Source organism: Dasypus novemcinctus, chromosome 29, assembly GCF_030445035.2.
Source record: "Dasypus novemcinctus isolate mDasNov1 chromosome 29, mDasNov1.1.hap2, whole genome shotgun sequence".
Lineage (NCBI taxonomy): Eukaryota > Metazoa > Chordata > Mammalia > Cingulata > Dasypodidae > Dasypus > Dasypus novemcinctus.
In genome coordinates, this window is record NC_080701.1 from 21239967 (window position 1) to 22373195 (window position 1133229).

Consider the following 1133229-nt stretch of genomic DNA (forward strand, 5'->3'; position numbering starts at 1 on the left):
TGGACCGACAATGTGATAACCAGGTCCTGAGCCTCAACAGACTCCAGCACCTACAATCTGATTTATTGGACTTACCACACTCAGCTAAGATGGAGTTGAAGAAGGACAATCACCACACCATGGAGCCTAGAGTGATTACAACCAAAAATGGGAAGATTGCATCCAGCATCCATGTGGAATCTGAGCCTCCTCTTGACATAGAGGTGCAATGGACAGTACCAATCCAATGTCCACAAAGAAGAGGTGGCATTGGATTGGGAAAAGTGGACATGGTGGACGATGGGTGTGGGGAAAGGCAGGAAGAGATGAGAGGTGGAGGCGTCTCTGGGTCATGGAGCTGCCCTGGATGGTGCCTCAGAGGTAATCACCGGACAATGTAAATCCTCCCAGGGCCCACTGGATGGAATGGGGGAGAGTATGGGCCATGATGTGGACCATTGTCTATGAGGTGCAGAGGTGCCCAAAGATGTACTTACCAAATCCGATGGATGTGTCATGACGATGGGAACGAGTGTTGTTGGGGGGGGAGAGGGGGGTGGGGGGGTGGGGTTGAATGGGACCTCACATATATATTTTTAATGTAATATTATTACAAAGTCAATAAAAAAATATAAAAAATAAAAAAAAAAAATAAAGAGAATGCAGGAATCCTGGCAGGAAAAGAGCCAAAGAGAGGATCCAAAATTCTGACTACCTAAATCTCTGAATGATCCCTGAGCCTTACAAAGTGATGAGATTGCAATCCAAATTCACCTGACAAAAAAAGAGCCATGAAAATATAAAATATTCTAAGAAAAATGAAATTCAACTGAAAATGACTCTGAGATGAGCCAGAAATTGGAACTATCAGAAAAGGATTAAAAAATGGTTATTATAAATATACTCAATGAAGGAGAGGAAATCTCAGCAGAGAAAGAAAAATGATTTAAAAAGCCCAAACAAATGGAAATTTTAGAACTGAAGGATACAATATCAGAAATAGAAAATTACTGGATGGTCTTAGGCAGTGGAAATTACAGAGGAAATAGTAAGTCAACTTGAAAATAGAGCCATAGAAATTATCCAAGGTAAAGAAAAGAGAAAAAAAGATTTCAAACAATAAATCCCCAGGGACCTGTTGGAAAATATCAAATGGATCAATATCTGTGCAATTGGAGTCCCACACAGACAGGAGAGAGAAAATCCAGTAGGAAAAAATCTGAAGAAACAATGGCCAAAATTTCCCAAACTTGAGGAAAGGCAGAACTGTTCAGATGCAAGATGCTCAATTAACACAAAGCAGACTATACCTGAAGAAGCCCATGCTGAGGTGCAGCACAGTCAAACTGTTGAAAGTGAAAGATAAAAAGCAAATCTTGGAAGTAGCAAAAGAAAAATGGCATGCTACGTGCAACGGAACAATTCAGTGCAGAGCTGGTTACTCAACAGACACCGTGTAAGCCAGAAGAATGGAACTTCTTTTAAATGCTGAAAGAAAAAACTTCCAACACAAAATGTTATATCCAGGGAAAATGTACTTGAAGAATCAAGATGAAGTAAAGACATTTTCAGATGAAAGAGAATTCATTGCCAGGCAACTTGCATGATAAGAAATACTAAAGGAAACTCTTCAAGCAGAAGGGAAGTGATACCAGATGGAAACTTGAATTCTCAGAAAGGAATGAAGAGCACTGGAAATGATATTTTATCTGGGTAAATGTAAAAAAAAAAACTTGTTTTTTTTTCAGTAAAAAAACAAAACAATCGTTTTTACTATTCTATAATGAAAACTAACAATGGCTTTTACTCTCATATATCAAAAACTATTATTTTACAGGGGCCAAAAAAGAGCAGGAGTAGCTATACTAATTTCAGACAAAACAGACTTTAAATGCAAAATATGTTATGAGAGGCAGAAAGCCATTATATATTAATAAAAGGGACAATCCACCAGGGAGAAATAACATTCATAAATGTCTATGCACCTAACCAGGGTACCCCAAAATACATGAAGCAACTCTGGCAAAACTGAAGGGAAAAACAGACATCTTTACAATAATAGTTGGAGACATCAACATGCTACTCATATCAATAGAAAGGTCAACTAGACAGAAGATCAACAAGGAAACAGAGAACTTGAACAATATGATAAAAGAGCTAGACCTAGCAGACAAATACTGAACGTTGTGCCCCAAATCCGTGGTTATACATCCTTCTCAAGTGCCCACGGGTCTTTCTCCAGGATAGACCACATGTTGGGTAAAGGAGGCCGCGATAAATATAAAAAGATTGAAATTAAACAAAGATCATAATGGAATGAAGCTGGAAATCATAATAGATGGGAAAGGGGTAAATTTGCAGGTGAGTAGAGGCTAAACAACACTCCTAAACAATCAGTGGGTAAAAGAAGAAATTGTAAGACAATTTAGTAAATATCTCAAGATGTTTAACAATGAGAACACAACTTATCAAAACTTATGGGATACAGTGAAAGCAATGCTGAGAGGGAAATTTGTAGCCCCAAATGCCTACATTAAAAAAGAAGAAAGACCTAAAATCAAATATCTAACTGAGCAACTGGAGAAACTAGAAAAAGAGCAGCAAACCAATCCCAAAGCAAGCAGAAGGAAAGAAATAGTAAAGATTAAAGCAGAAATAAATGAAATTGAGAACAACAACAAAATAGAGAAAATCAACAAAACCAAAAGCTGGTTCTTTGAGAAGATCAATAAGATTGACAAACCTCTAGCTAGACTAACAGAAAAAAGAGAGAAGATGCAAATAAATAAAATCAGAAATGAGGGAAGCGAATTTGGCTCAATGGATAGAGCATCCACCTACCACGTGGGAGGTCCAGGGTTCAAACCCAGGGCTTCCTGACCCGTGTGGTGAGCTGGCCCACGCTCAGTGGTGACTGATGTGTGCAAGGAGTGCCGTGCCATGTAGGGGAGTCCCCCGCATAGGGGTACCCCACACGCAAGGAGTGTGCCCCTCAAAGAGAGCCACTCCATGCGAAAAAAGCGCAGCCTGCCCAGGAGTGGCACTGCACACACAGAGAGCAGACACAGCAAGATGATGCAACAAAAAGAGGCACAGATTCCTGGTGCAGCTGACAAGAATGCAAGCTGACACAGAACACACAGCAAATAAACATAGAGAGCAGACAATGGGGTGGGGGGAATGGGGAGAGAAATAAATAAATAAACTTTTTAAAAAATCAGAAATGAAAGGGGGGAAGTTATGACTGATTCCACAGAAATAAAAAGGATGTTAAGAGGATATTATGAGAAACTGTATGCCAACAATCTAGACAACCTAGATGAAATGGACAAATCTTAAAAATGCACAAACAACGTACATTGACTCTACAAGAAATACAGGAACTCGACAAACTAATCACTTTTAAAGAGATTGAATCAGCATAAAAAATCTCCTGAAAAGGACAAGTTCAGGACAAGATGGTTCCACATGTGAATTCTACCAAGCATTTCGAGAAGAATTTATGCCAATCCTGTTTAAACTCTCCCAAAAAATTGGAGGGAAAATTATACAACACATTTTATAAAGCAAATATCACCCTAATACCAAAGCCAGATAAAGATACTACAAGAAATGAAAATGACAGACCAATTTCTCTAATGAACCTACATGCAAAAATTTTCAACAAAATACTTGCAGATTGAATCCAATAGCATATCGAAAGACTTATACATCACAACCAAGTGGATTTATTCCTGGTATGCAAGGCTGGTTCAACATAAGAAAATTGATCAACATTATATACCACGTTAACAAAATGAATGAAAAAAACATACAGTCATCTCAATCAATGCAGAAAAGGCATTTGACAAAATCCAGCATCCTTTTTCGATAAAAACACTTCAAAAGATAGGAATAGAAAGAAAATTCCTCAATATGACAAAAGGCATGTATGAGAAATCCACAGTCAACATTGTACTCAATGGGGAAAGCTTGAAAGCTTCCCTCTAAAATCAGGAACAAGACAAGGATGCCCACTGTCACCATTGTTATTCAACATTGTACTAGAAGTTCCAGCTGGAGTAACTGGCAAGGAAACAAAAAAGCAGAAATAGGAAAAGAGGAAGTAAAACTCTAACTATTTGCAGATGACATGATCCTATTTTAGAAAATTCTGAAATGTTATGACAAAGGTACTTGAGTTAATAAAGAGGTTCAGCAAAGTGGCAGGATGTAAGATCAGTACACAAAAATCAGTAATGTTTTTGTATACTAGTACTGAACAATGTGAGAAGGAATTCGGGGAAAAAATTCCATTTACAATAGTAACAAAAAAACCTCAAATACCTAGGAATCAATTTAAATAAAGAAGCACAGAACCTATATGCAGAACAGTACAAAACAATGCTAAAAGAAATGAATCAGTGAAGACTTCAATAAATGGAAACACATTCCATGCTCATGAATTAGAAGACTAAACATTAGGAAGATGTCAATCCTACCCAAACTGATTTATTGAAGATTCAATGCAATACCAATCAAAATTCCAACAGCCTACTTTACATAAATAGAAAAGGCAATTACCAAATCCACTTGGAAGGGAAAGTGCACCCATATAGCCAAAAGCATTCTAAAAAGAAGAGCAACATGGGACGAATTTCACTGCCTGACCTTGAAACATATTACAAAGCTACTGTGGTCAAAACAGCATGGTGGGAAGTGGATGTGGCTCAACCAGTTGGGCGGCCACCTCCTACATGGGAGGTCCCAGGTTCAGGTCCTGGTGCCTTCTGGAGAAGGTGAGCAAACAATGAGCAGACAGACGAGAGAACCATCTGGGGAAAGAGGGCATAAATTAGATAGATAGATAGATAGATAGATAGATAGATAGATAGATAGATAGATAGATAGATAGATAGATAGATAGATAGATAGATAGATAGACAAATAAAGTAAATAAATCTCAGAAAAATCCACAACAAAACAGCATGGTACTGGCATAAAGATAGACACATCGACCAGTGGAATAGAATTGAGAGTACAGAAATAAAGCCTCACCGCTACAGCCAACAGAGTTTTGATAAACCTACCAAGTCCATATTACTGGAACAAAACAGTCTCTTCAACAAATGGTGCTGGGAGAACTGGATATCCACAACCAAAAGAATGAAAGAGGACCCCTATCTCACTCCCTATACAAGAAGCAACTCAAAATAGATCAAAGACCTAAACATGAAAGCCAGGGACATAAAACTCCTAGAAGATAATGTAGGGAAATATCTTTAAGACCTGGTGTTAGGTGGAGGTCTCTTAAATCTTATACCCAAAGCTCAAACATTGAAAGAAAAAATAGGTAAATGGGACTTCCTAAAAATTAAACACTTTTGTATCTCAAAGGACTTTATCAAAAGGGTGAAAAGGCAGCCAACTCAATGGGAGAAAATAATTGGAAATCACATATCCGATAAAGTTTTAATATCCGTGATACATAAAGACATTCTACAACTCAAAAATAAAAAGACAAATGACCTGATTTAAAAATGAGCAGAAGACTTGAATAGACATTTGCCTAAAGAAGAAATACAAATAGTGAAAAAACACATGAAAAAAATGTTCAACATCACTGGTGATAAAGGAAATGCAAATCAAAGCTACAATATCCTTTCATACCTATTAGAATGGCCACTATTAAAAAGACAGAAAACTACAGGTGTTAGAAAGGATGTGGAGAGATAGGAACACTTACTCACTGTTGGTGGGAATGTAGAATGGTACAGCCACAGTGGAGGACTGTTTGGCAGTTCCTAAGGAAGTTGAATATAGACTTGCCATGTGACCCTGCAATACCACTACTGGGTGTATATCCAGAAGAACTGAGAGCAGTGACACAAATAGATATCTGCACACGGATGTTTTACAATGGCAGTATTCATGATTGCTGAAACATGGAAACAACCTAGGTGTCCATCATCTGATGAATGGATAAACAAACTGTGGTGTATACATTTTCAGCTGTAAGAAGAAATGAAGTTGTGAAGCATATGACAATATGGATGAACCTGGAGGACATTATGTTGAGTAAAGCAAGCTAGAAACTGAAGGACAACTACTATTTGATTGACACTAAAGGACAACCACTGTAGGAACTAAATATATTGTGTAAACTCATGGATTTAATAACTAAAAATATAGGTCAACAGAAAATAATATGAGGTTAGAGAATGGAAAGCTGAGGTTCAATCTGTGCAGAATTGGTAAAAGGGTTGTTTGTAAATCTTTGGAATGGTATAGAATGGTGACAGCTCATCATACTGATTGTAACTAGCAGTGCTAATATATGTGTATGATAGCATTTGGAAGGGAAAGTCTAAGGACATGTATCCTATTAGAAGAAAATCTAAAAAATGTAACAAGTGACTGCGTAGCATAGTGAAATCTCATGAAATGTGAGGTTGGGTAATATTGCATTTTTAAGGCTGCTTTTTTGGGAACAGAACAATTATATATTAATGATACATGATGTTAATATCAGGCAAAAATACAGCCAAAGCAAACTATGGACAGTTGTGTATAGCAATGTACTAACAATCTTCCATTAAGGGTAAACAAAGAAAAGGAAATATATTAAGTGAAAAAACTAGGCAAACAGGACTAGATATGGTTTGACTCCATTTATACAAAATATAAATACAAATAAATTAGAGAGACAAATAGAATAGCAGCTATGTATAGCAGGAGAAGAATAGAGAGGTTAGTAAGTGGTTATTAAGGAGAGAGAGGATTTTTGTATGTTATTATTCATTTTTGTATTTTTTTTCTGCTTTTTAAATTAAGTCTCTGTTGAGACCTTGAGAGGAATATTTTAATTAAATAATTGCATTTTGTTTTATTATTATTATTGGAGTAATGAAAATGCTCTAATATTGATTGAAGTGATGAATGCACTACTGCGATTATACCAAATACCATTGATTTTACACTTTGGATGGATTGTATGCTTTATGAATATGTATTAATGAAACTGATTTTTAAAACTTTTCTTTTGCCTTTTCCTTTTAAGATTTTTATGATTCATATGACTGCTTATAGCAAAAATCATAAAATTATCTTGTGATTATATTGTATATTGTATGTAAATGTAATACATATAACAACTATAGCATGAAGATGGGGTGGAGTGAGGGAATATGGGTCAACACAGTTTCAAGGTTTCCATAATTTATGTGAAATTGTACAGTTCTTACTCTAAACACACTGTAAAAGTTAAGGACATATGTTGCAATTCCCAGAGCAGAGCAAACACTAAAGATAATGCAAAGAAAAATAGCTAAAAAGCCAATAGGAAAATTAAAATTGAATCTTAAAAAGTTCAAATAATTTTAAAAAGGCAGGAAGTTAGAGGAGAACAAAAGTTAGAGGAGAAAAATAGAAAATAAATTTAAAGCGTAGATCCAAACCCAATCACATCAATAATTAGATGAAACATTAATGGATTCCAATAAAAGCCCACCTTGTGGTAATAGCACTATATTACTCTTTTTCTCTCTGTTGCTTGATGGGTAATATTTTATTTAGAATTTTTAATTGATATTCACAACTCAAAATCATCTGTAGTTTTCTTTCTTGTGTAGTCTCAGTAATAGCATTTCATAATAAAAATATAATTTGGAGTTTAAAAAAGCACTCCAATTAAGAGGCAAAGATTGAAATATTGGAAGAAAACAATATGTGGTCTACAAGAGACACTTATAAGGACACAGATAGGTTGAAAGTAATGGATGAAAAAAGATATATCATGCAAATAGCTTCCCAGGAAGGCTGAAGTGGCTATACTAACATTAGATAAAACAGAATTCAGTAAAAGGTATTACCAGAGTTAGAGACATTTCATAATTATAGAAAGGATCATTTAAAAATGAAGACATTCATAAATTTTTAGAAGCTTAATAAAAAGCTTCAAATTACATGAAACCAAAATTGACAGATTTAAAGAGAAATAGACAATTTCATAGTCATAGGAGGATATTATATCATCTCTTTGATACATTGATGGAACAACTGGACCAAAATATCAGCAAAGACACTGAAGATTTGAGCAAAAGTATTAACCACTATGACTTAATTGATATAATGTTTTTAGAAACCTTATACCCAACAATGAATACATATTCTTTTCAAGAGCGCATGGTATGTTTACCAGGACAGACCATAAGCTGAACCATAAAACAGGATTAAACTTTAAAAGATTGAAATTATAGAGAATATGAATTCTGGCCACAGTGAAATTCGGTTAGAAATCAATATGATTACAAAGAAAGCCCGTAGATCTGGAAATTAAACAACACAGAGCTAAATAATAAAAAATCAAAGAAGAAACAAATTAGAAATTAGAAAATATTTTGAACTAAGTGATTATGAAAATACAACACATCAAAAATTATGGGATGCAGCTAAAGCAGTGCTGATTCTAGGACTGGGACAGGGAATATACGAGTCTAGACCGCCTTGTTCCAGAAAGTGAGGAAATGCTCAAAAATCAAAAGGATGGGACATGTTGAAGGGACACCAAAGTCAAACTGAAAGAGCCCCCAGTAGACAAAACTGGAAAAATTTGAGCAACAACAAAAAATAATAATGCGATACTAGATTAACCCAAAACATAAAGCAAGTTATCCATGAATCTATATTGATATAAATAAATGACAGAATAAATAAATGAGTGCGAAGAGGTCAGTCTTCTGTATAGAAGAATTCCAGATATCTTAAGCAGATAATCCCTCCCTCCAGGAAGTGAAACTTAACTCTCACCATGCTTGAGGATAGACTATACTTAGTGAATGCTTCCAAAGAGTAAGTATGAAAAGAGGTGGAGGAATAACTTTAGAGTGGAAAACCTTGACACATACAACCTCAGCCAATTGATCAAGGCTATTATTATTAATAAGTCATGTTAATAACCTATACTCTTGATATGATGTGATGAGAAGAACAATTCACCTTTGTGGTCCATCTCACCCAAACCCTAACCCCAGTCTAACAATGAGAAAAACAAACTGAGGGACAGTCCACAAAATACCTTACCAGTACCCCTTAAAACACTCCATGTCATCAAAAACTAGGAAAGTCTAAGAAACTGTCAGAGCCAAGAGGCCCTAAGGAGATATGATAACTAAATGTAATGGGATATCCTAAATGGGATCCTGGAAGAGAAAAAGAACAGAAGAGGGGAAATAGTGAAACATAAATTAAGGGCGAAATTTAGTTAATAGTAATATACCAATGTTGGTTCCTTGGTTGTGACCAATGTCCCATAGTAATATAAGATTTTAAAATAGGGGAAATTGGGTGAGGGGTATACAGAAATTTTCTGTACAATCTTTGCAACTTTTCCATAAATCTAAAACTATTCTAAAATAAAAAGCTTATTTTTAAGAATGTGGGATGCAGGAAAAGTAATGCTTAGAGGGAAATTTAAAGCTTTAATGCTTATGTCAGAAAAGAAGAAAGATCTAAAATCAATTATCTGAGTTTACAACTTTAGGTATTAGAAAAGAACTAATTAAACCAATGTGAATAGAAAGAAGGAAATAATAAAGACCAGAATCCAACAAAATAGGAAGTGAACAAACAATAGATTGTCCCTCAGTTTGAAAAAAATCAATGAAATGCAAAGCGAGTTCTTTGAAACTATCAATAAAATTTGTAAGCCTCTGACCAGATTGATAAAACAATAAAAGGAAGATAAGATGCAAATGAACAATATAAGGAATGAAAGAGAAAACATCACAACAGATCCTACAGACATTAAAAGAATAATAAGGTGGAAAGCAAATGTGGATCAAGCGATTGAGCTCCCGTCCACCATATAGAAGGTCCAGGGTTCGATTCCCATGACCTCCTGGTGAAGGCAACCTGGCCCGTGTGGTGAACTGGCCTGAGCAGAGAGCTGGCCCACATGGAGTGCTGGTCTGCTTGGAGAGATTGCACAGCAAGATGACGCAATAAAAAGAGGCACAGAGAAGAGACACAGTAGACCTGGGACCTGAGGTGGCACAATAAATTGAGTACCTCTCTCCCACTCCAGAGGTCCCAGGATTGGTTCCCAGTGCTGCCTAAAAAGAAGACAAGCAGACGCAGAAGAACACACAGAGAATAGACACAGAAAGCAGACAGCAAGCACAAAAACAATGGGGGTGTGTGAATAGTTCAAAACGTTTGTCCTTATATTAGGTATAAGGCAAAAATGTCTGTTCTCACACTACTCAACATTGTACCAGAGGTCATGCAAGTGCAAAGCAAAGCAAGAAAAAAAATGTATAAATATTGGCCAGGCAAGCTGGAGATTTGCAAGGGACAGAAGCCCAGATTTCACACCACGATTTGGAAATTAAACAGCACACTCTTAGAAAAACAGTGGGTCAAAGAGGAAATCTCAAAAGAAATCAATGACTACCTTGAAACAAATGATAATGAGAACACAACATACCAAAATTTATGAGATGCAGCAAAAGCAGTACTGAGAGGGAAGTTTATAGCCATAAATTCATATATCAAAAAAGAAGAAAGAGCAAAAATTGAAGAACTAACTGCACATTTGAAGGAATTAGAAAAACAACAACAAAGTAACCCAACAGGAAGAAGAAGGAAGGAAATAACAAAGATAAGAGCAGAACTAAATGAAATAGAAAATAAGAAAGCACTTGAACAGATAAACAAGACCAAGAGCTGGTTTTTTGAGAAGATTAACAAAATTGACAAACCTTTAGCAACACTAACAAAGAAAAAAAGAGAGAAGATGCAAATACACAAAATAAGAAATGAGAAAGGCGATATCACCACTGACCCCACAGAAATAAAGACTATCATAAGAGGATATTTTGAAAAACTATATTCCAACAAAAATGACAATCTAGAGGAAATGGACAAATTCCTAGAAACACATAAGCAGCCCATATTGACAAAAGAAGAAATTGATGATCTTAACAAACCAATCACAAGCAGAGAGATAGAATCAGTTATTAAAAATCTCCCAACTAAGAAGAGCCCAGGGCCAGATGGCTTCACAGGTGAATTCTACAAAACATTCCGGAAAGAACTGACACCAATCCTGCTGAAACTATTCCAAAACATCGAAACAGAAAGAACATTACCCAACTCCTTCTATGATGCCAACATTACCCTAGTACCAAAGCCAAACAAAGACATCACAAGAAAGGAAAATTACAGACCAATTTCTCTAATGAACCTAGACGCAAAAATACTTAACAAAATACTTGCTAATCGTATTCAACAACACATTAAACGTATTATACACCACGACCAAGTGGGATTCATCCCAGGTATGCAAGGATGGTTCAACATAAGAAAATCAATCAACGTAATACACCATATAAACAGATTGAAGGAAAAAAATCACATGATTATATCTATTGATGCAGAAAAAGCATTTGACAAAATACAGCACCCTTTCTTGATAAAAACACTCCAAAAGATTGGAATACAAGGGAATTTTTTGAACATGATAAAGAGTATATTTGAAAAACCTAAAGCCAATATTGTTTACAATGGAGAAATCTTAGACTCCTTCCCTCTAAACTCAGGAACAAGACAAGGATGCTCCGCTCCTATTTAACATTGTCTTAGAAGTACTTGCTCGAGCACTGAGGCAAGAACCAGAAATAAAAGGCATTCAAATTGGAAAGGAAGAAGTCAAAATTTCATTATTTGCAGATGACATGATCCTATACATAGAAAACCCTGAGAGATCTACAACGAAGATTCTAGAACTCATAAATGAGTTTAGTAAAGTCGCAGGTTATAAGATCAATGCGCAAAAATCAGTAGCATTTCTGTACACCAATAATGAGCAAGATCAGGAGGAAATCAAGAAACAAATACCATTCACAATAGTAAATAAAAAAATCAAATACTTAGGAATAAATTTAACTAAAGAGGTAAAGAACTTATACACCGAGAACTATACAAGATTGTTCAAGGAAATCAAAGAAGACCTAAATAAATGGAAGACTATTCCTTGTTCATGGATAGGAAGACTGAACATTATTAAGATGTCTATCCTACCAAAACTGATCTACACATTCAATGCAATCCCAATAAAAATCAATGCAGCCTTCTTTAAGGAACTAGAAAAACTAACTATGAAATTTATTTGGAAAGGAAAGAGACCCCGAATAGCCAAAGACATACTGAAAAAGAAAAACGAAATTGGAGGAATCACACTACCTGACTTCAAAACATACTATAAAGCTACGGTGGTGAAAACAGCATGGTATTGGCATAAGGAGAGACACATAGACCAATGGAATCGAATTGAAAACTCTGATATAGAACCTCACATATACAACCACATAATATTCGATAAAGCCACCAAACCCTCTCAACTGGGAGAGAGTGGCCTATTCAACAAATGGTGTCTGGAGAACTGGATAGCCATATGTAGAAGAATGAAAGAGGATTACCATCTCACACCTTATACAAAGATCAACTCAAGATGGATCAAAGACCTAAATATAAGAGCCAAGACCATAAAAACCTTAGAAAGCAGTGTAGGGAAACATCTACAGGACCTTGTAATAGGAAATGGATTTATGAATATCTCACCAAAAGCACGAGCAGCAAAAGAACTAATAGATAAATGGGACTTCCTCAAAATTAAAGCCTTCTGCACCTCAAAGGAGTTTGTCAAGAAAGTAAAAAGGGAGCCCACACAGTGGGAGAAAATATTTGGCAATCATATATCTGATAAGAAACTTATAACTTGCATATATAAAGAACTCCTATATCTTGAAAATAAAAAGATAAACAACCCATTTAAAAAATGGGAAAAAGACTTAAACAGACACTTCTCCGAAGAAGAAATACAAATGGCAAGAAAGCACATGAAAAAATGTTCCAAATCTCTAGCTATCAGGGAAATGCAAATCAAAACTACAATGAGATACCATCTTACACCCATAAGATTGGCAGCTATGAAAAAAACAGAAGAATACAAGTGCTGGAGAGGATGTGAAGGAAGGGGAACACTCATCCACTGCTGGTGGGAATGCAGAAGGATCCAACCATTCTGGAGGACAGTATGGCGGTTTCTCAAAAAACTAGCCATAGATTTGCCATATGACCCAGCAATACCACTGCTGGGTATATATATATACCCAGCAGAACTGAAAACAAGGACACAAACCGATATATGTACACCAATGTTCATAGCAGCATTGTTCACTATTGCCAAAAGTTGGAATCAACCCAAATGCCCATCAACAGATGAGTGGATCAATAAAATGTGGTATATACACACAATGGAATACTACTCGGCTGTAAGAACAAACACACTACAAACACATGTGATAACATGGATGAATCTTGAGAACCTTATGTTGAGTGAAGCAACCCAGACATTGAAGGACAAATACTACATGACCTCAATGATATGAAATAAACAAGCTGCCCTAGATAGCAAGAGACTGAACGATAGGCTTACAGGAAATCGGAGGGTGGAGGAAGGATATGAGCCGATGTCTGCAGGGGTGGAATTTAAGACGAGATGGTGGTAAGTATGAACACAAAGAAGAGATAAAAGGGGGGCAAGGGGTTGCCTTTGGTTGGGGCTTTGCGGGTTTGAGGGTGGGTGGGGAGGGACGGAGGGGTAATGTTGCCCAAAAGTGGGGGGAGGGAGGGGTAATGTTGCCCAAAAGTGGGGGGAGGGAGGGGTAGCATACGAACACAGGAGAGGGTCAGGTGTTGGTGGAGAGTAAAATGCCGAGAAAATCATATCAAAATATAATAAAGAGGGTTACCGGTTTAGAATGCTCGGAGGGGAGGGTCTGATGCAGGACGGGCTCCTGGGGAATGTCTAAATGCTCATTCTGCCAGAGTGGGTGACACCATGGGGTAGAAACCCAAGTAGTGAGAGTGGGGGTGGACCCACATCCTGGGGAGGACTAATGCCATCAAATAGAGGGAACTGTATCCCTCGAGAGAAAGGGTGGCTCCCAGGGCATTGGGGCAGTTGAGCAAGTTAGGCCCTGAACACTATTCCATCTATCTCTGGAAGTGGCTCCTCAGGAAACGGAGGTTGGCTGTCACTGTGGGCACCAAGGTGGAAGGGAAAATGGACGTTAAATGTGTGGAACCAAAGTAAATGGGGGGTAAGAGAGGAGTTTCTTGAGAGTACACAAGGATGGATATAAAACATGTAATATTACACCATAACATATAGGAGATGACAGACTGATAATGTAAACCATAATGTAAAACATAGGATAACTAAAAATGTAAAGAACTGTGTATCCTAAAGTATGATAGGATGTGGAATTTTTTCAAGTCAACATTCTTTATCGAAGTTCTTTATCTAACTTTATCCAAGTTCTTTATCTATCCTTTAAACCCATCGCTATATGCCATTCCCTAGTAAGGGACCATGACATTATATTGGGCTTCAAATTTCGGGGAGTTCTGGATCACAGAGTGTTTCAACAATGGCAATGGAGGGATACTGGTATGGGATACCAATGACAGGTGATATATGGCTGACAGGGAGCTGTACAGAACATATGTCCAGGGTACATGGTAATGTTTGGATATACTCATAGTGGCAATAATTAAAAACCACAGCAGGGGGGGTACTGGGTTCCTGGCCAGTGGTGCTCTGTCGTGGTCCCTAGGGGAGCAGCAACAGTCTCCCAGGTACAGTGGCGGGGACCGGGAGGGAGAGAGGGTTCAACAGTGAGCCCCTGATGCTAATGACTATGCTTGTGAGCTGATAAACCTAAAATAAGAACAAGGCCTAGAGCAACATTGTGCCTGGGAATTTCCTCCTGTCAGCCTTCATGTTACTCAAATGTGGCCAGTCTCGAAGCCAAACTCAGCATGTAAATGCAATGCCTTCCCCCCAGCGTGGGACATGACACCCGGGGATGATCCTCCCTGGCAACGAGGGACCACTATCAACTACCAACTGATGATGCAACTGGAAAATGACCTTATACGGAAGGTTCAATGCGGATCAGCAGAATATCCACGTCTACATAAAATACCATGACTTTAAAATGCTGTTTGACCTAAAGTAAGGGGGAAATGAAAAGGAGAAATGAGTTTATATGGCTACGAGTTTCTAAAAAAGAGTCTGGAGGCTGGCAGAAGGATTGCCCTCATGCACAACTGAGCAGAGTCAGAGAGACAGATAAAGCAGATACAACCCCCAGATATTGGTTCCTTTGAGGGCTAAAGAGACCCATGGGAGTTATGGTCATGGCCGATGGGGTTAACTACCAGGGCAGATGGCCCCTCTTTGGAAATGGTGTTTATGTGTGATGAATCTGAACTCAGATGGGATCTCCCTTCATAAGACTTTCATGCTAATGTGCTGGAGGTGCAGTTAATTTTGGGTTTTAAGATATATTTAGGGGATTTGAATCTCTGGACTGACAATGTGATAGCCAGGTCCTGAGCCTCAACAGACTCTAGCACCTACAATCTGATCTATTGGACTTACCACACTCAGCTAAGATGGAGTTGAAGAAGGACAACCACCACACCATGGAGCCTAGAGTGATTACAACTGAAAGTGGGAGGATTGCATCCAGCATCCATGTGGAATCTGAGCCTCCTCTTGACATAGAGGTGCAATGGACACAACCAATCCAATGTCCACATAGAAGAGGTGGCATTTGGATTGGGAAAAGTGGACATGGTGGACGATGGGTATGGGGAAAGGCAGGAAGAGATGAGAGGTGGAGGCGTCTTTGGGACATGGAGCTGCCCTGGATGGTGCTTCAGAGGTAATCACCGGACATTGTAAACCCTCACAGGGCCCACTGGATGGAATGGAGGAGAGTATGGGCCATGATGTGAACCATTGTCTATGAGGTGCAGAGGTGCCCAAAGATGTACTTACCAAATCCAATGGATGTGTCATGATGATGGGAACGAGTGTTGTTGGGGGGGGGAGAGGGGTGGTGGGGGGGTGGGGTTGAATGGGACCTCACATATATATTTTTAATGTAATATTATTACAAAGTCAATAAAAAAATAAAAATAAAAAAAAATAAAAAAAAAATATATTGGACAGGAAGAAGCCATACTGTCTTTATTTGCATTTGACATGATTGTGTATAAGGAAAATCCCAAGGATTCTACAAAAGAGTTACTAGAACTAGTAAATGAATTCATCAAGGTCTCAGGATATGAGATCAACACATAGAAATTAAACATATTTCTATATACTAACAATGAACAATTATAAAATAATAATGTTCTAAACTCCATTTGCAATTGCAAATAGATTTAACAAAATACGTGCAAGACCAGTACAATGAAAATTAGAAAACATTTCAAAGAAAGACCAAAATAAATGGATTCCATATTCATGGATTGGAAGATTCAATATGATTGAGATGGTAATTCTTCCCAAATTGATATATATATTCAGTGTAATCCAAATCAAAATCCTAGCAAGTATTTTGTTTTCTTTTAGTATATTTTTATTAGAGAGGTTGTGAACTTACAAAACAGTCATGTACATGTGTGGAATTTCCATACAACACCCCTCCACCAACACTACGTTCTTGTTGAATATTTGTTACAAATTATGAGATAATATCATCAGACAATTACCACTAACTATGGTCTATAGCATACATTTGGTTTATTTTTTTCCATACCCCCTATTATTAACACAGTACATCTTTGGTATTGATGCAAGAATATTACAGTATTGCTGTTAACCATAGCCCATAGGCTAAATCAATTGTACTTTTTCCACCTAGAAAGTATTTTTGAAGAAATTGACAACTTGATACTAAAATTTATATAAAAAGTGGGGCAGATGTAGCGCAAGTGGTTGAGCACTTGATTCTCATGTACAAGGTCCCAAGCTCAATCCCCAGTACCTCATAAAAACAAAAAACAAACAAATGAAAAAAACAACTCTCATTGGGGAGCAGATGTGGCTCAGTGGTTGAATGCCTGCTTCCCACGTTTGAGGTCCTAGGTTCAATCTCTGGTACCTCCTAAAAAAACTATATAAAAAGAAAAAGAATAGCCAAAACAATTTAGAAAAAGGAGGACAAAGTTGGAGTACTTACATTATCTGATTTTAAAAGCTTAGCATGAAGTTAATAGTGATCAAGATATGTGTCATAGGCATACAGATCAATGGAAGAGAATAGAATACAGATATAGACCCACACTTAAATTGTCAATTGATTTTCAACAAAGATGTCAAGGTCATTCAATTGGAAAAAGATAGTCTTCTCAACAAATGATGCTGGAACCACCAAATACCTGTATGAAAAAACTAAATCTTGTCTCTTTGCTTATACCATTGCACAAAATTTAAGTCAAAATGAAAACCATAGACCCAAATGAGAGAACTAGAAGTAGGAGAAGATATAAAGAAGAATATTTGTTGAAGCAAATATTTTGTAAAGAACATACAAAAGGCACAAATCATTAAAAAAAGTTGTTAAAATTAGCTGCTCCAAAATTAAAATATTTTGCTATTTAAAAGACACAGTTACGCAAACAAAAAGCAATCCTCTGACTGGTAAAAAAATATTTGTAAAACATATGTAACAGAGGGTTTGTATTCAGAATATTTATAGAGAACTCTTACAACTCAATAAGAAGACAAGCAACCAATAAAACATGAGCAAATGGTTTGAATACTTTTCAAAAGAAAATATATGAATAAATGCATGGAAAGATGCTCAACATGACTAGTCATGAGGTAAATGCAAATTAAACTTAAAATGAGATAGCACTACACATGACTAATAAGGGTAAAAAAGACTGATAAAAAGACTGATACCAAGCAATGATGAGGATGTACAGCAACTGGGACTCTTATACATTGAGGAAAGGAATATAAAATTGTACATCCACTTTGGGAAACGGTTGCAGTATCTTATAAAGTTAAACGTGTATTTACCCTATGATCCAGAAATCCCACTCTTGCATATGTACGTAAGAGAAATGAAAACATATGTCCATGCAAAAACTTGTACATGAATGTTCATAGCAGTTTTATTCAAAGCAACCCCAAACTGGAAAGAATCCAAATGTCCATCTATTGCTGAGGAGATAAACAAATTGTGGTATATGTGTGCTATGAAATACTGTTTGGCGGGAAACGGACTTGGCCCAGCGGTTAGGGCGTTCGTCTACCACATGGGAGGTCCGCGGTTCAAACCCCGGGCCTCCTTGACCCCTGTGATGAGCTGGCCCATGCGCCGTGCTGATGCGCGCAAGGAGTGCCCTGCCACGCAGGGGTGTCCCCCACGTAGGGGAGCCCCACGTGCAAGGAGTGCGCCCGTAAGGAGAGCCATCCAGGGCGAAAGAAAGTGCAGCCTGCCCAGGAATGGCGCCGCCCACACTTCCCGTGCCTCTGACGACAACAGAAGCGGACAAAGAAACAAGACGCAGCAAAAAGACACAGAGAACAGAAAACCGGCGCGGGGGGGGGGGGGGGGGGGGAGATTAAATAAATAAATAAATCTTTAAAAAAAAAAAAAAGAAATACTATTTGGCAATGAAAAGGAGTGAAATATTAATATACACACTACAATGAATCTCAAAACATTATGCTAAGGGAAGCAGATGTGGCTTAAGCAATTGGTCTCCCATCTACCATGTGGGAAGTCCAGGGCTCAATGCCCAGGGCCTCCTGGTGAAAGCCAGTTGGCTGGTGTGGAGTGCTGGCCTGCGTGGAATGCTGCCTTGTGCAGGAGTGCTACCCCATGGGAGTGCTGGCCCATGCGGAGAGTTGGCATAGCAGGATGACACAACAAAAAGAGACACAGAGGAGAGATGGTGAGGGACGTAGCTGACCAGGGAGCTGAGGTGGCACAAGAGAATGATCACGTCTCTCCCATTCCAGAAGGTCCCAGGATCGGTTCCCGGAGCTGCCTAATGAGAATACAAGCAGACACAGAACAACACACAGCAAATGGGCACAGAGAGCAGACAATGGAGGGAGAAATAAATAAATAAATAATCTTTAAAAAAACAACAACCACATTATGCTAAATGAAAGAAGTCAAACACAAAGGACTGCATACTCTATACTCCAGTTTTCACAGAATTTTAGGGAAGTCAAAACTATAGTGACCAAAAGCAAGTGATTGCCTGGAGCAATGGTGGGGAGAATGTGTCAACAGCAAAGGTTGCGTGAGAAAAGTTTTTATGGGGTGGAAATGTCTGTATCTTGATTGTGGTCATGCTTATATGACTAGACACAGTTACCAAAAACTCATCAAGCTAAATACACTTAAACCCAGTGAATTTTATTTTATTTTATTTTACTTTATTTTTTCATTTTTTTTATTGACTTTGTAATAATATTACATTAAAAATCTATATATGAGGTCCCATTCAACCCCACCCCCTCACCCCACCTCTCCCCCCCCCAGCAACACTCGTTCCCATCATCATGACACATCCATTGCATTTGGTAAGTACATCTTTGGGCACCTCTGCACCTCATGGTCAATGGTCCAGATCATGGCCCATACTCTCCCCCATTCCATCCAGTGGGCCCTGTGAGGATTTACAATGTCCGGTGATTGCCCCTGAAGCACCATCCAGGGCAGCTCCATGTCCCAAAGATGCCTCCACCTCTCATCTCTTCCTGCCTTTCCCCATACCCATCGTCCACCATGTCCACTTTTCCCAATCCAATACCACCTCTTCTATGTGGACATTGGATTGGTTGTGTCCATTGCACCTCTATGTCAAGAGGAGGCTCAGATTCCACATGGATGCTGGATGCAATCCTCCCTCAGTGAATTTTATTGTATAATATTATGCCTGGTTGCAGTGTGATGAAAAGGTTGGAGGTGGGCAGGCCTGGATGCTGGGAAGCCAGCTGGGGGGCTAAGATGGTCATCTTGACCTTGGTAATGGCAGTGGAAATAAACGGATGGATTTGATATTTGTTGGAGGAGTAATTAACAGGCCTTTGTAGGAATTAGATTTGGTGGATGAGGGAGGGGAAGACATCAAGGAGGAGTACCAGGTTTCTGCTATGGTCCTTGAACTGAAAGTTGGGCCATTTCCTAAGTCTGGGGAGCTGGTGGGAGACCATGTTCTAGGAGAAAGGTGTGAGGTCAACTTCAGACCCATGGGACCAGTGAGCCACCAAAATGGCCATATCAAACGAATGATTGGACAGGAGATCCAAGAGAAGTTTGAACTGGAGATGTAGATTTGGGAGTGGTTGGCAAAGGGGCGACTCAGATCACTGATAAAGGGAGTCTAGAGAATTGACGAGGCCCTTGGACAGGGTCCAAGGAGCTTTGACAGTTAAGGAACCATTGGAGGAAGAGCTGTCCAGGAGACTGAGAAGAAACAGAGATGCGGGAGGAAAACCAGAAGGGCAGAATGTCACAGGTGCAGGAGAAGAGAATGCTTCTAGAAGGGTGGCGGTCAGTGATGACAACAAGAGCCTTGCTAAGGAGTGTTAGAGGCATGGGTTATATTAATATGCTTTGGAGAGTACGTGAGGATGATAAAATGCAGGCAGGAAGTATAAAGTGGGTAGCTGAGTACAGACTTGAATCATTTAACATTCTGATGGGAAGAAACCAGTCGATAAAAGTAAAATATACAAGAAATTACCAAATATCAATGAGGTTTAAAGTAGTAAGGAGTGAAAAGAAGCTACAGTTAAGGGTGTCATCGTCCTTGTTGCTTGGGCCTCTACCAGAGAAAGGGCACTTGGTGGGGCGGACCTGCGACAAAGCCATTGTCTTTATTGCTCCTAATTTCACTAGAAATTGACAGTATACACACACAGAAATCTTCCCAGCAAGCAGATGCTGGGAACATGGCCGGTAGGGGGAGGAGGAGATCTAAATTAGAGGACTTTTTTTTCCATGTTCTCTCAGATTTTTATTGGCCCTCTAGCATGATTTGTTTAATTCAATTTAATTTAAATTTTATTTTATTTCTCTCCCCTTCCCCTGTCCCAGTTGTCTGTTCTCTGTGTCCATTTGCTGCGTCTTTTTGTCCGCTTCTGTTGTTGTCAGTGGCACAGGAATCTGTGTTTCTTTTTGTTGTGTCATCTTGTTGTGTCAGCTCTCTGTGTGGGCGTCATCATTCCTGGGCAGGCTGCACTTTCTTTTGTGCTGGGTGGCTCTCCTTACGGGGCGCACTCCTTGCGCGTGGGGCTCCCATATGTGGGGGACACCCCTGCATGGCACGGCACTCCCTGCATGCATCAGCACTGCGCATGGGCCAGCTCCACACGGGTCAAGGAGGCCCGGGGTTTGAACCGCGGACTTCCCATGTGGTAGACAGACGCCCTAACCACTGGGTCAAGTCCATTTCCCATGATTTCCTTTAGACATAAACTGATTTCTACTTGGCCCAAAGCACATGGATCCCAGACACAAGTGGATCAAGGTCTATTTCCAGGGTTTTGTAGAAATAAAACAATTTGTCCTATGTTGAAATATGAGGTTTCAGAAGTCAGCTCAACCTAGGCTGAAGTCCAGGCTCTCCCACCTACTAGCTGTGTGACCTTCGTCTAGTTACAGAACCTCTCTGGGCCCTTATTCCTGCATCTTTAAAATAACGTTCGCTAGAGAAATAAAGCAGCACATGTACAGTGCTTCGCCTAGGGACTGGCATCTAACTAATTGCTCAACAAATGGTATTTATTATGGTGCTCTTCCTGGAATGCATTTCCAATGAGGAGGCCCAGGGCGGGATGTGCATGGAGGGGTGGGTGGGTCCCTCTTGCTCCAAGTGGGATACACTCACTGATTCCCATCCGGGGGGATTCTCCAGGGCCCTGCTGGGATGTGGCTGGAGGCTGTGGCGTTCTGGGCAGGGCCTGTGAAGTCTTCAAAGGCTCAGCGCTTGCTTTTGAAGGCGGGTATTTGCAGCTCATTAGCTCTGTGGCAGAGACCACCAACCCAAATCAATAAAGGGCGCTGCTTTAGCCCCAAAGAGCTCCAAAGACCTCTTGGGGGGCGGGGGGTGGTTGGAGATAGGCTTTTCTGCCCTCCGTCTTCAGGCCGACACTCATTCTGAGGAAAGGCTGGGGAAGAACATAATTTATGAGTATCTAACGAGCAACAGTTCTCCATGCTGACAGAAAGCTTCCACCCTGCGGAACGATCTCGCCTAACTGGCCTGGCACGGGCGTCAGGCACATCTGGACACTTTGAAAAAACCACCATTTGATGATGATGCGGGTGATCGCGGCGCTCCCCCGAAGAACTCTCTGGCGAGATGCACATCAAAGGCCAAGCCAAATGTTCTCCTGCTGGCCCGACCGCAGGCCAGGCGGCCTGGCCGTTTGGATGGGGGCCCTCGAGGGAAGAGGTGGGCCCCTGGAGAAACCACAGTCCCGGGGCGCCCCAAATCCCCAGCCCGGGGTTCTGTGTCCAATCAGGAATGTGTCTGGGTTAACCAAATGGCAACGAGTGCACTGAGCCCCGTCTCTCCAGACCCTCACAGGGGAAGGTTTTACAAGTAAGTCCCCTCGTTCCCTGGAGGTGGCATTTCATAGTCTTTACTCAGAAGAGGGGACAGGGAAGCGTCTTTGGGATCACAGTTGCCTGTGGCATCTACGTCAGGCACCTGGAAAGAGCGCTTTGCCCCCTAAACCTCTTTCCTCTGGTGGGTGCTGCCTGGAGTAATTTAAAAGACTTTATTTTATTTTCACTTTTTAAAAAGATTTATTTTTATTTCTTTCCCTCTCCTCCCTGCCCCCGTTGTCTGCTCTCTTGTGTCCATTCACTGCATGTTCTTCTGTGTCCGCTAGCATTCCTGTTAGGCCACACTGGGAATCTGTGTCTCTCTTTGTTGCATCATCTTGCTGCTTCAGCTCTCTATGTGTGCGGTGCCACTCCTGGGAGAGCTGCGCTTTTCATGCGGGGAGGCTCTCCTTGAGGAGAACACTCCTTGCACGTGGAGGTCCCCTGCGTAGGGGACACCCCTGCGTGGCAGGGCACTCCTTGCGCGCATCAGCACTGCACATGGGCCAGCTTACCACATGGGGCAGGAGGCCCTGGGTTTGAACCCTGGACCTCCCATGTGGTAGGTGGACGCTCTGTCAGTTGAGCCATATCTGATTCCCTTAAAAGACTTTAGTTTCACAGTTAGGGAAGATTGATGGTCAATATCTCTAGGTGTTTTGTTTTTTTTTTTAAGGTTCATTTATTTTTATTTAGTTAGTTCTTTCCCCCTTGTTGTTTGCACTCGGTTTCTGCTCTGCTTCTTTTTTTAGGAGGTACCGGGAACAGAACCCAGGGCCTCCTATATGGGACGGAGGCGCCTAATTGCTTGAGCCACCTCTGCTCCCTGTTCGTTGTGTCTCTCATTGTGTGTCCTCACTGTGTCTTTTGGTTGTGTCATCTCACTGCCTCACCTTGTTGCATCAGCTCGCTGCACCAGCCTGTCACGTTAGCTTGCTACCTTGCTTGTCTTCTTTAGGAGGCACTGGGAACCGAACCTGAGACCTCCCACGTGGTAGGTGGGAGCCCAGCTGTTTGAGTCACATCTGCTTCCTGTCCAGGTGGATTTTTTTTTTAAGATTTTAAAAAAATTTTCTCTCCCCTTCTCCCCCTCCCCCACCCTGTTGTCTGCTCTCTGTGTCCATTCACTGTGTGTTCTTCTGTGTCCACTTGTGTTCTTGTCAGCAGCACTGGGAATCAGATTTTTTTTTTGCATGGGGCAGCTCTCCTTGCGGGGTGCACTCCTGGCTCATGGGGCACCCCTACACAGGGGGTGCCCCTGCATGGCATGGCACTCCTTCCATGCATCAGCACTGCGCATGGGCCAGCTCACCACATGGGTCAGGAGGCCCTGGGTTTGAACCCTGGACCCTCCATATGGTAGGTGGACACTCTATCACCTGAGCCACATCCACTTTCCTGGGTGGGTTTTTAAATTCACACAGAAGTGTAAATGACTGAGTTCAGGCTTTTCCTAAGGAGATGCTTTGCTCTGTGAGATGGCTGGGGTACAGGTTTTACAAACTGGTGGGGGAGGGGGCAGCTACAAAGGAGCAGAAATAGTACTCACTCTAGGATTCTGTCCAAAACCTGTACTTGGAGTCCTGGAGAAAAGAACTGTGGGGATCACACTGGCTTTTGCTTATTGGAAATCAACAGTGGGTAGATGAAGATCGACTGGTGGCATCTGGATGGTGGGCGTTTTATATACATTCCTGATTTAGCTCCTGCCCTCAATGGGCTGACATTCTAATGAAGTGTCAAGGAGAGACCTTTTGTCTTCTTTATTCAGTTAAGAAACCTAGGAAGGGAAACGGACTTGGCCCAGTGGTTAGGGCGTCCACCTACCACATGGGAGGTCCGCGGTTCAAACCCCGGGCCTCCTTGACCCGTGTGGAGCTGGCCCATGCGCAGTGCTGATGCGCACAAGGAGTGCCCTGCCACGCAGGGGTGTCCCCCGTGTAGGGGAGCCCCACGCACAGGGAGTGCGCCCTGTAAGGAGAGCCGCCCAGCACGAAAGAAAGTGCAGCCTGCCCAGGAATGGCGCCGCCCACACTTCCCGTGCCGCTGACGACAACAGAAGCGGACAAAGAAACAAGACGCAGCAAAAAGACACAGAAAACAGACAACCGGGGGAGGGGAGGGGAATTAAATAAATAAAAATAAACCTTTAAAAAAAAAAAAAAAGAAACCTAGGGAAGCGGATGTGGCTCAGGTGACTGGGCTCCCATCTACCATAGGGGAGGTCCTGGGTGGGTTCCCAGGGCCCCCCAGCGCAGGTGAGCTTGCCCAGGCAGAGGGCTAGCCTACGTGGAGAGCTGATACAACAAAGCAAGACACAGAGGAGAGACAGAGACACAACAAACCAGGGAGCTGAGGTGGCGCAAGTGGTTGAGCACCTCTCTTCCATATGAGAAGGCCCCAGGATCGGTTCCTGGTGCCTCCTAAAGAAAAGACAGGAAGAACAAGCAGACACAGAAGAACGCACAGTGAATGAACACAGCAGACAGCAAGCGCAAGTGGCAAGGGGGAGTGGTGGTAAATAAATAAGATAAATCTTTGCCAAAAAAAAGAAATCTAGATTCCCCCAAGTGCTGAAGGATGCCAGCATTCTACTTCATTGAATCATAGGAGACTTCCTGGGGAAGGCGATACAGGGCCGCACTGAGAGGGACAGTCAAGGACATGAAAAGACAAATTTATTCAGGCATGTGTGAGTGTCAAAGAAGTGTGGTTCTCCAGAGAAATGGGAAAGAAAAGGAATATACATAAAGAAAGTTATCTTACGTAATTGGCTTCTCCAACTAGGCTGAATATAGGCAGGAGCTGATGTCTGACGTATGTAGGGAAGGCTGGCAGGCTGAAATCTCAGAGGAGAAGATGCTGTCATCTTGAGACAGAGCTTCTTTTTCTCCAAGAAAACCTGAGATTTTGCCCTTCTGGCTTTCGACTGATCATATGAGGCCCACCTGCATTATGGAGGGTCATCTCCTTTACTTAAAGTCAACCAATTGTAGATGCTAGAACCATCGAGAAAATACCTCCACAGCCACATCTAGGCCAGAGTTTGACCAAACAACTAGACACCATAACCCAGTTAAGGCGACCCACAAAATACCCAGCACAGGATGGAATTCTCCATGGGCAGGGAATTGGGGGCAAAGATGGAAGGAAGCACCAGGCTTGTGCATTCACTTATTTAAATGAAAACGAGTCCATGGGGAAAAAAAGAAGGATTGGAGAGAGAGGCGAGGACGATGTAATGTTCCCTTGACTCTCCCAGCCCCCAGGAATCAGGGTATTTTTCAGTGATGTCTTTTTCAGAGTAGATCTCACCTGGTCCCCCCTTACCCTGGTTCTTCTGAGACTTGAGAAAATTCTTTCATGGCTTTTTCTCTTCTTTCTGAGGCTACCCAGCAAGCCAGCAAATAGTTAATTCTCTCTTCTCCTCCCCTGCCTTCTCCCTTCCCCTTTTCCTCTAGCACCTTCCCCTGCCCCTGGCACCTTCTTTCTTTCCTCCCCCCCCTCCCCACCTCTCTCCTCCAGGGCCTCCTGCAGGAGAGCCCAGGGGACCGCAGAGGGCAGCCCACCGCGAGGGCGGAAGTGGGGGACCCAGCTCAGCCCAGTGGCCCAAACTTGAAGGAATTCAAGGGCTGCTGAAAAGAGCTGGGCTTGGGCCTTGCAGGAAAAAAAAATAAAGCAGAAACTGCCCCCTCGCTGGGAAGATTTACGCCCAGAGGCCCAGCAGGCCCCGTGGCATCAGACAAGCCCTTGGAAAACGACATTTTGTTGAAACAAAGGACACACACGCCAAATCCTGGGATTCCTCGCTGCCACCTCCCCCACAGCGGCGTCCCTGCCGCGTCCTCAGCGGCTCCCTCAGGGAAGGAGAGCGTGGAGGCCGCGGGAAACCCGCAGCCCGGGCCTTGCCTGTTGTTTGAACCCTTTGCCCCTCTCGCGACAGTGTTTTGGAATTCCCTCCCGCCGGGGTTGGGCGGGGTGGGCAGCGGGACAGACGGGGTGTTCCCAGCACCAGGGCCCTGCTCTGTGATCAGGAGCGGCCAGGCCCTGGCGGGCAACTCGGTTTGGGGCGGCCGCAAGTCTGTGGGGAGCTTTCTGTGGGACTTGATTACTGCTTTCCTGTACTTAAGAGGGTGCCATTTGGAAGAGGGACAGATTTATTCAGTGAGAGTCCAGAGGATAAAACGAAGAGCGAAGGTGGCAGTTACAGGAAAACAGAGTTGGCCTCAGTAAAAGGAAGAACAACAGTTTTGGCGCTGGAGTTGTCAGGCAGTGGAGTGAGCAGACTTGAAAGGTAGTGAGTTCCCCAACACTGGAGGAGTTCAAACAGAGAGAAGTTAGAGAGGGCATTTCAGTCTTTGCTGCTGCCCCGGTGTGCTTTCTGCAGGTTAGGTACTCTTGCTTTTCAAGTCTGTGTACAGTGCCAGGCACAAATATACCAGGATTCAAGGTTTGCTGGAATGAATTAGTGATTGAAAACCATAGAGCAAAGGGATGGGTTAAGTGACCTCTGAGGTCTTTTTCAACAGTGACTTTGGGAGTCTGAACTTTTTCTCTCTCTTCGGAGTTTAGGAAAGGAACAACATTTTGCTTGGAAGAGTGCTAGGTTCACATGTCAAGCCCAGAGATGGCCGTGGTAAGAATAGGAAAGAGCTTGCAGGGCCCCTTTCCTGTGGCTTAAAAGGTCAGTCTAGTTTCCAGCATGATCGAGTATGTACACATGGGGCTGGGACAGTGAGCTCTTCCCTTTTCAGCTTTGAACAGAACTTCTCAAAAATGCCTACGTATTCCATGAGCTTCTTCAAAAGACTTTCAGGGGGTGTAAGGAGTGAGAGGAAGCAGACGGAGCAAGACTTTGGAACTACCGCCCCTATCCCCCAGTTCCAGTGGAACCACTTTGCTTTCCTCTCTCTTATATATATTGGGGTTCCTTACAATAGTTTTTGAAGAAAGGGTTATATATGGAAAATTGAAAATCACTGACCTATAGGATTCATTCATTTATTGAGCATCTACTATGTACCAGACAAAGAGATAAAAATTCCTGCCCTCCAGGAGCTTATATTTTGATGAGGGGAAAGAAAAATAAACAAGCAAACAAAAAAATAAATTATGGTATGTTATATATCAGTCAGGGTTCTCCAGAGAAACAGAACCAGCAGGATGTGTGTGGATGTGTGACATATATCTATATAGGGGGGAAGGAGAGAGAGATTTATTCCAAGGAATTGCCTCATGCTATCATGGACTGGCAAGTCTAAAATCCATAAGGCAGGCCAGCAGGCTAGAAACTCGACAGGAGCTGATGTTGTAGTCTTGAGGCAGAATTTCTTCTTTTCCAAGATCCTCAATTTTTGCTCTTCAGCTTCCAACTGATTGGATGGGACCTATACCCATTATTGAAGGTAATCAATCTCCTTTATTAAGGTCAACCAATTGTAACTATTAACCACATCTATAAAATATCTTCACAGCAGCACCTAGGTTAGTGTTTGGTTAAATAATGCGGTTCTACAACCTAACCAAGTTGACACATAAAACTACCTGTCGCAGAAGGTGATTTATGGGCAAAAAAGAAAGCAGGGAAGAGGAATAGAGACTATAGTGGGAGGGGTTGTTGCCATTTTAATTAAGGAAGTCAGAGAAAGTCTCACTGAAAAGGTGACACTTGAGGGAGGTGAGCAAGCCATGTGGGAAGAGTGTTCCGGGCGAATGGCCAACAAGGGCAAAGGCCCTCAGGTAGCAGTGTGCCTCGTCTGTTCAAGGAACGACAAAGAGGCAAGTGGGGATGAAGACAGAAGGGTGTGAAAGGCAACTTCTGAGATGGCCCCTGGGGATCCCTGCTCCCAGGGCGCTGCTTTTGAGTAATCCCCTGCCCTTCAGTGTAGGCTGGACCCACTGATTTGCTTCCAATGAACAGAACATGGCACAAGTGGTGGGTGTCATTTCTGAGAAAAGGTCACCAAAAGACTCTGACTCCCGGCTAACCTGCCTTCCCTTGTTCTCTCATCTGCTCCCTCTGAAGGAAGCTCCTAGATGTGTTGCGAGCTGTCCCCTGAAGAGGCCCACGTGGCAAGAAACTGAGGGAGGCCTCTGGCCACCATCCAGTGAGGAACTGAGGCCCTCAGTCCAATAGCCTGCAAGGAAGCGAGTCCTGAAGACAACTGTGTGAGTGTGAGTGCGTTTGAAAGAGGACCTGCCCCCTTCTGAGCCTTGAGATGGCCACAGTCCCAGCCGACACTTGATTGCAGCTTTGCAAAAGACCCTGAGCCAGAGGGCCCAGCCAAGCCCCACCCGGTCTCCTGACCGAAAACTGTGAGATAATAAATGCTTGTTGTTTTAAGCACTAAGCTTTGGGGTAATTTTCAATACAGTCAGAGATAACTAATACGCAAGGGGAGAATAGTAGGAGATGAGATCACAAAGCTACTGGAAGCCAGATCATGTAGGATCTGCTGGCCATGAAAGCACTTCAGCATTTTCCTGAGGGAGGTAGGAAACCATTGGAAGGTTTAAAGGAGGGGAGGGCTGTAATCTGACTCACATCTTTATAAAGATCATTTTGGCCATTACCTGGACAGTAGACTATAAGGAAAGGGGACAATTATGAAAGCAAGGAGATCTGGTTAGCGGTGATAGCAACCATATGGATGAGAGACAATAGGGACTTAGGCCAAGGACTCACAGTTGAGGTGATGGGAAGTGAGTAGAATCTGAACATATTTTGAAGTACAGCCAACAGGATTTCCTGATGGGTTGGATGTCAGGCATGAAAGGAAGAAGAGTCAAGGATGACTGTGAGTGTTTTGATGGAACAGTGGAAGGATGGAGTTGTCCTTAAATGAGATAGAGAAGACTGGGGGCAGTTTGGGTTTAGAGGAGAAAATCATAAGTTCAGTTTGGAAAGTATCAAGTCTGTGATGCCTATTGGAGATCCAGTGGAGATAACAATAGACAATTGATACACAAGTCAGAAGCCCAGAGGAGAGGTCTGGGCTGAAGATGTAAATTTGAGAGTCATCAGCAAATACCCCACAAGGTCACCAAGATGCAGAGAAAAAACTGAAGAGGTCTGAGTAAGAGCCCTGGGGATTCCCAAGAGAAGAAGTCAGAGAAAGGGGGAAGAACCAGAAAAGGTGACTGACAAGGAGAATCTAATGAGGTATGAGGAAAACTAAGAGAGTGTGGTATCTGGAAACCAAGTAAAGAAAGTATCTCAAGGTGAAGGAGGTTAGTCAACTATGCCAAACCCTCTGGATGGGTCAAGAAAGAGAAATATTGGATTGAACAATGTTGAGGTCATCGGTGTCCTTGATAAGAGTAGTCTCAGTGGAATGGTGGTGGTGAAAGCTTGAAGGAGTTGGGTAAGACGTATGGGAAGGAGAATTTCTAGGAGCTTTGCTCTAAAGAAGAGTAATGGAGTGGCAGTGAGAAGGGAAGTAGGGTCAAGGAGGTTTGGTTTTATTTCAAAATAGGTGAAATGATTGCATGATTGTGTGTTGAAAAGAATTATACAGTAAAGGAGAAACAAATCGATGCAGAAGATAAAGGGAAAATTGCTGAAGGGAGATCCTTGGCAGGCAAGAAGGGGTAAAATCTAGTGTGCAAATGAGGAATACAAACTCTAACCTTGTAACCCCAAAGGTTCTAGTGATCCTAAGTGCCTTTCCAGATTCTCTGTCACTACTACTCTTCACAGTTTAGTGATACTCATTTTGCTCACACTTTAGAGATCCTTACCCTCTTTTCTCTGAATGAGCCATGAAAGTTCCTTCTTCTAGTTGTTCGTTTATGGTGTTTTTTCCACCTGATGGGTCCTTCTCTCATTGTGGCACACCCAACTTCTACACACTAAAGCTCTAGTAGTGCTACCTTCCTGTCAAAGTCTTCCCGCATCACCCCAGGGAGAGGAGGTCTGGCCCTCAACCCCCAGAGTTCTTCATCGGTGTCTCCTGACTGTCCTCTTTACCTTTAATTGCTGTCTTATTTCCCTTTCTAGACTGGAAGCCACCTGAGGAAAGTATTCACTTCTGATTCTTCATCATCACCATCATTCCTACTGTGTATTGTGCCATGAGGTACACAGCCTTGTGCTAAGGACACCATCTCATTTAATGAGGTTTAAACTCAAATTTTACAAATGAAACACAGGCTTGAAATAACTTGTCTGAGTCATGGAGTCAGAAAGTGACTCATAGGGAGGAGTGCAGACTGCAGCTGGAGCTCTCAACCTTGGCTCCCCACTGCCCTGTGCTCCCCACTATACCTCCCTCTGCTTGGGAGCTGTGCTCATCGAAACCTCTTGCCCCAGTGTACAGACAGACCTAGAGAAAAAACCTATGACGAACAATTCTGCACGTGTAACTTACTTCACCTCCTATCTTAACCCTTTTTTTTCAAGATTTATTTTTATTTATTTCTCTTCCATCTCCCATCCCCCCATTGTCTGTTCTCTGGATCCATTTGCTGTGTGTTCTTCTGTGTTTGCTTGTATTATCAGACGGCATTGGGAAACTGTGTCTCTTTTTTGTTTTGTTATCTTGCTGCATCAGTTCTCCATGTGTGCAGTGCCACTCCTGGGTGGGCTGTGCTTTTTTCACATGGGGCAGCTCTCCTTGCGGGACACACTCCTTGTGTGTGGGGCACCCCTACACAGGGGGAGCCCCTGCATGGCACGGCACTCCTGGCCCACAACAGCACTGTGTTTGGGCCAGGTCCAGGAGGTCCTGGAGTATAGAAACCTGGACCCTCCATATGGTAGGCAGACGCTCTATCAGTTGAGTCACATCCGCTTCCCTTAACCCTTTCTTTAAAGCAAAGAAAGAATAAGATGTCACAGCCTAGTCTGGCCGTGCAAACCATGGACCACAGGGCCCTGTCACTTGCAAGATGTTGGCTTCACAAAACAGTGAGGAAAAGCAGCAACCATCTTTAGGAGGGACCTAGCCTGGCTCCAGCTCTAAGACTCCTCCATAACAAAGAAAGACTTCTAGAGAAATACTCTCCATGGAAGAGGGAGAGGAGCAGGAGGAAAAGGGGTGGGGGAAGGAGGGAGAGAAGAAATAGGAGGAGGCAGGGAAGAGAAGGGGAGTGAGGAAAGAGGAAGAAAGAAGAAAAGGGGAGTGGGGAGAAAGGAGACTAGGAAAGCTAAGAAAAGTGGGGAGATGAGTTGGGGAAGAAGAGGGAATGAGAAGAGGACAGAGTGGGAGAAGAGGAAAAACAATTCCTTTGGAGCATTTGGTTAAGTACACTGGGTTGGGATGTAGCTCACTTTGCAAACCAGCAGGACGCTCAATGAGGGTTTCACTCTTAAAGGAAAGCCCATCTCCCCCCTACTCCGTTGCTCCCTATTTAAAGAAAAATGACTTTTCCTGAAAAGGAGAAAGAGGGCCTTGTTTCACCATCATGCCATGCTTAGGTCGGCAAGTTGAGAGAAGACAGCTTTGGGGCAGGGCCAAGCAGGGGGGCAGAGCCTGTGCCTCTGGCCTGGGGAGAGCCAGCTCCTAGATAGGGAGCTAACCTTGGACAAACTTTTCTCTGCATCCCTCAGTTCTGCTTTCAACTGCTTAACAGCCACCATGTCAAAGTGTTTACCTTTAAAATGGCAAAAAGTTACCATTTTGGCAAATGGGCACCTAGGGAACAATAGTTTCTCCCAGGCACCCCATTCCAGCTATGTTTCTTTAGGTATAAATACTTTAGCTGAGAAAACTGGGCTTTGCAGCCTCTCTCTTGAGAGCAGCTTTTCGCTGGGGAAGGAGTCACTAGGGCTCCAAATTGTGGGGACTGGGAGAACAGTAGAGAGGAGGATGCCAGAACAAACCAGGGTTGGAACTGCAGCCCAGCGCCAGAACACAGCTGTCTTGAAGGCTCTGAGGCCCTCGGGTCAGCTCCGGCCCTCTCTCGAGGCTGTAGCCCAGTTGGCACACTCAGGCCGAGGTGAAATGCCTTGGCCCTTGTTCTAGTCCGGGAAAACTGGGAACATTTTGGAATGGAGCGAGCCTCCCAATCCCCACCTGAGAACTCTCCTCCCCGAGGAACGGGGAGAGGAAGAGGCCAAGTCTTTTCTGACCTGGGTTCCAGAATGTGGCAGTTTGATATTATTTATGAACTCCAAAAAGAGATATTAACTGTGTAAACTGGTCTGTTCCTCTGGGCGTGATACTCTTTGGTGGTATTAGATTCAGCTGAGATTAGGGCTTTGATTCGACCACATCAATAGGATGACTCAGTCTGAGTCCCAGTCCCCTTTGTGGGCTATATAAGCAGACACTCGATCAAGGAGACACACAGAAGCAGATATGCTAGAAAAGAGGAAGGGAGCTCCCTAGACACGAAAGAAGATCCTGCAGCCCCAGGAAGAGAGATAAGCCATTCGCCTACTAGTCTGCAGCTGAGGAGAACAGAGCAGCTGAGCCCTATGCCAGCTGGGCCCATGGAGCCTTAGTAGGAAAGAGGAAGGCTGAACCCTCGCAGATATCACCCGCCATCTTGCGCCAACATATGGCAACAGACTTTGGGTGAGAAAATACCTCTTGTGGTACCTTGAGCTGAACTCTTAAGGGCCTTGAAACTGGAAGCTTCTACCCCAAATAAATGCCCTTTATAAAAGCCAACCGATTTCTGGTACTTTGCATCAGCAACCCTTTGGCCGACTAATACACAGGGGAAAACATGTTCCCTGAGGCAGTGAGGGGGGTGGTGTCCTTGGGCAGGATGGCTGCCTTCCACCTAGAGGGTTCAATTTCAGGCCTTAACCATCAAGAGAATGCCATGGCTGTAAAAGAAGGCTTGGCAGGTGTTTAAAAGAGCTTAAATAATTGCCCATCCGAGAGCTCATTAGCGCAAGCCGGATGCTTCAGGGCAGACAGGCGCCCTTATATCCTGGGCAGGGGGTACCCCACATCCTGCTGTCAGCTGGGAAGGAGTGCCTTCAGACTGGGTCAATAGACCCAATGCAATTCCAATAAAAAAATCAAGCAGGTTTTTTTTTTTTTTGGTGGAAATAGACAAGATGATTGTAAACTTTATGTGACATTGCAAAGGGTCATGCGTAGCAAAGGCAAACTTGAAAAGGAACAAAGTTGGAGGAGATATATAATCAGATATCAAGATTTATTATAGAGCTAAGGTCATTAAAACTGGGCTGTTGGTGCAAAGATAGACATATAGACCAATGGAAAAGACTAGAGTCAAGAAACGGACCCAAAATACACAAGCACCTGATTTATGGCAAAGATATCACTGAAATATAATGGGATAAAGATGATCTTTTTAATGGGATAAAGATGATCTTTTCAACGAACAGTATTAGAATAATTAGATGTCCAAATAGAAAAAATAAATTAGATCCCTACCACACCCTATACACAGATATAATAATGGGTTGGTCATAGTTACATATTTGAAAAGTAAAACAATAAAGCATCTAGAAGATAACATATGGGAACATTCTCATGCCCTTAGTATATGTAAAGCTTTTGTAAACTGATCACAAAGAACTTTTGTCAAAAAGGAAAAGAAGCACCCCCCAAAAAAGAAAAAGGAAAAGCCTTCATTAAAATTAAGAATTTCCATTCATTAAAAGATACCATTAAAAGAATAAAAGGGCAATAATAGTTTTTTTTGTCTTTATTTATTTTTTTAATATTACATTAAAAAAATATGAGGTCCCCATATACCCCCCACCCCCCTCATCCCACTCCTCCCCCCATAACAACAATCTCCTCCATCACCATGAGACATTCATTGCATTTGGTGAATACATCTCTGAGCACCGCTGCACCTCATGGTCAATGGTCCACACCATAGCCCACACTCTCCCACATTCCACCCAGTGGGTTATGGGAGGACATACAGTGCCCAGTAATCATCCCTGCAGCATCACCCAGGACAACTCCAAGTCCTGAAAACGCCCCCACATCTCATCTCTTCCTCCCACTCCCTACTCCCGGTAGCCACCATGGCCACTTTCTCCATACCAATGCCACATTTTCTTCGATGACTAATCATAATAGTTCATGAATAGAATATCAGTAAGTCCACTCTAATCCATACTCTATTCCTCCATCCTGTGGACCTTAGAATGGTTGTGTCCACTCTACATCTATATCAAGAGGGGGCTTAGATTCCACATGGATGCTGGATGCAATTCTCCTGCTTTCAGTTGCAGGCAGTCTTGGCTCCCTGGTGTGGTACTTGACCTTCTTCACCTCCATGTTAGCTGAGTGGGGTAAGTCCAATAAACCAGAGTGTAGGAGTTGCAAGTCTGTTGAGGCTCAGGGCCTGGCTATCATATGGTCAGTCCAGAGATTCAGGTCCCCTGGGTAGATATTAAACCCCAGCACCAACTACAGTTTCAGTAAAAGTAAAAGGAGAGACTTGTGGACAAAGATCACATCTAAGTCCAGCTCTATCCCACAGAAACACAAACTCCAAAGTAGGGCCAATTGAGATGGCACTGAACTCCGTCTGCCATGACCACAGAACCTATGGGTCTCTGTAGCTCTCAGGAGAACCAATACCTGGGGTTGTATCTACTTTATCTGTCTCTGGGACTCTGCTCAGTTGTGCTTAAGGGCAACCCCTCTGATGACCTCCCAGCTCTTTTTGGAGACTCATAGCCATATAAGCTCATTCGTCTTTTCCATTTCCCTCTTTTCTTCAGGTCAAAAAACATATTTAACTCCTGGTATTATATGTAGACTGAGATATTCTACTGGTCCGAGTTGACCCTTTTATTCAAGGTCATTTTCTAGTTACATCATCAGCTGGTACTTGAATATTTCTGATAAAGAACTCATATTCAAAATATATAAAGAACTACTACAAATCAATAAGAGAAAGATGGACCAACCCCCACCAAAGAAATTTTCAAATGACTGGTACAGGTGCTTCACAAGAGAGTATACCACATAACCAATAAGTATATGAAAATGTGCGTGTAGAGGATGCTACAGTGTGCAGCTCAAACTGATGCCCTCTTCAGGACTGAAGCATCCATTCCCCTTACTGTGGGGAATGTTGCTCTCGGTTGAGTTCCTTTCTGGGAATGGTCATTGACAAAAGAGAACTTGTTACTCAAAGTCGTGCTCCTCCACAGGGACAGTCACATCCAGCGATTGGTCCATACTGGGAGCAAAGGCCTGGCCCCCTCAGCCTCAAGGCTGGACGACTCTGAAGGGCCATGCTCTCCGCAGAGCTCTCTGTGGGATCTGCTACCTAGTGCAACCGCATCTCAGTTCAACTCCTTCTCCCTCTACCCGATCCTGCTTCCTTTGCAGGAAGTTGTCCTTCTGAAGGATTCCTCAATAAACGTCAAGGAAATCTCTATCTCGGTCTGTTTCTCAAGGAATCTGACCTGAGACAGTACTCAACCTCACTAGTCATCAGGGAACTGCCCAGTAAGACTACCCTATGGCTAAAATGGAAAATATTGGCAATACTAAATGTTGGTGAGGATGAGTAGTATGGGAGTACAAATTGGTGCAAACATTTTGTTAAACTGTTTGGAATTAGCTATTAAAATTGAAACTACACATATCCTATGGCCCAGAAATTCTACTCGTGGGTTTATGCCCAATAGAAATGTGAAATATAGTCATCAAAAAACATGTGTATGAATAGTCATAGCATCGTTATTTCTAATAGCCTCAAACTGGAAATAGCCCAAATGTCCATCAACACTAGAATGGGTAAATGAATTGTAGTGTATTTATATGATGGAATAAAAAGTAACAAATTACTCTGATATCAGGTGAACTTAAATCTTTTTTCAATTATTTTTTATTTTTAAAGAAGCTTTAGATTACATAAATGTTATATAAATATTAGATTACATACATTAAAAAAAATTTTTTTTAGATTGCATAATGTTTTTTTTAATCTACTGGGGCAGGGGATTGAACCCAGGACCTCACATGTGGGAAGCCAGTATTTAACCCCTGAGCTACATCAGCTCCCAGGAACCTAAATCTTTTTTTCCTTTTAAAGATTTATTTTTTATTTATTTTTCTCCCATTCCCCCCCACCCCAGTTGTCTGCTCTCTGTGTACACTCACTGTATATTCTTCTGTGTCCACTTGTATTCTTGTCAGCAGCACTGGGAAATTGCATCTCTTCTTTGTTGCGTCATCTTGCTGCATCAGCTCTCCATGTGTGCGGTGCCAATCCTGGACAGGCTACACTTTTTTCATGTGGGGTGGCTCTTCTTATGGGGTGCACTCCTTGCACGTAGGGCTCCCCTACATGGGGGACACCCCTGCATGGCTCCGTACTCCTTGCGTGCATCAGCACTGTGTGTGGGCCAGTTCACCACACGGGTCAGGAGGCCCTGGGTTTGAACCCTGGACCTCCCATGTGGTAGGTGGACGCTCTATCAGTTGAGCCAAATCTGCTTCCCAGGAACCTAAATCTTGATGACAAGAAACCAGATTCAAAAAAAGAATGTATGGTATGATTTCATTTACATGAATTTCTAAGATAGAGCAAATTAATTTATGGTGATAGAAGTCAAAATAGTGGTTCCTTTTAGGGAGTGTTAATAGCTGGGGTGGGTACTGGGGTATTTATGTCTTTATTTGGGTGGCGGTTTTATGGGCATGTTGACTTTACAAAAATTCATTGAGCTTTGATATAGTATGTTGTACATCAATTAAAAAAACTAGAGAGCAAGTGAGAGAGAGGCCAGAGAAGTAAAGAATGCCCCAGTCTCTGAAGATGGAGATGGTGCAATGGAGACATGACCCGCTGGCCGCGCGCCCCTGCTCCGTGTTCTTGCTGCCAGTTGTTCTGGGGGGCTCACTCAAGTCTGCCTTCCCCGGGGGAAGATATCTCTATTCTGATATCTATTCTCAAACTAGTGAAAAATTAGAAAGTAATCATAATAGAGTATTTATGAAAAGTAACAGCAGTTGAGGATTGTTCCTCTTAAGGGTATTTTCATTCGAGCTCAAAAGAATGAGGCAGAAGGAATGGATGTACTTATGAGAAAGGGAGGAGGCCTTCTCCCTTTCTTCAGTCCTCTCAGTAACCTAGGTCATTACTAGAAACTCACTGACCTAGACATTTTTAGATTTTTAAATGATCTGTAGAGAGCACATGTGGTTCAAGCAGTTTGGGCGCACACCTCTCACGTGGGAGGTCCCGGGTTTGGTTCCTGGTGCCTCCCGAAGAAGACAAGCAGACGCAATGAGTTGAAGCAAAAAGCTGATGAACGAGCAGACATAACGAGCAGACACAATAAGCAGACACAATGAACAGAGACAATGAGCAGACAGACAAGGGAGCCATTCAGGGGGGAATAAATAATTAAAAAATAAATAATCTGTAAACATCAGCCTCCCTCATTCCCTCACCATCGTAGCAAAAGCTTCTGCTGACTGATGGGGGATGAAGTCAAGGAAGGAGTCCAAATAATGTGTGAGAAGCTATTTTTTTTTTTTTTTTGGCCTCAGAAGCAAATGTTCTTTGGGTCACGAGGAAGAGATTGCATTTATGTCTCAAGTTTGAAGTATACTCAGTTGATAACCAGCCAGGATGTAAAATAACTATCACTGTACCTGGCACATAACGAACCCTCAATAAATATCAAATTTCCTTTTCTCACTAGGGTGCAGCCCTGTTGGAAGGGCCTATGGGGAATACAAAGAAACATAAGGCACCGTCCCAGCCTTTAAAGAGCTTAGTGACTTAACAAGAGTCAGCTATGAATCCAACCCACCAGAATGAAGAAAAAGCACAAAAATCCCTCCCCACTGAGCCCCGGCCCCTTTGGAAGTGGAAATCAGAGGCATCCCTCGCAGCCTGCTAAGCCCCCTGCCTCTCTCTTTCCACCCTCCAAGTTTAATCTATTTAATTACTTCTTCATGTTTGCTCTGGAGAGCCTGTTACTTTTATGGGTCTGTGTCTATTAATTTTTCTTCCCCAACCTTCCCTCTTTCAGCACGGCCAAAGCCGTGCAGACAGAGGGCTGGAGTCAGGCTCCAGTGAGCAGAGATTAGATAGATATATAGAGAGATGAGAGGAAGCGAGTAAGCAAATGCGGTTACCTCTGAGGCTGCGGAGAAGCTGTTAAGTGCTGGAGATTTAAAGCTTCATTCGCCTCTGTGCTGACTTCAAGCTGTCTTGAGCTCAGTCTCCCAGACGGCAAAACTCAGACCAGCTGCGAGGGAAAGGATATTACTCCCACTGGAGCCTCAGGTCTGATTTAGAGGGTGCTTAGAGGAGACAAGCGGGAAGGAAGGAGTTGAACAATCAGGGAATTTTATTTCTGGAGAAACTTTCTCTGCTGAAGAGACGGCTAAGGACCGAACGAAAACACTCATCCGTCATTTGTCATGGACAAAATGCAGGGGATGCGAATTGGAGCCTAAATGAGGGCAGGAAAAGAAGTCAGAATTAATCTAAGAAAGAACTCTTTGCCTAAGGGGTGGTTAAGTGGTAGAAGGGGACAGGGTAGAATGATTGTCTTAGAAAGCCTCGGCTATCCACCTGTCTAGACATGGGAGGCTGGGCCAGATGACCTCGGAAGCGCATTTCCCACTCTGGTTTTTGTTGGTCCTGGGAGCGGGTGGTGGTTTCCGAGCACCCTGGAGCAAGGCAAAGTAGATCTCCAAATGGGACAGAATGGGAGGAGATGGTAGTAAAGAATGCCAGCCACAGGGTTGAGGATAGTAACCTGCCTCATTCCCCTACTGGAACAAACAGAAATAATTTTGAAGATCCTGCAGTAGACAAAGCTTGAATCTGGGAACGAAGGGCTGAGAAAATGCTTTTTAAAGCAGCCTTTGTTCAGGTTAGAGTCCAGGATAGGCTGGCTCAACCTCCTACTCTGGGGGCATGGATGGTGGATCTTATGTGTCAGCAGCTTCCTGGACCAGGGGCTACACTCAGTCCCACGGTTCCAGTGCAGTCACCAATCATCTCTATCAGTCCCCAGCTTTGCTCTATGCCCAGGGATGCGGAACTTCAAGCTTCGGTTTTAACTCAACCACGATTGCTTGGATTATAAGGAACAACCTGCCTCCTGGAAGCTTACCTTCAGTGCTGACTGCTCGGATTACAAAGATCAGACATCCTCGTGGAAGTCCCAGGTTTTGTGAAGACTTGTTGTAGACCCTCTCTTTTGGGTGATTTTTAAATATGCAGGGCTGGACATTCCAATCTTAGCCAGGCATTGGTTAAAAGAGTTAGATGGGAAAATGCTCAGATCCGTCTTCTGTTCAGAGTTCTGGGAAGTGTAGAAAGAAAAATGAAGGACCTTAGAGGGGCCTGCCAACCAGCAACCTGAAGTGGACAAACCAATCTACCCGAGATCCTGTCATCATTTTAGATCATTGGTTTTCTTGATTTGCCAACTGATCAAAAGCATTCTAGCCACGTACAACCAAACACCACCAAAAGTAAACACAATCAATACAGAAGTTGTGAGCAGAGGGAAGGTCATAGTCTCCTCAAGCAGAGGTGTTCCAATGTTTCAGCTGATCCTTGGTTAGAATGCACAGGGTCTCAAGCTCATTCACTTTTCACCAAATGGTAGTTGGCACAGTGGCAAGGGGAGGGAGGATAAATTTTTAAAAAATCTTATAAGGAGTCAATAGGTAGTTTAAGAGACAATCAGTGTGTGTCTTATATAAATGGTACATCTGTTGTTTTAAATCCATGCTAGACTTCAAAACTGTGATCTGTTATTGCATGCAAACTTGAACTCCACCTCTGCAGGGGTTCTTCTGTGATTAAAAAGGTTTTAATTATAAGCAAAATTCAGAGTGAATGAGTGCTTATCTAAAAAGACTACAGGGTGGCGGACTTGGCCCAGTGGTTAGGGCGTCTGTCTACCACATGGGAGGTCCACAGTTCAAATCCTGGGCCTCTTTGACCCGTGTGGAGCTGGCCCATGTGCAGTGCTGACGCGCGCAAGGAGTGCTGTGCCATGCAGGGGTGTCCCCCGCGTAGGGGAGCCCCACGCGCAAGGAGTGCACCCGTAAGAAGAGCCGCCCAGCACGAAAGAAACTGCAGCCTGCCAGGAATGGTGCCGCACACATGGAGAGCTGACACAACAAGACGATGCAACAAAAAGAAACACAGATTCCCGTGCAGCTGACAACAATAGAGGTGGACAAAGAAGACGCAGCAAATAGACACAGAGAACAGACAACTTGGGTGGGGGGGGCGAAGGAGAGAGAAATAAATAAATAAATCTTTAAAAAAATAAAAAATAAAAAAATAAAAAAAATAAAAAGACTACAAAATGTCTCTGGACAAGGAGACTGAGAGAAGAAAAACAAAGGACATTAATCCATCTGTAATTTACTGTTGGTAAACCTAGTAGTAAAGAGACACTGGTCAATTGCTCTGACCCTGATGAAGTTATAAACTGAGATCACAGTTGTTTATGCTTGTAGATGTTAACTGGAAAAGTTATATATGCATAAACCTTTTCCTCCTGGATTTGGTAGATATGTAGGATTATACTAAAATGGTTCTAGCACAAAAACAAACAAACAAAAAAGTCTTTGGGAGGGAGTGTGGAAGCCAAGGAGAAAGAGAGCTTCCCTATCATCACACAGGAGAATTTCCGTGGTCAAACTGAAGAATCTTTCAGGCAAGGGCAGTTTGGGCTGACCTTGGGCCTGTCCAGATGAATCCTAAGGGCAGAGTTTGGGAATTTGAGGGGCAACAGCTGACTGTCTGTGGGAAGGTGTTGTGTTCTTTTCCATGGCAGTGGCAGAAAAGCTTTTACATAATGAGGGATTCTCTGCGACAACTCTGGAGTTGGTTAGAGCTCTGGCTTAAGAATCTACAGGTAGAGGGTTACTTTTGTTTTCCTGCCAAAGATGTGTGATTGGGTGAAAGAGACAAAGTTTTATTTTCCTTAAAGAAATGTCTGGTCTACAGATCAAGATGGAGCTTCCTTCCTGGGGTGGGATCACCACAGGGATCAACTGGCTATGTGCCCAGTGGCCTGTGGGGTTGTGCACGTGCCTCAGAGCCTGGAGCCAGGCTAGTGGCCCATGTCATGGGAACCTCTCAGAAGGACCCACATTGCGACAGAGCTGAGATAGGGAAGTTTGAAGTTTGTTTCTAAGGTTCTCCCTTCTTCTAAAGCCTTCCTAGCCACCTTGCCGGTTCTCCATCCTTCTGGGACATCCCTGTCAATGTTTTGCCTTCCCAGCTAAGGGGGAAACAAGAGGCAATAAAAAAATATTTATGGAACCCACTATTCATCATCATGGGACCCCTTTTGTCTTAGCTGCCAGAAAAATAAAGGCTAAATTTACTGCTAAAATTTTGGAAGCAGAATATTCCAGGTGCCTTAAATAATCAATGCCTTTTGATTCTTCCAAATGGATTCCATTTACACTAATCCTGAACTACATCCTTCTTTGAGGCACCTTGAGTCATATCAAAAGTAACTTTAGGGAAGCAGATATGGCTCAAGCATTTGGCCATCCACCTACCACATGGGAGGTTCCGGGTCCAGTTCCTGGTGCCTCCTAGAGAAGATGAGCAAGACAGCAAGCTGACGCGATGGGCTGGCACAGCAAGCTGATATAACAAGGAGACACAAAGAGGAAACACAATGAGAGACACAACAAAGAAGGAAGCAGAGGTGGCTCAAATGATTGAGCACCTCTCTCCCATATGGGAGGTCCCAGGTTCAGTTCCCAGTGCCTCCTAAGGAGAAGACAAGCAGACACAGAGAGCACACAATGAACGGACACAGAGAGTGACAGTGAGCACAAACAACAAGGGGAGGAGGAGAAGTAAATAAATAAAATAAATCATTTTTTAAAAGTAAGTTTAGTGGATTGTGGGAAGATGGCAGAGGAGGAAAGTCCTAAAATCAGTCCTTCCTCCAGAACAACAATTAGATAGGCAGGAGCTGTCTGAGTCAACTATTTTGAAATTCTGGGGTCCAGTAGAACACTGTACATCATCTAGGAAAGAGCAGGAGGAGGAGGATGTCAAATCAGAGTAAATACCAATAAATTGCTCTCTCTGAATAGTGGTTACCATTGCCCAGCCCCTACTCTCACGGCAGGCAGCAGTGGGGTCCAGTCCCTGGTGTAGCTTGCTGGTGCCAGAAAGGGACATAAAAATCTACTTCCCCAAGATCTAGGGTGGGCACTGGCTGATTGCTAATCACTGCTTTTGATTAGCTACCTTGGATCTCTGGGGGCCTGGCAGACAAAGGAGGCAAAGGAGACTTAAAGAAAGACAGTATGCTCCCTCAAAGCTATAGAGGACAGTTGAAAGGCTGCATTTGCTGGGCAGTTCAAGAAAGTTCAGCTTTGGGGAGCTGTAGGAAAATCTCCTGGTGCCCTTCCTGGGCAGTTTGGAGCCAGCCAACACTCCCTTTGTAGATCCCTAGCTTTGTTTCAGCTGGGAAAGACTGACTTGGGAAACTCCTCTCAAGGGTGCCCTCCCTCTCAGAATTCACCCTCCAGTCAAAAGCAGCTTGAGACAATGAAAGCAGTGTAAGAAAAAAAAATTGAAGAGAATGGCCTGTAAGAAAAAATTGCAGAGGATGGCCTGGGGCAATGGCTTACCTGCTTTAAGTAAGGAAGTGGAACACCTGGGAGAAGGAGAAGTTTTATCTCCTGGGAAGTAGAGGGGGCATTCAAGCTCCTGTAAACAGGGGAACTCCTAAAGCCCCTAGCAAACACAAGCCAAGGACAAGACACAGGCCCAGAGAAGACAGGAGGACCCTGCAGTTAGCATTCGCTTTGAGCAGACCTTCCCAGTAGGGGGGCTGACACTTGAGAAAATCTCTGTTGTATTACCAACTGGTTAAAAGCTCAAGAAACAGACATCTTAGGGAATAAATCTCAGAGTTAACATTTTTAAATATAAAATGTACAGTGTGCAATAAAATAATACAAGACAAAGAAACAATTAATGAAGACCTGTCCAAAGGAAGAGGATAAAAATCCAGAAAACATCAATGAAGAAGACCAGACTGTGAACATACCAGACAAAGACTTTTAAAAAAATGATCTTCAATATGTTCAATGATGAAAGAAAATACAGAGGAAGAACTAAAGGATATCAGGAAAACAAGGAATGAATAGAATGAGAACCTCAATAAATAACTTTTAAAGAAATGTGTTAAAAGGACCCAAAAGAGAACTACTGGAGGTGAAGACCACAATAACTGTAATGAAAATTTTCCAAGAAGATTTCAACAGCAGACTGGAAGTGGCAGAAGAAAGAATCAGCAAACTTGAAGACAAGAAAATTGAAATGACTCAGGTTGAAGAACAGAATAAAAAGAATTATAAAAAGCAAAAAGAGGTTAGAAAACCTCTAAGGTACCATCAAACACACCAACATATGCATTATGAAAGTCCCAGAAGGAAAAGAAAGAGAGAAATGGGCACAAAGAATGTGCAAAGAAATAATAGTAAAACACTCCCTATACTTAGCAATAGACATGAATATGCAAATCCAAGAAGCCCAGAGAATAAACTTGAAGAAAAATACGCCCTATTGCATATTGATCGAACTATCAAATGCAAAGGACAAGGAGAGTTTTGAAAAAGCTGGAAGAGAAAAGCAATGTGTTATGTACAAGGGAGTCCCAATTAGATTAAGTGGAGATTTCTCATCAGAAACCATGGAGGCAAGAAGGCAATGGGCTGAAATACTTAAAGCACTGAAAGAAGATAGCTACCAACCAAGAATATTGTATCTACTGAGACTTTCTTTCAAAAACAAGGAAGACCTCCCTAGTAGCAACATTTCTCACGTATTTCCATACAGTATTGCTGGGAGAATTAAATGCTGTGCATAAATTCCACTGGAGAGGACAACTGCAAGCTTGCACCTAGTCTTTTCTGGTCTCCACCCTATGTGTCTTTATGCTTTGCTGATTTTAATCTGTATCCTTTCACTGTAATAAACATAACTGCAAAACAGCTTTTCTGGGAGAAAAATGAGGGAGTGATTAAGACATTCTCAGATAAAGCTGAGGAAATTCATCACCACTAGACCTGCCCTAAAAGCAAAGCTAAAGGGTGTTCTTCAGACTGACAGGAAAGGACACTACACAGGGGTTCAAATCAGCATAAAGAAATAAAGACCTCTGGTAAAGTTAACTGTTTTAATCTGCTATGCTGCTCAAAAGAGATACCAGGAAATGGGTTAGCTTTTAACAAGGGGAATTTATTAACCTAGAGTTTGAGTCCAAATCAAGTCATCATCAAGGCAATGCTTTCTTCCCAAAGACCAGCTGCCAGCAATCCTTGGGTCCTCTGCCACATGGCCAGATACATGATGGAATCTGCTGGTTTCTGCCTTTTCTTCCAGGTTTCATTGCTTTCAGTTTCTAACTTCCATCACTTTCCACGCCCCCCCCCCCTTTCATTCCATTTATAAAGGACTCTAGTAAGAGGATTAAGACCCATCCAAATGAGAAGGTTCACATCTTATTTTAGTTTGCTAAAGGCTGCCAAGGCAATATACCAAAAATGGGTTGACTTTAACAATGGAGATTTCTTAACCTATAAGCTTGCAGTTCTGAGGCCATGAAAATGTCCAAATTTAGGATGCTTTCTTCCCAACTGCAGCTGTGGGTGATCAGGCACATGGCAACATCTATTGGGCTCTGTCATCTTCTCTGGGCTCCGCCACTTTCAGTTTCTGGATTTCTCTCTCCCAGATTCAATTGATTTCAGCTTCTTGCTTTCATGGCTTGCTCTCTCCACTTCTTTGGGTTCTTCCTGTCTCTGTAGCCTTTTTTCTCTGTATATTTATCCCATTTATAAAGTATTCCAGTAAGAGGATTAAGGCCCACACTGGGTCATGCCCACTGAGGTGATTTAATTAAAAGGATAGATTAGCTTAAGAACAAAATTTCTAGAGTCCACAAAAGACTCAACCTACCACACTATCTGAAGTAGCTTCATCAAAAGATCCTACTTACAAAGGGTCCACATCCACAGTATTGGATTAGCTTTAAGAACATGATTTTCTGGGATACATACAGATTCAAACCACCTCAATAACCATTTAGGTAATTATAAACACCAATACTATTGTATTGTATTTTGGGTTGGTAAGTAACACCACTTCTTACTTCCTACAGGTGCTAAAATGCAAATGCATAAAAAGTAATGATAAATCTATGGTTTTGGACATAAGAAGTACAAAGATATAATTTGTTAAAAAATACAAAAAAAGGTGGAAGGACAGAAGGCTATAGGAACAGTATATGTGTATACTATTCAAGTTAAGTTGGTATCAAATAAAATATGATTGTTGCATATTTAAGATGTTAAACTTTAACCCCATGGTAATTACAAGGAAAATATACGAAGAATATATCCAGAGAAAAATAAGAAGGAACTCAATATGGTACAATACCAAAAAATCAAATAAATATGAAAGTGGGTATGAACAGGAAAATTGAGGAACAAACAAGATATAGGACTTACAGACTAAATAGCAAAATGACAGAAGAAAGTCCTGCATTATAAGTAGGGACTATAAGTGTAAATGGATTAAACTTTCCAGTCAAAAGGCAGAGACTAGCAGGATGGATAAAAAAGCAAGACTCACCTTAAAATCAAAGACATAAGTAGGCTGAAAGTAAAAAAGATGAGGAAAAGATACCATGCAAATAGTAGCCAAAATAGAGCTAGGGTAGCTATGCTAATACAGGATAAAATAAACTCTAAGTCAAAAACTTTTACAAGGGACAAAGATGTTCATCACACACACATACACACACATATATAATTTTTTACAATGTGTAAAAATCCATATATATATATATATATGGATAAAGGGGTCAATTCAACAAGAAGATGCAACAGTTATAAATATATATGCACTTCATGGTGAATCCCCAAAATAATATATGAAGCAAATACTGAGATATTTGAAGGGAGAAATTGTCAATTCTACATTAATAGTAGGAGATTTTAATACACCACTTTCAATAATGGATAAAATATCTAGACCTAGACAGAAGAGCAATAAAGAAATACAAGACTTGAACAATACTCTAAACTAACTAGTCCTAATAGGCATATATACAACACTTCACCCAACAGCAGAATACACATTTTTCTTGAGTGCACATGGATCATTCTCCAGGATAGACCATATCTTAGGTCACAAAACAAGTGTCAGTAAATTTTAAAAAATTGAAATCATACAATGTATCTTCCCCAACCACAATGGAAGGAAGATAGAAATCAATAACATAGGGTGAAATTGGAAATATGTGGAAATTAAGCAACATACTCTTAGACAACCAATGGGTTAAAGAGGAAATCACAAAGCAAATGAGAAAATATCTTGAGGTGAATGATAATGAAAATGCAACATACTAAAACATATGGGATACAGCAAAGGCAGTTGGTGAGAGGAAAGTTTATAGCTCAAATGCTTACATTAAAGAAGAAGAAATTCTTCAAATCAGAGCCCTAATTTCAAAATCAGAAGACTAGAAAAAGAAGAGCAAACTAAACCCAAAGTGAACAGAAGGAAGGAAACAACAAAGATTAGAGTGGAGATAAATGAAATGGTGAATTTAAAAAACAATAGAGGGAATCAACAAACCAAAAAATTGATTTTTTGAAAAGACCAATAAACTAGACATTTAGCTTGACTGAAAAAGTAAAGAGAGAGGATACAAATGACTAAAATGAGAAATGAATAGGGGCATATTACTAGTGACCCCACTGAAATAAAAAATAATTATAAGAGGATACTATGTTCTAACAACTGTACACCAACAAATTAGATAACCTAGATGAAATGGACATATTCCTAGAAACACACAAACTACCTACACTGACTCAAGAAGAAAGAGAAGATCTCAAGAACACAATAACTAGTAAAGAGATTGAATCAGCAATCAAAAACCTCCCAACAAAGAAAAGCCCAGGACCAGATGGCTTCACAAGGGAATTTTACCTAACATTCCAAGAAGAATGAACACCAATCCTGCTCAAACCCTTCCAAAAAGTTGAAGACAGAGCTCTCCCTGACTCATCCCATGAAGCCAACATCACCCATATATCAAAGCCAGAGAAAGATACCACAAGAAAAGTAAACTATAGACCAATATCTCCTGAGAATATAGATGTAAAAATCATCAATGAAATACCAGCAAACTGGAAATTAAAAGAATTATACACCATGACCAAGTGCAAGGGTGGTTGAACATAAGAAAACAATTAATGTAACACCACATTAACAGAATGAAGGGGGGAAAATATGATCATCTCAATTGACACAGAAAAAAGCAGTTGAGAAAATCTTCTTGATAAAAACACTTAGAAAACTAGGGATAGAAGGAAACTTCTTCAACATGATAAAGAGCATATATGAAAAACCACAGCTAACCTTACACTTAACAGTGAGTGACTGTAAGTTTTCCTTCTAAGATGAAGAACAAGACAAGGATGTCCACTATCAACTACTATTAGTAAACATTGTAATGGAAGTTCTAGCCAAAGCAATTAAGCAAGAAAAAGAAGTAAAAGGCATCCAAATTGGAAAGCAAGAAGTAAAACTTTGCTTATTTGCAGATGACATGATCCTATATACAGGAAATCTTGAAAAAATCACAAGCTAGAGCTAATAAATGAATTCAGCAAAGTGATAGGGTATAAGATCAACATCCCCAAATCAAGTCTTTCTAAAAAGGAAATCAAGATAAAAATCCCGCTTGCAATATCAACTAAAAGAATCATATAAAGATATGAAGGACCTGTACATAAAAAATTACAAGACATTGCTAAAGAAATCAAAGCTGATCAAAATGGAAGAATGTTTTATGTTCTTGGATTGGAAGACTATGTATTGTTAAGATTTCAGTTCTACCCAAAGTGATTTAGAGATTTCGTGCAATCCTAATCAAAATTCTAATAATCTTCTATGCAGAAATAGAAAAGCCAACCATCAAATTCATATGGAAGGGCAAGGGGCTCTGAATAGCCAAAGTCATCTTGAAAAAGAAGAATGAATTTGGAGGACTCAAAATTCCCGATCTTAAAACTTATGTAAGGCCACAGTAATTAAGAGAATGTTACTGGCACAAGGACAGATCATAGCCCAGTGGAATCAAATAATCAAATTGAGAGCCTAGAAATCAACCCTCACATTTATGGCCAGCTGATTTTTGACAAGGGGGTAAAGATCAGGAATTTGGGAAAAAATAGTTTCTTCAACAAAGTGTACTGGGAAAACTGGATCTCCACTTACAAAGGAATGAAGGTGGACCACTACCTCACACCATATACACAATCTACTTAAAATGGATCAAAGACGTAAATATAAGAGGCAGAACTATAAAACTCCTGGAAGAAAACACTGGGAAGCATCATCAGGACTTGTGTTAAGCAATGGTTTCTTAGACTTTACACCCAAAGTACAAACAACAACAACTGCAAAAAAACAAAATGTACAGAGTTTCTATTTGGTATGAGGGAAAAGTTTTGGTAATGGATGGAAGTGATTGTCATACAACATTGTGATCATAATTAACTGCTTTGAATTATATATTTGAATGTGGTTAAAAGGGGAATTTCAGGTTGGATATATGTTATAGGAATAACATTGTTTTTAAAACTTCAAGGAACTGCACAATACAAACAGTGAACCCTAAGTTAAACTGTGGACAAAATGTAACTATAAATATGTGTTTTTTCTCAATTGTGGCAAAGGTACCACACCATTCAAGGAGTTAATAACAGGGTGGCATATGAAAATCCTGTATTTTATGCATGATTGTTCTATAAACCCACAACTTCTCTAATTTTAAAAAAGTAAGTTGAGTACAAAATTAAATCAATTAAATATTAACTTTTATATTCTGGACAATGCTAGCCAAGTGGAATGGACCCAAAGAAGAACATAGATAGTTCCTGAATTATAACTTCAGTACACACAAGTCAAGAGACAAGATTCACATAAAATGGGAACACAAATGTGATTTGGGTCTCTGTGGTCAGATCTGGAATCCAACGTAGAGATGGTTTAGAGACATTGCTCTCCTACCTTTTCTTCCAGTCAGAGTTTGTCCTTAGGCCTAACAAGATTTTATTGCTGCAAGAGGGAAACTGTGGCCCAGAGAGGAGGAGCAATCTGTCTAAGGTCCCAAAGCAAATCACTGGAGGAAAAAATGCCAAATAAGTCATACAGAATGCTGAGACTTCATAGATGGCCCTTTGCAGAGAAGACTCTTTGCAGGGGATAAGGGCATGTACCATAAATCCCTCTAAGGGATCTTTAAGAGAAAACTGATGAATAATGGAAAACTTTAAGGTTCCCAAGGAATCTAATAGTAGAATTAAGGAGTTAACAGATTTTTTTTTTTTTAAGAAGGAAAGGTTTCCTTGGAACCCCTCATGTAGCTTGATGTCTGTTTGCAAGGCCAGCCTGAGAATCTAGCAGTTTTGAGTAGCTTGTTTCCCATGAGAACGAAATGTCTAGGACTTCACCTTTAGAAGAACACAGCAGACGTTTGGAATGAGTTGGGGGAGGCAATCTGCCGGAAAAGCAAGCACACTTGTGACAGAAGCATAGGTCAGTGGAGCAAGGAAGGGGCAAGAGGACAGATGCTTAAATACCTAAGCCCCATGGATGACCGAAGAGGAAGGTGACCTTTCCTTCTGATGTTTCTCAGGGTGTAGAGTAAACTGTTCCTGGAGAGATTAGGTCCTCTGGGCTAGCACAATGATTGCATAAACTCTTGATTTCAACCAACTGATAGGCTGCATTAATAGCCATTTTTATTAGCTTTTTATGAGAGGATGATGCAGTCCTGACTCTTTAGTAATTAGTCAAATTGTCAATTTGCTCATAAACCAAGACAAATTAGAAATGACCATCCCCTCTCCTGCAGGAATCTGATGTGCCTGGTGATGATTTTTGAGTGTTCAGACATGAAGAAGGGTGGCTGCGGATGTAGCACATTGCTCCCTAGAGCTCATGAGCTTTTAATTCCACAGCCCCTGGGAAGGAGGAATTGTTCAATCCTGGACTGGTAGCAAGAGGCCAAAAGCAGAAATCAGGAGTTATGATTTAATGGGGTTTAATTAAGCATGATTTCCATGTGAGGAAGATTTTCTAGGTCATTAATCCGCAGTCTTCCTATTGCAACCAATTTCTCTCTGGGGAGAGAGTTTCCTTGGAATGGAGCAAAGGGCTTTCAGGAATTTAACGCCAGAGTTCTCTTCCTGTGAGGGTATCTTAGGGACCCATGGATTCAGGGCAGATGAGGGTTACAGTTTGGAGTTTAGTCAGAAACAATATGCTGATTTGGGCTCAGAGGTGAATGAATGAATCATATAATGCTAGAGCTAAAGGACCTTAGAAATCATTTCATCTAACTAGGTCCCTCACTTTTCAGATGAGCATCAGTGGCAAAAAGGCACCTGGCTACCCACAGACCAGAATAGAGCAGAGACTCATGAAACCTTGGGCATTCTGACTCCCATTTCCTTCTCATCCTGTTGCATGGCCTTCCTTCCCATGGAAGTCCTCTTTGGCTGAGTGGTCATACCAGGGAGACACCTTTCTCCTTCAGTAGCCCCCTCCTTCCATCTATTATCTGCCCTTTATTTCTGGCGCTCTTGACTTCCCTAGGATGCCCCTCCAAATCCTAATAGTCTTCTTACATTCTTACCCATTGGGTGTAGTCTTCCTGGGGATATATAGCAAGGTGTTTTGCACCCAAACCAACACACAAAAGAAGACAAAACCTGAGACTAAATATAGCTGTACTGACTCATCTTTCCCAATAATGCTGCAATGGCTTCCCCTGATTTTGAAAATGCTGGTCGCTACTACAACTCATGCTTAGTCCCTTCCTTACTCAGTTTTTCTTCTATGTCATTTATATGTCTGTGCTTGTATTAGTCATCCAGAGGGGTGCTGATGCAAAATACTGAAATTGGTTGGTTTTTATAAAGGATATTTATTTGGGGTAGGAGCTTACAGATATCAGGCCATAAAGCATAAGTTACTTCCCTCACCAAAGTCTATTTTCATGTGTTGGAGCAAGATGGCTGCCAATGTCTGCAAGGGTTCAGGCTTCTTGGGTTCCTCTCTTCCAGGGTTTTGCTTCTCTCTGGGTTCAGGGTTCTTCTCTTTCCAGGGCTTGCTTCTTCCTAGGCTCAGAGTTCCTTTCTTCCTGGGGTTGGCTTCTCTTTCCTCTGTGAGCTTACTTCCTGGGGCTTCAGTATCAAACTCCAACATCAAAAACCCTCAAACTCTGTCCTTTGCCATGCCTTTTATCTGTGAGTCCCCACCCACCAAAGGGCAGAGATTCAACACCATAATGGCATCACCCAATCAAAGCCCTAATCATAACTTAACCACGCCCAGGTACAGACCAGATTACAAACATTATCCAATATCTATTTTTGGAATTCATAACCATATCAAACTGCTACAGTGCTGTTTTAGTGATGGGCAAGTAAAACACTGAATGATGAAGACTGCTGCCCTTTGATTCCAAAACAAGTCCAGAAGTGGTGTGAGAAAAGCTGCTCCGATAGGAGCTGCCACTTCTCTGGAAAGTGTCCTTAGTTCTGCCCATTACCAAGAAGGGACCATTGGCTACATGTCACGCTTTTTTTTGAAGACATAAGGGAGTTAAGTGACCTGCCCAAGGTCACCAGGCAAGCTAGGGGCACTCTTGGGAATAGGATTCAGATAACCTATGTGTAATCTTGTTCTCTTTCCACACTTCACTTTGGAAAATAAATTACCAGTACACCTTCGCAGGTGGAATTCCAAATGAATGGGATCTTCAAATGACTTAATTCTTCAGGAATTAATATAACTCATTTACTAGATTTTTACAGCTATCTTTCCCCCGAATTCAAGACATGCTATCCATAGACCCTGAAACTTGTCATGAAAGGTAAAGTAGAAAACAAGAAAATTCTATGGGAGGAACAGGTGATAGGAAACAATAATCTATGCTTTTATTCAGTAAGAGATTATGGAGGGTTTGCTATACTTCAGCACACAATACTGGCTGCAAATGATGTAAGAAAAAACACGGAGAAGGGTAGATCAGTGGTGGTCTGGAATGGCAGGAAGGACTGCACAGATTCAGATAAGCTTGAGGTAGACCTTAAAGGGTTGAAAACGTTTGGGTTGACTGGAGGAGAATAGGGAAGGAAACGGAAATCCAGGCCACAGGAAAGGTTAGGGTCAAAATAAATACCACTTATTTTAGTCCTGGTGAGAAGCAGTATTTGCCTTGGGAGAGAAGTCGCAGATAAAACTGAGTAGGTAGGGCAGGGCTAGAGCATCAAATGCCACGAGAAGGCAGAGATATGAGGGGACGTGTGGAGGGAGAAAGACCAAGCAATGCTTCATTTAAAACTTTCAGTAAATTAAGATCAAAAGGATAAAGAAAGAGCTAAAAAGTCCCGGCCTATCCAGAATCAACAAAAGGTGCTGGCACCCAGGGACGAAGGCCACCCTGCGGCCAGAGTCTTTCCACGGAGACCGCCCCGAGGAGTGGGGAGCTGATGGGGCCCGAGGACTGGGTAAAGGAAGGGCCCTCTGGCTGTCAGGGCCCGCGGGCGTCACAGAGGGAAGAGGCGAGGGGGCCGTTTCCCCGCATGTGCCTGAAATCTGGACTGACAAGACGAGCTGGATAATGTTCCTCCGTTACGTACTGAAGCCTCTGCTCTGTGGTACAGGCTCCCCTTGAAGCGTGACAGCTGCAATGACTTCCAGATGTGCGCCTCCTGCCTTCCCGCAGACCGGGGTGGATGTGGTAACCTCGGCGCTGGAAACCGAGCCCCCCGCCAGATGCGCGCTGTCAGAGTCAGCAACGCCCGCATCTGGCTTCAGTGCCGGCCGCGGTAGCCAGAGCAAATGGCCGCTCTTCCCGCCGTATTCAGCTGGTCAGCGGGCCGCGTTCAAGGGCGCGGGGCGCGGGGACGCCGGGGGCAGGGGGCGCGGGCCCGGGGCACGGTCCACGCGGCTGCAGAGGGACGCGGCGGCGCGGGCGGCGGCGGCTGGAGCGCGTCCCCGCCGCCCAGGGGCGCCTTCCGGGCGTGGGCCCCGCGCCCTCCGCGGCCTCCTGCCGCTAAGGTGCCGTGGGCCGCCGAGCCGCCGAGGGGCGCTGCGCTGCGGGCGCCCGCGGGGCTCCTCGGCCTCCTCGGCCTCCTCAGTCTCCTCGGCCTCCTCGGCCTCCTCAGTCTCCTCGGCCTCCTCGGCCTCCTCAGTCTCCTCAGTCTCCTCGGCCTCCTCGGCCTCGGGCCGCCGCAGCCGGGCAGGGCCACCCGCGCCGGCTTGGGGCTCCCGGCTCCCCGGAGGCCGCGGCGGCTCCTGACACGCGGGCTGGGGTGGGGACGGAGGGCAGAAGGTGGACCCGGAGGTGGGTGTCCGGGAGGTTAACGCCATCCCCCAGGGAGTCCAAGTGGGCCCCGGTGGGTCCCGGGGCGCCTAGGCGCCCTCGCAGGGAGCCCTGGGGGCGGAGCGGGGCCGCGGGGCCTGCGGGGCTGGGCGCGGCGCCCCGGAAGCTGCTCCGGGAGGGGACCTCTGGCCCCAGCCCCCGAGGACGGTGAAGTGTTGAGCCCCTGGGCCCCGCGGCCACCAGGACCCGCTTTGCCCGCTTTGTCTCCTAGCGCCGGGGTGAGCCTCCCTCTCCCCAGAGGAGTAATCCACGAAGCGGCTTCGACGCCGTGATGGGTCTTGACTGTTAAGTCTCTGATCACATTTTCTGAGAAACGAGGTCCAACAAGTGGATGAGCCCGAAACAGGACAGAGCATTTGAGATCTTTTTTTTTTTCTTTTTCTTTCTTTATTTTTTTAATATTACATTAAAAAAATATGAGGTCCCCATATACCCCCCCACCCCCCTTCCCCCACTCCTCCCCCCATAGCAACAATCTCGTCCATCATCATGACACACTCATTGCATTTGGTGAATACGTCTCTGAGCACCGCTGCACCTCATGGTCAGTGGTCCACACCATAGCCCTCACTCTCCCACGTTCCACCCAGTGGGCCATGGGAGGACCTACAATGTCCGGTAACTGTCCCTGCAGCACCACCCAGGGCAACTCCACATTTGAAATCTTGCCTCTGGGAAGAATGGGTGATCATACCCATGTCTGCCTGTCCAGAAGCAGTCAGGGGAGAGGGGGCAAGAGCATGTCTGTGAGCTGCTGCTTCTCTCTCTCCATCTCGTCTCCTTTCCTCACAACAGGTGTATATTTGGAAAAGCCCTTACTTTAACACCAAAAGACTGGGTTCGGGTCCTGGGCCTGATGCTAATCAGGTGATGGGGGATATAACTTGGTTTCCCCCTCTATAAATTGCAATGATACTATTTTACTTCACAGAGTTTCCCTGACTCTTAAGCAAGATAGTGTTTACATGAGAGAAGGGAATTAAGTCTGGGACTAGAATTCAAGTCCCACCATGAACTAGCTGTGTAATTTCAGACTACTCACTTCATTTCCCTGAGCCTCAATTTTAACACCTGAAAAACTGGCTCAGAGAAATGGAAAATGAAAAGGAAGATGTGCTGTATATCTTTGCGTTATTTGTTATATTTGTTTTGGCAGCAGAGACAACTGAGGCTCAGAGAAATTAGATGACTTGCCCCAAGGCCACATAGTAGATAAAAAATAAAGTTATTTTACTTATTTTGGTTTGGCTTAGGTTGACACAATATGAGGTTTTTAATCAGTCACCACAGGATAGCTTTGCAGTGCACCCTTCCTCCAGTTTTAAGGCCAGAGCTGTTGGTCTCCTCTGACTTGGTCAGTGAGGAATGAGTTTTCTTTCCTATACCTCATGCCTGCTCCTGAGGCCTGGATGAAAACTGCTCTGCATAAAGCCACTGGAGTGCTAATTCAGGAACTTCCCTGAATTCTGCCCACAGAATTTCCATGAAGTAGTCACTCCCTTTCTGGGTCTACAGCCCAAACAAACATCCAGGAGAGGTGTCTGCCTTGTTTTACGCAATCTCTTCCCTTTTCATTCTCTCTGGCTCTCTTACTTTCTACTTGTCCTTACTCTATAAATATCATCCTTTTGTTTCAACTTCTCTCTCTCTCTCCTTTTCTATAACCTTTCCAATGTCTTTATTTGTTTAATTTACCCTTTAAGATATTTTTTAAAAGCAGTTTTAGGTTTACAGAAACATTATGCAAGAAGTCCTGATTCTCCATAAACCTCCCACTCACACACAGTTTTCCCTGTTATTAACGTTTTGCATTAGTGTTGTTCCTTTGTTACAATTCAAGAAACAAAGTTTTAAAATTATGCTATTAACTCTAGCCTACCGTTTACATTAGAGTTTGTTCTTTGTGTTGTTCAATTCTAAGGGTTTACATTTGTGATGTGTGTGTTTGTGATAACAGATATACCTAAAAATTCCCCCTCCACTTTTTTAGGAGGTAGCAGGGATTGAACCCAGGACCTTGTACATGGGAAGCAGCAGGAGTTAACCACTAGAGCTACACCCACTCCCCAAAATGTCCCTTTTTATTCTTTTTCAAATATACAGTTGAGTGGTACCTCAAAGGTGTACCTCGATCCCCACCATCCATTGCCAGAACTTTCCATCAACCTAAACAGAAACTCTATACCAATTAAACATTAACTCCCCATTCTCCTCCCAATCCACCCCCTGAAAACCTATATTCTAGTTTCTGACTTTATGAATATGCATATTCTGCTTATTTCATATAGTGAGATCATACAGTATTTATTCTTTTGTATCTTCCTTATTTCACGCAACATCATGTCTTTAAGTTTCATCCATGCTGTAGCATGCATTATAATTTCACTCCTTTTTATGGCCAAATAATGTTCCATTGTATGTATGTACTACATTTTGTTTATTTATTCATCTTTTGCTGGACACCTGGGTTGCTTCCATCCTTTGGCAACTGTGAATAATGCCACTGTGAACGTTGGTGTGCAAATGTTTGTTGACGTCCCTGCTTTCAATTCTTTGGGATATGTAGCTAAAAGTGGGCTTGCCGGGTCACATGTTAATTCTATGCTTAACTTTCTGAGGAATTACCAAATTGTTTGCACCAGTTTACATTCCCACTAACAATATATATGTTTTCTTTTTTCTCTCTATCCTTTCCAGGACTTGTTAGTTAGGGTTGGTTTTTTTTGTTTGTTTGTTTGTTTGTATTTTAATAGCCATTCTAGCTGATGTGAGATGGTATCTCATAATGGTTTTGATTTTCACTTCCCTGATGGCTAATGACTTTTAGCATCTTTTCATGTGCTTTTTTGGCCATTTGTATGGGAGAAAGGTCTATCTAAGTTTTTTACCCATTTTTAATTTGGGTCATGTGTCTTTTTGTTGACTAGTTGTAGGAGTTCTTTTTTTTTTTTTTTAAGATTTTTTAAAAAAGTTCTCTCCCCTCCTCCCCAGTTGTCGGCTCTCTGTGTCCACTCACTGTGCGTTCTTCTGTGACCTATCCTTATCAGCAGCACCGGGAATCTGTGTTTCTTTTTGTTGAGTCATCTTGTTGTGTCAGCTCTCCATGTGTGCAGCACCATTCTTGGGAAGGCTGCACTTTCTTTCACACTGGTTGCTCTCCTTATGGGATGCACTCCTTGCACATGGGGCTCCCCTATGTGGGGGGCACCCCTGCGTGGCAGGGCACTCCTTGCACACATCAGCACTGCATGTGGGCTAGCTCCACACGGGTCAAGGAGGCCCGGGGTTTGAACCGCGGACCTCTCATATGGTAGGTGGACGCCTTATCCATTGGGCCAAGTCCGCTTCCCTGTAGGGGTTCTTTATATATCTGAATGTTAAACCCTTAGATCATTAAGGCAATGCTTTCTCCCTGAAGACTGGCATTTTGGGGCTGGCTACTGGCAATTCTTGGCTCCTCTGTTATATGGTAGGTTACATGATGATGTCTCCTGGTCTCTCCTTTGTCTTCTGGGTACCATCACTGCCCAGCCTCTTGCTTCCTGTGGTTTTCTCTCTGTCTATCTGAATTTCACTCCACTAATAAAGGACTCTGGAAACAGGATTGAAAATCCATCCTGATTGAGATGGGCAACACATTCTTAACTGCGGTAACCTCATCAAAAGATCCTACTTACAATAGGTTCGCACCCACAGGAATGGGTTAAGTAAGTTTAAGAACCTTTTCTCTGGGGTACATTCTTCAAACCACCACACTGGCTAAGAACTATAGACTGAGGAGAGAAATTACCTAGGTTCGAACCCCAGGTCCAGTACTTACCAACGGTCTTACCTTATGCAAGTTGCTTATCTGCTGTGTGCTTCAGCTTCCTCTTGTGTCACATGGGTTGGTTCTTACCAACCTATCTCATAAAGTCTATGAAGATTAAAAATTGACTATATAATAAGCTTAGGACAATGTCTGGAACACAGAAAGTGCTGTATAAAATTTGTTTATCATCATCATTAAACTAGTTTTTGTACACACTTTCCCTTTGCTCATTTACCCAATGTAGTTATATTATCTTTTCTGGTTAAATTAATATATTAAGTATTTACATTTGACTGCATGAATATTTATAGCTAACAACATAGAATCCTATAATTACATTTCCTTTCTCATTCAACTTTTTGTTTTCCCTGGAATTAATACTTTTCTATCTATTTTTGTGTTTTAAAAAATGTTTTATTAGAGTAGTTGCTTGTTTACAGAAAAAATCATGCAGAATTCTTTTAGCTTTTTGTTTAATTTTCTATGTACCTGTTATTAATTCACCCACAAAATCTCCTGTCAATATTTTCAAATACAGGTGTTCTCTTGGTTTCATTATTTTTCTTGGTAACCCACCTGAAGCTTTTGTGGCACTCCTGTTCCCATCTGGACTGGTTCTCTGTAGGCCTGATTCACAGCTCTAGTCCTCAAATATCCCTTCAATATCAGCCTGGGATTTATCTTTGCTCTTCTCCTATGTTGTAGTCCCTATTGCCTAGATTCTACATGTGTTGAAAACTGCTGGCTAGCCACCCAAATCCATTCTTCCTTTCTTCCATAGTAATACAGTTGTAGCTAAGTTGTGGATGTCCAGCTGAAGACTATATTTCTCAACATCCTCTTGAAGCTAGGGGTGACCGCATGACCAGGTTTTGCCAAGTGGATACAAATAGAAGCAATCTGTGCCGCTTCTTGGCCTGGCTCATAAAAACTTCCACACTTTCCCCCCACTGGTGAGCAGGAATATGAAAGTGCCTGCGTTCAAGCTTTGGTCCTGAAGACAAGGATAATGCCCTTACACTGAGGTTCTCAAACTTTGGCATGCGGAACTGGCTAGTGGGCTTGTTAGATTTCTAGGCAATACACCCAGAGTTTCTGACTCAGTAGATCTGGTGTTAGGACCTGAGAATTTGAATTTCTAACAAATTCTCAAGCGATGATGATGTCACTGGTGTGGACATCGCCCATTGAGAACCATTGACCAAGGGATGGCAGAGAAATATGATGATATGATAGAAGGACTCTGGCTTCCGGAGTGATCAAATGGAGCAGAGCTGTTCTGCTGTCTTGGAAAACTTACCCTGGACTGTTATGGGAGAAAACAAATAAGCTTATGTCTTTATTAAGTCACTAAATTATTTAGGATCTTTAAATTAGCTGTCAACTTTTCCATTTCCATTTATTTCTCTATTTTCTTTCTCCCATGTTTTAGTGAAGCACATCCACTAATAATATCCCAAGAAAAAAAGATAAACTTCTTAAGACTTTGAAATACAATTTCAGATTGTGTTTGTTATGTTGTTATTCTTGATAGACAGTTTGGCTGGGTATAGAATTAAAATAATTTCCCTCAAATTTTCTCCATTGTTTTCAGATGCCACTCTGACTCTCAGTCTTTTATAAGTAACTTGCTTTTTCTTTTTAAATTTTCTTTAGAAATATTTGTAATCTTATTACCTGATATGAACAGAATAATGTTCTTGGGTGTGTCTTTTTCTTATTGGCATCACTCTCCTTCATTTCAGTCCTAGTAATCATTCTTTAATGAAAATTCCCCTCTGTTTCTTTCTCCCTTCCTGAAACTTCTGTCTTGAATTTTCTTATCCATTACAACCCCTAAAATTTTATCTTTTGCTTCTGCTTTCTTGGAGATTTCCTCAACTTTATCTTTCAAAAGAAAATAATTTTTTCTCATATATTTAACTCCCAGAACATATTGTTTTCTAAAGGTTTCTTTTTTGTAGTCTCCTATTCTTGTTTCATAAATGCAGTATTTTTCTCTTTTTTTCTGCTCCCTAACTCATTTTTTTTTTTCTGGGTCCTTCTTTTCAGTTTGTTTCTTTTCTCAAATGTCTAGCCATCCTTTCCTGCATAGGTAGAGCTTGTCGATTGTTGGGCTTTAGCATAGCTTATATGAGGAATTGACGTATCCTCAGGGAAACTTCCCTTGTGTTTTCTCTTGGCCCTATCAGTTGCTCAGTGACGAAACCTCCAGTCTTCTGTCTGTAGGTAGAGGGTAGGGGTGAAGGGGAGGAAGGGAGAGGAGAGCAGAGGGTGTGTGAGCCTGGCTGTAGCATTCTGGGAGCTGAGCTGGGGAAGGCGGCCAGAGTCTTACCTTTCAGTGCATGTCAACCCTTACTTAAATACTCTCATTAAGATGCCTCATCCTACCCTAAGCAGTGCTGGATGTTCTTGATCCAGAACCTGTCTTATTCACCCTTACCAGAGAATAAATCCTTTGTTTCTCTCAGGATCGTGGCAGGATCAAGGTGTCTAGCTTCTTCTTTTCACGTCAGTTATGGATTTTAAGTCATGGTGTGAGTTTTAGTTTTCTCTGATTACTGTCAATTATTACTCATCTGATCTGCTTTTTAGCTCTCAAAATTGTGTTCACATCTTTTGGCTGTTGCCATCTTCTCTTCTATTCTCTTTATTTTTGTGGGTTTATGCTTTTTTTAGTTCTTTATTTCCACTTAGTGGATTTCAGAAAGAAGTAGAAATCATAAACATCTGCCCATCTTTTCCTCGAAGCGTCTTTCTCTTCTGAGTAAAAATGAAAACATCAGTGCCTAAATTTTCCAAATTGTATTAGGAGTTGTATAAGGGTGGAATTGTGTTTCTTTTTCTTTTCTCTATTTTCTCTAATGTGTTTATATTGTTTTCAGAATAATTTAATTGCTTTTCTTTCGACTCAGGAGTTCTACTTCTGGGAATTCATCCTAAGGAAATAACTAAGGATGTGTGCAAGAAACTCTTAAAAGGCAGTTCTTCACAAAATGCTTATAATGTCAAATAATTGGAAACAACCTCATTGTCCAACAATAGGAGATTGGTTAGCTCAGGGTACATTCACGTAGTGGTATCCTCTGCAGCCATTAAAAGTGATGTTGTGGGAGACTAATGATGTGTAAAAATGTTCATAAAACATTTTAAGTTTTAAAAAAGATCATCAAAACAGCACATGGATTATGTGTGTATGTAAGTAGATGTATAATAATATGGCAATGATATAAGTATGTTTAATAATTGTTATAAGAGTAGCATTATTGAGCACATACTACTTCCCTGGCAGTGTTCTATGTGGCTCGCCTTAGTTAATTCTCACAACAATCATGAGGCCATTGCTACTATTATTTCCAGTATACAGATTAATAAACCAAGGCCTAGAGAATTACTCGAACTGCCCAAGAGCACATATAACCATGATTCACACCTGTGTCTAATCATAATAGTTATGTTCCAAAATATTAAAAGGCTCATAGCCTTTCAAGTGACCTTGATTTTTGTATGTTTGCAGGGTGAGGAAGATGGTGAAGAAATGAGAAGTGATACAAACAGGTTGGCTTTTGTTGTAATGCTATTGTTGCAGTTCATCGGTGGAAAGCTGCCTCTTCTAAAATTTGGTTTTGGAGATCTGAGATTTAAGCCATTTGGCTGTAATATATGTTAGGGACAGTTACTTTTTGTGCTTGGTACATATTATTAGACGATAAGTGATTTGTGGGCATAAGCTGTCTACTTTGAATCAAATCCCATCGTAGAAACTAAACCCTTGATAAGAATTCCAAGCAACGAAATACAGACAAGCCCCACTTATTTTGAGCCATAGTCTGTCTACTAAAGTTCCAGATTTTAGAGTTTGTTATAGTAGAATTTGGCTTTTTTCTTTCTTTCTTTCCATCATACCAATGCAGAGTGGTTTATGGGCTCCCAGTAAAGGCTTTTGGCCTTCTGACTAGTTGTCCTGAGCAATCACCTGAGAAACGAATGCTGTTCTTCCTTCTTCCCCTCCCTAAGGCTTGCACTTCCAGCCGGGATTCCTAGAGCTAGGTTCATTGCCTGTGCTGTGCCGATCACCAAGAGCAGGCACTTCCCAGGACTATTTGTGAGATGCTTGTACCTGTCATCCTTTCACGAACTCTGCTGATCCCAGCTGAATCTGATTAAAGGTTTTCCTGATTTACAGAGCTCCCCCAGCCCCTGCACCCCCACTCTCACCCCGCGATGCTCGAACTAGATCATTAAAATGCGGCAGGTGTTCAATATTGTTTTGCTGTAAAACTAAATGGGCTGAAAGCGTTCCGAGATAATGTGTTCCTATATCACAGTATTTATGAAAGAGGAAAGATATTTTGGCTCGGCCCCAGTCCTAATGTACACTCTTCTCCTGGCTTCACACATTAAAAACCGTGCTTTTTATTTCTTTTCCTTTTCTTTTTCTTAATGTTCCTTCTGCAATGCTGCAGTGGTTGCCTCTGATTAATATCCCTGTGATCTCTGAGACCCAGAAAGTGCTTTGGTTTTGCTCGGACACTTTAACAATAACGTGATTTATGGAGCAATTCAGTGGAGCCAGGGGGCAATGTAATATAACAAAACATTTTTCACAGGCTTCCTCACAAATGCAAGGCCACTGATAGGAAAAGCTGAGGTGTAGACAACACAGGGTCCAAGGTAAATTCACGGAAAAAGAACAAAAGGCACAGGTTTTCAAAAGCTATTTCAAATAATCAAACGTAGAGTAGGGCCCTGTTAACCCCAGGTAAACCCAAGCCAAGTGAAAAGCAGACAGGGTGGTTTATCTCCCTGGGATCCCAATCTGAGGGACTGGTATTGCCACTTAGATATGGCAACTGCAGAGTGCAGCTGGTTGGCACCACTGTTTGTATTTCACCAGCACTGGGCTGAATATAGCCCTAACTCACTGACTTTGGATGATTTAATGCTAAGAACAGACTAGAATCAGATCCATCTGACTCACTGGTGTGTGCTAACACTATGCAAGGCCAGTGGCCCTTCTCCTGTAGAGCAGACATACTTCCCATTTCAGAACCATTTCAGAAATCATGGAGAGATTTAAGAGGAAGTTGTGCTTGTTAGTAACCATTTCCTCTCGAAGCGTCAGTGCCTGCCTGGCAGACTGTACACAACCAGCCCAGGATGTATAGAAACAAGGCTCCCAACAGCCTTGTGAGTTATTTTGGCAGCTCAATGCAAGAGACTCTTGCTCATTAGCCCCAGGAAGAGCTCAGATGCAGCAGGTGGCCTTGGAGCCTCAGACTAAGAGCCAGCCTTCTTCCCCCCAGCTGGAATAAGCAGCATCCTATGGGATTTTGCTCTGGACTTGACTGATGACTAACCAGGTTTTTTCCTTGCTGACTCCTCAACTTCCCAGACTATAAAAAGGAGGATTTGTGGGGGCGGATGTGGCTCAAGTGGTTGGGCACCTGCTTCCCACATGGAAGGTCTTGGATTTGGTTTCCGATGTCTCCAAAACAATGACAAAAACGAACAATAAGCAAAACAAATGGAGAAACCAACTCAGGGGAGCCAACTCAGGGATGTGGCTCAGTGATTGAGCAACGGCTTCCCACATACCCATCTATGAGGTCCTAGGTTCAACCTCTGGCCCCCAGCCCTGAAAATAAGAAAGGAAGATTTAAGGAAGTCCTCTAAATGAATCAGCCAACGAATAACTCTTGGTTAAACAACCACCATGTGTCTAGCATTGGGCGTGCTGCTGTGGTCCTTAATAAATAAAAGGGAGACACATGGTCCCTTCTCATAAGGCACCTACAGTCTAGTTGGGGGAACCACATGAATACATATAAAACAATAAGAACAATAATATACTGAACTGTGTAGTCTGTAGTGTTGACTCTAAATGTAATCAAAGTTTAGAGGAATGGGATGGAAACACTGGACCACTAGAAGTCAAAACGCAAGCAACAAAGTTCATAGGTTCTTGCACTGTGATAAGGTTAGGAAAAAAGCAATTAAAATACCATGCCAAAGACAGCATTTGGTTGGCTGGCGTTTCCTTGTGAACTGTCTGACAGGTGCACTGTGGGATGGAGTGCTCAGCAGAACTCCCACGCTCTGATCCCAACCCCCTGATGTGCCTTGTCTTCTGTCGTTCTCTCTCGTATTGTACCAGGTCATGCTGTCTGTGTGAACAATAGAATAATGCAGAAGGGAAGGTATGTCACTTCTGAGATTCGGTTATCGAGGACACTGCTACTTCCATCTTGGTGTGTGTCTCTCGCTCATCATCATCACGTTATGAGCCGTCCTAGGTAGAGACTTACATGGCAAGGAACTGGGATCTTCTGCTCAGAACCACGTGAAAGGGCTCAAACATGGACCTTCCGGCCCCAGTTAAGATTTCCGGTGACTGGAGCCCCAACTGACAGCTTGACTGCACCCTCGTGGGAGAGATCCTGACCCAGAACCACCCCACTAAGCCCTTCCTGGATTCCTGGCCCACAGGAACGGCACGAAATAATAAATAGTTGCTGTTTTAAGCCACTATTGTTGAGTGCTATCCCCTCTGGGTCAACCCCAGCTCTGTACTCCAGGCTTCTGCTCAGGCTGTGCTTTGTCCTCTCCCAGTTCAGTGGAATCAGGACACTTGATTGCAACACTCTTCTCCCTGGGACCAAATTCATCCAACCACTCTCCAGTTCCAGGCTGTGAAAACTCCTTTCAGTAAATGAATCAGCCTCTACTACCAGTTCGGGCTTGCAGGAGTAGCCAGAGATTCTTCTGGCTGTGGGGATACCAAACAGGGCCACAGAGTGTTGTCAGAGCTCGGGCCTTCAGCCTGCTGACGTGGCTTGCATTCTTCCATGTGGTTTGTGGAAGCCAACATCTGGGGAAATCTGCAAAGGAATGGGCTCTCCCACCTTTCCCACAGCAGTCACCGTGAGAGCCCGAGATGCTCATCCGGGGACTTTCAGTCGCTTTTGCAGTTGGGAGAATGGCCTGAATCATGGATCATTAAGCTGCCCACAGACATTATGGTGAAATCCTGCCATTGGCAAAGCACCTGCTGAACACACTGTTTTTTTCTTGGCCAAAGCTGAGGGTTGATGATGCTCTTGATGTATCTAGCCTGTGTCACGGCTTGTCATACATTGAGAAGATAGCAAAGAACTGGACTGGGAAATCCCAGTGGACCACAGGAGAGAGAGAAGAACAGCAGTTCAGTGTGGTAGGCACTCTGTCATCTCCATCTTCTAGCCTTCTCTACCTCAGTGAGTGGCAGGACCATCCACTCTTTTTTCTGAAGTTATACTACTATTGTTTAAAAATCAAATGGATTTTACACACATAGCGTAAAGACCTTGGCTTTCTGACTCTACCACCTGTGAAGTTCTCAGCCTCAGTTATCTCGTTTATAAAATTAGATGATAATGCTGGCTTTGTGCTGAAGCACCTACTACCGAACCTGGCATATCATAGGTATGCAAAAAATAATTGTTGGATGAGGTATATGTATATATTATAAATAAATTTCTCATATGTGGTCATGGTGTTGGAGGGGGCAGGTTTATGTATTAAATGACTCTTAATTGTAACTGTACTACTCTCTGTGTGTGCTTTTAAAGTTAAGATTATTGAAAAGCTTCTTTTATAGTCCTACCTCTGTCTTTTCATCCCTATTCAGGCACAGAAATCATTTTTCCATCCTGTCCTTGAGACATGCGTTCCCTCTTCATGTAAGTAGTGTTCTCTTCCTGCTCCTACTGAACTTCTGTGGGTCTGTTTTATTTTTTTCCCTGCAGCTTTGCTAAAATCCTTTTGAAAAGTAAGCCTATCTGCTTGGTATTGTTGGGCCTCTCAACCCCTCTCATCTTCTCACAACATCCTTAGTAAACACACTCTTCATGCCTTCATGATTTGATAGAAATATTCAGAGTCCAACTCTACAGGTCATTTAATAAGCATTCTTCCACTCTACCAAGGACATCAGCAAAGAAGTTTTCCACATATTTTCTCAGTTATTAGCCAGGCAAAAGCCTCAGGTGATTAGAAATGCTCCTCCAATTCTCAAAACCAAGACCAAGAATATAGAACATTTTTTTTGAAGACACAGCCCCACTTAAGACAATTAAATTTTATGTCTGCAAATACTGTAAAGCATGAAGGAAGGAAATTAATATTATGTAATCAGTATTGAGTCCTACCTTTTTGATTTCCTTCATATTTGTGTTAGTTAAGGTTTTCTGGTTGCAAGCAACAAAAACCAACTGTAGCTAACTTAAGGAAAAGGAAACAAATTAGAAGGATATTGAGAAGTTCAACAAATACATAGAAAGACTAGGAAAGCTGGTATGGTGCGAGAACAGTGTTCGTGTCAGATTTGGGTATCTAGACCATGGGACAAGCTCACCCATCGTGCATGGGCCACATGCTGGAATAAATGCCCTCTAGACATTATTTCTTCCCTGCTTCAGTCCATTCAATCTTCGAAGTTTCAGAAAGGAGAATCTTGGCATTCCTAGTATATCCTGGCCTATGATAAGTGTCCAATATGTCAGTTTCTAGTAGGAGTGGCAAATGGATACTGGGTGGTCAAAGAATCAATAAATGTCCACTACTGTGACACATACGAGTCTTCACAGCCTGACTTTCATGTGCCCCTTCTCCGTACTTGTGCTCCAGACTCAAAACACTCTTTCATGTGCCTGGACCTTTGTTACTTTATTCCTCCTGCTTGGTATCTCCTTGCCCATCTGTATTAGTCAGCCAAAGGGGTGCTAATGCAAAATACCAGAAACTGGTTGGTTTTTATAAAGGGTATTTATTTGGTATTTATTTACAGATACCAGGCCAGAAAGCATAAGTTACTTCCCTCACCAAAGTCTCTTTGGAGCAAGATGGCTACCAACATCTGTGAAGGTTCAGGCTTCCTGGGTTCCTGCGTTCCTGGGACTTGCTTTTCTCTGGGTTCAAGTTTCCTTTCTTCCTGGAGCTGGCTTCTCTTTCCTCTGTGAGCTTACTTCCTGGGGCTCCAGCTTAAGCTTCAGCATCAAACTCCAACATCAGAAAGCCCCAACTCTGTTCTTTGTCATGCCTTTTATCTGTGAGCCCCACCCACCAAGGGGTGGGGACTCAACACCCTAATCATAACTCAATCATGCCCAGGTACAGATCAGATTACAAACATAATCCAATATTTATTTTTGGAATCCATCAATAATATCTAACTGTTATACCATCCTTCCCCTGACAGGTACTATTCATCCTTCAAAACCCAAATGATGTCACTTCTGTTCAACCTTTCCCAACCAAACCTTGGACAATGGGTTACAATGTCTATTCCTGGGTCTCCCTCCTGAGATTCTGATTTGGAAAGCCTGGGATGGGACTTGCAAATCTACATTTGAAACAAGTCTGAATTTGATACAGGTGACCAGTGAGCTGTCAGGATGTTCTTCCTGCTGTGGGCCCAGAGCTCATGGAATGCACCTCTGTCCTTACCATGTTCAGTTGTTTCGGTTCCTATTCTGGCTCCTTACCTGGGAAGGACTCCATGTCAAGTGCTTGCAGCCCTCAGCACCCAACGCAGCACCTGGCACTCAGTAGATACTCGATATATACACTTGTTGAATGAATTACTATCTCTGGAGCCACGCTTGCAATTTTCAATCATCCAAGGAGCCTTGTAGGGCATAATATCCTAGAATAGGCTGTTATAGGGGATTTCCACTCTTACCCCAGACAAACCTCACAGATGTTGGAGACAATTTCAGACCCTGCAGGGTGAGGGTAGGTGGTAATTATGGCGTTCTGCAGAGAGAAGGAGATAAAGTTTATTAAAAAAATAACTAAAGTCCTGAAGAACCAAGAGAGAAGAAATGGATGCAGGAGATGACCGTTTAAGGCCGGGAAATCCCCAGCAAGGCCCCCTGGCTTTTCTGAATGCTTCAGACCCGCTCCTCAGGGGAAGCATCTCCTGCCAGAGAGGCACGAAGACAAGTTCAGGCAGTGCCGCCAGACTGGGGGTCTGCCAGCACCTGGGCCCTGGCCTCTTAACCAAGCACAGGGGCTTTTTTGTGAGGAAACAAGAGCAAGGAATAATCCCTGCTGGCAGGGCGCTCCCTGAGGAAGTCAGGAGGCTTGGCTTTTAGTCAACCGCACTTCCCATATGCTGGTGTGTTTGTTGGCATCGTGCTCCTGTTAAGTGAAGGAAGTATGTGTGCTTTCAGCAGTGGGACCCTGCCCCCAAACATCATTCTTTCCAGGGTTCTCCACCACAGTGCCGCCACCAAGTAGAATCAATTAGGCTGTCTCCCCAAATCCAAGCCCAGAAGTGTAACAAATCCCCCTGCCACTGCAGCTTGGGGATCACATGTCAGCCCCACATTTTTCCCTGTTATCCTGGCCTGGGAGCTCCAGGACCTACCTTGGAAGAAAATCTGTTCCAATGAATAGAAAAATAACTCTTGGGGGCAATCCACTGGGCCCATAGACCTGGAGGCTATAGGGAATCTGCTTGTTTAATGGACCTGCTGTAAGGTTTTTACTTTATTTGAACCTAACCTTATAAACAAATTTTTTATATGAAGCTGGAGTAAAGGTGCCCCAAGCAGAGGTGAGCAGGCTTCCCCAGGAGTCAGTAACCAGTACACCTGAAGTATAACAGTCCCCATCAAAATGTCACCAGGGAGCTTCCAACTGCCCCACCCTCTCTCCAAGTCACCCACCAAAGGGCCAAGATGGAGATGCTCATCCCAAAATAAATATCCAGAGCAGACCCACACACACCAATGGAAGGGAACGGAAGGCTGGCAGGCTGCTTCAGACAGACTTTGGGTTGTGTGGAAATGGAACCTGGACACTCGGTCCTTTCTCAGTTCTAAGCATCATCATGGAGGAGTGAAACCTAGCAGCAAATGCTTTGTAGGCTCAGGTAGTACATTAGGGCTCAGGGCTGCACCAACCCTTGGCAAATCCTGGCGCCCAGTCCTCTTCCCTCTCCTGGAGCCCAGTCCTCTTCCTTTCCCGATGTCCCCTGCCCTCATATCTTGACATTTAAGAGTCGGTAGAGTATGTTCTGATTCATGTAATACACATATTTTAAATCTTGACCATAGTCTTATAATGAGACAGGGATGGTTGTCCGCAATTTAAAGAAGAGAAACTAAGGCAGAAAACGGTGGTAGAGCCAAAACTTGACCTCTAGTCTTTGGATGCCAAACTCAACATTCCTTCTGCTAAACTATTTTGTCTTGCTGGACTTTCCTGCTCTAATTAGATCGTTTACATCAGGCTGTTTTGGACCTAATGTGCTCTAATTTCCAAGAATATAGGTTTTTTACAAGAATGTTCCAAATTCTTTCCTTCCCCAACAATATTAACACAGATGGTATGGCAAATAACAGTTAATAGTGGGTGATTATTGAGGGAAGGTAACCCCTAAAATAATGCCACATAAGCAATTACTTTAAGTAACTGAAGGGGAAACAAAACAACCTAGAAAACCAACCAGCTTTGAGGTAGTTTTCAGCTCCCATGATGCTTTTTCAAGTGGCAAGTTTTGACTGCTCTTTTTTTTTGGCCTTTGCCAGCTAATTCAGCTAAAAAAAAATTAAATGAGTAAGAATGTGATGATATTGGATGAATTAGACAGAAGATGTACTTTAAGGGGACACCTATATTATTCCCAGTTGTAGAGGAAATGTAGAACTGTGGGGTCCAGAGTAACAGATTGAAAATTCTTTCCAGTGGTAAGATTCTACATCTTGGAACCAGTCTGTGGGTAAATACGTGACAAGGCTCTCCGCCTGGGCTGGGTAAGATTCCTGGAAATGAGATACACCGCCGGATTGCTAAAGCAACAGGGTCAGCTGCCCCACGTGCTACTAGCCGGTAGGACTGGTGAAGGATTGAAGGAAAATACTGTGCAGCCCATCTGGCTGAAACTGTTCCTCTCATGGAGTCTTCTGGGGCCGGGCACTCGTTAGCATGAGAGCATGAACCACCAACATATTGCTGTGAGGTTTACCACTGTATAATGAGGTTGGGTGGAGCTCTTATTGCAACCGAAGGAAATATGGCTTGGGAACTGGAGTCCTGTTTGCCAGCCCTGTCTCAAATGCAGCCATTGTGCCTGAGAACCAAATTAAGGCCCTGTTAGTGCTAGCATCAAGGGCCACATTGTGTCTTTGACAGAGTCAAACCTACGCCCCCGTGGCTTGGATGAGTTCCCTTTGGCCGCCGAGGAAGGGGAGGAAGAGAAGCGCAGAGTCCTCATCCAGCAGGTTCCTAGCATCTGAGCACCATCTTGGACCTTGGGGAGCGAGATGGAGAGAGACAGGAAATAGAATCAGTATGAAAAGAGCATCTTGTTACAAGTTGCTCCAAGTTCATGAAAAGCTCCCAATATCGAGTGACTCTTAAGAGTTTGTTGTACATGATTCATAGCCACACGGATTAAGTTTCTCTTAAAATATACATCAATTTGAAAATTAAAGGGGAAAGTGCTTGAGACAAGATGTGTTTGGATTTCTGTTGAAACTCAGAGCCTTTGGAAAGCAGTTTGAAAACCAGGATGTGGCTTCTTAGGACTTGCCCTGTTCTCCATCTCTTCCATTTGTTTATTCTGTGCTCAGGCCCATTCTTTGCCTCTGTGAGTCATTCTATAAGAGGAGACTCCAGACGTCCATTATCAATTGATGTTTTGTTTTCAGAAATGGATTGAGATCCTCTTTCAGGGTTTCAGAAGTCTCTATACACCTAGTCCAGCTCTTCTTAAGAGCCCAGGTCTCACTTCTGTCTCCCTTTATCCAAAAATGTTGAACGTCAGACCTAGAAGTGACATTAGAGACTATAAAACCCAACCCTGCAGTACAGATGAGTAAACTGAGGCCCAGAAGGATACTAAGAAAAAAAAAAGCTACTCAGTTCCTTCAAAACCCCTTGTTAAAATTCTAATTAGATCTCTGAAGCTTGTTCGCCCCATTCGCATGTCCTTGCCTCCATAATCTTGAAGTCCTTAGCTGTGGTCCACACCCATGTGGCCCACTATGATCACCCACAATGTAAACTTTGCTTTCCCATCGGCCCATTTCCATCCACTTCAGTCTCTCCCTTCCCTGATCCTTCTCCATTTTCTCCACTCCGTGATCCTCCTCTTTTCTCTTGTGGTTTCTTGCATACACTCCTTCTTCCTGTAATCAGTTTCCCTCTTAAAGTATACCCATTAATAGTTCTTTTGGTAAGGGTTTGTGAATGGTAAACTCTCCTTTTCTTTGAAAAATGCCTATTTATTTCACCCTCAAGATCAAAGACCAATTTATATACGTTTTAAATTTTTAGGTTGACAGTTATTTTCCCTCAGAACTTTGAAGCCATTTTACTTTCTCTTCTGGCCTCTTTTGTTAGTATTGAGAAGGACCCTTGTGATAATTCTAATTGTTGTCCCTTCATAGGTAATCTGTCTTTCTTCTCTGGTAGTTTTTAAGATTTTTCTCTCTGATTTTGATGTTCTGCAGTTCATTATAATGTGTCCAGGTGTGGATTAATTTTTATTTTTCTTCCATGGGACCCACTGTGACTCTTTAAAATGATTTGACTCTTTTACCAAAATGGGATAATTCTCAATAATACTACTACTATTAAAAATAACACAATTATTACTATTATTGTTGTTATAGCTACATATATTGTAGGTTTCTAATGTGCTGGGGTTTACAAGTATCTAATTCTCACAAAAGAGTCCTATAACCATTTATATCCGAGGAAACTGGGTGACAGAGAGGTTAAATTACTTGTCCAAGGTTACACAGTAATTGCAAGGACACCTTTATCTCTTTGAATATTGTTCCTTCTTTCAAGTTTCTCCTTCTGGTACTCCTATTAGACATATGTTGGCTCATTTTATTCTATCTTCTTTGCTGTTTAATCTTTCATATATTCCATCTCTTTACTTCTCTATGGGGCATTCTGGAATATTTCCTCATCTTTCTTCTGTATTAACTAATTCTCTCTTCCGTGTGTCCATCCTTTGAGTTTTTAATTTCAGTAAACATATTTTTCATTTCTAGAAGCTCTCTCTGATTCATTTCAGATCTTTCTGTTCTTTTTAAAATAACTTCTTGCACTCTTCTTAGGAATATTGTTCTTTTTTTAAAAAATACTCACTTTATAGTCTGTCCTATAGTCCTATTAGCTGTAGTTTGGGGGCAGTTAAATCCTGTTGTTTAACTACTGACTCTTGTACATGGTAGATTATTTCTCTCTGTGTTCATATTTTTTATTATTAAGTAGGGTTTTCCCCCTGTGAGAATTTTCTGTGGCCTGGAATGTTGAAGTTTAATTTTGGAGTGGTTTAAAATTGCTACTCCCAGGTATCCTAGGGATATCACGGGATGAAAAATAATTTTAGTTAATTTCTTGGCTTGGGGCTTCTTTCTGATTCAGATAGTAGATGGTTGGACTCTCAATTTGTGCCAGGTACATGGCTTGGGTTTTGATTTTTCCTAGAAGACTGTTTTCTCTATTAAGAGCCAAGTCAGAGATGGGCTTCCTTGGTATCTTTCTGGCTTTTCTAAGAGCATCTCAGCTTTATAGGGCTCTCAGCTCCAGCCCCTCATCTTACCCTGACTTGAGGCCTCCTCTTCTGTTCTTGCATGGGTGTTAAATCCAAGCCTCCAGGCATTACTCAATCTGTTCCTCTCCCCAGAACCGGCTTCCTCTTCTTTTCAGCAGCTCTTTTATATGGGAGGATTTCTATGTTATCTTAGTGGCCAATTTGCTAGGTCACAGAGTTTCAAAGTGTCGCTTTCTGATGCCTTTTAAAATTTCCAGTTTCACAGCCCAGAAGCTTCCTTTGGTCTTTAACCTTTTCTAGAATGTGCCCTCTCTGCTTCCTTGTCTTTACAGACTTGGATTTCCCTTGATGGATTTCCACTGTATTTGAACCCCTCTCAAGTGAAGGATCTAACACTCCACTCTCACCCTTCCACAGCAAGCCCACACATGTCAGATTGAGACAAAGAGATTAGCATTTATTAAAGACATCCAGTCTTCCTCTCCACCCCAACTTCTGGCATCCCCTTCAGTGTCCATACTGTGAACCCAATGGTCATCTGAGCCTCAGGTTCATGGAGTAGTATGAATACAGTTCCAGCTTTGGAGGTGGACATATAGGACTTCAAAATTCTATTCCCATGGTCACCAGCAGGTCCTAATCCCTTTAACCTTCTCACCTATAAAACCAATTAGGGATAAAAGACTTACTTTAAGAGGTTGTTGTAAGCCACTGAATTACATATTTGAATGTGGTGAAAAGGAGAAATTTTAGGCTGTATATATGTTACTAGCATAGAAATAATTTTTAAAAAACAAAAAACCAGCATATGACCATACGACTATACAACACAACAGTGAGCCCTAATGTGAACTATGGACTATAGTTAGTACAATTGTAATAAAACCGTTTCATCAACTATAACAAAGGTGCCGCACTAATGCAAAGTTAATAGGGAACACTGTGTGTGTTGGGCGGTAAATGGGAACTCTATTTTCTGCATGATTTTTCTGTAAACCTGTAACTTCTCTAATTAAAAAAAAGTGGTTGTAAGAATGAAATGAAAGCATGCATTTTAGATGCCTAGCCAGTTTCTAGCACACAGTAAGTGCTTGTGAAGTTTATTTCCATTTCATTCCATTTCCACTCCACATCCATTCCACTGTCAGCACTCACTTGGCTCCAAGTCGGACTTTAGTCTCACCCAGAACAACTCTCCTTCTGTGATACGGAACTCTGAAATTCCCCCCATGCCTCTCTATTTGTAAACTGCTGCATTAATTTCCTTTGCTGCTGTAACAAATTACCATAAATTTGGTGGCTTAAAACAGCAGGCATTTATTCTCTCACAGTTCTGGAGGCCAGAAGTTTGAAATCAGTATCACTAGGGTGAAATCAGGGTGTCCACAGGTTGCACGTCCTCCAGAGGTGCTAGGGGAAAGCTCATGATTTGCCTCTTCCTGCTTCTGGTGACAGCTGCCATTCCTTGGCCTGTGGCTGCATCACTCTCATCTCAGTCTCTCTGGTCACCTTGCTTTCTCCTCTTCTTTGTCAAATCTGTCATCACCTCCTTGTGATAAGGGACACTTGTGTGCATTTTGCTTGGTCTAGTGTTGCTGCCTCCCTCCACCCCTTCTCCCAGCCTTTGTTATCTTCTTCTTCCAGCCGTTGCTGGCAGTCCCGCCCACATTGCCAACATATAATCTGCCTCCTTCCTTAGCCACTGCTTACCTCATAGCTGCCTGCCCAGTTCCGCCCATCCACTATCACCCCGTAGCCAACCCACCCTAGCTCAAACCCCTCCCCTCCCCTGCACTATAAAACCAAGTGTACTTCCTCAATAAAGCAGACCTGCGCATAGACCTCGTCTCCGTGGTTCATTTCACCGAACCGCGCGTCCCCCGAGCCTTGAGCCGCCCGCTGCCGCCCCGGTCCGGCCGTGGCGTAGGCCCGACCCCCAGCAGCGACCCGCCCGCGTGCCAGCGACCCACCCGCGGCATCACAGTGGCAGCCAACAGTCTAGCTGACCCTAGTCTGGGTAAGAACCCTCCCGGGAGTCACCTTGGTTTGATGGATGGGATCTAGACACTGCTAACCCCATATAGACCTTCCCCAAGATGTCCTCCAGGCATATCCCTCTTCCCTCAATCTGCTCCTTGTCCTATATTCCCCCTTTTGGTTAATAACATCATTAGTTACCAGTTATTCAAACCAGAAATCAAAGAACCATCCTAGACTTTTTAAAAAATTTGTCCCTATTTCAGTTCGTCTGTGTTTATTGCGATGCTCCATCCCTAATAGCTATCAGATCTATGCCTCCCTCTATCTTCAGGCTGCTGCCTTAGTTCAGACTTATCATTTTCACCTAGATGATTGTTTCCTTACTTGTCCCTTTGGCTTTGGTCTAATTCTTAATGCAGCTCCCATAATACCACCTGAATGTGATATAAAATGCAAACCTGACCCTATTTACTTCCCACCTTAAAACACTTCACTGGCTCTCAAATGCTACAGGATGTAGTCCAAAATCTATAGCTTGGTAGAGAAGCTCCTTCATGGTCTGATTGCTGCTTTGCTCTGCTATTTTATTTCTTATCATTTCCCCCACAGTTCAGCCTGTTCCTCAAACACACCATGCTCTTTCGCCCTCCCCTTTTTTGCATGATGCTTTCTTTGCCTTGAATTCTCTTTCCAACCCCTGCCACCTTCCACATAAGGCAAACCTCCACTAGTCCATTAAAACATCGATCAAATGTCATCTCCTAATAAACATCAGACTAGTATCACTCATCTCTTGATGGGAATGGAGTTGTAGGGATTTTTTGACTTTTACCTATCTGGTTTTGCGTAAGTTTTCTTGGAGCAATGTATTACTTTTATTTTTTTAAAAGCCAATGAAGATGATTTTGTTACCTTTCCTGTGAAAAGTTCACTGCCTTTCCCCCCCAGATGAAATTAATTATGCCCCTCTGGTAATCTTTCAAAGCATTTGTTCATTATTTATTTATTTATTTATTTTCATTATAGTTTTTTTTTTTAAATTTCTCTCTCCTTCCCCGCCCTTCCCCCCAGTTGTCTGCTGTCTGTGTCCATTTGCTGTGTGTTCTTCTGTGTCTGCTTGTATTCTTGTGAGCAGCACTGGGAATCTGTGTCTCCTTTTATTGCATCATCTTGCTGCATCAGCTCTGTGTGTGTGTGTGGCGCCATTCCTGGTCAGGCTGCACTTTTTTCGCGCTGGGCGGCTCTCCTTACGGGGCGCACTCCTTGCACATGGGGTTCCCCAATGCGGGCGGCACCCCTGCATGGCCCAGCACACCTTGCACGCATTAGCACTGTGTATGGACCAGCTCATCACACGGGTCAGGAGGCCCCGGGTTTGAACCTTGGACCTTCCATGTGGTAGGCAGGCGCTCTATCCTTGAGCCAAATCTGTTTCCCCAGAAATTATTTTCTTCAGTGATGATAGAAAACTGTTGGGTGTTTTTTTGTTTCTTTGTTTATTTTTGTTTTTTAGTATCGGTCTTTTCCAGCTAAATTGTAAGCAATTTAAGGGAAGGAACTGTGCCTGATCCAACTTAGTACCTCCAGCCCCCAGCACAATTCCTTATGCAAAGATGCCCAAAAGCTATTATTGGAAGTGAAATGAATTGTCCAAGTTCTTTTAGCAGAAGGAGATCTTAGAAATTAATATTAAGATAGAGGAATGAAGAATTTATTGTAGTAGAAGAGTTGGAGGACAGAGATGAAGAAATCACCAATAGAGTAGAACAAAAAGACAAGGAATTGGAAAATAGGAGAAAAAAATTTCAGAAAATTAGAGGACAAAGCCTGGGACTTCAATACCCACACAATGGAGGTCCTAAAAGAAAGAACAGAATAGATGGAGGGATGAAATCATGAATGCAATAATTCAATTTCTCAGACCCAAGGGTTTGTGTTTCCTGAAAGGGTTCACTAAGTGCTAGCACAGTGGGTAAATTCAGAGCTAAACCAAGCACTTCATTATGAAATTTCAGAACATTGGAATCAAAGAGAGGGCCCAACAAGCTTTTAGAGAGTGAGAAAAGAGTTTCATGCAAATTATCAAGTATCAAAATGGCCTTGAGTTTCTCAATAGCCATCCAGAAAATTAGAAGACAAGGAAACAATGCCTTAAAAGCTCCAAGGGAAATTCTATATCCAGTCAAACTCTGGGATAAAATCATGGATTTTTAGACAGTCGAGGTCTCAAAACCTTTATTCCCTTGTACTCTTTCTCCAGAGTCTGCTGAAGGTGGACTCCATAAAAACAAGAGAGAAAACCAAAAAGAGGACTTCGTGGGATAAAGTAACTGAGGGATCCAACCCAGGAAAGGGTGAAAGGACTTCTCTGAGGGTGGGGATGAGGGATGGGCACCTGGTAGCAGTCGCAGCAGCAGCTGGTCCAGATTGGGGGTCACAGACCATGAAAGTGGTTCTCTGCAAGAGGACGATTTGGAAAGAGATTGGGGTTGAGTTAGTAATAAGTGTGAAGAAAACTAAGCAAACAAAAACAAGATCATCAAAATATGAATTTTGATGTAATCAAATTATAACTTCTGGGAGTATATGAGGACTGGGAAGTGTGAGTTTTTGAGGTGGGGTGGTGTAAAAGAGAACCAAATCTCATTTTCCATGGTGGGAAATCAATAACTGATTAAAGCCCAAAGAGCACCAAGTGGCAACATAAGCACTGTTGCTGATATGAATCAGCTCAGATCATTGGATTTATTGTTTCTGGGGAGTGAGAAAGAAGGGGATAAGACTTTGGGGGATTGCTGTTGGTTTGGTCTGGATTTAGACATGCCTTGTAGAATAATTTCCCTCATATCTGTGTCAACGGCTCACAACTCTGCTGCATATGAGAATCACCGTGGAATTTGCAGAAATTCCAGTAGTTGGGCCATACCTCCAAAAGATTTTTACTTAATTGATCTGGGATAGAACCTAGGCTTCCGGATTTTAAAAATTTCCCCAGATGAATCTAAATTTCAGCCACATTTGAGAACCAGTGGAAAATGTGCATGTATCACTGATAAACATTAAAACTAACTTCAAAAAAGGTTAGCAGGAACAGAGGTGGCCCAAATGATTAGGTACCTCCCTCCCACATGGGAGACCCCAAGTTCAGTTCCCCGTGCCTATCCTACAAAAAAAAAAAAAAAAAAGAGACAAGCAGATAGCACACACAAACAATGACAGGAGAGAAATATATAAAAATACACAAATCTAAGGGAAAAAAAAGTTAGCATCTAAATAAAGCACATGCAATAGTTCTGTGCATGCTATCCTTAGATGTTATTCCTCCCAGTGCAGGTCAGGAAAAGATCCAGAAAATGATGACCTGAGATGCTCAAGGCAGGCCTCACTCAAAACCTTTAGAATTTGATTCTTACCAACCAACCAACAATAAAAACAAAACAAAAACAAAAACCCACCTCATCGGCAACCTGAAATTCCACTAAAAGGAATTTGGAGTCATGGAGAAAAACGGAACACCTGGGAGAGGCTGGAGGATTAACTTTGCAGGGAGGCGTGAATGGCATGCATCTGACCCTTCCCTTGGAAGGGTCAAAGGGCAGAGGTCCTGAGAGTAATGAGAGCCTGAGATGGGGCCTTATAAGGCAGAGGAGGGTAAGAAAGGGGAGGGGGGAGGCTGAAACAAAGAAGTCCAACATCACCTACTTTATCTAGTTCCAGACAAACAGCCTCTGCCTCTGCTCTCTTGACCCTCAAAGAGCCAATTTTGAGTCTACACATGACTTCATGGCCCTAGCAAGTTCTGCTGGCTTTCAGGAGAGCCTCTATTCCCCTCTTCTGGTCCCTGGGTCAAGGAGTTCCGCCCTCTGAAGTTCTACCTGCTGCTTTGGGTCACCTTAGGAGAACATAGTCGCCATCTTCCCTGACACATCTGCAGGTGTGTCCTTCCTTATCGTGCTTCTCACAGGTTTTTTTCCCTGTGCTGGTGGCCACATCTGAGAACAGGAGCCTGTCTGTTACTCGCCATGCTGCGAATTAACACCCTGGATTTGCTGCTGTTGGAACCAGATGCTATCTGTCTTGGGGCATTTAAGCCTGCCAAAGGCTGAAGGAGGCAATTTATGTGCCCGGTGGCTTCTTATAAGAAGGCAAAGTCGTATTGCACTTCAGGCTTATCTTGAGCAGATTTCCCTGTCAACATCCCCACCCTCGCTGGGAGATTAATGAATCCAGAAGTACATTTTGGTGGCATTAGCAGACCTTCTCCTGAGAAAAGCCAGCCCATTCCAGGGGTCCCTGGGAGCCTCGGTGCTGGTCTCCCCTTTCCGCCCTCACACCCAATCGTGTGTCATCAATCTAAGGGAGCATGAATCTTCTCTCTAGAGAAATGGGGCTCATCCTTGTGACATTTTTAAATGTCTGGGAAGGAACAGACATACTCCTGAGTTGATTTTAAAATAAATTTCAATATATTGAATCATTTGTACGTTTTAAATCATTTTCCCCATTGACATTTATTTAAATGTTTAGATATATTGGGGATGGGATAATATAATAAATAAACTTGTCCTTCAAATAATTCAGTTAGCATTTTAAAGCCCATGATAAAAAGAAACTATAAAAAAAACATCCTGTTCAGATGAATGAATCAGAGATGTCCCACTTACAGTTTGCCTGAAATGGAAGTGGAACCCTCAGATCAATGAAGGACAATTGGCCTTATCAACTCATATATTCTACAGTTAAAAAGTGTCTTGTTTTGTAGATTTGCAAATTTTACTATACACTTATTGTCTATGTACATTCTAGTATGAATGCTAAGTGTCAATTTAAAAAATTGAAAAAGTATATTGCTTATGGATTATAATTAGCACAATTATAATAATATTCTTTCATTAGTTGTAAAATGGCACCATACTGATACAAAGTGTTAGTAATTGGGGGGTGGAGTAATACCACTTCTCTAATAAAATTAAATTATAAATATATATAAAATATATGATCTTCTAAAGTAACTAATATTAGAGAAAAAGATATTTTTATGCTACCAAATCTAATAAATAAAGAAGTACTTAAAACGGTGCCTGACACATAGGAAAACATTAATAAACATGTTTTTCTCCTAATTAATTTTTCTCAAAGTTTTGTTGTGGTCACATATATACAAGATAAAATTCCCATGTTAACCACTTTCAAGTTTACATTTCAATGGCATTAATTACATTCACAGAGTTGTGCTGCTATCATACCATCAATTACCAAAACTTTCCCATCACCCCAAACAGAAAGTTTATTCTCAATAAGTATTAACTCCTTATTTTCTTTTTTTTTAACATTTATTTATTTATTTATTTATTTATTTATTTATTTATCTCCCTCCCCCCCTGCCCCAGTTGTCTGTTCTCTGTGTTTATTTGCTGCGTGTTTTTCTTTGTCTGCCTCTGTTGTTGTCAGCGGCACGGGAATCTGTGTTTCTTTTTGTTGCGTCATCTTGCTGTGTCAGCTCTCCATGTGTGCGGCGCCATTCCTGGGCAGGCTGCACTTTCTTTCACGCTGGCAGCTGTCCTTACAGGGTGCACTCCTTGCGCATGGGGCTCCCCTACGCGGGGGACACCCCTGCGGGGCGCGGCACTCCTTGCGTGCATCAGCACTGCGCATTGGCCAGCTCCACATGGGTCAAGGAGGCCCGGGGTTTGAACCACAGACCTGCCATGTGGTAGACGGACGCCCTAACCACTGGGCCAAGTTCATGTCCCTTAACTCCCTATTTTCCACCTCTAAACCCCGACTCCTGTTAACCTGTGATCTACTTTCTAACTCTGTGAATTTGCATGTTTTAGTTATTTCATGTAAGTGAACTCATACAATATCTGTCCTTTTGTTTCTGGCTTATTTTCTTCAACATGATGTCTTACAGGTTCATCCAAGCTGTAGCAGCTATCAGAACTTCATTTCTTTTTTAAGGTCGAGTAATATTCCTTTGTGCTTATATACCACATTTGGTTTATCCATTCATCTATTGAGGGGCACTTGGGTTGCTTCCACCTTTTGGCCGCCGTAAATAACACCACTGTGAACTCTGCTTGAGTCCCTGCTTCTAATTCTTTTGGGTGCATATACCTAGAAGTGAGACTGCTGGGTCGTGAGGTAATTCTCTACTTAACTTTCTGAGTAACTGCCTTAGTAAACACCACTATCGCATATTATCTTAATATATTACCATCATATAAAAATGCCCACAACCCTTTGTCAAGGAAAATGTTGAGTTATGCTCTGCCCTCAGCATCAGCTATGTAGGGCAAGGCCCCACGCAGTTCTGAGGCTACTTGGGCCTTGGCTCGATTAGGGGGAGGAGACACAGCCAAAAAAACAAGGAACGATCCAGTTTGGGGGCATGTTGAGAAGAAGCTGAGGTGTTGCCTGAAGGAAGGGACCTTTGGTCTTGGTCTTGAAAAATTAGTCATTGCTCTCCAGATGGGCCCAAGAGTAAAGCTTTTCCAGGCAGAGAGCTGAGCTTGCATGTGCATGAAGGTGTGAAAGTAGTTGGAAAATGGTTGGAGGAAAGGGTATGTTTTCGGGAAGCAGGACAATTGAAGAAACTGGAAAGTAAGCAGGAGCCTGTCACTGGAGCGTTTCATGTTCTACTTTAAGGAGTTTGGACTTTTTTCTTCAGTGATGCTGCAGAAGGGTTTTAAGCCCAAGGTCTTTTTGCAAGTGTGTTGGGTATGTGTGGACTGTGAAGCCAAAACCAAACATCATCAATGACCGCAAACATCAGGGCTATCTAGAGATTATCCAGGAAAGGACTGTAGATTAGAAGAACTGGTTGAATAATAGAATCCTGAGTTTAAAAAAGAAGCAAATAATCCAGGGACTAGGCAGATAGCAAAGATAAGAAGAGAGCTGTTAAGGAAGGGGGAAATCTTCCAGGAAGAAAGGGGTGAGGTATGATAGGGGTAGAATCATGGAAACTGTTGAGCGTTACTCACTTCCTTGGCGGAGGAGATAGAGAGATTTCCATTTATGCAATGTTTATCATAGTGTGGTTGGGTCCACAGACCACCTGGAGTGGCGGAGAGGAGGCGCCAGAGAGAGCAAGCCTCGTAAAAATGCAAACTTCCCCTACCTGGGGCCTGAGAATCAGTATGGACAATTAGCTCTGAAGATGATTTTTGGCCATACCTAATCTAGAGGACTAGAGCGCTACTCATTTGAGTTTGGGGAATAAATAGCAAGAAGGAGTATAAGTAAGGAACACACATCACATGCTAAACAGGCAGGAGTGGCCCCAGGTAAGATGCCACCTGGAATCCAGAACCGAGATGTTATCTAAACTGGACAGAGTTGGGCACCACACATCTGCTCCACTGAGCTGTGTAGTGGTTTGCCTTCTGATTGGTTCCATTCCAGTAGAGTAGTAGCTCTGTGCTCTTCTGAAAATTGTCATGCTGGGGTTGCTAATAAAGTCCTTTGAGGGTGGCAGAGCAGAGGAAAGAGAGCAGAGAGCAAACCTGGGAGAGCTGGCTCCAGCCCTCACACCACACCTCCCCAGCTGTCTTGACTTCTCTGACCTCCCAGTTGATCATTTCTTTTTATTGTGGTAACATCTATAATATAAAAGTTGCCATCTTCACCACTTTTAAGTACAATTCAGTGACATTAATTATGTTCACCATGTCCTGCAACCATCATCACCATCCACTTCCAAAACATTTCACACCCCAAAACAGAAACTCTGGGTCGTTAAGCAATAGCTCCCCATTTCCCCCCAAGCCCCATGTTCCCTGGTAATTTCTAGTTTACTTTCTGTCTCTGTGGAATTTGCCTATTCTGGGTTGACCATGCAAGGGGAATCTTACAATATCTGTCCTTCTGTGTCTCTGTTTTCAAGGTTCATCCATGTTGTAGCATTATCAGAACTTCAGTTCTTTTTATGGCTGAAGAGCAGGACGTTGTCTGGATCTCCCACATTCTGTTTATCCATTCATCTGTTGATGGAGACCTGGGTTGCTTCCGCCTTTCCGCTATTGTGAATAATGCCCCTACGAACACTGGCCTGCAGTATCTGTTGGAGTCCCTGCTTTCAGTTCCTTTGGATCTATACCTAGGAGAAGGATTATGGGGTCACACAGTAATTCTATGCGGAACTGTTTCCCACAGCAGCTCTACTCCCACCAGCAATGCATGAGAGTCAAGTTGATTCTTTTTTTTTTTTTAATTTTTTATCGTTTTTCTGAAGATACATAGATCACAAAAAATGTTACATTGAAAAATATGAGGTTCCCATATACTCCACACACACACCCCACTCCTTCCACATCAACGACTTCTTTCATCACTGTGGCACATTCACTGCATTTGGTGAATACATTTTGGAGCACTGCTGCACAGCATGGAGTATAGTTTACATTGTAGTTTACACTCTCTCCCAGTCCATTCAGTGGTTTATGGCAGGCTACATAATGTCCAGCACTTGTCCCTGCAACATAATTCAGGACAACTCCAAGTCCCAAAAATGTCCCCACATCACATCTCTTCTTCCCTCTCCCTGCCCCCAGCAACTACCATGGCCAGATTTTCCAGATCAATGCGACAGTTTCTTCCATTACTTGTCACAATAGATCTATAGTAGAATAACAGTAAATCTATGCTAATCCATATTTTACTCCCCCATCCTGTGGACCCTGGGATGGGGATGTCCCTCCCCCTCTATTCTTAAAAATCAATTCTTAGAAAGGGAACAGTGAAATCTGCCCTAGCTCCCTCATCTGGTTGCGGTGAGCACGACTGAGGAGAGGAAAGGACTGTAGCCTGAGATGGTGGCAAGTCAAAGTGACAGGCAGGAAACCCCGAGGGAGAACTTGAGATCTCAAAAACCTTAGAGGACGCCCATAGGACTTTAAAAGTCAAACCAAAAAGCGGAGCGGATTCTCTGGGGTCAGAAAAGGTCTGTATTCTTGATTTGGGTGCTGATTAAATGAGTGCATATGTTTGTCAAACTTGGTGCATTTTACTGTATGTAAATTATACCTTTAAAAAAAGAGAGATGATAAAAACATACTCATAGAGAACGGTCGGTTCTGTTTTCATTTGGGGCAAGGCCACAGGAAGAGCCCCTCCGCAGAGCAGTACCTGAGAGGCCACAGAAGTTCTGGATCTGAGTCCCCTTCTCAGGTTGCCCCAGCAGCAGCCACGCAGTTCTTCCTACTTGCGCAGAACCTTCTGGGTTCAGTGTATTTAGGGAAAGCTTTTGGCCCGTAGAAACAGGATGACCTGAGCTGGTGGGAGGGCGAGACTCAGAACTCCAGTGAACGGCGTAATGAGAAATGCAGCCATATGGGAACTAGTGGAAGGCAGGTTCCCTGGAACACGCTGGTGGATAGGCCTGAAAATTCTGGAAAGCAGGCCTTCAGGAAATGTGTATCCATTCGCTGACTTGGGCCTCCTCAAAGGTGGCCTTTCTCTTGTCAAGTTTCCGTCAGCATCCCAAGCAAGGGCTGTTCGAACCACACAGATTTGCACTTGACAGTGAGTGTCTTTCCTGCTGGCCCGAACTCGTTTCCAGGCTGCTCCCTGAACAGTGCATGCTTGCTTGCTTTTTTTTTAATAATTTTTTTTTTTCCTTTTTAAAGAAGATTTAGATGACATAAATGTTACCTAAAAAATGTAAGGGATCCCCATAGGCCCCGCTTGAACAGTGCTTTCTGTTAGAGCGTTCTGTCAGCAGGGCTGCCTGGCTGTGGCTTGGTGTGCTCAGCTCCCCACAGAAAAACACATCCATTCCCTGGAAGCCACGTGGGCCTCTCTGGTGGAACAGAGCACAGTTACCTAAGAGTTTACAAGACAAACATGACCAGCCCGCCCCCTGAGGGGGCGTGACAGTGGTCACTGGCCCAGGAAGGAAGCTAGGGGCCGAGCAGCCACCTTTCCAGAAGAGAGCCCTGGCGGGCAGGACGCCGGGCCCACGCTCACCTCAGGAGGCCAGAGCCCCGGGGAGGAAGGAGGGAGGTGTGGGGGGCAGGGGGACCCAGCTCTCTCCAGAAGACAGGAACACAGGAAAACGAACCCACTGCTGTTTCCCCCGGGAGCCGCTGATGGGTTGATTCCAAATTCTCTTTCACAGCTGCCATCCTTAAGACGATAGCTTAAAAGTTTGCAAGAGGCAGGCAAGGGCCTCAGCCATCCATGTGTTCTCAAAACAAGAAGAACATTTCAAAGAAAGCAGCATCAGGTCCCTTCATTACAATAGTTACAGATGTGCGGACCTACTTGCCTTCACCCGTATCGAGGAGAAATACTAGATGTGAATGGCAAGTAGGGAGGAGAAGGGATGGCGCTTGAATTTAATAGTGGCAGAGAGCCAGCTTCTGGCCCAGGCGGGAGCATCCGATTCCAACCTTCCTCCTCGGAGTCTCTATCAAACCCAGCACGAGCTCCCCCCTTTAAATCAGCTCAGAAATGCTGGTTTCCCCTCTGTCCTTCCGCGACCTCTCCGAATCTAGGGGCTCCCCTGGGTCACCAGGGATTCCCCCCTTTTCCCCCGAGAGGTGAAACGGCTTATCTCTTCTTCTGTTACTGGAATGGGGGTCCCATAATCGCTTCGCTCCTGCCGTTGAGTGGGCTGACCCGCATCCAATGACGGTTTTCATCAGAGAAATGCGATGAGCTGCAACGGAATTCAGGACGAGGTGATGCCAAGCCGAGGGGAAGAAATTGTTCTGAGACAGTTGGCCGATATAAAATCATCTGGGCCTTGTGGGAATCGTGGAAAAGGTCCTGGTTTCCGCACCCAGTGAACAGGCTAGTAGTACAAGCTGCAGGCTTGTCCTGTTTGTGTGTCCTGTGACCTCGCCTCTCCCCCTCCAAATGGTTCCCATTCTGGACCTCGGCAAGTACTTTCAGCTGCTTCACACAGATGTGCACACACAAAACCCATCACCCTTCACCCCTGGCCGCAGTCTGGGCTTGCACTAAACACAAGTGTCAGCACACCGATTTTACCAAGATTAACCTCAAACTGACAAGTTGATGCCTGGGATTTTTACCTACTGGATCCCTGAAAAAAATTCCGTTCCCTTGATTCTGATAGGTTTAGATGTAAGGGACCTACTTGCATTCTCCCACTCTCTTTTTGAACTTGGCAACACAGTTTGAGGGCTGGCTTTAAAGTCTTTGGGATAGGGCTGATGCCCAAGTGCCCCGTTTTTCCCTTCGTCCATGGAGTTGGCTGCCTGCAAAACATGTCTAAAATTATCCCTAATTCCAAATCCTCTCTGCACAATCAAACTCTCCAATATAATAATTCCAAAACCTTTCTTGATTCCTGCTTTTAATAAAGTGCATTTACAGAGGATATGAATTCCAGATTTGATTTCAGACTCTGGGGATATATATTCCTCTTCTGGAACTTGTATATCCGGTCCTGGGATAAAAAAAAAACACAGAGAGAGAGAGAGAGAGGGAGAGAGTCCATAGCATAACAAGCATTCCTTGTACTTCTTCAGTCTTTTTCACGTTGAGTATGTAGGACATAGGCTGATACACAGCATCTGGTTAAAGTCAGGTAAGTAACACTCTGGGGAAAATGCTGAAGTCAGTTGCCAACCTCTTTCTTTTTCCAAAGTGTTTTTTGCAGATGGATAAAAAATGACAGTCAATAAAGGTTGCAATTTTAGGTGATTCTTGGGAGAAGGAAGAAAAAAAGAGAGAAAAGAAACACTTTGTTCCACGACTGTCCTATCAGCTTGGTGCCATTTCTAACATTTGGTATAACAAATGGAACAGCCAACCCCAGGTGTAACTATGCCAAAGGAACATCTTTGGGATTCTCTTGAATGGAAACTGGAAGATATAACTGGGGCCTGAACAAAGGCCCTTTGAGTTGAGCATCTCCTGCAGGAAGAGCTTGGAACTGGGATCAGGAGATCTAGTTCCTGGTGTGGTTTATGCTACCCAGCTGTCCTTTAACCTCGGAGAAGCCATTCCATCTCTGAGCCTTGGTTTCTACATCCATAAAATGGGGATTTTAAGATCTGCCTCTTCCAGCTCCCAGGCCGGCCCCAAGGTCCAAATGAGCCGTAAGAAGAGGAGGATTAGACCATGGAGAGGGTTTACTAAAGCACATACCTCAGTAGAGCAGATGCTCCGAATTTTCCTGCAAGCCGCCATCTTGCTCTCAGGTGGGAAACTAACTTTACTCCTGCCTTTAAATCTCAGTCCAATCTTACACTCTGGAGCAGTTTTCGTTAGATAACTCAGCCTCTTCAGACAAACGCCCAGTGTTTCAGATGCCCTTTCTCCATTCTTTCACTAAGATGGCATCTGGTTGTATGTGGGGTTTACTGTATTCTCATGGGGTGAGGATGGGTGGTAGTGGTTCCACAGGGTACTTTTTGGATCCTCACTTTATCCGCTGCAGGAGAGCTGCTCTGGGCTGCTCTATGGACTGGGGACCACTGACGTGCAACCGGTCCCATTCCTTGGCATTCTGCCTGTGCCTGTTGCTGAAGACCAGGCCTTGGGTAGCTTGCGGTCCATTCTCTCTTGGCTGAGTCAGGACCTGGCCTCATTTTTCCATCACTTGGTCTCTGTTTGCGCTCCCCAACGCTGTGGGCCCCTGAGGTCTGGCTGTGACTCCAGTGAAGCCAGGCCCAGGCAGTTCCCGTGGTAGCCCTTGACCACACTCCATCTTGCCCCCACCACACTCATCCCTCTCTGGTCAGCTCACTGGTCAGACGCCAACCAACATCTGTGCCCCACCCCGTTCAGGGGCATGCAGGAGAGGCTGGGTTCCTTCCACACCGCAGGGGAACTGAGGGTAGCTTGGGCAAGCTAAACTCCAGCCCTTCCTCTCTCTAGCCACGTCATACTGCTGAGTTTACTCTGATGTGGCCACCCACAGGTGGGGATGGGCAGTCTGTGTTCCCAGGCAGGGTCCTACGTATGAAACGGGTGGGAAAGGCCTCTGTGTTGCGTTTGACTTATCTAACATACCTCCCCCTCCGGGCAGCCCAGAGACAGAACATCAAGATGGATGAACCTCTCCAGTATCTGTCTCCCCTTTCCTTCTCATGGTCCTTTGGGATCAGAAATAGACAGGACTTCCTTCCGCTACAATTCATCTTTCTCCTCTTACCCTAAAGCTTCATGACCTAGTCAGCATGAGCAGAAATGGAACTTGAATGCTTGGAAACAACTTTAGGATCTGAGTCTGAAAGCTTTGTTCCTGTTCTGCTCAATGGGAAAATGGAAGATAATTATTTTTAAAGAAAATCCTCACTCTCAACAAAGCCTTGCTTTTACAACCTTTATCTTCCTACAAAATTCCCATTTATGACTGTGAGAACCTGAATATGAATTTCTTTTTTTTTTTTCCCCCCACAGTCATGCTGTAGCTAGTCTAAAGGCAAATATATATCTCTGGCAAATGCTAACTTTATTTTTTTAATTTATTTTTTTAAGATTTATTTTTTATTTATTTCTCTCTCCTTTCCCATGCCCCCCCCCCACCAGTTGTCTGCTCTGTGTCCATTTGCTGTGTGTTCTTCTGTGTCCACTTGTGTCAGCAGCACCCAGAATCTGTGTCTCGTTTTGTTGCATCATCTTCTGCGTCAGCTCTCCGTGTGCGGCACCACTCCTGGGCAGGCTGCACATTTTTTGCACTGAGCTGCTCTCCTTATGGGGCACACTCCTTGCACGTGGGGCTCCCCTACACGGGGGACATCCCTGCATGGAACGGCACTCCTGGCGCGCATCAGCACTACGCATGGGCCAGCCCATCACACTGGTCAGGAGGCCCTGAGTTTGAACCTTGGACCTCCCATGTGGTAGGCAGACGCCCTGTCCATTGGTCCAAATCCACTTCCCTAATTTTATTTTTATTATTATGTTCTCAAAGTGCTGGGCTCTCAGTAGTTGGGGGCAATTTCAACTTTGATTAATGCCCATTTTACATGTGGAATTTCACAATGCTCAGCCACATCTAGCAACTTCTCCACTTCTCATAGAAGTGTTTCATGAATTATTCTACAACATCTGCCTTGAGCTACTTTCTACTTCCTACTACATTACTTCGGAGATCATAAATCAGATTCTAGTCTTGGAGTTGAATAACTCACTTTATCTCCCCATTATCATATCTCATTAGAGAAACAGCTAAGGGGACCTGGGAAAGGAATCAGAGATGGGTTCCTCAACCACAAGGAGGTGGACAAACAGGAAACTCTACTACAGAAAGTGAACTGACCTCTTAGAAATTTCCTTAACTTCAAATCAATTTGCTGTTGGGATCAAGTATTGGAGAAGCATACCACCCATCCAAAGGGTACAATCAATGGTATTTGGCATAATCACATAGTTGTACTTTATTTTTATTTTTTAAAAGATTTATTTTTTGTTTATTTCCCTCCCCTTCCCCACTCTCCCCACCCCAGTTGTCTGCTCTCTGAGTCCATTCGCTGTGTGTTCTTCTGTGTTCGCTTGTATTCTTGTCAATGGCACCCAGAATCGGTGTCGCATTTTGTTGCATCATCTTGCTGCGTCAGTTCTCCATGTGTGTGGCACCATTCCTGGGCAGGCTGCGCATTTTTCACGCTGGGCGGCTGTCCTTACGGGGAGCTCTCCTTGTGCGTGGGGCTCCCCTACGCGGGGGACACCCCTGTGTGGCACGGCACTCCTTGCACACATCAGCACTGCGCATGGGCCAGCTCCACATGGGTCAAGGAGGCCCTGGGTTTGAACCTTGGACCTCCCATGTGGTAAGCAGATGCCCTATCCATTGGGCTAACTCCGCTTCCCTAGTTGTACCTTTATCACTTCAATCATTATTAGAGCATTTTCATTATTTAAGTAATAATATTAATTAAAAAAGACAAACAAAAAATTCATTACCTCTCAATCTCTCTATATATGCTTTTCTAATATGTATCAATAAAATTCATTTGTTTAAAAAAGTGAAGAAGCCACTTGTGTAAAAAATGTTTAAGGTAATAAAGTATACAATGTTTTTCAGTAAATAGGAAAAAAGTATTGGAGAAGTAGCTTTAGAGCAAGGCCACTGAATTATTCATCAGAGCCACCAAATAAATCTGTGGTATTTTTTCTTCTGATCCAATGCCAACTTACTCCACCAAGTGAAATCAGTCAGACAGACAAGTTCCATCCCGAGTTTAGTACTATTATGTCTGGTAAGGATCATTAAAAATATTATGTAACATTTTATGTAATCTAAGTACCTTTTAAAAATAAATTGAAAATACATTTGAAAAAAAAATTCTGAGGATGTCCTTGCCCTGGGAAACTTAAGAGTCTAGTTGAAGAGGTAAAGTTAAAAGTGAAACAATTAGAAAACAAAACTAAACATTATATTATATAGCACCTTCATAGGAACAAGAGGAATCCAAGAAGGAAGACTAGCCTGAGAAGATTTCATAGAAGACTGGAGAAATGTCTAAATCAGGATAAGCAAGAGAGAGGAGAAATGACATAAGAGGGAAAATAACAATGAAGGCGCAGAGACAAGACTGCCATAAGCTGGGGGCTGAAAGGAAGACTATTTGACAGGAGGAGAGAGCAGATAGAATGGGTTTATAACAGAAAAAGTAAGCCAGACACAGGGGAAGGGGAGAGAAATAAAAAATAAATCTTTAAAAATAAAAATAAAATGAAAAAAAGTAAGCCAGACAAAGGACCATCTAAAAAAATAGAGCTTAGGTAGACAACAGGTGTCATTGTAGGTCCATAAGCATGAAGACAGCTGTATTTTTAGGATGACTGGGGACAAGATGGGCAATAATGTGGGGGTACCTGAAACTGGAGAGCCCATTGTCTGGTTATTCATCTTGATTATGGTAATGGCAGTAGGAGAGAAAGGGAAAAGGCAAGTTCAAGAGAAGTACACAAGACGGAAATCCCTAATAATTGCCTGGATATGGGAAAAGAGAGAAAAGGAACGTAATGATTTTTAATTTTGGAGATAGAAGAATGGTGGTGCCATTGTGGGGAAAAAATTACCTGATTGCAGAGGAGGGCCATGATGAGGACAGAAGTTGGCAGGGGAAGAACCCTGTAGCAGTTTGATATGGTTATGAATTCCAAATATAGATATTGGATTATGTTTATAATCTGAGCTGTAACCTGGGAATGATTGAGTTATGATTAGGGCATTGAGTCTCACCCCTTGGAGGGTGGGGACTCAGATAAAAGGCGTGGCAAAGAACAGAGTTGAGGGTCCTTAATGTTGGAGTTCTGATGTTGGAGTCTGATGCTGAAGTCTTAAGCTGGAGCCCCCGGGGAAAGAGACAGAATCGTTCACCTGATAGTCTACAGCTGACCTTGTGGAGAGAGGCAAAGCCTAGAGAGCCTCATAGTCGACAGCTGACCTTGTGGAGAAAACAGGAGCTGAGCCCAGAAGAACCCAGGAGGCCTGCACTCTCACAGATGTCAGCAGCCATCTTGCTCCAATACGTAAAAATAGACTTTGATGAGAGAAGTAATGTAGGCTTTATGGCCTGGTCTCTGTAAGGTCCTACCCCAAATAAATACCCTTTATAAAAACCAACAAATTTCTGGCATTTTGCATCAGCACCCCTTTTGGCTGACTAATACAAACCCCATCTAAAAGAAGACTGGTTTCTATCGGTTATTTAGAAACTTGACTTCCCAATTGGAACAATCAACATGAACCTGAACAGTGCTAAACACCTTGGTTTTATCTATGTTTTTGTCTACTAGCAACTGAGCCTAGACTTCTTTGGTCACCAGTTAAGCAAATCATAGACAAGGTCCTGCCTACCTCGCCAGATGCATGTGAGGATAGGAAGCTGCTTGGCCCAGCTCTGGTGTTGTATTGTTTTCTTTTTTTTTTTAAAGATTTACTTTTATTTATTCCACACATCCCCACATCTCATTGTTTTACACTTGCTGCGCAAGTTCTTCCGTGTCTGCTTGTCTTCTCTTTAGGCAGCACCGGCACCAATCCTGGGACCTTCCAGAGTGGAAGAGAGGGGCTCGATCTCTTGTGCCACCTCAGCTCCCTGGTCTGCTGTGTCTCCTATTGTCTCTCCTCTGTGTCTCTTTTTGTTGCATCATCTTGCTGCACCAGCTCTCTGCTCAGGCCAGCTCACCACGTGGGCCGGCTTGCCTTTCACCAGAATGCCCCAGGAATTGAACACTGGACCTCCTATATGGTAAATGGGAGCCCAATCATTTGAGCCACATCTGTTTCCCATCATATTGTTTTTATTTTTTATTTTTTTTAAGATTTAATTATTTATTTCTCTCCCCCTCCCCCCCGCTCCAATTGTCTGTTCTCTGTGTCTATTTCCTACTTCTTGTTTCTTCGTCCACTTCTGTTGTTGACAGCAGCACAGGAATCTGTGTCTCTTTTTGTTGCATCATTTTGTTGTGTCAGCTCTCCGTATGGGTGGCGCCATTCTTAGGCAGGCTGCACTTTCTTTCGCGCTGGGCGGCTCTCCTTACGGGGCGCACTCCTTGCGCGTGGGGCTCCCCTACGCGGGGGACACCCCTGCATGGCACGGCACTCCCTGCGTACATCAGCACTGCGCATGGGCCAGCTCCACATGGGTCACGGAGGCCTGGGGTTTGAACCGCGGACCTCCCATGTGGTAGACGGACGCCCTAACCACTGGGCCAAGTCCGTTACCCTCATATTGTTTTTAAATCTCTGCTCCACTATTTTCTAGCCATGTGGAAAGTTACCTATACCTCTCTGTGCCTCAGTTTCCTCATCCATAAAAACGGGGATATTAATATCTACTTCATAAAATAATAAACTATCTCACAACATAATGTATGCTGAGGACTTGATATAATGCCCGGCTTTTAATAAGGACTCAACAAAGGTGAGCTATTTATTATCTCAATCAAATAAAGCAGTAAGTACCAAAACAATTTACAAATTGCAAAGTTTAAACAAAGGCAAGGTATTTTGTAGAGGAGGTGGGGCAGATTGGAAAAGGCACTGGACTTGGAGTCTTGGCGCTAAGCTACATCCAACACCAGTTAGCTTTCTACTCAGAGAAGCCTTTTCACCCCTTCATCTCAGTGTCTCCATGCACTTAATGTAGATGATAATACACGTCTCACCGACCACAGGGTTCTGAGAATAAAAAGGTGGCTCGTGGGAAGCTATCTTGTAAACTATAAATGCTTCACAAAGGAAGGGTATTAATAAGTTATCATCACCATTAATATTATTAAAGGCCCATGCCTCATTTATGTGTGGTGGCCAGAATGAAAACTCAATTCAGTGGATGTGCTTTCCCCATGCCTCGAAACAGCGTTGCCTCCAGCCTTGTTTGCACAGGGTCCATGATTTCATCACCACGGGCTGTCCAGGAGCCCCCCGAAGAGAAGTGAGGACTTGAGTTACTTTACACTGGCCTGGGCTTTGGTGATGGGTGGCAGGAGCTCCATGAATAGACTCACTATTGAGCTTTATATATTTATTATTCATCTGGCTTAAGGCGATCCACAAGGTGGAGGTGGGGTCTGATGGGCTGAAGGCTGGTCAACTGGACAACTGAGAAGTTCTACCTCGAATCAATCCTTTCAGAAAAAGCCCTCATTTCTGAAGAAAGTCCACCCCAAACTGTATCTCCCCAAAGGCAAACCCCAACCCCCCTCGCCTCCTGGCCCAGCAATGCTGCGTCCTTAGTATGGATGGCTCGTAAGAAAACAACGCTTTGAAAGGCAGGGCAGCAACAAATCCTGATCTGACCTCAACCTGCTCCTGAAGCCGCGGGATCATTTCCCCCCGGTGCACATCAATCTCAGCTCCCAGGGCTGGCAGGGTGGGAGCAGAGTTCACCACGCCCTTCAATCAAGGGTGGTGCTTTAGGCAGCTGGGACGGACCATTCATTACGTGAACTCATTAAGTGTCTGTTTCTTCGGTCTCTTTGTGTTGACTCACGGAACTTAGTTCCATAATGGTCTTGGACCAGAGGGAAACAAAGATTTTCCCTTGACGTCACCTTCCTCTGGTGTAGAAGGACAGCACTTGCAGCCCAGCCCCCCTTGATCCCTTCCTTCCTTGTTTATTTGTGTATTTTTAACTTTTTGGAGATGATGTTCATTTACCAACAAGCTCAGATTGGGCATTCAAATCTGATTTGTTGCTGGCAGAAAGGGCACAAGCCTCATAACTGCTGCTATGGATATCTCGACTTGGATCCACCTTGCGTGGCCATTGTGCAATACCTGAGCTGTGGGGCCAAGCTGAAGAGAGGGGAACATTTTCCTGGTACAAGATGACAGCTCCATAAACCAAGGCCAGTCCTTGGCCCCATTCCTTCTTGCCTGTGGCAATAGTAGTCGATGGAACTGGCTGCGGTTCGAGCTCAGGTCTTGGGGTTCCACAGCTTCTGGCTCCCAGCCCGGCCCCCAAACTTCCAGTAACCCTTATATGATCAGCCTCTGGGAATAAAGCACACTTAGAGGGTCTGAAAAGTAAAATGTTACTATGGTACATTTCAGAATGTGGAGCTTTCACTTTCACTCAACAGAACACTGAGGTGAGATTTGGAAATTATCATTGCAGCACACTTTTAGTGCTATTAATATGGATTTAAAAGGCAGGGAACGACTAGATTGGTTCAAGCCACTAAATTGCAACTGACACGGTTAACCCTCTCCAAATCTTTTATTTAGTCAGGATAGGGGTCGGAAATCTGCCCTCTACTCTAAAAGCACAGACTCTTTTTTTTCCTTTTAAGTGCATTAAATTCAAAGGAAAAAGCTATTTGCATTTTGCATTTATCTCTGTTTAAATGGACTCACCGCATTAACATCTGATTTAATTATTTTCCAGCAGCGTACCTGGGAATGAGGCCGCGGTTTTCAGTTTCCAGCAGGGCTGCCCAGCAGCCTTCATTTGGGTAGAGAAGTAGAGTTACTCAAATAATTTGTAAGATGATCCTATTCCTCCTTGCATTAAGTTGGTTTTCACTGAGGGAAACTGCACCTCTTTGACTTGGAAAATAATTACCTTGTAAGAATTAAAAACTCCGAGAGATGTTAGCACACAACTTTGGCCACGGAAGAAAAAAATAAGCTCTTTCATCTCAAGGTTGCCATTGAAGACTCTTGGCTCTGCCTTCCCCACGAAGGCAGAGAAGCAGATTTCTGCAGAGGCAAATTTATCCAGAAGTACAAACTCTTCAGCAACCCCAGCCCAGGAGTCACGAGAGGATAAACCCATCATCCATTCATTCTTTTGACTCTAAAAGAGGGCAGTTGGGTATCATGAGAATTTGGTCACGTGCCCTCCTCTACCTCTGCCATCTGAATACCCTCTCCTTTCAGGCCAGACAGGAAGAAGAGAGCTGGGAACGCTGACTTCAGTCACCTCAGCCATATCATTAGTGACTACCAGAGGGAAGAGTTCCTCCTCATCCTCCCTTCAGTTTGCTTGAACTGTCATGGCTTTAGGTAAAGTAGTTGGATAATTTCAGGCTTAAAAAGGGAAGGAGCGGCTCCGCCTCCCTTCCCACTGTGGTTGGGAGTTTATTATTTATGGTGCATTGAAAAAAGCCTCAGGCTGAAGGCTGCCTGAGAACTGTCTTCAATCCCATTTGGGTAATTGGCACTTAGGGTCTATGCAAGGAAAACCCAGATACCAGTCAGTAAATCCTCATCACAGTCTAGCATCCTATGTATGTGAAGTAACTTGAGAAGCTTTTCTCGCTTTCCTGGGTCCTAAAGATCTATCACCAACAGACACAGGCACTGAACTAATGAGGCCAGCAGAGGCAACCCATTGGAAAGGTTTTCCCTCATTGGGGGTTGAGTCCCTCTGGTCAGCAGAGCTGGGCCTGGGGTCTGGTGTCACCAGATGACCTCCTCCAAAGACGGAATGTCACCTGGAAGTTTTGCCCTGCCTCCCGCCATCCCAGAGTACCCTGCAGTATTTCAGGCCCTTGAACTTGGTAGTTTGGACTCCTGCTGCTCCCTGTCCTCTATCTTTCACCCTAGACAGCACTGACCTACCCTCAGGGACAGGTCCTACAGGTGGCCTACAGATCAGTCTCTATTTCACTAATGTTTATGAGATAGTTGTATTAGTCAGAAGAGGTTAAGTTGTGCTAAGATAACAAATTAACCCTCAAATCACAAAGTTGAACAAAACAAAGATTATTTCTTGCTTATTGTTGTGGTTGAAAGTGGTATGTACCCCAGAGAAATAAGTTCTTAAATTTAATCCATTCCTGTAGGTGTGAATCCATTGTAAGTAGGACATTTTGATGAGTTTCCTTTGGTTAAGAAGGTGTAGCCTGCCTCAGTCAGGATGGGTTTTAATCCTATTATTGGAGTCCTTTACAAGCAGAATGAAATTCAGACAGTAAGAGAGAAAGCTACAGGAGCCTGCTTGCTATGGAACCTAGAAGAGAAGAGAAATACCATGTAAGATGCCACCACTTTGCCATGTAACAGAGGCCCCAAGGATTACTAGCAGCCAGGCCCAGAACATGGGTCTTTGGGAAAAGCACATCACCTTAATGATTAGCCTCAAATTGTAAGCTAATAAATTCCCATAGTTAAAGCATGGTATTTCCTTTAGCAGACCAAGAAACTAAAACCCTTATGCTACACGTCCATTGCAGGTCAAGTTTGGGCTGCGTTTGTAGGGGGAGTTCTGCTCTGTGTACCAGCTTTGCAAGCATCAGGCTCTACCTTCTGTAGCTGCAACATCTAGAACATCTAGAACACATGATTCCTGTGGCCTCTTTCACATGCATGTGAAAGATAAGAGACCTCTCACCTGCTCTTCAATGCTTCATTCCAGGAGATAGAGACATCACTTCCACTCAGTCCCATTGACCTAAACTGGCGACATGACCCTGCCTACCGCAAGAGAGGCCTAGAAAGTATAGTCTCCCATGTGCCTGGAAGAGAGGAGAATCAGACACTGGTGAGCTCTAGCAACATCTACTACAACGCCTATGCTTTTGTTTCGGTCGTGAATTATTTATTTCCTTGATATAATGAATAAACACCGGCAGACCTCTCCCAAAGCAATACAGATGTTTCCTGAATCCCAGTGAGTTTCCCCTGTGGCCTCAAACACAGAGGGTTTGGAGAGTCTTTTTTTTTTTCACCCCCTGAAGAGGTCCCAGGCCAAAAGGGTTTGGAGGAGCACTGTTCTAGAGAGCCAAACTACATGGCAGCAGCTAAGAAACCCTGAAGAGGGGGGCCAGGGGACATTACACAGCCTCCGGTTAATTGACCCAGTGGCAGTCTGTGGTCCCTTGCACCCACAGGCACACACACTCAGCCTTAGTTTCAGTGCAGAATTCATCCTAGCATGGCAGGCTGGGCCAGTTCTGAAATGCCAGGGTTTAACTTACGGGAACAGAAACCACATCAAAAAGCCAGTCACGTGACTGGTGCTCCAAGGCACCCGAACCCCAAGTCCTGAAATGTAAAGTGTATTCTTCCCTGGGAATTAAGAACACGTGGTCCCAGTCCTAAGTATAGCCTAGCCTTCAAGTGTTTTTAATTAGCGACTGAGACACTGGACTTTAGTGGCCAGAGTAGGGCTGGCTCTGAGCTGGAGGCCATGTGTACTGTGGCCCACTGCTAGAGAACTTAAACGACCTGCACACAGTAGGTACTCATAAAGGTTTTCCTTTATGATGAGGGTGGTGTGTCTTATGGCTAGAGGGGTAAATCTCAGCTGAATTTACTCTGCTGGTTCTTTTGGCCAGAAAAATCTGGTCGTTTTCAGGATCTGAGAGTCAATGCCAGCAATTATTAGCAATGAGAATATTTGCCATTTACCGAATGCCTACTAAGTTTGAGGTACTGTTCAAAAGCACTTTTTTAAACATGTATTATTTCCTTTAATCCTCACAACTACCAATGAGGTAAGTGCTATTACTTTTTTTTAGTCAAATGAAGAAACTAAGGCTCAAAAAGTTTTAAACAACTTGTCTAAAAATCACAAATTGAAGAAGTAGAGAGCTGGGTTCTAACACAGCAGCAAAGTCTACATATGTTTGGAAATAATTTCCTTTTAACAATTGCTATAATAGAAAAATGAAGGGGAAAAAAAACAAAAAACCCCAAAGAAGACTAAAATAAGCATCCCTGGTAATCCACTGTCTAGAGATATTTGCTCTCCCAATTTGGTGAATGTCCCTCCTGGACTTTTTCTGTTCATGTGGTACTCACATGTGAGTGAGCTTCCTTCGACTACACCAATTCTTGGCCTGGATCTGCCTTACAGCATCTCAACATCCCACAGAACCATTTCCCAAAAGTCCATATTCAAACACCAAAAAGAAATACCAGGGCAGCGGACGTGGCTCAACTGATAGAGCATCTGCCTACCATATGGAGGGTCCAGGGTTCAAACCCAGGGCCTCCTGACCCGTGAGGTGAACTGGCCCACGTGCAGTGCTGCCGTGCCATGCAGGGCACCCCTGCACGGGAGTGCCCCACGCACAAGGAGTGCACCCATAAGGAAAGCCACCCTGCGTGAGAAAAGCGCAGCCCGCCCAGGAGTGGCGCCGCACACATGGAGAGCTGACGTGGCAAGATGACGCAACAAAAAAGAGACGCAGTTCCTGGTACTGCAGGATAATCCAAGCGGACGCAGAAGAACACACAGTGAATGGACACAGAGAACAGACAATGGTGGGGGGGAAGGGGAGAGAAATAAAATAAATCTTAAAAAAAAGAAATACCAAATAATGTAGATTTTACTGAAATGTGTGTGCAAACCTGGAAGAGATCCCTGAAGCCCACAGAGCAAAATTATTCCCTTCCCACCTTTTTAAAATAACTCATCCTCCCTACTTTCTCTCCTTCAGACACCTCTTCCTTTTCTTAGGCAAAATAGTTTTTCTCTCTCTCTCTTTTTCTAATTTGCACCCTCACCAATCACCCTGCTCAGGATCTACTTTTCTTCATGGCAGGGGTAAGGATTGTGAATAAGAAATAATTTTACTCTTGTCCCTCTCACACATATTTTCTTACACACACAAAAAAGGGAGCTTGTACTGTTTAGCACCTGTGATGGCCACTTTTATGTGTCAACTTGGCTAGGTCATGGTGTCCAGTTATTTGGTCAAACTCTGGCATAGATGTCGTCGTGAAGGTGTTTCGTAGGTGTGACTCGCATCTGTGATCGGTTGACTTGAAGAAGGAGATGCCCCTCCATAATATGAGTGGGCCTCGGCCAATCCATTGGTTGCCTTGAGAGCAAAGAACCCAGGGTGCCTGAGAGAAGAAAGTCCACCTCAAGACTACAATAGCATTTCCCCTCAGAATTTCCAGCCTACTGGCCTCCCTATGGGTTTCAGACTCAAAACTTCAACATTGACTCTTATGGAATTTTCTGCCTGTGGGGTTCCCCTAAAGATTTCAGACTTCAGACTCAAGGCGACAACATCTCTCTTCCCAGAATTCCCACCCCATCAGCCCACTGTGGACCTCAAACTTGTCAGCCCCCACAATTGCATGAGCCAATTCCTAAAAATCAATCTCTTTTATGTAAATACACACACACACACACACACACATTCTGTTGGTTTTGTTTCTTTGGAGAACCATGACTGATACAGTACCCAACTTCTTTTTTCCTCAAGAGTATATTATGTTATGTGGGAGAAATCTTAAAATTCTGCTTGTGATTATTTTATTTGATTAATGAGAATGGAAAAGCAGGTGTCAGCCTGTGCACTGAGAAATTTCAGAGAGAACACTTGGAGAAGAGTCATAAAAGTCATCCTGACTATATTTAGGTTAGCTATTCAATATGTTTTTGGTTAAAGTATACTGTGTAACAGAGAAAAATGTTGAATAGGTCACCAAGACCTGACCAGATAAATGCATCATTTCTACTATTAGTCAAACTCTGTTTATGAAAGAAAAAGCAGAAGTGGCGGTCATAGTTAGACTCTATTTCCCCCCACATTATGCTGCTGACTTATTCTTCTGACCATGTCTTTGGAGTCAATAAGCCATTAAGAGACAAAATTTCCATCTCATTTCTGATGAAACACTCTTGGAGAGGTTCACCAGCTAAGGTCGGGAAAAAGAGCCGAGCGCCAGTTGGGGAGTGGAGCTGCTGTTATACATTCCATTTGTCAACATTTGGGGTCTTCAGACTTTTTTGATCACGGACCATGTGCTGGATTAAAGATGGCCACACATTTTTTGACATACTCCTCACAGCAAGGTGGGGTGTGTGCCTCCCCCCCCTTGAATCTGGATGGGCTCTTGGGTTGCTTGAACCAATAGAACATATGGAAGTGATACTATGGCCTTTTCTTGCCCAGGCAGTCGGAGACTGGCGGTTTCTACTTCTCGCCTTTGGAACATTCCCTCTTGGAATCCGGCCTCCATCCTTTGAGGAAGCCCAAGCTTCCATATGGAAAGGAACTGAGACCTTCAGACAATACCCTGGCCAAGTTCCCACTTGATAGCCGCCACCACCTTGCCAGCCATGTGAGTAAGCTATCTTAAGAGTGGCTCCTCCAGACCCAGCTGAGAGGCCACAGCTGATGCCACCCGGAGCAAAGCTGGACCACCCGACGGAGTCCTTCACAAATTTCTGCTTACAATATCCTGAACAAAGCAAAATAGTGTTTCAGCACCAAGTGTTCAGTTTATTTCATTCACAACATACCTCTATCATCAAAAACATTTTAATACCAAATAGTATTGATTATATACTATGGATGAGTTATACTTTATTAATATGTATCGATAAAATTGATTTGTTTAAAAAGATTACCATATGATCTGGAAATCCTACTTCTAGGTATATACCTAAAAGAATTGGAAGCAGGGACTCGAACAGATACTGCACATCCAATCACCCAACGTTCACAGAGGCATTATTCACAATTGCCAAAAGATGTCCATCAAGTGATAAATGGATAAATAAAATGTGACAGAGCCATAAAATGGAATATTGTTTGACCATAAAATGAAATGAAATACTGATACATACTACAACGTGGATAAACCTGGAAAATATTATGCTAAGTTTAAGAAGTCAGTTCTAAGGGAGCAAATGTAGCTCAGTGGTTGAGTGCCTACTTTCCAGGTATGAGGTTATGGGTTCATTCCCCGGTACCCCAAAAAAGAAAAAAAAAAAGTCAGTTACAAAAGACCACATACTATTAGATTCCATTCACAAAAATCCAGAATAGGGAGCTCTAGAGAGACAGAAAGTAAAGTAATAGTTGCTGGCGGCCAGGTGGGAGGACGGGGTGGGGAGGGGTACAGAGGCTGCTCACTAAAGGATACTGGGTTTCTTCTCGAGGTGATGAAAATGTTCTAAAAATGACTGGGGTGATAGTTGTACCTATCGATGAATATACTAAAAAGCCATTGACTTGCATATTTTAGATGGGTGAATTGTATGGCACACGAATAATATTTCAATAAAGTTTTTTTAAAAATACAAAGAAAAATGAGAAAGAACAACCAAAACAAACAATTTTAGCTATCTTGGTATGTTCATTTGCGATATACTATGTTTTATTTTGTTCACTATGAAACATGTTGGAAATAGAACATTTTAAAAGGTTAACTATAAATAGAAGTTCTAAAATTTTCTTCTCATGGCCCAGGGGATTCTTTTGACATGCATACCTTCTAGTGACCACTGCTCTTGCAATAGATGATGCTTTGAGACCCAACGGAATGCCAGTGAATAACCCCCCAGTACCAGTCAAGTATTTGAAAAATGGAGAAGGCGTAGCTAGCACATGCTTCAAGTGGGAATAACGAGCATCACATCTATACAGCCAAATTCGACCCCAGGAAGAATACCCAAACAGTAAGAATAGAGGGAGGGGAAATCTGTGCTACTTGTGTATCTCTTCCTTTTTAATGACCACCACCAATAAACACACTTCAATTTTTAAGAGTGTGGGGTCAAGAGTAATCAGTCCATTTGAATCTTGCTGTGATCTACAGAGAATTTAGAGTTACTGGTTCAAAGGCAATTTCATAATCTATGAATGTTATTCCTAGTCCGTAAATAAGAGTCCAGATTATCGGTTTAGTAAATGCACAATAGCCCAAATGGTGGACATATTGTCATTTTTTGACCCATTACATCTCTGGATATTTGGACTGTTTTCCAACCTTTGCTGATCATAACAATCATTCTTATAGCTAGATTTTGTATACATCTTTATTTATGTAATTATTTCCTTCAAATGCATTCCTAAAAATAGAACTGTTGGTCATGGACAAACATTGGCTATGGATAAACAGTATCAAATTTCTCTCCAGAAGTTTTGCATCAATTTCTAATTTCTCCAACAGTGTCCATTTCCCAGCACCTCAACCATACCAGGTATTATAATTTTTAAAATAATATGAATTTAATATAAAGATGGTCCTATTACCTGCTATACATATTTTGTCTCTTAGCAAATCTACTTTATACAGGGCTTTAAGGTACATATTTTATGTATTGACCTGACCCCTTGCTTTTTGGCTTTTTGGCTATTTTTCTTATTTATCTTGAGCTGCTTCTGTTTTTGGTGGGGGACTGGGGAGGAAACAAAGCATGATACAGATAAACCATTTTAAAGAGGTAATTTCCTAATTCTGGAATAGACAGAATCCCCACCTTACCTACCTCAAATGATTCCGGTAAGGCTGAAATGAGATTATGGATGCGAAAGCACTTGCCAAAAATAAACGGGCATTGTGTACAAATAAAAATAAAACTCGGAAATTCTGCACATTCCCCATTGCAGTTTCTCACGAGAGCCTCTGTGAGAGGTCATGTGAAAAACCAGTGCCTCATGGCTCTGAGGCCAACGGCACCCTTCACTTGATCTAAAGCAGTTTGCATTCATGGTGCCCTATGTCAAGTTGAACTGCCATCCTCAGGAAGCGGGAAGGAGTAATGGTCAAAATTCACCTAGAACAGTCGGAAGCAGGACTGACGTCACACCAGGATCGTTTCTTTCTAGGAAAATTGGTCTCCTGTGTGTCTGCTTGCCCTCTAGTTAACAAGCCTGTGACCTTCCCAAGCACGGGAATGACCCGCAGTCTGGTAGAGCAGCAGGAAGAACCGAAGTGCAGCCATGGAATTGTCATCCTGCTGAAGGCCGGGTCAGGGAAGGGCCAGAGAAAGCAGCCAGGCGTGGGGTGGGGGGTGGGGGGGGGGGTCCTCTGAGAAGCTCAAGTTCTTCTGGTTGGGAAACTCGTTTGGAAAGAGCCCATATGGACCAGGAATGAGCTCAGAGATTTGTGCCTGGGAAATCTGCACCAACTATTCTCAGCCAACAGCCTCGACAGGAAAGCAAGGTTTCCGCAGATATCCCTAAGCACACCTGCCGAACTATGGAAGGAGAGACCAGGCCAACGGAAGTTACCGAAAGCCAGCCTCAAACCAGGGGAAAGCTCAGGTATAGGAGACTGTCTGCAGAAGGGTGATTTGGGCTGCATTACCAATTCCCCAAATCCAGCCCCTCCAAGCCTAAAATTCTCACAAGGCAGACAATTCTTCCAGAGGTACATGCTCCAGAAAGCCCTATGAAAATGTAAATATGGGAGCCCTTATGCAAGCTATGGACTTGTTAAGACTAATTATAATAATATTGTTTCATCAGTTGTAACAAAAGGACCACACTCAGGCAAAATGTCAATAATAGGGAAAACGGGGGTAACGGAAACTGCTTTTTTCTGTAAACCTACAACTGCTCCAATAAAAAAATGAAATTTACATGGGGAGAGTGAAGAGGGCAGTTGAGGAAAAAGACTAACAAGCCCATTAAATCATAATCTTCCACTGAATCATTACCCACCCCCAAGGAAGGTAAGGGGGGGGCAGAAAGAGCAATTAAATTAGGGACTAGGATGAGCACGAGCGCTTCCTCAGTGGACTGAAGCATCTGGAAGATAAGTTTTGCCTGTCTCTGCGGCTGGTCTCTAAATGTTAAAACACACTTAAAATGCATGACCACAGACGGTCACATCTCCCTGCCCTTGGTCACGTCTGACCTCATCTCCTGATTTAAATACAGGAGGGAAGACAACAGCCTTGGCCTGTCATTTTGACTGCGGATTTTGCGAAATGATTGTTTATGTCTTCGTGCCCTGGTGGAGACTTCTGAGCTTGGAGGTTGGCTGGCTGGAACTGGTTTTCAGCGCAAAGCTGCAAAAACAAAATCCCAGTTTTGTTGATTTCCAGATGGTCTCTGCTAACGTTAAGGCCGCTGCTTCAGGAACACTTTCAAGCTTGTGTTCTCCTAAACAAAACGAAGTTTCTGGGCCCGAGGGCGGCCTCCCTCCATTCTGTGCTGTTTAGAGTCCCAGTGGCCTGGGCCTGGGCTCTCTCTTGGCGAGTCTTTTGCCTCTGGTTAGAGACCGGTGTCTTCGCTGACTGTCGCTGGCTGTGGCGCCCCAGCTCAGAGAAGCCATGTTACCTCATGACATATGGCACGGTGCACAGAGCTCAGCGCTGGAAACTTTCTCCTTTGGCAACATTTCCCCCTGCAGCCCCGGCGGTTTCCACGGGCAACGTTTTCCACACTCCTTGAGCAAAGGGTTTGAAAGACAAGGTCTCTCTCCCAGGTTTTCAGACCCGGCCCGAAAAGGTCATCTCTACAGGGTGACCAAAGTGGCCCGTTCGAGCCACTGGGTCTGGGTCATCAGGCCATGCCGAGAAATCCAGGGGCCCCTGCCTCGTCATCTGTGCAGCCCTCGTGGTCGAGTCTCCCCGCTGCCCCAGCTAGAAAACCAAGCAGTGAGGCGGCCAGGTTTTGTAAAGGCAGGGAGTCCACGCCTGAGAAGAAACGCAGCCAGCCCTGTGGGCGGGAGGAAGTCAGGAGAATCATCATGGTCCGTCCCAGATAGAACTTCCAGGAGCATGGGAGCCAGGCCGAGGCCACCGACTTGGAGTGCTCTGAGCCGTGGTTAAGCCGAGAGGCCAGCTCATGTGGCCACGAGCACGTGGTCAACGCCTCGCCTTCACGTGGGAAGGTCACGGGTGCCAGGTGGACCCAGGAGATCTCCCCAAACGCCAGAGGCTGCTGAGGACGTGTCTGAGGTCACCCTGTGTAAGCCACACTTCTTCCTCTGCACCCCAGACGCTATTTGACGGCAAGAAGGAGAGGGAGGCTATCAGACTGAGCATTTTTACCCAAGACAGCCTGAACTCAGCCCAAAGGGGCTGTTTAAATTATTGAAGCTTTAAACTAGGTTGAACAGCACAGTCCTTTCCCCCCTTTTAACCATGGGGGGAAAAGGGCTCGAGAACCCTTCGGCCCAATAGGCTAATTGCATCTTCTCTGCACAGCCCAGCCCCGGGTGGGTTAATTCTGTCATTTTTCAAGAAAGGCAGGACCGGGCACTTCTACTCCCTTAGCCCACGTTGCTCCAGCCCCTTGGCAGGCAAACAGAGTGCCCTGGGCTCTTGCTTCTGCCAGATTCTCCCTGCCGGTGACACGATGGCCCTCGCCAGCCACTCCGGAAGGCTTCGGCTCTTAGGCGTCTCCGTACCTTGCTTGCAGTTGCTGGAAGTCGCTCATGTGTTTGGCATTTGCTGCTTTCCCCCCTGCTCATTCTCTTCCCAAGATGCTCTGCTGGAATCTTATCCCTTGGGGAATTCTCCTTTGTTCTCCTCAACAGTTCCAGGGGCAAGGCCAGACCTAAAACTCAGACTCCAAAGCAACGGATGAGGATGCAGAAAGAAAGCCTTAAGAAGCGTTTCAGAGATCTCTGCCAACCGACCACACGCCAGCTGCTCCAGGGAGTCTTACAAAGAAGCAGGCAACAGTAGATCTAGATCAAGGCTAAGGAAAGATGAAACGGTCTATGGCGTCTCTATTCCCAGCTAAAGACAGTGCGCCTCTTCTTCGCCCCTCCCCATTTCCACTCCGCCCCACCCTGGCCTACTTCCTTTTTGTTTTTATATTTTGTTCCTAGGGCTTCTTTATTAATAAAAGGAACTAACAGGGAAGTGGCTGTGGCTCAACTGATAGAGCGTCCGCCTATCATATGGAGGGTCCAGGGTTCAAACCCAGGGCCTCCTGGTCTGTGTGGTGAGCTGGCCCATGTGCAGCAGAGCCGCATGCAAGGAATGACCTACCATGCAGGGGTATCCCCCGTGGGGGGGAGCCCTGTGCCCGAGGAGTGCACCCTGCATTGAGCTACCCCACGTGAGAAAAGTGCAGCCCATCCAGGAGTGGTGCAGCACACACGGAGAGCTGACACAGCAAGATGACGCAACAAAAAGAGACACAGATTCCCGGTTCCGCCGAGAATACAAGCGGACACAGAAGAACACACAGCGAATGGACAGAGAGAGCAGACAATGGGGGGGAGGGAGGGGAGAGAAATAAATAAAATAAATCTTAAAAAAAAAAAAGGAACGAACAATAGCTAACACTTATTGAGCACTTACTATGTACCAGGAGCTATGATGGGTTTTTCCTACAAAGCCACATAATATCCTCGGAGGTTGAAAAAAAATACTTGGGATTGAAAAATAAGCAGAGGAAACTGTGGTAGGGGATGTGGAAAGGCCGACGGAAGCTGCTGGGTTGGAATAGGAACAAGACACATCAAAAAAAAAAAAAAAAAGCTTGACTCGCCTCCTTTCTAGCTGATGTCCAGACTTTCTCCTTCCTTTCGCTGCCAAAAGCCTCCACACTGTGGCCGACACTCAATGGCTCCATCTCCTGTTCCCCTAACCGCTGGCTTCCGCCCCCACAATTCTACTGAAGCTGCTCTCCCTCAGCCAGGTCGCTGGGACTCTCTTCTGGTCAAACACAAAGGCCTCGTTCCTGGATCCCCACCCTTCGGCCCTACAGGCCGTGTTGGATGTCCATTACCCCTCTCTGCCCTGCTCCCCTACTATCTTCCCTCCTGCTTGTACTTGGGCTGGGTGCTCTGACTTGGCTCAAGTGTGGGTACCCTGCCAGGGCTCGGGGCCACCCGTTGCTCCTTTCTCATGGTCCTAACTCTCATTTGCTCATTCTGCTTGAGACTCCCAAATTGACCTGTCCAGGCCAGCTTCTGCCCCTGTGCGCCTCGATCCTCTGTGCTCATCTTAGACCCCCAATGACCAAAGACAGATTTGACTTCTTCCTTCAAATTAACTCTTCTTTCAAATATGCCCATTTCCAAAGGGTCTGTTTTTCTTAAAGATTTATTACTTATTTCTCCCCCCGCCCCACCGCACCCTGTTGTTTGTGCTCGCTGTCTTCTCTCTGCGTCTGTTGGTTGTGCGCCCTCTGCGTCTGCATGTTTTCTATTCTTTTTTTTTAGGAGGTACCAGGAACTGCATCTGGGAGGCACTCAATCGTTTGAGCCATATTCACTCCGTGCTTGTGGTGTCTCCTCGTTGCATCACCGTATTGCATCATCTTGTTGCTTCAGCTCGCTGCACCAGCCCGTCACATCACCTCGCTGTCTTGATTGTCTTCTTAGGTGGCACCAGGAACCGAACCTGGGACCTCCCATGTGGTGCCCAACTGCCTGAGCCACATCCACTCCCCTCCAAAGGGTCTCTTAAGGCAAATCCAAGCCCTGCTTCTCTCTCTGCCCATGCTTTGGGGTCATCTTCTACTACTTCCCATCTTCCACTCCACACTCCCAGACTCCAAATCCTGCTGCCGCTGCTAAATGCCTCTCATTTCTGACCCTTCCTCTCCTTTTACACTGTTCTCACCCCAGTTCAGACCCTTCCCACCTCACACCTTCTGACTAATTTGAGAGTCTCTACCTCTCTCCACCTCAGTATTTCCTTAAAACACTTCATTGGAAAAGTTTCTAACTCAACACTTTTAAAACAATCTTTGATCCAGAGATTCCATTGACAGTAATCTATCCTAAGAAGATGATGAGACACAGGAGAACAAAGATTCATGTGCAAGAATATCAAATAGGAACAGTGTAAGTGGACAAGAGTGGGAGAAGTAGTAAATAGAATATGGCGGGTCCACTACAACGGAACACGGAGCAGGAATTAGCATTTGTGCTTTCCAAGGCTATTTGATGGTAAGGAAAATATTCATCTTATATTTAGTGAAAAAAGCAGGTTACGAACTGGATCATCGTACATCGTGATCCCTATCTCAAGCCACCCTTGCTCACTATCCCCCAGCAACATTTCTCTTCTTTTAGTTCTATAAATTCACCGAGCTCTTTTCTCCCCAGGGCATCTGCACATGTCAGCAGAAGTTGTGAAAATGTTTCAAATGGACACACATGCCCCAAAAAAGATTGGTGGTAAAAAAAAAAAAAAAAAGATTTGTGGGTGTCTTGACTAAGTTACCCATCCTAGTAATCTCTTTCATCGTCCTTGAGCTAATTCACAACTCTACAACTCTGCGAGTTGTGGATAACTGAGAGCAATGCAAATGATTGTTTTCCATATGTCAGAGAATTCTGTCAAGAGGAGAGACCATTGGTTTTTCTTTACCTATTTATTTGTAAATTCATCTCATGTTTCTTAATTGACTTATGTAACTGTGGCACTTTGAATTCTCCTGTGAACCGGTTGTAACATCTTACTGGTTCCCTCACTATTTAATAAGTAAAATCTTTGACACAGGGTAATTTTATACTTGTGTGAGAGTCACGATCTGCCTTTTTAAAAAATATCTTTTTACACATTGTGGTGTCCCTGCCCGTTTTGCTTCCTCCCTCTCTTGACCTGTCTAACCACTGCTCATCCTTCAGGTCTAAGCTTCAAAGTCACATCCTCAGAGAGCCCTTCTCCTCCATCCGTGATTCGCTCCCCGTTATTTCTCTTACTGATCTGTGCCTTCTCCACACTTGTCACAGTTTATAATTTTATATTCTACATGTTTAACTGTGCCTAAGAGTCAAATTACCTGTGGCTTAAGTTTCTTTAACTTTTTCTATTATGAATACGTGCACTTTTTATCATTTTAAATGTTATTTTTAATCACTACTTTCAAAAGGAAAAGAAAAACAAAACTAGAACCGGAGTATTTTTATTGTCAATTGCCTCTCGCCTCTCCACTGAAGCCTCCTCCTGCCCGGCACCCCAGCCCTCCCAGCTTGCTCCCGTACACAAACTCCTATTGCGATTTTTTTCTGTTCCACACTGTTTAACACCCAATCATACTTACTGGAGCATTCAGTAACAGCAAAATGAACACCTAACCCTGTGCCTAGCCCTGTGCTAGAAGCTGTGTGTGTGTGCATGTGTGGGGCAGGGAGGAAGGACTGGGGACCCTAAGAATTGTAAGCTGTACCACCTACTTGCAAGCAGCTTACCACCCAATGAGTGATACAAGACATCATCCAAGTGGAATCTGAGCACCCTCTCGATTTAGAGGTGGAGTGGACATCACCATCCCAGGGTCCACAGGATGGAGGAATAGAGTATGGACTAGAGTGGACTTACTGATATTCTATTCCGGAACTATTGTGATTAGTAATGGAAGTAAATGTAGCACTGATGTGGAGAAAGTGGCCACGGTAGCTGCTGAGGGTAGGGAGAGGGAAGAAGAGATGTGTTACGGGGGCATTTTCAGGACTTGGAGTTGTCCTGGGTGGTGCTGCAGGGACAGATGCTGGACAGTGTATGTCCTCCCATGGCCCACTGGGTGGACTGGGGGAGAGTATAAACTGTAATGTGGACCATTTACCATGTGGTGCAGCAGTGCTCAGAGATGTATTCACCAAGTGCAATGAATGTCCCATGATGATGGAGGAGGTTGTTATGGGAGGAGTGGGGTGAGGGGGTGGGGGGTATATGGGGACCTCCTATTTTTTTAATGTAACATAAAAAAAAATAGAAAAAGTAAAAGAAAAAAGAAAAGGAAAGTTAAATAACAATGCGAGGTCTCATTTAATCAAGCGAATAACACAAACGGTCAGGGTCGAGCTCGCTGAGGTCCACAGCGCTCACCGCTCAGCCTGGCGTTGTTGCTTGTGTCAGTCTTGTGACTCCAGCTAGAACACACCCTCCCGGGAGGCAGGGCCATGACTTGGCTTCCTTAAGGTGACCCGTGGTAGCTAACAAATCCCAGAGACCTGGCAGAGGCTCTTGATTCTCTTATTACCCAGGAAACCTGGCGGCGTCCATTCTTAGCACGGAGCTCATCCGGGAACTAGGCTGTCACGGTGGGCGACCGTCCCCGTTCCAGCAGAATGAGCGTCCGTTCTCACAACATGCGGTGTGCAACTCATTGCAAAGGCATCCATTAGAGACTGCTAGGTTCCCGCGGGCACTGGGTACAGGAGAAAAGGGAAAAGGGTGCTGAGGTTGGTAGAACAAGGCAGGAGGCTTTGTGAAGGCCTCCTTTGGGCACCCTTCCTGGGCGCAGGGTAGAGCAGCAGGGGGTGCTGCCCATCAGGGCCTCTGTTGCGGGAACCCAGGGCTCAGAGGGCAAGGTGGGCCTTGGCTACACAGAAGCCGAAGACCAGCCACCAAGGGAAGCGGCCTTCAGTCCCTGGTCAGTTTCCCCACTCCTCCATCCAGTCCCAGCCGGCTCAAGGCCCCCTGGGCCAGGGTCAGGGAGGTCAGTGCTCAGTCACCGAGCCGTGGTTCTGGGCCAGAAGATGTGGGTCTCCTGGGAGGCCTCCTTGAAGGGGCTCTCCACCCGCCACGGCTGGAGACCCTGCCCTGGGCACTTCGCATTTGCAGGGTAATCCGCGACAAAATCAGGTGGCCAGAGGCCTTGGGATTGGAGAGGGAATGGCTTTTCTCTTTTTTTAAAATTTCTCTCCCCTCCCCCCCTCCATTGTCTGCTCTCTGTGTCCATTTTGCTGTGTGTTCTTCTGTGTCCACTTGCATTCTTGTCAGCGGCACCGGGAATCTGCGTCTCTTTTTTGTTGTTGTGTCATCTTGCTGTGTCAGCTCTCCATGTGTGCGGCGCCACTCCTGGGCAGGCTGCGCTTTCTTTCACGCTGGGCGACTCTCCTTACGGGCGCACTCCTTGCATGTGGGGCTCCCCTACGCGGGGGACTCCCCTGCATGGCACGGCACTCCTTGCGTGCATCAGCACTGCGCATGGGCCAGCTCCACACGGCTCCCTGGGTTTGAACTCGGGACCTCCTGTATGGTAGGTGGACGCTCTATCCGTTGAGCCACATCCGCTTCCTGGAATGGGTTTTCCATCACAGTGCTCTCTAGGCTGTGCCCCCCTGGGCAGCCTCAGAAGCCGGCCTCCCCCTCTTCCAGGGTTTCTTCCCTCTCCTGAACTCAGGCTCCTTGGCCATCTCTTGCATCCAATCTTCTCCCCGTCCCTGACCTTTGTGAAGCGAGGACCCCGAGAGCCCGCTGTCTCTCTGCCGCGCTCTCTTTCTCCGTTTTGGGGGGGGGGGCATGCCTTATCCTTAAGCAGCCCACCACATCCTCCACCAGAGTCTCTGCGGGACGCTTTTCAGGAAGGACTCCCGGGCAGGCTGGAGTAGGTCAGACCCAGGGTGGTGGAGATCCCTGTTGCGAAGGGCACTCCTGCTCGGACCACCCCAGGGCTGAAGTCATCAGCGCCAGGAGGTGGCCAGGGGACCAGGGAGTGACTCGGGCACCAGAGGAACCCCAGGGCCCATCGTGGGCACATCATGGGCTGGCTCTGAAAGCCAGAGGGGAGCGGCCCGGTGAGGGCCCGGCATGCCAGGGCACCTGTGCTGTCCCAGTGCCGCCTCCTCTGGGCCCAGGGAAGGACAAACCGTTGTCTTGTAAGCCCGGGAGCTTGGCTGCCCTGAGTCCCACGCGTGCACGCGGGCCACGTGGTCCTGACCCGTGGGCGGGTTGGCACTCACCCCTCCGGGCCCCCTGGGGGCCTTCCAGCAGCCCGGGTGCCGGGTCCGACGAGGGCGGCCTGGGCTCTCCCCCAGGATGCCCGAGGGGGGCGGAAATCGCTCTCGCAGGCTCATGGATCACTTTTATTTCTCCTTGGCCCTGTACTTCCTGTTGACTGCGCCTTCCAGCCTCCATGAAGCCATCTGCAGCCACAGGAGGTTTTAAGACTCTCTGCATTCAGGGATCGCCAAGAGACAATATACTGGAGCCTGCCTGGGAAGACAAAGGACGGCCGGGGCCCTGTGTCACGTCTGCCTGCCATCGCGGGGGCGGCTGCCAACCGCGTTGCCCCTCGCGATGTGCGACTGCCAGTCACTAAGCCTGCCTGGAGGAGGGGACGGACGTGCAATGAAGAGCGACAACAATACAAGAGGGATGAACGGCTCCCAGCGAGTGAGAACTGTGCAGGGAAAAAAAAAAACCCTCTCCTTTTAGCGTTCATCGCCAGGAGAATCAAAACCAATTAATTTGCAAACGCTTGCCATTTGGAGATGATAAAAAAAAAAAATTAAATACCGCTGGAGACGGTTGCACAGAAACCGTGAAATCCGGTCCCGGGAACACTGGTGAACTCCTGCTGGGCAGTGGCGACACCGCCAGTCTCGTGGGGTTTGCCCACGACGTCTCTTCCAGGGATGGTTCGTTTGATTTGGGTTTGTTTACAGCAGATGAGGCAGTGGTGCTCAGACGTGAACGGTTTTGCCCCCCTCTCCTTGGGGCACATTTGGCAACGATTGGAGACATTTTTGGTGGTCACGACTGGGGGTGGGAGGCTGCTGGCACCTGGTGGGTAGAGGCCAAGTTGACACTGAACATCTTACAAGTCACGGGACAGCTCCCCGCCCCCAAATAAAGTGCCCGGCCCCCAGCATCTTCGGAGAGCCCATCTGAAGGTGGAAAGGAACAGACAGATTGGCTTTAAATTCTAACTTTCTACCTGGCAGAAGGGGGAAAGGCAGGAAGTACCACGCTTTCTGAAAACAGGGCTAGATAGGGCTCTGAAACTAGTACAGTCTTGGTGCAGGGTGAGGGTCTCAGGACCTTCCAGAATCTAGGTGAAGCTGTGGGCACTAACCCAGCGGCCCCAACCAGGCTGGTGGCCGTGTGCGCGCAGCCACTGCCCTCTAGGGGCTGCTCGCCGTGGTGGTGTGTGTGGAGCGGAAGCTCTCAAGGCTTCTGGGGCACAAGGGAAAGAACCCTAATTTTAAGGTCAAGAACCTGGTTTCAGGTCCCAGCTGTCCCCTTGCTCACAGTGACCAATTACTTTACCTCTCTTAGCCCCACAGGGGTAGGTGTCTCCCAAGAGCAAGGATGGGCAAGCACCGTGTAAGTGCGCAAGCATCACCCAAGTAAACCATCTCTGCTCTAGTGCTCCTGGAAGCACAAGGCGAGAGCTGTCCAGTCCTTAACAAATCATCCCTGAGGACCTGTCGTCTGCCACTCTCTCTCCTAAGGGCTGAGTCCATCAGGTGAACATGGCAAAGTCCATGATGGAGGAGAAAGATGATCAACGAGAAGCCAATAATACGTCATGTCACTTCAGATGGGGTTAATTTCTATCATGAAACTCATTTAGGGGACGCAGATGTGGCTCAAGCAATTGGACTTCTGCCTACCACATGGGAGGTTCCGGGTTAGGTTACCAGTGCCTCCTGGAGAAGGCGAGCTGGTGCAGCAGGCAGATGTAGTGAGCTGACGCAACAAGAAGATGCAACAAAAGAAACACAGAGAGGAAAGACAATGAGAGACACAACAAACCAGGGAGCTGAGGTGGCTCAAGTGATTAAGCACCTCTCTTCCACATGGGAGGTCCCAGGTTTGGTTCCCGGTGCCTCTTAAAGAGAAGATGAGTAGATAGAGAGCATACAGCAAATGGACACAGAGAGCAGATGGCAAGCACAAACAACGAGGCAGGGGGGATAAATAAATAAAAAAGAAATCTTGAAAAAAAACAGTATTAAAAAACAACTCATGGCAGGTACCATTTGAATTAGGAGAAAGTAACACAAGAAACATATAAGAAGGCAGTGGCCTTATGAGCACAGCTGCCTCAGACCAGGGCAATTGGGGCCCGTGCCATGAGCACCCTCATTCCTTAGCACTGTTTGCACACCAGGGAAATGTTTCTCTCACCGTGTTCAAATGCTGGGAAGGTTTGGGCTGTGACATGATGGGGACGATTCACGTAGCAGAAGTACTGAGGTAAGAGACAGGACAAATCGGTCAAATCCTTCCTAAAAAAGCATAAATGCATAAAGAATTGTTTCCCAAAATTCCGAGCTTCCTTTTTTTTTCTCATTTTTTTGTTCTGGAGATGCTCATAGATTAGAAGAGTATTTGTAATATTGTACCTGGTGTGTGGGAAACATTTTACAGAATTAAATAGTTTCTGTTTCTCTTAAATTTTTATGTATGTTGGTCTGGATATAAGGTAATTGAAGCATTCCATTGCCTTACTTTGACAACCAGATAAACACTGAACACTAAAATTGAGACTCTACCCCACCCCCTGAGAGGTCTGTCTGATCATTGCTTCCACTCATTGTCTGCTCCCTGTGTCTGCTTGTCTTCTTTACGAGGCACCAGGAACCAAACCCAGGACCTCCTGTGTGGGAGGTGGGTGCCCAACTGCTTGAGCGACATCTGCTCCAATGAGAATCTTTTTGAAATAAGAATATTGAATATAATTAACTACATTTTCCAAAAATGTTCAGTTGTCTTTAAACAATCCTGACATTAAAATTTCATGCCTACTAATTAGAATTTTTATTTAATTTGAAATAATTTTGGATAGTTGAGAAAAACGATTTTTGAAAGCATATAGGGAAAACAATTTGATTTTTTAAATTTTTTACATTTACTCCTAGTTACGTTTTTTATGAAAATACATTCAAATCTTGTACACTGTGAGGACATTTTTTAAAACTTTTAGATCATTTTTCTCAATAGAACACAAATTATTTGAAAGTCTTGATTTTATTAGTAATTTTGCTGAAAAAAAGACAAGAAAGATGAATTTTGTGTAATAAAAATACAACAAATTATGAGTCATGTATATCACCAGCCAATCAACAGAACTCTTGAGTGTGCCTATTAAGAATTAAATTCAATTGTCTCTTGTATTTTGCTAACTTTTAGTGGTATGAAAACCACAAATTTACACATTTTTTCCAAAGTTGTCATTATGAAGGTATTGGTCATAATAAGAGGCTAGAACAGGTTTTATATAAGAGTTCTTTATTAATCTATAACTTTTTTTTTCTCTTCCCTGCCCCCCTCCCCAGTTGTCTGCTCTCTGTGTCCATTCACTCTGTGTTCTTCTGTGACCACTTCTATCCTTATCAGTGGCATGGGAATCTGTGTTTCTTTTTGTTGCATCATCTTGTGTCAGCTCTCCGTGTGTGCAGCGCCATTCTTGGGCAGGCTGCACTTTCTTTCGCGCTGGGCGGCTTTCCTTACAGGGTGCACTCCTTGCGCGTGGGGCTCCCCTACGCGGGGGACACCCCTGGGTGGCAGGGCACTCCTTGCGCACATCAGCACTGTGCATGGGCCAGCTCCACATGGGTCAAGGAGGCCCGGGGTTTGAACCGCAGACCTCCCATGTGGTAGACGGAAGCCCTAACCACTGGGCCAAGTCCGCTTCCCTATAACTTTTAAATACTTAGAGATATGGTGTGTGGGCCTCCATTTCCCCCTTGTCCTGAGTCCTGCAAGTCTTAGAGGCAGGTCTGTGTGTGAAAATCTGGAGGAAGAGACAAGAACACGTTCAAGATGCTTGAGTGTTCGAGGGACAGAAAAGCCAGGGTGGCTGGAGCCTGGCGGGGAGCTGGGAGAGGCAGGAAGGGGTCTTGTCGACATGGTGGAAGGGGCTGAACCGTCCTCTCCCAGCAAAGCGAAGCTTCTGGAGCAGGGCTTCTGAACCCTTTTTGTTCCACGGACCCCTCTGCCAGCGAGGTGAACACCACGCTGCACTGGGTATTATTCAGTAAGTGTATCACACCCACACCCACACGTCCCCACAAGAACGGTGTCTCTTTGAAGTTCAAGCTCATGGACCCCTGGCTAAGAGTCCCCGCTTGGAGGGTCCTCAGCCAGGGGGACGGTGTGGCTCACGATTGGAGGAGACTCTGGCTGCTGGAGGGGGCCAGCGTGCTGTGGGGGGGCAGAAGGGCAGGCTGTAGCGTTAGCTCTGGCAAGATGACAGGGGCGTGGACTTGAGTTTTAGTGGCAGAGGCAGTGACAAGTGGTCAGATTGGGATATAGTGAAGGAAGGGATGACAGGAATCACCATGAGGGAAGGTGGGGATGACTTCAAGGTCTCTGGGCTGTGCAGTGGGGTGGCTGATGGAGGGACAATAGAGAGGACAGGGAAGTGGAGAAGGCTTTACACTTGGGACGGAAGTTCTGCTTTTCTCCAAGGGTCCTACAGGCTGGTGAGTGACTGGCAATGGCCAGAGGAGAATTTTACTAAATCACTTTCTTACATCCCTCTCGACAGCTCACCGCTCAGCAGGGCTTTTTGCCTCAGTGCTGGTCACAGCCTGTCCTGCTCTAGCTGCCTGTCCACTAATCCTTGCCAGGTTCTGACAGGACAACTGAGGTATTTACTGCTAAGCTCCTTTCTGGCCTTGAAATTCTATTATTCTATGATTTTAAGGTGAGACCCATACGTTCTTGAGTTTTAAAAGAGGAGTCCTTGAAGACAAAAGAAAAAAGGGGGTGGGGGGGGCGCTTTAAGTCCCAAAGGAATGAACCTGTGGAGGTAGGAGCTGTGGCCATCGTCCAAGTGGCCACCCCCTGTTGTGCCGACATCACTGTGCACATTCACACACACCCCTGAGGTCTAGGGGCTTTAGGTGGGATCTGTGAGCCCAAAGCTCTGTGTGCTCAAAACAAAGTCTCAGAATATTGGAACAAGAAGCAACTTGAGGAACCAGCAGCTCTCTTTGTTGCACAGATGAGGAATGCAGAGATTAAACTGACAGGTGCCCAGCAGTGATCACACAGCTGGTTGGTGACAGACATGGGCCTGGAGCCCAGGCTTTGGGATTTCCCACAGGTAGTGCCTTTGCCCAGGAATGAAGCAAATGGGTCACGCAGGGCAAAGAACTGGCGTCGAAAATAGAGCTCAGGGAAGTGGATTTGGCTCAACTGATAGAGCGTCCACTTACCACATAGAAGGTCCAGGGTTCAAACCCCGGGCCTCCTGACCCATGTGATAAGGGGGCCCATGCGCAGCGCTGATGCACGCAAGGAGTGCCATGCCACGCAGGGGTGTCCCTGTATAGGGGAGCCCCACGCGCAAGGATTACGCCCTGTAAGGAGAGCTGCCCTGTGCGAGAAAAGCACAGCCTGCCCAGGAGTGGCGCAGCACACATGGAGAGTTGAAACAGCAAGATGATGCAACAAAAAGAGACACAGATTCCCAATGCCGCTGACAAGAATCCAACCAGACACAGAAGAACACACACAGCAAATGGACATAGAGAGAAGACAACTGGGGGGGGGGGGGCTGGGAAAGGGAGAGAAATAAATAATATATCTTAAAAAAAATAGAGCTCATATTTTTTCTTGTAGTAGCCAGACATCTGTGTCATTCTCTCCTATGAAGACTCTTATCATGCCTTTTTTTAAGATTTTTAAACTTTTATTTATTTCTCCCTATCCCCCCCCCCCCCATTGTTTGCACTTGCTGTGTCTTTTGGTTTTTGTTTCTTTAGGAGGCATCGGGAATCTAACCTGGGACCTCTGATGTGGGAGGGAGGCACCTAATCATGGAGCCACCTCCATTCCCTGCTTTGTTGTGTCTCTCATTATGTTTTCCTTTTTGTATCTCTTGTTGCTTTCTTGTGCACCTGCCCATCATGCCAGCTTGCTGTCTGTCTTCTCTAGGAGGCACCAGAAACTGAACCATGGACCTCCCATGTGGTAGGTGGGAGCGCAATCGCTTGAGCCACATCCGCTTCCCTATCATACCCCTTAAGAGCTCAAAGTTCTTTAATAAAGAAAATAATACCAATTTCCACTACCATTATTCAATCAACCAACATCTATGGAGCCCTACTTTGTGCTGGGCTCAGTGGTCCTAAGGATACAATGAATAGAGTCCCTCAAGGTGCTCCCCGAATGTGGGATGTGTGTGAGTCGGGGGGGGAGGGGCAGTGGTTACAGACAAAAAAAATGATGGCTCCGGTGCCATGTGTTTGGCGCTGTGATGTGCGTCTGTGTGGCAGGAAAGGAAGGGGAAGGCTTTGGAACAAGTGGGCCCTGGGCTACGCTGAAGGACCGACAAGAATGAAACAGGAGAGGAGGCAGGGGAAGATGGACGTGGCTTCAGGAAAGGAAACCAGCAGGTGCAGAGGCAAAGAAGGCAGGCAGAATGGGGCACGCTTTGAGGAATTTCAAGTACTGGAAATCACTGAAGCCCACCGGGGGACGGGGGGTGGGGAGAAACAGGAAGGGGCAGCGGCAGGGCCAGGGGTTGCTTTCACCACGAACCCGAAACAGATGTCAATCCACAGCACAGAGAGATTCCCAGGCCTTCAAGCTATTTCCTGCAGAGAGTCAAGAACTGCTAGCCATGAGCCACGTTCAAGTCACACCTTGTATTGGTCAGCCAAAGGGGTGGTGGCGCAAAGTACCAGAAATCTGTTGGCTTATATAAAGGGCATTTATTTGGGGTTAAAGCTTACAGTTACAAGGCCCTGAAGAGTCCAACTCAAGGTTGTTTTTTCCCCAAAGCCAGTTGCCTTGTGTTGGAGCAAGATGGCAGGTGAGCTCTGCCTGCGCTTCCTTCCTGGGCTCCCTCTTCCGGTTGAGGCTCCGTGGGCCCAGCCCCTTCCCTGTCTCAAATGTAGGCAGGCTTGGGGCTGGTCTCTCACCGCTGCCTTATCAGTCTCTAGCAAAGGGCTTGTTTATTTCCCAGCCTTCTCAGCTGCTCAGCTGCTCTGTTCTCTTCAGTTGCAAACCAGATCGCTCCTCTCCTCCTGGGGCCCCAGGATCAAACACGACAGAACGCTCTCTCTCTTCCCATCCCTTCCCATCCATCTTCTTGACCCATTCATTTCTGTCAGCTCACCAAGGGGGCAGAGACTCAACTTGACTCGCACCTTAATCTTAACAGATAATTTAATCAAGGGCCCCTCAACTGAATCTAATATACTCAAAGGGAATCACATCCAGAATAGTTTGCAAACATGCTCTTTCTTTAGGGTTCATAAATAATCTCAAATTGTCACACACCTTCTGCCCTCTGGCCCCACCAGAATTATTTGCACATCCTCACCCTGCTAAGCAGGACATTCGCACTAAGTAGGATAATATATAACCTCTGATCAGTCTCGGCTACAGTTTGCTGCCAAATGCGTTAAGGAAGCACTTCTGGTTTTCAGAATATGGGGTTTTGGAAATGTGGATACGGGATTGTGACCCTGTGAAAGGCTTGTTTTATAGATGAGGCAGGTGCATTTCAGGGAAGCTGGGAGGCTGCCCAAGGGCCATTCCATGAGATGGAGGTGTCAGGATTAGGACCCGGCTTTGTCCCACGGCTAAGCCCAAGCTCTTTCTACTACACAGTTCTGGGCTACTTGCCCGTTGCCTGAGGCAAAGAGGAGTAAAAGGCAGCAGGAGTCCCAGCTAAGGGTGGCCCTGAGTCAAGGGGCAGTTTTCAAACGAGAGGGTGGTGGTTTTTTCTGGAACAGCAATGCTGCCATCTACTGGGCAAATGTGAGAATGACATCTGGCCCCTCAAAGAAAGAGCCGCAGAATTACCTTTCCTTGCCTGGTGCGCTTTGGCTGTCAGGCGCACAGAATTGGATGAATCAGACTCCTTGGTTTCTGACACATTCTCATCGTTGGTCCAGGAATGGCCTTCTTTTATTCATGTATTTAGTGAGTTACTTTCAGTGAGGCAATAGGATCCACAAATTAGAAGCTAGGACTTTGATAATATTATAACTTCCATCTGACCACATGGTTCCCTTCCCCACTCAAGCCCTCTTCCTTCCACATCCATTTCCCTTTCTTTCCTTTTCTTATAGGTTTATGGCAGAGTATATATTCTTCTGATCCAGCAATAATGAATGTTGCTGTGTTTCATTCATTTTGTGACTGGGGTGCATTCCATTTGATGAACATTCTACAGTTTACTCATCACTCCTATTGATGGGCTATTTGACTGTTCAGGAGGTTTTTTCCTATTGTGACCAGTGTGACTATGATCAGGTTGTGCCTGTTCCCTGTTGTACACATGCAAGGAACAGAACTGCCATCTTAGAGGGTGTTAAGAATGTCCAAATTCAGGAGATCGCACCCAACAGTTTTCAATGGGGTTGCACCGTTCGACACTTCTACAGTAATGTATACGAGATCCTGTGCTTCTACATTCTTTCTAATGTTTGGTATTATTCGACTTTTTTTTTTTTAGCTTTTGCCAATCAATTGGGTAAAAACTCTGATTTACATTTCTCTGATCATGAATGATTGAACGTTTCTTTATATCCTTATTGGACATATATGTTTTCTCATCTACAAGGTGTCTGTCCATGTCTTTTCCTTATGTCTCTATTGTGTGATATATGTACTCCCATATCTTCCATTCAACAAAGTTGGCTAAATACTTATTTGTAGTCGTTTTATGTATGTTCTTAATACTAATACTTCAATAGTTGTGTATTTGTAAAAAAACTTTAATTTGGTTTTTCATTTTCTTTAAAGTGTGTTTTGATTAAAATAAAAAGGTTAATTTTGATATAATATTTTATTAATCTTTTTTTTTACTTTTTATTTTGAAATAATTTCAAACCCACAGGGCAGCTACAAAAATAATATAAACACTTTACAGAGGACTCCAACATACCTTCACACCCTAGATACCCAGATTCGCAATTTCAACACTGCCACCCTTTCCGCAACAGTAATACTCCATCCTCTATCTACTTCTCTCTCCATCATCTATCTATATGTCCATGCTTCTAGCCATTTTTTGAATATTTGAGAGCAGATTGCACACATCATACTCCTTGAACATGTAATACTTCCATGTACATTTCCTATGAACAAAGATATTCACTCATGTAATCATTCTAAGTCCAGTTATCAAGTTCAAGAAATTCAACGTTGATATAAAGCTTATAGTCTATATTCCAAATATTTCTTAAGTCCCAGTAATGTTCCTTTGAGATTTTCTCCTCCATTCTTAGATCTCATCCAGTATCATTTATTGCATTTAATTGTCATCTTCTCTTTACTCTCTTTCTTTCTTTCTTCCTTTCCCTGTCTCTCTTTTTCTTATTGTAGAAGCATATATACAAACATAAATCTTCCCATCTCAACCTGTCCCAAGCTTACCATTCAATGAGAATAATCACATTAAAAATGTTGCACTACCTCCCTCCCATCATCCCTTACAGAATTTCCTCCTTACCCCAAACAGAAACCTTACACTCATTTTGCTTTAACACTCCATTGTCTCTGCCCCCAACCCTTGGTAATCTTTCCTCTACTTTCTGAGTTTGCACATTTTCTGATATTGTCTACATGGTTATCATGGGGCTAACTTCAACATCTTAAATCTATAATAATCTCATTTACTTCACTACCAACTTAATAACTTCAATAGCACACATAAACTATGTTCCTATATCCCTCCATCCCCACCGTTATGTCGTTCTTGTCACAAATGATATATTTATACATTATGAGTCCAAAACCATTGATTTATCATTACATTTTATACATTTGCCTTTTTGATCCTGTAGGAAGAAACATTGGTGCACTTGACAGTGTCCCATCACTCTTCTTTCTCCTCTGAATGATTTCAATTATGCTATCTTCAAGTTCACTGATTCTTTCTTCTGCCAGATCCAATATGCTGTTAACCCCCTCTAGGAAATTTTCAATTTCTGATGCTGTGGTCTCCAGCTCTGATTCCTTTTCATAATTCCCATCTCTCTATTGATATTCTTTGAGTTCATCTATCATTTTTCTGATTTCCTTTAGTTCTTTGTCCATGTTTTCCTTTAGCTCTTTATTCATATTTAGGACTATTTTTTAAAAGCCTTTGTCTGAAATGTCCCAGGTCTGGTCCTCTTCACTGATGGTTTCTAATGCTTTACTCTCCTCCTTTGCCTGGGCCATCATTTCTGTTTCTTTGTATGTTCTGTAATCTTTTGTTGAAACCTAGACATTTTGATGTTTTAATGTGTTATCACTAAGATTTAGCCTCTTAGGCATCTGTTCCTTAAGCTTGTATTCAGCTGGTGTTATGACAGAGCGAAGGGGAAAAAAAGGAAATGAAGAAAACACCTTTCCTGGTCTTTGCAGATTGACCTCTTCGAGCACTCTCATTCATGGTGTATCCATACAATGATTTTGGAGAATAGCTCCAGGCCAAAGCATAGAGGCCCCTTATCCTTTCTGAGCATGCCTCTTATCTTGTGCATGTGGGTGTAGCCCTGGGAATTCCCTGTTTACATGGATACAAATGTCCCCTCTTCCCTGGGAAAAAGGTTTCCTCATGATCCCAGTCACTTCACTGTATGTCCTACAGCCATTAATCTTTTGTCCCAGCCAGCATGTCGTGGCACTCACCCTGATACTGTACTCTTTTAAATGTTTTCTGGGGCTCCGGGGGGATGTTTCTACCTGTTCTTGCTCTTCTTTCAAAGCTTCTGTGGGGCGACAGAGCCCTGAAGTGTCTCAGTCTGCCATCTTTATTGGGATGAGGTCCAAGCTACTCTTTCTTTAAAGGGATTTTTATTTTGATAACACATATATAACACAAATTTTGCTGTTTTTAAGTGTACAGTTCAGTGGTATTAATTACATTCATAATGCTGTGTTACCATGACAACCATCAATTACAAAAACACCTCAAACAGAAACTCTGTACTCTTTGTGCAATAACCCCCCATTACCCCCTGCCCCCCTCCTGGTAATCTCTAATCTACTTTCTGCCACTATGAATTTGCTTTTTCTCAATATTTCGTATGTGTGGAATCATACAATATTTGTCCTTTTGTGTCTGGCTTATTTCACTTAGCATGACATTTTCAGGTTCATCTGTGTAGTAGCATGTCTTGGAACCTATTCCTCTTTATAGCTGAATAATATTCCATTGTATGGATATACCACATTTTGTTTATCCATTCATCTCTTGGTGGAAACTTGGGTTGCTTCCTCAATCTATTATTTTCTAGTCAATTTTTAAATTGCTTGCTTAAGAAACCATTCCCATCTAAGTTCTAAAAGACCTTCAGCTGTATTTTCCAAAAGTTCTGAAGTTTGCTTCTGTTCCTTTTCTGCCCTTATAAATGGATTTTTTCAATAAAATTTTTTAATTAAAAAAATTTTTTTAACTTCCTTCTCCCTTCCCCAGATGGTTCTCTCATCTATCTGCTCATTGTTTTGCTTGCCTTCTCCAGGAGGCACCAGAACCTGAACTTGGGACTTCCCACATGAGAAGCAAGTGCCCAACAGCCTGAGCCACACTCATTCCCCGTGGGCAGTGGTGTCTGTTGCCTTGTGGCATCAGCTCGTTTAGGCGTCTGCTCATCTTCTTTAGGAGGCACCGGGACCTGAACCTGGGACTTCCCATGTGGTAGATGGGTGCCTAACTGGTTGATCCACATCCACTTCCCCTTATAACTGGATTTTGATCTCATGGCCCAGCAGTCCCCATTCTTGGCTTTGTAGCTCCTCTCCTCCCAGGACTTTGGGATAGTTGCAATATTCTTTAAAAAAAAAAAAAAAAAAAAACCTAAAATTTTTACAATTTGAATGTATACATATACATACATTGTGTGGGGAACAAAATGTCAGAGTCAAATGAACAATGTAAGTATCCCCTGGTCTGAAGATTGAGCATTACCTGCCAAGGGCACTAACCTTCTGAAGTGGCTACAACAGTGAATGTGGTAAGTCGGGCTTCTCTTTTTTTCCCACAGCCTGCTTCCTCTTCAGTCTCCTTGGCCCAAAATCTTGTATATTCTCCTTTAAGGCACAGTGTTGGTGCAAAAGAAATGATAAGGGATAAGGAACCAGAGTAGGCACAAATGCCCATTTCTTGATATGGGAAGACAAGGTTTGATTTCAATTCATATGGTGAGAGTCAATCTTAGGAGGGTGAGGATGTGCAAATAATTCTTCAGGGGCCAGAAGGGAGCACTGTGGTAGCTGCTACTAAAATGCTCCTACATAATCCATCCTTCAAAATAATAACAATAATAACAATGCCACCTCATTCACCCAATCAATGCCAGACATTCTAGAGTGGAGGTGCTGGTTTCACCGTTCTCCTTTGTACCTCCAGAGCATCCCTTCTCAAACACAACACTCTCTTGCTTCCAACCTTTATGGATTCTCCACTGACTACAGAATCGCTTCATGGGTCTCCTTGAGGCGGAGGAGGTCCTGTGGCCTTATTAGGATGCCTCTCCTCCAGCCACGACTCCTGGTACTGTCCCCATGCTATATACTCCTCTTCCTCCTTGGGCTTCTGTTGTACCTGTATATACTCTTTTTTTTTTTATTGACTTTGTAATAATATTACATCAAAAATATATATGTGAGGTCCCATTCAACTCCGCTCCCCCACCCCCCTCTCCCCCCCCAACAACACTCGTTCCCATCATCATGACACATCCATTGGATTTGGTAAGTACATCTTTGGGCACCTCTGCACCTCATAGTCAATGGTCCACATCATGGCCCATACTCTCCTCCATTCCATCCAGTGGGCCCTGTGAGGATTTACAATGTCCGGTGATTGCCTCTGAAGCACCATCCAGGGCAGCTCCATGTCCCAAAGACACCTCCACCTCTCATCTCTTCCTGCCTTTCCCCATACCCATCGTCCACCATGTCCACTTTTCTCAATCCAATACCACCTCTTCTATGTGGACATTGGATTGGTTGTGTCCATTGCACCTCTATGTCAAGAGGAGGCTCAAATTCCACATGGATGCTGGGTGCAATCCTCCCATTTTCAGTTGTAATCACTCTAGGCTCCATGGTGTGGTGATTGTCCTTCTTCAACTCCATCTTAGCTGAGTGTGGTAAGTCCAATAAATCAGATTGTAGGTGCTGGAGTCTGTTGAGGCTCAGGACCTGGCTATCACATTGTCAGTCCAGAGATTCAAATCCCCTAAATATATCTTAAATCCCAATGTTAACTGCACCTCCAGCACATTAGCATGAAAGTCTGTATATACTCTTACATCACTTGGAACAGTCCAATGCATTTGTTTGCTTGCTTGCTTCCTCTGCCAGACTCTTAGTTCCTGCACCTTACCAAGTACCTGGCATAAAAAAGGAGTGATAATTTTGGGGAGATGAAAAATTAGAGCAGATTTATTTCATTAGCTTAAGACAAACGGAAATTTGTTCATTGTCAGACTTCTGAATCTTAGTGTAACTATAGTTTTAAAATATTTTTTTGAATACGCATTTTGGTAGAGGGCAGGATGGAAGGGAGTACCTGTTTCCCCAAAGAAAAGAACTTGTCAAAGAATGTGAGAATCACAATATACAGAATATTTTGTTCCTATAAAAGATGTTCTTTCCTTGAGTGTCCCACATCTTTTTCTTTTTTCTCAGATATTGTCCTGAATTTCTCAAAATTAGCCAAGGAATCAAGATATTGAAGATAGAAAATGGCACTTTGGAAGTTGGGGTGGTTTACAAAATAAACAGATATAGTTATTGTTTTTCTTCTTTTCACATATGTGAGGTTTTGCAACAGCTTCATTGAGATCTAATTCACATATCACACAATTCACCCATTTAAACGGTACAAGTCGAGGGTTTTTACTATCCTCACAAAGTTGTGCGAATGTACCAAAATCAATTTTAGAACATTGCCATCACCCTTATGATGGTTTGCAACTGTATTTACCCCCAGAAAATAAAATTCCTAAAGCTAATCCATTCCTACGGGTGTAAGCCTACTGTAAGGAGTTCTTTCCATCAGATTACTTCAGTTAAGGCATGGCCCAGCATAGGTCCTAATCCTCTAACTGGAGTCCTTTACAAGAGAATGAAATTCAGACAAAGGGAGAGAAAGGCACAGAAGGGAGAAACTGAAAGCCATGAAACCCAGAGGAGAAAGGAGAGCCCAGCAGAAGCCGCCATGTGCCTTGCACGTGACAGAGGAGTCCAGGATCGCTGGCAGCTGGTCTTTGGGAAGAAAGCATTGCCTGACAATGCCTTGATTTGGACATTTTTCTCATTCTCAAAACTGTAAGCGTGTAAGCTAATAAATTCCCATTCCCCATTGTGAAAGCCAAAGCATTTCATGATATGTGCTTTGAGCAGCTTAGCAAACTAAAACACTATCAAAAAGAAATCCCTAAACCATCTCCTCCGGCCTTTCCAGCTCCCAGCAACCACTAATCTATTTTATATGTCTTTAGATTTGCCACTCTGGATATTTCAGGTAAATGCAGTCATAGAGTATGTGGCCTTTTGGATATACCATACATTGTTTCTCCATTCATCAGCTGATGGGCATTTGGGCTCATTCTACCTTTTGGGATTTATAAATAATGCGGCTGTGAACAATTGTGCACAAGCTTCTGTATGGACACATGCTTTCATTTCTGTTGAGTATATACCTAGGCGTGAAACTTGCAGGGCCAAACAGTGCAGGGACATTTATTTCCTCTCCCAGCTAGATTTCCAAATATCTCTAGGACAGGGTTTGAGGCATTCACTTCCTGGCCCTGTACTATGCCCATAAATGTTCAGTAAATATTTATTGACTGGAATGAATGAATTGATAATGTTTGCAATTCTCACTTGGAACATGGTTAGGAGTTGAGGGAATCTAGGCAGGCAACATGAATACAATGAGTATTTTTTAAAAAAAACAATTTTAACACTGACAGATAAAAATACAGGTCCCCTTCTGTAATACCATATCGAGTTGTTGTGAGTGTTAAAAATTGTTTCACGTCTGAGGAGACCTCAAACAGAATTGGTATACATAGTCAACACTTAACTGGCTAAATAGCTCATTAAATTAAATATTGTCCCTCACCCACCAACCAATCCAAGATTTGAATTTCTGTGAAATATTTTCTAGTTTTTTTAAAAGATTTATTTATTTTATTTATTTCTATCCCCTTCCCCCCCACCCCTCTGCTGTTATCTGTTCTCTGTGTCTATTTGCTGTGTGTGTTCTTCTTTGTCTGCTTCTGTTGTTGTCAGCGGCACGGGAATCTGTGTTTCTTTTTGTTGCATCATCTTGCTGTGTCAGCTCTCCGTGTGTGCAGCGCCATTCCTGGGCAGGCTGCACTTTCTTTCGCACTGGGCGGCTCTCCTTACAGGGTGCACTCCTTGCGCGTGGGGCTCCCCTACGCGGCGGACACCCCCGCATGGCACAGCACTCCTTGCGTGCATCAGCACTGCGCATGGCCAGCTCCACACGGGTCAAGGAGGCCGGGGTTTGAACCATGGATGTCTCATGTGGTAGGTGGACGCCCTATCTGTTGGGCCACATCCACTTCCCTCCCCTATATTTTTGATGTAACATTTATGTAAGCTAAAGCTTCTTTAAAAATAAAAAATATTTAAATAAAATAACCACCAAAATCCAAAAAACAAAACAAAATTAACAATCGAGGGGGTTCTATGTTTATTTTACCATTACATTCAAACGTGCTAGAAAACAAAATGTTTATCTAATTCATATTTTAATGATGGATTAAACTCTGCCCATAAGGATTCTCCCCACATGAAAAAAGTTTGAAATTATAGAACCTCTAAATTTCAGAACATAAATGCAGTCCAATTATTTTCAAGTTCAGTTACAAAACTCAAGCTAGAGGAGAAAAATATCATCAAGGTTGTCCCAGCTTTATCTTCTAGATAAGAATAATATGTGATCCGTACATCAACAATCTAAAAATTGCTAGCCTCAGCTTTATATGTAACCAATATAATTTTTTAAAAATATGTATTTTGCTCCTTGCCTGCTTATTGTTTTTGCTTGTTCTCTTTAGGAGCACCAGGAACCGAACTCAGGACCTCCTGCGTGGGAGGCAGGCACTCAACTGCTTGAGCCACATCTGCTCCCTATAATTTTTGTAAATGATGGGTACTTCTAAAGGATTTGAAACTTTCTAACCTGATGAACTGGCAGGAAAAAAAATTCTTCTTATAATCTTCCTTGCATTATTCATTTCTTTATTACCCCTCTTCTTTTAATAAACAGAACAAAGGAGAAGTTCCCCTTTCCTGTCTGGGAATAAGTACCCAATGTGCACTCTAAAGACATTTTATTGCTGGGGTCAATAAGTCCCCTACAGGTTCCCAATGTGTGGTGGTATTTGACACTTCACAGACAGGCCACCCTCGGGGCCCTTACCAACAACTGCATCTTAGGACCAGCCCCCCAAGTCCTCCCATCCCACCACCTGCAAGCGGTACTACTGGCTCCCAGTTCCCACTTGAGGGCTTGGAGAGATAGAGTTTTGACTTGGAATGGGACCCCATTTGAGAAAGGGTTCCAATTCCCCTGTCACCATCATAGAAAGGCCTGGAACTAAGAGAGGGCCGAACAGACAATCTGTAGGCAGAGATGGGAGCATGGGGAGGCTGACCTGGGACTGTCCATGAGAATGCACAGTCCAAGGGCAGCTTCATCGCTATCTTTCACCAGTTATTATTGTTGATGTGTGTTTTTAAGATTTTTATTCATTTATGTATTACCTCCCCCCACCTCACTGTCTGCTCTCTGTGTCCATTCGCTGTGTGTTCTTGTGTCTGCTTGTACTCTCTTTAGGTAGCACCAGGAACCGATCCTGGGACTTTCCAGAGTGGGAGAGAGGGGCGCAATCTCTTGAGCCACCTCAACTCCCTAGTCCCCTGCATCTCTTATTGTTTCTCCTCTGTGTCTCTTTCTTGCGTCATCTTGCTGTGCCAGCTCTCTGCTTGGACCAGCTTGCCACATGGGCCAGCTTGCCTTCACCAGGAGGCCCTGGGAATCGAACCCAGAGCCTCCCATATGGTAGATGGGAGCCCAATCCCTTGAGCCACATCCACTTCCCTATTGTTATTTTTCAATCAGAAGGGGAGAAAATAGTAAGGGAGGGATGGGGATGTGTTGGTTTCTTAGAATCCAGAGGTTCAGGGCTGGGAAAAATCCGTCACAAAAGTTGGCAAAGCAAATAGCTCTCTCTCTCTTTTTTAAACTGAACTTGTAACAGGAGAACTTTTCTCACAAGGAGGCAGTGTTCCTGAGCCAAGTTTAGGCAGAGGAAAAATGTTCCAGCATGTCAGGAACAAAACTGACGTTCCATTAAAGGGAAAAAAAAAAAAAAGTGATGGAGAAAGAGTCAGGCGGAAAGGCACCAGAATTCAGACAGAGCTTTAAAATCCAGACAGGACCAGAACTGAGAGCTCCTGGGAGGTTCCCTCCCCTCGGAAGGGAGGGTGCCCCGACTTCTCACTGGCGCTCCAGCCACAGTGGACATTTCCTGTTCTGCCTCTGGAAATTCAAGCCAAAAATTACAAAACATCCTTTTTCCCCTCACCAAGTGCTTGGTGCGCGAGACCGTCCCTTCCCCACGTCAAAGATCTCAGGACCTCGCCGCCCTCTTCCTTCCCTGGAACCCCTGCCTGATCGGGGGGGCGCCTGGCTTCCCAAGGGGAGATGGACCAGCGGTAGCAGGTGGTGTGAGAGCACGAGGGAAACGACCTTGGGACCCCGCTGGAGAGGTAGGAGACCCGACGGGCCGCCTGGGCTTCTGTCGTTTTGACATTTACCGAGCGCCAGCTGCCAACGGGGCGCCCGTCCTTGAAAGCTTTGAGCTGCGGGTGTTTTCCTGCTGATGGGTGTGGGAGGTGAGTGGGTGAGCTGAAGGCGAATCTGGGCCGAGTAAGATCAGGCATATCCTTTTCCTCTCTCTTTCCAAGCTGAACTTGAACTCTGGGGGCCCTGGAAGCGCATGTTTTACCTGGCTCCTGGCGTGCATTCAGAGCAGAATTCTGGGAAGTAGCTAAAGTGGATTCCCTGGTTTCTCTGGTGCTGCTTTTTTCCCCTGGGTCCCTGCGATGTCAAGGAAGACGTGTCAGCACCTTCGGCTCTGCAGAGGTTCAGGGGGACATGGGCAGGCTTTTCCACCGTGGTGAGCTGCAGGCCCCAGGGAGTTCCCAGCACGTTGGCCGGGTATTCTCTTGGCCCACTGCGTGCTCTCCTCCCCACCCCACCATCAAGGGAGTCATTTCCCCAAGCGTGGGACTGTGGTGTAGACAGCTGCCCGCTTTGGTCAGGGCCCTCGCATTCCTGGGCAGCCTGGCCAGAGCCTGGGCCCGCCCGAGACTTGCCTGTCTGGCAGCAGAGCCAGCAGGCCCCGCGGCAACCCACGAGGGGCCCGTGGCTGTGCCAGTGGGTCGCGGAAAGGCTGTCCTTGGCAGCACATGTGCTGACATTGGACCCACTTGGACAACCCGGCGTGGCTTCCGTCCTAGGAGTACCGGAAAACTTGCGGAAGGGTCTACCTTTCATGTGTCCTTTCTCTGAACTCTGATGGCTTCTATTATCCCAGCCCCATATTTTGCTACTTGGCCACATACTGCTTTAACCTGTTCCCCGGCAGGTTAAATAAATGAGAGAGTGATCGAAACAAAGTCAGACCTCCTCCGTGGTGATCCGGACCAACTAACTCTTGTTTGGGCACTTACTGTATACCAGGTGCCATTCTCGGGGCAGTAGGTGTTATTATCATCATTCCATTTTACAGATGAGGAAACTGAGGCTGGAGGTTCTGCTAGTAAGTGGCAAGGGAGGGAGCGGCCATGCTCGGAAACTGGGAAGACTGGGGTCTGAATCTTGGTTCCAGCAGGTCTGCCTGGGTAACTTTACAGAGGTTAAATTTCCTCAGCCTCCATTCCCTTATCTGTAAAATGGGATAATGATAGAGGTCTTGTGAAAAGTAAATTATTTTACTTTTTTAAGGTTTATTCTATTTATTTCTTCCCCTACCCCTCATCGTTTGCTCTCGCTGTCTGCTTTCTCTGTCCGTTCGTTGTGTGCTCGTCTTCTTTTTTTTTTTTAGGAGTCGCCAGGAACTGCACCCAGGACCTTCCATGTGGGAGGGAGGCACCCAATGGCTTGAGGCACCTCCACTTCCTGCTTCCTGTGTCTCTCATTGTATTTCCTCATTGTGCCTCTTTGTTGTGTCAGCTCATTGCATCAGATCACTATGCCTGCCTGCCACTTCAACTTGCTCTTGCTTATCTTCTTTAGGAGACACCGGGAACCAGACCCGGGACCTCCCATGTGGTAGATGGGAGCCCAACTGCTTGAGCCACATCCACTTCCCTAAATTATTTTTTAGAAGATGATTTTGTGAGGCGGGGGAACAATGCAGAGCTGCCTCGGTGGCCCCTGTAGTGGGCAGTATCACTGAAGGAAGCCCTTCCAACTGAAAAGCCTCAGGGTTCTAGGAGGCAGGGCTCTCTGGGAGGCAGGGTTCTCCAGCGCCTTGCTAGGATTTGTACCTTCCATGGTGGAGACTGAGTTCGCTGGCTAATGGTGTAAGACCAGCTGCCAGCTATAAGCCGGTGGAAGGTAGGGTTCGTGTATTACACACACTTGTCTGTGTTAGAAAACGCTTCTCAAACTGCGATCTAAAGACATCAATGCCCTTTGGGAGGGACGCAGGGGCCACTTGGGGAGGGATACAAGGAGCCTGTGAGGGTTCTTCCCACTTCCAACAAAGCAGCCCCATCCTTATCTGATTTCTATGTCGGGGGGGAAAGGAAGTTTTGAAAAGGAATAAACGGCTTCCCTGGACCCGGTCTAGGTGAAAATGACTACCTACTGCACAGAGTGGATTTACAGAGGGATTTCTAGCTTGCCCCGTCCAGGCTCTCAGCTGGCCCTCCCATCAGCCTCTTGGTTAACGGGCAGCTGCCGCCCTGGGACCGGAGGCCCCAAGCCATCAGGCTCGGGGGAGCTCTTGGATCCCAGCCTGCCTTCCCGGGCTGGGACGTGCAGAGGGCAGGACCCCGAGAGCTTCTGTTCCACCTGGCCTCTCTCTAAGGCTTTTCTTTTTTTTTTTTTTTTTTTTTTTATTGACTTTGTAATAATATTACATTAAAAATATATATGTGAGGTCCCATTCAACCCCACCCCCCCACCCCCCCCTCTCCCCCCCCCCAACAACACTCGTTCCCATCATCATGACACATCCATTGGATTTGGTAAGTACATCTTTGGGCACCTCTGCACCTCATATACATTGGTTCACATCATGTCCCATACTCTCCTCTATTCCATCATGTAGGCCCTGTGAGGATTTACAATGTCCGGTGATTACCTCTGAAGCACCATCCAGGGCAGCTCCATGTCCCGAAGATGCCTCCACCTCTCATCTCTTCCTGCCTTTCCCCATACCCTTTGTCCATTATGTCCACTTTTCCCAATCCAATGCCACCTCTTCTATGTGGACACTGGATTGGTTGTGTCCATTGCACCTTTATGTCAAGAGGAGGCTCAGATTCCACCTGGATGCTGGATGCAATCCTCCCATTTTCAGTTGTAATCACTCTAGGCTCCATGGTGTGGTGGTTGTCCTTCTTCACCTCCATCTTAGCTGAGTGTGGTAAGTCCAATAAATCAGATTGTAGGTGCTGGAGTCTGTTGAGGCTCAGGATCTGGCTATCACATTGTCAGTCCAGAGATTCAAATCCCCTAAATATATCTTAAACCCCAACATTAACTGCACCTCCAGCACATTAGCATGAAAGTCTTATGAAGGGAGATCCCATCTGAGTCCAGATTCATCACACATAAACACCATTTCCAAAGAGGGGCCATCTGCCCTGGTAGTTAACCCCATCAGCCATGACCATAACTCCCATGGGTCTCTTTAGCCCTCAAAGGAACCAATATCTGGGGGTTGTATCTGCTTTATCTGTCTCTCTGACTCTGCTCAGTTGTGCATGAGGGCAAACCTTCTGCCAGCCTCCAGACTCTTTTTTAGAAACTCGTAGCCATATAAACTCATTTCTCCTTTCCATTTCCCCCTTACTTTAGGTCAAACAGCATTTTAAAGTCATGGTATTTTATGTAGACATGGATATTCTGCTGATCCGCATTGAACCTTCCGTATAAGGTCATTTTCCAGTTGCATCATCAGTTGGTAGTTGATAGTGGTCCCTCGTTGCCAGGGAGGCTCATCCCCGGGTGTCATGTCCCACGCTGGGGGGAAGGCATTGCATTTACATGCTGAGTTTGGCTTCGAGACTGGCCACATTTGAGTAACATGAAGGCTGACAGAAGGAAATTCCCAGGCACAAAGTTGCTCTAGGCCTTGTTATTATTTTGGGTTTATCAGCTCACAAGCATAGTCATTAGTATCAGGGGCTCACTGTTGAACCCTCACTCCCTCCCGGTCCCCACCACTGTATCTGGGAGACTGTCGCTGCTCCCCTAGGGACCACGACAGAGCACCACTGGCCAGGAACCCAGTACCCCCCCTACTATGGTTTTTAATTGTTGCCACTATGAGTATATCCAAACATTACCATGCACCCTGGACATATGTTCTGTACAGCTCCCTGTCAGTCATATATCACCTGTCATTGGTATCCCATACCAGTATCCCTCCATTGCCATTGTTGAAACACTCTGTGATCCAGAACTCCCCGAAATTTGAAGCCCAATATAATGTCATGGTCCCTTACTAGGGAATGGCATATAGCGATGAGTTTAAAGGATAGATAAAGAACTTGGATAAAGTTAGATAAAGAACTTAGATAAAGAATGTTGACTTGAAAAAATTCCACATCCTATTTTTTTCTTTTTTTTTTTTCCCCCCCCCCCCCCCCCTAATTATTCAGCTTTTCTTCACAGGAGTCCTAGACCACAGCAATGTATATATATAATATACAGCACTCCCACACATCCACCAGAAAACCTTTTCCCTTCCATAGTGATACTCTTATGCCCTATTCATATCATATTTACTTAAAGTGATGTACAGAGTCTGAGACATTAGCTTTCTAACAAGGTGACATCTGTGTTTACATTATGGTGCATACTTTAGGATACACAGTTCTTTACATTTTTAGTTATCCTATGTTTTACATTATGGTTTACATTATCAGTCCGTCATCTCCTATATGTTATGGTGTAATATTACATGTTTTATATCCATCCTTGTGTACTCTCAAGAAACTCCTCTCTTACCTCCCATTTACTTTGGTTCCACACATTTAACGTCCATTTTCCCTTCCACCTTAGTGCCCTCAGTGATAGCCAACCTCCGTTTCCTGAGGAGCCACTTCCAGAGATAGATGGAATAGTGTTCAGGGCCTAACTTGCTCAACTGCCCCAATGCCCTGGGAGCCACCCTTTCTCTCGAGGGATACAGTTCCCTCTATTGGATGGCATTAGTCCTCCCCAGGATGTGGGTCCACCCCCACTCTCACTACTTGGGTTTCTACCCCATGGTGTCACCCACTCTGGCAGAATGAGCATTTAGACATTCCCCAGGAGCCCGTCCTGCATCAGACCCTCCCCTCCGAGCATTCTAAACAGGTAACCCTCTTTATTATATTTTGATATGATTTTCTCGGCATTTTACTCTCCACCAACACCTGACCCTCTCCTGGTTCGTATGCTACCCCTCCCTCCCCCCACTTTTGGGCAACGTTACCCACCCGTCCCTCCCCAGCCACCCTCAAACCCGCAAAGCCCCAAGCAAAGGCAACCCCTTGCCCCCCTTTTATCTCTTCTTTGTGTTCATACTTACCACCATCTCGTCTTAAATTCCACCCCTGCAGACATCGACTCATATCCTTCCTCCACCCTCCAATTTCCTGCAAGCCTATCGTTCAGTCTCTTGCTATCTAGGGCAGCTTGTTTATTTCATATCATTGAGGTCATGTAGTATTTGTCCTTCAATGTCTGGGTTGCTTCACTCAACATAAGATTCATCAAGATTCTCCATGTTCTCAAGATTCATCCATGTTATCACATGTGTTTGTAGTGTGTTTGTTCTTACAGCCGAGTAGTATTCCATTGTGTGTATATACCACATTTTATTGATCCACTCGTCTGTTGATGGGCATTTGGGTTGATTCCAACTTTTGGCAATAGTGAACAATGCTGCTATGAACATTGGTGTACATATATTGGTTTGTGTTCTTGTTTTCAGTTCTGCTGGGTATATTCCCAGCAGTGGTATTGCTGGGTCATATGGCAAATCTATGGCTAGTTTTTTGAGAAACCGCCATACTGTTCTCCAGAATGGTTGGATCCTTCTGCATTCCCACCAGCAGTGGATGAGTGTTCCCCTTCCTTCACATCCTCTCCAGCACTTGTATTCTTCTGTTTTTTTCATAGCTGCCAATCTTATGGGTGTAAGATGGTATCTCATTGTGGTTTTGATTTGCATTTCCCTGATAGCTAGAGATTTGGAACATTTTTTCATGTGCTTTCTTGCCATTTGTATTTCTTCTTCGGAGAAGTGTCTGTTTAAGTCTTTTTCCCATTTTTTAAATGGATTGTTTATCTTTTTATTTTCAAGATGTAGGAGTTCTTTATATATGCAAGTTATAAGTTTCTTATCAGATATCTGATTGCCAAATATTTTCTCCCACTGTGTGGGCTCCCTTTTTACTTTCTTGACAAACTCCTTTGAGGTGCAGAAGGCTTTAATTTTGAGGAAGTCCCATTTATCTATTAGTTCTTTTGCTGCTCGTGCTTTTGGTGAGATATTCATAAATCCATTACCTATTACAAGGTCCTGTAGATGTTTCCCTACACTGCTTTCTAAGGTTTTTATGGTCTTGGCTTTTATATTTAGGTCTTTGATCCATCTTGAGTTGATCTTTGTATAAGGTGTGAGATGGTAATCCTCTTTCATTCTTCTACATATGGCTATCCAGTTCTCCAGACACCATTTGTTGAATAGGCCACTCTCTCCCAGTTGAGAGGGTTTGGTGGCTTTATCGAATATTATGTGGTTGTATATGTGAGGTTCTATATCAGAGCTTTCAATTCGATTCCATTGGTCTATATGTCTCTCCTTATGCCAATACCATGCTGTTTTCACCACCGTAGCTTTATAGTATGTTTTGAAGTCAGGTAGTGTGATTCCTCCAATTTCGTTTTTCTTTTTCAGTATGTCTTTGGCTATTCGGGGTCTCTTTCCTTTCCAAATAAATTTCATAGTTAGTTTTTCTAGTTCTCTAAGGCTTTTCTGAACGTGCCTTCTGATTTCCGCTTACAGGGATGCACTGTGTGGCCAATAATCATAATGGCTTATTATTGATCTTCCTTAACGAGAACAGCTCACTCACTGAGCCAAGGACTGTGCAGACACATCACACAGAGAAGCTCCCTCCACACTCCCCAAAGCCCCAGAAGGCAGCTTTTCCTGTGATCCCCAGCCCTCCGATGCGGAAACCGAGGCTGGAGGCGCTAAGTGGCTTGGCCCCAGGGCACCCAGCCCTTTGACGGTGAAGGGGGTTTGGAGCCCCTCCTTCTGAGTCTGAGCCACACTGTCCCCAACATTTTCGCAGCCCTGCTGGCCGAGGTTAAGACAGAGATTATTGCGGTTCTTTCCTATTTTGGCAAACGATGCCCCTGAGAATAAGCCAGGAAGAACGGAGTCACAAGGTCAGGACAGAATGTTCCAGAGAAGGAAAGATACTGCCGTGGAAAAGGAGAGTCAGGATTCTCCTCCAAGCTGCATCCCTGAGGAACTTGTGGCTTCTCTTCGTTGGCACCTGCGGCCTCCTCTGAGGGAAGCGGGAGATGACGTGGTGTGGTGATAAAAAACCAGCAGGCTCTGAGGCCAGGCGGCCTGGGTTCAAATCCCTGCTCAGTCACATACTAGCCAGGTCATCTTGCGCACATTATATAACCCCTCAGTTTCTTCAAATAGTGCTACCCACCACAACAGTACCTATTTCACAAAGATGCGAGGAGAAAATGACGTACTCCTCATAAAGCAATTAGAACTGTGTGTGGCACATAGAAAGAACTTAATAAAGATGAGGTGTCAAAGGATTAACGCAAGGAAAAGTGGTCAGGGGACAGACTTGGAAAGAAGCAACTGGTCTGAGACTATAAAATGAACACCAACAAATGTACGGCGATTTCAAAATGAGCAGGGGATCCCTGACCTGTGGGAGACAGGTTAGATATTCTCCCAGGGCATAAAGAAGTAGAACTGATAAAACTATCTCTTTAGGGTTGGCCCTGTCCAATAAGATCCTTTGATTAAGTGGAATAAGTATAATTTATTTCTTTTGTAGTTAGGGAAATTAGTTCTACCTCTGACCTACGAGTTTGCTTATTTTGTTTAAACGAGTAAGTGCCATTGGCTAAGCCCCTTGTGCTTTTGAGGGGATGACTTAAAGATTTCAAGCTGAGAGAGAAAATTTATGAGCTAAATAGAGCTGAAAAAAAAGACAGTAAGGAGATCATGACCAAGAAGTGTATGGCTTTTTCCAAAGAAGGAATTTGTGAGCACCAAGTCTAGATTAAATTTATAACGGTCTTGAAACTAGTGTGCACCGGTTTGCCAACTTCTCTTGGAGGTAGAAGTTGACGAGAAATCAACTGAGACTGGCATTTAGTGAATCCAGCTCTGCGCCAGGCATTGAGCTAGGTGGCCCTTATGCATGATCCATTTGCTTACTCCTCATGCCCACCTGTCAGGTGAGTACGGCTTTACCTCCAGCTTACACACTAGGGCGGCAAAGTTTAGGGGAGGAAACAGCATGCAGAAAAGTACACAGCCTGTATGGCTAGAGCTGGGTTAGGACTGTCTGGCTTGGGTATGGGGATTTAAGCTTATCTCATAGTTCCAGTAAATCTCATACCCTGGATTTTAGTCATTTCTACCTGTTTGAAGAGTACTACGGATGGAAGTGGAGAGAAGGAGCAGAAACTCTCTCAACACTAGTGGCTCAAGTGATAGAGTTTCTGCCTACCATATGGAGGACCCAGGTTCAATCCCTGGGTCCTCCTGGTAAAAAAGAAGAAGAGAAAGCATGCCTGTGCGGTGAGCCAAGTGCCCACATGGGTGCCTGCATGGCAAGCCAAGTACCCACGTGAGTGCTGGTATGGTAAGCCATTGCCCATGTAGCGAGCCAGTGCCCACGTGGTGAGCGAGTGCCCATGCAAGTGAGTCACGCAGTAAGATGATGATGCAACATAAGAGAAGACGAAGGGGAGAGTCAAGGTAAAGCGCAGCAGAGACCAGGAATTGAGGTGGTGCAATTGACAGGGAACCTCTCTCCACATCAGAGGTCCCTGGGATTGAATCCTGGTGAATCCTAGAGGACAGAAATGAACCCATGTGGTGAGCTGAGTGCCCACGTGTTGAGCCATTGCCCACACGGTGAGCCAGTGCCTGCGCAAGTGAGTCACACAGCAAGATGATGACGCAACAAAAGAGAAAAGGAAGGGGAGAGTCTAGGTGAAGTGTAGCAGAGACCAGGAACTGAGGCGGCACAATTGACAGGGAACCTCTCTCCACATCAGAGGTCCCCAGGATCGAACCCTGGTGAATCCTAGAGGAGAGAGACAAGAAGAGAAGATCGAAAGAGAAATAGATACAGAAGATCAGGGTTCAAGAGATGCAAAGTGTAATTGTCAGTCCAGGCGTGGGTAAAATTGTGAAGCCAGTTGCTCTACCTTCTGCACTTCCAGCAGTCCTCCTGGCTCCAGAGAATCCCTCTGTCCTCTTTTGCAGGAATCTCCGTCACTCCCTGCTCTGTTCCCGCTGCTCCTCCAAGTTCCACAGTTTATCCTCTTCATTATCATCATTTTTTTGTCCATCAAAAACTCCTTCCACCTCGTGCTTGTGTTTCAGCAAACTGTTGGGATGCGATGGATAAGCTAACTCACAGGCAGCGTGGCTCTCGTGGAGACCTTTAGACCTCACTGTGGCAGGGACTGGAAGCTTTCAGGGTGCGGGGACCCTGCAGGTGGCTGCTGATCTCACGCCGCGAGACTTACCTGTTCCATGACCAGAAAGGCCAGCTCCAGTCTGAGGGTCCAGATCATGAGCTTTCGGTATGTGCCTCGAGAGCCAAACTATTCATCTGAATTTTCAAAACATTTATGGGAAGCGGATTTGGCTCAGTGGATAGAGCGTCCACCTACCACATGAGAGGTCCAGGGTTCAAACCCAGGGCCTCCTGACCTGTGTGATGAGCTGGCCCACGTGCAGTGCTGATGCGCACAAGGAGTGCCATGCCATGCAGGGGTGTCCTCATGTAGGGGAACCCCACGTGCAAGGAGTGCGCCCCATAGGGAGAGCCGCCCTGCGCGAAAATTGTACAGCCTGCCCAGGTGTGGCACTACACACACGGAGAGCTGACGCAGCAAGATGACACAACAAAAAGAGACACAGATTCCCGCTGACAAGAATACAAGTGGACACAGAAGAACACACAGCAAATGGACACAGAGAGCAGACAACTGGCGGGGGGGGGGGGGCGGCAAGGGGAGAGAAATAAATTTTAAAATTAGTTAATTAATTAATTTTAAAAAACATTTATAACATCAGCTCGACAGCCACAGCTCTAGGCAGAAGGACGAATTGTGTGCTGCTCGGAGCCCTCTCCTCTGGGTCCTTCTCTCTTTGGTGGCCTCTCATCCCCCCACCTTCTCGGCCTCTTGCGTTGGGACTCCCCCTCTTTCTTCACCTCGGTTAAATGTTGCCTTTCGACCCTTCGTTCACTGTAAACAGATGACAGTGGAATTTAGGAATTGGTAAGCAGTTTGGGGAGGGTTTTTAAAGGTTTGTTGTTAAGTCCCTCATAGATACTGAAATCTCACACAATGAACTCATTCGCGGCCCACCAGTAACTAGGGAGGGTCCTTCTTTATTGACCAGGGGTGGTGGGAGGGGAAGGGAGGAAAATCTATTGTCTATCCCGGACCATCCAAGCTGTCCGGGATGGGCAGAGTGGAGAGCGTCTCTATCCTCTGCACTAAGCCACAAGGATACTTCCTCTTAGGCCTCGCCCTCTAGTCTTTTTCTTTTTCTAAAAGATTTATTTATTTATTTATTCCCCACCCCTACCCCCGCCCTGCTGTTTTTGCTGTCAGTGTCCATTTGCTGTGTGATCTTTGTGTCTACTTCTCTTCTTGGTCTTTTTGTTTTTTCTTCCTCTAGGATTCACCAGGATTGGATCCCAGGGACCGCTCTGATGTGGAGAGGGTTCCCTGTCAACTGCGCCACCTCAGTTCCTGGTTTCCGCTGCGCTTCGCCTTGACTCCCCCTCCGTCTTCTCTTTTGTTGCGGCATCATCTTGCCGCGTGACTCACTTGCGCGGGCACTGGCTCGCTGCGTGGGCGCTCGGCTCGCCGTGCAGGCATTAGCTCACCCGCGGGCATGCTTCCTCTTTATCACCAGGAGGCCCCAGGGATCAAACCCGGGTCCTCCCATACGGTAGGCAGAAGCCCCAGCCCTTGAGCCACATCTGCTTCCCTCACCTTCTGTTCTTAAAAAGGAGGTGCCACAGAGATGCAAGCAGGCAGGAACAGTTGAAAAGGCCAGGGACCGAACACAATGCCCTAAGGCGACGAGGCAAGGCTTGGTCTGCTCCCTGTGTGGGGCTCTCCTTGGAACTTTCCATCGTTTGGCTTTCTGGCTAACAATTACCATCTGTGTGGTTGCTGGCAGCCCATCCCGGTCGAGCTGGCGGACCGGCCTGCGGGGTACACCAGCTGCCACCAGCTGCTGAGCCCCCCCCCAGTTCTCAGCAGGAACCAGCAGGCATGTGCACTGACTCCCCACCAGCCGGTGGGTGAGCGGCTCCCCCTTCCGCCTGCCTCTTGCTGTTGGCTCTCCTGAACCTGTCTGGTTTTCTAGGCTCGCTTTTCCTTTTCTCCAGCCTGCCTGCGATGGGTCGGCACCTCAGCAAACGTGAGTGAGCACGGCCCGTTCCTTCCCTTGGGGGGGCTCCATAACCAGCAAGCCCTGCACCGCCTTGCACAGATGCAGAGACACATCATGGAAAAGAGAGGCCCGGGCAGACTTCCGTAAATAAACAGCTGTCAGGCGTCTAGGCACGCATCGGCGTTGGCTTCTAGAATCACAGCCCATCAGCGCCAAAAGCGATCTTAGGCACTCTCTTTTCTAAAAACCCTGCATTTTACAGAGTAGAACGAGGCCCAGAGGAGAAGGGATTTGCCCAAAGCCCCAGAGCTAGTGTCCAGGGCCACTTCACAAAACCAAACTGATATGTGTGGATAAGACTTAGAGGGCATTCAAGTTACATGGGTACATCCAACTAAAAAGCAAACCAACCAACCTGTCCATTGGCTAATAAAACACATTAAACTAAAATAAAAAGTTACAAGGATGCTGGATATTTACCATTTGCCGCACAGATCCACTCTTTTTTTTTCTCTCCCCTTCTCCCCCGTTGTCTGCTCTCTGTGTCCATTTGCTGTGTGTTCTTCTGCGTCCACTTGCATTATCAGGTGGCACCAGGAATCTGCGTCTTTTTTTTTTGTTGCATCATCTTGCTGCATCAGGTCTCCGTGTGTGAGGCGTCACTCCTGGGCAGGTTGCACTTTTTCCACACCTGTCGGCTCTCCTTTCAGGGTGCACTCCTTGTGCATGGGGCTCCCCTACATGTGGGCGCCCCTGCGTGGCATGGCACTCCTTGCGCGTGGCAGCACTGCGCATAGGCCGGCTCACCACATAGTCAGGAGGCCCCGGGGATCGAATCCTGAACCTGCCATATGGTAGGCAGATGCTCCATCAGTTGAGCCATGTCCACTTCCCAATAGATCCATTCTTTACCCTTCTCCCTCCTGCTCTGTGCCCAAGAGATGGGCCTGAATATTTCCTTGCCCTTTGGCTTCTAGTTGGGTTCAGTCAATGGGGGCATGAGGAGGCAGTGGCAGGAAATTAGAGGGAGAGAAGGGAGTGATGTGAGGTATTTATTTCCTTCTCGATGGGCTTCCATGGGCTGGCTGTGTCCCCTGACTGAAAGCCACAACTTTAGTCAGATGGTCCTCGTCACACAGCTTGTCCCCCTTGACCTTTAGGCCTAGGGTACAAACAGGGTTTCCCTCGCCATAGAGCTCTGGGGGTTCCGGCACTGTATCTTGAGGCTCCCCACACCCTACTCAGGCCTTTGAAAACACTCCCTTTATTAAACTCTCAAATTGGATAACGATACCTGCCAGGACACTGACTGATATATATAATTAAAGAATATATGTATTCTAATTTAAGAATATATAGTATTAGAGAAAGAAAAAAAATCTACAGGAAAGGAAGTGGTACCTGAAATTTAGATAGAAGGTGCATTAGTTTCCTGCAGCTGCTGTAACAAGTGACCACAAACGTGGTAACGTGAAGCGACAGAAATGTTTTCTCTCATGGTGCTGGAGGCCAGAAGTCTGAAATCAGTATCACTGGACTAACATTAAGGCATCAGCAGTGTCGAGCTCTCTTGGAGGCTCCACCCTGCCTCGTCCAACTTCAGTGACTGCAGATTTCCTCGGCTTGTGGTTCTGTCACTTCAGGCTCTGCCGCCATGGTCACGTGGCTTGTCCTCTTCTGCTGCTCTTATAAAGACACTTATGATTACATTTAGGGCCCACCCAGATAATCCAGGATAATTTCTCCATTTTAAAAGCTTTAACTTAATCACAATTGTAAGGACGCTTTTCCCAGGAATTAGGACCTATCTGGCCACTATGTGGCTTACTACAGAGGTCAACAGTGACACAGAATCCTTCTGGACAATTCGATGGCACCCATGTATCGACATGCCTGTGCTTGATGGAAACATGGCCCAGTCTTTGGGGGATACAGATTGCTGAAGATACCTTTCAGCCCCCAGATGCTCTAATCTCTTATCTTTGGGCCTGGCGGCTGGATGTCACTGTGATATTCCCATTCCAAAGTCAACTGGTTAGTCATCAGGCAAAGCTCCATGGGACAGAGATGGTGGAGAAACGTGATGGTGACATAAAGTTGTAGAAAGGCCTAGCATAGGGACATCTAGTCTATGGAAGTCATTTGACTGAAGGAGATGAAATCTTAGAGCAAGCATGCTGGAAGGCTCTCACATTACCTGGCTTCATCAGCTCCTTTTATAAATGAGAAAATTCAGGCCTGGAGAGGAGAAGTTCCTTACCCACAGTTGGCTAATGACAGATCCAGGACTAAAGTACAAGTCTGGTTCTCCCAATCCAATGGCTAGTTCATGATACCACCCTACGACTTTCTCACCAACTGCCCTCTTTCTAGGACATCTTTGAGTATTCTTTGTAGAATTTCCATTCTAATTGGTTCCACTTACTGAAGGGAGGTAGGCGATAGAGATGCCCTAGATATGGGGGGTATGTTACAAAAAGGAGGAAAGAAACAATGCTGGGGAAGTGGATGTGGCTCAAGTAGTTGGGCACCTGCCTACCACATGGGAGGTCCTGGGTTCAGTTCCTGGTGCCCACTAAAAGAAGACGAGGGAAGTGGACTTGGCCCAGTGGTTAGGGCATCTGTCTACCACATGGGAGGTCCGCGGTTCAAACCCCAGACCTCCTTGACCCGTGTGGAGCTGGCCCACGTACAGCGCTGATGTGTGCAAGGAGTGCCGTGCCACGCAGGGGTGTCCCTGCATGGGTGAGCCCCACACACAAGGAGTGCACCCTGTAAGGAGAGCCACCCAGCGCAAAAAAGAAAGTGCAGCCTGCCCAGGAATGGCGCCACACACACGAAGAGCTGACACAACAAGATGACACAACAAAAAGAAACACAGATTCCCGTGTCGCTGACAACAACAGAAGTGGACAAAGAAGAACACGCAGCAAATAGACACAGAGAACAGACAAACGGGGGGGGGGGCTGAGTTGGGGGGAGGGGAGATAAATAAATAAATAAATAAATAAATAAATAAATAAATCTTTAGGAAAAAAAGAAGATGAGCAAGACAGCAAGCTGATGCAATGGACTGGTGCATCAAGCTGACACAATAAGATGATGCAATGAGGAGACACAGTGAGGAAACACAATGAGAGACATAGGAAGCGGGGAGCGGAGGTGGCTCAGGCGATTGGGCACCCCCCTCCCAACATGGGAGGTTCCAGGTTCAGTTCCTGGTGCCCCCTGAAAAAAAAAAAAAGAAGACAAGCTGACACAGAGAGCACACAATAAACAGACACAGAGAGTAGACAGCGAACCCAGAGAACAAGGGGAGGGGGAGAAATAAATAAAATAAAGTCTTAAAAAAAAAAAAAGAAACAATGCTGAAAACTGTGACTTAGATCAGAGCTACTCAAAAGCAAGATAAGGGGCCTATGCTGGAGTACAAATCAACAGAGTTCCCTTCTTTGAGACAGTCTTGCTATGAAAAATGTCAGCTGCAATTAGTGCAATTAGTGATGTAGTTGATTTACATTCTGGCACAAGCTCCTTATCTCATCACAGACTAGTGTGACCATCACTGGCAAGAGATGAACAGTTAAAGGGTTTCCCTGCTGCTTGAGCAAACCTGGCCCCCTAATAGGCCGTGGTGATAAAATATATCAGAGTCCAGTTCTGGAGCCATTTTATAGGCGGGTAAAGGCATTTCAGAGACAATCCAACAGTACCTGACTCAAAGAGCACGGAGCAAATTTTAAAAATATTGTGCTATCACCATCATCGTTATCCAGTACAAGGTGACGATGGTAAGTGAGGTGTATGTGAAGAATCTAGAGATTTCCAGCCTAAAGACTGCCCACCTTCATATATTTGGACTGTCATGTAGAAGGAAAGCAAACTACTTTTGTATTTATTCATTCAACTAGTATTTTTTTTTTTAATATCCACTGTGTTTCTAGACACTCTTCCAAGCACTTGAGAGACAGCTGTGGACAAGACAAATGAGGCCCCAGATCGTGGCTGGGAGTTGGCTATGAGATAATACACAGAACCAAAATAATTTCAGAAGGAACCAAGACGAGATAAAGTGACAGGGAATGACGGCAGTGTGGGGCTGGGGGTGCTTCCTCAGCAGTGAGGATGCCCTTCCTTCAGGTGGCGAAGCTGGAGTTCCGGCCTGAATAACAAGAACGTGCAGCCACAGGAAGGGAAATTCAGGCAGAGGGCCGGCCGGGGTCACCCAAGAGGGTAAAAAAAGAGGTAGGGGAGCAGATGTAGTTCAAGCAGTTGAGCACCTGCTTCCCACATACAAGGTCCCGGGTTCGACCTCCGGAACCTCCTGAAAACAAAACAAACCACAAATGAAAGAGTCAACTCCAGGGGACCAATGTGCTCAGTGGTTGAGCACCAGCTTCCCACATACAAGGTCCCGGGTTCGATCCCCGCCCCAGCACCTCAAAAAAAAATTTGGCAGGTAGATTTTAGCTAAAGATAGAAAGTAAATATCAACAACATCAGGTCGTTTTTAAAATAAGCTTTTTATTTTAGGACAGTTTTAGATCTCCAGTAAAGCTGCTAACATAACACAGAGTTCCAATATACCCCACACCCAGTTTCCCCTATTATTCAGATCTTACATTAATACTCTATATTTGCCACAATTAATGAACCAAAACTGATACATTATTATTAAATAAAGCCCACAGTTTATTCAGATTTCCTTAGTTTTTACCTAATATTCTCTTTCTGTTCCAGGATACCACATTACATTTAATTGTCACATCTCCTTAGTTTCCTCTTAGCTGTAAGAGTTTCCTGGATTTTCCTGTGTTTTTTATCCTCTTGATGGTTTTGAGGGGTACTGGTCAGGTATTTTGTAGAATGTCTCTTCAGTGGTGTTTGTCTTGCATTTTCAAATTTTAAAAAAAATTTTTTATGATTAAACTGAGTTTACAAGATTTGGGAAAGAAACCCACAGCAGGAAGTGCCACTTTCATCACATAATGGCAACATACCTATGTTCGCCATGACTTATCGCTGTTGATGTCAACCTTATCACGTGTCTGAGGTCATGTTTGTCAGGTTTCTCTATTCTAAAGTTACCCTCCCTGCGCCACCCCCTTCTTTACTTTACTCTTTGGAAGGAAGTCTCTATGCACAGCCCACCCTACAGGAGTGGAGTTGGGTACCACCTGTTTGAGGGAGGAGTAGCCAAATAAATTATTTGCAATTCTTTATGGGAGATACGTCTCTTTTCCCTCATTTATTTATTCGAGCATTTTTTTATATTCGTATGGACTCACAGGTATTTATTTGACACTTTGGGTTACAGTCTAACACTATTTTATTGCTCAAATCGTTCCCGCTTTGGCCATTGGGAGCTCTTCCGGTTGACTCCCGTATCCCTTTGCTACATCTCCATGGTTGCGGGCTTTGTTAGTTTGTCTGTTTTGAACACTTCTTTGCTTCCTGATAACTTCAAGAGGTTCCAGGGTCATTCTGTGTATTTCCTGCTCTAGTCCTAGAATCCGCCATTTCTCCAAGTAGCTCTGCTTCCTTTTCTTGCAGAATGGATTAAAAACCAAGATCTGCTCATTGCTACTGGAGTCTCATTGCTTCTCCAGTCTCATTGGAGACTGGAGTCTCATTGCAGTCCTCTCAGCTGAAAGAGAGAGGAAATCTATGTATATACACTAATGCATGACTATACACATCTGTAAACATTTCTTCAGGTAAGCATCTGAATCTATCTTAAGCTCAGCATGAGTTAATACTGATATCTTCAACTTCAGTCCATTACCACATGGATCATTATAGATTCCTCTCCTGGCTTAGCTCTAACTTCCCACTCCAACAATTAGAAAACTGTCTCCCACCATCCGCCATCCATCTGTTTAATTGTTCAGTTCCAATACACATGTATAGTAGCACTAGAATTATTAACACAACGGGAAACTTTACCAACCAGATTGCAGTGCTTTCGTACAGCCTTTAGACTTAAGAGACTCGTTTCCAAAGTTATGTAGGTTCACAGTTCTCCCCCGAGCACCCCTTCAGTGGGATTGTTTCATTTGTTCGTAATACAATTAGATTGCTTTGTCATAGTCTGTTTCCCATCCTGGGACCCTGCCATCTCCTAAATGACCTTTTTTTTTATAGCATTTTTTACACCCCACCCCTTGTGGCTTTTTGTGTGCTGTCTGTTCTCTGTGTCCATTCATTGTGTGTTCTTCTGTGTCTGTATTTATTTATTTTATTTCCCCTCCCTCATTACAGCTTGCTTGCTGTTGGCTCTCTGTGTCCATTCGCTGCGCACTCTTCTGTGTTTTTACTTGTCTCCTTTTTGTTGCGTCACCTTGCTGAGTTGGCTCTCCACGGCACGTGCGGGCTGGGCTGCTCTCCGCAGCGTGCGGGCGAGCCTGCCTTCACAAGGAGGCCCCGGGACGCCAACCCAGGGCCTCCCATATGGCATTGAGCCCTAGCCGCTTCCCCTAAATGACTTTTTACACTTTGCACATATTAAAGTTCACTGATTGTACTATGACGTTCTTGGGTTTTAACAAATGCACAGTGTCATGTGCCCACCATTACGGTATCACACAGAACAGTTTCACTAATAAAGCTTAGTGGAGAGTAACACCTGGGGAAGGAAAAGGAGAGGAAGCAAGATTGGGCAGGAGAGCCTGGGGTGCAGACCTGACAAAGCCCGTGCCAAAGCAAAAAATCGCCCCTTAGAGGAGCACCATGTTGGGCAGAAACGAGCAGGTCTTTCTACAACCACCTTGCTCCGTCTTTGGCTGGGGACAGCCGGGGAAGACGTGCTCTCAGCTCAAGAACGGAGGCAGGCCCTGGTGGCACTAACACGTGCAGGTGATCAGCTAGCCACATTCCTTCAAGAGGAGCTGCAAACGTGTCCGCCTGAGATGACTTCCAAAAGTCCACGTGGAGGTTGTCTTGGCGTTGGTCAGGAACGCTGAGCAGAGGACTCCTGCGTTAGGGGAGATCTGAGGCCAGATGGTGCCATCGTTCCCTTCCAGCTCTGGGGCCCCAGGACTGCCCTTTGGCTGCTCTGTCCAGGGGACTCAGGCAGGCCATTTCTCACATTCTTGCCCCGACACATCTGATGCCCTGTCCTTGAGGTGGGGTCAGAACTCCCTCCTTTTCCAGGGACCTTTCATTGAGCAGCAGGAGTCTATGGCCCCCACTTCTGCTCCCTTCACTACTTTAGATCACAAATGATTTTTTAAAACATGGTACTATTGGCGATGTGGATCCCTACACAGATAAAGAGCTTGTGATGACAGGAAAGTGAACAATTCAAAGCTAAGACTAACACAAATCAAATCCTGATCTAAAGGGCCTCCTCCTTAGAAGGTGGAAAAAGCAAAACAGCAGCATTCCCTGCTGGTTTGGGCATATACTGCTCCAGGTCAGGCGTGATAGTTTTCTTTCCTTCTATCCTAAATCCCGTGCCCGTGGATGCCCCTGATTTTTATCTGGGTGCCCAGTTGTTGCAGGGCTATTCGCGTCTTTCTCTGCAGGAAGGTGGAAAACTTCAGACTCCGTGAAGAAAGAGCAGCTCTGATGTTTGCTCTACCTGCACTTGTACTTCCTTTTATTTAACTTACAAGGTTAAAAACCAGAGCTTGGCAGCTCTGCCTGGCTCATGAATGTCCTAAGTTATAAAAAATCTCTATGTGACCTCTTCAGGACAGTCGTAACTTCCAAGCCCCGACCTTCAAAAAATTTACTTTGTCTTTCTTTAGAGATTTCCTTTAAACGTTTGCTTCTGCGTTGTAGCATTTTTCACCTCCATAATTTGTTTTGCCCAAAGAATGTAGCATTTTTATTTATATAAATATATAAATATTCATGCTGCTATTTTTATACAATGAACCACGCGTGCTGCTTTTAATTCCAAAGGCTCTCAAATTAAAGAGCTTCCTTTAACCCAGGCACTCAGGGTTCTTGCCAGCCTTCTGGTTTTTCAGCCTGCTTTGTCGTTTCTTGCTGGAATGGCTCAAGTAGGAACCTGCTGGGTTAGTGAGTGGAAAGCACTGGTGGATAAACTCCCTGTGCCCTCCCACGCCCAGGACAGGAAGTGGGATTGGAATCCATGTTTAAATGCCCCAAGGTTGTTCTAGATCACCAGATTTAGAGGAGACCCAACAAAAGCACTAAAAGTTAATAATTCAAGAAGGCACTTGTGGTTACTGAGTCCAGGATATCTGAATTATAGGTAGGTTCTGTCTCTAAAAACAATGCCAGGACACACACACAAAATAGACTGCTTAAAAAAAAAAATCAATAAAAGCACACAAAGGACACAATGTCCCTGAATCACAGAGGGATAGAAATGACAAGTAAATGAAACAAAAAAAAAACAAAAGGCTTTAGAGAAAAATAGCTTGCTTTCATTCTTCTTCCTAAGAAGACAGACTGAATGAAATTTTTAACTTGGCAGCTGTTTCCACAGTAGGAAAGCTGGGCCACAAACCTGAAGCACTAGCTTTTTTCTGGAAACCCCTACTTATTATAGGTGACAGTTGTATCACCTTAAAACAAGAAGAAAGACTTTTTTATGGCCAGTATTTGGTTTTGCTAACATAAACTGTTAGAGGGCAGACAGACATAGTGGCTGGTGGAATCAGAGATTTCTGAGAAACGGCTTTAAACAAAAGGTACTTGGCTGGAAAGTTGCACTGAAAACTTACCTTGCAAGTAAGCATGTGACTTTCACCTGACTTAATTTTTTCTAGTCCCAAGGGTTCTACAGCCAGAGAAAAGAGAAAAGGAACTGATCTTGGTTGATTGCCAAGTCCACTAGTCAGTATAAATTGACAACAAATTCAAAAACAAAACACCAAAAATAATTCCTTTCTTTGACACTGAGTATAGCAGGAATGGATTTTAAAGCAAAAAATATATATATTTTTTCTAATAAAAATAACAGATATGTAATCTTGTATTTGGAGTAAGTTTGGATAAAGGAAATAATTACAAGGAAAGAGCAAAGGACCAGGTGTGAGTAGGGAAATCTGATTCCTGGGGGCAGCTGTACCCTGTCCCTGCAGCCTTGGCTAAGACTCTACCAAATTGGGGCCTAAATTTACCCATTTAAAAATAAAAAGGTGGGAGCGGATGTGGCTCAAGCAGTTGAGCTCCCACCTCCCCCATGCGAGGTCCTGGATTCGGTTCCGGTGCTTCCTGAAAAAACAGAAACAAAACAACAAGCATAAACAAATGATAAAACCAACTCAGGGAAGCCAGTGTGGCTCAGGGGTTGAGCGCCAGCTTTCCTGTATGTGAGGTCCCAGGTTCAATCCCCAGTCCCCGGTAACTCAAAAGAAAAGGTGGAACTATATGACCTCCAAAGGCCCTTCTGGCTCTGTTCTATGAATTGATCTTTTCATTTTGATTTTTTGTTATATTTAGGTGGGGCCAAAACAATGAGGTGAGATGAGGTGAGGTATGAATTTGTGAGAGTCATCTTGAGTCTGGTGGGAACTCTCACTTCACCCCACCAACATTTTTGCAATAAGGAAATCAGATTAAGACAGACATCATATCCTGAGACTAATGAAAACGAGAACACAACTACTCAAAATTTACGGGCTACAGAGAGGGATATTATAGCCCTAAATGTCTATATTAAAAAAGAAGAAAGAGCTAAACTCAAAGATTTAACTAAACAACTAGAGAAACTAGAAAAAGAACAGAAAACCAATCCAAAGTAAGCAGAAGGAAAGAAATAAGAAAGATTAGAGGAGAAGTAAATGAAATGGAGAACAACAACAACAACAAAAAAAAAAAATAGAGAAAATCAACAAAACCAAAAGCTGGTTCTTTGAGAAGATCAATAAAATTGACAAACCTCTAGCTAGACTAACAAAGAAGAAAAGAGGGAAGATGCAAATAAATACAATCAGAAATGAAAGGGGGACCATTACAACTGATCTCACAGAAATAAAAAGAATCATAAGAGGATATTATGGGAAACTGTATGTCAACAAATTAGACAACCTAGATGAAATGGACAAATTCCTAGAAATGCACAACCAACCTACACTGACTCTATTAGAAATACAAGAACTTAACAAACCAATCACGTTTAAAGAGATTGAATCTGTCATCAAAAATCTCCGACCAAAGAAAAGTCCAGGACCCTATGGTATCACAGGTGAATTCTACTAAGTATTTTGAAAAGAATTTAACACTGGTTTTGTTTAAATTCTTCCAAAAAATTGAAGAGGAGGGAAAATTACCCAACACATTTATGATGCCAACGTCACCCTAATTCCAAAGCCAAATAAAGATAATACAAGAAAAGGAAATGACAGATCGATCTCTCTAATGAACATAGATGCAAAAATTCTCAACAAAATATCTGCAAATTGAATCCAACAACGTATTAAAAAACTTACACATCATGAACAAGTGAGATTTATTCCTGGTATGCAAGGCTGGTTCAACATAAGAAAATCAATCACCGTAATACACTACATTAACAAATTGAAGGAAAAGGCAGACATCAAGGTATGCATTTTGGTAAATATTTGATAAATGCATGAATGAATGACCCAACACAGTCTCGAGGAAGTAGAGAAAGGAAATGTTCAATCAGAGGAAGTTTATTTGGGCTGGGGGCATAGATTTGCTTGGCAGCGATGGTTGTGGGGACAGTTTTATGGACAGATTTGGCTGGTGCTGAGCCTCAGGATTTTTATTTTCCTTTTCCTTTCAGGACTAAAACCTTAAGTCACTGCCCAGCTGCCAGCTGATATATGCTGTATCCAAACCCAGGATACAAGATGCAGGTTTCCAGCAAAGCAGTGGGGTCCTCTGGCATTTCTGAGGTAAATCAGCCAGGGGAGAGAGACCTGAAAACTTAAACAGAAAAAGAAAGCCAGAGAAATTCAAATGGAAAGGAGCAAAAGGGATGAGCTGAAAGGAAGAGATGCATACATTAATGAATGGTGTCATCGATAAACTGTCATGGATAGAAGGCTTTTTGTTTTCCCTTTGAACTTTTTATTCTGAAATAATTTCAAATCTAGAGAACAACTGCAAAATAACACAAGACCAATACTGAGAAGTTCGACATAAGCCCGCCCCTGCCAGATACCCAGATCCACCAATTCTAATGTTGTGACACACGTGCCGTATCATTCTGTCCATCTATCTAACCATCTTCCAATCCGTCTGTCTATCTATGTATCTATCCATTTTCTAAACATTTGAGGGTAGGTTGCCTATATCATACTCCTCGAAACATAATACTTTCATGTACATTTCCTAAGAATAAGGATATTCACGTATGTAACCCCCTTAAGTACAGCTATCAAGGTCAAGAAATTTAACATTGATATAAACCTTCAGGCTATGTTCCAATTTTTTCATATGACCTAATAACGTCCTTTTGGGCCTTTTCTCCTCCATTATTAGATTCAGTCCAGGATCACGTATTGCATTTAAATGTCAATTGCCTCTTTAGTTGCTCTTTTTAAAAAAATGTGGGAACATATATACAGAGAAAAATAATAATGTTCATGGATTGGGAGTCTCGATATTCTCCCTGAATTGGTAAAAAGATTCAATGCAATCCCTATGAAAATCGTAACTGAAATTTTTTTAAGATTTATTTATTTATTTATTTATTTATTTATTTCCCCCCCCTTCTCCCACCCTGCTGTTTTTGCTGTCTGTGTTGTCTTCTCTTCTCATTTTTTCTCCTCTAGGATTCACTGGGATTCAATCCTGCAGACCTCTGATGTGGAGAGAGGTTCCCTGTCAATTGCGCCACCTCAGTTCCTGGTCTCTGCTGCACTTCACCTTGACTCTCCCCTTGTCTCTCTTTTGATGCGTCATCATCTTGCTGCATGACTCACTTGCGCAGGGCACTGGCTCACCACGTGGGCACTTGTGCTGGCACTCACACGGCACTGGCTTGCTACATGGGCATGCTTTCTCTTCTTCTTTTTCACCAGGAGGCCCCAGGGATCGAACCCAGGCCCTCCCATTTGGTAGGTGGAAGCTCTATCACTTGAGCCACATTTGCTTCCCCCTAACTGATTTTTACGGAAGAATTGATAAGCTTATTTTAAGATTTATATGGAAAACAAAGGACGTATAATAGCCAAAACTATTTTTAAAAAAGAAAAACAATGTTTGAGCACTTACACTACCTGATTTCAAGAACAACATGTGACTCTGAAGTAATGAACCAATTTTTATCTTTTGGGTTATAAATTGTAATTTCATAAAGACAGGAAATGATACAGCTCTGAGATAAGCATGTAAGTCAAAGTGATGACTTCAAAGGATAATTCTCATTTGTACATAATTCTCTGGCATGATTGCTGAAAAAAAAAATCCATGTCAAAACAGGTTTTGCAATCAGACAGAACTGGATTTATATCCTGGATACACCACTTTCCCCTCATTGTAAAATGTGGTGTACAGTGTAAGGAATGAGACAATACAGCATAGAAGCGAAGTTGTGGACTGTCCCATTTTCTAGCTGCGTGGCCTTGGGCACGTTCAACCTTCCTTCTGCTTCACTTTGCTCATTTGCCAATCAAGGATACCAAAAGTGCCTCTTCATGGGGTCGTGGTGAGCATTGCATAAATCGATAAATCTAAAGCACTTAGAGTCTGGCACAGAAAAGGTGCTCAATAAATATTACCTACTCTTGCTTTCCCGGTGTTGTTATGAGGACTTTAAGGTCGTCATTTTTGTCAACCACCAAGCACAGTCCCTAGAAGCCAATAAATGTCAGTTTCCATCTCTCTCCAGGAACTTAGTAGTGTCTGGGAGTATATGCTTGCAGTGTACTTTGCGATCTTGAATTTCAACTTTTTCGATTTTTTTTACCATTCTTTCAATGTTCAAAAAAATACCTGATAGACAGAATTTATAATGCAGAAATGGAAACCTTAAAGCTGGATGTCAAATACTACTGCAAAGAAACGGTACCTGTTAGAGAAAAATGGCGCTCCCTGGGACACGGAGACAGGCTTGCAGACAGGCAGGAGTTTACTGGGAAGCTCTCCCAATGGAGAGGGTCTGAAGGTTAGACCAGCCGGTGGAAGTGCAGACGTGAATTGATACAGGGCATCAAGAGGCAGAAAACGTTCGGAGGGGAGGGGGTTAGACTGAGTATAGCCTCTGGTTAATAAGGGGTTGTAAAAGTGAATTCTTCCCTTGCTCGGCTTGGGGGTAGTAGGCTGGGAGGCCGGGTATTCTCGGAATGCAGGGGCTCTGGAAGGGGTGGGTGCTTATCTGCTCCATTCCCACTGTGATAAGTCTTATCCTCGGGGGGAAATTCGCTGTTCTCCGCACATAGGCATCTTGCTCAATCCATCGGAATGGAGTCACAGCCTTACGACCTCTTGACCACTGCAAACCTTGTAAGCACGGGGCTCTAACACTACCAGATGCAATAGCCAGGGGTGTCCCTGCGCTCTGCTATGAGGAGGTGGACTCAGCTGTGAGGGTGGTTTGAGTCCCAGAGCGACACCACGTGCTCGGCCAGGAGAAGGCAGGTGACAGCCGTGTTGCCCACAGCCTACAGCTGGCCTCAGAGTGCACAACTCCAGGACCACGGCAGGCGGCCGAAGGTGTTCACAGAGCACAAACCGGGGAGCCCTGGGGACACTTGCGGATTTTCATTAGGGATGTCGAGGTTAGTTGTTTAATTTATTACAATATACAAAAGCGAGCCGGATTTTAAACCAAGGGACACAAAGCAGAAACCTTGCAGGCAGCCTCTGGGCTGTTCCTCCGGTGGAGGTCTGCAGCAGGTCTCTGGGACGGGGAACCAGATCTTGGTTCCGCTCATGAGAAGGACACATCGTCACATGTCGTGGGCTGGGTAGGAGGGTCGGGGTCACAGGTTTATGTTGGGTATTTTTCCAGAAAAGAAGAGACTCCCCTTCTCCAAGCAGCAACAGCAGTGAACAACAGAGCGTCTCAACACCGCCGAGATGCCCTCCGGGCCTCACCTAGACCACCTCTTGTGGCTATTTTGCAGAGCGCTTGATTCCCTCTTTGTCCTGGTTTCTGTGCCTCACAATAGGGTGTGGAGTTTGCTCTTTTCCTTTTTTTAGGAGGTATCAGGGCTCGAACCCGGGACCTTGTACACATGGGAAGCAGGTGCTCAACCACTGAGCTACATCCGCTCCCCAGTGAGTTGTTTTTTTTTTTGCTTGTTGAACCAGGGAACTAGTACACGGGAAGCAGGTGCTCAACCACTGAGCTACATCCGCTCCCCAGTGAGTTGTTCTTTTTTTGCTTGTTGAACCAGGGAACTAGTACACAGGAAGCAGGCGCTCAACCACTTGAGCGACATCAGCTCCCCTGCCTTTTCTTTTTAATACATATTTTAAAATTTATTTTTAAGAGATACTTTGATTACATAAAATGTTACATCAAAAAATATAAGGGATTCCCATATGCCCCACTCCCCACACCTCCCACTTTCCCCCACATTAAGAACTTCTTTCGTTAGTGTGGTACATTCACTGCAATGGATGAACACGTTTTGGAGCATTGCCACTAAACACGGATTAGAGTTTACGTTGTACTTTACATTCTCTGCCATTCAATTCTGTAGGTTATGGCAGGATGTATAATGGCCTGTATCCATCATTGCAATGTCAGTCAGGATAATTTCAAGTCCTGAAAATGCCCCCATATTACACCTCTTTGTCCCTCTCCCCGACTTTTAAACCCTTTTAATGGAGCACTAAGAAAAATGAAGCTCCCTGACAGCACATCTGGTCTACCCAGGAGAGAACACTTTCCAAACTCCACCCTCCTCTCCCTTCGCTCCTCCTCCCGTTTTCTCTAGTTAGAGCCTCTGAGAATAAAGAACTTTCTCACTGGGAAAGGCTAGTGGTCCGCTGGAGGTGACCGCAGCTCTGACAGAGTTATGTTTTCGTTATCAGTGGCACCTCAACCACATTGACAAAGTATTCCCGACAAAATGCGTGAGATATTTGAACTTTTTACAACTATCTGCTGAGTCAGCTTTTCTTCAGCTATTTGAAACTCTTCCCAGAGAACACTTCCATTCTCGCCAAGCTTTTACAAATCAATATGTACTTTCTCCACCCCAAATCCTCCGCTTGGGTATGTGACAACATCCTGAACTCTAGGAGTCCTCTGGCCATAGTAGTGTGAGGATAATGTATAAACAGGAAGTCAGACCTTGATGTATAAAACAGCAACGCTAAAGGATATCTGTTGTAAATCCAAATCTCTGTTACAAGGGTGGTGCTAATGCTAAACATAATGCTTTGTGCTTAGGCGATGGTTAGTTCATTCATTGAGCAAATACTTACTGCATATAAACCACAAGATAGGAATTGTGCCACCGATGAACTGGATACAGGGATAAGAAAGCACTTCTGCTACTGAAGACCTCATATTCTAATGGGAAGATTGACAAGTGAAGTATATTGACAAGTCCATCATAAATACTGACAAGTGATTCATAAAGTAAGATTAGTAAGTGCTGTATCTGAGGAATTAACAGGTACTACAGAAGTACTGGGGGGGGAGGGGGTAATGCTCAAGTAGGGTAAATGCATTTATCAACAGTTATGAGTGTGTTCTATGTGCCAAAAAGTGCTGGGGGGGGGGCGGGGCGCAGTTAGAACAAAACAAATTCCTTTCTTAACTGCGCTTACATTCTAGTGCAGGCAAAGCAATACCAAAAAAAGATTTCATATCAGGACGCAGTATGGTTTCACAGAGGAAGGGAGGCTCTAGGTGGTTCTACCAGGCAGAAAAGAGCATGCCAGTCTTTATTAAAACAACACACACACTCTCTCACACACACACACACACCAGGACGCAGTATGGTTTCACAGAGGAAGGGAGGCTCTACGTGATTCTACCAGGCAGAAAAGAGCATGCCAGTCTTTATTAAAACAACACACACACACTCACACACACACACACACACTGGGGATGGGGTGCAGGGAGATGGGACTGGTGTGAAAGAGCACGATATGTTCTGAAAGCCGAGTTGTTAGGGACGGCCCGATCACAGGATACAACGGGAAGGGACAGAGCGTGTTTGTGTGTCTTTCCCCTAAGACAGAGTTTGGAAGCGGATTCACTGATTGTCAGAGCTGAAGGGGCTCTTAAGAGGTAAAGAAGAACTTACTTATTAAGACAGATGAAGGCCCAGAGAGGAAGGAGGACCTTGCCCCAAATCACCCACATAGTTGGGGATGGAACCAGGACTAACCGGGTTTTCCGTACCGCTGCCTCCAGGCCCGACGCTGCCCTTTCCCAGAAGGGGTTTGGGGAGAAGGTCACGCCCCGGGAAGGCAGTCTTGGTCCCGCAATCTGGCACACACCACCCCTACTGGTTCCTCTCGGATGGCTGCCCCGCGCCGCCTCTGACCCTCGGTGCCCCTGCCAGGCTCCCCGCGGCAGCTCCCACCACACCTGCCCGCAGCCCCAGCGCCCCCGGCCCGGCGGGCAGGGAAAGCGACGCCTCCCCGGACCGCGGGGACCCGGGCGCGCACGAAGGGCTCCCGCGCGCTCCACCTGCTGTGCTCCGCCGCCGCGGGGTGCCCGGGCGCCGGGTGCCCGGGGCGCCCCGACAGCTCCCGCCGCGCGCCCGGAGTGCCCTGGGCGCTCAGTGGCCCGCGCCGGAAAGCGGCGGGGACGGCGGCGCAGGCCGAGCCCCGCGGTGGGCGGGGAAGCCCCGAGCAGCCCCCCTCCCGCGGCGGGCCCGGCGGCGGGGACCCTACGGCACGGCCCCGGCGCCACCCCGCGGCCCCACCCTTCGCCCTCGGCGCCGCCGCCGCGTCCCCGCCCCGCGCTGCGGGCCAGTGTGCAGCCGGCGCGCGGGACGGCACGGCCCGGCACAGCCCGCGCGCCCGGGTCGCCGCGATGGGAGGCGCCCACTCGCAGACCCCGAGGGCCCGGGAGGCCGCCGGGGAGAGGCCCCCGAGACCCGCGGACCCCGCGTGAGTCCCAGCGCCCCCTGCCCCGGGGGCCGCCGTTTGGGGGGGGGGGGGTGGCGGGGCAGCCCGGAACGCACGCGCCCGGCACTCACCCCAGAAGGGCCGAGAGTCCCCGCTCGCCGCGGAGACACGAGGGCGCCGGGTCTGGCCTGCAGGGACGCCCCGCCCCGAGCCTCGCCCCGCAGCGCCTCGGTGGCGCCCCGCGCGGACCCCACTGCGCCCGAATGGAGACCCCCGACTTTTCCCGCACTTGGCCACGCAGAAAAACGCACGTGTCCGGAGGGGCTTGGAAACATACCCCGGGGCAGAGCGTTTGCCGCGAGGGGTGCGGATTAGAAAGCGATCGAGTCTGCAAGATGACTCGGCCCCCGTGGGCCTTGGGGAGCCAGGGATTTGGGGGGGCGGTGGTGGCTTTTCTGGGGGAGATCCAGGGATTCTGAGGCAGTGCTCGCTGCGTGCATGAACTCCGTCTTGTTTGCGCCGAGGGCTTCCTGGTGATCTCAGAAAGAGGGCTGGCGTGTGGCAGCAGCAAGGAGGCTTTTGTTCTGGGACGGCAGCAGCTGGGGACACCGAGTGCCGTCCTGCGAGTGTGAAGCGACATTGTCAGAGAACGTCGTTTAGGGCCAGGCCCGCAGCTGGAAAGGTGGCCGTGCTCGTGGGCGGGGGAAGGGCGAGACCCTCTTGCATGCTGGCCCCTTGTAGAGGGTTTGCGGTCTTGGGGGCGAGGCCGAGCCGGGGAACCCGCAGTCCTTGTTTGCATCCAGTCACTGCCAAGGCTGTGGAGTTGGAGATCGCAGACGGGCAGCCCCGCCTCGGCTGCGGGAGGGGCCTGGGGATTCTCTTTTCCTGGCAAAGTGGCTTCCCGAAGATTCGCACGCTAGTTGTGCCTCCTGGTGTTTACACACGGTCGCTCATCTAAGTTGAGTTCAGGCAGTTTATCAATAAGAATAGCTAAGATTTATCTCACGCTGACCGTGGGGGAAGGCACTGTTCTAAACGCTCTGCGTGTTATTTTATCCCCCGGAATACTGCGTGTCATTTATTGTCCCGATTTTACTGGCGAGGAGACTGCAGCACAGAGAGCTTAAGTAACTTGTCAAAGGTCACACAGCTAGAAAGTGGAGTTGGGTTTTCCAACTCCAGAGCCCACGCCCGCGGCTGCCTCCCACCAGCGTTAGTGCTACCCTAGGAAACAAACCAAACTTTTGTCTCCGTTGGCAGAACACGCCCCCTTTTTTTCTTTAATTCTCTGACGGTGAGGGAGAAGTCAAAAATTAGCAGTGCTTAATAAGTAATCGGAAGAATTGCCAAGGTTGATTTAACTTTTAAAAAGCAAACATGAGAGGCAGTATGACTCCGAGATGAAGGTGGGTTTTGGAAACAGCTCTGGGTTCAATTCCAGACGTGCTCCTTAGCCATTGGAGAGCTTTTGTCAGTTCTTAAACTCTGCGTGTCGGTGTCCTCCTTGGTCAAACAGGATAATAACACCACCTGCTTCATAGGCTGTTTTGAGGCTGACATAACATCATGCATATTTGAATAATGAGTTATAGGCTTATCTCTGAGCAATGTATTATTTTAGCCAAGGACAAAAGTTGGTTATATTTTAACCGTTGTGAATGGGTGGCAGCGTTGACTGTGTAACTTGGAAGTAAATATTGGAAGTATTCATTGATAGTATACCGATGACATAAATTCAGTGCTGTGTGAGGAGGGCTCAGCTGATACAGTGAGGAATTTGATTGTGAGTTGTTAAATTATCCAAGGGTTTGGCAAGAATAGAGGACCCTCCCCCCTCCAGGGTGGTTTCGCCTGTGTCTTCTGTATTTAGCAAAGCTCTCCTAAGAACCATCAACATAAAAACCCATGTTGTCTTTGCCTGAGAATACAGTCGGGAGATGGACCCTTCCCCACCCAAGTGAATCAGTGTTTAGGCTCTGCACAGAGTGAATTCCTAAAATCACTTGACATGCACCCGGTGAAAGACTCTAGAAATAGGCGATTCCAGATTGTAATAGACATAAAAGCCAAAAAGTATGCTCTTTATCCAAGCCAGCGCCGATGCACAAGCTGAACGTCTGGGTCCAAGAAAACGGAGGGTTCATTGTCACGGGCTGCAGATTTCCTGCCGGACATGTGGCTGTCGGGATAACACTGACCTCAAGGAAGTCCCTCTCAGCCTGTGAACTTTGTCGAAATCCGTTGTTCCTTTTTTAAAAAAGAAAGGCTGAAAAGTCACATGACCCATGCATTAATACCAGCTTTTTGTCTTTTGAGGGAGAAGTGTTCCAGAATGTTCACAATTTGCATTTCAAAATAATTTAATCAGGTATTTAGTAACCAGAAAGTATCTAGAGTAAGCAAATTCATAGACAAAGAAGGTAGATTAGGAGTTACCAGGCTCTTGGGCAGGGAGGAGTAGAAAGAAGGAGTTACTGCTTCATGGGTACAAAGTTTCTGTTTGGGATAATGAAAAAGTGTTGGTAATGGATAGTGGAGATGGTAGGTAGGACAACATTGTAAATGTAATTAATGCCACTGAATTGTGCTCTTTAAAGGTTTTATTATATATATATATAAAATACCACAATTAATTGTACTCTTTAAAGTTTTTATTATATAATATAGGAATCCACAATTAAAACTGAAAACTGTAAAAAAAAATTAAAACTGAAAAAAAAGAAACCAGATAAATATCTGCTTCCAGAGCTCTCTTGTGAAATATAAACCACAATACATGTACATAAAAAGAAATGTCTGATTTTAAGGTAAAACTCATGATTGGTGAAAATTGAAGCTATTTGGTAAAGGCTAGGAGAAATTTCGCTTCACTTATTAAGGGAAGCTGCAAAATATGGTGATTAAGAGCAGAGGCTATGGAGTTAGGCAGATGTGGGTTTGAATTCCAGCTAGATCACTTGCTAGCTTAGTTTAGGAAGCCTTGGAAAATAAGCATTTAGCTCTTACATTGAGCATATTTCTCCATTTTTAAAATGGTGATAATAATCATATCTACCTTTTGAAGTGGTGTATATTATAGTACATAGTAAGTGCTCAATAAATGAGCTACTTTTAATATATTTACATGTATATGCATCTAAAAGCCAAATACTATACTGGGTTCTCTGGGATGTGTATTCATGAGTAAGGCAGCGTCTCATCTGATGGAAAGTTCGACTTGTGTGCTAATTCAACAAGGCCTCTTAGAGAGGCAAGGTAATGAATTTTTTTCAGTCAAAATTTTCCTCAGTTAAATTCTGTGTCCCAAAAGTGCTATCAAGAGGATGGAAATGCATTTGGGGAAAACACAGTTTGATGAAATATTTGAAATCACTGCTTCCATAGTTGATTGTTTTTGGCAGTGTGACCAGGGTTGATTATCCAAGGGTAGTAAACACTTTGCTGGAGTTGAAGCAGAGCCTATTACTCATTTGGGAATATGGTGTGTAACCAATTCCTCTTGTGCTTGTTTAGCTTGTCTGCCTGGAATGCAAGATGTGCACCTGTTTTCAATTCTTATTAAATTTCTAGACCAATCTTTGTTTGTATTTGGAATATACCATAATGGACTGGGTCAGTGGCAAAGTGAGGAGGCGTTTCTGGAGTCGTGGATGTTTTTACCATGCTTCTTTCTGAGCATGTGAATTAGATGCAGGGTACACAATGTTCTAGCGAATTACAAAGTGAACATCATCTAAGCTAAAGGACCCCCTGATGGACAAGACACTGTAGGACAGATGTCACTGACATGAAAGAGGAAGATGCTGACTTGAAAGTTTTAGATACATAAATACATGGCTTAAAATACAGAAACTTGGGGAGCAGCATTTCTGAAACTCATCATTTTCAGAATCAATTTTTGTTCACCACCTTCTCCCCATTGTTTTGGGTTTTTTTTTTTTAAGTTTTATGTTATTTATTTATTTCTCCCCACTCCTCATTGTTTGTGCTTGCTGTCTGCTCTTTGTGTCTGTTGGTTGTGTGCTTGTCTTTCGTTTTTTAGGAGGCACTGGGAACCGAACCTGGGACCTCCCATGTGGTAGGCAGGTGCCCAATAGCTCGAGCCACCTCTGCTTCCCTTCCCATTGTTATTAAAAGGCATTTAAGGGAATCAGACATGGCTCAACTGATAGATCGTCCACCTACCATGTGGGAGGTCCAGGGTTCAAACCCAAGGCCTCCTGGCCTATGTGATGAGCTGACCCTTGTGCAGTGCTGATGCGCACAAGGAGTGCTGTGCCGTGCAAGGATGTCCCCCATGTAGGGGAGCCCCACACTCAAGGAGTGTGCCCCATATTGAGCCGCCCCTTGGGAAAAAAGCACAGCCCACCCAGGAGTGGCACAGCACACATGGAGAGCTGACGCAGCAAGATGACGCAACAAAAAGAGACACAGATTCCCAGTGCTGCCGACCCAGAAGAACCCACAGCAAATGGACATGGAGAGCAGACAATGGGGGGCAGGGGAGGCCAGAAGGGGAGAGAAATAAATAAAATAAACTTAAAAAAAAAAAAGGCATTTAAATTTCCATTTGTTATAGAAGTTTTTATAACGTCAATATAAAATGTTTTAGTGTACAACTAAGAGAAATATTTGTAGAAACTTTGTGGAAAAGACACAGAAAAACCAACTTTATGAAGAAAAGTTAAAAGAGTTATTGTATTTAACCTGGACCAAGGATCTGAGAGATGTGGAATATATATAATTTTTAGGAAGTAGATGTTGGTTGGGTGCTCTTCATCTCCAGTGAAGCCAACCCAAATGAAATGGTGTGAATTTGCATAACAGTGGACTTGCTTGTGTGTACTACCTTGAGTTTAGGTGGTCCAACTTCTAGACTGTGAGGGTAGTTGAAAGAGCAAGAGTTAATAAGGGAAGACTCTCTCTTGGTCAAGGTATGGATTGACTCATGTCCCCACAAAGGCTTGTTCAATTCCTAAGCCTTGGTCCAGTGGTTGCGAACCCATTTGTAAATAGGAACTTTGAAGATGTTATTCATCAAAGTGAGGCTAAACTCAATCAAGGATGGCCTTCATTCACTATGACGAGTCCTTAAAAGCAAAGGAAAATTGACACGGGGGATGTAGGAGTCAGTTGGAGACAGAAGGAGACAGATGGCCGTGTGACAGGCAGAGATTGAGTTTTGGACTGCCAGCAACCACCACGAGAATGCTACAGACTTCAGGAAAAGAATGGCCTGGCAACACCTTGATTTTGGACTTCCAAGTCTCCAAAACTGTGAGACAATAAATTCCTGTGTTTTAAACCAACCAGTCTGTGATACTTTGTTATAGCAGCTGTGGCAAACTAAGACAGATAGATGCTCTATCGAGGTAGATACTCTGAGGGAGGTCAGGTATAGTTTGTTTGTTTATTTGTTTGTTTGAGGTACTGGGACTGGGGATTGAACCTGGGACCTTGTATGTGGGAAGCTGGTGCTCAACCACTGAGCCACATTGGCTCCCTTAAGTCGGATGTTTTTGTTCGTTTGCTTGTTTGTTTGTTTTTAGGAGGCACTGGGAACCGAACCCGGACCTCCCATGTAGGAGGTGGGCGCTCGATTGCTTGAGCCACATCTGCTCCCCGGGTATAGCTTTACATCACAGTTTCATCCCTCTTTTAGCTTCAGTAGCCATTTGTGCTCTACCCCCATCTCTGCCAGACAGCTTCTCCCAGCTGGTACATGTTTCAGTATTAAAGGTCAAGAAGGAGAGAGCAGGGAAAAAGGCAGCTGTTGGTGTCATAGCTGGGGAAGTGGATTATCTGAAGTCTGAGTTGGCTAATAGAGTAGACTGTGGGAACGTAGGAATTTGCTCACCCACAGTCAGAGAACTGGTGCCAGCCTGCATGGCCGTAGAAGAGGGAGGTGCGTGTTCTGATGAAGCGCACTCAGTCCGCCCGTCGTGGGCACCTTTTAAAAAAACAAAAACAAAAGACCCTTCTCTGATCCTCATTTTTTCCCCCAGATTTTTCTCTTTGACTCGTGATAGCCAGCCGGCCTTGCATAACAGAATGGTAGCCTGCCTTATGGAGGGAATGTGCTGTCTCAGAAACACCCCTTCTTTTTATTTATTTTTTATTTATTTTATTCTTTTCTCTCCCCTTCCCCCTGCCCTTGTTGTCTGCTCTCTGTGTCCATTCACTGTGTGTTTTTCTGTGTCCGCTTTTATTCTTGTCAGTGGCACCAGGAATCTGTTTCTTTTTGTTGCGTCATCTTGCTATGTCAGCTCTCCGTGTGTGCAGCGCCATTCCTGGACAGGCTGGGCTTTTTTCGTGCTGGGCGGCTCTCCTTACGGGGCACACTCCTTGTGCGTGGGGCTCCCCTATACAGGGGACACCCCTGTGTGGCAGGACACTCCTTGTGCACATCAGCACTGTGCGTGGGCCAGCTCATCACACGGGTCAGGAGGTCCTGTGTTTGAACCCTGGACCTCCCATGTGGTAGGTGGACACCCTATCAGTTGAGCCATATCTACTTCCCAGAAACACCACTTCTTTACCTTCTCCCTTACTCCTCTCATCCCCACAAGCAAGATTTTTCACCCCAAGGTTTTTACTGAGACTCTGTGGTGAGCCAGACATTTGGGCACTGAGTTTCCAAAGAAGACCAAGATTTAAGCAGGAGTCCCCCCTCTTCACTCCCAGTCCTGGGAGGTAGGATCAGAGGTTCCAGAAATGAGATCCTCAGGCCCCAGAAACCCACCGGTTCCCAGAGACTCTGGCCCTTGGGTGTTTGCCAGGTGAGGGGGCTGGGAAGGGCTGCCAGGGAGAGGAGAGCACGATCAGTGGCTCTGTGTTCTCAGGGACCTGGCCCCTCTGGGGAACGAGGAGGGCTTAGCTGTAGAGGCGGGTAGGGTGAACGTGGAACACATCGGAGAGTGGCAAGCAGGGAGGCTGGAGAGGTGGGTGAGGGCTGGATGGTGAGACTTCTGAGGCCATGCAGAAGGTGGGCCTTCATTCCAGGAGCCACAGGCAGAGGTTTTCACTAAGGGACTGTCCAAGCCACCGTGGCAGCTGTGGGCTGGGTAGGGGAAAAGTATTCTTGCAGAGGGGCTCAACCAAATGATGGGGTACCTGAAACCCCAGTTAACTCTTACTCTTTCCAGCACCTCATGACCCACCCCGAGTCAGCACATCCAGTTAGGTTAGATTTCCCTTGTCCAACCCCTTACCTTGTCTTAATTTTTATCAATGAGTGGGTTTGGTTGCACCCATAAACATTTTCTTCTTTCAATTTTTCTGATTTTCCAAGTTTTCTGTAACAAATTTGCATTCCTTGTATAATCAGAAAGTACTTTTAAAAATATAGTATCTGGGGAAGTGGATGTGGCTCAAGTGATTGGGCTCCCGTCTACCATATAGGAGGTGCAGGGTTCGATTTCTGAGGCCTCCTGGTGGAGGTGAGCTGGCCCGTGCGGAGAGCTGGCCCACACGGAGGGCTGGCCCATGCAGAGTACTGACCTGCACAGAGAGCTGGCACAGCAAGATGACACAAGAAAAGGAGACACAGAGGAGAGAAAGCAAGAGACACAGCAGACCAGGGAGCTGAGGTGGTACAAGAGATTGAGTACCTCTCTCCCACTCCAGTAGGTCCCACAATCAGTTCCCAGTGCCGCCTAAAGAGAATACAAGCAGACACAGAAGAACACAACAAATGGACACAGAGAGCAGACAATGGGGGGGGGGGGGGGCGGAGGGGGAGTAGGGGGAAGTAAATAAATAAATAAATCTTTAAAATATCTGAAAATTTAGAAGGCCCAAAAAACTGTAAGGAAAATAAACCACCCATAATGCCATCACCCAGAGATGACCATTGAACAAGCTGGTATATTTTATTAGTCTTTTTTTTCCAGCAAATATATTTTTTCAAAAATGAGATTATTACATTTTCTGTTTTAAAACTTTTTATTGTGGGTAGCAGATGTGGCTCAAGAAATTGGGTTCCCATCTACCATATAGGAAGTCCAGGGAGGAGGGAGAAATACATACATAACATACATACATAAATACATAAATGATTTTGTCTTTTTGTTGTTGAGTTTCAGCAATTCTAAAAAACCACTACAAAATCCTTTTATTATATTGAGGAAATTACCTTCTATCCTATTTTTCTGAGTGTTTTTATCATGAAAGGGTGTTAGATTTTGTCAGTCGATTTTTTTGCATAGATTAAGATGATCATATGTTTTTCTTTCACTCTGTTAATATAGTATATTACTTTGTTTGATTTTCTTCTGTAGATCTACCCTGCATTCCTGAACTAAATCCCATTTGATCATGGGATAATAATTCTGTTAATATGCTGTTGGATTCATTTTGCTAGGTGAATTTCTTATAAACAACATATGGTTGGATAATCCTTTTTTATCCATTCTGCCAATCTGTGTCTTACTGGAGAGTTTAATCCATTAACTTTCAGAGTAATTACTGATAACGCAGGACTTCAGTCATTTTGCCACTTGTTTGTCTCTCATGTCTTTCATTGCAGCCTTCTTTTGTGTACAGTTGGTCTTTTTTTAAATCAATTTTATTGATACATATGCATAAAGCATGAAATCCACCCAAAGTATACAATCAATGGTATTTGGTATAATCACAGAGTTGTGCATTCACCACTTGGATCAATATTAGAGCATTTTCATTACTCCAATAATAATAAAAAACAAAAATCAGACAAATGAAAAATTCTACCCTTAATAATCACCTCTCAATCTCTCTATCCTTCCCCTGCCATACATAGCTGCTATTTTGTTTCCATCTCACTGATTTATTTGTATTTATATTTTGTATAGATGGAGTCAAACAATATGTAGTACCTTTTTATCTAGTTTCTTTCATTTAGTATATTTCTTCTTTTTTTTTCACCCTTAATGGAATATTACTATATTCTACTGCCCATATTTTGCTTTGGTTGTATTTTTGCCTGATATTAACACCTTGTAACATTAATGTACATTTGTTCTGTTTCAAGGAAAAGCAGTCATATATGCGATATTGCCCATACTCATATTTCATATGAGGTTTTGCTATACTCTGCTGTCCCATGTTAAATTTTTTAGCTTTCCTTCTAGTAATATACAGAATCTTAGATTTTTTCCCTTTTGGCCACTATTATACACATGTATTAGGACTGTTAGTTACAACAAATACCGTGATGTGCTTTCACCATTTCTATTCATTACCCAAGATTTTTGAACAGCCTTCTTCCCAATTCTGCACTGATTAACCCTCAGCTTTCCATTCTCTAACCTCATTCTGTTTTCTGGTGACCCATATTCTAGCTTTAATGCCATGAGTTTCCACAGTATATTTAGTCATAGTAGTGCAGTCACACAGTATTTGTCCTTTTGTGTCTGCCGAGCTTTACTCAGCATAATGTCCTCCAGGTTCATGTGTGTTGTCATTTGCCTCACAACTTCATTTCTTCTTCCATGTGAATAATATTCCATCATATGTATAAATCAGAATTTGTTTATCCATTCATCTGTTGATGGACACCTGGGTTGTTTCCAACTTTTGGCAATTGTGAATAATGCCCCTTTGAACATCAGTGTGCAGATGTCTGTTCATGTCATTGCTCTCAGTTCTTCTGGGTATATACCTACTAGTGGTATTGCCAGGTCACCTGGCAAATCTATATTCAATTTCCTTAGAAACCGCCAAGGACTCTTCTACAGTGGTTGTACCATTCTGCATTCCCACCAACTGTGAATAAGTGTGCCTATCTCTCCACAACCTCTCCAACATTTGTAGTTTTCTCTCTTTTTAATAATGGCCATTCTAATAGGTTAAAATGATATCTCATTGTAGTTGTTTGCATTTCCCTAATCACTAGTAATGTTGAACATTTTTTCATGTTTTTTTTTCACTATGTTTTTTCTTTGGCTAAATGTCTATTCATTCTTTTGCCCATTTTTAAATTGGGTCATTTTTTTTTTTATTGTTGAGTTGTAGCATCTCTTTATATATCTCAGATATTAAACCCTTACGAGATATGTGATTTCCAAATATTTTCTGTCAGTGAGTCAGCATTTTCACCTTTTTAAAAAAGATTTTTCATTTATTTATTTATTTTTTATTTTGTTTTTTTCTCTTCCCTTCCCTCCCCCCCTCATTGTCTGCTCTCTGTGTCCATTCACTGTGTGTTCTTCTGTGACCACTTCTACCCTTATCAGTGGCACCAGGAATCTGTGTTTCTTTTTGTTGTGTCAACTCTCCGTGTGTGTGGCTCCATTCTTAGGCAGGCTGCACTTTGTTTCTCACTGGGCAGCTCTCCTTACGGGGCTCACTCCTTGTGCGTGGGGCTCCCTACGTGGGGGACACCCCTGCATGGCACAGCACTCCTTGCGCACATCAGCACTGTGCATGGGCCAGCTCCACACGGGTCAAGGAGGCCCGGGGTTTGAACCGCGGACCTCCCATGTGGTAGGCGGACGCCCTGTCCATTGGACCAAGTCCGCTTCCCTTTTTCACCCTTTTGACAAAGTCCTTTGAGGTGCCAAAGTGTTTAATTTTGAAGAGTTCCCATTTGTCTATTTTTTCTCTTGTCACTCATGCTTTGGGTGTAAGACCCAAAAAACCAACACCCACCACAAGATCTTGAAGATGTTTCCCTATATGTTCTTCTAGTAGTTTGATGGTGCTGGCTTTATATTTAGGTCTTTGATCCATTTTGAGTTGATTCTTGTATATGGAGGGGAAAGGGGTCCTCTTTCATTCTTTGGTTATGTATATCTAGCTCACCCAGCACCATTTGTTGATGAGACTGTTTTGTCCCAGTAACATGAACTTGGAAGACTCGTCAAAAACCGGTTGGGGAAGTACGTGTAGCTCATGGTTTGAGTGTCTGTTTCTCATGTACAAGGTCCGGGGTTCAATCCCTGGTCTCTCCTGAAAAAAAAAACAAAAAAAAACAACCAGTTGGCCATAGAGGTAAGGGTCTATTTCTGGACTTTCAATTCTATTCTGCTGATCTATGTGTCTGTCTTTTTGTCAATAGCATGCAGTTTTGACTGCTTGAGCTTTGTAATATCTCTCAAGGTCAGGCAGTGAGAGTCCTCCTATGTCACTCTTCTTTTTTAGGATGTTTCTTGGCTATTCAAGTCCCCTTTCCCTTCCAAATATATTTGGTAATTGCCTTTTCTGTTTCTGTAAAGCAAGCTGTTGGAATTTTGATTGGTATTGCATTGACTGTGTACATCAGTTTTGGGTAGGGTCGACATCTTCACGATATTTAGTCTTTCAATCAATGAACACAGAATGTCTTTCCATTTATTTAGGTCTTCTTTGATTTCTTTTAGTAATGTTTTGTAGTTTTTTCTGAATACAGGTACTTTACATCTTTAGTTAGATTGACTCTTAGGTATGTGAGTCTTTTTGGTGCTATTGCAAATGGAATTTTTTCCTGAATTCCTCCTCAGATTGTTCGGTATTAGTGTACAGAAACATTACTAATTTTCGTGTGTTGATCTTGTATCCTGCCACTTTGCTGAACTTGTGTGTTAGCTCAAGTAGCTTTGTCATAGATATTTCAGGATTTTCTAAATACAGAATGATGTCATCTGTGAATAGTGAGAGTTTATTTCCTCTTTTCTTATTTGGGTGCTTTTTTTTTTTCTTGACTAACTGCTCTAGCTACAAAGGCTAGCATAATATTGAATAACAGCAGTGACGGTAGGCATCCTTGTCTTGTTCCTGATCTTAGAAGCAAAGCTTTCAACCTTTCTCCATTGAGTACAATGTTGGCTGTGGGTTTTTCATATATGCCCTTTTTCATACTGAGGAATTTTCCTTCTGTTCCTATCTTTAGAAGTGTTTTTACCAAGAAAGAATGCTGGATTTTGTCGAATGCTCTTTCTGGGTCAATCAAGATGATCATGGTTTTTTCCGTCATTTTGTTAATGTGATGTATTACATTAATTGATTTTTTATGTTGAATACCCTTCTATACCAAGAACAAATTCCACTTAAACATGGTGTATAATTCTTTTAATATGATATTGGATTATATTTGTTGAGAATTTTTCCATCTATGTTCATTAGAGAGATTGGTCTGTCATTTTCTTTTCTTGCAGTATATTTATCTGGCTTTGGTATTAGGGTGATGTTAGCTTTATAAAATGTGTTGCATAATTTTCCCTCCAATTTTTTGGAAGAGTTTAAACAGGATTGGTATTAATTCTTCCTGAAATGCTTGGTAGAATTCACATCCTGAACTTTTCTTTTTTGGGAGATTTTTGATGACTGATTCAATCTCTTTAAAAGTGATTGGTTTGTTGAATTCCTATATTTCTTGTAGAGTCATTGTAGGTTGTTTGTGCATTTCTAGGAATTTGTTCATTTCATCTGGGTTGTCTAATTTGTCTAAATTTTTATAAGTTGTATTCTCTTATTCATTTCTCTTACAATTTCTTCTTTTATCCACTGATGGTTTAGGAATGTGTTGTTATGCCTCCACACATTTCCCCCTTTCTTGCCTATTATTGATGTCCAGCTTCCTTCTATTATGATCTAAGAAGGTGCTTTGTATAATTTCAGTATGTGTCTTGGAGTAGGTCTGTTTGGATTTGTTCTGATTGGAGTACATTTGTATTCTCAGTCTTATAAGAAATTATGATGTGGACCATTGACTATGGGGTGCAGTGATGCTCAGAGATGAACTTACCAGGTGCAATGGATGTGTCATGATGATGGGAGAGAGTGTTGCTGTGGGGGGAGTGGGGGGAGTGGGGGGGTGGGGGCGGTGGGGTTGAATGGGACCTCATTTTTTTTTAATGTAATTTAACAATAATAATAATAAAAGATGAAAGGAAAAAAAAAGAAATTTTGAAAGTTACATATGGTGAATACAGTAATACTAGCATTTGTATTAACCATGTAGCCTTTATTGCAGATCATTATTTCTTCATACTGCTCCAAGTTATTATCTAGTGTCCTTTCCTGTCAACCTGGAGAACTTCTTTTAGCATTTCTCATAAGGGCAGGTTTCATAGTGGTGAACTGCTTTAGCTTTTGTTTTTCTGTTAAACTCTCCACTCTTTTTTAAGGATTGTTTTGCTAGATATAGAATTCTTGGCTGGAATTTTTTCTCTTTCAGTACTTTAAATATGTTGTACTACTGCTTTCTTCCCTCCATGGTTTCTGGTGAGAAATTTGCACTTAATCCAATTGACAATTCACTTCTCTATTGCTGCTTTCAGAATTCTCTCATTATCTTTGGCATTTAACCTTTTGATGATGATATGCCTTGGCATAGCTTTATTTGGGTTTATCCTCTTTGGAATTTATCGGGCTTCTTGGATGTGTATATTCATGTCTTTCATCAATTTTGGGAAGTTTTCAGCCATTTCTTTAAATATTCTTACTGTCCCTTTCTCTTTCTCTTCTCCTTTTGAGATTCTCATAATACATATGTTGGTACTCTTCATGTCCCACAGGTCTCTAAGGCTCTGCTCACTTTTGTTTCATGCTTTTCTCTCTGCTTTTCAGACTATGATTTCACTTGTCCTGTCTTCTAGTTCACTGATTCTTTCTTCTGCCTGTTCAGATCTGTTCTTGAACACCTCTAGTGTGTTATTTTAAAATTTTATTTACTTATTTCTCCCCACTCCCTTGTTGTTTTTCACTTGCTGAGTCTGTTCACCTTCCTTGTTTCTTTATGAGGCACTGGAAGCCAAACCTGGGACCTCCGATGTGGGAGGGAGGTGCCAGATCACTTGAGCCACCTCTGCTCCCTGCTTTGTTGTTTCTCATCCTGTTTTTTTCTCCCCACATTGCCTATTACATCATCTTGTTGCATCAGCTTGCTGTCTTCTTTATGTGGCACTGGGATCCAAACCAGTGACCTTTCATGTGGTAGGTGGGAGCCCTGTTACCTGGGCCACATCCACTTCCTCTCTAGTGTATTTTTTTTCTAAGATTTATTTACTTATTCCCACCCACCCCCCATGCTGCTTGTGCTCAACGTCTGCTGTGTCCATTTGCTGTGCATTCTTCTGTGTCTGCTTGTCTTCTCTTCTCATCTTCTCTTTAGGAGGCACCAATCCTAGGACCTTCCAGCATGGGAGAGAGGTGCTCAGTCCCTTGAGCCACCTTAGCTCCCTGGTTTGTTGTGTCTCTCATTGTCTCTCCTCTGTGTCTTTTTTTGTTGCATCATCTTGTTGTGCCAGCTCTCTGCGCCACACAGGCCAGACAGCTCTCTGTGCCATGCAGGCTCTCCGCGTGAATAGGCCAGCTTGCTTTTCACCAGGAGGCACCGAGAATTGAACCCGGGACCCTCCATCTGGTAGATTGGAGTCCAATTGCTTGAGCCACATCCACTTCCCTCTATTGTATTTTCAATTTGTTATTGTGTTTTCCATTCCCAAAATTTCTGTTAAGTTCCTTTTAAAAATTTCGAATTCCTTCTTCTGTTCATGCATTGTCTTCCTTTTTTTAATCTGTTGCCTTTTTAAGAAAATGTTTATTTATTTTACTTTATTTTTTAAGTTTATTCCCCATCCCCACCCCCCATGGTTCTCTTGTCTGTCTGCTCATTGTTTGCTCACCTTCTCAAGGAGGCACTGGGAACTGAACCCAGGACCTCCCACATGGGAGGTAAGTGCAGAATAGCCTGAGCCACATCCGCTTCCCATGGACTGTGGTCTACTGGCATGTGGCATCTGCTTGTTGTGGCAGGGTGCAGCATCTAGTTCTCACTGCAACATTTGCAGGTATCTGCCTGTCTTCTTCAGGAGGCACGGGGACCCAAACCCGGGGCTTCCCATGTGGTAGGCAGATGCCCAACTGGTTGAGCTACATCCTCTTCCCCATGCATTGTCTTCTTGGGGTTTTTTTAGTTCTATGTCCTTGTTTTCCTCTAGCTCATTGAACTTCTTTAGGAGAGCTGACTGAATGCTTTTGATTACTTATTCCGATGTCTGAGCCTCCTCTGTTGTTTTTTGTTCCTTTGACTGGGCCATTGTTTAGTTTGCCAAAGGGCTGCTGATGCAGAGCGCCAGAAATGTGTTGGCTTTTATCATGGGGATTTATTTGGGGTAAAGTTCCAAGGCTGTGAAATATCCAAAGTCAGGCATCAGCAGAGATTCTTTCTCACCAAAGTCATCTGCCACATGGTGAAGCAAGATGGTCATCTATATCTGCCAAGGTCCCTGCTTTCCCTCCAGAATCTACCATCTCCCGGAGCTCAGCTGTGGGCGACCAGGCATGGGATGTGTCTCTTTTAGGACCTCCTCTATCAGTCTTGGCTGCTCCACTTTCTTCTTGAGTTCAGCTGTGAGCTATCAGGCTTGGCTCACCTCTCCCTGGGTCTCAGTTCTTTGAGCATCCTGGGGGCTTCTCTCCTTGCAGCTCAGCTGTGAGTGAACTATTGTCCGTTCTCTCACATTGCAGGATCTGTGTGTCTCTATCTCTCTGTGTCTCCATTTATATCAGACCCAAGAAGAGGGCAGGGATTGAACCCGAGTCAAGCCTCACTGATGTAGTCCAATCGAAAACCCTAAAGTGATCTTATCAAGGCCCCTCAACTGAATTTAAATGCAACCAAAGGCTACTGCACTCAAAGGATTAGACTAGTTTAAGAACAATCTTTTTCTTTTTGGGATTCATGAAATAATTTCAAACTGTCACAGCAATTTTTTCCTGTTTTGTGTTTGTTTGTTTGTTTGTTTGTTTTTTTGGTATGATTTTTGATCATCTGTTTAAGTCTGGACATTTGATTATTATTTGATGTGCTAACTCTGTACATCAGATTCTCCCTCTTAGCTAAGGTGTTTTTTGTTTTTTTTTCCTGTCCACTTGCATTATCCTGCGGCACTGGAGAACTGTGTCTTTTTTTTTGTTGCATCATCTTGCTGCATCAGCTCTCCATGTGTGCAGCGCCATTCCTGGGCAGGCTGCGCTTTTTTTTCTGCACTGGATGGCTTTCCTTATGTGGCACATTCCTTAAGTGTGGGGCTCCCCTACATGGGGGACACCCCTGCGTTGCACGGCACTCGTGTGCATCAGCACTGCGCATGGGCCAGCTCACCACATGGGTCAGGAGGCCCTGGGTTTGAACCCTGGACCTCCCATGTGGTAGGTGGATGCGCTATCAGTTGAGCCAAATCTGCTTCCTGGTACACTTTTAAATGGCCATTTCATACATGAGGAAAGAGGCACAAAGAGATTAAATAACTTGCCCAAGAGCTTACAGCTAATGAGTGGCAGAATTGGGATTTGAAACTACACAGCTTGAATCCAGAAGTCTATGTGCCTAGCCACATGTTATACAAATACAGTAATCCCTGCCCCCAAAGAGAGGTGCATTTTTTTTTTTCATTTTTGGTTTTCTTCTTAAATGTTTTGGGGGAAGGGATATTTTTAAAATAAACTTTTATTTTAGAACAGTTTTAGAATTACAGAAAAATTGAGCAGATAGTAGTGAGAATTCCCATATACTTCACACCCTATTTTTAATGTTTCTCCAATTTTTAACATATTAGGGTATTATGGTACATTTATTAAAATTAATGAACCACTGTTGATATATTATTATTTTTATTTTTAAAAAATACATTGTTGTTTTCACTTGCTGTCTGCTCTCTGTGTCTGTCCGTTGTGTGCTCGTCTTCTTTTTAGGAGGCACTGGGAACTGAACCCGGGACCTCCCATATGGGAGGGAGGCACCCAGAGGCTTGGGTCACCTCTGCTCCTGATATATTATTGTTAACTGAAATCTATACTTTATGCAGAGTTCCTTGTTTTTAGATGATGTCCATTTTTCTGTTGCAGGATTCCATCTAAAGTATCATATTATATTTAGTAGTCATGTTAATTTTTAATGTAAATCAATCTGTTTTTCGTTGTGATTTCTTTCTCTGCTTTTTGTTTAGTAAGCTCTTCCCTATCCCAAAATGAGATAACTTTTTTCCTTTAGTTATTTTATGCATCCCCTTTTCTTTATAATAAAGGCTCTAACGTTATTTTTTTTCAGAAGAGCTAACCAGTCACTCCAGTTCTAGTACTAAGTATTAAACAACCCTTTTTCTTCCCCCACAGATTTTTTAAAAAACTTTTTAAAAAGATTTATTTATTTATACACACACACACACACACCCATTGTCTGCTCTCTGTGTCCATTTGCTGTGTTTTCCTCTGTGTCTGCTTGTATTTTCATTAGGTGGCTCCAGGAACTGATCCTGGGATCTTCCAGAGTGGGAGAGAGACGATCATTCTCTTGTGCCCCCTCAGCTCCCTGGCCTGCTGCGTTCCTTTTTATCTCTCTTCTATGTCTCTTTTTGTTGCATCATCTTGCTGTACCATCTCTCTGCATGGGCCAGCACTCCTGCGCGGGGCAGTACTCCACACAGGACAGCACTCCACGTGGGCCAGCTCACCACATGGGCCAGCTTGCCTTCACCAGGAGGCCCTGGGTATCGAACCCTGGACCTTCTTTATGGTAGACAGGGGCTCAATTGCTTGAGCCACACCTGCTTCCCCCACACACAGATTTTTAATACCATTTTAAAAAAAACAATATTATAAGTGTTTTTTCTTTTGTTTAACCCTTGGTGGTTTTTCTCTTTTCAATATCATCCATTCAACAAATACTGATTTGTTCAGGCAGTGAGAAAATATAATATATATTACTTTTGTGAGAATTTATATGAGCAGAGGAAAGCATTTCTAAAAGTATAAAATCTGAATATTCATTTTTAATATTGGGGGCAGGATATTTGCCAGAGGGTCAGGCAAGTGGAGGTGATTATGAATAGAAGGGAGGATGTGTGGAGGATGTAAAACAGGACTTTGATAATTGAGCTTTTCTCATAGATTTTATACCAGCCTAGTCAATCTTAAATCCATTTTAAGGTTTGCATTTTAAGCAATCCAGCTTCCTCTGCAGAAACAGTGGCACCTTCAAATGATCTCAGGTCATCTGCCTGCTTAGTCAGACTTACATTTTTCTTGGTACTAATATGATATAAAGTCCTAGGAGATTTTTTATAAGGAGTGACAAATGATAAACCACTATTCTCTACTCTTCCTTTATCTTCCAGCTCTTTTACTGTGGGATTGGGGTGACCTTGGAGAGTTATGACCACAAGAATCTTCACTTTGGCATAGCTTCATTCAGAATTCTTACTGTTAAGGATGCTTTGGATGTAATGTTCTTTTTTTGACCTGTACCTAGTACAATTTCACCTTGATCAATCTTATGATATATCTGCTGCATATATTATTAATAACATTTCGAGGCAAAAAAATTATATTTCTCTTGCTTACATTTAAGGGTGTTATGCAGTAACTTAGAGTCATATCTATTTTCTGAAAAGATAGTTCTGTTTTTGAGAAAACCCATACATCTTCCTTATACTGCATATCACCATAAAAACCTGGCATATCAGTGGTGTCTTAATTTGCCAAAGGCTGCTGATGCAAAGTACCAGAACTGTGTTGCTTTTATCCAAGGTATTTATTTAGGGTAAAAGCTTACAGTTCTGAGGCTATGAAAAGTCCAACCCATGGCACCGTAAGAAGTGCTTTCTCACCCAAGTCAGCTGCCATGTGTTGAAACAAGATGGCGGACCAGCACTGCTGAAGTTTCTGCTTTCCCTGCGGGCTGTACCGTCTCCCCTTGAGCTGCCCTGTGGGCCCAGCCTCTAGGGGCTTCATGCTTATGTGATCCTGTAGTCCTCTCCTGGCAAAGGGTTTGTCTCTTGCCGGGCCTCCTATATCAGTCTTGGCTATTCCACTCTCTTCCCAAGCTCAACTGTAAACTCTTGAGCCAATGGCTCATCTCTCCCGGGGCCTCAGCTGTTTGAACCTTTCCTTTCTGTCACACAGCAGGATCAAAAATGGCAGAGCTCTGTCTTCCTGCACCTGTCTGTCTGTCTGAAACCATTTATATCAGACCCAGCAAGGGAGCAGGGACTCAACTTGAGTAACCCCTTACTGAAATAGTTGAATAAAAAGCTCTACAGCGATCTTAACAGGTAATCTAATCAACAGCCCCTCAACTGAATTTGGTGCAAAGGGTATCACACCCAGAGGAGTAGATTAGTTTATAAACATAATCTTTCTCTTTTGGGGATTTATAAAATAATCTCAAACTGCCACAAGTGGTAAGGATGAGCACTCCCCAAAATCTTGCAAACAGGCTTTGTGTTAGAGCAATGCTCTTAAAATTTCTTTGGTTCACAAATCCCTTCATAATATGATGAAAATTTTACAGACTTTTTCCACTATGAAAATACACATAGACACAATATGTAACGGGCACATCAGAGCTAAAGCCTATGCATTCCCTCGTTTAATCCTTTCATGGACATTATGAAGTAGGTATTATTGTCTCCATTTTACGGATGAAGAAACTTGAGGTCTGGAAAGGCTGAAAAACGGAGTTTACAGAGCTAGTAAATGATGGAGCTGGGATTTGAACCTGAATGAAGCCAAGGAGAAAAAAATTAACAGTCATTTCCAGAGAGGGTCTGCCACGTAGGCAACTCAATAACCAAAGTCACTTCTATTTATATGCTAGAAGATAAGTTTTTTTGGCCCTTTTCCTACTGATAACATAGTTTCAGGAAAGTAAATGTTTGAGGAAACATTGTCCAGCCCGTTCTATAAATACCCTTAGTAAATGCTGTTTACATCAGAGCAGATAGAATGCCTCTCCCTGGTTTCTTTGCTGAGTTATTTTTGCCTGTGAGTCTTGCTTTCCTAACAATTGTGAAGTGTTATGTTTCTATGGCTACATCAAAATTGTTCTTAAATAAGGGTTTGAGAAAACAAAACTAGGAAGGCTTGGACAAGATATGATGGTAGGAAGATAACTGACATTTTACTTGCTGGGTAGCACCTTTTGTGATAATTTGAAGCTGTATATAACCCAGAAAAGAATGTTCCTAAAGTTAACCCAGGCGGTGGATTTGGCCCAGTGGTTAGGGCGTCCGTCTACCACATGGGAGGTCCGCGGTTCAAACCCCGGGCCTACTTGACCCGTGTGGAGCTGGCCCATGAGCAGTGCTGATGTGCACAAGGAGTGCCCTGCCACGCAGGGGTGTCCCCCGCGTAGGGGAGCCCCACACGCAAGGAGTGCACCCTGTAAGGAGAGCCACCCAGTACGAAAGAAAGTACAGCCTGCCTAGGAATGGTGCCGCCCACACAGAGAGCTGACACAACAAGATGACGCAACAAAAAGAAACACAGATTCCTGGCCACTGACAACAACAGAAGCGGACAAAGAAGACGCAGCAAATAGACGCAGAGAACAGACAACCCGGGGTGGGGAGGAGGGAAGGGGGAGAAATAAATAAATCAATCTTTAAAAAAAAAAGATTGATTTATTAAAAAAAAAAAAAGTTAACCCATCCCTGTGGGTGTGGACCCATTTAAGTAGGATCTTTTGGTGAGTATGATCTCAACATGTGACCCACCTCATTCAGGATAGGTCTTAATCCTCTTACTGGAGTCCTTTATAAATGGGATGGATAAGGAGAGAGAAAGAGAAAACCATGGAAGCAGGAAGCTGAAAGCAGTGAAACCCAGAAGAGAGGGAGAGACCAGCAGGCACTGCCATGTGCCTTGCCATGTGACGGAGGAATCCAGGATCACCGGCAGCCAGTCTTTGGGGAGAAAGCATCGCCTGCTTGATGCCTTGACTTGGACATTTTCACAGCCTCAAAACCGTTAAGCTTGTAAGCGAATAAATTCCCATTATTAAAAGCCAGCCCATTTTATGGTATCTGCTTTCAGCAGCAAAGCAAACTAAAACACCTTCTGAGCATTTCTCAGACTGCAGTCATGTCTCTTGTATGTGCCCCTTGCCCGGTCCCTTCTCTTGCCTTTTCAAACCCATGTATCCAGGAAAAGGGACTCCTTTGCTACGTTCTGCAGTAGAAACACCAGAGAAATGGTTGGGAGCCTGGCTCGCTTGCTGACGCTCTGGCTCCCTTTTGGGTTTGAGCAGTTTCTACCACCGGCCTCAGAGGTTCCTTAGACCCTTTGCTGACCCAGGTTTCTAGTAAATGCCCAGTGGCCCATGGTAATGTCATTTGGGAACATAAACCGAGTTCTGAATAGCATGAACCACTTTTACAGTCGATACGCAGGGCAGAGGTTGGTAAGATCCTTGTGGACAATATTAGAACTAAAAGCTGTGCCAAAATTTCAGAAACAGCTGGCCACAATAGGGAGGAAGAGACGGGGGAGTGCTGGCTGTGCTGGAATGGGCCTGTCTCCTGTTTTCTACCTTCTTTCTGTTGGGTGCCACGTAGAAGCCTCTGTTTCCCAGTCCTCCTGCCAGGGGGCGCCAGCCACCAAGCCACTTCCTTATTGATGACAGCTTGGCCCGAGGTGAGCCAGACCATCTTTTTCAGACTCCTTGGCTCAGTGGAATAAAATGAAAAAGCCTGCACTACATATAGGGGGGAAAATATAGATTAGGAGACAAGGGAGAAAGACATTTCATTTTTCCAATACTTCCGTCTCCTTCTGCTGACCAGGATCTTACCTCTCACAGAGCACATCTTCACGTTGCATTCATCGCGGCCGATTTTTGTGACTTCTGGGAAGTTGGAAGTCAACTCCTTCCCTCGTGATGTCACTGGTTGTTCAGTGGTGTTCACTGGTTGAATTGCAGTTTGAACGCCCTGTGTTAGATACAGATAGGACTTACTGTGACTTTTTATACGAAGACAAATTTTGTAGAAATCCTCTTTTTTAACAAAAGTTGATTTGAACATGACAAAAAAACTTTCTGGTTCCCTCTGGTGGCTGTTCTAGCTCTAGCTGGCAAACTGCAGTACACCAAGGTTTTGTTTGACGTGAGAAAGGGTGAGTTTGGTTCTTGCCCCAGTCCAGCAGGCTGACAATTCTTCACTAAGAAGAATGGGTTATCCCGGTTACCGGGGGATGTATTACGCAGAGACCAAAAACCAAGTAATCCCAATACTCAATTGACTGACTCTTCCAGCTTCTCTTTTTCTCAGTCTTCATTGCCCTAAACCTAAATTATATAATTTTTAAAATTTCCCTTGTGTTTCTCTTTTGGCAGTCCTTTCCTAGTTTATGGTCTGTGTGTGTGTTTATTTTAATAGAAAATATTGTTTTTATACCTCTGATAATTGACTTTCTTGTTTGATTGATTCCATACCTCAGTATGAATGGTCAGTTGGCCTTGGGAGAGAATCTCGTGGTGGGATGGTAGTGGGTAAGAGCGTGTGTGCGCGCGTGTGTGTGTGTGTGAACACTCACTATGACTTTCCCATAAATACTTCCTCACAAAGCAGTGAGCTTCCCACACGGAGGTGTCAGAAGCCTCTGGTTTCTCCTGTGGCGCTGAAAAGCTCTATTCAGCCTGTCTTGTATGAATACTGGAGCTGACAGTGTCACAGCCAGATTTCTCACGTTCCTCACAAAGCAGAAGGGGTTTTTTGATGGCGCGTTGTTTATCAGCATGAAAATATCTCCCCGGTAGCGGTGGCTCTCCTCCCTTGGAATATTTTCGAGGGCAGCAAGGATTTCAGTTCCCAATTTTTCTTTTGCCGTCAGTTTTGACACCAGCCTCGGGTTTTCTCTTGTCTCCCTCTCCCCACTCTTTTTCACTTCACGAAGCATTTGAAACCCTCTATGGAAGTTGAATCATGTTGTTTCCTTTTTTGGTCATACTTGAGCTTTCCTCCGCTTTTATCACTTGGAGGCTTGGGACGTGTGAAACAAATCAGTTCCTTGTGGTAGCCTGTAATGTGCCTGTTTTGTACGCTAAGTTCAAAGAATAGGCAGTTCCCTGAGTGCCTTGCACGTACTGAGAGCCCCTCCATAGACAGATGTTTGTGTGGTTTTTGTTGTTTTTGGGGGGAGAGGTGCCAGGGCTTGAATTGAACCCGGGACCTCTTACGTGCGAAGCAGGCGCTCAACTGCTGAGCGACACCCGCTCCGCGGCAGATGCTTTTGAATGCGCAAATGTAATTAAAGTGTGGATGCTGGAAATAAAAGGATTCTGAATCTCTTGTTTAGGAAAAGTCAGCATCTGAAGGGAGGGGAAGAAAAAAAAAAAGATTCCAGCACAAAGAGTCACTGCAGTATCTCTTAGCGTTGGCAAAGGAGAGTGAATTCTGAGAATCTCTGAGGCAGCTTCTTACCAAACAGATGTCCCGGGAGGGGTGGAATGAGGCCGAAGAATGTTGCCACACAATCTCCACGTATCCATTTCTGGCACCCACCAGCCTGGGAAATGCTTGCATCAGTTGTCATGACTTGAGGCTTAAGGAACGTCTTACATAAAGGGATTATTGAAACAAGGGCCAGTGACTGATGAAAATGCCCATTTTTTGGGTTAATCCAGCCAAGAGTCACATTTCAGCATGTTCCGTCCACTGATACCAACCAAATGATCTCAGTCCCGTCCTCTGGGAGGCGTTGCTCGATACGCTGCAGTCACCGTCGCAAAGGTCCTTTCTCCCAGGGGTAGTAGCGTTACCGGATTTTGTCTAGGTTCTTGGCTGTGCTGCAGAAATGAATTTCAAGAGCATGTCGGGTGAGTTAGGCCAGTCATTTATTCAGGCAGGGAGGGACGAGAAATGGGAGGAAATAACAGATCTGGGGTCCTAGGTAGAGAGGAAGGGGCTGAAAACTGATAAAGAAGGCTGATTTACAGACTACAATTCCCCATTATAGGTTATAAATGCCCACGTTTTACTTGCATGGCCACAGAGCAGAGCAAAAACGGTGAGAGCTGTGTGCAGAAGGCAGGAACAGGGGTCCACAGGCTGAGAGAGAGAGCTCAGGCCTGGTGCCTGCTTTTTGAACTGGTAATTTTCCCACCCCTTTGCTAATGGCAGGGGTGGAGTTCCAGCTGATCTCGGTTTTGATTATCTCTCCCATCAATCCCCCAGGAGGGCCCAATGATAAAGTCTTTGGGGAATATCCCGGGATTCTCCTGGCTTCTGGAGGAAGTCTTCTTCTGAATGGTAGAATCTTGGGGAGGGTCTTCCAGCAGCCGTCTTGGGGTTGCTGATGTCCACGTGGACTTCTTGCAAGTTTCCAGATCTGTCTATTGATGCCCTATCTTACTAGCCGCCTTCAGTAGCTCCTGGGGGCAGTTTTTAGTCAGGATGTTGAATTTTTTTCAGAATCCTGGCATAGGGCCCCAGATTTGAGAGAGGAAATAACAAGGGTTATTTGGAATTTGGAGAGGTTGTCAGAAGACATCAGCGGGACCGGCTCGGGTCACGGGCTCTTTGCCTAACCGAGTGGGAGGGCGGGGTTGGAATGTGCTGTTTAGTCAGGACCCGTCACTTTCCCACCTCCGCTCTGGGGTTGGGGCCAGGCCATCCAAACCCCAGGCACCGAGAAAAAATGTGAATTTACTCAAAGAAGGAATGATGTTAGGCAGACAAGAATAGGAAATCCCTCATTTTAGCTGTAAGTTGGCTGTTAGGAGTGTTGTGCTGGTGGTTATGGACTCGAGTTTTGTTGAGCTGATTCACAGTTTTTTTGGAGAAAAGGAAATAATGAGTAATTTTCAGTCTATAAATACCATTCTGAGGAGGAACTATTGAACTTGCTTCTTTTTTCAGTTTATTTCTCCCCTCCCCCCATTGTCTGCTTTCTGTGTCCATTCACTGTGTGTTCTTGTGTGTCTGTTGTATTCTCATTAGGCAGCTCTGGGAACCCATCTGGGAACCCTCCCAGAATGGGAGAGAGGTGATCACTCTCTTGTGCCACCTCAGCTCCATAATTTGTAGAGTCTTACTGTCTCTTCTCTGTGTCTCTTTTTGTTGTGTCATCTTGCTGCCCTGGGTATCGAACCCTGGACCCTCCATATGGTAGGTGGACTCTCTAGCATTAGAGCCACATCCGCTTCCCTGAGCTTGCTATTGATCCAAAGCTTTTTGCCTCTCTCTTGCATGTTGGAAGACACATTTCCTGATTGGAGAGCGAGGGTCTGCTGTGTGGCGGAGTGAAAAAGCCATGGCTTCAGGCACTTTGGGGCTTGTTAAAATCAGCATGGCTGGATGCCATCCCTCAGACTTTCTGATTCTACTTTCTGATTCTGGGGTGGGGCTCAAGAAGTTCCATTTTTACCTTGTTCCCAGGTGCTACTGATGCTGCTGGTCCAGGGACTACCTTTTAGTATTACCGACTTAAAGCAAGGACTGAAACATTCTGTTCATAAAGAAAGAAAACAGAGGGGATGGGAGGGAAGGAAGGCCGGTCAATGGACCTTAAAAGATGTTCAGACTTCGTTAAGAATCAAAAATGTTGAAACAAAAGCAACCTTGGCATATAATTAATATCTATCTGGCCAAGTTTTACAAGACTGAATTCAGTGTTGATTAAGGCTTAGGGAAAAGGCTGTCACATGCCCTGTCCTTTAAAAATGTAAATTGGTTCAACCTTTTCTGGAGGGCACTTTGGCTAAATGTAGCAAAATGGACAATGTTCTTGTGTTTTGACACTCCGATCCACGAATCTATGATTTTATCCTAAGAAATGATAAATAGGCGTGAAAAGATGCCTGCGCAGGTCTGTTCTTCATAGTTTTATTTATAGTGAGGAACTGTGAACCCTAAATATCCCTCCAGGAAGAGCAAGTTATGTAAATTACGCATAGGCACACAAAGGTGTGTTATGCAGGATGGGGCAGCTACCTTGGGAGGGGAGATGAGAACACATCGAGAGTTGGGGAGGGCTTGCCTGCACATCCCAGCCCCTTTTCTGTCCCCTTGGGGAGCAGGGTGTTATGGTGAAAACAGGAGGACAATTTGTATATTTAAATCCCATTTATGTAAACGTATATCTATCATCTCTCCATGTATTTAATGTGTCAGCCATCCATGTCTGTCTATTTATCCATCCATTCATCTGCATAATACATCTCGTGTATGTGTAAGAGAGGGATTTGGACAGCTTGTTAATCACTCAGTCACCAAATATTACTGAGCAGACCGAACAAGATAGATAAGGTTCTTTGTGTTCATGGAGTTCACTTCTAGTCGAGAAAGACAGGTTATAAATAGAAAAATATAAATAATCGGATTCCAGATGTAACACATGCTTTGAAAAACATAAAGACAGGGTATATTGCTCACCAGCAATTCCACAGGGATGATTTCTCAAAGGGGAAACTATGGGTAGGTTTTCTTTTCTTCTTTGTACTTTCCTATGTGGTCGAAAATTGATGTTTTTAAAACCTCTGAGCCTTAAGATGGACCAGTTGGGCCCGGATGATTGGTGCTTTTCCTACTTCAACAACCCAGCTCCGTGGTTCTTCCTCTAACTTCACTTTAGCCACACTTGCTGGAAAGCCCAGGCTCCTTCCCACCTTGGCACCTTGGTACAAACTGTTCTCTCTGCCAGGAATGCTGTTTCCCCCAGTTCGCAGACTTGGGCTAGCATCTACTCATTCTTCAGGCCTCAGCCTGAAGAGTTCACCTCCCTGAACTCTATGACTTTTCTCCCTTTATCTCCCCACTCCTACCCTTACCCTTTCTCATAGCCCCCTGTACTTTTCTTATAGATCATGCTTAACGATTTGTAAGTTACACATTTGCTTACTGAACTCACTAATATACAAGCTCCATGAGGGCAGGAACTGGGTCTGCTTTGTTCAGCACAGTGTTTAGCAGTGCCTGGTAAAACCTGGAGGTTTGATTAAAATTGGTGGAATGAATGAATGAATGTGCATATGTGTTTATTTCTGCTTTAAACAATAAAGGGGAAAGTGGATGTGGCTCAAATGATAGAGCTTCTGCCTACCATATGGGAGGACCTAGGTTTGATCCATGAAAAAGAAGAGAAAGCGTGCCCACGTGGTAAGCCAGTGCCCCGTGCAAGTGAGTCATGCAGCAAAATGATGACAACAAAAGAGAGACAAGGGGAGAGTCAAGGTGAAGTGCAACAGAAAACAGGAACTGAGGTGACACAATTGACAGGGCACCTCTCTCCCCAACAGAGGTTTCTAGGATCGAATCCCGGTGAATCCTAGAAGAGAGAAAATGAGAAGACAACACAGACAGCAAAAACAGCAGAGTGGGAGGAGGGAAGAGGGGGAATAAATAAAAAATAAATAAATCTTTAAATACAAAAAACAATGAAGTTTTAAGTAAATCACAACTTATGTAATAAAAATTTTAATGAAAAAAATTACTTTTGAAACAAAGCGCAAAATAACTTTGTATACAAAATAACTCTTTGCTTTATAAAGTAACTTGATGCTTTTTAAAATGAGGGCACTTTTTGAAGGAAGTCATTATTTCTATCATACATACCAAATGTACATATCCTTGAATTGGGGAGAAAGTCTAGAATTCATCTCATTCACCCAAGAGGTATGGAACCTAATCACGCAAACTTTGGTGCTTGAGTAACCTTTCAGCACTCCTTAATATCTTGGGAACTCAGCTCCTCAACTGAAAACAAGAATATTGGATTTAGTGATCTTTGGCAAAGATCTTTTCCAGCTAAAACTTCCCGTGGTTTTGAGAAATCTGGGATGGATGCTTAGGTAAGGAGTCAGTGATTTATCATTTGTTCAGAAGACAATTGAAAACAAATGTATTCAACTCAGTAGTAGCTACCTATGCCTTGGTCAAAGGAAATGGAAAATGCATTTGCTACTTCTGCTGCATATATGGTGATATACAGGAAAGACAAGTAAGAATACTTGCTTGTGGTAGTTCTCTGAGACAGCAAAACAAAATAACTTAATTAATTATAAGACCACAAGGAAACTGTTTCTAACACATATTTTGTGGGAAAGGGGTGGAAATTTTCATTAATACCAATTAACGTTGAAGGAAAAAAAACCAATAAAGATTAATTTCTAGAATGTGGGTCAGTTCTTATTTTATCATTTGAATTGGAAAAATTCTGATATTTATTAGGGATTATAGTATTTATGGACATTTAAATTCATATTTAATTTTCAAGGAAATCTCCCCAAAAGAGTTACTGTTCTTAGTACAATGTCCAAATCAGTTCTGTCTGGGAGACTTGGCCTTTGTAGGAAACTTTTTTGAACCCTTCCCCTCTTTACCTTTTTTGTTCATGCCTTTCATCTTCAAAGATGCAGCTGAGTAATTTCCAGAAAGGCAGGATCGCCACTTACAGTCTTGTTTTCAGGGTAGGAAGTTGTTTCGTCCACAGGGCAGGCTTGAGCCTCATGGTTGGTGATTTTTCTGTCCTTCAATAAAGATACCACTGAGTTACAAGATGACTTTTTGAAGGAACTTTAATATAATCCTGTTCACACTGACATGGAAATAAATTTAAGGCGCATTCTCCGAGTACCTCCATCTAAGGGAGGATAGATGCTGAAATATCTCAAAGGAGGTCGAACTGTTAGGGTGAAGGCGACGCTGCTATAACAAAGAGGCCAATGATACAGCAGATCAAAGATAATCTAGAGCTGCAGTTAACCTGGCTCCGTCCTGTCTTGTTGCTCCACCATCTCCCAAGTGCCCTTCACTCATGTGGTAGAAGCTGGCTCACCTCCAGTCCACGGGAAAGGAGAAGGAGAGTGCAGGGCAAGCAGTTTCCTTTTTAAGGACATTGCCCGAAAGTTGCACTAATATCCCACTGTGAAAGGGCCACACCTAGCTGCAGAGAAGGATAGAAAATGTGGCCTCTAGCTGGTTGGTCTTGTGCCTTGCTGAAACCCAGAGCGGTTTTTTGCCAAAAGAATTAAGAATATAAATGATGGGGGGGTGGGTGTGGGGGGAATTAGACTCTACCGTGGTGATCTTGTGGAAATCCAAAGGATCAAGGTGCAGAAAGCACACAGTGCTAAAGAATAAAGAAGCATTCGAGTTTATCTTAATTAAAATGGTGTGTATGTGTGTGTTTACACTGATGCAGAGCAAATGACCCATGATTTATGCTTTGTGGGTCACAATTTGTGTAAGAGGTATCATTTGACAGTTTTATCAAGTTTCCAGCAGTTTAAAAAGTTTCGTTTTTCCTTCTGGGAAGATAGAGGAGGTCAATGCAACTCCCCCAAAACAGATCAGTGTTTCACTTCACAAGATGAAGCCACCTGCACAGTCCTGAGCTACAGGCCCTCTTTTGCCCCATGGCAGACTTGAATTTGCTGTGAAGCTAGTGAAGCTTAAATGAAGAGGCCCCTTGTGGACCACTTGGCCTCGTTGGCACAGGTCGGTGAAAGAAACCACTCTAAAGGGAAGTATTCCCGAAGAAGGAACCACCCCAAAGAAAGAGGCGTTGAAAGTAATCATTTTGCATCTCTGAGATTAAGTAGGGCTATACACCCTGGCTCAGTTTTGTGTGTCTTTAAGATTCTCGTTTGTATCAGGAGTCCCTGGGAAAATGTCCCCTCTCCGTGGCACCTTGGCTCTTGGGGAAAATGCCTTCTGGTAATAAGGACTTTGCGCTTTGGCCACCGACCTTGGCCACCGACTCCCCACTGGGAGCCCATCTCTGACTGCCCCCCTCCCCGCCCCACTCGCGGGGTGTCAGCACAGCTTGCTTCTTGTGCTCATTTCTGGCAGGTCCGGTCATTTCTGTGGAAGGCTCCTTTGATTAGGACTTCCCTTAACTGATAGAGGAAGGAGAATCTTCTATTAGTTCCTCTCCAAATTCCAGAATTAGACTCTAATCAGACTAAAACATTGTTCCTGGAGTGGAGTTTGACTCTCTGTGAGGAAGAGGAGGGAAAGAAACTATCCTTTTCCTTATGTACAAATAGATAACTTTGTGTGTAATTTCATAGAGGGCAGGATCTTCTGAAATCCTTCCTTGCTAAGGCCAGGTCAACAAGTCCCTGTTCTAGAGGATGAAAATGTAACCAACCTGATCTGTTTAAAAAAAAAGTTTTGTATCATCTATGTATCTTTAAAAAAAGATTAAAAATGAGAAAAATATAAATAAAATCTAATTAAAATTTAAAAAATAAAAATATTTTTTAAAAGCCATAATAATACCTTCCTCATGATATTGGGGGAGGGGTTGGGGATTAATTGAAAGGATTCATATAAAATGCTTAGCATTGTATCTAACTCATACTAAGGAGTCAGTAACTGGTAGGTGCTATAATCTGTTTTCTGCTCTGTTGTGGTTTGTATGTTCTTACCGGTTTTTACCAGATCCTTACATAATAACAATACTAACCTTTGGCTGATACCATTCCAACTCCCCACCCCCACCCTGCCTGTTGTTTGCTTTTTAATTTGACATTCAGAAGCTTTATTTTTTGTGTAACCAAATCCATGATCTCTAGTTTGTGTGTATGATTTCGTTAATTACCTCTAAGTTTGGACAGTCATCCTTCCAACAGAGCTTTGACAGATTCTGTTGGTTCTAGATTGTTTTCTGCCCATGGTTTGATTTTTATTATTTGACCATCTAATCCATCTGGAATTTTTCTTGGTATATGCCCTGAGGTAAGAGTTTAGCTTACTGCCAACCAATTATTTTCCAACTACTTATTAAATAATCTTCCCTTATCCACCACATTGTGATATCTTTACCATATAGTAAATCACTTTATCTTGTAGGGTCTTTTCCTGGGCTTTCTTTTCAGTTTTGCAGAACAAAGATTGGCCTATTTTTGCATAATCGTTTTCTAATGATCTTGTAGTGCTAACCCCCTTCCTAATTTAGTTGTGTGGGGTTTTTTTTTTTAATCTTAAATATGCTCACCAGTTTATTTTTCCAGATATACTTTTGGAAAAATATTGACAAATTCTAAGAAAAATCTAAGAATTTTGGTTGAATTTACATTAAACCTAAAGGTTAGCTGTGTAGTGTTGCCATCTTTACAAATTTTTTTTAAAAATTTTAAGGAGGTACGTGGGATTGAACACAGGGAAGGAGGCACTAACCACTTGAGCTACGTCTGCTCCCCTACAATGTTTAACTTTACCAACTTGGAAAACTGTATTTCTCTCATTTATTCAGCTACTCTTTTAGCTTATATTTATTAGTGAAGAAAATGAGTGGTGTGTTATTTGGATTTTTAAAAATCATTAATTGATTTAAATTTTTACATTTTAACATGCAAAAAGATTCCCCACCCCAGCCAAAAAGCATTGGTCCCCTATCTCCTTACTTTGCCCTATGACAAAGAAGTAAAAGGACATATTTTCCTCAATTTTCACACGCACCTAGTTTTAGGACCAAAATGGCAATTAAGCCTGTACTCTAAAGAGAGAAAAACTGGAAGTAACAAGCGGCCACGTACCATTTCATGGCATTTGCTTGTTAGTTTCCCATCTTTTTATCTCTCAGAAACACAGGAAGATTATTGGTTACAAACACAGGAGTGACTGTAATGAAACCCCACCAATTCCCATACTGAGGATTGAGGTGGAGTTGTTATTTTGATTATTTGGAAAGCTTTATGTAGCTCTTTCTCCCCCATATACTCCTACTAGGGAATCTCTGGTTCCCTTTTCAACTTTCCTCCCAGTTTATCTTCTAACTTCTTAGTGACAATGTTTCATAAACCAAAAATGTGGACATGTGCTCTGACAAATATATTTACTAGGACAGTGGGAAAGAATATTTGATATCCAAAAAATCCGGGCCATTTGATCAATGTACTTCTGTTCTTCAAGAGCGCATTGTTTGGGAGATTTATTTTGTTTTGGGGATCTTTTATTTTGGAGGTGGGGTAGAGAAGAGGTAATAAAATGGCTGCAGGAGAAGGAATATTATTCCATTTCAATCTCCTAAATTCCATCAGCCTCTGTAATTTAAGCCTTAGCTTCTACTCTCCCTGCCCTCACCCAGGTAAATGAAGTACAATAGATAGCTCAAAATTGGAGTAAAATTCCTTATTAGAAACTTAAATTCATAAACAACTTGGAGAGGGTTTTAGATGGTTTACTTATCTGAGGCTTTACGTAGGAAGCCTCTGACTCGGAGGGCCCATTTAATGCCTAATCTGCTGAAAAGCAATCCAAATTCAGGAGAAGAGAACAAAACGTGCTAAATCAGTAACAGTAATCTTACAAAATGGTGTTCCTGTTTAACAGGCTCTGTAAATGCGATGATGTTGTTTCACATGCCAGCACATCTATGAAGGTATTTTTAAATTTAAACCTAGTTTACTCCTGTAAGTGGATCTCTGTGCTTGTTTTGGTGAGAAGAATGAGGGATAATGTTGGGGTTATTTTCCTCATTTAGAATAAACAGACTGACCTAACTCTGTGTATGTCTTTTGCACTGAACAACTGTTTCTTTAATAAAACTCTTGCAACACAAGGTCGAGAACTGAAGTAAACTTTCTTATAAAGTCAATAAATAGAGATTCATGATCTTTGATGAGGACGAGCGAGAACCTTGTAGAATTGACTCTTAAATGACACTAGTTTAGTGTACACATAAAATCTGCTTGTGTTTTTCCACTCCCATGAAAGCTGATCCCAACTCTGTCGTGTCACAGTTCTGCTCTAGGTCTCATCTGTGGCCTGGGCTGAATGAGGGAGAGGACGAAGAGGAAATCAAACTTCATTTTTGTGATACAGAATAAAGTAGACCAGAGGGTGCTCTGACAAGAGTTGTTCACCAAAACAAAATCTAAACAAGGGTCTTTGAGCAGGCCGGGTGGGGAGCCGGGACAGGTCTTTAATGGATGCAGCTTGGACCTGTTTATCTTCCTGGAGATCTGAAAGAGTATTAACTGCGGCTCTAAAGTCTGACTTTCCTCTTTTAAGAAGTGGAAGGTGGCTTTTCTTTATGATATAATCTTCAGTATAAATAGGTAGTACACAGTAATTCCCTGATTTGGGTATGTTCGGGTGGTGGAGAGAGGGTTTAGATTCTATAGGTGATTGTAGTCTATAGGTAAAGGAGAACTAGGAGAGCATCTGATCAGGCAAGGTTGAGACTGCACTGCTAACACACCTGAACACTGTCAGAAGTTGTTATTGGCAGCATTGGCTTGGGTAGACATCAGCCTGCTCTTGCCCAACTAGACTGAAGAAAAGCAGGGAGGGGAGCCACAGGCCTTCTGTTGACAGTGGAGTCCTTCCCTGATGGAGCTAGGTGTTCCTGGCTGTGACTTCGTAGCCTGCGCCGGGTAAGGAGGAAGCCAAGGCTGCTGCAGCAGCACCTGAGAGGGGTAATCGAGCTGATGGATCAAACTGATGATGCCCAGGCTCCCCAGTGGCTGGGAGACATTCTGCTTTCTTTGACACAGTGCAGAGAGTGCTGAAGGTCAGGAGACCAGCGTTCTAGATTAAGTTCTGGCACCAGTTAGCTGCAGGACTTCAGGCAAGTGGCTTTGCCCTTTCTGCTGCAGTGATCTTATCAGCAAATTGAGGATGAGAAAACTTGCCCTGACTGATTTAAGAATCAGATGAGGCGGTGGACTTGGCCCAGTGGTTAGGGTGTCTGTCTACCACATGAGAGGTCCACGGTTCAAACCCCGGGCCTCCGTGAACTGTGTGGAGCTGGCCCATGCGCAGTGCTGATGCGTGCAAGGACTGCCCTGCCACGCAGGGGTGTCCCCCGTGTAGGGGAGCCCCACGTACAAGAAGTGCGCCCCGTAGGGAGAGCCACCCAGCGTGAAATAAAGTGCAGCCTGCCCAGGAATGGCGCCGCCCACATGGAGAGCTGACACAACAAGATGACGCAACAAAAAGAAACACAGATTCCAGTGCCACTGGCAACAACAGAAGCGGACAAAGAAGACACAGCAAATAGACACAGAGAACAGACAACCGGGGTGGGGGGAGGGGAGAGAAATAAATAAATAAATCTTTTGGGAAAAATAAGAATCAGATGAAACCCCTTGGGATTTTTAAAAATTTACTGGGAAGTGGATTTGGCTCAACTGATAAGCATCTGCCTAATATATGAGAGGTCCAGGGTTCAAACCCAGGGACTCTCCTGACCCATGTGGTGAGCTGGCCCACGTGCTGCCGTGGCACAAGGAGTGCCGTGCCACATAGGGGTGTCTCTGTGTAGGGGAGCCCCACGCACAAGGAGTGCGCCCCGTAAGGAGAGCTGCCCAGTGTGGAAAAAGTACAGCCTGCCCAGGAATGGTGCTGCATACATGGAGAGCTGATGCAGCAAGATGACGCAACAAAAAGAGACACAGATTCCCGGTGCCGCTGACAAGAATGCAAGTGGACACAGAAGAACACACAGTGAATGGACACAGAGAGCAGACAAATGGAGGGGGGAGAGAAATAAATAAATACATCTTTTTAAAAAAAGGCTTTACTGCTGTAAGGTACCTTTATTGATCAAACTTTCTGTATTCAAATACTCAAAAGAAAAATGCTTAGAGTCAAGGGTGTTTAGCTGGTTGGGTGGGCAGAGGACATTCCGGGGTCAGATTGATGGAGTAATGACACTCAGGCATTCCCCCACTGTGTCTTGGAAAACTCATCCAGTGGACAGGAGAGTTCTCGAAAAAGCAGGGTGGTGGAATGGGAGATGTTCTGTTGAGGTTCCGTAGAGGCACCTAAACCCAGTTGCCACCTGATGTTTCCATTTCATGAGCCAGTGCTTTCTCTAAGCACTTCAGGGCTACCCAGCAATTCTAGTTACACTGTCAATTTGGCAGTACTGCATCTGGCAAGAATAAATCTTAATTGAATAAGATGTGTATTAAGTCCATCAAATTCTTAGATGGTTACAAAATATAGATAAGTTACACAGGTTTTTCTACCCACTTGACTTTTCCGCTTTCTAAGTGATTAATTTTTTTCCCTATATATTCTTAGAGGTATAATATATATTTTTTCCTTTGTTTTTTTAAAATTTTAAAATAAAAAACATAAATACATATATACAACCTAAAATCTCCCCCTTTAACCACATTCAGATAGCTAATTCAGTGGTGTTAATTACATTCACAGTGTTGTACAACCATCACCATCATCCATGACTACATCTCCTTCACCCCCAACAGAAATTCTGTACCCAATGGTTACTTTTTTTTTTAAGATTTATTTTATTCATTTATTTCTCCCCATCTTCTCGTTGTTTGCATTTGCCACAGCTACTTGTTGTGTGCTGGTCTTCTTTTCAGGAGGCACTGGGAACCAAACTGGGACCTCTGATGTCGGAGGGAGGCGCCTAATTGCCTGAGCCACCTCTGCTCCCTGTTTGTTGTGTCTCTCATTGGTTTTCCTCGTGTATCTTGTTGTGTCATCTTACCATGCCTGCCCCTCACGTAAGCTTGCTGTCTTGCTCTTCTTCTTTAGAAAGCACCAGGCGCCAAACCTGGGACCTCCCGTGTGGTAGGCGGGAGCTCAATCGCTTGAGCCACATCCACTTCCCTTGAGCCCCATCCTCTTCGCCCAGTGGTTACTTATCTCTGTGATTCCCTAGTGCCATCTTGGTCCTATCCTCCTTCCCTACCCCCTCCTTTCTTCAACATCATCCCATACCCAAGTACCTCTCATTTCACTGACTGTCAGAAACTCAATTTCTTAGCTGTACGGTTTTCTTTCCCTTCTGTTGTCAAAGTGTTCCCACCTTGTACTCAGATTGTTTACAGTTCTGATACTTATTGAATAAGTGGAGTGAAAGACAAGGACACTAATTACAATTGTGCTTCTATATCCTCTGTAAGAAAAGCTTTCACCCTTCTTTTGGCAGTCTAGGGCAAGGCAAATAACCATTTTACAGATTGCCCAGTTTTCACTCCATCCATCCCTGAGTGATTTTTTTTTTTGCCAGCCTGATCTTTTTAAATGGAAATGTTATTTACTTGCTTTTTCTTTTTGCTAGACTGATCTTTTAAAATGGAAATGTTATTTACTTGCTTAAAAGCTTGATCACTCCCCTTTGCCCATCCAGGCTTCATGGGGCAAGCAGCTGTACAGATGGTAGCTTTTGTTTGTCCTGCACAGTGTTAACCTCCACAGAGTTTATGGCAATTTAAATTAGCAAGCACATTAAAGATCGAAAGGGAAGCGGATGTGGCTCAGCTGATAGAGTGTCCGCCTACCATATAAGAGGTCCAGGGTTCAAACCCAGGGCCTGCTGGCCCACATGGTGAACTGGCCCATGCACAGTGCTGCCATGCACAAGGAGTGCCGTGCCATGCAGGGGTGTCTGCTGCATAGGGGTGCCCCACGTGCAAGGAGTGCACCCCACAAGGAGAGCTGCTCTGTGTGAAAAAAGCGCAGCCTGCCCAGTAGTGGCGCTGCACACGCAGAGAGCTGACGCAGCAAGATGACACAACAAAAAAAGAGACACAGATTCCCATGCCACCTGATGAGAATGCAAGCAGACACAGAAGAACACACAGTAAATGGACAGAGAGAGCAGAAAACGGGGGAGGGGGAGAAGGGAAGAGAAATAAATAAAAATAAATCCTTAAAGAGAAAAAAAAGATAAATTTCATATAAAATCCAGAATTTTGGTTTTCCTTGGAATATCATTAGAGGGCAACACTGGACAACAGGAACTAGGTAGGTCGGGCTGCCCCTTAGATATGGCGGCGCTCTCCAGATAGCACAGCTCTGACCCAGACCTTTTCACTCTGTCACGTGAGCTAAGCAGGCATTTGTGTTTGCTTCCGCTACTGCAAGGTCAAGTTCTAACTCCTTAAGGGGCATACAGGATCCTTCACAGATCCCACCCTGTCTCTGTCCCCTGCCCCCTTGCATTCTCACAGTAGCTATGCCACTAATTGGAGAGCTGGTGCCTCTTTTGAGTTTGCTTACTCAAACCCATTCTGCAGACCCCTCTGGAGCACCAGTTAGTTGCTGGGTGTGTGCCTGGCCATCACTTGCAGAGTGTTTCAAGGGAGTTGTATTTTAGATTTTCATGATGTATTGACCCAAAACTTCTGTGAGGGGAGAGAAGCAAGGAAAGAGAAAAGATAGGGCCCTTTCTATGCTTCTAGTTGTTTCCAAAACAAATATCTTTCATTTGACTAATTGGCCATATATTTGCAGGCACTCGGATCTGTGAAGCTGAGGGTTGTAGCTGCAAAATTATGGCTTACCTTGGTTAGGATATCTATATCGAAATATTGCCGATCTTTCCCCAGAATTACGGGAAAACTGATATACCAGTTAGTCTCATTATTTGCACTTCTAGCAAATAAAATCAATTTAAGCTATTGTTACTTCATTGTTGTTCACCTTAAGTCCAGGAATGTACAGAGGAGTGATGCTAGAATCGGGGTGTTTGCAGCTCTAGTTTCAGGAGGTTGCTGTACAGGTCTGGCTTTATCTCTTTGGGGCCATCACTGGTTTAGGGTTCTATTCTTTGCTGGTTCAGAAATTTCCCCAGGAGTCGGGCTTTAGGAATTTGTCACCCTAGCCAAACTCAGGATTTGGTCTAGTGGACTATTTGTAAAGTAGAATTTTCATTTATTACACATTTTTTGAACACCTACCGAATGCCTGAACTCTGATCTGCTGATCTCTGAGGAATCAAAAATTAATCATCAATATGATGTGGCCCCTGCCTTTTGGAAGCTTATGATCCACAAGTAGGACAGATATATAAGCAACTACATTGTATGTAGAGTGTTAAGGGTGATCCTATGCCCTGGTTCACCCAGAATTTTCTGATTTATGCCTGTTGTCTTGGTATAACTAGTAAGAGTGTCCCTTTTCATTTAAAAAATAATCAAAGAGACACAGTAAAAGTCACTATGCATGGATGGAGTATAAAGATGGTAGAAAGGAGAAAGAAATCAGCCTTATTTCTGAGTGTAAACACTTGAACTGGGTGAGGAAAGTTTTTGGACAATCAAGGCCTTACGCTTGGGGAATGGGGTAGAGATTGGGGGAGAGGGGTAGGTGGAACTCAATTCGTGGGTCTGGGAATCTGTGATTTTTTTAGAAGCACCCCTGATGATTTTTTGACATACTGAAGAGTCAGAGCCAATTCTCTACTGATTGCGTCTAGGAATGCAAAAGGATATGGGAGTGGAGGGGAGAAGGAAAAACAAGAAGAGAGCACAAATCACAGGTCAGCCAGGCAAGGGTAACCCTCAGAGGAAAAACCAGTTAGAAGACATTTAGAGGAGTTAGGTGAAAAATAGGGAGTGTCCGAACTATGACAGTCACAGCAGGGTGGCAGAGGAATGAAAGATTCAACAACTATTCAGGAGAAGGCCAGCTCAATGGTTTGCATGGGGTACCATATATTTCCAGGCAACAGAACTCTTGCGTCAAATCCAGAACCTGGGGGTATCCCTGTAATCAGGTTTCCTTGGTGAACATAAACCTAAAGATAAAAACATCTGGGTAGTTTGGTGGCATCTGCTTCCTCATCTTTGTAGTTCCCAGAACCCTGACAGTTGGGTTCCTATCTCTGGAAAGGAGCTGGGTGAATTCTAAAATACCTGAACAACACTGTAACCTTTGCCTTTTTCTAGACTTTCGGCAAAGCCCTGCCCTTCTGTTATGGCACTACTACCTGCCAAGCCTTACCTTGCCTTACTATTACTATTATTTTTAAATTTTCCTTATGGAATGTGTAAGACAGTCAAGACTCATCAGCAATGTATGTGCCAACCCTTTTCAGGGGAGATGATCAGTTTCCTGCAGTTTCTACCCAAATCCTGCAGCTGCATTTCTCTTTGGAAACCCTGCAGCCCACTCAGCCGTTCACCGCATCCCTGGGCAATTAAAATAGTACCAGAAACACCTTATTCAGACCAGGAAATCTTTAAGCCTGGCGTTTGAGGCAGCCGATTCACTTGGAAGAAACCGATTACTTGGAAGTGGTTCTGGCAGGAGGACTCTCTAAATGGAAAACGAAGAAAATCTGAGATGCTTCTCCCTGCGTTCAGACGTCAAGAGGGTTTCTATTTTTGAAGGCTGCTTTCACCAGGTCTGTTGCTGGCTTACTTCTGAGACAACTCAACGAAGTCCGACGTCAACTGATGCAAAGCCGTCCACGCTAAGAAATGAGAGCCTCAAAAGAGAGAACGGGAGACGGATCAGGCTGCGGCTTCACGGGGGAATTTTGCCCGGGACCTGGCCACGCCAGCGCCCACGCGAGTGCGGACTGGGGAGGGGCGCGGCATCTTAAATCCCAGCCCCTGGCTGCTGAGGGATTTCCGAACCCTGGGAGCCACCGAGTTGAAGATAAACCGGCTGGAAGCGTCCACCCTGTCGGTGTGAGGGAGGGGGAAAAAGACCCCAGCCGGCGGCGGCCCCAAAGTTTCTTAATAAAGGGCTTCACTTCCGTGCGATTCCCTCTCAGCGTCACGACGCCTCAGGAGCGGGGGGGAGCAAATTACAGAGGAAGAAGAAAAAGTCGCGGCGCGCACGGACGCGGGAAACCGGCTCTCGGCGCTCGCCCCGCGCCCCCGGGGTCGCCAGGGTTCGCGGCGCGCTCGCCGGGTCCCCGCCGGGCAGCCCCCGCCCGCGAACGAGTCGCCACCAGCGGCGCGGCGCGGCGAGGGGGGGATCCGCCGGGCGCGCCGCCGACTTCAAAGGCCCGCCGCCGCCGCCGCCCCCGCGCGCGCGCGCGAGGTAGTACGGTCCGAGGGGGGCGGCTCCCGGGGCGCGGCCGCGGCGGCAGCTGATGCGCGCCCGGCCGGCTGCGAGGCGGGCGTCGGAGAGCCCCGAGACCCCGCGACCCCGAGGCCCCGCCGGCCGCGGGCGGGAGCCCTGAGGGCCCCCAGCCCAGGCGCCCTTGGCGCGCGGGAGGAGCCCGGGGACGGCGCGGGAGGCGCCGCGGCCGCAGCGCGCGGGCAAGGAGGACGAGGAGGAAGCGGCGCTGCCCGCCGGCCGGGAGGAAGCGCTCCCCCGCGGGCGCCCGCCGGCCTCGTCGAACCACATCCGCGCCTCCGCCGGCCACGCCGAGCGGCGCCTGTCACCGGTTCCCTCCATTTTGAAAGAGGGGGAAAAAAAAAAAAAAAAGGCTCCCGCCCTTCCCCTCTCCTCAGGAGCCGGAGCGGGAGGAGCCGCGCTCATGGCGTTCAGCCCGTGGCAGATCCTGTCCCCGGTGCAGTGGGCGAAATGGACGTGGTCCGCGGTGCGCGGCGGGGGCGCCGGCGACGGCGAGGCCGCGGGGCCCGCGGGCGACCCCGAGGACGAGGACTCGCAAGCCGAGACCAAATCCTTGAGCTTCAGGCAAGTACACAGCATCCCCGCCGAGGCGCCGCCGCCCGCCCGCGGCCCCCGCCGTGCGTGCGTGTGTGTGGTCGCCCCCCGCGTGCCCGCGCTCATGGCCGTGCTGCGCCCCTGTCCCGTCGCCAGGTCGCCTCCGTGCCCTCCAAGTTAGGCTTGTTCTGCCCCCCCACTCCCCCGTGTGTTTTCTTTCCCCCATCTTGGCCTGAACCCAACCCAGAAGCTGCAGTCATGCCCGCATCCCCTTCTTGCCTTGGTCACTTTCTCCAAGCGCCAGCCTTCCAGCTCCCTCCCACGCGCAGAAGGGCGCTCAGATAGCGCCACTGATCGCAGCCGTGGCACTTAGGGCCCTCCCTGGGGGCCAGAGGTCGCTCTCCCGAGGCCCCCGCCGTGCCCCATAAACTGCAGGGGGCGGTAATGGTCTCGTGATGACAGGCTGGTGAGAAATGGTGGTCTCTGCCGAGCTGTCAGCCGAGTGATTGCGGAAGGCAGGTGACAGCTTTCTGGGCCTGGGGCCGAGCGGGTGCCAGCCAGGTAGAGGCCTGCGGAGGAAAGAGGAATCCTGGAGAGAACCGACTAGTTTATATTTTTTGGGGAGGTTGGGGCGGGGGGCATCTTGATTTTTAAGCCTCCGGGAAGGGGCTCTTCTGGAGAAGAGGGGTATGTTGGAAAGCGCCTCTTTGTCGGGTGTCGGAGGGAAGGATGACCTCGGAAATAAATGGCGCTGGAGAAGAGCTCCCGAGGATGGATGAGATTTCAGGGAGACAGGATGCCAGGCTGAGAAACCCAGGCAGGGCCCTGCTAGGAAACCGCAGTCGTCATCCTTAAGGAGGGCGCAGGCTGAGGACCAGGTGGATGTAGAGTTAGGCAGAAATCCTGGAGTTTAGCCTTGGCGGGAATGCCGCTTATAAAAGGTGTTGGAAATACCGTTGAAAGTGGTAATCCCTCATTTTTCCCCCTTGGCAGCTCGGATTCGGAAGGTAATTTTGAGACCCCTGAAGCCGAAACTCCTATCAGATCACCTCTCAAGGAATCCTGTGATTCACCAGTAGGGTTGGCAGGACCTGGGACCAAAACCCAAGGTAAAGAGAGACTTTCATTTTCTGCCTCTTGAGTTTTGGGAAATGTAAAATGAGAGAAGGAAACGTTAATTTAGGGCGGTGCGAAAGAGTTTGGATTGTTTGGCTCCTTCCTCAGAGCTGCTGTTTTCAAAGCTCCTGGCTCATTTGAGAGGGTTTTTTATTTGTTTGTTTGTTTCTTGGCTTAGGACTGCCGACCTGAGGCTTTCTTCCTTGAATAGAGTTTGCATTTTTGCTCTTAATAGTGAACCCTGCCTCTCAGCTCCTAAAAAACAAAAATGTGTCTAGTAGTTGTGGGTATGTTTAGATTTGGTTTCACAAATTCCTCAGGCTCAACCCCTGTCTTCATGGGTGTGGCTGGAAACGAAAAGGTCAGGTTAGAGTTGACTTTCTTTGATAAGGAGAAATCTTAATAGGCTCTTTCAAAACTGCTCACTTCTCTTCCACGCTGTGAGCCCCTCCATGTACCCAAGAAAACCAGGCACACATATTCCCAGCCTCTGAGCCCGACCTTGAGCCTCTCCTTCATTTACAGAAGCATCTGTTCTTCCACTAAAATTAGTAGAAATCTTTTTTGTTCCATAGTCGGCTTTGAGTAAAATTTCACCTGTCCTAGTAGGATTCATCCATTTATTCATTCATTCATTCATTCATGTGAGTGCACTGCGAGTCAGCAGTGAAAAAACTCCTCTCAGGCTAACATTGTGGGGGGAGATGAATCTTTTAAGGGTTAAGCAAAATATTTATGTCAACTAAAGCATTGAGTGGTATGGTGAAAACTAAATGGGGGGGATTAGGAAGTACTGGGTGGGCATAAAAGATGCCCATGGGTAATTAGGGGAAGTAGGACTGAAAAGGTGAGGGAGGAATTAAGGAAGTATTGCTAGTAAGATGAGGAAGAAGACTGGAAGGAGGACTGAAGGCACAAGCCTTGTGGTTTCCTGGGGACAGAACTCTTCCAGGAGAGGGAAGGGCGTCTGCCAAGCTCTGGCTTAACCAGCCTGCGCTGGCGTGAGGCCCTGTGGTGGAGGGGCCTGTCACCTTTGACGACCAGCACGGAGGCGGGTGTGCTGGAGCAGAGCTGGAGCAGAGCGCCCAGGGGAGCAGTAGCAGAAGTCAGATGTAAGGGCGGGACCAGATGACCTGGTAATGATGATTTGGTTTTCTTTCTGAGTGAGAAGGGACGCCATTGGAGGACTTTGAGCAGAGGGGTCATGCTTTAACTTCCTTTTTAATAAAAGTCTCACTGGCTGCCGTATGGAGAAGGGACTCCAGGGTGTATAACCTTTTTATGTGGTTTCTGTGGTTCCAGTGTCCATCACCTGTCAGCTTTCAGTTATTCAGCTACCCGATTTTCCGACTAGACTTTTCCCTCCCCACAGTCACTGGATTTTGTTGCTCCACAGGTTACTTAGGGAGGTCAAATCACTGGTGAAATACTTCATGACTAGCTGGTGTTGTTGGCAAAATGACATCAGCTTTTTGTGTGGTTTGGTTTTGCCTGTGTTGGGAGTTCCATCCTGTGTTTCCCCGTCTGGGAATGCAGCAGTACCCTCACCTTGACCTTGGCTGCTTTTTGCCTTTGTTTTAGGTAGGGATTGTATGGGAACAGTCAAGTTCATGTACTGGGGAACTTGGGTTTGCCCTGTAGGACTCTCAGTTCTAATTCTTCAGAGATTCCCTTCTCTCAAGCTTTGCACCTCAGAAGGGAGATTTGAAGGCTTGAAAGAACTATTCTGTAGCTTTCTCATCAAATTTGAATAAAGTTCTTAAGACACATGTTAAGAAGCTGTTTGAAAGCCTGTTTGAATTGTCCCCAGCTTGGGCCACCCCTTCCTCGCCTTTCCGTTGGCTGGTGGTTGAGTAACTGCCAAATTCTTTGCTAATTGAATAGAAGCCTGTGTGGCCTCGGCTTGCAAAGCCACAGAGACCCACTTGTTTGGTCTTTCCTATGCTACTGACTCATCATTACAATTTTTGGTAACTTGTAACTCACACGCTTTTTTACTATCTCTAAAACGGTTTTCCTTTTTGAGAGCCATGAAGTCAGGAGAGCTGTGGAGGAGCGTGTGTGGTGAGTGGGGTGTGCAGGCTAGGAAACAGCTCCTACAGATGATGAAATCTCTTAATTTAGGGTCTTTAAAAAATAGGATGCTTTCTCATCAGCCTGGTGGTGTCCTCCATTCTAGGGCCTTGCTGCGTCTACCCGCCATCTAGAGCTGGTCCAGAGCCATGCTGATCACTTTGGAAGTACAGCCAAAGCACAGGTTCTCTGCCTCTTGACTAGGGACCGTTTCAGTGGCAAAAGTTCCCCGAGAGTCAGCCATGTTGCAGTTCATCTCTGGGACCAGTGGTTCACCGTCTCCCGATCTGTTGGTTGTTTTGCTCCTGACAAAGTTAGTCTTTGATAGTTCTGTGGTTCAGGACTGGTTGGACAGCTGGTCTAGATTCTAGGAGATTTTATCTACTGGAGGAAAGATTCATAAGTTGCTTTCCTGGCATATGGTGACCCTCAGATGTGGCTCCCCCACCCCATGTAATTCCTAGAACTCTGGGAACCAGATATCGAAGCCCGTTATGGAGTTAACTTTTCTTTTTTATTGGAACTATTTTGGGGATTCACAGTACCTGAATTCTATAACGACTCATCCTGAAACAGTTATATGCCATTCTGGGAATTAACTAATGGGTGAGGTTAAGGTTGTGGGTTTTTTGGTTTTGCTTTTTGTTCTTAAAACTTCTGGTAGAAGCAGACTGGTAAAATATACTCCAGTCAGGGTTTCTTAAAAATACAAGATCTTGTGGCTTTAATTGGGCTAGTAGGTTCGATATCTGTCTGCCTCCTGGAACAAGGAGCTTTTAAGCTGCTGTTACTGTACTTTCTCGTTGCTGGGAAAGTGAAGGCAATTGGTGAAAAAATGTCACCCAGGAAGGACTTTGAGGAAGTACAATCTCTAGTTCATCCCCCCACCCCCACCCCTATCCTTTTTAATTTTTATCTTTTTGCTTATGGGTCACTTAAAGTTAGCTTTAGGAAACATTAGGAATTGTCCTGAGGTGTGATTTCGCCCAGTTCACAACAAAAGCGGGAGTGGATGTTCCTGACTATTTGAAATCCCTTTCCCCACCCAGTCCCCCCACCCTTATTGAGAAAGAGACTCTTATTTAGTGTGGAAACTCTCTCCTCACTCTCGGTACAGCTAGTTAAGCCCACCGGGTTTGAAGTGCTAATTAGATGCATGGGCGGCTCAAAGACATTCTGTGATGCTCTGGAATAGAAGGAAGGAAGTCAACAGGATCATTCAGCTAGTTCCTGTCAGGTGTGGTGGGAAATGCAGAGCTTTTGGTGACATAATTCTGGTAGTCTAGGTCAGGAATCTGCTCTCTGTGACTTGGGGGCCATATCTTTCCTGCTGCCTGTTTCGTTTTGCTCCCTGTGGGCTGAATGGTTTTTACATTTTCTAAACGGGGATGGGGAAGAATACTATTTTGTGATGTGTGAAAAATTACATGGAATTCAAATTTCAGTAACCACAAGAAAGAAAGTTTGCTTGGAATACAGGCATGCTCATTCACTTCAAATGACAGAAAGATCTAAGAAAATGTTTAAAAGTATTTAAAAAGGAAATTAGGGAAGAATGGGGAAGATTCTGGAATCATTTAGTACAGTACAAACATACTGACTTTTAACTTTTAAGCCATTAATGATTTTAATGTAACTTTGGGTGTTTGAGAATTTCTAATTTGACTTGGCAGCTCTCTTATGAGGTCGATACAGTGTATTCATCAGAACATTGTAAGACCTAGAATGGAGCTTGTTAAAATATAAGCCTTGGAAAGTGGATGTGGCTTAATATAAGTGGTTGAGTGCCTGCTTCCCACATGGGAGGTCCTGGGTTCAGTTCCTGGTGCCTCCTAGAATCAGAAAAAACAGAAGCAAACAAACAAAAAAAACCAGCTCAAGCCAATGTGGCTCAGCTTTTGAGTGCGTTTCTCCCATAGGCAGTCCGAGGTTCAATCCCTGGCCCTGGTACCTTTAAAAAAATTTTTTTTCGATTCTAAGACTTTGGTTTATATGGATAAGCAAATATTATGCAAACATTTTTCATCAGATGCATATCAAAGTCTTCCATTCAACTACATGTATGTTCTCCTAGGGATTTTTTTTTAAGCAATTTCATTGAGATATATTCATATACCATACAATCCATCCAAAGTGAACATTCAGTAGGTTTTGGTAAAATCACAGAGTTGTGCATTCATAACCAATATTAGAGCATTTTCCTTACTCCAAAAAGAAAAATTCCCCACCCCTTAGCAGTTACCCAACACAGAAATTGTGGTATTAGAATTTCTGAGAAATAAATATAATGGAACTACCGAGTCCCTTAATATTACCTAGTCCAACCTCCAACCCTCATGGCTCCCTCGACAGGCTAATGCTTTTATTTACTTATTGGGCTCTTTCACAGTTTAGTTTTATGTAATATTTCATTTTATATGATTCTCTTCTGAGATATTTAAGGCTTGAAAACCTCAGCAAAGTAGTGTAATTTCATTTTTAATGTTTTTAGACCTCAGCTTGGAGAATCCACCCTTTAATGAATTTTCTTTGTTTATCTCAAGGCACAAGAGCCATGTAGATCATCTCTACTTCTCTGTGGTGCTCCACCCAAAGAGAATGCCTTTTTGAGTTAAATGGTATACTGTAGAGAGTGCAGGAGTACAGAGGAGCAACAGTTTTTGGATAAAAATATGCAGGGGGCAGGGGAAAAAGTCTGCCTGCATAAAGTAGCGATTTTACTAACTGTCAAGGCAGTATTTTTTCTTTTAGGTTGAAAAATAAATTTGAGTTCTTTTTAAGAAATACGATCAAACTCATTTCAGGATTACACTTCCACATTTTGGGCTTACTTGAGCGTCCAATAAAGCAATATAATAATAAATTATCTTGATAGTGTCTGGTGGCAGAGGCATTTGCCACCTGTTCAGTGTGTGTGTTTGACAACCCTTTAAAATTATGTTGCCACCATTTCATGGTTCCTCCTAAAAAGTGGATGTGGGGATGTGGTCTAGAGCCACTTAACATTTAAAGAATAACAGAATAGGGAGGTAGGGGTGAGGAGGAGTAAAAGTATTTGGAAATTCTGTATTTTCTGCATGATTTTTTCTAAACCTACAACTTCTCTAGTAAACAAAAAGTTGACAGTTTTTTTTAAAGAGTATTCATGGTGTGTCTTTTTCAAGTGACCAGTAATATTACTCATAGGAAACCATGGGGATATAAACCATTTGTCACAATCTCCTAAACCCAGATTAGTGTTGAGAATCATGGTTTACTCACCCAGAACAGTCATGTTGAGTGGGGATTTGATACCTGAAGGTTGCTCAATTGTCATTTGACTACTAAAGTTTAGCCTAGAAAGGATTTGCTGCTTATAGGTTCAAAATCTCATCTTCACCTTTGCATGTTCATGAACCTAATTTTATTAGGTCACACATATATGTTTGGATCCCCAGGGATCAGCCTGATGATTGCTGAACTACAAGGGAATAGGTATGGAATATTTCACTAATTCACAAATGAATAAATATAACTTGACAGTTCTATTTGGAAGCTACAAATTCTCTACTAAGCAGTCCAAGTATCCTCTTTCCTATGTCATTGTTAGAAATATAACAGTAAATTATTGCTCTCTAGCTTTCTATTACAAGTGTTCCACCTAGCAGACCACCAGCTTTCTGTGTTGGATGTGTTGTAGGGGAGCATATTTTTTTATACCATAATACTTGATATTTTTAAAGAAGTTTTAGATTATAGAAAAGTTACATCAGAGAGATAGAGTTGGGGAGCAGATGCGGCTTAAGCAGTCGAGCATCCACCTCCCACGTGGGAGGTCCCCGATTTGGGTCCTGGGTTTGACTCCCAGTACCTCCTAAAGGAAAAACAGACAACAAACAAAATCAACGAGCAAAATGGAAGAGGGAGCCATCTTGCAGGGGGTAGAATACAAAGTTGGGGAGCAGATGTGGCTCAAGTGATTGAGCACCTGCTTCCCACATGGGAGGTCCCAGATTCGATCCCCAGCACCTCCTAAAAACAAAGCAAGCAACAAGCAAACAAATGAAACAGCCAACTCAGGGGAGCTGATGTGGCTCAGTGATTGAGCGCTGGCTTCCCACATAGAATGTCCCAGCTTCATTCCCTGGCCCTGGTACCTCGATTCCCATATCCCCACCCTCTCCCTCTCTCATATTGCCCCCTATTAATAGCACTTTACCTTAGTGTGGTACATTTGTTACAAATATTAAAGCATTGTAACTAACCTTGGTCTATAGGAGCTGGATCTCGAATTTAGCTTTTAAAATTGTAGTTCCAGAGCTCTTTGGGACATATTATATAGCTTCTCTCTCCAGGGAATATGTGAATCTCTCTCTTCACTGTTTTAAGAGAGTACTTGACAGAGGAAATAAAGGTTCTTAAAATAATTCCAGGATAGGGTGTGTGATGGGGCAAAGCATCCTTGTAAGTATCCTGTTAGGTATTAGTAATTAAAAAAAGAACCGACAAGGGATACATCTTCCACATTTTTTAACTTGGCATGTATAGTGTACGAAGTTTAAAATATATTTGGCATTTGGAACATTGGAAGTTTAGAACTTTGCAGCCCAATTTTAATATAGATTAAAAGTCAGAAGCAAAAACAAAAAACAAAAAACAATTCCAGGTAAGCAGTGCAGCTGAATTGAAAATATTTAGCTTCCTTATTCTTTGCTTCAGCTCACCAATGAGAAATGAAGAAATGGGCAAGTTTAGCAATAACTTTTGCTTTCCCTTTCCACCTGTGAGTCATAGGTCATGTGTGGGTGAGACAAGGCAGGTGCATGGAGATGTGCATGGCCTCCTGGAACTCTGTACCTATTTGGGGCACAAAGAGGAGTTTTTAAGAGGTCTGTGTTAGTTATCCATTAACGCATAACAAATTACTCTAAACTTCCTTGGCTTAGAGCAATGAACATTTATTATCTTGCAGTTTCTGTAGCTTGGGATTTTGAGATGGCATCAGTTTGTAGTCTGGGACTGCCGTTTTGAAGGCTTGCCTGGGGCTGCAGGATTCTCTCCCAGGGTGACTTTCTCATGGCCTGGCAAGGTAGTGCTGGCTTTTGGAGGAGGCCTCGGTTCCTCATCACATGGAGCTCCATGGGGCTGTTGAGCGTCTTCACAACATGGCAGCACATTTCCCCCAGAGCGAGTGATCCAAGAAGCCACAGTGTCTTTTATGACTTAGCCTCCAATATTACACCCACTTATTTCCGCAGTGGCCTGTTGGTTACACAGATCAGTCTAAGGACATGAATACCAGCAGGCGAGACTCACTGGGCACCATCTTGGAGGCTGGCTACCCAAGGCCCTTTTCAACTTTTTTTTTTTAATAAGGGAAACTCTAATCTCCTTATTTTTTTCTTCTCCTCCCCCTCCCCCACCTTGCTGGTTTTGCTGTCTGTGTCCATTTGCTGTGTGATCTTCTATCTGTATTTCTCTTTTTGTCTTCTCATCTTTCTCCTCTAGTATTCACCAGGATTTGATCCTGGGGACCTCTCATGGGAAGAGAGGTTCCCTGTGAATTGCGCCACTTCAGTTCCTGGTCTCTGTCGCGCTTCTCCATAACTCTCCCCTTCATTTCTCTTTTGTTGTATTATCATCTTGCTGCATGACTCAGTTGGCGGGCACTGGCTTGCCACACGGGCAGTTGGCTCGCCACACACAGGCACTTGGTGTGAGCACTCAGCTCACCACGCAGGTACTCAAGTCATCGCGTAGACACTCGCATGGGCACTCGGCTTGTTGCATGGGCACCCACTTGGGCTCTCAGCTCACCGTGCGGGCACTTGGCTCACCACACGGGCATTGGCTCGTCGTGCAGTCACTCTTTCTCTTCTTTTTCACCAGGAGGCCCCGGGGGTCGAACCCAGGTCCTCCCATATGGTAGGTGGAGGCCCTATCACTTGGTCCACATCACTTCCCCGCTTTTCTACATCTTAAGACTTGTACTAGAGTATGATTTCATGGTCTGCAAGGTTGTTGTTTTTTTATTACTTTCTTCCTTTAAGGGCCTCTTCACTGCCTACCCAACCCTTCCTGTCACCTCTTAGAGAGCAGGAGCGGAGGTGACAGGAGAAATGAATTAGTCCTAGAACCAAGGTCATTGTTCTGCTTTAGTGGCCTCTCATGTACCTGGTATACTGGGGAGACGGAGGCTCCTCTTGCTGAATATTCTTCCTTTTTCTTCATCTGCCGTCAGCCTCCCAGTTCTGTGGGGTCTGTGTGGGTGGTTGCTAGTTTGTGAGAGAGGCAGTTGGTATTTTGAATTCTCCAGTAATTATTTCTAACGAGATGTGTGTTATGGTTGTTTGGCAGCAACAGATTGAAGTTACACAATTTCAGATCTCTGCAAAGGAGTCCCATCTGCTAGCACGTGCTCTTTCTCCCCTAGCTTTTTCTGCTGTAATAATTTGTGGAAGGTTCTAGAAGTTCTGTGAGGAGGGCTTCTGTGATACCTATCTGTGGTGGGAGATTGCTGTTCCTTTTTTTTTTAGGTTTATTTATTCGTCCTGCCCGTGTCATCGTCCCCTTACCTCCCTCCCCCCATTGTCTGCTCTCTATGCCTCTTTGCTGTGTATTTTTCTGTGTCAGCTTATATTCTCATGAGGCGGCTCAGGAAACCAATCTTAAGACCTTCCCGAGTGGGAGAAAGGCGATTATTCTCTTGCACCACCTCAGCTCCCTAGTCTGCTGCATCTCTTATTATTTCTCCTCTGTGTCATCTTGCTGTGCCAGCTCGCCTTCACCAGGAGGCCCTGGGCATCGAGCCCTGGACCTCCTTTATGGCAGACCAGAACCCAGTTGCTTGAGCCAAATCTGCTACCTGGAAATTTCTGTTCTGTTTGAACTGTAACCTCACATAAGTCCATCGAATTCCAAAATCCATAGGCATCTCATGAGTGAGAAGAGAAGACAGTCATTATTGGGCTAGGCTTCTCTGGAGAAGGCTTTTCTTCTTGGTTGGGTAAACTCTTCCTGATTAGTAGACCCGGCCTTCTTACTTTATTGTAATTCTGGCCTTCAGAGGATAGTGTTTCTTTTTAAACATGCCTAAGGCGCGGTTTTGCATATTTACTTTTTCAGTTTATCAAATGGTTTTCCAAATCATTCTTTACCTGAGAGGGTGAGCCTCTCTCAGCAGTTAGAAGCTTATCTCAGGGAAACAGCACCACAGCTGGTGCCTTGTCTTAAAATAGGCAGTTAAACTTGCCCTTCCTCAGCTCCTGGGCTCCTGGATAATGTTTCTGTTTGGTGTTTTTTTGGAGGATGGGGAAAGAGGGTTTTTGAACAGTTAGTTTGCTGTGTCACTTCTTGTCAGGAGTATGTGAGTGTGGTATGTTTCTGGTTTGGTTGGTGAGACATTTAAAATTATGGTATGCCTGAGAATCGGCCTTCTCCTGCCTTGACCCACCCCCACTTTGAACTCCTTCCCTCCCTCCAGGCTTCTGGGTGGCCTGGGGCACAATGGTTGTCCTAGAGAATGTGAGCTATGCAGCCCAAACCCCTCAGTTTTACTCAGCATTTCTGGAAAAGTCTTTGTACAATTGTAGCCCTGAGCCCTCCTCTGGACACAGGCTACTTCTACTCCTTTTTAAGGTTGATACCCTTGACTAAGTGGCTGAGAGCATATATATTTAAAATACATTTCAACCTTAGGGGAGGATTCAGTAAGAGTGCGAACTAGTAGGAGACATAAAACTCAAGCAAAAACACCACCACCACCACCACCAAAACGGACATTTTGAACTCTTGCCTAAATGCTAATATGAACCTTATTTACAGTCCCCGCAGGTCAGGCCAATTTAACAGAAAGGAATGGCGCATGCACCAGAATCACATCTATTTATTTCCCACCTGAAGCCCTTGACTCAAAACAAGGGTGAGAGGACGAAACCAAGGCATCCATCTAAAAGAGGAGTTGCAGCCTCATAGAGAAAAGGTCAAGTGAAGAAAAACAAGTGTTCTTCCATTCAGCTGTTGGTCTGAGGCTAGACAGTCCCATCTCTTACTTCCACTTACATGCTTTTTCTGCATAAAAAGGTCCATGGTGTCAGGAGGAAGTCCTCTGTGTCTCAGTCCATGTGCTCAGCCGTGGACACTGAGCATCAGCTCTGTGTTGGGCATTGGTCTCTGTTTGGGTATAAAAACAGCAATAAGGGCGCGCAGGAGCCCAGAGTCTGGAGGGAGCTAGTTGGTAACTTTCGCAGGCCTCTTGGTCTCTTTTGGCTTCCCTGAAAGTTTTAGCAACAAGAGGCAGGGAGTGTGTGAGGGAGGACTGGAAGAAGTCAAGTGTTAAAAAATGAAAATGCAAAAGCTTGCCCCCTCCAAACAAAAGCCTTTTGGGGATGTACAGTTGTCCTATTTCTAGGATGGTTCGTATATTCGGCTGTGCCTATTGTGGGAGAGAGGGGTGATGTCATTTTTTCTCCTCTTTCTGTAAATAGAATTTATGTAGCACATTATAGACTTCCTCAAGAAAAAGTAAAAAGCCCAAACAGATATGGGAGATGAGACCTGCCACCTCCTTCAGGTTTGTGTCTCTGGAAGTGACGTGCGTAAGAAACCATTTGAAGCATTTTCTGAAATGTCTCTGTGATATATTAGAACGTTTATTAGGAATCATGGGGCATTACTCCTGCCCTGTTCCCCCTCTGACCTTCTGTTTTCTCTCTTGTTTTAACAGCTTTATTGAGAGATTATCCATAGGCCATACAATTCACCCGTTCAAGGTGTACAATTCAGTGTTCTCATTATGTTCACAGAGTTGTGCAGGTGTCACCACAATCTAATTTTTAGAATATTCTTATCACACTACGAGAAACCTTATCTTTTAGCAGGCACCCACATCCTCCCGCTCCCTCACTGCCGCCAGTCCTAGGCTACTGCTAATCTATTTTGAGTCTGCAGATTTGCTTATTCTGGACATTTCCTATAAATAAAATCATACGATGTGATCTTTTGTGACTGACTTTGTTCACTCACCATAATGTTTCCAAGATTCATCCATGCTGTATCATGTATCAGTACTTTAGTACTTTATCCCTTTTTATTGCCGAATAGTTTTCCATTGTGTGGATATATACCATATTGTATCCGCTCATCTGTTCAGGGACATTTGGGCTGTTCCTTCTTTTTGGCTATTGTATTATAATCCTGCTCTGAACATGCACGTACAAGTTTCTGGGTAGAATGGCTGTGTCATATAACTCTATGGTTAACATATCAAGAAACTCCACAATTTTCCACTCCCATCAACACTGTATGAGGGTTCCCAGATTCTCTACATCCTCACCTTTCTACACAGAAAACACTACCTCTGCTGGGCTTTGCATTTTTTATTTATTTATTTATTTATTTTTAAAGGTTTGTTTTCTTTATTTCTCCCCACCCCCTCGTTGTATGCACTTGCTGTGTGCTGGTGCCTTGTCTTATTGCGTCAGCTTGCCATCTTGCTTGTTCTTTTCTCCAGAAGCACCGGGAACCTGCTCCCTGCCTCATTGCATCTCTCATTATGTTTTTCTCTTGTGTCTCTTGTTGCATCATCTTGTTGTATCATCCTGCCATGCCTGCCCTTCATTCCAGCTCACTGTGTTCTTTAGGAGACCCCAGGAACTGAACCACGGACCTCCCACGTGGTAGGCGGGAGCTCAGTCGCCTGATCCACATCCACTTCCCTGGGCTTTTGGTTTTAAAGGAGTTTGTTTCTTACGCTGCCAACTTCACGTCTCTTTATAAATGAATTACTTCCTTTTGAATTTGCCTTCATATTCAGCAAATGAAGAGAAGTCTCTGGAAGTGTTATGTGAAATAATTCTTAATTTTCGGTAGCCAACTAGGTTATATCTTAAAAGGACCTTTATTACTGTCATAGAAGCAGTCTAGAAGGAGCCGGCATACAGTGCAGCTAAGGAACGGGCTACAGGGCGGCTAGGAAATCAGAGACTAGACCAAGCTCAGCCTTTCCTCAGAGAGAAAGGAAATTGCTGCTCTCAGTGCTTCTTGGACGCTGAGTTCGTCAGAGCTGACTTCCTAATGGGGCACTGATGCTCTTAGACCCTGGTAGTGTGGGATCTCTATTCTGCCCCCCTTCAAGAAATAGGCACAGAGATAAGCCAAATATTCACTTTAATTCCCTCCCCAACCCATTCTTAGTTCATATCCCCTTAATAACCTGGGCAAACAGTCTCTCTCCTGAAATACAACTCCACAAATGAAAAGCATAGCACAAATGTTAAATTTCACAAATTACAAACAGTGGTCGCATCAATCTACTTTTTTTTTTTTAATCAATTTTGTTGGTGCATATTAATAAAGCATACAGTTCATCCAAAGTGTACATTACAGTCAGTGGTATTTGGTATAATCACATAGTTGTGTGTTCATCACTTCTATCATTATTAAAGCATTTTCATTATTTCAATAATAATAATTAACAAAAAACAAACAAGAAAATTCCTCCCCCCTCAATCTCACTGTTTTCTCTGCTATACATAGCTGCTGTTTCTGACTGCTATTACACAATTATTTGTTTATTGAGCAGTTTTACTGAGATATATTCACGTACCATATGATCTATCCAAAGTATATAATCAGTGGCTTTTTTTTAAGCTGTCCTTTATTGTAAAATCGTAAAATAAATAGAAAAATAGGCTGAAAGAAATTACAAATTTTAAAAGAGAGTGCAAGACCAGGTTAGATTTAATATAACCAATTATGAAAAATACATAGAATAGCAATAAACATTTTTAAATGTAAATACTAATTCAAATATAATAGAAATTAGTTATAGTATAATTCTGATTTTTATATTTTATGTTATAGCTCAAACTATTGGACATTATAAGAATGAAATAAATTATTGATTTAGTTATTTAATTTCCATATAGGCCATAATTCTTTCTAGATAATCAAATTCTTATTTAGAAATTCTTCACATCTTATTGGAATAAATTACAGCAGATAACAATTTGCCAACTCATAATTATGTAAGGCAGAAAAACTCAAACTCTTGTTCACCAGTGGTCATACTAAATCGTTATTGATTCAGATAGATTATTTTAATTAAAGAGTATGAATAAGAAAGGATTAAAGAAAAATGAAGTATCCAAAAATATATGTCTTCTCCAGTCCTTCTCAATTAAAAGCAGGTGTTCATTTTGTATGAAAAAATTACAGAATACTGATTATAGGAACCATTTGCCAGTTGCATTGAGTAATTATTGTTCATATACTATAATGTTGTTATATTTATTTGGTCTACTCCAGCTCTGTTTTGGTTACTGTTTGCATGGAATACCTTTTTCCAACCTTTCCTTTTTAACCTGGTTGTTCTTACATCTGAGGTAGGTCTCTTGTAGACAAGATCTAGATGGCTCATATTTTTTTAATCCATTCTATCAGCCTGTCTTTTGTTTGGGGAGTTCAGTCCGTTGATATTCAATGTTATTACTATGAAGGCATTACTTTATCCATTTTGTCCTTTGGCTTTCTGTTGTCATACAGTTCTATTGTCTGTCTTTATCCCTTAGTTTACTTTTCCTAATATCTTCATTTCTAAACTCTCCAAATCTCTTTATTTATTTATTTATTTTTTAAAGATTTATTTATTTATTTAATTCCCCCCCCCCCCTCCCCTGGTTGTCTGTTCTTGGTGTCTATTTCCTGCGTCTTGTTTCTTTGTCCGCTTCTGTTGTCGTCAGCGGCACGGGAAGTGTGGGCGGCGCCATTCCTGGGCAGGCTGCTCTTTCTTTTCACGCTGGGCGGCTTTCCTCACGGGCGCACTCCTTGCGTGTGGGGCTCCCCCATGCGGGGGACACCCTTGCGTGGCACGGCACTCCTTGCGCGCATCAGCACTGCACGTGGGCCAGCTCCACACGGGTCAAGGAGGCCCGGGGTTTGAACCGCGGACCTCCCATATGGTAGACGGACGCCCTAACCACTGGGTCAAAGTCCGTTTCCCTCTCCAAATCTCTTGTCCTTATTTTTTCCTTTTAGGTTGCAGCACCCGCTTTAGTATCTCTTGCATATCTGGACTTTTGGTAACATTCTGTCAGTTTTTGTTTGTGAAGACTGAACTCATTCTCATTTTTGAAGGTCAGCTTTACTGGATACAGAATTCTTGGCTGGCAGTTTTTCTGTGCCTTAAATGCATCATACCACTTTCTTCTTTCCTCCATGGTTTCTGTTGAGAGGTCACCAGTTAATCTTATCGAGTTTCCCATATATGTGATGCTTTGCTTTTCTCTTGCTGCTTTTCAGAATCCTCTCTGTATCTTTGTTATTTGTTATTCTGAATAGTAGGTGTCTTAGGGTGGGTCTATTCAGATTTATTCTGTTTGGGATGTGTTGTCCTTGGATATTGGTATTTATGTCCTTCATAAGGGTTGGGAAGTTTTCGGTTATTATTTCCTCAAATGTTCCTTCTGCCCCTTTTCTATTCTATTCTTCTGGGATACCAATAATGTGAATGGTTGTGCATTTTGCATTATCATTCAGTTCCCTAAGCCTCTGTTCCATTTTTTCCATTCTCTTCTCTTTCTGATCTCCCGTCTTTTCCAGTTCAGATGTTTTCTCTTCTAAATCACTAATTCTGTCTTTAAGCAATTCAGATCTGCTCCTCTGTCCTCTATCTCTTTTATCTCCTCTATCCTGTCTTTCATTCCCATAAGGTCTGTTACTTTTCTTTGCAGGCTTTCACATTCTTTTTTTATGCTCTCCCAGTGTCTTCTTAATAGCCTTTATTTCTCTAGTCATATTTTCTTTAAATTCTTTGATTTAGAAGAGTTGTGTGATTATCACTCATTAATTATCTTAAATCCTGTATCTCTTCAGGATATTTGTTTTTTTGTTTTTTTTTAAGATTTATTTATTTCTCTCCCTTCCCCCCCCCCCCCGTTGTCTGTTCTCTGTGTCTATTTGCTCTTTCTTCTTTGTCCGCTTCTGTTGTTGTCAGCAGCACGGGAATCTGTGTTTCTTTTTGTTGCGTCATCTTGTTGTTCAGCTCTCCGTATGTGCGGCACCATTCCTGGGCAGGCTGTACTTTCTTTTGCGCTGGGCGTCTCTCCTTATGGGGCGCACTCCTTGCGCGTGGGGCTCCCCTACGCGGGGGACACCCCTGCGTGGCATGGCACTCCTTGCGCGCATCAGCACTGTGCATGGGCCAGCTCCACACAGGTCAAGGAGGCCCGGGGTTTGAACCGTGGACCTCCCATGTGGTAGACGGACACCCTAACCACTGGGCCAAGTCTGCCGCCTTCTTCAGGCTATTTGGTTTGTTCTTTTGGCCAGGCCATCTCTTCTTGTTTCCTAGAAATGACTTGTAATTTTTTGCTGATGTCTAGGTGAGTTTACACTGATGACTAGTTTTTCTTTCTTGCCTATCATTTTTTTTTTCCCTCAAGTTCTTCTTTGATATTTGGTTCACCTTATCCTCAGTCTTTAAAATTGCCCTGCCTAAGGTTTCAAAATTGGGCCAGGGATGCACAGATTTTATTGCAGGGGTTGGATACAGAACGTTAACAGTTTTTGTCCTTGCAATTCCCAGAGCAGCCAGCAGATGGAGCTAGTTAGTGCACCTTTCCATGGAGGTGTTTCAGTCTCCGCTTTCCTGTGTTCCTGTGTTGTCTCCAGATCAGAGATTCAAAGCAGGCTCTGCTGGCGGAATTTACTGAAGAAAGCACCTTGACCTCCCCTCCCTTTTCCCTTGAAACAGCTGGCAGGGAGGAAGATGTCTATTCCCCTCAGTCTGTTGCAGTGAGCCGGGAGTTTTACAAAACCCAGCTTGATATTTGGGGGTGCGGGAGGGGAGTCCTTCCCAGCTGCCATAGGGGCTTGGTAAAACTCATGTTTGGGCTTCCTCATCTCTCTGTTCCTCACCCTCTTGGGAGTTGTGTAGCACTGTCCTGGTCTGCTGACCCCCAGAGCAGGTCCCTTGGACAGCTTTTGGCTTGTTCTCCATTATTTTTTGAGAGCATTCAGCTCTGCCTGTTAGTCTGTCACCCTCTTCCCACAGTCACCTCTCAGTCTACTTTTTTTTTTTTTTTAAAGATTTATTTATTTATTTAATTTCCCCCCCTCCCCTGATTGTTGTCTGTTCTTGGTGTCTATTTGCTGCGTCTTGTTTCTTTGTCCGCTTCTGTTGTCGTCAGCGGCACGGGAAGTGTGGGCGGCGCCATTCCTCGGCAGGCTGCTCTTTCTTTTCACGCTGGGCGGCTCTCCTTATGGGTGCACTCCTTGCGCGTGGGGCTCTCCTACACGGGGGACACCCCTGTGTGGCACAGCACTCCTTGCGCGCATCAGCACTGCGCATGGCCAGCTCCACACGGGTCAAGGAGGCCCGGGGTTTGAACCGCGGACCTCCCATATGGTAGACGGACGCCCTAACCACTGGGCCAAAGTCCGTTTCCCTCAGTCTACTTTTGATGCTGGATGTTACGGGTTGAATTGTTTCTCCCAAAAAGATATGCAGCACCTCAGAATGTAACCTTATTTGGTATAGGGTCATTAGAAGTGGGATTCGTTAAATTGAGGTAATAGTGCAGTACAGTGCTGCTAATGCAGTAGTGCAGTATAGTACCGCTAATGCATTATGACTGATGACGCCACAAGGAGAGGAGACAACAGAAGCGGAGACTGAAGTCCTGAGCTGCAAGCCGAAGGATGGCATGGAAACCACCAGAGGTTAGGAAGAGGCAGGGAAAAGTCTCTCCTACAGGGTTCAGAGAGAGCAGGGCCCTGCCAGCACCTCGATTTCAGACTTCCAGCCTCTCAATAGGGAGAAAATCCATTTCTGCTGTTTTAAACCACCTAGTTTGTGGTACTAGGCTATGGTACCCCTAGGAAACTCATATACTGACCTTGAAAAATGCAAAGGAATTTAAAAATAACTCAGACTAAACCAAACACAGTCTGAAAACATAGCCTAATAACTCAATAGAATGTGTTTTCCAAGATTAAGAATTAGAACAAATCAAATACTTTGTATTTATATAGTCTTTATTAACTCAATCCCTATATCAGCCCTATGAAAAAGATACAGCAGGGCTTATTAATCCCATTTAAAAATGATATTATTAATAACTATATGATAACAAATTATCTAACTTAGACAAATTCCTAGAAAGTCACAAACTACTGAAACTGACTGAAGAGGAGTTAGAAAATCACATTTGAGTGGATGTAAAATAAGTAAAGAGATTGCATTAGTAACTTTAGAACTCCCCACAAAGAAAATACCAGGAGCAGACTGGTGAATTCTACCAAACATTTAAAGAAGAATTAATACCATATTTCAGAAACTCCTCCAAAAAACAGAGGAGGAGGAAACATTTCCCAACTCATTCTATAAGACCAATATTACCCTGCTATCAAAACCAAAAAAATAAAAAGACATTACAAGGAAAGAAAACTACAGACCAATATCCCGTATTGAATATAGATGTCTAAAACTCCTGAACAAAATACCAACAAACTGAATCCAGAAACATATAAGGATTATGAACTGAGAACTAGTGAGATTTACCCCAGGAATGTTTCCTTAACTGGATTATAAGTCCCATATACTTATTTTGTGGTCCTCAATACCTAGCACGGTGTAGACTGGGGAGCATAAGGACCTGAGGGCTTGGATGGGTGGTTATCTTAGAAAACACTTTGATTATAGGGCTTCAAGTCCTGATGAAGCAGCCAGCTTTAACTAGGGAGTGCTGGCATTGCATATCTCTCTGTTTTTATATTCGTATAGAATTTCTTAGCACTGTGGCTTACAATCCATTACTTTTACGCCTTTGTGAACTGTCACTGTCAGTGCTGGTCCCTGCAAGTTGGTGGCATCCTCTGCTGTCTTTCATGTGAATAGCAGGGACCACACAAGAGAAATCCAGGGCAGAGCCTCAGTAATCACAGTTGACAGATTGAGGTTTGCTGAAAATGGGGCACATTGCAACCCAAGGGGCTGAGCAAAACTGTGGGATCATCTCCACTGGTGAGGATTGAGCAGAGCAGTGAGGTAGGCATAATTTCATCTGTTTGAGATGTCTGGCCCAGCTTGGGCATAAGTGCTCAAAAGATTTGACCTAGACTACCTCTGCTGCTGCTCTTTTTCTTTTTTTTACAATTTTTTTTTTTTTTTTTTTTTTTGGTATATTTCTCCCTACCCTCTCATTGTTTGCACTTACTGTGTCTGTTTGTCTTCCTTTTAGGAAGCACTGAACCTGGGACCTCCCATGTAGGAGGGAGGTGCCTAATTGCTTGAGCCACCTCCTCTCCCTGATTTGTTGTATCTCTCATTTATGTTTTCCTCCTTGTGGCATCAGCTTGCCACACCAGCCTGTTGCATCAGCTTGCTGTCTTGCTTGCCTTATTTAGGAGGCACTGGGGACTGAACCTGGGACTTTCCCCTACCCCACATATGGTAGGCAGAAGCTTAATCACTTGAGACACATCTGCTTCCCTCTACTTCTAAACTAACTCTCAGATGCCCAGCCCTCACAGATGGGACAACATTGAGCAGTAAATACTTGGCTCTGTCATACCATCAGCATTGAACCTCCATCTCAGACCCTTCTTTCTTGGCTTATGCTCCTCCTTCTCAGGTTCATCCCATGAATAAAGAGAAATGACGTGAGTGAGGATGGCTCTGGAGTTCATTGGGAGGTTGTCTAGCATGGTGGAGCCATGACCTGCCTTGGGTCCAAAGCTAGGCTTGACCTCTCAGGTGCCCTTAGGCAGGTGTGTGTGTTCACTCTGACCCATGGTTTCTTCATCTGTAAATTGGGGTTAAATAATTCCCACAGATTGAGGATTAAATAAAGTAATGCATTTAGAGCTCCAAGCACAGTTACACTAATAACACTAATAGTGTAATTATGATGAATCTTTCAGGAGGGAGACATTTCAACAACAGCCCTTGATAAATGCCAACCTTCCTTCATGGGGCCGATTGGGGTGGGAGGGTCCTGTAATGAAGAGGAGGCAAAGGAGGGGATTAGGTTTTGGATACGAAGAGATTTTTTGTGTTTTATAATAAGGGTTCTAGGGAAACAGATGTGGCTCAAATGATTGAGCTCCCACCTACCACAGGGAAGGTCCAGATTTGGTTCCTGGGGTCTCCTGGAGAAGGAAAGCTGGCACAACAAGATGATGCAACAAAGAGACACAAAGAGGAAAGACAATGAGAGACTCAACAAACCGGGGAGCTGAGGTGGCTCAAGAGATTGAGCACCTATCTTCCACATGGGAGGTCCTAGGTTCGGTTCCCGTGTGCCCCCTAAAGAGAAGATGAGCAGACAGTGAGCTCAGACAATGAGGGGGGAATAAATAAATAAAATACTTTTTAAAAGAAGGGTTTTAAACTTCGGGATTGGAGCATTGACTCAGTATGAGTTATTTGTTTGCATGTCTAGAACATTTGGGTGTAATTTAATGCTGATCTAAGGTTTATTGTCTAAGAATCCTTACACGTGCAAGGACCTCTAGGTAACTCATTCTAGAAATGAGACCAAGGCTGTGGTGCCAATGTTTTATAGAAATAGGATTCTCCAACAACACGTGGTGAACATTTTTCCATGTCTATATCTACTTCTACTACATCATTTTTAATGGCTGTGCCACAGTACTGTATATTGATTTCTTTTCAGTGAACTAGAGTCAGTTTTCCTGTGGGGAAAATTTTCTCTTTGTTCCTTTTCTGGAGGGCCTCCGGTACCACTGCTGGAAGCGTTACAAAGCCAGGGCGCATGGGAATTGGCCTGGCTTCCCCTGCGAAGATTATCCAGCCTTGGGTGATTGTGAAACAGAAGCTGCTTTTTCCATCACATGGGGGGAGAACCTTGTTCTTGCTGTTAGTAAGAATGCATTTCTCTCTGTGTAGCTACCCTCTAGCGTTTGGGATAAGTGAAAATGTGACCAAGTGGTAGGCTAGTGTGAGAAGAAGCATACGTGAACATGTTCATCAAACAATAATCATAGTGATAAAAAAAGGGAACCCTCAAAAGTCGCCTGACTGACCTAGTGTTTGGCTTTGGTGTTCCTATCGTTAGTGTAACAAAGGCCCCTGCTCTCCTGAAATGTACATTTTTAGGTAGAAAGTGAAGGAGGAGTGGAATAATATTGCCTGGGCTTTTACACACACCATAATATGGTAAAGACTAAGGAGAAACAAAAAGCAAGGAAGCTGAGCGTGTGCATGTTTTGTACTGTTTTAGAGTTTAGATTCTCTGGTAAGGGGTAATTTTATTTTTTTTACATTCACAGGATACTTCTCCATTGGGAACTGGTTAAGTAAATGTGGTATTGGAGTTGTATGATTGGGCTGTTTAATGGCATTGCTTAGAAAACTGTCTAGTATAGTAGCTACAGTCACTTGTGCCTATATAAATTTAATCAAAACTGAATAAAATTAAAAATTCTGTTTCTCAGTCACATGAGCCACATTTCAAGTTCTCAGTAACCTGTGTAACTTGTAGCACCTTACTGGACAGTGCAGATTATAGAACGCTTTTATCATTGCAGCAGATTGTGTTGGACAGTGCAGCCATCAATTCGCTCTGCACGTTTAAAATCATCTCTTAGAAAGTACATGTGTGCAGATAGTCTTACCAGACCAACCAAATGGAGAGGCTCTGGGATAAGACCTAAGAAGGATCTATGGATTTTTTTGTTTGTTTTAGGTTTCTTTTGGTTAAGGTTTTCATTTCACAATTGTAAATTTAACTCTGCAGTCCAGCTACACTTGGAAGGGATGGGAGGACGTGGACCCCAAAGAACTGCAGCAAGAGCTCCAAGTGAAAGAACACTGAGAGCAGAGCAGGGTGGTGGGCGCTCTCCTGAGCTATGGAAGGAATGGTCTGGGGTTAAGACAAAGGGCAAATCAGTTTGTTAGGCTTGTCCACAGTATATGTATTCGGGTTCTCTAGGGAAACAGAATCAACAGGAGATACCTGTAAATAGCATGAGGTTTTATAAAATTCTCTCACGTGACTGTGGGGATGCACAAGTACAGATTCCACAGGCAGGTTGCAGGCCATCTGATGAAAGGCCAGTGAAGGTCCTTGATGAGTTTCTGGGAGACATTGGCTGTCCAAAGATGGGCTGGGAAATTCTCTCTGAATGCTGAAATCACTTACCCTTGTAAGACATTCACCTGATTGGATAAAACGTCACTCCTTGCTGACGGCAGTCGTAGATGTAATCAGCCATCTGTGCAGTAAAGGCACTGATGGCTAAAGCCCGTAAAGCCCCTGTGTCACAGTTAGCCCAGTGCTTGCTTGACCAGTTGACACAGGAGCCCCACCACCCCAGTCTGCACTGGTTATCCTGCTGGTCGTGCCGTTCCTAGACCCAGATGCTCCATGGCTTCCGCAGTATTCCTGCCCTCTCCACCTGGCCAAGGGCCAAGTGCTTGCCATCCAACCGCTCGGTCTCAGCGGTGCAGATGAAGACCTGGGAACCATTTGTGCTGGAACCGGCATCGGCCGTGGACGAGATGCCAGGACCCGTGTGCTTCAGGACGAAGTTCTCATCATCAGACTTCTCCCTGGATGAGGACTTGCCACTCTTATAACCAAGCCCTTCCTGCCCAGTGCTCAGGGCACGGAATTTTTCTGCTGACTTTGGAACTTTGTCTGCAAACAGCTCGAATAAGATGTGGTCCAAGAGCTGGCCGTTGATGGCGATATCAAAGAACACGGTGGGGTTGACCATGGCAGCACGCAGGGGACGGCAGCAGCAGGCAGGGGCATCTGCAAGACCGAATCTGTGTTTTTTAAAGCCCCCCGCCCCCTGGTAGTTCATTTGCCTTTGGGAGCCATTGGCGTCATCCCCAGCACGGGGAAGTCGGTCTCCCAGTGTCAGGCACTCCTGCTTCCCCCACCACCACTGCCCACTCACCTTCGCCTCATGCTCTTTTTCCTCATAACCTGTGTTCTTTCATTTCCATTTTTAGGCTGTGCCATTTACTCAGCAATTTCACACTGATGATTGCAGTCAGACTTTGATTGCCCTTCCAGGAGCAGTGTTTTCCCTGATTGCATCAGGGCTGTGGTCGCTTGCCTCTGACCATTGTGTGACACTTCGTGTTTGGGTCGTTTCCTGACATAAGTTTGAAAAGGGTTTTACTGCACCAGAGCACTGGCCCAGGGTGGGATGAAAGAGGAACCTGAGGCTCGTTTGCCTTAGAATTGGAGAGGTGAGGGATTTTCTGGAACTTTCCAGAAACATGTACATTGCATGTAGTTTTTGGAAATTACCTAAATATATATTCATTGTAGACAAAATTGAGAAAATCCAGGTAAGTAAATGAGTGTGTAGATGGGGAATAGAATGAAACTGGCTATAGTTATAACTCAGAGGATGAGCTAGTGAAAAATAAATACTGGTGGAGCTTCTGTTTGAGGTGGTGAAAAACTGAGGTAATGAATGTTGGTGATGGTAGAACAATATTGTTTGTATAATTAATACATACTTGAAAGTGGTTAAATGGAAAGTTTTGAGTTTTATCTATGTTACTACAGTAAAAAAATTTTTTTAATATATTGTTATAAATCCTAAGCTTTTTTTCTAGGAATTCTTATTTACTTTTATTGTGATGGAAAGTCTAAACATATGGAGGAATAGAAGAGCACTGTGAATCACTGAATATACCCACTACCTAGAGAAAATAATGAACATTTTGCCGTATTTGTTTCTTCTTTTTTTAAGGACATGAATTTTCCCCTAAATACTGAATTGTACATCTCCAAAAAATAAGGACATTTTCCTATATAACCATAAGACCATTATTATACCTAATAAAATTAACCTAATGAACGTCATCTAACCTAGGCCATGTTCAGATTTCCCCAGTTATCTTCCAAATATCTTTTACCATTGGTCCAAACAAGGTCTACATATTGCATTTCATTGGATTAGGCCTTTTTAGTCCATTTTCATTCATTTATATATAGATAGATACAGATATAGATATTTTTTTCCATAGGCCAGTAAAAAGAACTTATTTGGGAAATGATGGAAAGACCAGAGCTTGCTAATGGGAAAGACAGAAATATACATCAAGAACCAAGATTTGATGTGGGCTCCTCTAGGCAGAGAGAGCCCATTTTCATTTATTCATCTATTCTCTTCATTCCCACACCACCTTTTTCCCTCAAGCATATTTTGGTTAAGACAGAGGGTCATTGTCTGTTTATTGTCCCATCTTTTGGATTTGTCTAACCCCCTCATTTCCTATAAATTGAGAATAGGGTCTGAAAACATGGCTAGCTTAAGGTTATGTATTTATTCCTCTTTAGAAAAGTATAAAAAGAATTAATAGAGCCCGTATTTCCCCTTCCAGTATAACCCCTGCTTGCTCACTTCATTTCTTCCCTCTCCCTCTCTCTCTGTCCTTTCCTAGTAGTCAGAAAATTCATATAGTCCATAAAGTATCTTTACAGTTTTACCCAAAATTAATCCCTGAAGTTTTTCCTTCCCAGATATGTGTTATGTCTTTATATGTTTAAATTAAATAAGGCCTCGTGCCTTACACTGTTTTCCACCTTAATGTGTCTTAGAGACCCTCCCCTATTAGCACACACAGGTGTATTCATAGTATCCTCCCACAAGTATGCCATTGTATTGCTGCACCTTAAATTTCCTATTAATCCCTTACTGATATGTTATGATGGCATGAAAAAGAGTGTGGGAACCAACGCTACAGTGAATACATCATCCTTGTACATAGTTGTGTGTTTGCCCGCTTTGTCAGTGTAATTAAATTTCTAGCAGTGGACTTCCTGAATTAAAGAATCATTCATTTTAAATTTTGACAGATATTACTACCTTGCTCTCCTAAAAGATCCCACAGTATGTGTGAGAGTACCTAATGGCTCCCTCACCTAAGCTACTGTCATTGAGTTTCATCAAAATGTTAATTCTTGTATATATGACAGGCTATTTATTTCATAACAGTCTTATTTAAGTGTGTGAAAGTGAGCATATATTCAAATACTTACTTTTTGACCATTACAAAAAATCATTTGCTTATATCCTCTCCCATATAGAATTTATTCTTTTTTTATTTATCCCCCATCCCTGTTGTCTGCTCTGTGTCCATTTGCTGTGAGTTCTTCTGTGTCTTCTTGTCTTCTCTTTAGGAGGCACTGGGAACCAATCCTGGGACCTTCCAGAGTGGGAGAGAGGCTCTCAATCTCTTGCACCACCTCCTGGTCTGCTGCATCTCTTATTGTCTTTCCTCTGTGTGTCTTTTTTGTTGCGTCATCTTGCTGCGCCGGTATTCCATGCGGTGAGCTCTCTGCACGGGCCAGCACTCCGTGTGGGCCAGCACTCCGTGTGGGCCAGCTTGCCTTCACCAGGAGGTCCCAGAAATCGAACCCTGGGCCTTCTATATGGTAGATGGGAGCCCAAACGCTTAAGCCACATCTGCTTTCCTAGAATTTATTCTTAACTTAAGTGGCTTAGGGCAGCACCGGGGAGGTCAGTGTCTTTTAAAAGAGCAAACAGGAGGATTTTAGGTCTGATCAAGGCTCTCTGCCTCCATTTTGTAAAATTCTTAAGACATGAGAGTCTCTTTGTGTGTTCTCTCTTTAATTCTCCTTTTGATTACCTGAATTTTTATTTTTATTTTTAAGGAGGTACTGGGGATTGGACCCTGGACCTTGTACATGGGAAGCTGGTGCTCAGCCACTGACTCACATTGTCTCCCCTGAGTTGTTTTTTTCCTTTGTTTTGCTTGCTGTTTGTTTTTGTTCTTGTTATTTTTAGGTAGCATTGGGAACAGAACCCAGAACCTCCCGTGTGAGAAGCAGGCATTCAACCACTTAAGCCACATCCACTCCCCTACCTTTTCTTTTAAAAATATTAAAAAGTAGGATGGAAAACCTTTTTTAAATATGAGAATAGTCTTATCTCGAGTAAGCTTAAAAGGCAGCCACTATTTTAGAGCACCCGTGGGCGATTCACACAACCTTCTAGATGGTTATTGGAAGGAAGAGTTTCATTAACAGCAGCAAATGTGGCAGAAGTGGAAATGTCTATTTTTGGGTTCTGTCTGCTTTTGCTTCCAGCCGCCCGCATTCACGGAGCCCCTGGCAGTGCCTTGCCAGTGGGAATTGTGCAAGCTCCTCAAATTGATTCCAGGGAGGGAGCTTTTCAGCACCTGGAAGAGGGTTTGTAGGAAATACAGGAATTTTTTGTGTGCAAGCAGAAGAGTCTTTGGGGGTAGATTCAGGCTGATGGCTGTCCATAGATCTCTTAACTGGTTGAAGATTGGGAACTTGAACCTCCTGCAAATTGGGGTGTTTTACCTCTTACTGAAAGCTACTCGTGGTGTGACACTTGAAGGTTTGGTTCGGTTTTAGGGCCACACTTAGCATGTGGAGTTAGCTGGTTTGGGGACACTGGCTGATGGATATTGTAAAGGCAAATAAAATCTTACCCAAAATTACCTCTTTTAATTCTCGAGGGTTTTTTTTTTCTTTCTTGTTTTCATATTCTTATGACTCCCAAGATTGGTTTGACCAAATGAACAGTCAGCCGTCTCCAGCTTGTTCCGTCCCGTCTCCTCAGGACCGAGGCAGGGTCTGCAGTGACCCATACGACTGGACAGATTTATTTACTTGGAGTCCGGAGGGTCAGGAAATGACTGAGCAAGGGGCCCTCCGAGCCAGCGCCTTCACCTGCCTGCTCAGGCTGGGGGTTGACGCCACGTGAGGGGCGTCTGTCTGTCTTCCTTTTCCTACTGTGGCAGGACCCGTGTACTTTATGATGCAGCAGCCAGGGCTCCTGAAATACCCGCCCCAACTTGCCTTCAATCTCGGGGTTCCCAGGACGGAGGAACAGGGAGGGAGGCACTGTTTCACACGAGTCCCTTTGATCGTTTCACATCTGCTGCTACCCCTTATGTGTAGCGGGAGGGAGGGCGTGGAAATTTGGTGATGACGGTGGGGAATGGCACGATTGTTGCTTCTCCTTAGTCCGTAAGAGCAATAGATGTCCAGGGACAGGGGCTGGGCCTGGCTGGAACTCCTCTCTTAAATTCGGGTTTGAGCTCTTTCCTGATTTCTCCTCCCTCAGCTCCCGGGCTCCCTGGTCCCTTCCCCTAATCACACGTCACACGCACGCCCCCCTGGCTACAGTCTCAGCGTCCCAGTTTGGTGAAAGGAGCTGATGGAGATGGGAAAAGGGGGAAAAGGAGCTAAAAGGAGTGGATAGAGGTAGAGGAAGGTGGGAAGGGTCTGGAGAACTAGGTAGACAAGGGAAAGGGGGTTCTCCTAGGTTCCCCTGGCCTTTGGGAGGCATGAGATTGATGGTAAAGGAAGCTTGTAACGGAGAAGAAAGAACCCCAAGGAGTGTCTGAGGATGGAGACTAACATGAAGAAGAGAAAAGAGCTGCTCAGAACCTGACAGCCGAGTTTAAAAAGAGTTTGTTTTTATTATGATCAACCTCCAGTGTCACAATCCAAAGTAGAACCCCCATATTCACATCGCCCAGATTAAACAGTTACCAGATGTTGCCATCCTTGCTTCCACTAGCCCCTTTTTTTCTTTTCTTTTTTTCTTTGTTGCTTAAGGTCTTTAAAGCAATTTCTAGTTATCATCATAAATATTTCAGAAACCATCTCAAAAATGTTCGATAATTTTTACACATAATAACGATGCCACTATCAACAGTGTTTCTCCTTGCATTAAAGAAAATGGTTAAAATTCAGGTTTTATTTTGAATTGGGTCATTCTCTTTTAGGTAAGTTTTTTTTTCAGGATATCAACTTCTAAAAAAATTTAGACTTAAAGTATATTAAGGCTGAAAGATGAAAGTGTAGATTAACTTGTCGAATTTGATGTTATTTTTAAGGTAGTCATATCTACATCCATGGCTTCATTATGTCAAATATTCCCAACACAAGTCTCCTTTCTGGACTGTGTACTCAGCATCTCTACTCAGAAGTCCCAAAACAGTTCTCAACATGTCCACAGCCAAACTCATGACCCCTCCTGCCAAGCGCCCAAGTTCTTTGGCTAGCGTGTCATGGTGCTCACTGTGTGGTACCACCATCTCCTGGGTTCACAAGCTAAAACCTTACAAGTCATCCTTGAATCCTTGACAGCTCCTTCTACCCCACTTTTTTTTTTTTTTACTTTTTAAAATTATCTTTTTTTAAAAGATACATAGATAACACAAAATGTTACATTAAAAAATATGAGAGGTTCCCATATACTCCCTCTCCCCATCCCCACCCCTCCCACATCAACAACCTCTTTCATCAGTGTGGCACGTACATTGCATTTGGTGAATACATTTTGGAGCACTGCTGCACAGCATGGGTTATAGTTTACACCCTCTCCCAGTCCATTCAGTGGGTCATGACAGGATATATATAATGTCCTGCATCTGTCACAGCAATGTCATTCAGGATAACTCCAAGTCCTGAAAATGCCCCCACATCACACCTCTTCTTCCCTCTTCCTGCCCTCAGCAACTCACTTGGCCCCTGTTTCCACATCAGTGATACAATTTCTTCCATTGCTAGAGTCACAATAGTTCTATAGTAGAATACCAGTAAGTCCACCCTAATCCGCGTTTTATTCCTTCCTCCTGAGGACCCTGGGATGGTGATGTCCACTCCACCTCTAAATCGAGAGAGGGCTTAGATCCCACATGGCTGATGGATGCGATTCTCCTGCTTGCAGCTGTAGACACTCTTGGTTCCCTGGTATGGTTGTACCCCACTCTTAGAGCCAGTCTGTCAGTGATCAGTCTTATCTCCTTATTTTCTCTCTCAAATATTGTCTACTTCTCTTTCTATTTGCTAGTACTATCATAGTCCAACCCACCAGGAGAACATACTAACCGTTTTACTCACTCCATTTGACCCTCTTCCACTCCTTCTCTACTTTGCACCTGGAGCTAGCTATTCAGAACATAGATTGCTTATATCCCCCTGCTTACAAACTCTTCGGGACCTCCTCCAGGCCTGCAAGGTGCTGCGAGGATGTCTGCTTTCTACCTTTCCAGCCTCATTTCTCCCCCGTCATTTATTCAGTACTTATTTAATTAACGTTTCTCTCCCCCGCTAGTCCCTAAACTGCACGAGAGTCAAGACCTTGCCTTTTTTTTGCTTGCTGTTTTGTCTGTAACCAAGAGCCCAGCACCTAAAAGTTGTTCAGATATTTGTTGATGACTGAATGAATCAGGGAATGAAATAGATGGATGAACCATCCAGAAAATAAGCTTTAAAGATTCTCATTTAATTCTTGTAAATCTCTTAAACTTTGTAATCAAAGGGACCTCAAGAATATTTTAGCTCAGATTTTTCATTTTATCAGTGAGAAACTAGACCTAGAAGCTGAAGTGACATGATCAAAGTCACTGGGCTGGTTTAAAGCAAAACTAGTGCTAGTGTTTGGATCTTTTGACTACTACCAGTCCAAATCATGACTGCATGTTCAGAAGGAATTCAGAAACACGGAGTTAGAAGAACTCACCATCCCTAATGGACTGTAGCAGGCTTCTCTTTGTGCCCATTGCATTTTTGGTTCCTTCTCTTAGTTTGCTCTTTCTTATGTTGACTTGGAATCTACTTCCCTCCAACAGGGATCCTAGTTTTGCCCTCTGAAGCTACAGTAAATCTAATCTCTTTACCTTAAATGGCCCTTCAAGTATTTGAAGACCTTATCGTGTTTCTTAGTTTTCTAGGCCACATTTCTTAAACAAATTGTTTACAGACATGGCCAGTTGATCCACATTCATTTCAGGGCATTCGCTTTTGCCCAATATTTTTCCAGGTGAGTAATTCAGAACTGAACTCAGAGTCCAACAGAATTCAGAATCCCAGATGTTATCTGACCAAGAGAGACTAGGGAAGAACTGTTTTCACTCTATCTAAAGGTGGGTCTCAAGATAATGGTTAAGCAACCAGGTCCCTGGGTTGGACAACCTGGTTCTGCCACTAACTAGCTCTGTGACCTGGGAGACGTAACCACCTTCTTTTTATTTATTTTTTAAATATATATTTTTTAAAAGTACTTAGATTGCACTTAAGCTTCTTCCTTAAATTGAACCTCTGTTTCTTCATTTTTAAAATGAGTTAATAAGGCTGTTGTTTGGATGAAATAAAACAATCCAGTTGAAGTCTTACTAGTCCACTGCCCATACAAACGAGCCCTCAGTTAAGTTTTAGTTACATTATTGTGCGGGATGTTTTTGTATCTTATGTGATAAGATTGTATTTGTTTTATATACTCAGGCATCTCTGGGTTATATTGTGCTTATAGTAGAAAATGTGTGAGCTCTTGATTAGCCAGACCTCCATCCTGTCCTTTTGATGGAGGCTCCTTGAGGGTTGTGGCAGCTGCCCTCTGGTATCAGAATGGCTTATGTACCCATCTCTTTTTTTTTTTTTTTTTTTAAGATTTATTTATTTATTTAATTTCCCCCCCTCCCCTGGTTGTCTGTTCTTGGTGTATATTTGCTGCGTCTTGTTTCTTTGTCGGCTTCTGTTGTCGTCAGCGGCACGGGAAGTGTGGGCGTCGCCATTCCTGGGCAGGCTGCTCTTTCTTTTCACGCTGGGCGGCTTTCCTCACGGGCGCACTCCTTGCGCGTGGGGCAGGGCACTCCTTGCGCGCATCAGCACTGCTCATGGCCAGCTCCACACGGGTCAAGGAGGCCCCGGGGTTTGAACCGCGGACCTCCCATATGGTAGACGGACGCCCTAACCACTGGGCCAAAGTCTGTTTCCCCCCATCTCTTACTAGAGGCATTCAATTGATTTAGAATCTTTGACCTTGTTGCATTCCATGTAAACTTTATATTAGTTTTATATACATGTGGTATCAATTTAGAGTAGTCAAGTATAGATCATTAAGACCTAGGGGAATTGAATGGAAGGTCAGGGAGTAGGCAGGCCGAGTGAGAATTGAAAGGTCATCAGGTACCTCATTTCTCCATTACTTTCCTGCTATGATAGCACCATCTACCAGAATCTCTATTTTATCCTCCTTAGCCCTCAGTCTCCTACAAATCCACTATTCTCTTAATTCAAATTATTGGTAGAGAATCTGATCGTTTCTATGACTTGGATAATGCAAATAGAGCAACTTTGGAAAAGAAATAGATCATAGGTGTACTGCAGGGTATATTAATGGGATGATAGACGTTCATAGGCTAAAATTTGGTCTGAAGGAATCTTTAGACACCTACAGTTTAGAGGCAGGAATGCAAGATTCAGCACTGAGGCAGGTTCCAGTCAGCACCTGACACTTTCAGGGTCAGAATTTTGTTCAGTAAGCAAATTTGTGTCTCCATATGTTAAGAACGTGAAGATTCTGTTTTCCCCAGAATAGAATTTTAAATAATCAGACTATTTCAAACTTAAATGGGAAAACTACCATAACCAGCCCAGAAGCACCTCTTTATATCCCTAAATACTAAAAAAAAAAAAATTTAATTTGAAAAAGTAGTTCCATAGCAAATGAAAGGAAGTAGTTGTATTCCTGTCATAACTTTTAAAAATAGCTAATTGATCTGTGGGTAGATATCAGTGTAAGCAAACTCTTCATATGAAAGTACTCATTTATACCAGCATTTTAGAGGTGAAGTACTTATTTAACTAAATCCATTGTGATTTATTTAGGTAACAAGTTTTGACAGTGCATCGGTTTGATTTATAATAGAATGATTGAAAGAAAAATTTACTGAGTAGATCATTAAAGCCTTATTACATTAAAGGGGTGGGGGCAAATCCCTTTACTGAATGCCTACCGTACACTGTACTCCACTTAATCTGCTTGTATGAAACAGTTGGAGAGAGAGAAATGGAGGCTCAGAGCAGATCCTTGCCTCATCAGTATAGAGTGGAGTGGAAAGAGTGGCTCTTCCCACGGCTCCATACTACCTGCTCTTGCTGGGCAGGTTAAAGACTTTAGAGCCTCTCCTATAGGTTTTTGAAGATCTGTTGCATGCAGGGGAATCACCGGTACCATAACTGAGGGATGTGGAGGTTCTCTTCAGAAAATCATGTTCAGGGGAGCAGATGTGGCTCAAGCAGTTGGGCGCCCACCTCAAACATGGAAGGTCATGGGTTCGGTTCCCAGTGCCTCCTAAAGAAGACAAGCAGATGCAAAAGCTGACGCAACCAGCGGATGCAATGAGCAGACACAGAAGACAGACAAGGGAGCCATCTCGGCAGGTTGCGGGGAGATCATGTGCAGAGGAATGGACGTGGCTCAAGCAGTTGAGCACCAGCTTTCCACATGAGAGGTCCCAGGTTCAGTTCCCAGTTCCTCCAAAAGAAAAAACAAAACAAACAACAAGCCAAAAATCCAACTCAGGAGAGCCAATGTGGCTCAGTGGTTGAGTGCCGGTTTCCCACATACGAGGTTCTCAGTTCAATCCCCAGCCCCTGGTACCTCAAAAAAAATAAATAAATAAAGGTCATGAGTTTCAGTGCCTAAAAGGCCAGTTCATTCTTAATATTCCCATATCACTGTTTTTAGAGGTGTACTTTCCCCTTTAGCTGTAGTTTTCAAATTCTTTAGGCAGCAGAAACTTTCTCAAAATGTTTTGCAGGCTGTAATATACAACATATTAAGGTGATATGCATTATAAAGATAGAAAACATGAATCATTTTTTAAAATAACAGGACTTACACAATTGAAGAATACAGAATAATCAAATCAGAGTTTAATTAAACTCTACTTTATTTCAACTGCATCGAGGTGCATTGCTTAGGCTGGACCTGCCTGCTCCGAGGTGATCAGCCAGGAATCTAAAGACACACCAGTCAACGGGCCAGAGAAGACAATGAGGCGGTCCCAGGGGAGTCAAGTACCCCTGATGAGCAGTTCACTCTGCATCTGACGGGTGGCAGCATAAAATAAACCCCAGGCTTTTGTAAGAGTGTGAAGACTTCAGTGATATACTTTCTTTCAGTTACTGCCATCCACAAAATGATAAGCAGCAGCGCGACTTTGGTTATGGTTTTCTGTCTAGGACAACATCTTCATTTTCTGCCAGAATTGACATTTTTCTCCTAGTAAGACCTGAATTAAAAAGGATTTTTGCTTTTTGTAAGTGATTGAGAGAAGATAATTAATGGTGTTTTCCTGGCTCAACTTAGAGACAGGAGGCCTAAAGAAAAAAATTAGTGTTTGTCTTATTGAAATAAGGGCTATTTGTTTTTCTTTTTTTCTTTTTCTTTTGCTATTTGTTTTTCATTGTCTCTTTTTTCTTTAGGAAGTACTGGGAACTGAACCCAGGACCTCCAATGTAGGGGGTGGGTGCACAACTGCTTGAGCCACATCTATTCCCTGCTTGCTGGTTTTTGCTCATTGTCTCCTTGTTGTTTATTTGTTTTCATTAGGAGGCACCAGGAACTGAACCCAGGAGCTCCCATATGGGAGACAGACACTCAACCGTTTAAACCACATCCACTCCCTGGGCTATTTGTTTTTGAAGTCATTTCTGGGTCTACTTTTTCAAATTTGTTTTAAAAAATTAGTTCTTTTAGTTTTTGATCTACAAAGAGGTGGCAGTGGTGGTTGTTCCATTTGATTTTGAAATAATCTGATTATTTAAATTATCTTCTGTGGAATATAGAATCTTGTGTTTTTAACATAACGGAGATTCTGATCTGCTTACCACATAAAATTCTGACCCTGAAGCATCACATGGTGTCCAGGAATGGTCTCAGTGCCGTGTCTTCATCCCAGCCCCTGAACTGTTGGTATCTAGAGTCCTGCAGACTCTTGAAACCTACAGAACGTTAACATCGTAGTAACATATTTTGCAGAAAACCATCATCTGATTAATCTTACTCTGAATAGCTCTACTTATTATAATTATTACTTGTATCACTTGGATGATGTCATACACAGTGAGAGGAGAACTCATGGTGGGGTATAGTGCCAGCCTGCTCCCTTTCAGGATGCGCTGCCATCCTTACCAAGCATTGAAGATGCTTAATAAAAGCAAAAAGGAAGAGCTTGCCATTTGTCTGTGCAAATTCAGGCAGTAGAGCATATTGACCAGTGTCAAAAAGACAATTCTTTAATAGCTGGCCTTTGTGTTTCATTTTAGAATCACAAGAAGATGATGAGCAGCTGGTAGCAGAAGTGGTTGAAAAATGCTCCACAGAGACTTGCCCTAGACCCTCAGAAAATGAGGTGCCCCAGCAGGCCATTTATCCTCACTTAGTCAAGGAGTTCAAAGAAGAGCCTGAACATGACATTAGCAGAGTTTCAGTAGTGAGGCCATTTTCTATAGAAACCAAGAATTCCACGGCTATGCCAGCAGTGCTTGGAACAGAAGCAGCTCGTGGCTCTGTACCTGGGGTCTCAGAGGAGGCTTTGTGCCCCAGCCTGCCAGAATCCGCCTGGGACAAGGCAACGACAGAAGACAACATGGGGGTGGCGTTTGAGGCTCCCCCAGAAGCTGCTCTGAAAGCTGGGAGCTCCTGCCCAGAGCCTCTCCCGAGCAGAAGCAAGCTACGAAAGCCCAAACCAGTGTCTCTGAGGAAGAAACTGACTGGCAGGGAGTTCTCCGAAATGGAAACGCCTCTCCCCACAGCAGCCCATCACTTCAGCCTTGAGGAAGCTGATGAGAACACAGACCCCTCTTGGCTCGGTGGCATCAGGATCCCGAAGTCGCCCCCTGAAGCTCAAGAGGCACCCTGCGCCCCCAGTAGTGACACCGACAACTCGGGGCTTGAGCTGCCGGAGGGGTCAAGGAGCTCGTCTCTGAAACTTGAGTTTGATTTCACAGAAGATGTGGAAAATGTCCAGGCCAGGAAAGCCCTTCCAAGGAAACTGGGCAGGAAACTGGGGAGCAGAGTGACTCCCAAGATGCAGAAAGATGGCGTCAGTAAGCCAGCGGGCACCAAAGACCCACCTGCAGAAGATGCTCCTCTGCCCCATGCGTCTCCCAAGCTCCAGCCTAGCCAGTGGGATCACCCCGACTTTAATCCCTTCGGGGGCCACTCCGCTTTGCAGAACTCCCCGCCCCTCTCCTCTAAGGGCTCCTATCACTTTGACCCGGATGACTTTGATGAATCCATGGATCCCTTTAAACCAACTGCAGCTTTACCACCCAGTGACTTTTGTTCGACCGCTGGTAATCATGTTCACGAAATCTTAGAGTCACCCAAGAAGGCAAAGTCGCGTTTGATAACGTGAGTGAGGCCGGGTGCTGGGCGTTGTGTTCTCCGTATTCTCCGTCAGTTTGGCAGCCCCCCTGCTTTTGGTTTTGGCAAACCGTCTGTGTCTTTGAGGTCCAGCAGTGCCGATACAAAGCTTACGGCTTTGTCCTGCAGTCTTCCCTTTTGGCTTGTTTGGAATCAGAAATGCCAGGTTTCCTTTTTAGATTTTTGCCTTGATTTTAAGTCCTTGGCTTATTCAGCTGGGCTTTTTTTTTTTTTTCCTTTTCCCATTGTGGCTGTTTTCTTCCTTAAAAATAAGGTAAAAAGAAGGAAGAGTAGCAGATAAAGGTTCGATAGTTTTTTAGAAATCCTGGCTGAGCTGTCAGGAATCTATTGCTTTATGTCTAAACCTCATGTCTCAGTGCCAACCACCGTCTTCAATTCTCTATGGATAAAACAAACATTCCAAGCCTGAACTCGGCTGCCTAGCATCAGTGGCTCACAAAAAATGGTCCGGAAGGCTTAAACAAAAATGCAATAAAAAGTTGGTGGGGATTCTTGCGTCTCTGCGCATTTCCAACAAGAATCAAGAATATTTTAAATGACCAGCTAAATCTGGCGAAATTAGTCAGTCTTTCGTTGTGTTTTGTCTTCCTCTCACCCCTGTATTTTTTCCTGAGGTTTCTGCCTGGATTCTCTGGAGTTCTCAGGGGTCGCCCCAGGCCATATTCTGGGTCAGGTTTCAGTTTAGCTTTGTTCCAGGGTTACCTTCTCACAAAATTTAACTTGAGTAGATGACAATATCTCCCTTTGTGCCCTTTTGACTTTTTACTGAAAATTAGGTGTAAAGATGGACTAGTGACGTGGAGGCTAAACTATGAAAAGGGAAGATTGCCAGATTGTTAGTTGTCACCCTAGATCAGTCAAAGAAGGAAAAAAAGTGTAGAGGTTTCAAAAGCAGATGTCGATTTCAGAACCAAGAAGGTTGAACAAGGTGGGAATCAATTGTTTGGCAGCCCCCAAAATTCCTCCAGAATGAAATGTTAGGGCAATGAAATGTCGTTAGCTCCTGCTCTGCTCATTAAGTTTCGACTATATATGCACAATGAAAATAGCGGTCAGGTGGCCTCAAGGTGCTCTTTTGTGGCTTTTAGGGTTAGTTACCTGTGTCCAGACATACTTGCCGTGTTTTAGGGTCCTTGCTGCCTTGAAGCAAGGTGACACGGTGTCACTTGGGAGCCTTCATTTCAGTTACATGTTGAAGATATATAACCAGTGCATTCGTGTTTGTGAACAAATAAGATTAAATCTGGGATAAAGGGAGGGAAATTTGTTCTACCTGTTTTTGGTAGTGAGAAGCATTTTCTCTGGTGTGCCTCCACCTTCATCTGGTAGCATTTTCCTCCTTTTCTGTTTTTGACAAACAAACTTCCTGATCTAATGTACCCTATCAAAAAATTTTTTTTCATTCTTGTGCAATCAAAACTTTTGTCTCCTTGTTCTTTTATAAGAGAGGAGTGCCAGACCTCTTGGGTTACACTGGGATTTTGGTTAGCATATCCCTTCATTTGTAGTAAAGGTGAAAAAACATACCTGTGTTGGCAGAATCTAGCGGGGATTTAGGAGTTCTTTTGACAAGTTCCTTGTGTGGCTTTCAGAAATAAGCATTCAATCGGCTTTGCAAATTCTTCTGTAAAAAGGGGCCTCTGTAATATGATTTGGATTTGCGGACCAAATAAGACAAATGATGTGAAATCATTTTAGGCTTCTTAGTGATACACACCCACGGTAGATATAAGCAGATGTATTTTCAACTATATTTTCATTCATGCATCGCCTTTGATCTGAATGATTAGGAATTTAAGAGTAAACGTCCTTAGCAGTAATGTGTTGTTTTTATGCATTTACCCATATTTGGAAGTTTATTCTCCATCTGTAAATTCTACTATGTGGCATTTCAGAGCGTTTCGACCACTCCCTTAGAGTTGAGGCTCCTGATAACCATTCACTCACCAGTGATAACATTCATGAATCTGACGTTTTTAATTTATATTTCACCTCACTGAAAGAACTTTGCAAGCTTTACACCTATCAGACTCGAGCTAAATATCCCAGTCTTTACGTGATCTTTTTCTCCATCTGTCTGTCTCTCTCCTGTCTCTAATTTTGTTGATGCATCAGGACTACTGAACAAGTGAAATTTCTCTGTTTTCTGTTGTAAGTACTCTTGGCTGCCATTTGTCTCTGGACCCTTGGCAGTTCCTTCTCCCATCCCTCCCCAGCCATTCCTCCATAGCATGTGCCTTCCATTTCTGGGTCTGATCCTCTGGTGTTTTTGCATTCCACTTGCCACTTCATGAGTCAGCTTAGCCTTGCGATTATTTGTACCTAAAGGAATGGGGATCAGCCTTCCCACTTTAGGTGCAAGAGCTTCCACTCACTGCCTTGGCATGCGTCACGTGGCGCTTCGACAATACCAAATGCTGGCTTGGCCCCGTGGCAGCAGTTTGAGGGACTGTCGTACTATTTGATGTTGGCAATAATTGACCTTCCTGATAGGATAAGGCTGTTGGAGCGGGGGATACATTTTACCAAGTTGATTCTATGTGAGTTTGGGGGTGGGGTGGGGGAAGGGGCATTTAGTAACTTTGTCCTTGTCTTCTACTTTTCCACAGAAGAAAAAGAAGTAGTCAATAATGGTTTTGGGTGCTCATTATGGTGCTTGTACTGGAAATCTGAGTTCATTAAAACAACAGAATCTGGATTGATCCTATAATCATAAATTTTGTGCTCATGTAAAACCAGCAGGTGGCCCGTGCTTTCCCCAGCTCTGGGCTTTAAACAGTACATGGTGTTCATCTTTCATCTCGCCAATTAATAGGAATGGTACCAGATTCCTCACATATTTTTATTTTGATGCTTCTGTTGACCATAATTCTTCTTCTCTGTTAGCACACAGGTCTAGACCAAGCTGTCTTATCACACGTCTGTGGCTTTTAGTGCAATAAAGAATACTTTTACAAGAATCTGGTTAACTGAGGTGATTTTTGTAAGGACTGTCAAAGCCAAACGAGGAAGGTTTGTACCTCTGTATGTGCTAAGGCCGCTCTCCGACAGGCTCTTGGTGATGTGCACCTAGAAACTCCAGGGCTCTGGGGCCTGGTGTTTGGCACCTGCAGAAACAAGCAAGGCAGACTTTTCAGAGGCAGAGCCAAGCAGTGGTTCTTGGCTTACCCTGTCCCTTGGGCGAAGGTTCAGAGCTGTACCCAGTGTCTCTACTATGTAGGTGTCTGGCTTGTGCAGCGCCATACGCTTTGGCTTCTCTGCGCACATCACTCTGTCTGCTCCATCTCATGCCCTCAGGTTGTCGTTGTGAGTCCAAACCAGCCTGGTTCTTCTCTCTGCAGGAGTGGCTGCAAGGTGAAGAAGTACGAAACTCAGCCTCTTGCTTTGGATGCGTGTTCTCAGGTAAGTCTGTTACCAGAGTGTCTCTCTGGCCACTCAGTGGTCTACAAACAGACCCCTGGGGCCCGTGAAGACTCGTCAGTGGGTATTTGAGTTCTCTACTTAAAGGAGACCAATCTCTAAATCCTTTTTTTAAGTTTATTTTAAGGAAACTTTAGATTACATAAATGTTACCTAAAAATTATAGGGGATTCCCATATGCCCCCTCCCTCCCCCTCCCACACTTTCCCACATTAACAATATCCTTGGTGAGTGTGGCACATTTGTTGCAATTAATGAACACGTATTGAAGCATTGCCATACTAAGTGTGGATTATAGTTTACACTCAGTCCAGTGGAATTTGTTAAGTTATCACAAAATATGGAATGGCCTGTACCCATCATTGCAACGTCACACAGGGCAACTCCAGTGTCCCGGAAATGCCCCCGTATTACACCTGTTTTCCCCTTTCCCTTCTCTCAGAACGTCGCACCCTAAAATGATGTAAGAAGACCCCCGAGGACAGAGGAGCCCTTTCAGTTTCCCTTTCCCCACTTTTCTGTGTGTGTAAAGTGACCTCTCTTGGGTTCTCTGTCTTACTCTGGTGCCCCACAGGATGTGCTCACCTCGGGGGCACCAGGCCAGGGAAAGCCTGGAGCGGGCCAGGGCAGCTCAGCAGAAGTAGAGTCGAAGAAGGCCATCGGCTCTCATGACTTCGTAACCATTTAAACTCAGGTGGTTCTCCAATACATTGCTTTCAACAAAATAGGAGGGCCTCAGTTGTCAGCTGGTGGATTACTGAAAATCATTATTTTAAACAAAATCTTATTGATCCATATTAAGAAAGCATACAGTTAATTCAAAGTGTACCATCAGTGGTATTTGGTATAATCATTATTTCATTCATTATTAGAACATTCTCATTATTTCAATAATAATAAGCAAAAAACTGACAGACAAGAAAATTCTTCACCTCTCAATATCTTTATGCTTCCCCTGCTGTACACAACTACTGTTTCTGGCTATTCTTGCACATTTATTTATTTTATTTATTAAGCAGCTTTATTGAGATTTATTCACATACCATATGCTCTATCTAAAGAGTATACTCAATGGCATTTACTATAATCACAATGTTGTGCATTCATCAACACAAAATTTTAAAACAATTTCATTACTCCAAAAACTCCATACCCCTTAGCAGTCCTTCCCTAATCTAAATTCCTCTTTATAAATTGACTTATATTTACATTTTATGTCAAAATCATACAATATGTAGTACTTCGTGTCTGGTTTCTTTCCCTTAGCATAATGTGATTTTGGGGGGGTCTGATATTAACATCTGTAGTATTAATGTACATTTGTTCAGCTTTAAAGAAAAAGGGTCTTATATGTGCAGTTTTGCCATGCAGTTTTGCCATGCAGTTTTACCATGCTATACAGTTCCATATTACAAAAAGTAAACTTTTGATGATAGAATTTTTGGGGACTTAACTTGGAAAAGGGTTCAAAGTATTGAGTGGCATTTCCATTACAAAACTTCCATTTCATCTATTTGTTTATATAAATAAGATCCCTTATTGATTATAATTGTAAAAACAAAAACTGTATGATTGATGCTGATTGTTGTTTATTCTAGCAATAAATATTCCTGTCTACATGAACTAATTGACTAACACAAAAAGAAAACTAAAACAAAACAATAAAACCAAAAGCCCAGGTTTATCTTATTTAAGGAGACCCATTTTTAGATAAAAATATATATTTGATAGTACTTACCAAACCTTGCAATTTAAAAAAAAAATTTAATTGTCTTTTTTTAAAAGATGCATAGGTCACAAAAAAGGTTACATTAAAAAATATAAAAGGTTCCCATATACCCCATACCCCACTCCACCCCCCACTCCTCCCACATCAACAACCTCTTTCGTCACTGTGGCACATTCATTGCATTTGGTGAATACATTTTGGAGCACTGCTGCGCCGCATGGATTAGAGTTTACATTGTAGTTTACACTCTTCCCCAGTCCATTCAGTGGGTTATGGCAGGATATATAATGTCCTGCATCTGTCTCTGCAATATCATTCAAGACTTGGGGTTGTCCTGAATTATTTTGTAATATTTTAAAAATAAATTGTGCCTTAGTAATTGTTAATGATAGCTCTCCAGAAGAAAAAATATTAACACTTAGAGACTTATGGTCATGGAAATTTTTTAAAACTTTTTTTTTTAAAGACAAATATGATAGGGAGCCCTTTATAAGACTTTGAAGCCTATAAATATATTTCACTGGATAAATTATTGATGGACATGGAGTGGAAGTACAAATTCAGAGAGGAAAGGGAATGATGAAAAGTCTCTGACTGTTGAACTTGTATATTTTTTTAATGAATCATGGGGTATCAGATCAGTAGAGTAACTAGATTACATTAAGCGAGGTCAATATTTGGAATATACTGGGAATTAAATCTCCTGCAGTTATTTAAACTTATGCTAAAAAAGTTTTTAGTTCTCTTAAAACAATGAAGTAGGTGGATTTTCAAATAAAACATTAGGGGTATATGAGCAAAAAACACTGAAAGCCATTGTCCTGGACCACTTCAGTCTGTTTGCTTATAAATTTAGACTAGAAGAGCTTTTTCTGTAATAGCCATATTCATCTAGAAACGATAAACTTACATTTTTTTTCCAGTTGTACAGGGGTAATACACTGTATTAAATATGTAAAGTCTTATATATGGGTTTGATTACAGAAACTAATAAAGTATTCTCTAAATAATGAAGAAAGAGAGAGAGAGGAAGGAAGGGAGGAAGGGAGAAAGACAGAGACAGAGAGAAAGAAAAGTTTTTCTAGAACCTACAGAAGCTAGGTTCTAGAAACAGCATTTTCTTTAGGAACGACCAGCTTCCCTCCTTCATCCCAGATCTGTGATTAATTCTCTCTGAGACCAAATGGAACGGCGACCCCTCTTTTCTCCCTCTGAGATGTCCTTTCCCCCCTCGTTTGTCCTACTAAACGGTAGCATCTTGTCTGTTGCACGTCCCAGGCTAAAGGAGCAGTGATCTCCCAGGATTCAGACATTTCAAATAGGGATGGCCATGCCACTGACGAGGAGAAGCTGGCGTCCACGTCGTCTGGTCAGAAATCCACTGGGGCCGAGGTGAAAGGTGAGCCAGAGGAAGACCTGGAGTACTTTGAATGTGCCAATGTTCCCGTGTCTACCATAAATCATGAGTTTTCATCCTCAGAAGCAGGTATGGAAGCTTATCTTCATCTTTCTAATGTGTGTAAGCATAGAAATGCCTGAACGCCTAAGGCAGCAGCGCCTCAGAGCCGTTAGAGAATGGGGTCACCTGACGGGTCGATAGAAAATAGGCACCAAAGGGTCTTAGGGAAGGACTGGGAACACATAGGTAAGTGTGGCCAGATGTCCAGGAGCCACTGCTTGAGTTTCTTTATAATTTTAGTTTAATGACAGTATTTTAAAGTTTAGTGGCCTGTAAACACGTTGTACATTAACTTTTTGATGATTGTTACAGTGGTTGTTTAGCTTACAGAAATAATAATAGCTAACAGGTATAATGCCTTACACGGTGCAGGAATTGTTTTAACACCTTATGTCACTCCTCCAGGCATTATTCTTGTCCCCCTTTTTCAGTGAAGGAAGGTGAGGCACAGAAGTGAAGTAACTCGGCCAAGGTCCCTTGGCTAGTAAATGGTAGACCTCGATTAGAGCCCATGCATTCTGTCCCAGGGTCTAACCACAGTGTTAAAATGTGAAGAGGTGGTTTTCATTGCACTAGGTTGTTACAAATTTTCCTTCTTACAGACGTGGTGGCTTGAAGTGAACCACTGCCCAGTAAAATCCTCCTTAGCATTCTAATGAAGAACCTAGACTACCCTGATTCTCTTGCTGTTGGACTCTTCAGAATATTCCGGTGCTGAAGCCCTTCTCCGCGTCTTTACGTGTGTGGCCTTAAACTTTACTTGCAAACTGTTTAGAACCATGTTCTTGGCTACATGAAACATCTAAAAACTCAGCTCATCTTCAGCAACATAATTTAGGGGCTTTTATATTTAGAGTTTTTTTAAAAAAATGATCTATCAAACCAGGGAAGCAGGTGGAAAGTGAGAGCACTGAACAAGTTATACCCCTCTGCTCTCTAACCCCACCCCCACCTCAGTTTTCTGTCGGCAAAATAAACATGCCAGGCGTTCTTCCTGGACCTTCCGAGCTGCTCAGCTGCTCTCTTCAGCTGCAAACTATCGCACAGGTGGCTTGTCCGAGGGCCTCCGGATCAAACACAGCAGAGCTCACTCTCTGTCTCTCTCCTTGTGCCTTCTTGAGTGAGTGCCCGTTTATACCAGCCCATCAAGGGGGTGAGGACGCAACCCGAGGCACGCCCTCCTGAGGTGGTCGGATCAAGAGCCCTAAGTTGTTTTTATCAAGTAAATTTAAAGCCTGTCAATGTAATGCAATCAAGGGGTGTCACAACCGGAGGAATAGATTAGTTTACAAACGTGAACTCTCTCTGTCGGGGATTCATAAATAATCTCCAACTGCCACAAGGACTCGTGGGAGGGTCATTTCTGAATTTCCTCTGATGCCGTTTATACAGCACGTACATGGTTAATATTTGTGGAATTAATGATATCCTTCCTCATTTGGAGGAAATTCCTTCAGCAGAATTTTATAGACCTGGGGTTCTGTTGCGTCCCGCGGCGTCCTCCGAGTTACTGAAGGATGGGAGGAGCGCAGCGGCCACGGGAGGAACAGGCTTAATTAGCAAGCTGTTAGAGTGTAGCTGAGGAAGGTGTGCCACAGGAGCAGGCAGAGGGCCGTGGGGTGTGTCCTGGTCAATCCGAAGCCGTTTCCTGGGTAGAGGCACCTTAGAACTGGGCCTTGCTAGATACCTACATGCGTTCCAGAGAACGAGAATTTCACATGGTTGCGAAGGAATATGCCTTATTGGTAAAAATGCCCAGTGGTTTTCTGTGAGAACAGGGCATGTGGGAAAGGAGATGGAATCGGGATGGGGAGCCATTGAAGGGTTTTAAGACAAGTGAGTGACTGTCACATTTGTGTTTTAAGTAATTAACTCTTGACAGGCAATATACTAAAATAAAATAGTTAATTAGTTACTGCTCTGTGGAGGCTCGTAGCTTAAAAGTTTTGTATACTGTTCCATATCTTTACATTTTTGGCAATAAGCACATATTTCTTTAATTAGGAAAATCGTAGTGTCTTTTTTTTTTTAATGTTAGAGTAGAAGGTAGACTAGGCACTAGGAAACGAGTTTGAAAATGGGAGGATAATGAATTTAATTTTGCAGGTATTGAAATTTAAAGCTTTTGATATTATGCACTACATTAATTTGATTGTGAGGCCCCTTCTGGGCTGGAATTTGAGTTCATTTAGATTTGATAATAAAATAATGGGATCATTTCCTTGTTTTGTGCTAAAGGTTAGTACATCGCATTTGCAAAACTTCTAATGGCCACAGGGGGGCAGCCTCGCTGTGCTTTGCACTGAAAGATCTGCTGGTTTGGGGCTTACTCTGCACTTTGTTCTGGATATTATGAACTTTTAACCCTGGACAGCACACTGGTCAACAGAATGCCAGTGCTCCTTTTAAAATCTTGCAATACTTTACATGTGTTCATAAACGCAATTCTTGCCTGCACTGGTGTTTTCACGAGGCTTCCCCTAGAAAAGATAAGAGCTGGCTCCGTGGATAACGATAGAAATGGCTCTCTGTGTTTCAGGCATAGAGAAGGAGACGTGCCAGAAGATGGAGAAAGATGAACCTGCTGTGCCTGTAAGTTCCTGAAATTCGAGGAGAGGGTGGGGCTCAGGTTTTTTCAGAATGTGTTTTGAAGCCCCTGTTAATTCATTAAATAAATTCTAGTCAGGACTTAGGTGATTGGGATAAAATGTAAATAACACAGTTTCTTCACTCATGGAGTTTGTACTGCAGTGTTCTGTGGGGTAATCACCAGCCATATGTGGCTCGAGTATTTGAACTGTAGGTTGTCTGGATTTAGATGTTGTGTGCTTTTGATGACTTAGTACAAAAAATAATAATATAAAATATCTCAGTTTTTATATGATTGCATGTGTTGAAACAATAACCTTTTAGATATGTTGAGTTAAATTGTGCTATTAAAATTAATTTCACCTGCTTTTTACTTTTTAATACAGGTACTAGGAAATTTCAAATTACATAGGGCTTGCATTAAACTTCTGTTATCAGCCCTAGTAGTAGACAGAAAATGTAAATCAGCAGCACCATGTGGTCAATGTTGTAATGGAAAAACGTGTTTCAGGAGCTGTGGGCTCCACAGCTGACACACGACACAACAGGTGTTGGGAAGGCTGAATTTGAGCTAATTTTTTTTTAAAAATCATTTTGAACTAATTTTAGACCTGCAAAAATAGAGCAAAGAATTCTGGTAAACCTTTTGCCTTTCTTCTCAATTCCTAACATAATCACAATACAGTTTTCAAAATCAGCTAACACTGAATCAGTTCTATTATCTCAACTATGAAGATTGTTCAGATTTTTAAAACTGCCCCCCTCATGTCCTTTCTCTGGTGCAGGATCCAGTCCAGGCCCCCACGGTGCATTTACTTAGCCAGTCCTTAACCTCCTTTAATCTGGAACGTTCCTGGGTTTTTGTCTTTCATGACCTTGATACTTTCAAAAAGTGCCCAGGCAGTTATCATCCTGCAGTTTGGCATTGTCTAATGTTTCCTCGTGATTAAATTCAGGTTACACTTTTTTGGCACGGATACAAAAGAAGTGACACTGTGGGTGACGACTGTGTCCTCTTGCTGGTGGAATTTAACTCTGATCACTTGGCTCAGGTGGTACCTGCCAGGTGTCTCCATTTGAGCCAAGTTTTAGAGGAAGAACAGGGGTTTGCTAGGCACGCGAGGCGGGAAGGGCTTATCAGACAGGAGGCGGAGTCTGCAGCAGCAGCGGGTTAGGAAAAGCATGGGCCCGGCAGGGAGTGGTAACCGTGAATCATCTCAACTGATGGGAGGGTTCTGCGCCGTGGGCAACAGGCGCCAGAGCATCAAGGCCGTAGGTGCCAGGCCGGAGGCAGGGCATTCATGAATTCCTGGCAGCAGCCACCGTGGGATTTTAAGTGGGAGCAGCGTGAGAGACGATCGTGGACGCTGAAAAAGACTTAGCGGGTAGAATCTTCACGACTTTGTGGCCAGGGTGGGAGAAGAAAAAGTTGACAAAGGCAACTCAGAATTTTCCCTGCGCATATATATTTACAAAACAAATATCCCGTAATCCCTTTCTTCTTGCGATTTGCTCTGATATCTTCCCTTCTGTTGCGTTCTCTTAAGTGCAGCATATTCATCCCACCAGGTTGCTCTCATAAGTCTGCTGGGCCGACCCACGGCATCCTTCAGAGGGCGCAGGAGGAGCCTAATGTGAAAGTAGACGCCCCACTTCTTGGGGCCAGGCTGTCTTGTCCCAGGAGGAACTTCCCAGGGCAGTCAGGAGCCTTGACCCTCACTGGCCTCCCCCAGGAGAGGCACCGGTGTCGGGGCCAAATTTTTTGCCTTAGAAACGCGTTTGAGCTTCAGCTTTCTTGAGAAGCAGGTCGCCCGATGCCAGCGCAGCCACTCCCAGGGCTGAATATCTGTGACACCTGCCCCCAGTGTGCCAGGGACGATCGAACGCCGTGCTCCACTGCCAGAGCTACCGGACCTGCGCTTGGGGAGGCTTGCCCCCTGGAAGTTCTCCAGGTTCCCTGGGAGTGCTTTCTGTATGTCGAGTGTGGAAAGATAGCACAAGGATGACACAGGACGAGTGTGTGAGTGGGCAGGGGGCCCTGTTCCCGGTGGCACCACATTCAGGTTGCTTACCCTATTCTTGAAACATCGTGGATAGACTCCCAGATTCCCACTTCTTTTTTTTTTTTCTTTTCATTTTGAAATGACTTCAAAGTGGGGGGGGGGGGGAGAATATTTGCCTCTGGAACCAGCAGGTAAAAAACCAGCCGTGTGATCTGACCTTTTTGAAAGTATCCCCCATCAAACTTCCTGGAATAAACTAATATCTACTTCTTAAGAACATTGGAGAGAATGGAGAAATCTGTTGAATCTGATTTTTATTTTTTAAGCATCTCTGTGTTGCTTTGAACTGCATTCCTGTTGTGGGCCCAGGTAGTGGCTGAAACAAACAAATAATAATGCCAGAGTAATAGTAAGTGGTGGGGGTTAAGTCTCATTTTTTAGCTTAGTCTGTGGGATTTTTCACTTAGGAGCACAATTTATTTTTTAAAGAATTCTTAAACTTCTTAGAAGCTGAGTTTGTTTGGCTTTTTCAGTGTGGCTCTGTTAGAGAGAGCTACTCCGGCATGTTCAAGGACAGCTGCTGGGATGCATGTGTTCGGCCCACAGACAGATGAGGGGTACTAATTCTCCTACCAAGGACATGAGTGGAGATAATTCCATGGTGGCATCTGTGCTTGCTGTAAATGTATAACTCTATTGAATTCTACTGTCTATAATTGAGTCTCTATATGTCCTAAATTGTGAATGCTTTGTGGGACGTGGAGAAGCTTTAGGGCACATGAAATGGGACACTTTTGGAAGGATGCGCTTAATCGCTCGAGCCAATCTTTAGGTACTTCTTAGATGGCTGGGCCCAGACAGAGATCGACTAGCCGGTTTTGTGATGGACTTTCTCAATTGCTTGGTGAACAGTATAAAGGACTACGGCATGTAAAAAGGCCGAATCCCAATGGGCTGGAAGAGGTGGCTGAAATAAGCCACAGCCTATCACCTCCTAGAGCTGTTGCGTTTTGGAGGGTGAGGCTAGTGGCAGGTGGCCGGTGGAGAGCTGGTGGGCTGCAGAGTGCACACTCACCTGGGTGCATTTCGCGTTTGCTGCCATCTTAGGTCTGATCTCCACCTCCAGCTCAGAATGCTGCCCCTTCTGGGCACCACATTTCAGCATAACTTTTTGTTAAACCGACAGGCAGATTGAACTCATTTATTCCTTTAACAAACTGAACTCTAGAGTGGACTTTGATGTTTTCCTTACTGAGGAGACCCTTGTGAGTTTATTTCTCAATTCTTGCTGACATTGACCATGGGAGGCAAAGGGAGGCTGTTTCTTAGGGTCAATTCGACTTGGGGATTTTAACTTAGAATAATAAAAACTCACTAAAGGCTGATTTTAAAATGCATTAATTTATAATCGATAGTGTACCAAAAGGTGGACCAGATGTGCCACCTCGGCCTAGTGGATTGTCTTCCTGTGGGCAGATTACATGGGAAGCAAGCGTATGAAGGTCTCGATGAGAAACATGGCCCAGAAGTTAATGAGCTCATTCACAGGTTCAGGGGTGTATTGGTTATCTAGTGCTGTGTGACAAATTGCTCCACAATTTAACAACCTAAACAACAACTAACACGTATTATCTCAGTCCCTGTGGGTCAGGAATATGAGAGCGTCGCAGCCGGGTGCCCCGACCGAGGTCTCACACAAAGTGGCAGTCCCGATGTTGACCAGAGGGCAGTCCTCTCTAGGCTTGGGTGGGTCACTTCCAGGCTCGCTCATGTGGTTTTTGGCAGGCCATGCACTTCTTGACAGCACAGCAGCTGGCTTCCTCCAGGGCAAGGGTGAGTGAGGGAAAGAGGACGATGGAAGCCAGAGTGTTTTCCTGACTGACTCTCAGAACCGGCATCTCAGGGCCTTTGCCGTAGCCTGTTCTTTAGAAACCAGTTCCTAGATCCAGCTTACACCAAGGGCGAAGAGATTATACAAGAGGATTAGTAGCTGGAGGCGGGGATTGTTGGGGCCATTTTAGAGGCTGTCCACCAAGGGAGCTTCTGGCTCTAGACATGCATCTCTCTCCAGAAAGAGAAGGGTTCCCTGGGGCCGTGGGAGGCTGCCCTTCCCAGATGCTGCTGGCGCCCGCCAGGGCCAGCGTGGGGTCTGCATTTCCCTTCCCTGTGGTCGAAGCTGAGGGTCTCCATGCTGGGCCCACGGAGGAGATTCACAGGGTCCGTGAAGCTGCAGGCAAAAGTGAACGTGCGTGCTTTTGAGCACCTTCTAGAGAGAGGATGAGTCCATCGTGACCATGAGAAGGTTAAAAGCCACTGGTCTCAGTTGACCCTGGACTTTTCTTTTCAGTCTTGGTTCAAACCAGAGTCCATAGAATGGTTGATTATAATCAATGGCTAGTGGATCAGTTTTCATCCCACTTCACTTTGCCTCCCTGAGATCAGGCCACCATGGCTGGCATTGTGGTAGTTCCCCAAGCCACCAGAGCGCACACTCACACAAAAGGTCTGCTTCCGTAGGTGGGCGGAGAGAAGCCCCCAAATTGCCTCTTTTGGAAGGATGGTAGTACAAACTCCACGTTCTTGTGAAAAACAAAATGCAAACTAACCGTGGCGCTCTAGAACCTGAGTTTATGATAGAAGCGAGCCAGCACGTCAGAAGGCGAACAGCTGCCAGGAGTGAGTTCCACTGACACCTGCGGGGAAGGAAGAGCCAACAGTGTAACGGCCAGAAGGCAAGAGAGGCCCGGATGCTGGCGCCTGTGTGTGGCCGCTGGGCAGAGGGGCCGAGCGTGGCGTGCATCCGGCGGTGCCCCTGGTGTACAGCCTGGTGTCGCTGCAGGGCATTGAGACTCACCTGGAGCTAGGGGTGACGGGAGCGTTCAGCCACACCTGCCATTCTGCCTCCGCAGGCCTAGACACTAGTCACACATTTTAGAAAGATTTCCGTCCAGAGTGGTTATGTAAAAGAGACACACAAAGCATCAATATGTCAGAAAAACAGCGATGGCTTTTTTTTGAAAATCTATTTACTTGGAAGATGTCATCCCCAGAAACCCCCTAGCCTCCCCCAAAATGAGCCATTATCCATGGATCTTTCTGTCTTTTATGCCTGTCATTCTTTGGTGGTAGTACTGTAACTTGATTTATTTTTTAAAAGCTTCCCTTGCTCCCCCCCTCCCACCGAAACATGCTTTTCAAGGGTGTGATGAACATCGTAGCGAGGATGATATTGAAGGGTATTTAGCGTTCGAGTAAAGAAGCCGAGGACTGAACGTATCAAATGTAACCCCTTCTCCCCACAGGGACCTCTCAAGTCCTCCACGGAGAAGGCGCCTGTGTCCGTGGCCTGTGGAGGAGAGAGCCCCCTGGATGGCATCTGCCTGAGCGAATCCGATAAGACTGCCGTCCTCACCCTGATAAGAGAAGAGGTGACCACAGCTCTCGCTGGGGCTGCTTATCTTCCACTCCTATGTAAAGCCATGTGCCAGCGGCTAGATTTCATCCACATTGGCTCAGGTTATCCCTCACTGGCCGTTGTTACTTCGCGGAGCTGGTTTAGTTCAGATGAAGAGGCCCCCCCGTAAAATTCGGCAGTGAGCCCGGGGTCTCCCACGTCCTGGCGGCCAGGGAGAAGCTGACACTCTGAAATGCTCCAAGAGTCTCCTGCCCTTTATCTTCTGGTCTGTTCACATAGATCACTCAGTCAGTACCTTCATCTTAAAGAGAATCTATGGTCATGAACCACTCCTTAAAGTCTAGCCTTGCAATAAGATAGAATTCTTTCTTTCATCCATTCTTTAATTAAGAAACGTGTTTCTGGAACAGTATCTGTTTGACATTGATCGCTGTTGGGCCTTTCCTGGGTGATCTGAAAACTTTGAAAGACATTGTTGCTCACTGTCCGCCAGTTACCTCCTCCTCCCCATGTGCTTCTGTGCCTTTTTTTTTCTTTTAAGATTTATTTATTTATTTATTCTTCCTCCCCCTCCCCACCTAATTGTCTGCTCTCTGTGTCTATTCGCCGTGTGTTCTTCTGTGTCCACTTGTATTCTTGTCAGCAGCACTGGGAATCTGCATCTCTTTTTGTTGCATCATCTTGCTGTATCAGCTCTCCATGTATGCAGTGTCATTCCTGGGCAGGCTGCACTTCTTTTCACGCTGAGCAGTTCTTACGGGGTGCACTCCTTGCACGTGGGGCTTCCCTATGCAGGGGACACCCCTGTGTGGCACGGCGCTTCTTGTGTGCATCAGCACTGTGGGTGGGCCAGCTCAGCACACAGGTCAGGAGGCCCTGGGTTTGAACCCTGGACCTCCCATGTGGTAGGAAGATGCTCTATCCGTTGAGCCAAATCCCCTTCCCTTTTGTGCTCTTCTATGGGTTTGGTTTTTCTGTTTCTTGATGAGTCCACCTTTTTTAAAGAAGGTAATTTCCTTGGGGTGGCAACTTTACGCTTTCAATATGATGAGATTAGTTAAGTACCTCTGAGAATAGCCTTTCATGAGCTTCATGAATGGCATTAGGTTGTCAATGAGGAATGTCAGTGAGTCCTGTTGTCAGCACTTAGAAGTGGAAAGGAGGCCCCCGGTAACCTGGAAATGAGAAAAATAACATCATCTTCCTCCAGGGAGTAAATTATAAAATGACCCCCAGCAGCTCAAAGCAAGGATGTGCCTGGTCACCTGAAGCAGATGGAACAGCCTCTGGTGCCTCTGATCCTGAGTAAACGCACCAATTAAAGGACGTATCAACCAGGAAGAGAGAAGCACAGCCAGGGAGGTGTAGCCACAGGAGAGCAATGAAGGCAATTGTAGCAGGGCCTGTGCAGTTAGAGTGTGTCTTTGCAAGTAGCAAGGGCATCCCGTGTGTGGTATAGGCTCTGGCCTGGCTGGAGAGGGCCGTCCTCTGCAATCTCAGGGCGGACGCATCGGCTGGGGCGTGACACTTCTGGACCTGCTCGTTCTGACTGTCCGTACCAAGCAGTCGGAAACTGCAGAGGGGGAGCGTGCTGGTCTGTGCCAACCTCTAGCACTTCAATTTTGTGGCAGTTTCATTTCTCATAAATGAAACTGTAACTCTGGGTCTTCTGCAGTCGTGTGCCTTTGGGGGAGGTGAGCCTTTGCCAGGCAGATGGGTGTCTTTTTGGTGTCCCGTTCCAATCAGGATTCTGGGCATTCAAAGCTGAGGGCCAGCCCCCGAAATTCACAGAGGTCATGGCTTTCTCATGGAATTCTCCTGGGAGGTGTTCTGCCCACCTGGATGCAGGTGGATAAATTCCAGCATCCATGTGGCTGAGAGTACATTTTCCCAAATGTTTGTAAACATCATATATAGATATTGAAGTTCTATATTCGTAAAATAGATGATTGCCTTGGGATGGGTCTGGTTAGATGTCATATCTGTCTCCATATTAAATCCAAACTGTAAAATAGATTGTGCAGGTAAAACCAGGTTTTATCTCTTTATCTAGATAATCACTAAAGAGATTGAAGCAAATGAATGGAAGAAGAAATATGAAGAAACCCGACAAGAAGTTTTGGAGATGAGGTTAGACTTGAAGTTTGGGGGAGGCGTGGATACCTTTATGCATTGTTAGATTTAACATGGATGAAGTGACGAGGGTGTTTGCCGACCACAGAACCAACAGTTGTCAGTTTCAGGGCTTTGCTGTTTGCATCTTATTTTGTGTGAATGATAATGTCGTTTCATGAGGTACTGCTGAACAGGTACTATATTCAAATGCTGTCATTTATCTTGGGTTGGTCAGAACATTACAAGTAAGCAGAACCCACCTAATTCTTGCCTTTTTAAAAGAATTGACAAAAATGTATGCAAACATGTTCACTTGGAATACAGAGTAATAAGACATTGATATCTTCAATTACGGGGGCGTTGCATTTCATGCTATTTTTTAATTAATTTTAGATAATAGCTTCACTTTTCATAACCACTAAATATATTATGTAAATCCTGTTAACAAGGAACAAAAGTGATTGACTTTAGATGGAAATCCTTTTTATTTTTCCTGCCAACTCCCTAGAAGGGAGTGTTACAAGCCAGTAATAGCTGAAGACGGAGTCAAAGACAAGAAGAAATAAGGGAGTGTGACTCATTCATATACTGTAGAGTCAGCCCTGAATGGTTAAGAATCATTTTGAACATCTGCTCTTGTTTGTGACTCTTGTGTTATTTGTTTACTGAGCGTTTATTGGGTGCAGGACCCTGTGCTGGGCTTGGTGGAGAGTAAGGGCCAGCCTTTAAGGAGCTTGCAGTCGACGGCCAGGCCCGTGGAGAAAGGGTCGACTCGCTGAGGGGATGGCAGGGAAGAGGGTCAGGAAGCCTGGGCTTCGCTTCACTGGAAGCAGGAAGGGTGATCTTTACGGTCTTTGAGTAAGTAGAATACTTTGGGAGTTAGGGCATCAAAATCACCTTGCAGCCAAATCAGGAGGGCACAGCGTACCAAAAGGAGGGGTGGGAGCTGAGAAAGCCTGAAGTCAGATCAGACTGGCTTACGAAGAGCCCCAAAGAAATTCAGTAATTTAATTTGTAGAAGATTGATTTCTTTAAGTGGAATCAGTCCACTGCCTTGAGATACTCACATAGGTACAAAGAAAAAGTGAAGACTTTTAAAAATTCTGCTAAAATTAAAAGATAGTAAAATAGTAAAATCTTATAGAAAACCCTTTTTGAACTTAAATCTTACATAGGTAGATATATATATATATTTTTTTCTTTTCCAAAGGGAACCCCAGAGCAGATACTGTCAGTGTGTGTTAGTGTGTCTCATTGTTCGAGGCAGCATTTCCCTAACATCTCTTGTCTGAAAATTCTCATCTGATGATAAATTTTTTTTTTCTTTTTAATTTAGAAAAATTGTGGCTGAATATGAAAAGACCATTGCCCAAATGATTGGTAAGGAGAAAACTTTTTGCTGGGATGTGCGATGGGCTCAGGATCCGTGGGTGATTTTCAGATCAGAATATAAGCTTTACTGTGCCGGGCAATCACTGTCATTCCGTGAAAACCTCCCACCCAGTACATGGGGTTACGGCATCTCCACCTCGTTAGCCAGCCTGCCGTGGAATCCCTCTGTTTGTGGTGTGGCGTCCTTACACCACTGCAAGCTGCGCTTTCCCTACATCAGACCCCTTGGTGCCTTGCCCAGACCATGGCGGGTGGCCTTCTGGCATTGAACTTAGAGCCTCCCCAGTATCATGCACACTGATGCCCCAAATCAAGCAAGATCATGCTGCACTTGAGCGCCGGAATGGTAGCTCCTGCTCTCCACAGCGCCTCGTGCCTCCCCACGCAGGGCCCCTGTGGGTCCTCTTCTTCTCCAGCCAGCTCGTGGCTCAGTTCTTTCAGGTCTCTGCTCTAATCTCCTCTCCAAGAGAGGCCACTCTGAATAAAACCACCACTCCTGCCCTTCCCTCTCACCCCACTTTCCCCTGTCACTTGTCGCCCTGTCCCCCCATCTAGAATGTAAGTCCTTGAGCACAAGGTCTTAGTTTTGTCCACCACTGTGTTCCCACCACTGAGAATGGCGCTCAGCTCACAGAGGGCACGTTGATTGTTGAATGAATATGATGCTTTTGACATGTGATTCACAGAAGACGAACAAAGGACAACTATGACCTCTCAGAAAAGCTTCCAACAGCTGACCATGGAGAAGGAGCAGGCCCTGGCGGACCTTAACTCTGTGGAAAGGTCTCTGTCTGATCTCTTCAGGAGATACGAGAACCTGAAAGGCGTCCTAGAAGGGTTCAAGAAGGTGGAGTGCCCTTTTCCTTCTATCTCCGGGTAGCCTTTTAAATAGGGCTCAGGGGCCCGGATGGCCTTGCACCTTCTGTTGTAGTGAAGCAGGAGGCTTTTCTCCCTTTGTCATTTCCGTGGTGGTTCAGGCATCTGACCTTCTGGGTAGCGTGTCATGGTCATTACTCTCCTGGGTTAGGCCATTACACACAACCAGAGCGTGGTACAGAGTGTAAGAATTGGGACCGTCAGGCCTCAGGAAAATTCTAGAAGTGTTCTTTTTGATAATTGACCAATTCCATATTAGTAAAAGTAGAAATGGCCTTAGCCATATCATGGTAATCTTCAAGCAGCATATTCTAAAATAAATGTCACATTCCACATTTAGATATAAATGGGCAAATTGATTTGATTTAGTTGCCAAGACCATATGTTCAATTAAACACATTTACAGCAATGAACATTCTTTATTTTTATAATGCAAATGAAAATGAGACTGGCTAGTTTTATCTACTATAAGCATCAGATTGCAATTCAGAATTCTAAATAACTGCTGTTCTAAAGTCACTGAATTGGTGTGGCTGAGCCTTACTGTATGATGATGAAAATTAATAAATGAAGAAATTATCTACAACCTCTTAAGTGAGAATGATGTGTACTTGCTTCAGATTACCATGGATAATAATTTTTTTTAATGAAAAATCTTATACCAGGTGTATCTTCCATACAAGAAAACCAAAATAACCAGTTCCTTTTAAATTGTCACTTTGGAACAGAATGAAGAAGCCTTGAAAAAATGTGCTCAGGATTACTTAGCCAGAGTTAAACAAGAGGAACAGCGATATCAGGCCCTGAAAATCCATGCAGAAGAAAAACTAGACAAGTAAGAGCTTGTAAATATGACTTTCACTTTTCATGATGTTGTGGGAAGATTGGCAGAAGTTGCAGAATCACTGTTTTGCAACTCCAGGTTGTGTTTGTATGCGTGGGTTTTTAAATTGTAGAAGTTATAGGTTTACAAAAAAATCATCTAGAAAATAAAGCTTTTGTGTTTGTGTGCTTCATGCTGTCACTCAAATCCCTAAGACACTGGTCGTCTTTTTTCACTTCTCTATCATTTCTTCTGACTGTATGATTTTGATTGTCCTGTCTTCTAGTTCAGTGATTCTTTCTGCTGCCTGTTCAAATCTGCATTTGTATGCCTCTAGTGTATATTTTTTAAAGATTTATTTACCTCCCCCCCCTTGTCTGCTCTCTTTGTCCATTTGCTGTGTGTTCTTCTGTGTCTGCTTGTCTTCTCTTTAGGTGGCACTAGGAACCAATCCTGGGACCTTCTGGAGTAGGAGAGAGGTGCTCAATCTCTAGAACCACCTCAGCTCCCTGGTCTGCTGCATCTCCTGTTGTTTCTCCTCTTTGTCCCTTTTTTTTGGTTGCATCATCTTGTTGCACCACCTCTCTACTTGGGCCAGCTTGCCACGCAGCCCAGCACACCTGCGCAGGCCAGCACTCCACTCGAGCCAGCTCACTGTGCAGGCCAGCACTCCTGCACAGGCCAGCTTGCCTTCACCAGGAGGCCCCAGGAATCAAATCCTGGACCTCCCGTATGGTAGACAGGAGCCCAGTTACTTGAGTCTGCTTCCTTTCTTTGTCTTCTTAATATCCATTCTTCTTTTTTTTTAAAGACATATTTTATTATTTATTTTTCTCCCCTTCCCCCGTTTCTGCTCTCTGTGTCCATTCGCTGTGTGTTCCTCTGTGTCGGTTTGCACTCTCAGCACCAGGAATCTGTGTCTCTTTTTGTTGTATAATCTTGCTGTGTGAAGCTCTGTGTGTGTGTGCGGTGCCTCTCCTGGGCAGGCTGCACTTTTTTCACACAAGACGACTCAGTACGGGGTGCGCTCCTTGCGCATAGGGCTCCCCTCCTCAAGGGACACCCCTGCATGGCACAGCACTCCTTGCTGCGGCAGCACCACCCATATGGTAGGCAGACACTCTATCAGTTGAGTCACATTCGCTTCCCTGTCCATTATTTTTTCAAGCATATTTTCCTTCATCTCCTTGAATTGATTTAGATTTGTTTTTTAATCAATTTTATTGATAAATATTAATAAGGTATCAGTTCATCCAGGGTGTACAGTCCATCCAAAGTATACAATCATTGTTATTTGGTATAATCATAAATTGTGAATTCATTACTTCAATCATAATTAGAGCATTTTCATTATTCTAATAGTAATAATAAACAGAAGCAGACAAAAAGTTCTATCCCTTAATATTACTTCTCAGTCTCTCTGCTTCCCCACCATACATAGCTGCTATTCTTTTTCCATCTCGGAAACTAATTTATATCTTTATTTTGCCTAGATAGAGTCAAACAATATGCAGTGCCTTTTATCTAGTTTCTTTACTTAGTGTATTTTCTTTTCTGTTTTTTTACCCTTCATGGAAGATTATTAATATATTACTATATACCATTGTCCATATTTTGCTTTGGTTGTATTTTTGCCTGATATTAACATCCAGTTGTATTAACGAACATTTGTTCAGTTTCAAAACAATCTTATATATGCAGTATTATCCATAATCATATTTCACATGAGGTTTCGCTATGCTATACACTTCCATGTTACATTTTTTAGCTTTCCTTTTAGTAATATACATGACATTAGACATTCTTTTTCAGCCATTGTCATTCGATGTGCTGTCACCATTTCTATTCATTTCCAAAGATTTACGAATAACCTTTTTATGAATTCTAGATAATTAAGCCTCAGCTTTCCGTTCTCTAACCTCGTTCTCTTCTGGTGACCTGTATTCTAGTTGTTAATATAACTAATAACTAATAACATAATAACTCCATGAGTTTACACAATATACTTAGTCCACAATAGTGCAATTATACAGTATTTGTCCTTTTGTGTCTGGCTTGCTTCACTCAGCATAACGTCCTCCAGGTTCATCCATGTGGTCATATGCTTCATGACTTCATTTCTTCTTCCAGGTGCATAATATTCCGCCGTGTGTATACACCACAATTCGTTTATCCATTCATCAGCTGATGGACAACTGGGTTGTTTCCATCTCTTGGCAATTGTGAAGAATGCTGCTATGAACATCAGTGTGCAGATATCTGCCATGTCACTGCTCTCCATTCTGGGTATATACCTAGTAGTGATATTGCCAGGTCACATGATAATTCTCTCTCTCACTTCTTAGGAACTGTCAAACAGTCCTCCACAGTGGCTGTGCCATTCTTCATTTCCACCAACAGTGAATAAGCATTCCTGTCTCTCTCCACATCCTTTCCAACACTAGTAGTTTTCTGTCTTTTTAATAGTGGCCATTCTAGTAAGTGTGAAATGGTATCTCATGTTTTTAATTTGCATTTCCCTAATAGCTAGTGATGAACATTTTTAAAATTTCCTTGCATGCACTTCTTGGTCCGCCAGCAGACAGCACTCTTCGGAAGCCCGCTCACTTCACACCCTGGTTGGAGTGTGTTGTCTGCATCACCAGTCACAGCAGTGTGACAGAGAATCCTGCCTCAAGGCTCTTCAGAGCCTCCCAAGTCAAACTTTGTCAGAGGCTGTCCTCCCACCGTTGCTGTCACAATGACATGGCCCTCTTGGCCTAGAAAGCTCGAGGGACACAGCAGACCAAATTTGTTGGCCAAAAGCTGAATCAGCCTTAGGCAGTGTCCCTTTCCCTCCCATTTCCTGGGGAGGTGGACCCCTGCGGCCCCTTCTGTCCAGAGCTGCTGGCCAGAGGCTGGAGAATTCAAAGCTGTCTGCAGAGGGTGAGGGGTGGGTGCAGCAGCTGCGGCTTCTACTCAGAGTTTTCCGGTCGACATTCTTTTCCTTTGTCCGCCTCTCTTCTGGGTGGTATCCAGCCTTCCCCTGGTGCCCTAAACCCTAGAACATTTTTTCCCCAGACCGTTCCTGCCTGTTCTCAAGCTATTTTTTAGGAGAAAAGTTTATCCTGTGTCTCTAATCCTCCATCTTTTCAGAAGTCCCTCCTCTGAAGTTTTGATTTATTCCCTTGACTGGGCCACCTCTTCCTGTTTCCTAGGACGGCTTGTAACTTTTTGCTGATGTCTGGGCATCTGATTATCTTGTTGAGTTCACTCTGAAGGTCAGTTTCTCCCTCTTTTTGCAGTTTTACTGCTTGCTGGCTTTGTGTTAAGGCTCTTCTTTGACACTTGCCCCGACTTATTCTGGACCTTTAGAGTAGCCTGTGTTTAACTGCTCAGATTTCCTCAGCTCTTCTTTATCTGATTCTGGCCCTGGATATATGGTACAAATTTTAAAATATTGCACTGTTTGTGCATTTATTTCACCTCCAGGAAAAAGTTTCCTTTTCTCTGTTCCTTCTCCGGCATCTTGATCTGTTCTGTTTTGTTTTCGTGCAGTATTTTCTCCCCAGCTCCTCTGGTTGGTTTCAATTCTCTCCCTCACTCAGTTACCCCTTCTCCTTACACTTTTCAGTTCTGGGACATATTCTGTCTTACAGCCGTTCAGCCCCTCCCACACACACACCTTTTTTTTCCCTTTCTTTATCATATCCTACCCAAGGAATCCAGATGGAGTCAATGTAGAAAAGTCCATTTCGCATTTAGTGGTCCAGCCAGCAGAAACCGGGCTGAGTGTGCCCACATCTTGCCAACAGCTCTGCTGTGGTCTCCCTCTGCTGTTTTACCCCCTGGATGCCCTTCTGTATGCACCGCGGTGCGGCTGGGCGGCTGGTGTCCCGCCCCGGGCCTCTGCGGCCTCGGCCCCTGCGCCTGGACGTGCTGCGGTTTCCAGCTGCGGCGAGTGGCCCTGGGTCAGCCTCCACCCCGAGGACCCAGCTGTGCTGCGCCATGCTTCTCCCACACTGCACGGGAACCGGTGGGTCCAGGACAGAAATTTCCTACCTGTTCTTGGAGGTTCTTCTCTTTTTCTCCAATTCAGCATCCGTGGAGTCCTTCTCCAGAGTTCTGAGCAAGTGGGATTTGTCCTTTCATTAGCTGATTCTGTGGGTGTCTTACATCGCCATGTTGATGACAACACCCCTCGTTTTTAAAAAAAATAGCTGTTTGGTATTCCACTGTTGGAATCTTTCTTGTTCATATAACCAACTCTCTACTGTGGGTCATTTCGGTTATTTTAAATCTTTCGATGTTACAGATAATCCTGTAGTAAATAACCTTGTACAGTTTCATTTGACATGCATGTGAGTTATCTATATGATCAATAACTAGGAAAGGAATTGCTGGACCAAGGAATAAAAGAGTTTATGTTTTGGTAAACATTGTCAAATTGCCCTCATTAGACACTTTTACCAGCAATTATGAAAGCACTGTTTTCCCTGCTTTTTTGACAGTAGATCAAATTTGGGGTTTTCTGCAAATCTATATGTGAAAAAATGGTATTTCAGTGTGAGTGGTTTTTTTGTTTTGTTTTTTTTTTAAGATTTATTTTGTTTCTTTCTCTTCCCTTCCCTCTACCCACCCGCCCCTGTTGTCTGCTCTCTGTGTCCATTTGCTGTGCGTTCTTCTGCGTCCACTTGCATTATCCAGTGACACTAGGAAAGTGCGTCTCTTTTTTTTGTTGCATCATCTTGCTGCGTCAGTTCTCCATGTGTGCTGCGTCACTCCTGGGCGGGCTGTGCTTTTTTCACATGGGGCGGCTCTCTACAGGGCATGCTGTTTGCATGTGGGGCAGCCTTACATGGGGCACCCCTGCATGGCATGGTACTCATTGCGTGCAGCAGCTCTGCGCATGGGCCAGCTTAGCACATGGGTCAGGAAGCCCTGGGGATGAAACCCTGGACCTCCCATATGGTAGGCAGATGTTCTATCAGTTAAGCCACGTCCACTTCCCTCAATGTTGTTTTGATTTGCATTTTTCTTCTGAGTGAGATTGAATATATTTTAGGAGCCATTTTTTCAGATATTTGCTTTACTGTGAATGTCTCTACTTATTCTTTGCCACCTTTTCAGTTGTAGGTTTATATTTTTCCTGTATCATGGATACCAACCCTTTGTGATGAGTTATGAATAACTTTTCCAGTTTGCCCTTTATCTTTTAACTCTGCCTATGATGTTTTTTTTAATTCCCTCCCCCCTTGTGGCTTGCTTGCTGTCTGCTCTCTGTGTCCATTTGCTGCACACTCCTCTGTATTTTCGCTTGTCTCCCTTTTTGTTGCATCACCTGGCCGAGTCGGCCCTCCATGGTGCTTGTGGGCCGGGCAGCGCTCCACAGCGCTTGCGGGCCAGCAGCTCTCCACAGCGTGGGGGCGAGCCCGCCTTCACAAGGAGGCCCCGGGATGCAAACCCAGGCCTCCCATACGGTAGACGGGAGCCCAGCTGATTGAGTCACATCCGCTTCCCCTACGATGTTTTTTGATAATGCAGATGCTTACTTGTATATAGTGAGATTTATCAGTCATTTATTTCCTTTACAGCTTCTGGATTTCATGTCATAGTAGCAAAGATCTTCCCCACACTGGATGAAAAATAATCTCCTCTGTTTCCTTCTAGTACTCCTGGTTTAATTGTTTCAGTGTTTAAATCCAATAGATTTGGAACTTGTCCTGGGGCTAGGTGTGAAGAATGCATGCCACTTTGTTTTAACTACAAAGTCGTACATATTTATATGTTTTGCTGTCTTTCTTCCTATTTTAAGTATGATACTGGATTTCGCTTCACAGCATGTCATGGCCTTCTTTCCCCGTCAGAGTATGCAGCATTGAGAGGGTGTAGCTCAGTGGTCTAGTGCCAGCTTTGCATGTATGAGGTCCAGGTTCAATCCCCAGAACCTCCTAAAAAAAAAAAAAAAAGAATGTGTAGTTCAGTCTAAACCTTGTTATTAGGTTGTAGGACCTAATGCTATTTTTTCATTAATGGGCATTTCAGTAGTTTTGATTTTTTTTTTCCATTGCCTAAAATGCTGCAGTGAGCATCCTTGTGCATTCACCATTTTGCCACATGGAAGGGTTTTTGTGACTAGATGACTAAAAGTGTAACTGCTGGGTCAGATGATATATACAATTTAAATGTCCACAAAGACAGTCCGGTCTCCTGTCCCATCAGCACGTGAGCCTTCCATTTCCTGCATCTCAGCCAACACAGGACAAAGTCATCCTCATTAATTTTGGCCCATTTGATCAATTTTTTTATTTTAAAGATTTATTTGTGTCCCCCCCCCCATTGTCTACTCTCTCTGTCCATTCGCTGTGTGTCCTTGCTGTGTGTCTGCTTATATTCTCATTAGGCAGCTCTAAGTACCGATCCTCAGGCCTTCTGGAGTGGGAGAGGTGATTATTCTCTTGTGCCACCTCAGCTTCCTGTTCTGCTACTTCTTTTCTTTCCTCCGTGTCTCTTGTTGCGCCATCTTGCTGCGCCAGCTCTCTGCGTCAGCCAGCACTCCTGCGTGGGATGGTATTCCCGCATGGGGCGGCTTTCCCATGCAAGGTGGCACTCCACAGGACCGCATTCCAGTGTGGGCTGGCACTCCACGTGGGCCAGCTCACCACATGGGCCAGCGTGCCCTCACCAAGAGGCCCTGGGCATGGAACCCTGGACCTCCTGTATGGTAGATGGGAGCCCAGTTGGTCAAGCCACATCCATTTCCCAATTTGATAAATTTTTAAAGGTCATCATTTTATTAATTTGTATGCCTCTTGATTACCAATGAAGTTTAAGCATCCTTTCATCAATTAATTGGCTGTTCAACTGGCAGTTACATTTTTTAAATTTCCCTTTTGCAGCTCATTAATTATTAAAGTCACTTCTTTTAGGTCTTTGTCACAGGTGTCTATGGTTAGTATTCTGACTCATTAGCTGTGAAAATTCCAAAAATGATCCCACCCACTATTGTGCTGTTTTAAATATATGTATGTTTTAAGTATATATATACACCTGAAATTGTTGTAGAAACTGTTTTACAATTCTATTTTCTAGTGAAATATACATTTCAAAGGTTTATTTTAGCATTGGTTTATTCATTGAAATTTCCTTAGCAGTAGTATGTAATTGAATTTTTATGAACTAAAATTGAATTTTTAGGTCACTGGCTCCTGGTTTTGTTTGTTTTTCTTCTTATCATTAAGTCGTTTCTTTTAGGTCAGTCCCCAAGTTAGTCCCCTGGCTCTTGGGCTCTGACCCACGGCTAACCACGCACTTCTGTCTCTTTAACTCTGCAAATGAAACGCCGTCAACAGAGCCAATGAAGAGATTGCTCAGGTTCGCACAAAAGCAAAGGCTGAGAGTGCAGCCCTCCATGCTGGGCTCCGGAAAGAACAGATGAAGGTGGAGTCCCTGGAAAGGGCCCTTCAGCAGAAGGTACAGGCAGGGGTTTGGGCCAGGGGCTACAGAGGCGCTGGTTGGGTTTTCTTCCTCAGCATTGCCTGTCCTTGGTCCTCAGTGTACTTAGCAGGTACCGAGAGGCCTTTTTGCTCAGACACCTCAGGCCAGCTCCAGCAGGGCAGCTGCCTGTGAAGGCAGATGCACTAAATCCTGTGCACACGACCCGGGAACCCTCCAGGCAGGGGCAGGGTGCAGAGAGGAAGCTGCCTTTCGCCAGGTTCAGGGGATCAGACGTTTCTTAGTCGGGGTCACGAGGCCAGCTTAGTTTTTCTTTCCATTTTCCTTGTTTATGCAACATACGAAGCTTCCATCTTCCCCCTTCATGCCTGGAGACCAGTGGTTCTCCATCAGGGATGAACTTCACCCTCCAGGGGACGTCTGGCAGTGCCTGGAGAGTTGGTTGGTGTCTCAATGGGGAAGTGCTCCTGGCAGGTAGTGGGTGGAGGCCAGAGAGTTGTCCGAGCATCTGAGGACGCACAGGACAGACTCCCCACGACGGAGCCTCGTCCAGCCGTGCTCGCTCTGCCACATTTCTGAAACTTGCTCTGGATAAGTGGAATGCCTTGGTGGCCGCACTCGTAATTTCTCACTACTCAGCAAGTTTTAGACTTCCTTCCTGGTCTGTCCTTAGTGCTTTTCTCACCATCTCTGGTAGCTTCCTTGTGCCCATGGCATTCATCCAGCCAGAGCAGGAGTTTTCATCTTGGGATCTGGTGCCTCCCAGGACAGTGCTCCCCAGACAGCCCTGGCACGTCCCGGGGATGTTTGTTCAGTAAAGCTGCAGACCTGGGAGGGCCGGATACTTGTGTTTTTAACAGAACTCCGGATACCTCCTATGATAGTGAGGAAGTTTAGGAACTAGGAGCTAAACAGATCACGGACAAGCTTCAGAGAATTGGCCACCACCGTACCTGATTTAAGAACAGTTTTGAAATGTGCACATTTTCTAGGGAAGAATAGATGAGGCTTTCATTTCCTTGAGAGACCTATGTCATAGAACGGTCAAGAACCACTGAGTTAGGATGGCTTGCTTGGGTATAGCCCATCTCGGGAGTATTTGACTATAACTGCCTTTGTTTTCAGAACACAAAGTGACATGCGCAATCTCATCATTTGTCTTGCAGAACCAAGAAATTGAAGAATTAACAAAAATCTGTGATGAGCTGATTGCAAAGCTGGGAAAGACTGACTGAGTTCCCCCCGGTAGTTTGGCAGATCTGCGTTTGGCTGCTGCTCTTGTGACCACAAGTATCTTGCCTTATCCAGGACTAATTGCCCCTTTGCAGAGAAACAGACTAACAAAAGCACATCCTCCTGCTGCCTGTCCCGCTTTGCTGCTGACGCAACAGCCCTGGAAGAAACCTAGCGTCTTGCACAGTCATGGGAGGAGCGAGCTCTGACAGTCCTCGGGTCTTTGGCCATTCTCCGTCGTCAGGTTTGGTTAAACAGGCTGCGAAGATTTTCCCATCTCTCTAGTTTTAATTTTGTTTTAACGTCACTGTTACCTTTCCAGCTGTGTTAAATTTGGGGTTCTGTGGCTACCGTTTGGGGCCGTTTCCTTTCTGCCACCGCTCTGATCGTTTGGCATGTAACCTCCTTATTTACTCTTTTGAATTTAGTTTTCTCTCTCAGTAGCTTTGAGGAGAAAATTTGGCCGATTTTTACCTCCAGCTTAGAAATAAGAAGGGACACTGAGTACCCATTTAAACACACTCACAATTTTTATATGCTCTGGCTTTTTCCTGAAGCATTGTCAGATAAGGACTTCTCTACAGAAGAGTATACTTTCAGATATATACAACTCTCCTTTGAAAGAGAGTCCCAGCCCAGAATGCCAACTTTAGAATTTGGGGGATTGAAGATGTGAAGACCCCAGACTCATGTCTCATGACTAGAGCTCTTGCCACAGTGTTTTGTCATCCTAGTATTTGGATGCTCCTTTGCTTTGATGGGTGTGGCCCTTGGGGGTTCATCCTCCAGTGAGGAATTGTCCTTTATGCATGTTCTTTAAACATGTGGGACTCCCCCAAAGCTGGAGTTCATTGAGTCTCCTTTGAGCTCTTTAAATCCCCTCTGCTTCCATGTGTTACTACAGAATCAACCATCTTTATTAGCCTTCTATTTGAAATATGCAAAGAAAATCTACTTGCAAAAGATTTAGATGATCTTATCAAATGAAAAGGCAGTTGTGACTCCACTAGCAAATACAAGGTGAAGTAACAATTGCTCATAATTTTGTAAGTCTGATGCATTGTTCTTGGGATGTTTTTTAAAAAGGGCAAAAAAATCCTCTCAAAATAGAATTTCTAACAAGACAGGCAATAAAAAATCATGTGAACTCCTCCCAAAATCAGTGCATTTTGAGTATCTTTAAGCAAGACAATTTAAATGCTGGGCAAGAGGGGTGCAGAGAGAAGGACCATATTACTTAATAAAACCAAGTTCCTCAAACTCTTACTGGACTCAGTTCAGAATGGTGGGAACCGTCACCCCATGAAGCTTTCCAGGTAATGCCAGTGAACTCCCTTCCATTGGATAAGCAAAGCCAAATCCATGCCAGTGTTTTAAACCACTCTTTTGTCTTAACCTTGCACCCTGAGAGTCTTCATGGTGATGATATGCACTATGTTCAGCACATGTACGTTTTCCTACTTGTAAAACTATTGCATGATCCGACTTCAGCAATGACTTGTGCCTAGTGGAGAGCCTCTATAAATCTTAAGAGATGACTTTTTTCTTTAGCAGTATACTATTGACACGGGTGCAATCTTTAGCCCCAGGGAGGTGTTGATGTCTTTTAAGCCAGAAGTCACATTTTACCAAATGGCATTTATCGTATTTGGTGCTTAGGCTGTATTTTAAAGCCTATTGTCTTAACATTTTGTACAAAAAAAGAACAGAAATTTCCTTTGGTTGGAGAAGTGACTTGACAATCATTTGGGCTTTGAAAGTAGTTTCTGTGGCTTAATGTAAGAGCTATACTAACAGTCACAGTAGCAAGTAAAAGTGTCCCAGCATTATAACTGATTTCCTCTTTCAGCCATGGTCCCCTGCTGCCAGGGAAATGGATTCAGATAATGCAGAAAGAAGCAGTGCTAAACCTTTCGGCTGCTGTGTTGTGGTGAGATGGCCGTGTTAACATGTTTTGAAAGCATCTGTTTTAAGCGTGAAAGGCTTGTAGTGGTCTCCACTATAGCTCCGTGGCTTATTGTAAATTTTTTAAAAATTGCTATGTGTTAAAACAAAGGTAACGACAATCTTTTCCTAGCACACTGGTAGAAGAGACCCCTTAAAAACTAGACCCTAGTGAATGAACAAAGAATGCAGAAAGGGCCCTTGTCAAGTAATATTTGCCACTGGCCCCTCAGCTAGGACCATTACATAGAAATAGACTTAATTCTAGTTTAATGGATGGATACTTTCCAACAGGAATGAAAATGTAGCTTGTACAGCTGGTAAGTCAAGAGAACAGGCTGGACAGAATGAAGTATATTCATTTATTTTTCTTTAAAAATAAGCCAAAAAAATTAACTTTTTGAAACTCTAGAGAGTAAGGATATAATCTACAGTTTTTGCTTCAACACATGTGAAATTTAAATTACTGGTTAATTGGGCAATAATAAACCCTGTTGCAAAAGTGGAAAAAGAAAATGCAAGGAGGCTGCTGGTTTGGAAAATGACAGCTGGCTTAGAATTTTAGGGGATTTTGTTGTGACTCTGGATCCAGAGCCATTTCTTTTGACTTTGCCAAAGTGGCGATAGCCTTTATCTTGTAGTATTTTAACTGGAGGGTTTGAGGGATAGGGCAGACTGGGCGATTGGTCGTTTGGTTGCCTAGTCGGGTTAAGTGGGATCTTCATTTACTTTATTTGGAGAGGCTTCATACAACTGGCGACCTACCTAAACCTTTTGTTCTGTAAAACTGTTCTGGAAATATTGAGAATCCCAGATTTATCACGTGGTGTCAGCTTCTTCAGACCTAGCCAAATTAGGAAGTGCAGAAGCACATGACAGTGAAAAACTCTTTGAGGATTTGGCAGCGTTCCAGGCTGATATGGAATCTAAGGGAAGCTTTACGTTTCATTTTGCAAGATAACTCAGGTTGAATTTTCCTTTCCAGCTAGTTACCCTTTCTACCTGTCCCATGCATCGTACAACACAAGTACGTAGATAGTTATTAGCCGTCTCCAAGTTAGTTCTCTCTGGTTATGAACAGGGAGAATAAACTTGCCCAAGTGTCGTCGCCTGACACGTCCCCTAAAAGCAGCATATTGCACACTAAGTTTAAAGAAAGGCAATAGAGAGCTCACGGGCAGCTCTCAGGCCCAAAGGGAAGCTTTTTAGAACAAGCAAAGTCTTGCTACATTGAGGTAGAAAAGATTCCACAATTTTTTCTTAGTGGAGTAAAATTCTAAAGCCACCATTCCCCAGCCCCCACGCCTGTTTGGTTTTTCACTGCAGTCGATGATCGTCTTATAATGGGACATGACTGTTGTCTCTGTAGTCTTGTGACTGTCTGAGCCTGCTTTCAGTCTGGGCTTTCTTACTTTATCCTCTTGTTGGAAAGCGAGAAACTATGTGTTGAGAGCAGATTATTTGCTTAATAGAGAACCCCAGGGCATCAAGCCAAAGGTCCAAGAAGTCATTTTCTTCGAATATTTTAATAAAGAAATATCTCTAGGAGACTTATGGCCAAAAAGGTTTGATTGGCTTCCAGGCTCCAGTTATTTTTAAAAAGCAATTTGCCATTCAAACTGCAAGTCTCCTGTATAGAAAAGGTAAGTGAAAACACAGGCTCTTCTCTGGAGGAGAACACACTTGGTAGCACATTCTCCAGGGAAGACTCACTCCCTAGCGCAGAGCTTGCATCCTGGAGACTAAAGATTGCACTTTTTGTAGTTTTTCGTCCAAATGCAATCCCATTTCTGTGCCTCTTAGCATGCAGTTAGATTTGGACAAACAAGATTCCTAAGGAATGACTTTATTAACTATAATATGGTTATAGCTCTTATATATATATATATATATTCTGGTTATAGTTCTAATATGGAGGAGTAGCGTGTAACGCTGGCCTGGGGCAGTCCGTGCAGTGCTTTAACCTGCGAGGAGGCGGCCAGGCAGGAGCTGAGGTGTGGCCTGAACCTTCCTGCAGGCCCTCTGGACTTTCCAGCTGTAAAGATGCCACTCTTCCCCCTCTGCCTTTTAGTGGGGTCTAAAATCTGCTCCAAAGGTATTTCCTGGTCACATTGTTATCCAGTATTCTGTACTGATGACGTCTTCTCACGTAGACTTAACAAAACTTTGAAGCTGGAACAAACCCCGGTGCAGATGCAGGGCCGTCTGCAGGTCCCACACCCACAGCTTCGGCCTCGGTCCTTCACCCGCATTGCCTGGGACCCAGCAATTCTTTTAAACCTCAGAGGTAGCCGGAAACTTGTCGGTGTTGCTGTTCACAAGTGCGCGTTTGCCAGTAGATACCCGTGTGTACTAATGTGCCAATCAGTAAACGTCCATTGCACATCTGCTTCCACCGTGTCCCCGCGAGTGCCACAGAGGGCGCGAGGGGCCCCTCCAGGAGGAGCGGCCGCCGCGTTGACTACTGCTGTCAGGAGTGCGTGGTGCAGAGTCATCATCCACATAAATTTTATATGCACAATGATTTCCCTTTTTATATGTCAAGTAAATATTTGTAAAAGTTATACTCACACAAATGGAATTATTATAATGATTACTAATATATTTTTTTCCATGTTTCATTGCCTGAATAAAAACTGTTTACCACTGTTAGATTTGGGCGTGTGTATTTTTTTTCCCCCTTCCTGATTATAAATCATTTTATCCCTGAGTGTGAAAACTTATAGCAGCCTTGCTTTTATGAGCCCCATTTATCAGTCTAAAAATGGAAATGATGACATATTCGCTACACTCGTTTTGCAGCATTTTATGTGTAATTAAAAACAAAATAAACAAACTTTGGAATTCAGACCATGCCACATAAATTTTCGTGCCTTTGCATCTGTGCAAACAAAGTTTTTAGTTGGGTGCGTCTTGGTTTTGCTTAGAGACTTAGGTTGGCGTTTTCCAAGTTAACCTAAGTCACCCCCAGGCTTTCTGACTCGTCGAAGGACACAGGGCAGGGCAGACTGTGTAAACCTTGTTGACGAGTCCCCAGAAAAGCAGCGGATGGATGTTTCTTCTACGTTAACATCAGGAAAAAAGTTTTTCAGTGCTGGTCAGGCCAGCTCTTAAAGGGGTAGAGGATTGGGCAGGGAATTTTGTGAGTTGAGTTTCATGAAAAGATAAATTTGTAAGAGGGTAGTGGAGGCCACATTTTACAACTCGGTGGGGATCCAGTAAGGAAAATCCAAGCACCGTCACTTTATTACTATTGGCCGCATCCTGGTTTATAATGCTTCTAAAAGAAATGCTTCTCAGTCGTGTGTTCCTGACCTGCCGGGAGAGAATCCCACATAATAACTGAAGGAGGCAGCGCTGCCATTTTTGAATTTTAAAAAATACTAGAAATCTCATTTTCTGGTAATTACTGGAAAGAATAAAGGTGGAAAGTCACCTTTCTGCTACCATACGGGATTTTATTCCTAGCTAATTTCAGACCACCCGAGTTTTTCACACCTTTGCAAACCAATAGATCGTGGGACCATTTTAGTGGGTTGCAATCAGTATTTTAAAAAGATAAAATATAACAAGCTATCAGGGTTCATTGTACAAGTTAAGGATAAGTATTGCTTCATGAAATTGGTTTCAGATATAAATATGTATACTAGGTCATAATGAAAATGAATTTCTTATTATGGCTCATGCCCAAAGTATGAACAACAGTAATGTAGCTGATTCAGCCATTTTACTGAAGAAACTGAGGCCCAGTAAAAGAGAAGTGAAGTTTGTAAGTATTTAAGGACCAATCAAAAACAAATACTGGGAGACAATGTAGTTCACGTGGTTGAGCACCTGCTTCCCATGTATGAGGTCCTGGGTTTGGTCCCTGGTACCGCCTAAAAACAAAAAACAAGCAAAACAATGGAAAGAATCAACTCGGGGAGCCAATTTGGCTCAGTGGCTGAGCGCCGGCTTCCCACATACACAGTCCCGGGTTCAATCCGAGTTAATGTGCTTAAGAATGGGAATACAGCGGGGCTTACCATCTAACTATGAGATAAGTCTAACCCTGAACCAGGACAAGACGGCATGGAATTTGTTCAGTCGTGTGGCACACACTAAGTGCTGAAGGAGCTCTAGGAGGATGGAAACCTTAAGGGCGTACAAACTGCACAACTGAGTAACGTGGACTCCATGCAGACAAGATGCCCGTCCCAGCTCCTCAGTCATTTCACATCCCTGGGCACCAATTTTCCTAACCCTGGATAATTTCCCACCACGTAAGGTGATTGTGAAGATTCTACCAATAATGCTTGCATAGTGCCTTGCCTAAGATCCTTAATAAATGATAATGATCATCATTAGCTAAAACCTCGAGTATCAGAAATCTTCAAGTGTTGACTCCCCCCTTAGAGCCGGATGATTTTATAATTGGTTTTGTTCGACAGATATTGCAAGAGAACAAAGCTTTGGGAACTTGTTACTTAATCTTGTTCTTTTATTTGACGTTGCTGGGAGTAGAGGAATGGAGGGTTAGCTGAAGACAGAGATCCCAAAGTTGGGGTGATTGTGCTATTAAATGGGAAAAGGAACCCCTGCTATGTTTCAGACCATGTCAAGATTCCAGATCTTACATATCTGCATGGTTTTTTTAAAACAAATCAATTTAATTGATACATATGGATAAAGCCTACAATTCATCCAAAGTGTACAATAAATGGTATGGTATAATCACACTAAAAAGAAAGATTCCAGATCTGTACCAGCCACGATACGAGGTTTCTCTTATCTTTAACTTTGCCAAAATGGGTAAGTCCTGCGTAGTTTGGTTCCCTTGGGAATGTGTACTCAAAAATAGGCTGAGAATAGAATTCTGTTAACAGAAATCCACTTCTTAGCCAATTTAAAGAAAAGGGTAGCTGACATTTGAGTCCCCAAGTGCCAGGTGCCTTTACAAATACATCACATGAACAATTCCATGTAGCTGGATTTTTTTTTTTTAATGGAATAAATGAGACTAAAAATGCTTAAGACCAATTAATTAGCTACGAAGGTGGAGCTGGCATTTGAACTCGGCTCCTTTGGTCCCAAATCCTATTAAGGCCACCTCATTTTGGGGAATATTATGGAATGTATTCTTCTATATAAAGCCAAGGAGGTCTTTTAATTCACTAAATGGACTTTCTTGCTCTTTCCTCATCTCACTTGGGAACATTTCTGAGGCTACGAGGAAGCTTTTGTGTAATCGTGTCACCACAGTCCAATAGTGTGGGCCTATGAAATCCAGTCAAATAAGCATAATTATTTCACTGGAAGGGATTTGTTGGGGCAAAACAAAGCTCCAGTTCTCCCTCCTCGTTTTGTGGAACACAGTTTGGCCTGGAAAGCTGAGTCCTGGATTCCGGTCCTAGTTTTTATCAGTGGCCTCAGAAGGCCCTAAGCTCCCTCGGTGACACTGTATTCGAAGGTCCCTTCCTGCGATTCTGTGATTTGACAGGTTTTTCTCAAGTGCTAGCCACAAGGCAAAGTTCCCCCAGTTTCCCTTTCAAAAACATTCATAAAACGTCTGTCTGAAGATGGGTTGAAATGATGGACTTGCCACGGGACAGCAGCCCGCAGAACTTGGTGCCACGTCCCCTTGGGCTGGCGCGTTCAGGGAGGTGAGGTCATCTGCCTCACCGCTGGGTGAGGGAAGAAGCCTGGGCCCCAGCCATGGCCGTGCCCGCCCTCGCTCTGCCGCACTGGACCTGTTCTCCCTTGTTGAGAGAAGTTTGGTTCTGTTGCCCTTGAAGGCCCATCCCAGGAGGGAGCGTGCCCGCACAGCAGCTGCACCGACACTCCTGTGACTCAAGCAGATGCCCTCGAAACACCTCCCCGGTGACAGGGCCACGGGCATGGCTCAGCTGCACACCCTGCCAAGATGGCCAGCCTGTGTTTTCTGCATTTCTGAAAATAAATTGACAAAATATGTTGATTTCTTAAGATGTGCAAACTCATATTCACAAATAACCAGCCATAAGACATTATGTAGACTTAGAAGAGCATTATATACTGTTACAGACATCAAAAACAGCACAGGGAGCGGATGTGGCTCGAGCGGTTGAGCGCCTGCTTCCCACATGGGAGGCCCCAGGTTCGATCCCTGGTGCCTCCGGAAAAAACAAGCAAACAAAAAAAACCAACTCAGGGGAGCCGATGTGGCTCGGGGGTTGAGCACTGACTTCCCACATACAAGGTCCCAGTTCAGTCCCAGACCCCGGTACCTCAAAAAAAAAAAAAAAAGAATGGCAACAAAGTTAGCTAATTTGGTGCATTCAGGCATAATCACAATATTTTACTAAAATCTTGAAGAGTCCAGACAGTCCTCAGGGTGATGTGCAATAATATTTCACTGAAAGGCGGCCACTTACTGTAATTTCTCTTTTGTGGAGTCCTCATTTTTCCAGACCCATGTTTTCAGTTGATCTTTGTACCACCACTAATGTTCAGCAAAAATAAGATGTCAAAAATGTGATTTTACTTCCTTCATCAGCTTCCAAGGCAAAGGTGTATGAGGGGTCCCTGGGAGCTCCACAGACCAGTTTTGAGGGCCATGTTTTGCAAACAACAGGCGAGAGCCCACCTCAGAGGATACGGCTAGAAGAGGACAGGAAGGAAAAGCCCCTGTGGCAGGATAAATCGTGAAGTGCTGTTTCTGATATTTTTATTTCACTTACATGTATATATAGTTACGTGTTGTACTTGGTTACCATTTTTTTTATTCCTCTCCCACCCCCATTTGCACTCGCTGTCTGCTCTCTGTGTCCATTCGCTGTGTGTTCTTTCCGTGTCTGCTTGTCTTTTCTTCTTGTCTTTCTCTTTAGGGGGCACTGGGAACGGATCCCGGAACCTCCAGTGTGGGAGAGAGGTGCTCAACTGCTTGCACCACCTCAGCTCCCTGGCCTGCTGCGTCTCTCACTGTCTTTCCTCTGCGTCTCCCTTTATCGTGTCATCTTGCTGCACCAGCTCTCCTCTGTGGGCCAGCTCTCCTCTGTGGGCCAGCTCGCTGCACGGGCCAGCTCACCCACTTGCCTTCACCAGGAATTGAACCCGGGCCTCCCACGTGGTAGATGGGAGCCCAGCCGCTTGAGCCACAGCCGCTTCCCTCGGTTGCAATTTTAAATGTCTTGTGTTGGAGGCTTACCAAGTTTAAAAATAATAATTTTAAAATTTAGAAGCCACAAACTTTAGGTCATAGGAGAGGGGTGCGGTAGAACCAGTCAAGGGTTTTAGGGAAGTGAAAAATAACTTGTGATCGCAGTATCCATCTCTTAGGAGTAAGCTACAGAGTTAGACACGGCAACCGGCAACCACACCGCAGCTTACGGTCACTGGAAGAAATCAAAACTTCAGAATAGGAACATGAGGCTGTATTCAGAAAAAGGGACCTCGTAAAAGTTCATTTCCACTGCTCAACTGAGAAGGAGAGAATGAAAGAGGAAGTTAGGAGGGGGCCATGTAAAGAAAAAAAGCAAAATTCTTTCCTTCCCCCCTTCTCAACATACCGAAAACTCTTCCCCTTCCTTCCGCAGTGGAGCGCTGGCTGCTTAGGTCCTGGGCTGTTTCTGTCCTGCTACCCCTGCGAAAACGTGACCAGACTCCCATCTGAAAGGAACGAAGCCTCCTTGGTTGGAAGCAAGAATTCTCCTGGCCTGCAAGTTCTTATACTTAACTCTCTTCGCTCATTTTTTTTTTAGTTCAAGGCTAAATTATAAACATTTGTATAAGTGGAAAAGATCTCTTAAATTAAACCTTACCTAGATCTGGGTGATTTTCTGCTGGCCGCTCTTCAGGGGAGTAGCATGAGCAGTTCATACATGTATAAATGAGTGAGTGACTAGTTCACAGAGTTACGAGGTATTTTCAGAAATTCACAAAATTGTTGAATTCTGGGCTTTGAATGAAAGTAACATACCTAAGGGGGAAACAGAAAGGTTCTCCAAAATGTCACAGAGGTAGAAACCAGAGAATTTCAGAGGTCTGGAAATAAAAGCTGGGTCAGTTGTAATATTTGTTGAAATAACCACCAACTTCTTCAAGCACTTTGAAACTTTTTTAAAAATAATTTTGAGTTTACAGAAAAGTGGCAACGGTTCTCTAAATTTTTCTTCCTTTCGTGGTCAGCTCTCTACTTCCACTCTTCCCTTATTTCATTTTTCCTTATTGTTGTGAGGTACCAAGAGACTGATTATTTATTGAACTTATACCACACGCCAACAAGTCCTGGGTAGGTGCTGATGGGAGAAAGCTAGCAGTCTCCCATTTCTTTCTCCTCTTTCCCTTCCCTTTTCATGTATTATTGTGTTTGCCTGGTATGTTGCACGGAGAGACAAGGAAGGCGTTGGAGCTCTTCTTCCTTACTTTAGAACCAGCAGTAGGAAGCAGATGTGACTCAAGTGATTGAGCTCCTGCCTACCACATGGAAGGTTCCAGGTTCAGTTCCTGGTGCCTCCTAAAGAGAAGACAAGCAGACACAGAAAGCACACAGCGAGTGGACCCAGAGAGCAGACGCAAACAACCAGGAGTGGGAGGAATAAATAAATAAAATAAATCTAAAAAAAAAAAAAAAAGAAACCAGCAGTACCAGTGGCTGTAGCTAGATGGCGTTATCGGGACGATCTTTCTTCGTTATGCTTTTCTCTTTTTTTCCAGTAAGATCTATTCCTTTAACAGTTTAGTTAAAGCTATAAAGACAAATCGGTGTGTGATGTTTCACCTTTGATGAAAGGAAGCTAAGGCACCTGATCTTCCTTCCTGCAACAGTGCAAAGAGCCTCGGGCGGGTTGTGATGACATCTGCGGTCAGGTTGGCCTGGGCCCTGGAGCTCTGGGACAGTCACCCCAAAGCCATGGGCCTCTTTCCTCACCTCCAAAACCAGAGGTTGGGCTGATCCTAAAATGGCTGCATTCATTTTAAATAGTGGGGGACGGAGGTGGCTCGAGCGATTGAACTCCTAACACATGGAAGGTCCCAGGCTCGGTTCCCGGCGCCTCCTAAAGAGAAAACGAGCAGACACAGAGAGCACACAGCAAATGGACAGCAAGCACAAACAAGGGGGGAGGGCATACATAAAATAGATCTTTAAAAAATATACATAGTGCTGGGAAGAGGATGTGGCTCAAGAAGTTAGGTACCTGCCTCCCACATGGGAGGTCCCAGGTTTGATTCCCGGTGCCTCTGAAAGAAGACAAGGAAGACAGTGAGCTGATGCAACAAGATCATGCAACAAGGAGACACAATGAGGAAACAATAAGACATAACAAGCAGGGAGTGGAGGTGGCTCAAGCAATTTGGTGCCTCCTTCCCACGTGGGAGGTCCTAGATTCAGTTCCTGGTGCCTCCTAAAAAGAAAGATGAACAGACACAGCACACAACAAACTGACACAGAGAGCAGACAGCAAGTATGAGCAACAAGGGGAGAGGGGAGAAATGAAATTTTTTAAGAAATCATTAAAATATATATATATGTAGTGCTTGGGTATTCTAGTGTATTGCATTTTTCTTTAAAACTTGAGCTCGATTCCAATTTCTGCTCAGGTTTCCTTCTTATTCCAAATCTGTTTTCCTGACACATCTGTTCTCCTAATTCCTTTGGTCATAGTCCTGCATTGAGAATTGCTACTTTTTATGGAATTCCTGTTTGAAAGTACAGCCATCCAAATTAACACTGGCCTGAGCCCGAAATGAAATCAAACCGTCATCCCCAAAAAAGAAATGGAACTGTGAACTCCTAAGCGAAAACATAGCTGGGCCTTTGTGTAACTTTAGTAACTCAGTGTCCATGGACACATGTTCCTTAGAAAGGGGAGGGTTTCCTTGGCTGGAGGCAAATGCTTTTGTTGGGTCTGGGAGACAACAGGAGTGTGGGGGCGGGAGGCGTGGCCACCAGGAGGCAAAGGAGGCAGCAGCTGGAGATTCCAGCCCGGGCCCCTTCCGTTGTGTAGGTGGATGAAACTCTGGGCCTAGCTGTGCTTTTGGGCATTGACCTGCAATTTTCCTAATCCTAGAAAAGCTGTATGAAATTGACCAATACCCACGTAATATAGTCCTACCATTTTCCATCTTTGTCTGGAGAAGATGCCTTGTAATGTGATTCTGGGTTTTGGTTTGTCTTTTTAAAGATTTCTTATTTATTTATTCCCCGCCTTCGTTGTTTGTGCTCGCTATCTGCTCTCTCTGTCCATGTGCTGTGTGCTCTCTGTGTCTGCTCGACCTACCATGTGGGAGAGAGGCGCTCGATTGCTCGAGCCATCTCCGTGCCCTGCTTGGTTGTGTCTCTCATTGTGTTTCCTCTTTCTCCTTGTTGCGTCATCTTGTTGCATCAGCTCGCTGCAGCACCAGCCCATTGTGCCAGCTCGCTGTCTTGCTCGTCTTCTCCAGGAGGCACCGGGAACTCCCATGTGGTAAGCGGGAACTCAATTGCTTGAGCCACATCCTCTTCCCTCTGGGTTTTTTTAATCAGCAGAAATTATCCAGGCTTATTTATAATTTCATGTTCTAAAGAGGATTTAAGGCAGTTTATAAGCAGGGTATAAAACCATGACTGTCACTTAAGAGTTCAGTTAAGCATGATTATGACAAAGGACTTGGGTGGTGTCCTTAGAACCAGTCACACCCCATCCACACAACAGGCGTGGCCGAGCCAGCCATCATCCTGTCATCCTATAAACTGAATTTTTCTGAAATGATTTGGCAAGTCAGTCCCTTAAAATCTCTCCTTTTTGTCTCCATCCATTTGTTACTCAACAAATATTTTTTGAGCACCTTTAAGGCCTAGATGAAAGGTTATATGGGGAAGCAGAAGTGGCTCAACTGATAGAGCGTCTGCCTACCATATAGGAGGTCCAGGGTTCAAACCCAGGGCTTCCTGGCCTGTGGAGTGAGCTGGCCCATGCACAGTGCTGCTGCACACAAGGAGTGCGGTGCCACGCAGGGATGGCCCCCGCGTAGGGATACCCCATGCTCAAGGAGTGCACCCCGAAAGGAGCGCAACCCCATTGAAACGCACAGCCCACCCAGGAGTGGCGCCGCATACACACAGAGCTCACACAGCAAGATAACGCAACAAAGACACAGATTCCTAGTGCCACCAAGAATGCAAGCAGACACAGAAATACACACCGCTAATGGACACAGAGAGCAGACAACAATGGGGGGGGAGGGGAGAAGGGAGAGAAATAAATAAGATGAATCTTTAAAAAAAAAAAGGTTATATGAACAAGGCATAATTCTTGTCCTTGATGTACCTTTATCTAATTAAGGGGTTGGCAAATTATGGCCCACGGGCTAAATCGAACCCACTGCCTGTTTTTGTACAGCCCGTTGAGCTAAGAATGCTTGTAACATTTTTTAAATGGTTGGAGGAAAAATATGAAAGGAAGAATCATACTTTTTGTCACATGAAAATGATATGAAATTCACATTTCAGTGCCCATAACTGAAGTTTTACTGGAACACAAGTACACTCACTTGCGTAGGAATCGTCTGTATCTCCTTCCGCACCGCAACGACAGAGCTGAATGGTTGTAACAGAGACCAGTGGTCCACAAAGTCAGCAGTATTCACTATCTGGTCCTTTACAGAGAAATTTGCCGAGCCCTGGTCTAATTCATTCATTTATTCAACTAATTTCTTGACCTCCTTCCGTGCTCCTTGCTGAAGGTCTTAGCACTTGGCTCTAGTACTGCTGGTACTGGAGTTACGAAGTTCCTCTCCTAATGGACCTTCGGGGTAGAGCCGCAGGCTGTCTAAGGAAGGAGGGAATGGTGTATTGTGTGGTATAATATCAATAGCAACAGTAATTACTAACACAAACGCTTTCTATGCGCCAAGCCCTGCTCGAAGGAATTTATATGTCTTAATCTACTTAATCTTCACCATAATCCTGTGAAGTGCTAAAAGATCGTTTTTCGAAGAGGGTATAATCATGGCTTTCATACAGATATAAAATGAACACATGTTAAAGATTTTATTTAACTCAATTAATTAGGGAGCCAGGAAGATGTTAAAACTGGTTCAGGGAGCGGATGTGGCTCAAGAGGTTGGACGCCTGCTTCCCACCTGGGAGGTCCCGGGTTTGGTTTCCAGAGCCTCCTAGAAACAAGAAAAACAACAAGCAAGCAAACGAAATAACCAACTCAGGGCAGCCTATGTGGCTCAGTGGTTGAGTGCCAGCTTCCTACATACAAAGTCCTGGGTTCAAAGTTGTAGGTTTACAGAAAAGCCATGCATAAAATACAGAATTCTCATTTACCCTATCCTTAACCCTTGCGTTAGTGTGATACATTTGTAACAACTGATGAACAAACATTTTTATAATCGTACTAAACTATAGTCATGGTTTACTTTAGGGTCCACTGTTTGTGTTGTACTGTCCTATGATTTTTTTAAAAATTTTATTCTAGTAACATAAATACAACCTAAAATTTCCCTTTTAACCCCATTCAAATATATAATTCCACTAAGCAATTTGTGTTTTTGCCCATTTTAATGGCTTTCACAATTTTTTCTCATAGAAACCAGTACTACAGAGAGTCCATACAATATATATTGTACAGGTTGCAGAGGCTGCAGGTGTCCTTGACGACAGCACGCATATTTATCTCTGTTTCCAGCTTCTATGGACACCCTGCATTATTGTCACCAGTTTACAGATGAAGAACAAGGACACAAGGACACAAGGCGGGCCAGGTTAGGACGCAGGCAGGCTGGCTCAGGGCTGTGCTCTGCGCAGGCCACGAAAGCTGCTTTCTCCCCTCGGCCACTTTGCTTCCACTGCAGAAGAGCACTGGGTGAGACGCCATGATGCCTGGCTGGCTTAGCCTCTGGGGGACACTTAAAACTAGGATTGGTGGGAAGCAGATGTGGCTCAAGCAGTTGGGCTCCCGTCTACCGTAAAGGAGGTCCAGGCAAAGGTAAGCTGGCCCACACGGAGTGCCACCCGGCTCAGGGGTGCCACCCTGCGTAGCAATGCTTGTCAGCGCGGAGAGCTGACATGCAAGAAGACGCAACGAGAAGAGACACAGATTCCCGCTGACAAGAATGCAAGCGGACACAGGAGAACACACAGCAAATGGACACTGAGAGCAGACAACAGGGTGGGCAGAAGGGGCGAGAAATAAAAAATAAATCTTTAAGGAAAAAAAGAAATCCCATGGCTATAGAACTATTGCAGAGCTAGTTAATATCACAGGGATGTAAACAACTTAAATGGGAATATTAGACATGCCTCATAATGCCTAGCACTTATGAGGTGCTGACTATGTGCTCGGGAAGTTGGGTTTGCGTCCCGGGGCCTCCTTGTGAAGGCAGACTTGCCTGCACGCTGCAGAGAGCCACTGGCCCTGGCGCCATGGAGTGCCGCCCGGCCCACCAGCGCTGCAGAGAGCCAACTCAGCAAGGTGACGCAACAAAAAGGGAGACAAGCAAAAAAAAAAAACCAGAAGAGCACTGTAGCAGTTTAATATGTTTATGAGTTCCAAAAATAGATATTGGATTATGTTTGTAATCTGGTCTGTACCTGGCCCTGGTTGAGTTATGATCAGGGTTTTGATTGGACCATGTCAATAGGGCACATGTCCTTTGCCATGTGATGAAAGTCATGGCAAAGGAGAGAGTTTAGGGTTTTTGATGTTGGAGTTTTCATGTTGGAGTTTGATGCTGAAACCTTAAGCTGGAACCCCAGGAAGTAAGCTCACAGAGGAAACAGAAGCAAGCCCCAGGAAGAGAGGAACCCTGAGCCAAGGAAGAAATAAGCCCTGGGAAGAGAGGAACCCTGAAGCCAGAGAGAAGCAAGACCCTGGAAGAGAGGAACCCAGGAAGCCTGAACTCTGGCAGACGTCGGCAGCCATCTTGCTCCAACACATGAAAATAGACTTTGGTGAGGGAAGTAACTTATGCATTATGGCCTGGTATCTGTAAGCCCCTAGCCCAAATAAATACCCTTTATAAAAACCAACCAATTGCTGGTATTTTGCATCAGCACCCCTTTGGCTGACTAATACAAGTGCACAGCAAATGGACACAGAGAGCAGACAGCAAGCAAAAAGCCACAGAGGGTGTAGCAGTTTGATATGGTTATGAATTCCAAAAATAGATATTGGATTATGTTTGTATCTGAATCTGTACCTGAGCCTGATTGAGTTATGATTAGGGCTTTGATTAGGCCACATCATTAGGGCATTGAGTCCCCCCCTTGGTAGGTTTTGATGTTGGAGTTTGATGCTGAAGACTTAAGCTGGAGACCTGGGAAGTCAGCACACAGAGGAAAGAGAAGCCAGCACCAGGAAGAAAGAGCCTTGAACCCAGAGATAAGCAAACCTCAGGAACATAAGAACCCAGGAAGCCTGAACCCTCACAGATGTCTGCAGCCATCATGCTCCAAATAGACTTTGGTGAGGGAAGTCACTTAAGCTTTCTGGCCTGGTATCTCTAAGCTCCTACCCCAAATAAATACCCTTTATAAAAATCAACCAATTTCTAGAATTTTGCATCAGCACCCCTTTGGCTGACTAATACGGGGGGAATAAAATAAAATAAAAAGTACCTATTGAGAACTGGGAGAAAAGAACTGAGTTTATTGAGAAATGGGATAAAAGAACAGAATTACGCACTGAGATACTGACCTGGGCTTCTCTAGTCAGAGCGCCTGCGGGGCTTGCGGGCTGCCTTCGTCAAGCTAGTATTCCACTCTGCCCTTTTCCTATTGTTGGGGGAGGGCCCCAGCTGTTCGCTGCTCTTATTGGTTACCTCTCCCACCACCCATTAGTTCCCAGGGGCCAATGGTGAGGCCCCTGGACGGTATCCAGGGCTTCCCTGTGACCCCAAGTGGGATCTCATCCCAAATGTGGTTCTTGTGGCCAAGGTCTCACGGGGTCCTTCCGGCAGCCTTCTTTTTATTTTTACAGATTATTTATTTCTCCCCACCCCCCCTGTTATTTTTTCACTTGCTGTATCTGTTCGTCTTCCTTGTTTCTTTAGGAGGCACTGGGAAATGAACCCAGGACTTCTGATGTCAGAGGGAGGTGCTTAATCGCTTGAGCCACCTCCACTCCCTGCTTTGTTGTGTCTCTCTGTTGGAAACTGAGGCACAGTGGTCTCACAAGGAGAGACGTGCTGTTTCCATGGCTATGCTTGCAACCTAAGGAATGCGGTAATTAAGAGTTCCCACCAAATAGGATGAAGCTGTTAAAGGCTGAAAGAAAAGATGAGCACATACCTTTTGTAGTAAATAGAACACTTAGACTTTGTACCTTGATAAGATTTTTTGAGTTCCTTAGTAATGCTGATAGTTAACTGCATGTTGCTGCTTGTTGGTCACGTAGGCTATGTGTTGCTGCTTGTTGTCACATAGGCTACGTGTTGCTGCTTGTTGTCACGTAGACTGGGGTATATAGAGAGCCCCTTGTAAACAATAAAGTTGTCTGATGAGTCCCTACTTGCAGACCCCCTGATCCCAGCTCTCTTGTTCTTCCTTTCTTTTTCTTTCTTTCTCTGTCTTTCACTCTCCTTTTTCTCTTTCATTCATTCCCCATACCCTTTGGGTCCAAATCTCCAACATCTCTCATTCTGTTTATCCTTCCCACAGCTCTCATTGCATCATCTTGTTGCATCAGCTCACCGCACCTGCCCATCACATCAGCTCACTGTCTTCTTTCGGAGGCACCAGGAACACCTGCTCCCTGCTTGTTGTGCCATTATGTTTTTTCTTCTTGTGTCTCTTGTGTCAGCTTGCCACATCTTCGCACCATGCCAGCTTGCTATCTTCTTTAGGAGGCACTGGGATCCAAACCAGTGACCTCCACGTCGTAGGCGGGAGCCCAGTCACCTGAGCCACATCCGCTTCCCCCAAGTGGAGATCTTTCCCTCAAGGGGTTTCCGGGCGGGCTCCACTGCCACGTGTTTCGCAGCCATGTTTTCCTGCCAGGTCTTAGACTCGTCTTCCCTGAACTAACCTGCCTCATCAGGTGCTATCTAAACACGTATAGACTCAGTAAAACCCTCCAGAAGGTAGCATCAGGGTCCACATTTTTCAGTCCCCAGTATGTAGGATTGCTCTGTTGTGAGGTTCATGAAATGACTGTGATGAGGTCACACAACTTGCTGGCCAGAAATTCAGAGTTCCCACTGGGCTTTCTGTAACCACCCTGCAGTGTGACACCCCCTAGTGGTGACTGACCACTCTGGTTTAAATATTATAGAATAAAGTGACATAGTAAAAATAAATAAATAAATAAAAATAAAAATCCAAGTGGATTTGGCTCAATGGATAGAGCATCTGCCTACCACATGGAAGGTCCAGGGTTCAAACCCAGGGCTTCCTGACCCGTGTGGAGCTGGCCCATGCGCAGTGCTGATGCGCGCAAGGAGTGCCCTGCCACACAGGGGTGTCTCCCATGTAGGGGAGCCCCACGTGCAAGGAGTGCGCCCTGTAGAGGAGAGCCACCCCGTGTGAAAAAAGTCCAGCCTGCCCAGGAATGGTGCCACACACTTGGAAAGCTGACACAGCAAATGACGCAACAAAGAGACACAGATTCCCAGTGCCACTGACAAGAATACAAACAGAAATAGAAGAACACACAGCAAATGGACACAGAGAGCAGACAACTGGGGAGGAGGGGGATGACAGGGAAGGGGAGAGAAATAAAAAATAAATCTTTAAAAAAAAAAAGCCATCACTTCCAAACTTTGGTCCTGTATGTATTGTTATAACAGTAAAAAGAATTATTTGTCACATTTCTCCCCACCCCCGTGAGTGGTTGAGAAACAGCCTAATTTTCTAATTTTGCATATATGTTAGATTATAGATCTTAAGATTTAAGGGAATGGTCTCCATTACTTGTTTCCTCCCAACTGCGGTTCCTGGCCAAGGCTTATTATTGGAAGACTGAGAAGCCACTTCTCTCCCAAACCTCTTCCCTGGGACTTGGTAACACAGAACCATGCAGATCGGTCAAGTGTCTCTCTACTCTTCTGGTTTATACCCTTTGCCAGAAATGGTGGCCAAATTGTGGTTTGATTGGGAACAAACCCCAGAAGAAGCCACCATCTGGCCTCCACAGCTAACTACTTAGAACAGAATGTTTTGTTTCGCAACTTCCCCAGTTGTCTGGTCTACCTTCTTGCCTCTCCTTTTGTCTTCTTTGCAAAAGTGAGACCCTGGAGGGCCAGAGCTGCCATAGGATTTCAAGTAACCGCTACAGTCAATTCTGCAAATTAGTGCCCTTATTTCTAATGGCGCAAAAAGATTCAGGCTCAGGAAATCAAGAAAGTAGACTGGCTTAGTAAGTCCACGTCCATTAGACTCAAAATCCTGCAGTGTTGGGAAGCGGATGTGGCTCAAGTGATAAGCCTACCATATGGGAGGACCCGGGTTCGATCCCTAGGGCCTCCTGGTGAAAAAGAAGAGAAAGTATGCCTGCACAGTGAGCCAGTGTCCATGTGGCGAGCTGAGTGCCTGCGCAGTGAGTCAAGTGCCCGCACAGCAAGCTGAGTGCCCACATGGGTGCCCGCGTGGCAAGCCAAATGCCCACAGAGTGAGCCGAGTGTCCACATGAGTGCCTGCATGGTGAGCCAAGTGCGTGCGTCATGAGCCAAGTGCCTGTGCGAGTGCCTGTGTGACAAGCCAAGTGCCCACATGGTGCCAAGTGCCCACATGAGTGAGTGCCTGCATGATGAGCCAGTGCCCACACAAGTGAGTCACACAGCAAGATGATGATGCAACAAAAAAGCGATGAGGAGAGAGTCAAGGCGAGGTGCAGCTGAGACCAGGAACTGAGGTGGTGCAACTGACAGGGAACCTCTCTCCACATTAGAGGTCCCCATGATCAAATCCCGGTGAATCCTAGAGGAGAAAGATAAGAGAAGATAAAAAGAGAAATAGATACAGAAGATCACACAGCGAATGGACACAATCAGCAAAAATAGCAGGGTGAGGGAGAGAAAGGGGAAGAAAAAAAAATTAAAAATGCTGCAGTGTTTCAAGGAAAAAGCTAAGGTGAGAACTGAGCTGAGGGGAGCAAATGTGGCCCAAGCAGTTGAGATCTCGCCTCCCACATGAGAGGTCTTGGGTTCCATCCCTGGTGCCGCCTAAAGAAAACGAGCAGACACGTAAAAACAACAAGTGGGAAACGGTGGTGGCTCCAACAGTTGGGCTCCTGTCTACTGTATAGGAGGTCCAGGATTTGATGATCAGGGCCTCCAGGTGAAAGCAAGCTGGCCCACGCAGTGAGCTTGTCCACACAGAGTGCTGGCCCACACAAGAGCGCTTTCCCGCTCAGGAGTGCCGCCCCGCGCAGGAGTGCCAGTGGATGCAGAGAGCTGGTGCAGCAAGATGATGCAACAAGAGACACAGAGGAGAGACAATAAAAGATGTAGCAAAACAGGGAGTTGAGGTGGTACAAGAGAATGATCGCCTCTCTCCCACTCCAGAAGGTCCCAGGATCAGTTCCAGAGCCGCCTAATGAGAACACAAGCAGACACAGAAGAACGCACAGTGAATGAACACAGAGAGCAGACAACAGAGGGGTTGGGGGGAGAGATAAATAAATCTTTTTTAAAAACCCAGAAAAAGGGAAACGGACTTGGCCCAGTGGTTAGGGCGTCCATCTACCACATGGGAGGTCCGCAGTTCAAACCCCAGGCCTCCTTGACCCGTGTGGAGCTGGCCCATGTGCAGTGCTGATGCGCGCAAGGAGTGCCCTGCCACGCAGGGGTGTCCCCCATGTAGGGGAGCCCCATGCACAAGTAGTGCGCCCCATAAGGAGAGCCGCCCAGCGCGAAAGAAAGTTCAGCCTGCAAAAGAAAGTGCAGCCTGCCTAAGAATGGCGCCACCCACACGGAGAGCTGACACAAGATGGCGCAGCAAAAAAAGAAACACAGATTCCCATGCCGCTGACAACAACAGAAGCAGACAAAGAAGACACAGAGAACAGACAACCGGGGCGGGGCATGGGGGGGGGCGGGAAGGGGAGAGAAATTTTTAAAATAAAAAAATAAAAACCCAAAAAAAGCAGTAAATGAGCAAAAACAATAAGCAGAAAATGGGCAAAAATAAACAAACAGGGAAGCGGCTGTGGCTCAATCAGTTGGGCTCCCGTCTGCCATATGGGAGGCCCTGGGTTTGTGTCCCGGGGCCTCCTGGTGAGGCAGGCTCAGCTGCACGCTGTGGAGAGCCACCCAGCCTGCAAGCGCTGCGGGGTGATGCAACAGAAAGGGAGACAAGCAAAAAACGCAGAAAAGAGTGCAGTGAACAGACACAGAGAACAGACAGCAAAACAAGCTGTGAGGGGGAGGGGGAAATAAAAATAAATACAGACACAGAAGAACGCACAGCGAATGGACACAGAGAGCAGACAGCGCACAAAAAGCTGTAGGGGGATGGTGCTTAAAAATAAAGTAAAGTAGCAAGTGATAAAAAGAAAATAAACGAGCAAATAATGAGCAAACAGACACTCAGGGGAGCCAACTCAGGGGAGCCAACTCAGGGGAGCCAACTCAGGGGAGCCAATGTGGCTCAGTGGTTGAGTGCCGGCCTCCTGCATACAAGGTCCCAAGTTCAATCCCCAGTCCCAATACCTCAAAACAAACAAAAAAAAAACGAGCTGAGCGTCTAGAAAAGTCAGAGTAGCTTTGTAAGAAAATGACCAATCCAAAGCTCTCTGTCATGTAACTTATTGCTCCAAGAAATGTCACTTTCTGCTCATCAGAGAATGTTCCTGCTAGAAGGGCAAATGCTGTCAAGTAAAATAAAATGGCACCTGCCTGGCTGTTGTCATGACAGACCCATTTCAGATCTACAGATAAGCAACACTCGGTGATAAACCAGCTTCACAGAATGGACAAGCCTGTCACAGCCATTGATACATATCTGCTCCCTACTCCCCAAGTTCAGTTTTCCATGTTCCCATGGAAAATGGGAAACATCAGCCAGTCAGAACATTTCCTCACTCACTTTGTGTTAGCCTGCCCCGTCCAACTCCTTGTGGAGCTCCTTTCCACATGCGGTTTGGAGGCTGCTCAAATTAACTCCCATAACTGTCTTGTCTAATATATATATATGTATTTTTTAATTTGTTATTTTTCATTTTTTCTAATGTATTTTTCACACCCCTTGGAGACTATCTTGTCCCACTCTCTTATGTTACCTGTGAGAGACCTGGATAGCAAAGTGACCCGTCCAAGGCAAATGATACTTTTGCGACAGGGCTGGGACTAGAACTCAGTCTTTCCACTCAACGGTGTGACCTTTCTTAATCTGTGGAGGAAAAATGATCTCTGCCTCTAGGTTTTGACAGTGACTTTTTCACCTGAACCCTGTGATCTTGGACATAGCTAAGGCTAAGAGGTCCCTCGCCCCGTGTGCCACACGGCCCGCACGGCCTCAGCTCCCCGTTAGCCGGCTAAACCTCAGGAAGCCTTCCCTGCTCGCTCGCCGCCTGCCCCCACCTTGGCCCTCGCAGAATCCAGCTGCAACCTGGGCACCTCTCGCCGCCTGCCCCCACCTTGGCCCTCGCAGAATCCAGCTGCAACCTGGGCACCTCTCGCCGCCTGCCCCCACCTTGGCCCTCGCAGAATCCAGCTGCAACCTGGGCACCTCGGCTTCAGGCTTCCGGCTTCCGTAGGTGTTCCGTAGGCAACACCTTGTAGCCCACACCCCGCCTTCCCCACCTCTCCCTCCAGTATTCTTTCAGCAGTTCCTCCCGGGCCTTAAAAACCCTCTGCCCCCTGCCCTCAGTGAATGGAGCCTTCTCTTTCTTCCTTATTGTAATGGCCTTCCAGTTTCCCTCCCCCTCCCCCCCTCCCCTCCTCTGCACCTCCCCTCCCCTCCTCTGCACCTCCCCTCCCCTCCCCCTCCTCCCCCTTCTTCCCCTCTCCTCCCCTCTCCCTTCCCCTCCCCTCTTTTCTTCCCCTCTTTCCTTCCCTCCCCTCCCCTCTCCCTTCCCCCTCCCTGTTCCCTCCTCTCCCCATCCCCTTCTCTCCCCTCTCCTTCTTCCCCTCCCCTCCTGCTTCCCCTCCCTCCCCTCCTCCTCCTTCCCCTCCTCTCCCCTCCCCATCCCCTCCTCTCCCCTCTCTTTTTTTCCTCGCCTCCCCTCCTCTCCCCCTCCCCTCATGTTCCTCTCCCCTTCCCCTCCCCTCTCCCTCCCCCTCCTTCTTTCCCTCCCCTGCTGCTTCCCCTCCCCTTCTCTCTTCTTCCCCTTTCCTCCCCTCCCCTCTCCTCTTCCTCCCTCCCCTCCTCTCCCTCTCCCCTCCCCCATCCCCCTCCTCTCCCCCCTCTTTTTTTCCTTGCCTCCCCTCCTCCTCCCCTCCCCCTACCCTTCCCCTTTTCTCTTCTTCCCCTCTTTCCTCCCCTCCCCTCCTCTACCCTCCCCTCCCCCTCCTTCCTCCCCTCCTCTCCCCCTCCCCACCTTCCCCCTCTGCCTCTCCCTCTCACAATAGCCTTCTGGTCTCTCTCTTCTCTATTGTAGTTAGCTTTTTGGGGGGTTTGCTTTGTTTTTTCTTTTTTGTTATGCTTTTGTATTTAGCTCTGAGTAGAGCCACCCTGGCCCGGTTCACCTTTCCCCGCGCCCAGCTGTTCGCTGCGCCCTTGAAGGAGGGGGGCTCAGGACCCAGGCGGGGCCCTGTAGTCTGTGAGAACCGCGCTCGCCGGCCTGGCGCAGTGACCAGCCAGGCGGCCGCTCCTGGGCGCCCTGAGGAGGGGGCACGCGGGGAAACTGAGGCGGAAAGGGCCTGGACAAGGAAACGCCAACCGGAGGAGGCCGCGTTTTCAGGGTGGTGCTCAAAGAAGAGGCCCGAGGAGAGGCCTCATCCCGCCTGTCCCGCAGCCCCGAGGGCCTGTCCGGTGTCCCTGTGGCCCCAGCCCGGCCCTCCCCCTCCCCTCCCCCGCCCCCTCCCCCGCCCCCGCCCCCTGCCTGTCCCAGCCTCTCCCCTGTCCCGGGGCCGCCTTCCGGGTGGCGGCCGAGCCTAGACGGCAGGGGGCGACCCTGGCGCAGCGGCCGCCTGGGGAGGCGGCAGCCCTGTCCGCGGCCCGGGGCGTCGGTTTGAATCTGAGCGCTTGGGAAATGGGGAAGTGGGAGAGGGAGAGGCGAGCTGGGGGCCCGGAAGGGAACAGCGCGGAATCAGTTTGACTGGACCCTTGGAAGACGTTTCCCTCTAATGCGAAAATAGGATTGCCCAGGAACGTGGACCCAAGACTAATCTAAAGAGAAAACAACTCACACACCAGAATCGAAATGGCACTCGATTCCCGGGGGAATGAGCTCAGAAGTCAAAGGGAAAGGGAGCCTCTCCAGCGGCTAAATGCAGTGTTTAAAGGCCCTTTTGGGTTGAAATCGGTTCCAGGAAGAACACAGGCCCTTCTCCCCGGGGAGGTGACTTAGCAGATGTGACCAGAAGGACCGAGAAGCTAAATGTTCAAAAGGACGTGGGGGTGGTGGGTGCAGGGGGCAAAAGGGTCAGCCTGAAATGGTTTCGGCTAATAAATTCCGCCAGATTTTGAGATCAAATATTTGGAACTTGAGAAACTTCCTCTGGGGTGGCTTTTGTTTATCATACTTCCCTGGCCATTGGAGTTCACAGAGAGTGATATCACTGAAAGAACTTAGAAAGCACTTCCAAGTTTTCTAAGGCACAATCTTTGGAATGGAAAACAGCTCTGTGGGTCGGGTTGAAAGAGTCATAAATAAACCCCCGAGAGAGCAGTCTTAACAAGCTTACTGCCTGAACAGTGGAGGAAGTGAAAAGGCAGCTGCTTTCTGCCAATAGCTCGCCGTCCCTGGAGCAGAAAGGGGAGCCTGGCTTCCCAATTCCCGGTCCCGTCCTCTTATTATAAACTCGATATTATGGTATATAAGGCAACGTTTCAAGTATGAAAATAGCTTCCAACAGGAACTTAACTTATATGCTAAGTGCAGAATGCGAAGCCGAATAGCCCTAGGCACTGCCCGAAATCTAAGCAACTTTTTTGCCATGTAAGGTCATCAAAGCTAAAGGGAGTGAGAGAGACTGCCACCCAGCCAGGGGAGAAGGGGAGCTGGGGCCAAGGGGCTGGTGGGGAGGCAGCCTTTCTGTCATTTCAAGAGGCTCCTCCTCCCCCTTCTGCAAAACTCCACCTTCCTCCCCCACCACAGGCCGATTCCTGAGGTCCCCCTCAAAAGCCTCATTCTTTGCCTCTGGAAACACCTTTGTCACCGTGTTTCAGGAAAATAAAGGCTGGAGGCGTTCATTTTCCTGCAGGTAGTGGCTTGAAGGGAGCACTGGTAATTCCACTCACTCTCTTTCCATTCCTGGCCTGCAACCCACACTCCCCAAGTTGTTTTGTGTCAAAAGATCTCTAGGGAACAGAGGTGGCTCAAGCAGTTGAGTGCCCCCCTCCCCCATGGGAGGTCCCAGTTTTGGTTCCTAGTACTCCTAAAGCTGACCGGGAGCAAGCAGACAGCAGCAAGACAACATGCAGACAATGAGCAGAAACAAAACAAGCAGGAAGCAGCTTTGGCTCAAGCAGCTGAGCACCCACCTCCCATATGGGAAGGCCAGGGTTCAGTTTCCAGTGCCTCCTAAAGAAAAAAACAGACAATGAGCAAAAACAATAAGCAGACAATAAGTAAAAACAAGCACAGACAACAAGTGCAAACAACAAACAAACAAAACAAAACAAAACAATGAGCAAACAGATGACGGACCCTCTCGGTGGGGGTGGAATATATGTATATATACATAGATAGATTCTCCAAAGGAATTACTGTGTGGCCTGCTATCACTGAATCTTCAGCAGTTTCCATTCATTCAACAAACCCTCACCAAGCTTCTTCTGCAATCAAAGCAGTGTCTAAATTTTAGGGATACAAAAAGCACAGTCCTGATCCCTTCATAGGCTAGTTGGGGGAGTCAGAAAGTAAACTACTAACTACACCAACTCTGGTGATAAGGAGTCTGTTAGAAGTTCAGGGTGAGGCCGTGGAAGTCCAGGGAAGGGGTGCCTACGAAGGAGGGGAGAATCGGAGAGGCTTCATTTGCATGGTGGTCTAGTGGGAGGTAGTCCTGTGGCCAGGACACCATGAGCAGGGACAGGGAAAGGACATTCTAAGTTCAGAGAGAAGCATGTGCAGAGGAACAGAAACAAGAGGTCATGTCAGGGAAATGGGGTAGTTGGCGAGGGGCAGGAAATCAGGTTGAAGAGATAGGCAGGGCTCAAATCATGAAGGGCGTGGAACCGTGCTAAGTCACGTAGGAGTCTGGATGTTATCCTGAAGGAAATGGGGAGCCTTTGAAGAGTTTTAAGCAGAAGACTAAGATGATCAGATTCCTGTTCTAAAAAAACCACCCAGGCTGGAGCGAGGAGACGAGATGGGTGGTGAGGTGAGCCTGGAGGCACATCAGGTTGGGATCTCACATGGTTCCTCAGAACCTTTGCCCCTCTTAGGCAGCCTTTAGATTCTGAAGAAAGTGGACTCCTGTGTGAAGACAGAGAAAATAATCCCTCAGAAGAATTCTGCAGAGGGCCTCTCCATGGTTCTCTCCACACGGAGTGGTGAGGCCATTTTCTAGAACTTTTCCTAATCCCTTATTGGGGACTGAATTACGTCTGCCACAAAAGGCATGTTCAGGTCCTAACCCTTGGTCCCATGCGTGTGAACCCATTTGCAAACAGGACCTTTAATCAAAGATGCTGTTAGTTAAGATGTGCCCAAACTGAAGGCGGCTGGGCCTTATCCAATATGGCCGATGTCCTTAGCGACAAAGGAAAGTGGACCTGGAAAAAAGAAGCCATGGGGAGCAGCCAAAGTCTGGAAGTCAATGGAACCCAGAAAAGAAAATTGAAGATGCCAGCCATCATGTGACAGAAAAGCAAGGAATCCCGATGATTGCTGGCCAGGCAGATGATACCAACTCTACAAGGAAGCAAAAACCTTCTAGCTTCTGAAACCACAAGCTAATAAATTTCTATTGTTAGGCCAATCCATTCTATGGTATTTGCTTTAGCAGCTAGGAAACGAAAACAACCCCTAAACAAAGTTCCAAGCAAGAAAACCTGAGGTATTTCTAACACTCTGTGGCTGGGGTTCTCAAAGTGGGGTCTTCCAAGTGTGCATCATCAGTATTACTTGGGACCAAGTTAGAAATGCAAATTCTTGGGCTCTGCCCACGCTACAGAATCAGAAACTGTGATGCCTGGCTGCTGTGTTTTCAGAACCCTCTGGGTAATTCTGAAGCACATCTAAAATTTGAGAACCACCTATTTAGCCTCCAAGTAGCTATATGGGAGCATTGCTCGCCAGACTCAGAAGATTCTGTTTCTGTTTTTCATAAAAGAGATAAATGCTTCAAGTCTGGTCAGACTCACCACTGAGCAGGTTAGAAGTTTCGTGTGACAAGTATGGAACTATTACGATCATTATTGATTTAATAAAAATCTAGCAAATGACTTTGAAAACCTACTATGTACACTGCACTCTGTGGGGAGGGGATAGAGACATTTTAAAAAGTATTTAAAAATTCTTGCCAATAGTAGTGAAGCTGACTAGTAAGATAGGAAATCAGTAGACAGATCTGGAACCTGGCAAGAAGTCCACGTGGACATCAACAACCCCAAGACGGCTGCTGGAGGTCCCTCCCCAAGATTCTGCCACTCAGAAGAAGACTTCCTCCAGAAGCCAGGAGAAGCCCCGGGTATTCCCTAAGGACTTTATCATTGGGTGCTCCTGGGAGATTGATGGGGGAAATAAGCAATCAAAACGGTGAACAGCTGGAACTCCTCCCCTGCCACTAGCAAAGGGGTGGGATAATCAACAGTTCAAAAAGGCAGCCACCAGGACCCAAGCACGTCCTCTCTCTCTCTCTCTCTCTCTCTCTCTCTCTCTCTCTCACTCACCTGTGAACCCCTGTTCCTGCCCTTTGGCCGTAGCTCTCTCTGTTTTTCCTCTGCCATGTGGTCACACAAGTAAACCTGGGGATTTATGATCTAAAATGGAGAATTGTAGCCTGTAAATCAGCCTGCTTTATCACTTTTCAAGCCCTTCTTCTCTACCTGGGATCTTTTATCCGTTATTTTCTCCCATTTCTCGTTTTTCCTTACCTGAATAAATTACTGGCCTAACTCGCCCAATGTGCTCCTGAAATTCATTTCTCCACCATAGTCAAGAACTTAAATACAATCCAGTAACAGTAGGATCACCATCATCATCATTTCAAGAATTAGCCCTTAATGCTTGTGAGAATCCATGTATGAGCATCCATAAGGGGTTACTGAGCCCTCCTTTCAGTTCTGTGCCTTATTGATTTACTTTCTAATTGAAGACTCAGACTTTGAACTCGAGAAGCAATCAGATTCGCCCAAGATCACATATAACCATGGCCTCAGTTGTGACCTGGACATGTAGGCCTTGTAAACTCAAGAGTCCTTCTCCAACTTTATTCCACTGGTCTTCATGTCCACTCCATTCGCAATTCCCTGGGTTTTTCTTTCCTTTTACTTAACCCAGATAGTGGCAACTACATTCTGTAAGTCATTCAAAGCCATGCCCCCTCTCCTTTCCCTTTCCTCTTAATATAACAGCAATTCCCATTCTGCTTTTCAGAGACCCCTAAAAAATTGCCCAAGGGATTGTTAAGCCGTCTGGATCCCAAAATATTGCCAGAAGCCAAAGTTTCCAAGGAGATGGACTCACTCCCCAGGCCTTCAATCTTGAGTCCCAATGAAGGAGCATCTGACTCTATCCCCAGGGCCACTGACAGTCAGAATCTGGCCTCCTCCAGTTGTCATAGGGGTGGGGGAAGAAGTCTTTGCGTGCTTTTATTTCAAGAACTCTGTCCTTTGATTTCTGGGCACTGAGCCTCCGTCATCAATCTCCCAAAAGGAGCTGAGGCTATGCCAATGGCTGAATTCACAGACAACTCAAGGAAGGAAAGGAAAAAGCCTGTTTCACAAATAAATGGCAAAGCACTCCTGGATGATGTACCAACCTCCTCCCCACTCCCACCCCCTCAGAACAGAGCGAGCAGCCTGGAGCCAAGGTCAACAATAGATACCCAGGTCCATAAATACCTGGAGAGCTTTAGTCATTGAAAAGCAGTCAGCAAGGAGGAAAGAGGGGGAGAGAGCTGGAAACCTGCTAGGGCTAGCTTAAAAATCTACAGTTTGTTGTTTTTTTTTTTAAAGAAGGCCTTTCTTTCCTGCAGAATGTGAAAAATCTCACAGAATCTCTGTTATTACAGTCAGAATCAGAATTAATGAAAGTTCAAAGGAAACGAAATTCTTGGCACGTATATGGCGGAGAATCTCTGATAAGCAGGAGGAGAGAGCCTCCTGCCAAACAGCTTAGTGTCTGGTCTCCTTGGACATGATGAGGAATGGTGCAAGAAGGTCATTTGTCAGGGGGCCTATCCTATGGGTTCTGAGACCCCCGAGATCTTCAGGGCATCACCCACTTTGGGGTGTTGCAGGCAGATGAGAACAATGTGGAAATGTAATCAAGAGATGAAAGGCTCAGTGTGGGAGCAAGTTGCCTAACAGCATTGTTCCTAAATAAAGAAGGGCAAGATGTGCTGGTAACAGTGCCACAGAACTGATATTCAGCCCAGTTAGTGTTCTGCCTTCTCACCAGAGGGGCGGACAGGGGGTGGATCAGCTCTACTGTCACCAGCAGAGACAACTTCCAGAGCAGCTTGGATGAATCATCTGGCACACACACTCAACAATTTTAAATATGGATGATGGGGGTGGGGAGATATCAACTAACAAAAGCTGAATTTTAGGCACATACTTTTTGGGCCCGGTGTGTCTAATTCTGTCTTTAATGATTGAGTCTTTTGGTCCCTTCTATATGAAATTGTGAACTTATCTAAAGACAGACTACAGCCTAACTTTATGTTAGAAGGTAAGTGCCTAAGTTATTTAGGGCGATGTGGTTGATGTAAACAGCTTCTCGAAAGACAAGTTAGTTCATCCTGAAATAGTCATAATGTTATTAACGTCAGATGTTAACATCTTTGTTCTACTTCTTAAAACCAAGGCTTAGGTTCCTAGTTCCAGACCAAATTTGTGTTTACAGTTGATATTCAGAGGTAAGATTGGAAACACCCTTGCTCACCCCTCATTGGAACCCCCATGATGGGTGGACAATAGATAGGTTTGACAAATTGTGCCCATTTTTTTCCACCAACAAAAGCTGTACAATTAAATTTCTCATGTGCCTTTAAAAATTTTTTTTACATTTTTAAATTATCATTTTTAAAAAAGGATACATGGATCACACAAAATGTTACATTAAAAGATATAAGAGGATCCCATATACCCCACTCCCCACTCCCCACATTCTTCCCACATCGACAACCTCTTTCATTAGTGTGGCACATTCATTGCATTTGATGAGTACATTTTGGAGCACTGCTACACAGCAAGGAATATAGTTTACATTGTAGTTTACACTCTCTCCCAGTCCATTCAGTGGGTTTTGGCAGGATATATAATGTCCTGCATCTGTCCCTGCAATATCATTCAGGACAACTCCAAGTCCTGAAGATGCCCTAATATCACATCTCTTCTTCCCTCTCCTTGCCTTCAGCAACTCCCATGGCCACTGTCTCCACATCAATGATACAATTTCTTCCATTGCTAGAATCACAATATTTCTATAGTAGAATATCAGTAAGTCCACTCTAATCCATATTTTATTCCTCCATCCTGAAGACACTGGGGTGGTGATATCATTTGCCTTTAAGAACACAGCTTCTGTATCTGCAGAAAATAAGATTAAAGAATAGTGTGATCAAGCAAATGGGAACACAAGAAGCTCTCTTGTTTTAGGAAGTACAGAGGTCAAAAAGTCAGCAAAGAATAGCCATAGAGGATTTTTTTTTTTGGTGTAACTGGAGCTATTTGAATGTGGCCCCTATATTAGATGATATATAATCAATATTAAATGTCTTGCTGTGATTTAAAATTCTAAAACTCAGTAAGATGGTCAAGCAATAGATATTTAGTAGGAGTTTGTTATGAGCAATAAACTGCATGGCTGCTGCTCTGAGCCCACTATGTCCTATGTATCACATCAGATTGATGAGTCAAGAAGCATATGGAAAGCTTTGAAAAAAACCAACTGAAATTCTGTACCATTAAGTGAGGAGATGTACTGACAAACTTCACCAAGCAGCTACAAGTTGTAGGTTGAATTATGAACCCCAGGAAAAAAACATAAACTTAATCCATTCCTGTGCATGTGAACCCATTGAAAAGAGAGCCTTTTTAAGATGTTATTTTAGGTAAGGTGTGGCCAACTGCAACAGGATGGGTCTTAATCCCGATTCCTGGAGTCCTATATAAGCAGAAGAAATTCAGGAGTAGTAAAGAAGCCATGTGGAGGAGAGGAAGCTGGAAGTCAACAAAACCCAGAAGGAAAGTAGAAGATGCCTCCATGTGCATTGCCATGTGACCGAAAAGTTAGGGCCCCAAGGACTGCAGCCAGCCAGCCCCAGAATGCCATGGTTTTTGGAAGCACTGCCTTGCTGATTTGGGGCTTCTTCTAGCCTTAAAACCACAAGCCCATAAATTCCCATTTTTAAGCCAACCGACTGTACGGTATTTATTTTAGCAGCTGGGAAATGAAGATACTGCACATTGCTTGCCATGTAAGACCCAATGCAGTCACTCCAATTAGGATTTACGGCAGGAAAGGCCAACATAATTTATAGCTTGATTTAACGTTTTCAAATCTTTCTTCAGAAATTAGTAATTATTACATCTCATCTGAGCTTCAGCCATCTGCTCTGCTGTTAGTACTGCTACTTGTGATCCTAGGGCAGGCAATGATGTCTTCTTGGCAAAGTCTCTGAACAACCGTTGTAGCTGCAGCTGTTTGGGGAGCAAGAGAATTTACTACCATTGTCTTCTTCATGAGGAACACATTTGCCTTTGATGTCTCAGTTGACCTTTTTCAGGTTATCAGTGACAACGCTTCTCTTACCTGGGGGAGCAGAAGTACACAGCCCTGGTGCCACATATATTTTCCATGACTCATCAAACCTTGCTGCCTCTTTGCTTCTCCAGGTCAATTTTGACCCATCTTCTTCTGAGATGCAGCTCCTGTAAAGGCAAAACTGGCATCCATTGTGAAGGTATCTCTCAGTACATGAGAAACACTTAACATAAGCAGCAGAGAAACGACTTTGAGCAGAGCCTGGTAGAGTCATTTCCTGATTTGCTTTCAGTTCATCTTCATTTGTAGCCTACCCCATGATAAGCAGACACAGACTGGTAGGAGCTACATATTGACCTTCAACAGCTTGTTCAAGAGACCCTAGAAAATATCTACAGCATTTACTGCCTGTAACGCACCATTCAGCACTTGATTATAAAGTCATAGGTTATTTGCTTATTATATCTTGCACATCAAATGTGTCAGTTGACACATATCAATCAGCATCTCCTATGGGCATAGTCATTATCTCCCTTCCCTGAATTTGGGAAGAAGTTATTTACTTCTATATTCTCCCCCACTTCATAGTGCTGAGCACTTAGCAGGAAATTATAAAGTGACGAGTTCATTCTCCAAAAGTCCTGCACTAAGCAGCCAACATACCATCTGTTATTGGGTGAGCACTAGAGAGACATTCAATGAAGTAGACACTGCAAAAATACTGAGATGTAGCTAACTGCTAAATAAGTTTCATAATTACCCATGCCCCCAAAATATTTTAACCTGCTTCAAATTCTTTCCTAGACCAGTCGACCAAGATGGCTGTATAATATTCTCCAGGGTACTGTTCCCCCCCACCCCAGAATCTTGAACAATTAGCAAAAACTTGAAGAGCCATCTTTGTCAAAACTCCAGAAAACAGTTAAGGAGTTGCAGTAATTGGATAAGTGCTGAATTAAAAAACTGCAGAGTGAATACTGTAGGAAAAGCTGGTCCCTCCCTCACCCCTCCCTGGCCCATGTGGAGCTGGTCTGTGCTCCTGATGTGGGTCCCTGGCTCTGCTCCAGAGGGAACACATCCTGGGGTGCCTGGATGTCGGTGCTAGGCTACTGGGTGGTGGCATGAAATACAGAACCAGGAAACTCATCTCTGCCTCACTCTCCCAGAACTTGCTCTGCAGGGAGAAGCAGCTTGTGCACAGCTAAAGCAGTGTAAGAAACAATCAACTAGAAGAGGTCTGGGGCAAAGGACTACTAGCTTTAAGATATACAATAGCGCACCTATGGAAGGGGGAGGTCTATTTAATAGGGAGTAGAGGAAACATGCAAATTCCTGTAAACAGGGGAATTCCTAAAGCCACAAGAGAGCTGAAGTCCAGGACAGACACAGTCTCAGAAAAGACGGAGAGGAATCTGTCCTTCACTCTTGCAGTAGGCTGATCTTGAGAGGAGGGCTAAGCTCTAAAGGAGAGCACCAGCCAATGACGAGTCAATTTGCAAAGACTGTGAAAGGTGTTTTTTGCATTGCTTTGTTTGTTTTTGTTAGCTAATGACACACAAGAACATCTCTGCCATATTGCTAATGTACAAACTTAAGGAACAGAGAGCACAAGGCCTGAATAGCAAGGTTAATTTTCTGAAATATTAAAATATAATGTGCAACAAAAGATAACAAGAAAAACAGGAAATAATGGCCTATTCAAAGAACATATAAAAAATCCAGAAACCATCAGTGAAGAACCAGAATTGGGACATATTGGACAGAGCCTTGGAAAAAAAAAAAATCTTCAACATGCTCAAAGAGATGAAGGAAAACACAGAGAAAGAATTATAGGACATCAGGAAAATAATGAATAATAATATAAGAATCTCAATAAAGAGAAAGACATTTTAAAAAGGAAACAAACACAAATGCTAGAGTTGAAAAACACAATAACTGAAATGAAATATTCCCTAGAAGATTTCAAGAGCAGACTGAGGCTGGCAGAAGAAAGAATCAGTGAGCTTGAAGACAAGGTGATTGAAATGAGACACCATGAGGCATAAGAATATACACATTGTAGGAATCTCAGAAGGAGGAGAAAGAGAGAAAGGAACAGAAGGAATATTCAAAGAAATAATTGCAGAAAACCTCCCAAATTTAGTGATGCTCATGCCTTCATTTAGACATTTATGACCTTGGAAATGTAAGCTTTTACCCTAAATAAAATTCCCACTATAAAATCCAAACCATTTTTTGTAGTTTGCATTGGCAGCCCTTTGGCAAACTAAGACTGACATGTATATGCACATTCAAGAAGCCCAACGAATCCTAAGCAGTGTAAATTCTAAGTCAACCATGCTTGGACAGAATATAATCAAATTATCCAATGCCAAGGACAAGGAGAAAATTCTGAAAACTGCAAAAGAAAGCAACAAGTTAGGTCTAAGGGAATCCCATGAAGAAACTAAGTGCCTATTTCTCATTAGAAACTGAAGAGGCAAGAAGGCAGTGGTATGAAAGATTTTATTTTATTTTTGTTTTTAAATTTTATTTATCTCTCCCACCCCCTCATTATTTGCACTTGCTGTGTCTGTTCATTTTCTTTGTTTCTTTAAGAGGCACAAGGAACTGAACCCAGGACCTCTGATGTGGGAGGGAGGTGCCTAATCGCTCACACCACCTCTGCTTCCTGCTTTTTTGTGTCTCTCATTATGTTTTTCTTCTTGTGTCTCTTGTGTCAGCTTGCCATGCCCACCCATCATGCCAGCTCACTGTCTTCTTTAGGAGGCACTGGAAACTGAACCTGGACCTCCTGTGTGGTAGGCAGGAGCCCAGTCACTTGAGTCACATGCACTTCCTGCTATGAAATATTTTAAAGTGCTGAAAGAAAAGAAATCTAACCAAGAATTTTGTATCTGACAAGACTTTCTTCAAAACATTAGGTACAGATGAGGACATTCCCACATAAACAAAAGCTGAGGGAATTTTTCTACTACTAAACCTGCCCTACAAACATGCTACTGGAAGTTCTTCAGACTGGAAAGGACACTGGAGAGTGGATCAAGGAAGCATAAAGAAATAAATACCTCTGGTAAAGGAAATTACATGGGTAATTATAAATACCAGTACTATTGTATTGCTTTATGAATTATGTAACTCCACTTCTTGCTTCACACAGGCACAAAAAATGCAAATGCATAAAAAGTATCATAAATTGATGAATGTGGACATATAATGTATGGAGATATAATTTATAACAAGCAAAAAATGTAGGGAAATGGGTATAGGAATGATGTGTGTGTATGTTATTGAAAATTTGTCAGTATCAAATCAAATATGATTTATAGATTAAGGATGTTAAATTTTAACTAATTGGTAACCACAAAGAAAATACATGAAAAACATATTCAGAAGAAATTAGAAGGGTCTCAAAATTGTACAATACAAAAAGTTAAATAAATATGTAAGTAGACATGAACAGAAGGATTGAGACTCAAAACAGTATGGCTTACAAACACAAAATAACAAAATGGCTAAAGAAAGTCCTTCATTATCAGTAGGGATTTTAAATATAAATGGGTTAAACCCCCCAGTCAAAAGGCAGAGATTGCCAGAATGGATTAAAAAAAAAAAAAAAGCATTACTAACTATATGCTGTCTGTAAGAGACTCACTTTAAATTCAAAGCTATAAGTAGGTTAAAGTGAAAGGATAGGAAAAAAAAAAATACCCATACTGTGCAAGAAACCAAAAGAGAGTTGGTTAAGTGAAAAACTGTTACAAAGGGAAAAAAAAGGTCACTGTACAATGATAAAGAGGTCAATGCAAGAAGAAGACAAAAATATAAATATATAAGCATGTAACAGCAGAGTCACAAAATATATGAAGCAAATAGAGACAGATCTGAAGGGAGAAAAAGATAATTCTACATTCCTAGTAGGAGATTTCAATACACCACTTCCAAAAATGGGTTGAGAATTGAGACAGATGATCAATAAGGAAACAGAAGACTTGAAAGATACTCTAAAACACCTGGACCTAACAGACAACGTGTAGAACAGTTCACCCAACAGCAGAGAATACCTCGCTAGTGCACAGGGATCATCCTCCTGGACAGGCCATATGTTAGCTCACAAAACAAGTCTCATTAAATTTTAAAATATTGAAATCATACCACATATATTTTCCAGACACAAGGGAATAAGGCTAAAAATGAATAACAGAGGGAGAAATGGAAAATTCACAAATATGTGGAAATAAAATGAAATAAACAATGGGCCAAAGAAGAAATCACAGGAGAAATCAGGAAATATCCTGAGTAAATGAAAATGAAAAGCAACATCTTAATACTGATAGGATGCAGCAAAGGCAGTGTGAGAGGGCAAATTTTAGCTCTAAATGTTTACATTAAAAAAGAAGATCTCAAATCAGACACCTAACCTCCAAGTGAATGATCTAGAAAAAGAAGAGGAAACTAAAGCAAAGTGAGCATGAGAAAGGAAAATAGGATTGGAGTAGAGATAAATGAAGTAGAGTATAAAAAACCAATAGAAGAAGCAGACTTGGCTCAATGGATAGAGCGTCTGCCTACCACATGGGAGGTCCAGGATTCAAACCCAAGGCTTCCTGGCCCATGTGGTGAGCCAGCCCATGCACACTACTGATGCGTGCAAGGAGTGCCGTGCCACGCAGGGGTGTCCCCCGCGTAGGGGAGCCCCACATGCAAGGAGTGCGCCCCATAAGGAGAGCCGCCCAGTGCGAAAAAAGTGCAGCTTGCCCAGGAGTGGTGCTGTACACATGGAGAGCTGACTCAGCAAGATGACGCAACAAAAAAGAGACACAGATTTCCAGTGCCGCTGACAAGAATGCAAGTGGACACAGAAGAACACACAGTGAATGGACACAGAGAGCAGACAACTGGGGGGATGCGGAGGAAGGGGAGAGAAATAAATAAAAATAAATCTCAAAAAAAAACACAAAACCAATAGAGAATATCAACAAAAACAAGAGTTGGTTTTTTGAAAATATCACCAAAATTGACAAACATTCAGCTAGACTGACAAAGAAAAAGAGAGGACACAAATAACTAAAATCATAAAGGAAAGAGGGGGGTGCTTTATTACTGAGCCCATTGACATAAAAAGGACTATAAGAGAATAGTATGAACAACTGTATACCAACAAATGAGATAAATGAGATAACCTATGTGAAATAGAAAAATACCTAGAAACACACTACCTACACTGACTCAAGAAGAACTGGAAGATCTCAACAGACAAGTAACTAGTAAAGAGACTGAATCAGTAACCAAAAACCTCCCAGCAAAGAAAATTCCAGGACCAGATGTCTTCACAGGGAAGTTTTACCAAACGCTTCAAGAAGAATTAATAGCAATTCTGTTCAAAATCCTCCAAAAATTCGAAAGGAGGGAACACTCCCTATTCATTCTATGAGTCCAACATCATTCTCATGTCAAAGCTAGATAAAGATAACACAAGAAAAGAAAACTACAGACCAATACCTTTTATGATTATTTAAGCAAAAATCCTCAACAAAATACCAGCAAACTGAAACCAACAGCACCTTAAAATAATTATACACCATGATCAAGTAGGATTTATGCCAGGTATGCTAGTGTGATCCAACACAAGAAAATCAATGTAATACACCTTGTTAATAAAATGAAGAGGATAAAAACCATACGATCATCTAAATTGATACAGAAAAGGCATTTGAGAAAACCCAGCTCCTCTTTCTGAGGGAAATCCTACATCCACAGGGCTGTTAGTCTATAGCCCAGCTACAGCATGGTCTTTTCTAACCTCAGGACCTTTGCATTTATTTGCTGTTTTGGGCCTGGAGTGTTTGTCCTTGGGTTCTTCCCATGACTACTTCCTTTCCAACACTGAGTCCCAGGTGAAATCTCACCTTCTTCAAGAGCACAGCTATGTCCTTTATACCATGTTACTATATTGTAAACATGTGGGTGTTTTGTTTATTTGATTATTGTCTTTAATCCCAATATATATGCTTCATAAGGGAAGGACTCATCCCTCTCTTATTCATTGTGTTCCTGGACCCGACAAGTCTATATTTTTGCTGAATAAATGAATGAATGAGTGACTCAAAAAAGAGACGATAAGGGCCTGAACTAAGGTACTGGGGGTGGAGGGGAGCGGGTGGATAAGTGAGATGTGCGGCAGCTAGAATTGATGTGGCTTGATGAATAATTGGCTGTGGGTGGTGAGAGAGGGGAGGGAATAGGAATGACCTTTAGGTTTCTGGCTTGGTGCCTGGGTAGATGGTTTTGCCTTATACAGAGACAAAATGCAGGAGAGAGAGATTGAAGGGGCAGTGTCCATTAAGTCAGGTTTTGATATAAGTTTGGGATATTTAGGGGCAAAAGACCAGGAGGCAACAGATATAAGCATCTAGAGTTAAGGAGAAAGATCGGGCTGAAGATATGTATTTAGGAATTCCCAACATATATGGTAGTGGAAGCCAAAGGAAAGAGATAATTTCAATGGGGGAACAAAAGGATATGGTGGTGAATGGGAGACTCTGCTCATGAGCACTGTTTCTCTCTGAGAACTTGTCTTCCATGTGGAAAGAAGGATTGTCTGCCAGCCCATACCCTGCAGACTTTCCCCATGACTTCTAGGGATGGTTTTTCCCATTCCTAGGCAGGTCCCATGTGGCCAGAACTCAAGGAAGAGTTTCCAGAGGGCCACTTTCCCTCGCCTTGCTGCTCTGAGAAAAAATCAAAAGTTTTTAGTCATCCTGTGGGCCAACCAAGAAATGAAGTGGAAACAGCTTTTAACAGGCTGCACTGAACCTTCGGGCAGGTACCTTAATAACGTATGTGCTCTTGAGACCAAGAACCAAATCCTAAGTCTAAACAATATCATTTCCTTTCTGAGGTTTACTCTTTGTAAGACCATATGGGCCCATATATACAATTCTCAATTTTACGTGTTTATTTGAATATGGCTGGTATTTTTCTAATACCAAAAGACCAGACTCATTAAGGGGAAAAAAAGGACAATATTAATAACAATAACAATGTTCTAAAAACCATATTGCAATTGACTTATTTTTTTCCCTCTAGGTTTCTTTTTTTTTCCTCCGTAGGCTTTACAAAGCATGGTTGTAATCTCTCTCTCTCTCTTCCCACCTCCTTATCATCTACAAAATTGTCTTGCTTTTTTTTTTTTTGGTAAATATTATGTTGTAAGCATTTTTTCCTATACAGTCTCAGCATTTTGATGACTGTATAATGTCCTTTTCCTACTGTTAAACATTTAAGTTATTTCTAATGTTTCTCTGTTTTTAAGATATATAATGATAAAAACAATTTTTAGGAAAGGAGATGTGTCTCAAGCCATTGGGCACCCACCTACCACATGGGAAGCCCCAGGTTTGATTCCCAGTGCCTCCTAAAGAAGATAAGCAGGACAGCAAACTGACATGATGGGCTAGCGTGGCAAGCTGATGCAATGAGATGACGCAACAAAGAGACACAACGAGGAAACACAATGAGAGATACAACAAGTGGGAAGCAGAGGTGGCTCAAGTCATTGGGCGCCTCCCTCCCACATGGGAGGTCCCAGGTTCAGTTCTCAGTGCCCCCTAAAAAGAAGATGAACACACAACAAATGGACACAGAAAGCAGACAGCAAGCGCACCCAATGAGGGGGGAAGAAATAAATAAATTAAAAAAAAAAACAATTATGTATAATTTTTCTACTTGTTTTTCAGACTATTTTCTTTGGATAAATTTCTATGAGAAGCATCATTGGGTCAAAAAGTAAAACATTTTTAAAGCTCTTGAAAATTGCTTTCCCAAAGAATATACCAATTAGCACCACAACAGTTCACGTAGAAAAATATTTTAATAATGGGTTAAGGAATCAACTAGGGATTCTGTTCAGGTGCATAGAACAGAAACTCATCTACAATGACTTAACTCAGTAGGGGTTTGTTCCAGGACTGATTTTGTGACTTAAAATGAAGCCCAGAAGGCAGCTGGAATGTGTACGGTAGCTCCATGCTCTTACCAGTGCCAGGTGCCTTCTTTGTTTCTGCTCTCCTGTCTTCAACCATCTTTAGCATGTGGCTTTTGTGCTTGTGGCTTTTGCACTTGCTGTCCCCCTCAGACCCCTCCGTGGCTGGCTTTCTCACTTCCTACAGATTTTTACTCAAATGTCACTTTCTCAATAAGGCATTTCCTGGCCAGCCGATCTAAAACTTTACCCTCCTCTTTCATTTCCTTTCCCCTTTCCTGTTCTATTTCTTTTTACCTTTTCAGCACTTGTTTCTATTTAATACACTATATATTTGAGTTATTTGTGGTGCTGCTTTTCTTCCCCCAGCCCTAGAATGTAAGTCCCGGGAGGGCATGAGTTTCCCTGTTTTGTTCATTGTTGTGTGAGATGATCTCCTCTCTCCTCCGTCCTCCTTCTTCTCTTCCTTGCTTCCTGCAACACATGAAGTGACTTACCCAAGGTGACACGGAAAGTTAGTGACAAAAATCAGGAGAACCTCAACACTAGTTCCCTAGTTTCCTATCCTCTCTATCATTCCTACGCAAGAATGCCATTGACTCTTCAGAATTACTCTAAGAGGTTTGGAAATATGGCTTACTGGTTGAATTTAGATTTAACAAAGAATTTGAAACCGAACTCTGACTCAGCCGTATTTCAAAGCCAGTAGTACAGTATTTTCAAATCCATGAGTACCTTTTAGCATACTTCTGGGGAGGTGGGAAGGAAAGGCTAAGTGTGTGTTTGGTCTGCCATCTTTATTCAATTCCTCATTAATCCTGAGCTTAGTTTTCCAAAATTACCTTACAGGGTGAAGGACAATGTTATAGTAGGCGAGCATTTGTATAAAAAAGGAGGTAAAAAACATGCATTAGAATTTGCTTCCAGATACACAAATATCACAAGAAGATATCAAGAGCGAATGGTGGGGAGAGAAAATAGGTGGCAGTGGTCAGAGGTGGGAGAGGCGATTATCACCAGGACACTGAGTTAGACAAACAAAAAACAAATCTCTTCATGCCCATACATTGCCCTTCTGATAAAATTCTCCTCGTTTCAGATGCAAAATGCCATCGATGACAAGTCCTCAGGAGGTCCCACACGCGGTGGCCCTGCCGGTCTCTGACCTTATCTCCTCCGCCCGCCTACACGCTTCCCCTTTGATGATCTGCTCCAGCAGCGGGGGCCTTCCTGCTAGTCCTTCAGCGCGCGGGACGCAGGGCTACCCGAGAGTTTTTACGCAGGCTTCTTACACCTACACCTGCCTCGATCCTCTCCTGAACCTCATTCTGGTCTTTGATCAAATGGCCCCTCCTCCTAACCACCGCATTTTAAATACACCCCTCATCTCCCTTCTCCTCTCTGCTCCCTTCCCTGCTCTGTTTTCATCCAGAGTGCTCTGTGGCACTTAAATCACTTATTTGGTTTTTTATATAATAAGCTCCATGAGGCAGAGACTGCTTTCTTCACTACTATTCCCCAAGCATCTAGAAAAGGCACTCCACAAAGAAGGCACTTAATAAATATTTTCTGTGTGCACTAATAAGTGTAAGAATGAATTCCGGCAAGGGATTTAATGTAAGGCAGTACTGAAACCGCCTTGTTCAAGGGCAAGCAGGTTTCATTTATTTGTCCTCTCCCCCTCACCAGTGGAGCTGCTGGGAAGGCTGTGTTGAGATTTGGAGACTGACCAGGGCAATAAGAAGCCTGTAGCTTCTCATTAATAATAATTAATATTAATTATTAATATTAATGGACACAGGAGGGGACTGATGGCACGTCTGCCACATAATTGCACCCCCAGATTAGCTGGTCGGCTCAACTAAAGCAGAAGCCAGAGCAAAAGCATTGAGAGCCAAATGCTCATTTTGAATAATGAACCTGAAACATGTGACTATGTCAAACAGCAGGTTAGTATCCTCCTGTCACATTTCACATATTTGCCTGTCTGCATTACTTCACTGCTGAGAGGGTCAGTGTTTAATGATTTGGACCACACGTTCAGAAAATCTTAAACATCAATTTCCTTTAAAGCAAAATTATTTGATTAGTTCCAAAAAGTGGTCGAAATCGTATTTCAAATCATGGATTATTCCTAATTCTAGGAACTTTTTCAAAATTAAGAATTGCAGTCATCCAATAAGTGAGAAAGTCTGGGTTTTAAAAATTTCAATTATATTTGGAGTACTAGATGGACTCTTGGTTTCAAGTAACAGAATCAAACTCAACTTTAGCTTCGGGAGAAGTGGGGATTTGACGAAAGGCTCCCGGAGCCTCACATGGTGTTTTAACTTTCTTAGGTTGGAACCAGTGACTCGAAGGACCTTAGAACTTTTTCCAACCTCTGTTCCTCCCTGCCTGTGGGCTTCATTTTCTCAGAGAACTTTCTCCATCCATCATAGTTAGTCCCATACTCCCCTTCTACACACATAAGAGATCTGGATTTAAAAATTTTTTATCTTCTATTTTTTTACCCAGCTCTAATTTGAAATATCCCAGGAAAGCAGGCTTGGGCCACAGACTCATCCTTAGACAAATCAACTGAGCCAGGTTGGTGGGGCACCATGATTGGTCCAGACTGGACCAGGTCCTCACTTAGTTTTTCCTAGGGCTGCTGTAACAAAGTACCACAAACCAGGCAACGTAGGTCAAAAGACATTTATTTATTGCCTCACAGCCCCGGAGGCTGGAAGTCTGAGGTCAAGGTGCTGACAGGGACATGCTTCTTCTGAAACCTGTAGGTGAGGGTCGTTCCTTGACACTTCCAGCTTCTAGTATTTGCTGGCAATGCTTGGCATTCCTTGGCTTGTAGATGCATCATTCTGCCTCTTCCATCTTCACATGGCCTTCTCCTGGGTATCTGCTGTGCCTCTCCCAACTTCACACGGCCTTCTCCTGAGTACAGTTGGTGTCCACTTCATCCCTTCTTATAAGGACAAGTCAGGATGGACTAGCAACCATCCTAATCCAATTTGGCTTCATCTTAACTAATCACATTTCCAAAAATCCTATTTCCAAATGGGGTCTCATTCATGGGACCAGTGGTTAGGACTTGAACATATCTTTCTGGGAGACACAAGTCAATCCATAGTAGAGCCCAGTTAACAGTGCCAGGGAGATGGAGTTAAGTAAGAACAGGGACACTCTCCGCTGGAACCAGAGTTGTGGAGGGAGCAGGAACATTTCTCAGGAGAGTTGTGGTGGGGGCAGGGAGGGCTTCTCCAAGATGCGGAGTGGGCAAGTGCCCTGTGCAGACTACACACTGCAACCGGTTCACCATGACTGGCCATCACACAACTTTCCAAGCTTCCCTTCCTCCCACCTCATCCCCTCCCAACTCTCACACCAAATGCCCATTGGATTTTCTCCCAACATAGTTACCAGGGAGCCTCTTCAAATTCAGTGCCTGATGGAAATAGCCTTGTTACTATTTTCTGGAACTATTGAGCTTTGCAGTGGGCATGAAATACGCAGGCAAAAGAGCCCTTTTACCAATGTCACCTGAAGTGAGATGGGCGTGGGTGCTTTTAACTTCATGAATTATTCCGTCTGCAGTTTACTTGCCCATCATTTTACTTCCCTTTTCACATCTGTTGCCTGGCTCGGCCCTCTGACACCTGGTCCTGCCTATTCTCCCTCCTCTGATATTTACCAGCACCACTGCCATTCAGGCCATCCTCTTTCAACAAGGCAGCCATCGGGAAGGCCGGAGACCAGCAGCCCTGTCAATGTGTCCACTTCCGTGTAAATAGTCACGGCTCCTACAATGTTAGCACCAGAAGGGCCTGTAGCAATCAGCTGGTCCGATCCTTTTATTTTACAGGGGGAGAAAACGAGGCTACATGACAACACGTCTCGAGGAACTGGACAAAGCGACCAACCAAAAATAGAAATGGGTGTGGTACAGAGAACCACCCAAGCAGTTCCTCAGGCCCTTTAACCAAAGCCCTCACTCTTCTTATTCTCTTTTAAAATAAAAACATCACACCTGTGTGCAGGTGCACTGCAGGCCTCTCAAGAGGACATGCTGGGTCTCCCCATGCTCTCTCTTGCTTGCTTGTTCAGCTGATAGTTACTGAGCCACTATCATGCTCAATTATCAATCCCATTAGTTTTGGTCCCTGCCATCAGGGAGAAGCCAACCTATCTGCCATAAATATCCAATCAGGCTTAGGGATAAGGTGTGTTAGAGAGCAGAGCCTGAGAAGCTGACAAACTGGAGGTAGAGACCAGAGCTTTGTGATACGACACTTACTCTGCAGGTTTTCTGAATGGCTTTAAAAATAAAAGAAAATGTCATAAAAATTTCCCAAGCTCCATAAAGATATCCCCCAATCCCCTCCAGTTTACCCTAGTGGTTCTATATATATCATAATTATTGTGGAAAAGATAGCCATCAAGTGAGTACCAGAGAAGTAAGGCACCCTGAGAAGACTCCACCAGCGAAAGAGGGGTTGAACAGCGTTGTTTTAATCAGCCAAAGGGGTGCTGATGCAAAGTACCAGAAATCGGTTGGCTTTTATAAAGGGTATTTATTTGGGGTAAAAGTTTACAGTTACAAGGCCCTCAAGAGTCCAGTTCAAGGTTATTTCCTTACCAATCTTTGTCACTATGTTTTGAAACAACACGGCGGGGGACATCTGCGAGGGTTCAGCCTTCCTTTTCCCTGGCTCCATGGGTCCAGCTTCTTCCAATCTCAGCTGTAGGCTGGCATAAGGCTTGTCTCTCTTCCCGGGGCTCATTTCTTTCCAGGCTCAGCTGCTCTGGTCTCTTCACAAGGTCAGCTTGAAACTATCAGGCGAATGGCTCATCTCTCTTCCCAGGGCCTCTGCCATGTCTATGGTGCTGTCTATGCTCCTCTGTGTATCTACTTCTGTGTTCTTTTGAGTGAATGTCTGTTTATATAGTCCCTAAAGGAGGTGGGGACTCAAACTGAGTCAATCTAATGACATGGTCAGATCAAAGCCCTAACCTTAACATAATTTTTTTAAAAATATTTATTTATTTATTTATTTATTTCTCTCCCCTTCCCTCCCCACCCCGGTTGTCTGTTCTCTGTGTCCATTCGCTGCGTCTTCTTTGTCTGCTTCTGTTGTTGTCAGCGGCACGGGAATCTGTGTTTCTTTTTGTTGCGTCATCTTGTGTCAGCTCTCCGTGTGTGCGGTGCCATTCCTGGGTAGGCTGCACTCTCTTTCGTGCTGGGCGGCTCTGTTTAAGGGGTGCACTCCTTGCATGTGGGGCTCCCCTACACAGGGACACCCCTGCGTGGCAGGGCACTCCTTGCGCGCATCAGCACTGCGCATGGGCCAGCTGCACATGGGTCAAGGAGGCCCGGGGTTTGAACCGCGGACCTCCCATGTGGTAGACGGACGCCCTAACCACTGGGCCAAGTCCACCACCACCTTAACATAATTTAATCAAAGCCATCTCACCTGAATCAAATGCAGTCAAAGGGTATCTTGCCCAGAGGAACAGACCAGTTCACAAAGATAATCAAATATCTTTTTTTGAATTCATAAATAATATCAAACTGCTACAAGTGTATACCACCTTGCTTCAGGAAAGGGGAAGCAGGGCATCATTGGTGCTTCATTTGCTGCTTCAACATAAGAGAGAAGGAACTAGGTCCAGAACTCAGAATGCCTGTTTTGTTGATTTTTATGTTATCATTATGAAAGCAACACATGCACATTAAAAAATCCAATAGTACTACAAGGTTTACAACAACAACAAAATAGCAGCTCTCTGCTTCAATTGCCCACCCTCCCAATAAATTGTTTCTTATATATTTTACCTTCTAATACCATGCTTAGGCTGCTAGTTCTTGATTTTTTCCTTCTGTGGACAGTTTTCTATGGGACATGGGAATTTAGCTTTCTTAGTACTCCCGCTTCCATTTATGTAGTGATTTTTATTAAATCAGTGTTTAATGTGTACATTATTATTTATGCAAACATTGTTCAGAGAAGGGCCATGTAGTGCATTATGATTACCTTTTCTTTCCTATATGATATATTGTTTTTCTTAAATTAATAAGTACCTTTTTGTTGTTGTTGCTTAATTGACTTTCTATGTACCTGACATGAATTCACTTTCCAACTTCCCTGAATCGATCTTCCAACTGTCTGACAGAATTATAGTTATTCTCAATATATTCAAATATATCAGGTGATCTCCCAGTGTGTTATTTTTTCTTTTGATGTTTTTAAGATAGCAATCCTGAATTATTCTGCCCTCCAGACTGCTTTTTCTCTAGGTTTGATGCATGGCTATTATTCCAAAACTTCCCTTTTTCTTCACCCTATGAATTTTCTTCACCTTTTTGCTGTGTTAGGCCTAGAGTTTCCATTTCTTCATTTTAGTTTGTCTTCTCCCTTGTTTTGGAAGAGCACATCTTCTAGTAACTTGTTCAAAGTGGATGAATGAGAAGTAAATATTTTGAGAAAATATATGCCTAAGAAATACCTTTAAACTATCTTCATGAATGGGTGATATTTTGGTTAGGTATAGAACTATACATTATAATTATTTTGCCTTCTGTATTTTGAAGGCATTAATCTCTATGCCCTTTAGATTCCAGTACTGCTGTTCAGAAGTCTGATGCCATTCTGATTCCTTGACCTCTCAGAGTATAACCTGTTGTATTCTCTCTGGAAGTTTTTGGGATCTTCTCTTTATTCCCGAAGTTCTAAAATTTCACAGTGATATGTCTTGGTGTGGGTCTGTTTTCATTCATTGTGTTGGGTACTGTTATAATTTGGAAACTGATGTACTTTATTTCTGGGTTCTATCTTGAAATTAGTTTCTCTGTCCTGCCATTTTGGAACTCTAATTTAGAAGATCTTCAACCCCTTGGATTTGTATCTAATTAAAAAATATATTTTGGGAAACGGGCATCCGTCTACCACATGGGAGGTCCGCAGTTCAAACCCCGGGCCTCCTTGACCTGTGTGGGGCTGGCCCATGTGTAGTGCTGATGCGCGCAAGGAGTGCCCTGCCATGCAGGGGTGTCCCCCACGTAGGGGAGCCCCACACGCAAGGAGTGTGCCCCATGAGGAGAGCCGCCCAGCGCGAAAGAAAGTGCAGCCTGCCCAGGAATGGTGCCGCCCACACTTCCTGTGCCGCTGACGACAACAGAAGCGGACAAAGAAACAAGACGCAGCAAATAAACACAGAGAACAGACAACCAGGGGAGGGGGTGGAATTAAATAAATAAAGAAATCTTTAAAAAATATATATATATATATGTATTTTTTTTTCTCTCTCTCTATTTTCCAATTCTCTACCTTTCTGTTTTACTTTTGGTAGATTTCCTCAACTTTACCTGCCAACCCTTCAATTGAAAATTTTTTCTGTCATCATATTTGTAATCCCCATGAGTTCTTTCTTGATTTCTCTTTGAAACGCATACCGCTTTTTTTTTTTTTTAATTCACAGAAAGGTTTTATAGGGAGCAGGAATTTAACCAGGAAAAAAAAAATACAACAACAACAACAAAAAAATCCTATATTGTCCACCAGCTCTTCTGACTCCTCCTTCTTGTCTTGCTTTTCCTCTGCTGCAGGTGGGACCCAACCAGCAGCAAGAGCGGCAGAGCCCAGAGTGGTGGAAACAGCCACACCGACAAGCACACTGGCAAGCTTGCCCGTACCCTGGGCAACGACATCTGTGATGTTTTTTCTGTTCAGCTCACACAGTTCCTTGTCGAGCCGGTCATCACCCACCTGGATGCCCGTGCTGCCCAGGATCTTCTTGAGGTCCTTGTCACTGGGGAGACATTGCCCCGGAGTGCAGCCAGCAAGTAGGAGGCCAGCATCTCGGCAGCAGCAGAGAGACCTCCTCTTTTGTTAGTTTTTGTTTTTGTTTTAATGTAAGGAAGTAGCTTCTTTGATGTCAGTTTATTAGTGATTTTTCTCTGCCTGCATTGTCTCTATTTCTGCCACGTTCCATTTGCTCTCCATTTGTGTGTCTTGGTCTATCTTTCATGTTGAAGGATTCCCTTAAATGTTTGGTTGGTTCATATTATTTATGAGTTGCTAAAAACCTGTTTGAAATTGTTGTGCACATGCGAGGGGTTTAAAGACAGGTGGGCCGCCACAAAGCCATTGCACTGGGAAACCAACATCTGCTTCTTTAGTTTTTCTCTTGAGCTGGACAGTTTCCCATGAGATGAATCCTCATTCCCCGGCCTGGGTGTGGGGGCGGGAACTGAGGTTGCAAAAGCCTGTTTTCAGTGGGGTGGCATTCCTGTTCAGTGTTCTGGCTTTCAGTCACTCAATCCTCTTGTCTGTAATGTGTAGTAAAGTGTCTTATTGTCAGAAAAGTGTCTTATTTCTGTCCTCAGTGAGTCTTTTTTTTTTTTAATTTAAATTAAAATAAATATTTTATATGATTGTTACATCAAAAACTCAGGGGATCTTAGACCCTAAGCCTCTCTGTTTTCTTACTGCCCAGGTTGCGTTTATTATTATTATTATTACTTTATTTCTCCCCCTTCCCCCCACCCCCCCCGAATCACTTTGTGTTCTTCTGTGACCGCTTCTATCCTTATCAGTGGCACTGGAAATTCGTGTTTCTTTTTTGTTGTGTCATTTTGTTGTGCCAGCTCTCCGTGTGTGCAGCACCACTCCTGGGCAGGCTGAACTTTCTTTCGTGCTGGGCGGCTCTCCTTATGGGGTGCACTCCTTGAGTATGGGGCTCCCCTACGCGGGGGACACCCCTGCGTGGCAGGGCACTCCTTGCACGCATCAGCACTGCGCATGGGCCAGCTCCACACGGGTCAAGGAGGCCCTGGGTTCGAACCACAGACCTCCCATGTGGTAGGTGGATGCTCTATCTGTTGGGCCAAGTCCACTTCCCCCAGGTTGGGTTTAAACTCCTCCTCATGTAAGCTTTCAATGGATCTTCCCATTTTAAGCCCCGTCCAAATCACCACTGTTCAGAAGTTCCTGGTGATCTAATCCCTGAGCTGTACAGGGTTTAGAGATGCAAAACAGCTGGTTTCTTGTTGACATCCAACCCCTGTAGGTCTAGGTTTCAGTTTTTTTTTCTTGTCTGGTAGGTTAGTTTCCACTTATTTATCAGTTTTTCTGTTTTCCAAAATTTTAACCTGTATTGTTGACTTTGATTTTTTTTCACATCCTCTTTGTCCTCGGGGGTGTAAGCTCCTTTCTTCCATTTATTGTCATTTGAGTTTTAAGAGGGAGCAGGGATAAAACCATGTGTCCAATCGACTGTGTTTACCTGGGATCTCCATGTGACTCTTTTTAAGTCCCTTATTCTAGCTTGCTTTCTTTCCTTTCTTCTCCCCCTTCCTCCCTCTTTCTTGCTCTGTTTTCTTCTTCTCTTTCCTTTCTTCCTGTTAAATGCTGTTCTGTCCTCTTTAGAGGACCTCAGGAAGGCTGATATCCTCTGCTTTATAAAATACTTTGAATATAAGGAGCACCTTGGACTCTGGATTTAATTTGAACAAGTCACATTTCTGCAAGAGACTCAGAAATACCAACAACCCATCGAGTCTGTGCTTTCTAATCTCTTCCCTCTGCATGCCTGCTGAGAAAACTCTTTGGTATTTCTAGGGAGTGGAGTATTAGCATTACATCCAATTCAGGTCTGGCAACTTTTGGTCAAATTTGAGCTCCTAAGCCTTGGTCCAGGGACCATAGTGAAAGATGTGATGAGCCAATGAAACGGGGTCATGGTCAGGGTGGAACCATGTATGAATTAATTGATGAGTTACTGTGATAAGCAGGTATAGAGTATCTAGTATTTTCCAGGCACAGTCCTAGGTAGAGGGGATAGAAAGGTGAGTATGATATTCAGAGTCCAGTGACAACAAATGCAATGTAGTGTAATAAGTGAACTTCACACTCGACAATTTTTTCCCCCACTCTAATCCATATTTTATTCCTTCATCCTGAGGACCCTGGGATGGTGATCCATCTCTAAATCTAGAGGGGGTTTAGATCCCACATGGCTCTTGGATGGAATTCTTCTGCTTGCAGCTGTAGACTCTCTTGGTTCCCTGGTGTGGTGGTTAACCATCCTCACCTCCCTGTTAGATGACCTGGATAAGTCCAACAAACTGGAGAGTAGGTGTTGTAACTCTGCTAAGGCTCAGGGTCCACCTGATACATAGACAGTCCAGAGATTCAAATCTGAGCATACACCAACTCCAGCACCAACCACAGTTTCAGTAAAAGTGACAGAAGAGGCATGTGTACAGAGGTCACATCTGAGTCTAACTCCATCACACTCAAGAGCACAAATTCCAAAGTAGGGCCCACTGGCATGGCACCGAACCCCAGAGCCATATGTTATGACATAGGACCTGGGTGTCTCCGTAGCCCTCAGGAGTACCCCTACCTGGGGTTGTATCTATTTTGGCTGTCTCTGAGATCCTGCTTAGATGTGTGTAAGCATGACACCTCTGATGACCACCCAACTCATTTTGAAGTCTCTTAGCCATATAAACTCATTTGTCTTTACCATTTCCCCCTTTTATTCAAGGTCTTTTTCTAGTTGCATCACCAGCTGGTGCTTGGTAGTAATCCCTTGGCACCAGGGAGGATTATCCCCAGGAGTCATGTCCCATGCTGGGGGAAAGGTAATGCATTTACATGCTGAGTTTGGTTTAGGGAGTGGCCACATTTGAGCAACATGGAGGCTCTCAGGAGGTAACTCTTAGGCACCCTGCAGTTCACTCAACAAATATTAATTTAGTGTCTACTATAAGTCAGACACTACACTCGCCACTTTCATTTTATTTCTTTCTTACAATAACGTCTTGGTTGGGTACTATTACACCTATTTTTATATAAGAAATTTACCCAAATAGAGGAATCAACAAGAACTATGAAAACAGAAATGAGACCCACTAAAGCCTCTCAGCAGCCCAGGGGAATCCTTACTCTCCCTGAGCTCACAGGTCCACAGTCTGTACTGAACCCAAGGGGTAGGCGCAAAATATCCTGCCGGAAATCAATTCTTCACCTTTGGATGTCACCCTTTTCATCTCCTCCCTCCCAAGTCCAAATCTAAGGAGAGGGTCTTATGTAGAAACAGAGGAAGAAAACACGTTTTTCAGGTAATCAGCAATTTGGGGGGAGGGGCGGCATGGTCTTCAGCATAGAAAGTTTAAAAAGGGGGAAAAAACGTCTTAAATACCCTGAACTGAAACTTTCCCAAACCACAGGAAACTCTTAGATGTGCAGTCCTTTTTCTCTTTCTCAGTTTTTTTTTCCTTTCCTTTTTTTGTTGTTAATAACAAAAATTCAACAGAGTCTTGAGTCCAGGACATTAGCTAAGGAATGGCCATGATGCAAGTGGGGGTGGGGTGGGTGGCTAGCTCTAGAAAGAATTTTTAGAAAGAAAGATCAGCTGTCCCCTAGAGGATGATAAAAGAGATCACGTGGGTAAGCTGGGGAGCAAGAAAACACACACACACACACACAAAACCACACAACTCTCTTAGCTTAATCAGTTTTTAAACAGGAACTTGCCCCGAGCCTCCTGCCTCCTGCTCAGAGACCTCGCCTTCCTCTTTCTTGTGACAGTCACCTTGCCCTTTCAAGGTGCCTGCTGGCCAGAAGTGCCTTCCACTGGCTGGCGAGGATCTGGTCCTTTGAGCAGAACGCCCTTGTCTGTCCAAACCCAGGGGCAGGGTAAGTGGAGGCTACAGACCAGCTGGGCATCCCGGGGGGCTCCGGTCACTCTGGTTTTCCTGAGGATTTGGTAGAGAAGGTTCTTTGGGGGAGGGGCCCTGAATTCCCCCTGTGCTGAGGCAAAGAGGTGCGGGCGGGGCGCAGAAACAGATCCTCCCAAATTCCAGCTAGAGCAGACTAGATCCAGAGCACTTCCCAAAGGAGATCCTCCCACAAACACAGGAAGGCCCAGAAGAGGACTTGAAATTCAAATTGGTTTTGGTGCTTAGGAGATGCGAGGGGAGTGAGAGAGTGCAGTGGTAGTAAACAGAGGCTGAAGGGGAAAGAAAGCAGGGGAGGCTTTCTGGATATCTTTTCTAAGGTACAGCCAAGGAAGGCACCAAATAGAAGTTGGACCTGAATACTCTCTTTTATTATGCACCAAGGGGCTGGACTATAACAGCGAATATTTACCAGTTTTATATCACTTTGGTTTCTGTCCTGAGAGAAGCTGCTGCCATGGCCACGGCCAGAGGCGTTTTGCCCCCACTCTACCCTCACAGCTTCTCTGCTCCTCTCAGACTCATCTCATTGTCCCGGTTTCCTCCAAACACTTTGCTCCTTTGGCAATTGTTGTTTCTTTCTGTTTCTGCCTGCATTGTTTTTCCTTTGGGTAAGAAGAATGGGGGGAAAAAAAGGTGGAGGAGGGGTGAGGATAGAAATGAATACTGTAATGAGAAATGAGAAAGTAATACCATGAAATAAAACCATGTAATCCAACATTGGAGAAATTAGGGGGAGGGAGAAGTAAAAGACCCTCGGTCGAGCATTTTATCTAGTTTTTTTCATCCCTTAAAAAGGATCTTTTGCATTAGATAGGGTTGCTAGTTAAATTTGAATCTCAAATAAGCAAATAAAATTTCAGGGTAAGCAAGTCCCAAATAGTACACGGGACCTACTTATATTAAAACAATTATTCATTGTTTACTGAGCATCAGATTTAAATGGATTTTCTGTGTTTTTACTTGCTAGCTCTGGCAACTCTAAGATTAGCTAACTTTGACGGTCTCCTTTAGCACGAAAAATTTGCATCAGAGTTCTTTGTATTTGAAGTAGTTGCTCTTAAACCTTACAGCAGTGACGTTCAAAAGGCGCGTTTGCAGACTTCCCCAGGGGTCCTATAAATTAGGGGAATCAGTTTCCAGATCTGCCTGAAATGGAGTGAGGGCCAGGTTGCAGGCTGGTCTCCTCGCTCCCATCTCTCCCCTCTCAGTTCTTAAAAAGGAAAGGACAATATTGCCCTGGGCTGTAAACAAACAAACAAACACGAAACAAAAAACCCCAGGGGCCAGAATGAGGGACAATTAGAAATACTTGTGTGTGTGTTGAGAAAGCGAAAGCCTCTGATGACTGGGATACAAAACCTTTGGCAAGTTAGGTGCTTTCTAGTCACTGCTTCCCATCGAGCTTGAAGGAGAATCTGAGTTGTCCACGGATCATGAGATTAATTTTTTGAAGGAAGAGCTCTAAGTGACAGGTGTCCGTCTAACTCAAAGGAATTCCAAGTGTAGCATGGCATTGCCAAATAAGGCCCTCCTGAAAAACCAAGTTTGGTTTCCCTAGCAAAGAAGGACTGGCTGGAAATCTTTATATAGGATTTATATCAGAGGCAATCTAGTCATTCCAGGCCCTTTTCCAATGCTGGAAAGCCAGAAACATACCCCAGCTGATCTTCTCTCTCCTCAGCCCTGGACACCATCATAACAAAACTCATTCCAGCCCCATCCAATGTGCATGAGGGGTCTCAGAGTTCACATTCATACAAATGAGAAATAGGGATAGAACTGATGCTGAACTCAGCTCGGCTCATTCTAGCAATAAGTAATATTAATTGATAGACATGTGAACAACGATACACACACATATCTATGTTATATATGTACATATAAGGGGACACATATTCAAAAACCATTCTCATCACCTAATTAGAAGAAGAATTTCCAATAAAATGTTACTTTTTATATTTAACAATGAAATGTATACTTACACTGTTGCTAGTAATTATAATCATGGCTTAATCTTAAAAAATGTTTTTATACTAAGTCATACGGTCACAAGAGATTTTTTAAAAGTGTAAATTTCAGTTTATTAATGCATTGTTTCAGAAAAATATGACAGGGTAGTCAACAAAATATGTTCAAGCATATCTGGATACAATTCTTAGGAGAAGTAGAGTGAACATATAGTTTAGGGAGGGAAGGGAATGATTTAAAATTTCATTAAAGAACTGCTCGTTCATTTTTTTTTTTTTAATGAGCAGTGGTAAGGGTCAAACTCCTCTGGGACTTAGCTTCGACATTTAAAGAGTGACATAACAGCTTTGTTTTAAAACATGATGCCTGCCATTTATAGGATACATCCTTTGCAATCACCTAACCCCATGAGGAAAAGTAAAAGATGTCAACTTTAAAATGTGTGAAGGGATTTATTTTTTCTGCATCTTTCAAGAAGATGTAGGTGAGCAAAAATGTGAAGACCACTGCTTTACACCATTCTCTTACTGACTTTCCCGCTGATAATACAGTACTTAGATTTCCAAGAACTTGGCAATCTTGAATAGCAAATGCAGGTATTATCCTACCTACATTTTCAGAGCTCATTGTCCTTCACTGTGCCGCCCATCTACTCTGAACTGGAGGGTAGTTGCAGGGTCATGATACAAGGGCTTAAATTGGAGAAACCAGAAATAAACCAGCCCCTAGACCTCATAGCCGAACTATTTCAAGAATAAGCAGTTACATTTCAGTGGCCATGATTTGACTCATGGTGTACTCAGTAACATATAATTACAAGCTGCATTTTAAAAGACCTCTACTGTAATGCTAACTTGTCACCTTCTGAATATAGGGGAGCTACAGCAGAGTTGTATGGTAACTAATTGAAATGATCTAATCAACCCCAACGTGGACCTTGTCACAGGAGAATGCTTTTCTCGTATTCCAGGGGAGGTACCGGTGGAGTTTCTATAAGTACTGACGCTTTCCTTTTAAAGAAGACAGAGAACTAGTCGGAAGCAACCATGAGTCCAAGTGGCGGAGGAAGTAAATGCATGTGGGAGAAGCTGTGTAATAGGGAGCAGATGAGATGGGAGAGGAAAGAGGCACTGCTCTGCTGGTCAGAACTGGAAGCTAAATGGTAGTTCACCACAGTCTAAGTATTGCCAGCCACAATATGTGAATCTGCTTAACCGGAGTATGAAGTTTATAAATAGTGATGCCTCAGTTAGCCTGGGTCAAGAGGGATAGGTTTCACCACAAGTGATTTTTAAAAATAGACAACTTATCTTTTTAAGTGCAAACTCTCACAATATGTTTGTAGCTTAACATTTTTTCCTTCAGTAAACTTTTTTAGATGATAGAGGCCACTGGAGATTCACACATAGTTGTCAGAAAGAATTCAGACAGACCCTGTGTACTCTTCATTCAGTTTCTCCCAATGAATCTTACAAAACCACCACCAGGGTACTGACTTTGATTCAGTAAAGATACAGAACATTCCACCATCTGATCCATCCGGGCATTGCCCTGTCTTAGCCGCCCCCACTTCAATCCTGCCTCCACCCCTTGCTAGCCCCTGGCAACCATCAATCAGTTCTCCACTTGTCTTATTTCAAGAATGTTATATAAATGGAAGCAGACAGCATGTTAACCTTTGGGCATTGGCTTTTTTCACTTGGCATAATTTTCTGAAGAGTCATCCAGATTGTTGCATGTATCAATCAGTTCATTCCTTTTTTTTCTTCTTTTTTTACATGTCCCTGTTATATTTGCTGCAGCTGATGTACAGATATTGAAACATAGCTTTCAAACATGGTTCCATTTGGGTTCCATTATGGTTTATATTTTAGACAATTTTCTCAATTTTTAGTTATTTTCTGTTTTACATTATGGTTGACATTTTGGCTTATAGACTCTCATACATTTTTGGTGGAATTTAACATGTCCTATATCCATCATTGCATGATCTTGTGGGACACTGCCATTGCCCCACAGTTACACTGAGTCCATCTATTCAATACCTCTCTCCCTGTCCCCCAGGGCCCACAGCGACAATCAATCTTCATTACTTGAAGGGCCATGTTCAGAGATACTTGCAACAATGTTGAGGGCTTGACATACTTGACTGCCCTAATGCACTGGGAGCCACCAATTCCCTCGAGAGACACAATTCCCTCTGTTTGAGAACATCAGGCCTCCCCAGGATGTGGGTACTCCTAGCCCACGGGGTGGATGTACCACAGTTTGCTGAATTATTCACCAATTCAAGGATGTCTGGGTTGTTTCCAGTTTGGGGCTATTATGAGCAAAACTGTTACAAACGTTCATGTATAGGTTTCTGTGTGAACACGAGTCTTCCTTTCTCTGGGACAACTGCCCGGGAGTGCAATTATGGGGTTGTGTGGTAGTTGCATGCTTAGTTTTTAAAGAAATAGTGGGGAGATGATGTAGCTCAGTGGTTGGATGCTTGCTTCCCATGTATGAGGTCCCAGGTTCAATCCATGGTACCTCCTAAAAAATAATAATAAAAAAATAGCTAAACCGTTTTCCAGAGTGGTTGTACCATTTTACATTCTCACAAGCAACGTATAAGCAATCCAGGTTCTTTGCATCCTCCCCAGCAGGTGGCGCTGTCCCTATCTTTCATTTTAGGCGCCATCTTGATAGGTGCCTAGTGAAACCTCAATGTGGTTCTATTTCAATATTTTTAATTTATAAAATTCCCCTTTCTACAGACTTTTTATTTATTTGCAGTCTTTAATTCCTATAGAAAAGAGCATTAAACAATTTAAGGAAACAATTTTTTATTAAGAAAAAATATATGTAATGCATACCACATAACATTTTAAAATCATAAATGAGGAAGAGTGAATCTACATCTCCTCTTAACACCAATACTTCTCCCCAGAGATCACTGCTCTTACCAGCAAACTCTTTCTGAGGCTGACTATAGGAAACTTTCCACCTCAAACCCAGTCACTGACCTCAGTTCAGCTACTTATCCAGCCCCAAGGCCAACAACCAGGAATGAGGAAGATTGCCTTGAACACATGTAATCCCCGGGGCTGCTTTTTAACTTTTCTCTTTCCTCCTTTGTTGTGGTCAGCTATTCCATTTGTGGACACTGGAATAAATTGGAGAGTCATTTACCCCACTACTCCCCATCCCCCCTCCTCTCTCAGCTTCTCCATTCTCCTGCTGTTTTTAAGCTGCTGAGGGCTAGGAAACTGTATAACTGGGCCTTTTAAAATTAGATATGAAATCATAGTTAATAAGCCTAAGAAAGGTTTTCCTTAATGACTTTGGCAACCCAAAGGCCTTTTCTTTCTCACCTTCAGAATTCCGAGTTCTGTTCCAGAGGTTGCAGTTTCCAGAAGGGTGACCCCCCACCCCCACCCCAAGATCAAGGCCAAGTTCTGGTCTATGTCTTTTCAGCAAGCCAGCACAGAGACATCTTCACTCACAGGAGCGTACTTCTGATCATTCATCTAATTAGAACACCAGTAGTATCATTAAGCATTAGGTATAAGGATACATTTAGCTTCTTAATGTTTAATTGCTAAATAAAGTAGTTAAGCTGGCCTGGGCTTAATTCTCCAGGCTAGTATTATTTGATAGACATTTGGAGTTATACAAATAGTGATGAAATTTGAAAGAAGTTTCCTGAGCAACTTACCTATCTCTAGTGACTCATAATGAGTTTCACTAGCACCCAGACTTCAAGCTGCTAATCAGGTCTGCTTTTCAAAAATTTTTTCAAAATTTTATTTATTTATTTCTGCCCCCTCCCTCCATTGTCTGCTCTCTCTGTCCACTCGCTGTGTGTTCTTCTATGTCTGTTTGTATTCTCATTAGGCAGCTCCGGGAACCGATCCTGGGACCTTTCAGAGTGGGAGAGAGGCCATTATTCTCTTGTGCCACCTCAGCTCCCTAATCTGCTGTGTCTCTTATTATCTCTCCTCTGTGTCTCTTTTTTGTTGTGTTATCTTGCTGCGCCAGCTCTCCTTATGGGCCAGCCTGCCACATAGGCCAGCTTGCCTCCAAACACTGGGCCTCCTATATGGTAGATGGGAGCCCAATTGGTTGAGCCACATTTGCTTCCCTAATCAGGTTTTTATATATCTTTTCTAATGGCAAGAGATTTAATGTGAATGGATACAAAATTGACTAAAAATTTTTGAAAAATGTACCCGAAGACTGCCAAGTGTTTTTACATTGTAACTGAAGTTGATTCCATGGTTTTTCTTCACAATACAATTGTGAGATCTCTGGGGTACTTTTAAAATAAAAACTATTTATGTACTTTTAAAATTAGCATTCTTTTCTCTAAGCCTAAAATAAGACATGCTTTCAAAGAAAATATGGAAAGCCCAGCAGAAAAAATGAAGGTTTTTAAAAAGTTGCCTCTAATCCCATCACTCAGAGATAACATTTTTGTGTAACTGTTTTTATTATTAAACACACACAAATTGATTCTCTCTGGGAAGAACAATGTGTTTGGGGGACAAAATATTTGCTTTTCACTGTTACTTTTTGGTACCTTTTGAACTTTGTGCTGTATGCATGTATTTCCTATTAATGGAAAGACATGAAGCCATATGTCGAAATGTCCTTTTTGCTTTGCTTTGCTTTCTAAGTTTTCTAAAAACCAGTTTGTGTTGAGAGCTACTGATGTAAAAGTCCACCCACTTCACTGACTACCAGAAGGCCTCTCTTGGAATAAACTGGGTAGAGTTTATTCACTCTCTCTGATGTCACAGGCCCCATTCTTCCCATATAATAATAGGGCATCGCTGGGGATACAGGAATACAGGGCACTGCACTTATTCAAACTGACAGAAAAACAATGCCATCTGCGTAAATCAATAGAAATGGTCCTTGGCTAGGACACTGTTATTTTGGGGGCAGGATGCGTGCTCAGCTGTGAGGTTTATATTAGTGTCAGATTTAGCAGTATAGTGATGTTTTCCAAACTTTGTTACTAGGCAATAATTTTAGCTTATATATATGTGTGTCTGTGTATAAATGTGTGTGCGTGTATATACACATACATAACATACATATGCAATGTATATATAGACACACACATACATTGCATACACAATCCGATCCATTTTATTTTTTATTTATTCCCCACCGTGTTGTCTGCTTTCTGTGTCCATTCACTGTGTCTTCTTCTGTGTCTGCTTGTATTCTCATTAGGCGTCTCCAGGAACCGATCCCGGGATGTTCTGGAGTAGGAGAGAGGCAATTACTCTCTTGTGGCACCTCAGCTCCCCTGTTCTGCTACATTTTCTCTCCTCTGTGTCTCTTGTTGCATCATCTTGCTGTGCCAGCTCCCCGCGCTGGCCAGCACTCCTGCGTGGGGTGGCTTTTCTGGCGAGAAGCAGCATTCCCACACAGGGCAGCTCTCCTGCACAGGGCCGCATTCCCGCATGGGCCGGCACTCTGTGTGGGCCAACTCGCCACATGGTCCAGCTTGCCCTCGCCAGGAGACCCTGGGCATAGAACCCTGGACCTGCTCTATGGTAAAAGGGAGCCCAATTGGTTGAGCCACATCCGTTTCCCTGATCCACATGACTATATGACTCTTTGTAGAGCATATAATTGGACATAGAATTACTAGGTGAAATGGAATGGAGGTTTTAAGTGATGATGAATATTGACAACGTGGAGGGGAAAGATTCCTGTTTCACATCTTTCTGTATCCTTCATGAAATGTAACATTGCACGCATCAGTGTGGCTCAGACTACCCAGCTTTGCACCCTGCCTTCATCTTTATACCTTAGTTACCTTGTGTATAAAATGGGGAAAATAATAGTACTTTTCTCCAGTGTCTTTGCAGGATTTAAGTGAGATAGTACAGATAAAGCAATTATCCATTTAGTACCTATCAAATAAGTAAATGCAAGATATATGGGAGTAAAAATGATGTAATAGGTGCAATTTGTGGAATAAGTAGAATTGAACAGAGCAATGGTAGTTTGGATAATCTTTCTAGAATGGATGGTGCAGGAGAATTCATACTTTGCTACTGAAACCAATAGCAACTATTTATAAAATGACTAGCTAACATTAGAGGTATGGTCGGTGGCCTTGGAATATTCTATGCAAAATTTTCTGGCCTTAACCAGAACCAAACCATTGATCTTGGTCTCTTCAGTCCCATACTTTGCCCAACTGAACTAACGGGCTCCGGCTTCAGCCTGGTACCTTATACAATGGGTATTTTTGAGGACAAAGAACAATATAGTTCCCTGGAAGGTGCCCTGCCTCAGCTACTGAAGGTTAGTGGATCACAGAGTTAACCAGCTACTAACACCGACTATAAATAGATAGTGCATAACTCAATGGCTAGTACAGATGACAAGGCTTTCTGTTTAGAGTCTTGGGTTTTAGGCCAGAAGTGTCCACTTTAATGGGAAAATTTCTATGCCAATACTGGAAGATTCTGGGGATAGTAAACCCACTCTGCCACTAACTAGCTGCAAAATCTTGAGCAAACTGTTGAACCTCTGTGAATGTCACTCTATATCTATACAATGAGGGGATTGAAATAGCTGATACACAAGATCCTCTTTTTGACATTTCTTTCCCCATAGGCAGAGTCACATTTTGAGACATCAGAGCTGCTTACTGCACTGAAAACATTAGTGCATAAAATCAGGCAATGGAAATACTTTGAAAATATGTTGGTCGAGAGATAGCCCAAGAACAGACTCTGGTGCCTGCTGGAGGGTGGGGTGGGGGCGGGTGCACTCTGAAGAAGCACTTGGGAAATCAAGGGCATGGGAATGAGCATCAGGGCAGAAATAGTTGTCTAACTGGGGCCAGGTCGTGGCCTGGGGCAAATGTGGTAGTAAATGGGGCTCTTAGTGAAGCCTGAGTGTCATCCAAAGGTGCACCGATGCCTCAAAATTCCCCCTCCCTCCACTGCACCGCTGGAATCAGACTGTACCCATCTTCAGAGTCCAGCCTAAAGACAAACTTTGCTCCTCTAAAAGTGGATGACACTTCACCTCTGTGCCATTCCCTGGCACTTCCCAGATAAGTTCAGTGCAGTTTCAACTTCTCCGAGTTAACACTTGTATCGTCTCAATAAGACTCAGGGCTTTTGGCTTCTATTTGCCTTCCAGGCATCCAATACAGTAGTGCTCAGAAAAATATCTGTAGCTTTGTGAATGAGTGACTTGGGCAGGCCCTATGGGGAGTGGAGTTTTATGGGTTTTAATATGAACCATACCGTGAAATCTGAGAGCTCGTTGGTCATCCTGGAAACCCTCGATTCTGGAAATCCAGTCTGATTTGCTGGGAGTTGGATGGAATTTTGTTCCTTTCACACGGAAAACCCATGTCTAATCTTTAAATTCAGAAACATTTATAGAGCACCTCCTTTATGTTAGACAGCCATCTAATACATTTCACCAATGCTAGCTCATTTAGTCTTCCTAACAACCCAGATGTGGAAACTGAGGCAGTAAGTTAAGTTCCATAACTTGCCCAGGCATAACGGGTAGTAAGTGGCAGTGGCTGGGATTCCAATTCAGGCAATCTGGTTCCAGAGAACACCCTTTTCAACATGTTTCATAAGTTTCATGGAACTTATGAAAGTGGCAAAAGTCTTCATGGGTGCGGGTGGGGAATTGACGTTACTTCAAGGAAAATGTTTGCTTTTTTTCCCTTCCTTTTCCTGTGTCCCCTTTTCCTTCCTCTTCCAAAGAGAACTATTCTAAAGCAAGCAGTCTTTTTTCACACCTGTGAGAGCTGGGTGGCTTAGTTTTGCTTGAGCAATCAAAATAGCAAAGGAAGCTTAACAGGGTTTCATCAGTGCTGCTTTCGGGCTGAGTGCTGTTTACCTCCCGTCTCTCCCACCTCCCTCGGCTTGCGACCCTCACCCCCGGACTTGGTCTCCGCAGGTCTGAGAGACTATTCACCAGTCCACCCTTCCCCTACAAGCCCTGGAACCGCCCACCCGCCACGCTCCCAAATCCAATCCGGGCTCCAAAGAACCTCAGGGGTCTTTTTCCACCCTCCTCTCCCTCAAGGCCTCCGAGGATTCTGACCCTGGTAACTATGTTTGCACCCAGATCCCCAGACCCCACATCTCCAAGGGAATCCACCGTGATTCAGATGTTGCGTCCTCGGCTTTACTGTATATTTAAATGCTTATCGCCCCACCTGGGCCTCCAGAACCTGGCAGACCTGCCTCTTACCCACCGCGGGACCCAGGGCACAAATTACTGAAGGGCTCAGTCTCGGTTTCCTCATCGCCAACGGGATGGAGACGCGCAGGGTAGCGGCGCGCTCCGCAGGAGAGCACGCAGGTGCGGTACCAGCCCCGAGGGGGGACCCCTGAGGTTGCCCTGGGCCGTATCTACATGGCCACCTTGTCTCCTGTCCACTTTTCCCCGGGCACCTCCCGTTCAGAAAGCAGGAAGGGTGTCTTTGCCCCACCCTCGAAAATTCCCTCTCACCCGCGTTTGCGCGCTTGGAGGCCTCTGCGCCCTCGGCCCACGTTCATTTTCTTGGGACCCTAACCCAAAACCTAAACTCCCCGGACTCGAGGGTGGCCAGGTTGACGTCCCTGGGGAGGGGGGCTTTGGGAAGGAGAATCGGGTTAAAGGGGGAGCCCGAGCCCGGGCTCGCCTGCCTCCCCCGCGGGGCCCGAGGCTCCGGCTGCCCCGCGCGCTCGGGACACCTGCCGCCCCGGGCTCGGCGTCCCAGGCGGGGCTCGCCTCCGCGTGGCCACCGCTGCGGCCCGGGACCCACGCGCGCGCCGACGGCGAGGTGGCCCCGGCCCCGCGCCCCCTGGCGGCGCCGGCGCGCCCCCGCCTCCTCCGCGCAGCCCGCCGCGCCCCCTCCCAGGCCGCGGCGCCCCGGCACCCCTCTCCCTCCCCGGCGGGAGCATTGTACTCACATCCGGGGCTGGGTTTGCTTGCACGCGAAACGTAATTAACCCGGAAAAAAGAACCGAGAGACGGGCGAGGGGCGGGCAGGAGGAGGGCGCGGGCGGCGGGAGGCACCCGGAGTTTGGCGGCGAGCGGGAGAGAGCCCCCGGCAGCGGGCACCCGCCGGGCCGAGAGGCGGTGGCCACCCCGATGTAACCCACCCCGCTCGAGCCCCGGCCCCCGCGCGGCGGGGTAAGTGGCGCGCCCTTGCGGGCCCGGGAGCGGGGAGGCGCAGAGAGGGGGCGCGGACGGGGGTCCAGGGGGCGCCCCGGGTGGGGGGGGGAGGCAGAGGAGGGCGAGCCGGGCGCGCCGGTTCGGGAGGCTGACAGCTAAGGGGAGGGTCACCGGAGGGCCCCCCCGGACCCCCCCCAGCCCCCGAGGCGAGCCCCGCGGCAGCCCCTGCTCCGGCTCGCGGGGCGCCCAGGCTGCCCGAGGTCCGTGCCGCCCGGGGTCGGGCCGCGGGGGTGGGGCCGCGCGGGGCGGGGTGCGGATGGGGGGGGGGGCGGGTGTTCTGCTGAGCTGCGTTTTCTCACGTTGGCGGCGGCGAAACTTCTCTGCGGGTGCGGGCGCGTGGGCAGCAAGCCCCGCAACTACGGCCCGGGCTGCGGGTCGGGGAGGCGAGCGGAGGACGTCCCAGGCGAGTCCCGGGGGCCGGGGGTGGGCACGGGAGGCTCCTCTTTCTTTTCCACCACCATCTTGCTACCTGGCATGCCTCGCATGCGAGAGCCCCCCTCGTTCCTGAGGGTGCAGAGGCTTGGGGATGCCTTCTCCGGGCTACGTGGGAAAACGGGCGCAAAACTCCTAAAATGCGGGTTTGATGCCAGCTTAGGAAAGACCGCTCAAGAGGGGCGCTACCTCTCCAACTTCTCCCCCACCTGGCATGCTTCTCCTTTCTGCTCAGACCTGAAGACTGTTATATCGTTTTTAAAAGAAAGGGAAGAAGGAAAGACAGAGGGAAGGGGGAAAAAAGGACTTTGGAGGAAGGAAAAGTGTCCGGACAAGTCCAGAGGGGAGGCGCGGCCGGGCCGGCCCGGGAGCGCCCTCCACTGCGCACTTACGCATCTCTTCCCCCAGGCCAGCCCTGCCCCCAGCCTTTTGCTTAAAGGTTAGGCTTCCTTCCTTGTTGGTGAACAGGGGTTCAAGATGTATCTTCCCCTTCTCGCCCCTTCTTCGGCCCCTCCCTCCTCCGTTCTTTCTGTAGGACTCCAAATGGGGTTTTTCAGAGGAGAGCGAGCCGAGGGAGGGGAAAAGCAGTCAATCCAAGAGCCAGCTGTGGCTCTTGGAGTTAATCTCGGGCCTTCAAGTGGTGAATGCACTTGAGGCTAAAGGTCCAAAATAGTATGAATGTTGTTTTTATTATATCTGACAAGTCCCCCTTTTTCTTCCTTTCTGGGGCTGCATTGTTTTTCTTTGGTGGCAAAGCCGCCTGCAGCAACAGTAAAGCAAAGATCTTGAAAGAAAAGAAGTTTTTGTGTTCTTCCTGGATACATTTCAGTTGCATTCAGTTGACATTTATTGGGTAGTAAGAACTAGAAAGGCCGTGATGACCCAAACAGGGTTCATGTCTCCAGGGAGCTTACAGTCTGGTAGGGTGCACCTACAACTCAAAGCAGGGTGCTGAAACAGAGGTCTGATGTGCTGTAGAAACCAGAGGAGGCATTTAAAAAGCTTCATCGTCGTTTCGGATATTAGTCTTCTCTGCTGGGAGACAGGTCCAACTTCTAGTCTCGCCCTTGTGGCATTGCCAGTGCAGTGTATGGCATCTAGTAGGTGCTAAATAAACTTTTGCTGAATGAATGAATGAATGAATGAATGCAAGCACAGGCATTGTTCACACTTGTCCAAATGGAGAGCAAAGAGCAGTGTGGTAGGGCCTTAAGCTAGTAGAAATCGGATTCCTCAACTTGGTTCTTGGGGTTTGTTTAGGATGTCGCCCTTCAGTCTTTTTCCCTACTCGAAAGTCCCTCTTTTTACAATCGTCTGTGTACTCCTCGTGGAGGTTTAGCTGGCTGATAATGGAAGCCCCACTCACTTCACAGATGGGTTATTCACTAGGGATTGGGATCTGGAAACTGCATGCCTTTGGTGGAGAATTTTTGTGAATCCTTCTTTTCCCTTCCCGTGGGTGCGTTCTTCTCTCTTCTTTATAAGGAGGCAGGGCCTGCAAACCCCATCATGTCATCGTAGCGGGTTGACTTGTGTTCTGTTGATGAAGTCAGAATAAATTTTGAAGGCACGCGGGTTTGGGTGGGTGCCTGCCTGTGGGAAGGTTCTGCACAAGCGGGAAGGGAGAAGCATCAGCCCTGCCATCCAGGCCCCTCCCAGAGCAGCCCTCTTGCTGGCTTGCGGGGTGTTTGCTGAAAGTGCTAGAACCCTAGGAAGCCCCAAGCAGCAGGAGCACCGTCTTTGTTGTGTGCATCCAGCTGGCGCTTCATTGATTTCCTGGCCTCTTCATGGGGCAGGTGGGCCATGTCCCTTTTAAAAGGCTGCGTGCCTCAAATTAGGTCTTGTTGTGGCCCAGAGTGCAGCACATAGCCCTTCAGATTTACTGAAAAGGCTGTGCTCTGGCCGTGACAGACCTGGAACTTGGAAAAGAGGATCTAGGTGAGGGAACTCCGGGCTGCTCTACCTCCTTTCGAGCAGTTTGGGTTGCTTTACTTTCAGTTTCCCATCTGTCTTAGTGAGTTGGATAGGATGCCCGCAATCTAATCTCTTAGGCTTTGGCAAGGAAGGAAGCAGAGCAAATATTATAGTGTGACAGCCTATGAGAAGACAAGAATGTTAGCCCTGCCCAATGGAAGCCCATTATGGAGACAGAGAATTGGATTGGATGGGGAGAGAAGGGAGCTGAGAGGTGAGAGAGAGCAGGTCCCGGGAGGTCTGTGGGACATACTGGAAAGAGCCCGTTGACCTTTGCTGCTAATCTTGGGTTGCTCCCCGCTCTCTCCTTTAGTTAAGCCCTTCCGACCTTTTAGGCTTTCTAACTTGAACTTCTTTCTTGAAACCCCTTCTCGGCCCAGACCCCAGTGGACTGCAGTTGCTTGCACCCGATGACAGACTGAATCGGGCTCTCCCCCAACAGAAGTTGGGGTGGGAGTTTCTGACACTGTCTAGTGTGGGGAGAAGGCTTTCGGCGATGGGCGGGTGATGTGCCTGTCTGCCCATAGGGCCACCTCGCTGTGATAAAGAGGGTGGGGGCATGGTCCTTTTGTCCTCATGCTTTTGAGAAACGCTGCAGCTAAAGGGCAAAGGCTGGGCCTCGCTCTTCTAACTGATAGGACTCCAATTGGGCCAGCCAATTGCGAAGCGACTCTGTGCTGTTGTGACTTCCCCACGGGTGGAGCAGGAGGCGGCTCCAGGGTCCCCTACCCTGGAACCCGATGAGCAGGTTGGGGTTCAGTTAACTTTCAGGGGAGCCCGACCGAGATGGAGTCTGTGAATCTCTTTTGATTTTTTTTTTTTTTAAATCTCTTGGAGAAGTTTTAGAGATGCCAAATGTGATTGTCCTTGGAAGTGCAGTCTTCCAAGGAGTAGAGGAAATTTATAATTTCCCTTTGCTACTCTTCGCTCCCTGCAGTGATCTTAGCTCAGGGGCTCCCCACGGGCTCATTTATATCTGAGGGGCAGAGGCACCCATGCACCTGCCCGCCTGTGTGAAGCTGCTTTGCAGTAGTAACAGTGACCTTTTATACTCCTTGGTAGACCCTTCACATCCTAACTTCAGTATTTACCCAGCTGCCCTTGCTTTTTAACCGTACCTCGTGCTGAGCCCTCTTCATGCACTATTTCATTTAATCTGCCTGGGCAGCTTTGAAGTAGGTACAATGATTGTCTCCGTTTTGCTAATGAGGAAATAGGCCCAGGGGAATTCAGTAGCTTGCCCTGCATTGAAAACCAGATCTGGCAGACTCTAAAACCCCCACTTTTTTACTTCACCCCACCCCATCGAGCAGTCTGCAATCAGCATTCTTTTGAATGGTCATTTTCTTGCAAGAGTTTCGTCAGAAGCCCTGGTCGGGATCACTGTCACCTCCACATCCTCCTTACCACACCCAGCCCCTCCTTCTCCTTCCTTAAGAGACCTGAGTGCAGGCCTTCAAGAAAGATAAGCTTAGACCATCCAGCCTCTGCCTGGCACTGAGCAGCAGGCCAGCAGATAGGAGAAAGAATACTGTTTTCTTTTCCTTTTCCTACTGCTCCTGGCTTAGGGTCCTGGGGTACCTGCTGGTTGGCAAGATCAAGTATAAAATGAAGATTATACAGTAGATCTGAATTCTATATCTTCTCATGGGGTGGGGAGAGGCTTTCACCATTCAGAAAGTTGGAGAACTCAGTTTTTATAGGCCGTTTATAAACCAAGTGAGGCAGCCCACCTGCTTTTGGTGCTCTCCTTGTTGGAGATAGTCTAACTGAGCTGTCAGCTGCCAGCAGGCCTTTGTTCCCTCCAGCCTCCAGCAGCCCCATTTTTCCTTGAGCATAGAAGAGGCTATTGTTAAGAGAGGTTACGAGTGTTTAAAATATTTTGCTGTCGCTGGTATCTTTACTTCAACCAGTATCAATTTGAATTTACTAAAAAAAATTTTTTTGAAGTTATTCCCACCTTTTCTGCAATAATTTTTTCCCTTAAAAATTTCTTCTTGAGTGTCTCTTGCCCTCTACCCAAAGTTCTCGAGCCCCGTGGGGATTTTGGGCCACCTCGGTGTCCACCAGGCATCCTGACTTGATTTCCCCATTTCTGTAGGTATCTGCATTCTTCATCCTGTACCTCTGTTGGGAACAAGTCCTCGGTAGGCTCCCCTTCTCTGATATTATTCTTTTGCTACCCTTAGACTCTTTGGAATTTGCCCTTAGGATGGTTTCAAAATGCAGTGATAGTCTAACAGTAGGAAACAGAGGCTCCCTATTGCCTAAATAAAACATTTTAGCCCATAATCAGGGATGTGTTCAGAAATAGCTTCTTTTTTTTTTTCCAACTGGGCAGATTAGCCTTGTTGGGCTACATCATGGCTCCACAATGCACACTTCAGTATGCTATAAATCTAAACATCTGTGGACCCTGTGCCTCTTCTAGCAGTGGTGGAGCGACTCCTCTAACTACTACACCCCAGTTCCTGTCTTCTGTTATAGTCCTCTCCAACGCCTCTGATGTTGTTTCCTGATAAACGTTCTCCTATTAGAAGTTAGCTGTTTCTGTTGGTGTCCCTCTCGCCCGCCACTGAAGCCTGCTGTCTCTGGCTTCTGCTTAGTAGGGGTAACAAGACAGGAGAGATGCTGTGTACCCCACTACCTGTTAAGAAATGCCACCTTGAGCAAAATCCTGAAATTCCCTGTCATGCCAATGAAAGAAAACCCTGCATTTCAAGAGCAAATTATTTTTTCCCTCATTTTTGCACAGTCTTAAGTTCACAGCAGATTATTTTGTAACAGGGCCAATGCCATTTAAGATTTTAGGGTTACCTCTAGAGTTATCTCTTATCACTTTCTTTCATTTCTGTTTACTTCTGAGGTGTCAGGCAGGCGAATCTCCTTTATTTCACTCTGTTCTTTCTCGTGTCTCCAAACTATATTATTTATCTTAAAATAAAAGAGGTTCAGTGCAGCAAACCACAGCTTTCATGAGCTCTGTAGCTTTTCTTTTAAAAAAATATATTGATCTATCCATCTATTCATTCGTTCATCCAGCAATTTATTTAAAAAATGCCAACCCCATCTCCTGAGTTTCAAGAAGAGGAAACTTCTCCTTGTCTGGGTTCCTGCTTCCTTTTCCCAGAGCCCTGGACATGGTGGGACTCAGGCTTTGAATCACAGAAAAATTGACTTGGGACTCAATATCCAGTGGTCCCAAGGACAGGGGCTCCCATAGCCCACTGGGTGGAATGTGGGAGAGTGAGGGCTATGATGTGGACCATTGACCATGAGGTACAGCGGTGCTCAGAGATGTATTCACCAAATGCAATGAATGTCTCATGATGATGAAGGAGATTGTTGTTATGGGGGGAGGAGTGGGGGTAGGGGGGTAGGGGGTATATAGGGACCTCATATTTTTTGAATGTAATATTAAAAAAATAAAGACAAAAAAAAAATAAAAAAGACCAACAGGGAAAAGAATGTGACTCTCAAAGAGGATGTTGCAGTAGGAAGTGAGAAACCAACTAGGTTGGAGGGTGTGTTAGCTGACCCTTCAGTAGTTGCAAGGTATGGGATATTGATTTAATTAGAGTTAAGTCTTTGAAATATCAGAAATTTTCAAGAAAGACAAGTGTTTATTTGTGAATTCTGGAGAGTTGAGAAATTTATTCTCAACTTAAAGACTTAGACTTGGGGCAGAAGTGTGTGTGGAATTAAGTGGCTTTCCCCCTGAAGAATAAAGTAATGCATTGTTTGCCTTAGAAAAATTGGAAATTAGCAAATATATAGAAGAAAATAAAATTCATCTATAAACCAAAGATAGTAACTTAATATTTTGGAGAATGACCAGTATTTTTCTACTCATATGTGGGAATACAAACATAAGTTAGATTATTGAGATCATACTATACATTATTTTATACCTTTGAAAAAAAGCCCTGATGATGGAAGCATAGAGATTGAGAAGTGATGAGTTTTAGTTTGTCTGTTTTTTTGTTTTTAAATTATTATTATTGGAATAATGGAAATGCTCTAATAATGATTGAAGTGATAGTTTATTTTACTTAAATTTACTTGATTTTTAATGATTGTGTAGTCTTTCCTTCTGTTGATAGCCCATACTTTATTTAATTAGTCCTCAATCTTTGGGACCTTCAGGACATTTTCATCTTTTAACTTCCATCTTTATTTACCCCTTTGTGTATTTCTTTGGATGGAGTCCTAGAAGCAGAATTACTGGGTCAAAGGGTAGGAGCGTTTTTAGCTCTGTTGTTACATATTGCCAAATTGCTTTCCACAAGCATTCATTCTCCTGTCCCCAGGGAATGTAAGAATCCTAGGGAAAAAAATTTAGTAGATGTTTGTCTTAAGCAGCAATCTTCCCTTTGCTTTTTAGCCTCTCTTGTACCTTTGTCTCCTGTTTGGGAAATTTCTATTTTCTTAGTCATGTTCCCAGCTGTCTCTTTTATATGTTTGAGCCTCTTAGAGGTGACAGTTTCCTCAGTTCCGAGGGGCAGTTTCATTCTTGGCTTGAATCGAAGGCATTGAAATGGTTAGTAGAAGAGAGATTTTGGACGGCTCTACCTCCCGGGTTCCCTCATTGCATTCTGAGGTAGGCGACCTTGTCACGGAGCTGCTTCTGGTCAGCTGGCAAACATAGCCCAGGAATCTCGGCGAATTGCCATTTAATCCAGTTTCTGATGTTGATCAATGGGTAACTCATGCAGAGTCCCTCAGACTTTCACTTTCACCATCAATGCATTTCACTTACTTTCATTTAGGAATTTATATTCTGCTGAATAAATCTGCATCCTGGAAACCTTAATCTTCCTTTTCATTGAAATACACTATATAGTTATTGGGATTATGTGGGGACCATGTTTTGGATTGGTGTGTGCATGAGAGAGGGAGAGAGAGGGCGGGGTTGTGTGCACATATACACTTGATTTGCATTTATCAAGTCCAGGAAGGAAGCTGAAGTAGGAAAGAAATGTAAAGAACTGCTCAGCCTCACTAGGCATCATCTGTTTCAAACCAGCAGCAGCTTAAAATAATGAGAATATTCAGAGTGTGTAAGATTGTAGCAATGGTAACAATGTACTGCTAGTTGCAACATAAGTAGGTAATAATTTTGGAAAGCAATTTTGTAATAGGTCTTAAGAATTATAAACCGATAGCCTGTCATCTAGTCATATTATTTCTTGGAATTTATGCTCATTCCGTGGAAAAGATGAAACAGCATGAAAATAGGAATTTCAGTGTTATTTATCATGGTGAAAAATTGGATATAATCTAACTGTCTAATCAGAGAGAGGTGGTTGGGTAAATTATAGTAAATGCAGGCCAGTAATGTTATGCAACCATTAAAAACAATGATTTGTAAAGACCATGTAGCAAAGAGGAAAATGTTTATGATATAATTTTAAGTTTAAAAAAGGCTCTTATCTATGTGGAGAGGGACAGGAAGAAGTATGCAAAAGTGAAAATGGTTGGGGAGAGTGAATTTTTGAAAAATCCAGCATTGTTATATTGTGATTTTTTGCAATGAAAACAAAAAAAAATCCCTAGGGAAGTCTGGCTTGCTTTGGGAAGAAAGCATGTGAGGATTGGGCTGAAGTCCCCTCTAGCAAAATATTCTGTACTTTTGTCAGTCATGTGTTGTAAAAGCTAGGAAACAGCTTGCTAGATGGTTTCATTACAGTGTTAGAGCAAAGGCACGGGGGCTGGCTAGAGAGAGAGTACCTAGCGCAGTAACCCTGCGTGAATACTTTTCTTGTTGTCTCGGAGAGGAGTGGAAAGGGTCATTCTCAAGTATGGGGGCCAGGACTTACGGGGGGGGGGGGGCAGTTCCTGGGACAGACCACCCTGTGTGTTCTCACCCTCCCCCCAATATTGTCACCCTGGGGAAGTCAGGTTGAAATTTAAGGTAACAAGTGAGACGATGATAACTAAATGCAATATATGATCCTGGACTGGATCTAACAATGGAGGAGAAATGCTCAAAAGGATATATTATTGGGACATATGAAAAAATTGGTATATGAGCTTCACACTCATGTTAAATTTCTTGAACTGGATATGTATGGTTAAGGAGGTTCCATAAGGGAACGTCCTTGTTCTTAGGATATATACATGAAATCATTAAGTATTCAAGGAGCATGAGGTGTGCGTCCTATTCTCAAATGTTTAAAAAATGGGTGGATGGATGGATGGATCACGTGATACAGCAAATGTGGCAAAATGTTAAAAGTAGGTGGAACTGGGTATCTGGGGGGGGGACGTTGTTTGTGTGTTGGAGTTCTCTGTACGAGTTTTGTATTATTTTTGAAACAGTCCTGTAAGATCGAAATGATTTCAAAATAAAAAGTTAAAAAAAAAGAAAGTGATTTTTGAATGCTAGGGGAAAAAACAACCTCCAAAAAACATTAAAATTATATAACTTAAGGGGAGTGTTTGTGAGAGTTGGAAAGGACATTGTGAAGTTTTGCCTTTGTCTTGGTAGGGAATTTTGGGGTGATCGTACAAGCATGTGTATCAGGGTTTGTGTTTTCTTTCCTCCTCATTTAAGTACCAGTTACTGTCACTCCCTTCTCCTCCGCCAGTTGTGGGTGGCGGCTGGGGATGGAGTGGCGGAGGTCATTGTGTTAGAGGAAGCTCTCTGAAAAAGAGAAAGAGCCAGGGAAGTCTTGAAAGATGCTAGTGGCTGGTCGAAGAGGCAAGGAGAGGGCATCTGGGGTCCGGGGTAGCAGCTGTTGTGACAACGTGTATGCAAACGGGGATCTGAATGCGCTGTCAGAGGATTTGGGCTCAGGACCTGAGGTGTGTGTTTTGTGTACCATCTTTGGAGAATGTTTCCTCTGTGTGGGCCGCCTAGTTATAACCACATCTCCGGGAGAAGCTCGGCTCTCCTGCAGTGGGTCCTTCCACCCACATTCTGGATCAGCTCTGTGACTCACCTCCTGCTCAGCTCATCTGTACAGCTTTTTTTCGCCCCCTGGAGAAGGAGATGTCAGAAGCGGAATTCTAACCATTATCTTTCCTTTCGGTCCATCAGGGTCTTCTACCACCCGTGGATCCATGCAAGTTGGAAACCCCCTCAACCAAGGCGGGACTTTTGGGGGAGATTGTAGAAAGGTGGTTTTCCCTGGCCCCTGATCGAGAAGACAGGCATTAGTTGATCCCGCAGGCTGCAAAGGGGAGTTTTTAAAGCCAGCGTCATAAGACACCGCACCTGCCACCTGGGCCTCACGGCGGTCAGTCTTGTTATCCCCCTGCAGTGTGCACGCTGTCTGCTGGGGATGTTGGAGGCGTAGCAGCAGCCCTGCAGCGCTTAGAAAGCCTGTCTCTGGGGCTGGGCAGGCGCCAGGGGACGACGTGGCCTGGTTTCCTTGGGGGCGTCTGCTGCCTCCTGACCTGACAGCTGTGCACCCCCACTGCGCGGCCCACCCAGGCCTTCCTGGGTGGGAGACGTGCTTCCTCTCCCAGCCAATGACAGGCCTCTGCCTTCCCATCTCGCGGCTGCTGGAGGACACCAGCCTCAGTTCAGGGCAAGAGACGCCCGTTCCTCCCGCAGCCTTTACTCCTGCCTCTCGGCTTGTGCCCAGCTCTTTCCTGAACTCAGGTTGGCTCGTTCGTGAAACTGGAGCTGGGCAGGACCCTTAGCTGGGGAAACAGAGGCTCGGGCTGCAGGTGTCCCTGGTACCGCCAACGCAGGGTAAGAACCAGGGGTCCGTGGGCTGGACGTGCGATGCAAAAAATTATTCTTGTGGGAATGTGTGGGTGCGGGTGTGATAGAGTTATTAAGTAATGCACAGGATCGTGTGGACTGAGTAAGGGCTCCGTGATGTTCACCTGATGGGCAAAGGGGTTCGTGGAACAAAACACGTTCAGAACCCCTGCTCTAACGGTCGCGATGCTGGTTTTTATTTATTTTTTATTTTTTAAATTTTATTTATTTCTCTCCCTTTCACTCCCCGCCCCCCACATTGTCTGCTCTCTGTGTCTGTTCACTGTGTGTTCTTGTGTCCACTTGCATTCCTCTCAGTGGCACTGGGAATCTGTGTCTCTTTTCTGTTGCATCATCTTGCTGCATCAGCTCTCCGTGTGTGCGGCGCCACTCCTGGGTGGGCTGTGCTTTCTTCGCACAGGGCGGCTGTCCTTGCAGGGCACATTCCTTGTGCGTGGGGCTCCCCTATGCGGGGGACACCCCTGCGTGGCAGGGCACTCCTTGCGCACATCAGCACTGCACGTGGGCCAGCTCCACACGGGTCAGGAGGCCCTGGATTTGAACCCTGGACCTCCCATGTGGTAGGTGGACGCCCTATCAGTTGAGCCATATCCACTTCCCTGTGATGCTGTTTTGTGCAGGGGATTTCCTTCCCCCTTCCCCACCAATTGTCCTCCATCCTCTGCCTTCTCTTTTAAACCTTCTCTTTTCATCCTTTTCTCAACTCCTCTTTTACTTTTACTCCTTTTGCTTCTTTTGTAGCTAGACCGCTTCATCTCCCTCTGTTTCTCCATCTGCATCACTCGTTTTTTTTTGTTTTTAAGATTTATTTTATTTATTTCTCTCCCCTTCTCTCCCCTTTGTCTGCTGTGTCCATTTGCTGTGTGTTCTGCATCCATTTGCGTTCTTGGAGGCACCAAGAAACTGTGTCTTTTTTCTGTTGTGTAATATTGCTGCGTCAGCTCTCCGTGTGTGTGGTGCCACTCCTGGGCAGGCTGCACTTTTTTTTCCACATGAGCAGCTCTCCTTGTGGGGCGCACTCCTTGCACTTGGGGCTCCCCTATGCAGGGGTGCCTCTGCGTGGCATGGCACTCCTTGCATGTGGCAGCTCTGTGCATGGGCCAGCTCACCACATGGGCCAGGAAACCCTGGGTGTCAAACCCTGAACCCTCCATATGGTAGGCGGACGCTCTATCCGTTGAGCCACGTCCACTTCCCCGTGTCACTCTTTTGCCCCCCATCATCGCACAGTGAGTAGAGCTGTGGGACTTACCAGCCCATCTCTTCTCTGACGGAGTCATCTGTCCCCCTAGGGATGATGGCCTGGACTCTCCTAGAATCAAGGAATTCCCTGATACCCTCATGGCAGGGAGGAAGTCGCGGTAGCTGTGGCTTCTTCTTGGGGCCCCGCAACACTGCAGGGCACCTTCTGAGGTTGGGAGAGAACAGACGACATCACCAGTTGTCACCCTTAGCATCGCCTGGTCTTATGAGATCCTTCCACGCTGCTCTGGGGGGCTTTGGCTCTCCCCCTTCCAGACCTGGAAGATGAGGTGTGTAGCTTACTTGCTGCAGTGCTGTGGCTGGGGAATGGTGCTAAGCCACTTCCCATCTTTGGCTGCCTGCTGAGGATCTTAGTTGGCCTGGGCCATTACAGATATTACTTTGTGGGAGCCAAGCAGGGTGGATGGTGTTAGTCCTTGAAAGTCTAAACATCATGGGGTGTTTTCCAACCCTGGGGGACCCCCGATTTTCACGTCTGCACTATGTCCTGCATCCAGGTTGGGTGTATCTGCTCGTGGAAACGAGCTCATCCGTGGGGAAGTGTATAGCGTGCCTCCTGCGCTTTCCTTTAGCCCTTTGGAGAGGACTAAGGCAGTCAGGAGGAGGAAGGAGACGGACGTGAAGGTGTGTCTCCTCTCCCATTGCCAGAGTCTCCCTGTTCTGACACCCAGTGGAAATTGTTTAGGGATTGGACTTTCCTTCTCATCCCTCATCCTTTCGAGCAGGTGCTCAACTGCTTGAGCCACATCTGCTCCCCCAGAGTTTTATCTCGGGGTTTGAAGAGCTTAAATCCTCTCTGAGATAGTTTCATCAGCTCTAAAATGGGTCAGGAGATGTCTGACCTATTTCTCAAGGTATTTGTCAAGAGTAATAATAATAGCTCCTATTCATGAAGTGCTGAATGTGTGCCAAGAACTTAACTCTCAGCGTAATCTTCATTGAAAGTGGTTAAAATGGGAAATTTTATGCTGTCTATATGTTACCACAATAAAAATTGTAAAAAAGCAAAACAAACAAACTTACGACGTGTGAGTACTGTGATTTTCCCATTTTACAGGGCAAACACTGAGGCACGGAAAGGTTAAATAACTTGTGGCCGTACAGTCAGGAAGGGGTTGGGACTGGAGTGTGAGCCCCAAGTCCCTGATTCAAGGTCTTGACTCACATCCTTGATTACACGGAGAATGCCCACCCTGATGCGTGGCACGTAGTAGGGCCCCGGTCAAATTAGTTGCGTGCCCGCTCACGCATTTGGGTGCCTGTGCGTGGACTTGACAGAGGCTGCCGGTGGCTGTCTGGGATGGAACACTTGGCGCCTTAGGGAGGAAAGCGGGGAGGGAGCCAGCCTCCCATCTGGCTTGTCACGGGGGTGAGTCAAGCCGGAGAGAGGTTCCTGCAGGTCCCGAGGCAGCACCTGCTTCACCCTGCTCACCGGCCCCCGCCTCCTGCCTTTCAGGGTGATGTGAGCAGAGACCAGGAATGCCTTATGTGGATCGGCAGAACCGCATCTGTGGGTTTCTGGACATCGAGGAGAATGAGAACAGCGGCCGGTTTCTACGGAGGTACTTCATCCTGGACACCCAGGCCAACTGCCTTCTGTGGTACATGGACAACCCCCAGGTGAGGGGCAAAGCGGGAGGGCGACAGGGACGGGCCAGCCCGGGGCTGCCCGGGGGAAATGCACCCAGGGTCAGGCTCCCGGGCTTCCTCTCTCCCCAGCAGCCCATACCTGCTGGAGGGGCAGGAGGGAAGCGCCCACAACACACCCATGCATTTACTCAAGGAGAAAACCTTCCCATAGCTCAATGGGGGAGAAAGCAGCCCATCTCTCCTGGCCGTGGGGATGTGCAGTCTTCTCCCACATTGAAGGAAATTGACCCATGGAACAGTCAGGCAGTGTTGTCTTGGTGAAGAGAAAGGCCTTTTGTTCCACCACCCTACAAAGATTAATCCAGACAATAGGCAAGATGGCAAGTCAAGCATAAATTTAGTTTAGATATGTTAAAAAAAAAAAAGTCAAGCAGAGGCCAGGCGGGCCAAATCCAGGCTTGCTCTCCTCCTTGATAGCCGCTCCTGCTCTTCCAGTTTGGGGCTCCTCCCCCGCAGAGAATGTGACCTGGTTCCCTGAGCTGGACACATTTTGGCCTCCAGAATGGAAGCGCCATAGACTCCTGGGTTGGAGGGCAGCCGGTTTGGCTTCCTCACGCGACGGATGAGGAAACCGAGTCACAGACGTTGGGATCGGCTTAGGCAGGAACTGAACCAGAATCAGGCGGCTTGCTGGGCATTTGGTGGAGACCAGGCGCAGAGCAGGCGGGCCACCTAAGTCTGCTGCCACAACTGGGAATTGGTCCAGTTAACCATTGGTCTGGGAAAAAGCTACGCTCCCCCTGATTTGGGGTCTCAGGTCTTTTTTTCCTGGCCTAGGGAGGGCTCTTGGCTCCTGCTTCCCCACTGCATGGGAGCAGGTTGATGGAAAGAGATCCGAGTCTGGTGTGACCTTGACTAGCCAGATTGTGGGCCGTGGGCATGTCTGGAGGGCGTGGGGACCGGGATCTGGCTCTGGTTCAGAGGCTTGGGGAAGAGAATAGTCAGAGCTGGGGATGGATTTGGGCTTTAAGGGGTGGCTGTGAGACCTATGAGTCTCTAGGTCATTATGGGCATTAATTCTCTGGAAGCCTCTGGTATTTGTCCTCTGGATTTGACAGCTGAGAAGAAAATCTATACATAGAGAAAACATCCAGTAAGTCAGCTACTGTTGATGGCATTCTCCATGAAAGACGTAATCCTAAATAAAACTGTGGGGAAGCGGACTTGGCCCAGTGGTTAGGGCGTCCGTCTACCACATGGGAGGTCTGCAGTTCAAACTCCGGGCCTCCTTGACCCATGTGGAGCTGGCCCATGCGCAGTGCTGATGCATGCAAGGAGTGCCGTGCCATGATGGGGTGTCCCCTGCATAGGGAGCCCCATGCACAAGGAGTGCGCCCCGTAAGTAGAGCTGCCCAGCGCAAAAGAAAAGTTCAGCCTGCCCAGGAATGGCGCCGTGCACATGGAGAGCTGACACAACAAGATGACGCAACAAAAAGAAACACAGATTTCCGTGCTGCTGACAACAACAGAAGCGGACAAAGAACATGCAGCAATATAGACACAGAGAACAGACAACTGGGGTGGGGGGGAGGAGGGGAGAGAATTAAATAAATAAAATTTTAAAAAATCTTTGAAAAAAACCAGAACTGTGCACCAGATACTCCTACCCCCCCCCCCTTTTTTTTTGAGGTACTGGGGGCTGAGGATTGAACCTGGGACCTTGTATGTGAGAAGCCGGCGCTCAACCACCTGAGCCACATCGGCTACCCTGAGTTGGTTTGGTTTTGTTTTTTCATTTGTTTTGCTTGTTGTTCGTCTTTATTTTTTCAGGAGGCACTGGGAACCGAACCCGGGACCTCCCATGTGGGAGGCGAGGGTTCAGCTGCTTGAGCCACATCTACTCCTCACCCCACGCCCTTGATCAGCCTTTCTGCTGGTTATTTTCATTCGGATTGCTGAATATTCGAAATGAACCCTATGTGTGGGTATTTGTACACCCTTGAATTAGCCTGGAACTCTTTTTTTTTTTTAAAAAAAGATTTATTATATTTATTTCTTTCCCCCTCCCCTGTTGTCTGCTTTCTGTGTCCATTAGCTGTGTGTTCTTCTGTGTCTGCCTGCATTATCAGGTGGCACTGGGAAACTGCATCTCTTTTTGTTGCATCGTTTTGCTGCGTCAGCTCTCCGTGTGTGCGGCGCCATTCCTGGGCAGGCTGCGCTTTCTTTCGCGCTGGGTGGCTCTCCTTACGGGGTGCACTCCTTGCGCAACATCAGCACCACGCGTGGGCCAGCTCACCCCACGGGCCAGGAAGCCCTGCGTTTGAACCCTGGACCTCCCTTATGGTAGGTGGACGCTCTATCAGTTGAGCCACATCCTCTTCCCTAGTCTGAAACTCTTGTCCCCTATAAAATTTGGATCTTGGGTTTGCTTTTGGGCCCTGCTGTATCATTTCTTTGCCTTTGCTGTCTCCAGCTGCCCACACCTGGCTCATCTTAGATTTCACTCAAGTTCCTGAGGGAATTTCCACTGTGACAAGAAGTTGCATTTAAGGTCCCTCTTTCCCACTCTTGGAGAAGTCTTTTTGGAATGAAGCCTTCATTGTCAGTAGACTTGGCTTCTGGCTGGCCAGGGATGAGCCCTGGAAAAGCAGGCTCTCTGAGTCTTATCGTCCGCTTTCTCCCTCCCCTTTGTGTACCTTCTCCCACTCACCTCCTATTTTAGCTCTGTTAAATTAGTGGATTTTTGTCTTGGTTCATCTGTTTAGCTCCATGCTTCGCTTCCAGGAATAATCTTAACCCAAATTCACTTGCTTGGGAATCCTTCCTAGCTGTTGCCAGCTGCCTCCCCTGAGAGTTGCATCCTCTCTACCAGGGGTTCTTAACCAGGGGTCCGTGAGCTTGAATTGAAATTCAAAAAAAACCATTATATTCCTGGGGACGTGTTGGTGCAGGTGTGATATATTTATTAAATAACACACAGTAGAGTGTGGGCTTAGTGAGAGATCTGTGGTTTTCACCTGACTGGCAAAAGGGGTCCGTGGAACAAAAAGGGTTAAGAGCCCCTGCTCTATATTTTGGCCACAGGCTGAGAGTCTTGCTGTCACTTTGCTGTCAATGACAGATCACCCAGGGCTACAGGGACACTTTCTGCCAGATTTGGAAGGTTGCCAGCCCTCAGGATTTCCCTGGCGCTGGCCGGTCTCTGACTTGGCTGTCCTTTGGTTCCAGGACCTGCACTGACCTTGGGTGCCAGGCCTTTGGCTGCTTTACTGGGCACTCTGGGGTCAGCCTTGCAGCAGGACCCACCCTGTCTGGGACAGTCTCTTCTGTCCTGTCAACTCAGCGCTCAGGATGCTGTTTGTGTAGAGCCTTCTTTGACCTTGAAATACCAAGTACAACTTTGGCCTTTGCCGGAGACTCTTTACTGTTTCCCAGGAAGCAGATTACAGCTCGCTTGGCATATTGCCTACAAAGGGAGATTCTTGATGTGACATAGCAATAGTTGAGGACAGTTTACTTCCTCTGTCATTGGGTTGGCTCTTCTTGGTAAACACAGTGCCCAGGCAATCACTCCAGACTTGCGAATGGGTATAATGTAAAATGGTTTTAGCTAACATTTATTGTTACTCACCACGCACTGTTCTAACAAGTTCGTTGGATTTTCATTTCATTCTGAAAGCAATCCTAATTGGTAGGAATTACCATCCTCCTCCTAGAGCTGAGGAAGGTAAGACAGGGAAAGAAACTTGCCCATGATTATGTAATAAAAAAAATGGCAGAGTCACGATTCAAGCCCAGACAGTCTAATTCCTGGCTCCTGCTATTTTTACTGGTAATGAGAGAGTCACTTTAGTGTTGCTTCAGAGGAAGGAAAGTCTTCAAAGGTCATCTCTGATTGAAAAAGAGAAGTCAGAGGACTCTTGAGCTTGGGAGGTGCAAAAGGGCAGGGAGCTGATCTGTTTCAGCGTTTTAGCCTTAGTGTCCAGCATTTGATGGATGTGTGTCACCTGGTGAATGAACGAACACACTAAAGAGAGACAGGTAAAGAGGACTACCAGGAGGGAGGCCCCCAGGAAATGCAGAGCACCTGACGCCTCTCTCCTGACCTTGGGGTCAGGGCCGAAACAAGCAGAAGCTCTGCAGAGCGGGGCATGGGGCCAAGCAATAGGAGTCAGAAGGTGGTTTGGAGGTGATCTCCAGGAGCAGACTGGGGGGTTTTGGTCTGTCCCTGGGAAGAGAGGCACTGGGAGTTGTGTTTGGTCCCTGGACATCTTGCCTTTTTTTTTTTTAGGATTTATTTATTTATGCCCCCTCTCCATTGTTTGTGCTCGCTGTCAGCTCTCTATGTCCATTCATTGTGTGGTCTCTGTGTCTGCTCGTCTTCTCTTTAGGAGGCACCGGGAACCGAACCTGGGACCTCTCACGTGGGAGAGAAGTGCTCACTCGCTTGAACCCCCTCAGCTCCCTGCTTTGTTGTCTCTTTCATTGTGTTTCCTCTTTGTGTCTCCTTGTCGCGGCATCTTGTGGCATCAGCTCGCTGTCTTGCTCGTCTTCTCCAGGGACACCGGGAAACGAACAGGACCTCCCACGTGGTAGGCGGGAGACCAATCACTGGAGCCACATCGGCTTCCCGGGACATCTTACTTTTAGAGGGAAAAGCACACATCTGGTATGGTATCATCGTTAATTTTGTAGGCAGGGATAAATCAGGACCTTTCTGTACCCAGGCCTCCAATCTTTACCTGATAGTCAGTGTGTGTTGAGTGTGTCTTTGTAACTACTGCTGCTGCTACTCTTGCTTCTAATTGCAGTTTATACGTGATGAGTGGTTACCATACACCAGCCACTGTGTGAAATGCTTTACATATATTATCTCATTAAATCCTCTCGCAAGCCCTGGGACACAGAGACTGTTAATGCTCTCACAGGACAAAGTGATGGTTTGGAGCTGTGTGCACCCCAGAAAAACACGTTCTTCAATCTAATCCGTTCCTGTGGCTGTGGACCCATTGCAAGGAGGACCTATTGATGAGGCTACTTAATGAAGGTGTGGCCCACCTCGTTCCTGTTCCTGGAGTCCTTTATAAAGGGAATGAATACAGTGTGTGAGAGAGAAAGCCATGGAAGCAAGATGCTGAAATCAGTGAAACCCGGACGGGAAGGGAGAGACCAGCGGACGCCACCATGTGCCCTGCCCTGTGGTAGAGGAGCCAAGGATGGCCGGCAGCAGGGCTTCAGGAAGAAAGCGTCGCCTTGATTTGCACATTTTCTTGACCGCGCGCTGTAAGCTAATAAATTCTCATCGTGTAAGCCAACATGTTTCATGGTATCTGCTTCCAGCGGCCTCGCAAATTTAGACAGGTTAAGAAAAGAAGGCACAGGGGAGCTCAGTGACTGCATTCAAGGTCGCGTAGGTTGTGAGCGCAGAGTGGACTTGGAGCTGGCTCGGTCTGACTCCGGAGCCTGCACTCCTCCTTTTGTCTGCTTCCTTCCTCCTGTGGATATTTGTGCTTTGGCTCTGAGAAGAGTCCTCCAGAGAATGTGGAAGGTGAATTACGTGAGGATTTTGTCCCCAAGAAGGTTCTGGTTCAGATGGGGAGATGAGAACCACACACATGAACTGTAGGGCTAATAATTCCGGCCCGTCATTAAGCTGAGTGTCCCAGAGCCCGTATTTCTGTGGAAGGAGAAGGGCGGTGGGGATTCTCCTGCCTCTGCCCGTTGGGGGAAAGATGTAGGGCCTGAGGCAGAGCCTTCGGTGGAAAGTTCTCAGGCTTGTGAGATAAGAGTCCAAGGCTGCAGTTCTGACTCTGTAACTGATTTATTTTTTTTTAAGATTTATTTTTTATTTATTTCTCCTCTCCCCACCCCCCGTTGTCTGCTGTGTCCATTCACCATGTGTTCTCTGTCCACTTGCATTCTTATCAGCAGCACCAGGAATCTATATCTCTTTTTTATTGCTTCATCTTGTTGTGTCAGCTCTCCGTGTGTGCAGCGCCACTCCTGGGCAGGCTGCATTTTTTTCGCGCTCGGTGGCTCTCCTTGCAGGATGCACTCCTTGCCCATGGGGCTCCCCTACGCGGGGGACAGCCCTGCGTGGCCTGGCACTCCTGGTGTGCATTAGCACTGCGCATGGGCCAGCTCATCACACAGGTCAGGAGGCCCGGGGTTTGAACCCTGGACATCCCATGTGGTAGGCGGATGCTCTATCTGTTGAGCCAAATCTGCTTCCCTGTAACTGACTTGTTTTATATCTTGGATAAGTGATTTATCCTCTCTGGGCTAGGGGCCCTCTAAATGACCCTTAGCATTACTTTTCACTCTTGATTTCTTAAACTGCTGAGAACAGAGAGAGAGTCTGGAGCTCAACAGCCTTACGCAACACATATTTTCTGAACATGTCCCAGGTGCCGGGTGCAGATGCTACAGCGGTGGACACGACTTAGTCTTTGCCCGCATGGCATGCTCCTCACTGTAGGTGGGGAGGTAGAGAAGTAAATAATATATGGTAGAAGATTGTTTGGGGCTCTCCTTCCTGGAGGAGGTGGCACCAAGGCCGGATGTGGGATGATGGGTGAGAGTAATATCATTATTACTACAAATTATTCATAATTGTAGAACACTCTGGGTTTTGAAGCATTTTCACTTGCAATGTATCATTTCATTGTTACACCCGCTTGTCATAAGCAGAGATGCAGGGGAAGGGAGAGGAATTGTAAGGGTGGGAAACAGAAGTGATTGTGGGGGCAGAGGCAGGATCAAGGAAGAAAGCTAAGCGGGGGCTTAGAGGTGTGTTTAAGGGGGGGGCTTTCCAGAAGGAGATGCTGAGATGAGGATTCGGACCCTGAGGTGTGTGGGCAGGTGCTTTATTAAGGAAAAGCGCCTACGGAGATGAGTAAGGGAGCTGGGGAAGCGGGGCAGGGAAGGGAGGACAGAAGCAGGGGTGTGAGTGCAGGCACAGGGTAGGCTTTCGCCTCGTGGAGTTGTCCCAAGGAAACTGGGCTTTCCTCTTCCGGCAGTGGATAGTCTCTGGCCGGTCCAGGTCTACAGATGTCGGCGAAATGGCTCTGTCCCCTGAGGGTAGTTCCCTGCAGCAGTGCTGCAGGTGCCAGCCATGGAAAACACAGCAAGATGGCAAGGAAGAGATCTGTGGGCATCTGGGACGCCAGCGGCAGTGCCTGCTCCTGGGCACACAGTGGGTGTGTGCTGGGGATCGGAACACGGGGTGGATCAGCCACGCTGTGAAGGTTTGGTCGAGTTGAGAATGGAATGGGTAGAAAGTAGGGAATCAAGGTTTTTAAACTCAGGGAGTAGTGACACTAAGCAATACAGCATGGAACCCGTTCGCTTAAAGGAGTTCCTGTAAAGTGGTGACGGTAGCACGTTGTGCATGCAGTTTACACCACTGAATTACTTATCGGAGTGTGATTGAAAGAGGATGTTTTAGGTGGTATATCTAGCACTAGAATAAAAATTAAGAGCACAACCATGGGACTGTTTTACACAGTGAACCCAAATGCAAACTACAGACTATTTTTAATAGCATAATTATAATAATATTCTCTTATCAGTTGTAACAAATGTACCACACTAATGCAAAATGTTAATAATGGGGGTGGGAATTAGACCTTTGTATTTTCTGCATGATTATTTTTGCAAACTACTACTGCTTTAATAAAATTTTTTTTTAATTTTAAAAAGAATTCCTACAAATGGAAAATCATTTTTTTTCTTTTTTTAAAAAAGATACATAGATCACACAAAATGCTACATTAAAAAATGTCAGAGTTTCCCATATACCCCACTCCCCACACCCCCCACTCCTCCCACATCAACAACTTCTTTTATTAGTGTGGTACATTTATTGCATTTGATGAGGAAAATCTGAATATTATTGATTATTGTCACCAATTTGCTACTGTGTTTAAAAAACAACATGACAAAAATAGCAAGGAAACAAGTAATTCTTGAGTTGAAACAAATACTGGCTGGATTTTCCTTAAAATATTGCACTTGTATTTTAATTTAATTTAATGTTGGTCCCTGTCTTGATAGAGGGGATGAAATTCCTTAATTAGGGCAGCTCTACTTTATTACAATGACCTACAGAGGAACATGCTATTTTTTAGTTGCACAGGAATACTTACTACATTCCACCTTTCTAATGCCCACTTGGTTAAGCCATTTTAAGACCAAATTATATATTTGGATATGGACAAAATACAAAAAAACCCATGAGAACAATGTTGTACATTATTGTTTTTGTTAAATTTACTCTGTAAAATTAATTTTCTTGGCAAAAAAAAAACCCACTCAGATGCTTTTACTCTCCAAAGGTCACAATGTGAATTATGGATCATCATAATATCCAAAAAGATCGAATGCATCTTTCCTGGTAATTTGGGGAACCCAATGGCTGAAAGCAATTTGTTCCATTGATTGGGGCAGAGAGTCTTAGCAGTGTTGACAAGACAATGGATATTTGGCTGAATTTTAGTAGAAAACGGAAACCTGGTAGGAAATTATATTAACATAGAATGTGTAATGGACAGTACTGATGTTGTGAAGGTTCAGTGAAAATGGATTGTTTTTTAAAATTACATTTCTGAAAAGAAAATCCCCTTAGTTAAATTTGACTGAAATCCAACAATATTTAGATTTCTGTGTTAACTTGTCAAAATGCCAATAGTCAGGAAAAATGACTTTTAAAAATAAAAAAATACATGCAAGTGGTATGAAATTCAAAATGTAGGAAAGCATCTCTAGTGACAAGTTTATCCCTCCCACTCCTGACCTGCAGCTTTATATTCCCTTCCCTCGGGGCAGCCAATCCTCCCAAATTCTTGTGGATCTGCCCAGAGATATTCTTTGGTATACAAGCTCTTTGATAACTTTCAGATATTCAGCAGTTGTTTGGGCAAAGGCTTTTTAATTCATGAATTTTGTATAACTGATATATTGACTACCCATATGGGCACATAATTTCATGGATTAAGTAGCATTGCTGTCTTGCTTTTGTCCTTATTGCATTGAAGTAAGAATGCAGAATCCTTTGGGAATAAATCCCAAAAGAAAATTTCAAGGGACTGATCAGTACTTTTACCAAATGCAAATTCTGCCAAGGGTAAAATTATTAGTTTTAAAAATTAAAATTATATGTGGACTATTTGAAAGTTTCCATAAAATATTACAAGTACAATATTTAAAAATGTAGTAACCTCATTTTTTAAACAAATTTTGTCTTTGTAACAGGAAGTACATTTTCTAAATTAAACTATTAAGAATCACTTGGGACAATTGTATTAAATAGTTAGCCCTGCTCAATATTAAAGTCCAACAGCTAAAGAAATAGAAGCAGTGAAACTTAACAGAGTTTTTTTTTTTTAAAGATTTATTTATTTATTCCCCCCCCACCCCGTTATCTGCTCTCTGTGTCCATTCACTGTGTGTCCTTCTGTGTCTGCTTGTCTTTAGGCAGCACTGGGGATCTGTCTCTTTTTGTTGCGTCATCTTGCTGCGTCAGCTCTCTATGTGTGTGGTGCCACTCCTGGGCGGGCTGCAGTTTCGCGTGGGGTGGCTCCCCTTGCCCAGAGGCCACTCCTTGCATGGCGGGCACCCTTACCTGGGGGCATCCCTGTGTGGGCTGGCACTCCTTGCGTGCAGCAGCACTGCGCGTGGGCCAGCTCACCACACGAGACAAGAGGCCCTGGGGAGCCAACCCTTGGACCTCCTATATGGTAGGCGGATGCTCTATCTGTTGAGCCACATCCGCTTCCCTTAACAGAGATTTTACTTGTGCAAAATCATGGGGGTGATTGTTCAAAGTTTTCATAAAAATTTGTGTTTGGTTATATTGTGTTAGGTTTTGCTTTAGGTTTTAATCTTCCACATTTGTTTAACATATCTATTATCTATGTATTTTAACTTTCAATATTTAATATATCTTATCTACATCTATTTATAGATATTTATATATCTATTTTCTGTTTGTGTATCTATATGCAAAAGAATTGCATTTTATTGTTATTAAAATGTGCCTCTAAGGCAGAGCAAGTTGTTTTATGTTTGGGAAAGGGATTGCCTCTTGGACTGCTTTCAGAACCCTTTATGTCAGCCGAGCATAGGACAACTTGATGAATTCATTAACAAAGGAAACATCCACTTTTTGATCCTGCTAGGAGTTTGGCATAGAGTTTCCTGAGATGTCAGGGGTGCTGGTGTGGTGGGAATGGATAAGAAGGGACACATTTAAAGGACATTGTGAAGGAGCAAAATGACAGACTTAGTGACTGGCTGAAGGGGAGAAGCGGTGCAGTCAGAAGTTTAGTACCTGCGTGCCCAGGAGAGAATGCGGGACACTGACAAGGGGGGAACCCAGCAGGAGGTGGAAGAGAAGCAAATGTGGAGGAGGCAGAGCTGGGGGAAGGCCTTGACTTATGAAGGATTGACTTGAGTTTAAGATTTATTTTTTTATTTCTCTCCCCTTCCCCTCTCCCCACCCCCCCTTGTTTGCTCTCTGTGTCCGTTCGCTGTATGTTCTTCTGTGTCCACTTTCATTCTTATCAGCGGCACTGGAAATCTGTGTCTCTTTTGGTTGTGTCATCTTGCTGCGTCAGCTCTGTGTGTGCGGCACCACCCCTGGGTTTTTTTTTGCACTGGGGGCCTCTCCTTGCGGGGTGCACTCCTTGTACGTGGAGCTCCCCTATGCGGGGTACACCCCTGCGTGGCATGGCACTCCTTACGCGCATCAGCACTGCGTGTGGGCCAGCTCACCCTGTGGTCAGGAGGCCCTGGGTTTGAACCCTGGACCCTCCGTATGGTAGGCGGATGCTCTCTCAGTTGAGCCAAATCTGCTTCCCAAGTTTCAGCCTTTAGAACCATTCAGATGACCAATAGTTAGTAGTTTATTGCCTCTTTGGACCCAAAAGTTTCTGGGGGATTATCTGTAGCCCAGGCCTTTGACTCTGTCTTTATGTTGCTATCCACAGGCTCAGGAGACGTGAAATAAAGGGAGCTGGGGATGGGGTGACCAAGAGACTTCCACATCACGGAGCTTATCCTGGCTAAAGAAGGCACTGGCATATGTTAATAAGAAATAGACAATCCAGATAAGAGAATAAACCAACACTGCTGTTTATGATATGGAACTGGCTTCTCATGAAGGGGAAGATTAAATCCATATTTGAACTGGAGAATGGGGAGAGTAGCCACGGGCATTTCACGTGTCCTCAAGTTAGTATCAGGAGGTGGAGGAGAAGAGAGAGATGTTTGATGCTAGAGCAACAGGTAAAGCCCCCTGCTCATGTCCCCTGATGCCTAGGGATAGTTTGCTCACTTTCCTCTTGGTTATTCTCTCATGCCAGGGGTGGAAAGTGGGGAAGAGGGAATTATATTCCTCCTCTCCGGCACCTGCCCTCCATAAGCAATTCCTCTTCTGAGCGTCTGTGTCTGGCCTTGGCTTTTACAGTTTGAGCTATGGTTTCAGCTCATGGGCTGCCGTGCTCAGTCCTGCCCTAGCTGTGGGATGTCCTCTTTTCCCTCAGCTAGGCAGTTAACTGTTGGTTAACTAGCAAGCTGTTTGTTTTTGAAAAAATATTTTAAATTTATTTTTAAAAGATGCTTAGTTTATGTAATATGTTAGATAAAAAAATATAGGGGATTCCCATATGCCCCACTCCCCACACCTCCCACCCTTCCCCACATGAACAGCTTCTTTCATTGGTGTGGCACCTTCATTGCAATGGATGAACATGTTTTGGAGCATGACCACACAGCATGGACCACAGGGTACGTTGTAGTTTACATTCTCTCCATTCCATTCTATAGGTTATGGCAGGATATATACTGTCCTGCATCTCTCTTTGCATTGCCACCCAGGACAACTCCAACTCCTGAAACTGCCCTGTTACACCTCATTTTCCCTGGCAAGCTGTTTTTGACAGCCTGCTCTGTATCTGGCTGTTCCTTGTCATCCTGAAATGACAGAAGGGAAGGGAAGCAGGCACCAGTATCTCTCCTTCCCCCTTCCCACTCTGAATCCCTGGTCCTTTGGGGTTTGGCACCCAAGAGCCAGTTTGACCAGTTTCAGTCCTGCCCAGTTTGGCCAACTCTATAGGGCCTCCTCAGTGTAACCCAGCTGGGCCTGCTCCTGTCTTTACTTTTCATTGATGAGCAACCCTTAGATAATAAGCAGGTCCTTGTACATTCAAAGGGTTGCCTCACGAGAGGTGGCATGATAGGAGAGCTCCTGGGATTGGGAGTCCTAATGGGTTGGCTTCAAATATTGCTGGTCTGACTACCTACTACCTGTCTGACTGGCTCGGTCCTTAGTTTCTTCACCTGTAAAATGGGATTGTTAGGGTTAAGTGATAATGTGTGAAATTACCTAACAGCGTGCCTGGCACATATTAGACTCTAAATATATGTTGGCACCAAACAAACCATTGGATTAATACTTGGGAGTTATGAGCTGTCTTCATTTGGCTTCTTGGGAAGGCACTTCTCTGAGTTGCACCTCAGAGGACTCATGTGATAAATGGGTGGGCTGCACCAGAACCTCTAAAAAGCCCTTGAATTCTGATGTTCTGTGAACTTGTGACTCTTTGGTCAGGCTTTACTCTTACTAGAAAATGGGCAAGATGGTAGAAGACAGTCAGGCAAGTTTTTCTGCTTCAACAAGAAACAATGCTGCTTTTAGAAAAAGGTTTAACATGGCAGGCGAGTCACATCTGTATGTGGCCCTAAGTTCCTTCTTTAATGATTGAGAAGGAAAATCCATGTGCTGTTTGTTCATGGTGAGTGAGATTTCCTTGGAGGCTCTAAGTGGAAGAAGAGCATTGGAGTGGAAAGCAAGGTGGTGTCAGTGTTTTTGTAAACATGCAGTCATTTAATTAGAACCTGCTGTGTGCTCTGCATTGTTCTAAACAATTTAAAAATCCAAGGAGTGTACAGGCTGCTTCTGATGTGAAGACATCCTCATCCACGGCTTGCTGCCACAGACATCTCCTTTTCCTCCTCTCTGATTACTGCTGGTGCAGCAACCAGGGGTCTCCCTCTCTGCTTTTGACGGGGTGTGGCCCTTTTGCCCATGAGCTGCTGTGTCTTTGTGCAGGACCAGCCAGTGTCCACAGCAGTGGTCCTCAAACCTGGCAGCACAGTGGCATCATCCAGGAGCTTAAAATAAAACACAGAAGCCTGGACCCCATCCCAGATCAATTAAAACTGGAGATGGGCATGGGTAATGCACATATGCAGCCCTTCCAGAACTTAAATCCCATCTACCTCTATCCCCATTCCCTACCTGCTCGGATGCCCTTATCTCAGACCCTTCCTGTCCCGTTTTCCCAGCACGTTCTTTATCTCCCTCTCCCCAAATCCTTGATCCCTTTTCATTTGGGATTCAGTTCTTTCATGCCCCTACTACTCCAGGGCCCTTGCCTCCGGCCATGGGAACTGCAAACTGAGCTGGCATGTGATTCTGGCAATAGAGATAGACCTGGTGTTACCATCCAAGTTTGAACTTGACCATGTGTTCCCAGAGAGACACTGTTTTCCAGTGGTGGATAGAAGTTGTGTTGATCTTCCAGTACTTTTTGAGCTTAACAGGCTTTTATAGATTGGTTTAGAAACTTAACCATCATGCCATATTGTTTTCATTTAAAAATTGAGTTTGCTGTGTGAAGCAATATGATTCTATTCTTGTCTTCAGCGTGCTTAAAATCTAGCTGGAGAGAAAAGACTTAAATAAAATTCACAAAAGAGAGTGGATGTGGCTCAAGCGGTTTAGGTCCTGCTTTCCACATGGGAGGTCCTGGGTTTGGTCCCCGGTGCCTCCTAAAAACAGAAACAAACAGCAAGCAAACAAATGGAAAAAACTGACTCAGAGACACCAATGTGGTTCAATGGTTGAGTGCCAGCTTCCCACATACCAAGTTCTGGATTCAATCCCTTGCACCAGTACGTCAAAAAAAAAAAAAAAAAAAAAAATCACAAAAATATACTCCAGTACTGAATCCAGGGTAGAGTTTGTCATGTTGGCCAGTCATTCTCAAACTTGGGTGTTTTTAGGGGTCACTTTGGCATTTAAAAAAATACACCTGCTCTGACCCCAGTCCACCTAATTCTGATTCAGTGTTTTGGAGATGGAGCTTGGACCTGGGCTTTTTAGAACAAGTTCCCCAGAAGATTCGGATGTGCACCAGAGTTGGAGAATGCTCGGTGAGCATGACTTCAAAAAGAGGAGAGGTCGCTGCAGCCTGAAGGAGGGGCCTGAGTGTTGTCCTTGGCCTGGGGCCAGGGGCAGCGGCCCACCATGGGCAGCCCCTCTCGAGCTGCTCTTCCTTGGGACTCTTGCCCTGACATCTGGCTGCCTAGGCCCTCAGCGGAGGCGTGCTGGCACATTCTTCCTTGATCAGGAAGTGTCTGCCTGGGGTTCCTGGTGTGCCATCCTAGCAGCGAGCTGTCACCATTCATTGTCCAGGTCCAGTAATTAGAGTGGACACTGAGCCGTCACTGTAGATCAAACCTTGGGGATCTTGGGGCTGTTTTCGTGTGTCACCCATTTCCCTTGGGGTGGGGAAACTGCACTTTCAGGAGATTGTCATGTTTTCCTGGCTTCTCCTGGAGGAGAGGCTCTGCGTGAGCTGAACGTGATGGAGGCGGGGATCCCACACAGGCACCTCTGGGGTATCTCAGCCTGGAGAACCGCTGCTGCGTTTTTCTCTCTGAACAGGGAGAGCTGAAAGGAAGGCAGGGAATTGGTTGGGGGGGGGGGGAGCTTCCTGGAGGGGCAGAGGGGATGGAGTATTTGAGATCCCATCGGCTCCTATCTGTCTTTTAATGTGTGGGTTGGGGTCAGCACGAACCACTCATAATTCAAGTTACAGCTGCGGGGCCTTTGGGCTGTGGTTTGGCATGAAGGGAGTGGGTTGCGCAAGACCAGCCCTGAGATTTGGCATTTGCCTCTTGTAATTAGTGTTGTGGGAGGGGGTAGGAACTCCTGTATGCCAGGCTCTTCCTCTGTATTTTCACGTCATCCTCACAACACTCTACCACGCAGTGGGGCTTGTTATCCCCGTTTTATAGGTAAGGAGCTCTGCCTCAGGGGACGAATGATGACTGTCACAGCTGGAATTCCAATGGGGCGAGCTTTTTTTTTTTAACTTTATCTTTTTTCCTTCTTTATTTTTTTTTAAATGTTATTCAAAAAATATGAGGTCTCCATATACCCCCCCATCCCCCTCACCCTACTCCTCCCACATCAACAACCTCTTTCATCATCGTGGGACCTTCATTGCATTTGGTGAATACATTTTGGAGCACTGCTGCACCACATGGATAATGGTTTACATTGTAGTTTACACTCTCCCCCAGTCCACCCAGTGGGCCATGGCAGGACACACAATGTCCAGCATCTGTCCTTGCAGCACCACCCAGGACAACTCTCAAGTCCCGAAAATGCCCCCACATCTCATCTCTTCTTCCCTCTCCCTACCCTCAGCAGCTACTGTGGCCACTTTCTCCACATCAATGCTACAATTTCTTCCATTACTAATCACAATAGCTCCATAGCAGAACACCAGTAAGTCCACACTAATCTATACTCTACTCCTTCATCCTGTGGACCCTGGGATGGTGATGTCCACTCCCCCTCTATATCAAGAGGGGGCTTAGATTCCACATGGATGATGGATGCAATTCTCCTGCTTGCAATCGTAGGCCCTCTTGGCTCCCTGGTGCGGTGGTTGACCTTCTTTACCTCCCTATCAGCTGGCCAGGGTAAGTCTAATATACTAGACGGTAGGAGCTGCAAGCCTGCTGAGGCTCAGGGCCTGGCTGTCGCATGGACAGCAAGCTTTTTAAAGTACACCGTGTGCTTCCAGCATTGGTGTGGAAGGCAGGAGACCTGCTTTGGGTCAGACTCTGCCCCCAGTTCTGTGACTTTGGGCAAACTCCCTCACACTTCCCAATTGGAAAACGAGGGGAACAGGACCAGATGCTCCATCTCTAGCAGAGGTCAGGGGCACGGGTGGCCTTGGCGTGGACGCGGGCCTGCTTTTGGCAGGCTGACTGAGATTCAGCTGAGTCTTTGCCGAGAGCAGTCAGCCTTCTCCTCTAGGCAGCGCTTTCCACTTACTCGCGCTTTGGGAGGCTTTAGTACCTCTTTGGGCTTTGAGTTAGAAGGCTAGCAGACATCTCTCTTTACCCAATAGAGGTTTCCTACAACAAAACAGAAAACAGCAGTCACCATGGAGTAAAAAAAATACGCCCATCAAATCCTCTGTATCTGAAATGCTAACCTGGCTACTCAAAGGCACCTTTTAGACTTACGGCCTCATTTGCAAATGGAGGAAGATGGAGTATATGGTTATTTCCATGCCTGTCACTCTTAAGTTTCTAGGTTAGTGAGAATCTTTTTATTGTATTATTTCTATTGTGTGTGTGTGAATCGGACATTTCCCACATTGACTTGCTTCAAGCGATGGATATTAATTTAGATAATTGGGGTTAAAAGGACTCTTCCCAACCATCTAAGAAATTTCTTAAGGGGGATTTTCTGGAATGACAGGTCATTGAGACACATTGGTACCAATAAGAAATTTTACTGTCAGTCCTTCAGGAAATTTATTAGATTCCCATTATCCAAGATTCACCTCTGTTTATTGTTCTATGTTAACTGCAGGTAATGGGGTCTTCAAAGGTTATTCTTTGAGGCTTGTGGCAATGACCGAAGGGGTTTCCAGGAGCTCCGGACAGATTCTTAGGTCCGTGGGGAGTGGTAGTTCCCAGTCATAAATTAGAAACTCTTAAGACTGTGATTTTTGAACTGGCCATTCCTTTGTCTCTTTTCCTTCCTGTGTCTTCCCGGCTTCATTTCTGACCATAGAAAAATTGGTAAGCCAAAGAGGTTACGCCAAGGTAGAGAGCACCGCTGGCTGTGATGCCTGTGCGTTTCTTGCTGTTTTAGTAGTATTGTGCGTTTCCTTAATGTTCTATAGTGTACAGACTCCATTTCAGCAGACCTGTGAGGTAGGGTGCACAGATGTATCTCTTATTTCCGTATCATGGGAATTTATATCTTAATTTTTCCAAGAAGTTGAAGTGGCTAAAAACAGGGCAAAGCCAACGAGTAGATGAGAGCAGTCAGGGCAGGAATGAAATAGTTAACTCTTGCTGAGGGTCTCCTCTGTACCAGGAACGACTCCAAGAGCTCTTAAATGTACTGACTCATCCCTGTAACTGCCTTGGAGGTCGATACTTATTACCCCTGTGTGTACAGAAGGGGAAACCGAGGCTCAGAGTGGTTAAGGTGTTGCTCGCAGTCAAGTGGTGGAGCTCACACTTAAAACCATGGCGCCGAAATACCTCTCTATAATAAATAATGTCAGGGGTGACATTAATGTTCCGGCATGCATGTCGTGAACATCTCACGGCAGGAATTACCATCACCGTTCCACAGAGGAGGAAAACGAGGTAAAGAATGGAGGAAAAAATAAAAGACTGGAGCTGTTGTTGAAGGTTGCAAAGCCAATAAGTGGCACAAACATCCAGAATCTTGGTCTTCTGTCTCTTAGTGCTGTTTCCACTACTTCACGTAATGTCCTACTTAAAAAAGGAAAATGTGTGTTTTTCAGAACCTGGCAATTGGAGCAGGAGCTGTTGGATCTTTGCAGCTGACCTACATCTCGAAGGTAATGTTAACCCAGAGCTTTGGGAATTCCCGCTAAGTGGGAAAGCCTTTGGGCCTTAGCATTTGGGGATGTTGCCTGTGGACCTTAAAGGGCTCCAGTTCCTCAAGCGTGGCTGATAGAATCTTTGCAGCCAGGAGGGGGTGGCTGCAGGGACAGTTACCAGGTTCTTGGAGGGTGGAGTCCACAGCCTTGCTCATTAGGCACATCCGTCAGTAAGTAGTGCTCCCAGCTTCTTCAGAGAAGGTGTAGGTGGCGATTGGCCTGGAGGTGAGGAGTGGGAGATGAACTTTTAAAAAAAATTGGGATGAAAAGGAACACAAAAGCAAAAAAAAAAAAGTCCATTAATGGTAAAGGATTCTCTCAAAGATTTAAACAGGAGCAGTGCAGAGAGCATTAAGGCGTCACTAGAATTTTTATCAATCACCTGGATAGGATGATTGCAGAGGAAAAACTAAGAATACCCCAGGAAGGTACTCGTGGGTGCCAAGGAAACAGCAGCCGGGCATCTGCTGGAGAAGCTAGCAGTCAGGCTAATGCGCCGTCACCCCGGCCAGTTCCCGCAGAGGGGCCCAGGGCAGCCCCTCAGTGCTGGGTGCTGGGGACGGAGCCGGAATGGGCTTATTCAAGTGACCACTCCCTGGAGCAGGCACCGGCACTGACCCATCATGCAGTAATGATTTAAAAAAAAAAAAAAGGCCAGGGGATTTAGAGCCTGCTAGAAAGAGGAACTCTGGACAGAGAGGAGAACCAGGGAGCGGCCAGCTAGCCCCGAGGTTCCGGAAGTCCTGCTTGCCCCACGTCCCCCTCCTGGGGGGCCTCTGCTCTTCTGTTCACCTTTTCCCACCCTCAGGGGATTGGGGTCTGGGGGAGCCCTGCGCTGATAGGCTGCTGTCTCCTTCTGCCCATCCTTGGGAGCTCTCGCATTGAGCTCCTCAGGCTGGCCCAGAGGAAGGCCAGAGGAGGTGGCCCGGGGACCCTCGGAGGAGAGTCACCATTAGCTGGAGGGGCCCCTGGCCCTCTGCTTGCAGGCTCCCCCAGCAGAGCGGGGCAGGCAGAATGGAGGACGAAGGCAGAAAATGCCGGGCAGTGTTTGAACAGATCCGAGCCTGGTGATAATGACCTTGGGGGAGGGGGGAAGGGCCTTGGAAAGTACAGCTTTGCAAGCACAGCTGCGGGCAATTTGTGGATGCCTTGTGGTCAGAGGGATGTGGCGCTCTCTGCCAGGTCAGCGGGCCAGAGGCCTGGAGCACTGCCCTCCCTGCTCTCTCCTGCCCGATGGAGCTGGGCCCTCCTGGGGCCGGTCCTCCAGGAGGTTCCGGGAAAGAGCCTTGAGAGAGTGGGGAGCAGGGAACCTGGTTTAATGGAAACTGAAAACCTGTCCTTTATGAGAAGGTTGGGGTTTTTTTTTTTTTTTTTTCAGTAGGGGAAGCGTGATTATAATCTCCTGCTGAATCATGCTTTTATAAATGCAGCTCAGATGAGGGATTTGAGAATTCTTTGAGAAAGGATGGGCCTGCCTTCCGGGGGGGGGGGGGGGGGGGGCAGGCCTGGGTGGGCGTGCAGAAGCCACAGCTGCCACGGGGTCAGGTTACACGGGGCTGGGAGGCTTTACCTCCACTGACCCCACGCCAGAGAGCAGGGGTTTTCCCAGAAAAACATTTAGCCACGGTGCTGGTATCACATTCGGCCCTCCGGGTCATTTCAGAGGAGAACTGCTGCTTTCTGGTTAACCCCTGGGCATTGCCCCAGAGAGGGAAGCGTCTGAGCGAGCTTGGCTTGCGCATCTGTATGTATATCTCTACGTCTGATCTCTGTTCAGGGGTTCCACTCTGTAGCTCTTGTTGGGAAGATTGGGGTTGGCACGGGGTCCTTGGCCTGCTGTCATCCAGGCCATTGATGGCGACAGTTCTTGGACAAACTGGAACGTAACTGAAGCTGGCCTTCGCCCCACGCGCCCTGCCCGTTGGCCCTTCTCTTCCACTCTGGCTGTTTCTATCTTGCCAACCCCACTGTCCTTGCCCCACCTTGTCTTCTGGTTTGTCAGGGCCTCGCCCTCAGCTGTCCTGAACAGCTTCTCGAAGTTGCAGTTCTTAGCTTTTTGGCGGGTCCTGGAGCCTTTGAGAAGCCGATGAAACGTGTGGACTCATTCTCCAGGTGAATGTGTATTTGGGTATATGCACCCCTGATTTTGCCTGTCATTTCAGGGGGTACAGTGGCCTTCTAAAGCTGGTCCAGGGACACCCCCCCCAACTTTGAACCCCTCCGGTCCCAATGTGTAAGTGGCTGCCTGCTCCCTGGCTCTGGATGCCAACCCCCTGCTCCTGGGGCAGAACCGCACCAGAGCTCCAAGCCCTGTGTTTCGCTGCTGCTCTGTCAGAGGGCCCCAGCGCCACTTCCGGCCAGGGGCAGACAGGGTGGGGCTGGCCCTGGCAGTGCCCTGCGCCTGATGGGTTCGCCGCTCCTGTGGTCTGGGTCTGATCTGATAAGAGCCAAGTTCCTGAGCATCTGCCGAGCTGTGGAGCTGCCCTGTCTGCGTCACCCACGGGTGACCATGCCCACCGCCTTCCTCACGTCCCCGGCCTCCTGTCTCGGCTTGCGTGTTTGAAGCACCCGCCGGTCAACCGCAGCGAGCATGCGCGTCACCCCTGGCCACCTGGGAGCTTGGGGGAGGGCATGCTTCGGGGACCTCAGCCCTGGTCTGCAGCTCCCTTCTCCACCACTTCTTCAGCCTGGCGCGATCCCGGACGTGGCAGGGGGAGAGTGGGATTCTCCTGCTTCTTCCCGGTGGGTGGGAGTTCTGCGCCCCCAATTGGGATGCAAGGGAGAGGCCGAAGCCACCTCTTTGTCATAAGCAAGACTCCCCCTTGGCTCTTCTCTCGCAGAGGCAGAGCAACAGGAAGATATCGTTTCCTTTTCCATTTTTTGCCATTCTGTGACTGTAAGTGGGGGACTAGTCATTTTAGCCTGACTTTATGAATCGAGAACATCGAGGGTCTTAGGCTGGCCACACAGCCAATCTGGGCAGAACTAGAACGGATACCCCGTTATTTAGCTATGAGTTGCTTTGCCAAATAATCGTGACCATCTGTGGCAAGCCACGAGGCCCGAGGCAAATTATAGATGGAGGTGCCGTCACACATACCTCGTGGCTGAAAACTGAATCAATGTATAAAAGCAAACAAAAAACCAGACCCTGTCCTGGAAGGTTTCAGTTCCCATAATAAGCCCCTGGGGAGTGTGCTCACAGTACAGGCAAATACGTTATGTTCAAAGGGGACGTTTTGTAATCCAGACGGGGTGAAAAGTGTCCATCAGCTCCAGTCAGTTTCTTGGAGAAACGGTGACGTTCCCGAAAAGGCATAACTGCAGATAGGCAGTCTCGAACTGCCCAGCTTTTCTTCGCCATTCCAAAGCCAAAAGTGGAAGGGGAGGCCTAAGGTGGGGGACTCTGGGCCAGGAGGGCCCGGGGAGTACTGCGGGGTTGTTACCCAATGATGGTCAGGGGGATACTGAAAACGAGAGCAGAACAAGCAGGAGTTTGTGGGCAAGAGGCCCTGCAGGTACGTGGGAGCTCATGGGCAGAGCCAGAGAATGGTCACAGATCAGAACATGAGACGCCAGCAGGTGAGAGGTGTGCACTGGGGTTCAGGTTGAATTGGGGTGCCTGGAGCCCAGGAAAATGAGATGGCCTGGGGGCCAGGCCTGTTTGTTACAGAGCTCCCGTAGACTGTTGCCTGTGCATTGTGATGCTGTGACTGGCTATGGTTGTATCTGAACTCAGGGCGTGTGGGTTCACCTTGGCTTAAATCTTCCTATTTTTCGGGACCAGTTCATGACTTTCTTAGGCCCTGTGGTCTCCACCCCACATCATGTGCTATATCAGAATGCACCCACCTCTCTCATTAAATATGTTTGATTTGCTATAAAGTAATATTCATTTCGCTTTTGAAATTATTTGGCTATGAGTAACTCACCTGACTTACGATTGGCTCTAATTTCTCGGCAGTCGTCTTGCATGCACAAGGATTCGTGTGAGCTCAGAAAATCTAAACCACGAATCGGAAACATGATGACATTTTTGGTGAAGGTGTAAGTGAAACATTGTTAAGTTAATGTGGCATCATGTAGACATTTAATTAAACACTTATCAATGAAGTTGATATAATACTAGGCAGACATTTAATGACCTATTTATTAATTTTGACTACGCCATCTTCATTTTGTATGTTGGAAGTCAGGCGTTGTTTAGATCTCAGACATTTTCGAAGGCTCCTCAGAAGCTTGTGGGCTTTCAGCCTTTCGCCCATAGAGCCATGTGACAAAATGACACTGCCGGTATTAATATGTGGAGGGGGACTGTGAAAGGAAACAAGGTATCAGATACTATGAAAAGCCCCTTCTTGACTGAGCAGCTTCTGTAGGGCAGGAGGGGTTAAGTGCTTACCCTGCACTATCACATTTAATTCTCATAACAACCCTGTGACAAGGTACCATATTATCCCCGCTTGGTAGATTAGGAAATGGGGGTGTCTCAGCCGGGAGACCTGGGATTGGAGGCCTGGCTCTGTGGCTCTGAGCTTAGCAGCCCCAGGCTGCTAATATGCCTCCTTTCCGAGTGGGAATCGTTCCTGGAGCCCTTAGTGAGAACAAGTGAAGGAAGGCCCTTGGCTGGCCAGGAGCCTGAAGAAGTGGTATCCTGGGCAGGATCATGACAGGAAAACTCTATCCTAGTTGTGTCAAGAGTACTTAGAGGCTCTGGTGACAAGATTTATCTTCCAGCAGGAGCTGGAGGTTAGAAGAAACGTGTGAACGGTCCCGAGTCTAGGGAAGGTGACTGTCTCCTTAGAAATCCCAGGTGAAATGCCTGCTCCAGGAGGTCTGGCCCACATCAAGGAGAGTCATCTGTCTTAGTTTGCCACAGCTGCTATAACAAGTATCACAGGATGGTTGGCTTAAATGGCAGGAATTTATTACCTCATGGTTTTGGAGGCTTGAAGTCCAAAATCAAAGTATCAGCAGGGAGAAGCACACAGCGAATGGACACAGAAAGCAGACAGCGAGTGCAGGCAACTGGGTGGGGGATGGGGGGAATAAATAAATAAATCTTTAAAAAAGAAAAGTGTCAGTTGGGAGGTGCCGTGGTGGCACCTCTCCCCTCCTGGACTGTGGGTTCACCTGGGTCGCGTTCCAGCCACATCTGTACTTGCTTCTTCGCCTGCAGCTATTCTGGTGGTTCCAGGGGGCTGAGACCCTATCCCCTGGTCACCGGTAGCTTCTGTTGGGTCATTGCGTGAGACCTGCCATGGCACAATTGGAACCATCAGACTTGTTGTGCATGTGGGCGACCCAGCTACAAGCAGGTGGCCTCTGCCTTGGCCAGCGGGGGCGGGGCTTTGGTCCAGTCAGCTGGGCATCCCTGCACTTCCTTTCTTGAACAAGTAGTAGATACTCTTCCAGCAGGTGTATGCACTAGCATTTATTACGATTGGGGTCCGTGTTGGAAGTGGAGGTGTCCATAAGACTGTCAGCACGGAAAGGGTCCCATACTTCAAGAACAGGAAAAAACCCATGGCAACTACATCATACGTACCTTCAACAAATGACTGCTATGGGGAAATTCTCAATGTGGTCATCGTTGGCTACCTCAGACCAGAAAAGACCTTTGATTCTTTAGAGTCACTTTTTTTCAGCAATTCAGGGTGATATTGAGGAAGCTAAGAAATGACTAGACTTACCAGAACATATGAATCTCAAAGACAGTTATCTTCCAGGTTCCTGAAACCAAAGTAATGAATGGCCACTGCTGAAAAATCATCTTATTTTTTCATTCACTGTTTTCTAGTGTTTCACTGCTCATACAGTCTCATGTTGGCTATATTTAAAAACCATCATTTTCCTAAAGCTGTGAATTTAGTTTAAACAATACAGTATAATTACTGTATTATGTTTCAACTGTTAAATTCAATTCATCATGCCACAGTACTAAAGAGATTCATTTAAAAATCAAGATTCCTTTTTATGTAATATTTTGATTAAAAATGTTTTCAAAGATTTCTAAAATGTGCCACTAGAAAGGTCTTAGATTTCTTATAATGAAAGTAAAATGTATGAAAGGCACATCACTAGTTTGATTGGTAAATTGGTAAGACGTATAATTCTTATGGTGAAATACTAGTATGTACATGCTTCTATAGTATGTGCTGCTTAAACAGAGAAGGCTTGTAGACATGGGGCATTAAACAGAAGTTTCGTAGTTTATTATAAACCTAAGGGAAAAATTTAGACTTCATATTTTTTATAATTGTGCATTAATGTTTTTGCATTAATATATTTTATTATACATGATGATTTGAGAAATTTCATTTCCATCATTTCCTTCACGAGGTGAAATCAATGTACTCTTTCCCATTTTAGTATAGACTTGCCTCAATTATAAGTGGTCTTGATGCCCTCCATCCATTAGTTTTTGTTTATATTTGAAGACAAAGAAAAATGAGTAAATGAATATTTTTCAAATCTGTGGTTCTTTTATATATATATTTTAAAGATGTATTATTTATTTCTCTCCCCTTCCCCTACCCCCCCCCCAGTTGTCTGCTCTCTGTGTCCATTTGCTTTGTGTTCTTCTGTGTCTGCTTGTATTCTTGTCAGCGGCACCAGGAATCTCTTTATTGTGTCATCTTGCTGCGTCAGCTCTCCATGTGTGCGGCACCACTCCTGGGCAGGTTGCACCTTTTTCACATGGGGCGGCTCTCCTTACGGGGTGCACTCCTTGCACATGGGGCTCCCTTACGTGGGGGACACCCCTGCGTGGCACGGCACTCCTTGCGCACATCAGCACTGCGCATGGGCCAGCTCCACGTGGATCAAGGAGGCCCGGGGTTTGAACCATGGACCTCCCATGTGGTGACGGACGCCTTATCAGTTGAGCCAAATCTGCTTTCCTCTGGTTCTTACTTTCATGTTGGATAACACTTTTTTCCTTTTTAAGAGGAGATATTTTTGTTCTTCAATGTTTTCCTTGATTGTTTTTTTTTTCCTTTTAAATGATTGTCAATGTCAAGTTTTTTATTTTTATTTTTTCCATTTAGAATAGCTTACAGCTATACACCTAAGGAGATTGAATCTGTCTTTACCGTTCCATCCTTTCACTATATGAACAGTGATTGTCATGTATAACTGCAGTGCACTTTTAGGGGAAAAAACCTTCTTTAGGTTTCTTCAAGATTTAATTGAACATGTAGCAGTTCATTTATATATAACAGTTTCTTAAAGAACACAAAATGATTGGGATTCCCCTTCCTGAAAATGTTTAAGAGCCAACTAAAATATGAAAGAGCTAGAAAGTTATTTACTTTTCATGCAGTTATGTTCCTGAGAAAATCTGAGCTCTGTAGTACTGTATGTTTAAAGACTGCCTATAGTATAATTAGAACTTTATTATAATGTCTCTGGACATGTATATATTATATGGTATATTATATATACTTTTCTTAGAGAATACATTGGTATCACATCCTGATTCAGTGCAACAGTTGGAACTTGTAGCATTTATTTTGATTGGTCTTTGTTTCTTTTCTTTTTTTCTTAATGTACTGGATACATATAAACTTTGTTTTTGAATCATACAATATGTTATACAAATTATTTGGTTCATAGTAACACAATCATACAGTATTTGTCCTTTTATGTCTGGCTTGCTTCACTCAGCATAATGTCCTCGAGGTTCATCCATGTTGTCCTATGCTCTTCGACTTCATTTCTTCTTACAGGTGCATAATATTCCATTGTGTTAATAGACCACAGTTTGTTTATCTATTCATCAGTGAATGGACACCTGGGTTGTTTCCAGCTTTTGGCAATTGTGAATAAGGCTGCTATGAACACTGGTGTGCAGATGTCTGTTCGTGTCACTGCTCTCACTTCTTCTGGGTGTATACCCAGTAGTGGTATTGCCAGGTCACATGGCAACTCTATTCAACTTCTTTAGGAACTGGCAAACAGTCCTCCACAGTGGCTGTGCTAAATACATCTTGACTGAGTGGAAAAACAAACAAACAAAATGCATCTGCAGGATCCTGCTTTCTCTGAAGTCTGTGGATTCAAGTGGTGGCTTGCCGGCAAGCCTTCATTTTCTCTCTGCCTCATGACCTCTCTCCCTTCCTGTCTCCGGTGACTCCAGTCGTGTTGGATTACGGCCCACCCGGATTCAGTGTGGCCTCACCTTGACTAATAACATCTTCCAAGATCCTATTTAAAAATGGTTTCCTAGCCACAGGATTGGGAGTTGAGACTTGAACGTGTCTTTCTGTGGGACACGACCAACCCATTGCGTGACCGAATCCCGGTAGGGATCAGATTGGACTATGGGTTGCTTTCTTCACTCTTTCGGTGTGTTTGACCCTGAGTGATGTGAGCTCATGTGCACAGCCTCAGCCATGCAAGGGGTGGGATTGAAAAAGCAAGATGAAGCAAAGCAACCGGAGGAATAAAAGTCTTTCCTTTGCTTATGCCCCTGTCTAAAAAACTCTAGGCCTGTGGGAAGTGCTTGTTTTCCAGCCCTGGTTTAGCAGTCAGCGTAGCTACGGAGGAAATTGATCAGTGTATCCAAATCCCGGGGCAGACAAGCTGCCTCACCTTTCCCAGCCCTTTAATTGGAATCTGCAGGTATTTGTAACAATACCTGCCTTTAGTTTGGAGAACTGTTACGGGAGGGGGGTCGGTGATTGAGAGGGGCGTGGATTCCTGCTCAGTAAATGGGATCAGTACAGATTCGGCTGAACAAAGAGAATTTTGTCAGAACTCCTTGACTTTTAAAAGTGTTTTTGCAGAGGTCAGTATGAATACAGACGTCAAGATAGTGGTTATTTCCTGAGGGGTGGGGCATACAAAAGCCTTCTACGAATTAGAATGGATGGGTGCATTAATATTTGGGTGGTGTGTACAGGGTTTTCACTTAGTTGATGTTCTTTAAAATGTATCCATATGTTTTATCCACTCTTCTTTTTGTATGAAAAATAATCACAACGAAAACTGGAAAAAAAAATGCTTTGTAACACTGTTGGAAATGTATTCATTCTTAAAATTTTTTATTTGATATAGGTGAGCGTGGCTACACCAAAGCAGAAACCAAAAACTCCATTTTGCTTTGGTAAGTAGTACAGAGCCAGAGGAAGGGTTTTTCTTAACACACAGCAACTTCCTCTTTTGCCTGGAGACAGTCCTGTGATCACACGAGACCACACCCTGTGGGCGTAAGTGACTTAAATCATAGTTGGGTCTCAAAATGATACTGCGTTGCTTGGTCTTGCTGCAAAGTTTATTGACAGAAGAACAGAGGTACAGGGACTGGTGACATTTTAGCCTTCCTCATTCCATGGGGCTACACGCAGAATATCTACTGGAAGTTTCTGGGAAGCCTCCTTTCAGAGCTGAGTAATGGTCTGCTCAGGAAAGGTGGAGACTGGGGTGGGGTTGGGTGAGGGGTGGCAGTATCAGGACGGGGATAATAGAAAGGAAAGACTGTTCCCTTGAGGATTTCAGGATTGCCAAATGGGTGGCAGTGTTGGTGGGTGATGTAGGAAGCAGTGCCACTCAGTGGATGCCCCTAGTCATTGAATCGTCAGTATTTGTTGGTTCCCACTATGCTCTCAGAACTGTACAAAATGCTATACGCAAGTTCTAACAAATTGTTTTGTATCCCTGGTGACTCCGAATGTAAGATCCATGAAGGCAGGGATTTTTCTGTTTTGTTACTGCTGCATCCTTGACACTTGGAATTTTCCTGGCACATGGTGGGTGCCCAATAAATATTTGCCAAATAAATGAATGAATGGACTAATAAATTCTGTGTCTTCCCCATGATGCTTCCCCCTTGTAATTGAGGCTTATGGTAGGAGAATAAAGTGGTGTCTTGAGCTGTTTTCTCTTCCAACTTCAGATAGTTTCAAAATTCTTTGGTGCTCTCATTCTCTCATTTCTTTAGAATGTCATTGCCAAGCTCGAAAATACTCTCAGATATTGGGTTCAGCAGATCTAAACAAGAAGAAAAAAATTTGTATGAACTCAGAAGTCAATTATTGACCTAATGGAACCCTCGAAGGGAAGTGCAGGTTGAAAATGAGGCCAAGGTCACAGATTTGGTCTCAATCAAGCTTTGTTGTATTTTCCAACCACAGACAAGACTCCTAATCCAGGCCATTTGTGCCAGTGGAAACAAGTAGCACTGGGTCCAAAATGATTAATGTATCATCACCCTGTAAATCTGTTAGCACCACTGAAAAGCAGTTGCAATCTTATTGATGGCAGATTACCAGCCTCATCGTCAGGTAACAGCACATTAAGGCTGTTGTTAGGCATCGTTCGAGTGGCCAATGGAATAATCCATACTTCTACAGGTGAGAAAGAGAAGCCTGCTGCTTCCTAAATATCCATGCAAGTGACATAGCCTCATGGGAACTTTCTTGATTTGCTTCTTGGTCCATCCACTTTGCTACTTAAAGCACCTTAGTTTTGTGAAGTCCTTTTGCATTGCGTGTATTCTGACCTGGGATTTTCTCCCTTTTTCTCTGACTTTTGCAGTCATCAATGCCCTCTCTCAGAGGTATTTCCTTCAAGCCAATGACCAGAAAGATCTGAAAGACTGGGTTGAAGCCCTGAACCAAGCCAGCAAGATCACCGTACGTATAGTTCCTTCTCTTTCTGGAGGGAGGAAAGGTTGCCTCTGTCCAACTTAAGACCTGCTTGGGGTGGGGCAGAATCTAGATGACAGCAGGGCCTTTCCCAGGAGCCTGGTCCAGACCTGCTACCTCTTCTTGCACCTCCTGGGCTGACTAACCACAAGTTGAACTGAGAATTTAAGTTTGAATCAAGTTCAAGGGGAAGTTTATGGTGTATCTACTTTGTGTTTCCGGGGAGGGCTCATGATCAGTCATGTAATTCTGGAATGCTGACTCAGAATGTGGTGGATTGGAGAATGGATTGCTGACTGTGAGAAGTAGAGGAAGGGAAAAGAGCCTAGGGGGAGGAAATAGGAACTTTTTCCTGCCTTGGGGGATCCTCTTACTTAAGAGGCTGTCTAGAGGTGGAGGACCAGTCCAGAAAAGCCTCCCATTTAAAAGCGTTGTGGAACTAGTTTACTGCCTGTTCTATGATTGCTTTCATTTTCCTTGATGTGATGAATGAACAACTCCTTTCTTCTTCCTTAGAAATGCAAAATTTAAAAAAATTTAAAAAAGGAAGGGAGGATAGGAGGGAGGGAGAGGTTAAAATACATGTTGCAGAACAAAACCAGACCTTTTAACCAGTCCTGGCAGACTTCTTACATATAAACCGTGGTTTGTATGTTGTAAAGATTGATTTCCTGTAGTGAGAAACACTTGCATGTTAGTGACTTCCAATAACAGCAAGTATGTGTTTGGGCAAATTATTCTCCCAGATACCCCAGGGTTCCTGTAAATAAAGCAATGGAAGAAATCGGTACAGCTACCCAGCGCCAGCGATGCTAGACAGAACCAGAGTACAATTCAGTCATCTTAGTGGTTTTGTCCGTGAGCTCGTTATTCTGATAAACCTTTGTAAACTTGTGAAAAGAGAGAAACAGAGGGAACTCACGTACTTCTGTGTGCTAACTCACATGCTCATGTACGTGGATGTAGAGTTCAGCACTGACTTTAAAAGCTTTGCTTCTGTCCTGTTGGGGTCTTCCCCCTTCTGCATCTTCTACAATTAGGGAAGTTTCTTTCAGTGTCTAGTACTGTATTCTTGTTCAGAGTTTCTCCTGGATTTCTGCCTCTGCTCCTGTCTGTGAACGAGGCTAGATAGCCTGCGAGGTAGTGAGGAGCTCTTCTCCTGCTTTCTTTTGTGCCTGGAGCAGAGAGTTGCTCTAAGCAGCTAGTTCCCCCTCCCTCTTCTCTGGCCCATGTGGCAAAATTCCCTTCCAGGCTCCAGGAGGTGAGGGTGCTACCATGTGCCCTCAAAGGCCAGGAACCCAAAGGCCTGCTGGCATGTCAGAGCTTCCTGCACAGTCCCCACAATCTCCAAGATCCCTCTTACTTCCCTTTGCTGGGTTTACATGTCTCCATTTCCCCCCTGCCAGAGGTCCTTATGGGGTCATCGTTTTGTGGCATGGCAGGGTTTCCTCCTCTCTCCACCTTCCACATCATCCTAAATTGAGAATTCCTTGAGGAGGCTGGAATGAGTGGGATAGATGTGTGGCTGTGACACCACATTGAGTAAACATTTATTTAGGGCATCTTGGGTGCGAAGTGAAGCACTTTGGGGGATACAGAGATGAAAGAGGCAACAGATAATTTGGTGAGTCCAGCTTTCACATGTGCTGTATCATTCCACCCTCATGTCACTCTTGTGATGTAAGTTCTTTGACTCCCATTCTATTTTTCGACTTTTATTATCTTTATTTTTTCTATAACCTAGATACAGTTCATTCTCAGATTTACAGCTACACAGAATAAAATTCTATATGCAACACATGGCTTTTATTGTAGAACTTGGACTTCTTATAAGGTAGCTTATGAACATTACAAGTTACTCTGCTTTTCTGTCTTAACCTGTGTTGCAGGTGGGAAACCACTCCCATAAGCTTTTTTATTAAATATGTCACTTAAGTGATGACCCCTCCCCTTTAGCCATAGGTGAAAAAAAAACCCCGCCTCAATTCCAGCTCTAAAAATTTTCAGTTAACCCTCAACTACCAAATTTCAGCAGATGGAACACCGGAAATAGATTATGGGTGACTCTTAAGTCCTTTGCCTAAGCCATTCAGGGGTGACGTTTCAAAAGAAGAGATGGGTTTCTCATGAAGCTGTTTTAATAGCTCTCAAAATTCTGTGATAGATTTTTGGTCAGGTTTCTATTTAAAAAGTAATGATTTTAAAAACTAACTTAAAACTGTCACACACAAGAAACTAAATGATCCACAAAGCATCCGTTACCTTCGGAAGGTTTTAGAGGGCGTTGCTGTCATTAACCAGGTCTTCTACCATTAAACTTAGATGGCCAGTTGACACAGCCAGCTCTGAGGTCTTTCTTTCACCTCTTAGTAAGACTGGGGTGGCAGTTGTTAGGATAATATCCCTTTAGCCTTCTGAACTTTCTGGGCAGGCTTCTTGTCCACCGCTTCATGAAACCCACAGCCACTATCTGTCTCATATCACGAACAGCAAAATGGCCCAGCAGAGGAGAGTCAGAGAAGCTCTCAGGACGCATGGGCTTCCCAGGAACCATAGCAGTGATGACAGCATCCCCAGATCGCAGGAATTTGGGGCCATCTTCAACCTTACCAGAACGGAGACCGGTCTTGTCCTTCTGCTTTGCCAACCTGGATTCAGTGTGAGCTGTGTGGCTAATCCCCCGAGCAGTGAAGCCAGCTGCTTCCATTGGTGGGTCATTTTTGCTGTCACCGGCCACACGGCCATGACGAGTGTCTTTTACAGACACGTTCTTGACACTGAAGCCCACATGGTCTCCGGGAAGAGCTTCACTCAAAGTTTCATGGTGCATTTCATCAGACTTCATTTCAGTTGTAACTGACGGGAGCAACGGTGACCACCAGGCCTGGTTTGAGAACCACTCCTTCCATGGGGCCCTCCTGTTTTCACACCGCCCTGCTGATATGGCTGGTTTCAAAACCTTCATCCAGACAGTTACACCTTCCAAGAGGACTTATACCTCATTAAATTGTGACTCATCTCTTTGGATTGCTTGATTTCTCAACCTGACTGTAACACTCTGGAGAATTGTCCTCCCAGGGCCTCCTTGGAGTTGTTGCCTTGGTGGCTGTTTGACGAGGACATGAAGGAAGGAAGTTATAATGTGTATTATGCAGTGCAGGGACAGTACCAGTACCACCAATTTTGTAGACCGTCTGGAGGGACAGAGGCAAGGGCTGTCAGTTGGATGAGTCATTGACAGGATGCAACCCAAAGCTTCGAGCAGTGTGGTTCCATGGGCATTGCTGTGCTTAGAGGTGGCTTTTAATCCCTTGAACTAAGGCATGTTAGCACTTGTCTCCAGTGTGTTGTCACCGTTCCAACCAGAGAGTGGCACAAATGCTACCATAGACAGTTTCTTCCTGTAGGCGCTGATGTCCTTAACAATTTCCTCCTATCTCCTCTGCTGTAGAGTAGCTTGGCAGAGTCCATTTTGTTAACACCAACAAAGTTGTATTCCCACCCAGCATGGAAGCCAGAAGGGCATGCTCGTGGGTCTGCCTGTTCTTGGAGATGCCAGTTTCTAACTCATCAACACCAGTGGTGACAACCAAGACAGCACAGTCAGTCCAAGCTGCACCTGTGATAAAGTCTCTGCATCCTGGGGGATCAGTGATGGTCACTTAATACTTGCTGGTCGCAAAATTCTTCAGGGAGATGACAATGGTGATACGATGCTCAGGTCCAGCATTCAGTTTATTCAAAACCCAAGCACACCTGAAGGAGCCTTTTCCCACCTCAGCAGCCTCCTTCTCAAGTTTTCCTGTGCTTCGACACTTGTAGATCAGGTGGTCAGTAGTGGTGGACTTGCCCAAGTCGATCTGTGCAATGATGACAGTGTTGATAAGAGTTTTTTCCTTTCCCATTTTGGCTTAAGATTTAGTGGTGGTTTGCATGACACGTGGGTTCTGGTGGCACACTCGTAAAAAAAAAAAAAATAAAGCCTACCATTTTTTTAGGAGGAAAGTGAAGATCAAAGTCTAGTTCAAAGTCAAAAGGTTATTAAATGGTAGAGTTGGGATTGAAATCCAGGTCTTCCTGAGTTTCAAGGCCTAGGAACTTAGGAGCTTATTAAAAAATGTCAAAGGGAGCCAATGTGGCTCAGTGGCTGAGTGCCGGTTTCCCACATACGAGGTCCCATGTTAATCCCTGGCCCCCGTACCTCAAAAAACAAAATGAGAGAAGTAGCAGTTGTAAAATGTGTTAGAGGTTACATACTACTTGTACATCCATGGCTTTGTTTTAACCTCATAAAACCCTTGGTAGAGAAGCAGATATGATTTCAAGCGATTAGGCTCACTCCTACCACATGGGAGGTCCGTGGTTCAGTTCCCAGCCTCCTAAAGAGCTGGTGTGATGGGCAGGTGTGGCAATCTGACAAATCAAGATGATGCAACAAGAGACACAAGAAGAAAAAACATAATGAGAAACCTAAGAAAATCCTGGTGCCTCCTAAAAAGTACGAGCAGGATGGCAAGCTGGAGTGATGGGCAGCCATGGTGAGCTGACGCAACAAGATGACACAACAAGAGATACAAGAGGAAAAATATAATGCGAGTCACAACAAAGCAGGGAATGGAGGTGGCTTAAGCATTTCGACACCTCCTTTCCACATCGGAGTTCCCAGGTTTGGTTCCCCCGTGCCTCCTAAAGAAACAAGACGATCAGGCACAGCAAGTGCGAACAACGAGGGGATAGAGAGAGAAACAAACAAATAAATAAATCTAAAAAAAAAACCCAAACCTTTGGTAAGTAGAAAGGGCAAATGTTATTGTCCCCATTTACAGATGAGGAAATGGAAATGCCAAGAGAGTAAAGTGACCTGACCAAGGCCATGTAGCCAGTCATGTTGGAACCAGGACAGTTCCTGTTTTCCCCCTCCCAGATCCTCTGCTCATTTTAGGCTAAGGTCATTGAGTCCTTCTGATTGCAGAAAAGGGTCAACATAGAAAAGAACTGGGTTCTCTGAGAGAATCCCAGATATTTCCTTCTATTATTTTCCCAGGGCCGCCTTAATAGATTAACACAAACTGTGTGGCCTAAAACAACAGAAATGTATTCTCTTACAGTCTGGGAGGCTAGAAGTCAAAACCAAGGTGTTGGCAGAGCTGTTTTCTCTCTGTCAGGGTTCTCGGGAAGAATCCTTTCTTGCCTCTTCTAAGCTTCTGGCAGTTGCCAGCAGTCTTCCCATTCTTTGGTCTGTGGCGGCTCATTCCATCTCTGCCTTCATCATCACGTGGCCTTCTTCCCTGGGGGCCTTTGTGTCCTCTTCTCTTCTTTTAAGGACATCAGTTAGTGGCTCTAAGCCCCACTCAAATACAGTATGACCTCATTTAACTAATTACATCTGCAAAGATCCTATTTCCAAATAAGTCACATTCTGAGGTTCCAGAGGGATCTGAATTTTCCCAAAAGGGTTGAAAATTGAGCAATAAAAGTAAAGCACAGTTTCCCTCAACAGATATGTTATTCTTTTTTTTTTTTTAAAGGTACTGGGGGCCAGGGATTCAACCCGGGATCTCGTATATAGGAAGCTGGTGCTCAATCACTGAGCCGTACTGGCTCCCCTGAGTTGGTTTTTTCGTTTGTTTTTTTTTTAGGAGGCATCAGAGATTGAACCCAGGACTCCCATGTGGGAAGCAGGTGCTCAACGGCTTGAGCCACATCTGCTCCCCATTATTTTTTTTTTTTTTAAGATTTATTTTATTTATTTCTCCCCCCTCCCTCCATTACCTGCTTTCTGTGTCCAATCTCTGTGTGTTCTTCTGTGTCTGCTTGTATTCTTATTAGGCAGTTCTGGGAACTGATCCTGGGACCTTCTGGAGTGGGAGAGAGGTGATCATTTTCTTGTGCCACCTTAGCAACCTGTTCTGTTATGTCTCTTATTCTCCCTCCTCTGTGTCTCTTTGTTGCGTCATCTTGCTGCGTCAGCTCTCTGCATTGGCTGGCACTCCTGTGTGGGGTGGCACCCTGCGTGGGCTGGCACTCCCTGTGGGCTAACTTGCTGTGCAGGCCAGCTTGCCTTCACCAGGAAGCTCAGGGTATCGAACCCTGGACCTCCTATCTGGTAGGCGGGAGCCCAAGTGGTTGAGCCACATTCGCTTCCCTCCCCGTTATTCTTTTTTTTTTTCTTTAATATTTATTTTCTTTATTTCTCTCCACTTCCCTCCCCGTTGTCTGTTCTCTGTGTCCATTCACTGTGTGTTCTTCTGTGTCCACTTGCATTATCCGGTGGCACTGGGAAACTGCGTCTCTCTTTTTTGTTGTGTCATCTTACTGTGTCAGCTCTCCGTGTGTGCAGCTCCACTCCTAGGCAGGCTGCGCTTTTGCCATGCAGGGCGGCTCTCCTTATGGGGTGCACTCCTTGCGCATGGGGCACCCCTACGCAGGGACACCCCTGTGTGTTCACGGCACTCCTTGCGCATGGCAGCACTGCACGTGGGCCAGCTTACTACTCAGGTCAGGAGGCCCTGGGGATCGAACCCTGGACTCTCCATATGGTAGGCGGATGCTCTATCAGTTGAGCCACATCCGCTTCCCACATAATTCTTAATAGTAGTCTGGCTCTGCCCATTGGGAAGGAAAATGAGTTTTTGTTTTTTTTTAATGCTACAAATGAGATCCATGTGGATCACCTTCATCAGAGACCACTCCCTAGGTAGATAGAAGAAGGCACACTTTGAATAAGGCCTCTGGGATATGGAAAAACCAGAAGAAGAACCTGGCTTTCAAGCTGTGGAGCACAGTTTTAGTTGACTTTGTCCTCTACAGACTGATTTAAATATTTTCAGGAAGTGAAAATAGGTTTGGAAAGACTCTGGGAGGTTGGTCAGAAGCAGCCCACAATACCTGAGCTGTGAGCACCAGTGGTCCTCGAGGTGGGTTGACAAGATGGAGAGTGGAAACACAACAGCAGAACTGCTAAGAATCCTTTTCAGTTCACTGGGAATGCTCAAGTGTTAATTTCTTCCTCTTTTGCTGGGCTTTAGGAATTCTCTTGGGCCCTTTGAGACCTGGGGAAACATCTTTTGTTCCATGGTGATTATATCACTCAACACCTATATGAGTCAGCCAAAGGGGTGCTGCTGCAAAGTACCAGAAATCTGTTGGCTTTTATAAAGGGTATTTATTTGGGGTAGAAGCTTCCAGTCAAAAGGCCCTAAAGAGTCCAGTTCATGGTACCATAAGAAGTACTTTCTCACCCAAAGTCATTTGCTACGTGTTGAAGCAAGATGGTGGGTGATGTCTACGATGGCCCTGCCTTCCTCTTCCTCTTAAGGCTCCATGGTCCCAGGTTCTTTGGATCTCAGCTGTAGGCTGGCACAAGGCTCATCTCTCAGGACTTCTCAGCTGCTCTGTTCTCTTAGCTGCAAACTATCAGGCTCATCTCTCTTCCCTCTGCCATGTCTAATGAGCTGTCTCTCTCCGCTGCGTTCTTCTCTGTGTCTCTACTTCTGTGTTCTTTATATAGCCCACCAAGGGGGTGGGGACTCAAACTGAGTCACCATAATGACACGATCGAATCAAAGTCCTAATCGTAGCATCATTTAATCAAAGGCATCTCAGCTGACTCTAATACAGTCTAAGACTAGCTCGCCAGGGGAACAGACCAGTTTACAAACATAATCCCTATCTCTTTTTGGAATTCATCAGTAATTTTAAACTGCCACAACACCCCAGCACTAATTGGCGGCCTGCAGAATTTCTCTTACAAAGGCCAAAGTCAGAGAAAGGTAGAAGAGGCGGCTTAGGCTGGTTAGTTAATATTTAGCAGGGGTGGGTCCTTGGGGGTGAAGCAATTTTAATGAGCTTTGGTTACCTCATCTATAAAATGGAGAAGATAATGCCTACTTGATAAGAGTGCTATGTAGGTGAGAGGTAAAGCAGTAAGGAGCCTAGAATATCGCCTGGCACTGGGAGGGTGGGAGGACAACAAAGAATGGTCAGGCAGCCAGAAGCAGAGTACGAGGTCATGGGCAGAGTGACCACATAGCTGTGGCTCTCAGAGGTTTCTGGATTCTTGTCAGTCCTGAAGGTCTTACTGACTCTGAAGGCTGTAGAAGCGGAAGAAGACTTCCACTCTTCCCACAGGGTGTATCATTATTTTCCTGGTGGATAGACCCAGGGCACAGAGCATTTGGTTCTTGCGAAGGCAAGGTATGACGATGCTGTGGAAAGCACAGTGGTTGGAAGTCGGGCTTACTCTCAGTTCAGTTATTAATGATGGCATTGGGCAAATAACTTGACTCTTTGGGGCCTTTTTTTCGTATGAAACGGGGTATTTAATCGGAGTTTGCAGATTCCCTTTTACATGAGTGACGTAGACAAGGAAGAAGACAAGGGAAACATAAGCCAGGATCAATGACATCTGCCCTGTGGCCTCCTACTGGGGAGGTAGTAGGGACAGTGGCAAAGCAGAGAACATATACTCCATGTGATCAGGGACCTGATGCTTGGCTGGAAATCTGGATTTTTATGTGAAATATCCCAGGTATCAAATGTGGATTAGAACACACTGTGTAGGACAAACCAAACCCAAATTCTGCCTATAGGCTACCGGTGGGCCATCAGTTTGCAACCTCTGAGCTGTGGTCTCTAAGTAGCTCTAAAATTCTGTGATTCTTTGATCATCCACCGAGCTATGGATGTCAAAGAAGAACAAAACTAACTCATTCTTCAAAAAGAGCTATTTTTGTAAATATTAATACCATTTGTAAAATGTTAGGTATTTCACAAGGTTTTTATATCTTTTTTTGTGTTTCTAAAAATTTTTTAATGTATATGCTTTATCACTTGATAACCACAACAACTCTATGAGATAACTAGTACTCCTTAGTTTTGCAGTTGAGTCTGTTTAGACACAGATTTGCTGACAGTCAGTTAGGGGCAGGTCAGGAATTATTCTCCAGGCTCCAGGGTTCCTGTGTCACACGTGTTTTTACCAGGCACACCTGGCTTACACACTCTCCATTCCTCACACTCCCAGTTCCTTTTAATCCTCCCATTTACAGTTTAAGCATCCCCTCTGCTGGATATCTCCCCAAATCACTCCATTTAAATTAGTTTCCCCGCTGTTCTCTGTCTCAGCCACTGTATATTTTCTTTATGGCATGCACCACCATTTGTAATTATTTGGATTGATTCTTGAGTTTTTTTTTTCTTTATCTTGTCTACCCTACTGGCGTGTAAGTGCCCAAGGATGGGCAGACAGGCATCTATGCTCACTGTTTTATCTTCGATCCCTTGCCAGGGAAGTACTGGCTCATAGTAGCCACTCAATAAATTCGTTGAGTATGTGTGTAACTGTGCACGGAGGGGATTGTTGACAGATTTACACATACTTTGGTAGGAATCAGTGAAAGGGCTGTGGAAGAAAGAGATGTCTTACTGTAATTTGGTACCCCACTGCATTTTCTCACCTCCTCCTTGTCCTACCCCTTTTCCTAAGTAATCCATCTATTCCTTACCGATTTCTTTTAAGCCGGTGCTCAACCACTGAGCCACATTGGCTCCCTAGTTGGGTTTTTCATTTGTTTTGCTTGTTTTGTTTTGTCTTGTTTTTTAAGGAGGTACTGGGAGCCAAACGTGGGACCTCCCATGGGAAGCAAGTGCGCAACCACACATCCGCCCCCCTCTTCCTCACCGATCTTGTTCTGCCTAGGTACCCAAAGGTGGGAGCCTGCCCCTGGCTCCGGAGGTTATCAAGAGCCCAGCAGTTCTTCCATCTCTGGAGAAGAAGCCACAGGTGGCCTACAAGACCGAGATCATAGGAGGGGTGGTGGTACACACTCCCATCAACCAGGTGCTGGGGCCGGGGGCCGCCAGGGTGTCACGAGGGCATGGTCGTGTGGGTGGTGTGCCCAGTGACATGCACAGAGGGCTATGCTGGAGGAAACGGTGGGCGGGAGTTGGGCACCTTTTGCACATGGGGTAGTCAAGAAAATAAAGGGCAGTGGTAGGTGTGGGTAATGGCAGTGCAGAAATTGAGGCCACCCCACCTTGAGGCTGTGAGGCCAGTACAGTTCTGCACCATAGGTGGCAGAAAAGCCCCTGTGACTCCCCCGGGAAGTGGAGCTGGGGAAGGCAAGTGAGGCTGAAACAAGCCTCTGTCCCTCTGCCTGTTGTTATGTTGCTTATCCCCCTCCTCTGATTTGCTTTCTCCATCCGTCCTTCTCTCCTGGGACTGCTCAGGTTCCCCGAGCCTTGTTCTGTGGCTGATGGGAGCAGAGTTGATGTTTATTTTTTCATTTGTTTCTTCTTTGACCTAATGGCAAGGAGTCAGGAGCTTTGGCCACAGGGGGCTGGGCAGGGAGTGTGGCTGTGTACAGGAGAGAGAGGGAGGAGCTAATCCCAGCACTGTTTCCTCGTAGAATGGAGGGGATGGGCAGGAGGCGACTGAGCCTGGGTCCCACGCCATCCTTCGAAGGTCGCAGAGTTACATCCCCACGTCAGGCTGCCGTGCTTCCACCGGGCCTCCCCTCATTAAGAGCGGCTACTGCGTGAAGCAAGGGAACGTGGTGAGTGTCAGCCCTGACTCCTCCGAGCCGGTGGGCACGGAGGTGGCAGAGGGGAGAGGAGGTTGCATGGAGGCGCTACAGCCCTCTATGCCAACCCAGCCCAAGCCGCTGAAATGTTCACCCAGCACGTCAGGTACGATATCTAAAAGTGGGAGCCTGGCTTCCGTGAGGCCCGGTCCCCAGGAGTTTAGAATTTGACTACCCTCAGGAATGCTAGAGACTTCTTCCTAATGTCCGCCTTTTTTTTTTCAATGTCAGCGGAAGAGCTGGAAACGTCGCTTCTTTGCACTTGATGACTTTACCATCTGCTACTTCAAGTGTGAACAGGTTTGTAGTGGCTTTGGGGCCCTTCTGTGAGGTCGTGGAAGCTTGGAGACATGGGGACATAGCCACACAAGCGTGTGCGTGTAAGAGGCGTGGGTGCACACGCTTCACAGCACCGCCTCTTTTCTCCATCCGCCCTGTGTGTGCATCTGGACAGTGATTTTATTTTTTTAGGAGATACTTGGGATTGACCCCAGGACCTCCGACATGCGAAGCAGGTGCCCAGCCACTGAGCTACACCTGCTCTGCTTGACGGTGCTATTAAAGTGGCCTTGACTTCTTCCCTCTCCCATGCAGTGAGCCACTAGACAGTCAAAACCATAGAAAATCTTAGATTTTTTTGTTTCCTCTTGGTGATTTAGTTTGAGATCTTGCCTTGAGTGCCAAACTGGCTTTAGCCAGTCGTCTCTGACAAGAGAGGGGTGTCTGTGAGCTGAATTGTGGCATGATGCCGGCAGATTCACTTACCCACCTTTCCGTATTTTCCCACCAGGACCGAGAGCCGCTGCGCACCATATTCCTAAAGGATGTTCTCAAGACCCATGAGTGTCTGGTCAAGTCAGGGTAATTATTGGCTCTCCTTATTCTTTTCTGAACCAAAAACTCCTTTTTGTCCTCTTTATTTTTTTTTGAGTTGGTAACTTTTTTTTGTCTTTGTTTTTTTAATGTTACATTAAAAAAATACGAGGTCCCCATATACCCCCCACCCCTCCTTTTTGTCCTCTTTAGTCGTCATTGACTACCCTCCGAGGCTCTAGTTCAAGGGTCTCCCTTCTTGCAAGAGCAAGGGAGGGGGGCCTGACCCCTTGTCGTGGCTGATGCATTGCATCCAAGCTGACCTGACTAAAAGATTCCTGAACAAACTTACTCTCTGCCCATTATCTTACGCTGGCTCCTAAGGAGACGAACCAACATCATACTTACCTGATGAAGAAAAAAGAAAGAATTTAGAAACAAAGAAAAGAGTGGTGTTCAGATGCTTCTCAGATATTAGGATTGGGTGCTCAGTCAAGGAATGGGGCTCAGGGGGGAGCCTGAGTCCTTAGACTATGCCAGAATTTTCAGCATCTCTGGTTAGGGCCCTGCTTATGCCAGTGCCTCTTCCCTCAACTTCTTATGCTTTTTCTCTTATCCTTTCGACCAAGCTTCTGATGCCCCATTAACACAAGTGTGATTCACAGCAACTCTGTGTTACTCACTGGGCAGGAAAAACAAGTATTTTTAATGTGTTCCTCTTTCCACTAGGAAACGGTTACTTTTCAAGTGCCACGGGAGCACAGGAGGAGTTTGAGATCGTCAGGATCTCTCCCTTGTCTAACACCAAATATAGAGGGCCATAGCGCTAAACTCTAGAGGCCCCAAGGGTATCTGGGCATCTAGTAAGCCTTGGTTTGCCATCTCTGGAGACCGTTTCTGTGTCTGTCTCTGCATCCCATGGACCATGCATCAGAGCCAGAGGCATCAGGAAGTTCCTAGCAGCCGGCAGATTGTTCTCTCATGAGGGTATGGGAGGGTCTTACAGGAAAACAAAGTGCTGTGTGACCCAAGGAAGGAGGGACTTGAAGCACTATACTGAGTCTTGCAAAGGCAGCCACGGAGTATGGAAGATGAGGGGAAGTCCCCAGTGGCAACATATAATTCATGAAAGTAGCTCTGCTGGAAGTTGCAGGAATGTGGCCCAGGAGTTTGCCGTGAGGGGAGGAGAGGTTGGGCATGACCAGATCCTCACTGATCTTCGCTTGTTCTTGACCCTGGAGGTATTATCCTGTGCAGATAGAAGACCACTTGGCAGGTGGGTGCTCTTTAGGGAACTGATAAAAGGTTCAATCCCTAGAGTGCCTCCAGCTTTCTCTAAATCTGTAATTCTGCCAAAGTCAGACTAAACTCAGGGAGTAAAAAAGAATTACGGGAAACAGACAACAGAAACAACAAAACGACAATAGGCAAATAAATGAAAAAACCAACTCGGGAGCCCTTGTGGCTCAGTGGTTGAGTACCAGCTTCCCACGTATGAGGCCCTGGGTTCAATACCTGGCGCTAGTACCTCAAAAAAAAAAGAGAATTAAGGGAGTTGAAGACCAGCAGGGAGAGAAGTCCCCGTGGGCTCTGTTGGTTCTCGGTCTGTGAAGTCGTGTGGCCTCTCCTTAACCTAAGCAAGGGGTTTGGGGAACCTGGGTGGTCCATGCACATTTGTTAAGTTGAGTAGAATTAAAAGGCAGCATGTAGACTGAGATGTGGACATGAAAGGGGTGGGAAGTTCCTACTTGCTTTGCTCCTCGGCAATTGACTGCACGGTTGTATCAGATGTGCTTGAATAGTTGAAAAAGTTAAAACGTTTTAGCCAGAAAGAAGAGCCATCTCTATTCAACAACTGAGAAAAAAATAGTAATTAGTGAAATGTGTTTCAAGTGACTACTCTCTGAGGGTCGTCGTGCCAGATACTTTAGATCCGTCATAACTGGTCTTTGCCGTGGGGAGACCAATAAGGTAGCTCTTCTCATCTCCCCTTTACAATTGGGGTTACAAGGTTCACAACGTTTTAAAAGCTTTCTCGGAGTAATTTTTCCCGGAGTAGAGTCAGGGTTTGTCCGTCCATCCCTGTCTTGCTGTCCCCTTGCTATGGGTCTTTGGTTCCCTTCTTTTCCTTTGCTGGGGGTGCCCATGCCACTGGCCAAGCCCCTGCCATTTCCTTCCAAGTCCTCATTCATGTAGCCAATCCTACCTGTCATCAGTACTTTCTTGGAATTATTCTAACTCCAGGCATATAGCACACAATCTAACATCTTACATTACTGTGCTCTTTTTTTTTTTTTTAAAGATTTATCTATTTATTTCTCTCCCCTTCCCCCACTCCCACCCCAGTTGTCTGTTCTCTGTGTCTATTTGCTGTATCTTCTTTGTCCGCTTCTGTTGTTAGCGGCACGCAAATCTGTGTTTCTTTTTGTTGCATCATCTTGTTGTGTCAGCTCTCCGTGTGTGCGGCGCCATTCCTGGGCAGGCTGCACTTTCTTTTGCGCTGGGCAGCTCTCCTTACGGGGTGCACTCCTTGCGCGTGGGGCTTCCCTATGTGGGGGACACCCGTGCGTGGCACAGCACTCCTTGCGCACATCAGCACTGCACATGGGCCAGCTCCATACGGGTCAAGGAAGCCCAGGGTTTGAACCGTGGACCTCCCATGTGGTAGGCAGATGCTCTATCCATTGAGCCAAGTCCACCGCCCACTGTGTTCTTTTATTGGGTAGGGATTAGGTCTTCTAACTCCTTATATATTTCTCACAGTGACTGGATAGATACATCAGGCGTTTAACACTGTAAACAATTTCGGTTGATTTGAGATTTGTTATTGAAAATCAGCTATTTCTTGCCTTCTTCCTTACAGAAGTCAGGATTCCTTCAAAGTCTGTACCCAGCTTGAAGCATCTTAAAGTAGTCTGCTCTCACTTTCCTTTCCCCTCTCTAGCTTCCCATGCCCTGTGCCCAGTACAGTGAGGCAGAGAGCAGAGCAAGAACTTAAGGGAGTTGTTGAGGTGGCTGCCTGGGTGGTGGAAGGTTTTGGACACTGGAGAGTTGGCTCTTTTTGGAGAGGCACACAGTAGCAGAGTAATCAAAATCATGGTCTTTGAGTCAGACCTGGGTTCAAATCCTGGCTCTGGCACTATGGGAAAATCATATAACCTCTCTGAGCCTGAGTTTCCTCATTTATAAAACGGGGAAAATCATAGGTGTCCATTGAGTTGTGAAGACCGCATGATACAATGCAGGAAAAATCACTCAGAACAGTGCTTCGCGCAAAGCACTTTACATCTTAGCCACTAAAAAAGAAAAGACCACTGTAGGAGGTGAGGGATGTGGTGGGTATTAGGAAGGAGGCTTTGGAGGGAAAGGAGATGGATCTTGTTGCAGCTGGTGGGGCGATGCACAAGATGGCAAGGCACCCTGCCACCCTCTAGGACGTGGCGCTACAGGCAACCCCTGAGATGGTAAACTTGGAGGTGAGAACTGAGGGAAGCATGGTCTGAATACCTCCACCTTTTTTTTTTTTAAAGATGTTACTGGGGTACAGGGGATTGAACTTGGGACCTCGTAATGTGAAGCAGGTGCTCAGCCACTGAGCTCCATCCACCCTCCTTTTTTATGGTAGAGAGCACTGATACCTTGAGTTCGGGCAAATCAGATCTTCTGTGTGTGTACTAGCATGCCTGGTAACTTTCTTTTTCTCTTTGTCTAGTGATCTCTTGATGAGGGACAACCTATTTGAAATCATAACAAGCTCCAGGACCTTCTATGTGCAGGTAAAGTGCTTCCTTGGAGAAGACTTTAAAGTTCCATTGCTGTGAATGGGGTACTCCTCAGCCCTCCCCTCTCCTTTGCTTTCTCTTTCCTTTTGTTTGACATTTCTAGGTGGTAAATTTAGCCCCTGAGAGTCAATCTGGGCCCCATTTTATTCTAAACAGGATGTTTGCCAAAAGCTTCCCAACCATAAAATAATAAAAGCAGGTTAAGCCACTCTACTGGGGAATGTGAGTTTGTACCAGCTGCTCTTAGCTGCCGGGCTCCAGCTAAGCAGAGAAAAGGAGAACTGGTCAGTGATTTCACTTCTCCTTTGGAGGGTATTTATAAGCCCAGTTCTGTGTGTGGACATCACTGTGTGCGGAAGGACAAGAGCACAGAGGACCCTGTGCGGGCACCAGGTGCAAAACCCAGCTGCACAGAGAAAGCCATTGTTTGGGCTCTGATGATTCAGTTATCAGAAGCTTCTTCCCTCCACCCACGGCTTTGGAGTGCTCCCAACTCAGTCTAAAATGGCAGGAGCTGGAAAGGCAGATTTCCAGCCAGAGCCTAGACTTGCAGGCCACAGTCCTAGCACTCCGCAGAGCGTGCCCTAATTCACAGAGCATCATGGTGTACTGGTTTTCTAGCACGAAAACTGACATGTCATGTGTTGGTTTCAATGTGGAGCTTGCCCAGCAAAGCTTTGAAGGGTTCCCAGCTGCCTTCCTGACTTAGGTGTCCCTCTGTCCTACACACCCTCCCTTCCATAGCAGGTCGTCTCCTCCCTCATTCATGAGCAGCAGCTCCCATTGTCCTGACTACCCCTGAGCCGGTACTTCTGCTTAAGGCCGGCAGAGCTCCTAGCAGCCTTAACCACCTGTGGGTTTTATTCATTTAGACAAGCACGGGAAGAGAAGGCCCAGGGGAGGCTTGGAAATAACCAGGAACTGGGGAAAGGGTTGCTGTGGGTGTCAGAGCCATTTATTCATCGCGACTCAGGGACAAAGGTTTAAACTGTGGGTACAACGAAAGACTTTCCACTTCCTGCGTGCAACAGATATTTGTAGAGTATCTTCAGAGTGCCTGGCATTTGCAGCATGCTGGGGACACCATGTTATGTGGGACAGACCTGGAACCCAAGAAGGAGATATAGTTAGGTAAACAGGCAATTAAAACCAGTGTGCGTGCGTGTGTGAGTGTGTGGGTGGGGATAGGGTTGAAGAGATGATGCACAGGGGATTTTTTTTGAGTGGCGAAACTATTCTCTGTGATACTGTGATGGTGGAATCATGACTGCATGCGTCAAAGCCCATGGAACTTTACAGCACCAAGAGTAAATGCTAATTTCTGCAACTTTAAAAATAATTTAGGTGGTCGTGGAGATCAAAGGTCAAAGGATGGAATGTACGCTGTGACAGAAGGATCTAACAGTATTGGAAAATGTATTGAACAACCTCATTGAAAGGAGTTATCCCCCAATTTCACTGGGGCAATAAAAACAGTGAATGTGTTTCCATTAGGGTGCATACAGTACCATGGGAGCTTCCTGAAAGAAGACGACGTATCTAAGCAGAATCAGATGGGGGAAGAGGATCCCAGGCAAGGGGCAGAGCACATATTAAAAAGACTATTGATGAAGGAGCTTGGAGCATATGGGAGGCTGAACAGCTGGGTACAGAGGGACCATAATCTTACATGTCTTGTTAAAGAGCTTGTATTTTATCCTGAGAATTGGGGCCCTTAGAACTTAAACTAGGGGAGCGATGTGATCAGACTTGCCCTTTAAAAATATCACTTGGGCTAAGTATTTAACTCTTGCCACCTTGGTTTCCTCATCTATAAAACAGAGATGACAGCCCTTAACTGTGACCCCTTTTATATGCTCCCTGTAAATTGTTTGAGCTAATGTAACATAGAGAACAGGCAAGAAAAGGGTAGGATAGACTAGAGAGACCAGTCTGAAGATTGTTGCAGTCATTCAAATGAGGGATAAAAGAAGCCTGAACTAGGACAGATGGAGAGAATTAGAGAATTGAAGAGACCTTAAAGAGGTCGACCTTCCAGGACTTGAGAGTTGGAGATATGGAGGTCAAGGGAGAGAGAAGAGGTAAGGACTATGCTCAGATTTTATCTTGAGCCTCAGGGTGGCTGATGGTACCCCTTGTTGTGGTAGGACCATGAGGGGAGGAAAGTCAGGTTTAGCATGGGTGGTTCTGTGTTCACAGCATCTGTGGGACATGTTATCAAGGCCATTGGATGTGCAGTGGCTGACAGATTGGATACTAAATAAATATCTGTTAAATGAACAACTATTCTGGCCAAGAGTTCAAGGGAAAACTTTGGATTAGCAGTATTGATTTGGGAGACATGAAGCCCAACAAAATATTCAAAGGACATTGCACCATCTTCATGAGCGTATGCATATTTACCAGAAGCTTCTGGTTGCTCCTAATCCTCCTTCTGCTCCTCACACTTTTGAATAAATAAATGAGTGAATTGACAAATCTACTTATATCACTTAATTGAAAGAGAATAGAAAGTAGGGGAAGAATGTAGATCAAAATCCATTATAATGGAATGTAAAAAGGTATTTTGAAGACCACATTTCATCTCTCTGCTGAGGAGCTGGGTAACCCTGAGCAAGTCACGTCACCCTTCTAAAGGTTCATTCACAAAATCAGGGTGTTAGACTAAATCAGATTCTCATCCTTTTTGGGCTCAAGATTCCTTTATACACTCAAAAAATTTTGAGGACCCCAAAGAGAAATTTAAATAGACTACTTTTGAGAATAACCAGAAGTAGGGAAGCAGATGTGACTCAGGTGATAAGGCCTCTGCCTACCATGTGGGAGGACCCAGGTTCCATCCCTAGAGCCTCCTGGTGAAAAAAGAAAAAGAGAAAGCGTGCCCGCGCGGTGAGCCAGCGCCCGCATGGTGAGCTGAGTGCCCATGTGGCGAGCCGAGTGACTACGCAGGTGATGAGTTGAATGCCCACGTCGTGAGCCGAGTGCCCACGGGAGTGCCTGCCAGGTGAGCCAGTGCCTGCGCGGTGAGCCAGGTATGTGCATGGTGAGCCAAGTGCCCACGTGAGTGCCCGCGGAGTAAGCCAGTGCCCGCATGGCGAGCCGAGTGCCCGCGTGAGTGCCTGCGTGTGAGCCAGTGCCTGCGCAAGTGAGTCATGTAGCAAGATGATGATGCAACAGAAGAGCAAGGAAGGGGAGAGTCAAGGTGAAGCGCAGCAGAGACCAGGAACTGAGGTGGTGCAATTGACAGGGAACCTCTCTCCACATCAGAGGTCCCCAGGATCGAATCCTTGTGAGTCCTAGAGGAGAGAAAATAAGAAGAGAAGACAAAAAGAAAAATAGGAACAGAAGATCACACAGCGAATGGACACAGACAGCAAAAACAGCAGGGCGGAGGAAAGGGAGGGGTAGAAAAAAAGAATAACCAGAAGTAGCAGCTATGAGCCACAGGGGAAACAAATTGCGAGGTGAAGAATTTTCTTGTTTGTCTGTTTTTTTAGTAGTAGTAGTAATATTGAAATAACGAAAATGCTCTAACGATGATTGAAGTGATGAATGTACAACTATGTGATTATATCAAATACATTGATTGTATACTTTGGATGAACTGTATGGTTTATTAATATGTATCAATAAAATTGATTTGTTAATTTAAAAAATAAATAGAATACTTTATAAAAAATAACTATATTTCCAAACAAAATATTTTTGCAAATCTCTTTCATGGCTGGCTTATTAAAAGCCAGCAGTATTCTCTTCTCTGCTTCTGCATTCAATCTGTGGCCATATGCTGTTTTGACTGAAGAATATAAGGAAAATCTGGCCTTACACAGATATGCTTTTGGAAATAGAAGGAGTATTTTAATAGCTTTTTCAGATAATTGTGGGTATTCTCTGATTGTACACTAAAACTTCACAAATGGTAATTTCTTAATAGTTAGGAGCAATGTGGAATCTGAAGCCATGTTAATGAACTTTCATACTGTTACATTAAAATCCATTGGTCAATTTTGTACCTTGAATAGATCCTTTTTGCCCATGTGTGATTTTGTAACAGTATGCAATGGAAGATAGTGGTCTCACTGAGGTATGCATTTCTTCCAAATGTTTATATTACATAATTTTAAGAATAACATTCATTATCACCACTGATCTTTAGGAACGTCTCTTTATGTTTTGGGTTCTTTTGTCTTTAAGTATGGGAAGCTGATAAGCTTATGGAGTCAGATACAAGTTTTCTGAAATTCTAATATTTTGCTTTAAAAGCTTGAAATTTATCATTGTGATAACAGGCTCGTTTCATCCATTTGGAGAATATCTAGGTCTGAATAAGTTTCTCAGTCATTTGTTCTAGGTAAAAATGGTGTTTCATGGAATAAGTGAAAGAATATGATTCGTAGCATAGTTTGGTGCTAAGGTGCTGCAATTTTACCCACCATTGCGAAAATAGCATTCTGACCTTCTTTTTCCCTAAGGAAGAAGCTCAGTAAATCTGAAGAAGCTGCTCAAAAAAGAGTAGTTGTAAAGGGACTCACAAGTGAGTTGCAGAGTGTTGACCTATATTGTCCTTAAGGAGTACGTAACACTTTAAAATAGGAAAAGGGAAAAAAATTAGTGTATTAGGTAGTCATTCAAGAATAATAGTCTAGATCTTGATTCTTACACTTGTGCTCCCAGGTGTTCAATGAGACAATTCCTGGGTTTCTGATGCAGTGATTCCTTTTTAGGTAGAGGCTGGGTGAAGACGCCAAGGTTTGTTGTTTATAGAGAAGATGTGAGAGTTTCTTGGAGAGGTGATGTCTCAAGGGCCAATCCAATATGTGGCCTGCATTGTGGGGGTGACGTGTGACATAGTGGGAGGCACTTTGCTAGGGCGGTGGAAGGAGTAGAAGTAGCTTGATCCCCATAGAAACGGATCATTGGATGGTCATGGGGATTTTCCAGCCTGTTGATAGAAATGCCAGATCTCCTCCTATGACGAGGGAGACAGTTCTTTCTCCCTCAGCTCCATTTCTGTCTTTCCCTCTGCTTTCGAGCATTCTCCCTTTCCTAATCATCCCATTTCCCTGGGAGGGAAATTCTAATAATGCATTTCTACCAACCAGCAATTTAATTATATCCATCTCATTCAAATGAAATGAATCTTTGCCCCCCAAAATCTGTTTTCTTATTTGATCCTGACAGTCGGGCCTTTGAGGTAGGAATAATCTGCAGTTTGAGGATGAGGAAGCTGACAAAAAGGCCTCAGGGAGAGGACAATGGACATAGATATAATGGTGGAATTTAAAGGTTCATTTGTGTGCGTCACATAATAATAAAAACAACATTAATACCTATGGAGCCGTGTTTATTAGACACTGTTCTAACTACTTTACCTAAATGGGCTCATTGATATCTCCTATCAGTTCTAAGTGGACCAGGCTAGCCTCGATCTTGGTAAAGTACTTTCCAGAAGGACCTTGGAGACCTGGCATTGGTTTTCTGTTTGGACTTTGGGCAGATGTGTCTTTTTTGTTGGTGTCTTGGTTTCCTAGCACTACTGTAACAAGGAGTCACAAACCAGGTGGCTTAAAACATCAAGAGTTGTCTCAGAGTTCTGCAAGCTGGAAGTCTGGCATCAGTGCGTCGGCAGGACCACGCTCCCTCTGAAGCCGGCAGGGTTCGGGGTGGCTTCCTGCAGTCCATGCAGCACTCAGTCTCTGCCTCCGTCACGTGGCGGTCACCTCTCTTCTGCCTGTCAGGTTCAAATGTCCTCGCCTTAGAAGGACACTAGGCATATTGAATTATGCCATACTCTATTCCACTTTGGCCTCATCTTAACTAAACACATCTTCAACCATCCTGTTTCCACGCACAATCACATTCATGGGACCAGAGATTAGGACTTGATCCTACCTTTTTGGGGGACCCGATTCAGTCTGTAATACTTGGGCAACCACCAAGTTGTTAAGTAACTGGAAAAAGACAGAAGAAGGGAAAGTGCAGGTAAATTTGCAGCCATAGTACAGGAGAGAGGTGTTTCCCTAGGACACTTGTTATTACCCCCCGTCTTGACCTAGTGTGCCGGGGTACGAAACTGTGTCCCTTGCAAGCATCTTTTGCACACATCTAACCAAAAAGTGTATATTTGGAGTGACAGAGAGAGAATGGGGACGCAAGTTTGAGGATGCTTTTTTTTTTAACTGATCACGTTTTATCCTGACACAGTGCAAAGAGAAGAAATCATTTGAGGGATGGGGAATGTGGAGGGTAGATTTAGAGAACTTTGCTGTCTGGGTTGGCGTGTTTGCATATATGTCTGCACATGCATGTCAGTGTATGCCTGTGTGTTGAGGTGTGGAGTTGGGGAGGGCTCAGTGGAGGTTATCTGATGTAAATTTCTGGAGGTCAGGGAGTCAGGCCTGTGCCCGGTACCTGATGCAGTGTGTGATACCGAAAAGGGCCCTCAGTAAACGTTTGCTAAATTCTCTTGAACTAAATCTGACATTGGACAGCCCTGAGAACTCAAAGGTCTCCACCTGCTGATTCTTAGGCCTCTTGGTTTCCTTCTGTTTCTTCACAGAGTTGCTGCTGCCCCCTTCTGGAGTTAGTCGGTTGTTTCTAGGGGGAAAACACTCAACTGCTTAGCATAGTCCTGCGTATTGTGAAGCCTGGTTCTCCAAGTTCAGCAACTCTTAGGGGCTTGATGGGGCTTCCGGACAGACCTGAGGTCTTGGCTTGACTCAGTCAGTGGTTTGTGTTTTGAGAGAAGCCTTGTTTCTGGATAATACATATCTGGGAGGATTTGCAGAGGGATTTGGCTTTAATGGGGCTGGAGTGGAAAATGGGATTATTCTGTTCAGAGAGTTATAGTGGAAAGTTGACTGCATTGAGAATCAGGAGAACTAAATCTAGACCAGTCTTACAACCTTGAGCTTTAGCTTTCTGGGCCTCTTTATTCTTTTTTTGTAAAGTGAGTCAGCTGGACCATGTCAGTTGTTTTCCAGAGAGACTGACGGACTTTAGCAGGGACTGGAGCTCTAAGTAACCCCATCCCTTTCCATGACCTCTAGCTCCACTTTGAGTTGTTTTATTTATTGAGTGTCAAATAAGATTTTGCAGGGAAAAACGTCCCAACAGTCTGAAAGCCACTGGACCAGATGATCTCTAAGATCCCTTCCAACTCTAATGGTGTGGTTTTATGAACTTCAGAATTGAGTCAGACGTTTGAAAGCTGAAATCACATTGCCAAAAATTTCTGTATAAGTGCTGTGGATGTTTTGCAGGCAGACAGTCCCGAAGACATGCACAGCTGGATTAAGGAGATTGGGGCAGCCGTCCAGGCTCTCAAGTGCCACCCTAGAGTAAGTCACTTCCTTTCTGTTGCATAGTTAGTGTCAACTTAGAGATGAGTTCTCCTCAAGGAGTCATGTTTCATTTGGTAATGTCAGCAAGCAGCCTGGTTCCTAGATGCAGCTGAAGGCCTGGGCTGTCATACTTGTTTTTCATTTTTTACTTGTTTGGGTACAAGTGTTTAGTTTTAGGTTTTGGTTGCTGGAGGAGGTGAGGTCGGGCTGGGTAGCGAAGAAAGAGTTTAGGATATGTCCTGCGCGTCTCACTGCCAGGCAGACCTTGGCACCAAGGTCAGAACACATCTGGGGTGAATTCCATGGAAGGTCCTTTGGTTTTGTCAACAAGGATCTCTGGACCTATGAGTTTCGTGATCCTGGTGGGTACTTTTCCAGGGGCTCTGGGATAAACATTGTCAGAGAAGGCCATTACTTTCCCTTGTCTTTTCTTTAATCCCCCTCTTCTATTTTTGTAGGAGATGTCCTTTTCTAGATCCATTTCTTTAACTCGACCTGGAAGCTCCATGCTGTCCAGTGGACCAAACTCTGTCTTGTGCAGAGGGCGGCCACATGTGGAAGAGAAGAAAGCCTTCGGCAAAGCCTCCTCTGTGGCCTCCTCCTGGCAACCCTGGACACCTGTCCCCCAGGCTGGGGAAAAGCTGCTTCCGGCGGAAGAGACTCCTGAGGACTCTTTGTTCATGCCTCGACTCGGGGAGAGCAAGCCTGCCGGGGTGTTGCCGAGCTCCCGGATAAGGCACAGATCCGAGCCCCAGCAGCCCAAGGAGAAAACGTTTATGTTCAACCTTGACGATGAAAATATACGGACCTCTGATGTGTGATGGGGCGCACTGCATTTGGGGGGGGGGCAGGGCTCAAGAGGAGGCCTTGAATGGGGTTGTCTACCTTGTCAGAGGCGGTGGGGGGGGCCCATCCAGCTGGCTTTTTTTTTTTTTTTTAACTATCAATGCAGTGTATTTAATTGGGGGAAATCGCTAGGTTAGACTTCTAGGCATGCTCAATGGAGAACGGGTTGCCCCTGCTTTTTTTGGACTATTCCAGGGTTTTCCTGGTGAGGGGTTAGTTTAGCAACTCCTCCCTGGAGGAGGTTGCGAGTTCAGTTTCACCCCTAACCAAGTTTTGTTTTCTTGTCCTTGTTTTTGTTTCTTTGTTTAGTTTTCGGGCTGGACACGCAGCCTTAGGCTGGTCATCTTTTTTATCCTATTCCTGCTTATTGGCTGCAGTTTGACTGTGAAGTAGGAGGGTGGTCCCTAACCCAGTTGAAATGAGGAGAAGGGGTGGCAGAAGAGCCAGGCTCCAGCTTGGCTCTGATGCATCCTGAGGGTGGACGTGACAGCCTGAGGATTGAGGCTGGAGAGCGGCCTTTGGAGCATCTACCAGGGCAGATCCCCCCGGAGGACCTCGTAGGAGACCTTTAGAAAGGTGTGGGCGCTCATTCCATCCCAATGTATAAATCCATCTGCTCCCTTCTGGATGCACTTTGATCCCCAGTACAGTCCTCACTGGGATGTGAATGACAGCCTACCCGCTTAGTTTCTCTGTCAGGCCCCAAGGGTGAGTTTTATCAGTGTTAAATGTCATAGCCATTGAGAACAGAACAGGCATTTCCCTTGGTACAGCCCGTTACTTGGAAGGTGTGGAGGTTAAGTATACGATAATTCACATGTGCTAGATCATATCTCTAGCTCAGCATTTTAGATTAGCTTTAAAAGCAGGTACTGTTCGGAAGAGATGGGTCATAGGTCATCCAGCTAAGCTTTTTTGGTTCATGTTTTCCAGGCGGGAGATGAGGTCTGTTTTTATTGAAGACAGATGATCATGAATCCTTGCCTTGTGGGTTTTTTTTTTATGGGCCACTATTAGTCTGATTTTAAGTGCTGTGTATTGTATACCTGGTAGGTTTTCTTCCTTTGTATATTTGTGTTGTCCTTTGAATGAAGCCTTGTCTGCTTGCATGATCAAACCCTATAATCTGATGAGGCTCCATGTATTTAACCGCCAAGAGATACAAAGATAATCTTGAGAGATTTATACTTTTAATAAAATAAAACTGGGCACAGAAACACTGATTTTAAGGTTATGAGCTGCTGGCTAGAGATTTCCCAGTAGAAGAGCAGAGAAGATTGAGTTTCCCACCCAAATTTTAGGGTGTACCTTCTTCCATTAGACAGAAGATACTATCTCCAATGTCTGTGGAAGAGTTTGTTCATCTAGCTTGTGTGGTGAATTGCTACCAGGAACTTACTGGGACTCTCCTAAAAGGAGAGTCTCTAAAATTTTTACCAGTTAGATCAATTATGTTTTAAATTAAAAACGAATAACTAAAGGAGGAGATAAGGAGGTGTGCTTTTGCCTAAATAAATCTCTTCCCTTCTTTGTGTCCAAATTTAATGCAGAGACTGAAAACATTTGATCAGAAAAATCCTTAGTGGCTTGAGGGGAATCTTACCTTTCTTTTAGGTGGTATAGTTTCCTTAATGCCTGTATCCCATAGGGAATTTTTCTTGACTGCACTCATTGGAGCTATTCTTAATTCAAATTTGGTTAGGCCTAGTAATCCTGGTACTGGATCTCTCTCTCCCAATCCCCCAACCCCCCCTTTTCTGCAGACTCTTTTGCACTTTTGTCCCCAGAAAACCTTGGTTTGGGAATTATTTAATTATGAGTGATCAAGATTACAACATACTTAAAGTAGCCTGATTTCAAGAAACCATTCCAAATTCTTAAAACTCCTTGTCTCTGGTTTTGTCTTCAAATCTTCCTCAAGCAAATTATTGGGCTGGTCAAAGAAAGTGTGCAATATGTGATACTGAAAAAATGAAAATAAATTAGGAACTTTGGAGATCTCTTAACATTCACTGATGCTTGGAAAAGATGTTATCTTTTGTTTAACTTGTAAAAATCTACCCATTTCTCTCTTTTATAAACTGCTAGATTGCTACTGCTAAATTAATTGGCCATATAGTAAATGGATCTATTTCTTATTCAGTGAAGTCTATGTTGGTAATGTGTGAATTTAAACATACTTTAAAATCCAGATTGTATTACTTTGTTAGAGGGAAAACAAGGACACTAATTGGCAAATACTTGAGAATTCCAAGTTAGAACATTGCTAAAATGAAGTTTGAAAAGCAGATAAATATAATTATCTTCAGTAGAGTCTAAAAGCATTCACATTCCCAAACCGTATTTCAGAATTCCTTTTCTGCCCATTATTTCTTACCTTTTGGCCAATGTCACACCACAACCTTTTAATACAGACCCAAAAGGGAAAAGTAGAGTGAGGATGTGGTATAGGTTAGAGGTTAAGTACATGGGCTCTGGAATACATCTGAGTGTGTGTGTTTGTTTAAATAAAGGAACCAAAAAAAAATGTACTGCATGTTCTCTGTGGAAATACAAGGCTTTGAGTTCTGTGTTTCCATAAGGCTTTTGAAGTGGGTCTTGCCCTGCTATGTTTAACAGTATTTCATGTGGGCCCCCTATAGCTGAACCGTTTACCATACATCATTCTTGGAAGCTTTGATGATTGGTAAAAATAGTTGGGCTTTTTGCATTCTCTGAGGTCTGAGTGTGCTAAGAAGTGCATTGCGTAGAGTGACCGCAGGCTGAAATAGTGGAATGCTGAGCTCCCACCAGAAAGAGGTAGACTTCAGGTTCAGTTTCTTAAATAACTTGAAACAAAAGGATTTTTCCTTCCTGAATATAAATATGCTCTGATAGGTTAAAGTGGCCCAGTGATAGCAGATTCAGTAGTTCAACAGTGGGATTTGCTGTTTGTTTTCACTGTTAACCAGATAACAGGCATATGGAGGTAAAAGCATTTAGAAATTGAGTTTCCCAAATCAGCTTTGTTTATCAAACTTTAAACATGTCAGAAAAGGCCAGGTTACTGAGTATTTTCTCCTGGCCTCACTGATTTTTTCCTTATTCTCTTTTTCTTCCTGTGTTTTTGCCTGCAGCAGTCAATTAGTCACTCATACTAGTTTGAATAAAGCAAATGTTTGGCAAAAACATAACTGTTTTTGACTCCTTCCCCTCATGGCTTATTGAAGATGCTGCATGATTTTGTCTTTTGAACCAGGATGTTTCAGCTGTGAAATGCACTCGCTGTAAGCACTGAGCTGAGTGCATGGAAACTGTTATGCCTCTCATTTTATGTGATCTCCTAATTGGTATGTAGCAAAATATAATTTTCTAAAACTGTTTCGTTGCTTGTTTTTTAATAAAATCATGTAAATACTAAAATACGGTTGTGTTTTTCTAACGCTGACCTGTCCGTGGGTGGGTGATTTCTCTCGTCAGTCTGCCCCCAATTAATGGGTTTACGGATAGATGTAGGCTTAGGGACCGCCCTTCATTGCCTCGGGGTGGGCCTGGTCCCGGGTGGGGGAGTGGGGATCTGGGGGTGTGTGTGCAGAGGTCTGCCAGACTCGGCCCCTTAAAGTCTGGGAGGCTGCACCCCGGACCGGAGGGAGCGTGGCTCGTTGGAGAGCTCTTGCGGGTCCGGAGGGGAGTGACTGGAAAAGCACACGCGAAGAAGGAAGCGAGCGGCAGGATGAGCAGGCGTCCGCCGCGGCCCGCGAGCCTCGGGCTGGCGCTCCTGCTGGGGCTGCTGCTGCTGCCCGGGGTCGAGGCGTGGCGCCTCCGGGTCCGGCCGCCCTGCCCCGCGGCCTGCGAGCCCACCCGCTGCCCGCCGCTGCCCAGCTGCCCGGCGGGCGCGCCGCCCGTGCCCGACCGCTGCGGCTGCTGCCGCGTGTGCCCGGCGGCCGAGGGCGAGGCCTGCGGCGGCGCGCGCGCGCGGCCCTGCGCCTCGGGCCTCCAGTGCGGCGCGCCGCCCGGCCCGCGGCGCTTCGGCGGCGCCGCGCCCGGCACGTGCGGCTGCGCGGCGGCGGGCGCGGCCGTGTGCGGCAGCGACGGGCGCACCTACCGCAGCCTGTGCGCGCTGCGCGCCGAGAACCGCGCCGCGCGCCTGCGCGGGGCCCTCCCGGCCGTGCCGGTGCAGAAGGGAGGCTGCGGGGAGCGAGGTGAGCGCGGCAGCCGCGCGGGGCCCTCTCTGCACTCCCCGCAGGCGGGGACGCCGACAGCCCCTCGCGCCAGCCGCGCGGCCTCCCTCCCCGTCGCCTCAGGGCCGCAGCCCTTTCCTGTCCCTGGCTTTCCTCTTAGATGTCCATCTTGACCACTTTCTCTGGGCTTTCCCCCCTTTTCCTCTCCACGCCATTTAAATGCCGGCTTCCATTAAGGCTGTTTAAAAAAAGGCAACTGGAAGTGACAGGTCTGGTCCCCTCCAGGCAGAGCCTCACGACCCCGTAGTGAAACACTTGAGAGGGAGAGGCCGAGCGGAGGAGGGGGAAGGCGGCGGCGCGAGCTGAGATAGGACGCGTGGGGCGGGAAAGGAGCCCGGGCGTCACCGCCCGCCGAGACTGGAGGGTTTCTTTGCAGGCACCAGGAGCGCGGGGCGGCTCAGGAGCGCGCACAACTTCATCGCGGCCGTGGTGGAGCAGGTGGCGCCCTCTGTGGTTCACTTGCAGCTGTTCCGCAGGTAAAGCGAGGAGGAGCCGGAAGTGCAACGACGCAGCCCACCGTTTCTGCCCCAGGCCCTGTGCTACTGCTTCACCTGCATCTTTTTTTTTCAAGATTTATTTATCCCCACCCCCACCCCTTGTTGTCTGCTCTCTCTGTTCCTTCGCTGGGTGCTCTCCTGTGTCTGTTCCTCTCCTGTTTCGGAGGCCCCGGGAACCCACCTGGAACCTTCCATGTGGGACAGAGGCGCTCAGTCCCCTGAGCCACCTCAGGTTCCTGCTTTGTTGGGTCTCTCCTCTTTGTGTGTCCTTGTTGCATCGTCTTGAGTCAGATCGTCGAGCCTGTCCTTGTGCCTGCTCGTTGTCTTGCTCTCTACCCCAGGAGGCACCAGAACGCACCAGGACCTCCCATGTGGTAGGGAGCACTCACTCACTTGAGCCACACGGCTTCCCTTACCAGCATCTTTTTAATCTTAACCACTGTGAGGAAATCGAGGCTCAACGAGATGAGTAACCTGTCCAAGGTGTTTAACCAAAGAAAGGCACAGGAATTCTGAATTCCAAATCTGGACTGCTTCTCTGTCCCTAGGTGTCTGGGCTTTCTCCCTCCCTCATTTCCCAAGGAGTTTAAGCTCAGATGTAAGAGCTAAGAGCATTTTAGTGGTGATCTTGCCCAGCCCCTTTGTTTGGGTGGAAGGACATCCAGAACCAGAGAGGGGAGTACTTTGTCTTTGTCACAAAGCCAGTTAGTGGAACCTAAACCAGAACCCAGACTTCTTGACACCCTCCTTGCCTAGGTCGTCACTACGGTGTCACCCGGCCCACTTTTGCCCATAACACTGTGATTAGGTTAGGCCTCTTTGGTACAGAGAACCCAGAGCTGCTGCACTTACTGGTTCTGAAGTAGGGTGCATCCCTGGAAAGGGAGAGTTGGAACCAGGTTTCTATCAGGTACCCTTGCACAAGAAGTGGCCCCTGCAATGCAGAGTCTGCTTACACATGGAAAAAATGAAAACCCAAACGGGGGGGAAAAGTGACATACCTGTGAAAACTGTGATGGAGCTTTATTTAATGGACGTGAGTTTCCAGGTTCTCAGGCTGTGGCTGGATCCCGGGGTTTTCCTGTCCCTTGCTTATCCGCTCTTGTCTTGCTGAGACAGGTCACCTCTCAGTGGCAAGGATCTTCCTGCATCCAGTGGCTCTGGGTTCCTCGTGTCTGAGGATGGGCTCATTGTCACCAATGCTCACGTAATCACTAACCAGCAGCGGATCCAGGTGGAGCTGCAGAGTGGCATCCAGTATGAAGCCACTGTCAAGGACGTTGACCACAAACTGGACCTTGCACTGATTAAGATAGAGCCAGATGTGAGTATGTGAGGGCCCAATAAGAGTCTGCATATTTGGGGTTTTTCCATCAATTTGCTGGTATTTCCCCCCCACTCCACCTCCATACCATCCTTTTTTTTTTTTTTTTAACCTAGTGTATGCTTTTTTCTAGTTTATTTTCTTTCTGTTCTCATTTCCTCTTCTATTTATTTTCTTCTATGCCTGCCTGTGCATCCAAAACAATTTCTACTAACTATCGAGCAGTCCCATTGTCTCCTCTTTTTGAACAGGATGCTGCTTCTGGGGAACTTACTTCTCTGCTTGCCTTAGAATACCAGAAATTATTGTAATGGCCTCCAAGCTGCTAAGGATACTTTGAGGACCTTGCTACACAAAGTGTGGTCTATACACCAGTAGCATCGATGGCACCTGAGAGAATTTTTAGATACCAGAATTTGCATTTTAATAGATCCCCGGGTGATATATGTGCCCATTAAAGTTTGAGAAGCACTGCCTGGGTGATCTCCGTTCTGTTTGTGGCTTACTAACTTTTTTCTCTCTTTCAATTCTTGCACAGTTATTTATTATGCGATTTTACTGAGATATGCTCACATGCCATATGCTCTGTTGTGGCTTATTAACTTCGTAAACGTCGAGCTGGAGTGGTGCTAAGCAAATTGTTAATGTCACTTTCTGTTCATCAGTTATCAGTGGTCTGGTTTACTTGTACTGATTTCTACAAAGCAATAATTTCAGACCTTAGAGATGATTCTGATCCTCTTAACAAGTGAGAGTTTATGGGGGGTTGGAATTTGAGAAAGAAGCATAAAGGCAATTGTAGAACTTGTGCGGGTGATGATCCTTAAATTCTAAGTGCCAAAATGGTAGAGACTGTGTCATATGTGTGTTGCACACAAATATTGGTTGATTCTCGTCTTGATTTGTGCTTCATCCTTTCTGTCCTCCTCACTCCTCCTTGTGCATGTACAGACTGACCTTCCCGTGTTGCTGCTGGGAAGATCGTCGGACCTTCGGGCTGGAGAGTTCGTGGTGGCCTTGGGCAGCCCGTTTTCTCTGCAGAATACAGTGACTGCAGGAATTGTCAGCACTACACAGAGAGGAGGCAAAGAGCTAGGCCTGAAGGATTCAGACATGGACTATATCCAGACCGATGCCATAATTAATGTGAGTCCCTCAGGAAATCTGTCCTCAGCCTGTAAGATACTGGCAGAACAGTGAGAAGATTTCAGTGACCTCTTTTTCCCTTTGGCCTGTGGAGGATGCCCAGAGTTCAGTTAGAGCCTTATAAGAGGGGTGGAGTGCCACCTGTCAATGTGATACCTGGCATCCGTGACATCGGGGGGTCTGTAGAGAGGTCACCACCACTGTCGAAGGGGGCAGTACTTTTGCTGCTGTGTTTGACTTTGGTGTTGGAGATGGTGGAGGCACAATTTTGCCTGCCTTGGGGGCACAGGGGTTCACTGGAGGAGGCTGCTTTTGGTAAACCTCTTCACGGAACTGTGTATAAATGATGAGGAGAGATGTTATCCCTGGACCTTACTGATGGCTTTTCAAATTCTGTTTTCAGCACGGGAACTCCGGGGGGCCTCTGGTGAACTTGGTAAGTGGCCCCTTTTGTTGCTACTTTATGTTTCTTTCTTTCAAAGATTTTACAGATTTCGTGATGCAGATAGGGGTGTCACTCTTGTGTAGAGGTAGGTGCAACTGCGCTTTTCTATTCTTGGATCTTAAATGAATGGTTAGGAAAAATTTAAGATCCGTGATGGATTTATCACCCTGTTGTATGATCTCTTCCAACCGAGAGCTGCCAGGGTTCTAGCTTATGCAAAGTTTTTCTCTTCAACGTGTTTTCTGTTTTCATTGCATAGTTACCTAAGTCCCGAGTATTAAATTTAAATTTATGTCAAACGACCGACTGTACTGTTATGTATATCCTTGAAGAGCCCCCTGTTGCTGCATATGAATAGCTGTTACCCAGAAATGCTAACTACACCATGTGCCCCATCCAGGTTTTCAGTCTTGACCTGTTTATAGATGAGAGAAAAGCCAAATCAAGAATCCATTGTTCTGTCATGTATTTTACCCTTAAACTTGATTCAGTGTCTTCATTGGAAGGGCCAGGGTCTCTAGTTGCTTAAGTACATGTGAAAACATAAAAGAGCACACGGATGTTTAACATACAGTCTGTGTTAATGGACTCCATTTGAGCTGATTGTTTTTGGTTTGTCTATAAATATTTACTTGCTTTTAGGAGGATGAATTGTTTGTAAAATAACTGAGCACTTTTCACTCCAAACGTTGTGGGTAATTTATTGTGCCTCCCGTCTCCATGGCTTTACCAGAACAGAGACCAAATGCAGGCATATCCCAGTCCTACTGAATTAGAATTTGTATTTTTTTCTAGTCTGTGGAATTTCTTTAATTATTTAAACAATGGAGCACAAAGGTAACAGTTTCAAGTACATTCTGATACATGTTTTTGACAGGAATAGATATGTATTTAGTCATGAAGGAGGTTGGCATGCATACATTTTACATACTTAGTATTGTCATCCCTGAAGATGGAGAAGTGGGCATTTTCTCTGGTGGAGGCGGGCTGCAGCTCTTCATTTCCTGTATTTAGTTTCTCTACCAGGTGGCTTGCTCTTCTGAAGCCCTTTCTTTGCCCATGAAAAAGAGAATTCTGAATGTAAAGCAGTGAAGGGGACTTAAAAAGAGGGACAGGGAGATAGAATCTGCATTTGGGTAAGATCAAAAGTCTCCTTTCTGTCTCTCCTAGGACCTAACAAAGTAATGCCTAAAGAATGAGGAAATACATAAAGAGGAAATATTTGCTACTTGATATCTTTAGTTTCCTAAGGTCAATTTTGCTAATTCTTCGAAACAGTTGCAGAAAATTGAAGTGTTGCAGAAAATTGAACAGCCCTTTGCCCTTTCCATCTTTACTTTTGTTCCATTTAAGTAATTAAAAGGCAGATACTCCTGGGGGACTAGCTTCACCTCTTTCTCTACTTGTTATGGTTTCGCTCTGTTCAGTCTGCACCCAACTTGGTAACTGAATAATGTCGCCTCCCTTGCCAGGATGGTGATGTGATTGGCATAAATACACTGAAGGTGACCGCAGGAATCTCCTTTGCAATTCCCTCAGATCGAATTCGACAGTTCTTGGCAGAATTCCATGAGCGCCAGTTGAAAGGTGAAGGGAGATAATATTTTTTGGTCCCCTATTTTTTTCTCAGGCACACTCAGTCTTTTGCAGAGACAGCCGTTCGAATTCTCTAGAACACTGTGCTGCTGGTCCCCAGCTCCTGTAATGGAGATTTGGGTGGCGAAATTGGGGGATTTGGCACAAAAACCAAGCATGAGTTGTACCAGAAATATTTGGATTAAGCCATAGTGGAAATGATACTCCTAGGCTGGAGGTGGGTGGGAGGAGTGTATTGTGCTAATGACAAAGGTTCTCTGAAGCATGTATTTCATGGCTGACAGCCTGAAAGGTAAACTATAAGAAGGATACTGTGTGACTCTGGTGTCTTTTAAGCATGGCCAGAAGGAAAGAAAGTTTTTGTTATTAGTAATAAATTATGATTTCCCTTTGCAGGAAAAGCTCTTTCACAGAAGAAATATCTGGGTCTGCGAATGCTGCCCCTCTCTATGAAGTAAGCACGTGTTTGAATATGTCGGGGTGGTTTTTCAGAAGCAAAAGCCAGAGCTGGACGGTCTTAACAGGGAAGCTTTAGCGTTTGGGCTACACCTAAGAGCCCCTTGTGCCCTCATCGGCCCTGTTTGTCACAGGGTGTCTGTCTACCTTAGCCCGCATCTGCATTAGCTGGACTTTTTTTTTTTTTTAAAGATTTATTTATTTATTTATTTCTCTCCCCTTCTCCCCTCCACCCTCATTGTCTGTTCTCTTTGTCTATTTGCTGCGTCTTCTTTATCCGCTTTTGTTGTCAGCAGCATGGGAAACTGTGTTTCTTTTTGTTGCGTCATCTTGTGTCATCTCTCCGTGCGTGTGGTGCCATTCTTAGGCAGGCTGCACTTTTTTTCGCGCTGGGCTGTTCTCCTTACGGGGCGCACTCCTTGCGCATGGGGCTCCCCTACGCGGGGGACAACCCTGCGTGGCACGGCACTCCTTGCGTGCATCAGCCCTGCGCATGGGCCAGCTCCACACGGGTCAAGGAGGCCTGGAGTTTGAACCGCGGACCTCCCATGTGGTAGACGGATGCCCTAACCACTGGGCCAAGCCCACTTCCCTAGCTGGAATTTCAGGTGTATCTTTCACTGTGCTTACATTTTACAATGTTCCAGTGGTTTTAGGCTTCTGTATAGAGGATCCAGCCACCCCTACAGAAGAAAAATTGCAGTGGGCTTGACAAAATCCTCTCTGGCCCTTGTAAACTTTGAGCAGAACAGAGCACCTGCTAAAGAGTTAGAGGTTTTTACCAGGGATCAGGCAGATTAATTCACTGTGCCTCTTACTCATGCGAATGCTCTTCTCACTTCTCTTAGCCTTCTCCAAGAAATGAAAAGGCAGGATCCAGATTTCCCTGATGTGAGTTCTGGGGTTTTTGTATATGAAGTGATTCAAGGAACAGCTGCTGAAAGGTAAGAGAAGTGCAGGTGTGCTGGGGTAAGTGTCTGGGGTCTAGACTTGTGCTGTCTAGTACCAGTGGCCACTATCCACATGTGGCTTTTTTTAAGATTTATTTATTTATTCTACCCCCCTTGTTGTTTGAGCTTGCTGTCTGCTTCCTATCTGCTTGTGTTTTTTTAGGAGGCACTGGAGATTGAACCCAGGACCTCCCATATAGGAGGGAGGCCAATTGTTTGAGTCATCTCTGCTCCTTGCTTGTTGTGCCTGTTTCCTTGTTGTGTATCCTTGTTGCATCAGCTCCTTGTGTCAACTCACTGTACCAGCCCATCGCATCAGCTTGCTGTCTTGCTCGTCTTCTTTAGGAGGCAGTGGAACCTGAGCCTGGGACCTCTCATTTGGTAGGCAGGCACCCAACTGCCCGAGCAATATCCGCTTCCCCCCACATGTGCCTTTTGAACACTGACGTGTTTGGGGCTAGTGGGATTGAGGAAATTAATTTTTAAGGTAGTTTTATTGAAATATATTCACATACTATACAGTCTATCCAAAGCGTACAGTCAATGGCTTTTAGTATAATCAGTGTGTGCATTCATCACCACAAAAAAATTTAAAACAATTGCATTACTACAAAAGAAAACCTCCACACCCCATAGCAGTCACCTCTCAATCCCTCTATCCTTCCCCAGCCTACAAAACCATTAATCTATCTTTATAAATTGATTTATATTTATATTTTATATATGTAGAGTCATAGAATATGTAGTACTTTTGATATTGAAGCTGGTGTCTGGGTTCTTGGCTATGTCACATAAAAGAATTTAAGACATCTCAGGACAATGCAAGGTGTTGGTGGAGGGTTGATGTATGGGATCCCTGTATGTTGTTACGCATGTTTGCTTTGTAAGTTCACAATTTTTACTATACACTTAACTGTTTATGTGTGTTCATATATAAATGACATAAAGATAAAATAATAGGGAGGGTTGGGGGAAAATACTTTGGTTAGTAGTAATATTTTGACAATGCTCTTTAATCATTGGTTAAAAAGGTTTAACAACAATGTAAGGTGTTGGTGGTAGGGTGAGTTATGCGAGTCCTGCATGATGTTATATATGTTTGTTTCATAAGTTCACAACTATTACTATACACTTGTTGTTTACGTATGTTTTTGTGTGGGTGATGTATTTCAATAAATTAGTTTAAAAAAATTTAAGGACATGCCATAGGGGTAGGCAAGGGAGTGAAGAATTTATTAAGAAATTAGAAAAGGGGAAAAGTGGGAGGGGTGGGGAGTGGGGCATATGGGAATCACCTTATTTTTTTTATGTGACATTTTATGTAATCTGTCTTTTAAAAATAAATAAAAAATAGATTATAACAAAAAAATTAGAAAAGAGATAGCTACACACCTGAGACATGGGTGTGGGCTATGCTACAGGTTGAGACATGCGCCCCCTCTCTAGGGGTTTCTGGTTTTATTGGCTGTCATTGGGGGTGAGGGTTTGTGCTGATTGGAGTACTTAGGCCGAAGAGGGGGAAAATTCATTGGGTCATTTGATTTCGAGGGGTTTCTGTCCGGTGGTAATTGGCTTCTGGCTACCGTCCTTGAGCCCTGAGCTGGTGTGAGGTGTTTACGAAAGCAAGCGGGTGGTGACGGTGGGGCCCTTTCTGTATCTTTCTTTCTTTCTGCCACTTGAGAATGTTGCAAGTTACATTTTGATAACCAGCTGCTGGGTGGGAGTTGCTGGCTGTCTTCTGGTAACTTGCTGGTGTTAACCTGTCTGTGTGAGTTAGCAGGCTGCAGACTGTGCCCAGGATTTTCTTCCAGGTAAATCATTGCATTTTCTGCTCTCCTCCTTAGGTTCTTATTCTATCCTGCTTCCCTATGTGTCTGGTTTCTTTGACTTAGCATAACGGTTTTGTTTTTTGGTGGTTTTTTTTTTTTTTTTGCCTAATACTAACATCTTTTAACATTAAAATACATAACATTTGTTCCGTTTCAAAGAAAAAGTCATATATGCAATATTACCCATATTCATACTTCACATTAAGTTTTATTATGCTAGACAGTCCCATGTTACATTTTTTAGCTTTCCTTTTAGTAATATGCATGGCCTTAGACTTTCCCTTTCAACCACTGTCACACCCATATAACAGCACTGCTAGTTACAAACACCTCAATGTGCTTTCACCTTTTCTGTTCATTTCCAAATATTAAGGAAATGAATTTTTAATGTTATTTAATTGTAATTCATTTAAAAAACACAAGCAGCATATAATATTTTCCCTTTTAACACAACTTTATTGTTTTGGAACAACTGCATTTCACTTATTTTTTAAAAAAGACTTATTTATTTCTCCCCACCCCCTCATTATTTGCATTTGCTGTGTCTGTTTGTTGTGTGCTGGTCCTTTTTTTTGGGGCGGGGCACTAGGAACCAAACCTGGGACCTCCCATGTGGAAGGGAGGTACTTAACCACTTGAGCACTTCCACTTGTTGAGTCTCTCGTTATGTTTTCCTCTGTGTGTCTCTTGTTGCATCATCTTGTTGTGTTAGCTTGCCGTGCCAGCCCGTCACATCAGCTTGCTGTCTTGCCTGTCTTCTTTAGGAGGCCCTGGGAACCGAACCTGGACCCCCCCATGTGGTAGGCGGGGGCTCAATCACTTGAGCTGCATCCGCTTACCTGCATTTCACTTTAATCATTGCATTGTGTCAGATATTATTGTATAGAAGCACATTGGGCACTGGGTGTGTATGTTTTTTCTAATAGATTTCAAAGATTGATATGAAAGAAACAATGTAAAGTACCTCTAGTAATTTTCAAATATTTGTTACATGTCAGTATAATATTTTGAATATATTGTGTTAAATAAGGTATTATTTGAATTAATTTTGCCTATTTCTTTTTTACTTTTTAAATAGTGGCTAGTAGAAAATTTAAAATTACATATATGGCTTGCATAATATTTCTCTTGGACACCGGCTCATTTAGACTTGTGTGCTTACTTGTAAGGGATAGTGACCCTTTTTTTTCCTTGGTAGTAACAAAGTTTTAATACATATTTTAGATATTTTAAAACACTTTTTACTTTAAAATCTGGATAACAGCATCAAAGGCCAGAACTAAGACTTGGGTAGTAAAGCAAAAGTTAGAGTATTCCCCAAAAGACAGTTCTTCAGCTGAGTTTACTGTCGTTTTCCAACAGTTTAATTAATTACTGAGGACAGGTGGCTTGTACTACAAATACTATTTTCCTGGGTCTCTTTCTTTTTTCACTTCTTCAGGACCCGCTGCCCACTGCTTTTGCTTGTTTGTTTTCAAGATTAATCTGTCTAGGTTATGTAACCCCTTTTACTAGGAGAAAAGAAATCATAGGGTACTGACTGTTCAGAATATCTAAGTGATATGTTTCATGTTACTAAATTGGGCTTGTCACTGGCTTTTTTCGACTTTCTCGGTGCCTGCCATGCCCCACCCCCTTCCTTATTTTTAATTTCTGGATCAAAGTCAAATTATTTCTTCTAGCTAAGTTCTTGCTCCTCAAAAGGTGGTCTGTAGTCTGGCACTATTAGCAGTATCACCTGGAGTGGTTGAGAAAGGCAGACTCACAGGCCACCCCAGAGCCACTGAACCATAATGTGCATTTTAAACACATCCCCAGGTGATCTGTGCACATTAAAATGTAAGAATTATTGTGAAATCTTTCCTTTCTGGCTTATACCACTTACACCCACTTAAACCTAGCAATAGTGGTAATTATAGTAATAATAGCCAATACTTCTTAAGCATTTGCTATGTATCAGGTACCATTTTCTATACTTGAGTCAACCGTCTTATGATACAGGTATTATTTTACAGAGGAAGCAGCTGTGGTACAGAAAGGTTAGTTAACTTGTAGAGTTACACATAAATCAGCAGGGATTTTGATGCTGGCTTGAGCTTCTGCTCTTAGCCTCTGCAATATCTTGCTTTTGTGATTGCTTTTCTTATTTCTGAGAGGGCAAGAGATTTAGTGGTAAGATAATGGGGTTTTCAAATCAGAACAAAACAGGATCAAATCCTACTTTAGCCCCTTTTTTACAAGCTTTGTGAGCTGGGGTAGGTCATTTGTCCAGTCTGAGCCTCAGTACCTCATATTTGGTACAGAGTAGGTGCTTGGTAATAATTTGCAGATTTATTTCCTTTTCTCCTCTCTGTTTCACAGAATTAGCATAAATTAAATTCTTCTTTGGGTCCATTGTCCCAAGTCATCCTCCTGAGCTGTTGTATTCTAAAAGCTTTTTCCTGCTTTTAGCTTTACTCAAACTTCTCTTCACATTCTCTTGCTTTACATTTCTCCAGTTTCTCTATAAACTCAACATATCTATAAACTACATTATCATTATTCTTCATTGGGCTTCCTATTTCTTTTTATGGGTGTCTCCTGGAATCATTTCATATTTCTCTTCCAGTATATTTTTACCTTTAAGACAAATTATCAGCATGGCTTTCTATATATTGTAGCACTTGGTATTGGGAGCAGGTTTTTGTTTCTTTGGGAAAAAGGAACTTAGAACCAAAGTCCTGAAAAAAAAGTTTTTTTTAAACTTTTCTTTTTTAATTATTTTTATTTCTCTCCCTCTTCCCCCAACTGTGTGCTCTCTGTGTCCATTTGCTGCGTGTTCTTCTGTGACCGCTTCTATCCTTCTCAGCAGCACTGGGAATCTGTTTCTTCATGCTGAGTCATCTTGCTGTGTCAGCTCTCCCTGTGTGCACCATCATTCCTGGGCAGGCTGCACTTTCTTTTGTGCTAGGCGGCTGTCCTTAAGGGATGCACTCCTTGCACATGGGGCTCCCCTACGCGGGGGACACCCCTGCGTGGCACGGCACTCCATACACGCATCAGCACTGCACATGGGCCAGCTCCACACGGGTCGAGGAGGTCCAGGGTTTGAACCGTGGACGTCCCATGTGGTAGGCGGACGCCCTATCCATTGGGCCGAGTCTGCTTCCCAAAGTCTTGAAAATTTAGACTTGGAAGATTGACTGGACTTTGATTTACTGGAAGCAGAGCTCTATAGTGCACGACAACACACTCTCCAGTTCCATAAACTGTGAGTGAAGATGGGGCAAGTGAGCTATCAAGATTAACTCATCAGTCTAACCACCTGGGGGAAAAACATATTACTTGGACCTCTCACTTTTGCTGGTAAGACCTGGAGTGTGCTTGTGGTTCATTGATATCTGAGATTAATAGAAATTAAAAGCTGAACTTCCCATTCCAAACCAAATCTAATATATGGGAAGAGTAAACTTCTTAAACATTTTGGTAGGATGTTAATTTTAAGATAAATAGGTTTGTTGTCTTCTGGATGATTTCACAGCACATTTTATAAAAACCTTCATATTTGGAAGGATTGAGTGTTATCTTGGGCTACCTGGTATGTATTTTTAACGCCAGCAAAATAGTAGTGCCATGAGATAAGACATAAAATTCTAGATGAGAATAAGTAAAACTCTTCTAGTTTGATGGTCCTTTTTGTTTTTCCTTCCAGCTCTGGGTTGAGAGACCACGATGTAATTGTCAGCATAAATGGGCAACCTGTTTCCACCACAACTGATGTTGCTGAAGCTGTTAAGGACAATGATTCCCTTTCCATTATGGTTCGTCGAGGAAGTCAGACTTTGATCCTGACAGTTACACCTGAAATAATTAATTAAGCAACTTGCTTTAAGAGACTTACAAAATCAAAGCTATATTACCTGGTTTGTATTGAAGATGTGCCAAAGATGGCAAGGTGTTTTAGGATCTCTTATAAAGAAAAATGAATGTGTTAAAAAAAAACATCCAAATGGTCAGGGATCATTAAATTGGGGGTGCTATGCTGCTGCTAAAAAGCCTTACTAAGCAAAATGGAAGGACACAGTGTGCCAGGAAGTGTGTGTGTGTGAGATATAATTTTATTTAAAGATAGTGTATTAGCCAAAGGGGGTGCTGATGCAAAGTACTAGAAATCCGTTGGCTTTTATAATGGTTTCATTTGGGGTAAAAGCTAACAGTTACAAGGCGCTAAAGAGTCCAAATCAAGATTACTTCCTTACCAACTCTGTTTCCATGTGATATCTGCGAGGGTTCAGCCTTCCTCTTTCCTCTTAAGGCTTCATCTAGCCTCTTCCCATCTCAGCTGTAGGCTGGCATAGGGCTCGTCTCTTTTCCTGGGGCTTGGTTCTTTCCAGGCTCAGCTGCTCTGGTCTCTTCACAAGGTCAGCCATAAACTATCAGGCAAATGGCTCATCTCTCTTCCTGGGGACTCTGCCATGTCTCTGGAGCTGTCTCTTGTCCTCTGTGTATCTTCTCTGTATATCTATTTGTGTGTCTCCTTGATTGTCCATTTATATAGGCCACAAAGTGGGCAGGAACTCAAACTGAGTTGCCCTAATGATGTGGTTGAATCAAAGCCCTAATCTTAACATAATTCAATCAAAGGTATCTCAGCTGAATCTAATACAACCAAAGGGTATCACGCCCAGAGATCAGATCAGTTTATAAACATAAGCTCTCTTTTTGGAATTCATAAATAATCTCAAACTGCTGTAGATAGGAAACAGCTGAAAAGTAGGTAGTTTCTAATTTAATCTGGACAGAGGGACACTAGTATTTTAAAATTCCTCTATAGCCACAAACTGGATAGAATACACACATTCACAAAAGTAAATCTACTTAACAAATACTAAGAAGTAACCAGAATCTACAGTGCAAAGGAATAAAATTTTTAATAATATTCCTTTACTCAAATCAATTTTCCAGGTTATATCATCTTTGGTCCAACTTTTTGGATGTGGAGAATAGGAATTTTTTAGAGGTTGAATTGAAACTGACAATTGTGGATTGTCACACCATTATTAATGATTCTCCATTTATCACTCTGGCAGTGGAAACACAGCTTTTCTGACTATGAAAAGCACTTCTATAAAATAGCTTCTTCCTTAAGCAACATAGTTTTAGCTTTTTTTCCTCAAGCACTTCTTCCTGGCAGATTTCAGTCTCAAATCTGCTAGTTTTTTTTTTTTTTTTTTTTTTTTTTAATAAAAGAAAACAACTTTAATGAGGTTTGTGAATACCTTTTAGATTTAAAGAAAAAAAAAGTGTGAGCGAGGCAGCAAGTAACATATCTTATTTTGGGTAAGATTTTTAAGTTTTGTTTTTCAGACTCCCCTTAGAGGTGAGATTTATTTTTTTAATATGGCATCCTCAACTCCTTAAATCCTATGTAAGATTTTATGTATAAGTGCATTTTCTGGGGAAAGGGTCTAAGTTTTTCATGACCCACAACAATTAGAGTGTAGACATTATGAAACAGAATCTACCACTTATTTTTATAAACAAGGTTCAGGTCAAAATGGTGCAGAACTTTTTATGTTTTACACAATTGCTACATTTAATAATAGAAGAACAGAGATCATATTAATCAGGTATAAGGAAGCTGAAAATGTTAGGAAAGCTGCTACAAAATGATAAAGCTATATATAGGGAAATGATTAAAACAGTGGTTCTTGGTCTTTTTCTAAAAGATTTTTTTTTTCAAATTTATTTCTCTCCCTTTCCCCTCCCTCCCAGTTGTCTGCTCTCTGTGTCCATTCGCTGTGTGTTCTTCAGTGACCGCTTCTATCCTTATCAGCGGCATGGGGAAATCCGTGTTTCTTTTTGTTGCATCATTTTGTGTCAGCTCTCCTTGTGTGCAGCGCCATTCTTAGGCACGCTGCACTTTCTTTCACGCTGGGCGGCTCTCCTTAAAGGGTGCACTCCTTGTCTGTGGGGCTCCCCTACGTGGGGACACCCCTGCGTGGCACGGCATTCCTTGCACGCATCAGCACTGCACATGAGCCAGCTCCACATGGGTCAAGGAGGCCCGGGGTTTGAACCGCGGATGTCCCATGTAGTAGGCAGATGCCCTATCCATTGGGCGAAGTCCACTTCCTGATTCTTGGTCTTTAAGCCAATTATTATGAGACTCAAGTATTTTCTCTGAGGAGTTCTACATTGATTGTTTCTGTAATTTGTAAGTTATATGAAATAGCAGTTTGATTTGTCCATAAAATCCACCTTTTATTTTATGTTTGACAGTTCTTTTCAACTTTAGACTGCAAAGAATGGGAACCTTGTTTTCAAAACCACTTATATTTAGGAACAGTTCCTTTTATTCGTAACAACTTGAGAATGCAAAAGCTTGACTTACCCAATGACTGCTGTAGCCCAGTAAGAGTTTCTGGTACCATTCCTATTTTAAGAGAATGTGTTCAGTTTCTCTTTGACCCCATAAATCACATTCTAACTCTTCCCTGGTATTCAGCGCTTGTGAAGATTAGTTTTACAGTCATTTCTATGAAATCTATTTTATTAGCTTATAACATGGGCTTTATAAAGTGGTGAATACTAATTTTTATTTTATTTATTTTTTAAGATTTATTTACTTATTTCTCTCCCCTTCCCAACCCCCCCTGGTTGTCTGTTCTCTGTGTCTATTTGCTGCGTCGTCTTTGTCCGCTTCTGTTGTTGTCAGCAGCACGGGATCTGTGTTTCTTTTTGTTGTGTCATCTTGTTGTATCAGCTTTCTGTGTGTGTGGCACTATTCTTGGGCAGGCTGCACTTTATTTCGCGCTGGGCGGCTCTCCTTACGGGGCGCACTCCTTGCGTGTGGGGCTCCCCTACGCAGGGGACACCCCCGCATGGCATAGCACTCTTTGTGCGCAACAGTACTGCACATGGGCCAGCTCCACACAGGTCAAGGAGGCCTGGGGTTTGAACCGCGGACCTCCCATGTGGTAGACGGATACCCTAACCACTGGGCCAAGTCCGCCGTCTCCAATACTAATTTTTAGATAGGAAAATTCGGCCAAAAGGAATAGCTTAATTCAGACATATGTTTAATACTGTTGGCTTTCAAAATGTAATTGGAATGTACAAATTTTCCTACTGTCTATACTGCCTCTGAAGCATAATGATGAACAAAAAAGAGACTAATAGGGTAGTTAGTTTCAAAGATCTAGTTTTCAGCAAAACAAATTTAATCTTGAGTTTCACTTTATGTGCTGAAAATATTCATACAGTTTTCTAGGTTGGCAACATTTATCCTGCAATGTCAATTCAGAAGGAATTTTTCAGTGCGTATTAAGATCCATGGCCATTTCTACTGTTACTGAAGGTTTTCATCGTCACAGTTTTAGAGTTCCTTTGCATGAAGACTCCAGGTCACAAAAAAACACCTGGCTAAAAACTTAATTTGTTCATCCTGTTAGGTTTACTAGCTCCAAAGGGCTGAAGATATAGCAATATAAAGAAAGAATGAGTATGGAAATCCTTCTGCAGCTTCTAATTTAGTGACTATCCTTTATATCTTGTACATGAGGAAGGTAGAAATTTGATTCTCACAACACTGTCATTTCTAATCTGCAAAGTAAAATTTGGATTGAAAATCCAAAGTCCGAAGAAGCCTTCCCAACCAAACCCATTCCCTCCAAAGGGGGAAAGTAATCATCAGGTCTGATAGCAAAGAAGAGTTTTGGGCCTGTTGAGATGAATTTAGAAGAAAGTGCTTGCACTTGCCTCCTTGAGCCGTAACAGCCTCTCTTTTTAGTAAACAGTGCACCAGTTGCTGCCATCACTTGGCATCAGTCCACCAGTAATGAGCAAGATAAGGTCAACAAACCACCAAATTCCAAGTCCTCCAAGTGTCAGCAGCTTCCCTACTGCTGTACCAGTGTGTCCCAGACAGAAACGATCTACTCCAAAACATCCCAGGAAGAAAGAGTAGAGTAAAGTGGTTATGAAATAGTGTCCAGTATACCTAGGCAAAAGGAATGAAAAGATAGTTTACCACATGAAAATTAAAACACTTAAAGATGAAACAAAATTCAGCATAAGTGAAAAGATGGCACAGCAGCCTTTCTGTGGCCTTTTATCCCTATGAGCCTCCCATTAAAAAATAAATAAAAAACTTTAGCTGGCCTAGGATCTTAAAAGAGTTACCTGCTAAAATGAGGAGGGCCTATAATAAGAATAGATACTCACTACTGCGGAATTGGGTTGGATAAGAAATTATCAAGTGCATCTTCACTCCCCCCAGTATAGGCTCCATTCCTGAGGCTCTGGGGATTTCCTCTCAAGGCAGTTCTCTAAGGAAGTGCTGTCTCTCTTTCAATGAATACCTCATCTCCATGCTCATTTCCTGCTGTTTTGCAATGATAGCAACTAAAAGTGGGAACTTCTCTATAAGGACCTTTGTCCTTACACAGTGTGATGACACTCAACTGCACTTGCTCTAAAAATACCACTAAACATAGTCCTAAGTAAATTCTGTACAGAAATGACCCTAAGCTTTAAGATAAACTGATTTTCAATGGGAAGAGAAGCCCACATTTTTCATAATAAAAACTTTTAGCTCTGAAATCTGAAGGCAATTTTTGCAGCGTTTATGCCTATGGAGGGAATTGTACAGCTAGATCATCTGGTCCAACTCCTTCATTTGTAGACGAGGGTCAGAGACTTAGTGCCCGGAGGCATTTAGTGAAAGAGACACTTAGAACTCACAACCTTGGGTCTCAAGTCCAGTGCTCTCTCTACTTTAACCACCTTACCCGTCAATGGATTATGCCCAGCAGTAATCATGTCCATCCTTTAACACGTAAAGGGAAAGAAAAAGTCAGAATAATAAATGACAAGGAAGATGGCTCCAGCTCTTTCCAAGCACCTTCTAGCCCTTTCAAAGTAACACTTACTTAATACAAGGTTTATTTTCTCGTAGGAAGATCCTAGGGCTGGCACACTCTATTCCATCCAAGGCCCGGCACTGGACCGAAGTGCGCTCCACATCATCATAGGCCTGGCCGCCAAACTGTGAATAACAGAAAACACCCAAAGCAAAATGCATCTTTATATTCATTAAAAAAAGCTGCCTCAGAACTATAATCACTGTGACAAGGTTGGGGTAAAGCTGTGCTCAACAGCAGGGGATTTAGTGAATTTAGATTAGTCCATCCTAAATGCAGACTATTTTAAATAACTTTTTTTCCCCCTCCTTTATGACTGGATTTTTCAATAATATAGTAAAAAAAAAGTTTACAGTTTCGTTAAACGCCATTTTGAATAGATAGATACAATACTTTCTTATCCTACACTTACTGGGAAAAGAGCACACTACTGAGCATTTGGGAATGGGTATTTTAAAAGTCTGTGTTTTAGAAATCTGCTTTACATACGTTACGAATTAATAGAATTAGGAAAGAATCAGGATATCATGTGATTCAGGATTTTATTTATACCCATGAATGTATGATTATCAGATAGCTCTAGTACATCTGTAGTATAAATTTAAATTCAGGCAAAAATTTTCGGGCAGGTACTTTGCTTAACTGAATACTAGAAAAGAAAGCATGCTGTATATTCTTTTCAATTTATTTTTAAAAAGGTATTTAGACTACATAAATGTTACATAAAATATAGAGGGGATTGCCATATGCCCTGTCCCCCCCCACATGGCCCACATTTAACCACATTAACAACATCCTTCATTAGTGTGGTATATTCATTGCAATCTGTACATTTTCTTCTTATGTCTTATTAAGTGCTTTGTTACTGAGTTGGGGTATACATCAAAGGGAGGGGAGAGCCTTCAAAGGAAATAAGGATGCTTACTCCTTGCACCTCCCCCTGAGACTCAATGTCTGCCAGGCCTCTAGGACTTCTGGGTGAGGTGAGAGAAAGCATACATTAATGTTCTTAATGTACCCCAACAGGATAAACCTAGTTTCTAATTAATAAAGGCAAATAAATGATCTCTACACAATGTTAATTCAAACTGTTATCAAGTTATCAATAGATAAAACTTAACTATTGAAAGTAGGTGTTTTAGACTGATCACTGTCAGGTTTATACCCTGTATCTAATTTAGTACAAAAAATGCTTTCCCATAATTCTCTGACCCATGATTAGTCTTGACTTACATTATACAGCACAATACAGCATACTGGTGAGCTTCTGCAGGGTGGGATGGGGGTGGGGACTGGGAGGAGGCACATGAACTTCTTTGTATTTGGGAGACCTACTTGGAAGGGTACACCCAGCTTTAGTGATGTTACTAAGGAGACTCAATGGCTTCTTTCCATTCCATGAAGTCACTGTCACCAAAGGCTTTCCCTGGAATGCTTTTTTTTTAACAAAAAATTTAATATGAAGAATATACATGACCCAATTATTGTATCACAGTAAAACAGGGCCTTTGGAGAGGGAATATTTGGAAGCAATTGATTTTTCAGCCAAACAGTAATTATTTATACTCATTCCAAGGCTTCTAACATGATACTATTTCCTCGTTATTACCACCACTCCACTATTGTTCTGTTGCCCACTAGTTGTCATCTCCACACACTCATCTATCACAAGATTCATAAAGGGATCAAATCCCCACAATATTCCTTGGACATGTCTGCCACCATTTAATTTCAATGATAAATTCTTGTCTGTAAAGTTTTTCAACTCGGGTGGGTGAGCTTTGCTCACAATGTCTACTCGGCGGGCTCAGTGTTGTCTTGAAACAGAATTTGCTTCCTGGAATGCTTTAAAAGTCCTAAAAAGATACATACTAAGAGACCCAATTTTTTCCTAAGGACATGGTAGAACCATTTTTTTGCTGCCAATTCTTGTGTAATAAAGTTACCACCCAATCCATCATCAGTTTTAGAAACTTGCTCTCTTAGGAAAGTGTATACCTTGAAGGATAGCCAGGGTGACATTTTAGCTAGAGAGCTCAGTGGCCAAAGGAACCAAAGACAGGTTGATCCTTGAACCTGGGTAGTTTTGACACAAAGATTGCTCCTTCCTGAGGAAACCAAATGTCTTGTTTGGCCACTGACCCTGGCCATACTGGAAATGTCTAGAAACAGTCATTCTACTGAGTTCTACAAAAAAGTAACTTTGTACCCCTTATACTTTACTGTAACTGCATTTAATGGGTACTATTTCCCTATAGAAGAATTTGCTTATAGAAGTTTTAGACCAACCTTGACACAACCATAACCGAGCTCCTGGAATGCGGTTGCATTTCCCACATGGTCCACTGGGTCTTCACATTCTATAAATTCATCAGGTCTGTAAATCAAGAGTGAGGTCATTGTCATCAAAATGTCTTTGCAAATTGCTGTTTATTTCAGGGATTCTTAAGGGGTCTGTGAGCTTGAAATGAAATAAAAAAAAACATTTTTGTGGGGACGTGTTGGTGTATGATATATTTATTAAAATAATACATAGTATAGTGTGGACTTAGTAAGTGGTTTGTGGTTTTCACCTGACTGGCAAAGGAGTCCGTGGAACATAAAAGGATAAGAGCCCCTGGTTTACATGCACATAACCAAAAAGGGCAAGAAACATTTGTTCATGTTTTCTAGGGTTCAGTTTCATTCTGTAGACTATTCTCCCAGCCTAGAGGTGATGCCAATTAGACCAAAGCACACAACCGCTTTACTGAAAATTGGGGATGTTTCTGGTCCTAAGTTACAAGGATACTTAGGACCATGCTACCTCCCTGCACCATGCTCATCTTCCAAGTACTGGGTTCTGCAATGACTTATCCCTTCCCTAGATAAACCACCACAAGACCACGGGGACAAAATTTAAGCCCTGGGGCTCTCTCAGTTCTCTTTGCATGTCCCAGACGTGTTTTCATTTGATCAAAAGGAGATGTTAATGATTGGCTTCCTTTGGCAAGAGTAAGGTACTACTGAAAGTGCCTTATAGGCAGGGAAAAGTCATTTACTCTATTTGTGTTTCACCCAGCGGCACCTAATTGGCTAACACTCAACGGATTCTCCTGTGGCGAAATGGAGCAGGGGAGAAAAGGCACGCTAGTCCTCCTCTCTCGGATCCTAAAGGATCTGCCATCGACACACAAGGTTTTCTCTGCATGGGTGAGAGGAGTGAAAAAAACCTGTCATGACATTTACCCTCCCCCGCCCCAGCCCCCGGTGTGGACTATCAGGTCCTCAGGTGGAGAGGATCTGATTAAAAAAAAAAGGCAGCCTTCTCCCCTCCCACAACACCCACAGATCCCTGGACCCCTCTCCATCTCCACCCGCCTCGACGACTGGGTAGCTTACAGGTAAGAGCAAAGGATGACTGGAGAGTGGGGGTCGCCATATTTCCAGCTCGGAGCGCCGGCCGAGCCCTCCGGGTGGGCGGCGCCAGAGGGTGTGAGCTCGGGCTCGGCAGTAGCATTGTGCGAGTGGCTCCGAGAGACACAATGCAGCAGAAGCAGATTGCCCAGCAGTAAGGCCGCCTGGCCGCACAGAAGTAAGTAACTCACCGGGCAACCCCCCAGCACCATCCTCCCGGGCCCAGGGGCAGACACCCGGCCTCCGTCAGAAGCCCAGGCCGGCGCCGCCTACCCAAACCTCCCCGCGCAGCCCCGCCCCTCACCGCCAAACCACCAGTAGGCACGCAGCTCTACGCTCCGCCTCGCCCCCGCCAGCCAACCAGCATAAGGCTGGGCGAGTGGGCGGGGCTCCGCGCCGCTTCCGCTTCTCTCGTGGGCCTCGCGGCCTCCGCTCCGCCCCGAGTCCTTCCTCGGAATCGGGGCCGGACAGGGCGGGGCGGGGCGCGAGTGGGCGGGGCCGGCTGGTGCGGGCTTCGGCGGCCGGTTCAGAAGCCGCGTTCGCCCGCCGGGGATTGGGCTTTTCCTTACGTCAGCGCCGCGAGCGCCAGGCCCGGCGCGAGCTCGGCCCTCGAGCCCGGCTCGTCAGGGCCGCGAGCGTGCTCGTTCCCGAGGCCCCCGAGAGGCTGGAAAGGGATGGAGGAGGCGGAGGCAGGGGCGACCGAGTGTTGAGAGGAACCTGCGGAATCCGCCGAGATGGGGGCCGGCGTGGACTCGCCCCGTGGGCCCCTCCGCTTCCAGTGGCTTCTGTGGTTTGGTCTGCTGGGCCCGGGCCTCGGTGGGGCGCGGCCAGGTGGGTGTCCGCCCCGGGGCCCTGACCGCCCCTTGGGGATCGCGCCTTCTCAGGGCTGGGACGCGCGGGGTTCGCCCGTGGTGCCCGGGAGTGGAGGGGCCTGGCCACGGCGCCGGCCACGGCGTCGGGAGGCGGAGCCACTTCCCGGCGGAGCGGAGCCTCTGCGACCTGAGGCTCGGGCGCCGCCGAGCCCGCTTCTTCGCACCTTCCTCGTGCCTCGCTCCTCGACCCCCTTCTCCGGCTTGGCACGAGTGCCCCCCGGCGCGCCCCAGTCCCATCTCGCGCAGGGCTGGGGCCTCCAGATTCTCTCGCGACCACTGAGTCAGACTCTGATGTGGGCGAGTCTGCTGAGAGCCCTGCAGGCTGGGTGCCCGCCAGGGTTGTGCGCCCGCTTAAAATGCTCCTGGAGTTAGTGTCACTTGGGAAGAGACCGGGAGATGGAACTTTTGCATCAGGCTATCATAATGATAACGGAGTAAAAAGGGATCAGTGGACTCATGGCCCCCAGACTGCCTCCCCAGCTGCCGTCATCCTGATGGTTTTTAAACACCCAGTTCAGCAGTTTATGCTGGTGAATGACTGGGATGGGGCTGGCTCAGGTACCTTCATTACTAAACTAAACCAATTAAAGTTTGTTTGGTGATTATAAGACTCCAGAGTTGAAAAATGGGCTAAGAGTGTTACAGGCAAGGTCAATTACAAGGTCTTTGTAATCACGAGATAAAGGATATGTAGTTTTCCAGTCGTTATTTGAGACCAAGGCATCCGGATTCCAGTTTGGCAAGTTTCAGTCATTTCAGGTATTTAGTTTTGACTATTCTGTAATATGCTAGAAAAGTAAAAAAGACATCGATGCAATGATTCAGTAATCATAGTCATTGGCTAATTCTTAACCCTCGGTTACAAGCATTTGAGATTTTGAAGTTCGTTTTTACTTGCAGAGTCACCAGTAGATTTGACATAGCTAAATTGGAGAGGGAGGAGGACTCTCTTCTTGGGCCATTTTTTTGTCGTTTGCAGTAAGAATATTTCTTTTTGGCACCTGAGTGCTACATTTCTATAACCTAACAGTATTTTATCTGTTCGTTGGGTTTGTGATTTCTTAAAAGTGGACAAATAATAATCTCTGCCTGGATTAACCTACAGGATTATCATACAAATTGTCATTAATGTGAAATCATTTTTGAATTTGAAAACTTCCCTTGAATATGTGAGGCATTTATTTTGGAGATGTCCAAACATAGTGGAAACGAACCACTGCTCTAGCTTTCTGGAAACAACTGCTTTATTTTGCCTCTTGTATTGAAATATTTTTGCACGACTTTTTTTCTTTTTTTACCATCAGTGACATAGTATTCTGGAGAATGTTTATTTTTTAAAAATTATTGTCTTGAGAGTTGTTCACAGGTGATGATGGATGTAGTACTGCCGACTCTCAGGAAACTAAGTACATTTTTTCCCTTTTATTTGACTTATTTTTCAATTAAGTGAATTTATCCCAGTGCAGAAATTTTGAAGCTCTAAATACTGAAATTTTGTTGACTGGAAAGCGAACACAAGGTTAAAACTTTTTCTAGATATTATTCTAGATGGTTAATACTTGCCAGTATTTTAGTGAAGTTGACTATGTATCTGGAGGTTTAGTAATTCTTGATTTTTTAAAAAAATATTGATGTTGTCAGTTATAACATATCTGCAAATAGGTGAATGGAATATCATTACAGTTTTCTTTTTTATAGTTCACCTTCCCCCCTTGCCTTCCCCCCTCCACCCCCATGACTCCCTCATTCTGTCTGTCTTCTTTTAAGTGTACGGGAAACCAAACCCAGGACCTCCTATGTGGGAGGTGGGTGCCCAACCGCTTGAACCACATCTGCTCCCTGCTTGTTGTGCCTTCTCATTGCGCCTGTGGAAAAAGGTGACCAGATATGCTAAATGTAACTGAGTGATGTGGAGGAAGGTTTTATAGAGGAAGTCATATTTGAACTGGGTCTTATTTGGTGAAGTTTTCAAGTAAAAGTGTAGAAATGTTTTTATTCTAAGCAGAAGAAAGTTTTTGTAAGAATAGAGAGCACTGGTAAGAATGGCAAGATGTCTCCAGCTCATCTCTGCAAATGGGAGGCACTCAAGATTAAACTAAGGAGTGGTGTTATCAGTGAGGTGGACCCTCTGTGCCTTATCAAGGAGTTTAGACTTTACCCTCTAGGCTGTTTATTGGGGAGTGAAGATTTTTAAGTAAGGGTATGACAACTAGATTTTTGATTAAGATAACTGGCAGTACAATAGAGGACAGAATATGGAAGTGATTTCCTGGAGGCTGAGAGACCAGTTAAGAGGCTTTTGTAATGTGTGAATATAGTGAGTCACCTCATGTTTCCTTACGGGAATGCTTTTCCAAAATCAGCTGACTAAATTTTTTGCATCGAAACATTTCCTGTTTAAGAAAGGGGAATTGGAAGAATCAATGAGAACCACCCACACACATAGTTACTTAAGAGTTAAATAGGTTTTCATAGAACTCTTAAAAACCCTTTGTAACTTTGTGACAATGAGGAAATGCTGACTTACAGTAAACTTTTTCTTTTTAAACTGGGGTTGACAGGTGACTTTGTATCATTTTGAAAATTGAGATTCAAGTTTGAAACCTTTTGTAATTTTCTCTTCTAAAGTAGTAGTTATGATGCACATGCTTAGAATTTTTTCCCCAAAGGATAAGTTTCCTAAAAGAATGAGTTTGAGAGCTTTTTCATGATGAATTACACTATGTAATTCACTTTGCTAGGCAAGTGGAAACCACGGACTCCTTACTAAGTCCACACTATACTGTGCTATATTTAGTAAATATAGCATACCCACACCAACAAGTCCCCACAAGAATAATGTTTTTTTTTGAATTTCAATTCAAGCTCACAGACCCCTGGTTAAGAACCCCTGCTTTAAGTCCTTGTTATTCTTGTTTTTAGATGCCAGTAAATTACTTGAATGTGATACATTTGTGTTTGTGCTATATAGGGGAATGTAATCTTTTAAAAATAGTTTAGTTTTCAAACTTTTAAGTAAAAATAAAATGTAATTAAAATCTGTACAAAATGAATTGCTGAGACCCCAGACAGTTCAAACTTTTAAGTAAAAATATTTTTAAAAATTGTAATTTAAATATGTATAAAACAAATTGCTGGGTGTAAAGGCAGTTTTCTAAAGCACTTTTAAGTTTTTACCTTACCAACTTTGACTTAATATTTGCTATTTGTTAAAAATCACTGTCTATAATAGAATCCCTGAAAAGATTCAAGTTTTAGGTAACAAAGATTTTTCTCAGAACATCTTTAAGCTCAAATATATGACATAGATAGACACCTTATTTTTCTTTTTGATACTCAGTATAAAACTGGAGCCTTGGAGAAATGCCATCTTTAGAGTCAATGCTATCTTGTCCTCTTGGTAACTCAGTAACAAACCCCCACTTCCTTAGAATGGAGTCCAACATGGACCCAACTACGGTTGATTTGCACTCTGAATTGTATGATGTTGTTCGTATATAGAGAGATTATTATGGTTTATTTTCTATTTTGTGACATTATTTTAGTCAGTTCATTTTTTCCAAAATGGGAGGAACCTGAGAAGTTATTCACTAAATTTGGTCGAATTTTAAATGTACGGTTATTTTTGTATTTGTTTGTATCCTAATATTTGAAGAATTAAGATACCTCAGCTTATCTAATAAGAAAAATGAGTCTGTAATACTGTAAGAAAATAGTTATGCTTATATATGTCAAGTGTTCCTTTTGCTTTGACACCTTTTCTTTTTTTAAAATATACTTTTAAATTTTTTAAAAAAGATACTTAGATTATATAAATGTTACATAAAAAATACAGGGGATTGCCATATGTCCTGCTCCCTACCCCTCCCACACTTTCCCACATTAACAACATCTGTCATTAGTTTGGTACATTTGTTACAATTGATGAACACATTTTGGAGCATTGCCACTAAGTGTGGATTATAGTTTGCATTGTAGTTTACACTCTCTCCTGCACAATTTTGTAAGTATGGCAAGATATATAATGGCCTGTATCTGTCATTGCAATGTCATTCAGGACAATTCTCAAGTCCTGAAAATGCCCCCATATTATGCTTGTTTTCCCCTCTTCCTCCCCTCAGAACCTGTAGTGGCCACTGCCTCCACATCCATGATAAAAGTTCTTCAATTGCTAGAATAACAATAAATCTATAGTAAAATACTAGTAAGTCTACTCTAGTCCATCATTCATTCCCCAACCCGAACATTCTGGGTTGGTGATGCCCACTCCACCTCTGATTGAGAGGGTGCTTAGATCCCATGGGGGTAGATGGATGGGACTATCTTGCTTACAGTTGCAGACTCTTTTTGTTCCTTGGGACAGTTATTGTCCATCATCATCTCCTTGTTAGTTGTCCTGGGTGAGTTCAATGAACTGGAGAGTAGGTGTTGCAGCTCTGTTGAGATTCAAGGCCCACCTGGCAAATGCACAACCCAAAGATTTAAGGCTCTTAGACATACACCTATCAACTCTAGTACTAGCTATGGGTTCAAATAGAAGGGGCAGAAGAGCCATGTGTAGGGAAACCACAACTGAGTCCAACTCTGTTACACTGGGGAGCATAAATTCCAAAGTAGGGCCCACTGGCAGGGCACCAAACTTCTGAGCTGTCTGCCCTTCCTATAGTGTCTGGATATCTCCAGAGCCCTTAAGAGCTCTGCTATTTGAGGCAGTATTTACTTTAGCAGTTGTTGAGATCCTGCTGAGACATGCATAAGTTTAACCTCTGGAATGACCTCCATTCTCACTTTGAAGTCTCTTAGCCATATAAACTCATTTGTCTTAACTCTTTCCCCCTTTTGGTTAAGGTCTTTTTTGGTTTGTATTGCTAGTTGGTGCTTGGTAGGAATTCCTCAGTGCCAGGGAGGCTCATCCCTGGGAGTCATGTCCCATGCTTGGGGGAAGGTAATGCGTTTATATGCTGAGTTCAGCTTAGAGAGAGGCCACATTTGGACAACAAGGAAGCTCTCAGGAGGTAACTATTAGGCACCCTATAATATTAGGCTAAGTTTCAATTTCAGAAGTAAAGGTTCATAAGTATGGTCTTCAATATCAAGGGCCAATCAATCGTCCATTCTCCTTCACTATTCACTGCCCTTGTGCTCAGGGGACTCTTGCTGTACCATTAGAGAATGTAGCAGAGCTCCTCAGGATGGGAATTCCATATTCTTTTGGTTATTGTTTGTATCTCCACCCACTGAGACAATGCCCCGTGAACACTTGAACACATTTATATGCCTATAGACACCTTTACTTTTTGTTTTAAAGATTTATTTTTATTATTTATTTATTTCCCCTCCTTGTGGCTTCTTGCTATCTGCTCTCTCTGTCCATTCACTGCATGTTCTTCTGTGTCTGTTTGTCTTCCTTTGTTGCATCATCTTGCTACGCCAGCTCTCCACGGGCGAGGGCCATCAACTCTCCGTGGGTATGGGCCATCAGCTCTCCACAGGTGCGGGCCACCAGCTCTCTGTAGGTGAGGGCAGCTTGCCTTCACAAGGAGGCCCCGGGACGCGAACCCAGGGCCTCCCATGTGGTAGATGGGGAGCCCAATCGATTGAGCCACAGCTGCTTCCTCCTCCACCTTTACTTTTATTTTTATTTATTTATTTTTTTAAAGATTTATTTATTTATTCCCCCCCCCCCCCCGCCCCAGTTGTCTGTTCTCTGTGTCTATTTGCTGCATCTTCTTTGTCTGCTTCTGTTGTTGTCAACAGTGCGGGAATCTGTGTTTCTTTTTGTTGCGTCATCTTGTTGTGTCAGCTCTCTGTGTGTGCGGCACCATTCTTGGGCAGGCTGCACTTTCTTTCGTGCTGGGCAGCTCTCCTTACTGCGCGCACTCCTTGTGCGTGGGGCTCCCCTACGTGGGGGACACCCCTGTGTGGCACGGCACTCCTTGCGCACATCAGCATTGCACATGGGCCAGCTCCACACAGGTCAAGGAGGCCCGGGGATTGAACCACGGACCTCCCATGTGGTAGACAGACGCTTTAACCACTGGGCCAAGTCCGCTTTCTTACCTTTACTTTTAAAATTGAGATCTTTTTCATGTGTTGACTCATTATAGTATGACTTTTTTTCTCCCTTCTCTTTAGTATTTCCTTAAAACTCTTAGTAAGTAGGCCTCTGGAAAGCTCTGTTCCTGATTAACCTTATAAACATGTAAGACTCCATTGTGAATGTACCCTGAGCCCAAGCTTGGAGCCTAGCTGCCAGAGAAGAATGGTTAAGTAGTCTGTTATATAGCACAGGAAGTTTGGAATTGCCCTTTAAAATGAAAAAATGTATCGGCCGTGTGGATTTGAGGAAAAGTTGATATAAGAAATTGTTGATCAAAAAGCAAGGCTTACTTTAGTTTGCACATGGTAAACACTACTAGGCAACATATGTGTGTATACCATGAAGGTAAGAAGAGGTCATTTACTTAGCAAACATCTATTGAATACCAACTCACCCAGTGCAGGAAGTACATAATGAGTAAGATACCACCTTGGTCTTAAGGTGGCTGGAGGAACTTACATTCTGTGGGGTGTTAAATTTTATAAATGGTTGGACTTTTCCCAGAGGGGCACTTAAATGTAAAGATGGGTTAATGTTAAAAAAAAAAAAAAAAAAGAAATCACAGTAATAAAAAATTTAGGACTGTAGCATATAGCAGTGGGAATTATAATTATGTTTGAAGGTATGCTTATTTTTTATCAGTTTTATTGAAACATAGTCATAAACCATAACTCCATCTAAAGTGTATAATCACTGGCATTTGGTATAATCACAGAGTTGTACATTGATAACTTCAATCAATATTAGAGCATTTTCATTACTCCAGAAAGAAAAAAACAACAAAAAATATGCAGAAAACCTCTTGTCCTTAGTAGTCACCTCTCCATCTCTATCCTTCGCCTGTCATACATAACTGCTAATCTATTTCTTTCTCTATAATTTATATGTATTTACATTTTGTATAGATGATTCAAATAATATATAGTACTTTTTGTCTAGTTTTTTCAGTTAGCATACTTCCTCTTTTTTTTTTACCCATTGATGGAAGGTTGTTAATATATTACTATACACTACTGTTCATAGTATGCTTTGGTTGTATTTTTGCCCAAATAGCATGCTGATATTAACATCTTGTAACATTAACGTACATTTGTTATGTTTCAGAGAAGAACATTCTTAAATATGCACTATTAACCATACATGTTTTTCATGTGACTTTGCTATGCTATAGAGTCCCATATTTCCTTTTTTAGCTTTCCTTCTAGAGATACACATGACCTTGGACTTTCCCTTTTAACCACTATCATACATACATATTAGTACTGCCAGTTACAAACATTATGATGTGCAGTCACCATTTCTATTCTTTTACAAACAACTTTTTTACCATTTCTACATTGTTAACCCTCAGCTTTCTGTTCTCTAACCTCATTCTGTTTTCTGGTGATTTATATTCTAGCTATTAACTCCATGAGTTTGCTCAGTATATTTAGTTCATAATAATGGAATAATATTTGTCCTTTTGTGTGTGGCTTGCTTCATTCAGCATAATGTACTCCAGGGTCATCCATGTTCTTTTTTTTTTTTAAGATTTATTTTTTATTTATTTTTTAAAGATTTATTTTTTATTTATCTCTCTCCCCTTCTCCTCCCCCCCCCCCCCCCCCCACTCTCTGTGTCCATTCACTGTGTGTTCTTCTCTGACTGCTTCTATCCTTATCAGCAGCACTGGAATCTGTGTTTGTTTTTTGTTAGCCTCACCTTGTTGTGTCAGCTCTCCGTGTGTCTGGTGCCATTCTTGGGCAGGCTACACTTTCTTTAGTGCTGGGTGGCTCTCCTTATGAGGCACATTCCTTGCACGTGGGGCTCCCCTACACAGGGGACACCCCTGCGTGGCAGGGCACTCCTTGTACGCATCAGCACTGCGCATGGCCCAGCTCCACATGGGTCAAGGAGGCCCGAAGTTTGAACTGCGGACGTCCCATGTGGTAGGTGGATGCCCTCTCCATTGGGCCAAGTTGGCTTCCCATCCATGTTCTTATATGCGTCATGATTTCATTTTTTCTTACAGCTGAATAATATTCTATCATGAATGTGAATGTACCACAATTTGTTTATCCATTAGTCTGTTGATGGACTCCTGGGTTGTTTCCATCTTTTGGCACTTGTGAATGGTGCTGCTATGAATATTGGTATTCAAATGTGTGTTCCTGTCATTGCTCTCAGTTCTTCCGGGTATATACCTAGTAGTGGTATTGTTGGGTCACAGGGCATATAATATCTAACTTCCTTAGGAAACACCAAGCAGATGCCACAATGGCTGTACCATTCTAAATTCCCACCAACAGTGAATAGGCATTCTTATCTCTCCATATCTTTTCCAATATTTGTGGTTTTTTTGTTTTTAAATAGTGGCCATTCTAGTAGGTGTGAAATGATATCTCTTGGCATTTTCCTAATAGCTAGTGATGTTGAACATTTTTTCATGTGTTTTTTCACCATTTGTATTTTTTCTTGGAAAAATGTCTATTCAAGTCTTTTGCCCATTTAAAAAAAAACAAATCAAGTTTATTGATAAATATTTATAAAGCATACAATTCATCCAAACTGTACAGTCAGTGGTATTTGGTATTACCACATAGGTGTCCATTCAGTACTTTTTGCCTGTTTTTTATCAGGTCATTTGTCTTTTTATTGTTGAGTTGTAGGATCTCTTTATATATCATGGATATTTAATCCTTGTTGGATGTGTGATTTCCAAATATTTTCACGTATTGAGCTGCCTTTTTAACCCTCTTCAAAAAGTCCTTTGAGGTGCAAAAGTGTTTAATTTTGAGGAAGTCCCATTTATTTGTTTTTTCTTTTGTTGCTCATGTTTTGGGTGTAAGGTTTAAGAGACCACCAACCACAAGATCTTGACAATGTTTCCCTATATTATCTTCTAGTAGTTTTATAGTCCTGGCTTTTATATTTAGATCTGTGATCCATTTTGAGTTGATTCTTCTATAGGGAGTGAGTTAGAGGTCTCTTTCATTATTTGGTTATGGATATCCTGTTCTCCCAGCACCATTTGTCGAAGAGACTATTTTGTCCTGGAAAAGCGGACTTAGTAAGCTTCTTAAAAATCATTTGAGGGAAGTGGACTTGGTCCAGTTGTTGGGGCGTCTGTCTACCACATGGGAGGTCCGCGGATCAAACCCTGGGCCTCCTTGACCCATGTGGAGCTGGCCCATGCTCAGTCCTGATGAGTGCAAGGAGTGCCGTGCCATGCAGGGGTGTCCCCACGTAGGGGAGCCCCACGTGCAAGGAGTGCGTCCCATAAGGAGAGCTGCCCAGTGGGAAAGAAAGTGCAGCCTGCCCAAGAATGGCACCGCTCACACGGAGAGCTGACACAACAAGATGATGCAACAAAAAGAAACACATTCCCGTGCCGCTGACAACAACAGAAGCGGACAACGAAGACGACGCGGCAAATCAACACAGAGAACAGACAACCAGGGTGGGCGGTGGGGGGGAAGGGGAGAGAAAAAAAAAATCAGTTGACGGTAGAGGTGAGGGTCTGTTTCTGAACTCTCAGTTTGAGTCCATTGATTATTGTGTCTGTCTATATTTCAGTACCCTGCAATTTTGACCACTATAGCTTTGTAATATGCGTCTGGTCAGGAAGTGTGAGTCCTCCAACTTTGTTCTTTTTTTAAAGGATGTTTTTGGATATTTGGAACCCATTCCAAATAAATTTGGTAATTGACTTTTTTATGTCTGTGAAGTAGGCTTCTTGAATTTTGATTGGTATTGCATTGAATCTATTAATCAGTTTGGTTAGAATTGACATCTTCATGATATTTAGTCTTCCATTCCATGAACACAGATTGTCCTTCCATTTGTTTCGGTCTTTGATTTCCTTTTGCAGTGTTTTGTAGTTTCTGAATACAGGTCCTTTGCACCCCTGGTTAAGTTTATTCCTAGATATTTGAGTCTTTTTGTTGCTATTTAAAATGGATTTTTTTCTTGATTTCCTCCTCACCTTGTTCAGTATTTGGGTATAGAAACACTACTGAGTTTTGCTTGTTGATCTTGTATTCTGCCACTTTGCTGAACTCATTTATTAGCTCTAGTAGCTTTTTTGTAGATATTTCAGAATTTTCTAAATATAAGATCATGTTATCTGAACAGTGAGAGTTTTACTTCCTCTTTTCAATTTGTCTATTAAAAATTTTTAAGAATATCTTTTTTTAAAATATTTTTTGGTATTATATAGTTTTTTATTTTATTTTATTTATGTTTATCTTTCTCTATCCCTCCTTCATCCACTTAGTTTTCTCATCTGTCTGCCTTCTCCAGGAGGCAGTGGGAACCAAACTCAGGGCCTCCCACATGAGAAAGGAGTGCCGAGCAGCCTGAGCCACATCCGCTCCCCTACTTCCTCTTTTCCCACTTGGATACTCTTTCTTTCTTTCCTTCTTTCTTCCTTTCTTCTCGTTTTATTTTTCCTAATTGCTCTAGCTAGAACTTCTGGCAAAATGTTGAATAACAGCAGTGACAGTGGTCACCCTTGTCTTGTTCCTGATCTAAGAAGAGAAGCTCTCAACCTTTTCCCACTGAGTATGATGTTGGCTGTAGGTTTTTCATATATGCCCTTTATTATGTTGAAGAATTTTCCTTCTATTCCTATCTTTTTTTAAAAAGATTTATTTATTTATTCTTACCGCCCCCCCCACCCCCACCCCGGTCTGTTCTATGTCTGCTTGTCTTCTCTTTAGGTGATACTGGGAATCAATCTTGGGACCTTCTGGAGTGGAAGAGAGATGCTCCATCTCTGGTGCCACCTCAGCCCCCTGGTCTACTGCATCTCTTATTGTCTCTCCTCTGTGTCTCTTTTTGTTGTGTCATCTTGCTGTGCCACCTATCTGCTCGGGCCAGCTTGCCACGTGGTCCAGCACTCCTGCGTAGGCTGGCAGTCTACTCGGGCCAGGTTGTTACATTGGCCAACTCTCCACTTGGGCCAGCTCGCTGCGTGGGCCAGCTTTCCTTTACCAGGAGGCCCTGGGAATCGAACCCTGAACTTCTGTATGGTAAATGGGAGCCCAGTCACTTGAGCTATAGCCCCTTCCCTATTCTTATCTTTTGAAGTTTTTTTTTGTTTTTTTTGTTATGTTTTTTAAGATATCGGGCCTGGGGATTGAACCCAGGATGTCATATGTGTCATATGTGGCTCAACCACTGAGCCACATCAGCTCCCCTAAGTTTTTTTTTTTTTAATGGGGCCCTGGGAACTGGACCTCTCTTGTGGGAAGCAGGCTCTCTAACCGCTTGAGCCACATCCACTTCCTTCAAAGTGTTTTTATCAAGAAAGGATGCTGAGTTTTGTCCAGTACTTTTTCTGCACCAGTCGAGATGATTGTTTTTTCCCTTTGATTTGTTAGTGTGCTGTATTAATGTTAATTGATTTTTTTGTGTTGACCCACCTTGAATACTGGGAATAAAACTCACTTGTTTGTGATGTGTAATTCTTTTAATATGCTGTTGGATTTAGTTTGCAAGTATTTTATTGAGAATTTTTGCATCTATGTTCATTAGATTGGTCTGTCATTTTCTTTTCTTGTAACTTTATCTGGCTTTGGTATTAGGGCGATGTTGGCTTCATAAAATGCGTTGGGTAATTTTCTCTCATCTTTAGTTTTTTGGAAGAGGTTAAACAGTATTGGTGTTAATTTTCTCAAAATGTTTGGTAGAATTCACCTGTGAAGCCATCTAGTCTTGGGCTTTTTTTTTTTTTTGCAGGAAGATTTTTGATGACCGATTCAATTTCTTTAAATGTGATTGGTTTGTTGAATTCTTGTATTTCTTGTAGAGTCAGTGTAGGTTGTTTGTGTGTTTCTAGGAATTTGTCCATTTCATCTAGGTTGTCTAGTTTGTTGACATATAGTTCCTCATAATATCCTTTTATGATTCTTTTTATTTTGTAGGGTCAGTTGTAATGTCCCTCCTTTCATTCCTGCTTTTATTTATTTTTGTATTCTCTTTTTTTTTCTTAGTTACTCTAGCTAAAGGTTTGTCAATTTTATTGATCTTCTCAAAAAACCAGCTTTTGGTTTTGTTGTTTTTCTCTTGTTTTCTTCTTATTTTCATTAATTTCTTCTCTAATCTTCGTTGTTATTTTCTTTCTGCTTGCTTTGCGATTGGTTTGCTCTTCTTTTTCTAATTCCTCCAGTTGTTCAGTTAGATCTTTGATTTTTGCTCTTCTTATTTAATATAGGTGCTTTGGGCTATAAACTTCCCCCTTTTCACTGCCTTTGCTGTATCCCATATGTTTTGATAAGTTGTGTTCTCATTTTCATTCGTTTTGAGATATTTACTGATTTCTCTTGCAACTTCTTTGACTCACTGATTATTTAAGAGTGTTGTTGTTTGATCTCCATATATTTATGAATATTCCCTTTTTCCATCCATTATTGATTTCCACTTTTATTCCATTATGATCAGAGAAAATGCTTTGTCTAATTTCTCTCTTTTTATGTATTTATTGAGACTGGTTTTGTGACCCAACATGTGGCCTATGCTGGAGAATAATCCATAAGCACTTGAAAAGAATATATAACTTTCTGAATGTCGCTCAATATTCTGTATCTGTCTGTTAGGTCTAGCTTGTTTATTATATTGTTCAAGTTCTCTGTTTCCTTGTTGATCTTCTATTTGTTTTATCTATTGCTGTGAATGGCATGTAGAAATTTCCAGCTATTATTGTAGAGACTTCTGTTTTTCCCTTCAGTTTTGCCAGAATCTGCCTCATTTAATTAGGGACACCCTGGTTAGGTGCATAGATATTTATGACTGTTACTACTACCTGGTGGAATGTCCCTTTTATTAGTATATAATGGCCTCCTGTATCTTATAAATTTTTTAGCATTTAAAGTCTGTTTTGTCATATATTAATATAGCCACCTCTGCTTTTTTGGTTACAGTTTACATGAAATATCTCTTTCCAACCTTTCACTTTCTGTCTATTTGTATCCTTGGATCTAAGGTGAGTCTCTTACAGCATATGGATGGCTCTTATTATTATTTTTTTAATCCATTCTGTCATCCTGTATCTTTAACTGGGTAGTTTAAGCTGTTCACCTTCAATGTTATTACTGTAAAGACATTCCTTACTTCAACCATTTTATCCTTTGGCTTTCATACTCTTATCTTGTTTTTGTCTGCCCTTTCAAATAGTCTTCATTTCTACAGTCTCCTCCAAGTCTCTCTCCTGTCTTTTCCTTTTGGGCTGTGGAACTCCCTTCAGTATTTCCTTCAGAACCAGATTCTTGTTTATAAACTCTCTTAATTTCTGTTTGTCTGTGAATATTTTATACTCACCTTCTTACTTGAAGGCCTGTTTTGCTGATAAAGAATTCTTGGTCAGCAGTTTGTCTCTTTCAGTATCTTAATTATGTTATGTCACTATCTTATTGCCTCCATGGTTTCTTCTTTCTTTGTTTCTTTTTTGTGTGTGTGAGGTACTGGGGCTAGGGATTAAACCTGAGACCTTGTATGTGGGGAGCTGATGCTCACACCACTGAGCCACATTGGTTCCCCTGAGTTTAGTTGATTTTTTCTTTTGTTTGTCTGTTGTTGTTGTTGTTGTTGTTTTGGAGGCACCGGGGTGCTCAACTGCTTGAGCATACTGGCTTCCCTTGAATTTGTTTTGATTGGAGTCTGCTGTGCTTCTTGGACATTTCTATACATGTCTTCAATGAGAGTTGGGAAATTTTTGGCCATTATTTCCTCAGATGCTTTTTCTTCTCCTCTTCACTTCTCTTCTCCTGGAACTCCCATGACACATATGTTGTTAGGCTTCATGCTATCATTCAACTCTCTGAGCCTGCTGCTCATTTTTCCCCATTCTTTCCTCTCTGTTCTCTCTTAATTTCAGTTCTGTCTTCTACATTGCTGATTTTTCTTCTTTGCTTTCAAATCTGGTGCTGTATGCCTCTAATGTATTTTAAAGCTCACCCTTTATGTCTGTCATTCCCATAAGCTCTGTTATTTTTCTATCTAAGCTTTAAATTTCATCTTTGTGCTTGCCTAGTGTCTTTTAAATATCTTTTATCTCTTTAGCCATGTTGTCCTTTAACTCCTTGATTTAATTTAGGAGATTTGTGTGAATATCATTTGTTGTTTCAAGGTCTGTGTGTCATCTGGAGCTTTGATTTGTTACTTTGTCTGAGTCATAGCTTCCATTTTCTTGTTATGGTTGAATTTTTGCTTATGTCTAGACATCTGATTATGATGATAAATTTACTCTGATGGCCAGTTTCTTTCTTGCCTAGGGATATACTGTTGTGTGGGTATGGGTTTACCACTGTTCTTTGATTCTTGGTTCAACTTGTTCTAGATCTTTATGATTGTCCCTGTTTAACTGTTCAAACTAGGTCTAGGGACCCTATAAAAGAGTGTAGACCAGTTTCTAGAGGGCTTCGGGAGGGGTGCAGTAAACAGCCTCTTTTATTTAGTATTTCTTTCTTTGCATACACTTTCTTGGTCTGCCAGCAGATGGTGCACTTTGGCAGACTTTTCTACTCAAACCAGGGGAATGTGTTTGAGGGCAGTGTAGAATCAATGCCTTTTAGAATTATTTTTCAGAGCCAAGCCCTGCAATGCAAACTAGCTGATCAGGAGCTGCTCTTCTCCTGAGGCTGGCTGTACCCTTTTCCCAGGTAGAAGTTCGTTTCTACTCAGCAACCAGTCCAGGTCAGTAGAGAGGGTGCTTGAGAGGGTAGGCTCTCTTTAAGTCCCTGCTGGCTCCCAGGAAGAACACTGTTACGGCCCTACCCAGCCTGCAATGTGACGCTTGGGATACTGCAGACCAAGTTCACTGGCCAAAAGCTGAATCGGCCATATGTTGAGTCCCTTCCTCTCCTCTTTCCTGGGGATGTGGACCCCTGCAACCCCCTCGTAGTCACCAGCCAGGGGCTGGAGGACCATTGCTGTCTGCTCCGAGGATGGGAGGATGGGTGCTAGCAGCTGTGGCTGCAGCTTTACTCATGGATCCTCCCTGCCAAGACTCCTTTTCTTTTCCTCCTTTGTTCTGGATGGTGTCTAGCCTTGCCCTGGTGTTATAAGCCCTAGTTTTCTGAAGTTTCTGCCTGTCCTCTACCTATTTTTCTGGGAAAGAAGTGACTCCTGTGCCTCTTTCTAAAGGTAATTATTAATATGCTTTATGTGTTTATTTGGGATTGACTTTGTGAGTAGAACAAAAATATGTGACTCATGATAACACCAGTTATGTAGTTATGTATCTAATTATAACATATTTTCTTCAAGATATAATCCGGAGAACAGATTTATCTTCTCTAATCCCATCCTATATGCACAGCCCAGGTTTACTTTCTAAAGTGAAAGTACTTAAAGGTAGTTATTTGTTTACATAATAGGTAGGAAGGAAGGGAGAAAGGCTCATAGTTGAGCATTCACGTTTGTTTGCTTTGCAAGTATGTGGAATTCTTTTAACTTATTTCTTTCCATAATACTTATTCCTATGAAAAAATACTTAAGATTTTGTCCAGAACACAGTACATAAAACGATCTAAGAAGTTAGAAAAAAGAAGTAGCAAATAGTACCTTTTCCTTTCCTTTATTAAGTTTAGTACTCTGAATTCCATGTTTAAACTTTTATGTTTCTTCAGCCCATGTTTTGTAGTAATGTGATTTTTTTAATCCCCCCTCCCTTGTGGCTTTTTTTTTTTTAAGATTTATTTTTTAATTTATTTCTCTCCCTTTCCCCCCGCCCCCAGTTGTCTGCTCTCTGTGTCCATTCGCTGTGTGTTCCTCTGTGACCGCTTCTATCCTTATCAGCAGCACTGGGAATCTGTGTTTCTGTTTGTCGCATCATCTTGTTGGGTCAGCTCTCCATGTGTGTGGCAGGGCACTCCTTGTGCGCATCAGCACTGCGCATGGGCCAGCTCCACACGGGTCAAGGAGGCCCAGGGTTTGAACCACGGACCTCCCATGTGGTAGGCGGATGCCCTATCAATTGGGCCAAGCCCGCTTCCCCCTTGAGGCTTTTTGTGTGTTGTCTGCTGTCTGTGTCTATTCGCTGTGCGTTCTTCTGTATCTGTATTTATTTATTTATTTTATTTCTTATCCCCCTTGCTGCTTGTTTGCTGTCTGCTCTCTGTGTCCATTTACTGCGCGCTTTTCTGCGTTTTTGCTTGTCTCCCTTTTTGTCGTATCACCTTTCTGAGTCGGCTCTCTGCGGCACTTGTGGTCCAGGTGGCACTCCATGGTGCCTGGGCTGGCGGCTCTCTGCAGTGTGTGGGTGAGCCTGTCTCACCAGGAGGCCCCGGGACGAGAACCCAGGGCCTCCCATATAGTAGATGGGAGCCCAACCGATTGAGCCACAGCTGCTTCCCAGTAATGTGATTTTTGATAGTACACTTATGTCACATTTTAATATAACAGTTTACAATCTCACAGAGTTGTTTGTATTAAGATTTTTTTAAAAAAGGTTTATTTTTTGTTTATTTTATTTTTCTTTATCCCCCCCTTTCCCAGATAGTTTGCTCATCTGTCTGCTCATTGTTTACTCGCCTTCTCCAGGACGCATTGGGAACCAAACCTGGGACCTCCCACATGAGAGGCGAGGGTGCAGTGGACTGAGCCACATCTACTCCCTGTGGGCTGCAGCGTCTACTGGCTTGTGGCCTCTGCTAGTTGCAGCAGGGGCAGCGTCTAGCTCTGTTGCGGCGGAGGCTGTGTCAAGCTCTGCATGGTGGGAGATGGCATCTAAGTCTGTTGTGGCGGGAGGCGACATCTGCTTGTCGTCTTTTAGGAGGCACTGGAACCTGAACCTAGGACCTCCCCTGTGGGAGGCAGGCGCCCAAGTGGTTGAGCCACATCCACTTCCCTGCATTAAGATTTTTAATGTTCATTTTGAGTTATATCTTTATACCAGTGGTTTCCAAATGGGCCCAGGTGACCTTTGGCAGTGCCTGGGTGATATTTTTGGTCACCACAACTGGGAGATGCCACTGGCATCCAGTGTGTAGAGGTCAGGAATTCTGCTAAACATTCTACAATACACAGAACAGCGCCCTACAACAAAGAATTTTCCAGCCCAAAATACTAGTAGTGCCAAGGTCGAGAAAGCGTACGTTATACAAGTAATGTTACACTTCCTTCATAGTAACATGGGAAAATTTTTTCTTGAAAAATAGTAGTAGGCCATGAAAAGATGCCTACTATTTGGTATTAAAAACACTAGAGGGAGGCGGCGGACTTGGCCCAGTGGTTAGGGCATCTGTCTACCGCATGGGAGGTCTGCGGTTCAAACCCTGGGCCTCCTTGACCTGTGTGGAGCTGGCCCATGCGCAGGGCTGATGCGCGCAAGGAGTGCTCTGCCATGCAGGGGTGCCCCCCCGTGTAGGGGAGCCCCATGTGCAAGGAGTGCGCCCCGTAAGGAGAGTCGCCCAGCATGAAAGAAAATGCAGCCTACCCAGGAATGGTGCTGCACGCATGGAGAACTGACATAACAAGATGACACAACAAAAAGAAACACAGATTCGCGTACCACTAACAACAACAGAAGTGGACAAAGAAGACACAGCAAATAGACACAGAGAACAGACAACCGGGGTGGGGGGGGGGAAGGGGAGAGAAATAAATAAATAAATCTTTAAAAGAAAACAAAACAAAAAACACTAGAGGGAATTGGAAGGAAATCTTTGCAAGGTATGAATAGGAAAAAAAGAACCCAGAACTAGTTAAGTATAAGGAGATATTGCCAGACATATAGTTAGAGGCAACTGTTACTGGATGGCTCTATTTCTGGGTTTCTAGGTTCTTGGCCTATGACACATAAAAGAATTTATGCACATGCCATAGAGTAGGCAAGGGAGTAAAGAGTTTATTAAGAAACAAGGAAACGAGAGAAGTACAAGGTCTGAAGCATAGACCATGGAAGTACTGCAGGGTGAGTTAAGCACCAGGGGCCCCAGGTCAGGACTTTTTAAAGTTTGTTTGCTGTTCTGATTGGTTGCTCCACCTACCATTTCTCAGGGGAACAATGGTGAGTTCTTTTGAGGATATCTAGGGCTTTCCCTTGACCACAAACAGGATTCTCATTCCAAATAAGATTCTCATTCCAAATGAGATTCTCATTCCAAGGTCTTGCAGGATCCCTCAGGAGGTTTCCTGACAGGGTCTCTTGGCCATGTTGTTCGTCGGCCTTGATGTCTGTCAGATCTTCAGCTGAGACCCAAGTCTCCCCTTTCTCTATGCTAACCTGCCTTAGAACAGTCTTCCCTGGAGGCTACCCTCACTTCTGCCATCTACTCTCACAAGTTCAAGGGGTTCCCAAAACGTTCCTCAGGTTTGCTAATTCTCTAGAAGGACTTACAGAACTTATTGATAGTTATTTTACTCACAGTTATGATTTGTTACAGGGAAAGGATATAGATTAACATCAGCCAAGGGAAGAAGTGCAGAGGGTAGAATTTGAGGAAATACTGTTTGTGGAGCTTCCATTGTCCTCTCCCTGTAGAGGTCAGGATGCATTACTTTCCTGGTGTTAATATGTGACAGGATGCAACCAGGGAAGGTCACCTGACCATTCAGTGTGTCCAGAGCTTTGTTTTTCTTTATTTAAAGAAATATATTTTTTAGGAGTTACTGGGGGTTGAACCCAGGACCTTGTACATGGGAAGTAGGTGTTCAACCACTGAGCTACATCTGCTTCCCATGTCCACAGTTTTTAATTAGGGCTCTGTCACATAGGCATGCTTTGTTGATTGATTGACAGCCCATGATTTTGGTCTCAGTCTCCAAGTCAACTGATACTGTGGGATCCAAAGCCTCCATCCTACGTCACGTTGTTGGTCATTCTGGTTTGGCCAACCCCTACCCTAAACAAGGACATTCCTATCAGGCATGACAGATTACCCCCCAGAAGCTGAAGACAAACACAAGACCTCTTTTGGGTATGTGTGTTATACATAAAAAAATGAATTTAAAAAATATAGAAAAGAGAATTTTCATACAACTAGTGTATATTGTTTTTGAATGGCATATCCAGGATATGTGCATTTGTTAAGATGTTTTGGAACTCCTTATGTCATGGCTTTAATTAGAAAGTGGATCCTTGTATTTCAAAACCAAAGAACAGTACCAGAATAAAGGCTTTCACACATAAAAGTTACTTAGGATGCTTTAATTTGATTCATTGGGGGCATTTATTTTTTTCAAACAAGAATTGTGATTTAAAATTGGAAGGAATGAAAGTTGTATTTTATATTTCTACCTTTTTTTTTTCTTTCCTTCTTTATTTATCCTGCCCTTCCCCCAGATGTTTCGCTCATCTCTGTGCTCATTGTTTGCTTGCCTTCTCCAGGAGGCACTGGGAACCGAACCTGGGACCTTGCACTTGAGTGGGGAGTGTCCAATGGCTTGAGCCACATCTGCTCACTGCAGGCTGTGGCGTCTGCTGTCTTGTGGCATCTGCTTATTGCTTTATGGCCTGGTATCTGTAAGCTCCTACCCCAAATAAATACCCTTTATAAAAACCAACCAATTTCTGGTATTTTGCATCAGCACTCCTTTGGCTGGTGAATATACCACCCCTCTAACAACACTCTGCAACTGTGATGTACGCTAGTTTTGGTTCATGGAAGAACATTCCCATGTTTGTACCATCAGCCATAGTCATTAGCCACATCAGGTTCACTATGTCATACAGTCCTGTTTTTTCCTCTAGCTATCCTTCTAGTGACATACACCACCCTAAACTCCTTTCAACCACAATCACACTCCAAATTGAGTACTCTTAATTACACTCATAATAATATGTTACCATTACCTCTATTCATTTCCAAACATTTCCAATCAACCTTATTAAAAATTAAGCATCATCTCCCCATTCTATACTCCCATTCTATCCTGGTAATCTATCTTCTAGATTATATTTCTATGAGTTTGTATATTGTAATTAGTTCGCATTAGTGAGATATAATATATGTCCTTTTGTGTCTGACTTATTTCACTCAACATAATGTCCTTGAGGTTATTCATATTGTTGCATGCATCAGTATACCATTCCTTCCTAGAGTGGAATAATATTCCATTGTATGTATATACCACATTTTGCTTATCCATTCTTCCTTTGATGAACACTTGGGTTGCTTCCATCTTTTGGCAACTGTGAATAATGCCACTATGAACATTGGTGTGCTTATATTTGTTTGTGTCACTGCTTTCAGTTGGGATTGCTGGATCATATGGCAGTTCTATACTTAGCTTCCTGAGGAGCTGATAAGCCATAGAGGCTGTACCATACTCTGTTCCCATCAGTAGTGAAGGATCCTCTAGAACACTTGTAATTTTCTTTTTCCTTTTTTAATAATAGTTTTGATTTGCATTTCCCAAATAGCTAGTGATGTTGAACATCTTATGTGCTTGTTAGCCATTTATATTTCCTCTTTGGTAAAGTATCTACTCAAGTCTTTTGTCCATTTTTAAATTGGGTTGTTTGTCTTTTTTTGCTAGTTGTAAGATTTATGTATTCTGGATAGTAGACCCTTATCAGATATTTGGTTTCTAAATATTTTCTCCCATTGAGTAGGTTGCCTTTTTACTTTCTTGACAAAGTCCTTGGAAGCACCAAAGTATTTAACTATGAGGAAGTCCCATTTATCTGTTTTTTCTTTTGTTGCTTGTGCTTTAAAGTCTAAGAAACCACCACCTACCACGAGATTTTTTAAAGATTTATTTATTTATTTATCATCATCTGCTCTTTGTGTCCATTTGCTGTGCATTCTTCTGTTTTTGCTTGTCTTCTCTTCAGGCATGGGGAGCCCATCCTGGGACTGTCCAGAGTGGGAGAGAGGTCCTCAATCTCTTGTGCCACTTCAGCTTTCTGGTCTGCTGCATCTCTTATTGTCTCTCCCCTGTGTCTTTTTTTGTTGCATCATCTTGCTGCACCAGCTCGCCGCGTGGCCAGTATTCTGTGTGGGCTAGCTCTCTGCTTGGGCCAGCTTCCTTTCACCAGGAGGTCCCGGGAATTGAACCTTGGATCACCCATATGGTAGATAGGAGCCCAGTCACTTGAGTCGCATCTACTTCCCCTATTACAAGATCTTAATGATGCTTCCCTATATTTTCTTGTAGGAGTATTATGCAACTGGCTCTTATATTTAGGTCTGTGATCCATTTTAAGTTAATTTTTTTTGAAAAGAAAAAATTTCCTATTTTAATGTATATTTGATTTGATTTATAAAAAATGAATTTCCAGGTAATGTTTCAGAAACAGTTGTGTAAAATAAGTTGTACAGGCATTAAAGAGAGAGCTAGTGATTAGTCATGGGACCTAAGAGTACAATGCTTGAAGGAAAGGAGTGTGGTTATGGTTAATAGGAATTTCAAGTTGTTTATATGATTAGAAACTTGGGAGATGGAAGACAGAATAAGAGAGAACTTCTTTCATAGGTGAATTTAGATAAAAAGAGGTTGCTAACATGAATGTTGTCCATGTAAATGGTGAGTAGTAAGTGAAAATACCGAATACTAGACTACTCAGAATCCAAAAAGCTAACCAATTTTCTGCATGCATCACTTCTGGCAGACAAGTATGACCTGTTACAAAGAGATTTTTGATATAGTTCTTGTGGTTCTGGAGACAGAAACATTGGATGAAGACATCAAGATTGTAAAAGACAACCTTTATGGAAATAGATCCATTTTGAGTTAATTTTTGTATAATGTGTGAGATTATGGGTCCTCTTTCATTCTTTTGGATATGAAGATCCAGTTCTCCCAGTATCTTTTCTTTTAGGTATCTGGGGCTAGGGCTTGAACCTGGGACCTTGTATGTGGGTAGCCAGCACTCAACCACTGAGCCACATTGGTGTCCCTGACTTGGTTTTATTGTTTGTTTTGCTTATTTGTTTTTGTTTTTTCAGGAGGCACTGGGAACTGAACCTGGGACCTCCCATGTGGTAGGCAGGTGCTCAACTGCTTGAGCAACATCTGCTCCCTAGCATCATATCTTGAAGTGACTGTTCTGTCCCAGTTGAGTGGATTTGGCAGACTTGTCAAAAATCAGTTGACCAGCAGAGTGGGTGTAACTCAGTGGTTGACCACCTGCTTTGCATATATGAAGTCTCAGGTTCAATCCCTGTTACCTCCTAAAAGAAAATCAATTGACCATAGATGTCAGGGTCTATTTCTAAACTCTCAGTTCAATTCTTTAGATCAGTATATCTGTCTTTATGCCAATACCATGCTGTTTTGACCACTAGCTTTGTATGCTTTAAAGTCAGGAAGTATGAGCCCTCCAACTTTATTCTTTCTCAAGATATTTTTTGCTATTTGGGGCCTCTTACCCTTCCAAATAAATCTGATGTTTGGCTCTTCAATTCCTGCAAAGTAGGCCATTGGAATTTTGTTTGGGATTGCATTGAATCTGTATGAGTTTGTATAGAATTAACATTTCAGCAATATTTTCTCTTCTAATCCGTGAACATGGAATGTTCTCTTATTTATTTAGGTCTTCTTTGATTTCTTTTAGCAATGCTTTGTATTTTTCTGTTTACAGGATCTTTACCTCCTTGGTTGGATTTATTCCTACATATTTGATTCTTTTAATTGCTGTTGTAAATAGAATGTTTTTTCTTAATTCCCTCCTCAGATTGCTCAATACTAGTGTTTAGAAACACTGTTGATTTTTGTGTGTTGCTTTTGTATTGTGCTTCTGTGCTGAACTCATTTATTACCTCTAGAAGCTTTGTTGTAGACCTCTTAAAAATAAAATTTTATTCAAGTATATTGTTTATATGTGAACAGACACAAACAAAAAGTGTATAGTAAAGTTTGTGAATTTACAGAACAAGCGTGCACATCATCACACAGGGCTCCCATACATCTTCCTACCACCAACACCCCGAATTGTTGCAAAACATTTGTTACAAACTGAAAGAGCATTGTCAAAATATTACTGCTAACTATAACGCATATCTTACATTTGGTCTATTTTTTCCCCAACCCACCCAATTATTAACACCCTATTTAGTATTATATATTTGTTATTGTTCTTGAGGAAACATTCTCATACCTGTCCTGTTAACCACAGTCCATCTTCCACCACTGGATTCCCTGTGTTACACAGTCCCATGCTTTGTACAGTCCATTCAAAGTATATGCTCAGTGGCTTTGTTGTAGATTTTTTGGGACTTTCTAAATATAGGCTTGTGTCATCTGTAAATAGTGGAAGTTTTACTTCTTCCTTTACAATTTGGATGCCTTTTATTTATTTATTTTCTTGCCTAATTGCTCTATCTAGAACTTGTAACACTATGTTTAACATGGGCATCCTTATCTAGAGGGAAAGCTTTAGTCTTTCATCATTGTGTATGATGTTGCTGTGTGTGGGTTTTTCATATATATCCTTTATTTTATTGAGGAAGTTTCCATCTATTCCTATCTTTCAAAGTGTTTTTATCAAGGAAAGATGCTGTATTTTGTTAAATGTCTTTTCTGGGTTGATTGAGATGATCACAGGCTTTTTTCCCTTCAATTTGTTATGGTGGTGCATTACATTAATTAATTTTCTTGTGTTGAATCACTCTTGCGTACCTGGGATACAACCTAGTTGATCCATGATGTGTAATTCCTTTAATGTGCTGTTGGATTCAGTTTACAAGTATTTTTTTTGAGGAATTTTGCATCTATATTCATTAGAGAGATTGGTCTGTAATTTTCTTGTATCTTTATCTGGCTTTGGTATTAGAGTGATGTTGCCTTCATAGAATGAATTAGGTGATGTTTTCTTCTGTTTAATATTTTGCAAGAGTTTGTCAGGATTGTTATTAATTCTTCTTGGAATGATTGGAAGAATTCACTTGTGAAGCCATCTGGTCCTGTCTGGTTCTGGGCTTTTGGTTGGGAGGGTTTTTCGGTTTTTTTTTGGGAGGTGTTTTTTTTTTTTTTTTAGCATTTTCACTTATATTTGCCAAGTAGTTATGTTTCTCTAAGACAGTGAACTTCAGCATGGAAAAGTAATAGATTAATGCTTTAAATTCAAGTAACAAAGGAATTATTAATTTGTTTGATTTTTTTGGGAGGTTTTTGATGACCAGTTCAGTGTCTTTACTTGTGATTGGTTTGCTGAGGTCTTCTATTTCTTCTAGAGTCCGTGTAGGTTGTTTGTATGTTTTTAGGGAATTGTCCATTTCATCTAAGTTGTCTAATTTGTTATATACCATTGTTCAAAGTATCCTTTTGTGATCTTTTTTTTATTTCTTTGTAGTCAGTGGTAATGTTCCCTCTCTGATTTCTGATTTTATTTGTATCTTCTCTCTTTTTAAAATTTGTTAGCCTAGCTAAGGGTTTGCCAATTTTATTGACCTCTCAAATGAACCAACTTTTAGTTTTGTTGATTCTCTCTGTTGTTTTTTATTCTCAATTTCATTTATTTCTGCTCAAATCTTTATTTCTTTCCTTCTGCTTTCTTTGGAGTTATTTTTCTGTTCTTTTTCTAGTTTCTGCAGGTGTGCAGTTTAGGTGTTTGATTTTAATTCTTTATTCTTTTTTAATATGAGCATTTAGGGCTTATGGGATGCCTTTACTGAATCCCATTAGTTTTGAAATGTTGTATTTTTGTTTTCATTCTTCTCAGTTCATTTACTGATTTCTCTTACAATTTCTTCTTTGACTCACTGATTGTTTAAGAGAATATTTAACTTCCATATATTTGTAGATTTTCCTGTTCTCAACAGTTATGATTTCCAGGTTCATTCCATTATAATCAGAGAAAGTGCTTTGTGTAATTTCAATCTTAAAATTTATTGAAACTTGTTTTGTGACTCAGCACGTGGTCTCTCCTGGAGAATGATTCTTAAACACTTGACAAGAATGCCTATCCTATTTTAGGGTACAGTATTCTGTATATGTCTCTTATCTAGGTCATTTATCATATTATTAAAGTTCTCTGGATCCTTATTGATCTTCTTTCTAGATGGCCTATCTATTGATGAAAGTGGTATATTGAAGTCTCTTAACTGTTATTGTAGAGACGTCTACTTCTTCATTTTACTAGTGTCGTCTCATGTATTTTGAGGCACCCTGGTTAGCTTCATAAATATTTATGATTAGTATTTCTTGGTGGATTGCTCCTTTTATTAATATATAATGTCCTTCTTTGTCTCTCATAATAGTTTTGGATTTAATGTCCTATTTTCTCCAATATTGGTATACCTCCTCCAGCTCTTTTCTTGTTATGGTTTGTTTGAAATATCTTTTTCCTCTTGGGGAAGAACTGCCCTTAAGCAAATTGCTTTCTGCAGCCTCATGACGGCATTGTGTCTCTAAATTAGGCCGGCTTGTACCCCTTCCAGAGAAACTACAGCTGTCCTTGGAGCTGGAATCCAGCAGTCTGATTTCACTAATCAAAAGTTGCAGTCGGTGCCTGGCTGTACCTCCTATCATCCCCCCCCTCCACCCCCATTCTTGGTAATGAAAACTTTTATTTCCAGCTAGAAGTGGCTCCCAGGTGGCCTGTCTTGCTGATGGCAGTTGGGTAGCAACATCCACAGCGTGGGGAGATCAACTCACAGATCTTCACCACAGTTTATCTGTCCCTTCCATTATTCCTTGGATGGTGTACAGTGTTCTTCTGTCTCTGGAGTCCTCAAACAGTTCTTTCAGACAGTTCCTGGCTGTTTACTAGCTGGCCTGGAGGACAAACTGAGTCCTTGAGCTCCCTACTCTGCCATCTTACCCAGAACTTCTTATTTTTTTTCTTGTTGTCTGCTTGTTGTTTTTGCTTGATGTGTGTTGTTTGTTTGTTTGTCTTCTTTAGGAGGCACTGGGAACTGCAGGCGCTCAACTGCTTGAGCCACATCCATTCTCCTGTATCTTAATCCTTTATAAAAATGTTATACAAGTGAATGGATATTTTTTTTTTTTGAGGTCCAGGGATTGAACCCAGGACCTCATATGTGGGAAGCTGGCGCTTAGCCACTGAACCACATCAGCTCCCCTGAATTAGTTTATTTTGTGTGTTTGCTTGTTGTTTGTTTTTAGGAGGCACTGGGAACCAAACCTGGGACCTCCCATGTGGGAAGCAGGTGCTCAACTGTTTGAGCCACAGCTGTTCCCTATGGACATTTTTATATATGTCCATACAAGGGTATGGGCATCTTTATATATACAGGGTTGCCTTTGGAAAATTCGATGTAAATATTCAATCTTTATTTGAGAAATCTGAGGGGAATAAGGCACTTAATGAGTAAATGCATATACAGGGTGAATCTGCAGGCAGAGCACATGAAAGTAGGGAGACCACATGAGGAAGTATTCTGGTAGTCTAGATGTGAGGTGAATATGGGTAATGGAAAGGAAGGGGCTGGTGGGAGCCAATGCTAGGTAGGTAATCAGTACTTTGAAACAGTTTATACCATTTTAATTGAAGCAGCACTCCTTTTATCCCTTTTTAATTTCAAAACTAGTAGAAAGGTTACAAAATCCATACTTATCAAAAACACAGAAATTCAGAAGTTTAGGAAATAAAAGGTCTTAAGTCCTTATGTCATTACTTCTTTGTTCTACTCTATCATAGCAACTACTCTGAACAGTTTGGTACCTTTACTTGTGAAATTTCTGTCTTTGTTTATGACATATTTTATGGTATATATATGATGTATGATGTAATTGTAGTATTTTATAAACACTGTAAATACAGCATGGTATAAAGTGAAAAGCACATGTCTCTCTCTTCCCCCTTCCTATTCCCTATAGGTAAAAAGGACTTAGATTTTTTTTTTTATTATCGAAAACTTTAAGCATACACTAGGGAGAAGAGTATTGACTTCATGTGTACCCATTAATCAGTTTTGTTCTTTCCTTTCATCCCCTCCTTCAAATTTCATATGTAATTTCATGTGCGTTTTTTTTTTTTTAATTTATCCCCCCTGCAGTTGTCTGCTCTCTCTGTCCATTCACTATCTGTTCTTCTGTGTCCACTTGTATTCTTGTCAGTGGCACCCGAAATCTGTGTCTCCTTTTGTTGTTTCGTCTTGCTGTGTCAGCTCTTCGTATGTGCAGCACCATTCCTGGGCAGGCTGCACTTTTTTCACGCTGGGTGGCTCTCCTTACAGGGCGCACTCCTTGCATGTGGGGCTCCCCTACGCGGGGACACCCCTGCATTGCAGAGCACTCCTTGCACGCATCAGCGCTGCACATGGGCCAGCTTCACACGGGTCAAGGAGGCCCGGGGTTTGAACCGTGGACCTCCCATGTGGTAGGCGGACGCCCTATCCATTGGGCAAATCCACGTCCCTCTAATTTCATGTTTGACTTTTATGTGTCTCCTCTCCTCCTTCAATGTGTCTCCTCCTTCAAACACAGACTGGGTTATTTTGATACAAATCCTATACATCATTTCATTTTGTCCTTATTATTCAGACTGAATCTTTAAGCTGTAAGGACTCTTTAAAAGAGCACCTGGGAAGCGGACTTGGCCCAGTGGTTAGGGCATCCGCCTACCACACGGGAGGTCCGTGGTTCAAACCCTGGGCCTCTATGACCCATGTGGAGCTGGCCCACGTGCAGTGCTGATGTGCACAAGGAATGCCCTGCCATGCAGGGATGTCACCTGTGTAGGGGAGCCCCATGCGCAAGGGGTGCACCCTGTAAGGAGAGCCACCCAGCGCGAAAGAAAGTGCAGCCTGCCCAAGAATGGCTGACACAACAAGGTGATGCAACGAAAAGAAATACAGATTCCCGGTGCCGCTGATAAGGATAGAAGCGGTCACAGAAGAACACGCAGCAAATGGACACAGAGAGCAGACAACTGGGGGGGGGGAGAGAAATTAAAAAAAAACAAAACAAAAAAAGAGCACCTTACCCACAAAATTCTTATTACATGTAAAAAGTTAACAATTCCCCAAGCTCATCAGATATCTACTCAGCGTTAAAATCCAATGTCCACAGAGGAAATGTGAAATGGGTGTGGGAACGGTAGCCATGGGGGCTGCTGGGTGTGGGGAGCGGGAGGAAGAGATGAGATGTGGAGGCGTTTTCGGGACGTGGAGTTGTCCTGGATACTGCTTCACGGACAATTACGGGACACTGTAGATCCCCCCAGGGCCCACTGGATGGAACGTGAGAGAGTCTGGGCTATGATGTGGACCATTGACTATGGGGTGCAGTGATGCTCAGAGATGAACTTAACAGGTGCAATGGATGTATCACGATGATGGGAGAGAGTGTTGCTGTGGGGGGAGTGGGGGGCGGGGGCGGTGGGGTTGAATGGGACCTCATATATATTTTTTAATGTAATTAAAAAATAATAATAATAAATAAATATTAAAAAAAAATAAATAAAATCTCCCTGATTGTCTCAGAATTCATATTGTCAGTTGAATTATTTGAATTAGAGTCCAGACATACATTGCATTGGTTATAAGCTTCATATAATATATAAACGTCCATTCCTCCTTTTTCTTGCACTTAATTTATTTGCTGAGGAAATTATAGTTAATTGAACTTTGATACACTTGCTCTTCCCTCAGTCTTTCATTTTGTGCATGCTATTCTTAAGATTCTCATACTGAATGTGATTTTAGTACACACAGATACATAGAGATAGTAATTTTTCATCCATGGCTCTTAGGTGCAGGCCATCTACTTTATTAAGTTTTTCACTGTAAACATTGCCATGCCATCAGTAATGACACTGGGGAAAAAAGTGATTGTGTTAGAGTTATTGAGAGACTGCATCAGACTTCAACATGGTGTGTCTTCCTAAGGAATTTGCATGGGCAATTTTTAAATTTTTAAATTTTTGAGATACCGGGGACTGGGCATTGAACTTGGGACCTCATATCTGGGAAGCCGGCGCTCAACCACTGAGCTACACTGGCTCCCTTGAGTTAGTTTTTTCGTCTTCTTTGCTTGTTTTTTGTTTTTGTTTTTAGGAGGCACCAGGGACAGAATCTGGGACCTCCCATGTGGGAAGTGGGTGCTCAACTGCTCAAGCCACATGTGTTCCTCACAACTTTGGTTATACTCAGTATTTGCCCAAATCATGACTTTAACCCCAGATCTCACATAAGATGTGATTCCACAATTTATTATGTGGTAAACTGAAAAAGATTGGAATTGGGAGTAAGTCTGCATAGCCATTTTAAATTCTTAATGGTTATATTTTATCTAAATTTTTTGTTTTTGTGATGGAATAAGGGAATAATTTTGAGACAGTTGTTACATGGTGTATTAGTCAGTGAAAGGGGTGCTGATGCAAAATACCAGAAATCTGCTGGCTTTTATAAAGGGTATTTATTTGGGGTAGGAGCTTACAGATACCAGGCCATAAAGCATAAGTTACTTCTATCACCAAAGTCTATTTTCATGTGTAGGAGCAAGATGGCTGCCGACATCTGCGAGGGTTCAGGCTTCCTGGGTTCCTCTCTTCCCGGGTCTTGCTTCTCTCTGGGCTCAGGGTTCTCTCTTCCTGGGGCTTGCTTCTTTTTCCTCTGTGTGCTTTCCTCCCAGGGCTCCAGCTTAAGATTTCAGCATCAAACTCCAACATCAAAAACGTTCCATCTCTGTCCTTTGCCATATCTTTTATCTGTTAGTCCCCACCCACCAAGTGGTAGGGACTCAGTACCGTACTGGCACAATATAATCTGATATGCCCAGAAGAAAAGACCAGTTTACAAACATAATCAAATATTTCTTTTTGGAATTCATCAATAATATCAAACTGCTACACATGGTGAAGTGTGTATTAATTAGAGTTAACCCCTCAGGCATCAGAAGTAGCTTTTCCCTCTTATTGTCCTTGCCCATTTAGTAAGTATTCCAGAATCATCTCTTGAGATGAGAGTGGGAGATAGGAGATGAGTGAATGGTGCTGGATTCTAACATATCTTTCCATTAAAGCAGCTTTTTTATTATTCTTTTGTTGTACTTTAAGATTTATTTTGAGGCAGAAGGGTTAGGGTTTGAAAAACGATTGCTATATATAAAATAGAAAACCTTCTTGGATCAAGGCTGACATCCTTTTTTAGGAAATAGAACATTTCCTTTTCCTCATGCTTACTGAGTACATTGCTATTTTCATGAAAAACTTTGCAAAGCTGTATAATGAATGTCAGGTGATTTGAACATTCAGCTTTTGATTTCCATTATATTTTTGTACCATGCAGTTTTTCAGTTTTCACTTCTAATATCATAGTGCTGTTTCCTTTTCTGTAGGCTTTCAACAGACCTCACATATCTCCTCTTATGAAATTATAACTCCTTGGAGATTAACTAGGGAAAGAAGAGAAGCCCCTAGGCCCTATTCAAAACAGGTAAGTTATTCTCTTGAGAAATACATATGTATTTAAAATTTCCTTTTCTTTTTTTAAATGTAGGGTGTTATTTTCAGTAGTAATTGGCTCAGTGAGTGAGGTCATCCAAAGATTATTAAACTATCATATGGCACTGATGTCCATTGGACATTATTTCTAGTAAAGCAACCAACATATTGATCCTTAGTATCTTTGTGTGTGTGTTATAAGATAAAATGGTTACCTTGAAACATAACATTTAAAGGAAGCGGACTTGGCCCAGTGGTTGGGGCATCCGTCTACCGCATGGGAGGTCCGCGGTTCAAAACCCGGACCTCCTTGACCTGTGTGGAGCTGGCCCATGTGCAGTGCTGATGCGTGCAAGGAGTGCCCTGCCATGCAGGGGTGTCCCTCGTGTAGTGCGCCCCATAAGGAGAGCTGCCCACTGTGAAAGAAAATGCAGCCTGCCCAGGAATGGTGCCGTACACACGGAGAGCTGATACAGCAAGCTGACACAACAAGATGACGCAACAAAAAGAAACACAGATTCCTGTGCTGCTGACAACAACAGAAGTGGACAAAGAAGAAGACACAGCAAATAGACACAGAGAACAGATAACTGGGGCGGTGGAGGGAGATGGGGAGAGAAATAAATAAATAAATCTTTAAAAAAGAAACATAACATTTAAATACTCAGTTAAGTAGAATTCTGTGGACCAGGATAGGATGCTGATTACATAGATTTCTAACCCTTAACTAACTGGTGATGGTGACAATTAGTAATGGTGACAATAATTTTAACTTCATTCAGTCTGTGGTAGTTAGAATACTTTAAACTCTGTTTCCACTGACATTGGAGAATAGTAGTATGTTATATGCACATATTTCTTATCTAGGAATATTTATTCAAAAGTGGATTTTTTCTCTGACCTGTAAGAAACCTACTGTGCTTTTAAAGGTGTAACCAATGCACAAAAATTATTATTATACTATTTTTTCTTACTGTAAAGTTGTTCAAAAATAATATATTTGGACTTCAACTAATTTTACAAACCTTTCAACTTTATAGAAGTATAATTTAACTTCTGTGCTTATTAATAATCAGTTCAGTGCAAGATAATGAGGGCTAGAGTTTAGCTTATTACCTCTGAATTGCTGATAAACTGAAAAATGTGAGGCAGCTTGCAAGTTGCTAAGCTTGGGCAAGAGCATTGTCTGCTGTTGTGTACTTTTTTTTCAAACCTCCCTCCTTCAAAAAATGTTTTAGTGTAGACCGTCACTGTTCAGTAGAAATACAATGTGAGCCACATATGTGTTTTTTATTTTTTAAAATTTTTATTCTAGTTATATATGTGTGTGTGTATATACTAAAATTTCCCCTGTTCACCACATTCAGGTATATAATTTAGTAGTGTTATTCACAATGTTGTGGTTCCGTTACCACCATCTATTACCAAAACGTTCCATCACCCCAAACAGAAATTCTGCACCAATTAAGCATTAAGTCTCCATTCCCTTTTCCCACTCCTGCCCCTGTTAGCCTTTATTCTAGTTTCTGACTCTGTGAATTTGTTTATTCTAATTATTTCATATTGGTGAGATCAAACAATGTTTGTCCATTTGTGTCTTGAATTTGTGAATTGAATTAAGAGGTTCATTTCATTTAGACCAAAGGAAGAACTGTTTTATACTGTAAGTAATAAATGAATGGACTTATATAATACCCAAAGTTATAGTTGAATGTGGATTTAAGAAGTGTTTAGATAGCGTAAAGGTGATTTTTCACATTAGGTTTTTTTTTCAGGAGGTACCAGGGATTGAACCCAGGACCTTGTACTTGGGAAGAAGGCATTCAACCACTGAGCTACATCTGCTCCCCAGTGAAAATCGTTTTTTTTTCTTTTATTTGTTTGCTTTTGTTTTTAATAGATAGCGGGGATTGAACCTGGGACCACCTTGTATATGGAAGCAGGTGCTCAGCCACTTGAGCTATATCTGTTCCCCTTTTACAATAGGTTTTTAAAGGAAACTAGGGATGATCAGAGTATATTTATGTTATATAAGAGCAAATAGAAGTTTCTTCTGTAAAACAGTTGCAGTTGGTACTAAATTATTTTAATTGTTGCATGGAATTTTCTTGGTCTTATAAATGACCCATTGTTGAAAAGTAATTTACAAGGTGGTGTTTTATTTTTCCATTCCCTTTTATTTAGGTATCTTATGTCATCCAGACAGAAGGAAAAGAGCATATTATTCACCTGGAAAGGAACAAGTAAGAAATTTAATTTACTTTGGCTTTTCAGTAATGTTTTTTTCCAACAGAGTATTGGTTTCTAGTTTGATATTGCTTGGTAGATTGATAAGATGTGAGAATAAGAAGAGTAGATGTATGCAGAGCAGGTGTAGCTCAGTGGTTGAGCACCTGCTTTGCATGTATGAGGTTCTGGGTTTAATTCCAGCTACCTCGTAAAAAAAAAAAAAAAAGCAGATATATGGAAAAAGCTGTACTATTTTGCATTTACACTGATGTTCGAGTTAGAGAAAATAATTTTACAATAAAGAAAAAGTTTCACGTAAGAAGAAAGCTTTAAAAATCATGATTGGCCCAGGGAATAATTGAGCAGAGGTAAAGCCTTTAGTAGTCTCATTGCTTCTTACCTAGCAAAACTTCCTATTTCTTTATTGAATGATCCCAGCAAAAAAAAAAAAACATGTAATAAAACTCATTTACACTGAGTTGTGAATGAAGGAATGCAATATCTGACTTTTAGGTAAGTGTGGTCCTGGTAGCAGTAGCATCCATGAAAAACACAAATTTGTCAGGCCCAACCCAGAATGAATCAGAATTTGGGTAGGTGGATACCAGCAGTCTGTGTCTTTACAACCTTTCCAGGCAATTCTCATGCATCTTCAAATTTAAGAAGCACTTTTATCTTAGAAGACAACATTTACCTGAAGGATTCCAGTCTCCCTGGCAGAATTTCTGGCAGTGTGATAAATGTTTTCGTAGAGGTGTCCTTTTATTTTAAGCGATGGAAGCTAACATTTATTGAACATTTTTCTTCTTCCAAGCACTTTACCTGGTGTTTTCATATTTATTGTTTTATTCTTACAAAAACTCTGATTCTGCTTGACTCCAATATAATGATGTTAATATGTTAAAAGATTTAAGAGATCTAAATATTTTTCCTACTCTTCCTTTCTACAAAGAGATATATGCTAATTAAAATTTTTGCAACAAATAATTCTTTGTTTGCATAATTTTCAGCTTATAAATATTTCCATAACCATTTTCTCATCATTTTGTCACAACAACTTTGTTATACAACACTGTTTATTGTCCTCATTTTGTGCATATGAGTAATGAGGTTCAGGAAAGTTAGTTAACTTTTTCATCATCACATAGACTTGTGTGTTAAAGCTGGGGGACAAAACTGGTCATTTGACCTTCAGTCTGTGATCTATATATATGTACTATACCTTGTCTATATTTTTAGGATTCTTGAATTGATGGGCAAACAGTAATAATTTTCTAAGCATTTGTAAGGGTTGTTTGAAGGGTGATGCTCAAAGTTAGTGCTCACAAATGAAAAAAGTTAGGGTAGATAACTATTAATGAAATGGTTCAGATATACTTTTTCTAGCAATGGCGGATTATAAAATTCAATAATGAGGGACTATACTTGGGTAAATGCTTGTTTCTCTTCCTTGCATTGGTTTGAGAATAGTGGTCTCAAATCTCTTGAGAATCTAATTAAAGTTATGAACTCTCCTTGTAGAAGATCGTATATAATCATTTACATTGAGGTATTTTGAAGCAGGGTGGCAATAGGAAGACAGATTATAACAAATATCTTTTCTGGCTTGTGTTGAGAAAATTTAAAAATAAAATAGGAAGGTAAGTTTCGGAGGAAATAACAGTTTTATTACAGATGAAGGCTGAGTTGGTGGATTTAGCTTAGAATGAGAGCCTGATGGATTTACTAATACTGAACCTCAGTATTAGGCAGGTTTAGCCATTCATGTCATTGTTCAATGGTGGCATTTCTACTTCTGGAGACCCAAGTAGAATTTGTGCTCTTGCTTCGCCAGCAATGACATCCAAAGAAGAGAGAACAGAGCAAAGCCAAACATCTCTAGTTTATTTTCAAATTTACCATCAGAGGGAAAAAAAGATAGGTGTGTGTGGTGGGGTAGTATGGGAGAAAGGAAGACAGTGCAGTGAATGCACAGGATTGGATAATTAAAAGGACTCAAGATTCCACAGGCTATACTCATGTAAGGCTAATAAAGGTAAAAGAAAGTGCAGGTAATCATCAAGGGGTTCAAAAACTACCTGGCATAGTCCCACTACCTCGCCAGCTAGCATACTGCACCTCTGACTTGTCCTTAGCCTTGAAGATGGGCATAGAGCTGCTTTAGTCCTGCTGCAAAATAACTCTGTCCTTACACATGTGATTACATTACTGAGCTCCTTTCACGTGGAAGGAAGCTACAGGAATTGGAAATAATTGTTTTCCTCAATATCTGATACAGAATTTAGCCTATGTACTTAAGAGGTAATGAATGCTGCTTCTTCATATAGGAGTTTTAGAAAAGAGATTGAAAAGCATTTTTTCCCTAGAAATACGATGTGCTGTGAATAATCTTAACTATATTCTTCCTGTGAGATGTATCAGAAAAATTGAAGGGCATTACTTAACGTTGTGTCAAGTGTTTTTTATCATCGTTTTATGATCATTAGAATAATGTGCAGCTTAATGTTCTTTATGAGAAAGTAATAATGGACACTATTTCAGATTCAGGTCCATTTATGAGCTTAAATAGTAATTTATCCGGTAAAAGTTTTCACTTATTCCTGCTCATCTCTTCTAGGAATAATGTCTTATGAGTTGTGTCTGTAGTAGTATAATTTTATTTGGTGTGTTTTATTCCTTTTCCAGAGATCTTTTGCCTGAAGATTTTGTAGTTTATACCTATAATAAGGAAGGGGCTCTGATCTCTGACTATCCTGATATACAGGTAATATGTTTTCCTCTTGATCCTATAGCAGAATTTAAAACAATTTTAATTTTAAAATTAGTTCTGTTCAGGTGCTCTGAACTGTTATATTATATAACTCCAAGGGGCACCATTCACATTCTATATGAAGTTGTTCCATGGGGTTGGGGATGGGTACATTTATGTAGACTAAACTCTACCTTACAGCTCTCCAGGTATCAGTTAGGAAAATAATTATTCATTTAATTATAATCCTTACTAGTTAAGGGGGGGGAGCTTGAAATATTTTGAAAATAGTTTTTGATTTTTTCTTCTGAAAGTTAATAATACCTCTGGAAGCGTACCATACTTCCTTATTAAACCATTGAATTTGCTGTTAGTATTTAGTAAAGAAAGAGCACTTGTTCCAATGTTCTAATTTTTCACTGAAAACAGATCTTCCCTAAAGGGGTGTGGTTCTTTCTGCGTCAGAGAACAGAGTACTCCTGGGGACAGAACTGGCCAGGAATTAGTGAAATAGTTGGCATTTGTTGAGTCTGGCTTTAAGTGTTTTTTAGAGAGCGCATACACATTTCTGGTTTTATTTAGGGAGAGTGTTTACAGTCCTTATTGGCAATTAGGTATTATATATATTTTTTTCTTTTGGAATAGTTTTTATAAGAAATTCTTTGTTTCTGTTGAGCATATGTGTTTTTTTTCCCTGAACTTTGTAATGTTTTTGCTAGATTGAATTGCTTATTACAGCACTCTTCAAATAAATAGGCAAAATTTATATTAGATTAATTATTAATACTTTAAGAAAATAAGGAAATGCTGTCTTACCCTATCCTTGTCTAATGTCCTTTATCTTAGTAACCTGTCCATTGTTTAACAGAAAATTAGTAGACGAGTTTAAAAAGTCTATCTGTCCATCTAATCATTACTATGGTACAAGGCCAAAGTTAACATTATTTATACCATTTGACATAAGCAGTGACCTTAAAAAGGCACTTTTTTCCTCTTAGACAGGTTTCTTGGCATAGATTTTGGAGACACACACCCTTTGAACTTGAACCCTGTCTCTGTTACTTGTTGGTTGGTGAAATGACATTAACCTTCTTGTGCCACAGTATCCTCTTCTTTAAAGAAGAATAATAGTTACTACCTGTTCTGGTTTGTCTTTTGTGGACCCCAGAAAATTATGTTCTTAAGCTAACTCATACCTGTGCCTGGAAATGCAGTGAAGATGGGACCTTTTGATTAGATTCAGTTAAGGGACCTTTTATTAGATCACTTTTGATTAGCTTGCTTTAGGGCCTTTGATTGGACTTCATCAGTCAAGCATGACCCAGGTTAGTTCTTGGCCCTCTTGCTAGGGTCTTATATAAACTGAGAACTGAAGCAGAAGTACACACAGAGAAAGACAGCTGCCATTTTGACTCTGCCATGTGTGAGAGAGGACTGCAGGAACCAGAGAAACCCTGAGATGCTGAGAGAGAGGTTGGAGACTGCAAGCAGCTTAGCACAGAGGCGTGGAAAGTGGCCCCATTGAGAGGCTAAGGCCCAAGGAGCAGGGCAAGTCTGAAGAGATAAGCCCTGCCATGTGCTTGATCACCTGCAGTTGAGCTCAGTGAGAAAGCCGCGTGGAGGAGAAGGCAGGGACCCAGATGGAGAGCTGCCATTTTGCCTTGCCGTGTGCAAGGACTCCAGGAGTCCATTAGCAGCCCACCTTTGGAGAGAAAGTATCTCTGATGATGCCTTGATTTGGATATTTTCACAGCTTCAGAACTGTAAACTTTTATACTGATAAGTTCCCTTTATAAGATCCAACCCATTGTTGGTATTTCACATCAGCAGCCTTAAAAAACTAAAACACTACCTCATGGAGTTATTGGTAAGCTAAAATGAGTTAATACTTGTAAAATGCTTAGAACAATTGGTCTGAGTATTTTCATCTCAATAATATTTTATTATTGAGAATTTATATGTTAAAACTGCTAAAAACAGGTTTCAATTATATAGAAATTTTATGTAACTATTATCTTAAAGTATTATTATAGAACTTGTGTGCCTTCCTAGGTATTTGAAAAATATAAATTAAGACAGATGGAGTCTTTCACCTATTTCTTGATTATTTAATATTATTCAGGTAGATTAAATTGTGATTATAGATTTGAAATACAATGAAAACTTTGATATTGAGATTTTTATTGAGAACTCCATAATGGCAATGCTTATGTCCACAAAGTATAGTTAAGTTACACTGAGAAAATCTAAATGCTTTCCCATACAATTCTGTTATATAGAATTAAAGTAATTTATAAAACTATTATCTGACTCATCACCAGTGCCTTTCACAAGACCATTTTTCACAAAGAAACAAAGTTTAAAAAAATCATTAAACATGATTTGCTGGGTGAAATAAAATATCATATTATTGTTTGTCTTAGAACTCTGCTATGCATTAGAAACTCCCTTAACTCCCCAACATAACTGATGCTCTTTGTTTCCTTTGTGAAATAATATTGATTTCCAAGGCACACTGGACTCTTGAGGCTAGCAGGTATTTCTCTAATAGTTTTGTGCATTTCTCTTCCTATTAGATGAGTTTTTGTGCTGACAAAGAGTCAGTTTGTGTGTTTTCCAAACTATTCCAGTTCCTTTTTGTATTGTGTGCACTTTAATAAGATGTTTTGTAAAGTCATGAAATAGGATTAAAAAAAAATAACTCTATTAAATACTTTGGGAATATTTAATTAAAAAAAGTTTAAAAATACCACCAAGTTGGTAGGTTAAATGACTTAACTGCTGGATTTCAGTCCTGCCAGGTAAGAGAGCTTCTATTATAGTTGAAACTAGTAACATTTAATTTTTGAGACCTATGAGTTACTGTATTGACATCTGGTAAGTGCTATATCACTTGTAATAGTAGAGTGAATTTATTTGCTTCTAAAAAGGAGAAACGATATCAAAGCTACACTTTTATGGGAAGCGGATGTGGCTCAAGCAATTGGGCTCCCGTCTACCATATAGGAAGTCCAGAGTTGGGTACCCAAGGCTTCCTGGTGAAGGCAAGCTGGCCTATGTGGTGAGCTGGTGCATGCAGAGTGTTGGCCTGTGCAGGAGTGCCACCCTGTGCAAGAGTGGTGGCCCACGTGGAGAGCTGATGCAGTAAGATGATGCAAATAAAAGAGATGCAGAGGAGAGACAATAAGAGATGCAGCACACCAGGGAGCTGAGGTGATGCAAGAGAATGATAGCTTCTTTTCCATTGCGGGATATCCCAGGATTGGTTCCTGGAGCTGCCTAATGAGAATACAAGCAGACACAGAAGAACACACAGAGGATGGACACAGAGAGCAGACAATGGAGGGAGGGGGAGAAATAAATAAATCTTTAAAAAAAAAGTTACACTTTAATTATAAAGTACTACAAAGAAAAAAATTAGTGGTTGAGAATTATCCCTCAGAAGAGAAAGTTGTAAACAATTGAAATTCTGCCTGTGTTGTTTAGTGTAGACTTGTTTTAACTTTTCTTTTTCATTTTTACAATTTTAGACTTGGAGGAATAATACAAAAATTTGTTCATGCCCTTCATCTAGATTCTCCAAATGTTAATATTTTACTAAATTAATTTTTTTAACCTCCATTTTTTCTGAACTTTTAAAAGTGTGTTGCAGGGAGCAGATATGCCTCAAGCAGTTGAGCTCCTGCCTCCCACATGGGAAGTCCCAGATTTGGTTCCTTGTGCCTCCTGAAAAACCAAAAACCAAAACAAACAAAAAGCAAAACAGACAATAAAATCAACTCAGGGAAACCAATGTAGCTCAGTGGTTGAGTGCTGGCTTCTCACATACAAGGTCCCAGGTTCAGTCCTTGACCCCTAGCATCACAAAAAATAAATAAATAAAAAGTAGGTTGCAGCCATAATTTCCCTTTACTCTTAAATGCTTTAGTGTATATTTCCTAAAAAAAAAAACAAGATTCTTTTATATAACTACAGTACAATTATCAAAATCAGGAAATTAACATTGAAACAATACTGCTATCTAATTTACAGACCTTATTGAGAGTTTTTGGTCATTTATCCCAATAATGTCCTTTATAATAAAAGAAAATCCAAGTTCACATCTTGCATTCAATAGCGATGTCTCTTTAGTCTCCTTTAATCTCACAGTCTTCCCTTATATTTTACCACATTGACACATTTGAAGAGTACAGGACAGTTTTTTTATGGAATGTCCTGCAACTAGGATTTGTTTGATATTTGCTCATAATTAATTCAAGGTATGTGCTTCTGGCAGGAATACCAGTGAAGTGATTCCGAGATCTTTTCATTGTATCATATTAGTACGCCATTGATTAGTCCTGTTACCGACAATGTTGACATTGATTGTTTAGTTAAGGCACTGTTGACAGCTACCTACTGCTTTGAGCATCTGTTGATGATTCTTCCCTGAATCTGTAATTATGATGGTTGTCAAAATAGTAATTATTAAATTTCAACTGTGCTTCTACATTTATCAATAAAGAAATAAAAGAGTTTTCCTTCTTGATTGTTTATTTCAATGTGGGCTCGTAGATTCTTTATCATGAATGAGATTGAAAATCTTCCCATACATGTAAGAATATTTTCATATCTTCTTTTGTGAATTGCCTGTTCATATCTTTTGCCCAGTTTTGTATTGGGCATTGATATTTTCCCCTTCAATTTTTTCCCCAAAGATTTATTTATTTATTCTCCCCCCCCCATTGTTTGTTGTTTGCATTTGCTGTATCTGTTTGTTGTGTGCTGGTCTTCTTTTTGGGAGGTACTGGGAACCAAACCTGGGACCTTCTGTATGGGAGAGAGGCACCCAATTGCTTGAGACACCTCCATTCCCTGCTTTGTTGTGTCTCTCATTATGTTTTCCTTATGTCTCTTGTTGCGTTAGCTCACTGCGCCTGTCTGTCACGTCAGCTTGCTGTCTTCTCATCTTCTTTAGGAGGCACTGGGAACTGAACCTGGGACCTCCTATGTGGTAGGTAGGAGCTCAATTGCTTGAGCCACATTTGTTTCCCATCCCCTCAATTTTTGAGTTCCTTATATTTAGAAATATTACCCCTTTATCTATGATATCGGATTTAAATATTTTCTCCCTTTCTGTCAGTTGTCTTTGGACTTATTTATGGTGTTTCTTTTCACACAGAATTAAAAAAAATTTTTTTTAATGGTGAAAAATTATCCATCTTTTATTGCTTCCAGATTTGAGTGATAGAAAGCTTTTCACTACACCCAGTTTAAAGAGGAAGTCACTCATTATTTTAGTCTGCTAGGCTGCCAAAAAGCAATATGAATAATCAGAAATAGATTGGATTTTACAATGAAGATTTATTAACTTACAAGCTTACAGTTTTGAGGCTAAGAAAAATGTCCAAATCAAGGCATCATCAGGCGATGCTTTCTCTCTGAAGACCTGCTCCTGATGAGCCTGGACTCCTCGTTCAAAGGCAAGGCACATGGCGGCATCTGCTGGTCTCACCCTTTTTTTCTGGGTTTTGTTGCCTTCAGCTTCTGGCTTCTTCTGGCTTTCTCGCTGCTCCCATGGCTTTCCCGCTGCTCCCATGGCTGTTTTCTTTCCATATGCATCCTGTTTATAAAGGACTCTCCTGCATCATGCCTTAATTGAAGTAAACTAATCAAAAGGTCCCACCCACAATGGGTTCACACCCACAGGAATGGACTAAGAACATGATTTTCCTGGGGTCCACCCAGCTTCAAGCTGTCACATCCAGTTCTTATATGGTTTCATTTTTCACATTTAGATTCTTGATCTCTTTGGAGTTTATTCTTATGAATGGAGTGAGGTACAGATCTAATTTTATATTGTAATTGTTTAACCAGTGAATCACACTCCATTTATTAAAAAGTTCATCTTGCACCAGTCATTTGAGATGCCACTTTTTTAAATATAAAGTTCCATACTTACACGGTCTCTTTCAGGGCTTTTTGTTCTGTTTCACTGGTTGGTCTCTCTTCATGCCAGAACCATACATTTTAATAATCAAGGCTTTGTAATATGTCCTGATATCTGGTAGGGGAGGTACCTCCCCAGGGTTTTCCTTTTTAATGCTTTGTAATTGTTTTAAGGGTGAGAAAATCTCATTAGGTACTAAAAATTCTGGTATTAGTAAGTGGTATTATGCATGCATTTCCATTTCATTAGTTAATAATTATATGGTCAATTTCTTGCTCAAAATTAACAGTAAAAGTGCTTACATATTTGAACCTGGCTAAATTTATAACTAATAATAATAAAATAAATACACTTAGAGGAAGAAAAGAAAATCAAATGATCGAAAGCACTTTTTTCTCCTCTCATACTGATTTTTTGTTGTTGTTGGCATTATTAGCATCTCACGAGGTGCTCTTCAATATTAGATGCCAATTGGCTGCTTTTGCTTCTGTGACTGACTGTGATTTTAAATGTTAAACATGGCATAATGCTGTCTTGTTTTGCCTCTAGACCGAAAGGTTATTGGGGCAGAGCTGTTTGCACTTTGTTCCTCAGGAATTCTACCTAACATTTGTGTACTGATAGAATGACAGTAAATAGTCTGAAGAATGTCATGTAATATTATGAGATGCTAATAAGATAAATAACCTTTTTGATTTTCAATACAATAATAGTATTTGAAGATAATACAGCATTTCTCATTTAGAATCATTGCCATTATCGGGGCTATGTGGAGGGAATTAATAATTCATCTGTTGCCCTTAGTGACTGTTTTGGACTCAGGTAAGGAGGTTTCTTTATCTACTTAAAATTTTCCCTGTTTATGACCCCTTCTTCTATTTCTGTCTTTAATCAAGTCATTTTGGGGACTTTAACAAAATTAGATTTTACTTTGATCTCTCTGAATGTCTTTACAACTATGTTGAAGATATTTTTGGCATATTTATTTAGGAAAATATAGTTGGTGCATATTTTAATATCTAAGGGGAAGTCTTTTTTTTTTTTGAGACCATTAAACGTTTTCTATTTAAATATACTTTAAATTTCTGTAGTACTTTGTTTATAAATTTTCATCTATATTCTTTCATTTAAGTCTCATAGTGACTTATTATCATATTTAAGTGAGCAAACTGAGGTTAAAAGAAATGATAACATACAGCAATTGAAGCGATAATAATGTTAAAATTACATTTATTGAGTGCTTAGTAATATGGCACTGTGTTGGTTGGCCTAATGGTTGATTTATTGATTGATTGATTGAATAAATATTCTAATTATCAAACCACCTCTATCAGATGGCAGTGATATTTCCATTTAAATGAAAGTGACATTTACTGAATAGTCACTGTGTGCCAGGCAGTGTTCTAAGTATTTTGTACTTATTAAATAGTTTAGATTTCAGAACAATCCTAAGTATGTTGTAAACTAAGGCAGAGGTTAAATAATTTGTTCAAAGTCCCACAAGCAAATAGGAAAGATAATTGTTTCCAAACTCTGGTCCTCTGGCTTCACACTCCACACTTTAAACCACTAACCTATACTGCTTTCCATTTTATAGTAACCACTCAGATTAAGTAACCTTCCTAAAGTGGTGCTACTGAGTAGCTGACTTGAGCTTTAATTTTAGGAATGTCTGATTCTAAAACCCTGTGTTTGTTTTTTGTTGTTGTTGTTTTGTTTGTTTTGCTTTTTCCTCGTATAATGCTATTTCCTCTTAGACATGTTAAGAGCTAAGACTTGAATTCAGGTTTTTTGATTCTTTTCTGTTTTTTTTTTTTTCCTATTTTGTTTCTGAAAAATTGTGTATGTGGAACTTTTAGAGGATTGCTGCATTTAGAGAACACAAGTTATGGGATTGAACCCCTGCAAAACAGTTCTCATTTTGAGCACATCTTTTATCGCATGGATGATGTCCACCAAGAGCCTCTGAAATGTGGGGTTTCCAACAATGATATAGAGAAGGAAATCACAAAGGATGAAGAGGACGAGCTTCCCAGCATGACTCAGCTACTTCGAGTGAGGAAATAGTATAATTCTTTATGGTTTATATTACACTTTCAGAAAATCGTGTACCTAACTCATTAAGCTAACTTTTTTTTTCTTTGCCAACCATGTGCCATGTATTGTAATGGTTAAAGGAACTACAAAGATGATCAATATGCAGTTCAACCTTATTACAGTCTAGGTGGGCTATAGCTTTTTTGCTTTTAGAAACTAGAGCTTAAATCTTAATAATGCATATTTCTTTTAGTGTTCTAAAGTTATAGGCCATTATGTCCATTACCCTGCCTTTCAGAGAGCAGTCGAACTTTTTTAAAATTTTTTACTTTTTATTTTTCAATTTAATTGTGGCAAAGTGTATATAATCTAAAATTTGCCATTTTAATAATTTTTAAGCATATAGTTAAATGGCAATAAATGCATTCACAATGCTATGCAACCATCATCCTTACATATTTCCAAAACTTTTTCATCACCTTAAACAGAAACTCTGTACTACCCATTAAGTAAAACTCTTCACTCCCTCTTTCCCCCCATCCCTGGTAGCCTCTTTCTGCCTCTGTGAATTTGCCTCTTCTGGATATTTCAAATATGTGGAACCATACAATATTTGTCATTTTGTGTTTGGCTCATTTCATTTAGTATAATGTTTTCAAAGTTCATCCATGTCATAGCATGTATCAGAACTTGATATCTTTTTTATGGCTGAATATTATTTCATTGTATGCATATAGCACATTTTGTTTACCATTCATTTGTTGATGGACACTTGGTTGTTTGGATTTCTTCGACTTAAATGTTTCTAGGACTATATCAACCTCAGCTATAGGGAATATTTCTTTTTATTGGAAGAGACATGTGCTTAGGGATACCTTTGATTTTACCATAACCAGTATATTTTTAATTAACTCATATTAGTTTATGGCATTGTTTTCATTGTCTCTTCTACCAACCATCCATTCTTTTGACTATGAAACTTTAAACATTGGAAAAATTTTAAACTTTAGCTTATTCTATTTTATATGAATTTCTGTAAAATCACAAAACTAGTCATTTTTAAAAGTGACAACCACATCCTCACTTCTGCTCTACGTAATTGGTGGATATTCTTTCTTCTTTGTAATATTGTGATAGGTTTCCCATTAAAATGTGTGTATTTGTATATATATGTATATAGTTTTGATTTTAGAAAACCAGTAATTCATCTGTTTTGGAAACTTGAATAATCCATTTTGTCTTTAACTGGAATTTTTCTCAGATCAGCATAAATGTGAGATATAATTTTTCTTAATTTTTAATTTATTTTTTACTTTATTAATTTAGGAACTGTTAAGTAAGATTATTTTGTGATGTTCTTAACAGGTATGAAACAAATGACCAGAGATTAGGGTAAAATCATTACATATATAAAACTTACAGCTTTATAACTTGGTTGCTTTCATATTTGTGTTTTGACAGAGAAAAAGAGCTGTCTTGCCACAGACCCGCTATTTGGAGCTGTTCATTGTCGTAGACAAGGAAAGGGTAGGATTGGTGAACGTTTTTTCTCTTTTTCATGAAAAGCAGATAAGTGAGCATCCCATGGAGAAAATATAAAATGTATTTATATTGATTTTTCTTAAATGATAATTTTACAACCAAAATTGCTCTTTTCCTTTAAACCTACTTTGTGTATTCATAATACCACCAGAAGCTGAATGTAGCAAATCTTACTAACTTTATTCTTTACTACTGCTTTTTTTCCTGCTGCTCTTTCTGGCAACTTGCTTATGCTGAACTTCTTAAGTGATACTGTATTGCTCATCACTTAGAGCCTTGAGGACTTTTCAAGTGACTTTAATGGACCATTCTAAGAGATCGAAAACTCTCAGGTCTTTGCATGCATTAGGAGGGAATATGGAAAGGAAACCATAAAAAAGAGTGTGAATATTTATTTTTTTAAATTTAAATGGACAAGGATAACACAGGGCAGTTTCCTTATTCAAATTTATGAATTGTGCTTTACTGACTAAGAGATGTAATAAGTATCTCTAGCTCAGCATTTGCAGGATTACTGGTTTTAGGTATAACTGCTGTATAATTTAAAATATAGATGATTTCAAATTTTTTGTCTGACATCTGCTATCAAACTTGTTTGTGTAAAAACCTTGTCTATATAAACGTAATATTGTTGACAGTTCCTTTCTTTTTTTTTTTTAATATACTTAAAAAAATTCTTTTTTAAAAAGATACTTAGATTACATAAAAAATGTAGGGGTTCCCATATGCCCCACTCTCTACCCCTCCCACACTTTTCCACATTAACAACATCCTTCATTAGTGTGGTATATTTGTTAAAATTGATGAATACATGCCTTTCTTGTAAGCTGCAGCAGATGGTTTTAAGGATTTTTATGGTTAGGAAAAGTAACCTTATTGTGTGTTGGAAAAGAAACAAGCTATTTTTAGTATGGCACAGAAATTATTTAGATTTCATTATATTTTTTGAAAGGAAGAGATTTTATTTTATTTCTTTCAAGAAAACAATTTTCAACATGCTAACATCTGATATAAAATGATATTGATACTCAAATCGTCTCTGAATAAATCTCCTTTCTGTTGGTATTGCTTTAAGTCAGCTTCCCTGGATTTCTTTCTATTCTTTTTGTTTTCAGAGTAGATATGCTATGGTACTTTTTGTTCTTTTTCTTTCTATTTTTTTGGTTCAAATTTTTTTTTTAAATTAGTAGATCACAGGGAAAGTTGGGGCTTTTAATTTTGCAGATTGGTGTTGGCTTTTAATATGATATTATTATTAAAAGAAAATAAAACAAAAACTCAAACATTTGAGAGGGACATTCCCCAGACAAGGCAGGCATTAAATTAACATTTAGTGTTGACTTCCTTAATTTCTTTTTTCTTGTCCCCCCAATCGTAATGTAACACTTTTGAGATGAACTTGTGATTCTGGGAATTCCTCAAGAAAAACATCTTCAGGCACCTTTATATCCTGTATTCATGATGTTATTACAGGTTCAGTAGCCTCAAGTGGTAAGTGGAAAAGACTAGGGAATACAAGCAAGTGTAAACTCTGTGCCCTCAAATAATGGGTAGAATGGTTGTGTGTAGAGTGTTTTGGACAAGTCACAAAAATTGTGTTTTAAAATATTTTTTATTACTTTCTGGATAGATTTGCTATATACAGATACAAATTGCTTAAAATAAAAATGGTTCCATTTCAAACAAACCCTGTCAAATGTATTCAATTTTATTTTAAGATTTCCTATCTGATAAAATCTGATATATTCGAATATTAATCCCTTTATCATAGAGCAAAATCATAAACTTCCTAAAAATTTCTTTTGGTTAGTTGGCAAGTTGGTCATATTAAAGTAATGTTAAAACAGATATTTGGATTTAGCCAGGTCTAATAAAAAATAATCATATCATTTATTTGCCCTAATATACTTTTATATAATTCTGTCTCTCTAGTCATATATAATGTCTCACCTAGTGATCATTGGTTAATCTCTCATTATTATTATAGCCCAGGATTTAGAAATGGCTTATTGATAATGTTGTTAGCCTAAAAAGGTTAAAGGGCCAGGAAACCCTTTAGATTCTTTTTGATTCCTTTGGCTATGAATTGGCTTGATTTAAATTCTGCCTTTGTGAAATGCTTGAAAGTAATTTTGCATAGACATTGCTAAAAAGAACATTAAGAATAAAACTTGGTTCAAAGTTAGTAATTTGGAGAAATGTTAACACCTCAGTGCTTTTTCTTTGTTAATTCATTTCAGACTTGTGCTTGTTTTCTTTTTATTCTGTTAATCCCTAGCATGTGTCTTTTGCATTTATTAATTTGAAGTGCTTGCAAATAACTAAATGCTTCAGTGGAAATATTTGGATTCTTCTCTTCTTTGTAGCAGATTACAAAAATTTTATTCTTAAATTACTTTGGTGATTATTTTCCTTGCTTTTCAGTATGACATGATGGGGAGCAATCAGACTGCAGTGAGGGAAGAGATGATTCGTTTAGCAAACTATTTGGATAGTGTAAGTTGTATTTTCTGTCAACTAGGATTATTCTGTCCTATCCCTTTACAGTCAGTTTGAGCTCTGTTTATCCCATTGCCCAAGTGACTCAGCCTTCCTTTCACTTATGTTAGAAAGGAAAGTTTAAGGAGATTTTGTATTACCATGTACTTTCTTTTCAGAGTAGATATGCTATGGTACTTTGGAATCTATGAAAAGATGTTTGAATTTTTATTGATAGAATCTTATTTTTAATAAGGCTGTCTCCTACTTTGAAACTTTGATATGACCATATTAACTGTGTGTGTACATAATTACGATTGAGATCTTGAAGATCATCCAGTGATAGTGAAGAATTATAGATATTCCTAAAAAATTTCATCTATAAAGAGTTTCTTAATATGAACATTAAGTCTAATAAGAAAAATGATAATGAGGATGATGGTAGCATTCTCTATTGAATGCTTATAATTTGCTAGAAACTGAGCAAAGTGATTTACATTTATTAACTCATTTCCTCTTCATGGTATCCCTATGAAATGAATATAATAGTTTCACAATATTTTATCTGAAACCCTTGAGGTATGTGTGAGTAGAATTTTACCTAAGAGTTTAAAAAGGTAATATGGTTCGTATACTGTGTATTAGGTAACACCTCCATTGGGATGTGGGTCAGCAGCTTTTAATCAGACCCATTGATATTTCTGCAGTGAAGTATATGAGTATTTATATTAAGTGGGATAAATATGAACTACAAATAACCTTGCATCAGTTCATAGCAAGTTTCAGAACCAAATTTACCAAAAATTTTCAATTTTCAGAGTTTGTCAGATTTTGGAATGGAAGATAAAAAGGACTTTGAACCTCTGTTATTATCTTCATTTTACAGATGAGGAAACAGACTCATCGAGGTTAGAGTCTCATTATGTTGAAAGAAAGTTGTTGGTGGGGGAGACCTGTTTTTAATTTAAGTAGTTGTGTTATATGATCATGTGGTTAAAATATTTTTTTCATATTCTTTATTTTATAAACTTTTATTTCTCTTTTCTTTCCAGATGTATATTATGTTAAATATTCGCATTGTGCTAGTTGGACTGGAGATTTGGACAAATGGAAACCTAATCAGCATAAATGGAGGTGCTGGTGATGTACTGGGGAACTTTGTACAGTGGCGGGAAAAATTTCTTATAACACGTCGGAGACATGACAGCGCACAACTAGTTCTGTAAGTGACATTTTAAAAAGTACTGTTAACGAAATGGTCAGAATAAAAATTTATGCTCATTTTCTTTTATTAGAATTATATTTTCTTAAGTTTTTGGGGACATTTTTTTAAGTGAAGAAAACCCAGTTTGATGCTGTAGGGCAAGCTGGGACCATATCATAATAAGACTCCTCTGCTGTGTTGGGAGTCCCTGTCCCCTTTATCCAGTGTTTCTCTTTTTTGGTTTACTCCTTCATTTTGGCAGAGTGTATTCTCTCATTGCTTATTGAAAAAATAAATATAGAAAGAAAAATTCTTGGCTTCTTGCATGTATGAATATTTGTTCAATCTACTTTCACCTTGTTTGATTTGGATGGGTATAAAATTCTAGACAGGAGATCTTTTTCCTACAGAATTTTGGGGGCATTGCTGTGTTGTCTTTGGACCTCCAGTATTACCATTGAGAAACCTGAAGCCATTCTGATTCCTCACCCTTTGTATGTGGCCCGTTGTTTTTCTTTTCTCTGGAAACTTCTAGAATATTCTGTCGGTTCCTAGGCTTTTGAATTTTTCTATTGGTATGCTTTGGCATAGAATCTTTTATCATTCATTGTGCTATGTTTTTAGTGAATAATTTTTATCTGGAAACTTGTGTCATATAGTCCTTCAATTTTAGGACTTTTTCTTGTATTATTTTGTAGGTAATTTTCTCCACTTTTTAAAAAAATTTCTATTCATCTTTTTGCTATTGAGTTGTATTTTGTTTATTTTTATTTTTTATTTTTATTTATTTCTCTACCCTTCCCCGCCACCCCCCACTTGTCTGCTTTCTGTGTCCATTCGCTGTGTGTTCTTCTGTGTCCCCTTGTGTCAGTGGCACACAGAATCTGTGTCTTGTTTTGCTGTGTCATCTTGCTGCATCAGCTCTCTGTGTGTTGGGTGCCACTCCTGGGCAGACTGCACTTTTTTTGCGCTGGGCAACTCTCCTTATGGGGCGCACTTCTTGCGCATGGGGCTCCTCTACGCAGGGGACACCCCTGTGTGGCATGGCACTCCTTGCGCGCATTAACACTGCACGTGGGACAGCTCACCACATGGGTCAGGAGGCCCTGGGTTTGAACCCTGGACCTCACATGTGGTAGGTGGACATCCTATCCGTTGGGCCAAATGTGCTTCCCATCTCCACTTTTATTCTTCATTTCTTTTAAAAGATTTATTTCTGCCCCCTCTATCTCCTTCCATTGTCTGCTCTCTGTGTCTATTCGCTGTGTATTCTTCTATGTCTACTTGTATTCTCAAGGCAGCTCCGGGAACCGATCCTGGGACCTTCCTGAGTGGAAAAGAGGCGATCATTCTCTTGTACCACCTCAGCTCCCTGATCTGCTGCGTCTTCTTATTATCTCTCCTCTGTGTCTCTTTTTGTTGCATCATCTTGTTGCGCCAGCACTCCTGCGCGGGACAGCACTCCTGTGTGGGGAAGCACTCCTGTGTGGGGCAGTACTCTGCATGGGCCAGCGCTCTGCGTGGGCCAACTCACCACACGAGCCAGCTTGCCTTCACCAGGAGGCCCTGGGTATCAAACCCTGTACCTCCTGTACTGTAGGTGGGGGCCCAATTGTTTGAGCCATGTCCGCTTCCCTTCTGGGTTTTCTTTTATTAAGCTATTGAGCTTCTTTACCAGTACTCTAATGTTATTATTTTTCTTCTCCTTTCTTTCTGCACTTTGTTCTACTTTCAGGTATATTTCCTTATGTTTATTTGTTAAAAAGTTTAAATTCAGTTTTTAATTTATTTCATTTATTTTTAATATTTAAGAGCTCTTTTTGTCCCTTTTAATATTTTATAGAATCAAGGCCTTCATGGATATAATATTTTTTTCTAAACTCTTTGAGATTATTGCTGATGTATTTTAAAACTTTCTTCTCTCTATATAGCATTTTTCATTGAACTATAATAAAACTTTAAAAATATATAAAATTACTTAATACAAATGAACTCCAGAAATCTTGCAGCAAAATCCCACTTAAAAATTGATTTTAAAATTTTGTGCTTTTCAAAATTTTTCTGAGTTCGATGGGTGATTTTTTGCTGAAAATATTCTAATTTATGTAATTTATGTAATTTATGTTGTTTTGGCTTCCCTTAATCTTAGTGGCACCTAAAATTCACAAATATTTCTGAGGAGGCATTTTCCTTCATTTAATTTTCTGTTGTAGTTAATTTAGATTAATTTAAAGCAAAGAAAATGCACATAACACAAACACATAGGCTTGATCCTGACCTTTTAATTAATTTATAGCAAAATTACACATGCAAACTTCTTCATACCATTGAGAATGTGTTTTAGTTCACAAAAAACCAAAAGAGCAGGCATTGAGCACACTAAATTTAGCACGTTATGTTTTGCAAACTACACTTACTAGGCTGTTTTTCCCCCTCCATATTTTTAGTATCCATCTGTCATGTTAGAGGCTTTTCCCAGATGTCTGATTGTTAGTTTATTTGTAGTTAAGAATGGAGTACTAAAAAACCTTTTAAAAGCTTTGAGTACTTGAATGGGTTTGGGGATTATGAGCTTCACTAAAGGGTGATGTGGTTGGAATATTTCATTGGGAATCTACTTTTCTCATTGTATTAATTCTCTTCTATTCGGCTGCTCAGATTCACCAGAGAAGGATTTATTCGTTCATTTAAAAGATATTTATTGAGTAGTTTCTATGTATCAGGCACTGGTGTATGACACTGAAAAAAAAAAAAAGACAAAAATTTCCTGCACTCAAGGGGTCTATATTATGGTACAGGAGATTGGTTGTATATCAGCTAAATAAGTATATATACATAGTATGTTAAGTAATGAGAAGTGATAAGAAGGAAAATAAAGCAGGGAGGGGATATGTAAAAGTACTAGAGGAGTTAAAAATTAACAAATGATGGGAAGTAGGTTTGGCTCAACTGATAGAGTGTCTGCCTACCACACAGGAGGTCCAGGATTCAAACCCAGGTACTCCTGGCCCGTGTGGTGAGCTTGCCCATGCATAGTGCTGATGCGTGCAAGGAGTGCTGGGCCTTGCAGGGGTGTCCCCCATGTAGAGGAACCCGACATGCAGGGGTGCCCCCCTCAAGGAGAGCTGCCCTGCATGAAAAAAGTGCAGCTTGCCCAGGAGTGGCGCCACACATACAGAGAGCTGATGGAGCAAGATGACGCAACAAAAAGAGACACAGATTCCCAGTGCCGCTGACAAGAATACAAGCAGACATAGAAGAACACACAGCAAATGGACAGAGAGAGCAGATGGGGGGAAGGGGGCAGAGAGAAATAAAACAAAAAATCTTAAAAAAAAAAAAAAAGGATTAGCAAATGAGAGGATCCAAACTGGCATTGGAGCAGCTCAGGCAGGGTGTAGCGCTATTGCAAGTAGGGGAGAATGTATAGAAGTAGTCTGAGGGAGCTATGTTGGTGACTGCTGCAGGCCAGGAAAGTGCTTCATGCATCCTCCAGGAGGGACTGGCGACAGATGCAGAGACCGAAGGGGAAAACTGGCAGAGATGAAAGGGGGGAACCGTGAGTTGATTCTCCCATGGCTGGGAACGCTGCCCATTCTGCCCCCGCCCCCCGCGTCCCCCACCCCAGGTGCATGCCTCTGTAAAACCTGTGGCTGAAGAGCCAATGGGAAAGGGAAAGGACAGATTCCTCCCTGGGTAGAGGGAGGGTGCAGTGGAGTGCTGACTGTGGTTTCTTTTTGGCAAATCATCGTAATTCATGAACTCAGAAAAGGTAGTGGAAATTGAAGGAGTCACCTCCGAGGAAGGGTTTGCCTAGGAGTGCCATTTGATCCCAGCCGGGAAAGTGAGGGAAGAAGGACTGGTCTCTCCTGCTTCATTCCCAGGCATGGTAGACCTGGTCAGGCCCCATTAATGGCTTCTTGCCACAGTTTTGACTGCTTAAATAGGACAATATTAAAGTTTTAGAAAAAATTAAACTAAAAATCAAAGAAGAAATGTGAAATAAAACCACTATGCAAGAGAAAAAAATTGATCAACAGAGCAAAATCAACATAAGCAGATGCCTAGGGATCAACAAAAGATAACAATCTACACTAAGAAGAATCTAGATGAGACTCAGGATTTAAGAACTAATAAATGATGTTCAAACAAACCTCCTTAAGCAATTTAAGGAGAAGAAGGAAAATATGACTAAAGATATAAAGGATATTAAGATGATAATGTGTGAGCATAAAGAACAATTTGAAAGCCTGCAAAAAAAGTAACAGAGCTTATGGGAATGAAAGGCACAATGGATGAGATTTAAAATACATTAGAGGCATATAACAGCAGATTTGAAATGTTAAAAGAATGAATACGTGAATTTGAAGATAGAACATTTGAAATTGAAAAAATAGGAGAAGAGACAGAGAAAAGAGTGTAGAAAATTGAACAGGGAATTGAATGACAACATGAAGTACACAAACATTCGTGTAATAGATGTCCCAGAAGGAGAAGGGAATGAAAAAGGGGTAGAAAGAATATTTGAGGAAATACTGACTGAAAACTTTCCAACCTTTATGAAAGAAATGATTATCAGTAGTCAAGAACAACAACAAAATCCTAATAGACCTATTCTAAGACATTTACTATTCAGATTGTCAGAGGCCAAAGATAAAAAGGATTTAGAGTGGAAAGAGAAAAGCAATGTATTACTTACAAGGGAGACTTAATAAGGCTAAGTGCTGATCTCTCTTCAGAAACCATGGAGGCGAGAAGGCAGTTGTAAAATGTATTTAAGGTACTTAAAGAGAAAAACTGCCAGCCAAGAATTCTGTATTTGGAAAAACTATCCTTCAGAATGAAGGTTTATTTAGTCTTTACAGATGAACAAAACCTGAAAGAGTTTGTTCCTAAGAGACCAAGTCTCCAAGAAATATTAAAGGGTGTGTTATAGCCGGATAGCAAAAGAAAGGAGAGTGAGTCCTGGAAAGAGTGTAGAAATGAAGAACATGCATTAGAGAAACTGAAAGGGGTAAAAGACAGATGATAGTAAGATATGACAACTCAAAGCTAAGGGATAAAATGGACCAAGTAAGTAACACCTTCATAGCAGTAGCACTGAATGTTAGTGGATTGAATTCTCCAATTAAAACACATTGATTGGGGAGTGGATATGGCTCAAGGGGTTGAGCACCCACCTCCCACATGGTAAGTCCTGGGTTCTGTTCCCAGTGCCTCCTAAAGAAAAAACAAACAGATAAAGAGCAAAAAACGACAAGCTAACAATGAGTACAAACAATGAGCAAAAACAACAACAAAAAATGAGCAAAAATAGCGAGCAAAGAGATGAAGGAGCCATCTCAGGTAGGCAATCTGTTTTATCAGATATTAGCTTTGCTACAACTGCTCTTTTCCAGTTGTTATTAGTGTGGAATATCTTTTTCTAAACTTTCACTTTCACCCTGATAGCCCTCGATGCTTATATTAAAAAAGAAAGAGCTAAAATAAAGACCTAATTGCACACTTGGAGGGATTAGGAAAGAACAGCAAACCAATTCCAAAGCAAGCAGAAAGAAAGAATTAATAAAGATTACAGTACAAATAAATGGAGGGGATAAAAAACAATAGAGAAGATCAACACAAGCAATAGTTGGTTCTTTGAGATCAATAAATTCGATAAACTGTTAACTAGATTAACAAAAGAAAAAGGAAGAAGATGCAAATAAATAAAATTAGAAATGAGAAAGGTGACTTTACCACTGACCCAGAAGAAATAAAAGAGATCATAAGAGGATACTATGAACAACTGTATGCCAATAAACTAGGCAACGTAGAGAAGATGGACAAATTTCTAGTAACACATGAACAAAGTACACTGACCCTAGAAGAAGTAAATGACCTCAACAAACCAATCCATAAAGAAATTGAAACGGTGATCAAAAACCTCTCCAAAATGAAAAGTCCAGGACCAAATGGCTTCACAGGTGAATTCTACCAGTCTTTTAAATAAGATCTAATGCAAATCTTGCTCAAGCTCTTCCAAAAAATTGAACAGGAAGGAACTCTGCCAAACTCATTCTGTGAAACTAACATCACAATACCAAAGCCAAATAAAGATATCACAAAAAAAGAAAATTACAGACCAATTTCTTTAATGAATATGGAGGCAAAAATCCTCAACAAAATACTTGCTAACCGAATCTAAAAATACATAAAAAAAAATTATACATCATGATCCTTATACCAGGATGCAAGCGTGGTTCAACATAAAATCAGTCAGTGTAATGCACCACATTAATAAATTGAAGAAGAAAAATCACTTGATCATTTCAGTTGATGTAAAAAAAGCATTTGACAGGACATTCTTTCTTGATAAAAACACTCTGAAAGATACGAATAGAAGGAAACTTTCTCAGTATGATAAAGTGCATGTATTAGTTAGCCAATGGGGTGCTGATACAAAATACCAGAAATCAGTTGACTTTTCTAAAAGGTATTTATTTGGGGTAGAAGCTTATAGTCACAAGGCCACGAAACACTAAGTTACCTCCCTCATCAAAGTCTGTTGCCACGTGTTGGAGCAAGATGGCTGCTGATACCTGCAAGGGTTCAGGCTTCCTCTTAAGGCTCCATATGGTCCCAACTTCTTCCAGTATCAGTTGTAGGCTGGGATAAGTCTCGTCTCTCTACCAGCGCACGTTTCTCTCTGGGCTCAGCTGCTCTGTTATCTTCACGAGGTCAGCTGTAGACTTATCAGGCTCTCTCTCTTTCTGGGGCCTCTGCGGTATCTATGGAACTGTCTCAGCCCCTCTGTGTCCTTCTCCTGTGTGTTTACTTACCAGGACTGCAGCATCAAGACTCCAACCAACTCTTCTGCTGTGTTGTTTTCTCTGTGAGTCTGTGCCCCCATCCCCACCCACCAAGGGACCGGGGACTCAATGTCCTACCTACATGGCCCAATCAAAACCTTAATCATTATTTAAGCAAGTAAAATGAAACCTCTGAATCCAGTACAGTCTAATATGACCAGATGAACAGACTAGTTCACAAACATAATCCAGTATCTATTTTTGGAATTCATAAACATTCTCAAACTGCCATAGTACATATCTGAAAAACCCACAGCTAACATTGTACTTAATGGTAAAAGACTGCAAGCTTTCCCTCTGAGACCAGGAGCAAGACAAGGATGCCCACTCTCCCCACTGTTACTCAATATTGTGCTAGAAGTTGTAGAAAGCAGTTAGGCAAGACAAAGACTTAAAAGGCACCCAAATAGGAGCAGAAGAAGTAAAACTTGCATTATTCACTGATGATATGATCATATACTTAGGAAACCTCCTAAAATCCACAACATAACTGTTAAAACTTACGATTTCGGCAATGTGCTCAGATATAGGATTAATACACAGAAATCAATGGCACTTCCATACACTAATGATGAGCAATCTGAGAAGGAAGTCTGAAAAAAGATTTATGTTTACGATAGTGACTAAAAGAATCAAATATTTAGGAATAAATTTAACCAAAGACATGAAAGACTTGCATTCAGGAAACTATGAAACATTGCTAAAAGAAACCAGTGATGATCTAAATAAATATAAGGATATTCCATGTTCATGGATTGGAAGACCAAATATCATTAAGATGTCAGTTTTACCCAAAGTGATCTACAGATTTAATGCAGTCCTGTTAACAATTCCAATATCCTTCTTTGTAGAATTGGAAAAACCAATAATCAGATTTATCTGGAAGTTACGGTAAGGACCCCTGAATAGCCAAAAATATCTTAAAAAAGAAGAGTGAAATTAGAGGACTCTCACTTCCAGACTTTAAAGCATATTATCTAGCTACAGTGGTAAAAACAATGTGGTACTGGCATAAAGATAGACAGATTGACCACTGGAATGATAGAGCTCAGACCCTCACATCTTGGTTAAGTGATTGTTTTGTTTTTGTTATTTTTGTTTTTTAAATGCACTTTGTAAAGTTTTATTAAGATATATTCATACAATACGATATATAATATATCCAAAGTATAGGAGAATGGCTTTCACTATAATCACAGTGTTGTACATTCATCACCACAAAAATTTTTAGAATCTTATTACTCCATAAAGAAAAATTCCACAGCCCTTAGCAGTTACCTTTCAATCCCTCTGTCCTTCCCCAACTCTACATAACCGCTAATCTAATTCCATCTTTATTAATTGGTTTATATTTACATTTTATATAAATGGAATCATACAACATGTATATACTTTGTGTCTGATTTCTTTCACTTAGCATAATGTTTTTCCCCCTTATAGTTACATCTTGTAACATTAACATACATTTGTTGAGTTTCAAAGAAAAAAGTCATATATAATTATTCATATTTCACATGAGGTTTTAATATGCTATACAGTCCCATTTTACTTCTTCAACATATTTTTAAAAAGTTGTATAAGTTGATTTTTATTTACATTTTATATAAATGAAGTCATACAATATGTAGTACTTTGTGTCTGGTTTCTTTCAGTTAGCATAATTTTTTCCTGATATTAAGATCTTATAACATTAACATACATAACATCATGTTGGGCTTTTACTATTTCTGTTCATTTCCAATGATTAACAAACATCCTTTCTACCAATTCTGCACAAGATAACCCTCAATTTTCTGTTCTCTAGCCTCAATCTATTTTCTAGTGACCCCCATGTTTAAGTTATTAACTCCATGGGATTGCACAATGTATTTATTTCATAGTAGCACAATCATACGGTATACATCCTATTGTGTCTGGCTTGCCTCATTCAACATAATGTCCTCCATTTTGTCCTATGTTTTATGGCTTCATTTCTTCTTATAGCTGTGTAATAGTCCATTGTGTATATACACTATCCATTCAAAGGTTGATGTACACCTGGGTTGTACTTTTGGAAATCATGAGTAATGCTGCTGTGAACATTGGTGTGCAGATGTCTGTTCGTATCACTGCACTCAGGTCTTCTGGGTATAAAACCAATAGTGGTATTGCAGGGTCCAAACAGTCCTCCACAGTAAATAAACCTTCCTATCTCTCTACAACCTCTCCAACACTTATAGTTTTCTCTTTTTAATAGTGGCTTTTCTAATAGGTGTGAAATGATATCACATTGTAGCTTTGATTTGCATTTCCCTAATTGCAGGTGATATTTCCCTACATTTTCTTCTAATAGTTTTTTTTTTAAGATTTATTTTTTATTTATTTCTCCCCCCGCCCCGCCCCCCCCACCCCCCTTGTCTGTTCTCTGTGTCCATTCACTATGTGTTTTTCTGTGTCTGCTTGTATTCTTTGTCAGTGGCACTGGGAATCTGTGTCTCTTGTTGCATCCTCTCTCCGTGTGTGCGGTGCCACTCCTGGGCAGGCTGCACTTTTTTCACATTGGGCGACTCTTCTTACGGGGCACACTCTTTGTGTGTGGGGCACCCCTATGCGGGGGACACCCCTGTGTGGCATGGCATTCTTTGTGTGCCCCAGCACTGCATGTGGGCCAGCTTCACCACACAGGTCAGGAGGTCCTGGGTTTGAACCCTGGACCTCCCATGTGGTAGGTGGATGCCCTATCAGTTGAACCAAATCCGCTTCCCTTCTAGTAGTTTTACAATACAGGTCCTCTTTAATTCTTTTTGTTATGGATATCCAGTTCTTCCAGCACCATTTGTTGAAGGGACTATTTTGTGCTGTTAACATGGTCTTGGTAGGTTTGTCAATAAACAGTTGGACATAGAGGTGAGGATTTATTTCTGGACTCTCAATTCTATTGCACTGATCATGTGACTGTCTTTATGCCAATATCATGCTATTTTGACCACTGCAGCTTTATAGTATGTTTCATGGTCAGGCAGTGAAATTCTTCCCATATCACTCTTCATTTTTAGAACACTTTGGGCTATTCAGGTACACTTTCCCTTCTAAATAAATTTGGTAATTGCTTTTTCTATTTCAGTAAAGTAGGCTGTTGGAATTTTGCTTCGTATTGCATTGAATCTCTTAATCAGTTTGTTAGGATTGACAGCTTCAAGATATTTAGTCTTCCAATCCATGTCTATGAAATGTCCTTCATTTTGTTTAGGTTTTCATTGCTTTTAGCATTGTTTAGTAGTTTTCTGCATATAGGTCCTATACTTCTTTGGTTAAACTGATTCCTAGGTATTTGAGTCTTTCTGTTGCTATTGTAATCTTTTCCATTTTTTCCCTGATTTCCTTCTCAAGATTGTTCAATACTGGTGTACAGAAACGTTGCTGATTTTTGCGTGTTGTTCTTGTATCCTGCCACTTTGCTCAGCTTGTTTATTAGCTCAAAGTAGCTTTGTCTTAGACATGTCAGAATTTTATAAATATAGGATCATGTTATCTGCAAATAGAATTTTACTTTCTTTTTTCCTATTTGGGTGCCTTTTCTTTTTTTCCCTTGTCTGATTGCTTTAGCTAGAACTTTTGGCACAGTGTTGAGTAACAGTAGTGACAGTGGGCATCCTTGTCTTGTTCCCAATCTTAGAGGGGGAGCTTTCAATCTTTCCACATTGAGTATGGTGTTGGCTGTGGGTTTTTCAAATATGCCCTTTATCATATTGAGGAATTTTCTTTTTACTCCTATCTTGTGAAGTGTTTTTTAAAAAAATTTATTTTTTATTTTGAAAGAAGCTTTAGAATACATAAATGTTACATAGAAAATATAGGGGGATTCCCATTTACCCCACTTCCTCCCCCTCTCACACTTTTCCCCATTAACACCATCTTTCATTATTGTGGTTCATATATTTGTTACAATTGATGAACACATATTGAAGCATTGCTAATAATCATGGACTGTAGTTTACATTATACTTTACACTTTGCACTGCACAATTTTATAGGTTTTGACAATATGTTTAATGGCCTGTATCTGTCATTGCAATGTCATGCTGGGCAATTCCCGTGTCCCCAAAATGCCCCATGTCACACCTATTCTTCCCTCTCCCTTCCCTCATACGTCTGGTGGTCACTGCCTTTATATTAATGTTACAAGTTCTTCCATTGCTAGAATAATAAGTATACTTTATTTAGTCCATAGTTGCATTCCCCCCTTATGTTTGTTCATTCTTCAATCTTGAGAATTTTGGGATGGTGATACCTACTCAGTTTCTGATTGAGGGGGCTTAGATCCCATGGGGCAGATGGACAGAACTACCTTGCTTGCCGTTTGTAGATACTCTTTTTTTTGGGGGGGGGCGGGGATGGGCATTGTCCATCATCATCCTTTTGTTAGTTGTTCTGATCGAATTCAATGAACTGGAAAGTAAGTGTTGCAACTCTGCTGAGATTCAGGGCTCAGCCTGCATATGAGCAGACCAAAGATTTAAGTATAGGACAGAAGAGCCATGTGTAGGGAAATGATAAATTAGTCTAACTTTGTTACATCTGGGAACATATATTCCAAGGAAGGCCCACTGATAGGGTGCCAAATTCCTGAGACTGTCTGCCCTGCAGAGCATTTTTATCAAGAAAGGATGCTGGATTTTGTCCAATACCTTTTCTGCATTGATCAAAATTATCATGTGTTTTTTTCCCCTACAATTTGTTAATGTGGTGTATTATGTTCATTGATTTTCTTATGTTGAACCACCCTTGCATAGCAGGAATAAATTCCAGTTGGTTATAGGGTATATCTTTAGATACGCTGTTGTATTTTGTTTGCAGGTATCTTGTTGAGAATTTTTGCATCTATGTTCGTTAGATTGGTTGGCCGTTTTTGTTTCTTGTAGTATCTTTTTTGGTTTTGGTATTAGGGTGATGTTGACTTCATAAAATATGTTGGGTAATTTTCTCTCCTCTTCAATTTTTTGAAAGAGTTTAACTCACCTGCTGTAAATTCTTCTCAAAATGCTTGGTCTAATTCTTCTGTGAGGCCATCTTGTCCTTGACTTTGCTTTGTTGGGAGATTTTTGATTACTGATTCAGTCTCTTTAAATGTGATTGGAGAAGAAAGAGGGAAAATTGAAGAACTAAATGCACATTTGAAGGAATTAGAAAAACAACAACAAAGTAACCCAACAGGAAGAAGGAAGGAAATAACAAAGATAAGAGCAGAACTAAATGAAATAGAAAATAAGAAAGCACTTGAAAAGATAAACAAGACCAAGAGTTGGTTTTTTGAGAAGATCAACAAAATTGACAAACCTTAAGGAGACTAACAAAGGAAAAAAGAGAGAAGATGCAAATACACAAAATAAGAAATGAGAAAGGCAGTTATCACCACTGACCCCACAGAAATAAAGACTATCATAAGAGGATACTTTGAAAAACTATATTCCAACAAAAATGACAATTTAGAGGAAATGGACAAATTCCTAGAAACACATAAGCAGCCCATATTGACAAAAGAAGAAATTGATGATCTTAACAAACCAATCACAAGCAGAGAGATAGAATCAGTTATTAAAAATCTCCCAACTAAGAAGAACCCAGGGCCATACGGCTTCACAGGTGAATTTTACAAACCATTCCGGAAAGAACTAACACCAATCCTGCTGAAACTATTCCAAAAAATCGAAAAAGAAAGAACATTGCCGAACTCCTTCTATGATGCCAGCATTACCCTAGTACCAAAGCCAAACAAAGACACCACAAGAAAGGAAAATTACAGACCATTTTCTCTAATGAACCTAGACGCAAAAATACTTAACAAAATACTTGCTAATTGTATTCAACAACACATTAAATGAATTATACACCACGACCAAGTGGGATTCATCCCAGGTATGCAAGGATGGTTCAACATAAGAAAATCAATCAACGTAATACACCATATAAAAAGATTGAAGGAAAAAAATCACGATTTTATCTATAGATGCAGAAAAGGCATTTGACAAAATACAGCACCCTTTCTTGATAAAAACACTCCAAAAGATTGGAATACAAGGAAATTTTTTGAACATGATAAAGAGTATATACGAAAAACCTAAAGCCAACATTGTTTACAATGGAGAAATCCTAGAATCCTTCCCTCTAAACTCAGGAACAAGACAAGGATGCGCACTGTCTCCGCTCCTATTTAACATTGTCTTAGAAGTACTTGCACGAGCACTGAGGCAAGAACCAGAAATAAAAGGCATTCAGATTGGAAAGGAAGAAGTCAAAATTTCATTATTTGCAGATGACATGATCCTATACATAGAAAACCCTAGAGATCTACAACAAAGCTTCTAGAACTCATAAATGAGTTTAGTAAAGTCGCAGGATATAAGATCAATGCGCAAAAATCAGTAGCATTTCTGTACACCAATAATGAGCAAGATCAGGAGGAAATCAAGAAACAAATACCATTCACAATAGTAAATAAAAAAATCAAATACTTAGGAATAAATTTAACTAAAGAGGTAAAAAACTTATACACCGAGAACTATACAAGACTGTTCAAGGAAATCAAAGAAGACCTAAATAAATGGAAGAATATTCCTCGTTCATGGATAGGAAGACTGAATATTATTAAGATGTCTGTCCTACCAAAACTGATCTACACATTCAGTGCAATCCCAATAAAAATCAACACAGCCTTCTTTAAGGAACTAGAAAAACTTTGGAAAAGAAAGAGACCCCGAATAGCCAAAGACATACTGAAAAAGAAAAACGAAATTGGAGGAATCACACTACCTGACTTCAAAACATACTACAAAGCTACGGTGGTGAAAACAGCATGGTATTGGCATAAGGAGAGACACACAGACCAATGGAATCGAATTGAAAGCTCTGATACAGAACCTCACATATATAGCCACATAATATTCGATAAAGCCACCAAACCCTCTCAACTGGGAGAGAGTGGCCTATTCAACAAATGGTGTCTGGAGAACTGGATAGCCATATGTAGCAGAATGAAAGAGGATTACCATCTCACACCTTATACAAAGATCAACTCAAGATGGATCAAAGACCTAAATATAAGAGCCAAGACCATAAAAACCTTAGAAAGCAGTGTAGGGAAACATCTACAGGACCTTGTAATAGGAAATGGATTCATGAATATCACACCAAAAGCACGAGCAGCAAAAGAACTAATAGATAAATGGGACTTCCTCAAAATTAAAGCCTTCTGCACCTCAAAGGAGTTTGTCAAGAAAGTAAAAAGGGAACCCACACAGTGGGAGAAAATATTTGGCAACCATATATCTGATAAGAAACTTATAACTTGCATATATAAAGAACTCCTATTTCTTGAAAATAAAAAGATAAACAACCCATTTTAAAAATGGGAAAAAATTTAAGCAGACACTTCTCCAAAGAAGAAATACAAATGGCTAAAAAGCACATGAAAAAATGCTCCAAATCTCTAGCTATCAGGGAAATGCAAATCAAAACTACAATGAGATACCATCTTACACCCATAAGATTGGCAGCTATGAAAAAAACAGAAGAATACAAATGCTGGAGAGGATGTGAAGAAAGGGGAACACTCATCCACTGCTGGTGGGAATGCAGAAGGATCCAACCATTCTGGAGGACAGTATGGCGATTCCTCAAAAAACTAGCCATAGATGTGCCATATGACCCAGCAATACCACTGCTCGGTATATACCCAGCAGAACTGAAAACAAGGACACAAACCGATATATGTACACCAATGTTCATGGCAGCATTGTTCACTATTGCCAAAAGTTGGAATCAACCCAAATGCCCATCAACAGATGAATGGATCAATAAAATGTGGTATATACACACAATGGAATACTACTCGGCTGTAAGAACAAATACACTACAAACACATGTGATAACATGGATGAATCTTGAGAACCTTATGTTGAGTGAAGCAACCCAGGCATTGAAGGACAAATACTACATGACCTCAATGATATGAAATAAGCAAGCTGCCTCAGAGAGCAAGAGACTGAACGATAGGCTTACAGGAAATCGGGGGGTGGCGGAAGGATGTGAGCCGACGTCTGCAGGGGTGGAATTTCTGACGAGCTGGTGGTAAGTATGAACACAAAGAAGAGATAAAATGGGGGCAAGGGGTTGCCTTTGGGAGGGGCTTTGCGGGTTTGAGGGTGGCTGGGGATGGGCGGATGCGTAATATTGCCCAAAAGTGGGGGGAGGGAGGGGTAGCATACGAACATAGGAGAGTGTCAGGTGTTGGTGGAGAGTAAAATGCCGAGAAAATCATATCAAAATATAATTAACAGGGTTACCTGTTTAGAATGCTTGGAGGGGATGGTCCGATGCGGGACGGGCTCCTGGGGAATGTCTGAATGCTCATTTTGCCAGAGTGGGTGGCACCATTGGGTAGAGACCCAAGTAGTGAGAGTGGGGGTGGACCCACATCCTGGGGAGGGCTAATACCATCAAATAGAGGGAACTGTATCTCTCCAGAGAAAGGGTGGCTCCCAGGGCATTGAGGTAGTTGAGCAAGTTAGGCCCTGAACACTATTCCAACTATCTCTGGACGTGGCTCCTCGGGAAATGGAGGTTGGCTGTCACTGTGGGCACCAAGGTGGATGGGAAAATGGATGTTAAATGTGTGGAACCAAGGTAAATGGGGGGTAAGAGAGGAGTTTTGTTTTGCGAGAGTACACAAGGATGGATATAAAACATGTAATATTACACCATAACATATAGGAGATGACAGACTGATAATGTAACCCATAATGTAAAACATAGGATAACTAAAAAATTAGAAAACTGTGTATCCTAAAGTATGCACCACAATGTAAGCACAGATGTCACCTTGTTTGAAAGCTATTGTCTCAGACTCTGTACATCACTTTAAGTAAATATGATGTGAATAGGGTGTAAGAGTATCTCTGTGGAAGGGAAAAGGTTTTGTGGTGGATGTGTGGGAGTGCTGTATATTATATATATGAATTGCTGTGGTCTAGGGCTCTTGTTAAGAGAAGTTCAATAATTAGGGGGAAAAAAAAAAAAAAGAAAAAGATAGGATGTAGAATTTTTTCCAAGTCAACACGTATTCTATATCTAACCTTTAAACCCATCGCTATATGCCATTTTGCTAGTAAGGGATCCTGACATTATATTGGGCTTCAATTTTCAGGAAGTTCTGGATCACAGAGTGGTTCAACAATGGCAATGGAGGAATACTGGTATAGGATGCTATTGACAGGTGATATATGGCTGACAGGGAGCTATACAGGACATATGTCCAGGGTGCATGGTAATGTTTGGATATACTCACAGTGGCAACAATTAAAAACTACAGCTGGGGGGGTACTGGGTTCCTGGCCGGTGGTGCTCTGTCGTGGTCCCTAGGGGAGCAGCGATAGTCTCCCAGGTGCAGTGGCAAGGACCGGGAAGGAATGAGGGTCCAACAGTGGGCCCCTGACGCTAATGACTATGCTTGTGAGCTGATATGCCGGAAAAAAGAACAAGGCCTAGAGCAGCATTGTGCCTGGGAATTTCCTCCTGACAGCCTTCATGTTACTCAAATGTGGCCAGTCTCAAAGCCAAACTCAGCATGTAAATGCAATGCCTTCCCCCCAGCGTGGGACATGACATCCGGGGATGAGCCTCCCTGGCACCGAGGGATCACTATCAGCTACCAACTGATAATGCAACTGGAAAATGACCTTGAATGGAAGGTTCAATGCGGATCAGCAGAATATCCCTGTCTACATAAAATAACATGACTTTAAAATGCTGTTTGACCTAATGTAAGGGGGAAATGGAAAGGAGAAATGAGTTTATATGGCTACTAGTCTCTAAAAAAGAGTCTGGAGGCTGTCAGAAGGATTGCCCTTATGCACAACTGAGCAGAGTCTAAGAGACAGATAAAGTAGATACAACCACCAGGTATTGGTTCCTTTGAGGGCTAAAGAGACCCATGGGTGCTATGGTCATGGCACATGGGGTTAACTGCCATGTCAGATGGCCCTTCTTTGGAGCTGGTGTTTATGCGTGATGAATCTGGACTCAGATGGGATCTCTCTTCATAAGACTTTCATGCTACTGTGCTGGAGTTGTAGTTGGTGTTGGGGTTTAAGATATATTTAGGGGATCTGAATCTCTGGACTGACAATGTGATAGCCAGGCCCTGAGCCTCAACAGACTCCAGCACCTACAATCTGATTTATTGGACTCACCTCACTCAGCTAAGGTGGAGTTGAAGAAGGACAACCACCACACCATGGAGCCTAGAGTGCCTACAACTGAAAGCGGGAGGATTGCATCCAGTATCCATGTGGAATCTGAGCCTCCTCTTGACATAGAGGTACAATGGACACAACCAATCCAATGTCCACAGAGAAAAGGTGGCATTGGAGTGGGAAAAGTGGACATGGTGGCTAATGGGTATGGGGAATGGCAGGAAGAGACGAGATGTGGAGGCGTCTTTGGGACTTGGAGCTGCCCTGGATGGTGCTTCAGGGGCAATCACCGGACATTGTAAATCCTCCCAGGGCCCACTGGATGGAATGGGGGAGAGTATGGGCCATGATGTGGACCATTGATCATGAGGTGCAGAGGTGCCCAGAGATGTACTTACCAAATGCAATGGATGTGTCATGATGATGGGAATGAGTGTTGCTGGGGGGGGAGTAGTGGGGTGGGGGTGGTGGGGTTGAATGGGTCCTCATATATATATTTTTTAATGTAATATTTTTATAAAATCAATTAAAAAAAATGTGATTGGTTTGTTGAGTTCTTTTATTTCTTGTAGCGTTAATGTAGGTTGTTTGCGTGTTTCTAGGAATTTGTTCATTTCTTCTAGATTGTCTAGTTTGTTGGGATATAGTTTCTCAAAGTATTCTCTTATTGTCCTTTCATTTCTGTAGGGTCAGGTTATAACTTGGCCCCTTTCATTCCTGATTTTATTTATTTGCATCTCCTCTTTTTTTCTTCGTTAGTCTAGCTAAGCGTTTATCAATTTTATTAACCTTCTCAAAGAACCAGGTTTTGTTTTTTTAAATTTTCTATCTCTATTTTTTTCTCAATTCCATTTATTTCTGCTGTAGTCTTTATTCTTTCTTTCTGTTTGCTTTGGGAGTGGTTTGCTGTTCTAGTTCTTGTTTCTTCAGTTGTTCAATTAGATCTTTGATTTTTAGCTCTTCTTTTTAAGTGTACCCAAGACCTTGTATGTGGGAAGCTGGTGCTCAACTACTGAGCCACCTTGGTTTCCCTGAATTGGTTTTTTTGTTTGTTTCTTGTTTGTTTTTTTGCTTTTAGGAGGCACTAGGACCCGAACCTGGGACCCCCCCCATGTGGGAAGAGGTGCTCAAACGCTTGAGCCACATCCACTCCTTCCCATAAGTTTTGATTAGTTATATTCTCATTTTCATTTATCTCAGTATTTTACTAATTTCACTTGTAACTTCTGATACACTGTATGTTTAGGAGTGTGTTGTTTATCCTGCACACATTTGTGGATTTTCCCATTGCCTTTCTGTTATTGATTTCCAGTTTCATTCCATTATTATCAGAGAAGGTGTTTTGTATAATTTCAGTCTTTTTATATTTATTGAGACCTACCTTGTGACCTAACGTGATCTGTCCTGAAGGAAGATCTATGAGCACTTGAGAAGAATGTATAACCTGCTGATTTGGGATGTATCTTCTCTATATGTTTGTTAGGTCTATCCCATTTAGCATATTGTTCAAGTTCTTTGTTTCCTTGTTGATCTTCTGTCTAGTTTTCTAACTAATGATGTGAGTGTTGTGTTGAAGTCTCCAGCTATTATTGTAGAGATGTCTATTTCTCCCTTCAATTTTGCCACTTTGCCTCAAGTATTTTGGGCACCCTGGTTAGTTGCATAGATATTTAAGACTGTTATTTCTTCTTGGTCGATTGTCCCTTTTATTAATGTATAATGGTATTCTCTATCCCTTATAACTGTTTTGCATTGAAAGTCTGTTTTGTCCAATAGTAGTATAGCTATCCCTGCTCTTTTTTTGTTTACTGTTTGTATGGAGTACCTTTTTCCAACCTTTCACTTTCAGCTGGTTGGTAACCCTGGGTCTAATGTGAGGTATGGCTGGCTGGCTCCTGTTTTTCTATCCGTTCTGTCAGCCTGTATCTTTTGATTGGGATTTTAATTCTTTCACAAGAGATATTACTGTAAATGCATTGTTTACTTTAACCATTTTAATCTTTGGTTTTTATATGCCATATCTTATTTTGTTTTCCTTTTTACTCTTTTGGTTATCTTTTCTGCTATTCTTGCCTTCTGTACTCTTTGCTAAGCCTTTCTCTCCTGCTTTATCTTTCGGGCTGTAAGGCTCCCTTTAATACTTCCTGCACAAGTAGATTTTTTTTTTTTTTTTGAGGTACCAGGGCTGGTTATTGAACCCGGACCTCAAATGTGGGAAGCTGGCACTCATTGACTCTCCCAGGTAGATTCTTTTTTACAAACTCTTTTAGTTTCTGTTTATTTATGAATATTTTAAACTCACCTTCATATTTGAAGGACAATTTTGTTGGATAAAGAATTCTTAGCTGACAGTTTTTCTTTGAGTATCCTCATTATGTCATACCACTCTCTTTTTTGTTTTTTACTTTTTGTTTTTTTTTAAATTATTTTTTTAAATTCATTTTTTAAAATATTACATTAAAAAAATATGAGGTCCCCATGTACCCCCCCACCCCCCTCACCCCAATACTCCCTCCATAGCAACATTCTACTCCATCATCATGACATATTCATTGCATTTGGTGAATACGTCTCTGAGCATCGCTGTACCTCATGGTCAATGGTCCACATCATAGCCCACACTCTCCCACGTTCCATCCGGTGGGCCATGGGAGGATCTACAATATCCGGTAATTGTCCCTGTAGCACCACCCAGGACAACTCCAAGTCCCGAAAACGCCTCCACATCTCATCTCTTCCTCCCATTCCCCACACCCAGCAGCCACCATGGCCAGTTTTTCCACACCAATGCCACAGTTTCTTCGATTACTAACCACAATAGTTCATGAATAGAGTATCAGTAAGTCCACTCTAATCCTTACTCTATTCCTCCATCCTGTGGACCTTGGATTGGATGTGTCCATTCCACATCTATGTCAAGAGGGGGCTTAGATTCCACATGGATGCTGGATGCAATCCTCCTGCTTTCAGTTGTAGGCACTCTTGGCTCCATGGTGTGGTGGTTGACATTCTTCAACTCCATGTTAGCTGAGTGGGGTAAGTCCAATAAACCAGAGTGTAGGAGCTAAAGTCTGTTAAGGCTCAGGGCCTGGCTGTCATATGGTCAGTCCAGAGATTCAGATCCCCTAGATATATCTTAAACCCCAGCACCAACTACAATTCTGGTAAAGTAACAGGAAAGGCTTGTGAAAAGAGATCACATCTGAGTCCAGCTCCATCACACAGAAACACAAACTCCAAAGAGGGGCCAACTGACATGGCAGTGAACTCCATCTGCCATGACCATAGAACCTGTGGGTCTCTGTAGCCCTCAGAAGAACCAATACCTGGGGTTGTATCTACTTTATCTGTCTCTGAGACTCTGCTGAGGTGTGCATAAGGGCAACCCCTCTGATAACCTCCAGGCTCTTTTTTAGAGACTCATAGCAATATGAACTCATTTGTCCTTTCCGTTTTCCATAGCCATATGAACTCATTTGTCCTTTCCATTTCCCCCTTGATTTAGGTCAAAAAGCATTTTTAACTCCTGTTATTATATGTAGACAGGGATATTCTGCTGGTCCGAGTTGAGCCACCACTCTCTTCTCACCTCCGGTTTCTGAAGAGAAATCCACACTAAGTCTTACTTGGCTTTCCTTGTATGTGATGATTTGCTTCTCCCCTGCTGCTCTCAGTATTTTCTCTTTATTTTTAGTGTTTGATATTCTGAATAGTATGTGTCTTGGAGTAGATCTGTTTGGATTTATTCTGGTTGGGGTACGCTTTGCTTTTTGGATGCATATATTCATTTCTTTCATGAGTTGGGAAATTTTCAGCCATTATTTCCTCAGCTACTCTGTCTGCCCCTTTTCCCTTCTCTTCTCCTTCTGGAACTCCCACGATAGTTATGTTGTTGCACTTTGTGTTATCCTTCAACTCCCTGAGCCAGCTCAATTTTTTCCATTTTTTTCTCTCTCAGTTCCTCTCTGTCTTCAATTTTAGCTGTTCTGTTTTCTATATCCCTTATTCTTTTTTCTGTCATTTTGTTGATAGAAGAGTCTGCTCTTGTATGCCTGTAATATGTTTTTTAAACTCTTTTTAATTTTTATTACTGCACTATTTCCCCTCCCCCTGAGATGGCTCCCTTGTCTCCCTGCTTGTTGTCTCTTCTTGTGTCCTCTTGTTGCATTAGCTCATCTTTAGAAGGCACTGGAACTGAACCCGGGGCCTCCTGCTTAGGAGGCAGGCGCCGAACTGCTTGACCCACATCCCCTGTCCCCATTGAATTGGTTTTTTGTTTTGTTTTATTTTGTTTTGTTTTTTTAGGAGATACCAGGGATCCAATCTGGGAGTTTGTATGTAGGAAGCAGGCTCTCAACCACTTGAACTACATCTGCTCCTCTATAATGTGTGTTTTTTTCCTAAGGATCTATTTTATGTATTTCTCCCCACCTCCTTGTTGTTTGCATTTGCTGTGTCTGTTTGTTGTGCACTGGTCTTTTTAGGAGGCTCCAGAAACTGAACACAGGACCTACCACGTGGGAGGGAAGTGCCTAATCGCTTGTCTCCACTTCCTGCTTTGTTGTGCCTCTCATCATGTTTTCCTCTTTGTGTCTCTTGTTGCATCATCTTGTTCTATCAGCTCGCTCTCTTGCTTGTCTTCTTTCAGAGGGATTGGGGACCAAACCTGGGACCTCCTATGTGGTAGGCGGGAGCTCAGTTGCTTAAGCCACATCTGCTTCCCATGTGTTTCACCTATCATGTCTTTCATTCCCATGAGCACTGTTATTTTTCTATTCAGGTTTCAAATTCTTCTTTGCGCTCACCCAGTGTCTTTTTTTTTTAAGATTTATTTTATTTATTTATTACCCTCCCCCTGCTCCACACACACACTTGTTGTTTGTGCTTACTGTTTGCTCTTCTTTTTAGGAGGCACTGGGAACCAAACCTCTCTCTCTTTGGTCCCAGTGTCCTTCAACTCATTAATTTGATTTGGTAATTTGTATGAATCTTTGTTGATTAGTTGCCTCAAATTCTGTGTCTTATCTGGGACTTTGATATATTTCTTTCCTTGGGCCATTTCTTCATTTCCTTAGTATGGCTTGTAATTTTTGCTGATGTCTAGGCATCTGAGTATGACAGTGAGTTTACTCTGATGCTCATTTTCTTTTTCTTGTGCAGGGATTTAGTGGTGGGAGGCTGCATATTACTGCCGCTTTTGAATTTGGTTCTATTCTAGGTCTGTCCCTAGACTGTCCCTGTCTAGTTGCTCAAATCCAGGCCATGGAGTTGCAGACCCACTTCCAGGGGCCTTTGGGAGGAGGCTGTAAAGGCTGGAAAAAGCTTCTCTTACTCATTTACTTTGAATTTCCTCACATGCACTTCCTTGGCTGGCCAGAAAATGGCGATCTTAGGCAGCCTTCTCATTTCAAACCCTGGTTGGAGTGTGTTCACTGCAACACATGTGACAGAGGATCCTGCCTCAAGGCTCTACTGAGGCTAGCAGATCAAACTTTCTCATAGGCTGTTCTCCAGCCTTTGTATGGCAGCCTCCTCCTTTTCCAGTTTAGGAAATAATTCCACTTCCCTCTGCATCCTCAACCAGTTCTGGTCAGTAGGAGATGGTTTGTGAGAGCTGGATCTTTTTCATCCCCTGCACGTCCCCAGGGCAAACAATGGCATGGGCTCTCCTGGCCTGGAAGGACTTACGGGACATGGCACACTGAATCAGCCTTAGTCTCTGTCCCTCTCACTTCCCTTTCCTGGGGAGGTAGACCCCTGTATCCCCCTTTATCCTTAGCTGCCAGCCAGGGGCCAGAGAATTCAAAGCTGTCTGCTCCGAGGATGGGGGATAGGCTGCAGCTTTAACTCAGAGTTGTTTCATTCAGAGTCTTCCTTTGTCCTTCTCTCTTCTAGGTAGTGTCTGGCTTTTGCATGGTGTCCTTAAACCCTAGAACATTTTCTTCCCAGACCATTTCTTCCTATTCTCTAGCTCTTTTTCTGGGAGAGGAGTGGGTCCTCTGTCTCTAATCTACCATCTGTTCATTTTTTTAAATTTATAAGTAGACCATGACTATGTCATTTAATCTTTGTTCATCTGTGTATCTTTCTGAGGAACAACTGAGATAGCAGTTGGAAGTAGATAAGATAAAAGTATCTGAAAAAGAACTTTTTAGGAGTAACATTTCCATATCTTGGTGAGCTGCCTTTTTCTCTTATTTTGTGAATTTGAAGTAAAGTTGTTAATTTAAAAAAGGCGCAAATGGTTATGGTTACTGAGTCATTACATAGATGCTTTTTAGAAACTTTGTTACATTGTAGAATAGCCAAAAGTTGATACCTGAAATTACTGAAACTCCTTGAACTAGTTCCTTATTTATACTTACTATTGTGATACTTATTCTAACCTAGTCCTAGCCCTTGCTTATACTTATATTGTATAGATAACCACCCCTTGTTTAAAACCCTAAATTCTTTGGACGAGGAGACAGAGTTTTAGGCCATAGACCATCTGGTCTCCTGCTTTGCACTTAGCGGTAAACTCGTCCTATCGTTGGCTCTCTGGTTTCCTGGTTTCTCAGGAATTGGCCACTTAAGTACATTGGACAGAGAATCCCCTGCTTTTTGCTCGGTAACAGAGTGAGACTGAAATTTTGGGTAACGTGGCCAGAAAAGGGCTCACCGAGAAGATGACTTTTGAGTAAAGACCTGAAGAAGTGAGGGAATGAGTAACAGGTGTATACCAGGGAATAGAGTCCCAGTGAGAGGCAGTAGCCCCTGAGAGACGTGTGTATGGCATGCTCGAGGAGCAAAATGGAAGACCATTGTGACTTCTCTTCTTGTTAACTGTGCTCATACCCCTGTAGCTTTTTTATGTGAATACATTCATTTAGTTTATTTCTCTTTCATCACTAAGATTTGTTGAATAAATAAACGTAACGGATAGTAAGAAGGTCTTTTTATCCAGAAGATTAAAATAACCTTGGTTTTGTATCTAAAAGATTATTCCCTTTGTCTGAAAAATGCAATTGTAGTATTATTCTCTGACAATAAAAAAAAGTCAGGGAAGTGGACTTGGCCCAGTGGTTAGGGCGTCTGTCTACCACATGGGAGGGCCGCAGTTCAAATCCCAGGCCTCCTTGACCCATGTGGAGTTGGCCCATGCGCAAGGAGTGCCGTGACACGCAGGGGTGTCCCCCGCATAGGGGAGCCCCACGTGCAAGGAGTGCGCCCGTAAGGAGAGCCGCCTAGCGCGAAAGTAAGTGCAGCCTGTCCAATAATGGCATTGCACACATGGAGAGCTGACACAACAAGATGACGCAACAAAAAGAAACAAAGATCCCCGTGCCACTGACAACAACAGAAAGCAGACAAAGAAGACGCAGCAGATGGACACAGAGAACAGACAACTGGAGTGGGGGGTGGGGAGAAGGGGAGAGAAGTAAAATAAATCTTAAAAAAAAACAAGTCACACTTATATTCTGATTTTAAAATGTTATTTTCATTTGCGATTTTCTTCCCAATATGTGTAGGTTTTACCAAACCAGTTGAAGATTACTCATGAAAATAGGAACAATGTAACCAAGTACGTTTTGTAATTTTTACCTTCATTTTTTTCATTTAGGAAGAAAGGTTTTCATGGGACTGCAGGAATGGCATTTGTGGGAACGGTTTGTTCAAGGAGCCATGCAGGCGGGATTAATGTGGTATGTTTTTGTTCTTCTTTTTCGACTTTGGACATCTGCATTAGGACAGTATCAACATTATTTACTCTTCACTTCTTTCCCCTACCCCCCCAACCTGTTCTCAACTCTCTATGTCCATTCGCTGTGTGTTCTTCTATGTCTGCTTCTCTTCTTTTTAGGCGGCATGGAGAACTGATCTGGGACCTTCCAGAGTGGGAGAGGTGCTCATTCTCTTGCACCACCTCAGCTCCCTGGTCTGCTGCATCTCTTATTTTCTCTCCTCTGTGTCTCTTCTAGTTGCATCATCTTGCTGCCCCAGCTCTCCACAAAGGCCAGCACTCCTGTGCTAGCTGGCACCCCACTTGGGCCAGCTTGCTATGCGACCAGCACTCCATGTGGGCCAGCTCTCTGCTCGGGCCAGGTTGCCTTCACCAGGAGGTCCCGGGAATCAAACCCTGGATCTCCCATATGGTAGACGGGAGCCCAGTCGCTTGAACCACATCCGCTTCCCTTTCCACAGTCCTTAATGTTATTTTGGGCACCATGAGGGACACAGTAGAAGTGGCAGATGTTTCTTTTTTCCTTCAGAGTTGGATCAAGTTTTTTCACATTTTTTGTTTATTGTCTCCTTACTTTTTGTGGACAAGGGAGCAGAGGCTTTTGAGAACAAAAAATTAGAACCACTAATTTGTTTTTCTTTTTAGGATTTATTTATTTTTTATTTATTTCTCTCCCCTTATGCCCCAACCCCCCCCCCCCCTTGTCTGCTCTCTGTGTCCACTCACTGTGTGTTCTTCTGTGACTGCTGCTATCCTTATCAGCGGCACTGGGAATCTATGTTTCTTTTTGTTATGTCATCTTGTTATGTCAGCTCTCCGTGCGTGCAGCGCTATTCTTGGGCAGGCTGCACCTTCTTTTGCGCTGGGTGGCTCTCCTTACGGGGCACACTCCTTGTGCGTGGGGCTCCTGTATGCGTGGTACACCCCTGCATTGTAGGACACTCCTTGCACGCATCAGCACTGCACATGGGCCTGCTCCACCCGGGTCAAGGAGGTCAGCGGACCTCCCATGTGGTAGGCGGACGCCCTATCCACTGGGCCAAGTCTGCTCCCCTAATTTGTTTTTCTATAAACTACCATGAGTAATCTATTGGTGCTAAAGTAATTGACATTTTGCTGAAAGGGTCTATGCCATTATCAGCATGCTGAGTCTCACCAGACTCTTAAGAGAGTATAATGTATTAAGACTGTCTGAATGCTTTCTTTATCCTAGAGGTCATCATCATTGTACTGAAAAATTTTCTTTCGTGAAAAAATAATCTGAGAAGCAAAACATTTCCTTATGTTCAGAAACCTAATTAATTCCTTCCTGTGTTTTGACAGTTTGGACAAATCACTGTGGAGACATTTGCATCCATTGTTGCTCATGAGTTGGGTCATAACCTTGGAATGACTCATGATGATGGGAGAGATTGTTTTTGTGCAGCAAACACTTGCATCATGAATTCAGGAGCATCGTGAGTGACTCATTCTTCTTATTCTTCTTAATATGGTATCCTAGATCAGTGTTTCTTAACTTCTATGTGATATTCATGTCTATCTTAAAATAAAGCAGAAAAAATTACTCTTGTCTCTGAAAATAATTATATGACCTGCCAATGAGAAGTCTATTTTTAATTTGTTAAATAATCTCGGAGAGCTTTAAGAAAGAGACATTTATATAGGAACAGGTATGTATCTACATTCTTTTGTAAACCAACTCATAGACCAAAGGAGTAAAATAATGTGCAAAAATTTACATCTGAATTAGAAATTAGGGGAGGGTTTTTTCTGGATTTAGTGTGGATTGGATTACACTGAAGGACTACATGAAACAATTACAAACCTCTTCTTGAGAAAATGCTGTATTGTCCTTGTAAGTAGAAGAAATCCTGGCATATTTCTAGTAACAGCCCTTGTTTCGTAGAGATAAAAGTAGGAGACAGAGAGAAACTGAGTTAGGGATGTGTTATATAACCAAAGGCCACACTTCTAAGTATGTGGTGAAGCTGGGATTTATAGTGAGGAGGTCTGGCCTCAGAGCCTGTAAAGTTAGAAACTCTTCTTTTGCCAAGGTTCAAAAATGACTACAATAGAGTATCCAAGAATGAACAAAAATCACTGGGTGACTGGACTGGACTTCTTTCTGATACAGATTTGTCATAATGCAACAGGGATCCTTCCTAACTTAGAATGCAGTAGTACCAAGTAGAGGCTAGAGACAGTCACAAAACACACTTGGGGTAGAAGCTGAACCAGTGAGAAAATTAGATATGAAAGATGATTATCTCCAAAAAACACTTGGGAAACGGACTTGGCTCAGTGGTTAGGGCGTCCGTCTACCACATGGGAGGTCCATGGTTCAAACCCCGGGCCTCCTTGACCTGTGTGGAGCTGGTCCATGCGCAGTGCTGATGTGCGCAAGGAGTGCTGTGCCACACAGGGGTGTCCCCGCGTAGGGGAGCCCCACGCGCAAGGAGTGCGCCCCGTAAGGAGAGCCGCCCAGCGCGAAAGAAAGTGCAGCCTGCCCAGGAATGGCGCCGCCCACACTTCTTGTGCCGCTGACGACAACAGAAGCGGACAAAGAAACAAGAGGCAGCAAATAGACACAGAGAACAGACACCCGGGGTAGGGGGCGGAATTAAATAAATAAATAAATCTTTAAAAAAAAACACTGATGAAGATTTCATATAGGGAACATCCATGGCCCCATGTGTTCATTTCCCACCTCTCTCAAGCTCCTGGAACACTTAAAGAGTAATAAAATTTTCCATTAGTCAGCTCTTCAACCTAAGATCTGAGAGTACAGTTCTAACTATATCCTGGTATAAAGAGAAGACACCCAAGCAGAATTTAAGCTTGGTTTTTTTTTTTTTTTTTTTTAAGCAAATACTGGACTCAGAAATAGATAGGGAGTTAAAATAGTGCATGTGAACAGCTATCCTCAATAATACATACATGAGGAAAATCATGCTTTTGTAAAAGATTTCCTGTAGGAGAGAAAAGTAAATTTGGCATTTGCTTTGACTGGCAGTAAAGTTGAAGAAAACATGAGGTCAGGGAAATAAGAAATGAATCATGATCAACGAAGTAAGTTAAAAAACTAAGATGATTAACGAAGCAATCAGATTTAAGGAAGGAATGCCATGAAACAATGCCATATTAAAATTTAAAATGGCATAGGAAGCAGTGAAGAATGGATTCACACTTCATTCAAACATCAGATATTTATTAAGCACCTACTTGTACCAGAATTTTGTTTTAGGGCCTTGTGATACTTCAATGAACTAGATAGAAAAAGATTTTTTCCCTCATGGAATTTATATTTTGGTGGGGAAGGTAAACTATAAACATAATAAGTAAATCAATTATTTAGAATATTAGAAGGTGCAAAGTGCTGTGGAAAAAATAGAAGGACGAGGGGTGTTGGGGTGGTAGTGGTAGAAGGCAGTTTGCAATTTTAAATTAGTAACATTAGAGTAAGCATCTTTGAGAAGGTATCATTAGACCAAATACTTGAAGATGAGTAGGAAGTTAGCTATATGGATAACTGAAGAAGAGCAAGAACAAAGGAAGTAGGGTCATAAAAGATTTTTTTTTTTTTTTGAGGTGAAATAACAGTTGGGTGGTATGCCGATGAGGCTCTTCTAGTAAAGAGGAAAATTTGATGATGTAGGAGAGAGAGGGGAGAATTGCTACTGTAAAGTTCTTGAGTGGATGAAAAGGCAGGGGATCCAGATACAAGTGAAGGGATTTGCTTTAATGGGAGCATAGACAGTTTATAGTACTTAGGAGTATGTGGTTGAAATTGCTGGCAGGTGTAATGGATGTGGCGGTGGTAATCTATGTTTCAGATTTCTCAGTGAAGTCGGAAGCAGGTTCATTAACTGAAAGAGAGGATAGGAATTGAGCTGTTAAAGGTTTTGGGAAAGAGAAGTTATAAAATTGTTGGTCTAGTAGAATGAGAGCATAAATAAAGTAGAAAAACACAGTATATTTGCTGCGAAGTATTAAAGGGCCACTGGAGTTTCACAGTTGTGAGTTTAAAGTAAGATTAGTCAATGTGGTTGTGTTTTTGTCCAGCCACATTCAACTGCATTGGTATCTTATGGAGTTGGATTTAACTAGACTGTGGTTTGGCTGAGTGCACTGAAACAAGAGATGGGCAAGGAAGTCAAACATGTATGTAAAAGACTGATTATAGTGATGGACCATGCTCTTTAAACTAGGTAAGGCTTAGGAAAGAGATGAGGGGAGTGAAAAGGGAAAGCATCAATGAATTGGATGCCTTGGTGGGATTAAAGGGTTATTGAATACTAGAGAGAGAGTAGAATGCATAAAATTGAGATTATAGAGTGATTATAGTTACCAGTTATTGGTAATGGTGAATTGTCCATTAAAGTGGCATCTTTTGGTCTCTTTCCAACTGGGCAGGTTCAAACTTTAGCTGTTCTTAGGTTGGGACTTTAGCCAGATGAATTAACTTATCAGTAGCTGAAATTGGTGCCCACAGTCTCTTCCTCTCCTGTTTTTGAGAAACTGAACTTCCAATTCCAGCCAGGGACTAGCTCCCAAGTCACCTTGAGCTGCCAGCAGGGGATCGGCCCTGGCCTCTGCAGCATGGAGTGCTCTGCTTACAAATCTTCACTGCAGGTGGGCAGTCTCCTCCCTACATTCTTCCAAGGATGTTGTAGGATGCTCTTCTGGTCTCCTGGGACCCCCAAACAGATGATTTAGATAGGTCTGGGTGATTACTAACTGCACTGTAGGATGAGCTGACTCTAGGAGCTCTTTATTCTGCCACCATTTGCCCCCTCCTCCAGTACACTTTTTTTTTTTTTAAAGATTTATTTATTTCTCTTCCCTTCCCCCCGCCGGCCCTCCCCGCCCCGGGTTGTCTGTTCTCTGTGTCTATTTGCCGCGTTGTCGTCTTTGTCTGCTTCTGTTGTTGTCAGCGGCACAGGAATCTGCGTCTCATTTTGTCATCTTGTTGTGTCAGCTCTCCGTGTGGGCGGCACCATTCCTGGGCAGGCTGCACTTTCTTTCAGGCTGGGTGGCTCTCCTTACGGGGCGCACTCCTCGCGCGTGGCGCTCCCCTGCGTGGCACAGCACTCCTTGCGTGCATCAGCACTGTGCATGGGCCAGCTCCACACGGGTCAAGGAGGCCCGGGGTTTGAACTGCGCACCTCCCATGTGGTAGACGGATGCCCTAGCCACTGGGCCAAGTCCGTTTCCCTCCAGTACACTTTTAATGTGACTTAGATTTCTTAAAGGTCCTTGGTATATATATGAATCTATTTCTCACTAGTCTTGAAAGATAAAAAAATTAGCCAATGAAAACAACTGAAAATATTTTATAGGTATTGAATAGACAATAACTAAAAAGATAAATAGGGAGAATATATCAAAATTGCATTTGTATAGATCTCACACAGACCACTCATGGTGGATAGTTTCTAAAAGCACATATAGCCTTTAGAGTATTAGCCCTGGTTCCCAAGAATTATCATGAAAGATATTTAAAGCTCAAACTCAAAATTTGTCGTATTAGAATAGCTGAAAATCTACACTGTGCATTCTGCCTCTTGATGTTTCTAGTGCATCCCTCCTTCAATCACCCACATTACTTTCCCAAGCCCTAAATAAGTGAGAGTGGGAGGAACACAGGAATGTTATCCAGCAGAGTATAAAAAGATTGGGGTGTGCATAGAGATAGTTTCATGTATTTGAAGAACTTTTACTATGGAAGATAAAACAATACTCTGGAGGACTAGATAATTTTTAAGATCTCTCATGATGCTGATTTTATGATTTTGTCTTTCAGGGTATATGATATATTTGGAAAACATTTTCATGGAGATAAATATTTTTGGTAGTAGCTGCAATATTCTATATTTGCTAAAATAGATGTTATTTCTTATTTCTCTCTCCCTTATTAGCTTATTTGATGCCTCTTTTAAAAAAATTCTTATTTTATTTATTTCTCACCATCCCCTTGTTTGCATTGCTGTGTCTGTTTGTCGTGTGCCGCTTTTCTTTTTAGGAGACACTGGGAACCGAACCTGGGACCTCTGGTGTGGTAGGTGGGCGCCCAGTTGCTTGAGCCACATCTGCTTCCTGTTTTAAATATTTGCTTCTTGTTGGGTAAAGGCATATCTTGCACTTAAACTTTACAAAATGAGTAGTTACAATGACATAAGACATTTTTCTTAATGTTTATTTTAGAGGTTCCAGAAACTTTAGCAGTTGCAGCGAAGAGGACTTTGAGAAGTTAACTTTAAATAAAGGTGGAAACTGCCTTCTTAATATTCCCAAGCCTGATGAAGCCTATAGTGCTCCTTTCTGCGGCAATAAATTGGTGGACCCTGGGGAAGAGTGTGACTGTGGTACTCCAAAGGTTAGTGTACGTTTTTGTTTTTCTTTTGTGAAATTATCTTGGGTTTTGCAAAAGTATTGATTTTGGCTTCTCTGGTATAGGTAAAATTTGGGGGAAAAGTAGGATTCGTTATTTGCTTGTGGGGATGTGTTCTTCGGATTGGTCATTTTCTTTTCCCACAAAATAGTAATGTTGTTGTGTTTTATGAAGTCAAGGAAAGGACCATGTTTATTCTTCTGTTTTTGCTAGCTTTGATTACCTTCCACCCATTTCTCTTGTGTTTACTGGCTTATTTATTTACTTAAAAAGAACTGATTACTTTTTCTCTTGGTTATTGACATGTAAATTTTTGCCATTCTGGGACTGCTATTGCAACAATATTCAGTTGGATTCATTTTAATAATAAGTTGAAACTAGCGCATCCTCCAGAGTCCTTCAGTAACAATTCTTGCTACTTTAATGCCATTCTTCCTTTATGAGCCTTCAGTTTACCTACTGACCTCTTGTTTTATCAGACCTATAACCTACACTTATTGCCATAAGCCCATGCCCATATTTATATTATTATTTTATATCTTAGCCCTTCTCCTCTCTAAACAGCCTGCCTAAGCCTTTTCTTCTTCTATACCTTGCATTAAGTTTTGAAGAAATTTGTTCAACTCCGTGTAAGCCCTACTGTATTTTTAGTCTTTTCTGTAAGTACTGCTTCTTCCTTACCTGACCACACCTCCTGGCTTTGCCAGATGATTTCACTTTCCAGTGAATATGTATGTGTTTTCTGACAAAATTGTGATGAGCCTTTATTGCACTCTTGCTAAATGTCATGGACTTCTGTTAAATGTAGATACTTTTAAATCCTCACAGTATTGTTATTCTCATTTACAAATGAAGAAACTGGGATCTAAAGAGACTGTGTTTAATTTATAAATTAAGATTATGCTGTTAGAATGGCTATCTTAGTTTGTCAGGCTGCTATGACAAATAGCACATAACAGGTTGGCTTAAATAATGAGAACTTACTGCCTTACAGTTTCTGAGGCTAGAGGACCAAAATCAAGTCAAGCTTTCTGTTGCTCACTTGCTGCAGTCCTTGGGCTACTTTGGCTTGCCTGTCGGCCTCTTGTTACATGGCTCCTCTCTCTCCTTGTGTCTGTCCTTCCAGTTTCTGCTGACTTCTGGCTTCTGCCTCTTCTGGCATTCTCTGGCTTCTCTCCCTAAGGATTCTTGTACCGTGGATTAAGGCCCACCATAATTCTGTGGGTCCACATTGAAATAGGATCTTAGAAGTTCCCCTCACAAATGAGCCCACACTTTATTTCATAATAGATCGTCAAAAGGTCCTATTTACAAATGAGTTCACACCCACAGGAATGTGAATTAGGATTAAGAGCATGTCTTGGTCAGGGTATATCATTTAATGTACCACAGTGACCAAGACTGCCCCCCTGCTGGCATTCTTACACCTTTTTCTTTAAAACATATCTTATTTTTCTTGCTTTCTGTCCAAATTGTTCACTTTACTACCAAACTTATTGAAATAGTAGTCTTTATTTGTTTCTTAAACTTTCACATGAAAAAATTACTGTTTTAAAGAAAATAAAATGCCCCCACTCCCAAATATTACATATTCTTTTTCTTGGTATGTAAGTTTCAAGTAGTAAGTAAAAGTAGAATGCCTTTTCCACAGTCTTATTTCTCACATTAATTTTTTACTTTCTTCTGTAGAAGCAATAATTCTTACAAGTTTGGTGTGTTTCCTATTAAAATTTATTTCATACATTTATAAATAGTTGGTTTTGTTTTAGGATTTTATTTTTATAAATGAATGAAATCAGACAGTATGTTGTTTGCAAGTTTTTTTTTTTCTTATTAATGTGGTTGGAGATTTTTCCATGCCAATATCCAGAGATTCAGTTTTCTTTTTTTTCTTTCATTAGCTGAATAATATTCTTACGTAAGGATATACAGTTATTTATTTAATGATTTCTCATTATGGACATTTATGCTTTAACTAGTATTTTCCTCTTGCAAACAGTGCTGCAATGTACATCCTTTTACATACCTCTATGTATATGTGTATATATATAAGTATTTCTCTAGGAAAGTTTTCTAAAGGTAGAGTTGTTGGATAAAAGTGCACGTGCATTTTAAATTTTGTTGAAGGCTACTAAATTTACTACAAAAATCGGGCTCAATTTATAGTTATAGTAAGATTATATTATGGTTCTTAGTGCCTCACAGTTTTAGCTACACAGGATAGCATTTGTTTTCTTAATTTTTGCAATTTGATGGATGAAATAGAAGAAGATACTGTTTTAGCTTATGTATTTTCATATACTTATAGACCATATACATATTTTTTCCCTATGAATTACTGGCTTATATCCCTTGACAGTTTTCCTGTTGGATTATTGAATATTCTTTTACACTGATTTTTATATAGTGTGGGTAAATATATATATATTACATTCTATATATTATGGGTATAGACACTTTGTTTTATATTTTTTAATGTTTCCCCTCTGCAGATTTCAATTTAGCTTTTTTCTATCATGTATTTCATTATGCTGCAATTTAGACTAATTTCAATGGAAACAAATTTATGAATTTTTTCCCCTATTGGTTTCTGAAATGTGTTTTTTTTAACCGTGTTTTTACTACTCCTATTTCAAGATTCTCATCATAGCCCCCTTATAATATCTTCTGCTGTTTTTTATTTTAAAAAGTTATGTTTATCCTCTTTAATTAATATGGGAAGGGGGAATGTGGAGTGAGCCAGGGCATTAACTTTTTTATCCCCCAGGGTCAGTTGTGACAAAACCATTTAAAATGGTACTTTTTTTGTAAACTAAATTCCTCTACAGGTAGTCTATTTTGTTTCTCTATTCTTCCATTGAATCATCTGTCTCTTGTACAGTGTTTAAGTAATTTCTTTAGTAGCCTTATTGAAGTATAATTGAATATAATAAACTACATATACTTAGAGTATATAAGTTGATGAGTTTCAACATATGTATGCACATGTGAAAACATCATCACAGTCAAGATAATGAATATGTCCATCATCCCTAGAGTTCTTCGTGCCCTTTTGCAGTCCATACTACCCACCCATTTTTTTTACCCTACCCTCTTCAGGCACCAACTGATCTGTTTTCTGTCACTATACTTTAGTATATTTCCTAGAAATTTTTGTAAATGGAGTGATGTTTTATTTACTCTTTTGTAAGGGAAGCGGACTTGGCCCAGTGGTTATTTATTCTTTTGTCTGGGTTCATTCATTCAGCACAGTTATTTTGAGTTTTACCTATATTATAGCTTGTACCAATAGTTCATTTCTTTTTATTGATTGCATCCTGTTGTATGATATACTATAGTTTATTCATTTATTGATGGATATTTGGTCTATCAAATTTTGCATATTATAAATGAAGCTAGAACATTCATATATAAGTCTATATGGACATATGTTTTAATTTTTCTTGTGTAAATATGTAGGAGTGGAATGACTGAGACACATAGCAGTTGTCTATTTAACTTAAAAAAAGTTTTTTTAAGAAATGAAAGCTTTTTGTTATTAAGTGTGAAGTGGTGCCTCATTGAGGTTTTATTTCCTTAATTACTGATTTTGTTCAACATCTTTATGTGTGCTTCTTTGCCATCTGTGTATCTTTTTTGGTGAAGTGTCTATTAAACTCTTTTCTCCATTTAAATAATTGGGTTATTTGTTTTCTTATTGGGTTTTGAGTGTTCTTCATATATTCTGGATACAAGTTCTTTATCAGATATCTATTTCACAGATATTTTCTCCCAATCTGTGGTTTGACTTTTAATTATCTTAAGAGTATCTTCTGAAGAACAGAGCTTTAAATTTTGATGATTTTTAGCCTATCAATTTTGCTTTTATGGATTGTGCTTTTGGTATCATATCTAAGACATCTCTGCCTAACCCAAGGTTGCAAAGGTGTTGTTCTAGTAGTTTTATGTTTTAGGCTTCATATTTAGGTCTATGATCTATTTTGACTTAGAATTTTGAGGATGTGAGGTATATACTGTAGTTCATTTATTTACTTATTTATTTATTTTTAAACTTTATTTTGTACATTTACTAATTGAAAATGTAAACTAATTGAAGGATAAGAAAATACAGTTGAATAAAAACATACGTTTCTCAATTAAATGTACTGGATACATATAAATTTTTTAAAAAAATCAGAATATGTTTTACTATATTTGGTTCATAGTAATGCAGTCATGCAGTATTTGTCCTTTTGTGTCTGGCTTACTTCACTCAACTGATGTCCTCTAGGTTCATCCATGTTGTCATATGCTTTACGACTTAATTTCTTCTTACAGCGGCATAATATTCCATCATGTGAATACACCACAGTTTATTCATCTATTGATGGACACCTGGGTTGTTTCTACCTTTTGGGAATCATGAATAACGCCACAATGAATTTGGGTGTGCAGATGTTATTTTTTAATTTTTATTTTGAAGTAATTATTGACTCATAGGAATTTGCAAAAGTAGTAGAAAGAGTGCTATATATTTTCACCTAGTTTCCCCCAGTGGTGATATATTTTATAGGTATATCACAATATGAAAACCAGGACATTGGCATTGTTATGTTACTGTGGTGGTTTGAAACTGTATGTACCCCAGAAAATCATGTACTTAAAGCTAATCCATTCCTGCATTGGGTGTAAACCTATTGTAGGTGGGGCCTTTTGATTAGGTTACTTCCATTAAGGTGTAGCCCTGGGTGGGTCTTAATCCCTTACTGGAGTAGTTTTTGAATGGGATGAATATGGAAAGAGAGAGAAAAAGCTTCAGGAGCAAGAAGCTGAAAGCAGTGAAACCCAGAAGAGAAGGGAGAGACCCACAGACACGGCTGTGTGCCTTGCCATATGACAGAGGAGTTTGGGATCACCAGCAGTTGGTCTTCAAGAAGAAAGCATAGCCTGATGATGCCTTGATTTGGGCATTTTTCTCAGCCTGAAAACTCTAAGCTTATAAGCTATTGAATTCCCATTGTTAAAGTCAACACATTTCATGTTATCTGCTTTGAGCAGCTTAGCAGACTAAAACAGATTTTGGTACTGAGAGTGGGCTGCTGCTATTGCAAATACAGAAAGTGTTAGAAAGGCTTTGTAATTGTGTCATGAGTAGAGGCAGGAAGAATTGTGAGGTGCTTGATAGGAAAAGCCTAGTTGCTTGGAAGAGACTGTTGGTAGAAATATGGATACTAAAGGTACTTCCGACGAGGCCTTAGAAATGATGAATGTGTCATTGCATAGTGGAAGAAAGGTGATCCCTGTTTTAAAGGGGCAGAAATTGTTGGATGGAAGGCAGAATTTTGAAAGCGTGACAAGCTTGGATATTTAGCTGAGGAAATTTCCAAACTTACTACAGAAAGCGCAGCCTGGTTTCTCCTTGCAGCTTATAGTAAAATGTGAGAGGAAAGGGATAAGCTGAGAACTGAACTGAGCACAAAGAAACCAGAAATTGATGGTTTAGAAAATTCTGAGCTTCTGGAACGTGAGTCCTCAGGAATCATGCTCCATATGTCGGTTTAGCTGAACATGGAACCAGTCAGCGATCTCCGTGGAAGTCCAGATTGGAAATATAGTTATCCAGAAAGGATTTGTGGGAAGTTCTTTTGTCTGATGGTTTGGACCCCTGTGTGCTACATGTGAAACTTAAAAGTTTTTTGCAAGATCTCTATGAGCGGAACCACTGCCAGCCTGGACAAAAGGGATAGAAAAAGGGGCAGATTGAAGGAAGAATGACTTCAAAGGCAGAACCATGGAAGCTGAGGTCTGGACCAAAGACATCTCCGACCAAGAGACTGGGGTTTGTTCTAATGTGTGGAAAGGGTAGCTCTGCCCTGATACTTGAAGAGGGCGGGCCTTCCTTCCCTTTGTTCAGGAAGAGTGCTACTAACACAGTGCTTGATGAGGGTAGATCCTTGAGTCCTTCTGACACTCCTGATGCTTGAAGATGTTGGAGCCTTCACACCTGTGTTCTGGGAGAGATGGCTGCTGCACAATCACTTGCAAAAGGTGAGGCTGCTGCTCCATCAGGTCCAGAGGACAAAATATTAATCCGTAGATGACTCTCAGACTTTGAAATCTAATGGAGCATGCCCTGCAGTATATCTAATTGTTTGGGACCTATGACTTCTGTTTTCCTTCCAGTTGCTCCCTGTGCAAATGGGAGTGTTTATCCTATGCCTGTTCCTCCATTGTATGTGAGAAGCAGGTAACTTGTTCTCTAGGTTTCACAGGTCCATAGACTGAGGGGAATTGTGCTCCAGGACAGACCACACCCATAACCAATTTTGATGAGACTTTTTACTTAGCATTGTTACTGAAATGATTTAAGAATTTTGGGATATTGTGATGGAATGAAGTGTTTTGCATATTGAAAGAACATGTCTTTTTGGTGTCCAGAGGGTTTGGTGTATTTTATAACTGTATGTACCCCAGAAAATCATGTTCTCAAAGCTAATCCATTCCTGTGGGTGTAAATCAAAAGTTGGGCCTTTTGATTAGGATACTTCAGTTAAGGCATGGCCCAGGGTGGATCTTAATCCTCTTACTGAGTCCTTTATAAACAAGATGAAGAAAAAGAGAAGTGGGGGGTGGGGGACAGAGAGCCATAGAAGCAAGAAGCTGAAAGCAGCGAAACCCAGAAGAGAAGGGAGGGACCAGGAGATGCTGCCATGTGCATTTCATATAAATGGAATCAAAGAATATGTGGTCTTTTGTGCGTGGCTTCTTTTGCTTAGCATATTGTTTTCATGGTTCATCTGTGTTTGTATGCTGTACTGCTGTATCTATTTCTGTTTTTTTAAAAATGGACCTCTGTAAAATTTGTTTCTTTACAGAGACCTTTGTCTTTTCAAAAATTAATCATGCTAAGATATTTTTTTCCCAAGGTATTTTATAGTTTTTGTTCTTTTTGTCATTAGAATGGATGGATACCCACATGCCCAGATTCGTATATACATCACATGCATCATACAAACATGTATGTATGTGTCTATTTTAATGTATGCATATATGTCAATAAAAATGTATACACATGCATATATACACACATCCACACATGTGTGTGCCTATATGTGTGTATTTATTTTTAAATTTTAAAAATTGACATAGTTTATGTCTGGTGAAGTGCACAGCTCTTAAGTGTACATTGGCTGAGTTTCATTTTCACTCTTGTGAAATCCCCACCCTGTTAAGATGTAGAGCATTTCTGTCACCTCAGAAGGCTACCTGATACGCCTTTTGAGTCATTCCCCACAATCCTGTCTGCTAAGATGCAACTATGGTCCTGATTTCTGTCACCATGGACTAATTTTGTTTTTTCTAGAATTTCATGTAAATAGAATATATTTTGAATGTATTCCTTTGTGATTGGCTTTTCACTCAGGAGAATGCGCTTTTTTTTGAGGTACCGGGGCTGGGGATTGAACCCAGGACCTCATATGTGGAAAGCCAGCAAGCACTCAACCATTGAGCCACATCAGCTCTCCCGTTGGTGTTTTTGTTTTTTTGCTTGTTGTTTGTTGTTTTGCTTTCTTAGGAGGTACTGGGAACTGAACCTGGGACCTCCCATGTGGAAAGCAGGTACTTAACTGCTTGAGCTAGATCTGCTTCCCAGAATAACGGTTTTATGATTTATCTATGTTGTTGCATGTATTCATAGTTTGTTCCTTTTTATTGCTGAGTGGTATTCCATTATATGAATAAATTCGTTTGTTTATTCTCCTGTTAATAATGTTTCCAGTTTTTGGCGTTATGAGGAAAGCTGCCAGGAACATTCTTGTTTACATGTTTTTGGGGACACATGTTTTCATTTTTCTTGGGTATTGCAAAGAAAACCACAACTACAAAGTGAGAGCATACAGTCTTCACAAGAATGCCCTCCCTCAGATACCAGCAGCAAGGTTTTAGGGGTCCCCAGGGCCACACTGACTTTTGAACAGCTGCCTACAAATTCAGAGGCTCCCATGACCATCCTCAGGTTTGATAATTCACTGAAATGACTCAGAACTCAGGAAATTGCTGTACTTACATTTGCAGTTTTATTTTAGCCAAAGGATACAAATTAGAGCCAGCCAAAGAAAGGTGCTACATTGGGTAAAGTCTGGGACTAAGCCAAACACGAAGCTTCCGTTGTCCTCAGGGATGAGTTATGCCCCTAGAATTGAAGTGTAACAACACTCAAAGAATTTTTCTAACCAGAGAAGCTCACCTGTGTTTTGACGTCCAGGGATTTTATTGAGGCTTCATTATGTAGGCATGACTGATTGAATCATTTGCCATGAACTTGAACCCAATCTCTAGCATCATTCTTCTTCCCAGAGATCAGGCTTCTTAATCCTTTTATCACATGATTAGTCTTTCTGGCATGGCCAGCTCCCTGTCCTGAGTCATCTTGTTTGTGTAAACTAATGAGGGGCCTACTGCCAGAGTCTTTTTTTTTTTATTTTAAGAATTGTTTAATCCAAAATCCTTCCAATGGAACTCAAAACATCTCTTGAACGTTCTGCATAGAGGAATGCCAATCTCCCTGTACTACAGATTGTAGATGATGAGGTTTATTAACGGGGACACCATGAAGTAGAACATAGCTGTGAGGAGATTTTTAAGAGATGCATTATTTTCTTTCTTTCTTTTTTTTTTTAATATCTATATATCTTCATTTTTTTCTTTTTTTTTACTTTTTAAAAAAATTATAGCCAATAGATCACAAGGAATGCTATATTAAAAAACATAAAAAAACAAGAAACCTAAGAGGTTCCCATATAACCCACTCCCCACCCCCTACCACATCATTTTTGTAAATCGTATTTTTTTAAAGATACATACATCACAAAAAAAATGTTACACTAAAAAATATAAGAGGTTCCTGTATACCCCCCTCCCTCCCCACTCCTCCCACACCAACAACCTCCCTCATCATTGTGGCACACTCATCGCACTCGGTGAACACATTTTGGGACACTGTTGCACTACACAGATGATAGTTTACCCTGTAGTTCGCACTCTTCCCCCAGTCCATTCAGTGGTTTATGGCAGGATATATAAGGTCCAGCATCTGACCCTGCAATATCATTAAGGACAACTCAAAATCCCACACATGCCCCCACATCACATCTCTTCTACCCTCTCCCTGCCCTCAGCAACTATTGTGGCCACTTTCTCCACCTCAATGCTAAAATTTCTTCTATTACTTGTTAAAATAGTTTTATAGTAGAATATCAGTAAGTCCACTCTAGTCCATATTTTATTCTTCCATTCTGTGGACCCTGGGATGGCAGTGTCCCCTCCACCTCTAGATCAAGAGGGGGCTTAGATTCCATATGGATGATGGGTGCAATTCCTCTGCTTACAGTTGTAGGCACTCTTGATTCCCTGGTGTGGTGGTTGACCATCTTCACCTCCCTGTTAGCTGACCTGGGTAAGACCAATGAACCAGAGAGTAGGAGTCACCACTCTGCTGAGGCTCAGCGCCCAGCTGGCACATGGGCAGCCTAGAGATTCAAGTCTCCTGAGTATGGACCATCCCTAGTGCCAACCACAGGTTCAGTAAAAGTGACAGAAGAGGCATGTGTAGAAAAGTCACATCTGAGTCCAGCTCTGTCACACTCAGGAGCACAAATTCCAAAGTAGGGCCCTCTGACCAGAGTCTTGTTAACAGAAACTATCAGGTATAGTCTGAGGGGCCCACCTTGAGTAACAAAGGCTCTCCAATCACTAGGGAAGTTCCAAAGGTTACTTCTTAGGAACCAGGGACAAAGGCCTGCCAAACTCTTTAGCACTGGTACATAGTAGGAATGGAGTTACTGGATTAGGATAGATGGATGTTTCATTTTAAGAAACTGCCAAAGAATTTTACGGAGTGATTATAGCATCTTACATTCTCATTATCAGTGTGTGGGAATTCCTCTTGCTTCTCATCCTTGCCAATATTTGATGTTAGTCTTTTTAATTTTAACCATTCTAGTAGCTGTGTAGGGTATCTTACTATGGTTTTGATTTGCAGTTTCCTGATAACTATTGAAGTTATGCTTTTTCTCGTATGCTTATTGACCACTTATATAGCTTATTATGTGAAATGTCTGTTCAAGTCCTTTGCCTGCTTTCCACTGGGTTGTCTTATTACTGCTGGATTGTAGTTCTTTATGTGTTCTAGATCAGCAATGTCCAATAGAAATATAATGCAAGCACAAATGTCAGTCACTTAGGAAATTTAAAATTTTCCTGTAGCTCCATTAAAAAAAGAGATGAAGTGCTAAAATATTTTACTTAACCCAGTATATACAAAATATTTCAATATGTAATCAATATAAAAATTATTAATTACATTTCTTAATTTTGTCTTCAAAAATCAATGAGTATTTTACCCTTATAGCACATCTCAATTTGAAATAGCCATATTTTATGGGTACCCCCCATCCCTTCCAATCCGTGAATGCTTTTCTATTTGTGCTCAGCACCTGACTTCCCTGTTGGGTGGCTCCTTACCGTGTGTGGGCAATCTTTTTACCCTGTTTGACTTCTTTTTTTTTTTTTTTTTTTAAAGATTTATTTATTTATTTAATTTCCCCCCCTCCCCTGGTTGTCTGTTCTTGGTGTCTATTTGCTGCGTCTTGTTTTCTTTGTCTGCTTTTGTTTCTTTGTCCGCTTCTGTTGTCATCAGCGGCACAGGAAGTGTGGGCGGCGCCATTCCTGGGCAGGCTGCACTTTGTTTCACGCTGGGCGGCTTTCCTCACGGGCGCACTCCTTGCGCGTGGGGCTTCCCCACGCCGGGGACACCCTTGCGTGGCACGGCACTCCTTGCGCGCATCAGCACTGCGCATGGCCAGCTCCACACGGGTCAAGGAGGCCCGGGGTTTGAACCGCGGACCTCCCATATGGTAGACAGACGCCCTATCCACTGGGCCAAAGTCCGTTTCCCATGTTTGACTTCTTTTACTCACTTTGGACCACTCACAGAGATACTTGGTCTTCTCTGCTCTACCTAATATCTTAGGTCTAAATTGTTTGGGAAGAGTAGGATAAAATGGAACGGGAGAGAAAGGGAAAGAGAAAGAAGCTTTCATTCATTTTTTAAGTTAAATACTTTTGCCTAGGTATAGAGTTCTAGGTTGAGAGTTTTCCTTTCAGAACTGTACATAAATAATTTTATTATCTTCTGGCCCTTGCTTCTGGTGAGAAATGAGCTGTCATTCATAATTTTTTTAAAGACTTATTTTTTTATTTTCTCTCCTCTCCCCCTGTCCCCCTGCCCCAGTTGTCTGCTCTCTCTGTCCATTCGTTGTGTGTTCCCCTGTGTCGCTTCTATTCTTGTCAGCGGCACCGGGAATCTCTGTCTCTTTTTGTTGCATCATCTTGCTGCATCAGTTCTCCATGTGTGCGGTGCCACTCCTGGGCAGGCTGAACTTACTTTCGCGCTGGGCAGCCCTCCCTGCTGGCTGCACTCCTTGCGCGTGGGGCTACCCTACGCGGGGGACACCCCTGTGTGGCAGGGCACTCCTTGTGCGCATCAGCATTGTGCATGGGTCAGCTCCACACGGGTCAAGGAGGCCCTGGGTTTGAACTGTGGACCTCCCATTTGGTAGGTGGATGCTCTATCTGTTGTTTCCTCATAATTTTCTTTTCCCCTGTGTTCTCTCTATGTCATATATTATTTTTCCTCTGGCTCTCATTATATTTTCTTTATCTTTAGTTCTCAGCACTTTGATTATAATGTGACTAGGTGAATTTTCTTTGTAATGATTTTGATTTGGTTTTGCTTGGTTTTTCATAACTGTAAGTCAGTGCTTTTCTTTAAATTTGGAAAAATTTCAACCGTTATTTCTTTATTTTTTTCTCTCCTGGTCTCACTTTCCTCCTGGGATTTCAATTAAATTTGTTAGACTATTTGATATTGCTCACATGTCCTGAAATACTTGCTGTTCATTTTTGTTTAATCTTTTCTCTTTCTGTCATTTAGATTGGGTTATTTCTGTTCATCTGCTTCCTGTTTATTGACTCATTTTTCTGCCATCTCAGTCAGCTTTTAATTCCAACCTTTCAGTTTTTTAATTCAGTTATTTGGATTTTTTTTTAGTTCTATAACTTCTATTTGGTTCTTTATTATGATTTACATTTTATTCTCAGATTCTAATCTGTTCATTCATTAAGACCATTTTTCTTTAATTTGTTGATATTTACCTTTAATTTCTGAAAATATTTATGATAACTACTTTAAAATCTTTATCTGCTAAATCCTTCATCTGGACCATTTAAGAGTTGATTTCTTTCTACTAGCTTTTTCTGTCCCTTAATTATTTCTGATATGTCTTACTACCTTTGGTTATGTATTGAACTTTGTCAATGTAATATTCTGCGGTCACCCCTCGGGCTGAAGTGTGGTTTGCTGGCCTGGCGGGGGAGCAGCCGCGGCAGGCCAAGCCGCTGCCCCCATAATAGGGTGGCTGGTCGGACTCACCGCCACCCCTGAAGGGAGCTCGGCATGGGCGCAGAGTGCCCTCGGGTCTCCCCTTCTCGGCAGCCATGCTTCCGCGGCCGCCCCTCCTCCCGGATAGCGCCACACGATGCCTTGTAGGGCGGCACCCTTCTTCTTCTTTCTCCCTGCGCAGGCGCAGGGCGGAAAAATCCAATCTGCCCTTTTCCCTTCCCCCGACAGCAGCAACAGCCAGGCGTGGGCGGAAAAATCCAGTCTGCCCTTTTCCCTTCCCCCGACAGCAGCAACAGCCAGGCGTGGGCGGGAAACTCAAGTCTGCCCTCCACCCCAGCAACAGCAGCCACCAATCCCTAAACCCTGCCCCTTCCCCCAGCAACAGCGACAGCCAATCCCTAACCACCACCCCTCCCCCGTCCAGTACCGCCCACTGACCTTTTGCCGGCAACCAATCAGAACAGGGCGTGGCTTCGACCAATCAGCCTTCCCCAGCCCCTATAAAACTGTTGCCTCTCCCTCAGTAAAGTGGACTTGCGTGTTTACCTTGTCTCCGCGGTAGTTCTTCTGCCGTGCGCCCTCCAGTCCTGAGAGCCCCCGACAAGGGCCTGGCCTCCCTTGTCCCCAGTTCGTCACCTGCTTCTCCGGGCGACCCCTTCATCGCCTGCTTCTCCGGGCGACCCCTTCGTCGCCGGCTTCGCCGGGCGACCCCGTCAGCCAAACCGCGCAACCCCTTGTGAGACCGATCCCTCGTCTGCTGCCGGACCGACCCCTCGTCCCAAGCGGGACCGACCCCTCGTCCCAAGCGGGACCGACCCCTCGTCCAGAGCTGGACCGACCCCTCGTCCGCAGCCAGACCCCACCTCTACCGACCGAGCGAGCCGCCGCAATATTCTATACTCTGTTTTCTTCCTCTGGAGAATATTCATGTTTTTTTAAACAAATCAATTTTATTGGTATATATTAATAAACATACAGTTCATCCAAAGTGTACAGTCAGTGGTATTTGCTATAATCACATAGTTTTGCATTTATCACTTCACTTGTTATTAGAGCATTTTCATTGTTGAAGAACACTGGTTTTTGTTCCATTAAGCTGTTCCAATTATGGGCTAAATCAATTTCATCTCATAGTTTGGCTTTACACTTTCTTAGGGTTGATTTGTGGTATGCCCAAAGTGTTTCCCAAGTCTTTCTAATTTGGTGGGTAGTTGTGATGGTTAGGCTATTGTGTCAACTTGGCCAGGTAATTGTGCCCAGTTGTTCGGTTAAGCAGGCACTGAGCTAACTGTAATACAAGGGCATTTATGAACTTTAGTCACCATTGACTTTACTGCAGTGGTAAATCATAGATAGCTGATTATAGTTACATCAATCAGGGAGATTGCCATCAGCAAGTGATGCTTAACCCAATCAGTTGAATGCCTTAAAAGGGAAATTGATTCCAGCATTGAGAGAGAATTTCCCAGCTTGTCCTTGAACAGCCAATGTCTCCTAGAACTCATCAAGAACCTTCTTTGGACTTTCATTGTCTTCCTGCGGAACCTGGACTTGTGCATCCCCACGGCTGTGTGAGAGACTCTTATATAATCACATGCTATTGACAGATATGCCTTGTTGATTCTGTTTCCCTAGAGAACCCTGACTAATACAGAAGTCAATTTCCAAACTTTAATTTCCCCTTTTCAGTACTTTGCTTTAAGCCTTGTTATACTGGGTGTGGAGTATAGTCCTTTTTCTAAGGTATAACCTTTCTGGTGCAGGATGCTTAGAGTATTAATGAGATGTTAATGAAGTGTCTTCACTTTGGCTGGCCAGTACTCCAGTATCCTCCAGCATGTCTAGGTTTCCAGTATCACTGTGCTGCTCTTAGCTCTGTAGTTGCCGCTCTGTTCAACCTTGGGTGGTCTCATTCTGGTCATGTGCAACCTAGCCCTCAGCCAAAGACTCACAGGCAACAGCCACATGGTCCTGTGACTCCTACTCTTTATGCAATCTTGGTGCCCTGCCCTATAGTTTCTACCAGTTTCACCTGCCCCAAACTCTGATACTGGCTTTCTTACTCACAGGCACTGCTGTTTTCTTCTTGGACTTCAGCTCACTGTACCACAGTCAGGAAATTGTGCTAAGCCAGAAAGCCTGGGGGATTATGGGGTTTACATTGCGACTTTCCTTTCTTTCAGAAATTGCAGTCTTGCACTGCCTGCTACCCAATTTCTGAAAACAGTTGCCTCTTCTATTTTGTCCAGTCTCATTCTGGACATAACATCATTTTATGATTGTTTCAAAATGGGATGAATAGTCAAGTACCAGTTATTCTACTCTAGATGGAAGTGGAAGTTTTTATGATATTATACTTTTGTAGGTTATATTTGTTTTAAAGTTTCATTTTCTAACTGTTGCTGATATATAACGTTCCAGTCATTTTTTGAATGTTGATCTTTTGTCTAGAGACCTTATTAATTTTTTTGAAAATCAAAATTTTTTATTGTCTTTTTTTTTAAGATACATAGATCACACAATACTTATTAATTTTTTTATGTATAGCTTTTCTTGGATTTTCTTTGATTTTCTTCCTGTAGAGTTATAAGATTTGCAATAATGCCAGTGAAACATATTTTCTTACTTTATAATCTTTGAGCCTTGTATTTCTTTTCATTTCTATTTTTGAGTAGGACTTCTAGCACAATGTTGAATAAAGTGGTGACAGGAATATTCTTATCCCGAAGGGAAAACTTTTAATGTTTCAGTGTCTTTCAGTATTTGTCAGGTACCATTCATCAGATTAAAGAAATTTTCTATATTGACATGGAGTTTTAGTTTCCTAGGGCTGCCATAACAAAGTTCCACAAACAGGTGGCTTAAAATAACAAAAGTTTATTCTCTCACAGTTTTGGAAGCTATAAGTCTGAAATCAAGGTATCAGCAGGCCAGGCTCTTGGCATCTTCCTCGTTTCTGTTGCTTCCGGCAATCTTTGGCTTTCCATGGCTTATAGCTGTGGAACACCAGCCTCTGCTTCCGTTCTCACTTGGCCTTCTTTCCTGGTGTGCCTAACTCTTCTCCCTTCCTTTAAGAACACCAGTCATATTGTATGAAGCACCCACCCTACTCCAGTGTGACCTCATCTTAACTAATTCCACCTGTCATGACCCTATTTTGAAATAGGTCACATTTTGAGGTACTGGAGGTTAGAACATCACCATTCCTTTTTTGGGGGGGTCACAATTCAACCCATTACAGATGATCAGAAGATATTTTTCCTTTATTCAGTTACTGTGGTGAATTACACATATTGATTTGCACATAGTAAACTAATCTTGCATTCTTGGCAGAAACACAAATATATGTCTTTTTTTGATATTGCCAGAGGTGATTTAAGTTTATGACAATGAATGAGGTGGCTTGCAGTTCTCTTTTCTTGTACTGTTTTGTCTTGTTTCTGCTAACCACTTAAAATGAAATGAGGTGTGTTTCAACCTCTTTGTTCTTCAGAAGAGTTTGTGTAAGATTGAAATTCTATTTCTTTGTATGTTAGGTAAATCTTGTTGGGTGGATCTTGAATTCTCTTTATCAGAAGATTTTGGGCTACTTGTGAATTTATTTTCTTTTCTCTTTCTTTTCGTTTTTGCTTTTCAAAATTTTCTGTTTTCAATGGAGCCAATGTTAGTATGTCATTTTTCTAGTAATGTGTCCATTTTATTTAAGTTGTGAATAACTTCTTATATTTATAATAGCTGAAGCGTCTGTAGTGATACCCTCTTTTTCATTTCTGATATTGGTTATTTATGCCTTTTATCTTTTTAATATTCATTAATATCACCAGAGATTTGTCAATTTTATTCGTATTTTTGAAGAATCAATTTCTTGGTTGTATGTTTTCCATGTCACACATTTCTGTGCCTATTTTTCTTTGTTTTTTTCTTTTATGAGATTATTTTGAATTTCTTTGCATCTTTTGGATGTTCTTTTTTTAACTTTGTTATTTGGTTTCTTTTTCTTAACATTTTGAGACAGATGTTTTGAGCTTATTACAGTTCAGCCTTATTTATTTGCTAAATACATTATGGCTATAAACTGTCTTGTGATTTCTCTATCAGCAATATCCAGTAAGGTTTGATATATACAACTGTCATTCTCATTCAGTTAAAATAGGTCCTCTTGTTTATTATGATGTCTTTTTTGGTTCCTATATCACATTTTTAATTTCCAAATGCATGGGTTTTCTATTTTTTAATTGCTGTCTAGCTTAGTTCTCTTGTGGTCAGTGAACATATTGTGTATGATTTCAGTTCTTTGAAATATGTTGAGACCTAAATAGTTGTGGCTAAAAGAGTCATACATAAATCCAGAAGATACCAAGTAACTGCATCTAGAGAGTATCTGCTATAGCCAGGTTAAACAGATGTAGATTTTATGCCTAAAATAAGAATATGAATGAATATTGATGTCAATAATTATTTTCTTTATTGATGGTCACTTTCTTTTCACAGGAATGTGAACTGGACCCTTGTTGTGAAGCAGGTACCTGTAAGCTCCGGGAAGGTGTTGAATGTGCATATGGCGACTGTTGTAAAAACTGTTTGGTAAGGAATTTCTCCCCAACAGGGAAAAGAAATAGTGAAAACAAAAATATGTATATATCAAAATTAGTTTCCTGAACTCTCCAAAAGAACGGTAGTTTTATCATATGATTATGGGAAAAATTTTATGTCATGTTCTTGAAATTTTGAAGTACACTTTTGTATGACAAATGGTTTAGTGAGTTTTTCTAAGTGGAAACATTTTATTTATTTTTTTCTGAAATTAAGAGTAATATATGCTTGTTAGAAATAATATAAGCAAAACGACAGAATAGATAGTAGAAAATAAAGACCCCTGATCCTACCCTTCTCAGGCAGCCATTGTAAATTATTTGTTGTTAAGTTAGTTACCTTTTTCCGTACAAACTTGTATGTGTGTGTTTACGTATTAATGTATGCATGAGGGGGTAAACACACATATTTTATTACCTACTTTTTTCAAGAAAATACCATGGATTTTTCTCCATTCATGTAGTTTTACATAGGTGTATTCCTTTGTATGGCTATACTATAATTTCTTTATCTAGTCAACTACATGTAGATTCTTCTAATTTTTGTTTATAGGTAGAATTGTTGGGACAGTATTTATATTAAACGTTTTTAAAAAATTTTATTGTGGTTCAAAGTATATAACATAAAATTTGCCATTTTAACAATTTTAAAGTGTGTAAATTCAATGACGTTAAACATATACACAAGATTTTATGCAGCCATTGCCACTATTTGCAAAGCTTTTTATCACCCCACACAGAAGCTCTGTACCTATTAAACTATACACACACACACATACAGCATAAAATTTGCCATTTTAACCATTTGTAAGTGTACAATTCACTGGCATTAATTACATTCACAATTCACAGTGTTGTGCAACTATCACCACTGTTTATTTCCAAAACTTTTTAATCACCCAAAACAAAATTTTTGTAGCTATTAAGCAATAACTTATACCCCCTCCCCTCCTATCCCCTGGTAACCTCTAATCTACTTTCTGTCTCTATGAATTTACCTGTTTTAGATATTTCATGTAAGTGTAATCGTATACTACTTGTCCTTTTGTGTCTAGCGTATGTCTTCAAGGTTCATCTATGTTGTAGTATGTATGAGAACTTTATTCCTTTTTTATGACTGAATAATATTCCATTGTGTGTGTGTTCCAGATTTTATCTGTTTGTTTGTTTGATGGACACTTGAGTTGCTTCCACTTTCTCACTCTTGCAAATAATGCTGCTATGAACATTGGCATATAGTTATCTGCTTTGGTTTCTGTTTTCATTTCTTTTGGATGTATCACTAAGAGTGGAATTCCTCAGACATATAGTAATTCCATGTTTAACTTCTAGAGAACTTGCCAAACTATTTTCCATGGCAATTGCATAATTTTTTTTCTTTTACTAATTTTTAAAAATTTTATTTTGAAAAAAAAAAGACTCATGGTAAGTTGCAAAAATATTAGAGTACCTTTTCTTCAACTTCTCCCAATGGTAATGTCTTATACAATTAGAGTACAATATCTAGCATAGTTCGTTGCTTTTTTTTTTTTTTTTAAAGCTAAGTCCCTCTTGGAAATTTCCTTAAAATACAAAGGTATCAAATGGAATATTATTCAGCTATAAAATGGAATGAAGTTTCTGGTACATACAATAACATGGATGAAACTTGAAGACATGATGTTGAGTGGAAATTATGCAGAAACAAAAGGACACATACTATATGATCTCATTGATATGAAATAATTAGGAAACATAAATTCAAAAAGTCAGAAATTAGAATACAGGTTACCAGGGGCTGGTGTGAGGGTAGGGAATGGGACGTTAATACTTAAATTGTACAGAGTTTCTCTTTGGGGGGATGGAAGAGTTTTGGTAATGGATGGTGGTGATAGTAGCACAAAATTGTAAATATAATTAATGGCACTGAATTATATATTTGAATGTCGCTAAACTGGGAAATTTTAGGTTGTATATATGTTACTAAAATAAACATTTAAAAATAAAAACAAGCCAAAAGTGCACAATGAGCCCTAATATAAGTGATGGACTATAATTAATAGTACAAGTATAATAATATTCTTTTATCAGTTGTAACAAATGTATGCTAATGCAAGGTTTAATAATTAGGACAGGGAACAGAAATTGGAAACTCTACTGTATTGTATTTTCTGCATGATTTTTCTGTAAAACTGTAACCTCCCTAATTAAAAAAAAAAGCATATGAAAAAAGACACTAAAAAATTACAAAGTAACCATAGATTCAAAGAGTTATACCTCATAATCTAGCAAATTAAAGTTAAAAAACAAAAACTTGAAAAACTAAGCAGAATCTAAGTTAATTCGGAGAGAGAGAACTAAAATTCAACCACTAGAAATAAATATTTTGTAAGTTGGAGTTTAGATGAAACCTCAGTTATAACTTATACTTCCTTTCTGAAATGGTGGGGTTATATTAAAAATACGAAAGACATAACTAAAAGACAATATAGTGTGTGAGAAAGACACTGGTATTAAAATCAGAGGAGGTTTTTTCCTGATTCTTGCTCTGTTGGCTTGGTCAAATTATCTCACCTCCATGAATCTTGGTCTCTGCTTCTGTGTGTATTGGATGCACCACAAAAAGTAAAGAAGCAACTTACTACTTCTGTTGTCTGAAAGAAGTCTTTAGACTTTAAGAAATATCACACTATCCACAGCTTGAAAAGTTAGATTGAGGAGATGATGTGACATTGGTTTCAGTTCACAAACATAATTTAAATGAAATGTCAGTACAGTTAAAGGACAGTAAGATTTGTGACTTCTTTCTTCATAGGGGTTCCCCAGAAGTCATTCTGAAATAAAGATTTTAAAGGTGTAGATGGATATAAGTCTTTATTATCCAATACTGCTGAAACATCATCAAAATAAAAAATCAGAAAGAAACTGTTCTAATAGCAGTCACCACATTATTTTTTTTTTCCTCCTGAGTTGGCTCCTCATCTGTTTGCTCATTGTTTTTGCTCATTGTCCACTTGTTGTTTTTTGCTTGTTGTCTTCTTGCTGTTTTTGCTCATTGTCTGTTTTGTTTTTTTCTTTAGGAGGCACCGGAAACTGAACCCGGGACCTCCCATGTGGGAGGTGGGCACTCAACTGCTTGAGCCACATCTGCTCCCCCACAAATATTATTAAGATTACTTATTTGATGTTAATATCATTCATTTTTTCCACAAGTACTCAGTGACAAAACCTGGGAGTGGTTCTACAGGGACAGCTGTTTAGGGAAAGTACAAGAAGGGCCTGGTCAGTGACACCGCTGAAGCCACAGTCATGGTCTAACTTGCTCAGACCACTAGTGCGGATGTGCCTCAGCCACTGTGCCTTCTGCTTCCCAACAATCCTGTCCACCCCGCTACCATCGCAGCTTCCTGCATCACACACCAGGAACATCTAACATCCAATTACATCATTTTGCATTCCCACCAGCAGTGCATGAGATTTCCAATTTCTCTAGTCTCGTCAAAACTGTTATTTGCCTTTTTAAAAAAAAAGATTATTATTTATTTTTTTCACCCCTTCTCCATGTTTTATGCTTGCTGCCTGTTCATTGTGGGCTCATCTTCCTTTTAGGGGGCCCCAGGAACTGAACCCAGGGCCTTCCATGTGGGGGGAGCCACCTAATTGCTTGAGCCACCTCTGCTTTTTGCTTTGTTGTATCTCTCATTATGTTTTTCCTCCTGTGTCTCTTGTTGTATCATCTTGTTGTGTCAGCTCACTGTGCCAGCCCATTGCGTCGTCTTGCTGTCTTGCTTGTCTTCTTTAGGAGGCACCAGGAATTGACCCTGGGACCTTCCATGTGGTAGGCAGGAGCTCAATTGCCTGAACCACATCTGTTTCCCTCCCCCCCTTATTTTGATCATAGTCATTCTAGTGGGTGTTAAATTTTATCTTGTGGTTTTGAATTGTTTTTCCATAATAGGTGATATTCAAATGATATTACACATCTTTTCATGTGCTTATTGGCCATTCATAAATCTTTGGAGACATATCTATTCAGGTCTTTTGCCCATTTTTTAAATTGGGTTGATTTGTCATTTTGATGTTGATTTGGAGTAATTCTTTATATATTCTGGATATTAAATCCTTATCAGATACATGATTTGCAGATATTTTCTCCATCCAGTAGATTGTCTTTTCAATTTCTTAATAATGCTTTTTTTTTAACAAATCAATTTTGAAGTGTGCAATCAATGATATTTTGTATAATCATATAGTTGTGCATTCATCACTTCAAGCATTATTAGAACATTTTCATTATTTCAATAATAAACAAAAAACAGACAAACAAGAAAATTCATCACCTCTCGATCAATATTTTTTGATGCACAAAAATTTTTCATTTTGATGAAGTTCAATTTATTTTTTCTTTTGTTGTTCATGGTTTTGGTGTCATATCTAAGAATTCAGTGTCAAAAAGGTCATGAAGATTTATCCCTGTTTTCTTCTAAGTGTTTTACTAAGGATTTTATGGTTGTAGCTCTTATATTTAGGTCGTTGATCTATTTCTAGTTAATTTTTGTGTGATATGAAATAGGGATCCTACTTCATTCTTTTGCTTGTGGACATCTAGTTGTCCCAGCACCATTTGTTGAAAAGGTTATTCTTTCCCTGTAGTAAAATTTTCGATACACATTTCATGAACCATCCACAAATGTACCAGTTGACTTTTTCCTCATGCCAACATTAGTTTCTAGCAGACTTACAATCCTGGCTAGTTTGATAGGTGTAAAGTGGTCTTGTGTTTTAATTTGCATATCCTTTGGTTATCAATGAAGTTTTTTTTAGTATTTCATGACTTTATGAATTACCTATTATTGGCTTTTGTTTGTTGTTCTATTTGGTTATTTATAATTTTCCTATTGTTACATAAATATAGGTATATATTATACACACTGTGATTTCAAATTTCATTGATTTATGGTAATTGTCCTTATATTCTTGCTTAATTTGAATTTTATTACCCTAGTTCCTTCCAGGAGGTACTGTATGCCGAGGAATAACCAATGAATGTGATGTTCCAGAATATTGCAATGGTTCTTCTCAGTTCTGTCAGCCAGATGTTTTTATTCAGAACGGCCATCCTTGCCAGAATAACAAAGCTTACTGTTACAATGGCATGTGCCAATATTATGATGCTCAGTGTCAAGTCATCTTTGGCTCAAGTAAGATATTACTACTTACTGGTTGCTTTGATTTTATTTATTTATTTTTTGCTTTAGTTTTTTTTTTAAATAAAGAAAATAAGATATTATTGATAAAATAGAGGGTCTCTTTTTCCACATGTTCTATCACATCTCCCTTCTTCCTTCTCCAGAGGCAACCACTGTCATGAATTTGGTAAGTATTCTTCCAGTTGATGTTTTCTAGTTTTACCTACTGTGTATATAACTCTCTCTCTCTCTGTTTCTTATCTTTATCCTGTGCATATGAAAACTATGTATACAATATCATTTTTTAGTTTTAATTAATTAACATAAATATTATGGAGTTGTATGTAGTGGCCTGCAAGTTGCACTGATCTCTCAAAATGCTTTTGACATCCATCTGTACTGATACTTTTAGATCATAATTCTTGAGGGTATTCCATTAGATGAATAGTCCATGATTTAGTTATCCATCCTCTTCCCAATAGATATTTAGGGTATTAATTTTTTAAAGAAAAGTTTCCTTTTGTAAATTTTCATTTTTATCAAAGTTATGTATACACCAGAATAAAGTATCAACTGTTCTTAAGGCATATTATGAAAAAATAAAATATAATTTGATCCCTTCAGCAATGCCATTTCTTTTTTTTTTCTCTCTCTTCATGAGAGAAGTTTTGGTTTGCAGAACAATCAAGCATAAAATACAGGATTTCCATACATCACCCCACCACCAACACCTTGCATTGGTGTAGAACATTTGTTACAATGATGGTAACACATTTTTATAATTGTGCTATTAATTAAAGTCCATGTTTTAACTTAGGGTCTAGTCTATCATTTGTGTACTGTATAGTTCTATAGATAAAAATATAATGTTTTATTCTATTACCATATAAACAATGTAATGTTTCCTATTATAATTAAATTCAGATATATATATTTCAGTGCTGTTAGTTGTGTTTACAATGTTGTACTACCATCACACACATCCATTACCATCATTCCAAATAGGAAACCTGTACATTTTAAGCCTTGTCCCTTGGTAAACTACATTCTGTATTCTGACGCTATGAGTTTGCTTATTCACATCCGCAAATTCATACAATATTTGTCCTTTTGTCTCTGGCTTATTTCACTCAACAGGATGTATTCAAGGTCCATCCATTGTTGCATGTATAGGACTTCATTCCTTTTTATGGCTGAGTAATATCCCATTATATGTATATATACACAGCTATTATTTATTCATCTGTTGATCTACACTTGGTTGTTTCCATCTTATGGCAATTATGAATAGTGCCACTATGACCATCAGTTTGCAAATATCTGTGATGTATGTGGGTGTTTCAGTTCTTTTGGGAATATACCTAGTAGTAGGATTGTGAGGCCATATGGTAATTCTATAATTTGCTTTGTGAGGAACTGCAAATTGTCTTCCACAGTGGCTGAACCAATTTGTATGGTTACCGGCAATGACTGAGTGTTCCTGTTTCTCCACATCCTCTCCAACACTTATTTTCTATTTGTTTATTTTTATAGCAGTCATTCTAATGGTATCTCATTGCAATTTTTATTTGCATTTCACGGATGGCCAATGATGTTGAGCATCTTTTCATGTGCTTTCCTGGCCATTTGCATATCTTTGGAGAAATGTCTCCAAAATGTTTGTTCAATTTTAATTGGATTGTTTTTCTGTTGTTAAGTTGAAGAATTTCTTTATATATACTGGATACTAAACCTTTATCAGATATATGGTTTCTGAATATTTTCTCCTCTTGAGTAGGTTATCATTTACTTTCATGATAAAGTCCTTTGATGCTCGAAAGTTTTTCATTTTGATGAGGTCCCTTTTATCTCTTTTTTCTTTTGATACTTAATGCTTTGTGTGTAATGTACATTTTCCTCTTGGAGTTGGATACTTCTAGCTCTTATATTTGAGATGTTGATCCATTTTGAATTGATTTGTTGTATGTGGTGTGAGGTAGGGGTACTCTTTTTTTTTTTTTTTGGCAAATAGAGATCCAGTTTTCCCAATGCCATATAGTGAAGATACTATTATTTCCAATGGTTATTTAGTCTTTGCCCATTTGTGAAAAATAATTTGGCCATAAATGTGAGGGTTGATTTCTGAGCTCTCAATTTGATTCCATTGGTTTATATGTCTGTCCTTTTTCAGTACCATGCTGTTTTGATTTCTCTGGCTTTGTTTTAATTTTGGAAAGTGTGAGTCCTCTAACTTCATTCTTGTTTTTCAAAATGGTTTTAGTATTTTCAGGCCTTTAGTCTCCCATATAAGTTAATAATTGGCATTTCCATTTCTGCAAAGAAGATTGTTGGAATTTTGATTTGGATTGTATTGAATCTGTAAATTGCTTTTGGTAGGCTTGACATCTTAATGATATTTAGCCTTCCAATCCATGAACACGGGATGTCCTCCCATTTATTTAGGTCTTCTTTAGCAATGTTTTGTAGTTTTTGGTGTACAAGTTCTTTACAGCCTTGGTTAGATGTATTCCTATATATTTGATTCTTTTTGGTTGCTATTGTGAATGGGAGTTTTTTCTGTCTTTTTTTTTTTTTTTGAGTCAGACTTTTTACGAGTAACCTGCAAGGACAAAAGAACAAATTACAACTTACAAAATAGGTCTTTCAGGTAGTTGACCATTCATCTGTGTCCATACTGATTGTAAGAGATTTTGACAAAGGTCCAATAAATAGGGAATAAATTTTTCTGTAAATATTACAGTGAATGTATACAAATGTGATTTTAAAATTCAAATTATAAAATGAAACCTCTCCCAACTCATAGTCCAAAAAAGCTCCAGTTTGTCTCATGCTTACAGAGCATGATGTATAAAATGAACTAGTCCAGAGCTGAATTTGCCAGCATCCATTGTTTGGGGGTGATAAGCATTTATGAGGAAAGACTACTTAGACACACCTGTAGACCATTCACCTGTGCCTCTTTCTTATATCTGCCAAAAATGTCCTCCAGCATCAAATCCCTTACATCTCAGTACAGCTGAGTAAAAAGTAAATGACTGGATTAAGAAGATCGTTTGGTTTTGTCATCCCAAATGTGGCAATTTTCCTATCTTCTACGATAATAAGATTGGAGTGGGCTGGTTTGAGGATTTAGGATCTACCTTAAATATGATCATTTTTTGTAGACCAAAATATTGTGGAGGGATACTGCAAATCTCTTTCTTTTAATTTATATGAAAATGCTGCAAGGATTTTTAGGTTCTCATGTTGTGCATTCTTTCATACTTGTTAGTAAATCCTGGTCCGCCTACACACACTTCTCAATTATTTCACTTAGCAGATTTTTCAGTGTAGAATAGTGATAAAAATTTTGCATTTTGTTTTCAGTTAATTCTTCTTAAACACTCAATTAGTAACCTATTTTGAATTGCTTCCTCTCATTTCCCAAGAAATGCTTAAATTATTTGTATTCAGAGTATAATTCCTTCTTCCAATTTTCTACCTTCTGCCTCAACTCAATTGATTTTGAAACTTGGGCTTCATATGCCTTTTCAGCATCTTCCACTTGCTTTTTCAGGAGCTCACTGTAGCTTTTGAGCTCTTTCTGGGACTGGGTGTAGCTTTTTCAAAGGGCATCAGGTGATGATCCCAGTGGTCAAGAGAGACCCACCACTGGGTGAACAATAGGTTAAGGTCCTTCTCACAGAGTAGTGAGAAGGTTGTATTTCTCATACCGGGGTTTCTCTTCCTGATGTTTCCTCTTGCTATTTCTGGTAGAAAGTTGCTTCTTAATTTTAGTCATGTGGTATAATTGGGTGTTCCTTTTGAAGTTTCCATCAGGAGAGTGGTGGAGACAGATGGGACAGGGAAAGATGTCCTGTAGATCTTCCCAGAAGTAGAGGATGTAAGAACAACAGAGGTTATGTGGACAGTCAATTGTTGCTGTGTCATTCACATAATCCAGGCAGATGGGGCACCTAGCTTCTGCTTGTAGGTCAGCCAAGGTGACTGCAAAGGCCATAGTGTGGTGAGGAATTTCTGTATGAGAAACTCCTCTCAGAAAGCCCAGGTTCTCCAGGAATGTTTCTCTGGGAAACATGTGAAGCTGAAAACACTTCAGTGTTCTCTCTTGTTCTTAGAAGGTCATCTGTAGCATTCCCAGGGTTTTCAGGAAACTATACCTTCTTCCTTTTCAGCATCTTTCACATGCTTCTTCAGGGGCTCAGTGTAATTTTTAATCCCCGCCGCCCCCTCCCTGAGATGGGTCCGTCCTCTGTCTGCTTGTCCATTTCTTTCTTTTTTAGGAGGCACTGAGAACTGAACTGGGTCCTCCCTTGTGGGAGGCAAGTGCCCAGTTGCTTGAGCCACATCTGCTCCCCTCAGTGTAACTTTTGAGTCTCTTCCTATCCCTAGCTGTAGCTTGCTCAGTGGGCAAGTGGTGATCCTGGTGGTCATGGGAATATCTGCACTGTGGACACAATAACTCAAGATCTTTCTCACAGAGCTGAACTAGTATCTGATTGTTTTTCTCACATAGGGGTTTCTCTTCCTGCAGTTTCCTCTTGCTCCTCCTGGTGGGACGTTGCTTCACAACATCAGCCATGTGACAGAATTGGCTTTTCTTCCTGAAGTTCCCATCAAGGCAGTGGTGGAGGCAGATGGGACAGGGAAGATACCCTATAGATTTCCCAGCACTGGTTGATGCAGGAGCAGCAGAAGTTGTGGCTATAGTTAAGGGTCACTGTGTCTGTCAACAAATCTAGGCAGACGGGGCAGCTGGCCTTTGTTTATAGATCAGCCAGGGAGGCTGCAAAGGCTTTGTGCTGTGAGGAATTTTGCCTAAAGATACTCTTTTCAGAAATTCCTCTTTCTCCAGGAGCTAAGAAAATTTAGAATTTGTTTGCTCCTCAGTCCTCATTCTCCTTCCTGGATGTCAACATCAGCAGCTACAGGTTTTAAGTATGCTTCTGCCTCCTTCCCTTTTTCCCAGAAGTCTCTTCCAAGAGAAGTCTGAGTGCACAGCCAATCAGAGCCAAATCAGTTTGCCCACCCAAACTGAAGCATAGTTATGTGTCGAATTGCTCAGTAAAAAGCCATATTCCCAGTCACCAAGTTGTTCTTTCTAAAACACTTTACTTACTCAAAGAAGCCTCCCAGATCCTTCTCAATGGGTTGCTTCCGCCATCTCGTGCTCTCAGGGCCCATGAGCTTATCTTCTAGAATCAACCTCTCTGTTATTATGCATTTTTACCCAAGTGGATGGATAAAGTCCAGGTTGCTGTGAGCCTACTCTCCCAAGTCAGACCCAGGAGTTTTTTCTTGATTTCTTCTGATTGTTCATTCCTTGTATATAGAAACACTACTGATTTTTGTGTATTCATCTTGTACTTGTGATCACTCACTTTGCTGAATTCATCAGTTAATTCAAAGAACTTTGTTGTGGATTTTTCAGGATTTTCTATAGATAGGGTCATATCCTCAAATAGAGAAAGTTATACTTCTTCCTTTCCAATCTGAATGCCTTGTTTCTTTTTCTTGCCTATTTGCTCTGGCAAGTACTTCTAGTTTGGTGTTGGATAACAGTGATGACAGTGGGCATTCTTGTCTTATTCCTCAACTTAGAAAACTTTCAGTCTTTCGTCATGGACTATGATGTTAGCTGTGGATTTTTCATAAATGTCCTTTATTATATTGAGGGGAAGTTTCCTTCTATTCCTAATATTATATATATATATTTTTAATAAGAAGGTGTTCTGGATTTTATCATGTCTTTTTTTGCATCAATTGAGATGATTGATCATCTGTTGTTTTCCCTTCATTTTCTTAACATGGTGTATTACATTGATTGATTTCCTTGAGTAGAATCAAACTTGCAACTAGGGATAAATCCTACTTGATGCTGGTATATAGTTCTTTTAATATGGTCTTGAATTTGGTTTGCTAATGTTTTATTGAGGATTATCACATATATATTCATAAAAGATATTGGTCTGTATTTCTTTTTTCTGGTGGAATCTTTATTTGGTTTTGGTATGAGGGTGATGCTGGCCTCATAGAATAAGGCAGTATTCCTTCCTCTTCAGTTTTTTGTTAGGGTTTGAACAAAATTCAAGTTAATTCTTCTTGGAATGTTTGGTAGCATTCTTCTCTGAAGCTATCAGGTCCCGGGCTTGTCTTTGTTGGAAGGTTTTTGATGACTGATTCAATCTCTTTATCTGTAATTGGTTTGTTGCAATCTTTTACTACTTCTTGAGTCATAGTAGATAATTTGTGTATTCCTAAGAATTTGTCCATTTCATCTAAGTTATCTCATTTGTTGGCATACAGTTGTTTGTGGTGTCCTCTTATAGTTCTTTTTATATCTGTGAGGTCATTTCTGCTTTAGTCCTTTGTGTCCTCTTTTTTTCTTTGTCAGTCTTGCTAAAGGTTTGTCAATTTAACTGATCTTGTCAAAGAACCAAGTTTTGTTTTTGTTTTTCTCTATTATTATTTCTATTTTATTCATCTCTAGTCTAATCTTTGTTTTTTCTTTCCCTTCTGCTCACTTTAACTTTAGTTTGAGATAAGTGTCTGATTTGAAGTCTTTCTCCTTCTTTTAATGTAAACATTTAGAGCTATAAATTTTCCTCTGAGCATTTCATTCACTGCATCCCATATGATTTGGTATGTTGTATTTTCGTTTTCATTTACCTCAGGATATTTCCTAATTCCCCTTGTGATTTCCCTTTTACCGCTTTGGTTGCTTAAGTGTGTGTTGTTTAATTTACACATAGTTGTGAATTTTCTGTTTCTCCCTCTTTTATTTCTAGCTTTATCTGTTGTAGTTGGAGAATATACATTATATGATTTCAATATTTTTTAATTTGTCGGGACCCTTTTTGTGACCTAACATATCTACCTGTGTGCCTTAGAGAAGAATGTGTATTCTGGTTTTGTTGGGTGAAGTGTTCTATAAATATTTGTTAGGTCAAGTTAAGTTTGTAGTATTATTCAAGTATTGTAATTACCTATTGATCTTCTGACTAGATGTTCTATCCATTATTGAGAGTGGTATATTAAAGTCTCCTACTATTAATGAAGAATTACCAGTTTCTCCCTACAGATCTGTTAGTATTTGCTTCGTGTATTTTGTATATATTTACAATTGTTACATCTTGTTGAATTGTCCCCTTTATTACTGTGTAGTGGCTCCCCACCCCCCATGTAACAGTTTTTGAAGTCTACTTTATCTGATGTTAGTATGGCTACCCCAGCTCTCTTTTGGTTACTGCTTGCATGGTATGTGTTTTTCCATCCCTTCAGCCTCAACCTACTTGTATCTTTGAGCGTTTTCACTATCAATTTTTAAAAGCTTTGTATGGTATGTCCACATTCTTGCCTTCTTCATTGGTGTTTTCTGTATTTTTATCTTCTTTCTTTGGATGGGCCATCATTTCCTGTTTCTTTGTTTACCTTGTACGCTTTTGCCACATACTATACATTTTTTTTAACAAATCAATTTTATTGGTACATATTAATAAAGCATAAATCCATCCAAAGTATATAGTCAGTGGTATTCAGTATAATCACATACTTGTGCATTCATCTCTTCAGTTATTTTTATTGCATTTTCATTATTCCAGTAATAATAATAATAATTATAACGAACAAAACCCAACCAACCAAAAAAACTCATCACCTGTCAATCTCTCTAATGCTTCCCCTGCTGTACATAGCTGCTATTCTATTTTCTTCTCTCTAGTTTATTTGTATTTATATTTTGTAAAAACATTCTTATATATGCAATCACCCATATTCATATCATACTATACTTTTTAATATTTTAAAATGTTAACTTTTGGATTTATTCTCTGAGATGTCTGTTTCTTGATTTTATAACCATCTTGTGATAAGACAGAGATTTTCAGCCCTTGCACTAGGGAGGTCTGGTCAAAGCAAATGTAGGAAGCAGGGTTTTCCCTTTTTTTCTGGGACTCCAGGTCTTGTCTTGTCCTGGGCTTTTCTTTATTAATTGAGAGATCCCCTGTTTACAGGAGTTTGGTTGTCACCCCCTGCTTCCCAAGACATAGACCTCCTTTTGTGTATTTGAAGCTGGCAGGCCTTTGTCCCAGACTGTCCATCTCTATAGTTTCTTACACTGCTTTTGTTGTCTGAAGGTGCTTTTTCTGAAGGGCAAGTTCTAGCTTGAGGGGCAACAGCAGAGAGGACTTTCCCAAATCATTCTTTCCCAGCTAAAGCAAGGCCAGTGAACCATGACGGGTGTGCAGAGCGGCTCTGAAGTGCTCTGGGGATTTTATTAGGAAGGGTGCTAGGAGGTTCTCTGACGGCTCCCTAAAGCTGTGCTTTCCTGGCCTGCCCAGGAAATACAGCCCTTAAACTAACTATCTCCCACTCGCTGAGAAAGTGCAGCGTCTTTAAGTCTCCAAAACCACCTCCCCTGTTCCAGGAGGGATGAAGCAATGGCTGCCATAGTGTCTCTTGCCTGGGAGAGTTTGAAACAATGGCTGCTGCCTCCACCCTTGTCCAGGTGGGTTGTAAGGAAGAGTGCCCCCGCCTTTTTCCAGGGCAGTCTGAAACAATGACTGACCTCAGAGCTGGGCTTCCAGCTGTCCTAATTTGCTAATCAAAAACTTTGCCTAGTGATTGGCCATGCCCACTGCTGGTCTTAGGGAAGGGGATTTTTACGTCCCTTTCTGTCACTAGTGAGCTAGCCAGGAGCTGGACCCTGTGGCCGCCTGCCACAAGAGTGGGGATTGGGCACTGGTAGCCACCGTGTGGTGTGGAGAGAACAGTTTACTAGTTTTTACCGTAATTTATCAGTCTCTTCCTCCAGCTTTTGCCTGGATGCTGTACGGTGCTCTTCTGGCCCCCAGGGATTCAAAACACTTGTTCCAGACAGTTTCTGCCTGCATTCTATCTGTTTTGGTAGGAGGACTGAATTATGGAGGTCCATACTCTGCCATCTTCCCACAATTCCCTACTTTTACCTTTTTCAGCTTTAGGTATTTAGATAATCTCTTGATAATGTTACTTCTTGATTTTTCCATTGTAGGCATTAATTTCTTAATGTGAAACATGAGAATTTAGTTTTCTTCTCCACTTTTTCAGCTTTTGTAAATTCCTGTCATGCCCATGGTCGTTTTCCATCCTCCAGTCTCCTAGTATAGATTCATTTTAATTTTAGTTAGGTCAGTGTTAGTGGTTATATAATGATCATATTAATGGTATTCATAGCTGAGTTATGTAGTAAGTTAAAATTGCTTTCCTACCTTTTGGTTTTCCCTGGAGTTAATTTTCGTTTGGTTAGTTTTTTATGCGCTTGCCACTAATTGAACTGCAACTGTTCACCATTGCTTTTGCCTTACCCTAAGATGATTAGACACATCAGGTATTCTACTAAATTCATCCTTCTGGAGAAATGTGACCAGCAGGCCCCTTATCACCTTCAACCTTGCCTGGTTGCCCCGCAGATCTAGAACTCAGCTTTTATCCTAAGATTTCCTTTTGTTGTCGTCCTGAGGTGTCCCTTTATCTCCCTCCTGTTTGAATCCCTGTTTACTATTTCTCATATCTCCCTTTTTCTTGATTTATTCTTTTTTTATATGGAGAACCTCCTTTAGTATTTTCCTTAGAAAGTGTAAATGAATTAAGTGTGAAAGTCTGAAATGTTTTTCTTTTATCTAGATACTTGATCTGTAGTTTGGCTGGGATGGAAGTCATTTTCCTTCCCAAATTTAAAGCCATTGCTTCATTGTCTTCTGGGTGCCAGAGTTGCTATTGAGAAGCCTAAAGCCATTCTGATTCTTGCATATGGCCTTTTTTCTTTATTGGAAAAGCTTGTAAGATCATTTTTTCGAGGTGATGTACCTTTTTTTTTTCCCCTCCATTTTGCTGTGTATTTCATGTCTTTGGTTTTGGAAATTTTTCCCTCTTTTTTTTTTTTTTTTTATGATTTCTTTCCCTGGATCACTTGTTATCTAGATATTTGATTTCCTGGATTTTCTTCTCTTTTCTTTCTTTTTTTCCCATTTGTTTGTCATTTGCCCCTACTTTCTGGGAAATTTCTTAAATTTTATCTTCTAATTCTTTTATTGAATTTTTCATTTCAGAAACCATAATTTTAGTTTTCAAGGGTCTCTTTTATGCTCTGTGTAATTCACACCCCTTTTTAAAGAAATTATATTCCTTTATTTTAAGCAAGAGGTTCTCTCCCATGTCTCTCAGTATATTAGTGATAGACTTTTTTAAAAACTTTTTTTCTCCTTGTATAATCTGTTTCTTCCAAGTTACCTTTTTTGAGGTTTGTATTTCTGTCTTTAACATTAGCAGTTTTCCTCAGATGTCTTGTAGTCTTGGTCCAAGAGCTGTGAATAAGAAGCAGATGGGTAACTCTAGACTTGTGGATAAAGCTTGTGATAGGGTCATTTGGGGAAATGCCAAAGTCTACATCTCTTGTTTTTTTTCCCTCTTGGACTTACTAGAATCCTTGCTAAGTAAGCTGTTATATATTCAGCCTGAAAGGTGAAGGCCTGACTGTCAGTACGTGGGGAGCCAAGGGATGGAATAAGGAGGAGTATCTCAGTGTGGTGTAGGAAAGTGTACAATTAATCCCCTTGATTTGGGAACAGTTTCTCTGCTTATACCTGTGCCTGGCATTTTTGCCCTGAAACTTTATCTAGAGAATAAACCTCAAGTATTTTGCCAGGGTAGAGAAGAGACAGTCACCTGGCTGCACAAAGAAGGGAGATCTGCCGATCATACTGCTTCTTAAGTCAATTTTAAGCCACTCTTCTTTATTTTAGCCATCTGCCCTCCTTACCTTTACCTACATCAAGAGTCTCTGGTACTAACAATCTCTGATCTTTGGATAATTCTGTGATGTAAATAGGTTTGATTACAGTTTTTTCCACTGCCAGTGTAGGGATTCAGTTTTCTCAGATATGCGTACTTACCACTTAACCATCTGATTTTCAGCTTCTAAAATTTTATACCATTTCCTCTACCAGGTCTCTTGTCTATGTGAGTTTACAGATTTAAAAAAATAAATTTACTTAAGTGGAGTTTCAGAAGGGAGGGAAAATAAATGCACATATTCCAACCTTTTACATAAAATCTGATTTTAAAAAATATAGGCAGTTAGTTCAGGTGACACATATAAGTAATTTTTAGACCTTTGAACCTTTGATCTTATGGAGTGTAGGATATGAAAGTTCTTCACTAGCTTATATATTCTCAAATTCCTTATTCATAGCAAACACTAAGTAAGTGTTTATTTAAAAAATGAGTTTGAAAGGGAACATTCAGGAGAAGGCATTAACATTTATCAAATTTGGACCTTAAAACAGCCTTGTAAGGTAGAGATCAATGAAAAAAATTATTTGCCTGAAGTCATACAAACCAAAAGCAGCAAAACTACAATCTCAATAACAGTGAATCAAGGATAGCACTAAAAGAAAATAACTTCCATTTGTTTTATTAAGTGGAAACAGTACATAGTTTTTGAAATATTGAGTATCCAGATAAGCAGAAAGTTGGAAATATATTTTTTATAAAATTTTATTGAATTTTATCATACATACATGCACATAAACAATAAGTATATAGTAAAAATTGTGAACTTACAAATCAAACATGTATATCATCCTACAATGCTCCCATGAATCATCCCACCACCTTGCATTGTTGTGAAACATTTGTTACAAACTATGAAAGAGCATTGTCAGAATATTACTACTAACTATACCCTGTATATTAAATTTGGTTTTTCCCCCCTCCCCAACTTACCGAATTTTAACACCCTAGATTAGTATTATGTATTTGTTATAGTTCATGAGTGACTGTTCTCATATTTGTTCTGTTAACCACAGTCCTTCTTCCATCACTGGATTCCCTGTGTGATAAAGTTGCATACTTTGTACAATCCTTTCAAAGTGTACACTCAGTGGCTCTCATTTTCATCAGAGTTACACTGCCATCACCTTAGTCAATTTTAGAACGTTTTCATTACTCTTTTCAATATGAAAATAAATATTGCCCATATTCTTGACATTCTTGATAATTAACCATTGTTAAAAATTTGATGAATCTCCTTCTAGGCTTTTTAAAAAAAATGTATATGTGTGTTTATGTGTGTGTAATATCCAAGAGTGGATGATACTGATATACTGCTTCAAGAACTGCCCCCCTTTCAAAATTAATGATAATACTTTCCCATGTCATTAAGTATTTTTCTGCAATATCATCTTAATGACATTTATTGAATTTATTTGAAGCATTTATTGAAGCATTCAATAGTGAGTAGTCATATAGTTGTCTTTTCCCTCACCCACTTCCCTCCCTTCTGAATTGCTGCATTAAAGTTTATGTTCTTTAATGGTTTTGAGGAATATTTCTAGAGAATCTCCAGAAATATTGTACCATTTTCTGCTCTTATTAGCTGTGCATGAGTGTCTTCTCTTCTTCAAATATTTCCAACACTGAGTGTTTAAGTTAAAAAAGTTCTTCATTTATTAAACATAGAACACAATATATTTTGTAATGTAAAAATATACAATTTAATTTTTGGTGGATTTGAGTGTTTTATTTCATATTTATATTGGTCATTTATATATTTTTTTTACATCTTTTCTGTTCCTGTTCTTTGTACATTTTTCTATTGAGCTATTTATTCCTTATTGTTATTTTACAAATTTTTTTAACTTTGGGATATTGACCATTTTTCATATGTTACAAACATTATCTCCTCCTACCTCCTCCCATTTTGATTCTTGTCTTTTAATTTTGTTTTTGTTTTCTTGAAATAATTAAATTTCTTTCTCATTTAACTTTTAACTCATGGTTTCTGCCTTTGGTGTCATGCTTAGAAATCATTTTCCGTACCTCAGAGTTCATAATTGGTCTTTTACTATCTTATGATTTAATATTATATATTTATGTCTTTGATTTTGGGTGGGTTTATTGAACAACCCAGTTTTTCTACTGATTTGAAATAATACTTTTATTAACATACCAAAGTGTCATATATATTTGGACCTATTTCTGGATTGTCTGTTCTGTTCTAGTAGTCTGCTGAAAGAAGATGGCATTCAAATGATTCCTTTTGTGAAATTATTTGATGGGAAATTTTGACTTTAATAGGGCAGAGTACCTGCTACCAGAACTTCAGTATAAATAGAGCAGTATAAATAGGCCCTTTTGGGAATGAGAATTGATGAGGCAAGACTAGAAGTCAGCATTGGATTTTTTCTAGGAATTTGGCCCATCTCCTCCAGGTTGCTAATGGTAACCTTTTTTGGGTCATGGGTTTCAGGTTCAGATTTTCTGCGCTACACAATGGGGAAACATTGAAGGATTTTTATGTGAAAGTGACATGATAAGGTTATCTTTTGGGATTTCTTTGGCAACAATTGTGGAAGATAGTTTTGAAGGAGTAGAGAAAGGATATTAAGTAGCTGCCATGTAGTAGTTGTGGTGAGACTTCTGCTGTCCCCAGTTTCTGTTGCAGTTTCTGTTGTACTCCTTATCTTATGATGGGGTCAGATAGGGACTGAAGACCCTCCAAGATGTAAGTGGTACAGTTAGTTATCCAGGTCATGGTATAGGATGGTGAAGTTCTTTTTACTTCTGATATATTTTTTGAGATTAGTTACATTATTCCAAACCAGAAAATAATTACAGATAGGTATATTGATAAAATAAATACTATAATTTAGCAAAGACACTGTCTTCATAGAAGCCTGCAAAAAAGTCTAGGACTAGGACAACCAGAGTTGTTTTTTTCTTTGTAGATTATCTAGAATTTTTATAGCTGGTTCTGTTCAGTAGAATGGGCTTTGCTAAGATACTGTTATGTAACATTTATCCTGTACAGGTATTTGGTGTTCATTTTTTATACTACTTCATCCTCTACCTCTGTTTTGCTCCAACTCCTTTCACCCTGTATCCATTTCTTTTTTCAAATGAAACAATTGTTTCATTGAAACAATGCATACCAGATGTGCAGATAGGCGAGTGCATTTTCTTTATTAAAGATGAAGTGCTGGCATTTTGGCTTATTAATATTTCCATATAAGATATTTCTAGGAGTGTAAAATTAAGTGAAAAAATTGAATATTAAGTGACACATATATAAAGTATATAAAAAGCAAGAATGGATTGTTGTTTCTCATGGTGGTCAACCCATCTGATTGGTAGGAATACCTAAAGTAAGTATCCATATACAATAAATTAAAATATATATATATTAGCTGACAGTGTTTTCATCAAACTTTCCCAGACTGATCTAACCAGTGGTATATCTAGAGCCATTAGAATGATTATGTGGAAAATGGTGCCATACTGTGTATGGTGCTAATTTATTTATAATTTCATTTCTTTTAAGGCATGAGGTTTTGATTCCAGGCTTTTAAGTACATTCTAATCATCTAAACATTACTTTTATATTTTGTTGTTAGGTATACAGGTGAACCAAAAATGTTTTGTCTGTAAGGTTGAAACTTTTTCTGAGGTGTTGAAGCAGTTCATCCAGGTGTTTGGACAGTCACGGAATATTTTATTTCTGAATTAAATGGCCATTACTTTTCTATTTTTATTTTTATTTTTACAGAAGCCAAGGCTGCTCCAAGAGATTGTTTCATTGATGTGAATTCTAAAGGTGACAGATTTGGCAATTGTGGTTTCTCTGGCAATGAATATAAGAAGTGTGCCACTGGGTAAGTAGAGGTGAGGTTTTGAAGTAATAGGAAAATTATGAGACAGTTATCTCCAGAATCTTTATCACTATTTGTGACTGCTGACTTGTTCCCCCATAAATAACTAACTTTTCAAACTTAAAATTTGAAAAGCTCCAGAGAGACTATGGTGTTACCAGAATAGTAAAATAATTCATCCCTTTTCTAAAACATTAACTGTCTAAAATGTAATGTTTTTTTTTTTTCTTCTTTTCTTTTAACTAGAGAAGTTGTAAGTTAACAGAAAAATCATGCATAAAATATAGTGTTCCCATATACCACCCTCTTTTAACAGTTTGGATTAGTGTGGTACATTTGTTAAAATTCAAGAAAGAACATTTCTATAATTGTACTATTAATTATAGTCCATCATTTACAAAAGGGTTCGTTGTGTTGTGAAGTCCTATGTTCTTCTTTAAAAAAATTTTAACAACCTAATATTTCTACTTTTGACCACATTCACATATATAATTCATTGCTTTTAATTTCATTCACAATGTTGTGCTATCATTACCACTATTCATTACCAAAACTTTATGCTCAACCCAGAAAGAAAGTATTAACTCCTCATTCCCTACTCCCACTCTGTCCCTTGGTAACCCAGATTCTAGATTCTGATTCTGAGTTTGCTTTTTCTAATTATTTCATATCAGTGAGGTCATATAATATTTGCCCTTTTGTGTTTGGCTTATTTCACTCAATTTGATGTCTTCAAGGTTCATTCATGTTGTTTAATATCAGAACTATATTCCTTTTTATGACTGTATAATACTCCATTGTATTTTCTTTATCCATTTATCAGTTAATGGACTCTTGGGTTTCTTCCATCTTTTGGCAGTTGTGAATAATGCTGCTATGAATGTTGGTATGCAAATATCTGCTCGAGTTCCTGATTTCAATTATTTGGAGTACATATACTAGTAGAGGGATTGCCATGTCACATGATAATTTTATACTGAACTTTCTGAGGAACTGCCAAATGGTTTTTCACAGAGGCTGCACCATTTTACACTCCCCAAAATGAACGAGTGTTCCTATTTCTTTACATCTTCTACATCTTATTTTCTAATTTTTAATGGTAGTCATTCTAGTGGATGTGATGTGGTCTCTTGTTGTTTTTAAAAAAAATTTTTATTAAAGTTGTGAGCTTAAAAAACAATCATGCATAATGTGCAGAAATAAAAATTTGTTACAGATTACCAAAGAACATGATCAGACTTAATACTATGGCCCATAGCATACACTTGGTATATTTTTTCCATATACCCCCTCTTATTTTTTTTTTTTTTTAAGATTTATTTATTTATTTAATTCCACACACCCCCCCCTTTCCCCGGTTGTCTGTTCTCTGTATCTATTTGCTGCATCTTGTTTCTTTGTCCACTGTGGCACAGGAAGTGTGGGTGGCGCCATTCCTGGGCAGGCTGCACTTTCTTTTCGCGCTGGCGGCTCTCCTTACGGGTGCACTCCTTGCACATGGGCTCCCCCACGCAGGGGACACCCCTGCGTGGCAGGGCACTCCCTGTGTGCATCAGCACTGCGCATTGCACATGGGCCAGCTCCACACGGGTCAAGGAGGCCCGGGGCTCGAACCGCGGACCTCCCATATGGTAGACGGACGCCCTAACCACTGAGCCAAGTCCGTTTTCCCTACCCCCTCTTATTAATGCTATGTATTAGTATTGTACATTTGTTATAGTTCATGAGAGAACACTGTCATAGTTGTACTGTTAACCATAGTCCACCCTCCACCTCATGGTTTACTGTATTACACAGTCACATGCCTTATACATTCTGTCCAAAGTAGTATACTCAGTGGCCCTTACTTTCATCACAGAGTTGTACACTCAAGCTCTTGAGTAAACCTTTGTACATTTTCCTTAGTCCAAAATAAAAAATCCCATATCCCTTAGTGTTGCTATAGTACTTTCTTTGATGATGCAAGAATATTACAATATTGCTATTAATTATTGTCCATAATTTGCATTAATTGTATTTTTCCCATGCATTACTGTATTTTTACCAGTTTGTAATAGTGACTTACATTTGTTGTAGTTGCTAGAAGAATCTTCTTGTTATTTGTATTATTAACCACCTTCATCATCCACCTCTGGGTTCACTATGTTATTCAGTTCCTAGATTATTCTGTCTTTCTTTCCACTGACATTTACATCCCTAGACTATGCCTTTCAGCCACAATCCCATTTATAAACCAGATGTGTTAGTTATACTCACAATAATGTGTTACCATCAACTATCCATTTCCATACTTTCACAGTCAAGCTAATTAAAAATTCTACATACATTAAGGATCAGTACCCCTTCTTAGTCCTCATTTTACCACCTAGTAACTTACAGTCTAGGTTTTAACTCCATGTGTTTATTCTTTGTATTTAGTTTATATTAGTGAGACCATACAATATTTATCCATTTGTGTCTTATTTTACTTAGCATAATGTCCTCAAGGTTCATCCATGTTATCATATGTGTCCCAATTTCTGTCATATGTATATACCACGTTTTGTTTATCCATTCATTGGTTGATGGACACTTGGGTTATTTCCATTTTTTGCCAATTGTAGATAATGCCGCTGTGAACATTGGTGTGCAAATGTCTGTTCATGTCACTGTTTTCAGTGTTTCTGGATATATTCCTAGTAGAGGGCTTGCCAGGTCTATGGCAGTTCTATATTTTGTTTCCTGAGGAACCACCAAACTGTCTTCCACAGAGGTTATACCATTTTAAATTTCCACCAACAGTAAAAATAAGGAATGCTTCATAAATTTGCCTGTCATTCTTGTGCAGGAGCCATGCTAATCTTCTCTTTATTGTTCCAGTTTTAGTGTTTGTACTGCAAAGCGAGCACTCTCATTGTGGTTTGATTTACATTTCTTTGATAGCTAGTGATGTTGAACATCTTTTCATGTACTCCTTGACCATTTGTATGTTTTCCTTAGAGAAATGTCTATCAATTTGTTGCCCATTTTTTAAGTTGGATTGTTTGTCTTTTTATTGTTGAGGTGTAGAATTTCTTTATATATTCTGGACATTAAGCCTTTATCAAATAGTAATTTACAAAATATTTTGGTCTATTTTGTAGGCTGTTTTTTTGCTTTCATGGTAAAGTCCTTTGATGCTCAACAGTTTTTAATTTTTATAAAGTCCCCATTTATCTTTTTTTTCTTCTATTGTTGCTTGTGCTTTGGGTATAAGGTCTTAAGAAACCATTGCTTCACACATGGTCCTGAAGATGGTTCCCGACATTTTCTTCTAGGAGTTTTAAAATTTTATTTAAAATTATATTTTTTATTTTCTGTACTTCTGGTACTTATATTTAGGTCTTTGACTGATTTTAAATTTATTTTTGTGTATTATGTGAAGTAGAGGTCCACCATCATTCTTTGCACTTGGAAATCCTATTTTTGAAGAGACTCTTCTTTCTCAAATGAGTGGTCTTTGCACCCTTGTCAAAAATCATTTGACCATAAATGTGAAAGTTGATTTCTGAACTCTCAATTCAGTTCCATTGATCTGTATGTCCTTGTATTAGTATCATGCTATAGTACCATGCAGTTTTGATTCCTGTGGCTTTGGAATAAGTTTCAAGTTTGGGAAGTGTGAGTCCTTCATCTTTATTCTTATTTTTCAAGATAGCTTTGACTATTCATTCTATTTCTGCCAAGAGATTTTTTGGAATTTTGATTTGGTTTGTGTTGAATCTGTAAATTGCTTTGGGTTAAATTAACATCTTAACAATATTTAGCTTTGTAATATGTTTCAAGGTCAGGCAGTGAAAGTCCCTCCACATCACTCTTCTTTCTTAGGATGCATTTGGCTATTTGGGTGCACTTTCCTTCCAAATAAATTTGGTAATTGCCTTTTCTATTTCTGTATAGTAGGCTGTTGGAATTTTTATTGGTAGTGCATTGAATCTATTATTCAATTTGGGTAGAACTGACATCTTCATGATATTTAATCTTCCAATCTATGAGCAAAGAATGTCCTTCCATTTATTTAGATCTTCTTTGATTTCTCTTAGCAATGTCTTGTAGTTTCTGTTGTCAAGTCCTTTACATTTATGTGCTGAAGTTAGATGCATATATATTTAGAATAGTTATTTCTTCTTGGTGAATTGCTCCTTTTATTAATATATAGTATAATGACCTTCTTCATCCCTTATATTAGTTTTGCATATAAAATCTATTAATATTTTGTCCAATATTAATATTGCTACTCCAGCTCTTTGTTGGTTACTATTTGCATGGAATATATTTTTCTAGCCCTTAACTTTTAACCTGGTTGTGTCTTTACGTCTTAGGTGAGGCTTGTGGACAACATATAGATGGCTCATTTTTTAATTCATTCTATCAGTCTGTATCTTTTGATTGGGGAGTTCAGTCCATTAACATTCAGTGTTATAACTGTGAAGGCATTTACTTCATTGATTTTGACCCTTGACTTTATCTTGTCATATCTTACTATACTATGTCTTTTTACTCTTTCTAATATTATTCATTTTTGCACTCTTCTCCAAGTCTCTCACCCTTGTTTGTTATTTTTTAAAGATTTATTTTTTAATTAATTTTCCCCCTCACCCCCCCACCCCCCAGTTGTCTGCTCTCTGTGTCCATTTGCTGTGTGTTCTTCTGTGACCGCTTCTATCCTTATCAGCAGCACCGGGAATCTGTGTTTCTTTTTGTTGCGTCATCTTGTTGTGTCAGCTCTCCATGTGTGCAGCGCCATTCTTGGGCAGGCTGCACTTTCTTTTGCACTGGGCAGCTCTCCTTATGGGGCACACTCCTTGCACGTGGGGCTCTCCTACGCGGGGGACACCCCTACATGGCAGGGCAATCCTTGCGCGCATCACCACTGTGCATGGGCCAGCTCCACACAGGTCAAGGAGGCCCGGGGTTTGAACCGCAGCTCTCCTATGTGGTAGGCGGACACCCTATCCATTGGGCCAAGTCTGCTTCCCTCTCATCCTTGTTTTTTCCTTTCAGGCTGCAGTACTCCCTTTAGTCTCTCTTGTAATTCTGGTCTTTTGGTAAATATTCTATCAGTTTTTATTTATCTGTGAAGACTTTGAACTCCCCTTCATTTTTGAAGGACAACTTTGCCAGATATAGAATTCTTGGCTGGCAGTTTTCCTCTTTCAATACCTTAAATACGTCATACCACTTTCTTCTCTCCTTCATGGTTTCTGATGAGAGGTTGGCATTTAAACTTATTGAGTTTCTTTTGTATGTGATGCTTTGCTCTTCTCTTGCTGCTTTCAGAATCTTCTCTTTATCTCTGATATTTGTCATTCTGAATAGTAGGTATCTTGGATAGGTCTGTTTGTTTTGTTGGGGTATGTTTCCTTCTTTGATATTGATATTTATGTTTGTTATAAGAGTAGGGAATTGATATTGATATTTATGTTTATCATAAGAGTCATTATTTCCTCAAATATTCTTTCTGTCCCTTCTCCATTTTCTTTTCCTTCTGGGACACCGATAATGCATACGTTTTTGTGTTTTGTGTTGTCATTCAATTTCTTGAGAGCCTGTTCTGTTTTTCCCATTTTTTTCTCTTTCTATTTCTCCTCTCTTTTCCATTTCAGATGTTTTGTCTTCAGAGTCACTAATTCTGTCTTCAAGCAGTTCAAATGTACTCTTATGTGCCTCTAATGTATTTTTAATCTCATCCATCATGTCTTTCATTCCCATAAGGTCTGTTACTTTACTGTGCAGACTTTAAAATTGTTCTTTATGCTCACCCATTGTCTTCTTAATATCCTTTATCTCTTTAGTCATATTTTCTTTCAATTCTTTAAAATGATTTAGGAGAGTTATGTGATTATCATTGATTAATTATCTTAAATCCTGAATCACTTCAGGATGTTTGGTTTGTTCCTTTGGCTGGGCCATCTCTTCTGGTTTCCTAGTATGGCTTGTAATTTTTGGCTAATGTTTAGCCATCTGATATATTGGTGAATTTTCTCTAATGGACAATTTTTTTTCTCTTGCCTATTGTTTTTGTTTTTTCAAAGATCTTTGATATTTGGTTTAACCTATCCTAAGTCTTTAACATTGCCCCACTTAAGTTGCCAAAATTGTGCTAGGGACTCACTAGTGGGGCACAGACTTTCTCCCAGGGGTAGGGAAAAGAGAGCTATAAAAGCAGTTTTCTGTCCATGTAATTTCCAGACCGGCCATTTGATGGCACACATTGGCACACCTTTCCATGGAGGTATATGTCTCTTGGTGTTCCTTTGTTTTTATCCTGCCAGAGCCTAGGTTCAAAGTGGGTTCCACTGGCCAAATTCACTGAAGAAAAGCCCTTCAACTCCCTGTCCCTTTTACTGTCTGCTCCCCTTTAGGTCAGCTGAAATGAGCCAGGGGGTTTTACCCCTGCTGAATATATGGGGAGGACAGGGTGTGGGAGCCCTTCCTGGCAGCTGGGAGGTTTAATAACTCACACTTTGTTGTTTGGCTTCTTCTTCTCTCTGTCCCTCACCCTCCTGGGAATTGAGAAGCACTCTTTTGGTCTGCTAACCCACAAAGTAGGTCCCTGGGGCAGGCTTTGACTCTTTCTCTGTTGTTTTTGTGAGGGCTGAGCCTTATGTGCCTAATCTGACACCATGTTCCTGCAATTCCCTCAATTTCTTCTTTTGATAGTTCATATTTATATGTAGAAACATTACTGAATTTTGGGTGTTGGTATTGTATGCCACCACTTTACTGAATTCATTTATTGGCTCTAGGAGCTTTGTTGTAGATTTTTCAGGATTTTCTGCATATAGGATTATGTCATCTGCAGATAGGGAAAGTTTTACTTCTTTTCCAATTTGGTTGCCTTTTATTTCTTTCTCTTGCCTAATTGCTCTAGCTAGAAGTTCTAGTTCAGTGTTGAATAACAACCTTGTTCCTAATATTAGAGGGAATGCTCTTAGTCAGTCACCATTGAGCATGATGTTAGCAATGGGTTTTTCGTAGATGACTCTTATCACTTTGAAGTTTCTGTCTATTCCCAGTGTTTTAAGTGTTTTATCAGGGAAGGGTGCTGGATTGTGTCACATGCCTTTTTTTTTTTTAAGATTTTATTCTATCTATCTTTATCTATCTATCTATCTATCTATCTATCTATCTATCTATCTATCTATCTATCTATCTATCTGTCTATCTATCTATCTATCTATCTATCTATCTATCTATCTATTTATCTATCTATATCTATCTGTCCATCCCTCCCTCCCTCCCCCCTCCCCCCCATGGCTTGCTTGCTGTCTGCTCTCTGTGTTCATTTGTTGCGCATTATTCTGTGTCTGCTTGTCTCCTTTTGTTGCATCATCTTGCTGCGCCAGCTCTCTGCGGGCACGGGCCTTCAGCTGTCCGCAGGCGTGGGCCAGCTTGCGTTCACAAGGAGGCTGTGAGACGCAAACCCAGGGCCTCCCATATGGTAGATGGAAGCCCAATTGATTGAGCCACAGCCACTTCCCTGTCACATGCCTTTTTAACATCAATTGAAATGATTATGTGTTGGTTTTTTCCCCTCTTCATTCTGTTAATGTGATGTTTTACATTTATTGATTTTCTTATGTTGATGCACCCTTGCAAACCTGGGATGGATCCCACTTGATCATTTGTATAATTTTGTTTGATGTGCTATTTAACGCAGTTTGCTAGTATTTTGTTGAGGATTTTTCCATCTGTATTTATAAGGATATTGGTATATCATTTTCTTTTCTTGTGATATCTTTATTTGGCTTGGTATGAGGGTGATTGTGGTCTCATAAAATTAGGAGTTCTTCCCTCCTCTTCAAATTTTTTGGAAGTCTTTGAGAGGGTAAGTGTTATAAAGTCCCCTTGTGAAGCCATCTGAGCTTTTCTTTGGAGGTTTTGGACCACTGATTCAAACTCTTTAGTAGTTATTAGTGGGTTGAGATCATCTTGAATCAGTGTAGGTTGTGTGCTTCTAGGAATTTGTACATTTCATCCAGGTTATCCAGTTTACTGGCGTACAGTTATTCATAGTATCCTATTATAGTTCTTTTTATTTTTGAGGTGTCAGTAGTAATGTCTCCCTTTTCATTTTTGATTTTAGTTATTTGTGTCTTCTCTTTTTCCTTTGTCAGTCTAGCTAAAGGTTTGTAGAATTTTTTGATCTTTTCAAAGAACCAAGTTTTGGTTTCATTGATGCTATTTTTAAAATTCTTACGCATTTATCAGTTTCCCTTGTGATTTCTTCTTTGACCCATAGATAGTTTACGAGTACATGGCTTAATTATATATTTGAATTTTCTGTTTCTGCCTGTGTTAATTGATTTCTAGCTTCATTCCATTGTGGTAAAAGAAGATATATTGTATTATTTCAATATTTTTGAATTTATTGAGACTTGCTTTGTCACCTAACATGGTCTGTCCATGAGTATGATTCATGTGCACTAGAGAGGAATGTGTATTCTGCTACTGTTGAGTTTACTGTTATATATATATGTCTCTTAGTTAGGTCTAGGTGTTTTAAAGTATCTTTCAAGTCTTCTGTTTTCCTTGTTGATCTTCTGTCTAGGTGAGTATCAATTTTTGAACGTGGTGTATTGAAATCTCCTACTAGTAATATAGAGCTGTCTATTTCTCCCTTCAAATCAATCTGTATTTGCTTCATATACTTGTGGTTCTGCTGTTAGGTGCTTTATATTTATGTTTTCTTATTTCTTTGACCCCTTTTTCAGTATACAGTGACCCTCTTTTCTCCTTGTAACTTTTTTTGACTTAAAGTCTATTCTGTCTAATATTAATATAGCTACCCTAGCTCTCTTTCTGGTTATTTACTTACATTGTAAAGTCCCCTCTCCCCCCGCCCCCCCATTCTTTCACTTCAGCTTACTTATGCCATTGAATTCAAGGTTAGTCTCTTGCTGATAGCGTATAGTTGGGTCATGCATTTTTTGTTTTTAATCCATTTTGCCAATCTCTGCCTTTTGACTGGGTAGTTTAATCTGTTTACATTTAAAGTCACTACTGATAATTGAGGACTTTCTTTACCCATTTTGCTATTTTGTATTTGTAAGTATTATACCATTTTTGCATGTCAATTCTTCCATTGATATCTACTTCTATATTTATTTGGCTTTTGGTATTGTACCATTTTAAGACCTTTCTTAATTCCTTCTGAATATATTTTTCTTATATTTTCTTTGTAGTTACCAATGGGTTAAAATTTAACATCCTAAATCTGTAACCATCATATTTGATTTGATACTGACAAATTTTGAATAGCGTACACATATTACACTGTTCCTATACCCGTTTCCCCACATTTTTATGCTTGTTATAAATTATCTTTGTACATTGTATGTCCACATCCATCAATTTATGATACCTTTTACGTATTTGCATTTTTGTACCTGTATGAAGCAAGTGGAATTACATAATATACAATGCAACACAATAGTACCATTATTTATAATTACCTATAGAGTTTCCTTTACCATAGGTATTTATTTCTTTATACTGCCTAGATCCACTGTCCAGTGTCCTTTCCTTTCAGTCTGAGGAACTTCCTTTGGCATGTTTGTAGGGCAGGTTTAGTGGTGAAAAATTCCCTTAGCTTTTGTTTATCTGGGAATGTCTTGATCTATTCCTCTTTTTTTTAATTAAAAATTTTTTTTATTGAAGTATATCTTTCATACTTGAACATACATAAACAATAAGTGTATAGTAAAGATTGTGACCTTACAAAGTAAACATACATAACATCACACAGGGGTCTCATACATCACCCCTCCGCCAACAGTTTACATTGCTGTGAAACATTAGTTATATACTATGCAAGAGCATCATCAAAATATTACTACCAACTTTAGTTCTTATCTTACATTTCGTGTATTTTTCCCCCAACTCACACTATGTTTTTTAAAATTTATTTTTGTTACAGATGTTGTAAACTTGCAAAACAATCATACAGATGTATAGATTTCCCATACAACACCACTCCACAGTAGATAATTTGTTACAGATTATGAGATAATATCATCAACTATTACCACCAATCATGGCCCATGGCATACATTTGGCGCACTTTTTCCATACACCTCGATTATCAACACAGTACAGCTCTCCATTGATGCAAGAATATTATAGTATTGCTGTTAACCACAGTCAATAGGTCACACCAGTTGTAGTTTTCCCATGCTTCTCCATATTCCCACTACCCTGCAATAGTGATGTACATCTCCTCTAGTTCACAGGACTCTCTTGCAGTTGCATCCTTAACCACTATCCTCATCTACCTCTGGGTTTATTCTTTAGCTTTCTTTCTATTGACATTTACTTCCCTAGACTACCTTTTTTAGCCACAGTTGCATTTCTAAACCAGTTGGCTACTCACTAAAATGTGATACCATCAACTCTATCCATTTCCATACTGTTACAGTCAAGTTAATTAAAACTTCTACATCCATTAAGCATCAGTAGTTCTTCGCCACCCTCCTCTTATCTCCTAATAACCTGTACTCTAGGTTTTAATTCCATGTGTTTATTATTCATATTTACTTCATATTAATGAGACCATGCAATATTTTTCCTTTTGTGTCTGGTTTACTTAGTATAATGCCTTCAAGACTTATCTATATTATCACATGTGTCCCAATTTCATTTCTTCTTACTGCAGCAGAGTATTCTATTGTATGTATATACCATATTTTGTTTATCCATTCATTGGTGGATGGACACTTGGGTTGTTTCCATCTTTTGGCAACTGTGAATAGCGCTGCTATGAACGTCAGTGTGCAGATGTCTGTTCATGTTGTAGTTTTTAGTTCTTCTGGATATATTCTTAGTAGAGGAATTGTGGGATCATGTGGCAGTTCTGTATTTAGAGGAGCTGCCAAACTGTCTTCCACAGAGACTGTACCATTTTACACTGCCACCAACAGTGAAGAAGTGTTCCTATTTTTCCACATCCTCTCCAGCACTTATTGTTGTCTGTTTTTTAATAATGGCCATTCTGTGTGGTATCTCGTTTTAATTTGCATTTCCTTAAAGCTAGTGATATGGAACTTTTTTTCATGCGCTTTTTGGCCATTTGCATTTCCTCTTTGGAGAAATGTCTATTTAAATCTTTTGCCCATTTTTCAGTTGGATTGCTTGCTCTTTTATTGTTGAGTTGTATGATCTCTTTATATAGAATGGATACCAAACCCTTATCAGATAAGTGGTTTCCAAATATTTCTTCCATTGACTGGGCTGCCTTTTCACCTTCTGGTGAAGTCCTTTGAATCACAGAAGTGTTTTAAGTTTGAGCAGGTCCCATTTATCTATGTTTTCTTTCATTGCAAGTGCTTTTGGTATAAGTTTTAGGAATCCACCAGCTACCACCAGGTCTTGAAGATGTTTCCCTACATTTTCTTCTAGGAACTTTATTGTACTTCCTTTTATATTTAGGTCTTTAATCCATTTTGAGTTAATTTTTGTATAAGGTGTGACGTAGGGGCCTTCTTTCTTTTTTTTGGCTATGGATATCCAGTTCTCCCAACACCATTTATTGAATAAATTGTTCTGCCCCAACTGGGTAGGGTTGACAGGCTTGTCAAAAATCATTTGGCAGTAGATGGGAGGGTCTGTTTCTGAACCATCAATTTGGTTCCATTGTTCTATATGTCTATCTTTATGCCAGTACCATGCTGTTTTACCACTGTAGCTAGGTAATATGATTTAAAATCTGAAAATGAGAGTCCTCCAAATTCACTTTTCCTTTTCAAGATGTTTCTGGCTATTCCGGGCCTCTTACCCTTCCAGATGAATTTGATAATTGTGTTTTCCATTTGCTTAAAAAGTGATGGTGGAATTTTTATTGGGATTTCATTGAATCTGTGTATCAATTTGGGTAGAAATGACATCTTAATGATTTTTAGTCTACCAACCCATGAGCATGGAATGTTCTTCCAATTATTTAGGTCTTTTTTTATTTCTTTTAACAATGCATGATAGTTTTCTGAATACAAGTGCTTTGCATCCTTGGTTAAGTTTATTCCTAAATATTTGATTTTTTTAATGCTATTGTAAATGGAATTTTTTCCCTGACTTCCTCCTCATATTGTGCATTATTGGTATATAGAAATAAGGATTTTTGCATGTTGATCTTCTATCCTGACACTACTGAAATCAGTTATTAGCTCTAGCAGCTTTGTTGTAGATTTTTCAGGATTTTCTATATATGTGATCATATCATCTGTGAATAGTGAAAGTTTTAATTCTTCCTTTCTGATTTGGATGCCTTTTATTTCTTTTTCTTGCCTGATTGCTCCAGCTAGAACCTCTAGCACTATATTCAACAACATTGGTGAAAGTGGGCATCCTTGTCTTGCCCTGATCTCAACAGGAAAGCTTTCAGTCTTTCACCATTAAGTAGAATTTTAGCTGTGGGTTTTTCATATATGGCCTTTATCATGTTGAGAAAGTTTCCTTCAATTCCTATTTTTTGTAGTATTTTTGTCAAGAAAGGATGCTGTATTTTGTCAAGTGCCTTTTCTGCATTAATTGATAAGATCGTGTGATTTTTCTTCTTTGTTTTATTAATGTGGTGTATTATGCTGATTGATTTTCTTGTGTTAAACCAGCCTTGCATGCCTGGTATAAAACCTACTTGATCATGATGTATAATTCTTTTAATGTGTTGCTGGATTCGATTAGCAAGTATTTTATTGAGGGTTTTTGCATCTGTATTCGTTTGAGAAATGGTTCTGTGATTTTCTTTTTTTTGTAATATCTTTATTTGGCTTTGGTATTAGGGTGATATTGGCTTCATAGAATGAGTTTGTAGTGTCCCTTCTTGTTCCATTTTTTGGAAGGATTGAGTAGGATTTGCATTAAATCTTCTTTGAATGCTTGGTAGAACTCACCTGTGAAACTGTCTGGTCTTGGGCTTTTTATTTTGGGGAGCTGTTTGTTTGTTTCAGTCTCTTTACTTGTGATTGATTTTTGAGATCCTCTCTTTCTTCTAGTGTCAGTGTAGGTTCTTTGTACATTCCTAGGAATTTTTCTATTTCATCTAATTGTCTAGTTTTTTAGCATAAAGTTGTTCATAGTATCGTATCCTCTTATGAGTTCTCTTATTTCTGTGGGGTAAGTAGTAATGTTCCCCTTTTCATTATTTGATTTATTTGCATCTTCTCTCTCTGTCTTTTTTTTAAAATTTATTATTTATTTATTTTTCTCCCCTTCCCCCCCCACCCCAGTTGTCTGCTCTCTGTTTCCATTCGCTGTGTGTTCTTCTGTGACCGCTTCTATCTTTATCAGCAGCACCGGGAAGCTCTGTCTCTTTTTGTTGTGTCATCTTGCTGCATCAGCTCTCCGTGTGTGCAGTGCCATTCTTGGGCAGGCTGCATTTTCTTTTGCTCTGGGTGCCTCTCCTTACGGGGCACACTCCTTGTGCGTGGGGCTCCTCTACATGGGGGACACCCCTACGTGGCACGGCACTCCTTGCGTGCATCAGCACTGCACGTGGGCCAGCTCCACATGGGTCAAGAAGGCCCGGGGTTTGAACTGCAGACCTCCCATGTGGTAGGCGGATGCTGTATCCATTGGGCCAAGTCCACTTCCCTTCTCTCCTTTTTTCATGATCAGTCTAGCTAAGGGTTTGTTGATTTTGTTTATCTGCTCAAAGAACCAACTTTTAGTTTTATTAATTCTATTGTTTGTTTTTTTTTCTCAGTTTCATTTATTTCCGTTCTGATCTTTGTTATTTCATTCCTTCCCCTTGCTTTGGGATTAGTTTGCTGTTCTTTTTCTAGTTCCTCCAGCTGTGTAGTTAGGTCATTGATTTTAGCTTTCTTCTTTTTTAATGTAAGCATTGAGGACTATAAATTTTCCTCTCAACACTGCCTTCGTGGCATCCATAGGTTCTGATATGTTGTATTCTCATTGTCATTCATCTCAAGATATTTATTGATTTCTCTTGAAATTTCTTTTTTGACCCACTGATTATTTAAGAGTGTGTTGTTTAATCTCCATATATATGTGAATTTTCCCTTTATTTGCCACTTGTTGATTTCCAACTTCATTCCATTATGATCAGAGAAAGTGCTTTGTGTAATTTCAATTTTGTTGAATTTATTGAGATCTGCTTTGTGAACTAATGTATGGTCTATCCAGGAGAAAGATCCATGAGAACTTGAAAAGAACGTATATCCTGCTGTTTTGGGGTGCAATATTCTGTATATGTCTATTAGGTTTAGTCCATTTATCATATTATTCAAGCTCTCTGTTTCTTTATTGATCTTCTACCTGAATGTTCTATCCAATTCTGAGAGTGGTGTATTGAAGTCTCCAACTATTATTGTAGAGATATCTATTTCTCCCTTCAGTTTTCCTGGTGTTTGCCTCATGTATCTTGGGGCATCCTGGTTAGGTCTATATATATTTATGATTGTTATTTCTTCCTGGTGAATCATTCCTTTTATTAATATGTAATGTCCTTTGTTATCTCTATTAACAGTTTTGCTTTTAAAGTCTATATCTTCTTATATAAGTATAGCTACCCCAGCTTTTTTTTGGTTACTGCATGCATGGAATATCTTTTTCCAACCTTTCACTTTCAATTTATTGTATCCTTGGATCTAAGGTGAGTCCCTTGCAGACAACATATAGATGGTTTATATTTTCTTATCCATTCTGCCAGTCTGTGTCTTTTGATTGGGGAGTTTAATTCATTAACATTCAATGTTATTACTGTAAAGGTAGTTCTCATTTCATCCATTTTGATCTTTGCGTTTTATCTGTCATTTTATTTTTGACACTTTTAGTTACTGTTACTGATACAGTTGTCATTTCTAGACTCTCTTCCAGTCCTCTCTCTCCTATCTTTTCTTTTCAGGCTGTAACAGTCCTTTTAGTATTTCCTGCAAAGCTAGTCTTTTTGTTATATACTCTCTCAGTTTTTGTTTATCAGTGAATATTCTAATCTTACCCTCATTTTTAAAAGATAATCTTGCTGGGTATAAATTCTTGGCTGGAAGTTTTTCTCCTGCAGTATCTTAAATGTATCATACCACTGCCCTCTTGCCTTCATGGTTTCTGATGCGAAATTGGCACTCAGTCTTATTGGATATCCCTTATATGTTGTTATGCATTGCTTTTCTCTTGCTGCTCTCATAATTCTCTCTTTGTCTTTGGATTTGACATCCTGATTAGTATGTGTCTCGGAGTTTGTCTATTTGGATTTATTTTGATGGGAGTACATTGTGCTTCTTGACACAGATATCTAGTCCTTCAATAGGGTTGGGAAATTTTCAACTATTATTTCTTCAAATATTCCTTCTGCTCCTTTTCCCCTCTCTTCTCCTTCTGGGGCACCCATGACATGTATGTGTATACATCTCCTGCTGTCATTTAGTTCCCTGAGACCCTGTTCAATTTTTTCCATTCTTTCCTTCATCTGTTCTTTTGTATGTTCGCTTTTGGAGGCCATGCTTCGAGCTTGCCAATCCTTTCTTCTGCTTCCTCAAATCTGCTGTTATATGCCTCCAGTGTACTTTTAATTTCATTTATTGCAGCTTTCATTCTAATAAGGTCAGCAATTTTTCTATGTATGCTTTCAAATTCTTATTTGTGCTCATCCAATGTCTTCTTAATATCCTTAATCTCTTTAGCTGTCTCATTGAATTTATTAAGGGAATTTGTTTGAACTTTTATTGTTAGTTACCTCAACTCCTTTATGTCATCTGCAGCCTTATCTTGTTCCTTTAACTGGGCCATCTCTTCCTGTTTCTTGATATGGACTGTAATTTTTTGTTAGTATTTCCACATCTGGCTTGCTAGATATATTTATTCTGAGTGCAGTTTCTCCTTTTAGTTTAGGGATTATTTGTCTTTTTTCCCTTGCTGGTTGTGTAGTAGAAGCCAAGATTGTAGTTGGTGCTGTAACCTGTGGGGTCTGAAGCTGTCCATGTTGCTCCAGGAATTGATGAAGCTTCTCCCACCTTTCTCCTCTTTCAGGGGTAGGGACAGAGCTGCAGCCATGTATGATAATCCAAGTTGGGCACAACACTGTCTGTAGTTGCCTGGAGACACTGATGAAGATTCATACCCCTTTCTCCCCTACCTTAGGCAGAAATGGAGCTATAGTTGTGGTCAGCAATCTATGCTGTGTGGGTCCAAAATGACCACAGTTGCTCAGGTAAACTGATGTAGCACCAGACCTTCTCCCTGCCAGGGTTGGGAATAGACTCTCTGAAGTACCTAACAATCTAATCTCTGTGGGTCAGATATGCCTGTAGTTGTCCTGAGAGACTGAGGGAGTACTGTTGCTTCTGCCTTTAGGGGGTGGGAACAGAACCACAAATGCTGAACAGTTCAGTTCCTGTAGGCCAAAAGTATCCACTCTTGCCTGGAGAGGCTGAGGAAATACCAGCTCCCTTCTATCCACTTAAGACATGGGGTGGGATCCACAGGCACCCAACAGTTCAGTCCCTGTTGGCCCAAAGTACCCACTATTTTCCAGAGAGGTTGTGGAGACACAAGACCCTCCTATCCTATTGAGAGTGGGGGTGGATTCATAGGTATCCAGTAGTCCAGTCCATGCAGGCCGAAGGTCTGCCACTGCTCAGAAAGGCTGTGGAAACACCAGCCCCTTTCTTTCCTACTGGGGGGTAAGGGTGGGTCCACAAATACCCACCAGTCCAGGCTGTGTTGCCCAAAAGCACCTGCAGTTACCTAGAGAGGCCGGGCAAACACAGTCCGTCTCTTGCCCTATTGGGGATGGAGGTGGAGCCACCTATGCCGAAGGGTTAGGCTTGTGCAGGCCAACACTGCCTGAAGTTGCCCTGAACGGTTGAGGGAACACCAGCCCCCTCCTATCCTGGGGGGGGATGGGGACAGAGGTGGAGATGGACTCAGAGGCACTCAACAATGTTTGTGTGGGCTGAAAACTCCTGCCATTTCCCAGAAAGACTGAGGATACCCAGCTCCTCTCCTATTCTCTTGGGGTGCAGGGATGCATCTCCAAGTGTCCAACTATTCAACCTGTGCCAGCAGAGAGCACTTGGCAGTTGCCTGGAGAGCCTGGTGCAGGTTCCGCTGGCTTCCTCCCTGTTGGACGTGGGGCTGGAGCCCAAGCTAGGGCTGCAGTCAGATCTTGGTGGAAAGAAGCCAGTCCCTAACTTCACTGGATTTCAGTCAGCCAGGCTTTCCCTCATGCCTGGGCGGAGTGAAGATGGTAGCTACTGGACTCTTTCCCACCTGGACAGGAGCTTGTCTGTCTCTAGGATTATACTTTAGCGAGTTGAGTCCACTAATCAGTAGGTAAGGTCAGTGGACAACTGTCTCTTCCTCCACCATTTATGGGAAATGGAGCCTCTGACTCCAGCCACGGAATAGCTCCTGAGGTGGCTTGTGCCCACAGAGTAGGATGGGCACCAGCCTATGTGGCATGGCTTGCAGCTTCCCAGAGAGGTGATACAGTTCCCCCCAGCTTCCTCCCTGCTGGAGGTGGGACTGGGGTTTAGGCTAGACCTGCAATCTGGCCTGGGTGAAAAGAAGCCAGTCCTTACAAGCACTATGATTTTGAGTCAGTGCTGCTTCCCCTCATGCCTGGAGTAGAGTCAAAATGGCAGCCACCGGCTTCCCTCTGACCTGGACAGGCTCAAAGTTTAGTTGTTCCTAGGATTCTGCTAAAGCCCGCCGAATCCACTAATCAATAGCTGAAGTCGGTGCCACATCATGTTTTCCTCCCCTGTTTTTTGGGGGCAAATGGAGCTTCTAACTCCAACCACGGAATAGCTCCCGAGGCGGCTTCCACGTCATGGGCACCGACCTCTGTGGTGTGGAGGCCTCTCCTCATGAATCCTCTGTGCAGATGGGCAGTCTCCTCCTTCCACACTCTCCAGGATGTTGCAGGATACTTCTCTGATGTCCTGAGACCTCCAAATAGGTGCTTTAGTAGCTCTGGGTGACCACCAACTGCCCTGAATCATGAGTTGACTCCAGAAGCTCCTTACTCTGCCACCATCTTGGCTTCTCCGCCATCCCTCATTTTTGAACAAACTTTTGTCAGGTATAAAACTCTTAGAATTATTTTCTTTCTGCACTTTAAAATATATCATACCACTGCCTTCTTGTCTCCTTGGTTTCTGATGAGAAATTGTCACTTATAATCTTATTGGGGTTCTTTTGTATGTAAGTTGTTGCTTTCTCTTACAGCTTTCAGAATTCTCTCCTTGTCCTTGGCATTGAATAATTTGATTATATTGTGTCTGGGCATGATTGTCTTAGAATTTCCTTTGTTTAGGTTTTGTTGGATTGCTTGAATGTGCTTATTTTTATGTCTTTTATTATATTTGGGACTTTGCTGTTATTGTTTCTTTGCATATTTCTCTTGCCCCTTTCTCTCTTTCTTTTCTTACTGGGACACCAGTCATCATCCATATATTCGTATGCTTGATGTTGTCCTATAGGACTCGTAGACTCTGTAAAATCTCTGTCTGGTAAGTCCAAAGTCTGATCCTTTTTTGATGGATTCTGGATTTTCATCTTGTTTCTTTGAATGGGCCATCATTCTTTCTTTCTTTGTCTTGTGATCTTTTGTTGCACATTCTATTAGCTAAAGGGGTACTGATGCAAAATACCAGAAATCACTTGGTTTTTATAAAGGGTATTTATTTGGGTATAAGCTTACAGTAACAAGGCCCTAAAAAGTCCAACGCAAGGTGCCATAAGAGGTAATTCCTTACCAAATGTTGCCACTTGTTGAAACAAGGTAGTGGGTGACTTCTGCAAGGGTTCGGCCTTCCTCTTTCCTCTTAAGGCTCCACCGGTCCTGCTTCTTCTGATCTCAGCTGTAGGCTGGCACAGGGCTCGTTTCTCTTCCTGGTGCTCATTTCTTTCCGGGCTCAGCTGCTCTGGTCTCTTCACAAGTTCAGGTGTAAATTATCAGGTGAATAGCTCACCTCTTCCCAGGGCTGCAGAATCAAAACTAACCAGTTCTCTCCTCTTCTGAGTCTGTGGAGTTCTCTATGTTCCTCTGTGTATCTTTTTTCTGTGTCTCTACTTCTCTGTTCTTCATGAGCGTCCGTTTATATAGCCCACCAAAAACGTGGGTAGGCAACCCCGCATGCCCTAATGATGTGGCCAATTCAAAGCCCTAATATTGATTTAATCAAGTAAACGCAAAGCCTTTGAATTTAAATCAATCAAAGGGTATCATGCCCAGTGGAACAGATCAGTTTATACAAACATAATCAATATCTCTTTCTGAAATTCATAAGTAACTTCAAACTGCCACACACACTATATATTTTGATATTTTAAATTGTTAACTCTGAAACTTAATCCCTGAGTTGTTCCTGAAGTTTTTATCCAACTGGTGATATGACAGATTTTCTTCAGTGCCAGGAGCTAATCAAAACAAACAAACCATGGCAAAAATCACGTTTCACTGTTTTTGAAATTTGGTTCTGCTTTGGCTGATGGTCTCCTTCAGAGCTTAGTCCTTCTATCAAGAGGATCAGCTTCAGATAAATGGGAGTGCACAGTCCTCTGGGTTTCATGTGAACCTGCTTAGAGCTGGAGCCAAGAAACCTTCCTATTTTGGGCCTGTGCTCCCTAGAGGACACAGAATTCCCTTTTTTCCCATCCACAGACGTTTGAGTGAAGCCCCTCTACTTCCTTTGGAAAAGAACTCCTCCTGCTTCTGGGTGCTCTTTTGATTTACTTCCTTTAGGTAGTCCTTTGCCCCAGGCCATTTCAATTTAATTGCTTTTCACACTTGTTGCAGCTGTCTGCAGGTGTCTTCTTTTCTCTCAGGACAAATTCTGGAGGGTGAACCCAAGACAGGTTCTTCCACTCAGACTCTCAGATTTTCACCCAAGATATTGGCACCCCAGTATACATACAGGAGCCACTCTGTCCCCTCTGTAACAATGCCTGACCCACAATGGGAGTGCAAGTTGGTTCCACCCTCTGCTTTGGATAGGGTGAGCGTAGGGTTTCAGCAAGTGTGCCAGGAGCTTCTACGGATTTCTAAATAGAATCTCTAGATTGTATCCTAGATTAAACCGATAGACTGTTGATTAAAACATTTTTAATATTTTACCTTATTTGCTTTGTCTAGACTTTGCAGAACCACTTTAAAGTATGTTATAGGCATAATGTTAATTCACTCCTAAATTCTTCAGTGTTTGTCTCCAGCAAATGAGGCCATTAATTATACCATTATTACACCTAAAAAAATTAGCAATTTCCTAATATAATTTAATACCTGGCCAATATTAAAATTTCCCTAATTTGTTCTAAAATTGTCTTTCATAGCGGTTTTTTTCCCACAGCAGTACTCAAACAAGGATGACAGTTGCATTTGGTTGTCATGTCACTTAAGTCACTTTTAATCTAAAACATCCCCATTTCCTTTTCAGTGAAATTGACCTGTGGGAATGAATGACCCGTGTCTTCTAGAATGGCCTATGTTCTGGAGTTGATAGTTTCCTTTCATTACTGCTTAGCTTGTTTCTCTATCCACTGTATTTTCTTTAAATAAGAAGTTCAATCTAAAGTCTCAATTAGAGTAGGGTTAAACATTTTTGGCAAAAATACTTCATAAATGATGTACTTTATCAAAGCTACATATCGTTGAATTGTCTTACTATTAGTGATACTAAGTGGCGATGATTAGATCTCACTATTGTAAAGTCACATTTTTCCCATTGCAACTATCAGGTAATATTTTGAGTGTTAGTGTTGTGCCATATGCATATCTAGTTCCCCACCAACCTTTCCAAACATGGTTTTAGCATGCATTGATGACAAAACGATTATTTATTGAGAATTGTAATGGAATTTTAAAAATTAATATAATGAACATTTCTCCATAACTTTGTTGGATATTGGAATTTCTAATTTTGTGAATTGCCTATTTGGGTCTTTGTCAATTATTTCTGTTTTTTCTTATTGATCTGTGATCACTTTTTAAAAAGTCTTATTGAGATATATTCACATACTATACATCCATCCAAAGTACACAGTCAGTGGATTTTAGTATGATCAATGCGTTGTGCATTCATCACCTCAAAACATTTTATAACAATTTCATTACTTCAAAAAGAAAACCTCCACACCCCTTAGCAATCACCCCTCAATCCTTCCATCCTTCCCCATCCCTATGTAACCACTACTCTAAATCTATCTTAATAAATTGATTTATATTATTATTTACATTTCATATAAATGAAATCATACAATATGTAGTACATTGTGTCTGGTTTCTTTTACTTAGCATAATGTGTATGTTTTTTGCCTGATACTAACATCTTGTAACATTAACATACATTTGTTCAGTTTCAAAGAAAAAGATTTGTATATGCAATATTACCCATATTCATATTTCACTTGATGTTTCACTGTGCTATACAGTACCATGTTACATTTTTTAGCTTTCCTTCTAGTAATATGCATGATCTTAGACTTACCCTTTCAACCACTGTCATCCCATATAACAGCAGTAGTTACAAACAGTATGATGCGCTTTTACCTTTTCTATTCATTTCCAAAGATTAACAAACAACCTTTTTACCATTTATCATTTTCTTATTGATATGTAGTAGCTTTTTATATATTAAGAATATTTTTCTTTTATTCTCTGATTATCACCAAGACTACATACGAAACACTGAGTATGTCATAGCAAAGTGAATTTTGGTAGGCCCCCACAGATGTTAACTAACATCTGCTTTGTGCTATACATTGTTTTAGAGGTTTCATATATAATCTCAACTATTTATGTGAGATAGGTATTTATCCTTTTTTAATTTCTCCTGTTGTCTGCCCTCTGTGTCCACTTGCTGTGTGTTCTTCTGTGTCTGCTTGCATTCTCGGTGACACCACGAATCTGTGTCTCTTTTTGTTTTGTCATCTTGCTGCGTCAGCTCTCTGTGTGTGTGGTGCCACTCCTGGGTGGGCTGCGCTGTTTTTTTCGCTGCACTTTTTTTTTCTCGTGTAGGGCGGCTCAGTGCGGGCCACACTCCTCGTGCGTGCATGGCTCAGTGCTCCTTGTGTGTGGGCCAGCTCACCACACAGGCCAGGGGGCCCTGGGTTCATACCCTGGACCTCCCGTATGGTAGGTGGATGCTCATATCAGTTGAGCCAAGTCTGCTTCCTTATCTTTTTTTTTCTTTTTCAGATGAAGAAAGTGATGCTCAGAAAATTTAAGTCTTTTACTCAGGTCACTTAGTTAATAAGTGGTGGCATAAAGAGAAATGAAAAGTTGGGATCAAATAGTACAGGGGCTGGGGATTTAACCCAGAACCTCATGTATGGGAAGCTGTGGCTCAACCACTGCACCACATTGGCTCCCTTGAGTTTTGTTTTTTTGTTTGCTTGTTTTTTTTTTTGTTTTTTTAAAATTTATTTATCCCTCCCAACCACCCGCCCCCTTTATTTAACATTTGCTGTCTGCTTTCTGTGTCCATTTGCTGTGTGTTTCGCTGTGTTACTCTGTGTTTGCTTGTCTTCTCTTTAGGTGACACTAGGAACTGATCCTGGGACCTTCCGGAGAAGGAGAGGGGTGCTCAATCTCTTGCACCACCTCAACTCCCTGGTCTGCTGCATCTCTTATTGTCTGTCCTCTGTGTCTCTTTTTGTTGTGTCATCTTGCTGCGCCAGCTTTCCACATGGGCCAGCACTCTGCATGGGCCAGCACTCCATATGGGACAGCTTTCTGCATGGCCTTGCTTGCCTTGACCAGGAAACCCTGGGAGTTGAACCCTGGACCTCCTATATGGTAGACAGAAGCCAAATTGCTTGAGTCACATCCACTTCCTGCTTATTTTTTTATTGTTATTGTTTTCAGGGAGGCACTGGAAACCAAACGCAAGATTTCCCATATGGGAAGCAGGTGCTCAACAGCTTGAGGCACATCCACTCCCCAAATAATTAACTCTTAAGTCCAGGATGAAGGAAAGATGAGATTTAATAGCAGCATATGCAAAAATTAAATCAGGGTTTTAGTTAATGGTAAGTTAAAGGGCATCAATAGCAATGTAGTTGCCTTAAAAGGTACTGTTATCTTGAACTTAATAGAAAATTGCTTATCTTGAGAGAATAAAGGAAATGAGTGCTCCATTCTTATCTTTGCTTGTGAGACTATAACTGAAATATCATATTTCATTCTGAGCACTCTCCTTTATAGAGACAGTAAAACATTTAGAGTGGAGCTTCCTGGTTGTATGAGGAAGGATTGTAGCATTATGTTTGTGAAGTGCACATTTAGGAGCTACATAATTGTATTAAAATAGCCACTGTGTCGAAGGAAAAGACTATCTGTGTAGGCTCGAGGATGAGCTGGAACCAATGAGGAAAAAGTTAGAGGGAGATAGATTTTAACCGAATAAGTGAAAGAATGCTGTGACAGCTAGAATGGAATTTTCAGGAGGAGTGGTGAAATAGATATATTTAAAACAAATATCCTGTGATGACTTGGCAATGACATCATTGATGAGATTCAAGTATAGGATAGGTGTTTGGATCAGTTGGCTTTTGGGACTCTACAGTTCAGTGATTCCCTAAGAAAACACTTTGCTTTCATGTAATGTGTTCTACTTTTCTGACTTAGTTCTGTGGGGGAAAATCTTACTTGAGTGGCCAATTAATTAAACTTTAAGCTCTGTGCTCAGGATACAGGGACAAATAAATCACAGCCTGTTTGGTATAGCTTCAGTAGAGTTGATGTTAGGGGTACTTAGGATGTAATGAAAGAATATAGGAAGGACATTTGACTCATGTAGCCTTGGTAATAGGAAATGTAGTCAGGGAAGCCTTCTTAGAGTTCTAATAGTGAATAAGTGGATTGAATCAGTGAATTAATGATTTAATGAATGAGTAATAAAGAAAGCATTAGCCAGGCAAAAAAGGAGTAGAGTCCTTTCTTAGTTATTTTACATTACATAGTTTCATTTTCTCCTTACCATAACTCTGTAAGAAGATAAAACTGAGTTTTAGTATTGCTATGTTATTTTCTGAGTATTTATAAAATATCATATTTTTTAACAACTTTATTTTTAGCGATTTTTTTTTTTTTTTTTTGAGCCCTAGACAGACTGTGAAGAGAGCTTGGGTGGGAAAATAAGGAGCATAAAAAAATCCTCATACCCTAACAGTTTGCATCTTTGTATCCATCTATGTCTTTTCTTCCCTTCTCTGCCATACTTAAAGAGAGCTGCTTTGACTGCTGTTGTGTTCATACATTTTCTCTTTTAGGAACCGCTTCATCTACATAGCATTAAATCTCTATATAATTATATTTATATAGAGAGAAATATGTAGCTTTCTCTCTATATAAATCTCTATATATGTAAATCTCTTTACATATATATGTATTTTCATTTATACTGGGTACACTTTATGTTTCCATTATTTCTCTATCTTTATAGGAATGCTTTATGTGGAAAGCTTCAATGTGAGAATGTACAAGGCACACCAGTTTTTGGAATAATGCCTACTTTTATTCAGACCTCCATTAGAGATGCCATATGTTGGGGTGTGGATTTCCAGCTAGGATCAGATGTTCCAGATCCTGGAATGGTGAATGAAGGCACAAAATGTGATGCTGGAAAGGTAATCAAAGTGTTTTCTGTATAAAGAGTAAAATTTTAATTTTTAAAAATCATTTATACAAAGTAAGTGGCTATTCTTTCCATTTGCAAAGGATATCCATATTTATTGTAGAGATTTAAAAAAATATAATGCCACCAAGAAAAATTAAGAGCAGCTGTAATCCTGTGATCCAGATATTATTAGGATCATGTTTTCCACTTTGTAGTATACTGTGCATATTTTTCTCCTTTGATAATGTGCTATAATTTATTAACCAGTCTCCTGTTATTGGGGCACTTTGGTGAGTTCTAGGATTTTGTGTGTATGTGCACGTGTGAGTCCCTGAACTGGAAATGTCACAGTCTTACTGATGCCCCTTGTTAGCCTGGCCATAGCTGTTTGGATCAGATACGAGCCCAGAATTAGCCAATCCATAATTTATTATCAGGGGTTTCAAATGAGAAGATGAGTTGGGCCAGATTCCTTTTTTGGAATATATATAATTAAGAAAGGTAATTAAGAGTAAGGGCAGAAATCTTTGAGAAATGCCATGAAATAGGTGAGGTAGAAGGGATGTGACAAAAGCTTAAGCCATTTACAAGGATATTATGAGACGGCAAGTTTGATGAGGATGTACAAGAAACTAACACTTAGAAGAGAAGAGAAGAGAATAGAGGAAGGGAGAGAGAACATGACTGATTATATGGCCTATGAAAAGGACAGAAGGGTAGACCCTCAAGTTACCTCCATTTCGAGCAGGTTTTCAATTTCAATTCTGTACTTCACGTCTTATTTTATTTTTGCACCTATCCTGGCAACCACATAAACCTGACTGCTGTAGCTATTATATAAACAAGACTAAGAGAAACTTTACAAATAAAAATTTCAGGACATCCCTGATTTCTGAGATTAAACAACTGTAATGAACATACTTTTAAGATTTTAAATATACCTCTGCCAAATTGCTCTTTAGAAAGTTTTTAATAGTTTATCTTCTAGCCATTTGTGTATAAGTGATTTCATTTCTCCAACATCTAAGATTAGCTGTTATCATTTTAAAGGTTTCATCTGTCATTTTCTTTAATTTTACTCTTTCTGGTATTAGTTATGTTGAATATTTTTGTGTATATATATCACTTCTTTTGTGATTTGCCTGTTGATGCTATTTGTCTATTTTAAGATTGGAATCTTATTGATTTGAAGGAACTTTAAGTTAATATATCATATATTATATAACAAAATATAATATGATATAAAAATACTTTCACCTAGTTTATTGCTTGCCTCTTAATTTTGTTAGTAGTAGTTTCTGCCATGCAAGAGGTTTACATTTTTATGTATTCAAATCTGTTATTTCTTTCGTTTATGGTTTCTGACTTTACTTATATACTTTGAAAGATCTTTCTCAATATAGTATAAGATAATTATTCTCTTGTTTTTCCTAATAGACAGTTTAAACTTCTAATTTTAATACTTAACCCCTTTAATCCAGTTGGAATATGTTTGTGTGTGCATAATGAGGTTGGAATGCATTCACTTTTTTTCTTTTTATGATTTACTTATTAAAAAATGATTACTATATGCTAGTTCTAATGTTTTTTCTTTTTTCCAGAATGGTTTGCCATTTTCCTTAACCTGTTACAATCTCTTTCCTTTCATTTGAAATCTCATCTGAATTATTTATCACATTTTTATGTATACTTGAGTTTGGTCTCTGTTTTTCTCTTCATGTCCTTTGATCTGCCTGACTACTCACATCAGTACTACCCTTTTTTAATTTGGATGGTTTTTTAATATATTTTTAATATCTGGTAGTACAAAACTTTCTTTGTTCTTTTATAAAAGGTTTTTGGCTATTTTTTATTCATTTATCATTCCAGATGAACTTGAGATCATTTTTTCAAGGTGCAAAATTTAAAAAGGCCATTTGGAATTTTAGTTGGGATGGCATTAAATTTATAATTGCAAAGTGGATAAAACTAACATCTTTACATTATTGAGTCTTCCCATAGAAGGACATGGTATGTTTCTCCATTTTTTGCTGGTCTTCTTTTGAAAACTTAGTCATAAAGTTTCTTTTTATTTTTTTGGTTAGTTTTATTCCCAGGTATGTTATATTTTTTGGTAATAATGAATAAATAGTGTTATTTATCCCATTATATTTTCTAATTTTTATGTTATATCTTCTAGTTTGTTGGTGAGAAAAGCTGTTGTTTTTTATATGCTGTATTTTTTCTTTTTTTAAAATACTTTTTAAAATTTATTTTTAAAAGATACATAGATCACACAAAATATTACGTTAAAAAAATATAGGGGATTCCCATGTGCCCCACTCCCCACACCCCCCACTTTTCCCACATCTTTTTTCATTAGTGTGGTACATTCATTGGAATTGATGAATACGTTTTGGAGCACTGCTACACAGCATGGATTATAGTTTACATTGTAGTTTACACTCTCTCCCAGTCCATTTGGTAGGTTATGCCAGGATAAATGATGTCCTGCATGTGCCCTGCAGTGTCATTCAGGACAACTCCAAAAATTCCCCCATATTACATCTCTTTTTCCCTTTCTCTGACTTTAACAACTCTAATGGCCACTGTCTCCTCATCAATGGTATAATTTCTTAAATTGCTAGAATCATAATAAGTCTATAGTATAATACCAGTAAGTCCACTCTAGTCCATAGTTTATTCCCCAAATCTGAGGACTCTGGGATGATGATGCCCACTCCACCTCTTAATTGAAAGGGGGTTTCAGTTCCACATGGTTGACCAACAGGACTTGCCTGCTTGCAGATGTATACTCTCTTGGTTCCTTGGTGTTGTGGTTGTCTATTCCTAACCTCCTTTTTAGCTGTCCTGGGTGAGTCCAAGGAACTGGAGCATAGGTATTGCAACTCCGCTGAGGCTCAGGGCCCACCTGGCACAGGGACAGCCCAGATTCAAGTCTCCTGGACATTCACCCACCAACCCCAGCACCAATCACATGTTGAATAAAAGGGACAGAAGAGATGTGTGTAGAGGAGTCACATCTGAGTCCAACTCTGTCACGTTAGGGAGCACAAACTCCAAAGTAGGGCCCACTGGCCAGGCATCATACTCTGGAGCCACCTCCCATGACCGTAGGACCTGGTGTCTCTGTAGTGCTCAGGAGCCCCACTACCTGGAGTAGTATATGCTTTGGCTGTCTATGAGATCCTGCTGAGACATGTTTGAGTGCGACCCCTCTGATGACCTCCTGACTCATTTTGAAGTCTCTTAGCCATATAAACTCATTTATCTTTACCATTTCACCCTTTTGTTTAAGGTCTTTTTCTTGTTGCATCACCAGCTGGTGCTTGGTAGTAATCCCTTGGTGCCAGGGAGGCACATTCCTGGGAGTCATGACCCACACTGGAGGGAAAGCAATGCATTTATATGCTGAGTTTGGGTTGGAGAGTGGCCACATTTGAGCAACATGGAGGCTCTCAGAAGGTAACTCTTAGGCACCCTGCAACACTAGGCCTAGTTGAAATTTCAAGCACAAAAGGCTTGTAGGCATAGTCATCAGTAGCAATGGCCTATCACTGGACCATCCTTCTTTACTGGTCATTGCCCCTGCACTTGGGGGATTGTTGCTGTTCCATTAGAGCATGTGGCAGAACTCCCCAGAATGGGAATCAAGCACTCCCTCAGTTGTCACATGAATCTCTACCCACTGTGGCAATATGCAACGAATACCTGAACATATCTATATACCCTATATGCATGCCCAGATGAACTCCTCCCATGCATCCCATCAGTGACACCCCACACCAGTGCTCCTCCCATGCCATAGTTGAACCCCTCTGTGATCTAAAACTTCATTAAAAATGAAGCCAAGTATATTGCCAAATTCAATTTAATAGGAAAATGAGATAGTAATGATAGGTTTAGACATAAGAAATAAAATACACAATAATTTAGAAACACTAAAGTTAAAAAAATTGGAGTATTAAAAAAATGAAAAATAATAAAATTTTTTTTTCACATTTTGCCTCCCATCGCTGTAATAACTATTGTCCTCTATGTACAGTGGCAGTCTCTTCCATTTCTTCCTCAGTGTCTTTTTTTTCTCCGTTATGTCTTCAAAGAAGTTTTAGGTCACAGTAAAATCACATACAAAGTATAAGGGACTCCCATGTACCCAACATCCTTCCCCTTTTCCCTCTTCCCTGTTAATGATCTTTTTACATGTGGATGCTTGACTGGATAATTTTGTATCCAGAAAAAATATTTATTTGTATATATATATTTATTTTTTTACCAGCCATAGCATAGGGTTCCAGATATTTGTTATTGATTGTTAGAATTTCTAGGTAGACAGTCATCATGTACAAATGATAAAAAAAATTATGTTCTTTCTGATATTTATCATTTGGGTTGAATTTTCTTGCGTAATTTCAATGGCAGGACTTTCAGAATAATTTCAAATTATAATGATGATAGTGTACCTCTTTGTTTTGTCCCTAACTTGACTAGGAATGCATCTAGCCTTTCACGGTTAAATATGATTTTGGTTATTGGCTTTTAAGATATTATTTATAACTTAAAGGGAGCATTATTTAATACAAATTAATAAAAAAAACCGAATGAATTTAAAATTTTAGAAGTAGTTTTTGGCAACTATTAAAATAATCATTCTTTTCCTTTCACCTATTGATTTGCTTGTTTATATTAATGAATTTCCTTAACATTAAACTATCTTATCATTCCTAAAGCAAACACTGAAAGTGGTATATTATTCTTTAGGTATATTCCTGGGTTTTATTTGCTGGTGAATATACTTTTGTATTTCTGAAGCTGTGTTCTTAAGATATTGTTTGGAATTTATGAAATTTGCTCTGTGGATTATAGTCAGTACTCTCAAGTCTCACAAAGACTCAGCTAAGACTGGATTAAAGAATAAAAGAAAATTTATTGGTTCAGATCACAGAATTGGATATGGAACTTTGTGACCCAGAATCTCAGAGATAATGTTCCTGTGATTCTTTGCCCCTATTTGTTTCATCTCTGCTTCTCATTGGCTTTATTTCCTTCCACTGCACACATGTAGCCTTTACCATATAGCAGAGAAGAACCAACCCTACATTTTCCCAGCACACCTGAGGTATGTAGGTTTGCTTTTCCTCCAGCTAGACATCAAGAAAACCTGGAAAAGGACTATTTGGCACAGCTTGAAGGACCAAGTATAATGTCCAGGGATATAATGCAGTATGGTTGGTAGGACCACATGTTCTACCTTATGCTTAACCCTTAGCTTAACCCATGCCTGTAAAGGGAGGTGATGAGTCAAGTAACTTTACCAGAAAAAAAAAAAAAAAAAAAGAATGGGAAAGCATTTTGGGTACAAATAAGTGAACAAAGCAAAACAAACCCAGAATAATAAAATGGTCCCAGATACCACTAAAGTCAAGCCTTGTTGTCGTCTCTCCTTGTTTTCTGCAGTTTCACATACCTGATGTTAGGTGTTATCAAAGCCTCTAGAATGGATTTTGGTTAGCGGAAGAAGGATAGTACTTACTTGTGCCGCGTGTCCATGTCACTTTTTCTCTTGAGTTGGTCTTCCTGTTCAGTGTACTAAAGCCTATTTTCTCTCAACATCCATATGTTTCAATTGTTATAGGTATGTGTTTGTTTCTTTTTTTGGCATGGGCTTAAGTGAGACATATTGGTCAGTTATTAACAAATTTAAGGAAGTTCTGAGTAAAAATATGAATTGGAAAAAAAATCTGGCTAAGATGGTAGATTGCAATTTCCATTTATATTGCTTTTCTCAAAAAACAAACAAACATACCCCTCCAAATATAAAGGAACAAATAAGGAATAAATCCCAAAGTGCAAATTACAGGAGATTTCATCAGTAGATAAAGATTTCAGCAAAGTTTTGAAAAATTGAAAGAGGATAAAGAATGGCTTGACAAAGTGGTGAATAAATCCCAAAGTGCAAATTACAGGAGATTTCATCAGTAGATAAAGATTTCAGCAAAGTTTTGAAAAATTGAAAGAGGATAAAGAATAGCTTGACAAAGTGGTGGAACCTACAACTTAAAGTGCAAACAGAAGGGATGTAAACATGAAGATTACCTCCTAAGCAGAACCTTACGCAGACTTGTGATTTAGAAGAACTAGTTATAGCTGATTGGGGTGAACTATGGGACTGCAAGTTGAATCAACTTTTGTCTAAATATGGAGATACTAGCTTCTAAGCCTGCTTCTCTTACATTGTCAATAAAGCACCAGTGACTAGTTTCCTGTCTGTCTAGGTAGATCAGAATATATGCTTTTCGATATTATTTGATAATTTTTGGTAGTCCTCCTATGAAAAACCTGCCTCCCTATCCATTTACCCTAATACACAGTTCTCCTTCATGTACATGTAACTGAAATATAGGTAGATTGTACATAAAGTTGCATATTTCTCTGGGGAAGCTGAACAAAAAGAGATAGAAAATATGAGAGAAAATGTAACATCTGAGAGGATCAATTAAGGAGCTCTGACAGCCATCTAATTAGGGTTTATAGAAGAAAAACAAACAAAAAAAAATGGACAGTTATGAAAATTGAGAGTACTGGTGAGGAAACATCCTAAAAGCTTTTAGAGGCAGAAACAAAACAAAACAAAAATAGGCCCAGACAAAGGAATGAGATTCAGAACTGAATTCTGGAAGACAAGGGAGCAATACTTTCCCATTTCTAGAGATATCCTAGAATTCTGTACATAGCTAAAGTACAGTCAAGTGAGAGTGTATAATAAAAATGTATCAGACTCTTAAGGACTCAGAAAATTGATCTTTTATTCATTCTTTCTTGGGATCATATAAAGTAGTCCTTGAGCAAATGAGAAAGTAAACCAAAAGGAGAAACAATGACAGTCCAGGAGACAGGAGAATGCAAAAAGAAATTTCAGAATAACAGCTGTCTTATGAAGACAGGAGAGCAATCAGTTCATGTTGGAGCAAGAAGTCCCTAGACAAAGAGGGAACTTGAAAGAACAAATGATATGATAGTATTATTTTGAGGGGGAAGGAGGGAAATATTGAGGATACGGTAAAGGCCAATCGTGCAAGAAGAAAGGCAAGTTTACTGTGGTAAAAACAAAAAATTATATGTGAGGCATGTAACTCTTAGCTTTGAAATCAACAATGTTTCTATCTTAATTGTTGTCAGGAAATACTTCCCACTTTTCACATTTCCTTGTGGAAGGAATTCAATTAGAATAATACTCCTGGCCTCTATCTGATCCTCTTTCAGTTTTCCCTAAGGGAAGACAGGTGACTGATCCAGTTGATGAGTTTGGGAGAAGACATTGGGCATGGATGGCTCAGCCCCTTCTGTCTTCTCTTTACAGATCTGCCTGCCTGCAGAGAGAGTGCATTCTGGTCTGCTCTCTCAGCCATGCAGTAAGCTTAGCAGGGCAGGCTCTGCTTCTGTGGGGGGAGGCCTGTGGTTGTCCAGAGCAGCCTGTGACTGGGCAGGTAAGTATGATTCTGGGGTGCAGTATTAGGAAGCCCATTGTTGCTCTTTATTTCAGCATGTTAAATAGCTTCATCAGGAATGAAGGTGAAACTTCGGCTTCCAGCTGTGAGCCTCGTCTTCTCTTGTCTGGTTCTGAACTTGCTCAGGGAATAGTGGTGTGTTATGTACTGACTCAGTAATAACCCAGTATTAATGATATAAATAGTAAGCAGTATTTACTTTGAGAAGGTGGAGGACAAGCAGTGGAGGTTGTATTAGAAAGCTCATTTCTTTCTATCATAAAGGATGTCAGTAGATGATGTCTAAAGTAGATAAATCAAGAAATAGCTAAATTAGCATACTATTTTAAAATAGGGAGGTTAGAAGAATCAATGGTTGCCTCTACACTGGCAGATTGGGTAGGAGTGGATCAGGTATAGTTTTTTTGTGATAAGCCATTCAACACTATTTGATTTTTAACTGCGCATATGAATTATTTTGATTTAAAAGGTTAAATGAAAAAAACAAAACACATCTGGTATCCCATTCTTGACATTAGAAGTGTTCTGTCAACTTGATGGAAAATACTACAGGATTGACATTTAGAGACTTTCATTGACATTCATAGGCTTAGTGAATCTACATTAGGAAGATTTTGTGACAATATTGATACAGTTTTCTGAATGCTTGATTATATAAAAATTTACTTTCTACCAAAGTTGGAGTTTTTTCTTTGAAATTACTGATAAAACAGAAAAAAGTTCTGATCGCTTGGTTTGAAAAATCCTAACCAACAAAATACACCTTATTCTTTCTCCAAAACGTGTATTTTATGCATGATTGTCCTATAAACTCACAAGGTAAAATTTTTCAGGAGATTTGTTGACTTTGAAAAGGATCCTTTTATTTTTGGAAATTTGACGTACCTTGATGGCTTTAAAAACAGTCATGTAGGGGAATGGATTTGGCTCAAGCTGTTGAGTGCTTACTTACCATGGGAGGTCCTGGGTTTTGTTCCCAGTGACTAATGAAAACAAACAAACAAAACTAACAACAAGCAAACAAATGAAAAAAAAAAAAACAACTCAGGGGAGCCCATGTGGCTCAGTGGTTGAATGCCAGCTTCCCACATATGAGATCCTGGTTTCAATTCCCGGCTCTGATACTTCAAAAAAAAGGCCATTGTGTTCACTTCAGAGTTATTGCTTGGTTTAATGTCCTTGGTCATTTCAAGAATGAGAGAAATACTCAGGTTTAGTGAGGTGTTTCCAGATGTTTGTTTTTTGATAACTGTTCTAAGGGCATTTGAAAAGTGTGTATTCTCACTTATGCAGTGTTTGATTATTATATATTAACATCTTTTACATTCTTATTTTTCTTTATGTGATAAAGATTTAGAGAAAGTATGTTGAAGTCTCTTATTAGTGTGTTTTTGAGTAGGGGCTTTTCTTTTTCATTTTCTCTAATAGCTCTAAACATTTTTGCACTAAGAATGTCTTTAGGAGAGTTTCTTTAGGAGACTATTACATTTTAGCTATATCTTTTATCAGTTCAAAATTCCCCTCCCCACTATCTTAATGTTTTTTGTTAAATTTTGTTTTAATTGCTGTTAATATTGTTACCACACTTTTTTTATGTTTGTTTGCCTAATGAAAAATTTCCCCATCTCTCTTCAGTTATCATTTTTAAGTGTATGCCTTGTGAATAGCATATAGCTAGATTTTGTTTTATGACAATTTTAAGTTTTTTTCTTATTTTGATAAAAGTTTTTAAAAAATGTATTATGGGGATATCACTTTTTTTTTTTAATTAAAAAATATTGTGTAATACCAAAGTAAAGGACCTCTGCTGATGCTCTACTCATTCCCCTTCTTTCCAAACTCATTTCCTAGGGGTAACTACTATTAACAGTGTATTGTGTATCTGTCCAGTCCTCTTTCTGGACATTTACAAATATATATACTCCCACACTTCCCTAACACATATACTTTATTTTATTGTTTAAATTATGTTTAATAATGTTTCATGTAATGTTCTGAAATATTTATACTCAATAACATACCCTACAGATCCATTTGAGTCATTATATGAAAATCTACTTCATTCCATTACTTACGTACCAATTATCTAACAATATTAATGGAAATTTATGTTGTCTGTTTTGTTTGTTTTTCTTAAACTAGTGCTGAACAGTCTTCTATATTTAATCTCACTACTTTTTATTTTTTTATTAGAGAGGCTGTGAGTTCACAGAACAATCATGCATAAAATGTAGGATTTCCATGTATCACCCTATTGTTAACACGTTGCATTGGTGTGGTATATTTGTTACAATTGATGAAAGCACATTTTTGTAATTGTACTATTAATTATAGCCCATTGTTTAACTTAGGGTTTACTGTTTATATAGTGTAGTTCCATGGATTTTCTTTATTAATTTTTATTCTGGTGCCAACCTAATATTTCCCCTGTTAGCACATTGAAATATATAATTCAGTGCTGTTAATTAGGTTCACAATGTTGTGCTCCCATCATCACCATTCATAACCAAAAGTATATCATCGTACCAAATAGGTTCTCTGTAGATTTTAAGCCTTAGTTTCCCATTCCCTGTCCCAACCATGTCAACCTGTATTATGAGTTTGCTTATTCTAATTATTTCATATCAGCGAGATCATACAATATCTGTCCATTCATGTCTGGCATATTTCATTCAATATGATGTTTTCAAGATTCATCCATGTTGTTGCATGGCTCAGAAAGTCATTCCTTTTTAAGGCTGAATAATATTCCATTGTATTTATATACTACATTTTGTTTATCCATTGGTTGGCGGACACTTAGGTTGTTTTCATCTTTTGGAAATTGTGAATAATGTCGGTATGCAAATATATGTTCAAATTTCTGCTTTCAATTAGCAATATATACCTAGTAGCATGATTGCTGGCTATATGATAATTCTATACTTAACTTTCTGAGGAACTGCCAAATTAATTTCCACAATGACTGCACCATTTTACGTGGCCACAAGCAATAAATGACTGTTCTTATTTCTCCTCATCTTTTCCAACACTGATAATTTTCTGTTTTTTAAAAATAGTAGCCATTGGGAGCAGGTCTGTCTCAGTGATTGAGTGCCTCCTTCCCATGTATGTGGTCCCAGATTCAATCCCCAGTGCCTCCTTAAAAAAAAAAAGTAGTAACCATTCTAGTTGGTGTGAAATGGTATCTCCTTGTGACTTTGATTTGCATTTCCCTGATGAATAATGATGTTGAGCAACTTTTCATGTACTTTTTGGTCATTTGTTTACCTTCTTTGGAGAGATGTCTATTTACATCTTTTGCCCATTTTTAAATTGTGGTTGTTTGTCTTTTTTTAAGTTGAAGGATTTCTTTATATATTCTAGATATTAAACCTTTATTGGATATGAGGCTTCCAAATATTTTTTCCCATTGTGTATATTGTCATTTTACTTTCATGATAAAGTTCTTTCAGCAAAATGTTTTTAATTTTGATGAGGTCCTATTTATCTATTTTTTTGTTGTTGTTTGTACTTTGGGTTTAAATTCTAAGAAACCATTGCCTATTTTAAAGTACTGACTCCTAAATTTAGATTTTTGATCCATTTTTAGTTGATTTTTGTATGAGGTTATAGGGGTCCACCTTATTCTTTTGCAAATGGAGATCCAGTTTTCCCAGGACAATAGTTAAAGAGACTATTCTTTCCCATTCTTGACAATTCCCTTGTCAAAAATCAGTTGGAGGAAGCGGATGTGGCTCAACTGATAGAGTGTCTGCCTACCATATAGGAGTTCCAGGGTTTGGTACCCAGGGCCTCCGGGCCTATGTGGTGAGCTGGCCCATGCGCAGTGCTGCTGCGTGCAAGGAGTGCCATGCTACGCAGGGGTGTCCCCTGTGTAGGGGTGCCCCACGCACAAGGAGTGCACCCTGTGTGATAAAAGTGCATCCTGCCCAGGAGTGGCGCCGCACACATGGAGAGCTGACACAGCAAGATGATGCAACAAAAAGACACACAGATTCCCGGTGCTGCCTGACAAGAATGCAAGTGGACACAGAAGAACACACAGTGAATGGAAACAGAGAGCAGACAATGGGGGGGGGGGGCAGGGGAGGGAAGGGGAGAGAAATAGATTTTTAAAAAATCAGTTGGCCATAAATGTGAAGGTTGATTTCTGAACTCTAAATTCAGTTTCCTTTGTGTGTATGTCTGTACTTGTGCCATTACCATGTTTTTTTGATAACTGTGGCTTTGTAATACATTTTGAGATCTGGAGGTATGAGTAACCCAATTTCTAATCTCATCTACTTTTATGCATATTTCTAATGGATAAATTCCTAGGAGCAGATATTTTAGTTTAAGGAATATATATTTAAAGTAGAAACAGCTGATTCATCTTTCAGTAAGGTGGTAATAATTTACATTTCCAGTAGTTGAATGTGAGGATTTATATATATCAGTCTTATTAATTTTGGCATCCTGATTAAGTGACAAAAAGCCTCATTATTCGTTTGGTTTGCATTTCCCTGATTAGGTATCTTTTCATGTCTTTACTAGTTCTATACATTTTCTTTCCTGGGAAGTTCATATTAATATATTTCTGTTGGCTTGTAAATTTCTCATTGTTTTATATGGCTTCTCATATATTAACAATATTAACTATCAGTCAGTAATATCACTTATAAATAATTTCTATAGTTTGTCATTTCTCTTTTGCCTTGGAGTCATAACCTTCAGTCTTACCTGTTTTGTCTTGGTTTCATGTCATGCTTAGGAATACGTTTTCTTTTTCCTATTTTAATTTTTTTAATCTTTCTTAGGGAATTTGTAGGTTTACAAAGCAATCATGCATGAAATACAGATTCCCCTTATACCACCTACCACCACCAGCTTGCAAAGGTGTGGAATATTTGTTAAAATTGATGATAGCCCATTTATATAATTGTGCTATTAATTAAAGGCAGCCCTGGTTTAATATAGGGTTCACTGTGTAGTGTAGTTCCATGGTTTGTTTGTTTTTTAATTGTTACCATATATACAATGTAACATTTCCCGATTTAATGACATTCAGATATATTTTAGTGCTTTTAATTGCATTCTCAGTGTTGTGCTACCATCATCACCACCATTCATTACAAAAACATTTTCATCATTCCAAATGGGAACCTTGTGCATTTTCAGCCTTAACTTCTGATTCCTATTGCAACCCCATCCTCTGGTAACCTTATTTTTATGGCTGAATAATATTCTATTGTATATGTATACCACATTTTATTTATCTGTTCAGAGATTGGTAGACACTTGGGTTGCTTCCGTCTTTTGGCAGTTGTAATGCTATTAACATGGGTGTGCAAATATCTATTCAAGTCTCTACTTCCAGTTCTTTTGGGTATATGCAGGGAGTGGGATTGCAGGGTCATATGGTAGTTCTATGGTTAGTTTTCTGGGGGACTGCCAAACTGTCTTCCACAGTGGCTGTGTTAGTTGTGGGTTTTCATATATGCCCTTACCATGTTGAAGAAGTTTCCTTCTATCCCTATTTTCCTAAATGTTTTTATCAAGAAAGTGTGCTGTATTTTGTCAGATGCCTTTTCTTCATCATTTAAGATGACAGTGTGGGTTTTTTCCCCCATTCATCCCATTACTATAGTGTATTACATGAATTGATTTTCTTATAGTGAACCATGATGGCACGCCTGGGTTGAATCATACGTGATTCATGGTATATAATTCCTTTAACATGCTGTTGGATGGGGTTTGCTATTATTTTGTTGAGGATTTTTACATCTGTATTCATAAGGAATATTCTGTAATTTTCTTTTCTTATAGTATCCTTATATGGCTTTGGTATAAGTTTTATGTTGGCCTCATAAAATGAGTTTGGGAGTCTTATACCTCTTCAATTTTTAGGAAGAGTTTTAGCAAAATTTGAGTTAAGTCTTCTCGCAATGTTTGGTAAAATTCACCAGTGAAGCCATCTGGTCCTGGGTTTTTTCTTTGGGAAGTTTTTGATTACTGATTCAGTGTCTCTACTAGTCATTGCTCTGTTGAGATCTTCTGTTTCTTCTAGAGTCAGTATAGGTCAAGGGTACATTGCTATTGTTTTTTTGCATTTACCTTTTTTTTTTTTTAAAGATTTTATTTATTTCTCTCCCTTCCCCCCCTACCCTGCCCCGCCCCAGTTGTCTGTTCTCTGCGTCTACTTGCTGCATGTTCTTCTTGGCCTGCTTCTGTTGTTGTCAGCGGCATGGGAATCTGTGTTTCTTTTTGTTGCATCATCTTGTTCTGTCAGCTCTCTGTGTGTGCGGCGCTATTCTTGGGCAGGCTGCACTTTCTTTCACGCTGTGTGACTCTCCTTACGGGGCGTACTCCTTGCATGTGGGACTCCCACATGCGGGGACACCCCTGCATGGCACGCATCATCACTGTGTGTGGGCCAGCTCCACACGGGTCAAGGAGGCCTGCGGTTTGAACCGCGGACCTCCCATGTGGTAGACGGACACCCTAACCACTGGGCCAAGTCCGCTTCTCTGCATTTATCTTTTAATTACCTTTACTGAAGATCTTCACTTCTTAACACTGCTCTAAGCCAATCTCTTCAGTCTTTTCCTTTCAATCTGAACTTCCTTTAGCAATTCTTGTAGGGCAGGTGTTTTGGTGACAAACTCTCTAATTTCAGTTTCTCTTTGAATATTTTAAACATCCTTCATTTTTTAAAAAACACTTTTTTTTTTAGGCTGTACTGGGGATTGAACCTAGGACCTCATACATGGGAAGCAGGCACCCAACCAGTGAGACATATTCACTTCTACCTCCTCATTTTTGAAGCACACAGTTTTTCAGGATAAAGAATTTTTGACTGGCAGTTTCTCTCTTTCTGTATCTTAAAGATAAAATTCCACTGTTTTTTTTTTTTTTTTTTGCCCCTATGGCTTCTGTTGAGAAATCAGCTCTTTGTTTCATTGAGGATCCCGTGAATGTGATGAATTGTTTTTCTCTTGCTGCTTTCAGAATTCTCTATTTTTGGAACTTGACATTCTGATTAGTATTTGTCTTGGAGTAGATCTATAAGGGTTTATTTGTTTGGAGTATGTTGCACTTCTTGGAGATGTATAATTATTTTTCATAAGAGTTGGGAATTTTTTGGCCATTATTTCCTCAAATATTCTTTCTGCCCCAAATATTCTTTGAGTATCAGTGAGGAGCACAGGTCATCCTGCCGCTGACCTGCTGGGAGTTTGTAACCATGGTGTCTATTGTTGGTCTGAGGGACAGGGACTACTGGTGTGCCAACATGACAGAGCGGTTTAGGGCCCAGTGGCTACAGGTGCTGGTAGGGAAAAAAAATTTCCCTTTCCATCTTTTTGAATTCCCAGGACACACATATTGGTATGCTTCATGTTCTTACCCAGGGCCCTGAGACCTGTCAACTTTTTTCTGTTCTTTTTTCTATCTTTTCTTCTGACTATAGGATTTCAATTTTTCTGGCTTCTAGTCTTCTGATTCTTTCTTCTGCCTGTTCATATCTGCTGTTGTATGCCTCTAGTAAAATTTTGATTTAAAAATTTTTTCCTCTGGTATATTTTTAATCTCTTATTTTGCCTTTTATCCCCATAATTTCTATTATGCTTCTTTTTATATTTTCTAATTATTTTTTTTTACACATTGTCTTCTCAATATCCTTTAGTTCTATATCCAGCATTTGTTTACTTTTTCTCTATTTTCCTTCATTTCCTTGAATTGATTTAGGAGATTTGTTTGAACTTCTTTGATTAGTTTTCCAAGTTCTGTATCTCCTCTGAAGTTTTAACTTTTTGGTTGACAGAGTCATATCTGTTTTTTAGTATGGCTTGAAATTTATTTCTAATGCCTGGGCATCTGATTATTTTGATATGCTAATTACTCTGGAAGGTCAGTTTCTCCCTCTTGCCTAGGGTTTTATTTTAGATTGGCTTTGTGTTAGAGCTCTTCCTTGACTATTGGTCTGACTTGTATTGGGTCTTTAGAGTAGCCTGTGTTTATTCAGATTTTCTCACATCTTCTGCACTTGATTCTTGCCCTGGACATGCAGTACAACATTAAGGTTGCCATTTGTTTGCAATCATTTTACCTTCAGGAATAAGCTTTATTTCCTCTGTTCCTTCTTTGGGAATCCTGAGCTTTTCTGTTTTGTTGTTATTGCTGTTGCATAATTTTCTCCTTAGCTCCTATGATTTAACTTCTCTTCCTTACTCATTGCCCCCTTTTCATTACACTTTTCATTTGGGGACCTGTCCTGACTTAGCACGTTCAGTTTCCCCTTTCTCCCCCCCACTCTCCCCCATCCCCCCCTTTTTTTTCCCTGTGTGGCTTTTCTGCCTTTAGTTACTTCCCCCTTAGGGTATCCTCTCCCAGAGAGTCAGATGGGGTCAGTCCAAAAAGTCTGTTTTTCCTTTAGGTAATCCAGCAATCAGAGACTGAGTTGAGTGTGTCCATCTCTTGCCAACAGTTCTGAGGACACTTTTGTATGTGGTGCTCATATGCTTATGTCTCTCCTGGGTCTTTGTGTCCTTACGTCTCTGTGCCTGGATATGCATGGGATTCTGACTTTCTGCTATGAGTGGCTCTGTGTGCTTTGAGTGTCCATAGCAGGAGGGTCCTGGGCCGTGCTATTCTGTGACTCCTAAACTTTGCAAGACCAAATAAGGAGGAGGGGTTCAGACTTGTAGGTCTGGGTCATAAATTTCCTACCTTTTCTATGAGTTTTTTTTTTTTTTTTAATTAGGGGTTTGTGGAATCATTTTCCAGTCTCTATCATCCTTCAGAGTTCCAAGCAAGTGGGATTTGTCCTTTTATTAGTTGTTTCTGAGGTGATACTCTTCCAGGGGATGTCGTTTGTCACCATATTGATGACATCATTCCCTATACTTTTGAATTTATAATCATATGAGTATATTTTTTAAGATTATTGCAAGAAACAGAATTTGAGGATCCTCTGCCCAAACCTATGTATTTTTTAGAATAATAAAGATATCTATCATTGTCTCATTTTATGTTTGTTCTCTAATTGCTGTTTATTTCATTATGACATTTAAACATTCTGATCTTGTACAGTTAGCTACCTAATAAAATTTAAAGTGTAGTCAGGGGACCAGATGTGGCTCAAGCAGTTGAATGCCTGCTTCCCACATAGGAGGTCCCAGTGACTCCTGAAACAACAACAACAGTAAGCAAAACAAAAAAATCAACTCAGGGGAGCTGATGTGTCTCAGTGGTTGAATGCCAGCTTCCTCTGTACAAGGTTCCAGGTTCAATCCCTGGCCACCTGTACCTCAAAAAAAAAAAAAAAAAAAAGAGTAGTCCGCAATCTTAAAAAAGATTAGTCTTTCTAAGTCATAGAAGTACAATTTTCAGAAAAATGTCAATTTGTCAAAACTGAAAATTTTCTAGTAAGTTTTCAGGTGATTCGTTTAGTTCTTTAGTTTAATATTGTTCTCAGATAATGCTACATTTTATCTCTTTCAATATTTAGCATTCATTTATATGAACTATTTATAAAACCATATAAATTAATAGTGATTTGTTTTCAGTGGTGATTTTACTAGATGTCTATTGCTTCTTCAGTAATTGTGACACTGGAAAATAGTTTTTATCTTGTCAACCAGGAATCCTGTTATCCTTATTTTTGGAAGAGATTTAAAAATTAAAAGTCTAAAATTTTGTTAAATGCCCTTTTGATATCTGTTGTAATAATGATAAGATTTTAATATTTGATCCATTTGTGTGAGATCATAGTAAAAGGTTTTCTATTATTGAACCTTCCTTATAGTCCTGGGATCACTTTTAAGTCATGATTTATGATAGAAAAAATACATTTGTGAATATTTCACTTAACAATCTTTATATCTATGCTTGTAGGGCAGAATATATTGTTGCTTTATCTATTGTTTTAGACTTTGTGTTATCTTTGTTTTTTTAATCAGTTAATTATAGTTTTTTTCCTACATAATATATAATGTGGGACTTAACCATTACGTGAACGTTTGAAAGTGTTCATCAATAAAATGCTCTGTGCCCACATTTTTAATGGGTTCCTCTTTATTAATGTGTTTAATTTTTCTTCACTCATTAGTTCACTGTTTTTTTTCCCCCAGATATGTAGAAACTTCCAATGTGTAAATGCTTCTGTTCTGAATTATGACTGTGATGTTCAGAAAATGTGTCATGGACATGGGGTAGGTAATATTCTCTTTGGATTTATTCATAAAAGTAATGCTGAATAATGAGAATTCTCAGTGAGGATTAGGTGAGACTTCCAAGATTTTTAGATTTGGGGGAATTTTTGATATCCAGTAAATTTTTCATTCTTAAAAAAACTGTCTATGATAAATATATTCTAAAATTGATTGTGGTAATGAATACACAACGCTGATTATGCTGAGAGCCAGTGATTGTACACTGTGGTTGGATTGTATGGTATGTGAATAAAACTTCTTTAATTTTTAAAAAAGGCTGTCTGTGAATTTGCATTAATTTATTCCTTGTCTTGGTTTCCATTCTGAGTAACATACATAATTAACAAAACTGGTCTGCTGATTATTTTAAAGGTATGTAACAGCAATAAGAATTGTCACTGTGAAAATGGCTGGGCTCCCCCCAATTGTGAGACTAAAGGATACGGAGGAAGTGTGGACAGTGGACCTACATACAATGGCAAGTATTACAGAAGAAAATTGTTATGATCTCCCAGTGGCCCAAACAGAGATTGGGCATCTTTGTCCCTCTCCCTCTCTTCCCTCATCTAGTTATATATTACATTATGGTGATTTTACCTCCTAAATTCTCACCAATGTTTCCATTTTCTTCATGCCCATTTATTACCTTTACTTTCTTGCCTGGGTGTATATAATAGCCTCTTAACTAGGCTCACTGTTTCCCATCATGCTTCCTAAAATCCATGTTCTAGCACTATATTACAGAGTTTTGGTGTTTTCCTTCAAGAATCCAGTTCTGATGATATCAGTCTTCTGCTTTAAATTCAGTGCTTCTTCATTGCTATTAGAATGAAATCCAAAAATCCTTAATCGTTTTTTAGAAAACCTTGCATAATCTGCCCTCATTTACCTTTCTAGTGTTATTTCACTAAGCTTAAGACATATCGTAACTTCATTGATTTTCTGTGACAGGCTACTCTCTCACCTCTGGGCTTTCATACCAGTGTTTCTATGAGTCAAACGTGGCCAACTGCTACTCAGGTTTTCGTTTATACCTCATTTTCTCTAGAAAGTTTCCCCTGATTGCATAGACAGGAATTAATATGCCCCTTCTCTTTGCTCTGTTAGTACTATTGGCACTATCACATACTATAGTAATTATCTATTTAACTCGTTTTTATTCTCATAGATTTTGAGCTCCTTATTTGCCAGTATATTTCTAATAAAAACAAATGCTTTCTTTCTCTTGGAATGGCTGGGGAATTTTCTTGGTGTATGTTTAACTTTTTAAGAAGCTGTCAAACTGTTTCCCAGAATGTATTGTTTTACATTCTCTCTAGATGTGTAGGAAGGTTCCAGTTTCTCTACATCCTCACCAACTCTTGGTATGGTCAGTCTTTTTAATTTTAGCCATTCTATTAGATATGTTGTGGTATTTCATTGTGATTTTAATTTGCATTTCCCTGATGGCTAATCATCTTTTCACGTACTTATTTGCCATTGGCATATCTTCTTTTGTGATGTATTTGTTCAAATTTCTGCCTATTTTAAAATTGGGTTTTGGGTTTTCTTATTATTGTGTTTTTAGGGCTTTTTTTTTTTTTTTAATATTAAGGATATAAGTCCTTCATCAGATATATGATTTGCAAATATTTTCCCTTGGTCTACTTAATTTGGATTTCATTTGCTTTTATTTTTTCTTGTTTCTTAAGGTGGAAGATGAAGTCATTGATTTGAGATGTTTTTTCTTCTCTAACACAGGTGTTTTAGTGCTGTATATTTCTCTCTCAGTACTGCTATTTATTTTTTTGTATTTTTCAAATTTTGATACATTACATTTTCATTTATATTCTTTTCAAAATGTTTTCCAATTTTTCTAATTTTTTCTCTGACCCATCTTGAAGTATTTTGAAGTATGTTATTTTGTTTCCAAGTATTTGGAGATTTTCCAGATATTTTAGTGTGTATGTTTCTCATTTTATTGCACTGTAGTCAGAATAATATACTTTGTTTGGCTTGTATTCTTTTCTGTTTTTTGACACTTGCCTTATGGCCCAGCATATAGTTTATTTGGTAAATGTTCTTTGCACACTTGAAAAGAATGTATTTTCCACACCAGCAGGAGGGGTGAACAAGCCAGCTCTTAGAACATGCCAAGTCCCCCAGCTTCATTTCACACAACAGCTACAACAGCAGCAGCAACAGTAGGGTGATAGTTACCCTCACTAACCCAGTTCTCTTCAGCTGTACTAATACCTGAGGACATTTACACACTTACCTGTGTGAGCCATTTCAGGCTGGAAGGCCTCATTAGAACACCTAGAAGGTATTAATGACCCCCAGAAGCAATGGTGTACCTATACCTGAGAGCAGTTAGATCTTCAACCACAGGAGACTGATATTAACAGCCACAATGCCTAGACGATCCACCCCCCCTCCCACCACAGATTGAGCCATTTTTATGTTCTCCTCTATCAGTTGTAACTGAGCTTCTATGGTCTCTAAGTTTTTGACTTTCTGATCCTTTCTCTCTTGTTTTCTCCAGTTTTGATTCCTTTACCAGGTGCTCCAAAGATGGAAAAAACACTTTTCTATGACTGTCTATCTTCATGCTTTTGGTCATAATGAGAGAAGTTAGTTATACTCAGAAATATCTGTTAAACTCTAAGTAAAGGGAAATATACAGCCTTTATATGATTTCTCTGCAGCAACGTCAAGAAAACTGGTATTGTATAAGTAGGAAATTAGTCACACTGCCTGAATGCATGGCTAGGTAAACAGAAGGGGATTTCCAGAGTTCCAGCTGATGATATATCATTTTTTCTTGGCTGCAGAGGAGAAAAACCGAGAAGGAGAATTTCCAGGTGATGTCATAGGTCTTCGTAATTAGACTGAGTCTTAGTTACAGGATTGCAGCTACACCCAGCTTGAGTATATTCCAGAAAGAATGGAAGGCAATCATTAGAAAAGTCATCACACAGGAAAGTGGATTTGGCTCAATGGATGGGGTGTCCACCAGCCATGGGGAGGTCCAGGGTTCAAACCCAGGGCCTCCTGGCCCGTGTGGTGGGCTGGCCCATGTGTGGTGCTGATGCGCACAGGGAGTGCTGTGCCACGCAGGGGTATCCCCCGTGTGGGGGAACCCTAGGCCCAGGGAGTATGCCCCTCCGTAAGAAGAGCCACCCAGTGCGAAAAAAGTGCAGCCTGTCCAGGAGTGGTGCCGCACGCGTGGAGAACTGACGCGGCAGGGTGATGCAACAGAGGGTGATGCAGATTCCGGGTGCCTCTGACAAGAATATAAGTGAACACAGAGAGTAGACAACAGTGGGTGGGAGAGGAGAAATTTTTTAAAAAAGGTTTATTCTATAAAAAAAAAAAAAAAAGAAAAATCACCGCACAAAAGGCCGTTCAAAGGCCCATCCCCCTGAAGGCTACACTGAAGGTCACATGGAGGGTCACACCATGGGCTACTGTGCCAAAGGTACCACAGTGATGCTGTATGTGGTGGATGCTCCCTGGATGGACAGAAGCGTGGCTGTTGAGTATACTGTGTTGTGGGTCATCCAGCTGGTTGCTATTTTTTAGCAGATACAGGCCCACTGCATTGCATAGCCAGCTTTTTATAATACTGGCCTGGGCCTCACCTCTCTACCTGCTGGACGAGGAAGTTTTTGTCTCTTCACTGATGATCACTGCAGTGTGACCCTCCTTGGTGCCAGCCTGAATCTCCTGCTTCATCTTGGTATATTTTTCCATCTCATCGAGGATGAACCATGATTTGTGATCGGAGATTTTTGCCATCCGCATGAGTGCAGTGAGCACATGGTTTCTGATCATGTTCAGCTTGCTGTTAGCCAGAAATTGGATTTTGTCATGCCCCATGGCTCTGATGGCCAGGCAGTGGCTAACGAGTTTTCTGGGTACTCTATGAGAATGCCACATCCAGTTTCACATCTTCGAGAGCCAGTATGGCTGCAGTGGTGGGTAGGAGGACCACCCTGCCAGTGCCCGTGTCCATGCTGACATTTACAACATTGATGCAGCAGTGGTATTCTTTGTATAGTGCTGTTTGCCCCTCTTACTCTTCATTCTGAAGCATTTGTTTGAGTTGGTTGGTTGGCATGTATGTTGTAAGTCTGTTGGACTTGTCTGTCAGAATGCTGGTATCGGATGCAGGGCCAAAGCACAGTCTAAGTGGGAGCCTCAGTGGACAATTTTGAGTACAGTGGCGTGCCAGGTTGCTTCATATTCTGTGCTGGTATGCAGCAGTACATGACAAGTTAAATAGGAGATGCAAGCAAAAAGGATTCGGGCCTTACGCCACAGTCTGAGTATTTTCTGTAGTGTGTATTTTTCTTAACAAGAATGCCACAAATAGTAGCTTGCCATGTATATTTGTCAGCCAAGGGGTGCTGATGCAAAATACCAGAAATCTGTTGGCTTTTCTAAAGGGTATTTATTTGGGGTAGAAGCTTACAGTCATAACGGCATAAAGTCTGTTGCCATGTGTTGGAGCAAGATGGGTGTCATCTCTGCCAGGGTTCAGCCTTCCTCTTCCTCTTAGGCTTCACAGTCCCAGCTTTTTCCGATCTCACCTGTAGGCTGGCATAAGGCTCTTCTCTACCCGTGGTTCATCTCTTTCTGGGCTCAGCTCCTGGGTTCAGCTCCACAAGGCCAGCTGTAAAGTATCAGGTGAACAGCTCAGCTCTTTCTCTCTGGGGCTCCAGCATCAAAACTCAACTCTCTGTGCTCTCCTTCTCTGTGTGGTATGTTTACTTTCCTGTGTTTGATGGAACATTCATTCATTTACTCACAGCTGTAAGGTAGCTGTAGGCAGAGACTCAAACAGAGTGGCCCTAATGAAGTGGTCAAATAAAAGCCCTAAACTTGATTTAATAAAATAAGAGTGAAACCTCTGCATCTAATACAATCTAATACGCCCAGAGGAACGGCCCAGTTTACAATCAGTCTTTCTTTTTGGAATTCATCAATAATATCAAACTGCCACAGTCGTATTAGTAGGATATAAAAAGTGTTAAGGAAGCCTGAGAAAGACATACAGTCAAGTGCTGCTTTAAACTTTGGTGTGCATAAGATTCAGAAGCAAGGGCCTTTATTTTTTATTTAATCATTTATTTTTTTGACAAGTGCCTTTAAAATAACCAGATGACTTCCATCAGCCACCCCACTAAAAACAGCTAGAAAAGCTAGATAATATAAGAAAACGTGTGTTTCAAGGCATCGGAGAGGTAATACAAGGAAATGAGGAATTATAAGGGCTAAGTTCTAGAATAGGAGGAAGCCCAGAGATAAGCCAAGCTTTTGAAATCACTTCCCTGTCTGTATTAGTTGGCCAAAGGGGTGCTGATGCAAAATACCGGAATTGGTTGGTTTTTATAAAAGGTGTTTATTTGGGGTAGGAGCTTACAAATACCAGGCCATTTAGCATAAGTTAACTTCCCTCACCAAAGTCTAATTTCACATGTTGGAGCAAGATGGTTGCTGACGTCTACTAGGGTGCAGGCTTCCTGGGTTCCTCTGGGCTCAGTTCCTGTTTTCTCCACAATGTCAGCTGTAGACTATGAGCTTCTCTAGGTTTTGCCTCTCTCCACAAGGTCAGCTATAGACTATCAGGCTCTGTCTCTTTCCCCAGGGCTCCAGTGTAAGACTTCAGCGTCAAACTCCAACATTAAGAACCCTCAACTCTGTTGTTTGCCATGCCTTTTATCTGAGTCCCCACCCACTCCACGCCATAATGATGTGGCTCAGTCAAAGCCCTAATCATAACTCAGTCACACCCAGGTGCAGACCACATTACAAATATAATCCAGTATCTATTTTTGGAATTCATAACCATATCAAACTGCTACACTGTCCTAGATGCATCTACCTATTCTGAAAGTGACAGCTGAAAGGCTAGGAAACTGAGTGTTGTCAACAAACTCATAGGGCAGGGGTACAGAAATTAGAATTTTGCAAAGGAGGGGGTGCTGTAAGCAAGCATCCCAGGCTTTGTGGTGGTACCCAGGAATAGGATGAACTAGAACCTCAGCTTATTTCTATAATTTTTCATATACAGTGTTTGGCCCTGATAGTTTATCACCTTGCCTTCGATGGTCTGCATTGCCTTGTCAAGCCCCCTAAGCTCACAGAGTTAATGGGGGGTCATCCAAGGTTCCAAGAACCTCTTCAATATCAGCCTCTCTCAATTTGGTCTCTATTTTGTGAGCTGCATCTAAGGCTTCATTTGCTGCTGATCCCAGTTCAATACTTTCTACAGTAGCAGCAATTCCACCTAGTTTAGTGTTGTGACTGCCTTAGGAGGTAGCTGTTTTTTTGTCCCCACTGCCAGTCTCCAAACTCTAGCTCATAGGGATGACATTTTCTCCCCTATGCTAATTAGTAATTGTTGCTAGCACAAGGGGTCTGCTAGTGCAGGGGTTTGTGAGATGGAGTTCAGGTAAGGCTTTCCACTTCAGCTGCCCATCTGACAAGCCTGAATTTCAAATAATCCAGGCCTAAGGCTGGTGGTTGGCCTTTTCTGGCTAGGCATTATAATAGTCCTTGATGGCTGCATACACAAGCTCTTGTTCTATTGTGTTTCTATCAGTGGGCTTTATACTAGGGCTGGTAGTGGGCTCTGCAGTGCCCCCTGCATCAACAGATGGGTCAATGAAGCTAGTTTCTGGTGATATTGATGCTGTCCAGCCTTTCTTTGAGCCTGGCAGACCTGCTTAAGTCAGAGTTGTCCATAGTGCTTTTGCATATTGAAGAATCACTGCATTCAGTTTAATATAGCATATGTACCATGGCTGCCAGGTGCAAACTGAACCTGTATTGCTGCCTCCACAAACTCCTTAGGGTCAAAGGCATGCACCAGTCAGTTGTGGTAATAAATAACCCAACCATGAGTGACCAGAACCAGCAATTTCTAGTCTGGTTCCTAATCTTGGCACCCATGATGTCATTGTCCCTGGAACTGGCAGCCTGGTGTTCACAGTTGTCCTACAATCAACCTTAGTTAAATGGTCCATAATTTAGGACTGGCTGCTGGAAAGAAGACAGTGATCAAGATCAGTAACAGTATGGTCATGAGTATTCGATGACTCGGATGTCTTTTCCTGCTGCAGTGGTCTCTGGAATCCTGCCCAGTATAGGTCAAATGTCCAGTATCAGGGCAGTGATACCTCAATTGGCAAAAACATCTCTAGGCTGCAAGTTGGTGCCTGAGACACTGTAGGAGACAATGCGACAAACAGCACAAGTTCCATTGCCCATTGGAACTGCTTCTAGTTCTGCTCAGCTTTGAGCTGATGGAGAACTACATGCCTTTCTACCAGAGCACCCTCAGTGACGGGCTTGAGCTGACCTTCAACAACTACATCCAGGTGGTCCATGCTGTTGATGATGCGAATACCAGGTAACCATTGAGAACATCTTCCTGAAGTATGACATGGTCACGCAGCCTAAGCTGGCCCAACTGTTTGCCACGGTATGCAGGCCTCCTTGCTGTTCTCTAAGACAGGATTATGAAGGGAATTCTCATACTGTTTGAGGCTCCTGCTGTAGCCTCTGCTCAGAAATAAGAGGCCTTTTACAGTCCTAAGATCACCAAAGTTGAAGTGACCAATGAAGGAGTACCCAGTCAGCTGTTCTCTCAGGGTTTGTATTAAATATGGGCCAAGATAAAAAAGTTATTTGTGGCTTCTCGCAGCAGCAAGTGACATTCTGAGGTGGTGAAGGTCACCAAAGACCTGGTACTGGCAGATGTCTTCCTGGGTCAGTTTCTCATTAACAAGTACACCCTGTGGCTTGTCCTCAGGACAGTTAATGACCAGCTCTATGGGAGCAGCTGGCACATTGAGAATGCCTCAGAAGGTATCACTATCTACATCACAAAAACTGAAGAGGAAGCTGGCACATTGAACATCTACCTATACATCATTATGGATGCCCAACTCAACATCAAAAATGGCAAATACATAAGTACACTCTACTAGTTGGGAGGACATATTCCCCAAAGACCTGTACTCAGCCATCATCTGTGGCCAGATTGGCTGCGGAAAATGGGTTTTCATTCTAGACCTGCTAGAAGGGCCTTAGTAGGTGTCTTCCAGTACATTGTGATCCCATGGTATAGTATAGCAAAACCTACCTATTGAATCCATTGGCATGGGATAAAGTCATAGATCCTGAAGTACACATTGTCAATCCACACAAATGACTGCATGACTGTCTCTGATTCATATATATTTGCTTCGTGGGCAAGCCAACCCTGTATGTAATTGATGACAATATGGCCAGCAAGGCCTTGACCCAAAAGAACATGCATGTCAGAGCTGGCCTTCTCTGGCTGCCATGCACAGAAAAATGTCAGGCTTTTTAATAAAAAGTACAGCTCTGTTCTGAAAGACTTCCAAGAGCAGATGTGATGGGTTGTTTTCCTTCACTGTAAGGACTGCAACCCTTTTTGGGACTGCCTTCAAGAGAATGATGTGATCAGTGAGCTGCAGAAACAAAGTGTATAGCAAGCCAACTGCTTAAAAAAGTACTGTATTGTGTGGGGCATGCTTTTGTTTATCACACAGATCCTGGTTTTTATGTACCCTTGCATAGTGATTTTAGAGTTTGGTAGCAGCTGGCTATAGTTGTCAATAGAGTGTTAAAACTTATTCGGCTCACCTGCATGAATTCAGAAATGGAATGTTCTCCTGAACATGGTGCTCTTGGAGTCCATATCAACAGAGTAATCAGGGGCAGCTTCCTAACTAGACAGGAGGAGTCTAAGGTGGTAGAGTAGACAGCAGGACACAAATGAGAGAGGCTAGCCATACTAACGACCAGAAGGCAGGCCAGACAGTGCCTAGGAAAGCTGGTGATTGTTAACCAGCTTGACTGCATGGGCAGCCAGCAGACTGAGAACTTCTGTGTTCTCTATGAGGTAAGACTCATTGTTGTCATGACAAAGACTCTAGGGCAATTGGCAATGCAGCTTTATGTGGTAGTTACTGGCACAGTTTTGCCAGTCCCCCAAATCAACCAATATTAGTTGCCAGAAACTGCGAGACTGACACATTTGTTATGCCAGTCCCCCAAATCAACCAATATTAGTTGCCAGAAACTGCGAGACTGACACATTTGTTAGGCATTCACTGAGCTATGCCGTGTATGAGCTTTACCTCTAATAGGCACATGTCTTGCTTTACTCACAGCAGCCTTAAGCATCACCAAGCATTGCCAATTTGAACAAGCTAACTCTATGATAGAAGACAAGCCAGTTTATGATATGGGAAAGACTCTGTAAACATTGAAAACCATGGGAATTAACTGCTGCTGCTGCATGAGGGCCCCATCACAGACTATGAAATGTGCCATTCAAAATGATCCTACAGAAGTGGCTGCAGGGAGGGCTGGGGCTACCACCAGAGAGGTCAAGCAGAAATAGGATGTTTCTATATCTGCACATCCTCTCCAATACTTGTTAATAATATTTTCTGTTTTTAAAAAAATACCCATTCTAGTGAGTATGAAATAGTTTTGATGTGTGTTCTCCTAATGGCTAATGATGTTGAACATTTTTTTCATGTACTTATTGGCCATTTGTGTGTGTTGTCTTTGGAGAAATGTCTGTTCAAGTCTTGTGCCCATTTTAAAAATTGGGTGTCTTTTTGTTGTTGTTATGAGTTCTTTACATATTTTGGATATTAAGCCCTTATTGTGTATGTGGTTTCTAAATATTTTCTCCCATTGTGTAGGTTGTCTTTTTACATTCATGATGTTCTTGATGCACAAAAGTTTTTTATTTTGATGAAATCCCATTTATCTATTTTTTCTTTCGCTCTTTGTACTGTGGGTTTAAATTCTAAGAAACCATTGCCTAAACCATTGCCTAACACAAGGTCCTGAAGATGTTTTCTTCAAGTTTTATAGTTTTTGTTTTTATGTCTTAGATTCATTTTGAATTCATTTTTGTATATGATGTGAGATGTCTCCTTGGCCGTATTGAAGATCATGGTTTTTTTTTTAATTTGAGAAGTTGTGAGTTTACAAAACAATTGTGCCTACCATAAAGAATTCCCACACATTACACCACCACCAGTACCTTATATTGTTGTGACCCATTTGCTACAATTGATGAACATTTTTTAATGTTATTGCTATCTTATAGTTCAAGCTTATATTTGCTGTATTTTTCCCATAAACCATCCTATTATTAACACCATGTATTAGTATTGTATATTTATCATAGATAATGAGAGAACATTCTCATATTATGTTAACCACATATCATATCATGTTAACCACAGTCCATCATTCACCAGGGGGTTCACTGTGTTATAAAGTTCCCTGTCTTTTACAGTTCATCCAAAGTGTGCCCTCACTGGCTCTCAGTTTCACCACAGAATTGTGCTGTCATCAGTTCAGTCCATTTCAGAACATTTTCATTATTCCAAAAGGAAAAATCCTATAACCCCTAATATATCCCCCCATTAGTGACCCTTAGCATTGACCTTTTGCCATTGCTGTAAAAATATTGCAATATTACTATTAACTGTAGTCTATATGTTACATTAGTTGTATTTTTCATGCATCTACATATTCTTAACACCTTGTAATAGAGGAACATTCTTGTGTTTTTACTATTAACCACAGTCTTCATCCACCACAAAGATCACTGTTACATAGTCCCTAAGATTATCCGCTAGCTTTCTTTCAATTAATGTTAAACTACCTATACTTTTCCTTTTGGTCACAATATATTTATGAATCAGCTGTGTTAGTTATACTCAGTATAATGTGTTACTACCGACTCTTAACCATTTCCCCACATTTACAATTCCTTTTATTTAAACATTGTATATACATTCAGCATTAGCTCCCCTGAGTAGCTGTCTACAACCTACTTTTGCCTACAGGGCAAGTTCTAGGAGGATGAGCCAGAGATGAGGTTTCATTTTTTTTTTCGAGATATTAGGGTCCCGGGACCTTGTATGTGGGAAGCCAGCGCTCAGCCACTGAACCACATCCACTCCCCTGCATTGGTTTTTTTTTTTATTTGTTTATTGTTTGTTTTTATTTTTAGGAGGCACCGGGACTGAACCTGGGACCTCCCATATGGGAAAATGCTGCTCAACCACTTGAGTCACATCTGCTTCCTTGATTCTTTCTTACAGGCTGCCACCCAGTAGAGTGTCACTGACATACAGGCACCCAAGTGTGCACAAAGGGGTTACTCTGCTCCCTGTGGAACAGGGCTAAGGCCCCACGAAGGAGCGCAGACCAGACTTAATACCACACTGGGCAGGTGGGGGGGGAACGGTCAGCAAGGGTGCCCTGAGCTTTCCCTATTGTTTTTAAAGCTGTGTTTTCTTGATTTGTCATTCACCTGGTTACTGCAAGCCTTTTAGCTGTTTTCTGGTGTTTTGAGGAAGATGGCCTTGCCAGTTTTTGCTCCTTATTTGGAGATTCTGTGGTGGAATGGCACCCTGGAGTGTCTTACGACCTCATCTCAGCCGACTAGCTATCTTGATTATGTTTTTTCTTTAAAGATTTATTTTATTTATTTATCCTCCCCCGCCACCCTGCCATTTGCACTTGCTGTCTGCTCTCTGTGTCCATTCACTGTGCGTTCTTCTGTGTCTGCTTGTCTTCTCTTCTTGTCTTCTCTTTAAGAGGCACTGGGAACTGATCCTGGGACCTTCTGACATGGGAGAGAGGCACTCAATTACTTGAGCCAGCTCATCTCCCTAGTTTGTTGTATCTCTTGTTGTCTTTTCCTCTGTGTCTCTTTTTTGTTGTGTCATCTTGTTGTGTCACCTCTCCACACGGGCCAGTTCGTCTTCACCAGGAGGTCCTGGGAACCAATCCCGGGACCTCCAGTATGGTAGATGGGTGCCTAATTGCTTGTGCCACATCCACTTCTCTGATATGTTTTAAAGAAAATTTAAGTAATACAAAATATCTTTATATCTGCCCTCATGGTTATCATTTTGGCATTCTTTATTTCTTTGTGGAGATTGAAATTTCTGTCTGGTATGATTTAATTTCTGCTTGAAGGATTTCTTTTTCCATTTGTTATAGTGCATGTCTGTCAGTGACAAATCTTTCAAATTTTGTATGAATGAAAAAGTCTTTATTTTTACCTTCTGTTTTGAAAGATAATTTAACTGTGCAAAGAATTGTAGGGTGACATTTGTTTTTCCTTTTACTTCTTCAGAGTTATTGCTATATTGTTTTCTGGCTTGTGTTGCTTTTTTATGTGATATTTGCTGTCATTCTTTTCCTTGGTTTTCTGTGTATAATATGTCTGTCTCCTCCACCCCCACCCACACTTTGGTTGCTTTTAAGATTTTCTCTTTATCACTGCTTTTAAGTAATTGATTATAATATGCCTTGGTGTGCTTGGGGTTTATTAAGCTTTTTGGGTTTGTATTTTTATAGTTTTCTTTAAATGTGGAAAATTTCCAGCCATTTCATCAAATATTTTTTCCTATCTTTCTCTATTCTCTGTCATGATCTCCAATTGCATATGTGTTGGGCTGCTTGTGTTCTTTTACAGTTCACTGATTCTCTCTTGATTTCTTTAGTATTTATTCTCTATGTTTAATTTTGAATACTTTCTATTTCTGTACTTGTAATTCTGTCTTCTCTTACAATGTTTGATTTGCTATTAACTCCATCTTTTGTATTTTTTGTGCATCCATCATTGGATTTTTTTAGTTAACATAATACACAGTTAGTACAAACCCTGCCCCCCTACAGTGATGTTAATTATATTTACTGTGTTGTACCTCCATCATCACCATCCATTACCAAAACTTTTCCAACACCCCAAATAGAAATTTTGTACTAATTAAACATTAAATCTCCATTCCCCACCCCTGCCCAGTCCAGGTAACCTGCATTTTAGTTTCTGACTTTATGAATTTACATTTTGTGATTATTTCATATCTGTGAGATTATTCAGTGTTCTCTTGCATCTGCCTTATTTAAGAGCCCAATATGAGCTCTTAAAGCTTCATCCATCAGAACTTCATTCCTTTTTACAACTGAAAAGTATTCCATTGAAAATTTATATCACATTTTGTTTTTCCATTCATCCGTTGATGGACAGACATATTCAGTGTAGTTTTCATTTCAGTATTACATTTTTCATCTCTGGAAGTTTCATTTGTGTCTTTGTAACATATCTTCTATATGTCTGTTTAGCACATTCAATTGTTTTTCTAATTTCTTGAATATATGGAATATAGTTATGATAACTGTTACAGTGACCTTGTCTGCTCATTCTGTCATATCTTTTCTGCATCCATTTTGGTTTTTCTCCTCATTATGAGTCCTACTTTCCTGTTTCTTTACAGTCCTTTCTTTCCTGTTCCTGTCTACTTTCCTGTTGCTAATTTTATTGGATGCTAGAAGTTAGGTTGTTAATTTTGCCTTGCTGGTCATTAGATATTTTGGGATTTCTGTTAATATTCTGAGCTTTGCTCTGGCATGCTTAAATTACCTGGTCATAGTTTGAACCTTTTGGATCTTGCTTTTAGTTCTGTTAGGCAGGGCCTGAGCAGCATTTAATCTAGGGTTGATTTTGCCACACTTCTGAGCAAAAACCTTCTGTTTATTTTCCTCATTGCTGCCTTAATAATGAGGTTTTCCTCTGGGCATTGTAGGAACAAGCACTCTTCCTAGTTCTGTATTATAGGGATTGTTCTCTCTAATCCTTTCTGGTGGTTCTTTCCTGGCCTCTGGTAGTTTCCTCACTTGCATACATTGATCAGCAATCATCTGAATATCTAAAGGGAACCCTCTGCTGTTTCCGGGAGCTGTCTCTCCAGGGAAGCCCTCTCTGTGTGCCGCTCCCTCCCCTCCAGTACTTTGTCCAGTGAAGTCTCACTGGACAAAGCCTTCCTGACCACTAGCACCATATCTTCAACTCCTCTGGGGTCCGTGCCTCATCCTGGCCTGTGAAGTTTCTCTAGGAGTAAGCAGGGCAATTGTAAGGTGTACCTCATTAGTTTTCTTTTTTATTGTTTTTTTATAATATACTTAAAAAATATTTTTGTCAGATATTTAGATTACATAAATGTTACATAAAAAATATGGGGGATTCCCATAGTCCCTGCCCCCTACTGCTCACACATTTTCCTATATTAACTACATCCTTCATTAGTGTGGTTCATTTGTTACAATTGATGAACACATTTTGGAGCATGGCCACTAAGTGTGGATTATAGTTTACATTGCATATTAGTGAGCCAAATGGTTGCTGACACAAAGTGCCAGAAATCTGTTGGCTTTTATAAAGGGTATATATTTTGGGGTAGAAGCATAATCCAATGTCTATTTTTAGAATTCTTAAATAATACCAAACTGTTACCCATTGTGTTTTATACTCTCTCTGCACAATTTTGTAAATTATGACAAGATATATAATGGCCAGTATCTGTCATTGCAGTGTCATTCAGGACAATTCCCAAGTCCTGAAAATGCCCCCATATTACACCTATTTTTCCCTTTCCCTCCCCTCAGAACCTTCAGTGGCCACTGATCCCCATCAATGATAACAGTTCTTCCATTGCTAGAGTCACAGTAAGTCTGTAGTAGAATACCAGTAAGTCTACTTTAGTTCATCATTCATTCCCAATTCTGAGGATTCTGGGATTGTGATGCCCATTCTGCCTCTAATTGAGAGGAGGCTTAGATTCCATAGGGCATATGGATGGGACTATCTTGCTTACAGTTGTAGACTCTCTCTGTTCCTTGGGATGCCTGTTGTCCATCATCATTTCCTTGGTGAGTCCAATGAACTGGAGAGTAGGTATTGCAACTCTGTTGAGATTCGGTGCCCAGCTGGCACATGGAAAGCCCAAAGGTTTAAGTCTCTTGGACATACACCTATCAACTGTATTACTTACTATAGGTTCAAGTAGAAGAGGCAGAAGAGCCAGTGTAGGGAAACCACAACTGAGTCCAACTCTGTCACACTGGGAAGCATAAATTCCAAAGTAGGGCCCACTGGCAGGGTGCCAAACTCCTGAGCTGTCCACCCTGCATGTAGTGTCTGGGTGTCTCCAGAACCCTCAGGAACCCTGCTATTTGAGGCAATATTTACTTGGGCAGTCAATGAGATCCTGCTGAGACGTGTATAAGCATAACCTTTGAAAGGACCTCCCGACTCACTTTGAAGTCTCTTAGCCATATAAACTCATTTGTCTTAACCCTTTTCCCCTTATGGTCAAGGTCTTTTTCCAGTTGCATTGTTAGTTAGTTCTTGGTAGTAATCCCTCAGTGCCAGGGAGGCTCATCCCCAAGAGTCATGTCCCATGCGGGGTGGGGGAGAAGTTAGTGCATTTGTGTGCTGAGTTGGGTTTACAGAGAGGCCACATTTAAGTAATAAGGAGGCTCTCAAGAGGTAACTCTTAGGCACACTATAATCCTAGGCTAAGTTTCCATTTCAAAAGTAAAGGATCATAAGTACAGTTATCACTATAAAGGGCCCATCAATCGTCCATCCTCCTTCACTATTCACTGCCCCTGTACTTGGGAGATTTTTGCTGACCCATTAGAGAATGTGGCAGAGCTCCCCAGGATGAGAATTCAATGTTCTTTTGATTATTGTGTGGATTTCTGTCTTTTAGAGATCACTCTTCTTCATTCCCTGATGGCCTAGGTCTTGAGAATTGTTGTTTCATGTATTTGATCTGGTTTTCTGATTGTTTTAACTGGGAAGATAAATCTAGTCCCTATATTACTCCATGGTTGACTGGAAGCAGAAGACAGATCTGTGGATTTTAATGGCTGTGTATCATTCCACCTAAGTGGATGTGCCATAATTTGACTTACCTGTATTCTAATTACTTGACATTTGGGTTGTTTCTAAGTTTTTGCTATGCACTCTTAACATTGTAATGTACATCTTAATGCATATGCATTTTTCCCTAGGTAACTTCTTTGGAAGAATAAATTGCCAGTAATGAGATTAGTTTGAAGGTTATTTTTTTTTATGTTTCTTGATGAAAATTCCATTTGAATGACACTTTTGTGAAATAGCACTAATAGTGTAAATGTATTAATTTTACCATAATCTTGCCAGTGTTGGATGCTTTAATTTAAATTTTGTCTGCCTATTAGCTATTGCAAAATGATATATCAAGCTTGTTTTTATTTTTCATATTTTTATTTTTATTTTTTTTAATGTATCTGGGGCCGGGGATTAAACCCAGGGCCTCCTATGTGGAAAACCAGTGCTCAACCACTGAGCCACATTAGCTTCCCTGAGTTGGTTTTTTTTTTAAGTTTGTTTTGCTTGTTGTTTTTTGTATGTTTTTTTGGGGGAGCATCTAAACGGAACCTGGTACCTCCTGTGTAGGAGGCAGGTGCTCAACTGCTTGAGCCAAATTCGCTACCTAATTTTGATTTTTAATTGGGATAAATGTTATCTCATATAGTTTTATATAACTTTTAACAGAATCTTCTAGTACTTTTACCAATTTATAGTCCATAGTTTATATTAGGGATCACTCTTTGTGTTGTATAGTTCTGTGGTTTTTTAAAAGAAGTTTTATGGTGGTAGCATATATACAATATAAAATTTTCCATACTCATCACTTTCAAGTATATAATTTGGTGGTATTAATTACATTCACAATTTTGTGTTACTGTCTTTACCATCCATTACCAAACTCCCGTCACCCCAAACAGAAACTCTACCTATTTAGCATTAACTCCCCATTCTCTTCCTCTACCCCTTGTAACCTGTATTCAGACTCTATGGATTTGCATGTTTTAATTATTTCATATAATTGAGATCACACAATATTTATCTCTTTCCATCTGGCTTATTTCCTTCAATATGATGTCTTCAAGGTTCATATCATAGCATGTGCCAGTACTTGCTTCCTTTTTACGGCTGAAATTAATGAATTTATTAAAGTTATAAGTATTAGCAATATGGAGACATAAAAAATAAGATCAATGAATTCAACTACATAAAAATTAAAACTTCTGTTTAGAGAAAAGTGTTGTGCCAAAAGACAAATGACAAAATGAGGAAAATATTTCCAACTAATATCATGGTCAAAGGTAGTCTCCCCCTAATAAATAAAGAGCCCCTGGAATTTCAAAAGTAAAAAACCCAGTAGTCCAGTAGAACCTGGCTAAAATACTAAGCAGATAAAGAAATACAGAGTTTCTTAAATATGAAAAGATGCTAAAGTCATGATATAAAAGGACAAATGCAAATTAAAGTTATATAAGTTATCATTTTTCACCTCCCAGATAGGCAGAAATTCAGAAAATTTGATAAATTCTGTGGGTGAGACTGTGGGAGCTTTTGCATATGGCTAGTTGGTGTGCCAAATTGTAACCTCTGCTATGAAGGACAATTTCATAATATCTGAAAAAAAAAAAAAAAAAAGACAGATGCATTTACTCTTTGATCCAACAATTCTGCTTTTGGGAAATTATCCTATTGATATACCTATACTTATAGGATATGTCATGTACAAGATTATATATTACAGCATTTTTTTTTTTTTTTTTTTTTTTTGGTAATAGCAGAATATTGGGAAAATCTGTTAGTATGATGCTGGTTAAATAAACTCTTGAACATCCTTGCATGGAGTTTTACATAGCTGTAGAGAAAACAAAGGCATTTTATGTATGGTTTGGAAAGATAAAGTAAAAAAAGCAAGGTACAAAATAGTGTTTAATGGTATGTTACCTTTTGTATAAGAAAGGGCTCACAATACAAACATTTTGTTCTTATATTTATATAAAGAAACACTGGAAGATTCTGTAAGAAACTAATAAAAATGGTTTTCTTTGGGGAGGAGTAAATGGAGTTGGACAGGGATGAGGTGTGAGTAAGACTTCTCAATGTATTTAATTTATATCAGTTTGATTTTTGAGCCATGTAAAGTTATTGCCTACTCAAAAAATCAGTGTAAAAATATTTATGATGGCCTAGTGTATTCAAGGTAATATGAGTTAACATTAATTTAATGACCTTATAAATTTTTTCTCTCTAGATAAGAATACTTCATTGAGGAATGGACTTCTGGTGTTCTTCTTCCTAATTGTTCCACTTATTGTAGTTGCTGTCTTTATCTTCATCAAGAGAGCTCAGCTAAAGAAAAGCTGTTTCAGAAAGAAGAGATCACAAACATATGAGTACTTAGATTTTTTTCAAAATTTAAAAAATAACCTGAAGTAATTTTTAATGATGATAGTCATATCATATATGTTGGCATACCTTTAAAAATAGAGTTCTAAGTTATTTCTATTCTTTTGGCATGATTCGGGGAATTAAAGGGTAGCGGTGATTAAAGCCACCTCTTAAAATGGTGAGGGAAAAGGATTATGGTGACCAGACTGTATGCTGCTAAACTTGGCTCTTATGGTTCATTTTACTTGATAATGATTTCTGATAGTGGGATAATAGAACTATTTGGGCTTCCTAATTAGAGATTAAAATATGGGACAAAGATTAAAAGTATATATAAAATGCTGCCACATCTTTATTTCAAGTACCACTTCTCATAGAGGAAGGTTTTTAAACATCTTTTAAAAACAGGTTTTGTGAATTACTGACTTTCAAGAAATAAGTTTTGACTGAGGAAGTTTTGGTTATCATAATTCAGAGACCTGACATTATGAGGCTATGTGTTGGACTCTCCCACATCCCATTTACTCTCATGGCGTCAACTAACACTTCTTATACATTGGCATTAGAATGCAGCATATGCTAGTTGGATTTTGTAATCAAATTTGAGTTCAGGTTCCAGGTTAGTTGTTTTCTAGAAGTATGATCAATAAACCTCTGAGCCTTGGTTTTCTTCCTCTAGAATGGAAACATTAATAGTATCTGTCTTAGAGGGTTTGTATGAGGAATAAATGAAATTTTACCATATAAAGCCCATAGTATTTACACTGTTAGCACATTGTAAATACTTACAAATTGGTGTGATTATTATTGTTATAGTAATGATTTCTAAATGTGCATATCCAGCCTTGGTTGCTCACCTTTGTATTATTGCCCTACTTCTCACCTACTAAATACTATTTTTCCAGTGTTAGCTTTAATTGTTAATATCTCCCAAAACATTTTCTTTCTTTATCTCATTTCCTAGCACATTTCAGACTGACGAAACCATGCAGATAATCCCACAGTGCATCTCCCAAGTTTTAGTTGCATAGGTATAGCTGTCTCCCCTGTATCTCTACCTAGCAGTCAGACTGTCACCTTAGCATGCCTAAAACTCAGCTGATATCTTTCCAGTCAACCTTTTTGCTCCCTCTGGACTTCCTGTTATTTACTGTGACTATGTCAAGTTATGTGCATGTAGCCTGTGAGTATGCTTTTATTCTTCTCTGATTTTAGAAATACTTGAGGAGAAAAGTTGGGGAACATTGGTCTAATTGACCAAATTTAATAATTTCTTAGGATTTCAGTTTCTTCAACTGTAAAGTGAGAATAATAATATTTTCTGGCATTGTGAAAATTGTGAAAACTGTTAAAAGTGCCATACAAATTTTAGTTATCATGATCATCGTTACCACTTACCACCAATATCATTATTTATTTGGGAAGATGTAAGTTATGTGTAATATGTCATGTAAAAACATTTTCATCTTACTGGAGCTCAAAGTAATTGTATTTGCAGATCAAACGGCAAAAATCAAGCAAATGTTTCTAGACAGCCAGTGAGTGTGCCTCGACATGTTGCTCCGGTGACTCCCTCCAGAGAAGCAGTAAGTTTAAAATGAAAATATCTTTTTCTTTACTATGTTAAGGTATTGCATGTTTTTGATGATGAAAAAATAATGGCTCTATCTATGTAGATATACATATAGATACTTTCTTATGAATTAAGGCTTAGTAATATAGTAACTACTAGCAAAATGTGGCTATTTAAATTCAATATTGCATTAAATAAAATTAAGAATTTGATTCCTCATTTGCACTAACTACATTTCAGATGCTCAATAGACCATATGTGACCAACGGCTACTGTATGGGACAGTACAGATATAGAGCATTTCGATCATTGCAGAAAGTTCTCTTGGACAGGCCTGATCTAGGGCATAAAGAAATTAAATTGCTGGGTTGAAAGGTAGTGCATCATTACTGGAAATTGCCAAAATTTCTTTCCAAAGCGGTTGCACCCTTAAGTGATAATATAGTTAGTGTAGGATGAGCATTCCTGTTAATCTACATCTTTGATTTTTTTTTTTAATAAAAAATGTATGCCCGTTGTCCTCTTAACCTTATATCTTGAGAATTTTTCCATATCTCCATATGGAGGATGGCCATATAGTTAGAAGTTACCTGTATGTTTTTCTTCCTCCTTGACATATTTACATTTTTTTCTCCATATTCTAGAAGTCAATAAAGCAGTTCTTGATAGCTGTTTTTAGATTTTCAGCTCGATAGAGTCCTTAGGCATGAGATTGGGAAATACAATCTCTCATCTCTATTTTGTTTGTTGTTAATATAGTGATATCAGCTTTTTCTTTTTGGTTACTGTTTGCCTCGTACCTTTTAACATTCAACTTTTCATTGTCCTTACATTTTAAGTTGACTCATAAACAGAATATATCCTGAATTGAATTTTTTTTTTCAATCTTTGCCATTTTACTGGAGACTTTAGTTCATTTACATTGACTGTACTTAATATAGGTTTTCTGCCATATTATTTTGATTTCATTTTTTTTCCTGCTTTTTTCATTTCTTCCCTACGTGCCAACTCCTCTTCTTGAATTCTTTTTGGGTTGATTTATTTCTTCTTCTGGCCCATTTCATTTTCTTCCTCTGCTAGCTTTTAAATTAGGTACATTATTCCTGTTTTGTTTTGTTTTTTAAGAGGAGTTTCTATACTTTTAAACATGCATACTTAATGTAAAGTCTAAAATTAATGCCCTTTCTTGCAAACAGTGTAGTATTAGAATGCTTTAATTGTGAATACCTCCTACTGATTTATATGCTGTTGTTGTCTAGTATTTTAATTCTTTCTTTAAAATCCTACAGTACAGATATTATTGAATTATGAAATGTTTATTGAGATTTGTGAAGTATAACTGTTAAGAGTATGGCTGTGAGCCAAACTGCCCATACTGAATCTTGGCCTTGTCACTTCACTAGCAGTAACTTTAGTCTAGTTTCTTTACCTCTTTGTACTAGTTTCTTCATCTGTAAAAGGAAGATTAAAAATACTTATTTCAAATTATTTTTTGGAGTATTAGATGGTTTAATATGTGTAAATCACTTAAAAGAATGCTTGGCCCCATAAATTTTAGCTATATGTTTCATATTCTTTGCTCATCATTTCTACTTAGTTCTTCCTTCTGGCATGTCTTCTTCCCAAAGGATATCTTTTAGAAGTTCCTTTTGGTAGTAAACACACCCAGTTTTGTCTGCTTGAAATATTTTAGATTTGAACATTATCTGTTACTTTAACTAACTAGTTATCTAATTACCTAGCTGCTCTAGGTAATACCTTTTCTCTCTTGCTGCTTTTAAGATCTTTATCCTCAGACTATGGTTGGTCTAGATGTGGATTTTTAAAGCTTCTTTACAGATAATTGGACTTCCTGAGTCTAAGGATTTATGTTTTTCAACACTTTTGGAAAATTCTTAGCAATTATTTCTTTAGATATTGCCTTTGTCCCATTTTCTTGTTAACTCCTTCTGCATTTCCTATTAAACACATTAAGACCTTTCACCATTCTCCATGTCTTTTAACCTCACTTTGATATTGCCCACCTGTGTGTGTGTGTTCTGAGTAATTATGTTGGCTTTACCATCTGCTCACTGTCTCTCCTCTGCTGTGTCCAATCTGCTGTTTAACCCATTCATTGAATTTCTCATTTCAATCATTTTATAGTATTTTTCATTTCTTTATTTCTACTTGGTTCTATTTCAAAGCGGATTGGTTATTTGTGATAGTCCCTTTTTTTTTTTAAGATTTATTTATTTTCCCCCCTTCCCCTCCTCCCACCCTGCTGTTTTTGCTGTCTGTGTTGTTCTCTCTTCTCATTTTCTCTCCTCTAGGATTCACCGGGATTCAATCCTGGAGATGCCTGATGTGGAGAGAGGTTCCCTGTCAATTGTGCCACCTCAGTTCCTGGTTTCTGCTGCACTTCACCTTGATTCTCCCCTTGTCTCTCTTTTGTTGCATCATCATCTTGCTGTGTAACTCACTTGCATGGGCACTGGGTCACCTTGCAGGCACTCGCACAGGCACTGGCTTGACATGTGGGCATGCTTTCTCTTCTTTTTCATTAGGAGGCCCCAGAGATTGAACCCAGGTCCTTCCATATGGTAGGCGGAAGCTCTATCACTTGAGCCACATCCGCTTCCCTGTGATAGTCCTTTGTGGCTTCATTCTATATATGTATATATTTTTTATTTCTATTTTATTTATTTGTTTGTTTGTTTGTTTGTTTGTGGTTCCAGGACTGGAAATTGAACCCAGGGCCTTGTATGTGGGAAGCCAGTGCTCAACCACTGAACCATATTGGCTCCCCTGAGTTGGCTTTTTTGTTTATTTGCTTGTTGTTTTTGTTTTTAGCAGGCACTGGGAGCTGAACCTGGGACCTCTCATGTGGAAAGCAGGCACTGAATCACTTGAAACACATATGCCCTTCTTTTAATTAATTAATTTATTTTTGAGGGACTGGGACTGGGGATTGAACCGAGGACCTTGCATGCAGTAGGCCAGCACCCCTGTGCTGGCTCCCTCATGTGTTTGCTCGTTTTGTTTAGGAAGCACTGGGAACCAAACCCAGGACACCCCTCCCTGGCCACCATGTAGGATGCGGGCACCCGACAGCTTGAGTCACACCCGTTCCCTCTCCCTTCATTATCTTATAAAGGTTTTATTTCTTTAAACATGTCCAACATATCTACTTTATGTTTTCTCTGATCATTTTAATGCCTGCCGTCTTGGTGGGTTCTGTTTTGTTGTTTCTGACTACTCTTTCATGGTGGCTTGTTTTTTCCTGTGCTTTGTGATATTGATTGTGAATTCATATACCTTGGGACTTTATATGTGGGAATTATTTGAGTCCTGAAATAGTGGGTTCCTACAAAGAGTGTTTATTTTCCTTGACCAAATGCTTAGGAGCATGGCCAATCTGTGATGTCTTAAAACTAAAATTTTGTTTGAAGTTTTTTGGGCCACAGAAGTGTGATGAACTCTGGCCAGCAAACCCTTGTGAGTTCTCCTCACTTGTCCTTCCTTGGGACATGTTTCTTCTTATCACTGTTCCAGGGTCTAGACCTTATATAGGTGTTATAGGCAGTCTTTCATCCAGCTCAGGCGCTATGGTTAGTCTCCCGTCTGTGTGTTACCTGAAACCACACACTCTAACCCTCTAAGGATGGGGAGATATTCTTGGGGGAGGGGGAGGGGGCAAATGCTGCTCCAACTCTGGACTCAGTCATATTTTCTTACTGTTTTTTGCCTTTAATATGTTTCTTATTTCCCCATCAACTCAGCCAATTACTTAAAAATACCTTTTAAGTATTTTAACCATCATTTTAGATGCTCTATACTGAAAAGATTTCTCTGGACAGTTTCTGCTGTTTGCTAGCAATGACCCTGTACCCCATTCTTTTTAATAGCTGCATAACATTCTATTTTATGGACTTAACCATAATTTTAAAAGCAGTTTCCAGTTTTGTTACCACACACACACAATAATGATGCATCAAGCATTCTTGCACATGTCTTTACATAAATGTAAAAATTGATGTCCGATAATTCCAATAAGGGGAATTTACCTATCCCTTTAAAGTGCTGTTCCTATAGTTTGGTGAAAAGGGATGAAAGCACTTTCTTGCATCCCTTCTCCATTTTCATAGTACAAGCAAATCATTCTGTGGAGAAGTGAATAATGGATTCTAGAAGCCCTATTCAACGACAAGATTCAGATTGCTCAAGCTCTTCTCTTACCTTCTGGATATTCTGCCTCTCAAAGAGCTTTAGGAATTAACAGTAGATACTAGAGAATCTTGGTCAAGGGCACTTCAACATTGTTTTATTAAATTTTCCTAATGTAATGTGATATGTGAAAAATATTTTTATTTTCTTATTTGGAGCATGTTATGTGGTCTCACTTTGCTGTCAAACTTTAAACTATCTTGTCAAGGAAGAATATTATGAATCCATAATAAAGATTTGCAGACTAGTGGTATTTACAGTACCAGTTAGATACAAAATGGTAGATATTTTTGGAAGACTTTATTTGAAATATAAAATTTATTCAAAAACAATAAAATAACAACCTCTATGAAGTATGAGCTACATGTAATTAAGTAAACACAGCACGGTACCTAAAATTCCAGTTTTCATCACATCAACATCTTCTTTTAATTATAAATTTTCTCCTTTAATAAGTATTGCTTCATTTGTAGCATTAATTACTTCATTTCTGTCTTGGACTTGTTGATGCAAATTGCTTACAGTGTCTTGAGCTTCTTCTAATTCCAGTTTTGCCTTATCTAACTGTTCATTTAGTTGTTGAACAGAAGTCTTTTGAGAGTCAGCAGAAATCTTCTACTTTGCATGGTTCTCTTGGTGTGAAATCATCTCCTTATGATAAGCTTCTTTGAGAGATTCTACTTTTGTTGATATATTACCTTTTAACTAATGCAGTTGAATTGAACCAAGGATATAATACTTTAGCATTATTTAGTTAAAACAATATAGTCTTAAAAGAATTAAGTATTCTACATCCACTGGTAAAGATATGCTGAATAAGCAAAATATTTTTAAGTGTCAGCATTTTAAATAAGTAGTCTGTTCATTGATTTTAAGTATATTAATTGCTTTTATATGGAAAGTAACTTAACTATAGAAAATGTATTTATAGGTACATTGTGCTAATAACTCTCTGCCTTCCTTTTTTTTTCTTTCTTTAGCCTTCATATGCAAACAGATTTCCAGTACCAACTTATGCAGCCAAGCAACCTCAGCAGTTCCCATCAAGGTCTGAAGTGAATTTGCTTAGATTATTTACTAGAAAAAACCAACAGTTAAAGTCAAATAATTTCCCTTCTATTTTAATTTAATTTAGAGTAAGGTATTTATTGCTAACAGTTTAGGTAGAAGAATATTTGCAGAATGTCTTTTGGAGAAATTTTATATATGTTTAGTCATGCCAGAAGGGGTGCTGATACAAAGTACCAAAAATCTGTTGGCTTTTCTAAAGGGTATTTACTTGGGGTAGAAGCTTACAGTCACAAGGCCATAAAGTATAAGTTACTTCCCTCACCAAAGTCTGTTGCCATGTGTTGGAGCAAGATGGCTGCTGTCTCTGCGAGGGTTCAGCCTTCCTCTTCCTCTTAGGATCTTTGGTCCCAGCTTCTTCCAATCTCAGCTTTAAGCTGGCATAAGGCTTTTCCCTTCCTGTGACTTGTCTCTTTCTGGGCTCAGCTGCTGGGCTTAGCTGCACAAGGCCAGCTGTAAACTATCAGGTGAACAGCTCCGCTCTCTTTCCCTGGTCTCCAGCATCAAAACTCAACTCTCTGTGCTCTCCTTCTCTGTGTAGTGTGTTTACTTACTTGTCTTTGAACATCTGTTTACGTAGCCCACAGCTGTAGCATAGCTATAGGTAAAGACTCAAACAGAGTGGCCCTAATGAAGTGGTCAAATAAAAGCCCTAATCTTGATTTAATAAAGTAAAAAGTGAAACCTCTGCATCTGATACAATCTAATATGCGCAGAGGAACAGACCAATTTACAAACAAAAATCAGTCTTTCTTTTTGGAATTCATAAATAATATCAAACTGCCACAGATGGGTTTAAAAATCAGCAGGAAAAAAGAAAAATTATTACTACATTTTGTACCACATAAAATCACCATTCCCTACAAAGTCCTTCATACTACATTTGGATTACAGCACTGAGTAGTATCCTTACATGTAGTCTTTATTATGCACCAAGAGTGCACTGAAATTGAGGATCAAGAAAATAACATATATATTGTGAGACACGTATATACCAGGTAGTCAATTGAGTAGCGGATATTAAAATTGGATAAGAGGTTAAGTATGTCTACAGGATAAAGTATGAGGATTGAGAAGGACAGGTGTAGAGTAATAGCAGGTTTAATTCTCAGATTGAATATTATGTTTGAGAGAGCTGATATTTCAGCTCTATGTGTATAAATAGAGCTAGTTTTAGACTTAATGGTAATTTGCTGCTTTTAAATTCTACTAGCATAACAAGTGCTTAATCCATTTAGTATCCTGCATTTGTGTTTTACAATTTCTTGTGCTATTCTTTTAAAAAACATATATAAGGGGTCTCCATGTAGATCAAGTGGTTGAGCATCTGCCTCCCCCAAGGGAGGTCCCAGGTTCAGTTCCTGGTGCATCCTGAAAAAACAAAACTAAACAACAAGCAAAACCAATGAAAAACCAATTCAAGGAAGTCAATGTGGCTTGGTGGTTGATCGTTGCTGTCCCACATGTCAGAGTTCTAGGTTGAATCTCCAGCCCTGGTACCTTAAAAAAAAAACAAGCAAGCAAGCAAACAAACTATATATATATAAACTAGAGACTTCATACAACATTGATATAAGTTTGGAGTAGCTGTTTCATTTTAGACTCTGATTGAAGCCCTTTAACTATTGAAATGTCATTTAATAATAATTTTAGGATATAAAGTAAACTTTACTCTTGTCAGGGATCCCAGGGATGGTAGTATATTGAACTTATATTGAATATAGCATTATTTCCTCAATAGACAGACTATTAACTATCCTTTTTCTCCTTTGCAGGCCACCTCCACCACAACTGAAAGTTTCATCTCAGGGAAATTTAATTCCTGCCCGCCCTGCTCCTGCACCTCCCTTATGTGGTTCCCGCACTTGATATTTTACCCTTCCTTTTTCTGATGTCTTCAGGGAACTGAGCTAATATGATCTTTGCTTCCTGATGTTTTCCTGAAAAGTTTTTCTTCCTGCTGCAACTATGAATGAAAACAAAACGCCACAAAGCAAATTTTACTAACACAGAAAAACAGGAACTGAGTTTGGGAATCAAAAAATATAATGAAATGTACTACAACCAGGGAATTTTAAATAATGTTTCCATTTCCATCATTGAATAAGCCTTGTTAGCTCATCTGTGAGGTTAATGGTAATGCATTTAACATAGACATATTGTAATGATTCTCCAATTAACTGTATTGGTTTAAGTTTTGTCATTATGTGCTTAAATGTTGATTCCGAATTTTTTATCTTAGTTATCATTATTGTAGATTCTGGTTTGAATATGTGATAATCTAATGCCTATGAAAATGGACTAATTAGCAGCCAATAATAACTAATATTTTTCATCTTGCACGGACTAATCATTGCCATCTTCAGGAGAATGCACAGAACCACAATTTAGATGTCATAATATTATTTTAAAGGTATAAAATACCCTACAAGTTTGCGTGTGTTCACACACAGCTATTAACTTTCATTTTTATGACCTCAACTGTAGACAATGAATATTAGAAAAACTTAATTTAATATTAGAATTTCTTCTGTGAATCATGTTGAAGCATGGCATCCTTTTGCAATAGCACTGGTATTTTTAAAAAATAAATTCTAAGATTTAAGGTACGAAATATTTAATAGGTCTAATCAGGTATGCTCTTGATTCATGGCAATAATGAAGCAGGAACAATTAAAATATCTTCAATTGGTTGGGCTGTTATAAAACCACTTGAAACTTTTGTGAGCACTTTAAAATTAAGTCTAATCTGAATTTTCCAAGTTTGCTATTACTATCATTTAGAATGTTTACATTTAGTAAGGTGTGCTGGATCATGTCTCTTGTCACTGATATTTTCTGAAGAAAAGAAGGAAGAAAAGGTTTTCTTAGATAAGTACAAAAAAAGTTTGCATCTGGTATCTTCCCAGCTGCATTAAAAAATGAATTTTTACAATGGAAGAAATGGTAGGGCAGTAAAATTTTAAACGCTTAAACTTTTTCATAACCTTTCATAATAAACTTTAATAATAGGCTTATTAACTGAATTTCATTAGTTTTTCAAAAAACAGTTTTGGGGTGTGTGAGTGTATATAAATATAAATATATATATACAAATATAACATTTACAATAAATATTTGAAATTCTGTTTTGTGTCTCCTGGTAACTTCCTAAATATTCAAGTATACCTCCTAAATACTCAAGTATTTATAACTATTAATTAAAATATTCTATTAGATAAAGTACTAGCCAAAGTTATATAGAGATTATCTCATTAATTTTTCAGACTTTTCCCTAATGGTGCATAATGGCTTTCTGATTTTAAAGGAAAACAGGCTAATTTTGAAAAAGGTAGAATATTTCAACTCTGAAGATAACCCATTATCTCATTGATTAAAGCACATATTAAAATAGTTAACAATCCCAAATGAAGTTCTATTCATTTCACTATGTCTCTAAATGAATCGATAAACTTTTCTTGGAATTAGATAATTCCTTGGATCTTTAAATATTTAGAAAGTTTTTCTAAAAAACTATTTTGATTAATCAGAATTTCTTTCGCTTATATATATATATATGTTTTCCACTTAGGGTTCACCTTGATTTAGTTTGGATTGCTGTTAAAACTTGCAAAATTTCTTGGTCATGGATGCCATTTCAAAATTTGAAAATAATAAAGGGCTTCCTTGCCATTTGCTAAAGAAGTTTTAATAATCAAAGCTAAATTGTAAGTTTAATACCACTGACCACATGCTCGCACACTTCCCTAGTTGAAAGTGCTGCATTTTCCTTTTCTGTCAAGGAAATGCTCAAGCAGAGCTCTAACCACATAGTTAAGTACTATCTAGGTTTTCTAAGTATAAAGCAGACTTTATTAAAATCCATAAATGTTTACTTAAACTTTGCCATTTTAGGTACTCTTATTTGGTGCTACAATATATAAAGTGATGGATAGGACATCCTGTCTTTTAAGAAGTACATCATCTAGTTATGGGGAGAGCCATTTAAACAGGAAAAGCTAGGGAGAGGGAAAGAACTAGGGAAAAAAAGAACTAGAAGTCTGCCTTCAATATAGCCTCTGGCTGCTTACCACAAACTGGTTAGTCTAACCATATGCTACAAATTGTTTTTCTGATTGCTGTTAAGCAAAGTGAAACCATCTTTTGGCTCTGCTGTTTCCTGAAGTCTATCATTGGGGGTTCCTGTTGAGATACAAGCTAGGTCAGGGGTTCTTAAGGGGCCTGTGAGCTTAGACTGAAATTAAAAAAAAAAATTCTTATGGGGTCATATTCGTGTGGGTGTGGTATTTTAAATAATACACAGTATAGTGTGGATTTAGTAAAGGGTCTACAGGACAAAAAAGATTAAGAATCCCTGAGCTAGGTATATTTTTTTGTTGTCCACTTTTTGCTTCTTTTTAAATTTTTTCTCCCAGGCTTAGGCTGCCCTGTTGAGTCCAATGCATTCATAAAACTGCTTCTCACTGTCAATTTAAATGTGTTGATTTCCCAAATGAGCTCTCAGAAAGGGTTTTTAGTTTGTCTGTCTCCCCTTTACTAATTAGCTTGAGCGATTAATCCATTCTTTGGGCTCTAGAAAGACTTCAAAGATATTGCATATAGATGGAACCTGGGGGTGAGTGTTGAGGTGAGGGAGTTGTTGCAGCCCAAGTGTATAATTGACTTTGTTCATGAAGGATCAGAAGTAAAAGTAGCTAGAGCCTGGGGGCTAGGAGGAAATAGGCGGCAGCCTGGGATCCAAGTTTAGAAAGTTTTAATACTATATTGAGTAATTTCGCTCGTATTTTTTACAGTACATAATTTTTTACTGTAATTAGGGCAAGCATCTTTTCTGTTTAGCTCATTCACTATACGAATGAATGAATATTTAATTATGCTGAGAAATTACTGAAGGAGAGAATGACAAATTTTAGCCCAGGGCTTCCAGATTGAATGGAAGAAAATGTGACTAGAGCCTGATGAAGAAGTTCTTTTTGGCAGTCGGTGTGGAAATAAGTGGTGGCAGGCTTTCTCCAAATAATATGAAAATCTGCTCTTCCCTTTCTTGGAATCTTTTCATATATCTGGCTGCAAAGCTTTATTTGTTGTTGCTTGAGCTATTTTAGAGACTCAGCTATCTTAGTTTGTCAAGTTTGCTGTAACCAAGTACCACAAACTAACCAGTTTCAACAACAGAAATTTATTCTTTAATGGTTCTGGAAATTCAAGTCTGAATTCAAGGTGTTGATAGGACCGTGCTTCCTGTGGGTAGAATCCTTTACATGCCTCTGGCCTGGCTTCTGCTGGGTGGCATTTCCTTGGCCTCTGGCGGCATAAGTCAATTTCTGCCTCCGTTACCTGGACATCTTTTCCTTTGTGTCAATCCTCTTATTATGTACAGATTCTCCTTGTAAAGACACCAGTCAGATTAGAGCCCACTCTAGTTTGGTCTAATTTTAGTTAATAGCATCTTCAAAGATCTCAAATAAGTTTACATTCACAGCATCAGGGATTAGGACTTATTAAACATGTCTTTTCGGTATACCCAGTTCAATTCATAACACCAGCTTTAGTGAATATGTTTGTTTATGTACATATGTGTAATTGTGTGAGCATATAGTTTTTAATTCAAGAAGTATTACCCATTTGCCTTTCAAAGCACTTAGGCCAGGGGTTTTTAACAATGGGTGGGTAAGCTTGAATTGAAAATTTAAAAAAAAAGATTTTTGTGGGGACATGTTGGTCCAGGTGTGATATATTTATTAAATAACACACAGTTGGTGATTTTCATCTGACTGGCAAAGGGGTCTGTGGAACAAAAACGTTAAGAACTTCTGACTTAGGGGATGTGATATAGAGCAGGGCCTGATTCATATGTTAAGTCTTTCGCTTCCATCAGTACAAAGCTGGAGGAGGTACAACGACACGGAATTGGTACGGTTGGCTAATCCCTGACAAGTCGCGGGCCAACAGACCAGGGTGGACCACCAGGACGGAAGCAGGATTTAGCACAAAAGCGTACTCTTCGCTGGCGGGCTGGCACAGCACGGCGATTAGCGCCGGGAGGCCTTAAACAGAAGTCTCTATTTAAGTCAGCACTGCGAGCACGTCTCCCGGGTTGCACAGCGCACGCGGCTGGCGGGGCTGGGTGTGGTTAAGCGGGGGTGGGCGTGGCGGGGGTGTGGTGGAGTGGGGGCGGGGCGAGGTGTGGCGGAGCGTGGGTGGGCGGAGCGGGGCCGTGGAGCGGGGGTGTGGTGGGGCGGGGACGGAGCGAGGTGTGCCGGAGCGGGGCGGGCGTGGCAGAGCGGGGGCGGGGGGCGTGGCGGGGCGGGGGTGGGTGGGGCGGAGCGGGGGGGGGCGAGGTGTTGGGAGAGGTGGTGGGGCGGGGTGGGCGTGGCGGGGGTGTGGCGGAGTGGGGGCGGGGCGGGGCGGGGCGTGGTGAAGCGGGGGTGGGCGGGGCGGAGCGGGGGCGGGGCGAGGTGTGGCGGAGGGGGTGTGGTGTGGTGGAGCGGGGGCGGGCGGGGCCGGGTTGGTGGGGGGGAGTGAGTGGAGTGGGGCTGTGCGCGGCTCTCGGCGTCCGCGCGTCGCCGCGGCCGGCGGGCTTCGGTGGCGAGCAGGCCCAACGGTCGCCGGCTCAGTTCCCACTCGGAGGCGCGAAGCCCACCATGTTCCGCCTGATGATGCTGTTTGCCGGGCTCGGTGACTTGCTAGTGGCAAGACCCGGTAAGACACTGGTGACCCTGTGACGTCGGTCGGAGGCGGAGGAAGGGTTTTCTTTTCAACCTGTACTCGTTTGGGCCAAATTGTGGCGCGACTACATCAAAAGCCTGCTTTGCTCCCTTTAGCTCTGTCACGCTGGAAACGGAGCCTTGTATGGACACTCCGTTGGGATAGAGAAGAGACACATAAAAGGGGAATAGAATGTTTTTTTCTTTCATTCATTAGAGTAGCTGTAGGTGTCCAGAAAAAAACCATGCAGAAAGTAGAGTTCCCAAATACTTCCCCACCCTCTACAGTTTTCCCTATTATTAACATTTTGCATTAGTGTGGCCCTTTGTTACAAATGATGAAACAATATTATTATAATTATACTATTAAATATGGCCCATAGTTTACATTAGGATTCACACTTTATGTTGTACATTTCTATGTTTTGTTTTTGAGTTCTTTTATTCTGGTAACATATATACAACCTAAAATTTCCCATTTTACCCACTTTCAAATATACAGGTCAGTGGTGTTAATTACATTCACAAGATTGTGGGAACATAATTTTAACAAGCCCAAGGACAAACCTTTTACTCTCTGAATCTGAATTTTGGACAGCCTTTCTTGTAGACCTGTCACCCACCTGTCAAAGCTCCCTCAAAATTTTCTTGTAGTCAAAGGACCCCAGAAACATCTTGAACTCCACTCAAATTGGAAAAATAAACTGGATTTTTCCTCAACTATAATTTTCTCTAATATAATAAGTTGTTCTGCAATAAAACAAACAAAAAACCCCACAAACCCAAGACATACAATGTCTGCTGTGCTGCAGAGGCACGTGAGGATAGGAAGAACAATATAGAAGTCTTCAAAAATTTAAAACATAATAAGGAGGTTAAGATGCAAGTAAAAGTTTTATAGATGCTCTTATTTTTCCTTCTTTTGACACTTTTTTTTGCCATCCTGGGACCGTACATGGGGTGTCTTTTACCCTTCATCCTCTGTGTGCATACCATAACATTGTTTGGCAGTACCACAATTTAGTCAGTTGTCTTGTTGATGGGCTTTTTGGTTGTTACCAAACTGTTTTGCTGTGGTTCTCAAACTTTTTGGAGTCAAGACTCCTTAATCCATTTAAATTTGAGAGGAGCTTTTGTTTAAGTGGGTTTATATTACGTTAGAGAATAAGATTGAGAATTTTTAGATTTTAAATTCATTTAAAAATAAAGTTATAGACCTATAATATGTTGATATATATAACACATTTTAAAAGGACACATAGGTATATCTTCCCAAACAAAAAATAGTATTGAGAAGAGGAGCATTGTTTTACATTTTTGCAAACCTTTTTAATGTCTGGCTTAACAGAAGACAGCTAGATTCCCATATCTGCACCTGCCTTCAATCTGTTGCAATATGTTCTTTCATTTGAAATTCATGACGAAAATCCAACCTATGTAGTTGGAAAATGGAGCAGTGTGTATTAGCCTTTTCAGATAATTGTGGGAAGTCTTCTTTGATATTATACCAAAACTTGACAAGCAGTAAAGATTAGTTACAATGTGTAATCTGAAACAATACCAGTGAACTTTATATAATGTTCAACCTTAAAATCCATTAGTCTAATTTATACTTTGAATGGATCTTTTACGCATGCATGGTTTTGAAACATCATGCATTGGTTATTTGGCACACAAAGATTCAGTGAGTTAGGCAGATGTTCCAGTGTTGACACATTTCATTATAATGCTTTTATAAAAAACACATTTGTCAATATCCTTAATCAGGCAAGTCTTGAGTATTAGAAAGCTATCAGGCTCATAGTGACAGAAGTTTTCCATAGCTGGAATTTTTGTTTGAAAGTAACAGATACAGTCAGTTGTTTTCCCTGAAGTGACCGGCTTACTTTGTTATTTTATTTATTTTTTTACTGGAGGAGTGGTGGGTTACCAGAGCAATCATGCATAAAATACAGGATTCCCATAGACCACCCTATTACTAACAACTTGCATTGTGCTACATTTGTTATATTTGATGAAAGCACATTTTTATAATTGTACTATTAACTGTAATACATGATTTAATTTAGGGTTCACTGTGCTGTACAGTTCCATCGATTTTCTTTTTTAGTTTTTATTCTAGTTTTGTAGTTTTATATACACGTAACATTTTCCATTTTAACCACATTCAAATGTGCATTCAGTGTTGTTAATTACATTCACAGTGTTGTGCTACAGTCACCATCATTCACTACCAAAATTTTCCCATGTTCCCAAATAGGAACTCTGTACATTTTAATCCTTAATTCCCTTTTTCCTGCCCCACCCTGTCCCATGGTAACCTGTATTTTAGATTTTGACTCTATGCCCTATGAGTTTGCTTTTTCTTGTTGTTTCAAATCAGTGAGCTCATACAATATTTGTCCTTTTGTGTCTGGCTAATTTCACTCCAAGTGATGTCTTCAAGGTTCATCCTTGTTGTCACATCTATGAGAACTTCATTTCTTTTTACGGCTGAATAATATTTTGTGTGTATATACCACATTTTGTATATCCATTCATAGGTTGATATACACTAGGGTTGCTTCCATCTTTGACAATTGTGATTAATAACTCTATGAACATTTGTGTATGAATATCTCTTTGACTCCCTACTTTCAGTTCTTTTGGGTATATACCTAGAAATGGGATTGCTGGGTCATATGGTAATTCCATAGTCTCTGAGGAACTCCAAACTGTTTTTCACAGTAGCTTCACCATTTTACATTCTCATCAGCAGTGAATGAGTATTCCTATTTCTTCAAATCCTCTCCAATACTTGTTATTTTATTTTTTTAAAATTGTAGTCTTTCTAAGTGGTGTGAAATGATATCTCATTGTGGTTTTGATTTGCATTTCCCTAATGGCTAATGAGTTTGAGCATCTTTTCATGTGCTTTTTGGCCATTTGTATATCTTCTTTGTAGAAATGTCTATTCAAGTCTTTTGCCCATTCTTTAATTGGATTCTTTGTCTTTTCATTGTTGAAGGATTTCTTTACATATGCTGGATGCCCATATCAAAAATGTGGTTCTCACTTCAAAGTATATCAGAATCTGATCTCATACCACCTCCATAGATACTGCTACCACTCTGATCCAAACCAACACTATATCTCTTCTGGATTATTACTGCCATTGTTTCTGAGTAATTCCTGCTTTTGTCCTAGATCCCCTTAAGTCATTTGAACCCAGCAGCTAGAGTGATCTTGTTAAAACGTATGCTCAAAACTCTCCAATCAGATCTCAAATGAAAGTAAAAACCTAAATCTTACAATGCCTTACAAAGCCTTTTACTATCTTAACTCTTCATATACCTTTTCTGTCTTGACCCAACTCCAATTTTCTTGCTCATATCACTCCCAAACCATTGGCCTGGCCTATTTGCATTTCCTAGGAACATGGCAGGCACATTTCTGCCCTCACACCCTTTTTTTTTAATCTGCCTAGAAATGGTTCCCTCTCCTCCTTCAAGGCTTTGTTCAAGTTTCATCTTCTCACAGAGGCTTCTTTTGACACCCCTTATTAAAAGTATTCCTCCACTCCAAAAACTTCCTATCCCTGTTTTCTAATTTGTTTTTTTTCTTTGATACTTGTTACCATTTACCGTGCTTGATAGCCACTTACTTATCTTGTAAGGTCCATATGGGAGCAGGAGTTTTTGTCTCTTGTTCATTGCTCTATCTCTAGTGCATGTAATAAGCACTTAATAAAATATTTGCTAAATAATGACTAAAATTGCCCTCTGTGGTAGGTTTGAAGTTATATGTACCCCAGAAAAACATATTTTAAAACTTAATCCATTCTTGTGGGTGTGCATCCATTGTAAGTATGGCCCTTTAATGATATTATTTCAGTGAAGAAAGTGTAGCTCACCTCAGGGAGGAGCTTAGTAGGGCTTAATAGGGTTTAATCCTATTTCTGGAATATTTTAGTAGGGCTTAATAGGGTTTAATCCTATTACTGGAATGTTTTATAAGAGAATAAAATTCAGACTGAGAGAGAGGGAAAAAAAAAACAACAAACCATAGGAGGCAACAAGCTGAACCCTAAAGAGAAGGGTAAGGCCAAGAGATGCTACTGTATGCCTTGCCTTGCAAAAAGCTAAGGGCTCCTTGATCGCTGACAGACAGCTCCAGAACTCCACAATCTTTGGGGAGAGGCCTTAGGAATTCTCTATATACAACTCTTAAGATTTCAAGAGAATACCCCCTCTACTCTTTTTGAAATAGACTTTCACCCACTCCTGGTTGCTCTCAAGTGACTTAATGCATATAGTTCTTCACTCCAGGCCACATGAACTCAATTGTTTGTCACAATGTCCCAGCTCTCTGTAAGCTGCTTCTTTGCTCTCAGGACAAACTCTGGGCATTGAACCCAAAACACATTCCCTGGGCAGTCTCTCAGACGTTCACCTGATAAATTGGCACCAAAATACATGCACCTTAATGGTGCTGGATTTTCTCTAGGTTCTTGCCTATGTTAAAGAGAAGAGAATTTTAAGTGCATGCCAGTTTAGTTAGGCCAGTAGTTTATTAGGAAAATGAGAGAAGAGAAATGGAAGAAAATAACAGATTATGGGTCCCAGGTATACTTGCGAGTTGGTCCAGGCAGAGAGGAAAAGGGAAAAACAGGGCAATTTTAATCTCTGTGCTTGCTTTTTAAACCATTAATTATCCCTTCCCTTGTTAATGTTTGGGGGAGGAATCCCAGCTGTTTGCAGTTTTGATTGGTTACCACACCCATCACTTTCTCCAGGGGCTCAATTATAAGGCCCCTTGAGAATATCCATGGCTTTTCCTTGATCCTGGATGAAATCTTGTTCTAAATAGAGGATTCTCGTGGGTTCTTCCAGCAGCTCTCTGGCAGGGGTTGAATGGGTATGGGGGCATGTCTTTCCCTCAGAGGATTTCCAAGTGGGATTCCGTGGCCACATGTTTCACAGCCGTAGTTTCCTACCATGTCCCAGATTCGTTCTTTCGTTCCCTAAACTAGCCTGCTTCACTAATATGTGCACAGAGATTAGGCTGCTCCCTCTGGAGCAGGACCAGGGACCCACAATGGGAGTGCTTGCTTTCTCCACCCTGCATTGTGGAGCAAGTGGGGGAGGATCCAACAAGGGCACCTAGAGCTACTTCTCTGGCTTTTGAAGCTGCATTTTCTTCATTCAGCACTTCTCCAGTTCATGCAGTCCATTAACAATTTCCATAGGAAGGTTGCTGTTTTTAAGGTTTCTCTGCCACCTTTGCCTGCGGAAGGTTGGAACAATGACAGCCTTTGAGCTGGCATCCAGTGATCCAAAATAGCTGATTAAAGTAGAGATCTGTGATCAGACCACACTGACCCAGAGTTTGGAGAACTAGTTCTTTATGTCCCACCCTGGCACCAGTAAGCTGAGCTAGTAGCTGAATCTGCAGTCCCCAGTGCTGCTGGCCATGAGGTTAGAGGTAGGAGGCTGGTAGCTGCTGCAGGGAGGGTGAAAATCACTGTGTTTTTGCTTGTTTGTTTATCACAATTTACCAGTTTCTTCCTCTTGCTCCTTCCTGTATGCTGCACAGTATTCAGCTAGCCTCTAGAGTTTCAAAATGGGTGATTCAGATAGTGCCTGCCATTTCAATATTTGTTTTGGTGGGAGGACTCCTTCTTGGACTTCCTATTTTGCCATCTTGCCATAATCCTTTCCAAGGTCGTTTTTAAAAACTTTTGTCTGGTATGTTTAAAGTCTGGTTTTTTTCATTGATGGTTTCTGTTTTACCTTTTCCCTGTTTGTCTTTTATCTTGTATTGCACATTGTATATTTTAATATTTTAATGTGTTAATTCTGGGGTTTAGTCCCTGAGCTGTCTATTCCTTAAGTTTGTATCCAGATCATGATATGGCATGATATTTCTTGACAGCGAGAAAATAACAAAAACAAGCGAAGCAATGCAATGAGCACCTTTCACAGTCTTTGCGAATTGGTTCTGTGTTGTCTCGTCTACTCCTTCAGAGCTTAGCCCTCCCTTCAAGATAAGCAGCCTGAGGCAAAGATGCCTGGGGAATGGGTGGAGCTCAGTGGTTGTGTGCCTGTTTCCTATGTATGAGGTTCTGGGTTCAATCCCTAGTATTTCGTTTAAAAAAATGCAGTCTCCTTTTAAAAAGTGCAGAGCCCTCTCAAGCTGTTTTTTTAGTATGTTTCTTGTCTTGGACCTGTGCTAGTTGCCTTAGAAGTTCTTCTATTTACATGGCTCCTAATGCTCCATCTTCTATCTATGAAATAGACTTTTCCTTCCTCCCAGGTCCTCTATTGTGTTTCTTAAAGTAGGTAGTTATTTGTCCCTGGCCTCTTTTTTGATTGTTTCTCATAGTGGTTTAGCTGTTGGCATACTGCATCTGCGTGCTGGACAGGTCTGGAATGATGAGCCAGAAACGAGTATCTTACAGTCATTCATGCTGCCAGATAGATTGATTGTCACAGATATACAAGCACCGCTGCTTGCACATAGGTTTTACTCTACTCCCTCTGGAACAGGACCTGGGACCCACACTGAGAGTCCAGGCTGACTTCACAAGAGGCATTGGGGAAGGGACCAGCAAGGGTGTAGGAGCTTTTCCTACTCTTTTTAAGTTGGGAATTCTTGAGTCAGTGCATGCTTAGAACACACAGTGAATGGACACAGAGAGCAGGCAATGGGGGGTGGGAGAAGGGGAGAGAAATAAAATAAAAATAAATCTTAAAAAAAAAAGAAAACACAAACAATAACTTGCTTCTACCAAACATTATATAATTATTCCTTATTCAGGAAAATTGGACAAACACTTGAAATTCCTTCCTGGGAGAATTTCCTTTCTGTATTCTCCTTCAGGGATAAATATAAAAAGGTTTATATGGTTGTACCAGTTGACTTTTGGGTACTATTGTAAGCATGAACCTAATTTTCCCCTTTTAGTTTGATGGTCATAGGAAATTTCCCATGAGGCCATAATTATGGATTGAAGGAATGATGTCAGTGCAATAGGAATAGGCATATTAGAACACAGATCACCTGCTTATGCAAGTTGAAGCTTTCTGTATCTGTTCAAACCTAATTCTCTATATAATACTTAATTTGATGAATATTCCTGGGAACACCTGATGTTAGAATAAACTCATTTTGTGAATAGCAGCTCAGGTAGCAAGATCATATATTATTACATTGTCAGAAGTTTAGCTTCAGTCAGTGTCCACTAGAAAGTGAGAAACTTGCACAAAAGAAATATATCATATTTCTTACTATTATATATATACTATATTAGTTTTGATGGCTAATATATAAAATTACGACAAAACTGTGATTAAAACAATATAAATTTATTCTATCACAGTTTAGGAGGCTAAAAGGATAAAATCAGCATTGGCAAGTTGATTCTTTCTGGAAGCTCTGAGAGAAAATACTTTCCATGCTTCTTTCCTAGTTTTTGGGGGCTGTGAGTGCTATCCTTGGTGTTTGGATTGTAGATGCATCACTCCAGTCTTTGCCTCTGTCTTCACATCATCTTCTCTATTTCTTGAGAAATGAGAATGCAGCCTTGCTTCTGGAATTCATTAATTACTGGGATAGAGGAAACATCACCTGTTTTTATCAGTAGTTGAATATAGGTACCAGTGCTTGCGTTGATTTGTTTCAGTGAAGAAACCATATTTAGAACAATATCTATTATTGACATTATCCCCGATTAAACCTAAGGTAATTGTTATTATCTGTGGCTTATCTGTCATTTGCACAGATAGAGCAAGTCAAATGGTAACATGAACACCACCCTTGTGTATTTGAGTTATTTTATGGGAGGACTAATTTCAGATTCAGAAAAGCGTGATTTATTGTTTTGGTGATTGTGGGGATGATATTCAGGGACTTCCTTTTGGCCTTCCTTTCCATAATAAACCGTAGGAAGGCAATGTGGAAATCCCACAAGTTACTGAGTGTATCTTTTTCCACAAAATGTCCCATACTTGGACAAATTGTAATAGAATAGACTCGTAGACACATGAACCCAATCATACACAGATTGAACTTAAACTCCATTTATCACCTGATTTTATCACTTCCTAAAGAGAACCACAGTGATGTTTTAGGTCTCTCAGTAATCACTACTAATTTATAGTCAGTGTTTAATATTTACAGAAGATCTGAGTGATTGGGTTTTGATTTTGGGAATCCAATCTTAGGATTTTTCTTTAGTTGGTCATTTCAATTTATTTAAATATATAAATATGTCAGAGATATTTGATCTTAGTGCTTATTTATGTTATACCTTTTGGATTTCATGCCTTTTTAAAATAAAATTCCCTCCCTATAAAAATCTGTGTTGGACTTGTTTTATTGATGTCACATGTGCTCTTTTCTTAATTTGGAATAATTATAGTCTGTTGTATATAATACATTTAAGCATCTATTTAGATACCTCGTGATTCTTCTCTAGGAGTGATTAGGAAATTTAGAATATTTTAATTATTCGTACCTTCCATTCTCCACTCTATTATATGATTATAGTTATTATTAATCTTAGTTCTTCTATACCTTTATACCATTAAACATTATGTTTCTACTTCTATTAGTTGTTTTTTTAAAAAAACTTTATTTATAAAGACGTTTTTGATTACAGAACAGTTACATAGAAAATATAAGGGGATTCTCATATACACCCTAGCCCCTTCCCCCCTCACATTGATTTTCAGCCTTAAGTCACATCTTTTTACCAATATCTTCAATGAATGGAAGGAAATAATTCTCTTTACATGACCTTCTCAAACTCTTCTGCTTTATTTCCTGATATTGTTGTATATATTATGTCTACATTGTTGTAGCCTTTAACATTTATATCCTGTTATATAACTTTGGTTCCTACAGTTGTGTTAGCCTTTATTCTACATTTAAGCCTGTTTAATGCTCACTACTAAGCTTTTTTGCTACAACTCTGTTGATATCTTCACTGGGAGAGGTTTGTCTGCCTTTTGTTACAGGCATATATAAATTATATTCCTTAAGTTTTTATTTGTAAATATCTCTTTTGTCTTAATATTGAATAATTCGGCTGTCATTAGGTCCACACTTTCTTGAAGACTTTTAAAACATTTTTTCTTCAGTCTTTTAACAGTGAAACAGTCTTTTACAGCACTGTAAAAGTACTGTTTTTACAGCTGTGAAAAATAGGCCAGCTCCTTCCTATACCCAAAATGTTTTTTTAAGTTCTTTTTTGTTCATATGCCCATTGGATTCTCTCTTTATCTTAGCTGCCCAATAACCTTAGTAGAATATGTCTCAGTTTTAATTGCCAGTTATTCCTGGAACACAATATACTTTCCAGTGTATTGTTTCAAATCTTTTCTTTCAGGAAAGTTTTTAAAAATTGTATTTTTGACAAATTTTTCTTTTCTGTTTTCTTCAGGAATAGTAAATTCTGTGTAAGTTGAATAATGCACCCCTCAATTTTTGTCTTTCACATCCATCATCATATCTGTTTTTCAAATTAAGTGTTTCCAAGATTTTAGTAGGAGTACACATTGGTGAGCCATTGACACTTCCATAAGTACACCTTATGAAAGAGCCTGAAGAAATGTTTAGTCAGGTTTGAGACATGATTGTTAACTACTTTTTTTTTTTTGGCAGATTCTAAAAATTTATTTCCACAAATCATATTTCCAGAGAAAATCCAAGCAAACACAAGTGATAATTCAGAAGTTGAATACGTAAGAGATGTTTTTTCACAATCTAAATTATTATATGCAATTTATTATATTTTATTATATAGCAATAAAATATATCATCTCCATTTATACTCCATCGTAGTATAAATATAATACTCATATCCAGTATTACTACTTATAAGGAATTTAAAGTTTTGCTGTAAAATGTACATGTATAAATTGGAATGTTCTATTTTGTCTAATATTTGTCATTTCCTCATGGTAAAACTATTTTTAAAAGTTCAAATACAGAAAACAATTTAAAAGAATGAATGCTCTTGTCTACATTATATCTAGATGGCTTAGATGAATAGAATAATTTTCTCCAAAATGATTAAGGAGAATCTCTTTTAACTAAAGCCTCTCTCCTCATTTTCTACCCCTGAACCTACCACATCCCACAGAAAAAGAAACTCACTATTATTTTTGTTAGAAGAGAGATAGCTTATTTTTTATTTATTTAATTTTAAAAAATTAATTTATTGAAGTATATAACTCATACGTAAACATACATAAACAATAAGTGTATAATAATAGCTGTGAACTTACAAAACAAACATATATTACATCATACAGGACTTTCATAACTCACCCTACCACCAATAACTTGCATTGTTGTTAAAACCTTTTTAACTAATGATTAAAGAGCATTGTCAAAATGTTACTACTAACCAAAGTATTTTTCCTCCAACCCACCCTATTTTTATTATCTGTATATCATTTATATATGAAAATATATAAACAATTAGGAGTATAGTAAAAGTTCTGAACTTACAAAGCAAACATGCATAATATCATACAGGGGTGCCATACATCAACCCTCCACCAACAATGTTTATTACAAATTATGAAAGAATATTGTCAAAATCTTACTGCTAATTATAGTCTTTATCTTACATTTGGTGTGTTTTCCCCCCACCCCACCCTATTATTTTTTAAATATATTTTTTATGACAGAAGTTGTAAACTTATAAAACAATCATGCACATGTGCAGAATTCCCAAACAACACCCCTTCCCTCTATCAACACACTACAGTGTGGTGGAACATTTGTTACAGGTAAGATAATATCATCTGATTGTTACCATGTCCATCGTGTACATTTTGCTCACGTTTTCCATACTGCCTCATTACTCAACACAGTATATCTTTTGCTTAGATGCAAGAATATTATATTATTACTGCTAACCACAGTCCATAGGGCACTCCAGTTGTATTTTTCCTATGCTTCTCCACATTCCCAACACCTTGCAGTAGTGATGTACATTTGCTCTAGCTCACAAAGGACCCTCTTACATCTTTACCATCAACCACAATTCTCATCCATCTCTTGGTTTACTGTGCTATTCAGTTCCTAGATTATTCTCTAGCATTCTGTCAATTGACATTTACATAACCAGACTACCATTTTCAGCCACATCCCCATTTATAAACTAGCTGTTACTCACTATGTGTTACCATCCACTCTATACATTTCCACACTTATACAGTAAAGCTAATTAAAACGTCTACATACATTAAACATAGTAGTCCATCTCAGTCCTCCTCTTACCTCCTTTAAGAATCCACCACCTATCACAAGGTCTTGATATTTTCCAATAATTTCTTCTAGAAGTTTTTTGGTTCTTTTATTTTTAGTTTTTTGATCCATTCTGAGTTAATTTTTGGATAGGGTGTGAGATAGGGGTCCTCTTTCCTTCTTTCGCTATGGATGTCCAATTCTTTCAGTACCATATGTTGAATGGACTGTTCTGCCCAAACTGTGTCGGTTTAACAGGCTAGTCAAAAATCACTTGACCATACATGTGAGGGCCTGTTTCTGAACTATCAGTTTGGTTCCATTGGTCTATGTGTCTGTCTTTATGCCAGTACCATGCTGTTTTTACCATTATAGCTAGGTAATATGATTTAAACTCTGGAAGTGAGGGTTTGCTTTTTCTTTTTATGATGTTTCTGGCTATTCAGGACCCCTTACCCTTCCAAATAAATTTGATAATTGTGTTTTCCATTTTTTTTTTAATGCTGGTGGAATTTTTATTGGGATTGCGTTGAATCTGTGTATCAATTGGAGTAGAATTGATATTTTAATATTTAGTCTTCCAAAGCATGAGCATGGGATGTTCTTCCAGTTATTTAGGCCTTTTAAAATTTCTTTTAACATTAAGGTACAGTTTTCTGAATGCAAGTGCTTTACATCGTTGGTTAAATTTATTCTTGACTATTTGAGTTTTATCTGTCATATTTTATTTTCACCACTCTTTTGACACTTTGTTACTTTTATTGATATAACCTTCATTTCTAGACTCTCTTCCAGGTCTCTCTCTCCTGTCTTTCCTTTTCAGGCTCTAGCACACACTTTAGTATTTCCTGAAAATCTGGTCTCTTGCTTAGAAATTCTCTCAGTTTCTGTTTATCTGTGAATATTCCAATCTCATCCTCATTTTTGAAAGACAGTCTTGCTGGATATAAGATTCTTGGCTGGAAGTTTTTCTCTTGTACTATCTTAAATATATCAGACCACTGTCATCTTGCCTCCATGGTTTCTGGTGAGAAATCAGCACTTAATCTTATTGGGTTTTCCTTATATGCTATGCATTGCTTTTCTCTTGCTGTTCTCAAAATTCTCTTTTTGTCTTTGGCATTTGATATTCTGATGGGTATGTGTCTTGGAGTCAGTCTATTTGGATTTTTTCAGATGGGAGTACATTGTGCTTCTTGGACATGGATAATCTATGTCCTTCAATAGGGTTGGGAAATTTTCTACCATTATTTCTTCAAATATTCCTTCTGCCTTCTCTTTTACCCTTTACCTTCTCTTCTCTTTCTGGGACATCTATGACACATATGCTTGCACACCATTTGCTGTTATTTAGTTCCCTGAGACTTTTTTCAATTTTTTCCATTCTTTTCTTCATCTGTTCTTTTGTATGTTCACTTTCAGAGGCCATTTCTTCAAGCTCACCAATCCTTTTTTCTTCCTCCTCAAATCTGCTATTACATGGTTCCTATGTTTTTAAAATTTCATTTGTTGTATCTTTCATTCCCATAAGATCTGCTATTTTTCTATGTATGCTTTCAAATTCTTCTTTGTGCTCATCCAGTGTCCTCTTAATATCCTTAATCTCTTTAGCCACCTCGTTGAACTTATTAAGGAGATTTATTTGAACATCTGTGATTAGTTGTGTCAACTCCTTTATGTCATTTGGAGGCTTATCTTTTTCCTTTAACTGGGCCATAGCTTCCTGTTTCTTGGTGTGGATTGTAATTTTTTGTTGCTGTCTTGGCATCTGGATTACTAGAGTATTTTTTCTGGGTGCAGTCTTTCTCTTTAGTTTAGAGCTTCCTGCCATTTCTTCCTTGCTGGTTATGTAGTAGGAGCCAAGGATGTAGTTGGTGCCATAAGCTGTGGGGTTTCAAGCTGCCCTCATTGCCCCAGGGACTGATGACACTTCTCTCAACTTTCTCCTTTGCCAAGGTTAGGGACAGGGTCACAGCTGTGTGGAATAACCCAAGTCTGTAGGCCTAGACTGTAGTTGCCCAGAGAGACTGATGAGGCTTCATGCCCCTTTCTCCTCTGTCTTGGGCAGGGATGGAGCTATAGGTGTGGGCAGCAATCTATGCAGTACAGGTCTAAGATGACCGCAGTTACTTTGGTAGACTTCCCATTATTCAGTCTGTGCCGGCCAGAGGTACCTACTGTTATCTGGATACACAGGTGTAGGGCCCACCAGCCTCTTTTAGCTAGAGGTGGGGTGAAGATTAGGGTAGGGCTGCCAGCCAATCTGGGTAAAATAAACCAGTTCCTACTGTCATTGTGGTTTTCAGTTGGCCGGGCTTCCCCTCAGGCTGGTGGTGTACTGAAAATGGTGGCCACTGGCCTCTTTCCTACTTGGGCAGATTCACACCCCAGCTGTCTCCAGGGTTATACCTTAGCCAGCTGAGTCTACTAATCAGTAGTTGAAATCAGCAGACAACTGTCTCTTCCTCCCCTGTTTTTGGAAGTGGAGCTTCCAGCCACAGAATAGTTCCTGGGGTGGCTTGTGCGACCAGAGTAGGATGATCACTGGCCTCCATGGCTTGACTGGTAATTTCTCAGGGAGGCTGGCGCAGGTCCCCACAGCCTTCTCCCTGCTGGAGGTTGGGCTGGGAGTTAGGCTAGAGCTGCAATCTGACATGGATGGAAAGAAACTAATCCCCACCAGCGCTGGGATTTTCAGTCCACCCCACTTCCCCTCATGTCAGGTATGGAGTTAAGATGGTGGCTCCTGGCCTCTTTCTGGCTTGGACAGGCTCAAACTTTAGGTGTTCTCAGGATTGTACTTTAGCCTGCTGAATTTATTCATCAGTAGCTGAAGTTAGTGCCCACTGTCTCTTCCTCCGCCGTTTTTGGGAAATAGAGCTTCTAATTCCAGGTGTGGAAAAGCTCCCGAGGAGGTTTGTGTCTCCAGTGGAGGATTGGCACTGGCTTCTGGGGCATGGAGTACTCCACTTATGAGTCTTTTCTGCAGAGGGGCAGTCTTCTCCTTCCGTTCCTTCAAGGATGTGGCAGAATGCTCTTCTGGCCTCCAGGAGCCCCCAAACATGGGCTTCAGCCAGCTCCAGATGGCTCTGGGTGTTTACTAACTGCCCTGTAGCAGGAGCTGACTCTAGGAGCTCGTTACTCTGCGGCCATCTTGCTGGTTTTTGTATGTTTAACTTTTTGAGGAACTATAATCTTTTCCAAGGGAGGTGCAGCATGCATTACCACAAGCAATGTATGGAGGGTTCCAACTTCTCTATATCCTTGCCAACACTTGTTATTATCCATATTTTTGTAATTTTTAAAAAATTACAGCCATCCTAGTGAGTATGAGATGGTATCTCATTGTGGTTTTGATTTGCATTTCCCTAATGACTAATGATATGTTGAGCATCTTTTTATTAACTTGTTGGCCATTTGTATATATCCTTTGGAGAAATGTCTGTTCAGATGCTTTAACCATTTTTAAACTGGATTATTTGTTCTATTACTATTGAATTGCAGGCATTCTTAATGTATTCTGAGTATTAGATCCTTCTCAGATATAAACTCGCAAATACTTTTTCTTGTTCTCTGGGTGCACTTTTTTTTGGTGAACATATGAGACTGTTGGGTTTATATCTGGGAGTGGAATTTCTGGGTCACAGGATAATGCTTATATTTAGGTTTAATTTTAAACCATTTCCAAAGTGTATATGCCAATATTGCACTAGCAGTGTGTAAGAGCCCTAGTTACTAGTGCACAGCACTAGTAGTGTGTATCTTTTTTTTTTTTCATTTTATCATTCTGATGGCTATGCAGTAGCATTTCTCTGTGGTTTTAATATGCATTTCTCTAATGAGTAATGAAGTAGAGCACTTTTTCATAAGTTTGATCATTTGGATATCAACCTTTGAGAGGTGCTTATTCAAGGTTTTTGCCCACTATTTGGATTGGTGTGTATGCCATTTTCTTATTTATCTAGTTATATGAGACTTAAAAAAAAAAAAGATTTATTTATTTATTTATTTCTCTCCCCTTTACCCCCCACCCGGGTTGTCTGTTCTCTGTGTCTGTTTGCTGTGTCTTCTTTGTCTACTTCTGTTGTTGTCAGCGGCATGGGAATCTGTGTTTCTTTTTGTTGCGTCTTGTTGTGTCAGTTCTCCATGTGTGTGGCACCATTCCTGGGCATGCTGCACTTTCTTTTGTGTTGAGCAGCTCTCCTTACGGGGTGCACTCCTTGTGCGTGGAACTCCCCTACGTGGGGGACACCCCTGCGTGGCACGGCACTCCTTGTGCCCATCAGCACTGTGCATGGGCCAGCTACACACGGGTCAAAGAGGCCCGGGGTTTGAACCGTGGACTTCCCATGTGGTAGACAGACGCCCTAACCACTGGGCCAAGTCTGCCGCCTATATAAAACTTTTGTTAAATATGTTTATTTCAAATATTTTCTCCTACTAGGTAACTTATTTTTTCAATCTCAATGTTGAAACAGAAGTTCTTAATTTTATTTAGTCTACTTTATCGATTTATTTCTTTAATTTTTTTTGTAATCTAAGATGTCCTAATTCAAATTTATTTAGATTAGCTCTTGTTTTCTTCTAAAAACTATATTTACCTTTCATATCTAGAGCTATAATTCATATGGAATTAATTTTTCTCCCTGTTAGTTGTCCTGTGTGAGTCCATTGAATTGGAGATTAGGTATTACAACTCTTGAGATTCAGGACTCAGCTGGCACATGGTCAGCCCAATGATTTGAGTCTCTTGAGTGTACACATACCAACTCTAGTACTTATCAGTTCAAATAGAAGAACATAAGAGTCGTGCATAGGGAAATCACTACTCAGTCTAACTTTTGTCATACTGGGGAGTGTAAATACCAGATTAGGGCCCACTGGCAAGGGGCCAAATTCTTGAGCTATCTGCCCTGACTATAGTGTTCGGATGTCTCCATATCCCTGAGGAGCTTTGCTATTTGGGGTAGTATCTACTTTGGAAGTCGGTAAGATTGTGTTGAGATGTGCATAAGTGCTACCTCTGGGATGGCCTCCCAACTCACTTTCAAGTGTCTTAGCCATACAAACTCATTTGTCTTTAGCTTTTCCCACTTTTGGTCAAGGTCTTTCCCCCCCCCCCCCCATATGCATTGCTTGTTGGTACTTGGTAGTAATTCCTCGGTGCCAGGGAGGTTCGTCCCTGGGAATCATTTCTCACAATGGGGAGAAGTTATTGCATTATATACTGAGTTTGGCTTAGAGAGAGGCCATGTTTGAGCAACAAAGAGGCTCCCAGTAGGTACCTCTTAAGCACCCTACATCACTAGACTAAGTTTCAATTTCAAGAGCAAAGGCTCATAAGCATAGTCATCAATATCAAAGGTCCTTAAACAGACCATCCTCCTTCACAATTATTGTCCCTGTACTTGGGGCATTCTTGTTCCATTAGAGAATGTGGCAGAGCCCCCTCCCCCCAGATGGGGATTTGATATTCTTCTGGTTATTGTGTGAATCTCCTCCCACTGTGACAATGCCTAATGAACATTTGAACACATTTATATGCCTTATATATATAATCAGGTGAACTTCCTCCCATGTATCCCCCTGCACTGACACCCCACACCAGTGATCCTCCCCTGCCACAGTTGCAACCCTTCTGTGATCTAAAACCTCTTAAAAAATGAAGCCAATAAAATAGCCACATATAATTAATAAGAAAATGAAATAATGATAGTTTTATACAGAAGTATAAAATAGAAAAAATTAGTAAAAAGTAAACATAAAATAATGTTTCCAAAATTAGTATATTAAAAAAAAATGAAAAATATTTGAAGAAAAAAATACTTTTTTTTGACATTTTGCCTTTCATCTCTGTAAGACTTTTCCTGTACATACAGTGACATTTTCTTCCATTTATTCCTCCAGTGCCTTATTTTTTATTTATTTTTATTTTTTTCTTCAAAGAAGTTTTAGGTCACAGTAGAGTCATGTACAGAATACAGAGGATTCCCATATAATATCCTCCCCTTTTCCCCTTTCCCCAATCAATAATATTTTATGTGTTGTATTAGTAAGCCAAAGGGGTGCTGATGCAAAATACCAGAAATGGGTTGGTTTCTATAAAGGGTATTTATTTGGAGTAGGAGCTTACAGATACCAGGCCATAAAGCATAGGCTATGTCCCTCACCAAAGTCTATTTCCACACGTTGGAGCAAGGTGGTTGCTGACATCTACCAGGGTTCAGGCTTCCTGGGTTCCTTTCTTCCCAGGTCTTGCTTCTTTCTGGGCTCAGTGTTCCTCTCTTCCTGGGGCTTGCTTCTCTTTCCTCTGTGTGCTTACTTTCCAGGGTTCCATCTTAAGACTTCAGCATCAAACTCCAACATCAAAACTCCAACATTAAAAACCCTTCTGCTTTGTCCTTTGCCATGCCTTTTATCAGTGAGTCGGTGGGGACTCAACACCCTATTGACATGGTCCAATCAAAGCCCTTACCATAATTTAATCATGCCCAGGTACAGAACAGTTTACAAACATAACACATATCTATTTTTGGAATTCATAACTATATCAAACTGCTACATGTGTAGATGGTACATTTATTTCAATTGATGCACAAATATTGAAACAAAACTACTGAGCATCTCAGTGGTTCACATTATGGTTTACATCTTGGACCATATACTTTTATAAAATCTGATAAAATTTAATGTGGCTTGTATCCATTGTTGCAAGATCATGCAGAACATGTCCATAACTCCCAAAATACCCCCATTCCATCTATTTTATTCCTTCCTCCCCCTCCCCTTCAGGTGTATGGCAACCACCAGGCTTCATTCCTTGAAGGACAAGATTCATGGTTACTTGCATCTTCACTGAGGGCTTGACACACTGGTCTGTCCTTCCCTATTAGGCACCACTGATGCTCTCAAGTGACTCCCATCCTTCTGTTTGAGAACATAGCGGGCCTTCCTAGGATGGAAGTCCAACACCTTCCCACACATTATGTGGGTCTCTACTTACTGATGCAACACACTATGCCAAAATGATCACTCACATGCTACCTAGGAGCCCGCCCCAGGTGCACCCTGGCTTGAATGCCTCCATTCAACACCCTAAACCAATAACCCTTCCTTGTCTTATTGCCAAATGAGCATTTCCAACATTGTAGTTTCAACTGTGTACCTGGCAATCCCCAGTGTTCACCTGCTCCTTCCTCCAACTCTCTCCCTGGAATCATGGGCCATCTAACCCACCCTCCCCACCCTACCACCCTGTCAAACATGTACCACCCAACCCAATATTACCACTCTACCCATCATATCCCTTCACTGCACAACTACATGTTTTCACTTTGTTATAGATTTAGCCTGTATGGGCGTTGGCTCACAACCTTCTTTCCTCTATTTCTTGTAAACCTATCTTCCAGACTCTAGCTCTGTGAGTCTGCTCAGTTTACTTAATTTTTATCAGTGAGGTCATGTAATATTTGTCCTTTAATGCCTGGCTTGCTTCACTCAACATATTGTCCTTAAGGTTCATCCGTGTTATCCCGTGTGTTAGTACTGAATTCCTTCTTACAGCTGATTAATATTCCGTTATGTGTATATACTACATTTTGTTTGTCCATTCATCAGTTAATGGAATTTATGTTGATTTCAACTTTTGGCAATAGTGAATAATGCCACAATGTACATTGGTGTGCATATATCTATTTGTGTCCTTGCTTTCAGTTCTTCTGGGTATATACCCAGCAGTGGAATTGCCGGATCATATGGCAGATCTATATTTAGCTTTTTGAGAAATCACCAAACTGCCCTTCACAATGGCTGCACCATTCTGCATTCCCACCAGCAGTGGATGAGGGTTCCCATTCCTTCACATCCTCTCCAACACTTGTAGTCCTCATTTTTTTCAACAGCTGCCAGGCTAATGGGTATAAGATGGTATCTCATTGTAGTTTTTATTTGCATTTCCTTAATAGCTAAGCTGTGATGTTGAACATCTTTTTATGTGCTTTTTACCCATTTGTATTTCTTCTTTGGAGAAATGTCTGTTCAAATCACTTGCCCATTTTTTAAATGGGTTGTTCATCTTTTTATTTTCAAGGTATAGAATTTCTTTATATATGAAAGATAATAGACTCCTATCAGATACATGGCTACCAAATATTTTCTCCCATTGGGTAGGGCATCCTTTCACTTTCTTGACATACTCCTTTGAGGTGCAAAAGTTTTTAATTTTAAGGAGGTCCCACTTGTCTATTTTTTCTTTTGCTGCTTGTGCTTTGGGTGTGAAGTTCATGAAATCATTTCCTATTACAATGTCCTGTAGATGTTTCCCTACATTATCTTCCAAGGTCTTTATGCTCTTGGCTCTGATATTTAGATCTTTGATCCATGTTGAGTTAATTTTTGTATAAGGTGTGAGATAGTGTTCCTCTCTCATTCTTTTGGATATGGATATCCAGTTCTCCAGGCACCATTTGTTGAAGAGGCCATTTTCTCCCAGTTGAATGGGCTTGGTGGCCTTGTCAAATATCAGATGACTGTATATGCAAGGATCTATGTCAGAATTCTCAGGCCTTGTCAAATATCACATGACTATATATGCAAGGATTTATGTCAGAATTCTCAGTTCAGTTCCATTGGTCAGTATGTCTATCCTTGTGCCAATACCATGCAGTTTTGACCACAGTAGCTTTGTAGTATGTTTTAAAGTCCAGTAGTGTATTTCCTCTGAATTAATTTTTCTTTTTCAATATATCTTTGGCTATTCAGGACCTCTTACCTTTCCAAATTTCAGAGTTAGTTTTTCCAGTTCTGTAAAAAATGCTGTGTTGATTTTTATTGGGATTGTGTTAAATCTGTTTATCACTTTGGGTAGGATAGACATCTTAATGAAGTTTAGTCTTCCTATCCATGAACAGGAAATATTCTTCCATTTATTTGAGTCTTCTTTGATTTCCTTTAGCAGTATTGTGTAGTTTTCTGCATATAAGTAATTTCATCTTTAAATTTATTCCTAGGTATTTGACTTTTAGTTGCTATTGTAAATGGTACATTTCCCTGATTTCCTCCTCAATTTGCTCATTATTGGTCTACAGAAATGGTACTGATTTTGCACATTAATCTTAAAACCTGTGACTTTACCGAACTCATTTATAAACTCTAGAAGCTTTGTTGTAATTTTCTTAGGGCTTTCTATGTATAGGATCATCTTGTGTGCAAACAGTGAAGTTTATAATTCTTCCTTTCCAATTTGAATGCCTTTTATATCTTTTTCTTGCCTAAGTGCTTGAGCAAGTAATACTAATACAATATTAAATAGGAGCAGTGATAGTGGACATTCTTGTCTAGTTCCTCATCTTAGAGGGAAAGCTTTTAGGATGTCACCATTGTCTGTGATGTTCACTGTGGGTTTTTCAAATATACCCTTTATCAAGTTGAGGAAGTTCCCTTTGATCCCTATCTTATGTATTATTTTTATCTGGAAAGGGTACTGTATTTTCTTGAATGCTTTTTCTGCATCCATAGAGATGATTATGTGATTTTTTTCTTTTAGTCTTTTTATATGTTGTATTACATTGATTGGTTTTCTTATATTGATCTTGTATACCAGGAATGAAGCCCACTTGTTCATGATGTATAATTTCTTTGATGTATTGTTGAATATGATTAGGAAGTATTTTGTTGAGGATTTTAGCATCTAAGATCATTAGGGAGATTGGCCTATAGTTTTTCTTTCTTGTGGTGTCTTTGTTTGGCTTTGGTGTTAGGGTGATGTTGACATCATAGAATGAATTAGGCAATGTTCCTTCCAGTTCTCTTTTTTGGAAGAGTTTAAGCAGGATTGGTGTTAATTCTTTCTAGAATTTTTCATAGATTTCAACTGTGAAGCCATCTGGTCCTGGGCTCTTTTTAGTTGGGTGGTTTTTGGTGACTGATTCTATCTCACTACTTGTGTTTGGTCTCTTGAGCTCATTAATTTCAATGCAGGCTGCTTGTGTAGTTCTAGGAATTTTTCCATTTCCTCTAAATTACCCATCTTGTGGCCTATAATTTTTCAAAGTACCCCCTTCCTCATTTCTTATTTTGTGTATTTGCATCTTCTCTCTTTTTCTCTTTGTTAGCCTAGCTATGGGCTTGTCAATTCTATTGATCTTCTTGAAGAACCAGCTTTTGGCATTTAAAATTTTTTCTACTGCTTTCTTATTTTCAATTTCATTTGTTCCGCTCTAATCTTTGTTATTTCCTTTTTTCTACTTCTTTGGGGTTAGTTGTTCTTTTTCTAATTCCTCCAGCTCTGCAGTTAGGGCTTTGATTTTAGCTCTTCTTTTTTGATATATGCATTTATGGCTATTAATTTCCCTCGCAGTACCACTTTTGCTGCATCCCGTAGGTTTTGATATCTTGTGTTGTCATTTTCATTTGTTTCAAGGTCATTACTGAACTCTTTTATGATTTCCCCTTGACCCACTGTTTGTCTAAGAGTGTGGTGTTGAACTTCCATATCTTTGTGCCTAATGTGGTTCTCTGGCCTTTACTGATTTCCAGCTTCATTCCATTTTGGTCAGAGAAATTACTTCATATAATTTCAATCTTTCTGAATTCATTGAGAGTTGTTCTGTGGCCTAACATGTGGTCTGTCTTGGAGAATAATCCATGTGCACTTGAGAAGAATGTATATCCCACTGTATTTGGGTGTAGTGTTCTGTATATGTCTATTAGGTCCAGATCCTCTAATGTATTATTCAAAGTCTTTGTTTCTTTATTGATTAGCTGTTGAGATGTTCTGTCTAATGGTGATAATGGTGTATTAATGTCTCTCTCACTATAATTGTAGAGGAATCTATTTTTCCACTTAGTTTTTCCAGTGTTTGCCTCATGTATTTTCAAATGCCCTGGTTAGCAGCCTAAATGTTTATGATTGTTCTTTCTTCTTGAACAATTATCCCTTTTGTTAATTTATAGTGTCTGTCTTTGTCTCTTACAATAGTTTTTCATTTAAATTCTATTTTTTTCCAATATTAATATAGCTACTACTGCCCTTTTTAAAGTTATTGTTTGCTTATAACTTTTTTTTCCAGTCATTCACTTTCAGCCCCCTTGAGTCCCTGTGCCTAATTGGGTTTCTTATAGACAGCATATAAATGGGTCATATTTCCTTATCTTTTCTGCCAATCTGTGTCTCTTGGCTGGTGAGTTTAGTCTGTTAATGTTCAATATTATTGTTGTAGAATTACTTAAATTAGCCATATTTTCTTTGGGTTTATGTATGTCATATATTATTTTTATTACTCTTTTTAGTTGTTCTTACACTCTCCTCCAACTCTCTCTCTCCTGTTTTTTCCTTTCAACCTGTAGAGCTCCCGTCAGTATTTCTTGAAGTGCAGGTTTCTTCTTGACATACTCTCTAGATTCTGTTTGTCTGTGAATATTCTGAGCTCTCCCTCATTCTTTTTTTTTTTAGAGATTTATTTCTGCTCCCCCCCCCACCACCACCATTGTCTGCTCTCTTGTGTCCATTTGGTGTGTGTTTTTCTGTGTCTTCTTGTGTTCTTGGCAGCTCTGGGAACCTGTGTCTCTTTTTGTTGTATCATCTTGCCATGTCGGCTCTCCGTGTGTGCGGCGCCACTCCTGGGCTGGCTGTGCTTTTTGCATGGGGTGTCTCTCCTTGCGGGGTGCACTCCTTGCACATGGGGCTCCCCTATGTGGGGGCCACCACTGTGTGGCATGGCACTCCTTGTGTGCGGCAGCTCTGTGCATGGGCCAACTCACCACATGGGCCAGGAGGCCCTGGATTTGAACTCTGGACCTCCTATATGGTAGGAGGATGCTTTATCAGTTGAGCCACATCCGCTTCCCATCTCTCTCATTTTTTAGTGGCAGTTTTGCTGGATAGATAATTCTTGGCTGGAAGTTTTTCTTTTAGCAGCTTAACTATGTCATACCAGTGCCTTCTTGCATCCATTGTTTCAGATTGGAAATCAGCATTTAATCTCTTTGAGCTTCCCTTGCATGTGATGTTTCTCTTTTCTCTTGTGGCTTTCAGTGTTCTCTCTTTGTCTTAAGCATTGGACAATTTGGCAAATATATGTCTTGGAGTAGGCCTGTTAGGATTTCTTTGGGGTCTCCTGCACTTCTTGGATATGTACTTCCATCTTCTTCAATAGGGTTGGGAAGTTTTCAGCCATTATATCCTCTAACACTCCTTCTGTCCACTTTCCCTTCTCTTCCCCCTCTGGGATGCTTATAATGTGTATGTTTGTGCTTTTTGCATTGTCGTTCAGGTCCCTGAGTTCCTGCTGGATTTTTTCTATCTTTTTATCTATCTGTTCTACTTTCTGTTTGATTTCAGATGTTCTGTCTTCCACATCGCTAATTCTTTCCTCTGCCTGTTGAAATCTGCTGTCGCGTGCTTCCATTGTATTTTAAAAAATATATTTATTTATTTATTTCTCTCCCTTTCCCCCCCTACCCTGGTTGTCTGTTCTCTGTGTCTATTTGCTGCATCTTCTTTGTCCGCTTCTGTTGTTGTTAGCAGCATGGGAATCTGTGTTTCTTTTGGTTGCATCATCTTGTTGCGTCAGCCCTCTGTGTGTGCGGCGCCATTCCTGGGCAGGCTGCACTCTCTTTCGTGCTGGGCAGCTCTCCTTATGGGGTGCGCTCCTTGCGTGTGGGGCTCCCCAGCACAGGGACACCCCTGCGTGGCACGGCACTCCTTGTGCACATTAGCACTATGCATGGGCCAGCTCCCCACAGGTTAAGGAGGCCCCGGGTTTGAACCGTGGACCTTCCATGTGGTAGATGGATGCCCTAACCACTGGGCCAAGTCCGCTGCCCCATTGTACTTTTGATTCCTTTGATTGTGCCAATTATCACCATCATATCCATTATCTTTTCATGTATATTTGCAATTTCTTCAGTATGTTCTCCCAGTGTCTTTTCCCCCTCTCCCTCCCTGCTGTTTTTGCTGTGTCCATTTTCTGTGTGATCTTCTGTATCTATTTCTCTCTTTCTCTTTTTTTTTTTTGTCTTCTCTTCTGTTATTTTTCTCCTCTAGAATTCACCACGATTCAATCCTGGGGACCTCTGATGTGAAGAGACGTTCCTTGTTACCTGCACCACCTCAGTTCCTGGTTTCTGCTATGCTTCACTTTGACTTTACCCTTTGTCTCTATTTTCTTGTGTCATCATCTTGCTGCCTAGCTCATTTGCGTGGACACTGGCTCACTATGTGGACACTCAGCTCACCATGTGGGCACTGGCTTACCACACTGGCACTGGCTTGCCACATGGGCACTTGGCTTGCTGCGCAGGCACTTGTGCAAGCACTTGGCTCACTGCTCAGGCACTCAGCTCACTACGCAGGCACTCAGGCAGGCACTTGGCTTGCCGCACAGGCACTGTTTGCTGCATGGGCACTTGGCTCACCATGTGGGCACTCAGCTTGCTGTGCAGGCACTCAGCTTGCCATGTAGGCACTATCTCACCATGAAGGCTTGCTTGCTTTCTCTTTTTTTTTTTTTTACCAAGAGACCCCAGGGAACAAATGAAGGTCCTCCTATATGGTAGGTGGGAGCCCTATCGTTTGAGCCACATCCGCTTCCCCCAGTGTCTTCTTAATATGCTTAAATCTCTTCCTTCACTTCCTTAAGTTAATTCATGACATTTGTTTGGACACCTCTGATCAGTGGTTCCATGTTCTGCACCTTATCTTGGTTTTTAGTTTGTTCATTGGACTGCGCCATGTCTTCCTGCTTCTTAGTGTGACTTGTTTTTTTGTTGGTATCAAGTCATCTGTTTATCTTGGTGTGTTTATTCAGTTGATTGGCTTCTCTCTCTGCTCTCTGGTTTTATTGTTGGTTTTGAGTGTAGTAAGTTTTCACTTCGACACTTTGTTCCTCTTATTCTATTTCCTTGTGGTTGTCTATGTTTCCCTGAAAAAAATGTTAGTACCAGAAAAGTGGAAGAGATTGGAAGTGGAAATGAGTAATAGTAGTGATAATAGTAAAAGGTAGGAGAGGTACTGTAAAAGATGTAGGCAATTCAGTAATTATACTGAGTAAGAATTACTGAAGAATAAGATTAGAAAAGTGGAATAGAAACAATGAAACATGAAACAGAATGGGGAAAACTATAGAATGAATGGAAAGTCCAGAATGATGAGAAGAGGGGAAAAGAAAAATTAGAAGAGAGAAGGAAAAAGTGGGAAAAAAAAGAACAAAAGAAAATAAAACAGAAAGTAGGAGAGAGAGAGAAATGAGTATAAGAAAAATTGAAGACCAAGCCCAAAGAGGTGGAATGAAAGAACAACAGAAAACAGAAAATACGAGGTTGAAGGAGGGAAAAGATATAGATAGCACAGATAAAGAAAATTGGGAAACAAAAGGAAAAAAACCTAACATGAATAGAGAAACAAAGGAAGCAGGGATACAACAACAATTCTAGACAGCAGCTACTCATTTTGTGTTTTTTTTTTAAAGAAAAAGAGGAAGATAGCAGGAAAAGGATCAAAAAGCCAAGATAAATGTGGAAATATAGCCTTTTCTCTTGGACCTCTAGTGATCTCAGCCTGTTGTTATTGAGCAATCAATCATCTTTTAGCCTATCCTCTGCAGGTTTTAAGTCAAGTTTTAGTGAGTAGAATAAGGAAAGTAAAAAAGGAGCCTTTTTTTTTTTTTTAAATAAGAGATCCAATAAAAATTAAGACAAAGAGAGAGAATGTCAGTTTATTCCTTGCCCTAAAGTTTCACTGGATGCTTGATAATCTTGTATCACTTTTCAGTGAGGAACAGAGGCTTGAACTAGATACTTTGTATATGGTAGGCAGGAGCTCTTCCACCAAGCTAATGTGCCTTCTTAGGTTTGGAAGGCTTTTCAGAAACCTATTAGCCCTACCTGTTATCTTTGCCTCCTTTCTAATGTAAATTCTCTCTTTACTTAGTCTACTGGGTGTGGGGAGCTGCCTGAGGAGATACCCCTCCCCTATCCCTGCCACTGCAGGGTGGTGTCTGACACCCAAGAGGGGCTTGGCTGGCTAAAATTACCTCAAAGAGACCACTCTCCACCCTCACAGACCTCTCCTCCTCCCAAGGAGGTCACCGCCACACTGCTTTTGGAGGAGGAAGCCGGCAGCTCCACTTAGGCTGTTTGTCTTGAGGATAGGGTATAAGCACCACTTCCAGCCATAGGTGGGAGAAACTCAAGATTTTTCGCTGGACTTTAATCTTTCTAGCACCCTCTTATATGACCCAGAGCGCACCGCTGTCTGCCCTCTATGCCCTGCTCTCTATATATCTTGTTGAAACTTGTTTCATGGTCAGCATGTGTTTGATTTAATATTCCACATGCATTTGACAATGATGTACATTATGTTTTTGCTAGATGCAAAGTCCTACATGTGTCAATTAGTCCAGGTACACAAACATGTGACTCAAGGCTTCTGTACCCTTACTTACTTTTTCCTGCTTGTTCTATTAGTTATTAAGATAACCGTGTTCGTCTTTCACTATGTTTATAGATTTTTTCTAATTTTCTTTTTAGTTTTGAGAGTTTTAGCTTTATCAATAAACTGTGCTTAAAAATACTTCTTGCATACAGATTTAGAATTTTAATATCTTCTTAGTTGATTGATCCTTTTATCATTATAGAATACTACTCTGACTCATTTATTGGATAATAAAGATGAAATAGTCGCACTTTGTTCATCTATCATTAAGAAAGGGCCACAACATTTGGTAGACCTCTTCAGTTTTGAAAGCAGAATAATATGTGCAAAATAGGGAATTACCATACTGGTGAGGTAATTGACCCTGATCATCAGGAGGAAGTAGGGTTGATGCTGATTTTGAGAGTGGAGAGCCAAATGTTTGGCACTCAGGTCATTCACTGGGACTTCTGAAAAAATCCCCATGCTTAGTTTCATGTGTAAATGGGAAAATATAACAACTATGACCTAATAAGGGGTGTGGTGACATGGTAACATCAGTCCTAGAAACTAGGGCTCACATTCCTCTAGGATGAAGAGCTGGATCACCATCAGGCGAGCCACATAGATGAGCAGAAGTGATGACTGAGAATGTGGGGAATCTAAAATAGATGGCAAAGCCGGGAAATGATGAGTGTCAATTATGGGAACAGGATCAACCACAGAGTGTAGCAGTTACTGTTGAGGTTATCTCACCCCATAGTCACTGGCCAAAATTGCTTTACCCCTAGCACTTAGAGTACTGCTGCAAGAGGTAGATATGTTACCTAGAGAATTGCTTTTGGGTTATGGCATTACTGCCTCTGGAGTTGACTGGGAGTTACTCCCTGAACCCCTCCCAAAGGCAGCCCTTCAGCTAAAGATTGGTATAAGCTCTCTTTCCTGAAGGTGAGAAAGACTCTGAGGCACAATTTATGCTACAGAACTCCCAAAGAGGATCAGGATGAGGCTAGGCTTTACCTGAAATCAAATCTATGTTTGCTTCTTTTCCCTCCCTATCTTGCTTCTCTCACTCTGTATAGGTTTTTTTTCTGTGAGTGTTCCCTCAGCAAATCATAACTATAAAAGTATCCTCATTATAGTCTCTGTTTCTAGGGGACCTGACGCAAGACATTAGCTAACAAATCCTTATTTTGTGAAATGGAAAAGTTCATTGTCAGTGCAGGTTACTGTAAGGTCAGTTAAATCTACATCTTCCAGTTTCCCAAATGTGCTTAAAAGCATATAGGTTCCAGACATTTACTAAAATATATTTCAAGAAAGTAGGTGATTTGGGGAATAATGAATAGAAGACCATTAAAACTCTATTTTTTAAATCCATTGATATTATTCCAACACTTTGCAAATAATATTCTGGTAGACTTATTTGAGAAGTTATATGGGAAAGTCCAAGAAGGTATGGAATTTCTACCTGCTCTTAAAAGTTAGAACACAGATTTACAATTATTGCTCAGTTAATTCCCTTATGGCTTCTATTAACCCCGTTATACTTGTTAAAGATCTATATCTAGTCTGCAAATAGAATGCAGCTCATGCTAATTCCCATTGTAAAAGTAGAATTAAAGGAAGTATATCTGTACACAACATCTTAATAATTATTAGTTTCTATTTTGAGAAAATATTCATCCAGGACTCCTTAGGGAAATTTGCCGGTCAGGTTCACCTTAAAGACAGGTAAAGATCCTTCAGCAAATGTGTTTAATTATCATGTTCAGATCAGGTTCACTAAGGGACTCTTTCCTCACCAATGCAAATTTTAAAGCTAGTTTACCAAGCTGCTTCATTGTCAGGATCTTATCTTCAGTGTATTTATTTATTTCTCTCTCCCACCCCCTCATTGTTTGCACCTGCTGTGTCTGTTCCTCTTTGTTTTTAGGTGCTGAGAACTCAACCCCGGACCTCCAGTGTGGGAAGAAAGCCCCTAAATGCTTAAGCCACCTCTGTTCCCTCAGTATTTCTGTCTGATATCTGCTGTCTACCTGTTTTGCTTCTTCCCTTAATTTATTTCTGGCTTCATTTTTAAAGAAGTAAACTTTAAATTTCAGTATCATTTCAGATTCACAGAAAATTGCAAAGATATTAGAGATTTCCCATATACTGTTCACCCAGTTTCCCCTAAAGTTAATATCTTATGTAACCATACTAATATATTTGTCAAAACTGAAAAAATAAACATTGACACATTACTATTAACTAAACAATGGGCTTTAATTGGGTTCTACCAGATTTTCCCTAATATACGTTTTCTTTTCTAGGAAACTACATTGCATTTAGTTGTCATGTCTTCCCAGTTTCCTCAGCTTGTGCAATTTCTCAATCTTTCCTTGTTTTTCATGACCTTGGCAGTTTTGAGGTATATTGGCTAGTTATTTTGTAAAATGAACCTCAATTTGATGTTTTCTCTTGATTATACTGAGGTCATGGGTTTGGGGGATTATCATGAGATAAAGTGCCGTTCTCATCACATCATATCAGGGAATACAGGGTATCAATTTATCACTGGTGCTGTTAACCTTTTGACTTCATTTTTGACCATTTGCTAGATCTTATAACAACCTGCATTATTCTTTGCTTTGTATAGTCTCCTGTTTTTGTTTTTTTGTTTGTTTGTTTTTTACAGAACCTGTAATACTTTTCTTTCTCTTTGTTTTGGTATTGTGTCCTTCTGGTTTTGTATTCTTTAACTAATTTTTCTTTTTCACTGATATGCTCTAACTCTGCTTTTCACATGTTTTATTTTGTTGTATAAAATTTCATTCGGCAGGGTCACCAAACTACTGATATCCCAACCTATATCCATCTGTGTTCTGACTTGAAAATAGTAGTGATAGAGTAAAAGCAATATCAAATTTTCTTCAAGAATCTTCCATTTAAATATATAGAAAACAGACAATACATTTTAGGATATTTTAGAAAATGTTAAAATAATTTTTTTTTGTACCTAGTGGAATAAGTGTCTCTGATGTGGAATACTCTGTTATCGCAATAATGCAATGTAAATAGGCATTAAGAATAGCACATGGTCTCTTATTTCATAAGGAGTTATTGGTTCCCAGTGTAAATCTTCAAATTGGGCTTATTTTGGAGAGAAATTCTAAGAATGGATTAGAAAATAATTAAATATTATGTTTCTCTTTGGATGTTTTGTTATAGATACTAAATTAGTATTAATATAGATATTAAATTAATATTATGTGTAGCCTGTGGCATTTTAATCAAGGTAACAAACTAATAAAGATATTTTAAGCATTGTTTGGAGGCATTGGACTAATTGATATAAAACTGTTATATTGCTTCTTATATTAAATTTGTCTTCACTCTCAGTTGTTCTGGACTCTCTAGGAACAAATATCCTATATTATTCCAATAGATGAGAAGCCTTATACTGTGCACCTTAAGCAGAGGTAATTTTTTTATTCCTTAGTTATGGATTCAATTTTATTTCTAGGAATTTTTAAACTGTATAAAATGGACTGTGAAAATAATAAGTATAGTTGTTCTTATAATTTTGATTATCACAGATGAATATATGCTTTCTTATGAATTGTTTTTTAATTTTAATTTTTAAAATTTTTTTATTTATTTCTCTCCTCTTCCCTCCCCACCCCGGTTGTCTCTTCTCTGTGTCTATTTGCTGCGTCTTCTCTGTCCGCTTCTGTTGTTGTCAGTGGCACGGGAATCTGTATTTCTTTTTGCTGTGTCATCTTGCTGTGTCATTTCTCCATGTGGGCGGCGCCATTCCTGGGCAGGCTGCACTTTCTTTCGCGCTGGGTGGCTCTCCTTATGGGGCGCACTCCTTGCGCATGGGGCTCCCCTACACGGGGGTCACCCCTGTGTGGCACGCCACTCCTTGTGCACATCAGTACTGCGCATGGACCAGCTGCACATGGGTCAAGGAGGCCTGGGGTCTGAACCACAGACCTCCCATGTGGTAGACGGATGGCCTAACCACTGGGCCAAGTCTGCCGCCGTTTCTTATGAATTTAATTAAATTTTTTCTAGTGCCTCAGCAGTCTTTTTTGAATAGGGGGTTAGGAACAGAAAAAATAGGGATTTACCTCCTGAAGACTAATCTATATGAGTTTAAATTGGCAGGACCCATATAATCAGGAAAGGACGTTACAACAGGAAGTAAATATGTTGTTGTAGTTTGATCAGAGAGACAGGGCCACGAGGAGTGATGTGGAATAAGGAATTTAATATAGAAATTAGAACTATACTTTTATGGGATCTGGTAAATAGTCTATGAAGGGTATCGTACCCTAATAACCTAAGGCATCCATGGTATAAAATGAATCCTCTGTGCATCTAGAAAAGTACTGTACTTCAGAGAATTGATAAAATAATTGAAGTAATTTTGGTATGATTTTATTCTCTGATGGAAAGGATGGCTTGGAAGTAATTATGACTTTCGAAAGGACAGTTAAATTTTGGGCTACATAGTATTAGAAAGAGGTGGGTTGTGAGAAGCTGGTGGTAGCAAGTGTGAATGACTTTTTTAAAAAAATTGTTGGCAGAGAAAGAAAAAAGAGCAGGCTTGGATGGACTTTTTTTTGAAAGAAAGATGAAATAGTGTTTTTGGCTAAGAGGAAGTATCTGAAAGAGAAAAGGAGATGAAAGGTAGAAACAAGTTGATTCACTATGTAAGATGCCAAAGAAAGACACTAAAAGAAGGGTTAGCTTACTCTTTTATACAGAAGGGAAGAAGAATATGGTAGATGACAATCCAAAGAACTTTTGAAAGACATATGTGATGGTTTAATGCTGTATATACCCCAGAAAATATAATCCATTCCTGTGGGTGTAAATGGCATTTTGATGAGGTTACTTCGTTAGGGTGTGATGCATCTCAATCAGGATGGCTCTTAATCCTATTACAACTGGAGTCCTTTATAAGAGAATGAAGTACAGACAGAGAAAGAAAAAGTCATGGAAGCAAGAAACAGAGAGCAGTAATACCCAGAAGGGAAGGGAGAGACCAGCAGATGCTACCATGTGCCATATATTGAGGAATTGAAGATTGTTTGGGACATGTGACCCCCCCCGTTTTCCTTCCAATTTCTACTTTATGCGATGGAAATATTTATCTTAGCCTGTCCCTCCTTTGTACATTGGAAGCAGATAACTTATTCTCTATATTTCACAAGTCCACAGATTGAGGGGGATTGTGCCACAGAACAGACCACACCCATAACCACTTGTGATGAGACTTTGTACTAAGCATTGTTTCTGAAAGGACTTAAGGCTTTTGGGAAATTGTGATGGAATGAATATATTTTGCATATAGAAAGAACATGTATTTTGGGGGTCCAGAGGTGGAGTATGGTGGTTCGAAGGTGTATGTACCCCAGAAAAACATGTTTTTAAATGTGATCCATTCCTGTGGGTATGAACTCATTGTAAGTAAGGGACTTTTGATGAGGTTATTTCAGTTAGAGTGTGACCCACCTCAATCAGGATGGGTCTTAATTTTATTACTGGAGTCCTATATAAGAGAATGAAATGCATACAGAGAAACAGAAAGCCACAGAAGCAAAAAGCAGAAGAGAAGGGAGAGACGGGCAGATGCCGCCATGTGCCTGCCATGTGGCAGAGGAGCCAGGTATCACTGGTAACCAATCTTTGGGTAGAAAGCATCGCCTTGATGATGCCTTGATTAGGACATTGTCCTGGATTCTAACCAAATAAATTTCCATCGTGTAAATCCAATCCATTTCATGGTATTTGCCAGAGTAGCCTAAGAAATTAAAACAGTATGAGAAAGAAATCACATTGTATTTGAACATCATATCAAGACTATAAACAAGACTATAAACTGGCAGGCAGTATAAGGACTGGAGCTTGGGGAGATGGATAGAGATATAATATTGTTTGGGGCAATTACCCGGATAATTATTATGGAAGCTTAATGCCAATTGAGAAGCTCTTACAAAAAATTTTGGTGAGAAATAACAAGAAGAAGAACTGTGGCTATGTAGAGGTGGAGTTTTTTTTTTTTCTTTTTTGAAATGTGGCAGAAATAATATTTGATAGCAGATATGGTGGTAGCAGGAATCTATTGGGGCAGTGAAGGAGAAAGGAACAGATCTGAGGGGAAATACGGGATCATTTTTGGAGAATTTGAATGTGAAGCACTTGTGGGACACACCAGGGGAAATGTCTAGTTGATATAAACTAGGCTGAGTTTAGAACATGGGAGAGAGGGTAGAGTTTCAAAATCATCTTCTTATGCACATAGTTAATGAAGACACAGAAATAAACATGATAATTCCGTAATGGTAGTTGTGAATGTTAAAGATCAGAAAGAAAAACAACCTAAATGGAATGCCCTGGAAGGATTAATGGAAGGTTCTTAGAAAAGTAGTTGGAGGACTTCTCATCAATCAAGATGGCAATGTGAGACATTCTAGGGTTCCAGTCAACTACAGAATCTTTGACCAACTAGCAAAAACTAGCAGAGCTCCTGAAAACAGTTAAGCAGTTGCAGTAATTGGGTGAGCAATGAATGAAGAAAAAGGCAACCTAAAAGAGGAAAAACTTGGTGTGCCCTTGCTCACCCTTCCTCCCTTGATTGGTATGGAGCCAGCTTGCATGCTCACTCTGGGTCCCTAATCACATTCCAGTACAGGAGTTACCCTTGTGATCATACTGGCATACCCGTGTGTTGATGCCAATCTTTATGGCAGCTCGGAGGACTGAAAAAGAACATTCATCTTTGACTTGTCTTCCCAGAACTGGCCCTGCACCCAAAAGCACTCACAAACTGCTAAAGCAGGGTAAGAAATAGATCAAAATGGTCAGTGGCAAAGGATTACAGAATTATGACATACAATATAGCTTCCTTGGGAGGGGTATCTATTTCATAGGGAGAAGAACAGACATTCAGATCCCTGTAAACAGGACACTTGCACATTTAAAAAAAGACTGGCAAGGACACTGAATTTTTGCATGAGGCTCATCTCAGGGTCATGGTAGGAGGGCTAACCTCTGAAGCAGAGCACCAGCCAATTCACAGCCAATTTGGAAGACTGTACAAGGAGTTCTTTCCCTTTTTTTTTTTTTTCTTTTTGATAGCTCCTGTCACTCAAGGAAATCTCTATCATATCACTAGCTGGATAAAAATGTAAAGAACAGACATCTCGGGTACTAAATACCAGAATTAAAGATTAAAAGCTTAAATTGTACAGTGTGCAATTAAAGTTGAAAGAAATAGAAACAGAAAATGATGACCTATCCATAGGAACAAGAAAAACTTCATAAACCCATCAACAAAGAATATCAGACTTTGGACATACTGGACAAAGGCTTTAAGAAAATAATAAATATGCTAAAATAACTAATGAAAAATGGAGAAAGAACTACAAGGTATCAGGAAAATGATAGGTGAACAAAATAATTAAAGATGTAGAAATTATACAATGGAATCTAACAGAAATATTTTAGTTGAACACTGCAATAAGTGAAATAGAACATCTTAAAGGTCTTCAACAGCAGATTGGAACTGGCAGAAGAAATAATTAGTGAACTCAAAGACAACACAATTGAAATGATTCAAACTGGGAAGCACAAAGATGAAAGAATGAAGAAAAGTGAACAGAACTTTAAGAGACCTGTAGACCATTACCACACTAATATATGCATTAAGGGACTCCCAGAAGAAAAAGAAAGAGAAAAGGGGCAGAATGAATATTCAAAGGAATAATGGCTGAAAATTACCCAAATTTAATGAAGGACATGAATATACACATTCAAGAAATCCAAAAAATCCAAAACATGAAATACTCAAGGAACCACACCCAGACACTTTGTAATCAGTGTTGAATGCCAAGCCAAACAGAGAATCCTGAAAATTGCAAAAGAGAAGCAATGTGTCTTATGCAAGGAAATTCCAGTAAGATTAAGTGGTGATTTCTCATCAGAAATCTTGGAGGCAAGAAAGAGTGGGATGAAATATTTTATACTAAGTGAGACTGACTTTCAGAATTGAGGAAGAGATTAAGACATACCCACCAAACAAAAGCTGTTTGGAGTTTGCCATCACTATATCTATCCCACAAACAATGCTTATGACAAAAAAGATGGGGGCGTGGCACAGGGGTATAGGAACAGTCTGTGTATGCTATTTGAGTTAAGTTGGTCTCAAGTGAAATGATAGCTATAGATATAGAGTGTTCATTTACCCATGGTAACCAAAAAGAAAATATCTGATAAATATACACAGAAGGAAGTGAGAGGGGATTCAGTGGTTCAATTAAAAATATCAATATATGAAAGAAGGCAGTAATGGAGGAATTAAGGGGTCAAAAAGATTTAAGAATTAATTCTTAAATGGCTAAAGAAAGCCCTGCATTATCAATAGTTACTTTAAGTGTAAATGCCTTGAATTCTTCAGTCAAATGGCAGAGATTGGCAGAATAGATACAAAAGCATGGCACAACTATAAGCTGTTTACAAGTGACTCACCTTAAAATAAAAGGCACAGGTAGGTTGAAAGGGAAATGATGGGGGGAAAAAGGCATTTCATGCAAATAATAGCCAATAAAGAGTTAGGGTAGTTATACAAAATCAGATAAAATAGTCTTTAAGTAAAAATAAAAAACAAAACAAAAAAAAACTGTTGAAAGGACAAAGAGGTACATTATATACTAATAATTGGGTCAATTCAGCAAGAAGACGTATAACAACTATAAATATATATGCACCTAACAATAGGGCCCCAAAATATATGAAGCAAATTTGACAGATTAAAAGAGAGAGATATATGGTTCTACGTTAATAGTAGGAGACTTTAGTATATCACTTACAATAATGGATAGACATCTAGACAGAACATAAGAAATAGAAATAGAAGACATGTACAATGCTATTAAACCATGTAGACCTAACACGTATATAGAATACTTCATTCAGCTACACTAGAAGACACATTCTTTTCTAATGCATATGAATGTTTCTCTAAGCTAGACCATATGGTAAGCCATAAAACAAGCCTCAATACATTTAAAAATAATGAAATCATACTATGTATCTTCTCTGACCGCAACAGATGAAGCCAGAACAGAGGGAAAATAGAAAATTCACAAATATGTGGAAATTAAAAATACACTCTGAAAAAACCATTTGATCAAAGAAGAAATCACAAGAGAAATTAGGAAATATTTTGAGGTGAACAAAAGTGAAAACAACACATCAAAACTTATGGGATATTGGGAAGCAGCTGTGGCTCAACTAGTTGGGCTCCTGTCTACCATATAGGAGGCCCTGGGTTCGCATCCCAGGGCCTCCTTGTGAAGGCAAGCTGGCCTGTGTACGTCACAGAGAGCTGACGGCGCATGCACTGTGAAGGGCTTGCACAGCAAGGTGACTCAGCAAAGGGAGACAAGCAGATACAGAAAAAAAATGTGCAGCGAATGGACCCAGAGAAGAGACAGAAAGAATGGAACAAGCCAAAAGGGGGAGGGGGAATAAATAATAAATAAATATTAAAATAAAAACAAAACTTATGGGATATGGGGAGCAGATGTAGCTCAAGTGGTTGAGTGCCTGCTTCCCATGCATGAGGGCCTGAGTTCAATCTCTGGTACCTTCTGAAAACAAAACAAAAAACAAATAAACAATAAAACAACTTATGGGATGCAACAAGGCCATCCAGAAACAGAAATTTTTTTTTTCAAATTTTCACATATATTTTATTTTTTATTTATTATTTATTTATTTATTTATTTTTTATTGACTTTGTAATAATATTACATTAAAAAAATATATATATGAGGTCCCATTCAACCCCACCACCCCCACCCCATCTCTCCCCCCCCAGCAACACTCATTCCCATCATCATGACACATCCATTGCATTTGGTAAGTACATCTTTGGGCACCTTTGCACCTCATGGTCAATGGTCCACATCATGGCCCATACTCTCCCACATTCCATCCAGTGGGTCCTGGCAGGATTTACAATGTCCGATGATTGCCCCTGCAGCACCATCCAGGGCAACTCTAAGTCCCAAAGGCGCCTCCACATCTCATCTCTTCCTGCCATTCCCCATACCCATATCAGCCACCATGTCCACTTTTCCCATTCCACTCCAATGCCAACTTTTCTCTGTGGACATTGGATTGGTTATGTCCGTGGCATCTCTATGTCAAGAGGAGGCTCAGATTCCACATGGATACTGGATGCAATCCTCCTGCTTTCAGTTGTAGGCACTCTAGGCTCCATGGTGTGGTGGTTGTCCTTCTTCAACTCCATCTTAGCTGAGTGTGGTGAGTCCAATAAATCAGATTGTAGGTGCTGGAGTCTGTTGAGGCTCAGGGCCTGGCTATCACATTGTCAGTCCAGAGATTCAAATCCCCTAAATATATCTTAAACCCCAACACTAACTGCAACTCCAGCACATTAGCATGAAAGTCTTATGAAGAGAGATCCCATCTGAGTCCAGATTCATCACACATAAACACCAGTTCCAAAGAGGGGCCATCTGATCTGGTAGTTAACCCCATCTGCCATGACCATAACTCCCGTGGGTCTCTTTAGCCCTCAAAGGAACCAATACCAGAAACAGAAATTTATAGTTCTAAATACTTATATTAGAAAAGAGGAAAGATCTCAATAGGTGACCTCGATTTAGAAAAAGAAGAGTAAACTAAACCCAAAGTGAGTAGATATAAGGAAATAAAGATCAAAGCAGAGATAAATGAAATAGAAAATTTAATTCAAAAGAAATAACAATACAGATCACAACCAGGTTCTCTGTATTATACAGTCCAATGTTTTATCCTCTAGCTTTCCTTCTAAAAACGTACATGACCCTAAACTTCCCCTTTCAACCACAATCACCTACATACAATTCAGCACTGTTAATTACACTCACTATGATATGCTACCATCACCTCTATCCATTTCCAAACAGTTTGAATCAACCTAATAAAAAATTCTGTAAAAATTAAGTATTAGCTCCCCATTTTCTACCCTCATTCTATCTCCTGGTAATCTGTATTCTATATTTTAATTCCAGATGTTTGCTCATTATAATTAATTCATATTATTGAGATCATATAGTGTGTGTCCTTTTGTGTCTGGCTTGTTTCACTCAGTGTTTTCAAGGTTCATCCATGTTCTCACATGCATCAGGACTTCATTCCTTCTTACAGCTGAATGATATTCCATTGTATGTATATAGCACATTTTGTTTATCCATTCATCAGTTGATGGACACCTGGGTTTCCGTCTTTCAGCAATTGTGGAAGATGCCACTATGAATATTGGTTTTTCCACTTTGATTTGTTAATGTGGTTAATTGATTTTCTTGTATTGAATTACTCTTGCATACATGTGATAAACCCACTTAATCATGGTTTGTAATTCTTTTAATGTGATTAGATTTGCAAGTATTTTGCAGAGGATTTTTGCATCTATATTCATTAGAGAAATTGATCTGTAAACAACAACAAAAGACAGATTGAATGAAACCAAAGTTGGTTCTTTGAAAAGGTCAATAAAACTGACAAACATTTATCTAGACTGACAAAGAAAAAAAGAGAGTGGATGCAAATAACTAAAATTAGAAATGAAAGTGGGTGGCCATTACTAATGCCCCACAGGAATAAAAATGAGGAGGAGGAGGCTATGAACAATTGTGTGCTCACAAGTGAGAAAACCAAGGTAAAATGGACAAATTCCTAGAAACACAAAAACTAACTGCACTGACTTAAGAAGGAGTAGAAAATCTCAACATATCATTAGCCATTAAAGAGATTGAATCACTAATGGTCATCCTCCCAATAAAGCAAAACTTAGTACCAGATAGCTTCATTGGTGAATTTTACCAAATACTCAAAGAAGAATTAACACAAGTTCTGCTCAAAATCTTCGGAAAATTTGAAGAGGAGGGAACATTTTCTAACTCATTTTATGAGGCTAACATTATCCTAATACCAAAATCAGATAAAGATATCACAAGAAAAAAAATTATAGACCAATATCTCTCATGAATATAGTTGCAGAAATCCTCAACAGAATACTAGGAAACTGAATCTGCAGCATACCAAAATAGTTTTACACCATGAACAAATGTAATTTATCTCAGGAATGCAAGGTGGTTTGATATAAGAAAATCAATGTTATATACCATGTTAATACAATAAGGAAAAATCACATGCTCATTTCGAGGCAGAAAAGTAATTTTACAAAAAAAAAACCACCAAAAAAAAACAACAAAAAAAAACCCCTTCTTGATTAAAACATCCAGAAATCTAATAGAAGGTAACTTCCTCAACATGATACTGGGCATATATGAAAAACCCACAGCTAACACCATACTCAATGGTGTAGTTTCCCCTAAGTTTGGGAATGAGACAAGGATGCTCACTGTTACCCCAGTTATTCAACATCATAATGGAATTTCCAACTAGAACAATTAGGCAAATAAGAAATGAAAGGCATCCAAATTGGAAAGGAAGAATTGGAACTTTCTCTATTTGCAAGTCATGTGATCCTGTATATATATCCCCCCCAAAAAAATCCACAATAAAGCCACTAGAGCTAGTAAACAAGTTTAGGAAAGTGGGACATACAATATCAACATGTAAAAATGTGTGGTGTTTCTATACTCTAGTAATTAATCTGAAAATGAATCAATAAAAATATCCCATTTACAATAGCAACTAAAACAGTAAAATATCTAGGAATAGGGATGTAAAGGACTTGTACATGGAAAATTATGAAACCTTTCTAGAAGAAATAAGATCTAAGTAAATGTAAGTCATTCATTGTTCATGGAATGAAACACTAACTTTTAAGACATCAGTTCTATCCTAAGTGATTTAAAGATTCATTGCAATCCCAGTCAAAGTTATAACACCTTTCTTTGCAAAAATGGGTAAGTTATGCATCAAATTCAAAGAGACCATATCCTGGTCCTTTACCCGCACTTGAGTGCTCATTCCCTAGTCCAGCTCATTGCTTACTGTCCATCCCATTCCTCAGTGACACTTTGCCCCTCAGCCAGTGCCCCTCTCCTTACGTTTAAATGCCACTCGAGTACTGGAGTGGCTGACACCATGCAGGTCCTATTCTCCCTCTCACACCTCTCATCCCTCCAGTTCTGACAGTGGAGAATGACTTTACTCTAGGGACTTCCTTGTCTTGGGGAACTGCTGGAAAAAGCAAACAAAACAGGTGCTGGTGTAGCCTCCAAAATAAACACATCTGCATTTTCAAAAATTCAAATAGATAAGGGGCTCTGAATAGCCATACTAACTTGGAAAAAGAGGAATAAAGATGGAGGCCTCACACTTTCCAGTTTTAAAACATATTACCAAAGTACAATAATCAGAACAATGTGGTACTGGCACAAGGACAGGCAAGGAGACCAGTGGAATCAAATGGAGAGGTAAAAAATAAACCCTCACCTCTATAGGCAGTGGATTTTTTTTTTTTTTTTGAGGTACTGGGACCAGGGACTGGACCTGGGACTTCCAATGTGGGAAGCAGGTACGTGCCTAACCGCTTGAGCCATGTCTGCTTCCTGGCAGTTGATTTAAAAAAAAAAAATTTCATTAAACAATTTAATTTTGGAGTCTATAAGAGGGTAAATTCCCAAATGGAGCAACACACAGAGTATATAACAACATTTTAATATATCTTTCTATTCAACAATCTACCTTTGTGTTTTGCTTTCTGTAACCAAAATGCAGAATAAAAACAATAATACTCTTTTTAAAAAACATCAATTTTATTGATACATATTAATAAAGCAAGCAATTCATCCAAAGTGTACAAAGTGTGTAGAACAATTTCATTACTCCAAAGAGAAAGGCTCCACATCCCTTAGCATTCCTTCCTCAGGCTTACATAACCACTAATCTGATTTCATCTTTACAAATTGATTTATATTCATATTTTATATAAATGGAATCATACAATATGTAATACTCTGTGTCTGGTCTCCTTCACTTAGTATAATTTTTTTTGTCTGATACTAACATTTTATAGTATTTAATATTAACTTATATTTGTTCAGCTTCAAAGAAAAACTGTCATATATACAATTCTACCCATATTTATATTTTACATAATATATTTCTATTTAACATAATATATTTAGTTCATAAAAGGGCAGTCATACAATATTTGTCCTTTTGTGTCTGGCTTGCTTCGCTCAACATGTGTCCTCCAGGTTCATCCCTGTTGTCATATGTTTCATGACTTCGTTTCTTCTTACCGCTGCATAATATTTCATCATGTATATACTCCACAATAAAACAATAATACTCTTAACTCCATGTTCAGTGATTGAATATTTTCAGTGTTTACTTTGAGCACATAGAGCAGAGGCAGTTAATTTTCTGGAACTCTTTATTTCCATTCAGAGCTTAGCAATTACTTAGCTTCACATTATTTGGTCACAAATGACAACGAAATGACCTAAGTAGCTAAAATCATAAAATTTCTATAAGCCAAATTAATGAAATTAATAAAGTTAATATCAAATAACTATATTTGTATACGTTTGATTTGGGCTTTACTAGAAATATGCCAAAATGACAAACTTTAAAAGAATAAAGTCCTTGGGCAGAATAGGAAGAGCAGTTGTATCATCAAAAATTATGAGGACTGTAGATAAAAAGAAATCAGCCCACAATTTTAACCAAAATATAGGAGGAAAGGGTAGTACAAGTTCACAGCTGATGATAGTTCAGTATAATACATTGACCACTCTACCACAAATTTGTTCACTCCTTCAAGAGCTCAGCTTCTGGCTCTCCAGGCATTTTGCTACTGCCCCTCTAAATTTCTTGGTTTCATAAATCACAATAGATAATACTGTGTTCTTTGGATACTATTTCTTAATGACAAGTTTTTAGCCCCTGTTTTCAGGGGAATTGAGATGGCTTTAATTCAGTCTGGTCCTAAGAATTTCTTTCTATTGTTTGTTTAACCATCAAATAACAATATAATATTCTGTTGTTAACCTAAATGGAGGCTAGTGTTGCATGTAAAGAAACTTCAGTAATCTTCAATGGAAAATGCCATAGTATTTGAAAAGTGAGAGTGTTTTTTTTTTGGTTTGCTTGTTTGCTTTTTTGAGGTACCAGGCTGGGGATTGAACCCAGGACCACATATTTGGGAAGCCAGTGCTTAATCACTGGGCTACATTGGGCTTAATCGCTGAGCCACATTGGCTTCCCTGAGCTGTTTTTTTCGTTTGTTTTGTTTGTTGTTTTTTTTGTTTGTTTGATTTTTGTGTTTCAGGAGGCACCAGGGAAATGAACCTGGGATCTCCCATGTGGGAGGTGGCGTTCAACCACTTGAGCCATATCTGCTCCCAAGACTGGTTTGATGCTGATTTTTATTCAAGTGGTACTCCACATCATTAAGTTGGAATAAATCCCAAACTCAGACTTCCTTGCATCACCTCAGTTTAATAATCCAATAAATGACAAAAAAAGCCGAAGAATAAGAACAGTATCATATAGCACAATCAGCTTTGTTTGGTTGCCTTTGGATAAAATCTTCAGTTTCTTCATAGTTTTACCTAGAAAACCAGTTGTAGAATCAAACTGTGATTCCATTTCAGCTAGCAATTTTTAAAAAAGATTTATTTATTTATTTCTCTCCACCCACTCATTGTTTGCACTTGCTGTGTCTGTTCATCTTCCTTATTTCCTTAGGAGGCACCGGGAACCGAACCCAAGATCTCTGATGTGGGAGGGAGGTGCTTAATCACTTGAGCCACCTCTGCTCCCTGCTTTGTTGTGTCTCTCATTATGTTTTCCTCATGTCTCTTATTGCATCCTCTTGTTAGGTCAGCTCACTGCACCTGCCTGTTGCAACAGCTTGCTGTCTTCTTTAGAATGCACTGGGAACTGAACAAGGAACTTCCCATGTGGTAGGCAGGAGCCCAAACTCTTGAGCCACATCTGCTTCCCTAGTAATTTATTTTGATTTTTTAACTTCATGACCTATTTCAATGGAAAGAGATTAGCAGTTACTTTGTTTCTTAGACTTTCAGGGAGCCTCTTATTTTCTTCTCTGCAGGCAGTATGCAGAGCCGCAGTTGGCCATAGTTGCCAGGAGGTGTTCTTCACCCAGGTCTGCAGGCCTCATCCTGCCAGAGGAAGAGGGAAAAGGCAATAGGGGATGGTTAGGAAGGGGCCAGGGGTCACCCAGACTGTGTCTTCAGTCTCAGGGTCCAGCAGAACCCCAACTTTTTCCCGTAAAGTGCCACGGCATTAGTGGAGTCCAAACATCACTGGCAATTGAGTTTTGATCAATGTGCCAAGTCCACTCAATGAAGAAAGAATTGTCTCTTCAACAAATGGTGCAAGGGGAAAGCTGGATATCCATGTACAGAAGAGTAAAGGTAGACACCTATCTCACACCGTATTCAAAGACCAATAAGAAATGGACAGCAAACAGAGCCCAAATTGGTCAGCAGGTAGTCTCTGCATGGTCCAGTGTTGCTGGGATAAGAAGCAAAAATTTGCAAGTAGATCATTAGGTTTTAAAAGAAGAGGTGCCCACTTCCCCTTGTTTTCTGATCATATTTTCATATTGTTTTTTCCTTTCCCCATAAATTTTTCCTTTGGGGGAAAGTTCAGCATATATTGTCCATGGATATATAAAGGCTATATTCTGTGACACCTTGCCCTAAATACACAGACTAATCTCAACTAGTTCCAAAACTGAGTTTTCAGAAGACGATTTCACAATTGCATAAGGTCAGCTGCTTCTGGTGATAGTGCACAAGTTAAAAAAAAGAAAAGATCAAATATTTAAAATTAGGGAATTGTTTCTTAGACATTACACCAAAAACACAAGCAACTAAAGAAAAATAGATAAATGGGACTTCATTAAAATTTAAAAAAAAATTTGTGCCTTAAAGGTCATTATCAAGAAAACCTACAGAATCGGAGAAAATATTTGAAACCATACAACTGATAAGGGATTAATAGCCTCAATATCCTCAATATGCAAAGAACTCTTAAAACTCCACAACACAAAGACAGCAACCTAATTTAAATAATGGGCAAAGGACTTGAATAGACATTACCCTAAAGAAGATACACAAATGGCCAATATGCACATGAAAACATGCTCAACATCATTAACCATTAGAAAAATGCAAATGAAAAGTACAATGAGATACCATTTTACCCACTGGAATGGCTAATATTAATTAAGAGTGTTAGGGAAGTTGTGGAGAAATAGGAACATTCATTCACTAGTGGTGGGAACATAAAATGGTGCAGTCACTGTGGAAAATGGTTTGGTAGTTACTCAGAATGTTAAGAATAGAATTACCAACTGACCCAGCAATCCCTCTTCTAGATGTATATCCAAAAGAATTGAAAGCTTGGACTCGAACAGTTATTTGCACACAAATGTTCATAGAGGCATTATTCACAATTTCCAGAAGTTGGGAGTGACACAAGTGTCACAATCAATGGAAGAATGGAAAAAGATAATGTGGTGTATACATACAAGGATTATTATTTTGCCATAAAAAGAAAGATGTTCTTATACATGCTGGAACATGGGTGAACCTTGAAGATATCATGCTGAATGAAATAAGCCAGATATAAATAAGTATATATTATATGATATCAATTTTATGAAATAATTAGAATATGGAAATTAATAGTCAGAAATTAGAATACAGGTTACCAGAGGCCAGGGCAGGAGAGGGGAATGGGGAATTAATACTTATTTGATACCGAGTTTTTGTTTGTGGTGATGGAGTAGTTTTGATAATGAATCATGATGATATTACCACAACATTGTGAATGTAATTTATATCAGTGAATTGTATACTTGAAAGTGGTTGTAATGGGAAACTTTGTTGTATGTATGTTGCTAGAATAAAAATTTAGAAAACCCCTTAGAATTGTGTCACATAAAGAGTGAATCCTAATGTAAACTACAGATGACAGGAAAAACTATTTATGAGGGGTAGGGTACATGGAACTCTGTACTTTCTGCATGATCTTTCTGCAGATCTAAACCTACATCTGCTTTAGTAAAGGCAAAAAAAAATTTTTTTTAAGTAGAAAGTTATGAGGGGAATGAAGAGGAAGTGGTATATTTGAAAATAAAGAGCAGATGGCTATGCCCAGGAGTGGCGCAGCACACACGGAGAGCTAACACAGCAAGATAATGATGCAACAAAAAAGAGACACAGATTCCTGGTGCCACTGACGAGAATGCAAGCAAACACAGAAGAACACACAGCGAATGAACTCAGAGAGCAGACAACGGGGGGCGGGAAAAAAAAATTCTTTAAAAAAAAAAAAGAGCAGATGGCTAAAAGAAGAATGTGATCAACAGTGTAAAGTCCTTTAGAGTAGTTTTACTTGTCCTAAGTTGCCTTTTGAATTTGACAACCAGGAGTCATCAGTAACTTTTTTGAGAGTAGGTTTAGTGGAAGATTCCCAGCAGAATCTAGTGTGAATGATCTAGTCAAGTTATGAGGGTTTGAGGAGCAATCCAAATGAAAATAGCATAAGTGTGAACTTGGAATTTCAGTTTCAGTACATATGTTAAGATAAATATCACTTTTACACAACACTTCTTTACTAGTTTGTAACTAATATATATGCATGGTAGTAAAATTTAGAAAGAAGGAACAGAAAACTCTCATAATCCTACATCTAATTCAGTTCATATTTTTGTGAAAGGAGTCTGTTAAGATAGGAAAATTATTTTACTCGAGTAAGTAAAAATAAATTTTTGAAAAACACTGTATGTCAAAAGAAAATACTACTTAATGTCAAGAGTGGGCAAACTTTTTCTTTTTTGGTAAAGGTTCAGGTAATAAACATTTTAGGCTTTGAGGGCCATACTGCCTTTGTTAAAACTACTCAACTCTGCTATTGTATTATGGAATCAGCCATATTACATTATGTACACAAATGGGCATGGCTACACTCCAGTAAAGCTTTATTTACAAGAATAGATGGTGGGCTGAATTTGAGCTCCAGGTATTAGTTTGCTAACAACTGCTTTATATATTTCAAAAAGAATAACTTCACATTTTCTTTTATTTTCAGATTTTTTTTATCAGATAATTTTGTGGTTTATTTGTATAATCAAGGGTCTGTGCATTCACGTTCTTCAGATATTCAGGTAAGATTTAGGTTCTATGTTTTACAGATTTTAAAAGCCATTTTTACATTGAATACTTTTCTAAAACAAAGTATTCAGGATTCACTAGAGATATGGTTAATGTATTCATGATTTGCCTCATTTTCTCTATGATTAGGTTATCCTGAAGTCTTGGTAAACTCAAAGACTAAGTAGATTGATTCAGCACCTTCCACACTGCATAGATACTAGGATTTATTTATTATTTATATTTTATTGAAAAATGAATAAATTTAATAAAAGGTAAACAAATATTTTTGGATACCAAGTGCAGATCAAAATTCTTTCTTTATTTACTCCATGCCAGCCATCAATAAATCTTATTACCCTTTCTTTAAAAATATATATCCAGAATCTACCCTTTTACTTCTGTTTCTATCCACCGATACCACCCTTTTCCCAAGTAAACATCATATCTAGTTTGGATTCTTTCTGAATTTGGGACCCAGGATAGAAAGCAATCAACTCAGGCTATCAGGTTGCTTGGAAAGAATTGTTCTGACTAGTAATTTGGAATTATACCAAAATCCCCATAAAGTAGAACTGGTTTCAAGAAGAGCTAACACAGTGTGCTGATGACTTGATGAAGTAAGTAGGTATTGGAAGGGTGGAACCAAATCAGAACTGAAAAGGTCAGTTTACACATTAAACTTGGTCAAACCAGATTTTGTAAACTGAGGATCTAAATTTATGTAATGGAATATAAACTTATCTTTAAATTCTTAAAATATAGAATAACACTTTAGAAGCAGAATGCAGTATGTAATCCCAAGTAATAATCTTAAATTACAGTGGTTAAAAGTTAAAATGGCAAATATGGGAAGAATTTTTTTCTGAGTGTCATTTTACATATACTAACATGAACTGTGTAGCCTATTAAAATATTTAGAAGGTTCATCTAATATTGAAGTAGGAAAACATAGAAAGTTTTGTCAATTTTTCAGTAACAGCTTAATTTTTTTCTTTTCTAGTATCATTGCTACTACCAAGGATATATTGAAGGATATCCAAATTCTGTTGCCACACTCAGCACATGCTCTGGATTGAGGTTATTTTCTGTCATTGATTACAGAATACCATAGTTATGGTATTTGATTACATTGAATTTGTCGTGTTTATATTAAGTGTGGACCTGGAAGAGGATTTCCATGTGGAAAATATTTCAATGATATTATCCTCTGAACATGGTTTCTCTTCTCCTCTGTCCCCCTCCTTTCCTCATTGACTAGGCATTTCTTACCTCCATGAAGTTTTAGACTCCCTAGAACCCTTGCTCACTTTCTTGTTTTTTTCTTAACTACATAACATGACAATTGAAGGTGTTTGACTCAGCTAAATTTAGGTTAGCTTATTTTTCCAGCAAATAGAGTATTTATGATATCCACCATGGACCAGCTACTATCCTAGTGTTTGGAGATATAAAGATAAATAGGCATGTTTCTTTCTGGAGGAAATCATCTTCAGAGCATGGAGGCAAATTGTATATAAACAAATGATTATTAATATAATACTCATATTTTTCTATTTACATCATTATCTTCAGCTTCCCAGGAGTTGATGCATTCCCTCTACAGCACTGTAACACAATTGGTCAAGCCCAGGAAGGCTTCCCAAATAATTTGATATTCCAGAGACACCACACGGGAGCCCAGCAGGAGTAGACACACCTTTATTACTTACAAACCTTATGGCAGCAGGTCGAGAGGAGCTCTGTGCCACCTCTCGGGGGATAGAGGCTTGTGAAGGTATTACAATGGAGGGGAGATGGGGCAGTGCCCAGAAAAGCTACAGAAATGCTACAGGAATATGCTTGTGCATGCGATTCTCAAAACATTCTCACCAGGCTCTTTATCTTTAAGGACTAGGCTGCTGGCCAGTTCAACCTGTCCATATTCCAGGGCCTCAAGTTCTTGGAAAGGGCATTTTGCCTTCATTTATCCCACAAGTACTTAGAGAGTTTTTCATTCTGTCAGAAAATTCTCCATCTTTGCTTTCAGGAATGAGTGTTCTTCAGTGTTTTTTATGTGGAAACCTGAAATTTGACTTTCAGGGGATAGCGATTCAAATTGTCCCCTATATTAGTGAAGAACAGCTATACAAGCAATTTACTCTTTAAAATTTTGGTTTTAATGTCTTATTCAGACTATGTACATAAATTAATAAATGCTTTTATATAATTACTATTAAATTTTATTTTGACAAATTAATCAGTATATATATTTTTTATTATACCAGCAGTATAACTATTTTCAAATATATTGGAAATCAGAGATAAATTTATCAAGAATTATTTTTACTATGCTTTATTTAATTCACTCACTTTGTAAACAAGAGAATTATTTGATTGTTGTAATACTATGTATAACCTATAAACTAGCAATTGCTCAAATAATTTCTTTTGCTTTTGTAATTGTAAAACCATGAGATGGAAAGTTGTTTTTTGTGAATTTTGGACATCTTTTGTCTCTTGAGAATCATCTCGAAACCATAAAGGCTTTGAGTCAAAATACTGGGCTCAAAAACATTTTGTATTTTTTTTCTTTTGGATCCTGTCAGAGTTTCATAATACAGGCTTGATTAAAAGCACTTAAAATTGTATCATTAATATTACAGAGGAATATTGCAGTTTGAAAATGTTTCTTATGGAATTGAGCCTCTGGAATCTGCAGTTGATTTTCAGCATGTTCTTTATAAATTAAGGAATGAAAACAATGAATTTCCAATTTTTACTGAAAATAGCAGAAGTATAGAAACAAATGAATCGATGGACTCTAACATTTTTATAAGTGGAAAAGTGAGTTGTTTATATTTTATTATTATGTTTATGTTTGAAGAAGTCATTGCTTCTCTTTAATTTATTCTTAAAAATAAATTAGCCTATTGTATTGCTGTAGCAAATATCCTTTCTTTATACCAATTTAATCTATTATTTACTTTTCATGACTGGTTTTATTTTAGTTTTTATTTTGTTATATTATTATTACTTAAAAATTACCTAGTGTATATTCAATGTAAGCTTAGAAACACTCTTGCTTTTCTCTATTCCTGAAAGTTATTCAGTAAAGCTAATATTTACTTTGTTTACAATGTTGGTGCTCTGCCTAGACTCTTCAGATCCACCTTTGAAAAATTATAGATCTTTACTTGCAAACACTCATGAAGTGCATAATACCTGTTAAAAAGAAATTGGTATGTATAGTATATACTTGTTCATACTCATAACAACTCTAGGATAAAGCACTGGACTTCACTTCAGAACTGAGGAAACTAAATCACAGAAAATTTCAATAACAAGGACACAAGAATGTGACAGTGGAAATTAGAACTCATGGTGTCTGTTGCCAGAATCTAGACAGCTGATCAATAGATTGTTACCTTGTTAATCATTACTGATACCCATGAAACTCTGCTTGATCACAGCCCCTGTCTCTCCACAGAGGCCCTCAGGTCTCTTTTTACCATAATTTTGTGGGCGTAGAGTACATGTCACCTCTCTGCTTATACTTTTACTTTTAGCACCTAGCCCTTGTAACTCTTTTTATTTTTATTGGACGGCCCTTCAGCTACTGCATCTACTTTCCCCAGATGGTAGGAAAGTCCCTTCTACTGGAGCTAAGGTGGTCCTTAGCTAGTGCCTCACTGATGTGGGAGAAGGGGAGCTCAGCCTCCTTGCCACAGTTTAGGACAACTCTGAGGCTTAACTTATACTTCAGTTTCTTTGTTAGACTTTGCCTGACAGTACATCCTTTCTTGGCTTGATCCAGTTCCCAGTCCTGCTCTTCCCACTCCTTAACTGGTCTCTCCTTAATAAATTATTTACACATGAATCCTTGTCTTAGGTCGGTCTCTGGGAAGACACACAATTACCTTTAAAGTTTTTTACATATATTTGCTTCATAATAAAGTGGTGGTTTCAGATTTGAGCACATGTGTCTGTCATTCTCTCAATCTCAATACAAAAAAAGTAAAGAAGTATAAAATATGGAAAACCCTAGAACAATTCTAGTAAGACAAGGCTGCTATCTAATTTCCAGAAATATTGGTGAATTTTAGCTTAATATAGTTCAGTTAAGACCAAACTGGAGAAAGAAACTGAAGCCAAGTTGCACTTCTGTCCTTGATAAAGTGGCATGCTCTTCTGGAAAGTAAGTAGAGAAGCTCTGGATTCACAGGGATTACCCTATGCTTATCTGGACAAGTGTTGGGGGATGGGGAAATGTGCAGCTCTGCTTATAGTGAATACTCTGGTTTTGTTTCTATGAAAAAGCATTTCTCCATTTTTGAAATAATATTTTTGACAGTTTTTTTCTTTCATCACTTTCAAGATATCACACCTTTGTCTTTTGGCTTGCATGCTTTCTGAAGAGAATTATGCAATAATTTTCATCTTTGTTTCCCTGTATGTTATGTTATTTTTTACTGGTTACCTTCAAGATTTTACCTTTCAACAGTTTGAATATGTTGATTACGCATTGTTTTGTTGGTTTTTGGCATTTATCATACTTGGTGTTTTCTTAGTTGATGCCTTTTATTTTAAAAATAATGTTACTCCTCCTGTAATAAGAGGGAGGCTTTCTCTGGCCTCCTGCCTGTCCCTTAAACATATGGATCACCCAAGAGATCCATAGAAAATAGCCTTTGAGGGGTTGCACAATTCCTCCTGTATCTATCTTTTGCTCCTAGGCATGATATGCACTCACATAAGTGCACACTTTGATTTTAATAATTTGTTAAAATTTTTAGCTTAAATCTTCTTAACTGCTTATTTGATACTCTGAATTCCTCCCATGTTCTTCCCCAGTTAAGCCAGAGCTTATGTCTAATCTCTTCTTTGAGGCTTTTGGTTGCCCTGGACTTTCTGAGGGGTTTGAGAAAAATGATTTTTCTTCCTTCTTCTTAAATGGTACTGACACTTTGTAGGTATCTACATTTTGAACCACATTTCCCAGTATTTTTAAATACATGTAGGACATTTATAAAAAAGCATAAACTCAGTCATAAAGTCAGTCTCAACAGATCTACAAAGATTGATATCACTCACCGTTTTTTTTTTGACTCCAATACTTTTATCCTAGGAATCGCGAATAAAAAATAACAAGGAAATTCAAATGTTTATGTCTTTGGAAATTAAAAGTAATACTTCTATATAACAAACACATGGGTCACAGAAGAAATCATTAGAAATTTGAAAAGAGTTTTAACCATGTGATAACAAAAATTCTTTTACTAATTTTTGGGGATGAAGACAAACTGATACTTAAGTGGGAAATTTATAGTCATAAATGCCTATATTAGAAATGCAGAAAGCCTAGAAATAAACAAGCTAGACATCTTCAGGAATTAGAAACAGGAAAGAAAACTAAAAGCAAAAAAGTAATATGGAAATAATAGTTAAGAGTTGAAATTAATAAATAGAAAGCAAACATCCAATAGAGAGGATTAATAAAATGGACAAACTCCCAAATGTACTGGTCAAAAAATTCTCAGCTTTGCTCTTTTCTAATGGTTGGAAACAAGTCACCGGTCCTATCCATACTCAAGAAGGGAGGGAATTACACAAGGACATGAATGCTAGCAAGCAAGGATAATTGTGGGGCTCTCTTAGAATCAGTCTGCTACAAAATGATCTACAAAATCTACAGTAAACATTATCTTTAATGATAAAAACTTGTACACTTATCTTTTGAGTTAAGAAACAGAACAAGAATGCCTTCTATCGTCACTTCTATTCCATATTGTACTGTATCAAGGTAAGAAAAAGAGTTGAAATTTCAAGAAATAAAATAATATTATCAGATGAATCTGATTATATAGATTGTAAATCTGGAAGTTTCTAAAGATAAATTATGGGAATTAATAGAATTTAATAAGGTGGGTGGAAAGAAAGAATATTTTAAAATTTACTTGTTTATTTCAGCAACAACAGATACAAAATGAAAGTTAAAATGGCATAGTTTTAATTTCTTAAACCAGATGTTTATAGAAATTTACAAAGGTTTTTTTATTAATTTGATAAAACAAATTCTTAAACCAGATGAATATTGAGATTTACATGGATTCTTGTATTTAATAAAACAAATTCTTAAAATGATACCATTTTTTTAGCTCTAAAATGGTCACGTAATGGGGAACAAATAGAACAAAAGAGGTGTAAGAACTGTAGGGAACACTGAGGTATGTATTTATAAAAATCTCACCAGTGTTTTCTTTTCATGGTGATGGGAAGGATGTTAATAATCTAATTCTTAAATTTTTAGGGAACGCAAGGGGCAATATGAGCAAGAAAAAGAGCAACCTGGCTCTGTCAGATATTAAGACTTTTTATAAAGCTATTGAGATATAATAAGGTAGTGTTGATGCAGAGATAGAAAAATAGACCAATGGATCAGAATAGAGTGCTTACAGAAGGACCCATAAATATATGGAGACTTGATTTAAGACAAAGATGGCTTTGCAAAGTAGTGAATAAGAGACAGAGTTTTAAATAAATGGTTCATATGGAAAAAATGAAATTGGCCCCCTAGCTCAACCCATATATAAAAATCAAAAAGCTTTTTATAATATAGGAGAATATGTTCATAACTTTGGGATAGTGCAAGAATTCTTAAAAATACACCAACAGTATTTTTTATAATTGAAAGTGCGATAAATTTGACTACATAAACTTTAAAATCATCCTACCTGGGAAACGGACTTGGCCCAGCAGTTAGGGCATCCGTCTACCACATGGAAGGTCCGTGGTTCAAACCCCGGACCTTCTTGACCCGTGTGGAGCTGGCCCATGCGCAGTGCTGATGCGCGCAAGGAATGCCGTGCCACGCAGGGGTGTCCCCTGCATAGGGGTGTCCCACGCGCAAGGAGTGCGCCCCGTAAGGAGAGCTGCCCAGCGCGAAAGTGCAGCCTGCCCAGGAATGGCGCTGCCCACATGGAGAAATGACACAACAAGATGACACAGCAAAAAGAAACACAGATTCCTGTGCCGCTGATAACAACAGAAGCGGACAAAGAAGACGCCCCAAATAGACACAGAGAACAGACAACCGGGGTGGGGGGCGGGGAAGGGGAGAGAAATAAATAAATAAATCTTTAAAAAAACAAAACAAAAAAAAAAAAAAAGAAAAAAAGGTCATCCTACCTTATGTTTCTTTTTTTACTTTTCAGTTTTTCTGAGACTTATACCTTACGAATGGCTTATAATATGATTTAATTTTATAAAATTCTATTTAAGAACAATTCTCCTTTAGCACAAATTATATTTAATTAATATTTTTATAATTATTTTACTCCCATCTTTTGAGTTTGCTATTTACCAAGGTTTTCTTTCTTTTCCTCCTCCTCTCCTTTCTTCCTTTTTGTTCTTCCCATCCCATGTTGATTTTAGTGCCTTTTTCTTCTTATTTAGGAGGACATTAATATTCTTTTAATTATTTAAAGGGCTCTTAACAATTTTTACTCTTTTTTTCTGCCAGGCTCTATGTTAATAAACTCTCTTATTTTTACTATATCTGAAAATGTCTTTATTTTTCTCTTCAGTAATAGTTTGCTTGATATAAAAATATATATTTATAGATTTCCCCCTTCATTATTTTTATAATAGCAACCCATTTTATTATGACATCTATTGATGTTGATAAGTGTGCTGTTGATTTAAATGTTATTTGTTTTTAGCAACTTTGTACTTTCTGTCAATTTTAGAGATTTTCTTTGTCTTTAATATTTTTGCCATTTTACTTTTAAGTAAATTTTAAAGTGTTCTTTTTTCATTTTATCATTTTGAGATCACTTACTTTTCTGTTTAATTTTTTCTATTTATGTAATGTATCCACATATTCACATAGACTTGCAAATACAAATTCATAAATATTTTAGTACAATATTCTTTCATCCTTTTCATTTACTACTTGGTCATCCCTTCCTCTCAACCTCATCCATCTGAGGTCTCCTTTCTCAAGGTAACTCATGTCAATAAAATAATATTTGTTTCTTTAAGCATATGATACATAAATTGATCTTTTAACTTAAAAGGGCCTCGAAAATATGTCAGTTTAGGAAACCTAGCTGTCTTCTTTGCATTGATGATAATTTAAAGGCAAGAAATATTTGATCAGAACTTTTATTTCAAATACTTTATCAGTTATTTTAAAATTATATATTTGGGCACTACTGGGTCATAAAATAGGTATAGGGATAAAAGAAGTCCAAGAGGAAAGCAGGCATTCAGACCAGGAGGGAAAGACTCAGGTCAGGGTAAGTGTTCCTTTGTTTTTGGAAAATATCTCAACAGAGTTAAGTTTCATGGGCACAGAGATATATTTTAGGGAGGATAAGCTAAATTATTCCATAACTACCTGGGTATTGAAAGTATCATATTATGAGTTAAATAAAAAAATTCATAAATGTATTGAATGTTTATTCTATACTCTCATGGGGAAAAACAAATAGTCAAGTCATGGAAGTCAGTGGAGGAAGTAAAGAAGTAGACAAGAAAGGAAAACATAGTGGACACTCTTAGCTAACCTTCCTTTAACTGGTTAACTGAATTTAACTAATATATTCTCTGTTCTCACTGTAAACCTAAATGCCTCATGGCCATAGTATTTTAGATACTGGATTCTAGTAGGCTATAGTGTTGAGTATCCATGCCTTATGGTTCTCATCTACTGAATTTTCTTACCAATTCAATATATTATGTTTATATTTAAACCTATTGTTGAAATTATATTTATTTTAATTATGTAATTTTAACAAATCAATTTTATTGATACATATTAATAAACATAAATCCATCCAAAATGTATAATCGATGGTATTTGGTATATTCACATAGCTCTGCATTCATCACTTCAATCATTATTAGAGCACTTTTATTATTCCAATGATAGTAAATAACTAAAAAAAAAAACAAACCCCTCATCATCTCTAATCTCTCTATGCTTCCCTTGCTGGACATAGCTGCTATGCTGTTTCTGTCTCTCTAGTTTATTTGCATGTATAATTTGTAAAAACAGTCTTTTATATGCAATATTACCCATATTTGCATTTCATATGAAGTTTCACTATGTTATACAGTCCTATGTTATATGTTTGCTTTCCTTATAGTAATATACATGTTTTTAGACTTTCCCTTTCAACTACTGTCAATAGCTCTGCTAATTACAAACACTATGATGTGCTTTCACCATTTCTGTTTATTTCCAAAGCTTTACAAACAACCTTTTTACCAATTTTGCACAAAATAACCCTCAGCTTTCCTTTTCTACCCTCATTCTATTTTCTGGTGACCTATATTCTAATTATTAACTCCATGAGTTTACACAGTATATTTAGTGCTAAATAGCTCAATCATACAGTATTTGTCCTTTTGTGTCTGATTTTCTTCACTCAACATCATGTCCTCCAGGTTCACCCATGTCATATGTTTCACAACTTCATTCTTACAACTACATAATATTCAATTGTGTGTATATGCCATAATTTGTTTATCCATTCATCGGTTGATGGACACCAGGGTTGTTTCCATCTTTTGGCAATTATGAATAATGCCACTATGAACATCAGTGTGCAGATGTCTGATCATGTCACTGCACTTGGTTCTTCTGGGTATATACCTAATAATGGTATTGCTGGATAATATGGCAAGTTTATATTCAGTATCCTTAGAAACTGCCAAACAGTCCTTCAAAGTGACTGTACTATTCTCATTCCCACCAACAGTGAATAAGTGTTCCTCTCTCTCCACATCCTTTCCAACACTTGCAGTTTTCCAAACTTCTAGCACAATATTGATAGTGGGCATCCTTGTCTTGTTCCTGATCTCAATTGGAAAGCTTTCAGGGTTTCACTGTTGAGTACAATGCTAACTGTAAGTTTTTCATATATACACTTTACCAGATCCACCTTTGAAAAATTATAGATCTTTACTTGCAAATCCCTCAGTGCCAGGGAAGCTCATTCCTGGGAGTCATGTCCCATAATGGGGAGGGGGGTGTAGTGAGTTTATGTGAATTTATTTGGAGAGTTTGGCTTAGAGAGAAGCCCATTTTAGTAAAGAGGAGGCAACTCTTAGGCATTAATTTTGGTTAGGCTTAAGTTCATTATTACAGGAATAAGGTTCATAGCCTGTTTTCCTTTATTCACCCTCATTTTTGAAGGATAATTTTGCCAGATACAGAATTCTTGACAGCAATTTTTCTCTTTCAGTACCTTAAATACATCATGCCACTTTCTTCTATCCTCCATGGTTTCTGATAAGAGGTCGACACTTAATCTTTTTCAGGTTCCCTTGTATGTGATGCTTTGCTTTTCTCTTGCTGCTTTCAGTATCCTCTTTTTATCCTGATATTTGTTATTCTGAATGGTAAGTGTCTCAAAGTAGGTTTATTTGTATTTATTCTGTTTGGGGTGTATAGTCCTTCTTGGATATTGATATTTATGGTTTTCATAAAAGTTGGGACATTTTCAGTCATTATTTCCTCAAATATTCTTTCTACCCCTTTTCCATTCTCTTCTTCTAGGACATGATAATGTATAAGTTTGTATATTTCACATTGTCATTCAATTCCATGAGACTCTGTTCCATTTTTTACATTCTTTTCTCTTTATGTTCTCCTATCTTTTCCAGTTTGGATGTTCTGTCTTTGAAATCATTAATTCTGTCTTAGAGCAATCAAATCTGCTGTTATATGCCTCTAATGTATTTTTAAGCTCATCCATTTTCTCTTTCATTCCCATAAACCATTACTTTTTTTTTTTGCAAGCTTTCAAATTGTTCTTTATGCTCACCCAGTGTCTTCTTAATATCTTTTATCTTTTTACTCATATTTTCTTTGAATTTCTTGACTTGATTTTGGAGATTTGTGTGAATATCATTGATTGTCTTAAATCCTGTATTTCTTCAGCATATTTGGTTTATTCTTTTGTCTGGTCCATCTCTTACTGTTTTCTAGTATGGCTTGTAATTATTTGCTGATGTCTAGGCATCTGAATATCTTGTTGAATTTACTCTGATGGTCCATTTCTCTGTCTTGCGTCATGTTTTTTCCACAGTTCTTTGATTTTTGGTTTAACTTATTCTAAGTCTTTAAAATTGCCCAACTTAAGTTATCAAAATTGGGCCAGGGACTCACTGATGAGGCATAGATTTTCTCCCAGTGGGCTTAAGAGAGAACTAAAAGTAGTTTTTCTCCATGAAATTTCCATATTGGCCAGCAGATGCTGCTGCTAGTGAATTTTTCACAGAGGTGCTTTCCAGTGTTTCTGGTCTGCCCAGAGTCAAGGGTAGGCTCTGCTGGCCAAATTCACTGAAGAGAAGCCCTCTGACTAACCCTCCATCTTCCCTTGTTTCCCTTGTAACAGCTGACAGGGAGGAAGACATCTGTTCCCCTTCAATCAGCTGCAGTGAGCCAGGGGTTTTATCTAGGCTTGCTGTCTTGAGGGTAGGGGAGGGAGCCTTTCCTAGCTGCCACAGGCATTTAGTAACTTGTTTGTTTTTCATGTTCTTTGCTTTGAGTTCTTTGTTTCTCTGTTTCTCACTCTCCTGGGAGTTGTGGATCACTGTCCTGGATGCTGATCCCCAAAACAGGTCCTTTGACAGCTTTTGGTCCTTTCTCTGTTGTTTTTATGAGATAGTTGAGCCTTTCCTGCCTACTCTGATGCCATCTTCTTAATTATATAGTTTTATTCAATGTTACTGACTTCTGTATGAAAGAACTCTAAAAGATAGGAAGAAGTACAGCAATTAAGAAGGCTTCTGTGTAGTTTCTTTTACAATTTTTTTTCTTTTTCTTTTTTTCTTTTTTCTTCTTTATTTTCTTTTAAATGTTACATTAAAAAAATATGAGATCCCCATATACCCCCCCACCTCCCCTACCCCACTCCTCCCACATCAACAACCTCTTCCATCATCATGGCGCATTCATTGCACCTGGTGAATACACTTTGGCGTACTGCTGCACCACATGAACACTGTAGTTTACACTCTCCCCCAGTCCACCCAGTTGGCCATGGCAGGACACACAATGTCCAGCATTTGTCCCTGCAGCACCACCCAGGACAACTCTAAATCCTGAAAATGCCCCACACCACACCTCTTCTTCCCTCTCCCTACCACCAGCAGCTACTGTGGCCATTTTCTCCACATCATACTACAATTTCTTCCCTTGCTAATCACAATAGTGCCCCAGCAGAACACCAGTAAGTCCACGCTAATCCATACTCCATTCCTCCATCCTGTGGACCCTGGGATGGTTATGTCCAGTCCCCCTCTACATCAAGAGGGGGCTTAGATTTCACATGGATGATGGATGCATTTCTCCTGCTTGCAGTTGTAGGCACTCTTGGCTCCCTGGTGTGGTGGTCGACCTTTTTCACCTCCCTGTTAGCTGGCCAGGGTAAGTCCAATAAACCAGAGGGTAGGAGTTGCAAGTCCACTGAGGCTCAGGGCCTGGCTATCACATGGACAGTCCAGAGATTCTGGTTTCCGGTAAAAGTAACAGAAGAAGCATGTGTAGAAAGGTCATATCTGAGTCCAACTCCATCATACTCAGGGACACAAACTCCAAAGTAAGGCCAACTGACATGGCACTGAACTCCAGAGCCATCTGCCATGACCATAGAACCTGTGGGTCTCTGTAGCCCTCAGGAGAACCAGTACCTGGGTTTCTATCTACTTTGGCTGACTCTGGTACCCTGCTGAGGTGTGTATAAGCGTTACCCCTCTGGTGACCTCCTGACTCTTTTGGAGACTCATAGCCATATAAACTCATTTGTCCTTTCCATTTCCCCCTTTTATCCAAAGTCAAAAAGCAGTTTTTAACACCTGATATTACATGTAGGCTGAGATATTCTGCTAGTCTGAGTTGGCCCTTTTATTCAAGGTCTTTTTCTAGTTACATCATCATCTGGTGCTTGGTAGTAATCCCTCAGCACCAGGGAGGCTCATCCCCGGGAGTAATGTCCCACACTGGGGAGAAGGCAGTGCATTTACTTGCTGAGTTTGGCTTAGAGAGTGGCCACATTTGAGTAACATGGAGGCTCTCAGGAGGTAACTCTTATGCACCCTGCAGCTCTAGGCCTAGTTCATGTTCCAGGCACACAGGCTCATAATGGGAGCCATCAGTATCAAGGGCTCACTGTTGGACCATCCATCTTTATTGGTCTTTGCCATTGCACTTGGGGGATTGTTGCTGTCCCATTGGGGAATGTGATAAAGCTCACCTGGCTCAGAATTCAGCACTCCATTAGCTGTTGTTTCCAACTGAAACCACTATGAAAATATTCAAACATTTTTATTTATAATTTTCTTTTAATTCTCTATTTATTTAAAAATATCAAACCTGGGAATTATGACTGCATTATAGGTGAATATAATGTAAAAAAACATAAAGAATGCCATTCATTAGATTTATACTCAAACAGAAGACTTTGGGCTTACATTGAAATATTCATGAATAACTCACATTTATGTACTTTAGGATAAAATAAATTATGTTTTATATGGATTATCTTATAGAATTGCATGCTTTAACTACTTTTTTATTTTTTTTAAACTTCTCTCCCCTCCTCCCCTACCCCAGTTGTCTGTTCTTTGTGTCTATTTGCTGTGTGTTCTTCTTTGTTCGCTTCTATTGTTGTCAGCAGCAGGACAGGAATCTGTTCTTTTTGTTGCATCATCTTTCTGCATCAGCTCTCTGTGTGTGCGGCACCATTCCTGGGCAGGCTGAATTTTCTTTCACGCTGGGTGGCTCTCCTTACGGGGCATACTCCTTGCTCATGGGGCTCCCCTATGCAGGGACACCCCTGTATGGCATGGCACTCCTTGCACGCATCAGCACTGTGTGTGGGCGAGCTCCACATGGGTCAAGGAGGTCCAGGGTTTGAACTGCGGACCTCCCATGTGGTAGACGGATGCCCTAACCACTGGGCCAAGTCCGCTTCCCTTAACTACTTTTTTAGAATTATCATCCAGCTATTGTCAGAAAAGAAGGATTTTAAGAAAATTTGAGATAGCTACAAGGGTGATCTAGAAAGTAGTTCAGAACTATTATTATGCACTTACTGTTTATGAATATTTATTATGTATGAGTGATATACTTCAATAAGTTAATTTTTTTTAAAAAGGTACCAAGATGAAGTGAGAGTGTAGATTGTAGATAACATGAGAAATACTTGTTTAATGCATCAGTAACAGAATTTTCTCCATTCTTTCTTTTTCTACTTCCTAAATATTTGGCCTGGAGATTTAGTAAAAAATTTTGCAAAATAAACCCCCAAACCTGAAAAATTCATTGAACCTTATTAGGCCTATAAAGTTTTATTTGAATTATTTATATCCTGAGCTCCTGGTCTTAGTTTTGTTGCTAGCCAAATCAATTCTAGGCTCTTATGCTTTTTCTATTTCTTCAATTTAAAGTTGTGAAGTGCTACTAATTGAATGTAGTTCTGCAGTTTATTATTTGGTAATAGTAAATCTCTAAGCATTTGGTGGTATAATATAGCAGTTATCACTTGATAACAAACACAAGACTTAAAGCCTTGGCCACAACCTTTTGTTATTACTTACTTGTTTATGAGTCAGATGGGAAGTTCTGATCCATGGGCCTTACTCTTGTGTCTGTAATTGGTTGTCAGGTTGGGTTGGGATTCACTGGTCTAGGTTGGCTTCTCTACCGTATCTGGTGGTTAGCTGGCTTTTGACTGGGACAAAGGGGTGAATGGGCCACTTGTTTATCTTCAAACAGGCTAGACTTATATACTTAGTGGCAGTAGGATTTGAAGAGTAGAATTGGCAAGCAAGTTCTGCTAATTCTGCCACCACCAATACTTTTACTCTGTGTCTTGGCTTAAGAAGGGTACAAGTCCAGCCTATATGGAAAGGAAGGGGAAACAGATTCATCTCTTAATGGAAGGAGCTTAAAAATAATATTGCAAAGGACATATGTCTTAGTTTCCCAGCTGGTATGACAAATAGAATGGATTAGCTTCAATAACAGGAATGTATTGGAACTGGTTTCAGAGGCTAGAAGACTTGCTTCTTATCAGGGTTGGTCACATTCTGGCTGACTGGCAAACCTTAGGTTTCTTGGTTTTCCCATCACATAGGGATGCCCTCTTCATTCTCTTTCAGGTTCCATCAACTTCCAGCTTCTGCTCTTCACTGTGGTTTTCTATTTGTAGAGCCTTCAGTAATAGGATTAAGGCCCAACCTCATTTAGTTGGTGTCCATCTTAAATAAAAAGAACATCTTCACAAGGTCCTATTTACACTGGGTTTACACCCACAGAAATGGATAAGAATAAGAACATGCCCCCCTCCTTGCAGGCGTAAATAATTCAAGCACAACATGGGTACAGGAAGAAGTGAAAGACTGTGACCATTTTTCCAAACTCCCACACCTACTTAATTTGTAGAATAGAAGTTTAATTTCTTTCTGATATACAGATGAAATAAATGGTTAAGATGTTAGGTATTTTTCTCTTGGGTCACAAACCATAAGCTGCAGGTCTAATGAGTAGTATATTATAGAAATGTTCTTATTACTTGAGCCCATTGCCATGAAACTTAAAGCCCTATAAATTGATATTAACCAGTTGTAAAAAAGAAACATCTGAGCATATCATGTAAATGCTATCAAATTGTAAACATTTCAAGCCTTTAAATGTTCTCTTTTCTTTATTTCTAGTCAGAATCAACTGTTAAAGATTTATTTCCTCTTTATCTAGAAATGAATATTGTGGTGGACAAAGCTTTGGTATGTGTTTTGCTTTTTTGTTTGCTTTTAAATATTTGGTACTAATATATGGTTATCCCTATCTAGAGAGTAACTTAAAAATTTCAGGGGAGTAGATGTAGCTTAAGTGGTTGAGCACCTGCTTCCCATGCACAAGTTCCTGGGTTCGATCCCCAGTACCTCCTAAAAACAAAACTAAACAAACAAAAAAACCCAATTCTTATGAGGGAGTGAATGTAGCTCAGTGGCTGGGTGCCTTCTTCCCATGTAGGAGGTCCTAGATTTAATCCCTGGTACCTCCTAAAAAAAAATTCAACATTTCTTACTCCCAAGTCATAGAGAGAATAGTGGAAAAATGAAAAGCCAACTAGTCAAAATTATACTAGTTCTATCAGAAATGTTTTATTTGAAATCTTTATATAACAATCCTTAGAACAAATTGATTCTTTTAGTAGTATTTAATGTCCATAGGGTCTTTCTCATTCCATAATGTCTTTAAATAGTGATAATGGTTAAAGAGAAATTCTTCAAGCTTTCAAATCCTGTTTCAGAGCAGTATATAGTATATAGACTAGGGGAGTGTGCTGTCAGGCAGGTGGCCATAGTCCTATAAAACATTTTTGGTGACAGAAGTGACAATAGTAAGACTACATGTGAAAAGTGCTTACATTTATTTGTCAAGATATTTTTTTAGCAGATTTTGTTAGTGCACTTATTCCAGTTTGTTGTTTACCTAATAAAAAGGCACCTCTAGAGTCCTGGTTCCCATAAACAATGTGAGGGCCTCCGAACTTCAGGACTAAGTGATAATTTAGTTTGCAATCAACTAGGTATGGCTTTATTTTCCTAATATTTCAAAGATTTCAGAAAATAGGGGTATAGATATACTTTGCAGGTTTTATTTTGATGATAGTCATTTTATTGCGACACCATTGGAACACCATAGAGAATATAATCATATTCATTACTGGTTCTATTTTTAGGATAGTATAGCTTGACACACAGAGTTGAGGAACAGAAATAGGAGGGATTTGGAGGAAGGTATGCAACTATTTGATTTATTAGAGTGCAGGGCATGGAAAAAAAGGGAAGCTTTACAATAAAATTGAGGTGTTTCTAGTAAAGATGACTATGTTTCTTGGGAATATTTTGGATTATATTATAAAAATTTGAGTGTTGTTTTAAAAGCTTCTTGTTCAAATTTCTGGGTTAGCAATCAATACAATGCTGATTACATAGTCTTTAATAAATTCATTCAACACACTTTGGTTGTGCTATGACATCTATGTTACTTAGATGTTAGGCATAGAAGGAAGAATAATACTGAGATTATGTTCAGTGACTTCACAAAATTATAAATACATAATTGAAACCTAGTGAACTCAGTTCCATGACTGAGGGAAGTATAAGGTGCTGTAAAAATACAGTCCGGTAATGGAGACAGCCATGGAAACACACAACTGTCTTGGAGTACTGTAAGAGCATGGAAGTATGTCACATAATCAAGAAACGAGTAATGGGTTGATGGGGTCAGGAAGACTTTGTGCCCTTTCTTTGCAAGGGCACATAAATGTGAGAGAAAGCCCTTTTCAGGAAACTTCAAGAAGACGAATATGATCAGTATACAGGGTTGAAAGAGGGATGTTGAAAGAGATGAACTGAGGAATTGCTAGAACATTTGCATTTTATCCTAAAGGAAATGGAGAGTCATTGAAGAATTTTAAGCAGGGAAGTGATAAATACAAATTTTCACTTTAGAATTATCATTTTGGCAACAGTATAGGGACTAGGTTGCTGGTGGGAAAAGTGGAGGAAGAGAAACCATTTAAGAGTATATTCCAGAATTGTGAGGAGGGAGAGGCAAGATGGTGTCAGGTTAAATGCACACTCATCATCTCTCTCACAAAAAATGGCTGAGGGTGGGCAAAATCCTGCCTGAGCAAGCAGTTTTGGGAACCCACAAAGCAGGAGGCTTCACGGCATTGATCCAGAGAGAGCGAGACAAAAAGTTTGATTGCTCAAAGTAAAACTGTGAGTTTCTGGAGCTTGTGGCTAGAGCTGTGGGACCCTAAGCCCCACCTTAAGGGCCAGAAGCTACAGTGAGCCCAGACTCTAAGGAGGAGGAGGTATACTCCAAGAGTGGGAGGGTTCTGGTGATGGGTGGAGAGAGGTTTCCCCTGTGTGGGTTTGATTGCCTGGACCCCCTTTTTTGAGCTTTGAGGAGTATACCAGCTAGCTCGAAGTGACACAGGAAGAGCGGAGAGGCAAATCTGCTGAGGCAGCCTGATTTACCTAACTGCCTTGAGGTAGGAAAAATTGACCTGGGAGAAGGTGAAGTCAGGCAATTAACTAGTCCTATTCAACTCTTCTGAGAGAGGCAGGCAGTAGAAAGCACTTAATAAGCTTCCAAGAGCATATTTAGGGTTCCCTGAGAGGAGTGGTTGAGAGGCATTTTTTTTGTGGTGGGTTAAGGCACCAGGGTCCAATTTGAATTTCAAAAGGGAACTCTCAGGCAGGCTATTGTCTCCTGCTGCCCTGGGAGAAAAAGCAATAAGAATAAAAAGGGGGAAGGACAGATTCCTAATCAGCAGGAATTTATCCAATTGGAAAGGGTCAATCCTGCCTGAGGGAAAGGGACTTGATAGCATTCTGAAGAGCTAATTGACCCAACAAGAAAGTTTAGTTCGGTGGAGGAGTTTCTGCCTTGAAAATACAAGGTCTCTAGTTTGACTCTCACCTCCTCTTAGAGTAGTGACCCACTGGGATATTAAACATCTAGCTGATAGTTTAGGACAGGGAAAACATAGACATTATTCGTGTATTACCTTCTCTTGGGTCTCTTATTTTTCCTAAAAAAAAAAAAGTTACTTTAAAAAAATAACTGTGGCTTTATTACATTTCTTTTTATTTTTAAAATTTATTTTTTATTTTATCTCTCCCCTTCCCTCCTCCCCCGTTGTCTGCTCTCTGTGTCCATTCACTGTGTGTTCTGTGTCCGCTTGTGTTCTTGTCAGTGGCACCAGGGATCTGTTGCGTCATCTTGCCGCATCAGCTCTTTGTGTGTGTGGCGCCCCTCCTGGGAAGGCTGTGCTTTTCTCACACAGGGTGGCTCTCCTTGCAGGGTGCACTCCTTGTGGGTGGGGTTCCCCTACGTGGGGGACACCCTGCGTGGCACGGCACCCCTTGCGCGCATCAGCACTGCATGTGGGCTAGTTCTTCACCACATAGGTCAGGTATGCTATATGTTAGGTGGACGCTCTATCAGTTGAGTCAAATCCACTTAGTTTACTCACTAAAACCCACTTCAAAATCAGGAGGGCTGTAGGGTAATTGATAAACATTGGCAGCCTGAGAAGTTCCACAGGTGCTTAAGAGGGAAGGCTGTTTTTCCTTAGTGTTTGGTTGACTGCTTGCTTGTGGGTTTTTCTCTTTTTTGTTTTCTTGTCTTTCTTTCCTCTTTATCTGCCCTGCCCCCTTTTTCTATATTAGGTGCTGCTGGCTTGTTTCTTGTTTGCTGTGTTTCCTCTTCCTTGATTTCCTCTTTTCCATGTGTACTGATTGTGGCTAGAAATTTTATCTCTTTTCCTTCCTACATCTTTCTATCTTGTACTTTCTGTTGTTGCTCTTATATTCCACCTTTCTTTCTTTAGTCCCCAATTTTTCTGACTTTTTATTTCTATCTCTTCAATTCTGTTTTCTATCTTTTATTAACTTGCTTTTTTTGTCCTTTCTTTTCTCTTTTCCTTTCTGCTCATCACTCTGGCCTTTTAATTCATTCTATATACTTCTCCATATTCAGTTTTCCATTTCATGTGGGTTCTCCACTTTCATATTCCTGTAACTCTACACTGCTTACATGAGTTAAATATCCATTTTCCTAAGTCTTATTTGGTTCCTCTGCTAACTTTAACTGTCAATATTACTATTGTCCTTTTTCTTTTCTTACTTCTTTTGCTTTCTCTGGTCCTAATCTTTTTCCTCCAAGGGAACTTGGAAAACAACAAGGAAATAGAATAAGAAGAACAAAGTGTCAAAGAGAAAACTTAACACACACACAAAAACAGCAACTAAATAAAACCCTAGACTAGAGGGAGAAGCTAATCAACTGAACAAACTCATCAAGATAAAAATATGACCAGATGGCAACAAAAATTACAAACCATGCCAATTAACAGGAAGACATGGCCCAGTCCAATGAACAAACTAAAAACCAGGAAGAGAAGCAGAATATCAAACAACTAATCAAATCTGTCCAAACAAATATCATGGACCAACTTAATGAACTGAAGGAAGACATTAAGGATATTAAGAAAATACTGGGAGAGCATACTGAAGAAATTGTAAACATACATAAAAAGATAACAGATATGATGGTGATGAATGGCACAATCCAAGAAATCAAAAATATACTCTGAGCAAATAACAGCAGATTTGAGTAGGCAGAAGAAAGAATTAATGATGTGGAACACAGTACATCTGAAATCAAACAGGTAGTAGAACAGATAGATAAAAAGATAGAAGAAATCCAGCAGGGACTTAGGGATTTGAATGATAACACAAAAAGCACAAACATACAGGCATCCCAGAGGGAAAAGAGAAGGGAAAGGGGACAGAAGGAGTGTTGGAGGAAATAATGGCTGAAAACGTCCCAACTCTATTGAGGAAGTGCTGCGCACCCCAAAGAGTATAAATCCCAACAGGCCTATTCCAAGACATATACTTGTCAAGTTAGCTAATGTTCAAGACAGAGAGAATACCGAAAGCAGTAAGAGAAAAGAGATCCATCACATACAAGTGATGCTTAATAAAATTAAGTGCTAATTTCTCATCTGAAATGATGGTGGCAAGAAGGCCATGGTATGACATAGTGAAGGTGCTAAAAGAAAAAAACTTCCAGCCAATAATTCTATATCCAGCAAAGTTGGCATTCAAAAATGAGGGACCATTCAAAATAGTCACACAAAAACAGAAACTAAGAGTATGCCAATAAGAAACCTGCCCTTCAAGAAATACTAAAGGGAGTTATGCAGGTTGAAAGGGGAAAGCAGGAGAGTGAGAGAAATGGAGGAGAATGTAAGAACAACTAAAAAGACAGAAATAGAAATAAAAACAACATATGACATACATAAACCCTGGTATGCAAGGATGTTCAACAGAAGAAAATCAGTCAATGTAATACACCACATAAACAGATCGAAAGAAAAATCACATCATTATCTATAGATGCAGAGAAAACATTTGACAGTATACAGGACCCTTTCCTGATAAAAACACTGCAAAATAGGAATAGAAGGAAACTTTCTGAATATGATAAAGGGTATATATGAAAAACCCACAGCTTACATCATATACAATGATGAAATTCTAAAAGCTTTACCCCTGAGATTGGGAACAAGACAAAGATGACCACTATCACCCATCCCATTTAACATTGTGTTAGAAGTACTTGCTCAAGTACCAAAGCAAGAAAAAGAGATATAAGGCATCCAAATTGGAAAGGGAGATGTCAAATGTCACTATATGCAGATGACATGATTCTATACATAGAAAGCCCTAAGAAATCTACAACAAAGTCTCTAGACTTATAAATGAGATCAGTAGTGTCAAAGGTATAAGATCAATGTGCAAAAATTGGTAGCATTTCTGTACACCAATAATTAGCAGTTTGAGGAGGAAATCAAGAAAAAATACCATTTACAATAGTAAATTAAAAAATGCCTAGAAATAAATTTAACTAAAGGTTTAAATAACTTATACACAGAAAGGTACACAACACTGTTAAAGGAAATCAAAGAAGATTTAAATAAATGGAAGAATATTCCCTGTTCATAGATAGGAAGACTAAATGTCATTAAGATGTCTGTCATACCCAGACTAATATACAGATTTAATGCAATCCCAATAAAAACCAACATGGCATTTTTTACTGAACTGTAACAACTAACTATGAAATTTATTTGGAATGGAAAAATAAAAATGAAATCAGAAGAATCACACTACCTGACTTTAAAACATACTACAAAACTATAGTGGTCAAAACTGTGGTATTGGGAAGCAGATGTGCTTCAACTGATAGAGCACCCACCTACCATATAGGAGGTCCAGGATTCAGTACCCAGGGCCTCCTGGCCCGTGTGGTGAGCTGGCGCTGCCGTGTGTAAGGAGTGCTGTACCACACAGAATTGTACCCCTAATATGGGTGCCCCATGCACAGAGTGTGCCCCACAAGGAGAGCTGCCCCATGCAAAAAAAGCACAGTCCACCGAGGAGTGGTGCTGCACACACGTAGAGCTAATGCTGCAAGATGGCACAACAAAAAAGAGACACAGATTTTCGATGCTGCCTGACAAGAATGCAAGTGGACAAAGAACACACAGTGAATGGACCAGAGAGAGCAGACAGTGGGGATGGGGGTGGGGGAAAGGGGAGAGAAATAGATAAAAATAAATCTTAAAAAAAAAACCCACCTGCATGGTATTGGCACAAGGATAGATAAATTGACGAGTGAAACTGAACTGAGAGTTCTGATATAGATCCTCACATGAACAGTCATCTGATATTTGACAAGGCTACCAACCCCCCTCAACTGGGAGAGAATGACCTCCTCAACAAATGATGCTTGGAGAACTGGATATCCATATGCAAAGGAAAGAGAGAGGAACACCATCTTATGCTTTATACAAAATCAACTCAAGATGGATCAAAGATCTAATTATCAGAGCCAAGACACATAAAGAACTTGGAAGACAATGTAGGGAAATATGTCCAGGACCTTGTAATGGGAAATGGCTTCATTAACTTCACACCCAAAGTGTGAGCAGAGAAAGAAAAAATAGGTAAATGGCACCTCCTCAATATTAAAACCTTTTGCACATCAAAGGAGTTTGCAAGAAAGGGAAAAGACTGCCTACCCAATGGGAGAAAATACTTGGGAACCATATATTTGATAGGAGTCTAATATCCAGCATATATGAAGAAATCCTATATCTCAAAAAGACAGCTCATTTAAAAAATGGGCAAGTGATTTGAACAGTTACTTCTCCAAAGAAGAATTACAAATGGCTAAAAAGCACATGAAGAGATGCTCAACATCACTAGCTATTAAGGATATGCAAATCAAAACTACAATGAGATATCTTACACCCATTAGATTGGTGGTCCTTAAAAAAATATAGGACTACAAGTGTTGGAGAGGATGTGGAAGAATGTGAACCTTCATCCACTGCTGGTGGGAATGTAGAATCATGCAGCCATTGTGGAGGACAGTTTGGCAGTTCCTCAAAAAACTAACTGTAGGTCGCCCATATGATCCAGCAATTCCACTTTGAAAAACTATATGCCAGAAGAAGAAAATTTAGAGGAAATGGATGAATTTCTAGAAACACACAAGCAGTTTACATTGATAAAAGAAGAAATTGATCAATCCAACAGACCAATCACAAATAAAGAGATAGAATCAGTCATTATAAACCTCCCAACTAAGAAGAGCTCAGGACCAGATGGCTTCACAGATGAATTCTACCAAACATTCCAGAAAGAACTAATACTAATCTTGCTTAAATTTTTCCAAAAAATTGAGGTAGAAGGAACATTGCCTAACTCATTCTATGATGCCAACATTACCCTAATACCAAAGCCAAACAAGGATGCCACAAGAAAGGCAATTCCACTGCTGGGTATATACCCAGAAGAATTGAAAGGAAGTACTCAAACAGATATACACACACCAATGTTCATAGCAGCATTGCTCACCAATGCCAAAAGTTGGAATCAACCCAAATGCCCATCATCAGTTGAATGGATAAACAAAATATGGTATATTCATACAATGGAGTACTATTCAGCTGTATGAAGGACCATAGTACTAACACATGGGATAACATGGATGAATCTTGAGGACCTTATGTTGAATGAAGCATACCAGGCATTGAAGGACAAATACTACATGACTCTCTGATATGAATTAAGGAAATTGAGCCATCTCAGAGTGCTAGAGTCTGGAAGATAGGCTTACAGGAAATAGGGGGAGAGAGGAAGGTTGTGAGCCAATGCCCACATGGGTGAAATTTGTGATAAGGTGGAAGTAAGTAGTTGTACCGTGAAGAGATGTGATGGGGGTCTAGGGACACTATTGGGTTGGGTGGTGCAGGCTTTATGGGGGCTAGGTCATGGAACTGGGAGGAAGCAGGTGAACATGGGGGATTGATGGGTATATGGTTGAAACTATAATGTTGAGAAAACTGTACTAACAATATAATAAGGAAGGGTTACTGGTTTAAGGTGTTGGTTGTGGGCATTCAGCCCAGTGTGCACCTGGAGCAGTCTTCTGGGGAGTGTGTGAGTGCTCATCTTGTCATGGTGTGTAGTATCAGTGGGTGGAGACCCACACACTGAGTAGGAAGGTGTTGTACTCCCATTCTGGGGAGGCCCAATGTTCTCAAACAGAGGGGAAGGTGTCTCTCAAGAGCATGGGTGGCTCCTAGTAGGGGAGAACAGACTAGTGTGTCAAGCCCTCCACATTTTTGCAAGTATCTATGAATCTTGTCCTTCAAGTGTGAAGCTTTGTTGTCATTGTGGGCCCTGAGGGGAGAGGAAGGGAGGAATAGAATAGATGAAAGAAGGGGTAATTGGGGGGCAATGGAAGTGTTCTGCATGATCATGCAATGACGGATACAGGCCATGTTAAATTTCACCAAAAATTTATAAAAGGTTGTGGTCTAATGTATAAACCATAATGCAAACTACTGACCATGGTTAGTAGCTATGTTTCAATATTTGTACATCAGTTGTAGCAAATGTAACATCCACATGTAAAAATATCATTGGTGGGGAAGGGGGAAAAGGGGGAGGATGTTGGGTATATGGGAGTCCCCTATATTTTGTATATGACTTTACTGTGACCTAAAACTTCTTTGAAGACATAATGAAAAAAAAAAAAGGTAAGACACTGAAGAAGAAATGGAAGAGAGTGCCACTGTACACACAGGACACCTAGCACCTAGTGATGAAAGGCAAAAAGTAAAAAAAAAATTTTTTTAATGTTTTTCGTTTTTTAATACACCAATTTAAAAATTTTATCTTTTCTAAATTATTATGCATTTTATTTCTAATGTTTAAACCTATCATTACTATTTCATTTTCCTATTAATTGGACTTGACAATATGTTAGGCTTCATTTTTGAAGAAGTTTTGGATCACAGAGGGCTTCACCTATGGCAGGGATAGAGCATTGGCATGGGGTGTCATAGATGGGGGATGCATGAGAGGGAGTTTGCCTGGGCATGCATGTAGGGTATATAGATACGTTTGTATGTTTTTTGGGTATTGACACAGTGGGTGGAGATTCACACAACAGCCGAGGGAGTGCTGGGTTCCCATCTTGGGGAGCTCTGCTGCAATGACCAGTGAAGACGGATGGTCCAGTTATGGGCCTTGATACTGATGACCATGCTTATGAGTCTGTGGTGCTTGAAATTTCAACTTGGCCTAGTGTTGCAGGGTGCCTGAGAGTTACCTCCTGAGAGTCTCCATGGTGCTCAAATGTGGCCTCTCTCTAAGCCAAACTCAGCATATAAATGCACTGCATTCCCCCAGCGTTGAGACATGACTCCTGGGAATGAGCCTCCCTGTTGCCGAGAGATTACTACCAAGCACCAGCTGGTGATGCAACTGAAAAAAGACCTTGAACAAAAAGGGGAAATGTTAAAGACAAATGAGTTTATATGGCTAGGAGATTTCGAAATGATCCAGGAGGTCATCAGAGGGGTCCTCACTTGTGCACATCTCTGCAGGATCTCATAGACAGCCAAAGTAGATACTACCCCAGGTAGTGGTGCTCCTGAGGGCTATGGAGACACCCAGGTCCTGTGGTCATGGCAAATGGCTCCGGAGTTTGGTTCCTTGCCAGTGGGCCCTACTTTGGATTTTGTGCTCCTGAGTGTGATGAAGTTGGACTAGATGTGACTTTTTACACGTTTCTTCTGTCCCTTTTATTGGAAGTGTGGTTGGTATATGCCCAAGAGACTTGAATCTCTGGCCTATGTGCCAGCTGGGCCCTGATCCTCAGTGGAGTTGCAGCACCTACTCTCCAGTTCATTGAATTTACTCAGGTCAGCTGACAGGGAGGTAAGGCTGGACAACCACCACACCAAGGAACTGAGAGAGTCTACAGCTGCAGGCAGGAGAATCCTACCCATCAGGCACGTGGAATTGAAGCCCCCTCTCAATTGAGAGGTGGAGTGGGCATCGTCATCCCAGGGTCCTCAATATTGGGGAATAAAATATGTACTGGAGTGGACCTATTGGTATTTTATTATAGAATTGTTGTGACTCTAGCAATGGAAGAAAACCTATCATTGATGTGGAAACTGGCCACTGAAGGTGCCACTGAAGGGAGAGGGAGAGGGAGGTGTGATATGGGGGCATTTTGGGGCCTTGGAGTTTTCCTGAATGATGTTGCAAGGATAGAGGCAGGACATTATATATCCTGCCATAACCTACCGAATTAGACTGGGAGAAAGTGTAAACTACAATGTAAACTATAATCCTTGCTGTGTGGCAGTGCTCAAAATGTGTTCAAATGCAGTGAATATACCACAGTAATGCAAGAGGTTCTTGATGTGCGAGAAGTGAGGAGTGTGGGGAGTGGGGCATTTGAGAATCTCCTATATTTTTTAAGGTAGCATTTTTTGTATTCTATGTATCTTTTAAAAATAAATAAAAATATATTTTTAAAAAGTATATTCCAGTAATTAAGGAAAAATGTGAATTAGAGCCATGAGAAATAGAAAGGGACACATTTCAGTGTTACTTATGAGATCGAATTGGAAAGATGTAATTCATAAATTCACTTAAACTTTTTGAGCATCTTCTAGGTACAAGTCACTTTTCTAGTATTTGGGGATATAGCAGTGAACAAAACAAATTTCTGCTGTCATGGAGCATGTATTACAGTAAATTTGGGAAGTGACAAATGATATACATTCACTAAAGTAATGGAAATGTAAGTAGGAGCAGATTTTGGCTGGCAGATGATGTGTTTAATTTTGGAGATGTTTAATTTGAGTGAGCCGTGGAACATCGAAGGGATAATGTTCAATAGGGAGTTGATCTGTAGATTTGGAGTTTGAGAGAAATCTCTACTACATACGTGAGTCAGCGGCATAGAGATTGTGGTTGAAACCAATGTAGTAGAAGGGGCAGCTAAAAAAGTGCAAAAATTGAGAAGAGGTAGAGCAGAAGGGTTGCACCAGATTTGGTGAATGTGAGTTTTAAAGATAGTCAGCCATTTTACCTGATGTTAAAGTGGATTGTAAGCAGTGCTTTTTTAAATCAGTAAACTTTCTTGATCACTTCAAAAGAAGGGTTGAGTTGATATAAATTGGGTACTGGAGATTGTCTCAAGGAATTTATGAGGGCTATTTTGTGAAGAGAAATATTAGAGTAGAATCCACTAACTGGCATAGAACAGGCTGTGCTGTTATACAGAATGTATCATGTTAGTCATTCTCCTAGTGCCTCCTGGATAATGTAATAAACTGCTCAGATGGTCAATATATCTTCTTAGTGGGCTATTACTAAGCATTATGGGCCATTATTAGCCAGATAATTGATATTTAGAAGTCATTAGGATGAGAACACTGGGGAGATGTGGCATAAAAGGAAATATCTAATACCTAATAAGTGATATGCAGAAAGCTGAGAAACTGGGATTTCTGTGTAGGTTTTAATATCATTCTGTGCTGAATGGAGAAATACTTTAATTTCCCTAGGTTTTTAAAACCATGAATACACATCTTATGTAATGTAAGACTTGGCTGAAGTGTTTTGGACAAATGGTCAGGACAAATATGTCAGAGTCAAGTGGCCATAGTGGAGTACAATAACCAATTCAGATGACCATTACCAGGAATGTTGTCAAAACAGCAAAAGTGAACGACTGAAGTTCAGGGTGACAAAGAAGGAGAAACTGAGGACTAGTACCTAGTGAAAATAACAGCAAATGAATGAAAAGGTGGGAGGGTAGGATTTAGGTAGTGGGAAGCCAAAAATTTCCTGAGACAACTTAATGACACTTTTCATAGCCAGGAATTGCCCATCTGGAAGTTCAAATTCAACACATTAGGAAGAATAGGATCCCACATACTTATTGAAATCTGATTGATTTCAGCAGAAAAAACAATAGTCCTATTAAAATGGACATCTCTGAGTATCCCCATTTTGATTAACTCAAGTTTGTAAATTTCGTATCTTCTCAAATCACTGATTAAAGGAACCTCTAGGTTCATACCAAAAAATAACTTAGGGTCCACTTGACACTGAGAGTGGATGATTGAAAGAGCCATGGGGAAAAAAGCTATAGAGGATGTCAGGGCCTAGGTTATGTATAGCTATTAATATAGAGAAAGATTTTTTAAGTGTGATGGATGAGTTAACCAAAGATTTTTCAGCTGCAAATGACATAAATCAATTTTTATTTGAAAAAGGTCACTCCTGCCATGTGGAAAATGGGTTAAAGGGAGAATAATAGTGAGAGTTGCTGCAAGAGTCAGTTATGAGATAAACTTGGCCTGAATTAAGGATTGTGGCAATGAAAAAAGAGAAAGTAGATAAATTTAAGATGCATATTAGATATAAATTGATTACACCTGGACACAAGGTGTATAGGTTGGCATAAAGAAGAGGGAGGATTCAGGGATGGCTTATAGACTTCTATATATCTGATGCTTTCATGAATTGTAAGTAAAGTTATATAGATGGGCGAAAACTGAGGGAGAAATTGGTTTGAGAAGATAAAAAATTTGTGTTTTAAAATAAAAAATTTAAGTAGTCTCATTTAGTTCTATGAGAGTTCTTTCTCTTCTGAGTTCTATAACAGGTATTTAACCTAAAAGAGTTCTCTAAAACTAGCTGAGTCAAATTCTACTTAGGTAAATGGCTATAGGACAGTCATGTCAGTGAACAGCAAGAACAAAATGATAGCACCTGGGAACATAATTAAACAACAATGACACAAATAGGTTTCCATAAATTATTTGTTATTTTAATAAGTTTAGAGATAAAAGATAAAGGCCTATGTATTTGTGCTTATAGGCTGTACTTAACTATATACTTTCATAAGCAATATGGAATTGTACTTCAAAAATGGAAACAAATGCCTGTAATATATGTATATTTCTCTTAGAGTTATTATGAACTATATTATAAAAATATTATATTTAACATGAAATATCATATAATTAACTTCTCCATTTTTTATGTTAAACATTTTTAATAGAGAAGTGATAAAAAGGAGTTTGTTTTAAATATTTTTCTAAATGCATTTGCTTCTTTGGAAGTTTTAGTATTTTGCCATATGTTTCTTGGCTAAAGAACTCATAATATTAACAAAAATATTGGCAATTTGTATCTCCCCTTTCTTTAATTTTATTTTTTCACTTTTTGGACAAATACGCTACCAGGAATATATCAAGTTCCACTGATTTGACTTAAAATATTAAATAAAAATAATAATTTCTTTAGTTTTCTTTCAGGAAACATTTTTAATACCTTTAAATGATTTTTTCTTTTCTTTATTAAAATCCATAATTTAATGTGTCCCTTTGTCATAGTTTCTTAAAAGCTTAGGCAAATTGCCTCATGGTTATCTGCTATCTTACATATCTGACATCAGCTGCTCTTTCTCATTTCTTTAGTATTGTTGACTTATATTCTTTTTTTTTTTTTTTTTAAGTAGGTACTGGAGATTGAACCCAGGACCTCATATGTAGGAAGCAGGCACTCAACCACTGAGCTACAACTGCTCCCTTTATATTCATTTTTAAGCTTATTTCTGAAGTAATTGTAAATTCATAGAAGATTGCAAAGAAATATACAGGGAAGTCTTGTGCTCCCCTGTCCTTCCCTAATGTTAACATGCTATACACAACTATAGAACAAAATCAAAACCAAAAAATGGACACTGGTACAATCCATAGTGCTTTTTCATATTTCACTGGTTATATGTGCATTCATTTGTGTGTGTACGTGTGTATAGCTTTATACAATTTTATCACATGTGGCCTTGTATAACTACTACCACAATCAAGATACTCTACCATCACCACAAAGCTCCCTTTTATTTCTCCCTATAGCCACAACCATCCCTTCCTCATCTCTATCCCCTGGCAACAACAAATTTGTTCTCCATCTCGATGATTATGTCCTAGATTTCTTGAAAGTTACACAACTTGAATTATTCAGTATGAATCTTTTTGAGTTTGTTCTTCACACTTACCATAGTTTTTTTGAGATTTATTCAAGTTGTTGTGTGTATAAATAGTTGTTCTTTTAATTGCTGAGCAGCATCCCATGGTATGAACATACCGCAGTTTATTTAAAGTTTTTAGTTTTTGGTTATTATTAATAAAAGCTCCTGTGAACATGTGTAAAAAATTTTGTGTGAACATTAGCTTTCATTTTTGGGGGGATACATGCCCAGGAGTTCAATTGCTGAGTCATATGGTAAGTCCATTTTTATTTTGAAAGAAACTGCCACATGGTTTTACAGCTTTACAGCTCGGCTGTACTATTTTATATTCCCACCAGCTGTATATGAGTGATCCAGTTTATATTCATTTTTTGTTTGTTAATGTTGTAAACTATTTTAACCCTTAATCAGTCTCAAATCTTCTCAGAGTAAATTTTTAAAAAAGTATTGTTTAAAAATTGTATTTAAACTTAAATTTAATTCTGTTTTTCAGTATGATTACTTGGGCTCTGATAATATGATAGTAACAAATAAAATCATCGAAATTATTGGCCTTGTAAATTCAGTAAGTATTTTCCTTTTCATATGAGTTACAAAAATTCTTTGCTATGGAATTATAATTTGAATTAACTTGATGTGGCATTTCTTAATAACTAAGTAATCCATGAAAACAGTGTGGATTTATAAAAACATTACATTAATGTATAGATTATTGTAAAATGACATAAAGATTAATTTTGCATTTTTATTTCTCTCTTCTGTTTTTAGATGTTTACCCAATTTAAAGTTACTGTTGTGCTGTCATCATTGGAGTTGTGGTCAGACAAAAATAAGATTTCTACAGCTGGTGAGGCAGATGAATTATTGCATAGATTTTTAAAATGGAAACAGTCCTATCTTACCCTAAGGCCCCATGATATTGCATATCTATTCATGTAAGAATAATGTTTCAGTATTCCTAGAAAGAAATCAAATATCTGTGATAATATTGTAGCTTTATTTAGGAAATTGGTATTCATTTCTGATTATTCACTCTGATATTCATTATGTGCTTTATGCAGGCCTCATGCTCTTTTTCTGGTTATCAAGCAATAAAATATGATTGCTAACATTTATTTCTATGTTTATCCCCCTTTTACTGATAAGGAGATCAAGGTTTAAAAAGGTTAAGCTGTTCCAGGCCTATTGAATCTAGTGGTGGGTCTAGGGTTTCAATGCACAATTTGTAATTCCAGAGCCCATACTCTTAAATAGTACATAAAGAAATTTGATTTATATTGTGAAGTTTAGGTTTTTATTACAAGCTTTCATTAAAGACTTAGTAAAGTAGTTTAAAAAATAGTTTATCCTAACGAGTTTTCTGCATTATTTTTAAATGTTAATTTTCTAATGATCAGTTATAAATATATACATTTATAATTTCACTCAGATGGAATTCACAGGTACTATAAAATAATCAGAAAATGTCTTTAAATCTGTATGTACATTTTTTAAGTTGGTATATCTATATTTTCTTTAACATGTATGAGATTAATCTTTCCCCCACATCTCTACAGCAGTAAGTGTTATTATTCTTTTTCATTTGATGCCTTTCTGATGGATATCAACCAATGTCAATGTCATTTTAATTTGCTGATTTTTTTTGTCTTTTATCTAACAGTTGCTCAAAGAGATGAGTTTAAATCTTATTTTTATAATTATGGATTTTTCTATTTCTACTCATTTCTGTCAATTTTTGCTTTATATATCTTAATATATAGACTAATAGGTAGGCTTATAATAAGCTAAGTTAATACATCTAAATTTAGAACTGCTGTTTTTAGTGAGTTGAAGCATTTAGCAATATGAAGTGTTATCCTTTATCTCTAGTAAGTTTTTTACTTAGCTTATACTTATATTGAAATTATAATACTAGCTTTTTTCTGTTTAGTATTTACATGATATATCTTTATTCATTCTTTGATTTCGACTTTATCTTATCCTATGCTTTAGATCTTTTACCTTAAAACTTCATAGTTAAAAAAAATGTAATCTGAAAATATTTTATTTTTTTGAACCTCTGTTTCAATTGTTAACCATTTTAAAGTGAACAGTTCAGTGGCATTTAGTATATTCACAGTGTTGTGAAACTGCCATCTCTGTCTAGTTTCAAAACATTTCCAACATTTCCAAGTAAAATTTCTTACCATTAAGGATTACTCCCTGTTCTCTCTCTCCTTCCAGCCCCTAAGAATGTGCATTCTGTCTTTTTTAAGTTTATCTACTCTGGATATTTCATATAAATGAAAACATAAAATATATGATCTTTATGTATTTGACTTGTTTGACTTAGCATAATGTTTTCAAGGTTAACCAATATTGTAACATGTATCAATAGTAGATGTTTCCTTATGGCTGAATAATATCCCATAGAATGTCTATGTTTGTTTATCCATTTATCTATTGATGGACAGTTGGACTGTTTCCACCTTTTGGATATTGTGAATAGTGCTGCTGTCTACATGTGGATACATGTACTTGTTTAATTTCTTTTGGGTATGTAACTAGGGGTGAAATTGTTGAGTCATATGGTAATTCAATGGTTAACTTTTTGTGGAAATGCCAAACTTCCACAGATGTGCACCATTTTACATTCCCACCAGAAATGTACATGGGTTCCAATTTCTCTACATCCTTACTAACACTTGTTATTTTCCATTTTTAAAAATAATCACCATCCTAGTGGGTGTGAAGTGTTACCTCATTGGGGTTTGCGTTTCCCTAATGACTGATGATGTTCACAGTCTCATCATGTGCTGGTTGGACATTTGTATATCGTTTTTGGTGGAACATCTATTCAGGTCCTTTACCTAGTTTTGGACTGCGTGATTTGTCTTTTTTGCTGTTTTTGAACTTTAAGAGTTCTTTACGTATTCTTATAGTAGACCCTCATTAAATACATGATATTCAAAATTTCCCCCCATTCTCCAGGTTGTCTTTCACATTCTTGATAATGCCCTTTGATGCACAGTTTTTAATTTTGATGAAGTCCAATTTATCTGTTTTTTCTTTTGCATGGGATTTGTATGTCATATTTAAGAATCCATTACAAATCCAATGTCATGAAGAGTTTCCCCTATGTTTCTCCTAAGAGGTGTATGGTTTTAGCTCTCATATTTAGGTTATTAATCCATTTGGAATTATGTTTTGTACATAAAGTGAGGTAGGGGTCCACATTCATTCTTTTCAGTGTGGATTTCCTGTTGTCCCAGCACCTATTGGAGAGACTATTCTTTCCCTATTCAATAGTCTTGACAACCTTTCAGAATTCAATTGATAATAAATGGAAGGGTTTATTTCTGGACTCTAAATTCTATTCCATTGGTCCATCTGTCAGTCCTTATACCTGTGCCATGCTGTCTTGATTACTATAGCTTTCTTGTAAGTTTTGAAATTTGAAAGTGTGAGTCCTCCAACTTTGTTCTTTCTTTTTTAAAATATTTTTGGCTCTTTGGGCCTCCTCGCAATTCCATATGAATTTGAAGATCAGTTTTCCATTTTTACAAAAAAGGCTGCTGGAATTTTGATAGAGATTGCATTGAATCTGTAGATCTCTTTGGCTAGTGTCTTAGTTTGCCAGGGCTGCTATAATATTACTACACAATAGGTTGGTTTAAACAATGGGAATTTATTGTGTTACAGTTTTGGAGGCTAGATAGACAAATTTAAAATCTTGGCAGGCCATGCTTTCTCCTGGAGTCTGTAGCATTCTGATGCTGGCTTTCCAAAATCCTTGGAGTTTCTTGACCTACATCTCTACCTCCATCATATACAGATTTCTTGGCTGGCAGTTTTTCTCTTTCAATACCTTGAATACATCATACCACTTTCTTCTCTCCTCCATGGTTTCTGATGAGAGGTAGCACTTAATCTTATTGAGTTTCCCTCATGTGTGATGCTTTGCTTTTCTCTTGCTGCTTTCAAAATCTCTTTATCTCTTAATTTGTAATTCCGAATAGTAGGTGTCTCAGGGTAGGTCTGTTCGTGTTTATTCTGTTCGGGGTGCATTGTCTACATTAGAACAACTGTAAGTCTACTCTAGTCCATCGTCCATTCCCCAATCCTGAGGATTCTGGGATGGCGATGCACACTCCATCTCTAATTGAGAAGGGGCTTAGGTCCTGTATTAGTCAGCCAAAGGGATGCTGATGCAAAACACCAGAAATCTGCTGGACATTATAAAGGGTATTTATTTGGGGTAGGAGCTTACAGTTACCAGGCTATAAAGCATAAGTTACTTCCCTCACCAAAGTCTATTTCCACATGTTGGAGCAGTATAGCTGCTGACGTCTGTGAGGATTCAGGCTTTCTGGGTTCCTCTGGGCTCAGCTCCTCTGTTTCCTCCACAAGGCAGCCGTAGACTATGAGGCTCTCCAGGCTTTGCCTCTCTCCACAAGGTCAGTTGTAGACTATTAGGCGAACAGCTCTGTCTCTTTCCCTGGGACTCCAGCTTAAGACTTCAGCATCAAATTCCAACATGAGAAAACTGCAACTCTGTCCTATACCATGCCTTTTATCTGTGAATCCCCACCCACCAAGGGGCAGGGACTCAATGCCCTAATGATGTGGCCCAATTAAAGTCCTAATCAGAACTCAATCAGGCCCAGATACAGAGCAGATTACAAACATAATCCAGAATTTCGGTTTGGAATTCATTAGCAATATCAAACTGCTACAGGTCCCATTGGGCAGATGGATGGGACTTTCTTGATTACATTTGCAGACTCTCTCTGTTCTTTGAGATGGTCATTGTTAGTCATCTTCTTATTAATTGTCGTGGGTGAGTTCAGTGAACTGAAGAGTAGGTGCTGCAAGTCTTTTGAGATTCAGGGCCCAACTACCTCACAGACAGTCCAAAGGTTTAAGTCTCTTGGACATACAACTATCAACTCTAGTTTTAAATAGAGAGGCAGCAGAGCTACGTGTGGGGAAACCACAACTAAGTCCACCTCTATCACACTGGGGAGCATAAATTCCAAAGTAGGGCCCTCTGGCAGGGTTCCAAACTCCTGAGCTGTCTGCCCTGCCTATAGTGTCTGGATGGCTCCAGAGCCCTCAGGAACCCCACTATTTGAGGTAATATTTACTTTGGCAGTCTATGAATTTCTGCTGAGACGTGCGTTAAGTGTAACCTCTGAAATGACTTCCTGACTTATTTAGTAGTATAAACTCATTTGTCTTTACCATTTCCTCCTTTTGGTCAAGGTCTTTTTCCAGTTGCATTGCTAGTTGGTGCTTGGTAATACCGCCTTGGTGTCAGGGAGGCTCATCTCTGGGATTTAAGTCCCATGCTGGGGAGAAGGTAATGCATTTGTGTGCTCAGTTTTAGCTTAGAGAGAGGTCACATTCCAGCAAATAGGAGGTTCTCAGAAGGTAATGCTTACACACCCTGTAATACTAGGCTAAGTTTCTATTTCAAAACTAAAGGTTCCTAAGTACAGTCATTACAATTAAGGGCCCGTCAATGGTCCATCCTCTTTTACTAGTCTCTGCCCCTGTACTCAGGAGATTCTTGATATCCCAATAGAGAATGTGGCAGAGCTCCCCAGGATAGGAATTCGGTATTTCTTTGGTTATTGTGTGGATCTCCACCCACTGTAACAATGCCCCATGAACACTTGAACACATTCATGTGCCTTATAGGTATGCCCCAGGTGAACCTTTTTCCATGCATTCCCTTTCTCTGATACCCCACACCAATGATACTCCCCTGCCACAGTTGCAACCCTTCTGTGATCCAAAACTTCTTCAAAATTGAAGCCAAAAAAGTAAGTGACTACAATTAATAGGAAAATGATATAATAATAATGGTTTAAAAATAACAAATAAAATACAAATTTTTAAAAATTTTGAAATAATGAAAAATATATATATAATAAAAATTTTTAATGTTATGTCTTTCATCACTATAAGACGTGTTGTCTTATATGCACACTGACATATGTTTCTATTTGTTTACCCAGAGTCTAATTTTTTTCATTTTGTTCAAAGAAACTTTAGGTTACAGAAAAGCCACATACAGAATGTAGGTGATTCCCATATACCCAACATCCTCTACCTTTTCCACTTTCCCCTTTTAATAACATTTTGCATGTAGATGGTACATTTGTTACAATTGATATACAAATATTGAAACATTGCTACTATCCATGGTCAATGATTTACATTGTGGTTTACATTTTAGACTGTACACTTTTATAGATTTTGATGGAATTTGACATGGTCTGTATCCATCCTTGCAAGATCATGTAGGACAATTCCATTGCCCCAAAAATGTCCCATGTTCCATCTATTCTATTCCTCCCTTCCTTTCTCCCCAAGGCCCACAGTCCCAACATTGAAGTTTCAACCATATACCTGCAAATCCCTAGATTTCATCTTCTCTCTCTCCCAACCCTTCCCCCAATTCCATGGACAGTCTAACCTACCCTCCCCACACTACCCCCCTTACAGACAGCACACCCAGGCCAATAGCATCGTTGCGCCACTGTTATGCCTATCTACTGCACAACTACACCTTTCCACTTTATCATAGATTTTGCCCATATGGGCATTGACTCACAACCTTCTTCTCACTTTCTGTCTCCTGTAAACCCTATCTTCCAGATTCTTGCTCTGTGAGCCTGCTCAATTTGATTAATGCATGTCAGTGAGGTCATGTAATATTTGTCCTTCAGTGCCTGGCTTGCTTCACTCAACATAAGGTCTTCAAGATTCAGCCATTTTATCCCATGTGCTAATACTGTGTTTCTTCTTACAGCTGAGTAATGTTCCATTGTATGTGTGTACAACAATATGTTTATCCATTCATCTGTTGATGGACATTTGGGTTGTTTCCAACTTTTGGCAATAGTGATTAATGCTGCTGTGAACATTGGTATGTATATATCTGTTCACGTCCCTGCTTTCAATTCTTCTGGGCATATACCCAGCAGTGGTATTGCTGGATCATTGACAGTTCTATAGTTAGCTTTGAGAAGAACCACCAAACCATCCTCCACAATGGCTGCACCATTCTACATTTCCACCAGCAGTGTATGAGGGTTCCCATTCCGCCACATCCTCCCCAATACTTGCAGCCGTATGTTTTTTTAATAGCCACCAGTATAACAGGTGTAAGATGATATCTCACTGTAGTTCTGATTTGCATTTTCCGAATAGCTAGTGATGTTGCACATCTCTTCATGTGCTTTTTCATATATTTCTTCTTTGGAGAAGTGTCTGTTCAAATCACTTGCCCATTTTTAAAATTGGTGATTTGTCTTTTTATTTTCAAGGTATAGGATTTCTTTATATATGCTGGATATTAAGACCCTATAAGATATATGGTTCCCAAATATTTTCTTCCATCGAGTAGGCTGCCTTTTCATTTTCTTGACAAGCCCCTTTGAGGTACAAAAGTTTTTAATTTTGAGGAAGTCCTATTTATTTTTTCTTTTATTGCTTGTACTTTGGGTGTAAGTTCATGAAACTATTTCCTAATACAAGATCCTATAGATGCTTCCGTACTTTATCTTCTAGGAGCTTTGTGATCTTGGCTCTTATATCTATATCATTTGATCCATCCTGAGTTGATTTTTGTATAACATGTGAGGTGGTATTCCTCTCTCATTCTTTTGGATATGGGTATCCAGTTCTCCAAGCACCATGTGTTGAAGAGGCCATTCTCTCCCAGTTGAGTGGGCTTGGTGACCTTGTTGAATATCAGGTGACTGTGTAAGTAGGGATCTATATCAGAAATCTCAATTTGGTTCCTTGATCAGTATGTCTACCCTTGTGCCAATACCATGAAGTTTTGACCACTATAACTTTGTAGAATATTTTGAAGTCAGGTTGTGTGATTCCTCCAATTTCATCTTTCTTTTTCAATATATCTTTGGCTATTTGGAACCTCTTGCCCTTCCAAATAAATTTCATAGTAAGCTTTTCCAATTCAGTAAAAAATGCTGTGGTAATTTTTATTGGGATTGCTTTAAATCTGTAGATCAGTTTGGGTATGATAGACATCTTAATGATGTTTAGTCTTCCTATCTATGAACAGGGAATATTCTTCCATTTATTTAAGTCTTCCTTGATTTCCTTTAGTAGTGTTGTGTAGTTTTCTGCATATAAATCATTTACATTCTTAGTTTAACTTATTCCTAGGTATTTGGTTCTTTTAGCTACTATTGTAAATGGATTTTTTTCTTGATATCCTCCTCACATTGCTCATTATTTGTGTACAGAAATGCTACTGATTTTTGCGTACTGATATTATAACCTGCCACTTTACTGAACTCATAAGCTCTAGAAGCTTTATTGAAGATTTCTCAGGGCTTTCTATGTATAGGAGCATGTTATCTGCAGTTAGTGAAATTTTTACTTCTTCCTTTCCAATTTGGATGCCTTTAATATCTGTTTATTGCCTAAGTGCTCAAGCAAGTACTTCTAACACAATGTTATTTAAGAGCAGTGAAAGTGGGCATCCTTGTCTTGTTCTCATTCTTAAAGGAAAAGCTTTTAGGATTTCACCATTGAATATGATGTTAGCTGTGGGTTTTTCATATATATGCTTTATCATGTTGAAGAAATCTCCTTCTATTCCTATGGTTTGCAGTATTTTTATCCAGAAAGGGTGCTGTATTTTGTCAAATGTTTTTTCTGCATCTATAGTGATGATCATGTGATTTTTTTTTCCTTTCGATCTGTTTATGTAGTGTATTACATTGCCATCCTTGCATACCAGGGATGGAACTCACTGGTCATGATGTATAATTCATTTGATGTGATGTTGAATATGATTTGGAAATATTTTGTTAAGGATTTTAGCATTTAGGTTTATTAGAGATAATGGTCTATAGTTTTCCTTTCTTGTGGCATCTTAGTTTGCCTTTGGTAAGGTGATGTTGGCATTATAGAATGAGTTAGGCAATGTTCCCTCCACTTCTATTTTTTTGAATAGTTTAAGCAGGATCTTAGTTCTTTCCAGAATGTTTAGTAGAAGTCACCTGTGAAGCTGTCTGGTCCTGGGCTCTTCTTAGGTGGGAGGTTGTTGATGACTAATTCTATCTTGTTATTTGTGATTGGTCTGTTGAGTTCATTAATATCTTCTTTCATCAGTGTAGGTTGTTTGTGTTTCTAGGAATTTGCCCATTTCCTCTAAGTTATCTATCTTGTTGGCATACAATTTTTCAAAGTATCCTCTTATGATATTCTTTATTTCTGTGGGGTCAATGGTGATATCCCCTTCCTCATTTCTTATTTTATGTTTTGAACCTTCTCTCTTTTTTTCTTTGTAAGTCTAGCCAAGAGATTGTCAAATTTGTTAATCTTCTCAAAGAACCAACTTGTTTTATTTTTTAGTGTTTTTTTAAATTGTCAATTTCATTTAGTTCTCCTCTAGTCTGTTATTTCCTTCTTTCTACTTCTTTTGGGATTAGTTTTTTATTTTTCTAATTCCTCCAGGTGTGCAGTTAGGTCTTTTGATTTTAGCCCTTTCTTCTTTTTTGATATATGCATTGGTGGCTTTTAATTTCCTCTCAGTATCACTTTTGCTGAGTCCCATAGGTTTTGATATGGTTTTTTTTTTTGTCATTTTCATTCATTTCAAGGTAGTTACTGATTTCTTTTGAATTTTCCTCCTTGACACATTGTTTGTCTAAGAGAGTGGTATTTAACTTCCATATCTTTGTGCCTAATATACACCTCTGCCCCTTACTAATTTCCAGCTTCCATTGTGAGAAATTACTTTGTATAATTTCAATCTTTCTGAAATCATTGAGAGTTGTTCTGTGGCCTAGTATGTGGTCTATCCTGCAGAATGATCCATGTGCCCTCGAAAAGAATGTATATACTGCTGTATTTGGTTGTAATGTTCTGTATATGTCTATTAGGTCCAGATCCTCTAATGTATTAAAGTCTGTTTCTTTTTTGATTCTCTGTTGAGAGGGTCTGTCTAATGGTGATAAAGGTGTATTAAAGTCCCCAACTATAATTGTAGAGGCATCTATTTCCCCACTTAGTTTTTTTTTCTTTTCTTTTTTAAATTTCTTTGTCTTTATTTATTTATTTTTAATGTTACATTAAAAAAATATGAGGTCCCCATATACCTCCCTACCCCCCTCACCCCACTCCTCCCATAACAACAACCTCCTCCAACATCATGGGACATTCATTGCACTTGGTGAATACATCTCTGAGCACTGCTGCACCACATGGTCAATGGTCTACATTATAGTTTACACTCTCCCCCAGTCCACCCAGTGGGCCATGGGAGGACATACAATGTCCAGTAACTATCCCTGCAGTACCACCCAGGACACCTCCAAGTCCTGAAAATGCCCCCACATCACATCTCTTCTTCCCACTCCCCACCCTCAGCAGCTACCATGGCCACTTTCTCCATATCAATGCTACATTTACTTCCATTACTAATCACAATAGTTCCAGAATAGAATATCTGTAGATCCACTCTAATCCATACTCTATTCCTCCATTCTGTGGGCCCTGGAATGGTTATGTCCACTCCACTCTGTATCAAGAGGGTGCTTAGATTCCACTTGGATGATGGATGCAGATCTCTTGTTTGCAGTTGTAGGCACTCTTGGCTCCCTGGTGTGGTAGTTGATCTTCTTCACCTCCCTGTTAGCTGGCTGGGGTAAGTCCAATAAACCAGAGGATAGGAGTTGCAAGTCTGTTGAGGCTCAGAACATGGCTGTCACATGGACGGTCCAGAGATTCAGGTCCCCTGAGTATACACTAAACCCCAGTGCCAACCACAGGTCCGGCAAAAGTGACAGGAACAGCTTGTGAACAACACATCTGAGTCCAACTCCATCGCACTCAGGAACACAAACTCCAAAGTAGGGCCAACTGACATGGCACTGAACTCCATCTGCCATGGAGAACCAATACCCGGGGTTCTATCTACTTTATCTGTCTCTGGGACTCTGCTGAGGTGTGCATAAGGGCGACCCCTCTGATGACCTCCCAGCTCTTTTTTGGAGACTCATAGCCATATAAACTCATTTGTCCTTTTCATTTCCCCCTTTTATTCAAAGACAAAAAGCATTTTTAACTCCTGATATTTCTTGTAGGCTGAGATATTCTACTGGTCTGAGTTGATCCTTTTATTCAAGGTCATTCCCCAGCCATATCATCAGCTGGTACTTGGTAGTAATCCCTCGATGCCAGGGACGCTCATCCCCAGGAGTCATGTCCCACACTGGGGGGAAGGCAGTGCATTTAAATGCTTTGAGCAACATGGAGGCTCCCAGGAGGTAACTCTTAGGCACCCTGCAGCCCTAGGCCTAGTTCTTATTTCAGGCACACAGGCTCACAAGCATAGTCATTAGCATCAAGGTCTCATTGTTGGAGCATCCTTCCTTATTGGTCTTAGCCACTTGGGGGATTGTTGCTGTTCCATTAGGGAATGTGACAGAGCTCCCCCAGCCAAGAACTCAGCACTCCCCAGCCATCGTTCCCAACTGTAACTACTATGAAAATATCTAAACATTTTTATGTACCCCGCACATATGACCTGGAGAACTCCCTCCCAACCATGTCCCCCCACCAATAACACCCCACACCAGTATTCCTCCCCCAACACCATCGAACCCTTCTGTGGTCCAAAACCTCCCCAAAAATGAAGCCCAATATATTGCCAGGTTCTATTAATAGTGCAATGGAATATAGTGATGGGTTTAGAGGTTAGATATGGAATACATAGTAATCGAGAAAAATTAAGTAAAAATAAATTGGGGTATCAAAAAAATTAAAAAATGAAAAAGCTTTGCTTTTGATGTTTTGCCTTCCATCACTGCAATAAGTGTTGCCCTGTATGCACATTGGCAAGAAAACTTCTTCCATCTCTTCCTCAGTGTCTATGTCCTTTCTTTTACTTTTTTTCTAATTATTAAGCTTGTCTTCACAAAAGTTTTAGACCACAGTAATTCATATATACAATATACAGTACTCCCACATATTCAACATCAGACACTTTGTCCCTTCCCCAGCAATAATCTTTTTACATGTTCATACTATATTTACTGCAACTGATGTACAGATATTGAGACAATAGCTTTCAAACAAGGTTTCACTTGGGCTTACATTGTGATTTATATTTTAGACTATACAATTTTCTAAATTTTTAGTTATCTTATGTTTTACATTATGATTTACATTTTAGTCTATAGGGCCCGATACATTTTTGGTGTAATTTAACATGTCCTATATCCATCCTTGCATAATCTTGTGGAACACTTCCATTGCCCCACAGTTACACTGATTCCACCTATTCAATACCTCTTTCCCCCTCTCCTCAGGGCCCACAGTGACAATCACTCTTCACTGCTTCAAGGGCCGTGTTCAGAGATACTTGCAACAATGTTGAGGGCTTGACATGCTCCACTACCCTCATGCATTGGGAGCCACCATTTCTCTCGAGAGATACAATTCCCTCTATTTGAGAACATCAGTCCTCCCCAGGATGTGGGTATATCTTCACTCTCATGTATGGGTCTCCATCCAATGATATAACCTACTTTGACAAAATGAGCACTCACATACTCCCTAGAAGCCTGTCCTGTGTCAGATTCTCCCCTTTAAGCATCTTAAACAGGTAGCCTTCCTTATATTTTTGAAAAAGTTTTCTCAACATTATACTCTCAACCACATACCTGAAAATCTCCTATGTTCATATGTTCCCCCACTCTCCCCCCAATTTCTTGGACCATATTACCCATCCTCCCATCCCTAGCCTCCCTCAAACCCACAAAACCCCACCCAAAGTTATCCCTTTGCCCCCATTTTATCCCTTCCCTGTACAAATACTTACCTCCAGCTTATCATAGATTTCACCCAGGTACGTGTCAGCTCGCAACCTTCCTCAACCCCCCAAATTCCTTTAAGCCTAACATCCAGTATCTAGCTCTCTGAGGCAGCTTGGTTTACTTATTTCATATCACTGAGGTAATGTAGTATTTGTCCTTCAATGCCTGGGTTGCCTCACTCAACATAAGGTTCTCAAGATTCATCCCTGTTATCACATGTCTTTGTAGTGTATTCGTTCTTAAAGCTTAATAGTATTCCATTGTATGTATATGCTACATTTTATTTATCCATTCATCTGTTGATGGACATTTGGGTTGATTCCAACTTTTGGCAATAGTGAACAATGCTGCTATGAACATTGATGTGCATATATCGGTTTGTGCCCTTGTTTTCAATTCTACTGGGTAAATACCCAGCAGTGGAATTGCTGGGTCATATGGCAAATCTATAGCTAGTTTTTTGAGAAATCTCCAAACTGTCCTCCAGAATGGCTGGATCCTTCTGCATTCCCACCAGCAGTGGATGAGTGTTCCCATTCCTCCACATCCTCTCCAGCACTTGTAGTCTTATGTTTTTTTCATAGCTGCCAATCTTAGGGGAGTAAGATGGTATCTCATTGTAGTTTTGATTTGCATTTCCCTAATAGCTAGATATTTGTAGCATTTTTTCATGTGGTATTTAGCCATTTGTATTTCTTCTTTGGAGAAGTGTCTTTTTAAATCTTTTCCCCATTTTTTAAATGGGTTGTCTTTTTATTTTCAAGATATAGGAGTTCTTTATATATGCAAGTTATAAGTCTCTTATCAGATATATGGTTGCCAAATATTTTCTCCCATTGTGTAGGTTCTCTTTTCACTTTCGTGACAAACTCCATTGAGGTGCAGAAGGCTTTAATTTTGAGGAAGTCCCATTTATCTATCTGTTCTTTTGCTGCATGTGCTTTGGCTGTAAAGTTCATGAAGCCATTTCCTATTACAAGGTCCTGTAGATAGTTCCCAACATTGCTTTCCAAAGTCTTTATGGTCTTAGCTCTTATATTTAGGTCTTTGATCCATCTTGAGTTGATTTTTGTATAAGGTGTGAGTTGGTAATTCTCTTTCATTCTTTTACATATGGATATCTAGTTCTTCAGGCACCATTTGTTGAAGAGGCCATTCTCTCCCAGTTGAGAGGGTTTGGTGGCCTTATTGAATATTATATGACTGTATATATAAGGATTGGTCAGTGTGTCTATCCTTGTGCCAATACCATGCTGTTTTCACTACTGTAGCTTTGTAGTATGTTTTGAAGTCAGGTAGTGTGATTCCTCCAATTTCATTTTCCTTTTTCAATATATCTTTGGCTATTCAGGGCCTCTTTCCTTTCCAAATAAATTTCATAGCTAGTTTTTCTAGTTCATTAAAGAATGCTGTGTTGATTTTTATTGGGATTGCATTGAATGTGTAGGTCAGTTTTGGTAGGATAGACATCTTAATAATGTTTAGTCTTCCTGTCCATGCAGGGAATATTCTTCCATTTATTTAAGTCTTCTTTGATTTCCTTGAACAGTGTTGTGTAGTTTTCTGTGTATAAGTTTTTTCCATCTTCAGTTAAATTTACTCCTAGGTATTTGATTTTTTCATTTACTATTGTAAATGGTATTTGTTTCTTGATTTCCTCCTCAGATTGCTCATTATTGGTGTACAGAAATGCTACTGATTTTTGCGCATTGATCTCATAACCTGCAACTGTACTGAACTCATTTATGAGTTCTAGAAGGTTTCTTATAGACTTCCCAGGGTTCTCTATGTATAGGATCATGTCATCAGCAAATAATGAAATTGTGACTTCTTTCTTTCCAATTTGAATGCCTTTTATATCTGGGTCTTACCTCAGTGCTCAAGCAAGTACTTCTAAGACAGTGTTAAATAGAAGGAGTGATAGTGGGCATCCTTGTCTTGTTCCTGATCATAGAGGGAAAGATTTTAGGATTTCACCATTGTAAATGATGTTGGCTGTGTGTTTTTCTTGTATACCCTTTATCATGTTCAGAAAATTTCCCTGTATTCCGATCTTTTGCAGTGTTTTTATTAAGAAAGGGTGCTGTATTTTGTCAAATGCTTTTTCTGCATCTATAGATATGATCATGTGATTTTTTTCCTTCAATATGTTTATATGGTGTATTACATTGATTGATTTTCTTATGTTGAACCATCCTTGCATACCCAGAATGAATCCCACTTGGTCATGGTGTATAATTCATTTAATGTGTTATTGAATACGATTAGCAGGTATTTTGTTGAAGATTTTTGCATCTAGGTTCATTAGAGAAATTGGTCTGTAATTTTCCTTTCTTGTGGTGTCTTTGTTTGGCTTTGGTACTAGGGTAATGTTGGCATCATAGAATGAGTTAGGCCATATTCCTTCTGTTTCGATTTTTTGAAAGAGTTTCAGCAAGAATTGGCGTTAGTTCTTTCTGGAATGTTTTATAGAATTCACCTGTGAAGCAGTCTGGCCCTGGGCTCTTCTTAGTTGGGAAGTTTTTAATGACTGATTCTATCTCTTTACTTGTGATTGGTTTGTTGAGATCATCAATTTCTTCTTTTGTCAATATAGGCTGCTTATGTGTTTCTAGGAATTTGTCCATTTCCTCTGAATTGTCATTTTTGTTGGAATATAGTTTTTCAAAGTATCCTCTTATGATAGCCTTTATTTCTGTGGGGTCAGTGGTGATATCTACTTTCTCATTTCTTATTTTGTGTATTTGCATCTTCTCTCTTTTTTTCCTTGTTAGTTAGCTAAGGGTTTGTCAATTTTATTGATCTTCTCAAAGAACCAGCTCTTGGTTTTGTTTATCTTGTCAAGTGCTTTCTTATTTTCTATTTCATTTAGTTCTGCTCTTATCTTTGTTATTTATTTCTTTCTTCTTCCTGTGGGGTTACTTTGTTGTTTTTTTTTTTTACTAATGCCTCCAAATGTGCAATTAGTTCTTCAATTTTTGCTCTTTCTTCTTTTTTGATGTATGAATTTATGGCTATAAATTTCCCTCTCAGTACTGCTTTTGCTGTGTCCCATAAGTTTTGGTATGTTGTGTTATTATTTTCATTAGGTTTGAGTAGTTATTTAATTTCTTTTGAGATTTCCTCCTTGACCCATTGTTTTTCTAAGAGTGTGCTATTCAATTTCCATATCTTGTTGTGAAATCTGGGCCTCTGGGCCTTGCAGATTTCCAGTTACCCTCCACTGTGATCAGAGAAATTATTTTGTATGATTTTGATCTTTCTGAATTCATTGAGACTTTCTTTGTGGCCTAGCATATGGTCAATCTTGGAGAATGATCCATGTGCACTTGAGAAAAATGTATAATCTGCTGTATTTTGGTGTAATGTTCTGTATATGTCTATTAGGTCCAGCTCCTCTAATACACTATTCAAAGTTTTTCTTTCTTTATTGATTCTCTTTTGAGATGTTCTGTCCAAAGTTGATAGTGGTGTATTAAAGTCCCTCACTATAATTGTAGAGGCATCTATTCTTTCACTTAGTTTTCCCAGTGTTTGCCTCACATATCTGGAGGCACCCTTGTTAGGAGCATAAATGTTTATGATTGTTCTTCTTGAATGATTATCCCTTTCACTAATATGTAGTGTCCATCTTTGTCTCTCACAATTGTTTTGCATTTAAAGTCTATTTTGTCTGATATTAATATAGCTACTCCTACCCTTTTTTGGTTATTGTTTGCTTATAAGATTGTTTTCCAGCCATTCACTTTCAACCTTCTTGAATCCCTGGGTCTAAGATGAATTTCTTGTAGACAACATAGAGATGGGTCATGTTTCCTTATCCAATCTTCCAATCTTTGTCTCTTAACAGGTGAGTTTAATCCATTGACATTTAGCGTTATTACTTTCAAGGAATTACTTATATTAGCCATATTTTCTTTGGAGTTGTGTTTGTCTTACATTGTTTGATTTTTTTGTCTCTTTTTATAGTTTTAGTTGTTCTTACACTCTCCTCCAACTCTGTCTCTCCTGTTTGTTTCTTTCCTCCTGCAGAACTCATTTTAGTATTTCTTGAAGGGCAGGTTTCTTGTTGGCATACTCTCTTAGTTTCTGTTTATCTGTGAATATTTTGAACTCTCCATCATTTTTGAATGCTAGCTTTGCTGGATAGAGTATTCTTGGTTGGAAATTCTTTTCTTTTAGTACCTTGACTATGTCATACCACTGCTTTCTTGCCTCCATGGTTTCAGATTAGAGATCAGCTCTTAATCTTATGGAGCCTCCCTTGTATGTGATGGTTCTCTTTTCTCTTGCTGCTTTTGGTATTTTCTCTTTGTCTTGTGCATTAGATAATTTGACAAGTATATGTCTTGGGGTAGGCCTGTTGGGATTTATGCTCTTTGAGGTGTGTTGTGCTTCCTGGACATGTATATCCATCTCCTTCAATAGATTTGGGAAGTTTTCAGCCATTATTTCCTCCATCACCCCTTATGTCCCCTTTCCCTTCTCTTCTCCTTCTGGGATGCCTATAATGCATATATTTGTGCATTTTGCATTGTCATTCAGGTTTTTTTCTGTCATTGCTGGTTTTTTTCTATCTTTTAATCGATTAATTCTACTATCTGTTTGATTTCAGATGTACTGTCTTCCACATCACTAATTTTTTCCTCTGCCTCTTCAAATCTGCTGTTATTTGCTGAGAGTGTATTTTTGATTTCTTGGATTGTGCTGTTGATCCCCATCATCTCTGATCTTTTTGTGCATGATCACAATTTTTTCTGTGTGCTCTCCAAGTGTTTTCTTAATCTCTTCCTTCACTTCATTGAATTGGTCCATGATACATGTTTTGAGAGCTTTAATTACTTGTTCGGTGTTCCACTTCTCTTCCTGGTTTTTAGTTTGTTCATTGTGTTGGGCCATGTTCTCCTGATTATTGGTATGGTCTGTAGTTTTTTGTTGCTGTCTGGTCATCATTTTATCTTGTTGGGTTTATTCTGTTGATTATCTTCTTATTCTAGCCTTGGGGTTTAATTAGTTGTTGTTTTTGCGTGCATGTTAAGTCTTCTCTTTGTCACTTTTTTCTTCTTATTCTATTTCTTTGTTGTTGGCTAAGTTCCCTCAAAGGAAAATATTAAGTCCAGAGAAAGCAAAAGGGTAGGAAAAGAAAAATATAATAGTAGTATTGATAGTGCGTGTTGGCAGAAGAACCATGTGAGATCTAGGAGAATGGATATAGAACTCATGAAGCTGTGTATAGTTATAACCATAAAAAAGTGGAGCACCTATAATGAGATATTAAACTGAATATGTTGAGGAATATACTATGAATTAAAAGATCAGTGTGGTGAGGAGAAAGGGAAAAAGAAAAGAGAGAACAATAACATAAAAAGAGAATAAATGATAGAAAACAGATTAGAGGTATTAGAGCTAAAAAATCAGAAATATTGGGGACTAAACAGAGAGAGGTAGAATGTAAGAGAAACAATAAATGATGGAGGAGAGAATGATGTAAAGGAAAGGGGATAGCATTGGTAGCCAAAATAAGTACACACAGAAAGAGAAAATTGAGGATGAGGAAGCACAACAAATAAGAAGTGTTGCCTGCAGCACTAATATAAAAAAAGAAAAAAGTGAGAAAAAAAGGAGAAAGAAGGAGAGAAGAAAAAAAATCAGAGCACAGACGAAAGAAAAAGAAAAAAAGGGTGGTGGGGGGGATAAAGAGGAAGAAAAAACAAGAAAACAGACCAACAAAAAAGACCAGACAAGGCCCCAGGCAAAGAATCCTCTTTGCAATTGAATAAACTGCTTAGAAGTCTGACCTTCCCCTTTTTCCCTTCCTCACTTCCTTCTCTCCCAAGGGAGCAGGAAGGCTGCATGAGGGCTCCTGTAGGAAATTCAAATGGATCCCTGGTGAGTCAACTCACCTGAGAAAATGACTCTTAATTTCTTGAGAGAGCACCCACCCCTTGCCAGGAACCCTAAATATGCTGTTGGAAGCCTGTAAAGCACATCCTACTGTCCCACTCCCTTAGGTGTGCTACAAGGGGGCTGGTTAATTTTCTGACTCCATCTTCTCCCAGACCAAGTTTCCTAAACCAGGGCATTTAGGTAAATTGGGCTCTCTCACCAGATTTGCCTTTTCTCTATTCCTAGGCTCTCCCCAAGTCAGCTAATATCTCCTCCAAACTCAATAAAAAGGGGGGCCCAGAAAATTGAACCTGCCCTCCTTGGTCCCTCTGCATCTCCCACCTAAACTCTCCCACTTCCAGAGTTAGTCCATGACTGGAGAGGTAGGGCAATGCTGGATTTCTGGGAGTGCTGGGCTCGGGAAAGAGAGGCCCAGGAGAATGTGGACTCGGGTTATTTAGTGTGGGCCACGGGGGTTCAGGGGACACAGGCTTGGGGTTCACGTGTTTGGGGACACAAGGCTTGGAAACTCTGCCCCACAGCTGGCAGTTCTCATCGAACCCCATGGCTCTTAGCCCTAGGGGTGGAGGGGTTTACCTTTCCATGGCTTGGGCATTCAGTGTTAGAAACCCGCAGTTCTACCTTGAGCAAACACCAATTCTGCTGCAGTCTTCCCAGATCAATGGCCAGACACCTCCTGCCCTGCAGATTCCCTAAACAGCCTGCTACGGTAGGACTCTGTCACCACACAGCTGGTCTTTTGTAAGAGAGATGACAACGGTATACTTACTCAGATGCCATCTTGCCACACCTCTCCCAAATGAGTTTTTTCTGTGTTTGCCTCGTGTATTTTGAGGCACCTTTGCTATGTGCACAAATGTTTATGATTTTTCTTTAATTTTAATAGATTATCCCTTTTATTAATGTATATTGTCCTTTGTCTCTTACAATAGTTTTTCACTTAAAGTCTATTTTGTCTAATATTAGCATAGCTACTCCTGCCCTTTTTTGGTTATTGTTTGCTTGTAATATTGTTTTCCAACCATTCACTTTTAGCCTCCTTGCACCTCTGGGTCTAAGTTGGGTTTCCTGTAGACAGCATATAGATGAGTCATATTTCCTTATCCATTCTGCCAATCTGTGTCTCTTGAATGGTGAGTTTAATCCATTTACTTTCAGTGTTATTACTGTCAAGGAATTACTGACATTACCCATATTTTCTTTAGTGTTACGGATGCTATATATTGTTTTTATTTCAGTTTTATCTTTTTAGTTGTTTTTACAGTCTCCTCCAACTCTCTTTCTCCTGTTTTTTCCTTTCAGCCTGCCTTTCTTGAAGGGCAGGTTTTTTATTGATATATTCACTCAATTTCTGTTTATCTCTGAATATTTTGAACTCTCCCTCATTTTTGAATGCCAGCTTTGCTGGACAGAGAATTTTTGGCTGTAAGTTTTTTCTTTTAGCACCTTAACTATGTCATACCAACTGCCTTCTTGCCTCCATGGTGTCAGATGAGAAATCAGCACTTAATCTTTTTAAGCTTCCCTTGTACATAATAGGTATATTTTCTCTTGCTGCTTTCAGTCTTCTCTCTTCGTCTTGAGCATTGGACAACTTGACCAGTATATGACTTGGAGTAGCACTGTTAGGATTTATACTGTTTGGGTTGCGCTGCACTTCCTTGATATGTTGTCTATCTCACTCAATAAGATTGGGAAGTTTTCAGCCATTATTTCTCCCAACACAGCTCCCCCTTCCCTGTCCCCATTCCCTTCTTTTCTCCCTCTGGAATACCCATAATGCATGTTTTTGTGCATTTTGTGTTGTTCAAATCCCTAAGTCTTGCTGGAATATTTCTCTCTTTTTATGCATCTGTTCTACTATCTGTTTGATTTCAGATGTATTATGTTCTACATCACTGATTCTTTCCTTTGCTTGTTTAAATCTGCTGTTATATGTTTCCAGTGTATTTTTGATTTCTTGGGTTGTGCCATTCATCACCATCATATCCATTATCTTTTTTTTTTTTTTAAGATTTATTTATTTATTTCTCTCCTCTTCCCCCCCACTCTGGTTGTCTGTTCTCTTTGTCTATTTGGTGCGTCTTCTTTTTGTCCGCTTCTGTTGTCAGCGGCACAAGAATCTGTGTTTCTTTTGGTTGCGTCATCTTGTTGTGTCAGCTCTCCATGTGTGTGGTGCCATTCCTGAGCAGGCTGCACTTTCTTTCGCGCTGGGCGGCTTTCCTTATGGGGCGCACTCCTTGCGCATGGGGCTCCCCAGCGTGGGGACACCCCTGCGTGGCACGGCACTCCTTGCGCGCATCAGCACTGCGCATGGGCCAGCTGCACACAGGTCAAGGAAGCCCTGGGTTTGAACCATGGACCTCCCATGTGGTAGACGGACGCCCTAACCACTGGGCCAAGTCCACCTCCCGTCCATTATCTTTTTATGTATATTTACAATTTCTTCAGCATTTTCTCCCCGTGTCTTCTTTTTTTCCCCATGTCCCCTCATTCACCATTCAGACCAGGCACAAGGCCTGAACTGAGATGTATATGGGGTAGGCTCACTCTGCCTCTTTTTTCTACACAGTCAGCACAAGAACACAGCCTGTGGTAAGAACCAGGAGGCCTGCCCCCAGTGTCTTCTTAATATCCTTAATCTCTTCCTTCACTTCATCAAGTTGATTAATGATATTTGTTTGGACATCTCTGATTAGTTGTTCCATGTTCTGCATCTCTTCTTGGTTTTTAGTTTGTTCATTGGCCTGGGCCATGGCTTCCTGTTTCTTAGTATGGCAGTAATTTTTGTTGGTTTCTAGGCATCTGTTTATCTTGATGGGTTTATTCAGTTGATTAGCTTCTCTCCCTACTTGAGGGTTTTATTTTGTTGTTTTTGTGTATGTGGTAAGGGTTTACTTTGACACTTCATTACTCATATTTTATTTCCTTACTGTTGTCTGTGTTCCCTTTAAAAAAAATATAGGACCAGAGAAAAATAATGAGATAGGAAGAGAAAAGGAATAATAGTAATAATAATAGCAAAAGGTAGGAGAGTAACTGTACAAGACCTAGGAAAATGAATAATTAACATGAATAAGAAGTACAGAGGAATAAAATTTAAAAAGTGGAATAGAACCAATTAAATGAGAAACAGTATAGAGAAAAATATATATAGAATGAATTAAAAGGCCAGAATGAAAAGAGAGGAAAAGAATAAAGGAAAGGGAGAGAAAAAAGTAAAAAAGGAAAGAAAACAGAGAAAAAAGGAGAGAGAAGTAAAAACAAGAAAAAATTGAAGACCAAACAAAAAGAGGTGGAATGAATTAACAACAGAAAACAAAAGCTAGAGAGATGGAGAGAAAAGAAATAGTATAGGTAGAAAAAATTGGTAAACAAAACAAACAGGAAACAAAGAAAGGGGAAACAAAACAAACCAAAAAAATACAGCAGTGTCTCATTTTTAAAAAGGAGAAAGAAAGAAAGAAAAAGAACAAAGAACAAAAGTAAACAAGGAAAAACAGCCTTCCCTGTTAGTCCTCTGAGGATCTTCCCAGGCTGCTGGTGTTCATCAGTCAGTCACCCTGCAGCCTGCCCTCTGTAGGTTTGAACCAGGTTTTAGTGAGTAAAATAAGGAAAATTTAAAAAAGGCTCCTTAAAAAAAAGACATCCAAGAAAAGCTAATTTAAAAAGGATGTCTATATGTTTCTTGTCATAAAGCTCCAGCTGGATGCCTAATAACTGAGTGGATCACTTCTCTAAGAAGAGCTAAGAATCAAGCTAGGGGCCTCATATATGTAAGGCAGGGATTCTTCCACTGAGCTAACCTGCCTCGCTCCTTAGACTAGTTACTCTCTCAGAAGGCTATCCACCCCTTTCCCTCAGGCAGGTGAGATTCCTTGCAGTTTGCCAGAGTCCTGCTGATTAGGTGCTTGTTCCTGCCTCCTCTCTAATCAAATTTCTCTCTACCTGGGCGGCTGGGCATTACAGCCTGCCTGAGGAGATCTCCCTCCCCTCTCCCTGGTGAGCTGGGGTCTCAGCTGGCCAAACTCACCAAACCACTCTCCATCCTGCCAGGCCCCTTTTCCTCCCAGGGAATCTGCCCGCACACTGACACTGCTGCCCAGAGTCCACAGCTCCACTTAGGCTATTTGCCCTGAGGGTAGATTGGTTATATGTGCAGTATTCAGCCACAGGGAGGAGGAACTCATGGTTTTCCTTTGGCTTCTTTATCTTTCCAGTACCCTCCTAGATGACTTAGAGCACCTTCCCATTCTGTATATATCCAAAGCAGCTGGCAAGGAGGAAGACATCTGCTCTCATGTTAGATGCAATTCGCCAGGTGTTTTACCCTGGCTTAGTATTTCTGGAGTGGGGGAGGGGAGCCCTTCCTGGCAGGCTGGTGGTTTAATAACTCACTATTTCCAGTTTTGGCTTTTTTATCTTTCTGTCCCTAACTCTACTGGGCTTTGTGAAGCATTGTCTGGTCTGCTGTATCCCAAAGCATATCCCCAAGGCAGGCTTTGGTTCTTTCTCCATTGTTTTAGTGAGAGCTGAGCCTTATCTGCCTAATCCGATGGCCATGTTCCTACAATCCATGCCAAGTGATTTTTGACAAGGTGCAAAGGCCACACAATTGGGTAATAATAGCCTCCTCAATAAATGGAGCTAAGAAAACTGGATCTCCATTTGCAAAAAAAGAAGAAGGACCCCCACCGCTCACTGTATACAAAAATCAATTTAAAATGGATCAAAGATCTAAATATTAGAGCTAGAACTATCAAAATACTAGAAAAAAATGTAGGGAAGCATCTTCAGGACCGAAAGTATAAGCCACCAAAGGATAAATAAATAAATAAATAAATGAGACCTCATTAAAATGAAAAACTTTTGTGCCTCAAAGTAAAATGCTAACCTACAATGGGAGAAAATATTTGAAAATCACATATCTGATAAAGGATTACTATGCAGAATATGTTAAAAATCCTTCAACTTCACAACAAAAATACAGGCAAACAATTTAAAAAGTGGACAATATGCTTGTATAGACATCTTTCTGAAGAAGATATACAAATGGCTAGAAAGCATATGAAAAGATGCTCAGCATCATTTGTCATCAGGAAAATGCAAATCAAAATCATGAGATACCATTTCATGTCCAATAGAATGGCTTCTATCAAAAAAACACTGAAAATGACAAGTGTTGGAGAGGATGTGGAGAAATAGGAACACTCAGTCATTGCTGGTGAAATGGTGTTGCTACTTTGGAAGACAGTGTGGTGGTTATTTAGAATGCTAAGTCTAGAACTACCATATGATGTGGCAATCCCACTACTCTGTGTATACACAAAATAATTGAAAGTATGGACTCAAGTAGGTATTTTCATACCAGTGTTCATAGCAGCACTATTCATCATTGCCCAAAGATGGAAGCAATCCATTTCCATTAACAGAAGAATGGATAAACAAATTGTTATATATACGTACAATGGAATATTACTCAGCTGTTTAAAGGATTCAAGTCTTGATGCATACCACAACATGGATGAACTTTAAAGACATCATGTTGAATGAAAAAAGCTAGACATGAAAGAACAATATTGTGTTATCTTGCTGATTTGAAACTATTAGAGTAAGCAAATGCACTGAGTTAGAAACTAGAATATAGATTACCAGAGGGTGGATTGGGGCTAGGGAATAGGAATTTGAGGCCTAAAGTTTATAGGGTTCCTATTAGGAATGATGGAAATGTTTTGGCAATGGGTCGTTGTGATAGCATTACAACATTGTGAACACAACAGCAATGAAATATATATCGGAATATGAATAAAAGGGAAAATATTAGATTGTATGTATGGTAATAGAGTAAAGTTTAAAAAACAACAACCATGGAATAATACTACACCAGCAGTGGACTCAAAGTTAAACCATGGACTTTAGTTAATAGGCCAATTATAAAAATATGCTGTCATCAATTATAGCAAATGTTCCACACCAAAGTGAGGTGTTGGTGGTGGGGTGGTGTATGGAATCTTGTGCTGGATTGCTCTGTAAACCCAAACTTCTCTAAAAAAATGAACCTACACTTACCATATGGTCTAGTAATCCCACTCTGATGTATTTACTCAAGTAAAATAAGACCTTATGTTAAAAATAAAACCATCCAAAGCTGGAAATAATCCACATGTCCTTATTGGCAAATGGACAAACAAATGGTTATTTATTGGACTTCTGGTCAGTAATAAAAAATAAATATTAATACACACAACACAATGATAAATCTCAGATGCATTTTGCTGAGTGAAAGAAACCACACACAAACACACACACCCCCATAATAAATACATGATACTCTGGAAAACATAAAATATAATCACCAAAAACAGATCAGAGATTGCTAAGGGCTTGGATTTCATAGGAAATTTCAGGGGAGCAAAAGAATTCTTTTTTATTTTTTAAGATTTATTTATTTATTCACCCCCCCCCCCCCCCATTGTCTGCTCTCTGTGTCCATTTGTTGTGTGTTCTTCTGTGTCTGTTTGCATTCTTGTCAGCCGCACCGGGAATCTGTGTCTCTTTTCGTTGCATCAGTTTGCTGCATCATCTCTGTGTGTGTGCAGCACCACTCCTTGGCAGGCTGTGCCTTTTTTGTGCAGGGTGGTTCTCCTTGTGGGGCACACTCCTTGCATGTGGGGCTCCCCTATGTGGGGGACACCCTTGTGTGGCACAGCACTCTTTGCATGCATCAGCACTGCACATGGGCCAACTCACCACACGGGTCAAGAGGCCCTGGGTTTGAACCCTGGACCTCCCATGTGGTAGGCAGATGCTCTATCAGTTGAGCCACGTCCAGTTCCTGCATTTTATATTCTTATAATTCCTTGTGCTTGCTGAACAACCAGATTCAAGTCCTGTCACAACTATCTCTCCTTGGTTCCCCACAAAGAAAATGACAGAGCTATCTCATCTTCTGTGTGTCTTCTTGAGTGAGTGTCCATTTATATCAGCCCGCCAAGGGGGTGAGTACTCTACCACAGTCATGCCCTACTGACAGTCAAATCAAAGCCATAATTTTAACATAATTTAATCAGACTCCTCAGCTGAATCTACTAAAATCAAAGGGTATCACACCCAGTGGAATAGATTAGTTTACAAACAATCCTTTCTTGGGGAGATTCATAAATAATCTCAGATTGCCATACAAATTTAAATTGTATTAGATTCATTTATTTAACTTAGTTTTCAAAACTGTGAATCAGTAGTTCACTCTTTTTATCACTGAATTTGATATCAAATAGCTATGTCACTGAATGTTTATCCATTTTCCTCTTGGTGGCCATTTAAAATTTGTGGTGATATGAATAAAACTATCATGAATATTCATGAACAAGTCCTTATAAAAGCATAAAATGACTTTTCATTTCCCAAAATCAAAACCATAATTAAAAAATTATTACTTCTAGTCTATCACATCCATCCTTTGCTTCCTGGCCCCAAGGATTCAAACCATTTTTTTATTAGTGACTTGCTTATTCTTTTAGTAATCTTTTTGCAAATATAAGCAAATAAATGCATTTATTCTTATTATGTCCCCTTCCTTAAACAAAAGGGAGCATATTATATAACTCTTATTCTTTATCTTGTTGTTTCACTTAATATATTTCAGAGTCCTCTTCATATGAGGATATAGAGATCTTTCTTATTCTTAACCCTATATAAAACTTCATTATGTGATTGTGCTGTAGTTTCCAGTATTTTATTATTATAAATACTCTTCCAGTGATTAAAAAAGCCTCATATGTGTATCATTTTATATATGTGAATGTGTATCTGGGAGGTAGATTTCCAACAATGAGATTGCTGGTTGGTATTACTGTAATTAGGATATATAATACTGGATTTTAGCACTGGTCTTAACACTTTGTAGACCCATCAATAATGTTAAGGGTCTGTTTTCTCACACTCTTGCCCACAAAATGTATGGTAAAATTTTACTTTAGTATCTTAATATAGTTTTAATTTACATTTCTCTCTCATGAGACTGATAGATATATATAGATAGATAAATAAATGTTTAAATACATAAATTTCTTGGCTTGGCTATGAGAAGTTTTCTTTCTCAATTCATAATTTGTCTTTTGGCCTGGCATGTTTCCTTTGTTTTAAAATTGCCATACAAAATATTTTTATTTTAATGACGCAGAGTTTATCAGGCTTTTATTGTATGGTTTCTGGATTTTAAGTCATAACACAAAAGACCTTCCGACTTCAAGGTTATAAAGCAGGGGTTCTGAACATCTTTTGTTCCACAGCCCCCTTTGCCACAAACCCCTTACTAAGTACGTTATACTGTATAGTATTTAATAAACATATCACACCCACACCAACATGTCTCCACAAGAATAATGTTTTTTTGAATTTCAACTCAAGTTCACAGGCTCCCTGTTAAAAAGGAACTTTTAACATTTATTTTCTGTGTGAATTTTAGAATCAATCTGTCCTGCCCCTAAAAAATGTTGGTGTTCTTATTAGGACCAAATTACATCTATAAATTAATTTATGGAAATAAAAAATCTCCTTGTTATGTCTTTCTGTTTATTCAAGTGTGCTGTGTCCTTCAGTGGTTAGTTTCTCTAATAAAGATTTTGCACATTTATTGATAATTTTGATAAAGTATTTTATCTTTTTAATTGCTATTATAAATAGGTCTTCTTTTCTATTATATCTACTGAGTAGATTTTGTTTGTATGTAAATAAATTACTAAGTTTTATATATCGATGTTATTTATGCCCTACTATCTTACTGAATGTCTTTATGGTTTTAAATAGTTCTTAAATTGATTACCAAGTTCTTTCATGCATATAATATCTGAAAATACAGTTTTACCTCTTTCTTTCTTAAGTTTACATCATCATTTTCTTTATAGAGTCTTATTGCTCTGGCCAATGCCTTCAACACAATGTTAAAATGTAGTGATAGTAACGGTAATTTGGAGCATGTCAGTCTACTTTTGTGGGAATGTTAACTCATTCAGAATGATGCTGGCTTTTGGGCTGAAACGTGTTTGTATGAGTTTTTGTGTGTGTATTTGTGTGTGCATGTCTTCGTGTGTGTGTATAATAGTAAGTCAATATCCACAGATTTCCTATTATGATGAAATTTAAAAAATAACGTTTCATCATTTATGAAGATGATATTCTCCTTAGCTCTCTTAATACAAATAATTATGTTACTATATTTCACAACCTTAAACTTTGTCCTGCATTCCTAGAAAACCTCACTTCCTCATGATGTATCATTCTTTTAATAGGATATTGGACTTTCACTGTGTTAGTATATGTAAGTGAGATTAGTGAAAAATAATTTATCCCATAGAAAAATAGAAATTATGGTGTTATTAGAATCCCTGAACTTTCTTGATACCTTGATATTATTTTTTATTAATAATTTTTTGTTAGAGAAGTTGTAGGTTTACAGAAATATGCATAAAATATAGAGTTTCCATATACCACTCTATTATTAACACCTTGTATTAGGGTGTTACATTTGTTATTTGCATATCTACAGTGAGTAAGCTCCTAGAATAGGTATGAAAATAGGATAATTATCAGTAATTCTCTGTGGTCTCTGTACTGCAGATGTTTACAATTTTTATAATTCCTGGAGTGGGTTCAATGAACATAGCAAGATTAATGTTAGTATATTATTTCTACCTGTTTATAGTAGAGAAAGCAAGAGCAGGAAAGAGAGGGAGAGAGAGTAATGTACAGCAGAAAAGTCAAATTAAATAAGTGCTAAGAAGAAATATGAAGGAAGAGTTAGGCATGTTCAAATTCAGTAGGCAGAAAATGGAGATGGAAAAGCAGTCCAGGTTGTGGAAACATAATTAGAATAAAGGTATGAAATAAATAATTCAGTAATTCTTTTCAAAGAGTATGGAATTCATAATTAGAACTGGGGCTGAGCCTTTGCAGGAGGATACAATAAATATTGAAGAGGTAAGAGTAGGGTCTGAAAACCAATTTGATTTGCACACTGGTTGGGGGTGGACAATTTGAAGTAAAAAATAACTGTTATTGAGGCCATCTCATCAAGGACTGTACACAGAGTTTTAGGACGTCATTAAGAGATCTGTTGGAGGAACTACCTTAGGTGAAGAGTATAAATAGTAGTCATTGGAATGGGAAAGTAAAGTTTGGAGTCAGGAACTTGTTAACTACTAGTTAACAAGTGACAGAATAAAGACAGCAGTGGGGAGACAGTGCAATTGTGACGTGACAGAGCAATTGAGACAGAGGGGACATTTCTAATCGAGATTTTTTTTTTAAAGATTTCTTTCTTTATTTCTCTTCCCCCTCCCCCACCCCTTGTCTGTTTTCTGTGTCCATTCACTGTGTGTTCTTCTGTGTCTGTTTGCATTCTTGTCAGCAGAACTGGAGAATTGAGTACCAAGCTTCTTTGCACACATCCTGGCACGTTTGTTTTGGTGGGAGCTTTAAAGATGGCAGTATATGTTTGGAGCACTTAACACCTTAGTGTTTGAGAGTATGAGTCTGGATTTAGAGTGTCTAAATTCAAATCCTGTCAGTAGCAATTACTAATCATGCACCTTGAAAGATTTACTTTCCATCTGATAGTTTCATTTGTTTAATGGGGATAAAAGTACTATCTATTTCATTGGTTTGTTTTGAGGACTAAATGGATAATTTATGAAAGCTCTGAGAATAGCGCTATTATTATATGATCATTTATATGTGTCCTTAGAGCTAAAGTAATATTGTTAAGTTGTAACAGAAAGCCATTGCTATGAAAATTTTGTGAGCTTTACTAAATGAAAGCAACACATTTTAATGCATTTTTTTTGTCACTGTCATTCACAAATGTTTTTGATCAAAATCTTTGATCACAGACTTTGGTATCCTTAGCCAAATGTAAAGAGGATGATAATTTCATCAAATACTTGGATCTATTGGATATATTTTAGAAATTCAGAGTGTTTAATCTAATTTAGTTAAGAATATCTTTCAAATTTCAAACAATTAATGACAGGTGAAGATTGTACCTCAGTTTGCTTCAGACTAGGATTTTACGAACTACCTACATAAATTATTAGCAGCAATTCTTAGATTTGAATTGTTTGTTAAATTTAATTACAAATGTATGCCTATTTATTTAGTTATAGGGATTACCCAGATTATGTGGGAGCAACATTTTCTGGAAAGATGTGTGTTACCCATTACTCTGCAGGAATTATTTTGGTATGTAATAATTAATTTTATTATATCATAAAATTTACACATTTAAAAGTTATCCAACATGATAGTTTTTGTTTTATACAGTTTGGAATTATATTTAGAGATTTCATCTGTTTCCATTATTATTAAAAATTTGAAGCATATAGAAGGCTGAATATTTCTATAGAACATGTATCTTGTTGCAGTTGACTATATTTGGAAGTCCAAGTGGCAATAATATCATGAATACACTTTTATGTCTTAAGAAATTTCTATAACCACATAGAGTTTTGCCTGTAGACATAAAGTTGGGGAAGTATTTTTACATATAAGGTAGCTTTAAAATAAAATAAAAAAAACTATGATAGAAATACTTTGAAAGTTTTGAACCTGGAAAACTATTTAAAAGAAACTTTGTTTATTTAAATATTTATAGTATTCATAAATATACTATGTTGAATATAAAATCAATGGTACAAATAAATGTACCATTATAAGATGATGTAGTTTTTTGAACCATTTTCCTATCTACTCATTCTTCTTATAAACAAGTTTAAGCACTAATTTAAAAAAAATTAATTATAGATATTGTAGGTTTATAGAAAAGTCATGTAAAAAAATACAGTGTTCCCATATACACCCCTTGTGTTAATTCTTTGCATTAGTGTGGTACCTTTGTTACAATTAATGAAAGAATATTAAAATTGTACTATTAACTAGAGTCCATAGTTTATATTAGGGTGCATTTTCCCCCCATATACCACCCTATTATTAACACCTTGCATTATGTGGTACATTTGTTATAATTTATGAAAAATGTTTTTGTAATTGTACTATTAACTATGGCCCATCATTTAAAATAGGGTTCACTGTGCTGTACAGTCCTATGTTTTAGCTTAATTTTTATTCCAATAACCTATATATGAACTAAAAATTCTCCTTTTAACCAGACTCACATATATAATTCAGGTCTTTTAATTACACTCAATATTATGCTACCATCACCACCATCCATTTTCAAAACTTTACAATCAACCTAAATAGAAATTCTGTACAATTTAAGTATTAATTTCCTATTCTCTACCCCCAACCCACCCCCTGGTAACCTATATTTTAGATTCTAACTCTATGAGTTTGCTTATTCTAACTATTACATATCAGTGAGATCATATAATATTTGTCCTTCTGCATCTGGCTTATGTCACACAACATGGTGTCTTCAAGGTTCATCCATGTTGTTCATTCTTTTTTTATGGCTGAATAATATTCCACTGCATGTCCATACATCGTTTTGTTTATCCATTCATGGATGCTTGGGTTGCTTCCATCTTTTGTCAATTGTGAATCATTGGTGTGCAAGTATCTGTTTGAGTCCATGCTTTAAATTCTTTTGGGTATATAGCTAGAAGTAGATTGCCTAGTCATATGGTAATTCTATACTTAACTTTCTGAGGAGCCATCAAATGGTCTTCCACCATTTTATATTGCCAACAGCAATGAATGAATGTTCCTATTTCTTCACATCCTCTACAACATTTATAATTTTCTGTTTTTTTTGTGTGTTTGTTTTTGTTTTATATTAGCAACCATTCTAGTGGGTGTGAAATGGAATCTCACTGTAGTTTTGATTTGCATTTCCCTGATTGCTAATGGTGTTGAACATCTTTTCGTGTGCTTTTTGTCTACTTATATATCTTTTTTTTTTTTTTTTTTTTTTGTAGAAATAACTGTTCAAGTCTTTGGCCCACTTAAATATGGGTGTTTGTCTTTTTCTTGTTGAATTGTAAGATTTCTTTTTATATTCTGGATATGTGGTTTCCAAATATTTTCTTTGCTATTTATTGGTTTGTTGAGATCTTTTATTTCTTTTCAAGTCAATGTAGGTAGGTTTTGTATTTCTAGGAATTTGTTTATTTTATCTAGGTTATCTAATTTGCTGGTATACTGTTGTTCATAGTATCCTCTTATACTCCTTTTAGTATTGCCCCCCTTTCATTTCTGATTTTAGTATTTGTGTCCTCTCTCCTTTTCAGTCTATTTAAAATTTCATTGATTTTATTCATCTTTTTCATGGAACCAGTGTTTGGTTTTCTTGATTCTCCTTTTTGGTTTTTTATTCAATATTCCATTTATCTTCACTCTAATCCTTGATGTTTCCTTCTTCCTCCTTGCTTTGGGTTTAGTTTCATCTTCTTTTTTAGATCGTCCAATTGTGAGTTTAGGCTTCTGATTTGAGTTCTTTTCTCTTTATTAATGTAAACATGACGTTATAGCCTTTGCTGCATCCCATAAGTTTTGGTATGTTGTGTTTTCATTTTCACTGACCTCAAGGGATTTCCTAATTTCTGTTCTGATTTCTTCTTTGACTCATTGGTTGTTTAAAAGTACGTTGTTTAACTTCCATGTATTTGTGAATTTTCTGTTTCCCCTGCTGTTACTGATTTCTGGTTTCATTTCCTCATGGTTGGAGAAATACATTGTATGAGTTCAATGTTTTAAAATTTATTGAGACTTGTTTTGTGACTTATGATATATCCTGGAAAATTGTCCAGGTGAACTAAAGAAGAATGTGTTTTTTTGGGGGGGGGGGTGGGGGGCGGTGTGAAATGTTCTGTATATGTCTGCTCTAATTGGTTTAGAATATCGTTCAGGTCTTCTGTTTTCTTAGTGATGTTCTGTCTAGATGTTCTGTGTGTTATTGAAAGTGGTATATTGAAGTCTTCTACTATTAATGTAGAACTATTTATTCCTCCCTTCAAATCTATCAATATTTGCTTCATATATTTCAGTGCTTTTCCATTAGGTACATATATATTTATGATTTTCATGTCTTCTTGTTGAATTGACACTTTTGCCAATATATCACTATCTTCTTTGTCCCTTGTAACAGTTTTTGATTTAAAGTCTGTTTTATCTGCTATTAGTATAGCTACCCCAGCTTTCTTTTGGTTACTACTTGAATGGTATATATATACTTTATATCCTTTCACTTTCAACCTACATGTTTACATTTAATATGAATCTCTAATAAAAAGCATAAAATTGTGTTGTCTTTTCAAAAAATTTATTTTTTAAAAAGATACTTAAGATTACACAAAATGTTACACACAAAAATATAAGGGATTCCCTTATATATATATGCTCCATTCCCTACACCTCCCACCCTTCCCCACATTAACAACTTCTTTCAATAGTGTGGTACATTCATTGCTATTGATGAACTCTTTGGGAGCAATGCCACTAAGCATGGATTATAGTTTACATTGTAGTTTATACTGTCTCCCACTCAATTCTGTAGCTTATGGCAGGATGTATGGTGGCCTGTATCTGTTGTTGCGATGTCATTCAGGACAATTCCAAGTCCCAAAAAAGCCGCCATATTATGCCTCTTTTTCCCTCTTCCTGCCTTCAGCACTTCCAGTGGCCACTGTTACCGCATCAGTGATAAAATTTCTTCCATTGCTAGAATCACAATAAGTCTGTGGTAGAATAACAGTAAGTCCACTCTAGTCCATATTCTATTCCCCAATCCTGAGAATTCTGGGCTGGTGGTGATGCCCACTCCACCTCTAATTGAGAAAGGGACTCGATCCCATATGGCTGATGGATGGGACTCTCTTGCTTGTAGTTGTAGACTCTCTTGGGTCCTTAGTATGGTGGTTGTCCATCCTTACCTCCGTGTTAGTTGTCCTGGGTGAGTCCCATGACCTAGAGAATAGGTATTGCAACTCTGCTGAGACCCAGGGCCTAGCTGGCACATGGACAGCCCAAAGATTCAAGTCTCTTGGATGTCCACTACCACTCCAGCACCAACTATAGGTTCAAATAGAAAGGGCAGAAGAGGCATGTGTAGAGAAGTCACAACGGAGTCCAACTCTATCACGCTCAGGAGCATAAACTCCAAAGTAGGGCCCACTGGCAAGGCACCAAACTCCAGAGCTATCTGCCATGACCATAGGACCTGGGTGTCTCTGGAGCACTCAGGAGCTGCCCTATTTGGGGATAGAATCTACTTGGCAGTTTATGAGATCCTGCTGAGATGTGCATAAGCATTATCTCTGAAATGACCTCCCAACTCACTGAAATCTCTTAGCCATGTAAACTCATTTGTCTTTATATTTTCCCCCTTTTATTCAAGGCTTTTTTCCAGTTGCATTGCTAGTTGGTACTTGGTAGTAATCTTTCCAGTGCCAGGGACTCTCATCCTGGGAGTCCATGCTGTGGGGGAAGGTAATGTATTTATATACTGAGTTTGACTTAGAGGGAAGCCACATTTGAGCAACATGGAGGCTCTCAGGGGGTAACTCTTAGGCACCCTACAGCACTAGGCTAATGTGCAATTTCAAGAGAAAAGCTTTTATAAACATAATCATCCATATCAAGGGTCCATCAGTGGACCGTCCTTCTTCACTAGTATTGCCCTGCACTTGGGGGTTTGTTGCTGTTCCATTAGAGAATGTGACAGAGCTCCCCAGGATGGAAACTCGATACACTTATGGTTATTGTGTGAATCTCCACCCACTATGACAATGCCCGTTGAACATTTGAACACATTTATGTACCTTATATATATGCCCAGGAGAACTTCCTCTCCTGTATCTCCCATTACTGACACCCCACACCAATGATCCTCCCCTACTACAATTGTAACCCTTCTGTGGTCCAAACTTCTTAAAAAATGAAGCCAAGAATATTGCCAAATAGGCAATAATTCCTATTAATCAATAGGAAAATGAAATAATAATGATAGGTTTAAATGTAAGAAATAAAGTACATAATAATTTAGAAAAACTAAAACTAAAATAAAATGTAAAAATTGGGATATTAAAAAATAATGCAAAATATTAAAATGTTTTGATGTTTTGCCTTTCATCACTGTAATATCTGTTGTCTTCTAAGTACAGTGATATTTTTATCCATTTTTTTTCCCAAATATCTTTCTTTTTTCATTTTGTCTTCAAAGAAGTTTTAGGTCACAGTAGAGTCATATATAGAACAGTGGGGCTCCATATAACCAACATCCTCCTCCTTTTGCCCCTTCCTGTATCAATAACCTTTTTAGATGTGGATGGTACATTTGTTGCAACTGATGTACTAATAGTGAAACATAGCCATTAACCATGGTCAATGGTTTACATTATGGTCTACACTCTAGACCATACACTTGTATAAATTTTTGATGAAATTCATCATGGCCTGTATCTATCATTGTAAGATCATGCAAAATACTTGCATTGCCCCCTAAATACCTCCTCTTCCATCTACTCTATTCCTCCCTCCCTCTCCCCTCAAGACCTACGGTAACCACCAGGCTTTACTCCTTGTAGGACAACATTCATAGTTACTGGGAACAACACTGAGGGCTTGACACACTGGTCTGTCCTCCTCTCTTAGGAACTGCCCATGCTCTTAAGAGACACCCACTCCTCTTTTGAGAACATATTGGACCTCCCCAGGGTGGCAGGCCAACTCCTTCATGCTCATTATGTGGGTCTCCATCCAGTGATACAGCACACTATGACAAAATGATCACTCACACATTCTCTCAAATGCTCACCCATTGAACACCCTAAACCAGTAGGGTGATTTCCTTGTTATATTGCCAAAAGAGCTCTCCTAACACTGTAGTTTCAACCACATACCTGCCAGTCCCCTGTGCTCACCCATTTCCTCCCCCAACCCTTCCCCCTTCCGTGAACTGTCCAACCCACACTTCCCACCCTACCCCCTGTCAAACTTGCACCACCCCACCCAATAGTATCACTACACCCCTGTCATATCCCTTCACTGCACAACTACTCATTTCCACCTTATTATAGATTTCACCACCTATATGGGCATCTAGCTGTCTGAGTCTGCTTGATTTGCTTAATTCATATCCATGACGTATGTAATATTTGTCCTTTAATGCCTGGCTTGCTTCACTCAACATAAGTTCGTCAAGATTCATCCATGTTATCCTGTGTGTTAGTACTGTATTTCTTCTTAAAGCTGAGTAGTATTGAATTGCATGTGTGTACCACATTTTGTTTAACCATTCCTCTGTTGATGGGCATTTGGGTTGATTCCAACTTTTGGCAATAGTGAATAATGCCACAATGAACATTGGTGTGCATATGTCTGTTTGTGCCCTTGCTTTCAGTTCTTCTGGGTATATACTCAGCAGTTGAATTGCTGGATCAAATGGCAGATCTACAGTTAGTCTTTGGAGGGACCACCAAACTGTCCTCCACAATGTCTGAATCATTCAACATTCCTACCTGCAGTGGATGAGGGTTCCCATTCCTCCATGTCCTTTCCAACACTTGCAGTCTTCTGTTTTTTTAATGGCCTCCAGTCTAATGGATATAAGATGATATCTCATCATAGATTTGATTTGCATTTCCCTAATAGCTAGTGATGTTGAGCATTTTTTCATGTGCTTTTTAGCCATTTATATTTCTTCTTTGGAGAAGTGTCTGTTCAAATCACTTGCCAGTTTTTAAAATGGGTTGCTTGTCTTTTTATTTTCAAGATATAGGATTTCTTTATATATGCTGGATATTAGGCTCCTGTCAGATATAGGGCTACCAAGTATTTTCTCTCATTGGGTACGATGTCTTTTCATTTTCTTGACAAACTCCTTTGAAGTGCAAAAGCTTTTAATTTTGAGGAGGTCCCATTTATTTTTTCTTTTGCTGCTCGTGCTTTGGGTGTGAAGTTCATGAAACCATTTCCTATTACAAAGTTCTGTAGGTGCTTCCCTACATTATCTTCCAAGTTCTTTAGCTCTCCGTGTGTGCAGCACCATTCCTGGGCAGGCTGCACTTTCTTTCGCGCTGGGCAGCTCTCCTTATGGGGCGCAGTCCTTGCACATGGGGCTCCCCTATGCAGGGGACACCCCTGCGTGGCACAGCACTCCTTGCGCACATCAGCACTGTGCATGGGCCAGCTCCACACGGGTCAAGGAGGCCCGGGGTTTGAACCACGGACCTCCCATGTGGTATTTGGACGCCCTAATGACTGGGTGAAGTCTGCCACCCAGTTGGCTCTTATATTTAGATCTTTGTTCCATCTTGAGTTGATTTTTGTATAAGGTGTGAGATGGTGATCCCTCTCATTCTTTTGGATATGAATATCCAATCATTTATTAAAGAGGCCATTCTTACCCACTTTACTAATATATAGTGTCTGTCTTTGTCTCTTAAAATCTAGGAAAGTGAATATTTAACTCATGTGAGCAGTGTGGAGTAATAGGAATAAAGTGGAATATCTTCAATGAAATGAGAAACCGAATATAGAGAAGTATATAGAATGAATGAAAAGGCCGGAGTGATGAGGAGAAAAGGAAAAAGAAAAGAAAGGACCCCCCCAAAAAAAAAGTTAGTAAAAGAAGAAAACAGAATAGAAGAGTTAGAAATAAAAAACCATAAAAATTGGGGACTAAACAAAGAGGTGGAAAGTAGCAGAGTTGAAATTTTGATAGTTTTCAGCTCCAGGCTAGTTAATTGCCTGACTCCACCTACTCCCAGGTCGATTTTCCATATCACAGGGTGATTAGGTAAAGCAGGCTGCCTCAGCAGATTTGCCTCTCCCCTCTTCCTGGTACTACCTAGAGCCAGCTGGTACGTTCCTCAAAGTTCAAAAAGGGGGTCCAGGCTGCGGTCACCCCTCGGGCTGAAGTGTGGTTTGCTGGCCTGGCGGGGGAGCGGCCGCGGTAGGCCTAATTCCAAGCCGCTGCCCCCATAATAGGGTGGCTGGTCGGACTCACCGCCACCCCTGAAGGGAGCTCGGCATGGGCGCAGAGTGCCCTCGGGTCTCCCCTTCTTGGCAGCCATGCTTCCGCGGCCGCCCCTCCTCCCGGATAGCGCCACACGATGCCTTATGAGGCAACACCCTTCTTCTTCTTTCTCCCTGAGCAGGCGCAGGGCGAAAAATTCCAGTCTGCCTTCAGCAACAACAGCAGCAACAGCCAGGCACAAGGCGGGAAACTCAAGTCTGCCCTCCACCCCAGCAACAGCAGCCACCAATCCCTAAACCCTGCCACTTCCCCCAGCAACAGCAACAGCCAATCCCTAACCACCCCTCCCCCTTCCAGTACCTCCCACCGACCTTTCTCCCCAGTAACTGCTTGCGGCAGCCAATCAGAACATGGCATAACTTCAACCAATCAGCCTTCCCCAGCCCCTATAAAACTGTAGCCACTTCCTCAATAAAGTTGGACCTGCATGTTTACCTTGTCTCCGCGGTAGTTCTTCTGCCATGCGCCCTCCAGTCCTGAGAGTCCCCGACAAGGGCCTGACCTCCCTTGTCCCCAGTTCGTCGCCCGCTTCTCCGGGCGACCCCGTCAGCTGAACCGCGCAACCCCTGTGAGACCGACCCCTCGTCTGCTGCCAGACTGACCCCTCGTCCCAAGCCGGACTGACCCCTCATCCAAAGCTGGACCGACCCCTCATCCGCAGCCAGACCCCACCGCCACCGACCGAGCAAGCCGCCGCACCAGGCAATCAAACCCACAGAAGGAAATCCCCTCTCCACCCTTCATCAAAACCTTCCTACTCTTGGAGAAATGCCTCCTCTGGCTCGGTGACTGGTGGGAGTCAGGGCTTGCCTCAAGGGCCAGAAAGTCACAGTTTTACCTTGAGCAATTAATCTTATTTTTGTGCTTTCTCCAAATCGATGTCCTGAAGTCTCCTGCTCTGTGGGTTCCCAAAACAGGTCACTTGGGCAGGATCTTGCCCCCACTTAGCCATTTTTTTGCGAGAGAGGTGATGAGTGTGCACTTAATCTGATGCCATCTTGCCCCTCCCTCCTTTAATTGACTTTTGTATAAGGTGTGACATGGTGTTCATCTCTCATTTTTTTGGATATGGATATCCAGTTCTCCAAGCACCATTTGTTGAAGAGGCCATTCTCTTTCAGTTGAGTAGGCTTGGTGGCTTGGTTGAGTATCAGATGACGGTATATGTGAGGGTCTGTATCAGAACTCTCAGTTTGGTTCCATTGCTCAATATGTCTATACTTGTGCCAATACCATGCAGTTTTGAACACTGTAGTTTTGTAGTATGTTTGAAAGGCTGTGTGATTCCTCTGATTTCATTTTTCTTTTTCAATATGTCTTTGGCCTCTTTCCCTTCCAAATAAATTTCATAGTTACTTTTTCCAATTCAGTAAAAAATGCTGCATTGATTATTATTGGGATTGCATTTGATCTGTAGATCAGTTTGGGTAGGATAGATATCTTAATGATGCTTAGTCTTCCCATCCATGAACAGGGAATGTTCTTCCATTTATTTAAGTCTTTGATTTCCTTTAAGCATGTTTTGTAGTTTTTTGTATATAAGTTGTTTACATCTTTAGTTAAATTGATTCCTAGGTATTTGATTCTTTTAGTTGCTATTGTAAACAGGATTTTTTCTTTTTGATTTCCTCCTCAGATTGCTTTTATTGGTATACAGAAATGCTACTGGTTTTTGTGCATTGATCTTATAATCTGCTACTTTACTGAACTCACTTATAAGCTCTAGAAGCTTTGTTGTAGATTTCTTAGAGCTCTCTATGTATAGGATCATGTCATCTGCAAATAGTGAAATTTTGACTTCTTCCTTTCCAGTTTGGATGCCTTTTATATCTTTTTCTTGCCTAAGTGCTTGACCATGTACTTATAACACAGTGTTAAATAGGAGCAGTGTAATGGTATCCATGTCTTAGATGGATTCCTGATCTTAGAGGGAAAGCTTTTAGGATTTCACCATTGTATATGACGTTAGCTGTGGGTGTTTCATATATACCCTTTTTTCATGTTGAGGAAGGTTCCTTCCATTCCTATACTTTGCAGTGTTTTTTTTTTTTTTTTTTTTTTAATCAGGAAAGGTCGCTATGTTTTGTTGAATGCTTTTTCTGTGTCTGTAGAGATGATCATGTGATTTTTTTCTTTCTTCTGTTTATGTGGTAAATTATATTGATTGATTGATTTTCTTATGTTGAACCTCTTTGCATACCAGGGATGAAACCCACTTGATCTTGGTGTATAATTTGCTTGATGTGTTGTTGAATATACTTAGCAAGTATTTTGTTGAGGATTTTAGCATCTAGGATTATTAGAGAGATTGGTCTGTAATTTTCCTTTTTTGTGTCATCTTTGTTTGGCTTTAGTATTGGGGTAAAATTGGTATCATAGAATGAGTTAGGCAATGTTCTTTCTACTTCTATTTTTTGGAAGAGTTTAAGCAGGATGGTGTTCTTTCTGGAATATTTGGTAGAATTCACCTGTGAAGCCATCTGGTCCTGGGCTCTTCTTAGTTTGGAGGTTTTTGATGACTAATTCAATCTTATTACTTGTGATTGGTCTGTTGAGTTCATCAGTTTCTTCTTTTGTCAATGTAGGCTGCTTGTGTGTTTCTAAAATTTTTCCATTTCCTCTAAATTATCCTTCTTGTTGGCCTATAATTTTTCAAAGTATCCTCTTATGACACTCTTTATTTCTGTGGGGTCAGTGGTGATATTCCCTTCCTTATTTCTTATTTTGTGTATTTGCCTCTTTTCTCTTTTTTTCTTTGTTAGTCTAACTAAGGATTTGTCAAAATTTTTGATATTCTTGAAGAACCAGCTTTTGGTTTTGTTTATTTTTTCTAGTGCTTTAAAACTTTCTATTTCATTTAGTTCTGCTCTAAGCTTTGTTATTTCCTTCTTTCTACTTCCTTCGGGGTTAGTTTGTTGTTCTTTTTCTAATTCCTCTAGGAGTGCAGTTAGGTCTTCCATATTAGCTCTTCTTTTTTTTTGATATATATGTTATGGCTATGAATTTCCTTCTCAGTATCACTTTTGCTGAGTTCTATAGGTTTTGATATGTTCTTTTTTCATTTTCATTCGTTTCAAGGTAGTTACTGATTTCTTTTGAAATCTCCTCCTTGACCCACTGTTTGTCTAAGAGTGTGGTGTTTAACTTCCATATCTTTGTGGCTAATCTGGTTCTTTGCCCCTTACTGATTTCCAGCTTCATTCCATTGTGGTCAGAGAAATTACTTTGTATAATCTCAATCTTTCTGAATTCACTGAGAGTTGTTCTGTGGCCTAGAATGTGGTCTATCTTGTAGATAGAGTGATCCATTTTCACTCAAGAAGAAAGTACATCCTGCTGTATTTGGGTGCAATGTTCTGTATATGTCTATGAGACCCAATTCTCTAATATATTCTTCAAAGTCTTTGTTTCTTTATTGATTCTCTGTTGAAATATTCTGTCTAATGGTGATAATGGTGTATTAAAGTCCCCCACTATAATTGTAGAGGCATCTATTTCTCCACTTAGTTTTTCCAGTGTTTGCTTCGTGTATTTTGAGGTGCCCTGGTTAGGTGCACAAATGTTTATGATTGTTCTTTCTTTTTGAAAAATTACCCATTTTACTAATATATAGTGCCCATCTTTGTCTCTTAAATTAGTTTTGTATATAAAGTCTATTTTGTCTGATATTAGTATAGCTACTCCTGCCGTTTTTCGATTGTTGTTTGCTTGTAAGATTATTTTCCAGCCATTCACCTTCAGTCTCCTTGAATCTCTGTGTCTAAGGTGGGTTTCTTGTAGACAGCATATAGATGGGTCATATTTCCTTATCCATTCTGTCAGTCTGTGTCTCTTGAGTGGTGAGTTTAATCCATTAACATTGAGTGTTATTATTGTCAATTATTACTTATATTAGCCATATTTTCTTTGGGTTTATGTATGTGATATGTTGTTTTTATTTGTCTCTTTTTAAAATTTTTTTCTTATACTTTCCTCCAGCTCTTTCTCTCCTGTTTTTTCCTTTCAACCTGCAGAACTCCCTTTAGTATTTCTTGAATGGCAGGTTTCTTAATGGTATACTCTCTTAATTTGTATTTATCTGGATATTTTGAACTCTCCCTCATTTTTCAACTCTAGCTTTGTTGGATAGAGAATTTTTGGCTGTTTAAGTATTTTTTTTTAGCACCTTACTTATGTCATACCACTATCTTCTTGCTTCCATGGTTTCAGATTGAAATCAGTACTTAATATTATTGAGCTTCCCTTGTACGTAATGGTTCTCTTTTCTCTTGCTGCTGATTTTCTCATTGTCTTGAGCATTGAATATGTCTTGGAGTAAATCAGTTTGGATTTATACTGTTTGGGGTATGTTGCACTTCCTGGACATATACATCCATCTCCTTCTATAGGGTTGGGAAATTTTCAGCTGTTATTTTCTCCAACACCCCTTCTGTCCCCTTTCCCTTCTCTTCTCCCTCTGGGATGCCTATAATGCATATGCTTTTGTATTTTGTGTTGTTCAAATCCCTATATCCCTGCTGGATTTTTTCTATCATTTTATCTATCTGTTCTATCTGTTTGATTTCAGATGTACTATCTTCCACATCACAAATTCTTTCCTCTACTCATTCAAATCTGCTGTTAGGTGCTGAGAGTGTATTTTTGTTTCTTGGAGTGTGCCATTCATCACCATCATATCTGTTATCTTTTTATATATGTTTACAATTTCTTCAGTGTGTTCTCCCAGTGTCTTCTTAATATCCTTAATCTCTTCCTTCATTTCATTAAGTTGATTAATGATATTTGTTTGGACAGCTCTTATTAGTTGTTCCATGTTCTGCATGTCCTCCTGGTTTTCAGTTTGTTTGTTGGACTGGCCATACCTTCCTGTTTCTTGGTGTGGCTTGTAATTTTTTTGTTCGTTTCTAGGCATCTGTTTACCTTGGTAGGTTTGTTCAGTTGATTAGCTTCTCTCTTGATGGTTTTATTTTGCTGTTTTTGAGTGTGGTAAAGTTTCACTTTGACACTTCATTCCTCTTATTCTATTTCCTTGCTTTTGTCTATGTTCCCTTGAAAAGAAAGTTTGGACCAGAGAAATAGGAAGAGGTTGGGAGAGAAAAAGAATAATAGTAATAATAGTAAAAGGTGGGAGAGGGACCATACAAGACCTAGGAAATTGAATAATTAACCCAAGTAAGACATATAGAGGAATAAGATTAGAAAGGTGTGATAGAAATAATAAAACAAGAAAGAGAATATAGAAAAGTATAGAATGTCTTAAAAGGCAGAATGTTGAGAAGAGATGAAAAGAAAAAGTAAAAATGAGAAAGAAAGAAAAAAGCAAAAAAAAGAAAGAAAAGAAAGAAAGTAGGAGGGAGAAGGGAAGGAGGATAAGAAAAATTGAAGATCAAGTGAAAAGAGGTGAAATGAAAGAAAAACAACAGAAAACAGAATATAAAGATGAAGGAGATAAAAGATATAGGGTAGGTAGAGAAAATTGGCATACAAACAAACAAACAAAAAAAGGAAAACAGAAACAAAGAAGGGGAAACAACAACAAGAAAACAAGATAGTAGCTACTTGTTTAAAAATATGAGGTAGAAGGCAGAAAAAAAATAGATCACAAAAACAAAGATAAACATGGAAAAACAGCCTTCTCTCTTATGACCCTAAGGATCTTCTTGGGCTGCTGCTATTCACCAATTAAGAACCTGCAGCCTGTCCTCTGCACTTTTTAAGCCAGTTTTTAGTGAGTAAAATAAGGAAAAGAAAAAAGAAAAAAATTTTTTAATGAGAGAGCCACGAAAAGCTAATACCAAGAGAATGTCAATATGTTCCCTGTCATAAAGTTTCAGCTGGTTGCCTCATAGCCCTGTATCACTTCTCAGAAAGGAGCAGGGGATGGGACCAGGGACCTTGTATATTAGCTCAGGAATTCTTCCACTGAGCTAATCCATCTCCTATGCTAGGGCGCCTTTCTGAAGGTTATTTGCCCTTTTTCCCTCTGGTAGGTTAGATTCTCTGCAGTCCTGCTGCTTAGTCTCTTATCCCTACCTCCTTTCTGATATAATTCCTCTCTTTCCCTAGTCTACTGGGCATGGCAACCTGCCTGAGGAGATCCCCCTTCCCTATCTGTCACATCAGGGTCCCTTCCAACACCCAAGGAGTACTTGGCTGGCTAAAATAACAGTAGAGAAATCACCCTTCACCCTCCCAGACCCCTCCTCCTCTAAGGAAGGTTGCAGTCACACTCCCTTTGGAGGAGGGAGCTGGTGGCTGGACCTAGGCTCTTTGTCCTGAGTGTGGGGTACATATGCCACTTCTTGCCATTGGCTTCCTTATCTTTCCAGTACCCTCCTAGATGATCCAGACCACCCTCCCACTCTATATGTATCTAAAGGAGCTGGCAGGAAGGAAGAAGTCTGTTCTCTAAGTCAGATACTCCAGGAGTTCTACCCTCACTCAGTTTCTTAGGGGTGGGGGAGGGGAGCCCTTCCCAGTGGTCAGGAGAATCAATAACTCACAGCTTGCTCTTTCAACTTCTTCCTCTCTGTTCCTGACTCTCTTGGGAGTTGTGGAGCAGTGTCCTAGTCTGCTGTACCCCAAAGCAGGTCAACAAGGCAACCCCTTGTTCCCTCTCATTTGTTTTAGTGAGAGCTTAGCTTTATCTATCTACCCTGTTGGCCATGTTCCCACAATTCCCCCTCTCCCTTCAGTTTTACCAATGTTTGCCTCTTGTAATTTGGGGCATTCTGGTTAGGTACATATATATTTATGATTATTTCTTCCTAATGAATTGTCCCTTTTATTAATATGTCTTGTCCTTCCTTATCTCTAACAAAAGCTTTGCTTTTAAAGACTATTTCATCCAATATGAGTATAGCTATTCCACCTTTATTTTTATTATTGCATGTGTGTAATATTTTTTTCCCATCCTTTCACTTTCAGTCTATTTCTATCCATGGATCTAAGGTGAGTCTCTTGTAGACAGCATATAGATGGCTCATATTTTCTTATCCATTCTGCCAATCTATGTATTTGATTGGGGAGTTTAATATATTAATATTCAATGCTATTACTGTAAAGGCAGTTCTTCACCCATTTTGAGCTTTTGGTTTTATTATTATCTGTCGTATCTTATTTTCACCACTCTTTTTACACTTTGTTACTTCCACTGATATAACCTTCCTTTCTAGATATTCTTTCAGGCTTCTTTATCCTGTCTTTTCTTTTCAATCTGTAGAACTTCCTTTAGTATTTCCTACAGTGTCTGTCTCTTGGTTATAGACTCTCTCAGTTTCTGTTTATCTGTTAATATTCTAAACTCGCCCTCATTTTAAAATTTTTATTATTTTAAAATTTTATTATTTTTTAATTTTTAAAGAAGTTTTAGATTCCATAAATGATACTTCAGTAACACAGGGGCATACCTGTATACCCTACTCCCCCCCCCCCCCCCTTTTCCCCATTAACATCTTTCATAAATGTAGTACATTTTTTTCTTTTTTTTCTCTATTTTTTTAAATGTTACATTCAAAAAATATAAGAGGTCCCCATATATCCCCCACCCTCCTCACCCCACTCCTCCCATATCAACAACCTCTTTCATCATTGTGGGACATTCATTGCATTTGGTGAATACATTTTGGAGCACCGCTGCACCACAGGGATAATGGTTTACATTGTAGTTTACACTCTCCCTCAGTCCAACCAGTGGGCCATAGCAGGACATACAATGTCCAGCATCTGTCCCTGCAGTACCACCCAGGACAACTCCAAGTCCTGAAAATGCCCACACATTATATCTCTCCTTCCCTCTCTCTACCCTCAACAGCTTCTGTGTCCTCTTTCTCCACATGAATGCTACAATTTCTTCTATTACTAATCACAATAGTTCCATAATAGAATATTAGTAAGTCCACTCTAATAAAGCATTGCTACTAACCATGGTCGGTAGTTTAAATTATAGTTTACATTTTGCACTGGATATGTTACAGGTTTTGACAAAATGTATAATGGCCTGTATTCATCATTTCAGTGTCCTTCAGAACAATTCTAATGTTACACCTATTCTTCCCTCTCCCTCCCCTCAGTACCTCTGGTGACCATTGCCTTTATTTTTATTTTTTTTAAGATTTTTATTTTTTTTATTTATTTCTCCCCCCTTCCTCCCCCCTGCCCCCCAGTTGTCTGTTCTCTGTGTCCATTTGCTGCATGTTCTTCTTTGTCCACTTCTGTTGTCGTCAGTGGCATGGGAATCTGTGTTTCTTTTTGTTGCGTCATCTTGCTGCATCAACTCTCCGTGTGTGTAGCCATTCTTGGGCAGGCTGCACTTTCTTTTGTGCTGGGCGGCTCTCCTTACGGGGCACACTCCTTGCACATGGGGCTCCCTATGCAGGGGACACCCCTGCATGGTAGGGCGCTCCTTGCGCGCATCAGCACTGTGCGTGGGCCTGCTCCACCCGAGTCAAGGAGGCCCGGGGTTTGAACCATGGACCTTCCATGTGGTAGATGGACACCCTATTCACTGGGCCAAATCTGCTTCCTGACCATTGCCTTTATGTCAATGTTACAATTCTTTCATTGCTAGAATAATGTCTACTTTAGTCCATAGTTGCTTTGACTCTTTATGTTTGTTCATTCCTCAGTCTTGAGGATTTTAGGATGGTAAACTCACCTTCATTTTTGAAAGACAATCTAGCCAGAAGTTTTTCTCTTGCATATCTTAAATATATCATACCACTGCCTTCTTGACTCCATGGTTTCTGATGAGAAATCAGCACTTAATTTTATTAGGAATCCTTCATATATAATGAATCCTTTTTCTCTTTCTGCTCTCAGGATTCTCTATGATTGGTATTGGCATTCTGATTAGTATGTGTCTCAGAGTAGGTCTTTTTGGATTTATTTGGGTTGGAGTATGTTGTATTTCTTGGACACTGATGTCTGTGTCCTTCAATATGGTTAGGAAATTTTCTATCATTTCCTCAAATATTCTTTCTGACCTTTTTTCCTTCTCTTCTCCTGGAACACCCATGGCATATATGTTTGTACATCACTTGCTGTCATTTGGTTCCTTGAGACTGTGTTCAATTTTTTCCATTCTTTCCTTTATCTGTTCCTTTGTATGTTTGCCTTTGGAGGCCCTGTGTGTTCAAGTCTACTGATTCTTTCTTCTGCCTCATAAAACCTGTTATGTCCCTCCAGTGTATTTTTATATTGCTTTTAATATTTTTTTATTCTTAAAGAAGCATTAGATTGCATAAATATTACATAAAAAATACAGGGATTCCCATATGTCCTGCCCCTTCCCCTCTCACGTTTTCCCACATTAACAACACCTTTCATTAGTGTGGTACATTTGTTACAATTGATGAGCAGGTATTGAAGCATTGCTGCTAACCATGGACTACAATTTACATTATAGTTTAGACTCGGTCCCACCCAATTTTTAGGTTTTGACAAAATTTATAATGGCCTGTTTCCATTATTGCAATGTCATGCAGGACAATTCCAATGTCCTGAAAATGCCCCCATGTTACACCTATTCTTCCCTCTCCCATCCCTCAGAACCTCATGTAGCCGCTGCTTTTATATCAATGATACAAGTTCTTCCATTGTTAGAATAATATTGCATCCAGCATCCAGGTGGAATCTGAGCCTCCTCTTGACATAAAGGTGCAATGGACACAACCAATCCAGTGTCCACATAGAAGAGGTGGCATTGGATTGGGAAAAGTGGACATAATGGACAAAGGGTATGGGGAAAGGCAGGAAGAGATGAGAGGTGGAGGCGTCTTAGGGACATGGAGCTGCCCTGGATGGTGCTTCAGAGGTAATCACCGGACATTGTAAATCCTCACAGGGCCTACATGATGGAATAGAGGAGAGTATGGGCCATGATGTGAACCAATGTATATGAGGTGCAGAGGTGCCCAAAGATGTACTTACCAAATCCAATGGATGTGTCATGATGATGGGAACGAGTGTTGTTGGGGGGGGGGGAGAGGGGGGGTGGGGGGGTGGGGTTGAATGGGACCTCACATATATATTTTTAATGTAATATTATTACAAATTCAATAAAAAATAAAAAAATTTAAAAAAAAAAAAAAATAATACCTATAATAATAATAATAATAATGTCTACTTTAATCCATTGTTGATTCCCCAATTCTCAGATTCTGGGATGGCACCCTATCAGTGGGCCCACTCTGTTTCTAATTGAGAGGGGCTTAGATCCCATTGGGCCAATGGATGGAACTGTCTTGCTTGTGGTTGCAGACACTATTCCTTGGTATGGGTGTTGTACATCATCATCTCCTTGTTAGTGGTCCTGAGTGAGCCTAATGAACTGGGGAGTAGGTGTTGCAGCTCTGCTGAGACTAAGGCTCATGTGGCACATGAACAGATCAAACATCAAGTTTCTGGGACATTTACTTACAAGTATAGTGCTAATTATTCATTCAAATAAAAGAGGCAGAAGAGTCACATATAGGGAAACTATATAGGAGTCTAACTTTGTTACACTGGGGAGCATAAATTCCAAAGTAAGGCCCACTGACAGGGTTCCAAATTCCTGAGCCTCTCTGCTTTGCTTATAGTGTCTGGATGTCTCCAGAGCCCTCAGGGTGCCACTGTTTGAGGCACTGTTTACTGTGGTAGTCAATGAGATGCTGCAGGGACTTGCATAACTCCTCAGAACTTTGAAATCTCTTAGCCATAAAAACTCATTTATATTTAATATTTCCCCCTTTTGGTCAAGGTCTTTTCCAAATGCTTGCTAGTTGGTACTTGGTATTAATCTCTTGCTGCCAGGAATACTTAAGCCGGGTGTCATGTCCCATCCCGGGGGGAAGGTGATGTGTTTATATGCTGAGTTTGGTTTAGAGAGAGACCACACTTAAGCAACAAGAAGGCTCTCAGGAGGTAACTCAGGCAATATATAATACTAGGCTTAATTTCAAGTTCTTAAAAAATGGTTCATAAGTACAATCATTAATATCAAGGGCCTGGCATAATGGTCTGTCTTCCTTCACTAGGCATTGCCCATGTACTTGGGGGATTGTTGCCATTCTATCCTCCCCCTCTTTCACTTTCCTCTATTAATAACATTTTACATGTGGATGGTATATTTGTTATAATTGATATACAAATATTGAAGCATTGCTACTAACCATGGTCAATAGTTTGCCATTATGGTCTACATTTTGCACTGTACACTTTTATAGGCTTTGATGAAATTTAAAATGACTCGTATCCTTTATTGCAAAATCATAGGGAACAATTCTGATGTTTTAAAAAATGCCCTATGTTCCATCTATTCTATTCTTCTTGACCCTTCCCCTAGGAACCTATGGTAACTACTAAGTTTCAATTTTTGAAAAATAAGGTTTATAGTTGCTTGCAATAATATTGAGGGCTTAACATATTGGTCTGTTTTTTTTTTATTAGGTACTGCCTATGTTCTTAAGAGATTCTTGTCCTTCTAATTGTGAACATAGCAGGACCCCCCAGAATGGAAGTTTAATATATTCTTGTTTATTGTGTGGGTCTTCACCAAGTGAGATAGCACACTATCACAAGATGAACACTTACATATTCCATAGAGGCATGCCCGATGGATGTCCTGTCCCACACCCAACGCCCTATGCTAGTAACCCTCCCCTGCCATATTTGCCAAAAGAATATTCCCACCATGGTAGTTTTAATCGCAGACCTACAAATCCCCAGATTTCACCTGCTCTTTCCTCCAAGCCTATCCTCAGTTTCATGGATAGTCCAACCCCAACCCCCCCACACCCTACTTCCCCTCACAGACCAGCATTTCTGAACCCAATCACATCACTGCACCACTCTCACCCCCACTCACTGCCCAACCACACCCTTTTGCCTTATGAACTTTGCCCATGTGGGCATCATCTCACCACTCTCTACTCCCTTTCTGTTTCCTGTTAACCTATCTTCTGTGAATCTGCTCAACTTAAGTCATATCAGTGAGATCATGTGACATTTGTCCTTCAATGACTAGCTTACTTCACTTAACATAAGGTCTTCAAGATTCATCCATGTTACCCCATGTATTAATACTGCGTTCCTTCTTATAGCTAAGTAATATTACATTGTGTGTGTGTGTATATATATATATATACCACAATTAGCTTGTCCATTCTGTTGATGTACACTTGATCTGCTTGTAACTTTTGGCAATGGTGGATAATGCCACCATATTGCTGTGCATATATCTGTTCATGTCTCTGCTTTCAATTCTTCTGGGTATATACCCAGAAGAGGGATTGCTGGATCATATGGCAGTTCTAAAGTTGGCTTTGATAAGAACCGCCAAACTGTCTCCACAGTGGCTGCATCATTCTACATTCCTACCAGCAGTGGATAAGGGTTTCCATTCCGCCACATCCTTTCCAACACTCATAGTCCTGTTTTTTAAATATTTTTATTTTAATATTTTAATATTTTTAAATATTTTAATATTTTAATATTTTTTAGTCACCAGTCTAATAGGTGTAAGAATATCTCATTGTAGTTTTGATTTGCATTTCCCTAATAGCTAGTGATGTTGAGTATCTTTTCATGTGCTTGTTAGTCATTTGTATTTCTTCTTTGGAGAAGTATCTTTAGATCACTTCCCATTTTTAAAATGGATTGTTTGTCTTTTTATTTTTAAGATGTATGATTTCTTTATTTATGCTGGATTTTAGGCCCTTATCAGATAGATGGCTTCCAAATATTTTCTCCCATAGTGTAGGCTTCAGAATATTTTAAATTTCAGTTGTTATGCCTTTCATTCCCATGAGTTCTGCTGTTTTCGTATGTATGCTTTCAAATTCTTTGTGCTCTCCCGGTGTCTTCGTAATATCCTTAATCTTTTTAGGCACCTCATTGAATTTATTAAGGAGATTACTTTGAACATCTGTAATTAGTTGTCTTAACTCTTTTGTCATTTAGAGGCTTAGTTTGTTCCTTTGACTAGACCTTATCTTCCTTTTTCTTGGTGTGGATTGTAATTTTTTTGTTGATGTCTCAGCATCTGATTTAACTTGATGTATTTATTCTGGACATAGTTTCTCCCTTTAGTCTAGGGCTTTCTATTTGAATGACTTTGTGTTACAGCCCCTCTTTGATACTTGGTTCAACTTAATTTGGAATTTATAGTGGCTTATGTTAGCTGATCTGAATTTTTTCAGCTCTTTTTCATCTGTTTCTTGCTCTTTCTTTCTTGCTGGTTGTGGAGTAGGAGTTGAGGATGCTGTTGGTACTCTAAGCTGTGGAGGCTGAAGCTGCCCATGTTGCCCCAGGAATCTATGAGGTCTCTCCCACCCTCCCCTGCCAGGGGTAGGGATGGGCCACAACCTTGTGCAGTAATACAAGACACACAGGCCAACACCATTCTGTAGGTGCCTGGAGAGACTGATGAAGCTCCATGCCCTATCTTCCCTTGCCTGGGGCAGATGTGGGCAGTAAACTAAGCCACGGGGGTCAAAACTGACCACAGTTGTTCAGACAGATTGCTGAAGTACTGGCCATCCTTCTCCCATGTCAGGGGTGGGGAGGGTGCCACAGGTGTGTGCAGCGATCTTTTCTGTGTGAGCTGAAAGCAACTGCACTTGCTGGAGACGCTGAAGTCTCACTGCCCCACATCCTCCTTGTCAGATGTGCCACAGGTGTGCCCAACAATCTTGTCTGTGCAGGCCAAAAGTGACTGCAGAGGCTGAGAGAGCACTATCCCTCCTCCTGCCCTGTCAAGTGTGGGGATGGAGTTAGAGATGTGTCCAACAGTCTAGTCTGTGTAGGTTGAAAGTGACTATATTTGCCCAGAGAGGCTTGTACAGGTCCCCTCAGCTTCCTTCCTGCCAGAGGTGGGGCTGGAGCCCAGGCTAGGGCAGCAAACCATCCTTGATAGAAAGAGGCCATCACTGTGATTTTCAGTCATCCCTGCTTTCCGTCATGCTGGGGACAGAGTTAAAATGGAAGCTTCCAGTCTTTCTGGCTTGGACGGGTTCAAACTTCAGCTGTTCTTAGGATTGGACTTTAGCCAGCCAAATATCCTAATCAGTAGCTGAGGTTGGTGCCTGATCATCTCTTCCTCCCTTGTTTTTGGAAAATGGAGCTTCCCATCCATGTCTTGCACCACCAGTGGGGGATGGGCACTGGCCTCCATAGGGTAGAATGCTCTACTCACAAATCTTCACTGCAGATAGGCAGTCTCCTTCTGTTCTTCCAAGGATATTGCTGGATGCTCTTCTGGTCTCCTGCCCTGCCCCTACTCCCCCCACCCCCCAAACAGGTGATTTAGATAGCTCTGGCTGATTACTAACTGCACTGCAGGATGGGCTGATTCTTGGAGTGCCTTACTCTGCTGCCATCTTGCCACTCCTTCCCTTTCTCATTTCTTTTGAGTATTTTTTTTTGTAACTTAGAGTTAAAATTTCATATCCCAAATCTATAGAAATCGTATTTGCTTTGCTACCAAGCTAACAGCAGATGTACACACTATTCCTATATCCCTAATTCTCTCACCTGTTTGTTGTATATTTTACAAATTATCCTTGTACATTGTATGCCCCAAACCACAGATTTATCATTACTTTTTAGGCATATGCGTTTTAACAATTTTAAAAGAATTTTCTTTGCATAATAAAAAAATACAATAGTGCTAACATTTTTAGTCACCCATATATGACTTACACATTTCTTTTGCAAATTGGCTCAGTTTTGGCTGGTGGTCTCCTTCAGAGCTTAACCATCCCATCAAGCAGATTAACCTGAGGCAAGTGCAAAGTGTTGGGTTCTCTCCACCTTCTCTGATCCTGCATGGACGCATGGAAACTGCTTCTCTGCCATGGTTTGTCCTCACTCCTGTTGCTAGGAATTACCCCACACACAATTTACAGCAGTTTGAATGCCATTTCTACTCCCCCTAAAGTAGACCTTTACCCCATCCTTGATGGTCCACCGAATTAATCAATGCAGGTATTTCCTTCTGCTAGGGCTTCTCACCCCAACTGTTTTCCACAGTGATACAGCCATCTGTAGTCTGCTTCTCTGACCCCAGGCCAAGAGTCTGAGACAAGTTTCTAGGTCCAGTCTTTCAGACTTCCACCTAATAGGTTGGCACTGATATGCACGCACCCCAGTAAGTACATAGTGGTTAATTTGCTCCCATGGAACAGGACTGGGGATCCACATTGGAAGCACAGCTCGACTTTACCCCATGTTGGAGAGGGGTGGGAGAGAGGCCAGTAAAGACACCAGGAGCTTCTTCTATAACTTTTGAAGCTGCATTTTCTTTGTTGGGCATTCACACAGCTACTACAGCCTTTCAACTGTTTTCTGTAGTTTTATGGAAGGGTACTTACTGTCTTTAAGATTCCTTTGCTGCCTTTGTCCAAAGGGAGTTGGAACAATGGCTGCCCTCAGAACTGGACCCCAGTCATCTGAAGTATCTGATTCAAAGCAGTAGTCAGCAAATGGACCACCCTCCCACCGCTGGCATTTGGACTAGCTCTGTATATACCATCCTGGCACCAGCATGAGGAGTCTGAGCTGTAGTCCCCCACTGCTGCCCGTCAAGAGGCTAGGTGATACTGGGAGCCACTGCAGGGAGGGTGAAATTCACTGATATTTACCACAATTTACCAGTCTCTTCTTCCAGTTTTTTATGGATGCAGCACAGGGTTCTACTAGACTCTGGAGTTTCAAAAGAATTGATTCAGACAGTTCCTACAGGAACTGGGTTAGCTTAAACAATGGGAATTTAATGGCTTATGGTCTTGAGGCCTGGAGAAGTCCAAATCAAGTCCACTTCAAGGTCTTATCAAGGTGATGCTTTCTTCATGATGAATGTAGTTTCCTAGGACCGGCTGCCAGTGATCCTTGGTTCTGGGCTCTTCTGTCACATGAAAGTGCAAATAGTGGCCCTCCTGGCCTCTCCCATCTCTTCTGGTTTCTGTTGACTTTAAGCTTCCTGCTTCCCATGGCTTTCTCCTTCTATGTTTGAGTTTTATTCTGCTTACAACGGACTCTAGAATAGAATTAAGACCTAACCTGTTGAGGTGGGCCACACCTTTACTGAAATAATCTCATTAAAAGGTCCTACTTATAATAGATTCACACAAACAGAAATGGATTAGGATTAAGACCATGTTTTTCTGGCATACAAAGCTCCAAGCCAACACAGCAAGGAAATGCTTTTTCCCTGAAATCTGAAGCTTGCCACAATCCTTGGGTTCCTTAGTTTTCATCTCTTCCTCCTATCACATGTCCTTATTTCATCTCTCCTGGTTTCTGCTGACTTCGGTCTTCTGGCTCTCTCTTTGGCCTTCTCTTTATAAAGCCTCCAGTAATATGAACTAAGATCATCCTTGATTCTGTTAGCCACAACTTAACTAATAAGAAGATCTTCAAATGGTGCCATTTACAAATGGGTTCACACCCATAGGAACACAGATTAAAATTAAGAACATGTATTTGAGGGAGTACTTAATTCAATCTATAATAATACCTGAGAATTATGTTAGATATACATTATTAAATCATGACAAAGCTTGAAACAGATTAAGTAAGCTAAAATCTCTGCCAAAACATTTAGTAAAATTTCTTACCTGCCGAAGAATCATATCTTTTTACATTTAGGCATTTGGTAAACTAATAGAAATGTTCAGAACTAGAATTATATTATTATTATATTTATTTTTTGGAGGTACTGGGGATTGAATCTGGGACCTCATACATACTAAGCAGGTGCTCATCCACTGAGCTACACCTACTCCATAATTATATTATTATTATATTATACTATTTTTATCTCCCTTCACTGAATTGTCTTTCCTTTGGATTTTCTTTGTTGTTAATGTAGTATCCCAATGAGATAACTTTGGAGGCATTTTCAGTTATTGTCACCCAGTTTCTGGGACTCAGTCTAGGGATATCATATGATGACCCAAAGAAATGTAATTGTTCAAGAGCCATCTGTATAATGAGTCCAGGAGCTATGTAAGTTTTCTTTTAAAAATATGATTTTTTATTTATTATGTTTATTTTATTAGTAGTAATATAAAAATATAGTCTTTACTTATATATTAGCTATAACTAATATATCAAGTTTACTAAAAAATTTAAACATGTATATTTGATCTGTAGGTGTTGTATGGATGGCAGTGTACCCTTAAAGACAGCTATATATAAATTAGCCCATCCACAAATCCAGTCCTGTTAGGTTGAGTATTTTATGAAAATACTTTAGTAAGGATCTTTAAAAGTATGTAAGCAGGCTGAAACAAATGTCTGTTTTTTACAAAGAAGTTTTGGTTTTGATTATAGGAAACCAATGTTATGGAAAAACTACCATCCAAAGTAAAAGAAGTCCTCGTTGGAAACCCGTATCAAATATATAGTTATTGTTTGACTTTGGACAAATTAATTGATCTTACTTAAATTTACTTTTCTTATTTTTAAAAGGGGAATAATTAATCCTATCCTTTTATTTCATAGGTTGATATAATGATAACACAAAAATACTATAGGGACGTGTTTTCTAAACTGTTTTCTGTTTTCTAAACAGCCCCTTAGTAAACTAACACAGTATGGTAGGTAAAAAAGTATTTGAATTTGAAGTTGTAAATAACTGTTGTGTGAATTCTGAATCAGCCAATTCCTGAGCTGTCTGACTTTGGTTCAGTTTCTAAAAGATATTGATGATAATATAATCTACTTGATATGTGCTGAGGATTATGTGATCAAGTTATAAAATATCTGACTCATTGAGATGGTTACTTTTGTGTCAACTTGTATGACTTATGGTGTCCAGTTTTTGGTCAAATAATGGCCTAGATGTTTCTGTGGAGGTATTTGGTAGGTTGAATTTAAGTAAAGGAGATTACCCTCCATAATGTGGGTGGACCTCAACCAATCAGTTGGAGACCTTACAAGCAAAGAACTAAGGATTCCAGAAATTCTACCTCAAGAACACACCACCTGCTTCTCTTTGAGTTTTAAACCTGCTGGCCTCCCCTACAGATTTTGGACTCAAGATTTGTAATATCTCTCTTACCAGAACTTTCAGGCTGCTGGTCTGTCTATGACTCTTGGACTTGCCATACTTCACAATTGCATGAGCCAATTCCTTAAAATATATCACTTAATAGGTATGTGTGTGTGTATGTGTGTGTTTGTATACACGCATATGTAAATATACATCTACATACATATATTCTATTGATTCCATTTCCCTGGAGAATGCTGACTATTTGGTAGCAATAGTTCTAGAGGAACGGAATCTTAATAATTTTCCAAAGTGGTTCTGGGGTTTTAGGAAATGTTTTTTTCAAATCTGATTAGATTTAGAAGCACTAATGACTCTCTTTCCAACGATAAAGAGAAAAATTGATGGTCCATGGCATTATGTGGCAATGAAGATATGCATAATATCACAACTGGATGCATGTAAGAAGATAAGAGGCAAGCAAGGTTCTAGGTGACTGTGTATTTGATATTTTGGAGTATTTTTGTCAAGTTAGCAAATATAATGAGATTAGCTGTTTGTTCTTTTTTTTTTAAATTATCTTTTTAATGTTTGTTCTTATATATGCTAGAGAGAGTGGTGAAATAAAAGGATGGACTCATGGTTCAAATTCCCTGCTCAAGTACTTATATAAGTGACATGAAAGTTGACTGTGTACCTTGAAACCCCTTTCTCCTGTAGCCACAGAGTTAAGATGTCTAAAAACCAAACAGAGAATCTCATCCTGAAAATGGCTTGTATTATAATCCAAGCTGAATTTCCAACCTCATAAAATGTCTGCTGTTAAAGTGAGGGCATTGACTGGGAAGGAATGGGATCTTGAAAATAGAAATGGAGACATATGGGCAGATCCTGATGAAGCTGCGGACATTGAACCTCTAAATTCTGCTGAGTCTTCTTTGCCAGTAGAATCATCCCTTCTACTCCCATCTGAGGAAATTAACCCTGCTCTCCCAGATGAATCCCCACCCCCTGAGAGAATTCTGAGGGGAGATTCTTCTAAGGGCTTACTCTACCATTCCTTGCTTCCAGTCTGTATTAGTCAGCCAACGGGGTGCTGATGCAAAATACCAGAAGTCTGTTGACTTTTATTAAAGGATATTTATTTCAGGAAGAAGGTTATAGTTACCAAGCCATAAAGCATAAGTTACTTCCCTAGCCAAAGTCTGTTGCTACTTGTTGGAACAAGATGGCTGCTGATGTCTACAGTGTTCAGGCTTCCTCTTTCTCTTAAGGCTCCATGGTCCCAGCTTCTTCCAATATCAGCTGTACACTAGGATAAGTCTCATATCTCTCCCAGGATCCAAGTGGCCACACATAACTGCCAGAGACAATGTGAATGTGGCCAATATAATGAACAGCAGTCAAAGCAGTAACAGAATATTACTCAGTATCAGTAATAGAGACCTCTGGTGTTTCTAGTGATCATGGTACCCCATAAATCAAGTAGATGGGCAGAACACCCAATTCTTACTTGATCTATTTAAGCATAAGAGTCCTAGTCAAGTGAGCAAAAGTCTCACTTGAATCACCAAAACAGAGAGTCATAATCCCTCTATCAATGCTCAGACATGAGACGATTTACAGACCCAGAAACTCTTGAGGAAAGACCCTAGTACACTGACGAAATTTTATACTGTTAATCTTTCTCCCAACCTTCCCAACTCCAAAGGGACTTCCTCTATGACCTTTTACCAGGGTGACTGTACAGTGGGGAAAATAAAATAATTAGACTATATCAGGGATTATCAGACACTAGCTTTGAACTGCCATTAATTCCAGGAGACCCAAAATGACCCTGTGGTCCACCAACCAGTGTAGTGGCTTATGGTGAGTAGGCGATCAATGGAGTTTTAGTTCAAGTCCATCTCCCAGTGGGTCTCCAATCCCTTCTTGTGGTTATTTCCCTGGTTTCAGAATGCATAATTGGAATATACATACTCAGCAACTGGCAGAGTCCCCACAATGGACCTGTGGCATGAAAGCTATTATAGTAGAAAAGACCAAATGGGAACCTCTGGAACTGCTTCTTCTTAGGAACATAGTAAACCAAAAGCAATTCCACTTTCTTGGAGGAATTGCAGATTAATGCCTCCATGAAGGACTTGAAAGATGCAAGAGTGGTGATTTCCATCACATCCCCTTTCAGCTTGCTGATTTGGCCTATATTGAAAACAGATGTATCTTGCAGAATGACAGTGGATTATCATAAAACTAATGAGATGATGCCTGTAATTGTAGCTGCTGCTCCAAATGTGGTATCATTGTTTCAGCAAATTAACACATCCCTGGTACGTTGTTTGCAGGTATTGATCTGGCAAATTATTTTTTCTTGATACTTGTTTGTAAGGACCACCAGAACCAGTTTTTCCTTCAGCTGAAATATACCTTCAGAAATATACCTTCACTGTCCTACCTTTGGGATATGGCAGCCCTTCAGTCCTATGTCATAATTTAGCCCACAGAGACCTTGGATGTCTTTCCCTTCCATAAGATATCTCTCTGGTCCATTATATTTTGCTGATTATACATAGTTAGCAAGAAGTAGCAACTATCTAGACTTATTGATAAAACTAGTTGCATTTTAGAGGATGGGAAATAAAAATTCAGGGGCCTTCCACCTTAGCAAACTTTCTAGGCACACAATGGCATGGGGCTGTAAAGATATCCTGATTAACGTGAAGGATAAGCTGTTGAATCTGGATTCTTCTACAACCAAAAAGGAGGCAATACTGCCTACTGTGTCTCTGGATTTTGGAGGCAGTATATTCCTTGTTTGGGATTGCTACTCAGGGCAATTACTCAGTGACCAGAAAAATGACTAGTTTTGAATGTGGACCAAATAAGAGAAGGCTTTTCAACAGGTCCAGGCTGTTCTGCCATTTGGCTATATGATCTAGCAGATCCAATGGTGCTTGAAATGTTAGTAGCAGATAGAGATACTTTTTGGAAACTTTACAGGCCCCATTGTTCAATCACAAATTCCTAGGTGAAACACAGCACAGACCAGATCTGTAGTGGTTACCTCTGCAAATAATTACTTCCCTTTTGAGAAACAGGTTTTGGCCTGCTACTGTAGTTTATTAGGGACTGAAAGCTTAAACATGGGCTTCCAAGTCACCACATGACTTGAACTGCCCATCATGATCTGGGTGTTGTCTTACTCATTAAGCCATGAAGTTGGGCATTCTTGGAAGCACTCCATCATCAAATGGAAGTGGTATATATAAGCTCAGACTCAAGCAGACCCTGAAGACAAGTTATACAAAGAAAGTGGCCCAAAAGCCCATGGCTCCCATTCCTGCCATATTATTAATACCTTGTCTTTCCGAAACCACATCTATATCCCCATGGGGAGTTTCCTACAATCAGTTGACCCAGGAAGAGAAAACTCCAACCTGATTTATAGATGGTTTTAGCCCCTTTCTGGTACTTCTTGAAGGACTGTGGTGAAGGAAAATCCTCCCAATGGGCAAAGCCATGAACCTGGTTGTTTATTTTGCTTGGACAGAGAAATGACCAGAAATGCAGTTGTATACTATATTGCTTTGGAACTATGTATCCCAGAAAAGCATTTTCTTAAACTTAATCCATTCCTGTAGGTGTGAATCCATTCTAAGTACAACATTTTGATAAGGTTACTTCATTTAAGGTGTGTCCCAACTCAATCAGGATGAGTCTTAATCCTATTACTAAAGTTCTTTTTATAAGCCAAGTGAAATTCAATCATATATAAAGCCATAGAGAGTACAGCCAGAAGCTGAAATCAAACAAATCAGAAGAAAAGAGAGGGCAGGAGAGACTGTCATGTGCAATTCCATGTGGCAGAAGAGCCCAGGATCAAGAATCACTAGTAACCAGACCAAGAACACCACAGTCTTTGGTGAGAAAGCATCACCATGATTTGGACTTTTCCTAGCCTTGAAACCATGAGTTTACATCAATCCATTGCATGCTATTTGCTTGAGCAGTCAAGGAGATGAAAACTTATGCTAATTCAATGTATTATGTATACATATATACTGATAGATAGATAGATAGATAGATAGATGGATAAATATACACATACATTTACATATGTAAATATATTTCTGTTGGTTGTTTCTCTAAAGAACTCTAATATACTTACAGTAGGTGCTCAATAAATGTCAATTTCCTCCTTACCTTGCAGACTTTTGTTACATATAGAGAGTGACTCATCCTATGGAAAAGTTCTCTGAAATTATTTTAGTGGGATATAAGTATAATTAAATGATTTTTATTAATTTACAGTTTTCCTAAGATCTTTGAGGAAGCTCAGAGCTAAATGCAATCAAACTTGAATAAAAGTTTGTTGTTATTATGAAGAATCAGTTTATTCAATTTTTGCCAAGCACTATGCAGTAATATGGTATGCCATAGATAAAGATAATGAAATTCCTGCCTCAAGCAACTCATAATTTAATGACTTTTCTATTATATTAAGTATTTAATATCAACTTATGTGAAAAGTTTGGAAAAAAATGTGTTGTCATAGAAGAGTTTCAAACTTTCTAAGACCTTAAGTCTTATTTTCATAATGGTTCATGGGTGAGATGGAGGACATAGAAGAGAAGTTTGAAGAGTCATTGATACACTTCTAGGAATTTGCAGAAATGGAGGCAGGTCTTTCTCCATGCCATCATTTCAGTTTTATTTCACCTTTGCAGGAATTTGCATACAAAAGCTCAAAATTTTCTCTTAGGTGGATTTAATTTGTAATGTACATATAAAATAGAATGGCTCTTCTTAATTTTGTTTCAATAAGGACTTATATTCTAGTGAATGAAATTGCATGACCTCCTCAAGGATAATTTTAGACTCTTAACACTTCTTATGAGCATTTATTGTTGCCTATTAAATTTAACATTTTGAAATATATTTATATGGTTAAAGGAACATATAGAATTATGTTTTCAGAAGTATATTACCAACAATATTATACCAATTCATCTTTAGACAATCACGTGGTCTGAAGACTTTTAGTAGTTGCAGTTTAAGTGGCTTTGAAAATTTCATTTCAAATACGGGTGCCAAATGTCTTCAGAATAAGCCACAAATGCAAAGAGGGCCACGTGCAGTCTGTGGCAACTTAAGAGTGGAGCCCGGTGAAATATGTGACTGTGGTAATGCTCAAGTAAGTCAAATGACTAGAAAAATTGATTAATAGATTTATTGTTTTAATTCACCTTTTTGTCATTAATATTATACATCTCATATGACTAAGTACCATGAAGAATACCGAAGGTAAGTGATGTCAGGTTGAAATTCACATGAAAATATATTGTTTAGGTTTTGTAGATTGAAGACTTTTGAAAACTTTAATGTAGTACAAAAAAGCTATTGCTGATGGGGAGAAGGGGGAGTCTAAAATGAACTTTTGGGCTCCAGGCTAACTACCTAAGACTTTTCAAAACCTCTCCTTAACCTTTGGATATTATACAGTTGTCTTATTGAAGGTGAATATGTCACTAGTTCATTAAGTATTTCCTTTTAGTATTACTTCACAATGGAATCAGTAGTCCGGTAAGGGAATCTGTGCCAATATGTCACATCTGCAAAATTGGGTGATTTTGATTATTTACTTCATAGAACAGCCCAGTATAGACAATGAATACAAAAACTCCGGGTCAGGCTGCTTTTGGATAATTTAGTATTTGGAGCAGTATTGATGGTATAATAAATTTCCATGATTATACTATGGTTTGATATATTCATGAGTCTGAAAGTACTTGAACCCATATTACACTGTTTTAGTAACTATGATTTTATATTATATTTTATCATTTGAAAGAACAAGTCCTGTCTCTTTATTCTTTATTTCTTTGAAAATCAACTTTATTGATGTATTATCTACGTACAGTAGAATGCAACCATTTTAAGTGTACAGGTTGATGAGTTTCAACAAATGTATATAATCATTGGTACAATGAGCATACAGATTATTTTCATCATCCTTAAAAGTTTACTTATGCCCTTTTCCAGTAATTTCCTCCTCTACTTGCCTCTAGCAACCACTGATTGGCTGCTGCTACGTGAGTTTTGCCTGATCTAGAAAGACATATATGGAATGATACAGCACGTGTTCTTTTATGTCAGGCTTCTTTCTTTCAATATGGTGTTTTTGAGCTTCATCCATGGTTGTTTCGTGTCACAATAACATTTTCTTCCTTTTTATTCCTGAGTAACATTTCATTGTATGGATGTACCACAGTTCAATTATCCATTCACCTGCTAATGAACTTAAGGTCATTACTCGTATTGGGTCATTATGAACAAAGCTGCTGTGAACATTTGTATTTTTATGGATATATGTTTTAATTCCTCTTGTAGAAATACCTAAAAATAAAATTGTAACATCATATGATAAATTTTGTTTGTAAGAAACTACTCAACTATTTTCCAAATTGGTTGTATATTTTTACACTCCTGTCAGCAATAAATGAAACTTCTAGTTCCTCCACATCCTTATCAAAACTTGATATTGACAGCCTTTTAAGTTTTAGCCATTCTAATAATTTTATAGTATTTTAAATTTGCATTTCCTTGATGACTGTTAATAATGTTGAGCATCTTCTCATGTCTTTACTGGCCATTTGTATACCTTATATTTAATAGTCTATTCAAATCTTTGGTCAGTTTGAAAAATTAGTTTTTTGTCATTTTACTATTGTTTGTAAGAGTTCTTTATGTAGGCTGCATACTAGTCCTTTTTCAGATATGTGTGTTTCTAATATTTGCTTCCAATTAATGGGATCACTTTTCAGTTTCTCGATACTGTCTATTTTTTGAGAAGGTACCAGGGGATTTTTTTTAAAAGATTCATTTATTTATTTCTCTCTCCTTCCCCCTCTCCAGTTGTCTACTCTCTGTGTCCATTCACTGTGTGTTCTTCTGTGTCCGCTTCTATTCTTGTCAGCAGCCTGGGAATCTGTGTCTCTTTTTGTTGCGTCATCTTGCTGTGTCAGCTCTCTGTGTGTGCAGCGCCACTCCTGGGCAGGCTGGACTTTCTTTCATGCTGGGTGGCTCTCCTTACGGGGCGCACTCCTTGTGCGTGGGGCTCCCCTACACGGGGGACACCCTGTGTGGCACAGCACTCCTTGCGCACATCAGCACTGCGTGTGGGCCAGCTCCACAGGGGTTAAGGAGGCCCTGGGTTTGAACCGTGGACCTCCCATGTGGTAGGTGGACGCTCTATTGAGCCAAGTCCGCTTCCCTGGTACCAGGGATTGAACCCACAACTTCATACATGGGAAGCAGGCACTCAACCACTTGAGTTACATCCACTTCCCCCAACATTGTCTTTTGAATAGCAGATTTTTAAAAATTTCGATGAAAGCAAATTTATCAAATTTTCTTATTTGGTTCATATTTATTATGTCTTGTCTAACAAATCTTTGCTTACCCAAGATCTGAAGTATTTTTTCCTATGTTTTCATCTAGAAGATACATGATTTTAACTTTTAAATTTATTCTATAATCCATTTTTGCATTAACTTTTGTCTTTGCTGAGATATTTGAGTTGAGATTCATTATCTTCTATATAAATATCAAATTTTTTAAACATTATTTGCTAAAATGACTATCTTTTCTCCTTTGCATTACCTTAACACCCTTACTGAAAACAAATTACCATAATTCTTGGTCTCTCTTCTGTTTGTTAATTTATATATCCATCCTGGAGCCAATTCTGCATGGTCTTCATGACTGTACCTTTATGGTGAGTCTTCAAAACAAGAGTAAAAATACCTATATTTTCCCCTCTATTCTAAGATCATGATCCATTGTTAGTATAAAAAAACATAATTGATTTTTATGCCCCACCCCCCCGTGGCTTTTTGCGTGCTGTCTGCTCGCTGTGTCCATTTGCTGTGCATTCTTCTGTGTCTGCATTTTATTTATTTTATTTCCCCTCCCCCCTGGAGGCTTGCTTGCTGTCTGCTCTCTGTGTCCATTCGCTGCACGCTCTTCTGTGTTCTTACTTGTCTCCCTTTTTTGTCATGCCACCTTGCTGAGTCGCCTCTCCGTGGTGCTTGTGAGCGAGCCTGCCTTCACAAGGAGGCCCCAGGACGTGAACCCAAGGCCTCCCATATGGTAGACGGGAGCCCAACTGATGGAGCCACAGCCACTTCCCACATAATTGATTTTCATAAATTCATCTTGGATCTAGTGACCTAGTTATATTCACTTGTTAGATTTAGTGGCTTCCATATAGATTCTTTAGAATTTTCTATGTAACTGGTCATGTTTTCTGAAAAATACATGATTTTACTTCTTTCTTTCCAGTCTTTATGCCTTCTATTTATTTATTTATTTATTTATTTATTTATTTATTTATTTATCTTTCTCTTTTGCCTTACTGTGTTGTCTAGAACCTCTAGTATAGGTTTATTAGAGTATGGAGACAGGAGTAAATGACTTTTATCAGGTTGAGCTATTTTTATTAAGAGCTGGTTTTCAATTTGGCACATGTTTTCTTCTGTGTATATTGATATGGTCATATGGATTTTCTTCTTTTTTATATAATTACAGTGCATTTATTGGTTGATTTTTAAATATTAAACAAACCATTCTGGAGATTAAACCAAATTGAGATATATTATCTTTTTTTTACAAACATTGCTTGATATCATTTGCCAATATTTTTTTCAGAAATGTGGATCTTATATTCATGAAGAGATTATGGTCTGTAGTTTTTGCTTTTATTGTAATTTTTTCCATAAAAAATTTAAAGATGACTTTATTTCAAATTCAAAAAAAATAAAATAACAAAAAAATGCAGCTCAACAAGTTATGGAAACATTACTTGCTCCTAAAAAGTTCTTTCCAGCCACTTTTATCTCATCTAATTCTAACCACTTAAAGATTCATTTATTTATTTAGTGTTCAGAAAGATACACAGATGAACATAGATTAGTTAAATGACATAGTCAAGGTCTCCTTATTAATGAAAAAAAATAAGAAGAGAAAAAATGCTTGATCATATTCATATCTCTCAATACCAAACTCTTTATTCTTTTTTACCCTAAGCATTAATATAGTACCAACTTTGCTTTTGCTACAAAAATATTACAATATTTTTAACTATAGTCCATAAATTACATTAGTATAGTTGTCCATGTATCACCGTATTCTTAACACCCTGTAGTAGATCATTCCTGTAACCACAGTCCTCATATACCAAAATAATTGTTACACATTTCCAATATTTTCCTCCACCTGTCCTCCAACTAATATTAATCTCCCCATTGTTTCAGCCACAGTCACATCCATAAATAAGCAGTTTGTTACATTCATTATAATGCGTTACCAAGTCTAACCATTACCATATGTTTACACTTGACCCTATTAAACATTCTGTATACATCCAGCATCATCTCCCCTTCTCATCCCACATTCTGTCTCCCACCATCTTACACTTCATTGTCCAACTCCATAAGCCTTCTCATTGTTTTTAGTTCATATTGGTGAGACCATACAACGTTTGTCCTTTTGTGTCTGGCTTATTTCACTCAGCATAATATCCTCAAGGTTCCTCTATGTTGTCATGTGCTTCTCCAATTGATTTCTTCTTAGATCCAAATATTATTCCATCATGTGAATATTCCACATCTTGTTTATCTGTTGATGGACTTAAATTGTTTCCATCTTTTAGCAATTGTGAATAATGCTGCTCTGAACATTGGTATGCACATATCTGTTCATGTTCTTTCTTTCAGTTCTTCTAAATATATTCCTAGTGGTGGGATTGCTTGCTCATACAGTGATAATATATTTCGTTTTCTGAGGAACCAAAAGATCATCTTCAACAGAGGCTGTACTATTCTACACTTCCACCAACACTGAAGGAGTGTTCCTATTTCTCCATATCCTTTCCAGCAGTTGTAGTTTTCTTTTTTCTTTTCAATAATGGCCATTCTGTATGGTGTGAGATGATAACTCATTGTAGTTTTGTTCTGCATTTCCCTAATAGTGATATTGAGCATTTTTTTTCATATGTCTTTGGCCATTTGTATTTTCACTTTGGAAAAATGTCTATTCAATTATTTTGCTAAATTTTTTTTGGTTGCTTGTTCCTTTTGCTGTTAAGTTTGTATGATCTCTTTATATAACATGGAGGTCATCCCTTCTCATATAATGGTTTCCAAATATTTTTTCCACTGAGTAGGCTGCCTTTTTACTTTCTTAACAGTCCTTTGAAGAACAAAAGTGTTTAATTTTGAAGCAGTCCCATTTATCTACTTTTCCTTTTGTTGTTCATGCTTTGGGGGTAAGGTCCAAGAAGCCACCGTAACCTCAAGATCTTGAGGATATTTCCCTACATTTTCTTCTAGGAGATTTATGGTTCTAGTTTTTGTATTTAGGTCCTTAATCCATTTGAATTAATTTTTGTATAACAGATGAATAAGGGTGCTCTTTCTTTCTTTTAGATATGGAAATCAAATTTTCCAAGCACCATTTGTTGAATAGGTTATTCTGACCAAGCTGAGGGGGTTTGACAGCCTTGTCAAAAATCACTTGACCATAGTTATGATGGTCTAATTCCAAACTCTTGATTAGATTTCATTGGTCAGTTCATCTGTCTTTATGCCAATACCATGCTGATTTTACCACTGTAGTTAGATAATATGTTTTAAAGTCTAGATGTGAGAGTCCTCCAACTTTGTTCTTGATTTTAAAGATATTTTTGGCGATTTGGACACCCTTACCCTTCAAGATAAATTTGATAATTGGCTTTTCCAATTCTACAAAGAAGGATAGTGGAATATTTATCAGGATGTTTTAAATCTGTAAATCAGTTTGGGTAGATTGACAACTTAATGATACTAGTTTTCCAACCCATGAACACAGAATATTCTTTCATTTATTTAGATCATCACTGTTTTCTTTTAGCAATGTTTTATAGTTTTCTGAATACAGGTTCTTTATGTCCTAGGTTAAATTTATTTCTAAATATTTGATACAAATATTTGCTATTATAAATGGAATTTTTCTTCTGACTTCCTCCTCAGATTACTCATTGGTAGTGTATAGAAACACTATTGAATTTTGCTTATTAATCTTGTATTCCACCACTTTACTGAAATTGTCTATAAGTTCTAATAGTTGTGAATTTTTCACAATTTTCTAAGTATAGGATCATATCATCAGTTTTATTTCTTCCTCTCATATTTTGGTGCCTTTTATTTTTTCTTGCCTAATTGCTCTATATTCTAGCACCATATTAAGTAACAGTGGGAAGACTGGGTATCCTTGTTTTGTTGCCGATCTTAGTTGGAAAGCATTCATACTTTCTCTTTTGAGTACAATGTTAGCTGTGGGTTTTTCATATATCCACTTTATTATATTGAGAAAGTTTCCTTCTATTCTTATCTTTCAGATTGTTTTTTTTTTTAATCAAGAAATGATGCTGTATTTTGTCAAATGACTTTTCTACATCTATTGAAATGGTCCTGTGGTTTTCCTTCTTCAATATTATTGTCATGCATTACACTTTCTTATGTTGAACCATCTTGCATGCCTGGTATAATTCCCACTTGATCATGATGTATAATCTTTTTGATGTGTTTTAGGAATCCTAGTTAGCAAGTATTTTGTTGAGGATTTTTGCATCTATATTCATTAAGGAAATTGGTCTGTAATTTTCTCTGTTCACAATGCCTTTATTTGGTTTTGTTTTTTTTTGGTTTTAGGGTGATGTTAGCTTCATAGAATGAGTTTGATAGCATTCCTTCCTCTTTAATTTTTGGAAGAGTTTGAACAAGATTGGTGTTAGATCTTCTTTAGAAGATTATTATAATTCACCTGTGAAACTATCTTGACCTGGACTTTTCATTTTGAGGAGGTTTTTGATGACGGTTTCAATCTCTTTACTTGTGATTTGTTTGTTGAGGTCTTCTATTTCTTCTATGTTCAATGTGGTTTGTTCATATCTTTCCAGAAATTTGTCTATTTCAATCGACATAGTCTAGTTTGTTGGCATATGTTGTTCATAGTATCCTCTTAGGATCTCTTTTATTGGTACTGGGTCAGTGGTAATGTCACCCTTCTCATTTCTGATTTTAATTATTTGCATCTTCTCTCATTTTTCTTTGCTAATCTAGGTAAGGGTTTATTGATTTTGTTGATGCTCTCAAAGAACCAACTTTTAGTTCTGTTGATTTTCTCTTTTGCTTTTTTGTTCTACATTTTATGTATTTCTGCTCTAACCTTTATAATTTCTTTCCTTCTGATTGCCTTATGATTGGTTTGCTTTTCTTTTTCTTATCCACCAGGTGTGCAGTTACACCTTTATTTTTATTAATAGCTCTTTCTTCTTTTTTAGTGTAGGCAATAAGACCAAAAATTTCCCTTTCAGCACTGCTTTTGCTGCATCTCGTAAGTTTTGGTTTGTTGGGTACTCATTTTCATTTGTCTTGAGGTATTTCTGATTTCTCTTGAAATTTCTTCTTCGACCCACTGATTATTTGAGTGTATTGTTTAATCTCCATATATTTGTCTAATATTGATATTTTAAAAGAATTTAAGTTTGGTTTCTTTCTTCCTCTCTCTCTGTCTCTCTTTTTCTCCCTCTCCTCCTTTCCCCTCCTGTCTCCTCCCCTCTCTTTCCTTCCCCTTCCCTCTCCTCTCCTCTCCTCTTCTTTCTTTCTTTTTTAGAGAAGTTCTAGGTGTATAGAAAAAATCATGAGAAAATACAGAGTTCCCATATAACCCTGGCAAACACTCAGCTTTCCCTTTTATTAACACTTTGCATTAGTGTGGTACATTTGTTACAATTGATGAAACAATATTATTATAAATCTACTATTAGCTGTAGTCCATATATTATATTAGGGTTCACTGTGTTGTATAGTCCTACAGTTTTTAAAACAATTTATTCTAGTACCTGTATACACCCTAAACTTGATCCTTTTAACTATATTCAAAAATGTAATTCAGTGGTGTTAATTACATTCACAGTGTTGTAATACCATCACCACCATCCAGTACCAAAATTTTCCATATCCCCATACAGAAACTCTGTATCAAGCCTTAATTCCCCATTGCCCACCCCTACCCAAGCCCCTCTTGAATTTCTTCCTCTATGAATTTCTTTATTTGTCTTTTTGTGTCTTCCATATTTCAATCAACAGGATGTTTTGACTTTCATCCATGTTTTCATTTGCACCTTCATGTTGTGGTACATAACTTCACTTTTAATGTATGAACCCAAGAAAAAGAAAAAACAATTTAAAAATGTATGAACCTTAGAGAAGTATACTTTCATTCCCTCCTTCCCGTTTTTTGTGACATTGTTATCATTAGTTTTGCTTCTCTATATATTATGAACTCCACGCTATGTTAGTATATTAGTATTATCTTTGCTTTAAACAGACAATTTTATCTGAAAGTAACTTTAAAAAGGAGGAAAATTTCTTGTTTATTCACAATTTATCAATTTCTGTATGCTACATTCTTTTGTGTAGATTTGAGTTTTTACCTTGGATCATTTTTCCCCAACCTCGTGAACTTCCTTTAGTTATTTTTATACTCAGATCAATAGACAATAACTTTTCTCAGTTTTTCTTGGTCTAAAAATATTTTCATTCTTGAAAGATTTTTTTAAATAGATCATATAGTTCTTTTAGCAGGTTTTTGTTTTTGATTTTAAAGAGGACATTGTTTTGTCTTGATGTTTACATTATATTTTTGTTATAAGTCAGTAATTACCCTTATTTTCTAGATAAAGTGCTTTTTAAATCTGGCTGCTTTTTAAGATATTTTCCTTATCTTTTTTTAAAAATGATTTATTTTATTTATTTATTCCCCCTCCCCTTGGTGTTTTATGCTTGCTGTGTCTGTTCACTGTGTGTTTATCTTTGGCTTTTAGCAGTTGACTATGATGTCCATAGGTATGATTCTCTGAATATTCATTTTGCTTCTTTTTAGATGAGTTTCTTAGGTCTGTAGGGTTCAGATAATGTCAAATTAGGATTTTTTTTTAGCATTCATTTTTTTTCTTGTATCTTTTCTATCTCTGCACCCCTCTCTCCAACATTTTGGGACTCCAATTACACATACATTAGGTGATTTCATCTTGTTTGATGGTTTATGGAGGCTTTGCTTATTTTCTTTTCCCTCCTTTCTCTTTGCTTGTTTGAGTAGTTTTTATTGCTGTGTCTTCAAGCTCACTTAAGTTACTATGCTTAATACCAATTCAGTATTTTTTTCTAGCTTTCAAATTGGTTAGGAGAGTAAAAAATGTGGTACCAGTTACTGTGTTATAAAGTGAGGTTAAAAGTCCTACATTAATATTTTAATTGTTTATAGATCCTGAAATCTATAAACTTCAACAATATTCCTGTTCTTCCCCAAACCTCAAATTATAAGCCCAGAAAATATTGTTCCTCCAAAATTTATATTCTGCATTCCATATTTTTACTTGTATATTCCACTCATTCATAGCAATGTGGACCTGAAAGCTGTTGTGATCATAACACTTGTACACTGAAAGCAGGAGCACAATGTTACCAAGGATTATGCTGCGATAATTGTCAGGTAAGGTTTTGTCTTTTTAAAAACATCTTCTAAAAATATAAAGAATCATTTCTAATCTACTTTAATCACAGACTTATATTTGTAAGTCAAAATAAATGACCTCAAATAAAGAAAAAGATATTAAATTCAGAATCAGATTTCTGACAGTGAGAGCTTTTGTCAGATGGTGTAGTCTCTTTCTCATGTCATTATTCTTACTAACTTGATTCTGTTGTTTATAAAGCTTTGATTAAGAATTATTATAACATTCTTCAGTACACCATACCAACATTATTAAAAGGGACAGTTTTCATTCACTCTCTCATATATATATGTGAATAAAAATGTTATTACTGGTGGTGATAGATATCTTTGGGTATGTAGCTGAAAAATATAGCAGTTTTCCATAAATGTATAAGAAATGAAATTCACTGCAAAGGACCTTTTCCAAATGCTACATGTTAGTATAAAATTTAAACTATGAATTCACTATTCTGAGGTCACTTGACTGAAAGATCATGTTAGCTATAATGGTAAGGATGTCGTTTTACTGTCCAGTTTTCTTTTTCAGCTCTTCTAATATATTTTTAACAAATGTTTCATTTTAAAATTTCTCTACTGAACTATCCTAGCATGAATTCTGTCTTCCTGACTGTCCTTGACTGATATAGTTTTGTATTTTGTCCTAGAATCCTATCATGTGGTTACATTGTTATTTGATCTTCTTAGTGTCAACTGGAAGTCATCAGTTAAGAAGTCTGAGATTGATGCCCATTTAATATTCTTTTTATGAATTTTCAGAATTCTTTATAAAGAAGAGTTAATTAACTAAGATTATTCAGGAGAAAGATTGCATTTGGGTTCCTTCCTCTCCAAAGACTATTGTAGTTAAGTTGTCGTCTTAATTACACTAAATAAATTACAATATTATTTATTTATGATTCACATTCAATATTCAATACTTGCAAATTATGGTTGGAATAGATATATTTTATTTGGAAATTGACTAAATTATACTAGTCATCCCAAAGGAGTAATTTTCCCAAGCTAAAATAATCTCTTTCCTTTCTCTAAAAACACAAACAAAATTTGGCTCTCATCACATCACACTTGTGCTGTTCTTTTTTTTTGTACATATGTTTTATCTCCTGTTTTAGTTGATAACATTCAATTTGTTTTTCAGTATGATTAGCATAATACATTATACAAAAGAGGTACTCAATAAACATTAATGAATAAATAGATTACTGACCGTAAATGTAATTGACACCAGTTTGATATAAAATTTGTAAATGTTACAATTATTTTTAATGCTTTATTTTTTAATATTTTAATTTCTATTAGATTGTTGCTGGTGGTACTGAATGTAGGCCCAAAGTAGATCCTGAATGTGATATTTCTGAGTTTTGTAATGGAAGCTCATCAGAATGTGACAGAGACGTAACTATACACAATGGACATACATGCAAGGGAGGAAGATTTTTCTGTTATGATGGAAAATGCCATGATCTTGATGAGCGATGTGCGAATTTATTTGGAGTAGGTAATATCCTTTTATTATATCTAATTGGTTGGTCATCAATTTTTTTTTTTAACACTAACACAATGTAGGAAAATTTTACATACAATATAAAACTTGATGTTTCAGAGCTATTGTTCAGGTTTTTAAAAAATTATTAAATTAATCATACATGAACATATATAAACAATAAGTGTATAGTAAAAGTTGTGAACTTACAAAATGAACATATGTAACATCATACAGGGCTCCCATAACTCATCCTACCACCAATAACTTGCATTGTTTTGAAACATATGTAACAAATTATGAAAGAGCATCATCAAAGTATTACTAAGTATAGTCTATATCTGATATTTGCTGTTTTCCCCCCAAACCACCCTACTATTTTTTTATTCAGAAACCATACAGTTTATCTAAAATGTTCAATGGCATTTGATATAATCACAAAGTTATGCATTCATCACTTCAATCAATATTGGAATATTTTCATTACTCCAAAAAAGAAAAACAAAACAAAACAAAAAACAAACCAATATCATACCCATATGTTAGCTCTACTAATTACAGATCCTATGATGTGCTTTCACCATTTCTTTTTTTTAATTCTCTCCCCTTCCACCCTCCCCCGCCCCCAGTTGCCTGCTCTCTGTGTCCATTTGCTGTATGTTCTTCTGTGACCACTTCTATCCTTATCAGCTGCACCGGGAATCTGTGTTTCTTTTGGTTGCATCATCTTGTTGTGTCTGCTCTCCGTGTGTGCGGAGCCATTCTTGGGCAGGCTGCACTTAATTTCGCACTGGGCAGCTCTCCTTACGGGGTGCACTCCTTGCATGTGGGGCTCCCCTACGCAGGGAACACCCCTGCGTGGCACAGCACTCCTTGTGCACATCAGCACTGTGCATGGGCCAGCTCCACACAGGTCAAGGACGCCTGGGGTTTGAAACGTGGACCTCCCATGGGTAGGTGGACCCCCTATCCATTGGGCCAAGTACTCTTCCTGTTTCTTTTCATTTCCAAACATTCTTAAGCAACTTCCTATAAATTCTGTACAGATAAAACCTCAGCTTCCCATTCTCTAACCACATTCTTTTCTCTGGTGACTTATATTTAGCTATTAACTCCATGAGTTTACTCATTATATTTAGTTCATAATAGCGAAATCATACAGTAATTGTCCTTTTGTGCCTCGCTAGCTTCACTCGACATAATGTTCTCTAGGTTCATCCATGTTGTCATATGCTTCACGACTTCATTTCTTCTGAAACTGCATAAAATTCCATCATGTGTATACACAATTTGTTTATCCATTCATTGGTTGATGGACACATATGTTGTTTCCATCTTTTAGCAATCATGAACAGCGCCACTATGAACATTGTTGTGCAGATGTCTATTTGTGTCACTGCTCTCAGTTCTTCTGGGTATATACCTGGTAGTCATAATGTCAGTTTACTTGGTAAATCTTTATCTAACTTCATTAGGAACTGCCAAACAGACTTCCACAGTGGCTGTACCATTCTAATTCCCAACAGCAGCAAGTAAGCGTTCTTATCTCTCCACATCCTCCTCAATGCTTTTCTGGTTTTCTGGTATTTTTTAAATAAATCAATTTTATTGATACATATTAATAAAGCATAAATCCATCCAAAGAGTACAATCTATGGTATTGTATCCTTTTTACTTTAGTTATATTTTCTTTAAATTCTTTGAAGTGATTTAGGAGAGTTGTGTGGTTATCACTGAATAGTTGTATTAAATCCTGTATCTCTTCAGGATATTTGATTAGTATTTTTGGCTGGGCCATCTCTTCCTGTTTACTGGTATGGCTTGTAATTTTTGTTGATGTCTAGGCATCTGAATATGTTGGTGAATTTACTCTGATGGCCAGTTTCTCTATTGCCTATTTTTCCCCCATAGCTCTTCTTTGATAGTGTGTTCAACTTACTCCAGGTCTTTAAAATTGCACAGATTAAGTTACCAAAATCGGATCATGGACACTCTAGTAGGCCTCAGATTCTCTCCCAGGGGGAAGTTACAAAGAGAACCTAGAAATTTTTGTCCATGCAATTTCCAGACTTGCCAGCAGATGGCACTCATCAACTCACCTTTCGACAGAGATGTTTCAGTCTGGGCCTTCTTGTGCCTAATTCACTGAAGAAAAGCACCCTGACCTCTCCTCCCTTTTCCCTTGAAACAGCTGATGGGAAGGAAGATGTCTGTTCTCCCCTCCATTGGCTACAGAGAGCCAGGGTTTTACCCCAGCTTAATATCTTGGGGGTAGGAGAAGGGAGTTCTTTCCAGCTGTTGCAGGGGATTGGTAACTCAGTGTTTATTGTTTCAGCTTCTTCATCTCTCTATCTCTCACCCTCTTGGGAGTTGTGTAGCACTGACTGTCCTGGTCTGCTGACTCCCAAAGCAGGTTCCCTGGACAGGTTTTGGCTCTTTCTCCATTGTTTTTGTGAGAGCATTGAGCTCTGCCTCTTAGTGTGCTGACCTCTTCCCCTGTTCAGCTAATTTCACATAAGTTAATGGATGAAAAGCACTTAGAACACTGTCTAGATTAATTAATATTTTGTTAAAATTGTGAATAATTATTAAAATTGCCCAATAACTTATCGACCCAATATTACAAGACAAAAGAGAAATATATAAGATTATATCATAAGAAAATCCATTTAATGTGGGGAGGGTCAATAATAATTGATATGAGAGATGAGCAGGAATTACTTTGGTAAAGGGCATGGGAAAGAGTGTAACAGGTAGCAGAAATAATATGTGCATTTTCTAAAATGAGAACCAATATGTGTATTCAAGGAACTAAAAAAGCCAAATAATATGATGATGAAGCAGGAAGTAACCAAATTATACATTATTACAGTATTACAAGGAATGGATTATTGTAGTTTGTATTAGACAGAAAAGGTTTGAGAGCATTTAGAAAAAAAATGACACATTTTGGCAGTTACTTAAACAAAGAGGTTGAGGGAGTGGGAAACATCAAGAATGACTCCTAGGGAAGCGGACTTGGCTCAATGAATGAGCATCCACCTACCACATGGGAGGTCCACGGTTCAAACCCAGGACCTCCTTGACCCATGTCGAGCTGGCCCATGTGTAGTGCTGATGCATGCAAGGAGTGCTGTGCCATGCAGGGGTGTCCCCCCATAGGGGAGCCCCACATGCAAGGAGTGCACCCCATAAGGAGAGCTGCCCAGCGTGACAGAAAATCTAACCTGCTCAGGAGTGGCGCCACACACACGGAGAGCTGATGCAGCAAGATGATGCAACAAAAAGAGACAGATTCCCGGGCCACTGACAAGAACAGAAGCGGACACAGAGGAACACACAGAGAGCAGACAACCGGGAGGGGGAGGGGAATAAATAAATAAATCTTAAAAAAAAAAAGAATGACTCCCAGATAAGGACTTTGTAACTAGGTGCCTGATGGTGGCATTTTCCTACTAGAAGAAAATTGGAAGGAGTGGAAGAGAATAAATGTTCAGTTTTATACATTCTTATGTTGATATGCCTATGATAGGCCAATTAAAATTTTCACAACACCATAAAACATGTATATATTCCTTATTTCACTGTAAATCAGAATTTAAATGAATTTACTCATGTCAGCAGTTACTAAGAAGGTAGACTTTCCAAATGCCAGTGTTCACGTTCTTAATAACTTAACTATTTTACATATTTTTCTTTATCAGGAAGGATATGCAAAATAACTGGTTCTGCTGGCTTTGGCATTTTACATTCTGTACTTAATAACCTAGTGCAGTCATTTTTCAGAATGTTTAGCCCAAAGGCTGGCATCTTTTACTCCCTTGTAATACTGTAGCCAAATTAGAATGTATTATTGTAGTTTGTATTAGAAGTTTATGTTGGCTTTTCCTCATCCTTTTCATTTCCATATAAATTTTAGCATATGACTTGACAATTTCTACAAAAATTGCCTACTGGAATCTTTAATGACATTGTTTTGACTCTGTATTGAATTCTGGATTGTTGATATCTTAACAATATTGTACCTTCTGACCCATGTACTTGATCGATCTCTCTAAGCAATGTTGTGTAGTCTACTGTGTACATGTTTTGTATATCAGTCATTGATATTAGTCCTAACTAGGTTTTGGGTTTTGATGCTATTGTAAAGAGTGTTTATTTTTCTCTTAAGTTACACTTTCCCTTTTTCCAGTTGTTTGTTGATAATATGTAGAAATATAATTAATTTTTGTATCTTGGCCTTTTATCCTATAAGCTGATTTAGTAAGACATAATGATGTCTACTAAGGATAGAGAAGACTATTTCTTCATTGGTCACTTGAATATATGGAGCTGTACTACAGTACAGTTTTTGCATTTGTTCATTGACAAAAATACTATGTAATAAGAATTCAGAGTACCAGCTCAGAATGAACCATTGTAATAATGAAATTTACAATACCCTTTGCATATGTTCCTTATAACTAATCAGACATCTAAGGCTTTCAGAATTGTTCCTTTCTCTGCAAAGGTGATCAGGGAATATGTAATTTACTGTGGAAAAATAAAAGAAGCAACCTGATTGCATACTTTACTGTCGAAAAGTCACATTTCACAGAGATCACTGGAATTTGATAATGTCATACAACATCTCATTTAACTAGTTCCAGTAGTGTTTTTTGTTGATTTTCTGTGCATGTACACACACACAAAATCATGTCATCTGAGAAAAACTTCTCCTTTTCCTTTTCCAATATTTATGCTGTTTATTTCTTTTTCTTGCCTTATTCCACTATATGGGATCTTGAGTGCAATGTTGACTGAAAGCGGTAAGAAAATTGTAAAACACTTTTACTGGTTTTAGGCAAAAAGCATTGAGGTATTTACCATTAAGTGTGATATTAGTTGTAGGTTCTTCCTGAGTGCTTTTTATAAGGTTGAGGAAATTCCCTTCAATTCCTAGTTCACTTGGGCCTTTTTAAAAAAATGTAAATGGATGTTGATTTTTTCCAAAGGCTTTTCCCACATTTTTAAGGTGATCAGGCATTTTAAATAATTTATTAATTGCTTGATTTTCATTAAAATATTTAATAATTACATTTCATGGATAAAACCCACTTGGTCATTATATATTGTACTTTTTAATAAAGTTAGATTTGATTTAATATTTTTATCAATCTTGTGGCAGTTTGATATTATTGATGAATTCCAAAAAGAAATACTGATTATGTTTATAAACTGGTCTGTTCCTCTGGGCTAGTGATACCCTTACATTGTATTGAATTCAGAGGTTTCATTTTTGCTTGAGTAAATTATGAGTAAGGCTTTGATTGGGCCACATCAGTAGGACATTGAGTCCCCATCACCGTGGCGGGTGGGGAGTCACAGAGAAAACGACAAGGTAGAGGATTCAGAGTTTTGATCCAGGAGCCCAGGAAGTAAGCACGCAGAGAAGCAGATACTTAAGGAAAGAAAGAAGATTCCGTTAGACATGGCAGAGGCCCCAGGAAGAGATAGTTTATGGCTGGCTTTGTAGAGAAAGTAGAGCAGCTGAGCCTGGAGAGAAAAGAGCCCCAGAAGAGAGATGAGACTTATCCCAGCTTACAATTGGTATTGAAAGAAGCTGGGACCATGGAGCCTTAAGAAAAGGAAGCCTGAACCCTTGCAGATGTCGGCAGCCATCTTGCCCCAACACGTGACAAGAGAATTTGGTGAGGGAAGTAACTCTGAGTGAGATAGTACTTCTTATGGTACCTTGAATTGGACTCTTTAGGGCCTTGTGACTGTAAGGTTCTACCCCAAATAAATACCCTTTATAAAAGCCAACTGATTTCTGGTTTTCACATCAGCACCCTTTTGGCTGACTAAGATATATCTATGTTTGTGAGGAGGAGTAGCCTGTAATTTTTTTATAAATGCCTTTGTCAGATTTTAGTGTTAGAATTATGGTATGCTTGTAAAACTAATTGGGAAGTGTACCCTTTTCTGTTTTCTGAGTTTTTGTAACTGGTATTAATTATTAATTATTTTATGAAATTCATCAAAGAAACTATCTGGATAAGGAGTTTTCCTGAAGTGGAAGTTTTAGATTATGATATAATTTCTTCAATAGATAAAGGATTATTTAGATTTTCTGTTTATTCTTGTTTCATTTTGTGTCTTTAAAGGAATTTGTCCATTTTTCTGAGGAATTATATTTAAGGGCAGAAAAGTTTTTAAAATATTCCATTATTATCCTTTTACCTCTGCAAGATCTGTAGTTATGTTCCCTCTTTAATTCCTAATATTAGTAATTTGTGTTTTCTCCTTTTTGCACCTGGATTTTCCTTGTTAAGGATTTATTAAATATTGATCTTTCCAAGGAAGTGACTTTTGGCTTTGCTGAATTTTCTATTATTTATCTTTTTTCTTTATTATTGATTTTCAGTCTTCTTTCCACTTCCACTGAATTTAATTTGCTTTTCTGTCTCTTTAAAATGATAGTTTAAATAATTGATTTTATACTTTTCTTCTTTTTTAATACAAGTGTTTAAAGCTATTTATTTCTTTTAACCACTGCTTTATCTGCATCACACAAATTTCAATGTTTTATTTTCATTAGCAATCAATATAAAGCAATTTCTAATTTACTTTCTTTCTTGATGAATAGGTTATTGAGAAGTATGTTGTTACATTTCCATTATTTATGGACTTTCTAGCTATAAATTTTGCTTTCCACTTTTAATTTAATTCTGTTGTAGTCAGAAAACATAATATGTATGATATTGTAGTGGCAGCAGAGAGAAGTCAGTGTTCACAGTATTGAAGGCCAGGATGCGAGAATTCTCTGAGATTTATTACAACCGGTGGGGCCTGGCAGACTTCTGTCAAAAAAACTGAGCCTAGAGCGAGATTTCCAGGTCCTTTTTATGCAGAGGGAGTGGGGGTCAAGCAGCACTTGACACAAAAGGAGTTATGGCACACAGAAACAAAAAGTTCATAAATTTGTCTCAAAATTCTTACTCCTTGTTATGATTGTTTCCAAGCTTTCCATCACTTTGCATTTTTTATTTTTATTGCTTTTAAGATTTTTGACAGGAGCTAAGGGGACTCACACAGCATTTATTTACAGCCTTTGGGGAAGTACCATGTTTTCAGACACATAAGCTATGGGAGGGGGCTTATCTTTCTCTAATGCATATCAGGGGAACTGCGTTACAGCTTGTTAATTATTGCAAACTTAGCGAGGGGGAACCTCTAACAGGACTCTTTGCCTACCCTTGTTGTTTACAAAACAAGCTCAATAGCAATCCAGCATTAAAATTTAAAGGCCTATTTCTGGCAAAACTTTCCTGTTACTCTCAGTTCAGACCAAGCTTTATCATAAAAACCAATCCATTTTTTTTGTAACTAAGATCTTCCAAATTTAGACTAATTCTTCAGGATGCAGTCCAGTAGGAAGCACTGAGATACCAACGAGGGAGTAGGACTTGAACCCACAAAACCTCTCTCACTACTGCCAAACCTTTAACCTGCAGTTAGCCAGAACCAAAGAGCAGGTTGGTATAAACCCCCGACTCAGATGAAGAGCCCCAGATGGTGCCTTCACTACCCTTGACCAGATGAGATCACCACAGACCCATGGATTAGGACTCTGCTTTTACCCCACAAAAGTATGTTTCTGTTTCACCCACTTTTCTTTCCTTTTCAGATCTAGAGAAGACAGCTTCCCCCCAAACTTCCTGGGAGTACTAGGGTCCTCACAGGAGTTGATCAGGCTCCCCTTCTAACATTTACAGTTAGGTGTTTCCTACATTATGCCCCAGGGGACTTACCTGTCTGGCATGTGGCACTTTTCTGTTTCATTCTCAGGGTCTCCTTTAAAAGCCTTTAGTGCCTCTGGTTTCTTCCAGGAGGGCTCCAGCAGAGTCCACAACCTCTTTCTGGACTAAAGGAGTCCAGAGGCACCCTGGGCTGGGGTTCATCTGGGCCCTCCCAGCTTCCTTGGAGGTGTCTGAGAGGGGTAATCAACTGTTGCCATCACTGGCTTTCTCAGAGATCCCAGACGAGCCCCAAGAAATGTAGTGGCAGCAGAGAGAAGATGGTGCTCGCAGTATTGAAGGCCAGGATGCCAGGATTCTCTGAGAAGGAAGATTTATTATGACTGGCCTGGCCCAGCAGACTTCTATCCAAAAAACCAAGCCTACAGAAAGATTTCTAGGTCCTTTTTATGCAGAGGATTTAGGAGCGGGGGTCAAGCAGCACTTTTGGCACAGAAAAAAACTTTCTTTGTTAGTTTCTTAGGGCTTAGGGGTTTGTTTGGAAACCAGATAAGCTTGAATTAACATACCACCCACATTCCATCTGGATGTAAGCTCAAATACACATTGAGTCTATATCCTTCCTGAATACTCAAAGCCTATAGAGTCTATATTATGTAATTGGCTTTCCAGAAACTAGGCAAATTTGGATATAGAATTAGACAAGTTTGAATACATGCATATACATGTATAGGCTATATTAATATAGAAACTTTATTAACTATTGTTTATGGGTCATCATATGGTCTATTTTGATGAATGTTCCACATATTCTTGAAATTAATGTGTATTTTGCCATTGTTGGATGTAATAGTTGATAAATATCAATGATAACAGGTTGGTTTTAAGTGTTGTCCAAGTCTTCTTTATAGCTACTGATTTTCTGTCTATTAGTTTGATCAGTTTCTGAGAGAGGCATTTCGAAATCTTTGACCATAGTTGCTAACTTTCTGTTTCTCCTTTTTGTTTTGTCAGTTTCTGCATCATGTGTTTTGGAGCAATATTAGCAGTGGTGTACATATTTAGGACTTTTACATCCTCTTGATGAATTGACACTTTTACTATTATTAAATGGCCCTATTAACTCTGGTAATATTTCTTTATCTGATTTTACTTTTTTGTACCATAAATATATATATTTCACCTCTCATATGATTAGTATTTTCATAGTGTATCTTTTCTTATCTCTTTCCTTTTAACTTACTTGTGCCTTTATATTTGATGGATGTTTCTTGTAGGTAGCTTAGTTAGCTCCTTTTTTTTTTTTCATCCTATCTGATCATCCCTTCCTTTAAATGGTGTACTTAGTCCATTTACATTTCATGTAATTATTAGTATGGTTGTTTCTATGTCTATAATAGAGTTGGCTGTCTTTTCATCTTCTTGACAAAATTGTAGCTTACAGTGTTTTTTTTTGAGGCAGTCCCACTATCTATTTTTCTTTTGTTGCTCATGCTTTGGATATAAGCGATTCTTTTAGTTGCTATTGTAAATGGATTTTTTTTCTGACTTCCTCCTCAGATTGCTCATTAGTCATGTATAGAAATGCAACTAGTTTTTGCATATTTATCTTGTATCCAGCCACTTTGCTGAATTTGCCTATAAGTTCTAGTAGCTTTGTTGTAGATTTTTTTGGGATTTTCTAAGTTTAGGGTCATATCATCAGTGAATATCAAAAGTTTTACTACTTCCTTTCCTATCAAGGTGTTTTTTTTTTCCTTGCCTAATTTCTCTAGCTAGAACTTCTAGCAGCTTATTTTATAACAGTGAAGAGAGTGGGTGTCCTTGTCTTACTGCAATCTCAGTGGGAAAGCTTTCAGTTAACTGGGTTTTTCATATATGCACTTCATCATAGTGAGAAAAATCTTCCTTCTATTCTTATCTTTTGAATTGTTTTATCAAGAAAGTATGTTGTATTTTGTCAAAAGCTTTTTCTGCATCTATTGAAATAATTCTGTGATTTTTCTTCTTTAATTTATTAATATGGTATATTACAGTGTTTTTTTTTTTATTCTGAACCACGCTTACATACCTGGTATAAAGCCCACTCGATTGTGATGTATAATTTTTGAAATGTGTTTTTGAATTTCGTTAGCAAGTATTTTATTGAGGATTTTTGCATTTATATTCATTAAAGAAATTGGTTTGTAATTTACATTTTTCATAATATCTTTAATTGGCTTTGGTATTAGGGTGATGCTAGCTTCATAGAACGAGTTTGTAGGATTCCTTTTGGAAGAGTTTGAGCAAGATTGTTGTTAGACCTTCTTTACATGATTGGTAGAATTCACCTGTGAAGCCATTTGGTCCTGACTTCATTTTTAGGAGTTGTTTTTTTTTTTGTTTTTTTTTTTTTTTTTTTTTAAATTAATTTTTTTATTGACTTTGTAATAATGTTACATTAAAAATATATATGTGAGGTCTCATTCATCCCCACCCCCCCCACCCCCCCTCTCCCCCCCCAACAACACTCGTTTCCATCATCATGACACATCCATTGGATTTTTTTGATGACTATTTCAAATTCTTGTGACTGGTTTATTGTCGTATTCTATTTATTCTAGGGTCAGTGTGGTTTATTTGTGTGTTTCCAGAAATTTGTCCATTTCATCAACTTTGTCTAGCTTTTTGGCTTATAATTGTTTATAAACAAGTATCCTCTTCTGATCTCTTTTATTTCTGCTGGGTCCACCCTATTATTAACATCATGGATTAATATTGTATATTTGTTATAGTTTATGAGAGAATATTCTTATATTTGTACTGTTAACCACAGTCTATCATCCACCAAAAAATTCACTGTGTTGTACAGTCCCATGCCTTGTTCACTTTGTCTGAAGTGTACACATCAGTGGCTCCCATTTTCATCAGAATTAAGCTGTCTTAGCCTCAGTCAATTTTAAAACATTTTCCTTACTCCAATAGGAAAAAAATCCCATTTCCCCTATTCTTTAAAAATTTTTATTTTTAAAGAAGCATTAGATTACATAAATACTGCACCAAAATTATGGGCATGGGGGGGTGGGAAGCAGATGTAACTCAAGTGGTTGAGTCCCTGCTTCCCACGTACAAGGTTCTGAGGTTCAGACCCTGGTACTCTCTAAGAAAAAAAGAATTAAATTAAAAAAATATGTAAGGATTCCCATATACCCAACACCACCCTCCTCCCACACTTTCCCCCATTAACAATATCTTTCATTAGTGTGATACATTTGTTACAATTGATGAACACATACTGAAGCATTGCTACTAATCATGGACTATAGTTTACATTACAGTTTACACTTTGCCCTGCACAATTTTATAAGTTTTGATAAAATGTATAATGGCCTATATCCATCATTGCAATGTCATGCAGGACAATTCCAATATCCTCAAAATGCCCCATGTTACACCTATTCTTCCTTCTCCCTCACCTCAGAACCTCTACTGGCCACTGCCTTTATATCAATGACACATGTTCTTCCATTGCTAGAATAATAACAAGCATACTTTAGTCCACAGTGCTTTCCCTTCTTATGTTTGTTCATTCCTCAATCTTGAGGATTTGGGGATGGTGATGCCCACTCTCTTTCTGATTGAGAGGGGGCTTAGTTCCCATTGGGCAGATGAATGGAACTGTTTTGCTTGAAGTTGTAGATACTCTGTTTTTTGGGATAGGTGTTGTCCATCCTCATCCTTTTGTTAGTTGTCCTGGGTGGGTCCGATGAACTGGAGAGTTAAGTTTTGCAACTCTGCTGAAATTCAGGGTTCAACTGGAATATAAACAGACCAAATATTTAAGTCTCCGGGACATATATTTAATGAGTATAATGCTAATTTTAGGTTCAAATAAAATTGGCAGAAGAGCCATGTGTAGGGAAACTATAAATGAGTCTAACTCTGTTACACTGGGGAGCATAAATTCCAAAGTAAGGCCCACTAACAGGGTGCTGATTTCCTGAGATTGTCTGCCCAGCAAAGCATTTTTATCAAGAAAGGATGTTTTTAACATTGTCTTGTTTATTGTGTGGGTTTCCACCCACTGAGATAACACACTATGTCAAGATGAATACTTACATAATCCAGAGAGGCATGCCCCAGGTGTGCCCTATCCTGCATATCCCTCCACCCTGATGCCCTGCACCAGTAACCTTCCCCTGCCATATTTCTCAAAAGAATATTACCACCATTGTAGTTTTAACCACAGACCTGCCAATTCCCAGAGTTCACCTGCTTCCTCCCCCAACCCTCCCCTCAGTTCCATGTATAGTTCAGCCACCCCTGTCTTCTCCCCTCACATTCCTCCATTTCCCCTATTCTTGACCCTTAGCATTGATATAATACCTTCTTTGCCATTGATGCAAGAATTTTACAATATTGTTGTTAACTATGCTCTATTAGTTAATTGTATTTTCCCCAAGTATCACATATTCTTAACACCTTGTAATAGTCCATAAATCATTCTTGTATTTGTACTAAAACTGCAATATTCATCCACTGCCAGGCTCACTGTGTTATACAGTCCCAAGATTATTCTCTAGTTTTATTTCTGTTGACATTTATGTCCCTAGATTGCCTCTTCAGCTTCAATCATATTTGCATATCAGCAGTGTTAGTTATACTCACTATAATGTATTACTATAAATTGTTATCTATTTCAACACATTTATAATCAACCTAATTAAAAACTCTACCTACATTAAGCATCAGTGCTCCTTCTCATCCCTCATCCCCTAGGAACTTATACTCTAGATTTTTTTTTTTTTAAAGATTTATTTTATTTATTTAATTTCCCCCCCTCCCCTGGTTGTCTGTTCTTGGTGTCTATTTGCTGCGTCTTGTTTCTTTGTCTGCTTCTGTTGTCGTCAGCGGCATGGGAAGTGTGGGCGGCGCCATTCCTGGGCAGGCTGCTCTTTCTTTTCACGCTGGGCGGCTTTCCTCACCGGCGCACTCCTTGCGCGTGGGGCTCCCCTATGCGGGGGACACCCTTGCGTGGCACGGCACTCCTTGCGCACATCAGCACTGCGCATGGCCAGCTCCACACGGGTCAAGGAGGCCCGGGGTTTGAACCGCGGACCTCCCATATGGTAGACGGATGCCCTAACCACTGGGCCAAAGTCCGTTTCCCTATACTCTAGATTTTATCGCCATGTATTTACTCATCGAATTTAGTTTATATTAGTTAGACCATATGATATTTATCCTTTTGTATCTGGCTTATTTCATACAACATAATGTCTTCAATGTTCAACGCTTTGTTATATGCATCCCAATTTCATTTCTTCTTACAGTGGAATAGTAATCCATTGTGTGTATATACCACATTTTTTTTAGACATTCATTGGTTGATGAACATTTGGGTTTTGGCAATTATGAATAAGGCTGCTATGACACAGCGTGCAAATGTCAGTTTGCATCCCTGTTTTCAGTTATTCTGAATAAATTCCTAGTAGCGGGACTGCTGGATCATCTGGCAGTTCTATGTTTAGCATCCTGAGGAACCACTAAACTGTCTTCCACAGAAGCTGCACTATTTTACATTCCTACCACAGTGAAGAAGTGTTCCTATATTTTCACATCCTCTCCAGCACTTGTAGATTTCAGGGTTTTTTTTTTGTTTTTTTTTTTTTTTCCCATAATGGCTATTCTATAAAGTATGAAATATCTCATTTTAGTTTTTTTAAAATTTGCATTTCTCCAATAGCTAGTAATACTGAACATCTTTTCATGTGCTTTTTGACCATTTGCATTTCCTCTTTGGAGAAATGTTTAAGTGTTTTGCCCATTTAAAAATTAGATTGCTTGCCTTTTTATTGTTGACCTGTAACATGGAAATGAAACCCTTATCTAATATGTGGTTTCCAAATATTTTCTCCCATTGAGCAAGCTGCCTTTTTACCTTCTTGGCCTTGCCATTTGAAACCCAAAAGCGTTTAATTTTGATGAGGGTCCCTCATTTTTTCTTTCATTGCTCATGCTTTGTGTATAAGATTTAAGAATTCACCACTGACCACCGGGTCATGAAGATGTTTCCCATATGGTTCTAGCTTTTATATTTAGGGCTGTGACCCATTTTGAGTTAATTTTTGTATAAGATGTGAGATAGGGGTAATCTTTCTTTGGGATATGGATATCCAGTTCTCCAAGCACTCTATTTGTTGAATAGACTGTTCTGACCCAGCGGGGTGGGCTTGACAACTTTATCAAAAGTCACTAGACCATTGTATTAGTCAGCCAAAGAGGTGCTGATGCAAAGTACCAGAAATCTGTTGATTTTTATAAAGGGTGTTCATTTGGGGTAAAAGCTTACAGTTACAAGGCCCTAAGGAGCCAACTCAAGTCTGTTTTCTCTCCAAAGATGGTTGCCAATCTCTGCAAGGGTTCATCCTACTCTCTCTCAGCTACAGACTGGCATAGGGCTTGTTTCCTTCCAGGATTTATCAGCTGCTTGCGTGCTCTGTTCTCTTCAGCTGCAAACTACCAGGCAAATGCTCAGCTCTCTCTTCCTGAGGCCACAGGATCAAAATTCTCTTCTCTTCTGTGTTTATCTCTTTCTGTGTCTTCTTGAATGTCTATTTATATAGCTTACCAATGGGGCAGGGATTCAACCCTGGGCCACTCCCTACTGACGTGATTGAACCAAAGACCTAATCTTGATTTAATCAGGATTAAACATAAAACTTTTGAATTTAATACAATGAAAAGGTCTCACCCCCAGAGGAACAGACCAGATTACAAACAATCTGTATCTCTTTTTTGGAATTCATAAATAATATCAAACTCCACAATCATAGATACAAGGCTCTATATCTGAACTCTCAATTAAGTTCCATTGGTTTATGTCTATTCTTGTACCAGTACCGTGCTATTTTTACCACTGAGGTAGGTAATATAATTTAAAGTCAGGAAGTGAGAATTCTTCATCATTGTTCTAGTTTTTTAACGAGGCTTCTGGCAATTTTGGGGTCTTTTATCTTTCCAAATAAATTTGATAATTGGTTTTTCCATTTCTTCAAAAAAGTCTTTTGGAATTTTAATCAGAATTGCATGGAATATGTAAATTAATTTGTGTAGAATTGACATCTTAGTGATATTTATTCATCCAGTCCATGAATATAGAATGTCCTTCCATTTATTTAGGTCATCATTAATTTCTTCTAGCAATACATTGTAGTTTTCTGAATACAGATGCTTTACATCCCTGGGTAAGTTAATTCCTAAATATTTTATTCTTTTAGTTGCTATTGTAAATGGAATTTTTCCTGACTTACTCCTCAGATTGCTTGCTACTTGTGTATAGAAACACAAATGAATTTTGAATATTAATCTTATATCCTGCCACTCTTCTGAACTTATTTATTATTTCTAGTGACTTTGTTGTAGATTTTTGGGACTTCCTAGGTATTGGATCATATCATCTGCTAATAGCATAGCAGATGATTTGTGAAGCCATTTCATCCTTGAGTTTTCATTTTGGGGAAGTGTTTGATGCTGTTTCATTCTCTTTACTTGTGATTGTCTTGTTGAGGTCTTTCTTCTAAGATCAATTACTTTGTTCATGTGTTACTAGGAATTTATCCATTTCAACTACGTTGTCTAGTGTGTTGGCATATACATTTGTTTATAGTATCCTTTTATGTTCTCTTTATTTCTGTGAGGTCAAAGTAATACCCTCCCTCTCATTTCTGATTTTATTTGCATCTCTTTCTCTCTCTTCTGTCATCTATCTAAGGGTTTGTCAATTTTGTTCATTTTCTTAAAAATCCAGCTTCTGGTTTTGTTAATTTTCTTTATTTTTGTTGTTGTTGTTGTTGTTCTCAATGTCATTTATTTTTGCTCTGACCTTTGCTATTTCATTCCTTCTCCTTTCTTTGGGAATAATTGGCCGTTCTTTTTCTAGTTACCCCAATTGTGTAGTTAAGTCTTTATTTTTAGCTCTTTCTGTTTTATTAATGTAATCATTGAGGGCTATAAATTTCCCTCTCATTGAGGGCTATAAAATTGCCTTTGCTGTCCCATTGATTTATTTTATTTTCAAATTTTATTTTTAAAGAAGCTTTTGATTACATAAATGTTACATTGAAAATATAAGGGATTCCCATATACTCACCCCCTGCCCCCTCATACTTTTCCTCATTAATAACATCTTTCATTAGTATGATACATTTGTTACAATTGATGAACAAATATTGAAGCATTGCTACTAACCATCGTCTACAGTTTACATTATGGTTTACACTTTTCACCACATAATTTTAGGTTTTGACAAAATGTATAAGGGCCTGTGTCCATTATTGCAATGTCATGCAGAACAGTTCCAATGTCCACAAAATGCCCAATGTTATTCCTATTCTTCCTTCTCTCTCCCTTCAGTACCTCTGGTAGCCACTGCTTTTATATCAATGTTAAAAGCTCTTCAGTCACTACAATGATAAGCATACTTTAGTCCATATGTGCATTTCCTCCTTATGTTTGTTCATTCCCCAGTCTTGAGGATTCTGGGATGGTGATGCCAACTCTTTCTGATTGAAAGGGGGCTTAGATCCCATGGGGCAGATGGGTGGAACTGTCTTGTTTGAAGTTGTAGATACTCTGTTTTTTGGGGTGTGTGTTGTCCATCATCATCCTTTTGTTAGTTATCCTGGATGAGTCCGATGAACTGGAGAGTAGGTGTTGGCTGCAACTCTGCTGAGAGTTAGGGCTCAACTGGCATATGAACAGCCTGAATATTTAATTCTCTGGGACACATAGTTAATGGGTATAGTGCTAAATATAGATTCAAATAAAAAAGAGCACAAGAACCATGCGTAAGAAAATTATGAATGAGTTCAACTCTGATATATTGGGGGGATGGGTTATCGTATATTTCAAGGTAAGGCACTGACAGGGTGCTGAATTCCTGGGGTTGTCTGCCCTGCCTATAGTTTCCAGAGGTCTCTAGAGCCCTTAGGATCACCCCATGCTTTAGGCATTGTTTACTGTGGCAGTCAGTGACATACTCCTAAGATGCGTATAAGGTCTGGAAAGACCTCCCAATTCACTTTGAAATCTCTTAGCCATAAAAAGTCATTTGCGGGAAGCGGACTTGACCCAGTGGTTAGGGCGTCCGTCTACCACATGGGAGGTCCACGGTTCAAACACTGGGCCTCCTTGACTGGTGTGGAGCTGGCCCGTGTGCAGTGCTGATGCATGCAAGGAGTGCCCTGCCATGCAGGGGTGTCCCCGTGCAGGGGAGCCCCACACGCAAGGAGTGCGCCCTGTAAGCAGAGCCACCCAGCGCAAAAGAAAGTGCAGCCTGCCCAGGAATGGAGTTGCACACGGAGAGCTGACACAACAAGATGACACAACAAAAAGAGACACAGATTCCCATGCTGCTGACAACAACAGGAGTGGACAAAGAAGACGCAGCAAATTGACACAGAGAACAGACAACCAGGGTGGGTGGGGAAAGGGAGAGAAATAAATAAATAAATAAATCTTAAAAAAAAAAGTCATTTGTATTTAATATTTCCCTCTTTTGGTCAAGGACCATAGGTTTTGATATGTTATGTTCTCATTTTCATTCACCTCGCAATATTTAATGATTTCTCCTGCAATTTCTTCATTAAGCCACTGATTTTTTAAGTGTGTTGTTTAATCTCCATTTATTTTAGAATTTTCCCTTTTCTGCCTGCTATTGATTTCCAGCTTCATTCCACTGTGATCAGAGAAAGTGTTTTGTATAACTTCAATCTTTAAAAATTTCTCCCAACATATGGTCTATCCTGGAGAAAGATCCAAGAGAAGAGTTTATATCCTGCCATTTTGGGGTGTAATGTTCTATATACATCTATTAGGTCTAGTTAATTTATCATATTATTAATGATGTTGAGCATTTTTTTCCATGCTTACCAGATATCTGGTTCCTATTGAATAGGCTGCCTTTTTAGTTTCTAGACAAAATATTTTGAAGAACAAAAGTGTTTAATTTTGAGGAGGTCATATTTATCTATTTTTTCTGATTTTGTTGATCTGCTCGAAGAACCAACTTTTGGCTTTGTTGATTCTTTCTTTTCCCTCCCTCCCTCCTCTCCCCCTCCTCCCCCCTCCTCCCCCTCCTCCTCCCCTCTTCCTCCTCTCCCTTCTCCCTCCCTCCCCTCCTCCTCCCCTTCCTCCTTCTTCTCCTTCCTTTCTTCTTTCTTTCTTCATCTTCATTTCATTTATTTCTGCTATGATCTTTATTATTTCTTTTCTTTGACTTGGTTTGGGACTAGTTCACCATTCTTTTTCTAGTTCCTCCAGATGTTCAGTTAGGTCTTCAATTTTAGCTATTTCTTCTTTTTTATTGTAAGAATAGAAGGCTATAAATTTCCTTCTATGCACTGCCTTCACTGCATCCATAGGTTTTGGTATGTTGTGTTCTTGTTTACATTTGTTTCAATATATTTACTGAAAAAAATATATATATATTTACTGATTTCTTTTGTAATTTCTTCTTTGACTTACTGGATATTTAAAATGTGCTGTTTAATCTCAGTATATTTATGGATTTCCCCCTTTTCCATCCATTATTGATTTCCAATTCTATTCCATTATGATCAGAGGAAGTGTTTTGTATAATGTCAATCTTTTTAGATTTATTGAGAGCTGTCTTGTGACTCAACCTATGGTCTATCCTGGAGAAGGATCCTTGAGTGCTTGAAAAGAATATATATCCTGCTGTTTTGGTGTGTAATACTCTGTAAATGTCTGTTAGATCTAGTTCATTTATCATATTATTCAAACTCTCTATTTATCCTTTGTCCAGAAGTTCTATCCAATATTGAGAGTGGAGTATTGAAGGGTCTAGTTCATTTATCATATTATTCAAGCTCTCTGTTTCTTTATTTATCCTTTGTCCAGATTTTCTATCCAATATTGAGAGTGGAGTACTGAAGTCTCCAACCATTATTGTAGAAATGTCTATTTCTCCTTTCAGTGGGGCACCCAGGTTAGATGCATAAATATTTATTATGTTATTTATTCTTGGTGCATTGCCCCTTTTATTAATATACAATGACCTTCTTCATCCCTTATAACAGGTTTTCATATTAAAATCTATTTTGTCTGATATTATCACTACTTCAGTTCTTTTTTGATTGTTATTTGCATGGAATATCTTTTTCTAAGCTTTCATCTTCAACCTGGTTATGTCTTTACATCTGAGTTGAGTCTCTTGTAGGCAGCATATAGATGGCTCTTACTTTTTTATCCATTCTATGTCTTTTGATTGGGGAGTTCAAGCCATTAATATTCAGTGTTATTACTGTAAAGGCATTACTTACTTCATCCATTTTATTATTTTGCTTTCCATTGTCAAATTTTACCATTGTCTGTTTTTCTACACTTAAATTTTCCTTTCCTAATTGTCTTCATTTCTACACTCTTCTCCATATATTTTGCCTTGTTTTTTCTTTCCAGGCTACAGCACTCCCTTTAGTATCTCTTGTAATTCTGGTCTTTTGGTAACATACTCTTTCAGTTTTTGTTTGTCTGTTAAACTCATCCTCATTTTTGAAGGAAAGTTTAGCCAAATACAGAATTCTTGCTTGGTAGTTTTTCTCTTTCTGTATTTTAAATACATTATACCACTTTTTTCTCACCTCCATGGTTTCTGATGAGAGGTCAGTTCTTAGTGTTATTTAGGTTCTCTTATATGTGATGTTTTGCTTTTCTCTTGCTATTTGCAGTATCCTCTCTTTATCTCTGATATTTGTTAATCTGAATAATAGGTGTCTCAGAGTAGGTTTATTTATATTTATTCTGTTTGGGGTGCATTGTCCTTCTTGGATATTAATACCTATGTCTTTCATAAGAGTTGGGAAGTTTTCAGTCATTATTCCCTCAAATATTCTTTCTGCCTCTTTCCCATTCTCTTTCCTTCAGGGATACTAATAATGCATAGGTTTGTGCATTTTGCATCGTCATTCAGTTCCCTGAGACCTTGTTACATTTTTCCATTCTTTTTTCTTTCTGTTCCATTGTCCTTTCCAGTTCAGATGTTGTCCTTTATATCACCAATTCTGTCTTCGATCAATTAAAATCTGCTGTTATTTGCTTCTAATGTATTTTTAATCTCATCCAATGTGTCTCTCATCCCCATAAGTTCTGTTACTTTTCTTTTCAGGCTTTCATATTGTTCTTTATTTTCACCCTCTGTCTTTTTAATATCCTTTATCTCTTAAATTTTTCTTCAATTCTTTGAATTGATTTAGGAGAGAGATCTGTGGATTATCATTGATTAGTTTTCTTAAATCCTGTATCTCTTCAGGATATTTGGTTTGTTCCTTTGGCTGGACCATCTCTTCCTGTTTCCTAGTATGGCTTGTAATTTTTTTGGTGATGTCTAGCCATCTGGATATTTTGGTGAATTTACCCTGGTGGTCAATTTCTCTCTTTTGTCTAGTGTCGTCCCCTCACCCCTGATGGGTTTTCTTAGATTTTTGGTTCAAATTATTTTGAGTCTTTAAAATTGCCCTATTTAAATTGTCAAAATTGGGCCAGGGTCTCACTAATGGGGCACAGATTTTCTCCCAATTGTTGGGACTAAGAGAGATCTAAAAGCAATTTTTCAGTGCAATTTCCTGGCTAGCCAGCAGATAGCACACATTGGCATACCTTTTCATGGAGGATTTCTTTCAATCTCCATTTGCCAATGTTTCTGATCTGGCCAGAGTTGAGATTCAAAGCATGTTCTGCTGGCCAAATTCACTGAAGAGAAACCACTTTCTGCCCTCTGATGCACACTCCTTCTTCCCAAGGAGAAAGGTATCTGTTCCCTTCTCAATCATCTGCAGTGGGCCAGGGGTTTTATCCAGGCTGCATGTCTTGAGGGTGGGGGATGGGTGCCCTTCCTGACCACCGTATGGTTTAGTAACTCATGGTTGTCATTTTGGGTTCTTTGCCTCTCTGTCCCTTACCCTCCTGGGTGTTACACATCACTTTCCTGGTCTTTTAACCTTCAAAGCAGATTCCTTGGACAACTTTTTACTCTTTCTCCATTGTTTTTGTGATAGAGTTGAGCCCTACCTGTCTCCTCCAATGCCATCTTTCTTGAACAACATTGCTTTTAAAATCCATTTTATCCAATAAAAGTATAGGTACACCAACTTTTTTATTGTTGTTTACTGCATGCATGGAATACTTTTTCCAGCCTTTCCTTTCCACCTACGTATATCCTTGTGTCTATGGTGAGCCTCTGGTAGACAGCATATAGATGGGTCATATTTTTTTATTTATCTCTTCCATTGGTCTATGTCTTTTGATTGGGGAGTTTAATCCATTAACATTCAAAGTTATTAATGTAAAGCCCATTTTGAACTTTTGGCTTTATCTATTGTATCTTATTTTCACCACTCTTTTTACACTTTGTTATTTTTATTGATAATCTTCATCTCTAGACTCTCTCCAAGTCTTTCTCTCCTGTCTTATCTTTTCAGACTGCAGCACTCCCAGTAGTATTTTCTTTAAGGCTGGTCTATTAGAGACAAACTCTCTCAGTTTCTGTTTATTTGTGTATACTCTAAACTCACTCTCATTTTTGAAAGACAATCTTACTGGATATAAGATTCTTGACTAAAACTTCTTCTCTTTTAGTATCTTAAATGTATCATAACACTATCTTGCCTCTATGGTTTCTGATGAGAAATCCACACTTAATCTTATTTGGCTTCCCTTGTATGTGATGAATAACTTTTCTCTTGCTGCTTTCAGAATTCTCTATCATTGGCATTTGTCATTTCTGATTAGTATGTCTAGGAGTATCTAGGAGTAGGTCTATTCAGATTTATTTGGTTTGTAGTATGATGTGCTTCTTTGACACTGATATCTATGTCCTTCAAAAGAATTGGGACATTTTTTACCATTATATTCTCAAATATTCTTCTGCCCCTTTTCCCTTCTCTTCTCCTTCTGAGACACCTATGACATGTATGTTTGCATGCTTTTTGCCATCATTCAGTTCCCTATGGCTCTGTTCAATCTTTTCCATTCTTTTCTTTGTTATTTTGTGTGTTTGCTTTCAGAGGCCCTGTCTTCAAGCTCACTGATCCTTTCTTCTTCCTCTTCAAATATGCTGCCATATGCCTCCAGTGCATTTTTAAATTTCATTTACTGTCCTTTCATTCCCATAAGATCTGTTATTTTTCAAGTTCTTCCTATATCTTCATGTTTCTTAGTATAGCTTGTATTAATAGTTTTTTTGCTGGTGTCTCAGCTTCTGATTTTCTTGAAGCATTTATTATGGGCTCAGTTTCTCTCTCTAATCTAGGACTTTCTTTTTTATTGACATTGTGCTAAAGCTCTTTGCTATTTGGTTCAACTCTTTTTGGAAATTTATAGTAGCTCGTGTTTAGCTAATCTGAAAAATTTCAACTCTGATTCCTCTATTTCTTGTCCTTTCTCTATTGCCAGGGGCAGAGTAGGAGCTGAAGTTGCTGAATCTGCCCTTGCAGCCTTGGGAACCAATGAAGTTCTGCTCGCCTATCTCCCCAGCCAGGGTCTGGGAAGAAGCCACAGTTGTGGGTGGTAATTTAACTATGAGGACCTAAGCCATGTCTAATTGTCCGGAGAGACTGATGAAGCTCAGTGCACCTTCCTCCCCTGCTAGGAGTGGGGATGGAGCCCCAGGTATGGGTAAAACAGTGCAGGCTGAAACTGACCACAGTTGCCCAGAGATAAGCACTGCCCATCCTCCTCCTCTCTCAGGGGCAGGGATGTAGCTGCAGGTGTTTTCAGCAATCTAATCTGTGCATTCTGAAAGTCACTGCTGTTGCCTGGAGAGGCTGATGCAACTCTGCCTCCCTTCCTTCCCTATGGGGGTGGTGGTGGCTAGGAATGGAACCACAGGTGTGGGTAATAGTCTAAGCAGTGTGGGCCAGAATTGGCTGCAGTTGCTGGGAGAGATGGATGCTGCTCACCCACTTTCCTCCCTGCCAGGGGAGGCACCAGAGTCCAGATTGGGGCAGTAATCTGACCTGGGTGGAAAGAAGCCAGTCCCTCCTGTCCAGGAAGTCACTGGGATTTTCAGTCATCCCTGCTTCCCCTCATGCTGAAGGCAGAGCCAAAAAAAGTCAGCCTCTTTCTGACTTAGGCAAGTTCAATTTAACTTCGGATTGAACTTTAGTAATTCAAATTAACTAATCAATAGCTGTCCTCCGTGCCCAGCTATCTTTTCCTCCCCTGTTTTTGGGAAATGGAGAATCCAGCTCCAGCCGGGGAACAGCTCCCAAGCTGTCCTGCACCCCCAGTGGGGATGGGCATGCCTCTGCAGTGTGGAGTGTTCCACTCACAAATCTTTATCAGAGATGGCCAACCTCCTCCTCCTATTCTTCTAAGGATGCAGCAGGGTTCTCTTCTGGTCTGAGCTGCTGAGACCAGCTCAGCAATAGGTTTGCTGAAAGGGAAGGCAATGTGGAACTGAAGAAATAAAAGGACAGAAAGAAAGACACGAGAGGAAATAAAGATGGAACCAGGGGGCTCACAGCTTCTGAAACTGAGAGTCTCCACCCTAGTTTCCACCTCATATTTATTGGAAAGTACCAGGCAGCTTTTTGCTATTAGAATTGCAACATCATTTACAATAACAGGGAACAACTACAACATCTAACAACTGCAACATCTACAATACAACAGGTGTGCCATTTACAATAAGATACAGGTAAGCCAATTTCCCACAACATCTCCCCCTTTTTGTTTTTGTAAAGTCTACACAAATGATGTTTCACTGATTAACAAAGTTTCCTGCATGATATTTTCACTTTTAGGTTTGAACAATACTTTTTTTTTCCTCATAATTTTCAGTCCCAGGATTGTTTAAACTTAAAAGATTTACATCAAGATACATTTATATATCACGTACAGTTCATCAAATCACTTAAGTATACAATGATTCATTATTAAGGTTCTCATTAGTATTCAAGCATTCCATATACAATCCATAACTATCATAGATTATATAACAACAAACAATAACACTTCCATCTAGCAGACATTTAATGGCTAAACTTTCATTTCTCATAGGTTTAAGATTTCCTACCAGTAAGGCTATATATAAGCCAGTACTTGATAAAAAATGACCTCATTTTCCCCAATTTGCATAGTTTGAGGCATAGGCAATGACAAATTCTTACTTCCCCATTTTGGGCTGTGGGGCAGCTGGAAGTTTATTACATAACTTCCATGTCTTCATTGGCTGTTAGCATCTTCACTGGATGTGGGGCCATAACTCAATGTTGAGTTCATCATTGTGAGGACTCAGTTTTCAGGCAGAAAACAATAGCTGGCTTGTTATAAGAGTCCCAGTGCAGTGTCTGCAGCAATGAAAGCCTATCTTGCCCCTCTCGAGAACAGGAGGAGATTGATGTCATAGTCATTAAAGTGAGCATGAAGTACGCTCATGGGTGATGTCCACAAGCTGCTGGTGAACAACAGGCAGCTGGAACCACTGGGCTAGGACCACAAGGTCTGGTACTCATGACGTTCACTTTTCTGGTGGAGCCACTCCGCTTCCTCTCAGGTCCCAATTTCATGGTTCTGAATCTTCATGAGGCATCTGCCTCAGTAGTTCTGAGAGGGATGCTAGAGGAGTGGGCAGGAACATGACAGTTACCTGTCACTGCTGGCAGGTGCCCAGATGTTCTTCCACAGATCTCTCCCCCATAGAGGGTGCTTCACAACAGTTCATCATTTTTGTCTTGCTTTCAGTATTTGCAATCCACCCCTGGATAGGGATGGCTGTCTTCAGTGTAACCAGACACTATTGGGTTAAGTCTTTCACTATTAACAGGGCTTCTTATGCTGCACACAATTGCTTTTTTATATTGTACTTCTTGCCTCTTCTCACAATTGTGAATAAAACGCAAGGGGTACTTAATGGAATGTTGCCTCTGCCACAAACCCCACCCAAAGCTAATATTGGTACTGACCACATCCAATTCACAGGCTAAGTCAATATCCCCCTTTTATTTTTTTTTATTTTTATATTTTAAAGCAGCCTGCTGGAGGTCCTTACTCCCATGAAGAACCTTTCCAATTAACACATCTCAATGAAAGATTTTTAGTATTCCAACAATATTACAAATTTTGTTAACATGAGAAAGTATTGTACTTTATCAATTATAGCAGAGTATAGTTTTGTCTTACCTAATAACAACAACAAAAAATGTTTAAGAATTTGATAGAGTAGCAGGGACCTTACAGCTTTTCCCAATTGTTGGCCTATTCTAGGCCATTAAGGTACCATTGTCTCTGATGTTTCTTAGTAGGGTCACTGCCACAGGTTTCTGCTATACAGCAGAAATCATTGCCATCAGGCCAAGGTAGAAAGCCCTGGAGAACTGCAAAAGTCCATTGATGTTTTCACAGTTTTTGCACTTTTTGTATACATTCATATTTGTTTTACTTTTACAAAACACATCATCTCCTTAAATGCTTTAATATTTTTACAATTTACTATATACATATTAGCTCTGTCCCACATATCTCCATTTCTGATTTTATAAAATTAACCATTTTATTCTAAGATAAAATACACCTTAAATTTCAGTTAGCATTCCCACAAACCTTTTACCTTTTTCAATTTTTGCTTATCTTTTACATCCCATATTAGGAAAAAATACACCTTATAACATTTTAGTTAGCATTCCCACAAAGTTTTTACTTTTTTCAATATTTACTTTTACATCTCTCATTTTATCCTATGAAGAAAAATAAATTATTCCTTTCAATTTAAGCAAGAATTATTTTTTATGAAGAAACATGGTAATTCTAGTAATTCTAGTAATTAAGACTTACACTTTTTATTATGGAGATCTCATTAACATTTTAAACTTAGGTAATAATATAAGCGCTTATTTAATTTTTGGCCATTTGTATAGAGCTCTTTTTTTTTTTTAATCAAATTAAATCACCATCCGGAGGCATCAAAATATACACTGACAATGAACAATCACAAAAACCATTACACACACTGAAACAATTACAACACACACAGACATTGAACAAACACAAAAGCAGTTTTTTTCTTCCTTTTTTTTTTTTTTGATCACTTATTGTAAAGCCACTCTAACTTATAAACTTTTTGCGTGCTTAAACACTTCTTGTAAGAATAATCACCTCCAGGTGGGAGGTGAAGCTAATCTTCAGAATGGGACCCAGTCATGCAGTTTTCCTGTTCTGGGTTCCATAGGAACTTTTGTTGTCTCTTGGCGTTCTTGGTATGGCTTTATCCAACAAACTGGTGCCCACACAGGACATTCTCCTTCTCCTGGTGAAATACAAGCAAACCCTCTTACCTGCCAGCCATTTATTGGTCAGTGGATCATTACACCAAATTAAAGGTTTTTCCGACAGAGTTTGGGTTTGAGTTTTAGAATTACTTTGGAAATGCCTTTCAGCTGCTGTCCCTTCTAGGGTTGTTCCACAGTTAAGAAAATTAAGAGTGAATAATGCTTTGTGTAACTGCACCTGCGGTGTCTCCCTGTCCTTTTTTGTTTTTGTAACATGAGTTTAAGGGTTTGATTTGCACGTTCGACAATAGCTTGCCCTTGGGAGTTATAAGGAAGTCCTGTAGTGTGTGAAATACTCCAAGTATCTAGAAGCCTTTTAAGAGAGACATTGGTATAAGCAGGAGCATTATCTGTTTTGAGAGACCGAGGAAGTCCCATCACAGCAAAGCAAGCTAACAAATGCTGTCTTACATGTCGAGCAGTTACTCCCATCTGAGCTGTAGCCCAAATGAATCCTGAACAAGTATCTTCAGAGACATGAACATAGCATAATTTTCCAAAGGAGGAGATGGGAGTTACATCCATTTGCCACAGAGAGTTAAAAGTTAAACCATGGGGATTTACTCCAGGTTCCAACTGTTTTGGATTATTAAGAATTTGACATGATGGACAAGTTTGAACAATGCCCCTAGCTTGTGCCCATGTTAAAGGAAAATGAGCTTTGAGGCCAGCTGCATTTGTCTGGGTTAGATTGTGGAAATGAATAGCTTCTTGTAAAACGGGAGTGACTAATTTATCAGCAGCATTACTGCCTTGTATTAATGGTCCAGGTAAATTTGAATGAAATCGAATGTAAGTAATAAAAAATGGACTCTATTTCTTATTATCTGTTGAAGCTTGTGAAAAAGCTTATAAAGAAACTGATTTATATTGGGTTTGATAAGAGCTGTTTCAATCAATTGAGTAACCTGGACAATGTATGCCAAGTCTGAAATGGACTCTGGTATGTCTTGCAAAGCAGTAAATACTGCTATTAATTCAGGCTGCTGAGCTGAGTAGGAATTTTCCTAGTCTTATACCCAGTATACCCTGCTGTGCCATTTCCAGACCCATCAGTAAAGATTGTAGGGGCATCAAGTATTGGTTGAAACTTAGTTATGCTAGGTAAAACCCATTGAGTGCTTTTAATGAATTGTAACATATGAGTTCTAGGGTAATGATTATCTGCCCAATATATTCAGCAAAGGCTATTTGCCATTGTAAGTGATTTTGTAGGTAAGCCTCAACTTCCTTGCGCAAAAGTGGAAGAATGATATGAGAAGGGTCCTGTCCATAAAGGGCACGAGTGAGTTCATGGCCTTTAAGTATATTTTGGGCTATAAAACCCACATAAGGAGATAAAGTCTTAACAACACTGTTAGGGAAAAATATCCATTCTACAATATGATCTTGCTGCATAACAATTCCCATGGGGGAGTATAAGGAAGGCAAAATAACCAATTGCAGTGGCTGTTCCAGATTAATGCGCTCAACTTGGGCACTTTAATTTTTTTCTCTGAGTTTTAATTCTTGTTCTGCTTCTCATTAGAACCCGGGGGCTGTTTAATTGAGGATCTCCTTGTAATAGGGAAAAAAGATTTGACAGTTCATATGTGGAAATGCCCACTTCGGGCCTCAGCCAATTTATATCTCCTAATAATTTCTGCAGATCATTCAAAGTTTTAATAGAGTCCCTACGAATCTGAACGTTCTGAGGCTTAATTGTAATTTTATCAACAATAGTCCCAAGATAAGAAACGGGAGTATCCTTTTGAATTTTCTCAGGGGCAAGTTTTAACCCTGCTGCAGTTAAGCTCTTTTCTAAGGTCTGATATGCTAAAACTTAAGTCTGGGAAGAAGGAGCAGCACACAATATATCGTCCATGTAGTGTATAATATAACATGAAGGAAAAGCTAATCTGACTGGATTTAAGGCTTTAGCTACAAAATTTTGACATATGGTGGGGCTATTAAGCATTCCTTGAGGAAGATATTTCCATTGAAACCGTATCATGGGTTCTTTGTTATTGAAAGAAGGCACTGAGAATGCAAATTTTTACCAATTTTTCCACAATTAAAACATTTCCCAGAGAACTTCTTATTGATTTTCATCCCTGCCATAGCCTGAGCCATCATTGTAGCATGGTGGCCCTCCACCCCTACATCCTGGCACAATTTAATATATCCAGTCAAATCTACTTTACCTTTCATAATCCCAATAGCTTTTTGACAGTTTCTGATTAGCATTTTCATAAGTCATTAGCTCTAAAAGAGTATCAGCAGCTTCTAAATTATTGACCTGTTTTTTGATGGCCTCTTGTAACCAAGCGATAAAGTCAGGGTAAGGTTCTTTAGATCCTTGTAATATTTTTTGAAATGACACCGGAGGCTGGCCTTTAGCCTCAATTTTTTCCCATGCCCTTAAGCAAAAATGATGGACCTGTGCAATGGCTTGATATTCATTGTTAATTGCTGATCTACTCCCGCCCAGTTCCCCACCCCCGTTAACTGATCCAAGGAAATGGGGATATTATGGGCTCTATTATGAGCAGCCTGAGTCTCTGCATGATCTGTCCACTAGATTTTGAATTGTGTGATGCATGCTAATGCAGACCAGTCAGCTGGGATCAGCCTAGAGCCTTCAGCAAGCCCCTGCAGTGTTCCATAGGTAAAAGGAGAATTTGGACCATATTGTTGCACAGCTACTTTTAACTCTTTCAAATTTTAAATGGGAAGGGTTCATGAGTGAACTCAAACTCCATTTGGGTTTTGAAGATCCACTCCAGGGGCTACTACTCTTTCTTGTACGATGACCAGAGAGGCCATTTGAAGTGCCTCTAAGTCACCATCTTTTCTAGCCTGTAAAATGCTTTGGTGTAGAGCTGACAACTTTGTCTGAGCGTCTCTGAACCTAGGAGGGGGAGGAGGTGTTGGTGGGAGGAAAGTGACTTTCTAACTTCAGTTAGTGGAGGAGCTGAAGGCAAAATAATTTTGTATCATCAAAAAATTCAGTGGGAGGAACTTCCTCACTTTCTCTATTTTCATTTTTCTCTTCCTCATCTCCTATTTGCAAAGTTTCCAAAACAGGTTTAATAATTGTCCAAGTAGACCAAATAGTAGCAGGGAGGGGAACACCTCATACATGTAATTTTTCTAACTCTTCTCTTACTCTTTCCAATATTCTAATTCTAAACTTCCTACTGCTAGGAACCCTGAGCAATATTTTTCTATAATCCTTAAAAGTTCTAAAATACGAGACTCGCTGGCCTCGGCTCCTCCTGCCCTGAGGAGTTGTTTGAGGAGACAGATATACGGGTGGTATTCTGTTGAACAGTCTCCGTTTCCCATCGTAACCCTGCTAGAAGACCTGAGAGTGTCCTTACTCACCAAGGCCTTGGAAGGCCTTCTAAACCACTTGGGCTCCACGCCTTGACAACACCTTTAATTTAGCTTGAAGCTCTTCTTCCCCTCAGGCCCCACGTTAGGACACCAGTTGCTGAGACCAGCTTAGCAATAGGTTTGCTGAAAGGGAAGGTGACGTGGAACTGAAGAAATAAAAGGACAGAAAGAAAGACACAAGAGAGGAAATAAAGATGGGACCAAGGGGCTCACAGCTTCTGAAACTGAGAGCCTCCACCCTAGTTTCCACCTCATATTTATTGGAAACTACCAAGCAGCTGTTTGCTATTAGAATTGCAACATTATTTACAATAACAGGGAACAACTGCAACATCTTAAGAACTGCAACATCTACAATAGAACAGATGTACCATTTACAATAAGATACAGGTAAGCCAGTTTCCCACAACACTGAGCCCTCCAAACAGATGGTCTTGATAGGGTCTGGCTGATTACTAACTGTACTGCTGGAGGAACTGACTCTTGGACCTCACTAATCTGCAGCCATCTTGCTAATCTCCTCTATTCTTATAATTTTTGTTATGGATATTCAGAAATTTCAGCTAGTATTATAGTACTAATTTATAATATAATTGAGCTTGAAAAGAATTGCATAGATCAGGGAATTTCAGATTCTATATAAGTTTATGGCAACAGTTTAAATATCTCTTAAGAGTATTTCAGATGCCATGAGGAAATGATTTCTACTCTCATCTCTAATCCATTTGTGAAAATTTTAAATGAGTAATATCTGCAAAGTTATTGAAAACTGTGGGATTCATATTGCTTCTTTTAATAAAGATGTTTAGCAGAATGCAAAACAAAAATAGAAACCTTAATGGTGACATAATGGTGACATAAATATAATTTGCAATAGTTCACTAAGGAGTTTTTTCAAATATAATTCTTAAAAAGTCTTTAATGCTTCAAAGAGAACAGGCATAATTTAGATCTTGATATTGGCTTTCAAATCTCATAAGGAGGACAGATCTCAGGATATGGTTTCCTGTGGCAGTTTGATATTATTTCTTAATTCCAAAAAAGATATAGATTATGTTTGTAAAATGTTCTGTTCCTCTAGGCATGATAACCCCTTGATTGTATTAAATTCACAGTTTTCACTTTTACTTTATTAAATCAAGATTAGGCCTTTGATTCGACCACATCATTAAGGTGACCCAGTTTGAGTCCCCTCCCTTGGTGGGATGATGAAACAGACTCTCACACAGAAGTAGATACACACAGGAGAAGAACACTATATTAGTCAGCCAAAGGGGTGCTATCCAAAATACCAGAAGTCTGTTAGCTTTTATAAAGGGTATTTATTTGGGGTAGAAGCATACAGTTACTAGACCATAAAGCATAATTTACTTCCCTCACCAAAGTCTGTTGCCACGTGTTAGAGCAAGATAGCTGCCAACGTCTGCAAAGGTTCAGGCTTCCTAGATTTCTCTCTTCCTGGGGCTCATTTCTCTCTGGGATCAGCTGCTCTGCTCGCTCCACAAGGTCAGCTATAAGCTTTCAGGTGAATGGCTCATCTCTCTTTCTGGGGCCTCTACTGTGTCTAATGGAGCCTTCTCTCCTTCATCACTTATCTGCTTCTTTGTGTGTTTACTTCCCAGACTCCAGGATCAAAACTCCCTCCTCCCTTTTCTGTGGTACAGTTTTTCTGTGAGTCCCCACACAGCAAGGGGTCGGGGACTCAATGTCCTACTGATGTGACCCAATCAAAGCCTTAATCATTATTTAATAATCAAGTAAAAGTGAAACCTCTGAATCCAATCCAATCTAATATGCTCAGAGGAACAGACCAGTTCACAAACATAATCCAGTATCTATTTTTGGAATTCATAAACGATATCAAGCTGCCATGATCCCAGAGGAATAGAAACAGCTCATTAGACATGGCAGAGGCCCCCGGAAGAGAGAGGAGCCTGATAGTCTATAGCTGACCCTGTGAAGAGAATAGAGTAGATGAGGCCAGAAAGAAATGTGCCCCAGGGAGAGAAACAAGCCTTATGTGAGCCTACAGCTGACATTGGAAGAAACTGGATTCATGGATTCTTAAAAGGGAAGAGGAAGGCTGAATCCTTGTAGACATCACCCATCATCTTGCTTCAACTTTGGGTGAGAAAATACTTCTTATGGTACCTTGAGTTGGACTCTTTAGGGCCTTGTAGCTGTAAGGGTCTACCCCAAATAAATATCCTTTATAAAAGTCCACAGATTTCTGGTTTTTGTATCAGCAGCCCTATGACTAATACATATTCATTTTTTTTATTGAGCATCTTAATTGGATGAGGCATTCTTCTAGCACTAAAAATAGTGATAAATAAGACAAAAAGATTCCTGTTCCTATGGAATTTATATTCTAGTAAAGGGTTCAAATAATAAACAGAATAAATGAATAAAATAATTCCCATTAGTGGTAAATGTTATGACAACAACAACAACAAAAAAAACAAGGTAAATTGCTAGGTATATACCCAAAAAAAGTGGGAGCAGTGACATGAACAGATTTCTACATACTGATGTTCAAAGCAGCATTATTTATGATAGCCAAAAGTTGGAAACAACCCAGGTGTCCATTAACTGATGAATGGATAAACAAATTGTGGAGTATACACAGGATGGAATATTATGCAGTGGTAAAAAGAAATGAAGTCAGGAAACATGACAACATGGATGAACCTGGAGGACATTATGTTGAGTAAAACAAGTCAGACACAAAAGGAAAAATACCGTATGACTGTCCTATTATGAACTAAATATATAAAATATGAATATACTGTGTGCAATATGAATATGGGTTGAATTGAATATATAAGACCATTTTTCCTAGAGGCTGAATAAAGATAAGTTAATACTACACGATGCTAGTATTAGACAAAAAAAATTATACCAAATGAAGGAGACCAGATATAGAGTACTACATATTGTATGATTCCATTTATATAAAATATAAATAAATTCATAAAGATGAAAGATTAATTGTTATGTAGGTCAGAGGAAGGAACGCTAAGGGGTTTGGAGTCTTTCTTTTTGGAGTAATGAAATTGTTCTAGAATTTTTAAGATGATGAATGTACAACATTGTGTTTATACTAAAAGCCACTGATTATACACTCTGGATAGAATAGCCAGAAACAGCAGCTGTGTACAGTGGGGGAAGCACAGAGAGATTGAGAGGTGAGCAATTTTCTTGTTTGTTGCTTTGTTTTTCTTTTGTTTATTATTATTGAAATAATGAAAATGCTCTAAAAATGATTGAAGTGATGAATGCACAACTATGTGATTATAGCAGATACCGATTGTACACCTTTGATGAATTGTATGCTTATGCTTTATTAATATGTATCTCAATAAAAGTGATTTTAAAAAGAAACAGGGTAATAGGATAAAGAGTGATCATGAAGGTGGGGCTGCTTTAGATAGAGTGTTCAAAGATACATTCTCTTTGAAAGTGAAATTTGAGTAGAACTGGGAATACTTAGAAGGAGCCAGTCAAAAGATGATCTTGGGAAAAAACATTTTAGGCAGAGAAATGCAGCACTTTGGGTACTGAATTGGAAAGAATTTGGTATGTTCAAGAATGAAAAGGAAAAGCAGTGATGCAGAAGTATAGTGAATCAGGCTCAGTAAAGACCCTGGTAAGAAAATTGGGTTTTATTGTTAGTGCAATGGGGTACCATTAATAAATTTTAAGTGAGAGGCTGATAGCTGATTTTTTTTTTTTTAAAGATCTCTGTGGATTATGTTATGGAGAATGTACCATGGGGGAGTGGAGAGTAGAAGCAAGGAGTCACTTAGAAAGCTGTTGCAGCATACTAGCAGAGAGTTGATGACAGCTTAGGCTAGTGAGAGTGGTAGCCATGGAGAAGATGAGTGGTCAGTATTCTCAAGCTACTAGTAGGTAGTATCTACAAGACTTGCTGATGGATTAGACAGTGAAGGCAGGAAGGGAAGGAAAAGAGAAATCAGAAATGATGCCCAAGTTTTGGCCGGAACAACTGATCGACTTGTGATCCTACAAACTGAAATATGGAAATTTGGGGATAAAATAGAGTTTGAGATGGTGAAGAAGAGTTTGGTTTTAGCATATGTTAAGGTGTCATGAGTTGAGGTGAGTCAGATGTCAGGCTATGAAAGCTCACATTTAGCTAACATGTCAGGAGCTCTTTTATTCCAATTGAGATGAGGTGGCTTCTTTTTTTGGGTCTCTGAATATGCTTCTCTATCTAACTGAGTACATAAACTGGCAGTCTTTGATAGTTGTCAGGAGTATAACCTCAAACTCTCCACTATTAAATGATAGTTATGAAGGAGTGTCTAAATTATTTGTTATCCATTCATGCATTTTAATTGTTTTAAAATTGATCTTTGCAAGTAGTAAAATTCTTAGACCATGTTTTTTTGGTTTCTGGTCAAGTAATTTTTACTTAATTGCATTTTCATGTTAGGCCAACAATCTATATTATTAGACATTTTCAAAACCATTAAGTGAAACTTAGTTACTTTAAGAGTATTGTTGAGAATGCTCGCTAAATTATACAATATGTATGAGAACTTCAGACATAATTACTTTCTGGTCCATATCAGGAATAGATGTGCTTTCTTGAGCATAATTTTAAACTGCAAATCATGAGACTCATTATATTTGTCCCTTGGGATTGTCCAATAGAAATTTCAAAGTCAAATAAGGCCTTATTTTATGCATTACCTCACGTCTGGCTTCATCTTTGATTGTTTTCCTGAATTACTTTCCGTTTTTTCCCCTTTGACTTGATTTATTTCACTTATTTAAAATATTTTGGAAACTATTCTTTTACTTCACTTCTTTGAAATATTTTGTTAGTAATATTTCACTGTTTTTGTTCTTAGTACTTTCCGACACCCTCATTTACTGTTGTAGTACTAGCCATGCACAACCTATGAAAGTGCTTCCACTATTTTATTGCACTACATAGCATTCAAAAATAGGCTACAGAGAATCTAAATAAATTATTTGGACAAATAGGGGAAATTCTTTTACTTAGTAGACTTGATCAGAACACTGACTTAAAGGGAGTATTTAACATACGACTTCACATTTGCAAAGTGCTGTCCTTTTAGTATTTCCATCTCATCCTGGAGAGCCCAGACCAATCTCGGAGAAAGTGAAACCTTATTACTAATGGGAGGGGGTGTTGGAGGGGGAAATTAATGATAATGGCTCAGTAGTACTATTAGATGCCACAGATGGACAAATAAAAATTTGATTGGATAAAGAGCATTACTTTCATCAGAATTCATCTGACTACTCTGTGACTACATTATCTTCCCAAACTGTACTGATTTTTCTACTTCTTCACTTTCCTGAGTAATCTCTTGTTTAACGAGCCCTGCACTGTCATTCCTAACATGGTATGTCAAATTCATAATCGAACTGATTAAACATTGTGAACACCCAGAATTATCATTGCCTGTCCTCAGGGTATCTATAGACTAGCTTCTTTGATGGATCAATACTTAGAAATGGTGGAAATGAATGGAATTATGTAAAATGAAGGATTAAAAAGAATAGTGTAAAGAAAGAAATATGAATCATGGGAAGGGCCGGTAAAAAGGGAGAACCCTCTTGTCTTTAAAGGAGAAGGGAAAGGATTAGATAGGAATTAACAGTGACTAAGTAAACATAATCTTAATTCTCATAACAATTCAATGAGGTAGATATTATCTAACTGGATCAGTTAGGCTTACTGAGGTTCATTTCTGAGAAGATACCTGTTCTAGACAGAATTCTAAGATGACTCCAAAGATTCTTCTAGTGTAGATACCTTGGAACATCCCTTCACCTTGACTTGGAGTAGAACCAATGAGTATGATGGAATATCGCTCCTGATATTAGGTTATATAGCAAAGGTGAAGGAATTTTACAGATATAATTAAGGCCCATAGTCATTTGAGTTTCAGTGAATTAAAAGAAAGGTCATCTTGGGTAGGCCTGACCTAATCATTCAAGCTCTTTAAGGATGAGTAGTCAGAGAGATTCACCTGCTGGTTTAGAAGAAGTTAACTGTTGTGAGAAGACCTAAGGACAGCTTCTAGAAGTTGAGAGTGATCCATACCACAGAGCTAGCAATAAAATGTGGTGACAGATATACAGCTGCAAAAAAACTGAATTCTACCACAGACAAGTAAGCTTGGAAGAGAACTCTAGCCTCAGAAGAGACCACAGCCCTAGCCAACACCTTAATTTCAGTTTATATGAGACCCTGAGCATAGAACCTACCTACACCTATATGGAAATTTGGACATCATAAATGTGTATTGTTTTAAGCTGCCAAGTTTGTGGTCATTTTTCATACAACAATAAAAACTAATACAGTAATGAAGGAGAAAAGTAGGTTGATATGTGAGTCAGTAATTTTGGCCCCTTCAATTTAGACTTCCTGAGGAAGTAATGAAGTTTCTTCATTGAAGTTTTGTTATCAACTTGTTTTTTTAATGAGTTTCCACTCATAATCTAGGAGAACAAGTAAAATTTTCTTGTGTTACCTCACCATTGCCTTCTTTCACATAGCTCTCTCATGGTTTACACATCTCTAACTCTCCCTGCCCCATGAAAATGACTGGATATGAAGAAAAAGGAGGAATACCTTTAAGCATTGCCTTTTTTTTTTTTTTTACAATCTCATTAAGAAAATTTTGAGTAAGGTAATAATAGAGAAAAAGGCAAAGGAAATATAAAATATACATGGAAATGGAAGAAGGTGAAAAAGAAAGTGTTTTAATTCAAACATATTTCTTTAATAGGTTCAAGAAATGCTCCATTTGCCTGCTATGAAGAAATACAGGCTCAAACGGATAGGTTTGGGAACTGTGGTAGAGTGAGATCAAATTTTAAACACTGTGGTTGGAGGTATGTTATAGAAATAAGATATATTCCTTGTGTTCGTTGACTATTTTTCTCTCTCTTTAGTGTAAGTTATTAATACTAGTGGTTTCAGGTATCACGTGTGTGGAAGTGAATCTCCAGAATCCCTGGACCTAACATCTTTCTTGTGTTACAGGCAAAAATCTCTATGTTCTTCTCAAAACTTTTCTTGGTAAATGTGTTTGTAACTAGCAGAGACATTGTATGGGTATGACAGTGGTTGAAAGGGAAAGTCTAAGGTCATGTATGTTACTAGAATGAAAGCTAAAAACTGTAACATAGGACTGTATACAATAGTAAAACCTCATGTAAAACATGCATATGGGTGATATTGCATACATGACTGTTTTTATACAATATAAATACAAATATAGAGAGAAAAGGGAAAGAATAGCAGCTATGTATGCCTGGGGAAGCATAGAGAAATTGAGAGGTGATGCGTTTTTTTGTTGTTGTTGTTTATTATTATTATTTGAATAATGAAAGTCCTCTAAGAATGATTGAAGCGAAGAATACACAAATATGTGATTATACTGAATACCATTGATTTTATACTTTGGATAGATTTATGATACATGTATCAATAAAATTGATATGTTAAAAAATTAAACATTTCTGTGTGGATGATCATTGGTCACGTAAATCCAATCCAAAATAAAAGCTCACAATATTCACTGCACCTTTTCTTTCCAAACCTGTTCGTTTTTCTTTATAAAAATACTGTCCTTGTTCATTCAAATGCTTGTCCAAGCTAAAGACTGCCAAATGTCTGTAAAATGAAGTTGAATTTCTCCTTTATATTTTGGTCATTAGTTTATTTTAATGAACACTTATTACAAACCTATTTTGTGCCAGACACTTGGCTATACACTAATTAACAAAACATACATGGCCCGTGCACTCAAGGAATTCGTAGACTGGTAAACAGACCATGTAAATTTATACTTGCTTGATTTTGTTTATTCTGTTTCTTTTGTTTAGAACTATCTTACTCTGCCTATTGAAATCTTACTAATTTGTAAATTTTGACTAGATGGCATCTTTTCAATGAAGTTTTCCCTAATTACTAAGTTAGAATCTTAAATCTTCACAGAGATCTGTTTATTTTATTTGTAGCACTTTCATAGGCTTTTTAAAAATATGACATTTAATACTGACTATAAAGTCCTGGAGTATAGAGGTCATAACTTATTCATCTTTCTATCTCTATACAGAATACATATTCAGAAAAATACTGAGTTGAATTTCTTATTTGATGGTAAATATATGATCTGCACAGTGAATAGAAAACCATTAATACCGTTGAAAGATAAGCTTGGATCAATGACTTTGTACTTTTTTACTTTTTAATTTAAATGTTGGTATTAAAGCATTACATTTTCCATAGGTAATTGCCATAAATGTACAGCCATTCTTTTTTTTTGGTCAAAGAAAGCAAATCCAAAGCATTCCTAATAAATACCTATTGAATAATAATCAGATTATTTTACTATATTTGCAGGAATCTTATATGTGGAAGGTTAATTTGTACTTACCCTTCTCGAACTCCTTTCCAACAAGCAAATGGTGCTGTGATTTATGCTCGTGTGAGAGATTCTCTATGTGTAACAGTGGATTACAGATTGGAAGCATCAGTTGCAGATCCAATGATGGTCCTTAGTGGCTCTCATTGTGATACAGGGAGGGTAAATGATTTAAAATCCTTTTTTAAAAGTCTAGGTTTATTTATTGCTTTAATAAATATTTTCACTTAAGTCCCGAGTTTCATTTCATTTCTAGTGCTATGTAACCTTAAGTATTTGGAGGATAAAATGAATATGCTTTAATTGGTCTCCACATATTAAGAGGTTAATCAGAATGTTTTATTCCCTTCAGAATTTCAATGTTGTTTGCAGGGAAACTCTAAGTGTTTAGAGAATGGAGAGGGGAGGAGAGTGGGAAACATTGTAGTTGAGCTCTCCATAGCAAGGAAACTTACTTTTCTTCTTGGAGAAGGAAGAAGGAATCCCATATATGATTCTTTGAGTCAGTGGATAAAAGCTCAACTTAGATCAGGTTGCTTAGAATCAAATCTGTACCTCCTTTTGTTTGACATTTTGCTAGTTGCATTACTTGTGTCACATAACTATATGTAAAGTAGGGCTAATTATAGCATTTACTATATAGCATTATGGCAAAGATTAAATGAGATAGTTCAAAATGCTTAGCATAATTCCCAGCACATAGTAAGTACTAAATATAGATTGAATATTATTAATTATCATTTTAATTTATCACCTCTGAAGCAGATCCAAATCTGAAAAAACCTAGAGGGAAAAAATTTACTTCAAAATCTTATTTAATTTCTAACCAGATCAGATCTCTGCTCATGAAGAAATACCTTATTTTGTGAACGTAGGCTTTATAGACATATGCACTAGATTTCAATTCTCATTTTGCCACTTACTTGATAGATGATATTGAACAAATTATTTAATATAGCTGAGTCTTAGTATTCTTATATGTGAAATTTATATATTAATAGCCACAGTTAGTGGTTTTATTGTTTGAATAAAGTTACTCTAGGAAAAGTGTATAGTCTTATGAATTGTTTCCTCTTTATGCTGAGGAATCATAAATTCCTTCTTGAAAGAGGTATAAACCAGGAGATCAGTAGATATATTTAGGCCAGTGGATGATTTGATAATGCTTAGTAAGTAATTTAGCAAGTATAGAATCTTTAAAAAAAAAAAAAGGACAGTTCTTCTCAGAGATAATGTGTAAAAACAAATTTTACCAGGTGGTTTTTCATGATATTTTAAATCAAATATGATGATACATTCTTGGAAATTTTGTTTTTTCTATAAGTTAGTGTCCTTATGTAATGGGACTCTTCATCTCAATTTCAGCTAAGGTAGGCAGACAATAAATACTATATTCCAAAAGGAGTTAGACATATAGCATGGCCAAAAACCAGGGAGAAGATTCAATACATCAAAGGTTTAAAAGAATTTTATTGTTTAGATTTAAAAAAGGTTTTGTGAGGTCATTTCTTTGGAGAGAGTTGTGCTGTGCTTTACAGTTTAAAAGGATGTCATTTCCATATATATTATCTCATTTAAAACTCACACCAAAATTTCAAATACTGTACAAAAGTATTATTGTATTCATGTAAGAAAATTGCTGTGGGAAAAGACAGGTTGTTATGAATAATGGAGTTCAGAGTATATTCTTAGTCCTCTGATTCTGATACTTTAAACTTAAAAGGATTATATTTGGATTTTCTTTTTAAGCAGGTGCTCAACTATTGAGCTACATCTGCTTTGCTCTGGATTTGTTATACATACCATAATAGATCCAATATATTTTAATGGAAATGTGTATTACCTTTATTAGATATCTAGGGGTTTCTAATAATAGCTCATATTTTATGAAAACTTAAAATATATTCTGATTATATCATATGTGTTTTTTCTTATCCAAAATTTTGATGATATGTGCAGTGAATATAGGGCATTCCTTTAACTGGTCTCTCAGGAATAATTTTGTTAAAATTTCAGCTATTGTACTAAAAAGGCATTCTTTGGTTTTGTTTTTATTTTGTATAGTTACTGATTGTAGTGTTGACTGGAAATTTTTTTTGTATGTGTTTTTATTTAGATTTGTGTAGAGGGTAACTGTGTAGAATCAAGGATACTTCATAATGAATCAACTCATTGTTCACAAAAATGCAATGGAAATGGCGTAAGTAGTACATGGTTTATATTTCCCCTCTTGACATCTATCTTGGACACTTTTCAGCATCACTTAATTTGTCAACATTTATTAGGTTCCTATTATATGCCAAGCCCTGTTGTATCTAGCTTTAATGTAGAGCTGAATGGGTTATGAAATTCATAGCTACAGTCAGTTTTAGAGAACAATTTGAGTAGCATTGAATTTCTTATGACTTACAAATATATATTGCTAGAATTGGGTACTTTTCAGAAAGTGTTAAATATTCCAATAAATATATTAACCTGTTTAAAAAAAGAAAGACAATTATCCATAATTCCTATGTATGCGAACACATGTGGATTATTCTTCTTTGCATCTCAGAAAAATTTTAAGTAGGTAAATTGTATTTCTTTGGGACTCTGAGGTATAGCTAGAGAGAACTTGGCAGAGATAGATGAAAAATTCATGCAAATGCTTTGGTGAAGACAAAACAAAAAGTACAAGTCTACTAAAATCTCACAGATATTTTACAACCAACTCATCTGATCAATCTGCTGTAAACTATTAATAATATATTTAAAAAGCAATACTCATTTTATCATTTAGTATTCCAAGTATCACATTATTTGATGAATTGACTAACAGACAAAAATTTGACTTTCCATGGATTGCTTTTCAGACAAATAACAAAGTCAAAATCTCACATTATGGGATTTTTCAGAGGGGAATAATAAGAAAACATAGATCATAGTATGTTAGTAATAAAACCGTAGACATTAAAGTATTTGTGTCACCAGTGAAACACCTACCTTGGTACGATGTTTTATTGTAGTTTGTTTGTTTGTATGTTTGTTTGTTTGCAGTACCAGGGGTCAGAATTGAACCTGGGACCTTGAATGTGGGAAGCTGGCACTCAACCACTGAGCCACATCAGCTCCCATGAGTTTTTTGTTGTTGTTGTTACGGTGGGCATCCTTGTCTTGTTCTCTATCTCAGTAGAAGGCTTTCAGTCTTTCAGTGTTGAGTACAATGTTAGCTACAGGTTTTTCATACATGTACTTTACCATATTTAGAGTTTCCTTCAATTGTTATCTTTCAGAGAATTTTCATCAAGAAAGGATGTTGGATTTTGACAAATGGCTTTTCTGCATCAATTGAGATGATCATATGATTTTTCTTCCTCAATTTAGTAATGTGGTATATTGTATTGATTGATTTTCTTGTGTTGAACCACCCTTCCATACCTGGGATAAAACCCATCTATTATGATGTATGATTCTTTTAATATGCTATTGGATTTGATTAGCAAGTATTTTGTTGAGGATTTTTGCATCTATAATTCATTAGAGAAATTGGTCTATAATTTTCTATTTTCATGTTATGTTTATCTGGCTGTACTATTAAGGTGATATTGGCTCCATAAAATGAATTTGCTAGTGTTCCCTCCTGTTCTCTTTTTTGTAAGAGTTTGAGCAAGGTTGGTATTAATTCTTGGAATGATTGGTAGAATTAACCTGTGAAGGTATCTGGTCTTGGGCTTTTCATCTTTGGAAGATTTTTGAAGACTATTTCAATCTCCTTGTGATTGACTTGTTGAGGTCTTTTATTTCTTCGAGCATCAGTGTAGGTTGTAGTTGTGTTTCTAGGAATTCGCCCATTTCATATACATTGTCTAGTTTGTTGGTGTACAGTTTTTCATAGCATCTTTTTTATTTATTTTTAATTTTTTTTTTATTTTGAAAAGAAAAAATGGTTTATTGACAGCCAGCTGGACTCAGGAGCTTTCTGTTTCAAACCCGAGCCCATAGCATCTTTTTATGATCTTTTATTTGTCTGGGGTCAGTAGTAATGTCCTACCATAATCTCTGATTTTATTTATTTGTATCTTCTCTCCTTTTTCTTTGTCGGTCTTGCTAAGGGTTTGTCGATTTTGTCAATATTTTCCAAGTATTAACTTTTGGTTTTATTGATTCTCTCTTTTTTTGTTCTCAGTTTTATTTATTTCTACTCTAATCTTAGTTTTTTCTTTTCTTTTGCTCTCTTTGGGATTAATTTGCTTTCCCCAACCCCCCTAGTTCATGCATCTGTTCCATTCTTGATTTTAGCACTTTCTTCTTTTTTTAATATAAGTGTTGAGGGCTCTCAATTTCCCTCTGAGCACTACCTCACTGGCATCCCATAGGGTTTGATATATTGTGTTGTCATTTTCATTCGTCTTTAGCTATTCCCTGATTTCTCTTGTAATTTCTTCTTTGACCCACTGATTGTTTAAGAGTGTATTTTTTAACCTCCATATATTTATGACTTTTACCTTTTTCCACCTATTGGTAATTTCCAGCTTCATTCCATTATGATCAGAAATAGTACTTTTTTATAATTTCATTAAAAAAAATTTTATTGAGACTTGTTTTTTGACTCAACATATGGTCTATCCTGAGAAAGAGCCATGAGTACTTGAGAAGAATGTATATCCTGCTGTTTGGGTGCAGTGCTCTATATATGTCTGTGAGGTCTAGTTTATTTAGCATATTATTCAAGTTCTCTGTTTCCTTATAGATCCTTTGTCCAGTTGTTCTATCCAAAAGTGAGTATTGTATTGAAGTCTCCAACTACTGTTGCAGCAACATTTCTTTCTCTCTTCAGTTTTGCACATGTGTGTCTCATGTATTTTGAAGTACCCTGGTTATGTGCATAAATATTTATTGTTGTTATTTCTTTTTGGTGAATTGTTCCTTTGTTAATATATAATGGCCTTCTTCATCTCTTATAGCAATTTTGCATTTAAAGTCTATTTCATCTGATATTAGTATTGCTACTTGAGCTCCTTTTTAAAAAAAGATTTATTTATTTATCCTCCCCCCCCCATGAGATGTCTCCCTCATCTGTCTGCTTGTTTGCACTTGCTGTCTGCTCTCTGTGTCTGTTCATTGTGTGCTCATTATGTCTGCTCCTCTTCTCTAGGAGGTACTGGGAATTGAACCTTGGACCTCCCTGTGGGAGGTGGGTGCCCAACTGAGCCCCATTCACTTCCCAAAGGTTCTTTTTTGATTACTGTTTGTGTGGAATATCTTTTTCCAAACTTTTACTTTCAATCTTGCATATAAGGTGAGTCTCCTGTAGATAGCATATAAATGATTTACATTTTTTATCCATTCTGCCAGTTGGTGTTTTGATAATCTATTATCATTAAATGTTATTACTGTAAAGACATTATGCAGTTCACCCATTATAACTTTTGATTTTCCATCAACCTATCTTACTATTATCTGTTTTTTTACATTTTTTTGTTACCCTTCCTAATAATCTTCATTTCTACACTCTTTTTCAGGCCTCTCTCCCCTGTCTTTTCTTTTCCTGTTTTGGTGTTTCATGCTGTCCTTCAATTCCCTGAGACCCTTTTCCATTTTTACCCTTCTTTTCTCTTTTTGTTCTCCTGTCTTTTCAAATTCAGATGCTCTGTCCTCCAACTCACTTACTACATCCTCAACCAATTAAAATCTGTTATTATGTGCTTCCAATATATATTTTTAAGAGGTACTGAGGATTGAATCCAGGACCTCATATGTGGAAGACACGTGCTCAACCACTGAGCTACATCTGCTGCCTAAAATTTTTTTTATTTCTTTTTTAAAAATGAATTTTATTGATACATATTAATAAAGCATACAGTTCCTCCAAGGTATGCAATCAGTGGTATTTGCTATAATCACATAGTTGTGCATTCATCACTTCAGTTCTGAGAACATTTTCATTATTTCAATAATAATAAAAAAAAGCAAAGAAAAAAAAGAAAATTGCTCACCTCTCAATCTCTCTGTGCTTCCCCCACTGAACATAGGCTATTCTATCCAAAGTGTATAATCAATGGCTTTTAGTATAATCACAATGTTGTACATTCATCATCTTAAAAATTCTAGAGCAATTTCATTACTCCAAAAAGAAAGACTCCAAACCCCTTAGTGTTCCTTCCTTAGACCTACATAACAACTAATCTTTCATCTTTATGAATTGATTTATATTTACATTTTGTATAAATGAAATAATAAAATATGTAGTACTCTGTATTTGGTCTCCATTTAGTATAATGTTTTTATCTTTTTGTCTGATATTAACATTGTGTAATATTAACTTACATTTATTCAGCTTCAAAGAAAAATGGTCTTATATATGCAATTCTATCCATATTCATATTTCACATAAAACATTTAGTTCATAATAGGGTAATCATACAGTATTTTTCCCTTTGTGTCTGGCTTGCTTCACTCAACATAATGTCCTCCAGGTTCATCCATGTTGTCATATGTTTCATGACTTCAGCTCTTCTTACTGCTGCATAATATTCCATCATGTGTATACTCCACAGTTTGTATATCCATTCATCAGTTGATGGACACCTGGGTTCTTTACTACTTTTGACTATTGTGAATAACCTGCTATGAAATTGGTGTGCAGATACCTATTCATGTTGCTGCACTCAGTTTTTCTGGGTATATACCTAGCAATGGTATTTCCAGGTCCCATGGCAAGTTTATAATCAACTTCATTAGGAGCTGCAAACAGTCCTCCATGGTGGCTGTACCATTCTACATTCCCACCAACAATGAATAAGCATTCCTATCTCTCCACCTCCTCTCCGCTATTTACAGTTTTCAGACTTTTTAATAGCAGCCAGTTTAATAGTTGTGAAATGATATCCTATTTTAGTTTTCATTTGCATTTCCGTAATCACTAGTGACATTTTTTATGTCTCTCTTCACCATTTGTATTTCTTCTTTGGATAGTTGTCTTTTCAAGTCTTTTTATCATTTGAGTTGTATATATTATAGATATTATATATCATAGACATTAAACCGTTATCGGATATGGGATTGACAAATATTTTCTCCCATTGAGTCGGCTGCCTTTTCACCCTTTTGACAGTCCTTTGAGGTGCAAAAATGTTGAATTTTGAGGAGATCCCATTTATCTATTTTTCTTTTGTTGCTTGTGCTTCAGGCATAAATCCCTGTCTACATAGAATAATATGACTTTAAAATGCTGTTTGATGTAATGTAAGGGGGAAATAGAAAGGAGAAATGAGTTTATATGGCTATGAGTCTCTAAAAAAAAAAGAGTCTGGAGGCTGTCAGAAGGATTGCCCTTATGCACAACTGAGCAGTCTAAGAGACAGATAAAGTAGATACAATCCCCAGGTATTGGTTCCTTGGAGGGCTAAAGGGACCCACGGGTTCTATGGTCATGGCAGATAGGGTTCATTGCCATGTCAAATGGCCCTTCTTTGGAGCTGGTGTTTCTGCGTGATGAAACTGGACCCAGAGGGGATCTCTTTTCATAAGAATATCATGCTACTTTACTGGAATTGTAGTTGGTATTGGGGTTTCAGATATATTTAGGGGATTGAATCTTTTTACTGACAATATGATAACCAGGCCCTGAGCCTCAACAGACTCCAGCTCCTACAATCTGATTTATTGGACTCGCCTCACTCAGCTAAGATGGAGTTGAAGAAGGACAACCACCACACCATGGAGCCTAGAGTGCCTACAACTGAAAGCAGGAGGATTGCATCCAGTAACCATGTGGAATCTGAGCCTCCTCTTGACATAGAGGTGCAACGGACACAACCAATCCAAGGACCTCAGAGAAAAGGTGGCATTGGAGTGGGAAAAGTGGACATGGTGGCTGATGGGTATGGGGAATGGCAGGAAGAGATGAGATGTGGAGGTGCCTTTGGGACTCGGAGTTGCCCTGGATGGTGCTTCAGGGGCAATCACCGGACATTGTTAATCCTCCCAGGGCTCACTGGATGGAATGGGGGAGAGTGTGGGCCATGATGTGGGCCAATGACCATGAGGTGCAGAGATACCCAGAGATGTACTTACCAAATGCAATGGATGTGTCATGATGATGGGAGTGAGTGTTGCTGGGGGGGGGGAGGGGTGCGGTGGGGGTGGTGGGGTCGAATGGGACCTCATATTTTTTTAATGTAATATTTTTACAAAATCAATTAAAAAAATTGGGCACAAAAAAAAACAAAACAAAACAAAAAACAAAACGAAATTACCTTCTACCACAAGATCATGAAGATGTTTTCCTACATTTTCTTTTAGGAGTTTTATGGCTGTTGTTTTTATATTTAAGTTCTTGAATCATTTTGAGTTAATTTTTGTATAAGGTGTGAGATAGGTGTCCTCTTTCTTTTTGTAGATATTGCTACCCAGTTCTCCCAGCAACATTTGTTGAATAGACTGTTCTGGCTCAGCTTGGTGGGTTTAGCAACCTTGTCAAAAATCACTTGACTAGAGATCTGAGGGTCAATTTCTGAGTTCTCATTTTGGTTCCATTGGTCAATTTGTCTGTCCTTATGCCAGTCCCATGCTGTGTGTTTTGTTTTTTGTTTTTTACCATTCTAGCTAAGAATTTGTTTTAAAGTTAGGAAGCAAGAGTCCTTGAACTTTGCTCTTCTCTTTTAAGACATTTTTTGCTATTCAGGGTCCCTTACCCTTCCAAATAAATTTGGTTATCAGTTTTCAGTTTCTTCAAAAAGGGCTGTTGGGATTTTTATTGGAATTGCATTGAAACTGTAATTCAGTTTTGGTAGAATTGACATCTTAATGATATTAATCTTCCAATCCATGAACACAGAATGTCCTTCCATTTATGTAAGTCTTCTTCAGTTGCTTTTAGTAATGTTTTGTAGTTTTCTGATAGAGGTCCTTTATGTCCTTGGTTAAGTTTATTCCTAAATTCTAATTCTGTTAGTCACTATTATAAATGGAATTTTTTTTCTGATTTCCTCTTCAGACTGTACATCAGTAGTGTATAAAAACACTATTGATTTTTGCATATTGACCTTGTTTCCTGCCACTTTGCTGAACTTGTCCATTAATTCTAGTAGTTTGTCATAGATTTTTCAGGATTTTCTAGATATAGGATCATGTCATCAGTGAATAGTGAAAGTTTTACTTCTTTCTTTCCTATTTGGATGCCTTTTATTTCTTTGTCTAGCCTAATCTAGCTAAAACTTCTAGCACAATATTGAATAAAAATAGAGACAGTGGACATTCTTGTCTTGTTCCTGATCTCAGTGAGAAAGCATTCAGTCTTTCACCATTGAGTACAATGTTAGGTGTAGGTTTTTCATCTATGCACTTTACCATATTGAGATAGCTTCCTTCTATTTCTATCTTTTGGAGCATTTTTTTTTTTAATCAAGAAAGAGTTTGTATTTTGTCAAATGCCTTTTTAGCATCAATCAAAAGGCTCATGTGATTTCTCTTCTTCAATTTATCAATGTGATTTATTACACTAATTTTCTTGTGTTGAACAACACTTGTATACCTTGGATAAAACCTACTTTATCATGGTGTATAATTCTTTTAATGTGCTTTTGGATTCAGTTTGCAAGTATTTTTTTTTTTTTGAGAATTTTTTTGTCTATTTTCATTAGAGCTATTGGTATGTAATTTTCTTTTTTGTAGTATCTTTGCCTGGTTTTGGTATTAGGGTGATGTTGGCTTCATAAAATGAGTTTGGTGGCATTCTTTCCTATTCAGTTTTTTGGAAGAGCTTGAACAAAATCAGTATTAGTTCATCTTTGAATGATTGGTAGAATTCACCTGTGAAACCATCTGGTCCCAGGCTTTTCATCTTTGGGAGTGTTTTGATGAGTGTTTTAATCCCTTCACTTGTGATTGGTTTGTTGAGTTCTTCTATTTCTTCTAAAGTAAGTGTAGCTGGTTCATGTGTTTCCAGGAATTTGTCCATTTTATCTACATTTTCTCATTTTTTGGCATACAGTTGTTCATAGTATCCTCTTATGATCTCTCTTATTTCTATGTGGTCAGTGGTAATGTTCCCCCCTTCTCATTTCTAATTTTATTTCTTTGTGTCTTCTCTCTTTTTTTCTTTTATCAGTCTAGCTAAGAGTTTGTCGATTTTGTTGATCTTCTCAAAGATCCAACTTTTGGTTTTGTTGATTCTCTCTTTTGTTTTTTTGTTCTTGATTTCATTTATTTCTGCTCTGATCTTTACTATTTCTTTCCTTCAGCTTGATTTGGGTTTAGTTTGCTGTACTTTTTCTAGTTCTTCCAGGTGTGCAGTTAGGGCTTCAATTTTAACTTTTTCTTCTTTTTTAATGTAAGTATTGAGGACTATAGATTTCCCTTTCAGCACTACCTTTGCAGTGTCCCATGGGTTTCAATATGTTGTATTCTCATTTTCATTCATCTCAAGATATTTGCTGAATTCTCTTGCAATATCTTCTTTGACCCACTGGTTGTTTAAGAGTGTGTTGTTTAATCTCCATATATTTGTGAATTTCCCTTTTTTCTGTCCATTATTGATTTCCAGATTCATTCTCTGATCATTATGATCAGAGAAAGTGTTTTGTATAATTTCAGTCTTTCAAATTTATTGAGACTTGTCTTGTGACCCAACATATGGTCTACCTTGGAGAAGATTCCATGATCACTTGAAAAAAATATATAACCTGCTGTCCTGGGTGCAATGCTCTATAGATGTCTGTTAACTCTAGTTTTTTTTATCATATTATTCAGGTTCTCTGTTTCTTTATTTATCCTGTCCAGACATTCTATCCACTACTGAAAGTGGTGTATTGAAGTCGCCAACTATTATTGTAGAGACATCTATTTCTCCCTTCAACTTTGCCAGTGTGTGCCTCATGTATCTTGGGGCACTCATGTTAGGTACATCAATATTTAGAATAGTTATTTCTTCTTGGTGAATTGCTTCTTTTATTAATATATAATGACCTTCTTTATGCCTTATAACAGTTTTCACTTAAAATTTATTTTGTCTGATATTAGTATTGCTACTCCAGCTCTATTTGCATAGAATATCTATTTCCAACCTTTCACTCTTAACCTGATTGTGTCCTTACATCTGAGGTGAGTCTTGTAGACAACATGGAGATGGGTCATATTTTTAAATCCATTTTATCAGTCTGTGTCTTTTGATTGGGGAGTTCAAGCCATTAGCATTCAATGTTATAACTGTAAAGGCATTATTTACTTCATCCATTTTGATCTTTGACTTTCAGTTGTCATACTATACTATAATCTATTTTTTTACTCTTTCTGATATTCTTCATTTCTACACTCTTCTCCAAGGCCCTTGCCCTTGTTTTTTCTTTCAGACTGAAGCGCTCCCGTAATTCTATTTTTTTGGTAATCTATCAGTTTTTGTCTGTCTGTGAAGACTTTAAACTCTCCTTCACTTTTGAAGTCCAGTTTTGCCAGATATAGAATTCTTGGCTGGCAGTTTTTCCCTTTCAATACTTTAAATACACACCACTTTCTTCTCTCCTCTATGGAGGAGAGGTCAGCACTTAATCTTATCAAGTTTCCCTTGTAGGTGATGCTTTGCTTTTCTCTTGCTGCTTTCAAAATTGTCTCTTTATCTCTGATACTTGTCATTCTGAATAGTAGGTGTCTCAGGGTAGGTCTATTCATGTTTATTCTGTTTGGGATGCTTTGTCTTTCTTGGGCATTGGTATTTATGACTTCCATAAGGGTAGGGAAGTTTTCAGTCATTGTTTCCTCAAATATTCTTTCTGCCCCTTTTCCATTCTCTTCTCCTTCTGGGATGCCAATAATATGATGCTTTTGTGTTTCATGTTGTCGTTCAATTCCCTTAGATCCTATCCCATTTTTTTTTCCCCCATTCTCTTGGCTTTTAATTCTTCTGTCTTTTCCAGTTCAGATGTTCTGTCTTCAAAATCACTAATTCTGTCTTCAGGCAGTTCTAATCTGCTCTTCTGTGTCTCATCCATTGTGTTTTTCATTCTCGTTAGATCAGTTACTTTTCTTTGCAGACTTTCAAATTGTTCTTTATGCTCACCCTGTGTTTTCTTATTATCCTTTATCTCTTTAGTCATATTTTCTTTAAATTCTTAAAATGATTTATGAGAGTTGTGTGATTGTCATTAATTGTCTCAATTTTGAATCTCTTCAGGATATTTGGTTTGTTCCTTTGTCTGGGCCATCTCTTCCTGTCTCTTAGTATGGCTCATGATTTTTTTTTGCTGATGTCTAGGATCTAATATGTTGGTAAATTTACTCTTGCCTATTGTTATTATTTTTTCACAGCTTTTTAATATTTGGTTCAACATATTCTAATTCTTTATAATTGCCCAGCTTAAGTTACCAAAACCATGCCAGGGGCTTGCTAATGGCATGCAGACTGTCTCCCAGGGGTGGGGTGAAAAACCTCTAAAAGGGGAAGCAGACTTGGCCCAGTGGATAGGGCATCCGTCTACCACATGGGAGGTCCGCAGTTCAAACCCCGGGCCTCCTTGACCCGTGTGGAGCTGGCCCATGCGTAGTGCTGATGCGCGCAAGGGGTGCCGTGCCACACAGACATGTCCCTGCGTAGGGGAGCCCCACGCGCGAGGACTGTGCCCCGTAAGGAGAGCTGCCCAGTGCGAAAAGAAAGTTCAGCCTGCCCAGGAATGGTGCTGCACACACAGAGAGCTGACACAACAAGATGATGCAACAAAAAGAGACACAGAGTCCCATGCTGCTGACAACAACAGAAGTGAACAAAGAAGAACATGCAGCAAATGGACAGAGAGCAGACAACGGGGAGGCGGGTTGGGGGGAAAGGGGAGAAAAATAAATAAAAATTAAAAATCTTAAAAAAAAAAAATCCTCTATAAATAGTTTCTGTCCATGTAATTTCCAGACTGGCCAGCTGATGGTGCTTGTTGGTGCACTATTCCCCAGAGGTGTATCCCTTGTTTTCATCTGGCAAGCTGGATTCCAAGTAGACTCCAATGGCTGAATTCACTGAAGAAAAACCCCCCAACTCCCCCTCGCTTTTTTCCGTAAAAGCTGGCAGGGAGGAAGATGTCTGCTACCCTCTCAGTCAGCTTCAATGAGCCACAGGTTTTACTGCCACTGAATATCTTGGAGGGTGGGGAAGGGGAGCTCTTCCCAGCAGCTGGGAGGTTTAGTAACTCACAGTTTGTTGTTTTGGCTCTCTCTCCTTCAACCTCCTGGGAGTTGTGAAGCACTCTCCTGGTCTGCTGACCCTCAAAGCAGGTCCCTCTGGCAGTTTTAGACACTTTCTCCATTGGTTTTATGAGAGTGCTGAGCCTTATCTGCTAGTCCAATGCCATGCTTTCACAATTATTTAAAGCACTTTTTAACTTTTGTTTCTCTTTTGATTTGTTTCCCCCTGTATTTTTAATCTCTTCCATTATGTCTTTCATTCCCATAAGTTGTTACTTTTCTTTGCATACTTACAATTCTTTGTGTTCAACCAGTGTCTTCGTAATATTAATCTATTTAGCCATCTCATTGAATTTATTAAGGCATATTGTTTGTGTATCTGTTATTAGTTGTCTCCAATCCCGTTTGTCCTCTGAGGGTTAAATTGTTTCTTTGTCTGGGCCATATCTTTCTATTTCTTAGTATAGCTTGTAATTTTCCTGTTATCTTGGCATCTGATTTTTTTATGTGTTTATTCTGTGCTCAATTTCTCCCTTTAGCCTATGGTTTTCTCATTGGTTGGCTTTTTTGCTAAAGCTTCCTTTGTTCTTCCTCCATGAATGTTTGTTCCATTTGTTTTTTACTTTCCTCTGTATATTTTAATATTCTTTTTGTTTCTCTTGCTGCTATTTCCTGGAGGGCTAATTTTGGTAGAAGTGTCCTCCTGGAAACAACCTTCCCAGCTCTGGTTTCCCAGTCAAAACAGGCTCACAGGGTCTATAAATGGAGTGTAGATTCTGTAGATTCTGTGCTGTTCAAGGTGGGTGGGGTGAGTCTTTCTGCTCTGCCAGCAGAGACAGTGTGCACTTCCTGTCCTTTCGGGGCCTTGGAGCTTAGTGTGCAGTGGCCTTTTTTAAGGTAGATAGGGTAAATCTACCTGACCTGCCTGCAAGGAGGGTGCTCTGAGTCCATGGGCTCTGAGTGTGCAGCAGTCATTCCACGTGGGTGGGGTGAATCTGTCTTCACTGCCCATGAGGGTGTATACTTCCTTTGTCCTGGGGTGCATTGGGGCCAAGTGTGCAGCAGCCCTTTTAAGGTGGATGGGGTGAATTTGCCTGCCCTGCCATGTGAGAGTTCATACGTCCTCTCTGGGACACCAAGTGTGCAGCCGCCTTTCAAAGTGGGTGAGGTGAATCTGCCTGCATGTGCTTTCCCTCCTTCCAGGGTGCATTGGGGCTCAGTGTGAATCTGCCTGCTCTAACCAGAGACAATGTTCAAACTGCACCCAGTTTTCACTCCTGCTGGGTGTGGGGGCCTAAGCAGTAGCTTTCCAAATTGGGATCACTGGATCTGATCCTTGCCACCCTGGGGGACTGGTGTGTTTTTCAGTCACCCCTGTTTCCACTCCTGTTGGTGGCAGAAACTGCACAAATGCTTCTGGCTTCTTGATGGCTTGGGCAGGTTTAACCTCAGCTGTGCTCTGGATTGGAATCCAGTAGCTGAATTTGCCAATAAACAGCTGCAGTTGGTGCCAGGCCACTTTGTATATCCTGCTTTTGAGAAAGAGAGCTTCTGCTTCCAGCCGGGCATGGGTCTGGAGGTGGCCCACCTCGCCAGTGGGGGTTGAGCAACATGGAGAAATCTACTCATGAATCTTCATCGCAGATGGTCAGTATCCTCTTCCTGTTCTTCCCTGGATGGTGCACTGTTTTCTTCTGGTCTCTGGAGCCTCCCAAACAGTTGATCCAGACAGATCCTGGCTGATTATTAGTTGCCCTTTAGGATGAACTGATTGTTAGAGTTTCCTACTCTGTCGCCAGTTAGAGTCTGCTCCCAATATCATCTTACACCCATTAAACTGGCTGCCACTAAAACAACAGAAAGCTACAAGTGTTGGAGAAGATGTGGAGGAATGGAACCCTCATCCACTGCTGGTGGGAATGTAGAATGGTACAGTCACTGTGTAGGATGGTTTGGCATTTCCTTAGGAAGTATAAATTTGCCATATGATCCAGCAATCCCACTACTAGTAATAAACCCAGAAGAATTGAAAGCAGGGACACAAACAGATAGATGCACACCAGTGTTCATTGTGGCATTATTCACAATTGCCAAAGGTTGGAAGCAACCCAAGTGTCTACCAACACATGAACGGATAAACAAAACGTGGCATATGCATTCAGTGGAATGTTACTCAGCTGTGAGAAGGAATGAAGTATCGACACATGAGACAACATGGATGAATCTTGAAGACCTTGTGTTGAGAGAAGTAATCCAGTCACTAACGGACAAATACGGCATGATCTCTCTGATATGAACTACGGTATTGAGCAGACTCACAGAGGTAGAATCTGGAAGATAGGTTACTAGGAGATAGAAAGGTAGTAGAGAGTGGTGAGGCAATGCTAATCAGGGCAGAATCTGATAAGGCGGATGGGTAAGGTTGGCAATGGGTGGGGTGATGGTGGCACAGCAATGTGAATGGGGTTGATGATTCTGGAGTGTGTGAGCTGGGTTGGGCTACCCATAGAGCTATGGGGAGGGCTCAAGGGGGAATTGGTGAATTCTGGGGAGGTAGAGGACTGTGGTTGAGAATACAACTGACAGAGTGTTCTTTTATCAACTATGGCAGGGGAGGTCACCGGTGTAAGGTGTCAGTGGTGGGGGGATGTGTGGGAAAGGGTACACCTGGGGAATATGAATATGTTCATGTGGTCATAGGATATTATCTCAGTGGGTGGAGACCCACACAATAAACAACAAAATATTCAATATCCCATCCTGGGGAGTCCTGCTACATTCTCTAATAGAGTGGCAAGAATCTCTAGAGTACATAGGCAGTGTCTAATAAAGGAAAACAGACCAATGTGTCAAGTCGTTGATATTAATGCTTGTACTTATGAACCTTATTTTTGTAATATTGAAACTTAGCTCAATAATATTTATTGCGTAAGGGTTATCTCCTGACAACCTCTTTGTTACTTAATGTGGCCTCTCTCTAAACCAAACTCAGTAAATAAACTCACTGCCTTCCCCCAGCATGGGACATGATCCTAGGAATGAGCCTCCCTAGCACCAAGGGAATAAAACCAAGAGCCAACCAGTGATACATTTGGAAAAACACATTGATCAAAAGGGGAAACATTAAATATAAAAGAGTTTTTATGGCTGAGAGATGCCAAAGTGACTCTGGAGATCATTCTAGAGGTTATGCTTATGCATGTATCAGACCAATCTAACTAACTACCTCAGTAAACGATGCCTCAAACTACAGTGCTTCCAAGGGAGCTAGAGACATCTGGACAATATAGGCAAGGCACAGAACCCCACAAAATCAACACCTCAGTGGGTGGGCCTTATCTTGGAATATATGATAACCATTCCCCCAATGTATCAGAGTTAGACTCATTTATAATTTTCCTACACATGATTTTTCTATCCCTTTTATTTGTATGTATAATTAGCACTATTCCCATTAAATATATGTCCCAGAGACTTAAATGTTCAGTCTGTTTATATGCTGGTTGAGTCATGAATCTCAGCAGAGTTGCAACCAACACCTACTCTCCAATTCATTGGACTCACCTAAGATAACACAAAATGATGATGATGGGCAACTCCATCCTCAAAAGTGAAGAATATCTACAACTGCAAGCAAAATAGTTCCTTCCATCTGCCCCATAAGATCTAAACCTCCTCTTAATCTGAAGCAGAGCAGACCCTACCATCCCCAAATTCTCAAGATTGATGAATGAATGAACATAAGGGGGTGGAATGCAACCATGGACCAAAGTAGACTTATGATTATTATAGTGATGGAAGAACTTGTAACATTGATATAAAGGTAGTGGTCACCAGATATTCTTAAGGGAGGGGAAGGAAAGAATAGGTGGAATATAGGGCATTGATAAGGCTTTGGAATTGTTCTGCATGATATTGCAATGATGGATACAAGCCATTATACATTTTGTCAAAACCTATAAAATTGTATGGGATGCAATGTGTAAACCAGAGTGTAAACCTACGGTACGTGGTTAGTTGCAATCCTTCAATATTTGTTCACCAACTGTTATAAATGTATCATACTAATGTAAGAAGTTATTAATAGGGGAAAATGTGAGAGGGGGAGAGGATAGCATATATGGGAATCCCCTATATTTTCAATGTAACTTTTCTGTAATCTAAAACTTCTTTAAAAATAAAATTAAAAATAAAACAGGAGGAGAAAGTGTAAACTACAAATAAACTATAATCCTTGCTGTGTAGCAGTGTTCCAAAATATATTCATCAAAGGCAATGAATGTGCCACATTGATGAAAGAGGTTGTTGCTGTGGGAAGTGTGGGGGGGGGGCAGTAGAGAGTGGGGGTATATGGGAACCTCTTATATATATATTTTAAAGATTTATTTTTACTTATTTCTCCCCCTCCTCCCCCTGTTGTCTGCTGTCTTGTGTCCATTCACTGCGCATTGTTCTGTGTCCACTTGCATTCTCGGCAGCACTGGGAATCTGTGTCTCTTTTTTGTTGCATCATCTTGCTGTATCAGCTTTCCCTGTGTGCAGCACCACTTCTGGGTGGGCTGCACTTTTCGTGCGGGACGTCTGTCCTTGCAGGGTGCACTCCTTGCGTGTGGGGCTCCCCTACACGGGGGAACACCCCTGTGTGCTGGCAGGGCACTCCTTGCGCGCAGCAGCACTGTGTGTGGGCCAGCTCCACATGGATCAGGAAGCCCTGGGTTTGAACCCTGGGCCTCCCATATGGTAGGTGGATGCTCTGTCAGTTGAGTCACATCTGCTTCCCTCTTATATTTTTTAATGTAACATTTTGTGTGATCTATGTATTTTTTAAAAAAGATTTTAAAAAGTTGATAACTAACTAAATAAAACAGGAAAAAAGTTCATGGAATTTTCTAATAGAGTACCGTAATCTTTAATTATACTTTTGCCTTAAATAACTAGGAAACTGATAAAAATGTTAAAAACAACTGTTTTTAGATATTCAACAACAGGCAGCAAAAGACTTTGTTCAATAAGAGAAGTGAAATGAAGAATGTGTGTTCTATAATTGCCCAGGCTTTCTTCTTGGGGGTGCTTTTTGGACTGCAGTGCTATGTGTAACATCCCAGGCTGAGTATCACAGGCTCACTAGGTAGAGGAGACAGAGATTGGAATTCAGAGAGATTAAAGTGGGTAGAATTTATGGGGCAGATTTCCAGAGAAGAGACAATAATGTAGAGAAAGAGCTCCAGAATTTTGCATAGAAGTCTCCATGAATCTATGGCTGAATACAAAGCCACACATGAACAGAATTAAGCTCATAAGACCAGGGAAGGAATGAGGGAACTGTGAGCTGAACAATAATCAGAGCTCTCAGAGGACTGGGAGACATTTGAGTAGTCATAACCAGAATGAAGAGATCTCATTGAACACCTGGGCATTCACTAGAAATCCCATCAGAGTAATATTTTCATAACACTAAATTGACACCAGAGGAAAGAATATTCTAAATCTGCCCTGTCAAAGTTTAAAAATAAACCTTGATTAAGCTGATCTACAAATAACTTAAAATTGCCTGCCATCACAAAGTAGACCCTCAAATGATATAATTAGCTGATAAGGACTTTTAAAAGCTATTATTAATATTCTCAAAAAAAATTTAAAAACGTGAACTTGATGAGAAGAGAAATGGAAGCTATAAAAAACGAAATTTCTAGAAGTAGAAAATGTAGTACCTGAGATGAAAAATTTCCTGGATGGGATTAACAGCCTAACAGACACAGCAGAAGGTAATATCAGTGAGCTTTAAGATGAAGCAATAAAAACTACTAAAACTGATGCAAAATGATAAAAATGACTAAAAAATGAACAGAATCTCAGTGACCTGTGGTACACTATCATTGATTTAGCATGTATGCAATTGGAGTCACAGAAGAAGAGAAAGAAGTGAGACCTGAAAAATTTTTAACAAGATAATATTCAAAATTTGATAGTACCAAGAAGCTCAACAAACCTCAGACTGAAAACACACAAATACACATCAGACCACATCATAATCAAATTATTGAAAACCAACAATAAGAAGACTATATTAAATATAGTCAGAGAAGAAAAATACATTATGTCCAAAAGAATAATAAGAATGATGTCAGACCTCTCAGAATATAATCAAGAAAACATTTGAATGATATATTTTAAATGTAAGAAAATATTGCCAATCTAATATTTTGTACTAAATAAAAATCTTTCAAAAATTAAGGAGATAAAATACTTTCTCATATGTTTCTGAGAGAATTCATTGCTAGAAGATATGCATTAAAGGAAATATTAAACAATATATTCTGATGAAAAAAATTTCAGATGGAAACTTGCATCTACACAAAGCAAGAAGAATGCTATAAATGAAAATTATGTGTGAAATATAAAATAATTAAAAATATTTTTTAAAAAACCATTGACATTGTAAAGTATGTAGAATAATAAATTATTGTGGCATTTATAACATAATAAGACAAAGTACTTTGTCCTTTCTGTTGCTGTTCATATTCTATTATATGGATATTATATAATTTATTTATCCATTCACTTATTGATGGATATTTGAGTTGTTTCTAGTTTTGGTTAATATGAATAAGGCTCATATGAACATGTTTTTGTTTTTCTTTTTTAAGGTTTTTTATTTATTTCCTCCCCCTATCCCTCCTACCACCCATTGTCTGCTCTCTGTGTCCATTCACTCTGTGTTCTTCTGTGTCCACTTGCATTCTTGTGAGTGGCATTGGGAATCTGTGTCTCCATTTTGTTGCCTCATCTTGCTGCATCAGCTCTCCATATGTGCAGCACCATTCCTGGGCAGGCTGCACTTTTTTCAGGTGGGGTGGCTTTCCTTGCAGGGCACACTCCTTGCACATGGGGCTCCCACACGTGGGGGACACCACTGCCACTCCTTGCGCACATCAGCACTGCACATGGGCCAGCTCACCACACGGGTCAGGAGGTCCTCGGTTTGAACCGTGGACCTCCCATATGGTAGGTGGATGCTCTATCAGTTGAGCCAAATCCACTTCCCATGAACATGTTTTTACGGGTATTTTTGTGGGAATATATTTTCATTGTACTTGTGTACATTTTTAAGAGGGAATTACTGACTCATGATAAATACATATTTGTAAGGAACTGGCAAATTGTTTTCCAAAGTGGTTGTTTCATTTTACCCTCTTATTAGTAATATATGAGATTTCCAGTTTTTTTTTCACATTCTCACCAATCTTAGGAATTGTCAGGCTTTTCCACTCTAGCCCTTTCATGGATATGTATTGTTTTTGATTTGCATTTTTCCTGATGACTAATGATATGGAACATCATGTGCTATTGGCCATTTATATGTCTTGTTTTGTGAATTGTATTTTCAGATAATTTATCCTTTTTAATTGGATTGTTTATATTATCATTGTTGAATTAAATATGTTCCTTTTATAGTTTAAAAATGCTGATCTGTTGTAAGATATGTGTATTGTACATATTCTCTCTTACAAGATTACAATATTACAATATTCTTGTAAGATATGAATATTGTACATATTCATTTGTTCTTTCAGATGTTTTGCAATATCTTTTGAAGTACACAAGATTTTAATTTTTAAGAAGTGCTATTTCTCATTTTCTTCATATGATTGGTACTTTTTGTGTCCTGTCTATAAAAAACCTTTCCCTACCCCAAGGTCAGGAAGACATTTCTTCTTTGTTTTCTTCTAGAAATTCTATAGTTTTAGAAATAGACAATCCAAAATTACAGCGAGAAAGTTCAATAATCTTCACTAAGTGACTGATAGTAACTGAATGACACTGTTAAAGAACATGATGCAAATGACTTCTATGGGATTGTATCTCCAAAAAATGAAGGATACATCCTTTTCAAGGTCACTGTAATATTTATCGAAATAGATCATATTCTGGGCCTTATAAAAGTGTCAATAAATTTGAAAATCCTAAAGAGTATGTTTTATGAAAACAATGTAATTGAATTAGTAATCAATAATAGGTATCTGGAAAATCTCCAGGTTTTTGGAAAGCACCAAAACATGAAATACTTAGGGATAAATTGATATGTGTAAGACTTTTATGTTGGGAACTATGAAAGAATACAGTTATTCTTTACATAGAAACGTAAATAGACAGTTATACCATGTTCATGAATCAGAAGACTCAATAATATTATGTCAATAATCTTCAAATTGTAGAAATTCAATGTGACTCTAATAAAAATCCCAACAAGCTTTCATAGGCATTAACAAGCTGATCCTAAAATACATAGAGCAATACAGAACACTGAGAAGAGCCAAAACAATTTTGAAAAAGAACAAAGTTGGAGAACTTACACTACCTGATTTCAAGATGTACCAAAAACCTACCAATGTGGGATTGGAATAAAGATAGACTTATTAGAGTCAGTAGAAATTGAGAGGTTTCATGTTATTTTGAAAGTTTGCATAACAGTGATCAAGAACAAAGCCTCTGATACCAGAATTCCTGAGTTCAAACCCTGGCTCCATCACTTACTACCTGTGTAACTTTTAGTGAGTTAAATTTCTGCACCTCAGTTTCTTCATTTATAAAGAAGGAATAATAATAGTCCGTACCTTACAGAGCTGTTGTGAAGATTTAATGGACAGTTTATATAAAGTGATTCAAATAGAGACTGACACATAATAAGCACAATAAAGTGTTTGCTATTAATTAATTTATTATTAAGAGAAACCATGCATTCTTAATGTTATACTCTACAGATCTGATGCCCACCAAGAATATAAAAAACTTTGCTTAAAAACCAAATAAACAAGCATGAACAAGCAAAACCTGATGCTGGTCAAGGGCAGTGGTATGCTGGTTATGTTAGAGAAACTGAACCAATAAGATATATTTGTGTGTGTGTGTGTGTGTATGTGTATATGTATGTATACATATATGTATATGCTAATGTACATATATATGAATATTTATATAAAGAAATTTATTATAAGGAATTAGTTTAGGTACGGGCTGGCAAGTCTATATTTTGAGGGCAGGCTGGAGGCTGCAAATTCTTGTGAGAATGATGTTGAATTCTTGACTCTGAATTCCTTAGACTGGAAAATGTAGGAAGGCATGGAAAGTGTAGTCTTGAGTCAGAGTTCCTTCTGATGCCTGAAACCCTAAGTTCTCTCTCTTAAGACCTGCAACTAATTGGATAAGGCTATCCACATTATTGAGGGTAATATCCTTTACTGAAAAGTCAGCTGATTGTAGATGTTAATCCTGTTCTAATCCTTTTGATCAAACAACTGGACAGACACCATAACCTAGTCAAGTTGACACATAAAATTGACCGTCATATGGATTAATGCTTAACAGCCGGCCTCTTGGGAGGGTGAAATCCCAATTTGTAGGTGTAAATACTTCAAGCTACCAACGTGATGCCACAGATATGGGAAGAGATATGCATAATCGGCTCTGGGAGCTAGTATTGTACACCCTTGAAAGGGCCTCATTTTCATGAGAATTTTGATATGCATTTTTGAAATTACACTCAAATTTTCTGGTAAACCTGTGAAGGTGTTAGATTTTTTTGATACCAATATAAGGCTCACTTTTTAGCTGTGTTTTTTCATTCTAAGAAACCAAGCATTTGATGTGGAGAATTAACTCTAAATAAATCACAAAAGCAAGTATTCATTGGGTGAATATATAAAAGTAAGCTCAATAATCTATCTGATAATTTCACTTTCTATAAAAATATTTTAAAATAATTGTTTAAAAATTTTAAATGATCCTAGGTGTGCAATTCCCTACAGCAGTGCCATTGTAATCAGGGCTTCTTGCCTCCAGACTGCTCATCAAGGTCTAGATCGTCTGGGAAAGAAGGCAAGTATCTAAATCTTTACATATTTATCTAATAAAATTCTCAAGTTGTTTGCCTTCATGAAAACAAATTTAGATTTTTCCACTTAAAAAGAAATTGATATGTGTAATTAAAATATCCAACTTCTCTCAAAAAATCAAAACCAAATATGCCTTCTTTCCTTGCTTTTTCCCCTAATCTTAACTACTTGAGTATTATGACTGAAGCTGAGAATATTTTTTTCATTTCTCTTTACTAATATTGATTTTCTCCTTTAAATTATTTTTCAACCTTTTTTCCTTCTATGTGTTATCCTCTCTAAGCTCTACACAAACAACACTTACTGAGCAGGTATTCTGAGTCTAGTTACTATATATCCAGTGCAGAGGAAATAAAGGAAATAGAAGACGAGTTTTTACTCTGAAGGAGTTGACAATTTCAGTTAGAAAAATTATATAAATTGCTGCCAAAGAGATGACAGAAAGAATGCTAGCGTTGTTTGATCACTATGACTTTAGTTTCTGTCATTCATTCATTATTTAGCAAAGTTTTATTGAACTGATAATATAGGCCATGGGCTGGCCTAGGCACTGGAGATGTAGCAGTAAGCAAAACAAAGTCCCTCTCCTCTTGGTGCTGAGGTATGTTTTATATCTTTGTAGCCAGTGCTAACAAGTGGCAGAATTATGGTTAGGTATCAAGTCTGATTTTTATGCCACAGCCCTTTTCATAGTAATGCAGTGACTTTATATGAAAAAATACATGCTTAATGTAAAAAATGCCAAAAATCTCATATAGGAAAACAGGATATATACACATACAGTGAAATTCTGTCATAATGTACCCTGTAACAATGCAAATTTGGATAAACTTGCAATTAATTACATAGTCCCTATATTCTTGACTATTTGGACCCTACTTATAACATCATGGTGGGATTTTTCTGTGGCTGCTATGTAATGTGGAATATTGAGGGCAAATTGCATCACCTTTCTGCTACTTGTTTGCCATGCTTTTAGAATGAGATAATTCCAAGTATTATGATTCTATTTCTATTTTTCCATATTCTTTGAATAGCAATAAAAATTAAGAATACTGTAATCAATATGCTGCAGCTTAAAAGTAGAAAGTTTAAATTTTTACCCTGACATTTTAATGTTTTTTTATTTGTAGATATAATCATGGAAAGAGCTTTCAGGAGGGCTGGAAAGAACTGGTGGCTTCTAGCTTCCTACATTTCTTTACCCATTATTGTCACAATAATAATAGTTGTGAAATGGATTCGTTTGAAAAAGTTATTCAACAAGGAAGAGGAATCCCTAAGTAGCGAGTAAATTGAATTTGTATTCTAAAGTTAAACTTTGGTGACATTTTGAGTGTAGTCATATGTAAGGCAATATGATGAGCAGCAACAATACTGTGTATTTTACAGGGATTTTTAGTACTACATCAATATCTCATTTAATTATGTGAATAGTCAGTAATATCCCCAAACTAAAACATCTTCTTTCCCTTAATATGATGTATTTGAGACACATCCATGTTGACTATGTATCAATAATTTGTTCTTTTTAAGGTATAACTTTATGAATATGAGGTATATTTGACAAAATAAACTGCACATACTTTTATCGTATAATTTGATATATTTTGACAAAAGTAACATACATAGAAACAATCATTACAATCAAAATTATGAATTTATCTGTCAAAAGAATTTCCTTGGGCCCCTTTGTAATCTCTCCTTTCTGCTTCTTCCTCCATATCCTTTATCACTGGCTACAACTCTGCTTTCTGGCACTATAGTTTAGTTTGAATTTTCTAGAATTTTATGTAAGTGGAATCATTTAGTATATACTCTTTAAAAAAAATAACTTTTTATTGTGGTAACATATTGTTTTAGCTTGACAAAAGGGGTGCTGATGCAAAGTACCAGAAATGTGTTGGCTTTTATAAAGGGTATTTATTTGGGGTAAAAGCTTACAAGCTTCCAAGGCCATGAAAAGTCCAACTCAAGTAACCATAAGAGGTGCTTTCTCATCAAAGTCAGCTGCCATGTGATGAAGCAAGATGGCGGGCGATCTCTGCCTTGTCTCTGCCTCACCCCCAGGCTTCCTCTCTCAGGCTCAGCTATCTGCTTTCTTTCTAATTTCAACTGCAAGCTCTCAGGCTTTCTGTCAAATGGCAGGGTCAAAAATAGCAGAGCTGTCTCTTTCTGTATGCCTCCATTTTAAAATCAGATTCAGCAAGAGCACATAAACTTAACCTGAGTCATGCCTCACTGAGGTAGTCCGAGTTGAAAAAGGCCTCATCCCTGTAAGAGTGGTCCAGCCCACGAACATAATCTTTTTCATTTTGAGATTCATAAAATAATTTCAAACTGCCACACATAAACACAACTCAAATGTTCCCATTTTAACTACTTTCAAGTGTTCAATTTAGTGGTATTAATTACATTCACAATGTTCTATTACCGATATCCATTACCAAAACTTTTTCATCATTGCAGAGGAACTCTGTACCTAATAACCAAAACTACCCATTTCTTCCACCCAAACCTCTGGTAACTGTATATTCTTTTAAATTTTGTCTGAATTCTTTCATTTACCTTAATTATTTTGAGATACATCCATATTCTTTCATATATTAGTAATTTCTTCCTCTTTATTGCTGAAATATATTTGGTTGTATGAATATATTATAATTTGTTTATCCATTAATCTGTTGATGTATGTTCAGGTTGCTCCCAATTATTATAATAGCTCTTATTCATAAAGCATCTGTTGACATTCATGTATAAGTCTCTATGCATACATTTGCTTTCTTTATCTTGAATCAATATAAAGGGAATAGAGGGTAATATGTAAAGTGCATGTTTAACTTCCTGGTTTAGTTTTTTTTCTCCCATTTTTTGTTATAGCAGTTGTAGGTTTACATAAAAATCATGTAGAAAATACAGAGTTCCTATATACACCCCCTTACATACAGTTTTCCCTATTAATGCATTGCATTACTGTGGTAAATTTCTTACAAGTGATGAAATAACATTATTATAATTATGCTATTAAATATAGTCCATACTTTAATTCTTTTACTAGTAACATATATACTAGGTAAAATTTCCCCTTTGATCTACTTTCAAATATATAATTCATTCGTACTAATTACAATTCGTGTTACCATCCACCATCCATTATCAAAACTTTTCCATCATCCCAAACTGCTGAGAGTTGCTATTCCAAGTTAGCAACCCCTGCTGTGGGCTGCTACTCTAAGTTAGCAACCTACGAGGACCGGGCGGGCTTCCACGGCTCGGCGGTGAACCCCTAGGCCAACGCGTAGGCCTAGGTTCTCCAGGCATGGGGGACGCACGGTAAAAACCACGGAGACAGCCTGTGAGAATGAGCTAGTCCAATTTATTGCGGAAATACACTTGATTATATAAGGTCGGGTCAAGGGAGGGGTAGGAATTGGGGCGGGTAAACTACGGGGCGGTAGTGGATAGGCGGAACTGTGCAGGCAGCTATGAAGTAGGCGGTGATTAAGAAAGGGGGCAGATTATGAGTTGGCTAAGTGGACGGGACTGGCGGGAAGGATAGCAACGGCTGGAAAAGGGAGATAACAAAGGCTAGGAGGAGGGGTGAAGGGAGGCAGCAACAATTGCTCCTTTTGTTTTATAAAAAAAAAGGTGTGAGAGAGTAGAGGGATGGGCTGTGGAGGGTGAGAGAAAAAGAGGGCAGGATTGACTGGCGATGGGCAAATGACATATCATTTGGCCAGAATGTATGCATAGCCCTTAGGGTTGGTGCGTGCCGGTGCTAGACGAAATATCTAACATGATGTTGCGCACGCTTTTTTGGGGTGGATAGCGCTGTGGCTAGCTTAACTGCGAAGAATTCTCAGACGTATAGCAATAAAGGGGGGCGGAGGGTGCACCCAAGCCCTTTACGCCGAGGGAAGCGAACCCGTACCGACGGCTAAAGTCAGAGAGCTTCACAGCAAGCAGCTTCACAGGCGGGATGTACAGTGGGAAGGGGGGTGAGGACGTGGTCGAGATTGAGGAATGGAATCAGAGGTAGCAAGACGTTGGTAATGGATTTGAACAAATGAGGAAAATACACTGTCAGCATGATCTTTGGCAAGGCGGATGATTCGTCGAATGGCCCAAGGACCAACGGTGAGACCTAGGATGATGAGCAGAACTGGGGTTAGTAACGGGAGGAGATAGGGGAGGAGGGGCTGCAGGAAGCCCCAGGAACCAGCAGTTTGGGCTCGTTCAAGTCGGCGTTGGTTGAGACCTTTTTCAAGTTCTTTTAAGCTGGAGTCTACTAAACCGGTATAGTTGGCATAGACGCAGCATTCTTCTCCTAGAGCTGCACATAGGCCACCTTCTTTGAGGAGGAGGAGGTCAAGGCCTCGGCGGTTTTGCAGGACAACTTCTGAAAGGGAATTGAGGGAGTCTCTAAGATATTTGACTGCATCTTGGAGGTAGATGATATCAGAGTCTACTGCTTGTCTGAGGTTTTGGAGGGCGGAGGCTTGTGTGGCTAGGGCTGCAACACCAGTGGCAGCTCCAGCTGTAGCTAGGAGGGAAGTGACAGTGAGTACAGCAGTAATAGGTTCGCGTTTGTGGAGGTAAATAGCTTCTTGAGTGTGGTCAAAGGCTTCAAAGAAATGTAGAGGAGAGTGATAGATGACTCGAGGCGTGAAGAGGATGAGAGCACACATTTCTTTGGTCTTGTTAAGTGTGGCAACAGATAAGCATGGGGTAAGTCCGGTGGAAGAGCAAAGCCATTGGGTGGTGTTTAGAGGAACTAAGTATTTGGCAGAGATGTTTGGGGAGGTATAGTTGGTACAGGCAGTAAGGCTAGGAGTGTGGGAAGAACGGGGGTGAATGCATAAACCTTTGGAAGAGATGTGCGTAAAAGTGAGTGGGACATGAGTAGATTGATTCCAATTGCAGGAAGAGGGGGAATCGTCGGTGGAGGAAGTAAAGAGTGGTGAAGGGATAGCAAGTGGATCATAGAGGGGGAGGCTGGGGGAAAGACACAACCAGCAAGAGCGAGTGAGGTTGGGGTGGGAGGCGTTGAGAGAGGAATAGGAGGCGTTTAGGAGTTTGAAGTAGGGACTAGAGGGGATGAGAGGATGTGGTTGTATACCTGAAGCGGGGGGGGAAGTGGGGCTTGTAGAAGGGACGACGGCAGCCGAGGTGGAAGAGATTTTGAGGGGAGTAGATGAGGATGGAAGAAGGTGAACAGTGGGTGAGGGAGGAGGGTTAAGGATGTGGTTGGGACCAATAGCAGAGGGTGGGGTGGAGACAACACGCTTTTGGATTTCAAACAAAGCGCCACGATCATAGTTGCTCATATACAACCGGAGTCCATAGGGGCGAGCGGCCAGCCATGTATCGTCGTTTGGGTTTTTTACTGTCAGCGAAATGAAGTCCCAATGGGAATTGTTGGCTACTTGGAGAGAGAGATACGGGTCTCTGTTGGGGGCGCCGGACCATCCATGGGCCATGGTCACACATCCCCAAGAGGGACAGTAGAAGTGTGATGGGTCATGACAACCTCGAGCACTAGCAGGACAGATGTAAAAACCAGACACAGGGTTAAATTGAGGGCCAAGGAGACGATTGTTTCGAGAAAGCAGGCATGCTGTATTCCCGCCTCGACAGGATGAGGAATGGTGGAAGCCTACTTTTGCTTTTTTGATGTTACTCACTTGGCATTCGGGACGGAAGGAAATTCCAGCAAGAGGGCAGACGTGCGTGAAAAAGGAGGGAGCGACACTAGTAACATTATAAGCGAGAACACGTTTTTCTGGAAATGTCTGCAGGGTCCAGTTGAATGGCTGATGGGAGGAGGAGCTTTGGGCAGAGGAGGCTAGAGACAACATGAGAATGAGGAGATGGATGAGGTAGGGGAGGGTAGGGGAACAGGAGGCGGGGGTATGAACAGAGCGGGCTCGTCGGAGGAGTTGGAGAACTTGGCGTTCGATGGGGTCATCATCTTCAAGGGAAAGACGGCTTAGGCGGCGGGCAAAGAAACGTTGTCGACGTTGTTCGCGGCGAGAAAGAGCTGGTGTGGTTCCCATGGACGACGGTGTCGGAGAGGTAGACTCGGGTGAATTTACCTGGGGGCGTATAGTGGTCATGGGAGAAGGACGACGAGAGGTGAAAATGCCAATTAAAAGTAGAAAGGCGACAGCGAGGAGGAGGCGTTGACGGAGGTTCCAATCTGTTGGGGCTGTAGCTGCGAGGCAAACAGCTGAGAAGATTGTTAAGAAAATGAAAATTACAAGAAAGAAGCAGAGTAAGAGTGGGTGCGAGGGGAGCTTGAGGAGCATCTGCACTGAGAGTTCTTTTCTGATGAACTATAAAGCACGTTTTGGTGAAGGTCAGGCACTTTTCAACGGTGGGTTGAGGTAGCAAAGGCTTTTCTTGTGGAGTATGCAGAGTTGGGTCCTTTGAGAGATCTGTAATGACAAAAGAAGGAGAAGAGAGCCCTCATAGAGGAGGGGCAATCAGCAGAAAGAAACTCGGAGAGAGCACTTATTTAAATATAAGCATTTCAGGGAGGGGCTGGTTGGTGCTGAATTTGAGCGAATGGGGCGACATCTGGGCCTCCGCTGTCAATGTTGTCTCTCACGGAGGGCATAGGGTACTTATCATTAAGGGGAACCTTGGGGTCGGTGGCAGGCCTGATATAGCGCCCAGGAACCCAGAGTGGTTGTGGCTCAGAGTCTGGGAAGATACAAGCAAAACCTCTCCCCTGTGCTAGCAAGGGAGCCGGGTCCTGCCAAAGATTTGTGGCAGGGTCTTTCCAGTGAACAAGAGGGACTTGCGAGGGTTGCCACATGGGTCCCCAATGTTTGTGGGTTGGGGAAAGTCCCTTGTCATCGAAGGTCAGGAGATTGTGATGAATAAGGCAGGCAGTGATGACGTCAGCAGGGGCTTTATGGGGGGAGGAAGCTCTTTCCTTTTGAATGAGTAGCTTGAGCTGTTGGTGAGTGCGCTCAACAATTCCTTGCCCTTGTGGATTGTAGGGGATGCCAAAATGGTGTGTGATGTGGTACATTTGTACGAAGCTGGCAAAGGTGGCACTGCAATAGGCTGGTCCATTGTCGGTTTTGAGATCCCAGGGAATTCCCATGAATAGAATGGCTTGTCGGAGTGCTTTGATGCAATGTTTAGCGTTCTCTCCTGTGAGGGGCACGGCGTAGCACAGGTGCGGGAAAGTATCAACTGCAACATGAAGATACTTAAGGCGTCCAAAGGCGCTAACGTGTGTGACGTCAAGTTGCCAGCGGGAGTTAGGCCGTAGGCCGCGGGGATTAGCTCCGCGAGGCTGCAAGGGTCCAAGAGGCAGCAAAGGTGCACATGTTTGGCAGGAGCGCACAAGATGTTTACATGTTTCAATGGGGAGGTCTGGGAAGAGCTTTTGAATGGATCGCGCTGAGAAGTGGAATTGAGAGTGTAGGAGCTTAGCTTGGTTGACAAAGTCTCCCAGTCTTGTTTTGTCAGTGAGGTTTTCTTGAATGGCAACTGGGCATACATGGCGGCCGGATGCTAAAGCGTCGGCGAGGGCATTTCCTTGAGCTAGCGGTCCTGGCAGGCCAGAGTGACTTCTGATATGAGCAATGAACCAGGGTTGTTGCCTTTCTTCAAGCAGTCGCTGTGCAAAAGCGAGTGCTTGGTCAATAGTTAAGTCACTGGGTAGGAAGGTAGCAAGCGGGAGGCTGCGACACACTTGTAAAGTGTATAAGCTGTCTGTGAAGATGTTAAGAGGCTGGTCCGGGTAGAGATTGAGGACTGCGGCGACAGCTAAAAGTTCACCTGTTTGGACAGAAAAGTCATTAGCAAACACCAATTGTCGTGGCTTAGGTTCTCTTGGCGTATATATGACAGCAGCGAATGCCTTTTTTGAAGCATCGGTGAAAGCAGTGATGGCAAAAGGAATTGGCTTTCTTGTGGGCAGCGGATGGAACGGGTTGGAAAATGCTAATTGAGATACCCCTTGTAGTAGTGGATGATGCGGATAGTGATTGTCAAAAGAGCCACGAAAGAATTCTATTAGGCTTTGCATTTGGGCATTATTCATGATGAGAGAGGTAACTTCTTTTGCATCAAAGGGCCAAACGATGGTGTGTGGCGGGACGCCGTATGTTTGTATGGAGAGAAGTACTAAGTCAGTGGCTAATGTGATCCAAGCCCTTGTAAATGGGCAGATTTTTGGGAGTTTACTTTTTGACGTGTGTAGAAAAAGAAGAGGACCATCTTGCCATAGGAGACCCATTGGGGTGACTGGTGTTGGCAAAACTAAGGCAAGGATTGGGAGATCGGGAGAGAATCGCTCTAGGCGGCATTGCTGGAGTGCAGCATTTACTTGTTGGATGGCTTCTTTGGCAGCTGGGGTGATGGGGCGAACGACTGCAGCGGATGGACTGCACTTAGTCTGCAGGAGCTCGAAAAGGGGTTGCATTTGCGCTGTTGTGATGGGGAGTGCTGATCGAAGCCAATTGATTTGTCCGCAAAGCCGTTGGAGCTCAGTCAGCGTCATGTGATCAGAAACATGGATTTGCGGGCTGGTGGGCCGAATATATTGATGAAAATGAAAGCTTAAGAACTGGAAAGGTGGCTGGGGGTTGACTTTGTCAGGTTGCACTATTAATCCAAGACTTGAAAGGTTTGTCGTAACTGCAGAGAGTAAATCATTGAGAAGTGTGTTAGAACTTGCTGCTAAAAGGAGGTCATCCATATAGTGGATGATGTATGTGTGCTCTGGATGGAACTTAGAGCGTAGCGGCTCAATGGCATGATTGACATAGAGCTGACATATAGTTGGACTGTTCCGCATGCCTTGTGGTAGTACTCGCCATTGGAATCGAAGCGCTGCGCCCTGATTGTTGGTGCGTGGGACTGTAAACGCAAATCGTGGACAGTCTTGCGGGTGAAGAGGGATAGAGAAAAAGCAGTCTTTGATATCGATGGTGGCTGCATGAAAATGCTGAGGGACTGCAGTGGGATGCGGGCAACCAGGCTGAGGTGATCCCATTGGCTTAATATGTTTGTTAATTTCTCGAAGGTCATGAAGGAGGCGGAACTTGCTTGTGTTCTTTTTATTGATGACGAAGACTGGCGAATTGTAGGGACTGGTAGACGGCTCAATATGCCCTGCTTGTAGCTGTTCTTCGACGAGGGCAGAGAGAGCTTGCAGTTTATGAGTTGGCAAGGGCCACTGCTCGACCCAGATGGGCTCCTCTGTGTCCCATTCCAGAGGGATAGGGTCAGGTCTTGAGATGGGAGCAGTGGCCCCTATAAGGGGGGGGGGGGCGGCGCAGCTATGAAGGCTTCTGTGGTGATTTGAGCTTTTAGCTGGCTGAGTACATCTCTTCCCCACAGGATGGTTTGGACTGAAGAAAGGATGAGTGGACGAATCTGGCCTTCGTGACCTTCTCGGTCGCTCCAATGCAGAGGCTGGGAGGTTTTCCAGGAGGTAGCAGCTCCCGTGGCGCCGATGACTTGAGGGCCGGTTTCGAGGGGCTAATGATTGAAGGCGGCGATTTCAAAGGGAATACAAGAGATTTCAGCACCAGAGTCTAAGAGCCCTTTAAGCCATTGTCCGTTTATTTTAAGCTCTAAGGAAGGTTTTTGGTGACGTTTGATAGGCATTGTCTACATTAAGGTTTTGGAGCTCTCTGGAGGGCCTCTTGGGGGAGGGGCTGAGGCCTGCCCCGCTGGAAGTTTAAAGGCTGGGAGATACGTTGCGATGAGCGGCAATCGCGGGCCCAGTGATACCCCTTGCCACAGCGTGGGCATGGTGTGGGGGGGCCTCTTGGTCTGTGCAGTGCTACAGCAGGGCGGGGAGCTGCCTGTTGAGGGCACTCGTGGACAAAATGACCGGGCTGACCGCATCGAAAGCAGGCAGAAGTGGAGGCAGATGACACAGCCATGGCGGAAGCGAAGGCAGCAGTAAGTGCTTTAGTCTGTGGGTCAATATCTCGACAAGCCAATACCCATTCATGTATTGGCTTATCACGGATAGGAAGAATAACGGCCCGGAAGGGTGCAAGGCACCCATCGAGAATGAGTTCTTTTGCTAACACAAACTGAGCATCTTCATTAGTAATTTTCCGCTGGCATGCTTCTAAAACGCGTGCGACAAATGCTGGAAAGGTTTCTTGCGAGTCTTGAAGCATTTGCGCAAATTTGGTGGACTGCTTGGTAGAAACTAAAGAGAACGATCGCTGGACAAGAGCTTTTACTCGGTGCCAAAACCCTGGATCTATGTTTATATAAGAACAAGGGTCAGCATTGTTGTTAATTCCTGTGTAGGCGTCAGCTGGATCTTGGATACCCGCCTGGACATTTTCTACCACTTGCTTATCAACAGCTACTTGATAGTAAGCACGCCATTCAAGGAACTGGCCTGGCGGAAGGATGGAACGGGCTAGAGAAATCCAGTCATAAGGAAGAGCAAGTTGAACCCCTAACTCTTCTATTAATTGTTGGACATATGGGCTACCTATGCCGTCTTCTTTAACAGCTTTGCGAAGAGTTTTAACTTCTTCGGCTGTGAAGGGAAGCCAAGTCTGAGGGCGTTGCTGCGTGGGCAGCGGGTTGAGCGGGTATAGCTGGGGGGCGGGAGAATGTGCTTCGCTAGAAGCAGGTGGGGAGCTGCTGCCATACGGTGGTGGCGAGGGATGAACGGTAGCGGGAAACAGATGAGAGAATGATGGCTTAGCAGCGTTAAGGCGGCAACAAACTGGCGGCGGGATATTTTTGGGCGCTGGACAAGATGGCGGAGCGGCGACGTCACTTTTAGGCGCCTGCCAAGATGGCGATGTAGTTATGTCATTTTTGGGCGCCGGCCAAGATGGCGGCGAAGTCACGTCACTTCCGGGGGCCGGCCAAGATGGCGGCGAAGTCACGTCATTTCCGGGGGCCGGCCAAGATGGCGGCGACATTATGTCCGGGGCAGGGCCGGAAGATGACGAGACAGGGAGGGGCGGGTAAAGGTGAGAGGAGGCGCCTTTGTTCCCGCCGGCGGGCTCGGACATAGGTGAAGAAGAAGCCGGAAGTGTGCCATTTTGGGCAGAGGTGGAAGAAAAAGGAGAAAGTCCGCTATTTTGAGGAGCTACTGAAGCGGCTTCTGCGGGCCGTGGGGAGCGCGGGCGGGGAGGTTCGCGCTCGAGAGCGGCGGCGAGGTGGTCAGACAGAGAATTTGGGTCGCCAGGATCATCGGGCTCATAGTCATTGGGTTGCTTAACTGATTTGTTTCGGATGGCTTCTGACGGTGCACCAAGGAGGCAGGCGCGTATGGCTACTAGAGCAGGCAGCAGGCCGTGCGGAAAAGACCGCTTTTCATGCTCTATGGTGGAGGTGACTCGATCTATGAGTCGAGAGTATGTGTCTTGGCTCCAGAGCTGGCAGGTGGCGAGCCACGGATTAAGAGGGAGTAGCAGGTCCCAATATTTTTGGAGCTGTTTTGGGGAAACGCGGACTCCATTGGTATCAAGCAGGGCAGCTAAAAGCCGAACCTGAGGGGTATGGTGTGAGGAGAGAGAGGTGCCCATAGTGGGAGAAGAAAAGACGGCGATGGGGTCCCTACCTGGAGAGCTGAAATGGTCGCCAGTAGACAGCAGCAGCAGCAGCAGAGAGGGGCCGGAGGGCGGTGGAAGGAAAGGATCCCGGGCAAGCCCCCTGCTGAGAGTTGCTATTCCAAGTTAGCAACCCCTGCTGTGGGCTGCTACTCTAAGTTAGCAACCTACGAGGACCGGGCGGGCTTCCACGGCTCGGCGGTGAGCCCCTAGGCCAACGCGTAGGCCTAGGTTCTCCAGGCGTGGGGGACGCGCGGTAAAAACCACGGAGACAGCCTGTGAGAATGAGCTAGTCCAATTTATTGCGGAAATACACTTGATTATATAAGGTCGGGTCAAGGGAGGGGTAGGAATTGGGGCGGGTAAACTACGGGGCGGTAGTGGATAGGCGGAACTGTGCAGGCAGCTATGAAGTAGGCGGTGATTAAGAAAGGGGGCAGATTATGAGTTGGCTAAGTGGACGGGACTGGCGGGAAGGATAGCAACGGCTGGAAAAGGGAGATAACAAAGGCTAGGAGGAGGGGTGAAGGGAAGCAGCAACACCAAACAGAAACTCTGCACTAATTAAGCACTAATTTCCCATTCCTTCCCCACACTCTGGCCCTTGGTAACTTGTATTCTGATTTTTCCCTCTATGAATTTGCTTATTCCAACAATTTCCTAACAGCGATATCATATAATCTTTGTCCTTTTGTTTCAGCCTTATTTCAATCAACATGAGGTCTTCGAGGTTCATCCATGTTATGGCATATATCAGAACTTCATTTCTTTTTATGGTTGAATAATATTCCATTGTATGTACTTACCACATGTGTTTATCCATTCATCTGTTGATAAATGGTTGTGTTGCTGCCTTCATTTGGAAATTGTGAAAAATGCTTCTATGAACATCAAACTGTAAATATCTGTTTGAGTCACTGCTTTCAATTTTTGGGGGCATATACCTAGAAGTGGGCATGCTGGGTCATATGGTAATTCTATACTTAATGCTATTAGGAACTATCAAGCAATTTTACACAAATGGCAACATGATTTTACATTCCCACCAACAAAGAATGAATGTTCCTGTTTTTCCACATACTCTCTAATACCTGTTACTTTTTAAAAAGTTGTAGCTATTCTAGGGGGTATGAAATGGTATCTCATCTTGGTTTTGATTTGCATTTCCCCAATGGCTAATAATGTTGGGCATCTTTCTGTGTGCTTTTCGGTCATTTGTATACCTTCTTTGGAAAAATGTCTGTTCTAGTCTTTTACCCAGTTTTTAATTGGGTTGTTTGTCTTTATTGTTGGTTTGCATTTTTTTAATATATTATGGATATTAAACCCTTATCAGATATATAGTTTTCAAGTATTTTCTCCTATTCTGTAGGTTGATTTTTCACTTTCTTGATAATATCCATTGATACACAAAAAGTTTCTAATTTTGACGACGTCCCATTTGTCTATTTTTTCTTTTGTTGCTTGTCCTTTTGATGTAAATATAAGAAATTGTTGCCTAACACAAGAACCTGAAGATGTTTTCTGCATTTCTTCTAGACATTTCATTGTTTTGGTTCTTATATTTAGGTCTTTGATCCATTCTTGAATTAATTTTTTTTGAATGTTGAAAGGTTGTTATCCAGTTTTCTAGCACCATTTGTTAAAGAGACTGTTCTTTCCCATTGAATGGACTTGGTACCCTTGTAAAAAATGTAGTGGCCATAGATATGACAGTTTATTTCTGAACTATCAGTTTGATTCTATTAGTCTATATGTCTGTCCTTATGCCACACAATGCTGTTTTGATTACTGTGGTTTTGTAATATGTTTTAAAATTGAGAAATGTCAGTCTTTCAACTTTTTTCTTCTTTTTCAAGATGGTTTTCGCTATTCAGGGTACCTTAACCTTCCATATAAAAATTGATAATTGGCTTTTTCACTTGTGCAAATAAGACCATTGAATTTTTATTGAGATTGCATTGAACCTGTGAAATGCTTTGGGTAGAATTGACATCTTAATACATTTAATCTTCCAATCCATGAACGCAGACTGTTCTTCCATTTATTTAGTTTTTTTAATTTCTTTTAGCAATATATTGTAGTTTTCCATGTACAAGTCCTTTACATTCTTGACTAAATTTAGTCCTAGATATTTAGTCTTTTATTTGCTATTGTAAGCGGAACTTTTTCCTTATGTCCTTTTGACATGTTCCTTACTAGTGTTCTAGAAACACTACTGATCTTTTTTAAACAAATTGATTTTATTGATACATATTAATAAAGCATACAGTTTATCCAAAATGTACAATCAATGGTATTTGGTATAATCCCATAGTTGTGAGTTTTTCACTTTAATCATTATTAAAGTATTTTCATTATTTCAATAATAATAATAAAAAACAAACAAACAAGAAAATTCCTTATCTCTCCATCTTTTTGTTTCCCTTGTTGTACATAGCTGCTATTTCTGGCTCTTTTTGCACAATTATTTATTTGTTTATTAAGCAGTTTTATTAAGGTATGTTCACATACCATATGATCTATCCAAAGTGTATAATCAATGACTTTTTTTAGCTGTTAAAAAGTCCTTTATTGTAAAATTTTAAAATAAATAGAAAAATAGATCGAAAGAAATTACAATTTTAAAAGGAAGTGCAAGGCCAGATTAGATTTAACATAATCAATTATAAAAAACAGCATAGTAACAAACATTTATAAATATAAATAATAATTCAAATATAATGGAAATTAATATAACATAATTCTAATTTTTATATTACAGCTCTAACTATTGGACATAATAATCTCTAAGAATGAAATAAATTATTGGTTTAGTTATTTAATTTCCATTTAGGCCATAATTCTTTCTATATAATTGAATTCCTTTTTGGGAATACTTCACATCTTATTGGAATGAATTACAGCAGATAACAGTTTGCCAACTCATAATTTTATGAGGCAGAAAAACTCAAAATCTTGTTCAACAGTAGTCATGCTAAATAGTTATTGATCTAGATAATTTTAATTAAAGAGTATGAATAAGAAAAGGTTAAAGAAAAGTTAAGTATCCAGAAATTTATTTCTTCTCCAGTCCTCTTCAATTAAAAGCAAATGTTTATTTTGTATGAAAAATTGCAGACTACTAATGATAGGAACAATTTGCCAGTTGCATTGAGTAATTATCGTTCATATACTATAATGTTATTTTACATTTATCTGGTCTACTCCAGCTCTTTTTTGGTTACTATTTGCATGAAATACCTTTTTCCAACCTTTCACTTTTAACCTGGTTGTGTCCTTACATCTGACTTGGGTCTCTTGTAGACAACATATAAAATGGCTCATATTTTTAAATCCTTCCTATCAATCTATGTCTTTAGATTGGGGGGTTCAATCTATTAACATTCAGTATTATAACTGTAAAGGCATTACTTACTTCATCCATTTGTCCTTCAGCTCTCTGTTGTCATATCGTTCTACTGTCTTCTTATCCTTTATTTACCCTTCCTAATAATCTTCATTTCTAAATTCTTCTCCAAATCTCCCATCCTTGTTTTTTCCCTTTCAGGCTACAACACCCCCTTTAGTATCTCTTTAATATCTAGTCTTTTGTTAACATAGTCTATCAGTTTTTGTTTATCTGTGAAGACTGTGAACTCACCCTCATTTCTGAAGCACAGCTTTGCTGGATACAGAATTCTTGGCTGGCAGTTTTTCTCTTTCAGTGCCTTAAATACATCATACCACTTTCTTCTTTCCTCCTTGGTTTCTTAGTTTTATTGAGTTTCCCTTGTGTGTGATGCTTTGCTTTTTTTTTGCTGCTTTCAGAATCCTGTCTTTATCTCTGATATTTTTTATTCTGAATAGTAGGTGTCTGGGTAGGTCTATTTGGATTTATTCCATTTGGGGTACATTGTCCTTCTTGGATTTTAATATTTATGTCCTTCATAAAGGTTGGGAAGTTTTTGGTCATTATTTCCTTAAATATTCTTCCTGCCCTTTTCCGTTCTCCTTCTGGGACACCAATAACATGTATGTTTCTGCATTTTGTGTCGTCATTCAATTCCCTGAAACTCTGTTCCAATTTTTCCATTCTCTTCTCTTTCTGTTCTCATGTCTTTCCAGTTCAGATGTTCTGTCTTTGAAATCATTAACTGTCCTCAAGCAATTCAAACCTGCTCTTATGTGCCTCTAATGTATTTTTAATCTTTTCTACCATGTCTTTCATTCCCATAAGGTTTGTTACTTTTCTTTGCTGTAACAATTGTTTCAAATTGTTCTTTTTGCTCTCCCAGTGTCTCCCTGTTTCTTCCTAAAGAAGTGTAGGTAGTTTGTGGGCTTCTAGGAATTTGTCCTTTTCATCTAGGTTTTCTACTTGGGTGACATTCAGCTGGCAGTTCATAGTATCCTCATTAAATACTTTTTATTTCTGTGGAGGCAGTAGTAATGATCACCATTTCATATCTAATTTTAGTTATTTGTTCTTCTCTCTTTTTCTTTTTGTCAGTCTAGCTAAAGGATTTTTATTTTATTTTATTTTATTGATCTTTTCAAAGAATCTACTCTGGGTTTCAATAATTTCTCTATTATTTTTTTTAATCTGTTTGTTTTCATTCCAATCTTTGTTACTTCCTTCCTTTTGCTTTTTTTTTGTGTTTAGTTTCTTCTACTTTTTTCTAGATCCTCCAAAGGTGGGGTTTGGCCTCTGGTTTGGTATCCTACATTTTTTTTTGTTTTTTTTAAAATGCATCAATTTTATTGATACTTATGAATAAATAATAAATCCATCCAAAGTGTACAATCAGTGTTCAGTATAATCACATAGTTGTGCATTCATGACTTCAATCATTTTTAGAGCATTTTCATTATTCCAATAGTAATAATAAAAAATACAAAATAAACTTATCACCTCTTATGCTTTCATTGCTGTACATAACCGCTATTTCATTTCCATCTCCTTAGTTTGTTTTATATATTGTATATCAACAATATCACCCATATTCATATTTAACATGAGGTTTCACCATGTCATACAATTCCATATTACATTTTTAAGCTTTCCTTTTAGTAATACACATGATCTTGGACTTTCCCTTTCAACCACGATCTTACCAATAATAGCTCAGCGAGTTACAAACAACATGATGTACTTTCACCATTTCTATTATTTTCCAAAGATTTACAAACAAAATTTTTACCAATTCTGCACATATTAACCCTCAGCTTTCCATTCTCTGCCCTCATTCTATCTTCTGGTGAAGATAATTGTTAACTCCACAAGTTTACACAATGAGTTTATTTAGTTCATAAAGGCACAATCATACAGTTTTTGTTCTTTTGTGTCTGGCTTGCTTCCCTTAACATAATGTTTTCCAGTTTCATCCATGTTGTCATATGTTTCACAACTTCATTTCTTATTACAGCTATATAATATTCCATCATGTGTATACACAATTTGTTTAATCATTTATCAGTTGATGGATACCTGGGTTGTTTCCAAATTTGGCAATCGTGAATAATGCTGCTATGAACACTGATGTGCAGATGTCTGTTCATGTCATTGCTCTCAGTTCTCCTGGGTATATACCTGGCAATGGTATTGCTGGGTTCCACGACAAGTCTATATTCAACTCTTTTAGGAGCTGCGAAACAGTCCTCCACAGTGGCTGTACCATTCTATATTCCCACTACCAGTGAATAAGTGTTCCTGTCTCTCCACATCCTCTCCAACACTTACAGTTTTCCAACTTTTTAATAGTGGCGAGTCTAATAGGTATGAAATGATATCTCATTGTAGTTTTGATTTGCATTTCCCTGATCAGTAGAGATGTTGAACATTTTTTTATGTGTTTTTTTCACCATTTGTATTTCTTTGGACAATTGTCTTTTCAAGTCTTTTGCCTTTTAAAAAAATTTTGTTTATTTCTCCCGTCCCACGCCCCCCTTGTCTGTTCTCTGTGTCCTTTCGCTGTGTGTTCTTCTGTGTCTGCTTGTATTCTCATTAGTTGGCTTTGGGAACCAATCCTGGACCTTCCAGAGTGGGAAAGAGGGATCATACTCTTGAGCCACCTCAGCTCCCTGATCTGCTGTGTCTCTTATCCTTCCTCTGTCTCTTTCTGTTGTGTCATCTTGCTGCACCAGCTCTCTGTGTGGGCCAGCACTCCTGCATGTGGCAGCACTCCTGTGCGGGTGGTACTCTATATGGGCCAGCACACCATGTGCGCCAGCTTGTCTTCACCAGGAGGCCCTGGGCATTGAAGTCTGGACCTCCTATATGGTAGGTGGGAGCCCAATTGCTTGAACCACACCCACTTCCCTCTTTTGCCATTTTTAGTTATTTGTTTTATTTTTTATTTTTAAAGATTTATTGATCTATTTATTTATCTCCCCTTCTCCCCCCCCCCCCAGTTGTCTGTTCTCTGTGTCTATTTGCTGCGTCGTCTTCTTTGTCTGCTTCTGTTGTTGTCAGCGGCACAGGAATCTGCGTCTCTTTTTGTTGCGTCATCTTGTTGTGTCAGCTCTCCGTGTGTGAGGCGCCATTCCTGGGCAGGCTGCATTTTCTTTCGCGCTGGGCGGCTCTCCTCACGGGGCGTGCTCCTTGTGCGTGGGGATCCCCTATGCGGGGACACCCCTGGGTGGCAGGGCACTCCTTGCGCGCATCAGCACTGTGCATGGGCCAGCTCCACATGGGTCAAGGAGGCCCGGGGTTTGAACCGCAGACCTCCCATGTGGTTGGCGGACGCCCTAACCACTGGGCCAAGTCTGCCATCCTCTTTTGCCATTTTTAAATTGGATTTTTTGTCTTTTTATTATTGGGTTGTAGCATCTCTTTACATATCATGGATATTAAGCCCTTACTGGATATGATTGTCAAATATTTTCTCACACTGTTGGCTGCCTTTTCACCCTTTTGACAAATTCCTTTTAAGTGCAAAAGTGTTTAATTTTGAGGAGGTCACACTTATCTATTTTTTTCTTTTGTTCCTTGTGCTTTGGGTGCAAGGTTTAAGAAACTACCATCTACCACAAGATTCTGAAGATGTTTTCCTACATTTTCTTCTAGGAATTTTATGGTTGTCATTTTTATATTTAGGCCCTTGATCCATTTCGAGCTACAATTTGTGTAAGGTGTGAGATAGGGGTCCTTTTTCTTTTGGATATGGCTATCCAGTTCTCTCAGCACCATTTGTTGAATAGACTGTTCTGGCCAAGCTGGGAGGGTTTGATAGCCTTGTCAAAGATCACTTGCCATAGATGTGAAGGTCTATTTCTGAGTTCTTCATTTGGTTCCGTTGGTCAGTCTGTCTGTCTTTATGCCAGTACCATGCTGTTTTACCACTGTAGCTAAATAATATGTGTTGAAGTCAGGAAGTAAGAGTCCTCCAAATTTGTTCTTTTTAAAGATTTTTTGGCTATTCAGTGCCCCTTATCCTTCCAAATAAGTTTGATATTTGGCTTTTCCATTTCTTCAATAAAGGCTATTGAGATTTTTATTGGGATTGCTTTGAATCTGAAAATCAGTTTGGGAAGAATTGACATCTTAACAATATTTAGTTTTCCATTCCATTCCTTGAACAAGGAATATCTTCCATTTATTTAAGTCTTCTTCTGTTTCCTTTAGCAATGTTTTGTAGTTTTCTGAATATAGGTCCTTTATGTCCTTGGTTAAGTTTATTCCTAAATTTTTGATTCTGTTAGTCACAATAATAAATGGAATTTTTTTTCTGATTTCTTCCTCAGATTGCACATCAATAGTGTATAGAAACGCTATTGATTTTTTGTGTGTGTTAATCTTGTATCCTGCCACTTTGCTGAACTTGTCTATTAGTTCTAGTAGCATCATTAATTTCTCAGAATTTTCTAGATATAGGATCATATCATCAGTGAATAGTGAAAGTTTTACTTCTTCCTTTCCTAGTTGGATGCCTTTTATTTCTTTGACTAGCCTAATTGCTCTAGCTAGAACTTCTAGCATAATATTGATTAACAGTGGTGACAGTGGGCATCGTGGCCTGTTCCTGATCTCAGCAGGAAAGATTTCATCTTTCATCATTGCTATAGGTTTTTTTTTTTTAATTATTTATTACATTATTACATTAAAAAAATATATGAGGTCCCATTCAACCCCACTGCCCCCGCCCCCCACTCCCCCCACAGCAACACTCTCTCCCATCATCATGACACATCCATTGCACCTGATAAGTTCATCTCTGAGTATCACTGCACCCCATAGTCAATGGTCCACATCATAGCCCAGACTCTCTCACGTTCCATCCAGTGGGCCCTGGGGGGATCTACAGTGTCCCGTAATTGTCCGTGAAGCACTATCCAGGACAACTCCACGTCCCGAAAACGCCTCCACATCTCATCTCTTCCTCCCGTTCCCCACACCCAGCAGCCCCCATGGCTACCGTTCCCACACCCATTCCACATTTTCTCTGTGGACATTGGATTGGTTGTGTCCATTGCACACCTATGTCAAGTGAGGGCTTAGATTCCACATGGGTACTGGATGCACTCCTCCTGCTTCTAGTTGTAGACACTCTAGGCTCCATGTTGTGGTGGTTGACCTTCTTCAACTCCATGTTAGCTGAGTGGAGTAAGTCCAATAAATCAAAGTGTAGGAGCTGAAGTCTGTTGAGGCTCTGGGCCTGGGTGTCATATTATCAGTCCAGAGATTCAAATCCCCTACATATATCTTAAACCCAGCACCAACTACAATTCCAATAAAGTAGCATGCAAGTCTTGTGAAAAGAGATCCCCTCTGAGTCCAATTCCATCACGCAGAAACACCAGCTCCAAAGAAGGGCCATCTGTCATGGCAGTGAACCCCTTCTGCCATGACCATGGAACCCGTGGGTCTCTTTATCCCTCAAAAGAACCAATACCTGGGGTTGTATCTACCTTATCTGTCTCTTAGACTCTGTTCAGTTGTACATAGGGGTATTCTTCTGACAACCTCCAGACTCTTTTTTAGAGACTCACAGCCTTATAATCTCATTTCTCCTTTCCATTTCCCCCTTACATTAGGTCAAACTGCTTCCCGAAGTCATGTTATTATATGTAGACAGGTATATTCTGCTGTTCCGCATTGAATCTTTAATTCAAGGTCATTTTCTAGTTGCTTCTTCAGCTGGTATGTGGTAGTGATCCGTCGGTGCCAGGGAGGCTCATCCCCGGGTGTCGTGTCCCATGCTGGGGGGAATGCATCACATCTACACACTGAGTTTGGCTGTGAGAGTGGCCACATTTGAGTAACATGAAGGCTGTCAGGAGGAAACAGTGGGCTCTTGATACTAATGGCTACACTTTTGAGCCTATACACCTGCAATAAGAAGAAGGCCTAGAGTAGCATTGTGCTATAGGTTTTTTATATGTGCACTTTACCATTTTGTGAAAGTTTCCTTCTAATCCTATATTTTGGAGTGTTTTTTATCAAGAAAGTGTGCTGTATTTTGTCAAATGCCTTTTTTGCATTAATCAAGAGGATCATGTGATTTTTTCTTCTTCAATTTATCAATGTGTTGAATGCCACCACCACCCCACCCCCCCCCCCCCCTTTGCATACCTGGAATAAAACCCACTTGATCTTGGTGTATAATTCTTTTAATGTGCTTTTGGATATGGTTTGCAAATATTTTATTTAGGATTTTTGCATCTATATTCATTAGGGTTATTGGTCTGTATATTTCTTTTTCATAGTATCTTTCTGGTTTTGGTGTTAGGGTCATATTGGCTTCATAGAGCGAGTTTGGTACATTCTTTCCTTTTCAACTTTTTGGAAGAGCTTGAGCAAGACTAGATCATGTTTGAATGATTGGCAGAATTCATCTGTGACATCATCTGGTCCAGGGTTTCATCTTAGGGAAGTTTTTTTGTTGTTGTTGTTGTTTTTTAACAATAATTTGGTTTTTATTGCATAAGCAAGAAAGCTTTTACAGCCAAAAACCCTTCAATTTTACTAACTCTTCACTTTACAACAAAATAGATACAGAATATTCATACAAGTTGTGGGAGCATATACACTAACATTCTAGAAATCAAGATATGTACATTATATATACATTAACTACATTTACTGTAAATAGAAATATTTTCTAAAAAAATGAGAACTCAAGTTGTGGTTTCTGGCTCGTCACAGACCTAACTTCTCAGCAAGCACATCTGTGCAGATAAATGCAGATATATGTCTATAACTTGAAAAATATACTTTGCTTTCCTGAGGCATTAAATGCTGCCGCGTCTATAAATAACTACTATTTTGACTTAATTTTGCACCACGATAAACTGGTCAGGCACACGGGGGCCCTGGAGACACTTGCTTGTCTGGGGGCCACCGTCAGTCGGATTAGACCTTAGAAATGCTGGCAGGGCCCGCGAGCGAGGCCGGCCAGGCCCTGGCTGCGCACTCTCAGCCCCGGGCTCCTCCTCGCTGCCTGCTCCCGCGTCCTGGGAGGAAGTTTGGTCTGTGGTCACAGCTGAACTGATAATTCAAGCACTGAGCATACACACGTGGGGGGGCGCGATGAACGTGGCCAGCTGGGCTCAGGTGACAAGGCCAGGCCCGGGGCAGCGAGTGGGGGCGGCGTTCCGCCTCCAGCGTGGCCGAGCAGACGCCGCGCAGGTTTCGTGGGCAGCCTGCCCGAGGGCGGGGGAGGGCTGCGCGCCTCCTGGGAGTGCTGCGGAAGCTGGACCTAGACGACGGCAGGCTCCACGGGGCTCCGCGCCACGTCTGCCGCCGTCCTGGAGAAACAGCTGTCTGCACCGGGGACAGGGCAGAGGAACCCTTCCTTAGGTGTTTCCTTCACGCTCATTTCTCCCAATACAACGCTGAGGCCAAACCCAAAAGATAGGAGCCCTGTAGCTCCAGGGTCATATCTGGGTCAAAGTCAGGAGGGAGAAAAGACAGTTTTTTCGATGGTGAAGCCCTGGTAGAGCGAGCGATGCAGCGTCCCGGCCGCGGAGGGTGGCATGGCTCTGGAAAGCCTTGGGCGCGATTTCTGGTGCGTGTACAGCAGACAGTTTGAGTGCTGACTGGTGCTTTTCGCAAAACTAAGGCCTGAGATTCGAGGTAGCAGTACAGTAACGAAGTCTGAAAGTTTGGGAATGAACTGGAAAAAAAAATCAGTTTGATGCATGATCTAGAATTACAGGCTTAGACCCCTCTGTAGTCTAGTGTGACTTAAATCTACATCAGGGCCACAGCGGTTCAAAGCAGCTCGTGGGAGTCACTATGAATAGTTACTTCTGCTACTCAGAACTGAACATATGTACTTACAATCTGAAGCTTTCTTTGACTTTGTTTTCTCACAGGAGTAGTTAATGACATCTAAAGGGTGCAAACTCTAGATGTGTCTATGCAGCTTGGGAGGGTTTTGATGGCTGTTTCAATCTCTTCACTTGTGATTGGTTTGTTGAGGTCTTCTCTTTCTTCCAGGGTCAGTGTAGGTGGTTTGTGTGTTTCTAGGAATTTTTCCATCTTGTCTATATGGTTTAGTTTTTTGGCATACCATTTGTATTAGTCAGCCAAAAGGGGTGCTGATGCAAAGTACCAGAAATCTGTTGGCTTTTATAAGTTATTTGGTAGTTATTTGGGGTAGAAACTTACAATTACCAGGCCATACAGCCTCACCAAAGTTTGTTGCCACCTTTCGGAGCAAGATGGCTGCTAGTGTCTGCAAGGGTTCAGGCTTCCTGGGTTTTTCTCTTCCCAGGGCTTGTTTCTCTCTGGGCTCAGCTGCTCTGCTTCCTCTACAAAGCCAGCTGTAGACTATCGGGTGAATGGCTCATCTCTCTTCCTGAGGCCTCTGCCTGTGTTTAAAGGAGACTTCTCTGCATCCTCATGTATCTGCTTCTCTGTGTGTTTACTTCCCTGGGCTCCAGCTCAAAAACTCCAACCTCCCTTCTCTGCAGGGTGGTTTCTCTGTGAGTTTCTGCCCACCAAGGGGATGGGAACTCAATATCCTACTGATGTGGCCCAATCAAAGTCCTAATCTTAATTTAATCACATCCAGAGGATCAGAACAGTTTACAAACATAATCCAATATCTAGTTTTGTAATTCACAAACAATGCCAAACTACTACAGCCAGTAAGAATTTTTTTTTGGGAAATGGGGGAAAGGAACAGAGCTTGCTGAGAGATGGAATAGAAGGACAGAACTACGCACTGAAATTTGATGTGCGTTTCTGTAGGCAGAGAGAGTGGATTTTGGCTTGTGGGCTCACCTTTTAAGCTATTAATTATTCCTCCCCTTGCTAATGCTAAGGGAAGGGACCCCAGCTATTACTGGTTACCCCACCAATGGTGGGTGCCAATAGTGAGGCACATTTGGTGTATCCGGGGCCTCCCCTTGGCCCCAGAAAGAGTCTTAACTGGAACCTCAAGGTCAAGGTCAAGGTCTTGGCAGGATCTTGCAGACATGTTGTCTGTCAGCCATGCTGTCCAATGGCCATGTTTTGGCTCATCTTCTCATTGTTTCCCTGTAGTAACCTGCCTCAACTTCCCTCTCAGAGAGTTCACACCCTTATTCTTAAGAGGGTGCTGAGGGATGATGGTCATTCCTCTGTAGTTACTTCCTACTGCTTAGGGCAGTAGTCCCTACCTGGCATAAACTTCTCTGGCTATTATATTGAGGTTGAGATAAGACAGGTCTGGCATCCTGGTTGAAACTGGATAAAATCCTCACATGACTAATAAGATGTTAATTCTGTAAGAAATAAACTTAATTAGAAATTTTGAAGATACATGGTCCTATTAAAAGGAAAGAAGATGGTGGTAGGCAGGCCCCAAAAGGGGGCCAGCCATGACATACTGGACCACGAGAGTGAGAAAGACCAGGTGCTTTTAGAGGCTGCATCCTCCCAAAGTTGACGGGAAATGGCATTCTTCCTTGAATTCTTTTATTCCATTGGTTAATTTTAGGGAACTTGGGTACTTCTGTTGATTAACAAAGCAACTAAAACAATTTTATTAGTAACAACTTTGCTGAGTTTTTCTGCTTTTTTTCAGCAGCTGAATTATTTCCACTTGTGAATTATACATCAAATTAAACTGTAAGATAGTATTGACAATTAAAGACTCACTTTTAGGTTACCTTTCACTGACATCCAATTTGTAATAGGCAAACCCCAAATTTGATTTATGACTTCCTAGGTATAAGCAGACTAACAAATTTAAATTTAAAGCAAGCACAGATGAGAACAGAAGAGAGAATTTTGTACACTTAGTTTAGCTTATGGAAAGACCTGACTTTAGAATCATCTAGATGCAAATCTCTCAGTGTCTGTCCACAGCAGAAACTTCATGCAGGACCCTCCAGCTTAGTTCCTCCAGGAAAATCCCTGGGAAGCTGTAAGTATAGAGCTAAGGGGTCCAGAGAAGCTCTGCCCCTGATGAGACATGAAGTGGGCTGCATCCCATTAGTTACTTCCTGCAAGGGGTAAAACCCTGCAAGCCTTTTTCATCGGAAGGATTAGAGTGTTGCAAGGAAATAGGCAGGGAGCTAGGAAAGCCTGGAAACGTTTCATAGTAATCGATGGTTCCTTATTCTACAGAGGAGAGGTTTAGTAAATGAAGTGTGTTTCCTCATCCCTTTAAAGAGACATGGCCACGTGGTCTCTTGTCCATTCTTGGCCATACTGTGGCCATGTGGTGTAGCAGGAAAAGATTAGCCTCTTTCTTTTTAGACTCTCAGTAGGCAGGTTGCCCCAATTTCTGAGAAGGCACCCCAATGGGGAGTCTGCTGGAATGCTGGAAGAGCCACCCTCTATCCTAGGGGAGGATAAAATGCGTTGGTCAGCCTGGGGGTGTCCCACTGCTAGATCTGACTGAACAGATTGCTTGCCAAACCAGTGTCTTGGAAATTGGGGAGCCCTGCTCACTTTTCCCATGTTTTGGGGATTGAGGTTTTGTCTCTGGGCATCCCCAGAGCCTTGGAGGTCTTGGGAGCATCTGGGTCTTGTTTCTAGACTATAAACACCCAGGCTGGGCTGACCCTAGGAAAGGGGCTGGCGATGGACCTTTCTTTGGTCTGCTTTGCAGCAGTCTTAGGAGCCGGCTATGATGAGCTCACCCCATAGCCACTCCCAGGGGCCAAGGTCTGTAGTTAAACCTGACTTCAAAGCCCATTAAAAAACACTAGAGACTAATTGTCCATGCCTTGCTGACACTCTCAGGGCCTTTCCCAGGGTGGAGGAAGAGCAAATCCTCAGGGCACTACTGAGGGTGGGTCTCATGCCACACTAACAAGTGTATATTCAGTTTCTAAGGCATTCTAAAGTTTCTCACGGACCGAAAATGAGGACAGCAGTATTGGAAAATCAAAGGGACTTCTTTTTTAAAATTTTTGCTCTATTTATTTATCTAAATTTATCCCCCACCCCTTGTCTGTCTGCTCATTGTTTGCTCACCTTCTCCAGGAGGCATTGGGAACCAAACCTGGAACCTCCCACACAAGAGGCAAATGCACAATGGCCTGAGCCACATCCACTCCCAGAGCAGGCTGCGTCATCTGCTGGCTTTGGGGCATATTTGCATTTAGGTGTCTGCTCATTGCTGCAGGGTGCATCATCTAGCTCTCGTTGTGGCAGGTATGGGTGTCTAGCTCTTGTTGTGGTGGGGTGCATCATCTGCTTGTTAGGAGACACCAGGACCCAAACCCGGGACCTCCCATATGGTAGGTGGATGCCCTTCTGGTTGACCCACATCTGCCTTCCCAAAGGAACTTTTAATTAAAAGGAGTTAACTAATGGTCTAAGGAAATGATACAGTGGGTGATAGCCATTCTGAACTCACAGAGAGGACCTGGTAAACTTCCAGCAGACTCCTGCTCCACTTGGGCCACATGTCCAGTCAGGTCTCAAGGGTGGTTTCGCCCACCACCCAGAACTTCCCTGGATCTACATGGCATGGAGGCTTGTTCCTACCACCTCCAGAGAGGGAGCTGGAACTCTGGACAGACCCAGTTGATGTCCTTTAGGATCCTATCCAGAAACCCCTTTAAAATGGCAGAACTGAAAGAGGGCACAGACAGGCTATAAAAAGTTTAGACTCACAAGTCCTGGCCAGGTGTCAGAGAGGAATATCTACCTCTAGAACTGCTGGCTATCACTTACCAAATGAAGCTGGAAGTCTTGGATTCCTCTAGGTTCTTGGCTATGTTGCATAAAAGAATTTAAGAATACATCAGTTTAGTTAGGCCAGTAAGAATTTACTGGGAAATAGAGGAAGAGAACAGAGCTTGCTGGGAGATGGGAGAGAAAGATGGAAATACACACCAAGATTTGGTGCCGGTTCCTCTAGGCAGAGAGAGCCCCCAGAGGTTTCACTATGTTGTGTTCTCACTTTCACCCATCTCAAGATATTTCCTGAATTCTCTTGCAGTTTCTTCTTTGACCCACTGGTTATTTAAGAGTATGTTGTTTAATCTCCATACATTTGTGAATTTTCCCTTTTTCCATCCATTATTGATTTCCAGTTTCGTTCTGTTATGATCAGAAAAAGTGATTTGTATAATTTCAATCTTTTAAAATTTTTTGAGTGTTGTCTTGTGACCCAACCTGTGGTCTGTCATGGAGAAGGATCCATGAGCTCTGGAAAAGAAAGTATCCTGCTATTTGGGTGTGCAACGCACTATAGATGTCTCTTAGCTTTACTTCATTTATCGTATTATTCAAGCTCTTTGTTTCTTTACTTATCCTCTGTCCAGATGTTCTATCTAATACTGAGAGTGATGAATTGAAGTCTTCAACTATTATTGTAGAGACATCTATTTCTACCTTCAGCTTTGCCAGTGCGTGTCTCATGTATCTTGGGACACTCAGGTTATGTGCTTACATACTTGTCAAATGGGTTGGTTTCTTATTATTTCATTAAGAGTATACTTTATTCTGGGTACAAGTCCTTAATCATACGTGTGATTTACAAATATGTTCTTCCATTCTAAGACCTGGATTTTCATTTTTTAAATAATCTTTCAAAAGAGAAGTTGTAGATCATGATTTTGGTATTTTATCTAAGAAATATTTGCCTAACCCAGTTTCATGAAGATTTTTTCCTGCATTTTATTTTTAAATTTTTATAGTTTTGGAATTTTTTTTGAGTCTATACACAATTGGAATCAAGTCTGTACAGGTATAGATAATTTTTTTTTCTATATATCTAATTGTTCTAACACCATTGCTTTTAAGCTTTGTTAAGCAGAATCAGAACAGTCTGATAACACTACTAAGTTTGTTCCCTTCATTGTAACTCTCCCCAACTTCTCATGAATTATGAGCTATTTCAGTTCAAGTGAATAACTATTCCTGTCTCTGGCTGAGAATGAAAAAAATTGTTCCCTTTCTTCATTTCAGATACTTTTTTAGTCTGGCTCTGGTAGTTTTCTCACATACATGCACTGATCAGCACTGCAGAAAACTCAAGGGGGACCTCTGCAAATCTCAGGAGTTCTATTTAGCTCTTTCCTCCCTGATATTCTGTCCTGCTAACTCTAGTTTCCTTGGCCTTTCTAGTCTCCCAATTATATCACCTCACCCAGGAGACTGCTGGGCTTTGCCTGAGCCCCCCTCACTGTGCTGAAGTCTCTCTCCATGCAGGAAGAAGGATCAGTCATAAGGCTCACCTTGCTTATTTCCCCTCTCTCAGAGTTCACTCCTGTGTGCTGATAGCCAATGCCTAAAAACCATTATTTCATATACTTTGTCTGAAGTTTTAGTTGTTTCAGGCAGGAGGGTAAATCCAGTCTCTAAACTCATCGTGGGCAGATTTGGTAGTCTGCCTTAGGGTTTGTCAATGTGCTTTCATGCATTCTTTTTAATCTCTGCATCTCACACTCTGTTTCCTTTCCTCAGATTACTCGTTTCACCAATTTTCCTTCTATCTCTGCCTTGTTCTAGACTTTTGGATTTTATTTCTACAGAGAATATTCTTATATTAAATGCTTAATTTTTTTCAAATTAGAAAAGTTGTAGGTCTATAGAAAACATAAAGAAGTGCAGATTCCCCAAATACCCCGTTACAGTTTTTAAAAATCATTTATAATTCTTGGTGTGTTAATTGGTTTTATTACTGAGCCTGCTGACCTGAACCCTTCATAGCGTGTAATCACAGAGTATTTTATCTTCAGTGTCTATGATTTTCTCATGAGAATTCAGTATGCTCTGTATTTGTATTAGTTAGCCAAAGGGGTACTGATGCAAAATACCAGAAATCAGTTGGATTTTATAAAGGGTATTTATTTGGGGTAAAAGCTTACAGTTAACAGGCTATAAAGTGCAAGTTACCTCCCTCACCAAAGTCTGTTGCCACATGTTGGAACAAGATAGCTGCGATGTCTGTGAGGGTTCAGGCTTCCTGGGTTCCTCTGTTCCTGGGGCTTGCCTCTTTCTGGGCTCAGCTGCTCTGCTATCTCCACAAGGCCAGCTGTAGACTATCAGGCGAATGGCTTGTGTCTCTTCCTGGGGCCTCCACCGTGTCTAATCGAGCCTTCTCTCTGCTCTTCTGTGTGCTTACTTCCTGGGCTCCAGCACTAAAACTCTGTTCTCTGTCTTTTCTCTGTGAGTCCCCACCCACCAAGGTGGAGAGGATGCAATGTCCTATTAACGTGGCCCAGTCAAAGCCTTAATCATTATTTAATCAAGTAAAAGTGAAATCTCTGAATCCAATATAACCTAATATGCCCAGAACAGACTAGTTTACAGCATAATCCAATATCTATTTTTGAAATTCATAAACAATATCAAATTGCCACAGTATCATTTAGACATACATATGGGTTTGTTTAATTTTTGCCTCTCCTAAAGCAAAACTATTTTAAATAATTGCTATTCATGTTGTTCAAGACGTTGTGGGAGTGTGTGACCTACCCTTTTTGGAGACTTGAGATTCCTATTCTCTCCATAATGCCTATTTCTAATATATATATGCCAGTTTACTTGCTGCATCCTAAAGGCCACAGGTCAGAGTAGGTTTTTTTTGTTCCTGTTTAATGGGTGGCATGGCCTTTTGCAGTTCCCAGGTTTACTTAAGGAATTCAGTTCTAGCTTACCCACATTATGCATGACTCTTTTGTAAGCTCATGACTTCTCTAATAAAATTTAAAAATGAAAAAACAAAAATGTTAAGTTGGAATCTGAAGGTCGGAATCAAATCTGTATTCTTTGCTCAGAACTGATAAGGAAAAAGCAAATCTGTGCTTTCTTATACTCTTCTCTCTGTGAGATTTAAAATGTGCACTATTTGTGGATAAGAATATTATTTACTTGCATACCTTTTATTCTGTGAAATTTAGACATTATTTTCTTTACTGGTGACAGAGATCATGTTGCTAATAAAAAATGGCCTGACTTTCACGAAGCATTCAAGCCTTTCTTAAGTAGTAACTTGAAACATTATTTTCAATTTTGTTTAGATCTGGATCAGAAGGCAGCCCTCACACATATGCCAGCAGGTAAGTAAATTAGAATGTGTTTTAAAAATACATGTTGAAATCAAGAACGAGCAAGTTGATAATTCATAATTAATTCCTAAGTATGGTTTGAACAGCCTCAATTAGTAAAGGAATGCACTGAAAAACAGAGTTAGTATTTAGTAGCTTGGTTTCTAGTAAATTAATCTTTTCTTCATTTAATTAATGTTTGTTAGAAGCCTGCTCTGGGGAAACAAGGAATAAAATACAATAAGGGATATATATATATAATTAGTAAGGCAAAAGAATGTATAGTGCTTTTAAGTTACCCAACTTTGATTGTATTAATATACTGTTTAAACAGACAAATAAACAAATGCCTGAAATTTGATAGATTTCCATAACAGAGAGTTCATGAATCTAGACGTATAGATTTCTATAATAATCATGGTCTGGGGAGAACTAACTTTTGTCCTACTAATTACTTTGTTCATTTTATTATTAATAAATATAATTTTGTCCTATCAATGTTTCTTAGCTATGAATTCTTACTGTTTCATAACTACTATTCCAAATTTTTATTTGTTAGACATAACTGTTTCATCCTCTTACGTTGTCTTTTACTTTAAGTTGATCTCTTAAAGACAGCCTACGAATTGAATTTAAAATTTTTAAATTCAGAGTTTTTCAGTGGTTGAGTTTATTATGCTTATATACTTATAATGTATTTACTGCCATATTTAAACTAAATTCTACCACTTCATTTTTATTCTTTTCTTCTTATCACGACTTTTCAATATTTTATTTTTCTACTTTCTTGAATTCCATTGTATTTATTGTGCTATTATTGTTTCTTTCTTTCCTTCTATTTATTTGGTCATTATATATTCTAATTATATTCTTTTTTAAAAAATTTTTTATATTTATATTTATATATTATATTATAAATATATTTATATTTATATTCATATTCAAAAAATATGAAGTCCCATTCAACCCCACTGCCCCCACGCCCCCACTCCCCCCACAGCAACACTCTCTCCCATTATCATGACACATCCATTGCACCTGGTAAGTACATCTCTGGGCATTGCTGCAACCCATAGTCAATGGTCCACATCATAGCCCACACTCTCTCACGTTCCATCCAGTGGGCCCTGGGGGGATCTACAATGTCCCGTAATTGTCCGTGAAGCACCACCCAGGACAACTCCAAGTCCCGAAAACGCCTCCCCATCTCATCTCTTCCTCCCATTCCCCGCACCCAGCAGCCACCATGGCCACCCTTCCCACACCAATGCCACATTTTCTCTGTGGACCTTGGATTGGTTGTGTCCATTGCACATCTATATCAAGTGGGGGCTTAGATTCCACAAGGATACTGGATGCAATCCTCCTGCTTTCAGTTGTAGGCACTCTAGGCTCCATGGTGTGGTGGTTGACCTTCTTCAACTCCATGTTAGCTGAGTGGGGTAAGTCCAATAAATCAGAGTGTAGGAGCTGAAGTCTGTTGAGGCTCAGGGCCTGGCTATCATATTGTCAGTCCAGAGATTCAAATCCCCTAAATATATCTTAAACCCCAACACCAACTACAATTCCAGTAAAGTAGCATGAAAGTCTTGTGAAAAGAGATCCCATCTGAGTCCAGTTCCATCACGCAGAAACACCAGCTCCAAAGAAGGGCCATCTGACATTGCAGTGAACCCCATCTGCCATGACCATAGAACCCGTGGGTCTCTTTATCTGTCAAAAGAACCAATACCTGGGGTTGTATCTACTTTATCTGTCTCTGAGACTCTGCTCAGGTGTGCATAAGGGCAATCCTTTTGACAACCTCCAGACTCTTTTTTAGAGACTCGTAGCCATATAAACTCATTTCTCCTTTCCATTTCCCCCTTACATTAGGTCAAACAGCATTTTAAAGCCATGTTATTATATGTAGACAGGGATATTCTGCTGATCTGCATTGAACCTTTAATTCAAGGTCATTTTCTAGTTGCATCTTCAGCTGGTATTTGGTAGTGATCCGTCGGTGCTAGGGAGGCTCATCTCTGGGTGTTATGTCCCACGCTGGGGGGAATGCACTGCATCTACATGCTGAGTTTGGCTTCAAGACTGGCCACATTTGAGTAACATGAAGGCTGTCAGGAGGAAACTCCCAGGCACAATGCTGCTCTAGGCCTTCTTCTTATTGCAGGCGTATAGGCTCACAGCATAGTCATTAGTATCAGGAGTCCACTGTTGGACCCTCATTCCTCCCTGGTTCTTCCGTTGCACCTGGGGGACTGCCACTGCTCCCCTAGGGACCACAACAGAGACCCCCTGGCCAGGAACCCAGTACCCCCCAGCTGTTATTTTTAATTGTTTCCACTATGAGTATATCTAAACATTACCATGCACCCTGGACACATGCCCTGTATAACTCCCTGTCAACCATATATAGCCTGTCAATAACATCCCATACCAGTATTCCTCCACTGCCATTGTTGAACCACTCTGTGATCCAAAACTTCCTGTAAAGTGAATCCCGATATAATGTCAGGTTCCCTTACTAGTAAAATGGAATATAGTGATGAGTTTAAAGGTTAGATCTAGAGTACATATTGATTTGGAAAAATTTCTACATCCTATCTTTTTCTTTTCTTTTTTCCTAATTATTGAGCTTCTCTTCACAAGAGTCTTAGATCACAGTAATTCATATATACAATATACAGTACTCCCACACATCCACCATAAAACCTTCTCCCTTCCACAGCGATAATCTTTTAACTTATTCATATCATATTTACTGAAACTGATGTACAGACTCCGAAACAATAGCTTTCAAACAAGGTGACATCTGTGCTTACAATGTGGTCCATACTTTAGGATATGCAGTTTTCTAAATTTTTTAGTTATCCTATGTTTTACATTATGGTTTACATTATTAGTCTGTTGTCCCTTATATGTTTTTGGTGTAATATTACATGTTTTATATTCATCCTCGTGTACTCTCATGAAACTCCTCTCTTGCCCCCACATTTACCTTGGTTCCATCCATTCAACATCCATTTTCCCCTCCCCTTGGGGCCCACAGTGACAGCCAATCTCCATTTCCCGGGGAGCCATGTCCAGAGATACTTGCAACAGTGTTGAGGGCCTGACTTGCTCAACTGCCCTAATGCCCTGGGAGCCACCCTTTCTCTCGAGAGATACAGTTCTCTCTATTTGATGGCATTAGTCCTCCCCAGGATGTGGGTCCACCCCAACTCTCACTTCTTGGGTCTCTACCCAATGGTACAACCCACCCTGTAATTTCACTGTAATTTCACTGTAAATTCTTACAGTGATTTTCTTATTAATTTAAAATGCATAGGTAATTTGGCAATTTTAGATTTAGTAAGTACTTATAATATTGTTGTAACAACATAGGGATCTTAGCCTATTTAACCCTATATTCTTTTCTTCATTCTTCCATATTATTATTTGCTTTTAGTTACCCCTGGTGTTTTTTTTTTTAAGATTTTATTTATTTATTTATTTATTTTTATTTCTCTCCCCTCCCCCCCCTCCCCACCCCAGTTGTCTGTTCTCTATGTCTATTTGCTGCGTGTTCTTCTTTGTCTGCTTCTGTTGTTGTCAGCGGCACGGGAATCTGTGTTTCTTTTGTTGCATTATCTTGTTGTGTCAGCTCTCTGTGTAGGTGGTGCCATTCCTGGGCAGGCTGAACTTTCTTTTGCGCTGGGTGGCTCTCCTTATGGGGTGCACTCCGTGTGCATGGGGTTCCCCTACGCAGGGACACCCCTGCGTGGCATGGCACTCCTTGCGTGCATCAGCACTGTACTTGGGTCAGCTCCACACGGGTCAAGGAGGCCTGGGGTTTGAACCACAGACCTCCCATGTGGTAGACGGATGCCCTAACCACTGGGCCAAGTCCGCTTCCCTACCCCTGGTTTTTAACCTGCTCCAAATAAGTCATTGTTTTCATTATCAATATTATATTCAATCAAAACATACTGGATTTCATTACATTTACCCCTTTATTTGCTCATTACTTTTGTGAGTTTCATTCTATCTTTTAAGTTCAGTTTTTCTTTGATGAAGTACATAGTTTTGAATTTTCCATCAGTTTATCTTATCTGTCTATATGTGTCTTTATTTCAGTTTCACTCTTGAATATGGGTTTATGTGATATGGATTCCTACATTGAGGGCTATTTTGCTTCAGCTGTTCAAAGATATGTCAGTATAGTGTAGCACATTCTGATGATGAAGTCTTCTGTTAGTGTGTTAATTCATTTATTCCTTTGTGTTTAACACAAGTTTTATGTATAGTAGCACTTGTATTTGTAGTGCTGAGTGACAAATTACCACAAATTTAGTGACTTAAAACAACCTCCATTTATTATGTTGCAGTTCTGTAGGTGAGAAATCCAGGTGGACTTGGCTGGGTTCTCACAAGGCTGATATCAAGGTATTGGCCAGTCTGGGCTCAGGAAAGAATCTAGTTCCCAGGTCATTCTTGCAGCTGTGGGTCTGAGGTCCCTGTCCCCTTGCTCGCTGTCAGCTGAGAGCTACTCTGTTCCTAGAGACTGTACACTGCTCCTCATGAGCCTGCCTTTATCCTCAAAGCAACGATAGGGTGTGGAGTCTTCATCACACCAGAGAACTGAATCTCTCTCAAGTCCCTTTTTGCCACAATGAAAGAGGACTCTGCTTTTAAAGGACTCACCTGATTGAGTCAAACTTCCCCCCACCCTCAATCTACGAATTTTCAGGTCACTTGAATTGGAGCTTTAATTACATCTGCAAAATCCCTCCACAGCAGCGCTAGATTAGTATTTGAATAATCAGGGGATAGGAATCTTAGAGGAGCCTCTTTAGAATTTTGTCTAACACAACCTCTAAGATTTTGTCTTTTCCTTAGAGTTTTGTTATCTCATTATAATGTATTTCAGTAGAGTTTTTTCTTTTAAATTATGAACTGTATGTAGTAGTCTCTTTCAGTATGAAGACCCACGCCTTCTTTAATTTTTGGAAATTCCTAGACTATATCTCTTCAAATATTGACTCTCCCACTTCTAAATCATCTTTCCCTGAAATTCCTCCGTTTCTTAACTGGTATTTATATATTATATTCCTGTTTAACTAGAATTCTGGGTGATTTCCCTAAACAATTTAAAAATCAGCAATTTTTATTTTCAACCCTGTCATTTCTTTTTTCATGGATTCTGTCATTTTCTTTTCTGAAGTTTGTCTGTTATCTATAATTCTTGGTGTGAGGATTTTTTTGTTTGCTCTCGTTGTGGAAATTACCTATTAGTGTTTTTTTCTGCTCTTGTAAATTTTCATAATGGCAATGTTTGCCTCATGGAATTCAGCACATCCTGCTTTGTAGAAGCCCCTATATGTTTTTACACTCTTAAGTAATGAATTTTTACTAGACTTCATGGGAAGCATTAATTGATGTCCTGATCTTACATTTGGTGCTGGGTTAAGGTTACTATTTCTCTATGTGATGTTTTACCATCCATGTCATGTCCCCAAGCCAATTTAAGTGCTTCGAATAACTGTGTCTTGAGGCAGATTCCCTGCTGCATCTCAAAGTCCATTGGTCACAGCCTTTACTCTCTCCATTTCATACTGTGGCCATTCATGGCTCTCAGGTTTAGGAAAGCAGCTCAGTTCCAAATTCCTAGGAGGTTTCAACTCCCTTTTTAAGCTGATGTGTGTAAGTGAATCAGTATCCCTTGAGTCATTCAGGTTTTAGTTCCTATTAACCTTTTGAACTTTTGATTTCCTCCTTTTTACTAGCATCAAGGGATGTCCCTTTCTTCCTTTAAATTTCAGGTTGTATTTTGTGTTATCTCTATGTGTGCGGTAGGAAGGGGAAATTACCTGCCGGTTTTAAACCAAAACCTGAAGTCATTTATTTATCAAAGGATAAAATATTAAGTTGGAATCTGAAGGCCAGAATCAGGCATTTAAATCAAACTCATATTGTACGCTGGAAAGTGATAAGGAAAAAAACAAATCTCTGTTTTCTGGCTTATCTCCCTAGTTAAGGATTTGAAATTTATACTTTTTGTGGTCACGGCATATGGATAAATGAGAATATTACTTATTTGCATAACCTAATTTAGTGATATTTTGAAATTATTCATTAATGATAATTAGTGTTATAAAATGACCTGACATTAAATCATTTAGTAGGTATGTTTTTAATGTATTAACTTGGAAATATTATTTGCATTTAATTCCAGATCAGAAAGCAGCAGCCAAACATTCACTAGTAGGTAAGTAAATTAGGAGATTTTAAAAAATCTGTATTAAAAATTAAGATGAACATATTGATAATCAACTGTTACTTGCCAAATATTAACAAAGCAGCCACAAATGGTAACGTACTACACTGAAAAACAACCTATTAGTATTTACCAATTAGGAATTAGTATTTATCTAAATAAATCAATCTTTTCCCCTAAGTTTTGTTAATGCGTCCTGGGAGTTAATTGTTAAGAAACAAAGGAATGAATGTCTGGTGAAATGTATGTGGAGCTAACTCCGAAACAGGGTCTTTTTGTATTCATTATCCTAGAATACAGAAAGAGGAACATTACTTCTTTATTTGGAGACTCCACAACTAGAAACTCAATATGTATGCTCATGAACAACTGAGTGAATCCTTACCTAGGTGACTTAGGGAGAATTTGCTGAATAACAAGCATTATAAATGAACAAACATTCCAAATCTTCCATATCCTATTAGTATTATAAAACAGTTTTAACTAGGTATCCTGCCATTCCCTAAAAGGTGGATGTGCTTGTTTTGAGTATTTTGTGGACTGAAGAAAGACCTGTTCTTAAAGCAAACCCGTTGCTGTGTCTGTAAACCCACTGTAGATGGAACCTTCTGATTAGAATCAGTTAAGGGAACTTGTGACTAGATTACTTTTTCTTAGATCAGTTCAGGGCATGGAATTAGATTGTAGAACCCAGGATGGGTCTTAATCCTTTTACTGGAGTCCTTTATAAATGGAGAGATAAAAGCCTCAGACACAGAAAAAAAGCTGCAGAGACAGAGAAACCCTGAGGGGCTGAGGTTCCGGAGGCCAGAGGCTGGAATCAGCAGAGCACAGAAGCACAGAAAGAGGCCTCTGAGAGGATGAAAGAGAGAGGCCCAGAGGAACGGGGACAGATGAGCCATATGTCTGATCACCCACAGCTGAACTTGGAGAGAAATCATCTTTAGATGCTACTGCCATGTGCCTTATTGCCCATAGCTGAAATCTGATGAGACAGCATCTCTTGATGATGCCTTGATTTGGACACTTCCACGGCCTCAGGAACTATAAGATTTTAACCTAATCTGTTGCCTAAGAGTTAACCTCCTGAAAATATCCTTGTTGCTCAAAAATGGCCTCTCCCTAAGCTAGACTCAGCATAGAAACTCACTACCTTCCCCCTGGTGTGGGACATGATTCCTGGGAATGAGCCTCTCTGGCACTGAGGTATTATTACCAAGTGCCAACTAGTGATGCTTTGGGAAAAGCCCTTGACACAAAGGGGGAATATTAAATACAAATGATTTTTTTTTTTTTTAAAGATTTATTTTTATTTATTTAATTCCCTTCCCCTTTCCTGGTTGTCTGTTTTCTGTGTCTCTTTGCTGCGTCTTGTTTCTTTGTCCGCTTCTGTTGTTGTCAGCTGTTGCAGCGGCACGGGAAGTGTGGGCAGCGCCATTCCTCGGCAGGCTGCTCCCTCCTTCGCGCTGGGCGGCTCTCCTTACGGGTACACTCCTTGCGCATGGGGCTCCCCTACGCGGGGGACACCCCTGTGTGGCACGGCACTCCTTGCGCGCATCAGCACTGCACATGGGCCAGCTCCACACGGGTCAAGGAGGCCCGGGGCTTGAACCGCGGACCTCCCATGCGGTAGACGGACGCCCTAACCACTGGGCCAAAGTCCGTTTCCCCCAAATGATTTTTTATGACTAAGAGATTTCTAAGTGGGTTGGGAGATCATTCCAGAAGTTGCACTTGTGCATGTCTTAGGAGACTCTCAGTACTGGCTACCACATAAACAGTGCCTTAAGCAGAGGGGTTCCTGAGGACTCTAGAGATACCTAGACACTATAGAGAAGGTAGACAACCCCAGGAATTCAGCAACTGGTCAGTGGGCCTTACCTTGGAATATATGATATTCCCTAATGTATCCAATTTGGATTCATTTATAATTTCCTATACATGGTTCTTATGCCCCTTTTATCTGAACCTAGAATTAGCACTTTTCCTATTAAATATATGTCCCAGAGACTTAAATATTCTGGCTATTCTCATGCTGATTGAACCCTGACTCTCAGTAGAGTTGCAACCAACACCTACTCTCCAGTTCATCAGACTTGCCCAGGACAACTACAAAGCCCATCCCAAAAATCAGAGTATCTACAACTGCAAGCAAGACACTGCCACCCATTTTCCCTATGGCATCTAAGTCCCCTCTCAACTGGAAGCAGAGTGGGCATCCCCATCCCCAAATCCTCAAGACTGAGGAATAAACAAACATAAGGGGGGAATGTAACTCTACATAGACACAGGCAGCCAAACACACCAAAACAGAAAGGTATGTAGAAAACCCACATATGTGTACACACATACACACACATACACATATCCATATTTCTGTAATGTTGTAACTCTCCCTTTTCTTCCTCTCTCATTACATGACCTCATCATGAAACTTTATATAACATAGTTTGTCTCTCTTAGGATTGGTATTTACCTATACTGAGTAAGGAATGATCACATCATCCATAGGAAGATGTACATTTAAATTGGAATAATATAATTTGGAATGTTAATCCAGTTGTCTAGACTACTGGCTAGTGTGCACTAGGAAAACATTTAAATTTTAATACTGTCACTTGCCACTGTTGTTGTGCTTTACTGCCATAACATCCACTATAGTTTTCTGGCTACTTATCTGTGGAGTAATCTGCATCTGGTAGAAAGTCAGTGGGTGAGGTTGTTGAAGCCAAAGAATGCGGAGAGGTGGGATGAATCACAGTATTGAATATATTAGTATGGACTTAGTATAATTAATTTTTAAATGTCTAATTCAATCAATATTTCTAGTCTCATTCTAAACAATAGAAGGTTGTTTGACAATTTAACTGCATCTCTGATCATGAAGAAAACTCCAATTATGAATTTCCCACATCATTGTCATTTAGCCTTTAACTTCTTAAAGAGTTTTACTTACATGATACCCTGCTCCCCTCTAATTAGTCACTGTTACTATTATTGCTGTTGTATTTTATTTAAATTAAAACTTAGTAGAGTTCAACAACATATTTATCAGTTGTCTTGTTCACTATTAAATCTTGAATCCAATATTTTCATTCTGGGCTCCATTCCTTTTTATTGAAGCACAACCTTTTAGTTGTTTCAGGAAAGTTAAAATGCCTGAACATGTCTTTTCACTAATATTTGAATGATAAGTTTACAGAATTCTGACTGTCATTTTCTCACAGCTCTTTAAAAATATTCTATTGTAATGTGTAATGTGACAATTACTGTCATTGATTAGACCTCAGCTGTTAGTCTAATTAATTAATTTATTCCCTTCCAATTAATTTGTGTTTTTTTCTAAGTGACTTCTAAGGTTTTCTCCCTGTATGTAATGTTTTATTTTTATTATGGTTTGTTCTGATACTGTTTCTTTTTATTTATCCAACTATGGATTAAGTGTAGTCTTTAAATATCAGAACTCAGGTCTCAAACTCTGGAAAAAATTCTGTCATTATCTTGTTAATTATTGACTCTTCTCCTTTCTTCTCTCCATCTGAAATTACTGCATTTGACTGGGTCTTTTCATTTTAGCTTCCATATTTTTAATTGGTCTGTTCATATATTAGTCCTTTTCATCTCTCTATCTGGCATTCTGTTTGATTTATACATCAAATTACCCATTCTCTTTACAGTGGTCCTTTCTTGCCCTATTCCTGCCTATCTGATCTCTGTGTAGTTCCTAATCATTTTTATTTTAAAGTTCTTTTATCTGTTGTTGTTTTTTTCCAGTTTGTTTTTTTCATAGAGAAGGTGTGAGCTTTCAGAAGAATCATGAAAAAAATGCAGGAATCTCCATTTAAGATGAAATGTAAATATAAATCAATTTGTAAAGATGAAATGAGATTAGTGGTTATGTAGATCTGAGGAAGGAATGCTAAGAGTGTGGAGTATTCCTTTTCGTAGTAATGAAATTGTTCTAAAATTTTTGAGATTATGAATGTACAACATTGTGATTATACTGAAAGCCATTGATTATACACTTGGGATAGAATAGCCAGAAACAGCAGCTATGTACAGTGGGGGAAGCATAGAGAGATTGAAAGGTGAGGAATTTTCTTGTCTGTTTTTTGTTTATTATTATTATTATTGAAATAATGAAAATGCTCTAATAATGATTGAAGTGATGAATGTACAACTGTGTGATTATACAAAATACCATTGATTGTACACTTGGGATGAATTATATGCTTTATTAATGTGTATAAATAAAAATGATTTGTTTTAAAAAAATACAGGAATCCCATCTATCACCCTGCTGTTAACATGTTGCATTGGTGTAGAACATTTGTTACAATCAATGAAAGCACATTTTTATAATTGTACTATTAACTATAATTGTTCATGGTTTAACTTAGTGTTCACTCTTTGTGTAGTGTCGTTCCATGGATTTAAAAAAAATTTTGTTACCATATGTACAATCTGACATTTTCCTCTTTAATCACATTCAGATATATATTTCAGTGCTGCTAATTACCTTCACAGTATTGTACTGCTATCACTACCATCCATTATCAAAGCATTTCCATCATTACAAATAGGAAACCTGTACATTTTAAGCTTTAACAACCCATTCTTTACCCCCAACCCATTGCCTGGTATCCTATATTCTAGAGCCTGAATCTGTGAGTTTGCTTATTCTAATTGTTTCAAATCCATGAGATCACACAATATTTGTCCTTATTTTACTCAATATGAAGTCTTCAAGGTTCATTCATGTTGTTGCGTGTATCAGGACTTCATTTCCTTTTACAGCTGAATAGTAGTCCATTGCATGTGTTTACCACATTTTATTTATCCATATATCAGTTGATGGGCATTTGGGTTGCTTTTACTTTTTGGTAATTATGAATAACATCACTATGAATAATCATGTGCAAATATCTGTTCAAGTCCCTGCTTTCTTTTGGGCATAAACCTAGTAGCAGAATTGTCAGGTTGTATAGTAATTTGATACTTAGGTTTTTGAAGAACTTCCAAACTGACTTCCACAGCAGCTACATCATTTTACATTGCCACCAGCAATAAATGAGTGTTCCTATTTCTCCTCTGCATCCTCTCCTACACTTGTTATTTTCTGTTTATTTAATACCAGCCATTGTAATGGCTGTGAAATGGTATCTCATTGTGGTTTTGATTTGTATTTGCCTGATGGCTAATGATATTGAGTATCTTTTCATGTGCTTTTTGGCCATTTGTATATCTTCTTTGGAAAGATCTATTCAAGTCTTTTGCCCATTTTTAATTGGGTTGTCTTTGTGTTGTTAAGATGAAGGATTTCATTATATATTCTATATATTAAAACTTTATTGGATATGTGGTTTCCAAATATTTTCTCCCATTGTATACATTGTTTTTTTACTTTCATGAAAAGTCCTTTGAGAAACTAAAGTTTTTAATTTTGATGGAAATCCCATTTATTTTTTCTCTTGTTCTTGGGTTTAAATTCTAAGAAACTTGCTTAACCCAAGGTCCTGAAGATGCTTACCTACGTTTCTTCTAGAAGTTTGAGAGTTCTGGCAGTTATATTTAAACCTTTAGTACATTTTGAGTTGATGTTTGTATAAGGGTGTAGGGGTCCTCCTCCTTTTTTTTTTTTGCAAATGGAGATGAAGTTTTCCCAGTGCTCTTTGTTGAAGAGACTATTCTTCCTATTCTTCCCAAATGAGTGGTCTTTGCCCCCTTGTCAGAAATCAGTTGGCATAAATGTAAGGGTTGATTCCTGAGCTCTCAATGAGATTCTTTAGGTCTGTATGTCTGTCTTTCTGCCAGTACCAGAACGTTTTGATTACTCTGGTTTTGTAATAAGTTTCTGGATCAGGAAGTGTGAGTCTTCCAACTTCATTATTCCTTTTTGAGATGGCTTTAGCTATTCAGGGCTCCTTACACTTCCATATAAATTTAATAATTAGCTTTTCCATTACTGCAAAGAAGATTGTTAGAATTATGATTGGGATTGTGTTGAATGTATAAATGGACATCTTAATGATATTTAATCTTCCAATTAATGAACACAAAATATCCTTTATATCCAAGGTTAGATTCAGTGCAAGATATTTGATTCTTTTGGTTGCTATTTTGAATGGAATTTTTTTTATTTCTTCTTCAAATTGTTCATTTCTTGTGCATAAAAACACTAAAGATTTTGGGGTGATGATCTTGTACCCTGACATTTGCTGAGTTCATTTATTAGCTCTAGGATGTTTGTTATGGATTTTTCAGGATTTTTCATTGGCAAATAAGAAAATTTTTACTTCTTTTTCAATTTGGATGTCTTTAATTTATTTTTCTTGCCTAATTGCTCTGGCAAAAACTTCTAGTACAATGTTGAATAATAGTGGTGACAGTGGGCATCCTTGTCTTGCTCCTGATCATAGAGGGAAAGTTTTCAGTCTTTCACCATGAAGTAAGATATTAGCTATGGGCTTTTCATATATGTCCTTTATCATGTTGAGGATGTTTGTTTCTATCGTGTCCCCCCCGCCCCACCACCCTGCTGTTTTTGCTGTCTGTGTCCATTTGCTGTGTGATTTTCTGTGTCTATTTCTCTTTTCTCTTCTCTTCTTATTTTCTCCTCTAGGAATCACTGGGATCTGATCCTGGGGACCTCCAATGTGGAGAGAAGTTCCCTGTCACTTGTGCCACCTCAGTCCTGGTTTCTGTTGCACCTCACCTTCACTTTCCCCTTTGTCTCTTTTTTGTTGCATCATCATCCTGCTCCATGGCTCACCACACAGGCCTGGCTTGCTGTGCGAGTGCTGGCTCATTGCGTAGGCAAGCCTTTACCGGAAAGCTGCACGGATTGAACCAGGTCCTCCCATATGGTAGACAGAAGCCCAATCACTTGAGCCACATCCACTTCCCCTATAGTGTTTTAAGTGTGTGTGTGTGTGTGTGTGTGTGTTTATCAAGAAGGGACTCTGGATTTTGTCAAATGCCCTTTCTGCATCATTTGAGATAATCATATGGTTTTATTCCTTCATTGTGTTAATGTGGCATATTACATTAAGTGATTTTTTTGAGTTGAACCAAACTTGCATGCCAGGGATAAATTCCATTTGATCATAGTGTATAATTATTTTTCGTGCTGTTGGCTTCAGTTTGCTAGTATTTTGTTGAGTAATTTTGCATGTTCATGAGAGGTAGTGGTCTGATGTTTTATTTTCTTGTGGTATCTTTATTTGGCTTTGGTTTGGGGGTGGTATAGGCTTCACATAATGAATAAAGGAGTATTCCCTCCTCTTCAATTTTCTGGAAGAGTTTGAGCTAGATTGTTATTGATTCTTCTTGGAATGATTGGTAGAATTCTCCTGTGAAGCTATCTGGTCCTGGTCTTTTCTTTATTGGGAGGTTTTTGATTGCGGATTCAATTTCTTTACTAGTAATTGTTTTGCTGGGATTTTCTGATTCTACTTGAGTCAGTGTGGGTAGTTTTTATGTTTCTAAGAATTTGTCCATTTAATACAGGTTATCTAATTCATTGACATACAATTGTACATATTATCTTCTTATAATCTTTTATATTTCAGCTCTATTTCTGATTTTTAAAATTTTTATGCTCTCTTCTTTGTCAGTTTAGCTACAGGTTCATCAATTTTATTGATCTTTTTAAAAAATCAGCTTTTGGTTTTGATTCTCTTTTTGTCTTTCTATTCTTTATTATCTCTGCTTTAATCTTTGTTATTTCTTTCCTTTCGCTCACTTTGGCTTTAATTTGTTCTTCCTTTTCTAGTTCTTCCAACTTTGATATTAGGTCTCTGATTTGAAGCCTTTCTTCTTTTTAAATGTAAACATTTAAAGCTATAAAGTTCCCTATCAACCCTGCCTCCCCTGCATCCCATAATTTTTATAGTATTCATTTTATTTTACCTCAATAAATTTCATAATTTTACTTCTGATTTCTACTTTAACCCATTGGTTGTTTAAGAGTATGTTGTTTAATATCCATATATTTGTGAGTTTTTGGTGTCCCTCTGAGTTTGATTTCTAGCTTCATTCCATTGTTGTCAGAGAATATACATTGTATTATTTCAATATGTTTTTATTAAGACTTGTTTGGTGACCTAACATATAGTCTATCCCGGAGAATAATGCTTGTACACTCAAGGAGAATGTGTATTCTGTTTTATTGTTTAAAGTGTTCTATATATGTCTATTAGGTCTAGTTGATTTAAAGTATCAGTCAAATCTTTAATTTCCTTATTGATCTTTTGACTAGATTTCCTATCCATTATTGAAAGTGGTATATTAAAATTTACTCCTATTAATGTAGAAGCTTCCATTTCTCCCTTCAAATCTGTTGCTATTTGCTTCATATATTTTAAGAGTTTGCTGTGAGGTGCATATATAGTTATGATTATTACATCTTCCTATCGAATTTTCCCCTTTATACATATATTATGACCGTCTTTGTCCTTCATAACTCTTTTTCACTTAAAGTCTATTTTTGAATGTATTAGTATAGCTACCTCAGCTCTCTTTAGGTTACTACTTGCATGGTACATAGTTTTCTGTACTTTCACTTTCAACCTACTTGTATCTTTGAATTTAAGGTGAATCTATTGCAGACAGCATATATTTGAGTCATGCTTTTTAAAATTCATTATGCCAATCTGTGCCTTTTAACTGGAGAGTTTAGTCCATTTACATTTAATGTTACTACAGATAGTACCAAACTTTCTTCTGGCATTTTGCTATTTAGCTTTTGTATGTTTTACACCTTTTTTTAAACCCTCAGTTCTTCCGTTAATGCCTATTTTTATGTATTCAATTTTTTGTTTGTACCATATTGAGTGCCTTCTCTTTTCTATCTGGACATATTTTTCATCTGTTATCCTTATGGTTCCATGGAGTTAAAATTTAGCATCCTCCATATATACCAATCACATTTGATTTGATACCAACTTAACTTCAATAGCATGCACATATACTTTTCCTATAACCCTCTTTCCCCTCACCTTCTTTTTACTTATCACATAACTTTGTACATTGTATGTCAAAATCATACATTTAGCATTACTTTTTTAACAAATCAATTTTATTGATACATATCAATAAAGCATAAATCCATCCAAAGTGTATAACCATTGGTATTCAGTATAATCACATAGTTGTGCATTCATCACTTCAATCATTTTAAGAGCATTTTCATTATTCCAACAATAACATAAAAAGCAAAAACCAACTACACAAACAGAAAACTTTATGACTTCTCAATCTTTGTGCTTCCCCTGCTGTACATAGCTACTATTCTGTTTCTATCTCGCTAACTTATTTATATTTGTATTTTGTAAAAACAGTCTTATATATGCAATAACACCCATATTCATATTTAACATGAGGTTTCACTGTGTTATACACTTCCATATTACATTTTTTAGCTTTCCTTCTAGTAATATACATGACCTTAGACTTTCCTTTTCAACCATTGTCATACTCTTATAATAGTTGTGCTAGTTACAGTGTGATGTACTTTCCTTTTTTAAAAATACTTTTATTTATTTATTTAAAAATACTTTAGATTACATAAATGTTACATAAAAAATATAGAGGGAAGAAAAAAATAAGAAAAAGTATATAGGGACATTCCCATTTACCCCACTCCCTACCCTCCCACACTTGCCTACATCAACAACACCCTTTTTATTAGTCTGGTACATTTGTTACAACTGATGAACACACATTGGAGCATTGCCACTAAACATGGATTTTAGTTTACATTATAGTTTACACTCTGTCCCACACAATTTGTTAAGTTATGAAAAAACATATAATGACCTGTATCCATCATTGCAATGTCATTCAGGACAATTCCAATGTCCCAAAAATGCCCCCATATTACAGTTGTTTTTCCTTTTCCCTCCCCTCAGAATCTCCAGCAGGTTCAACAGTGCTGGTCTGTGAAGGAAGTAGGGTGGAGGGATTGAGTTGGACTATCCATGGACATGGGGGAAGGAGTGTTGATGATGTACTTTCACCATTTCTATTCATCTCCAAAGATTTACAAAGAAACTTTTTACCAATTCTGTACAGATTAACCCTCAGATTTCCATTCTTTACCCTCATTCAATTTTCTGATCACCTATTTTGTAATTATTAACTCCATAAGTTTTCACAATATATTTACTTCATAGTAGTACATTCATACAGTATTTATTCTCTTGTGTCTGGCTTGCTTCACTCAACATAAAGTCCTCCAGTTTCATCCATGTTGTGATATCCTTAATGACTTCATTTCTTCTTACACCTGCGTGGTATTCCATCATGTGTATACACCACAATTTGTTTATTCCTTTATCAGTTGGTGGACACCTAGGTTGTTTCCAACTTTTTGCAATCATGAATAATGCCCCTAAGAACATCAGTGTGCAGGTGTCTGTTCATGGCACTGTTCTCAGTTCTTCTGGATATATATCCAGTAGTGGTATTGCCAGGCCACATGGCAAGTCCATATTCAACTCCCTTAGGTACTTCAAAACAGTCCTACACAGTGGCTGTAACATTCTACATTCCCACCACAAGTAAATAAGCATTCCTATCTCAGTCCTCTTCAACGCTTACAGTTTTCCAACTTTTTAATAGTGGCCAGTCTAATAGATGTGAAATTATATTGCATTTTAGTTTTGAATGCATTTTCCAAACTGCTAGTGACTGAACATTTTTTTTTCATATGCGTTTTTGCCATTTGTATTTCTGCTTTGTAAATTGTCTTTTCAAGTCTTTTGCCCATTTTTTAATTGGATATTTTGTCTTTTTATTGTTGAGTTGTATGATCTCTTTATATATCATAGATATTAAACCCTTATCAGATATGTGATTGCCAAATATTTTCTCACATTGAGTCAGCTGCACTTTCACCCTTTTGACGAAGTCCTTTGAAGTACAAAAGTGTTGAATTTTTAGGAGTCCCATTTATCTATTTTTTCTTTTGTTGCTTGTGCTTTGGGTTTAAGGTTTAAGAGACTACTACCTACTACAAGATCTTGAAGCTGTTTCCCTACCTTTTTTTTCTAGGTGTTTTATGGTTGTTGCTTTAATATTTAGGTCCTTGATCCATTTTGAGTTAATTTTTGTATAAGGTGTCAGATAGGGATCCTCTTTCTTTCTTTTTGATATGGCTATCCAGTTCTCTTAGCACCACTTGTTGAATAGACTGTTATGGCCCAACCAAAGGCTTGATATCCTTGCCAAAAATCACTTTGACTGTAGAGGTAAGGGTCTATTTCTGAGTTCTCCAATTGGTTCCATTGGTAAATCTGTCTGTCTTTATGCCATTACCATGCTGTTTTTTACTACTGTAGGTAAGTAATATGATTTGAAGGCAGGAAGTGAGAGTCCTCTAATTTCATTCTTCCTTTTTAAGACATATTTCACTATCAAAATAAATTTGATAATTGGCTTTTTCATTTCTGCCAAAAAGCTGTTGGGATTTTTATTGGGATTGCATTGAATCTATAAATCAGTTTGGGTAGAAGTGACATCTTAAGATATTTAGTCTTCCAATCCATGAACATGGAAAGTCCTTCCATTTATGTATGTCATCTTCAATTTCTTTAGGTAATTTTTTTTTAAAGGTTTGTCAATTTTTTTCAAAGAACCAACTCCCCCTTCCTCCCCTGCCATGGCTCCCTCCTCTGTTTGCTTGCTGTTTTTGCTCATTGTTTGTGCTCATTTTCTGCCTGTTGTTTTTGCTTATTGTCTGCTCATTGTTTTTTCTCGTTTCTGCTGTTTATTTTTTCTTCTTTAAGAGGCACTGGGAGCTGAACCTGGGTCTTCCCATGTGGGAGGCGGGCATTCAACTTCTTGAGCCACAAGTGTTCCCTGCTTGTTTGTTTTTGCTTACTGTCTACTTGTTGCTTGCTCATTGTTTTTTCTTGTTGTCTGCTTGTAGTTTTTTCTCATTGTCTCTCGTTATTTGTTTGTCGTCTTTAGGAGGCACTGGGAACTGAACCTGGGATCTCCCATGTAGGAGGTGGGTGCTCAACTGCTTGAGCCATATCCACTCCCTCTTTAGGCATTGTTTTGTAGATTTCTGAATAGAGGTCCTTGATGTCCTTGGTTAAGTTTATTCATAAATACTTGATTCTTTTAGTTTCTATTATAAATGGAATTTTTTCCTCATTTCCTCCTCAGATTGCATGTTAGTGATGTATAGGAACGCTATTGATTTTTGCATATTAATCTTGTATCCTACCACTTTGCCAAACTTGTCTGTTAGACCTAGGGCAGGGATTCTTAACCATTTTTGTTCCACAGACCCCTTTGCCTGTCGGGTGAAAACTACAGACCCCTTACTAAGTCCACATTAATGTGTATTATTTAATATGTCAAACCTGCATCAAAACGTCTCCACAAGAATAATTTTTTTTAATTTTTATTTTCAATTCAAGCTCATGGACCCCTTGCTAAGAACCCCTGTTCTAGGCTATTATTATGGATTTTTCAGGATTTTCTAGATATAGAATCATATCATCAGCAAATAATGAAAGTCTTACTTTTTTCTTTCCCCTTTAGGAATTTGTCTAGCCTGTTTGGTCTAGCTAGAATGTCTAGCACAATATTGAATAGCAGTGGTGACAGTGGGCATCCTTGTCTTATTCCTGATCTCAGTAGGAAAGCTTTCAGTCTTTCATCGTTGAGTTCAATGCTGTGTTTTTTTTTCGTTTTTGCACTTTACCATATTGAGAATTCTTCCTTCTATTATTACCTTTTTGTGTGTTTTATCCAGAAAGGGTGCTGTATTTTGTCAAATGCCTTTTCTGTATCAATCAAGGGGATCATTTGACTTTTTTTCCTTCAGTTTATTGATGTGGCTTATGACACTAATTGATTTTCTTGTGTTGAATCCCCCTTACATACCTGGGATAAAACCCACTTGAATGTCATGTATAATTCTTTTAATGTGCTTTCAGATTTGATTTGCAAGTATTTTGTTGATGATTTTTCCGTCTATATTCATTAGGGATATTGGTCTGTAATTTTCTTTTTTTGTAGTATCTTCACCTGGTTTTGGTAGTAAGGTAATGTTGGCTTCTTAGAATAAGTTTGGTAGCATTCTTCCCTCTTCAACTTTTTGGAAGTGCTTTAGCAAGACTGGTATTAGATTGTCTTTGAATGGTTTGTAGAACTCACCTGTGAAGTCATCTGGTACCGGGCTTTTGATCTTTGGGAGTTTTTTGATGAGTGTTCAATCTCTTCACTTGTGATTGGTTTGTTGAGGTCTTCTCTTTCTTCTAGGGTCAGAGTATGTGGTTCATATGTTTTTAGGAATTTGTCCATCTTGTCTACATTGTCTAGTTTTTTTGGCATGCAGTTGTTCATAGTATCCTCTTATGATCTCTTTTATTTCTGCAGTGTCAGTGGTAATGTCCACTCTCTCATTTCTGATTTTATTTATTTGCATCTTCTCTCTGTTTCTCTTTGTCAGTCTAGCTAAGGGTTTGTCAATTTTGTTGATTTACTCAAAGAACCAACTTTTGGCTTTGTTGATTCTCTTTATTTTTTTATTCTTGATTTCATTTCTTTCTGCTCTGATCTTTACTATTTCTTTCCCTTAGCTTGGTTTAGGATTAGTTTGTTATTCTTTTTCTAGTTCCCCAGGTGTGCAGTTAGATCTTCAATTTTAGCTCCTTTTTCAACAAATCAATTTTATTATATATATTATTAAAGCATACAATTCATCCGAAGTGTACAATAGTGGTATTTGGTATAATCACATAGTTGTGCATTCATCACTTTAGTCATTATTAGAGCATTTTCATTATTTCAATGATAATCAACAACCAAAAAAACAGATGAGCCACTATATAAACAAGAAAATTCTTTACCTCTCAATCTCTCTATGCTTCCCCTGCTGTACATAGCTGCTACTTCTGGCTATTCTTGCACAATTATTATTTATTTAGCAACTTTATTGAGAATTATTCACATACTATACAATCCATCCAAAGTATAAAATCAGTAGCTTTTAGTGTAATCACAATTTTGTGCATTCATCACCACAAAAATTTTAGAACAAAAAGAAAAACTCCACATACCTTAGCAGTCCTTCCTTAGGCCTATATAATCCCTAATCTAATTTCATCTTTATAATTTGATTTATATAATTGTGTCTGGTTTCTTTCACTTAGCATAATGCTTTTTTTTGGTCTGATATTAACATCTTGTACTATTAACATACATTTATTCAGTTTCAAAGAAAAATGGTCTTATATATGCCATTTTGTCTATATTCATATTTCACATGCAGTTTTACTATGTTTTACAGTCCCATGTTACATTTTTAGCTTTCCTTTTAGTAATATATATGACCTTAGACTTTCCTTTTATACCAATATCATATCCACATAATAGTACTGCTAGTTAAAAACATTATGTTGGCCTTCACCATTTTTGTTTATGTCCAAAGATTAACACATCCTTTTTACCAATTCTGCACAGGTTAATCCTCAGCTTTCCATTGTATTTTCTAGATGACCCTACTTTCTAGAATTTCCTCATTCTATTTTCTGTTACTCATATTCTCATTATTAACTCCATGAGATTACACCTTATATTTAGTTCAGAGTAGTACATTCATACAGTATTTGTTCTTTTGTGTCTGGCTTGCCTCACTCAAAATAATGTCCTCCAGGTCATCCATGTTGTTATATGCTTTACAACTTCATTTCTTCTTATAGCTGCATAATATTCCATCAAGTATATATACCACATCAATCAGTGGAGTAGAACTGAGAGTTCATGCTTTGAGTGGAAGGTGCAAGAAGCCGCCACCTACCACAAGGTCTTGAAGAGGTCTCACTACATTTTCTTCTAGTAGTTTTATGGTCCTGGTTTTTATATTTAGGTGTTTGATACATTTTGAGTGATTCTTGTATAGGGAGTGAGATAGGGGTCTTTCCTTCTCTTGGTTATGGATACACAGTTCTCCCAGCACCATTTGTTGAAGAGCCTGTTTTGTCCTGGTAACATAGCTTTGGTAGGTTTGTCCAAAACCACTTGGCCTTAGAGGTGAGTGTTCATTTCTGGACTCTCAATTCTTTCTGCTGATTGATGTGTCTATCTTTATGCCAACATGATGCTGTTTTGACCACAGTTGCTTTGTAATATGTTTCAAGGTCAGGCAGTAAAATTTCTCCCACATTGTTCTTTTTTAGAATTCTTTTGGCTATTTGGGTGCACTTTCCCTTCCAAATGAGTTCGATAATTGCCTCTTCTATTTCTGTAAAGTAGGCTGTTGAATTTTCATTGCTATTGCATTGAATATATAAGTCAGTTTGGGTAGGACTGACATCATCATGATATTTAGTCTTCCAATCCATGAACATGGAATGTCTTTACATTTGTTTAGGTCTTCATTCATTTCTTTTATAATACCATTGTTTTGTAGTTTTCTGCATATAGGTCCTGCACTTTTTTGGTTAAGCTGATTTCTAGGTATTTGAGTCTTCCTGTTGCAATTGTAATGGATTTTTAAAAACTGATTTCCTCCTCAGATTGTTCAATACTACTGTACAGAAACATATTGATTTTTGTATGCTGATCTTGTATCCTGCCATATTGTTGTACTTTTATTAGCTCAAGTAGCCTTGTCATAGGCATTTCTGAGTTTTCTAAATATAGGATCATGGCATCCACAAATAGAGTTTCACTTCCTGTTTTCCTGTTTGGATGCCTTTTATTTTATTTTTTTCTTATCTAATTGCTCTAGCTAGAACTTCTAGCATAATGTTGAATAACAAAGGTGACAGTGGGCATCCCTATCTTGTTCCCAATATTAGAGGGAATGTTTTCAACCTTTCCCCATTGAGTATGACGTTGGCTGTGGGTTTTTCATATATGCCTTTTATCACATTGAAGAATTTTCCTTCTATACCTATCTTTTGAAGAGTTTTTTTTTTTTTTTTAATCAAGAAAGGATGCTGGATTTTGTTGAATGCTTTTTCTGGATCGATCAAGATGATCATAGGTTTTTTGCCTTCAATCTGTTAATGTGTTATATACGTAAATTGATTTTCTTATTATGAACCACACTTTCATATCAAGAATAAATTTCACTTGGTCTCGGTGTGTAAGATGAGAGGTTAGCACTTAATCCTATCAAGGTTCCCTTGTATGTGATGATTTTCTTTTCTCTTGCTGCTTTCAGAATCCTCTTTGTCTCTGATGTTTGTCAGTCTGAAAATTAGATGTCTTGTTGGTAGGCCTCTTCAGATTTATTCTGTTTGGGGTGTGATGTCCTTCTTGGATAATGATATTTATGTCTTTGATAAGGGTTGGGAAGTTTTCAGTCAATATTTTCTCAAATATTCTTTCTTCCCCTTTCCCATTCTCTTCTCCTTTTGGGCACCATAATGCATAGGTTTGTGCATTTCACATTGTCATTCAATTCCCTGGGACTTTGTTCAATTTCCAGACCAGCCAGCAGATTGTGCTCATGGGCACACATTTCCATGGAGGTGTTTCTTTCAATCTCTGCTTTCCTGTGTTTTGGTCTTACCAGCGCTGAGATTCAAAGTGGGCTCTGTTGGCTGAAGTAATTGAAATTTCCCCTCCTTTCCCTCTTATAACAGGTGACAGGGAGTAAGACATCTGTTCCCTTCTCAGCTGGCTTCAGTGAGCCAGAGGTCTTACCCTAGCTTAATATCTTGTGGGTGGGGTTTGTGAGCCCTGCCTGGCTGCAATGTTGTTTTCGGTTCTTTGTCTTTCTTTCCCTTGCCCTCCTGAGAGTTGTGTAGTACTGCCTTGGTCTGCTGACCCACAAAGCAGGTCCCTTGGGCAGCTTTTGACCCTTTCACCATTGTTTTTATGAGAGAGTTGAGCCCTGCCTGCTTACTCCAAGATCATCTTCCTTGAACTCTAGCATTTCTTTTTATTCATTTGCATTTTTGTACCTGTAGGAAGTAAGAAGTAGAGTCATGTATCAAACAGTACAATACAATAATACTGGCATTTACAATTACCCAAGTGATTACCTTTACTGCAGGTCTTTATATATTTATGATGCTTTGAGCCACTGTATAGTGTGCTTTCCTTTCAGGCTGTAGAAAAAACTTTAGCATTGCTTGTAGGGCAAGTCTAGGAGTGGTGAACTCTCTCACCTTTTGTTTCTGGGGAATTCTTTATCTTTCCCCCATTTTTGAAATAAAGTCTTGCTGGATATAAAATTCTTGGTGGAGAGTTGTTTTCTTCTAGCACTTTAAGTATTTCAACCCACTGTCTTCTTGTCTCCATGATTTCTGAGGAGAAATTGGCCCTCAGTCTAATTGGGACTCTGTATTTAACGCATTGCTTTTCTCTTTCAGCTTTCAGAACTCTCTTTGTCCTTTGCATTTGATAATGTGATTAATATATGATGGGTTGTATTTTTTTCATGTTTATCATATTTGATGTTCCCTGGGCTTCTTGGATATGCATATTAATGTCTTTTACTAAGTTCAAGACGTTCTCTGTTATTTCTTTGAATATTTATTCTTCCTCTTTTGGTACACTTCATGGTGTCCCAGAGGTATCTTAGCCTATTTTCACTTTAATTTTTTTTTCCATTTTTGAAAAAATATTTGAAATGTTAGAATTCTTTTTTCTTTCTGCTTCTCAGCCTGACTCATTTCAAGCATCTTGTCTTCATGTTCCCTGATTCTTTCTTCTGCAAGCTTCAATATACTTTTGAATCCCTCCTAGAAATTTTTCATTTCAGTCATCATCTTCAACTCTAGTAATCCTGTTTGGGTCCATTAAAAATGTTCTGTCTCTTTATTAAGATGATCATATTGCTCATTCATTGTTTTCATGCTATCCTTTAGTTTTTTCTCTGGGTTTTCCTTCTTTTCTTTGAGTATTTTTAAGATTTTCTTTTTAAAGATTTATTTATTTATTTATTTATCTCCCCTTCCCCCCCCCACCCCAGTTATCTGTTCTCTGTGCCTCTTTGCTGCGTCTCCTTTGTCCGCTTCTGTTGTTGTCAGTTGCACGGGAATCTGTGTTTCTTTTTGGTTGCATCATCTTATTGTGTCAGCTCTCCATGTGCGCAACATCATTCCTGGGCAGGCTGCACTTTCTTTCGTGCTGGGTGGCTCTCCTTATGGGGCGCACTCCTTGCTCATGGGGCTCCCTTACACGGGGGACACCCCTGTGTGGCACAGCACTCCTTGCACGCATCAGCACTGCGTGTGGGCCAGCTCCACACGGGTCAAGGAGGCCCGGGGTTTGAACCACAGACCTCCCATGTGGTAGACGGACGCCCTAACCACTGGGCCAAGTCTGCCACCTATGATTATTTTTAAAGGCTTTGTTCAGTATATCCACATTCTGGTCTTCATTGGTGTTTTCTGGGTTTTATCCTCTTCCTTTGGATGGGTATTTCCTGTTTATTTGTTAAACTTTTGCTCTTTTGTTGCACACACTCTACATTTTAAGATTTTACAATGTTATTTCTGGGATTTGTTTCTGGATTTTGTTACCAGCTGGTGATAGACAGAGATTTTCTTTAGCTTCAGCCCTTCTATCGGGAAGTTCTAATGGAATGCAGGATGCAATGTTTTCCCTGTGTTTCTGGGCCTGTATCTTGTCCCAGGCATTTGCTTGTTAGTTGTTTTTGGAGTTCCTCTCCTTACAGGAATTTAGTTGTCCCTTCTTTTTCTCAGTAGAGAGATCACCCTCTCTCAGGGGTTTGAAGTTACAAGCCTTTGTTTCAAATTGCTTGCCTCTACAGTCTCTTACACTCCTGTCATTGTCTCAAGCAGCTTTTGCCTGGAGAGAAGATCTGAAAGGAGGGGCACAGAGGAGAAGATTTTTCCAAGTCAGTCTTTCCCAGCCAAAACAGGGCTAGGGACCCATAAAGGGGCACACACTGGTGTCCTTCCTCAGTGTCCTGAGGAAGAGATGAGGAAGGGCACCAAGAGATTCTTACACGGCTTCCTAAAGCTGATCTTTTTTGTTCTGCCCAGCAAATACAGCCCTTCACCTGACTATCTCCTTTAGTCCTTAGGTAGCATAACATCTTTAAATCTTGTCCATTGCTTCATTTGTCTGGGGCAGGTTGAAACAATGTCCACTCTCAGAGCTGGACCTCCAGCAATCCAAAGTCACTGATCAGATGGGGAAGAGGTATTTTATGTCCCTTACTGTCACCAGCCAGCTAGTCAGGTGTGGGCCCCCATGGTGACCTGCCACAAGAGTTAGAGATGGGCATCAGTAGCAACAACGTGAAGAGAGTCATTCACTGTTCTTTACTATACTTTATCAACCTCTTCCTCCTGCTCTTCCCTGGATGCTATAAGGTGTTCTGGCTTCAGAAGTTTCATGATAGTTGTTTCAGATAGTTCCTACCTGTTTATTAATTGTTCTGGTGAAAGGACCAAGTGTTGAGCTCCCTCCTCTGCCATCTTCCTACAATTCCTTTATCTCTTGATCTTGATATGTCCAATTTTTTGTTTTGCTGAGATTGTAGACATTTAACACAGAGTATTTTTGTAATTTTAGATTTGTAAACTCATCCTCGGAGACAATGATTGTTCCCATAAGAATTCTGCATGCCCTGAGTTATAGACACATACATTGGGAGAAATGGGTATTTCAGGTTTGCCTCTCCTGGTGCATGAATTTTTCAATATTTTCCATGCTTGCTGGTTCAAATTTGTGGGAAGTGGAATTGAGGGTCCTGCCCCTATCTGTGGTGGAGGCCTGGGGTTCCCACATCTCTAGGTGATCCTTTTTCATTCACATGGTTGATACAATTTGCCTGCTACATTCTCATTCCCATGGTCATAGCTTTTATTATCCCCATTCAGGACTACCAGGTTTAATTGCAACTTTATTCCAGATTTCTAACACAGGGTGAGGGGAGTGGGGAGTATATGGGAGCCTCCTATTTTTTTAATGTAACATTAAAAAAAAATAAAGACAGAAATAAAAATAAAAAAATAAAGGACGTCAAGAAATTACATGTAAACATATATTTAAATACATGCATATGCATATATATAAATAAAATTTGGACTCAGTTCAACATTTAAAAAAAATAAAATTAACTCCTTCTTAGCTAGGGTTATTAAAACCACATCCATTAGGATATAAGTAATTCAGAGATCCCAACAGTTGTTCAGCCTTTCTGTATGTATGGAATAGAAAGAGAAATTTTCTTGTCCATTCAATCTGACAGATTACCCAAAAATAAATGTGAGTTTTAACTTGAAAAAAATGTGGAAATTTATATATCAATTAATATAAAGTTAACTTAGAGCTCAAAGGCCAGATTTAGGTGCTCAGAGTCAAGTTTATATTTTGTGCTGGGAAGTGATAAGGGAAAACCACATCTCTGCTATTCCGATATGCTTTCCACTGGAGAGGGTTTGAAATTTGCACTTTGTTGCTCTTGGGTTTGTGTAAATAAGAATGCTACTTATTTGTATGCCCTGAGCGTTTAAACAGTTAATTTTGGTATAAAATGGCCTTTCATTCTTAAAGTAGACAAGTTTCTTAGTATTAAGTTTTAGACATTATTTTTATTTTTATTTAGATCCAGGTCAGAAGGCAGTACTCAAACTGGGTAAGAAAATCATTAGTAGATGACTTTTATAAATCATAAAAAAATCATTAGGAGATGATTTTTATAAATAAGTATATGTTGAAAACTGAAAATGAACAAGTTGATAATTCACAAATAATTCCTCACTGCTGTTTGAGAAGCCGCAGTTGATAAGGCAATACACCAAAGAATAGCATATTACTATATCCCACTCTAGGACAAATAGGTATTACTTATGTCAACTGAACTTTATCAGTTAATTAAATTTTTATTGATTGTCTTCTCTTGTGACATAGGGAAAAAACTATTTAAATCTAATAAGAGACAAGACATGTATATAATTAGATTGTGAAACTAATAAGCAGAACATTTTGCATCTTTTATGCTGAGATATTCAAAGGGAAATATTGCTTTTTTGTTTAGATCACAGTTAAACACACAAACTCAATACATACGTTCATGAACATGTGCGTGAAAGATGATTCCACATAGGAGTTTATCTAAGAGACAGAATCATGAGTATATCAATAAAGCACTAAAATTCTACATTTTCCTCAGCCTTTCAACATCCCACAATTGTATTACCGAGTATTCTCTGAACTGTTTTTTTTAAGAGTTTTAGTTTTCTCTACTCCACATTTGTGGCTTTGTGATCCTTCTGAAATTACCAGATATTTATTGGTCTGTTCACTTTCCTTTCTCCCTTGTAGATTTTCTATTTTCTTCTATTGTCTGGTATTTTTTCTTAAATTTCCTCTTTCATTTACGTTTAAACTGTTGCTATTCCAGAGCATTCCCTTATATGTACAGGTTAAGCTTTTCTAGTGTTCACACCGTAGTGTTTTATAGTTTCTGTCTTCCCTGATGAAGCTACCCCCTCCATTAGGAAAGCTACTCCATTTCTGTAGCCTATATTCCCTCCGTTTTTCTTGGAAGTCTTTTAACATAGTCAACCTGTTATAGGTATTACGGTTGCCAAATTAAAGATAGAAAAAGTTCATTTTATTATCTGCACCCTCCATTACTGTTACCAAGATACTTATGGTATAGTGCTCCCAAACACTGCAATTCTTGCAACTTTTGCTCACCTCAAAGGATTATTCTCCCTGTATAATGATATTGCTTGAGGTTAATGGCCATATTTATTTGCTCACCAATTTATAGTGAGGACCCAGCAGTTTTTGGCTTATGGCAAATGCTCAATAAGTACTTTTTAAAATGAATGATCATTCCTGAACTTCACATACACACACAAACACAAATATAAACAATGTGATAACTACTCCAATTGTCCCCTCACATTATCTCTCATCAGAGATCACATATCTCTCAGCACATAATCAAACTGTTTTAGAAATGGTATTCAACCGGATTGAGGGATAGACAAGGGCATCACCCATATGACAATATAAATTGCATGTCAGAGTATAATGTGGAATATCAGCCCATTAGTCTAGCTCTGTGACTAGCATGCACCAGAAAAGCATTCTTGGATTATTCTTTCATTTAAATTTAATGAACTAGTCAGATATAGTTGCTGTGCTTTATTTTTTTGGCACACATTGAATTTTCTTTGATTTCTGTTTTTTTATTACTTTAATTTTAATTTTCTGGTGGAAGCCAATGAGGGATATTGGTAGAACCAAAACTTTTTGAGTAAACAACCAAAGCAAGAGTGAAAACAAGGCAGAAATCTAATGGGTTGTACATGGTAGTAGACTCATGAGTCTAGACAAGCCAATCCCTTTATTGGTTTGGGAGAGTAGCACTAACTAAATATTTACAGAGGGGCTTTCATTGTCAAAGTATCAAAATATTAGGGAAATTATGCTACAAGTGCGTGGTTTTTTTTGGTTGTTGTTGTTTGTTTGCTTGTTTTTTAGGTACCGGGGGCCAGGGATTGAAGCTGGGACCTTGTATGTGTGAAACTATCTCTCAACCACTTAGCCACAGTGGCTCCCCTAAGTTGGTTTTTCGTTGGTTTTGCTTGTTTTTTTTTTCTGTTTTTAAAGGAGGTACCTGGAACTGAACTCTGGACCTCCCGTGTGGGAGCCACATCTGCTCCCTGCTATAAGGTTTGAAGATATAAAATGGCAGAGGAAGGGAAAGAATGGGAGTGGTAAAATTATATAATTCTTCCTCCTGAATTCTTGCACTAATCTTACTATCTATGCTTTCTTCTCTGTCAAAAATTCTCTGTCAGTTAACCTTGCTTAATTTGTCTTCAATGCATTCTTTTTCTGCCTCATTCTTTGATTGGGGTATTAGAAGTTTAAGGAATCTGTGGATATAGAATGGGAAAGAGACCCCAAATTTGATTTTTATTTTGGTAATAATAGAAATTTGGCAAAGATCCTTTATTTTTTGCCACAACTTTGAAGTGAAAGGAAGAAATTGTCATAAAAATAAATGTAATTTTGACAAATTGTATCATATTAACCTAAAAGTATTATTTTCTTTTCTATTTAGATCCAGGTCACAGGGAAGTAACCAAACATATACCAGTAGGTAAGTAAATCAGATATTTCTTAAAATAATTATAGATGTGAAATTAAAATGAAGAAATTAATAATCTGTTGGAGATTTGGACCTGAAGGGCATTGGGAATGCTTTGCATTAGTATACTACTTGATCCTAAACCTATAATCTGCAGTGAATTCCTAAATATTGATTGGGCAGAAAAATTGGTAAAGTACTGCACCTATTAATAATCTTTAATAAACTTCAATAATATTTTATTAATGCATATTTAAATCATTTCATCTGTTTGTCCTTTGGTTTAGTAAAGTTTATTGGGAATTTGACCTTGCAGTTAGAATGGAATTAAAGAGTTAAATCTAATATTTGGTAAGATATGTAAATTAGTTTACAGAACAATAATTAAAAATCAAGACCACTTTAGCTTTTAGGTTAGCATTGCCAAAACAAACATTTACAACATGAAAAAACAAAAATGATTCACTCCAAGATATGGAAATATGCATTTCAATTTCTAAAATGTGTAAAGATACTACCTTATTTGTTAAATTCATAAACATTTCGTTGTATGTGGGAAAAAAAGTTACATTTCCTTATTTTGCAAGTACTTGTGAATAAACCTTATGGTTCCCCTCAAATCATAGAAAATCATATATTCATTGTAATTCATGGCTAAGTAATTTCACAAGCAAAATTGTAAAAACTCTTTCAAGAATTTTTTTTTTTTCTGCCACATGAATTTTTTGCTTGTCAGTACCCTAACTGTGTGTTTTGCAGTGGGAGGGAATTTGTTTGCTATCAATACCTTGAGCAAGTGTGTCTTTTGTTTTCTTCCACAGTAACTAGTAATTCCTTGAGGCAATGGATGTTACCAAGAGTCTCACTGAAAAATGAAAATTCTGCTTTCCTCCCCTGGTCACAGCTGAAGGAAACAATAAATCAACCGAGTGTGGACCAATCTGCATGCCACTGTTTATTTTTCTCTTCCCTCTACTCATCTCTAGTCTCTAGAATTCAGCCCCCTGGGCAGCAGTTCTGCCTCTTCAGGTCCTGTACTCAAAACAGTAGCCCCCCATTCTAGAGTCTCAACCCCAGCACTGCACCCTGAGCTCTCCCCCACATTTCAGCAGCTCTCCTGCCACCCTGTCCTGGCTAAAGTTCTGGGGCCCCAGCAGCCCACAGATCTGAAATTTAGGCTCTGCCTCAAGGGCCCTAACTTGGAATGGGCTCTGTTGGTGGACCGCGTTCCTCCTCCCACTCCTTCTCACCAGACTTGGTGGGCCACATGCAGGCCCCAGTAGTAGCAGATATTTGTTCCTCCCGCACCTGCCAGTGCTCCCATGGGCATCAGAGGGAGGCCAAGTTCACTTAGGAGGCTGTACTTTCTGGTTTAGGCCTCTCACTCTCCCCACCCTCCTTCCCCTTGCCCTTGGACCAGGTGGCTCACAGCCCAGAAGGCAGAGAGACAGAAGGACCTAAGCACTTAGGGCATATGATAACTCTCTCTCTGATTTTTGGTGTCAGGTTATACTGTCTTCATAAAATAAGTTAGAAAGGTTTCCTCTCCTCTTCATCTTTCTGAAAGAGTTTGTGGAAGATTAGTGTTAGTTCTTTAATTAAATGTTTGGAAAAATTCACCAGGGAAGCTATCGGTGCCTGGTGTTTTCTTTATGGGAAGATTTTCTCTTACAGATTGAATTTCCTTAACATAGAGAGAACTTACTCAGAGTTTTCCGTTTTTTTAAGATGTATTTTTGGAGTAAGTCAACCCATTTCTGGTATATTGTTTCCATCATTCTATCATTTAATGGTCAATCTTTTGACATAAAGTTGTTCATAATGTCCTATTTATTATCGGTAGGATTTATAGTTATGTCCTCACTTTCATTCCTGATAATGGGAATACTTTGTTCCCTCTCTCTTTCTTGATCTGTCTTGCTAAGAGTTTATTCATTTAATCTATTGATCTCTTCAGATCCACCTCTTGACTTTGTTATTTTTCCTCTATTGCATGTCTCTTTTCAATTTCATTGGTTTCTACCTTTTATTATTATTATTATTATTTTTACCCATTTAATCCTCATTACAGTCCCATGAAGTATTATTATCCCTATTTACAGATGAGGAAACAGGCACAGAACTGTTAAATGACTTGCTCAAGTTCACTCACACCTGGTAAGTGCCAGAGCCATGATTCTAAACTGGATAATCTAGCCTCAGAGTACAGGGCCCATACTCTTAATCGCTATGCTATACAACTTTTCATAGTCTTCATATTTAAAGAGCTCCTGCAATTCCATAGGAAAAGATAAATACCCTATAGGGAAATAGGTAAAGAGGAAGAATAGGCTACTCCTAAATGCAGAGATACTAAGTTCCAACATCATGTGGAAAGATGCTCAGCCTTAACACTTAGCAAAGCAAAGTGCAAATAAGGCAAAAAGATGCCTACAAGTCCTTTCAGTATCATACTTGAGCTTTGTGTAACAGGCCTGTCCAAGTTTATCCAATTCTCTAGGAGAATGTACCTTTATTTGACTTAGTATTTATTATTGATTAAAACCCTGTTACAGTCTCTGTAAAGTTACATGTTGATCATAAGAAAATCATTAAGTTGCAAATCATTTGTGTACATAAATCACTTAGAGATGTAAACGATCCCTGTTCTGTTGGCAAGATACTTCAAAGGCACAATTCTACAGTCAGCTTTATGTATAACATCTATTTTATTAGTTTACAATTTATTTCCTAATTGGCTATATTAATCTCTGGTCTTCAAATGCTCTTAGAACCAGATTTACCATCCTTCTGTTCTTCTCATTAATAAGTTTGGGAAGGGAAGGATCACCAATTCCTGTGCCAGAATGCCCTCTTTCCCGGGGAGCCTGGGGACAATGACGGGATGGTGGGTGCCCAGACGGTCATTTGTAGGAGCCAGGCCTCCTCTTTTCAGGCCTCCCTTCTAGTATGACCAGTTTCCCCGGAGGATCTTAGCCCTTACTCCAGGACTACCTTAGCCACCCACCAGGATTTCAAATACCAGTGAGCTGGAAAAAGGGGTAATGTGGAGAGAATGGTGAAGGTGAAACTAAAAAAGAACTAAACTGCCTCTCTAGTTGACTATTAAATTTATGAAGACCTAAGATAAGCAGTTCCCTGATTGGTTTTGGATATGTGGTAGAGCAATTCTGAAACTTCCAATGATCAAAATACGTAATGTTTTGCCCACACTACTTTTAAATTTTAGTTTAAAGGTAATAAAATCAAGTTAAAAAAACGAAAATTTACAATCACTGCCTCACACTTCATCTCAGTCAAGCTTGCAATCCTGTCATTCTCCTGAAATTGGTCTAGCAAAGGTCATTCCTAACGTATACACTGGATTTCCAGATAAAAAAGAGGGCACCCAATTAAATTGTATTACAGATAAATAGTGAACTAATGTAAACATGTCACAAATATGGCATTTTTACTTTTTCTCTCATCCTTTTTTTAATTTTTTAAAAGTTTCTATATGTTATTTATTTTTTAAATTTACATATTTTTAAAGATAGGTTATGCTAATGTTACATAAAAATATATAGGGGATTCCAATTCCCATTTGCCCCTCTCCCCACACCTCTCCCATTTTCCCACATTAACAATACCCTTCATTAGTGAGGTACATTCATTGCAATTGATAAACACATTTTGGAGCATTGCCATTAATCATGGATTAAAGTTTACATTGTAATTTACACTCTCTTCCACCCAATTCTGTAGGTTATGGCAAGATATATAATGGCCTGTATCTGTCTTTGTACTCTCATCCTTTTTAAAACCCTCGGCTCTGATACCAACCTATGGCATGCACGGCATCCAGACACTTTATAGAAAAAGTCAATATTGTTTTGAAGAAACTTGGTAGAAATATGGATGTTAAAGATGCGTCCATTGAGGCCTTAGAGTGAAATAATGAATGTGTTATTGGAAACTGGAGGAAAGACAATTTTTGTTAATGTAGAAAAACACTTGTTTTCTATAGACTAGTAGTGGAAAAATGGAAATTTATTTTGAAAACCCAAGAGGAGCAGATTGGAGCTTGCAGAAGGCAGAAATAAATTTGAAGAAAAGACATGTTGAAATGAGTCAGGCAGCGGAACAGAAAGAAAAAAAATATTATATGTGAAATAGCCTAAGGCAGCTATAGAACACCATCAAGCACACCAATATATGCATTATGGGATTCCAAGAAGAAGAGAGAAAGGGGAAGAAGGAATAACCAAATAATGATAGAGAACTTCCAAACCTTAGGAAAAAACATGAATATGCACATCTGAGAAGCTCAGAGAACACCAAACAGGATAATCGAGAAACATACACTTGTCATATGTTGATTACACTATCAAATGCAAAGGATGAGGAAAGAGCTCTGAAAGCTGAAAGAGAAAATCAACAAGTTACACACAAGGGGAGTCTCAATTAGATTGAATGCTGATTTCTCATCAGAAACTGTGGAGGCAAAAAGGCGATGGGTTGAAATACTTAAAGAGGTGAAAGAAGCCAAGTGCTAGGCAAGAATTTTATATCTCCCAAGATTATCTTTTTTTTATTTTAAGTTTTAATTTTTAAAGGAGCTTTATTTATTTATTTTAGATTTTTATTTTATTTATCTCCTTCCCCCCATTGTCTGTTGTCTGTGTCCATTCGTTGTGTGTTCTTCTGCGCCTGCTGGTATTATCAGGCGGCACTGGGAAACTGCATCTCTTTTTTGTTGCATCATCTTGCTGGGTCAGCTCTCCGTGTGTGCTGCGCCACTCCTGGGTGGGCTGCGCTCTTTTCACGTGAGGCTGCTTTCCTTGTGGAGCACACTCTTTGTACGTGGGGCTCCCCTCTGCTGAGGCTCCCCTGTGTGGCACAGCACCCCTTGTGTGCAGCAGCACTGCACGTGGGCCAGCTCACCACATGGGTCAGGAGGCCCTGGTTATGGAACCCTGGACCATTTTAAAGGAGCTTTAGATTATATAAATGTTACATCGAAAATATAGGGGATTCCCTTATACCCCATCCCTCCCCCTCCCACACTTTCCCCCATTAACAACATCTTTCATTAGTGTGGTACATTTGTTACAATTGATGAATACATATTGAAACATTGTTACTAACCATGGTCTATAGTTTACATTATGTTCTACACTTTGCACAGCACAATTTTGTAGGTTTTGACAAAATATATAATGGCTGGTATCTGTCATTGCAATATCATGCAGAACACTTCCAATGGCTCAAAAATGTCCCCTGTTATACCTATTCTGCCTCTCCCTCCCTTCACAACCTCTGGTGACCACTGTCTTTATATCAGTGTTAGAAGTTCTTCTATTACTAGAATAATAGTAAGTCTATGTTAGTCCATAGTTGCATTCCCCCCTTATGTTTGTTCATTCCTGTATCTTGGGGATTTGGGTATGGTGATGCCAAACTTTCCTTCCAAATGAGGGAGGGCTTAGAGCCCATGGGGCAGATGGATGGAACTGTCTTGCTTGCAGTGGAAGATACTCTCTGCTTCTTAGTTTAGGCATTGTCCACCATCATCCTTTTGTTGGTAGTCCTGGGTGAGTCTGATGAACTAGAGTGTAAGTTTTGGGGCATTGGAGTTGTTCTGCATGATCTTGCAATGATGGACACAGGCCATTATACATTTTGTCAGAATCTCTAATTTGATTTTTGTTTATTGATTGTTGTAAATGTACCATACTAATGTATGATGTTATTGGTAAGGGAGGATGGGGGCAGGAAGGGAGTGGGGTGTATGGGAATCCCCTGTATTTTCTAAGCGACTTTTCTGTAACCTAAAACTTCTCGGAAGATAAAGTGAAAATAAAAAAGACATTGGGGGAACATTTAGAAGAAATTATCAAGATATATGAAAGATAAGATCTCTTAAGGAGAGGAAAGGCACAATGCAAAAAATTAGTTTATTTTTGTTTTTAATTTTTAAATTTTATTATAGTCAATTTTTTTGGCTTTGATTGTGGGGAGGTTTTGGGTTGCAGAGGGGTTGTAGCTATGGTCGGGGAGAGTCACTGGTCTGGGATGTCAGTGGTGGGGGGATGTGTGTGGAGCATGCTTCTATGGAGTGTGAGTGTGTTCATGTGGTCATGGAGTGTTGTCTCAGTTGTGGAGACCCATAGAATAACTCATCGAGTATTGAATTCCCACACTGATGAGTCCTGCTATATTCTTTCAGAGTGGAGCCTATCAAAGGAGGGTGGACCAATGCACCAGGCCCTTGATATGCTTGTACTTATGAACTTTTTCCTTGTGAAATCAAAACTTGACCTAGTAATATATATTGCCTAAAGGTTACCTCCTGAAAGCCTCCTTGTTGCTCAAATGTGGCCTCTCTAAGCCATACTCAGCATATAAATTCACTGCCTTTCCCTCAACATGAGACATAACTCCCAGGGATGAGCCTCCACAGCACCAAGGGCCAGTATACCAAGTGCCAATTAACGATGCATTCCATGAAATACCTACACCGAGAGGGGGAAATATTAAATGCAAATGAGTTTTCATGGCTAAGATATTTCAAAGGGAGTCAGGATTTCATTCCAGAAATTATGCTTATGTGCATCTCAGTAAGATCTCACTGTTTGCCACAGTAAATGATGCTTCAAATAGGGGTGTTCCTGGTTGCTCTAGAAACATCTAAACACTATAGGCAGGGCAGACAACCCCAGGAAATCAGCTCCCTATCAGTGGGCCTCACCTTGGAATTTATGATAACCTATCTTTCCCAGTGTATCAGTTAGACTCATTTATAATTTTCCTACATAAGTTTCTTCTATTCCATTTGTTTGAACCTATAATTAGCACTATACCCATTAAATATATTACCCAGTGACTTAAATATTCTTGTTGTTCATATGCTGGGTGAGCCTTGAGTCTCCACCGAGTCGTAGCCAATACCTACTCTCCAGTTGATCTTTCTTTTTAAATGAAGGAGAGATTAAGACATTCTTGTTGGAGATTTGGACCTGAAGGGTATTGGGAATGAGAGAAAGAGAAAAAGAGTGGAAGAAAGCGAAAAAGAAAGAAAGAGAGAAAGAAAGAAAGAAGGAAGGAAAGAGAAAGAAAGAAAGAGAGAGAGAGAGAGAGAGGTAGGGGGAGAGAGAGAGAGAGAGAAAGCTAGGATTAGGGGGTCTGCAAGTAGTGACTCATCAGACAACTTTATTGTTTACAAGGGGCTTCCTATATACCCCAGTCTACCTGACAACAAGCCCATAGCCTATGGGACAAGAAGCAGCAACATGCAGGTAACTATCAGTATTACTCATAGTCTAAGGAATTTAAAAAAATCTTATCTCAAGATACAAAGTCTAAGTGTTCTATTTACTACAAAAGGTATGTGCTCATCTTTTCTTTCAGCCTTTAACAGCTTCATCCTATTTGCCAGGAACTCTTAATTACCACATTCCTGAGGTTGCAAGCATAGCCATGGAGACAGCACGTCTCTCCTTGGGAGGCCACTGTGCCTCAGTTTTCAACACATTCTCAGATAAAAGCTCAGGGAGTTCACCACTAATACTGTCCTACAAGCAATGCTAAAGGACATTTTTGAGACTGAAAGGAAAGGACACAGTGGTTCAAAGCAGCATAAGGAAATAAAGACATGCAGTAAACTTAGTCTTTTGGGTAATTATAAAGGCCAGTATTATTGTATTGTTTGGTGTGTAAAACACTTCTTTCTATAGGTACCAAGATGCAAATGCATTAAAAACTAATAATAAATTTAGGTTGCTGAACATACATTGTATACATATATAAGTGGTAACAAGTAGAAAAAATGGTGAAGAGACAGAGGGATATATATTTGTGCAAGCTATTGAAGTTAAATTGGCGTTACACCCAAAGAACAAAATTAAATGATAGATAAATGGGACCTCGTCAAAATTAAAAACTTTCGAGCCTCAAAGGACTTTATCTTGAAAGTAAAATGACAACCTACACATGGGTGAAAATATTTGGCAGCCACTTATCTGATCAAGGTTTACTATAAATAAATCTTACAACTCAAAAATAAAAAGACAAACAGCCCAATTAAATGGACAAAAGGTGAATAGATGTCTCTCCAAAGAAGACATATCAGGGGCCAGAAAACAAATGAAAAGAAGTCCCCATCATTAGCTGTTTGGAAAATGCAAATAAAAATTATAATGAAATAGCATTTGACACCCATTAAGATAGCTGGTATAAAAACCATTGTTAATACGTGTTGGAAATGATGTGGAGAGATAGGAACACTCATTCATTGCTGGTGGCAATGTCAATTGGTGCAGACATTGTGGAGGACAGTTTAGCATTTTCTCAGAAAGATAAGTATAAAACTACCATATGATTTTCTTGGTATATGTCTGAAAGAATTGAAAGCAGGAACTCAAATATCTTCATACCAATGTTCATAATGGTGTTATTCACTATTGCCAAAAGACAGAAGCAATCTAAGTGTCCATCAACTTATGAATGAGTAAATAAAATGTGGTATATATATATATGTATTGGAATATTATTCAGTCATAAAAAGGAATGAAGTCCTGATATACAGGACAACATGGATGAACCTTGAAGACTTCATGTAGAGTGAAATAAGCCTGACACAAAAGGACAGATATTGTATGATCTCCCTGACTTGAAACAATTAGGAAAAGCAAACCCATAGAGTCAGAATATAGAATATAGGTTACCAGGGGACAGGGTGGGTATAGGGAATAGGAAATTAAGGATTAAAATGTACAGTGTTCCTATTTGAGATGCTGGAACTGTTTTGGTTATGGATAATGGTGATGATAGCACAACATTGCAAACACAACAGTATTGAAATATACATCTGAATGTGATTAAGAGGAAATTTTAGATTGTACGTATGGTAAGAGAATAAAATTTTTTAAAAAATCCATGGACCTACACTACACAATTGGTGTATCCTAAGTTAAACTAATGACTTTAATTAATAGTACAATTGTATAAATTTGATCTTGTAAATTGTAATAAATGTTCCACACACATGCAAGGTGTTGGTGGTGGTGTCATGCATGGGAATCCTATATTTTATGCATGATGGTTCTGCAAACCCTCAACCTCTCTAACAAAGAAAAAATTGTAAAACAAAAAAGAGGAAAGAAAAAGGAAAATCACCAATAGGGAGAAAACAGCTGCAAAATATATATTCAGCATAGACTTGTTCCGAGAATATGTAAGGAACTCTTACAACTTAATAAGAAAACAAACGACACAATAAATTGGACAAAATATTTCAACAGACACTTCAAGAAAGAAAGTGTACAAATGGCAAACACATGAAAGGATATTCAACTTCATTTGTCATTAGGAAAAGGCAAATTTCACCCACAATGAGATATTAACACACACACACTAGAATGGCTAAAATTAAGAAGACTGACAAGAACTAAATGTTGGAGGCTATAGAATCTGGGACTCTCATCTACCTGGGATGGGAATCTTTAAAACTGTTGGGCAGTTTCTTAAAAGCCAGGGAGGATCATCCTTGAGCATCATGTCCCATGTCAGAAGGAAGGTGGTGAGTTTATTTGTAGAGTTTGGCTTAGAGAAAGCCATGCTTGAGCAACAAGGCGGTTTTTCAGGAGGTAGCTCTTAGGCATTAATTATAATTAGGCTTAGTTTCTTTATTACAGGAATAAGTTTCATAAGTGGAAGCATGAAGATCAAGGTCTTATGATCCTACATGTACAAAGTCCCAAAAAACTACAACAAAGCTTCTACAGCTGATGAATTAGTTCAGTAAACTGGCAGGATATAAGATCAACATGCAAAAACTCAGCAGCATTTCTGTACCCTAATAATGAGCAATCTGAGGAGGAAATCAAGAAAAAATTCCATTTACAATAGCAACTAAAAGAATCAAATATCTAGGAATAATCTTAACTAAGGATGTAAAGGACTTGTACACAGAAAACTACACACTACACACCAAAGAAATCAAAGAAGACCTAAAGAAATGGAACAATATCCCATGTTCATGGATTGGAAAACTAAATATCATTAAGATGTCTATCCTACACAAACTGATTTTCAGATTGAATGCAATCCCAATAAAATTTTCAACATTTTTTACTGAACTGGAAAAGTCAATTATTATTTATTTGGAAGGATAGGGGGCCCCAAATAGCAAAAGAGTCTTGAAAAGGAAAAATGAAATTAGAGGAACCATGCTACCTGACTTTAAGTCATGCTACAAAGCTACAGTGGTCAAAATTACATGGTATCAGCACAAGGATAGACATACTGACCAATGGAACTGAACTGAGAGTTCAAATATAGACACACATATTTGGCCAACTGTTATTCAACAAGGCCACAAGCAACGCAATTGGGACAGAAATAGTTTTGTTAATAAATGGGGCTTGAAGATCTGGATATCTATACCCAAAAGAATGAAAGAGGATCCCAATTTCATGCTCTATACAAAAATTAACTCAAGATTGACAAAGACCTAAACATAAGAGCAAAGACAGAAAAGCTCCTAGAAGATAATATAGGAAAGCATCTACAATATTTTCTAGTAGAATTTGGTTTCATTAACTTTATACCCAAAGGCAACCAATGAAAGAAAAATAAATAATTGGAACCTCCTCAAAATTAAAAACTTTCGTGCTTCAATGGAGTTTGTCAAGAAAGTGAAAAAGCAGCACTCTTAATGGGAGGTAACATTTGGAACCACCTATCTGATAAGGGCCTAATATCCAGTATATACAATGAAATTTTACATCTCAAAATTAAAAAGTCAACCCATTTAAAAGATAGGGAAGAGATTTGAAAAGACACTTTCCCTAAGAAGAAATAGAAATGACTAAAACGCACATGAAAAGATGCTCAACATGACTAGCTATTAAGGAATTGCAAATCAAAACACAATGGCGTATCAGCTAACACCTATTAGACTGGCTGCTATTAAAAAAACAGAAAAACTACAAATGCTGGAAAGGATGTGGAGGAATAGGAATACTCATCCACTGCTGGTGGAAAATGGAATAGTGCAGCCACTGTGGAGGATGGTTTGGTGGTTTCTTAGCAAGCTAATGATAGAATTGCCATATGATCTGGAAATCCCACTACTAAGAATATACCCAGAATAATTGAAAACTGGGATGTGAACAGATACATGCATAACAGTGTTCAGAGCAGCATTATTCACTATTGCCAAAAGTTGGAAGCAACACAAGTGTCCATCAATAGATAAATGGATAAGCAAAATGTGGCATATACATACAATTGAATATTACTCAGCTGTAAGAAAGAAGTACTGACACATTCAACAACATGGATGAATCTTGAAGACCTTTTGTTGAATGAAATAATCCTGTCACTGAAGGACAAATATTGCATGATCTAACTGATATGAACTAAGGATACTGAGCAGACTCACAGAGGTAGAGTCTAGAAGATAGGTTTCCAGGGGATAAAAAAACAAGTAGAGAGTGGTGAACCAATGCTCAGTCTGGGTAGAATACATGATGAGGTGGATGATGGAGGTTTGGCAGTGGATGAGAGTGATGGTGGTGCAGCGATATGAATAGGGTCAACAATGCTGGAGTGTGATTGTGGGTGGGGTTTGTGTGTGTGTGTGTTGGGCTATCTATAGAGCTGGGGAAGAGTTGGAGGAAGGAACAGGTGAATGCTGGGGAGGTAGAGTACTGTGGTTGAGAATACAATTGTGGGAGTGTTCTTTGGCAACTATGGCAGGAGAGGGTCACTGGTGCAAGGTGTTGGTGGTGGGATATGTGAGGAGCATGCACTTGGGGCATGCTGCAATGGAATATGAATATTTTCGTATGGCTATAGGGTGTTATTTCAGTGGGTGGAGACCCACACAATAAACAACAAAGTATTAAATTCCCATCCTGGGGAGTCCTGTTACATTCACAAACAGAAAGGCAAGAGTCTCTAGAGTACATAGGCAGTGCCTAATATAAGAAAACAGACCAACACACCAAGCCCTCAATATCAATGCTTTTACTTATGAACCTATTCTTGTAAAATTGAAACTTATCCTAATAATATCTATTGTGTAAGAGTTACCTCCTGAAAACCTCCTTGTTACTTAAATGTGGCCTCTCTCTAAGTCAGGGGTTCTTAACCTTTTTCGTTCCATGGATGCCTTTGCCAGTCAGGTGAAAACCACAGACCCCTTCTCAGAATGTAGCAGCAGAAAGTTTTATGGCGCTTAACATTTTCATGTCTTTAAATTAAGTTTTAGGATTATTCAAAACTACATTTTACAACTTTCCCATAATTTCAATACCTGATAACATAACATGGTTAACATCTGTTCAAACAGTCATTTTTGGCAAACATTTAGAAATTCAAGTTTCTCCACGGTGTCATAAAACCATCTCCACCATCCTTACTAACCTTTTTGCAGGCAGTTATCCACTGCACTCAGAATATGCTACATAAAAATAAAAATCATATTAAGTCCACACTATACTGTGTATTATTTAATAAATATATCATACACATACCAACATGTCCCCACAAGAATAAAGTGTGTGTGTGTTTTAATTTTCAATTCAAGCTCATAGACTCCCTGAAATCTTTCCATGGGTGGAAATAAACTCACTTCCTTCCTCCAGCATGGGAGATTAGTCCCTGGCATGAATCCCTGGGACCTAGGGCTTATTACCAAGCACCAACCAGTGATGCATTTGTAAAAAGACCTTAAACTAAAGGGGGCAAATTAAATACAAAAGAAATTTCAAAGTGAGTCAGGAGGTCAATCCAGAGGTTAAGCTTAGGCACATCTCAGGAAGATCTAACTGTTACAGTAAACAAAGACTCAAACAGGAGTTCTCCTGGGGGCCCTAGAGACATCTGGACCCTATAGGCCAGGCACACAACCCCATGAAATCAGCACCCATCATTGGGCCTTACCTTGGAATATATGATAACTTATATCTCCAATGTAACAGAGTTAGACCCATTCATAGTTTCCCTGCATGTCATTCTTCTACCCCTTTTTTGATCTTATAATTAGCACTAGACCCATTAAAATATGTTCCAGAGACTTAATTGCTCAGTCTGTTCATATGCCAGTTATATGGCATAACAGGCCATAAAACCTTCTGTCAAAATCTATAAAATTGTATGGTGCAAAGTGTAAACCATAAGGTAAACTATAGAGCATGGTTAGCAGCAATGCTTCAATATTTGTTCATTGATTGTAACAAATGTACCATACTCACGTAAGATGTTAGCAACTGGAGAAAATACGAGAGGGGAGGGGGTTGGGAATATGGGAATCCCCAATATTTCCAATGTAACTTTTCTGTAACTTAAACTTCTTTAAAAATAAATTTAAAAGAAAGATCCAGTTCTCGCGTGGCCACTAATCTAGTCTATGCGGGCAGAAAGTGGCTGCACTTGCCTGTAGAGGCTGAGGAAGCCTTGTCCCTCCTCTTACCATGTAAGGGGTGGGGAAGGAGACACAGATGTGTCCAACAGTTTAGTCTGTGCAGGTCAAAAGCAGCTGCAGTTGCCTGGAGAGGCTGAGGACTTATTCTCTCTCCTCTTGCCCTGTCATGGATGGGGATAGAGCTACAGGATTGCCTGACAATCTAGTGCATGTAGACCGAAAGAACCTGCAGTTGCCCAGAGAGTCTGGGGAAACACTGCCCCTGTTCTGTCCTATCAGCAGTGGGGATGGAGCTTCAGGTGTCTAACAATCTAATCTGTGTGTGCTGAAATTGGGTTTTCTGGGAAGCCTGGTGCAGGTACTTCAGTTTCCTCCCTGCCAGAGATAGGGGTAGAGCCCAGGCCAGGGCAGCAATCCAACCTGGGTGGAAAGAAGCCAGTCCCTACCATCACTGTGATTTTCAACCAGCCCCAATTTCCCCCATGCCTGGGGTGGAATTAAAATGGAGGCTACCAGGCTTTTTCTGACCTGGACAAGTTCAAACATTAGCTGTTCTTGGAATTAGATTTTTTCCAGCCAAATTTAGTAATCAGTAGCTGAAGTTGGTGCCCAACAGTCTCTTCCTTCCCCTTTTCTGGGAAATGGAGCTTCCAACTCCAACCAGGAAATAGCGCTCAAAGCGTTTTATGCTGCCAGTGGGGATGGGCACTGGTCTCCATGGCATGGTTTGTTCTACTCAAAAATTTTCACTTCAGCTGGGCAATCTCCTCCTCCCATTCTTCTAAGGATGTTGCAGGATGATCTTCTGGTCTTCTGGGTCACCCCCACAGGTGTGTTAGATAGCTCTGGCTGATTATTATTAACTGCCCTGTAGGATGAGCTGACTCTTGGAGCTCCCTACTCTACTGTCATCTTTCCTCTCTCTTCTTACCCGGTGTCTTAATATCCTTAATCTCTTTAGCCATCTCATTGAATTTGTTAGGGGGTTTTCTTTGAACATCTGTGATTAGTTGTCTCAATTCCTGTATGTTTTCTGGAGGCTTAGTTTTTTCCCTAGACTGGACCATATCTTCTTGTTTGTTAGTAAGGCTTGTAATTTTTTTTTCTGGCGTCTTGGCATCTGATTTTCTTGATGTATTTATTCTGGGCTGTTTCTCTCTTTAGTCTAGGGTTTCCTTTGTGCTAAAGCCCCTCTTTAATATGTGGTTCATTTATTTTGGAACTTTATAATATCATATTTGGCCACTCTGAATTTTTTCAGCTCCTATTCCTCTGTCTCTTGCCCTTCCTCCCGTGCTGGGAGTGGCATAGGAGGCAAGGATGTGTTTCATACTTTTATACTCTAAGTCATTCAGGCTGAAACTACCCTTGTTGCCCCAGGAACCAATGAAGCTCTCCCCACCTTTCTCCTCTGCCTGGGGTGGAGATGAAGCCATAGCCATGGACAGTAATCCAAGCTATGCGGGCAAAAATTGTCTGTAGTTGCCTGAAGAAACTGATGAACCTCCACACACTTTCATTCCCTGTCTTAGGTGGGGATATAGCCTCTAGTGTGTGCAGTAAACTAAGTAATGCAGGTTGAAATTGAACTGCAGTTGCCTGGACAGACTAATGAAGCTCTGTCCACCTCCCTCCCTTGTCAGGGTGGGGATGGAGCCACAGGTGTGGGCAGGAATCTAAGCCACGTGGGCAGAAACCATCTGTAGCTGCCCAGAGAGATTGATAACACCCTTCCCACCCTTCTCCCCTGCCAAGGGTTGGGACAGAGCCATGACTATGGGCAATAATTCAAGCTGTGGGGGCTTAAACCTAATGTAGCTTTGTTTATATTAACTAATTTATCTCTTTGCTATCAGATACATTTTCCTGCTGCTTTGAACATAGGATAATTTTTACTGGATACAGTTACTGTATTTTTTCTTCTATTTTTATTTAAATGTTACATTCGTGATATGATTTTGTACTTAGCATTGTTACTGATTTTAAGGTTGTTTTTTTAAAAATACTGTAATGTCTTTTTGGAATTCAGAGGGTGGAGTGTAACAGTTCAATATTATTTATGAATTCCAAAAAGAGATACTGATTATGTTTGTAAACTGCTCTCTACTTCTGGGCATGATACCCCTTTGATTGTATTAAATTCAGAGGTTTCACTTTTACTTTATTAAGTCGAGTTTAGGGCTTTGATTCAACCACATCATTAGGGCATGCAGGATTGAGTCTCCGCCCTCTTAGGGGGCTATATAAATGAGCACTCAATCAAGAGTATGGAAGTAGATACCTGGAAGAGGAATGAGCTTTGATCCTGTGGCCCCAGGAAAAAGATAAGCCTGATAGTCTACAGCTGACCTTGTGAAGAGACCAGAGCAGTTGAGCCTGGAAAGAAACAAGCCCTTCAGACTACAGCTGAGATTGGAAGAAGCTGGGCCCATAGAGCCTTAAGAGGAAGAGGAAGGCTGAACCCTTGCAGACATTGCCTGCCAACCTGCTTCAGCACGTGGCAACAGAATTTGGTGAGGAAGTAACTTTGAGTTGAACTCTTTAAGGCCTTGTAACTGCAAGCTTCTACCCCAAAGATATACACTTTATAAAAGCCAACAGATTTCTGGTACTTTGCATCAGCAACCCCTTTGGTTGACTAATACAGAATTAATTTTATGTCATGAAATGCTTGTTTTGTTGTTTCCTATAAAGAGTGTTGTACTTTGTTCTGGCAGTGGTTCAGTTTCTTGTGAACTAGCTTCAGGTAGGTTTTTAAGTTTTATTAGGGTGAGTGTATATAGTAGCCCTTCCTCTAGGGCTAGTTTCTCCTTAATACCAATACTTGGCCATTTTGTTATCTCTACTGAAATCCATGAGTGTTCAGTGAGGTCTCTATATTCTGCCTGCTCAGAACTCAAATATCTCCCAAATGTGTGATCTGTGGTAATTATTCATCAGTTTACTGGTTGTTTTTCCCCATTGTGGCAGACAGACTCTAAGGCAGCCCAATACTTACTCCTACAGTTATTCATACCCCTGAATAATCCACACTTCTTAAGTATAAACTGGATCTGTGGCTTCTAATCAATAGAATATAGTGGAGATGATAGGGACTCACTCCCTTAATTACTTTTATGGCAAAGGTATTGGATTTCACTTCCCTGGATTATGTTACATTACATACCATTCTATTGTGCTATAGAATACTCTTTCACCTAACTGATGGGCTTGTAACAGCAAACTGCCATATTGTATACTAACTATGGAAAAAGCCAATTGGCAGGAAACTTCAGACAGCCCCTAGTAGGTGATGGGAATCTTTTTGTGAAAGCCAGCACAAAAATGAAGCTCTCAATCCTATACCTGTAAGGAAATGAATTCTGCCAAAATATGAGTGAACATGGAAATAGAATCTTTTCCAATTGAGCTTCCATAAGAAAACACAGTCTACCTAACATGTCATTATTATAATTATTTCCTTACACTATTTTATTTCTATTAAAAGCTGAAAGAAAAAAGACAAACATGGATATATTTATAGAGTTTCATATATTAGTCTTATTATTTGTCACTTCTGGTTTTCCTCATTTCTTCCTGTGGATTTCATTCACCATCTAGGTCATTTCCTTACTCCAATACAACTTTACTCTAACTCAACTACTTTGCACTGTTATTGTCAAATATGGTATTCTATATGTTCGAGATGCGACAATACTATTATATTGTTTCAAGTGAGGGAAACCTCAGCCATGCACTCAGAAGGACTGGCCTCACCCATAGGGGCAATTGTTCATCCTCTATGCTCAGAGAGGAACATCCAGGGGAGGAACCCCGGGCCATAAGTATGTTTGGGTGTTGATGATCAGTTAGTCCTATAATTTACACTAATTATCTCATCAGTATTAGAATTACTATTGGGGTCACTTGCTTCACTCTGAAGAACTTCCTTTAGTATTTCTGGTAAGGCAATGTCTTTATTTGCCTGGTTTTATGTAACAAACTACCCAGACTAGTAGACTTAAAAATCTCATGATTTTGGAGGCTATAAGTCCAAACTCAATGTGTTGGCAGGGTCATCCTTTCTCTTAAGTGTACAGCATTCTGGTGGTGGCTTGCTGGAAATCCATAACATTTCTATTTCTTTTCCGCAGCTATGTTTCTCCCCATCTATATCTTACTGATTGCCCAAATTTATTCTGTTTATAATGACTCCAATCTTGTTGGAATATGGCCCAGCCTTGTTCATTTTGACCTCGTAACTTAAAAACATTTTCAAAGATGCTATTTACAAGTGAGTTTACACCCACAGGACTAGAGGTTAGGACTTAAACACGTCTTTGTGGGGGACATGATTCAATCCATAACAGACATGTTTGCTAGTAATGACTTCTCCTATTTTTTGTTTATTTATAAATTCTTCATATTATTTTCATTTTTAAAAGATAGTTTTAAAATACATAATTCTTGGCTGACATTTTTTCCCTGCACTTTGAAGACTTTATCCCTCTACCTTCTAGCTTCCATTATTTTTGGTGAGAAGTCAACTGTTAATTTTATTGACGTTCCTTTGTATGTAAGAACTCATTTCTCTCTTGCTGTTTTCAAGATTTTCTCTTTCTCTTTGGCTTTCAACATTTTTACTATAATGTGAGTGTGTATCTTTTTGTGTTTATCCTACTTGGAGTTCACTGGGTTTCTTGGATTGTTTAGATTAATATTTTTCACAAAATCTGAGGTATTTCCAGATATTGCTTTTTGAATATTTTTTTCTGCTTCTCAATTCTCCATTCTCTGAGGTACTCCCATTACATGTATGCAGTGCACTTAATAATGTCCTATTTCTCTGAGTGTCTATTCATTTTTCTCCACTCATTTTTTTCTCTTTCTATAGATGGCATGATCTCTTGATCTATTTTTGAGCTCTCTGATTCTTTCTTTTCTCAGATCAAATCTGTTGATTTCCTCTGGTGAATTTCATTTCAGGGAATGTAATTTTCAACTCAATAATTTCCATTTATTTCTTTTTTATAATTTACATCTTTATTGATATTTTATATTTGAAGAGACATTGTCATCACACCTTACTTTACTTTTTTGTGTATGGTTTCCTTTAGTTCCTTTAACAAGTTTTCTTTTAATTAAAGTTAATAGGTCACAAGGAATGTTACATTAAAAAACATTAAAAAAACATGAGATTCCCATATAATCCACTCCCCCCCACCACATCATCATTTTTGTAAATTGTATTTTTTGAAGATATATACATCACAGAAAAATGTTACATTAAAAAATATAAGAGGTTCCCATATACCCTCCACCCCCCAACCCCACTACTCCCACACCAATAACCTCCCTCATCATTGTGGCACACTCATTGCACTCGGTGAACACATTTTGGGGCACTGCTGCACTACACAGATCATAGTTTACCCTGTAGTTCACACTCTCCCCCAGTACATTCAGTGGGTTATGGAAGGATATATAAAGCCCAGCATCTGGCTCTGCAAAATCACTAAGGACAATTCAAAATCCCAAAAATGCCCCCACAGCACATCTCTTCTACCTTTTCCTTGCCCTCGGCAACTACTGTGGCCACTTTCTCCACCTTGATGCTAAAATTTCTTCTATTACTCACCACAATAGTTTTATAGCAGAATATCAGTAAGTTCACTCTAGTCCATATTCTATTCCTCCATTCTGTGGACCCTAGAATGGTGATGTCCTCTCTACCTCTAGATCAAGAGGGGGCTTAGATTTCACATGGATGATGGATGCAATTCCTCTGCTTACACTTGTAGGCACTCTTGATTCCCTGGTGTGGTGGTTGACCATCTTCACCTCCCTGTTAGCTGACCTGGGTAAGACCAATGAACTATAGAGTAGGAGCCGCCACTCTGCCAAGGCTCAGAGCCCAGCTGGCACATGGGCAGTCCAGAGATTCAAGTGTCCTGAGTATGGACCATCCCTAGTGTCAACACAGGTTCAGTAAAAGTGACAGAATAAGCATATGTAGAAAAGTCACATCTGAGTTCGGCTCCATCACACTCAGGAGCACAAATTCCAAAGTAGGGCCCTCTGACATGGCACAGAGCTCCAAATCCATCTGCCATGACTGTATACCCTGTGGATCTCCATAGCCTTCAGGAGAACCAGTACCTAGGTTTTTATCTACTTTGGCTTTTTCTGGGGTCCTGCTGAGGTGTGCATAAGCATGACCCCTCTGATGACCTCCTGACTCTTTTTGGAAGACTCTTACCCAGATCAACTCATTTGTCTTTGCCATTTCCCCCTTTTATTCAAGGTCAAAAAACAGTTTTTAACACTTGATCTAACATGTAGGCTGAGATATTCTGCTGGTCTGAGTTGGCCCTTTTATTTGAGGTCTCTTTCTAGTTGCTTCTCCAGTTTGTGATTGGTAGTAATTCCTCAGCACCAGGGAGGCTCATCCCCAGGAGTCATGTCCCACATTGGGGGGAAGGTAATGTATTTATATACTGAGTTTGACTTAGAGAGTGTGACATTTGAGCAACATGGAGGCTCTCAGAAGGTAACTCTTAGGCACCCTGCAGCTCTAGGCCTAGTTCATATTTCAAGCACACAGGCTCCTAAGCATAGTCATCAGTATCAAGGGCTTATTACTGGACCATCCTTCCTTGTTGATCTTTGCCATTGCACTTGGGGGATTATTGTTGTTCCATTGGGGAATGTGACAGAGCTCCCCTGGGTAGGAACTCAGCACTCCCTCAGTTGAAATTTGTAACTGTAACTACTATAAAAATACCCAACATATATCATAACATATTTATTTTCCCTATACATGCCCTGGACAACCCCCCTTCCCCACCCATGTTCCCCCCATCAATAACACTCCACACCAGAGTTCCTCCCCTGCCATAGTTGAACCTCTCTGTGGTCCAAAACTTCTTCAACAATGAATCCTAATATATTGCTAAATTCAATTAATAGGAAATTGGAATACAGTGATGGATTTAAAGTTTAGAAATAGATATGTAGTAATTTAGAAATACTAAAATAAGTAAAAATAAATTGGTATATTAATAAAATAAAAAATATTATAAAGCTTTGTTTCTAATGTTTTGTCTTTCATCACTGTAATACGTGTTGCCCTGTATGTACAGTGGCAACGTACTTTCATTTCTTCTTCAGTGTCTACATCCTTTCTTTTTCTTCTTTCTAATTTTTTATTTTGTCTTCAAAAAAGTTTTAGATCACAGTAATTCACATATACAATATAGGGGACTCCCATATATTCAACATCTAATCCTTTTCCCCTTTCCCCAGCAATGATCTGTTTACATGTTCATGTTATATTTGCTACAGCTAATGTACAAATTTTGAAACATAGCTATCAAACATGGTTCCATTTTGGTTTACATTATTCTTTATATTTTAGACTGTATAAACGTCTACATTTTGTTTCCTTATGTTTTACATTATAGCTTACATTTTAGTTTATAGGCTTTTACACACTTTAGATATAAGTTGACATGTCCATCATTGCATGATCTTGTGGAGCACTTCCACTGCCCCCCCAATTGCCCTGCTTCCATCCATGCTATACTTATCTCTCCCTCCCTTCAGTGCACACCATGACACTCAATCTTCAGTACTTGAGGAACCAGATTTACAGATACAGCAACAATGCTGAGGGCTTGACATACTAGACTGCCTTAACTAATTGGGAGCCAGTGATCCTCTTGAGAGACACAATTCCCTCTATTTGGGAACATCAGGTCTCCCCAGGATGTGGGTACAGCTTACATTCATTGTATAGGTCTCCACCTAATGATATAACACACTATGACAAAATGAGCACTCACATACTCCCTAGGAGCTTGCCCCTGTACCAGACGCCCCTCCCCCGCTTAAGCACCTTAAACATGTGATCCTTCCTTATTATATTTTCTATGGAGTTTTCTCAACAGTATAGTTTCAACCATATCCCTGACATTCTCCCATATTCAATGGTTCCCCCCAGCCTTGCTCCCAATTCCTTGGGTCATCTGACCCATCCTCCCAACCCTAGCCCCCCTCAAGCCCACAAAGCCCCACTCAAAGGTATCCCTATGCCCCCATCTTATCCCTTCCCTGTACAAATACTTACCTCCATTTTATCATAGACTTCACCCATGTAGACGTCAGCTTGCAACCTTACTCTCCCCCCCCAAATTCCTTTAAGCCTATCTTCCAGTCTTTAGCTCTCTGAGATAGCTCAGTTTGCTTGTTTCATATCAGAGAGGTCATGTAGTATTCATCCTTCAATGCCTGGCTTGCTTCACTCAACATAATTTTCTCAAGATTCTTTCATGTTATCACATGTGTTTATACTGTGTTCCTTCTTATAGCTAAATAGTATTCCATTATATATATACATACCACATTTTATTTATCCATTCATCCATTGATGGGCATTTTGGTTGATTCCAACTTTTGGCAATAGTGTATAATGGTGCTATGAACATTGGTGCACATATATCAGTTTGTGTCCTTATTTTTAGATCTTCTCGGTATATACTCAGCAGTGGAATTGCTGGGTCATATGGCAAATCTATAGCTAACTTTTTGAGAAACTGCCAAACAGTCCTCCAGAATGGCTGGATCCTTCTGCATTCCCACCAGCAGTGGATGAGTGTTCCCATTCCTCCACATCCTCTCCAGCACATGTAGTCTTTTTGATAGATGTCAGTCTTACGGGAGTAAGATGGTATCTCATTGTAGTTTTGATTTGCATTTCCCTAATAGCTAGTGATTTTGAGCATTTTTCATATGCTTTTTAGCCATTTGTATTTCTTCTTTGGAGAAGCATCTTTTCAAATCTTTTTCCCATTTTTTAAAATGGGTTGTTTGTCTTTTTCTTTTCAAGATATAGGAGTTCTTTTATATGCAGGATATAAGTCTCCTATCAGATATACGGTTACCAAATATTTTCTCCCATTATGTAGGGTCTCTTTTCACTTTCATGACAAACTCCTTTGAAGTGCAAAAGGCTTTAATTATGCGGAAGTTCCATTTATCTATTTGTTCTTTTACTGCTTGTGCTTTCGGTGTGAAGTTCATGAAGTCATTTTTACAAGGTCCTGTAGATGCTTTCCAAGGTCTTTATGGTCTTGGCTCTTACATTTAGGTCTTTGATACATCTTCAGTTGATTTTTGTATAAGGTGTGAGATGGTAACCCTCTTTCCTTCTTTTGCATATGGGTATCAAATTCTCTAGGCACCATTTGTTGAAGAGGCCGTTCTCTCCCAGTTGAGTGGGCTTGCTGGCCTTGTTGAATATCAGATGACTGTATATATGAAGATCTATATCAGAACTCTCAATTTGGTTCCATTGGTCAGTGTGTCTATCCCTGTGCCAATACCATGCCGTTTTCACTACTGTAGCTTTGTAGTATGTTTTTAAGTCTGGTAGTGTGATTCCCCCAGTTTCCTTTTTCTTTTTCAATCTGTCATTGGCTATTTGGGGCCTCTGTCTTTTCCAAATAAATTTCATAGTTAGTTTTTTTCTAGTTCATTAAAAAATGCTGTGTTGATTTTTATTGGGATTGCATTGAATGTGTAGATCAGTTTTGGTAGGATAGACATCTTAATAATATTTAGTCTTCCTATCCATGAACAGGGAAAATTTTCTTCCATTTATTTTGATTTCCTTGAACAGTTTTGTATAGTTTTCTGTAAATAAGTCTTTTACATCTTTGGTTAAATTATTCCTAGGTATTTGATTTTTTAAAAAAAGATTTATTTATTTATTTATCTCCCCTTACCCCCCACCCCGGTTGTCTGTTCTCTGTGTCTATTTGCTGCATCTTCTTTGTCTGCTTCTGTTGTTGTCAGTGACACAGGAATCTGTGTTTCTTTTTGTTGCCTCATCTTGTTGTGTGAACTCTCCATGTGGGCGGTGCCATTCTTAGGCAGGCTGCACTTTCTTTTGTCCTGGGCGGCTCTCCTTACAGTGTGTACTCCTTGTGCATGGGCTCCCCTATGCGGGGACACCCCATGCATGCAGGGCACTCCCTGCATGCATCAGCACTGCGCATGGGCCAGCTCCACACGGGTCAAGGAGGTCCGGGGTTTGAACCACAGACCTCCCATGTGGCAGACGGATGCCCCCACCACTGGGCCAAGTCTGCTGCCTGACTTTTTTTAATTTACTACTGTAAATGGTATTTGTTTCTTGATTTCCTCGTTAGATTGCTCATCATCAGTGTACAGAAATCTACTGATTTTTGTGAATTGATCTTATACCCTGTGACTTTACTGAACTTATTTATAAGTTCTAGAAGCTTTGTTATAGACTTCTCAAGGTTTTCTATGTATAGGATCATGTCATCTGCAAATAGTGAAATTTTGACTTCTTCCTTTCCTATTTGGATTCCTTTTATATCTGGCTCTTGCCTCAGTGCTCAATACAATATTAAATAGCAGGTGTGATAGTGGGCATCCTTGTCTTGTTCCTGATCTTAGCATCAGCATCATAAAATGAATTAGGCAATGTTCCTTCTATTTCAATTTTTTGGAAGAGTTTAAGCAAGATTGCTGTTAGTTCTTTCCAGAATGTTTGGTAGAATTCACCTGTGAACCATCTGGCCCAGGGCTCTTCTTAGTTGGGAGGTTTTTAATGACTGATTCTATCTCTTTACTTGTGATTGGTTTGTTGAGATCATCAGTTTCTTCTTTTGTCAATGTAGGCTGCTTATATGTTTCTAGGAATTTGTCCATTTCCTCTAAATTCTCTTTCTTGTTGGAATACAGTTTTTCAAAGGATCCTTTTATGAAAGTCTTTATTTCAGTGGGGTCAGTGGTGATATCACTCTTCTTATTTTGTGTATTTACATCTTCTCCCTCTTTTCTTTGTTAGTCTAGCTAAGAGTTTGTCAATTTTATTGATCTTCTCAAAGAACCAACTCTTTGTTTTGTTTATTTTTTGAGTGCTTTCCTATTTTCTATTTCATTTAGTTCTGCTCTGATGTTTGTTATTTCTTTCTTCTTTCTTTGGGGTTAGTTTGTTGTTTTTTTTTTTTTACTAATTCCTCCAATTGTTCAGTTAGTTCTTCAATTTTAGCTCTTCTTTTTTGATATATGAAATTATGGCTATGAATTTCCCTCTCAGTACAGCTTTTGCTGCATCCCATAAGTTTTGATATGTTGTGTTATGATTTTCATTAGTTTCAAGGTAGTTGTTGATTTCTGTTAAGATTTCCTCCTTTACCCACTGTTTTTCTAAGAGTGTGCTGTTTAACTTTCATATCTTTGTGCCAAATCTGGACCTCTGGCCCTTGTGATTTTCAGCTTCACTCCACTGTGGTCAGAGAAATTATTTTGAATGATTTCCATCCTTCTGAATTCATTGAGACTTCCTTTGTGGCCTAGCATGTGGTCTATGTTGGAGAGTGATCCATGCGCACTTGAGAAAAATGTATATCCTGTTGTATTTGGGTGTAATGTTCTGTATATGTGTATTAGGTCCAGATCCTCTAATATATTGTTCAAAGTCTTTGTTCCTTTATTGATTCTCTTTTGAGATGTTCTGTCCAATGGTGATAGTGGTGTTTTAAAGTCCCCCACTATAAATGTAGAGGCATCTATTCCTTTACTTAGTTTCTCCAGTGTTTGCATCATGTATTTGGAGGCATCCTTGTTAGGGGCATACATGTTTATGATTGTTCTTTCTTCTTGAAAGATTATCCCTTTCACTAATATATAGTGTCCATCTTTGTGTCTCACAACACTTGTGCATTTAAAGTCTATTTTGCTGGATATTAATATAACTCTACCTGGCCTTTTTTGGTTATTGTTTGCCTGTAATATTTTTTTCCAGCCATTCACTTTCAATCTTCTTGAATCCCTGGGTCTAAGATGAGTTTCTTGTAAACAACATATAGATGGGTCATATTTCCTTATCCAATCTTCCAATCTGTGTCTCTTAACAGGTGAGTTTAATCCATTGACATTTAGTGTTATTACTTTCAAGGAATTACTTATATTAGCCATATTTTCTTTGGGTTTGTGTTCATCTTATTTGTTTGATTTTTTCCCCTCCTTTTGTAGTTTTAGTTGTTCTTACACTCTCCTCCAACCCTCTCTCCTGTTTTTTTTTTTTCTATTCTCCTGCAGAACTCCCTTTAGTATTTCTTGAAGGGCAGGTTTCTTGTTGGCATACTCTCTTAGTTTCTATTTATCTGTGAATATTTTGAACTCTCCATCATTTGTGAATGCTAACTTTGCTGGATAGAGTATTCTTGGTTGGAAATTCTTTTCTTTTAGTACCTTGACTATGTCATGCCACTGCCTTCTTGCCTCCATGGTTTCAGATGAGAGATCAGCACTTAATCTTATGGAGCCTCCCTTGTATGTGATGGTTCTCTTTTCTCTTGCTGCTTTTAGTATTTTCTCTTTGTCTTGTGTGCATTGGATACTTTGACAAATATATGTCTTGGGGTAGACCTGTTGGGATTTATGCTGTTTGGGGCACGTTGTGCTTCCTGGACATGTACATGCATCTCCCTCAATAGGTTCAGAAAGTTTTCAGCCATTGTTTCCTCCAACACCTCTTCTGTTCCCTTTCCCTTCTCTTCTCCTGGGATGCCTGTAATGCTTATGTTTTTGCATTTTGCATTGTCATTCAGGTCCCTAAGTCCCTGGTGGACTTTTTCTCTCTTTTTATAGATTAATTCTACTATCTGTTTGATTTCAGATGTACTGTCTTCCACATCACTAATTCTTCCCTCTGCCTCTTCAGATCTGCTGTTATTTGCTGAGAGTGTATTTTTGATTTCTTGGATTGTGCTATTGATCCCCATCATATCTGTGATCTTTTTGTGCATGATCACAATTTCTTTTGTATGCTCTCCAAGAGTTTTCTTAATATGCTTAATCTCTTCCTTTATTTCATTGAATTGGTCCATGATATATGTTTTGAGAGCTTTATTTACTTATTCAATGTTCCATTTCTCTTCCTGGTTTTTAGTTTGTTCATTGTATTGGGCCATGTTTTCCTGATTATTGGTATGGTCTGTAGTTTTTTGTTGTTGTCTGGTCATTATTTTATCTTGATGGGTTTATTTATTCTGTTGATTATCTTCTTTGTCATATCTTGGGGTTTTATTAGTTTTTGCTTTTGTGTATGTGTTAGGTCTTTTTTTGTCTCTTTTTTCTTCTTATTCTATTTCCTTGTTGTTAGCTAACTTCCCTTGAAGGAAAATATTAGTGTCAGAGAAAGCAAAAGGGGTAAGAAAAGAAAAATATAATAGTAGTATTGATAGTGAGTGTTAGCAGAAGAACCACGTGAGATCTGGGAGAATGGATATAGAACTCATAATAAGCTGCGTATAGTTATAACCATAAAAAGTGGAGTACCTATAATGAGATATTAAACTGAATATGGGGAGGAATATACTATGAATTAAAAGGTCAGTGTGGTCAGGAGAGAGGGAAAAAGAAAAGAGAGGACAATAACAAAGAGTGAATAAATGATAGAAAACAGATTAGAGGTATTAGAGTTAAAAAGTCAGAAATATTGGAGGTTAAACAGAGAGAGGTGGAATGTAAGAGAAACAATAAATGATGGAGGAGAGAATGATGTAAAGGAAAGGGGATAGCACTGGTCGCCAAAATCAGTACACATAGAAAAGAGAAAATTGAGGATGAGTGCACACAGCAAATAAGAACTGTTGCCTGCAGCACTAATATAAAAAAAGAAAAAAGAAAAAAAGAGGAGAAAGAAAGAGAGAAGAAAAAAATGCAGAGCAAGAAAAAGAGAAGGGAGAAAAAAGGGCAGTGGGGGGGATAAAGAGGAAGAAAAAACAAGAAAACAAACCAACAAAAAAGACAGACAAGGCCTCAGGCAAAGAATCCTCTTTGCAATTGAATAAACTGCTTAGGAGTCTGACCTTCCCTATTTCTCCCTTCCTCACTTCCCTCTTTTCCAAGGCAGCAGGAAGGCTGCGTGAGGGCTCCTGTAGGAAATTCAAAGGGGTTCTGGTGAACCAACTCACCTGACAATATAATGACTCTTAATTTCTTGAGAGAGCACCCATCCCTTGCCAGGAACTCTAAATATGCTATTGGAAGCCTGTAAAGCACGTCCTACTGTCCCTCTCCCTTAGGTGTGCTATAAAGGGGCTAGTTAATTTTTGACTCCACCTTCTCCCAGATGAAGTTTCTTATCCTAGCGCATTTAGGTAAATTGGGCTCTCTCACCAGATTTGCCTCTCCTCTCTTCCTAGGCTCTCCCCAAGTCAGCTAATATGCTCCTCCATACTCAATAAAAGGAAGGGACCAGAAAATTAAACCTGCCCTCCTTGGTCCCTCTGCACCTCCCACCTAAACTCTCCCACTTCCAGAGTTAGTCTGAGACCGAAGGACTAGGGCAATGCCGGATTTCTGGGTGTGTGGGCTCAGGAAACAGAGGCCTGGGAGAATGTGGACTCAGGGTATGTAGATCTGTGAAACGTGGGCTGTGGGGATTCAGGGGACACAGGTTTGAGATTCAAGCATTTGGGAAACACAGGGCTTGGAAACTCTGCCCCATCACCAGCAGTTCTCAGTGAATGCCAGGGCTCTTAGCCCTAGGGGGAAGGGATTTACCTTCCCATGGCTTCTTTCTGCGTTGTCTTAGAAGCTCGCAGTTCTACCTTGAGCAAACACCAATTTTGCTGTAGTCTCTCGAGATCAATGTCCAGACACCTCCTGCCCTGCAGGTTTCTGAAACAGCCTGCTCCAGCAGGACTCCGTCACCACATAGCCTGTCCTTTGTAAGAGATGATGATGGTGTACTTACTAAGATGCCATCTTGCCCTGCCTCCTCCCTTTAACAAGTTTTAATAGCAGTTTTGAAATCTTTGTCTGATAATTCTGATATCCTTTCTCTCATAGAAAGTTTTGCTGACTGCCTTTTCCCCCTATGTATGGGTCTCATATTCCTCTTTCTTTGCAAGTCTCTAATATTTTTTGAAATTTTAAATAATATATTTTAGTAACTCTGGATATTAACCCCTCCCCCCCCCCCCCAGGAGCTTGCTGTAGTTTGTTTGTTTGTTTGAAAAAACAAATTTTATTGAAGTTTATTTTCCATGCCTCTGATGTCACTCTTCAGAAGAACCAGCCTTGGGCATGTGCACAACCACACTGGAATGACAATGATTTTAGCAGGTATTACTCTGAATGTCTTTTTTTTATGTCTCCTCTGTTATCATATCCTGTTGTTAGCCTCCATGAATTGCTGGCTGATTGTTTTATTGGTGGGGCATAATTTGATCTATAGTCTGATCCAATTAAATTCAGGCTGAGAAAAGAGAATGAAGGAAAATGAAGAGATGCATAATAAAATGTGGGGCACAATTAGGTGTACCAACATACATGTGGTGGGAGTACAAAAATGGAGAAAAATTGTAGAAAGAGTATTCAAAGAAATAATCTCTGAAAATTCCCAAAGATTATTTAAAAATAACCTACATATCCAGAAACTCATCAAACTACAAATAGCATATACACAAAGAGCTACACAAACAGCTATATCATAATAAATATGAAAAAGTCACAGAGAAGGAGAAAATCATGAAAGCAGTTTTTTAGTTTGTAAAGCTGGCAATGCAAAATTACCAGAAATGCATTAGCTTTAATGATGGGGTTTTATTATAAAGAATTAACTTTAGGGTCCATATTCCTACCAACAGTCTCTTCAAAGCAATCTGGGTCTTTTCTGTCACACATCTCACAATTCCTCCAAAATCTACCATTACCCATTTATAAAATCATTCCAACATTTTTGGTATTTGCATCTGTAGCACCCCCACTCTCCTGGTACCAATTTCTGTTTTAGTTTGCTAAGGCTGCCAATGTAAAATTACCAGAAATGGATTGGATTTTATAATGGGGTTGATTACAGTTCTGAGGCTGTGAAAATGTCCAAATCAAGGTATTGTCAGAGATGCTGTTTCACCAAAGGTTGGCTGCTGACAGATCCTGGAGTCCTGTCATGTGGCAAGGCAGTATGGTGGCTCTACATCTGGGTCTCTGCCTTTTCCTCCTCAAGCTCAGCTTTGGGCAATCCAGCACATGACATGGCTTATCTCTTCAGCTTTGAGCTGCTCCATGCGTAGTCTCTCAGGGGCTCTTTCTGTGCCTCTGTGCTCTGTTGATTCCAGCCTCTGGCCTCTCTTTCAGCCTCTCAGGGTTTCTCTCACCTCTCTCGCAGCTCTAACTGATCCTTGAATCCTCTTTCTTTTTCTCAGATGGCAGGGTCTAAATGGTGGCTCTCTTTCTCTGTGTGTTTCTGCTTTCAGTTCTCTGTTTATACAGGACCCAAGCAAGAAGGCAAAGACCCGACCTGGGTCATGCCTCATTGATGTATCCAATCTTACGTGCTAAAGTAATCTAATCAAAACATCCATTAAATGAATCTAATGCAACCAAAGCACCCCACACCCACAGGAATGGCTTAATTAAAAGAACATGATATTTTCTGGGTGTCACAAAATTTCACACTGTCACAAACAACAAGGGAAAAAAATGACTGGTTACTTGCAAGGAAATCCCAAGAATATTTACAGCTGAGTTCTCGTAGATACAATGTAGGCTGAAAAACAATGGATAACATATTAAAATTGCTTGAAGAAAAAAACCCAACAAAGCTATATTTCAAAAATTAAAGCAAAATACCTTCTAGGGGAAACAACAACAACAAAAAAATGGAGAGAATTTGTCACAGGCATACTTGCCTTACAAGGAATACTAAGGGAAATTCTTCAGGGTGAAAGCAAGTGTCCCTATACAGTAATTTGAATCTACATGAAGAAACAAAGAGTTCTGGTAAAGTTAATTATGTTATTAAAAAAGACAGTATAAATACATATTTTTCCTTTCTTCTCTCAACCTATTTAAAGAAACAATTGTATAAAATAGTATGTATATAGCGTATTGCTGGGATTATGACATATAGAAATGTAATGTACATGTAATATATTTGCCAATAAGGGCCGGGAAAAGTTTAATGGAAGGAAAGCTGTAAAGGCTAAGGAAATGATGACAGATGATAGAGTAATAATTACAATGTATCATTGAGGTTGTTACATTAATAGATGTAATATCTATTACAATATTACCATAAAAGGGGGAAATGGAGTAGAATGCTATAGAATTAACATTTGTATATATTACTAGAATTGAGATAGTACTTGGAGACAAGAATATCACACATATTTTAGTATTCTATGCCTAGTGCTAGGCATGTAGTAGGAATGTAAAATATAAAATTTAAATTAAATTAAAATGACATGAATGACTATAAGTCATGTCCATTTAAAAATGAACAGTCAATACCAGTCATGCAAACTGAATAATTAGCCTTCTGTAACATAAATAGACTCCAAAAATTTCTCCAGGTTATAGGCAATCAAGAGGTCATTGTACTTTAAGAGCAACACAATAAATCATGATATGTTTAATTCCATCACTTTTCATATGGTTTGGCAAAAAAGATTAAATATAGATTTCAAGGTATATAGAAATATTCAAATACATTAAATGAATATGGCATACAATACATCCCAACAAAACCCAAATGATTAGAATATAAATATTTTAGTAAAATATGTAGAATTGCTATTTGAGGTTAAATTTTCTTTTAATTATTGTTTGCTCCTTGCACAAATATTTTCTGATAAACACTAAAAAAGCCTTAGTAAAAGTATGAAAAAATATTTTAAAATACCAGTTTATATATTATTTTTCTTTTGTTTCCTTTTACAAATTAATCGGATACAATAGTTATTTGCTTTTGTATATAAATATTGCATTTAAGGAATCCAAGCACAGTTATTTCGTGCAAGGACAATTTAAGAATGTCTGGCCAAAAATTCCTTGCAAAATTGAAGCTAAACAAATCACCCACCTGTATGTTAAGCCTTAAAATAAGATTTTTCCAAGTCAACTCTACTGAATTTCAATGCATACTGAGGAGGAAAAAAAAAAGGTTTATATTTAGCCTTTTATTGAGTCTCCTTAGCCATAAGTTTTCCCAAGAAACAAAATTATACACAACAGGATAAATGGATTTTTGTAGTTTCTACAAGGGTCATCTCATAGTCGTGACTTGGTCTGATATTTAAAATACTGAGAGACTGAAACACACACATTTATATTTAACTTATTTGGTATCCTTAACCAAAGAGTTTTTGAAGAAACCAACTTATCTACAATAGAATTGATTTAGAATTATTTTTTTACAGGATTTTAAAATCACTGTGTATGTTTCCGGCTCAGGCTTAAGGCAGCTATCCCAAGTCAGATCTGATTAAAATAGGCCATGACCACTAAAATAGTGTATTTCTATTTTCCTGTATTTCTTCACTACAGTAACTCATCCACTGTGCCAGAAAGCTGTGACGAGGGGAATCAATATTACCAAGACGTTACCAGCAAATGGCTTAACCCACGCGGAGAAAGCACGCTCTCAGGCTACTGTGCAGGGCAGTTCAGATCCTAACTTAAAGCTTGAAACTGAAGCCCGTGCGCGCCCAAGCGCAGCGCCCGCGGGCCTTCCCGTGGGACCGGCTGGGGCAGCGCCCCTGGGGCCTTGGACTCCTTCTCCCTCCGGGGGGCCGCGGGGCTCCCGCGGGGCAGGGGGTGGCCGCCCCCCCCCCTCCCCGAGCCCCCGCGCCCGCGCGCCGCAGCCGTTGCGCCCCCAACAGCCGTCCCTGTGGCCAGGCCGGCGCCCTCGGCGCAATGCTGATCCTCCTGCTGTTCCTCGCAGGTCTCGGCCCGCTGACCACCGCGGGCCTCGGTAAGTGGAGGCTTCGGATGGGCAGGGAGCACGGCCCGGGCCGGGGAGGATGACGAGCGGCCGAGCCCCGTGGGTGGAGAACTTGGAGCAGACTCGTGTGTCCCCCAGGTCCCTTCCCCGACCTTGCCCCAGAGGCCGAGCAACGGGGAGCTGGGGACGGAGGGGCCTGGGTGGGGTCCTGGGGCACTTTCCCTGCCCGGGGCTGCGGGCAAGAGGCCGCAAAGTGCATGTCTGGACAGAGGACGAGTCCCGGTCCTGCTTCTAGAGGGGCCTCTGTCTGGAGTCATTTTGATGTATGCCTGTGATTGGAGGATGACAGAGTGACGAGAGATGTGACAATAAGGGAAAGGAGAGCAAGAAAGCTGCTTTATGCTGGAAAATATGCCTATTCCTTTTGCTCCCTACAGAGGCTCAGACACCACTGCTCCAAATTATAATGCCACGGAAGACACGGGCCAACGCCAGCCACGGCGAAGTTTCAGAAATGCATGTAATTAACAAATCACTTTCCTCTTAATATATTTTGTGTTTGATTTGTTTTGTTTGTACAGGACTACATGACCCAAATAAATTTATACGTATCATTTGCGAAATTATGTATCAATGCTCATAGCTGCTGTGTTATAATGGGAGCCAAATATTCCGTAAAATTTATTTCTTTTAATTCTCAAGTAGTATATGAAAATTATCATGCAAAAAAAAAAAAGCTTAAAATTCCTATCACTTTAAATGATGTAGAGTCTACTGGACGGTTTTGTATTTTAAAAACTGTACATTTAAACATTTATTCTTGTACAAGTGAAATCATACTAATTTATTTTGTACCATTTTAAAATAACAATATAAAATAAACTTCTTGTCCATAGATGCCTATGTATAGATAGGCATGTATACTATACATGTCCATAGATGTATGTATAGTATATATCATTTGTGAAAATGGAAGTTTATTTTTAATCAGATTAAAATAGTTGAGTAGGTATATTTTAAATTAAATACAGACACTACAGAGTTTTAAAAATATATATTTATTATTTTTTAAAAAGATACTTAGATTACACAAAATGTTACACACAAAAATGTAGGGGATTCCCATATGCCCCACTCCCCACCTCCCACCCTTCCCCACATTAACAACTTCTTTCATTAGTGCGGTGTATTCATTGCAAGCAATTAACATATTGGGAACATTGCTACACAGCATGGATTATAGTTTATATTGTAGTTTACACTCTCTCCCACTCAATTCTGTAGGTTATGGCAGGATATATAATAACCGTTATCAGCCATTGCAATGTCATTCAGGACAGTTCCAAGTCCCCAAAATTCCCCCATATTACAACTCTTCTTCCCTCTCTCTGTCTCCAGTGGCCATTATCCACATTAGTGATATAATTTCTTCCAGTCCCAGAATACCAATAAGTCTATAGAAGAATACCAGTAAGTCCACGCTAGTCTGTATTTTATTCCCCAATCAGAGGATTCTGGGATGGTAATGCCCACTCCACATCTAATTGAGAGGGGTGCCTCAATCCCATATGGCTGATAGATGGAACTCCCTTGCTTGCAGTTGTAGACTCTCTCAGATCCTGGGTATGGTGGTTGTCCATCCTCACCTCCTTGTTAGTTGTTCTGGGAGAATCCAATGAACTGGAGAGTAGTTGTTGTAACTCTGCTGAGGCTAGGGGTCCAGGTGGCACATGGACAGCTCAAAGAGTCAAGTCTCTTGGGTCTACACCTACCAACTCCAGCACCAACTATAGTTTCAAATGGAAGGGACAGAAGAGCTATGTGGAGAGAAGTCACACCATAGGACCTGGGTGTCTCCAGAGTCCACAGGAGGCCCACTGTTTGGGGTAGTATCTACTTTGGCAGTCTATGAGATCCTGTTTTTTTTTTAAAAGATTTATTTATTTATTTATTTATTTATTTCTCTCCCCTTCCCCTTCCCCTGCCCCAGTTGTCTGCTCTCTGTGTCTATTTTGCTTCATGTTCTTCTTTGTCTGCTTCTATTGTTGTCAGAGGCATGGGAATCTGTGTTTCTTTTTGTTGCATCATCTTGTTGTGTCAGCTCTCTGTGTGTGCGGCACCATTCCTGGGCAGACTGCACTTTCTTTTGCACTGGGCGGCTCTCCTTCCAGGGTGCACTTCTTGCGTGTGGGGCTCCCCTAAGTGGAGGACACCCCTGCATGGCAGGGCACTCCTTGCACACATCAGCACTGCTCATGGGCCAGCTCCACATGGGTCAAGGAGGCCTGGGGTTTGAACCACAGAGCTCCCATTTTGGTAGACGGACACCCTAACCACTGGGCCATGTCTGCTGCCTATGAGATCCTGTTAAGATGTATATAAGCGTTACCTCTGGCATGACCTCCCAACTCACTTTGAAGTCTTTTAGCCACATATACTCATTTGTCCTTACCTTTTCCCCCTTTTGTAGTCAAGGTCTCTTTCCACTTGCATTGCTTGTTAGTGTTTGGTAGTAATCCCTCTGTGCCAGGAGGGCTAATCCCTGGGAGTAATGTCCCACACTGGAGGGAAGGTAATGCATTTATATGCAGCGTTTGGCTTAGAGAGAAGCCACATTTGAGCATCATGGAGGCTCTCAGGAGGTAACTCGTAGGCACCCTACAGCACTAACCCAAGTTGCAATTTCAAGAGCAAAGTCTCATAAGGATAATTGTTACTATCAGGGCCCATCAATGGGCAATCCTTCTTCACTAGTCATTGCCCTGCTCTTGGGAGATTGTTGCTGTTTCATTAGGGATTGTGGCAGAGCTCCCCAGGATGGGAATTCAATATTCTTTCAGTTATTGTATGAATCTCCACCCACTGTGACAATGCCCCATGAACATTTAAACACATTTATGTACCTTATATGTATGCCCAGGTGAACTTCTTCTCATGCATCCCCCATCACTGACACCCCACACCAATGGTCCTCCCCTGCCACAGTTGTAACCTTACTGTCATCAAAAACTTCCTCAAAAATGAAGCCGATAATATCGCCAATACAATGAATAGGAAAATGAAATAATAATGATAGGTTTAAACATAAGAAATAAAATACATAATAATTTAGAAAAACTAAACCTAAAAAAATTTTAAAATTGAGATATTAAAAACAATTTTTTTTGATGTTGTGCCTTTCATCACTGTAATATTCTGTTGTCATGTATGTACAGGAACATTTTTTCCCTTTCTTCCCCAGTGTCTTACTTTTTTCCATTTTATCTTGAAAGGAGTTTTAGGTCACAGTAAAGTCACCTACAAAACACAGGGGACTCCCATATAACCTATATCCTCTCCATTTTCCCCCTTCCCATATCAATAACCTTTTTATATGTGGATGGTACATTTGTTACAACTAATGTACAAATATTGAAACATAACCACTGATCTTGGTCAATTGTTTCCATTATGGTCTACAATCTAGATCATACACTTTAATAATTTTTTGATGAAATTCAACTGGCCTGTATCCATCATTACAAGATTATGCAGAACCCTTCCATTGCTCCCTAAATACCCCCACTTCCATTTACTCTATTCCTTCCTCCCACCCCCGTTCCCTATTAGGAAACACCCATGCTCTTTAAAGACACCCACTCCTCTCTTTGAGAACATATCTGGCCTTCCCAGGATGAGAGTCCAACTCTTCCCCACTCATTATGTGGGTCACCTCCCAGTGATACAACACACCATGACAAAACGATCACTCACACATTCACTAGAAGACTGCCCCAGGCATGCCCTATCCCAAATGCCCCCCCTTCATCCAACTCCCTAAACGAGTAACCCTTGCCATTTTGTCAAAAGAGCTTCCCCTACATTGTAGTTTCAACCACATACCCTCAAATCCCCAGTGTTACCTGCTCCCACCCCCAACCATACCCAGTTCCATGGACTGTCCAAACCACCCTCCCCACACTACCCCCTTGTTAAACTTGCACCAACCAACCCAATAGCATCACTATACCTCTGTCATATTCCTTCACTACACAACTAGTCACTTCCACCTTATCATAGATTTCACCAATATGGATGTTGGTTCATAACCTTCTCCCTTTCTATTTCCTGTAAACCTATTTTCCAGACTCTAGCTCTCTGAGTCTGCTCAATTTGCTTAATTCATATCTGTGAGGTCATACAATATTTGTCCTGGCTTGCTTCACTCAACATAAGGTCCTCAAGATTCATCCATGTTATTCCGTGTGTTAGTAGTGTACTCCTTCTTACAGCTGAGTAATATTCCATTGTCTGTATATGCCACATTTTGTCAATCCATTCATCTGTTGATGGGCATTTGGGTTGATTCCGTCTTTTGGCAATAGTGAATAATGCTGCTATGAACATTGATGTGCACATATCTGTTTTTGTCCTAACTTTCAGTTCTTCTGGGTATATACCCAGCAGAGAATTGCTGGATCATATGGCAGATCTATATTTAGTTTTTTGAGGAACTGCCAAACTGTCCCTTCTACATTCCCACCAACAGTGGATGAGGGTTCCCATTCCTCCACATCCTCTCCATCACCTGTAGTCCTCTATTTTTTTAATGGCCACCAGTCTAATGGGTATGATGATATCTCATTATAGTTTTGATTTGCATTTCCCTAATGCATCTTTTCATGTGCTTTTAAGCCATTTGTATTTCTTCTTTGGATAAGGGTCTGTTCAAATCACTTGCCCATTTTTAAATGGGTTTTCTTTTTCTTTTTGAAATATAGGATTTCTTTATAAATGCTGGATATTAGGCTTCTATCAGATATAGGGTTATACCAATTATTTTCTCCCATTAGATAGGCTCTCTTTTCACTTTCTTGATAAACTCTTTTGAGGTGCAAAAGGTTTTAATTTTAAGGAGGTCCAATTTATCTATTTTTTTCTTTCACTGCTTGTGCTTTGAGTGTGAAGTTCATGAAACCATTTCCTATTACAAGGTCTTATAGATGTTTCCCTACATTATCTTCCAAGGTCTTTATGGTCTCAGCTCTTACATATAAAAATTTGATCCATCCTGAGTTGATTTTTGTATAAGGTGTGAGATGGTGTTCCTCTCTCATTCTTTTGGATATGGATATCCAGTTCTCCAAGCACCATTTATTGAAAAGGTCATTCTCTCCAGTTGAGTGGGCTTGGCAGCCTTGTTGAATATCAGATGACTGTATATGATAGGATCTATTTCAGAATTCTCAATTTGTTTCCATTGGTTGGTATGTCTATCCTTGTGCCAATACCATGCAATTTTGACCTCTGTAACTTTTGTAGTAAATTTTAAAATCAGGTAGCGTGATTCCTCCCATTTCATTTTTCTTTTTCTGTATGTCTTTGGCTATTTGGGCCCTCTTGCCCTTTCAAATAAATTTCATAGTTTTTCCAATTTGGTAAAAAATGCTTTGTTGATTTTTATCAGGATTGCATTAAATCTGTAGATCAGTTTGGGTAGGATAGACATCTTAATAATGTTTAGTCTTCCCATCCATGAACAGGGAATATTCTTCCATTTATTTAAGTCTTCCTTGATTTCCTTTAACAGTGTTGTGCAGTTCCTTGTATGTAAGTCATTTACATCTTTAGCTAAATTTAACTAAATTTTATTGATCCGCTCGAAGAACCAGCTTTTGGTTTTGTTTATTTATTCTAGAGTTTTAAAAATTTTCTATTTCATTAATTCTGCTCTAATCTTTGTTATTTCCTTCTTTCTATTTCCTTTGTGGTTGTTTTTGTTTTACTAATTCCTCTAGGTGTGCAGTTAGGTCTTCAATTTTAGCTCTTTCTTCTTTTCTGGTATATGCATTTATGGCTATGAATTACCCTCCCAATACAGCTTTATTGCATCCCATAGGTTTTGATATGTTGTGTTGTCATTTTCATTCGTTTCAAGGTAGTTACTGATTTCTTTTGTAATTTTCTCCTTGACCCACTGTTTGTCTAAGAGTGTGTTGTTTAACTTCCATATCTTTGTGCCTAATCTGGTTCTCTGGCCCTAACTGATTTCCAGCTTCATTCAATTGTGATAAGAGAAATTATTTTGCATAATTTCTATCTTTCTGAATTCAGTGAGAGTTGTTCTATGGCCTAGAATGTGGTCTATGTTGGAGAATGCTCCATGTGCACTCGATAAGAAAGTATATCCTGCTGTATTTGGGCGTAGTGTTTTGTATATGTCTGTTAGGTCCAGATCTTCTAATGTATTATTCAAAGACTTTGTTTCTTTATTGATTTTCTGTTGAGATGTTCTGTCTAATGGTGATAATGATGTATTAAAGTTCCCCATTATAATTGTAGAGGCATTTTAAATGTATTGTCTTCCACATCACTAATTCTTTCCTCTGCCTGTTCAACTTTGCTGTATGTGCTTTCAGTGCTTTTTTATTTACTGGATTGTGCCTTTCATCACCTTCATATTATTATCTTTTTATGTATGTTTACAATTTCTTCAGTATGTTCTCCCAGTGTCGTCTTTTTTTTTTTATTGATTTTGTAAAAATATTACATTAAAAAAATATGAGGTCCCATTCAACCCCACCACCCCCACTGCATCCCTCCCGCCCCAGCAACACTCACTCCCATCATCATGACACATCCATTGCATTTGGTAAGTACATCTCTGGGTATCTCTGCACCTCATGGTCATTGGTCTACATCATGGCCCACACTCTCCCCCATTCCATCCAGTGGGCCCTGGGAGGATTTACAATGTCCGGTGATTGCCCCTGAAGCACCATCCAGGGCAACTCCAAGTCCCAAAGGCGCCTCCACATCTCATCTCTTCCTGCCATTCCCCATACCCATCAGCCACCATGTCCACTTTTCCCACTCCAATGCCACCTTTTCTCTGTGGACCTTGGATTGGTTGTGTCCATTCTTAATATCCTTAATCTCTTCCTTCACTTCATTAAGTTGGTTCATGATATTTGTTTGGACAGCTCTGATTAGTTGTTCAATGGTTTGTATCTCTTCCTGGTATTTAGTTTGTTCATTGGACTGGGTCATGTCTTCCTGTTTCTTAGTATGCTTTATAATTTTTTGTTGGTGTTTAGGCATTTCCTTATTTTGATGGGTTTATTCAGTTGATTAGTTTCTCTGTCTACTTTAGGGTTTTATTTAGTTGCTGTTTTTGTGTGCAGGGTAAGTTCTCTCTTTAACACTCCGTTCCTCCTTTTCTATTTCCTTGCTGTTGTCTTTGTTCCCTGAAAGAAGGATTAGGGCCAGAGAAAGGAAATGAGGTAAGAAGAGAAAAAGTAGTAATGATAGTACAAAGTAGAAGAGGAACCCTATAATACCTAGGAAAATGAGTAATTAACTCATGTAAGAAGTACAGAGGAATAAGAATAAGCAAGTGGGATATAAACAATGAAATGAAAAACCCAAACAGAAGAAATATCTAGAATGAATTAAAAAGGCCATGATAACAAGAGGGGGAAAGAGAAAAGACAATAAGAAAAAAAGTTATAAAAGGAAACAGAATAGAGGAGATAGAAATAAAAATAAGAAAAACTGAAGACTAAACAAAGAAAGGGGGAATGTAAGAACAAAAACAATGCAGAAGACAGGAAGATGAAGGAAGGAAAAGAAAGAGTATAGGTAGATGATATTGGTATATAAAAAAGGGAAAACAAAGGAAGGAGGAAACACAGCAAATAAGAAACAAGACAGCAGCAACTACTTAAAAAATGGGGGGGGGGTAGAAAGAGGGAAAAAGAAAAAAGAAAGAACAAAATAATACTCAAGCAAGCAATCAAACAAAAACTTTGGAAAAACAGCCTTCCCTCTTATGCTCCTGAGGAGCTTCTCAGGCTGCCCCTGTTCATCAATCAATTACCCTACAGCCTGCCTGCCCTCTGCAGGTTTTGAATTGGGTTTTAGCAAGTGAACTAAGTTAAAATTAAAGAAAGGAACCTTTTTAAAGAAAAATAAGAGACCCAAGAGAAGCTAATACAAAACTAATGTCTCTGTGTTCCCTGTCCTAAAGTATTAGCTGGGTGTTTGATAACCCGGTGGATCACTACTCTAAGGAGAGCCTGGAATTGAGCCAGGGACCTTGTATATTCCAAGAGACTCCTCCAGTGAGCTAAGTTTTCTCGTTGGGTCTGTTACCTAGAGAGCTATCCAGTCATTTACCCTAGGGCAGGGTTGACTCATTGCAGTTGGAGAGATTACTGCTGATTAGGCGCTTATCAGTCCCTGCCTCCTTTCTGTTCTTACCCCTTTCTCTCCCAGGCAGCTGGATAGGATAACTTGTGTGATCGGATCCCCCCTCGCCTCTCCTGGTCAGGTTGAGTTCCCTTCTGAAATTCAAATGGGACCCTGGCATCCGAACTCACCATGGAGAAATGATTCTCAACCCTCTTCCGGACCGCCCACTCCTCCCAGGGGACCCTAAATAGGCCCTTGGAAGGTTATTAAGAGCTTCCTACTGCCCACCTCTTGTAGGGGAGTTGCAATTTTGAATAGTTTTCAGCACTGGACCAGTCAACTGCCTGATTCCACCATCTCCCAGCCCAAGTTCCTCTCTTCCAGGTCAGCTGGTAAATCAGGCGGCCTAAGCAGATTCGTCTCTCTCCTCTTCCCCAGGGCCATCTCGTCCCAGCTGGTATGCTCCCTAAGTTCAGAGGGGGTCCAGGTAACCAAACCCACAGAAAGGAAACCCCTCTCCACCCTTCACCAGAACTTCTTAATTCTGGTGAACACTCCCTCTCTCTTGGTGGCTGGTAGGAATCGGGGGTTCCCGTGGCTTGTTGCCTTGAGGGTGGGGCTTAGCTGCTTATAGTTTCCAGCCACCGGGCCAAGAAACGCATGGTTTTCCCTTGTGCTTTTTATCTCTTTGTCCTGTTCCTCCAGATACATGCCCTGGAGCCTCCAGCTCTGTGGGTTCCCAAAACACCTCACTCAGGCAGGATCTTGCCCCTTCTTAGCCATTTTTTTGTAAGAGAGGTGGTGAGTGCCCACTTAAACTGACCCCATCTTGCCAAACAATCACCAAGACTATGGAGTTTTGATGCAAGTGAAAAGTCACCCCAGTTTTTAAAGTTGTAATCTTTAGTAAATTTGAACAAAATGAATTTTAGAGATATTCATGCTCACACACCGACACACATACACACATAAAGGGATCATGAGTGTCAACATTGGGCTTTTCATTTATTTATACAGTTAAGGCTATTGTTATGACATTAAATATGGTTTTACATGCAAGCTCTGAGGAAAATATGAGATGCAAATTTTCAGAGACTAAGTGGTCTGTCTGATTCCCTCCCTTTCTTTCACATCCGAAAAAACCAAACCTAATGATTATGTGTATGAAAACTCTTACACCAGAAATTTAAATTGCCAGAGAGCTTAAAATGTTTGAGAGAGCAATAAACATATATTGGGAAAACGCTAACTAAAAGTAAAGCTGGGTATCCATAATATCAGGAAGAAATCCAACAGATCTTAGATGAATACACACATGCACACATAGCTTATGAGGGATAGCATGATTATATGATGATAAACTATAAAGATGGAAATGGGTTGAAATACAAGAATGATGAAAATTTCATTAATATCCTAGTCATAAGGAAGCTGGCATGAATAAAGTAATATCAGAGAAAGTAGATGGCTGGGCAAGGATATTTCCAGGATAAAGAGGAGCTTCTTGTAAAGATAAAAGGCTTAGGGCATTAAGAAGACATAATGATCCTAAAGATATTTGTGTCTAATAAGAGCACATTCAAAAAGAAAAGCAGAACTTACAGAAGTGAAAGAAGTAAATGATAAAGCAATTAGAGGGGACTCAATGGGGATATAGAAGACTGGAGATACTAATGATCATCTTGAGTTTAACTGGCATTTGTAGAACATAGGACATGGGTATTGAATTTTTGTCAAATTCCTTTTCTGTAGTTATGGTTATTGCTTATTTTAAGTCTGCCATCTTGGTGTTTGTTTTCTTCCCCCCCACACACATTTCTTTTGTCTGAGAATCTCACAATGTCTGATTATGATTTGATTCATGAAAGTGTTTGAATTTGTAGGCTAAAAATGTTGCCCACAAAATCCCACTAGTCAAATGGATTTATCAGAAGGTTTTAGACAATATTTAAGGAAAGAGAATAGGTATATTTTTTCAGAGAATAAAATATAAAGTTAACTAATCCTCCAGATATATTTAATCACATATGAAAATATTAATAAGGTAAAAATAGCAAACTATTGGAAAACGTTTATGATCAAGTAAGTTTTCCTGGTCTGGAAGAGTACTATAATATTAGAAAAATTTATTAAATTAACTCACCACACTAGCATATTAAGCAAAGAATCAGTAAGTGAACCTAGAAGAGAAAATAAAACCAGAAAGTAGATTTTAGAAAATTACTCCCACATTAATACACACAGTCATTCCCACATTAATACACACACACACATACACACACATTGAGGAACAGCTTAAATGTGATTTAAATGGATCTAAGCATCAAAAACAGTACCAGGAAAACCATATCATACTTAATATTTTGAATATTTAGAGCATTCCATTTTAGGGCCAGCAAAAGAAAAGGATGACCACCATTTCCATTTTTATTCAGTAATTTACAATATAGAAATCAAGAAAAAGAAATATAAAATAAATAAGGCTTGAAAAATAAGACAAGCTATTTTTTTAAACTATTTATGTGATGGATTAGATTAGAAGTCTGAGAGATTTCACACATAAACTATTGAAACTAAGTAAAAAACTTGGCAGAGAATAGCTGGGCCCTAAAAAATGCATTACTCTGTATGATAATGGTGAGAAAACTGAAAAGCATTTAGGGAAGCTGATGCTTTCTAGTCAACATCATTTCTAGCACTTCTGAGCTGAGATAAACCCAACTTCTTGGTATCTTTAATTTCTTTTAATTATAAAATGGGTATAAGAATAAAATCATATCTAGCTCATATGTATATTATGACTTTACAAGTCTTAACATTTAATAAAGTGCTAAGCCACAGTGTATAGAAATTATATTTTTTATGTTTATTGTTATACTTAGTGAGATATGAGTAGAATTTATTGAAACCCAGTCTTCTGCCTTGAGTAACTGGGTGTATAACCATGCCATTACCTGATATCCAGGATCTATAAGGAAAATTACCCATTTTTATTCACAGGCAATAAAATAAAGGAAGGATGATAATAGAAGTAACATTTTATCAGTTTTCTTCCCCTACAGTTTATGGCAAATTAGTTATAAAATGCATCATGGAATACATCGATTTGGTGGGCATCATTACATTAGTAAAATCACTGGAAATTACAGCTTGCATTTTATCCTTAATGGCATGTCTCAATTTCTTATGAATATAGTAAGAAAAAACTACTTATTACATCAAAATAAACCTCACTGGACCAGAACTAAAAAGAAAAAAATAAAACATCAAAAACAAGCTGGTGCAACGATACCGCTCTAACAAAATTTAAGGAAAAGTACTTTTAGAGATAAAGGGCATTAATTATTGATGAAAATATCATATTTATTGGGAAGATATCACCATATTAAATATATTTGCTCTCTACACAAGCTCAAAAATACGTAAGGCAAAATATTATAAAATAAAAAATGAAATAAACACATCCATAATAATTGTGGAAGATACCACGGCACCTTTAAAAATAGCTGTAGGGTTACAGAAGACTGAAAAACACAACAAAGAAGCTTTAAAATGACGTACAAAAGTTCATTGAATGGCAAAGTTCATGTTCTTTGCAAATGCACATGGAACATTTTATTTACCAGACTCAACCATGTGCTAAGGTTAATTAAAGCATATGGTTTATGATTTCACAGGTTGGGTTCAGTCTCTTGAGCTTATTAGGGAATGCCCTTGTGATTATCACATGCGGAAGCAAGCAGGACTGAGAGGAGACATTAAATGATAATTGAGTCATTAAGTGTGAAGCTTGGATGTCCATCAGAAATATCAGGAGTTGGACTGAGCTTCTCACTTAATGGGGGCTGTCCTTGGAAGTTGTGAAAGTTGCATGAAGTGATCCCCTACAGCTGAGGGAATCCCCAAAGAGGACAGAAAGTTGACTTACTCCCAGAAGCACTGCTTAATTCACTTAGTCTTAAATGAGTATCTATGTTCCATTACTTTAGTTTCAATTTATTTGTGCTGGCAACTGGAATGTGGAAGAAAGGTGATAAGATTCAAGTTTTTTGAAAGATTACTGTGCATTTCTGAGTGTAATCTTCATTTAATCAAGGGTAATGATTGATGCTCTTAGTTTTGAAATAGATTTAGAAATCCTTGATTTTATTTAAATTTAATTATAATCATCATTCTTTCAATACTGAAGATATAATATACTTGTATATGTATACGTAATTTTGAGACATACAGGATGCCATCCATATGAAAGAGTATATATGTTTCAAAATAGTTTATTTTAAAATTGACTTTTTTCTTTTAAGTATTTGGATTTTTTAGTAATTACCTTTCTCTGAATACCTTGCTGCAGGTAACTTATGTCATCAAAATTAGCGGGATAACATACACTCTTCAACTTGAAAAGCAGTAAGTGTCCATTCTTCTTTTCACACAGTTATTAGTTCCTTAAATTTTTAAAATTGCTACTTTAAATTTAGCATAAGAAGAGCATGCATGTTGTGTTTATTTTAAAATCTGTAATTTGGTGGCGAACTGAAACAGTCGGAAAATAGAATACGGGTTTCCAGGAACCATAGCAGGTGTACGGAATGAGGAGGTAATGCTTAGTTGGTAGAGTTCCTGTTTGGGGTGATGGAAAAGTTTTGGTAATGGATGGTGGTGATGGTAGTCCAACATTGGGAATATTATAATTAACACCACCAAATTACATATTTTAATTTCTGGTACTTTGCATCTGTTGGCTTTTATAAAGGGGATTCATTTGGAATAAAAGCTTGCTGTTCCAAGGTCATGAAAAGTCCAAATGAGGCTTACTATCAGAGATGCTTTCTCATAAAGTCAGCGACTGTTGATCCTGGTGTTTTGCCACATGGTGAAGCAAGGTGGCACCGATCTCTGCCCAGGTTTCAGCTTTCCCCTCTGGGTTCACACTTTCCTCTTGAGCTGCACCGTGGGCCCAGTTTCTTGGGGCTTCCTGCTGACGTGATCCTGTAGTCCTCTCTCTCATGGCACAGGGCTCGTTTCTTTCCGTGCCTGCTGTATTGGTCTCAGCTGCTCTGCTCTCTTCCCAAGTTCAGCTGTAAGCTACCAGGCAAACTGCTCATCTCTCCCCGTGGTATCAGCTGTTTGAGCCTCTCCTCTCTGTTACATGGCAGGACCAAAAATGGCAGCGCTCTCTTCCTGTGTCTGTCTGAGTGAGTCTGTTTATATTAGACCCAGCACTGGGTGGGGACTCAACTTGAGTCACGCCTCACTGATGTAGTCCAAGAGAAAGCCCTAGAGCAATGTCATCAAGTAATCGGATCAATGGCTCCTCAACTGAATTCAATGCAATCAAAGGGTATCACACCCAGAGGAACAGATTAGTTTACAAGCATAGTCTTTCTCTTTTTGGGACTCATAAAATAATCTCAAGCTTCCACACTGTCCTTTGAATTTGCTTATTCTAATTATTGCATAAAAGTGAGCTCATATGATATTTGTCCTTTTGAATCTGGCCTGTTTCATTCCACTGAGGTCTTCAGGGTTCGTCGATGTTGTCACATGTATGAGAACTTCGTTCCTTTTTACAGCTGAATAATATTCCACTCAATGTATATACCACATTTTGTTTATCCATTCTTCTGTTGATGGACACTTGGGTTGCTTTCACCTTTTGGTTATTGTGAATAATGCTGCTATGAACATCGGTGTGTTAATATCTGCTTGAGTCCCTGCTTTCAATACTTTTGGGTATATAACTGGAATCGGGCTTGTTAGATCATATGGTAATTATATACATAATTTTCTGAGGAATAACTGAACTGTTTTTCACAGAAGATGCACCATTTTACATTCCCACCAGCAATGAAAGAGTGTTCCTATTTCTCCTCATCCTCTCTAATACTTGTTATTTTCTTTTTTTTAAAAAATAGTAACCATTCTAGTGGGTGTAAAATGGCATCTCATTTTGTTTTTGTTTTTTTATCCCCTCCCTTGTGGCTTTTTGTGTGCTGTCTGCTGTCTGTGTCCATTTGCTGTGCGCTCTTCTGTGTTTTTGCTTGTCTCCCTTTTGGTTGCGTCACCTTGCTGAGTCAGCTCTCTGCGGCATTCGTGGGCTAGGCAGCACTCTGCAGCACCCGGGCCAGCGGCTCCGTGCAGTGTGCGCGCAAGCCTGCCTTCACAAGAAGACCCCGGGACGCGAACCCAGGTCCTCCCATATGGTAGACAGGAGTCCAACTGATGGAGCCACAGCTGCTTCCCCTTCATTTTGGTTTTGTTTTTCTTTCCCCTAATGACTAATGATTCTGAGCATCTTTTCATGTAGTTACTGACCATTTATGTACCTTCTTTGTAGTAAGATGTATTCAAGTCTTTGCCCTTTTAAAAAATTTTCTTTCCATTGTTAAGGTAAAAGATTTTTTTAATATATTCTGGATATTCCACCTTTATCAGCCATACGGTTTCCAAATATTTATTCCCATTGTATAGAATATTACTTTACTTTCATGATAAAGTCTTTTGAGGTCCAAAAGGTTTTAATTTTGATGAGGTTCCATTTATCTATTTTTTATTAATGTTTTGTTGATTGAGCTCTGGGTGAAAAGTCTAAGAAACCATTGACTAACACAAGGACCTGAAGACTATATATCTTTTAGAAGTTTCATAGTTTTGGGTCCTATATTTAGATCTTTGATCCATTTTGAATTGAGGTCATGAGGTAGGAGTCCTCCTTTTTTTGCAAGTGGAGATCTGTTTCCCAGCACCATTTGTTGAAGAGACTATTCTTTCCCAATTGAGTGGTGTTTGCCCCCTTGTCGAAAATCAGTGGCCACAAATGTGAGGGTTGATATCTAAGCTTTCAGTTCAATTCCATTGGTCTATATATCCATCCTTGTGCTGGTACCATTCTGTTTGGATTACCATGTCTTCATAGGAAATACTAAGATTGGGAAGTATAACTCCTGCCACTTCATTCCTCTCATCAAGATGGATTTATTTTTTTATTTTTAAAGAAGCTTTAGATTACATAAATGTTACAATGAAAATATAGGGGATTCCCATATACTGCTCCCCATTTCCCTTCCACATGTTCCCCCCTTAACAACATCTTTCATTTGTGTGGTACATTGTTAACAATTTATGAACACATGTTGAAGCATTGCTACTAAGCTGGTCTATAGTTTACATTATGCTTTACACATAGCACCACGCAATTTTACAGATTTTGACAAATTGTATTATGGCCTGTATCCATCGTTATAATATCATGCAGAACAATTCCAGTAGCCCCCAAAAACCCCATGTTACACCTATTCTGCCCTCTCCCTCCCCTTAGAAACTCTGGTGACTACTGCCTTTATATCGATGTTCAAAGTTCTTCATTATTAGAATAATAAGTCTACTTTAGTCCACCGTCGCATTCCTACTGAATGTTTTGTTCATTCCTCTATCTTGATCATTTTGGGATGATGTTGCCCACTCTGTTTCTGATTAAGAGGGGACTTAGATGCCATGGGGAAGATGGCTTGAACTGTCTTGCTTGCAGTTGTAAATTCTGTTTTTTTTTGGATGGGCATTGTCCACCATCATCATTTTGTTAGTTGTCCTGGGTGAGTCTGATGAACCGGAGAGTAGGTGTTGGCTGCAAATTAGCTCAGATTTGGGGCTCATCCAGCATATGAACATTTGGAAGATTTAAGTCTCTGGGACATATATATATTCAATGGGTACGGTGCTAATTATAGGTTCAAATAAAAGGGGCAGAAGAACCATGTGTAGGAAAATTATAAATGATATAATATGTATAAATGCTATGATCAATTGGGGAGATAAATTACCATATATACCGAGGTAAGGCCCACTGACAGGGTACTGATCTCCTGGGGTAGTTTTCCCTGCTTATAATGTCTAGATGCCTCCAGAGCCCTCAGGGGCACCCCTGCTTGAGGCACTGTTTACTCTGGCAGTCAGTGGGATCCTCTTGAGATATGCATATTGGCTTTTCCATTTCTGCAAAGAAGGTTATTGGAATACATGCCCTTTATCATGTTGATGAAGTTTCCTTCTATTTCTAGAGTTCTAAATGTTATTACCAAGAAGGGGTGCTAGATATTGTCAAATGCCTTTTTGGTCTCAGTTGAGATGATCATGTGGTTTTTTCCCTCCATTGTGTTAATATGGTGTATTACATTAAGAGATTTTCTTATGTTGAACCAAATTGCTTCCCAGGGGTAAAATTCATTTGATCATGTATAATTCTTTTAATATGCTCATGCGTTCAGTTTGCTAGTATTTTGTTGAAGATTTTGGCATCTCTGTTCATAAGGGATATTGGTCTATGGTTTTATTTTCTTTTATTTTTATCTGGCCTTGGTATGAGGGTGATATTAGCATTGTAGAATGAATTAGGGATTGTTCTTTCCTCCTCAATTTTTTGGAAGATTTTTGAGCAGAAATGGAGTTGTCTTTTTGTAATGTTTGGTAGAATTCTCCTGTGAAGCCATCTGGTCCTGGGGTTTTCTTTCTTGAGCTGTTTTTGATTACTGACTCAATCTCTTTATGATTGTGGTTTTTTGTTGTTGTTGTTGAGATCTTCTATTTCTGCTTGAGTCAATGAAGGTGATTTGTGTGTTTCTAAGTATTTGTCCATTTCATCTAGGTTATCTATATTAGTGGCATACAGTTGTTCATAGTATCCAGTTATACTCTTTTTAGTGGGGACAGTGGTAATGTCCTGCTTCTCATTTTCTGATTTTCTGTATTTGTGTCCTCTCTCTTTTTCTTTGTCTTCCAGCTAAAGGTTTCTCAATTGTATTGATCTTTTAAATATCCCCAATTTTGATTTTGTTGATTCTCTTAATTTCATTTTGTCTGCTCACCTTGGGTTTAGTTTTCTCTTTTCCTATTTCTTCTCATTTTGAGGTTACATCTCTAATTTGAAGTTCTTATCTGTGAATGTAAACAATTAGAGCTATATATTTCCCTCTCAGCATTGTCTTGGCTGATCTCAGATGTTTTTGGTATGTTGTATTTTCATTTTCATTCACCTTACTGTACTTCCTCATTTCAGCCATTGGCTGTTGAAGAGTATGTTGCTTAATTTCCACATATTTGCTAATTTTACACTTCCTCCCTATTATTCATCTAGCTTCCTTCCTTTCTGATCAAAGAACATGTATGATATGATTGCAATGTTTTTGAATTTATTGGCACTTGTTTGGTGACCTAAATATGGTCTGTCCTGGAGAATGATCCATATGCAGTTGAGAAAAATGTGTATTCTGCTTTCTTTTGAGTGAAGTCTTCTATAGATGTATGTTGTCTATTTGGTTTAGACTATTGTTCCTTACTGATGAGTTGATCTGTCAATTATTGAAAATGATATATTAAAGTCTCTTATTATTAATGTAGAACCATTGACTTCCTCCCTTCAAATTTGTCTGTATCTGCTATTAGGTGCATATATATTGATAATTGTTCTATCTTCTTGTTAAATTGTATATAATGACTACCTTTTTTTAGAATTTTAATTTAATTTTTAAAATTGTTTTTCTTTTAAAGTTAATAGGTCACACAAAATGTTACATTAAAAAACTAAGAGGTTCCCATATACCCCACTCCCCACCCCCCACCGTTTTTTAATTGTTTTTTTGAGAATGCGTAGATACAAAAAATGCTACATTAAAAAATATAAGAGCTTCCCATATACCCCCCCACACACCCACCCCACTCCTCCCACATCAACAACCTCCTCTATCACCATGGCACATTCACTGCACCCAGTGAACACCTCCCACAGCACTGCTGCCCCACAAGGATAATAGTTTACATTGTAGTCTACATTCTCTCCCACCACATGCAGTGGGTTATGGCAGGATATACGATGTCCAGCACCTGTCCCCTCAATATCATTCAGGACAACTCTGAGTCCCAAAAATGCCCCACTTCATACCCCCTTCTCCCTCTCCTTGTTCCCAGCAACCACTGTGGCCACTTTCTCCACATCAATGCTACAATTTCTTCCATTACATTAGTCACAATAGTTCTATAGTAGAATATCAGTAAATCCATTCTAATCCATATTTTATTCCTCTGTTCTGTGGACCCTGGGATGGTGATGTCCATTCCATCTCTAGATCAAGAGGGGGCTTAGATTCCACATGGATAATGGGTGCAATTCTCCTGCTTGCAGTTGTAGGCACTCTCGGTTCCCTGGTGTGGTGGTTGACCATCTTCACCTCCCTGTTAGCTGACCTGGGTAAGTCCAATGAACCAAAGAATAGGAGTTGCAACTCTGCTGAGGCTCAGGGCCCAGCTGGCACATGGACAGTCCAGAGATTCAAGTCTCTTGAGTACACACCAACCCTAGCATCAACCACAGGTTCAGTAAAAGTTATAGTTACAAATGACAACTGAGGGAATGCTGAGTTCCTACCCAGGGGAGCTCTATCACATTCCCCAATGGACAAGCAACAATCCCCCAAGTGCAACAGCAAAGACCAATGAAGTAGGATGGTCCAATGATGAGCCCTTGATACTGATGACTATTCTTATGAACCCATGTGCCTGAAATATGATCTAGACCTAGAGCTGCAGGGTGCCTAAGAGTTACCTCCTAAGAGCCTCCATGTTGCTTAAATGTGGCCACTCTCTAAGCCAAACTCAGCATGTAAATGCATTACCTTCCCCCCATTGTTGGACATGACTCCTGGGGATGAGCTGCCCTGGTGCTGAGGGATTATTACCAATCACTAACTGGTGATGCAACTAGAAAGAGACCTTGAATAAAAGGGTCAACTCAGACCAGCAGAATATCTCAGCCTACATGTAGGATCATGTGTTAAAAACTGCTTTTTGACCTTGAATAAAAGGGGGAAATAGAAAAGACAAATGAGTTTATATGGCTAAGAGACTTCAAAAAAGAGTTGGGAGGTCTTCAGAGGGGTTGTGCTTATGCATGCCTCAGCAGGATCACAGAGACTGCCAAAGTAGATACAATCCCAGGTACTAGTGCTCCTGAGGGCTATGGAGACACATAGGTTTCTATGGTATTGGAAGATGGCTCTAGTGTTCAGGGCCATGTCAGTGGGCCCTACTTTGGAATTTGTGTCCTGAGTGTGGTAGAGTTGGACTCAGATGTGACCTTTCTACACATGCACCTTCTGTCACTTTTATAATGACCATCTTTGTCCTTCATAACCCTTTTGACTTAGTCTATTTTATCTGATATTAGTGTAGCTATCCCAGCTCTTTTTTGGTTACTACTTACACAGTATATTTTCCCCATTCTTTCATTTTCAACCTATTTGTATCTTTGAATTTAAGTAAGTCTTTTGCAGACAGAATATAGTTGGTTTATGCTTTTTTATGCATTCTACCAATCACTTCTTTTGAATGGAGAGTTTAATCCATTTACTTTTAAAGTCACTATTCAGAACTTTCTTCTGTCATTTTGCTGTTTAACCTTTGCCTTTTTTTGTCTTTCCAATCTTCTGTTAATGCCTACTTTTATATGTATGTTTTGTGTGTGTGTGTGTGTGAGTATTGTACTACATTTAGTGTCTTCTTTTTTCTCTCTAGATATTAACCTCCACAGACAGGTTATGTTTTATGATTTCAATATTAAAAAAAATTTTCAGACTTCTCTTGTCACCTAACAGGTTTATTCTAAATAATGTCCATGTGCACTTGAAAAGAATTTGTATGGGCTGTTATTGCTGGGTAAGGTGTTCTATATATTTCAGCTAGATCTAGTTGGTTTATAGTGCTATTTAGATTTTTATTTCCATATTGATCTTCAGTTTAGATATTGTATCTAGTATTTGAAGTGGGTTATTGAAATCTTCAGCTCTTATTGTAGATCAGTCTATTTCTCCCTTCAATTCTGTAAATTCTGGTGCTCTGCTGTAGATGCTTATGTGTTTATAATTGTTAAAAGTTCTTGTTGAATTGACACTTTAAGAAAATATTATAATATCCCTCTCTGTTTCTTGTAACAGTTTTTTTGCTTAAGTATATTTCATCTGATATTAACATAGCCAACTCTGCTCTCTTTTGATTACTATATGCATGAAATACTTTTTCTGTCCTTTCACTTTAAACCTATCTATCATGGATCTAAAATGAGTCTCTTGAAAACACCATATAGTTGGATCTTGTTTCTTTACCCATTCTGCCAATCTCTGCATTTTTTTGAAGAGTTTAATCCACTTACCCTTAAGGAAATTATTGATAATCAAGATTTACTTCTGCCATTCGCTATTTTAAAAAATTCTTGTCTTTCTTCCACTTTCCTTCCAATACTGCATTCCCTTTTGTTTAGATGATCCCTTTATAATAAGCCAGTCTGCATCACTTATCCGTCTTGTGTAGGCTTCTAAAATATTTTCTTTATGCTTACCATGGGTATTACATTTAGCATCCTAATTCTGTGACAATTCACTATGTGTTGATTCTAACTTCAACAGCTTACACATACACAGTAGCTATATCTCTCTGTCCTTTTTTTGCTGTTCTTATCAGAAATTACATTTTTATGCATTGGGTGCCCAGTGAGAAAGATTTATACTAATATTTTATACATATAAATTTTAGAAGTCTTTAAAAAGTAAAATACGGCATTACAAATGAAAAATGAAATAGTACTGGCATTTATATTTATCTGTAATATTATTTGCACCAGACGTATTTATCTTCACCTAGCATTGAGATACTGTCTATATTCTTTTCCTTTCAATATGCAGGACTTTCTTTGGCATTTGTTCAAGGTATGTTCTAGTAGTCACAAACTCTCTCAGCTGTTGTTTTAATGGAAATGTCCTAATTTCTCCCTCATTTTTGAAGGACAGCTTTGTCAGGTATATTATTTTTAGGTAACAGTCTTTTTATTTCTTTCAGTACATTAAATAACTCAGACAGCCTTCTGGTGTCAATGTTTTTAATGGAGAAATAGGATGTTAATCTTACTAGGGATCATTAACATGTGGTGTGTCACTTCTTTCTTGCTGTTTTTAAGATTCTGTCCTTGTCTTTGAGATTTGACAGTTTGTTCATGATGTGTCTCAGTGAAGATCTGCTTTGGTTCATCCTGCCTGACATTCATTGAACGTCTTGGATTTATATATTCATATCTTTCATCAAATTGGGGAAGTTCTCTGCTATTATTTCTCTTGGTATTTTTTCTGGCCTTTATCTCTCTCTTCTCCTTTTGGGTCTCCTATGATACATATATTGGTACACTTGCTCATGTCCCACAGGTTTCTTAAGCTCTGTTAAAGTTTTTGTTCATTCTTTTTTCTTTCTAATTCTCCACATGAAGACACTTTCAATATTCTTGTCTTTGAGGTCACTAATTCTCTCCTCTGCCTCCTCCAATCTATGCTTGAACCCTGCTGCTGTAATTTTCATTTCAGTTATTGTACATTTCAGTTCCAGAATTTCCATTGAATTCTTTATAATTTCAATTTTATTATTGAAATTCTCCTTTTGTTCATATATTGTTTTCCTGATTTCCTTTAGTTGATTGTCCATGTTTTCCTTTAGTTCATTGATCCTGTTTATGAAAGTTGTTCTAAGATCTTTGTTAAATAATTCCAGAGATTATGCTTCCTCCAGAATATATTCCATCAAATTCTTTTTTTCATGTGTCTTAATCATATTTTCCTTCATCCTTGTATGTTTTATATATTTTTTCTTGAGAACTATATACACTGTGTGATTGGTGTGGTGACTCTGAAAATCTAATTCTGTCACTCCTCAGTCCACCAGATGAAGATCAATAAGAAAGAAAAAAGAAAATAAGAAGGAGTAAGAGAAAAATAACCCAGAGGAAAAAAGTTATGTACCACCTTTCCAAGTCTCTTTTTATGGTCTGGTAGGAAGCCATCATCCCTGACCATCCTTCAGTGATCCACTAGACCCAAAAATACAAAACAGAGAAAGAAGAGTAAGATGAGGAAGAAGAACCACTCAACCAAAAAGGAAAAAGAAACAGCACAAAGAGGTGTATTGGCCCTTTATTTCCCAGTAGGTACTGGTATAAGGTCAGAAGATGCTATTTTTGAGAGAAAGCAAGGCTAGCATCTGTACCAAGCTTTCAGTTATCTATCAGGCTAAACAACATAAAGAGAATGAAGAAATTCAACCAATATAAAAGTACACCAGACATGTTGTGATATTAGAAGCCTCTCCTGCAGAAAAGGCTTAAATTAAGGCCAGAAACTATGCTGGACCCAGACTAGGAAACTCCTACACAGAAGGACAAAGACAAGCAAACAAATACCACCACCAACAACAAAAACAGTCAAAGGAGCTTCATTAGCTCTTTATATTCAGGTGGTAGATTGGAAGTGCTTAGAAGGCTGAACCTGGGGACTGCCTCTATGTTGATCCCACAGGGATCCGTGAGACTGACCTTGACCTTCAACCCCAGCTTTTAGAGATAGGTTTCTCTGTCATCCTTTGCCCCAGCCAGTTGCTCCCAGAATTTGGGACATGTTGCTACAGACACAGCTGTTTTTTTATCTGCTGTCATTGGGCTGAGCAATGGGAACTAGTCACTGGTTCATGTTTTTGCTTACAAAAACTGAACTCCCTGCAGTCTTTCAGTTCCTCTGGGTCTTCTGTATTTTATCTAAATGTCCATTTTTGTACCAGGTTACCACTTAAATCTAATCTCTTTTTTTAGCTCCTTCATTTTTCTAGTGGAGGGAGTGAGTTTTAAATTTCATACTTATTTCACATCTGTACAGCCCCCCTCAATCAGCAAGTTCTATTTAATGATTTATAGTATTCATTTTTTTACTCTACATATATATTTTAACTCCATCTTTAATAGAAAATAACAATCATGATATGTATGATGGATAGGCTCATGTGTCACCTCAGCAGGTAATGATGCCCAGTTGTTTGGTCAAGCAAGCCCTGAGCTAATTGTAATATAAGGGCATTTCATGGACTTTAATCACCAGTGAGTTAATTGCGTAGATGGCTGATTACATCTACAATCAACTAAGGAGATTGCTGTCGCAGTGAGTGACATCTCATCCAATCAATTGAAGGTCTCAAAAGGGGACGTGATTTCAGTATTCAGAGAGAGATTTCCAGTCTCTACTTCAGACAGCCAGTGTCTCCTAGGAACTCATGAAGGACCTTCATTGGAGCCCCTGGTTTGCAGCCTGCCTGTGGAATTTGGACTTGTGCATCCCCGTGGTCATGTGAGAGAATTTTATAAAATTCATACTATTTACAGACCTCTCCTTTTGGTTCTGTTTCTCTAGAGAACCCAGCCTAATACAGTATATGATATTGTCTTCACCCTTTGCCATGTAACTTTTAAGTTCCTGTCATCAAGAGATGGAGTATATACATCCCCAAAACCCTTTGGATCTGAGTGTGACTATGAAAGGCCAATTTCATGTGTGTGCATTCTCATGGGGCAAACTGTGGTTAGATGGGTCCTGCGATTGGTTGAATGCTCTGCTATAGCTTTCTTGAAATTCTTAATAATTTTGAACACAGAGCCCTGCAAAGAATGTTGACGAGTTTGGGCAGTGAGATGTTAATGGACTTAACTCTCAAGTGTGAGTTTTGAAAAAGCTCTTTTGCTTTTCTCAGTTGTGCTCTTGTTTCTCTATCATTCCTGTAAGAAACCTTCCTGGGCTGTCTTGCTGGAAGGAGAGAGACACATGGGCACAGCAAAGGTGTTTTATTCCTCTCAAGTTAGATCAGTTAACATTCAGTTGGCTCTGCTCTCAGACCATTGATCAAGACTACCAAAAATTGCAGAACCATTTAACTTACTCTCCAGTGACTCCAGACATGTAAGCAATGGACACTTAATAATTTTTATATGTGGTTGTGGTTTTGCAGTATTACACATATTATTTTTTGAGATACATTCATATTGATGTGTGTAAGATGAATTTATTTAAGTGCATGTATACTCATTGAATAAATATAATTTATTTATTATTTAATCTACCCATATTTATAGTGATGAGGACTTAGGTTGTTTTGGTATATATTTTTTCTGCTATTAACAACAATAAGAAAAACTGGATTGTGGAGATGCTTAGGCATGACTTCTTGGATACCAGTGAAATCAGTGGGAAATAAATAAAAAAATTCTCAGATGTGCTATATATATTGCCAATAGTTTGTTTTAAAGGCTTTGTGTCAATTTTCACTCCCATCAGGAATTCAAAAGCTTTCTGTTTCTCTATATCCTCAACAAAGTGAATATTCTCCGATCATTATTTTTTGTCAATTAATGAATAAGAAATGCTATTTTATTGTGGTTTTAATATGAAATTTAACTGGTTATTTATAGGATGTAGTATAGTTTCAAATGTTTACTGACCATTCTAATCTTCTTTAAATTTTTTCTCCTAACCAATTTTTTTTTTTTCCGTTTTGAGTTTTTATGTTTTCATGTGTTTGGAGCTTTTAATTTTCAATCAATGGCTTATCTTTCTGTTTTTCTTTCTTTGTTTTTTATAATCAATTTGAAGGAATTTTTGTTTATTGTGGAACTTAACCCTGTTTCTGTTTTTTTGTAGCAATGTTAATTTTAATCATAAAAAGGAAAATAGCCCTCTAAAATGTACCCCCGTACATAACTATATTATGATAGAGTTAGAAGAAAGGCCTTTTTCTATTGAAAAGGAGCTCATTTACTTATGTTCACATTGCAAACTCGATACTTAGAAGCTATTCAACAAATGCTGTAAACATAATTTGAGCCAACAATGTTAGTTACTACATATGATAAGCATTGGAATCTGCATGAATCTTATTTTAATGTAAAAATCATCTTAATGAAAACTTATTCAAGTCAGTTGTAGCACTGTTGATTTTAATCATATAAAGGAAAACAGCACTTTAAATTGTACCTATTTTCCCCCTTCATTATGTATCTGTTTTATATGGTACAAATATGCTACCCAGCCTATTCGTCTTCTTCTTTTGTTTGTGGAATTTATTGCTATAAATAGATATATGATCAATTACATATCTAGTTTCTTTTATAGCTTTCTGGGAATTCCCTCTTATGTCTTTTACGTTGTAGATTGATATTAATATACACCTGAAGTATTTTAAAATTATTTTTATATTTAAAATGTAAATACTGTGCTCTCAGTTTCTTTACTTAACAGCTGTATTGTATTTTTCAAGTCTAACGAGCACTCACATTATCACTACTTTCTTTATAAGTTTTCTTATATTAATATTTTTATGCTGATCTGGCATTTTTTCAATCAATATAATTTTAGATAATTTTAGATAATTTTTTCATATGGAATACATAAATGGCATGCTTTCTGAATCTGTGCATATTTACGAATGTTCTTTTTGTTCTTGTAATTGGCAGTTTGCCGAATTTGTGAGTCATTTTAATTTTCTTTAGATTTTTATGTTATTTCAGTATAGTTTCTGTATGTGTGTGTGTTTCTCTTGTCTATGTGGGATATATCACATGTCATTCCATTCATTCAGGTGGATATGTCTATATAAGAAAAAATTTCCTTTATTATCACTTTAATTTTTAATTCCTTCCAAAATTTTTTATCCTTTGAAGAAGTTATGTTTTCTTCTTAGGTCTTCTGGTATTATTTTCTATAAAAGAGTGCGTTACTAAAATTCTTTGCAAATTTTAATTTTTGGTGTATATTTAGCAATATTTTATTTCCTTTTTACCTAAGTGACTAATTCTGTCCTCAATAACCAATTTTTCTTTGACACCTTTATTGGATTATTCAGTTTTAAGTGCTAAGCATTTAGTTTCAGAATGTCCATTTTTAAAATTGAAATGGTCCTCTTTGAGAGTTTATTATTCTATTCTTGTAAATATGATAGCACTCTTCAATCAATACTTCCTTATGAGCTAGCTTTTAAAAATTTCTCTTTTATGTTATTTATTTTTTTAAGTGGGATGTTGTTTTACTTTGAGTGGTCATTTGCTTATTTATTCCTTCACTCATAAGCCAGATTGTTTTGTTCTTTTATGTAGAAGCAGGAAAGTATTGGCTTTTGAGGGCCGTAAGTAAGCTTGCAAACTAGAGTGTTATCCTTTATTATTTATTTATTTCTCTCCCCTCCCCCCCCTGTTGTCTGCGCTCTGTCCATTTGCTGTGTGTTCTACTGTGACGGCTTCTATCCTTATCAGCGGCACTGGGAATTTGTGTTTTTTTTTCCTGCGTCATCTTGCTGCATCAGCTTTCCATGTGTGTGGCACCATTCTTGGGCAGGCTGCACTTTCTTTCACGCTAGGCAGCTCTCCTTCCAGGGTGCAATCCTTGCACGTGGGGCTCCCCTACGTGGGGGGACACCCCTGCGTGGCACGGCACTCCTTGCGTGCATCAGCACTGCGCATGGGCCAGCTCCACATGGGTCAAGGAGGCCCGGGTTTGAACCATGGACCTCCCATGTGGTAAGCGGACGCCCTATTCATTGGGCCAAGTCCCCTTCCCATAGAGTGTTACCCTGTAATTATGCTTGTCATGCTATCTGTTGGATGTTCTGCCTGTAATTCCTTTTTCCTGAGAATGTTTCTGGATTCCCATTTCCACCACCTCCATTTGCATGCTTATGGGTATTAAAATGTGACTTTGTCCTTTGTCTGAATTCATTATCCAGACCGTTGTGAGTTTTACCTTGAATGCATGTGGAATGTGGGCTGATAAATAGCAGTTTTTCTCTGGGCAGCTCTCACATCAACAAGTTCTGTTATTTGAATTGAGGAAAGGGAAAAGTAGTCAGCAATGAGAGAAAATGAAGCAGCTATGTAGACAGAAGTAGTGGTTAAAGAGAATACTCTGAGTGTTCCAATACATCTTCTAGTCTGTCCTTGAAATGCCTCCTGGTATTTGAAATCCTTGAAAAATCCCAGTATCCCCATAATAAATTATTGTGGTAAACTGTTCTGTAATAGTAACTATCCTCTCCCGGTAAGAAGATTATACTTGTCCACTATGTTGATGTCAGATTTGCCTATGGAAATAGCTTGGCTAATGAATTTGAGGAAGACTGTACTATCCCTCTTCTGACCAAAGGCATTAAGAAGTGTTGTGTACTTCAATTTCTTTTCTTCTGCTGCTACAAGGACGGCATATTATAGGAAGCAACCATGCATTTTCCTAGAATTCAGAATGAAGGAAGGCATTATGTAGTTAAACCTTCAGTTAAACTAGCAAGGAACGAACATTCATTGTTGTTTTAAGGCACCGAGATTTTTGGAATTGTTTTTACTAGAGCAAAACATCATGAAAACTTACTAATATAGAAACTTTTTTTTTTTACTACTTTTATTTTATTTTATTTTATTATTTTTTAAAATTAAAATTATTTATTTATTTTTAAAAATTACATTAAAAAAATATGAGGTCCCAATCAACCCCACCGCCCCCACCCCCCACTCCCCCCACAGCAACACTCTCTCCCATCATCGTGACACATCCATTGCACCCGGTAAATACATCTCTGAACATCGCTGTACCCCGTAGTCAATGGTCCACATCATAGCCCACACTCTCCCACGTTCCATCCGGTGGGCCCCGGGGGGATCTACAATGTCCCGTAATTGTCCGTGAAGCACCACCCAGGACAACTCCACGTCTCGAAAACGCCTCCACATCTCATCTCTTCCTCCCATTCCCCAAACCCAGCAGCCACCATGGCTACCCTTCCCACACCCATTCCACATTTTCTCTGTGGACCTTGGATTGGTTGTGTCCATTGCACATCTATGTCAAGTGGGGGCTTAGATTCCACATGGATACTGGAAGCACTCCTGCTTTCAGTTGTAGACACTCTAGGCTCCATGGTGTGGTGGTTGACCTTCTTCAACTCCATGTTAGCTGAGTGGGGTAAGTCCAATAAATCAGAGTGTAGGAGCTGAAGTCTGTTGAGGCTCAGGGCCTGGCTATCATATTGTCAGTCCAGAGATTCAAATCCCCTAAATACATCTTAAACCCCAGCACCAACTACAATTCCAATAAAGTAGCATGCAAGTCTTGTGAGAAGAGATCCCCTCTGAGTCCAATTCCATCATGCAGAAACACCAGCTCCAAAGAAAGGCCATCTGCCATGGCAGTGAACCCCATCTGCCATGACCATAGAACCCGTGGGTCTCTTTATCCCTCAAAAGAACCAATACCTGGGGTTGTATCTACTTTATCTGTCTCTTAGACTCTGCTCAGTTGTGCATAAGGGCATTCCTTCTGACAACCTCCAGACTCTTTTTTAGAGACTCATAGCCTTATAATCTCATTTCTCCTTTCCATTTCCCCCTTACATTAGGTCAAACAGCATTTTGAAGTCATGATATTATATGTAGACAGGGATATTCTGCTGATCCGTATTGAACCTTTAATTCAAGGTCATCTTCTAGTTGCATCTTCAGCTGGTATGTGGTAGTGATCCCTCAGTGCCAGGGAGGCTCATCCCCGGGTGTCATGTCCCACGATGGGGGGAATGCACTGCATCTACATGCTGAGTTTGGCTGTGAGAGTGGCCACATTTGAGTAACATGAAGGCTGTCAGGAGGAAACTCCCAGGCACAGTGCTACTCTAGGCCTGTTCTTATTGCAGGTGTATAGGCTCAAAAGCATAGCCATTAGTATCAGGAGCCCACTGTTGGGCCCTCCTTCCTTCCTGGTTTTTGCCGTTGCACCTGGGGGACTGCCGCTGCTCCCCCAGGGTCCATGACAGTGACCCCCCAGCCAGGGGCCCCGTACCCCCCCAGCTGTTGTTTTTAATTGTTTCCACTATGAGTATATCTAGACATTACTATATACTCTGGGCATATGCCCTGTATAACTCCCTGTCAGCCATATATATCCTGTCAATAACATCCTATATCAGTATTCCTCCACTGCCATTGTTGAACCACTCTGTGATCCAAAACTTCCTGTAAAGTGAATCCCAACATAATGTCAGCTTCACAAGGGTCTTAGATCACCAAAATTCATATATACAATATACAGTACTTCCCCAGATCCACCATAAAACCTTTTCCCTTCCACAGCGATAATCTTTTAGCTTATTCATATCATATTTCCTGAAACTGATGTACAGATTCCAAGACAATAGCTTTCAAACAAGGTGACATCTGTGCTTACTATGTGGTCCATACTTTAGATTGTACAGTTTTCTAAATTTTTTAGTTATCCTATGTTTTGCCTTATGGTTTACATTATTAGTCTGTTGTCCCCTATATGTTTTTGGTGTAATATTACATGTTTTATATTCATCCTCGTGTACTCTTCACAGAACTCCTCTCTTGCCCCCATATTTACCTTGGTTCCATCCATTCCACATCCATTTTCCCTACCCTTGGGGCCCACAACGCCAGCCAATCTCCATTTCCCAAGAAGCCATGTCCAGCCATACTTGCAGCAGTATTCAGGACCTGACTTTCTCAACTGCCCTAGTGCCCTGGGAGCCATCCTTTCTCATGAGAGATACAGTTCTCTCTATGTGACGGCATTAGTCCTCCTCAGGATGTGGGTCCACCCCAACTCTCACTTCTTGGGTCTCTTCCCAATGGTACAACCCACCTTGGCAAAATGAGCCTTCAGCTATTCTCCCGAAGTCCGTCCTGCATCAGACCATACCCCCTGAGCATCCTAAACAGGTAACCCTCCTACCTATACTTTGATACGATTTTCTCAACATTTTGTTCTCAACGAACACCTGACGCTCTCCCATGTTCGTATGTTGCCCCTCCCTCCCCCCAATTTTAGGACAATATTACCCCTCTTCCCATCCCCAGCCCCCCTCAAACCCACAAAGCCCCACCTGAAGGCAACCCCTTGCCCCCATTTTGTCCCTTCTTTGTGCTCATACTTACCGCCAGCCCATTACAGATTCCACCCCTGCAGACGTTAACTCACATCCTTCCTCCACCCCCCGATTTCCTGTAAGCCTCTTTTCCAGACTCTAGCTCTCTGAGGCAGTTCGCTTATTTCATATCATTGAGGTCATGTAGTATTTGTCCTTCAATGCCTGGGTTGCTTCACTCAACATGAGATTCTCAAGGTTCATCCATGTTATCACGTGTGATTGTAGTGTATTTGTTCTTACAGCCGAGTAGTATTCCATTGTGTGCATATACCACATTTTATTGATCCACTCGTCTGTTGATGGACATTTGGTTGATTGCAACTTTTGGCGATAGTGAACAATGCTGCTATGAGCATTGGTGTACATATATCGGTTTGTGTCCTTGTTTTCAGTTCTGATGGGTATATACCCAGCAGTGGTATTGCTGGGTCATATGGCAAATCTATGGTTAGTTTTTTGAGAAACCGCCAAACTGTCCTCCAGAATGGTTGGATCCTTCTGCATTCCCACCAGCAGTGGATGAGTGTTCCCCTTTCTTCACATCCTCTCCAGCATTTGTATTCTTCTGTTTAGAAACATTTTTTGTTGTAGTTTTTATCAAGTCACTGCTACTTGTTACCAAATATTAACTGAAATATTTATGCCATGATAAGGAATTATTGATGGTTGACTCTGTAAGTCTTGGCTATGTATTTTGTTTGATTATCTTGAATTCATTGCACTGTACTTACTAGTTTCTGGTTATAGTAGTTATTAATTTTTCTTATATACACAATTTTCTGTCTCAAATCAAGTTAGATAATAGAGAGATACTTCCATTTAATTTCTAGATATTTGGGATATAAATTTGAAAGTTAATTTTGTTTAATTTCATTATTCTGAAAGTTAATTTATTCTTGATATTATAACAATGAGCTATCATTATTTTGGTTGAATAGGTCATTTTTAGATCCTCATTTCTTGGTGTTTTCATACAACGAATCAGGAAAATTGCTTCAAGATTATTCATATATTAAGGTAAGTCTTAGTTTCTGTTTCATAGATTTACAAATTTGATGTGGTTAAAGTGCTATTTCTTAGGAAGGAAAAGATTGCTTTGTACTCCACAAAATTATTAAAAAACATTATAAACTCAAACACAATGTGGCAATTTCTATGGGAGTACACTGAACAAAAAAATCTACTTTTAAAATCTGGAACTCAGCAATCACTTATCCAAAAAGACTTTAAATTATATCTGGAAGTATTAATAGGAGTTTGGGAGACAGAAAAAAGTGGGAAGCTTTAATTGATATGTTACAGGACCTACCTGTAGAGAAAAGGGTTGGCATTAAATTGTAGAAAAAAACGACAAGTTCCTTAGGATCTGCCAACAGTCCTCCACAATGGCTGTACCATTCTCCATTCCCACCAACAGTGTAAGTGTTCCTGTTTCTCCACATCTTCTCAAGCACTTATAGTTTTATGACTTTTTATTATTGGCTGTCTTAATAGGTCTGAAAGGTTATCTCATTGTAGTTTTCATTTGCATTTCCCTAAATGCTAGTGATGTTGAACATTTTTTCATGTGTTTTTTTTTTTTCTATTTGATTTCTTATTTGGACAATTGTCTATTCAAGATTTTTGCCCATTGTTTTATTCAGGTGGTTTGTCTTTTAATCATTGAGTTATAATATCTCTATATATCATGGATAGTAAAGCCTTATTGGATATGTGATTTCCAAATATTTTCTCCCATTGAGTTGGATGTCTTTTCACCCTTTTGACAGAGTCCTTAATTGAAAGTTTTGAATTTTGAAGAGGTCCCATTTATGTATTTTTCCTTTTGTTGCTCATACTTTGGGTATAAGTTTTAAGGAACTACTGCCTACCACAAGATCTTGAAGATGTTTTCATACATTTTCTTCTAGGAGTTTCATAGTTGTCACTTTTATTTTTAGGTCCTTGATCCATTTTGTGTTAATTTTTGTATAAGATGTAAGATAGGGGTCCTCTCTCTTTCTTTTGGATATGGTAATGAAGTTTTCTCAGCACCGTTTGTTGAATAGACTGTTCTGACCCAGTTGGGAGGGCTTGACAGCCTTGTCAGAAATCACTTGACCATAGATGTGAGAGTCTATTTCTCAGTTTGGTTCTATTGGTCAGTATGTCTGTCTTTATACCAGTACCATGCTGTTTTTTTACCACTGTAGCTAAGTAATCTATACCTTCCCTTAATCTTAGTTTACTAAGGAATCTGTACCTGACTTTAATCTTTCTTAGTGACCACTGTAGCTACGTAAGTTTAAAGTCAGGAGGTGAGAGTCTAACAATCTTGTTCTTCTTTTTAAAGATGTTTTTGGCTTACCAAAAGGCTACTCTTGACACCCACTCTCCTCACACCAAAACCTAAAACTCAATTTTGTATCAGGTAGTCACAACTAAGTTAACTACCCTCTAATCCAAAACACAAAACTTTATAAAGGAAGAAATTCTAGAAGAGACTCCTTAAAAATAAACTGCAAAGTCTCCCATGAACCAACTAACCAACCAAAAAAACAAAAATAAGAAGGTGTGCATGTTGCAGCATTGAGGAGGATTCTACGATCGAGGTATTGAAATCCAGGACTTGAGACCTTCATGGAAGGAAGTTTATTACAGCCAGCCGGGCCCGTGGACATGAGTCCAAAAACCAAGCCCCGAGCCAGTCTTTTAGGTTGCTTTTATACAAAGAGCATGGGAGGGGAGGGGTAAGGAAACATTTGATGCGAAAAGTTTAAGTTTCTGTTTCTTGGGACTTGGGGACTCTCGGGAACTATTTAAACTTGAACACACACATAGCCTGTATAGTTCTTGAATACATGTACAGCCCATATCATGCAAATAAACAGGAAAATGTGAGCTATACACACACACAAACACACATCCTGAAATAACCCTGATATGACTGATTAAAAACTATAAATATGTTCATAGATATAATTGAAAATATAATCATAATGAGTAGGTAAACGTGAAGAGTCTGATCAGAAAAATGGAAAACATTAAAAAAAAACAACAACTCTAAACTAACACCTGAAATGAAAGGAAAGAACCACTTAATGGATGTAATAGCAGGTTGGAAACAGCAAAAAAAGGCATCATTGAATTTGAGGAATTTGAAGACAGATCCACAGATACATTACATTTTTCAGAGTAATTGATACAAATAGATAAAAATAAGTGTATAAAAGATTTGAACAACCTTATCAACCAGTTGACCTAATTTACATGAACAGGATAGTAAATGTAACACCTGCCATATTCCTAATTTTTCAAATTTTCCATGTTCACCTAAGACACAACCTGTGTGGGATCATTAAAAAATTCTCAGCAAAACTTAAAATTTGTTGCATGACTACCATGGAATTAAATGATATATTGTGGAGTGGTTGTAGCTCAGTAGTTGAGTACCTCCAAATAAATAAATAAAATATTAAGAACAAATAGATGTTTGGAACCCACAGATATTTGGATATTAAAAACAATAAATGTTATATAACTCATGGGACAAAGAAGAAATCTCTAGTGAAATAAAAATATGTTTTGAACTGAATGGTGATCAAAACACAAAATATCAAAATGTGTGTACTTTAAGAACTGTAGTGCTTATAAATCTAGGAAAAGAAGGAGAAAATTGAAAATGGCACAACCATAATGAAGGAAATAGTGCAGTAAAGAGCAGAAATCAACGATATAGAAAAAAGTAAAAGAATAAATTAATAAGCTAAAATTTATTTCTTTAAAAGGTTTAATAAAATTAATAAGCCCTAGCAAGACTTTTCTAGACCCAAAAGAGGAAAATTTCATCAATATTAGGGGGAAGCAGGTATGGTTCAACTGATAGAGCATCCACATACCATATAGGAGATCCAGGGCTCAAACCCAGGGGGCCTCCTGGCCCATGTGGTGAGCTGGCCCATGTGCATTGCTGATGCATGCAAGGAGTACTCTGCCATGCAGGGGTGTCCCCCATGTAGGAGAACCCCACACACAAGGAGGGTACCCTGCAAGGAGAGCCATCCCCGCATGAAAAAAGCACAGCCTGCTCAAGAGAGGCACCACACACATGGAGAGCTGATGCTGCAAGATGACACAACAAAAAGAGACACACATTTCCAGTGCTGCTGAGAATGCAAGTGAACACAGAAGAACACACAGCGAATGGACACAAGAGAGCAGACAATGGGGGAGGGGGGGAGAAATAAAATAAATCTTAAAAATATATATATATTTGTATATATTAGGAATGAAAGGAAGTACCATAATTTACTTATACAGTAAATAAATGTTATTAAATGTTTTATGAAAATTTCATGGCAATTCATTTTGTAATTTAGAGTAAATGGATGATTTCCTTGAAAAATAAAACTTACCCAAATTGAGGGAAGAAAGAGTAGAAAATCTTAATCACTTAATATAAATATATATTAGAGAAATTGAATTCCTAGGTAGCATATTTTACACAAGTAGTTCCAGGATTAGATAGTCTCATGCCAAACTGTTCAATATTTTAAGAAACAAAAGGAAAATTTTCAAAAAAAATTTTTATGCCAACATCATCCTGATGCCAAAATCTTGAATAGAAATTACAAATAAATAAAAGTATATGGGGGAACGGATGTGGCTCAAGTGTTTGAGTGCCTGCTTTCCACATGGGAGGTCCCAGGTTTGGTCCCTGGTGCCTCCTAAAAAGCAAAAACAAAATAACAAGCAAACAAATGAAAAAATGAACTCAGGAGAGCCAATGTACCTCAGTGGTTGACTGCTAGCTTCCCACAAAAGAGGCCCTGGTTTCAATCCCTGGCCCTGGTACCTTAAAAAAAAAGTATATAGCAAATGTCCTGATGAGTATGGGCATAAAACTCTAAGCCAAATATCACCAGATCAAATCTAGCAAAATATTAAAATAATAATATACAATCACTTAGTTGAGTTTATACCAGGAAAACAAGGTTGGTTCAACATTTGGAAATCAATGTTATTTTTCCCACCTTTAGAGACTAAAGGTAAAAAATTATCTGATCATGTAAATTAATGTACAAAATTCATCTGAGGAAATTTAATGCCCATTTGAAAAAAAAGACCCACTTTAAGCAAACAAGTTTTGGTTTTGTTAATTCTCTCTATTGTTTTTGTTGTTGTTGTTCTCAATTTCATTGATATCTGCTCTGATCTCTGTTATTTCATTCCTTCTGTTTGCTTTGGGAATAGTTTGCTATTCTTTTTCTAGTTCCTCTAATGTGTAGCTAGGTCATTGATTTTACTTCTTTCTTCTTTTTTAATGTAAGCATCAAGGACTATAAATTTCCCTCTCAGTACTCCTGTCCCTCCATCCCATAGGTTCTGATATGTTGTGTTCTCATTTTACTATGTAATCTTCATTTCTAGACTCTTCCAAGCTTCTCTCTCCTGTGTTTTCTTTTCAGATTGTAGCACTTATTTATTTCCTGCAAAGCCAGTCTCTTGCTTGCAGACTCTCTCAGTTTTTGTTTATCTGTTAATATTCTAAACTCTTCCTCATTTTTGAAAGACAATCTTGCAGATATAACATTTTTTTGTGGTAGTTTTTCTCTTTCAGTATCTTAAATATACTACAACACAACCTTCTTGACTCCAGATTCTCTGATGAGAAATCAACACAATCTATTGGGCATCCCTTGTATATGAGGAATCCCTTTTCTCTTGCAGCTCTCAGCAATCTCTTTTTGTCTTTGGCATTTTATATTCTGATTAACACGTGTCTCAGAGTGGTCTATTCAGATTTATTCAGATGAGAGTATGTTGTGCTTCTTGGATATGGACATCTATGTCCTTCAGAGGTTGGGAAATTTTCTACCATCATTTCTTCAAATATTCCTTTTGCCCCTTTTCCTTTCTCATCTCCTTCTAGGACTCCTGAGACATATATGTTTGCATGTCTCTTGACATCATTTTTTTTAATGAGTCAACATTTTAATGGCACTGACCAAGTTATTTACTATTGAAAAACTTGTTTTTCAAGTTGTGTCTTTAAAAATATATCAATCCATATATTTGGATTAAATTAAATTTATATATCAATAACGTTTTTTTTCTCAGAATTTTGATCTTAAGTATAAACCATAACTTATCAAAGTATAGTCCAAAGAGTATACAATAATACTACCATTTAGATTTGTATGCTTCATCCGAAAAACTTATCTTAAAACAGGAGTTTTGCCTTGTTTCTCCAGAACAAATATCCCTATGTCTAAAACTTTAAATGATAATCAAAAAAGACAGATTCAAACAATTCATGTTATGCATTTTCCTTCATCAGGCTTTCATAAAAACAGAGCCCTCTGGTGTTGGAGCACCATCTTCCTTCTCAGTAACAGTCTCTACCGTTCCAGAAGCAGACACAATGGCCATTGTTTATTTGTTGGAGATTTCTTCTATTTCTCAGCAATAGCTGCACAAACAGTAACAATCTCATCACTTTCAAAGTCAGAGTCAGGAATTGACTTTGGTGAGAAATCTGCTACTTATGCTGATGGTTCACTCTTTTTAATCATCTGTGCCACCTTCTGCTGCTCCTGGAGTGTTCTTGTCCAAGAAAGGTATTCTTTCCATATTTCAGGGTTCATTGCACAGATGTGAAGGGCTTCTTGAAAACTTTGGATTGCTTCATCCATTTTGTCTTTCAGCTCTCTGTTGTCATATTTTTCTTTCATCTGTCTTCTTATCCTTTAATTTACCCCTTCTAATAATCTTCATTTCTAAACTCTTCTCCAAATCTCTCACCCTTGTTTTTTACTTTCAGGCTGGAGGCCCTGCTTTAGTATCTCTTGAAAATCTGGTCTTTTGGTAGCATATTCTATCAGTCTTGTTTGTCTGTAAAGACTTTGAACTCACCCTCATTTTGAAAGCAGCTTTGCTGGATATAGAATCCCTGGCTGACAGTTTTTCTCTTTCAGTACCTTCAATACATCATACCACTTTCTTCTCTCCTACTTGGTTTCTGATGAGAGGTCAGCTCTTAACCTTATTGAGTTTTCTTTGTATCTGATGCTTTGCTTATCTCTTGTTGCATTCAGAATCTTCACATTATCTCTGAACAGTAGTTGTCTCTGCGTAGGTCTATTTGGATTTATTCTGTTTTGGGTGCATTGTCCTTCTTGGGTGTTGATATTTATGTCCTTCATAAGGGCTGGGAAGTTTTCAGTCATTATTTCCTCAGATATTCTTTCTGCCCCTTTTCCATTCTCTTCTCCTTCTGGGAGATGAATAATGTGAATGTTTGTGTATTTTTCATTGTCATTCAATTCCCTGAGACTCCATTTTATTTTTTCCATTCTTTTCTCTTTCTGTTCTCCTATCTTTTCCAGTTCAAATAGTCTGTCTTCAAAATCACTAATTCTGTCTTCAAGCAATGCAAACCTGCTGTTATGTGCCCCTAATGTATTTTAAATCCCATCCATCATGCCTTTCATTCCCATAAGGTCTGTTACTTTTCTTTGAAGGCTTTCAAATTGTTCTTTATGTCTCCCAGTGTTGTCTTAATATCCTTTACTTCTTTAGTCATATTTTCTTTAAATTCTTTGAAATAATTTAGGAGAGTTGTGTCATTATCACTGATTAAATTCTGTATCTTTTCAGGTTACTTGGTTTGTTCTTCTGGCTGGGCCATTTCTTGCTGTTTTCTAATATGGCTTGTAATTTTTTGCTGATGTCTAGGCATCTGAATATGTTGGTGAATTTACTCTGATGGCTAATTTCTCTCTCTTGCCTATTGTTCCCCCCCCCCCCCCAGCTCTTCTTTGATATTTGGTTCAAGTTATTCTCATTCTCTAAAATTGCTTCACTTAAGTTTTCAAAATTGGGCCAGGGAATCACTACTAGGGTGCAGATTTTCTCCCAGGGTTTGGATACATCAACAGTTTTTGTCCATGCAGTTTCCAGACAGACCAGTAGATGGTGGTAGTCAGTGCAACCTTCCATGGAGGTGTTTCAGTCTCGGCTTTTTTGTGTTTCTGTGTTGAATCTCAGAGATTCAAAGTGGGCTCTGCTGGCCAAATTCACTGAAGAAAAGCACCCCAACCATGTCTCCCTTTTCTCTTGAAACAGCTGACTGTTTCCCTCTCAGTCAGCTCCAGTGAGCCAGGGGTTTTACCCCAGTTTAATATCTTGGAGGTGGGGGAGGGGAGCATTTCCTGGCCACTATGGGGGCTTGGTAACTCACGTTTGTCTTTTTTGACTTCTTTATCTCTCTATCCATCAGCCTCCTCGGAGTTGTGTCTGCTGACCTCCAAAACAGGTCCCTTGGACAGGTTTTGGCTCTTTCTCCATTGTTTTCATAAGAGCATTCAGCTCTGCTTCTTAGTACATCACTGTCATTCCACAGCCCTGTCTTGCCATCATTTAATTCCCTGAGAACATGTTCATTTTTTTCCATTCTTTTCTTTATCTGTTCTTTTGTATATTCACTTCAGAGGCCATGTGTTCAAGCTCACTGATCCTGTCCGTACCATCACTGTGGTTTTCAATCAGTCCAGCTTCCCCTCATGCCAGGGGCAGAGATAAAATGGCAGCTACCAACCTCCCTCTGACATGGACAGGTTCAAACTTTGGCCGCTCTTAGGATTATACTTTAGTCAGCCAAATTTACAATTATACTTTAGTAGCTGAAGTTGATCCCTGACCATCCCTTCTTCCCCTGTTTCTGGGAAATGGGGCTTCCAACTCCAGCACAGCATAGCTCCTGAAGTGACTTGTGCTGCCAGTGGAGAATGGACACCAGCCTTCATGGTGTGGAGTGCTCTACTCACGAATCTTGACTGCAGACGGGCAGTCTTCTCCTTCCATTCTTTCAAGGATCTTGCAGGATGCTCTTCTGGTCGCCTGGGCACCACATCAGGTGCTTGAGATAGCTCTGGGTGATTACTAACTGACTCTCAGAGCTCCTTACTCTCTTGCCATCTTTCCTGTAATTTGCTTTTTGAAACAGTTTTATTAAGGCTACTTCAAAATACTTGTCAGATAGTTCCAATATCTAAATCATTTCAGTACTGGTGTCGGTTGCGTTTTCTCGTTCTAATTGTGATATTCTTGGTTCTTGTTAGGACGAGTGATTTTCAATTGTACCTGTGACATTTTCAATATGACATTAGGAAATTCTTGATTTTATTTAAACCTCCTATTTTAGAAAGTAGTTGCCAAGCTTATGTTTAGAGTTAGCATGGGCTACATTTCCAATGACAATTTAGCTTTTATAGGCTCTGCATCGTTATTTCTGGGCTTTCTTCTTCTGGCTCTGCTGGAGCTCCTACTGTCTCTGCTGGTGTTGTGTGCAAGGAGAGATCGCCTTCCCAGATCACTTGGTGTTGCTAACTGTGGTGGGGAGATGTAACACCTATGAGATGGAGAGCATTTCTCCTCCTTATTCTCCAGCCACTGGCTGTTGGTTCACTTCCCACTCTATCTTTTCTGGTGCCTCTGGGTGAGGGAAGCACCTATCTTGGCCACACTTTGCCGCTGGGTTGGATATCTCATCAGAATCCTCTTCTCTCAATGGATACATGTCTAAGTTGCCAAGTATTGAACAACTTCTGAGACTGGGTGCAGGGTCAAGGCCTGGTTCACTTCTTCCTCTGGGTAAAGGGCTGGTAGCTATAGGGTCTGCTGGCGTCAGTACAGGTGGAGCAGGCTATGGATCTCCTCACTCAAGATTAGCTAGTTCTGTTGGTGTGGATTGATCAGGCATGCTCTTGTCACCAGATATTGGGCATAGGATGGGTCAGCCTGCCTGGGGCCTAATGACTCTGCTACTGGGGGCAGATCTTGGTTGCTGCTATCAGCGGATGAGGGACATGCCTAGTTTTAAGATAAGGTGAATGGTCATATATGGTGATGTTCATCTTGTGAATAGCATAGAGACAAATCCATAGGCAAGAATGTGATGACAATCAAATTTTTGTTATGTAAGACTAACAAAAAAAAAGAAAAGACTGCTTCTAGGATCAATCAGCTTTAAAGGGAAGGGGAAAATCCTAGAAAATCAAGAAGAGAAACTAGGAAAGATTAGTGCTATGAAATCAATGAGGGAGAGGTTTAAACTAAAAATGATCCCTATGGCTAAATATTAAATAGAAATCAAGATGAAGAAATATCTGTTAAGGTATTTGAGGGTAACTTAGGAAAAACAAGGGAATATTCATAGTTGAAGTCAAATGAATGCTATTAATTACATTGATTCAGCAGTTACACACTTCACATTCAGGAAATGTGACTGAGAAAGAGAAGATGAAGATAGGAAGTAATTTGTTAGAAATTCAAAATACAGCAAGAATTATTGGGAGGCTGGAAGGCATGAGGGTTAAGAGTAAGAGATTCAAGATAGATGACAAGGAAATGAAATTACTGATGATTGATATTAATGTAATGGCTAAACTGGAATGTTTGATGATACCTGAGAAGTAAAGATAAATACAAATACTTTATTTTAAACATTTACAAATGTATCATCACATTCTTTTTTCCAGGGGCATTGCTTTTATCAAGGATATGTGGAAGAGATTCCAAAATCAGTTGTAACACTTAGCACCTGTTCTGGACTCAGGTAATGGCTTATTCCAAAGATGTACACGATTGAAGATCTTGTGTGACCCTTAATTTTCAAGCACTTCTTGAAGGGTAGAGCCAAGGCAAAGAAAATGTAGACTCTGAATGTGTTTTCTTTCTCAGATACTTTAGTCCTTCACTCCTTTTCCTCTTATCGAAGTCTTCTATTCTCTTTGTCTCTATCCCAGGTTTGCAGTCAGCAAATTTACCCAGAAAAAACTTTAGGATTAAGAGTTTTCAAATTTTTTGCCACACTAAAACCACAACTACCTCATGCTCTTATAGACACAAGGAGACATAAAATGTGGGTTTCAACTTCAAAGACCACTTGCATATTTATAGAAAATATTTTTAATTAATATTAATTTTCATTTCTCAGTAAGAAGTCTATACTAATTGCCTTTGTGTTTCTTTTTGTATTTGAATATTCAGGGGGTTACTGCAGTTGGAGAATGTCACTTATGGCATGGAGCCTTTGGAATCTGCTGTTCAATATGAGCATATACTTTATCAAATTAAGAATAATAAAATCGCTTTCTCCCCCTTACAAGAAAATTACCCAGTGACTCAATTTGATAACCAGTCCTACAGGATTCTTGTGAAATCAGAAGTGAGTAACCAATTTTTTGACATCTTTATTTTGCATTATTTTTGATAAACTTATTGATAGTGGAGGTTCAAAAATTTGGAAAATTTGAAAAACAAATTCAAATAACATTGATTATATTGAAAATTATTCTTACAGGGTATTTGTATTTAAAATATTTTTATGTTTATTCCTAAAATATTTTAAAAATGAAACAACTATAAACATAATTTAAAAGTCATCAAAATTCTTGCAACATGTTCTTCAAATTGTTTGTACGTGTAAACATAAAATAAATACATTATGTCGTATTCTGAAAAAATACATATATTTTCCTTTAATCAGTACATGAACTGCAAGAATGTATTAACTTTTTTGAACAGTCACACATTTTTATAACTAACTGCATCCAAGGGTAGGCATATTTTCAAAAGTTTTTGATGTACACTAACGTATATAGATATGCCAATTTCCCTCTTTAGACTCTTTTACTGATTGTCAGTTGGATAAATAAACATATATATATATCCACAAATTCTCATCCACACTGGATGTCACATTAATGAAAAGCAAACAAATAATAATAAAACTCTGATCTTTGATTTGTTATACAATAAATTCCATCTCACTGCTGCCATACCTTGCTTTTATTCATCTTGCCAAAGGTGTTAGAATGAGTCCAGGATAAAACAAATCTGACCTTTGAGAAACTTACAAATGTGATCATGAATGTAATACATGACACCAAACTTCACGCCAGGTCTGGAATATGCAATATGACATTGGATTTGGTTCTAGATCATGCTTGCTATTGAAATAAATACTATTATATAGTAAATTGAAAAAATATTAAAAGATTCTGTGAATACTCTCCTGTGGTGGGGATATATGGTTTGAAGAGATGGGCATGTCTTGGGAAATACCAATTACACCCACTTGAAGCCATGTCCCTCTGATCAATCAATAAGAATAGAAGGATTAGAAGAGATACAGACAACTCATATTCCCAATTGCCTTGGTTTGGATCTCAGCACTCTTAATCCTTAGCCATAAGAACTTGGGCAAGTTTCATAACCTTTTTGTGTTTAAATTTCTTCATCTGTAAAAAAGCAATATTAAAATAATACCAAACACACTTACTTATGAGGACCAAAAAATTAATAAATTAAAATGCCTTAGCATAGGATGTAGAAAAATTAAGACATTCAACAAATACCACTCCTCCTCCTCCTCTTAATATTTGCTTACCATATTCCTAGTGTGTATGGCATGGTAATCAGAAATAACCATGGAAAGTTTTTTTTTTAATTTTTATTTTTTATGCAATGATCAAATAAAATAGAATACGAATTTCAGAACCTAAGATGAAACCTGGAAAGTCACTGTGGGAATGTAGATAACTGAGTTTTGGTATGTATTTGTGAATTTTATCCTTCATAGGTAACTCAATAATTGCTTATCATTGTGAATTTGATAGGCTTTTATCTATAGATTTAATTAAGCATGATTTTTTACATTTATGAAAACAAGCACAAAGTAAGTGCATTATAAGCAGAATTGAAAAATAGAACAGAAACCAACCAATATACAGTGAAAAGCTTATTGACTCACACATTTATCCCTTCCCCTTACTTAAACCCAGCTAAACTAAAAATAAGGGATTTTTAAAATGGCATAAGCATCCATAAACAATGAGAACAGGAAAGCAGTAACAACAGTTAGATAGCAGATGGATAACAGATTTAGATGCCTCTAAAAAGCAGAGTCCTAAACTGGAAATTGGGATTGGCTATAGGAAACTGGATGTGTATTGCAGCGCCATTCAAGTTCTGGAATTGTCTGTCCAAATACCTTAGCAAGTGGGTATGAAAGTGAACCTAAGGAGGAACTAGGTGAAAATAATTGTTTCAGTATTCAGAAAACCAAACGCCTCTCCTCTTCTACACATCAACTGCTTCTGCCCTCACCTTACAGACAATCTAAGGTTATTTTCCTTGGGGAGACTGTGAAATGGGGACACAAGTCACAGGTATATTCTATGTCACAACTGAGAGGGCATGCCATACTGAATTTAGTGTGATTAAGTTAATGCTGCATATTCAATATTGGGCACCAGCTTTACATTCACTAAGAAGAGCACTGGAGAAGGCTCTAGGTTATCCAACCAGAGAAATAGAAAACACCTAACAATATTGGCAGTAGGTTGTCCCACAAACAACCTAGCCAAACCACACTTAGTGAAGGCCACAACTCATCAGCTCCCAACAGGGTCACAGATATTGGAATTAGCTACTTAATGCTCAATTCCTAGTAGGTAGGGACAGCAGACATATGACGAAACAATTTACTGTAGATGATAGAGACATGAAAAACAATATTTGAGGCTATAGAGGATGAAGAAAGCAAAAGGATATAATATCCTCAGAGAGGCATGAGAAAATATTGCATCCACAAAATAACAACTGGGTACAATTAAAAGCACAACATTCAGCAGATAAATAGCAGTACTTTTTAATTAAAATATGCTACTAGAAATAAAAATCAAATGAACAAAATAATCCCTAAGAACAAAATAGAACAAAGAAATGACAGGGGCATTTGAGAAATAAGAAGATGACATTAAAATAGCAATATAGGTGATACCATAGGACTCCCAGTTAGAATACTGGAGAAAATTGGAGTTGAATAAATCACCAAAAATCCCAAGAAAAATTTTCTAGAATTATTTAACATGAATATCCATGTTAAATCATGTTAATCATTTCTCATTATCTTAGTTTCCTAAGGCTGCCATAATAAAATACCACAAACTGGGTGGCTGGAAACATGATATGCATTGCTCCACAGATTTAGAAACTAGAAATCTGAAGTCAAGGTATTGTACTCCTTCTGATATCTCTATGGAAGAATCTATTATGAAACAGATTCTCTTGGTTTTCGGTAGTGGCATCATTCAGTCCCTGCATCTGTTGTCACATGACCATCTTCCCTTTCAATAGTGTCTTTTTAAAGGATGCCAGTCACACTGGATAAGGACCCTCCCTATTCCAGTAGGTCCTCATTTTCACTTGCCAAATTTCATCTGCAACAACTTTATTTACAAGTAAGTTCACATCCTGAGGGACAGGAGATTAGGACTTCCATATATGTTCTTGGGGGACAAAATTCAACCCGTAACAATTACACATGATAAATATATAGTATGTTGTGACATTTCCAAACAGTAATATTTGAAGTTGAAATGCTATGCTACAATTACTTAAAATTATGAGGCAAAATTACTGCCAGTCTGTAATTCATTACCCAGCTGGAACTTCATAATCGGGATTTTTCATTAGAGCTATTTCTTTCTTTCTTAATGTGAAAAGCCCTTCCCAAATTAAAGCAAGCAAACAAACAGAAAGAAGACTCTAATCCTAAAATTCTACCCACAACGATACTAGTAGACAACCACTGTCACAACCAAATTCACATAGAATAGCTGCCAAACAGTGAGATTCAACCAAGTCAAAAGACTGTATACGAAGTCATTCTCAAACTGTATTCTTCATGAGACTCAAAATTAGGTTAAATAGCTATAGATTTTGAAGCAAACAGCAGGTTGTCTGTAAGAAACCCACTTGCAATATAAAAACACAGATAGATTAAAGGTAATTTAATTACTTATTACTGATGAAATTAAAAAGTTAATTTAGTTAAATTACTTTTAATTTTAGCATTTTTGGTTAATTCAAAGGTGATTTAGTTACTAATAATTGTCAATATTGGGTCAGCGGTAGTAGCAGATGCACCACACTACTGCAAGGTGTTGGAGGGCACTGGGAGAGGGACTGTATGGGAACTCTCTACTTTCTGCACAGTTTTTCTGTAAAACTACAACTGCTCTGGAAATAGTCTATTAAATAAATAAGGTACATTAGGAAAAACCCACTGGCAATACCAAGATGTAGTGTGGTTTATATGTGGAGCTTTATAAATAAACAATGGGCCCTCCTTTGGGCTTCTTGGACACCAAGCAAGTCACTCACAAAAGTGGACAGATTCAGACTGGTTTTGGCCATTGCTAAAACAAAGTGCAGGACTGTGGGACAGTGAATTAATTTCTATAACTCCTATAGAGGATATGCAATACCCCAACCATTTTTGAATAGTGAAGTTCCTATTATAATGTTAATGCAAGAGAAAAACATTCTTTTTCAAGAATTCTGAGAACATAATGCTGATGGGACTGTGTGACAAAATTACTTAAATCAGTACAACCAAAAAGGAATTGAATCAAACTATTAAAAGTTTTATGTAAGAAACCATAGGATCATATCAGTAGATACAGAAAGTGTTTGCAAAATTCAGCACCCATTCATGATCAAAAGTAGGAATAGAATGATCTTCTTTAATGCAGTAGTGATTATCTATGAAAAGCCTAGAGCTAACATAGTGAATTCATCTGACATAATACTTTACCCCTAATTTTGGGAACAAGGCAGGGATTTCTGTCCTCAAGATATTTAGATAATGAAATAGGAATAATAACAACAATAATAATAAAAGCCATACTGATTGGACAGGAAAAGGTAATTTCATTTCTATACATGACCTAATTATTTACATAGAAAGTCCTAAAGGATAGCCATACATCCTATCACGACTGATAAGTGAGTTTAGCAAGGTCACAGAATACAATGGTAAATATACAGGAATTGACATTATTAAGATGTCCATTCCACCCCCCCCAAATGTATCTATATATTCAATGCAATGCCACTCAAAATTCCAGAAAACATTTTTGTAGAAATTAGTTCTCAGATTTATAAGGAAATGCAAATGTCCTAGAATAGTCAAACAGTTTAAAAAAGAAGAACAAATGGCTGAGTGTATTAGTCAGAGTTTTCAAGAGTAACAGAACTGTCAGGAGAGAGAGAGAGAGAGAGAGAGAGAGAAATATATAAATATTAAATATTAGGAGGTTTATAATAGGAATAGGCTCAGCAGAACAGAACATGGGGATTTGCCAATCTGAATTCTGAAGGGCAAGGTGCAAATTGGAAACTTGATGGTGACTTTGAATTCCCTAGGAGAAGCCTGGAGTTGTGAACAGGAGTTTTGAACTCCAGTGAAGGTTTTGATGAATTCCCCAGAATCTGGCTGTTTGAAGAAGAGATAGAAATTCTTCTTTCTGACTGCTGAAATCATCAGTTCTCCTTTTAAGGCCTTGCACTGATTAGATAAGGAGACTCCTCTTTTGAGGATTGTGGATATATCAGCCATAGATATAATCAACTGACTAATGATTTAGATCCATACATGAAATAGCCTCACAGTAACCATCAGGGTAGTTACTTGACCAAACAACTGGATACTGTAACCCAGCCAAATTGACACATGAAATTGTCCATCCCAAGGATATACATTATTTTTTCTTAAAGGACCATACGGTAAATATTTTAGGCTTGCAGGAAATGGGATCTCTATTGCAACTGCTGAATTTTGCCTTTGTAGCCTGAAAGCATCAGATAAAATATCTAGATAAATGGATGTGGCTGTGTTCCAATAAAATATTACTTCCTAAAACATTTGGCCAGCCTGAACTCTGCTATTGAGCTAAAGTAATCAGGATGTGTGGTGTTGGCATAACAGTGAACAATATATGTAGAACAGAACAAAGAGAACAGAAATAGTCCGGCATGTTGTTGATTGATTGATTGACTTTCCATAAACATGCCTATAAATTTAAAAGATAACGAATCATCTTTTGAACTGAAGATGCTGGAACAACTGGACATCTCTATGGAAAAAATGACTCTTGATCCTTAAGCAGCACTATGGAAAGAACTTAAATTGAAACACATTTAAATATCAAGGAAAAATATAAAATTTCTAGTAAGAAATTTGGGTGTTGCCAACCTAACGACTAATAATAGCATAAAAATTTTTCAATATCATTAATCACCAGGGAACAGTAATAAGATAGCCATGTAAGCCAACTTGATGGATAAAATGAAAAAAATCATAATATCCAATATAAGCAACTGGAACTCTTATTAATTGTTGGTAAGAATATAAATTATTCAAACCACTTTAAAAAGCAATTTGGCATTTCATCCTACTCTACACATCCACAATTGCCATATGACTCAGTTGTTCCACTTCTAGGTATATCCCAAGAAAACCAAACAATGGCCTGTACTTACATAGTCATATTAGCTTTGGTTATAATAATTAAAAGGTGTAAATAATCCAAATGACTACCAACAGTTGAATGTATAAACAAATTGTAATGTATCTCTAAAATGGCACACTACTTAGCAATAAAAATGAGTCAACTATTAATAATCACAATGACACACGTGAATGCTGAGTGAAAGAAGCCATGTATAAAAGAATGTACACCCTATGATTCCATTTATATGAAATTCTAGAAGGGACTATTCTAGCTAATAGTGAGAGAAAGCAGATCATTGTTTGCCTTTAGCCTCTTCCCTTGGAAGAGGGAGATGGTTAACATTCTTTATTGTAATTGTGGAAATTGATACATGGATGTATACATTAATTGCAACTCTTCTAATTGTATACTTAAAATGGCTTTATTTATTGAATGTAAACAAAACCTCAATAAAGTTGATTTAGAAAATTGAAAGTATGGAAATAACAAGAATCTAGAGGCAACGTTTGTGAGAAAGTTGATGGAACTTGGAAGAGAGGTCCCAGAGGACACACGGGAAGGTTTTGAGAGAAAGGAAATAAGATTCTCTTCTCACTGCAGTGAATTTTTGAGTCTTTAATTATCAAGAATATAAATTAAAGGAAAAGCTTTTGATTTGCTCCTAAAACTGTCATTTGGAATCCCATCTGCTTATTTACATAGTGTTCATCTATCATTCTCTCTCTCTACCTCTATCACTACATCATATGTATCTCTATATATCTATATCTATTCTCTATATATCTCTCTCTGTGTATACATACATATGTGTGTGCATGTGTGGATCATGTATGTGATAATGACAAAAAAGAATTTTGAAAATGTTTTATTTAACTCATGTCCTTTGTTTCACAGAAGAATTCAGAGGTTGACCTGTTGAAAAGAAATTTAAAAATACTGATCGTTATGGATAAGGCCTTGGTATGCATACTTGATAATTTAATTGCATCTTTTTGTATTTAAATTCAAGTATTAAATGAAATAGAAATTTCCTTTGCTCTGTTCAAAAATATGTGCCTCAGTGAGCAGGACATAAAGAAATGTTAATTACCTTTACATTGACATAGGGGAAGCAATGTTTATATAGAGATTTCCAAATCAGAGAATTCTAGCAATAATGTATGTCTTTTTACAGAAGGATTTTATTAGAGTATAATCTCCTAGATTATAACTAGCTACATTTATTTCAGTATTCACCCCAAATCTTGGTGAAAACTCTCTTCCTTAAACATATGCCCATTTTAAACAGCCCAGCTATTGCATTTATTACTCAATTGGAGAGTCTTGTTATTAAGTATTATCTTTTATAATGTTACTTTATGTTTTGTAATCACTTGTGTTTTGTTTGAAGTTGTGTGTGGGAAGAATCATTCATAAGAATATTCATTTGGCAATGGAGATTTTTTTAAACACAATTATAGCAAAGACTTATGGGCAGTAAGTTTACAAAATTTGATTTGTACATTGTCACCAGTATTTTGTACAAAATCTTTTCATGAGCATCCTAATGTGGATTTTACCCATAAAAGGAAATCTTTAGATCTTTCAATCATTTAATTAAAAAATAATTTCAGGAAAGTATAGATGAACAAATAATACAGGAAATGCACACACAATTTTAGGACAAGAAAATGCATTGTATGTATACCTTTCCTTCACATACTATTTTAAAAACTATTTTATAATATTTTCTCACATATTCATGAAATATTATTTCAATGTAATTTTAATGTTTATATAATGTCCAATTAATATTTTAAACTCCAATTTAATAGGATTTACTAGCAGATTCCCTTTTTGGATCATTTAGACTTTTGATGTTGTTCCATGAGGACTACTACTATTTGGCCTAAAAACCAGGATTCCAATAATTGGAATTATGCTCTGCCACAGCTGCCTCCCTGAGGTCACTAAAATTAAATTTTCCCCACTCCACTTAGCTTATATCTTCTTACCATTCTTACAACAAAGAAAGGCATTTTATTATTTCTTCTTTTTTTATTATCTTTTTAAAAAAAGATCCATAGATCACACAAAATGTTACATTAAAAAATATAAGAGATTCCCATATACCCCACTCCCCACACCCCCCGCTCCTCCCACATTGACAACTTCTTTCATTAATGTGGTACATTCATTGCATTTGATGAGTACATTTTGGAGCATTGCTACACAACATGGATTATAGTTTGTGTTGAAGGTTACACTATCTCTCCCAGTCCATTCTGTGGGTTATGGCAGGATGTATAATGTCCTGCATCTGTCCCTGCCATATCACTCAGGACAACTCCAAGTCCTGAAAATGCCCCCATATCACACCTCCTTTTCCCTCTCCCTGCCTTCAGCAACTCCCGTGGCCACTGTCTCCCCATCAATGATATAATCAAAGAAAGGCATTTTACATGAAAAGGGCATGGAAAGAAAAAGAGTGTTCTATGACATCCTATGATTAGTATTTCCCTCATTTTAGATTAAAACTTTCTGTTTTTATTTATAAAGTGTATTTCTGGTAAACAGGGTATTGTGATTTGTTGTTCTTTACCCCCCTAGTTAGTTAATACCTACTTTTTCATTGCAGTGTTTAGCCGATTTATGCTTATTGAAAGTACAGATAACTATGGATAATACATTGTTATTAGTGTTCTATTTGTGCTATTGATTGTTTGCTCCTTTGGATTAATGGATTATTTTTAGCATTTCATTTTATCTTTTATATTGGCGTTTCTCCCCCTATGCCTTTTTTCTCCCTCTGAGTAGTTTCTCTTGGTATTCCAATTAGCATCCTTTATTTATCCTAACCAATCTTGAATTAATGTTACACTTCATATTAATATAAGAGGCTTATAACAGTTAAATTCCATTTAGCCCCTATCATCTTTTGTGGTTTTGTGTATTTTACATCCCACGTGCTATAAACCTCAAGAGAATTTTTTTCCTTTTTTTTAAAAAAAGTATTATTTATTTCTCTCCCCTTCTCCCCCGCGCCCCGTTGTCTGTTCTCTGTGTCCATTCACTGTGTGTTCTTCTGTGTCTGTTTGCATTCTTGTTAGTGGCACCGGGAATCTGTCTCTTTTTGTTGCATCATCTTGCTGCATCAGCTCTCTGTGTGTGCGGTGCCGCTCCTGGGTGGGCTGTGCTTTTATTGCATGGGGCGGCTTTCCTTAGGGGGCATACTCCTTGCGCGTGGGGCTCCCCTACGCGGGGGACACCCCTGCGTGGCACAACACTCCTTGTGCGCATCAGCACTGCGCATGGGCCAGCTCATCACATGGGTCAGGAGGCCCCGGGGTTTGAACCCTGGACCTCCCATGTGGTAGGCAGACGCTCTATCAATTGAGCCAAATCCACTTCCCTTCTTTATTCTTAAAGAAGCTTTAGATTACATAAATGTTATATCGAAAAACAGAATCTACATCTGTAAGCAACACAGTTCCATCCATCTGCCCCATGGGATCTAAGCCCCCTCTCAGTCAGCAGCAGAGTGGGCCTCATCATCCCCAAATCCTCAAGACTGAGGAATGAACAAATATAAGGGGGCTGCCGCTATGAACTTAGGTAGACATTATTATTCTAGTAATAGAAGAACTTTTAACACTGATTTAAAGATAATGGTCACGGGAGATTCTGAGGGGAGGGAGAGGGAAGAATCGGTGTAATATGGGGCATTTCAGGTACATTAGAAAGATAATTTACTTTTTAAATAAATAGTCAATTTTTGTCTAAAGAAATTATGAAAAGAAAAAAAATCTTCATTTTTCTCTCTATATTTATCATTTCTAAAGCTCTGATCCTGTCTTGTAGGTTTGTGTTTCTATTTCTCTTTAGCCTGTAGATGATTCTCTCTGCTTTTGTTTATCCAATAATACCTTTATTTCACCTTGACATTTTAAACATTTTATTTGAAAATAATTTCAAACTCTCAAAAAAGTTAGCAGAATGATAATGCAAATACCATCTCCCTTCTCTTTATCCAGATTTATTTATTATTAATATTTTATCCCATTATCATCTATGTTCTCTCAATTTCAGAATAACATGCAAATTGCTTTGTGGACCTTAACATCAGTGTTTTTTCACAAGACTATGGCCATTCTCTTATATAATCACAGAACAGTTACTACGTGATTAAATATAACATTGGTTTTAAAAAGCTTTTATCACATTCACTTTAGCTCAATTGCATTGTGGTTACATAATGTGATCTAAGCAACACGTTTTATATTCAAATAACTCTTTTATAGCCTAGTATATGCCAATTTATCGAAAGCTTTCATTTATTTTTGAAAAGAGACATTCTCTCACTGTTGTATACAAGCTCTTACACATATACATTGTTTCCAACATTTGCTTGGGTTTTCCAACCTTACATATATAATTACCTTATCTATCAATTGTTAAGAGAACTGTTTAAGAAAATCACCTACTGTGATGGTCAACATATAATTCTGTTAAATTTAGCTTTATCTATTTTCTAGCTGTGAAACTAGTTATAAGCAAGTTTATAATGTTTCCATCGCTCTGATTAATTAAATGTTTTATTTACCTGTTGTAGTAATCCTTATGCCCATGCATTTTTTGCTTTTGACCATTACTCAAATTAATAAAACTGCATGAGCTTTTTGTCTAGTATTTTCCTGATCTATCTTTTCATCCTTTGACTCAATATTTTATGACCTTACGTATTTTTTCCCAAACTTAAAAATATGTCTTTCTTTCAAGTGAAGCAAACATAATCAGTTTGACCATGATCAAGATAAGCAATATATAATTTATAACATTTGCAGCTAATTTTTTATATATATATATTATATATATATATATATATATATTTTTTAAAGATTTATTTATTTAATTCCCCCCCTCCCCTGGTTGTCTGTTCTTGGTGTCTATTTGCTGCGTCTTGTTTCTTTGTCTGCTTCTGTTGTCGTCAGTGGCACGGGAAGTGTGGGCGGCGCCATTCCTGGGCAGGCTGCTCTTTCTTTTTCACGCTGGGCGGCTTTCCTCACGGGCGCACTCCTTGCGCTTGGGGCTACCCCACGCGGGGGACACCCTTGCGCGCATCAGCGCTGCGCATGGCCAGCTCCACACGGGTCAAGGAGGCCCGGGGTTTGAACCGCGGACCTCCCATATGGTAGACGGATGCCCTAACCACTGGGCCAAAGTCCGTTTTCCAACATTTGCAGCACATTTTTTTTCCCTTCAACTTCCCAGAGGTGTAGAACAGTTGCTATTTAAATATAGCACGATATATTAGCATTCAGGTTTTTACAAGAAAAGGATTAAAAACACAATAACTCTGTTATATATCACTAACACATTACCCCAGGGTCAAAAGACTTTGCTTAGTGCTAAATACATCTGCACTGGTTTTTAAATTTCATTTTATTTAAGTATATAGTTCCTACATGAACGTACATAAACAATATATAGTAAAAGTTGTGTATTTAAAAATAAACGTGCATAACATCATACTAGGGTCACATATATCAACCCACCACCGCCAACTTGCATTGCTGTGAAATTTTGTACAAACTATGCAAGAATATCGTCAAAATATTACTACTAACTATAGTCCATATTTTATAGTTGGTGTGTTTTTCCCCCAAACCCACTGTTTTATTTTTTGAAATATATTATTACAGAGGTTGTGAACTTACAAAACAATCATACGCATGTGTAGAATTCCCATACAGCACCCCTTCACCAACACACCACGCTGTGGTGGAACATTTGTTACAGATTATGAGGTAATATCATCAGGCAATTACCATCAACCAGGGTCCATAGCATATATTTAGCACACTTTTCTCATACCTCCCCCCATTATCAACAATGACCTTGTACTTTAAGGGCTTTTATTTTAACCTGCGGTAAAGTTTTGTGGTTTTTTTGGTACGCTTTGTTATTGAAATAGAGTTTTGCCCGTTAATATTTTGTGATAACTGATATAGTTGGATTCATTTCCAAAATTATACTTTTGCATTCCACCGTTTTGCTTTTCATATGTTTAGCCTTGAAAAATCACCTTCATTCACAGCACACGTGCTACCTGTTGTAAGGATACACTATGGTTTATTGGAGGAGCTTACAGAGAAGTAGCAAAGTGTGACCAATCTCCCGCAATATGGAGCTCAGAGAACAGAAGGAAAAGATTTCTTTTGTCTCTGTCTAAAGGAACTCTATCTACTCCATTATATTTTCTGTCAACAGTCTTCTGCAGGCTTGGTGGACATTATCGAAGATACCAAGCTGCCACTTTTCATGTTTTTGGTGCACATGTAGAATTTTGGAGTAAATAATAATAATATTTGTTTCCTTGAATAAGGCCATAGTCTTGAAATTGTTCACTATTACAATACTCAGACTCTAGTTTTGAAAAGCACATTGTTTAGCCAGTGTATATGGTTATCTTACTGAGAAAATGATAAATAACAGCAGCATACTATAATAGATAAAATAGGCCTCAGTTAGAAATTTATTTCAATCATGAGATTTTCACACTTACTAACGATGTGATCTTGGAACCTTACTCTTCCATCCTATATCTATAAAGAAGAAAATAATAAAAACGATCTCATTTTAATATTATTGACTAATACGTAAAGTCCCTAGATTTCTGCCTCATATTAAGTAAATTCTTGATAAATCTTAATTCTGCCTCTATTCCTTCACCAGAGCACTGAATCATTTTAAAATGTTATGCTTTATATCCATTTTATATATGGTAGTTTAATAATTTTCACTAGTGATATAACACAGAATTTTTCTTTTAGTTCGATTATATGGGCTCTGAGATATCAATTGCAACTGAAAAGGTTGTCCATATCTTTGGTCTTCTCAATACTGTAAGTATTTATGTTTCACCTCTAAATATTAATTATTATTATCAATACACTAAAATTGTCTATATAGAAAACCATTTGCATTTTTATAAAACGTATAGTCCTGCCATCTAGTCTCATCCACCAAAAACTAGATCTCCAAAATGTAGGGAATTTAAAATACATTAAGTATAGAGATTTAAAGTGGTATTTTAAAATTATATTTCTTATTGCCCCAAACCACATAGCATGAATCTTCTGTTTTCAGATATTTTCCCACTTTAAAATGACTGTTACCCTATCTTATTTGGAGTTCTGGTCAGACAAAAATAAGATTTCAACGGACGGGAATGCTGATGATATACTCCAACGTTTTTTGTCATGGAAACAAAAATCTTTGACTCAAAGGTCCTCTGATATGGCATACTTCTTAATGTAAGCACTTTGTTTTACGTCGCTATGGGAGTTATCAAACTATTTGATATTCTAAATATTAAGATTATATGCAAATTTTAAAATGTATCATAAAAGGATATCTTAAAGAGGAATGTGCATATACTGTGCAGTAAAATGCAAAATGTAAAAATTTGATAACAATATGAGACATTAAATCATGGAAGTTCATTCTTCTCAAAGAGAAGAAATGGGAATGTAATGGTATGGAACATATAGAGGGCCTCAGGGTAAGCATGGGGCATTTGTGTTTTTCTTAACAGTTTTCCTCTGTGAAAAAGAATTGAAACCATCATTTCAATATCAAAACAAACATAATATTAATTAACAATGCAATGCTAATGTATAATGTTGAATACAACATGAGACATTAAAATAGTTCATACGTGAAATGGACTACTTTATTATCCCCATGGTCACCAGAAATACTTAAAATGGAGCTATTTAACTTTTTTTCTCTGAATCTTTCAAGGTTTTTAAAAAATAGGTTTTTGTTGCACTAATTTGTTTTTTTTTTTTTTTGATGCAAAAAACGAAAACACAATCCTAAAGATTTTAAGCAATAAGGAATATATTTATAACTCTCTTGGTATTTCTCGTGGAATCTAAGGTTAGGTTTGGAGATTCAGAAGTGAGGATACTTCCTACACCCTGTTTCTTTTCTACCTAGCGAGTCTACTGCATATTCCATTGCCCTTTTCCTTCTTCCTGAATCCAAGACTTCTTGTAAATTTTCTTTTTACCTTTTTAAAGATTTATTTATTTATTTATTTATCTCCCCTTCCCCCTTCCCCACCCCGGTTGTCTGTTCTCTGCATCTTCTTCGTCCGCTTCTGTTGTTGTCAGCGGCACAGGAATCTGTGTTTCTTTTTGTTGTGTCATCTTGCTGTGTCAGCTCTCCATGTGGGCGGCGCCATTCCTGGGCAGGCTGCACTTTCTTTCGTGCTGGGCGGCTCTCCTTACAGGGTGCACTCCCCTACGTGGGGGACACCCCTGTGTGGCACGGCACTCCTTGCGTGCATCAGCACTGCGCAAGGGCCAGCTCCACACGGGTCAAGGAGGCCCCGGGTTTGAACCGCGGCCCTAACCACTGGGCCAAGTCCGCCACCAACTTTCTGGTTTCACTGTGGACAAATTATGACCATTAGCATATCCTGATTATTACACCTTACAGTTATTTGATTCCAGTGATGACAACAATGATAATTTATTTGGTGAGGATTAGGTATTTCTATGCTTTGGTGTATGTAACATACAATGTTAAAATCTTTAGAACTTATCTTTATAGAAACTAAGAAAAATTACCCAAATGCAAAATGATTGGAAGCATAAGACCTGATATGTAATATCCATGTTTTAAAGGAAGTATGACTTTACTGAGGAATCCAATATTTAAAAGATCATTAAGTTATTCATCATTTAAAATATGTTCATTCATAAGAATATTTTTATTATTTAGTTATAAGGACCATCCTAATTATGTGGGAGCAACGTATCATGGAATGGCATGCAATCCAAACTTTGCTGCAGGAATTGCTCTGGTATGCATTTTTATTTCTTCAGCAATTATATCACATTTAAGAGTTAACATCTATTTCTAGAAATAAAATTATATGCAGTGTATCCTTCACATAATTTTGTCAAATATTTATAAAATGCTTATTTAAAGTTTGAAACTCAAAATTTTTTTTAAAACAAAAGAAGTTCCATTCACATGGTACTACACTAGTCTTCCATTTAATTTGACTCTCATAAAATTATTTTTGAGTTCGAAGCTAATTGTGAATTCAATACTTTAGAATCTGATTGTATTTTCCAAGTGTTCACTTGAAAAATAATATAGTTATTGAGACAATGTTCCAAATATTGAAAATGTTTTTGAATTATTTTGGAATTTAATTCAATAAAAAGTTAAAAAATATATGATTGGGTTGATCTTACTTTATTATACTGAAAACCATTTGTTTGAAAAGAACTGTTACTCACAAAGAGCAACACAATTTATTTCATTTTTTCCCCAAGATCTTAATAAAATAATTAGTTTTCATTTATCATTTTCTGAAATTTGTAACTGTATTAGGTAATATGGTCAAAAGTGCTTCAGAAGATTGAAGGTGTGAAAAAGTAAGTTAGACAACAATGCTGCTCTTCTCTCTCTTTTTTTTTCTACTTAGTATGCCAAGTCGGTAACTTTAGAGGCATTTTCAGTTGTTATGGCACAGTTGCTTGGAATTAGTCTGGGATTAACATATGATGATGTCTACAATTGTTACTGTCCAGGAACTACCTGCATAATGAATCCTGAAGCAATGTAAGGTGATACTTTGGTCCAATCTACATCTTCTCTTGGAAAAATATTTATATTAGCCATTGGTGTATAATCTCTTGCAAAAGAACTTGATTATTTTTATTAAATATATATTTGTTTATATAAAACTTGTTATCAAACATGAGTATAAGTTGTTGAAGGAAAGTGCACTAAGTAGTTCTGAATGTTATGGTATGGAAAGAAAGTGGATGTTGATGATGACTACCTGGAGTTAATTAGGGTCTTAAGTGGAAATTCCTTCCTTCCTTCCTTCTTAAATTTGTAATGAGGATCTACTGTGTCCCAAGTGTAGTGTTAATTGGCCTTACCAAGCAACAACAATAACACACACACAATAACAAAAACCCGAAAACAGATAGATTTGTCCTAAATATGTTATTCCATTAAGGACAGAAAATATAAAATAGACATAAGAATAAACAAAATAAGAATTGCTTGCAACAGATGCCAAGAAAGAATAGTAAGGTACTATTATGAAGACTATATGGAGAGAAAGAATTGTATCTGATAAGGTGGTTTAGGTAGTATGTCTACTTATATTGAGACCTGCAAGAGAAGAAATTAATCTGGTCATATAAAGAGCTTGTTGAAGAGCTTTTCAGGATCAGCACTTAAAATGATACTTGCATGGGAATTAGCTTGAGATACTCAATGATCATTTGAAGGAAAGCAATTGAGGGAGGGAAAAATTAAGTAAAAGACAATGGGGCTAAAGAATGATGTCAGGAGAGGAAGTCCATGATATTAATATAGGAAAGGGAGGAAAGAGCCATAACAAGCAGTCATGATATGCGAATTTGATTTCATGATAAATATAGAAAATTGTATTTTAATAGGTTTATATAGTAAGAATAATAAAAGATTATCTTGTAAAATGAATGTAAAATATATCAGGGGAGAAAAACAGTGATATTTTGGAGATGAGGATTTTTATAATGAACTAGTTTATTGGAATGAAAGAAAGGGAGATGTCAAGAATTATTTTTAGGCTTTTGGGTATTATATCTTATTAACAAATGTTAAAAGGCCAATATTTTAAGCAAGATTAAAAGTGGGAAGAACTTCAGACATTTTGTATATGTTGAATTTAGGGTATTCTTCATCATTCAAATAGAGTTGTTACTTATATGGGTTAAATAATGGATCTGGTTCCCAAAAGGCAAGAGATTTAAGATGTGTGATCCATCAGCATATTTTAACTGGAGTTGAAAACATGTAAAAAGATGAGATTGTTTAGAAGTTATAGAATAAAAAAAGGTGGCTTAAGAGCAAGCTTTGAGTAACTGTCAGATTTACAAGTTGAACAGGGCAGAAAAAAGCAACACAGGGTGAGAAGGAGCAGAAGAAACTGGTAGTACAAGAACGAGATAGTATGGAGGCTTGGAAACAGGGAGGAAGGAGTTTTAAATACGGGGAGAAAATGGCAACAGTGAGGTAAAATCATCAGCATGATAACCTCTCCAAATTCTCATACAAAGTAGAACAACCAGGAAAACACACAAACATACAACAAAAGACCATACTACATGTTCCCCAAACATGTGTATGTATATAACATATAGTGTAACAAATTGTGGGACTAATCCATTGACAAAAAAAAATAATACAACTGTGTAGGAGGTGGGAGAAGGGACACAAAAGTATTATTGAAAACCTTACAAACCAGGGAACCCAGAAATCAGTAAAGTAATCTGCCCCAAGACCTGGCTGTCTTCACTAGGTCTGGAAGATCAGGTACATTGTGCCATAACAGGAGACTAATGTAGTGGGGATTTTGTGAATTGCAGCTGAGAGCAATGGCACTGTGGAAACTTCTTAAGATGGTAGTATGGCCTTGGTCTGTGTCTTAAGAAATCTGATAAAAGTGATTATATGTACCTCCCAGAGCATGGTTTTATTCTCTACTAACAGGAACCAGTGCATGTTGGGAAAATGACTGATTCCAACACTTAAAGAAAATACAAACTGGAATATCTTATCTCAGGAAATAAGGAGGTGCTCAAAGAATGATGGAAATTTATCAAAGGGAAAAAAAGTCTATCCGAAGGGGTTCCCACTGCTCAAATCTGGGGCAACTTGAGTGTCAAAAACAATATTGATAGTAACAGATTATAACCCGTTGGGTAAAATAGGAAAGTGTGAGTCCATACTGATATGAATGCATATCCAAGACAGCGACCTTAATCTCATCATGAAGAAACATCCCATGTACCTAAATTGAGGAACACTACCAAATAATATCATAAAACATTTAAAGGTCATACAAGTCAACAAAAACATAGGCAAGTAAACTAAGGAGGCATGACATTTATATGTAATGCTTTATTCTGAACTGGATCCTTTCACTACAAAACTCCAATACAATGACATTTGTGGAAGTATGAGAAGAGTCTGAGGATTAGAGTTGTTAATGTATAATCTTTAATGTATTGATTTTGATGGGTCTATTGTGCCTATGTAGGAGAATTCATTTCTGTGTAAGGATTACACAGAAAAATATTTAGAATTATCAGGGCAATGTGTTGGCACGTTATTAGTAACTCGGTCAGGAATCAAAATTTATTCTTTATATGATATTTCCATTATTTCTGTGGGTTTGAGTTTGTTACAAAATCAAGTAAAAACTCATCAAACAGTACACTTAAAATACAAGTTGATAATTATAAAAATAATCTAGAGCTAATATGTTTCATACACTTCTGTATTATTTTAATTGATTAATTTTGTTACCAAAGAACACGTGATTTTTTCATTAACACAATCAACTGTCTTTTTTCCTTCAGTTTTCCATATAAACTTCCCAGTATGTTCTGTTTTCTTAATGTATTGATGCTTCTTATAATAATGAACATAATAATAGTTGGAAACATTTAAATAGGGCTTATTATGTGCTTAAGCATCTTTCTGTGTTTTAACTCATTGTCACTCATGTAAATTGCATGACTACCACAGAAGGACATTTTCCACCCCATCTTAACTTCTTCTGGTAGCTAGATGTTGTAACCTGACTGAAGTATTACATCAAATTTTAGTAGAAACGAACTTATTGCTTTTATTTATTTATCTTATTATCTTATATTCTTATTCATATAGGCTACAGAATATTTGGTCTAGAAAATTAGAATTGAGGCACACTAAATTGCTATTGATTTAAGGACAAGCACATTCTATGGGGGCAAACAACTGTATTAACAGTAAGATTTAAATACAAACAAACCATATAAGGCCTTTATTGTTTACAAGATTTAAAAACAAATAATATTGCGAAGTAAGACCAACTGGGAGTTTTAAAAAATAGTGAAACATGGAACAGATTTCTATAAAACAAAAGATATGTCTCTCTAAACACCTATGGTTTCCCAAGGAAATTCCTTTCTTTTTTTTTTTTCCCTACACTTCAAGGAAAACGTTTTTTTAGATACTTAGATAACATAAATGTTACAAAGAAAAATGTAGATGATTCCTGCGAGGCTCACTCCCTCCCCCTCCCACACTTTCCCACATTAACAGCATCCTTCACTAGTGTGATACATTTGTTAAAATTGATGAACACATTGGAGCATTGCCACTAAGTGTGGATTATAGTTTACCTTATAGTTTAAACTCTCTCCCACACAATTTTGTAAGTTATGACAAGATATATAATGACTTGTATCTGTCATTGCAGCGTCATTCAGGACAATTTCAATGTCCTGAAAATGCCCCCATATTGCACCTATTTTTCCCTCTCCCATCCCTCAAGACCTCCACATCCATGATAAAAGTTCTTCCATTGCTAGAATAACAGTAAGTCTATAGTAGAATAGCAGTAAATCTCCTTAAATCCATCGTTCATTCCCCTATCCTGAAGATTCTGTTATGGTGATGCCCACTCTGCCTCTAATTGAGAGGGGGCTTAGATCCCATGGGGCAGATGTATGGGACTATCTTGCTTGCAGTTGCAGACTCTCTCTGTTCCTTGGGATGGTCATTGTCAATCATCATTTCCTTGTTAGTTGTCCTGGGTGAGTTCAATGAATTCAAGAGTAGGTGTTGCAACTCTGTTGAGATTCAGGGCTCGACTGGCAAATGGAAAGCCCAAAGATTTAAGTCTCTTGGACATATACCTATCAACTCTAGTACTAACTGTAGGTTCAATAGAAGGGGTGGAAGAGCCATGTGTAGGGAAACCACAACTGAGTCCAACTCTGTCACAGTGGGAAGCATAAATTCCAAAGTAGGGCCCACTGGCAGGGCACTAAACTCCTGAGTATCTGCCCTGCCTATCGTGTCTGGATATCTCCAGAGTCCTCAGGAGTGCTGCTATGTGAGTCAATATTTACTGTGGTAGTCAATGAGCTCCTGCTGAGACTTGCCTGAGCGTAACCTCTGGGATGACCTCCCGACTCACTTTGAAGTCTCTTAGCCATATAAACTCATTTGTCTTTGCCCTTTCCCACTTTCGTCAAGGTGTTTTTCCATTTGCAAAATTAATTTCTATTTTCTTGGTAGTAGTAAAATTAAAAAGTAAATTGGAATCAGAATTGAACATATATTAAGTAAATGAAAACATTCTTGCTTTGCCTCATCTAAGTGAAGTAGTATAGAACTTACATTACCTTATTGTGTATTACATTAATATTGACTTTATTCCATTTATCTGAGGACTGTAATTTAATTTTAGACATTCCCATGGTGTAAAGTTTTTTAGCAGTTGCAACATGGATGAATATAAACGTACAGTGTCACAGCCTGCATTTGAATGTCTTCAGATTAAAACACCTACAGAAATGGTTTCTAAAGTAAGCACAAGTATTTGTGGCAATGGAATTTTGGAAAGTACAGAGCAATGCGATTGTGGCTTACCAGAGGTTAGTGACCAATATTAGTAGTATTTCAAAATATTTGTTTTTTAGTTATTCATTTAGTATTATAAATATCGATGCAGTGTAATAGGGGAAGATCTTGTTTTTCAAATGCTGCTCTAGTGTATCGCATATCTAATACAAGGATATATGGACCATGAGACAACTGACTCATCCTGGGTTTGAACCTTGTAAAGAATTGAATGTGGGGTAAGTTCAGACTGGCATAAAGATTATCTTCATTATATAGTCATTAAAAATGATACCACTCTTCTGTACTCTCATAACTAACAAGATAAAAACCAGTAGCATCAATAGCCTAATCATCACTTGAATCGTCCCCTGAATTCCTCCAAAATGATTGCATTTATTCACTAGGTTTCTGAATGGTTATTGTTTACTTCCCCATCTATTGCTCTCAGGTCTTGCATCAGTGGGGACTTCATTTATTTTAACCTGGTTTCACAGAATTGGATTAATCATAATTCTTGGTTCATTAATATAAATGAAAATGACTTAAGAAGGACATAACAATGATACATGCATTGCCCTACTCTTCTTTATTCCTCTTTCTTTTTCTAGTCAACTGGTAAATGCAATCCAGAATTTTTGTTCAACAACATATTTTATAAAATTTTATTATACTTTCATTAGCTTTCCCTTTAGAACATTATAAAAGTATAGCCTAATATTCTGACACAATCTGTGCCAGCCAAAGGTACCTGCAGTTACTTGGATAGGCTGGTGCAGGGCCCACAAGCTTCCTCTCTGCCAGAGGTGAGGCTGAAGCCTAGCTTAGGGCTGCAGGCCAATATGGGTGAAAGAAACCAGTTCCTATCATTACTGTAATTTTTGGTCCTGGCTTCCCCTCACCTGGGGGTGGAGTCAAAATGGTGGCCACTGGCCTCTTTCTGACCAGGGCAAATTCACACCCCAGCTGTTCCTAGGGTTATATCTTAGCCAGCTGATTCTACCATTCAGTAGCCAAAATCAGCAGCCAACTATCTCCTCCTCTCCTGTTTCTGGGAAATGGAGCTTCCAATTCCAGCCACACAATAGCTCCTGGGGTGGCTCTGCCACCAGAGTAAGATAATCACCAGCCTCCATGGCTTGGCTGGTAATTTCGTGGAGAGGCTGGCGCAGGTCCCTGCAGCTTCCTCCCTGCTGGAGGTAGCATTGGGGGCTAGGCTAGACTTGCAATCTGACCTGGATGGAAAGAAGCCTGTCCCCACCAGCACTGGGATCCCAGTCCACCCCACATCCCCTCATGCCAAGTGTGGAGTTAAGATGGCAGCTCCTGGCCTCTTTCTGACTTTGACAGGCTCAAACTTTCACTGTTCTCAGGATTATACTTTAGCCCACTGAATTTACTCATCAGTAGCTGAAGTTGGTGCCCAACTGTCTCTTCCTCCCCCCTTTTTGGGAAGTGGAGCTGTCAATTCCAGCCGCAGAACAGCTTCTGAGGCAGCTTGTGCTCCAGTGGAGGATGGGCACTGGCCTCCAGGGCGTGGAACACTCTACTTATGAGTCTTCTCTGCAGATGGGCAGTCTCCTCCTTCCATTCCTTCAAAGATGTTGCAGGATGCTCTTCTGACCTCCTGGAGCCCCCAGTCAAGTGTTTCAGCTAGCTGCAGATAGCTCTGGGTGTTTACTACCTGCCCTGTAACAGGAGCTGACTCTAGGAGCACCTTACTCTGCCACCATCTTGCTGGTTGTCCGAAGTCTTTTTCCTTTTTAAATGTAATGATTTAGTGCTATAAATGGCCCTCTCAGCACTGCCTTGGCTAGATCCCATAAGTTTTGGAATGTTGTATTTTCATTTTCAATCTCTTCAAGATATTTCCTAGTTTTTCCTGTAAATTCCTCTTTAATTTTCTCATTTCTGTGTTTTCTATTCCCCCTCTGTTACTGATTTCTAGTTTCATTCCACTGTAGTCAGAGAATAGACATTTTGTCATTTCAATGTTTTTGAATTTATTGAGACTAATTTGTGATCTGACATATGGTCCATCATGGAGGATGATCCATTTACCCTTGGGAAGAATGTGTGTTGTTTCTTGTTGTTGGGTGAAGCATTCTATATATGTGTTTTAGATTAGTTGGTTTAGAGTATCATTCGAGTCTTCTATTTCCTTATTATATTCTGACTAGATGTTCTATTCATTTTGAAAGTGGTGTATTAAAATCTTTGGTTATTAACATAGACCTGTCAGTATCTGCTTTATATGTTTTGAGGCACAGCTGTTCAGTGCATATATAGGTATAATTGTTATGCCTTCTTGTTCAGTTGTCCCATTTGTTACAGTTTATGACATATCTGACATTAGTGTAACTTTCTCTGCTTTCTTGTTTACTACTTACATGTATTTTTTTCCTATCCTTTCATTTTCAATCTCCTTATTTCTTTGAATTTAAGGTGAGTTTCTTGCAGACAGCATATATTCAGGCTATGCTTTTTTATCCATTCTGCCCATCTCTGAACTTGTGATTGGAGAGTTTAATCCATTTACATTTAAATTCTTTACTGATTGTGTGGACCTTTGTTCTGCCTTTTTGCTATTTAGACTTTCTATGTCTTATGCCTTTTTTGCCCCTCAGTTCTTCCCTTAATGTGTACTTTTATATTTAGATTATTTTATTTATGTGTTGTACCATATTGAATGCCTTTTCTGTTTTCTCTGATTATGTTTTTAAATCTTTTTTTTAAAGATTTATTTATTTATTTCTCTCTCCACCCTCCCCCTCCCCCTTGTCTGTTCTTTGGGTCTATTTGCTGCGTGTTCTTTTTGTCGCTTCTGTTGTTGTCAGCGGCACAGGAATCTGTGTTTCTTTTCATTGTGTCATTTTGTTGTGTCAACTCTCTGTGTGTGTGGTGCCATTCCTGGGCAGGCTGAACTTTCGCACTGGGTGGCTCTCCTTATGGGGCGCACTCCTTGCGCATGGGGCTCCCTTACACGGGGACACCGCGGCATGGCACAACACTCCTTGCGTGCATCAGCACTGCGCGTGGGCCTGCTCCACATGGGTCAGGGAGGCCAGGGGTTTGAACCATGGACCTCCCATGTGGTAGACGGACACCCTAACCACTGGGCCTAGTCCACTTCCCATTAAATCTTTTTTCTCTGTGGTTACCATGGGGTTAAAATTTAAAATCCTAAATCTATATAAAAATCATATTTGGTTTGATAATAATTTAACTTCAGTAACATACACATATATTGTTTCTATACCCCTCTTCTTAAAAAATACATTTTACCACTTATATCTTTGTATATCATATGTCCAAAACTATAGCTTTATTATTACTTTTTATGCATTTGCATTTTTAGCACCTGTAGCAAGTATTCAGTGGAGATACATACTTACTAATACACTACAATAGTGGCATTCATAATTACTGAAATGATTACCTTTAGCACTGGTCGTTTTTCCTTTAGGCTACTTTGAACACTGTCTAGTGTCCTTTCTTTTTAGTCTGAAGAACTCCCTTTAGCATTGCTTGTAGGGCAGTTATGGTGTTGATGTACTCCCTCAAACTTTGTTTCTTCTTCTTAATATCTCCCTCAGTTTAGAGAAAAACATCTCATTGGGTATAAAATTCTTGTTTGGAAGTTGTTTTCTCTCAAACTATGAGTATTTTCATCTACCACCTTCTTAACTCCATGGGTTCTGATGAGAAATCATCGGTCCAGGTAATTGGGACTCCCTTATATGTAACACATTGCATCTTTTTCTTTGCATTCAATAAATGATGGGTTCTATTTTTCTTCATGTTTGTCATATTTGGTGTTCTCTGGGCTCCTTGGATATGCAGATTCATGTCTTTTGCTAAGTTTGGAATGCTTTTTGTCATTATTTCTTTGACGTCCACAAGCTAGCAGTCAGGAAGGGAAGATCACAAGCAGGCTGGAACCCCATGAACATCGAGTCAGCACCACACAAGGATGGACTGAAACCCTTTTCCATTCTTGTTGCCCCTGACCTTGATAGGACCATTTGCCATATAACTGAACATATACACACCCTTTGACCAGAAGTCAAAGAAACTGAAATAAGATTCAGGAGGAATCTTCACTCCAGTGACATCAATTAGCAGATCAACAAAATTGCTTGTGTTATGGAATGACAGCTGCTTCCCTTCTGTTCTCCAGCCCTGGAGAGAATCTCTTTTGCAGCCACCTTATATACCAATCTTGCTCAATCTCTTCCAAAAAAATTGAACATAAAAGAATACTACTATTATGAAGCCAACATCACCCTAATACCAAAACCAGATAGAAATACTACACACACAAAAAATACAGACCAATATCTCTAATGAATATAGATGCAAAAATCCCCAAGAAAATACTTGCAAACCGAATCCAGAGCACATTAAAAGAATTATACGTGATGATCAAGTAGGTTTTATCCCAGGTATGTAAGGGTGTTTCAATACAAGAAAATCAATTAGCGTAACAAACCACATTGATAAATTGAAGAAGAAAAATCACATGATTCTCTCAATTGATGCAGAAAAGGCATCTGATAAAATACAGCACCCTTTCTTGAGAAAAATATTCAAAAGATAGAAATAGAAGCAAACTTTCTCAATATGGTAAAGTGCATATATGAAAACCCTACACCTAGGTTTGTACTTGATGGTGAATGACAGAAAGCTTTCTAACTGAGATCAGGAACAAGACAAGGATGCTCATTGTCACCATTTTTATTCAATATTATACTAAAAGTTCTGACTAGAGCAATTAGGCAAGACAAAGAAATAAAAGGCACCCAAATAGGAAAGGAAGAAGTAAACCTTTCACTATTCACTGATGACATGACCCTATATTTAGAAAATCCTGAAAAATCCACAACAAAGCCACTCGACTTAATAGACTAGTTCAGCAAAGTAGTAGCATTCAAGGTTAATATGCAAAAATCAATAGTGTTTCTATATACTACTGATGTGCAATCTGAGGAGGAAATCAGAAAAAAAATTCCATTTATAATAGCAACTAAAACAATCAAATATTTAGGAATAAACTTAACCAAGGACATAAAAGACCTGCATTCAGAAAACTACAAAATATTTCTAAAAAAATGAAGACTACTTAAATAAATGGAAGGACATTCTGTGTTCATGGATTGGAAGGCTAAGTTTTGTTAAGATGTCAATTCTACCCAAACTTATTTACAGATCCAATGCAATCCCAATAATAATCACATAGCTTTTTTGGCAGAAACTGCAAAGCAAATAATCAAATTTATTTGGAAGAGTAAGAGGCCCCAAATAGCAAAAAACATGTCTTAAAAAAGAACAAAGTTGGAGAACTCTGACTTCCTGACTTTAAAGCATATTACTTAGCTACAGTGGTAAAAACAGCATGGTACTGGCATAAGGGACAGACAGATTGACCAATGGAACCGAACTGAGAACTTGGAAATTGACTCTCACATCTACAGTGAAGGGATTTTTGACAAGGCTGTTAAGCCCACCCAGGTGGGCCAGAAGAGTCTATTCAGCAAATGGTCCTGGGAGAACTGGATAGCCATATCCAAAAGAAAGAAAGAAGACCACTATCTCACACCTTATGCGAAAACTAACTCAAAATGCATCAAGGATTTAAATATAAAACATCCATAAAACTCCTAGAAGAATACGTAGGAAAACATATTCAAGATCTTGTGATAGGCAGTAGTTCCTTAAAACTTATACCCAAAGCATGAGCAACAAAAGAAAAAAACAGATAAATGGGACCTCTTCAAAATTCAACACTTCTACACCTCAAAGGACTCTGTCAGAAGGGTGAAAATGTAGCCGACTCAATGGGAGAAACTATTAGGCAATCACATATCTGATAAGGGTTTAACATCCATGATATATAAAGAGATCATACGACTCAACAAAAGACAAAGTATCCGATTAATAAATGGGCAGGGAAGTGGCTGTGGCTCAATCAGTTGGATTCCCATCTACCATATGAAAGGTCCTGGGTTTGTGTCCCGGGGCGTCCTTGTGAAGGCTGTCGAGCACTGCCTGGTGCTAGTCACCGAGCGCTGCCTGGCCCACAGACGCCACAGAGCACCGTGGAGAGCTGACTCAACAAGGTGACGCAACAGCAACAACAAAATAGGGAGACACACAAAAACACAGAAGAGCATGCAGCAAATGGACACAAGAGAGCAGACAGCAAGCAAGCCACAAAGGGGAAGGGGAAATAAAAATAAATACAGACACAGAAGAATGCACAGCGAATGGACACAGGGAGCACACAGCACACAAAAAGCCACAAGGGGGGGGTATAATAAAAAAAATGGGCAAAAGACTTGAAAAGACAACTGTCCAAAGAAGAAATACAAATGGTGAAGAAACACAAAAAGAATGTTCAGTATCACTAGAGATTAGGGATATCCCTAATGCCAATGAAAACTACAATTAGATATCATTTCACAACTATTGGACTGGCTGATAACAAAGTCTGAAAACTGTAAATGTTGGAGAGGATGTGGACAGATAGGAATGCTTATTCACTGTTGGTGGGAATGTAGAATGGTACAACCACTGTGGAGGACTGTTAGGCAGTTCCAAAAGAAGCTGAATATAGACTTTCCATGAATCCTAGCAATTGCATTGCTAGGTACATACCCAGGGGAACTGAGCCAGTGATACAAATAGACATCTGCACACCCATGTTCATGTAATGTTATTCATGATAGCCAAAAGTTGGGAACAACCCAGGTGTCCGTTCAGTGATGAATGGATATACGAATTGTGGTGTACACAAATGATGGAATATTGTGCAGCAGTAAGAAGAAATGAAGTTGTGAAACATATGACAACATGGATGAACCTGGAGGACAATATCTTGAGTGAAGCAAACCAGACACAAAACGACAAAATACTCTATGATTGCCCTGCTATGAGCTAAATCTATTATGTGAAATATAAATATATTACGTGAAATTTGAATATGGGTAGAATTGCATATATAAGACCATTTTTCTTTGAAGCTGGACAAATGCAAGTTAATAGTAGAAAATGTTAATATTAGACGAAAAACCCCACATTTTTCCAAGTAAAGGAGGCCAGACAGGGTACTACATATTGTATGATTCCATTTATATAAAATGTAAATGTAAATCAATTTATAAATATGAAAGTATATTAGTGGTTATGTAGATCTGAGGGAGGAATGCTAAGTTGTGTAGAATTTTCTTTTTTGGAGTAATGAAACTGTTCTAAAATTTTGAGATGATGAATGTACAACAATGTGATTTTACTAAAATCCATTGATTATGCACTTTGGGTAGAGTAGCTAGAAACAACACAGCTATGTACAGTGGGGGAAGCATAGAGAGATTGAGAAGCGAGGAAATTTTTTGTCTGATTTTTGTTTATTATGATTATTGAAATAATTAAAATTCTCTAATAATGATTGAAGTGATGGACACACAACTATGTGATTATACACTTTGATTGTACAAAGTGTATATTGATTGTACACTTTGGGTGAATTGTATGTTTATTACTATATATCCATAAAACTGATTTGTATAAAAAAGAAACCATAATCTATGATTCATTGATGTGATGTTCAATAGTGGGAAATATTTGTTGTGATAGAAATCAGAAGGTTACATAATTATTCGATTCAGTTGGAGGAGAAATGTAGGAAATTTCTGGGTTGATAGGAATTATTATATATCTTGTATATATTTGTCAAACTCATTAAATTGTATATCTACAATCTATGTATTTCAATAAATGGAAATTCTACCCCATCATCAAAATGATGCACCCATAAGTTATCTGTTACTATATAGTTACTAAATCTCAGTTGCTATGCTGTATAGCATAGTAAAACCTCATGTGAAATATAAATATGGGTAATATTGCATACGTAAGACTTTTTCTTTGTGACTGAACAAATGTATGTTAATGTTACAAGGTGTTAATATCAGGGGGGAAAACCCCACATGATGCTAAGTAAAAGAAACCAGAGGCAAAGTACTACATAGTGTATGATTCTGTTTATATAAAACGTAAATATAAATCATCTTATAAAGATGGAATTAGATTAGTTGTTATGTAGGGTTGGGGAAGGATAGCAGAACTGTGAGGTGATGGCTATGGGGTGTGGAGTTTTTCTTTTTGGAGAATGAAACTGTTCTAAAATTTTTTTGTGGTGATGAATGCACAATACTGCAATTTTACTAAGAACCATTAATTGTACACTTTGGATAGATTGTGTGGCATGTGATATATCTCAATAAAAATGCTTTATAAAAGTTACTGCAGAGGGAAGCAGACTTGGCCCAATGGATAGGACGTCCTCCTACCACATGGGAGGTCCACGGTTCAAACCCTGGGCCTCCTTGACCCGTGTGGAGCTAGCCCATGCTCAGTGCTGATGCGCGCAAGGAGCGCCCTGCCATGCAGGGGTGTTCCCGCGTAGCGGAGCCCCACGCGCAAGGAGTGCGCCCCATAAGGAGAGCCACCCAGCGCGAAAGAAAGTGCAGCCTGCCCAAGAAGGGCTCCACACACACGGAGAGCTGACACGACAAGATGACACAAGTACAACAACAAAAACGTTACTGCAGAGATAAATACCTCCTTTCATAGAAATGAATACAAAGCAGAGAGCTGTAGAAGCACCAAATAATACATTAAAATTCCAGAAAAGATCAAACTATTTTTATGTGAATTGAACTGTACCAACCAATCTTTTCTCAAAGGGATGTTTTAGAAAATGAGTTTGGACAGAGGATCAAGTTTAGTGTAGGATGAGAATCTCTACCAAAGAGAAATCAGAAAAGCTTTTAGTGGTTGTGCTGGGTGCAGTGATACTTCGAACACTGGAAGGACTTCACACATATATTAAAGAACATTTGGGTGTTTCTGATTTGGACTATTAGGAAAAATGTAGTCAAGGAACATTCATGTATAGATCTTTGTGTGGGCATATGTTACCACTTCTCTTAGATAAATACTTAGGAGTTTAATTGTTTGGCCATATGTTAATTTTACTGATAATTCGTAAGAATTTTCCAGGCTGTTTTCTATATGATGATATCATTTTATGTTTCAGCCATCTATTTGAGAGAGCTGCCTGTTCCTTATACTTCCCAACGTTTGATATTGTCAGTATTTTTTATTTTAGTTATTTGAATATGTACCAGTATCTCATTGAAGTTTTAATTTGATTTACCTAGTGACAGATTATTGTAAGCATGTTTTCATGTGCTTATTGGACATTCAATGTCTCCTTTATTTTCTTAATGTTGTCTTTTGAAGAGCGTAAGTTTTTAATTGGGTCAAGTCCAGTTTATCCATTATTTTCTTTCACATGTTGTGCTTCTTATGTCTTTCCCAAGATTGTGAAGAATTTTTCTTATGTGTTCTGCTAGAAGATAAATACTTTTAGATTTTATGAGTATATCTGTGATCCATTTCATGTCAATTTCTGTGTTTCTCTTCAAGTAAGAACTGGATATCCAATTCTTCTAGCCCCATTTTTTGAGAAAACTATCCTTTTCCCATTGAATTCCATTGGTACCTTTATTGAAAATCATTGGATCATATATCTTTATCTCTTGTGTTCCATTGATCCAGATATTCTATCCCACACTAATTCCAGCTCTCCTTACAAAGAGATCAAGTATAAGAATATAAGTCTTCCTACTTTTTATTTTGTATCAGGATATATGGTGCAATTTAAGTTTTTGCATTTCCATTTAAAACTTTGCTGAGATTGATTGGAATTGTTTGGCACCTATAGATGAATATCTAAACAACTGACATTTCCAACCCATGCACTTCGGAAATTGCTCCATTTATTTGGGCTACCTTAATTATTTAAGTTTAATCCTAAGCATTCTGGCATTCTGTTTTTTAATGTTATTATAAAGTACATATATTTTTTCCCTAAAGAAACATTTATTGAATGATGATTTGTATGGGATATAAAAAGGATTATACCATACCATATAACATTCCTTACAGTAATTACTTTCAATTTTTTTGTTTTGTTTTTTAATTTATTGAAGTATATCACTCATACATAAACATATGTAAACAATAAGTGTATAATAATAGTTGTGAACTTACAAAACAAACATATATAACATCATACAGGACTCTCATAAGTCTCATAAGTCTCATAAGTCACCAATAACTTGCATTGTTGTTAAACCTTTTTAACTAATGATTAAAGAGCATTGTCAAAATATTACTACTAAGCAAAGTATTTTTCCCTGAACCAATCCTATTATTATTATCTTTATAGCATTTATATATGAACATACATAAACAAGTGTATAGTAGAAGTTGTGAACCTACAAAGCAAACATGCATAACATCATACAGGGGTCCCATACATCAACCCTCCACCAACACCTTGCATTGTTGTGAGACGTTTGTTACAAATTATTAAAGAATATTGTCAAAATCTTACTACTAATCATAGTCCTTATCTTACATTTGGTATATTTTCCCCCCAACCCACCCTATTATTATTTTTTAAATATATTTTTTATGACAGAAGTTGTAAACTTATAAAACAATCATGCACATGTGCAGAATTCCCAAACAACACCCAATGTGGTGTGTTTTGCTAGAGATAAAATAATATCATCTGATTGTTGCCATGTCCATAGTGTACATTTGGCTCACATTTTCCATACTGCCTCAGTATCAACCCAATATATCTTTTGCATAGATGCAAGAATATTATATTATTACTACTAACACAGTCCATAGGTCACTCCAGCTGTATTTTTCCCATGCTTCTCCACATTCCCAACACCCTGCAGTAGTGATACACATTTGCTCTAGCTAACAAAGGACACTCTTGCATCTGTACCATCAACCACAATTCTCACCCACCTCTTGGTTTACTGTGCTATACAGTTCCTAGATAATTCTCTAGCATTCTGTTAATTGGTATTTATATAACTAGACTACCATGTTCATTCAAATCCCCATTTACAAACTAGCTGTTACTCACTGTGTGTTGCCATCTACTCTATACATTTCCACACTTTTACTAGTAAAGCTAATTAAAACTTCTACATACATTAAACACCAGTAGTCCACTCAGTCTTCCTCTTATCTCCTTTAAGAATCTACCACCTACCACCAGGTCTTGAAGATACTTTTCCAATAATTTCTTCTACAAGTTTCGTGGTTCTTGCTTTTATTTTTAGTTTTTTGATCCATTTTGAGTTAATTTTTGGATAAGATGTGAGATAGGCGTCCTCTTTCCTTCTCCCAGCTATGGATGTCCAATTCTTTCAGCATCATTTGTTGAATGGATTGTTCTGCCCGAGCTCACGTGACCGTACCAGTGAGGGTCTGTTTCTGAATCATAAATTTGGTTCCATTGGTCTATTGTGTCTGTCTTTAGGCCAGTACCATGTTGTTTTTACCACTATAGGTAGGTATTATGATTTAAAGTCTGGAGATGAGGGTTCCCTTTTCATTTTTATGATGTTTCTGGATATTAAGGACACCTTATACTTCCAAATAAATTTAATGATCGTGTTTTCAATTTTTTCTTTAAGGCTAGTGGAATTTTTATCAGGATTGCATTCAATCTGTATATAAATTTGAGTAGAATGGACATCTTAATGATATTTAGTTTTCTAATCCATGAGCATGGAATGTTCTTCCAGTTATTTAGGGCTTTTTCGATTTGTTTTAACCTTGAGTTGCAGTTTTCTGAATATAAGTGCTTTACAGCATTGGTTAAGTTTATTCCTGACTATTTGAGTTTTATCTGTCATATTTTATTTTCACCACTCTTCTGATACTTTTAATTACTTTTATTGATATAATCTTCATTTCTAGACTCTCTTCCAGGCCCCTCTCTCCTGTCTTTTCTTTCCAGTCTCTAGCACACCATTTAGTATTTCCTGAAAATCTGGTCTCTTGCTTAGAAGTTCTCTCAGTTTCTGTTTCTCTGTGAAAATTCTAATTTCACCCTCACTTTTGAAAGACAGTCTTGCTGGATATAAGATTCTTGGCTGGAGGCAAGCAGACTTGGCCCAGTGGTTAGGGCTTCCGTCTGCCACATGGGAGTTCTGTGATTCAAACCGCGGGCTTCCTTGACCCGTGTGGAGCTGGCCCATGCGCAGTGCTGATATGCGCAAGGAGTGCCCTGCCATGCAGGGGTGTCCCTCACATAGGGGGGCCCCACGTGCAAGGAGTGCACCCTGGAAGGAGAGCTGCCCAGTGTGAAAGAAAGTGCAGCCTGCCCAGGAATGGCGCCGCACACACGGAGAGCTCACACAGGGGGATGACGCAACAAAAAGAAACACAAATTCCCGTGCCGGTGACAATAACAGAAGCGGATAAATGGAAGAACGTGCAGTGAATGGACACAGAGAACAGACAGCTGGGATGGGGTCGAGGAAGGGGAGAGAAATAAATAACATAAATCTTTTAAAAAAAAGATTCTTGGCTGGAAGTTTTACTCTTGTAGTATCTTAAATATATCAGACCACTGTCTTCTTGCCTCCATGGTTTCTGGTGAGAAATCAGCACTTGATCTTATTGGATATCCTTTATATGTTATGCATTGCTTTTTTCTTGCTGCTCTCAGAATTCTCTCTTTGTCTTTGGTCTTTGACATTCAGATGAGTATGTGTCTTGGAGTTGGTCTATTTGGATTTTTTCAGATGGAAGTCCGTTGTGCTTCTTGGACAGGGTATCTATGTCCCTCAATAGGGTTGGGAAATTTTCTACCATTATTTTTTCAAATATTCCTTCTCCCCCAGAAAGCTCTTCTTCTGGGACACCCATGACATGTATGTTTGCATGCCTTTTGCTGTCTTTTGTTCCCTGAGACCTTGTTCAATTTTTTCCATTCTTTTCTTCATTTCTTCTTTTGTATGTTCACTCTCAGAGGCCATTTCTTCAAGCTCAGCAATCCTTTCTTCTGCTTCCTCAAATATGCTATTATATGATACCAATTTTTAAAATTTCATTTATTGCACCTTTCATTCCCATAAGCCCTGCTATTTTTCTATGTATGCTTTCAAATTCTTCTTTGTGCTCATCCAATGTCTTAATCTCATCCAATATCTTAATCTCTTCAGCCATCTCACTGAATTTATTAAGGAGATTTGTTTGAACATCTATGATTAGTTGTCTCAACTCCTTTATGTCATCTGGAGGATTATCTTGGTCCTTTAACTGGGCCATGACTTGCTGTTTCTTGGTGGGGATTGTAATTTTTTGTTGGTGTCTTGGCATCTGGCTTACTAGAATATTTTTTCTGGGTTCAGTTTTTCTCTTTAATTTAGGGCTTCCTGCCCTTTCTTCCTTGCTGGTTGTGCAGTAGAAGCCAAGCATGTAGTTGGTGCTGTAATCTGTGGAGGCTCAAGCTGCCCTCATTGTGCCAGGGACCAAAGAAGCTTCTCCCAACTTTTTCCTTTGCCAGGAGTAGGGACAGAGTCACAGCTGTGTGGACTAATCCAAGCACAGGCCTAGATTGTAGTTTCCCAGAGAGACTGATGAAGCTTCACATCCCTTTCTCCCCTGCCTGAGGCAGGGATGGAGCTGCAGGTGTGGGCAGCAATCTATGCAGTGCAGGTCCAAGTTGACTGCCGTTGCCCTGGTAGACTTCTGATTTTCAGTCTATGGCAGCCAAAGTTACCTGCAGTTATCTGGATAGGTTGGTGCAGGACTCCTCAGCCTCCTCCCTGCTAGAAGCAGGGCTGAAGCCTAGGCTAGGGCTGCAGGTTGATCTGTATGAAAGAAACTGTTTCCTGCCACACTGAGAGTTTCAATCAGCCTGGCTTCCCCTCAGGCTGTGGGCAGAGTAAAAATGGCAGCTACTGGCCTCTTTCTGACTTGGGCTGTTTCATACCCCAGCTGTTCCCAGGGTTATCTCTTAGCCAGCCAAGTCTACCAATCAGTAGCTGAAATGGGCAACCCACCATCTCCTTCTCCCTGTTTCTGGGAAATGGAGCTTCCAATTCCAGCCACAGAATAGCTCCTGGGATGGCTCCTGCCACCATAGTAAGATAATCACCAGCCTTCACGGCTTGGCCAGTAACTTCCCGGAGAGGCTGGCGCAGGTCCCTGCTGGAGGTGGCACTGGGGCCTAGGCTAGAGCTGCAATATGATATGGATGGAAAGAAGCTGGTCCCCACCGACGCTGGCATTCTCAGTTCACCCTACTTCCCCTTGTGCCAGGCGAGGAGTTAAGATGGTGGCTCCCAGCCTCATTCTGACTTGGACAGGCTCAAACTTTAGCTGTTCTCAGGATTACACTGTAGACGGCTGAATTTACTCATCAGTAGCTGAAATTGGTGCCCAACAGTCTCTTCCTCCCCCGTTTCTGGGAAGTGGAGCTTTCAATTCCAGCCGCGGAATAGCTCCGAAGGTGGTGTGTGCCTCCAGTGGAGGATGGGTAGCAGCCTTTGGGGCGTGGAGTCTCTACTTATGTGTCTTCTTTGCAGATGGACAGTCTCCTCCTTTCACTCCTTCAAAGATGTTGCAGGATGCTCTTCTGGTCTCCTGGAGCCCCCAAACAAGTGCTTCAGCTAGCTCTACAGAGCTCTGGGTGTTTGCTAACTGTCCTGTAGCAGGAGCTGACTCTAGGAGCTCCTTACTCCACAACCGTCTTTCTCTCTCTCTCACTACATATGTTTTCCATCTCAACTTGCAGTTTTCTCTTCAAGCAAATAGAAATAGAATTAAACATGAAAGTTACCGACTAATTCTATGAAGCCAGTTTAATTAATCTTACTTTAAATGACTGAATAATATTTTGGAAAATATCTGCAAAATGTCTAAATCAAGAAGGAATCTCAATGAATGTATGAAAAGTATGCTTTTTAATATTTTCTAGAAATAGGGAAACATTTCAGTATTTCATTAAAATATACCATTACATCCCCAAATAGAGAAAATTTGTAAGATATTAAATTCTGGAGATATTTGAATAAAGTTTAAGACATCTATGAGCAAAAGAATTCCTTTGATTCCTCCCATTTCTCAATGATGAATCACTTTTACCATTTTACAAGGTTCTTACTTCTATTCTCATGGTGGGATTCCATTCTCAAATTACATGCCATCAAAACTGACTTTTCTAAGCCCAACTTTAAGTTTAGATCTCCATCATACATTGAACACTGTCAAAACTTGATCTCCACCATAGTCTTTCTTTTGGAATCTATTTTTTTTGAATTTTCCCTTTTGTGTCATGCATGAATTTCTGTTGGATAAAATCTTTTTGGATAAAATTCTGTTATCCAATATTAATATTAAGTATATGCTCAGTCTTCCATTTAACTAAATACTCTTGATGATTTGATATAAGTATTTCCTTGAAATATTTGTATTTTGAAGCCTAATGCACTCTTCTTCATAATGAAACATGAAAATGGAAAACAATGAATAAAATCTCATGTCAATATCAAAGCATGTTATAATAAAGTTTGTGATACTTTAATCTTTGCAGATAATATGTAATCAAAGATATTATACCAAATTTTATATATAATTTTACATGATAGTCAGATATCACAAACAAAAAAAATATCATTATTTCATAAGTGCAACTGATAAATTTTGCTACTCTTTCTGGGGAAAGATACATTTTATTTTTAAGATTTATTTATTTATTTCTCCCTCCCCACCCTCGTTGTTTTGTGCTTACCATCTGCTCTCTGTATCCATGGGTTCTGCGTTCTTCTATGTCTGCTTGTCTTCTCTTTGGGCAGCATCGGGAACTGATTCTGGGACCTTCCAGAGTGGGAGAGAGGGGCTCAATCTCTTGCACCACTTCAGCTCCCTGGTCTGCTGTGTCTCCTATTGTCTCTCCTCTGTGTGTCTCTTTGTTGCGTCATCTTGCTGTACCAGTTCTCCATGTGTGCCAGCAGTCTGGGTGGGCCAGCACTCCTGTGTGGGCCAGCACTCCTGCGCTGGCCAGCACTCTGTGCAGGCCAGCAGTTCATGTGGCCCAGATCTCCTCTTGGGCTAGCTCATCATTTGGGCTGGTTTGCTTTCACCAGGAGGCCCCAGGAATTGAACCTTGGACCTACTACAAGGTAGACAGGAGACCAATTGCTTGAGCCACATCCACTTCCCAAAAGATACATTGTTAGAGCCTCTCAGGCAAATCTTACTTAAAACAAATCAAATAAAAATAAATGTAAAAATATTAATAACATGAAAATTTTAAACACAATACAGCTACATGTTTACATGGAAGGTTTTTTCTATTAACTCAAAAATAGAAACTACGAATAAAAGATAAGTAGATCTCATTCTTAATATCAAAACTTTTCAATAACTACCTAAGTTGTCATGAGAAATTGGGAAAAGTACTGATAACAAATATTACTGCCTAGAGGCTAATACTGTAAATGTAATAGCAGTGCCTACATATAAGAGGAAAACATAAGGAAAAGAATGTCCCAACAGAAATATGGGCCTAGAAATAAACTAGACTTTTCAGATATGTAAGAGTTTCAGTACATAATTAATAAAATAATAAAATTGAAACAGAAAAAAAAAAAACCACTGGTATTTTTGCCTATCTTTTTTCCCAATTTTTAAATATAAAACTCAGCCTTGTGAGGCAGTCACTCATGCAGTGAAAATTTAACTCTGTTTAACTTTTAGGGCATATTTAAAAAGCACTTAAAAGTTTTATACTCTATGGCCTAATATTTCTACTTCTAGAAAATCAGGGAGCTGAGCAAATAAAAATGACCAAAATAGCCTTTTTGACATATTATAAACAATAATAAAACATGATTATACTTTAGAAATCCTTATATTGTTATTTCTATGAGTGATTATATATTTCCCCAAATGATATTTTGAGAACACTTGATAATATGGCAATGCTTATGATATAATCAATGAAAAAAGGAAGATCTAAAATTTTGCATTACCTATACTTATGCACGAAAGGATGATTGAATGATAGTGTGATATTTTGAGCCTGGAATTATGAGCAATTTCTTTAGCATCCTTTTTCCCATAAAGAAAATACAAAGTTTAAATCAGTGGTTTTAAAAAATACAGAAATGAAAGAATCATGAAGTAATTTAATTAACTTAGAAATACCCTTTAGTATATTTTGAGATTAAGTAAAATATTTTGTGACCGAATATACCTATAATTACCTTGATTGTGTTTGCTTTTAGAATTGTCGATATAAAAAATGCTGTAATGCTAAAGAGTGTCGTCTGATTGGATCTGCAGAATGTGGCTCTGGACCATGCTGTGAGCCAAATTCTTGTTTGGTAAGCTTTTAAAATGTGACAGTGTATTCTTTTATGGATTTTGGTGTCCTTATGCATTTTATTTACTTTTTTACATATCTTTCAAATATTTTACTTTATATACTTTGGGGTGAGCATTTTTAATTTTTGTCTACTTCATAATTGTATGACTGTTTACTCCATGTTCTTAAATATTTTGCAGAGCATGATATTTGGAAGATATATGTTATTCTACACAGGGTTAGACGATGAAGATATTTCTATTGTAGTCTTTTGTTTTCAAGTTCACTAGTTTCTTGTTATGGTAAAAGACAGACACCAGTTTCCTAGACAGCGGGTTCCAGAATTCAGAGGATGTCCTTAGGTTTCTTTTAGTCTGTTTCTTAGCTTTGCTTTAGACTATCTAGTTTCATTCTCTATCCAAGTACCATTCAGTTCACAGTACAAGATTATTTGGGTGCTATGAATTATTCTTGGTCATGCCCAAAGGCAACTCTTCATGATCAAACAACATAACAAAAATGGTAACAAACTACACAAAACAAACTTGACTTTCATTGCTGGGGTAAACAATACAACAATAATACAGATTTGCAATTTAAAAATGGGGAAAAATGAAACTGTAGAAGTCAGTAATATGAGGCAAGTAACAAATACTGAAATACAGCTTTGACTGAAAATGGAAATGGATTGCGTCCTCATTTCCCTTGGGTAGTTCTTCCATTGGATTTTCCTCAATAGCCATATCTGAGAGGAGAATTGGATGGGATTTGTCTTCTGTGGATTGTTTTAGTTCAGCATCCCACCTTCTGTGAGGCACTTTCGGAGATTTAAGACAAACAAAAAAGCTGATTAGAGAATGTTAATTACCAGGTTCATTTTTTCTCTGTTGATAAAAACCACTCCTAACATTTTTCTACTTTGTTCTATGCATATTATTTTTCACTTTATAGGTTAGTAAGCAAAAGAAATGGTCATTTATTTGGAAGGGACACTAGTGTAGCAGCAACATCCTAGGGTTTCTATTCCTTAGCAATAGGCCATATTGCTTTTCCCTTCTCCATAGCTCTCATTTGGGTCTTTTTCACCCAGTCATTGGGCTGATGCAATAGGGCTTTTCTAAACAGTCCATAGATCTCTAACTACATCGCAAGGGATAGTTCTTTAAAATGGAGATAATCGTTACATTTGGTAGAATGAAATTTCATGGTACAAGTTGCAGGGGAGAGCTTCAGGGATGAAAAGTCAGTGTGTTGCCTTAGATAATATTAATTTTATTTTTAGGAATGGCATGGAGTTTGGCTCCCACTACCTTCAAGGCTCACAGAGATCTGACACTCTGCTGTCTTCCATTATTGGCCATAAGTGTAACAGGCTTCTTTCAGTAAATTTTCTTCCTTCTCTACATTGAAATAGGTCCATTACCAGCTAAGCTTGCTTAAAAATTTGAGATATAATCTGATATTTTTCTAATAAATTTTTGGCTTAGATAGAGTCAAGTCCAAGAGCTAAGATGTGAAAGATAATAGTTGAGCTGTTTTGCTAACACATAATAGTAATTATCATGTTTCTAACCAGTGCTCAAGATTATCCTATTTTTAAATTAAAACAAGTTTTAATTGGTATCACACATGACCAGTTATATACTGGTCAGTTGTATCTTGATGATGAATGAACAAGCAAAGAAAACAAAGACCTAAGAAGCTCAAAGAAAACTATTCTGTGAAATCTAAAGGGTGGATCTAGAGGCATGCCTAGGTGAAACTTTGTTTCAAACAGTAACATAGGGATTCTGCTCTATGTATCTGTTGGATCTCCTTTCTTCTGTGTAGACTTTATTCCCAAACCAGCTTTTTCCTTATGGGGCATTGAAAGCTAAATACAGCTCCTGGCTTATATTTCCTTAGTGTATGGTATTTCAGAAGAGCAAAGGGACTCTCTTTCCCAATGTCCATCTTATACTTGGAAGAGGAGGGAACCTTTACTGACCCTGTCAAGTTAGATCTCCTAGAGCTGTACTCAGATGACCATAACATTTTAACTAAGAGCACTTTCACTAGAATTTTAAGTAAATCCATAATTTAACTTTATTGAAACATGTAATAGTGATGAAAGAAATATTTATTGATATAATATTCTTATTGAAATGCTGTTACATTTTGAATTGCCCTTTTACATATATATATATATATTTGCATTTTTCCTGCTCTCTCAGATATCTGAAAGAGGAAAAGTATGTAGGAAAAGAAGAGATCTGTGTGATTTTACAGAATACTGTAATGGAATATCTGAAATATGTGTTCCTGATACATTATCTGCTGATTTAGAACCATGCCGTAATAATACTGCTTATTGCTATGGTGGAAGATGCCGAAATACAGATACACAGTGTGCAAGGCTTTTTGGAAGATGTAAGAATCATGTACTATTTGGGAGTTCACTTTCAAATATAGAAAGTTAGTGAGCCACACTATGGACACAATAAAAGGCATTATTTTTGTCAATCTAAATTTGGAAACAAGATTAAATTGCAATCATTACTAAAAACAACTTTAAACTGAGTGTTAAAATGGACTTATCAATTAAAGGGCTAAAATTAGGGGCTATTAGTCAAATTTCCAGACATTGGCAGAAAGAGTAAATAAAAGCATAGTAGATAAAGAGTACAAAAAAGTATGTCATTATTCAGTTATTTCTGCAGTATGAAAACAAATTTGCCTACTCTTTTTTTAGTTAGAGAAGTAGGGTTAAGGGAAAATTATGCATAGAGAGTTCCTATATACCACATTCACACTCATAGGTTTCCCTGTTATTAATACTTCATATTAATTTAGTACATTTGTTGAAATTGATGAAACAATATCACTATAATTATAAGTTGTAGTCCATTGTTTACATGAGAGTTTACAGTTTGTGTTGTACAGTCCTATAGGTTTAAAAGAATTTTACACTGTTAAAAGACTATAAGCAACCTAAAATTTATCATTTCAACCATTTTCAAATATACAATTCAGTAGCATTAACTTCATTCACATTGTGCTTCTCTCACCCTATCCATTACCAGATTTTCCCATCACACCAAACAGAAACTCCGTTGTAAATGAGCATTAACTCCACATTCCCTATCCCCATCCTGGCCCCTAATAGCCTGTATTCTATTTTCTGACTCTATGAATTTGTATATTCTAATTATTTCATATAAGTGAGACCATACAATATTTACCCTTTTGCATCTTCTTATTTCCCTCAATGTGATGTCTCCACAGTTCATCCATGTTCTAGCACATTTCAGAGCTTCATTCCTTTCTACAGTCAAATAATATTTCATTGTATGTATATGCCATATTTTGTTTATTCATCTGTTGTTGGACACGTGGTTCCTTCCATCTTTTGGCAATCACGCATAAGCTGCTGTGAGCATCAGTGTGTAAAAATCTGTTTGAGTCCTTGTTGTTAATACTTTGGGGTATACGCCTGGAAATGTGATCACTGGATCACATGGTAATTCTATTTTTGAAGCAAAAGTGCTGAGTCCTTTCTGTCTTTCCTGAGCCTATGATTTGCCCTAGGTTTGCACGCCTCGCCTTAGGAATTCCCCTATATATAGGAACCTGAAAGCCTCTTCTATTCCATATGATATGGGCTTTTCCCCACTCCAGGGTGCTCTATTAAATGTCATAAAGTCAGCAACCCTTTTTCTTAGATCTCTTCTGTTGGATTGTTTCTTACACTGCTTTAGATGTCAGTGAGCTGCTTCTGCCTGCCAGACCAGTTCTGGGAGTGTGAGCCAGAAGGAAGTATTCTGAGTCGGTACTTCGTGCTGCCTCCTGATATTATAGATTGACACTGACACACAGGCTCCTCGGTATGCCCATAGGTTTACTCTGTTCCCTCCGGGACAGAATCAGGGAACCACAATGGGTGTGTAGGCCAGCTCCAAACCATGCAGGGAGAGGGTTTGGGGAAGGGGCCAACAAGTGTGCCACAAGCACCTCCTACCTATTTTAAGTTTCATTTTCTTGATTTGGTACTTGTTCAGTTACTGCAACCTGTTAACTATTTTCTGGAGTTTTGAGGAAGCTTGCTTCGCTGGTTTTTGCTGTATGTTCAAATATTCTATGGTAGAATGGAACCCTGCAGCCTCCTAAAGATGCCACCATCTTGGTCAACCAGATGCCCCACGAGTTTCTTCTTCTTATGTGGGCAGGTTGTAGTAAATGTTTCTTCTCTTTGTATAGCTTAAGTGATACCACAAATTTACAGTGGATGACCCTTGCCCCACTTCTCTTACCTAGGTGTCTTTATATTAATTTAACCCTTTTAATTTTAATTATTTTGTTTAATATGTGTAATTCAAACTTGTTTTTTCTTTCAGTTGCCAAGGGTGCTAGTTTTCTATGTTATGAAGAAGTGAATGTTCTCACGGATCGCTTTGGAAGCTGTTACTGGGACCGTTGCTATCTTGAGTATGTATTTACAAAATTATATGTTTTCCAAATACATGTGTTTGTTTACTACCAGTAGTCACTTAATACAAATGAGAGATGAACCAATGGATATGGATGAATTTATATATTCTGTTTCATAGGATGTTATATGTTCTGAATATCTTTGTCATCATTATTTATCTTCACCTTTTGAATTATTATTCACGTTGAAATAATAACAAATAACAAATGGGTAATTTTTTTCTCCTTCATATTGCCAGGCACTCCATGTGTGGAAAACTAGTTTGTCATTGGTCAAAAGCAGAAATAATAAAACGAACTCTCTATGATATTCAATATACTTATTATGGAGGCCAAGTCTGTGTGTCTTTAGATAGCACACGTGATCTAAATAATAAAGCTAGCGATCCTACCTTTGTGGACAATGGCACACAATGTGAGTCAGAGAAGGTAAATAAAAACCTTCCTTAATACACTATGTTTTTATTAATTAAAGCATCAGCTATTTTTCTTTAATCTTTTATCTCTGTTTGAAATTATGAAAAATGTCTATGCATATTTTAACCTAGTGCCTAAATTAAGCTACAGTAGTTGAATACTTGAAAATAACATACACTGTTATCACATAGATTAATAACAATAATGATTTATTTAGAGTTGTAATCTTTCCAGAAATGTAAAATAAGGACAGGAAAATGTAAAGTGAATAGTAAACATCTCAGAATGGGAAAGGATATTCTAATATAAAAATAATAGCTCAATTACTTGGGAAAACACTTTTACTAACTATATTATAAAGTAAAATGTCATCCTGTCAAAGACCATCTGAAACAAACTGAAAAAATGTTTGCTATAAATATGACAGACTAAATGCAGACATTAATTAAAAAATGAATTTCATTATATATTAGAAAATGCATTAAAATGGATTTATATGTCTACACACATGAATTGTATGAATACATATGTATGTATGTATATGTATGTATATATATATGCTGATGCAAAAAAAATCTCATGAAACAGAGCGTATGACTGCATAACTTGTAATGAATAAATAAAAATAAGTGAATATCTGTGGTGGCTTAAAGCTGTGTGAACTCCAGAAAAATAAGTTCTTAAATTAAATTGATTCCTATTAGTGTGGAGCTGTTGTAAGTAGGACCTTTTGATGAGGCTACTTCAGGATGGGTCTTAATCCTATTACCTGAGTTCTTTATAAAAGAATGAAATTCAGACAAAGAGAAAAAGGCCACAAAAGCAAGAAGCTGAAATCAAGAAAACCTGTAAGAGAAGCTTCTGTGCGCTTTGTCATGTGACAGAGGAGCCAAGGATCAATGGCATTGCCATAATGATGCCTTGATTTGGACATTTTCCTGGCCTCACAAGCGTAAGCTAATAAATTCTTATTGTTTAAGCCAATTCATTTCATGGTATTTGCTAGAGGAGCCTAGGAAACTAAAAACATACCCAGTTATTGCTTTTGTCTTTTCAAATAGGCTTTGAACATTGTGTTAATATTTTATAGTGAGAGGGGTATCTTATTATCATCTTAGGACAAGTATAGATTAGCACATTCTTCCCAGAGAGTAATTCAGAAATGTATAAGGAGTACATCATAAATATTATAACCTTTAACCCATTTTTTATAAAGATTTAAAAAAAAATTTATTTCTCTCCCCTCTCCCCCAGTTGTCTGCTCTCTGTGTCCATTCACTGTATTCTTCTGTGACTGCTTCTATCCTTATCAGTGGCACCAGGAATCTGCATTTCTTTTTGTTGTGTCATCTTGTTTTGTCAGCTCTCCGTGTGTGCGGTACCATTCTTGGGCAGGCTGCACTTTCTTTCGCGCTGGGCGGCTCTCCTTAGGGGGCGCACTCCTTGCGCATGGGGTTCCCCTACGCGGGGGACACCTTTGTGTGGCACAGCACTCCTTGCGCGCATCAGCACTGTGCATGGGCCAGCTGCACACGGGTCAAGGAGGCCCTGGGTTTGAACCGTGGACCTCCCATGTGGTAGGCGGACGCCCTATCCATTGGGCTAAGTCCGCTTCCTGCTTTAACCCATTTTTAATATAACAATAAGAAAATTTTTAAACATTAGGAAATAGACAGTGGTGTAGAATCCTTATGAGTTATAAGAGAGAAGAAAGGTGACATTAAATTTCCATTGTTTGGTCAAATAAATTTTGTCTATCCAAAATGGAATGGTATATTTCTTTCTAAAGTGATATTTGCAAATAATTTTGGTGCCACAGAAGTATATCTGCAGTCTTATAGTGTAATGGTTTTAAGCTGTATGGACCCCAGAAAAGCATGCTGTTAAGTAACTTTAAGGTTAACCCATTCCTGTGGGTGTGGACACATTGTAAGTAGGATCTTTTGGTGAGTAGGATCTTAACTTCAGACGTGACCCATCCAATTCAGGGTGGGTCTTAATCCTCTGAAAAGAGAATGATATTCAGACAAAGAAAGAGAAGACCATGGAAGCAAGAGGCTGGAAGCAACAAAACCCTGCAGACGCTACCATGTGCCTTGACATGTGACAGAGAAGTGCAGAATTGCTGTCAGCCAGTCTTCAAGAAGAAGACATCATTTTGATGCCTTGATTTGTAACATTTTCACCGCCTCATAGCTGTGTTCTTGTAAGTTAACACATTCCCATTGTTAAAATTGTTTTTGACAGCTGTAGCAGACTAAAACATATGGTTTGTGAAACAAATCAGAGCAAGAGCTTTAAAGAGAGTAGGGTGATGAAGCGGACATGGCATTTCCACTGTCTGAATCACACTGACACAGGCGTGTGAGGATTTGTACTGAACCACAGATTGTCTTTTCAGCTTAGGTTGTCTTACTGGCCAACCCTGAGCTTTTATAATGCGTCTTAATTATTATAACTTTACAATGGTTAAAAAATAAAGCTTTTAAGAAGAAGCTGTAGCATAAAGAGTTTGTGGTATCAATAATAGCCAAAAGCATCTAAAACATAGGAAGATTCTAAAATATATTCAAAACTTCTACACTGAAAATTACAATGCATTAATAAGTAATCAAAGAAGTCCTATATAAATAGAGCAATAATCCACACTCATATTCAATGTTTTAAGATCCAATGTTCCTCAAATTAATTGGTGAGTACAATGGCATTGAAAACAAAATTCTACCAGGGGTAGTAGTGGAAATTGATTTAAAATTTATATGAAAATGCAAAGGGTCAAAAATACAAAATTAGTCAAGGTAGTCTTAAAGAAAAAAGATGGCAGCTGGAAATGCACATAACTACCAAGACTTATTATGAATTTATAGTAATTAAGACAATGCAATGCTGGTATAAAGGGAGATAAACTGGCTTAGAGAATAAAATAGAAAGCATTTCAAAGGGATTGCAGATCAAACTGTTTTAATAAACCTTATCAAGAAAATTTAGGTTTGTCATTAGGTACACTTAAAGAATTCTTAAATAAGACACAGTATGTCTTAACTATATAGGAAAATATTGCCTAAAATATCGACTAAATATTGATTAAAAATCACTGAATACTTGATCCAACATGTAGGCTGAAATATTCTGCTGGTCTGAGTTGACCCTTTAATTCAAGGTCTCTTTCTAGTTGCATCATGAGTTAGTGATTGGTAGTAATCCCTCGGCACCAGGAAGGCTCATCCCCAAGAGATATGTCCCACACTGGGGGGAAGGTAATGCATTTACATGCTGTGTTTGACTTAGAGAGTGGTGACATTTGAGCAACATGGAGGCTCTCAGAAGGTAACTCTTAGGCACCCTGCAGCTCTAGACCTAGTTCATATTTCAGGCACATACGCTCATAAGCATAGTCATCAGTATAAGGGCTCGTAATTGGACCATCTTCCTTCTTGGTCTTTGCTGTTGCACTTCGGGGAATTATTGTTGTTCCATTGGGGAATATGACAGAGCTCCCGTGGTTAGGAACTCAGCACTCCCTCAGTTGACATTTGTAACTGTAACTACTATAAAAATACCCAACATGTATCAGAACATTTTTATGTCCCCTATATTCATGCTTTGGAGACCCCCCCAACTCACATGCCCCCCATCAATAACATCCCACACCAGAGTTCCTCCCCTGCCATATTTGAACCTCTCTGTGATCCAAAATTCTTCAACAATGAAGCCTAATATATTGCCAAATTCAATAAATAGGAAATTGAAATATAGTGATGGGTTTAAAGTTTAGAAATAGAATACATAATAATTTAGAAATACTAAAATAAAGTAAAAAGAAATTGGTGTATTAATAAAATGAAAAATATTATAAAGCTTTGTTTCTAACGTTTTGCTTTTCATCACTGTAATAGGTGTTGTCCTGTATGTACAGTGGCAGGGTACTTTCTTTCATTTCTTCCTCAGTGTCTACATCCTTTCTTTTTTTTTTTCTTTCTTATTTTTAGTTTTATCTTCAAAAAACTTTTAGATCATAGTAATTCACATGCACAATATAGGGGACTCCCAAATATTCAACATCAAATCCTTTTCCCCTTTCCCCAGCAATGATCTTTTCTCATGTCCATGGTATATTTGCTGTAGCTGATGTACAGATTTTGAAACATAGCTATCAAGCATGGTTTCATTTTGGCTTGCATTATGGTTTATACTTTAGACTGTACAAATTTCTAAATTTTTTGTTTCCTTATGTTTTACATTATGATTTACATTTTAGCTTATAGACTTTTATATGCTTTCGGTGTAAGTTAACATGTCCTATATCCACCATTGCATGATCTTGTGGAGCACTTCCATTGCCCCCCAGTTGCCCTGCTTCCTTCTATTCTGTACCTCTCGCCCCCTCACCTCAGGACCCACAGTGACAATCAAACTTCACTACTTGAGGGACTGGATTTATAGAAACTGCAGCAATGCTGAGGGCTTGATTTTGAATAAAAGGGGGAAATGGCAAAGACAAATGAGTTGATATGGCTAAGAGTCTTCCAAAAAGAGTTGGGAGGTCATCAGAGGGGTCGTGCTTATGTGCAACTCAGCAGGACCCCAGAGGGAGCCAAAGTAGATAAAACCCTAGGTGCTGGTTCTCCTGAAGGCTATGGAGATCCGCAGGGTATATGGTAATGACAGATGGATTTGGAGTTCTGTGCCATGTCAGAGGACTTGCTTTGGAATTTGTGCTCCTGAGTGTGATGGAGCTGGACTCAGAAGTGACTTTTCTACACATGCCTCTTCTGTCACTTTGACTGAACTATGGTTGGTGCAAGGGATGGTGCATACTCAGGGGACTTGAATCCCTGGACTGCCCATGTGCCAGCCGGAACCTGAGCCTCAGCAGAGTTGCAACTCCTACCCTCTGGCTCGTTGGACTAACCCAGGTCAGCTAACAGGGAGGTAAAGATGGTCAACCACTACACCAGGGAATCAAGAGTGCCTACAACTGTAAGCAGAGGAATTGTATCCATCATTTATGTGGAATCTAAGCCCCCTCTTGATCTAGAGGTGGAGAGGACATCACCATCCCAGGGTCCACGGAATGGAGGAATAGGATATGGATTAGAGTGGACTTACTGGTATTCTACTATAAAACTATTGTGCTTAGTAATGGAAGAAATTGTAGCATTGAGGTGGAGCCACAGTAGTTGCTGAGGGCAGGGAGAGGGAAGAAGAGATGTGATGTGGGGGCATTTTTGGGACTTTGGGTTATCCTGAGTGATATAGCAGGGTCAGATACTGGGCTTTGTATATCCTTCCTTAACGCACTGAATGTACTGGTGGAGAGTGTGAGCTACAAGGTAAACTATTATCCATGTGGTGCAGCAGTGCTCCAAAATGTGTTCACTGAGTGTGATGCGTGTACCACAATGATGGGGGAGGTTATTGGTGTGGGAGGAGTAGGGTGGGGATGTGGGGTGTACACAGTTTTTTTGGTGATGCATATATCTTAAAAAAATACAATTTACAAAAATGATGGGGTGGGAGGGTGGGGAGTGGGTTATATGGGAACCTCATGCTTTTTATGTTTTTTGAAATATTTTTTAATGTCGCATTCTTTGTGATCTATTAAGTTTAATAAAGAAGTGTAAAAAATAAAAAATAATAAAAACAAAAAAATCACTGAATCGATGCTTCAAATTCTACAAAGATGGATTGGAAGTCTCTTTCCCTGTTCCCCTAAGTACAGTTAAAAACTTGGACACTTTATGTACACCAGACACAAGAAGACCGAAAAGTGGAGGGAAGAAGGTGGAACAGCTACGGACTCAGAATACAAGGAACAACACAGTGGTGAGTTACCTCAGGTTCCTTTTTGCTTCATCTCTCCCAGAATTGGAATCTGGAGCAGCCAGTATTCAGAAATGCCACTTGGCACCGGCTGAATAAAGTCCTGAAGGGAAGCCCTGCCCTCTTGAGCTAAAGGGGCAGCCTAGCCAGACAAAATACTTTTAAACAATGACTGCTCTTAAGTCAAACAAGACAGGGAAAATACAGCCCCACCCCCACTCCCATTACAGAGGCCAAAGGCCAAGTGAGGAGTCTAGATTTCCACCTTTTCCCAGTTCTAATAATGTGTCCTAACATCCCTGCTCCTGCGGGGTGCTATCAGAGAATCCTAGTGGGGAGCCAGGGTTTCTAGACCCTCTGGGTGGTAATGAGCTATGCTTCTCCTTAATCTAATTGGAGAATATGTGGAGAACCCGGATGTCCAGCTGCGCAGGAGGTGAAATGCATGTGGAGTCAAGGAAGGCCACAGGGCAGCAGTAATGAGGTAACCCTGCCCTTCCCAGTGAGGGTGGTATGGCTAGAGGCTGAGAGGAGAGCCTGCCCTCCCCCTTCCCCAGCAGAACTAGGACCACCACCCATCCCAACTCATTGATTAATGGAGCCTTTCCTTCCAAACATACTGCCAATGAGATTGCATCCCCGATTTCCCCCAAAGCACTATGAAAGGAGGGCTCCTAAAACAATTGAACAAGATCCAGAATTTCATAACATAATGCCCCAAGTGTCTACTTTTCATCAAAAGTTGCTTTTCATGCCCAGAGCCCAGAAAAGTTGGACTTGATTGTGAAAAGACTTTCAACAAACACTGCCACCAGGGTGACCTCAACGTTGAATTATCCTACAGAGATTTTAAAGCCATCATCATTAAAATGTTTCAGCAAGCAAGTATGAGCATGCTTGAAACGATGGAACCAATGGGAAATTTTGACCACAGAAATGGAAGACGTAAGGAAGAACCACAAGGAAATTTTAGAATTGAAAACACAATAATCCAAATATACAACTTAGTGGTGGGCTCAACAGCAGAATGGAGGTTACAGGACAAAATCTCAGTGAACCTGAAGGTGCAACAACAGCAATTACTCAGTCTGAACCACAGAGAGAAAACAGACTGAGAAACAGGTATGTGGGACACAGCAAAAGAAATACCATTTTGTAATACTGTCATCCTGGGCAGGAGAGGGGAAAGAGTGCAAGGGTGGGAAAATATTTGAAATGCATGAAAATATTCTAAATTGGGCAAGAAACATAACTCTACAGATTCAAAAAGTTGAGTGAACCCCATAAAGGATAAACATAATGAAATCCACAGCAGGAGGTCTCCTAATCAAACTTATGAAATGTAAAGACAAAAATATCTTAAAAGTATGGGAAGCAGACTTGGCCCAGTGATTAGGGTGTCTGTCCACCACATGGGAGGTCCGCAGTTCAAACCCCGGGCCTCCTTGACCCGTGTGGAGCTGGCCCACGTGCAGTGCTGATGCACGCAAAGAGTGCCCTGCCATGCAGGGGTGCCCCCGTGTAGGGGAGCCCCACGCGCAAGGAGTGTGTCCCATAAGGAGAGCCGCCCAGCGTGAAAGAAAGTTCAGCCTGCCCAGGAATGGTGGCGCACACATGGAGAGCTGACACAATAAGATGACGCAACAAAAAGAAACAGATTCCCGTGCCGCTGACAGCAACAGAAGTGGACAAATAAAAACCCGCAGCAAATGGACACAGAGAACAGACAACTGTGGGTGGGGGGAAGGGGAGAGAAATAAATAAATCTTTAAAAATATATATCTTAAAGCAGTGAGAGAGAAATAACACCTTCCCCTATAGGAAAAGTAGAATGACAGCAACAGAAATAAAACCAAATGGGAACTAAACATACATATGACACACAAGACAAATTCCATGCTTGTTAACTAGCCTCCTCCTATACCTCAGAATACTGTATGACCACCAAAAGCTTTACTCATTGCTCTTTTCCAAGCAGCGATTCTTTGCCTGGACAGGTCTGATCATTAGCCCGTGCCCAGCTGGCCACAGACCCTCTCAAGAAAAAAATAAAAATAAAATAAAAGGCCTGTTATCATCATCTCACTCTGGAAAGTCTCTCTGCACCTGGAGTTTCAGTTCTTATTTTCATTTTATTCAAAGATCTTTGATTCCTTTCTCTGGAAAGTCTCTCTGCACCTGGAGTTTCAGTTCTTATTTTCATTTTATTCAAAGATCTTTGATTCCTTTAATGCTTGATCTGGGTAATTTATTTGGTTCTATCTGGCTGTTACAGGAGGAGATTTAGCTTATCATGAATGTTTGCTCTGCCACCATTTTAAATGAAAGGTCTTTTTTGGAGCTTTCTTTATGTGAAGAGGATTTATGTGAAGATGATTTGTCTTCATTTGAAAGCTGGCTTTTAGGCCACAGTACTTGCAATTGTATAACTGGATGCTTATTCTAGAACACAGGCACTATGTTAGAAGCCCAAATTTTGTAGGACAGTAAGTTGGTAACTTTAAGCAACAAAATACTCTTCTAAATGTTCTCCTTTGGGATAAAAGTGTCGTGGTGGTTCCCTCTTGTAATTGAGAGAAAGCAGGAGGTGAGTGGTAGTGGATGTTGAGAGTTGACTAGTTTTGTCAATTGTTTTGTGGACAGACTTCCACTGTTAACTGCAGATTTTAACCACAGGTCCTTCCCCTACAGTTTTTTCTGTTTTTCGCCATGACCCTGAGCCTGTGGTGCTTTGGAGCATTGTCAGTCTCTCTCCTTTGCCATGGTGCTATATGTGGTTGCTTCCTCACTCCATTTTATCCATCAACAGGCTTGCATTTTATTTTGAAATCTGAGAAAGTTCTTGTATTTTTCATTTTCTAGCTGCCTCTTTCTAAATACTCTAAATAATTAGAGTAATTAGTTAGGAAGGAGGGGCAATTTTGTGTTTTGGGATTCTCAATTTGATTAGAAACTCATGTGAATATTTAAAAAATTCATCAAAAAAATTCATCAAAGATGTACTTTGTTTTAATTTATATTTTCAGTTTCTAGAGAGTTTGGGAAACAGACTTCATTACCTTAGCTTCACAAAATGTTGGTCATTTGTAGAAAATAAATTTAATAAATATCTACGTCTACATGTATCTTTACCTATATCATTATACACACACATATGCATGTATACTGCATGCATATATAGAGAGATTTTATTTCTTACTTATTAACATAAAGAAAGGTATGTGTATCTCCCCCTTACTAATTGCAATAAAAATTCTAAATTACAGACTCATAAACTGAGTATTGTAATATAGTAAATGAATAATATATACATGCATATAAACATTATTCCAAAACTTCAAGTTGCCTTATTGGTTGTGATACAAAGCTTCTTTGAATTTACAATTTATAAGACTTAGGAAAGGGAATGGTTTATCACACTGATCCTCATCCACACGTGTGGGCTTGGGGAAAAGAGCGCATCTTCATACATTTATTTCAAAAATGAAAAAGGATTATTTTGGGGTCTTGAAATTGTTCAGAAATAGGTAAGCTAATCATCAAATGAATAAGAAAATATGCTCAGATAATCCAGACATTCTCCCTTATGAAATATGTTTTTTTGTGATAGTAGGGGCTTTTTTGGAACTCCCTAATAAGACTGCTTCTTGGACACTATTCATGTTCTCTTGCTCTGACAGCAAAGTCACATGTGTTAGTTCATTCTCAAGATACCATTCTAACCATTGACCAGGATGAAGTACTTTTAGAGGGGCTCCCTGCTTTTCCTACCCATTATAGAGGAAGCAGCTGCACATTGAACTGTTTACTTCAAGGAATTGCATCAGAACCATGTGTCTCAACTTTTCCTGGCTTACTTTTCCCTAAAAACCAACTCAGTGAAATAAGGCTAACTTATTATTTATTACCTTGATGACAAAGTTTATGGGACAGCAGAATAAAAGTTTTGTAGAAAGTAATGCTGGCAAGTCCAACAGTAATTCTTGCTGACTTCTTCAGAGTACTTTCAGTTAATAAACAAACTATTTGTCCTCTCTTTATTTCTCTGTGGTGATAGACAGCAATAACTTTTAAGCAATTCATCATATATTGTAAATCGCATCAAGTAACATTAGAACAGCCAGCAGGTCATCTTAGTGGCTGTCCCCAAAGACACTCAAATTAAAAATTTGGATAGAGGAACATTTAGTATGAGAAATGGAGTGTACATTATATATAAGATGAAGTAAATACATATATAATAAAATGAGCTTGTATTTAATGAGCAACTACTCTATGCCAGTCATTGCTATTATATAAATTATATATATAATATTATATGTATACAAAATGACTATCCCAAATTTGCAGGTAGATAAACCGAGGCATGAAGATATTAACTTGCTCAAGGAAACATTAGAGTGTGAAAGATAAGAGATCTTGTCATTGAAGTGGGAACAAAACCCCACAAAAGGGAGGTGGGGCAAGATGGCGTCTGAGTGAGTGCACCTTATAATTTCTCCTGCAAAGAAGTGGCTGAGTAGGGTTGGAATCCTGCTGGACCGGACCGTTTTGGGTGTTTGCAGGGCAGGAGGTGTCTGGGCGTCAATTTAGTGGGATGGTGACAGAGAAGATTCTTGTAAAAGGTAGAATTTTGGGTCTCTTTCACACAGATCGTGGCTGCACGCAGGACACTTCCCCCTGGGGCTGGCAGCCCAGCAGTGGTGATTCCTGGAGGCTTTGCTGCGCTGGGGAGTTCCCAAGCCCTGAGTGGGCTATTTGGGGGCTTGCAGGGTGGAAGGTGTTTGGAAGTCGATTTGGTGAGACAGTGATGGAGGAGATTCTTGTGAGACGTGGAATTTTGGGTTTCTGACACAGAGGTCAGAGATTCTGGCTACAGCCCCTCCCCCTAGGGCTGGCGGCCCATCTGCAGTGGTCCCTGAATTGTTTGTAGCGCAGTGGCGCACCCAGCAGGCTGTTTCAGGGGCTTGCAGGGCGGGAAGTGTCCTGAAGTCGATTTGGTGAGACAGTGACAGAAGAGACTCTTGTGAGAGGTGGAATTTTGGGTTTCTGACACAGAGGTCAGAGTTTGTGGGCGTGATACCTCGCACTAGGGCTGGCGCCCAACAGCAGGCATCCCTGAAGGCTGTGTTGTGCTGTGCTGCTCCCAGTCTCCCTGTTAACTGGATGCGTGGTTCCCAGGTCTGTGTCCCCTAAACCCTGGTGGCCCACACTCCAGAGTCTCACACCTCTTGAGTCTGCAGTATCACAGACTTTCCATCCCTGAATCCACCACACCCTGAAGTCCATCTGAGGTCCTTGATTGTGCTAGCCCTTGGCATTTGTGGTTTTTGTTTTCTTTTTCTCTTTTTTCTTTTTTTTTTTTTTTGTCTTGGTTGCTAACATTGCATTATCTCCTGGTTTTTTCTCTCATTGTATCCCCCGAGGTCCTTTTTCATTTATTTAGGTTTTTTTTTCTCTTCTTTTCTTTTTCTTGCTTGTTTCTCCCCCTTTTCTTTGCCCATCCCCCTTTTTTCCTTCTCTTTTTTTTCTTTTCTCTCTTTTTCTTCTTATTTTATTTTATTTTATTTTATTTATACAATAGGTGCTGCAGGGAGCACCTCACATTTGCTGTGTTTCTTCATCCTCCATTTCCTCGTTTCTGTGTGAATTGATTTTGGCCACCTACACTATTCCCTTTCCCCCACATCTTGCTATCCTCCATCATCTACTGTCTCTTTTACATTCCACTGCCCTTTCTTTGGCCCCCAAATTGTCTAACTTTTAATTTCTAATACCTTTGTTCTGTTTTCTGTCTTTTATCCACTCTTGATATTATTGTCTTTCTTTTCTCTTCCCTCTCTCATGAAAACATTGGCTTTTTAATTCATACTATATTCCCTCCCCATATTCAGTTGACTATCTCATTATAGGTACTCTACTTACTGCTATAACTCTACACAACTTACATGAGTCTAATATCCATTCTCCCAGATCTCACATTGTTGCTCTGTTAACATTTATTACCAATACTAATTTACACATTTTCTTTTCTTACACAATTTCCTTTCCCAGGCCCTAATATTTTCCTTCAAAGTGAACTTAGCCAGCAACAAGAAATTAGAGTAAGAGGAGCAAAGTGACAGAGAGAAGACACAACACTTATGCAAGGACAACAACTAATTAATCCCCAAGACTAGACAAAGAAGCTAAGGAAACCTGTCAAGATAAAATGATGACCAGACAGCAACAAAAAACTACAAACTAAACCAATAATCAGGAAAACATGGCTGAATCCAATGAACAAACTAAAAACCAGGAAGGGGAGCAGAACATCGAACACGTAATTAAAGATCTCAAAACATGTATTAGAGACCAACTTAATGAAGTAAAGGGAGAGTTTAACAAATGAAGAAAAGGCTTGGAGAGGAAATTGCAGACATACGCAAACAGATAACAGATATGATGGGAATGAACACCACAGTTCAAGAAATCAAAAATACACTCTCAGCAAATAGCAGCAGATTAGAAGAGGCAGAGGAGAGAATTAGTGACGTGTAAGACAGTACATCTGAACTCAAACAGATAATAGAACTGATCAATAAAAAGATAGAAAAAATCCAGCTAGGACTTAGGGACCTCAATGACAATGCAAAATGCACAAACATATGTATTATAGGCATCCCAGAAGGAGAAGAGCAGGGAAAGGTGACAGAAGGGGTGTTGCAGGAAATAATGGCTGAAAACTTCCCAAATCTACTGAGAGAGATGGATGTACATGTCCAGGAAGCACAATGCACCCCAAACATCATAAACCCCAACAGACCCATCCCAAGACATATGTTTGTCAAATTATCCAATGCTCAAGACAAAGAGAAAATTCTAAAAGCAGCAAGAGAAAAGAAAACCATCACATACAAGGGAGGCTCCATAAGATTAAGTGCTGATTTCTCATCTGAAACCATGGAGGCAAGAAGGCAGTGGTATGATATAGTCAAGGTACTAAAAGAAAAAAATTCCAACCAAGAATACTCTACCCAGCTAAACTAGCATTCAAAAATGATGGAGAGTTCAAAATATTCACAGATAAACAGAAATTGAAAGAGTATGCCAACAAGAAACCTCCCCTTCAAGAAATACTAAAGGGAGTTCTGCAGGATGAAAGGAAAAAACAGGAGAGGCAGAGTTGGAGGAGAGTGTAAGAGCAACAAAAAAGACAAAAAGAGAAGGAAAAAAACAAACAAAATATGACAAACACAAGTCCAATCAAAATATGGCTAACATAAATAATTCCTTGAAAGTAATAACACTGAATGCCAATGGATTAAACTCACCTATCAAAAGATTCAGACTGGAACATTGGATAAGGAAATATGACCCATCTATATGCTGTCTACAAGAAACACATCTTAGACACAGGGATTCATGGAGGATGAAAGTGAATGGTTGGAAAACAATCTTACAAGCGAACAATAACCAAAAAAAGGCAGGAGTAGTTACATTAATATTAGACAAAATAGACTTTAAATACAAAACAATCGTGAGAGACAAAGAAGGATACTACATATTAGTGAAAGCGACAATCTCTCAAGAAGAACAAACAATCATAAATATTTATGCTCCTAACAAGGGTGCCTCCAAATATGTGAGGCAAACACTGGAAAAACTAAGTTAAAGAATAGATGCCTCCACAATTATAGTGGGAGATTTTAATACACCACTATCAACTTTGGACGAACATCTCGAAAGAGAATCACTAAAGAAACAAAATATTGGAACAGTATATTAGAGGAGCTGGATCTAATAGACATATATAGGTCATTACACCCGAATACAGCAGGATATACATTTTTCTCAAGTGCACATGGACCATTCTCCAAGATAGACCATATGATAGGCCACAAAGAAAGGCTCAATGAATTCAGAAAGATTGGAATCATACAAAATAATATCTCTGACCACAGTGGAGTGAAGCTGGAAGTCTGCAAGGGCCAGAGACCCAGATTTCACACTAAGATATGGAAATTAAACAGCACACTCTTAGAAAAACAGTGGGTCAAAGAGGAAATATCAAAAGAAATTAAAAACTACCTTGAAACTAATGAAAATGATAACACAACATACCAAAACTTATGGGATGCAGCAAAAGCAGTACTGAGAAGGAAATTTATAGCCATAAATTCATACATCAAAAAAGAAGAAAGAGCAAAAATTGAAGAAATAACTGCTCATTTGGAGGAATTAGTAAAAAAACAACAAAGTAACCCCACAGGAAGAAGAAAGAAAGAAGTAACAAAGATAAGAGCAGAACTAAATGAAATAGAAAATAAGAAAGCACTTGAAAAGATAAACAAGACCAAGAGCTGCTTCTATGAGATGATCAATAAAATTGACAAACCCTTAGCGAGACTAGCAAAGAAAAAGGAGAGAGAAGATGCAAATATACAAAATAAGAAATGAGAAAGGAGATATCACCACTGACCCCACAGAAAATAAGACTATCATAAGAGGATACTTTGAAAAACTATATTCCAACAAAAATGACAATTCAGAGGAAATGGACAAATTCCTAGAAACACATAAGCAGCCTATATTCACAAAAGAAGAAATTAATGATCTCAACAAACCAATCACAAGTAAAGAGATAGAATCAGTCATTAAAAACCTCCCGACTAAGAAGAGCCCAGGGCCAGACGGCTTCACAGGTGAATTCTACAAAACATTCCGGAAAGAACTAACACCAATCCTGCTGAAACTCTTCCAAAAAATCGAAACAGAAGGAATATTACCAAACTTATTCTATGATGCCAACATTACCCTAGTACCAAAGCCAAACAAAGACACCACAAGAAAGGAAAATTACAGACCAATTTCGCTAATGAACCTACATGCAAAAGTCCTCAACAAAATACGTGCTAACCGTATTCCACAACACATTATAAGAATTATACACCACAACAAAGTGGGATTCATTCTGGGTATGCAAGGATGGTTCAACATAAGAAAATCAATCAATGTAATACACCATATAAACAGGTTGAAGGAAAAAATTCACATGCTTATATCTATAGATGCAGAAAAAGCATTTGACAAAATACAGCACACTTTCTTGATAAAAACACTCTAAAAGATTGGAATACAAGGAAATTTTTTGAACATGATAAAGAGTATATATGAAAAGCCCACAGCCAACATCGTTTACAATGGTGAACTCTAAAATCCTTCCCTCTAAATTCAGCAACAAGACAAGGATGCCCACTCTCTCCCCTTCTATTTAACATTGTCTTAGAAGTACTTGCTCAAGCACTGAAGCAAGAACCAGATATAAAAGGCATTCAAATTGGAAAAGAAGAAGTAAAAATCTCATTATTTGTAGATGACATGATCCTATACATAGAAAACCCTGAGAGGTCTACAACAAAGCTTCTAGAACTCATAAATGAGTTTAGTAAAGTCGCAGGTTGTAAGATCAATGCGCAAAAATCCATCGCATTTCTGTACACCTATAATGAGCAAGCTCAGGAGGCAATCAAGAAACAAATACCATTTACAATAGTAAATTAAAAAATCAAATACCTAGGATGTAAAGATGTAAAAAACTTATACACAGAGAACTACACAAGTTTGTTCAAGGAAATCAGAGAAGACCTAAATAAATGGGAGAATATTCCCTGTTCATGGATAGGAAGACTAAATATTATTAAGATGTCTATCCTACCAAAACTGATGCAGACATTCAATGCAATCCCAATAAAAATCAACACAGCATTCTTTAAGGAACTAGAAAAACTAACTATGAAATGTATTTGGAAAGGGAAGAGGCCCCGAATAGCCGAAGACATATTGAAAAAGAAAAATGAAGTTGGAAGAATCACACTACCCGACTTCAAAACATACTAAAAAGCTACAGTAGTGAAAACAGCATGGTATTGGCATAAGGAGAGACACACAGACCAATGGAACTGAATTGAGAGTTCTGATATAGATCCTCATATATAGCCATATAATATTAGATAAAGCCACCCAACCCTCTCAACTGGGAGAGAATGGCCTATTCAACAAATGGTGCCTGGAGAACTGGATATCCATATGTAAAAGAATGAAAGAGGATTACCACCTCACACCTTATACAAAAATCAACTCAAGATGGATCAAAGACGTAAATATAAGAGCCAAGACCATACAGACTTTGGAAAGCAGTGTAGGGAAGCATATACAAGACCTTGTAATAGGAAATGGCTTCATGAACTTCACACCAAAAGCACGAGCAGCAAAAGAACAAATAGATAAATGGGACCTCCTCAAAATTAAAGCCTTCTGCACCTTAAAGGAGTTTGTCAAGAAAGTGAAAATTGAGCCTACACAATGGGAGAAAATATTTGGTAAACATATATTGGATAGGAGACTTACAATTTGCATATATAAAGAACTCCTATACCTGGAAAATAAAAAGATAAACAACCCATTTAAAAAATGGGAAAAAGGTTTAAACAGACACTTCTCCAAAGAAGAAATACAAATGGCTAATAAGCACATGAAAAAAATGCTCCAAACTCTAGCTATCAGGGAAATGCAAATCAAAACTACAATGAGATACCATCTTACTCCCATAAGATTGGCAGCTATGAAAAAAACAGAAGACTACCAAGTGCTGAAGAGGATGTGGAGGAATGGGACCACTCATCCACTGCTGGTGGGAATGCAGAAGGATCCAACCATTCTGGAGGACAGTTTGGCGGTTTCTCAAAAAACTAACCATAGATGTGCCATATGACCCAGCAATTCCACTGCTGGGTATATACCCAGCAGAACTGAAAACAAGGACACAAACCGATATATGCACATCAATGTTCATAGCAACATTGTTCACTATCGCCAAAAGTTGGAATCAACCCAAATGCCCATCAACAGATGAATGGATAAATAAAATGTGGTATATACATACAATGGAATACTACTTGGCTTTAAGAACAAATACACTACAAACACACGTGATAACATGGATGAATCTTGAGAACCTTATGTTGAGTGAAGCAAGCCAGGCATTGAAGGACAAATACTACATGACCTCAATGATACGAAATAAGTAAACCAAACTGCCTCAGAGAGCTAGAGACTGGATGATAGGCTTAAAGGAAATCGAGGGGTACAGGAAGGATGTAAGCTGACATCTACATAGGTGAAATCTATGATAAGCTGGAGGTAAGTATGTGTAAGGAAGGGATAAAATGGGGGCATAGGGTTACCTTTGGGTGGGGCTTTGTGGGCTTGAGGGGGGCTAGGGATGGGAGGATGGGTAATATTGCCCAAGAAATTGGGGGGAGAGTGGGGCAACATATGAACATAGGAGATTGTCAGGTGTTCGTTGAGAGTATTATGCTGAGAAAACCTTTTCAAAAATATAATAAGGAAAGTTACCTGTTTAAGATACTTAAAGGGGATAATCTGATGCAGGACAGACTCCTAGGGAATATGTGAATGCTCATTTTGCCATAGTGGGTTATATCATTGGGTAGAGACCCATATAATGAGAGTGAAGGTATACCCACATCCTGGGGAGGACTGATGCCATCAAATAGAGGTAACTGTATCTCTCAAGAGAAATGGTGGCTCCCAGGGCATTAGGGCAGTTGAGAATGTCAAGCCCTCAACACTGTCGCAAGTATCTCTGAACATGGCTCTTCAAAAAATGAAGATTGACTGCCACTGTGGGCCCTAAGGGGAGGGGGAAATAGGTATTGAATAGATGGAACCAATGTAACTGCGTGGGTAATAGAAGTGTTTCACAAGAGTACCCAAGGATGGATATAAGGCATGTAAGATTACACCAAAAATATATAGGGGCTGATAGGCTAAAATGTAAATCATAATGTAAAACATAAGATAACTAAAAATTTAGAAAATTGTATAGTCTAAAATATAAACTACAATGTAAACACAAATGTTACCTTGTTTGAAAGCAATTGTCTCAATATCTGTACATCAGTTTCAGTAAATATGGTATGAATATGTTAAAAGATTATTGCTGTGGAAGGGAAAAGGTTTTATGTTGGATATGTGGGAGTACTGTATATTGTATATATGAGTTACTGTGATCTAAAACTCTTGTGAAGATAAGCTTAATAATTAGAAAAAAGAAAAGAAAAAGATAGGATGTAGAATTTTTCCAAATTAATATGTTTTCTATATCTAACCTTTAAGTTCATCACTATATTCCATTTTACTATTAAAGGAACCTGGCAATATATTGGGCTTCACTTTTCAGGAAGTTTTGGATCACAGAGAGATTCAACAATGGCAGTGGAGGAATACTGGTGTGGGATGTTATGGACAGGGGACACATAGTTGGCAGGGAGTTCTCCAGGGCATATATCCAGGGTACACAAAAATGTTTGGATATTTTCATAGTGGAAACAATTAAAAACAACAACTGAGGGAGTGCTGAGTCCCTAGCCTGGGGAGCTCTATCACAGTCCCTAAAGGAACAGCAACAATCCCCCAAGTGCAATGGCAAAGACCAAAAAAGAATGAAGGTCCAACAATGAGCCCCTGATACTAATGACTATGCTTGTGAGTCTGTGCACCTGAAATAAGAACAAGGCCTAGAGCAGCAATGTGCCTAAGAGTTACCTCCTGAGAGCCTTTGTGTTGCTCAAATGTGGCCAGTTTCAAAGCCAAACTCAGCATTTCAATTCGTTGCCTTCCCCCCAGCGTGGGACATGACTCCCTGGGATGATCCTCCCTAGTGCCGAGGGATGATGTAACTAGAAAATGACCTTGAATAAAAGGTTCAACTTGGACCAGCAGAATATCTCTGTCTACATATAATAACAGGATTTAAAAATGCTTTTTGACCTAAACCAAGGGGGGAAATGGAAAGGACAAATGAGTTTATATGGCTATAAGTCTCTAAAAAAGAGCTGGGAGGTTATCAAATGGGTTGCCCTTATGCACACCTGAGCAGAGTCCCAGAGACAGATAAAGTAGATAAAACCCAAGGTATTGGTTCTTCTGAGGGCTATAGAGATCCACAGGTTTTATTGTCATGGCAGATGGAGTTCAGTGCCATGTCAGTTGGCCCTTCTTTGGAGTTGGTGTTTCTGTGTGATGGAGCTGGACTCAGATGTGATCTCTTTTCACAAGCCTTTCCTGTTACTTTACCAGAATTGTAGTTGATGCTGGGGTTTAATATATACCCAGGGGAAATGAATCTCTGGACTGACCATATGATAGCCAGGTCCTGAGCCTCAACAGACTTCAGCTCCTACACTCTGGTTTATTGGACTTACCCCACTCAGCTAACATGTAGTTGAAGAAGGTCAACCACCACAACATGGAGCCAAGGGTGCCTACAACTGAAAGCAGGAGGATTGCATCCAGCATCCATGTGGAATCTAAGCCTCCTCTTGACATAGATGTGGAATGGGCACAACCAATCCAAGGTCCACAGGAAGGAGGCATAGAATATGGATTAGAGTGGACTTACTGATATTCTATTCATGAACTATTGTGATTAGTAATTGAAGAAAATGTGGCATTAGTGTGGAGAAAGTGGCCATGGTGGCTGCTGGGGATAGGGAGTGGGAGGAAGAGATGAGATGTGGGGGTGTTTGCGGGACTTGGAGTTGTCCTGGGTGGTGCTGCATGGACGGTTACTGGACATTATAGGTCCTCCCATGGCCCACTGGATGGAACGTGGGATAGTGTGGGCTATGATGTGGACCATTGACCATGATGTGCAGCGATGCTCAGAGATGTATTCACCAAATGCAATGAATGTCTCGTGATGATGATGGAGAATGTTGCTATGGGGGGAGTAGTGGGGTGAAGGGGGTGGGGGGTATATGGGGACATCATATTTTTTGAATGTAATATTAAAAAATATATAAAGACAAAAAAAAAACCCCACAAATATAGCGGGAACATTAGTATTTAGTATTGACCATTGTATTCTGTGACTAAAGTAGTTCTTGCATTGAAAAGTTGCTCTTCAGCAGCTAGTGGTGTAGTTTTAATTTTCATCAAATATAAAATGAAGATACAAATAACTCCCCCAAAGGGTCAATATAAATATATATTAGAGAAGCACAATACATTAAAACAGCTCCTAGCTCATTACAAATGGTCAGCGCATGTTGGCTTGTTTCATTCTCATTCCAATTAGTAGCAATAAACACATACTTTTACTCCCTCAGGGAAAAACAGTATATTATTCTCAAAATTTTATATTTTATAAAGTAAAAACCTATACCATTTTCATATTAACCTCAAATTCATTTATATTAGTATTAGTAGACCTCTTGAAATCCGGGTTTATGTTCTATGTATTTATCTTGTGCATATTAGTTTTGTACCAGATTCAGACTTGGTTTTGTTGTTGTTTTATCATTTTAGTATTGTTTAAATGGAAGATGTATAAACAGACCACAGCGTATAGATTGCTCCCCATCGGCAAACTGCAGTGGACATGGGGTATGTAACCATTAACTATGCTTTTGAATGTAAGTAACATTTTCCAGGATAAAAATGAGGTTCAGAATTATTTGATGGGACTGTTTCTTTTGGAAAATAGCAGTTACCTAAGGTAATCTGATTCCAGTATTTATATATATGTACATAAATTTTGTATAACCAGATTTTTATAGAACCCATAAGTTTATATTTCTAATTATGCAATTTTATCCATATTCATATTTCTCTCAGAACACAGAGAACAGAGAGACCCAAGGGCAGGTTTTTTTCCCCCTTATATTTCTTGTTTTACCATTCTTTAAATGTCTAACAAAATTTTCATTTTATTTATTTATTTATTTAAAAGATACTTAGATTACATAAATGTTACATAAAAAGTGTAGGGGATTATTCCCATATGCCCCCTTCCCTCCCCCTCCCAAACTTTCCCACATTAACAACGTCCTTCATTAGTGTGGTACATTTGTTACAATTGAAGAACACATATTGGAACATTGCCACTAATTGTGGATTGTAGTTTCCATTATAGTTTAAACTCTCTCCCACACATTTTTGTAGGTTATGACAAGATATATAATGGCCTGTATCTGTCACTGCAATGTCATTCAGGACAATTTCAATGTCCCTAAAATGCTACCATATTACACCTATTTTTTTAAAGATACTTAGGTTACATAAATATTACATAAAAAATATAGGGGATTCTCATATGCCCTGCTTCCTACACCTCCCACAGTTTTCCACAGTAACAGCATCCTTCATTAGAATGGTACGTTCATTACAATTGATGAACACATTTTGGAGCATTGCCACTAAGCATGGATTAAAATTTACGTTGTAGTTTACACTCTCTCCCACCCAATTCTGTAGGTTATGGCAAGACACATAATGGCCTGTATCTGTCATAGCAATGTCATTCAGGACAATTCCCAAGTCCTAAAAATGCCCCATATTACAACTATTTTTCCCTCTCCCTGCCTTCGGAAACTCCAGTGGCCACAGCCTCCACATCAATGATTTAATTACTTCCATTGCTAGAATCACAAGTCTATAGTAGAATACCAGTAAGTCTATTTTAGTCCATAGTTCATTCCCCAGTCCTGAGAATACTGGGATGGTGATGTCCTCTTCACCTCTAATTGAGAGGGGGCTTTGATCCATTAGGGCTGATGGATGGGACTCCCTTGCTTGCTGTTGTAGACTCTTTCAGTTCCTTGGTATGGTAGTTGTCCATCATTACCTCCTTGTTAGTTGTCCTGGGTGAGACCAATGAACTGCAACTCCATTGCGATTCAAGACCCAGCTGGCATATGGACAGCCCAAAGATTAAATCTCTTGGATGTACACCTACCAACTCTAGTACTAATTATGGGTTCAAATAGAAGAGCAGAGTAGAAGGGCAGATTTTCTCCACTCAATTTCCAAACTGCTCAGGAGATGGTGCTCATTGGAGCACTTTCCATGGAGTTATCTCTCTCTCCATTTTCTTTGTTTTGGTCTGGCCAAAGCCGAGATTCAAAGCTGAATCCACTGGCTGAATTCACTGAGGAAACCCTCCTGACTCCACCTCCCTTTTCCTCTGTAACAGCTGACAGGGAGGAAGACATCTGTTCCCCTCTCAGTGGGCTCCTGGGAGTTTTCAGTAATTCACAGTTTGTTGTTTCAAATTCTTCCTCTCTCTGTCCCTCACCCTCCTGGGAGTTGTGTAGCACTGTCCTGGTCTGCTGACCCCCAAAGCAGGTCCCTTGGACAACTTTTGGCTCATTCTCCTTTTTTTTTTTTTTTTGCAAGGGAGCTGAACCTTGCCTGCCTAATTGGATGCCATCTTCCCACAATCTAATCCATTTAAAATTTATATTTATTTGATAAATAATGAAATAGTTCTTATGTATTGTGGTTATATTGTCTACTTGCATTTCTTTTATTTTAATTTATTTTATTTTATTATTATTATTATTTTTTAAAATATTACATTCAAAAAATATGAGGTCCCATTCAACCCCACCACCCCCAACCCCCACTCCCCCCATAGCAACACTCTCTCCCATCATCATGACACATCCATTGCACCTGGTAAGTACATCGCTGAGCATCACTGCACCCCATAGTCAATGGTCCACATCATAGCCCACACTCTCCCACGTTCCATCCAGTGGGCTCTGGGGGGATCTACAATATCCCGTAATTGACCGTGAAGCACCATCCAGGACAACTCCTGTTCATCCATTGCGAAGTTACCTGCTTGTTGTAGAAATTTTGTAAATATTTTAAGTTTTTCGAAACATACATTTGGCTTTAAATTTATTGTTAGCTTCTTCTGCAGTATTGATCCTTCATATTTTATACAGTAATTAAGAAAAAAATGCAGGCTGTCTAGAGGTCACATATTAAAAATTCACCTCACATCACTTATATGTCCTTTTAGCATTTCTTTCTTTTTTAATTTTTCTATTTTTTTATTAGAAAGTTGTAGGTTTACAGAGCAATTATGCATAAAATACAGATTCCCATATATCGCTCTATTATTAAACCCTGACAGTGGTGAGGTACATTTGCTACAACTGATGAAAGGACATTTATAAAATTTTTCTATTAACTATAGTCCATGGTTTAACTTACCATTAAAATCCATAGATTTTAAAAAATTTATTTTATATTTCAAAATTCTATTACCAGGTATAAACCTAACAATTCCCCTTTTAATATATCAGAGCTGTTAATTCTGTTCCCAAAGCTGTGCTACCAATATTGTATTGAGTGAAATAAGCCAGATGCATAAAGACAAATATTGTATGATCTTCTTTTATTTTACCTTTAATTCATTTGGCAATTTTATATAAGGGGCCAAAATTCCGGATTGTCTTTTCTGATACTGGTCCTTCTTTCTATTCAACTATCATATCACATTTATACATATTTCTAGACTAGTATCTAAATATTGGTATCTGATTAAGTGAGCACCACCTTTTTTTTCATTTTTTGTGAAAGTTTGTTCTATCACCTATTTTTTAATCTAACTTAATTCATAAAAATTTTACAAATCCCACTATTTTATAATTTCACAATTTCTATAACTTTCTAGTATAAGGCATTTCAATTTTCAAGAATGTTGTTTATTTAAAAATGCAAGAATGAAAGGCAGGAAATGGCAATTTCTATTATGTTTGAAAGATATTGCTTGGACATTTTTTATTATTTGGTATTTTAAAAATCATTTTCTAAATTAAAATAATAATGACATAAAATACCAAATAACATTCATTTTAAGAATTCATTTTGCTTAAAAATCACAAATAACGCACTTGTTATGTTGTATAGCAAATGGCTTTACTTCTTATTTCATTCTTATTTTAGGTTTGCAATAATTTCAATCATTGTCATTGTGATGTTGGATATGCTCCTCCAGCTTGTGAGTCAACACCATCATCACCAGGAGGAAGTATAGATGATGGATTTTGGATATTATCAGGTTAGTGTCTAGATCAGTGTGTTCCAATAGAGCCTTCTTTCTTCATAGTACTTTGGTAACCACAAGCCTCATGTGGCTATTGAGCATATAACATGTGGGTAGTTCTAGTAAGAACTGAATTTTCAAATTTATTTTATTATTTTTTTATTAATGCATTACAAATTTTTTTAGATTACATAAATGTTACATAAAAAGTGTAGGGGATTCCCATATGCTGCACTCCCTACCCCTCCCACACTTTCCCACATCAACATCCTTCATTAAGTGTGGTGCATGTGTTTTAATCAATGAACACATATTGAAGCATTGCCACTAAGCGTGGATTATAGATTACATTATAGTTTACACTCTCTTCCACACAATTCTGTAGGTTAAGGCAAGACATATAATGGCCTGTATCCATTGCAAGGTCATTCAGGACAATTTCAATGTCCAGAAAATGCCCCCGTAATACACCTGTTTTTCCCTCTCCCTCCCCTCAGAACCTCCTGTGGCCACTGCCTCCACATCACTGATAAAAGTTCTCCCCTTGCAAGAATGACAGTAAGTCTATAGTAGAATACCAGTAAGTCTACTCTAGTCCATTATTCATTCCCCAATCCTGAGGATTCTGGAATGATGATGCCCAGTTTACCTCCAATTGAGAGGGGGCTTAGATCCCATGGGGCAGATGGATGGGACTATCTTGCTTGTAGTTGTAGACTCTCTCTGTTCCTTTTTTATTTTAATTAATGCATTTAGACTTAAAGTGCCACATGTGACTAGTGGCTACTGACAGTGCATCTCTAGATCAATAAAATATTTTTTGACAATAAAAAATTGTTGTATGCTTTTAATTCTAAGCTAGGAGTAAATATTTTAAATGGACTTCCCTTATTTTTAACCTTGGTATCCAGAACATTTCTATTTATGAAGTAGAAATTTCTAACTCGTTTTGGTTAAATTATAGAAAAGGTGATAGTTTTATTATATTTATGTGTATTATATTTATTATATAGTACATTTATTCCATGTATATTACACATTGTGATAGTCCATATTTGAGTTGCATCTTTAAAGAAAAACATATCAGTACGAGGGAAACAAGAAACAAATCTACCATGAAAATTCCATAAAAATTCATGAATAAATATAATGTATTCGTATTTACTAAACGCCTTTTTAAAAAATTAGAATTGCATGATCAATCAATGCGTGGAGATATCGATTTTATTTGCTAATGTGCCTAGTAAGCAATTGTGTATCAAAGTAACCAGATATATTAATAAGTCAATTCAATAGCACAGAGGAAAGCAGCTAAAAAGGTGAAGGTTAAGTACAAAATATATTTCTGGAAGATTGGTGTAATGCGTTGCCTTGCTCTTGCAAGTTTTGGGTTTTTTAGAAGTAGTTGATGCCAGAAAAATTTAAGGGTGAAAAAATAATTGAATACTAGGTTCTGGCAATTGGATGAATTAAGTTTGATAAAACTCATATTACTGGCATAAAGTTAATTCAGCAGACACAATTATGGGAAATGAAAGGGCTAAACCTTCTAGATCATGATAATTAGGAACAGTCAGGGAGTTTGAATCTGGAAAACTATGTTCAGTATAGGTTAATGTTTATTTTTAGAATAAATCTAGACTCACTTGACTACATTGCATCCTTCAACTTGCAAATGATATAAGGCTGATTCAGATATACTGTTTTAGTTCAGAAACATCAGTTTTAGCTCAGAAATCTCTACTGTCACAAACTATACTTAATTTGAATATCTAGCAATGCTCATAACTTAAAAGTTTGCAGGTCACACACAGGTATTATACTGCAAAACTGATACAATTATTGCCATTTTTGTCAATTTCCCAAATGTTTTCAGGAAGATAGTTTTCAGTCATCATTAAATATCATGTCTGCTGTAAATATTTTTCGCTTTGGTAGGAGTTTTATTTTAATGGTAAGTCGATGTTGCCTATAATAAAATTTTTCTACCTCCATCAAAATGGTGACTTTTACCATTTATTTGACTAATATATTGATTTTTGAATATCATAATGTAATAATGTAACAAGCATTCACTAATATTCTGAATATTTGAATATTAATAAAGTACCCTTGCAATCCCAGAACAAATCACATTTGGTTTTAATGCTTTTTCCTTTCTGTGTGTGGATATAAAGATTGATGTGGATCTTTAATTTCTTGGAACATCCTTGTTGGGTTTTGTTCTCAAAGTTATGCTTGTGTCCTGAACTCTGGAATACTGTGCAGTATAAGAGTGGTGTTACATATTCCTTTGATTTAGTAGAATTCACCTGTGGAGGCATTTGAAACTTTTGCAGTTGTTTATATAGAAGTAAATTTATTGGGCTCCTATTTAATTTATCCATTAATTTGAGAGCAGTGACTTCCTAAAAATATTGTCTATTTTGAATATGGTATATCCCTACATTTATTTGTGTTCTTTAATTTCATCAAGCAATGATTTTTAGGTAACAATAAAGCAGAATAGGAAAAGTTCCATTGTATTTAATCCTAGATATCTGAAGATTTCTAATGCTACTATATTTTGTTTATTTTCCATATTTTTATTAGTATGAATTTAATTTTATGTCATGCAGATTTGGTAAATTAAAATATTAGTTTTTTTTTAAATTTTTTTATTTTTTATTGACTTTGTAATAATATTACATTAAAAATATATATGTGAGGTCCCATTCAACCACCCCCCACCCCCCCTCTCCCCCCCCCCAACAACATAAAATATTAGTTTTAATACTTTGGATTCTCTATAGATACAGTCCTGTCATTTGTAAATAAATACAGTTTCACTTCCTAATTTTTCTATCTAGCTTTACTGTTTGTTTTCTGGTCTCATTGCAATAGCTAGACTTCCTGTAAAATGTTGAACACAAATGGTAAAAATGGATGTTTGCCTTATCCCAGAATTGAGGGGGACTTGTTCAGTATTTCACTATTAATTATGACATTACATATTGCTTTTGTAGATCAACTTTATCAGATTGAAGGTTTTTATGCTATTCATAATTTTCTGAGGGACTTTTTTATTAAACCGATGTTGTAATAAATTCTTTTTTCCATCTGTGGAGATGACTGTATGATTTTTTCTCTTTATCCTGCTAAAGTAGTGAATTACAGTAACTGCCTTATGAATGTTTAAACAACACTGAATTTCTGGTAGGACCCATATCCGGTATGGTTATATGATGCCTTTGGTAAATCTCTGAATTTAATGTATGATATTCTGTTTTTTATAATATACCCAAAGAACATATTTATCTGTAAAATTTTCCCTTGAAATGTCCTTGTCATATTTGGGAGACAGGAAATGCTGGTTTCATAAAACAGTTTGGGGAATGAGTTCTCTTCCTCTATTATCTGAAACATTTTGTATTAATTCTTCCTTAAAAAATGGTAGAATTCATCAGTAAAACTGGTATGGACCTACAGTTTTCTTTGCAACAAAGTTTTAAAAGTAGAGCTAATTTCTTGAAAGATATAATACTATTCAAATTCTCTTTAAAAATTTTTTAAAATTATGTCTTCTTGCTATTTGTTGGGTTGGTAGTGATTACCCTTGTTTAATTCTTAATATCGGTAGTTTTTTTCCTTTCTTTTGTTCTTTCTCCACATCTACCCCAAATGGTGCATTTGTCTCTATGAGTGTGTGTGTGTTAATATGAATTTATGAATTTAACACATCTTTTAAGAGAGTCAAGTTTTGTTACAGGTAACTTTTTTCTATTGCTTATTTCATTTCTCTGTTATCTATTTACTATTACAAGAATTTCTTCTTTCATCTCTTATTATTTTCTTCACTACTCTGATTAACTTGCCCTCCTTTTTCTAGTTTTTATTTTAGAAACTAAGAACACTGAAGTTAAACAATTTTATTTAAAAATATTTTGAACTTTAAATACTTCTTAAACACTTATCGAACACTAGAATTTTAATTGTAATTTACTACTTATTTTTCTAACTGCTAGAGTGATTTCTTTCCTTGATCCTCTAGCTATTTAAAAACAAGTATCATAATTTGGATATATTGGGAAATTTTTCTTATTGTACTTTTGTGATTGATTCGTAGTTTATAATTTGTTTTGTTTAGAGAGCATACTCTCCGTAATTGCTGTTCTGAATTACTTGCAACTTTTTTATGGCCCATGATATAATGATATCTATTATTTTACCAATAACACACAGTCCTGATTATTGTAGCTTGATGTTGGATAGTCCCAGTCCTCAGCTTTCTTCTTCTTCAGTATTGCACCTCTGGGGCCACTAACCTGTGAAGTTGTTTTTGCACTAAAGCTCCACCCTCTGGATTCCAGCCATTTCAGCTACCCCCAACCCTGATTTCTAGCTCCTCAAATCAGCGGGAATGCCGCACTTTGCCTAGATCTGCAATTCTCTGTGCTAAGATCAGGAAAATTGTCCGTAGGTAGAATGGGGTGAGCATGTGTGCATGTGTGTGTTTTTTAAAGTTACAGATTCCTCATCTTTATGAGGGCATTAAATTGATTTAATATAAAAATGATTATTTTGATTTCAATTCTGATAGCTTAATTTATTAATTTTTTATTTCAAGTATCTGATATTTTTCTTCTGTTTAATTTGGACAAAAATTCTCAGATTTTTGTTTTCTCTCTAGCTCTTAATAGTTGTATAAATCCATATAATACCCACAGGAATCTGTATTTCTAATTAATATAATAAATATACCATATTAATATAATGAAAATTAGAACAGTATCATATTAGCTACCAAATATGTCAATAAATTTTCATGAAATAAACCTTTTTAAAAAAAGATTTATTTTTTGCTCTATGTTTAAAACTGAAGAATCCATTACCAGATAATAAAAATGTGTTGTAAGTAACAGTTCTTAGAATGGAATGTGGTAGACAGACCAGAATATATCACATAAATAAATATGAAATATATAGTTTATATATAAATATTACAAATAGAATTATGTCTATGTTATATATGTATAAGTGTTTTGAATTGACATAAAATGCAAAATTAACTTTGGGGTATAGCCACAGAAAATTGGAAAACACTTTTAAATTCAACTTTATTCATTCCATGATTATATTATTTAAATTACAAACTTTAAAATACACATTACTAGTAAGCTTTGAGTATCATTTTTGAAAAAGTTAAAAGATACTCAATGTTTTGTAGAAAATGGTTTGTATTTGCCTGTAAGACCAAGACGACGACGTGCTGCTCAAAACAATGGCCTTTTGATCAGTTTCTACATTTTTCTACCTTTCCTCATTTTAACTGGGATTATTGCTCTAAAATGGAATAAAGTGAAGGGATTATGGAACAGAATAGGAACAGTAAGTGAAGGGTAAGTCACATTATTTTTAATTCTTAGTATTAAAATGCAGTAAAAGAAAAATCCAAAGGTTATTTGGAATATTACAACTCCAGAGTCTTGCATGGATTGGATTGATGTTTAGAAATAGTAAGTCTCAATGTCTCAATATATACTAATTTATTTCAGATTTCAGGCAATTTACCCTTCATGTTCCTATAAGCCCGAGAGCAAGCAAAGCTGCTCAGTTAAATCCTTAGTGCCTTTCACAAAGAATTCCATATTGACATTGACTAAATTGTTTTAGGATATTCTCTCTAAATCCCCTAAACCCACATTTTCCTTGCATTAACATTCAGTTGTGTTAAGTAAATGAATTCGTGAATAGACAAATAGACATAAACAAAATTCGTGAATCGAATCTGTAGAAGGTCAGAAAATAGAAGATGTCAAAGAATGAAGAGGGGCGGTGGACTTGGCCCAGTGGTTAGGGCGTCCGTCTACCACATGGGAGGTCCGTCCGTCTACCACATGGGAGGTCCGCGGTTCAAACCCCGGGCCTCCTTGACCCGTGTGGAGCTGGCCCACGCGCAGTGCTGATGCGGGCAAGGAGCGCCCTGCCACGCAGGGGTGTCCCCGCATAGGGGAGCCCCACGCGCAAGGAGTGCGCCCGTAAGGAGAGCCGCCCAGCGCGAAAGAAAGTGCAGCCTGCCCAGGAATGGCGCCGCCCACACTTCCTGTGCCGCTGACGACAACAGAAGCGGACAAAGAAACAAGATCCAGCAAAATAGACACAGAGAACAGAAAACCGGGGGGTGGGGGGAATTAAATAAATAAATCTTTAAAAAAAAAAATGAAGAGGAAAACACAGAAAATACTCCTCACTTTAAAGTTAATTGATATTGCCCATTTATTTCTGAAATAGAGCTGAAGAACAAAAGGGTTCACCATGATGAATCAGATGGTCAGGATCTGGGGTCATTCCTTTCAAACTTTATAAGCTTTGTGATTCTCATCATCTCTTCTTGTCTATGTCCATTCTCTTCAGACAATGATTTCTTCTGCTTGCCCACAGCCAAGCATACTTACCTCATTACTATTCTGCGTTTATTTCTGAATAAAATACCAATAATGTCTCCACAGTCCAAGCCTCTTAGTTCGTATTCTCAAGAGACAACAGAAAATAGCTGTGCAAATGCACCTGAATCTAGCCAGTGCTCTGGAGTTAAAACTCCTGAATCACATGTTCAAGCCTCATATGATCTGTGGCCAAGGGGTTGAAGCCATGTAGTATAAGGTGGGCACCAGGACCCTCCTCTTCACAAAGTGTGTCTAAGAGCAATTCTAATGGGAAAATGGAGACTGTATAAGTACCACAAACTAACTAAATGTAGCTGAAGGATGTAAATGCCTAATTAAGGAAGAATACATGTAAATTATAATCCAAATCATTACTTATTTACATAGATATTTGAGAGATATATAATTATAGAAATAAAATTCCAGGAATTTGAAGATTTGCATTCAAATTATCTTCTTTACCATTATCAGCTCTCAGCTGTCAGATATTAAGATATGATTCCATCTTCATATAGATAAGATAGAGGAAAATAATGGATGGATTTTTCATCTAAAATCCAAAAATTTGCTTAAGCTCTTTAAAATTTAGAACAACATTATGAAACAGAATATCTGATCTCTGAGTGAGCTATGGAAAGTAAAGTGGATACTGGTACCTTATTAATTGAATAGTTAGCACAACTGTGGCTTTTTTTTTTTCTTGTTTATTCTCATTATTACAATGTTTCCTATCCTTAAATCAATGCTATCTCTTTTATACAGATCTATATCAGAGGACAGCCAAAGCTATACCAACATGTCATACAACTAAAGGTGAATTGAAGGAATCTGTTGACAAAATTATATAATTCATCAAATTGGTGATGGTTTTTTTTTTTTTTTTTTTTTTTTTGAGGAACTTGGGCCAGGGATTGAACCCTGACCTCGTGTGCAGAAGTTGGCTCTCAACCACTGAGCCACATCGACTGGCCTGAGTTGTTTTTTTTCGTTTATTTGCTTGTTGTTTGTTTTGTTTTTAGGAGGTAGCGGGAACTGAACCTGGGACCTCCCATGAGGGAAGCAGGTGCTTAACTGCTCGAGCCCCAAATTGGTTTTTATTTTTAACAATATCTCAGTATGAGAAAGATGTTATTCCTTTGTGTCATTATCCTGACTTCTGTTTGTTAATTTCATATGATAACTCAGATATGATAACTTCATGCTAATGATTTTATATTAATTTTGTAATGTTTAATGTTAATATTAGCCAGAGATTTATTAATCAACATTATTGTAATAATAAGAAATTATTAAAAACTTTTATGTATTTTCTTTAAAATATTCATAAACAGTCATGTATTCTGTCCCCCTCATTTAACTGATACTTTCACTAATAATTTCAAATTTCTACTTCTTTTGTTTTAGTAATTATTTCAAAATCTTATGATGTTTCCTAACTACTTACTGTGTGCCAGGTTCTAATTGGTAGACTTATGCAGATTGTCTCCCCACAGTTACATTTCTTACTCATTAATCGTCCATGGATATTGTTATCCTTATTTTTGAAATAAGGAAACAGACATGGGGAATTGAAATAATTTCCATGTTTATAGAATTAGATTTGGAGTTTAATTTAGAGCAATCAGATTCCAGAATATAAACTCTTAGAAACTATGCAACCCTGGCACTATCGCTGCTGGGATCATGGCACCTTTTGACAATGGCATTTAGAATAATGGGGTAAGAGCTGGTTAGGTGTTAGGGTGATGAGGTTGAAGGGAGAGAAGATTGAGTTTGGTTTTGAACATGTTATTGGGAGTATATGTGGAACACCTGTTGGAAATGATAGTAGATTTTGGAAGTCTATTTTCTCCATAGATAATGTAACCATGTTTGCCTTTTTCATCATTTCTTACTGTTCATTTCATCTCTGTTTCCTTCCTGGTGATCTTCCTTTACCTACGTAATATTCAGAGATTATGTAAATGAAACATGTAGAAACACAAATTTAAAATATTTCCTTTTAACAAGGTTATCGCAAATTATTCCTGATCTTTTATGAAATAAAAAAAGGATAAAAGGAAAAGTAAACAGGTTTACAGATTCAAGGGGTACAGGCGTAGACTGTAAAAGCAGTCAGTGTCTTAGTTATCTTAGTTATACTGTTGAATTGCTATACCTGCAGCAGCTTTTAGTAAACATTGAAATTACCCTTTCTATTTTTTTGTATTTCTTTTACTACAGTAACTAAGCAACGTCAAAAAGCCATAGGTTGGAGAAAGGATATAACCAAGAAAATCATCATTTAACTGACCTGATCTGTGAATAACAAAAACAACTTTTCTCTTTTTTTATGGCTTAAAGTTTTCAATATCACAAACCAAAATAAATGCAATGAGCGAAAGTATGCAAGCTTCTGTTTTTTGATTCCTCTACCTGCCATGTTCTATTAGTTAGAAATAAGCAGCTTTACCTCTTCTTAACCCTGGAAGCTGTTACATCCCAACTGAAAACGTTCCATAGTTTTCTGCTGCTGCCTGCCCTCAGATGCCCACGGCCGTGCTAATTTCTTCATCTGAAGAGAGGAAACCAACAGCCACACCTCTCGACAAGTTCAAGATCCCCCTGTCCTACCCGTTCCAGGCTTTGGGATATTGAGTGGAAAATGTATCTGCACTTATGTACAGCTCAAGAGACACCAAATCGTCACCATCCTCTATCCTGTCTTAGAAGATCTGCTCAAACAGAATTCCTGGTCGAAAATACCTGTTCTGGGTCCAAGTGATGCATCTTTGGTCCCATATATGCTGACCTCTGGAATCTACCCTTGCCCTTCGGGGAGCCTGAACTTGCTGCTCACTTTGCAGTGCAGCTGAGGTTATGTGAGTAAGATTTTCTTGTCTCAGTTCCCCGTGTCCCCATTTTCTATCTTACCAAAATGCATGTACTTCCACATATTGCAAAGCATTATATCTGGATTAGGAAACCATCAGCCTACTTGGAATATTGAGTAGGACTTACAGGATCTTCATGCAAAAAACAAAGATGCTCCTGAGTCAGGGATTAAAGTCTCACAGGTCCAGGGTCTCCACCAGGTCCCCTACACATGTATGTGCAATGACTCTTACGAGCTGGTGGACTAGGACAGAAAAGAAAATGCCATTAAAAATGAGAAGGGATTTGGAAGAAGGACATTGTTTATTAGATGTAGAAGTGGACAAGGAATGGCCATTGTATGAATATTTTTCAAACTTGACTGCAAAACGTAGAGAAGTTAGAGTCAAGCAATTGGAAAGTGTATCCTTGTTTTTTTGTATTACTATTCCATTATTTTGGTAAAATTTCACTTTTGGAATAAATCAAGAGGTATTTATTATAAATTCAGATGAATATACAACAAAATATTGACAGTAGCCATGAATATAATCTCTTGTCATTCACTTCCCAGTTTGCAGGTTTATCAATAATTACTTTTATCATTATCTCCTCCTCTCTATTATGGTGATTCTTACTCCACACAAGCTCTAAAATTATGTGTGTGTGTGTACATACACCTACAAATTTCATTGAAAGTTGGCTAATTCAGGTACTGAACTAACTACTTTGCTAGAAAACTATCTCATTGTAGAGTGGCCTATCTCTATATTTACATGTGGGACTCTTTCCTCCTGAACCATCATTTGTGTATGTATACTATATTAAGTTTATTAATGATTTCTCTCTCTTTACTCCTTTCTCTATAGCCCTCTACTAGAACATTTTTACATGTTCTAATATTAGAACCATTTTGAGCATAGTTTCCACATAATTCTTGTTGGTAATATGGCTAAAATCATTTGCTATCAACTACTGTCATAGTAAAAACATGACTGGATCACTTACGAAATAGTTAATATCTCATGTAAAAGAGCTTTAAGCCATAATTTAAATGAGAAAAGTAACAAAGATGTTAAACAGAAAACAGAATTCCAGCACAAACATTTAAATACATGACCTATGTTATCACGCTAAATAAAAGGTCAAATAGCGTTGATATGAAAAGCCCGAGAGGCACCATTACCAGAGTTTCTCCAATTTGTATGCTTCTGATATTCTCTTAATGATTCCATTGTGTGGAAAAGGAAGATAATGTTGTCACTGGATTCAGTCAAAGAACACTGTAATAATGTGCCCTCAATAGTGGAGGGTGTATGTAAACATGGCCTGTTATTTGCTAGTTTAGAGTTTGGGAAAGAATTTTAGGAAAAGAGAGTATACAGCAAAAAAAAGAAAAAAAATCAAAATGAAGCTAATTTAATGAATACACTAGAAACAAAAGAGCTAGGCATATTAAACTTTTCATACTAGAGTATAAATGATTAATTCCCATTCTTGCAGGGCATTAAAATACCATAGGAAGCTTTAAAAAATATAAATGTACAGTTACCATATTCAGAAGTTTGTCTTAATTGGGCTGGGAAGCTGATCATATAAAACACGACCAAATTCAGGCTGGGCATCTTGGGTTGTAGAAGAACTTGGTAAAATTCGTGAGCCATTCTGTTTCAAATAAAGTCAAACACTTAGCAACAGGCGTTCTAAGATAGTATATACTATGGTAGGATCAGGGAGGCTATATCTTTATACCCTGCTCAATCGGGTAATCTATTAGGCACTGCCAAGTAGTAGAGCCCTGTAAGGGTCGGGCCAGATGGTAACTCTAGAGTCCAGGTAAATGCATGAGTATTGTCTTCAATTCTGTCTTCAATTCTGTCGACAATTCTGTCGAGGCTCCTTCACATGTCACATGTCTATACCAAGAGGATGGGTTTAGTATGTCTGCCATTTGGAGGTGAGGGTGCCAGAACTACCCATAAATCATGTAGCTGCTCTGTGGTCAGGGAACAGTGCCTCGTAAGAGGTGAGGAGATAGGATGCCAGCTCTTTCCTTTATGGAGAGATGACGCTCAGGTGTCATCTCAATGGCACTTTTTTCCCTATCTTTATAGGTTTTCCTATAAAATATGACCAAGTCACTCTGGGCATCTTGGGTTGTAGAACTTGGTGAAATTCATGAGCCACTCTGTTTCACGTAAAGTCAAACACCTAGCAACAGGCATTCTGAGATAGTATATACTATGGTAGGATCAGGGAGGCAGTATCTTTATATGCTGCTCAAGGACCCACCACAGCAATCATGCCCCCAAAATATCAAGGGATGACACTTGCACAGTATTATCTTGACCTTTTTGAGAAGTGCCAACAGGGTTGGAGACATTAATGGTCTACTTATGGTAGGCAGTATTCTTAAGATATCCCCCCAAATTCCTATCCCCTAGTTATTTAAACACTTATCTAGGCACTCTTATGAAGGGATGTTGCAGAAGTAACTATCATTACTAATCAGCTGATGCTGAAATATGAAGATTATCCTGGCTTATCTAGGATGGCCCAATGCAATCATACAAGCCCTTAAAAGCATAAAAGCAGGCAGAAGACAGTCAGTCAGTGAGGTAGGAGGGGAAGTCATATTCTACGTATGAGATGGACATGACTCACCGTTGCTTGAGGAGGACCTGAGGAAAACAGGAAAAGCATGCAGGTACCCCATAGGCGCAAACGTCAGTCCCTTCTGAAAGCCTGCAAGGAAACAGGGACTTGTCCCACAGCCACAGGAGCTCAATTTGGCAAATAATCTCAATGAACGTAGAAGAATTCTTTCCTCCAGAGCTTTCTGAGAGGTGCCCAGCTAGCCAACACCTTGACTTTAGGCTTCGTAAAACCCAAAGCAGAGAAACTATCCTACCTAACCAAGATTTCTGACCGACAGAAATTGTAAGATAACACACTGTGATGCTTGAAGCCACTTAATTTTAAGTCATTTTTAACAGCAGCGATAGAAAACTAGTACACCTTTCATAGCCCATATAAATTTGGATGTCATTTTTGTAATAGTGCAAGTGTTTTAGCTTCGTATACAGATAAAGGATATAATTTCTCCAATATGCAGTCACGTCAGTTTGCCTATTTTCAATCAATTTGCTTACAGACCAGATAGAGGAAACATACAGAAAGCAAATGTGGAGCCTTATAAATTAGTAAAAGTTCAATGGCCTTGTTCCCACTACATGGGAGTTTTGGATGTTATGTGAATGTTCTTTGAATGATGAGGATATCATACAGTTAGTCAGTCAGCTGAGAATGCATAAAAGGACATCTTTGTTAGTTTGGAGGCCCTGGAGTGGCAGAGGGGAGAATGAAGGTAAGGGGGGGGGCCCAATGAGTTTTCATAATCTAGGTTCCTGCAAGGGTCCATAGTGGGTTGGGAAGGAAGAAACACATGTAGATCTTGAAATCTTGCCTTTGTCACCCAGAGGAGAGGGGTAAGACTTTCCTGTGGATACTGGAGATTGAGTCTCAAACTATATGACATGGAAAGCAGATTGGCAAGGACCATCTGAAGATGTTGACAGCCACTTATCATTCAAGCCATATGGAGATACAGGCATTGCCAGTAAATTATGCTGTGTAAAAGGGCAAGGGGCCATTCAGCAGGGCTAGCTGGGATGGTCACTCACAGGGAGTTTTATGACCAAGTTGGGCAGGATGATGAGGCACCAACGATAATTTTTTAATGTCTTTACACCAAGTCTAGAAATAAAACTTTTCATTCACCCTGGCAGCCTTCCACATATACTCTCCCAAATTTAACCTATGACTTTTAAGGGAAATTATCTCATTGCTTATATTTCTCTCACCCTTGAGTGCATTTCTAAATTTCTGGTTGGATCTATAGGCATCTTTAAGGTTTGATTACTTTTTTAGCAAGACTACTTCACAGATGGCATTGTGTTCTTTCATAAGTTGTGCCTCCCTTTTAACGGTAGAGAGCTTCCAATACAAAAGGCTTCATACAGTCCAGTATAATTTTAGCTGCTTCAGAAAGTCTATGACATTTACTAAAAAATTATCTATTAAATCACAATCGAGTCAACTATTTTCATTTATAAGCAACGAATGATTGTGATACAGAAAATCCTATGGAATGTGGAGTGGACACAACCATTCCAAGGTCCACAGGATGGAGGAATAGAATATGGATTAGAGTGGACTTACTGATATTCTATTCATGAACTATAATGAGTAGTAATCAAAGAAAATGTGGCACTGGTGTGGAGAAAGTGGCCATGGTGGTTGGGGGGTGTGGGGAATGAGAGGAAGAGATGAGATGTGGAGGCAATTTTGGGACTTGGAGTTGTCCTGGGTGATGCTGCAGGGACAGTTACCAGGCATTGTATGTCCTCCCATGGCCCACTGGGTGGAACGGGGGAGAGTGTGGGCTATGATGTGGACCACTGACCACGAGGTGCAGCGGTGCTCAGAGATGTATTCACCAAATGCAATGAATATCTCATGATGATGGACGAGATTGTTGCTATGGGGGGAGGAGTGAGGTGAGGGGAGTGAGGGGTAAGTGGGGACATCATATTTCTTGAATGTAATATTAAAAAAAAAGACAAAAAAAAGTGTTTATCAAGTTTGCAAGATCCAAGTTAATGTAGAAAAAAAAATTGTTTTCTATAGACCAGTAGTAGAAAACTGGAAACTGATTTAAAAAGGAATCCATTTACAACAGGATAAAAATTGTGAAATTAGTAGAAATAACTTTTACAAAAGATGTGTATTTGGTTTTTTAAATTTTTGTGTAAAAAATTACCACAAACAACAGTTTAAAACAACATGCATTTATTATCTCAGTTTCTGCAGGTCAGGAATCTGGGCATGTCATAGCTAAATCCTTTGCTTAGGATTTCACAGGCTGCAATCAAGGTACCTGTTTGGTTGCATTCATATCTGGAGGTTGGCGGTATCATTGGCTTCCAAGCTCGCTCAGGTTGTTGACAAATTCATTTCTGGAAGTTTTCAGGACAGAGAGCCCAGACTTCTTGTGGCTGTTGGATGTTTTTTATCCTCAGCTACTAGAGGCTGCCTGTAGTTCATGGAGGCTTCCTGTAGTTCCTCAATGTATGAGTTCTCAGAGTTCTTCAGAGAAACAGAATAGGCAGGATATATTTACAACATGTAATTATATATATCACATATTCCACAATACATATTATTGTTAAGATACCAATTCTACCTAAACAGACATACAGAATCAGCACAATACAAATAGAATTCCCAATAGCCTTTTTTTTTTCATAAATGGGAAAGCCAATGATCAAATTTATTCAGAAGGACAGGGGGCCCTGAATAGCCAAAAATGTCTTAAGAATGAATGAAGTTGGAGGACTCTCGCTTCCTGACTTTAAATCATATTACCTAGCTATGTGGTAAAACCAGCATGGTACTGGCATAAAGAGAGACATATTGACCAATGAAAATGAATCAAGAACTCAGAAATAGACCCTCACATTTATGACTGAGTGATTTTTGACAAGCTGTTGAGGTTTTCTAGCTGGGCCAGAAGAATCTATTCAACAAATTGTGCTGGGAGAACTGTATATCCATATCCAAAAGAAAAAAAAAGGACTCCTATCTCACACTTTATACAAAATTTAAGTCAAAATGTATCAAGGACCTAAATATAAAAGTTACAGCTGTAAAACTTATAGAAGAAAATGTAGGAAAACATCTTGTGGTAGACTGTGGTTTCTTAGTCCTTATACCCAAAGCACCAGCAATGAAAGAAAAAGTAGATAAATGGGACTACCTCCAAATTAAACACTTTTGTTCTTCCAAAAGACTTTGTCCAAAAAGGAAAAATTCAGCCTACTTAATGGGAGAAAATATTTGGAAACCACAAAACTTACAAAGAATGGCTATCATCAAAAAAGAAAACAAAACAAAACTACCAGTGATGAAGAGGATGTGGTGATACAGGAACATTCCTTCACTGTTGGTGGGAATGTAGAATGGTGCAGCTTCTGTGGAAGACAGTTTGCACTACCTCAAGAAGCTGAGCACAGAACTGCTGTATGATCCACCAATCATGTTCCTAGGAATAGATTCAGAAAAATCAAGGATGCGCACTGACATTTGCACACTCATGTTCATAGCAGCATTATTCACAAGTGCTAAAATATAGAACCAGCCCAAGTGTCCCTCAACTGATGAATGGATAAACAAAATTGTGGTATATACACACAATGGAATTCTATTCAGCTGTAAGAAGAAACGAAATTAGGATGCATATGACAACATGGATGAATCTTGAGGACATTATATTGCTTGAAGTAATACAGAGACAAAATGACAAATACCGTATGGGCTCATGAATTAAATAGTATGAATAAACTCACAGAGGTAAATGCTAGTAGGAAAGAGAAAGTGGGTTGAGAATGAGAGCTGCTGCACAACGTATGTATAATTTTTAGTAAGATTTATTGTAAAAATGTGGGAAAATTGTGTGAAAAAAGTTGATGGTAACACATTATACTGTGTATAATTAACACTACTGATACATAAATGAGATTGTGGCTGAAAAGGGTAGCCTGTGGATGGACATTTCTATTGAAAAGAAACTACAGAACAATCTAGAACAATAACTTAGTGATTTGGGGAGTGGATGAAGAGTGTGGTTAATAGCATAGATATGAGAATGTCTTTTTACAAAGTGTTAAGAATTTGGTGATAAATGGGAAAATTATAACTAATATAATTTATGGATACAGTAAATAGTAATATTGTAATAATCTTGCAGTAATGGCAAAGAAGATACTATATCACTTCTATGACAAATATGAAGGGTTGAAAGCCGTGGGATTTTTCCTTTTGGAGTAATGAAAATGTTCTAAAATTGACTGAGGTGATGACAGCACAACTCTGATGAAAATAAGAGCCACTGAATGTGTGTTTGGAATGACTTGTACAAAACATGGGGATGTATAACAAAAGGAACCCAGTGTTGAAAGATGGACTGTGGTTAACAGGACAAATACGAGAACATTCTCTCATGAACTATAAAAAATACGTAATACTAATACAGGGCTTTAATAATTCAGTAGGTTGGGGAGAAAATACACCAAATGTAAGATATGGGCTACAGTTAGTAGTAATATTTTGATCATACTCTTTCATAGTTTGTAACTAAAAGTTCCACAACAATGTAAGGTGTTGGTGGTGGGGTGATGTATGGGAGCCATGTATGATGATGTTCATGTTTGTTCTGTAAGTTCATGACTTTTACTATACATTTATTATTTATGTATGATCATGTGTGAATGATATACTTCAGTAAAATTTTATTTGTTAAAACAACATACGTTTATTATCTCACAGTTTCTGTGGGTTAGGAATCTGGGCATATCATAGTTAAATCCTTTGCCTAGGATTTCACAAGATGCAATCGAGGTACCTGTTGGGTGAATTCGTATCTGGAGACTTGATTGGGACTCTTTGGCTTTCAAGATCACTCAGTTTGTTTGAAAATTTATTTCTAGACATTGTAGGATTCAAAGCTCTGACTTCTTGTGGCTGCTGGATGTTATTTACCCTCAGCTACTATAGGCTCCCTGTAGTTCCTAGAGGTTTCCTGCAGTACTTTACTGTATGAGTTCTCAGAGTTCTCCAGAAAAACAGAACAGGCAGTAGATATTTATAACATGTGATTGCATATGTTGCATATTCCATAATACATGTTATATATTTATAATATATAATATAAATATTAAGACATTTACTATAGGAGTTGGTTCCATGTTTATGGAGATTGGCAAGTCTGAATTCCATAGGGCAGGCCACAAATTGGAAACTCAATGATTTCCCCAGGGGAAGTGGGCTGGCTGAAGTGGAGATGGAAAATCTTCTTTCCGACTGCTGAAATTCTCAATTCTCACTTTAAGGCCTCCAACTGATTAGATGAGGAGACGTCTCTCATTTCTGAAGGCAGCCTCCTTTATTGGTTGTAGATACAATCAGCCATAGATGCAATCAACTGACTAATGATTTAAATCTATTCATAAAATATCCTTAGAGTAGCAATCAGACCAATGCTTAATTAAAAAAACAACTGGTCACTACAATCAAGCCATGTTAATACATGAAATTAACCATCACACTTACAAAGTGGGATTTCTCAACATGGCCCATTTATCAGTCCAGCAAAGAGAGTCTCCTGAGTGAATAGTCTAAGAAAATAATCTTATATAATATGACATAATCACAGGAGTGAGATTCACTCACCAGTACCCCATTCTATTTCTTAGAAACAAGTCACAGTTCCCGTTCACACAGATTACATGTGAGATAACTAAGGGTTACATAAACTATGACCACCAGGAGATAGGAAAAATGGAGGCCACCTTAGATTCCATCTGCCACAATGTGCAAGATCTACACACTGAAAATTACAAAACATTGCTGAGAAAAGTTCAAGATGATGTACATAAATGGACAGATATATCAGACTAAGGACCAGAATTCCAACATCAGTTATCCCCAAGTTCGTCTATAGATTCAATGCACTCTCAATCAAAATTCTAGCAGGATAGTCATAAAAATTGATAAGCTGACATAAATATTTATATGGATTTGCAAAATAGCTGAAAGAATTTGCAAAAGAATAGCAACTTTTTAGGACCTACACTGCCTGATTAAAAATTTTGTTTTAAAAAACAATTGACTAGTCATTGTGTTGGCATAGACATATAAATCAGTGGACCAGAATAGAGTCCAGAAAATAGAGGCCAGCATTAGACAAATATGGGAACTGATTTTCAAAAAAGTTGTCAAGGCAATTCAATGAGTGAAAAGATAATATGTTTAATATTGTTCTGGAAAAATTGGATAACCATATGTAAAAATAAAAAAAAAAACAACCACAACAACAAAAAACTTGATTCTAGATCTAAATGTACAAGTTAAAACTATAAGACCTTATAAGTAGGAGAAAATCTCAGTGACAGAGTTAGAGGAATATTTCTTAAATAAGACACACAGATCATGAGGCATATGAGTATAGTGGATTGAATTGTGTATTCAATTTGGACATGCTCTTGGTCTTGGTCTGTGTTCTGGTGAGAATGGATCAATTATAAATAGGATCTCTTGAAGATATTACTTCAGATAAGGTGTGACCTAACTGAACCAGGTTAGGTTTTAATGTGGATTACTGGAGTCTTTTATAAACAGAATGAAATTCAGATATACAGGGATATGGATGTAGAGCCAAAAGGAGCAGCTGGAAGCTGCAAGTCAATGGAAACTGAAAGAGAAAAAGAGAATGTGCTGCCATGGGCATTCCCACATTGCCAGAAAGCCAAGAAATCCCAAGAATTGCCAGCCAGAAGATACTAATCCTTGGAGGAAGCAAGCCTTCTAGCCTCTGTAACTGTGAGTCAATACATTCCTGTTGTTAAGCCAACCCATTGTATGGTATTTGTTTTAGCAGCTGGCAAACTGAAACACAAAGAAAAAAATGTTAATTTGGATTGCATCAGAATAAAAAGCTTTGCGTTCCAAAAGACAATGTTAGGAAAGAGAAAAGGCAAACCACAAACAGGGAGAAAATAGCAGCAAACTATACATCTAGCAAAGACTTGCCCCTAGAATATATAAAGAATTCTTACAATTTAATTAGAAAAAATCAACCCAATAAAAATGGACAAAAGATTTCAACAGATACTTGACCAAAGAAAATAGGCAAATGACAAACTCATGAAAGGATGTTCAACATCGTTTGTCAGTAAGAAAATACAATTTAATCCAGAATGAAATATTAATAAACACCCATTAGAATGTTTAAAATTAAAAAGACTGACAAGACCAAGTGTTGCTGAGGCTATAGAATAACTACAATACTCACAAACCTGTAGTGAGAATTGTTAAAGCTGTTGGGCAGTTTCTTAAAAAAGTTAAACATACATCTGCTGTTTTAGTCAGTCAAAGAGGTACTGATTCACAGTACCAGAAATCTGTTGGTTTTTTAAAGGGTATTTATTTGGGGTAGAAGCTTACAGTCACAAGGCCCTAAAGAGTCCAACTCAAGGTTACTTCCTTTCCAAACTCTGTTGCTACTCGCAATATCAGTGAGGGTTCAGCCTTCCTTCTTCCTCTTAAAGGACCATGGTCCTAGCTTCTTTCTGGGCTCAGCTGCTCTGTTTTCTTCACAAGGTCAGGTATAGACTGTCAGGCTCATCTGTCTTCCTGGGGTATCTGCCATGGCTATAGAGGTGTCTCTATTCCTCTGTATTCTTCTCCTGTGTATCTACTTCCACCTAAGAGTCTATTTCATCAGCTCAAGGGGTTTGGGGCTCAATGTTGAGTTGCACTCTAATGACACGGTTGAATCAAATCTTAACATAATTTAATCAGATGTCTCAGCTGAATCTAATACAATCAAAGGGTATCATGCCCAGAGAAACAGACCAGTTTACAAACATAATCAATATATCTTTTTGGAATTCATAAATAATATCAAACTGTCACACTCCACCCTCTCCAGATCCAGATTTTGCAGGCAGGCTGCAAGCCAGGGGCTCCAATGTAGTTCTGATGAAGGTCCTTGATGAGTATCCAGGAGACATTGCCTGTCCAAAGACAAGCTGGAAAATTCTCCCTGAATGCTGAAATCACTTCTCCTTTTAAGGCATTCAACTAATTGGATAAAACATCACTCATTGCTGATAGCAATCTCCTTGGTTGATTCTATTTCCCCAGAGAACCCTGACTAATACATCTACCAAACACCCAACCATTCCACGCCTAGGTATCCACTTAAATGAAATGAAAGCATAAATCTTGTACATCAATACTTACATGCGTTCTATTTTCATGGTAATCACTCCAAAATAGAAACAACTCAAATGTCCAGCAACAACCAAATCGATAAACAGATTTTTGTATATTCATAAAATGGAGTCCTGCTCCAAAATAAGGACATTAGAAAGCTTGATTCGACTTCTTTGGGTAAAGGCAACCCAAGTAGTTGGGACAAACACTTTTGCTAAGAATATTTGGAAATGTTTAATAAAACATATAAAGAAAGTGTCTTAGTGAAGTTATTTGAGAGCTAACAAGGCATTGAATGATAACAGGGAAAATAAGTAGGAAAGACAGGAATCTTGAAATGGATACTAAGCATTTTTACCATCCCTAGTGGCATCAGATGATTCTAGGAAAGCAGTTGAGAAATTGTAAAGCCAGAAAAAAATTTTTAATAGCCTGAGGAAAGAGAGAAAGTGCAATCATGGTCTGCCAAGGAAGTAGGCCTTGGTAAAATCCTTAGGTTTTGATTATTTTCTTTGGCCAAACCCTAGGAGAAGAGATGTACAGATTAGCACCACCCGAAAACTGAAGGGAAGGTTCAAATATTTTCAGTCTGTGAAATAGATGAAATTGGGTTAAGGTGGTCTCAGATTGCTTGTCCTATAACTGGCTGCCAGAAGCAAGTAGTAATATTCTTGAAGAAATATAACAGCATCTTTCTTTCTATATTTTTCTTTTCTCATATTAGATGTCAAATATTTAATGAAAAATAGCCATGCATATGAAGAAACAAGAGAACATGACTGATAAATGAGGGAAACAAAATTACAATAGAAACAGACCTCAAAGGATTATATTGGAATTATCAGAAATGGATTATAAAAAAACTATACTTTTTATGCTTCAAGAAAAAAAAGATGAGATTGAAACTTTTGTTAAAGTACAGGATATGAAAAATGAAAATTCTAAAATTGAAAAATATAATAAACTCAAAAGCTCACTAGTTAATCAGCAGTATATTAGATATAATTAATGGAATGATTAATGAACTGGGAGATAGGTCAATAAAAATATTCATAGCTATAAAGAGATGAAATGTACAGAAAAGAATGCAAGAGACATAGGGAAAATATGAGAATATCTAATGTATATGTAAGAGGACAACCTAAATAGAGGAAAGAGATATATAGGGTAGAAGAAGGATAGATAAAATGTAAACAATTCCTAGCTACCCTTACAGCAAAATTGGAGAAAATCCAAAAATAAGGAGAAAATAGTATATAAAGCAGTAGAAAAAGAGAATCGTTGCCTTTGAAGGAGCAACAATTAGATAGAGAAGTGACTTCACCATAGATGTAATGAAAGGAAGAAGACAATGAAATGATACCTTCAAAGTACTGATGAAAAAACTACCAGCACAGAACTTTATTCCCAGTGCAAGTACCCATGAAGGGAAAAGATGAAATAAAGGCATTTTCAGTCAAAGTATGTCTACCAGAGTACTGAAATAAAGGAAATACCATTGGGTGTTTTTATGGTTGAAAGAAATTGATCTAAAACAGAAACTCAGATAGGCAGAAAAAAATGAAAATAAGTGAAACAGGTTAAGGTAAGTATAAATCTACATAACTATGTGATCAACAATTATCTTAGGAAATTTAATATCTGTATATAGAGAGAATTATATAGCAGGTTCTGGGAAAATGGTGTCGTTGTAGATAGGCACTACCAAGCTCTTTCACAAAAAATGACTGAGAAAGGCCAAAATCCTATGGGAGCCAGCTGTTTTGGGAATCCTCTGAGCAGGGAGGCTTTAGGGCATTGATCTGGAGGGAGATGGACAAAGATTAAAGAGCCCAAGGGAAAATCGTGAGTTGCTCACCCCTGTGGTTGGAAACAGCCTGTGGCTAGGCCCCACTCTCAAGGCAAATAGGCTCCATGGACCCCTTAGTTCTCACCAGCCAGCTGGTGTGAGGAAGTATTCCCTGGAAGGAAGAGGGGTCTGGCAAAGTGTGGAGAGTGGTTTTTTTTCAGTGGGTTGGACATCAGAGCTCCCTTTGAATCTTGGGGAGGATACCAGCCAGCACTGAGGTGGACCCAGGGAGAGGAGAGAGGGGAATCTGCTCAGGCAGGCTGTCACACCCAGCAATGCTGGGAAGAAGCACTGGCCAGGGGAGTGGTAGAAACAGTCAACTAAATAGCTTAGCTGCTGAAAAATATTAAAAGTCCAATGCACCTAAGGGAAACAGGGGCAGGAAGAGCCCAATAAACTTTCAAAAGCCTATTTAGCCTATACAGCTGCAGTGGGGAATTCCTGCCTGGCAGGTTTGAGTCCTGATACGTCCTAAGAGAAAGGATGCAGGGAGAGTTAAGACATGCGGCTAACACCTTATGATAAAGAACTTATAGACTGAGTTTCTACTGTCTCATTTTCCACTTTTTTGCGTTTCTTTCTTTCTTTCTCCTTTATTTTATTCACTAAAACTGAAAACATCACCTACGGAGGGCAGACTACAGGGTGATTAATTGATGAGCAGGCCTGGGAAGGTCTCTAGGGCCTAAGAAGGAAGACCGTTTTTCCTGCATTGTTTAATTGTTGCTGCTGTTTCTTGTTTTCCTTTTCTTTGTTATCTTTTATACTTATTTTTCAACCTACTTTATTTCTCTACTCTCCTTCATTTCTTTCTGTCTTCTGACTTCTGTTGCTTTTCTTCCATTGCACTACTTCTTGTCTGGTCTTCATTCTTTCTTTTTCTCTCTTTCTCATTTTTGTTTCTCTCCTATTCTCTTCTCATTTGTCTGTCTGACCTTTTAATTCATTCTACTTTTTTCTCTCTCTGTTTTATTTTTTCTACTCATCTGTCTGGCCTTTTAATTCATTCTACTTTTTCTCTCTATTTAGTCTCTTGTTTTATGCATTTCTATTCCACCTCTCTTAATTCTTATTCCTTCTTTGTATTTATCATTTTTAAACTCAAATTTCTTAGCTAGCTCTTGCATGGTTCCTTTTCTATCTTTTTTATATTATTCTTACTATTATACTTTTTCTCTTCTTATCACTTTCCTTTTCTCTGGTATCAATATTTTTTTTCAAGAGAATACAGACAACTGCAAGGAAATTGAATAAGAGGAATCAAGTAATAAAAATTAACCTTACCACACACAAAGAAACAACAAAATAAAACCCTAGAGTAGAAAGAGAAGCTAACCAACCAAATAAGCCCATCAAGATAAGCAGATGCCCAGACACCAACAAAAAATTAAAATCCATGCTAAGAAAAAGGAAGACATGGCTCAGTTTAATGAACAAACTAAAAAACAGGAGGAGATGCAGAATGTGGAACAACTAATCAAGGATGTACAAACAAATATCATGAATCAACATACTGAAATAAAGTAAAAGAAGAAGATATTAAGAAGATACTGGGGAAACATACTGAAGAAATTGTAAACATACATAAAAGATAACGGATATGATGGTGATGAATGGCACAATCCAAGGAATCAAAAATGCACTGGAAGCACATAACAGCAGATTTGAACAGGCAGAAGAAAGAATCAGTGATGTGGAAGACAGTATATCTGAAATCAGACAGATAGTAGAACAGATAGATAAAAAGATAGAAAAAATCCAGCAGGGCTTAAGATTAAGTACTGATTTCTCTTCTGAAACGATGTAGGCAAGAAGGCAATGGTATGACATAGTGAAGGTGCTAAAAGAAAAAAACTTCCAGCCAAGAATTCTATATCCTGCAAAGCTGGCATTCAAAAATGAGGAAGCATTCAAAATATTCACAGATAAACAGAAATTAAGAGAGTTTGTTAATCAGAACTTTGCCCTTCAAGAAATACTGAAGGGAGTCCTGCAGGTTGAAAGGAAATAAACAGGAGAGAGAGAGATGGATGAGAGTGTAAGAAAAAAGAGATAAAAAGAGAAATACAACATATGGCATACATAAACCTAAAGAAAATATGGCTAATGTAAGTAATTCCTTGGCAGTAATAACACTGAATGTTAAAGGATTAATAACATTCTGTAAGATAGATCTCATGCTGGGCCACAGAATAACTTTCAATGAATTCAGAAAGACTGAAAGTATACAAGGTAATTTCTCTGACCACAATGAGATGAATTTGGAAATCTGAAAGGAGGAGAGAGGCAGATTAGGCACAAAGATATGGAAGTAAAACAACACACTCTCAGACAATCAGTGGGTCAAGGGGGAAATTGAAAAAGAAATCTAACTATCTTGAAACAAATGAAAATGACAACACAACATATCAGAACCTATGGGATGCAGCAAGAGCAGTGCTGAGAAGGAAATTCATTGCCATAAATGCCTACATTAAAAAGAAGGGCTAAAATCAAAGGCCTAACTGTACACCTGGAAGAATTAGAAAAAGAACAATGAACTAACCCCAAAAAAAGTAGAAAGAAGGAAATAAGAAAGATTTGAGCAGGAGCCAAATTAACTTGAAAATAAAAAAAAGCACTAGAAAAAAAAAACCAAAAGCTCATTCTTTGAGAAGATCAATAAAATTGACAAACCCTTAGCTAGACTAACAAAGAAAAAAGAGAGAAGATGCAAATACACAAAGTAAGAAATGAGGAAGGGAATATCACCACTGACCCCACAGAAGTTAAAGAGTTCATAAGAAGATACTTTGAAAAATTACATGCCAATAAGAAGGATAATTTAGAGGAAATGGACAAATTCCTAGAAACACACAAGCAGCCTACATTGATGAAAGAAGAAATTGATGAATTCAACAGACCAGTCACAAGTAATGAGGTAGAATCAGTTACCAAAACCTTCCAATTAAGAAAAGCCAAGTACCAGACAGCTTTATAGGTGAATTCTACCAAACATTCCAGAAAGAACTAACACCAATCCTGCTTAAACTCCTCCAAGAAATAGAAGTGGAGGGAACATTGTCTAACACATTTTATGATGCCAAAATCACCCTAATACCAAAGCCAAACAAAGATGCAATGAGAAAAGAAAACTACAGACCAATCTCTCTAATGAAGCTAGATACTAGACTCCTCCACAAAATACTTGGTAATCATATACAAAACACATCAAATAAATTGCACACCATGACCAAGTGGGCTCCATCCCTGGTATGCAAGCGTGGTTCAACATAAGAATATCAATCATTGTAATACACCACATAAATATATTGAAAGAAAAAAATCACATGATCATCTCTATAGATGGAGAAAAAGCATTTGATAAAATATAGCACCCTTTCCTGATAAAAACACTTTGAAACAAAAGAATAGAAAGAAACTTCCTCAACCTGATAAACTGTATATGTGAAAAATTATAGCTAACATATTCCATGGTGAAATCCTAAAAGCTTTTCCTCTAAGATTGGGAACAAGACAATGATGCCCACTTCCACTGCTCTTATTTAACATTGTGTTAGAGGTATTTGCACTAGCACGAGGCAATAAAAAGAAATCATAGGCATCTAAATAGGAAAGAAAAGTAAAAATTTCACTATTTGCAGATGACATGATCCTATACCTTGGAAGCCCTGCAAAATCTACAACAAAGCTTCTAGAGCTTATGAATGAGTTCAGTAAAGTGGCAGGTTAAAAGATCAATATGCAAAAGTCAGTAGCATTTCAGTACCCCAATAATGAGCAAGCTGGAGAGGAAAGTAAGAAAAAATTCCATTTACACTGGCAACTAAAATAATCAAATACCTAGGAATAAATTTAACTAAAGATGTAAAACACTTGTACACAGAATACCACAGAACACTTTTAAAGGAAATCAAAGAAGACCTAAATAAATTGACAAATAGTTCCTGTTCATGGATAGGAAGACTAAATACCATTCAGATGTCTATTCTACCCAAACTGGTTTACAGATTTAATGCCATCCCCCAATAAAAATTACCACAACATTTATTATTGAATTAGAAAAACTAATTATGAAATTTATTTGGAAAGGCAAGGGACCCTGAATAGCAAAAGCCCCATTCACTTCCCAAAGGTTCGTTTTTGATTACTGTTTGTGTGGAATATCTTTTTCCAAACTTTTACTTTCAATCTTGCATATAAGGTGAGTCTCCTGTAGATAGCATATAAATGATTTACATTTTTTATCCATTCTGCCAGTTGGTGTTTTGATAATCTATTATCATTAAATGTTATTACTGTAAAGACATTATGCAGTTCACCCATTATAACTTTTGATTTTCCATCAACCTATCTTACTATTATCTGTTTTTTTACATTTTTTTTACCCTTACTAATAATCTTCATTTCTACACTCTTTTTCAGGCCTCTCTCTCCTGTCTTTTCTTTTCCTGTTTTGGTGTTTTATGCTGTCCTTCAATTCCCTGAGACCCTTTTCCATTTTTACCCTTCTTTTCTCTTTTTGTTCTCCTGTCTTTTCAAATTCAAATGCTCTGTCCTCCAACTCACTTACTCCATCCTCAACCAATTAAAATCTGTTATTATGTGCTTCCAAGATATATTTTTAAGAGGTACTGAGGATTGAATCCAGGACCTCATATGTGGAAGACACATGCTCAACCACTGAGCTACATTAGCTGCCTAAAATTTTTATTTCTTTTTTTAAAATGAATTTTATTGATACATATTAATAAAGCATACAGTTCCTCCAAGATATACAATCAGTGATATTTGCTATAATCACATAGTTGTGCATTCATCACTTCAGTTCTGAGAACATTTTCATTATTTGAATAATAATAAACAAAAAAAAGCAAAGAAAAAAAAGAAAATTGCTCACCTCTCAATCTCTCTGTGCTTCCCCCACTGAACATAGGCTATTCTATCCAAAGTGTATAATCAATGGCTTTTAGTATAATCACAATGTTGTACATTCATCATCTTAAAAGTTCTAGAACAATTTCTTTACTCCAAAAAGAAAGACTCCAAACCCCTTTGTGTTCCTTCCTTAGACCTACATAACAACTAATCTTTCATCTTTATGAATTGATTTATATTTACATTTTGTATAAATGGAATAATAAAATATATCATACTCTGTATTTGGTCTCCATTTAGTATAATGCTTTTTTCTTTTTGTCTGATATTAACATTGTGTAATATTAACTTACATTTATTCAGCTTCAAAGAAAAATGGTCTTATATATGCAATTCTACCCATATTCATATTTCACATAATACATTTAGTTCATAATAGGGTAATCATACAGTATTTTTCCCTTTGTGTCTGGCTTGCTTCACTCAACATAATGTCCTCCAGGTTCATCCATGTTGTCATATGTTTCATGACTTCAGCTCTTCTTACTGCTGCATAATATTCCATCATGCGTATACTCCACAGTTTGTATGTCCATTCATCAGTTGATGGACACCTGGGTTCTTTACTACTTTTGACTATTGTGAATAACCTGCTATGAAATTGGTGTGCAGATACCTATTCATGTTGCTGCACTCAGTTTTTCTGGGTATATACCTAGCAATGGTATTTCCAGGTCCCATGGCAAGTTTATAATCAACTTCATTAGGAGCTGCAAACAGTCCTCCATGGTGGCTGTACCATTCTACATTCCCACCAACAATGAATAAGCATTCCTATCTCTCCACCTCCTCTCCACTATTTACAGTTTTCAGACTTTTTAATAGCAGCCAGTTTAATAGTTGTGAAATGATATCCTATTTTAGTTTTCATTTGCATTTCCGTAATCACTAGTGACATTTTTTATGTCTCTCTTCACCATTTGTATTTCTTCTTGGGATAGTTGTCTTTTCAAGTCTTTTTATCGTTTGAGTTGTATATATTATAGATATTATATATCATAGATATTAAACCGTTATCGGATATGGGATTGACAAATATTTTCTTCCATTGAGTCGGCTGCCTTTTCACCCTTTTGACAGTCCTTTGAGGTGCAAAAAAGTTGAATTTTGAGGAGATCCCATTTATCTATTTTTCTTTTGTTGCTTGTGCTTCAGGCATAAGGTTTAAGAAATTACCTTCTACCACAAGATCATGAAGATGTTTTCCTACATTTTCTTTTAGGAGTTTTATGGCTGTTGTTTTTATATTTAAGTTCTTGAATCATTTTGAGTTAATTTTTGTATAAGGTGTGAGATAGGTGTCCTCTTTCTTTTTGTAGATATTGCTACCCAGTTCTCCCAGCAACATTTGTTGACTAGACTGTTCTGGCTCAGCTTGGTGGGTTTAGCAACCTTGTCAAAAATCACTTGACTAGAGATCTGAGGGTCAATTTCTGAGTTCTCATTTTGGTTCCATTGGTCAATTTGTCTGTCCTTATGCCAGTCCCATGCTGTGTGTTTTGTTTTTTGTTTTTTACCATTCTAGCTAAGAATTTGTTTTAAAGTTAGGAAGCAAGAGTCCTTGAACTTTGCTCTTCTCTTTTAAGACATTTTTTGCTATTCAGGGTCCCTTACCCTTCCAAATAAATTTGGTTATCAGTTTTCAGTTTCTTCAAAAAGGGCTGTTGGGATTTTTATTGGAATTGCATTGAAACTGTAATTCAGTTTTGGTAGAATTGACATCTTAATGATATTAATCTTCCAATCCATGAACACAGAATGTCCTTCCATTTATGTAAGTCTTCTTCAGTAGCTTTTAGTAATGTTTTGTAGTTTTCTGAATGAGGTCCTTTATGTCCTTGGTTAAGTTTATTCCTAAATTCTAATTCTGTTAGTCACTATTATAAATGGAATTTTTTTTTCTGATTTCCTCTTCAGACTGTACATCAGTAGTGTATAAAAACACTATTGATTTTTGCATATTGACCTTGTTTCCTGCCACTTTGCTGAACTTGTCCATTAATTCTAGTAGTTTGTCATAGATTTTTCAGAATTTTCTAGATATAGGATCATGTCATCAGTGAATAGTGAAAGTTTTATTTCTTTCTTTCCTATTTGGATGCCTTTTATTTCTTTGTCTAGCCTAATCTAGCTAAAACTTCTAGCACAATATTGAATAAAAATAGTGACAGTGGACATTCTTGTCTTGTTCCTGATCTCAGTGAGAAAGCATTCAGTCTTTCACCATTGAGTACAATGTTAGGTGTAGGTTTTTCATCTATGCACTTTACCATATTGAGATAGCTTCCTTCTATTTCTATCTTTTGGAGTATTTTTTTTTTAATCAAGAAAGAGTGTTGTATTTTGTCAAATGCCTTTTTAGCATCAATCAAAAGGCTCATGTAATTTCTCTTCTTCAGTTTATCAATGTGATTTATTACACTAATTTTCTTGTGTTGAACAACACTTATGTACCTTGGATAAAACCTACTTTATCATGGTGTATAATTCTTTTAATGTGCTTTTGGATTCAGTTTGCAAGCATTTTTTTTTTTTGAGAAATTTTTTGTCTATTTTCATTAGAGACATTGGTATGTAATTTACTTTTTTGTAGTATCTTTGCCTGGTTTTGGTATTAGGGTGATGTTGGCTTCATAAAATGAGTTTGGTGGCATTCTTTTCTATTCAGTTTTTTGGAAGAGCTTGAACAAAATCAATATTAGTTCATCTTTGAATGATTGGTAGAATTCACCTGTGAAACCATCTGGTCCCACATCTTTGGGAGTGTTTTGATGAGTGTTTTAATCTCTTCACTTGTGATTGGTTTGTTGAGTTCTTCTATTTCTTCTAAAGTAAGTGTAGCTGGTTCATGTGTTTCCAGGAATTTGTCCATTTTATCTACATTTTCTCATTTTTTGGCATACAGTTGTTCATAGTATCCTCTTATGATCTCTCTTATTTCTATGTGGTCAGTGGTAATGTTCCCCCCTTCTCATTTCTAATTTTATTTCTTTGTGTCTTCTCTCTTTTTTTCTTTTTCAGTCTAGCTAAGAGTTTGTCTTTTTTTTTGATCTTCTCAAAGATGCAACTTTGGGTTTTGTTGATTCTCTCTTTTGTTTTTTTGTTCTTGATTTCATTTATTTCTGCTCTGATCTTTACTATTTCTTTCCTTCAGCTTGATTTGGGATTAGTTTGCTGTACTTTTTCTAGTTCTTCCAGGTGTGCAGTTAGGGCTTCAATTTTAACTTTTTCTTTTTTTTTAATGTAAGTATTGAGGACTATAGATTTCCCTTTCAGCATTGCCTTTGCAGTGTCCCATAGGTTTCAATATGTTGTATTCTCATTTTCATTCATCTCAAGATATTTGCTGAATTCTCTTGCAATATCTTCTTTGACCCACTGGTTGTTTAAGAGTGTGTTGTTTAATCTCCATATATTTGTGAATCTCCCTTTTTTCTGTCCATTATTGATTTCCAGATTCATTCTCTGATCATTATGATCAGAGAAAGTGTTTTGTATAATTTCAGTCTTTCAAATTTATTGAGACTTGTCTTGTGACCCAACATATGGTCTACCTTGGAGAAGATTCCATGATCACTTGAAAAAAATATATAACCTGCTGTCCTGGGTGCAATGCTCTATAGATGTCTGTTAACTCTAGTTTTTTTTTATCATATTATTCAGGTTCTCTGTTTCTTTATTTATCCTGTCCAGACATTCTATCCACTACTGAAAGTGGTGTATTGAAGTCGCCAACTATTATTGTAGAGACATCTATTTCTCCCTTCAACTTTGCCAGTGTGTGCCTCATGTATCTTGGGGCACTCATGTTAGGTACATCAATATTTAGAATAGTTATTTCTTCTTGGTGAATTGCTTCTTTTATTAATATATAATGACCTTCTTTATGCCTTATAACAGTTTTCACTTAAAATTTATTTTGTCTGATATTAGTATTGCTACTCCAGCTCTATTTGCATAGAATATCTATTTCCAACCTTTCACTCTTAACCTGATTGTGTCCTTACATCTGAGGTGAGTCTTGTAGACAACATGTAGATGGGTCATATTTTTAAATCCATTTTATCAGTCTGTGTCTTTTGATTGGGGAGTTCAAGCCATTAGCATTCAATGTTATAACTGTAAAGGCATTATTTACTTCATCCATTTTGATCTTTGACTTTCAGTTGTCATACTATACTATAATCTATTATTTACTCTTTCTGATATTCTTCATTTCTACACTCTTCTCCAAGGCCCTTGCCCTTGTTTTTTCTTTCAGACTGAAGCACTCCCATAATTCTATTTTTTTGGTAATCTATCAGTTTTTGTCTGTCTGTGAAGACTTTAAACTCTCCTTCACTTTTGAAGTCCAGTTTTGCCAGATATAGAATTCTTGGTTGGCAGTTTTTCCCTTTCAATACTTTAAATACACACCACTTTCTTCTCTCCTCTATGGAGGAGAGGTCAGCACTTAATCTTATCAAGTTTCCCTTGTAGGTGATGCTTTGCTTTTCTCTTGCTGCTTTCAAAATTGTCTCTTTATCTCTGATACTTGTCATTCTGAATAGTAGGTGTCTCGGGGTAGGTCTATTCATGTTTATTCTGTTTGGGATGCTTTGTCTTTCTTGGGCATTGGTATTTATGACTTCCATAAGGGTAGGGAAGTTTTCAGTCATTGTTTCCTCAAATATTCTTTCTGCCCCTTTTCCATTCTCTTCTCCTTCTGGGATGCCAATAATATGATGCTTTTGTGTTTCATGTTGTCGTTCAATTCCCTTAGATCCTGTCCCATTTTTTTTTCCCCCATTCTCTTGGCTTTTAATTCTTCTGTCTTTTCCAGTTCAGATGTTCTGTCTTCAAAATCACTAATTCTGTCTTCAGGCAGTTCTAATCTGCTCTTCTGTGTCTCATCCATTGTGTTTTTCATTCTCGTAAGATCAGTTACTTTTCTTTGCAGACTTTCAAATTGTTCTTTATGCTCACCCTGTGTTTTCTTATTATCCTTTATCTCTTTAGTCATATTTTCTTTAAATTCTTAAAATGATTTATGAGAGTTGTGTGATTGTCATTAATTGTCTCAATTCTGAATCTCTTCAGGATATTTGGTTTGTTCCTTTGTCTGGGTCATCTCTTCCTGTCTCTTAGTATGGCTCATGATTTTTTTTTGCTGATGTCTAGGATCTAATATGTTGGTAAATTTACTCTGATGGCAAATCTCTCTTGCCTATTGTTATTATTTTTTCACAGCTTTTTAATATTTGGTTCAACATATCCTAATTCTTTATAATTGCCCAGCTTAAGTTACCAAAACCATGCCAGGGGCTTGCTAATGGCATGCAGACTTTCTCCCAGGGGTGGGGTGAAAAACCTCTAAAAGGGGGAGCAGACTTGGCCCAGTGGATAGGGCATCCGTCTACCACACGGGAGGTCCGCAGTTCAAACCCCGGGCCTCCTTGACCCGTGTGGAGCTGGCCCATGCGTAGTGCTGATGCGCGCAAGGGGTGCCGTGCCACACAGACATGTCCCTGCGTAGGGGAGCCCCACGCGCGAGGACTGTGCCCCGTAAGGAGAGCTGCCCAGTGCGAAAAGAAAGTTCAGCCTGCCCAGGAATGGTGCTGCACACACAGAGAGCTGACACAACAAGATGATGCAACAAAAAGAGACACAGAGTCCCATGCTGCTGACAACAACAGAAGTGAACAAAGAAGAACATGCAGCAAATGGACAGAGAGCAGACAACGGGGAGGCGGGTTGGGGGGAAAGGGGAGAAAAATAAATAAAAATTAAAAATCTTAAAAAAAAAAAATCCTCTATAAATAGTTTCTGTCCATGTAATTTCCAGACTGGCCAGCTGATGGTGCTTGTTGGTGCACTATTCCCCAGAGGTGTATCCCTTGTTTTCATCTGGCAAGCTGGATTCCAAGTAGACTCCAATGGCTGAATTCACTGAAGAAAGACCCCCAACTCCCCCTCGCTTTTTTCCGTAAAAGCTGGCAGGGAGGAAGATGTCTGCTACCCTCTCAGTCAGCTTCAATGAGCCACAGGTTTTACTGCCACTGAATATCTTGGAGGGTGGGGAAGGGGAGCTCTTCCCAGCAGCTGGGAGGTTTAGTAACTCACAGTTTGTTGTTTTGGCTCTCTCTCCTTCAACCTCCTGGGAGTTGTGAAGCACTCTCCTGGTCTGCTGACCCTCAAAGCAGGTCCCTCTGGCAGTTTTAGACACTTTCTCCATTGGTTTTATGAGAGTGCTGAGCCTTATCTGCTAGTCCAATGCCATGCTTTCACAATTATTTAAAGCACTTTTTAACTTTTGTTTCTCTTTTGACTTGTTTCCCCCTGTATTTTTAATCTCTTCCATTATGTCTTTCATTCCCATAAGTTGTTACTTTTCTTTGCATACTTACAATTCTTTGTGTTCAACCAGTGTCTTCGTAATATTAATCTATTTAGCCATCTCATTGAATTTATTAAGGCATATTGTTTGTGTATCTGTTATTAGTTGTCTCCAATCCCGTTTGTCCTCTGAGGGTTAAATTGTTTCTTTGTCTGGACCATATCTTTCTATTTCTTAGTATAGCTTGTGATTTTCCTGTTATCTTGGCATCTGATTTTTTATGTGTTTATTCTGTGCTCAATTTCTCCCTTTAGCCTATGGTTTTCTCATTGGTTGGCTTTTTTGCTAAAGCTTCCTTTGTTCTTCCTCCATGAATGTTTGTTCCATTTGTTTTTTACTTTTCTCTGTATATTTTAATATTCTTTTTGTTTTCTCTTGCTGCTATTTCCTGGAGGGCTAATTTTGGTAGAAGTGTCCTCCTGGAAACAACCTTCCCAGCTCTGGTTTCCCAGTCAAAACAGGCTCACAGGGTCTATAAATGGAGTGTAGATTCTGTAGATTCTGTGCTGTTCAAGGTGGGTGGGGTGAGTCTTTCTGCTCTGCCAGCAGAGACAGTGTGCACTTCCTGTCCTTTCGGGGCCTTGGAGCTTAGTGTGCAGTGGCCTTTTTTAAGGTAGATAGGGTAAATCTACCTGACCTGCCTGCAAGGAGGGTGCTCTGAGTCCATGGGCTCTGAGTGTGCAGCAGTCATTCCACGTGGGTGGGGTGAATCTGTCTTCACTGCCCATGAGGGTGTATACTTCCTTTGTCCTGGGGTGCATTGGGGCCAAGTGTGCAGCAGCCCTTTTAAGGTGGATGGGGTGAATTTGCCTGCCCTGCCATGTGAGAGTTCATACGTCCTCTCTGGGACACCAAGTGTGCAGCCGCCTTTCAAAGTGGGTGAGGTGAATCTGCCTGCATGTGCTTTCCCTCCTTCCAGGGTGCATTGGGGCTCAGTGTGAATCTGCCTGCTCTAACCAGAGACAATGTTCAAGCTGCACCCAGTTTTCACTCCTGCTGGGTGTGGGGGCCTAAGCAGTAGCTTTCCAAATTGGGATCACTGGATCTGATCCTTGCCACCCTGGGGGACTGGTGTGTTTTTCAGTCACCCCTGTTTCCACTCCTGTTGGTGGCAGAAACTGCACAAATGCTTCTGGCTTCTTGATGGCTTGGGCAGGTTTAACCTCAGCTGTGCTCCAGATTGGAATCCAGTAGCTGAATTTGCCAATAAACAGCTGCAGTTGGTGCCAGGCCACTTTGTATATCCTGCTTTTGAGAAAGAGAGCTTCTGCTTCCAGCCGGGCATGGGTCTGGAGGTGGCCCACCTCGCCAGTGGGGGTTGAGCAACATGGAGAAATCTACTCATGAATCTTCATCGCAGATGGTCAGTATCCTCTTCCTGTTCTTCCCTGGATGGTGCACTGTTTTCTTCTGGTCTCTGGAGCCTCCCAAACAGTTGATCCAGACAGATCCTGGCTGATTATTAGTTGCCCTTTAGGATGAACTGATTGTTAGAGTTTCCTACTCTGTCGCCAGTTAGAATCTGCTCCCAATATCATCTTACACCCATTAAACTGGCTGCCACTAAAACAACAGAAAGCTACAAGTATTGGAGAAGATGTGGAGGAATGGAACCCTCATCCACTGCTGGTGGGAATGTAGAATGGTACAGTCACTGTGTAGGATGGTTTGGCATTTCCTTAGGAAGTATAAATTTGCCATATGATCCAGCAATCCCACTACTAGTAATAAACCCAGAAGAATTGAAAGCAGGGACACAAACAGATAGATGCACACCAGTGTTCATTGTGGCATTATTCACAATTGCCAAAGGTTGGAAGCAACCCAAGTGTCTACCAACACATGAACGGATAAACAAAACGTGGCATATGCATTCAGTGGAATGTTACTCAGCTGTGAGAAGGAATGAAGTATCGACACATGAGACAACATGGATGAATCTTGAAGACCTTGTGTTGAGAGAAGTAATCCAGTCACTAAAGGACAAATACGGCATGATCTCTCTGATATGAACTACGGTATTGAGCAGACTCACAGAGGTAGAATCTGGAAGATAGGTTACTAGGAGATAGAAAGGTAGTAGAGAGTGGTGAGGCAATGCTAATCAGGGCAGAATCTGATAAGGCGGATGGGTAAGGTTGGCAATGGGTGGGGTGATGGTGGCACAGCAATGTGAATGGGGTTGATGATTCTGGAGTGTGTGAGCTGGGTTGGGCTACCCATAGAGCTATGGGGAGGGCTCGAGGGGGAATTGGAGAATTCTGGGGAGGTAGAGGACTGTGGTTGAGAATACAACTGACAGAGTGTTCTTTTATCAACTATGGCAGGGGAGGTCACCGGTGTAAGGTGTCAGTGGTGGGGGGATGTGTGGGAAAGGGCACACCTGGGGAATATGAATATGTTCATGTGGTCATAGGATATTATCTCAGTGGGTGGAGACCCACACAATAAACAACAAAATATTCAATATCCCATCCTGGGGAGTCCTGCTACATTCTCTAATAGAGTGGCAAGAATCTCTAGAGTACATAGGCAGTGTCTAATAAAGGAAAACAGACCAATGTGTCAAGTCATTGATATTAATGCTTGTACTTATGAACCTTATTTTTGTTATATTGAAACTTAGCTCAATAATATTTATTGCATAAGGGTTATCTCCTGACAACCTCTTTGTTACTTAATGTGGCCTCTCTCTAAATGAAACTCAGTAAATAAACTCACTGCCTTCACCCAGCATGGGACATGATCCTAGGAATGAGCCTCCCTAGCACCAAGGGAATAAAACCAAGAGCCAACCAGTGATACATTTGGAAAAACACATTGATCAAAAGGGGAAATATGAAATATAAAAGAGTTTTAATGGCTGAGAGATGTCAAAGTGAGTCTGGAGGTCATTCTAGAGGTTATGCTTGTGCATGTATCAGGCCAATCTAACTACCTACCTCAGTAAACGAAGCCTCAAACTACAGTGCTTCCAAGGGAGCTAGAGACATCTGGACAATATAGGCAAGGCACAGAACCCCACAAAATCAACACCTCAGTGGGTGGGCCTTATCTTGGAATATATGATAACCATTCCCCCAATGTATCAGAGTTAGACTCATTTATAATTTTCCTACACATGATTTTTCTATCCCTTTTATTTGTATGTATAATTAGCACTATTCCCATTAAACATATGTCCCAGAGACTTAAATGTTCAGTCTGTTTATATGCTGGTTGAGTCATGAATCTCAGCAGAGTTGCAACCAACACCTACTCTCCAATTCATTGGACTCACCTAAGATAACACAAAATGATGATGATGGGCAACTCCATCCTCAAAAGTGAAGAATATCTACAACTGCAAGCAAAATAGTTCCTTCCATCTGCCCCATAAGATCTAAACCTCCTCTTAATCTGAAGCAGAGCAGACCCTACCATCCCCAAATTCTCAAGATTGATGAATGAATGAACATAAGGGGGTGGAATGCAACCATGGACCAAAGTAGACTTATGATTATTATAGTGATGGAAGAACTTGTAACATTGATATAAAGGTAGTGGTCACCAGATATTCTTAAGGGAGGGGAAGGAAAGAATAGGTGGAATATAAGGCATTGATAAGGCTTTGGAATTGTTCTGCATGATATTGCAATGATGGATACAAGCCATTATACATTTTGTCAAAACCTATAAAATTGTATGGGATGCAATGTGTAAACCAGAGTGTAAACCTACTGTGCATGGTTAGTTGCAATCCTTCAATATTTGTTCACCAACTGTTATAAATGTATCATACTAATGTAAGAAGTTATTAATAGGGGAAAATGTGAGAAGGGGAGAGGATGGCATATATGGGAATCCCCTATATTTTCAATGTAACTTTTCTGTAATCTAAAACTTCTTTAAAAATAAAATTAAAAATAAAACAGGAGGAGAAAGTGTAAACTACAAATAAACTATAATCCATGCTGTGTAGCAGTGTTCCAAAATATACTCATCAAAGGCAATGAATGTGCCACATTGATTAAAGAGGTTGTTGCTGTGGGAGGTGTGTGTGGGGGGGGGGCAGTAGACAGTGGGGGTATATGGGAACCTCTTATATATATATTTTAAAGATTTATTTTTACTTATTTCTCCCCCTCCTCCCCCTGTTGTCTGCTGTCTTGTGTCCATTCACTGCGCATTGTTCTGTGTCCACTTGCATTCTCAGCAGCACTGGGAATCTGTGTCTCTTTTTTGTTGCATCATCTTGCTGTATCAGCTTTCCCTGTGTGCAGCACCACTTCTGGGTGGGCTGCACTTTTCGTGCGGGGCGTCTCTCCTTGCAGGGTGCACTCCTTGCGTGTGGGGCTCCCCTACACGGGGGAACACCCCTGTGTGCTGGCAGGGCACTCCTTGCATGCAGCAGCACTGTGTGTGGGCCAGCTCCACATGGATCAGGAAGCCCTGGGTTTGAACCCTGGGCCTCCCATATGGTAGGTGGATGCTCTGTCAGTTGAGTCACATCTGCTTCCCTCTTACATTTTTTAATGTAACATTTTGTGTGATCTATGTATTTTTTAAAAAAGATTAAAAAAAGTTGATAACTAACTAAATAAAACAGGAAAAAAGTTCATGGAATTTTCTAATAGAGTACCGTAATCTTTAATTATTCTTTTGCCTTAAATAACTAGGAAACTGATAAAAATGTTAAAAACAACTGTTTTTAGATATTCAACAACAGGCAGCAAAAGACTTTGTTCAATAAGAGAAGTGAAATGAAGAATGTGTGCTCTATAATTGCCCAGGCTTTCTTCTTGGGGGCGCTTTTTGGACTGCAGTGCTATGTGTAACATCCCAGGCTGGGTATCACAGGCTCACTAGGTTGAGGAGACAGAGATTGGAATTCAGAGAGATTAAAGTGGGTAGAATTTATGGGGCAGATTTCCAAAGAAGAGACAATAATGTAGAGAAAGAGCTCCAGAAATTTGCATAGAAGTCTCCATGAATCTATGGCTGAATACAAAGCCACACAAGAACAGAATTAAGCTCATAAGACCAGGGAAGGAATGAGGGAACTGTGAGCTGAACAATAATCAAAGCTCTCAGAGGACTGGGAGACATTTGAGTCGTCATAACCAGAATGAAGAGATCTCATTGAACACCTGGGCATTCACTAGAAATCCCATCAGAGTAATATTTTCATACCACTAAGTTGACACCAGAGGAAAGAATATTCTAAATCTGCCCTGTCAAAGTTTAAAAATAAACCTTGATTAAGCTGATCTACAAATAACTTAAAATTGCCTGCCATCACAAAGTAGACCCTCAAATGATATAATTAGCTGATAAGGACTTTTAAAAGCTATTATTAATATTCTCAAAAAAAATTTAAAAACGTGAACTTGATGAGAAGAGAAATGGAAGCTATAAAAAACGAAATTTCTAGAAGTAGAAAATGTAGAACCTGAGATGAAAAATTTCCTGGATGGGATTAACAGCCTAACAGACACAGCAGAAGGTAATATCGGTGAGCTTTAAGATGAAGCAATAAAAACTACTAAAACTGATGCAAAATGATAAAAATGACTAAAAAATGAACAGAACCTCAGTGACCTGTGGTACACTATCATTGATTTAGCATGTATGCAATTGGAGTCACAGAAGAAGAGAAAGAAGTGAGACCTGAAAAATTTTTAACAAGATAATATGCAAAATTTGATAGTACCAAGAAGCTCAACAAACCTCAGACTGAAAACACACAAATACACATCAGACCACATCATAATCAAATTATTGAAAACCAACAATAAGAAGACTCTATTAAATATAGTCAGAGAAGAAAAATACATTATGTCCAAAAGAATAATAAGAATGATGTCAGACCTCTCAGAATATAATCAAGAAAACATTTGAATGATATATTTTAAATGTAAGAAAATATTGCCAATCTAATATTTTGTACTAAATAAAAATCTTTCAAAAATTAAGGAGATAAAATACTTTCTCATATGTTTCTGAGAGAATTCATTGCTAGAAGATATGCATTAAAGGAAATATTAAACAATATATTCTGATGAAAAAAATTTCAGATGGAAACTTGCATCTACACAAAGCAAGAAGAATGCTATAAATGAAAATTATGTGTGAAATATAAAATAATTAAAAATATTTTTTCCACGCCCATTCCACATTTTCTCTGTGGACACTGGATTTAAAAAACCATTGACATTTTAAAGTATGTAGAATAATAAATTATTGTGGCATTTATAACATAATAAGGCAAAGTACTTTGTCCTTTCTGTTGCTGTTCATATTCTATTATATGGATATTATACAATTTATTTATCCATTCACTTATTGATGGATATTTGAGTTGTTTCTAGTTTTGGTTAATATGAATAAGGCTCATATGAACATGTTTTTGTTTTTCTTTTTTAAGGTTTTTTATTTATTTCCTCCCCCTATCCCTCCTACCCCCCATTGTCTGCTCTCTGTGTCCATTCACTCTGTGTTCTTCTGTGTCCACTTGCATTCTTGTGAGTGGCATTGGGAGTCTGTGTCTCCGTTTTGTTGCCTCATCTTGCTGCATCAGCTCTCCATATGTGCAGCACCATTCCTGGGCAGGCTGCACTTTTTATAGGTGGGGTGGCTTTCCTTGCAGGGCACACTCCTTGCACATGGGGCTCCCACACGTGGGGGCACCACTGCCACTCCTTGCGCACATCAGCACTGCACATGGGCCAGCTCACCACATGGGTCAGGAAGTCCTCGGTTTGAACCGTGGACCTCCCATATGGTAGGTGGATGCTCTATCAGTTGAGCCAAATCCACTTCCCATGAACATGTTTTTACGGGTGTTTTTGTGGGAATATATTTTCATTGTACTTGTGTACATTTTTAAGAGGGAATTACTGACTCATGATAAATACATATTTGTAAGGAACTGGCAAATTGTTTTCCAAAGTGGTTGTTTCATTTTACCCTCTTATTAGTAATATATGAGATTTCCAGTTTTTTTTTCACATTCTCACCAATCTTAGGAATTGTCAGGCTTTTCCACTCTAGCCCTTTCATGGATATGTATTGTTTTTGATTTGCATTTTTCCTGATGACTAATGATATGGAACATCATGTGCTATTGGCCATTTATATGTCTTGTTTTGTGAATTGTATTTTCAGATAATTTATCCTTTTTAATTGGATTGTTTATATTATCATTGTTGAATTAAATATGTTCTTTTTATAGTTTAAATGCTGATCTGTTGTAAGATATGTGTATTGTACATATTCTCTCCCAGTCTCATTTGTTCTTTCATATGTTTTGCAATATCTTTTGAAGTACACAAGATTTTAATTTTTAAGAAGTTCTATTTCTCATTTTCTTCATATGATTGGTACTTTTTGTGTCCTGTCTGTAAAAAACCTTTCCCTACCCCAAGGTCAGGAAGACATTTCTTCTTTGTTTTCTTCTAGAAATTCTATAGTTTTAGAAATAGACAATCCAAAATTACAGCGAGAAAGTTCAATAATCTTCACTAAGTGACTGATAGTAACTGAATGACACTGTTAAAGAACATGATGCAAACGACTTCTATGGGATTGTATCTCCAAAAAATGAAGCATACATCCTTTTCAAGGTCACTGTAATATTTATCGACATAGATCATATTCTGGGCCATATAAAAGTGTCAATAAATTTGAAAATCCTAAAGAGTATGTTTTATGAAAACAATGTAATTGAATTAGTAATCAATAATAGGTATCTGGAAAATCTCCAGGTTTTTGGAAAGCACCAAAACATGAAATACTTAGGGATAAATTGATATGTGTAAGACTTTTATGTTGGGAACTATGAAAGAATACAGTTATTCTTTTCATAGAAACGTAAATAGACAGTTATACCATGTTCATGAATCAGAAGACTCAATAATATTATGTCAATAATCTTCAAATTGTAGAAATTCAATGTGACTCTAATAAAAATCCCAACAAGCTTTCATAGGCATTAACAAGCTGATCCTAAAATACATAGAGCAATACAGAACACTGAGAAGAGCCAAAACAATTTTGAAAAAGAACAAAGTTGGAGAACTTACACTACCTGATTTCAAGATGTACCAAAAACCTACCAATGTGGGATTGGAATAAAGATAGACTTATTAGAGTCAGTAGAAATTGAGAGGTTTCATGTTATTTTGAAAGTTTGCATAACAGTGATCAAGAACAAAGCCTCTGATACCAGAATTCCTGAGTTCAAACCCTGGCTCCATCACTTACTACCTGTGTAACTTTTAGTGAGTTAAATTTCTGCACCTCAGTTTCTTCATTTATAAAGAAGGAATAATAATAGTCCCTACCTTACAGAGCTGTTGTGAAGATTTAATGGACAGTTTATGTAAAGTGATTCAAATAGAGACTGACACATAATAAGCACAATAAAGTGTTTGCTATTAATTAATTTATTATTAAGAGAAACCATGCATTCTTAATGTTATACTCTACAGATCTGATGCCCACCAAGAATATAAAAAACTTTGCTTAAAAACCAAATAAACAAGCATGAACAAGCAAAACCTGATGCTGGTCAAGGGCAGTGGTATGCTGGTTATGTTAGAGAAACTGAACCAATAAGATATATGTGTGTGTGTGTGTGTGTGTATGTGTATATGTATGTATACATATATGTATATGCTAATGTACATATATATGAATATTTATATAAAGAAATTTATTATAAGGAATTAGTTTAGGTACGGGCTGGCAAGTCTATATTTTGAGGGCAGGCTGGAGGCTGCAAATTCTTGTGAGAATGATGTTGAATTCTTGACTCTGAATTCCTTAGATTGGAAAATGTAGGAAGCCATGGAAAGTGTAGTCTTGAGTCAGAGTTCCTTCTGATGCCTGAAACCCTAAGTTCTCTCTCTTAAGACCTGCAACTGATTGGATAAGGCTATCCACATTATTGAGGGTAATATCCTTTACTGAAAAGTCAGCTGATTGTAGATGTTAATCCTGTTCTAATCCTTTTGATCAAACAACTGGACAGACACCATAACCTAGTCAAGTTGACACATAAAATTGACCGTCATATGGATTAATGCTTAACAGCCAGCCTCTTGGGAGGGTGAAATCCCAATTTGTAGGTGTAAATACTTCAAGCTACCAATGTGATGCCACAGATATGGGAAAAGATATGCATAATCGGCTCTGGGAGCTAGTATTGTACACCCTTGAAAGGGCCTCATTTTCATGAGAATTTTGATATGCATTTTTGAAATTACACTCAAATTTTCTGGTAAACCTGTGAAGGTGTTAGATTTTTTTGATACCAATATAAGGCTCACTTTTTAGCTGTGTTTTTTCATTCTAAGAAACCAAGCATTTGATGTGGAGAATTAACTCTAAATAAATCACAAAAGCAAGTGTTCATTGGGTGAATATATAAAAGTAAGCTCAATAATCTATCTGATAATTTCACTTTCTATAAAAATATTTTAAAATAATTGTTTAAAAATTTTAAATGATCCTAGGTGTGCAATTCCCTACAGCAGTGCCATTGTAATCAGGGCTTCTTGCCTCCAGACTGCTCATCAAGGTCTAGATCATCTGGGAAACAGGGCAAGTATCTGTATCTTTACATATTTATCCAATAAAATTCTCAAGTTGTTTGCCTTCATGAAAACAAATTTAGATTTTTCCACTTAAAAAGAAATTGATATGTGTAATTAAAATATCCAACTTCTCTCAAAAAATCAAAACCAAATATGCCTTCTTTCCTTGCTTTTTCCCCTAATCTTAACTACTTGAGTATTATGACTGAAGCTGAGAATATTTTTTTCATTTCTCTTTACTAATATTGATTTTCTCCTTTAAATTATTTTTCAACCTTTTTTCCTTCTATGTGTTATCCTCTCTAAGCTCTACACAAACAACACTTACTGAGCAGGTATTCTGAGTCTAGTTACTATATATCCAATGCAGAGGAAATAAAGGAAATAGAAGACGAGTTTTTACTCTGAAGGAGTTGACAATTTCAGTTAGAAAAATTATATAAATTGCTGCCAAAGAGATGACAGAAAGAATGCTAGCGTTGTTTGATCACTATGACTTTAGTTTCTGTCATTCATTCATTATTTAGCAAAGTTTTATTGAACAGATAATATAGGCCATGAGCTGGCCTAGGCACTGGAGATGTAGCAGTAAGCAAAACAAAGTCCCTCTCCTCTTGGTGCTGAGGTATATTTTATATCTTTGTAGCCAGTGCTAACAAGTGGCAGAATTATGGTTAGGTATCAAGTCTGATTTTTATGCCACAGCCCTTTTCATAGTAATGCAGTGACTTTATATGAAAAAATACATCCTTAATGTAAAAAATGCCAAAAATCTCATATAGGAAAACAGGATATATACACATACAGTGAAATTCTGTGATAATGTACCCCGTAACAATGCAAATTTGGATAAACTTGCAATTAATTACATAGTCCCTATATTCTTGACTATTTGGACCCTACTTATAACATCATGGTGGGATTTTTCTGTGGCTGCTATGTAATGTGGAATATTGAGGGCAAATTGCATCACCTTTCTGCTACTTGTTTGCCGTGCTTTTAGAATGAGATAATTCCAAGTATTATGATTCTATTTCTATTTTTCCATATTCTTTGAATAGCAATAAAAATTAAGAATACTGTAATCAATATGCTGCAGCTTAAAAGTAGAAAGTTAAATTTTTACCCTGACATTTTAATGTTTTTTTATTTGTAGATATAATCATGGAAAGAGCTTTCAGGAGGGCTGGAAAGAACTGGTGGCTTCTAGCTTCCTACATTTCTTTACCCATTATTGTCACAATAATAATAGTTGTGAAATGGATTCGTTTGAAAAAGTTATTCAACAAGGAAGAGGAATCCCTAAGTAGCGAGTAAATTGAATTTGTATTCTAAAGTTAAACTTTGGTGACATTTTGAGTGTAGTCATATGTAAGGCAATATGATGAGCAGCAACAATACTGTGTATTTTACAGGGATTTTTAGTACTACATCAATATCTCATTTAATTATGTGAATAGTCAGTCATATCCCCAAACTAAAACATCTTCTTTCCCTTAATATGATGTGTTTGAGACACATCCATGTTGACTATGTATCAATAATTTGTTCTTTTTAAGGTATAACTTTATGAATATGAGGTATATTTGACAAAATAAACTGCACATACTTTTATCGTATAATTTGATATATTTTGACAAAAGTAACATACATAGAAACAATCACTACAATCAAAATTATGACTTTATCTGTCAAAAGAATTTCCTTGGGCCCCTTTGTAATCTCTCCTTTCTGCTTCTTCCTCCATATCCTTTATCACTGGCTACAACTCTGCTTTCTGGCACTATAGTTTAGTTTGAATTTTCTAGAATTTTATGTAAGTGGAATCATTTAGTATATACTCTTTAAAAAAAATAACTTTTTATTGTGGTAACATATTGTTTTAGCTTGACAAAAGGGGTGCTGATGCAAAGTACCAGAAATGTGTTGGCTTTTATAAAGGGTATTTATTTGGGGTAAAAGCTTACAAGCTTCCAAGGCCATGAAAAGTCCAACTCAAGTAACCATAAGAGGTGCTTTCTCATCAAAGTCAGCTGCCATGTGGTGAAGCAAGATGGCGGGCGATCTCTGCCTTGTCTCTGCCTCACCCCCAGGCTTCCTCTCTCAGGCTCAGCTATCTGCTTTCTTTCTAATTTCAACTGCAAGCTCTCAGGCTTTCTGTCAAATGGCAGGGTCAAAAATAGCAGAGCTGTCTCTTTCTGTATGCCTCCATTTTAAAATCAGATTCAGCAAGAGCACATAAACTTAACCTGAGTCATGCCTCACTGAGGTAGTCCGAGTTGAAAAAGGCCTCATCCCTGTAAGAGTGGTCCAGCCCACGAACATAATCTTTTTCATTTTGAGATTCATAAAATAATTTCAAACTGCCACACATAAACACAACTCAAATGTTCCCATTTTAACTACTTTCAAGTGTTCAATTTAGTGGTATTAATTACATTCACAATGTTCTATTACCGATATCCATTACCAAAACTTTTTCATCATTGCAGAGGAACTCTGTACCTAATAACCAAAACTACCCATTTCTTCCACCCAAACCTCTGGTAACTGTATATTCTTTTAAATTTTGTCTGAATTCTTTCATTTACCTTAATTATTTTGAGATACATCCATATTCTTTCATATATTAGTAATTTCTTCCTCTTTATTGCTGAAATATATTTGGTTGTATGAATATATTATAATTTGTTTATCCATTAATCTGTTGATGTATGTTCAGGTTGCTCCCAATTATTATAATAGCTCTTATTCATAAAGCATCTGTTGACATTCATGTATAAGTCTCTATGCATACATTTGCTTTCTTTATCTTGAATCAATATAAAGGGAATAGAGGGTAATATGTAAAGTGCATGTTTAACTTCCTGGTTTAGTTTTTTTTCTCCCATTTTTTGTTATAGCAGTTGTAGGTTTACATAAAAATCATGTAGAAAATACAGAGTTCCTATATACACCCCCTTACATACAGTTTTCCCTATTAATGCATTGCATTACTGTGGTAAATTTCTTACAAGTGATGAAATAACATTATTATAATTATGCTATTAAATATAGTCCATACTTTAATTCTTTTACTAGTAACATATATACTAGGTAAAATTTCCCCTTTGATCTACTTTCAAATATATAATTCATTCGTACTAATTACATTTACAATTCGTGCTACCATCCACCATCCATTATCAAAACTTTTCCATCATCCCAAACAGAAACTCTGCACTAATTAAGCACTAATTTCCCATTCCTTCCCCACACTCTGGCCCTTGGTAACTTGTATTCTGATTTTTCCCTCTATGAATTTGCTTATTCCAACAATTTCCTAACAGCGATATCATATAATCTTTGTCCTTTTGTTTCAGCCTTATTTCAATCAACATGAGGTCTTCGAGGTTCATCCATGTTATGGCATATATCAGAACTTCATTTCTTTTTATGGTTGAGTAATATTCCATTGTATGTACTTACCACATGTGTTTATCCATTCATCTGTTGATAAATGGTTGTGTTGCTGCCTTCATTTGGAAATTGTGAATAATGCTTCTATGAACATCAAGCTGTAAATATCTGTTTGAGTCACTGCTTTCAATTTTTGGGGGCATATACCTAGAAGTGGGCATGCTGGGTCATATGGTAATTCTATACTTATTGCTATTAGGAACGATCAAGCAATTTTACACAATGGCAACATGATTTTACATTCCCACCAACAAAGAATGAGTGTTCCTGTTTTTCCACATACTCTCTAATACCTGTTACTTTTTAAAAAGTTGTAGCTATTCTAGGGGGTATGAAATGGTATCTCATCTTGATTTTGATTTGCATTTCCCCAATGGCTAATAATGTTGGGCATCTTTCTGTGTGCTTTTCGGTCATTTGTATACCTTCTTTGGAAAAATGTCTATTCTAGTCTTTTACCCAGTTTTTAATTGGGTTGTTTGCCTTTATTGTTGGTTTGCATTTTTTTTTATATATTATGGATATTAAACCCTTATCAGATATATGGTTTTCAAGTATTTTCTCCTATTCTGTAGGTTGATTTTTCACTTTCTTGATAATATCCATTGATACACAAAAAGTTTCTAATTTTGACGACGTCCCATTTGTCTATTTTTTCTTTTGTTGCTTGTCCTTTTGATGTAAATATAAGAAATTGTTGCCTAACACAAGAACCTGAAGATGTTTTCTGCATTTCTTCTAGACATTTTATTGTTTTGGTTCTTATATTTAGGTCTTTGATCCATTCTTTTTTTTTTTTTTTTTTTATTGACTTTGTGATAATATTACATCAAAAATATATATGTGAGGTCCCATTCAACCCCACTCCCCCCACCTCACCTCTCCCCCCCCCCCAGCAACACTCGTTCCCATCATCATGACACATCCATTGGATTTGGTAAGTACATCTTTGGGCACCTCTGCACCTCATAGTCAATGGTCCACATCATGGCCCATACTCTCCTCCATTCCATCCAGTGGGCCCTGTGAGGATTTACAATGTCCGGTGATTGCCTCTGAAGCACCATCCAGGGCAGCTCCATGTCCCAAAGACACCTCCACCTCTCATCTCTTCCTGCCTTTCCCCATACCCATCGTCCACCATGTCCACTTTTCTCAATCCAATACCACCTCTTCTATGTGGACATTGGATTGGTTGTGTCCATTGCACCTCTATGTCAAGAGGAGGCTCAAATTCCACATGGATGCTGGATGCAATCCTCCCATTTTCAGTTGTAATCACTCTAGGCTCCATGGTGTGGTGATTGTCCTTCTTCAACTCCATCTTAGCTGAGTGTGGTAAGTCCAATAAATCAGATTGTAGGTGCTGGAGTCTGTTGAGGCTCAGGACCTGGCTATCACATTGTCAGTCCAGAGATTCAAATCCCCTAAATATATCTTAAATCCCAACGTTAACTGCACCTCCAGCACATTAGCATGAAAGTCTTATGAAGGGAGATCCCATCTGAGTCCAGATTCATCACACATAAACACCATTTCCAAAGAGGGGCCATCTGCCCTGGTAGTTAACCCCATCGGCCATGGCCATAACTCTCATGGGTCTCTTTAGCCTTCAAAGGAACCAATATCTGGGGGTTGTATCTGCTTTATCTGTCTCTCTGACTCTGCTTAGTTGTGCATGAGGGCAATCTTTCTGCCAGCCTCCAGACTCTTTTTTAGAAACTCGTAGCCATATAAACTCATTTCTCCTTTCCATTTCCCCCTTACTTTAGGTCAAACAGCATTTTAAAATCATGTTATTTTATGTAGACATGGATATTCTGCTGATCTGCATTGAACCTTCCGTATAAGGTCCTTTTCCAGTTGCATCATCAGTTGGTATTTGATAGTGGTCCCTCATTGCCAGGGAGGCTCGTCCCCGGGTGTCATGTCCCACGCTGGAGGGAAGGCATTGCATTTACATGCTGAGTTTGGCTTCGAGACTGGCCACATTTGAGTAACATGAAGGCTGACAGGAGGAAATTCCCAGGCACAATGTTGCTCTAGGCCTTGTTCTTATTTTAGGTTTATCAGCTCACAAGCATAGTCATTAGCATCAGGGGCTCACTGTTGAACCCTCACTCCCTCCAGGTCCCCGCCGCTGTACCTGGGAGACTGTCGCTGCTCCCCTAGGGACCGCGGCAGAGCACCACTGGCCAGGAACCCAGTACCCCCCCTGCTGTGGTTTTTAATTGTTGCCACTATGAGTATATCCAATCATTACCATGCCCCCTGGACATATGTTCTGTACAGCTCCCTGTCAGCCATATATCACCTGTCATTGATATCCCATACCAGTATCCCTCCATTGCCATTGTTGAAACACTCTGTGGTCCAGAACTCCCCGAAATTTGAAGCCCAATATAATGTCATGGTCCCTTACTAGGGAATGGTATATAGCGATGGGTTTAAAGGATGGATAAAGAACTTGGATAAAGTTAGATAAAGAACTTAGATAAAGAATGTTGACTTGAAAAAAATTCCACATCCTATCCTTTTTTTTTTCTTTTTCTTCCCCCCCCCTAATTATTCAGCATTTCTTCACAGGAGTCCTAGACCACAGCAATGCATATATATAATATACAGCACTCCCATACATCCACCACAAAACCTTTTTCCTTCCACAGCGATACTCTTACACCCTTTTCACATCATATTTACTTAAGGTGATGTACAGAGTCTGAGATATTAGCTTTCTAACAAGGTAATATCTGTGCTTACATTATGGTGCATACTTTAGGATACACAGTTCTTTACATTTTTAGTTATCCTATGTTTTACGTTATGGTTTACATTATCAGTCTGTCATCTCCTATATGTTATGGTGTAATATTACATGTTTTATATCCATCCTTGTGTACTCTCAAAAAACTCCTCTCTTGCCCCCCTTTTACTTTGGTTCCACACATTTAATGTCCATTTTCCCTTCCACCTTGGTGCCCACAGTGACAGCCAACCTTCGTTTCCTGTGGAGCCACTTCCAGAAATAGATGGAATAAGGTTCAGGGCCTAACTTGCTCAACTGCCCCAATGCCCTGGGAGCCACCCTTTCTCTCGAGGGATACAGTTCCCTCTATTTGGTGGCATTAGTCCTCCCCAGGATGTGGGTCCACCCCCACTCTCACTACTTGGGATTTTACCCCATGGTGTCACCCACTCTGGCAGAATGAGCATTTAGGCATTCCCCAGGAGCCCGTCCTGCATCAGACCCTCCCCTCCGAGCATTCTAAACAGGTAACCCTCTTTATTATATTTTGATATGATTTTCTCGGCATTTTACTCTCCACCACCTCCTGACCCTCTCCTGTGTTCGTATGCTCCCCCTCCCTCCCCCCACTTTTGGGCAACGTTACCCAACCATCCCTCCCCAGCCACCCTCAAACCCGTAAAGCCCCAACCAAAGGCAACCCCTTGCCCCCATTTTATCTCTTCTTTGTGTTCATACTTACCACCATCTCGTCTTAAATTCCCCCCCTGCAGACATCGGCTCATATCCTTCCTCCACCCTCCGATTTCCTGTAAGCCTATCGTTCAGTCTCTTGCTATCTAGGGCAGCTTGTTTATTTCATATCATTGAGGTCATGTAGTATTTGTCCTTCAATGTCTGGGTTGCTTCACTCAACATAAGGTTCTCAAGATTCATCCATGTTATCACATGTGTTTGTAGTGTGTTTGTTCTTACAGCCGAGTAGTATTCCATTGTGTGTATATACCACATTTTATTGATCCACTCATCTGTTGATGGGCATTTGGGTTGATTCCAACTTTTGGCAATAGTGAACAATGCTGCTATGAACATTGGTGTACATATATCGGTTTGTGTCCTTGTTTTCAGTTCTGCTGGGTATATACCCAGCAGTGGTATTGCTGGGTCATATGGCAAATCTATGGCTAGTTTTTTGAGAAACCGCCATACTGTCCTCCAGAATGGTTGGATCCTTCCGCATTCCCACCAGCAGTGGATGAGTGTTCCCCTTCCTTCACATCCTCTCCAGCACTTGTATTCTTCTGTTTTTTTCATAGCCGCCAATCTTATGGGTGTAAGATGGTATCTCATTGTAGTTTTGATTTGCATTTCCCTGATAGCTAGAGATTTGGAACATTTTTTCATGTGCTTTCTTGCCATTTGTATTTCTTCTTCAGAGAAGGGTCTGTTTAAGTCTTTTTCCCATTTTTTAAATGGGTTGTTTATCTTTTTATTTTCAAGATATAGGAGTTCTTTATATATGCAAGTTATAAGTTTCTTATCAGATATATGATTGCCAAATATTTTCTCCCACTGTGTGGGCTCCCTTTTTACTTTCTTGACAAACTCCTTTGAGGTGCAGAAGGCTTTAATTTTGAGGAAGTCCCATTTATCTATTAGTTCTTTTGCTGCTCATGCTTTTGGTGAGATATTCATAAATCCATTTCCTATTACAAGGTCCTGTAGATGTTTCCCTACACTGCTTTCTAAGGTTTTAATGGTCTTGGCTCTTATATTTAGGTCTTTGATCCATCTTGAGTTGATCTTTGTATAAGGTGTGAGATGGTAATCTTCTTTCATTCTTCTACATATGGCTATCCAGTTCTCCAGACACCATTTGTTGAATAGGCCACTCTCTCCCAATTGAGCGGGTTTCGTGGCTTTATCGAATATTATGTGGCTATATATGTGAGGTTCTATATCAGAGCTTTCAATTCGATTCCATTGGTCTATGTGTCTCTCCTTATGCCAATACCATGCTGTTTTCACCACCGTCGCTTTATAGTATGTTTTGAAGTCAGGTAGTGTGATTCCTCCAATTTCGTTTTTCTTTTTCAGTATGTCTTTGGCTATTCGGGGTCTCTTTCCTTTCCAAATAAATTTCATAGTTTTTCTAGTTCCTTAAAGAAGGCTGCATTGATTTTTATTGGGATTGCATTGAATGTGTAGATCAGTTTTGGTAGGATAGACATCTTAATAATGTTCAGTCTTCCTGTCCATGAACAAGGAATAGTCTTCCATTTATTTAGGTCTTCTTTGATTTCCTTGAACAATCTTGTATAGTTCTCGTTGTATAAGTTCTTTACCTCTTCAGTTAAATTTATTCCTAAGTATTTGATTTTTTTATTTACTATTGTGAATGGTATTTATTTCTTGATTTCCTCCTGATCTTGCTCATTATTGGTGTACAGAAATGCTACTGATTTTTGCGCATTGATCTTATATCCTGCGACTTTACTAAACTCATTTATGAGTTCTAGAATCTTCGTTGTAGATCTCTCAGGGTTTTCTATGTATAGGATCATGTCATCTGCAAATAATGAAATTTTGACTTCTTCCTTTCCAATTTGAATGCCTTTTATTTCTGGTTCTTGCCTCAGTGCTCGTGCAAGTACTTCTAAGACAATATTAAATAGAAGCGGAGACAGTGGGCATCCTTGTCTTGTTCCTGAGTTTAGAGGGAAGGAGTCTAGGATTTCTCCATTGTAAACAATATTGGCTTTAGGTTTTTCATATATACTCTTTATCGTGTTCAAAAAATTCCCTTGTATTCCAATCTTTTGGAGTGTTTTTATCAAGAAAGGGTGCTGTATTTTGTCAAATGCTTTTTCTGCATCAATAAATATAATCATGTGATTTTTTTCCTTCAATCTGTTTATATGGTGTATTACGTTGATTGATTTTCTTATGTTGAACCATCCTTGCATACCTGGGATGAATCCCACTTGGTCGTGGTGTATAATACGTTTAATGTGTTGTTGAATATGATTAGCAAGTATTTTGTTAAGTATTTTTGCGTCTAGGTTCATTAGAGAAATTGGTCTGTAATTTTCCTTTCTTGTGATGTCTTTGTTTGGCTTTGGTACTAGGGTAATGTTGGCATCATAGAAGGAATTGGGTAATGTTCTTTCCGTTTCAATGTTTTGGAATAGTTTCAGCAGGATTGGTGTCAGTTCTTTCCGGAATGTTTTGTAGAATTCACCTGTGAAGCCATCTGGCCCTGGGCTCTTCTTAGTTGGGAGATTTTTGATAACCAATTCTATCTCTCTGCTTGTGATTGGTTTGTTAAGATCATCAATTTCTTCTTTCGTCAATATGGGCTGCTTATGTGTTTCTAGGAATTTGTCCATTTCCTCTAGATTGTCATTTTTGTTGGAATATAGTTTTTCAAAATATCCTCTTATGATAGTCTTTATTTCTGTGGGGTCAGTGGTGATATCGCCTTTCTCATTTCTTATTTTGTGTATTTGCATCTTCTCTCTTTTTTTCTTTGTTAGTGTTGCTAAAGGTTTGTCAATTTTGTTAATCTTCTCAAAAAACCAGCTCTTGGTCTTGTTTATCTGTTCAAGTGCTTTCTTATTTTCTATTTCATTTAGTTCTGCTCTTATCTTTGTTATTTCCTTCCTTCTTCTTCCTGTTGGGTTACTTTGTTGTTGTTTTTCTAATTCCTTCAAATGTGCAGTTAGTTCTTCATTTTTGCTCTTTCTTCTTTTTTGATATATGAATTTATGGCTATAAACTTCCCTCTCAGTACTGCTTTTGCTGCATCCCATAAATTTTGGTATGTTGTGTTATCATTATCATTTGTTTCAAGGTAGTCATTGATTTCTTTTGAGATTTCCTCTTTGACCCACTGTTTTTCTAAGAGTGTGCTGTTTAATTTCCAAATCGTGGTGTGAAATCTGGGCTTCTGTCCCTTGCAAATCTCCAGCTTGACTCCACTGTGGTCAGAGATAATGTTTTGTATGATTTCAATCTTTCTGAATTCGTTCAGCCTTTCTTTGTGGCCTAGCATATGATTTATCTTGGAGAATGATCCATGTGCGCTTGAGAAAAATGTATATCCTGCTGTGTTTGGGTGTAGCGATCTATATATGTCTATTAGATCGAGCTCCTCTAATATACTATTCAGATGTTTTGTTTCTTTGGTGATTCTCTTTTGAGATGTTCTGTCCAGAGTTGATAGTGGTGTATTAAAATCCCCCACTATAAGTGTAGATGTATCTATTCTTTCACTTAGTTTTTCCAGCGTTTGCCTGACGTATTTAGAGGCACCCTTGTTAGGGGCATAGATATTTATGATTGTTCGATCTTCTTGACAGATTTTCCCTTTCACTAAAATGTAGTATCCTTCTTTGTCTCTCACAATTGTTTCACATTTAAAGTCTATTTTGTCTGATATTAATATAGCTACTCCTGCCTTTTTTTGGTTATTGTTAGCTTGTATGATTGTTTTCCAGCCATTCACTTTCAATCTCCATGCGTCTCTGGGTCTAAGATGTGTCTCTTGTAGACAGCATATGGATGGGTCATATTTCCTTATCCAATGTCCCAGTCTGAATCTTTTGATAGGTGAGTTTAATCCGTTGACATTCAGTGTTATTACTATCAAGGAATTATTTGTGTTAGCCATATTTTGATTGGATTTGTGTTTGTCATATTTTGTTTGTATATATTTTTTTGTCTTTTTTGTTGTTGTTGTTGGTCTTATACTCTCCTCCAACTTTGCCTTTGCTGTTTTTTCCTTTCTTCCTGGAGAACTCCCTTTAGAATTTCTTGAAGGGGAGGTTTCTTGTTGGTATACTCTTTCAGTTTCTGTTTGTCTGTGAATATTTTGAACTCTCCTTCATGTTTGAATGCTAGTTTAGCTGGATAGAGTATTCTTGGTTGGAAGTTTTTTTCCTTTAGTACCTTGACTATATTATACCACTGTCTTCTTGCCTCCATGGTTTCAGAAGAGAAATCAGCACTTAATCTAATTGAGCTTCCCTTGTATGTGATGGTTTTCTTTTCTCTTGCTGCTTTTAGGATTTTCTCTTTGTCTTGAGCTTTGTATAATTTGATAAGTATATGTCTTGGGGTGGGCCTGTTGGGGTTTATGACTTGTGGAGTGCACTGTGCTTCTTGGATATGTACATCTGTCTCTTTCAGTAGATTTGGGAAGTTTTCAGCCATTATTTCCTGCAACCCTCCTTCTGACCCCTTTCCCTTCTCTTCACCTTCTGGAATGCTTATAATACGTATGTTTGAGCGTTTTGCATTGTCATTCAGGTCCCTAAATCCTAATTGGATTTTTTCTATCTTCTTATTGACCCCTTCTACTATCTGTTTGATTTCTGATGTACTGTCTTCCACATCACTAATTCTCTGCTCTGTCTCTTCTAGTCTGCTGATATTTGCTGCAAGTGTATTTTTGATTTCTTGAACTGTGGTGTTCATTCCCATCATATCTGTTATGTTTTTGCGTATGTCTGCAATTTCCCCTCCAAGTGATGTCTTCATGTTGTTAACCTCTTTCATTACTGCATCAAATTTGTCGGTGATAAATGTTCTGAGTTCTTTCATTGCTTGTGCCAAGTTTTGCTCCCCTTCGTGATTATTGGTTTGTTGATTGGATTCAGTCATGTTTTCCTGGTTATTGGTTTGGTTTGTAGATTTTTGTTGCTTTCTGGTCATCTCTTTATTTTGACGAATTTAATCAGTTCCTTAGCTTCTTTGTCTGCTTTTAGAGGTTAATTAGTTGTTATTTTTGCATAGGTGTTATATCTTCTCTTTGTCACTTTTTTCTTCTTATTCAAGTTACTTGTTGTTGGTTAAGTTCACTTTAGAAGAAAGTATTAGTGTTGGGGAAAGGCAATTGTGTCAGCAAGGGAAAAGTGTAAAGTAGTATTAGTAATGTATGTTAACAAAGCAAGAATATGAGATCTGGGAGGATGGAGGTTAGATTCATGTAGATTGTACAGAGTTATAGCTGTAGGTAGAGTACCTTTTATGAAGTAGATGACTGAATATGGGCGGAATATGGTATGAACTACAAAGCTATTGTTTTCATGAGAGAGGGAAAAAGAAAAGAAAGGTAATAGTTTCAAGAGTGGATAACAGACAGAAAACAGAGCAAAGGTATTAGAAATTAAGAGTTAGACACTTTGTGGATCAAAGAATGGGAGGTGGGGGTTGGAATATAGTAGAGACAGTAGATGATAGTGGATATCAAGATGCAGGGGAAGGGGGATAGTGTAGGTAACCTAAATCAGTTCACACAGAAATGAGGCAGTGGAGGATGGGAAAACCCAGCAAATGTGAGGTGTTCCCTGTAGCACCTCTTGTGTACTTGAATTAAAATAAAATAAGTGGAAAATGAGGGACAAGAGGGAAAGAGAAAACCGAAAAAAAAAACTAATTATAATAAAGAAAAAAAGAAAGACAAGAAGAAAGGAAGAAAGAAAAAGAGGATAAGCAAACGGTGGGGAACAGATAGGGTGAAGAGTGATACAGGTATACACGTGTCACAATTGCAACACTATCTAAAACAACAACCAAAAAAACCCCTAAATAACTGTATATAAAAAAAAAAGGACTTTGGGGGACACGCTAGGAGAAAAGACTAGGGGATAATGCAATATTAGCAATCAGGGCGTCAAAAAGAGTAAAAAATAAGATAAAGTGAAAATAAAAACAAAACAATATGAACCAATATAGATAAAACACAAACGTTAAGGTCCAAAGCACTCAAGGATCCCAGGTAGACCCCAGAGCGTGATGGATTCAGGGGTGGAAAGTCTGAGACACTGAAGACTCAAGAGGTGTGAGTCTGGGGTGTGGACCGCCAGAGTCCAGGGGACCCAGACCTGGGAACCTCAAATCTGGTCCACGGAAAGCTTAGGAGCCCCGCAGTGCAACACAGCCCTCAGGGATCCCCGTAGCTGGGTGCCAGCCCCGTGGGGGAAGCCAGATCCGCGAATTCTAAATTGAATGTCTAATCCCTGAAATTCACCTACTCCTCAGGGTATCAGCCTTTGGACCGCTCGCTCCCTGTGCTCCCACGCAACGGCCACTTGAGGGCGCCTCTACACCACGGCCAGTTCAATAACCCAGATCCCAAGCCCCGCCGGGTGGGGTGGGCTTCAGCTGTAAACGCGGAAAACAGACTCTAAGATCCGAAATCCCAAACTTCGCAAAATATTCCCCAATCAGCTTCCAGACGTGTCCTCCTCCCTCACTGCACCCTACAACAGTCTCCCAATTGTGTCCCCTAATTGCTCAAAATCCAATTCCGTTGCAGATCGGCAGCCGGACCTGTGGGGATGGGGCTCCAGGCGGAAGCACTACCCCCCTGTCCGGCGACTAAAACGTCCCCCGCTTCACAAGAAAACACCGTCTGTCTCCCCAAATCAATCCGCCAAGGAGTCTTGTCCCAACAATCCCCCACCAGCCAGCACAGTATCCGCGAATTTCTCAGCACCGCAAAGCCTCCAGAAAAAGGAAAAAAAAAACAAAAACCCTGGCCGCCGCGGCTCCGGAGCTGCAAGAGTGCCCGCTACCGCGGCTCCGCCCTCCCAAGGAGGGAACTTCCCGCGCCCAGCTGGGATCTCCGTTTATATATTATAGACGTATCCTCTCTGTTACCTTCCCACTGAATTGACGTCCAGACACCTTCCAACCAGCAAAAATCCCCGAAACAGCGCGGTCCTAAAGAGCCTTCAACGCTGCCCAGCCGCCCCCTGCAGAGACACTACCAGGCAAGCTCACGCAGCCACCATCTTGCCAGCCTCTCCTTTGATCCATTCTTGAATTAATTTTTTTTGAATGTTGAAAGGTTGTTATCCAGTTTTCTATCAACATTTGTTAAAGAGACTGTTCTTTCCCATTGAATGGACTTGGTACCCTTGTAAAAAATGTAGTGGCCATAGATATGACAGTTTATTTCTGAACTATCAGTTTGATTCCATTAGTCTGTATGTCTGTCCTTATGCCTCACAATGCTGTTTTGATTGCTGTGGTTTTGTAATATGTTTTAAAATTGAGAAATGTCTGTCTTTCAACTTTTTTCTTCTTTTTCAAGATGGTTTTCGCTATTCAGGGTACCTTAACCTTCCATATAAAAATTGATAATTGGCTTTTTCACTCGTGCAAATAAGACCATTGAATTTTTATTGAGATTGCATTGAACCTGTGAATTGCTTTGGGTAGAATTGACATCTTAATACATTTAATCTTCCAATCCATGAACGCAGAATGTTCTGCCATTTATTTAGTCTTTTTATTTCTTTTAGCAATATATTGTAGTTTTCCATATACAAGTCCTTTACATTCTTGACTAAATTTATTCCTAGATATTTAGTCTTTTATTTGCTATTGTAAGCGGAACTTTTTCCTTATGTCCTTTTGACATGTTCCTTACTAGTGTTCTAGAAACACTACTGATCTTTTTTAAACAAATTGATTTTATTGATACATATTAATAAAGCATACAGTTTATCCAAAATGTACAATCAATGGTATTTGGTATAATCACATAGTTGTGAGTTTATCACTTTAATCATTATTAAAGTATTTTCATTATTTCAATAATAATAATAATAAAAAAAAAGAGAAAATTCCTTATCTCTCCATCTTTCTGTTTCCCTTGTTGTACATAGCTGCTATTTCTGGCTCTTTTTGCACAATTATTTATTTGTTTATTAAGCAGTTTTATTAAGGTATGTTCACATACCATATTATCTATCCAAAGTGTATAATCAATGACTTTTTTTAGCTGTTAAAAAGTACTTTATTGTAAAATTTTAAAATAAATAGAAAAATAGATCGAAAGAAATTACAATTTTAAAAGGAAGTGCAAGGCCAGGTTAGATTTAACATAATCAATTATAAAAAACAGCATAGTAACAAACATTTATAAATATAAATAATAATTCAAATATAATGGAAATTAATATAACATAATTCTAATTTTTATATTACAGCTCTAACTATTGGACATAATAATCTCTAAGAATGAAATAAATTATTGGTTTAGTTATTTAATTTCCACTTAGGCCATAATTCTTTCTATATAATCGAATTCCTTTTTGGGAATACTTCACATCTTATTGGAATGAATTACAGCAGATAACAGTTTGCCAACTCATAATTTTATGAGGCAGAAAAACTCAAAATCTTGTTCAACAGTAGTCATGCTAAATAGTTATTGATCTAGATAATTTTAATTAAAGAGTATGAATAAGAAAAGGTTAAAGAAAAGTTAAGTATCCAGAAATTTATTTCTTCTCCAGTCCTCTTCAATTAAAAGCAAATGTTTATTTTGTATGAAAAATTGCAGACTACTAATGATAGGAACAATTTGCCAGTTGCATTGAGTAATTATCGTTCATATACTATAATGTTATTTTACATTTATCTGGTCTACTCCAGCTCTTTTTTGGTTACTATTTGCATGAAATACCTTTTTCCAACCTTTCACTTTTAACCTGGTTGTGTCCTTACATCTGACTTGGGTCTCTTGTAGACAACATATAAATGGCTCATATTTTTAAATCCTTCCTATCAATCTATGTCTTTAGATTGGGGGGTTCAATCTATTAACATTCAGTATTATAACTGTAAAGGCATTACTTACTTCATCCCTTCATCCATTTGTCCTTCAGCTCTCTGTTGTCATATCGTTCTACTGTCTTCTTATCCTTTATTTACCCTTCCTAATAATCTTCATTTCTAAATTCTTCTCCAAATCTCCCATCCTTGTTTTTTCCCTTTCAGGCTACAACACCCCCTTTAGTATCTCTTTAATATCTAGTCTTTTGTTAACATAGTCTATCAGTTTTTGTTTATCTGTGAAGACTGTGAACTCACCCTCATTTCTGAAGCATACAGAATTTCTGGATACAGAATTCTTGGCTGGCAGTTTTTCTCTTTCAGTGCCTTAAATACATCATACCACTTTCTTCTTTCCTCCTTGGTTTCTTAGTTTTATTGAGTTTCCCTTGTGTGTGATGCTTTGCTTTTTTTTTTTGCTGCTTTCAGAATCCTGTCTTTATCTCTGATATTTTTTATTCTGAATAGTAGGTGTCTGGGTAGGTCTATTTGGATTTATTCCATTTGGGGTACATTGTCCTTCTTGAATATTAACATTTATGTCCTTCATAAAGGTTGGGAAGTTTTTGGTCATTATTTCCTTAAATATTCTTTCTGCCCTTTTCCGTTCTCCTTCTGGGACACCAATAACATGTATGTTTCTGCATTTTGTGTCGTCATTCAATTCCCTGAAACTCTGTTCCAATTTTTCCATTCTCTTCTCTTTCTGTTCTCATGTCTTTCCAGTTCAGATGGGGTCTGTCTTTGAAATCATTAACTGTCCTCAAGCAATTCAAACCTGCTCTTATGTGCCTCTAAATGTATTTTTAATCTTTTCTACCATGTCTTTCATTCCCATAAGGTTTGTTACTTTTCTTTGCTGTAACAATTGTTTCAAATTGTTCTTTTTGCTCTCCCAGTGTCTCCCTGTTTCTTCCTAAAGAAGTGTAGGTAGTTTGTGGGCTTCTAGGAATTTGTCCTTTTCATCTAGGTTTTCTACTTGGGTGACATTCAGCTGGCAGTTCATAGTATCCTCATTAAATACTTTTTATTTCTGTGGAGGCAGTAGTAATGATCACCATTTCATATCTAATTTTAGTTATTTGTTCTTCTCTCTTTTTCTGTCAGTCTAGCTAAAGGATTTTTATTTTATTTTATTTTATTGATCTCTTCAAAGAATCTACTCTGGGTTTCAATAATTTCTCTATTATTTTTTAATCTGTTTGTTTTCATTCCAATCTTTGTTACTTCCTTCCTTTTCCTTTTTTTTTTTTGTGTTTAGTTTCTTCTACTTTTTTCTAGATCCTCCAAAGGTGGGGTTTGGCCTCTGGTTTGGTATCCTACATTTTTTTTTTGTTTTTTTAAAATGCATCAATTTTATTGATACTTATGAATAAATAATAAATCCATCCAAAGTGTACAATCAGTGGTATTCAGTATAATCACATAGTTGTGCATTCATGACTTCAATCATTTTTAGAGCATTTTCATTATTCCAATAGTAATAATAAAAAATACAAAATAAACTTATCACCTCTTATGCTTTCACTGCTGTACATAACCGCTATTTCATTTCCATCTCCTTAGTTTGTTTTATATATTGTATATCAAAAATATCACCCATATTCATATTTAACATGAGGTTTCACCATGTCATACAATTCCATATTACATTTTTAAGCTTTCCTTTTAGTAATACACATGATCTTGGACTTTCCCTTTCAACCACGATCTTACCAATAATAGCTCAGCTAGTTACAAACAACATGATGTACTTTCACCATTTCTATTATTTTCCAAAGATTTACAAACAAAATTTTTACCAATTCTGCACATATTAACCCTCAGCTTTCCATTCTCTACCCTCATTCTATCTTCTGGTGAAGATAATTGTTAACTCCACAAGTTTACACAATGAGTTTATTTAGTTCATAAAGGCACAATCATACAGGTTTTGCTCTTTTGTGTCTGGCTTGCTTCCCTCAACATAATGTTTTCCAGTTTCATCCATGTTGTCATATGTTTCACAACTTCATTTCTTATTACAGCTATATAATATTCCATCATGTGTATACACAATTTGTTTAATCATTAGTCGGTTGATGGATACCTGGGTTGTTTCCAAATTTGGCAATCGTGAATAATGCTGCTATGAACACTGATGTGCAGATGTCTGTTCATGTCATTGCTCTCAGTTCTCCTGGGTATATACCTGGCAATATAATTTTGTCCTATCAATGTTTCTTAGCTATGAATTCTTACTGTTTCATAACTACTATTCCAAATTTTTATTTGTTAGACATAACTGTTTCATCCTCTTACATTGTCTTTTACTTTAAGTTGATCTCTTAAAGACAGCCTACGAATTGAATTTAAAATTTTTAAATTCAGAGTTTTTCAGTGGTTGAGTTTATTATGCTTATATACTTATAATGTATTTACTGCCATATTTAAACTAAATTCTACCACTTCATTTTTATTCTTTTCTCCTTATCACGATTTTTCAATATTTTATTTTTCTACTTTCCTGAATTCCATTGTATTTATTGCACTATTATTGTTTCTTTCTTTCCTTCTATTTGGTCATTATGTATCCTAATTATATTCTTTTTTAAATTTTTTATTCATTTTTAAAAAATATATTACATTAAAAAAATATGAAGTCCCATTCAACCCAACCGCCCCCACCCTCCACTCCCCCCACAGCAACACTCTCTCCCATCATCATGACACATCCATTGCACCTGGTAAGTACATCTCTGGGCATCACTGCACCCCATAGTCAATGGTTCACATCATAGCCCACACTCTCCCACTTTCCATCCAGTGGGCCCTGGGGGGATCTAGAGTGTCCCGTAGTTGTCCGTGAAGCACCACCCAGGACAACTCCAAGTCCCGAAAATGCCTCCCCATCTCATCTCTTCCTCTCATTCCCCGCACCCAGCAGCCACCATGGCCACCCTTCCCACACCAATGCCACATTTTCTCTGTGGACCTTGGATTGGTTGTGTCCATTGCACATCTATGTCAAGTGGGGGCTTAGATTCCACATGGATACTGGATGCAATCCTCCTGCTTTCAGTTGTAGGCACTCTAGGCTCCATGGTGTGGTGGTTGACCTTCTTCAACTCCATGTTAGCTGAGTGGGGTAAATCCAATAAATCAGAGTGTAGGACCTGAAGTCTGTTGAGGCTCAGGGCCTGGCTATCATATTGTCAGTCCAGAGATTCAAATCCCCTAAATATATCTCAAACCCCAACACCAACTACAATTCCAGTAAAGTAGCATGAAAGTCTTGTGAAAAGAGATCCCACCTGAGTCCAGTTCCATCACGCAGAAACACCAGCTCCAAAGAAGGGCCATCTGACATTGCAGTGAACCCCATCTGCCATGACCATAGAACCCATGGGTCTCTTTATCCCTCAAAAGAACCAATACCTGGGGTTGTATCTACTTTATCTGTCTCTGAGACTCTGCTCAGGTGTGCATAAGGGCAATCCTTCTGACAACCTCCAGACTCTTTTTTAGAGACTCATAGCCATATAAACTCATTTCTCCTTTCCATTTCCCCCTTACATTAGGTCAAACAGCATTTTAAAGTCATGTTATTATATGTAGACAGGGATATTCTGCTCCTCCGCATTGAACCTTTAATTCAAGGTCATTTTCTAGTTGCATCTTCAGCTGGTATTTGGTAGTGATCCGTCGGTGCTAGGGAGGCTCATCCCCAGGTGTTATGTCCCACGCTGGGGGGAATGCACTGCATCTACATGCTGAGTTTGGCTTCGAGACTGGCCACATTTGAGTAACATGAAGGCTGTCAGGAGGAAACTCCCAGGCACAATGCTGCTCTAGGCCTTGTTCTTATTGCAGGCGTATAGGCTCACAAGCATAGTCATTAAGTATCAGGAGCCCACTGTTGGACCCTCATTCCTTCCTGGTTCTTACCATTGCAGCTGGGGGACTGGCGCTGCTCCCCTAGGGACCACAACAGAGCCCCCCCGGCCAGGAACCCAGTACCCCCCCAGCTGTTATTTTTAATTGTTTCCACTATGAGTATATCTAAACATTACCATGCACCCTGGACACATGCCCTATATAACTCCCTGTCAACCATATATAGCCTGTCAATAACATCCCATACCAGTATTCCTCCGCCGCCATTGTTGAACCACTCTGTCATCCAAAACTTCCTGTAAAGTGAATCCCAATATAATGTCAGGTTCCCTTACTAGTAAAATGGAATATAGCAATGAGTTTAAAGGTTAGATCTAGAGTACATGTTGATTTGGAAAAATTTCTACATCCTATCTTTTTCTTTTCTTTTTTCCTAATTATTGAGCGTCTCTTCACAAGAGTCTTAGATCACAGTAATTCATATATACAATATACAGTACTCCCACACATCCACCATAAAACCTTTTCCCTTCCACAGCGATAATCTTTTAACTTATTCATATCATATTTACTGAAACTGATGTACAGACTCTGAAACAAGAGCTTTCAAACAAGGTGACATCTGTGCTTACAATGTGGTCCATACTTTAGGATATGCAGTTTTCTAAATTTTTTAGTTATCCTATGTTTTACATTATGGTTTACATTATTAGTCTGTTGTCCCTTATATGTTTTTGGTGTAATATTACATGTTTTATATTCATCCTCGTGTACTCTCGTGAAACTCCTCTCTTGCCCCCACATTTACCTTGGTTCCATCCATTCAACATCCACTTTCCCCTCCCCTTGGGGCCCACAGCGACAGCCAATCTCCATTTCCCGAGGAGCCACGTCCAGAGATACTTGCAACAGTGTTGAGGGCCTGACTTGCTCAACTGCCCTAATGCCCTGGGAGCCACCCTTTCTCTCGAGAGATACAGTTCTCTCTATTTGATGGCATTAGTCCTCCCCAGGATGTGGGTCCACCCCAACTCTCACTTCTTGGGTCTCTACCCAATGGTACAACCCACCCTTGCCTAATTATATTCTTACAGTGATTTTCTTATTAAGTTAAAATGCATAGTTAATTTGACAATTTTAGATTTAGTAAGTACTTATAATATTGTTGTAACAACATAGGGATCTTAGCCTATTTAACCCTATATTCTTTTCTTCATTCTTCCATATTATTATTTGCTTTTAGTTACCCCTGGTGTTTTTTTTTTTTTTAAGATTTATTTTATTTATTTATTTATTTTTATTTCTCTCCCCTCCCCCCCACCCCAGTGGTCTGTTCTCTATGTCTATTTGCTGCGTGTTCTTTGTCTGCTTCTGTTGTTGTCAGCGGCACGGGAATCTGTGTTTCTTTTGTTGCATCATCTTGTTGTGTCAGCTCTCTGTGTAGGTGGTGCCATTCCTGGGCAGGCTGAACTTTCTTTTGTACTGGGTGGCTCTCCTTATGGGGTGCACTCCGTGTGCATGGGGTTCCCCTATGCAGGGGCACCCCTGCGTGGCATGGCACTCCTTGTGTGCATCAGCACTGTGCTTGGGTCAGCTCCACACGGGTCAAGGAGGCCTGGGGTTTGAACCACAGACCTCCCATGTGGTAGATGGATGCCCTAACCACTGGGCCAAGTCCGCTTCCCTACCCCTGGTTTTTAACCTGCTCCAAATAAGTCATTGTTTTCATTATCAATATTATATTCAATCAAAACATACTGGATTTCATTACATTTACCCCTTTATTTGCTCATTACTTTTGTGAGTTTCATTCTATCTTTTAAGTTCAGTTTTTCTTTGATGAAGTGTACATAGTTTTGAATTTTCGATCAGTTTATCTTATCTGTCTATATGTGTCTTTATTTCAGTTGCACTCTTGAATATGGGTTTATGTGATATGGATTCCTACATTGAAGGCTATTTTTCTTCAGCTATTCAAAGATATGTCAGTATAGTGTAGCACATTCTGATGATGAAGTCTTCTGTTAGTGTATTAATTCATTTATTCCTTTGTGTTTAACACAAGTTTTATGTATAGTAGCACTTGTATTTGTAGTGCTGAGTGACAAATTACCACAAATTTAGCGACTTAAAACAACCTCCATTTATTATGTTGCAGTTCTGTAGGTGAGAAATCCAGGTGGACTTGGCTGGGTTCTCACAAGGCTGATATCAAGGTATTGGCCAGGCTGGGCTCAGGAAAGAATCTAGTTCCCAGGTCATTCTTGCAGCTGTGGGTCTGAGGTCCCTGTCCCCTTGCTCGCTGTCAGCTGAGAGCTACTCTGTTCCTAGAGACTGTACACTGCTCCTCATGAGCCTGCCTTTATCCTCAAAGCAACGATAGGGTGTGGAGTCTTCATCACACCAGAGAACTGAACCTCTCTCAAGTCCCTTTTTGCCACAACGAAAGAGGACTCTGCTTTTAAAGGACTCACCTGATTGAGTCAAACTTCCCCCCACCCTCAATCTACGAATTTTCAGGTCACTTGAATTGGAGCTTTAATTACATCTGCAAAATCCCTCCACAGCAGCGCTAGATTAGTATTTGAATAATCAGGGGATGGGAATCTTAGAGGAGCCTCTTTAGAATTTTGTCTAACACAACCTCTAAGATTTTGTCTTTTCCTTAGAGTTTTGTTATCTCATTATAATGTATTTCAGTAGAGTTTTTTCTTTTAAATTATGAACTGTATGTAGTAGTCTCTTTCAGTATGAAGACCCACGCTTTCTTTAATTTTTGGAAATTCCTAGACTATATCTCTTCAAATATTGACTCTCCCACTTCTAAATCATCTTTCCCTGAAATTCCTCTGTTTCTTAACTGGTATTTATATATTATATTTCTGTTTAACTAGAATTCTGGGTGATTTCCCTAAGCAATTTAAAAATCAGCAATTTTTATTTTCAACCCTGTCATTTCTTTTTTCATGGATTCTGTCGTTTTCTTTTCTGAAGTTTGTCTGTTATCTATAATTCTTGGTGTGAGAAGTTTTTTGTTTGCTCTGGTTGTGGAAATTACCTATTAGTGTTTTTTTCTACTCTTGTCAATTTTCATAATGGCAATGTTTGCCTCATGGAATTCAGCACATCCTGCTTTGTAGAAGCCTCTATATGTTTTTACACTCTTAAGTAATTAATTTTTACTAGACTTCATGGGAAGCATTAATTGATGTCCTGATCTTACATTTGGTGCTGGCTTAAGGTTACTATTTCTCTATGTGATGTTTTACCATCCATGTCATGTCCCTTAGCCAATTTAAGTGCTTCGAGTAACTGTGTCTTGAGGCAGTTTCCCTGCTGCATCTCAAAGTCCATTGATCACAGCCTTTACTCTCTCCATTTCATACTGTGGCCATTCATGGCTCTCAGGTTTAGGAAAGCAGCTCAGTTCCAAATTCCTAGGAGGTTTCAACTCCCTTTTTAAGCTGATGTGTGAAAGTGAATCAGTATCCCTTGAGTCGTTCAGGTTTTAGTTCCTATTAACCTTTTGAACTTTTGATTTCCTCCTTTTTACTAGCATCAAGGGATGTCCCTTTCTTCCTTTAAATTTCAGGTTGTATTTTGTGTTATCTCTATGTGTGCGGTAGGAAGGGGAAATTACCTGCCAGTTTTAAACCAAAACCTGAAGTCCTTTATTTATCAAAGGATAAATTATTAAGTTGGAATCTGAAGGCCAGAATCAGGCATTTAAATCAAACTCATATTGTACGCTGGAAAGTGATAAGGAAAAAAACAAATCTCTGTTTTCTGGCTAATCTCCCTAGTTAAGGATTTGAAATTTATACTTTTTGTGGTCACAGCATATGGATAAATAAGAATATTACTTATTTGCATAACCTAATTTAGTGATATTTTGAAATTATTCATTAATGATAATTAGTGGTATAAAATGACCTGACATTAAATCATTTAGTAGGTATGTTTTTAAAGTATTAACTTGGAAATATTATTTGCATTTAATTCCAGATCAGAAAGCAGCAGCCAAACATTCACTAGTAGGTAAGTAAATTAGGAGATTTTTAAAAATCTGTATTAAAAATTAAGATGAACATATTGATAATCAACTGTTACTTGCCAAATATTAACAAAGCAGCCACAAATGGTAACGTACTACACTGAAAAACAACCTATTAGTATTTACCAATTAGGAATTAGTATTTATCTAAATAAATCAATCTTTTCCCCTAAGTTTTGTTAATGCGTCCTGGGAGTTAATTGTTAAGAAACAAAGGAATGAATGTCTGGTGAAATGTATGTGGAGCTAACTCCTAAACAGGGTCTTTTTGTATTCATTATCCTAGAATACAGAAAGGGGAACATTACTTCTTTATTTGGAGACTCCACAACTAGAAACTCAATATGTATGCTCATGAACAACTGAGTGAATCCTTACCTAGGTGACTTAGGGAGAATTTGCTGAATAACAAGCATTATAAATGAACAAACATTCCAAATCTTCCATATCCTATTAGTATTATAAAACAGCTTTAACTAGGTATCCTGCCATTCCCTAAAAGGTGGATGTGCTTGTTTTGAGTATTTTGTGGACTGAAGAAAGACCTGTTCTTAAAGCAAACCCGTTGCTGTGTCTGTAAACCCACTGTAGATGGAACCTTCTGATTAGAATCAGTTAAGGGAACTTGGGACTAGATTACTTTTTCTTAGATCACTTCAGTTCAGGGCATGGAATTAGATTGTAGAACCCAGGATGGGTCTTAATCCTTTTACTGGAGTCCTTTATAAATGGAGAGATAAAAGCCTCAGACACAGAAAAAAAGCTGCAGAGACAGAGAAACCCTGAGGGGCTGAGGTTCCGGAGGCCAGAGGCTGGAATCAGCGGAGCACAGAAGCACAGAAAGAGGCCTCTGAGAGGATGAAAGAGAGAGGCCCAGAGGAACGGGGACAGATGAGCCATATGTCTGATCACCCACAGCTGAACCTGGAGAGAAATCATCTTTAGATGCTACTGCCATGTGCCTTATTGCCCATAGCTGAAATCTGATGAGACAGCATCTCTTGATGATGCCTTGATTTGGACACTTCCACGGCCTCAGGAACTATAAGATTTTAACCTAATCTGTTGCCTAAGAGTTCACCTCCTGAAAACATCCTTGTTGCTCAAAAATGGCCTCTCTCTAAGCTAGACTCAGCATATAAACTCACTACCTTCCCCCTGGTGTGGGACATGATTCCTGGGAATGAGCCTCTCTGGCACTGAGGTATTATTTCCAAGTGCCAACTAGTGATGCTTTGGGAAAAGCCCTTGACCCAAAGGGGGAATATTAAATACAAATGATTTTTTATGACTAAGAGATTTCTAAGTGGGTTGGGAGATCATTCCAGAAGTTGCACTTGTGCATGTCTTAGGAGACTCTCAGTACTGGCTACCACATAAACAGTGCCTTAAGCAGAGGGGTTCCTGAGGACTCTAGAGATACCTAGACACTATAGAGAAGGTAGACAACCCCAGGAATTCAGCAACTGGTCAGTGGGCCTTACCTTGGAATATATGATATTCCCCAATGTATCCGATTTGGATTCATTTATAATTTCCTATACATGGTTCTTATGCCCCTTTTATCTGAACCTAGAATTAGCGCTTTTCCTATTAAATATATGTCCCAGAGACTTAAATATTCTGACTATTCTCATGCTGATTGAACCCTGACTCTCAGTAGAGTTGCAACCAACACCTACTCTCCAGTTCATCAGACATGCCCAGGACAACTACAAAGCCCATCCCAAAAATCAGAGTATCTACAACTGCAAGCAAGACACTGCCACCCATTTTCCCTATGGCATCTAAGTCCCCTCTCAACTGGAAGCAGAGTGGGCATCCCCATCCCCAAATCCTCAAGACTGAGGAATAAACAAACATAAGGGGGCAATGTAACTCTACATAGACACAGGCAGCCAAACACACCAAAACAGAAAGGTATGTAGAAAACCCACATATGTGTACACACATACACACACATACACATATCCATATTTCTGTAATGTTGTAACTCTCCCTTTTCTTCCTCTCTCATTACATGACCTCATCATGAAACTTTATATAACATAGTTTGGCTCTCTTAGGATTGGTATTTACCTATACCGAGTAAGGAATGATCACATCATCCATAGGAAGATGTACATTTAAATTGGAATAATATAATTTGGAATGTTAATCCAGTTGTCTAAACTACTGGCTAGTGTGCACTAGGAAAACATTTAAATTTTAATACTGTCACTTGCCACTGTTGTTGTGCTTTACTGCCATAACATCCACTATAGTTTTCTGGCTACTTATCTGTGGAGTAATCTGCATCTGGTAGAAAGTCAGTGGGTGAGGTTGTTGAAGCCAAAGAATGCGGAGAGGTGGGATGAATCACAGTATTGAATATATTAGTATGGACTTAGTATAACTAATTTTTAAATGTCTAATTCAATCAATATTTCTAGTCTCATTCTAAACAATAGAAGGTTGTTTGACAATTTAACTGCATCTCTGATCATGAAGAAAACTCCAATTATGAATTTCCCACATCATTGTCATTTAGCCTTTAACTTCTTAAAGAGTTTTACTTACATGATACCCTGCTCCCCTCTAATTAGTCACTGTTACTATTGCTATTGTATTTTATTTAAATTAAAACTTAGTAGAGTTCAAGAACATATTTATCAGTTGTCTTGTTCACTATTAAATCTTGAATCCAATATTTTCATTCTGGGGTCCCTTCCTTTTTATTGAAGCACAACCTTTTAGTTGTTTCAGGAAAGATAAAATGCCTGAACATGTCTTTTCACTAATCTTTGAATGATAAGTTTACAGAATTTTGACTGTCACTTTCTCACAGCTCTTTAAAAATATTCTATTGTAATGTGTAATGTGACAATTACTGTCATTGATTAGACCTCAGCTGTTAGTCTAATTAATTAATTTATTCCCTTCCAATTAATTTGTGTTTTTTTCTAAGTGACTTCTAAGGTTTTCTCCCTGTATGTAATGTTTTATTTTTATTATGGTTTGTTCTGATACTGTTTCTTTTTATTTATCCAACTATGGATTAAGTGTAGTCTTTAAATATCAGAACTCAGGTCTCAAACTCTGGAAAAATTTCTGTCATTACTTGTTAATTATTGACTCTTCTCCTTTCTTCTCTCCATCTGAAATTACTGCATTTGACTGGGTCTTTTCATTTTACCTTCCATATTTTTAATTGGTCTGTTCATATATTAGTCCTTTTCATCTCTCTATCTGGCATTCTGTTTGATTTATACATCAAATTACCCATTCTCTTTACAGTGGTCCTTTCTTGCCCTATTCCTGCCTATCTGATCTCTGTGTAGTTCCTAATCATTTTTATTTTAAAGTTCTTTTATCTGTTGTTGTTTTTTTCCAGTTTGTTTTTTTAATAGAGAAGGTGTGAGCTTACAGAAGAATCATGAAAAAAATGCAGGAATCTCCATTTAAGATGAAATGTAAATATAAATCAATTTGTAAAGATGAAATGAGATTAATGGTTATGTAGATCTGAGGAAGGAATGCTAAGAGTGTGGAGTATTCCTTTTCGTAGTAATGAAATTGTTCTAAAATTTTTGAGATTATGAATGTACAACATTGTGATTATACTGAAAGCCATTGATTATACACTTGGGATAGAATAGCCAGAAACAGCAGCTATGTACAGTGGGGGAAGCATAGAGAGATTGAAAGGTGAGGAATTTTCTTGTCTGTTTTTTTTTTATTATTATTATTATTGAAATAATGAAAATGCTCTAATAATGATTGAAGTGATGAATGTACAACTGTGTGATTATACGAAATACCATTGATTGTACACTTGGGATGAATTATATGCTTTATTAATGTGTATCAATAAAAATGATTTGTTTTAAAAAATACAGGAATCCCATCTATCACCCTGCTGTTAACATGTTGCATTGGTGTAGAACATTTGTTACAATCAATGAAAGCACATTTTTATAATTGTACTATTAACTATAATTGTTCATGGTTTAACTTAGTGTTCACTCTTTGTGTAGTGTCGTTCCATGGATTTAAAAAAAATTTTGTTACCATATGTACAATCTGACATTTTCCTCTTTAATCACATTCAGATATATATTTCAGTGCTGCTAATTACCTTCACAGTATTGTACTGCTATCACTACCATCCATTATCAAAGCATTTCCATCATTACAAATAGGAAACCTGTACATTTTAAGCTTTAACAACCCATTCTTTACCCCCAACCCATTGCCTGGTATCCTATATTCTAGAGCCTGAATCTGTGAGTTTGCTTATTCTAATTGTTTCAAATCCATGAGATCACACAATATTTGTCCTTATTTTACTCAATATGAAGTCTTCAAGGTTCATTCATGTTGTTGCGTGTATCAGGACTTCATTTCCTTTTACAGCTGAATAGTAGTCCATTGCATGTGTTTACCACATTTTATTTATCCATATATCAGTTGATGGGCATTTGGGTTGCTTTTACTTTTTGGTAATTATGAATAACATCACTATGAATAATCATGTGCAAATATCTGTTCAAGTCCCTGCTTTCTTTTGGGCATAAACCTAGTAGCAGAATTGTCAGGTTGTATAGTAATTTGATACTTAGGTTTTTGAAGAACTTCCAAACTGACTTCCACAGCAGCTACATCATTTTACATTGCCACCAGCAATAAATGAGTGTTCCTATTTCTCCTCTGCATCCTCTCCTACACTTGTTATTTTCTGTTTATTTAATACCAGCCATTGTAATGGCTGTGAAATGGTATCTCATTGTGGTTTTGATTTGTATTTGCCTGATGGCTAATGATATTGAGTATCTTTTCATGTGCTTTTTGGCCATTTGTATATCTTCTTTGGAAAGATCTATTCAAGTCTTTTGCCCATTTTTAATTGGGTTGTCTTTGTGTTGTTAAGATGAAGGATTTCATTATATATTCTATATATTAAAACTTTATTGGATATGCGGTTTCCAAATATTTTCTCTCATTGTATACATTGTTTTTTTACTTTCATGAAAAGTCCTTTGAGAAACTAAAGTTTTTAATTTTGATGGAAGTCCCATTTATTTTTTCTCTTGTTCTTGGGTTTAAATTCTAAGAAACTTGCTTAACCCAAGGTCCTGAAGATGCTTACCTACGTTTCTTCTAGAAGTTTGAGAGTTCTGGCAGTTATATTTAAACCTTTAGTACATTTTGAGTTGATGTTTGTATAAGGGTGTAGGGGTCCTCCTCCTTTTTTTTTTTTTGCAAATGGAGATGAAGTTTTCCCAGTGCTCTTTGTTGAAGAGACTATTCTTCCTATTCTTCCCAAATGAGTGGTCTTTGCCCCCTTGTCAGAAATCAGTTGGCATAAATGTAAGGGTTGATTCCTGAGCTCTCAATGAGATTCTTTAGGTCTGTATGTCTGTCTTTCTGCCAGTACCAGAACGTTTTGATTACTCTGGTTTTGTAATAAGTTTCTGGATCAGGAAGTGTGAGTCTTCCAACTTCATTATTCCTTTCTGAGATGGCTTTAGCTATTCAGGGCTCCTTAGACTTCCATATAAATCTAATAATTAGCTTTTCCATTACTGCAAAGAAGATTGTTAGAATTATGATTGGGATTGTGTTGAATGTATAAATGGACATCTTAATGATATTTAATCTTCCAATTAATGAACACAAAATATCCTTTACATCCAAGGTTAGATTCAGTCCAAGATATTTGATTCTTTTGGTTGCTATTTTGAATGGAATTTTTTTTATTTCTTCTTCAAATTGTTCATTTCTTGTGCATAAAAACACTAAAGATTTTGGGGTGTTGATCTTGTACCCTGACATTTGATGAGTTCATTTATTAGCTCTAGGATGTTTGTTATGGATTTTTCAGGATTTTTCATTGGCAAATAAGAAAATTTTTACTTCTTTTTCAATTTGGATGTCTTTAATTTATTTTTCTTGCCTAATTGCTCTGGCAAAAACTTCTAGTACAATGTTGAATAATAGTGGTGACAGTGGGCATCCTTGTCTTGCTCCTGATCATAGAGGGAAAGTTTTCAGTCTTTCACCATGAAGTAAGATATTAGCTATGGGCTTTTCATATATGTCCTTTATCATGTTGAGGATGTTTGTTTCTATCGTGTCCCCCCCGCCCCACCACCCTGCTGTTTTTGCTGTCTGTGTCCATTTGCTGTGTGATTTTCTGTGTCTATTTCTCTTTTCTCTTCTCTTCCTATTTTCTCCTCTAGGAATCACTGGGATCTGATCCTGGGGACCTCCAATGTGGAGAGAAGTTCCCTGTCACTTGTGCCACCTCAGTCCTGGTTTCTGTTGCACCTCACCTTCACTTTCCCCTTTGTCTCTTTTTTGTTGCATCATCATCCTGCTCCATGGCTCACCACACAGGCCTGGCTTGCTGTGCGAGTGCTGGCTCATTGCGTAGGCAAGCCTTTACCGGAAAGCTGCACGGATTGAACCAGGTCCTCCCATATGGTAGACAGAAGCCCAATCACTTGAGCCACATCCACTTCCCCTATAGTGTTTTAAGTGTGTGTGTGTGTGTGTGTGTGTTTATCAAGAAGGGACTCTGGATTTTGTCAAATGCCCTTTCTGCATCATTTGAGATAATCATATGGTTTTATTCCTTCATTGTGTTAATGTGGCATATTACATTAAGTGATTTTTTTGAGTTGAACCAAACTTGCATGCCAGGGATAAATTCCATTTGATCATAGTGTATAATTATTTTTCGTGCTGTTGGCTTCAGTTTGCTAGTATTTTGTTGAGTAATTTTGCATGTTCATGAGAGGTAGTGGTCTGATGTTTTATTTTCTTGTGGTATCTTTATTTGGCTTTGGTTTGGGGGTGGTATAGGCTTCACATAATGAATAAAGGAGTATTCCCTCCTCTTCAATTTTCTGGAAGAGTTTGAGCTAGATTGTTATTGATTCTTCTTGGAATGATTGGTAGAATTCTCCTGTGAAGCTATCTGGTCCTGGTCTTTTCTTTATTGGGAGGTTTTTGATTGCGGATTCAATTTCTTTACTAGTAATTGTTTTGCTGGGATTTTCTGATTCTACTTGAGTCAGTGTGGGTAGTTTTTATGTTTCTAAGAATTTGTCCATTTAATACAGGTTATCTAATTCATTGACATACAATTGTACATATTATCTTCTTATAATCTTTTATATTTCAGCTCTATTTCTGATTTTTAAAATTTTTATGCTCTCATCTTTGTCAGTTTAGCTACAGGTTCATCAATTTTATTGATCTTTTTAAAAAATCAGCTTTTGGTTTTGATTCTCTTTTTGTCTTTCTATTCTTTATTATCTCTGCTTTAATCTTTGTTATTTCTTTCCTTTCGCTCACTTTGGCTTTAATTTGTTCTTCCTTTTCTAGTTCTTCCAACTTTGATATTAGGTCTCTGATTTGAAGCCTTTCTTCTTTTTAAATGTAAACATTTAAAGCTATAAAGTTCCCTATCAACCCTGCCTCCCCTGCATCCCATAATTTTTATAGTATTCATTTTATTTTACCTCAATAAATTTCATAATTTTACTTCTGATTTCTACTTTAACCCATTGGTTGTTTAAGAGTATGTTGTTTAATATCCATATATTTGTGAGTTTTTGGTGTCCCTCTGAGTTTGATTTCTAGCTTCATTCCATTGTTGCCAGAGAATATACATTGTATTATTTCAATATGTTTTTATTAAGACTTGTTTGGTGACCTAACATATAGTCTATCCCGGAGAATAATGCTTGTACACTCAAGGAGAATGTGTATTCTGTTTTATTGTTTAAAGTGTTCTATATATGTCTATTAGGTCTAGTTGATTTAAAGTATCAGTCAAATCTTTAATTTCCTTATTGATCTTTTGACTAGATTTCCTATCCATTATTGAAAGTGGTATATTAAAATTTACTCCTATTAATGTAGAAGCTTCCATTTCTCCCTTCAAATCTGTTGCTATTTGCTTCATATATTTTAAGAGTTTGCTGTGAGGTGCATATATAGTTATGATTATTACATCTTCCTATTGAAATTTCCCCTTTATACATATATTATGACCGTCTTTGTCCTTCATAACTGTTTTTCACTTAAAGTCTATTTTTGAAGGTATTAGTATAGCTACCTCAGCTCTCTTTAGGTTACTACTTGCATGGTACATAGTTTTCTGTACTTTCACTTTCAACCTACTTGTATCTTTGAATTTAAGGTGAATCTATTGCAGACAGCATATATTTGAGTCATGCTTTTTAAAATTCATTATGCCAATTTGTGCCTTTTAACTGGAGAGTTGTGTCCATTTACATTTAATGTTACTACAGATAGTACCAAACTTTCCTCTGGCATTTTGCTATTTAGCTTTTGTATGTTTTACACCTTTTTTTAAACCCTCAGTTCTTCCGTTAATGCCTATTTTTATGTATTCAATTTTTTGTTTGTACCATATTGAGTGCCTTCTCTTTTCTATCTGGACATATTTTTCATCTGTTATCCTTATGGTTCCATGGAGTTAAAATTTAGCATCCTCCATATATACCAATCACATTTGATTTGATACCAACTTAACTTCAATAGCATGCACATATACTTTTCCTATAACCCTCTTTCCCCTCACCTTCTTTTTACTTATCACATAACTTTGTACATTGTATGTCAAAATCATACATTTAGCATTACTTTTTTAACAAATCAATTTTATTGATACATATCAATAAAGCATAAATCCATCCAAAGTGTATAACCATTGGTATTCAGTATAATCACATAGTTGTGCATTCATCACTTCGATCATTTTAAGAGCATTTTCATTATTCCAACAATAACATAAAAAGCAAAAACCAACTACACAAACAGAAAAATTTATGACTTCTCAATCTTTGTGCTTCCCCTGCTGTACATAGCTACTATTCTGTTTCTATCTCGCTAACTTATTTATATTTGTATTTTGTAAAAACAGTCTTATATATGCAATAACACCCATATTCATATTTAACATGAGGTTTCACTGTGTTATACACTTCCATATTACATTTTTTAGCTTTCCTTCTAGTAATATACATGACCTTAGACTTTCCTTTTCAACCATTGTCATACTCTTATAATAGTTGTGCTAGTTACAGTGTGATGTACTTTCCTTTTTTAAAAATACTTTTATTTATTTATTTAAAAATACTTTAGATTACATAAATGTTACATAAAAAATATAGAGGGAAGAAAAAAATAAGAAAAAGTATATAGGGACATTCCCATTTACCCCACTCCCTACCCTCCCACACTTGCCTACATCAACAACACCCTTTTTATTAGTCTGGTACATTTGTTACAACTGATGAACACACATTGGAGCATTGCCACTAAACATGGATTTTAGTTTACATTATAGTTTACACTCTGTCCCACACAATTTGTTAAGTTATGAAAAAACATATAATGACCTGTATCCATCATTGCAATGTCATTCAGGACAATTCCAATGTCCCAAAAATGCCCCCATATTACAGTTGTTTTTCCTTTTCCCTCCCCTCAGAATCTCCAGCAGGTTCAACAGTGCTGGTCTGTGAAGGAAGTAGGGTGGAGGGATTGAGTTGGACTATCCATGGACATGGGGGAAGGAGTGTTGATGATGTACTTTCACCATTTCTATTCATCTCCAAAGATTTACAAAGAAACTTTTTACCAATTCTGTACAGATTAACCCTCAGATTTCCATTCTTTACCCTCATTCAATTTTCTGATCACCTATTTTGTAATTATTAACTCCATAAGTTTTCACAATATATTTACTTCATAGTAGTACATTCATACAGTATTTATTCTCTTGTGTCTGGCTTGCTTCACTCAACATAAAGTCCTCCAGTTTCATCCATGTTGTGATATCCTTAATGACTTCATTTCTTCTTACACCTGCGTGGTATTCCATCATGTGTATACACCACAATTTGTTCCTTTATCAGTTGGTGGACACCTAGGTTGTTTCCAACTTTTTGCAATCATGAATAATGCCCCTAAGAACATCAGTGTGCAGGTGTCTGTTCATGGCACTGTTCTCAGTTCTTCTGGATATATATCCAGTAGTGGTATTGCTAGGCCACATGGCAAGTCCATATTCAACTCCCTTAGGTACTTCAAAACAGTCCTACACAGTGGCTGTAACATTCTACATTCCCACCACAAGTAAATAAGCATTCCTATCTCAGTCCTCTTCAACGCTTACAGTTTTCCAACTTTTTAATAGTGGCCAGTCTAATAGATGTGAAATTATATTGCATTTTAGTTTTGAATGCATTTTCCAAACTGCTAGTGACTGAACATTTTTTTTTCATATGCGTTTTTGCCATTTGTATTTCTGCTTTGTAAATTGTCTTTTCAAGTCTTTTGCCCATTTTTTAATTGGATATTTTGTCTTTTTATTGTTGAGTTGTATGATCTCTTTATATATCATAGATATTAAACCCTTATCAGATATGTGATTGCCAAATATTTTCTCACATTGAGTCAGCTGCACTTTCACCCTTGTGACGAAGTCCTTTGAAGTACAAAAGTGTTGAATTTTTAGGAGTCCCATTTATCTATTTTTTCTTTTGTTGCTTGTGCTTTGGGTTTAAGGTTTAAGAGACTACTACCTACTACAAGATCTTGAAGCTGTTTCCCTACCTTTTTTTTCTAGGTGTTTTATGGTTGTTGCTTTAATATTTAGGTCCTTGATCCATTTTGAGTTAATTTTTGTATAAGGTGTCAGATAGGGATCCTCTTTCTTTCTTTTTGATATGGCTATCCAGTTCTCTTAGCACCATTTGTTGAATAGACTGTTATGGCCCAACCAAAGACTTGATATCCTTGCCAAAAATCACTTTGACTGTAGAGGTAAGGGTCTATTTCTGAGTTCTCCAATTGGTTCCATTGGTAAATCTGTCTGTCTTTATGCCATTACCATGCTGTTTTTTACTACTGTAGGTAAGTAATATGATTTGAAGGCAGGAAGTGAGAGTCCTCTAATTTCATTCTTCCTTTTAAAGACATATTTCACTATCAAAATAAATTTGATAATTGGCTTTTTCATTTCTGCCAAAAAGCTGTTGGGATTTTTATTGGGATTGCATTGAATCTATAAATCAGTTTGGGTAGAATTGACATCTTAAGATATTTAGTCTTCCAATCCATGAACATGGAAAGTCCTTCCATTTATGTATGTCATCTTCAATTTCTTTAGGTAATTTTTTTTTAAAGGTTTGTCAATTTTTTTCAAAGAACCAACTCCCCCTTCCTCCCCTGCCATGGCTCCCTCCTCTGTTTGCTTGCTGTTTTTGCTCATTGTTTGTGCTCATTTTCTGCCTGTTGTTTTTGCTTATTGTCTGCTCATTGTTTTTTCTCGTTTCTGCTGTTTATTTTTTCTTCTTTAAGAGGCACTGGGAGCTGAACCTGGGTCTTCCCATGTGGGAGGCGGGCATTCAACTTCTTGAGCCACAAGGGTTCCCTGCTCGTTTGTTTTTGCTTATTGTCTACTTGTTGATTGCTCATTGTTTTTTCTTGTTGTCTGCTTGTAGTTTTTTCTCATTGTCTCTCGTTATTTGTTTGTCTTCTTTAGGAGGCACTGGGAACTGAACCTGGGATCTCCCATGTAGGAGGTGGGTGCTCAACTGCTTGAGCCATATCCACTCCCTCTTTAGGCATTGTTTTGTAGATTTCTGAATAGAGGTCCTTGATGTCCTTGGTTAAGTTTATTCATAAATACTTGATTCTTTTAGTTTCTATTATAAATGGAATTTTTTCCTGATTTCCTCCTCAGATTGCATGTTAGTGATGTATAGGAACGCTATTGATTTTTGCATATTAATCTTGTATCCTACCACTTTGCCGAACTTGTCTGTTAGACCTAGGGCAGGGATTCTTAACCATTTTTGTTCCACAGACCCCTTTGCCTGTCGGGTGAAAACTACAGACCCCTTACTAAGTCCACATTAATATGTATTATTTAATATGTCAAACCTGCATCAAAACATCTCCACAAGAATAATTTTTTTTAATTTTTAATTTTCAATTCAAGCTCATGGACCCCTTGCTAAGAACCCCTGTTCTAGGGCATTATTATGGATTTTTCAGGATTTTCTAGATATAGAATCATATCATCAGCAAATTATGAAAGTCTTACTTTTTTCTTTCCTCTTTAGGAATTTGTCTAGCCTGTTTGGTCTAGCTAGAATGTCTAGCACAATATTGAATAGCAGTGGTGACAGTGGGCATCCTTGTCTTATTCCTGATCTCAGTAGGAAAGCTTTCAGTCTTTCATCGTTGAGTTCAATGCTGTGTTTTTTTTTCATTTTTGCACTTTACCATATTGAGAATTCTTCCTTCTATTATTACCTTTTTGTGTGTTTTATCCAGAAAGGGTGCTGTATTTTGTCAAATGCCTTTTCTGTATCAATCAAGGGGATCATTTGACTTTTTTTCCTTCAGTTTATTGATGTGGCTTATGACACTAATTGATTTTCTTGTGTTGAATCCCCCTTACATACCTGGGATAAAACCCACTTGAATGTCATGTATAATTCTTTTAATGTGCTTTCAGATTTGATTTGCAAGTATTTTGTTGATGATTTTTCCGTCTATATTCATTAGGGATATTGGTCTGTAATTTTCTTTTTTTGTAGTATCTTCACCTGGTTTTGGTAGTAAGGTAATGTTGGCTTCTTAGAATAAGTTTGGTAGCATTCTTCCCTCTTCAACTTTTTGGAAGTGCTTTAGCAAGACTGGTATTAGATCGTCTTTGAATGGTTTGTAGAACTCACCTGTGAAGTCATCTGGTACCGGGCTTTTGATCTTTGGGAGTTTTTTGATGAGTGTTCAATCTCTTCACTTGTGATTGGTTTGTTGAGGTCTTCTCTTTCTTCTAGGGTCAGAGTATGTGGTTCATATGTTTTTAGGAATTTGTCCATCTTGTCTACATTGTCTAGTTTTTTTGGCATGCAGTTGTTCATAGTATCCTCTTATGATCTCTTTTATTTCTGCAGTGTCAGTGGTAATGTCCACTCTCTCATTTCTGATTTTATTTATTTGCATCTTCTCTCTTTTTCTCTTTGTCAGTCTAGCTAAGGGTTTGTCAATTTTGTTGATTTACTCAAAGAACCAACTTTTGGCTTTGTTGATTCTCTTTATTTTTTTATTCTTGATTTCATTTCTTTCTGCTCTGATCTTTACTATTTCTTTCCTTTAGCTTGGTTTAGGATTAGTTTGTTATTCTTTTTCTAGTTCCCCAGGTGTGCAGTTAGATCTTCAATTTTAGCTCCTTTTTTAACAAATCAATTTTATTATATATATTATTAAAGCATACAATTCATCCGAAGTGTACAATAGTGGTATTTGGTATAATCACATAGTTGTGCATTCATCACTTTAGTCATTATTAGAGCATTTTCATTATTTCAATAATAATCAACAACCAAAAAAACAGATGAGCCACTATATAAACAAGAAAATTCTTTACCTCTCAATCTCTCTATGCTTCCCCTGCTGTACATAGCTGCTACTTCTGGCTATTCTTGCACAATTATTTATTTATTTAGCAATTTTATTGAGAATTATTCACATACTATACAATCCATACAAAGTATAAAATCAGTAGCTTTTAGTGTAATCACAATTTTGTGCATTCATCACCACAAAAATTTTAGAACAAAAAGAAAAACTCCACATACCTTAGCAGTCCTTCCTTAGGCCTATATATTCCCTAATCTAATTTCATCTTTATAATTTGATTTATATAATTGTGTCTGGTTTCTTTCACTTAGCATAATGCTTTTTTTTGGTCTGATATTAATATCTTGTACTATTAACATACATTTATTCAGTTTCAAAGAAAAATGGTCTTATATATGCAATTTTGTCTATATTCATATTTCACATGCAGTTGTACTATGTTTTACAGTCCCATGTTACATTTTTAGCTTTCCTTTTAGTAATATATATGACCTTAGACTTTCCTTTTATACCAATATCATATCCACATAATAGTACTGCTAGTTAAAAACATTATGTTGGGCTTCACCATTTTTGTTTATGTCCAAAGATTAACACATCCTTTTTACCAATTCTGCACAGGTTAATCCTCAGCTTTCCATTGTATTTTCTAGATGACCCTACTTTCTAGAATTTCCTCATTCTATTTTCTGTTGACTCATATTCTCATTATTAACTCCATGAGATTACACCTTATATTTAGTTCAGAGTAGTACATTCATACAGTATTTGTTCTTTTATGTCTGGCTTGCCTCACTCAAAATAATGTCCTCCAGGTCATCCATGTTGTTATATGCTTTACAACTTCATTTCTTCTTATAGCTGCATAATAGTCCATCAAGTATATATACCACATCAATCAGTGGAGTAGAACTGAGAGTTCATGCTTTGAGTGGAAGGTGCAAGAAGCCGCCACCTACCACAAAGTCTTGAAGAGCTCTCACTACATTTTCTTCTAGTAGTTTTATGGTCCTGGTTTTTATATTTAGGTGTTTGATACATTTTGAGTGATTCTTGTATAGGGAGTGAGATAGGGGTCTTTCCTTCTCTTGGTTATGGATACACCGTTCTCCCAGCACCATTTGTTGAAGAGCCTGTTTTGTCCTGGTAACATAGCTTTGGTAGGTTTGTCCAAAACCACTTGGCCTTAGAGGTGAGTGTTCATTTCTGGACTCTCAATTCTTTCCGCTGATTGATGTGTCTATCTTTATGCCAACATGATGCTGTTTTGACCACAGTTGCTTTGTAATATGTTTCAAGGTCAGGCAGTAAAATTTCTCCCACATTGTTCTTTTTTAGAATGCTTTTGGCTATTTGGGTGCACTTTCCCTTCCAAATCAGTTTGATAATTGCCTCTTCTATTTCTGTAAAGTAGGCTGTTGAATTTTCATTGGTATTGCACTGAATATATAAGTCAGTTTGGGTAGGACTGACATCATCATGATATTTAGTCCTCCAATCCATGAACATGGAATGTCTTTACATTTGTTTAGGTCTTCATTCATTTCTTTTATAATACCATTGTTTTGTAGTTTTCTGCATATAGGTCCTGCACTTTTTTGGTTAAGCTGATTTCTAGGTATTTGAGTCTTCCTGTTGCAATTGTAATGGATTTTTAAAAACTGATTTCCTCCTCAGATTGTTCAATACTACTGTACAGAAACATATTGATTTTTGTATGCTGATCTTGTATCCTGCCATATTGTTGTACTTTTATTAGCTCAAGTAGCCTTGTCATAGGCATTTCTGAGTTTTCTAAATATAGGATCATGTCATCCACAAATAGAGTTTCACTTCCTGTTTTCCTATTTGGATGCCTTTTATTTTATTTTTTTCTTATCTAATTGCTCTAGCTAGAACTTCTAGCATAATGTTGAATAACAAAGGTGACAGTGGGCATCCCTATCTTGTTCCCAATATTAGAGGGAAAGTTTTCAACCTTTCCCCATTTAGTATGAGGTTGGCTGTGGGTTTTTCATATATGCCTTTTATCACATTGAAGAATTTTCCTTCTATACCTATCTTTTGAAGAGTTTTTTTTTTTTTTTTTTTTAATCAAGAAAGGATGCTGGATTTTGTTGAATGCTTTTTCTGGATCGATCAAGATGATCATAGGGTTTTTGCCTTCAATCTGTTAATGTGTTGTATTACGTAAATTGATTTTCTTATTATGAACCACACTTTCATATCAAGAATAAATTTCACTTGGTCTCGGTGTGTAAGATGAGAGGTTAGCACTTAATCCTATCAAGGTTCCCTTGTATGTGATGATTTTCTTTTCTCTTGCTGCTTTCAGAATCCTCTTTGTCTCTGATGTTTGTCAGTCTGAAAATTAGATGTCTTGTTGGTAGGCCTCTTCAGATTTATTCTGTTTGGGGTGTGATGTCCTTCTTGGATAATGATATTTATGTCTTTGATAAGGGTTGGGAAGTTTTCAGTCAATATTTTCTCAAATATTCTTTCTTCCCCTTTCCCATTCTCTTCTCCTTTTGGGCACCATAATGCATAGGTTTGTGCATTTCACATTGTCATTCAATTCCCTGGGACTTTGTTCAATTTCCAGACCGGCCAGCAGATTGTGCTCATGGGCACACATTTCCATGGAGGTGTTTCTTTCAATCTCTGCTTTCCTGTGTTTTGGTCTTACCAGAGCTGAGTTTCAAAGTGGGCTCTGTTGGCTGAAGTAATTGAAATTTCCCCTCCTTTCCCTCTTATAACAGGTGACAGGGAGTAAGACATCTGTTCCCTTCTCAGCTGGCTTCAGTGAGCCAGAGGTCTTACCCTAGCTTAATATCTTGTGGGTGGGGTTTGTGAGCCCTGCCTGGCTGCAATGTTGTTTTCGGTTCTTTGTCTTTCTTTCCCTTGCCCTCCTGAGAGTTGTGTAGTACTGCCTTGGTCTGCTGACCCACAAAGCAGGTCCCTTGGGCAGCTTTTGGCCCTTTCACCATTGTTTATTTTTTTATATTTTTTATTTTTTTTAAAGATTTATTTATTTATTTAATCCTCCCCCCCCTCCCCTGGTTGTCTGTTCTTGGTGTCTATTTGCTGCGTCTTGTTTCTTTGTCCGCTTCTGTTGTCGTCAGCGGCACAGGAAGTGTGGGCGGCGCCATTCCTGGGCAGGCTGCTCTTTCTTTTCACGCTGGGCGGCTCTCCTCACGGGCACACTCCTTGCGCGTGGGGCTCCCCCACGCAGGGGACACCCTTGCGTGGCACGGCACTCCTTGCGTGCATCAGCACTGCGCATGGCCAGCTCCACATGGGTCAAGGAGGCCCGGGGCTTGAACCGCGGACCTCCCATATGGTAGACGGACGCCCTAACCACTGGGCCAAAGTCCGTTTCCCTCACCATTGTTTTTATGAGAGAGTTGAGCCCTGCCTGCTTACTCCAAGATCATCTTCCTTGAACTCTAGCATTTCTTTTTATTCATTTGCATTTTTGTACCTGTAGGAAGTAAGAAGTAGTCATGTATCAAACAGTACAATACAATAATACTGGCATTTACAATTACCCAAGTGATTACCTTTACTGCAGGTCTTTATATATTTATGATGCTTTGAGCCACTGTATAGTGTGCTTTCCTTTCAGGCTGCAGAAAAAACTTTAGCTTTGCTTGTAGGGCAAGTCTAGGAGTGGTGAACTCTCTCACCTTTTGTTTCTGGGGAATTCTTTATCTTTCCCCCATTTTTGAAATAAAGTCTTGCTGGATATAAAATTCTTGGTGGAGAGTTGTTTTCTTCTAGCACTTTAAGTATTTCAACCCACTGTCTTCTTGTCTCCATGATTTCTGAGGAGAAATTGGCCCTCAGTCTAATTGGGACTCTGTATTTAACGCATTGCTTTTCTCTTTCAGCTTTCAGAACTCTCTTTGTCCTTTGCATTTGATAATGTGATTAATATATGATGGGTTGTATTTTTTTCATGTTTATCATATTTGATGTTCCCTGGGCTTCTTGGATATGCATATTAATGTCTTTTACTAAGTTCAAGACGTTCTCTGTTATTTCTTTGAATATTTATTCTTCCTCTTTTGGTACACTTCATGGTGTCCCAGAGGTATCTTAGCCTATTTTCACTTAATTCTTTTTTCCATTTTTGAAAAAATATTTGAAATGTTAGAATTCTTTTTTCTTTCTGCTTCTCAGCCTGACTCATTTCAAGCATCTTGTCTTCATGTTCCCTGATTCTTTCTTCTGCAATCTTCAATCTACTTTTGAAGCCCTCCTAGAAATTTTTCATTTCAGTTATCTTCAACTCTAGTAATCCTGTTTGGGTCCATTAAAAATATTCTGTCTCTTTATTAAGATGATCATATTGCTCATTCATTGTTTTCATGCTATCCTTTAGTTTTTTCTCTGGGTTTTCCTTCTTTTCTTTGAGTATTTTTAAGATTTTCTTTTTAAAGAATTATTTATTTATTTATTTATCTCCCCTTCCCCCCCACCCCAGTTATCTGTTCTCTGTGCCTCTTTGCTGCGTCTCCTTTGTCCGCTTCTGTTGTTGTCAGTTGCACGGGAATCTGTGTTTCTTTTTGGTTGCATCATCTTATTGTGTCAGCTCTGCATGTGCGCAACATCATTCCTGGGCAGGCTGCACTTTCTTTCGTGCTGGGTGGCTCTCCTTATGGGGCGCACTCCTTGCTCATGGGGCTCCCTTACACGGGGGACACCCCTGTGTGGCACAGCACTCCTTGCGCGCATCAGCACTGCGTGTGGGCCAGCTCCACACGGGTCAAGGAGGCCTGGGGTTTGAACCACAGACCTCCCATGTGGTAGACGGACGCCCTAACCACTGGGCCAAGTCTGCCACCTAAGATTATTTTCAAAGGCTTTGTTCAGTATATCCACATTCTGGTCTTCATTGGTGTTTTCTGGGTTTTATCCTCTTCCTTTGGATGGGTATTTCCTTTTTATTTGTTAAACTTTTGCTCTTTTGTTGCACACACTCTACATTTTAAGATTTTACAATGTTATTTCTGGGATTTGTTTCTGGATTTTGTTACCAGCTGGTGATAGACAGAGATTTTCTTTAGCTTCAGCCCTTCTATCGGGAAGTTCTAATGGAATGCAGGATGCAGTGTTTTCCCTGTGTTTCTGGGCCTGTATCTTGTCCCAGGCATTTGCTTGTTAGTTGTTTTTGGAGTTCCTCTCCTTACAGGAATTTAGTTGTCCCTTCTTTTTCTCAGTAGAGAGATCACCCTCTCTCAGCGGTTTGAAGTTACAAGCCTTTGTTTCAAATTGCTTGCCTCTACAGTCTCTTACACTCCTGTCATTGTCTCAAGCAGCTTTTGCCTGGAGAGAAGATCTGAAAGGAGGGGCACAGAGGAGAAGATTTTTCCAAGTCAGTCTTTCCCAGCCAAAACAGGGCTAGGGACCCATAAAGGGGCACACACTGGTGTCCTTCCTCAGTGTCCTGAGGAAGAGATGAGGAAGGGCACCAAGAGATTCTTACATGGCTTCCTAAAGCTGATCTTTTTTGGTCTGCCCAGCAAATACAGCCCTTCACCTGACTATCTCCTTTAGTCCTTAGGTAGCATAACATCTTTAAATCTTGTCCATTGCTTCATTTGTCTGGGGCAGGTTGAAACAATGTCCACTCTCAGAGCTGGACCTCCAGCAATCCAAAGTCACTGATCAGATGGGGAAGAGGTATTTTATGTCCCTTACTGTCACCAGCCAGCTAGTCAGGTGTGGGCCCCCATGGTGACCTGCCACAAGAGTTAGAGATGGGCATCAGTAGCAACAACGTGAAGAGAGTCATTCACTGTTCTTTACTATACTTTATCAACCTCTTCCTCCTGCTCTTCCCTGGATGCTATAAGGTGTTCTGGCTTCAGAAGTTTCATGATAGTTGTTTCAGATAGTTCCTACCTGTTTATTAATTGTTCTGGTGAAAGGACCAAGTGTTGAGCTCCCTCCTCTGCCATCTTCCTACAATTCCTTTATCTCTTGATCTTGATATGTCCAATTTTTTGTTTTGCTGAGATTGTAGACATTTAACACATAGTATTTTTGTAATTTTAGATTTGTAAACTCATCCTCGGAGACAATGATTGTTCCCATAAGAATTCTGCATGCCCTGAGTTATAGACACATACATTGGGAGAAATGGGTATTTCAGGTTTGCCTCTCCTGGTGCATGAATTTTTCAATATTTTCCATGCTTGCTGGTGCAAATTTGTGGGAAGTGGAATTGAGGGTCCTGCCCCTATCTGTGGTGGAGGCCTGGGGTTCCCACATCTCTAGGTGATCCTTTTTCATTCACATGGTTGATACAATTTGCCTGCTACATTCTCATTCCCATGGACTTAGCTTTTATTATCCCCATTCAAGACTACCAGGTTTAATTGCAACTTTATTCCAGATTTCTAACACAGGGTGAGGGGAGTGGGGAGTATATGGGAGCCTCCTATTTTTTTAATGTAACATTAAAAAAAAATAAAGACAGAAATAAAAATAAAAAAATAAAAAAATAAAGGACGTCAAGAAATTACATGTAAACATTTATTTAAATACATGCATATGAATATATATAAATAAATTTTGGACTCAGTTCAACATTTAAAAAAAATAAAATTAACTCCTTCTTAGCTAGGGTTATTAAAACCACATCCATTAGGATATAAGTAATTCAGAGATCCCAACAGTTGTTCAGCCTTTCTGTATGTATGGAATAGAAAGAGAAATTTTCTTGTCCATTCAATCTGACAGATTACCCAAAAATAAATGTGAGTTTTAACTTGAAAAAAATGTGGAAATTTATATATCAATTAATATAAAGTTAACTTAGAGCTCAAAGGCCAGATTTAGGTGCTCAGAGTCAAGTTTATATTTTGTGCTGGGAAGTGATAAGGGAAAACCACATCTCTGCTATTCTGATATGCTTTCCACTGGAGAGGGTTTGAAATTTGCACTTTGTTGCTCTTGGGTTTGTGTAAATAAGAATGCTACTTATTTGTATGCCCTGAGCGTTTAAACAGTTAATTTTGGTATAAAATGGCCTTTCATTCTTAAAGTAGACAAGTTTCTTAGTATTAAGTTTTAGACATTATTTTTATTTTTATTTAGATCTAGGTCAGAAGGCAGTACTCAAACTGGGTAAGAAAATCATTAGTAGATGACTTTTATAAATCATAAAAAAATCATTAGGAGATGATTTTTATAAATAAGTATATGTTGAAAACTGAAAATGAACAAGTTGATAATTCACAAATAATTCCTCACTGCTGTTTGAGAAGCCGCAGTTGATAAGGCAATACACCAAAGAATAGCATATTACTATATCCCACTCTAGGACAAATAGGTATTACTTATGTCAACTGAACTGTATCAGTTAATTAAATTTTTATTGATTGTCTTCTCTTGTGACATAGGGAAAAAACTATTTAAATCTAATAAGAGACAAGACATGTATATAATTAGATTGTGAAACTAATAAGCAAAACATTTTGCATCTTTTATGCTGAGATATTCAAAGGGAAATATTGCTTTTTTGTTTAGATCACAGTTAAACACACAAACTCAATACATATGTTCATGAACATGTGCGTGAAAGATGATTCCACATAGGAGTTTATCTAAGAGACAGAATCATGAGTATATCAATAAAGCACTAAAATTCTACATTTTCCTCAGCCTTTCAACATCCCACAATTGTATTACCGAGGATTCTCTGAACTGTTTTTTTTAAGAGTTTTAGTTTTCTCTACTCCACATTTGTGGCTTTGTGATCCTTCTGAAATTACCAGATATTTATTGGTCTGTTCACTTTCCTTTCTCCCTTGTAGATTTTCTATTTTCTTCTATTGTCTGGTATTTTTTTCTTAAATTTCCTCTTTCAGTTACGTTTAAACTGTTGCTATTCCAGAGCATTCCCTTATATGTACAGGTTAAGATTATCTAGTGTTCATACTGTAGTGTTTTATAGTTTCTGTCTTCCCTGATGAAGCTACCCCCTCCATTAGGAAAGCTACTCCATTTCTGTAGCCTATATTCCCTCTGTTTTTCTTGGAAGTCTTTTAACATAGTCAACCTGTTATAGGTATTACGGTTGCCAAATTAAAGATAGAAAAAGTTCGTTTTATTATCTGCACCCTCCATTATTGTTACCAAGATACTTATGGTATAGTGCTCCCAAACACTGCAATTCTTGCAACTTTTGCTCACCTCAAAGGATTATTCTCCCTGTATAATGATATTGCTTGAGGTTAATGGCCATATTTATTTGCTCACCAATTTATAGTGAGGACCCAGCAGTTTTTGGCTTATGGCAAATGCTCAATAAGTACTTTTTAAAATGAATGATCATTCCTGAACTTCACATACACACACAAACACAAATATGAACAATGTGATAACTACTCCAATTGTCCCCTCACATTATCTCTCATCAGAGATCACATATCTCTCAGCACATAATCAAACTGTTTTAGAAATGGTATTCAACCGGATTGAGGGATAGACAAGGGCATCACCCATATGACAATATAAATTGCATGTCAGAGTATAATGTGGAATATCAGCCCATTAGTCTAGCTCTGTGACTAGCATGCACCAGAAAAGCATTCTTGGATTATTCTTTCATTTAAATTTAATGAACTAGTCAGATATAGTTGCTGTGCTTTATTTTTTTGGCACACATTGAATTTTCTTTGATTTCTGTTTTTTTATTACTTTAATTTTAATTTTCTGGTGGAAGCCAATGAGGGATATTGGTAGAGCCAAAATTTTTGAGTAAACAACCAAAGCAAGAGTGAAAACAAGGCAGAAATCTAATGGGTTGTACATGGTAGTAGACTCATGAGTCTAGACAAGCCAATCCCTTTATTGGTTTGGGAGAGTAGCACTAACTAAATATTTACAGAGGGGCTTTCATGGTCAAAGTATCAAAATATTAGGGAAATTATGCTACAAGTGTGTGGTTTTGTTTTTTTTTTTTTGGTTGTTGTTGTTTGTTTGCTTGTTTTTTAGGTACCGGGGCCAGGGATTGAAGCTGGGACCTTGTATGTGTGAAACTATCTCTCAACCACTTAGCCACAATGGCTCCCCTAAGTTGGTTTTTTGTTTGTTTTGCTTGTTTTTTTTTTCTGTTTTTAAAGGAGGTACCTGGAACTGAACTCAGGACCTCCCGTGTGGGAGCCACATCTGCTCCCTGCTATAAGGTTTGAAGATATAAAATGGCAGAGGAAGGGAAAGAATGGGAGTGGTAAAATTATATAATTCTTCCTCCTGAATTCTTGCACTAATCTTACTCTCTATGCTTTCTTCTCTGTCAAAAATTCTCTGTCAGTTAACCTTGCTTAATTTGTCTTCAATGCATTCTTTTTCTGCCTCATTCTTTGATTGGGGTATTAGAAGTTTAAGGAATCTGTGGATATAGAATGGGAAAGAGACCCCAAATTTGATTTTTATTTTGGTAATAATAGAAATTTGGCAAAGATCCTTTATTTTTTGCCACAACTTTGAAGTGAAAGGAAGAAATTGTCATAAAAATAAATGTAATTTTGACAAATTGTATCATATTAACCTAAAAGTATTATTTTCTTTTCTATTTAAATCCAGGTCACAGGGAAGTAACCAAACATATACCAGTAGGTAAGTAAATCAGATATTTCTTAAAATAATTATAGATGTGAAATTAAAATGAAGAAATTCATAATCTGTTGGAGATTTGGACCTGAAGGGCATTGGGAATGCTTTGCATTAGTATACTACTTGATCCTAAACCTATAACCTGCAATGAATTCCTAAATATTGATTGGGCAGAAAAATTGGTAAAGTACTGCACCTATTAATAATCTTTAATAAACTTCAATAATATTTTATTAATGCATATTTAAATCATTTCATCTGTTTGTCCTTTGGTTTAGTAAAGTTTATTGGGAATTTGACCTTGCAGTTAGAATGGAATTAAAGAGTTAAATCTAATATTTAGTAAGATATGTAAATTAGTTTACAGAACAATAATTAAAAATCAAGACCACTTTAGCTTTTAGGTTAGCATTGCCAAAACAAACATTTACAACATGAAAAAACAAAAATGATTCACTCCAAGATATGGAAATATGCATTTCAATTTCTAAAATGTGTAAAGATACTACCTTATTTGTTAAATTCATAAACATTTCGTTGTATGTGGGAAAAAAAGTTACATTTCCTTATTTTGCAAGTACTTGTGAATAAACCTTATGGTTCCCCTCAAATCATAGAAAATCATATATTCATTGTAATTCATGGCTTAGTAATTTCACAAGCAAAATTGTAAAAACTCTTTCAAGAATTTTTTTTTTTTTCTGCCACATGAATTTTTTGCTTGTCAGTACCCTGACTATGTGTTTTGCAGTGGGAGGGAATTTGTTTGCTATCAGTACCTTGAGCAAGTGTGTCTTTTGTTTTCTTCCACAGTAACTAGTAATTCCTTCAGGAGGCAATGGATGTTACCAAGAGTCTCACTGAAAAATGAAAATTCTGCTTTCCTCCCCTGGTCACAGCTGAAGGAAACAATAAATCAACCGAGTGTGGACCAATCTGCATGCCACTGTTTATTTTTCTCTTCCCTCTACTCTTCTCTAGTCTCTAGAATTCAGCCCTCTGGGCAGCAGTTCTGCCTCTTCAGGTCCTGTACTCAAAACAGTAGCCCCCCATTCTAGAGTCTCAACCCCAGCACTGCACCCTGAGCTCTCCCCCACATTTCAGCAGCTCTCCTGCCACCCTGTCCTGGCTAAAGTTCTGGGGCCCCAGCAGCCCACAGATCTGAAATTTAGGCTCTGCCTCAAGGGTCCTAACTTGGAATGGGCTCTGTTGGTGGACCGCGTTCCTCCTCCCACTCCTTCTCACCAGACTTGGTGGGCCACATGCAGGCCCCAGTAGTAGCAGATATTTGTTCCTCCCGCACCTGCCAGTGCTCCCATGGGCATCAGAGGGAGGCCAAGTTCACTTAGGAGGCTGTACTTTCTGGTTTAGGCCTCTCACTCTCCCCACCCTCCTTCCCCTTGCCCTTGGACCAGGTGGCTCACAGCCCAGAAGGCAGAGAGACAGAAGGACCTAAGCACTTAGGGCATATGATAACTCTCTCTCTGATTTTTAGTGTCAGGTTATACTGTCTTCATAAAATAAGTTAGAAAGGTTTCCTCTCCTCTTCATCTTTCTGAAAGAGTTTGTGGAAGATTAGTGTTAGTTCTTTAATTAAATGTTTGGAAAAATTCACCAGGGAAGCTATCGGTGCCTGGTGTTTTCTTTATGGGAAGATTTTCTCTTACAGATTGAATTTCCTTAACATAGAGAGAACTTACTCAGAGTTTTCCGTTTTTTTAAGATGTATTTTTGGAGTAAGTCAACCCATTTCTGGTATATTGTTTCCATCATTCTATCATTTAATGGTCAATCTTTTGACATAAAGTTGTTCATAATGTCCTATTTATTATCGGTAGGATTTATAGTTATGTCCTCACTTTCATTCCTGATAATGGGAATACTTTGTTCCCTCTCTCTTTCTTGATCTGTCTTGCTAAGAGTTTATTCATTTAATCTATTGATCTCTTCAGATCCACCTCTTGACTTTGTTATTTTTCCTCTATTGCATGTCTCTTTTCAATTTCATTGGTTTCTACCTTTTATTATTATTATTATTTTTTTTACCCATTTAATCCTCATTACAGTCCCATGAAGTATTATTATCCCTATTTACAGATGAGGAAACAGGCACAGAACTGTTAAATGACTCGCTCAAGTTCACTCACACCTGGTAAGTGCCAGAGCCATGATTCTAAACTGGATAATCTAGCCTCAGAGTACAGGGCCCATACTCTTAATCGCTATGCTATACAACTTTTCATAGTCTTCATATTTAAAGAGCTCCTGCAATTCCATAGGAAAAGATAAATACCCTATAGGGAAATAGGTAAAGAGGAAGAATAGGCTACTCCTAAATGCAGAGATACTAAGTTCCAACATCATGTGGAAAGATGCTCAGCCTTAACACTTAGCAAAGCAAAGTGCAAATAAGGCAAAAAGATGCCTACAAGTCCTTTCAGTATCATACTTGAGCTTTGTGTAACAGGCCTGTCCAAGTTTATGCAATTCTCTAGGAGAATGTACCTTTATTTGACTTAGTATTTATTATTGATTAAAACCCTGTTACAGTCTCTGTAAAGTTACATGTTGATCATAAGAAAATCATTAAGTTGCAAATCATTTGTGTACATAAATCACTTAGAGATGTAAACGATCCCTGTTCTGTTGGCAAGATACTTCAAAGGCACAATTCTACAGTCAGCTTTATGTATAACATCTATTTTATTAGTTTACAATTTATTTCCTAATTGGCTATATTAATCTCTGGTCTTCAAATGCTCTTAGAACCAGATTTACCATCCTTCTGTTCTTCTCATTAATAAGTTTGGGAAGGGAAGGATCACCAATTCCTGTGCCAGAATGCCCTCTTTCCCGGGGAGCCTGGGGACAATGACGGGATGGTGGGTGCCCAGACGGTCATTTGTAGGAGCCAGGCCTCCTCTTTTCAGGCCTCCCTTCTAGTATGACCAGATTCCCCGGAGGATCTTAGCCCTTACTCCAGGACTACCTTAGCCACCCACCAGGATTTCAAATACCAGTGAGCTGGAAAAAGGGGTAATGTGGAGAGAATGGTGAAGGTGAAACTAAAAAAGAACTAAACTGCCTCTCTAGTTGACTATTAAATTTATGAAGACCTAAGATAAGCAGTTCCCTGATTGGTTTTGGATATGTGGTAGAGCAATTCTGAAACTTCCAATGATCAAAATACGTAATGTTTTGCCCACACTGCTTTTAAATTTTAGTTTAAAGGTAATAAAATCAAGTTAAAAAACGAAAATTTACAATCACTGCCTCACACTTCATCTCAGTCAAGCTTGCAATCCTGTCATTCTCCTGAAATTGGTCTAGCAAAGGTCATTCCTAACGTATACACTGGATTTCCAGATAAAAAAGAGGGCACCCAATTAAATTGTATTACAGATAAATAGTGAACTAATGTAAACATGTCACAAATATGGCATTTTTACTTTTTTTCTCATCCTTTTTTAAATTTTTTAAAAGTTTCTATATGTTATTTATTTTTTAAATTTACATATTTTTAAAGATAGGTTATGCTAATGTTACATAAAAATATATAGGGGATTCCAATTCCCATTTGCCCCTCTCCCCACACCTCTCCCATTTTCCCACATTAACAATACCCTTCATTAGTGAGGTACATTCATTGCAATTGATAAACACATTTTGGAGCATTGCCATTAATCATGGATTAAAGTTTACATTGTAATTTACACTCTCTTCCACCCAATTCTGTAGGTTATGGCAAGATATATAATGGCCTGTATCTGTCTTTGTACTCTCATCCTTTTTAAAACCCTCGGCTCTGATACCAACCTATGGCATGCACGGCATCCAGACACTTTATAGAAAAAGTCAATATTGTTTTGAAGAAACTTGGTAGAAATATGGATGTTAAAGATGTGTCCATTGAGGCCTTAGAGTGAAATAATGAATGTGTTATTGGAAACTGGAGGAAAGACAATTTTTGTTAATGTAGAAAAACACTTGTTTTCTATAGACTAGTAGTGGAAAAATGGAAATTTATTTTGAAAACCCAAGAGGAGCAGATTGGAGCTTGCAGAAGGCAGAAATAAATTTGAAGAAAAGACATGTTGAAATGAGTCAGGCAGCGGAACAGAAAGAAAAAAAATATTATATGTGAAATAGCCTAAGGCAGCTATAGAACACCATCAAGCACACCAATATATGCATTATGGGATTCCAAGAAGAAGAGAGAAAGGGGAAGAAGGAATAACCAAATAATGATAGAGAACTTCCAAACCTTAGGAAAAAACATGAATATGCACATCTGAGAAGCTCAGAGAACACCAAACAGGATAATCGAGAAACATACACCTTGTCATATGTTGATTACACTATCAGATGCAAAGGATGAGGAAAGAGCTCTGAAACCTGAAAGAGAAAATCAACAAGTTACACACAAGGGGAGTCTCAATTAGATTGAATGCTGATTTCTCATCAGAAACTGTGGAGGCAAAAAGGCGATGGGTTGAAATACTTAAAGAGGTGAAAGAAGCCAAGTGCTAGGCAAGAATTTTATATCTCCCAAGATTATCTTTTTTTTATTTTAAGTTTTAATTTTTAAAGGAGCTTTATTTATTTATTTTAGATTTTTATTTTATTTATCTCCTTCCCCCCATTGTCTGTTGTCTGTGTCCATTCGTTGTGTGTTCTTCTGCGCCTGCTGGTATTATCAGGCGGCACTGGGAAACTGCATCTCTTTTTTGTTGCATCATCTTGCTGGGTCAGCTCTCCGTGTGTGCTGCGCCACTCCTGGGTGGGCTGCACTTTTTTCACGTGAGGCTGCTTTCCTTGTGGAGCACACTCTTTGTACGTGGGGCTCCCCTCTGCTGAGGCTCCCCTGTGTGGCACAGCACCCCTTGTGTGCAGCAGCACTGCACGTGGGCCAGCTCACCACATGGGTCAGGAGGCCCTGGTTATGGAACCCTGGACCGTTTTAAAGGAGCTTTAGATTATATAAATGTTACATCGAAAATATAGGGGATTCCCTTATACCCCATCCCTCCCCCTCCCACACTTTCCCCCATTAACAACATCTTTCATTAGTGTGGTACATTTGTTACAATTGATGAATACATATTGAAACATTGTTACTAACCATGGTCTATAGTTTACATTATGTTCTACACTTTGCACAGCACAATTTTGTAGGTTTTGACAAAATATATAATGGCTGGTATCTGTCATTGCAATATCATGCAGAACACTTCCAATGGCTCAAAAATGTCCCCTGTTATACCTATTCTGCCTCTCCCTCCCTTCACAACCTCTGGTGACCACTGTCTTTATATCAGTGTTAGAAGTTCTTCTATTACTAGAATATTAGTAAGTCTATGTTAGTCCATAGTTGCATTCCCCCCTTATGTTTGTTCATTCCTGTATCTTGGGGATTTGGGTATGGTGATGCCAAACTTTCCTTCCAAATGAGGGAGGGCTTAGAGCCCATGGGGCAGATGGATGGAACTGTCTTGCTTGCAGTGGAAGATACTCTCTGCTTCTTAGTTTAGGCATTGTCCACCATCATCCTTTTGTTGGTAGTCCTGGGTGAGTCTGATGAACTAGAGTGTAAGTTTTGGGGCATTGGAGTTGTTCTGCATGATCTTGCAATGATGGACACAGGCCATTATACATTTTGTCAGAATCTCTAATTTGATTTTTGTTTATTGATTGTTGTAAATGTACCATACTAATGTATGATGTTATTGTTAAGGGAGGATGGGGGCAGGAAGGGAGTGGGGTGTATGGGAATCCCCTGTATTTTCTAAGTGACTTTTCTGTAACCTAAAACTTCTCGGAAGATAAAGTGAAAATAAAAAAGACATTGGGGGAACATTTAGAAGAAATTATCAAGATATATGAAAGATAAGATCTCTTAAGGAGAGGAAAGGCACAATGCAAAAAATTAGTTTATTTTTGTTTTTAATTTTTAAATTTTATTATAGTCAATTTTTTTGGCTTTGATTGTGGGGAGGTTTTGGGTTGCAGAGGGGTTGTAGCTATGGTCGGGGAGAGTCACTGGTCTGGGGTGTCAGTGGTGGGGGGATGTGTGTGGAGCATGCTTCTATGGAGTGTGAGTGTGTTCAGGTGGTCATGGAGTGTTGTCTCAGTTGTGGAGACCCATAGAATAACTCATCGAGTATTGAATTCCCACACTGATGAGTCCTGCTATATTCTTTCAGAGTGGAGCCTATCAAAGGAGGGTGAACCAATGCACCAGGCCCTTGATATGCTTGTACTTATGAACTTTTTCCTTGTGAAATCAAAACTTGACCTAGTAATATATATTGCCTAAAGGTTACCTCCTGAAAGCCTCCTTGTTGCTCAAATGTGGCCTCTCTAAGCCATACTCAGCATATAAATTCACTGCCTTTCCCTCAACATGAGACATAACTCCCAGGGATGAGCCTCCACAGCACCACGGGCCAGTATACCAAGTGCCAATTAACGATGCATTCCATGAAATACCTACACCGAGAGGGGGAAATATTAAATGCAAATGAGTTTTCATGGCTAAGATATATCAAAGGGAGTCAGGATTTCATTCCAGAAATTATGCTTATGTGCATCTCAGTAAGATCTCACTGTTTGCCACAGTAAACGATGTTTCAAATAGGGGTGTTCCTGGTTGCTCTAGAAACATCTAAACACTATAGGCAGGGCAGACAACCCCAGGAAATCAGCACCCTATCAGTGGGCCTCGCCTTGGAATTTATGATAACCTATCTTTCCCAGTGTATCAGTTAGACTCATTTATAATTTTCCTACATAAGGTTCTTCTATTCCATTTGTTTGAACCTATAATTAGCACTATACCCATTAAATATATTACCCAGTGACTTAAATATTCTTGTTGTTCATATGCTGGGTGAGCCTTGAGTCTCCACCGAGTCGTAGCCAATACCTACTCTCCAGTTGATCTTTCTTTTTAAATGAAGGAGAGATTAAGACACTCTTGTTGGAGATTTGGACCTGAAGGGTATTGGGAATGAGAGAAAGAGAAAAAGAGTGAAAGAAAGCGAAAAAGAAAGAAAGAGAGAAAGAAAGAGAAAGAAAGAAAGAAGGAAGGAAAGAGAAAGAAAGAAAGAGAGAGAGAGAGAGAGAGAGAGGTAGGGAGAGAGAGAGAGAGAAAGCTAGGATTAGGGGGTCTGCAAGTAGTGACTCATCAGACAACTTTATTGTTTACAAGGGGCTTCCTATATACCCCAGTCTACCTGACAACAAGCAGCAACACATAGCCTATGGGACAAAAAGCAGCAACATATAGTTAACTATCAGCATTACTCATAGTCTAAGGAATTTTAAAAAATCTTATCTCAAGATACAAAGTCTAAGTGTTCTATTTACTACAAAAGGTATGTGCTCATCTTTTCTTTCAGCCTTTAACAGCTTCATCCTATTTGCCAGGAACTCTTAATTACCGCATTCCTGAGGTTGCAAGCGTAGCCATGGAGACAGCACGTCTCTCCTTGGGAGGCCACTGTGCCTCAGTTTTCAACACATTCTCAGATAAAACAAAAGCTCAGGGAGTTCACCACTAATACTGTCCTACAAGCAATGCTAAAGGACATTTTTGAGACTGAAAGGAAAGGACACAGTGGTTCAAAGCAGCATAAGGAAATAAAGACATGCAGTAAACTTAGTCTTTTGGGTAATTATAAAGGCCAGTATTATTGTATTGTTTGGTGTGTAAAACACTTCTTTCTATAGGTACCAAGATGCAAATGCATTAAAAACTAATAATAAATCTAGGTTGCTGAACATACATTGTATACATATATAAGTGGTAACAGGTAGAAAAAATGGTGAAGAGACAGAGGGATATATATTTGTGCAAGCTATTGAAGTTAAATTGGCGTTACACCCAAAGAACAAAATTAAATGACAGATAAATGGGACCTCGTCAAAATTAAAAACTTTTGAGCCTCAAAGGACTTTATCTTGAAAGTAAAATGACAACCTACACATGGGTGAAAATATTTGGCAGCCACTTATCTGATCAGGGTTTACTATAAATAAATCTTACAACTCAAAAAGAAAAAGACAAACAGCCCAATTAAATGGACAAAATGTGAATAGATGTCTCTCCAAAGAAGACACATCAGGGGCCAGAAAACAAATGAAAAGAAGTCCCCATCATTAGCTGTTTGGAAAATGCAAATCAAAATTATAATGAAATACCATTTGACACCCATTAAGATAGCTGGTATAAAAAACATTGTTAATAAGTGTTGGAAATGATGTGGAGAAATAGGAACACTCATTCATTGCTGGTGGCAATGTCAATTGGTGCGGACATTGTGGAGGACAGTTTAGCATTTTCTCAGAAAGATAAGTATAAAACTACGGTGTGAGCTGGCAATCCCAATTCTTGGTATATGTCTGAAAGAATTGAAAGCAGGAACTCAAATATCTTCATACCAATGTTCATAATGGTGTTATTCACTATTGCCAAAAGACAGAAGCAATCTAAGTGTCCATCAACTTATGAATGAGTAAATAAAATGTGGTATATATATATATATGTATTGGAATATTATTCAGTCATAAAAAGGAATGAAGTCCTGATATACAGGACAACATGGATGAACCTTGAAGACTTCATGTAGAGTGAAATAAGCCTGACACAAAAGGACAGATATTGTATGATCTCCCTGACTTGAAACAATTAGGAAAAGCAAACCCATAGAGTCAGAATATAGAATATAGGTTACCAGGGGACAGGGTGGGTATAGGGAATAGGAAATTAAGGATTAAAATGTACAGTGTTCCTATTTGAGATGCTGGAACTGTGTTGGTTATGGATAATGGTGATGATAGCACAACATTGCAAACACAACAGTATTGAAATATACATCTGAATGTGATTAAGAGGAAATTTTAGATTGTACGTATGGTAAGAGAATAAAATTTTTAAAAAAATCCATGGACCTACACTACACAATTGGTGTATCCTAAGTTAAACTAATGACTTTAATTAATAGTACAATTGTATAAATTTGATCTTGTAAATTGTAATAAATGTTCCACACACATGCAAGGTGTTGGTGGTGGTGTCATGCATGGGAATCCTATGTTTTATGCATGATGGTTCTGCAAACCCTCAACCTCTCTAACAAAGAAAAAATTGTAAAACAAAAAAGAGGAAAGAAAAAGGAAAATCACCAATAGGGAGAAAACAGCTGCAAAATATATATTCAGCATAGACTTGTTCCGAGAATATGTAAGGAACTCTTACAACTTAATAAGAAAACAAACGACACAATAAATTGGACAAAATATTTCAACAGACACTTCAAGAAAGAAAGTGTACAAATGGCAAACACATGAAAGGATATTCAACTTCATTTGTCATTAGGAAAAGGCAAATTTCACCCACAATGAGATATTAACACACACACACTAGAATGGCTAAAATTAAGAAGACTGACAAGAACTAAATGTTGGAGGCTATAGAATCTGGGACTCTCATCTACCTGGGATGGGAATCTTTAAAACTGTTGGGCAGTTTCTTAAAAGCCAGGGAGGATCATCCTTGAGCATCATGTCCCATGTCAGAAGGAAGGTGGTGAGTTTATTTGTAGAGTTTGGCTTAGAGAAAGCCATGCTTGAGCAACAAGGAGGTTTTTCAGGAGGTAGCTCTTAGGCATTAATTATAATTAGGCTTAGTTTCATTATTACAGGAATAAGTTTCATAAGTGGAAGCATGAAGATCAAGGTCTTATCATCCTACATGTACAAAGTCCCAAAAAACTACAACAAAGCTTCTACAGCTGATGAATTAGTTCAGTAAACTGGCAGGATATAAGATCAACATGCAAAAACTCAGCAGCATTTCTGTACCCTAATAATGAGCAATCTGAGGAGGAAATCAAGAAAAAATTCCATTTACAATAGCAACTAAAAGAATCAAATATCTAGGAATAATCTTAACTAAGGATGTAAAGGACTTGTCCACAGAAAACTACACACTACACACCAAAGAAATCAAAGGAGACCTAAAGAAATGGAACAATATCCCATGTTCATGGATTGGAAAACTAAATATCATTAAGATGTCTATCCTACACAAACTGATTTTCAGATTGAATGCAATCCCAATAAAATTTTCAACATTTTTTACTGAACTGGAAAAGTCAATTATTATTTATTTGGAAGGATAGGGGGCCCCAAATAGCAAAAGAGTCTTGAAAAGGAAAAATGAAATTAGAGGAACCATGCTACCTGACTTTAAGTCATGCTACAAAGCTACAGTGGTCAAAATTACATGTTATCAGCACAAGGATAGACATACTGACCAATGGAACTGAACTGAGTTCAAATATAGACACACATATTTGGCCAACTGTTATTCAACAAGGCCACAAGCAACGCAATTGGGACAGAAATAGTTTTGTTAATAAATGGGGCTTGAAGAACTGGATATCTATACCCAAAAGAATGAAAGAGGATCCCAATTTCATGCTCTATACAAAAATTAACTCAAGATTGACAAAGACCTAAACATAAGAGCAAAGACAAAAAAGCTCCTAGAAGATAATATAGGAAAGCATCTACAATATTTTCTAGTAGAATTTGGTTTCATTAACTTTATACCCAAAGGCAACCAATGAAAGAAAAATAAATAATTGGAACCTCCTCAAAATTAAAAACTTTCGTGCTTCAATGGAGTTTGTCAAGAAAGTGAAAAAGCAGCACTCTTAATGGGAGGTAACATTTGGAACCACCTATCTGATAAGGGCCTAATATCCAGTATATACAATGAAATTTTACATCTCAAAATTAAAAAGTCAACCCATTTAAAAGATAGGGAAGAGATTTGAAAAGACACTTTCCCTAAGAAGAAATAGAAATGACTAAAACGCACATGAAAAGATGCTCAACATGACTAGCTATTAAGGAATTGCAAATCAAAACACAATGGCGTATCATCTAACACCTATTAGACTGGCTGCTATTAAAAAAACAGAAAAACTACAAATGCTGGAAAGGATGTGGAGGAATAGGAATACTCATCCACTGCTGGTGGAAAATGGAATAGTGCAGCCACTGTGGAGGATGGTTTGGTGGTTTCTTAGCAAGCTAATGATAGAATTGCCATATGATCTGGAAATCCCACTACTAAGAATATACCCAGAATAATTGAAAACTGGGATGTGAACAGATATATGCATAACAGTGTTCAGAGCAGCATTATTCACTATTGCCAAAAGTTGGAAGCAACACAAGTGTCCATCAATAGATAAATGGATAAGCAAAATGTGGCATATACATACAATTGAATATTACTCAGCTGTAAGAAAGAAGTACTGACACATTCAACAACATGGATGAATCCTGAAGACCTTTTGTTGAATGAAATAATCCTGTCACTGAAGGACAAATATTGCATGATCTAACTGATATGAACTAAGGATACTGAGCAGACTCACAGAGGTAGAGTCTAGAAGATAGGTTTCCAGGGGATAAAAAAACAAGTAGAGAGTGGTGAACCAATGCTCAGTCTGGGTAGAATACATGATGAGGTGGATGATGGAGGTTTGGCAGTGGATGAGAGTGATGGTGGTGCAGCGATATGAATAGGGTCAACAATGCTGGAGTGTGATTGTGGGTGGGGTTTGTGTGTGTGTGTTGGGCTATCTATAGAGCTGGGGAAGAGTTGGAGGAAGGAACAGGTGAATGCTGGGGAGGTAGAGTACTGTGGTTGAGAATACAATTGTGGGAGTGTTCTTTGGCAACTATGGCAGGAGAGGGTCACTGGTGCAAGGTGTTGGTGGTGGGATATGTGAGGAGCATGCACTTGGGGCATGCTGCAATGGAATATGAATATTTTCGTATGGCTATAGGGTGTTATTTCAGTGGGTGGAGACCCACACAATAAACAACAAAGTATTAAATTCCCATCCTGGGGAGTCCTGTTACATTCACAAACAGAAAGGCAAGAGTCTCTAGAGTACATAGGCAGTGCCTAATATAAGAAAACAGACCAACACACCAAGCGCTCAATATCAATGCTTTTACTTATGAACCTATTCTTGTAAAATTGAAACTTATCCTAATAATATCTATTGTGTAAGAGTTACCTCCTGAAAACCTCCTTGTTACTTAAATGTGGCCTCTCTCTAAGTCAGGGGTTCTTAACCTTTTTCGTTCCATGGATGCCTTTGCCAGTCAGGTGAAAACCACAGACCCCTTCTCAGAATGTAGCAGCAGAAAGTTTTATGGCGCTTAACATTTTCATGTCTTTAAATTAAGTTTTAGGATTATTCAAAACTACATTTTACAACTTTCCCATAATTTCAATACCTGATAACATAACATGGTTAACATCTGTTCGAACAGTCATTTTTGGCAAACATTTAGAAATTCAAGTTTCTCCACGGTGTCATAAAACCATCTCCACCATCCTTACCAACCTTTTTGCAGGCAGTTATCCACTGCACTCAGAATATGCTACATAAAAATAAAAATCATATTAAGTCCACACTATACTGTGTATTATTTAATAAATATATCATACACATACCAACATGTCCCCACAAGAATAAAGTGTGTGTGTGTTTTAATTTTCAATTCAAGCTCATAGACTCCCTGAAATCTTTCCATGGGTGGAAATAAACTCACTTCCTTCCTCCAGCATGGGAGATTAGTCCCTGGCATGAATCCCTGGGACCTAGGGCTTATTACCAAGCACCAACCAGTGATGCATTTGTAAAAAGACCTTAAACTAAAGGGGGCAAATTAAATACAAAAGAAATTTCAAAGTGAGTCAGGAGGTCAATCCAGAGGTTAAGCTTAGGCACATCTCAGGAAGATCTAACTGTTACAGTAAACAAAGACTCAAACAGGAGTTCTCCTGGGGGCCTCTAGAGACATCTGGACCCTATAGGCCAGGCGCACAACCCCATGAAATCAGCACCCATCATTGGGCCTTACCTTGGAATATATGATAACTTATATCTCCAATGTAACAGAGTTAGACCCATTCATAGTTTCCCTGCATGTCATTCTTCTACCCCTTTTTTGATCTTATAATTAGCACTAGACCCATTAAAATATGTTCCAGAGACTTAATTGCTCAGTCTGTTCATATGCCAGTTATATGGCATAACAGGCCATAAAACCTTCTGTCAAAATCTATAAAATTGTATGGTGCAAAGTGTAAACCATAAGGTAAACTATAGAGCATGGTTAGCAGCAATGCTTCAATATTTGTTCATTGATTGTAACAAATGTACCATACTCACGTAAGATGTTAGCAACTGGAGAAAATACGAGAGGGGAGGGGGTTGGGAATATGGGAATCCCCAATATTTCCAATGTAACTTTTCTGTAACTTAAACTTCTTTAAAAATAAATTTAAAAGAAAGATCCAGTTCTCGCGTGGCCACTAATCTAGTCTATGCGGGCAGAAAGTGGCTGCACTTGCCTGTAGAGGCTGAGGAAGCCTTGTCCCTCCTCTTACCATGTAAGGGGTGGGGAAGGAGACACAGATGTGTCCAACAGTTTAGTCTGTGCAGGTCAAAAGCAGCTGCAGTTGCCTGGAGAGGCTGAGGACTTATTCTCTCTCCTCTTGCCCTGTCATGGATGGGGATAGAGCTACAGGATTGCCTGACAATCTAGTGCATGTAGACCGAAAGAACCTGCAGTTGCCCAGAGAGTCTGGGGAAACACTGCCCCTGTTCTGTCCTATCAGCAGTGGGGATGGAGCTTCAGGTGTCTAACAATCTAATCTGTGTGTGCTGAAATTGGGTTTTCTGGGAAGCCTGGTGCAGGTACTTCAGTTTCCTCCCTGCCAGAGATAGGGGTAGAGCCCAGGCCAGGGCAGCAATCCAACCTGGGTGGAAAGAAGCCAGTCCCTACCATCACTGTGATTTTCAACCAGCCCCAATTTCCCCCATGCCTGGGGTGGAATTAAAATGGAGGCTACCAGGCTTTTTCTGACCTGGACAAGTTCAAACATTAGCTGTTCTTGGAATTAGATTTTTTCCAGCCAAATTTAGTAATCAGTAGCTGAAGTTGGTGCCCAACAGTCTCTTCCTTCCCCTTTTCTGGGAAATGGAGCTTCCAACTCCAACCAGGAAATAGCGCTCAAAGCGTTTTATGCTGCCAGTGGGGATGGGCACTGGTCTCCATGGCATGGTTTGTTCTACTCAAAAATTTTCACTTCAGCTGGGCAATCTCCTCCTCCCATTCTTCTAAGGATGTTGCGGGATGATCTTCTGGTCTTCTGGGTCACCCCCACAGGTGTGTTAGATAGCTCTGGCTGATTATTATTAACTGCCCTGTAGGATGAGCTGACTCTTGGAGCTCCCTACTCTACTGTCATCTTTCCTCTCTCTTCTTACCCGGTGTCTTAATATCCTTAATCTCTTTAGCCATCTCATTGAATTTGTTAGGGGGTTTTCTTTGAACATCTGTGATTAGTTGTCTCAATTCCTGTATGTTTTCTGGAGGCTTAGTTTTTTCCCTAGACTGGACCATATCTTCTTGTTTGTTAGTAAGGCTTGTAATTTTTTTTTCTGGCGTCTTGGCATCTGATTTTCTTGATGTATTTATTCTGGGCTGTTTCTCTCTTTAGTCTAGGGTTTCCTTTGTGCTAAAGCCCCTCTTTAATATGTGGTTCATTTATTTTGGAACTTTATAATATCATATTTGGCCACTCTGAATTTTTTCAGCTCCTATTCCTCTGTCTCTTGCCCTTCCTCCCGTGCTGGGAGTGGCATAGGAGGCAAGGATGTGTTTCATACTTTTATACTCTAAGTCATTCAGGCTGAAACTACCCTTGTTGCCCCAGGAACCAATGAAGCTCTCCCCACCTTTCTCCTCTGCCTGGGGTGGAGATGAAGCCATAGCCATGGACAGTAATCCAAGCTATGTGGGCAAAAATTGTCTGTAGTTGCCTGAAGAAACTGATGAACCTCCACACACTTTCATTCCCTGTCTTAGGTGGGGATATAGCCTCTAGTGTGTGCAGTAAACTAAGTAATGCAGGTTGAAATTGAACTGCAGTTGCCTGGACAGACTAATGAAGCTCTGTCCACCTCCCTCCCTTGTCAGGGTGGGGATGGAGCCACAGGTGTGGGCAGGAATCTAAGCCACGTGGGCAGAAACCATCTGTAGCTGCCCAGAGAGATTGATAACACCCTTCCCACCCTTCTCCCCTGCCAAGGGTTGGGACAGAGCCATGACTATGGGCAATAATTCAAGCTGTGGGGGCTTAAACCTAATGTAGCTTTGTTTATATTAACTAATTTATCTCTTTGCTATCAGATACATTTTCCTGCTTCTTTGAACATAGGATAATTTTTACTGGATACAGTTACTGTATTTTTTCTTCTATTTTTATTTAAATGTTACATTCGTGATATGATTTTGTACTTAGCATTGTTACTGATTTTAAGGTTGTTTTTTTAAAAATACTGTAATGTCTTTTTGGAATTCAGAGGGTGGAGTGTAACAGTTCAATATTATTTATGAATTCCAAAAAGAGATACTGATTATGTTTGTAAACTGCTCTCTTCTTCTGGGCATGATACCCCTTTGATTGTATTAAATTCAGAGGTTTCACTTTTACTTTATTAAGTCGAGTTTAGGGCTTTGATTCAACCACATCATTAGGGCATGCAGGATTGAGTCTCCGCCCTCTTAGGGGGCTATATAAATGAGCACTCAATCAAGAGTATGGAAGTAGATACCTGGAAGAGGAATGAGCTTTGATCCTGTGGCCCCAGGAAAAAGATAAGCCTGATAGTCTACAGCTGACCTTGTGAAGAGACCAGAGCAGTTGAGCCTGGAAAGAAACAAGCCCTTCAGACTACAGCTGAGATTGGAAGAAGCTGGGCCCATACAGCCTTAAGAGGAAGAGGAAGGCTGAACCCTTGCAGACATTGCCTGCCATCCTGCTTCAGCAAGTGGCAACAGAATTTGGTGAGGAAGTAACTTTGAGTTGAACTCTTTAAGGCCTTGTAACTGCAAGCTTCTACCCCGAAGATATACACTTTATAAAAGCCAACAGATTTCTGGTACTTTGCATCAGCAACCCCTTTGGTTGACTAATACAGAATTAATTTTATGTCATGAAATGCTTGTTTTGTTGTTTCCTATAAAGAGTGTTGTACTTTGTTCTGGCAGTGGTTCAGTTTCTTGTGAACTAGCTTCAGGTAGGTTTTTAAGTTTTATTAGGGTGAGTGTATATAGTAGCCCTTCCTCTAGGGCTAGTTTCTCCTTAATACCAAAACTTGGCCATTTTGTTATCTCTACTGAACTCCATGAGTGTTCAGTGAGGTCTCTATATTCTGCCTGCTCAGAACTCAAATATCTCCCAAATGTGTGATCTGTGGTAATTATTCATCAGTTTACTGGTTGTTTTTCCCCATTGTGGCAGACAGACTCTAAGGCAGCCCAATACTTACTCCTACAGTTATTCATACCCCTGAATAATCCACACTTCTTAAGTATAAACTGGATCTGTGGCTTCTAATCAATATAATATAGTGGAGATGATAGGGACTCACTCCCTTAATTACTTTTATGGCAAAGGTATTGGATTTCACTTCCCTGGATTATGTTACATTACATGCCATTCTATTGTGCTATAGAATACTCTTTCACCTAACTGATGGGCTTGTAACAGCAAACTGCCATATTGTATACTAACTATAGAAAAAGCCAATTGGCAGGAAACTTCAGACAGCCCCTAGTAGGTGATGGGAATCTTTTTGTGAAAGCCAGCACAAAAATGAAGCTCTCAATCCTATACCTGTAAGGAAATGAATTCTGCCAAAATATGAGTGAACATGGAAATAGAATCTTTTCCAATTGAGCTTCCATAAGAAAACACAGTCTACCTAACATGTCATTATTATAATTATTTCCTTACGCTATTTTATTTCTATTAAAAGCTGAAAGAAAAAAGACAAACATGGATATATTTATAGAGTTTCATATATTAGTCTTATTATTTGCCACTTCTGGTTTTCCTCATTTCTTCCTGTGGATTTCATTCACCATCTAGGTCATTTCCTTACTCCAATACAACTTTACTCTAACTCAACTACTTTGCACTGTTATTGTCAAATATGGTATTCTATATGTTCGAGATGCGACAATACTATTATATTGTTTCAAGTGAGGGAAACCTCAGCCATGCACTCAGAAGGACTGGCCTCACCCATAGGGGCAATTGTTCATCCATCTATGCTCAGAGAGGAACATCCAGGGGAGGAACCCCGGGCCATAAGTATGTTTGGGTGTTGATGATCAGTTAGTCCTATAATTTACACTAATTATCTCATCAGTATTAGTATTACTATTGGGGTCACTTGCTTCACTCTGAAGAACTTCCTTTAGTATTTCTGGTAAGGCAATGTCTTCATTTGTCTGGTTTTATGTAACAAACTACCCAGACTAGTAGACTTAAAAATCTCATGATTTTGGAGGCTGTAAGTCCAAAATCAATGTGTTGGCAGGGTCATCCTTTCTCTTAAGTCTGTAGCATTCTGGTGGTGGCTTGCTGGAAATCCATAACAATTTCTACTTCTGTTCCACAGCTATGTCTCTCCCCATCTGTATCTTACTGATTGCCCAAATTTATTCTGTTTATAATGACTCCAGTCTTGTTGGAATATGGCCCAGCCTTGTTCATTTTGACCTCTTAACTTAATAACATCTTCAAAGATGCTATTTACAAGTGAGTTTACACCCACAGGACTAGAGGTTAGGACTTAAACACGTCTTTGTGGGGGACATGATTCAATCCATAACAGACATGTTTGCTAGTAATGACTTCTCCTAGTTTTTGTTTATTTATAAATTCTTCATATTATTTTCATTTTTAAAAGATAGTTTTAAAATACATAATTCTTGGCTGACATTTTTTTCCTGCACTTTGAAGACTTTATCCCTCTAGCTTCTAGCTTCCATTATTTTTGCTGAGAAGTCAACTGTTAATTTTATTGACGTTCCTTTCTATGTAAGAACTCAATTTTCTCTTGCTGTTTTCAAGATTTTCTCTTTCTCTTTGGTTTTCAACATATTTACTATAATGTGAGTGTGTATCTTTTTGTGTTTATCCTACTTGGAGTTCACTGGGTTTCTTGGATTGTTTAGATTAATATTTTTCACAAAATCTGAGGTATTTTCAGATATTGCTTTTTGAATATTTTTTTCTGCTTCTCAATTCTCCATTCTCTGAGGTACTCCCATTACATGTATGCAGTGCACTTAATAATGTCCTATTTCTCTGAGTGTCTATTCATTTTTCTCCACTCATTTTTTTCTCTTTCTATAGATGGCATGATCTCTTGATCTATTTTAGAGCTCTCTGATTCTTTCTTTTCTCAGATCAAATCTGTTGATTTTCTCTGGTGAATTTCATTTCAGGGAATGTAATTTTCAACTCAATAATTTCCATTTATTTCTTTTTTATAATTTACATCTTTATTGATATTTTATATTTGAAGAGATATTGTCATCACACCTTACTTTATTTTTTGTGTATGGTTTCCTTTAGTTCCTTTAACAAGTTTTCTTTTAATTAAAGTTAATAGGTCACAAGGAATGTTACATTAAAAAACATTAAAAAAACATGAGATTCCCATATAATCCACTCCCCCCCACCACATCATCATTTTTGTAAATTGTATTTTTTGAAGATATATACATCACAAAAAAATGTTACATTAAAAAATATAAGCAGTTCCCATACACCCTCCACCCCCCAACCCCACTACTCCCACACCAATAACCTCCCTCATCATTGTGGCACACTCATTGCACTCGGTGAACACATTTTGGGGCACTGCTGCACTACACAGATCAGAGTTTACCCTGCAGTTCACACTCTCCCCCAGTACATTCAGTGGGTTATGGAAGGATATATAAAGCCCAGCATCTGGCTCTGCAAAATCACTGACAATTCAAAATCCCAAAAATGCCCCCACAGCACATCTCTTCTACCTTCTCCTTGCCCTCGGCAACTACTGTGGCCACTTTCTCCACCTTGATGCTAAAATTTCTTCTATTACTCACCACAATAGTTTTATAGTAGAATAGCATAAGTTCACTCTAGTCCATATTCTATTCCTCCATTCTGTGGACCCTAGAATGGTGATGTCCTCTCTACCTCTAGATCAAGAGGGGGCTTAGATTTCACATGGATGATGGATGCAATTCCTCTGCTTACACTTGTAGGCACTCTTGATTCCCTGGTGTGGTGGTTGACCATCTCCACCTCCCTGTTAGCTGACCTGGGTAAGACCAATGAACTATAGAGTAGGAGCCGCCATTCTGCCAAGGCTCAGAGCCCAGCTGGCACATGGGCAGTCCAGAGATTCAAGTGTCCTGAGTATGGACCATCCCTAGTGTCAACACAGGTTCAGTAAAAGTGACAGAATAAGCATATGTAGAAAAGTCACATCTGAGTTCAGCTTCATCACACTCAGGAGCACAAATTTCAAAGTAGGGCCCTCTGACATGGCACAGAGCTCCAAATCCATCTGCCATGACTATATACCCTGTGGATCTCCATAGCCTTCAGGAGAACCAGTACCTAGGTTTTTATCTACTTTGGCTTTTTCTGGGTCCTGCTGAGGTGTGCATAAGCATGACCCCTCTGATGACCTCCTGACTCTTTTTGGAAGACTCTTAGCCAGATCAACTCATTTGTCTTTGCCATTTCCCCCTTTTATTCAAGGTCAAAAAGCAGTTTTTAACATTTGATCTAACATGTAGGCTGAGATATTCTGCTGGTCTGAGTTGGCCCTTTTATTTGAGGTCTCTTTCTAGTTGCTTCTCCAGTTTGTGATTGGTAGTAATTCCTCAGCACCAGGGAGGCTCATCCCCAGGAGTCATGTCCCACATTGGGGGGAAGGTAATGTATTTATAAACTGAGTTTGACTTAGAGAGTGGTGACATTTGAGCAACATGGAGGCTCTCAGAAGGTAAGTCTTAGGCACCCTGCAGCTCTAGGCCTAGTTCATATTTCAAGCACACAGGCTCCTAAGCATAGTCATCAGTATCAAGGGCTTATTACTGGACCATCCTTCCTTGTTGATCTTTGCCATTGCACTTGGGGGATTATTGTTGTTCCATTGGGGAATGTGACAGAGCTCCCCTGGGTAGGAACTCAGCACTCCCTCAGTTGAAATTTGTAACTGTAACTACTATAAAAATACCCAACATATATCATAACATATTTATGTTCCCTATACATGCCCTGGACAACCCCCCTTCCCCACCCATGTTCCCCCTATCAATAACACTCCACACCAGAGTTCCTCCCCTGCCATAGTTGAACCTCTCTGTGGTCCAAAACTTCTTCAACAATGAATCCTAATATATTTCCAAATTCAATTAATAGGAAATTGGAATACAGTGATGGATTTAAAGTTTAGAAATAGAATATGTAGTAATTTAGAAATACTAAAATATGTAAAAATAAATTGGCATATTAATAAAATGAAAAATATTATAAAGCTTTGTTTCTAATGTTTGTCTTTCATCACTGTAATACGTGTTGCCCTGTATGTACAGTGGCAAGGTACTTTCATTTCTTCTTCAGTGTCTACATCCTTTCTTTTTCTTCTTTCTAATTTTTTATTTTGTCTTCAAAAAAGTTTTAGATCACAGTAATTCACATATACAATATAGGGGACTCCCATATATTCAACATCTAATCCTTTTCCCCTTTCCCCAGCAATGATCTGTTTACATGTTCATGTTATATTTGCTGTAGCTAATGTACAAATTTTGAAACATAGCTATCAAACATGGTTCCATTTTGGTTTACATTATTCTTTATATTTTAGACTGTATAAACGTCTACATTTTGTTTCCTTATGTTTTACATTATAGCTTACATTTTAGTTTATAGACTTTTACACACTTTAGATATAAGTTGACATGTCCATCATTGCATGATCTTGTGGAGCACTTCCATTGCCCCCCCAGTTGCCCTGCTTCCATCCATGCTATACCTCTCTCCCCCTCCCTTCAGTGCACACCATGACACTCAATCGTCAGTACTTGAGGAACCAGATTTACAGATACAGCAAAATGCTGGGGGCTTGACATACTAGACTGCCATAACTAATTGGGAGCCAGTGATCCTCTTGAGAGACACAATTCCCTCTATTTGGGAACATCAGGTCTCCCCAGGATGTGGGTACACCTTACATTCATTGTATAGGTCTCCACCTAATGATATAACACACTATGACAAAATGAGCACTCACATACTCCCTAGGAGCTTGCCCCTGTACCAGACGCCCCCCCCCTGCCCCCCGTAAGCACCTTAAACATGTGATCCTTCCTTATTATATTTTCTAAGGAGTTTTCTCAACGGTATAGTTTCAACCATATCCCTGAAATTCTCCCATATTCAATGGTTCCCCCAAGCCCTGCCCCCAATTCCTTGAGTCATCTGACCCATCCTCCCAACCCTAGCCCCCCTCAAGCCCACAAAGCCCCACTCAAAGGTATCCCTATGCACCCATCTTATCCCTTCCCTGTACAAATACTTACCTCCAGTTTATCATAGACTTCACCCATGTAGACATCAGCTTGCAACCTTACTCTCCCCCCCCAAATTCCTTTAAGCCTATCTTCCAGTCTTTAGCTCTCTGAGATAGCTCGGTTTGCTTGTTTCATATCAGAGAGGTCATGTAGTATTCTTCCTTCAATGCCTGGCTTGCTTCACTCAACATAATTTCCTCAAGATTCATTTATGTTATCACATGTGTTTATACTGTGTTCCTTCTTATAGCTAAATAGTATTCCATTATATATATATATACCACATTTTATTTATCCATTCATCCATTGATGGGCATTTTGGTTGATTCCAACTTTTGGCAATAGTGTATAATGCTGCTATGAACATTGGTGCACATATATCAGTTTGTGTCCTTATTTTTAGATCTTCTGGGTATATAATCAGCAGTGGAATTGCTGGGTCATATGGCAAATCTATAGCTAACTTTTTGAGAAACTGCCAAACAGTCCTCCAGAATGGCTGGATCCTTCTGCGTTTCCACCAGCACTGGATGAGTGTTCCCATTCCTCCACATCCTCTCCAGCACATGTAGTCTTTTGATAGATGTCAGTCTTATGGGAGTAAGATGGTATCTCATTGTAGTTTTGATTTGCATTTCCCTAATAGCTAGTGATTTTGAGCATTTTTCATATGCTTTTTAGCCATTTGTATTTCTTCTTTGGAGAAGCATCTTTTCAAATCTTTTTCCCATTTTTTAAAATGGGTTGTTTGTCTTTTTCTTTTCAAGATATAGGAGTTCTTTTATATGCAGGATATAAGTCTCCTATCAGATATACGGTTACCAAATATTTTCTCCCATTATGTAGGGTCTCTTTTCACTTTCATGACAAACTCCTTTGAAGTGCAAAAGGCTTTAATTATGAGGAAGTCCCATTTATCTATTTGTTCTTTTGCTGCTTGTGCTTTCGGTGTGAAGTTCATGAAGTCATTTCCTATTACAAGGTCCTGTAGATGCTTCCCTACATTGTTTTCCAAGGTCTTTATGGTCTTGGCTCTTACATTTAGGTCTTTGATCCATCTTCAGTTGATTTTTGTATAAGGTGTGAGATGGTAACCCTCTTTCCTTCTTTTGCATATGGATATCAAATTCTCTAGGCACCATTTGTTGAAGAGGCCATTCTCTCCCAGTTGAGTGGGCTTGCTGGCCTTGTTGAATATCAGATGACTGTATATATAAAGATCTATATCAGAACTCTCAATTTGGTTCCATTGGTCAGTGTGTCTATCCTTGTGCCAATACCATGCCATTTTCACTACTGTAGCTTTGTAGTATGTTGTTAAGTCTGGTAGTGTGATTCCCCCAGTTTCGTTTTTCTTTTTCAATCTGTCATTGGCTATTTGGGGCCTCTGTCTTTTCCAAATAAATTTCATAGTTAGTTTTTTCTAGTTCATTAAAAAATGCTGTGTTGATTTTTATTGGGATTGCATTGAATGTGTAGATCAGTTTTGGTAGGATAGACATCTTAATAATATTAATCTTCCTATCCATGAACAGGGAAAATTTTCTTCCATTTATTTTGATTTCCTTGAACAGTTTTGTATAGTTTTCTGTAAATAAGTCTTTTACATCTTTGGTTAAATTATTCCTAGGTATTTGATTTTTTAAAAAAGATTTATTTATTTATTTACTTATCTCCCCTTACCCCTACCCCTGTTCTTTGTGTCTATTTGCTGCATCTTCTTTGTCTGTTTCTGTTGTTGTCAGTGACACAGGAATCTGTGATTCTTTTTGTTGCCTCATCTTGTTGTGTCAATTCTCCATGTGGGTGGCACCATTCTTAGGCAGGCTGCACTGTCTTTCGTGCTGGGCGGCTCTCCTTATGTTGTGCACTCCTTGTGCATGGGCTCCCCTATGCAGGGACACCCCATGCACGGCAAGGCACTCCCTGCGTGCATCAGCACTGCCCATGGGCCAGCTCCACACGGGTCAAGGAGGCCCAGGGTTTGAACCACAGACCTCCCATTTGGCAGACGGACGCCCCAACCACTGGGCCAAGTCTGCTGCCTGACTTTTTTTTATTTACTATTGTAAATGGTATTTGTTTCTTGATTTCTTCCTTAGATTGCTCATCATCAGTGTACAGAAATGCTACTGATTTTTGTGCATTGATCTTATGCCCTGTGACTTTACTGAACTTATTTATAAGTTCTAGAAGCTTTGTTATAGACTTCTCAGGGTTTTCTATGTATAGGATCATGTCATCTGCAAATAGTGAAATTTTGACTTCTTCCTTTCCTACTTGAATTCCTTTTATATCTGGCTCTTGCCTCAGTGCTCAATACAATATTAAATAGCAGGGGTGATAGTGGGCATCCCTGTCTTGTTCCTGATCTTAGCATCAGCATCATAAAATGAATTAGGCAATGTTCCTTCTATTTCAATTTTTTGGAAGAGTTTAAGCAAGATTGGTGTTAGTTCTTTCCAGAATGTTTGGTAGAATTCACCTGTGAACCATCTGGCCCAGGGCTCTTCTTAGTTGGGAGGTTTTTAATGACTGATTCTATCTCTTTACTTGTGATTGGTTTGTTGAGATCATCAGTTTCTTCTTTTGTCAATGTAGGCTGCTTATATGTTTCTAGGTATTTGTCCATTTCCTCTAAATTCTCTTTCTTGTTGGAATACAGTTTTTAAAAGGATCCTTTTATGAAAATCTTTATTTCAGTGGGGTCAGTGGTGATATCACTCTTCTTATTTTTTATTTTGTGTATTTACATTTTCTCCCTCTTTTCTTTGTTAGTCTAGCTAAGAGTTTGTCAATTTTATTGATCGTCTCAAAGAAGCAACTCTTTGTTTTGTTTATTTTTTGAGTGCTTTCCTATTTTCTATTTCATTTAGTTCTGCTCTTATCTTTGTTATTTCTTTCTTCTTTCTTTGGGGTTAGTTTGTTGTTTTTTTTACTAATTCCTCCAATTGTTCAGTTAGTTCTTCAATTTTAGCTCTTTCTTCTTTTTTGATGTATGAAATTATGGCTATGAATTTCCTTCTCAGTACAGCTTTTGCTGCATCCCATAAGTTTTGATATGTTGTGTTATAATTTTCATTAGTTTCAAGGTAGTTGTTGATTTCTGTTAAGGTTTCCTCCTTTACCCACTGTTTTTCTAAGAGCATACTGTTTAACTTTCATATCTTTGTGCTAAATCTGGACCTCTGGCCCTTGTGATGTTCAGCTTCACTCCACTGTGGTCAGAGAAATTATTTTGAATGATTTCCATCCTTCTGAATTCATTGAGACTTCCTTTGTGGCCAAGCATGTGGTCTATGTTGGAGAGTGATCCATGTGCACTTGAGAAAAATGTATATCCTGTTGTATTTGGGTGTAATGTTCTGTATATGTCTATTAGGTCCAGATCCTCTAATATATTGTTCAAAGTCTTTGTTCCTTTATTGATTCTCTTTTGAGATGTTCTGTCCAATGTTGATAGTGATGTTTTAAAGTCCCCCACTATAAATATAGAGTCATCTATTCCTTCACTTAGTTTCTCCAGTGTTTGCATCATGTATTTGGAGGCACTCTTGTTAGGGGCATACATGTTTATGATTGTTCTTTCTTCTTGAAAGATTATCCCTTTCACTAATATATAGTGTCCATCTTTGTCTCTCACAACACTTGTGCATTTAAAGTCTATTTTGTTGGATATTAATATAACTATACCTGCCCTTTTTTGGTTATTGTTTGCCTGTAATATTTTTTTCCAGCCATTCACTTTCAATCTTCTTGAATCCTTGGGTCTAAGATGAGTTTCTTGTAGACAACATATAGATAGGTCATATTTCCTTATCCAATCTTCCAATCTGTGTCTCTTAACAGGTGAGTTTAATCCATTGACATTTAGTGTTATTACTTTCAAGGAATTAATTATATTAGCCATATATTCTTTGGGTTTGTGTTCATCTTATTTGTTTGATTTTTTCCCCTCCTTTTGTAGTTTTAATTGTTCTTACACTCTCCTCCAACTCTCTCTCCTGTTTTTTTCTATTTTCCTGCAGAACTCCCTTTAGTATTTCCTGAAGGGCAGGTTTCTTGTTGGCATACTCTCTTAGTTTCTATTTATCTGTGAATATTTTGAACTCTCCATCATTTCTGAATGCTAAATTGCTGGATAGAGTATTCTTCGTTTCAAATTCTTTTCTTTTAGTACCTTGACTATGTCATGCCACTGCCTTCTTGCCTCCATGGTTTCAGATGAGAGATCAGCACTTAATCTTATGGAGCCTCCCTTGTATGTGATGGTTCTATTTTCTCTTGCTGCTTTTAGTATTTTCTCTTTGTCTTGTGCATTGGATACTTTGACAAGTATATGTCTTGTGGTAGACCTGTTGGGATTTATGCTGTTTGGGGCACGTTGTGCTTCCTGGATGTACATGCATCTCTCTCAATAGGTTCAGAAAGTTTTCAGCCATTATTTCCTCCAACACCTCTTCTGTTCCCTTTCCCTTCTCTTCTCCTTCTGGAATGCCTGTAATGCTTATGTTTTTGCATTTTGCATTGTTGTTCAGGTCCCTAAGTCCCTGGTGGATTTTTTCTCCCTTTTTATCGATTAATTCTACTATCTGTTTGATTTCAGGTGTACTGTCTTCCACATCACTAATTCTTTCCTCTGCCTCTTCAGATCTGCTGTTATTTGCTGAGAGGGTATTTTTGATTTCTTGGATTGTGCTATTGATCCCCATCATATCTGTGATCTTTTTGTGCATGATCACAATTTCTTCTGTATGCTCTCCAAGTGTTTTCTTAATATGCTTAATCTCTTCCTTTATTTCATTGAATTGGTCCATGATACATGTTTTGAGAGCTTTATTTACTTGTTCAATGTTCCACTTCTCTTCCTGGTTTTTAGTTTGTTCATTGTATTGGGCCTTGTTTTCCTGATTATTGGTATGGTCTGTAGTTTTTTGTTGTTTCTGGTCATTATTTTATCTTGATGGGTTTATTCTGTTGATTATCTTCTTTGTCATGTCTTGGGGTTTTATTAGTTTTTGCTTTTGTGTATGTGTTAGGTTTTTTTTGTCTCTTTTTTCTTCTTATTCTATTTCCTTGCTGTTGGCTAACTTCCCTTGAAGGAAAATATTAGGTCCAGAGAAAGCAAAAGGGGTAAGAAAAGAAAAATATAATAATAGTATTGATAGTGAGTGTTGGCAGAAGAACCATGTGAGATCTGGGAGAATGGATATAGAACTCATGTAAGCTGCGTATAGTTATAACCATAAAAAAGTGGAGCACCTATAATGAAATATTAAACTGAATATGGGGAGGAATATACTATGAATTAAAAGGTCAGTGTGGTCAGAAGAGAGGGAAAAAGAAAAGAGAGGACAATAACATAAAGAGTGAATAAATGATAGAAAACAGATTAGAGGTATTAGAGTTAAAAAGTCAGAAATATTGGGGGTTAAACAGAGAGAGGTGGAATGTAAGAGAAACAATAAATGATGGAGGAGAGAATGATGTAAAGGAAAGGAGATAGCACTGGTAGCCAAAATCAGTACACACCGAAAAGAGAAAATTGAGGATGAGTGGGCACAGCAAATAAGAAATGTTGCCTGCAGCACTAATATAAAAAAAGAAAAAAAGAGGAGTAAGAAAGAGAGAAGAAAAAAATGCAGAGCAAGAAAAAGAGAAGGGAGAAAAAAGGGCAGTGGGGGGGATAAAGAGGAAGAAAAAACAAGAAAACAAACCAACAAAAAAGACAGACAAGGCCTCAGGCAAAGAATCCTCTTTGCAATTGAATAAACTGCTTAGGAGTCTGACCTTCCCTATTTCTCCCTTCCTCACTTCCCTCTTTTCCAAGGCAGCAGGAAGGCTGCGTGAGGGCTCCTGTAGGAAATTCAAAGGGGTTCTGGTGAACCAACTCACCTGACAATATAATGACTCTTAATTTCTTGAGAGAGCACCACCCCTTGCCAGGAACTCTAAATGTGCTATTGGAAGCCTGTAAAGCACGTCCTACTGTCCCTCTCCCTTAGGTGTGCTATAGAGAGGCTAGTTAATTTTTTGACTCCACCTTCTCCCAGACGAAGTTTCCTATCCCAGGGCATTTAGGTAAATTGAGCTCTCTCACCAGATTCACCTCTCCTCTCTTCCTAGGCTCTCCCCAAGTCAGCTAATATGCTCCTCCATACTCAATAAAAGGAAAGGACCAGAAAATTGAACCTGCCCTCCTTGGTCCCTCTGCACCTCCCACCTAAACTCTCCCACTTCCAGAGTTAGTCCGAGACCGAAGGGCTAGGGCAATGCCGGATTTCCGGGTATGTGGGCTCAGGAAACAGAGGCCTGGGAGAATGTGACCTCAGGGTATGTAGATCTGTGAAACGTGGGCTGTGGGGATTCAGGGGACACAGGCTTGAGATTCAAGCATTTGGGAAACACAGGGCTTGGAAACTCTGCCCCATCACCAGCAGTTCTCAGTGAATGCCAGGGCTCTTAGCCCTAGGGGGAAGGGATTTACCTTCCCATGGCTTCTTTCTGCGTTCAGTCTTAGAAGCCCGCAGTTCTACCTTGAGCAAACACCAATTTTGCTGTAGTGTCTCCATATCAATGTCCAGACACCTCCTGCCCTGCAGGTTTCTGAAACAGCCTGCTCCAGCAGGACTACGTCACCACATAGCCTGTCCTTTGTAAGAGAGATGACGATGGTGTACTTACTAAGATGCCATCTTGCCCTGCCTCCTCCCTTTAACAAGTTTGTTTTTTTTTTTTTTTTTTTTTTTTTAAGGATTTATTTTCTTTTATTTAATTTGCCCCCCTCGCCTGGTTGTCTGTTCTTGGTGTCTATTTGTTGCGTCTTGTTTCTCTGTCTGCTTTTGTTTCTTTGTCCACTTCTGTTGTCATCAGTGGCACAGGAAGTGTGGGCGGCGCCATTCCTGGGCAGGCTGCACTTTCTTTTCACGCTGGGCGGCTTTCCTCACAGGCACACTCCTTGCGCGTGGGGGCTCCCCCATGCGGGGGACACCCTTGCGTGGTACGGCACTCTTTGCGCGCATCAGCACTGCGCATGGCCAGCTCCACACAGGTCGAGGAGGCCCCGGGGTTTGAACCGCGGACCTCCCATATGGTAGACGGACGCCCTAACCACTGGGCCAAAGTCCGTTTCCCTTTAACAAGTTTTAATAGCAGTTTTGAAATCTTTGTCTGATAATTCTGATATCCTTTCTCTCATAGAAAGTTTTGCTGACTGCCTTTTCCCCCTATGTGTGGGTCACATATTCCTCTTTCTTTGCAAATCTCTAATATTTTTTGAAATTTTAAATAATATATTTTAGTAACTCTGGATATTAACCCCTCTGCCCCCCCCCCCCCCAGGAGATTGCTGTAGTTTGTTTGTTTGAAAAAACAAATTTTATTGGAGTTTATTTTCCATGCCTCTGGTGTCACTCTTCAGAAGAACCAGCCTTGGGCATGTGCACAACCACACTGGAATGACAATGATTTTAGCAGGTATTACTCTGAATGTCTTTTTTTGATGTCTCCTCTGTTATCATATCCTGTTGTTAGCCTCCATGAGGTGCTGGCTGATTGTTTTATTGGTTTTAACATTGTGCTGGGGCATAATTTGATCTATAGTCTGATCCAATTAAATTCAGGCTGAGAAAACAGAATGAAGAAAAATGAAGAGATGCATAATAAAATGTGGGACACAATTAGGTGTACCAACATACATGTGGTGGGAGTACAAAAATGGAGAAAAATTGTAGAAAGAGTATTCAAAGAAATAATCTCTGAAAATTCCCAAAGATTATTAAAAAATAACCTACATATCCAGAAACTCATCAAACTACAAATAGCATACACACAAAGAGCTACACAAACAGCTATATCATAATAAATATGAAAAAGTCACAGAGAAGGAGAAAATCATGAAAGCAGTTTTTTGGTTTGTAAAGCTGGCAATGCAAAATTACCAGAAATGCGTTAGCTTTAATGATGGGGTTTTATTATAAAGAATTAACTTTAGGGTCCATATTCCTACCAACAGTCTCCTCAAAGCAATCTGGGCCTTTTCTATCACACATCTCACAATTCCTCCAAAATCTACCATTACCCATTTATAAAATCATTCCAACATTTTTGGTATTTGCATCTGTAGCACCCCCACTCTCCTGGTACCAATTTCTGTTTTAGTTTGCTAAGGCTGCCAATGTAAAATTACCAGAAATGGATTGGATTTTATAATGGGGTTGATTACAGTTCTGAGGCTGTGAAAATGTCCAAATCAAGGTATTGTCAGAGATGCTGTTTCACCAAAGGTTGGCTGCTGACAGATCCTGGAGTCCTGTCATGTGGCAAGGCAATATGGTGGCTCTACATCTGGGTCTCTGCCTTTTCCTCCTCAAGCTCAGTTTTGGGCAATCCAGCACATGACATGGCTTATCTCTTCAGCTTTGAGCTGCTCCATGGGTAGTCTCTCAGGGGCTCTTTCTGTGCCTCTGTGGTCTGTTGATTCCAGCCTCTGGCCTCTCTTTCAGCCTCTCAGGGTTTCTCTCACCTCTCTCGCAGCTCTAACTGATCCTTGAATCCTCTTTCTTTTTCTCAGGTGGCAGGGTCTAAATGGTGGCTCTCTTTCTCTGTGTGTTTTCTGCTTTCAGTTCTCTGTTTATACAGGACCCAAGCAAGAAGGCAAAGACCCGACCTGGGTCATGCCTCATTGATGTGTCCAATCTTACGCGCTAAAGTAATCTAATCAAAACATCCATTAAATGAATCTAATGCAACCAAAGCATCCCACACCCACAGGAATGACTTAATTAAAAGAACATGATATTTTCTGGGTGTCACAAAATTTCACACTGTCACAAACAACAAGGGAAAAAATGACTGGTTACTTGCAAGGAAATCCCAAGAATATTTACAGCTGAGTTCTCATAGATACAATGTAGGCTGAAAAACAATGGATAGCATATTAAAATTGCTTGAAGAAAAAAACCCAACAAAGCTATATTTCAAAAATTAAAGCAAAATACCTTCTAAGGGAAACAACAACAACAAAAAAAATGGAGAGAATTTGTCACAGGCATGCTTGCCTTACAAGGAATACTAAGGGAAATTCTTCAGGGTGAAAGCAAGTGTCCCTATACAGTAATTTGAATCTACATGAAGAAACAAAGAGTTCTGGTAAAGTTAATTATGTTATTAAAAAAGACAGTATAAATACATATTTTTTCCTTTCTTCTCTCAACCTATTTAAAGAAACAATTGTATAAAATAGTATGTATATAGCGTATTGCTGGGATTATGACATATAGAAATGTAATGTACATGTAATATATTTGCCAATAAGGGCCGGGAAAAGTTTAATGGAAGGAAAGCTGTAAAGGCTAAGGAAATGATGACAGATGATAGAGTAATAATTACAACAATGTATCATTGAGGTTGTTACATTAATAGATGTAATATCTATTACAATATTACCACAAAAGGGGGAAATGGAGTAGAATGCTATAGAATTAACATTTGTATATATTACTAGAATTGAGATAGTACTTGGAGACAAGAATATCACACATATTTTAGTATTCTATGCCTAGTGCTAGGCATATAGTAGGAATGTAAAATATAAAATTTAAATTAAATTAAAATGACATGAATGACTATAAGTCATGTCCATTTAAAAATGAACAATCATGCAAACTGAATAATTAGCCTTCTGTAACATAAATAGACTCCAAAAATTTCTCCAGGTTATAGGCAATCAAGAGGTCATTGTACTTTAAGAGCAACACAATAAATCATGATATGTTTAATTCCATCACTTT

General features: G+C 40.1%; 7 protein-coding genes, 2 long non-coding RNA genes and 2 other non-coding genes across 26 annotated transcripts; 7 read left to right on the top strand and 4 right to left on the bottom strand.

Moving 5' to 3' along the window:
- Positions 1-138505: 138505 nt before the first annotated feature.
- LOC131276546 (uncharacterized) lies at positions 138506-141362 on the bottom strand. Its single transcript, XR_009184002.2, has 2 exons — positions 141274-141362; positions 138506-138707 (listed from the first exon to the last, which is right to left on the bottom strand). It is a non-coding gene; the product is annotated as an uncharacterized lncRNA (long non-coding RNA).
- A 9238-nt stretch (positions 141363-150600) lies between these two features.
- Positions 150601-152656, top strand: LOC139437843 (uncharacterized). Its single transcript, XR_011647753.1, has 2 exons — positions 150601-150713; positions 151596-152656. It is a non-coding gene; the product is annotated as an uncharacterized lncRNA (long non-coding RNA).
- An 863-nt stretch (positions 152657-153519) lies between these two features.
- TACC1 (transforming acidic coiled-coil containing protein 1) lies at positions 153520-265310 on the top strand. Of its 7 annotated transcripts, none has more exons than XM_023590121.2 (13): positions 153520-153542; positions 197817-197932; positions 231104-232193; positions 235568-235628; positions 238654-238861; positions 241374-241426; positions 246729-246854; positions 248895-248971; positions 250293-250336; positions 251035-251195; positions 251953-252059; positions 259379-259499; positions 260648-265310. In XM_023590121.2, exons 1-13 carry the CDS (start codon positions 153535-153537, stop codon positions 260714-260716), a joined length of 2241 nt encoding a protein of 746 aa, XP_023445889.1. In that variant the 5' UTR covers positions 153520-153534; the 3' UTR covers positions 260717-265310. The 7 variants fall into 7 exon arrangements, with proteins under 7 accessions (XP_023445889.1, XP_071068765.1, XP_004446499.2 ...); XM_071212664.1 differs by having other exon boundaries at positions 238654-238774; XM_023590261.2 differs by lacking the exon at positions 153520-153542 and adding an exon at positions 156714-156846 and having other exon boundaries at positions 238654-238774.
- A 57944-nt stretch (positions 265311-323254) lies between these two features.
- Positions 323255-391637, top strand: PLEKHA2 (pleckstrin homology domain containing A2). 3 transcript variants are annotated; one of them, XM_004446434.5, is made up of 12 exons: positions 323255-323451; positions 336354-336517; positions 354121-354177; positions 363280-363328; positions 364759-364856; positions 374569-374709; positions 375278-375424; positions 375683-375751; positions 376242-376312; positions 379977-380040; positions 387309-387386; positions 387848-391637. In XM_004446434.5, exons 2-12 carry the CDS (start codon positions 336377-336379, stop codon positions 388208-388210), a joined length of 1278 nt encoding a protein of 425 aa, XP_004446491.1. In that variant the 5' UTR covers positions 323255-323451; positions 336354-336376; the 3' UTR covers positions 388211-391637. The 3 variants fall into 3 exon arrangements, with proteins under 3 accessions (XP_004446491.1, XP_004446492.1, XP_058145913.1); XM_004446435.4 differs by lacking the exon at positions 323255-323451 and adding an exon at positions 323722-323896; XM_058289930.2 differs by lacking the exon at positions 323255-323451 and adding an exon at positions 333163-333601.
- A 310-nt stretch (positions 391638-391947) lies between these two features.
- HTRA4 (HtrA serine peptidase 4) lies at positions 391948-404679 on the top strand. Its single transcript, XM_058289833.2, has 9 exons — positions 391948-392416; positions 392832-392931; positions 394072-394276; positions 395228-395422; positions 395826-395858; positions 397340-397454; positions 397860-397917; positions 398768-398863; positions 404390-404679. Exons 1-9 carry the CDS (start codon positions 391948-391950, stop codon positions 404553-404555), a joined length of 1437 nt encoding a protein of 478 aa, XP_058145816.1. The 3' UTR covers positions 404556-404679.
- Positions 404680-406187: 1508 nt separating this feature from the next.
- TM2D2 (TM2 domain containing 2) lies at positions 406188-413297 on the bottom strand. Its single transcript, XM_004446433.5, has 4 exons — positions 412983-413297; positions 411891-411978; positions 409611-409726; positions 406188-408679 (listed from the first exon to the last, which is right to left on the bottom strand). The coding sequence occupies exons 1-4, from the start codon at positions 413207-413209 to the stop codon at positions 408466-408468; spliced, it is 645 nt and encodes a 214-aa protein (XP_004446490.1). The 5' UTR covers positions 413210-413297; the 3' UTR covers positions 406188-408465.
- Positions 413298-413369: 72 nt separating this feature from the next.
- On the top strand, positions 413370-600908 carry ADAM9 (ADAM metallopeptidase domain 9). Its single transcript, XM_004446430.4, has 22 exons — positions 413370-413828; positions 444138-444235; positions 446428-446486; positions 449158-449236; positions 455896-455972; positions 457010-457205; positions 458649-458714; positions 461154-461225; positions 462260-462429; positions 487095-487176; positions 488538-488671; positions 493419-493590; positions 510539-510631; positions 515624-515819; positions 530392-530497; positions 554914-555097; positions 572708-572788; positions 573161-573266; positions 590797-590938; positions 592432-592519; positions 597693-597760; positions 599556-600908. The coding sequence occupies exons 1-22, from the start codon at positions 413732-413734 to the stop codon at positions 599647-599649; spliced, it is 2460 nt and encodes an 819-aa protein (XP_004446487.1). The 5' UTR covers positions 413370-413731; the 3' UTR covers positions 599650-600908.
- Positions 533277-533382, bottom strand: LOC111766830 (U6 spliceosomal RNA). The gene has a single exon (XR_002798823.1). It is a non-coding gene; the product is annotated as a U6 spliceosomal RNA (small nuclear RNA).
- Positions 600909-604293: 3385 nt separating the features above from the next.
- ADAM32 (ADAM metallopeptidase domain 32) lies at positions 604294-873306 on the top strand. Of its 6 annotated transcripts, none has more exons than XR_011647754.1 (24): positions 604294-604482; positions 614133-614212; positions 634543-634604; positions 650254-650329; positions 651319-651395; positions 652961-653141; positions 666027-666095; positions 680816-680887; positions 681091-681257; positions 710234-710315; positions 734924-735060; positions 741065-741242; positions 750551-750643; positions 751967-752165; positions 788388-788493; positions 790010-790193; positions 792148-792231; positions 812966-813053; positions 814204-814360; positions 843025-843063; positions 849263-849295; positions 869862-871945; positions 872340-872378; positions 873188-873306. XR_011647754.1 is itself a non-coding variant. In XM_058290128.2 (24 exons), exons 1-24 carry the CDS (start codon positions 604425-604427, stop codon positions 873192-873194), a joined length of 2298 nt encoding a protein of 765 aa, XP_058146111.1. In that variant the 5' UTR covers positions 604294-604424; the 3' UTR covers positions 873195-873306. The 6 variants fall into 6 exon arrangements, 4 of the variants coding, with proteins under 4 accessions (XP_058146111.1, XP_058146112.1, XP_058146113.1 ...); XM_058290128.2 differs by having other exon boundaries at positions 869862-869891; XM_058290129.2 differs by lacking the exon at positions 869862-871945.
- LOC111766943 (small nucleolar RNA SNORA51) lies at positions 701558-701689 on the bottom strand. The gene has a single exon (XR_002798914.1). It is a non-coding gene; the product is annotated as a small nucleolar RNA SNORA51 (small nucleolar RNA).
- A 31159-nt stretch (positions 873307-904465) lies between the features above and the next one.
- Positions 904466-1021010, top strand: LOC101438304 (A disintegrin and metallopeptidase domain 3-like). 3 transcript variants are annotated; one of them, XM_058289867.2, is made up of 21 exons: positions 904466-904558; positions 904966-905048; positions 917052-917107; positions 935464-935542; positions 945046-945122; positions 945557-945734; positions 952765-952830; positions 958683-958754; positions 958999-959165; positions 960643-960724; positions 961358-961494; positions 966176-966362; positions 983508-983606; positions 985801-985996; positions 987961-988051; positions 988294-988483; positions 1008668-1008745; positions 1012100-1012214; positions 1017406-1017577; positions 1019387-1019437; positions 1020848-1021010. In XM_058289867.2, exons 1-20 carry the CDS (start codon positions 904501-904503, stop codon positions 1019433-1019435), a joined length of 2232 nt encoding a protein of 743 aa, XP_058145850.1. In that variant the 5' UTR covers positions 904466-904500; the 3' UTR covers positions 1019436-1019437; positions 1020848-1021010. The 3 variants fall into 3 exon arrangements, with proteins under 3 accessions (XP_058145850.1, XP_071068766.1, XP_058145851.1); XM_071212665.1 differs by having other exon boundaries at positions 952768-952830; XM_058289868.2 differs by lacking the exons at positions 1017406-1017577; positions 1019387-1019437; positions 1020848-1021010 and having other exon boundaries at positions 988294-988469; positions 1012100-1012193.
- The last annotated feature ends 112219 nt before the right edge of the window (positions 1021011-1133229 follow it).

Coding starts and splice junctions, on each gene's coding strand:
- TACC1 (XM_004446437.5), top strand. CDS start 196,693: ATGGCGTTCAGCCCGTGGCAGATCCTGTCCCCGGTGCAGTGGGCGAAA. Junction 246,855..248,894: donor TCACCCTGATAAGAGAAGAG/GTGACCACAGCT, acceptor CTCTTTATCTAG/ATAATCACTAAAGAGATTGA. Junction 251,196..251,952: donor TCCTAGAAGGGTTCAAGAAG/GTGGAGTGCCCT, acceptor ACTTTGGAACAG/AATGAAGAAGCCTTGAAAAA.
- PLEKHA2 (XM_004446434.5), top strand. CDS start 336,377: ATGCCTTATGTGGATCGGCAGAACCGCATCTGTGGGTTTCTGGACATC. Junction 354,178..363,279: donor AGCTGACCTACATCTCGAAG/GTAATGTTAACC, acceptor TATTTGATATAG/GTGAGCGTGGCTACACCAAA. Junction 376,313..379,976: donor GAGTGTCTGGTCAAGTCAGG/GTAATTATTGGC, acceptor CTCTTTGTCTAG/TGATCTCTTGATGAGGGACA.
- HTRA4 (XM_058289833.2), top strand. CDS start 391,948: ATGAGCAGGCGTCCGCCGCGGCCCGCGAGCCTCGGGCTGGCGCTCCTG. Junction 392,932..394,071: donor CACTTGCAGCTGTTCCGCAG/GTAAAGCGAGGA, acceptor TTGCTGAGACAG/GTCACCTCTCAGTGGCAAGG. Junction 397,918..398,767: donor ATGCTGCCCCTCTCTATGAA/GTAAGCACGTGT, acceptor CACTTCTCTTAG/CCTTCTCCAAGAAATGAAAA.
- TM2D2 (XM_004446433.5), bottom strand. CDS start 413,209: ATGGTGCTGGGGGGTTGCCCGGTGAGTTACTTACTTCTGTGCGGCCAG. Junction 411,979..412,982: donor GTCATCCTTTGCTCTTACCT/GTAAGCTACCCA, acceptor CTTGATTTACAG/ACCTGATGAATTTATAGAAT. Junction 408,680..409,610: donor GAAAATAAACCTTGTATTAA/GTAAGTGTTACT, acceptor CCTTTTGCCTAG/GTATACTGGACACTATTTCA.
- ADAM9 (XM_004446430.4), top strand. CDS start 413,732: ATGGGGGCCGGCGTGGACTCGCCCCGTGGGCCCCTCCGCTTCCAGTGG. Junction 487,177..488,537: donor ATGCAGGCGGGATTAATGTG/GTATGTTTTTGT, acceptor GTGTTTTGACAG/TTTGGACAAATCACTGTGGA. Junction 573,267..590,796: donor CAGTGGACCTACATACAATG/GCAAGTATTACA, acceptor TTTTCTCTCTAG/ATAAGAATACTTCATTGAGG.
- ADAM32 (XM_058290128.2), top strand. CDS start 604,425: ATGTTCCGCCTGATGATGCTGTTTGCCGGGCTCGGTGACTTGCTAGTG. Junction 604,483..614,132: donor CTTGCTAGTGGCAAGACCCG/GTAAGACACTGG, acceptor TTTTTTTGGCAG/ATTCTAAAAATTTATTTCCA. Junction 614,213..634,542: donor ATAATTCAGAAGTTGAATAC/GTAAGAGATGTT, acceptor TGGACTCTCTAG/GAACAAATATCCTATATTAT.
- LOC101438304 (XM_058289867.2), top strand. CDS start 904,501: ATGCTGATCCTCCTGCTGTTCCTCGCAGGTCTCGGCCCGCTGACCACC. Junction 945,123..945,556: donor AGCACCTGTTCTGGACTCAG/GTAATGGCTTAT, acceptor TTGAATATTCAG/GGGGTTACTGCAGTTGGAGA. Junction 988,052..988,293: donor TGGGACCGTTGCTATCTTGA/GTATGTATTTAC, acceptor TCATATTGCCAG/GCACTCCATGTGTGGAAAAC.